This window comes from Schistocerca nitens, chromosome 8, assembly GCF_023898315.1.
Source record: "Schistocerca nitens isolate TAMUIC-IGC-003100 chromosome 8, iqSchNite1.1, whole genome shotgun sequence".
Taxonomy (NCBI): Eukaryota; Metazoa; Arthropoda; class Insecta; order Orthoptera; family Acrididae; genus Schistocerca; species Schistocerca nitens.
This window is the reverse complement of record NC_064621.1, coordinates 310446305-311589519: the sequence shown is the minus strand read 5'-3', so window position 1 is coordinate 311589519 and position 1143215 is coordinate 310446305. Positions and strand designations below refer to the sequence as shown.

General features: G+C 40.8%; 5 protein-coding genes, 3 non-coding genes and 2 pseudogenes across 17 annotated transcripts; 7 read left to right on the top strand and 3 right to left on the bottom strand.

Moving 5' to 3' along the window:
• Nucleotides 1-45918: 45918 nt before the first annotated feature.
• Trnap-cgg (transfer RNA proline (anticodon CGG)) lies at nt 45919-45993 on the bottom strand. The gene has a single exon. It is a non-coding gene; the product is annotated as a tRNA-Pro (tRNA).
• A 613-nt stretch (nt 45994-46606) lies between these two features.
• Nucleotides 46607-46681, top strand: Trnat-cgu (transfer RNA threonine (anticodon CGU)). Its single transcript has one exon. It is a non-coding gene; the product is annotated as a tRNA-Thr (tRNA).
• Nucleotides 46682-59415: 12734 nt separating this feature from the next.
• Nucleotides 59416-239629, top strand: LOC126199336 (D-threo-3-hydroxyaspartate dehydratase-like). The gene is made up of 7 exons (XM_049936189.1): nt 59416-59551; nt 116618-116789; nt 158927-159210; nt 193174-193488; nt 214540-214735; nt 220466-220571; nt 239421-239629. Exons 1-7 carry the CDS (start codon nt 59545-59547, stop codon nt 239508-239510), a joined length of 1170 nt encoding a protein of 389 aa, XP_049792146.1. The 5' UTR covers nt 59416-59544; the 3' UTR covers nt 239511-239629.
• A 102170-nt stretch (nt 239630-341799) lies between these two features.
• On the top strand, nt 341800-468606 carry LOC126199335 (D-threo-3-hydroxyaspartate dehydratase-like). 3 transcript variants are annotated; one of them, XM_049936186.1, is made up of 8 exons: nt 341895-341937; nt 361174-361236; nt 390013-390184; nt 420591-420874; nt 433999-434313; nt 447264-447459; nt 450938-451043; nt 467382-468599. In XM_049936186.1, the coding sequence occupies exons 3-8, from the start codon at nt 390120-390122 to the stop codon at nt 467469-467471; spliced, it is 1056 nt and encodes a 351-aa protein (XP_049792143.1). In that variant the 5' UTR covers nt 341895-341937; nt 361174-361236; nt 390013-390119; the 3' UTR covers nt 467472-468599. The 3 variants fall into 3 exon arrangements, with proteins under 3 accessions (XP_049792142.1, XP_049792144.1, XP_049792143.1); XM_049936185.1 differs by lacking the exon at nt 361174-361236 and having other exon boundaries at nt 341800-341937; nt 467382-468598; XM_049936187.1 differs by lacking the exons at nt 361174-361236; nt 433999-434313 and having other exon boundaries at nt 341800-341937; nt 467382-468606.
• A 2934-nt stretch (nt 468607-471540) lies between these two features.
• On the bottom strand, nt 471541-579286 carry LOC126198473 (ribosomal RNA-processing protein 8). Of its 3 annotated transcripts, none has more exons than XM_049934826.1 (5): nt 579019-579278; nt 567491-568224; nt 501930-502091; nt 488839-489078; nt 471541-472291 (listed from the first exon to the last, which is right to left on the bottom strand). In XM_049934826.1, exons 1-5 carry the CDS (start codon nt 579085-579087, stop codon nt 472081-472083), a joined length of 1416 nt encoding a protein of 471 aa, XP_049790783.1. In that variant the 5' UTR covers nt 579088-579278; the 3' UTR covers nt 471541-472080. The 3 variants fall into 3 exon arrangements, with proteins under 3 accessions (XP_049790783.1, XP_049790784.1, XP_049790785.1); XM_049934828.1 differs by lacking the exon at nt 471541-472291 and adding an exon at nt 472365-472918 and having other exon boundaries at nt 579019-579280; XM_049934827.1 differs by lacking the exon at nt 501930-502091 and having other exon boundaries at nt 579019-579286.
• Nucleotides 579287-579578: 292 nt separating this feature from the next.
• LOC126198472 (zinc finger protein 391-like) lies at nt 579579-738470 on the top strand. Of its 6 annotated transcripts, none has more exons than XM_049934822.1 (10): nt 579579-579714; nt 622419-622518; nt 636554-636670; nt 641389-641655; nt 652489-652686; nt 662944-663173; nt 681678-681841; nt 704905-705165; nt 720289-720601; nt 736386-738470. In XM_049934822.1, exons 1-10 carry the CDS (start codon nt 579673-579675, stop codon nt 736812-736814), a joined length of 2121 nt encoding a protein of 706 aa, XP_049790779.1. In that variant the 5' UTR covers nt 579579-579672; the 3' UTR covers nt 736815-738470. The 6 variants fall into 6 exon arrangements, with proteins under 6 accessions (XP_049790779.1, XP_049790777.1, XP_049790776.1 ...); XM_049934820.1 differs by having other exon boundaries at nt 652483-652686; XM_049934819.1 differs by having other exon boundaries at nt 652477-652686.
• Nucleotides 738471-743606: 5136 nt separating this feature from the next.
• On the bottom strand, nt 743607-1117058 carry LOC126199541 (telomere zinc finger-associated protein-like). The gene is made up of 8 exons (XM_049936462.1): nt 1117007-1117058; nt 1048669-1048771; nt 1027485-1027580; nt 866152-866322; nt 817341-818000; nt 777081-777896; nt 763442-763828; nt 743607-744053 (listed from the first exon to the last, which is right to left on the bottom strand). The coding sequence occupies exons 4-8, from the start codon at nt 866320-866322 to the stop codon at nt 743607-743609; spliced, it is 2481 nt and encodes an 826-aa protein (XP_049792419.1). The 5' UTR covers nt 1027485-1027580; nt 1048669-1048771; nt 1117007-1117058.
• Nucleotides 830259-830375, top strand: LOC126199923 (5S ribosomal RNA; annotated as a pseudogene).
• Trnat-ugu (transfer RNA threonine (anticodon UGU)) lies at nt 947725-947799 on the top strand. Its single transcript has one exon. It is a non-coding gene; the product is annotated as a tRNA-Thr (tRNA).
• On the top strand, nt 1030329-1030446 carry LOC126199748 (5S ribosomal RNA; annotated as a pseudogene).
• Nucleotides 1117059-1143215: the final 26157 nt, after the last annotated feature.

The following is a 1143215-nucleotide window of genomic DNA, read 5'->3' as shown; positions in this document are numbered from 1 at the left end:
TAACAAAGTTATGTTGTCAAAGTCTGGAATCAGCCAATAATTATTACAAAATCTGCTATGAAAATTGGGACTGCTTCTTAACTTCTATTAATTATTGTGGAAGATAATTAGTCTTTGGCTATTTAAAATACATTACTGACAAGTGGGAATGTGCAGCTTTCAAATGGTATAGGTCACTTTGTGGAATTATGCTGATTACCATATATTTTTACATGTAGTGAACTGTTGTGCTAACTTTAATTAACTGTAATTTTTAATTAAGTGCCTTGATGAAAACTAATTATACAAATGCAATCGGAACACTTCAATGACAATCTAAATAATAAATTTAACTGAAGTTACATTTAAATAGGATACTGAGATTTTCGTATAGGTATTACATGCTAGTAGGTAAATGTATTGAAAATAACATAAAATTTAGTACAAAAATTTGATTATTTATAAGAGTACGAAAAACGTAGCAGATGGGAAGAATCCACCTACTATGTCACAAAGTGTATGGTACTAGATGTGCAGATGAAGAGAATGAAAGAACATATGATGAGAGAAAATAACTTTTTCAGGTAAAAAACTGTAATGGGGAGACTGGAATTCGATGGTAGGAAATGAAAGAGTAGGGAACTTAATAGGACAACATGGACTGAGAGAAAGGAATGAAAAGGGAAGCAGACTTACAGAATCTTGCACAGAGAACAATTTTTTGATGATTGTTACACTTTAACACTTTTGCTGATGTAGGCTTGTATACATGTCCTGCTAGGCCTTTCCCCATGTGTTGTTGACATGAGTGTGCATGCTGCTTGGATTTTAGACAGTGCTATGGATGTATAAAAGCATCCTGAGCTGCCTACCTCTCACTGGTGCAGATGAGTTACATCCATATCTTGGTGAATAAAAGAGTTCCGGGTATTTATCATATACTGTGCCATGTGCATGCTGTCATTTACAAAAAAACCTCGATATTTTGAATTGTTTGAGATATGGCGATTGTTATGACACAAGATTCACAATGCGAAGGGATGTAAACGGGTGCATCATGCATGACCATCCATCGAATATAAAACCCAATAACTCGAGAATAAAATGAGATGTCCTTCTCTCAACTTTAAATAAAATTTCAATATCTTATCTACATTTCATTCACTACAATGTATGATCTAAAATCAAATATAAACAAAGTTCATGCAGTGCGTTTTTACCACTGCAAAATCTTTAAAATTTCATGCTGTGTTTTAATTAACTTTATGCAACACAGGTAATGTGGCATATAAAGAGAAGAAATTCGGTTCTTTATTGTTTGAAGGTATCAGAATGTAAGACGTCCAAAAGCCCAATTTTTTCACATAATAGTTTTTGAAAATCAGATAAGAATTTCATATCGGCCAGAACACTGTTTCAGCACAGGCACTAGCATTTGGCAAGCAGTACAGCTGTAACAAAAGTCACATTGGCATGGAATGCAAAGAGAATATCTGTAGTAGTGAAAGGGTTAAGAATCACAAAAGGTTTTATACATGGAAGAGACCTTGAGAAACAGGGAGGTTTCACATAAATTACATAATGCTGAGACACAGATTTAGAAACCAATTTTTAAACTACAAACCATTTCCAGAAGCAGATGTGGACTCTGATTATAATTTATAGGTTATGGACTGCAAGAAAGGTAAGACTAAAAGGAAATGGGACCTCTGTAAGTTGAATGAACCAGAGGCTGAAAGTTTTAGAGGAAGCATTAGGCAGTGCTTGACTGAAGTGGGGGAAAGGAATACAGAAGATGAATCGATTGCTTTGAGAGGTGATATACTGAAGGCAGCAGAGCATAAAATAAGTAGAAAGACAGGGCCTAATAGAAACCTTGGGTAATGCAGGAGATATTAAATTCAACTGATGAAAGAAGAAAAATTAAAATGAGGGGGGGGGGGGGGAGGGGAGGGAATACAGATGTCAAAAAAAAATGACACTGACAAGAAGTGCAAAATGAATATACACAAGAGTTGGATGGTCAAAGGTTCATATCACTCAGCAAATGCAAATGTAATGTAGAAATTTATAAATGAAAGATTGCAATTAAAGAAAATCTGCAGCACTTAAATATTTTCAACATTTCGCAGCCCTGTCAGCAACTGTATAAATATTAATTTTAATGTCCAGTATGGACAAACGGTAGTTACTTTTATTCTGAAGAAGGTTGGGTTATCCCGACTGAAACCTAGGTAAATCTAGGTAAACTTTGCAACTGAGGCTGTTGGTTTTTAAAATTAAAATTGCACGTACTATCTTAACTTTTAAATGACAAGTACGATAGAAGAAGTACTTTTGAGAATGTGGTATATTTCTGCAAAACACTTGTTGGTGTCGATCGTCCAGCAATTAAATAAGATGAAAGTTGAATAACAGGGAAACAATAGATTCCTACTGCACATAATTAGTTATGAACAACAACATAGCTCACGAGTTATTCACTTCTAAACGCACACTACGTCTTCACTGTAGAATCTACGGAAATCTCATTAGTTGGCACTCCAAAGTATTTCTATCTCTCACGACCATGCGCAAACTGCTCCACTCAGTCTTTCCCGCGAATGTGCGTCCGTCGCACTGTCACGTCCAGCACTCCCCGTGTCCTGTGCTGTCCTGCCCAGAACTCTTCTCCCGCTTCCATCCAGTCTCCCCATTCATAAGCGCTGTGATTGGCTAGAGTGCTCGGGCCATGTCTTCAAGTCAACGCACCCACACAAACATAATGAAACACATTCAAAATACTGGATTTACATTTAAATAACTTGAAATTAAATAAATATTCCTACGGCTGGACGAGAATCGTGCTCTAACACACATTATTAGATACATAAACAAATTAAACAAACATATATCAAAGGAATAGAACGAAAAGTAGGCCAGTAGCCTACTGTCTCTCTGCTTTCTAAAACACAGTAAATATTTACCCCATTTCTTCATGAATAATATATATCAGATATAAAAAAAGACATAGGCGAAGAAATATATTTACAAGCATGCAGCTACCGTTTTTTCGTGTCACTGTGGAGTACTTATGGCCTGATGCGATTAGTAGTAATCGGCTACTTTGGCCTCCAATAACTTGTCTACTATTCAAGTTACATGACTGTAATTCGTACCAATTTAGGTTTACACTAATAGCTTTCTAAAGACACATCGATCGACGAAATCGGATGAACCGTTTAGATTATGGAAATTCGTTCCTGGGTGTTACTTGTATAATTCAGTCAGATACGAAACTTTAAACTAAGAAAGATATTAAAAATCTGATTACACCATCAGAATCTTCGTGCAAATAATAGTAATGTACATGTTTCTTTTTGTGGTATCATTATTCATTTGACTACTATTGATTTCTATACGAACTGTGAAATGTCTGCCATGAAGGTTTCACAAAGTCTGCCATCTTTGGCACTCCTGGCGTACAAGTCTCTTTCATCGACACAGCGTCACAAAGGAATTCCCAGCCACAAGGTCCGGCTGTTGTGCAGCATCACGCAGTTGCTAAGCTAACATTTGGCACCACGTGGTTTCTACCAGGCCGCGACCCGCCAAGAGGCCTCAGCTCGGCCACGCCAAGTCTGAACTTAGAATATTTTCAGGGCGCCACGACTCGCCCATTACCTCACAAAAGAATATATAGATGAGCCATATAATTGAAATGGACTTGAAGGTAATATTAATATATCAAATCAATTCGCATTTGCGATTAAGGACTACCATCAGGTGGGAAATCCAAGTTCGAGTCCCAGTCCAGCTCAAATTTTCCTTGTCATTCCATTCTATATCTGATGGTAGTCCTCAACCGCAATTGCAAATTCATTTGATGTGTTTTGTAAAGGCTGTGTCGCTGCAGAATAACATAGGCATTGCAGTATCGCAATATTAATATTACAGAAAGTGAAGAATAAGTAGATGAAAATGAGATACGACGTAGGTTATTGCAGAAAGAATTTGACAGAGCGCTGAAAGATGCATCAAACCAAGGCATTCCTTCAGAGTAGTAGAGATCTTAGGGAGAACATACTATGACAAAATTATTCTACTTCATCATATGATATGAGATGTGGATACACTCACTTTTGAAGCAAACTGTAATAATCCCAAACTGAAGAAGGCAGGTGTTGACAGGTGTGAATACTGCAAAAGAAGTTAATGTAATAATAAAAATGAAAATTTATTGATGATATAAAGTAAATGAACAGATAAAAAAGATCTTCTTACAAAGGAGCGGCAGGGGAACACTCACACAAAAGGATTTATCTTTCACAAGCTTTTTGAGCCAGTGGCTCCTTCTTCTGGCAGAAGAGTTTAAGGGGAAGGAAGAGAAGGGGTGAAGGAGACGGAGCCACTGGCTCAGAAAGCTTGTGAAAGATAAATCTTTTCGTGTGAGTGTTCCCTTGCCACTGCTTGGTGAGTAGACTTATCTGTCCATGTACATTATAGTTAATGTAATAAATAAGTCATGCTTTCAATATATGAACACAAATTATTTACAGATGAATGGAAAAGTGGTAGAATTGGAAACGTTGACTGAAATACTCTTTTAAAATAATATAGTAAAGCTACCGTACAGCAGGGGCGACAAACCTCTTAGCTTACCTGGGCCTCTGTGGAAGAAAAGTATTTCTGGGCTGCACATAATATACGTAACACCAACAAAATAAGCTACTGAGCAAAGAGAAAGAGTGAGTGAGTTTTGAATTGAAAATATTCAATTTACAATAACTTTACATTTATGGAATTAATTAATTTTTAATTTTTTTTCCATTGTGTGATAAATGCTCACTTCTTGGGCCCCACTGACACTTGCTTTTGGCTGCATGTGGCGTGCAGATGGGACACCGCTGCTATACAGGGTGCAAAAGGTTATTACCATTTGGAGGCTGTAGTTGAGACAAGCCAATAGCTGTCGACATTTTATTCAATCTGTACACTGAGTAAAGAAAATAAAGGAGACATTTAGAAAGGAAATATAAAGTTGAGGGAGAAGGAACAAATATATTGAAGTTTTGCTGATGGCACTGTAATTGTCAGATATGGCAAAGGACTAGGAACATCAGTTGAATGGAATGGACAGTGCCTTGAAGAGATTATAAGACAAATATGAGCAAAAATAAAACAAGGACAGGGCATTGCTGAATTAAATCGGGTGGTGCTCGGGAATTAGATCAGAAAATGACACTAAAACCAGTCGAGGAGATTTGCTTTTTGGGCAGCAAAATAACTGCTGACTACCGAAGTAGATGGTATAAAATCCAGACTGGCAATAGCAAGAAAGGCATTGCTGAAAAAAAGAGGACTATGTTAAACTGAAAGAACCAGAGGTTGTACAGAGTTTCAGGGAGAGCATAAGGGAACAATTGACAGGAATTGGGGAAAGAACTACAGTAGAAGAAGAATGGGTAGCTTTGAGGGATGAAGTAGCGAAGGCAGCAGAGGATCAAGTAGGTAAAAAGACGAGGGCTAATAGAAATCCTTGGGTAACAGAAGAAATATTTAATTTAATTGATGAAAGGAGAAAATATAAAAATGCAGTAAATGAAGCAGGCAAAAAGGAATACAAATGTCTCAAAAATGAGATCGACAGGAAGTGCAAAATGGCTAAGCAGGGATGGCTAGAGGACAAATGTAAGGATGTAGAGGCCTATCTCACTAGGGGTAAGATAGATACTGCCTACAGGAAAATTAAAGAGACCTTTGGAGATAAGAGAACGACTTGTATGAATATCAAGAGCTCAGATGGAAACCCAGTTCTAAGCAAAGAAGGGAAAGCAGAAAGGTGGAAGGAGTATATAGAGGGTCTATACAAGGACGAAGTACTTGAGGACAATATTATGGAAATGGAAGAGGATGTAGATGAAATGGGAGATATGATACTGCGTGAAGAGTTTGACAGAGCACTGAAAGACCTGAGTCGAAACAAGGCCCCCGGAGTAGACAACATTCCATTGGAACTACTGACGGCCTTGGGAGAGCCAGTCCTGACAAAACTCTACCATCTGGTGAGCAAGATGTATGAAACAGGCGAAATACCCTCAGACTTCAAGAAGAATATAATAATTCCAATCCCAAAGAAAGCAGGTGTTGACAGATGTGAAAATTACCGAACTATCAGTTTAATAAGTCACAGCTGCAAAATACTAACACGAATTCTTTACAGACGAATGGAAAAACTAGTAGAAGCCAACCTCGGGGAAGATCAGTTTGGATTCCATAGAAACACTGGAACACGTGAGGCAATACTGACCTTACGACTTATCTTAGAAGGAAGATTAAGGAAAGGCAAACCTACGTTTCTAGCATTTGTAGACTTAGAGAAAGCTTTTGACAATGTTGACTGGAATACTCTCTTTCAAATTCTAAAGGTGGCAGGGGTAAAATACAGGGAGCGAAAGGCTATTTACAATTTGTACAGAAACCAGATGGCAGTTATAAGAGTCGAGGGACATGAAAGTGAAGCAGTGGTTGGGAAGGGAGTAAGACAGGGTTGTAGCCTCTCCCCGATGTTGTTCAATCTGTATATTGAGCAAGCAGTAAAGGAAACAAAAGAAAAAATCGGAGTAGGTATTAAAATTCATGGAGAAGAAATAAAAACTTTGAGGTTCGCCGATGACATTGTAATTCTGTCAGAGACAGCAAAGGACTTGGAAGAGCAGTTGAATGGAATGGACAGTGTCTTGAAAGGAGGATATAAGATGAACATCAACAAAAGCAAAACGAGGATAATGGAATGTAGTCAAATTAAGTCGGCTGATGCTGAGGGAATTAGATTAGGAAATGAGACACTTAAAGTAGTAAAGGAGTTTTGCTATTTGGGGAGCAAAATAACATGATAGTCGAAGTAGAGAGGATATCAAATCTAGACTGGCAATGGCAAGGAAAGTGTTTCTGAAGAAGAGAAATTTGTTAACATCGAGTATAGATTTAAGTGTCAGTAAGTTGTTTCTGAAAGTATTTGTATGGAGTGTAGCCATGTATGGAAGTGAAACATGGACGATAACTAGTTCGGACAAGAAGAGAATAGAAGCTTTCGAAATGTGGTGCTACAGAAGAATGCTGAAGATTAGATGGGTAGATCACATAACTAATGAGGAGGTATTGAATAGGATTGGGGAGAAGAGAAGTTTGTGGCACAACTTGACTAGAAGAAGGGCATCTTCTGAGGCATCAAGGGATCACCAATTTAGTATTGAAGGGCAGCGTGGAGGGTAAAAATCGTAGAGGGAGACCAACAGATGAATACACTAAACAGATTCAGAAGGATGTAGGTTGCAGTAGGTACTGGGAGATGAAGAAGTTTGCACAGGATAGAGTAGCATGGAGAGCTGCATCAAACCAGTCTCAGGACTGAAGACCACAACAACAACATGTATCATGAAACAAATGGACGTAGTGCATCTGCAAGCCAGAAAGATGATAAACATTATACCACGTTCGCAGTACTTGCTGTTCAATCAGTTTATTCTGTATCAACGGCTCTGCCTTGGAGATATGGTGTGAGCCATAGAGGAAGAACAGCTGTGACATCATGGTGACAGGAGAAAACTTGTTATACATTCTCTTTCGCTTTGACCTTCACCCCTGCACCCAAATTTAACCATGTTGGATTTGTCAAATGCCTACTGTCCTTCTCCCCATACCTGCAATGGAATCACTTATTTGCCACCAATACCTCCAGCCAAAACCACCCTAATGACAACATTAAACCCTACCTTTCCCTGTTCGTGCCACCATCCAATAGTGATCCTCCCCCCTCCCACCTAACCACCCCCTGGTCACCTTCCACGAACTCCTTACCTCCAGTTTGGCTCACCATCTTTCCTCAGGACCCTTCCTAAGAACAACAATCTTTCAGCAGAAGAAAGGTCAGCCATACACAGCCTCAAAAACACATGCTGACATAATCATCCTACCTCCAGACAATGGACTCATCACTGTTGGTGTAAATTGTAGTGACTGCCTGGTAGAGGCCTCTGAAAATTGTCTGACTGCTCCACCTATAAACTCTGCCAGAATTATCCCATCACAGAAGTCCAATCCGTGCTTAAAGCCTCTCAGAATTATCCCATCACAGAAGTCTAATCCCCGCTTAGAGCCTCTCACCCCAATCCATTTCTCTTCTCATCCCAGAGTCACTCAACACATTCACCTGTACATGCTCCCCAATATCCATGAACCCAGGAATTGTGGATGTCCATTTTAGGTGGTTATTGTGCCTCCACTGAAAGAATTTCAGTCGTTATTGACCAATCATATAACAAAACTTGCCTCCCACCTCAAAGATACCAACCACTTCCTTCACTGACTATCCACCATCCCTACCCCTTTACATTGTGGACCCCTACTCATTATTGTTGATGCCACTTCCATATACACCAACATCCCTCATGCCCATGATCTTATCACTATTGAACACTATCTCTTCCAATGTCCTCTAGACTCCAAACCTAAAACCTCATGCATCAAACACTTTGCTAACTTGATGCTAACACACAACTACTTCTCCTTTGAAGGGAAAGCATACAAACAAATCTGCAGTGCAGCCATGGGCACTAGCATGACACCCTCCTATGCCAGGCTATTTATAGGCCATCTAGGGGAAACCTTGCTAGCCTGACAAAACCCCAAACCTCTGGACTGGTTCACTTACGATATCTTCATGATCTGGACACAGGGTCAAGACACTCTATCTTCATTCCGTCACAATGTCAACAGCTACTCTGCCAAGTGCTTCACCTGGTCCTCTTACAACCTAGCATACCACCTTTCTGGATGTTGACTTTATCCTCTCTGATGGCTCCACCAACATATCTGTCCTTATGGAAACCACCAAAAGTGCCTGCATTTCGACAACTGCCATCCCTTCCACACCGAAAAATTCTTTCCAAACAATCTGGCCACCTGGGAATGTTGTATCCGCAGTGACAAGTATGCTGACAGTCTCACAAAGGCCTTCACAGACAGATACTAGCCCCCAAGACCTAGTCCACAAACAGATTTCCTGTGCTATATCCCCGCACACCACCAATCCTCCCACCATCCTGAGGAACCAGCTCATCACTCAGTACCAACCAGAACTGGAAAACTGAACCACACCCCTTGACAGGGCTTTGATTATCTACCATAATGCCGTGAAATGAGGGACATCCTATCCAAGACCCTTCCCTCACCTCCTAAAGTGCTGTTCTGTTGCCCACCCAACCTCCCCAACATCTTAGTCTATTCCTATGCCATTCCCAATCCCAACGCCTTGCCATAAGGATCATATCCCTATGGAAGACACAGGTGCAAGACCTAGCCAGTCCACCCACCCGGAACTTTCTAGTCCAATGATGTCACCGGCTTATCGTTCCCTCTGATGCGGCCAGGCCCCCTGTGAAAACAGCCATGTCAGATATCAGATCTGCTGCAACAATTGCACAACTTTTTATATTGGCATGACTACCAACCAGATGTCCACCAGGATGAATGGTCACTGGCAAACTGTGGCCAAGAGAAAAGTGGACCACCCTGTGGCACAACATGCAGCTGAATGTAACATTCTTGATTTCATGACTGCTGCATAACATGGGCCATCTGGAACCTCCCCTCTACCACCAGCTTATCTGTACAACACATTCTCAACTCCCAAAATTATCTTAGCCTCTACCTATGGTAACCCACTGTCCACACACCCTCCACTGAACAGTTTCCATCCCCTCTCCCCCATCACCTACTCGCAGTTCACATCTCCTAACCCTCATTGTGTGCAGCTCTCTTCCATAAAACCCAGCAGTCTTTTCCCCATCTTTACTCCTCGCCTTTCCCACCTCACCTCACACACCCCTCTCCCTAAGCCTCCCAATGCTGACCCTGGCAGCCTTCTCCTGCTACCATCCAATCCTTGCATGCTCTGCCAGGCAATGCTGACTACTACTCTCTCCCCACACATGCCCTGCTATCCCTCCCCCTTCAATTTACCTGCCCCACTCCAGATTACTGTCTTCACTCGACATGACAGGGTGGGATGGCTGGAGCTAGTGGTCATTTTGAATGAGATCTGCCTGCTTGTGTGTATGTGCATATTTTCTTATTTGAAGTAGGCTTTGGCTGAAATCTCATAACAGTCTTTCCACAGTGCCTGTCTTCAATCCACATGTCACTTTACAGTGAGTAGCAATCTATCTGCTCCTCAATATTAAGTTTGTGATTTTCATGGTGAATGGAGTGCATATTCCTTCGTACAGAATAAACATAATTGTGGTGTGAGTCAAACAATGAGAGCATGTCCAACACAGATGTCACTCGTTTATTTTCAAACCATGGACTGATTATTTTGAGCAATATCTGGCTACTTATAGATGGGCATTCTGCAAATTGCATATTGCTTTGAAATATGGCTAGGTTGGAATTTATTATCTTTGATGATGTACAAGAAATAAAAGAATTTTGAATTACAAAAAATGTTGCTGGTTACAAATTTAGAAAAATACCTAGACACCATTTTTCTTCTATGTCTTGATTCTCTACATTTACATAAGTAGACACCATATTGCAAATCAAAGTGAATTACATGAAGTTATTAATTAGTGAATTAATTCATTAATTGTGTATGTCTTTTGTACAGAAAAATTAAAGTAACAAAAGTATGTGGTGAGTTCAGAATTTAACAGTTGATTTGAGAAAATTTACAGTAAAATAGGCGATAGTCAGAAACTTTGATGTTAATTATTGTGTAAGATAGTTAATTTTAGGTAATTTAAATATGTTACAGCAGAGTTGGAACACTTAACTTTCAAATGGTGTAGATCACTTTCCTCAAATCTGCTGATTAGCTCACAATGTTATACATGTCTTTAGTTCAGTTAACTGTAACTTTTTAACAAATCATTTACGAATAAAGAGATTACTCACCAAAAGGCATAAGCGATGTGTCGTCAACACACACACAAAAGGTACAGAGCTTTGCTTTGCTAGCTTTCGGGATGAAATTCTCTCTCTCTCTCTCTCTCTCTCTCTCTCTCTCTCTCTGTCTCACACACACACACACACACACACAGTGAGTCACCTTAAGTTTAGGCCAGGGAGGTTATGAAAGCGAAGACTGTGTTTTAAGGATAGCTCCAAACTGTGCACCTCATAAAAGTTGATGGTGGTGAGGAGCATCCAGATGACACAGGTTGTGAAGCAGCCACTGAAATCTCACATGTGCTCTGCTGCATGTTGTGACAATGTGCAGTCCACCTTGTTTTTGGCAACAGTTTGACAGTAGCCATTCATTCTGGTTGACAACTGGTTTGTTGTCATACCAATGTAAAACACTCCACACTGGTTGCAGCAGAGCTGGTTTATAACATGGCTGCTTTCACAGGTGGCATGGCCTCTGATGGTGTAGGATAAGCCTGTGATGGGACTGGAGCACAAGGTGCGTGCTGGGTGGGTGGAGAGGGCAGGTCATGCGTCCGGTTTTTCCACAAGGGTAAGATCCCTGTGGCAGGGGATTCAGGCTGAGAGTGGCATTGGGATGGACTATGAAGCTGTGGAGGTTTGGTAGGTGGTGGAACACCACTTTGTGAAGGGATGGAAATATCTTGGGTAGGATGTCCCTCATTTCATGACATTATGATAGATAATCAAAGCCCAGATGAAGGATGTGGTTTAGCTGTTCCAGTCCCGGGTGGTATTGAGTGACAAGGGGGCCTTCTTTGTGGTTGGTTCTTGGGAGTGATGTGAGGATCAGGTGTGTGTGTATGTGGGGGGGGGGGGGGATATGGCACAGGATATCTGTTTGTGTATTAGGTCTGGGGGTATTGCCTGTCTGTGAAGGCCTTTGTGTGGCCTTTAGAATTCTGGTTGAGGGAGTTCTCATCACTGAAAATGCATCTGACACTGGTTACCAGGCTGCATCGGAGGTGGAAGGGGCGGCAGCTGTCACAGTGCAGGTACTGTTGGTTTGACGTGGACTTAGGTGTGAATGGAGCCATCTGAGAGGAGGAGATCAACACCTACAAAGGTGGTGCAATGAGAGGAGGAGGGCCATGTGAAGTGGATGGGAGAGAATGTGCTAAGATTGTGAAGAAATGAGGATAAGCTATATAGGACTTGGGTCCAGATTATAAAGATGTCATTAATAAACCTGAACCAGTTGAGGGGTTTGGGAGTTCGAGAAGCTAGGAGTGTTTCCTCTAGGTGGACCATGAATAGGTTGGCATAGGAGGGTGCCAAGTGGGTGCCCATGGCTGTGCCACAAATTTGTTTGTATACCTTCTCTTCAAAGGTGAATTATGGGTTAGGATGTAGTTGGTTGGATGTATGAGCAATGAAGTGATGAGTTTGGAATCTGCAGGACATTGGGAGAGGCCATTGGCATGAGGGCTGTTGGTGTATAAAGAGGTTGCATCTACAGTGATGAATAGGGACCCAAGAGGTAGGGGTGTGAGGATGATGGAGAGCTGGTGCAGGAAGTAGTTGATATCTCTAATGTGGGAGGCTAGGTTTTGGACAATTGGTTGCAGATGTTGTTCAACAAGGACCAAGATTCTTTCAGTGGAAGCACTGTAACCAGCCACAATGGGGCACCCAGGTTTGTGGATTTTGGGGAACATGTAGAAGATGTTGTGTGGGCTGTTGTTGGGGTGAGCAGGGAGATGGATTCAGGGGAGAGGCTCTGTGAAGCGCCTAAGGATTTCAGCAGGTATTGGAGGTTATGTTGGACTTCTGGAATGGGATCACTTTGGCAGAGCTTGCAGATGGAGGTTTCGGACAGCTAGCAGAGGCCCTCCACCAGGTAGTCACTTTGGTTCATCGCAACAATGATGCAACCTTTGTCTGCCTGGAGGATGATCAGGTTTGGATCCATTTTTAGGTTGTGTAGGGCAGTCCTTTCTTCTGCTGAAAGGTTGTTCTTAGGAAGGGACTTGGGAAAGGATGGGAGTTAGAAATTCCTGGAAGATGATGATGATGATGATTGGTTTGCGGGGCACTCAACTGCATGGTTACCAGCGCCCATACAAAGACCCAATTTTTACACAGTCCATTTTCTTTTCACAATCCAATCTAGTCACTCTCACAAATGATGATGATGATGATGAAATGATGAGGACAACACAAACACCCAACCAGCTGTCAACCAGAATGAATGGCCACCATGAAACTGTTGCCAAAAACAAGATGGACCACTCTATGAAACAACATGCAGCAGAGCACAACTTGTGAGATTTCAGTGGCTGCTTCATAACCCGTGTCATCTGGATCCTCCCCACCACCACCATGTGTGTGTGTGTGTGTGTGGAGGGGGGGGGGGGGGAGGGGATGTGCTTGCACTGTGTACACCATCCCTTTCCCATTACACCCACTCAATACATGTCACCTAGTTGTGCGCTGCCATCTCGTGCCCAAATCTGTGAAATCACATTCTCAGCCCTCTGCCACTAGCTCCCTCCACCTGCACCCCTAGCTAATCCACGGATGGCTCCCCACTCTCCCCTGAGTTGCTCCCCCCCCCCCCCAACCCCTTTCCTGCCTCTCTCCATCCCTCACACCACACCACCCTGCACTCCAACGTCACCCCAGTACACTCACCATGGGCAGCGTAAGAGCTTGCAGTCGAATGAGATTAAGGTAGGGAGACAGCCATGTGTATGTGAGTGTGAGTTTGTGTGCATGTTTCTCCTACAACTTAAGATAGGAATTTCATTCCAAAGCTATCAAAGCAAAGCTCTGTACCTTTTGTTTGTGTATCTGTCCACAATGCAGCACTTCTGCCCTTTGGTGAGTTGTGTCTTTATTCTTAAATAATTCGTTGTTCTGAACAAGAACTTTCCATGCATTATTATAATTGTAACTTTTAATTAACAGTGCCTTAAAGAAAATTAATTATAAAATAGAAATCAGAGTGCATGAAATAAACCCCTGTAAAATTTGGACTGAATAATAACCTGGTTTTCAAGTAGGTGCTACACATTGCTAGTTAAACGTATTGTAAATAAACTGAAATTTAGCAGGAAAAAACTTCAGCAATTTTTGGGAGTGCTGCTTTGTCACAAAGTTATCAAGCAGTTGTGGAACACACATGTTGTACGGAAAACATCAGAGGCCAAGTTTTTGAATCTTCTGTCTTTCAGATTAGGCAGGACTGTCACATATTTTCTGTTTTTGAGTTATATTGGACCATAGTTTTACATGTGAAATGATAAATCCACTGCTCCGCCTTCCCCCACCCCCACCCCCTCCCCCACCTCACAATTTCACTTACATCTCATGCTAAATTTCCATTTCTTCACTTTGAACAATCACTTGTAGGAATTAGACAGAACTCAGTTGTCTGTGGTTTATTGTTGATGTTCCTGGTAAATAAGTTCATTTTGCCTCAATGCTATAAGATAGTTTAAAATGAGAAGAAATTGCAGAGTAAAAATGATTTGAGAGTTAAAAGCCAAATAAATTGACGACTCACTTATCTAGAAATAGTCTAGATAATTCTATCGATGCATAAAATAACTGATTTCTCAGGTTTCGGGGTATGTTAAAACAATATGTAGACTGTTATTAGGGTAGACAATTTTTGGTAAATTGTTTCAACAGGTAGCTTCAAATTAATTACAACAATGAAAATATAGACAAAACTTACGAGTCACTTGATAGATAATATACACATTATCACATCTCAGTAAACTGAAGTGTGGTGATGGGGAATCAACTGTGTTCATTTGGGGGAGCCTAACAATGTGAATAACTTCACACAGTAGCAAAAGGAAGGAGAGAGTGTGGCAGTATTTGCATGGGACAATGTCAGGTGCACTGGTGGGACAAGCTGTTGCTTAAAGTTGAAAAGCAATGTATAGCGAAAATCACAGTTCATAAATGTTACTTGTATTGATGGGATGGATTTGTTACTGTAATATGTTTACCTTACAGCAGTGAAAAGTCTGTATGTTGGGGTTGTTCTTTTTGAAACAATTATATATACATGCAAAGTTTTATTAATATAGGCAGGTATCCCAAGAAAGTTAGTAAATCAGTCAAAGAGACAAATATTAATTCAATGAAGAACAAAAATTCACACATCCAGGGTTTGATCCCTAGTTGTTCCTTGGATTTTTTTCTGTTACTGATTGTTTCTTTCATTCCTGGCAATGACTTGTTCACATGAAAAAATATGGCTTTTTTCCTTGTGTTTTGAGTCCACATTAAAATGTAGATCAGCCTATAATGTGCTAGGTAAGGCAGTTTTGAAGGTTAGAGGGAGGTAATGGCAGACCATGTCAAACTGCACCATACGTAGGAAAACACGAGTTCAAATCAACTTTCAGTTTGAGGACTGCTTTACATTTAAGAAGAGGAGGTAGAAGACATGTATAAGGAATTCCAGAAAAATGAAAAGGCACCAGATATTACCACCACATACAGATTTTTATGCTGAAATAGGGCAAAAACTAATTAGAGGTTAATTGACAAACTCTGAGTATGATAACAGAACTGAGAGATGTCATACATTAATGGAAATTGAAAAGAACAAAAACTTGTGTGATCTTAACTTTATCTTCCAATGGCAAAAAGATAAAAAAGTGGACAAGGATCTACAGAACTAAAAACAAAATTTACTGTCTGTAGTCAAAGAATAAGACAACTGTACAGGTCAAGTCAGTTCCCAAACCATTTTAGAATTGCAAGTGATCACTGACTAGTTATGCACAGAGTAAATGTAGATATAAAGTTAAGACGAAATAAACTGTCTGGAAATGTAGGTTACAAGAAGTTATGTGAAATGGAGGTAAACCTGACTAAATTAAGTAACAGGTACAGCATCTTAGAAGTTGAGTGTTACATGGACATAAACAAAAGGGGACAATCATTTAATGAGCATAAGGTACTTCTGCAAACAGCAGAGGATGATGTAGGTACAAAGAAAATAGAAGAAATGGTACAAGGAAAAACAAAACTGTACAGGTATTTGAAGTCTGTACTCGATGTATAGCTCAATAGATGAATTAGAAATACAGACAGTTAATGACAGAAATGACATTCAAAAAGTAACAACAGTTGAGGTATTGTAGTTTTATTTATACAGGGTGTTACAAAAAGGTATGGCCAAACTTTCAGGAAATATTCTTTACACACAAATAAAGAAAAGATGTTATGTGGATATGTGTCCAGAAATGCTTAATTTCCATGTTAGAGCTCATTTTAGTTTCGTCGTCCACCTACGCTCAATGGAGCACGTTATCACGATTTCATACGGGATACTCTACCTGTGCTGCTAGAACATGTGCCTTTACAAGTACGACACAACATGTGGTTCATGCACGATGGAGCTCCTGCACATTTCAGTCGAAGTGTTCGTATGCTTCTCAACAACAGATTCGGTGACCGATGGATTGGTAGAGGCAGACCAATTCCATGGCCTCCACGCTCTCCTGACCTCAACCCTCTTGCCTTTCATTTATGGGGGCATTTGAAAGCTCTTGTCTACGCAACCCCGGTACCAAATGTAGAGACTCTTCATGCTCGTATTGTGGACGGCTGTGATACAATACGCCATTCTCCAGGGCTGCATCAGCGCATCAGGGATTCCATGCAACGGAGGGTGGATGCATGTATCCTCGCTAACGAAGGACATTTTGAACATTTCCTGTAACAAAGTGTTTGAAGCCACGCTGGTACGTTCTGTTGCTGTGTGTTTCCATTCCATGATTAATGTGATTTGAAGAGAAGTAATAAAATGAGCTCTAACATGGAAAGTAAGCGTTTCCGGACACATGTCCACATAACATATTTTCTTTCTTTGTGTGTTTATTTATTTATTTATTTAGTACTTGTCATTAGCCAACATTTGTTGAAATAGACAGTTTTGACATTACATTTGATAGTGAATCTAAAATTGGGAAACTATGTACATTCAGATTACATTACATTAGGATAAAGAGTTATTCTCTACATTATAATTCCATAACATCATAGTTACTCTCTACTACATTCCAATTCCTTGACATCATAGTTACTCTCACTCTCTACTACATTCTAATTCCTTTACATCATAGATACACTTATCAGCTAACAATTTGTGCAGCTGCTTCTTGAAGGCATCACCTTGTAGGTCTTTCAGTGATTGTGGTAACTTGTTATATAATTTTAATCCTGTTTGCTGAAAGCTACTTTGGACCTTAGATAGCCTAGTAAAGTCTACATTAAGATTGTTTTTATATCTGGTATCATGTGAATGAACATCTGTTCTGGATGGTAAGGTATGTATTTGTTTTTTTATGGAAAGAAGACACGTTTTTATATACAGAGAAGGTAATGTTAAGATGTTAAGTTCCTTAAAGTGCTTTCGACATGATTCTTGGCTTTTAATACCTGTAATTGCTCTAATTGCTTTCTTCTGCCACATGAACACTGTCTGAGCACCAGTTGAGTTGCCCCATAATTTTATTCCATACTGTAAGTGAGATTCAAAGAAGGCATAATAAGAAGATAAAAGTTGTTTTCTGCTAACTAATGTTTTTAGTTTCATTTAGACTCATTTAATTTTTCCTGTAGATTGTGCAAGAAGAAATACATAGTTTCCGTCTTGCTACTGTTGAGTATCAGCTTGTTACTGTGGAGCCATATGGCAGACTTTTCAAGCATTGCTTTTGTTTGTTTCTTCACTTCCTCCAATTTGTTATCTGAGGTAATCAGGGTTGTGTCATCAGCATATATTATTGACTTGTGAAGCATGAAAGTAGGCAAGTCATTCATGTATACCAGGAAGAGAAAAGGTCCAAGCACTGAGCCTTGTGGCACGCCTCTTACAACTGGTAGGGCATTTGATTGCTGGCTATTTACTATAACTACCTGAGTTCTGTTTGTCAGGTATGATCTGATTAATGCCAGTTCATTATTTTTTACACCATAGCACTCTAGTTTATTTATTAGTATTTCAAGGGATACAGTATCAAATGCTTTACTCAGATCTAGTAGTACAGCACAAGTGATGGAATTGTTCTCGAAGCCATCAAGTATGTCTGTCACAAGAGTTTCTACTGCATTTATTGTAGACAATCCTGGCCTAAAACCAAAGAGCGAGGAGGAAAAAAGATTTTGTTCAGCAAAGTAGTTGCAAAGTTGTGTTTTAATGCAGCATTCTATTATCTTGGATAATATAAGTATGAGGGATATTGGACGGTAACTTTCAGGTTTGTTTTTTTCTCCTTTTTTATAGATTGGGATAACAATAGTAGCCTCCAGGACCTCAGGAAATTTTCCAGCTGTAAAAGTACTATTGATCAGAAAGGTAAGAGGGGCAACAATAATGTCAATTATTTGTTTCAAGATGGTGTTGGAGATGCCAAAGAGATTTGCACTGTATGAGCCATGTAGGTTTGTGACGACTTTGTATACAGTTTGGCAGGTCACCTGTTTCCATTTAAAGGATAAGTTATTTAGGTCAGGAATGTTGTAGGTAAAACTTTCAGAAGTTGCATCATCTGGTGCAGAGGTAGCAGTAGCTTCCAACTTAGTACTGTTAACAAAAAGTTCATTTAATTTTTCTGGCACTATTGGAATTTCTTGTCTGTTTTTATGCTTCCCTGTTCTCTTTTGATGTTTCTGGGGGGGGGGGACTCCAACCAGCGTCTGGTATGTGCAGGATGTTGTTAGACCCATTCTCATACTGTTCTTGCAACAGGAAGGTGATGCATTTTTCCAACAGGATACTGTTCGCCTACGCACCGCCCATGAAACTCAATGTGCTCTGCAAGGCGTGCAGCAGCTTCCCTGGCCAGCACAGTCTCCAATTTTTTATTTATTTATTTATCCATCTGTAGACAATAAATATTATATGGATGTTGTCCAAAGGTATGTGTAAATTTATAGGAAACAATCTGTGCAAATGGCACATACAAAATTTTACATTAAGTTGTACAAAGGAAGCTACCCACAAAATTGCACCAAAAATGTACAAAGAATAATACTTGGTCATACAAGGCACAGTAATACAACTTTTTATACATGTATACTAACAGTATTGTAACTGCATAATCAGTTTGCCCTAAGGCTTTGCTTTTTGTCTTACCTAAACAGGAACCCCTTATATTCACAACAATAATTCAGTAAAGATTTTACCATTCTCAACAGCTGTCCATCAGATGTAAAAAATTAACAGAAACTTTAGAGGATGAAAGCCAGTATTTTCAGTTTTGCCTTAATATAAACATTTTCAGAATTACTTATTGGCCTTAATAGTCATTTAATGAGTAAAAACATTGTTCAAGTAGAAATTCTTTAAATTCTACTTTAAATCTGTTTTCATCTTCTAACTTTCTGATGTTGGCTGGCAGTATTTTGTAGAGCTTTGTACCCACATGGCTCACATGTCTTTGTGTGTGTGTTCTTTTTGTTCGCTAAGTATGGAGTGCTGTGCTATTTCGATTATTGTAGTTATGCAAGTCGGCATTTGTCTGAAAATCTGCAAGGTGGCCTCTAACATATAAAACACGTTTGTATATATCTAAGGAAGGTATTTTTAGAACAGTTAGCTTGCTGAATAAGGGTTTGTCTTATGTCTGTGGATGACTGAGTGTTATTATTCGGATAGCACTCTTCTGTAACAGAAAGCTTTGTTTTAGACGGCAAGTGGTGGAACCCCAAAATATTATCCGTATGTTGCAAGAGACTGAAAATAGCCAAAATATACCATCCTGGCACCCTCTGCAGTACAAACATTTGCAATAATTCTAAGAGCAAAACAAGCTGAGTTAAGTTTCTGCACAAGTTTCATTACATGATCATTAAAATTAAGATTTTTATCTACATGAATACCCAGCAATTTTGTTGATGGCACTCTGTCTATGGCCTTGCCCCCCAACAAAAGATCCAGATTCACATTTTTACATATTTTCCCAAACTGCATATAATTTGTTTTATTTGCATTTAGTGTCAACCAGTTTGCATTGAACCAAGTGTGGACATTCTTTATTACTTGATCCGAAGTTGTTTGCAGCATTTACTTTGGTGCACCTGTTATCACACTAGTGTCACCCGCGAATAGTACGGCCTTTGCTGCTCCAACTGAGGTGTGAAAGTCATTTATGTAGACAAGGAACAATAAGGGACCAAGAATACTGCCTTGTGGCACTCATATTTCCAATTTTTCTTTTTTGCACCTGATACTAAATTGATTTTGTGGTTAGAGTAATCTGATATCAGTCCTACAATCTGTGTTCTGTTTTGTAGGTATGATTCAAACCACTTTTTCTCTGTCCCATGAATACTTAATGCTTCCAGTTTTTTCTAAAAGAATGCCATGATTGACATTGTCAAATGCTTTGGAGCACTTGTAGGATATGATGGGACGAGAAGTGACTCATGTCACTTGTTAACCAACAACTCTTATAGAACTACGTGAAGAAGTCGAGCAGGCGTGGCATAACATACCCCAGGATAGTATTCACCATCTGTGTGTTCAACTGGATGCTAGAGTCAGTGTCGGAGTTGCTGCTAATTGTAGGAACTTCCTTGCTCAAATGTGTTGCTTGTTTGCAGTAGTGTAATTAATTAAATGAAGGCTGTGATACAACAATTACTGCCTACCGACAACTAACAGTCAGAGACCACACAGTGAAAATGAACATCTTTTTAGCAAATGAAAAGAAACATAACACAATGTGCTATTTCAAATTAGTGCCTGACCGTTTCTAAGCATTATTTGAATTTTGAAGGAGTAAGTTTTTGTTGAATGTGTTGTGTCATGTTTTGTTACACAAATAATCATTTGAGGTTAATGAAGACGTGCATACTTAGTGGTGTGGGAACTGGGAGGGTGACTTTTGCGTTCACTAGGAAGGCAATATTTCCAAGTTATAACTCTCAGCATCGATATCCATCTTAATGGGACAGTGTACATATGTTGCAGTTTCGTCATTTAATCGGCAGCTTCATTTAATGTTATTCTACAGGGGATAGGAAAAATAATGTGAACAGTGGTAGTAATGGGAAGGTTGTGTTTGACTGTCAACAATGCATGTAAGACACGTGTCGCGCTGGACTGTGTCTGTTCTCTAAGGACTTGGCATCAGTGCAGGTTGTTTACGAGTAGGGCACACTCCATATCTGCATTCACAGGCCGAGGTCGACGTGCAACGAAAGACATAACAGAGTTCCAAAAAGCGCAGATTGTGGGGGCCCGATTAGCTGGAGCATCAGTAACCAAGACAGACAACTTATTTAATGTTTCAAGAACAACTGTTTCAACAGTCATGACAGCCTACACAAAACATGGAAAGACATCATAGTGTAAACGTAATAGTGGGCGCAAATTAGAACTGAATGACAGAGATCGTCGTACACTAATATGGACTGTGTCAAAACAATACAAAACTACGGCGGCTAAAGTGACTGCAAAGCTAAATAGCCATCTTCGAGGCCCCGTATCTATCGAGATAGTCCGCCGAGAACCCCCTAAAGTGAATGCTCATGGACGAGCTGCTATACCGAAACCATTAGTGACGACAACCAACACAAAGAAGCATAAAACGTGGTGTCAGGAGCAGCTAATCAGTGGAAACATGTCATATGGTCTGATGAGTCAACGTTTTCGTTATTTACAAAATCGGGCCAGGTTTACGTCTGGAGAACTACAGGATTTAGAAGAGGTTCTGATCGAAGAGTGGCATAAGGAGATATACAATCATTATATGCCATTATTTCAAGAAGAAATGGTTCAAATGGCTCTGAGCACTATGGGACTCAACTGCTGAGGTCATTAGTCCCCTAGAACTTAGAACTAGTTAAACCTAACTAACCTAAGGACATCGCAAACATCCATGCCCGAGGCAGGATTCGAACCTGCGACCGTAGCGGTCTTGCGGTTCCAGACTGCAGCGCCTTTAACCGCACGGCCACTTCGGCCGGCATTTCAAGAAGAATCGCAGCTGAATTACGGGCAAATGAGGGTCCAACCCCCTATTAATAAACCACTCCCAAGTAAGTACAGGTTTTCTCATTATTTTGTATATCCCCTGTAGCTTATTAACAATGCTCAGACATGTAATCTTTCTTTCCTTATGGGCAACACACTGTTCTGAAGTACTAAAATGCCGAATATTCTGGCTCTAAAAATGTAAATTTAATTTTATGTTTTTCATCATATAGATATCGTGCTGCAAAGTTTTCAAGGTTGCTGTCATTTTAAGGAATTTAATTCATTTTTTACATGTTTGGGCTCAACATCATTTTACAACACAACAGTTTAAACTTTTAATGTTGGCAAGAATGAACAATGAATGTGCCTCTAGAAAAAACAGAACGATATTGCCTGAAACTGTATTCGTTTGTTTGTATTTTATGTTGAAAGTAAATCTATGGGTAACCTGCTGCCGGCCGGAGTGGACGAGCGTTTCTAGGCGCTACAGTCTGGAACCGCGCGACCGCTACGGTCGCAGGTTCGAATCCTGCCTCGGGCATGGATGTGTGTGATGACCTTAGGTTAGGTAGGTTTAAGTAGTTCTAAGTTCTAGGGGACTGATGACCTCAGAAGTTAAGTCCCATAGTGCTCAGAGCCATTTGGTAACCTGCTTATCGCCAACTCAAGGAAAATATCAAAGGGCTCGCTGCACTAGTTTCAGTAAACTCACGATTCGACCAGCCAGAAAAATGGAGACCCTCAATGAGACCACTTTCAAATTCAGTTGGGCGCTGCCAACGTTATCTCACATGAGAACCTGGCATTTTCGTTTCCTTCACAGTGATCACTTAATATCTGACGCTGTTGATCCCTCTTTCACATCTACCTAGCTTGGTAGAAACGCTAAACACAATCAACACTAAGGCACTCTGATAATCTGGTGGTCATTATACCTGTCACTGAGAACTGCAACTCTTTTAAGTATTATTTACATACCTGTCGATGGTGTGAATTTGTACAGTTTGTATCAGACAGGGCTGTGAAGTTATCGATGAATACAGACTTGAAGCACGTATTTAAACTAGCACATCTGTTACCCTTGTTTACGCCTTGTTTCTTGTAAACATGATTTCAAAAAATGGTTCAAATGGCTCAGAGCACTATGAGACTTAACATCTGAGGTCATCAGTCCCCTAGAACCTAGAACTACTTAAACCTAACTAACCTAAGGACATCACACACATCCATGCCCAAGTCAGGATTCGAACCTGCGATCGTAGCGGTCGCGCACTTCCAGAATGAAGCGCCTAGAACCGCTCGGCTGCATCGGCCGGCACATGATTTCACTTTCACTGAAAAGCATTTAGTAGCCCATTTGCAAAAGCGGCTATGTGAGCAAAAATCTAAAACTGAGTTAGAGGCACTTTCTTGTACAAGTTTTCACGGTCTGTGCGAAAATCGCATGCGGGTGCAAAGGCGGCTATGTTTTCATCGCGTTAGGTTGCAGAAGTGGCGAAATCCTATTCGGTTGCAAAAGAGACAGAATCTTAACGGGATAATGGCCGCCGATAAACGGAACGGTTGCAGAACCGGACATGTCGTCTTGTCACACGTAACGTTTATATTGCTGCATTGTAGGAAGGAAAGTGCAAGAAGACATTGTTAAATGATAAAAAGACCTACCAGCACACTCGTTCCACTGTATATTTTAAAACGTCTTTGTAGGCAGCACAGTTCGAAATTGACAAGGATAATGAAGAGGAAATTTCTACTATTGAAGTGTATTTCGACGAACCTGACGACAATAGAGCTGAGATTAGCGTTAATGATGAGAGGGAAGATGCCACGAGAAACTCTACTTCTAAAAAGAGAAGACGGACTATTACAGCAATGGAAACGAAACGTTGAGAGAAGGAAGAGGTAAGGAAGACCATTGCTTATAGTAATATTCAAATATTCATTACAGGTTTAATGTTGTTGGAATTAATGACCTAGCAACATTACCTAATCTTTTCTGGAACACATTTATTTTAAATTCAACGTACTTGGAAATAGAAATACTGAACTGATTGCATTGACATGAAACTACTATCAGTTGGTTTTCAATTTCATTTTTCATTGTAGGTACCAACCAAAAGGGTTACCACACGTGCCAAGCTGTAAACATCCTGCTGGAAAGCTGAAATGTAAAGAACTCACTGTGCAGGATGTAAATTTTACGAACAAAATAACCGAGAATGGCAGAGCAACTACATTCGACAGCATGTCACTGTGTCATCTCCTCAAACTTCTAAGCTTACAGGAGACAAAGTATCAAGAAAGCAACTAATTACGGAGTTTGTGCTCCCAAAACAACGTGAAGGAGTTTCCATAAACGTCAGTGTTTCCGCAGCGGCTTTCATGGGGATTTTGCAGATCAAAAAATTGAGACTCAACAAAATTAGTCAAAGTATAATGAACGATTCCTCACCTGCAACTGCTGAAAGAAGAAGAGGTGGCAGAAGAACGATGTTGGATGAAGATAGGAAAAATGCAGTTGTCAGACACATTGAACAGTTCAAGCCGATCGAAATTCACTATTGTACAGGAAAAGTGCTACGTCGCCAATATTTGCCCAGTGAATGAAATGCAAAAATAATGTGGGAAATGTTCTGTGACAAACATCCTAATCTGGACGTTAAAAGTATGACTACTGCCAGAAAGTATTCTGCAATAATTTTAATATTGGCTTTCGAGCACCTTATATTAACACATTATCTACATGTCCTTACAAAGCATGATTTCCTTGGAAAATCGGCCAATGGAAAAGAAAAATTTGGAACATCAGCTTACAGCTCACAAAGTTTGGAGTGCTTTTTCTTATGAAAGACTGAAGGTAGATATCGAAGGTCAACAAATTTTAAGTTATGACTCCCAGAAACATTTAGTCCTTCCAAAAGTCCCAGATCAGGCAGCTTATTATTCCAGATAGATGCACTTATATAATTTCACGGTTTGCCGAGGTTACTCTATGAGCAGTCAGACGAAACAAAATGTGACCTCGTATGTTTGGCTGGAAAACGAATTTGCAAAGGGGTCGAATCAGATTGCTTTGCCTCTTCATCATCAATTGCTTAACACCAATTTGCATGGTGTCACCAAACTACGCCACTTTTTGGATGGATGCGGTGTGCAAAACAAGAATACAACAATTATTTGAATGTTCATGTACTGGTTCCTGTAAGCTGCTCCAGTACATGTAGGGAGCGTTGAGTGTGGTTCCCGATCGTCGGTCATTCTTTTACACCCCCTGATAGTGTTTTTGGAAACATGGAGAGAAAATTTTCAAAATTGAGCATAATCGAAAACCCTGCCATAATTATTGGAACAAGGGTGATTCTGGGCCATGCTGCATTGTTGCCAGATGTATCCAAGATGGCGGCGATGATGTCATCTAAGATGGCGTCGTGTAGACTTCGCAACAGGGCATGACATCATCCAAGATTGCGGCGGCCATGACGTGATTCAAGATGACTTATTTTGGTGGGAAGTTTGAATTTTGGTGGGAAATTGCAACACCCCCCCCCTCCTCCAGAAAACTGCCGGGAAGTTCAAATTCCAACAGTATAATGCACCACACCCTGTTATCTCTACTAAGCAAAGAAAATCGTAGGAATATAGGTCACTTGAGCTACCTCCACTAACCTAACTCATCCAACCGCCACTTCCTCCTATGAACTGGCACCAAGATTGAATTTCAGCAGTAAACAAAGGTCACTTGTGGATTCGCTGCTAAGCTAAGAAAATGGCGTGAAAGAAAGCACACTTGTACTAACCTCAGTCGCTCGACCGCCACCTCCTCCTAAGGATTCATGGGAAAAAAGACTACTCAATTATTTAATCAAGTTCATGCAGATGTGCTCGCCATGGGGTCCAGAGCCCAACTGCCTTAGTACGCATCGCCACCAGTAGAGGGCGCTCTCATCTGTGATGTAATCCAAGACGTAGGCACCCAATGTGTTCACCACGAGGTCTAGAGCCCAACTGACTTAGGACATTTTGTCGCCACCAGAGGGCGCAACTGTGACGCCTGGTGATGACGCTAGTACCGTTATTCAAGTTGGTTGCATACATTTTGTTCACACAGCCACTGCACGATCCCATTACGTAATCCAAGATCGTCTGCTTTCTCACTCACGCGTTTATAGCAGGCACATGTACAGACAGCGAGCGCGCGACTGCTGACGTCACAGCCCCCATACTGGCGCCACAGACAGTCTTCTGGAAACACCTTAATGAATGTAACTGAACACATGTGACACCTACATCACTCATCTAATGTATGAATTACCTAAGTACTTAATTCCAATTCAATTTTAATCATATTCAATAACTGAATGTACCATTTCTATATTCAATCATCAAATCAGAACTTCCACATTTTCCCACTAGGAGTGTAGTGTTCTTTCATGACATAGCACCATGCACCACTAGAATGCTGCTCTCCTATTGGCTACTGCATTAGTCACGTGATTCGACGTCATAGAACCTAGGAACCCGCTACTAACGATCATTTTATATAAGTCTGATGCAATCATCGTATAATTTCTAAACAGTGTTCGGATGTGAACAGTGGACACTATACATCTCCGGAAAGCTATATTGTGCTTGTACCATGGAGAGCAAGTATTTTATGGTTCGATAACATAGTTTTTCATAGAGAAACCGGGGAGGATGATGTATATCATGCGCTTGAAATATATTTCGCACAAAGGAATATTAACAACGCTACATTCCATACATCTGATAGGTCGGAAATGCATGTGATCTAGCATTATAGGCTCGTTTTAAGTACCGAACGTTGTAGCCGTAGGTGTGTGTGTATTTACCTTCCACGTACCAATCCTAAACTCTAGAACAGTACTTTATAGTTGATAGCTTGGCTGACTTATGTAAAAATGCGTCGAACTCCATCCGTCTGGAGATCCTTCGCCTGTAAAAATCATTCCTTTCTTGTTCGTCTTAACTGTCTGCTATTACACTGCGGTACTTTGAAATCTGTTACTATACATCGATAAGGAGTGCTAAGCTCCTCCACGTGGACACATCTCGAGATGGGTGAGGACTCGTGAAGCCCCATTCATTCATGAGAGGTGGAGTGTAACGGTCTTCTTCTGGGCGGTTGCTGGTTAATTCGCTAAAGGTCTTGGGTTGCGGGTTGGTCAATGACAATGTGAGGAGTGTCTTTCAGTCTCTAATTTTACCCTAAGGCAGCGAGAATGCTCTGTGACTCTCATATGCAGAGAGATGGCTCGCAAATTAAACACTATGCTTGAGGTGATAGAAATATGTGGAGCTCTGTCTGGTATAATTTGATGATTTATGTGTTCCAGAATTAACACTGAATGGATGTACTGCACAGTCATCTATCCATGTTCGCACTGATACTCGCAAAGTGGAGAAGGGAAGGTTTAGCTATGATATTGAAATTGGGGAAAAATGCTGTCACATCACTGGCTGGTGTTCAAGTTAGTGTGAAATTGTTCGCACTGTGATGCTTATTATTAGAGTACATCAATGGTGTCTTTTCCATTCCATCCGTGCACTGGTTACCACGCAATGATTGACTGACATCGCTTGTTTGAGTTGGGGAAAAAGTTTTGGTGGATGGACAGCAACTTCTGGGGTGGATAGCACCGAAAACACTGATCACATACATGAGTGCAATATGAGGAATCAGTGGAAAGGGAACGCAGAGTCATCAGCTATTCCGTCAGTGTGAGAGACGAGTCTAAATGTAGAGCTCGTGAATCACCTTCAGACCTAAGCCAATGCCGTAAAACTCTTCCAGTTTGCTTATGTTGTAACTGTCTTTTATTTAAAATCAACCGATGTGTGGCATGTTATGCTATCCGCCATAAGAATATGTTTTGCACCATGCAACGTCTAGTTTCCTGCGAAAGCCCGTGGATCAGAACTCCTTAATGACAGTTTAGAACCTGACACTGGCCTCGAAGTCGTGGCAGAAAAATGAAATGTTTGGCATTGTACAAAAGCGTGTTAGAAAACAGTGTTTGAACCAGGACCAGAGGGAGCGGCTCTTGCGACTTCGTATAATCTGTGAGATACAGTCATTCGCCTAGAGTACAGGTGATCAAACTTTAAAGTGGCCTCTGTGGTCCTGTATATTTAATAGGCAGCAGTAGCAGCAGCAGATTGAGGTGTAAATTCGGTGAGGGATGAGGTATACCGTTCGGAATGATTGGATGGCTGCACACTATGCTATTCTGGGAAGCATTGCGGAATCTCCATCTCCGCACTGGAGGCCCACCGCAGCTTTGCATCCTTGCACCGGCATCGGTACCTAGGTGACGTCTAAATCGGATGAGCTTTTATAGTCGGTAATTTTTCTCTGTTGAATAACGATGACAGCATATTGGGCTGATTGATTTGAATGGATGCGGATCTGTAGTACTTGTACCTAGTTTGCGGACGTACCACATTTCCGCTGAATGGTAAAAACATACTCCTGTTGCACTAACTCAGGTCATTCTGTTTCCACACGGGTTGCAGAAGGTGGTGGATATGTCTTTCTCCTACTTCTGCTCAGTTCCGACTTAAATTAGAACGATCACAGGCGCGAAGCTGTAGAAATGTGAGCAGTTGCAAGATGCGTAGGGGGTGACAAAAACCACGTTGGAATTATGCTGTAGAAGTTAGGTTCGGGAAAGGTGACTCGTTTCGAAATATGGGAGTGCCAGAAATATGCACTTGTGGGTGTGATCCGATGCTGGTATGTGCTTGAATGGAGAGACCTGATACCAAATCATTGACATCATTTGTAACAGATAACATAAAACTAGAGATCTGAGAAGCTAGTGTACATTTTTCTTCTTACGACCTCATGCGGCACATCATCTACTACTACTGTTTGTGTTCCTTCTGAAACAGTCGTCGCCTATAACTCAGAGGATATATTGCAGAACCTCTGATATGGTCTAGAGACAGAATGCACTGGAAATACTATAGAATTATCTAGTTGAGTCGGTGTGAGGGAGTCGCAAATACCGTTCACATACTATGTTCCGAATCACTTTCAAAATGCGGTAATTTTATCCCAGGAGTGCATGGTGGGCTTACACACTCCTACAATAACCGTCACGGTATTTGTCCGGAAGAAAAACCACCTCATTCAGAGGTAATGTATCTCGATTCGTAAAGCGGGTATAGTTTTTAACCTGGATAGTTGTGTGCATCTGTAGAACCAAGATCTCTTGTGACAGAACATACGGTAGTTGCTGCGATCGGGTTTTTCTTTAACATCTGGCCAATTACATCTCTCCTTCTAAGCCACAGTGGTAGCACTTGCAAGAATAACATAAGAGACATGCCCACCCGTCGTTGATTTTCGGTCAGTATTATTTCGTATCGTAGGCAATAAGTTATTGATGAAGTATTATACTTAGTAGTAGTGGTGGGTGTGTGATATGTTCGCATTTGAGCATCAGGTTTATAATGTATGTGTTTGTGGAACGGAAATGACTATCTCCAATTGTAAGGAGGGTATGGATTTGACTTGGAGTGCTGTGACAGCAAAGGGAAGAGTATGTCAAGTCATAAGAAAGGTAGTGATATTTCTATTTCCAGAGGCACTGCTGACAGCAGTGTGTACTTCCGATACTTCGCTCATTGTCGAATGCTGTTCAATGAGACCGGGATCATAACATTTAATTGTAAATATAATGATAAAAGATATATGTGACTGGTTTCCTGGAATAATTGGGTGTATGCATGGCCTGTGGTGGGAATGATTCACATTTCCCATTAACTACAGCAGGTATCCGAATGCAGAGGCCTGTTGGATTGTTTGAATGTATCTGAGTTAACTTTGCCCTCGTCTAGACGACCGAATAGTGAACTAATACTTAATATATGTTAGGCGGCTTTCGTGATCAAGTGGAAATTTGAGAAGATTGTGTATGGTTGGTGCGTTTGCGCTGGACCGTTATTCGCTCCCATGTATATTGTTTGATGGCTGCTTCTGGACATTTTGTGCTTTTATTTAGTTGAGAGAAGATCGAGTGTGGTGTGTGTAAGACATGTTAGCCTGTTCTCTAGACATCAGAAAGACCTTAGTTGGCCTGTAAATTATAGGGGTGATTTGGAATCTGTTGCACCACCTACATCGGTATTAGAGAGTGGAAATATGAGTTTCCTCAATTTGTTTCTAGTTACTCAGTGGTTTACAGCACGCTGCAACTCAATGATGTTTGGAGTTTGTAGGGAAATAATTCCAGTCTATATGTTGGGAATTATGTTGCGCTAGCGATCGGTAGGATGACGCCCAGTGCTTGATATCGAGAAGTACAGCGAAAATGGTGTAATATTATGAAAAAGACGTGTGTTCTTCTAATCCCGGAGTCTGGAGATGTGCGTAGAAAAGCGAGCAGAAATAGCAACGCCCTTGTGCCGAGGGGAAATGAATGCACGTTAGTACACATTACAGAAAAGGCTGATGGTGATTCCCTAGGACTGCGGAGTATCGTGACATATAGCTTGTGAGAGTGTAGGCATGCGATAATTTTTTTGGGTGCTGTACAGATATAAGAGATAACTGCACTGTTTGTGTAAAATGTGTATATATTGCCTTGTAAAGTTACTGTGGCTTATGTTGTGTAAATGTGTATATATTGCATTGTTATGGCGTAACTAAGGAGGACGACTGTGTGTCCTATCGTGGGAGACATATAGAATCAGCACATCGTTAATGGCGAGGGCACGAGCGAGATTTTTTACGTGGAAAATTATGTGCGCTATAGATAGTGAGTTTCGTTCCAGAAGCACTGTCGTCAAGAGGAGAAATTACCTGTACATCGATCGGTGTCAGACTGTAGCAGCAACAGTAACATTTAACTGTAGTTACACTGGGAAATATGTTCCTGGCTTCCAATATTCTTGAGAGTCTCGTATGTATTTGATGATCTGTAGATAACTTTGCGGGTTTAAGTGTCAATGCAATTTAGGGATCTGTGCAAAATACTTTTACCACTAAAATTCCGGTCTGCAAAGAGAAAGAAACGGCAGATTGTGCTTTGATAATGGCCGCACGAGTAATTGAGTGGGTAAACTTGACAACAGCGAATCATAATGGTTGATTCATTCACATCCTTTGGGCTGTGATGTAAGAGCCTCTACATTTCAGTGAGAACATTTGCGTATGTTGAAAGCAGGGAGGCTATTACGTTAGGTTCGCGAGGAAGACTGCATTTGGTGTCATTTTCGTAAACAGGTTCTGTTAAAATGGTTTAAATGGCTCTGAGCACTATGGGACTTAACATCTGAGGTCATCAGTCCCCTAGAACTTAGAACTACTTAAACCTAACTAACCTAAGGACATCACACATATCCATGTCCGAGGCATGATTCGAACCTGCGACCATAGCAGTCTCGCGGTTCTGCACTGAAGCGCCTAGAACCGCTCGGCCACCACGCCCGGCCAGGTTCTGTTAGGGCAAGAATTTCCGTGCATACACCTGAGACACCAAGAAAGCGAGCTTTAACTATTTCTGGGACACTATACAATTACCGAGAGGGTGACTTGGCCGTTACTTTTTACTAAGCCATGTGACGTAAGAATAAGATTGAGAACGTTTTAGATGACGAGTCACCATGCAGACGTTTCACAGCAAGATGTCAATGATGCTGGGTGTGCTGGCACTGCTGAACACTTCGTGCATGGTCCATTACAAACCCTTGGGAGAAAACTGTTTGTGGTATTCTGGAATGGATTTCTGCAGTGTCACTCGGCAACTATCTCTTCACCGGACCACATGCAGGGGGAGGGTTCACGTCAGCAGCATCGACCATACACCTGAGCTGCCCTGCTTGGAGCATCTGTGCTCTGTAAATAAGTCTTCGTTCCCGTCCGATCGCGGTCATCAACAGTGTCTAGGTGATCACGTATTTAGAGAAATATTTCTCAGGTACAAAGTATGAAAGGGATATCACTGCCACACGCTTGAGGGCAGCTGTGCGTGGTTTAACAGCAAACGGGTGCGTCACTACGTGGGGTGACCGCGGGTGGCGGAGGGTGCTTGTGCGTGTCTGTTGCAAGCAGGTCTGTAGGCAGTGCTATGCGTTATTTGGGCAGTTTACGTGTACTGAGCATGCCTAGACATCACTGTGCTGCATTATTTAGGAGTAGTCTGCAAGTGTGTACTGAAATTATTTGGTTAATTCAGAAGCTGTTTGCGTGTCTGGAGAGCATTTTTTAGAAGTAGTTTGCAGGTTTGTGGGCTGTGTGAGATGGCCCCAAGCATGTGAGACCGTGTGTTTTATATCATTGTGATAAATGTGCTCAATCCCTAAATAAAATATTCTAAAATAAGTAGAGTACATTCCTTTCTTACTCTATGCACTAGCCCAGTGCCGTCTTGAGTCATTTTGGCGCCATTTCACCTACAGACCACCACCTCGTATTACGTAACAGGAGGGATACAGGGCCCTCTGGTGGCTGTAATGTGTACTAGGTCAGTTGGAGTCTAGATGTCTTGGTGGAAAAATTGCTTGCAAAATAAAAACCTATGTCCATAATAGAGAGAGTCGTTTTCCCGCCATTTCCCCCCTCCATCTTGGATCACATCATGCACTGTGCACATTAGTACACGTTAGTGCACGTTTGCCTGACAACATGGGCTTGTATGGGGATGTGACGGTCGGTTGAGGATCATGGTGGAGACTTGAACTATTTCATTCCATATCCAGATGGGTGTGGCATTCATGAAAAGTGATTCCAAGTCCTAGGTTCTATGATGTTGAATCACGTGACTAATGCAGTAGCCCATAGGAGAGCATCATTCAGGTGTGGATGGTGCTACATCATGAAAGAATGCTCCGCTCCTAGTGGGAAAATGTGGAAGTTCTCATTTGATGATTGAATATAGAAATGGTACATTCAGTTATTGAATATGATTAAAATTGAATTGAAATTAAGTACTTAGGTAATTCATTCATTAGATGAGCGATGTGGGTGTCACATGTATTCAGTTACATTCGTTGGGGTATTTCCAGAAGACTATCTGTGGCGCTAGTATGAACGTGCAGGTTGGAGGCTGTGACATCAGCAGTCGCTCGCTCGCTGGATGTACACGCGCCACATATCCCACTACAATCGCATGAGAGAGAAAGTAGACGATTTTGGATTATGTAATGGGATCTTGCTGTGGCTGTATCCTAGATCACATGGTGAACAAAATGTATGCACCCATCTTGAGTAAGGGTATTTACGTCATCACCCGATGTCACGGTAGCGCCCTCTGGTGGCGACGAAATGTACTAAGTCAGTTGGGCTCTGGACCTCGCGGAGAGCTCATTGGGTGCCGCCATGTTGGATTACATCACAGATCAGAGTACTCTCTGCTGGTTGCGATGTGTACTAAACAGTTGGGCTCTGGATTTAGTGGCGAGCACATCTGCATGTAATTGGTTATATAATAAAGACTTATCTCCTAGTCCTTTTTTCCCATGAAGCCTTAGGAGGAGATGGCAGTCGGGCGACTGAGGTTAGTACAAGTGTGCTTTCTTTCGTGCCATTTTCTTAGCTTAGCAGTGAAACCACAAGTGACCTTTTTTTTACTGCTGAAATTCAACCTTAGCGCCAGTTCATAGGAGGAAATGGCGGTCGGTTGACTTCAGTTAGTGGAGGGAGTGAGCTATCTTCCCGCGATTTCCTTTGCTTAGTAGAGATAACCGAGGTGTGGTGCATTATACTGTTGGAATTTGAACTTCCCGCCATTTTTCTACAGGAGGGGGCGTTGTACTTTCCCACCAAAATACAAACTTCCCGCCAAAATGAGCCATCTTGAATGACAGTCATGGCCGCCTTCCTGGATGACATCATGAACTGTTGCCAAGTCTACACGACGCCATCTTGGGTGATGTCATTGCCATCATCTTGGATACATCTGGCAACAATGCAGATTTGCCCAGAATCACCCTTGTCCCAGTACTGCGGTATACCTCGGCATAGTGGAAAAATTCGCCACAATAAAATTTGGGGCTGGACGACTGCAAAGTGAGAGACTGGAAGAAGATCCCCATTGATGTCGTCAAAGCTCCTTGAAACTGACACTTCCAGTTTCAAATGTCAGAGAGAATTACCATCACGAAGACAGCAAACAGAAAATTATGTCTTGTGCAAGGAGAAGCATTCTTCAATTTTGAAAGTGGAGAGTTGAAATCTATTCTTAAAAGAAGCTAACGTATCAAGAAAGAAACTCTTCCTGGGGAGATTCCAAAAGGCGTCCGACTGAAAGAAGCTAAAATTATGGACGTCAAACGGCTCTTAGAACTACACTGAGGAGAGACATGGCCCAAGGAGGGAAAGTTAAAATTCTACACTGATGTTTTTGAGCAGCAGAAGGTCATGGAAACAGACGAATGTCAGAATGATGAGGATGAAGGACTTGATTTTGAGCTCTTAGATGACTATGATTCCCTGAACATAGCTTAAACACTGTATACTTCATTTTACCTTGTGATCGTTTCTTTGGAATATTTCATTTTCTCAAGATTTGTTTCCAAAGATTTCTCACTTTCATGACAGGTGTTAACACTGAATTGAGGAATTAAATCTGAGTAATATTAACATGGCAACTTGTAGTAGTTCATGTTTAGTCTTTCTATGTAAAGGTTTCAATCTTTTTAAATATTTAAAATAAAACTGTATTTCAGCACTTTGTTCGTTTAATTTTCTTCCTTTGCATTATTTTAGTATCCTACTGTAGTCTACCATTCTTACTGACATAGCCAGATAAACACCGGAATTAATGTCTTCTACACGTGGCAAAACCAAGGTGAAACCATGTGCAGATGTCATGAGGTTGGACGGCCACCCCTCATTACAGAAGCGAAATTTTGCTGAACTAACATCAGACTTTGATGTTGGGCGAGTAAGGTGTGTCTGAACACACAGTGCACCTAACACACTAATGATGGGCCTCCAAAGCTGACGACCCATGCGTGTGCCAATGTTAACACCATGACATCAGCAGCTATGACTGAAATGGGCATGTGACCATAGGTACTGGACTTGCAGTGGCAGAGCGTTGCATGGTCTGATGAATCACAGTACCTTCTTCATCATGCCAATGGGAGAGCGTGAATCCGTTGTCTTGCAGGGGAACAGCTCCTTGACACCAATACTGTGGGATGGAAACGTGCTGTCAGTCGCTCCATTATGCTCTTGGGAACATTCACATGGGCACCCATGGGTCCAGTGGAGCTCATGAAAGGCACAATGAGAGCCAAGGAGTATCATACAGTAGTTGCAGATCAAGCACACAATTTCATGTCTACCATGTTTCCCGACAGCGATGGCATGTTTCAGCAAGATAATGCGCCATTTCACAAGGCCAGGGGTGTGATGGAGTGGTCTGAGGAACACAGGGACGAGTTCCAATTGATGTGCTGGTCCCACAACTCGCCAGATCTTAACCCAATCGAAAACATCTAGAATGTGATTTAATGTGGCGTCAGAGATCACATCCCCTCCTCCGAATTTACAGGAATTAGGTGACATCTGCGTGCAGATTGGTGCAAACTCCCCCCAGCGACCCACCGATGCCTAAGTGCTTCTACACTATGATGATCGCCACTCTTATCAACGTTAAAGATTAACATACCAGCTATTAAGTAAACGATCATAATGTTCTGACTGATTACTGTATTTTAATTGAAGTTACTTTTGTGGAAGCTGGTTGTTGTTATTGTCCGAGCTACACTGCTCATGCTTACATAGTGTGTCGAAGTACAGGTATACATGATACATGATGAGCACAAACGTACTTTCTATTTCCAAAAATTCTTTCAGACATTACATTACATCTAACTGCAATCTATCTGATCCAGTAAATACAGTATCTTTGGAAGTATTTTTTTACAAATTACAGGGATCAATATATGCTTCTCGAGTCATGCAGCACACCTCAAGTCAATAGTCATACTCTCTCCACATCTGTGGCAATGGATTCTAACACAAATATGATTCACTGTCGCAACTGTGCAAGGAATGCGGCAGGAGTGGGACAAACATTCTGTCTTTCACCTAACCCCATAAAAATATCAAAGGGGGTTGAGTCTGGTGACTGTGCTGGTTATCTGCACCACTCGCAATTACTGAATCTACACAGCCGAGCTGTTGTCCAGGCAGATGTGTGTTTAGGTGTTCCCATGCAGCCAAGTGGAAGTGAGGAGGTGCATTATCTTGTTGCAAGATGAAGTTGTTGAAGTCTTGTTGCAAATGAGGCAGAAGCCACTAAGAAAGCATATTGAGGTAGCAAACGACTCTGGCGGTTTTCCTCATGAATGAGAATGGGATGTAAATTTTCTCCCTACACAGTGCGGAGAACACATTGATTTTTGTCGAATTTCTTTTATGTTCGATGGAGAAATAGGGATTTTCTGTTTTCCAAAAATGAACATTGTCCTGGTTAACTTTATCATTAATGTGAAACGTTGCTCCATCACCTTGCATCATTGTCCATCCTTGCCAACATCTCAGTGCAAAAGTCAGGTTATACAGCACAGTCCTTTGCAGCAAGTGCCTGGCCCAAGTGCAATCTGTACAGTTTCCTTTGCAAATGTTTATGCACGATTTTAGAAACTGTTGTTTGTGAGGTCTGAAGCTCATGACTTGCTCGACGTTCTGTGGACTTTGATGGAATGTGCTGCTCAAGCTCGATCAGCATATTGCTCTGACACATGAGGCTGACCAGGATTTTTTATCTTTCCAAACGCAGCCCTGCTCTTTAAACTGTTTATATCAGGCGTAAAAGGAAACTCAGCTGGGTGGTTCCTGGCGAAATTATGTGCGAAATACTCGTTGAACAGCAATTACCTACTCCTTTTTACTAAGTGAAGAACAAACCAGCTCTCTTTTGTGGTGTATCTGCCACTTCCTGCTTACGGTACTCTTTGATGGCAGGAGCCTGCAAACTAAAAACTATATATATATATACGCCCATAGGTGAAAATCTTCCACAGATAATCTGTTAAAAGGTTAAGGCTTGAAGGGAACAAGACGTTTGAATGAGTTTTTGAAAGTGTAGACTTCTTTTGACCTAACTCTGTATTTCGATTCAGATTGTGGGAGCTACACTGATGTAAAAGAAATTGCAGCACAAAAAATAATTAATGCAGAGTAAAGAAATTTAGGAAATACATTTGTCTAGGTAACATATGTAAGTGATTAACATCACAAGATCAGAGATTAGCCATTGGAAATGTGAAATGCTGGTACATTAATACCCAGTGTAACTGCCAAAATGCTGAATACAAGCATGCAATCGCGCAAGAATTGTGTTGTTCAGGTATCGGATGTCAGTTTCTGGGATGGAGTTCCATGCCTGTTGCACTTGGTCAGTCTATACAGGGATGTTGATGCTGTTTGTGAATGACGCTGGAGTTGTCTTCCGATGATGTCCCATTGTGCTTAATCAGAGTCAGATGCAGTGACCAAGCGGGCTAAGGCAATGTGTCGACATGCTGTATAGCATGATTGTTTACAATAGATCTATCTGGGCGAGCGTTATCACGTTCGGAAACAACCTCTGGAATGCTGTTCCTGAATGGCAGCGCAACAGGTCGAATCACCAGAGTGACATACAATAACCATAACTCCAGGTGTAGAGCGAGTGCATCTCGCTGACAGGTTGGATGGCAGCCCTGAACTGACCTCCTCCTAACCGACACAAAGCCATCACTGGCACTGAGGCAGTACCGGTTTTCGTCAAAACACAACAGACCTCCACCGTGCCCTCCAATAAGCTCTCACTTGACTCCACTAAAGTACCAAATGGCGCTGGTTTGGGGTCAGCGGAATGCATGCTACAGGGTGTCTGGTTTGGAGCTGCCCTTGAAGTAACTGATTTGTAACAGTTCGTTGTGTCACTGCGTTGCCAACTGCTGCTCAACCTGCTGCTGGAGATACAGTACGCTGCACCACATTCATACCCTGAACATGATAGTCTTCCCTCTGGGTAGTGCCACGTGCCCGTCCGGAGCTCGATCTTCTTGCGACTGTATATGCTCGTGACTACTGCTGCCAGCAATCATCAACGCCGGCTGCATTCCTGCCAAGTCTCTCTGCAATATCACAGAAGGAACTTCAAGTTTCTCGTAGCCCTATTACACGACATCTTCCAAACTCGTGAGGTGTCGATATGGCGTCTTTGTCGCCTTAAAAGCATTCTTGACTAACAACTCACCACGTCGAATCTCAAAGGTAAGTAGAGCTCACGACCATTACAGTGCATATTTAAAGCAGACCTGATTTGCATCCTTATAGTAGCGCTACTAGCGCCACTCGTCCACGACTGGAACGAAATTTGAGTAGACATCATCTTCCACACGTAGAAACACGCCTATCAACTTTTGTACAAGTCGTGGAAATCCTTCTTGTTGTTGAAATTTTTTCCCATCAGTGTATTTTATTCGGTGGTGGATCTTAGAACCAGAGTCGTACTAAGGTGATGCTGTTCAGGGCTGTCAAAGCTTCTCTCCCTTCCCACAAAATGTACCTTTTCCCATGCAGGTTTAGCGATTTTTTTAATTTTGTAAATTTTAATAAAAATGAACTACTATTGAAAAATGTTGCTTAAATGAACTACATTGATGAAAAATATTGCATGCAACAAATTGAATATATCATTGTAGCAAATAAGTTTCAAACAGTGTAACTTACATAAAAAATCCGAAAATTATCTCCTATTGTTTACGCTAGCTACTGTATACTGACCTTAATATAATGTAGAATAAAGAACAGATTTTATTTGCTCCTCATAAGTTGTTGATACAACATAAATTATTAATTAAAAGTACAAGCAATAGTGCTATAATTAAGAATAGAGAAAATATTCCTTTCCAGAACTTGTGATTTTAGTATGCTTTTCATTTTCTTGCTTCGAGGAGCGCAAACTCATTGAAGTCACTTTTAGCATATGTGTCGTATTCTGTCGACAAAATAAGCTACACTTGACTGTCTGTAAACCCATACTTAACCTTAAGTAGATTTTTGCTATCTGAAGTTTGCTTTAACTGTGTTCACAAGATGCTGCAGTCACTGGCATATCATAAATATCCTGAAAGCCATTTAGGTTTGAGAATTAGCCACGGAAGTTATGTGAGTTTTCTGCCCCAGATGTTCCTGTCTTATGCATATGAAATGAATTCTTCCTCTCGGTCAGTGTCTGTAAATGCATGCTATGATCAGAGTGTCATTTCTACATTGTTTTCTCTTCCAAGTGGCATCATAAAGAAACCATTTCATGCCGAACAGACGTTTGCAGCTAACTTGGTTATTTGGCAACATTGCTCTTGGTTCACACAGCTGCTGTATACAAAACCGTAGATGTTGGTGTCTGAACCATTGCTCTCATAAAGAGGAGTTTATTTCCGCTGATAATCTTTGCTGTCCTCATGTATTCAACAACTTTGGAGACGCCATGACAATGAAGAACATAATTTTTATTGCTGTTCGTTTTACACACAATAATTTAAGCTCTGCTCTCAGGTTCCTGTCTAACCATACACTCGGAAGTCGCCACACGTTCGGATACAAGTAGCCAAACATTTATTTCGCCTTTCGTTTCCTAATCAAACTTAAAAAGTAAATAACATTCAATACTGCAGAACATACTTGTATTACATTCATAAGAAAATGCCGGAAAGTTTTGGAAACGGTAAGACAAGAAAAATTTGCATGTGGTGCGACACAAGCCTACTGTCCTCGAATCTGTAATAGACGTCCTTATCCACGATGCCGCACTGAAGAAAGACCTGTGTTTTGCGTCTTTTGAGTTGGCTATAATAGTATCTCATGAAGTTTTACAATTGTTGTTGCTGTGGTCTTCATTCCATAGACTGGTCTGATGCAGCTCTCCATGCACTCTATCCCGTGCAAGCTTCTTAATCTCTGAGTAACTACTGCAACCTACACCATTTTGAATCTGCTTAGTGTATTTATCTCTTGGTCTACCTCTACTATTTTTACCCAACACGATACCCTCCAATACTAAATTGGTGATCCCTCGATGCCCCAGACCGTGCCCTACCAACTGGTCCCTTCTTTTAGTGAGGATGTGCCACAAGTTCCTCTTCTCCCCAATTCTATTCAGTACTTCCCCATTAGTTACATGATATACCCATCTAAGCTTCTCTTCTTGTCTAAACTATTTGTTGTCCATGTTTCACTTCCATACTTGGCTACACTCCATACAAATACTTTCAGAAAATACTACGTGACACATACATCTATACTCAATGTTAACGAATTTCTCTTATTCAGAAATGATTTCCTTGCCATAGCCAGTAGATACCTTATATATTATCCACTTCAACCATCATCAGTTATTTTGCTCCCCAAATAGCAAAACTCATTTACTACTTTAAGTGCCTCATTTCCTAATCTAATCCCCTCAGCATCACCTAACTTTTATTCGACTATATTCCATTATCCTCGTTTAACTTTTCTTGATGTTCATCTTATATCCTCTTTTCAAGACACTGTCCATTCCGTTCAACTGCTCTTCCAGGACCTTTGCTGTCTCTGACAGAATTACAATCTCATCAGCAAACCTCAAAGTCTTTATTTCTTCTCCATGGATTTTAATTCCTGCTCCAAATTTTTCTTTTGTTTCCTTTATTGCTTGTTCAATATACAGATTGAATAACATCGGGGATAGGCTACAACCCTGTCTCACTCCCTTCCCAACCACTGCTTCCCTTTCCTACCCCTCGACTCTTATAACTGCCATCTGGTTTCTGTACAAATTGTAAATAGCCTTTCGTTCTCTGTATTTTACCCCTGCCACCTTCAGAATTTGAAAGGGAGTATTCCAATCAACATTGTCAAAAGCTGTCTCTAAGTCTACAAATGCTAGAAACGTAGGTTTGCCTTTCCTTAATCTTTCTTCTAAGATAAGTCGTAGGGTCAGTATTGCCTCACGTGTTCCAACATTTCTACGGAATCCAAACTGATCTTCCCCGAGGTCAGCTTCTACTAGTTTTTCCCTTCGTCTGTCTCCAACATCTTGCTCACCAGATGGTAGAGTTTTGTCATGTCGTGCTCTAACAAGGCTATCAGTAGCTATAATGGACTGTTGTCTATTCCTGGGGCCTTTTCTTGACTTAGGTCTTTTAGTGCTTTGTCAAGTTCTTCAGACAGTTGCATATCTCCCATTTCATCTTCATCTACATCCTCTTCCATTTCCCTAATATTTCTGTCAAGGACATAACTTTGTATAGACCCTATATATACTCCTTCCATCTTTCTTCTTTCCCGTCTTTGCTTAGGACTGGTTTTCCATCTGAGGTCTTGATATTCGTACAGGTGATTATCTTTTCTCCAAAGGTCACTTTAATTTTCCCGTAGCGAGTATCTATCTTATCCCTAGTGATATATGCCTGTACCTCCTTACATTTGTCCTCTAGCCATCCCTGCTTAGCCATTTTGCACTCCCTGTCAATCTCATTTTTATGACGTTTGTATTCCTTTTCGCCTGCTTCATTTATTGCATTTTTATATTTTCTCCTTTAATCTATTAAATTCAATATCTCTTCTGCTGCCCAAGGATTACTAATAGCCCTCGTCTTTTTACTTACTTGATCCTCTGCGGCCTTCACTATTTCATCTGTCAAAGCTACCCGTTCTTCTTCTACTGTATTTCTTTCCCCTGTATTTGTCAATCGTTCCTTAATGGTCTCTCTGAAATTCTCTACAGTCTCTGGTTCTTTCAGTTTATCCAGGTCTCATCTCTTTAAATTCCTACCTTTTGCAGTTACTTCAGTTTTAATCTACAGTTCATAACCAATAAATTGTGGTCAGAGTCCACATCTGCCTCTGGAAGTGTCTCACAATTTAAAACCTGGTTCCTAAATCTCTGTCTTACCATCATATAATCTATCTGAAACCTGTCAGTATCTCCAGGTTTCTTCCATGTATACAACCTTCTTTTATGATTCTTGAACCAAGGGTTAGCTATGATTAAGTTATGCTCTGTGCAAAATTCTACTAGGCAGCTTCCTCTTTCATTCCTTATCTCCAGTCCATATTCACCTACTATTCCAGTCGCCCATGACTATTAAATTTTCATTTCCCTTAACTATCTGAATAATTTCTTTAATCACATCATATATTTCTTCAATATCTTCATCATCTGTGGAGCTTGGTGACATATAAACTTGTACTACTGTGGTAGGCGTGGGCTTCATGTCTATCTTGGCTACAATAATGCATTCACTATGCTGTACATAGTAGCTTACCCATGCTCCTATTTTTTCAATCATTATTAGCCCTAATCCTGCATTCCCCCCTTTTGATTTTGTATTTATAACACTGTATTCACCTGACCAAAAGTCTTATTCCTCCTGCCACTGAACTTCACTAAGTCCCACTATATCTAGCTTTAACCTATCCATTTCCCTTTTTAAATTTTCTAACCTACCTGCCCGATTAGGGGATCTGACATTCCACCCTCTGATCCATAGAACGCCAGTTTTCTATCTCCTGATAACGATGTTCTCCTGAGTAGTCCCCACTTGGTGATCCGAATGGGGGACTATTTTACCACCGGAATATTTTTCCCAAGAGGATGCCATCATCATTTAACTGTAAAGCTGCATGCCCTCAGGAAAAATTACGGCTGTAGTTTCCCCTTCCTTTCAGCCATGTTGAAGTAACTGACATATAATTAATTATAAGGGTGACATGTTTTTGATAGATCTTCGATGTTCTGTTGCTTTTAAACAGCATACTAGTAGACATTAGGACGTTTGAAACAGCATAATGACGTAACATGCAAGTAAATACGGCGTCTCCAAAGTTGTCAAAGCTACGAGTACAGTAAAGATCATCAGCGGAAATTACACCTCTATGTGAGAGGATTGCTTCAGGGCACGACGTCTACTGCTTTGTAGGGGGCAGCTGTGTGAACCAAGTCCACTGTTGCCGCATAAACCACGTCAGCGGTGGACGTCTGTTCGGCAAAAGTCCTTTATGATGCTACTTGGACGAAAAAACACTGTAGAAATGAGATGGTGATAACAGCGTGTGTTTACAGAAAAGGACCGAGAGGACAGATTCCTTTTGTAGGCATAAGACAGGGTCATGAGGGGTAGAAAATTCATGTAAGTGTCCTGATTAATTCTTATGTCTCCTTCTTTTCTTGTTTCTTTTTCCTGTTAATGATTGCGCCCCCTCTGTGCCTGCACCCAAGGCTTGGGCAACCCCTTGGTACACCCCTGTATAAAAGTCTTTATTCTTGTACACAATTGGTATGCTGTCTGAGAGAACACAGTGACGATCTTATAACAAATTATTGTTTTTTTTATTTTTCACCCTCAGTTCCTACATCAGAGACCATATATGTTCAAATTGCTTATTTTTGATAAAATTGGAGTTAGATTTAAGAAACTTGTTGTCTAAATGATTAGTGCAGAAGATTTTTCTGTACTTCTGTGAACATTGGACATTGAAGAAGAGAGAAAGAGACAAAGTTGAAGCATTCAAGATGCGAATTTAGAGGAGAACGGATGAAATAAAATAAGTGGATAACGTGAGGGACGGTGAAGTGAAAAGATTAAAGGAATAAAGAGCTACCATAAACCTGGTTAAGAAAGCAAAAGAAGATTGTAACCGATATACACTGTGAGAAAAAGGAACTCTGACAAAAGCTAGCGAAGGCACAATGTTAGGACAGAAGAAAATAGCAAGGAGAAAAACAACAATTCTGGATGAAGTACAAAGAGGAAAGTATGAGCTACAAAGTAGGTGTCCTGCAACAAGAGCAAACGGAATCTGCCAATAGGCAGAACACCTGATAATGATATGATGATGTGAGCATTTATCCTGACCTGTTGAGGTGATAAGTTGCTGTGTAACGAATTCAGATCACCTGATGATGACTTGCGAAGAAGTTGGAACAGGTTGTGATGCTGTAGCCATTAGTAATAGGTAATTATTTATATTTCTTCTGTCATTTCTCTTCACTTCATTAAGTAAGTATTCATATCTTTGATGGTGTGGCGTAGCAATGTCTGGTAATAACGTTGAAAAGTAACTGCAGTATATATTTTTTTTTTCTCTCATGGATAAGCATGTTTCCTTATTATTACTTGATTATGGAAAGACTTTAAATTTTTCTGTTTACTTGATCTGCATTTGTAATATTAACTGTGATGTGAAGAACTGCTATGTAAATCGTAGGCATGAAGGCACAGAGAATGATATCGAGAGCGACAGTGGAACAACAGTATACAGTAAGGGAGTGTTGGTCGCTGTGACTGTGCATGCGACAATATAGTGGGCCGCGCGTTGTTGATTTGAGGTGCAAAAACCTGCCGACACAATGAATCGTGGAACTTAATAACTGATGGTGGGGATTACCGTCGCAATGCGTAATGAAAGTTGAAGGCTCATTATGAACAGAAAGATAGTATGGTTTGAGTATTACTAAATGAACTGTGTCACAACCTGCACTGACAGACAATGCTTGCACGATTAGGTCTTACAGTTATTGCTGCCGCGTTAGTGAGACTGGTTTTACATCGCAAGAGCCAAGGCAACATAAAACTGTTTATTGCATTTGTCTTCTTAATGAACAGTCGAGCGTCTGAAGTCGTAATTGTCAGCCTGAACATAATTACAGTTGTGGATCAGGTGCAAGAATGGTTTAACTGATTGTGAATTTGCGATTGCGATAGTCATATGCGAATGTGACAAACAGTTATATCGAGGTCGGAAGTTAACAGTAGTACTGAACTGAGAACTAGGCGTGTATAACAAGGAATAAATGTGTACATGCTAAACCTACGGATTATCACCAACAATTACGTCTATTCAGCCAGTGGCCTGTTAAACGCCACTGCGGATGACTTTGGGGCCTAACCAAGGAAAGATTTCATCAGCATACTTCGCTATGGAAATCAGCGAACGGAGTTGCTGTAATAATTTCATCAGGAACGGCACAAGTTGCCAGCAAACACGCCGCCAATCCTCTCCAACAACGAACGGATAAGCTGCATTGCTGTGTGCTCTCCCCAGTTAAAGACTAATATAATGTAGCAGTTCAGACGGTAGATCTTTTGTCATAAATCTAGTTTCTCTCCATCTCTTTCTGTAAATTTTGTTACGTGAATAAAATTGCTTGAAGCTTCCAAAGTAGCTTCAAGAGTAACTTTCAAAGTAGCTTAAACTGTTGTTGTTGTTGTCTTCAGTCCTGAGACTGGTTTGATGCAGCTCTCCATGCTACTCTATCCTGTGCAAGCTTCTTCATCTGCCAGTACTTACTGCAACCTACATCCTTCTGAATCTGCTTAGTGTATTCATCTCTCGGTCTCCCTCTACGATGTTTATCCTCCACGCTGCCCTCCAATGCTAAATTTGTGATCCAGTGATGCCTCAGAACGTGTCCCATCAACCGATCCCTTCTTCTTGCCAATTTGTGCCACAAACTCCTCTTCTCCCCAATTCTATTCAATATCTCCTCATTAGTTATGTGATCTACCCACCTAATCAAAAATGGCTCTGAGCACTATGGGACTTAACATCTATGGTCATCAGTCCCCTAGACTTAGAACTACTTAAACCTAAGGACATCACACACATCCATGCCCGAGGCAGGATTCGAACCTGCGACCGTAGTGGTCGCGCGGTTCCGGACTGACGCGACTAGAACCGCTCGACCACCGCGGCCGGCTACCCACCTAATCTTCAGCATTCTTCTGTAGCACCACATTTCGAAAGCTTCTATTCCCTTCTTGTCCAAACTATTTATCGTCCATGTTTCACTTCCATACATGCATACACTCCAAACAAATACTTTCAGAAACGACTTGCTGACATTATATATGACGGTAGTATCTGTTCCCGAAAGAACACATACCGTGGATGACCATGCAGCTTTGCTAGAAATGAAATGATAATTAAATAGACCGAATGAGATTTTCACTCTGCAGCGGAGTGTGCACTGATATGAAACTTCCTGGCAGATTAAAACTGTGTGCCCGACCGAGACTCGAACTCGGGACCTTTGCCTTCCGCGGGCAAGTGCTCTACCAACTGAGCTACCGAAGCACGACTCACGCCCGGTACCCACAGCTTTACTTCTGCCAGTACCTCGTCTCCTACCTTCCAAACTTTACAGAAGTTCTCCTGCGAAACTTGCAGAACTAGCACTCCTGAAAGAAAGGATATTGCGGAGACATGGCTTAGCCACAGCCTAGGGGATGTTTCCAGAATGAGATTTTCACTCTGCAGCGGAGTGTGCGCTGATATGAAACTTCCTGGCAGATTAAAACTGTGTGCCCGACTGAGACTCGAACTCGGGACCTTTGCCTTACGCGGGCAAGTGCTCTACCAACTGAGCTACCGAAGCACGACTCACGCCCGGTACCCACAGCTTTACTTCTGCCAGTACCTCATCTCCTACCTAAGGTCCCGAGTTCGAGTCTCGGTCGGGCACACAGTTTTAATCTGCCAGGAAGTTTCATATCAGCGCACACTCCGCTGCAGAGTGAAAATCTCATTCTGGAAACATCCCCTAGGCTGTGGCTAAGCCATGTCTCCGCAATATCCTTTCTTTCAGGAGTGCTAGTTCTGCAAGTTTCGCAGGAGAACTTCTGTAAAGTTTGGAAGGTAGGAGACGAGGTACTGGCAGAAGTAAAGCTGTGGGTACCGGGCGTGAGTCGTGCTTCGGTAGCTCAGTTGGTAGAGCACTTGCCCGCGTAAGGCAAAGGTCCCGAGTTCGAGTCTCGGTCGGGCACACAGTTTTAATCTGCCAGGAAGTTTAATTAAATAGACACACTAGCTGCAAACAGGCGTTGATATACTTCACTGGGGACATGTTGAAAATGTGTTTGAGTCCCGGTTGGGGCACACATTTTCAACATGTCCCCAGTGAAGTATATCGACGCCTGTTTGCAGCTAGGGTGTCTATTTAATTATCATTTGACTTCCTGACACTTAAATCTATACTCGATGTTAATAAATTTCTCTTCTTCAGAAACGCTTTCCTTGCCATTGCCAGTCTACATTTTATACCCTCTCTACTTCGACCATCATCAGTTATTTTGCTCTCCAAATAGCGAAACTCCTTTACTACTTTAAGTGTCTCATTTCCTAATCTGATTCCCTCAGCGTCACCCGACTTAATTTGACTACATTCCATTATCCTCGTTTTGCTTTTGTTGATGTTCATCTTATATCCTCCTTTCAAGAGACTGTCCATTCCGTTCAGCTGCTCTTCCAAGTCCTTTGCTATCTCTGACAGAATTACAATGTCATCGGCGAACCTCGTTTTTATTTATTCTCCATGGACTTTAATACCTACTCCGAATTTTTCTGTTGTTTCCTTCACTGTTTGCTCAATATACAGATTGAATAACATCGGGGACAGGCTACATCCCTGTCTCACTCCCTTCCCAACAGCTGCTTCCCTTTCATGCCCCTCGACTCGTATAACTGCCATCTGGTTTCTGTACAAATTGAAAATAGCCTTTCGCTCCCTGTATTTTACCCCTGCCACCATTAGAATTTGAAAGAGAGCATTCCAGTCAACATTGTCAAAAGCTTTCTCTAACTCTACAAATGCCATAAATATAGGTTTGCCTTTCCATAATCAATTTTCTAAGATAAGTCTTAGGGTCAGTATTGCCTCACGTGTTCCAACATTTCTGTGGAATCCCAACTGATCTTCGCCGAGGTCGGCTTCTACCAGTTTTTCCATTCGTCTGTAAAGAATTCGCGTTAGTATTTTGCAGCTGTGACTTATTAAACTGATACTTCGGTAATTTTCACATCTGTCAACGCCTACTTTCTTTGGGATTGGAATTATTGTATTCTTCTAGAACTCTGAGGGTATTTCGCCTGTCTCATACATCTTGCTCACCAGATGGTAGAGTTTTGTCAGGACTGGCTCTCCCAAGGCCGTCAGTAGTTGCAATGGAATGTTGTCTACTCCCGGGGCCTTGTTTCGACTCAGGTCTTTCAGTGCTCTGTCAAACTCTTCACGCAGTATCGTATCTCCCATTTCATCTTCATCTACATCCTCTTCCATTTCCATAATACTGTCCTCAAGTACATCGACCTTGTGTAGACCCTCTATATACTCCTTCCACTTTTCTGCTTTCTCTTCTTTGCTTAGAACTGGGTTTCAATCTGAGCTCTTGATATTCATACAAGTGGCTCTCTTTTCTCCAAGGGTCTCTTTAATTTTCCTGTAGGCAGTATCTATCTTACCCCTAGTGAGATAAGCCTCTATGTCCTTACGTTTGTCCTCTAGCCATCCCTGCTTAGCCATTTTGCACTTCCTGTCGATCTCATTTTTTAGACGTTTGTATTCCATTTTGCCTGCTTCATTTACTGCAATTTTATATTTTCTCCTTTCATCAATTAATTTCAATATTTCATCTGTTACCCTAGGATTTCTACTAGCCCTCGTCTTTTTACCTACTTGATCCTCTGCTGCCTTCACTACTTCATCCCTCAGAGCTACCCATTCTTCTTCTACTGTATTTCTTTCCCCCATTCCTGTCAATTGTTCCCTTATGCTCTCTCTGAAACTCTGTACAACCTCTGGTTTAGTCAGTTTATCCAGGTCCCATCTCCTTAAATTCCCACCTTTTTGCAGTTTCTTCAGTTTTAATCTACAGTTCATAACCAATAGATTGTGGTCAGAGTCCACATCTGCCCCAGGAAATGTCCTACAATTTAAAACCTAGTTCCTAAATCTCTGTCTTACCATTATATAATCTATCTGAAACCTGTCAGTATCTCCAGGCTTCTTCCATGTATACAACCTTCTTTTATGATTCTTGAACCAAGTGTTAGCTATGATTAAGTTATGCTCTGTGCCAAATTCTACCAGACGGCTCCCTCTTTCATTCCTCTCCCCCAATCCATATTCACCAACTCTGTTTCCTTCTTTCCATTTTCCTACTCTCGAATTCCAGTCACCCATGACTATTAAATTTTCGTCTCCCTTCACTACCTGAATAATTTCTTTTATCTCATCATACATTTCATCGATTTCTTCATCAGGTGCAGAGCTAGTTGGCATATAAACTTGTACTACTGTGGTAGGCATGGGCTTCATGTCTATCTTGGCCACAATAATGCGTTCACTATGCTGTTGGTAGTAGCTAACCCGCACTCCTATTTTTTTTATTCATTATTAAACCTACTCCTGCATTACCCCTATTTGATTTTGTATTTATAACCCTGTATTCACATGACCAGAAGTCTTGTTCCTCCTGCCACCGATCTTCACTAATTCTTACTATATCTAGCTTTAACCTATCCATTTCCCTTTTAAATTTTCGAACCTACCTGCCCGATTAGGGGATCTGAAATTCCACGCTCCGATCCGTAGAACGCCAGTTTTCTTTCTCCTGATAACGATGTCCTCCTGAGTAGTCCCCGCCCGGAGATCCGAATGGGGGACTATTTTACCTCCAGAATATTTTACCCAAGAGGACGCCATCATCATTTAACCATACAGTAAAGCTGCATGCCCTTGGGAAGAATTACGGCTGTAGTTTCCCCTTGCTTTCAGCCATTCGCAGTACCAGCACAGCAAGGCCGTTTTGGTAAGTGTTGCAAGGCCAGATCAGTCACTCATCCAGACTGTTGCCCTTGCAACTACTGAAAAGGCTGCTACCCCTCTTCAGGAACCACACGTTTGTCTGGCCTCTCAACAGATACCCCTCCGTTGTGGTTGCACCTACGGTACGGCCATCTGTATCGCTGAGGCACGCAAGCCTCCCCACCAACGGCAAGGTCCATGATTCATGGGGGTAATAGCTTAAACTACAGTAGCTTAAACTAAAGTATGTTAAACCATTAGCTATTGGCTTTTTTTCCTTTACTTAAACTATTTCTTTCTTTTAAATTAATGAGGTTGCAGTTGCATGTATTGTGTGTGACTTTGGGAGGGAAATGTTATAAATGCGTGAGCAGTATTATTTTCAAAGTGACTTTGCATACTTAATGTTTGATATGGTCGTGTGCGTAAATTGCGATGGAGTACACAATGAAAAATCAGCTATTAAGTTATTTTGAAGGAAATAACCGCTTTTATGATACACAGCATGGCTTTCGGAAGGGCAAGTACTTGACCTAGTTACAAATGTAAGTCAGGGTTTTGAAGAAAAAGTGTGTTCAGTAAAAGGAGCATACTCAGGTAAAATAAAGTTAAACACCATGTACCACAGTGATCCATAATTAGTAGTCATAGTAGTAGCTTTATTCATCCACAGATCTCTTTTTAGAAGGATATAGGACTTGTCAAAGTATTTACAAATTTAGATCAATTTAAAATAAGCTAATTCGTATACACATATATTTACAGATTTCTAGTTAGAGACAATCATTAGATTCACTCCTGGTATACAATACATTTTTTAACAAGTAACTTATTATACAATGTAATGCCACATTGTTCACTCATATCTCACTATCAGTCACTGCACACTATACAAACATTGTTTCGTAACACTACACACACACACACACACACACACACACATACCACACACACACACACACACACACACACACACACACACACACACACCGGTAATCTCTGGGTCATTTTTGTACCACAACTTTCCATTTACTATCCTGAAATACTGAGTCAGTATCCCTCCATAATGAGTGAGACGTTGAGCTCAGAAAGAGGAAGAGGTGTTAGTATTGTGCCATGCATAGTTTGGGGGTAAGTGTTTCTAGAAAGGAAAAAAAAAGGAAAATGCATTAAATGAAGGTGTTATGTGGAATGTTGGATATTTTATAATCATTATTATTATTTTTATTTGTTTAACTTTTTTATCAAACCCCTACTCTGTTTTAGCTAAGTAATCCTTCACTGTATAAAATGTATTGCATAACAGGTAGTTTTTAGCTGTCGTTTTAAATAAGTGTGTTTTTGCAATTTCTTTAATTTCTTTTGGTAATTTATTGTACAGTTTTATTTCTTGTTAGAAAATGATGTTTTGAGTTTTATGTTTATTTTTTTTTTTTTTTTTTTGGTATATGAAAGTTGAGTCTATCTCTTGTTGCATGGTCATGGACAGAGCTGTTTGTGCAGTAATTAGCAAAGTTATTTTTGATGTGTGCAACTGACTGGTAAATGTATTCACATGGAGCGGTTAAAAATCCCCAGTGTTATGAACAGAACTTTACAATAAACTCGACTAGTATTTTTGGTTATTAATCTTATGGCTCTTTTCTGGAGTTTGAAAACTGTGTTCATTTTTTGTGCATTTGTTCCCCAAAAGAGAATGCCATAGCTAATATTTGAGTGTACATATGAATAATATGTAACCAAAAGACACTGCATATTACACACTGATGATGGGATTCTAAGGGCATAACATGCCAATGACATTCTGTTTGCAGGTAACTTTGTGTGTTCACACCACTTCAACTGTGAATCAATATTCATTCCTAGAAATTTTTTTGTTACCCAATCTATAGAGGTGGCATCTACACTCCTGGAAATTGAAATAAGAACACCGTGAATTCATTGTCCCAGGAAGAGGAAACTTTATTGACACATTCCTGGGGTCAGATACATCACATGATCACACTGACAGAACCACAGGCATATGGACACAGGCAACAGAGCATGCACAATGTCGGCACTAGTACAGTGTATATCTACCTTTCGCAGCAATGCAGGCTGCTATTCTCCCATGGAGACGATCGTAGAGATGCCGGATGTAGTCCTGTGGAACGGCTTGCCATGCCATTTCCACCTGGCGCCTCAGTTGGACCAGCGTTCGTGCTGGACGTGCAGACCGCGTGAGACGACGCTTCATCCAGTCCCAAACATGCTCAATGGGGGACAGATCCGGAGATCTTGCTGGCCAGGGTAGTTGACTTACACCTTCTAGAGCACGTTGGGTGGCACGGGATACATGCGGACGTGCATTGTCCTGTTGGAACAGCAAGTTCCCTTGCCGGTCTAGGAATGGTAGAACGATGGGTTCGATGACGGTTTGGATGTACCGTGCACTATTCAGTGTCCCCTCGACGATCACCAGTGGTGTACGGCCAGTGTAGGAGATCGCTCCCCACACCATGATGCCGGGTGTTGGCCCTGTGTGCCTCGGTCGTATGCAGTCCTGATTGTGGCGCTCACCTGCACGGCGCCAAACACGCATACGACCATCATTGGCACCAAGGCAGAAGCGACTCTCATCGCTGAAGACGACACGTCTCCATTCGTCCCTCCATTCACGCCTGTCGCGACACCACTGGAGGCGGGCTGCACGATGTTGGGGCGTGAGCGGAAGACGGCCTAACGGTGTGCGGGACCGTAGCCCAGCTTCATGGAGACGGTTGCGAATGGTCCTCGCCGATACCCCAGGAGCAACAGTGTCCCTAATTTGCTGGGAAGTGGCGGTGCGGTCCCCTACGGCACTGCGTAGGATCCTACGGTCTTGGCGTGCATCCGTGCGTCGCTGCGGTCCGGTCCGAGGTCGACGGGCACGTGCACCTTCCGCCGACCACTGGCGACAACATTGATGTACTGTGGAGACCTCACGCCCCACGTGTTGAGCAATTCGGCGGTACGTCCACCCGGCCTCCCGCATGCCCACTATACGCCCTCCCTCAAAGTCCGTCAACTGCACATACGGTTCACGTCCACGCTGTCGCGGCATGCTACTAGTGTTAAAGACTGCGATGGAGCTCCGTATGCCACGGCAAACTGGCTGACACTGACGGCGGCGGTGCACAAATGCTGCGCATCTAGCGCCATTCGACGGCCAACACCGAGGTTCCTGGTGTGTCCGCTGTGCCGTGCGTGTGATCATTGCTTGTACAGCCCTCTCGCAGTGTCCGGAGCAAGTATGGTGGGTCTTACACACCGGTGTCAATGTGTTCTTTTTTCCATTTCCAGGAGTGTACATTTAATTTAACATGGTCATTTTTCCTCTTCAAACTGAAATTCATGGCATTAGTTTTCTTTATGTTCAGTGTCACTTGATTACTTATTGACCATTCATAAACTTCCTTGAGAGTTTCATTTGCTTTCTTGGCAAGGAGTTCTCTTGTTTTCTCAGTGACTATAACATTGCTGTCATCAGCGAAGAGGATTTCTTCACCATGAGTAACACTATTGGGAAAGTAATTGATGTATATCAGGAACAGTATTGGTCCTAATATGCTATATCGAAACCAGTCATTCGCTACCCTTCTTATTCCTAATGCTTCTAATTTATTTAATATAAACTTGTGGTCGACTGTATCAAGCGAATTAGAAATATCCAAAAATATGCCTGTAACGCACTTATCTTTATCAAGAGCACCAAGTACAGCTTTTGTGAATTCTACTATGGCTGACTCTGTATTTTTTTCACTTCGGAAACCAAGAGTGATTCGCTTAAATGATTTTACTTATTCGGGTACTTCATTAATCTGTCTTTCATAATTGCTTCTATTATTTTTGAGAATGCTGACAGCAGGGAAATGGGTCGGTAATTTTCTATGTCTTCTGCATTACCTTTCTTAAGCAAAGGTACAACTCCTGCCTGTTTTAACTGCTCTGGAAATGTCCCTGATGTGAAGGATTTATTTATTATATTTGTAAGCGGCCTTGTATAATCCCTATACATTGTTTCAGTACACATTGGTACTTCACCTAAGCCTACTGACTTTTTTTTATTTTTTGAATTGTTTTACTGACTTCATTCTCTGTGGTTGGAAGTAACATCATTGTATTTAATGCAACATTATTTACAGCTGTTATATTTGTTATGGGGAATTTTTGCTGTAACTTCTCTGAAATACTTGAAAAATGCTCATTTACATAGTTTACTAAGTGTTGTGGATCATTTATTACCTTATCTCCCTCCATCAGCAGTATGTTACTCTGCATTTGTTTGCTCCTTCCATTTCCTTTTTTATAACATCACAGACTGCTTTGCTTTTATTCTCTGCATTGCATATTTTTTTCTCATTAAATGACTTTTTTGCAGCAATCAACACTTTCCTATAGATCTTTTTGCATCCATGATAGAAATTTAAGAATTCTGGATCATTGCGACACTTTTTAATGGAACTGTTGTATTTAAGTGTTTGGGAGGACTTCTTAATACCTCCTGTTATCCATTAGTTTTTGTGTGGTGTTGATACAGACATGCATACTTTGTGAAATGTCTTTTCCAAATTCAATTTAAATACTGTGGAGTTTTTAGAGAATTTCTTATTCACTTTAGTATGCTTATGAACTTCATCTCAGCTTTGATTTGCTAGTTCTTTTGAAAAATCTTTTATTTTGTTTTCTGATAGATGTCTTTTGTATGCTTATAGTTTAAGGAATTCGATTCCTGTTTTTACTGTTGTTACTTGACAGAGTCGGTCTGATAGTTGGACATCTTTTACAGCTACATCATATTTTTCTGCTGCTGGATTCATTTATGATTTTAGTGTAGATGTTAATGTACCCACACAGAATTCTGCTGACCTTTGTACTTGAGACTTTATCTAGAACTTCTGTTAATTTATTGAAATAAGTGTCCACACTATCACTGGCAGATCTATACGAACACAAAATGATTAATTTCTTGGTGATATCAGGCCTTGTTAATTCAATAGGTGATATTTCAAAGTGTTTGTCTCCACTTACAGTACTGAGGTCCTGTCTTAATTTGAACTGTGTTGCTTTACTGATATAAATGCATGATCCTCCACCCCTTGAAGTAGTTCTGCAGTAAGATTTTGCCTTTTCATACAATATGTTGGATTTCTATGTCTCTACACCAGTGCTCAGTAATACAAACTACTGTGCAGTTCAAAGATAGGAGCTCAACTTCTAAGAGTTGTATTTTATTTATTATTGATTGCAAGTTTTGATGGAGGATTGTTAAGTCTGTGAAATGCCCCATGGTACTCTTTCCAATGGTTTGTTTTTCTTTGTGGCATCTGGTATATGATATATTGGAGGTGTTAAAATCTGTCTTGTGACATTTACTTTCATGAATCAGCTGTACCAATTTTCCCTTCCCAGTCATCTTTAGGTGTAGGCAATGTCTAGTGAAACCCCATCTGTTGATAGTCCTGATGGGCACCAGAGAAACATGAGTAAAGTTACCTGTCCTCAGAGCTATCCCTAACCCCATATTGATACGCCTCACAGCTCCATCAAGCTGTGCTCGATGATGACGCCGCAATAGCTCAACAAAGTGTATGTTGGTGCCATGAGTCAGGGAAGCTTCTTGTCCAGGTCACACCATATGTCATATGTCCCATCCCTGTCCAAACTGTTTCCCACCTCACCGACTGCCACTACATGGTCTTCTTTTGTAAAGTCCTTACATAAAGACCCTAGGTCTTCTATCACCTGACTTAGCCCTTCATTTGGCTTGAAGATACTTGTGGTCTGGTACCCTACCCCTAAACTTTTCTGTAGCTGAAGGCAGGTAGATTAGAAAATTTAATAAGGGAAATAGATAGATTAAAGTTAGATATAGTGGGAATTAGCGAAGTTCGGTGGCAGGAGGAGCAAGACTTTTGGTCAGGTGAATACAGGGTTATAAATACAAAATCAAATAGGGGTAGTGCAGCAGTAGATTTAATAATGAATAAAAAATTGGAGTGTGAGTAAGCTACTACAAAAAGCGTAATGCAGGTTTAATAATGAATAAAAAATAGGAGTTCGGGTAAGCCACTACTAACAACATAGTGAACGCATTATTGTGGCCAAGATAGACATGAAGCCCACGCCTACCACAGTAGTATAAGTCTATATGCCAACTAGCTCTGCAGATGACGAAGAAGTTGAAGAAATGTATGATGAGATAAAAGAAATTATTCAGGTAGTGAAGGGAGACGAAAATTTAATAGTCATGGGTGACAGGAATTCGATAGTAGGAAAAGGGAGAGAAGGAAACGTAGTAGGTGAATATGGATTGGGGGGAAGAAATGAAAGAGGAAGCCACCTGGTAGAATTTGGCACAAAGCATAACTTAATCATAGCTAACACTTGGTTCAAGAATCATAAAAGAAGGTTGTATACATGGAAGAAGCCTGGAGATACTGACAGGTTTCAGATAGATTATATAATGGTAAGACAGAGATTTAGGAACCAGGTTTTAAATTGTAGGACATTTCCTGGGGCAGATGTGGACTCTGACCACAATCTATTGGTTATGAACTGTAGATTAAAACTGAAGAAACTGCAAAAAGGTGGGAATTTAAGGAGATGGGACCTGGATAAACTGACTAAACCAGAGGTTGTACAGAGTTTCAGAGAGAGCATAAGGGAACAATTGACGGGAATGGAGGAAAGAAATACAGTAGAAGAAGAATGGGTAGCTTTGAGGGATGAAATGGTGAAGGCACCAGAGGATAAAGTATGTAAAAAGACGAGGGCTAGTAGAAATCCTTGGGTAACAGATGAAATATTGAATTTAATTGATGAAAGGAGAAAATATAAAAATGCAGTAATGAAGCAGGCGCAAAAAGGAATACAAACGTCTCAAAAATGAGATCAACAGGAAGTGCAAAATGGCTAAGCAGGGATGGCTAGAGGACAAACGTAAGGATGTAGAGGCTTATCTCACTAGGAGTAAGATTGATACTGCCTACAGGAAAATTAAAGGGATCTTTGGAGAAAAGAGAACCACTTGTATGAATACCAAGAGCTCAGATGGAAACCCAGTTCTAAGCAAAGAAGGGAAAGCAGAAAGGTGGAAGGAATATATAGAGGGTCGACACAAGGGCGATGTACTTGAGGACAATATTATGGAAATGGAAGAGGATGTAGATGAAGATGAAATGAGAGATATGATACTGCATGAAGAGTTTGACAGAGCACTGAAAGACCTGAGTCGAAACAAGGCCCCAGGAGTAGACAACATTCCATTGGAACTACTGACGACCTTGGGAGAGCCAGTCTCGACAAAACTCTACCATCTGGTGAACAAAATGTATGAGACAGGCGAAATTCCCTCAGACTTCAGGAAGAATATAATAATTCCAATCCCAAAGAAAGCAGGTGTTGACAGATGTGAAAATTACCGAACTATCAATTTAATAAGTCACAGCTGCAAAATAATAACGCGAATTCTTTACAGAAGAATGGAAAAACTTATAGAAGCCGACCTCGGGGAAGATCAGTTTGGATTCCGTAGAAATATGGGAACACGTGAGGCAATACTGACCCTACGACTTATCTTAGAAGCTCTCTTTCAAATTCTGAAGGTGGCAGGGGTAAAATACAGGGAGCGAATGGCTATTTACAATTTGTACAGAAACCAGATGGCAGTTATAAGAGTCGAGGGATATGAAAGGGAAGCAGTGGTTGGGAAGGGAGTGAGACAGGGTTGTAGCCTCTCCCCGATGTTATTCAATCTGTATATTGAGCAAGCAGTAAAGGAAACAAAAGAAAAATTTGGAGTAGGTATTAAAAGCCATGGAGAAGACAGCAAAGGACTTGGAAGAGCAGTTGAACGGAATATACAGTGTCTTGAAGGGAGGATATAAGATGAACATCAACAAAAGCAAAACGAGGATAATGGAATGTAGTCAAATTAAGTCAGGTGATGCTGAGGGAATTAGATTAGGAAATGAGACACGTAAAGTAGTAAAGGAGTTTTGCTATTTGGGGAGCAAAATAACTGATGATGGTCGAAGTAGAGAGGGTATAAAATGTAGACTGGCAATGGCACGGAAAGCGTTTCTGAAGAAGAGAAATTTGTTAACATCGAGTATAGATTTTAAGTGTCAGGAAGTCGTTTCTGAAAGTATTTGTATGGAGTGTAGCCATGTATGGAAGTGAAACATGGATGATAAACAGTTTGGACAAGAAGAGAATAGAAGCTTTCGAAATGTGGTGCAACAGAAGAATGCTGAAGATTAGGTGGGTAGATCACATAACTAATGAGGAGGTACTGAATAGGATTGGGAAGAAGAGGAGTACGTGGTAAAACTTGACTAGAAGAAGGGATCGGTTGGTGGGACACGTTCTGAGGCATCAAGGGATCACCAATTTAGTATTGGAGGGCAGTGTGGTGGGTAAAAATCGTAGAGGGAGATCAAGAGATTAATATACTAAGCTGATTCAGAAGGATGTGGGCTGCAGTATGTACTGGGAGATGAAGAAGCTTGCACAGGAAAGAGTAGCATGGAGAGCTGCATCAAACCAGTCTCAGGACTGAAGACCACAACAACAACAACATCATTATTTTAACTATTTCTACTACTAATAGCTAATTTTTTGCTTTAATGTTTTGTGTATGATGTACAACAATTTTATGTCAAAATCTATGGTTTTGAATGGCTGGTAGGACATTTCTACATTTAAAAGTTGGCGACCCTGCTCTGGTGTATAAAATCCACCAGCATAATGTCGTTATTTTATACAGGTGCTAAGTAAATGAATTGCTGTGCATCTATAGGATCTCAAATATCCTACCCTGTTGAATTTGGTAACCTGCTCGATTCTGTTACTGTAAACTAGGATATATAAACAAACTGGACATTGCATTCAGATGTATTTAAGGATATTGTGTACTTATATTTCTTTAGAATTTTCTGAATTTACGTAGCCAAAAATCCGAAGTGTGCAGAACCTCAGAATCGTCTTATTGTTCTATTTCTATCAAATTAAATAGGGGATGCTGAGAAAATAAGTTTAGGAAAGGAGACACCAAAAGTATTTGACGAGTTTCGCTATTTTGGCATCAAAATAACTGATGATGGCCGAATTACAGAAGATATAAAACGCGCTGGCGATAACATGGAAAGGATTTCTAAACTGAGGAATTCGTTATTGACGAACATAAATTTAAATGTTAGAAATACTTCTTTGAAGACACTGTATTTGTCTCGAGTGTAGCCCTGCACGGAAGTGAAACGTAGACGATAAGCAGTTCAGACAAGAAGAGTATAGGAGCTTTTGAAATGTGGTGCTACAGAAAGGAACGCTGAAGATTAGATGGACAGACCTAGTACAGTAACTAATGAGAAGGTACTTATTCGAATTCGGGACAAAAGAAATTTATGGTACAATTTGACTACTAGAAGGGATCAGTTGCTGACACGTTGTGAGGCATCAAGCAATCGTCAGTTTGGTAAAAGGGGAACGTGAGGGGGTAAAAATTGTTTAGGGAGACGAAAGGATGAATACAGTAAGCAGGTGCAAACGTGTAGGTTGCAGTAGTTATGCAGAAATGTAGAAATTAGCATAGGATAGACTAGCATGGAAAGCTGCATCAAATCCGATCTCAGCAACAACAACGTTCACGTATTGTATAGAAGTAATATAAAACATTTTAAAAACATTTAGTTACTGCCGGATAGAGGAATCGCAGTTCATCCATTGCTGCCACGCGCCTCGCCCGACCTTGAATCGCCGCTTGCTACAATCTGTAACTGCAAGGTCACCGTAATACATAACAGTACGTCTTTATCAAGAAAATATTAATGGATAACGTTCTTATCCCAAAAAGTTACGCAATTTGGTACTCTACAAGTCAAACATACCGTGTATCTGCAATCCTGATACTGACGAGCAACTGTTAAATTCGCGTCGGACTTGGCGTTAAGAGGAGTGTGTCTTCTGTGCAAGACGAAACCGTTATCAAGTAGTGTCTCGTCTGCGCAAGGCGAATCTCTTACCATGTCAGGTACGTACGGGTACCGTATTTGTTTCTGTAATAATAATAATAATAATAATAATAACAGCAGTATGCGGGGTGTAGTACATACATCGCAAATGACTTGCCCATGGGAATTATTTCGTAACACAGACAGAACTGTAGCATATTACTTTACTCCTGACTGTATTGTAGTGTGGGTAGGAAATCGCGTATCTGTTAGAAATCACATTGACTGATAAGTCACAGATATCACAATAACTTTACAGACTCTAACTGCGATTTCAGTGACAATTAGCAGTCGCAAGTAGCATTTCACATTCAACGTCGTGAGCCATCTGTTGGCCGAATTTCGTACTGCTTTCTGCGATTTCAGTGACAAGTGGCGGCTAGATGTCGCAAGTAGCAACTAAAAGCGCAGGTAACAGTGCCATCTTTTGACCAAAGTTCGTCCTACGTTCCTTCCCGGTTATTCGCTATTGAGTCCAACTGCGATTTTCGTGACAAGTCACAACTAAGAGTCGCAAGTAGCAACTAAAAAGCGCTGTTAACATCGCCATCTGTTGGCCAAAGTTCGTACTATGCTTTTTCTCTGCGATTCGCTGTTTAGTCCAACTGCGATTTCTGTGACAAATGGCAACTAGAAGTCGCAAGTAGCAATTAAAAAGCGCAGTTAACATTCTTTGCCGAGTGTCATCTGTTGACCGACTTTCGCACTTCGTTATAAGAACCTTGTGCCTCACAAGATCGATGTACTGTGTCTGCATATTATATGAAGGAATGCAGATTCAGCACCAGTTATGGTTGGTGAAACACAGCTGTGACTCTGAATGTATTATATCAATAAGAAACAACATTGCCTTTTTCTCCAGAAAATATTATTTAGAGACAAGTAACCTAAAATATGTGATTGATTCTGCTTCCAATATGACAGTTGTGGTTAATACTCCACATGCCTACAGGACTTTGCATTGTTGACACAGCAGAACTCAGACATCTGTATAAGTGTAATGAAATGAAGACATAGTATTGAGTCATATGAATACCTCACTTTTGTTCCAACACAGTTCAAGACTCTGGAGAAAAATTTTACACCTGCTGTTCTTCATGGCAACTATACACACAAGAACTTTTTGCCGACACTACAACAACCTACATAAGTAAGCTTTTCCTGAGTTACCTTCAAGTACTGCACTTAAACTGTTCCTGATTTAACTGGAAGATCTGTGCTTCCCACTTTCATATTAACAGCCTAAAAATGCATACTCTAGACCTCAGGCTATGTTATAGGTCAGTGTCACATCAAGATTTTGGGGAAAAAGTGGTGGGCGGGGGAGGGAGGGGGGGTGGCATGTCACTCTCCAACGAGTCTTTACCAATAATTAAATGGCCTAAAATGTACCGGTTTAGGACAGCTGAACATGTGGAAAATGAGATTTTCATTATTCACTCACTGTATTTAACATTTATCATTCCTTTAAAATCGCATAACAACTTCAGTTAAACGCAGTTCAATCACTCATTCTGCACACTTATTTCATAATTATGGTACCATGGGAAACGGTAATACGGATAACTGTATACAAATTGTTCCCATAAATGTTTATACATACATATATTTCAGCACGAAGAAAGATACACGTGTACACTGTACAAGGTACAAAGGCTGACTGGAACATTAACATGGCGGCTCGTCAGAGCAGTTAGAGTTCAAAGATCATGCTTTACATGGTTGATGTGACCTATTGACGGCACACAGCTCCCCCCCCCCCCCCCCCCCCAGTACAGATTGCAGGCTCTGAGGCCTGAACGGAGGTCGTCTGGGCGTCGGAGTTGGAGTGAGTAGTGCGAAGCGGCAGGTGCAGGTGCATGACTGGAAGCTCCATCTCAGTCAGGGCGTCATGCGAAAGCGCGGTGATGAGCTGCAGGTCCATATCATAATCAGACAGTCAGCGAGGGTGGATGATGTGTCGGCCGGCCCGGGAGTAGAGGTGTGGGGAGGAGTGCAGTGTGTGGGCGTGCCTGCCCATATTGCAGATCAAGTCGCCTGATGAGATGAATGCACAAACTCCTGATGGATCGCACTCTCGGGGTAGGGACAGGCTATGCACTATCTTGACATCTAGTTCCTCAGTGAGTGTCGAGTCTGCAGTGTCTGTACGGAGCACGAGCACACGGTCATCGAAAGCGACAATCACGCCGTCGACGCACTTAGGAGGAACATTGCAGTGCAAGTTGAAAGTCGGGGAGTAAGTCTTTCCAGTAGATGAAACGTCATCAAAACCTGCGCATGGGGTTGATGATGACATGCTCGGGAAACCAGCGAACTACGGTGACGAATCATCAAAAAGAGAAGACCCTACCATGGGATGGACTAACTCATCATCGGGCTCTTCAATAGAAAATTCATCCATTCGAATGGTCCCACTGGGACAGCGGAGGGGCGTCGGAGTCCATGAAAGCAGGCTTCAGCCTGTGTAGCGAAACGGCCTGCTGGCGTTCTTTAACCATAATGTTGAATGTCGTCTTGCCCCTCCGGACTACTTCAAATGGGCCGAAGTATGGGGGTTGCAGGGCTTGTCTAACAGAATCGCCCCTGAGCATAACGTGGAAGCATTTGTTGAGTGCAGTTGGCACATATGTGTCCGGCAGGGAATGACTAAAAGGCGAGTGTAACCATGCATGTCTAAAGTGGGCGCTCATTCTACTAATAGTCTGGGTAGGTGGGGAAATCCTTGGGTGCTTGAGGCAAGATAAGTTCCTCAGGTAGAACCGGGTTCTCACCAAAAACGAATTCAGAGATGGTGCCCTGTAAGTCAGGTTTAAAGGTCGAATGGAGACCGAGTAACACCCAAGGAAGCGCCTCAGAACAGAGACAGTCATGGCACCTGAGTGTTGTGGTGCCATCGTTACACTAAACCATTGCTTTGCGGGTGGTAGGCTGTTGTATGAACTTTTTAATACCGCAAAGGTTACATAGAATCGTGAAAAGTGCAGACTCGAACTGTTGACCCTGGTCAGTGGTGATGGTGGACGGGCAACCAAACCTAGTGATCCTTAATGAGACGAATCCCTTGACCACGGTTTCTGCTGTGATGTTGGGTAAAGAAACAGCTTCCACCCAACGAGACATGCAGTTGATTGTGGAGAAGATATATCTGTGGCCCTCTGATGGTGCCATAAGGCCGATAAGGTCGATATGTCATGAAGAAAATGTCCTTGTGGAATGTCAAACTTCCCAAGGGGGGGAGAGGTGTGGCATCTGATTTTGTTGCATTGGCAGGAAATGCAGCTGCGTGCCCAGGTTTGACAGCCCTGCTTAACATTTTTCCAAACAATACGCTCGGTGATGAGGCGTGTGGTGGCGTGGACGCCTGGGTGGCCGAGGTTATGCATGGTGTCGAAGGCTTGTTGGCGTAATGTGGGAGGGAGCAATGGCCGCTAATTGCCGGTAGAAGAGTCACACCACACTTCGTCCATAATGCCAGGGATCTTAGCTTTGGTAAACACAAGCAATGTCTGAGGGTCTGTGAGGAGAGCTTGAGATTCCTCATCAGAGGCCTGGAGAGCGACGAGGTAGGATAAATAGATGATGCATGAGACAGTATTGATCCACGAAAAGAAATCAGCAGGGAAGTTTCCCATGCCTTTGATGTAGCATACGTCCATAGTAAATTGAGAGACCAGGTCGAAGTGGTGGAAACGCCGATGGGGTGGGTCCTTGGGAGGGTTTGCAGAAGGCGTCCGCCAGTGGTTTGTGGTCAGTAAGGATGAAGAAGGAACGGCTCTCGATGTCAGGGCGAAAGTGTTTGATGGCTTCATAGACCACCAGAAGTTCTCTATCAAAAGCAGAAATTTCTTCTGTGCTGTAGACAGTTTTTAGAGAAGAAATGAAGGGATGAAACCATGTCACCTTAGCGTTGCTGTAATACTGCCCTGACCGCGATGTCGCTGGTTCCTTAGTCATGAAATACTCGGCAGACGGATTGGGGTGCGCGAGTACGATGGAATGAGCTAACGCTGTCTTTAGAGTCCTGAAGGCCTCTAGCATAGGTTCAGTCCAATGGAATAGCTTAAGGCCCAAAGTCTGTTTGCCAGACAGCGAGTTCATCAGCGGGGCCTGCACGGCAGTGGCAGAGGATAGATGTCAGCGGTAGTAATTTATAGTACCCAGGAAACGTCAGAGTTCTTTGTAGATAGCCATGGGTGGCAATGACACGATAGCCTGCATGTTGGATTTTGGAGGCTGTATTCCGTCTGCAGAGACAGTGTAACCCAAAAATGTCAGAGATGACTGGAACAATTGGAATTTATCTTTGTTGACCTTGACACCGATAAGAGTTCAAGATCTGGAGGACATGGGATAAATGATCTTCGTGGTCCTCAGTCGACTTGCTGGAAATGAGGATGTCATCCAGGTATACTAACCAGAGCTCGAACTGTTGTAAGATTGAGCCAATGAAACGTTGCCACACTTGTGCCACATTCTTTAAGCCGAATGGCATGAAGTTGTACTGGAACAAACCGAGTGGCGTGATGATAGCAGTCGTTGGAGTGTCTTCCGGCACTACGGGAATCTGGTTATAGGCACGTTTACAGTCAATTGCACTGAAGATTGTGGCACCCAATATCATATGGATGAAATAGTTTATGTTCAGCACTGAGTAATAATGGTACGAGCTTTTAAGCGTCTGTAATCACCACACATTCGAAAAGAACCATTGTGTCTGGTGACGAGGTGAACTGGTGATGACCAATTGTTGTCCGATGGCTGTAGAATGCCTGCCTCCAGGTGTTCGTTAATTTGGTGCCGGGCCATGCGCAATGTAATGGTGCTGAGGTGTCTAACCTTTTGCCAAATAGGAGAGCCAGCAGTGGTAGTTATCTTGTGTGTCATTCTGTCAGTGACGGAAGAGACTGAGAACTGCACATGAGGCTGAGTAATGTCCTGACGTTAAGTTTTGCGACGAGTGAGGCGTGATGAGGTGTAGCCATTAGCACGAGTGGGAAAAAGCAGCATGAGAGTCACATGCCTTTTATTTGAGCGCAGCGTGCACTTGTTTGGAGAGGTCAGCTGCGCGCGCAGCACACAGTGGATCCGGGCGCACAGTGACTGTCTGTTGTTAGCGTTGCCTTGAGTAACTAGCACGGGCGAGAGAGGCATTGGCGTCGCTCGGGAAACTGCGATGGCCGCTGAATCATGTGGTTCATGCGTGAGAGAGGGGGAATGTTTACCAACACGCGGGGTGGCTGCCTGTATGGTGGGCGTGTTTGCATCGTGCACGTGACTGGAAGCACTGTTTGAAACACATGGCACTGCACATAGTGGGCGTATAGCATGTGCAGAGATCACTGAACGCGAATCATCACACGCAATGAATGTTTTTGAACTAACCTGATGAGTGTCTGTGCTGGTGTCTGCTGATTAAGGTCGATCAGGTGAAGGAATTGTGGATTGCAGTTGCAGCAGCAAGGTATGAGCCACAGTGAGCTCGTCGAACGTGTGAGCAATGCGTTGTTTCAACACGTCGTTTTGCCAATGGAGTTGTGTCACTGCGTCATACTCTGACAGTAGATTAGTGATGCAGGTCACAATTTTGTCCACAAGAGTGGACCACTTACAGACCAAATCACATGTCGCGACCAAACCGGAACGATGAGCATAAGTGCCTGAGCACGGTATCTAAGTGTCAGAAGGGTGGTGTAGCACTGAACCTTGGACTATGTTCAGGGAGAGTTTGTAATGGGACAGGAAATCCATACCAAGAATAGGTTCATCAATGTCAGTGATGTAAAATGTCCATGGGAAATGTAGAGAAGAAGATAGATGTGCATAGAAGTGACTTCGTCGGTGAAAAAAAGGGAGGAGCCAATGATGTAGGTATGATGGATATGTCAGCACCTGTGTCGACTAGGAAAACAAGAAGCGACGAAATGTCGGTCACATATGAACGACCGCTCAGCCGAACTCGGCATCTTTTAGATCCTGCAATCGGCGTTTGGGTGCTGGCAAGGTAATCTGCACTTCTTGGCCTCATCCCCAAAAATCTTGTGGTACCAACAGTATGTATGAGCTGGATGTGGCGGTGGCGGTGATTGTGACAGCGGAAGAGGTTTGTCCTTGTTGATGTATTCCGGAATGTAAACTGGGAGGTATGGTGTGTATCTGCTTCTTGAGTGCTCGGAAAGAGGAGAGAGCAAACGAGTACTACCCGGTGGTGTAGATGGCACAGAGGCAGAATGAGCTCTGTCTCTGCCCACAGACAGCCAGTAAATAGGTGGGATAGTGCCAACCGGCGGTGAGAGGTGTCATGGTTGTTTTTGTCACAGTAGTGCATACAGCTGATCTGCAATGTGAAGGCGAGAGCCGATAGACTTGAAGGAGTACGGTGTATCTGCAGGTCGGTAGGTAACTTGGCTGACCATACCACGCACAGGGTAACGTCTGGCATCGTGTGTTAACTCACAAGAAGCTGAAGGCGGCGCCACAGTTGTGACGGTGTGCATTCATCCAGGTGTTCCTCATACAGGATCTTGATTATTAATTCCTGTGGTGAGCAGGAGGGTCGGTCCAATATTGTCTTCTTGGCGAACTCATATTTTGGCGGCGGCGGTGGCGAAGGGAGGAGGTCACAAATTAAATGGTCATGGAGGTGTGTGACAAGACATAGAAATTTAGAGTTGTCGTCAGTCACCTGATGTAACTCGAGAAGGTGCTCTACAAGCGTGAACCATGAAATGGGGTTGTCCTCGTATAAAGGAGGTAGCTTCTGCAGACGGCCAGGGGGGGGGGGGCGGGGGGGGGGCGGGGGGGGGGCTTCCGCGTATCTTGGAAGGTCTGCTGTCTCATAGTAGGACAGGCTGTCCTGTAACCCGGCACTAATGGCGTGGTGGTGTTACTAGTAAACACGCCCCAAACAACAGCTGGTTTCAATGTTCCTGATGAGTCACGTAAACACAATGGGGCAGGCACAGTTGGTACCGTGGGAATGAATGGATGAGTGGTGCGTGAGGTAGGCCTGTAAACTGGACCGGAAGTTAAAGGCACAGTACTTAAATTGTCCACCTCAGAAATGACGTAGAAGGCCGGTGCGGCAGGCGCAGATGATACTGTGGGAGGAACGAGCAGCTGTATGGTCGGAATTGAGACCCCTCGTGAGTGAGAGGGGAGGTAGTGGGGGATGGTTTGGTACTTGGTGTGGCAACAGCGAGAGTTTTCTGTGCACATCGGAAACGCACTCCATGTGGTAGGACCATAAATCACTGGTGACACCTGCTGGCGGTCACATTGTTATGGTACAATGTTCCTGGATGGCGAAGTGCCATCTGGTGTGCTCGAACCCACGTAGTCTAGAAATTGGGCGACAGATCTGGTGGATGAACCTGACGAACTTGATGTATAAAAACTCCGTTATTAAATTGTGAGGAAGGCAAAACTGGCATAACATGATAGCAGTTGACCACGTGTGCGTTTTGCACAAATGGCAGCATTGCACACGGCACCACTGTATACGACATTGCGACGCGTAGAGGATCAAAGCACATGTGCGAATTTGGGTCCCTTTCAACACTAAGCGATCGATCGTTACACGATTCTGGAAATAGTCCACTTCACCTTCCACATGTTGGCGTGCACAGTCCGGCAACACAAAACCTGAGTGCATTGTTTGAGGTAACAGCCTAACACTCGGCCATTGTAGAGCTGCAAAGTTTGAGGTTAACTTCGTTGGAGATCGTGAATCACTGTCCGTTAGTGGTGAAACAACCGTTTGCAGGGGATTGGAGTGGCCTGGTAGTAGTGGCTGAGCCTCCAGATCCTTGTATAAAATGTTGGGTGAGGCAACCATGGCGCCGAACGTAAAACCTGTTGATTCCACACAGCCAGAGCAGAACTCATGGAAGACATAGAAAATTCGGGGTCACCAAAATCGGAAATGGGAATATGGATAACTGTATATGCAACAAACTGTTCTCATAAATGTTTATACATACATATTTTTCAGCACAAAGGAAGGTACACGTGTACACTGTGCAAGGTTCAAATGCTGACTGGAACATTAACATGGCGGCTCGTCAGAGCAGTTAGAGTTCAAAGATCATGCTTCACGTGGTCGATGTGAGCTATCGACGCCACAGTCTTTTAAACTGCAAATCCCCTAAGAGCTGTCTTGAATCTTCACAATTCTGTCTCAGGAGCCTTGATGTGGAAAGACAAGTACAGCAACCAGTAATCAGAGACGGAACTGCATCTGCAAAATCATAGGGATTATTAAACATTTTTGCTGCCACTACTTACAAGCAATGTAACTGATAGAGTAGTTTTACTAATATTTGCTGTAATGAAAGCCACTCTATGGGAGATGTTTCACATTTGCAAGAACGATCTCATTTAAGTAATTAAGTTCATCGAAACACTTAGAAACTAACATCTTGTCTGATGAAAATAGTCTAAAGACGCAGTGGCAATTTCTCCAGATCTGTTGACAATGATATTTAGAATTATTGCTTTACTGAGTGACTGAAATGTAATTCGGGTACCTGTGAAGATAACAATGCGTTAAAATTCGTTATGGTACTGTATGGCTATTTACATATAATTACGCTATTAATATTTACACAATCGTTTCTTTAATACAAAAGTAAAGCCAACTGAAGAAAAAATGTAAAACGTATTTACTAATGATAGTTTTGTTGAGATTCGAATTTCTGTGTGAGCAAGTGTAATTTTTTCATACGGTGACAAGTCACAGAAATCGCAGAAGTAGCATAAATCACAGAAGTAGCAGAAATAGCAGTGGTAGAGTGCAGAAGGATACAGACCTGGATTCCTTAACTGCGATTCTTAACTTTGACAAATCTCAGTTAAGAATAACATAGACTGAAAAGTAGCATTCACAGAAATCACTGATATCTGAAAATCGCAGCTTAGCCCATTACTACTGTAATGTTATCATGTTATATTAACACTTTTAATATCCCTTTCTGTGTTTACTCGTACCGGAACTGAGATGCGTAGTGGGTCAAGTTCACAATTGAAACCATTAGTGTCCACAGCCTGTTTATTTTATGTATATTGAATGATGAATGAAGCTACCGTAACATTATTTATTATACACTGTGCGTCCCTTGGCAAGTGTTATACTGTACCTACTATACCAGCCTACACTATACTATAGTGATCTCGGATAAAAACCAACAGATGAGCATCAAGGATTTAAAAAAAAAAAAAAAAGAAAACTATAAACCAATTTTTTTTTGCCGACCATCTCTGTGGGTATGGGATTAGTTGACTTGGCCTACATACGATAAATAAAATTACTAATTGCATATAGTTGCTTACAACTGAAGCAGAAGTCTGGAGTTCGATTCCGGGTGAACAACTTACGGTTTTACTGAAGTTAAAAGCCCTGCGACAGAGTCCACTCAACCTCGTGAGGCCAGATGAGGCGCTACTTCTATAAGTAGGCAATTACCACGCACCCACCAAATTGACGCGAAGTTTTCACCATGCTGGGAGGCACGCTATACTTGTTTCTTAAGGCAAAATGGGGCAATGGTGGCAGCAAGACACTCAACACTGTGTTGTGTTCGAGGAAAGCAGATGGGGCATCTTACCAGATGATGTTACAGTAATGAATATTGTTCGTCGACGAAATATTGTTTAAGAAATGATAGATTTGCGAAATGCTAAGTTATAAATGTACTTATGCAGCCTTGTAAGATGGAAGAAGGAAAGTCATACTTCAACTATGGGTCAAGTAGTGAAGGTTAAGCCACAGACGGTGAATCAAGCGATATAAACCAATAAAAAGTTCCAGAAGGGGCCACAAATTGGGTAACTTCTGTCTGGAATTCCACAATACCTTCGGTTCTTTCAAGACAGTTGACAATTGTGCCAGGCAATGCAAGTGAAACACACAATTTTACTAACGGTACACTCAAAAAATTAAATGCCAGAAAACAATAACAGTTGGATCATTGCTAAATAAGAGAGAAATAAAACTGTGCGATGAATGAAATTTACACCCAGACCATAGACCTGGTAAGTGCTCAACAATTGATAAAACACTGCTAAACTCTACACGCATTGCATTTATTACAGCAAACACTGTTTTACATAAAGCAAAAAATTAAAATCTTGTACGTGGTGGATAGGACCATCCAAGAGCAATCTTTGTTATTAGTCTATATGTATAGGGTGTCCAGACTAAAAGATGTAGTATGATGTAAGTAGTGAGAAAAGGAAAAGGAAAGAAAATTAGGGTTTAACAACCGATTGATACCGAGGTCAATAGAGATAGATCACAACCTTGGATTGGACGAAGAGTGGGGGAGGCAATGGACCATGTCATTTTGAGAGGAATCAGACCAACATTTGACTTAATGATTTGAAATCACTTTGAGATAGAACTACTGTAAAATGAACTCGACAGTTTGTCAATTGTTGAAAAGTGACTCCATGTGTAAAGTTACAGGGAATTCATACATGTAATAGCTGCAGGAGGCATCAGCATATTGCCAACCATAAAGCTCAGTCAGGCCCGCTTTGCACTCAAGAGTCTTTTTAAAGTTAGTAGGCCTTAAAGGTAGTATGTCTAAATGAACATACGTTGAAAACTGAAAATATCAGTCTCTTCAATAAGTTTACAGACTACAAACTGGCGATGAGTGTAGAGCTAGTGGATATCGAGCCTCTTGCATACTAGTTAATTCCTCCATAGACTCTGAAATAAGAGTCAATTTATGCCGTTTAAATTTCAAAGTTGCAGTATAGCACTCAAAGAGTATCAAAAGTTAATCATCAGTATATGTCACACCCCTGGGTACCGAATAAACACTGTATTCCAAGATAAATGAAATATTATTATATGCATTAAAAACTGTTATATATGTTAACTTCAACATAGCTGTAAGAACTGACGACAAATTTGCTCCATATTTAAAATCCTAGCTAATTACAAATGGACTAAATCTAACTTTTGACCAGTGCACAAGAGTGACACAAACTGCTTCAGCATGTATTGATAATATTGTAAGTGGCTATAATTACACTGTAAAAGAAAAATTTATTCCAGATTTTGGGGTATCAAACCATGCAGCATTGTTGGTAGGTTATCACTATCAAAATTAAATACTGGCTACACAACAAAAATATGTAGGAACGTCAGTGAAGAGGAAGTATTTATTAAAAAGGAAAGCCTAACTATGTGGTGAGCCAGCAAACATACTTCAACAAATGACAGATATTATAACTTTTCAACAAAATTCATGGATGTTTTCAATGAATGCTTCCCTTTGCAACAGTATGAACAAAGTTTGATAAAAGTATAATATGGATGCCAAAATGAATTAAAGTAGCTAGTGTTAAGAGGAGGAAACTGTATATGGATGCAAAGGTTAATCAAAACCCGGAATTACTTAAATATGTAAACACGTAAAAAAAAATTGATAGAGTAGTTAAGGATACAGGGTATTTTTCTGGCTCAATATTATGTAAAAATCAACACCTATTTCTTTCAGTAACTGTTTGTATTGTATATGTTGTACAGATTTTTTGTTGATATCAGGTAATGCAGCACAGTTTCTAAACATATTAGAAGTATTTTCAATATGTTTTGACCTGCTTAGGGTTATTTAAAAAATTACAAAGAAATTGATGCAATGTTTTTTCCAAAATGCTTCCTGAAATTAGGGTACCATTTAATCCAATGTTATAATATGAAGGAGACCTAAGTTTTACCACATATACATGACATGATGGCTGAGGTACTAGAACTATTTAATTCCACCTATTATGTATATTACGAGGATAAAAAATATCACATCTCACGCTTTAATATTTATATATTTTTCCTAATAAAAATGTAATTTTTTCTGTAATTCAGTTGATTCAGCAATAAAGCTTAGGTCTACTATATAAGTCTGGACTATTGCAAGTTACAGAAAAAAATTAGAGCAATGTTTTATAAACTTTAGAAAATATTTGTACCTGAATTCTGAAAAATACAACAAGGAAGGAATGAGTCCAATTAAAATGTGCCTCAGAACATTCCCGAAGCATAGTCTTAATCCTGCACCATTTCGTCATCTTCAAGATTCCTCTTGGCATTCTTTTTAGGACTTCTTGCTTCTTTAGTAACTTGAAGAGCGAATCTTTCAGTTTCATGTATCTGTTGTCTGTCACATGCAAGAATTTGATCTTCCATATTAGATCTACATTTTATGCGTAAATTTCTCAGGACTTCCAACCTTCCGATTATTCTATCATTGAAACGTATCACTGCATCTAGTACACCAACTTTTAATGTATTTTGTCCTACAAAAACATTATTGGGTAATCTTTCCCATATGCAATGGTTGAAACTTTCATTTGTATTCTGAGTGCCCCCATAGAGACATTTACTAAGCAAAACAGGGTCACTCAGGTATCTAAAAATTGGTTCTATTTTATTCATAACAGGCTCAGGAACAGAATGCTTATGATGGTATATTTGACCACTTTCTTTTACTTTTTGGTAACCACACCAAGAATCTGCTCCTTTAGTGCAAAGTCCGTGAACAGGGTGGTCATCTGTGGACAACTTGTGAAAGTAGGTGAGCCATGCAGCTTTTCCCATTGCTGTAACATCATTCAGAGATGCAGTTCGTCTAATAGTCAGTCCATAATAACTCTGAAGAAGGTCTATTTCAGTTTCTGACAGTCTGCCTTGGCCAGACAGAGATTTTCCAACAGATAACAACTTCCCTTTCATTTCTCTTGATAACTTCCTCAATCTAGCACCCATACTCTTTTGCACATGTCCACAACACTCCAGTTTTGTTACCAAGGTATCACCATAATTATTACACTCATTAACTTTATTGAAAGCTTTAGAGTCCCTATTGCCTAGGTACTACATATATCTAACGTTATAAAAGGACACCGACCTCTGAAATATTTTTAGAGCTCAATCACTCCCCATACCTCCACTGTAACCATCATAATTCTTAGATCACTGATGTTCAATATGTCCTTCAGTGTTACCATGGCAGGTGTGGCAGTACTTAGATAAGCACTCAACATCAACAACTTTTCCATTCTCCAGAGAAGTAGCACTTACAACACCATTCAAGGAACGATGTCCTCAACATTGCCACGTCCCATCAAGTGCATCAGGAATGTCTCCGGTTCCACTAATATTTACAGTTTCTTCTACTGCACGTTTCATAGAGGCTTTAGACACAACTGTCAAGGCACCTAAAAGTACTTTTATGTACTTGCTGAACCTACTGGGAGGAGGAGGAAGGTCCATCAAACCACAAAACGTTTGAGCAGCCTTTTTCACTTTTCCTATTGCACGCATTGTTTACACTAACTTCAAATTCCTATAATATGAATTATGCACAATGTTCGAAGTCATTTTCGAGGTATATTTATTGCAGGATCTACACAGAACAACTAATTTTGACGCTAAACCCTTTCTGATGCTTTGTTGTTCAGTTATTTCCAGACAGCCTACACCATCCCATTGTTTGCATTTCGCCACTTCCTTTATCAAAGAAGATAAGATGCCCACATCAACAACAACAAATCCACTACAAACAGCAACAACGTTAACACAAAAATTTGAATCACCAGGAAGCGTGCCATGTGGGAGTTTCTTCCCTGAAGAACTGATTCATAGGTTACTTTCAAAAGTGTGGCTTGCTTTGTTTGTGAACTGGTTACCATAGAATTTGCTTTTATTGAATTTCTTGATATGTGGCATAGTTTGTATTTATTGCACACTAAAGGATATGTATTTCCACAAATATATGTTGCGCTTAAGCAAGACATTCAGTAACACATGAACAAATTGCTTCAACGAAACAAACATAAATGCTAGCAAAGACAATCATTCACAGATACTAGAAACCTGCACCGTTACCATCATATACAATGTATCATATGTATAAATGCTGGAAACAGAAAGTTCACAGCTCTTTTCGAAATAATACTGGTTTCTGTAACAAAAATAAAGGGGGGGGGTGTGGTGGCATACATGACCATAACTTTAAAATTTGATATATATAGGTCATTTTTCATTTTAAACCCTATAATGTATATATTAATTTAATCAGAAAAGGCTGTAGAATTTCATAAAGTCATAAAAAATTTAAGTTTTTCCACCATTTATAAGTACACTGTATCCTTAAACGAGCAAATTGTGCTGCAAACAACAGATTCATTTGAAATACTAAAATCGTATCAACATCTGTGTGGTCTGTTATAAAAAGAAGTTGGCAGTGAAATTGAGAGAAAATGTCCTTGTAGACTAATGTTAAATGGTAGAGCTATTCCAGATCCCAATGCCATTGTGGATACTTCAATGATTTCTTCATTAGTTGTAATTAAATTTGTGACTGCTCGACCACCAAATGTAGATCCTAGTATGACAGAGAGAAATTGCTCATGTCTTAAGTTTTAACAGGTTTCAAGCTCTGATGCTATGAAAATCATATTGAATTTAAAAAATGTAAACCCATTGGGTTGGTATGAGGTTCCCACTAGAATAATGAAAATAGTCTGTTATAGTACGAGACAACCACTATCCATCATTATCATCCAGTATTTTGATGTAGGATGTTTCGCAGATCGATTAAAATATGTTGAACTTCGGCCAACTCATAAAAAGGGCAAATAAGATGAAAAGGGACTATCTCATTGTTATCGGTTTCTTTCAGAAATATTTGAAAAGATGCTCGTGATCAAATAGCAAATTGTAATTCATCCCACAACATTATTTTACACAACATTATTTTACACAACATTATTTTACACAATATTATTTTACACAACATTATTTTACATAATCAGTATGGTTTCAGGAAGGGGTGCAATAAAACCCATACAATAAGTGAAGTGGTCTCAAAAGTTAGCAGATGTCTCTATAATACAATATGTGTATGAGGCACCTTTGTGACCTCACCAATGCCTTTGATAGTCTAAATCGTGACAATATTAAGGCCACTACAAGTTTTGTGTTATGTCAGTGATATGACATGCCAGGATCAGTCTGACACCATTCTTTATGCAAATCACTCAACAGTCATAGTATCCTGTAAAACGGATGAAGACTTAATCCACTGTATTCAGCAGACATCTGGGGAAGTAGGGGGCTGGGTCAAAAATAACAATTTGAAATTAAGCTTTGCAAAGGCAGAAATTGTTCATTCCACCACGAAACTATTAACACAATGTATAAGTGAATTAAGCTATATGGACAAGAAATTGGACACGACCAAATGTGTCAAATTCCTTGGTGTATTAACAAATAAAAATGTGTTTTGGAGTTATCATATGGACAACATAGTGAGTTGACTGAACAGTCTCATATATTATATTAGCGTCTTAAAACAATAATGGAAATTTCTGTATGAAGCAATATGTAAAATAAGGGAAAGGCAACAACTCTTCTATAGTGGATCAGTGTGTGGAGGACAGTAACACACAACAGAAAACAACATTCACACTCGCTTTCGAGCATTGGTTCTTATTCCAGTAGTAGTATACACAATCATACCACAGTCTAACATAACAGTCGCGACACTCACTGCTGTAAAAGTTGTTGCCGTTTGACAGATGGAGCGACACTAGCGCTCCAAGCGGCAGGTAAGGTGAACGTCAGACGCGTCGTAAGTATAGTGTTTGTTTGCATCTATTTCCTACGTAATTTCCGAATTATTCGAGTTATTTTCTTGCCTCCAAGAGTTTGTGTAGTATCAGAAGGCATATACGTTTCTAAAAATGATTCTAAAATATGCGCATGTGTGGACAAAAACCAGGAATAGAGTGGCAAGCTACAACACATTCGCGAAGAAACACTTGTGACATTGGACAGACTTTCAGCTTACCACGTTGATATCAAAAGAATATAAACACATAGATTCACATGTAAGAAGCACAGATATGTACCTCTACATGCAAAAGCGACCGACAGCTCGTTTATCGTTCTGTAGGCTTACTGTGTTTGTTATTGTCACCTGTTGCCACAAGTACGACCTTCATTTTTATATTATTCTAAGTGAGACAAGCAACTGCCAAATAGTGGGAGACATATGCTGAAAACATTACAATGAGCTGATACATTACATTTCACGAAAAACCAAATATTTGAATAATTTTCAAACAATCTGTCTGTAGGCACTTTCCTTGTCCTGTAATAGTTTCGCTTTTGCACATTCTGACACTTCACACGCTTTTGTAAGACACAAACAGCTACACTTAATTTAACCACTTCATCGTCAAAGCAGATCTGTGTTGATGATTCACACAAATCTGGCACTGATACATGGAGGAGAGTCGAACTGGCTGCTTCTGTGTCATAGGACTGTTTTACAGCTTTGTGGCCGTTTCTTCTTCGTCGTCAGTTGAGGGGGCTTATTTGGAATGTCAAACAGTGTGGGTACTGCATTCCAAACGAGTTTGTTATTGTCTGCGTTCATGAACTGGTTTTGTTCGAAATGTAGCGAACAAAACCTAGTATTATTATACAGGTAAAGTGGGTCTTTCTTCATAAGGTCTTCTCGTCTGCTATTAACTGGCCATTTTCTGCTCCTAAAACGAAACAATCATAATTTATACACATATAGTTTGCAAGTGAATCCTGACGATACAGTTTAGTAACATGATAGTATATACCTCCCAGGATCCTAAGGAAACCTAAAAAAAAAGACAGCTGTGGTGTCTTCTTCCTGTTGTTGCTGAAATTTATTGCGCTACAAACGCTCCCGATGGTAAAAACCATTGTATAAATCAAAATAAACAATCACTATTCGCTTTCACGATCGCGCCGAACTCACAGTTCAACCTACCGGCCGCTTGGGGCGCTGCTGGCGCTGAGGCGAAGTGTCGCGATTGTTGTGTTAGACTGTGATCATACACACTCCTGTGGCCATGCCAAGATGGCAACACTAATTGCTCAAAAGCTGGTGTGCACACTATTTTCTGCTATGTGTTACTGCATTTGACACACTAATGCAATACAGATGAGTTATTGCTGTTTCCTTACTTTATGTCGTGAATGTCATACATAGTATTACCGATTTATGTGGAAAATAAAACAATAAAATACCTAACTATGTTACGCATATTTCGTTTCAGTAGGTAGGTGTAGTTTAATTTTCTAGAAGGATATGAGCAAAAACTAATCCATTCAAAGCTTTTAGACTAAGAAAAAAAGAACATCTGAGCCATGGTGAGAACTAAAAAGAAACAACACGCAAACATTTGTTTGAAAAGCTAGATCTAATGTCCACTCCAAGCATATATATGAGATTCTGTTTTTCACAAAGAGAAAGCCACAACTTTTTGAGGGCAACTCCATCTGGCATCAGTATGAGTCTACACACAGAACGAGTTACATGTTATATACCCACAGCCTAAAACTATATTAAAAAACTCCACATTATATGAGCATGGAATTTACAAATAAAACCTGGAGGGGTCAGTGATTCAATTTCCTTATTAGTCATTCAGCATTTGTACATGCATTAGACCTTGTCAGTACATTTACTTATTAATATTACAAAATATATATTTACATTGTTGTATTTGACGTTTCTAAAAAATCTTCTAAAGAATAAAATTGGTTTGCTAACAAGAAGCTGTGGAGTTTTTCCTTAAATGATTTGATTGGCATGATTGTAACATTTTTACACAGTTTGTTGCATATTTTGATTGCCATGTAAGTATAACTATTGTTTGTTTTTGCTAGTCTGTTTTGCGTTAAGAGCAGAGTAGTATTCGTTCTTGTATTATGATCATGTCTTTGAAGTGTTATACTTAAATTTGGTAGCTCAGTCAGTTTGTAATAAACCCTTTCTAGAATATATAACTTAATTACAGCTAAAATCTTACACGTGGTGAACAAAGGCTTGCTATGAGTTCTGCTATCTGTATTCGTGATTACTCTAATTGCTTTCTTCTGAATTATTAGAATTTCATGTATTTTTTTGCTGTTTCCCCGGACTGCTAACCGATATTTTAAAATACATTAAAAAAGGCCAAATATGCTGTTGACACGTGACATCAGTCTATTCAATTCTTGATAATCTAATTATTACTTGTTTCTGCATGGGTGTTCCAGTTCGTTTGTTGTCAAATGTAATGCCAAAAAATTTTAAGTTTTATTTTTCTGTTTTTGCAGTCTTCGGTTGACTGAACCACATATTCTGCATCTCATTTACATTTAAAAGTAAACCATTTACATTGAACCAGGATGCTGCACTTTCTTTCACCAAATTCATTCTTTTGACAAGGTCTTCAAACACATGGCTTACAGACAGAAAAGTGGTAACATCTGCGTACATATATATATATTTATATTTGTCTTATACAGTAAGTCATTTGTACCAGAAATAGAAGAGGTACTAATTTTGATCCCTGGGGCACTCCATGTTGAACCTCAGTTGTGTCTGACAACTGACCTCCTGAACTCAGCACCTGATTGCTTTTATTGAGGTTTCATTTCATTAGTTTTAGACATTTACCACAAATTATATAGTATTCTAGTGTGGAGAACAAAACATGGTGGTCAACACAATCGAAGACCTTGCTCAGATCAGTTACCATTGTATGAGCATGGTTCTTGAATACTGATGAAATGTCTCTAAGAGTTCAACAGCTTGTGTATGTGATTTTTCTTTTCTGTGATCAAACTCTGATGTACTTAACATCCTGTTCAGTTCTATGTACTCACACTTTTGTTTATACACGATGCTTTTAAGGACTTTGGCTAGTACTAGGATTGGTGAAATTGACCTGTAGTTTGCTGGTTCAGATTTATTTCCCTTCTTAAAGACTGGAATCACTTTGGATAATTTGAGGGCATCAGGAGAAACACCTTCTGTAAGATGCAAGTTTATAGAATATTTTAATGGAGCTACAATGTAATTTGTCATTTCTCTCAGTAGATTGGTTGAAATATTAAAAATTTCTGCACTGAATGTGCCTAACTGTAACAAATACTGAAGACAATGTGGAAAAATATGTGAAAAGTTAATGTACAAGATACTGTAGAAGGTAAATAGTATCTAAAATAATAACACCACGTATATTATAACGACAACCACATAAAATGGTACCTGTCTGAAGATCTAACAACAAATGTCTTATAAACTTAGATTAAGTTTATCATATGAAGTGTTAGAATTGGAGTCACATATTCAGATCTTTGAGTTTATGAGGTTTGTTATGTGATAAAAATTTGATTTGATTTCCCTGTCTTCATCCACAGACAGGATTGAAAGCATATTTCCATGCAATTCTGTTTTGTGCTGCAACCAAGTGAGGCATTGCAGCCAAGGTAGGAATAGGCGTCTATAGAAGCGTGCAATAAGAATGTTGCATAAAGTTAATAACCAAACAATTTGCATAGGCCTTTTTGTCGACCTAGGGATTCTTGCACTTACACGCCAATACCGATACTCCCTACTGGTATGTGTGATTTATAATAAGAGTGAATTTAGGATGAACTCAGAAAGTCACAATAGAAATAATTTCTATACAGGCCACACATACCTCTCTACGGTTCAGAATGAATTATACGGTTGTTATGCATGTCTATATCTTTGGGACATCAGGTAGGAAATTGAAAATTCCCAAATATTTAAGTACAGACAAAAAGAATATACCATTCATCACTACTTGTACAATGTATGTCAATACTTGGACTCAAGTTTGTAAATTCTGCCTCATTCTAATATTTGTATGAGATAGATTCTGATTTTGCAAGTATGTAGACAGCTTATCTTGATCTGCGTAAAGTTAAAATGCTTTGTTTGCTTGTATTAACTGATGATCGTGGTGTGTTACCTAGAAATGGTACTCTAATAAATTATGTAAATGACTATTTCATGAACATTCCAGTTAATCTGAGTAAAAATTTTGCTAGTAATAGTAGTACCACAGTTCAAAGAGAGCAAAGTGGTAATTCAATATTGTAATGTCCCTCAAATAAATTAGAAGTTCTTAAGACAATAAACACAATGAAGAATAAAATGTCCTCTGGAATTGACAAGGTAGCAGGTTCAGTATCATAAACATATCATTAATGGAAGGGGCATTCCCACACGGATTGAAAATTTCAAAAATAAAACCTTTGTATAAAAAGGATAATATATATGAAGTGCAAAACTATAGACTTATAGCTTTGAAATCTGTATTTTCAAAAATAATAGAGACTGCCATGAAAAATATAACTACAAATTAATCTCTTGTCTGTAAACCAACATGGCTTTCGCAAAGGTATGATTACAGAAACAGCAATTACCCAAATCACAGAAAACATTGTAATGGGACTTGACAGAAATAACACTACAGTAGGAATAAACTTGGGCTTATCGAAGACATTCGATACTGTTGATCATGATATCTTGCTAGACAAACTAGAAGCTATAGGTATACGAGGAGTTGCTTTAAAATGGTGTCAGTCATATCTCCACAATAGAAAACCGTTAGTAGAAATTACCTCAGCAAACAATAGAAACCAAAGCATTGTGTACAGATCGGACATGCAGACTGTACCAATTTGAGTACCTCAGGACAGCATTCTAGGACCTCTCTTATTTTTTTAGATTTATTAATGATAAGATCCCAATCAGTGGTATGCACACAACTTTGTTTGCTGATGACACAAATATTGTTGTAACAGACGTAAATAGGGCATTGTCAATATCTGCAACCAGACTATTGTAATACATACAAAACTGGTTTGAACTGAACAGGCTAACCTTACATAATTCAAAAACTAATTATATACATTACAGGAAAACAAAGTATCATCATGATGTGAACCACAAAATTCAAAATAAACAAATTGAAAGGGTGTGCAAATTCTTAGGTGTGCAAATTGATGAAAATTTAGACTGGAAAGCACACATTCTCTACCTCACTAACAAGTTAAGCTCTGCTCGCTTTGCATTGTGCATAATTAGTACTGTGTGTAGGAGAGAGTGTAGCAGAACTGTCTACTTTGCTTTCATCCATTCTGAAATGAATATCTGCAGTTACCTTGTAGCAAGTAACTACATTCATTTACTATATGTTAATAGTACCATAAATCAAATGCTTGCCACAGCCTCAATGTTAATTTTTCTGAACAAAAAGCGTTAAATCAATTATTTACTTGTAATGTATCTGATGTAAAAGGCCCTGAACGAAAGTGTTAAATCAATTATTTTACTTGTAATGTATTTCATGTAAAATGTCCTTCTCATACTTTTATATTATTGCAGTAATCAAAGTTGTATTTGCCCAAAAATATTGTGATGGGTATAATGGACCAGTTTATTAAGTAGGAAACTGTACAGCCTTATCTTATTTTTGTTATACTATGTTGTTTGACGAAATGTACATTGTTGCTGGATGAATAAACTACTACTACTGCTACTACTACTACCACTATTAGTATTAGATAAGTTGCAAAGTAGTTGCAGTTGATGAACACAATGTGTGAATGAATGCTCTTGTTATTTCATTTTCTATGGCCATCAGTTAGGCTCTTATTTCAATGTTATTTTACTAGTAGCGCTCAGTTTTTAAATAAAACTTAGCTCAAAGTAATATATCGCATAATTTATTTAGGGACAAAAAACAGTATAACTCTATAATCCAAAATAAGTTTGTCGATTGGTGAGAGAAGTGAAATATTATTATTATCATTATTGTTATTATATCCACATGTCTATCATTACCCTATCATTACTGGGCAAGTGTAGGATCTTGTTGACTGACAAATAGTACAGAAAAAAGAAAAGACCAAATATAATAAAAATCTGGCCATGTATTTTACTACAATGCAACAGAGCAGAGAGGAAATTCAAATGTAGTCTTTATTGTAAACAAGAAAATTAATAACATTGTTACATGTGTTCAAGGAATTAATGTCAGATGTGACAAGAAATGTTGTTGAAAAGATAAACAATAGATTTCCCATGAAAATCATTCATGTCTGTGCACCATTCCTTTTTCTTTCCTTTGTCTGTTCACTCATCATGTGCTATTATCCATATGATATGAGTAAGCCTCCAGAGATCTGAAACAATTCAGGTTATACTTTAACAGGCATAAGCAGCCACTTAACAGTAATTGCATAGTATATGATTATAACTACTGACTGGGAACTGTTTCTAGCTTGTATTAGGGGGAAAAATCAGTTACTTTGACAGAAGTACTACTCCTAATCTTATTACTCTAATGTTGTTTGTTTCCACTACCTCATGCTCAGCATTTATGTGCCTGAACTGATTTTGGAGAACTTCTTGAGCTGTATATATCCTTAACTGATTGATTGATTTCTTGATTCTTTATTTGTCCCACACTTCATTTAAGTACATAACTGCAAGGTTGATAGGAGATAAGTCAGCCATGGTACAACAATGGTAAACATACATTGTTGTTTGCAGACTGAACAAACATTACATGATAACAAAATTCAGTAACTGAAAGTGAAAACATAACAGGTCATCTGGTATTCCAACATACATATCCTTAGTAGTTACATGTCAGTTTTACAGACATAATGTATTGACTTGAAGCATTAGAGCTTCGTTTCTAGAAATTCCTAAACAGGGTAAAAACAATGAGATAATAATACCTGTGATTCTTCAGTTTCTCCCGGCATAATTCATGATGAAATAGTTTACAGGTAAATGACCAGATATCTGTGTCCGATGTGCACAATATTTTGGCAGTGGAGCACATTGCCATAATCAGGGTCGGAGTCAGGCAGCAGTAGCCGACCGAGACAGACGCAGCAACAGATAAACATACCGCTTTTGTGTCATTTACGAGTTCCTAACCAGGAGCGAAGTTTATTGTATCATCTGGGTGCTTTAATAGTTCAGTTTCTTGAGGTTCTGCATGTAAATTTAATATCTAATAACCACAGTTGTCGCGTTTTCGTCTGTGTCGGAAAGTAAACCGATTTTGTGACATACTGCAAGTTCCTAATCAGGGGCTAATTATTTAGTTCCACCTGAGTGCTTCGGTAGTTAGGTTTTCGAATATCTGCGTATTACTAGACACAGTTAGTGCATTTCCATCAGGGTCTGGAGTAGAGTTGCGCTGCACATGCCAATAGTCCGTTTATCTGCATAGTTTAGTTTTCCGTGGTCTTTAGTTTGGTCAGGGACTGCGACTGTTGTGTGCGGATGTGAGCCGAATTGGTGACACTTCGCTATCAGCTTCAGATTGTGATGGCTTCGGTTACACAGCTTGAAACTGCAGTGGATGGGCACCACTGTTGTGGGCTGGCCAAGGGGATCCAACGGACGTCCAGCATGTCAGAGTACTCTGATCGGTACTCACCAGTGGCCAACCCAGTTACTGCTCGCGCTGAGGCTGACCCTTCATCTGTGTTCAAGTAGGAGGTCTCGCCGGGGCGAAGCAGGTGGCGAAAGACTTCCCAGGCTGCCACACGTAAGGCCTCCCCAGTTTGTCTGACAGACAGATTGCAGGTGCTGTCTGTGGCTGACACTGTCGCTGAGCCAGATGCTGTCGTTTGTCCTGTTTCAGAGGAAACCACTCAGCCTGCAAGATCAGGGCAATCGCAGAGGGTGGGATTATTGGTAGTTCTGAGCTCCAACGTTAGGTGCGTTATGGGGCCCCTTAGGGAGTTGGCTGACAAGGAGGGTAAGAAAACCAATGTGCACTCAGTGTGCATACCGGGTGGTGTCATACCAGATGTGGAAAGGGTCCTCCCGGATGCCATGAAGAGCACAGGGTGCAGCCAACTGCAAGTGGTTGCTCACGTCTGTACCAGCGATGTGTGTCACTTTGGATCAGAAGAGATTCTCTCTGGCTTCGAGCGGCTAACAGAAGTGGTAAAGGCTGCCAGTCTTGCTTGCAAGATGAAAGCAGAGCTGACCATTTGCAGCATAGTCGACAGGACATCTGGTACAGAGCCGAGTGGAGGGTCTGAATCAGAGGCTCAGACGCTTCTGCGACCTTGTAGGCTGCAGATGCCTCGACTTGCACCAAAGGATGGTTGGTTTTCGGGTTCCGCTGAATAGGTCAGGTGTCCACTATACGCAAGAGGTGGCTACACGAGTAGCAGGGGCTGTGTGGCGTGGACCGGGCAGTTTTTTAGGTTAGAGGGTCTCGGGGAAACACAAAAAGGGCTTCAATCACAAAGGGTGCAGGCTGAACACAGGGAGAATGTAGATACAGGAAACCCCTGGTGTAACAGTTGTAAATTGTCGTAGCAGTGTTGGTAAAGTACCAGATCTCCAAGCGCTGATACAAGGCACTGATGCTCAAATCGTTATAGGCAATGAAAGCTGGCTAAAGCCGGATATAAGCTCAGCCAAAATTTTTGCGAAGAACCTAACAGTGTTCCGAAAGGATAGGCTAAACACGGTTGATGGTGGCGTGTTTGTTGCTGTAAGAAGTAGTTTATCCTGTCGCGAAATTGAAGTAGATACTTCCCGTGAGTTAGTATGGGCAGAGGTCATTGTTGGCAACCGGAATAAAATAATGGTTGGATCCTTTTTCCGACCTCCCAATTCAGATGATACAGTTGCTGAAAGGTTCAAAGAAAACGAGTTTGATTTCAAACCCATACCCGACTCATACGATAATAGTTGGTGGTGACTTTAATCTACTCTCGATATGTTGGCGAAAATACACCCTCAATTCTGGAGGAACGCATAAAATATCATCCGAAATTGTGCTAAACGCATTCTCTGAAAATTATTTCGAGCAATTAGTTCATCAGCCCACGCGAATAGTTAACGGTTGTGAAAACACACTTGACCTCTTAGCAAAAAACGTTCCTGAGTTAATAACGAGCCTCAAAACCGATTCAGGGATTGGTGAACACAGGGTTATAGTAGCGAGATTGAATATTTTAATCCCCAAATCCTCGAAAAATAAGCAAAAAATATACCTATTCAAAAAAGCAGATAAAAATTCGCTTGACACCTTCCTAAGAGACAGTCTCCACTCATTTCAAATTAATAATATAAGTATACACCAGATGAGGCTTAAATTCAAAGAAATAGTATCGGCAGCAATTGAAAGATTTATGCCAAATAAATTAACATACGACGGATCTGATCCTCCTTGGTACACAAAACGGGTTAGAACATTGTTGCAGAAACAACGAAATAAACATGCCAAATTTAAACAGACGCAAAATCCACAAGATTGGCGATCTTTTAACAGAAGCTCAAAATTTAGCGCAGACTTAAATGCAAGATGCCTATAATAGTTTCCACAACGAAACTTTGTCTCGAAACCTTGCAGAAAATCCAAAATCGTATGTGAAGTATGTTAGCAGCAAGAAACAATCAAAGCCTTCTCTGCGCGATAGCAATGGAGCTACTATCGAAGACAGTGCTGCCAAAGCAGTTACTAAACACAACCCTCCGAAATGCCTTCACAAAAGATGACGAAGTAAATATTCTAGAATTCGAATCGAGAACAGCTGCCAAAATGGGTAACGTAGGAGTAAATATCTTCCAAGTAGTGAAGGAACTTAAATCATTTAATAAAAGCAAGTCTTCTGGTTGAGACTGTATACCAATTAGGTTCCTTTCGGAGTATGCTGAATTACTGATGCATTAGCTCCACACTTAACAATCATATACAACCGTTCGCTCGATGAAAGATCAGTACCCAAAGACTGGAAAGTTGCACAGGTCACACCAATATTTAAGAAAGATAGTAGGGGTAATCCACTAAATTTCAGGCTCATTTCGGTAACGTCGATACTCAACAGGATTTTAGAACATACATTGTTTTGGAACATTATGAATTATCTCGAAGAAAACAGTCTGTTGCCACACAGTCCACATGAGTTTAGAAAACATCGTTCCTCTGAAATTCAATTAGCTTTTTATTCACATGAAGTTTTGAGTGCTATTAACAAGGGATTTCAGATCGATTACGTATTTCTGCATTTCCGGAAGGCTTTTGACACTGTACCATGCAAAAGGCTCGCAGTGAAATTGCGAGCTTATGGAATATCGTCTCAGTTATGTGACTGAATTTGGGATTTCCTGTCAGACAGATCGCAGTTCGTAGTAATTGATGGAAAGTCATCGAGTAAAACAGAAGTGATTTCTGGCGTTCCCCAAGGTAGTGTTATAGGCCCTTTGCTGTTCCTTGTCTATATAAACGATTTTGGAGATATTCTGAGCAGCCGTCTTCGGTTGTTTGCACATGACGATGTCGTTTATCGACTAATAAAGTCATCAGAAGATCAAAACAAACTGCAAAATGATTTAGGAAAGATAACTGAATGGTGCGAAAAGTGGCACTTGGCCCTAAATAACGAAAAGTGTGAGGTCATCCACATGAGTGCTAAAAGGAACTCTTTCAACTTCGGTTACACGATGAATCAATCTAATTAAAAAGCCGTAAATTCAAGTAAATACCTAGGTATTACTATTACGAACAACTGAAATTGGAAGGCACCCACAGAAAATGTGGGGAAGGCTAACCAAAGAATGCGTTTTATTGGCAGGACACTTAGAAAATGTAACAGACCTACTAAGGAGACTGCCTACACTAGGCTTTTAGAATACTGCTGCACGGTCTGGGATCCTTACCAGATAGGACTGACGGAGTACATCAAAAAAGTTCAAAGAAAGGCAGCACGTTTTGTATTATCGCGAAATATGGGAGAGGGTTACAGAAATGATACAGGATTTGGGCTGGAAAACATTAAAAGAAAGGCGATTTCCACTGTGACGGAATCTTCCCACGAAATTCCAATCACCAACTTTCTCCTCCGAATGCGAAAATATTTTGTTGACACCGACCTACATAGGGAGGAATGATCACCACGATAAAATAAGGGAAATCACAGCTCGTACAGAAAGATATAGGTGTTCATTCTTCCCGTGCGCTATACAAGATTGGAATAATAGAGAATTGTGAAGGTGGTTCGATGAACCTTCTGCCAGGCACTTGAATGTGATTTGCAGAGTATCCATGTAGATGTAGAACACCGTGCGTGGCCATCCTGATTTAGGTTTTCCGTGATTTCCCTAAATCACTTTAGGCAAATGCCAGGATGGTTCCTTTGATAGGGCATGGGCGACTTCCTTCCCCATTCTTTGCTGATCCAATGAGACTGATGATTTTGATGTTTGGTCTCTTCCTCCAGATCAACTCAATTATCATCAGGTTCACAGGCAATCTGATTGCCCAGGAGCTGGCATACGACATATATTGCCTCCCTCTCTGCCAATTCTGCCGCCAAATTGCTCATCTGAGGTTCGCACCCAGGGACACTTGCTGGGTAGCATCCCCACTGTTGCTCTGCTGTCTCCAAATCCCACGCTCTACAAAGGATGTAGCCTGTATCATGAATAATCAGTGGTTCCCTTACTAAAATAACAATAGAGTCCTTAATGAGACAGTCCCAGAAGTTAGAGTTCTGTGTCAGAACCTTGTATGGTCCTAATTCATTCCGTGTGATTTCGATAGGCGATGTTCCATGACTGTCAACTTGTTGAGCTACAACAGTCTGGTGTGCTGTTGGTGTTCATGGCACTGGTCTTAGACAATAAGCACTGTTACACCTATTTAAGTCATGCCACATTAGCAAGGGAGCTGACAGACACCCTTCATTTGATGTTTACAAAGAATTCACCCTATCATTCAGATAATGCACCAGAAACTGAATAGATGCAATGGCCACATCCTCCTGAGATTCCTCTTCTGTTTCTGCTGGTTGTATAATTATTGTTGGGTGTAGGGCTCTCCTGATTTGCCACTCTGTGTAGACACTGTTCTAGAAAAACGTTGAAGTTTGCGGTCAAGCCTCTCTGTCGGAGAGGGTGCGAACCCTGTGTACCAATGTTTTGAGCACACCGTTCTGATGGCAGCTGTCTGCATGTTAGTATAGGTTGGTGTGCATTTTCCTATGGAATTTGCTGTGGCTCAATGTACCATCCTCTCTGATGTTTACCAGCACATCCAATTCCACCCACTTTGACTTCCAAGGTAAAACTGATTTTCTGTTGTATGGAATTGAGACATATGAGGAAATCATTCAATTTGTGTCTTCCACGTGGCCATATGATTAATGTGTTGTCAGTATACAGAAAGAAACAGGTATGTTTTCATTGGACTGATTCCAGGGCTTCCCCATTGGAATTCTCCACACACATATTGATTACAACTGGTGAATGTGAACTCTTGCTACTCTTTCCATTCGTAGTAACCATTGTTGAAAAGAGTGTATCAGTGTCAAGATATGCCAAAAGGCGTTGATCACCTGCGTGCCAAATTTCTAGCTAATAAGTTCCAAACATTCTTGTTAAGGCAACACGGTTGTGTTGGTTTAAGCTTGACTTTCATTTATATTATTGATCTGGAAAAGTTAAAACTTATTTAATATGAATATGAGCAATATGAACATTTGATTCCAAATATGTTGATAAATCATACAAGATGCAAGGAGGGGCTAATAAGATAAATTACTTCCTTAATTTTAATTTTGAATGTCTGGAGATTTTCTATTTCCTAGCTGTCTGTTCCCAACCTGTCAAAGACATTTGCTTCAAATTTTGTAACTTGATTCTGAACCAAAGATGCATAGCTTGTATGTAAATTATTTTTACTTCTAGTACTGTGGTTGTAAATTTATAGTTTATCCTAGAGTCGCTCCTCATATTAGCAACAAATACCAGTTGGAAATAAGTACAGGGTGTCGATAAAAGAATGTCCCAATTATAAATTTTGATACTATCAACTGTAAGCATTGTAGTGTGTTGGTTCAAGGTCACAATTAAAGAGGAACTCAAACAGTTTTAGATAAGCATATGCGTGAGTACCACTTTGTTGTTTTCCCACTTGCAGTGACACATAGGCAAAATGGCCACTGCTGAGCATGTAGTGTTTTTTGCTCTACAGTTTGCTGAGAGTGAATCTGTAATTTCAGTTCAACATGCATTTTGTTTCAATTTTAATTGTGATCTCCTAAGTGGCAAAAATATCCACCGATTATATAGTCAATTTGAAATGAATGGATATGTGGGTCAAGGGAAAAGCAAGGGATGACCAAAAGTGTCTGAAGGGAATGTTGACTGCGTCATAGCATGTCAGCTTTGTAGTCCTAAATAGTCTATTCAGAAAGCAAGTCTTGAACTTCAGCTGTCAAAGATGACAGTTTAGGAGGCTTTAAGAAGACATTTACACATATGCCCATACTGGTTACAGTTGGACATGGTTTAAAACCAAATGGCTATGGTGTATGTTATAACTTTGCAAATGAAGTGTTGCAGGGGGAAGGTGGCTTTCTTGATCATGTGGTGTTCAGTGGTGAGGCAACTTTTCATCTAAAGGTGAAGGTAAATACCAATAATGTTCATTTCTGGAGATCAGGACATGAACCTGAACAGTATCAAAGAGATTCCCCAAAATTAAATGCTTTCTGCGCTGTGTTTCGATGTCAAGTGTACGGACCATTTATTTTCACTGAAGCTACCGTAACAGGAGTGGCTTATCTGGATGTGTTGCAAGAACTGTTCTTTCCCAATTAAAAGCTGGACTTTAAAACTTTATATGGCAACAAGGTGAAGCCTCTTCCCTTTGGCATATCTTTGTAAAAGATGGTTGAAACCAAAGTCTCGGACCATTGGATTGTTCGTAATGGACAATACAACACATCTCTTTTCCGCCAGCCTCCACATTCACCTGACCCTACACCATGTGAATTTCTGCTTTGGGGTGTTACAAAACACTGCAGAGCTGAGACACAGAATTAAAGAGGCTATTGCTTCGACTACTCAGGACGTGTTAGCTACAGTGTGGTAATAATTACATTTTGGGTTGGATGTGTGCCATGTAAGTAAAGGTGCATATATTGAACATTTTTAAGAAAATAGGTTAGTTTATCTTCAACACAAGACAATGACAGAGGTTTCTAAGTGGAATGTAGGCAAACTGAGGTTTACTGTTAATGCATCCACATGTTGGCACCACCTCAGTTGTTACCCATCTGAACCACTAGGATTTTCACACATGGATTTCATTTAGATTGTGCCTATTGATCTCTGCTTCTGGTAACGATGAGACATTTTTATTTGGTATTGAAAAGAATGAGTTTTTGGGAGATTAAGAGTTAATTTGTTTGCTGAGAACCAATTGTAATTCTGTCCCACTGTTCTCCTAGCAGGCTCCTGCTAGATCACAGAAAATTCCAGCACAGCAATTTTTCTTGTTTGGTTCTTGAAAAACTGAGTTTGCAATATTGTATATTGCATTTACTGTAGATAATCCTTTACCAAAGCCAAATTTATGAGATATTAAAAGGTTATCGTACGATCAGTGATTCTATATTCTTTTTTGAGCTAACTCCTCAAAATAACACTGACAATATGGGAATGAGGCAATTGGGTCTATGATTGCAGGTAACTTACTTGTCTCCACTTTTTAAATGGGTATTACTGTTGCATGATTCAGAAAATACACTTTATCATTTCAGTGTATTACAAAGATAATACAAGGGAGGTGCTATCAAGTGAACGTAAGATTTTAGTACTTAGGTTAATGAAGAAAAGACAGAATACCTGCCCATAAGTAAGAAAACCAGAAAAGATGCACCTCTGACTGTAGATGGATTCAGTTTCTAGACTGTTGACCACTTCAAGTACCTAGAAAGTCTTTTCAGTAATAACAACAGAACAGATATAGAAATAGATGTCCGTTTATCAGCAGCAAACAAGACGCTTTTTAGTTTCATCAAAATTCTAAGAAAAAGATCACTTAGCAGTAACTTCAGAATCCGCTTATATCAGTTGACCATTATACCTGTGATGTTATATGGATGTGAAACATTAATATTTAGAAAGAAAGATGAAGAAAAACTGTTAATATTCGAAAGAAAAGTACTAAGGAAAATTTTTGGACCTGTATACGATGAAAATAACATGGAATGGAGAATAAGAAGAAATGAAGGATTAAGAGGGCTGTACAAACACCGTAATTACGACGCTACCCGGTCGGATACCCGAGAACTGTTCAAACCGTAACATCGTCGAAGTGCTCTAGAGGAGAAGGTTGAATTGGGCAGGCCATATAGAAAGAATGACAGAGAACAGACTACCTAGAATGGCATTCAGCAGAACAATAGATGGAACGAGAGGAAGAGGGAGACCCAGAATCAGATGGTGGGATAACATTTGGGAGGACACAATGAGGATGAACAGCAGTAGCAACTGGACAAACAGTGCATTGGACAGGCAGAAGTGGAAGAGGCTCATAGTGCAGGCATATGGTCGATAAGGCCCTTGCCACATATAAAGTAAAAAGTAAGGTTGAAATGTCACCATAGTCAATAAAGTTACGGCTTGAATTGGCAAAAAAGAACTGTGATTGCAAAGTACGTACTGCCTATATAATGGATCTACATTTGGTGGTGTATTTTTTCTAGCTATATGTTTTCTGTTACTATTAGGAAGAATTCATAGAATGTAGTGGCCAGTGATTTAAAACTAGCTTCATCTGCCTCACACCAGCTGCCAACAGTTAATTGAATGTTGTTAACCTCACCAAATTTATGTATTTCATTCCTCATAGTGCTTCAAATCCTTGTAGATTTGTTCTTGATGTTTTATGGTTATTGTGCATAGTGCATGAGTTTTGTCATTCTGTTCACACTGTGAAGAATTTTGCTGCTTTGCTTGTAATGCTCCTTCCAGTTTAGAGTGGAGCTACTACTCTGCATTAAATAAATTTCTGTTCCTGACACAAAATGTAAGCTTTCCTTTCACTCAGATTCCACTGTAATTGTCCTCAGCCTGTAATAAAATTCATAGTGCTGTCAGAATATTTTTAATAAAACGTGAAATTCATCAGGCACATTGCCAGCAAAATTGAACTTTTGATAAACCAAGAGAAAAGAGGTATATATGGAAATAAGTCAAGTAATAAACCTAAATCCACACTTTTAAATTGACCACCATTCTAGATTCAGAGAATTTCATCAGTTTAAATACTTTGGATTGTGCTTCAGCAGTAAAAATATCATAACACTGGATATAAAGGAGAGAATAGTCTCAGGATCAAGATGTCTGTACACTCTAAGCAGTCCATTCAAAAGTAAAGATTTGTCAGTCATGATGGAGATGAAGACATATAATATCATCATCTGCTCAGTAATACTGCATGTATTGTAAAGCTGCACACTTACCAACAAAGAATGAGAAAAACTGAATGTTTTCAAAAGAAAAGTGATGAGAAAAATTTCGGGACCTGGGTTGGAGAATGACATCTGAAGAGTGTGAAAGAATACTGAAATTTATCAGCTAATGAAGCAACCCACTATTATTCACAAATTAAAAAGTAGGAGTCTGCAATGGGCTGGGCATGTGGTGGGAATGGAAACCAACAGAATTCCTAAGAAGTCAATTGAGGACACACTCCAAGCAACAACACCATTGGGTCAACTTCACATACGGTGGAAAGATGACATAGAAAGGATGCCGCACATTAGGAATTCTCATAGGATGGAGAGAGACAGTGAGGGACAGAAGAAAAGGGAAGCAGATTGTTGATGCAGCACGTGATCTACAGGGCCTGGGATTGCTGAAAAGAAGAAGGAGAAATTCCTCAGCTATACTTGACTTTAACAGATTCCTTCCTGTAAATTACTCTGGAGAGCAGGCTTTCCCAAACTGCATTCCTTGGAGCACTGGTGTTTTGTGGGAAGCGAATGATGATTGTTTGATTGATTTTATTTTGTGTTCCATAGGTCCAGCTGTGTTGGGTTCACGAGGATATGGAATGAGTCAGTATTTTACAAATACAATATGATAATCTTGTAGCATATACAGACATTTGAGTACATAATTATATAAAAATTTATACAGTAAATTCTTTGAGCAGCAGTACAGAAAAAGACAATACATATTTTCTTAGAATTATTAAAGCACTACAGAGAACAAATACAAAGCACACACAGATACAGATCTCAAGTTAAGTAACATTCTTAGTGGCATTATGTCAACTCGTATTATATTGTCACATGGAGGAAGGTGAAAGCAGATGAATGATGCTCACTAACTTCCTTAATGAAGGTTTTTTCAGCACTTGCACATACAAGAGCACAGAGCAAACTGCCTCCGGCCAGAACACATACGGTATATATACAGCTACAGAACATTCCGGTACAATGATTCTTGCCATTTGTGGATTTGTTCCAATTCAGGTGAGTTTTGAACTCACAACCCTCCATGCAACAATCTAGTATCATAACCACTACACTATGGCGACTGCGCTACTCGGCTTCTTCTGCGACATTGTTCCCTCCTTAAGAGAACAGTGTCTTGGTGTTATGTCCTTCTAGTCCGGGAATGAGTCATTGGTCCTGCATACTCTGACTCTCGATGACTGATGTTCGCTCTGGCGGTGATCTTCTTAGGACTTCCCTTGCCACTACATTTGTCATTACCTATCCACTTGTTGCCTGTCACTGGAGCTTCGAATTTACCCTGGGTTGCAGGATCCTTATAGAGCTTCATTCGAATGAGGTGGACCATATCTCCGATCTTTCGTCGTCCTGTGTCAGGGTCGAAATCTTCAACTTCGTAAGTAATGTCAGACAACTGTCTTACAACCTTATAAGGTCCAAAGTAGTGCATGAGGAGCTTCTCAGAGAGATCATCTCCCAAACAGGAGTGAAGATACAGACGAGGTCACCAGGCTGGTAGACAACAGGGCGGTGGCTCGCGTCATACCTTCGGTGATAATTTTCTTGAGCCTGCAGCGTGCGGAGTCAAGCTAACTGCTGAACTTCCTCAGCTCTGGTTAACACCTGGCTGATGTAGTCGTTGTCAGCGTCATAAGGATGTGACTGAAACACAGTGTCCACCATCATCGTCACCTCACGCCCATGCACCAGGAAAAATGGTGTAAATCCTGTGGTGTCTTGTTTGGCGGTATTGTAGGCAAATGTCACAAACGGTAGCACCTCATCCCAGTTGCTCTGCTCAACATTGGTGAACATTGATAGCATGTCGGCCAAGTCTTATTAAGGCATTCAGTAAGCCCGTTAGTTTGCGGTTAGGCAGTTATCATGTGATGAGTAATGTTGCAACAACGGTTTATCTCTGTCACAAGATTCAATTGCAAAACTTTCCCTCAATCCGTAATTAATGACCTCGGTGCACCATGTTTAAATACGATGTCTTCTATGATGAATTTGGCTACCTCGAATGCTTCAGCCATTTTCACTGCTTTTGTAATGGCATAGCGCATCAGATAATCAGTGCAAACAATAATCCATCTACTGCCACTAGCAGACATTGGAAATCGTCCAAGGAGGTCAATCCCAACATGCTGGAAATGCGTTTCAGCTGGTGGAATTGTTATGAGTCGCCAGGTGGTTTCTGAGGAACTGCCGTTCTCCTCTGGCACTCTCGACAGTGCGACACATAGTGACAGACACTCCTAAATAAAGCTGGTCAGATAAATCTCTTGTGGATCCTATTGTATGTCTTAATAAATCCTAAATGTCTGTCCTCAGGTGTCTAATGGAATTTCTGTAGAGCATCTAAGCGCGTGTGTTTAGGAAGCACTGGTAGCCACGTCTTTCCAAACAGATCAAAGTTTTTCATGCAAAGTAATACATTAACTACCTTAAATTATCCTTTCACATCCTCTGTATGTGTTAAGGCAAGCAGAATATGAGATATCTTGGCGTCCTTCTTCTGCTCAGCAGAGAGATCTTGGAGTGCAGTGAGACGGTCACTGTTGTTGTTGTTCTGGTCTTCAGTCCTGCGACTGGTTTGATGCAGCTCTCCATGCTACTCTATCCTGTGCAAGCTTCTTCATCTCCCAGTACCTACTGCAAACTACATCCTTCTGAATCTGCTTAGTGTATTCATCTCTTGGTCTCCCTCCACTATTTTTACCCTCCACGCTGCCCTCCAATACTAAACTGGTGATCCCTTGATGCCTCAGAACATGTCCTGCCAACCGATCCCTTCTTCTAGTCAAGTTGTGCCACAAACTTCTTCTCCCCAATCCTATTCAGTACCTCCTCATTAGTTATATGAACTACCCATCTAATCTTCAGCATTCTTCTGTAGCACCACATTTCGAAAGCTTCTATTCTCTTCTTGTCCAAACTAGTTATCGTCCATGTTTCACTTCCATACAGTGCTACGCTCCATACAAATACTTTCAGTAACGACTTCCTGACACTTAAATCTATACTTGATGTTAACAAATTTCTCTTGCCCGCATCTCGTGGTCGTGCGGTAGCGTTCTCGCTTCCCACGCCCGGGTTCCCGGGTTCGATTCCCGGCGGGGTCAGGGATTTTCTCTGCCTCGTGATGGCTGGGTGTTGTGTGCTGTCCTTAGGTTAGTTAGGTTTAAGTAGTTCTAAGTTCTAGGGGACTTATGACCACAGCAGTTGAGTCCCATAGTGCTCAGAGCCAAATTTCTCTTCTTCAGAAACGCTTTCCTTGCCATTGCCAGTGTACATTTGATATCCTCTCTACTTCGACCATAATCAGTTATTTTGCTCCCCAAATAGCAAAACTCCTTTACTACTTTAAGTGTCTCATTTCCTAATCTAATTCCCTCAGCATCACCTGACTTAATTCGACTACATTCCATTATTCTCATTTTGCTTTCGTTGATGTTCATCTTACACCCTCGTTTCAAGACACTGTCCAGTCCGTTCAACTGCTCTTCCAAGTCCTTTGCTGTCTCTGACAGAATTACAATGTCATCGGCGAATCTCAAAGTTTTTATTTCTTCTCCATGGATTTTAATACCTACTCCGAATTTTTCTTTTGTTTCCTTCACTGCTTGCTCAATATACAGATTGAATAACATCGGGGACAGGCTACAACCCTGTCTCACTCCCTTCCCAATCACTGCTTCCCTTTCATGTCCCTCGACTCTTATAACTGCCATCTGGTTTCTGTACAAATTGTAAATAGCCTTTCACTCTCTGTATTTTACCCCGGCCGCCTTCAGAATTTGAAAGAGAGTATTCCAGTCAACATTGTCAAAAGCTTTCTCTAAGTCTACAAATGCTAGAAACATAGGTTTGCCTTTCCTTAATCTAGCTTCTAAGATAAGTCGTAGGGTCAGTATTGCCTCACGTGTTCCAACATTTCTACGGAATCCAAACTGATCTTCCCCGAGGTCAGCTTCTACCAGTTTTTCCATTCATTTGTAAAGAGTTCACATTAGTATTTTGCAGCTGTGACTTATTAAACTGATAGTTTGGTAATTTTCATATCTGTCAGCACCTGGTTTCTTTGGGATTGGAATTATTATATTCTTCTTGAAGTCTGTGGGTATTTCGCCTGTCTCATACATCTTGCTCACCAGATGGTAGAGTTTTGTCAGGACTGGCTCTCCCAAGGCCGTCAGTAGTTATAATGGAATGTTGTCTACTCCCGGGGCCTTGTTTCGACTCAGGTCTTTCAGTGCTCTGTCAAACTCTTCACGCAGTATTGTATCTCCCTTTTCATCTTCATGTACATCCTCTTCCATTTCCATAATATTGTCCTCAAGTACATCGCCCTTGTATAGACCCTCTATATACTACTTCCACCTTTCTGCTTTCCCTTCTTTGCGTAGAACTGGGTTTCCATCTGAGTTCTTGATATTCATACAAGTGGTTCTCTTTTCTCCGAAGGTCTCTTTAATTTTCGTGTAGGTAGTATCTATCTTACCCCTAGTGAGATAAGCCTCTACATCCTTACATTTGTCCTCTAGCTATCCCTGCTTAGCCATTTTGCACTTCCTGTCGATCTCATTTTTGAGACATTTGTATTCCTTTTTGCCTGCTTCGTTTACTGCATTTTATATTTTCTCCTTTCATCAATTAAATTCAATTTTTCTTATGTTACCCAAGGACTTCTACTAGCCCTCGTCTTTTTACCTACTAGATCCTCTGCTGCCTTCACTACTTCATCTTTCAAAGCTACCCATCTTCTTCTACTGTATTTCTTTCCCCCATCCCTATCAATTGTTCCCTTATGCTCTCCCTGAAACTTTGTACAACCTCTGGTTTAGTCAGTTTATCCAGGTCCCATCTCCTTAAATTCCCACCTTTTTACAGTTTCTTCAGTTTTAATCTACAGTTCATAACCAATAGATTGTGGTCAGAATCCACATCTGCCCCCGGAAATGTCTTACAATTTAAAACCTGGTTCCTAAATCTCTGTCTTACCATTATATAATCTATCTGAAACCTGTCAGTATCTCCAGACTTCTTCCATGTATACAACCTTCTTTTATGATTCTTGAACCAAGTGTTAGCTATGATTAAGTTGTGCTCTGTGCAAAATTCTATCAGGCGGCTTCCTCTTTCATTTCTTTTCCCCAATCCATATTCACCTACTACATTTCCTTCTCTCCCTTTTCCTACTACCGAATTCCAGTCACCCATGACTATTAAATTTTCGTCTCCCTTCACTATCTGAATAATTTCTTTTATTACATGATACATTTATTCAATTTCTTCATCATCTGCAGAGCTAGTTGGCATATAAACTTGTACTACTGGAGTAGGCATGGGCTTCGTGTCTATCTTGGCCACAATAATGCATTCACTATGCTGTTTGTGGTAGCTTATCTGCACTCCTATTTTTTTTTATTCGTTATTAAACCAACTACTGCATTACCCTTATTTGATTTTGTATTTATAACCCTGTATTCACCTGACCAAAAGTCTTGTTCCTCCTGCCACCGAACTTCACTAATTCCTACTATATCTAACTTTAACCTATCCATTTCCCTTTTTAAATTTTCTAACCTGCTTGCCCGATTAAGGGATCTGACATTCCACGCTCCGATCCGTAGAACGCCAGTTTTCTTCCTCCTGATAATGACGTCCTCCTGAGTAGTCCCTGCCCGGAGATCAGAATGGGGGACTATTTTACCTCCGGAATATTTTACCCAAGAGGACGCCATCATGATTTAATCATACAGTAAAGCTGCATGCCCTCGGGAAAAATTACGGCTGTAGTTTCCCCTTGCTTTCAGCCATTCGCAGTACCAGCGCAGCAAGGCCGTTTTGGTTAGTGTTACAAGGCTAGGTCAGTCAAATCATGCAGACTGTTGCCCCTGCAACTATTGAAAAGGGTACTGCCCCTTTTCAGGAACCACATGTTTGTCTGGCCTCTCAACAGATACCCCTCCATTCTAGTTGCACCTATGATATGGCTATCTGTATCACTGAGGCACACAAGCCTCCCCACCAACGGCAAGGTCCATGGTTCTTGGGGGGGAGACAGTCACTATCTTCATCAAAATCTTGATGACGGTAATAACAACACCAAGTTACCAACTGTCTCTCCAGAAACCCTGTGTAAAACATCAAGATGGTTTTTAGATGGTCACTATCTTCATCAAAATCTTGATTTTTTGCACATGGTTTCTTGAGAGACAGTTGGTAACTTGGTGTTTTCTTCCACTTTTGTACACTATGGTAATGTCATACTCTTAAAGACATAGTGCCCACCTGGCGAGTCATCCTGTTGGTTCCTTAAGTCCTGTCAACCAGCAAAGTGAATGATGGCCTGTAACAGCTGTGAATGGCCTTCCATAGAGATACTGTAAAAATTTGCACATGGCTCAGATCACAGCAAGACATTCTCTTTCTGTAGTTGAGTTGTTTCGCTCGGTATTTTTAAGTGTTCTAGAAGCATAGGCTATAACCTTCTCTTTTCCATCCAGAATTTGCACCAGAACAGCACCAATCCCATACCCACTGGCATCTGTATGTAGTTCTGTAGGTGCTTTTTCATCATACAGACCAAGTACAGGGTCAGTCGTCAGTGCTTTTCACAGAACATCAAAAGGAACTTGTTGAGCACCACCCCAGATATATTTAGCATCAGCTTTTGACAACTCTTGGAGTGGCCTGGCTTTGATACAAAAGTCTTTGATAAAATAACAGTAATAAGAACACAATATGAGGAAGCTTCTCAGGGCTGTGTATGGCCACTTATACCCACATGAATGACACATCTTCCTGTAGATTTTACATATTTCCTGTTAGCCACCTTCAGTAGAGATGTTTTGTTGTCGACGAATACAGTTTTCTACAACTGGCGATGATACTTCTCCGAAATGACTAAACATGATGCTCCAGAGTCCACAAGAGCTTGAGCCGGTCAACCATCCATGAAGATATTGACATAGTTTCTTATAATTTTTGTAGTGATGGATGGTGGAGGATTTTTCTCTTTGGTGGGCCTCACCTCCAAGGAAGGCCGCACTCTTTAGCTTTCCAGGTTGCAAGAGCTAGGTGGTCAGCTGGAGCTTGTAAACGGTGATGGAGACCTTGATCGGCGTGTTGGGGACCATCCTGTCCAGCGACTAGCTTGTGGTGATGGTGACCTATGTTGTCCTGCACCCCATCTTCATGTTCATCTTCGTCGTCCCGGAGCTGGCGTCGGCTAAGATTGGTCTCCTGTCCTTTTGGCACGAGTTTCATCAAATATCCATCACCTTTCTCGACAATAGTGCACCACATGTCCCGGTTGTCCACTGTGGAAACATACTGATTGGTTATCCTGGGTCCTCCAGACCCAGTCTTCCTTAGTGCCCAAACAGGTCCCTCATGCAGCATTGTAGGAATGTAACTTCACCTGGGTCTCGACTTTTTTTACCATTTTAAAGGGAAACGAAAGATTAGGTTCAATGTCTGTTCCACTTCCTCCCTTATGATCTCTTGAAGCATCTCGGTTATTTGCTCGCTATGCAGTCCAAGTGCCTTCTAAATTTCCTCTCTCGCTATCTGGCGAAGAACAGTTGTGAAATGAGTTTCTTCCTCCATCACAGACATCGATACAATGTCTGGATGCCGTTCAAACTTCTTGTGTGTAATTATTTTTTGATGCATTGTCTCGATATACTAGCACCATTTTATGAAGTCACCTGCTGTCGAAACCTCCTTCGGGAGGAGGGCTTGATACATGTCCTTAGCAACACCCTTCATGAGATATGCAACCTTATCTTCCTCCTTCATTCTAGGATCCACTATTTCACACAGCTCCGAGATGTCTTGAATATAGGATGCTGTAGTTTCTCCTGGACGCTGTGCCCTGCACTTTAATTTATCTTCAGCCTTGCACTTCTGTCATTGTGTGTCACCTAAATACTTGCGCAGTTCCACTTGGAACATGTCCCAGCTTGTGAACTTCTCCTCGTTGTTCCCATACCATTGCTTGGCAGTGCCCTCCAAGTAGAAAAATACGTTAGCCAAACACACAGTGTCATCCCATTTGTTTGGCTATATGCTCATATACCTTCAGCCACTTGTTTGGATCTTGGCCATCGTCACCAGAGAACCCGGAAGGCTGTCTCATGTGGTGGCACACAGTTGCTGTCATCGTGATGTCCTCTTCTTCTTCTGTCTCCGATAGATTGCGATCTGTTGAATATGGCTCAAACTGGGGTTTTTCCCCACGTAAATGGTGGCTCTGTCGTGACCTGACGGGAGCCACTGTGTTGTCGATAATGTGCGGTATCACAAGTTCCAATACCCAGCGCCTCCACCAGAATAATATCTTGTATAGGAAGGTGTAAGCAGATGAATGATGAACACTAACTTAACTTAACGAGTTGCAAATACAAGAGTGCAGAGCAAACTGCCTTCAGCCAGAACACATATGGTATATATACAGCTACATAACATTCCGGTACAATGATTCTTGCCATTTGTGGATACTTCTAGAATGTACTCAAAGCAAAGATAGAAATTAAAATGTTTCAGTTCAAGTGAGTTTTGAACTCACAACCCTCCATGCAACAATCTAGTATCATGAGCACTACACTGTGGTGACTGCGCTACTCAGCTTGTTCTGTGACGATATAATATTAAAATTTTACAATTTATTCATTTAAAAATTCATCTAGACTGTAAAAACCTTTTTCCAGCAGAAATATTTTTAGTGTTTTCCTAAATCTAGTCATGTTATGAATCTCTATCTTTATTCCAGGAGGAAGAGCATTGAAGAGTTTTGCTGTAGTGTAGTGGACACTCTTTTGTGCCAAGCTCAAATATCTATTCTCGCTGTGTATGACATTTCTCCTCCATGTGTTATGCTCATGATAATTACTGTTTGGTTGAAATGTCTCTATATTTTTACAAACAAAACACATGAGAGAAAAAATATATTGACATGTAGTTGTGTATATTATGTTTTCGAAAAATATTTCTACACAAGTCTCTTGGGTGCAATCCACATATAGCTCTTAAAGCTCACTTCTGAGCAATGAACACTTTCCTTGCTAATGGCTGGTTGCCCCAAAATATTGCCGTATTCATTGAGTGAGTGAAAATATCCACAGTATGCCGCTTTTGCAGTGTTAGGTTCAACACATGTAGTGACAACCCGTAAAGCATATGTAGCAGAGCTAAGCCTCTTACAGAGATCTATAATATGCGAGGACCAGTTCATTTTCTTGTCAATGAGCAATCCAAGAAATTTTGTTGTTTCCATTCTTTCTATTGGCTGATTACCACATGTCACAGTTATCTCTTTCTCTTTTTCTGTTTTTGTACAGAACTGAATAAAGCTGGTCTTACTGAAATTTAATGAGAGACCATTCACCTTGAACCAATTAACCACATCTGAGAGTATGTGATTAATGAACTCCTCAAGATTACTATCTTTTCTGCTGCTCATAAAAATTGTGGCATCATCAGCAAATAATGTAAATTTACACGGCAGGCTTGTACATGACGGTAGATCATTTATAAAAATCAGGAATAATAGTGGCCCTAGAATTGAGCCCTGAGGCACTCCACATGTAATGGAACTCCATTTAGAATACGAGGAAACATCACATGCCCCACCTGAGCTATTCAAGACAAGTTTTTGTTTTCTGTCTTGGAGATACGACTGTAGCCAATTGCCTGCAACACCACTTATTTCTACTAATTTGGCTTTTTGCAAGAGAATCTGGTGATCAACACAGTCAAACACTTTAGATAAATCACAGAAGACACCAAGTGGTAGCATTTTTCATTAAGGGTTTTTAGGACTTCATTTGCATATACTGCGTCTTCTGTTGAATGGCCCTTTTGAAAGCCAAATTGGCTCTTGCTGAGAACTCCATTCTTCATGAGATGATCAGTTAATTCTTACATGTATTGGCTTTTCTAGAATTTTAGAGAAAGCTGTCAGCAAAGAGAAAGTCGATAGTTAGTTAGTTCAGCTTTATTGCCCTTTTTGTACAGGGGCTTCACAAAGGCATACTTAAGTTTTCTGGGAACAACAACCTTTCTGAAGGGAAGAATTGAAAATATGACAGAAAATGTCCCTTATCCACACACAAGAATATTTCAATAAATTACGAGATATATTATCAATCACTGCAGAGTTCTTACTTTTTAGAGACCTTATGATTTTTTTGAATTTCTTTTACAGTGACAGGCTTAAGGTGCATTTCTGAAATTGTGTTTAAATATACTGCTTGACAAAGAGTTACAGCTTCATCGACATTGGGCTTGCAACCAATCTGTTGAGTTACTGATAGAAAGCGTTTATTAAAAATCTCAGCCACACTTTTGGGGTTATCTACTAGGGTACCTTCACATCTGATTTTATTTACATCTTCTTTGCGTGTTGTATCTCTTCCTGATTCTTTTTTTACAATGCTCCAAATTGTTTTTATATTATTATTAGAATTATCTATTTTCTTCTCATAATATAGGGCTTTTGATTTCTGTATTAGTTTCTTTAAAATTTTACAGTATAATCTATAGTGTTCCCATTTTTCTATATCTTTACATAATCTTATTGCAGCATAAGTTTCCCTTTTGGTTTTATATGACTGTTTTATACCTTTTGTAATACAAGGCTTACTTACAGAATGGGAAGCACTGTTTCTGACTCATTTCTTTGGAAATATTTCTTCAAAAAGAGCACAGAATTCATTTATAAAACAGTTAAATTTAGTATCAACATTATCAATACTACATACTAAAGATGAATCCATTTAATGCAACCTATGCTTGAAAGTTTCTTTTGCCTCTTCATTAATTACTATTATGAATTTCCATTGAGTAAATTGTTTTTTGAACAGATTAACATCATAAAGAGTGAGAATTTGCCCAATATGATCTGAAAGCCCATTTATAACCTGCCTGATAGTACAATTCTGATGTCTACTTACATCTAAAAAAATGTTGTCTATCATAGTTTGGGACTCAGATGTAATTTTTGTTGGGAAGTTTATTACTGACATCAGATTTTATAAGGTCATCACAATCTCAAAGTCAATTTTATTCTTGAAATTCGGCACCTTGCAAAGGTCCTCAATTCGAGTCTTGGTCTGGCACACAGTTTTAATCCACCAGGAAGTTTCATATCAGCGCACACTCTGCTGCAGAGTGAAAACCTCATTCTAGAAACATCCCCCAGGCTGTGGCTAAGCCATGTCACCATAATATCCTTTCTTCCAGGAGTGCTAGTTCTGCAAGATTCGGAGGAGAGCTTCTGTGCGGTCTGGAAGGTAGGAGACAAGGTGCTGGCGGAATTAATGCTGTGAGGACAGGGTGTGAGTTGTGCTTGGGTAGCTCAGTCGATAGAACACTTGCCCACAAAAGGCAAAGGTCCCGAGTTCGAGTCTCGGTTCAGCACACAGTTTTAATCTGCCAGGAAGTTTCATATCAGCGCACACTCCACTGTAGAGTGAAAATTTCATTCTAGAATTTATTCTTATTTTCTGTCAAAGTTTATATTGTAATCACCTAAAACTACAATATCTTTTGCTTTTGAAAGTAACCCTGACAGCTGGAGTTCCATTATATGTAGAAAAGTTAGTTATTATTTTTGTTGCAAATGCTTCAAATTGTTGTTCCACACAATATTTCTTAATATCCATAGCTTTGTATGCTACACTATCCTTAACATAAATTGCTTATTATAGATGGCAAGGCACATTTAACTGTAACATGGTGGTCAGTTAAGCACAAAATCTGAGCATTATTTATACAATCCATTTCATTAATGTTAATAAGAAGTTGATCTGTTTTGTTTATATTTTGATGAAAGGAAGAGATTCTTTCCTCTTACTTTTTTATTCTGTTAGTGCTGTTGTTAGCTGACTGAGAATCCACAAGACAGGAGGGAGGAGACACTTGACACTACCTACTGTTGTGCCTTCTTTTTCTTCAATGGCTCTGTGAAAAACTGTTGAAAACAAGGCATTTTTTCTTCTTTTTTAATTATGATCCTGTGTTATTAGCTATGATTTAAAGTTGAAGTAATCAATGAATAAAACAAGTTTTTTTCTAATTTCTTAGAATTTATTAATATTCAAAATAAGCAAATGTGTTTGTGACATTCCACTTGCCTGTTGTTTTGTTGCACTCAGTTTTGAAGAACCTTCATCTCATATCTTGCCAAAATGAAATAACTTACAGAGAACTGATGTCAGGTAGGACAGATTCAATTGATGTAAACTGGACTTGAAGTGAGTTTAGAAGGTGGTTCATCCCAATACATTTGCATTATATTACAGCTGGAGGCCAGTTCATATTTTACAATCCACAGTATACAAATAGAAGCACATCTTCTTCTTTTAACCCCATAAGGAAGAAGAATCACCTAATACTAAGCAATGTCACAAATCTGGTTAACTTCCACACTGGCAGAATAAATTATGACAAAATTATGATTATATCATTGCACACGAAAGGATTTACAGTATTGTTACCAGCATATGTAATACAGTCCAATAAACATAGTTTGCAGACTGTTAGCACTTCCGTGGTTAATATTAACTAGTTCACTACAGACTTCAAGACACAGAGATATCACACAGTTTCATATTATTTACGGACACTCTTGTTGTGTGTATTATATCAAGGTCCAGAATCTCGCCTTAACCAAATGGAAAAAGAGATATTAGTGGTGTTCTGGTCTGATGGGGACTGCAGACTTTGGGGTAGGGATAGCTACATAAAGACTGATATGAGAACATGATGTGACTGCTGAAATTACATAGTGCTTTGAAATTCAGTGAGATTAGATTTTACTATTTTGCATGGACTCTTTATCACTTCACTGTTGTTTTGGTTATTAAAATGTTTCAGGTTAGTAATTCACAACAGTTAATGGAACAATATTATTATGTGGCTTTTGGAATTCCCTATTTATGAGTATGACACCCATCTTGAAATAAATACTTTACAATTCTAAATTATTCAAGATCTTAATTACTGTCTGGATTAACTAATGAGATATGTTGTCTGATTTAGAAAAAAAATACAGCAGTAAAATTATATTGCCATATTTCAGAATCTTGCAGTCATTAGAACAAAATAGGCAACCAACATTTGGAGGGTTTGAACTTTTGATGTCAATTATCTCTTAAGTTAATTAATTTCAGATAATTCTAAATTTGTTCTCAGAAAGTCTAGCATTCATGCTTTCAAATTACTGCTAACAATACTTCCTCACCCATTTATTAGTGGACATGTTTTTCCAATTATATGACGTTTTTGTAACATTAATCATCTGTGTCTATTAATTACTAATGCTTCTTCTAAAATGAATTGTGTTATTGTAATCTGGAATATAACTGTAAACAACTGAGATATAAGTTTACAATAGATTTTGCATAAATAACAATTTTCCATATTCCTGTATACAATATATGGTGTATTACATGTGCACGTGCATTATATATAAATAAAAAAACCGAAAGCTTTTAGTTATTCTTGGGAGCAGAATACGTAAGAGATAGGTGAAATCCCAACTTGGTACATGTTATGTTCCATCAGAGTACCAGGATCCTTGAAGTGTTCTGTCAGAGAAAAAGTTTGGGTACCCCTGCTGTAGAATGGCTAGATCAGTATTTCTGATTTTGTGAAACTTCACTTTCCTTTTTTTTTTTAACTAAATCAGAATGACCGGGATGTGTTATTGCTTCCATTTGACTATCATGTCTCAGACAAACCATTTATTTGAGCAACATTTTTATCTCATAAAAGACAATTGGATTTAGAAATACATTATCAATCACTGTTATGCTTTGCCATTCTACTCTTGTCGGAACTATTACTGAGATAAACAGATCAAAGCTAGATATTAGTGACTTTAGGAATTGTTGGTTACCAACCCAAGTGAAGCCATTATTGATATCACAATATAGTACTGTGCCCTCCCAGTTATTTCTACTAAGTCTTAAATTGTATCTGAATTATGGCATTTAAAAAAAATGTTGGGAACCGTTACATTGTCATATTTATTTATTTCTTAGTTTATTACTAAACCACAACACACAGGGAGCTGTCTGCTTTACTACTTTATTCTGCTTTTTGAAAATACATATTCTGATTTGGACCCTTTGTGTTGTATGAATTGCTGGTTTCTGTTTTACACTAACTGCTTATACTGTGTTTGTAGTTATTCATGGGATGTATCTTTTTGAAACAATTAATCTAAGAAGGTTTGGTGAACATTTTTAAAATCATAGGAACTGGGCAGACAGTGCTCTAATGACACTGGAAGTTCCCAGAAATTAACTCTGTAAGTGACCTTTTGTGGTAAGGATATCTAAAATATTATTATGTCACAGAAAAACAGTAACTCTGCTGGTTGTGATGGTATTTAAACAGAAGTTAACTTTGTAATTTTTCAAAGAGTCAAGGACTGAAGTATGTGGTAGTAACACCCATTTATAAAATTGAATGTAAGCAAGATGCCCCTAATTATCAACCCAGCTGCTTCCTTCTCATGTTCTTGACACTTTTTGAAGAGATAGGTTACAAAAGACTATTAAATTACCTCTCTGAGGATGACATTTTAATAGCTGCTCAAACCAGTTTCCCTACCGAGAAAGCAATATGTGATTTCACAAACTCAATTGTGGTAGAACCAGATACTAAAAGGGTCGTTCCTTACATTTCCTGGTTTGTTTCTAATCCTTTCAGCTATTTAAACCACAAATTTCTAGTGGATGGAGTTGTATCTTAACACTAGAAGACAGAGGGTCACATTAATAAATGGTATGATGGGAATAAGACTAAACTTGGAGTGAGGAAGTATTATGATGTCTTGCAAAGTTCAGTGCTTGACCCACATCTGTTCTTGCTGCACAAAAATTATTTACCTGTGACCTTGGAGGTCTCTTAAAAAAATGTAATGTCTGCTGATGAACAACCATAATGATAAAATGTGGAAACAAATCTATACTAGACACAGGCAGGAGACGAATGAAACATGCTTACAACTGTTCATGCAGCAGTTAACCCTTAATCTTGAGGAGTGTCATATTATGTAGTTCCCAACCAATCAAAATTACTTAAAGTTATCAGAAGTGGAAATTAATGGGCACACACTGGATGAGATTCTGAACCTGAAGTTCCTAGGCATTCAGGTTGGTGATGAGCTGAGGTGGCACCAGTATGTGGACAAGTTAGCCCAAAAATTCAGTTCTGCTTGCTTTGCAGTTAGAAATCCCTCTACTAAATTGGCCTGCAGACAGAATTGCTAAACATACTTTGCTTGCTTGCACTTAGTACTGTCCTAATGACATAACCTTCTGCAGCAATGCAGTTAAGATAAATAAATAATTATTATCCAGAAGCATGCTATCTTCACATCAGACAGTGAGTGACTGAATGGAAGCCTTAGACCCTCCTAATGACTTTAAATAGGACCAAAATTTTCTCTGATTCTCAGCCAGACATTTCACTTAGGTATGACAGTGGTAGCATACAACAACTACCTTAGCAAAAGATGTGGCCAGAACCTGAGAAAATTCTGGATCTATGTAAAATAGCTAAGCGGTAGTAAGACTCAGTGACCAGTCTGGTGTGGCAGTCGAAGTCAGCAAAATGAAAGCTAAAGTTTCAAATTTTGCATTTAAGAAATCATTTACACAGGAGAATTGTACAAACATACCATCATTTGACAATCGAACAGACTCTGGTACGTATGACATAGCAATAGCCATCCCTTGTTTAGAGAAACAACTGAAATAGTTGAAAACAAGTAAGTCAACAGGTCTGGATGGAATCTCAGTTCTGTTTTACATAGAGTATTCTACGGCATTGGCCCCTTACTTAGCTGGCATTTATTGTAAATCTCTCACCCAGACCAAAGTTCCAGGTGACTGGAAAAAAGTGCAGGTGACTCCTGTATATAGAAAGGGTAAAAGAACAATCTCACAAAATTACTGACTGATATACTTAACATCAGTTTGCTGCAGAATTCTTGAACATATTCTCAGTTTGAATGCAATAAATTTCCTTAAGGCCAAGAAGCTTATGTCCACAAATCAGCATGGTTTTAGAAAGCATTTGACATGGTGCATAACTGCAGACTCTAATGAAGGTTTGAGCATATGGAATAGGTTCCCAGATATATGAGTGGCTCGGAGATGTCTTATGTAACAAACTCCAGTATGTTCTCCTAAACAGTAAGTGTTCATCTGAGATAAGAGTATCATTATAGGAGCCCCAGAGAAGAGTGATAGGTCCACTGTTACTTTCTATATACATAAATGATCTGGCAGACTCTTGGGCAGCAATCTGTGTTTGTTTGCTGATAACACTGTGATGTACAGAAAGGTACAGAAGTTGAGTGACTGCAGGAGGATGCAAGATGACTCAGACAAGATTTCTAGTTGGTGTGATGAATGGAAGCTAGTTTTAAATTCAGAAAAATGTAATTAAATGCAGATGAGTAGGAAAAACAAACCCATAATTTTTGGATACAGCATCAGTAGTGTCTTCTTGACAAAGTCATGTTGTTTAAATATCAGGGTGTAATGTTGCAAAGCAATATGAAATGAAACAAGCATGTGAGGATTGTGGTAGTGTTTTGGGATACTCAACAAGTCAGAGTAAAAGAAGACATCAAAGCATTTTGGAGGTGAGCTGCTAGGTTACTGGTAGGTTCAAACAACACTCAAGTATTACAGAGATGCTTCAGGAACTCAAATGGGAATCCCTGGAGGGCAAGCGACATGCTTTTCAAGAAACACTGTTGAGAAAATTTAGAGAACTGGCATTTGAAACTGGATACAGAGCATTTCTACTGCTGCCAACATACATTTTGCATGAAGATTGTGAAGAGAGGGTATGAGAAAATAGGGCTCATACAGGGGCTTATGGACAGTCATTTTCCCCTTGCTCTTTTCGCAAGTGGATCAGGAGAGCAAATGATTACTAGTCATACAGGATACGCTCTTCCATGCACTGTATGGTGGCTTCTGGATTATGTACATAGATGTATGCATAGATGAAGTAAGGATATTGTGTAAAACTGACAATTGAATAGCTTGTCATTTTACTTATTTGACCCTCTGCTGCCTTCACTATTTCATCTCTCAAGGATACCCATTTGTCTTATGTTTCTCATCCCTGGATATCAATTGTGTATAATACTCTGTTTGAAATTCTCAACACATGTGGTCCTTTCAACTTCCCTAGGTCTAATCTTCTTATTTCTTATCTTTCTGCAATTTCTTCAGTTTTAATTTGCATCCCATAACCAATAAATTATGGTTGGAATCCACATCAGCTGTGGAAATGTTTTATGATTTAAAATCTTGCAGCAACATGTTTTATTCAATTCCAGGCACATAAAATTGACTTAAAGATACCAGAAAGAAAGATCAATGGACACTGGGACAAGACAATCAATGCCTTTATGGAAAAAACGTAGTCACTTACAGAACCATGGTTGTAGCCAGGCATGCACATCTTTGCCTGAAGCAAATTGACAGCCACAAATGTCCCATCAGGGCTCAAAAAATACGGAAATTGCATGGGGAGGGATCTGGGTAACATGCGCTGCCCACGTACTGCCAAGTTTGTGTCGACTATAAACATGAAATGCATGTGACTCCCGATTTGTCACTGGAGGGCAGCACTGGATAATGAATTAAAACGTTTTTCAGTTGGCTATCAAGAGGTCAATAGGAAGATGGGACTATCAAGGGGAGGGCAGAATTGGAGTAGTTAATCAGAACTAGAAGGGAATGTTGGTAAAGAGTCAGAGTGTGATCTGACATGTTTTCATAATTTGATTTCATATTTTTGATTTCATCTTTGAAGGAAGTAAACTTGAACTAAAATTAACTTTTGAACATTCAACACAGTTAGAATGTGAAATAATGAAAAATTATGTAAACGAAAATTTATTGTTGATGACCATAAGCCAGTTTTCCCTTAATATTTGTGATTAATGCTGTTAGAGGAAAATACAGACCTGATTAAATAAATCATGGATGTTTTGCTATGTTGTTTTATTTTTCAAAAAACTATTTATTGCCAAACAAATTTGACAAATCATGTTAATATCACAGATTTTGTAACTGTCCTAATGTAGCTAACTACACTATTTTGATTAAATATTGAGGCAGTAACATAAATAATGTAGAATGCAGTGTTTTATAAATTTTATGGGTAATTTGTGATGGACAGACATTGATGGCCTTTGGAACCCAAGGATTTTACTCCCCACAGTAAAACGCCACTGCAACAACCAAAGAAAAGGTAGAGAGATAGAATCTGGAAGGACTTGCTGCAGATCAGTGTAGAAAGTGATTAGTGCCAGAAAGCAGGAAATTTATCAACAACTTGCACAGAATACCAGATTGCAGCTACAATAGTCAGAGGACATGAAAGGGAGGCAGTAATTTTGAAGGGAAAGAGGCAGGATTGTAGTGTATCTGCCATATAATTCAAACTGTACATTAAATGAGCAATGAAGAAACTGAAACTGAAATAAGGAAGGGGGATTAAAGTTCGGGAAGAAGAATTATAAACATTTCAAATTTTACCAATGATGTTCCAGTTCTGCCAGAGGTGGCAAAATATTTTGGTGATGAATGGAATGGATAGTGTCTTGGCAAGAAGTTACAAGATGAACATCAACACAAGAGTAATGGAGTGTTGTTGAATTAAAGAAGGTGATGCTGAGGGAATTAGATTGAGAAATGAGACACAAAGTAGCAGGTGAGTTTTGCTATTTTGACATCAAAATAACTGATAGTGGCTGAAGTAGACAGGATGTAAAATAAAGGCTGGCAATAGTGAGAAAAATATTTCTGAAAAAGACAAATAGTTCAATACAGAATATAAATTTAAATGTTTGGAATCTTTCCTGAGAGCGTTTCCTTCTCTGGAGTAATGTCTTGTACCGAAGTGAAAGTTGGACAGTAAACAGTGCACACCAGAAGAGAATAGCAGCTTTTGAAGTGTCATGCTACAGAAGATTACTGAAGGTTATATGCATAGGCCAAATAATTAAAGAAGAGGCACTGAAAGGAATTGGCAGGGAGAAGGAATGTATGGCAGAACTTCTGAAATTATGAGCAGGTTGATAGGACATATCCTGAAGCATCAGGGAATTGAGAGTTTGGTGATGGAGGGAAATTTGGTGGGTAAAAATTCTGAAGAGAGACTAGGGTTTGTCTAAAGTAAGCAGGAGGAAGTGGCTGCAGGTTACAGTAGTTATGCAGAGGTTAAGAGACTTGTGCAGAATAGACTAGCATGGAGAGCTGCACCAACCCAGTCTTAGAACAACAGCAACATTTACACAAGTAGCCTGCAGTGGCTACTTGTACCAACTGACGTATGTTGTGACTCATTAAGACATCCTTAAAAGTTATCCTCCATTATTAGTTTTATGTAATACCATGTGTGAATGAATGATGATTTAGATCTCTTATCAAGGGCAGTAACTGAAGCTCAATAATAAGTCTGTTTGTGCAGAGATTATTTAAGTATATAATGGTGTACAACTCAATTGCACAATGGCAGATGACAACACAGAGACAAATAAGTAAGTAAAAGCTCCAAAAGTGGGAGCTAACTTAAACAAAAATAAATAAATAAATAATTAAAAATAAAAAACAGTGTTGCCATCTTAAAACAACATTAACATTATATCACTAACTCCTTTCCTTAGTTTTAATCATTGGTGTTTCAAAAAGTAAAGGCTCAAAATTTTTCAAATTTTATTTTAACTAAATGGCTTCATCAGAACATCAGCTGGTTGTTCATTTGTGCTAATGTGCTTTAAAACAACTTCCTTTGCAGAAATTTTCTCACTATCAAATAAAATTTTGACAACTATATGCTTAAATTTATGACTAAATTGTTGGTTTCTGCAAAGGCTTATTACTGGCATATTACCTTCATACAGGACAACAGCTCTCTGACTGCCAGAAAGACTGATACAAATTACTGAGGCAACAGGCTTCACTAGTTGCCATGCTTCAGGCTACAAATTCTGATTCGGTTGATGACAGAGACACTTAGTGCTGCTTCCTAGATGCCCATGAAGCACAACACAGAACTTCCACTACATAATGACCAGTGGATGTTCTATCTGCTCTGTCACCACTCTTTTAATTTTCTACATCTTTTTGCAGTGTCTTCATTTTCAGATTTTTCTCCATGGAAGTTGTAACAGAATAACATTCAAACATATTAAAACCTTTTAATTCTTTTTTAATGTTCATTCTTTGGCAAATAGAAACAGTTCCCTCCCTTAAATTTTGAACAACATTCATTCCCAAATAGTTCCTAATCAAATCTAAATCCATATTTTAAAGTTATCATGTAATAACAACTCTAAACCATCAATTTCATTCTGAGAAGTTGACACTCTCAGCAGATCATCAACATAAACAATTAAGTATATTTTATTGTTATTTTCACACAAGAAATATTTAAAATCACTTATTACAGATCACAAGCCAGTTATTTCTGTGTTGAATTGAACATTCCAATTTTTGGGTGAGTCCTTCAAACCATATGGAACCTTTCTATGCTTATAAACTTTATCATTCATTTTATTACAACATCCAATAAGTAATTTAACATAAAATTATCCAACTATCTCTTCAAAGAGAAAAGCACTACAGCCATGCAACTGATAAATGGGAAAGTTATTCTCATTGTAAAAAAACAGAAAAAGTCTCACGGAAGTTGATTTTACTGCTGAACTGTATATTTCTGAATAAATCAATCTTTGTTAGAAACCTTTAGCTACAAGACAAGCTTTTAAGAACTACATTGCGATTCACATGTGTTTTTCTCCTAAAAGCCCATTTTGTGTCAATAGCATAACAATCATTTGGCTTATGTATGTATAATCCCTCTGGTCTAAACTTGAGAAGATTATGGCATTAATCCCCAAAGAAGACACAGATATTACTAGGCGACTTCAAAGCCCAGATTTATAGAGCAAAGGAGTACCAAAAGACCATAGGCAAATTCCCAGCCCATTTGTTCACCAACAAGAATGGCGTGAGACTCATTGAACTGTGCCACCAGAACAATCTGAAAATAATGTCCACCTCCCGAGGAAACATTCTTGAAAACAGAAGACTTGTAGATCTCTTATACAGTCTCTCGGAGAATATCAGATCGATGACATGGCCATCACACACCCTTCACAGAAGGAAATTCATGGCATGCAAGTCTGAAGAGGAACCTACATTGACTCTGACCACTATCTAGTGCAGATCAAAGTGAAATTTACTCTGAAAAGAATCCACCACAAGAAAATTCATCTTCAAAAATTCAACACCAAAAAGATCAAAGAAAGTAACATAAAACATGAAGGGGAAAAGGACAAAGCAGGCATCTGGCATCAATTCCGTAACAAGATAATCAAGAGAGCCAAAGGGATAATCCCATTGAAGAAGAATAAGAAATACCTGTGGTGGGACTCCACATGTGAAGAAGCACTGGAAGAACGAAAAGAGTGCTTTCCAGAAATATAATTCTAAGAAGTCACTGAAACTCAAAAACATTATCTTCTCACCAGAAACAAAGCCTCAAGGACCAGTTGTACTTGATAGAAAAAGACTTCCATGATCACAATCATCAAGACTTTTACAGGATGTTCGCAGGGAGGATTCGAAGACACACCCCTCAGAACTTATGTTTCCGAGAAACAGACGGGAAACTCGCATTGACCAACCGAGATAATTGTTGACAATTGGCTCGATATTTCCCAGAGCTACTCAATTGGCAGGAGCCCACATCAAGATGGCCCAAAGAGGCTCCCACACAAGTAAACCCAGAATCTCCACCACCTACCAAAGAAGAAATCCATAGACATTTTCAGACTCAAGAATAATAGGGCATGTGGAGATGATGGTATAGTTGCAGAACTATTGAAAAACATAGGCCCAAATACACTTGAGGAACTCAAACAAATCATCATAGACATCTGGAAAATGGAAAAGATACTGGAAGAATGGAAATGTGCACTCATCCATCTGTTACACAAGAAGGTGACAGAACAGATGTCAATAGCTACAAAGGTATTTCTCTCCTTGAAGTCACCTACAAAATTCTATCCACATGCCTGCTTCAAAGTACAGACTGAAATAAAAAATTGGTGACTATCAAGCCAGTTTCTGACTGGGGAATTCTTGTGTTGAACAAATTTTCAATTTGAAGATGCTATTGAAATATAGAGCAACCCGAAGCTCTCCAATCATCTGTATGCTCATTGACTTCAAGAAAGCATATGATTTGGTTGATTGACAGTCCCTCTTTAACATCTTAGAAGAACAAGGGCGTGATCGAAAGACATTAAAATCATCAAAGAAACACTCACAGGCACGAAGTCAAAAGTGAAATTCACGGGTGAATTGTCAGAGCCCTTTGAGATAAATACTAGTGTGTGACAAGGTGATGGATTGCCACCACTGATCTTCAGCCTTGTTCTGGATAAAGTCATCAGAGAATGGGAGAAAAAATTGAAAACCCAGGACCAATGGAAAACAATTAAACTCAGATGAAACAATGATGACATCAAGGTCAGTTGTTTAGCTTTTGCAGATGATCTGGCGATTCTAGCAGCCTGCGAATTGTTCCCTCCAGACAACTTGAAGCACTGATGCATAGACTGTTCAATTGCATCATGCCAATACTATGTTTGTAACATAAAACTTGCTGTTGCTTGCAATAGCACCAAAAAACTGTGCCATTACCTAAGAAACAGGCTTGTGCATGTGGGGCCCATAACCTGTAAGCAGGGGATAATGAAACTCAATAATAAATTTATTTGTACAGAGTTTATTTAAGTGTATAAGAACATGAAACTCAATGATGGGTGATGACACACAGAGTGACTTAAAAAATGGAAGTTAACATAAACAAAAAAATGCAGTGTTGCCAACATAAAATTAACATTGTACCATTAACAAGAGCTGTATCTCACTACTTCTCCTCACTTTTAAAAATGAAGCACAGTGATGGCTTAATCTGCCAGGAAGTTTCATATCAATGCACACTCCGCTGCAGAGTGAAAATCTCATTCTGGAAACACCCCCCGGGCTGTGGCTAAGCCATGTCTCCGCAATATCCTTTCTTTCAGGAGTGCTAGTTCTGCTTGGTTCGCAGGAGAGCTTCTGTAAAGTTTGGAAGGTAGGAGACGAGGTACTGGCAGAAGTAAAGCTGTGAGTACCGGGCGTGAGTCGTGCTTCGGTAGCTCAGTTGGTAGAGCACTTGCCCGCGAAAGGCAAAGGTCCCGAGTTCGAGTCTCGGTCGGGCACACAGTTTTAATCTGCCAGGAAGTTTCACAGTGATGTAAGTTTCATCCACTATTAAAATATTGATGACCACCTCTGGGTGGAAAGCTACCATACTACTGTGGTTATAAACTTTGATAGGCAGATCAATAGAAGCGATCACTATGAACAGTAATATAATTTTTTATAGAACAGCTTTGATAACGTTATGGAAAGGATAGATTGCTACTCACCATATAGTGGAGATGTTGAGTCACAGATAAGTCAACAAATAGACTGTGGAACAAGTAAACTTTCAGTCAAAAAGGGCTTGGCCTAAATCTTACTTGTTTGACAGTCTTTTTGTTGTGCCTATCTGCAACTCAACATCTCTGCTATATGGTGAGAAGCAATCTATCCTTTTCATAATATTGTCATTATTCCATCCTGGATTTTCCATTGTTTGATGGAACAGTCTTGATTGCATAAAAACACTTTTATTCAGAAGAGATGACAGGTTTCAACCTGATGTGCTTCATCTTTGGACCATGCTCTGTAATTTAGGGTATAACAGAAGAGAGAGAAACCTGTAGTATAGTAAACATTAAGTTAACAATAAATTATTCAATATTATACCCAGTGATGATATGTGGAGATGATGGCATGGAGTAGAATCTGTGAATACCATGCCCTAATATTGACTGCTGACTGTGTTGCAGTCATGGAGTTAAATAGCAGATGCCCTACCCTTTGCCTGTCGTCCCACATCATCTTTAGGCAGTAGGATATAATGTATGTGGTACGTGTCAGAGAGCATGAATGTAAGTCTTAACACTATGCAGGCTGCTAATGTAAGTTATATCATAATAACAATTTACATGCTATACAGTTAAAATTTTATGTAACATACATGAAAATGTATAACTGATCAGCTAATGGCATCAGTTAACACATTAATGGACTGCCATCTGCAGGACTTTGAGTACATCAAAGATGGCTGGAGGATGCCACTGTTTACCTAATGACACAGACGACTGTGTAACAAATGAATTGTTATTTAGATTTAACTTATGATGACACCCAGCATAGTATTTAACTTATGATGATACCCAGCATATTATTAAGGTTTATTTTCATACTATCTGACATGTATCACATCTATTGTATCCTGTTGGCTAAAGACACCGTGGAGAGGTGCAGGTCATATGCTATTTAACTCCATGACACCACAAAATGCTCAGTAATTTACTTTAGTGGATGGTTTCCACAGTTTCTGTTGCATGCCATCATCTCCACATGCCATCACTGGGTATGACATCATATAATTTATTTTTAACTTAATGTTTATTACATTTTCACTGTTTTCTATTCTACTCTAAATTACAGAGTATGGTCTGAAGGTGATCCACATCAGGCCAAAATGGGTCACCACTTACAAATATAAGTGTTTCTATGCTATTAAGACTGTTCTGCATAATATTTTATTAAGGTTGCTAGAAATTTGTTCCAATAATTCATTCATTTCATTTTACATGGATGATTACATGCCTTCCAAAAACATATTTTTGTACACAATGAATATTGTTGTATATGTTAAGCACTACTTCATTTGTATATTTCTTTTTACCTTTTATCTTAAACAGTTGGTGCATCGACTCATGCCAAAAGTTACATTGGGAAGCGGCTGTCAGATGTCCCCACACCAGCATTCATTGTGGATAAGCAAATAGTTGTAAACAACTGTCAGAACATTCTAAAAAAATGTGCAGAACTCGGTATTAAGCTCCGACCTCATGTGAAAACTCACAAGACTGAGTAAGTGCATTACTTTTGTATTCTTCAAAATCTTGTTTGCAAGGGTCTCTTCTTCTTCTGCGCTGTAATTGATTTTCTTTCTGCCAAGGAAGGTGAGAAAAATAATAATTTCAAGTAGGTATGTTTAAATGTACTGAGAAAATGAAAACAAATTTGCCTGCTGAGATCCAGATTTGTTGCAAATAATTGTATGTCAAATCATGATATCAGTCTCCTATTATATCCTGCTGTTCTCATCATCATGAAAGCTTGGCTATGATTGATGCCAGACTGAAAATTCTGAGATTCAAAGCTACTGCCAATAACTGTAATTTAAGTGGGGAACATAATTAGTTTTACATGAAATAAATGAAACAATATTTCAGTGTATCACACATTCTCACAGCAAAGTATCTTCATATTTGCCTTTAAAGAGTACCTTTGAGTTGCAACAATGAGAGAAAATGTTGGAAATTTCTGTATATATTTTTTTATTTTTTTGTAAAATAGATAGTATGAGACAGGAAAACACCTCATCTTATGCGAGTTACTCAGATGTGAAATTCTTGTGCATATGCTTATATGACATTCAGTACTTTCTCATGTGGTGGGTTGTTGTATGTTCTCATATCCAAGATTGTATTTCACCAATATTTTCCATTGTTGCATTAATTTTTGTCATGCTATTAGTTACTTTACTTAGCTGCCATAAAAGGGTCTTGTGAATATTAATAAAAGTTGCTGATAAGGTCAATAAAAATGAAACAATGTTTTTAAATAATTTATTGAAATGGCTTTAGGACTGATCACCATAGAGCCTGTACTAATTTTTTCATTATATAATAAATGTAAACATGATTTGTCCCTGCATGCTGCCACAGGCATCACCAGCACTAAATTATTGGGATGAAGGGACTCAGTAGATAGGGTATAGATCGCAAGAAGGTCTAAATTAAGAGGCCCTGTTGAAAAAAAAAAAAAATGAAAATATTAGAACCGAAAACCACTTTTCAGAGAATTCTGCAAATAATTCTCAAACTTATTTTTTCAAATAAACCAAAACATCTTTTGCGACTTTCAAACATTGTATGTTGTATCATAGATTAAAGAATTTGAGTCCTGTTTTCAAAGATTGGACATTGATTTCCAGGTACGGTGCTACCATGTCATGTCCTTTTTCCTCCAATGACACTTTTCCTGACAAAACCCATTTCCTCATGCCAGATTGATCAAGTAATCACTATCTAAGTTCTTGGACAACCATTTCTGTGATTTCAAAATTTTTCTGCCTGAAAAGTTCTTCAAGCAATAGAAATTCATGTGAATCCATGCCCTCAGGCAACCACACAGAAAATCATACTTTCCTTTGGGAATTGTCATGTGCCATTCAATTGTTATCTTTTTGCCTCCTTACTGCAATAGAGCTTTTAGTATGTGTAATTATTTAAGATTGGACATACTTGTTCAGGGTGTCATTTTTTGTCAACTAAGACTCAAAAATGTATAACCGATTTCCAAAAAATTTTGGGGGCATATGTCTCTCCAGAGCAGTGACACCTATGAACCATGCATGCCACTATAACTCTGCAATTTACCCCCACACCCAATGGGGGTTACATGGTGTGGTACCCTTCTGCCCTCTTAAGAAGATTTCAGTTTGGAATAGCTGGGTTTTGGTTTGAAGAAATGAGTTTCAAAAGATAGCATCACATCAATAGACTTTTTATGGAGTCAGTGAAGCAGCTGGAAAATAGTGTCAAAGTGGCTGAGACTGGCCAGAATGTTCCTTCTGGAACAATCAAGAATGTTGAAGAATGTTGTAGAATGTTCCACAGTGTTACAGAATCTACCAGACAGTTTGAGAATGTTATAGAATGATCCAGGATGTTGGAGAATGTTCTCAAATATTCCATTATCCTGTTATGAAGGGGATATGTTTCATCTCAGAAGATTACATACAGGTGAATGTGAGGTGGATTAGTATAGTTGTGGAAACTGATTAGAGTGGATCAAGGAAAGATGAAAGTGATATAAATTTAAATGAAAGTGAATCCATGTGGTAGTGAATAATGTATTAAGTGGTGCTGTAGTGAGTTAAGCAATATTAAAATTTAGCAGGATGCCAAAATGTGAAAGAGGAGGAGATCCTGCAAATGAAAAGAAGGAAACAGAAAGAACAGTGAAGGGATGAAATAGATGCGGTGCAAGAAACATGTATAACTGCACAGAGGAAGAGAATGAATAGCTTGAGAGGAAACTCAACAGATGAACAAGAAGAAGAAATTAAAGAAGTGGGTCAAGTAAGAAGAAGATGAAGTAAATATTTCCGAATTCCAGTCAAGAGCAACTGTGAAGATGAGAAACATAGAAGTAGATATCCTCAGTGTAGCAAAGCAGCTTAAATCACTTAATAAAGGCAAGGCTTCTGGTCCAGATGGTATACCAATGAGATTCCTTTCAGAGTATGCAGATGCAATAGCTCCATATTTAGGAATTATCAACAACCGCTCACTCACAGAAAGTACCATACCCAAAGACTGGAAAGTTGCTCAAGTTCACACCAATACTCATAAAGGAAAAAAGGAGTAAGCCACATAATTACAGGCCCATATCACTAATGTCGATTTGCAGTAGGGTTTTGGAACATATACTGTATTTGAACATTATGAAGTACCTCAAAGAAAATGATTTCCTGACACACAGTCAGCACGGATTCAGAAAATATCATTCTTGCAGAACACAACTAGCTCTTTATACTCATGAATAATGAGTGCTGTTGACAGGGGATATAAAATCGACTCCATATTTTTAGATTTTCAAAAGGCTTTCAACACCATTCCTCACAAGCGTCTTCTACATCTACATCTACATTTATACTCCGCAAGCCACCCAACGGTGTGTGGCGGAGGGCACTTTACGTGCCACTGTCATTACCTCCCTTTTCTGTTCCAGTCGCGTATGGTTCGCAGGAAGAACGACTGTCTGAAAGCCTCCGTGCGTGCTCTAATCTCTCTAATTTTACATTCGTGATCTCCTCGGGAGGTATAAGTAGGGGAAAGCAATATATTCAATACCTCATCCAGAAACGCACCCTCTCGAAACCTGGCGAGCAAGCTACACCGCGATGCAGAGCGCCTCTCTTGCAGAGTCTGCCACTTGAGTTTGCTAAACATCTCCGTAACCCTGTGACGAAATGTACCACTCTTCTTTGGATCTTCTCTGTCTCCTCCGTCAACCAGATCTGGTACGGATCCCACACTGTTGAGCAATACTCAAGTATACGTCGAACGAGTGTTTTGTAAGCCACCTCCTTTGTTGATGGATTACATTTTCTAAGGACTCTCCCAATGAATCTCAATGTGGCACCCGCCTTACCAACAATTAATTTTATATGATCATTCCATTTCAAATCGTTCCGCACGCATACTCCCAGATATTTTACAGAAGTAACTGCTACCAGTGTTTGTTCCGCTATCATATAATCATACAATAAAGGATCCTTCTTTCTATGTATTCGCAATACATTACATTTGTCTATGTTAAGGGTCAGTTGCCACTCCCTGCACCAAGTGCCTATCCGCTGCAGATCTTCCTGCATTTCACTACAATTTTCTAATGCTGCAACTTCTCTATATACTACAGCATCATCCGCGAAAAGCCGCACGAAACTTCCGACACTAACTACTAGGTCATTTATATATATTGTGAAAAGCAATGGTCCCATAACACTCCCCTGTGGCACGCCAGAGGTTACTTTAACGTCTGTAGATGTCTCTCCATTGATAACAACATGCTGTGTTCTGTTTGCTAAAAACTCTTCAATCCAGCCACACAGCTGGTCTGCTATTCCGTAGGCTCTTACTTTGTTTATCAGGCGACAGTGCGGAACTGTATCGAATGCCTTCCGGAAGTCAAGGAAAATAGCATCTACCTGGGAGCCTGTATCTAATATTTTCTGGGTCTCATGAACAAATAAAGCGAGTTGGGTCTCACACGATTCCTGTTTCTGGAATCCATGTTGATTCCTACAGAGTAGATTCTGGGTTTCCAAAAACGACATGATACTCGAGCAAAAAACATGTTCTAAAATTCTACAACCAAACTGTGTGCCTATGGAATATCGCCTCAGTTATGCGACTGGATTCATGATTTCCTGTCAGAAAGGCCACAGTTTTTAGTAATAGATGGAAAGTCATTGAGTCAAACAGAAGTAATATCCAGCGATCCCCATGGAAGTGTTATAGGTCCCCTATTGTTGCTGATTTATATTAATGATATAGGGGACAATCTGAGTAGCCCTCTTAGATTATTTGCAGATGATGCTGTCATTTACCATCTTGTAAAGTCATCACATTGCCAAAATGAATTGCAAAATGATTTAGGTAAGATATCTGTGTGCTGTGAAAAGTGTCAATTGACCCTGAATAAAGAAAAGTGTGAAGTTATTGACATGAGTACTAAAAGAAATCCGCTAAATTTCAATAACATGATAAGTCACACAAATCTGAAGGCTGTAAATTCAACTAAATACTTAGGGATTACAATTACAAATAACCTAAATTTGAATGCTCACATAGATAATATTGTGGGTAGAGCAAACCAAAGACTGCAATTCACTGGCAGAACACATAGAAGGTGCAACAGATCTACTAAAGAGACTGCTTACACTACACCTGTCCGCCCTGTTCTGGAGTATTGCTGTGTGGTGTGGGATCCATATCAGGTGGGACTGACAGATGACATCAAAAAAGTTCAAAGAAGGGTGGCTTGTTTTGTATTATCATGAAATAGGGGAGATAGTGCCACAGAATGATACATGAATTCGAGTGACAATCATTAAAACAAAGGCGTTTTTCGTTGTGACAGGATCTTTTCATGAAATTTCAATCACCAGTTTTCTCCTCCGATTGTGAAAACATACCTGTATAGGGAGAAATTATGATCATGATAATATAAGAGAAATCAGGGCTCGCATAGAAAAATTTAAGTGCTCGTTTTTCCTGCGCACCATTCGAGAGTGGAATGGTAGAGAGACAGGTTGAGGGTGCTTCATTGAACCCTCTGCCAGCCACTTAATTGTGAATAGCAGAGTAATCACATAGTTGTAGATGTAGAAGTGAGATACTCAGCAAGCAGACAGAGATAAACTTCTGAAGAAACAGTGTTAGGAAATGGAGCAGAGTTTCAATAAGTGTAGTTCACGAAGGACAATGATTGTAAGTACGTGAACAAAACATTAGTGTATGAGAAGTCCAAAACACAAGAAGTAGAGTTTGCGGTTTGGTAGATGAAGTATTCCATTATAATCCCACTAAAGAGTACAACAAATGATGCAGACATTTTGTCATTGGCAAAATGGATCAAGTATATCTGTTCTGCAGTGTCAAGAAATTCAATAGAGAAACACTAACAATGTGTTACATGAGTGAAAAAATTTCATTAGCACAGTTGGAAGTGCCTTCACCAGAATATTATTCAATTATATGACTGGAGAAACTCAGAAATGGAAACATTATCTTCAAAATATGAAACCGTACAATCCTTGCTTTCAGAAGACACCATTTGGTTATACTTCCATGAGCAGTGAAGAACATAAATTCAATCCATTATTTTTGAGGAATGTTCTTGGTTCTCATTGAAGATAATTTCAGATTTCCTGATGTCTTGGCAACTGTTGTTCATAGATGATTTTCATCTGTGGCATCCTCACCTACATAGATGATCACCTTCCTTAGTTTTTGTGAATTTGGCAGCTAGGCGAATGGTTGGTTCCTCTGTATGGCAATGGGAAACAGCTACAACCTATTGGAGAGTGCCGTTGTCCAGGGTATGGTAATGGGCTTCATCCTAGAAGTTGATCTTAATCATTTGAAGTTTGACTGGCAAGAACAGAACTGATACAATAGTTGATGTCTGATGGCATGGTAGTAATCAAAAACTTGCCTTCTTACTCTGCAATAGTGTCCAACATATCCTCAGAGTGTCCACAGTGAAAACATACCAATGTCTTGTCCTGTGTACTCCAAAAGTCTGTTCTTCTGGTGGGCATCATACTTGGCAGAGGAGTTGGTTGTACCTGCATTGTACAGGTGCTGGGGTGTAATCGACAGCTGCAGCATAACTCCAAATTGACTGAGTCCTTTCTTCTTGACCCCATTTGACTGCTGGCAGAGATTTGTACTAGAGATCCATACACCTGTTCTTCAATATTCTCTACTACCTCTTACCACATGGAGTTGACATTCATGGCTGCTGTCTCTTGCTTACTCAGTCTGGCATTTATGGCTGTCATAAAATGGTGTATCTCTGCGCTTACAGCCTGGATATGAGAGTGGTGAAGTCATGGTGGTCTTCCACAGCTACCACAGGGAACACATTTAGGAGTTATTCATACCTGTTTTGTTCAACTCCTTTTCCTTAATGCACTGGCATCTCTGATGCAGTCCCATGATCTTATGACATCTTTCACCAGAAGAACTTGACACATATCTTCTGTGATGAGTTTAATCAAATGTGAGCTTTTGTCAGCTTCGGTCACGTTCAGATTCACAATGTGACACAGCCTAAAACATTCTGTACATAAGACAGTGTCATTTTTCTGTGACACTGGGCCTTGTTCTTCAGTTGTTCTTCTGCTAAATGAATTTTCTGTTGATTGTTGCCAAATGTTTTCTTCAATTTGCCCTGAAATTTTATCCCAACTACTCAGATTATTTTCATTGTTCTTGAACTTCTGCAAGGCTGTGCCATCCAGTGAAAACTATACATATAACAAACGTGTCATGTCATCCCACATGTTGTATTTGGTGCCTTGGTGAAATCCCTTCAGCCATTTCATTGGGTCCTGACTAGTGTCTCCGGAAAATAGTGATGGATGGCTGATGTGCAGCTACCTTGCTGCTGTTTTGGGATCCATTGGTTTTCAGTTCCATATATGGAATGCAGAAATAATGTGCTTGCTGCATTCTGGTTCTTGTATGTGTAGGTGATAGCTGTTACGTTGCCTAATTAGGTCCATGGTGATATAGAGGTTTTGAAGTACCCAATGTCTTGACCCAACAATGAAATGTCATAATCAGAATCAAGTCCAAAGCCAAAAGCAGGGTCATCAATGAAGTACAACACTTAACACTAAAAACATGTTTTGGATAAACAATAACATACAGCCAGAACAGAACAGAACTGAACTCAACTCCTGGAAAGAGAGTGCAGCTATTTATGGAAACATAAAATATTCCAAAGCATAAAACATACAAACTTATGAAATTTTGAGAATCTTCAAGAACTGATAAATACTCGACAAATAATTACAAGTTGTCAGGTTTTTACTTGCAGCTCACTTCGTGCCAGCCAACTGTGGTAACCACTATACCACATTGCATGCAGCACAGCTTGAGGCAGTATTTTTAAGTGAAGTGCTCAACAGTACTTTTTAGCATGAAATATCAATATTTTTAAGAGTTTTCTGAATGTCCTTTTATATAAAGTTCCTAAGTGATCTGGAATGTTCTCAGAAAATAAATGAAAATAAAGACCAAGCAAATATGGTCCTTGCCAGCTAGTTAACTATAAAACTATTTTGATATCATTCAAAATGTAAGAGCACAGTAATTAATAATATGGTGTAGGAACCACCTAGAAACTGGTGAAGATTCATCCGAGAATGGAAAAGGTTGATTGCCACCAACAAAATGACAATACTGTGACACAAGAGCTTGATTTGAAAAGTTCTGGAATGGAAGAAAGAGTGGAAATAAATATAAAGAGTCTGAGTGATATACTGGTGGAACAACACAGTACAGTGCAGTTCAGGTTTTTGTTCTAAGTGCTAAACTTCCCATGGCCAAATCACAGTCTTGAGGAAAAGTGGCTGTATTATGGCCATGTATCTGTATTTATTTTAACAAGTTCTAGTCATCATAGCCATAGTTCTTAGGTTTAAAATCAGTGTGTGAGATCAAAATTAACTCACCTTGACTTAAAATGACCTTTTTTAATTCTTTTATTTGCTAAGTGATGAATTACTCTTTCATTAAGAGCAGTACCATTATGTAATTTTATCCATAAGAAGTTGATTTTTTTTTAAAAAAACCTGAAATGTTCTTGAGCATGTTGTATCTTGTATTTTGTAATTTATTAGGAATGTTTTTGGTATCTGTTGTGTGCTTTTCAGTGTCTGTATTCCATAATTAACTGCTTTGCTGTAGGATTATGGAAGGCTCATCTCTTTTCTTTTTTTTTTTGTCATCTGTAAATATGTGTGCATATTGTGGACAATTATATTTAATAAAATGCTCAAGTTGTTTACTGATTTTCCCATATATTTCTAACTCATTTGAACTGTATAACACAGGAACCTTCATGATGAAGGTTAGTTTGGCTAAATATTGCCACTTTTGTCATTCTTCACCATGTCTATATTGCAAATTGTGGTTTATTCATCTCATGACACACATTTACAATCCATATTGTATATTAACAGGGCACATGTCAAAAATTTACACTGCACTTACAATAAGTTTTTACACCAATAAATAATAATATCATACTAAAATGATATTTCTGTGAGTAGCTATAGATACTTAGTGGGATATGTAACAAGTAGTATCTGCCTCAATTCCTGGATGAATTCGTCCACAGAGTAGTATCATTTCAGTATCAGTGCCTCATGTAGCTAACTTTTCATCTGCATTAATTTGATCACTTTTAATTTATCATGAAATTATGTGCCCATGCATTGAGATCTGGGCAAAGAGCTTTAGGTGGTGGGTGGAAAACATAAACTTTTCTTTGAATCTTTGTTTGTTGTGTCATTTGCCTAGATAAAATGATTTCCCTCAAGTAGCTACTGTCTGATGTGTAAAAAGACAATAATTTCATAAATATATAGGGAATAGAGAGTCAGTACTTGAAGTTTTGTAAGTAATTGTATAATTATATAAGGATGAGACAGGTAATACTTGAAGTTTTCTAAATAATGGGTGACATGGTCCTCTATGATATGCATTGCACATTGTTCAAATACTTTTCTGTATCTATAGTATTTGCACTATGTTAGCTCAGTCCCTCCACCACCACCACCACCACCAAAAAATAAATACCATACCTTAGATTCAAAGTGACTCACATATGTTAACTTTTGTGTGCTCCTGTTAGTTGCAATAGGTGCTCACTTGGTTAAGTAGGTACTCAATGTGCACTTACCAGCTCAAATTTTTATCCAAATTTGATACTAAGAGTGTGACTGAGTTGATTTCTTTTACATATTGGTTGTTGTGAACAATTTCATACTGTTCACATGTTGAGTGTTGAATAACATCACGTGAGTCATAGATATTTCTACATTCAACCCATTTTGCTGAAATCAAGTTTCCAAGGCACTGAGGATACTGGTCATTGATTTGGGAATTTGTTCTGCATCCTGATTTTCAGTTAACACAGGAGTATCATATGCAGACAGAACTGATGGGAACTGATATTTAACGCTAAATCATTCACAGAGTTAAGAAATGTAATATGAATGGGCCTGGAGTGGAGCCTTGTGGGACGATGACACCCTGGGAGATTATTTTCACTAAGAATAATAATTTACCCCATTTAAAATAATGCTGACTCTTTGCTTTCTGCTCTATGAGTAGGATGTAAGCCATTACAGTACAAGTTTGCAAAAAAGAAAGTCACAATTTCTAGAACAAAAAAAAAATGTTTTGTGAAGTTGCGGAATGTTCTTGCTACCTTATTGCTCTCCTTTAGTTATGAGATTTTCATAACAAAACTGATTACTGCATCTATAGTGTTCTCTCTTGTGAAAACAAAATTGATTGTTTGGGATAATGAAATATTTTGCAATGAAGTTTTGGATTTGGGTAACAACAGCTTTTTCACATATTTTAGATATAATTGGGAGAATTGGGATTGGATGATAATTTACCATTACATCTCTTTATTCTTACCTGAAAAGTGGCTTAACTATGGCATATTTCAATGTGTCTGGAAAGTAGCTTTCTTCAAAACATATTACTTTAGAGGTCAGACAATTGCAGCCAAAATTCTACATAGTGAATAAAATCTTCCACACTGGCTGTTAAAATACTTTTATTAAAAAGTTACGACTGGTTTCACATCAGTAGAGATGCATCTTCAGGTGATTTGTACAAGAAATTAAAACAGTATAAAATTATGATGGTTTTTAAAAGAGATGTGTACTATCAGAAAGTGCCATGTATCAACAAGAACTGAGAACTCACATTTTTTTAAAAAAAATCGTGGCAGGGCAAAGTGGATGCTTACAGCTAAGTCCTATTGTTAATTGTCTAGATAAAGCCAATAGCGTGCTAAAAGCAGCTGTTTATGACTAGACTGACTGGGTCTGTGCATCACATGTAAGTGAAAGGAAGCCAGATAAACCTACAAGGTGTACAACTTTGCTTCTGCCATTTGCCAATAGGTGGCAACAACCGTAAGTAGTGGTCAAAAGAAGCAGATCATAGATATCAGGCAGCTAGCTTGGACCTCGGTCAACATAACCTCATTCAAACAGTAGTCAATTTGTGTCTGCATCCTACAGTTGTTTTTGATTGAAAATGTCAGTTTACTAGCCTAATTCTTGTCATTTGCAAGAGGTGTTATTGTTTTGTTTCAGTATGAAGAAAACAGCGGCTGAGTATCATCAAATGCTCTCAAGTATGTGTGGTAAGGATGCTATTAGTGAAAGAATGTGTTGTGAGTGGTTTCAACACTTCAAGCACAGTGATTTTAACATCGTAGACTGGCATAGTCGTGGAAGAGAGAATGTTTTTGAAGATGCAGAATTGGAGACATTGCTGAATGAAGACATGCATCAAACTCAAGAAGAATTGGCATGATTAGTGGGAATGACACAGCAAGCCATTTCAAAATGTCTCACAGCTATGGGCATGATTCAGAAAGAAGGCATTTGGGTCCCACGTGAGCTGCAACCAAGAGATGCTGAACGGCTTTTGTGTGTTTGTGAGCAGTTGCTTCAGAGGCAAAAACGGAAGGGATTTCTCCATTGCATTGTGACGGGGGACAAAAAATGGGTGCATTACGATAACCCTAAATGCAAAAAATCATAGGGTTATCCCAGCTATGATTCCAAACCAAATATTCACAGCTTCAAGATCATGCTCTGCATTTGGTGGGACCAGCTCAGCGTTGTGTACTATGAGGTGTTAAAAGCAAGTGAAACAATCACAGGTGATCGTTACCAAATGCAATTAATGCATTTGAGCAGAGCATTAAAAGACAAATGGCCGCAATACAGCAAGAAGCACAATAAAATGATTTTGCAGCATGACAACGCTCGACCCCACATTGCAAAAGAGGTCAAAACGTACTTGGAACCATTAAAATGGGAAATCCTACCCCACCCGCCATATTCTCCAGACATTGCACCCTCTGACTATCACCTGTTTAGACCAGTGGCGCATGGTCTGAATGACCAACACTTCTGATCTCATGAAGAAGTCACAGATTGGATCGATTCGTGGATCGCTTCGAGAGATGAACAATTTGTTCGACCCGCGATTCATACACTGCCTCAAAGATGGGAGAAAGTAGCGGCCAGTGATGTAAAATACTTTGAATGATATGTGCGTAACCAATTTGTTTCATTAAAGCCTCAAATGTTTGGGGAAAACAGAGGAAGCAAAGTTGTGCACCTTGTATTTAAATTTCTGACTCCCACATGATTATGGGAACTAGCTAAAAATTCCACATTAACATTTCTTAACTTCAAAATTTGTAATAGAGCCTTGAATGTCTTACCATGCTGTAGACAGCATAGAAGTGTGCACGATACCAGCGTAAACTACTCAGATAGGTCCGTATTACGAGCCATATGTGCAAGGTGGCGCTGTTGCGAGCCTCGGACCGAACTGGTGCTGTTGTTGGCTAGAAAGGTGGGGGCCAGCTTTACAGTGCATGAAAATTGCATACTATTATGCGTTATATGGCCACTGGAGTTGTGTTTTTTTAAACAGTGAAAACTGGTAAAAAACTTTACAGTACAAATTAATACAGTCCCTGGAAAAACTTAGCCAATGACATGAATATTTTTTGAATACTACATTGCATTATTTCTTAGAACCAGCAAGCATATAGCGTATCCATAGTATTGCAGGGCATATAATGAAATTTGTTTTTTTAAAAATGTTGATTATGACAATTGAGAAAAAAAATTAAAAACCAGGTGTACAAAAACAAGAACTTCAGCAAAGAATAATGGCATCCTTTAGGAGTGCATCAGTAAGGTGTATGGGTAGGCTAGCTGTTATCTACCCACGAAATCAAAATTGGATAGAAGACTTTTGTGGTGCAGCTCAGTCTGTGCGTTAATAGTAATTTTGTCAACTGTTTTAGTAGTGACTGATAAATTTCAACCTCCTCTAAAATGTTGAGTGTAATGTCCTTAATTTCATAGTGCAGCATCTGCAAATTTGAATGGAGGTTAGAAACTGAAGGTGTGTTTCATGTAAACCGGGGCTAATACCTGACCTTGAGCCCAAGTTGTTACTGTCTGTAAAACAGACCTCAAAGTGTCTTCTTGTCTGGCCAATATATCCGGAATCACTGTCGTCACACATGATGCAATACACAACTGCTGGCTTTAAGTTATCCCGCTTTGTCTCCTCCCTACGAATAAATTTTAGGCCATTATTCTTTGGGACTAAATAGGACAGAACTATATTCTTAGAGATGAGATGCTTAATTATTAGATGTGATAGCTGCACTCTGGCCCAAGCTACCAGAGTTGGAAATCATGTGTGTGTGAAGTGTGGTTGCTTATATTCGTGAATGGTGTCTGTTTCTCTTTTGCTGATGAAAGCTGTGGCTTTTAATTGTGCCCATCTGCAACATGTCATCTTTATGATGAATAGTAATCTATCTTTTCCTACGTTGTTGATAACCTTACAAGAAATATTCCCATAATAAGGTATCCTACAATATTTACGATCACCGTAACCCCTGTTAAGTGTTGGGATGAGCATAATTAATATGCTAGATGACACAGAATTGCCCACATTGTTATGCCCTACATTCATTTGCTGCATCATATTTCTCTATCATATCCATTAGAACTCACTATAAACTGGATTATCCCAAATTATCAGTCATGAGCTTCATGTGACAAAGGAACACTGTGTAATATGTGAAGCAATGCTCTGAAGACTGTCTTCTTATATTGCAGTGGATGGTTAGAGGAGCTATGTTTGAAGTAGATGCTTACTGTAAATATCATAGCTGGTTGTATTACCATTAATCCTGAGTTGGATATTATCTTGCATTTTATTCAACTCCTGAAAATCACTGCAATCTTGAAAGGAACTGATGTATAATAAAATGATATCATCCATGTACCTGGCCCAAAAAACTATGTTCCTGGAATAACTATTTAATTTAACCGCCATGTTCTGTTTAAAAATTGTCATAAACTGTTGGCTTGGCAATATGAAAGTGGCAAGCCCATTGCCAAGCCATGTCTTTATACATATATCCCCAAATTTAAAAGATGTTATTAATTAACCCAGTCAGAGATTAAGATTTTAAATAATTTAGAGTCATAAAATATTTTTTGCAAGGCGGATGCCATACTTGTAAAAAGGGAATTCAAAAAGCTACATAATGTACTCTTGTGAATTACTAACCTGAAGTATTTTCCATATCTAAACAACAGTAAAGTCTTAGAGACATTGCAAAATAATAAAACCTAACCTAACTGAATTTCATAGCATTATATAATTTCGTAATTCACATCATGTTCTTATGCCTGTCCTTAAATAGCCACCCCTACCCAAAGCCTGAAGTTGGTATCTTGCAAACAATTGTGCAGCATCTCAGTGTCAGTATGAAAGCAGTCTGCATCTAACCAGTACACTGTGGCATCTATGTGTTGGATCATGTTAGACCCATACACTGATCACATGCAGACGTCGGTTCGTATTAAAAGTTTGTGACCAGTGAGCACAGAGAGAACATCAATGTGTTGGTTCATGTGAAAGTCTGAATTTTGTTTGCCTGATATTTTCAATTTAGTGTTAGTTAAGTTGAAATTCTGCACCTCGATATAATATGAGAAGTAAGTTTGCTTGTGCAGAGTAAGAAACTGTGAAATACCTTTGTATCTTAAAATTCAAGTGAACTAGTAAATGCACAACTTAGAAGTACTAATGATCAGCAAACATTAGTTATGTGGCAGTGTTACAAATTCTGGTGACAATATTTTGAGCTGTTTCATGTGTCCTGTTACAAAAGTGTTCTTGTCATTATATATATATTCTGTCACTTTGAACTGTAACTAAACCTGCCACTTCTTAATAAGCAGGTGATTCTCCTTCCATATGTGCTAAAAAAAAGGAGGAGATCTACTTTTGTTTACCTGTATAAACTATGAATTGTGAAACTGGAACTGGTCACCGTGAGGGCATAGTGCAAATACAAGATGTGTTTTTTATGTAAATACCATTTTGAAATAAAAATAAAACAAGCAGATTTTTCTTAGCAATTTTATTTTTATGTGGAAGACTATACTTTAATCTACTTTTCTAAACACATACCACCAACATTAAAGCACTTTTGTATCGTGCAACCAGCTTTTGAATGCCATCCTCATAAACATATGCCATCTGATTAGACAACCAGTACAATATGGTCATTTGATGTCTTCATTGTCACCATGGTGCTGACTGCCCAGATGCTTCTTCAAATGCAGGAATAATGTGATAGTCACTGGGTGCTAGGTCAGGGCTATATGGAGGGTGATCAAGTTGTTACCAACCAAATGATCCGATCAGCTCTTGAGTTCAGTTGGCCGCATGTGGACTGGCATTCTCATGAAGTAAAATGATCCTCTTAATTGTCATGCCATGCCTTTCATTTTCAACTACATGGCATAGATTTTTTAAGGGTTCATAATAAGTCATAGAATTTATTATATCATCATGAGGCAAAAAATCCACAAGCAACACACCCTTCCTATCCCAGAAAACAGTACACATTATTTTCCAAGTTGAAATTGTCTGCATGTACTTCACTTTCTTCGGTGATGCTGAATGGCACCATTCCATGGATTGCTGCTTTAATTCCTAACAAATTGAGTGCTAGACCCCAAGCCTTGTTTAAATTGAAATCTGAGTCCCTAATTATTAGACTATCCAATATATTTATTTTAATAGACTTCTTACTTGTGCTGTCTTGGAAACTTGACAGTTGCGCCATAAGACAGGTCTCATCATATTTTATTTCATGATTATATTCAAGGGAGTGTTTGGTGACCACTGATTTGCTTGGTTGTTTTAGTTGTGTGTAGCATTGATGTTCCTTTCATCTCTCTTTTCTGGTAATCTGCCTGCATAAGACATGCCACATTTGTATGGAATGAGATGCATATCCAATTTTCAGAGACAAAGATCATTTTTAATATTACAAAGGACACTTTTTATCTTAGCTCAAGGCCGTGAAATACACTGGTTGCCCTGTTTCCATAGGAGTCTATTAATTGTAGATTACTAGTCTTTCCAGAAATTGAGCCAGTGTAAGGAGATAAGAGATTTTCTCTTCCACAGTGTGTCTCAACCTCTTCCTACACATTCTTGATTTTGATTGCATCACCTATACAGATTGACGTTCTGAGTACTCTTTCCTTTGGAACATTATTTGTATGTTTTGTAATTTTTTGATGAGGCTCTTCTTGTCTGATGAAAGTATTCAAGCTGTGTGGACCAGAGTCATTACCACTGAATTTCTTTTTGAAGTATGGTGACTGCTTGAGGCATGCAGCTAGAGGTACTTAGGTAGGTTTTCAGTACATATTGTAACATTGAGGAAGGGTAGTTAGCCCTCTTTGTCAATTTTCATCATAAATTTTATATTATGTTGAATAGAGTTTAAATGTTCTAGGAAGTCTTCAAGATTTTCCTCCCCATGGCCACACACAAACACGTCAGTCACGCACCTGTAGAAACACGCTGGTTTCAACTTTGGGGATTCTGGTGCCTTTGCTTCAAAGCATTCCATGTATAGGTTTGCTGTGACAGGCGATAATGTACTACCCAATGCCATGCTATTGGTTTGTTCATAATATTTCCTGTCAAAGAGGTAATATGTTGATGTCAGAATGTTCCTTAAAACTTCTGTGAAACAATCATTAGGCTTTTGTACTCTTAGTTCCAAGGAATTAGAAAGTGGAACTCTCATAGAGAGGGAGACTCCATTGAAACTGACCACAATAATGCATATCCTGGAGCCACAATGGACTGAGGCAGTGTATAAAGTCAGTGGAGTTGCAGATGTGATCTGCATCTACACCTACACCTATACTCTGCAAACGATTGTGAGGTACCTGCCACAGGGTACAACCTATTGTGCCAGTTATCAGTGTTTCTTCCTGTTCCATTCACGTAAGGAGTGCAGGAAGAAGGATTGTTTGAATGCCTCTGTGCATGTAGTAATTATTCTAATATTATGCTCAGGGTCAATGTGTGAGCAATACAGAGGAGGTTATAGTATGTTTCTAGAGTAATCGTTTAAGGCTGGTTCTTGAAACTTTGTGAATAGGCTTTTTCAGAATAGTTCACATCTATCCTCAAGAGTTTTCCAGTTCAGTTCCTTCAGTATCTCTGTGACATTTTTCCATGAATTAAACAAACCTGTGGCCATTCTTTCTGCCCTTCTCTGTATATGTTCAATATCCCCTGTTAGCCCTATCTGATATGGGTCCCACACACTTGAGCAATATTCTAGAACCAGTCATACGAGTGATTTGTAAGCAATCTCCTTTGTAGACTGATTACACTTCCCCGGTATTCTACCAACAAACAGAAGTCTGCTACCTGCTTTACTCGTGATTGAACCTCTGTGATCATTCCATTTCATATCCCTACAAAGTGTTAAACTGAGGTATTTGTATGAGTTGGCTGAATCCGATTATGACCCATAGATATTATACTAGCCATAGGATACTATGTTTTTTTGTTTTGTGAAGTACACAATTTTACATTTCTAAACAGTTAGAGGAAGTTGCCAGTCTCTGCGCCACACTGAAATCTTATCAAGATCTTACTGAATATTTATGCAGTTTCTTTGAGATAGTAATTCATTATAGAAGACTGCATCATCTACAAAAAGCCTGATTTTACTATTAGTATTTTCTGCAAGGTCATTAATATGCAACATAAATAGCAAGGGTCCAACACACTTCCCTGCCACACACCCAAAGTTACATTTGGCAATGACTCTCCATCCAACATAATATGCTGTGTTCCCCCTACCAAAAAGTCCTCAATCCAGTCACAAATTTTACTTTTTACACCATATGATTGTACTTTTGATAATAAGCATAGGTGTGGTAATGATAATCGTAGGTGTGGTACTGAGTCAAATGCTTTTTGGAAATCAAGAAATACTACATTTACCTGGATGCCTTGTTCCAAACCTTTCAGTATGTCATATGAGAAAAGTGCAAGTTGTGTTTCACATGATTGATGTTTTCGAAATCCATGCCGGTTGGCATTGAGGAAATAATTTTAATGATTGAGGACATGATGTTTGCAGTTCAAAAATTCACTGAGAATGCATTTCAGGTACTTTGCCAGCTGGTATGTAATTGTGCTAATATTACTGACTATAGATCTGAGATGAATTCCTTCCTTGCATAGCTTAGGAAAGCCATATAGTCATGGAGGCACCCACAGGCGCCGACTCCATGGGGCCTGAGCCCGCTCAAAATTTCGTTTGAGGGGGCAGAGCCCCCCCCCCCCCCAATATTTTAAGAAAATTATTAGTTATATTATGCTTTGTAAAATCACAAAAAATTATATTGGAATTTTTTATTTTCCTTGTTTGACAATAGTTACCTTTTAAAATACATTCAGTAATGAGTTAAAACAAATAATTATTACGGTAGTAAGCAGGTTAACTGAAAACGAGTGGTGTGAATCATGATAGTGTTATGGTGCTGTGGGCACACTTAGAATTTGTCCTGTTGCGCGAACCTTTGGGTGAAGGCTGGCGCCAGCGGGCCAGCACTGCGGCCGCAGCGACATCAAAAGAACTGGAGCAGAAGCACCTGGAACCCTCCGCCTCACGTCACCTTGACGCTTCTAGATATTACGACACCGTGGATATATAAAGCCCACCTGCAGTTGCAGTCATTCAGTGTGGATAGTTTCATTCAGGGCATGCTGCAGACGTGTTTAGTGTTCCAACTTTAGTGTCTAGTGGACTATTTTATATGACTATATTTTATTTGTTTACTTTAGTCTCTTAGTTTATTGTGAATTAAGTTTGTAATGGAGAAATTTGTTACCAAATTGCTTCGTCATCTTCAGGCGAGAACCGTTCACAGCCAAAACCTGGACAATCCAGTTAGGGAAGATCTTTTCAGAAGTCTTGGTTGATCAAATAGATATGGCTAGAATATGAAGCATCTACTGCAAAAGTTTTTTCCAATACCTGCAAAGAGCCAGACGCTATAAATCTATTACAATTTTCTTCATAAAAAGAAGAGGCATTTCCGTAGGGTTTTCTAACTGGAAAAAGGCCTTGGAAGAATTCCATCTTCATGAAAATACGTTTACGCATAAAGAAGGTGTTCTGAAACTAACCGAAGTGTGGCCTCCCAATTGAATGAACAGTTAGATAGTGATATGAAAAAAGGCCGTTTAGCTCTTGAGACAATTTTTACTACCGTGCAATTTCTATGCTGACAAGGGCTAGCAATTAGAGGGCACGAAGATTTTTTTCAATTGTTGGAACTCCAAAAGAATGACATACCTGAGTTTAAATATTGGTTATGGTGTTTGGGGTATAAGTGGACGTCCCACGATATTCAAAATGAGATCATTGATCTAATAGGAAAGTCTGTGTTGAGAAAGGTATTGACTTCAGTCAAGAAGACTGAACATTTTTCTATTATGGTTGATGAAGCAAGTGATCACAAACTCTGTTTAGTATTTTAAAAGACGTTTTTGCTTGTCTTGATTTGTCAATGGATAACTTAAGAGGACAGATTAGATTAGATTAGATTAGATTAATACTAGTTCCATGGATCATGAATACGATATTTCGTAATGATGTGGAACGAGTCGAATTTTCCAATACATGACATAATTAGGTTAATTTAACAACATACTTAAGTTAATATAACAACTTTATTTTATTGTGTTTTTTGTTTTTCTTTATTTTTATTTTTTTTTATTTTTTTTAATATTTTTTTGTTTTTTTTTTTCTTAATTTATATCTAAAAATTCCTCTATGGAGTAGAAGGAGTTGTCATTCAGAAATTCTTTTAATTTCTTCTTAAATACTTGTTGGTTATCTGTCAGACTTTTGATACTATTTGGTAAGTGACCAAAGACTTTAGTGCCAGTATAATTCACCCCTTTCTGTGCCAAAGTTAGATTTAATCTTGAATAGTGAAGATCATCCTTTCTCCTAGTATTGTAGTTATGCACACTGCTATTACTTTTGAATTGGGTTTGGTTGTTAATAACAAATTTCATAAGAGAGTATATATACTGAGAAGCTACTGTGAATATCCCTAGATCCTTAAATAAATGTATGCAGGATGATCTTGGGTGGACTCCAGCTATTATTCTGATTACACGCTTTTGTGCAATAAATACTTTATTCCTCAGTGATGAATTACCCCAAAATATGATGCCATATGAAAGCAATGAGTGAAAATAGGCGTAGTAAGCTAATTTACTAAGATGTTTATCACCAAAATTTGCTATGACCCTTATTGCATAAGTAGCTGAACTCAAACGTTTCAGCAGATCATCAATGTGTTTCTTCCAATTTAATCTCTCATCAATGGACACACCTAAAAATTTGGAATATTCTACCTTAGCTATATGCTTCTGATTAAGGTCTATATTTATTAATGGCGTCATACCATTCACTGTACGGAACTGTATGTACTGTGTCTTATCAAAATTCAGTGAGAGTCCGTTTACAAGGAACCACTTGGTAATTTTCTGAAAGACAGTATTGACAATTTCATCAGTTAATTCTTGTTTGTCAGGTGTGATTACTATACTTGTATCATCAGCAAAGAGAACTAACTTTGCCTCTTCATGAATATAGAATGGCAAGTCATTAATATATAATAAGAACAACAAAGGACCCAAGACTGACCCTTGTGGAACCCCATTCTTGATAGTTCCCCAGTTTGAGGAATGTGCTGATCTTTGCATGTTACGAGAACTACTTACTTCAACTTTCTGCACTCTTCCAGTTAGGTACGAATTAAACCATTTGTGCACTGTCCCACTCATGCCACGATACTTGAGCTTGTCTAGCAGAATTTCATGATTTACACAATCAAAAGCCTTTGAGAGATCACAAAAAATCCCAAAGGTTGGTGTTCGGTTATTCAGATCATTCAAAATTTGACTGGTGAAAGCATATATGGCATTTTCTGTTGAAAAACCTTTCTGGAAACCAAACTGACATTTTGTTAGTACTTCATTTTTACAGATATGTGAAGCTACTCTTGAATACATTACTTTCTCAAAAATTTTAGATAAAGCTGTTAGAAGGGAGATTGGACGGTAATTGTTGACATCAGATCTATCCCCCTTTTTATGCAAAGGTATAACAATAGCATATTTCAGTCTATCAGGGAAAATGCCCTGTTCCAGAGAGCTATTACACAGGTGGCTGAGAATCTTACTTATCTGTTGAGAACAAACTTTTAGTATTTTGCTGGAAATGCCATCAATTCCATGTGAGTTTTTGCTTTTAAGCAAGTTTATTATTTTCCTAATTTCAGAGGGAGAAGTGGGTGAGATTTCAATTGTATCAAATTGCATAGGTATGGCCTCTTCCATTAACAGCCTAGCATCTTCTAATGAACACCTGGATCCTACTATATCCACAACATTTAGAAAATGATTATTAAAAATATTTTCAACTTCTGACTTTTTGTTCGTAAAGTTTTCATTCAATTTGATGGTAATACTGTCTTCCTCTGCTCTTGGTTGACCTGTTTCTCTTTTAATAATATTCCAAATTGTTTTAATTTTATTATCAGAGTTGCTGATTTCAGACATGATACACATACTCCTGGATTTTTTAATAACTTTTCTTAATATAACACAGTAGTTTTTATAATTTTTGTTAGTTTCTGGGTCACTACTCTTTCTTGCTGTCAGATACATTTCCCTTTTCCGGTTACAAGATATTTTTATACCCTTAGTAAGCCATGGTTTGTTACAAGGTTTCTTACGAGTATATTTAACTATTTTCTTGGGGAAGCAGTTTTCAAATGCATTTACAAAAATGTCATGAAATAAATTATATTTTAAATTGGCATCAGGTTCACGGTACACCTCATCCCAGTCTAACTGCTGTAGGCTTTCCCTGATCAGAAAGACCATTCTCAAGAGGCTGAGCATTTATCTGGTTAAACTTATCTTGGTCTATAAAGAAGTTATCTATCAGTGAGCTGCTATCCTTTACCACCCGAGTAGGAAAATCAATAACGGGTGTCAAATTGAAAGAACCGAGTAATACTTCAAGGTCATTTTTCCTATTACCCTCTTTCAGAGAATCTACATTGAAGTCCCCACAAATAATAATTTGCTTCCCCCTGTCTGACAGATAGCACAACAAGGAGTCCAAATTTTTCAGAAATAGATTAAAATTTCCTGATGGGGACCTATATACAGTTACAATTATAAATGTGCCTTTATTTAATTTAAGCTCACAGGCACATGCTTCTATATGTTTCCCTACACAAAACTTTTTTGTTTCTATACTTTTTGCACAATGATAACTTTTGACATATATGGCAACTCCTCCTTTCTCCATATTTTCTCTCATTACATGTGCAGAGAGCTTATATCCACTTACATTTACCTTATCCATATCAGTAACAATGTGATGCTCAGACAGGCATAGTATATCTATTTCATTCTCAGCTTCTAAATCTTCTAAACAAACCAGAAGCTCAAGCTCATCTACTTTATTCTTTAAACTCCCAATATTTTGATGAAATATACTTACATTATTTTTAATTATACTTTTATGAGAACCTTTCCTTATTCTAACATTTGCAGTACTCTCCTGTCTGAGTTTCTCATTGTGCTTAGGCCTAGTTCCTATACCAGTGGTCACACGGTGTTCAGAGAGGCAGATTATGTCAACTGGGTTGGGTGACTTTAATTCATCAATGCAATTACCTAGGACTGAGATACAACTTGGTGGAGATAAAATTTCTGGTGATTGGTGAAAATTTATAATTGATAGCTGTGATTGGTGATCCAATGTGCTAGAATTGTGCTGTTTAATTTCTTTCCTAAACTGAATATTTGTTTCAGTCCTGACCTCTCGTAGAACTTGACATCTTTCTGTCTTACCTATCCTAAAAAAGGTGCTGCTCCAACACCTGTAACCACTGGTATTTTACCATTCATGGCAGTGCCTCCCCCCCTTAAATTTCCTGCTATTACCCCAGCCAGTTTCCCCTTCCCTTTCCTGTTGAGATGTAGGCCGTGCCTGGTATAGTCCCACCTACTGAGATAATCAACAGGAACCACACCAATATGAGCCCCCGCACCTGACCCAAGCAGCCGTTCCAACTCCAAATTAACTCTCCCAACAGAAGAGTTCAAATGAGGCCGGTCATGGCGTCTCAGGACAGATACAAATTCAACATTGGTGTGTCTCGATGCCGACGCAATCTTTACCAGGTCACACTCTATACTGTACCCAGGATCTCTGTCGATGCTGTTCCCTGGCCCTCCCACAATAACCACGGTGTCTTCCCTGGTAAATCCTTTACAGAGTGAACCTAAATCCTCTGTCACCTGATCCAGACTAGCATTTGGTTTGAAAAAATTTGTGACCTGGTATTCTGGTCCTAATTCCTCCTGCAGAAGTTGGCCTACACCTCTGGCATGAGAACTGCCTAACAACAAAACTTTCTTCCTTTTCGATGACTTTCCTACATTCTTTTTCAATTTCCTATTGAAAGTTTGTTGTGTCCTGTCTACACCTACCTCTGCTTGAGGCTCATCAGTTTCTAACTGAAGCAACAGGTCAAACTTATTTTTGACATTCACCACAAAACTGTCAGACTTAGTTCTAGGCCTGTTCCTTCTGCTACCTGTTGCCACTTCCCACCTCTCTTTGCCCTTCTCCCTCCTTAACCTGTCCAGATCTTCCCTAGCCTGATCTAGCTCAGCCTGAAGGGCAGCAATTTTCCCCTCCTGTTCCACTATCTTCCTATCTCTGCTGCAAATCCTACATAACCACTGATGAGCCTGATCCACTTTCCCAACACCCACGCCACTGCAATCCCCCCAGTGAAAAAAACTACTACATCCATCACACCAAACCCCGGAACTAACAATTCTACGGCAAGTCAGGCACTTCTCACTCATGGCAAAAATAATACTTTAGCTAGAATAAATCAATTAAATTACCGAAAATCAAAAAAGACGTTACAAGAATTAAGCCTATTCACAAATGTATATAAGCAAGTTTCTGATTTAAAATTCCGCTGTTTCTCTGAGATCTGTATTAAAACAATGAAGGTATACGCTATTTATTATATATTTCACTCGATTGAATGAAAAAAAGGACAATTAAACGAGGTACTTTAACTTTGATTCTCCAAAAAAAACGTTACGAGAATTAGGCCTATAAACAAATGTATATAGGCAAGTTTCTGATATAAAGTTACGCTGTTTTTCTGAAATCTGTATTAAAACAATGAAGTTATACGCTATTTACGGTAGTTTACTTATTTGTTACCGAGAAACTAGTTAAATTACCGTGAAACAATAAACAAACACGTTTACAAAATTTAAGCCTAAGCGCGACTTCGCGAAGTTACGATCTTTTCGTGTTTTCTGAAAAAATACGCAAAGAAAAGTCAAACCTTTAATGGCAAGACTAAACGATACACTAATGCACGTATTTAATTTGTTGCCGGCGTTAAACTAAATTATATTCCTGTCTAAATCACTTAACTTTCTGGAAATGGTTTCTGGCGTCACTTACTCGGCGGCCATCTTGGAACACAATTGCTATGATGGTGCCTCGAATATGAGAGGTAACTTCAAAGGACTAAAAAAGTTAGAAATGGATATGCAACCAAAAGCACATTATGTGCACTGCACTGTTCACAGTTTGGACTTCGCAGTTGTAGACAGTCTCCGCCATCTTGCCTCTATGAGAGATATTATGGCTTTAGCCAAGGACTTTTGTTGGCAAAAGGATGGAACTTTTCAGAAGCATAAGCTTTGGGACTGCCAACAACCAAGCCAGTCTACGACCCCTTTCCCCAACTCGATGGACTATGTGAGCTTCTAGTATCTTGAGAATATTGAAAAACTATGAAGAAATTCTACAGTTTTTTGAAACATTTTCTGCAGTGGACAAAACAGAGACAGGTTACAAATGTGCAGGCTACCTTGAGTCAATGTCACAATTCAAGACTTATTTCTTTTTACGTCTTTATTGTCATCCAGTGAACCCAGTAAAGGGTGTCAATGAAAAAATTCAGTGCCCTCATCTAAGTGTTGCTGATCTGGAAAAAATATATGAGGGCTTGATTTGTATATTGAATGGAAGGTGTGATAGTTTTGAACACTTTTGGGAATTGTGTTTAAAATAAAAACCTTCACAAGTTGATGATCCTTCACTTCCTCAGAATTGAGGTATACCACAGAAGTATGAAAACAACAAAGTCAGCTCACTGCACACTTTCAAAACCCCAAAGGAATACTTCAAATCTATTTACATTGAAGTCTGTGAAATGGTGCAGTCTTGCATTACTGAGTGGTTTGCTTCAACTGGACTCACACAAGTCATTGTAGTTGAACAAGAGTGCTTGCGTTTAGTAAACAGTGGTGAAACAAATTTGGAAAAATCAACTAAGTTTTTCAAAAATGACCTAGACATAGAGAGACTGCACTTACGCTTGAATATGTTAGCCGATATAGCTAACAAAAAACAACTGGTCTTAAAAAACATGTGTGATTTAAGAAAGTACATTGCACAAGAGCCTGCTGTTGGAGAAATGTTACGTGAAGTAGTGACGTACATTAAGCTTCTCCAAGTAGTTCCAATCGTGACAGCAACAGCAGAATGGTCATTTAGTGCCCTCAGATGTCTGAAGTCATATCTCCAATCGACAATGGGGTAGAAGCGATTGAACAACTTGGCTGTCCTTCATGCCCACCGAGATGTTTTGGATGAATTGGATACCTGACCAGTGATAAATGACTTCATATTCAGTAATACAATCAGACGGTCGACATTTGCACCTTTCTAAAGACACTCTAGCTCTAATAATGGCATTTAGAGTAATATTAAAAATCTTTCTGAAATAGAGAATTAAATACATACATAACATTAAATTTTCAGTTTCAAAATATTAATACTAGTTTAGTACTGTATTACTATATTACTATAGTATTGTATTAGTTATTTTCAAATACTTAAATACTTTTAGGGTGTAAGACCCAATTAAAACCCGCTGTTTACATACTTTTTGACTGAAAATATTAGGCATTCTGTATTAACTTTATTAACTTTATTAAAACATTAACTTTGAGATATTTTGTTATTTAATAAACCCTGAGCCTTATCTCGGTAAGCTTGAATTAGCTATTTCACATATTAATCAAAGTGCTGTTACTGTGTGACAGCAACATTTTATGTTTTATTCTTTTAATGATAGTTAGGATTTATTGAAATATAATTTCAGTATTTTCAGAGCTATATATTCACTGCTCTGTAATAGTCTATATGCATGATTATTACAGTAAATTAAATTAGCTTGTTACGAAAATAACATGCATGTTTATGTTTTGTTTCTTTTTTCAAAGTCAAAAAATGTGTCAGGCTTGTTGAGTATCCCGGAATGTCGAGTTATCGAGAGTCCAGTTTTTGGGGTTCTAATGTTGATCATATGACTTTAAAATGCTTAAAAAACCATTAAAACTCACTATTTTTCATCTAAAATTTAGAAAATTTCCCAGAACAAAGACCCCCTGTACGCCACCCCGCCATCCCCCCCCCCCCCCCCAATATTTTTTGTTAGTCAGCTCCCCTGGAGGCACCGCTGTTCACATTCTAAGACTTACCAATGTTTCTGGTAATCCTGCTTCATTGAGAAGAGCCACCATCTTCCTTGCAGTTTTATTCTTCTCAAATAAGTTGTAATTACATTATTACCCCCCCCCCCCTCCCCCAATGAACCATGGACCTTGCCATTGGTGGGGAGGCTTGCGTGCCTCAACAATACAGATAGCCGTAGCATAGATTAGGTAATGAGACACTTAAAGTAGTAAAGGGGTTTTGCTATTTGGGGAGCAAAATAACTGATGATGGTCGAAGTAGAGAGGATATAAAATGTACACTGGCAATGGCAAGGAAAGCATTTCTGAAGAAGAGAAACTTGTTAACATCGAGTATAGATCTAAGTGACAGGAAGTCGTTTCTGAAAGTATTTGTATGGAGTGTATCCATGTATGGAAGTGAAACATGGACGATAAATAGTTTAGACAAGAAGAGAACAGACGCTTTCGAAATGTGGTGCTACAGAAGAATGCTGAAGATTAGATGGGTAGAGCACATAACTAATGAGGAGGTATTGTATAGAATTGGGGAAAAGAGGAGTTTGTGGCACAACTTGACTAGAAGAAGAGATCGGTTGGTAGTACATGTTCTGAGACATCAAGGGATCACCAATTTAGTACTGCAGGGCAGCGTGAAGGGTAAAAATCGTAGAGGGAGACGAAGAGATGAATACACTAAGCAGATTCAGAAGGATGTAGGCTGCTGTAGGTACTGGGAGATGAAGAGGCTTGCACAGGATAGAGTAGCATGGAGAGCTGCATCAAACCAGTCTCAGGACTGAAGACCACAACAACAACATACATTATTACTCTCTAATGAGCCACCAGAGACCATATACATACATACAAACACACATACATTCATACATACATTAATCCTTGTTCCATAGATCATGAATATGACATTTCGTAATGATCTGGAACGTGCCACTTTAAGATAAGTTTTCTTTACATAAAGTAATTATCAATTTTTTTTACAGTTACTACTTCATATCTAAGAATTCATCTATTGAGTTTGACGCCCTCATAGCAAAATACTCAGAAGGTATCCCTGAACAAATTCTGAAAGTTTGTCGGTGAAGTTCTTGTCCACCCATATCCTTGAAAGTGCCTGTTTGGTGAGGAAGAGAGTCAACAACTTTCTTCAGGGATGCTACATTCAGTTGAAACCACTCATTCATGACTAGATTATCCAAAAAAGAAAAAAGTAAATCTGCTATCAACTCAAAAGTTCATTTAAAGCCCTCTGCTTTACTTGGTGTGGACCTTGTAATGAAATTCATAGTCTCTCTTATCGTAGAACATGATTCTCCCATTAAATTCATGATGGGATTCTCTGGTGTTAGAATCATACATCTGATAGTCTTGGCAAATAAGGACTCTGCTGTATAATGATATTTTACCCTTCCTTTTTACTTTCCTCATCTCAGATTTGAGTAAAATGTTTAAAATCCAGCATCCATTCTTTAATATCACAATTTCGTTACAGGTAGTTCACAATATTTTACACCATAACACATCAACATTCATCATACTACTCCTCAACTCACTGATACACTACCATTTGTTACACGCAAATCAACAACTGCAAAGAAAAAAATAGGTCATAGCTCAGAGATTATTATCTGGCATGTGCCATTTCTTTCACTTCTGGCAATGTCTGTTAATCTTAAAAATGCAGAGCTGCATCTTGCTTCGGATTACATGTTAAACGCAGGTCCCTCTACAATTGGCTAAGTAAGTCAATTCAAAGGTCATAGTAAGGCGAGTGCATAGTGCCTCCAATAGGTTATGTCAACCCCACCACCATTTCAAAAAAAATTAACGATTGTTCTGGTGCACTTTTTTTTTTAGATACAGTAACGCTAAATGTGTGCAACCATTTATGGGAGAAGAAAGTTCAAAATAACAATTAAATTACTAAAAAAAGTGCTCATCTGGCTCTCATTGATTTGGCTCAAAGTATTAATTGTTGACAAATATCAATGAGAGCCAGACAATAACATTTTAGTTTTTTAATTGTTATTTTGAACTTTCTTCTTCACTAAAATGGTTTCACACAATTAGTGTTATTGTACCTAAAAAAACTGCACCAGAGCAACTGCCCATTTTTTTAGGAACAGAGATGGGGTTGGCGGGGTTTGGCATAACCTATTGGAGGTGTTACGCCCTCGCCTTTCTCTGATCTTTGAATTGACTTACTTAGCCAATTGTGGTCGGACTCACCTTAACATGTGCTCCAAAGCATGGTGCAACTCTGCAGTTTTAAGATTAACAGACATTGCCAGAAGTGAAAGAAGTGGTAAGTACCAGATAATAATCCTAGGACTTATGAGGGATATGGATGCAACTTTATGTTATCAGTAAACTGATAACTGGTACCCAGTTGTATGACCAAAGATAAAAGTTATTCTTCCAATATACTAAGAGTTAAATCATTGTACAATTATGTGATGTTGCCTAATTGACAACTTAGCTTGCCACTGAGCCAGAACTGTACAATGCATTACAAGTTTGCCACCAGAACTACTTATTGGGACAAATATTAAAAGCTGTTAAAAAAGACAATTCCCTTAATTATAATATACTACATGTAAAGCCTTACATGCTCAGTCAAATGGATACCTTATGTTGAAAAAAAACGTTTTTCTCACTATAATGATGGATGTAAACCAGACAACAAACTCCAGAATAAGCAAATGGAGACCAAAGATTTGTCAATATCCCTGTCCCTCTCCCACACATACAAACAGAAGGCTACATGGTGTCTATCTCACTGTAAAAGAATAGAATTGTTTAGAATCCTTCATCACACCTGAATAATTAGAATGAGAGGAGCCAGGTAGAACAAGTACCACATAAAGGTGTTAATGAGTTACCAGACTGCACAGATGTTGATTGCATTTCATCTATTGTTCCAAATATTCCCAGACATTTTCTGTAGGATTCAGATTGGGTGATTTAGCAGGTGAGTCAAGGTGTGATAGTGTGCCTGAGTGTTTGTCAAACCAGGAATATGTATGTGCAGCCCTGTGAACATGGCTGTTGTCATTCTAGAAGATATGTGCGTCCACAGTATATTCATCATGGAGGATGTTGAAATAAACATCCTGCTTCATGTCCATAATAACCTGAATGAATCGGCCCAAGTCATGGTACGAAAAATACTCTCAAAACATCACAGAACAACCTTCGTACTGAAGTAAGCACATAGCTGATTAAAAGTCTCATTGGGCTGTGACTTTGTAGGCGTTCCCGGTTAATAAGTCTAGAAAATCTCTCTTTATTCAATATTTTAGCAATTCAGCTTCCTCCATCTTCAGGAGAATGCTGCTGCTGCTGTGTCCTGCTGAAAACTGATGCCAAGTCTGCAAACCATTGTCCTGTATAGGCCTCCATACCATACGTGGTGCATGCACTGCCCAACAAGTGGTGCCCTCCAAAACTGGGTGGATGGTACCACCCTCAGAAGAACACCAGCAGCAAAGGCATGTCACACTCAGAGACTATCTTCAAATACTCGGACTGGCTGCACCAAAGAACATACTGTTTTGATGTGGGACAGTACAGGGTTTCATGTCCTGCTAAGAGAAAACCCAGTGTCTCTATTAATCAGACTGCCAACCTAATTTCAATTGTCTCCTTATAAATACCATTCGAAAAATTGGAATTTTTAACAACTATCACAGTCTCCTTGAATTTCATCCCATGTCCCTCATTTAAGCAATATTCTGCTTGTGCCGGTTTTTATGGCTGTAGTAGCCTCATACAGCAGTGATGTTCCATGCACCTGTCCTGAACTGTGTGAATTGAACAGCTGATGTACGCCCTCCCACATTGAAATGGGTTTTTATGTGCCTGACTTCCTAAGCCCCAAATCATCTTTCATGGAGCTGAATAATGCCCTAATCTTGGAAGGTGGACGGAAAACACTGTTAATATGAAAACTCTTTAAAACTCTTCCACTCTTAAATGATATGCCCCAGAATGAGGAATAAAGGCCACAGACCTATGCTCCTCTTCATGGAGATCCAGGGATGACCCACACTCCATAGCCTGATGAATCTGCTTCTCAGAGTATCCATCCACTTTCTCTAAAGACAGTCACCAAATGTGCAGGGTCTTGGCTTAAACTGCTGGTGTTGGAAATGGTATATGCTCTGCTTACAAGAGTCGTAACAACACTACTGCATTGGTATGGTGTATGGCATTGTAGATACCAATCAGTGTGTGTTGGCTTTCACTGAAGCCTATGTCCCATAGTACCACCTGGTTTTTGTAAACCATGATGTCATGCTGGTATGAAGACAGTTGAAGTGGTTCAAAAAGTTGTTGAAAATATACATACATGTGGCCAGACAAATAGGTATAATCCATGTACCTCCAGAAGCATGTTAGTTACAAAGCCAAAGTAAGTGCCATGTTCCTTGAAGTCCTCAGTTTTCAGCAGGACTCAGTAGCAGCAGCAGCAGCATTTTGCTGAAGATGATGGACAGCTGGATTGCTGAAGTATTGAATGAAGTTTATTTTAGAATCCAGCAGCAAACATAGAGATTTTCAAGTTCCATTGGACTGTTGGTGCACTTGATGGTTCTTCTAATTTGAAAATAGGCAAAATACCAGAATACTTGCTTTTTGGTCACTGACTGTCCAATTTCTGTGACATTAAGCTCACTGAAGATATACAGTTTCATGAAAGGCTATTAGGAATGGCATTTTGTGAGGTACCTAACTCCAGAAGTTCACCACAGGCAGTTCCCTTCGCAAGTTATGATCAACAACTGGTTGAGATAGATCTGCATTCACTAAAGCAGCATTCCATGTCAGATTGAAACTGACTGTTATTGCCATGGCATGATGCTCATCTCTGATCCCTATGGTTTATGATCTTCCAATCATTGTTATGATGGTACTTTACATGGAAGCAAGTGTAAACCATTCCTTATGGATATGTTGGACAGTCTGCATTGATACACCAACAAATGAGGCAATTTGATTCACAGTTTGTTATACACATGTTCAAACATAATAGCTTCCTTATGTCATTCTGTCACATCTCCCAGGCAACACATCTTACTGTGCTGATTGTCTACAGCTGACTAGTGCACACACACCACTTCAGTGCCATGAATTTCTGAAGTATTAGCTCTAGACTGCGACTGTAATTGATGCAGTGAAATAAAAACTGTATTAAAAATATTACTACATATTGTATTAGTTAGTCTTTTGTTTCTGTTTATAATTGCAAACCTCCACAGTGTGTGGTGGTTGAGAGATCATACCAATAATGGAACTGCCCAGCTGGCTGACAAGAAACTACAGAAGAACAATAGATGGAGGGTTTTCAAGGAATTGTTTAAGTATAACAAGACACTTATTGAGGGAAATGAAATAGGATTTCAAAGTAGGAAATAACTCCATAATGGTTTCCAATGCTGGTAGCAAGGGTAATCTTCTTGTCCTGCTGTGCCCTAGTACAGTTTTTAATTCAGTTTTAGTAAACTTACAGAATGACTCGAGAGATTCAACCCTTACTGTGTATATGTGGAAATGCTAGTTTTTACAATTAATTAATAGTTGACCAGTAAAGAATTGTACACCAATTGGCAGGAGAGCCAATACCTGGAAGATTATTCACTAACTTGTGTTGCAATTTATTGAACAAATTGTTGTTTCTTCCCCTGCTCACCAGCAAAATTGTTGTTAGTGTTATCTGCAGAAATCGTAATGATCTTTCAGGAGTGCTAATTCTGCAAGGTTAGCAGGAGAGCTAGTGTAAAGTTTGGAAGGTAGGAGATGAGATACTGGCAGAAGTAAAGCTGTGAGAACAGGGCGTGAGTTGTGCTTGGGTAGCTCAGATGGTAGAGCACTTGCCCACGAAAGGCAAAGGTCCGAGTTCGAGTCTCGGTCCGGCACACAGTTTTAATCTGCCAGGAAGTTTCATATCAGTGTACACTCCACTGCAGAGTGAAAACCTCATTCTGGAAACATCCCCCAGGCTGTGGCTAAGCCATGTCTCCACAATATCCTTTCTTTCAGGAGTGCTAGTTCTGCAAGTTTCACAGGAGAGCTTCTGTAAAGTTTGGAAGGTAGGAGACGAGATACTAGCAGAAGTAAAGCTGTGAGGACGGGGCGTGAGTCGTGCTTGGGTAGCTCAGATGGTAGAGCACTTGCCTGCAAAAGGCAAAGGTCCCGAGTTCGAGTCTCGGTCCGGCACACAGTTTTAATCTGCCAGGAAGTTTCACCTTTCCCCCTCATGTTAATATTTTGTTAACATCTCCAGCACATAATTCTGGAGTAAACCTGAAGTTTCTCCAGATGATCAAGCACATTCATCATTCATTTTCAAGATGAAAATACCATGATGACTAAAATTTTGAAGTGCTGTGGTGTGCAGCTGACATTCAGATCATGTGATGTCCCTTGCTTGTCACCTATGAGATGCCATATTGGGTTCATTGTGTTCTGATATAACTTGCCTTTTATAACAGTATGCCATTTCAAAACACTGATGCAATGGAGATTTATCACAAACAAATCACTCTATGTATGATTTGCTATAATTAAATGTTGGTTAATATCACTTCAGCTGTAAACATCCAAAGAAGATTTTAAAGTGGACAGTAATAAAGCAAAAGATTGTCAGTGATCACTGTGGCTAGACATGTGCAATTGTAGAACAGAGGAACATAGGTTGATGTCCTATAATGTACATACTTTTTCCCATGTTTGTAACACATTCTGGGACTTTCTTATTCTTGTAACAGAAGTATCATGTGCAATATTCGATATTATTTTTATATATGAGTGTGCTTTCTCAGTAATGAGTTTCTTCCATTCCGTGACTTCAGTCTGATTAAAAAACAAAATATGAAACTACTGAGAGTGAAACAACTAGCAATATTCCCTCCTGTCATAAATATTTGACCATTTTTCCTGAATATGTCACAATTTCCAAGGGTGTGGTTAGCCAGAAATCTAAGAGTACAGCTTAAATTGCTGTGAGTGAAACAAGTAGCAATGACAATTACATTCTTGCATGTCACAAATATTTGCCTGTTTATTTTAACATATGTCATGATTTATGATTCAGGAACCTAAGAACACAGCTTAAATTGCTACAAATGAAATGAGCAGCCATCATATTTATAGTCTTGCTCATCACAAATATTTAGCTATGATTGAATCCTTAGAAAGGATTTCATAAATTTAGCGGCCAAGACAAAGATTACACATTATAGTGAGCAAGGGACATCACATGACGAGTACCTAATTTCAGCCCAATGGAGGTATGTCATGTGATCGCTTTCTGATTTCAGTCAAATTCCAGATGCATGCCATGTTATTTCTGAATTTTAGTCAGTCATAAAATACCTGCAAGGGGAGGAATCAATTTTAGATGAAGATGATTCAGTGTATTGACTATTATAGAAACAAACTGAGTTGTTGTTGTTGTGGTCTTCAGTCCTGAGACTGGTTTGATGCAGCTCTCCATGCTACTCTATCCTGTGCAAGCTTCTTCATCTCCCAGTACCTACTGCAACCTACATCCTTCTCAATCTGCTTAGTGTATTGATCTCTTGGTCTCCCTCTACGATTTTTACCCTCCACGCTGCCCTCCAATGCTAAATTTGTGATCCTTTGATGCCTCAAAACATGTCCTACCAACCGATCCCTTCTTCTAGTCAAGTTGTGCCACAAACTTCTCTTCTCCCCAATCCTATTCAATACCTCCTCATTAGTTATGTGATCTACCCACCTTATCTTCAGCATTCTTCTGTAGCACCACATTTCAAAAGCTTCTATTCTCTTCTTGTACAAACTGGTTATCGTCCATGTTTCACTGAGTACTATTCAGTTAATGAAAACTTGTGGAGCTGCATGTGGTGCAATAACATTTTTAAATGATTGCATCACATTTTGTATGTTAATATGTGAATTCAGGTTGAAAAGTTTTCTATCCACCACTATAGAGCAATTCATTGAATTCATTGACTTAAAACTGTGGTTATTCATTGCACTGTAGTATGACAACTTAGCTTCTTGTGCTGCCAACTGCCCACCCAGTTCAAGTACTTTTTTTAAGTTTATGTGGGAGTCAGTTCATCCTTCATTCCTAAGTACTTCTGTATGCCACTTCTGTGTGCACTGATTCTTCCTGACTAGTCTCTTAAACTTCAGCCTGCTCTTCATCATTACTAAATTGTGATCTGAGTCTATATCTGTCCCTGGGTATGCCTTACAATCCAATATCTGATTTTGGAATCTAACTGAAATCTTCCTGTATCTCCCAGCCTTTTCCAACTGTAACTACTCCTCTTGTGATTCTTGAAGAGTGTGTTCACTATTACCATCTGAAATTTAGTGCAGGACTCAATTAGTCTTTCTCCGCTCTCATTCCTACTACCAAGCCCATATTCTCCTGTGACATTTTCTTCTTCTGCTTCCCCTATAGCCACATTCCAATCCTTTATGACTATCAGGTTTTCATCTCCCTTTATGTACTGAGTTATCTGTTCAGTATCTTCATATACTTTCTCTATCTTTTCATCTTCCGCTTGTGACATTGACCTACAAGAATGTAGCCAAAGGGAGGGGCCCAGGGGATCCAAACCCCCTTATAACCTAAAGGCACTGGCACATGGACTATGCCTTTGAATGTGAACATTTAGTGTGCCAAGTTCAATATGCTGCCAAACACTCAGAAACAATGTAACTTGTGCATACAGTACTTGTGCCTCAAAATGGCATACATGATTGCAGCGCACTCTAGCACCAGTTGCTGGTTGTATCTGGCTCACAAGACACACAGTTTATGAAATGGACAGGCATAAAACTCCTTCATTGGCTCTATGAAAATGAACATTCCCTCCCTTGTCCATATGCTAATCATGTTGTTCTGTAGTATGCATAAATAAAAACTTCAAGCTCTGTGAATATTTTATGAGGAAAAAAGGAAAGTACCAAGTCCAGTCAGTAAGGACATCGGCTTATGAACACATTATTACAAACAGTGTAATACAAATTTGTAACAGTTCTACACATAAGATAAAATGATTTCATCATTCTCACTTTTTAGTAAAACCCTAAGCTCATTCCTATTTGAGTACAGTTCCTAGTCAATAGCAGAATCTTCACAACATGTGAAATAAAAATCTTGAAACTGGAAAGAGCAAAATATCTTATTGCAAGCAGCGCAAGCTGTCTTGTAGATGTTGCCAATAGAACAAACCCACTCCTCAGAAAGAGTGCACTTACATTTCCACATCAAATATAGAATATACTTCCATTGAGCAAATGAGAAAGTATTAGAATTTATTTGAAAATGTAAAGGTTAGTTAAAAATTGGATCAACCAGCAACACAGCACCTGTTATGTTTTAATTCTGCAACTCTACTCTTTACACTACACTGAACATGAACAAGCTATGACCATACTTTGCATCTTAACATCTCATGAAGGCTTGAATTGTTGATATGTTATTAACTGACATTTAACTACAACAAATTGCACCAAGAACAATGTAGTTCTGATGGATTCTCAACCTGCCATTGTTTTGAAATGGTCTGCTTCCATAATATGCAAGCTACAATAATTCTTTGGCCACAGGATATGATGTTTCCCATCATTTTACTACAACATATCATATAATTAACAGTGAGTTTTTTTTAGAGAGCCTCAGTTTTCTGATGCTTAACAATGGCATATGTTCATATTGACTTCAACTGAAAGCCAAATACAGCATCTCGTGACCCTGTACTGAGGAGAGAGTGCCTCACGTCACGTAGGTGGCATTCTTCCATCTAATGGTCTATGTTCATATGCACATTCAGAATATCTGACATGATAGATATTGCTCTGCATGCTTGGAAAGAGTCCCCAATGTGATTTTTCCATGTTATGGCATCAGAAATAGAGCATGCTGAGTGCTCAGTGTTTGAGTGCATTGTCCGTGTTGGTGACATCTTAAATGAAATTACACATGACCTAGCTGCCATGTAGTGAAACTGGAAGATATAAGAGGTGATCAAAAAGTTTCCATTTGAGGCTGTTGCTGCAGTGTAGATGAAACACAGCGTGACTCTGATTCAGGTAAGTAAGCTCCAACATGACGGTAAGGGATTAGTGTAGCATTTGTATCTTTCAGATATGCATGCTGCAAATATGGAAATGTGAACATGGCGACGTTGTTACCAAATACACCACAAGTCGCATACTTTACAAGTTGAGGTGAAATTAAAGCTTGAATCAGTATTAAGATCCCAAAACTGTAGCTCATGGTTTGGTGTAATTTGTTTTATTTTATAAAAAAATGTGGTGCTATAGTTTCAGGTTGACTGTTGAAATAACAATAATAATAATAATAATAATAATAATAATAATAAAAGAAAGTTATTGATGACCTAAGGAAACTGAAGAATTTTAATGACATGAAAGATACTTTAATAAGATTTGAGTCTAAACTGAGGAATTTGGGATGCTCTGTGCTGAAGGAGTTCTGACTTGGTTTCAGATAAATCGTAACTTTAAATACAAGATTGTAGTAGGAGAAAGATAGGTATTGTCAAAAGAGATTTGAACCCATTCAACTTTATAAGTTATTCAACCCAACATTAAGATTGTTTTGCTCTGCAATACAAAAACTTATATTAGAAGACTGAACTGTGTTTTGTTAGCAAAGAAGCGATACTTTGTATTCCAATTTTAATTCATTTGGCAACAGAGTGAAGTATCATGTTGCCAAATAAAGACTTATGAAATTGTGCATTTGGGTGAAGGGTACTGCTGCAGTGTAGATGCGACAGAGCATGACTCTGATGTGGCTATATAAGCACCAACCAACACACACACACACACACACACACACACACACACACACTGTTGAGAGTATTTGCTACACTTCTTTAAGAAAAAAAGAAAAACTGTTTTTGCTTAATTTCATAGATGAAGTTCTATTTTTACAAATGCCTCCCAAAAACAAATTTGTTTACATAAAATTAATAAATAAATAAATAAACATGTTTTCAGAATAAAATTGAAAAACACCAGCCTTTCTAAGGTCCTCTTCAACAACTGGACCTCACTCCCTCCCCCCCCCCACCCCCACCCCCCACCATGCCACAACCCTGCCTACCCCTTTAACATAATGCAGACTACATCTTGCAGCATGTATACCTGTACTATTGTTGTTGGTGTTGGTTTGATGTCTATTGCAATGAGAACAACCCTGTCACAGAAATGTTCACAGTAACTCACAGTCTGTCCTATCTTCTAATTCATAACAAATCCTACTGCCAACGTATCATTTTTGTGCTGCTGGTAATATTACTCTATAGTTGTCTGACTATAGATCCTTATCTTCTTTCCATTTAACTTTGCTGACCTCCTATACATCTAGACTGAGCCTTAGCATTTCCGTTTTCAGAGTTTCTAAATTCCCTACCGCATTCAAATTACTGACATTCCATGCCCTGAGTCATAGAATGTTATCCACTCATTGGTTACTAGTTATTTCCCCACAGTCCCCTCCCTGAGATCTGAATGGGGGACTAGTCTGGAAACTTTTACCAATAGTGAGATCATTGACACTTTTCGATTGCAGGCCACATGTCTTGTAGATATAAATTATGAGTCTTTAATGCATTGGTTTCCATTGCATTCTGCATTCTCATGCCATTGTTGATAGCTGAATCTTCCACATTTTAGGGCCTGAGTCCCACCCCTAGAGCAAGACGACAAGAATTTTAAAAAGTCACAGCACAGTGAGCTTCCAAGATATTGATTTTTACATTCAGATAAATGTATATATGATTGATTATTTATGTTAGAAATGCTTTTAAGTTATTATCTACAGTGAATTATGGAAATAATAATAATGAAAATAATAGTTATTAATGTCTTTACAAAATTGAAAAGGAAAATACTATAAATGGGACATATTTTATGAATTTAAATTCTTATAATAGAATACAAATAATGTTTTATGATTTGTTTACTTAAAACAGAATGACAACCAAATATTTTTGTAATTCCAGAAAAAATGTCTATGTTTTGAGTGATCTGGTACCTCCAGTATTTGAACATATCAAGTACTCCAATTGTTTGTATGTATCTTGTATATTGGTTCATGGTGAAAACAGGGCCACTGACCTGTTTGATTACAAGTTCTAGATAAAACTTGAACATCTGTCACCTAAGAAATAGACTGCTCATCTCTTGAAACAGGTGCACCTGATTTTCAGCAACTTGTGTCACTCCTGCTTTAGCAATTGATGAAAGAAGAAAAATGGTACAGCAAAAGACATTTTTGTTGATTGACCAGAAACAGGTCTTATACATTGTCTGACAAAAAAGTGAATGTCAATATAACTTCCTTCATGTACACACCATCAATGGGTATGTAAATGATTAGATTTGCAATTCTCTGTCACACACACAGAAATTAAAATCTGGCAACAGACCACAGTGAAAGTTCCTTTTCTCCTCCAGAAATGTCTGTTCTGTGACATTTTCCAACATTTAGCGATTAGTGAATGTCAGATGACATATCTTCAAAACAAGAATTTTTTTTATATGTGAATCTGTTGTTAAAACTTACTAGCTCTGAAGTTGAAATTAGTTTTTTTAATGATGTATTCTTGCTTTCAGCTGTTACAGTTTCATTTTATGGTTGACATTTTGGCATTAAGACAATTTAGAAGCATAAGATTTTGACATACAGGTTTATGTAAGATGAAGGTAACAATGGTGTTGTATATATAAGATTTCTTGTTATATTTATTACTAGCGTAGCAACTGCTGCTTTGCTCTCATAGACTGTATGGCCTGCTGAGATTTTTTTTTTTTTTTTTTGTTTTTATTTACTCGAATTTTTGTGTTGTTCACAAATTGCAACACCTTCTAAGCTTTTCATGCTAATTATGGTCATATAGGCATGGTCTTTTCTGAATATACTTCTGACTGTAAAGCGATTCTGGTAGCTGGAGTCCAAAGATTTTGACTAATCATGCCATTTATGTTCATGTGGAGATATTTCAATAGCAACTTTCATCCTCTAACAAATATTTCTTTATATGTAACCAAGAACAGAAATACCAGTTTCCACAAATTTAACTTCAAAATTTTTTTAATGTAACAAAATATTATCTTAAAAATTTTCATTCCCTATTGCATTCCCTTAGGTGTTGAGTTTCCAGAACACTGAAACATTTATGTTTTTTACTTTTATTTTTAACCAGTAAGTCAAATACCAATTGTCATAGATGTAGCCATAAAAATCCTTTAGTAGATCTTTAGTATTCTTTTTTTCAAAAAACTTTCATCCACTATTTTACCCATAGTAGTTGAATTTCCAAAAGTGCTAAAAAATGTATTTTTTATTTTCTGATTGAGAAACCACATACCAGTTTTCATAGTTCTAGCTTCAAAATTCCCTTAATAAAAACATACTTTCAAAAAAGCTTTTCATCTCCTGTTTCACCTCCTTAGGAGTGGAATTTTGGATAAACTCTTTTTGAAGGATGCCTAGAGTATAAGATCCACGCCCACTCCAAGCTTCAAGTTTCTGTTAGTTACTGAATCCGTCTGACCCTATTTCACCCACTTAGGGGTTGAATTTCCAAAAACAGTGAAACATCTCTGACCAAGTAGCCAAACACCAATTTTAAAAGATTTAGCTTCAAAACTACTTGCACAGTGAAATATTCGCATAAAAACTTTCGTATCTTGTTTCACCCACATAGGGCTTGAATTTCCAAAAAACTGTGAAGCACTTATTTTTTTTAATTTCTAGCTGAGAAGCCAAATTTAAATTTTCATTGGCTTTAAATATGCTTTCATAATAAAAATAATTATAAAAATCTCATTCTATATTTTTTTATTTGTAACCAAGAAGTCAAATCCCATTGTTCATAGATGTAGCTTTAAAAATACTTTTGTAGTTCTCTAATAATGATAAATTTTCAAAAAAAGCTTCCCCCTGCTATTTCACCATCAGCGCATTAAATTTCCAAAAATACTGAAACATATATTTCTTTTTTTGTGACCAAGAAATCAAATAACAATTTTCATAGGTCAAGCTTCAAAACAGCATTAATAGCAACATATTTAAAATTGATTTATTTGATATTTAATTGATGATGGTCGAAGTAGGGAGGATATAAGATGTAGACTGGCAATGGCAAGGAAAGCGTTTCTGAAGAAGAGAAATTTGTTAACATCGAGTATAGATTTAAATGTCAGGAAGTCGTTTCTGAAAGTATTTGTATGGAGTGTAGCCATGTATGGAAGTGAAACGTGGACAATAAATAGTTTAGACAAGAAGAGAATAGAAGCTTTCGAAATGTGGTGCTACAGAAGAATGCTGAAGATTAGATGGGTAGATCACATAACTAATGAGGAGGTACTGAATAGAATTAGGGAGAAGAGGAGCTTGTGGCACAACTTAACTAGGAGAAGGGATCGGTTGGTAGGACATGTTCTGAGACATCGAGGGATCACCAATTTAGTATTGGAGGGCAGCGTGGAGGGTAAAAATCGTAGAGGGAGACCAAGAGATGAATTCACTAAGCAGATTCAGAAGGATGTAGGCTGCAGTAGGTATTGGGAGATGAAGAAGCTTGCACAGGATAGAGTAGCATGGAGAGCTGCATCAAACCAGTCTCAGGACTGAAGACCACAACAACAACAACAACAACAACAACAACAACCATCGTCCCCTATTTCACCCCCTTAGGTTTTGAATTTTGAAAAATCTCGTTTAAAAAAAAACCAACAGTGTAAGATACGCACCTTCTCCAAATTTCAGGTTTTTATCCTAACTGGTTTGGGCTGGGCAATGATGAGTCACTCAGGACATTGCTTTTTATATACAGAGATTATTTTTATTATTGTTATTATTATTTTATTATTATTATATAAGATGTTGGTGTATAAGTTTACTCTAAGAGGGATAACAATGTCATTATATACGTTGTTATCTCTGTCCAACATAAACTTGTATGTCAAAATCTTATACTTGAAAATGGCTTTATATTGAAATTGCAAATGTAAAACAAAATTCTAACTGCTGAAGGCAAGATGTTATAATCTAAAATGTTCATAGAAGCTATGGATCCATATTAAAAGGGAGTAAAATTACAATGATTTGAACACTATAGTCTTTTATTACATTTACAGTTAGTTAGTTGGTTGCATGTTCCATTGATCAATCACACGGTACGGTAGCCGTTACAATGTGGAATGTGCCAAGAGCACAAGAAATGCACAAATGAAACAAGATTTTTTAATATGTATATGTTACAGTACAATGTTAAAGATTAATATTTCTATTATTTACCCCATTCCCTTAAATGGCACAACATGCATATACTATATTTATAGATTTATTTATTCCTATTGAAGAATTCATCTATGGTACAGAAGGAGTTGTCATGGAGATATGATTTCAATTTATTTTTTAAGCTATTACTATTGTCTGTCAGACATTTTATTTCATCTGGTAATTTGTCAAAACTTTTTATAGCAGCATATTTTACCCCTTTCTGTGCCAAAGATATGTTGAGTAAAGGATAGTGTAAGTCTTTCTTTTTTCTGGTATTATAATCATTGATGTCACTGTTGTTTTTAAACTGGTCCATGTTGTTGAGAACAAATTTCATTAGTGAGTAAATGTACTGTGAGGCTGTTGTAAGAATTCCCAGTCTTTCAAAAAAATGCCTACGAGATGTGTGACTATGAACCCCATACGTTATTCTAATCACTTTATTTTGAGCAGTGAATACTTTTTGTCTAAGTGTTGAGTTACCCCAAAATATTATTCCATATGACATCAGAGAGTGAAAGTATTCAAAGTATGTTAGCTTACTAATTTATATATCCTCAAAATTGGCAATTATTCTGATTGAAAAAGTTGCTGAACCTAGTCGCTTTAGAAGATCCAAAATATGAATTTTCCATTTACGATTCTCATCTATATGTACACCCAAAAACTGCTGCATTGTTTATTCAAACAATAATTGCACTGTTAATGATGTGTTTCCACAGAGAAGCAGCACTGCTCGAGACTGGTGGTCAGAAGAAATGTATCACCGTCTCAACATTCAGAGAGGCAGAATTCTTCACAGACTGTGGTTGGGATGATATTCTACTGGCAATCCCTCTTGCACCTTTCAACATTGGTCGTGCCAAGTCACTAGCAGATCGTATCTCAACCTTTCACTTGCTGGTCGACAATGTTGATTCTGCAACAGCATTGGCCAAATCACCAATACCTGCCGGCAAAGCTTCATGGTCAGTTTTCATCAAGGTTGATACAGGATGTGCAAGAGGTATGTGTGTGTCCTGTATTTATAACAGCACTGTATTTCAATGTTACAAAATTTTAAAATAATCTGTCACTAATAGAACTTGGTTAAGTCGTCACCAGATTAATTCATTTCCTTTGCTACAGATGTCAGACAGCAAAGAAACTATGGCTTTTAAGACTATTGGGGGAATGAAACATGCTATTAAGTCTGAAAATATTGCAGTGACTGATTACAAAGGCCGACATAATTGCAAGTGGTTTCTAGGTGTCATGAGGAGCAACCTGCTTGTTTAAAACAAATAAGTCAATATTTTGCCATATTTACAGTTTTATAGCCCCATATCCTACATTTACTAACTGGTAAAAGAAGAAAAATGACACAACAGAAGACATTTTTGTTGTTTTGACTGATTTAGGCCTAATACATTGTCTGACAAAAAAGTGAATCACACAGAAGATACGTTCAGATGCCAATGTAACTTCACTCACATACACACCATCAATGGGTATGTTAACCATTATATTGCACTTCTCTGTGGCAGATATAATGGCCATCAGAATGCATTAGCTCTGTTCATGTTTAGTGTTGTTACCAGGCCTGGGAAGGTATATATGTGCTGTTATCAGCACATCTGATGTGGAATCATCACTGTGAGGAGCAAAGATATGCCATATACTCATTTGAGACAGCATTATCAGCATTTGATCATAACCGAGGGCCTACATATTTCCTGCTGGTCAAATCATACAATATCAATGTTTGTGAGGCATTCATTTGTGACAGTGACATAATGTTGTACTGTACAGAAAAGTGAAGGCTGGCAAACTCATTGTCAAGGTTCTGGTAGACCACATCTGACAAACAGAAGGGAGAACTGCTGTATTGTGCAGCAAGCTTGTCTTAACACCTTCAAACCTGCGCCTACCTCCCAAAAACAAATAATGGACTCCCTTCAAAATTCTGTGTTATTCCACACCATTGTTTGGAGACTAGCAGCAGTGGATTGGGGAATTACCGCCCAAAACGTAGGCTGCAGCATGACACAAATGGCTGTGTTTGTAGTGGTGCTGTAGCTACTGATGAATGGCACTGCATTGTGTTCAGTGATGAGTCATGGTTCTGCACTACTCTAAATGACCATTGTTGGTGAGTATGGAGGCAGCCTGGGGTGAGGTCCCATTCGTCTAATGTTTTGGAGAGGCACAGGGATGTTACTCCCAGTGTCTTAGTGTGGGAAAACATCAAGTATGACTTCAGGTCACAGCTGGTAGTGACTGAGGGAACTTTCATGGCACAAAGGTACATCATGGATATTCTGCATCCTCAGGTGTTACCTCTCATGTGACAGTACTGTGCAGTCATTCTTCAGTAGGTCAATGCTTGTCCGTGTATGGCATGTGTCTCTATAAACTGTGTGCATGATGTTAAGATGCCTATGTGTCATCAAAATCTCCAGGTCTGTCCGCAGTTGAACATGTGAGAGACCAGCTCAAATGTCAGCTCTGTCCCATTGTCAGATCCAGGTATCAAGATCAGGTACAACAGTTGTGAGACAGCTTGTCTCAAGAGAAGATACAACTGCTTTATGATATCCTTCACAACTGAATCAGTGCCTGCATCCAGGCTAGAAGGAGTGCAGTGTTGTACTGAATGGTGTACTCATTCTACCAAGTTCTTTTTAATTTTGACTTGATATTGTAATAATTGAAACAACATTTCCCTCTCTACCTGTGAAATTTCTTTTCATTTTCTTATCCTTTTCTGGATGCTTCATTTGTTTTCCAGCACTGTCTGTTAGGCACTAAATACACAGTACATTTGAACTTCGATTTCACATTCTCCAGTTTTACATTGTTCACAATTCTATGCCATAAATTCATAGCCCTGTGAAAAATCCATAAGATTAATGCTGAAAATTCCCCAATTTTACATTTCTTCATAGTAAGGTTTACATCAGTTCTAAGTTTTTACTCTGTGTCTTGCTTGACTTCATCCTGTTTTCTTCCTATTGACATTTGATGTGACTGAACGAGTTACAAGGAGAACAAAAGACAAATTGCTCACACTACAGGTGGTAGTGATGTTAAGGGAATATTTTAGACCATTGTGGAGACAGGAGATGTGAGAGAGGAAATGCTGATGTAATCCATGATCGGTGTTGCCAACACAACTTATAACATTTAATGTCATTATGATACAACTACTGATAGGTTGCAGTGTTAATGGAAAAACAAGACAGTCAATCCCAGAATTAGATTTTCACTCTGTAGTGGAGTGCCAGACTGAGACTCGAACTCGGGACCTTTGCCTTTTGCGGGCAAGTGCTCTACCATCTGAGCTATCCAAGCACAACTCACGCCCCATCCTCACAGCTCTAGTTCTGCCAGTACCTCATGTCCTACCTTCCAAGCTTCACAGAAGCTCTTCTGCGAACCTTGCAGAACTAGCACTCCTGAAAGGTGGTAGAGCACTTGCCCGCAAAAGGCAAAGGTCCGAGTTCGAGTCTCGGTCCGGTACACAGTTTTAATCTGTCAGGAAGTTTTATATCAGCACACACTCTGCTGCAGAGTGAAAATCTCATTCTGGAAACATCCCCCAGGCTGTGGCTAAGCCATGTCTCTACAATATCCTTTCTTTCAGGAGTGTTAGTTCTGCAAGGTTCCCAGGAGAGCTTCTCTAAAGTTTGGAAGGTAGGAGATGAGGTACTGCCAGAACTAAAGCTGTGAGGATGGGGTGTGAGTCATGCTTGGGTAGCTGAGGTGGTAGAGCACTTGCCCGCGAAAGGCAATGGTCCCGAGTTCGAGTCTCAGTCCGGTACACAGTTTTAATCTGCCAGGAAGTTTCAAGACAGTCGATGCGAAGTGTTCCAGACCAAGCTAGTATGTAATGATGGGGCCCAGACACCACTTTTTCTTGTACCACTGATAACTCACTCTCATCTTTTTGGATGTATTTCTGATGTACTGTATTCAGCAAAAGTATCAATCACCAACCTTTTAAATTCAAACTCTTAGTCTCCAAGAATATGCTCAGTCATACTCAAGGAAACATTGCCCGTTTCAGGCTAGTGAACTCTTATTGGCTGGCAACTTGTTAATTAACTCAATAGCCAGCACAGCCACCACACCACACCACAATAACACATTTAAAATGAGCTCGCCTAATGGATGTGTGGAGACGGGGAGAGGCCCTTCAGAGTGACAGGAGTGCAGGTAGGGGTGAAAGCATTTTGTGAAGTGCTCAAAATTTACTTTTCATTCAGATGATGTACTATAACAGAGATGCCACATGGAAATAGAGCAAGGGTTCTGGGATAGCACATTTTAAAGACTTTCGTGTTCAAATCTGATATGGTACAGTTGCAACTACTACATACACAACCCATGTATATACTCTGCACAGCACACGCCACACTCTGTGTAGAGCATAAAGATTGGCAGCAGTGATAGAGGGCATGAAGTGAAACTGTATCACCTGAGCTTTCTTTCAAATTTATGTTTTACACAGCGTACAGAAATTCACTCAGCTGACTCCTAATATGCTTGTGATGTCAGTTGGGGAAGTAAACTCGTTTTTTCACATCTCTGTTTTTCTCATCAAGCCTAAAATAATACTTTGATGGTGGTGAGCATATGAGGTGTGACTCATAAGAGAAGCATTAAACAATTAACAGTAATGGTGACAAAGAATGTCATTAAGCAGATGTCTGAGTTTATTCTTATAGTGTAACCACTTAGCTGCTGTGATGTTTTTGGTTTAATTCAGCATGTTCATCAATGTTTGCTTTTTTCTGGGTGAGTACATAGGATGCCTTCTTGAAAACCTCTGTTTTGAATGTATAATTTGTGTCATACCATGTTGGAAAACAGCTTTATTACCCAGACACCAATTTCAGTTTTTTGATGAGTTTTTACTTGCTGTTACACATCTATGTTTTTTTAAGCACTGATGAAATTAATTACTACAGATTAATGTATAAACATTGTACTGTACATTTAACTTCCTTCAGTTAGGCAGATTTTATATAAAGTATTGGAGGGGACTGTGATTTTTAATCATATATGTCAATTGCATGTGTTTTTGCTCATATTTTGGGGGTTTTAACATTTCCCTCGATTATGCATTTTCCTCAATTTTGCATTTTTTAAGTCAGGACCACACGAAAACTTGAAATAGTGGTTTCACTGTGATCAGATTTCACATTTTTCCACTCTGACCAAGACCAAAACAAAGGAAGATAACTGCCTTGCCATCTTTTTGTATGTTACCTTAGCTTCACACTGACCTTATAATGAAATTTGTTGCCTGTTATAACTCATTGACTATCCTCAGTATGCCGAAATGGAAATAATCCTATTATTTTTTTTTACTCTGCTGTGTCCACTTTATTTGAATATTGTTGTGAGCTGTGGCATACACATTGTAGTGTAGTGGTTAGTGTTGTTGGCTGGTATGCTGTGGATTATGAGTTCAAACCTGACCACCAGTAGTTATTTGTTATTTAGTATTTATGTTCATTACATTTGTATATTCTGGTATATTCAATGTTTGTATAAACAGCTGCTCTCTCCATCCTGGAGGTCAATTCTGTTCTGACTGCTAGCTGGTGTCAGTAATAAATGTGCTTTCAGTTCTAAATTTTGTTCTTCATTGATGACCCTGCCTTCAGATGTAGACTTGATTGTGATTTTGTTATGACATTGTTTGATGGAGATGCTGGGTACTTCAATACATCTAAATCACTGTGGCTACACATAGGCAATGTGAAACCTGTCACTTACATGGACAGTAACTGGCATACAAGCAATACATTATTCCTAAGATCTGTATTTTCAATAGACAGATTGATTCCTAAACAACAGTAAGTCAGCTGCACATCAGGTACCCATCAGTGTTTACCAGAGACGCTGGAAAGGACCCTATGAACAGCTGAAAAGATTTTACTGAATCACCAAATACAACAGGTGGGATGACATGATGTGTTTGTCAAATATATGGTTTTAGTTGGAAGACAAAGCCCAGCAGACATTCAAGAACAATGAAGAGAAGCTCAATTGCTGGAACAAATTTGAGTCTGAACTGAAGAAAACATTTGGTGACAATCAAGAGCAAGTCCACTTAGCAGAAGAACAACTGAAGTGGCGGAATGACACACAGGATGTTTTGGTCCTTTGCAACATTCTGAATCTGAATATGATAGAAGCTGACAAAATAACACATTTGATGAAAGGAGTCATAGGAGAAGTGTACCAAGCTCTTCTGATACAGGAGGTCACATCAACACAAGGATCCATAAAGTGGTGCCACCACGTGATAGAACTGACCTGGATTTTGTAGTCCCTCATTGGTCACGTCAATCAGGATCAGCTCAAAGTTAGGAATCTACAAAGGTGTGGAACAATGTTAATCCAAAACTGTGCATGATGCCAATATTTAGATTTTATTAACTTACACCTTAATTCCTTTGAAGTTCACTTATTAAGTACAGTGACCAGTTTATACACTACGAAAAATCATTAGTACAGTTATCCCACAATGCTTAACAGTTACTGTCCAGTGGTGAGGTATACAATAGTGGCACAAAATAAATAATTCACATTCAGCACAGTCCTTTAGTAATTCATTTGATGTAAATACCATGCAATACTTCAGTGAAGGCGATCCATGATTAGATTCATCATATCCCACAATAATTACTTTCGATGACAATAATATTATACACTTTTGACAATCACAACACAGTACAGAAAGAATGTTTAGTTATTTTACATACTGAAGTCACTTAAAAGTAATTATATGTTAAAATGATGAGCTTCTTGGTTACCAGTGTGCATATTCTTGCATACAGAACACACGTAATTGTAGCATGAGTGAAACAATGAGAGCACACTCTGCAAAGATATTATGCATTTACTTTCAAACTATGGACTGTCTATTTCTTGACCAAGATTATCTTGTAAAGGTTGGTGTAGGAACAAACTGTTAGTTTGAAAAATAGATAAGGCTTTCCAAAATGGCTGGGTTGAATTTACCATTTTTGATGAACTACAGTAACTAATGTGATTACAGATTATAAAAAATGTTGCTGGTTACAATTAAAAAAAATGTACATGTACATTATTTTTCTTCTTCAATGTGAATCCCCTCATTTACATGAATGAGTGCCATATTGCAAATAATGGTTGATTAAATGAAATTATTAATCAGTGCATTAATAATCAATGCTATATGAAGATGATACAAACAAAATAAAGTGAACAAAAGTATGTAGTCAAAGTTTGGAATCAAAAAGCAGTTTTTTACAAAACTGCAGCTGCCACTACAGACAATGCACAGGAGGACGTTGCACTGGCCTCACTGAGGAACAACATAAATGAGTGTTAGCTGTTTTGTGGGTATTTTCAGACATTTTCATATCTAGGATGGAAAAAAGATAAGCAAAAGAGCCCATACTGAAACAGCATGCCAAAATTAGGGATCATCCACCAATTAGCCAGCACTCGTATTGAATGTTTGTGACTGAATGATGGATAATACAGGAGAAAGTGGAGATGATGCTGCAAGATGACATCACTGAACCTTCAGAGAGTCTTAGGTCCTCTCAGTGGTCCTTGTCAAGAAGGACAGCATGTGGCATTTTTGCACAAACTGCTGAGGAGTGAACAAAACCACAAAGAAAAGTATCTATCCATTGCCAAGCATTGATAACATCCTGTATTGCTTGAAAGAAGCATATTATTTCTCAACTATGGACATGTTGTCAGGCTGTTGGCAAATTGAGGTTGACAACACTTACTGTGGAAAGAATACCTTCATAACCCCTATTGGGCCCAATAAGTTCAAAGTTACACTATTTGGGCTATGTAACACTCCAATCATCTCTGACTGTATGATGGACAACTTGCTTCGACACCTTAAAAGGATGCAATGTCTTTGCTACCTGGATGACACTATCATTTTTTCAAAGACAAGTGAAGAACTAAGCCAACTGTCAACTGTGTTGAAGTGTGTCCAGACTACAGGCCTCAGCCTCCGTCTGAAAAAGTGCCTCTTTGTTGCCCAAGAAATAAGTCTTGAGGGCACATAGTGAATGGTGATCGAATCCAGCCTGATCCAGAGAAAATAAAAACAGTCACAGATTTTATAATTCCTTGTGAGGTGTGAAATTTTCTTGGAATGTGCTTGTACTATTTCCATACTAAGGCATGTACCTCACATGAAATACTGAGTCTTTGTTAGTATTTCATCACACTGGTATATAAAAATGGATGTAAATGTGATGACACTCACTGCCTTTCAAGGAATCATTTTATGGAACTCAGTAGCATGGACAAAATCCCAGACATTGCTGCTGAACAGAGAGAAGTTCCAGCATTGTTGAAAACCACAGAACCATTGAAGAATGAGGAACTGACCAAAATACGATTCCAATTAATAACCATAACTTTTTATAAGAGGAACTATGATCTGATGGGCTGGAAATGCTTGCTTGACAGACCACCTCATCTATGGCCAGTTATCCTGAAGTTTTTCCATGATGCTCTGACGTCTGGTCACCTAGGATTCATGAAGACTCTAGACTGAATCAGGTGCTGATGTCATTGGCCTATTCGCTCCAATCAATTAGACACTATGTGAGTCACTGTACGAAATGCCAGTGACAGAAACACAAGTCACAATTACCTCTGGAGCATACAGCACCAATCCTGCATGCAGGAATGTAATTACATCGAATTACAGTTGAAATCTTGGGGAAATTTGTGAAATAGACAAAGTGGAATTGATGCATAATAGTGTACGCTGCCTACCTCACCAGCTATGCTGTCACCAAAGCTATGCCAACTGCCAAAACTCCAGAAGTTACAAAGATTCTTGTAAAAGATTCAATTTCAAAGCACATAGGATCCCATGTGGTGATCTCTAATCATTGAAAATTTTTTTAGTTGAGACTAGTATCAAGATAATTTAGTGGTGTGACATCACCCGCACGATGACAACTGCCCACCATCCACAGAAGAATGCCCTCACAGAACACTTTAATAAGACATTGACAGATATACTTTTTATTATCTTTGATTTCAAACTGAGAGCCTGGGATATAATACTGCCCATTGTGACATTCAAATACAACACAGCAAAACAAGACATAAAGGCTTAACAGCATTCTTTCTGCTCCCTGTTCAAAAGGCCAAAATGACCATGCATACACTGTTTCTATTTCAACTGGACAGTATTCAATATGACTATGTGAAACACATAATCATCAGGATCAGAAGCAAGGCATCTGGCTTTCTTATGGTCCGCAGATGCCCAGGAGAAAGATTAAAAGCAGTAGAACACCAAACACTGCTCAGTGAAATACAGCTCAGAAAGTGCGACTAGGAAAAATTGCTAAAGAACTACTTTGGACCTCATTGCATCTTTCATCAGTTGTTGGATGTCACACGTTAAGTTGATGATTGTGACACTTCTTCAGGAAGACAAAAGCACAGAGACATCATCTATGTCCTGTATGAAGCCCTACTTGTGAGTTAATGAGCATTGCACTCTCATTTAAATATGTGGCAGAAAGAGTCAGCCTACAAGAATTATGAAATGAACCCAGTCATCCAGGACCACATGACACCAAGGGCGCAGATTCACCATGAGATGGGAAAACTCACAGTGTCTATTGTCTGTTGAGGCCTAAGCACTGTAATTTTAATCTGCCATCGTCCATAAATTTTCATGGTGATACCAATAAAACTTGAATATTGATCATATCGATAACAGTTTAGGATTTATTGTTACAGTGAAATTCACAAGTTTTGTAACAAAGACATGAATGCTAAAAACTGAACGCTGTAGTCAATCTTAATGATAAACATTTCATATAGAAGTGCATCATTAAAATGACAGATGTTGTTAATAAAAACTCTGTAAGTTCATTTGTTTAAAAGATATTGTAAATTTAAATTATCAGTATTTTCAGTTAAGCATCAGATCATCGTTTCCTCCACACAAAACACATTGAACAATGACGGTCTGACACCTTATTGAATCATTAGGTAATAGAATATATGTTGTAAAGTTTAGTGTGTAATAGTTACTTTTGTTCTTTATTTATTTATCAGAAAGCACATGGGTCCAAGGTTACTGGCTGTGACATTCAAAGTTAAGAAGGAAATTGTATTGGTTTTATGTATAAGAATTTAATGTTTATTAGGTAATGGATATTATTGTTACTTTATTTAGGGCATGAAAGTGGTCAAGCTTTGATTATTTAAATACGTTAAAATGTAAAATAAGCTGTAGCCAATCAGATGGATGACTTCAGGAAAGGGAACTGCACTAGTCATTTGAGCAAAGGTGTTCGGCATGCAGGATATGCGCTCGCAGACAGGCAGAGGGCAGTTCTGATCTAGACACCAAAGAGTACAGTTTGGGTGGAGACACCAAAAGAGACAGTTCGGATTGAGATGCAAAAGCGGACAGCCAGTCTTTAGGCAGTTAGGAAGTGAAACAACTTAGAAAATTTCACGTTGTGTGGTATCATGGGACTTAATCTCTGAGCAGTGAGCTGCCACATGCCTGGTGTGAACTCTAACTTTTCACATAGTTAACGATGTGGAGTATCAAACTTGTATTTCGTGATGAGATTGTGTATGATCGAACTGTGTCAAATGGATATGCACTCAAGTATAACAGTAACTCTAAATATGACCACTTTCGCTATTAGTCTGCTCTCTGAATAAACATTATTCTAACCAAATCGCAACTGTGTGGCCTACATTATTTATGGGTCATTAATTTAGTTCCCAGTATTATTATTACTGTTATTATATGTTATATTAACTTTACGAGGAAGGCTACTCACCATATAGCAGAGATGCTGAGCCACAATAGGCACAATAAAAATATTCACACACTCATAGCTTTTGGCCATTAAGGCCTTTGTCAGCCGTAGACACACATACACACACACGCACACACACATTCACGCAAGTGCAACTTGCACACACATCTGCAGTCTCAGAGAGCTGAAACTACACTGCGATCAGCAGCACCAGTGCATGATGGGAGTGGCGACTGGGTGGAAGTAAGGAGGAGGCTGGGGCAGGGAGAGAGAGGGATAGTATGGTGGGAGTGGCGGACAGTAAAGTGTTGCAGTCTAGACGGAGGGTAGGAGAGAAGGTGCGGAGGGGAGAGGGGGTAAGTAGCAGAAAGGAGAGAAATGAAAATAAAAGAAATTAAAAGACTGGGTGTGGAGGTGAAATGATGGCTGTGTAGTGATGAAATGGGAACAAGGATGGGGCTGGATGGGTGAGGACAGTGATGAATGAAGGTTGAGGCCAGGAGGGTTATGGGAACATAGGATGTATTGCAGGGAAAGTTCCCACCTGCGCAATTCAGAAAATCTGGTGTTGGTGGGAGGGATCCATATGGCACAGACTGTGAAGCAGTCATTGAGATGAGGGGTATCATGTTTGACATTGTGTTCAGCTTCAGGGTGGTCCACTTGTTTTTTTGGCCACAGTTTGTCGGTAGCCGTTCATGCAGACAGACAGCTTCTTGGTTGTCATGCCTACATAGAATGCAGCACATTGGTTGCAGCTTAGCTTGTAAATCACATGACTGGTTTCACAGGTAGCCCTGCCTTGGATGTGATAGGTAATGTTAGTGACTGGTCTGGAGTAGGTGGTGGTAGGAGGAGGCTTTGATTATGTTTACTTTGTATTTCGCAAACTTGCCATCAGCCAGACAATTTAACCAAAGGGTCACAAGTGTCTAATGTAGGGTGTGTAATGCGACACGCATGGTTCAAACCCTAGATGCGTTTGAGCCAAGACATTTCGACTAAGAGGAACCATATGTGAACCCGAACATCTTTGGGATGTTAGCTCACAACTGGGGGCTCATCTGGGGTGGGATTTTGGAAAGTGGTAGTTGAGGGATAAGAATCATACAAAGTGTTTGAACAGGATTGGATTTTGGAAAGTGTTAGTTGTGGAATATAAATTCTGCAAAGTTTGGAATTGGACTGGAATTCTGCAAAATGTTTTCAAAAGTATGATCTGAACTTTGATAGGCAGGACCTCTTGCAAAAGTTAAATGTGAGATTGGTTCAGTACTGAATAGTAGGTTTCTTTAATCATTATGAAATTACATTTGTAATTCTCACAGTTAATGACATTCTTTGATCTAGATCCCAAGTCTGTGGTAGTGTAGGCAGTTTGCGTGAGGGCTCTGAGCTACGAATTTTCCTACAGTTGTGTGCATCGAGTTTAGCAGTGGTTGGGAGTGATAAAAAAGTAAAGCGGAAGAAGAGGCAACACCGAAAGCACGTGGTTCCAGCCAGCAGTGGCATCTTCAGTGGCAAATCATTGTGCAGCAGTGGTTGCAGTACCACAGCGGAGGCTATAAGATCGTCAGCATCAGCTTCAACTGCAACATTCGCAGCAATACCATGGCAGAAGGATCCAGCCTGACAAAGCTACGTACCTGCGCTGATAGTGAGATTATGTATGATTCTGTAGTTCAATCGCCAATAATAGACATCCCTAATATTAAGCAGTCAGCCAGTTTGAGTGGGTCCAAAAATACTAGCAAGCCGCTTAGCCCAGAGTCGGAGCAGAAGAGCATGATTGGTGGTGAATTTAGTAGGGCAAGTAGTCTGAAATCAGGCAAGGGAGATGAATTTGGGGGAGACATGACGTCGCAATTAATGCAAATGACATGAGGATTGGGATCCAAAATTTATTCTGTTAAAACTGTTATGGTTGACATAAATTAAAAAATTGATTCGGTTCAATTTGGAATAGCTTATGTTGTGAAAGATGAAGTAGGTAAAATGGCTGGTGGAATCGAGGAATTGATAGATGGAAAATTAAAAACCATTCGGGAAGAAATGGGCAAAATATGTGATGAAGTTGGAATACTTGAACCTAAAGTAGACCAAGTGGGGAAAATTTTCAGTGGTAAGGTGGAGAAATTGCAGGCAGATCTGGGAGACAACATAAGAAATTATATGAGTAGGCAAGATGCTTTAGTGGCTGAGACAACAGAGGCTGTTACTCACTTATCTGTTCAAATAGGTAAATGGGAGAAAGTAGTAGGTAAAATAAAGGAACAAGTAGAATCTGGCATTAAAATTGAAAATAGTGGAGTTACAAAGCAAATCAATGAAATAAAAAGCGAATTGAATTCTTTAGCTGCACATCAAACCTCTACAGTGATCAGTGCCCCGTGGATGAACCCGGGGTTGGTCAAATGTTTTGCAGACAACAGGAAATATCACCCAGTAAATTTTCTAGCAGCATGCAGGGATACTTTTATAAGGGGAATGTCCAACAAGGCAAAGATAAAATTCGTGAAAAGACATTTGGAAGGTGAGCCACAATTGTGGGCAAATATACACAGTGATATGTTCATTACCTACAAAATATTTGAAAGCAATTTCATGAAACAAGTTCTGGAGTGAAGCAAAGCAAATGCGACTCCAAAATGAGTTTATGAATGGGCCAAAATTTAAATTCAGGAATGGGTCAAAGAAAGAATTTTGTAAATGTGAACTTGCGAGATTGATGCATGTGAAATGTCCACTGGGAGTGCTTACTGAAATTATGACGTTAAAAAGGGGGTTACCAAAAAATTTGGAGTGGGATCTAGTGCACAGTCCTAGCAACTGAATAGATGAATTTTTGGACTTTGTAGAAAAATTAGAACGGGCATTGAAATTTAAACCACAAAGTAAGCAGACAGACAGTTTCAGAGTGGAAATTGTAACTACAGTCTAAGTAACTACTATGAAAGACATCAGGAACTACTATGAAAGACATCAGGGAAGTTATCAATGGAACGCAAACAACAGCTTTGATAAGGGAAAAGGTAACAGGAACACATCCAATTATAAATTTCAAGTGGGTAATGGGAACAGATACTTTCATGACAGGGGCCGACACCAAGAAATTAGATTTGAGGAACCAGCACCTGGCGAAATGAACCAGTGTAATGGGAGATCGGGTAACTAGCTTTTGTCGCATCTCAGGTTCTGAGATGGCAAAATAAACTGATGATGAATAGGGCATGAGTAAACAGAAATGCAATAGGTATTAATAAATTGGCAGAAAGGCATTAGAATATTGAAATGAAATTAGTAAGAGATGAGAATCAAATAGGTAAATTTTCAAATCTGATCGTACGTAAAAAGTGTAATCCTAAGATAATGAAAGATAACAATAAAAGCAATGATGATGATTTAGGGCCAAATGATTTGTTTTATGAATGTGAGACAGAAGAGTGTGTGAATGTTAATACAATAAAAGATTCTATGTGCCAAAAGGAGGCTCATATGGAGCTGAATTTGGGGGAGTTAAATTCTTTAACAACTTTCGCCATCACAATATCACCTGAAACATCATCACTTTCATCACTATAAATTTTCTATTGGTATAGAAAATTCTAAAGGGGTACTAACCAGTGGTAATGATTACAGTGATGAAAGTGATGATGTTTCAGGTGATATTGTGATGGTGAAAGTTGTTAAGGAATTTAATAAGGGTGGCGTAGCATTAGTCTCATCAGCCGTTCATGAATTTGTGTGTGTATCAGAGGATATTGGTGAATTATTTTTGAAGGAAAGTAGTAACGATGTTTTATGTGCTAAAGCTACGAAATTTGAAGCTACTGATATTGATACTTCAGAAGAAGAAATCGTGCGTATCTTTCTACTAATGGAGGTGGACCCAAAATTCTGGATGGATCTTGAATGTTTTTTTTAAAATGAATGTGGATCTGAATTTGATGTGTGATTTGAAATTAATGTGGTGCAGGAGCATGTAGGAGAGGAAAAATCATTATGCTCAGGTGTAAATCAAAACACAGTGGAATTTAATGTTACTGTTGATTCTGAAATTGCATGATGCTGTAGCTACAATTTATATGAAGTAACAGCAGAGGATGGTTAAACTGTGAATGGTTTTTATATTGGAGATTTGTCAATGGAGATAAGTGAGGTTTTATGTAGCGAGCTGTATGTTGAAAGTGCTGTTTGTGAAGGTGTTTCTGATGATGTGGAAGTAAAAAGTAACACTTTATTTAATGATAATGATGTTGAAGCTACTAATGCCAGTGATTTTAAGGGAGAATACAGTGAGTTTGATTATAATATAGAAAGTGATATTTGGACAGAATGGTATCTTAAGGAGGAATGTGATTTTACTGTAATTGATTGGTGATGGTATGGTAGAACATTACGATTGTTATTGCCTTATTTGTGGACTCGAGAGAAGTTTAAGATAGCAAGAGGTCTAGAAGGGAGAAGAAATGAAATTGGGGTGAAAGAAGCATTTAATGAATTATTTTGGGAAGAGTACAAAATTGAGGGGTAATTTGCAATGTTTTATTTCAGGATTTATGGTATCTTGTTTGTTGTTTCAGGGTATAAGGATTTTTTTGGGCACAAGGTCTTTGTAATTATAAATAGATGGTTTAAATGCACATTTGGGTGCAAGGAGGTTGGAGAATTCAATTATTTGGTGAATGGTATCAAGTCAAGAATCAGTGCACAGTATGCATATAAATTAGGATTTTGGGGGTATATAAGTGATTTATTTATGTGTATCTATGTGTTAGGCTTAAATTTTTGAATGGTTTTATGTTTGTTGTAATTTCCAAATTATAAGTTGTGGTCACGCCAATTTGGTTGCATGGAGGTCAGAGAAATTTGGAAAAATGAAAATTAATAATGCTTACCTAGGACAACAAATGTATGTTTATATACTTATCTGACAATATTTGGAGGAATAATTTATTTTTGTATGGAGTAATGTTTTGTGTATGCCGTTTCACTACACGGAATTAAATGAGGGGTGGATTTTTTCTTATCTGTTATTAGTTTTGAGTCTAATGCGAGTTATTTAAATTAAAAGAAAATATTTTAAATTAAAATAAAATATTACTTGGCTGATGAAGTTGATTGGGAATCTGTCACAAGATGCATGTCTCTAGTGGGACTTGAATAATGCATCAGAATCATTGAAGAATTTATGAGCATCTTGCAAATGCTGTAAATCTATTTTTTACTGTGTAGCTCAGATCTGTTTGTATCGATTCCATTGGGGGAAGCATTCGTTGCAGATCCGGGGTGGTTTTGGAAGAGTGTTTGTTTTCTGGTATCTACACCTGATTCGAATTTCAACAGATTTGTTCCCAAAAAACAATAGCGATGGAATGCAGAGCCATACAGAATTTTGGCAGAGTACTCAGCTCTGAATCTGTGGAGCACCGCTGGAGACTTCCTTGTGATGAAAAGCTTCTGTGAAAGTGAGCGCAGTGATGCAGATATTTCTGCAGCATTTCAGTAGACAGTTTATTTTGATAAATTTATAGTTTTATTTGGCATTTAATTAGTATGTCGCAATTCATAATTTACATTAGATATAAGTTTATTTAAATTTAAAGCATGCTGCATCAACACCACTACAAATAATACATTATTGATCTTGTACTTAGGATATGTATGTTATTGTATTATGAATTTGTGCCTTGTAAATTTGGGTACTACTTCATAACATATAGGGCACACCAATCTGTTATGAAGTGGAGGTGTGTACGTTAATGAGCATTGTATTCTCATTTAAATATATGGCCGAAGGAGTCAGCCTACAGCAATTCCAGGAATTGTGAAACGAACCCTGTCATCCAGGACCTGCAGTGATTCGAGAATTTCTGTCTAAATTCTAGAACCACTCAGCCTTCTACTGTCTCAAACAAACAATATTCTAGATATGAGTGTGGGCTGGTAAAATCCTACCTACTGCACGTCACACGTTTGTGTGTGCAGGTTTAAACTCAGTCGCAGGAAGAAAGTAGATGCCGCAGTCGAACGGCACCGACAAATATTTGTCGGGCAATCCATAGATGTTTTAGAAGAAAAGCCATGGAGTTTTTAAGCAGCTCTGTGCCTGTTGTGTCATTGACTATTGTTATGTGATAGAAGAGCAGTTGAAAAAGTAATCTTGTAAACTCCTAATCCAGCCTTGGTGGAGGTAAGACCTATTTTATGATTCATGTGAAGTAGAGTGATGGTTATTAAGCCAGCTCTTTTATAAATGTAATTAAATTTGTTTCTGACACTGGACAGAGCGAGTGGCTTACTGGAAGTCATATATGTATGTGGAAAGTAAGAATTTTATTCTGTATGGAGTTCAAATATACTGTTGGTTAACAAAATATAAAGTTCACATATCTACTTATTTCACAAGTAGAGAGAGAGGCTTAAATATTCCCATACCTAGCATCATTCTACGGAGATGAAGTCAATAGAGTTTTACAGCAGCCATCCAGCCATCAAAGAAGATCAGCAGCGAATCTCAAGTAAGTCACCTCGTATAAAAGAAGTGGGAAGTTTGTACGTCTACTTCACGCTTTAAATCAGCATCAAAAACGTTAGAATGTGGCGACCTGTGTGAAAGAACCCGAGAAAATGGGAATTTTAAGTCAAAAACTAGAAAAGACGTTGTTATGTGTTGCCCTAGCAACCAAACATAACACAACAAGGGATTTACTCTGAGACATTGGAATATGTTCAAGTATCCAATGAAACAAATTTTGAATGAAAAATGGTGAAAGACATGGAAAATTCACAACTATAAAACAGCAAAGAAGATTTTGACGCATTTGTCTAAGAAGAAATACACGTAGACACTTCAACCAAGAAGATCCAGTGCGTGGAGTATACAGCTCTCACACACACCGCGTGGTTGCAGACATGGGAACCAACCTACATCTGACGCTGCCGGCAGCAACTGCTGTTCACCGGTGCTGACCTGCCTCTACATCCGCTCACCTGCGCAACTAGACTTGTACACTGGGTGTGCGTGAAATAAAACTTCATTACTTTAGTGCAAAGAGGTACATACTGTTGAGTGAACTTCTATTGTGTAACTGTAGTATTTGAAGTTAGTATTAAATGTTTACTAGGGCTAAAGCATATAAAAGCTTGGACAATATACAACAAATTGAGGACACTCAAGAACTAACTGTGGCTATGAAAGTGAATAAAAAAGTGCCAGACTGGGCTGAGTTGATAAATTTAATTAAAGCTCAGAGTCTGCAATCAAATGCTCAGAATGAGACTCTAAGGAAAGAATTAGACTTGGTAAATTCTCAGTTAAGTACCCAGAGTGAAACTTTAAATGCTCAGAGTCTTAAGTTAAATTCATAAGATTCACAATTAAATACCCAGAGTGAAGTTTTGAATGCCCAGAGTGGAACTCTAAATAGTCAAGCAACAAATCTAGGTTTGCTAAATGCCAAAGTGTACTCACAAAGCAAAGAATTTCTTGATCTATGCATTGGTCCTCAGTGATAAGAATGGTCGGACCTATGTACGCATCCCCACATTGGCAAGGTATCTGATAAATCCCTGATTTATGTAGACCAAGGTTGTCCTTGACACTAACTAGAAGGCTCTTGGTTTTGCTTGGAGGACAGAAGATGGTTTTGGTGTTTATGTAAAACGCATCCAATTTTTCAGGATAAGGCTCCACAAATCGGAATAATAGTCAAGGCCGCCTCCTCCTGATGTTCATCCTCAGTTTCCGCCGGTGCTTCAGGTGTGGGATGTAGAGCCTTCCGAATTTGCCCTTCCTTGTAACTGTTCCTCCAAAACACGGTCTTCAGAGTCCAATTCTTGTTGGAGACTGTCCCTGTCGGAGATGGTATGAGCTCTGTGTACAAGAGTTTTGAGCACACCATTCTTTTGTGCCTGGTGGTAGCAGCTATACACATGTAGGTACAAATCAGTGTGCATCTTCTTCCTATACAGGCTGTGGCCCAAAGTGTCGGCAGCTCATCTTCTAATCAAAATCCCTTTCCTAGATGTTTTGATTAGAAGACGAGCTGACTGTACTTTGGACCACAGTGTGTATAGGAAGAAGATGCATACTGATTTGTACCTACATGCGGATAGCTGCCACCACCTGGCACAAAAGAATGGTGTGCTCAAAACTCTTGTACAAAGAGCTCACGCCATTTCCGACAGGGACAGTCTCCAACAAGAACTGAATCATCTGAAGACCGTGTTTTGGAGGAATGGTTACAAGGAAGGGCAAATTCAGAAGGCTCTACATCACACACCTGCAGCACCAGTGGAAACTGAAGATGAACATCAGGAGGCGGCGGCCTTGGCTATTATTCCGTTTTGTGGGGCCTTATCTGGAAAAGTTGGACACATTTTACATAAACACCAAGTGAAAACCATCTTCCATCCTCCAAGCAAAACCAAGAGCCTTCTTGGTAGTGTCAAGGACAACCTTGGTCTACATAAATCAGGGGTTTATCAGATACCTTGCCAGTGCGGGAGTGTATACGTAGGTCAGACCATTCGTACCATTGAGGACCGATGCTGAGAACGTCAACGCACACTAGACTGCAACAGCCCAGTAAGTTGGCAATCGCTGAGCATTACCTGTAGGAACTCCACAGCATGGATTATGAGCAAACCAAAGTCCTGACACAGACTTCCAAATACTGGAACTGTGTCATCAAAGAAGCCATAGAGATTAGAGTAAGGGAGCCACAACTAAATCGTGACAGCGGTTACATCCTTAGCGAGGTGTGGGAACCCGTGATCACCCAGATTAAGAAGGAAAAGGATATTTCCAACAGTGTACCAACTTCGGGGGAGGAGGGAAGTAAACGAGAATGGTGCCGGAAGACCCTCCTGAATGAGAATACCTAGGACACAGCGCCCAGACGGCGGGAGAATGGATGCTGTACCTGGACAGCGCGTGGGTTGCGGATTGCACTGACTCATAGAAAGCACCTGAGGGAGGAGGGGGATTGTCCTTTATATACCTGGCACTGGCCCACCGCCGGTCAATACATCAGCGCATCTCATGATGGCAACATGGTCGATTGCCGAAATATTGTGTCCTATGCACACTCATACCAGGCTGTCCACCGAAGTTTTATTTCGTCATAAAATATGCCTGGAGAAATTGAAGAATCACATAACCAAGCATTACCAAAAAATTGGGAAGATTCTAAGAAAATCAAATTTGCTGTGGGGTACCTTCTATGGAAGCCTCTGAGTAGGGTTCAGTAAATATTGAGAATTTTTCCTCTTGAGAGGACTTTCAAAAGAAATTTAAAGAAAATTACTGGTCTGCCAGTGCATAAGAAATCTTAATATCAGATCCATGGGATCCAGGAGGAGTCATCTATCCCCCAGGGACGTTAAAATTCTGAGTTAATGGGCAAAGTGACGACCGTCGGATCCTGAGTTGTTTTCGGTGTTTCTTTCAAATAGTTTCCTGCACCAAATTCCTTTAAATCCTACACTATTCTGTCATCTATCATTTAAAACCTAGAACTGTCTTGGGGTCTTATTGCTTAGAAAACTGAATATGACCATAAAATAGAGAACAACTTAAGAAAATCACCGAAAAGAAGTGATATCTAAACAAAATAAACTGAATAGATTATTACATTTATGGAAAAGATGTGACTAGTTGAACAATTGTTACACTGTAGTGTATAGATTTTTTATTTTGTATAGAGTATTTTATACCTTTTACGAAATCAGATGTGATCCCCCCCCCCATGAACTATGGACATTGCCGTTGGTGGGGAGGCTTGCGTGCCTCAGTGATACAGATAGCCTTACCATAGGTGTAACCACAATGGAGGGGTATCTGTTGAGAGGCCAGACAAACGTGTGGTTCCTGAAAAGGGGCAGTAGCCTTTTCAGTAGTTGCAGGGGCAACAGTCTGCATGATTTGACTGACCTGGCCTTGTAACACTAACCAAAATGGCCTTGCTGTGCTGGTACTGCAAACAGCTGAAAGCATGCAGCTTTACTGTATGGTTAAATGATGATGGTGTCCTCTTGGGTAAAATATTCCGGAGGTAAAATAGTCCCCCATTCAGATCTCTGGGCGGGGACTACTCAAGAGGACATTGTTACCAGGAGAAAGAAAACTGGCATTCAATGGGTAGGAGCATGGAATGTCAGATCCCTTAATTGCGAAGGTAGGTTAGAAAATTTAAAAAGGGAAATGGATAGGTTAAAATTAGATATAGTGGGAATTAGTGAAGTTCGGTGGCAAGAGGAACAAGACTTCTGCTCAGGTGAATACAGGGTTATAAATAGAAAATTAAATAGGGGTAATGCAGGAGTAGGTTTAATAATGAATAGGAAAATATGAATGTGGGTAAGCTACTACAAACAGCATAGTGAACGCATTACTGTGGCCAAGATGGATACAAAGCCCATGCCTACCACAGTAGTACAAGTTTATATGCCAACTAGCTCCGCAGATGATGAAGAGATTGATGAAATATATGATGAGATAAAGGAAATTATTCAGATAGTGAAGGGAGACGAAAATTTAATAGTCATTGGTGACTGGAATTCGATAGTAGGAAAAGGGAGAGAAGGAAATGTAGTAGGTGAATATGGATTGGGGGGAAGAAATGAAAGAAGAAGCTGCCTGGTAGAATTTTGCACAGAGCAAAACTTGGTTCAAGAATCATGGAAGAAGGTTGTATGCATAGAGGAAGCCTGGAGATACTGACAGGTTTCAGATGGATTATATAAGGGTAAGACAGAGATTCAGGAACCAGGTTTTAAATTGTAAGACATTTCCAGGGGCAGATGCTGACTCTGACCACAATCTATTGGTTATGAACTGTAGATTAAAACTGAAGAAACTGCAAAAAGGTGGGAATTTAAGGAGATGGGACCTAGATAAACTGACTAAACCAGAGGTTGTACAGAGTTTCAGAGAGAGCATAAGGGAACAATTGACAGGAATGGGGGGAAGAAATACAGTAGAAGAAGAATGGGTAGCTTTGAGAGACAAAATAGTGAAGATAGCAGAGGATCAAGTAGGTAAAAAGATGAGGGCTAATAGAAATCCTAGGGTAAGAGAACAGATATTGCATTTAGTTGATGAAAGGAGAAAATACAAAAATGCGTGCAATAAATGAAACAGGCAAAGAGGAATACAAACGTCTCAAAAATGAGATCGACAGGAAGTGCAAAACGACTAAGCAGAGATGGCTAGAGGGCAAATGTAAGGATGTAGAGGCACATATCACTAGGGGTAAGATGGATACTGCCTACAGGAAAATTAAAGAAACCTTTGGAGAAAAGAGAACCACTTGCATGAATATCAAGAGATCAGATGGAAACCTAGTTCTAAGCAAAGAAGGGAAAGCAGAAAGTTGGAAGGAGTATATAGATGGTCTATACAAGGGCGGTGTTCTTGAGGAAAATATTATAGAAATGGAAGAGAAAGTAGATGAAGATGAAATAGGAGATATGATACTGCGTGAAGAGTTTGACAGAGCACTGAAAGACCTGAGTCGAAACAAGGCCCAGGGAGTAGATAACATTCCATTAGAACTACTGATAGCCTTGGGAGAGCCAGGCCTAACAAAACACTACCATCTGGTGAGCAAGATGTATGAGACAGACGAAATACCCTCATACTTCAAGAAGAATATAATAATTCCAGTCCCAAAGAAAGCAGGTGTTGACAGATGTGAAAATTACCAAACAGTCAGTTTAATAAGCCACGGCTACAAAATACTAACACAAATTCCTTACAGACAAATGGAAAAACCTCGGGGAAGATCTGTTTGGATTCCATAGAAATGTTGGAACACGTGAGGCAATACTGACCCTATGACTTATCTTAGAAAATAGATTAAGGAAAGGCAAACCTATGTTTCTAGCATTTGTAGACTTAGAGAAAGCTTTTGACAATGTTGACTGGAATACTCTCTTTCAAATTCTGAAGGTGGCAGGAGTAAAATACAGGGAGCGAAAGGCTATATACAATTTGTACAGAAACCAGATGGCAGTTATAAGAACCGAGGGGCATGAAAGGGAAAGAGTGGTTGGGAAGGGAGTAAGTCAGGGTTGTAGCCTATCCCCGATGTTATTCAATCTGCAAGCAGTAAAGGAAACAAAAGAAAATTGGGAGCAGGATTTAAAATCCATGGAGAAGAAATAAGAACTTTGAGGTTTGCCGATGACATTGTAATTCTGTCAGAGACAACAAAGGACCTGGAAGAGCAGCTGAACGAAATGGACAGTGTCTTGAAAGGAGGATATAAGATGAACTTCAACAAAAGCAAAGCGAGGATAATGGAATGTACTCGAATTAAATTGGGTGATGCTGAGGGAATTAGATTAAGAAATGAGATGCTTAAAGTAGTAAATGAGTTTTGCTATTTGGGGAGCAAAATAACTGATGATGGTCGAAGTAGAGAGGATATAAAATGTAGACTGGCAATGCCAAGGAAAGGGTTTCTGAAGAAGAGAAATTGGTTAACATCAAGTATAGATCCAAGTGTCAGGAAGTCGTTTCTGAAAGTATTTGTATGGAGGGTTGCCATGTATGGAAGTGAAACATGGACGATAAATAGTTTAGACAAGAAGAGAATAGAAGCTTTCAAAATGTGGTGCTACAGAAGAATGCTGAAGATTAGATGGGTAGATCACATAACTAATGAAGAGGTATTGAATAGAATTGGAGAGAAGAGAAAATTGTGGCTTAACATGACTAGAAGAAGGGATCGGATGGTAGGGCATATTCTGAGGCATCAAGGGATCATCAATTTAGTATTGGAGGGCAGCGTGGAGGGTAAAGATCGTAGAGGGAGACCAAGAGATGAATACACTAAACAGATTCAGAAGGATGTAGGTTGCAGTAGGTACTGGGAGATGAAGAAGCTTGTGCAGGATAGAATAGCATGGAGAGCTGCATCAAAGCAGTCTCTGGACTGAAGACCACACCACCATGAGATGTGATATAGCTGGGAGGGTTTGTATAAAATTTTGCAAGGGATGGGTATTGTAGATAAGAGTATAATTTACACAAACAGATAAATCATGACTAACACAAAACACACAGCACAACATTCAAACCACCCTCACAAACAAGTATGCCTGATTCTTTATTATTTGCCATTTTCACAGGGTTGGTAGGATTTCCTTCAGGGACTTTGATGGTGAAGGTGGGACAAGTTCATTCTGTAGGAGACAATTTTAACACCAAACCTCCTCTGGTGTCTCACTCAAGTACCTGAGAGGTACGGATCCTGGGTAAGGGGGGTGGGAAGGGTTTCCCATCTTTGGGGCTATCTTCTACATCTACATCTACATACATACTCTGCAATCCACCATACGGTGCATGGCAGAGGGTACGTCGTACCACAACTAGCATCTTCTCTCCCTGTTCCACTCCCAAACAGAACGAGGGAAAAATGACTGCCTATATGCCTCTGTACGAGCCCTAATCTCTCTTATCTTATCTTTGTGGTCTTTCCACAAAATATAAGTTGGCGGTAGTAAAATTGTACTGCAGTCAGCCTCAAATGCTGGTTCGTTAAATTTCCTCATTAGTGATTCATGAAAAGAAAGCCTCCTTTCCTCCAGAGACTCCCACCCGAGTTCCTGAACCATTTCCGTAACACTCGCATGATGATCAAACCTACCAGTAACAAATCTAGCAGCCCGCCTCTGAATTGCTTCTATGTCCTCCCTCAATCCAACCTGATAGGAATCCCAAACATTCGAGCAGTACTCAAGAATAGGTTGTATTAGTGTTTTATAAGCAGTCTCCTTTACAGACGAACCACATCTTCCCAAAATTCTACCAATGAACCAAAGACGACTCTCCATCTGCCCCACAACTGCCATTACATGCTTGTCCCACTTCATATCGCTCTGCAATGTTGTGCCCAAATATTTAATTGATGTGACTGTGTCAAGTGCTACACTACTAATGGAGTATTCAAACATTACGGGACTCTATTTCCTATTCATCTGCATTAATTTACATTTATCTATATTTAGAGTTAGCTGCCATTCTTTACACCAATTACAAATCCTTTCCAAGTCATCTTGTATCCTCCTACAGTCACTCAACAATGACACCTTCCCGTACGCCACAGCATCATCAGCAAACAGCCGCACATTGCTATCCACCCTACCCAAAAGATCATTTATGTAGATAGAAAACAACAGCAGACTTACAACACTTCCCTAGGGCACTCCAGATGATACCCTCACCTCTGATGAACACTCACCATCAAGGACAACGTACTGGGTTCTATTACTTAAGAAGTCTTTGAGCCACTCACATATTTGGGAACCAATCCCATATGCTCGTACCTTAGTTAGGAGTCTGCAGTGGGGCACCGAGTCAAACGCTTTCCGGAAGTCAAGGAGTATGGCATCTGTCTGATACCCTTCATCCATGGTTCGCAAGATATCATGTGAAAAAAGGGCGAGTTGTGTTTTGCAGGAGTGATGCTTTCTAAAGCTGTGCTGGTGCATGGACAGCAACATCTCTGTCTCAAGGAAATTCTTTCTCTTCTTTGATCCTAGCATCCACGTCTATTTCTTCCTTGCTTACTTCTCATTTGAGGACCTGTCTATTTCTTTCCTCTTTCCATATTCATAAACTTCTATTGCTGAAGTCCTTCCTTATTTCCATGGTTTCTAATAACCAAAATCTTATCTTTAGATAAGAAGGCTGAAGAATCAGACTACATGAACACACATCCACATATACACAAGTATACACTTAGACACAAACATACAATTACAGACTAGAGCCTGTCATGATGTGAGCTTATCTTTAGATAAGAAGGCTGAAGAATCAGACTACATGAACACACATCCACATATACACAAGTATACACTTAGACACAAACATACAATTACAGACTAGAGCCTGTCATGATGTGAGAACAGCCAAGTGTTGTAGGGGAAAATGTGGCTACATCTAGAAATATACACACATATATAGGAAGCTATGATGTTTCTACATCGAATATACATAAGAAAAGGTATATGTAAACTAAGAAACAGGCATGAGCAGAGAGAGAAAATGAAAGCAGGAGAGAATGTTAATCCTGATGATCAATAAGAAATCTCAGTATAATAAATACTCTAATGAATTGACATGAATAGTATATGTTGTCATAGTATCTATTGAAAGTATAGAAGCTGATAAGTAGAGGAGGACTCTAGGGAGTAAATGATGTATTAATGAATAAATGTGAAGCTTAAGATAGGTTTATACTTTACCAGAAAATACTTAATTATGTTATACACAGAAATGTATACTAGGGTAAAGAACCATGAGGCCTACTCAGAAAGAATAAGGGGGGCATACCCAGCATTCACTAGGCATAAAGGGCAGGCATACCTATGTGGAGACAGGATGACCTGTGGCCTAAAAAAACTAGGGGTGTACCTACCAAAATGGAAAGAGGAAGTGCGCTCATAAGGTCAACCCACAAGTAAGGAATAGGTGCTGATCCTAGGAGAAGGGGACAGTATCATGACAAAAGTCAATAATTTTATAAGAATTATTCTGGAAAGTATAAATTCTATGAACGACTAGCGTTATTATGTTTTGTAGAAACTTATGAGTGTAAGCTTTCAGCCAAAAGGCCTCTTCCGAATTAGACAAAACTCTCTCTCTCTCTCTCTCTCTCTCTCTCTCTCTCTCTCTCTCTCTCTCTCTCACGCAAAAGTAACACGCACACACATGGCCACTGTCTCTGGCTGGAAAGGCTGGACTGCAAACAGCTGTGCATGATGGGAGAAGCAGTGTGGATGGTGGAGGTAAGGAGGAGGCTGGGGTAGGATGGGGGAGGGGTAACAGGGTAGGGTTGGGGAACAGTAAAGTGCTGCTTGTGCGAACAAATAGGGAGGAGGTGGAGAAAGGGTAGGACAGCCAGATGCAGTTTGAAGGTTAGACAGGGGGGGGGGGGGGGGGTGAGGCAGAAAAGAAGAGAAATAAAAAGCCTATGGGTGCATTGGTGGAATAGAGGGCTGTGTGGAGTTGGAATGGGAACAGGGAAGAAGGGGCTTGGTGGGTGAAGGTCAATGACTAATGAAGATTGAGGCCAGGAGGGTTATGGGAATGTAGAATATATAGCAGGCAGAGTTCCCACCTGCACAGTCCAGAAAAGCCGGTGTTGGTAGGAAGGATCCAAATGGTATAGGCTATGAAGCAATCATTAAAATAGAGAACATTGTGTTGGATGGGGTACTCAGTTACTGGGTGGTCCAACTGTTTCTTGGCCACAGTTTGTCAGCTTGTTGGTTGTCATGCTCACGTACAACACAGCAGCTTAGCTTCTAGATCACATGACTGGTTTCACAAGGTAGTCCTGCCTGTGATGGGTTAGGTGATGCTTGTGACTGGACTGGAGTGGGTGTTGATGAGAGGATGTATGGGTCAGGTCTTGCAACCAGGTCTTTTACAGGGGTATGAGCCGTGAGGCAAGGGGTTAGGAGCAGGTGTTGTGTAGGGATGGAAGAGGATATTGTGTAGTTTCAGTGGGTGGCATAATACCACCGTGAGAGGAGTGGGAAGGACAGTGAGTAGGACATTTCAGGGCATGGGAAGAGGTGTCATAACCCATGCGGAGAATGTGATTCAGTCACTCCATTCCTGGATGGTGCTGCGTCATGAGTGGGGTGCTCCTCAGTGGTCGGTGGAACCTTGGGAGGTGGGAGTAGGAGATGACAGGAGAGATATGGTTCAAGAGATCTGTTTCTGTACAAGGTTGGGAGGGCAATTATGGTCTGTGAAGGCCTTAGTAAGACACTTGGTACATTTAGAGGACTGCTCATCTCTATAGATACAATGGCCATGGGTGGCTAGGCTGTATGGAAGGAATTTTTTTGTATGGAATGGATGTTAACTGTTGAAGTGGAGGTATTGTAGGTGGTTAGTAGGTTTGATGTCAACAGAGGTACTGATGTAGCCATCTTTGAAGTGAAGGTCAACATCAAGGAAGGTGGCTTGTTGGGTTGATGAGAACCAGGTGAATGGTGAATGGGGGAGATGTTCTTGAAGTTCTGGAGGGTGGCCTTTTGGCCTAAAGCTTACTTGTTTGACAATCTTTTTGTTGTGCCTATCTGTAACTCAGCATCTCCACTATATGGTGAATAGCAGTCTATCCTTTTTCTAATATTGTCATTTAGTTTAGCGATATTTTTACATGCTTCGGAGTAGAAATGAACAGTAGCTGCTTATTTAACTGTGTTTAGTAGTGTTATATGCATTTTGTTGAATGTGTTTGAGTGTGTTTTGATCGCTTCTGTTGAGTGACTTCTGTATCTTCAGTCAGGGTTACATTGCCTGTGGTACAGGCACAATGTGATTAAAGGTGGATAAAGACTGTGCCTGTCAGGTATGGAGACAGGCAGAATTGACCACTCACCATTGACCACAGTCAATGTGCTTTAGGCTGTTGCCCTGGACTGCAGTGGCATCGCAGCACCTCTGGAGTTTATAGTGTTGTCTTAAACTCCTAAGGATCAACTGAGAATGCATTTTATACATTCTCTCATCAAATAGAACATATCTTAATGATAGTATGTTGCCAGTTAGCATTTTTTGTGACCTCTGTAAGGCATTTGATTGTGTAGATCACAATACTATCTTAGAAAAACTCTGGTTTCACAGAACTGACGGCTTTGTACACAGCTGGTTTGAATCATACTTGACAAACATAGTGCAAAAGGTTGTGCTAAATAATTCAAACAATGTTGTAAGGATAAAAAGTTTCAGTGGTTAGGGTAAAAATCACAATGGGAGTCCCATAGGGCTCAAGTATTGGTCCATTCCTATTCCTTGTATATTTCAATTACCTTCCATTTAACATTCAAAAAACAAAATTGGTACTTTTTGCAGGTGATACTAGTGTTGTGATAGTATTATAATAAAACTCTTTAGAGAGACAGCAACAGAAGTCATATTAAATTATATTTTCCAAAGAAAGGACTCTCTAAAAACATGTTTTCCGTATTTTCACTCAATAATGTTATATGGAATAATTTTCTGGGGTAATTCATCACTTAGAAAGAAAGTATTGATTGCACAAAAGTGAGCAGTTAGAATAATATGTGGTGTTCATCCACAGACTTTACGTAGGCACCTCTTCATGGAGCTAGGAATTTTAACTGCGCCATCACAATATATCAGGTCGTCTGTGTTTTGAAAGCAATATATGAAGACTTTCCTACTGGCGTGCTAGGCCTAACACAAGAAAGGATTTTCTGTTGGGGTTGTCTCCCTCAGCCTTTGGAATTTCTCCTCCATCACAATGCAATGGTTCCCTTCTCATTTAATCCTGAGAAAGGAGGGTTGCCTCATCTGCCAGCTACTCCGTTCCGAAGTCTTCCTTCTCTGCCGTCGCTGCCATTAAGGTCTTCACCTGTAACCCTGGGCACGGGTTCTGTGTTATACCTCGTAGGATTGGGTCCCTGCCTGAACTCAGCCATCCTAGCACTCCGGCCCACTGAAGTGTAGGATGCCCACCCCTGCAACGTGGACACACCAGACAGGAATTACCCCAATGGAGGAATAGGGAAGGGGACCCTACCTCCCTGGGGCTGGGTTAATGATTGTGTATGGTGTCACAATATTTTCTATCAATCAACTGATGGAAAAAGTTGGGAGTATAAAAAAAGGGTGATAATGGTTTTTATAGACATAGAAAAGGCATATGACTCAGTTAGCAGTGAAAGACTCTGGGAAGAAATGAAGAGGATAGATATAGAAGATGGATACATTAATGTAATAAAGACAATGTACAAAGGACACAATTGTAGAATAAGAACTTGAATACTTCAAAATAAGACAAGGACTTAAGCAAGGAAGTATTCTATCTCCTACACTTTTTAATGTTGTCATGGAGGGAATGACTAGGGCAGTTAAAGATATAGTAAAAGAAAAAGACAAAAAGATGATTTTTGCAGATGACATGGTAATATGGGGTGATAAAAAGGTAGATGTACAGTTACAACTTGGTGCGTGGAAGGAAATAATGGAAAGGTATGGATTAAAAATAAATAATGATAAGAGTGAAGTAATTGTATTTGGAAGAGAGAAAGGGATCAACGGAAATATTACCGTGAATGGAGAACCCCTCAAAGTGGTAGAAAGTTTCACTTATTTAGAGAGTGAACTATCTGGGGATGGAAGAATAACCAACGGAATTAATAGGAGGTTACAGAAGGGAGGCAATTTCTACCAAACAATAAAATTTGGAATAAGGAAGTTTCATTAAAAGCAAAACTCCTTATGTATAAGAATTATTACTTCCCTATTGTCACCTATGGTGGAGGAACATGGACAATGACAGAAAGGGACTGGAGCAGACTGAAAGCAGGGTAAATGAAATTTCTGAAGGCAGTTAAGGGAAAAACAAGAATGGACAGAGTAAGAAATGTAGAGATTAGAAAGGACCTTAAGCAAGAAAGTATGAGAGAAGAAAAAAAAATTAAGATGGTATGGGCATGTTAAGATGATGCATGTGTAGAGACTCCCCAAAATTATGGGAGAACTACAGATCGATGGAAAAAGACCTAGAGGATGCCCGAGAACACGGTGGAAAATGGGAGTGAGAATATCTGTGGAAAGGGGAGATGTGACCTGGCAGCAAGTGGAGGGAAAAAATTGGGGGGGGGGGGGGGGGGGGAGAGGGTCTGAGCCAGATGAAGAGGATTCGTCAGCATTCAGATCCAGCAGTAGCTGGAGCAGGATCCAGATATAGATAGATCACAATACATATGTTTGCAAATTAAATTTGTCATAAACAATTCATTACAATTTGAGAAGAATAGTGATGTATATATACACAATAACATTGTTAAAGCTTTCAGTGGTTCAGAAAGGAGTTCAATACACAGCAGTAAAATTTCTTGATCATTTGCCCTATAACGTAAAATGTCTGACAGGTGCAAAGCAAGTTTTAAATCTAACTTTAAAACATTACTCGTGGACAATTCATTCTATTCCATTGATGAATTTCTACTTAAAAAGTGATAGCCAGTAAAAATAAAATAAAAACCACTTGTTTTTAAGTGTAGTTGCATCAGAAGGAATAAAATGATAATGTGTTCATTAATGTTAACACCAGTCATGTATACACGTTCTGCAAAACAAAACTTTCAAATGTTCTGTGTAACATGTAACTAACTGAAGCTGGTGCGCCTTCTGATTACCATATCCCGGCCGGTGGACACTTACCTGATGGTGACTGGCAAACAGTGGTGGGGTTGTGATTCTCTGGGTTGTGGGCAAAAGTGAATACTGGGCAAATGGCTGTCCCCTTATGTCTTAAAAATAGGTCTGAGGGATTGCCAACTGCTGGAAGTATATCTGAGCAAGCAAGGGATGCCTTGCCTTTTGGGACTGTGGTCAGTCTTCCTCATAGGTCTAGACAAGTGTGAAAGATGAGACTGCTATTCACAGGGAGCTCCAATGTTAGGTGGTTGATGGAGCCCCTCAGGGAAAAGTGGGGTAAGTTGGGAAAGAAGGCCAGCGTCCATCCTGTTTGCTTGTTGGGGGGGTGGGGGTGGGGGATGTGTCTTCTGAGATGTGGAGTAGGCTTTGCCAGCAGTGATTAAGTGCACTGGTTGCACCCAGCTGCAGATTGTGGCTCATGTAGCCATGAATGGCCTATCAAGTGGCTTCAGAACTGATCACGGTCCTCTGGTTTGGAGCCAAGTGGAAGGCTTAAATCGGAGCCTCAGATGATTCTGTGATCATCCTTGTTGTGGATTTCTCGATCTTGACTATTGGGTGGAGAATTGTAGGATCCCCTTTCATAGGTCACGAATATACTAAACACGGTAAGCAGCTACTAGGGTAGTGGAGCATGTGTGGCACACACATGTAGGTTTTTTAGTATGCCAAGCACTAAACTTCATGGCATACTGTATTTAACACTTCCCCACTCTGATTTTATCTTGTTCCTGTTGCTCTGTTTCATAACATGATCCTCTGTTTTTTATTGTTAAGGTATGACTCCGTGTACTCAATAGGATGATCTTTAATACCACAACTTTTTAGTTTTCCTAGCAGAATTTCATGATCTGCACAGTCAAAAGCCTCGACAAGTTCGTGGAAATTGCCAGCAGGATAATTTTTGTTGCTCAGCTCTAGTATAACTGCATTTGTGAGATTGTATATCACATCACCAGTAGGAAAGCCTCTACAGAGGCCAAACTGAGCTGTTGTTAAAAGTTATTTTCTGAAAGATGGTTCAGAATTCTGTTGTAAGCTACATTCTCAAAACTTTTTGAGAGAAATGGAAAGAGTGAGTTGGGTCTATAATTAGGGGGCAGTTACTTATGTCCACTTTTGTATACTGGTGGTACTATTGCACACATTAGTCTTTCAGGACATACTACTTAACTCATCCAGATTATAAATGTAACTCAAGCTTGGCACTGTCAAGTCAGAACAAGATTTCAGTATTTTGGCTGAGATACCAACATAGCCAGTAGAGTTACTACTTATTAGTGACCTAATGGTTTTCATGATCTAACATAACAGTTGACAAAACTTATGTCTGATGGTGGAGTATGCATTACCTATTTAGGTAAGTTTATTGGCTTTCCTTTAATGGACTATGTTTCCTTGTGTTTTCAGCTACAGCTATGAAGAATTTATTGAAGTAATTAGCCAATGATTATAATTTTGTATCATTTTGTCTTGCTACTACTGCCACCTGCGTGTTCAATATCACTTGCTTTGCCAAGTTTATTTGTTTTTCCCTAATAATGCTTCAAATTGTCCTTGTCTTGAGCAAACTGATGAAAACATTAACGACAGCACAGTAAGGCAGCAGTGGGGACTTTAGCAGTGGAACTTCATGAAGGCTCTAATGAAGAAGAAAATCATTATGCTGGTGATGCAGCTTTAGCTAACCTAACACTAGAAGCGTGCTGGGAGCTGGAATTTGGGGAGGAATGGCTATCAAAATTCTTGCTACACTCTGTCCCATGGCTGCAAGAATTCTGTTTAATTGAAAAAATCTTGATCCTCAAAGACCCATTATAATTCTACATCTACAACCGTATTCTAAAACCCGCAGTTAAGATTTTTGCAGAGGATGTCACCCACTGTGTGACATGTTAGAGCTTCTTCCAGTTACATTTCTATGTACACTGTGTGAATAATTACTATTTGAAAAACTCTGTATCTTGTCTTCACAGTCTCTATAGGAGAGACACACTGCCCAGTCACATTAATGTGACCACCTGTCGAAAGCCTGAGTAACCATCTCTTGCAGCATGTATCACTACAAGACATATAGGAACAGAGTCAATGGGGATCTGGAAGGTACCAAAATGGATATGGAACCATGCTGAGTGCAGTACTGTGGCCAACTGCACTAGATTTCTCAGTTGAGTGAGGTGGCCACACAATTCTTGATTGAGTTTAAATGCAGGGAATTTGGTGGCCATGGGAGTACAGTAAACTCATCCTGGTGCTCTTCAGATAACACAAGTACACTGCAAACTGTGTGACATATTGTGTTGTTGTGCTATTAATGCCGTCATGCCAAGGAAAAACAAACTGCATTTGTGGGTGGATATGGTCCCCAAGGATAGATGCATACTTGTGCCTTCCAGAATGACAAGATCATCCAAGGGGAATGCCATTAAAACATTTCCCATGTTATAATGCTTCCTCCTTCAGCTTGGACCCTTCTGACAATTGTTGCAGGGTGTTTGCTTTCAGTTTGATGGAGCATAAAACAAATTTTGTCTGATAAGGCCATCTGTTGCCATTCAGTAGATATACAGTTGAGATACTGGCTTGCAAATTTGAGCCTTTGTCACTGATTAACAGCAGTCAGCATGGGTGCATGAATCAGGTGCCTGCTGTGGAGGCCCATACACAGCAACAATAGATGAACAGTCATTGTTCCTTGGTTCATCTGAGTGGTCAGTTGTTCAACAGCTGCATGTTTACTTGCCCATACACATCTCCATAGCTGTTGATCACCCTAGTCATCTGTGACATGTGGTGCACCACAATTGCCTTGGTGTCAGTTTTGAATAGCACCATTTTGCCATGTATGATATACTTGAACCATGGCAGCAAGTGAACATTTTGTAACCTAGCCATTCTGGAAATGATTGCACCCTTGGCCCAAAAATCAATGATCACCCCCTTTTGAATGTCAGATAAATTGCTCCATTTTCACAATATGACAACAGCTGCACTGTTTTCCACACCCATAACACACTTTATATATCATCCACTACTAGTGCTGCCATCTGGTGTCTGTCAATGGTCGTTGCACACTGATGTTGAACATAGGCAGAGGTCACATTAATGTGACTGGACTGTGTAGATATTTATTTATTTAATCTGATCTGATAGCGCCATCAGCCCCTCTCTTACATGGGACCAGAGTTTCAGACATACCGTACCATTTTTGCATCAAGGTTTCCTAAGATATAACATTTTCATATTCAAAATAGTAATAAATGATTTGAGTGTCTGAAGTGGCTGTGTGTGTAAAGAATATTGGCTATGAACTAAAGAAGTCATTGCTGGCAGTACTTGTACTACTGCAGCTACTGCCTCCAATAATGATAATTGTGGCAGTAGTAGCAATAGTAGTAGAAGTAGTAATTATAATAACAATAAAGATAGTGGAAGATATAAAAAGAATTTATATGTGTACAAGATAAATGTTTTCCAATGTAGTAAGTTCCAGGAAAAAGAAATTTAATGAGACTGTACCAGTTAAGAATACTGGGAAAAGAGGAAGATCATGTTGGGAAGAAGACGGCATAAGGGTAATGACTACATACAGGGACAAATGGTAACTACTGCTCTTTGACAAGGCTGTTGGCTGAATGAGGGATGACTTCTGATGTCGGAAGTCTTTGCCCACCACTGCTGATGATTTTTATTCAGAATTTATCTGGTGGCATGGTTTGAACTTGAAAAAGTAACTGGAAAAAGTTGGGCTCGGTTCTTGGTGCTTTTGTTCCCAATAAAAATCCAGAGAAAAGAACTTATTGCTATCATTTTTGTGTAGTCATGGAAATGCTTATTTCTTAGTTGTTATTCGTAATTTATTTTATTGATTATATGCATTTGCTGTATCTTATACATGATGTGAACTCCTGTTTTTCTCCCAACATAGCTGGTGTTCAGTGGTCTGATACAGAAATGGCTGTAGCGATATGTAAAGCCCTTCAGCCATCAGTGAAGCTTCAGGGATTGTATGCTTACTGTGGAGATTCATATCGCACGAGCTCACCGACAGAGGTGTCAGCTGTGCGCAATCATGCAGCTGAGCGTGTAGTGAAACTTAGTGAGGAGCTTGCGCAGAGGGGTTTTGCATGCCCAATCATTTCTATTGGATCCACACCATCGATGAGTGCCAGTGTAAATGCTGAAGACCACAAAGTACTGCAGAAGCTTAACGAGGCACATGTAGGGAATTACGTATTCTATGGTGAGTATTCATACGGGTTAACAAGAACTCCAACAAACTTTCAGCTCATAGCTCTTAAGACATGCATTTTAGAACCATATTTAGTAAAAATTTCTCTTGATTTAGTCCATATTACTACCACTCAAAAATATGGAAAGCAAGGAGCTTTCAGTGGGAGAGATGTGTGTCATGGTAGCAAAGGTGAACAAGTGTGCATATCTCTTATGGTAGATGCTTTTTAGAGCACATGTTTACTGGACATTACTTTTTAGGGCACATACTATCACATCGGAAAGATTGTCAGTTTAATTTTTGTTTATGCTAGGCACTTTAGAGCCCATGTTTACTGGACATTTCTTATTAGGACACATACTACCACCTCTGAAAGTAACTTTTGCAGCTTGCAAAGTACTGTTCTCACCCCCCCTCCATTCCCATAGATATACTTATAATATTTCACTTTCAGAATAATGAGAAACCTCATACCATGTTCACCTGACCATTATGCTGTTAAGTTGTGATGAAATGATAAAAACTAAATGGCAGAAGGAAAATTTTGAAGTGCGTGTTACATGTACAGGCCAGCGATAATATTTAAAACACTCTAGTTTTCCAAAATCTAATTTATATATGTCCCAGGATAATATTTATATGGATTAGAAGTTTTTGTTTGTTTACTCTATCCCTTTATGTTCTAACATAGCCACACAATCAAAAAAATACAAAATTAATCATTTATATGGAAACAAGTTCAGCAGGTAATTTACTTGGAAATGTAACCAGATTATGTTACTACATATGAGTGATAAAGGCAACTAAGTTGGAAAAATAAAAAGTTCTTTTTACAATCATAATTATAGCCAACTTCAGTGTAATATTAAGAGCATCTCAATTCTCACTTCCAAAACACCAAACAATCTCCTTTTAAATTTTCTTTTATTTTCTTTAGGCATAAGACAAATGTTACAGATACCATTACATTCACAGATTCAGTCCCAGTTAGGAATGGAGCAGCTTCAACCACCTACCTATTTATTTAAAAAAAGGAACATCATCATATTATTATAGTTGTTCAGAATAAATCATTTTATTATTAACCAACGGAAAATCCAGGATGGAATAACAACAATATTATGAAAAGGACTGATTGATACTGACAATATACAGGAGACACTGAGTTGTAGACAGGCACAGCAAAAAGAATGCTGTACATTTGACCTTTGAGGCAAACTGCCATTTTCTACAGTAAAAAACACATACAAATTCACACAAGTACAAATCACACACATACAGGGTGACAATTATTTAACTACATGAAATAAATGTACCTTACTTACCAACAATGGCATGCACACCCTTTATTCAACATGTAAATGTCAATACAGATATTCAGATCTAGGTTATGACATGTCTGATATGCCTGCCATCACTGGTGATGATGTAGTGCAATCGAATATCCAAATTCTGCATGACCCGCTTAAGTGTCAGAATGTTGATGCTGACGATGACCTCCTGAATGGCTGTTTTCAGCTCAGAAATGGTTTCGGAGTTATTGCTGTACACTTTGTCTTTAATACAGCCCCAAAAAAAGGAGTCTCATGTGTTCAGCTGTGGGGGATATGGCAGCCAATTGAGGTCCATGCCAGTGGCCTATGGGTGCCCCAGAGCCAGAATGCAGTTCCCAAAATACTCCTCCAGCACATCATTGTCCTGCTTGACAGGGTCAATCTCCATCTTGCATTAACCACATCTTGTCAAAATCAGGGTCACTTTGGACAATCGGGATCAAATCATCTTCCAAAACCTTCACAGTGTTCAGCAGTCACAGTGCCATCAAGGAATATCGCACCAATTTCTCTGTGACTGGACATTGCACACCATAAAGTCACTCATTCGGGCAACATGAAATGGAGATTCCCAGCCCCTCAAATGCACCAATTTTCCTTATTGATGTACCCATTCAAATGAAACTGGGCTTTGTTGCTAAACCAAACCATATTCGCATCAAAGCCCTGTTCCTCAATTCTGTGGACAATAGTGTTGGCAAAACACAACCACTGTTCCATGGCCATGTGGCTTAATGAATTTTGTATGGGAAGAGATGCGGGCCTTCAGCAACAATTTGTCCCACTGTGTTCCAGTTGATTCCCACCTGTTGTGCAGCTCATCTGATCAGTTTTCTGGGGCTGGTTTGAAACACAGTGCATGCCTTCTTGATGTTTTCAGGTGTTTTCACCTTTTCTGGATGACTGGTATTGCCAACACTGTCATCATGAACACTACTCGTTCTCTCAAACTTGCGAATGTTAGTACATTTGGACTGGCTGTCTTCAGCTTGAATGTGACCACGAACTTCCTTTGAGCCACAGTTGGGCTGTTATTGCTCGTATAGTAGGCCTTCCACAAGTGCCCATCATATCCCATGGCCAACTGTGCAGTTTGAATGTCCTAACACAAACTGCTCAGAAGTTATGATGATTTTATTTCATGCAGTTCAATAATTATCACTCTGTATGAGCACCATCTCAGGTCATAAAGCCAGACTGCATATACCAGCTGCACCTGATGGGGAAGCAATTTGTTGGTGGTGAGGGTAAGAAGGAGGCTAGGGTGCGGAGACAGAGGGATAGCATGGTAGGGGTGGGGGAATATGTGGTATTGCTTGTGGTTGGGAGGTCTGATATAGACAGAGGTAGTGATGGAGCCACCCTTCAGGTAGAGGTCAACATCAAGGAAGGTGGCTTGTTAGGTGTGTTGGTGAGGTGAATGGGGAGAATGTGTTGAGGTTCTGGAGGATGGGGGAGACTGTGTTGAGGTTCTGGAGGAAAATGGATAGTATGTCCTCACCCTCAGTCAGGACCATGAAGATGATATCAACAAATCTGAGCCAGGTGAAGAGTTTGGGATTCTGGATAGTTATAAGGATTCTTCTACGTGGCCTATGAACAGGTTGGCATTGGATGATGCCATGTGGGTGCCTAGTGCCTTATGATTGATTTGTTTGTGAGTGATGCCTTCAAAGGAGAATTAATTGTGGGTGAAGATATAGTTGGTCATGATGACCAGGGAGGAGGTTGTAGGTCTGAAGCCAGTTGGACACTGGGAAAGGTAGTGTTCAGTAGAGGCAAACCTATGGAAATTGGGGATGTTAGTGTAGAGGGAGGTGACATCAATAGTGAAGAGCAGGGTGCTGGATGGTAAAGGAACAGAAACTGTGAAGATTCAGAGGAGGATATAGTAGGTGTCTTTTCTGTAGGAGGGTGAATAACGAGTAACAGTTGAAGATGTCGGTTTGGTCCAAGTGAGCAAACATTCTCTCAGTGGGGACACAATAACTGTCTGCTATGGTGTGTACTGGGTGGTTGGGTTTATGGGCTTTAGGAAGTATGTAGAAGGTAGGAGTGTGGAGAGTGGTAGGGATGAGGAGAGAGATAGGCTCAAGGGAGAGGCTCTGAGATGGGCCTAAGTATCTGAGGAGAGGCTGGAGACCATAATGGATATCTGGAATTGGGTCACTATGGCAAGATTTGTAGGTGGAAAAATGTGACAGCTGGTGGAGTCCCTCCACCAGGTAACCCATACAGTTCAAAACCACAGTGGTGGTGCCTTTGTTGGCAGGTAGGATTGTGAATTTGAGATCAATTGTAGGTGGTGGATTGTGGTTCTTTCTGCCGACATTTCAGCTGCCTTTTTCAACAAATGTGTTTTAATTATCTTTTTCATCTCCTTGTGCAATTTATTGTACATTTCTTTCCTGATATGAAATGCTATTTTGAGATTTTTTGATAGTTTTTCCTTGGTAATGTAAGTCCAAACTTGTTCTTGGTCCATTCTTATGTATAGCTGAAACACTTATTAATTTTCTTCTAACATACAGAACAGATTGGGGGTTTTCTATGCACTTTGTGTGGTAACTATACCCTGTTTTATAGGCATTTATCAATTGAAATACTCAACGTCTGAAACATAATTTAATGTGGATGGATTTAGTATGATATATGGTAAAATGTATGATAATACATCACCACTACATCAAATTAGTATTCTTACAGTACTTTCTTACAGTTTAAAAATTGTATTAATGTTTTATGCCTTTGATCCCCAGAAAGAACCACAAGCTAAAAGTGACTGCACATAGGTATAGTATGTCAGCACAAGACATGATCTGTTACAGACTTATGATAGAACCTTAAGAGCAAGTTCTTATCCATTGTCAGCAACAGAATTACTTTGTTTATCATTCCTTACTGTTAACCATATTAATTTTATTACTCCAACAACATGTGGCCATTAGTAAGCTATTAATTGAAATCCACAAACTTCAGAACATCAGATTAGATTAATTATTCATTCCTTAGATCCACAAAAGAGGGGATCCTCCTGGGTGTGGAACATGTCAGATAAACACATTAAAAAATGTAATTAGAAAAACTTGAGTTTCATTAATTTTAATGATCCTCAGTCAATAAACAGTAAAATTATGTACATGAATTAAAATTAAACTTCTAATATTGACAGGTTTAATACTTACATCTGCTTTCATTACATCCATCATTCACACAGTAGCTAGTTACTTGGCTATTACAACCAAGTGTTGTCAAAAATTAAAGTAAATTATTCATTTCAATGATCGTCAGTTAAGAATTGTCAAATTATGTACAAGATTTAACATTAAGCTTCCACTATTTACAGACTTAAGACTTACAACTGCTTTCCATTCATCCATCATTCAGACAGTAGGTAGTTACTTGGTTGTTACAACAAAGTATTGTCAAAAATTAAAGTATAATAAATTGCTTTTTAAATGGTCTACTGCACTTGTTGAGAAATTCATGGATGGAATAGAAGGATTTGGCCACCAAAAATTCTTTTAAATTATGTTTAAAGTGTGCCTTGTCTGAAACTAAACTCTTAATGGTTGCTGGTAACTTTGAAAATATGTGTTCCTGAATGCTGGATTCCTTTCTGGGCAAGAGTAAGTGATTTTAAATCTTTATGTATATTGTTCTTATTCCTATTATTGATACTGTGAACTAAGCAGTTAGTTGGAAAAAGATATGTATTATTTACAACAAACTTCATTAAGGAATAAATATACTGAGAAGCTGTGGTTAGTATGCCCAATTCTTTGAATAGGTTTCGACATGATGTTCTTGGATTTACACTACACATTACTCTTATTATACGCTTCTGTACTCAAAAACATTTTTCTCGGTTCATGGAGTTACCCCCAAATATGATACCATATGACATAATGGAGTGAAAATAAGCAAAATACGCCTGTTGTTTTGTATTTATAACTCCTATGTCTGACATCATTCACATTGCAACACAGACTTGTTTAGGCACTTAGCAGTTCATTAGTACATCGCTCCCAACTCAATTTATTATCAAGTTGTAATCCCAAGAATTTTACACTCTCAACTTCTCCTATTTCCTGTCATCATATTTTATACACAGACTAGAAGGGAATCTCTTGGAAATTCTGAACTGCATATAGTGGGTCTTTTCAAAGTTTAATGACAATGACCACTTATTAATGTCAGTAAAAATTTGATTAGCTGCCCTTTCTAAATTTATATTTGATTTACTATTTATTGCAATGTTTGTATCATCTGCAAATAAGACAAACTTGGCATCTGGTAATGTAACAGATGACAGGTCATTAATACACACAAGAAAAAGTAGTGGACCAAGTATGGAACGTTGGGGAACACCACATGTAATTTCTTCCCAGTCAGGTGATGTCTGATTGCCTACTGCTGAAGTGTTATGTAATGACACCCTTTGTTTTCTATTAGTAAGATATGACTGAAACCACTTTGCAGCACTACCAGTGATGCCATAATATTTTAATTTACTTAAAAGAATGCTGTGATTTACACAGTCAAAAGCCTTTGACAGGTCACAGAATATGCCAGTTGCCTCTAATTTTTTGTCTAGTGAATTAAGGACATTTTCACTGTAAGTGTAAATAGCCTTCTCAATATCAGAACCCTTAAGAAACCCAAACCGTGACTTTGACAGTATGTTATTTTCACTAAGGTGCTTAAGTAGACACTTGAACATAACCTTTTCAAAGATTTTTGAAAAAGCTGGCAAAAGTGAGATCTGTCGGTAATTTGACGGCGTTTCTTTGACCCCTTTCTTGTGAAGAAGTATAACTTCACCATATTTAAGTCAGTCTGAGAATGTTCCTGTGATAAGTGATTGATTACACAAATAACTTAAGATATTACTAAGCTCACATGAACACTCTTTTACTAACTTTGTTGATATGTTGTCATAACCACTAGAATGCTTTGATTTCAATGACTTTATGATAGATTCTATTTCTTTGAGTGAAGTAAGTGTCAATTCCATTTTACTGAGATTGCTTGTGTGCTCTGGTCTCAGATATTCCATCGCATTATTTACTGAACCTGACAACCCCATGCTATCAGTAACAGGGAAAAAATACTTGTTTAAATGGTTTGCAACACAACATGTGTTTGTTACCAGGGTTTCATTTATTTTTAGAGCTATTTGTTCCTCCTCGTTTCTGCTGCTACCTGTCTCTGACTTAAATATATCCTATATTGTTTTTATTTTATTTATGGATGTCTTTATCTTCTTCTCATAAAGGAGGTGTTTAGATTTCTGGATAACTTTCTTCAATATTTTGCAGTAATTTTTGTAATGAGCTATAATACTAGTATCAAAGGCATCCCTATGTATCAGATAGAGTTTCCTTTTTGTCTCACATGATATCTTTATCCCCTATGTGATCCAAGGCTTCTTATTAGACTTCTGCTTAATTTGAATTACCTTCAGGGGAAAACAATTTTCTAATGAGGTGCTAACTTTATTAATGAATGTTTTGTATTTTCCATTTGTGTCTTGGATGCTGTAAACAGCCATCCAATTAATTTCTTTGAGCAATCTCCTAAATTTCTCAGTTTTTGACTGTTTTATTGGCCTTCTGCACTCAGTTCTGATAGATGTTTTACCCTGACAATTTTCAAAATTTAATGTTTGGTGTTGTATGTCATGGTCAGATAGCCCATTTACTACTGTTTTGCAATGTGGCTTACTTGCCTAGAATTGTATATAAAGACGTTATCAATGGCAGTGTTAAAACATTTGTACACCCTAGTTGGGAAACTTATAGTAGAAATTAAATTGAATGACAATGTAACTGATTTCAGTAGCTGTTTGACTGGCAGTGTTTTTCAGGACATCTGTATTAAAATCACCAGCAACCACTAGTTCTTTGTTTTTTTTTTATTTTAGATGAGATAATAAATCTTCAAGACTATTTATAAACAGGTTGAAGGTGCTCTGTATATGCTACTATTATAAAGGAACTGTTATGAAATTCTATCTTTGTTGTACATGCGCTCTAAGCAAAATTTATTAATGTCAGTATTCTTAAATTTAAAACTTTTTTTTAACAAATGTGCCAACTCCTTCTTTCTCCATATTTTGTCTACAGAATTAAGAGGCTAACTTAAATTCTGTAAAGTTTAACAGTGGTCACATGATATTCAAAGAGGCAGATTATATCAACTGGGTTCGATGACTCTAATTCATCAAAGCACATAAGTAGTTCATTAATTTTACCTCTAAGCTCTCAAATATTTTGCTGCACTAAAGATAGTTGGCATTCACATTTATCAAGATGAAACTGGGTGGAAATAAAATTTCTGCTGATTGCTGTAAATTTTTAACAAACAACTGTGTTCGCTGATCCAATGTCCCAGGATTATGCTGTTTGATTTCTTTCTCAAACTGAAGGTTTGTTTCAATCTTTACTTCTCTCAGAACTTGATTTTGCTCTGTCCTACCTACCCTAAAAAAGGTGCTGCTCCAACACCTATGACCACTGGTATACATATTACCACTCATGGCAGTGCCTCCCCCTCTTACATTTCCTGCTATTAGCCTAGCCAGTTTACCCTTCCCTTTCCTGTTGAGGAGTAGGCCATGTCTAGTACAATCCCACCTACTGAGAGAATCAACAGGAACCAAACCAATATGTGACCCCGCACCTGACCCAAGTAGTCATTCCAACTCCAAATTAATTCTCCCGACAGAAGAGTTTAAATGAGGTTGATTGAGGCAACTCAGGACAGATACAAACTCAACACTGGTATGTCTCGTTGCTGATGCAATCTTTGTCAGGTCACACTGTATATTGTACCCAGGATCTCTGTCAATACTTTTGCCTGGCCCACCCACAATAATCACGGTGTCTTCCTTGGTAAAATTTTACAGAGTGAACCTAAATCCTCTGTCACCTGACCCAGACCAGCACTAGGTTTAAAAAAAATTTGTGAGCTGTTATTCTGATCCTAACTGGTCCTGCAAAAGTTGGGCTACACCTCTGGCAGGTGAACTAGATAACAACAAAACTTCCTTCCTCTTTGCTGGCATCCCTACATTCTTATTCAATTTTCTACTGAAAGTTTGTTGTGCCCTCTCTACACCTACCTCTGTCTGAGGCTCATCAGTTTCTAACTGAAACAACAGATCAAACTTATTCTTCACATTCACCACAAAGCTGTCTGATGAAGTTCTAGGTCTTTTCCTCCTGTTACCTGTTGCCACTTCCCACTTCTCTTTACCTTTCTCCCTCCTTAACCTGTTCAGATCTTCCCTAGCCTGCTCTAACTGTGCCTGAAGGGCAGCAATTTTCCCCTCCTGTTCCACTATTTTTCTATCTCTACTGCATATAATACAGAACCACTGATGAGTCTGATCCACTTCCTCATTTCTCGCACCACTACAGTCACCCCAATGGAAAAAACTACTGCAGCCATCACACCAAACCCCAGAGCTAACAATTCTACGGCACATCAGGCATCTTTCACTCATGGTAAAAATATTACTTTAGCAAGAGTAAATCAAATTAAATTACTGAAAAACAAGAAAACACATTTATGAAAGATTAGGTCTAGTCTCAGTTGTATGTAAACAAACTTATTTTAGTGACAATAAGTTATATTACAAAAAAAAGAAGAAAAACACATTTAGAAAAATTGGCCTAGTCTCAACTGTATGTAAACAAAGAAAGCTACTACTGTATGTAAACAAAGTTCCCAGACACCAGAACTTAAAATTTGTGCTGTGTTTCGCAAAATATGAGTTAAACAACAAAGGGATATGCTTTTCTTACATTGCTGGAATGGAAAAGAACAATTAAATGATATTCTATAAGTTTTACTCCGTTAAAATGTATGCAAGAATACGATCGTAACCCTACTTTATGTTCCTTTCGCGTTTTCTGGAATAATAAGCAAAGAGAAGTGAAACCTTTAACAGTAAGCTTGCAAAACACACTAATACACATATTAAACTAGTTTCCTGAACTAAACTGAGTTTTATTACAGCCTAAATCACTTATCTGTATGGCAGCACAAAACTCACGCGTCTCGCCTGGTCCAGGGCTACCTACAGATAGCACATCACAAGTCATCTTTGTGTTGGCAGACAAAATAAAACTGATAGCACAAAAATTGCCCTGTTGTTTACTGTAAATTGTAAGCCCTTACCCCCATCCTCACCATGTAATTTTAAGTTAATTGACTGTATTCATAAGGATTTGCTATCAGGCATTGGGTAGAGGTTTACAACAGCCATGACTGCACAGGAAGTTAAACTGTAGCCTAACTGATGTGTGTGTTATCATTTGCTAGAAAATTAATCACAAAATATGACTTCCAAAAATAGAAATCCACCTAACTAAGTCACTCTTTTACTTTGATGAAATCGATAAATTTCAAAAATAATTCTCTCTGGAAAAGCCACAGACGATTACATGTTCCCATTTCAATTAAACACTCCTCTTAGTGTACTATTAAACATTGTATCTTAATTATGAATATTTCTCCTTTTCAGCTCTTTCAGTAGATACGAGGTGCTATACAAAATTTTTGGGACTGGTGATGCCACCTGTTGAAAACCTTACCTTTGAACTAATGGTCACCATCGCCCTCGAAGTACTTCTCATCTGCACATATGCAACGGTCCCCGCACTTCTGCCACTGGTCAAACATTTTCTGGAAGTCCTATTATTTGAGGGTGTTTATCATCACCAGTGATGCTTCTTGAATCCTCTATAGAGTGTCGAACCAATGGCCTTTCAACTTGAGTTTCAGTTTGTGGAACAGTGCGAAGTCGCAAGGTGCCAAATCTGGTGAGTCAGTGGGTGGGGTACAACCGCCAAGTTGTTTTTTGCCTAAAAGGTCCTGGTGAGCAAGGACATGTGACAGGGTACGTTGTCGTGATGCAGCAGCCAGTTCCCTTGACACCAGAGTTCGAGCTGTTGTCACCAAACATTTTCACAGAGCCATCACAAAATGTCACAGTAGCTTGCAGAATCAACTGTTTGGTTAGGCAGGACAAATTCTTTGTGTACAATTCCCTTGGTATCAAAGAAAATTATGATCCGGCTCTTCACTTTGCTCTTCACCTGTCTCACTTTTTTGGGTCTTGGAGAGCCCGAGCTCTTCCACTGGGACGATTGTTGCTTTGTCTCTGGGTCATAACCATAAATCCAGTTGTCGTTGCTGGTGATAACTCGTGACAAGAAGGTTGGATCATCAGAAGTCTGCTGTTCTGTTCATGGATTCATCGTAAAATCGCCACACACCAGACACAGAGAATTACAAAAATCACTGTGGATACACAACACGTCCTCCCAGCTGAATGCCACTCCGCACACTGACTCATCAGATATGCAGCTCTCACCACCTAACGGTGCAAAGATCTACTACTCCTATTTTCCAGATGGCAGCACCAGTCCCAAAAATTTTGGGTTTTACCTCTTATTCACTCGACTGACTCAGCTCCACGCTCACATAGTTAGCGCAACATAACAATCCTCTGTCCACCGGAAAAGGCAGGTGACTACATAAAGTTCTAGAAGCTAAGGCACAAGCTAGTGCTGCTAAGTCACCCACTGGTAAGGATATTGATTACAGTATCCTTACAAAATACATAACACATCTACACAATAAATGTGAAATACTGCAATTCAGAACAGGAGAAAGTCACTGACACACATTGAGCACCTGGTAATTAAAGTCCTCCAATCCCCAAAAGCAGGACAACAACAAACCAATCCATATACCAGATTTACTAGGAGGAAATGGTGTTGTGGGGTGGAGTAATTTACATACAGGTAGCTCTTTCTATTACACATTTACTTTCAATAAAATAGCAATGCAGTAATTTAAATGGTGTCCCCCCCCCCCCCCCAATGAACCATAGACCTTGCCGTTGGTGGGGAGGCTTGCGTGCCTCAACGATACAGATAGCCGCACCGTAGGTGCAACCACAAGGGAGGGGCCAGACAAAGGTGTGGTTCCTGAAGAGGGGCAGCAGCCTCTTCAGTAGTTGTAGGAGCAACAGTCTGGATGATTGACTGATCTGGCCTTGTAACACTAACAAAAACGGCCTTCCTGTTGTGGTACTGCGAATGGCTGAAAGCAATGGGAAACTACAGCCGTAATTTTTCCCAAGGGCATTCAGCTTTACTGTATGATTAAATGATGATGGCGTCCTCTTGGGTAAAATATTCCGGAGGTAAAATAGTCCCCCATTCGGATCTCCAGGCGGGGACTACTCAGGAGGACGTCGTTATCAAGAGAAAGAAAACTGGCATTCTACGGATCGGAGCGTGGAATGTCAGATCCCTTAATCGGGTAGGTAGATAAGAAAATTTAAAAAGGGAAATGGATAGGTTAAAGTTAGATATAGTGGGAATTAGTGAAGTTTAGTGACAGGAGGAACAAGACTTTTGGTCAGGTGAATACAGGGTTATAAATACAAAATCAAATAGGGGTAATAATAGAGTAGGTTTAATAATGAATAGGAAAATAGGAATGCGGGTAAGCTACTACAAACAGCATAGTGAACGCATTATTGTGGCCAAGATAGACATGAAGCCCATGCCTACTACAGTAGTACAAGTTTATATGCCAACTAGCTCTGCAGATGATGGAGAAATTGATGAAATGTATGATGAGATAAAAGAAATTATTCAGGTAGTGAAGGGAGACGAAAATTTAATAGTTATGGTTGACTGGAAATCGACAGTAGGAAAAGGAAGAGAAGGAAATGTAGTAGGTGAATATGGATTGGGGCTAAGAAATGAAAGAGGAAGCTGCCTGGTAGAATTTTGCACAGAGCATAACTTAATCATAGCTAACACTTGGTTCAAGAATCATGAAAGAAGATTGTTTACATGGAAGAACCCTGGAGATACTAAAAGGTATCAGATAGATTACATAATGGTAAGACAGAGATTTAGGAACCAGATTTTAAATTGTAAGACATTTCCAGGGGCTGATGTGGACCCTGACCACAATCTATTGGTTATGAACTGTAGATTAAAACTGAAGAAACTGCAAAAAGGTGGGAATTTAAGGAGATGGGACCTGGATAAACTGACTAAACCAGAGGTTGTACAGAGTTTCAGGGAGAGTATAAGGGAACAATTGACAGGAATGGGGGAAGGAAATACAGTAGAAGAAGAATGGGTAGCTTTGAGGAATGAAATAGTGAAGGTAACAGAGGATCAAGTAGGTAAAAAGACGAGGGCTAGTAGAAATCCTTGGGTAAAATAAGAGGGTAAGAGAACAGATATTGCATTTAGTTGATGAAAGGAGAAAATATAAAAATGCAGTAAACGAAGCAGGCAAAAAGGAATACAAATGTCTCAAAAATGAGATCGACAGGAAGTGCAAAATGGCTAAGCAGGGATGGCTAGAGGACAAATGTAAGGATGTAGAGGCTTATCTCACAAGGGGTAAGATAGATACTGCCTACAGGAAAATTAAAGAGACCTTTGGAGAAAAGTGAATGACTTGCATGAATATCAAGAGCTCAGATGGAAACCCAGTTCTAAGCAAAGAAGGGAAAGTAGAAAGGTGGAAGGAGTATATAGAGGATCTATACATGGGCAATGTTCTTGAGGACAATATTATGGAAATGGAAGAGGAGGTAGATGAAGATGAAAAGGGAGATATGATACTGCATGAAGAGTTTGACAGAGCGCTGAAAGACCTAAGTCAAAACAAGGCCCCGGGAGTAGACAACATTCCATTAGAACTACTGACAGCCTTGGGAGAGCCAGGCCTAACAAAACTCTACCATCTGGTGAACAAGATGTATGAGACAGGCGAAATTCCCTCAGACTTCAAGAAGAATATAATAATTCCAATCCCAAAGAAAGCAGCTGTTGACAGATGTGAAAATTACCGAACTATCAGTTTAATAGGCCGGCCGCGGTAGTCTCGCAGTTGTAGGCGCTCAGTCAGGAACCGCTTGACTGCTACGGTTGCAGGTTCGAATCCCACCTCGGGCATGGATGTGTGTGACGTCCTTAGGTTAGTTAGGTTTAAGTAGTTCTAAGTTCTAGGGGACTGATGGCCATAGATGTTAAGTCCCATAGTGCTCAGAGCCATTTGAACCATTTTATTAGTTTAATAAGTCACAGCTGCAAAATACTAACGTGAATTCTTTACAGACGAAAGGAAAAACTGGTAGAAGCCAACCTTGGGGAAGATCAGTTTGGATTCCGTAGAAATGTTGGAACACGTGAGGCAATACTGACCCTACGACTTATCTTGGAAGAAAGATTAAGGAAAGGCAAACCTACGTTTCTAGCATTTGTAGACTTACAGAAAGCTTTTGACAATGTTGACTGGAATACTCTCTTTCAAATTCTGAAGTTGGCAGGAGTAAAATACAGGGAGCAAAAGGCAATTTACAATTTGTACAGAAACCAGATGGCAGTTTTAAGAGTCGAGGGACATGAAAGGGAAGCAGTGGTTGGGAAGGGAGTGAGACAGGGTTGTAGCCTCTCCCCGATGTTATTAAATCTGTATATTGAGCAAGCAGTAAAGGAAACAAAAGAAAAGTTCGGAGTAGGTATTAAAATCCATGGAGAAGAAATAAAAACTTTGAGGTTTGCTGATGACATTGTAATTCTGTCAGAGACAGCAAAGGACTTGGAAGAGCAGTTGAATGGAATGGACAGTGTCTTGAAAGGAGGGTATAAGATGAACATCAACAAAAGCAAAACGAGGATAATGGAATGTATTCGAATTAAACTGGGTGATGCTGAGGGAATTAGATTAGGAAATGAGACACTTAAAGTAGTAAAGGAGTTTTGCTATTTGGGGAGCAAAATAACTGATGAGGGTCGAAGTAGAGAGGATATAAAATGTAGACTGGCAATGGCAAGGAAAGTTTCTCTGAAGAAGAGAAATTTGTTAACATCGAGTATTGATTTAAGTGTCAGGAAGTCGTTTCTGAAAGTATTTGTATGGAGGGTTGCCATGTATGGAAGTGAAACATGGACGATAAATAGTTTAGACAAGAAGAGAATAGAAGCTTTCGAAATGTGGTGCTACAGAAGAATGCTAAAGATTAGATGGGTAGATCACATAACTAATGAGGAGGTATTGAATAGAATTGGGGAGAAGAGGCGTTTGTGGCACAACTTGACTAGAAGAAGGGATCGGTTGGTAGGACATGTTCTGAGGCATCAAGGGCTCACCAATTTGGTACTGGAGGGCAGCGTGGATGGTAAAAATCGTAGAGGGAGACCAAGAGATGAATACACTAAGCAGATTCAGAAGGATGTAGGCAGCAGTAGGTACTGGGAGATGAAGAAGCTTTCGCAGGATAGAGTAGCATGGAGAGCTGCATCAAACCAGTCTCAGGACTGGAGACCACAACAACAACAACAACGATCTTCACAATTAAAGCCCATTAACAGTCATGAAACAGTTATCAAAACATAAACTCATTTAAATATGATAAGAGTAACCTGTAGTGTACAGAGCTGATGTCACCTTTATTCATTAACATTTAAACCATGAAGAACTATCAGATAAATCCCACTTAACAATAATGACTTACAAACATAAATACACAGCAGTTCCACTTAAAACTATGCCAGGGAGGGCTTTCTTACTGTTAGGTATCTAGCACACTCAAACCCCGTGAAGGCTATTCAATGGCACAAGTGGCTTGCAACATGGGTAAGAGCAAATGCATTCAGCAAACTGGGGAGGACAAAATAACCATCAATTGGATCATGCTATGCAAAATAACAATTATGCAGTAAATCATTTCTATGTCTTACGATACATCAATTGTTTACATAATGAAGAATAAATTATAGATGGGATAACATGAACAAAGTTTCATAATTTGTATGATGGTCTATGTTTTGAACAAATTAAATGATGGAAACTTAAATTTATTTTCAAAATTATGTTGTAATTCACAGTTCTCTGTTTCAAGGTGAAACTGAAAGGATGACAGATTGTCTGGAGCTGTATCTTGTGAAATGTTTTTATTATTTACAAACAAATAAGAAAAATGTTATTTCTAAAGAAATACTTCAAAAAGTTTCCTAAAAAACTGCATCACGTATTTCAGAACTAAAATGGTATTAAAAAAAAAAGAGTGATATCGAACAGTTCATTTATCTAACTGACCTAAATCTTGGTTCTTTGCATATTATTTATAATAGAGTCACAATTCATATAAAAAATTAGAATTTACATAATGTAAACAGTGTAGTCACCCATGTTTGCATATTTTTATTGGTTGTCATTAGTTTTGCCAATTATACTATGTAGGTACAGAATGAGACAAAATCATCAAACAAGTAACAAAAAGTGTCTACTGTCACCTTAAAATTAAGTCACATGTTTTATGCCAAAACAACAAATGCACATTATACTAGTTCTGAGATATGAATGACAGAATGTTTCACAGTCTTAAAAATCAACTATAATAACTTAAGAAATCAGTTTGTGTCTGATTTATTGTTACACCATTTACAAATATTAGGATATGAGATGCATAATCATACTTGCTGTCCCTTGTGAGATGGAGGAGGAGGAGGAGGAGGAGGAGGAGCAGGAGGGGGAGGAGGAGGAAGGATGGAGGGAAGGGGAGCGGGGGTGGCTAATTCCATATCCACTGTACTGAAATTACAAAGACGAATTGAATTCTTTCATACATACTGAAAGTAAATCAGACATATCGGAAGCCAGTTCAAATTTTAACGCTTTAAAGTAAGTGAGAGAAACTACAAAAAAAGACTGCAGCAAGTAAACTATCTAATCTACAGATGTCTTCAAACTGCATGAGTCCTCTTCAGTGTCTGGTTGAGTCAGTACATCATGCATGGTTTCATCACCCCACAAACTGTGATAATATTCATTATACTCCCATGTAATGAACTGTTTCTCTCACATTATGAGCAGATCCTTAAAATTTTCTGCTTCAATTGAAATGTATGGCATGGGAACAGACATATTTACCAAAGATCATCCATTTCTCTTTCATGTTACTTCACTAAGTCCTCTTCAAATTCTGTTGTATAAGATACTGAAAGACATTTATCTCTTTCATAGTTGATAGGTAAGCATTGCTAATCATATTTTGAGGATATATTTTGCTCATTTTTGATGTTTAGAAAAACATTGTATTGCATAGTGTGACTGTTGAAAGTGCAAGGAATTCTCCTGCAACTTTAACTATAAGTGTTAATGGTTTTTGCACTGAGTAATTCACATAGATGCAAATTTAGAGTTCATCTACTGACCACCTACATCCATCTGGTGTCATCATCATTTTTGTAATTTCTGGAAGGGCCATTATGTAATCACAGACATGAATGGAGTGGCAATTTCAGTCAATTCTCTTTTAACATCGTTGTCATTACACAAGTAATAAGTGCCATCCATCTTGATTTCTCAGATTGTGTATGGTCAAACTGTACAGGTAGAATATGTGGCCACAAAGTCCTGTTGGAGTGTTCAGCACAGCTTGTTGATCAAAATTTATAGTCACAACACTTGTGGCGCTTTGTCTTCATTGCACTTCTTTCGAACTAGATCTCTTCTCTGCAAATGTTTGTCACGATTATCTGGTTCCAGCAGCTTCTCATTCTTGGCAGTGAATAAAATGCAGTACATTTGTGACACTGATCATTCTTCAGTCTGTTTATTAAATCTCACATTTGAATGATGAAACAGAATACTTTTGCTGAAATGTACTCATGCACTCTGTAACAATCCAGTTGTTTTCTTACACATAATAAAAGCTGTAAATGAAGTGAAATTTAATAGACATTTATTTTGACGGTGCTACATTTTTTGTATTTAATGCTCCTTTGTTGCAAGATGTTAGAATCGATTTGTTTTCTTTATACATTTTCTGGACCGTCCTTTCTTCTCATTCTTTCACTCATATTTTTCAGAGTTACAGCTCCTCATGAAAGAGCAGAAAGTAGTGCCCATTCTTAGTCCCTGGTGCAATTTGGAAATACACTTTTGTCAAGCAATAATACTGTTTGTAATGAACAACTGAAGGTTTGAAACTTCCTGGCAGATTAAAACTGTGTGCCGGACCGAGACTTGAACTTGGGACCTTTGCCTTTCGCGGGCAAGTGCTGCTCTACCAACTGAGCTACCCAACCACGACTCATGCCCCGTCCTCACAGCTTTACTTCTACCAGTATCTCATCTCCTACCTTCCAAACTTTACAGAAGCTCTCCTGCGAACCCTGCAAAACTAGCACTCCTGAAAGAAAGGATACTGCAGAGACATAGCTTAGCCACAACCTGGGGGATGTTTCCAGAATGAGATTTTCACTCTGCAGTGGAGTGTGCGCTGATATGAAACTTCCTGGCAGATTAAAGATCCTTGATATACATCAATGTCAGCTGCAGCTTATACCACCAGAAATTACACAATAATTCGCTGGACCAGTTTTACATGTACCTATATTTCCCACATAACATCAGCAAGTCATATTGATACATATTCACTGTGCACTGGCTGAACATAAAATCTAATTCCCGAAAAGTGAAGCTGAGAGTTGTGATGCAGTGAAGCTATTGAGGGAGGCTGATTCCTATTTAATAAACAAGGTGGCACAGTAATTAAGGCATGCTGCATGGAATGTGATTCGGTGTCTATGCTGTAGTCTAGATTTAGGATTCTCAAGTTTTCCTTGCTTGACTAAAGTGGATGCAGGGGTAGTTCCTCTACAAAAGGAAGTGGCCAATCCCTGTTTGGTCCAACCTTGTGGTCACTTTCAACCTTCTGTTCCATATATAATGACCATCTGTATAAAGTCTTAAAATCTATTTTCCTCACATTCATTTGAGGAATGCTTAAACCATATGTTTTTCTATAATGATTATGAATTTAAAATACCATTTTAAGTCTGATGGACTTAACATTACTTGCTCAGAAAATGTAAGTTGAGGGGGGGGGGGGGGATGATAAATTCTCTCACAGGAATTGTTGAAAAATTTTCTCATAGGGATTGTTGAACAGGAGAACTCCTTAACGTAACAAAATCTGATTTTATTTATTTATTTATTTTATCCATCTTTCAGCACTAACATGCAATCAATGTCGTCAGAAGAGTTACAGCTATTTGTACATTATGTTTTACATGCCAAAATATTACATAGTAAAAATATAGCAATGTTGTAAACTATTAGCTTACAACAGCCTCTACACCTAGATCCATACATAACAGTAAGTCATAATTTATCAGCATTAACATGCAATCAATGTTGTCAGAAGTATTATAGCTCTTTGTATATTATGTTTCATATAACAAAAATATTACATGGAAAAAAAGGACAGTGTTGTACCCTATTAGCTTATGGCTAGCTGCCTCTACATCCATAACTATACATAACAGTAAGCCTTAGTTTATCAATAAATTAGATCATCTTTACAACTATTCTGAATTTCTTCTACACTGTAGAAAGTATTTGTCTTCATCCATACTTTGGTTTTAGTTTTGAAAATATCAATTGAAACCAATTGAGCCTGTACGGGTAAAGTGTTGAATAATTTTATGCCTATGTATTCATAGCTAGATTGGGTTTTCTTAAGCCTGGTTGTGGGTATATCAATCATATTTGTTTGTCGAGTATTGTGTTGATGAACTGATTTCCTTATAGTGTAGTGGTTTAAGTTTTCTTTTATGTTTAATAGGCAACAATATATGTAAAGAGATGGGACTGTGAGAATTTTTTAAGTCTCTAAAATAAGGTCTACATGAGGTCTTGTTGTCAGTGATTCCGTAAAAATGTCTAATTGCTTTCTTCTGCCAAGTGAAAATTTTTTTGGCTCCTGGAGAGTTACCCCATAAAAGAATGCCATATTGTAAATGGCAATGAAAGAAGGCATAGTATGACTGAAGCAATATATCTTGTGTAACACATGTGTGTAGTTTGGCTAGTAGGTAGAGAACTCGTGATAGCTTTCGACATACATAATCTGTATGTGTGTCCCAAGTTAATTTTGAGTCAATGTGTATTCCTAGTAGTTTAACAGATGATAACTCCATGTTACTGTTTGATAAACTGAAGATTATCTTGACAGTCTTTTCATGGTTCATAGATAAGTCATTAGCTTTAAACCAGATATTAGATATTTTGAGACACTCTTCACTTTCCTCCTTCAATATGTTTATATCCTTTCCAGAATTAGCTAATGTTGTGTCATCAGCATAGAGGATAGATTTACAGGGTAAGTTATTCGGAAAGTCATTTACAAACAATTTTGCCATTGTGAGCTGAGTGCTTGCTTATGCTGTGACCTGTACAAAATATTGGCTCTCTTATCTGGCCTAGGGAGCTCAATGTGGTAGAGACTGCACAGTTATCAGTTTCCCTTCTGTAGTTCAAAGACTGTTCATTTTGACTGTTTGTTGTTTAATCATGTTTGTACATTAGCCCACTTAAAAACAGTGAACATGGCAGTATTAATTAAACTGCATGAGAGATATGGTGATCTACAAGATGATTTAATAAACTTGGAGGTTAAAACTCCTCAAAAACTCTCTTTATTTGTCCAAAATCACAGCAGAATTTGCCATTCATGTCACATGTATATTACCTCCATGCACCTTACACCAACTCCCCTCCAACCCTCAAAAGTAAGATGCATTGATTGCTTCCCATCACTGCCCTTATAAACACAAGCTTTCCCTGACTACCATTGAAGTGACAAACAGCTGCATGTTACAATGAGAATTCAAAATTGGCACTCTTCACATATTAGTGTTGTATGTCAATGGAAATTTCCTTTTATTCTGCTTCTAACAAAATTAAATTATACTTGATTACTACATTGATGCATGCACAATTAATTAAACAACATTTAGTTTCTCACGTTATCTACTTTGATATCAAAAAACCTTTGGGACATTAATAAAACCATGGGATTACATTAAATTGAGTCAAGAACCACTACCTTTTATGTGGTATATAGATTATCTGAGAGTATCTAACTATTTTTATGAATCAAATGTTTGACCATCCCTTTTTAAGGATGGTAAGGTGGTTGAATGGGATGAAGGGAAGGGGTTGGGCTAAGGGATTAAACACCAAGGCCATCAGTCTCTTGATTTGAAAAATGATGTGTCCAGAAGTAGAAACGTCCACCGAGAATGTGAGCAGACCACCGAGAATGTGAGCAGATCTAGTCGGGAAAAGGATAAAAATGTAATGGACATAAAAAACAAGATGACAAAAATAGGGAAGTCAGCAGGTGGGGGTCCCTGGGTCTTTTCCTGAATATTTTTACAGATACGTAGAGCTGGAATCAGTCAATATGTCTTGGTCGGCTTTAAAACATTGCTGTATAGGATTTAATTAATTTATTTACAGGGTGATCTTAACAATTTAATGACTGTAAGAAAGTCTTTAATTATACCATATTCCATAACCAAATACAGATATCAAAAATATAGGAACACTTGGTGAAACTAATAGTTACTCTTTATTCCAGTCTTTCATTTTACATCAGTCACATCAATACCATAAACACAATAATTATAGAACTCTTTAAGATAATTTTCTAGGGTATTTGAATTTGATTGAGAATGAATGAGTTCTTCTAGGTATACTAGTACATTTAGCTTCATTAACGTCTACAGATTTCAGTGATTTCCACTTTTTGTGTAAGATTACATGCAAATTTTCTCACACACTATCTGAGAAATCATACAAAAATGCACTCTGTTTTCAGATCTTCAGCAGGCATCTCTGTATTCATGTTCCTTGGATGATGTGGCTTGTAGGGTTATGACTCGTGTTATTGGTCATTACCCACATCGAAAACAGATGCTTATTGATTGTGGATTCACTGGGCTAACCAAACAAGGACTGAATGCTAATAAATTTGTTGCAGGATATGCCCTATTTGAGAATCATCCAAATCTAAAGTAAGTGGTAATTTGTGTGACTTACAGTAGATAACCAGGGCAAGAATTAGCTCTTCCAATGAAGTAGTGTGTGTGTGCAGTGTGCTGTGGCTTGAGCACGTGTCTGTGTGTGAATGTTTGGCGGGGGAGGGGGTTTGTGTGCATATTTAAGTATTGTTTGGCATGAATAATATTCCATAGCTAACCTTCCAAACAACGTCTTTACTCAGAGCTACCAACAAACTAAAACACACACACTTACACATGCTGGTCCTTTATCCCTGCACTTGGACCCTATTTATATAAACGGTTGTTACAATTTGCAGTGAGAATCTTCAGAAAAGAAGACAAATGTCATGTACAAAAATTAAATCATAAAATGAGACAACAGTTTCATGGTACGAAAGTGAGGTATTGAGAATTACAAGTAAATCACATTGAAGAATCTGAAGTGGAAAAAATTGAGTTGTAATACGAGGCGAAATAAATGATCTATTAGATTAAAAATCAAAAATAAAACCTGCAAAGGAATATCAGCTGACAACCAAATGGAATGTTGTAGATAGTAGTAGAAAACATATAGAAGTAATAAGGATGTAAATACTAGCTAAAGATAGACATCCATAGGAAAGTATAATGAGGTCATAATCCAGCAATGGATAGCTGGATGGAATGATGATGATGATGATGATGATGGTGATGATATCATTGATTTTGTGGAAACTCATAAGCATCTATCACTTGTGTATAGAGAATGTAACTTAAAAACAGCAACTAGCCACAAGTAAGGTTCAAAAATTTTACTCAAGTCACCATAACCATGTGATGGAGCTAATTGTATTCTACAGTAAACCCTCGGAGTCTTGATGATCAGCCTTGTAGAACAGCTGTAAATTGATTTCTAAGAATTGTGAAAAAAATGTGCACCACACAGATTTCCAAGTGACATAGCTTTTCTCCACATTTATTACCACCACAAATGCTATGATGACCAGATCTGATCTCACACCAATTTTTTTTAAGCAAGTAGACCGTCTCCTACACCACAGTAACACAGTGGCAAATACAATCACAGTGCACTTTTACCTGGAGTTGGTATTGAATTACACAGTTGAAGGACAAGTAAGCTGCACGAGAACAGCTAATAAACCACACAAATGTATTTAATTGACATGAAAGCATTAACACAGTATAAACAGATGATAACTTTGAAGTACTGCCCTATCAATGTTTAGGTACAAACTAAAGTTAAGCAAAAGAGATTTTAAAAAAAATATATGACATACAAGGTTATATGATAGGCAGCAAGCTGCCATTGATATGGTCGTCATGTGATTAATAGCTGCAGACTTTTTATGGGCTAGTTGCACAGAGATCTTACTATTGCTATATCTGAGCCCAGACTAGGAATTTTGGGCCATGTCTAGCTATTTAAGGGTTGTCATATGAACAAATTTCGATCTATGAAATTACATAATCATAAGAGAAATGGCTAGGTTAAATTTTGCATCTTAGGATGAACTATAAATATATTGACAGTAACTTTGTTTATGAAATATGTGGTGTAGGAAATTATATAAGTTTATAAAACCACTTTGTGCATCTATATCATGAATACCCCACTCACGAGTGCAAGTGCCATATTGAAAATTATCATGAGTTATACAAAAATCTTAATTAATGACTTAGTGAAGTGTGTCATCTTGTTTATAAAATTTAGGTCAACAAAAGTTTTGTGGTAAAGGTTGGAATCTAACAAGCACAGAGAGAAAATTTGGAATGGAAAATGTAGCTGGTCCTAAACTTTAATGTTAATTATCTTATAAGTTAATCAGTTTCATGGAAAGTGAAGTCTATTGCTGAATAGTCAGAATGCCTGTCTTTTTAATGACTGGTGTCACTATCTCCAGAAATACATATTAGCTCACATGAGAACTGCAAAGTTGTACTGTAGGAAAAGGTTAATTATTCATAAGTTTTTATGAACAAGGTTTTCAATAAAACTACATGCATCATTAGAATTGGCACATTGAAAATAATACCTTGAATAATGAATATAAGTGGAAAACAGCTTAGTTAAGGTTTTGAAACATTTGAGCATTTACTACATGTGAATACTTATAAAAATCTTTTAAAATTGAAAAATAAGTAAAGAAAAAAATTATTAACAGGGGTGTAATAACAGAAGTTGGAATCTTCCAGCTTGCTCTGTTTCAGTTGGTTTTAAGATTTAAAAATCCGTCTTCATATGATTACCATAGGCTTCTTTGCTGACGCCTTGTTTTATAGTCATAAAGTGATATCTACATCTACCCAAAGGTATGCCAAGTTTGAGTTGAGTAATGAAGTAGATATGCATTTTAAATTGAGGGATAATACTGGAAATATTATTTATGACTATTATGTAGCTGATGAAAGGCATACATTTCTGTGTGATGTATGTATGTTTTCAATGCAACTTTGACACAAGCACACTAAATATGTATGTGTGCAGTTTGTGTCATAATAAAGAAATAAGCATCATTTTCTGTTTTGTAAGATGTCACATAAATTTCTTTTAGACTATATAAAAGAGTGTTAAGAATAACAAATGGTTGCAAACTTAGAAACTGCTTTAAATTGCTCTTTAATATCTCAAATATAGCTTGCTTACTCTGTGTATATATTATTTCAAAGCTTCTGTTCGCCAAATCAAATGTAGTAGACAAATATTGCCAGGACCATACTATTGCAAATCTTTTGTTTGCCAAATCAAATGTAGTAGATAAAAATTGCCAGAACCATTGTTTGAATACAGATTTTTGGGAATACAATTTTCCTGAACCGCTAAAATTTATTTTATCTAAAACAGTTACATTAGTTTGAATATTGTTTTCAACATTTAAAATTTTTTGGTCCAAACTGATGATGTTTTGTTCCATTTTTCCTGCTGTCACCTTCTGCTCAACTCTGACATCATAAAATTTTTTAATTGTCGAGCTGATTCACCTTCTACCTCATTTTCCAAAACAATAAACTTGTTTTCTAAAACATCCACTTTTTCATTCACACTTTTTAACCCTTCTGACAGCCATTTTTTCGCTCTGAAACCCAATTACTAAGCTGGTCTATTTGTTATTGTACCCTATCCATTTTACAATTGTTTTTTAGTTTTCAGGTCATTTAATTGTTCTTGTAGTGAAGTAAATTTTTTGGTTAACTGATCAGTAACTGCACTAAATTTGCTATTGTTATTTGTCTTCTTTTCCTTTAGTGTTGCCAGAATTAACAGCAAAATATCAGTTTTTAATGTTTCTGTAGTGACTACTATTTCACTCAGTTCAAACATGTCCTGGCTGGGTCCCACAGCTTTCACTTCTACATCATACCTTCCCTCATCTTCATTCATTTTGTTAACAAGCACATGAGTAAACAAAAAAAATTAATTTATCTTTCCTTTTTGATGTCCCTGGTTGTAATTGTGAAGTCCTCTTTCATTCGATCCGGTCCGTAATTGTTGGCAATACATCATCACTGTTGATAGACTTTGTTGGGCAGCTCTCACCCTCCTTTCTTCCCTGACAGTAAATCCATTCATTCGTATACTGCAAATGATACATATCACTCTCCCTTCTTCTGCAACAGACTGAACTTCATTATTACTCAATTGATCCTGGACGATGCCACCACTTGTAATCCACCCCTCCCTCACATCATTTGTTGATTGTCTCTGTCTTTGTGGTTAACTCTTTAAATAAGCTTTTTACTTATCTTCTTTTCTTGTAGTTGGCTCCAGTTCTTCACATATAGGGGCTAATTCCTGAAGCTGAAATTTTTGATATTATAGGTTCTCAGGGTTCCAATTGGCATAATAATTTTTGAAGTAAGCCTCCGTAATTTCTGTTTTCATGTTAATTTTATTCTCTCATATTTTTCTGTATCACACTGTCTTTACAATTTCCGCTTCAACAAACCCAAAAATTACATCTTTCTTCCAAAAAATAAAAACACATCACAGGCATGCCCACTACTACTTCACTCTGTGGTACTAACAATATTCCAAAGAGTTTACAAATTCTCTTGACAAATGCATTTATATTAATTTATATTATTATTGTATAAATCAATCCAGAAGTAAATATAACAATTAGTGTCAGGTTATGTAATTAATAATAGAAATCTTAAGTATGCCAAATATTTAATAATTTTAAATGTTTCTAAAAGAAAATAATTTCAGCTGTACATACAGAGCTAGTACATATCAATTGTAACAACAAAAATAAAGTAACTTCTTTTTCTGGATTTTAGCCTGTAATATAATACATTGTGTATGAAACCATATGAAATTCTTTTGAAAAACAGCTGAGGTAATATTAACCTATTCAAAATTTGAAAAAAATATTTTTGGTATTGATTATTTCTGTTGAGGAAAGGTAATGTTAGAGGAGGGTGTCTCTTTACACTTTCATTTCCAAACCTATCTCTGTTTGCTCTCTCAGGAAAGAACTGACAGCTCCAAGAGCTTGGAGAAGTTTTTTCAGTTTTAAATGCATCCATCAGTGATACTGGAATTTCATGTTCTAAAGCTAAGTACTGACCAGTGATTCTGTCTTCTTGTAATTTTACAGTTTTCTCGAATGAATTCTCCTTTGGATCAATGTTCTTAATTTGTAACATAACTTAACCAACTGTAACTTTACAGTTCCCTTTTGATTCAGTATCATCATTTGCAACAACACTCAATCAGTTGTAAGTAATTACTTTTCACAGTACTCTCCAATAATCTATTGAAATTAATGATCATCTTAGCATATTGCTTCTTCCTACTTCCAGATCAGATGTACAAAGAATTCTCTCTTTGCACTCTCAATATTCCTTGTTAAAATAGCACTGTTTTTGAGTCCTAAATCACCTTAAACAGTCAGCACATACTGTGTTAAGCACAAAATATATGAATTATTTCATAATACTATTAAATATTTGATTATATAGTGGAAATAAAATAAAATTTTATAAGAAACTATGTCAACAGCTACACCAGTGAACTCTACTGTCTCCAGGTTGTTAACAATATTTCCTTTTTGAATATAAACTATACTATAATTGTATGAATCAACTTTTTTCTGATTTATGGGTCTTCAGTACAATTTATAGAATTATAACTGTTCCTACAAATATAGCACAGTTATCTCTGACTTAATGTGTCTCTACAGTAACAGACTTTCAAAGTCTTTTGCATAGATGTTTGTGGGAAGAGGCAGTTTGAGAACGAAGACGATGTCTCTAAACTGAATCAATTTGATTCTTCTGTTCATTTATTCTTGTTAAAGGGCAATCTATATGGTCTGAAAATTGAGTTTATTCATAAAAAGAACTATGTGTACAAAGTACAGCTCAGAAATCTGTATTCCAACCCAAGTCCAGCCCAAGCCATGTCACAGTTCCATCTAGTACAAATAGGGTCCGCCAGAATAACACAGTAGTCAAGCAATTACACTCAACGTGTCACTCCATTGCTCACATAACCCCCCCCCCCCCACACACACACACAGAGGTGTCAGACTGGTTCTAAATTGATTTATATGCAAATGATCTTGTCAGAGAGCATGCCTAGGGATCAGCACCATCTGAGTAGCCGGGCAATGGTGGTCAGTAATAATGATGCCCCAGAAATTCAGTTTCCATGGTAACATCAGTTGGTGCCACTGCAATTATGATATCTTTCTATTTTTCTTCTTTCTTTCTTACTGACCTTGATTGTTATTGTTCCAGGCTTATTGAAATGTCACAAGAATTGGGCCAAGTTGAAGGTGTTGATGGTAACCTAGATTTCGATCGATACCCAATTGGAACTGAACTGTTCCTGTACCCTTTCCATGTAAGTATATGAAATGAAATACAACAATTTTTGGAGAGAATGAAGGAATTTTTTTTTTATAAAATTCTTAAAATATTTCTTGTTGTTCATCATTCCAAAGACTGGTTTGATAAAGCTCTCCTTGCTGGTCCATCTTGTGCAAGCCTCATCGAGTCCAAATAAGTACTGCAACCTACATCCATTTGATCCTGCTTCCTGTGTGAGGTCTGTTCAAAAAAAATTCGGAATATTCATAATTTTCCACCAATGGTCTGTTGGAGTGGACAGCAGTTGGCATCCTTGCACACACCTGTGTTTAATGTGTAACCACTGGAAGTTTCATTGTTGCATGTCCGTTAGTTATTGTTCAGTGATGTATTGAATAGAATGTTGTGTCGCACAGTTTGGCGAATTTCGAGATGATAAAGTTAGACGAGCAACGCATGTGCATTAAATTTTATGTGAAACTCCCGAAAATATTTACAGAGGCACAACAAATGATGCAGGAAGCCTACAGAGATGAATGCTTAAGCCATACTCAGTGTTATGGATGGTTCACAGTGTTTAAAAAATGGCTGGATAGAAGTTAAAGTTGACCCTTGTTTAGGACGCCCTTCAATGTCTACCATGTGCTCATGTCAGGAATGTCAATGAAATTGTGCATGCCAATTGAAGACTGACTGTATAAGAGTTTGTGGAGGAATGTAGCATTTCAGTTGGATCATGTCATGAAATGTGAGAAGGAAATGGCCTGAAATGTGGTGAGACAATTCAATTCATGGCTCTTGCTCTCGCATTACGATAATGCAACCTGCACATTCATGCCTCTTGGTGAGTGACTAAAAAAGGAAGACGTAAGCATTGAAAACATTTGTGTACAAAGTTCTGGAATTGTTTAAACAGACCTCATATTCATCTCTTGGTTTCCCTCTTTCATTTTTGCCCCCACACTTTCCTTCAATATCAAATTGACAATTCTTTGATGCCTCAGAATGCGTCCTGTCAACCGATCCCTTCTTTCAATCAAGCTGTACCATAACTTCCTGTTTTCCCCAGTTTGGTTCAGTATCTCCTCATTAGTTGTTTGATCTACACATCTAATTGTTGGCATTTCTCTGTTGCACCACATCTTCTTATCTATGCCAGCCAATGATGTTCTTCATACTATAAGGACTACAATCAAGGTCTGATGGAATAAAAACCTCGCCCGCATCTCGTGGTCGTGCGGTAGCGTTCTCGCTTCCCACGCCCGGGTTCCCGGGTTCGATTCCCGGCGGGGTCAGGGATTTTCTCTGCCTCGTGATGGCTGGGTGTTGTGTGATGTCCTTAGGTTAGTTAGGTTTAAGTAGTTCTAAGTTCTAGGAGACTGATGACCATAGATGTTAAGTCCCATAGTGCTCAGAGCCAGCCAATAAAAACCTCCTGTAGTCTTACGAAATTAAAGAGAGATGCTATGCCACAGAGGTACCTAATGTCCCATCATGTCCTTGGTACCAAAATTGCAGATAATACAGAAACTTTATGGTGACAATGGCATAACTTTGATTCAATTAAAGGAGATCCTGGAAATATCCCTACCTCCTCTGAATGACCCCATATTCATGTGAATGCAGCTGGGAGGAAGATGTTTGACATTTTCTTTGGATGCCCCAGACAGTGTCAGGAAACTATGAAACTAATACAGGACATGATCATTTCTTGCAATGCTTTATGAGCAATAATTAAAACTCTTTTAGCAACAGAAGACATAAAAGTGTATATGCTCCTACATGATTTTATAAAAGAGGTTCAAATAAGAATATAGGAAAAGAGAAATTTTTTACATTATCATACACATAAATGTTAATTTGCTTAGATCATTGACTTGCGTTCATTTTAAATGGACATAACAGATAATTGTTGTTTTTTATGGTTCTGAGGCTGGCTGTATGGGTAAGCCAAAAAGTCATTAAAAAAAGGTGTAGCTCCAGACAAATATCTTTAGAATAGACTTCCTAACACCTAAATTTGTAGCAGATGTTAAAGAGTGCTCTTTTTCAGAAGTTCTTTCCTTGTATAGGCAATATTTATTTCATATCCTCTCTACTTCAGTTACTTTAACTCATCTTCTATGTTTAGCATCTCATTTCCTAATTTAATTCCATAAGAATTACCTAAATTAGTTTACCTACAAAATGCCTAAGTTAATTTATCTACATTCCATTACGTTTGTTTTATTTTCGTTGATGCTCATTTCATGACCTTGTTTCAAGGTACTATCCGTCCCGTTCTGCTGCTCTTTCAACTCCGTTTTTTCTGTCAGTGTCAAAAATACAATGTCATTTGCAAACCTCAAAGTTTTTATTTCTTTTCTCTATTTTTAATGTCTTCTCCAAATTTTTCTTTGTTATTGTGTACTGTTTGCTCAATTTATAAATTGATTAATGTTGGGGACAGGCTATGACCCCCTCTCATTCCCTTCTCAATGACAGCTTCTTTTTCATCTGCTTGTACTCTCTAACTACAGTCTGGTTTCTGTATAAGTTGTGTATAACCTTTCGCTTCTTGTATTTAGTCCTGGCTACTTTCTGAATTTCAAAGAGTGTATTCGAGTCAATATTTTCAAAAACTGTCTTCAAGTATACAAATGTTGTAAACATAGGTTTGCCTTTTTTCAATCTATCTTCTAAGATATATTTTAAGGTCAGTATTGCCTCATGTGTTCCTACATTTCTCTGGAACCCAAACTGATCTTGCCGGAGGTTGGCTTCTACCAATATTTTCCATTCCCCTGCAAATGGTTCATGTCAGTATTTTGCAGCCGTGTCTTATAAAACTGGTAGACTGGTAATATTCACACCTGCCAGCACATGATTTCTTTGGAATTGTAATTATTATATTCTTTCTGAAGTCTGAGAGTATTTTGGCTCTCTCGTATATCTTGGCTCTCTGAAGCCCAAGACTCGCAATAATTGTAAGGGAATGTCATCTGCTCCTTTCAGCACTCTGCTAAATTCCTCCTGCCGTATAAAATCTCCCATATCATCTTCATCTAGTTCATATTCTCTTCCAGTAATGTTGTCTTAAAGTTCAGTTCCCTCATAGGGCCCCTGTCTTCCACTCTACATGGGCAGATTATCTTGTTTTGGGGATAACAGTGAAAAACCGTGTTCTGATTAAAGTAACATATTTTCATGTCAGTACAGCCATAAAACAGTTTTATGAGGCCCCTTGTATTACTAACACAACTGTCAATCAGTAAAACCTATGATTAACATTAGTAAAGTTGATATTGTGACCATGATATTGTGCAAAAAAAACAGGGTATACAGGCTATGCATATAAAAAATTTGGCCCCAATATGCATTTATGTGGCTATGCCATGCCTATTGTAAGGTGCTGTGGTTGCAGTGGCAACTTCAGTAATGTTTAAAGTGGTCATCAGAAGAACTACAAGATTATTTTTGAACAAAATTCACTTTATAATAAAGAGTATGTGTGAAGTCTGCACTGTAGCGAGAGTGGAACGGTAGAGAGACAGCTTGGAAGGTGGTTCATTGAACCCTCTACCAGGCACTTCATTGTGATTAGCAGAGTAATCACGAAGATATAGATGTAGATGTAGCATGAATTTAGTACTTGATAAAACCACTCTTTATTGGCGAAAAGCTCAAAAATGGTTTGGTTAGTACAAATAAATATTATTTCAAGCAGTTGTTAGTCAATGCTGTAGTGCTTCGAGAATTTCGGAGTAAATTCTAGAACCACTCAGCCTTCCGCCATTTCGAACACCTGATATTTTAGAGGTGAGTGGGAGAAACAAATACGCTCTACTGCACAGTGCCTATTTGCATGGTTACGAGAAAAAGATGGACCCAGTGGCTGAACGGCGGCAGATAAGTACCTGCTGTATGGTCCACAGAGTCTCCGTGTACAGGTCGAGAAGAACAAGGAAACTTTATGTAGTATTATGTGCTTTCTAGTGCCTCTGTTGATTGTAAAAAGACTAATGAAAAATTTAATATAGATTTCTGTGTTCATTCATGTATTGGACTCGTTTGAGACTAGAGACTTTTGGATTGCTTCAAGTCTTGGCTACGAACGAAGCAAGGCACATTTATGCTATTTGAATATGTGTAAATGAGTCTAATGTTTAAGGAATAAGTTAGCTTGCAGAAGTTGTTGTTTGTGAAAGTTGAAAATATATAGTATATAGTGATTGAACTGAAAAGTATTTTACAAGTGCCAAAATTATTTCGAGGATAGAGAAGTATACCAATAAATTCCTTTAACCATCTATAGTCTTTGGAGAGGAAGCTTTTTGGAGATTGACACAGCTGATTACCCAGAGAAGAGAATCGGCTACACACATCGTGCAAGTTAACTGAATCAAGAGACGTGTGTGCCTTGCAACCCATCCAAAAAACGTTAGAATGCTTTTTTTTTTATCACCATTGTTCTCACTGAATACATTCGGGATTTTGGGTAATAGTTCCATAACAACATTCGAGTTATTATTAAATACTCCCACAGTAATACAAAATCTGTTGAATTCCTTTTAAAATTATCCAAACATTGAAGGCTGATTCATCTTGACTTTTGCATTTGATCAGCATTCAACAAATCTGACAGTCAGCTTGCACACTGTATAATTTACCGTATACTTTGTTCTTGTGGATTTATTTATTTAATACGGGGTGTACATAAAGTCTGTGAATATTTTCAATTATTTATTGCACAAGAACCAAACATTTTACAGATATCGTACATACATCATTTTGAAGAGAAACCCTGAAAGCTTTTTTTCATGTGAACCGCCACAGCATAGTTTGGTAATATGCCGATAGTCAGCACTAGTCACAAACATGGCGAGTTCAGGAGCTTGCCTGATCAACAGATGTCATTCTGTGTTACTTTTTTCTGTGTACGCACTGCCTCTACCATGTGATGTAGCAGAGCTGTGGGAGAGAATACAGGAAGTGACTGTCGCCGATGCCATGCTGGAACAGGTATGGCAAGAATTCGATCACCATTTTGACATCTGCCGGGTTACTCATGGTTCACATATGGAATTTTTGGGGGGAGGGGGGAGGGGGGGAAGGTTTTCATAGTTTCTTTTCAAAATGCGACATGTATGACATGTATACAATGTTTAGTTCTTATGCAATAAATAATAAAAAATGTTTATGGATTTTATGTACAGCCTGTATATGCTATTAATCCCTGATTGTCCAATGACACATAGTGGATCCTTCCTTGGTGTTTTAAAGTGTGGTAGAAATATTGGTTTTGGTCTCCACATGGATTAATCCTCCATTTTTCTCAACTGTTGCAAGTGGAGCAGCTTATAAGGTTTCATAAAATTTGGACAAATTTTCACTGTTAATAAAACATAGAAAAAGATAATTCTATGAAGCCATGGTACTCCCATTAATCCATTTGAATGGAATACACACAACTATTTTACAAAGCTGTATGGACAAAACTAGTCCACAAATCAACTCAACCTATTATTCTGCAGTTTGTAACACAATAACAAAAACAAAATTTGAATTATGTCAATACAATTTCTGTGAAAAAGGCTGAGAATTTTTCACCTTGCCCTGATTTGTGCTGAGTGGTCACTCTTTGGTCATATTTCTTGTGGTCTTACTCCTCTTCAGTAGTAAAATATTGATAACCCTTTAATGAGAATATTCATGCAGTTGTAACTGGGATAGAATCTACAGAGTATGACATTGTTTTAATAGTATTTTGTCACCTGAAAATATTACGGAAAGATACAAAATACATGCTGCACTGGAGTAAGAAATGTTGTCACCAAAATGTCATGTTTCATGTAGATTTATTTGATGCCAAATGATACAAATAAGCAATTTGATATTTTTACACTTTATTATTGTGTGTTGATGCACAGTGCCAGTGAGTTGTATTAATAGGTGTTGTAAGTTTCACAATTTACCCACCACATTGTGTATTTCTGTCAAATTCATAGTTGTTTTTCTCAATGTATTTTTTTGACGATACGGTGTTGTTTTTTTACTAAATTTATTTTTTTGCTGAATTTACTGTTTTTTGGACATATTTGGTGTTATTCTTTTACCAAATTCATTGGTATTTATTTGACAACTGTGGTGTTATTTTTGCAAATTTGATATTCTTTGCCAAATTCAATGTGATTTCTTGTAAGATTTTTTTTTGTCAACTTTGTTGTTATTTTCCTAAATTCAGTGTTGGCCTGTAGAAGGATGCTCTGAACAGCCGGTGTGGATGTGGGAGAGGAAAGATTGAGGACTTTTATTAAGGATAGGAGTTGACGGGTGTGTTCATTGGCTGAGTTGATGTGTAGGTGAAGGATTAGGTGGGTGAGGGCAATGGATTGTTCAGTTTGGAACTGGTATAGGGACTGATGGAAAGAATGGTTGCAGCCAGAGATGGGAACTTTAAGTGTGAGGCCTTTGGGGGTAATGCAAGGGCTTGAATTTTGTGTGTGTTTGTGTTTGTTTGTGTGTCTATCGACCTGCCAGCTGTTTCATTTGGTGGGTCACATCATCTTTGTTTTTGGTTGTATTTTTCCCACGTGGAATGTTTCCCTGTATTATATTCATATCATTAATTTGAACCCAACAATTACGTTTGTTATTGTCACTGTTGCATTTCGAAATCTTTTCTATCGTCTTATTTTCTCTTTCTGTTTTTGTCGGTAGTTTCACTTTGTATTCACCTTCCCCTTTTTACCATAATCTACTATACAATTTTATCCCGCCTATATATACTCAATAATACGTAACCCACTTCCAAACCACAACCAAAAAATTTTTTTTCTGCTTTCAACACTACCGCTGCTATAAAATCCACCGTTTCTAGTTCACAAACAGTTCCTTTCACCTATTAAACAACCATTTCGGCTAGTTCTAATAACTTTCGCTTTATTTCCATTTCCGTTTTTCCCACATCACTGATAATTTTTATCCGCTTCCCACAGGTTTTAACGTCATTATTTCTTAGTCAGACAATTGTTAGCCTCATTTTCATAATCTGCCACCACAAAACCACTCCTTTCATACATTTACACGCAGTTTTTTCGAAATTTTCCCGAATTTCTCCGTCCTTTAACGTGTTTTAGCGGCAACACAACCACCTAACCTTTGTGCATATCGTTGTCTACCAACCCAAGTCCTACATAGCCCAGCTGTAACCAACACCTTTTCGCCTTTTTTCACACCAGATCTCCAGTTACTTTCCAGTTCACCTTTATCTCTCCCCATATATTTTTATTTTCATTTTCATTTCAGCCTCATGTTACACTTTCCACCTTCTAATACCATGTCACCCTCACAACACCCCAAAACGACCCCATTAAGTTTTATTTACATTCCCTCCGCAAACATGCCTTCACCCTAGCCAGATTACGCTCCCATATTCTATTTTCTCAGGCTTGTCTGACATTTGGCATAACCCCCAAAGGCCTCACACTTAAAGTTCCCATCTCTGGCTGCAACCCTTCTTCAACTCCTATCCTTAATAAAAGTCCTCAATCTTTCCTCTCCCACATCCACACCGGCTGTTCAGAGCATCCTTCTACAGGCCAACCGCAAATAAGAACAGCATGCCACCCTCCACCTCAAAAAACTATCCAATCTCCTGGTTTCCCACCTCCGGAAAGGCAACTCACTCACCCTTCACAACCTTTCCAGCAAACCTCAACCTCCTCTCATTGCACACAAACCCAGTCTCTCCCATCTACTCAATCTCCCACTTCCAGCTCCACTCCCTCCAAAACCTCAAAATTCCAATCAACACAATCTGGAACCACAACACCCTAATTCAGTAGTTAACCTTTCCTCCAAACCTCTCTCCCATTCCGAAACCTCTGTCCTATCCAAAGGCCTCACCTTCAGCCCCACTCCCAGATTCAACCAAACAGCCCTCGTCAAAGATTTACTGTCCTACACTGTACTCTCTGCTGGAAATATCACTTTGCCATGAAGAAAAATGATCCTAATCCTACTCCTAATGATCCAACTCCCCAAGACAATATCCAAATTGAACCCTGCCTGGAACAGTTCCGTCCTCCGTCACAGTGGGACCCACCTCCTCTTCCTCAAAATCACCCTCTCCAAACCTTCCAGGAATTTCTGACTTCCAGCCTTACATCTCAATCCTTCTTAAAAAAACCTTAATCCTACTCCCAACATCACCACTGCTGAAGCCCAGGCTATCTGTGATCTGAAGGCTGACCGATCCATCGTCATTCTTCCGGCGGACAAGGGTTCCACGACCGTAGTACTTGATCGTCGGGAGTATGTGGCTGAGGGACTGCGTCAGCTTTCAGGCAACACCACATACAATGTTTGCCAAGGTAATCCCATTCCCGATGTCCAGGCAGAGCTTCAAGGAATCCTCAGAACCTTAGGCCCCCTGCAAAACCTTTCACTTGACTCCATCAACCTCCTGACCCCACCGACACCCCGCACCCCTACCTTCTACCTTCTTCCTAAAATTCACAAACCCAATCATCCTGGCCGCCCCATTGTAGCTGGTTACCCAGCCCCCACAGAACGTATCTCTGCCTACGTAGATCAACACCTTCAACCCATCACATGCAGTCTCCCATCCTTCATCAAAGACACCAACCACTTTCTCGAACGCCTGGAATCCTTACCCAATCTGTCACCCCCGGAAACCATCCTTGTAACCATTGATGCCACTTCCTTATACACAAATATTCCGCACGTCCAGGGCCTTGCTGCGATGGAGCACTTCCTTTCATGCCGATCACCTGCCACCCTACCTAAAACCTCTTTCCTCATTACCTTAGCCAGCTTCATCCTGACCCACAACTTCTTCACTTTTGAAGGCCAGACATAGCAACAATTAAAGGGATCAGCCTTGGGTACCAGGATGGCCCCCTCATATGCCAACCTATTCATGGGTCGCTTAGAGGAAGCCTTCTTGGTTACCCAGGCCTGCCAACCCAAAGTTTGGTACAGATTTATTGATGACATCTTCATGATCTGGACTCACAGTGAAGAAGAACTCCAGAATTTCCTCTCCAACCTCAACTCCTTTGGTTCCATCAGATTCACCTGGTCCTACTCCAAATCCCACGCCACTTTCCTTGACATTGACCTCCATCTGTCCAATGGCCAGCTTCACACATCCATCCACATCAAACCCACCAACAAGCAACAGTACCTCCATTATGTCAGCTGCCACCCATTCCACATCAAACGGTCCATTCCCTACAGCCTAGGTCTTCGTGGCAAACGAATCTGCTCCAGTCCGGTATCCCTGAACCATTACACCAACAACCTGACAACAGCTTTCACATCCCGCAACTACCCTCCCGACCTGGTACAGAAGCAAATAACCAGAGCCACTTCCTCATCCCCTCAAACCCAGAATCTCCCACAGAAGAACCACAAAACTCCCCCACTTGTGACAGGATACTTTCCAGGACTGGACCAGACTCTGAATGTGGCTCTCCAGCAGGGATATGACTTCCTCAAATCCTGCCCTGAAATGAGATCAATCCTTCATGAAATCATCCCCACTCCACCAAGAGTGTCTTTCCGCCGTCCACCTAACCTTCGTAACCTCTTAGTTCATCCCTATGAAATCCCCAAACCACCTTCCCTACCCTCTGGCTCCTACCCTTGTAACCGCCCCCGGTGTAAAACCTGTCCCATGCACCCTCCCATCACCACCTACTCCAGTCCTGTAACCCGGAAGGTGTACGCGATCAAAGGCAGAGCCACGTGTGAAAGCACCCACATGATTTACCAACTGACCTGCCTACACTGTGATGCATTCTATGTGGGAATGACCAGCAACAAACTGTCCATTCGCATGAATGGACACAGGCAGACAGTGTTTGTTGATAATGAGGATCACCCTGTGGCTAAACATGCCTTGGTGCACGGCCAGCACATCTTGGCACAGTGTTACACTGCCCGGGTTATCTGGATACTTCCCACTAACACCAACCTATCCGAACTCCGGAGATGGTAACTTGCTCTTCAATATATCCTCTCTTCCCATTACCCACCAGGCCTCAATCTCCGCTAATTTCAAGTTGCCGCCACTCATACCTCACCTGTCATTCAACAACTTCTTTGCCTCTGCACTTCCGCCTCGACTGACATCTCTGCCCAAACTCTTTATCTTTGAATATGTCTGCTTGTGTCTGTATATGTGTGGATGGATATGTGTGTGTGTGCGAGTGTATACCCATCCTTTTTTCCCCCTAGGGTGGGTCTTTCTGCTCCCGGGATTGGAGTGGCTCCTTGCCCTCTCCCTTGGAACCCGCATCCTTTCGTCTTTCCCTCTCCTTCCCTCTTTCCTGATGAGGCAACAGTTTGTTGCAAAAGCTTGAATTTTGTGTGTGATATATATATATATATATATATATATATATATATATATATATATATATAGAGGGAAACTTTCCACGTGGGAAAAATATATCTAAAAACAAAGATGATGTGACTTGCCGGGCGAAGGCGCTGGCATGTTGAAGGACACATGGATGGACACAAGCATGCACGCAGGGTACGGGCTTTCACGGCCAACGGTTGCTTCGTCGGGGGGGAGAGGAGTTTTGGGGGGGAGGGTGGGGTGTCGTTCCAGTCCCGGGTGCGGGGGGGGCTTGCCTTGGGGGGGGGGGGGGGGCGAAGGGACGGGTATCCATGGATGGATTTGTGTGTGTGCGCGCGCGAGTGTATACCTGTCCTTTTTTCCCCCTAAGGTAAGTCTTTCTGCTCCCGGGATTGGAATGACTCCCTACCCTCTCCCTTAAAACCCACATCCTTTCATCTTTCCCTCTCCTTCCCTCTTTCCTGACGGAGCAACCGTTGGTTGCAAAAGCTAAAATTTTGTGTGTATGTTTGTGTTTGTTTGTGTGTCTGTCGACCTGCCAGCACTTTCATTTGGTAAGTCACATCATCTTTGTTTTTAGATATATTTTTCCTACGTGGAATGTTTACCTCTCTCTCTCTCTCTCTATATATATATATATATATATATATATAAATATATCTAAAAACAAAGATTCTGTAACTTACCAAATGAAAGCGTTGGTACGTTGATAGAGACAATAACAAACACAAACACGCATACAAATCTCAAACTTTCGCAACCCACGGTTGCTTCATCAGGAAAGAGGGAAGGAGAGGGAAAGACGAAAGGATGTGGATCTTAAGGGAGAGGGTAAGGAGTCATTCCAATCCCTTTTTCACCCCAAGGTAAGTCTTTCCACTCCCGGGATTGGATATATATGCACCACTTCCCTTGATGACTTATGCCAGTGATGGGGGTCAAATGCGGCCCACCATGAATATGAATTCCTCTCCTGTGCCAACTTCTTCATCTCAGAGTAGCACTTTCAACCCACGTCCTCAATTATTTGGTGGATGTATTCCAATCTGTCATCCTCTACAGTTTTTGCCCTCTAGTGCCATGGAAGTCATTCCCTCATGTCTAAACAGATGTCCTGTCATCCTGTCCCTTCTCCTTATCAGTGTTTTCACCATATTCCTTTCCTTTCCGATTCTGCACAGAACCTCCTCATTCCTTACCTTATCAGTCTACATAATTTTCAACATTTGTCTGTTGCACCACATCTCAAATGCTTCGATTCTCTTCTGTTCCGGTTTTCCCACTGTCCATGTTTCACTACTGTACAATTCTGTACTCCAGATGTACATTCTCAGAAAGTTCTTCCTCAAATTAAGGCCTATGTTTGATACTAGTAGACTTATCTTGGCCAGGAATTCCCTTTTTGCTATTGCCAGTCTGCTTTTGATATCCTTGTTGCTCTGTCCGTCATTGGTTATTTTACTGCCTAGGTAGCAGAATTCCTTAACTTCATTGACTTCGTGACCATCAATCCTGATGTTAAGTTTCTCGCTGTTCTCATTTCTGTTGCATGTCATTACTTTTGTCTTTCTTTGATTTACTCTCAATCCATATTATGTAATCATTAGATTATTCATTTCGTTCAGCAGACTCTTCTTCACTTTCACTCAGGATAGTAATGTCATCAGTGAATCATAGCAGTAACATCCTTTCACCTTGAATTTGTCTGCTCTCAGTAGCTGAGTGGTCAGTGCGACAGAATGTAAATCCTAAGGGACCGGGTTTGATTCCAGATGGGTCGGAGATTTTCTCCGCTCAGGGACTGGGTGTTGTGTTGTCCTAATCATCATCATTTCATCCTCATTGACGTGCAAGTCACCAAAGTGGCGTCAAATCAAAAGACTTGCACCCGGCAAATGGTCTACCCAACAGGAGGCCTTGTTACAAGACATTTACATTTACCTTGAATTTTTATTCCACTCCTGAGCCTTTCTTTTATTTCTGTCATTGCTTCTTTGATGTACAGATTGAACAGTGGGGTCGAAAGACTACATCCCTGTCTTATAGCCTTTCTAATCCAAGAACATCATTCTTGGTCATCCACTCTTGTTCTCTCTTGGCTCCTTTACCATGCACACGTGGTCCCGGGTTCGATTCCCGGCAGGGTCAGGGATTTTCTCTGCCTCGAGATGACTGGGTGTTGTGTGTCTTTCATCATCATTTCACCCTCATTCACTCGCACGTTGCCATAGTGGCGTTAAAGAACTTGAGGAGCGGCGGCTGAACTGCCCCGTGAGGGGTCTCCTGCCCACCAATGCCATACGCTCATTATTATTATTATTACCCATATCTCCCTATAGCATACCCCTATTTTTCTCATAATTTCGAACATTTGCACCATTTTACATTGTCGAAGGCTTTTTCCAGGTCAGAAAATCCTATGAACGTGTCTTGATTTTTCTTTAGTCTTGCTTCCATTATCAACCACAACGTCAGAATTGCCCCTCTTGTTCCTTTACCTTTTCTAAACCCAAATCGATTATCATCTAGCATATCCTCAATTTTCTTTTCCATTCTTCTGTATATTATTCTTGTCAGCAACTTGGAGGCATGAGCTGTTAAACTGATTATGTGATAATTCTTGCACTTGTCAGCTCTTGCAGTCTTTGGAATTGTATGGATGATATTTTTTGGAAAGTCAGATGGTATGTCACCAGAGTCATACATTCTACACACCAACGTGAATAACATCTACAGCATTGCTATGCTGTTTTAAAGGAGTGACCAACGTTTTGTTGGCTGAGCGTATAATCACCCATAATAAATTGTATTTGATCATTTCACTATTAAAATTCCCATTGCCTTGCATGGATACTGTTAGATCAGGATTACAACACAGACATAACTTACCTTTTTGTCTCTGTGGCACCTGCTGCAGTTCTATGCAGGTAGTGTATTTTGAAAAAGAAAATGGATTAAAAAAATCTAACTAAGAGAATCTTAAAAAAGTCTTTTATGCTCTTAGCAGTTGTCCCAATAATGTACTTTTCCACTGTCAGATTCTGAGAAAAGCATAAAAAAAGAATTGCATATACTTTCAGTATATATTAAAAAGTAATTATAGTCATTTCTATCATTCAAGTTGGTACTTTGAAATTATTTTAACAGCTTAGAATTTTTTTCCTGCAATGAAGTATAACAACAGTTTTGTGGTAAATGTATCTATTACTGAAATTCATGCTGTTCCACACTGAATGAATATTTCATCACTTGATAATGGAAAGTACTTTTCTACAGTGAACTTCATTAGACAACACAAAGAAACGGGTTTAATTTTGATAACTGCTCTTTTTCATAGCAAATCTGGCACATTAAAGTTAAAATATCAGTTGTTATATCTTATTGCAATCTGTCCAGCGGTTTAAAAGATGGAAATAAGTTGAGCACACTGTTTAAATAATTACTCATAACAATTAAGAAAGAATGGACACAAATTTACTTTGTAAAAAACTCCCTTTACTAGCACACTAACTTTAAAAAAAAACATTCATACAGTATGAGCTGACAGCTATATTAACAGTAAGATATGGATTTTGTTTTTCTACCAGTATTTTTTTTTAATTTGTAAAACTTCTAATGTCTTTACTACAATGATACATTTAATTTGTTGCATGCAGTATTTATCCTCAATATTGCTGATTTAAATAATACTTTTCAGTAATGCTTCATTTTTTACTAAACCTGTTTACACAATTAAACCATTTGCCAAATCTGTATAGAAGAAGGGGGGGGGGGGGGGGGGAACTGCACAAAGATAGTTTTACAGAGGTGTGGGAAGCAGCTTGAAACTTCGGCCAGGGGCCACAGGCTCACCCAAGTATGGCTCTGACTGGGCCTTTGTTAAAACATTCCTAAAAAAATGTGAAGTAGACATAGTTTTCATTCTCTCTCTTGAGCCACAATCTCTCAGATAAGTAATCTGTTGTGAGCTAACAATTTCATTTCCACATGAGTATGCAGAAAGGTTTTGTCATTATTTCTATCAATTCAGGTAATTACAGAGGGAATTTACGAACAGGCAGGACACCAAATTTCTTGGACTTACTATCAGCAACACACTAAATTGGAAACCACATATTGAGGCATTGTCACAAAAGCTTAGTAAAACCTGCTATCTATTATGATCATTAAAAGACACAGCCAGTGTAGATACCTTGAAGCTGGTGTACCATGCTCTGTTTGAGTCTGTCTTGAGCTATGGCCTAATCTTCTGGGGAAAGAGCTCTGATTCTCTCACAGTTTTCAAGTTACAAAAACAAGTAGTAAGAATATTGAAATGTAAAAGAAGAACTGAACACTGTAAACCACTATTTCAACAGCTAAAAATCCTGTCACTGCCATGCCTCTATATATTGGAACTAGCTTGTTTTACAGTACAGCGCTTGGATGCCCTTGACATAAATGCGGACCACCACACACATGACACCAGAAACAAAACACAGTTACAAATTATAGCCCACAACACAAAATTATATGTGAATGGGGTTAAATCTATGAGCATTAAAATATACAACCGCCTCCCAACAGACATAAAAACAAGCAAAAACCCAAAAATAATGATAATTAAATTAAAGGAATTGCTACTAAATCACTGTTTCTATTCTGTACATGAATTTCTAGAAACAAAATTTTAGATACTTGCAATAAGCTGTTTATTCAGTTGTAGATGTTTCTACTTAGTAAGATAATTTAATTATTGTATCTTATCTATATTCTGTCTGTATCTCATATATGTATTCTGCTATGTGAACTATGTACCACAATATTTTAATTACTTGTAATAAGCTGTATATTCACTTGTAGATATTTCTACTTAGTAAGATAATTTAATTATTGTTTGCTACTCATACTCTGTCTGTATCTCTTATATGTATTCTGCTATGTGCAGTATACACCACCGTCACCTCTCATCACACACCACCTTTTTTATATTTTCTCTATATATCCTATATGTATTCTGCTATTTGCGTTATGTGCCACTACTGTCATCTTTCATTGTATACCATCTTAACATAATTTTTCAAATTGACTTGTCCTGTATCATAATGTGCTTTGCTGTACAAATTGTATGATCTACAGGACCAATAATAAATCAAATCAAATCACTGTGAGTCAGTGAACACTGCAAAGTATTGCAAAATGAGTCTTTAATTTCATTACTGAGGTCACTGTGCTAACCATTCTGTTCCCAATACTTTCTGCAATTCCTTCTTTAAGCAGAATGGCATTTTTTTCTTTAAATTTTCTTTTTCAGTCAATCACATTTTACATTTTCACCACTGCTATTTCACCGTAGACAGTAATTAATTATATCATTTCAGCTCCCCTTACCAATGTGTTACCTTAAACATTCTGACATTTAAGGGGAAAATTTTGGTTCCTACCAATTTTATCCAAGAGTAAACTGTAGCATACTTCAGTCCTTAACATTAATATTACAGTTTCAGAACTTTTCCTGCAATATATACCTAAAATTTTATTTATTTTATTTTATTTATATGATGACAAGCAGATAGGCGAGATTGTCAGTGTTAAATTTCTAGTATTACAGTTTGATAACACATTTAGTTGGGATGAGCATACCACAAAACTGTTTAAGTGCCTATTTGTTTGGAATATAGATGTTGTCAGGAATAATTGATATGAAAGTAAAAAAGGTAGCATACTTCCCTTAATTTCATTTCATAATGTCACATGGAATTATTTTTTGGGCTAACTCATCTAGACAAGCTACTGTTTCCAGACTCCAAAAAGCTTGTAATATGAATTATTTGTGGTGCAAACTCAAGATTGTTCTGCAGAGTTCTTTTAAAGGAACTATGAATACCAACTGCTGCTCCCCAGTATATTTATTCCTTAATGTAATTTGTCACAAATAATGCATACCCTTTTCAGACAACACTTCAGTTCATGGAATCAGTATTAGAATAAGAATGATCTTCACAAAGATTTACAGTTCATTACTTTGGCACAGAAAGGAGTCCATTTTTCAGGAGACACATTTTGAATAACTTGTCAGCAGCCATAAAAGTTTAACTACTAATAGACTTCATATTAAGGGGAGCCCAGGGGGTTTATTGGTGGTCAGTTATTTCTACTAAATTGACAAATTTGTTAGTAGAACCAACATGTATATAATATTATATGAACACTTTGCTGTCCACACATCTCATACAAATTTATTCACTTGGCGCCGGCAGCATTAATTCGGATTACTTGGCTTGTTGCCAGCTGCTTGTCACCTTTCCGTTGATGACAAGCTTCAAACACATTGACTTTTTCGTGCTTTAATTTTTCTGGAAATCCTCCATTTTGCTGTATAGCTCCACAAACTCGACTTCTCTGCAAGTTCTACACTGTTATAATAATTATCCATGTAGAGACGATGCCACTTTCCATAAGAAGGTGTCAATAGTTCCATCACTGTTTTTGATAAAGGTTGACCAGTACCAAAATATATCTCGAATGAGGAAATGTATGCCATACTCAAATCACACAGCATCCGAATGAGTTTGCCATATTTTGTAATTTTCGACGGATTGTAAACTTTAAAATTTAACTGTCCACGCCACGGTATCATTCCTTCATCAACTGAGATGTTTTGTCTTAGATTAAATGTTTCTTTATACTTTATGGAAAAATAATCAGTTATGAATTGCACTTTGAAAAGCTGGTCAGCTTTATCCAGTTTATTGTTGTTGTCGGAAAAATGTAAAAATTATAATATTTGCCTGAATCAGTTGCAGGACATTGTTTTGCGAAATATCGGTGTGTCTACCAACGAATTCGCTGACCAGCAATCATCAGTCCTTGCTTTTTTTGCAATTCCCATAAGGGTAGCAAGCCCAAACCATTTTCTAAGTTCAGGTCCTGTAATGTCGACAAATTTGGCATTTTTTAAATCCTGTTTCCTTCTATTGCAGTTTTGACTGTAATACTTGTTGGTTTCGTTGCTAATATATTCAAATAGATTGTTCCCAATATATAATTCTATGATTTCCACAATGCTCTGTGTATCTTTTGGAAATATCTGTGGACCCGGAGATCCTTCAAATTTATTATTGGTCGTCAGTAAATCATAATCCGTCTTCTTCATCTGATTCATCCGAATCAGTTGGCAACTGTAGCATTTGCTGAACTCTTCTTGGACATATTTCACTATCCTCCAACGATTCTGCTTCACTTTCATTTTTTTGGTATTCAATGTCTTCTTCCCAGTCGTCCGTAACATCAGACAAGATGTCCGTGCATTCATCGTAAATAATCGTATCATCTCTTTTGTATGCCATGATGAAACTTCACAAGTACTTATAAAAACAAGAAACTTGTTGACGTTTGTAACTTATTGTTACCTAAACAAAACACCAATAGAATGAAGAAGATACTAAAGTGCTGTCACGTGCCACTGTGCAATACTATGCACATAACACCACTGTGGCGTCGCCAGCTGTTGACCGCTATTTCACGCACGACACCACTGTGGTGTCGCCCATCGGCAAAGTGTTAATAATATCAAATAATTTGTGTGTATTATGTAAAATCTGATTCCTGTAATCTTCAGTGCAGTAATGTGATCAATGTTAATTAGTGTTGTGAATTGATTTCCTCTTTGATCACGTGTGACTACAGCAGCCTACGAATTATCATCTGCACCTCAGTGTATTGCACATTATATGTTTTGTGACAAGTTTGTTGTTATCTCTTAAATTAAAATACGTTTTAGAATTTTTTGATGTATTTAACATCCATGAGGACCATTTCACTTGTGATCTGTGGAAAGTACATTACTATATCTTTTTTTTTTTTTCTTTGGAAGTATATATTTTGTATTTATGTTTTCTGACACAATTGTCTCCATTGCCGAATTCATAGTGTCACTGCCTTTAGGCGTGGAAGGACCCAGGTTCAGTTCTCAGTGCCCCTTCAGATTTTTTTATTTTTATTTTTTTTTATTTTTTTTTGGGTAATGAGGTCTGGAACAGGGTCCATTCAGCCTTGTCAAGCCAAATAAGTAGCAGCTTGTACAAAGAAGCAGTGGCAGCATCATATTTCATCTACAGGCAACGACTGGAGGGACTGGCTAGATGCTGATAACGTCCCACGATCACAGATTGCTTTTTGTACTAGTTGTAACAGTCCTCTAAGGCATAATCTTTGAGGACGATGTGGTGATTTCTGACATACGTGATATCCTTGAGTATATCCTCACTATGGATGTATAGAATTAAAAGTACATGTAATCTAGTTTCTAATATAGCATAATTTAAGTTTGCTACTCACAGATTAGTATCAGCATTCTAAGAATATTTCATACTAGTCAGTCAGCCGTAAGAAACTTTGTTGTCCCTTTAGTTTGATTTGATGATGTCATTTATAAACAAAGATTAACACATATTTCAAAATAGGCATTATAATTTTTGCTTTTTTTTGTGGATGCATATGTGAGACTGAAGCAACTTTTCTCATTTTTAGGTGTGTGCTACAGCAGCTCAATATCCTGTTTATTACATTCACAAAGATGGTCTTGTCGAAGAGGAATGGAAACCTATTAGAGGATGGTAGCTCCGAATATGATTTTTAGTATTGTTAGTTAAAGAGCTTCTGTAAAGTATTTTGTGCCTGTAGTTAATTATACCCAATCAAGCAAAAATGCTCAGAATAAAATATTTGTTATCTGATTAGAGCATGACTCTGATATTTCACAGTCAAAAACAACTCAAGAAACAAAGTACACATGTCCAGCTGAGATAATATGGATATTGCTAGAATAAACAGCCAACTAAGAATATATTTTCATCTATTACACCAGTGTAGAAGTGTTTTGTTTATAGGGAAAATCAGGAAGTTAAAAGCCTACACCATTCAATGTGAACAAAACTGAAAAATACATGTTATAAAATAAAAAGTCTATACCATCCTTGTGAAAAGCCTTGTTTTTATAATTGTAATATTTTTCTCAAGGCTCTTTTGCTCCAGGAGATCAGGAGATCATGAAGCTAGAAAAGGAGAAAGAACTATGCAAGCACATTGAGGGGGAGGTGGGGGGGGGGAGGTTAGTGTGGGGCTGGAGTGGGAGCAGAGAAGGGGATAGAGGCTGGTGGAGGACAAGAACTAATGGAGGTTGAGGACAAGGAAATTATGGGAAGAAAGGAAATAGTGCAGGGAGATTTCACATCTGCACAATTGAGAAAAGCTGGTGTTTGTAGTGGGAAGAATCCAGATGGTACTCACTGTGAAGAATGTTCAGCAGCTGGGTAGTCCAGCTGTCCCTTGGCTAATTTTGGCAGTAGCCATGCATAAGAACAGCCACCTTGTTAGTGGGCACACTCTCAGAGAATTCCCACAGTGGCTGTAGCTAAGTTGGTACACCACATGGATGCTTTCATTGATGCCTCTGCCCTTAATGGGGTAGTGGATGCCTGTGACAGGACAGGAGTAGGTGGTAATGGGAGGATGTGTGGGAGTGGTCTTGTATCTAAGCCTATTACAACAATATGAGCCAAGGGAAAAGGGATAACAAGGATATCGTGTAGAGAGCATGTGTGGTGAAATACCACTGCTAGATGGCTGGGGAAGATCCAATTGGAATGGGCAACTGCTGTCAAAATGGAGATATTGTTGGTGACTGGTGCATATGATGTAGGTACTGATGGAGCCATCTGTGAGGTGGGCACTGACACTGAGGAAGGTAGTTTCCTGGGCTGAAGAGGAAGAAATGAGACAAATAAGAGATAAGGTGTTAACTTCCTGGATTAACCCTGTGGCACATAGCGTCCACTACAGTGGACAGCTGTTAATGGTCGCTTCTTTGACATTTCCAATCAGTCCTGAGGCTGCAAATGTGCACAGTTCACTGCAGTGGGCACTCCCTACTGGTGTTGAGTCCTGCATGCATTTGCAGCCTCATAACTGATTGAAAACGCCAGAGAATTGACCATTAACAGTTGTCCACTTCACTGAAATTCATTCACCACAGGGTCAATATGATAATGTGGTTTAGACTACCTCTTGATGTGCCCTAAAACGAGAAATATTCTCTCCACCCCTTCCACAGTGGTATTCTGCTGCCCACCCAACTTATGCAATATCCTTGTTTGTCCCTATACTGCATCTGCTTCCAATCCCTTGCCCCATGGCTCGTATACCTGTGTGAGACGTAGCTGCAAGACCTGCCCCACACACTCTCCCACTATCATCTATTCCAGTCATGTCATGGCTAGCCCATCATAGGCTAGCCTGTGAAAGCAGCCATGTGGCCTACCAACGTAGCTGCAGCTACTAGGCAGCATTCTGCCAGGGCCTGATCACTACGAAGCTGTCTGTCCTCATGAATGGCCACCACCAAACTGTGTATCAGAGACAGCTGGAATACCCAGTTGCTGAACTTGCCGTCCAACGTGCTGTGCTTGAATTCAACTGCTTCACGGCCTGTGCCATCTGGATTCTTCCCATCAATACCAGCTTTTATGAACTACACAGGTGGAAACTCTCCCTGCAACACATCCTTTATTCCTGCAACCTTCCTAACCACAGCATTCACTAGTCTTTGTGCTCCTCCTGCCTGCGTCCCCTTCTCTACTCCCACTCCAGCCCCCACACTATTCCCCCAGTGCACACAATTCTTTTCACTTCTCTGCTTTAGCACCCCCCCCCCCTCCCAAAAACACATCCTGCACTTATTAGCCCACCATCCAATCCCTGTTATGTTCCCTCTACATTCCCACAAGCAGCATATTTAACAGTCTCCTCCCAATGTGACTGACTGCCAATCAGTGCCTCCTCTGTGGGGTCAGCAGCAGCATTATTTATAATTTCATATTGTTGACCTAGTAAGTTCATTTTGTCCTTGACTGATGTATTCATATATTTGAAGATAATCGTATCAACTGATTCTGATGGATCTCTCTCTTGCTTCAAGAGTGTGATTTTCCAGAAAGCTTGTATTTTCGCCCATAATGAACAATTCACAGCAGTTTACAAAGTTCATTGGATTAGATTTAAGATTATCTTGTGTCTTCCACAGAGATTGCTTGATTAATGGTGTGTCTGCCCATCAAATTATTCATTCCTGCTGCTGAAAGGACCATAATTCGAGTCAGATCTGAAGGCACACTCAGCTTACTGTTTACGACAACTGCTCACGAGAAGCAGGAAATCTGGGTTCAAGTTATAATCTGGCACAAATTTTCATTAATCATGACATGTTCATTACACTGGAGACTGGCATTTTCTGTGTGCATTTCTCTAATATAATACAGAACAATGCCTTTTCATTTCATCTTCACTTGTTTCATCCATTTCATGTCAGTGAAATTAATTTGTTTGGTAAATATTCTGTGTGGCATGGTAATTCATGATCATCTTCTGTAACCATTCCTCTTGTTGTCCTATTCTGGAATAGTCAACCACTTGTGTTAGTTCAGAAGTAATAACAGGAAACATTAGTGACAGTGAAAGGTTGAGACAAGCCTGTCTCCCTATCCAACACCTCCTCTATCCATCTCACATTGCCCTCCCCCCATCCAGCCCCCTCTATCATGCCAATCTGCACACATGACCCCTGCAAAACAGGTCAATAGAGCAGACCAACAAACCAATACTATACCCACAACACTTGTGTTGTGCAGGGCAGACCACCTGTATTAAAGGCTTTTCATGCCCCAGCCCCCAATGTACAAGCTGCCCTGCAAAGCAGATCAATAAGGTAGAACAATACTATGCCAATACAAATTGCCTATATTACAGGGCAGCCTACATGTTGGAATCTGGAAAAAAAGTTTCATGCCCCTGAAATGTAGGCTGCCCTGCAAAGCAGGTTGTTAAGGCAGGATGTGATACTATTCCCACAGGAATGTCTATGCAGCAGGGGCTGGAAAAAACATTTTTTCCACTTCTGTTGGAGCTAGGTGGTTATCAATCCCACAGTGCTGAGACTTGTGAGACCTGCTGCTTCTGTGACAAATTTGGATGAAATCGGTCCAGGGATGAAGAAGGAGATCCCGGACATACATATGAGGCCTGTCTAAAAAGTATCCGACCTTTGACCAGAAAAAATATTTTGGATCCCCTTTAAAGTAGGCCGCTTGTGCTTCCACACACTTAGCTAACTGATCCTTCCACTGCTGGAAACACCTCTGGAAGTCTTCTTTTGGAATGGTGTTCAGCTTGTCATCATAATCCGCATTATCTCTTCTCTACTCTCAAAATGGGATCCTTCCAGTGGTGTCTTCAGTTTTGGAAACAACCAGAAGTCATAAGTAGTCATGTCTGGAGAGTAGGGAGGTTGGTGAATGGCTTTAATTCCATGTTTGGCCAAGAAATTTTGGATCAAGTGGGATGAATGTGCTGGGACGTTGTCATGATGGAGTTGCCAGTTTTTCGTCATCCACATGTCAGGTCTTTTGCGCCGAACTGTGTCACAGAGTCGCCGGAGTACATTTTGATAGTACTTCTTTGTCACTGTTCGACCTTCCAGTGTGTATTCGTGATGCAGAATTCCACGGACATCAAAAAAGACAGTCAGCATCACCCTCATTTTGCTTCACACCTGCCACACTTTCTTCGACCTTGGAGACCCGGGATCCTTCCATTGCGATGACCATCTTTTTGTTTCTGGGTTGTACCCGTACACCCATGTCTCATCTCCAGTTATCATTGTGTTGAGAAACCCAGGATCAATGTTGGTGGTGTCCAGAAGGTCCTGTGCAATGTCAAAATCAAGGTCTTTTCGTACTGGTGACAACAACTTGGACACAAATTTCGCAGCCACTCAGTGCATGTTCAAATCATCACACAAAATTGCATGTGCAGAATCTTTACTCACTCCAATCTTTTGGGCAATCTCCCACATGGCCAAACTATGATCTGCCATCACCAAATTTTGCACCCTCTCAACAGCAGCTGCACTCCGAGCAGTTTGGGGCCTGCCAAAATGCTGGTCACTCTCCGCTGATGTGCGGCCACTTTTGAATCAGTTGAATTACTACTTAATTTGTGTTACACCCATCTCATCTTCTCCAAACACTTGCTGAATCTTACAAACTGTTTTGCTTTGAGAATCACCAAGCTTTTGAAAAAATTTGATGCAGTATCTTTGTTCAACACTTTTAGTCATCTTGAGAGAAACGGTAATCCGACCAACAGGATGTGACTGACATGCTGGAAAGTGGGGACAAAATTCACGCATGTGCATAAAGGTCTCTTCCTTTACTGTGTACAGTGGCGCCACGCTATTGTCTCTATTTTGTGTGGGAAAATCAAAGGTCGGATACCTTTTAGATAGACCTCATACATAGATATACATAAAAATGCAAATGTTCATTTGTTCAAAATCTTGAAACTCCCAAATTTTCCACCAATTTCTTTGAAATTTTGACATGACATTGCATACAAATGCATGTGTTTTTAATTAGCTATTTTTTAATAAATATATTCTATAAATAAGTATGTAATACACAAAGAGAAAACATTGTCAAAAATCTCAAAAAGTGCTTGTCTGGTTCACTTCTAATTTTTACACAGTACTCTAATAAATATGTGGACGAATATACACAGTGAAACATTGTTAGCAAAAATCTCAAAAAGTTATTTATCTATTTACTTCACATTTTAAATGTTACTCTATTAAACATTCAAATGAACATAGACTGTATATATTATCAAACAACAATGCACAGGTTTTCTGTTAAAACTGACTGTGAAGAAGAAAATACTCTACTGCGAAAACAAGGCTGTTATTATTATTATTATTATTTTGTTGCAGCCAGTTTTAACTACAAATGTCTATCTCCTCCTCCCCCCCCCCATCTTATTATTTCCCTTCGCTTTCTGTCCATCTACTCCTCCCTTCTCTCTCCACCTTATCACACTTAACTCAATAGGAGGCTGGTGGTCCATACCACCACAGTATTTCTTTCCAGCTCATAGCTAATATGTGTACCAAATTTTATTGAAATCATTCCAGGGGTTTAGGTTGAGCTTTTTATCCACAACTTTGCCCACATATGCATATGTCAAACATATTTCACATATACTTAGCGTATTTCACTAGTACCTGTACACTTATTTCACACGTACCTTTGGCGAACCTTTCCCTACAATCTCATATTCGTGCAGCTCAATGTTTATGATGTTGTATCTCCTGAATTAAGGGCCATGCAATGATATATTTGTACATGTACATTCTGCAACATATGTGGATATTGTCTGAAAAATATGTTGCTAATAGAATTAGTAGTAAAGAAGTAATATATTATGAAAGATTAATTTTTCACCCATTTCAGTATTTTATATCATATCTCCTGAACTGTGTTGTACAATGATATATTTCTGTTGGCATATTCAGCGGCATATGTGGAAATCGGCTGCATAAAGTGATGTGGATAGAGTTAGCAGCAACAAAGTAATGAATTTAAATGTCTTACATGATGCAGCAGTTTTTCACACATCTAATTGTTGATGACATAATATCTCCTGTACTGTGAATCGTACAATGATATAATTTTGATGGTACATCCAGTGGTATATATAAATACTGTCTGCAAAATGTGTTGTGAATACAGGTTACTAAAGAAGTAATAAACTAAAAGTCATGCTTCAGTTTTACTGCATGAAAAGCAAAAAATTTGGAAGTGATAATCTTTCTTCTTTTCATCATTGTGTGGGGACTGTCAGTGAGAAAAAGTTTCATAACGATTTGAAATAATGTGTAAAGTTCGTCGCAAGTCACTAAGAGTTCTCATTGTTGAACACTGGATGAGTAAAATATGGGTATTTGCATGTCTTGGGCTGTACTCCTTTTACACCACCACTCCTTTGATAGATGAGTGGTTCTTACCCCCACACTGATTCTTTCCAGACAGTAATATACAGGCTGTTACAAAAAGGTACGGCCAAACTTTCAGGAAACATTCCTCACACACAAATAAAGAAAAGATGTTATGTGGACATGTGTCCGGAAACGCTTAATTTCCATGTAAGAGCGCATTTTAGTTTCGTCAGTATGTACTGCCCTTCCTCGATTCACCGCCATGATTTCATACGGGATACTCTACCTGCGCTGCTAGAACATGTGCCTTTACAAGTACGACACAACATGTGGTTCATGCACGATGGAGCTCCTGCACATTTCAGTCAAAGTGTTCTTACGCTTCTCAACAACAGATTCGGTGACCGATGGATTGGTAGAGGCAGACCAATTCCATGGCCTCCACGCTCTCCTGACCTCAACCCTCTTGACTTTCATTTATGGGGGCATTTGAAAGCTCTTGTCTATGCAATCCCGGTACCAAATGTAGAGACTCTTCGTGCTCGTATTGTGGACGGCTGTGATACAATATGCCATTCTCCAGGGCTGCATCAGCGCATCAGGGATTCCATGCGACAGAGGGTGGATGCATGTATCCTCGCTAACAGAGGACATTTTGAACATTTCCTGTAACAAAGTGTTTGAAGTAACGCTGGTATATTCTGTTGCTGTGTGTTTCCATTCCATGATTAATGTGATTTGAAGAGAAGTAATAAAATGACCTCTAACATGGAAATTAAGCGTTTCCGGACACATGTCCACGTAACATATTTGCTTTCTTTGTGTGTGAGGAATGTTTCCTGAAAGTTTGGGCGTACCTTTTTGTAATACACTGTAATGTGATTTATTTGTAAAGGAAACCACACTCAAGCTGCTAGTGACACTAATTCTAGAGAACCAGAGCAGAATTTGGAGTCCTTGTGAAGTAGGCATGGCAGCAGTTATCAAATAAATTGAAGCACACTTCTAGGAAATAATAGCATAGCCTGTAGATAATTTTGTTCACTTGGACTCTGCAGGGTAACATCACGAGAGAGATAGTCTGGCTACTGAGGTATACAGACAGTCACGTTTGTTTTGCTCTACATGTGAAACGAATAGTACAGGAAGTATCTGAAATTAAACAAAGTACCCTCCTCCATGCAGTTTACAATGGGTTGTGGAATATGTATCTGAATGAATAAGCATCTGTAAGAAAGAGGAGAGATGGACAACGGCAACAAGAGGTATGGATTATCACAGATGCTGCGGGAATACTGTTCCAAAAAGATCTCATACCTACCGAAAGCATAGCAGTGAGTTATGAAAGTCAAAATACAGGCTGGAACTTGGGTGGTGGCCAGGATAGAATAGTGGGGGAGGATGTCATCTGAAAGAACAAGTGTTGATGAAGGTCCACAATACTATGGACTGAAGTAAAGTGAGAGGGAAAGAGACCCCTTGTCTCAATCTCTGTGTGTCTCCAGTGATGGGATGGCGAGGCGCGGCGACTCGAGCGCACCGAGAATTCCTCGAGCCTCTAGTTATCAAGCAATTCTCGAGAAGCACGAGAAACGGCTCAGCGGCGTGTGCCGCTGTGCGCCAGTTGGCTGCGGCAACATACGCCTCGCCGCTGTTGTTTTATGAATTGAATGCCGCCTCTAGACAAATACGATCGCTGCTCACTATGCTCGTAACTAGTATGTCTCAGATTTCATTCGAGTAAAGTTGTTATTCAAATCAATACGAATACTCGAAAACGAACATCATGGTGCTGGGCAATACTTTACGGAGGATGGAGATATCGTTACTTACAACATAAAAATATCCGTAATGTATCAAAAAATGCAACGGGCATGATTAGACATCTTAAACTGCACAATTTATCGAGCAATAAAACATCGACGTCCGAGGATACAGAGGCTCATTCTTCCAATAGTGCGAGGCAGACAAAATATCCAGGTACGTATGGTACAAAAGGTGAATTCCGTGCAAAAGTTCGGATAGTGTCCGAAGCGGTCCGCCACGCTTAAAAAATATTGATTTTTTAATCGTACTCCGATAACATACAACATACCCCAAAATAAAACCTATACTATTCTAGCTTTTGCACGATACGATATGTAATTTTATTGGACTAGTTGTCGAGTATAACGTATCCCCTTGCAGGAGCACTGATCTAAATCTTACTTTTCTCTTCATAGAGGGAAGTAAATGGCAACAACAGCTAGATGAAGCACTAGTGGCCATTATAACAGACGATTTTTCAACCGCTTTCAATCGTCGAGGACACTGGTTTCGACGTTTTGTTTCACTGTTGGACCCACAATACTCGATACCAAATCGAAAGAAGTTTCGCCTCGTGATTGAGGACTATTAACATAAACAGAAAGAGGCTGTAAACTTGGCCGTGGAAGACTCTACTTATGTTTCTTTAACGACCGATATTTGGACCTCACTCAATAGTGAGGCATATATTGCTGTATTTCATTAACACTAATTGGTGCCTGAAAGCTTTAGCTCTCGAGACATTCCGTTTCCCGGAAAAGCATACAGCGCTAAATATTAGTGAGGCGTTAGATAACGTGATTTCAAAATGGAACATTGAAAATAAAGTTGTCAGCATCACAACTGGCAACGCCAGTAACATGACGGCAGCTGTACAACTTATTCACAGTGGCAACATAGATATGCAGCATGTGCGTTGTTTAGCACCCACCATCAATATAGCTGTGAAAAGTTCTTTGAACAGCAACAGTGAGCTCTGCATAATGCGGGAAAAGGCCAGAAAATTGTTAGCTATTTTAAAACAAGTTGCAATGCTACTGAAAAACTCCATGATATCCAGGATCTAATGAAAAAACATGTTCATAAATTGATTCAGGAAACCGAAACCCGATGGAACAGTACGTTTTACATGCTACAACGTCTAGTGGAGCAGAAGGAATGCATTGCAACCTGTTTATCATCTTTGTATTCACGTGTAGAGAACCTCACAGCTGACGAGTGGCGAATTTTGAGCGAATGTTTGTGTGTACTGGAGCCATTTGAAGTGGTAACAAGTGAAATCTCAACTGGAAACTATACCTCTCTTTCGAAAGCTTTTCCAATAATCAGACAGCTAATCCTAACCGTATGCAATGTGAAGTGGGCTACCACGATAGCGCAAGAGCTACAGCAACATCTGCACAACTCACTAATAGCCACAGGCGTCTAAAGCTAGCGAAATGAGGGATGCTCAACTACCGGACCTACCGATAGATGGCTCTAGCGCGTGCCGGCCAAAGATCATATCATTGTTTGTCCGCCATATATGAATTTGGCGAAAAAGGAAGTGTCAAAACACGGATGAAAATATTTTTCGTTCTGCGCCCTGATAAGTCTTTTATATTGGATGTCTAGATATCTACACATCAACATAATGAAGTGTTTCTAATCTAGTGAGAAAAAACAGTGACAGTTCTGCTATGAAATTCCTAAATTCGAGTGTGTTTGGGAAGTTTGACATCGTTTGCTTAGGCGTATCTTTACTGACAACAGAAATTACAACTGAATTATTAAAGTATTACTTAGTTATAAACGGAAAAACTGTTATTTTTCTTTATCTGAAGTGATGCATTACCGATCTGCATATATGCTGACACTGTAATTGCAACATTCACTTACGAATTTGGCTCTCTCTTTGATCAGAAATTGAAATGCCATGATTTTATTAACGCCTGTATATGATACGGTGTATTTTAACTGAGTGATAAGGTAGAAGCACCAGTTTTTGACAGTGCTTCAGTCTTTGATACGAGACAAGAAATACATTTAAATGAGACAAACACAAAGGCCAACGTTAAGGCTCCTCTTAAATGCATAACTTGTATCATTTGGAAGTTAAGTGTAGTAATAATATTATATTGGACTGATCCATGATGATGTAGGAAGTGAAGGAATTTGTTGAAAATAACATTGATCACAGCTGTTAATTTTAAGGTTGGGGTGTCTTAAAACTGTAATTTTCCAGTCTGACACCCAAATAATGACTGGTACCATGGTTTTATTTTAAAATTGAATTCAAAACATGTCAGTGAGCAAAATTAATTACACTACAACCATGGAATTTTATTTGTGTGAATCTTGGCTCCTGTCTTTGACATGGTGTCAATCACTGGAATGACTGGTTGTCATGATATGGCCCAAGCAAAAAACAAACCTGAAAGCGAAAGCTGTAGAAGCTGGCCACACAGGCACCCCAATGGCTGCTACAATCTGTGTTAGACAAGAGTGACATTATATTGCAAATTTAGTGTAAAAAGTTCCATATTGTCTGAATTTGTCCTATACTGACAGGACATTCTAGTCCAGTCGATTTTCTTATCTGCAAAAGTACACTAGCCAATACCAGTGGTACAAAGGTAGTGCCAAATTACAAACTATCCAGTAACAACAGAAGTATTGCTGGACAATGTACAGTAAATAATATGTAATAACCTGAGACATTCAGAATTGGTTTGAAAAAACAGAACAGAATTTGGAAAGAGAGTAACATTTTAAAAATAACAAATGACACAAGTAGAGTTTTCAGTTCTTATGAAAGCTCGCTTACTTTTTCTTTTTTTTTCTTCTTCCTCTCACTTCTCCATTCTCAAGGGAAAAATGTGATAAAATAAAAGTGCAAGAAAGTTGTGTACAACGTTGGAAATGATGAAAAAGAAAATCTCACTATGCTTTTAACAGCATATGCTACTGTAAAGCTTGCTCCCCCTAAGAACATGATTTTCTCCCATCTCTCTCTCTCTCCCTCCCTCCTCCATGTGAAGAGTATTCCTGTAATAATAGCTAATAGCATACCAAGAACATGAGGGTGTCACAGTGGGGATTTGTTTTCTGGTACAGACGTCTGATACAACTATTCCACAGCAAAACTTACTTTCAACAGGTGTGGTAGCAGTGCATTCCCATAGGATAACAGAATATTATGTCCTGCAGGAATCACATTGGGTACACCACTTACAGCATAAACTGTACAGCAACTACAATGTTTTGTGAGCAAGTAATGCCAGTCAGTATCTTTAATTTTAACATAAGTCTTGACTCCTTTAATTACCTGCTTATACATGTGCTTGTACTACAGGTTATTGGTAAAGCAAATACTTATTGAATAGGTCTTCACACTTTTAATACTTAGCAGAAATTCTGAAAAAAGTAAATTCTTTTATTACTGTATCACCTCTATGGTGAATTAAGAGGTACTGACTGGTTTCGTTGAACATTTAATAGAAGCCTTCTTTTTACCTGCTATTGATAAAGAGCCATTCCAAGTTCGGTACATTACAATCTCGCATTTTTCATGAGGTTTGTTATTCTGTACACTAATATTTCTTCTTCTAAATGGTAAATAATGCATTCAGACATTGTCGGTATTAAAGGTAATTCATGAAATAAATTATATTTAAACCAGAAAATTAAAGGTTCCACATGACACATGAAAAGTACGTTGTTACACACATGTATGTACAGATTCCAAAATGTCTGTGAATTTGAGTTACAAACTTTTTTAAATAGAAATATGAAGATCACAATACTTTGGGTCTGCAATAACTCAAATGTAAAATACTTTAGTTCCCTATGGGAAGCTTTGTTCTTTACGTAACTCATGCAACTGCTTTCACTCTTAATGGAAAACTAAATGGTTTATGTTAAAGTTAACTTGAAAAAAGTGTAACCATTGTTACATAATTTCTGTGAAGTAAGATTCCTTAATGTTAATTCCTTCCTTTGTCATTGTAACTTGATAATTTCAGTTCCATATGGGACATATGACCTAAAAAAAAATGAAATGCTTTTATTACTATGACCAAACAAAATCTTTTTAACATGTAGTACACAGTTCAAATTAGCAAAAAGTGTAACTGTATAATTAAGGTAAATGTTGATGAAAATTAGGCATGTAACACGAATACTGAAATTTCCTAATCCGCAACTTGTGGTCGTGTGGTAGCGTTCTCGCTTCCCGCACCCGGGTTCGGTTCCCAGCAGGGTCAGGGATTTTCTCTGCCTCGTGATGACTGGGTGGTGTGTGATGTCCTTAGGTTAGTTAGGCTTAAGTAGTTGTAAGTTCTAGGGGACTAATGACCATAGATGTTAAGTCCCATAGTGCTCAGAGCCATTTGAACCATTTTTTGAAATTTCCTAGATTTCCAAGTGTAACTGTAATCACTGCTCAAATGGCTCTGAGCACTATGGGACTTAACATCTGTGGTCATCAGTCCCCTAGAACTTAGAACTACTTAAACCTAACTAACCTAAGGACATCACACACATCCATGCCCGAGGCAGGATTCGAACCTGCGACCGTAGCGGTCTCGCGGTTCCAGACTGAAGCGCCTTTAACCGCACGGCCACACCGGCCGGCTGTAATCACTGCATTCAGTACTTTGTAGTGCTAGAAAGATAATTCTATATGATTATTTGCATTCTCTTCCCCTCCCCCCTCCCTCAACACAGGAAAATATAATAGAAAGACCTGCTAGCAAAATTAAGAAAATTAGGTTTTGCCTGAATCAGGCCCCGTTATTCTAGAATGGTTCTAAAGTAATAAGAATGCTTACGATCAATTGGAACATTGTGTTCATTCTAAAAAGTATTAAAACAAGAATTGAGAGAGTAACAATTTTATTGCTCTTATGTTGCAGAGTATCCACAAACATTACTGTTTGAAACATAGGGTCACTGCATACTCCATTAGATCACACCCATTCTGTGATTAAACTGTTTTCTTAAAGTGAAAAATTCCAGTTAACATAGTTATTGAGGGAAATATTTTCTCACACTGAAAGCTATCTGTCAAATAAGTCTCAGAACTTTTTTTCATTAATTTCACACAAATCACCTGTTTTTAATGCAAGTGCTTATTTTGTAACACCTAACATCTTAAAATAAGCTTATATAATAAATAATTATAATTTTGTTACAGTATCTACACAGGATGTAAAGAGTTAATTTTACTTCAATGTGATTCATCGTTTGAAGTACATCATTATACAACAACAAATCTATGGACAAAATAGTTTTAAAAAATCTGTCAAAAAGTCACACCCATCTGCATGAAATGTCCCAATACATAATCTTTTCCAATTTGAGCACTATACATGGTTAAACAATATGAGTTTATTTAACTTCTGCCTTATACTTGATTTGTTGTTTAAAATTTTCTCAGCGGGCTTTTTTTTCCATATGTTTTTAAGCATGTGCAGGAGTACAGGGATGCAATCTTACAAACAAGTTGAGTCTGATGTAAATCCTCAATCCCAATTTCATAATGGTAATCATGACCAAGAGCAGGAGCAGGAAATGGGTAATCTACAAATTTAATTTTAACACAATGCAAAATCTTGGCCTGTATATATTTCTGTCGCATATCCCCAGCAATCACAAACATCTGAAACAGTTTCTGAGTATTCTACATCAGAGTACACGCAGTCACTTGTTTTAAACAGTTTTCCCCAGTTAACAAAATTTACAAATGCATTTTTATTGGCCATATTGGGAAAAGCATAGAGATAAATACATTCTAATGCAAATTTAACATTTCTTGCATGGAGCAGCAATGGAACACCAATGATTTTTAAGCTTTTGATATAATTTTCAGTGTCTGAAAATACCAAGCCAATAAGATTTGTTGTCAAGTCTCAGGGGGCTCTTATACCCTTTACCTAATGGATTTCTGGAGTTCAGAATATCAAAAATCCTATCAATATAATACAAAAATTCTACTGTTGCTTCACTTCCTTTAAAATTCGGATCACCAACCCTCCTCAAAAACTCTATACTATCTGCCACGCTAGAACTCAAAAAAGTCTGTGCAGCTAATGAAACATTCATTTTTCTATTTACACTACTTATATGTTGTCCTGATAATTTGTTGGCAAATGTCATACCTTCTTCTTGTTGTACCTTGTTCAGTTGCTCAATGAAATGCCGTCTAATAATGCCAGTTGGAGACTCAATAGCAGATACTTCTGCTAGAGCATTTCTGGCAAACTTAATCATATGACATGTCCAAGATACACTAAACATTGTATTTTTCCACAGGATGAGGAAAGTAGCTTTTAAAATCACCCTTAGAAAAATTTAAAGTACAGTCAATTGAACGTAAAGTGCTTATATTTACCTTACAGCCATCACATGTAACACAACAAACCCTAATGCCAGAACTATGCAGCCTCTCTAAAGCAGATTTTATCACTGTGGCCTGATTATTTGCCTGTACACCGTTGATAAAGAAATATGCAATCAGGCATTTAAATTTGCCTTTAATAGAGACAAGCATGAAAACCAGAACCTCAGATGGCTCTATTACTTCTTTTACTGAGCCACTTCCCCACCAAAGTCTAAAAAACCTGTGTACTGCTTAGTTCCTTGGTCCCAAACTACTTGCTTCCTAATTGCCATACTGTCTACAATTAGACATGAATCGCTGAACTGGTCCCTTACAATGTACTTGAAAACATCTTTTAAGAAGCCAGGTTCACAGTCTACACTTGCCACCCATTTTGAAATCAATGATGTATGGGGCAGAGGCATTAATTTTTTCAGGTATTCATATGCTGCTGGTGAATACAAGTACACAGTCATCGCAAACATCTTCACATTTGTTGTGTATCTATTACCCTTTGATGAGACAGAGTTGTTCACTAAATTGCACACTAATTCCACGTGTGTTCCTTTCTGATGATTGAGGAAGTTATGTAACTTCTCAGGAAGATGCCCCTTCTCCTTCAACGAACTTATGATGTCATCCACGGAAAACACTTTCTTCTTCGAAGTTTTTCACGGACACACTTCAGTTTACGTTTTATTTTGTGCACAATGTCTGAGGAAAAAAAAAAAAAAATGCAAGTTTCGGCGCCTTGTCTTCCATTTATACTTTCGACTGTATACCACAATCAATTACTGAAGAACCAACTGCACTCTAAATAAGGAAATAATTTCGTTATATACGATTGAAATAACTCAAGGCTTGATGAAAAAATATTATAAGAAAACGTTGGGGGTGTGAAAACATCCTTATACTAACGTTTTCGACACAATTCGCAGCTTCAGCATTGGATAAGTGGGACATGCTTTCCAGGGAAGAATTCTCATTGACAACATTCTCCACGCAATCAGTAGCGTCTGCAATGGGCAAATCGAGCACGGATTCCATGACAGAACGCTAAAAACAAAAATATGGACCTGTATTACAACATTGCTTAGACCTATGTAGCGTACGAAATAAATTCACAAAAGTAAAAAGCGCACACACAGCAAGGAAAGTAATTTGCTACCCCAAATGTAGAATCATTGTTGTCACTCAAAATCCTAACAACATGTCGTCGTGGCTGTTTATTTGGTGCATCAAATGTGTCGGAAACTGATTGCACTGCTTGGGGTTTGAAACGTTTCTTCCACGTTCCAGGGCTCACTACGTAATCATCTTGTCGGAAACGGTTTCCGCAAAAAAAACTGCAATACGTAGGATTAAAATCTTTCCGCTTCACGGAAGTAATCCACGTCTTTAGTAGCTCTGGGTGCTTTAGAGGAAACCTGTTCAAAAACATCGAATTAGCAAACGCACTGAGGTCTGTATTTTTATCGTATTGTATCGGTGGTCGTATTACCTGTGAAATGGTAAGTCACTCTCCTTACTCCATCGCTTCGTACAACTGAAAGCGGAACAAGAAATCACCATTTCGATAATCCGTAATTCCTTATACACCGTACAGACCGAGAGAAACTTCTTGCCAAATTCGAATATGGCGGGCAATACAGACGACAGTAATCAGCTGGTAGAGCCATCTATCGGTAGGTCCGGTAGTTGAGCATCCCTCATTTCGCTAGCTTTAGACGCCTGTCTAATAGCCCGGCTGGGATTAATAGAAACAAAGTGCATGCCGTTGCCATAGAGTAAATATCTCTGGAGTGAGCATTGCGTTCTGCGCATGTTGTCAACATTAAACCAGGATTGTCACGTGATTTCGGGGCTTCGCTGTGCGTGTGTGCTTTCTGCAGTGTTTGAAGTTGATAATACCAAGAGTTTTTGTTGTGTTTCACCGTTTGTTGATAGTGTAATAGCGATGGTGAATTGCTGTTGTTGCTACGGATGCAAAGAAAAATATGTGAAAGGAGGGATATTAACTTTTCACGGGTACATTCCATATAGCTCTAATTATAGTTTTCATTTTAGTAAAAGACACTGTATATGTTTAAAAATTTCGAGACGCATTATAATTAAGACTTGATTCTGTAGACCTATTTTTCTACGATTTTATGACTATATAATAGATATTACGGCTCGTACAAAAGCTTACAAAGAATCGCTTCCTCTTGTAAATTTGCTAGTGGAACAGGAAAGGGAAAGGTTAGTTTTTTCAGTAAATACTATCCTCCATGCATTTATCAGTGACTTGTCAATTATGTATATAGATTACTGAGTCTACTATTTATTTAATAAACTGGGAGCAAGTACTTAAATTGCGTTAAATAAATACCTCAAAGTGCCGCCAGTAAGAAAATTTGTGCTTTAGGTCGCAAAAACGAGAAAATAAATACGCAGAAATACAAGAAAAAAGGACGAATTAGCAGGGATATTGTGGTGTCACTACCAGACACCACACTTGCTAGGTGGTAGCTTAAATCGGCCGCGGTCCATTAGTGCATGTCGGACCCGCGTGTCGCCTCTGTGTGATCGCAGACCGAGCGCCACCACACGGCAGGTCTCGAGAGACGTACGAGAACTCGCCCCAGTTGTACGACGACGTTGCTAGCGACTACTGACGAAGCCTTTGCTCTCATTTGCCGAGAGACAGTTAGAATAGCCTTCAGCTAAGTTAATGGCTACGACTTAGCAAGGCGCCAATTGTATCAGTGCATGTATCTTACGAGTCTCATTTGTATAGTCAAGAGAGATGTACCAAAGGAAGCATTAAAAGTTAAGTATATTCCAAAGCTACGTATTTTCTTTATAGCAGTCATAACTTATCCTGTTCCAGACTTGACGCCAGTCGGCATGTGTGTACGCGTGCCTTTCGGCTTCCTCCTCAGTGTGGCGTAACTAGCTTGTTACGCCACAACAGATATAATCGCTAATGTGTGGCAAATTCGGTGTTTTTCGGACACTTGCAAAAGTATTAACGTACTGTAAAGTCGTTTTGCTGGACTATCACTGCAAAAATGTACTTCAGGCTCCGTAATACTATAAAGTGCGGTATCATACCAAAAACTACAAAAAATCGAGTGCATCTGAACTATGACACCTATCGCAAAGAAGCTGAATGTAATATCACTTGCCCTTAAAAGTTACGTAGCTGTTTTATTCCCGGTATCAAATGGACACTGTTAAAATGTCTGCGCAACATACATAAATAATCCACGACACGTACGAAAAGAATCCGTCTGTACTAAGGATGTAGTGACGTTCTAAATATACAGGGCGCTATATGGACAAACACGCGACGTCCCGAGATCACGTGACCAGGCCGGCAATGTATGTTGACAACACAAAATCTGGAGGATGCTAAGTTCACCGGACTTGGATACGATGTGACGTCATTATGACGTATACACGCTACATTGAAAACGATGGAAACCGTATATCGACTATTCGACCTTTGTGACAGTGTAGCGCTGTACTCTGCGCCATTCGTTTAAATGTGTTTTGCGTTCCTTGCGTTTAAATCGTGTATTGTACTGTGTTTGTGTCCTGTGCGTTGTTTTTCGTTTGCTCGTCTCTAATTATGTGTTCAGCATTCGAGAGACTAATGAGAGGAAACCTTACCACCATGGAATGCTTTGACACTGCAGTCAATCATTCCATACGTCAATCAGTACTAGACACTAACCTTTGGTTAAGATTACATTGAGAAACCCACTTCTCCTCGTATTTCATCTCCGGTCGACGATTTTTCTTCAACAATGCCCCATATTTTTCTTTTTAAGTTCGAAATTCAATCATTCTACACATCAGTCATTACTGGACACTAAGGTACCTGTCTCTGCGGTCCGAGTGTAAAACTACTTGGAATTATGGTTGATAAAAGACTATCTTGGGATGGACATATAAATTACTTAGCTAACAAACTTGCACGAGTTCTCTTTCAGCTATATGAATTAAGAAAAAAAAGTCAGCAATAGTGTGCTGCTACAATCTAATATGTACTGACAAGACCAATTGTATGAAACCATACTAAAATGTTGATAGTAAATAATTATTATTTTCGGCGTAAGCATTCAATGCAACAATCACACAATCTAATCTGGTCGGGACATTTAGAAGACTTCACTTTTTTACGTGGTGTTTTCAAGGCCACGGTTAGGAATATTTCTATTAGTATACAGCTCTTTTATTTTGGCGAAATACATATACGCTGCCACACTGAGCTGTTTTCAGAATCGCACGTGTCAAAACAAACCAAATCTCGAACGTCCGTAAAAGTCGGTAGGTGTGTTAATCGACTAAAGCGTATAAACGTCATAATGACGTCACATCATATCCAGGTTGGGTGAACTCAGCATCGTCCACAAAATCTGTTCTGCGCATGTGAATGCTCACTCCAAAGATATTTACTCTATGGCCGTTGCCACAGTTCTTGACCCAAGATTCAAAACGTTACCCTTTACGAATCCCATTCATTCAAAACATGCCGTTACAAGCCTAATTGCAGAGTGCACAAACGTGGTAGAGACCGTACGATCTACTCCTTCGGCTCCTAACGACACTAGACACGAGTACCGTTTCTTCGTACAAAACGCCAGTCGTTCCTTATGGGCTTCTTTCGATGAAGAGGTTTCCAATAAAAATCTAATGAAAAGCGATTGTGATAGCATAGACCTGGAGGTACACCGATATTTGGAAGAATCGTACCTACAACGCACGGATAATCCTTTACATACTGGAAAAAAAATGAAAACAGTTACCCAGGCCTAGCTGTCGTGGCAGTGCAGCAATGGGATGTAAAAATGCCTTCTGCTGAACAACTTTTGTTTCCTTTCTTTCTACAGTAAGTAAACGCTTTTACGCAGCTTCTATATGTAAAAAGCTATAGCACATATCTTTTACGTTTAAGCATGCATGCATACATGCAGAATGTACAAGGTAATTTATTTTGTAAGAATAAAGCTTCTGTTTCATGCGAATTCTGTGCTTTGTTTTAAACAATAATTCTATGATTTTTGTTTTATGAGACATATACTAATACTTCAGTACACATTAATAACGGTAGTACAGTTGATTATATCATAGAATTTCAAAGTTTTCCGTGCACGTACGTCCGATGAGTACTACCGCTGCGGCTCTGTGCTTCGTGTATTGAAGGTTTGCGCAATTTCTCAGAGAGCGCAGCACTGTCAACTTCTCGAGCGTACCCGAGAAATTCTCAAGAAATTGCCTTCGCGTCGCACGTTTCTCGAGCACGATCATAGCCCATCCCTTCTCCTTGCATAATGGTCAGTTCTATTTGATTCAATATTCCTGTCCCATTTCCTTGTTGTCTGTCTTTCTCCTGGAACCCACTACTCCTGTCTTTGTTCTTCTTGAGAGCTGCTCAACTTAATACAGGGTCATTCCATATCAAATCACCCAATAAAAAATAAATTTTACACCCACCTCCTGAGATTTTCATGAAATTTGGCTCAAATGGTTCTAATACCATCCTGACAACACCTGCAATTTTTTTTGCTGTATCTCTTACAGTTTTTTTATATACATTTTTAAAGTTTTTATGTTTTATGTTTTCTGAACCTTCGGAAATGGTCCATTTAATTTGTATTCAAAACTTTAAATTTGCTTATCTTAAAAACTCTTTTAGATAACATCATGAATTTTTGCAGCAAGTTTATTTATTATACATATTTGAAGATAAAAATGATGCTATTAAAATATATTAATATTTTCTATGAAAAAAATTTATATGTATTTTTTCTTTTTTTTTAACGGATGTTTTGTTTTATAAGAATTGCAATATCTAGAGTCTCAGACCTGATAGAATGCTCAAATTTGTTTTAATTTGCTCTTAAACATATAGGCTACTTGATAAAACAAAAATAATTATGGCTTTTTAACATGTTTATTAATTATAGTAGATTACATTAGAATTATGTACAAAGATACTTACGACACTTATGTATAACCCAACTGATTGCTTGAAACATTGAATTTTTTGAGTAATTTTGTCTTTTAATTGTCTGATTCAAACTGTTTTTCCACTTCATCCAAGAGCTTTCAGTTCTTTTGATACAGTCTTTTTTGAAGTAATACATTCTCCCAGTGCCGCTTGATTGAGGTGCGTCTACTACACAGACTATGTGCTCCAAAGGCACTATGCAGGAATCTTCTCTTTCAGGCCAATAAAATGATGCAGCAGGTCCTGAAGGATGTAGAAATAGAATTTCTGCATCTTCTTCATCATTGAATATAGTTTTTACCAGTCCAAAGTACCAGTTACCATCATAATTTGCAGCCACATAGCTATTTATGGATGGTTCAACACGAACCCAATCAGAAGAACAATGGAAAGAAAAGACTAAGGAGAGTTTTACACTATCTGTAGTCCTTCTAATTTCAAGGTTGTTTGTTGGAAGTGGTTTGAAGTTATGAAAACTTCTTGTTCCAGGAATGGTTCGGGTTGCTGAAAAACGTTTTTCTAGTTTTAACCGTAGCAAATCAGCTTCTTTTTTTGTCAATAAAGTGAAAATGAATGTTTTCAATATTTTTTTCACAAAACTTATACACATCGATTGCTGTCATTATTTGTTCTTTGTCTGAAAGCTGTAGACTGGCTTTCCTTAAAATTCTTTTAATAGTTCCTCCTAGGCCATCACAAATTGACTTCCCATGACTTGTTGCAAAAAAAGAGTGTTGGGCCTTCAAATTAGTCTCTCAAGTGTTCAGTCAAATTTTTAAAACTGTTTCTATTTTTGTACTGCCCGGCACAACCATCTGTAAAGTAGTGAACTGAGTCAATGTCAGTATGATGTAATGACAGTGACTTTGTAATTTCTTTTTGTACAAAGTTAACAAAACCAGTGTCATGTTCTTCGTCATCACTAATAAAACAGTGGTTGGAAACAAAAACATTGTTTTCCTCATTTCTTAGAAAAACTCCAACTGGGTGTAGAGTACAACCACCTCTATTCCAGTGGTAGCTTTGGATCTCATTTCGTATAACAAAGGAATAATTTTCACTGAAATCCATCACAATAATTGCTGTTTTAGGTGGTGGGTCTTCTTTCAATCTTTTAAAGGCTGCTGATTGGGATTTTGCTATAAACGAGTTCGGGGTGAGCTTTTCCAATGACCTAACCAATAAAGAAATGTAGTCTTCAACACTGATAGACTGTTTGATCATTTCTGCCCTGTCTGTGTTAACCCACTGACTGATTACAATTTCTTCTTCTAACTCATAATATTCACTTAGTTTTTCAGTTAAGCACTCTGTTAGTGCAGTATTTGCAGGACAGCTGTTTCAATGATGTAGCATGCAGTTTTGGTTTTCTGTGTTGCACACAAGCATCTTAATTAGGTCTTTATAAGATTCTTAAATTTTCACAGCATCCAGTAATAGTTTAACATTCTGGTGGATACTGCATACACATACAGTGCGTGTGCCTGCAGCACCAGCAAGGATACACCATTTAGGTCTCAAGAAACAAAATTTTGAAAATCCTACTTCTACCTCGGGATTCTCCTATTTGAAATAATAATAGAGTTCTTTACACAAAATGAGTCTTGTACACATTTTCTTGAACACTTACTTTGTCTTTCGTTCCAGGTAGCACTCTGGAACTTTCATCCTTTTCATAAAAATCTGTTACAAATCTTACTGTATTTTCAGAAAGAGTTTTACCATTTTTTGGACCAGGAGTTTCCAAAATACCCTTTTCAGATTTTAGCTTTCTAGCTTGTCGCACCATGTACTCACTTACATTAAATTCTTTCATCACTTTATTTCGACTCCAAGAATCTGGAGCCAAGGTCAGAATCAGGATTTTTCTAGACCTCCCAACAGATGAATTCTTCTCTTTCATAAGAGAAATCATTACATCAAAATCCTTTGCTTTCTCAACCACACTTTTATCTTCTTCGTCATCATCAGAACTTGGTGCATCATATTTTAATGCTTTTGAAACCGCCTTTTTTGCAGTCTTTTCAATACTGCTAACCTTCCTTTTAAAATAAGACCCTTTACTTTGTTCTGACAAGCCATGAAGCTTTATCGGTGTTAATTAATTCTAGATTCCAATGATTCTAATTCAACCATGACTTCATCATCTGTTTCACTTTCATTGACTTCAACTTTTTCCTCACAAAAGTTACGGCATGTTGAGCAAAGCTTTTGTCCGGGTTTTATGCTAATATTTTTTGTCAGTAATTGTTTAGAAAGATCCAAGCCTACACTTCTCAACGATTTTTGATGGGCTTTTTGTGTTTTTTTAGTGGGTCTACACATGTTGTTTGATACTTTTCAAAAACATTTAAAAAGTAGTAGCTGAGGTGTGAACATATATTCTTAAATTCACACAGATTAATTCCAGATCGTAAGTGGATCAAATCTTTTTCTTCCTCACTCAATTCTGATACCGGTTGTAACTTTTTTGAAGGTGTGTAGGTTGTTTGGAAACAATCAGATTTTTTAAATAACCCTACACTACAGGTTTGAATATCTGACATACTGATTTCACTTTTGGTCTGATTACTGTTCTGGTTACTTTTATAGGATATTGGAAAAGAATCTCTGTAAACTAAGTAACAGTACTTACTGAGAGTTCGAATAAACTTAATAAAATACTATCCAAGCACTATTTAACACTGTAATAATTTTTTACATCAAAACACAGGAGTAACAAAACAAAATCCAAGTGTACATTGCTACTCCAAGAAGACAAAAACTTATTTTCGGTGTCTAAGTCACTTGGTATTTTTTGTTTTTAAAATATAATTAATATTATTTTAAAAATTATATAACTATTAAACAGGTTAAAAAGCCAACATAATTTTTCTTTTATCTAATAGCCTTTACAATTAAGAGTATTTTAAAACAAATTTGAGCTTTCTATCAGGTCTGAGACTCTAGATATTGCAGTTTTTGTAAAACTAAACATCCGTTAGTTAAAAAATAAATAAAAACTTGTAATTTTTTTTTTATTTGGAAGATTTTAATATATCTTTATGGTAATTTTTTTAACATTTAGATATAATACACAAACTTATTCCAAAATGTCATACTGATATCTTGAGTATTATTTAATATACAAATGTTTTTAGTTGTGAGGACACGTTAAGTTACAATTTCCGACTGCTGAAACAACGCCAAATCTAAAAACTTTAAAAATTTATAAAAAAACTATAAGAGATAGAGCAAAAAAATTTTACAAGTGCTTTCAGGATGATAAAAGAAGTAATTGTACCAAGTTTCATCAAAATCTGACATGGTTGGTGTCAAGGCCTGGGTGACTTGACATGGAATGACTCTACAATTCTTCATACTAGTGTGTGTGTATGTGTGTGTGTGTTCAAATATACCCTTCAATGCATCCACTGTATGGTGAGTAATTATTGTTTGATGTAAATTTATTTAGTTTGATAATAACAACTGTATGGTTCCTAAGTTCTTGTTATTAACAAAGGATTGTAATAACAGAACATGAAAATTATGGTTGGGCATGAAATATTTTACTATTAACATAACATTGTGCTGTTCTGGAGAATCACAGAGGAGCTAAGTCTACATCAGTGCTTTGAATCAGTCCATGAGATGTGCCAAAAGGAATCAAGAGAAAGGAAAAAAGAGGATGAATGTCCAGACTGAAATTGTTGCTCAACGCAGTTTTAATTCAAAAATAAATGTTCATCCTATTAATTGTCTAGTCACACATCTTATGCATTAATAGTATCTGTCCAATCTCCTTCAGACTGAAATTGTTGCTCAACGCAGTTTTAATTCAAACTAACCTAACCTAACCTAACCTAACCTAACCTAACCTAACCTAACCAATGTTCATCCTATTAATTGTCTAGTCACATCTGATTCATGCCATCATCTTATGCATTAATAGTATCTTTCCAATGTCCTTCAGTTATATAATTACAGTTTTAAGTGTTTGCCAGTTTAGTGATAATTGAAATGAGTCAGGTGACTGAGAAATGCCCTCTGTTTATGAGATGAAAAAAGGAAAAACACTGGCTCTTGTTTTTATTGGCACAAAGACAGAACAGGTTTACAGTTTGGCAAAATAAAAAGTTTCCTCAGCTTTCTAGCTTCTCAGGTAAAATTACCTCAGGTAGCACACTGGCCATGCAAGACAGGAATTGTCATTTTGAGTCCCACTCCAGCATTCAATTTAGCCTGTCACAAATTTTTTTTATCTATCTGTCAAATTTTGTATATAGTTTCCCAAGATTTTATGGCATGGTTGAATGGATTTTCTTGATAAACACATTGTTTTATCCCGCACACGGAAGACTTTAGAGAAAACCTCAGTTCACTAGTACAGATGTTTCCCAGTCATTGTGGTAACTGAAGAAGACATTAATCACTGTAGAATCAGCTGGAAAAATTACAATGGTGGATGTGTCGAGACATCTTGCCAAACATTCCCAAATTGCCTTTTCTGAAAACTACCTAGAACAGATAGTTTACGAGTCCAGTCATTATGGAAATATACTGGATCTCAAGCCAACAAACAGACCTAACATCTTTCAGGATGTCCATACTGAAACCGATATCACTTACCATCAGCTACATGTAGCAACAGAAGGTAAAAGAGCAACAAGTAAGATTTTCTACTATTAAAATTTTGTTAAGTTTGTAAAAATAATTTTTGTAATCGGTTAAATACATTTTTAGGGGCCAATCCTTCTGAAGAAGATATTTTTTAGAAATTCGACACCTAGGTCAATGGCTAATGTACCTTTGTTTTGCAGCTGGTTGGCTGATTTTTAACCTCTTCTGATTCCGTATTTCCAGATTTCGAGAAGGTTTTTGACACAGCAACACACAAGGAGCGTGTAGTGAAATTGCATGCTTATTGAATATCGTCTCAATTTTGTGACTGGATTCGTGATTTCCTGTGACAGAGGCCACAGTTCGTAGTAATTGACAGAACGTCATCGAGTGAAGCAGGAGTGATTTCTGGCGTTCCTCATGATAGTGTTATGGGCCCTTTGCTGTTCTTTACGATTCAGGAGACAATCTGAGCAGCCATCATAGATTGTTTGCAAATGAGACTGTCGTTTATCGTCTAATAAAGCCGCCAGACGATCAAAACAAATTTCACAACGATTTAGAAAAGTTATCTGTACGGTGCGAAAGTTGGCAATTGACCCTAAATAACGAAAAGTGCCAGGTCATCCACATGAGCGCTAAAAGGAATCCGTTAAACTTCGTTTCCACGATAAATCAATCAAATCTAAAGGCCGTAAATTCAGTTCCAATTACGAACAACGTAAAATGGAAAGAACACACAGAAAATGTTTTGAGGAAGGCAAATCAGAGACTGTGTTTCATTGACTGAACACTTAGAAAATGTAACAGATGTACTAAAGAGACTGCCTACACTACGCTTGTCCGTCTTCGTTTAGAGCATTGCTGCGCGGTCTGGGATCCTTACCAGATAGGATTAACGGAATACATCGAGAAACAGGATTTGGGGCGGACATCATTAAAACAAAGGCGTTTTTCACTGCACATAATCTTCTCACGATATTTCAATCACCAACGTTGTCCTCAAACTGCGAAAATATTTTGTTGACTCCTCCCTTTATAGGAATCAACGATCACCATTATAAAATAAGGGAAATCAGAGCTCGTACGGAAGGAAATAGATGTTGGCTTTTTCCATGTGCTGCTCGAGATTGGAATAATAGAGAATTATTGCGAAGGTGGTTCGATGAACCCTCCGCCACGCACTCAAGTGTGATTTGCAGAATATCCATGTAGATGTAAATGTAGATGGAAACTACGTAAACTGCTCGATAGTCGGCATGTAACGGGACATCCCTCAACGAGTCAAGCACAAGATGGCGGCCAAGTTGAAAGTGTATCACGTGTCTCCACGAAAAAACATAAATTTCGGTAGTAAAAAGGAAAACCTGTGCATGTTGTAAGGATGAAATACTTTAGCTGAAGGAACGGATATCCAGTCTACAGTTTAAAATCGACGCTCAAAAGGTGGAAATAAGTAAACTACAACTTGAAAAACGTGAGACGCTAATGCAGAAAGAAGAGTCAGTCTCGAGAAAATGGAAGATAATGACTGAAGGAAGTTGTATTCAGAAGGTAAAAGATCTGAACGACTATGAAAATTTAGTGCAAAAAAACTCTTTTTAAGTGCCTTCTGCCGAGGATTCAGTGAACACGTCGGAAAGGGTTGAAAAGTTAGAAAACAAAGTAGGCGAACTGTTGCTCGTTGTAAGTAGGTCAAACAGTGAAAATACTGCGTCAGGAGATATTCTAAAAACTCTGAAAATAAGTGCGCACACCTACATTACCACAGACGTCAATGCAACAAAGGAAACTACGTTAAAAACGTATCTCCAGCGAAACTGCAAACTGAAGAACATTTAGAATACGTGCGGCAAAAAAACAACACTAGTCAGTTGAGAATAAGAACCTTAAATCCTCCGGTTACAAAAAGTGTGAAACAAAACAATCTGTGTGCTAGGTGATAGTCACGGGTGAAATTTCTGCAATGACGATGAGAACATGTAGTTTCAAGGCATCTGGTTTCATAAAGCCAGGGTTGAGTGAAATAACGGACCTAACAACATCAACTGACATATCTAGTTTGAATAAAGACGATTTCGCCGTGTTAATAGGAGGATCAAACGACGTCTATAGAAACGACACATACAAGATTATTACAGAAACGAGGAAATGATTAAAATGTACTCATTGTGAACATTCACATCGTCATGATTTACCACGCTGGTCGTGTGTGAACCGCGAAATTAATGTTGCAAACGAGTGTATCACTGAAATATGCACTAACTTTAAGAATGTCGATATTGTAGATATAAACAGATTGGAGCGAAGTTTCCATACAGTCCACGGAATTCATTTAAATACCACAGGAAAGAAATTACTAGCTGAAAAAATATGTACTCGCATTTCGAAGAAGAGTGAAGAAAAAAGTATAAGTGACAAACAAATGGAGATTAAGAAGTGCTTTAGACGAGTTACAACCTGTGCCATCGACCAAACGCAAATTGCCAAGTGGTTTAAACCGATTAGGCGAGAAACAAACAATCAAGTCGTCAGCCAAACGACAATTACGAAATGGTTTAAACCGAAGAGGACAGATGTGGATGAAGCAAAACGTATACAAGCTCCAGAAGTTAACTCAGCTGCTGATTGCCACCAGCAAACAGAATATACACACAAGAAAGATACCGAAAAATTTTTAGGGTAAGTGCTGGATTAGAAATGCCATTAGATAAAGAATCAGAAACCGTTTCAACTAAAGTTACTAAATACCCAGATTTTGCTATACTACACCATAACGTTTAGTCACTCACACATAAAGTTTCCATGTTGGAAGCACTACTATAGTATGCACTAAATGTAGATATAATTTGGATTACCGAACACTGGCTACGAAATGACAAAGTAAAATAAACGTCAACCTCAGGATACCGATTAGCAAACCATTTCAGCCGAGAGTGAAAGAACAAATCAAGTTGTGTGATGTCAGTAAAAGTTGTATTGACTCAATTGAAAAAAACGTTGAACTTTCCATTACTAAACTGCCAGAGCTTAATTTCATAGTTGTTAACATATATAGAGCACCAAGTGGAAACCTGCCAGTCTTCATGACTAAAGGTTCTGCTGAACAGGATCAGTGCACAAAATATGAAGATAGTGCTTTGTGGGGATTTCAATATTGATTTTTCAAAAGACAGCAGCACCAGAGATGCTTTGATAAATATGACCAACACATTCAATATGATCCCCATGATACACTGCCCAACAAGATTAACAGAATGCACAAATTCCATTATTGACCAAATATTCATCTCAGAAACAAATTACAGATTCACAAGCAGAGTACTGAGCGTGGGTTATAGTGATCATGAGGCACAGCTGCTGTGTATAGAAATGCCAACAAGTGGTAGCAGTTCCGAAAAAGTATTGAAAAAAGAACCTTTTCTGAAGATAACATTAGAATTTTTAATCTCTTATTGGCGAAGGAAAACTGGGAAAGCATTGCCACTCAGAACAATGTTGATAGCATGTACATGAGTTTTCAGAGCATCTTTCTTCACTATTTTAATATAGCATTTCCAAAAGTAGTAAAAATAGAAAAAAACCTAACAATAATAAGCAGTGGTTAACGAAAGGCATAAAAATTTCCAGTGAGAGAAACAGATTTCAGCAGTGCTGTTGTAAAAGAAATACAGAGTAACCCAAGAATTCGCAGATTATTCAAAAGCCTACAAAAGAATCTATGGTAGAGTAGCCAAAGAGGCAAAACTTATGTGGAATGACAATTTGATACGAAATTCATCTAACGAAATGGAATCCACATGGAGAGTTATAAAGAAAGAAACTTGTAGTTCAGCGCCAAAGAAAAAGAATGTATCATTAACCCTAGAAGACTCGAAAGTCACAGACCCAAATTCAGTTGTGGAAAAATTCAATGAATACTTCACTTCACTAGCTGAAGACCTCATTCAAGTACACTGTCAAGGACCAATCCCAAGTTTATCCAGCAAGTCAGTGACCTTGACTGCTTCTATGTATGTTTATGAAACAAACACCAATGAAATTATAAGTAAAATTAAATAATTAAGCAATAAAATGGCAAGTGGTCTTGATGAAGTACCTGATTTCATAATAAAAAAATTTGCTTACCACATAGCGAACCCCATGTCAAAAATTTTTCAAACTCGCTTTAAAGACCAGTGTATTTCCAGATATTTTTAAAATAGCAAAAGTTTCACCACTGCTAAAAAAAGGTTCTTCTGAAAAAATATCAAACTACTGACCCATATCACAGTTAAGTTTCATCTCAAAAAATCTAGAAAAATTCTTCTATGACAGGCTTTTAAGTTTCATAAATAAATATGCACCTCTTACAGTACAACAACATTGTTTTAGAAAGTCTAAATCTATGTATACAGCAATTTTCGAATTCTTAGACTGCATTTTAAAATCCCTTGATCGACATAAATTAGCTGCAGGTATTTTTCTAGATCTATCAAAAGCCTTTGACGTTCTGGACCATAACATTCTGTTCGAAAAATTAGAAAGACAGGGAGTAAGAGGTGTAGCACATCACTAGTTGTGTTCATACCTAAAAGACTGCAGGCAGAAAGTATCACTTCGGCATGCATTCAACAAAATGAATAAAACAAGAAACAACTCCTTTCTTTGTAGCGAATTACCAGTCAATTATGGTGTACCACAGGGCCCAATCTTAGGTCCACTACTCTTCTTGATTTATGTGGATGACTTACTTGAATATATGAGTCCCACAAAATCTATCCTATATGCCGCTGACACCAGCATATTGCTCACTGGATCCAGTACAGAAACTTTGCAGTCCGTGGCAGAAAGTTCTATCAAAAGACTTTCTGAGTGGTTCACAAAAAACAAACTCATTATAAATACTGAAAAAACTATGTGTGTCGATTAATTCCTCCAACTAATCAAATGTCTATTCAAGCAAAATTAAAAAATGATCACCTAGAAAATGTGTCACAAAATTTTTGGGACTATGGGTTCAGCAACACTTAAAGTGGGACACACATATAAATAACTTGCCTAGAAAACTATCATTTGTGTGTTATGGCCTGAGAATTTTAAAGGCTACAACAAGCAAAACAATAGTACTGCAGGGATACTATGCACAGTTCCACTCACTAGTCCGATATGGGATCGTTTTCTGGGGATACTCAACTCACAGCGTAAAGGTTTTTAGAATGCAGAAAAGAGCTCTAAGAGTAAATTGTGGCCCTTAAAAAGATGGAGTCCTGTAAATCCCATTTTACTGAGCTTGGTGTTCTAGACGTTGCAAGTTTATTCATTTATAAAACTATCATGTTCACTAGGGACTACCTCCTGAAAACCGGCAAACTTCTACAGAACAAAAATGTACACAACTATAATACCAGATGGAAATCAAATATACATCAAAAATATCACAGAACAACCACCTATCAGAGGTGCATAATTAACATTGATGTAATACTACACAACAGGATACAAGAGGAAATAAAAAATGCTACTCATCCAATTTTTAAAGCTAAACTAAAAGCATTTATAATAAAGCACTGTTTCTATTGTGTCAGAGAATTCCTGAATATGTAACAAAATTAAATGTAATAGGTACCTATTTTTAATTTGCCTACTATTTTGCTAATACTATGTATTATTGTAACTTATCTTTGGCCTGTCCAATATCAATTGTACAATTTGTGCTGTACGATAAAACTGGACCAATAAAAAAATCAAATCAAATCGAGCATTAGTTTTCCACAACAGTAGTTGTCGATGCCAGTATTATTTTTCGAATTTTGGACAGGTAAGTATTATTTCAGTCACTTTTCTGAAAACTTTCATAAAATTTTATACACAGTACATTATATTTCAGGTTAAAATTTATGAGAAGCAATTACTTTACAAAATATTTTAGTTTCGATGTTGTAATCGATAAGTACTGGTTCTGAATGCACAGTTAAAATTATTTTTTTAGAAACATTTGAAATTACGAATTATTTGCACACTTAAAATTTCTATTATTAATTACGCAATCTTGTACTGTTTACTGTGTTTATTTCTGGATCCATTTATTAAACAATAATCGAAATTAAAATTTAATGAAAACTAGCTGGAATTCATTTGTTAAGAAAAATTGTAAGCCCCTTGGAATATTGTTATATTCCGCAATGTAAGAGCTGTAAGCTTTCCTCTGATGTGATCCAATGTATTTTTGTTTAACAGGTGCGAACAATGTAATTTCGGATTTAGTGAAATATCAAAATACTGTTTGATATACTAAAATGTGAGAACATCAGTGGAAAATATATTTACGTAAAAAATTCTGTGACAACAATCTTCTGATTTACTTAGTTTAAATCAACCATGATGACCCGATGTTAGATTTTCAGCTTCAAGAATCAGACCCCTAGACAAGAAGAACTAGAGCCATCTCCACATGACAAGCTACGAGGGAGTTTGAAAAGTTCTCGGAACAGAATAGAAAAAAAATACTTACATCACTGAAACTTTTTTTTTAGTTTTCATTGTAGTCTCCTTGTATATTAATGCACTTGGTTCAACGATGTTCAGTGTCTTGATACCATCTCGAAAATGAGTTTCCTCCAGGCCTGCAAAATAGTTGTCAACTGTGGCTATCAATTCTTCATTTGAAGTGACTCTTGGTCCACCAAGAAAAATTTTCAGTTTTAGGAAGAGATGGAAGTCTGACGGAGCCATATCAGGTGAATAAGAAAGCGGGGTGCCAACAATTGATACCTTAGTTTGTGCAATTTGGCCATGGCGACGGCACATGTGTGGGAGCGCGCATTGTCTTGATGGAAGATGACTTTCTTCCTTGCTAAACCTGGCTTTTTTCGCGTGTCTTTTGTTGCAATTTGTCTAGAAGGTTAGCATAGTATTTTCCAGTAATTGTTTGCCCAGTGGGGAGATAATCTACAAACAGAATCCCATTTGCGTCCCAGAACACTGGTGCCATGACCTTTCTCGCCGAAGGAATTGTCTTTGCTGTCTATGGTGGCAGAGAATAAGCATGTTTCCACTGCTTTGACTGTTTTTTTGTCTCTAGGGTATAGTAGTACACCGAAGTTTCATCTGTGTTCATAAACCGGTGCAAAAAATCTTGTTTGTTTCTCCTAAAACAGGCCAAATATTGTTCCAATGTGTCCATTCTCATTCGTTTTTGATACAGCGTCAAGAGTCGCGGCACTCATCTTGCAGATAATTTTTTCATTTCTAATTCTTCAGTTAAAATATGATTTACCCTTTCAGATGACATCTGGTAAGTGTGAGCAATTTCACACACTTTCAATCGGCGATCCTCTATGACAATTTTGTGCACTTTTGCAATGATTTCTGGAGCACTGACACGTCTTGGCCGACCACTGCGCCGATCATCATCTAAGCTCTCCGACCGAATTTAAATTCATTTGTCCACTTGGCAATAGTTGAATATGAGAGAGTAGAGTCCGAAAGTGCATTCTGGTAATTGGTATGAATGTCCTTTGGTTTAAAACCTTTCTTTACGAAGTACTTAATCATTGTTCGAGTCTCGATTTTTTCCATCTTCTCAAATCACTACGCGCCATGTTTAAGATTTTAAAATACGGAATCAATCTGAAATACCTTGCCAATAGAAGATATTTTTAGAAATATCGAAACCTAAGTCAAGACTAATAAACCTTTGTTTGGCAACTGATTGGCTGATTTTGTTCAACCTCTTCAGGTTTATACAGTTCCTGATCCGTAGTCGTGTTTAAGATTTTAAAATACGGAATCAATCTGATATCACTTGTCAGTAGCACTCAACACTTTGTGTGAGTAAAGAGCTAGTTGTGTTTCACACGAACGATGTTTTCTAAATCCGTGTTGACTGTGTGTCGGTAGACCGCTCTCTTCGAGGTAATAAGTAATGTTCGAACACAATATATGTTGCAGAATCCTGGTGCATATCGACATTAATGATTTGGGCCTGAGATATAGTGGATTACTCCCACCAACTTTCTTGAATATCGGTGTGACCTGTGCAACTTTCCAGTCTTTGGATACGGATCTTTTCGCCGAGTGAGCGGTTGCATACGATTGTTAAATGTAGAGCTACTGCATCAGCATACTCTGAAAGGAACCTAATTGGTATACAGTCTAGACCGGAAGACTTGCTTTTATTAAGTGATTTAAGTTGCTTCAGTACTCCGACGATACCTACTTCTAAGTTCCTCATGTTGGCAGCTGTTTTATATTCGAATTCTCAAATATTTACTTCGTCTTTTTGGTGAAGGAATTTCGGAAGGCTGTGTTTAGTAAATCTGCTTTGGCAGCTCTGTCAACGATAGTATTTCCATTGCTATCGTGCACAGAAAGCATTGATTGTGTCTTACCGCTAGCATACTTTACATACGATCAAAGTCTCTTTGGATTTTCTGTCAGGTTTCGAGACAAAGTTTCGTTGTTGAAACTATTATAAGCAACTTGCATTGAAGTGCGCACTAAATTTCGAGGTTCTGTGAAAGATCGCCAATCTTGGAGTTTCTGCGTCCGTTTAAATTTGGCATCGTTTTTTCGTTGTTTCGGCACCTGTGTTCCGACCCGTTTTGTGTACCAAGAGGGATTAGGTCCAGGATTGCCACATGTTCTGGAAATCAGGGAATTTCAAACAAGTCAGGGATATCACGGAAATTTGAAAAAAAAAAACACTGAAGAAATCTTGCTTTTGTCTCAGTGGATGAAATGGTTCCTTTTTTTTTTTTTTTTTTTTTTTTTTTTTTTTTTTTTTTTTTTTACTGAGATGTCATGTGTCGTCACCGGCTGGGAGCAGCTGAGTTTGCCGGCCGCTGTGGCCGCACGGTTCTAGGCGTTTCAGTCCGGAACCGCGCTGTTGCTACGGTCACAGGTTCGAATCCTGCCTCGGCCATGGGTGTATATGATGTCCTTAGGTTAGTTAGGTTTAAGTAGTTCTAAGTCTAGGGGACTGATGACCTCAGATGTTAAGTCCCATAGTGCTTAGAGCCATTTTGAACTACAGCTGAGTACGTGCACCACTTCTTTACTCCTTCATTCTTACTACTTCTCTCCTCCCTATCACTCTCCTCAGCTTGCAGTCAGTGGTGCCACCACATCTTACCATTAGCCTAATAGCTGTCGATGAGAAGCAGAGAGGTGGGAGGAGGAGTGGTTTGTTTGGATCTGATTCTCAGAGATTGTTGACGCAGCGGCCAGAGATGGTAGTCACGTATGCATGAGTTGTGTCTGGGGGAGTGCGTGAATGTGTGTATGCTCTTGTTTTCTAGCAAAGGCTATGTCCGAAAATTTAGTTGTGAGAGTGTGATTGTCTTTTGTAAGTGCCTGTCTGCGACTCAGCAATCATCTATACGGTGAGTTGCTACCTAACCTGATTAGTACTATTCTCAGAGCATTTGAGCAAGTTATCTGTTGCATGGATTGATAAATGCGTTCTCGTTTCATCAATATGGTGTCTGTGACATGTAAACTGCTGGCCACACGAGTGGACTTCCACGACATGCCAAACCTGCAGGCCATTTCTGTGGGTATCTCTAACGGATCAGACCTGCTGATCTAAAGCCCATCACTTCCAACTAATGTACAAGCCCTGCCCATCAGATCTAGTCTCACCAATCTGCCTGCAGTCCGGGTCTGCTTGTGTGTGGCATAATGTGGCTGATTTGCATGGTTTATCCAAGGACCCAGGACTGCAGTGCTCCACAGCAGACCAGAGGCCACGGGTGATGGATTTCACGAATTGCCACTGTCTCACTGCAAGTACATTGTACAGTGCAGCGTTTTATAGACATTTTATTTATTCCAATACATTTTCGAACTTCGAAAATAATTTATATATTAGAAAGTATGAACGATAAGAAGAACATTGTGGCAGTCGTTATCGGTTTGTATGCTATGATGCTATGTACTCATGTATTTCTCAAAAGAAAAATTACACAATACCTGTAAAGTAATAGACATAACATAGTGACTAATAACCGACAATAAGAACATAGTAGAACCAATATTTTATTGGTGGTCATCTATAGTTTTGGTTTACACAACTCTTCCCTGCCTTGTACACTTCTTTCAAGAGGCCTACTTTTTTCTGAGGTTATTTATGAAATCAGTGAAGGTATCTTAAATCTGTCTAGCGGTTTCAAGGAAATGCGTATTTTTGTCACAAATGTGTTTCGCTTTATTGAAATAAAATAACAACAATGGTCTTAATGAAACATATATACCATTTGCCTTGCTTTTTCCATCTAAAAACACTTCAGAAGAAATGATGTGTTAATACTCATCATTTTTGCTCACACGGGGGAGAAATCTACCAAGGGGCCCCATCTTTTGCAGCATCTTTCCCCCTCCGTGCTGCAAGTCTACCCTCTTGCTATTCTTTTTCCCCTCCCTTGGGGAGTATGTCTGGGTTGTTTTTGGGAATGTTCCCCACTGTTCGCAGCTGTCACAAGAACAGTCTCATCACTTCGTTCCTTTTTCCTTTCTTCGTTCCTCTTCTCCTATCCTCCCTCTGCTTCGGCGTTTGAGGCTCCTCTTTTTTCTTTTTCGTCGCTGTGCGCTCCTGAAGTCTGGCCCATGCGTCTGGCGCACAACAATGACTGTGTAACGTGTAATTCCGAGCTCTCGGTCTACAGGCAGAGTTCGCATGTACCCCCTGGTACAGGCCAGGTCCAGGGTGGTGTGATTGCCTGAGCTGCTACCTTCACAAATTACTAATTGGTCCCTCTGTCAAGTGTTTGGGAGATGTGACCTGATGTGTGAACAATCATCTAAGGCGGGTGTGGCTCCTTGTGAAGGGGGAAGCCCAGTTGGAAGGAGCGCGCCATCGGAGATGCAGACAATCAGGAAGGGAATTTTCGCACAATGAGCCCATCATTTTCACAATCAACATCCACAGAACGTAAACGGAATGACGCTAACGATTCAAAGACACTCCCAGCTGCACCACGGTTCCTCATGGTTTCACGTACTGAAAACAGTCAGTCCTTCACAATGGTAAATCCGTTTATTATTCAGAAAGGTATTGATGCATCTGCCGGCCCTGTGAAATCCTGCTCTCGTTTACGTAATGGCACTTTGCTTTTGGAGACTACTTATGATTCTCAAGCACAACTACTTCTTGCTGCTTTGCTTCTCCATGGCTATCCTGTTCGTGTGGAGGCCCATAGAACTCTGAATTCTTCCAGTGGTGTTATTTGCAATAGGCTGCTCGACTGTCTGACCCTGGGCCAAAATCCAAACATACCTATCTGATCAAGGTGTCATTGCCATCCAATGGGTGACAAAAAAGGTATATGCTCCTTAGTGCCCACACACACTCTTTTTCTCACCTTTGATAGAGTGGTGCTTTTGTCCAAAATGAAAGCAGGCTATGAGGTTCTCACAGTCTGACCATACATTCCAAACCCAACGTGCTGCTGCCAGTGTCATTGTTTCAGCCACACTAGAATGTCTTGTCGACACCTGGCTAAATGTGTAACCTGTGGTAGGGATGCATACGAGGTCGATTGTCTGCCTCCTCATCCCTGCTGTATCAACTGCAATGGCGACCATGCCGCCTCCTCTCGAGACTGTACTATGTATCTCGATGAGCGAGCTGTCCAGCAGATCCAATGAAGGAAAAGGTTCCTTACTTGGTCACTCGCAAGTTATTGGCTGGTCGCAAACCCTGCATTCTACCATCGGGCACTTATATGGTCATGCCGGCATGCGACCTTAAATCAGCTCTGAGTTTGTGAAATCGCCCAGTGTCATAGTAGCATTGCCGTCCCCTCGTCCAGCTGTGCAACAAGCTATCAAACTCTCGCCTTGTGGGGCGAAGTCACCAGCTACACAACCAGCAGGCCGGAAAGGACAGAAGGAATAATCCTGTTAAGATTTCCTACGTCACTCCAGCCAACCAACACTTGAGTCTTCCTCTACTAACCAGAAAGGCTCGAAGAAATCCAACGAAGTCAATCGGTCTTCTCCTTCGCCAACGCAAAGATCTTCTTCGACAGTGTCGCCATGTGATACCTTTGCCCGACCAGCCTCCGTGTCGCCGGTGTGCACCACCAACCGTTTTTCTGTGTTGGACTCTGCAGGCCGAAAGCAGAAGGAAGCCAATGCTTCCGTGGACCTCATGGAGCAGAATCCTCCTGCCTTTGTGCCCCGTAGCAGCGAGTCTTCACAGGCTGGCACTTGGCAGCCACTCAATAGACACCCCTTCATTTTTTCCTCATCATGACTCTCCTCCAGTGGAACGTTCATGGCCTTTGAGCCAACAAACAGGATTTATGGCTGCTTTTGGAATCTCAGCGTCCACTTCATCTCTGCCTTCAGGAAACAACATTTCGTCCTCATGACCACTTTGAGCTTTGACAGTTTTTCCTGTATCGTTTTGAAGATCCGGCATAGGTTGGCATTCCATCTCATGGGGGAATCATGTTGCTCGTATGGGATGACGTTCATAGTCAACCCATCTCACTGACTACCAATCTTCAAGCTGTTGCAGTTCGCGTTTTCCTTCCTCGCTTGACCTTTTACCTTTGTAACATTTGCTTCCCTATGTCACCAGGGCCGACTTCCTCCAGCTTATTGGGCAGATACCTCACCCATTTCTGCTGCTTGTTGACTTTAATGTGCACCATCCCATCTGGGGTTCTCCCAGAACCTTTCCGAGGTGCCCTCTTGGCTGACCTACTTAATCAACTTCACCTTTTCTGCCTTAACAGGAGCACTAATGAAACTTCCTGACTGATTGAAACTATGTGCCGGACTGAGACTCGAACTCGACACCTTTGCCTTTTTCAGGCAAGTGCTCTACCAACTGAGCTACACAAGCACGACTCACGATCCGTCCTCACAGCCTTAATTCCGCCAGATTTAATCTGCTAGGAAGTTTCATATCAGTGCATACTCCGCTGCAGAGTGAAAATCTCATTCAGGAGCACCCATGTTCCTTTCAGACTGCTCGCCATTTGGACCTATCCTTCTGCACTACCCATCTTGCCCATCGTCTCGAGTGGTCCGTTCTTTCTGACTCTAGCGACCATTTCCCATGTGCTATCCGTTTGCTGACTCCTACCCCACCTATGTGCACACCAAATTGGCAGCAGACTAAGCTTGACTGGAGACTTTACTCCTTCCTGACGACCTTCGACGAACACGATTTCCCCATTTGTGTAATATCTCACAAACGTTATTCTTACTGCCGTAGGACGTTCCATTCCTCACACTTCCTCTTTACCACACTGTGTACCGATACCTTGGTGGCCTGAGGCGTGTCGTGACGCAATTCGCTTGCAGAGACGTTCTCTCTGCGTTTTTAACCGTCATCTTACTATGGCAGACTGCACTCATTACAAACAGATGCGTGTAAAGTGTTGTCGCATTCTTCGGGATAACAAAAAAGCTAGCTGGACGTCATTCACTAGTTCTTTTAACAGATCCAACCCCTCTTCCATCGTCTGGACCAACCTCCGATGGCTCTCTGGGACCAAGATCCATTCCCAGATTTCCGGCTTGACTATAGCAGACGATGTTATCATGTACTCAACACCTTGGGCCGCCATTTTGCGGAAATTTCGAGCTTCTCCCACTATCACCCTGCCTTCCTCCATTGGAAACGAGTGGAGGCAGCTCGGGCGATACCCATCCCCTCTCAGAATCGTGAGTGGTCAATGCCGCCTTTACTATGAGGCAGCTAGATCATGCTCTCACTTCATCCTGATCCTCTGCCCCAGGGCCAGACGATGTTAACATTCAGATGTTGCAGCACTTTCTCTTGTGGGCAAGCACTTTCTCCTTCATAAGTTCAACCACATCTGGGCAGAGGGCACTTTTTCCAGACGCTGGCGTGAAGCCATTGTCATACCCATACCTAAGCCCGGTAAGGACAAACTTCTTCCTTTTAGCTACCGCCCCATCTCTCTCACCAGCTGTGTTCGCTAGGTGATGGAACATATGATTTACGCCTGGCTGACATCGTGGCGCGAGTCTTGAAATTTGCTAACGACTGCACAGTGTGGATTTCGAGCGCGCCGTTCTGCAATTCACCATATTGTTACTTTGTCCACCCATGTCGTGAATGGTTTTCTGCGGAAATCCCAGACTGCAGCCTTGTTTTTCGAGATCGAGAAAGTGTACAACACTTGCTGGACGACTAATATCTTCCATACTCTCTACACGTGGGACTTCCATGGTCGACTGCTCCGTTTCCTTGAGGAATTTTGAAAAGACCGAGTTTTCAACGTACGTGTGGGTTCTGCCTTGTCGGACACCTTTATCCAGGAATACGGTGTGCCTCAGGGTTCTCTCCTGAGCGGCGTCCTCTTTGCTATCGCCACTAACCCTATAATGGCTCATTTCCCACCTGCCATCTTCGGCGCCCTTTTTGTTGACGATTTTGCCATCTATTGCAGTTCTTCACGGACCTGTCTCATTGAGCGGCGTCTTCAGCGATGTCTTTACTCGTGGAGCATCGACAATGGCTTTCGTTTTTCCGCTGATGAAACAATTTTTACGAATTTCTGGAGGCAATTAGTTTCTGCCACCATGTTTACACCTTGGGCCTGTTGCTCTTCAGTTCATTGAAACTATGAAATTCTTGGGGTTCTTGCTCGATAGGAAATTCTCTTAATCCTCTCACATGTCTTACTTGGCAGCCCACTGTACGCAGTCCCTTAATGCCCTACGTGTCCTCAATGGTACTTCCTGGGATGCAGATACAACCACTCTCCTTCGATTGTACCGGTCCCTTGTTCATTCGAACCAGACTATGGATGCTTTGTTTTTGCATCTGTACATCCGTTCCTCTTACGCCATCTCAATATTATCCACCATTGTGGTATCTGTTTGGTCACTGGCGCCTTTTACACTAGCCCAGTTGAGAGTCTGTCAGCAGAAGCTGCTGAACTACTGCTGTCCTACCATCGTGACTTTCTCCTCAGCAGATATGTGTGCCATTTGTCTGCCATGTGTGGCCACCTATCCTATGCCTCCTTCATCGATGACTCCTTTGATCACCAGTATGGGTCATGTCCCTCTTCTCTGTTACCTCCTGGTGTTCGCTTTAGGCTCTTGCTCCGGCAGATTAACTTCACTTTCCCTGCAACTTTCCTGGTGAGTATGAACCCTGCATCACTTTGGCTTTGTGCAGTGGACTGTGTTCACCTTGGCCTTCATACGCTTCGACACTACGCCAGCCTTGCTCTTACGCCTTCACTTTCATGACCTTCACATGGAATTGCATGATATTACCTCTGTGTACACTGGTGGCTCACAGACTTACCATGGTGTCGGGTGTGCCTTTGTCTATGGCGCCGATGTATCTCGGTACCAGCTTCCAGCACACTGCTCAGTATTTACAGCAGAGTTCTTTGCCTGGACTACATCCAGCAACACAGTGTTTTTAATTGTGCCATCTGCTCAGACTCTCTCAGTGCCCTTCTAAGCTTCTGTGCACTGTACAACGTCCATCCCTTGGTGAAACAGGTCCAAGAAAGTTTTCAATTGCTTACTCTTGATGGAGCCATTGTGATGTTTATGTGGGTTCCTGGTCATGTCGATCTGACAGGAAATGAGGCTGCTGACATTGCTGCCAAGGCCGCTGTGCTCGTACCTTAGCCCACTGGTTCTTACATTGTCCTTGATGATCTTTGTGTTGTCAGGAGGTGGGATCACTTTGGCATCGCCGCTGGTCCTCCCTTCATGGGAATAAGCTCTGCGTTATTAAGCCTCTCCCAGTGGCTTGGATGACCTCCTCTCGGCCATCCCGCCACGAGAAGGTCATTTTAACTAGGCTGCGTAATGGGCACTGCCTTTTTAGCCATTGTCATTTGTTAAGTGGCGCTCCGCCACCACTTTGTGCACACTGTGCCCAACTTTTATCTCTCCACCATTTCCTGATGGAATGCCCTTTTTCGACTGTTTACGTTCCCGTTTGGGTTTTCCGTCTAAGTAATCAGCCGTTTTAGAGAATGGCGCAAGGGCTGTCGACCGCGTTTTACTTTTCATCCGTTGTAGCAATGCGGCGAAGACCATTTAATTTTTAGTTCTGGACCTCCACTTCTCTATTGCGTATTTTATAAACCTTTCTCCACGTCCCTGTTTTTACCTGTCTTCACTTCCGTCGTTGGGGATTGACATGTAGTCGTTTTTAACTCCTCTCTTTGGCTTCGTGTTTTCATAGTTTTGACATGGGCGCATATGACCCTAGTTGTTTTTGCGCCCTAAAACAAAACAAAACGGGGGAGAAATAGCAAAGTCCTTACATTTTTTTGTCAACTTATGTCTTTACTTACACTTGAGGTCTCAAAATTTGTCAGTGAAAAATGCTAAAACTTGTCTGGAAATCAGGGAAATGTCAGGGAATTTCACTTGGGGAAATTTGTGGCAACCCTGAGCTTCATCGTTCGTTAATTTGTTTAATATAAATCTCTCAGTTGCTGTCGACACTATTTCTTTGAAGTCAAGCCACGTCCGGTCTACACTTAAACCTAGTTTACACGACGACACTAGGTTGCAGGCAACTGTGCTGCCGTCCACTGCGCATGCGCGCCGCGCCTTTGCGCAACTCGTCGGGGAAACTAAACACTTTCAGCGTGTTCCAACTTTGACGACACTAGTTGCATGAGTTTTGAGGTTATGTGTGTTCGTAGAGCGTTGTTGTTGTTGTGGTCTTCAGTCCTGAGACTGGTTTGATGCAGCTCTCCATGCTACTCTATCCTGTGCAAGCTTCTTCATCTCCCAGTACCTACTGCAACCTACATCCTTCTGAATCTGCTTAGTGTATTGATCTCTTGGTCTCCCTCTACGATTTTTACCCTCCACGCTGCCCTCCAATGCTAAATTTGTGATCCCTTGATGCCTCAAAACATGTCCTACCAACCGATCCCTTCTTCTAGTCAAGTTGTGCCACAAACTTCTCTTCTCCCCAATCCTATTCAATACCTCCTCATTAGTTACGTGATCTACCCACCTTATCTTCAGCATTCTTCTGTAGCACCACATTTCGAAAGCTTCTATTCTCTTCTTGTCCAAACTGGTTATCGTCCATGTTTCACTTCCATACATGGCTACACTCCATACAAATACTTTCAGAAACGACTTCCTGATACTTAAATCTATACTCGATGTTAACAAATTTCTCTTCTTCAGAAACGATTTCCTTGCCATTGCCAGTCTACATTTTATATCCTCTCTACTTCGACCATCATCAGTTATTTTACTCCCTAAATAGCAAAACTCCTTTACTACTTTAAGTGTCTCATTTCCTAATCTAATCCCCTCAGCATCACCCGATTTAATTTGACTACATTCCATTATCCTCGTTTTGCTTTTGTTGATGTTCATCTTATATCCTCCTTTCAAGACACTGTCCATTCCGTTCAACTGCTCTTCCAAGTCCTTTGCTGTCTCTGACAGAATTACAATGTCATCGGCGAACCTCAAAGTTTTTACTTCTTCTCCATGAATTTTAATACCTACTCCGAATTTTTCTTTTGTTTCCTTTACTGCTTGCTCAATATACAGATTGAATAACATCGGGGAGAGGCTACAACCCTGTCTCACTCCTTTCCCAACCACTGCTTCCCTTTCATGCCCCTCGACTCTTATAACTGCCATCTGGTTTCTGTACAAATTGTAAATAGCCTTTCGCTCCCTGTATTTTACCCCTGCCACCTTCAGAATTTGAAAGAGAGTATTCCAGTTAACGTTGTCAAAAGCTTTCTCTAAGTCTACAAATGCTAGAAACGTAGGTTTGCCTTTTCTTAATCTTTCTTCTAAGATAAGTCGTAAGGTTAGTATTGCCTCACGTGTTCCAATATTTCTACGGAATCCAAACTGATCTTCCCCGAGGTCCGCTTCTACCAGTTTTTCCATTCGTCTGTAAAGAATTCGCGTTAGTATTTTGCAGCTGTGACTTATTAAACTGATAGTTCGGTAATTTTCACATCTGTCAACACCTGCTTTCTTTGGTATTGGAATTATTATATTCTTCTTGAAGTCTGTGGGTATTTCGCCTGTCTCATACATCTTGCTCACCAGATGGTAGAGTTTTGTCATGACTGGCTCTCCCAAGGCCATCAGTAGTTCTAATGGAATGTTGTCTACTCCGGGGGCCTTGTTTCGACTCAGGTCTTTCAGTGCTCTGTCAAACTCTTCACGCAGTATCTTATCTCCCATTTCATCTTCATCTACATCCTCTTCCATTTCCATAATATTGTCCTCAAGTACATCGCCCTTGTATAAACCCTCTATATACTCCTTCCACCTTTCTGCCTTCCCTTCTTTGCTTAGAACTGGGTTGCCATCTGAGCTCTTGATATTCATACAAGTGGTTCTCTTCTCTCCAAAGGTCTCTTTAATTTTCCTGTAGGCAGTATCTATCTTACCCCTAGTGAGACAAGCCTCTACATCCTTACATTTGTCCTCTAGCCATCTCTGCTTAGCCATTTTGCACTTTCTGTCGATCTCATTTTTGAGACGTTTGTATTCCCTTTTGCCTGCTTCATTTACTGCATTTTTATATTTTCTCCTTTCATCAATTAAATTCAATATTTCTTCTGTTACCCAAGGATTTCTATTAGCCCTCGTCTTTGTACCTACTTGATCCTCTGCTGCCTTCACTACTTCATCCCTGAGAGCTACCCATTCTTCTTCTACTGTATTTCTTTCCCCCATTCCTGTCAATTGTTCCCTTATGCTCTCCCTGAAACTCTCTACAACCTCTGGTTCTTTCAGTTTATCCAGGTCCCATCTCCTTAAATTCCCACCTTTTTGCAGTTTCTTCAGTTTCAATCTGCAGTTCATAACCAATAGATTGTGGTCAGAATCCACATCTGCCCCTGGAAATGTCTTACAATTTAAGACCTGGTTCCTAAATCTCTGTCTTACCATTATATAATCTATCTGATACCTTTTAGTATCTCCAGGATTCTTCCAGGTATACAACCTTCTTTTATGATTCTTGAACCAAGTGTTAGCTATGATTAAGTTATGCTCTGTGCAAAATTCTACAAGGCGGCTTCCTCTTGCATTTCTTCCCCCCAATCCATATTCACCTACTATGTTTCCTTCTCTCCCTTTTCCTACTGACGAATTCCAGTCACCCATGACTATTAAATTTTCGTCTCCCTTCACTACCTGAATAATTTCTTTTATCTCGTCATACATTTCTTCAATTTCTTCATCATCTGCAGAGCTAGTTGGCATATAAACTTGTACTACTGTAGTAGGCATGGGCTTTGTGTCTATCTTGGCCACAATAATGCGTTCACTATGCTGTTTGTAGTAGCTAACCCGCACTCCTATTTTTTTATTCATTATTAAACCTACTCTATTATTACCCCTATTTGATTTTGTACTTATAACCCTGTAATCACCTGACCAAAAGTCTTGTTCCTCCTGCCACCGAACTTCACTCATTCCCACTATATCTAACTTTAACCTATCCATTTCCCTTTTTACATTTTCTAACCTACCTGCCCGATTAAGGGATCTGACATTCCACGCTCCGATCCGTAGAATGCCAGTTTTCTTTCTCCTGAAAACGACGTCCTCTTGAGTAGTCCCCGCCCGGAGATCCGAATGGGGGACTATTTTACCTCCGGAATATTTTACCCAAGAGGACGCCATCATCATTTAATCATACAGTAAAGCTGCATGTCCTCGGGAAAAATTACGGCTGTAGTTTCCCCTTGCTTTCAGCCGTTCGCAGTACCAGCACAGCAAGGCCGTTTTGGTTAATGTTACAAGGCCAGATCAGTCAATCATCCAGACTGTTGCCCCTGCAACTACTGAAAAGGCTGCTGCCCCTCTTCAGGAACCACATGTTTGTCTGGCCTCTCAACAGATACCCCTCCGTTGTGGTTGCACCTACGGTACGGCCATCTGTATCGCTGAGGCACGCAAGCCTCCCCACCAACGGCAAGGTCCATGGTTCATGGGGGAAGTCGTAGAGCGTAGAGAAACTGAAATATGAAGTGGAGAACGGAGAATAATGTTAGCTTTTTGAACATCTGTGCTTTGCATAGGTGTTTGTCGGATTTCAGTGATGCTGATAACAAAAATAAGCAACATATTGCTGCCGCTGAGACCGTCATGTGTGATCATAACTTAGATTGTTTGACAATATCTGAGCTGCAGGGCAAAATTTATTGAGTTAGGAGTACATATACAACTGAATTAATTAAAATACAAGCAAGTGTAATTCTAGCTGTGGCAATGCTCTCATCTACAATACTAAAATCCCATCGTTCGAGTTGTCCAACTCTTTGTTAAGGAATGTTGTTGACAGGAGGGATGGCTATACAAATTCAAGAAACTGCATTCTTTATTCAATAATCATTTATTTAAAACGTCGCTGCAGTGCTCCCCATTCATATATGTTAGAATTTTGAAATATTGCCACTGTACAGTTCTATCTTCAAGAGAGTAGTTTGCAAACCATTCTCTTCTTAATGCAGCCTGCTTCGAATCATCATTGTTGCTAATGTTAGTAATTATTACTGTTAATGTTAATAATTATTGGTGTTAATGAAATGGCGTCATCACCAACTAAAACCATATCTTATAGCATGCCGAGTGTTCTCGATTGTAATGCACGCAATGTGATATGTAATTTCAGTTCTGGCGACAGTGCTTCATGCATTACAGTACATTTATTCCTTACTATATAATTAACTATATTTAGAAGAAACGTGAACAGTTCTGATGACATTATAAGATAACTGAAAAAACTTCTTGGATCTTCCTTTATAAATTGTTTCAGCAAGGATGCTGAGCAACAGAGCTGACGTCTTTTCTTCATCCTGTCATGAATCGAAACATGTTTCTTTTTTTTTTTTTTCCTATGCAGCGATTCCACGCAAGAAGCTTTAACTCCATCCCAAGTCGTACGATGTGCAGCTGCCAGAACTTTCATTTCAGACACGACTCAGGGACCCACAACACGACGAAACTCATATGTATACTAGTGTCGCTGTGTCTACGGTCATATATGAAACCACTTGCATGCATTACCGATCCCGATTCTGTATCAGAAGTGAACACTCGAAGGTACAGTGAAATTAAAGGCTTCAGGAACGGATCACAATGTAGTAGATACATCTGTATCCGTCACCTAATATCACCTAAGAAGGTGTGCCCGGACAAGTCTGACCGACTGCTACAAAGACGTTAAGAACTCTCACCGACAAACAGTATAAATCACCAGGCAACTATAATATTAAAAAGAAAAAGCAAAACCCATCTCTCAACACATAATGTCCGCTTTTGCATTATTCGGTACCATAGGCATAATAAAACAATTCCTTTAGACGGATATTTCAAAGAACTAGGTGGAATCCGCATTTCTCTATTGCCAGCCAACACTGTGCTCCAAAAGGAATAAAACACTTTAGCCACAGATACTATGGCGGTCTTTGGTCTCTAATATCTTCTTGAGTTAGTACCTGACGGATGCGTTCTTCTTGTGATGCAGATACGCGGTGGGTCAGTTCCATCTTCAACCGTTCATAGGCATTCCCTTCAGGTGGTGCGACGATGATATCTTCCACTTCTGCCACATATTGCTGCTCCAATTGGATCACCATCAGTTCAAATTTAGATGCGTCTGCAGTAACACCTGAACAAATAAAATTTGCCTCTACCTGGGCAAACCATAGATCAGGATTTTGTGGCATGGGGCCCTATTCTATATCGTTCATACCGATTGGTGAAGTAGGTTAGTCTCGGTAGTGACGTCATTTTCGGTTCTTTGTCTGAATTTCCTATTCAGTAAGCTTCTCAGACTTGTTACCGAACCGCCCTCCCCCCGATTTTTGACAACCGTAGCGAGAAGTTTTGGATTTCGGTATGTCTCTGTCGATCGGTTAGCTGTGGTTTATTTACACCTATAATTCGTTATTTTAAACATATTGAGCGGTTTTAGCTTAGGAATGGTTCAAATGGCTCTGAGTACTATGGGACTTAACATCTGAGGTCATCAGTCCCCTAGAACTTAGAACTACTTAAACCTAACTAACCTAAGGACATCACACACATCCATGCCCGAGGCAGGATTCGAATCTGCGACCTTAGCGGTCGTGTGGTTCCAGACTGAAGCGGCTAGAACCGCTCGGCCACAACAGCCGGCATTTGGCTTTGGATTTAGTGGTTTTGTTACTAAAGAATCACCACAGGAGTGTCCGGTTGGAAAGTGAGTTGATGATAGATTATTTTCCTTTGTTAGAAATATGGTTAGCTTAGGTTGTTACTGTGAATGATTACATAAAAAAAGACGTTTTCGGTCAATATTCTCTCAAAATACCTGTTATTTAATGCAATTAAGAGTTTAAATATCATTAAATATCAAGACATTGGCTCTGCTTACGTATATTACATAAGTGTTATTTGAAATTACTAGTGACTTCGCCTACTTTTTTCCACAAATGATTTACTTATTAATTATGGAAAAGTGTTTAAAACTGTTAAGTAAAAATGCAAAGGAATTTTGTGAAGCCTGATAGAGGAAACCTTACAAAATTTCATGCATTTACGGCTTACGCCCGCATCATTCGGCAACAAAGTCAGGCTGCGTCTCTGTTGACTGGAATTACATTAAAAAAGTAGCGAAGTTGGTTAGGCAAAGGACGTAAGTTCGTTTACTGCTGGATGCGAAAATATTTTTTTTTCCTCTTCGTGTTTGCAAAGCATTCTGAGACTTCGTTAATCGTCGAAGTTAAGCATTTTCCTGAAATATTCATTGTAATTTACACGTAAGAGCGCGCTTTCTCAGTAACGAGTATCTTCGATTTCGTGACTTCCATATATTCAACAAAAGAAAGATGAAATTATTGTGTGTGAAACAACTGAAAGTAGCATTTATTCTGCTTCTTGTCACAAATAATTCATCCTTTTTTTTCGGAATACGTAGCGATTTCCGGGGGTGTGGTCAGACAGGAATCTAAGAACACAAAGTAAATTACTCCGAATCAAACAAGCAGCAGTCGTCTTTATACTCTAGCTTGTCACAAGTATTTATCTGCGATCGAATCGTTAACAACAGCAGACAGAGATGAAAGGTTCCCACCACAATACTTTCAGACTATACCACCATATATCAAACATTTTAATTCATCAGATGTAAACTATGAACTTCTATAGATGCACTCGCCATGCGCTCTTGAAAAAGCGATTTTTTAAATTTTGTTTTTATGAACCAAATCGTTAATGTATGATATAGGGAAGTAGGCTACTTCATCATTTGGATCTCTAGGAGCGAGCTACAGCTACATTCTATGCATCTTCTTATTCTTTCACACTCTCTTAAACAATTTTTCGGGTTCGTGGAGACGTGTTCCGTCTATGCCCAATTAAAGGCAGTTTATTCACATATGCATTTCGCTTCTTTTATTTGTGAAGCATCATAACGAATAAAGGAAGCAAAACGTGTATGACAATAAACAAACTGCCTTCAATTAGTTGCATAGACAGAACGTGCCTCCATGAATTTTGAAGCAACTAAGGAACGATGGAAAAAAGAAAAAAATGACAAATTTTCTGGTGTTTCTATAGATGTATTTGTACAATGTGCTTCTACACTCCATGCCTAACTCATATTGTGAAACATAAAATCCAAAACAGGATGTCGGTGTGGATGAGAATAAAATGATATAATGACATTTACGACAGTTTTCAGTTCCAGAATACAGTCAATATTCTATTGTTATCATGCATCCATAGTAGCTCGTGGTCAGCAAAATTTGAACAGTATTAAGTACTCTAACCACACTTCTCAGTACTGTGTCGGCTGGTAGCCACTTCGAGTTTGTGAAGCTGTGGCGCTGCAGTGTGAATGCGCGGATCTGAGGGAGATTGCTTTCCATTGGTTGGCGCGAGGGGAACTGACAACAGCGTTTCGGTTCGCTAGGGCTGTACAGCATCGCTTTCGAAATGCTTACTGAATATTGTTGGAGCTCTGTTTCGAGAACAAGACCGTTCGGTGCGCTCGCGTACCGAACCGATCGGCAAAATGGCGGAAAGATACAGAATAGGACCCCAGAGCGGTAGTAGCCTTATGGCTAGTCTAGATACTGCCGGGTTAGCGCCGTTAGATTCTCATTCATTCTTTACTGGCGTTATGTACAGGAGCCTACTTTAGCTGCAGTGTAAATGAATTAGAACCTGCATTGGTAAAACAGCTACAATGCACACCAAAATGCCTGCCAGATTGCTGTTCCCCTGTTAGCCAACAGCACATCTAGCGGGCATTTTGGTGCGCAGTGTACTGTTTTACTAACGGCATGGCAGAGTCACAGGACCTAATTCATTTACACTGTGGCTAAAACTCCATACCACAATGCCTTACTACCGTATACCACAGCAGCAGCTCACAAACAGATGTTACTAGAGGTCGTGCAACAATGTAGAGGAGAGTTGCATACTAGCGCCACCCAAGGTTGCCTATGGGCATCAGGCAAATGAATTCAAACCACCGGAACGATGGACATCCGGCACAATTATGATTAATAAATAAGCGGCCAACACTGAGTATTCAGCTAGTAAGCTTGATAGAAGAGAATTAAAGTAATACATAGCCAGCCCTTCAGGCTCGTCTTACTTAGAAATATATGCTGAAGTGCCAAAGAAACTGGTATAAGCACGCATATTCAAATACAGAGATATGTAATCAGGCAGAATACGACGCTGCGATTGGCAACGCCTAAATAAGACAAGTGTCTGGCACAGTTCTTAGACCGATTATTGCTGCTACAATAGCAAGATATCAAGATTAAAGTGAGTTTGAATGTGATGTTACAGTCAGCACACAAGCAATGGGACACAGCATCTACGAGTTAGCGATGCTGTAGGGATTTTCGCATACAACCATTTCACGAGTGTACTGTGAATATCAGGAATCTGGTAAAACATCAAATCTGTGATATAACTACGGGCGGAAGAATATCCTGCAAAACCGGCATCAATGACTACTGACGAGAATCGTTCAACGTGACGCAAGTGCAACCCTTCTGCAAATTGCTGGAGTTTTAAAAGCTGGGCCATCAACAAGTGTCAGCATGCAAACCATTCAACGAAACACTATCAGTATGGGCTTCCATAGCTGAAGGCCCTCTCGTGTACCCTTCATAATTGCACGACACAAAGCTTTACACCTCGCCTGGGCCCATCAACACCAACATTGGACTGTTGATGACTGGAAACCTGTTTCCTGGTCAGATGAGTCTCATTTCAAATTGTATTGAGTGGATGGATGTTTACAGTTATGGAGACAACCACATGAATCCATGGACCCTGCAAATCAGAAGGGGACTGCTCAATCTGGTGAGGGCTCTGTAATGGTGTGGAGTGTGTGCAGTTGGAGTGATACGGGACTCCTGATAAGTCTGGGTACGATTCTGACAGGTGGCACATACGTAAGCATCTGTCTGATCACCTGCATCCATTCATGTCCCTTGTGCATTTTGACGGACTTGGGCAATTCCAGCAGGACAATGCGAGACCCCACACGTCCAGAATTGCTACAGAGTGTCTCCAGGGACACTATTCTGAGTTTAAACACTTCCGCTGTCCACCAAACTCCCCAGACATGAACATTATTGAGTATGTCAAGGGATGCCTTGCACCGTGCTGCTCAGAAGAGATCTCCACCCCCTCATACTCTTACGGATTTATGAACAACCATGCAGGATTCATAGTGTCAATTCCCCCTCAGCTCTATTTCAGACATTAGTTGAGTCAATGCCACATCCTGTTGCCTCACTTCTGTGTGCTTGTTGGGGTCAAACATGATATTAGGCAGGTGTACCAGGTGTAAACGTAGTCATGACTTAATTTGCACTGAAAAGGCAGTATTCTTAGTGAGAAAGAATTGTTTCTGAATCATCTCCCAAAAGATGATTTCCCTAGAATTTTAATGCATCTTTATCATCCATTTCTTAAACGATGTTCTGAAGGTATAATTTTCTCATTTAACTCCACCCTTGATGTCACATTTACATGTAAGAACTATGATGCACCAGAGCTACCCTTTACATTCAAATTGAATAATAATGGATTAATCTTGAATGCCACACATTGTGATTTATTACACGAACTATTTGATATGCCTAGTGTATTGCTCACTACATTTCATGCAACCAGACATTTGCCATTAACAAGAATGTTATCTGTTTCTTACAATGATTCATACATAATAACATATGGAAAACATGCCTTATCAAGTTTTTCTGAAGACAATAATTTAATTAAGGATATACATGAAAATTTAATTTCTTCCAATAATGAGTTAAACTTCATTGCCACAGCAAATATAATTAAGTCATTCGATTCATCCAATAATGTTAATGCGTACTTGATTGCCAGTATTGTGTTTTCGTTGCTTTTATTAATTTGTCTTTTGTCAACAGCATTTGGTATGTATGAAATTGTCATATTCTATGTACCGAACGTTACTGTGTCTGCAAATGAAATACATGTTGCAATGCCTTCTGATGCCACAAATGGCGAAATAGATTCATACGCCCAGGAGGTCGTTTTGAGCCACCTATGGTCTCTCTTTTTGTCTGGGGAGAGTGATGTAAGGGTCCACGGGTTGCATGCATCCGTACGGTACGTAACACGCACTCGCCAACCGACCTGTCTGGAATGCTGACAATTTGCTTGGTCAGTACACGTGTGTCCGGCAGCAGTGCGATGCAGGAGTAAGCCAGTGGCCGCCGACCGCAGCTCGCCGTATTAACTACCGTGGCCTCGGGCGTGAATATATCTCTTTTCTTAGCACACCGTGGAGCCTTTCGATACGACCGTAATTATGATGTCAGACACAGTGATGATGGGTGCATATAGCGTGCGTGTTTTATAATCAGCCTTTGTTAATAAAACTGTTTAAACTTATTTCTCGGCGTTCACGTATTGCCATACCTCAAGGACCCACCGCTGTCAAATCCTGAAAAATATTTCCCCTACTTATCTTCCGGTGCAACAACTCAAATAACCCCATTATATGTAAAATATATTTGACATGTGCGTATGTGGGAAATGTCACAGGTAAAAAGCTCATTGTGAACTCCTGGAACGATTTCAATCAAATTTGGTACATATATTAGGTACAATCGGGAAAGAAATATTATATGAGTAAGAACCACCAGCCTCCTATTGGGATGGGTGTAATAATAAGGAGAATGAACAACGGACGAGGAGGTGGATAGACAGTGAGGGGGAAGGAGGAGACTGTCAAAGAGGGGGGAGGGAGGAGGAGATGGACAGTGAGAGAAGAAGGGGCAGGAGCAGATTGACAGAGAGAGGGGGACAGAGAAGACGGACAGAGTGGGTTGGCGGGGGGATTGGAGTTGGAAAGAGTGAGAGGGAAGTAGGAGATGGACCAAAGAGGACTGCAATAAACAATATCCGGGCAAGTTACTGAGCTAGTTATTAATAAATAAACAAGTACAGGTTACTCATTGAAACTGTTGTATTTTTATTAAAGTGCAGGACCTACAGCTATAATCCTCTCTTAATTTTATCTGGCCAAGTGGCACCCGTGACAGATATCGCTGGTGAACTCTGTGAATAAAAACTAATAAAATCACAAAATTCTGGGAAATGTCAAGTTTGGTTGTAAATAATACAAATCAGAGACGTTAGTCGTTAATCATCAAATTGTAGTTGTGCCGATAAAGCGCTGTGCACTGACGAATAATTGCTGAATTGTACTATTACTCTTACTGACTTTACTGTGGACAGTGTGGCTCATGCTCTGCGGAATAGAAAAGACTATCACTACGTTTACATGCAACCCATTTTCCGAAAGACGATAACAGAATTGCGGAAACCGTTTTTTGCTGTCGTATTAACGACTGAAGCAGATTTGCTACCTCAGATAAATACGGCATCTGTAAATCAGCTGTTCTAGTTTCTGAGTGAGTCACCGCAGTTACTATATCTTAAATGTTAGAGGTAGACAGCCTCATTGCCAGTCTAATATTTCTGCTTCTCCTTCATTGCACAATAAATCACCGTGTCTATATTAGTCGAATATTTTGAAAACAAGACGTACTCTGATAGCTCAAGCTCGTTTCAAAAACTGTTATGCGTTTATATGGGAGCGAAAATCGATTGTGGAAGTGGAAAACGGGGAGCTAGAAACGGATTTGCACAATAGATTTTGGAGTGTTTACATGATCAACCAGAACCGATATTGACTATCGGTTAACGAAAATCGGTTTTCGGAGCGCATCTACACGTAGTGCATGAGGTAACAAGAAACGCTGAAGAATAACTAGCGTAATCTTTACATCAGTATTATGACTATGATGAACAAATTACAGAAGCGTGCAATTTTTCGCATAACGAGGCTGTTAAGTGGTTCTTTTGTTGTCTCCGGGAACAGTTTCAAAAACCACCGTCTGATCTAGATATACCTCTTCAGTTGGGCAATATATCACTCGCTGTTCCATGACCTATCTTGTACAGGTTGCGTTACTTAAACATCGATAAACTATCGATTAATCGATAGCGTGTGCATTTTCGTCACTATGGGTAGTCTGGTTAAACTATCGACAATCACATCGTTTATAATGTAACTCCTTAACGGGCTCCTCAAAAATTGTCGTATCCTATTACGTCCATGACGCGTGAAGTGCAGGTAGAAAGTAGATTAGATTGAGGTGTTTAATCAACATCAAATATGGTAGCGCCTTAGCCAGTCTATGCTCTTTATAAACATATGTTGTTAATAATTGGACGCTCTGGGGGAGGGGACATGAGACAGAGAATTTTCTTGTTTGTCTTCCAGTGATGACAACTCACGGTTGTATGCATCTCGTACCGACCAGATACTTAAGTTAAAAAATACACGTGTGAATAACATGGATTAATGAATGCGCGTTATACAGACTGCCATATTCAAATGTGTGAGCATACTTACTTATAGCATGGAATACAAATGTAAATAAAACTGTTGCAATACAACACAGTAGAGGAAAAATGACATTATAAAGATTCGTTAAGCGTTTGTGATTATCCTGCACAATGCGTTTTAAAATAGATACTATTATTATCTCTATTAAACACACCCGCTGTCACCCTCTTCTGTTTCTAAGTCCTCATTGTACTTACAAGTGTTTTCAATTATACATGTTAATGTACAAGGTGATTCGAAAACACAAAACACTGACGCAATCGTAAGGTCCCTGCGTCACTTCCGCTTTTGTAGAAGCACAAATATCATTCATATATTAGATGCCAAACTTGTGCTCATTTAGTGGTGCTTGTAGCTTAAGGACACACCAGTCCTCGCAAAACTGCATACAGTAAAAGCACAACCTGTCGAATGTCAAGTTTTTTATTTGTATGGTTGCTGCACATAATCAATAAAATATACAGACAACGGTATTTACATACTACCTGATTTCAAAGTATTGCAGTGTATATTCGTAAGTAATGCAGATGGAATGTAAATGTTTCAGTGGATATGAGCCAAACCAAATCTTTACCTGCCAAGGGTTAGCGGTGAATGTCTGGGAATCATTTGCAAAAACTCCTAATCCTGTATATATTTCTTAAGCTCTTGCCCTTTCATGCCGAAACCCCATTTTTGAAACTTGTGCAGTGGGTGAATTAGCTCACCGTTATTTTTATTTTTTGAGCATTTTGCGACCTGATTAAGAATTTTTCGAGTGTCACGAGGAGGAATGCTGCCCCTAAAACTTCTAGCTCTTCGGCGTAGCGTAGGAGATGGTCTCAATGTGCCAATAATGGCTTCTTTGTCACTCATTTCGATATTTAAACGCCACACAACAACAGGATTATTCCTCGTCAAGCAACTATAGTGCCACGCCTGTTGAATCGCTGTCATAGGCAGCAGTGAGACAAAGAGCACAGTCGTCACAAAGTGTTCTGAATGGTGGCGACGTGAAACGATGAATACTTTTTGCGCGCCATCCATAGTCTGTTGGCCGAGGACATCCCGCTCTCCCATGATTATTTTATTTACGTAAGAAGTTCATAAATAGAGTTTTTGTTATTGTTTTGAAAATGAATCGTAAAAATCAATCGTCTGTGTGTTTTTTCGAGAAAATGAGGCTAATAGTTTGTTAAGTGTACCATACTCATTAAAGAACATAAACATTCAGGGAATATGAATAATTTTAGAGACCACTTAGAAAGAAAGTATGGTGAAAAACTACTAGAGAACCATCGATTATTAATAGAATTGAAGGGCGAGGAATCAACATGCAAGCTAGATAAAGTGCAAGAGGTGTAACAAAAAAAAAAAAAAAAAAAAAAAAAACACCAGAGAAGCTTTATAAAAAATTATTTTGCGTTAAACAGGATTAATTTATTTTCTTATTCATTACTACAAATAAGCAACACATATGAACACGAATATCTCTATAATGTGCTTTCTCAAAATATTATTACCTCCGTGCACGGTAGACTGCCCAAAGTTTACAGTTGAGAGAATGCACGATAACAGAATAACAAATGAGAAACGAACATGAACTCCAACGCCATCTGAACCAAATCAGTACAGCGTAGCAAAATAAGCTGATCGTGACGTTACAATTACCGTGCTGCCGTCTTTCGAGTATATTTTTGCTTTGGTGTGCGATTTCCACGGAAGTGCTTAAAGTGTGTTTGCGAATGGGAACAGAATTAAAGCTTTCGGTGCTTATAACATGGAGTAATATTAATGCATATCTTTTGCCAAAAAAAGAGTAAGCGTAGTAAGTTGTAAATATAGGTCGTAATAGTCGAATCGGAACTTTCCAATCGTAATGGAAAACTGTTAGCTATTGTGTAATGGAAGCTGTTTTATCGCAACTACAGTGAAGCCGACAAAACGCTAGATCAGGATCTGTCATGTGCAAACTTTGAGCGGTCCAGGTATATTATAGGAATACATCGGTATGATTGGTGTAAGTTCCAGCATTGCTGTCTCTCTACACACCTTTCCGTACCTTTCATTACTATTATGCTCTTTATAATGCCCCGTGCGCTTCCCTCGTCGAATGTCGAAACTCCGTAGTAAACTTTATTCCTGTGTGCAATTCATTCCCTATCTGCTGCAGTTCATCAGCAAGCAAGCACACGTAAAGTGGCAGTACTGCATGGCAGACCAGTAAACATCTCACATCCCTATTCCTAGTAGTGACCCTCCTCCTCCTCCTTCTCCTCATCTTCTTCTTCTTCTTCTTCTTCTTGTTCCTGCTTTCCACGTGCTTCTAAGACGTTGAAGCTTAATTTAGCGTGCTCAAGTAATATATTGGCCCGATCGTTTTGATAATTATTTTTTATATATGAAAGTAATTTTTCAGATAACAAGACGTTGAAAAAAAGAATTTTTTGAGAATATTATGCAAAATTTCGTATATACTGATTGACAGTTGATTTCAACATTAATGTTTTTTCAGGTCATCAATGATACCTTCCTAGAATACAACATTCTTGACAAGACAGTAGTAATGGTTACAGGCAACGCTGCAGTTATGACAAAAAGTGACGAAACGTTAAGCATTCGACATTCGCCTTATTTTCGCCACTGCGTCAACTTAACGTTGCGAGGTTATTTCAAAGCAGAACGTTACCAAAATTGTATTGAAAACAAAGGCTATTGTGACTTTCTTTCATAACTCTACTCTAGCCAATGACAAACTGCACGATGTTAAAAAAAAAAGAAGGTTGTTCTGGATTCCTTGATTAAATCAGTCAATGGAAGACAGACACCATTTAACAAGCGGACTATGAATATACTTGTGACATTATTAGGTCCTAGGTTTAAAAAACTTGGATTCAGGACATTTCGAAAGGCAGACAACGCTGCAGAATTATTTCAGCAAGAGTATGCTGCTATCATCGTGTCAGCACCAAGAATGATACCTGAGTCAGAAACATCGTGAGCAATACTAATCGTCTGCTGATACCAGTCTGAATTCGTACGATCTACTTTTTCTGCCCATTCAGCAAAGGCGTAATGGTCGATGTTGTTACACCTCTCAGTGATTCCGTAATTGACCCTCTTCAATATTTTTAAAAACTTGTAGTAGACAAGCGTGCTTGTGTATTGGAATATTGGGCAAAATCTAATAGTATATGGCCTACAACGGCCACTAAATACTTGTGCTTTTCAGCGACTTCAGTTCCTGCAGAGAGGATTTTCTCCAAAGCAGGAGAAATAATTAATATAAGCGCAACAGACTAAATAAAAGAATTTAAATATCTTAGTTTTTATAAAATGAAATTTGTACATCTTGTAATGTTGTATTTTTAGCAACAGACAACACGACACAAATTTAAATACCTTAATTTTATAAAACAAATTTTGCATATATTATATTGTATATTTTATACAAAAAATTTTAGAAAATTTATTTTTGACCAGAATTTTCTAAGAATGCGATCGATTATTAATCGATATACCGATTATATTTGAAAATACTATCGATACTATTGTGTGTATCAACTATCGATATTTGAGTAAAACTACGTACAGTGCAAGTTCCAACAAATAACGACGCCGCCGACAATGCAGACCCCAGCTGTAATGGTAGCGACACTCCTTGCGTTGCTATTGTTTCAGGTACCTCCGCTTCCGCATCCTCGACGATGTGGCAAATTCTCAGTGATGATGCTGCAGGCTCTCCTAACTTCGAAGACTCACGGTAATTCATGACCTTGAAATACCTATTTATGAATTCCATTTTAGTTTGGGCGTCGTTGCCCAATACGAATTCAATTACCCAAAACGTAGAGAGATGTTTCTATCAAGTAGCCGACTTCTGTGTTTAGTACTCACTTCGAAGAGTAGGCGAAAACAAATATGTTTAGACAACTTTCAGGTAAAAAGGATATAGAGTATTAAACATTATATTACTATTTCATACACTTTTCAGTATTCTTCGCGGAATGGAATGTATTATTGTATTTTTACGAGAATTCCTACAGGAAAATATATTTCACCTAACGAGTGGTTCGTACTGCAGTTCTTTAATTGTGAGAATATATAGTATATTTTATTACAAATTATTGTACAAGTGCTTTAGAAGATATTTTAACTCCTCTACAACGTAATATCAAAATAACAATGATTCACTTCACTGCACTCACAATTAACAACACTAAAGAAATGAGAAATGGACCTCGCGACAAGCAACAACGACTTTTTGGGAATGCCGATCACACCATAGAGATACGAAAATAGAAAAAAAATTCAATGCACAGTGTGTCAATTACAATCTGAGGTGAGTTCAAGCGTCCTGACTCCGCTCGTCAGAAACTTGTGTACTTCATGCCTATCTTCTCTGGTGCCAATCCTGGCGATCAACTGTTTGGATCAAAGTACAGTTACTGGAATGCATTCAAGTAATCGTGGTGCGTAGCTTTGTGTGTTGTTGGTTGTTGCAGGCATTTTGTAACATATTTCAACGTGAGCAACTTTCATTTGCGCTTCCGCGAATTGCTCTAGTTCAGTGTGCTGTTTTTACCACAGCAGATGTTCGGCATGCAAACTGTTTCCAGTACAGCACAAGACGCTGCCCCGACACCGCCATTCCCACCATGAAGCTAATGTGATCTTTCCCGTCTCCGCACAAGCCTCATAGAGGTGAACTCGTGGATACAGTCTGCACAGGACTTGTGGTCCTCGTCACATAGTTCCGTTTCCGCATATGTCGGAAGAGTTCGATAGATAATATGTTACTTCTCACCGATTCAAGTCTTCAGGTATTTTAAGTGTTCAACAGGTTAAATTCATCTTCATTACTACGGATACAGGGTGTTTCAAAAATGACCGGTATATTTGAAACGGCAATACAAACTAAACGAGCAGCGATAGAAATACACCGTTTGTTGCAGTATGCTTGGGACAACAGTACATTTTCAGGCAGACAAACTTTCGAAATTACAGTAGTTACAATTGTCAACAACAGATGGCGCTGCGGTCTGGAAAACTCTGTAGTACGATATTTTCCACATATCCACCATGCGTAGCAATAATATGGCGTAGTCTCTGAATGAAATTACCCGAAACCTTTGACAACGTGTCTGGCGGAATGGCTTCACATGCAGATGAGATGTACTGCTTCAGCTGTTCAATTGTTTCTGGATTCTGGCGGTACACCTGGTCTTTCAAGTGTCCCCACAGAAAGAAGTCACAGGGGTTCATGTCTGGCGAATAGGGAGGCCAATCCACGCCGCCTCCTGTATGTTTCGGATAGCCCAAAGCAATCACACGATCATCGAAATATTCATTCAAGAAATTAAAGACGTCGGCCGTGCGATGTGGCCGGGCACCATCTTGCACAAACCACGAGGTGTTCGCAGTGTCGTCTAAGGCAGTTTGTACCGCCACAAATTCACGAAGAATGTCCAGATACCGTGATGCAGTAATCGTTTCGGATCTGAAAAATGGGCCAATGATCCCTTTGGAAGAAATGGCGGCCCAGACCAGTACTTTTTGAGGCTACAGGGACGATGGGACTGCAACATGGGGCTTTTCGGTTCCCCATATGCGCCAGTTCTGTTTATTGACGAAGCCGTCCAGGTAAAAATAAGCTTCGTCAGTAAACCAAATGCTGCCCACATGCATATCGCCGTCATCAATCCTGTGCACTATATCGTTAGCGAATGTCTCTCGTGCAGCAATGGTAGCGGCGCTGAGGGGTTGCCGCGTTTGAATTTTGTATGGATAGAGGTGTAAACTCTGGCGCATGAGACGATACGTGGACGTTGGCGTCATTTGGACCGCAGCTGCAACACGGCGAACGGAAACCCGAGGCCGCTGTTGGATCACCTGCTGCACTAGCTGCGCGTTGCCCTCTGTGGTTGCCGTACGCGGTCGCCCTACCTTTCCAGCACGTTCATCCGTCACGTTCCCAGTCCATTGAAATTTTTCAAACAGATCCTTTATTGTATCGCTTTTCGGTCCTTTGGTTACATTAAACCTCCGTTGAAAACTTCGTCTTGTTGCAACAACACTGTGTTCTAGGCGGTGGAATTCCAACACCAGAAAAATCCTCTGTTCTAAGGAATAAACCATGTTGTCCACAGCACACTTGCACGTTGTGAACAGCACACGCTTACAGCAGAAAGACGACGTACAGAATGGCGCACCCACAGACTGCGTTGTCTTCTATATCTTTCACATCACTTGCAGCGCCATCTGTTGTTGAAAATTGTAACTACTGTAATTTCGAAAGTTTGTCCGCCTGAAAATGTACTGTTGTCCCAAGCATATTGCAACAAACGGTGTATTTCTATCGCTGCTCGTTTAGTTTTTATTGCCGTTTCAAACATACCGGTCATTTTTGAAACACCCTGTAAGTACCACGTCTGAACGTGAGCGTCTTTACAAAGTGCTTTCATTAAACCTTGTCACTTCCGTGTGTCATTTCTACCGTATCACGTGATCGTCAAGAAACATTTTGTTATCAGCCAAGCTGCAAATTTTGGTTGCACCATTTAAAGTGAATAAATTGAACTTACCCTTGCGACAGCGATCCGAGGAATACAGGTTTAAAACCACAGCTCTAAAGCAACTATAGCATATTCTTCCAAACCTCCTTCCCTTTTTCCTCCCATTGCCATTGTGCCTAAAATTGTTAAGCCCAATGAACGTAGTATTGCCCAGAAAATCGATGGAAAAAATTTCGCAATAAATAACATTACTTGTTAAATAAAGAATAAACCCATACCTGATAGTTTCTAGAGTGCTGTTAAGAAAAATGGAGGTAAGTTCAAATTCCAACATGATCATGCATCACATCCCGGTTATCTCTGCTAAGCAAAAAATTATTTCATAGAGCTATGGAAGGTTGTACTGTCAATGATTTCTTTGCCTCACAACAACGCTTTTCGTGAAAGAGTTTTTTCTGCTGAGGATTTAATAAAAACCAAGATTAGAAACAGGCTCGAATTAGATGCTGTAAATGGGCTCATTACGTCATCATAGCTGGTGAAAGAATGTGGTTTGTTCCAAGATTTCCAAATTACTGAGAAGATGCTAAACTCAAAGAAAACAAATTTACAAGATGAAAGAGATAATGGTCTGTCTGATGAATAGAGCGAAAAATACGTCTGCTAATTCTGCTTATGGTCATCAATATCTTAAATATTTAAAACATGAACTTTTCACTATCGTGAGCTTTTATATTATTACAACTACTACTACTATTGTTGCTACTACTCTACTACTACTACTACTATTACTGCCACAACTGGCGCACCTTTGCTTTCAGGGAAAGGAAAAAAAATGTGAGTCAGGTGTTTTTCGTTCAAGAAGTTGAGTTGAAAGCAGGTATTACATACAAACGGTTGAACACTAAAATATTTGTATATAGCGTTTTTTTACACATTTATTTCACTTTCTTATACAGGGTGTTTCCATAAGAGCGTGCAAAAACTTAACAGATCATAGAGGATGCTCCACTTAATGGTTTGAGGTAGGGAACCTCGGGTCAGTGACGCCAGCTTAAGGAGATATCAGGAATAAAATCATAGTACTGTGTACTTTTTTTATCTACATTAGTTAGTTACAGTTAACTGTATCTTACAAAAAGTCCTGAAACTGACAGCCATCAACCTAAATGCAAACAAGATTCTGACGCACCCGGACAAATATTCCTGGAGTGTTTTGAACGTAATCAGAGGCAGGTATAATTCTGGCAACTAATTACTTCTCCGTATCCACTGGGGTCTCATATGCAAGTGACTATAACTATCCCCTTACGAAATAATGAAGGGGATTCATGTTAGATGACCTCGCAGGCCATGGAAAATGACCCCCTTTCTAATCCAGCGATCAGGAAATACAGCATTGAGATTGCAGCGGACATCTACACTGAAGTGAGGCATTTCACCGTCATGTTGTATCCACATCCACTCACGAATCAGTCATGGGTACATTCTCCCACAACTCAGGTAGAACTCTTCACATGAACCTCAAGTACAGGTGGGCATTCAGGCGAGCAGGTAGAAGATATGGCTCAATGAGAGTGTCCTCCATTTTTCCTCGCAAGAAATAAAGAATGTACACGTGAATAAACCGCAAAGTACGTGTAAACGTGTACACACGTTAGTTGTATCTAAGGTGGAAAACAGTAATGCTAGACAAAGCGACAGACAAGTTTACTTGCATATCTCCTTAAGCTGGCTTCACCGACCTCAGGTTCCCTACCTCAAATTGTTCAGTGGAGCATCCTCTATGTCGTGTTAAATTTTTGCACGCTCTTACGGAAACACCCTGTATGAGTTGCGTTCTTAAGTGTGGCGCTCAAGTGTTACGCTCTTGACGAGTCATCACCTCTCCTCAGTCCTATCGAAGCTCACGTCCAGTGTTAAACAATCAAATAGAGCTTTTTCGTTATAGGGTTATAGTTCTCAGCGTCTGATCTGGACTTGGTTTATGTATTCAGTCAGTTCAAATAACTTCTAAATTAGTGTAAATAATCGGTAAAAATGTAAATGTAAAAACATTATGGTGGTTCTATAGTGATCCTTAGTTTTCCTGTTTCGTTGGATTGGCTCAAAATATTTACAGTTTTTCAGGTGAGCAAACACATTTATAAATAACGCATATTGTTGTTTCTAATAAAAAAGACACTAAATTCTCAAACCGGTTTACAATGGCAGGTTAGAGATCTGTAGAGGGATTACTGTTAATTTATTCTGAAATTAAGTTTCCTTGTATTTACTTCAGAGATGGATATCAGGAATTTCTCTTGACAGAAAGGTGTTTCTGCTACACAGAGAAGGAAACTGCATGACTCATTAAAAGTTCCAGGTCAAATAGCTTCGAAAGTGCGTCCCACAACAAGTTCTAGTTTATTTTGAACATAAGCTTTTAACTTCACGTTATCTGTCGATAGAAATCTCCACTACTGCCAGTCATCAGAAGTGTCATTGCCACTATGTTCTTCCACCATCAGTACTGAGTCTTCTGATATCACTACTTTTGATGCTACTGAGTGGGATGACGTCAGCCACTCAACTTCAGTTTGTGTTGTCTGTTAAGCCGAGGGAGCTACACTCATTAGCAGTGAATCACAGCTTAGATTTACGCGACTGCATAAACCATTCAGTGCCAGACGAAGTCAAGTATCTGTTGCTAACAAACCCACGTTCTCTAAATTCGTCTCATGATCTCAAAAAGGACTTGATGATAAAATATCTGCTGTGCGAGGCGGGGTAGTGGTTAGCACACTGGACTCGCATTCGGGAGGACGACGCATCAACCCGCGTCCGGCCATCCTGATTTAGGTTTCCCATGATTTCCGTTAATCGCTTCAGGCAAATGCCATTATGGTTCCTTTGAAAAGGCACGGTTGTTTTCTTCCCTAATCCGATGACCTCGCTGCTTGGTCCGGTTGAACACTAAAATATTTGTATATAGCGTTTTTTTACACATTTATTTCACTTTCTTATACAGGGTGTTTCCATAAGAGCGTGCAAAAATTTAACAGATCATAGAGGATGCTCCACTTAATGGTTTGAGGTAGGGAACCTCGGGTCAGTGACCCGAGTTTGTGCATCGTCTGTAATGATCTCATTGTCGATGGGACGTTAAAACGTCAATCTCCTGCTCCGTATAAGAAAAACTATGAAAAGGTATTTTCAAAAACTTGGCGAGAAAAGTAGGCATGGCTAGTATAATCGCCCAAGGTGACGGCAGGGCTTTGTCAGTTTTGTACTCTTCTCAAACGAGTTTTAAATCTGGAATATCCGGTGCGTCACCAGAATCACAAACACTCACGATGACGCTCGAGGCCTTGAAAAGAGCAGTTGGCACCTCGAAGCTCCAAGTAAGGCCATACTTTTTTAAAGTCTGCAAAAATGGGAAAGACGTTATCAAACAGTGAAGACAGTAGGACAACAGAGTTTATAACTACCGGCGGGAAACAACTGAAATCAGTTTTTGCTACTTTAATATTTTGTGGCATTCATGACATACTCATTTGATGTAAGAACACGAGTGAAGGAAATTTTCAAGATTTATGTTCGTTTAGAGTAAGTGCGGGCGACGCAGTGTTGGAGGATCATTTACAAAACCACATTTGAAAAGCAAAATATACATCGCACACAGTTCAAAACAATTTAATAAATACATATGGTTCTGTGTTAAAACAAGAGATGGTTGATGAGGTAAACAGATCAGAGAAGTTTTTATTATTGGCTGATAAAACGGCTGATATTAGCAGGAAAGAACAGCTGTCGGTGGAAGTACGATTTGTAGACGAGAAACTGAATTTCACAGTGAAAGAAGAATTTTTAGGGTTTGCAGAGCTAACTACATTGAATGTAGAGGAAATTTCTTCATCTATTTAAAAATTTGGCGATAATTTGGGCCTTAATATGAATAAGTTAATTGGCTTGGGCATTGATGGCTGTTCGGCAGTGGCAGGCAATGAGACTGGACTCCAGGCTAGGATCCGAGAAAAGTATCCTTCAACTGTTTATTTCCACTGTGCTTCGTACAGACTTAACTTAGTTGTCAATGTCCTTAACAGTGTCCAGGAAACTTGTAACACTGTCGGGACAATAAAAGACGTTACTAGGTTCTTTAGAGAAAGTGTAAAAACTATACCTAACATTACATTGTTCTGTGAAACTAGGTGGTAACACAAATATACATCAGTCAGGCTATTATAAAAAAACTTCTTGGCAATAAAGGATAGTCTCAGTCACCTTGGATAGAACGAGGTGGCGCAGTGGTTAGCTCACTGGACTCGCATTCTGGAGAACGACGATTCAAATCCGCGTCCGGCCATCCTGATTTAGCTATTCCGTGATTTCCCTAAATCGCTTCAGGCAAATGCCGTGATGATTTCTTTGAAAGGCCACGGCGACTTCCTTCCCTAATCCGATGGGACCGATGACCTCGCTGCTTGGTCCCCTCCCTCAAATCAACTAATCAGTCGATCACCTTGCAAATAACAGTGAAAACAATCAAGACACTAGATAGCACATCGTCGTCAGCTACATTTATTATTTGTCCACACATTATCAAGGTATCCTTCGTATCTAGAACCAATAGTGAAGAAACTCTGGGATACTGATATATTGTATTGATCTCTACTCAGTCTACAGGTCCATCAACGCTGACCTGCTAGCCAGTTTTCAATAGCAGAGGGAAAGCAATGAGGAATTCACAAATATTTTCGAGAGAAGAAGAAAAGAAGATTGAGTTTAACGTCCCATCGACATCGAGGTCATTAGAGACATAGCATGAGCTCGTATTTTGTCGAGGATGGGGAGGGAAATCGGCCGTGCCCTTTCAAAGGAAACAGCCTGGCATTTGCCTGGAGCGATTTAGGGAAACCACGGAAAACCTAAAGCTGTATGGCCAGTCGCGGGTATGAATCTTCGCCCTCCCAAATGCGAGTCCAGTGCGCCTCCTCGCTCGGTAAACATTTTCGAGGCAGTAAAAGAAGATTGTACGGAACATGAAATAGATGTAAAAATCACAAGATTGGTTACAAGTCAGACCGACAGTCCGCAGATGTAATGTGAATGCCAATTTCTCAACAGCCAAAGACTATTTCAGATTGGCAATTTACAATCCGTATATGGATTTTATAATCAAACTTATCACGACATTTGAAAGGTGGAATTCTTCACCCACATTTAATGAAAAAGAGAAGGAAAATGATTTCATGGGAGACATAAAATATTTGAAACGTTTTATCAAATCGACAGCTCTGAAGCAGAAGCCAGATTATGGTATGGATCTTGGACCAATAAAGAGTGTTTGGAGAAACCAAAGCTCTTGCAGAAACTCTAATTTGCCCAGTAGTAAGTAGACTGCTTATATTCTACCAAACTATACCCCCCGCAAATTGCACCGTAGAGCGTTTCTTCAACATACTGCGTAGAATGAAGACGTGGCTAGAGCGAAGACGTGGCTCAGATCGTATGTCTACATCTACATCTACGTGATTACTCTGCTATTCGCAATTAAGTGCCTGGCAGGGGGTTCAATGAACCACCTTCAAGCTGTCCCTCTACCGTTCCACTCTCGAACGGCAGGCGGAAAAAAATGAGCACTTAAATTTTTCTGTGGAAGTGCTGATTTCCTTATTTTATTGTGATGATCATTTCTCCCTTTGTAGGTGGGTGCCAACAGAATGTTTTTGCAATCGGAGGAGTAAACTGGTGATTGAAATTTCATGAGAAGATCCCGCCGCAACGAAAAACGCCTTTGTTTTAATGATTACCCCTCCAATTCACGTATTATTCTGTGCCACTATCTCCCCTATTTCGCGATAACACAAAACGAGCCGCCCTTCTTTGAATTTTTTCGATGTCATCCGTCAGTCCCACCTGATGCGGACCCCACACCGCACAGCAATACCCCAGAAAAGGGCCAACAAGGATAGAGTAAGCAGTCTCTTTAGTAGATCTGTTGCACCTTCTAAGTGTTCTGCGAATGAATCGCAGTCTTTGGCTTGCTCTACCCACAACATTATCTATGTGAACGTTCCAATTTAGTTTATTTGTAATTGTAATCCCTAAGTATTTAGTTGAATTTACAGCCTTCAGATTTGTGTGACTTACCGCGTAATCGAAATTTAGCGGATTTCTTTTAGTACTCATGTGAATAACTTCGCACTTTTCTTTATTCAGGGTCAATTGCCACTTTTCGCTCCATATAGATATCTTGTCTAAATCATTTTGCAATTCGTTTTGGTCATCTGATGACTTTACAAGACGGTAAATGACAGCATCATCTGCAAATAATCTAAGAGGGCTACTCAGATTGTCTCCTATGTCATTAATATAAATCAGGAACAACAGTGGGCCTATAACACTTCCTTGGGGAAGCCGGATATTACTTCTGTTTTACTCGATGACTTTCCGTCTATTACTACGAACTGTAACTTTTCTGACAGGAAATCATGAATCCAGTCGCACAACTGAAGTGATACTCCATTGGCACGCAGTTTGGTTAGAAGACTCTAGTGAGGAACGGTGTCGAAAGCCTTCTGGACATCTAAAAATATGGAATTAAATTGACATCCCCTGTCGATAGCACTCATTACTTCAGGAGTACAAAGAGCTAGTTATGTTTCGCAAGAACAATATTTTCTGAATCCGTGCTAAGTGTCAATAAATCGTTTCCTTCGAGGAACTTCATAATGTTCCGAAACCCTACCGCAAATCGACGTTAGTCATATGGGCCTGTAATTCAGCGGATTACTCCTACTTCACTTTTTGGGTATTGGTGTGACTTGAGCAATTTTCCAGTCTTAGGTACGGATCTTTCTGTGAGCGAGCGGTTGTATGTAATTGCTAAATATGGAGCTATTGTATCAGCATGCTCTGAGAGGGACCTGACTGGTATACAATCTGGACCGGAGGCCTTGCCTTCATTAAGTGATTGCTGCTTTGCTATATCGAGGATATCTACTTCTACGTTACTCATCTTTGTAGTTGTTCTTGATTGGAGTTCAGGAATATTTACCTCGTCTTCTTTGGTTAAGGAGTTTCGGAAAACCATCTTTAATAACTCTGCTTTAGTGACACTGTCATCAGTGACTTCACCTTTGTTATCGTGCAGTGAAGGTATCGATTGTGTCTTGCCACTGGTGTGCTTTATATATGACCAGAATGTCTTTGGGTTTTCTGTCAGATTCCGAGTCAGAGTTTCATTGTGGAAATTATTAAAAGCATCTCGCATTGAAGCACACGCTATATTTCGAACTTCTGCAAAACTTTGCCAATCATCGGGATGTTGCATTATTTTAAATTTGGCATGCTTTTTTAGTTGCTTCTGCAACAGTGATCTGACCTGTTTTGTGTACCATGGGGGATCAGTACCATCACTTATTAATTTACGTGGTATATCTGCCATCGACACCATCTCTTTGAAATCATTCCACATCTTTTCTACGCTTACGTGATTATGTCGAAAGGAGTGGAGACTGTCTCTCAAAAAGGCGTTAAGAGCATTTTATCAGCTTTTTTAAATAGATGTACTTTGTATTTCTTTTTGATGGTTGTCGGTGTTACGGTATTCAGCCTAGCAGCAATTGCCTTGTGGTTGCTAATCACTGTATTCGACTTGATACTCCCTATTTGTCCAGAATTATTTGTTGCTAAGTAGTCAAGTATGCTTTCGCAGCCATTTTCGCTTCGAGTGGGCTCATGAACTAATTGTTCAAAATAATTTTCTGAGAAAGCAATCAGTACAATTTCGAATGACGTTTTATGCCTGTCGCCAGCTTTAAACTATAATTTTTCCAGCATATCGAGGGTAGATTGAATTCGCTACCGACTATAATTGTAAGAGTGGGGTACCTATTTGAAATGAGAGTCAATTTTTCTTTGAACTGTTCAGCAACTACCGGTATATCTTCTTGAGTCGGGAGGTCGGTAACAACTATCCAAGCATTTGTCTTCTTAGTGCCCACAGGAAAAAAACCGAAAAATCCTGGGTTCGACGACAAAGTGATTGACTTGTTCGGCAAAAAGAAAAGAAATTTACTGTTTGCTTTTTCCGATAAATATTAGTGTCAAATCTATAAAGTAACCTGCGCTTTTTATGTTAGTACTAATGTCAAATATTCTGAGGTGTGCATTTTTACTTTGTTTGCTGTATTAAAGTACACGGACTTTCCTCCTTCATTTGTGTTGCTAAATATTTACTGGTTAAAATAAAGCGTTTTTTTATAAAGTATGTTAAGTGTGGCCTAGTATTTTAGTAACAGGACAAAGTTTTCAACAGGGACGGTACTGTAACTTTTTTATGACTACTCAGAAGTCACCATTCGTCTTCCAAAATATTAAAGACTGCCAGCGTGATTGTCATGTGCCTTTGTTTCTTCCCTCGTATGGATGTCTTCAAAGCTGATACAACGAGTCAAAACTCTTAATCTTTTCTGGTTAAATACATGCACCAAAGATTTCTATTCCGGTCCCCTCTGTACTCCAGATGTCTTCGATATTCATTTTACCGCCTTGCAATGTTCCAGCTAAGTAAAGTAGGTCAAAATATGACTTCAGTTCATCAAAACTTGTAGACCTAGCCATATTTGGGTCACTTGTATATTTGTTTCGAACTGAATCAATGTAGATATTGGCTGATTCAAGAACTAATTCAATCAGTGGATTGCTAAAAAAATAACTTCCATGATTCTGAAGGTGAATGTACATCCATGGCAGCTAGAATGCATCCAGTCAAATTCATGGTAACTATGTTGTCACGTCTTGTTCGAACACTTTGTGGGAAAAAAGTTTTACTCCGTTTAGTTGCTCTATTCTTTCCTTTATAAAATCGCATAGTTGACATACCTAAGTCAGTTGTGGGAGATGTACCTGAATCAACAACAGTAGGTACATCGGTGCTGGCAGAAGGCTGAACATCTTCCGCAGCATGACCACTTGTTTCATTGAAGTCTGGGTTCCCGTCAGAATCGTCTCCTTCTCTCTCATTAACATATAAAATTGTATAAATTTAAGTGTGAAAGATTTTCTCCTGCCAGTTTAAACTATAAAATATTAACACTGATAATTCGGTTTTAGGACATCACAGACAGTTCCCAAAGTAACTCAGTGATAGACCTAAACCAAAATAAAAATGGGATCACACTGGCAGAAAGCAGTAACGTAAATGGCCGGGCTGGATCTGACAGACCCACGCGCTTTTTAGAAGACTGCCAAACAATGACTGAACAAAGCAAAACCTCATTCACGACATCAACGCTTTCTCGGATGTTACAGACAGCTAGCAGAATGATCGAGTCAAATCAGCAACTGTAAGAATATCAATTCAGTGAAAAAGAAAAAAGCAGCTAGTGCATCTTACAGACACAGCCCGACTGTTCTTGGGTCAGGATGCGAAGAAGATCTCGCGTGTTTCCTTCTTGAAGAAACTCTTGAATACACTGACCTGTATAATTTCAAAGTGTCCTGTAAGAATATATCCGAATAAGTTACAGGAAGTCCACATTGAGTGGATACGTGCAAATGCTCGGTTTCCTTTGAAGTACCGACTACAGCCGGAAAGTATTCGGTATAGCATTCTCATGGCCAGTTTCGACAGGCTGCATAGAGCTGTACTTACAAGGATTTCCACCAGATGGCGATGGTATCTTTTTCACGGCTCGTTGGACTTTAATTCATCACTTACACGAAATATTTACAAATTAATCTACAGTAACCTTCCTCTTTAGTATTGGTGCAAGGGCGTTTCTACCCCACAGGGTGCCCCAAAAGTTTCGTCATGATGATGTCATCCAAAATGATGGCGATGAAGCCACCCCCACATCAGGGGGATTCTAGCCCAAAGGCTGCCCCAAAGGTTCCGTCAGGATGACGTCATCCAAGATGGCGGCGATGATGTCACCTTCATCCCAGGGGCACACTACCCCACAGGGTGCCTCAAAAGTTCCAGCATGATGACATCATACAAGGTGGCGGCGATGATGACACCCTCACCCCAAGAGGGCACTATACCACAGGGTGCCTCAAATGTTCCATCACAATAATGTAATCTAAGATGGCGGCCATGACATCATCCGAGATGTTGGATTTTGGTGGGGAGTTTGAATTTTGGTGGGGAGATAGGTCAACTGGGCTACCTCCACTCACCTAACCCCCTCCCCCAGAAAACGGCGGCAAGTTCAAATTCCATCAAGACAATGCAACCTCTACTAACCTAAGAAAATAGCAGGGAAGAAAGGTCACTTGGGCTACCGCCACTGACCTAAGTCACCTGACCGTCACATCTTCCTAGGAATTGGTGTGAAGTTTGAATTTTGGCAGGAAGATCGGTCATTTGAGCTACCTCTATTAACTTAAGAAAATGGCAGGAAAGAAAGGGCGCTTGGGATACCTCCACTAACCTAAGTCACGTGGCCACCACCACTTCCTAGGGATTGGTGGGAAAAGGATTCAACCTGTGCTGGGCATAAGTCTTTATTATTACACATGCACCAGTCTTTGTTTAAACAATTAGAGGCAGTACCACCACCCAGTGTGTTCACCATGAGGTCCGGACTCCAACTGACCTAGTACACAGTACTGACACCAGAGGGCACTCTCATCCATGATGTAATCCAAGATGGTGGCCATGATGTCAGCTGATGACACAAGTACCATTATCCAAGATAGCGAATTTTGGCGGGAAATTATGTGATCACCACGAGTCTGGACCTAGTACACACTACTGCCACCAGAGATGGTGATGTTGTTTGTTCCGTGAGTACTGTCACCACAGGCCGCGAACGTCTGTTCTGTGGCATAACTCAAGATGACTGTCTGGAGGAGGAAATGACTCAGCCTGCGCTGGGCTGCCGGAGAGAGTAGGGAAGGAGTGTACTTCATTTATTTTGGAGCAATTTATTTAGGGATGGATTTTGAAAGATAGTACAGCTGGCCAGAGTGGCCGAGCGGTTCTAGGCGCTACAGTCTGGAACCGCGTGACCATTATGGTCGCAGGTTCAAATCCTGCCTCGGGCATGGATGTGTGTGATGTCCTTACGTTAGTTAGGTTTAAGTAGTTCTAAGTTCTAGGGGACTGATTTCCTCAGAGCTTAAAGTTCCATAGTGCTCAGAGCCATTTGACCATTTTTTGAAAGATAGTATATTTATCACACCGATACAAAACACATGCTCTGAATTGCTTTGGGTCATGCCACACAGCCCACAGACCTGTAAACTACCCCTAAATAATGCTCTGCAGTCACACAAACAACTCCTGAATTACCGAAATAATTTCAGTACAGACCTGCAAACTCCTCCTAAATAATGCAGTACACCGAAGTGCATACACGAAATCTACTTGTAAACTGTCCAAATAATGGATAGTACAGCCTACAGACCTGCTAGCAAAATAGTGCAGCAGTGGCATAACCAACGTGCACAAGCACTGTCCACCACTCCCACTATGCTAGACCACACAGGAGGCTACTGGCAGCCCCTGCGCAGTGATGTGGCTGTCAGCTGTCAAACCACACACAAATGCCCTCAAGCATGAGGCAGCTACATCCTTTTCATACTTTACACCTCAGAAACTCCTCTTGAAAATGCGTGATCACCTAGGCGCCATTGCTGACATGACCGGACGGGAGCAAAGACCTATTTGCAGAGCGCTTAGACGCCGGATGCAAGCAAGCATGAGCCATCGCTCTCACTCTGCTGCTACCTGCAGTGAGCAAGTGAAAGTTGCCTCTATTTTCGGGTATATAGTTAGACTTCTCCGAGTATTATACTGACATCACAGAACTCCAATGCATGCTCATGCTAGTCCCATATGTGAGACACCTCTGTGCAGCATATGTGTTTTACCATTGCTGACGCGTTACCTGATGATACTGACGTCACTGAATAGCACAGGGTGCATTGTTCCTAGCGTGACATGTGAGATGCATCTAACTGTGCTTAACTTCCCAGAGTGACTGATGCAATGCAATGAAGTGCGCGAGCATATCTACAAACCATCCCAAGTGCATCTAACAAGGTTCTCAATCTTATATTAATATCGCATGGCTATGTAAAATACGAACCGAGTCGATCGCTTTGAAAATTGTATAGTGTCCCACAAATAATTAACCCTCGTTTTCTTGATATCTCAGCTCGTATGCACGGAAATTTTTGCCCTAACAGAAGCTGTTTACGTAAACAGCATAGAATAACATCGAATGCAGTCTTCCTAGTGGTCCTAACATGGTACCCTGTCCATAATGTGTTACCCTAGCTGCTTTCAACACACACAAACGATCCCACCGCTATTTAGAGACTCCTATATCCCAGCACAAAAGAATGTCTTGTGAATGAATGGAGAATTATGATTGGCTCTTATCGAATTAATCACTGAATTACTGATGCCACCGGTATTGAAGCACCGTGTTCTTTTTCTTTCTTTTTGCAGATGAGACTTCCAGCAGAAAAAATCTATTTTACACAGATCGTCATATTGCACCGACAATTAAACCCTGAAAAGTGCCCCTACCAATCGTCAAATATGGAAACACTCTTACTCATTTACAGTGCTCTCCCACTGAGGACAGGAGCTTGAATATTAGAGTCCGAAACAGATCACCAACCCAGCAATATATCAGCATGTACTGTAACCTCCCCACAAAATTTAAATAAATATAATATGAATATGATTCTAATTTAGTGTAACCTCAAGACAAAATTCTTTCACAGTGTAACCTCCGCACAAAATTCTTTCCAATTTGTAACCTCCACACAAAATTCTTTCTCGTTTGTAACCTCCCTAAAAAATTCTTATTCATTTTTTTAACCTTCCTACAAAATTCTTTCTCATTTAACCTCCCCACAAAATTCATTCACATTTAACCTTCCCACAAAATTCTTTTCTCATTTAATGTAAGCTCAAAACAGAAATTCTTTTCACATTAACCTCCACACAAAATTCTTTCTAACTGAATATAAGCTCAAAATTCATTCACATTTAGCGTAACCTCAAAACAGAAAAATTCCTAAACCTCTCAACAGTAAAAATTATAATTATGTCATTCACATCCAGTATAATGTCGCAATAAAAAAAAATTCAGTAACCTGGTAACAATACAATGTAACTAACCTCTCAATTAAATTGTTGCACATTTATGACTTTTCAATAATTCACTGTGAATTTAACCTGGTAAATTTTTGATGACAGCAGTGCTGTGTCATGGCCCTGAAAGATCATTCTGAATAAAAAAGGAAAAATTCTTACCTCAATGAAGTCGCCGGATATATCTGCTCTTACAATATTTTTTTCCGGCACAGCTCTGTGCAATGCTGGCCGACCTATCTGTCATTTATGAAAGGAAGCAACTGATTTTTCTATTGCAATAATCGGGCTAATCATGGATGGGAGAAATTAGTAAATTCTTTAAATTGAAATGAATGGTTGTGAAAAGTTACTTTTTATGAGGAAGATTATTATTACGAGTTTTAAAACATTTACATGCGACTTGAGATAACATTACTACATATGTGCGAGGCTGCTTTTTACCTTATACAATAATACTCAGGCTCCGGCATTGCTGCACCGTGACCGGGCCAGCCAACACAATACACCAGACCAGACCAGAGCATACTGCAGACTAGCAACAACTTACTGCTACAGCTACACAGTTGCTACTGCAGTCAACACTGATCTCTGGTCAGAGACCTTAGATATCGCAAGCAGCGCATGAGCAATACATCGAAATTACATCTACTCGGACCTCTTACATAACCCTCCACTGGGGGGGGGGGGGGGGGGCAAAAATTTGGCAGCGATGGTGAGTCAATTGGACTTGCCATAAGCAACAAATTTTTCTAAAATCTACTTAATTAACCAAGTTTACAGACACAGAGTATATACATATATATATATATATATAAGAGCAGAACATGAAATGAAATAGAGTGCACCTGCACTGAGTACAGAACATATCAGGCAATGACAAAATGTATACGCAGTGAGTACAAAACACATTAACAAATGACATAAAGTGCACACGCACTGTATATATAAGAAATGACCAAATGTATACGCAATGAGTACAAAACATATTAATAAATGAAATAAAGTGCACACGCACTGTATATATTATTTACCATTTTACAAGAACTAGGATACACAATGAGTACAAAACATATTAATAAATGACATAAAGTGCACACGCACTGTATATGTCTCTACCATTTTACAAGAACTAGGAAAGGAAAGAGAAGGATGGCATCATGGTTGTAGCACAGTAGGTTGCACGTAGCTGCACTGAAAGTCCATATCTTTTTACAGAAGCACAACACCAAGTGAGACAATCTGAAGTTCTCTTCCCTGAAGTATGAATCAGTGTAGCCAAGACACTGAAATGTCATATTAATATTCAATGTTATCAGTTTGGTAGTACATTAGGTACACCAAACAGTGGAACCACAATGATATCTCCATCATTCAGGGTGGTGGACAGCATGATGTGTCAACACCACATTCTTGTAAGGTACACCAACGTAGAATTAGTGCAAAAACCAAATATAGTGCTCCATTATCATGAGGATGGACAGGACAAACGGATATTGCAGTAATTTCTGGTAATTAGGTCAGAAGGTGAAGGACATTAAGTCTTATGCTAGTCATCATAGAGAATTACACTAGTCTATCAACCGATTTGACTAATTGTTGGCACTCATTGCCTAGTTACTAAACATTTCTGTACTATGTATGGAGTATTACAGAACATCATTCATAAGTCATCTGATTACAGTAAATATTGGCACTCATTGGCCAGTTACAAACCATATTTATGCATTGTTCAGAAGTCATCATTCAAAACAAGAGTTAATTAATGGCATAGCATTAACATAATTCATCTAGTTATAGTAATCATTGGCACTCATTGGCCAGTTACAAACCATTTTTATGCATTGTTCAGAAGTCATCATTCAAAACAGGAGTTAATGAGTGTAGCATAAAGTACTGGTATTGATATGTGATATCATGTAAGTGATATAAGACAAATTTAAAATATAAAAAACAGTGGCATTCATTGGCCAGTTACAAAGTATTCATATACTTTTATAAAACATTAATCAGAAGCCATCCTTCAAAACGAGAGTTAATAGTTAATTATTGGCATAGCATTTATAAAGTATAACAAAAATATTATTTACAGAAATCACTGGCATAGCATTTATGCATTATTACAAAACATTATTCAGCACTACTCAGAACTCATCATTCAAGTGACATAGGACACATCCAAAATGCAACACACTGCAACTATTACTCAAGGTCCATGGTCCAATAATACATAGATATAATGGATTCAATACATCTGACAAATCTGCATTATATTTAGTACTATAAATATCTCTTAAACTAGGAGTATTATTTGGGACTGGTAATGCATTTTTTTGTGCTAGCAATGCATTGCGTTGGGATCAATAATTAATTGCTGTGGCATGAAAATATTTGCTTTTGACTTATTGCTGTAAATAACGATTAATAACGTCATTCGTCATGAGTCAGCTGTAGCAAGGTTATGAAACAAGTAGAGTATATGTGATCATATTCATCAATGACACACACAAATGGGTAAAAAAAATGCAAGTACTAGAACAGGTTTAATGACTAACTCCTTATAGCACATTAATTTCATGAATAGCATCTCCTGGAAAAAATACAAAATGGATTATTAAGCTGAAAGAGGAAACGCATATTATGCTGAAAAGTAGTGAACTTCGAATTAACAGGTAATGAAACGTGTACTCAATATGTATGTATTCTAGCTGTCCTTTCCAAAACATTAAGTCATTATACCATGCGATATAAGACATACTGTCAAAACAAACTGCAACAAATACTTAAATAACTAAACAGCATTTCTTAACTAACAGTAAATATATAAACTTCATCATTATCCTCATCTGCAAAGGAAAATTTCATTATTCATATTACCATAACTTCATTACTATCATCACCTGCAAAGAAAAACCTCATTATTCATATTAGAATATTCTTCATATTACTATTCATCATCATTCATTATCATCTGCAAAAAAGACACTTCATTATTCATTATTCATATTACCATTTACTTCATACAACTATTCATAGTATAGAGTTTCTTATTTCTAGCATATTTCATCACTAAAACTAAGATGTGTAGTTCTGTCTGACAGCCTGCATCAATCGCCTCCTATTCTGAAAGAAAAATAATTAGTTAAGACCGCTATCATACGATGTGTATAGTATATTCTTGTTAATGCTTGTTAATTCTAATCCATTTACTCTTCATCATAAGGTATTCCATTTTCTTTCGTTCATTACGAAGGTCAAATTCTCATTTCATAGTAATCCACTGTGGTTTGTTTAATTTATTTCTTTTACACGTTATTGCTTTCTGAAAATAATGAATAAGGATTAATATCTTGCATTTAAATCATATACCCATTAAATAAAAACTTGTTTCTAGTGATATAATTAAGCATACAGCATAGCATGACAGAAAACGTATTATGTCAAAAAAAATAGAGAGCGCTCAGGTGCAAAAATGTACACACAGTATCATAATGCAGAACCAAAAAAAATGTAGAATAGTCAAGATGTTGAGATATCATAAGGTAAAATGTCAATGTCAACTGGTGTTTGTTATATTTAAAAGATTACGTAGTGCATATAGATAAAACAGGAAAACTATCATACGTACACGCAAAATGAAAAATGTGCACAGTTTGATATATAACGACAAGAATAGCGACCTGCTAACCTTACCTTGCCGAGCACTTGCCAAGAAAAAAATATGATAATCATCAGTAGGTGTTCATATAAATATCTGCAAATGGTATTACAGTGCAACAAATCACAAAGTATGTTCATTCAATAAAGGGTTTAATATAGGAGACATGGTGATTGCCTTTACTTTTTCTGGTTCTCAGAGTTTCGACGTGTACTACATTGGGGTGAGGAATTCTGCGATTTCTGTATGGACCTGCATATAGAAGCTCAAATTTACTGCATCTACTCTTTCCTCTGTTGGATAAATAATGTGTGCATACTAATATCTTCTGTCCAATGTGAAAGTCACGGCATGTACAAACCTGTGTTTGCTGTCTTCTCCGGCGCTCTGCGGCACGTTTGATGTTGTTCAGCGCAATGTCAATTATTTCATGGTGTCGTAGTCGATGAGATGTAGGAAAGGATACTAATTCTTTAATTTTGTTAGGTGGTTCAACATTTTTCAGTATAACAGTCGGAGATAACATAGTAGATTCATTTGGTATGGAGTTAATTACAGTATGTGTGTATCCCAATCAATATGTTTTTTGTAGCAGTATATTCTACATAGTTTACCAATTTCTTTCTTTAGAAGAATCGTGATACCTGGATATATATAGATCGGAGAAATGTTTCTTGTTCGTAACATACGTGTCCATTTAGCAAATCGAAACTGTGCTCCATTGTCGGAAATTACTTTCAGTACATGCCCTACATGAAATAGAGAATGTTTTTCAAATGCTTTCGAAACAGATTTAGCAGTAGCTTTGCGTAACGGTGTGAAGGTTACAAATTTCGAAGTGAGTTCAACAGCGACAAAGATGTAACAAAAACCTCTATTAATTCAGGGAATCGGACCAAAAATGTCTACAGCGGCCATGTGTCTCAATTTAACAGGTACAATGGGATGTAACGGAGGAATATGTGAAGTCGTGTCTGACTTAGCTTTCTGGCAAATTTTACATGACGCTAAAGCTCATCGAATACGTTTCTCCATGTTGGCAAAGTAACAGTTCTGTCTGAGTAAATGAAAACATTTTCTGGCTCCGTAATGCGCGTAACTTAAATGAGTACACCAAATTAATTTGTTAACCAGTTCGTCAGGAATGCATAGTAACCAATTGTTGCTGTCAGGGTGAGAGCGGCGAAACAGAATGTTATTGCGTACAGTGTAATGGTTTCTGATGGTAACATTATTCCTATCTTGCCAAAGGTGTTTAATTTCTTTCCATACGTTATCTTTGCTCTGCTCTTGTGCTACGTCTCGTAATGATGACGAAATAAAATTTTCGAATGCAACATGTTGAATATACATGACGCTAAAAGTTGATTGGCAGAAGTTGGTTGCGATGTCTTGCTGATTGTTGCTGAGAAAACGGGACAGTGCGTCTGCTACAATATTTTGTGTACCGGGAATGTGAACAATAGTAAAATTAAATTCCTGTAAATAAAGTTTCCATCTGCTTAACCTGTCGTGTGTAAATTTTGCGGAAAGTAAAAACTGTATAGCTCTATGATCTGTGTAAACGGTAGTGTGTCTTCCATAAAGAAAATGCCTAAATCTCGTAAATGCCCATACAACACATAATGTTTCAAGTTCTGTAACAGAATAATTGCGTTCAGCAGGTGACAGAATGCGACTCGCAAAGGCGATGTTTTTAATTACTGTAGAACCATCTTCTTCAATTCCCTGAAAAATGTGTACGCCTAAAGCGGTGTTAGAACTGTCGGTGGCAATGGAAAAATTTCTAGTAAGATCTGGATGTGATAAAAGTGGTGCATTCAACAAAGCTCTGACAAATTCAGAATGTGCTTGGCTATCCCAAGACCAAATAGTGTTTTTATCCGTTAATTGACATAATCTAGGGGTGCCTAAAGCAGAGTAATGAATAAATTTACGAAAAAAGTTAATTAAACCCAAAAATCTGCGTAGTTGTTTCTTCGTCGTAGGAACAGTAATGTCACGTAAAGCTTGAAGTTTTTCCGGGTCAGGCGCAATGCCTTCTGCTGAAATTACATGTCCAAGAAATTTTATAGAAGTATTGCCAAAGTGTGATTTGCTAAGATTAACTGTGAGTCCTTGTGCACGAAAAGTTTGTAACAGTTTTTCCAGAATCAAATTGTGTTCAGACCAGTTAGCTTCTGCAAAAGGATGTCGTCTACATACGTTGTGATTCTGTCTTTTAATTCTGTCGGAAGTATAGTATTCAAACCGCGAATAAATGCTGCTGAAGAAATAGTTAAACCGAACGGTAATTTGCAAAACTGGTAACAGTCACCAAAACAGAGAAAAGCTGTGTACTTTCTGCAGTTCGGATGGAGCTGAATTTTTTTTCCTGCAAAAGAGTGTCTCGGATGTCGTCAAACGTAATAACATTTTCGTGAACAAGATTCTCTGTGTCAAAAGTATTGCTTGCGTTGCTGGAAGATGCAACCTGTACTGTATCTAGTCAAATTCTTTCTGACGTACTGTTATTTTCGGGAGGATGCTGTGGCATTTCAACTATTTGTACTGTTCTGTTATTTTTCCTGACGTATTACGTTCGGGATGATACCGACTGTCTGGTTCATTCACGATAATCTGTTGTTGTGGATGATTCTGTTGCTGGTAAGACCGACTGTTACGCTGAAAATTGTGCTAATTACTTTTACGTCTGTCATAATAATCATTGCTATACGGCGCATTGCGATATGAGTTGAAATGGTGCGTCTTCTGTACGTAGTGATTTCCTTGTTGCTGTGCATTACTATTTGGTGTGGCCGACGCTATACGTGCAGGCGGCGAAACACTAAAGCTTGGTTGACCTTGCAGACTACATTGTTGGTTAGGTATGCTAACTGGTTGGTTTTGTTGCTGTTGTGGGGAAAAACCTGTATTGTTACCAAAATGTGTCTGCGATTGCTGAAAATTTTGTACATACTGATGATTAAAACTTTGCCTGTCATTAAAATTACGCTGGTAGTTCTGGAGTGTCTAATGAAAATTGTCACTTTCGGTAAAACGTGTCACATCGGGTTTTCTGTACTCATTCCTAATTCTAGATAGATCGATAGTTGAAGAGCTGCTTTGATAGATATAAAGGATAGTAGAAGAGAAGGCAGTAGTGCAGAAAACTAAAGATGAAATAGCACTACTACGGCTCGGGGCCCTGTGCACGCTACGGCACAAATTCATCAAAGTGTAATGAATCCCCTGAGGTCTCTTACGCGCTGCAAATAAATTTTGGTTTCTGGGTTCTAGGCAATGCCGGTGAAAATTCAAAAACAAATTGTCGTATCCAGTCCAATTCTAGTTTCTGCATTATAGGCCAAGCTGGTGGAAATACCAAAGTAAATTGTCGTATCCAGTCGAAAGAGTGAATTTGTGTTCTGTCATTTTTAAGTACCTTAAATTTTCTTACGGATAGAAAGTGCTTGTAATCAAAATTATCGTCTCTGTATGTATGAACAGGTTCAGGATTATATGATAATCTGTTTGTCTGTGACTGTTTAGAGTCTAACTCACGTACTCTCTGTAAATTACCTAAATTATACTGGCTGTGTGAGTCTGACAAATGTTCGGAAAGTGGCGTATGCTGTGATGTGTTAAAGGCTGAAATATTTTTCATCTCCGTCACTTCGTGCAGTAAAGATGACAATTTTCTACGTAATGTATTATTGGACGAATCTATCTCACTGATCGTCTGCTGTAAATTTTGGAATTCGGGTGTTTGATTAAACGAAACTGGTGACGTATCGTTTGATTTGGTGTCATTATTACTTTCGATACGACTTTCAATACGACTGGCCAATTCATCATATTTTTCAGTCAGTGCTTTTACCTGATCATCGTTTTTAGTATCACAAGCATTAATTTGTTTTTGTATTTTACGTGTGGTTTTGTTCAATTTTTTAATGTTTGCTTTGATGGCATCGGTATCCTGTATTAGTTCCAACTTTTCAAGTCTGTTGGTCATTGTCTGAAAGTCTAATGTCTGTGTGTCTGTTTTTGTTTTAAGATCGGAGATTTCATCATGCAATTCGGTGTTCAACTGTTTGATTTCGTTTGATACTGTAGCAATATTGTTGTCTACATATGTTTTTGCTTTCGTAAACAATTTGCACTTATCTTCCTGTCTTTGTGCACAAATTGTTTCCATGACATGTTGCTTTACTTTATTCTGTTCTTGTATAAATTTACTGTAACGCGTTTCACTGTTTTGTAGGTGGTGATTAAAACGTTCGTCAATTTGGCTGTTCTGTTGGTCAAATTTCGCGTCTACTTTTGCATCCAGTGTGCAGTTCCTACTGCAGTCAACACTGCTCTCTGGTCAGAGACCTTGCATATCGCAGGCAGCGCATGAGCAATACATCGTAATTACATCTGCTCGGACCTCTTACAGTACCGTGTCAATCTAGTAAACTTACAATTCCTATCCTGCGCTATACAAAATCATCCCTTTTACATCATTCGTACACATATCACGAAGAAAGACAGCGTCGTGTATACCCCTCGCAGCACTAGATATTTCCCTGCGAGGTTGGCGGTCATCTACGCCCGACGGGTGACCAGAGCACCTTCAGTGGACCAAAGTCACTCTCAGAACTGTTCTACAAATTTGGGCTTGCTTCCCCTCGGCACAAATGCGGTTACTGTTTCAGGTGCGGACGTGCTTGCTTGCTTGCTTTTTTACACCCATCTCCAGACTCTGGGATTACAAGAACACATGTATTTTCGCATGGTTTGCCATAATATTATACCATTTTCGCGGTATCTCTCGATATCAAGCACACAGCAGTAGCCTACCGATCGATCACGCAACATAATTCCTAGATACAGACTGGAAATTGTTTCTCTACAAACCCAAAACTTTAGCGCTTATCCTGCCTTTCGAAGACCTTTAGGTGAGAACTCGGAACAAACAGAGGAAACATATTTCCACTCACGAATACCAATGTGCGTGATGTAACAGATTCCAAATCGTCCCTATAATTTAGAAAGTCAACTAATATGTTTCCTATGTCTAGAGGACCAGCAAACGTGTCTTTCACCTGCTAGATGCACACACTACAATCCATGTTCCCTCAACTAAATAAAGGCGAGAAATGTGAAGAAACATTGAACTGAACAATTTACAGGGGAGGGAATAACGGCCCAGCACAAACACACCTCCATTTTCAATCTTCTCCATTTTCCACGCGATCACGAGAGCTATCCAACACATACTAAGTATTAGTTCGCCATTCAGTCGTCTAGAGGACAACTTGGTTAAGTCATCTACATTCCCACACTCCAACAGCTCTCTCCATTTGGGCAGACCATACCGTTAGCTGGAAACGTGAATCATTCCCACCACAGGCCACGCATAGATGGAATCATCCTAAAAACCAGTCACATATATATTTGATCGCTATACTTACAATTGAATGGTACAACTGCGGTTTCAGTTGAATGACATTTGACAATGAGCGAAGTATCGGGAATACATCCTGATGACGGCCGTGGCTCTGGAAATAGAAATATCTCTACCATTCATATGACTTGACATACTCTTTCCTCTGCTATCACAGTATTCCACAGTCATCTCCTTTGCACATGTCGGAACACAAACACATACTTCAGAAGCCTGATGCTCGAGGTGAACTTATCATGCATCCCCTACTACTACTAAGTATAATACTTCGTCAATAACTGATTGCCTACGATACAAAATAATGCTGAGAGAAAATCAGCGAGGGGTGGGCATGTCTAATAAGTTTATCTTATGAGTGATACCACTGTGTCTTAGAAAGATAGGCGTAATCGTCTTATATGTCAAAAAACCCGATCGCAACAACTACTCTATGTTAGTCACAAATGCTCATGGTTCAACAGGTGCACACAAGTATCCATGTTAAAAGCAATACTTGCTTTATATATCGACATCTGTATGAGGTGGTTTTTTATCCATAAAAATACCGAGACGGTGATCGCTGGAATGTATATTATCATACCAGCAGTCAGGTTACCCGTAGCCCATGATGCAACCTCATGATAAAATCGTTGAATTTAAAAAGTGATTCGGCTAAGGAATGTGGTATGTAACTGCTAGCTGCAACTCCCTCACACCGCTAGATATTTCTATAGTTCTTGTAACGTATTCTGTCTTGATACCATGTCAGAGGTTCAGCAATGTATCCACTGAGTTGTAGGCGATGGCTAATTGAGGAAGATCACAAACAGTAGTAGATGGTGTGCTGACTGAGGTCGTAAGAAAATGTACAGTAGCTTTTTAGATCTCTAGTGTTACGCTATCTGCTAGAAATGATGCCTATGATTTGGAATCAGGTTTTTCCATTCAAGCACATACCTGCATTAGATTCTATTGACATGTCTTTTAATGGTTACAACCACTACTCAATCATATTTCTGGCACACTCATATTTTGAAACGAGTCACCTTTCTCGAACCTGTCTGCTACAGTAAAATTCCAACATGGTTTCAGTCAGCCCCTACGCATCTTGCAACTGATCCAATTTCTACAGCATTGCGCATGTGGTCTTTCCAGTTTAAGTCAGAACTGAGCAGAAGTCGGAGAAGGCCATATCCACCACCTTCTGCAACCCATGTAGAAACAAAACGACCTGAGTTAGCGCAAAAAGAGCGTGTTTTGACCATTTGGTGGAAATGCACGGATTGTGGTGCACAGTATACAGATACTGCAGTCCGAAGCAGATGCTCGTCCGTTCACATCTATCAGTCCAACATGCAGTCATCGTTATTCTGTACCGTCCAACAGAGAAAAATGACGAACAATAAAAGCTCCACTAACTTCTTCCAGTAGAGAATTCACCTAGGCACCAATGCTGTCGTGATGAGACATAGCTGTGGCAGGGGTCCAGCGCAAAGAGAGGGACGTCGCAATGCTTCCCAGATTAGCATTCCTCCTAGCAATCCGAACGGAACAGCCCATCCACCACTAAATTTACCTGTCAAACTGCTGCTGCTGTCAGTGTGGGACGTTCCTACTAAATAGACAGCTTTAGATCCACTGCAGAGGCCAGTTAATGTTTCATCACCTGTACTGTAGGAGGATGATCGTATCCCGTGGGCTAGACTGTAAGTCGCAAGAGACGCTCCCTGTGGCCCTGCCTCGTTGTTTGAAGCTTTATTTGGTTCTGCTGTAGCACACTTTGTACTTCACCATACATTTTGTTTTTCTGACACAACTTCGAGGTCTGTGTCAGGTTCTAAACTGACATTAAGACGTTCTGATCCATGGCTTCTCGCAGAAAACTAGACATCGCACCACGTAAATCATGTTATTACTGAGGCTGCCACAACACGCCAAACACGCACAAACACTGGATGATTTTAAATGAGACAGAGTTACAACAAAAGCAAATTGGGGGAGTTTTTGCAGCGTTGTGGATGGTTTCCAAACTACAGTCCGAAAGTGATTATCGAGCTCTACATTGAAACTCATCTGTCATATTCATGGAATAGCTGATGACTCTAACATAACAGTCGCGACACTCACTGCTGTAAAAGTTGTTACCGTTTGATACATGGAGCGACACTAGCGCTCCAAGCGGAGAGTAAGGTGAACGTCAGACGCGTCATAAGCATAATGTTTGTTTTGCATCCATTTCCTAAGTAATTTACGAAATAATTGCGTTATTTTCTTGCCTCCAAGGATTTGTGTAGTATCAGCAGGCATATATGTTTCTAAAAATGATTCTAAAATAAGCGCAAGTATGGACAAAAACCGTGAATCGAGTGGCAAGCTACAACATATTCGTGAAGAAACACTTGTGTTGTTAGATTGAACTGCAGCTTACCATGTTGATATCAAAAGAATATAATGACACAAATCCACACGTAAGAAGCACAGACATGTACCTCTACAAGCAAAAGCGATCGACAACTCATTCATCGTTCTGTAGGCCTACTGTGTTTGTCATTGTCATCGAATATTGCCACAAGTACGACCTTCATCTTTATATTATTCTAAGTGGAGCAAGCAACTGCCAAATAGTGGGAGAAATATGTTGAAAACATAATAATGATCTTATTACATTACATTTCACGCAAAACCATATATTTCAATAATTTTCAAACAATCTGTCAGTGAACAAGGTGCTAACAAAATAATGTCATCACACGAAGGAAGCAAGGAAAATTAAGTGCTTAACAACAGAAGTGAATGAAATGTATACCAACATTACGCTTTTGTAAGACACGAATAACTGCACTTAATCTAACCACTTCATCGTCAAAGCAGGTCTGTGTTGACGATTCACACGAATTTGGCATTGACACTTGGAGAGTTCAACTGGCTGCTTCTGTGCCATAGGACTGTTTTACAGCTTTAGATGGATTGTCGAATCTTCGTGGCAGTTTCCTCTTCATCGTCAGTTGAGGTGGCATATTTGGGATGTCAAACAGTGTGGGTACTGCGTTCCACACGAGTTTATTATTGTCTGCGTTCATGAACTGGTTTTGGTTCAAATGGTTCAAATGGCTCTGAGCGCTATGGGACTTAATATCTGAGGTCATCAGTTCCCTAGAACTTAGAACTACTTAAACCTAATTAACCTAAGTACATCACACACATCCAAACCCGAGGCAGGATTCGAACCTGCGGCCGTAGCGGTCGCGCGGTATCACACTGAAGCGCCTAGAACCACTCGGTCACTCCGGCCGGCTGAACTGGTTTTGTTCGAAATGTAGCAAACAAAACCTATTATTATTATACAGGTAAACTGGGTCTCTTTTAATAAGGCCTTCTCGTCTGCTATTAACTAGCCATTTTCTGCCCCTAAAACGAAACATTAATCATTAATACACATGTAGTTTGCAAGTGAATCCTGACGACAGAGTTTAGTAACATGACGGTACATACCTCTCAGGATACTTAGGAAACCTAAAAAAACAGCTGTGGTGTCTTCTTCCTGTTGTTGCTGCAATTTATTGCGCTACAAAAGCTCCCGCTTGTGAAAACCATTGTGGAAATCAAAATAAACAACCTCTATTCTCTTTCACGATCGCGTCGAACTCACAGATTAAGTTACTGGCCGCTTGGGGCGATGCTGGCACGGTAGGCAACTAAATCGAGGCGGTGTCATGACTGTTACGTTAGATTGTGGTTTCGATGCTATCCACCCCAGATGGTGCTGTCCATCCACCAAAACTCTTTGTCCAACTCAAACAAGCGATATCAGTCAGTCATTATGTGGTAACCAACAGCGTGCCAGTGCACAGATGGGATGGAAACGACACCATAGATGTGCTCTAATAATAAGCATCACAGTTGATAGTGTGAACAATTTTAGCAGATTTACAGTAATTTCTCATAGTGTATATGCGGACAAAGAAGTTGTGGCCGAAAAACAAAATGTATGGTGATGTACAAAGTGTGCTACAGCAGAACCAAATAAAGCTTCAAACAATGGGACAGGGCCACAGGGAGCGTCTCTTGCGACTTACAGTCTAGCCCATGGGATACGATCATCCTCCTACAGTACAGGTGATGAAATCTTAAACTGGCCTCTGCAGTGGATCTAAAGCTGTCTATTTAATAGGAATAGCACCAGCAGTTTGAAAGGTAAATTTAGTGATGGATGGGCTGTTCCATTCGGATTGCTAGGAGGAATGCTATTCTGGGAAGCATTGCGACATCTCTCTCTCTGTACTGGACCCCTGCCGCAGCTATGCGTCATCACGCCAGCATTGGTGCCTAGGTGAATTCTATATTGGAAGAAGTTAGTGGGGCTTTTATAGTTCGTAATTTTTCTCTGTTGGATGGTACAGAATAACGATGACTGCTTGTTGGGCTGATAGATGTGAATGTACGCCGATCTGCTTTAACTGTAGTATCTGTATCTGGTTTGGAGATGCACCACAATCCGTGAATTTCCACCAAATTGTCAAAACACTGTTGCACTAACTCAGGTCATTTTGCTTCTACATGGGTTGCAGAAGGTGATGGATATGGCTTTCTCGACTTCTGCTCAGCTCTGAATTAAAATGGAACGATCACATGCGGAAAGCTGTAGAAATTGGATCAATTGCAATATGCGTAGGGGCTGACTTAGACCTAGTTGGAATTTAACTGTAGCAACAGGTTCGAGAAAGATGACTCGTTTAGAGATATCAGAGTGGTAGAAATATGATTGAGTAGTGGTTGTAATCTATAAAGGACTGGTCAACAGAATCCAATGCAGGTACATGCTCGAATTGAAAGACCAAGACAGAATACATTACAAATACTACAGAAATATCTGGCGGTGTGAGGTTGCAGCTAGCAGTTACATACCACGTTCCTTAGCCAAATCACTTTCTAAATTCAACTACACTCCTGGAAATGGAAAAAAGAACACATTGACACCGGTGTGTCAGACCCACCATACTTGCTTCGGACACTGCGAGAGGGCTGTACAAGCAATGATCACACGCACGGCACAGCGGACACACCAGGAACCGCGGTGTTGGCCGTCGAATGGCGCTAGCTGCGCAGCATTTGTGCACCGCCGCCGTCAGTGTCAGCCAGTTTGCCGTGGCATACGGAGCTCCATCGCAGTCTTGAACACTGGTAGCATGCCGCGACCGCGTGGACGTGAACCGTATGTGCAGTTGACGGACTTTGAGCGAGGGCGTATAGTGGGCATGCGGGAGGCCGGGTGGACGTACCGCCGAATTGCTCAACACGTGGGGCGTGAGGTCTCCACAGTACATCGATGTTGTCGCCAGTGGTCGGCGGAAGGTGCACGTGCCCGTCGACCTGGGACCGGACCGCAGCGACGCACGGATGCACGCCAAGACCGTAGGATCCTACGCAGTGCCGTAGGGGACCGCACCGCCACTTCCCAGCAAATTAGGGACATTGTTGCTCCTGGGGTATCGGCGAGGACCGTTCGCAACCGTCTCCATGAAGCTGGGCTACGGTCCCGCACACCGTTAGGCCGTCTTCCGCTCACGCCCCAACATCGTGCAGCCCGCCTCCAGTGTGTCGCGACAGGCGTGAATGGAGGGACGAATGGAGATGTGTCGTCTTCAGCGATGAGAGTCGTTTCTGCCTTGGTGCCAATGATGGTCGTATGCATGTTTGGCGCCGTGCAGGTGAGCGCCACAATCAGGAATGCATACGACCGAGGCACACAGGGCCAACACCCGGCATCATGGTGTAGGGAGCGATCTCCTACACTGGCCGTACACCACTGGTGATCGTCGAGGGGACACTGAATAGTGCACGGTACATCCAAACCGTCATCGAACCCATCGTTCTACCATTCCTAGACCGGTAAGGGAACTTGCTGTTCCAACAGGACAATGCACGTCCGCATGTATCCCGTGCCACCCAACGTGCTCTAGAAGGTGTAAGTCAACTACCCTGGCCAGCAATATCTCCGGATCTGTCCCCCATTGAGCATGTTTGGGACTGGATGAAGCGTCGTCTCACGCGGTCTGCACGTCCAGCACGAACGCTGGTCCAACTGAGGCGCCAGGTGGAAATGGCATGGCAAGCCGTTCCACATGACTACATCCAGCATCTCTACGATCGTCTCCATGGGAGAATAGCAGCCTGCATTGCTGCGAAAGGTGGATATACACTGTACTAGTGCCGACATTGTGCATGCTCTGTTGCCTGTGTCTATGTGCCTGTGGTTCTGTCAGTGTGATCATGTGATGTATCTGACCCCAGGAATGTGTCAATAAAGTTTCCCCTTCCTGGGACAATGAATTCACGGTGTTCTTATTTCAATTTCCAGGAGTGTATTTTATCATGAGGTGGCATCGTGGGCTACGTGTAACTGGACTGCTGGTATGATAATATACACTCCAGCGATCACCGTCTTGATATTAGTCTGGACAAAAAACTACCTCATGCAGAGGTAACGTCGTACTTCAATTTATAAAGCAAGTATAGCTTTTAACACGGATACTTGTGTGCACCTGTAGAACCAAAAGCACTTGGGACAGTAATATAGAGTAGTTGCTGCAAATGGGTTTTTTAACATATAGACTATTACGCCTATCTTTCTAAGACACAGTGGTATCACCCACAAGATAAACTTATTAGACATGATCACCCCTCACTGATTTTCTCTCAGCATTATTTTGTATCGTAGGCAATCAGTTGTTGACGAAGTATTATACTTAGTAGTAGTAGGGGATGCGTGATAAGTTCACCTTGAGCAGCAGGCTTCTGAAGTATGTGTTTGTGTTCCAACATGTGCAAAGGAGATAACTGTGGAATTCTGCGATAGCAGAGGAAAGAGTATGTCAAGTCATAAGAATGGTAGAGATATTTCTATTTCCAGAGCCACGGCCGTCATCAGGATGTATTCCCGATACTTCGCTCATTGTCAAATGTCATTCAACTGAAACTGCAGTTGTACCATTGAATTGTAAGTATAGCGTTCAAATATATATGTGACTGGTTTTGTAGGATGATTCCGTCTATGTGTGGCCTGAGGTGGGAATGATTCACGTTTCCAGCTAACGGTATGGTCTGCCCAAATGGAGAGGCCTGTTGGAGTGTGGGAATGTAGATGACTTAACCAAGTTGTCCTCTAGACGACCGAATGGCGAACTAATACTTAGTGTGTGTCGAATAGCTTTCGTGATCGCGTGGAAAATGGAGAAGATTGAAAACGGAGGTGTGTTTGTGCTGGACCGTTATTCCCTCCCACGTAAATTGTTCAGTTCACTGCTTCTGCACATTTCTCACCTTTATTTATTTGAGGGAACATGAATTGTGGTGTGGGCATCTAGCAGGTGAAAGACACGTTTGATGGTTTTCTAGACATGAGAAACACATTAGTTGACTTTTTAAATTATAGGGATCATTTGGAATCTGTTACATCATGGACATTGGTATTCGTGAGCGGAAATATCAGTTTCCTCTGTTTGTTTCAAGTTCTCACGTAAAGGTCGTCGCGGGTTGGATAAGTGCTAAAGTTTTTGGTTTGTAGAGAAACAATTTACAGTCTATATCTAGGAATTATGATGCGTGATCGATCGGTAGGCTACTGCTGTGTGCTTGATATCGAGAGATACCGCGAAAATTGTATAATATTATGGCAAACCATGCGAAAATACATGTGTTCTTGTAATCCCGGAGTCTGGAGATGGGTGTTGTAAAGCAAGCAAGCAAGCACGTCCGCACCAGAAACAGTAACCGCATTTGTGCCTAGGGGAAGCGAGCCGCATGCTTGAGGGCACTTGTACATGGGTTGACAGCTGATGGCCGCATCACTGCGTGGGGTCTGCCGGTAGCCTCCTGTGCAGTCTAGTGTACAGGGGGTGGTGGAGGGTGCTTGTGCACATCGACTGCATGACTGATTCATTATTAGGCCAGTGGGTCTGTAGACTGTGCTATGCGTTATTTAGACAGTTTACAAGTTGATTTCGTGTCTGCACATCGGTGTACTGCATTATTTAGGAGCAGTTTGCAGGTCTGTACTGAAATTATTTCGGTAATGTAGGAGTTGTTTGCGTGTCTTCAGGCGTTATTTAGGAGTAGTTTACAGGTCTGTGGGCTGTGTGGCGTGACCCCAAGCATGTCAGAACATGTGTTTTGCATCGGTGTGATAAATATACTATCTTTCAAAATCCATCCATAAATAAATTGCTCCAAAATAAATAAAGTACACTCCTTCCTTACTCTCCCCAGCAGCCCAGCGCAGGCTGAGACATTTCGCCCTCCAGACAGTCTTCTTGAGTTATGTCACGGAACAGATGGCCACGCCCTCTGGTGACAGTACTCACGGAACGGAAGACATTGCTCTCTGGTGGCAGTAGTGTATACCGCGTCTAGACCTCGTGGTGGACACACTGTTTCCCGCCAAAATTCGCCATCTTGGATAATGGTACTTGCGTCATCAGCTGTAATCATAGCTGCCATCTTGGATTACGTCATGGGTGAGATTGCCCTCTGGCGTCAGTACTGTGTACTAGGTTAGTTGGTTTCCAGACATCATGGTGAACACACTGGATGGTGGTACTGCCTCTAATTGTTTAAATAAAGATTGGTGCATGTGAAATAATAAAGACTTAAGTCCAGCACAGGCCGAATCCTTTTCCCACCAATTACTAGCAAGAGGTGGCAGTCAGGTGACTTAGGTTAGTGGAGGTAGCCCAAGCGCCCTTTCTTTCCCGCCAGGTTCTTAGGTTAGTAGGGATAGCCCAATTGACCTATCTTCCTGCCAAAATTCAAACTTCGCGTCAATTCCTAGGAAGAGGTGGTGGTCGGGTGACTTAGGTTAGTGGAGGTTGCCCAAGTGACCTTTCTTTCCCGCAATTTTCATAGGTTAGTAGAGGTTGCATTGTCCTGATGGAATTTGAACTTGCCACCATTTTCTGGGGGAGGGTGTTAGATTTCTGGAGGTGCCCAATTGACCTATCTTCCCACCAAAATTCAAACTTCCCACCAAAATCCACCATCTTGGATGACATCATGGACGCCATCTTGGATTACGTCTTCGTGATGGAACTTTAGGGGAACCCTGTGGGGTGGTGTCCCCCTGGGAGGGGGCCTCGTCATCGCCGCTATCTTGGATGACGTCGTTGTGTCGTAACTTTTGGGTCACCCATAGGGTAGTGTCGCCCTGGGGTTGAGATGAAATCATCGCCGCCATCTTGGATGACGTCATCATGACCGAACTTTTGGGGCATACTGTGGGGTAGAATCCCCCTTTCCCCAATGCTCTCGTTTATGACTCTAACTATTAAAGACAACCCTATCAATATCCCCAGTTCCTGAGATTAACCTGTACATACATGCAGAACAGCGATATATATAGGGTGCTCATTTTAACTGAAGACATTGAATTATCTCGAAAACATGTATCGGCTCAAAAATTATAATTTCAATTTGTTTGTCACTGAGGGGGACTTCCAATGGTACCACACTCGACCTCTCAACCCACATAGTGCGTGGATGGCGGGGAGGGGTGGACAAATTCGAAATCTTACTTGCAGATAACGACAAAACCTACATACGTTTTGTATGAAGCATTTTCTTCGTTTTACCACAGATGGCATTGTAATCCAAGGAATACAAGTGGCTACACGATCGTAATTCATGACATTCTACTCAATGACCCTTGAATATTTAATGGCATCTGAGATCCCACCTCCATGCTGCGAGGGTAGAACAGGCCAGAATTTCATAATTTCTACTGGAAACCCCATTCGCAAGCTGTATTCCTCCGACATATCGAACAAAAGGGACTATTCGACACGCCAATGTGGCCGTGGCGAACGCTAATCTACTTTTCCAAATAGGGTAAGTGTTCAAACGCAGCACTGCTTACTTCACCACACTTAGTGATCCGCTTTTCAAAAGACGGCAGACAGGACAGAAGTATATCTGCTGGAATGTCAGCACAGGCGTTTCTGATGCTGTCGACCATGTTTTCACGGACTTGGCACTTGCTGGTACACCTTATCTTTTAAATATCCACACAGAAAGAAGTCCTGCTACATCAAATCTAGCGACTTAGCGGGCCAATTAACAGGACCACCTCTGCCGATTCACCGACCAGTGTAAACACGGTCTAATGTTTCATGTCCTTCAGTTGCGTAATGCGCTGGGAACTGTCATGCTGAAACCACATACGTTATTGAATGTCCAGAGCAACATCCTGCAGCAGTACCGGTAGTTCCTGTTCCAGAAACATTCGGTATTTGCGTCCATTTAACGCGAAGTCGATAACATACCATCCAGTGAGTTTGCTCCCCATGATGCCATACCATATGTTAACCGACCAACGATGTTAATGGTTAAGTTAAAGTAACAGTGGGATTGTGTACACTCCAGTAATGCATGTTGTGCCGGTTCACACTACCGTGGCTTGTGAATGCAGACTCATCGCAAAACAGTACCTCGGCAAAGAAAAATGGTTCAAATGGCTCTGAGCACTATGGGACTTAACTTCTGAGGTCATCAGTCCCCTAGAACTTAAAACTACTTAAACCTAACTAACCTAAGGACATCACACACATTCATGCCCGAGGCAGGATTCGAACCTACGACCGTAGCGGACGCGCTGTTCCAGACTGTAGCGCCTAGAACCGCTCGGCCACTGTGGCCGGCCTCGGCAAAGAACATGGATATCTTTGTTAATGTGCACATTCACAATTTCCGATATGGAAATCGGCGCCATGAAGTTGTTGATGCAGTGACACGTTGTATGCATGATACTTATGACGATGCAGTATTGTGACAATACGTATGGACATACTGGAATCGCACTGTAAATGCAGGGTGCTTATGTGTACGCTGTAGCGCACTGAAGCTAGTTCAGCTATTTCATTAGCTTCTCCTGTAACATGTTTTCTTCGTATCCTTTCGCTGTCTGTACGCTGTCATCAGACTTCAAGGGGTTCACAATCTTGTAAAATAACGAACGAGACCGAGCTTCTCTGTAAAATGCAAGGCAACAGCAGCCTCAACATTTCTGGTACATACTCCGTAAATCAGGATCATTTCAATCTTTTCTTTCGCAGTTGCAACATTCGTCGACCACTTGCACGTCTGTTCTTCACATGACAGATAGGTGTGCACGCAATATATACTGCGCAAGTATTGTAATGTTCTGAGTCGCTATCTGTTCTACGTCTGCATGATTCGTCAGCTCCGGTCGCAGTGTACTGCCTGTTATGATACGCCGTAGTTCGCTATACGGTCACGGTGGCACATCGAGTTCAGGCCCAGATCTATGGCAGGGAAGGAGGCAGAGGCAATAAGGGCTGTCTGTCAATTTCGGGGTGGCATTTTCAGGGGTGCCAAATTCATATTCTTGAAGAAAAAACCCTATTTCTCAAAGCGCCTAGGATCGAGCACATGTTGGTATATCGATTATTCATATGATTTTGAAATGCATCCCTGTTGGTCTTTGAACATTTCTGAACACATTCTAAGTTGATTTATGAACGAATCATAAGTTCATTTCCGAATGCGTGCATAGTATACATGATGCATGTGCGAGGAGAATCTCCGTCGCATTTAGAAATAAAAAACTTTGCCAAAGACAAAAGTGGATGGGGCTGTACGAGCTGAGCCGAGAAAACTTGAACAGGTGGATGCCAATCGCTGTTTGTTATGTGGTTGATTGGGTGTGTGAATGATCAGCGTTGTTATATTTATTAGGGAAATCCATAGATTCAGACTATCAGAGTGCAAACAAACGACTAACAGGAATAACAGGTAAGAAAGATTACATATTATCTCCTCGCTGTATCCAAGAAAAGGAAATTTTGACAGAAAATTTTTGGCAGATAGCTACCTCCCCTAAGGGCCAGTTGTGAAGTCCTCGGTTGGCAGTCGCTTAAGTTCTATTTCCGGAATAGCGTGGAAAACGCGTTGTAGAACACGTAGTAACCCCTAACCAGAGAATAAACGCGGGGACAACTGAACTGGTGATTCTGCCAGGCATAGTGAAGTTAACCGGAGAATAAGTTCGACAGTAGCTGGAATAGCTACGGAATTAGTGATGACAAGATTTGTAAATTATAGATTCCAGCGATCTGTCGTCCTTTTTAATTTTATTGTGCAGATCTAGATTTCGGCTAGAAGCTAGCCATTCTCAATGCACTATTGTTTCCGCTTCTTGCCTGTAATTCCCTGTTCATTGAACTGTGGATGAAGCCCGACCCCCTGGGAATTAACATACATTGAGAGGAAATAATAGAGCATTAAGAATGGCTAGCTTCTAGCCGAAATCTAGATCTGCACAATAAAATTAAAAAGGACGACAGATCGCTGCACTCTATAATTTACAAGTCAATATAACAGTCGGTGAGTGCAACAGCTTTCTGAATGGAAGGTAACCTGATGACGACAAGATTGCTTGTTAGAACGAAGAGGGAGAAGAAACGGCGGCATCTCGCAAATTGTATGGAAGTATATGATGATTCCAAATGCGTATAAAAATTTCAATCTCTTGCTTGAGAAACTGGAACATATGAATGAAATGTGAAACTATTTCCTAACATAAAACTTTTCGCTTGTCGTGGGCCAAATAGGCATTTGATGTGGTACTTCGTGAATTATATTCTGTCGTGTTACTTCTGTAAATGAGGTACATAAAAATGACGATTTGTGCCAAAACACTCTCGCTTATTCGGCGTGTATTACAATTGCTGCAATATTAGATAGGTCTATTTCGTTTTGTCTAGCATAACATGACAAAATAGACGTAATCAAATCGAGAAACCACGCCATTCTTGCGTACTATTCGTACTAACAGTTTTTTCAGTGTTAGACAACGACATTTTGATTTTTCATGTAGCAAAACGTTCAACGAACTTTGATGAGGTAACAGATTCTTCCCCAGTAAGGAAACTACACCGTGTAAAGATGTGGCAATATTAGAGAGAAAAAAATGCTAGGACCTAAGGACTGAAGAAGGGTCAACAGAAAGGTCCGATCTTACTCGTCGGCTTTGACCCGTGACGTAAGCGTGTTGTGGTGTGTGACGTCATTACGGCGCGGAAAACCTAATACATGGTTTGATGTACTCTTGTTTAAAGAACATGTATACGTAATATGAAGCAATTTGATGAACATATTGATCTGTAGCGTAGCCCACTTGAGGTTAGGTTGGGAGTTTTTTTTTTGGAAAGCGGCCGCGGCAGCGGCCGCCTATGATTCGAAAATATTGATTTGACACTAATGAAGCCTGTGGGGGGATGGGGGGGCACTGCAGACTCCCCCCACCGCATAACGACATATTTAGTTTCTCCCCACCCAAAAACCCCCAATTTCCCACGCTTGTCCCGTTACAGTCATTAGGCTTTTTGTGAAACTTGTGTATTTCAGTGTTTACAATACGTATTCGATGTTTTTATATCCGCCATATTGGAATTGTTGTTTATGGTCGTTTCCGCGGTATTTGTGACGTCATGGGTCAAAGCCGACGGGTAAGATCGGACGCTTCTGTATTTCCCTGAAGAAATGTGTTCTGTCTTCCTTGTCTCCTGTCGTTATTGGTTGTATGTTTCCTATATATAAAGTTGTTAGCTAATAGGCAATAAAGAGTGCAAATTTTCTGAATAGTTCTTATTCTCCCAGTCGCAAATAATCCAACCCAGTATTATTTGTGAGTTTCTTTTAAGGGGAGTAGGCGACTTTGAGCAGGAGAGGCACACAGAACATCGTAATTTCCACTGTCCTGAATACAGGTTTGATGGCCTCTATTACAAAATATACACATTGGAATTCCACACAGTGAAATATAGTGACATGCGATAGAAGAATGCTTTGTGAAGAGGTGTGGCACTGCACTTTGGCACACTTAAGACCAAAGTAGGCGACCAAAGTAGGCGACTTTGAGCAGGAGAGGCACACAGAACATCGTAATTTCCACTGTCCTGAATACAGGTTTGATGGCCTCTATTACAAAATATACACATTTGAATTCCACACAGTGAAATATAGTGACATGCGATAGAAGAATGCTTTGTGAAGAGGTGTGGCACTGCACTTTGGCACACTTAAGACCAAATACTGTGTCTTCAAACATACATGTTTTATGTATCAAACTCTCCAGAAAGATGTGTGCTACAAAATGAACATATTTTTTTAAAAAGTTTTAACGTCCTATCTATCTCAAACGCTCGAGGCAGGGATAATAGGGGGGGGGGGGGGGGGAGGTTTCGCCGCTAGCAAATTTTTGCCTCGGTTCGGAATTATCATAGATCCGGGCCTGATCGAGTTGTCCCTGTTTCATATGTTGGAGGAATAACACGTTGCGAAGAGGGTTTCCAATTAGAAGTTATGAAATACTGGCCTGTTGTACCCTCACAGCATGGAGGTGGGGTCCTATGTGCCATTTAATATTCAAGTGTCATTGAGTAGCAAGCCATAAATTTTGATTGTATACCCATTCCTATTCCTCCGATAACAGTTCCTACTGTGATGAAACAAAGAAAATGCTTCAGACAAATGTTTTTTTTTTTTTTTTTTTTTTTTTTTTTTTTTAGATTTTGCCGTAGAGTCGTAATCTGCAAGACACAATGGCGCTTCCCACTGAAGATTTCGAAGTTACCCCTCGCCACCCACGTACTGTGTAGGTTGGAATTATAACTTTTTTCGAGATATTTCAATGTCTTCAGGCTCCCTTGAAGCGATCTAAGGTATAAGATTTCCTTTTATTGTCATTAGTTTAACTATTTCTACTACTAATAGTTAAATATGTGCACTTGCTTTATCATTTTATGTATGAGTACAACAATTTTATGTCAAAATCTATAGTTTGGAATGGCTGGTATGATTTTCTGCATCTAAAAGTTCGTGACCCTGCTCTGGTGTATAAAAATCACCAGAGTAATGTTACTGTATTCAGCCATGCTAAGTAAATTAGTTGGTGTGCAACTATAGGATACCAAATATCCTACCCTGTTAAATTTGGTAACCTGCTCGATTATGTTCCTGTAAACTACAATATCTAAACGAACTGTACATTTGATTTAGATTTATTTAAGGGGGATTCCATTGTCACGGGTGGGACAGTTGCACTACGTTTTTCAACAGTCAGATGCTGATATAACATGAAGTAAAAATAGAAATAAAGTAAAAATTGACTGGTTGCCTTACAAATAATTGTTTTACCTTCCCTTTAAATCTGAATGTCAGAAGTTTACAAATTGAGCTGTTATTCATCTTTAAAACTTTGTCACGGGTGGGACAGCAAATAGACGTAGCATTGAATAACCACCAAAATTTTAGAAGAATTCTGTGATTTATGCACTTATTTTCTTTTGAAAATATTGAATTCACATTAATAAAATAATTCTCTACATGACATAATATCAATAAATATTAGATTAGTAATACTTACTTGCAATAATTGCAATCAAAGACTGTCACGGGTGGGACAAGGAATTGTCACGGGTGTGACTCATGTGAAGTACAATCTTTTTTTTTTATTTAAACTGATTTTATTATGTCAGTTAGCTATGAATCAGTAGGTAACATATACTTGGAGGACACTTTAAGTTTTAATAACTTTGTAGAACATTTTTGTTGCTTATAAATAATATAAATTTTGGTACAGTATTAGTTTACAGTTCTGAGTACTTAATTATTTCACTTGAAGAATGTACCACTTCGAAAAAATACACTTGGCCTCTCACCCACTTTCGAAAATGTCTAAATTGCCAGGAAACTCATAATATGAGGTGTCCCTAACATGTTTGACATTTGGATTCGGGAGAATAGCAAGAACTTGTTTAAACTCTATGTAGGATACATCCTCCTCGTCAGCTTTAAATACCTTTGCTGAGTCCCCAACAGATCGCATACACATAATCTGTATTTCCCCATTGTCTTCTACACTGCACTGCACTACACTGCAGCATATCTGTATGTAGTGGATTTCTTTCTTGCAGTTTGGAACTCAACTAAAATAAATGTTCCTGGCATGATTTGTTCCACAGCTGATTCTGAACCTGTAACTTCTTGGGAATTGGATGTCAACAGGACATCAGGATATGATTCCTCATCACTCATCTCAGAATCTGTGTAGATTAGTGAATATATGTTGGGTGAAAGTGGGAAAACCTCCACTTTCTCTAAATCTGATTTTAGGAAAGTTCTACCACATACTAGGTTACAGGTATTGTAACCGTTGAAGTAATGCTTGCTGCGAATATCTTTTATTTTTTAATAGCTTTCCAACGGCCATCCAGAAGGTCTCTGTTTTCATCAATATGATCTTTTGTCAGAAGAAGAAAGTTTATTCCAGAAACAGATGATTTGGCACAGTCTAGAAACTCCTGTGCATTGCTGATGATGACTTTTCTTAGCTTAACTTTATTCCAAACAGCCATTTTTGTTACAGCTCCAATGCCATCCACTGCACCTTTCCCATGTGATGTTGCAAAGAAAAACCATTCTCCAGACACTCCAAAGTCTTGCATCACGTAGCAGAGGTTAGAAATGGTGAATTTGTTCTTAAATTGACCTGCGCAACCATCAGAAAAAATTCGTATCGAGGTCAAATTGGGAAGCTCTTGTTTCATCTTACTTATTATACTCTTCAAACATGCATAAACTGAGTACTTGTGGTGGCACAGTTCATCGCTCACAATTGCAAATGACTGTAGCCCTTTTTTCATCCAAACGCAAATAGTGACCACTGTAATCTGTGTATGACTCCGGTGGGCACTTTGTACCTCATCTTGTGCTAGTGCTACATAGTTTTCTGCAAAATCTATTTGCAATATCACTTCGTCATCACTAACTGATGCTTTCACAGTCTTGAAATCTCCAGATTGCATCCCTTTTGACAAAGAAGTGCTCTTTGAATGTTTTTAGTTGAGACTGAAGTTCAGAGAGAGCTTCACAAAGTGTTCCACTGGTAGTAGTCTGTTTAGGGTGACACTCATGTTCGGTCCATTTTCTCCAAGATATTATGTCACACAAATCAAACTTTCCATCTATTAATGTGTGTAAATTCATGATGCATTTCTTGCATTGACTTGTCATGCATATTTCACTTTCTACATTACAGCAAACAAGATTCATAAGGTGAGTGTGAGTAGCAGGGAAACTAGCTATTTCTTTGTGATTGGCTTCAATGATGAAGTTGAAGTTAGCATGATATCTGCACACACATACATTGTGAGGCATTTGAGACGTTAGAACAACATTTTTAGGCCGCAACTCGTAGAATTTTGAAATCTTGATATCAATATCTGGATTGTCTTGCTTAAAAAGAAAAAAATGCTTCCTTAACTGTCATATTCATGTGACGTTTCTGCAAGCTAACTCTTTTCCCAGTTTCATAGTCTACAATAGACTTTACATCCTTTATGCCAGGTGTCTGCCTGCTGATTTCATCATTTGTGAAAAAATTTTGTATTTTGAGCAGATTATCACCTGTAAGTTTACGAGATGTCTTCTTCACTACTCGGAAAATCTGGTTTACTACCTTTTTAGGTAAGCTTTCACTTACAAGCTTTTTTATTATTGCTGATTTTTTTTGAGGGGCTTGAAGGAAGCACCTTCTTTACCCGAGAAACAGCTTTACCAAGGGACTGAGGACATTTATATGATCCTTACTGGGAAATACAGGTCTCAGACTGATCTTCAATTAATACGGATTTTAGTTTAAGTCTGTACTTCCTTTTTCTTTCAGCTTCCTTCTTTCGATATTCCAATAAAGATTTTTCACTGGAGGATACCTTCACCTTCATATTTTCCCTTCTTCTTTTATCCCGCTCTCTTTCTTTTTCTTTATGGACATTGTACTTGCTGGTATCTTTCTTCAGTTTTTCTCGAAGTTTTCTCATACGCTTTGCTGATGTTGTTTTCCCCATTTTCTGAATAAACAGTAAGTTTTTATTTAGTGTAAACCATCAAAGCACTTGTTATATCAACCAATTTAACTTAACAATAACAAGAAGTGTTAAATGGTTTAGATTTGAGTAACATCCAAAAATCTGTCACGGGTGGGACACAATTTCTTTTAACATTTATAGATGATCATTTACAACTTAGAAGGTCCCTTATGGTTCATTGGATGTTTTTATTTGTTTTTCTTACTTCTAACCTAAAATATATAGAATTACTATAATTGCTGAGTTAGAAGGTAAACTTTTTCATGTTTTTTGTCATGGGTGGGACGCTAAATACATAGTAACTTTTGTGAATTAGCTGCATACTTAATAACTTACCTTTCTTTAAAAACTGAAGTTTGTCAGAAAGATAAGATTCTGCTCTTGAAATTAAACAATTAAAACATCAACAATTGCTGCAACCCAAATTTAAACAGCTGCCAACACAAAAAGCAAACCTTTTGTTTTCCATCCTCATCTGTAGAATCGCCAACTTTGTTTAACTATATTTCCTCAGCTAATTATGTAATTTTTATAATTTCTTCAGGACAGTAAAATTCAACTTTTGTAGATTCGAAAAACTATAACATTGTTAAATTTGGCATTTTTTTTCAAAAAATAAGCCTCAGGCTCAGTTTGGCATGGAATGACCCTTAAGGATATTGCGTACTTGTATTTCTTTAGAACTTTCTGAATTTACATAGCCAAAAATCCGAAATGTGCAGAACTTCATAATCATCTTATTGTTCTGTTTCTATCAAATTAAATAGGGGATGCTGAGAAAATTAGATTAGAAAATGAGACACCTAAAGTATTTGACGAGTTCCGCTGTTTTGGCATCAAAATAACTGATGATGGCCGAAGTACAGAAGATATAAAACGCACTGGCGATAGCATGGAAAGGACTTACAACCTGAGTAATTCGTAATTGGCGAACATAAATTTAAGTGTTAGAAATACTTCTTTGAAGGCACTGTATTTGTCTGGAATGTAGCCCTGCACAGAAGTGAAATGTGAACGATAAACAGTTCAGACAAGAAGAGAATAGAAGCTTTCGAAACGTGGTGCTACTGAAAACAACGCTGAGGATTATATGGGCAGATCGAGTACCGTAACTAATGAGAAGGTACTTATTCGAATTCGGGACAAAAGAAATTTATGGACTACTAGAAGGGATTAGTTGATTTGACACGTTGTGAGGCATCAAGGAATCGTCAGTTTGGTAACAAAGGGAAGTTAGAGTGTAAAAATTGTTTAGGGAGACGAAAAGGATGAATACAGTAAGCATGTTCAAACGGATGTGGGTTGCAGTAGTTATGCAGAAATGTAGAAACTGGCATAGGATAGGCTAGTATGCAGAGCTGCATCAAATCCGATTTCAACAACAACGTTCCCGTATTGTACAGAAGTAATTCAAAACATTTAAATACATATAGTTACTGCCAGATAGAGGCCTCGCAGTTCATCCATTGCTGCTATGCGCCCCGCCCGACCTTGAATCGCCCCTTGCTACAATCTGTATCTGTAAGGACTCCGTAATACATAAAGGTGCGTCCTTATCAAGGGAAGATTCATTGATAACGTTCTTATCGCAAAAAGTTACGCAATTTGGTACTCTACAAGTCAAACATACCGTGTATCTGCAATTCTGGTGCTGGCCATTAAAAATATTAGATATTTCTCTGCAGGGATTCATCTTCCGTGTCACAGAAAACTACGAAAGCTTGTGAATTCTGGACACTAATTTATCTTTTGGCGCCAATATACTTCTCTCGCCGCTGGCTTACGACTGTCACGTGCTATCTACTGTCTGAATCGAGCAGCTGTTTATTTCGCGTCGGCCTTGGCGTTAAGAGGAGTGTGTCTTCTGTGCAAGACGAAACTGTTATGAAGTAGTGTCTCGTCTGCGCAAGGCGAACCTGTTACCATGTCAGGTACGGGTACCGTATTTGTTTCTGTAATGAGTAATAATAATAACAGCAGTATGCGGGATGTAGATCTTATCACGCAAATGACTTGCCGATGGGTATTATTTCGTAACACAGAAACGCAGTATGTTATTGCACTTTTGATAGTACTGTCATATTGTCACTGTTACTATCTCTTCCTATTTCACTCGTACCGGAACTGAGATGCGTAGTGGCTCAAATTCACAACTGAAAGCATTGGTGTCCACAGCCTGCTTCTTTATGTATATTGAACGACGAATGAAGCTACCGTAACGTTATTTATTATACACAGTGCATCCCTTGGCAAGTGTGCTACTGTACATACTATAACAGCCTACACTATACTATAGAACACGTTTCAACAGATGAAAAGAGTGAGCTCGGATAAAAACCAACAGATGAGCATCAAGGATTAAAAAAAAAAAAAAAAGATACGCTAATCGATTTTTCACGGCCGTTTCCGTGGGCATGGAAGAGTTGACGTGGCCTACATCATCATATGCTTCCCTGCATGCAATGTATGATCAATATGATAATAAAATTACTAATTGCATGTAGTTGGTTACAACTGAAGCAGTGGTCCGGAGTTCGATTCCGAGTTTTACTGAGGTGAAAAGCCCTGAAACAGAGTCTGCTCAACCTCGTGAGGCCAGATGAGGCGCTGCTTCAATAAATAGGCAATTAACATGCACCCACCAAATTGATGTGAAGTTTTCACCATGCTGGGAGGCACGCTATACTTGTTTCTTAAAGCGAAATGGGGCAATGGTGGTAGCAAGACACTTAGGTCACACTTCAACTATGGGTCAAGTAGTGAAGGATAAGGCACAGACGATGAGTCAAGCGTTATAAACCCATAAAAAGTCCCAAGGAGGGTCCTCAAATTCGGTAACTTCTGTCTGGACTTCCACAATACCTTCAGTTCTTTCGAGACATTTGACAAATGTGTACGGCCAATGCAAGCGGAAAACACAATTTTTACTAACGGTGCTCTCAAAAAATTAAACGCCAGAAACATAACAATAACAGTTGACTCATTGTTACATAAGACAGAAATAAAACAATGCGATGAATGAAATTTACACCCACACCATAGGCCTGGTAAGCGCCCAACAATTGATAAAACATTGCAGTAAGCTCTATATGCATTGCATTTATTACAGCAAACACTGTTTTAAATAAAGCAAGAAATTAAAATCTTTTACTGTGTGGGTAGGACCACACCAGAGCAATCTTTGTTATTAGTCAGTCTATATATATATATATATATATATATATATATATATATATATATATATATATATATATATATATATATATGAAAAGGAAAGAAGATTAGGGTTTAACATAGATCCTAAAGGTAATATGTCTAAATGAACATATGTCCGAAACTCAAAATATCTTCAATAAGTTTACAGACTACAAACTGGCTACCACCGTAGAGCTAGTAGATATAGAGCGTCTTGCATACCAGTTAATTCCTCAGTAGACTCTGAAAGCAGGGAGAATTTTTGTCATATAAATGAATAACTTATATTTGAAAGTTGTGGTCTTCAGTCCTGAGACTGGTTTGAATGAGCTCTCCATGCTACTCTATCCTGTGCAAGCTCCTTCATCTCCCAGTACTTACTGCAACCTACATCCTTCTGAATCTGCTTAGTGGTCTCCCTCTACAATTTTTACCCTCCACGCTGCCCTCCAATGCTAAATTTGTGATCCCTCGATGCTTCAGAACATGTCCTACCAACCGGTCCCTTCTTCTTGTCAAGTTGTGCCACAAACTCCTCTTCTCCCTAATTCTATTCAATACCTCCTCATTAGTTATGTGATCTACCCATCTAATCTTCAGCATTATTCTGTAGCACTACATTTGAAAGCTTCTATTCTCTTCTTGTCCAAACTATTTATCGTCCATGTCTCACTTCCATTCATGGCTACATTCCATACAAATACTTTCAGAAACGACTTCCTGACACTTAAATCTATACTCGATGTTAACAAATTTCTCTTCTTCAGAAACTCGTTCCTTGCCATTGCCAGTCTATATTTTATATCTTCTCTGCTTCGACCATCATCAGTTATTTTGCTCCCCAAATAGCAAAACTCCTTTACTACTTTAAGTGTCTCATTTCCTAAGCTAATTCCCTCAGTATCGGCCGACTTAATTTGACTACATTCCATTATCATCGTTTTGCTTTTGTTGATGTTCATCTTATATCCTCGTTTCAAGACGCTGTCCATTCCGTTCAACTGCTCTTCCAGGTCCTTTGTTGTTTCTGACGGAATTACAATGTCATCGGCGAACCTCAAAATTTTTATTTCTTCTCCCTGGATTTTAATACCTACTCCGAACTTTTCTTTTGTTACCTTTACTGCTTGCTCAATATACAGATTGAATAACATCTGCTTCCCTTTCACGCCTCTCGACTCTTATAACTGCCATCTGGTTTCTGAACAAATTGTAAATAGCCTTTCGCTCTCTGTATTTTATCCCTGCCAACTTTAGAATTTGAAAGAGAATATTCCAGCCAACATTGTCAAAAGCTTTCTCTAAGTCTACAAATGCTAGAAATGTAGGTTTCCCTTCCTTAATCTTTCTTCTAAGATAAGTCGTAAGGTCAGTAGTGCCTCACGTTCCAACATTTCTACGGAATCCAAACTGATCTTCCCCGAGATAGGCTTCTACAAGTTTTTCTATTCGTGTGTAAAGAATTTGCGTTAGTATTTTGCGCTGTGACTTATTAAACTGATAGTTCAATTTTCACATGTGTCAACACCTGCTTTCTTTGGGATTGGAATTATTATATTCTTCTTGACGTCTTAGAGTATTTCGCCTGTCTCATACATCTTGCTCACCAGATGGTAGAGTTTTGTCAGGACTGGCTCTCCCAAGGCTGTCAGTAGTTCTAATGGAATGTTGTCTACTCCCGGGGCCTTGTTTCGACTCAGGTCTTTTAGTGTTCTGTCAAACTCTTCATGCAGTATTGTATCTCCCATTTCATCTTCATCCTCTTCCATTTCCATAATATTGTCCTCAAGTACGTCGCCCTTGTATAGACCCTCTATATACTCCTTCCACCTTTCTGCTTTCCCTTCTTTGCTTAGAACTGGGTTTCCATCTGAGCTCTTGCTATTCATACGTTCCCTTTTCTCCAAAGGTCTCTTTAATTTTCCTGTAGGCAGTATCTATCGTACCCCTCTTGAGATAAGCCTCTACATCCTTATATTCATCCTCTAGCCATCCCTGCTTAGCCAATTTGCACTTCCTGTCGATCTCGTTTGTATTCCTTTTTGCCTGCTTCATTTACTGCATTTTTATATTTTCTCCTTTCATCAATTAAGTTCAATATTTCTTCTGTTACCCAAGTATTTCTACTAGCCCTCGTCTTTTTACCTACTTGATCCTCTGCTGCCTTCACTACTTCATCCCTCAGAGCTACCCATTCTTCTTCTACTGTATTTCTTTCCCCCATTCCTGTCAATTGTTCCCTTATGCTCTCCCTGAAACTCTCTACAACATCTGGTTCTTTCAGTTTATACAGGTCCCATGTCCTTAAATTCCCACCTTTTTGCAGTTTCTTCAGTTTTAATCTACAGTTCATAACCAATAGATTGTGGTCAGAGTCCACATCTACCCCTGGAAATGTCTTATAATTTAAAACCTGGTTCCTAAATCTCTGTCTTTACATTCAAAAGTTAATCATCAGCATATGTCACACTCTTGGGTACTGTATAGGCACTGTATTCCTAGATAAATGAAACATTATTACATACAATAAAAACTGTTATATATGTTAACTTCAACATAGCTGTAAGAACTGATGACAAATGTGCTCCACATTTAAAGAGTTAGACAGCCACAAATGGACTAAATCTAAATTTTGACCAGTGCACAAGAGTGACATAAACTGTTTCAACATGTATTGATAATAGTGTAAGTAGCTATAATTACACTGTAAAAGAAAATTTTATTCCAGATTTTGGTGTATCAAACCATGCAGCACTGTCTGTAGGTCATCACTATCAAAATTAAATACTGGCTACACAACAAAAATAGGTAGAAACTTCAGTCAAGAAAATGTGGAAGTGTTTATTACAAACCAAAGCCTAACCATGTAGTGAGCCAGCAAACATACTTCAACAAATGACAGATATAATAACTTTTCAACAAAATTCATGAGTATTTTCAGTGAATGCTTCCCTTTGTAACAGTATGGACTAAGTCTGATAAAAGTAGAGCATGAATGGTAAAATGAATTAAAATATCCATCATTAAGGGGAGGAAACTGCATATGGATGCAAAAGTTAATCAAAACCCTGAATTACTTAAATATGTAAACACATACAAAAAAAATTAACAAAGTAGTTAAGGATACAGGGTACTTCTCTGGCTCAATATTAAGTGATTATCAACACCTATTTCTTTCAGGCACTGTTTACAATGTATATTTGTACAGATATTTTGTTGATATCGGGTATTGCAGCACACTTTCTAAACAAATTAGAAGTATTTTGAATATTTTTGAACCTGCTTAGGGTTATTAAAAATTAGAAATTGAAACAATTTTTTCCCCAAAATCCTTCCTCAAATTGAGGTACCATTTAATCCAATGTTATACATTTGAAGGAGACCAAATTTTTACCAGATATACATGACATGATGGATGAGGTACTAGACTTACTTAATTCCACCTATTATGTATATTACAAGGTTAAAAAATATCACATCTTACACTTTATTTTTTATATTTTTTTCCTAATAAAAATGTTATTTTTTCTATGGTTTAGTTTATTCTGCAATAAAGCTTAGGTCTACTATACAAGTATGGACTATTGCAAGTTACAGAAAAGAATTAGAGCAGTGTTTTATAAACTTCAGGAAATAATGTACCTGAATTCTGAAAAATACAACTTGTGGGAAATTGTGAATGAAGGTATGAGTCCAATTAAACTGTGCCTCAGAACATTCCTGAAGCATAGTCTTCATTGTGCATCATTTCGTTATCTTCAAGCTTCCTCTTGGCATTCCTTTTTGCACTTCTTGCTTCTTTGGTAATTTGAAGAACGAATCTTCCACTTTCATGCACCCATTGTCTGTCACATGCAAGCAATTGATATTCCATGTTAGAGCCACATTTTATGCCTAAATTTCTCAGGACTTCCAACCTTCCTATCACTCTATCCTTGAAACATATCACTGCATCTAGTACACCAACTTTTAATGTATTTAGTCCTACAAAAACATTCTCGGGTAATCTTTTCCAAACGCAATGGTTGAAACTTCAGTTTGTATTCTGAGTGCCCCATGAAGACATGTAATAAGCAAAACAGAGTCACTCAGGTCTCTAAAAATTGGTTTTATTTCATTGATAACAGGCTCAGGAAGAGAATGCTTATGAGGGTATAATTGACCACTTTCTGTTGCTTTTTGGTAACCATACCAAGTATCTGGTCCTTTAGGGCAGAGTCTGTGAACAGGGTGGTCATCTGTGGATAACGTATGAAAGTAGGTGGCTCATACAACTTTTTTCATTGCTGTAACTCCATTGAGAGATGCAGTTTGTGTAATGGCCAGTCCATAATAACTCTGAAGAAGGTCTATTTCAGTTTCTATCAATCTGCCTTGGCCAGACAGAGATTTTCGAACAGGTAACAACTTTCCTTTGATTTATCTTCATAACTTCCTCAATCTAGCACCCATCCTCTTTTGCACATGTCCACAACACTCCAGTTTTGTTACCAAGGTATCACCATAAATGTTGAACCCATTAATTTTATTGAAAGCTTTAGAGTCGCCATTGCCTAGGTACTTCATATATCTAACGTTTTGGAGCTCAATCACACTCCACTGTAACCATATTAATTCTTAGAACACTGACTTTCAATATGTCCTTTAGTATCACTGTGGCAGGTGTCACAGTACTTAGATAAGCACTCAACATCAACAACTTTTCCATTCTCCAGAGAAGTAGCACATACAACACCATTCAAGGAATGATGTCCGAAATAATACTGGTTTCTGTAACAGAAATAAAGGGGGTATGGTAGCATACATGACCACAACATTATAATTTGATATGTTTAGGTCATTTTTCATTTGAAACCCTATAATGTACACTCCTGGAAATGGAAAAAAGAACACATTGACACCGGTGTGTCAGACCCACCATACTTGCTCCGGACACTGCGAGAGGGCTGTACAAGCAATGATCACACGCACGGCACAGCGGACACACCAGGAACCGCGGTGTTGGCCGTCGAATGGCGCTAGCTGCGCAGCATTTGTGCACCGCCGCTGTCAGTGTCAGCCAGTTTGCCGTGGCATACGGAGCTCCATCGCAGTCTTTAACACTGGTAGCATGCCGCGACAGCGTGGACGTGAACCGTATGTGCAGTTGACGGACTTTGAGCGAGGGCGTATAGTGGGCATGCGGGAGGCCGGGTGGACGTACCACCAAATTGCTCAACACGTGGGGCGTGAGGTCTCCACAGTACATCGATGTTGTCGCCAGTGGTCGGCGGAAGGTGCACGTGCCCGTCGACCTGGGACCGGACCGCAGCGACGCACGGATGCACGCCAAGACCGTAGGATCCTACGCAGTGCCGTAGGGGACCGCACCGCCACTTCCCAGCAAATTAGGGACACTGTTGCTCCTGGGGTATCGGCGAGGACCATTCGCAACCGTCTCCATGAAGCTGGGCTACGGTCCCGCACACCGTTAGGCCGTCTTCCGCTCACGCCCCAACATCGTGCAGCCCGCCTCCAGTGGTGTCGCGACAGGCGTGAATGGAGGGACGAATGGAGACGTGTCGTCTTCAGCGATGAGAGTCGCTTCTGCCTTGGTGCCAATGATGGTCGTATGCGTGTTTGGCGCCGTGCAGGTGAGCGCCACAATCAGGACTGCATACGACCGAGGCACACAGGGCCAACACCCAGCATCATGGTGTGGGGAGCGATCTCCTACACTGGCCGTACACCACTGGTGATCGTCGAGGGGACACTGAATAGTGCACGGTACATCCAAACCGTCATCGAACCCATCGTTCTACCATTCCTAAACCGGCAAGGGAACTTGCTGTTCCAACAGGACAATGCACGTCCGCATGTATCCCGTGCCACCCAACGTGCTCTAGAAGGTGTAAGTCAACTACCCTGGCCAGCAAGATCTCCGGATCTGTCCCCCATTGAGCATGTTTGGGACTGGATTAAGCGTCGTCTCACGCGGTCTGCACGTCCAGCACGAACGCTGGTCCAACTGAGGCGCCATGTGGAAATGGCATGGCAAGCCGTTCCACAGGACTACATCCAGCATCTCTACGATCGTCTCCATGAGAGAACAGCAGCCTGCATTGCTGCGAAAGGTGGATATACACTGTACTAGTGCCGACATTGTGCATGCTCTGTTGCCTGTGTCTATGTGCCTGTGGTTCTGTCAGTGTGATCATGTGATGTATCTGACCCCAGGAATGTGTCAATAAAGTTTCCCCTTCCTGGGACAATGAATTCACGGTGTTCTTATTTCAATTTCCAGGAGTGTATATATCAATGTAATCAGGAAAGACTATAGAATTTAATAAGGCATAATAAAGATTTCTGTTTTTCCACCATTTATAAGTACCCTGTATCCTTAAAGTAGCAAAGTGTGCTTCAGACAACAGATTCAATTCAAATGCTAAAAACGTATCAACATCTGTGTGGTCTGTTATAAAAAGTGAAGTTGGCAGTGAAATCGAGAGAAAATGCCCTTGTAGACTCATGTTAAATGGTAGACCTGTTCCAGATCCCAATGCCGTAAATGGATACTTCAATGATTCCTTCACTAGCTGTAATAAAATTGGTAAATCCTCACCACCAAATACAGATCCTAATATGACAGAGAGAAACTGCTCAGGTTTTAAGTTTTCCCAAGTTTCAAGCTCTGATGTTATGAAAATCATAATGCCTCAAAAAAATTTAAATCCATTGGGTTTGTATGATGTTCCCACTAGAATAATGAAAATAGTGTTTTGTAGTATGACAGAACCACTCTCCCTCATAATCAACCAGTATTTTGATGAAGCATGTTTTGCAGATTGATTAAAATATATTGAACTTCAGTCAACTCATAAAAAGGGCAAATGATGAAAAGGGACTATCTCATTGTTGTCAGTTTCTTTCAGAAATATTTGAAAGAGATACTCATGATCAAATAGCAAATTGTAATTAATGTCACAACATTATTTTACACAGCATTATTTTACATAATCAATATGGTTTTAGGAATGGTGCAGTAAAACCCACACAATAAATGAAGTGGTCTCAAAAGTTAGCAGATGTCTCTACAATAGAATGTGTGTATGAGGCATCTTTTGTGACCACACCAAAGCCTCCGAAAATGTAAATCATGACAATATTAAGGCCACTACAATTTTTGTATTATGTCAATGATAAACATGTGGTTCCTGAAGAGGGGCAGCAGCCTTTTCAGTAGTTGCAGGGGCAACAGTCTGGATGATTGACTGATCTGCCTTGTAACATTAACCAAAACGGCCTTGCTGTGCTGGTACTGCGAACGGCTGAAAGCAAGGGGAAACTACAGCCGTAATTTTTCCCGAGGACATGCAGCTTTACTGTATGATTAAATGATGATGATGTCCTCTTGGGTAAAATATTCCGGAGGTAAAATAGTCCCCCATTCGGATCTCCGGGCGGGGACTACTCAAGGGGACGTCATTATCAGGAGAAAGAAAACTGGCGTTCTACGGATCGGAGCGTGGAATGTCAGATCCCTTAATCGGGCAGGTAGGTTAGAAAATTTAAAAAGGGAAATGGATAGGTTAAAGCTAGATATAGTAAGAATTAGTGAAGTTCGGTGGCAGGAGGAACAAGACTTCTGGTCAGGTGAATACAGGGTTATAAATACAAAATCAAATAGGGGTAATGCAGGAGTAGGTTTAATAATGAATAAAAAAATAGGAGTGCGGGTTAGCTACTCCAAACAGCATAGTGAACGCATTATTGTGGCCAAGATAGACACAAAGCCCATGCCTACTACAGTAGTACAAGTTTATATGCCAACTAGCTCTGCAGATGATGAAGAAATTGAAGAAATGTATGACGAGAAGGTAGTGAAGGGAGACGAAAATTTAATAGTCATGGGTGACTGGAATTCGTCAGTAGTAAAAGGGAGAGAAGGAAACATAATAGGTGAATATGGATTGGGGGGAAGAAATGAAAGAGGAAGCCGTCTTGTAGAATTTTGCACAGAGCATAACTTAATCATAGCTAACACTTGGTTCAAGAATCATAAAAGAAGGTTGTATACCTGGAAGAATCCTGGAGATACTAAAAGGTATCAGATAGATTATATAATGGTAAGACAGAGATTTAGGAACCAGGTCTTAAATTGTAAGACATTTCCAGGGTCAGATGTGGATTCTGACCACAATCTATTGGTTATGAACTGCAGATTGAAACTGAAGAAACTGCAAAAAGGTGGGAATTTAAGGAGATGGGACCTGGATAAACTGAAAGAACCATAGGTTGTAGAGAGTTTCAGGGAGAGCATAAGGGAACAATTGACAGGAATGGGGGAAAGAAATACAGTAGAAGAAGAATGGGTAGCTTTGAGGGATGAAATAGTGAAGGCAGAAGAGGATAAAGTAGGTAAAAAGACGAGGGCTGCTAGAAATACTTGGATAACAGACGATATATTGAACTTAATTGATGAAAGGAGAAAATATAAAAATGCAGTAAATGAAGCAGGCAAAAAGGAATACAAACGTCTCAAAAATGACATCGACAGGAAGTGCAAAATGGCTAAGCAGGGATGGCTAGAGGACAAATGTAAGGATGTAGAGGCTTATCTCAAGAGGGGTACGATAGATACTGCCTACAGGAAAATTAAAGAGACCTTTGGAGAAAAGAGAACGTATGAATAGCAAGAGCTCAGATGGAAACCCAGTTCTAAGCAAAGAAGGGAAAGCAGAAAGGTGGAAGGAGTATATAGAGGGTCTATACAAGGGCGACGTACTTGAGGACAATATTATGGAAATGGAAGAGGATGAAGATGAAATGGGAGATACAATACTGCATTAAGAGTTTGACAGAACACTAAAAGACCTGAGTCGAAACAAGGCCCCGGGAGTAGACAGCATTGCATTAGAACTACTGACAGCCTTGGGAGAGCCAGTCCTGACAAAACTCTACCATCTGGTGAGCAAGATGTATGAGACAGGCGAAATACTCTGACAAATGTAAGGATATAGAGGCTTGTCTCACTAGGGGTAAGATAGATACTGCCTACAGGAAAATTAAAGAGACGTTTGGAGAGAAGAGAACCACTTGTATGAATATCAAGAGCTCAGATGGCAACCCAGTTCTAAGCAAAGAATGGAAGGCAGAAAGGTGGAAGGAGTATATAGAGGGTCTATACAGGGGCGACGTACTTGAGGACAATATTATGGAAATGGAAGAGGATGTAGACCAAGACGAAATGGGAGATAATATACTGCGTGAAGAGTTTGACAGAGCACTGAAAGACCTGAGTCGAAACAAGGCCCCGGGAGCAGACAACATTCCATTAGAACTACTGATGGCCTTGGGAGAGCCAGTCCTGACAAAACTCTACCATCTGGTGAGCAAGATGTATGAGACAGGCGAAATACCCTCAGACTTCAAGAAGAATATAATAATTCCAATCCCAAAGAAAGCAGGTGTTGACAGACGTGAAAATTACCAAACTATCAGTTTAATAAGTCACAGCTGCAAAATACTAACGCAAATTCTTTACAGACGGATGGAAAAACTGGTAGAAGCGGACCTCGGGGAAGATCAGTTTGGATTCCGTAGAAATTTTGGAACACGTGAGGCAATACTAACCTTACGACTTATCTTAGAAGAAAGATTAAGAAAAGGCAAACCTACGTTTCTAGCATTTGTAGACTTAGAGAAAGCTTCTGACAGTGTTAACTGGAATACTCTCTTTCAAATTCTGAAGGTGGCAGGGGTAAAATACAGGGAGCGAAAGGCTATTTACAATTTGTACAGAAACCAGAGGGTAGTTATAAGAGTCGAGGGGCATGAAAGGGAAGCAGTGGTTGGGAAAGGAGTGAGACAGGGTTGTAGCCTCTCCCCGATGTTATTCAATCTGTATATTGAGCAAGTAGTAAAGGAAACAAAAGAAAAATTCGGAGTAGGTATTAAAATTCGTGGAGAAGAAGTAAAAACTTTTAGGTTTGCCGATGACATTGTAATTCTGTCAGAGACAGCAAAGGACATGGAAGAGCAGTTGAACGGAATGGACAGTGTCTTGAAAGGAGGGTATAAGATGAACATCAACAAAAGCAAAACGAGGATAATGGAAAGTAGTCAAATTAAATCGGGTGATGCTGAGGGAATTAGATTAGGAAATGAGACACTTAAAGTAATAAAGGAGTTTTGCTATTTAGGGAGTAAAATAACTGATGATGGTCGAAGTAGAGAGGATATAAAATGTAGACTGGCAATGGCAAGGAAATCGTTTCTGAAGAAGAGAAATTTGTTAACATCGAGTATAGATTTAAGTGTCAGGGAGTCGTTTCTGAAAGTATTTGTATGGAGTGTAGCCATGTATGGAAGTGAAACATGGACGATAACTAGTTTGGACAAGAAGAGAATAGAAGCTTTCGAAATGTGGTGCTACAGAAGAATGCTGAAGATAAGGTGGGTAGATCACGTAACTAATGAGGAGGTATTGAATAGGATTGGGGAGAAGAGAAGTTTGTGGCACAACTTGACTAGAAGAAGGGATCAGTTGGTAGGACATGTTTTGAGGCATCAAGGGATCACAAATTTAGCATTGGAGGGCAGCGTGGAGGGTAAAAATCGTAGAGGGAGACCAAGAGATGAATACACTAAGCAGATTCAGAAGAATGTAGGCTGCAGTAGGTACTGGGAGATGAAGAAGTTTGCACAGGATAGAGTAGCATGGAGAGCTGCATCAAACCAGTCTCAGGACTGAAGACCACAACAACAACAACAACAACAACAACATCAACAACAACATGATGTGCCTGGATCAGTCTGATACTATTCTTTATTCAAATCACTCAACAGTGATAGTATCCTGTAAAACTGATGAAGACTTAATCCACCATATTGAGCAGACATTTGGGGAAGTAGGGGGATTGGTCAAGAGTAATAATTTGAAATTAAGCCTTGCAAAGGCAGAAATTATTCCACCATGAAACAATTAGCACAATGTATAGGTGAATTAAGCTATATGGACAAGAAACTGGACACGGCAAAATGTGTCAAATTCTTTAGAGTATTAACAAATAAAAATGTGTTTCGGAGTTATCATACAAACAAGATAGTGAGTTGACTGAACAGTTTCATATGTAATACGAATATCTTAAAACAATAATGGAAATTCCTGTACGGAGCTTTATGTAAAATAAGTGAAAGAAAACAACTCGTCTGTAGTGGATCAGTGTGTGGAGCACAGTAACACACAACAGAAAACAATGTTCACACTCGCTTCTGAGCATTAGCTCTTATTCCACCAGTAGCACACACAATCGCACACACTCCTGTAGCCATGGCAAGACTAATTGCTCAAAAGCTAATGTGCGTACTATTTTCTGCTATGTGTTACTGCACTTGACACACTGATGCACTACAGATGAGTTATTGTTGTTTCCTTACTTTACATTGTGAATGTCTTACATAGTATCACAGATTTATGTGAAAAAAAACCCTTAACTGTATGTTACTCATATTTTGTTTCAGTAGGTAGGTGTAGTATAATTTTCTGAGGCGGATCTGAGCAAACTAATCCACTGAAAGCTTTTAGACTGAATAGAAAGATCATCTGAGCCATGGTGAGAACTAAAAGAAACAACACAGCAAACACTTGTTTGAAAAGCTAGATCTAATGTCCATTCCAAGCATATATATGAGATTCTGATTTTCACAAAGAGAATCCCACAACTTTTTGAGGGCAACTGCTTCTTGCATCAGTATGAGACTACACACAGAGCAAGATAGATGTTATGTTCCTACAGACTAAAACTATATTAAAAAAACTCTGCATTATATGGACATGGCATTTATAAATAAAACCTGGAGGGGGCAGTGATTCAGATTCTTTATTAGTCATTCAGCATTTGTACATGCATTAGACCTCGTCAGTTCATTTACTTATTAATATTACAAAATATATATTTATATAACAGAGGGAAACATTCCACGTGGAAAAAATATATCTAAAAAGAAAGATGATGAGACTTACCAAACAAAAGCGCTGGCAGGTCGATAGACACACAAACAAACACAAATATACACACAAAATTCAAGCTTTCGCAACAAACTGTTGCCTCATCAGGAAAGAGGGAAGGAGAGGGAAAGACGAAAGGATGTGGGTTTTAAGGGAGAGGGTAAGGATTCATTCCAGTCCCAGGAGCGGAAAGACTTACCTTAGGGGAAAAAAGGACAGGTATACACTCGCACACACACACATATCCATCCACACATACAGACAAGACCTGGTCTTTAAATATGTCTGCTTGTGTCTGTATGTGTGGATGGATATGTGTGTGTGTGCGAGTGTATACCTGTCCTTTTTTCCCCCTAAGGTAAGTCTTTCCGCTCCCGGGATTGGAATGACTCCTTACCCTCTCCCTTAAAACCCACATCCTTTCGTCTTTCCCTCTCCTTCCCTCTTTCCTGATGAGGCAACAGTTTGTTGCGAAAGCTTGAATTTTGTGTGTATATTTGTGTTTGTTTGTGTGTCTATCGACCTGCCAGCGCTTTTGTTTGGTAAGTCTCATCATCTTTCTTTTTAGATATAAAATATATATTTACATTGTTGAATTTAATGTTTCTAAAAAATCTTCTAAAGAATAAAATTGGTTTGCTAACAAGAAGCTGTGGAGTTTTTCCTTAAATGATTTGATTGGCATGATTGTGACATTTTTACACAGTTTGTTGCATATTTTGATTGCCATGTAGCATTTTTATTTCTTGTTAGGAGCGGAATAAATGAAAGTAAGTTGATCTCAAGTCCTATTCAAACTCCAAATCAGGAGTTTGATGAAATGGACAGGATCGTTCCTATCATTAATGTTGATAGGAAGAGAAGTTTTGTAGAGTTGTTGGTCATTAAAAAGGAGAGGATTGATACCTCTATAAATGGGGTATGAACCCATTAGCTTGTTTAGCTTACCTTTTTACATTAAGGTGTTTTTGTTTTTGCTAGTCTGTTTTGCGTTAAGAGCAGAGTAGTATTCGTTCTTGTATTATGATCATGTCTTTGAAGTGTTACACTTAAATTTGGTAGCTCAGTCAGTTTGTAATAAACACTTTCTAGAATATATAACTTAATTACAGCTAAAATCTTACATGTGGTGAACAAAGGCTTGCTATGAGTTCTGCTATCTGTATTTGCCATTACTCTAATTGCTTTCTTCTGAATTATTAGAATTTCATGTATTTTTTTGCTGTTTCCCCAGACTGCCAACCCATATTTTAAAATACATTAAAAAAGGCCAAATATGCTGTTGACACATGACATCAGTCTATTCAATTCTTGATAACCTAACTATTACTTGTTTCTGTATGGGTGTTCTAGTTAGTTTGTTGTCAAATGTAATGCCAAAATATTTTTCATTTTATTTTTCTATTTTGGCAATCTTTGGTTGACTGAACCACATATTCTGCATCTTATTTACATTTCGTAGTAAACCATTTGCATTGAACCACGATGCTGCACTCTCTTTCACCAAATTCATTCTTTTGACAAGGTCTTCAAATATATGGCTTACAGACAGAAAAGTAGTAACATCTACGTACATATATGTCTTTACATTTGTATTATACGGTAAGTCCTTTATTTGTACCAGGAATAGAAGAGGTCCTAATTTTGATCCCTGGGGCACTCCATGTTGAACCTTAGTTGTGTCTGACAAATGACCTCCTGAACTCACCATCTGATTGCTTTTATTGAGGTATCATTTCATTAGTTTTAGACATTTACCACTTAACATCCTGTTCAGTTCTATGTACTCACACTTTTGTTTATACATGATGGTTTTAAAGACTTTGGCTAGTACTAGGATTGGTGAAACTGATCTATAGTTTGCAGGTTCAGATTTGCTTCCCTTCTTAAAGACTGGAATCACTTTGGATAATTTGAGGGCATCAGGAAAAACACCCTCTGTAAGACACAAGTTTATAGAGTATTTTAATGGGGGTACAATGTAATTTGTTATTTCTCTCAGTAGATTAGTTGAAATATTAAAAATTTCTGCACTGAATGTACCTAAATGTAACAAATACTGAAGGACACGTGGAAAAATATGTGAAAAGTTAATCTACAAGATAGTGTAGAAGGTAAATAGTATTTAAAATAATAACACCACATATATTATAACCACAAGGTTATCATATGAAGTGTTAGAATTGACAAGTCACATATTCAAATCTTTGAGTCTATGAGGTATGTTATGTGATATCAAAAATTTGATTTGCCTTCACTGTCTTCATCCATAGACAGGACTGATAGCATATATCCATAAAATTCTGTTTTGTGCTGCAACCTTGTGAGGCATTGCAGCCAGTATAGGAAAAAGTGTCTATGGAAATGTGCAATAAGAATGTTGCATAAAGTTAATAACCAAACAATTTGCAAAGGCCTTTTTTCGACCTATGGATTCTTGCACTTACACACCAATACAGATACTCCCTATTGGTATTTGTGATTTATAATAAGAGTGAATTTAAGATGAACTCAGAAAATCACAATAGAAATAATTTCCACACAGGCCACACATCCCTCTCTAGGGTTCAGAATGAATTATTGTGTTGTGGTGCATGTCTATATCCTAGAGGACATCAGGCAGGAAATTTTAAATTCCCAAATATTTAACAACAGACTAAAAAAATACACCATTCATCACTACTTGTACAATGTATGTCAATAATTGGACTCAAGTGTGTAAATTGTGCCTCAGTCTAATATTTGTATCAGATAGATTCTGATTTTGCAAGTATATAGACAGTTAATCTTGATTTGTGCAAAGTTAAAATGCTTTGTTTGAAGTATTAGATAATAACAGTAGCTGAGGACCAGTGGCTTTTTCAAAGTAGTAGCAGTTGATGAACACAATGTGTGAATGAACGCTCTTGTTATTTCATTTTCTGTGGCCATCAGTTAGGCCCTTATTTCAGTGTTATTTTAAAAATAGCACTCAGTTTTTAAATAAAACTCAACTCAAAGTAATATAATGTATAATTTATTTAGGGACAAAAAACAGTAGAACTCTAGAATCCAAAATAGGTTTGTGGATTGGTGAGAGAAGTGAAATATTATTATTATTATTATTATTATTATTATTATTATTATTATTATTATTATGTAACACGCCGTCTCGATCATTCGCCTATCTATACTGGATAAGTGTAGGATCTCGTTGGCATAAAAGTAGTACAGAAAAAATAGAAAAGACCACATATAATAAAAATCTGGCCATGTATTTTACTACAATGGAACAGAGCAGAGAGGAAATTCAAATGTATGCTTTATTGTAAACAAGAAAATTAATAACACTGTTACATGTGTTCGAGGAATTAATCTCAGATACAACAGGAAATGTTGTTTAAAAGATAAACAGTAGATTTCCCATGAAAATCATTCATGTCTGTACACCTTTCCTTTCTCTTTTTTTTCTGTTCACACACCATGTGCTATTATCCATATGGCATGAGCCAGCCTCCAGAGATTTGAAACAATTCAGGTTATGCTTTAATAGGCATAAACAGCCACTAAACAGTAATTGTGTAAAATATAATACCAACTAATTCTGACTGGGAAATGTTTCTAGGTTGTATTACAGGAAAAAAAATCAACAACTTTGACAGAAATTCTACTCCTACTCTTATTACACTAATGTTGTTTCTTTCCACTATCTCGTGCTATAGGCAAATGCCTGGATGGTTTCTTTGACAGGGTATGGCCGACTTCCTTCCCCATTCTTCTCTAGTCCAATGAGACTGATGACCTTTCTGTTTGGTCTATTCCCCCAGATAAACTCAACCATCATCAGGTGGATAGGCAATCTGATCGCCTAGTAGCCGGCACAGGGCATATTTCCCCTCCCCCTCTGCCACTCCTGCCACCAAATTGTTCATCCAAGGTTTGCACCCAGGGACGCTTGCTGGGTAAGATCCCCACTCTTGCTCTGCCTGCCTCCCAATCCCATGCCCTACAAAGGATGTAGCCACTATCATGAATAATCAGTGGTTCCCTTACTAAAATGTCAATAGATTCCTTAATGAGACAGTCCCAGAAGTTAGAGTTCTGTGTCAGAACCTTGTATGGTCCTAATTCATTCCGTGTAATTTTGATAGGCAATGTTCCACAACTGCTGACTTGTTGAGCTGCTACAGTCTAGTGTGCTGTTGGTGTTCATGGCACTGGTCTTAGACAGTAAACACTGTTAGACTTATTTAAGTCATGCCACATTAGCAAGGGAGCTGACAGAGACTGCATATCCATAGTCTGAGGCTGTCCTGAGCAGAAGACTGTCTTCCTTCGATCTTTACAAAGAATTCACCCTGTAATTCATATAATGCACCAAAAAACAGAATAAATGCAATGGCCATATCCTCCTGAGATTCCTCTTCTGTTTCAGCCAGATGTATAATCATTGTAGGGTGTAGGGCTCTCCTGGTTTGTCCCTCTGTGTGGACACTTTTCTAGAAAAATGTTGAAGTTCACAGTCAAGGATCTCTTTGGTGGAGAGGGAGCGAACCCTGTGTACCAATGTTTTGAGCACACCGTTCTCCTGGTGGCAGCTGTCTGCATGTTAGTATAGGTTAGTGTGCATTTTCTTATGGTATGTGCTATGGCTCAATGTGCCATCCTCTCTGATGCTTACCAGCACACCCAACTCCATCAAATTTGTCTTCCAAGATAAAATTGATTTTCTGGTGTATGGAATTGAGACATATGAGGAAATCATTCCACTTGTGTCTTCCAAGTGGCCATATGATTAATCTGTCATCAGTATACAGAAAGAAACAGGTATGTTTTCGTTGGACTGATTCCAGGGCTTCCCCAATGAAATTCTCCTCATACATGTTGGTAACAACTGGTGAATGTGGACGGACTCTTGCTACTCCTTCCATTTGCTCATAGTAACCATTGATGAAAAGAGTGTGTCAGTGTCAAGATATGCCAAAAGGCGCTGGTCACCTGTGTGTCAAATTTCTGGCTAATAAGTTCCAAATATTCTTGTAAAGGCAACACTGTTGTGTTGTTTTAAGCTTGACTTTCATTTATATTATTGATCTGGAAAAGTTAAAACTTATTTAATATGAAAATGAACAATATGAACATTTGATTACAAATATGCTGATAAATCATACAATGAGCGAGGAGGGGCTAATAAGGCAAGTTACTCCTATAATTTTAATTTTGAATGTCTGGAGATTTTCTCTTTCCCAACTGTCTGTTGGCAACCTGTCAAAGACTTTTGCATCAAATTTTGTAACTTGATTCTGAACCAAAGATGCATAGCTTGTATGTAAATTATTTTTACTTCTAGTACTGTGGTTGTAAATTTACAGTTTATCCTAGAGTCACTCCTCATATTAACAACAAATACTAGTTGGAAATAAATACAGGATGTCCATAAAAGAATGTCCCAATTATAAATTTTGATACTATCAACTATAAGCATCGTAGAGTGTTGGTTCAAGGTCACAATTAAAGAGGAACTCAAACAGTTTTAGATAAGCATATGCATGAGCACCACTTTGTTTTCCCACTTGCAGTGAAACATAGGCAAAATGGTCACTCCTGAGCCTGAAGTGTTTTCTGCTCTACAGTTTGCTAAGAGTGAATCTGTAATTTGAGTTCAACATACATTTTGTTTAAAGTTTAATTTTGATCTCCTACATGGCAAAAATAACCACCGATTATATTGTCAATTTGAAAAGACTGGATGTATTTGTTATGGGAAAAGCAAGGGATGACCAAAAGTATCTGAAGGGAATGTTGACTGCGTCATTGCATGTCACCTTTGTAGTCTTAAATAGTCTATTCAGGAAGCAAGTTTTGAACTTCAGCTGTCAAAGATGACAGTGTAGGAGATTTTATGAAGACATTTACACATATGCCCATACTGGTTACAGTTGGATATGCTTTAAAACCAAATGGCTATGGTGTATTTTATAACTTTGCAAATGAATTGTTGCAGGGGGAATGTGGCTTTTTGATCATGTGGCGTTGTAATGAGACGACATTTCATCTAAGTGCAGAGGTAAATACCAATAATGTTTATATCTGGAGATCAGAATATCCTCATGAACCTGTACAGTATCAAAGAAATTCCCCAAAATTAAATGTTTTCTGCACTGTGTTTCGACGTCAAGTGTACGGACCATTTATTTTCACTGAAGCTACCATAACAGGAGTGTCTTATCTGGATGTGTTGCAAGAAGTGCTCTTTACCAATTAAAAGCTGAACTTGAAAACTTTATATGGCAACAAGATGAAGCCACTTCCCTTTTCCATATCTTTGTACAAGACTGGTTGAAAATCGAAGTCCCGGACCATTGGATTGGTCGTAATGGACACTATGACGCATGTCTCTTCTGCCAGCCTCCACATTCACCTGACCCTACACCATGTGAATTTTTGCTTTGGGGTGTTACGAAACACTGCAGAATTGAGACACATAATTACAGAGGCTATTGCTTCCACTACTCAGGATGTGTTAGCTACAGTGTGGCAATAATTACATTTTGGGTTGGATGTGTGCCCTGTAAGTAAAGGTGCATATATTGAACATTTTTAAGAAAAAATAGGTTAGTTTACCTTCAACACAAGACAAGGAGAGAGGTTCCTATAGTAAGTGGAATGCAGGCAAACTGAGGTTTACAGTTAATACATCCACATGTTGGCACCAGCTCAGTTGTTATCTATCTGGATCACTAGGAATTTCACACATGGATTTCATTTAGATTGTGACTGTTGATCTCTGCTTCTGGTAACTATGAGTCATTTTTATTTGAAATTGAATAGAATGAGTTTTTGTGAGATTAAGAGTTAATTTGTTTGCTGTGAATCAGTTGTAATTCTGTCCCACTTTTCTAGCTGGCTCCTGCTAGATCACAGAAAATTCCAGCACAGCAATTTTTCTTGTTTGGTTCTTGAAGAACTCAGTTTGCAATATTGTATATTGCATTTACTGTAGATAATCCTTTACCAAAGCCAAATCTATGAGATATTAAAAGGTCATTGTTGGATCAGTGATTCTATATTCTTTTTTGAGCTAACTCCTCAAAATAACACTAACAATATGGGAACGAGGCAACTGGCTCTATGATTGTAGGTAACTTACTCGTCTCCACTTTTGTAAATGGGTACTACTGTTGCACGTTTCAGGAAATACACTTTAACTTTTTGATGTATTACAAAGATAACACAAGGGAGGTGCTATCAAGTGAACACAAGATTTTAGAAGTACTTAGGTTGAAGCGTCACCATAGTAAATAAGGTTACTGCTTGAATTGGGGAAAAAAAAAAAAAAAAAAGACACTGTGTGATTGTGAATTACATACTGGATGTATAATGGATCTGCTTTCGGTGGTGTATTTTTTCTGTCTATATGTTTTCTATTACTATTAGGAAGAATTCATAGAATGTAGTGGCCAATGATTTAAACCAAACTTCATCTGCCTCACACCTGCTGTCAACAGTTAATTGAATATTGTTAACCTCACCAAATTTATGTATTTCATTCCTCATAATGCTTCAAATCCTTGTAGATTTGTTCTTGACATTTTATAGTTATTGTGCATAGTGCATGATTTTTGTCATTCTGTTGACACAGAGAAGAATTTTGCTGCTTTGCTTGTAATGCTCCTTCAAGTTTAGAGTGGAGCTAGTGCTCTGCATTAAATAAATTTCTGTTCCTGACACAAAATATACGCTTTCCTTTTACTCAGATTTCACTGTAATTGTCCTCAGCCTGTAATAAAATTCATAGTGCTGTCAGAATATTTTTAAGAAAAGGTGAAATGCATCAGGCACATTGCCAGCAAAATGGGACTTTTGATAAACCAAGAGAAAACAGAATATATTGAAATAAGTCAAGTAATAAGCCTAAATCCACACTTTTAAACTGACCACAATTCTAGATTCAAAAAAGTTCATCAGTTTATACTTTGGATTCTGCTTCAGCAGCAAAAGTATCATAACACTGGATATAAATGAGAGAATAGTCCAGGATCAAGATGTCTGTACATTCTAAGCAGTCCATTCAAAAGTAAAACTTTGTCAGTCATGATGAAGATTAAGATGAAGACATATAATACCATCATCTGCCCAGTAATACTGTATGGATTGGAAAGTTGGATGCTTACCAAGAAAGGAAGAGAAAAACTGAAAATTTTCGAAAGAAAAGTGATGAGAAAAATATTGGTACCTGGGTTGGAGATTGACATCTGAAGAGTGTGAAATAATACTGAAATTTATCAGCTAATGAAGCAACCCACTATTATCCACAAATTAAAATGTAGGAGTCTGCAATGGACTGGGCATGTGTCTGGAATGGAAACCAACAAAATCACTAAGAAGGCATTTGGGGACACTCTCCAAGCAACAAGACCATTTTGCCAACCTCACACATGGTGGAAAGATGACATAGAAAGGATGCTGCAGCACTGGGAATTCCTGCAGGATGGAGAGAGACAGTGAGGCATAGAAGAAGAGGGAAGCAGATTGTTGATGCAGCAAGTGGTTTACAGGGCTTGGGATTGCTGAAAAGAAAAAGAAGAAATTCCTCACCTATACTTGACCTTAACAGCTTCCTTCCAGTAAATTACTCTGTAGAGCAGGTTTCCCAAACTGCATTCCTTGGAATACTGGTATTCTGTGGGAAGTGAATAATGGCTTCGTGAAAAACTGTTAATAATAAGGCATTTTTTCTTCTTTTTTTAAATTATGATTCCATGTTATTAGCTACGATTTAAAGTTGAAGTAGCCAAAATGAAATAACTTACAGAGAACTGATGTCAGGTAGGAGAGATTCAAATGATGTAAACTGGACTTGAAGTGAGTTTAGAAGGTGGTTCATCCCAATACATTTGGATTATATTGCAGTTGGAAGCCAGTTCACATTTTGCAATTCACCATATACAAATGGAAGCACATCTTCTTCTTTTAACCCCATAAGAAAGAAGAATCGCCTAATACTAAGCAATGTCACAAATCTGGTTAACTTCCACAGTGTCAGAATAAATTATGACAAAATTATGATTATATCAGTGCATGTGAAAGAATTTCCAGTATTGTCACCAGCATATGTAATTCAGTCCAATAAACATAGCTTGCAGACTGTTAGCAGTTCTGAGGTTAATATCAACTAGTTCACTAGAGATTTCAAGACACAGTGATATCACACAGTTTCATATTCTTTATAGACACTCTTGTTGTGCGTGTTATATCAAGGTGCCGAATCTCACCTTAACCAAATGGAAAAAAAGAGATATTAGCGGTGTACGGGTCAGACAAGGACTGCAGACTCTGGGGTAGAGATGGCTATATAAAGGCTGATATGGGAACCTGATGTGACTGTTGAAATTACATAGTGCTTTGAAATTCAGTGAGGTTACATTTTACTACTTTGCATGAACTCTTATCACTTCACTGTTGTTTGTGTTATTAAAATGTTTCAGGTTAGTAATTCACAACTGTTAATGGAACAATATTATTACGTTGCTTTTGGAATTCCCTATTTATGAGTATGGCATCCTTCTTGATATAAATACTTTACGATTCTAAATTATTCAAATTCTTATTTACTGTCTGGATTAACTAATGAGAAGTGTTGTCTGATTTAGAAAAAATACAGCAATAAAATTATATTGTCATATTTCAGAATCTTGCAGTCATTAGAACAAAATAGGCAACCAACATGTGGAGGGTTTGAACTTTTGATGTCAATTATCTCTTAAGTTAATTAATTTTAGATAATTCTAAATTTGTTCTCAGAAAGTCTCGCATGCATGCTTTCAAATGACTGTTAACAAAACGTACTCACATGTTTATTAGTGGACAAATTTTTCCAATTATATGACGTTGTTGTAACATTAATTATCTGTGTCTATAAATTACTAATGCTTCTTCTTAAATGAGTTGTGTTATTGTAATTGTAAGAGATGTTTGTGGCACAACTTGACTAGAAGAAGGGATCGGTTGGTTGGACATGTTTTGAGGCATCAAGGGATCACAAATTTAGCATTGGAGGGCAGCGTGGACGGTAAAAATCATAGAGGGAGACCAAGAGATCAAGACACTAAGCAGATTCAGAAGGATGTAGGTTGCAGTAGGTACTGGGAGATGAAGAAGCTTGCACAGGATAGAGTAGCATGGAGAGCTGCATCAAACCAGTCTCAGGACTGAAGACCACAACAACAACAACAACAACAATATTGTAATCTGGAATATAAGTGTAAACCACTGAGATATAAGTTTACAGAAGATATTGCATAAATAAAATTTTTCTAAATTCCTATATACAAAATATGGTGTATTACATGTGCACCTGCATCATATATAAATAAAAAAACAGAAAGCTTTTAATTATTCTTGGGAGCAGAAAACGTAAAATATGGGTGAAATCCCAACTTGGTACGTGTTATATTCCATCAGAGTACCAGGATTCTTGAAGTGTTCTGTCAGAGAAAAAGTTTGGGAACCCCTGCTGTAGAGTGACTAGATCAGTATTTATTTTTTAAATTAATGTTTGTACAGTTTCTGACAGGGCCACGAAATGTTGCAGATATTTAAGATCAGTATTTCTGATTTTGTGGAACGTCATTTTCCTTTTTTTTTTTTTTTAAACTAAGTCAGAATGACCAGGATGTGTTATTGCTTCCATTTGACTATCATGCTTCCATCTGTTAAATCTGAGCTCAAGAGGGTAATCAGTAAGCCAAAAATTGTTTATTTTAGGACACTCCTCAGAGACATTCACTGGACTGATGTTTACAGTGCTCATGGCATGAATGAAAAATATAACATTTTTGCTAATAAAGTGCTTACCTTATTCGAACACTGCTTTCCCCCAAAACTTACCAAGGTTAGAGCAAAGTCTACAAAGAAGCCATGGATTACTCGAGGAATAGGGGTATCTTGTAAAACAAAAAGAAAACTGTATCTGTCAATCCGAAACATTTCCAATGTTGATGCTATAGCACGTTATAAGAAATACTGCAAAATATTAAAGACTGTAATACGGATGTCAAAGCAAATACACTCCTGGAAATTGAAATAAGAACACCGTGAATTCATTGTCCCAGGAAGGGGAAACTTTATTGACACATTCCTGGGGTCAGATACATCACATGATCACACTGACAGAACCACAGGCACATAGACACAGGCAACAGAGCATGCACAATGTCGGCACTAGTACAGTGTATATCCACCTTTCGCAGCAATGCAGGCTGCTGTTCTCCCATGGAGACGATCGTAGAGATGCTGGATGTAGTCCTGTGGAACGGCTTGCCATGCCATTTCCACCTGGCGCCTCAGTTGGACCAGCGTTCGTGCTGGACGTGCAGACCGCGTGAGACGACGCTTAATCCAGTCCCAAACATGCTCAATGGGGGACAGATCCGGAGATCTTGCTGGCCAGGGTAGTTGACTTACACCTTCTAGAGCACGTTGGGTGGCACGGGATACATGCGGACGTGCATTGTCCTGTTGGAACAGCAAGTTCCCTTGCCGGTTTAGGAATGGTAGAACGATGGGTTCGATGACGGTTTGGATGTACCGTGCACTATTCAGTGTCCCCTCGACGATCACCAGTGGTGTACGGCCAGTGTAGGAGATCGCTCCCCACACCATGATGCCGGGTGTTGGCCCTGTGTGCCTCGGTCGTATGCAGTCCTGATTGTGGCGCTCACCTGCACGGCGCCAAACACGCATACGACCATCATTGGCACCAAGGCAGAAGCGACTCTCATCGCTGAAGACGACACGTCTCCATTCGTCCCTCCATTCACGCCTGTCGCGACACCACTGGAGGCGGGCTGCACGATGTTGGGGCGTGAGCGGAAGACGGCCTAACGGTGTGCGGGACCGTAGCCCAGCTTCATGGAGACGGTTGCGAATGGTCCTCACCGATACCCCAGGAGCAACAGTGTCCCTAATTTGCTGGGAAGTGGCGGTGCGGTCCCCTACGGCACTGCGTAGGATCCTACGGTCTTGGCGTGCATCCGTGCGTCGCTGCGGTCCGGTCCCAGGTCGACGGGCACGTGCACCTTCCGCCGACCACTGGCGACAACATCGATGTACTGTGGAGACCTCACGCCCCACGTGTTGAGCAATTCGGCGGTACGTCCACCCGGCCTCCCGCATGCCCACTATACGCCCTCGCTCAAAGTCCGTCAACTGCACATACGGTTCACGTCCACGCTGTCGCGGCATGCTACCAGTGTTAAAGACTGCGATGGAGCTCCGTATGCCATGGCAAACTGGCTGACACTGACGGCGGCGGTGCACAAATGCTGCGCAGCTAGCGCCATTCGACGGCCAACACCGCGGTTCCTGGTGTGTCCGCTGTGCCGTGAGTGTGATCATTGCTTGTACAGCCCTCTCGCAGTGTCCGGAGCAAGTATGGTGGGTCTGACACACCGGTGTCAATGTGTTCTTTTTTCCGTTTCCAGGAGTGTATATTACAAGGAAAAGATAGTCATATCAGATAACAAAATAAAGACAATATGGGATATAGTGAAGGAGGAGACCAGTAGAACCAGACATGAAGAGGAACAAATAGCATTAAGAGTAAATGATACATTGGTGACAGATGTGTCTAGTGTTGCAGAACTTTTTAGAAACATTTTATAACTGTTACTGAAAAGATGGGGTTGTCAGTTTCGGTAGATGCTGCTATGGATTACCTTAGACCAGACATTTCAAGTAACTTCCATAATATGAATTTGACCCTCACTACCCCAACAGAAATAATGTCCATCATGAAATCTTTAAAATCAAAAACATCTAGTGGGTATGATGAAATATCAACAAAGTTAATTAAAGAATGTGATTCTGAGCTAAGTAACATATTAAGCTATCTGTGTAACCAGTCGTTTATTAGTGGAATATTTCCTGAATGGGTGAAATATGCTGAAGTTAAGCCACTGTTTAAGAAGGGAGATAAAGAAATAGCATCAAATTTCCGTCCAATTTCACTGTTGCCAGCATTCTCAAAAATTTTCGAAAAAGTAATGTACATTCGTCTTTATAACCATCTTATCTCAAATAACATACTGTCAAAGTCACAGTTTGGATTTCTAAAAGGTTCCGATATTGAGAAGGCTATCTACACTTATAGTGAAAATGTGCTTAATTCATTAGACAAAAAATTGCAGGCAACTGGTATATTTTGTGATCTGTCAAAGGCATTTGACTGTGTAAATCTGGCAGGAAACAAAGGGTGTTATTAGGAAAGAGACATGTATCAAGCTATCAGGCATCATCAAACTGGGAACTAATTACATGTGGGGTCCCACAAGGTTCCATTTTGGGGCCCTTACTTTTTCTTGTGTATATCAATGACCTTTCATCAGTAACATTACCAGATGCCAAGTTTGTTTTGTTTGCCGATGATACAAACATTGCAATAAATAGCAAATCAAGTGTAGTCTTAGAAAGATCAGCCAATAAAATATTTGTGGACATTAATCACTGGTTCCGAGCCAATTCTTTGTCACTAAACTTTGAAAAAACACACTACATGCAGTTCAGAACTTGTAAGGGGTGTCCCAAGAGTATATGTCTAACATACGATGACAAGAAGATAGAAGAAGTGGACAGTGTTAAATTCTTGGGATTACAGCTTGATAATAAATTCAACTGGGAGGACCACACCACAGAACTGCTGTAGTGTCTTAACAAATCTCTGTTTGCAATGCGAATTTTGTCAGACACAGGGGATATAAAAATGAAAAAGCTGGCATACTATGTTTACTTTCATTCCATAATGTCATGTGGGATTATTTTTTGGGGTAATTCATCAAGCCAAGCTAAAGTTTTCCGGGCACAAAAACGTGCAGTGAGAGTTATATGTGCTGTGAACTCAAGAACATCCTGCAGAAGCCTGTTTAGGGAACTAGGGATACTAACTACTGCTTCCCAATATATTTATTCCTTAATGAAATTTGTCATTAAAAATATGTCACTTTTTCAAACCAACAGCTCAATTCATGGAATCAATACTAGAAGTAAGAATAATCTTCACAAGGATTTAAAGTCACTTAGTCTTGTACAAAAAGGTGTGCATTATTCAGGAACACACATTTTCAATAACTTGCCAGCAGCCATAAAAAGCTTAACAACCAATGAAATTCAGTTTAAGAGAAGCCTAAAGGATTTATTGGTGGCCAACTCCTTCTACTCCATTGATGAATTTCTTAGTAAAACCAACTGATTTGTATATAAGTACAACATAAATTCTGCACAATTTCAGTGCAGTAATGTGTTCATTGTAAATAAGTATTACAGTAGTTGTATTACCTTATAAATAAATAAAAAACTTTTTTATTTTAAATTCAGTGCATTAGTATTTGTAAAATGACTCTTAGTGTTCATTAAAAAATGACGATCATTCCACTTGGGACCTGTGGAATGGTACATTAGCTTATTTGTTTTAGTTGTAAATATTTGTCATGTATTGTTGTTTTTCTGACATGTTCCACATCCTGGAGGACCTCCTCACTACGGATCAATTGGAATGAAAGTAAATCTAATCTAATCTAAAACACAAACACATTTATTTGAGCAACATTTTTATCTCATAAAAGACAATTGGATTTAGAAATACATTATCAATCACTGTTATGCTTTGCCAATCTACTCTTGTTGGAACTATTGCTGAGATAAACAGGTCAAAGCTTGATATTAGTGACTTTAGGAATTGTTGGTTACCAACCCAAGTGAAACCGTTATTGGTATCACAATATAGTACTGTGACCTCCAAGTTGTTTCTACTAAGTCTTAAATTTTATCTGCATTGTGACATTAAAAAAATGGTGGAAACCTGTATATTGTCATATTTATATATTTCTTGGTTTATTACTAAAGCACAACATCCAAGGAGCTGTCTGCTTTACTACTTTATTCTACTCTTGGATTCTACATATTCTGATTTGAACCCTTTGTGTTGTCTGAAATGCTGGTTTCTGTTTTACACTAATTGGTTATACTGTTTCTGTAGTTATTCATGAGATGTATCTTTTTACTATTAAAAGGTTTGGAGAACACATTGAAAATCATAGGAACTGGGCAGACAGTGCTCTAATGACACTGGAAGTTCCCAGAAATTATCTCTGTAATAACCTGTTGCGGTAATGAGATCACAAATATTATTGTGTCACAGAAAAACAGTAACTCTTCTGGCCATGAAGTATGTGGTAGTAACACCCATTTATAAAATTGAATGTAAGCAATATTCCCCTAATTATTAACCCAGCTGCTTCCTTCTCATGTTATTGACACTTTTTGAGGAGATAGGTTACAAAAGAATATTAAACTACCACTCTGAGGATGACATTTTAACAGCAGTTCAAATCAGTTTCCCTACCTAGAAAGCAATATGTGATTTCACTGACGCAATTGTGGTAGAACCAGACACTAAAAGGGTCCTTCCTTACATTTCCTGGTTTGTTTCTAAGCCTTTCAGCTATGTAAATCACAAATTTCTAGTAGGGATGGAGTTGTATCTTAACACTAGAAGACAGAGGGTCACATTAATAAATGATACAATGGGAGTAAGACTAAACTTGGAGTGGGGAAGTATTATGCTGTCTTGCAAAGTTCAGTGTGTGACCCACATCTGTTCTTGCCGCGCAAAAATTATTTACCTGGAGCCTTGGAGGTCACTTAAAAAATGTGGTTTGCTGATGAACAACCATAATGATAAAATGTGGAAACAAATCTATACTGGACACAGATAGAAGACTAATGAAACATGCTTATAACTGTTCACGCAGCAGTTAACCCATTATCTTATGGAGTGTCATTACTTACAGTTATCAGAAGTAGAAATTAATGGGGACACATTGGATGAGATTCAAAATCTGAAGTGACTAGGCATCCAGGTTGGTGATGAGCTGAGGTGTCACCAGTATATGGACACATTAACTTAAAAAAATTCAGTTCTGCCTGCTTTGCAATTAGAAATCTCTCTACTGCATTGGACTGCAGACAGAATTGCTAAACTACTTTCCCCCCTGTGGATCCGGGGGTTAGAATAGGCCCGCAGTATTCCTGCCTGTTGTAAGAGGTGACTAAAAGGAGTCTCACAAGTTTCAGCCTTTATGTGATGGTACCCTGTAGGGTTTGACCTCCATACTTCCAAAATTTTCCGAAGAGTGAGCCAATTGGGGAAGGGCGCCTTACATGGTGCATCGTGTCCATCGCGCATTGAGATATTTAGCCCGCTTTCTCATCATCGCATTGCAGTCCCGTCCACTCTCTGTCTCTTGGGCGAAGATACATTCCTGAGTGCAGTTTCCGCCATCCAAATGCTGTGTTGCTTTCTGCGCCGTCGACGTCCATGGACTTCTTTGTACCTGATATCCAGCACGGTAGCCAGTCCATTGTGGTGGGGTCACCATATACCCCATTGATTGTAGCCCCCTGACCATGGGATCGCTCTGCTGATGCCTGTGCCATTAACTCCCCAGGTATGCCAAGGAGTAGATGCCCGTCACCCAGGGTCTTCGGGAGTCCTGCCAGGTAGCCCTTGCTCCAGATGGGTGGCACCCGTGGGGAGGGCCCTGGTCGGAGTGGGTGGCATCAGGGCAGATGACAGGCAATGAAGAGTGTCACATCTTCTCTTGCTGGTGGCCAGCCGCCAGCAGTCTCTAAGCATTTCAGGGCTCAAATTAATGCAAACACATGTGACCCCAAATCGTTTCCCTCTCTGGCCACATCATGGGAGGAACAAAAGGCTAAGAATGGCAGTGAAGCTTATTCACTGAAAGCTGATGGGGAATCCTTTGTGTCCACAAAGCCTCAGTTCTTTGTAGAGCACTTAGAGGGCAAGTTTGGGGAGGTGGAGGACTTGTCCAAAATGCCCTCTGGGTCAGTTTTGATAAAAACAGCATCCTCTGCCCAGTCACAGGCATTACTTGCTTGTGACAAGTTGGGGGATGTTTCAGTTATGATCACCCCTCATAAGAGTTTAAATATGGTCCGAGGTATTATATTCCACAGGGACCTTCTTTTGCAGTCTGATGATAAGGTGCACGCCAGTTTAGAGCGGCGAGGTGTTCATTACATCCGGCACGTTCATCAGGGTCTGAGGTACAATCAGGTTCTTCATCTTGGCCTTCAAGGGTGATACATTGCCTGAGAAGCTCAGTGTGATGGTCTACCACTGTGACGTCAAGCCCTATATCCCTCTCTCGATGCGGTGCCTAAAGTGCTGGAAGTTCGGCCATATGTCTTCCCGCTGTACTTCCAGCCTCACTTGTCGAGATTGTGGACGCCCATCACATCCCAATACTCCACGTGCCCCACCTCCCACCTGTGTCAACTGTGCAGAGCAGCATTCAGCTTGCTCGCTAGACTGCAGGATTTTACAGAAAGAGCGGAAAATCATGGAATATAAGACCCTGGACCGACTGACCTACACTGAGGCCAAGAGGAAATATGAACGACTCGATCCTGTGCGAATGACTTCCTCTTATGCTGTCACTATGACAACAGTGATAGTCCCATCAGTTGAGTGAATTCCAGTCAGCTCCCTGAGCCATAAGACTACACTTGCTCCCTTGACCGTGTGGTGCACTACCCTCCCTGTTGCTCCTGTGCCACCTTCTTCGGGAGCAACATCCCCCACCCATCGGGGACATCCATCCCCACTTCTAAGCTGGAGAAGCATCCAAATTCTTCAGCTCCTCTCGCTCGGAAGGGGTCCCTTGGGTCCCTCCCTTCCCAGGTTTCCACCAGTGGGAAGGATGACGCCCGTCAATGGCGTAAGTGCCCACAAGCAGCTGGTCATAGGGCTTCATGATCCTCCTCAGTCCTGGAGACTGAATCAGTGAAGCTCTCCCAGCCAGTAAAACCCAAGGAGCAGCGAGAAAAGTCCAATAAGAAGACCTTTAAGACCAAGGAACTTGCAGTGGCGCTCACCCCAACGCAACCTACAAGCTCTGTGTCTGAGGATGGGGTGGGATTCTGGTGTCCTCTGAGGGCCTAGATCTCACCAGACCCTCAGACACCATGGAAGTCGATTGCATGGGTACTCAATTGGTGGTAGCAGGTGATCCAGTGGCGTAATCTGCCTCCTCACTCTCTTCATGACTTTTTCAGCCGTGGACACTGTCATCCTCCATTGGAATTACAGCGGTTTTTTCCACCACCTTGCTGACCTCTGACAGCTTCTCAGCCTTCACCCTTTCTTCTGTATCGCTCTCCAGGAGACTTGGTTTCCAGCGATGCAAACCCCCGCCCTCCGTGGCTATCGGGGTTATAAGAATCGGGCAGCTTATGAGAGGGTATCTGGTGGAGTCTGTGTCTACATCCTTAACACTCTTTACACCATTAGAGGCTGTTGCTGTTCGGGTGTGTATGCCACAGGCTGTTACTGTCTGCAGTCTCTATCTTCCACCGGATGGTGATGTCCCGCAGCATGATAGCCCAATTGTCACCACCTTTTCTGTTATTGGGTGACTTTAACGCCCATAATCCTTTGTGGGGTGGATTGGTGGCAACAGGTCAAGGCACTGTTGTTGAGCAAGTATTGTCACAGCTCGACCTTTCTCTATTAATCAATGGTGCCTCCACACATTTCAGTGTGGCGCATGCCACATACTCAGCCATCGACCTTTCGGTCTGCAGCCCTGGCCTTCTACCTTTTGTCCAGTGGAGTGTTTATGATGACTTGTGTGGTAGTCACTCACCTGGGCGCCTCCCCAGATGAATAAGGCTGACTGGGACTCATTCTCCTCCATTGCCACTCTTGAGCCTCTTTCTCATGACGCCATTGATGTGGTGGTTTACACAATCACTACCGGCATCATTTCTGCCACAGAATCTGCAATTCGCTGTTCTTCTGGGTCCCCTTGGCAGAGGACTGTGCCTTGGTGGTCACCGGAGATTGCTGAGGTGATTAGAGATTGCAGGCAGGCCCTCCAGTGTCATAAGCAGCACCCATCATTGGAACACCTCATTACCTTTAAACAGCTCCGTGCCCGAGCCCGACACCTTATTGGCTGACAGAAGCAGGAGTGCTGGGAACGGTATGTCTCCACCATTGGAACCCGTACCTCTCCATCACAGGTTTGATGCAAGATTAGGCGACTATGGGTATCAGACACCTGTCAGCGTACCTGGGCTTTCCCTGAATGGAGCAGTCTATAATGAATCAGACACGACAGCAGAACTCTTAGCAGATCATTATGCTCAGTGTTCCACTTCTACGAATTACCCACTGGCCTTCTGCTCCCTGAAAGAGCGGTTGGAAAGTCAGAGCCTTTCATTCCATATGCGCCACCCTGAATTGTACAATGCTCCATTCAGTGAGTGGGAATTCCACAGTGCCCTAGCCGCTTGCCCTGATACGGCTCCCGGGCCAGATCACATCCACTATCAGATGCTCAAACACCTCTCAGTGGACTGCCAGAAACACCTCATAGACCTTTTCAACCGTATCTGGGTTGAGGGTGAGTTTCCCTCTCAATGGCGGGAAAGCATTATGATCCCAGTGTTGAAGCCTGGCAAGAACCCCCTGGAGGTGGACAGCTACCGCCTCATTAGCCTCGCCAAAGTTATGTGCAAGTTGCTTGAACACATGGTGAGCCATAGATTGAGTTGGCTACTTGAGTCTCGGGGCCTTCTGGCTCCGTCCCAGGGTGGGTTCTGTAAGGGCTGCTCTGCCACCAATAATGTGGTTTGCCTGGAGTCTGCCATCCACATGGCATTTGCCTGCTGTCAGCATCTGGTTGCCATCTTTTTTGACATGTGGAAGGTGTACGATACAACGTGGTGACATCACATCCTCACCATGCTTCATGGGTGGGGTCTTAGTGGCTTGCTCCTGTTTTTTATTCAAAATTTTCTGTCGCTTCATTCCTTCCGCATGCAAGTTGGTTCCTCCCATGGTTCCTCCTGAGTCCAGGAGAATGGGGTCCTGCAAGGCTCTGTCTTGAGGTCTGCCTCTTTTTAGTTACTATCAATGGACTAGCTGTAGCTGTGGGAACATCTGCATCAGCTTCTTTGTATGTTGATGACTTTTGCCTGTACTACAGCTCCACTGGCATTGTGGTTGCTGAATGGCGGCTACAGGGTGCTATCCGCAGGGTGCAGTCTTGGGCCATCACACATGGATTCCAGTTCTCAGCTGCCAAGAACTGTGTCATGGGTTTCTTCCGGCATTGCAGCACTGTTCACCTTGAGCCACAGCTTTATCTTGACGGTGAACATCTTGCCTTGGTGGAGACGCATCGGTTTTTGGGCTTGCTTTTTGATGCCCGATTGACTTGGCTCCCTCATATTCGGCAGCTTAAACAAACATTGTGGTGCCATCTTAACACTCTTCGTTGCTTGAGTCACACCAGGTGGGATGCTGATAGGTCTGCCCTTCTATGACTGAATCAGGCATTGATTCAGTCCCATCTCGATTATGGGAACCTGGCTTATGGTTCGGCATCGCCATCCGCGTTGCGGATGCTTGACCCCATACTTCACTGTGGGATCTGACTTGCAACTGGAGCTTCCTGCTCAAGCCCTGTAAACAGCCTACTTGTGGAAGCTGGTGTCCCTCCATTGCGGATCCGCTGCTAACAACTACTGGCTGCTTATGCTGCACATGATTGTAGCTTGCCTGGGCATCCAAATTACCGTCTCCTGTTCCCCAACTTGGTCGTCCATCTTCCAGAACGGCAGCCCTGGTCAGGGTGTATGATCACAGTTCGTGTCTGGGCTCTTCTCTCTGGTGAGTTTTTCCCTCTCCCACCTTTTTTCTGGGCCCATGTACGTATACCCCCGTGGTGTGTTCCCTGCCCATACCTTCGGCTGGATGTGGCACATGGCCCGAAGGACTCACTCCCTCCTGAGGCCCTCCACTGCTGCTTTCTTTCCATCCTTCCCATGTTTCATGGCTCTAACAGTGTCTATACTGATGGTTTGATGGTTGCTGGTCGAGTTGGTTATGCTCTTACTCTTGGGGATCATTCTGAACAATGCTCATTGCTGGCTGGCTGCAGTGATTTCATTACCGAGCTGGTCGTCATCTCTCACGTGCTAGAGTATATCCGTTCCTGCTCAGGTGAGTCCTTCATTATCTGTAGTGACTCCCTGAGCGGTTTATGAGCTATCAACCAGTGTTTTCCTCGCTCTCGTCTGGTGATGGCTATCCAGGAGTCCATCCATACTCTTGCCCGTTGCAGCTGCTCTGTGGTTTTTATGTGGACCCCAGGTCTTGTCGGCATCCCAGGTAATGAACATGTTGTCACGCAGGCCAAACAGGCTGTCGGTGCACTGGCTTTGGAGATTGGCCTTTTGGAGTCCGATCTCCATTCATTTTTGCAGCAGAAGGTCCTTGGTACCTGGTCATGAATGGCATACCCTGCCTTCACCCAACAAACTTCAGATTGTCAAGGAGACTACTGGTGTGTGGTGTTCCTCCTTGTGGGCCTCTCGCAAGGATTCTGTTGTACTCTGCTGGCTGTGCATTGGCCACACCTGGATGACACACAGTTATTTATTGCGCCACGAGGACCCACCTCTCTGTCGCTGTGGTTCAGCATTGACTGTGGTCCATATTTTGTTGGACTGTCCACTTTTAACTGTACTCAGGCAGATGTTTGTGCTGCCTGATATACTCCCTGCACTTTTAACAGATGACGTCACCATCGCAGGCTTAGTTTTGAGTTTTATTCGTGCGGGGGGCTTTCATTGCTCAATCTGAGGGTTTGTCTCTTTTTTTTGTGTTGAGTCTGGCCTTTGGCTTACGGTTTTAGATTGGGCTTTTTAGTGTGTCTCTTGATGGTTGGCTTTACCTTTTTTTGTTTCCATGATCGGCCAACTGCTGTAACACTTGTGTGTTTTTAATTCCTCTTTTCTGGTCTTTGTCTATGTCTTTCTTGTTCTGTGTCATCCCTTGTCATCTCCGTTGCTTGTTTTTGTCCCTTGTGGGGAATTTCATGATCGTGGAAAAAGGAACCGATGGTCTTTGTGGTCTGGTCCCTTCAGCCTCCACAAACCAAACCAAACCTAAACATACTTTGCTTGCTTCCACTTAGTACTGTCCTAATGACACAATAACCTTCTGCAGCAATGCAGTAAAGATGAGTAAATAATTATTATCCAGAAGCATGCTATCTTTATGTCAGACAGTGAGTGACCGAATGGAAGCCTTAGACCCTCTTAGCAACTTTACATAGGACCAAAACTTTCTCAGATTCTCAGCCTGACATTTTGCTAAGGTATGACAGTGATAGCATACAACAACTACCACTGCCATCCTTAGCAAAAGATGTGGCCAAGAACCTGAGAAAATTCTGGTTCTATGTAAAATAGCTAAGTGGTTCTAATACTCGTTGACCAATCTGGTGTGGCAGTTGAAGACAGCAAAACGAAAGTTAAAGTTTTAAATTTTGCATTTAAGAACTCATTTACATAGGAGAATTTTACAAACATACCATCATTTGACAGTTGAACAGACTCTTGTAAGGATGTCATAGCAATAGTCATCCCTGGTTTAGAGAAACAACTGAAAGAGTTGAAAACATTTAAATCACCAGGTCTGGATAGAATCCCAGTTCTCTTTTACATAAGAGTGTTCTATGGCACTGGCCCCTTGCTTAACTTGCATTTATTGTAAATCTCTCACCTAGCACAAAGACCCAGGTTACTGGAAAAAAGTGCAGGTGACTCCTGTATATAGGAAGGGTAAAAGAACAGTCCCACAAAATTACAGACCAATATCCTTAACATCAGTTTGCTGCAGAATTCTTGAACATATTCTCAGTTTGAATGCAATAAATTTCCTTCAGGCCAAGAAGCTTATGTCCACAAATCAGCATGGTTTTAGAAAGTATTTGACATGGTACCTCGCTGCAGACTGTAATGAAGGTGTGATAATAAGGAACAGATTCCCAGATAGGTGAGTGGCTTGAAGACATCTTAAGTAGCAAACTCCAGTATGTTCTCCTTGACAGTGAGTGTTCATCAGAGACAAGGGTATTGTCATAGGAGCTCCAGAGAAGAGTGATAGAACCACTGTTATTTTCTATATACATAACTGGTCAGGCAGACATGGTGGGCAGCAATCTGTGCTTGTTTGTTGGTGATGCTGTGGTGTGCAGGAAGGTGTAGACGTTGAGTGACTGCAGGAGGATACAAGATGACTCAGACAAGATTTCTAGTTGGTGTGATGAATGGAAACTAGCTTTAAATTTAGAAATATGTCACTTAATGCAGATGAGTAGGAAAAACAAACCCATAATTTTTGGATACAGCATCAGTAGTGCCCTCTTGACAAAGTCACATTGTTTAAATATCAGTGTGTAATGTTGCAAAGCAATATGAAATAAAACAAGCATGTGAGGATTGTGGTAGTGTTTTGGGATACTCACCAGGTCAGATTAAAGGAAGACATCAAAGCATTTTGGAGGCGAGCCACTAGATTTGTTACTGGTAGGTTCAAACAACACACAAATATTACGGAGATTCTTTGGGAACTCAAATGGGAATCCCTGGAGGCCAAGTGACATTCTTTTCGATAAACACTGTTGAGAAAATTTAGAGAATTGACTTTTGAAACTGGCTGCAGAGCAGTTGTACTGCTGCCAACATACATTTTGCATGAGGATCGTGAAGAGAGGGTATGAGAAAATAGGGCTCATACAGGGGCTTATGGACAGTCATTTTTCCCTTGCTCTTTTCGCAAGTGGGTCAGGAGAGGAAATGATTACTAGTCATACAGGATACCCTCTTCCATACACTGTGTGGTGGCTTGCGGAACATATACATAGATGTAGTAAGGATATTGTGTAAAGCTGACAATGGAACAGCTTGTCATTTTACTTATTTGACCCTCTGATGCCTTCACTATTTCATCTCTCAAGGATACCCATTTTTCTCATGTTTCTTATCCCTGTATACCAATTGTGTGTAATACTCTGAAATTATCAACACATCTGGTCCTTTCAACTTCCCTAGGTCTAATCTTCTTATTTCTTACCTTTCTGCAATTTCTTCACTTTTAATTTGCATCCCATAACCAATAAATCTTCCCCCATGAACCATGGACCTTGCCGTTGGTGGGGAGGCTTGCGTGCTTCAGCGATACAGATGGCCGTACCGTAGGTGCAACCACAACGGAGGGGTATCTGTTGAGAGGCCAGACAAACATGTGGTTCCTGAAGAGGGGCAGCAGCCTTTTCAGTAGTTGCAGGGGCAACAGTCTGGATGATTGACTGATCTGGCCTTGTAACATTAACCAAAACGGCCTTGCTGTGCTGGTACTGCGAACGGCTGAAAGCAAGGGGAAACTACAGCCGTAATTTTTCCCGAGGACATGCAGCTTTACTGTATGATTAAATGATGATGGCGTCCTCTTGGGTAAAATATTCCGGAGGTAAAATAGTCCCCCATTCGGATCTCCGGGCGGGGACTACTCAAGAGGACGTCGTTATCAGGAGAAAGAAAACTGGCATTCTACGGATCGGAGCGTGGAATGTCAGATCCCTTAATCGGGCAGGTAGGTTAGAAAATTTAAAAAGGGAAATGGATAGGTTAAAGTTAGATATAGTGGGAATTAGTGAAGTTCGGTGGCAGGAGGAACAAGACTTTTGGTCAGGTGATTACAGGGTTATAAATACAAAATCAAATAGGGGTAATGCAGGAGTAGGTTTAATAATGAATAAAAAAATAGGAGTGCGGGTTAGCTACTACAAACAGCATAGTGAACGCATTATTGTGGCCAAGATAGACACAAAGCCCATGCCTACTACAGTAGTACAAGTTTATATGCCAACTAGCTCCGCACATGATGAAGAAATTGATGAAATGTATGACGAGATAAAAGAAATTATTCAGGTAGTGAAGGGAGACGAAAATTTAATAGTCATGGGTGACTGGAATTCGTCAGTAGGAAAAGGTAGAGAAGGAAACATAGTAGGTGAATATGGATTGGGGGGAAGAAATGAAAGAGGTAGCCGCCTTGTAGAATTTTGCACAGAGCATAACTTAATCATAGCTAACACTTGGTTCAAGAATCATAAAAGAAGGTTGTATACCTGGAAGAATCCTGGAGATACTAATAGGTATCAGATAGATTATATAATGGTAAGGCAGAGATTTAGGAACCAGGTTTTAAATTGTAAGACATTTCCAGGGGCAGATGTGGATTCTGACCACAATCTATTGGTTATGAACTGCAGATTGAAACTGAAGAAACTGCAAAAAGGTGGGAATTTAAGGAGATGGGACCTGGATAAACTGAAAGAACCAGAGGTTGTAGAGAGTTTCAGGGAGAGCATAAGGGAACAATTGACAGGAATGGGGGAAAGAAATACAGTAGAAGAAGAATGGGTAGCTCTCAGGGATGAAGTAGTGAAGGCAGCAGAGGATCAAGTAGGTAAAAAGACGAGGGCTAATAGAAATCCTTGGGTAACAGAAGAAATATTGAATTTAATTGATGAAAGGAGAAAATATAAAAATGCAGTAAATGAAGCAGGCAAAAAGGAATACAAACGTCTCAAAAATGAGATCGACAGAAAGTGCAAAATGGCTAAGCAGGGATGGCTAGAGGACAAATGTAAGGATGTAGAGGCTTGTCTCACTAGGGGTAAGATAGATACTGCCTACAGGAAAATTAAAGAGACCTTTGGAGATAAGAGAACGACTTGTATGAATATCAAGAGCTCAGATGGCAACCCAGTTCTAAGCAAAGAAGGGAAGGCAGAAAGGTGGAAGGAGTATATAGAGGGTTTATACAAGGGCGATATACTTGAGGACAATATTATGGAAATGGAAGAGGATGTAGATGAAGATGAAATGGGAGATAAGATACTGCGTGAAGAGTTTGACAGAGCACTGAAAGACCTGAGTCGAAACAAGGCCCCGGGAATAGACAACATTCCATTAGAACTACTGATGGCCTTGGGAGAGCCAGTCATGACAAAACTCTACCATCTGGTGAGCAAGATGTATGAGACAGGGGAAATACCCACAGACTTCAAGAAGAATATAATAATTCCAATACCAAAGAAAGCAGGTGTTGACAGATGTGAAAATTACCGAACTATCAGTTTAATAAGTCACAGCTGCAAAATACTAACGCGAATTCTTTACAGACGAATTGAAAAACTGGTAGAAGCGGACCTCGGGGAAGATCAGTTTGGATTCCGTAGAAATGTTGGAACACGTGAGGCAATACTGACCTTACGACTTATCTTAGAAGAAAGATTAAGAAAAGGCAAACCTACGTTTCTAGCATTTGTAGACTTAGAGAAAGCTTTTGACAACGTTAACTGGAATACTCTCTTTCAAATTCTGAAGGTGGCAGGGGTAAAATACAGGGAGCGAAAGGCTATTTACAATTTGTACAGAAACCAGATGGCAGTTATAAGAGTCGAGGGGCATGAAAGGGAAGCTGTGGTTGGGAAAGGAGTGAGACAGGGTTGTAGCCTCTCCCCGATGTTATTCAATCTGTATATTGAGCAAGCAGTAAAGGAAACAAAAGAAAAATTCGGAGTAGGTATTAAAATTCATGGAGAAGAAGTAAAAACTTTGAGGTTCGCCGATGACATTGTAATTCTGTCAGAGACAGCAAAGGACTTGGAAGAGCAGTTGAACGGAATGGACAGTGTCTTGAAAGGAGGATATAAGATGAACATCAACAAAAGCAAAACGAGGATAATGGAATGTAGTCTAATTAAATCGGGTGACGCTGAGGGGATTAGATTAGGAAGTGAGACACTTAAAGTAGTAAAGGAGTTTTGCTATTTAGGGAGTAAAATAACTGATGATGGTCGAAGTAGAGAGGATATAAAATGTAGACTGGCAATGGCAAGGAAATCGTTTCTGAAGAAGAGAAATTTGTTAACATCGAGTATAGATTTAAGTGTCAGGAAGTCGTTTCTGAAAGTATTTGTATGGAGTGTAGCCATGTATGGAAGTGAAACATGGACGATAACCAGTTTGGACAAGAAGAGAATAGAAGCTTTCGAAATGTGGTGCTACAGAAGAATGCTGAAGATAAGGTGGGTGGATCACGTAACTAATGAGGAGGTATTGAATAGGATTGGGGAGAAGAGAAGTTTGTGGCACAACTTGACTAGAAGAAGGGATCGGTTGGTAGGACATGTTTTGAGGCATCAAGGGATCACAAATTTAGCATTGGAGGGCAGCGTGGAGGGTAAAAATCGTAGAGGGAGACCAAGAGATCAATACACTAAGCAGATTCAGAAGGATGTAGGTTGCAGTAGGTACTGGGAGATGAAGAAGCTTGCACAGGATAGAGTAGCATGGAGAGCTGCATCAAACCAGTCTCAGGACTGAAGACTACAACAACAACAACCAATAAATTATGGTTGGAATCCACATCAGCTGTGGAAATGTTTTATGATTTAAAATCTTGCAGCAACATGTTTTATGCAATTCCAAACAAATAAAATTGACTTAAAGGTACCAGAAAGAGTGATCAATGGCCACTGAGACAAGACAGTCAATGCCTTCCTGGAAAAATGTTTGTAGTCGCCTACAGAACCATGGCTGTAGCCAGGCATGCATATCTTTGCCTGAAGCAAATTGACATCCACAAATGGGCTCCAAAAATATGGAAATTGCATGGGGAGGGATTTGGGCAACATGTGTGCTGCCCATGTACTGCCAAGTTTGTTTTGACTATAAACACAAAATGCACATGACTTCCAATTTGTCACTGGAGGGCAGCACTGGATAATGAATTAAAATGTTTGTCAGGTGGCTATCGAGAGGTCAATAGGAAGATGAGACTATCAAGGGGAGGGAAGACTTGGAGTAGTTAATCAGAACTAGGAGGGAATGTTGGTAAAGAGTCAGAGTGTGATCTGACATGTTTTCATAAATTGATTTCATATGTGTCTATTTTTTATCTTTGAAGGAAGTAAACTTGAACTAAAATTAAATTCAACACAGTTAGAATGCAAATAATGAAAAATTATTTAAATGAAACTCTGTTGTTGATGACCATAAGCGAGTTTTCCCTTGATCTTTGTGATTAATGCTACTAGAGAAAAATACAGACCTGCTTAAATAAACCATGGAAGTTTTCCTGTGTTGTTTTATTTTTCAAAAACTATTTATTATGAAACAAATTTGACAAACAATGTTAATATCACAGATTTCGTAACCATCCAAATGTAGCTAACCATACACTATTTTGATTAAATATTGAGGCAGTAACATAAATACTGTAGAATGCAGTGTTTTATAAATTGTATGAGTAATTTGTGTTGGGCAGACATTGATGGCCTTTGAAACCCAAGGATTTTATTCCCCACAGTAAAACACCACTACAACGACCAAAGAAAAGGCAGAGAGATGGATTCTGGGAGGACATGCTGCAGATCAGTGTATAAAGTGATTAGTGCCAGAAAGCAGGAAATTTGTCAACAACTTGCACAAAAGATCAGATTGCAGCTACAATACAGAGAGGACTTGAAAGGGAGGCAGTAGTTTTGAAGGGAGAGAGCAGGATTGTATTGTATCTGCCATATGATTCATCCTATACATTAAATGAGCAATGAAGAAAACCAAAGTGAAATGAGGAAGGAGGCTTAACTTCAGGAAGAAGTATTATAAACTTTTCAAATTTTACCAATGATGATCTAGTTCTGCCAGAGATGGCAAGATATTTTGATGATGAATGGAATGGATAGTGTCCCGGCAAGAAGTTACAAGATGAACACCAACAAAATTAAAACAAGGGTAATGGAGTGTTGTTGAATTACATAAGGTGATGCTGAGGGAACTAGATTGGGAAATGAGACACCAAAAGTAGTTGTTGAGTTTTGCTACTTGGGCAGAAAAGTAACTGATAGTGGCTGAAGTAGAGAGGATGTAAAATAAAGGCTAGCAATAGTGAGAAAAAAAAATTCTGAAAAAGACAAATAACTCAGTATATAATATAAATTTAAATGTTTGGAAGTCTTGTCTGAGAGCATTTCCAACTCTGGAGTAATGTCTTGTACTGAAGTGAAACTTGGATGATAAACAGTGAAGACCAGAAGAGAATAGCAGCTTTTAAAGTGTCATGCTACAGAATAATACTGAAGATTATATGTGAAGGCCAAATAATTAAAGAAGAGGCACTGAAATGAATTGGGGGGAGGGGGGGGGGGGGAGGGGGGAGGAATGTATGGCAGAACTTCTGAAATAAGGAACAGGTTGATAGGACATATCCTAAAGCAGCAAGGAATTGACAGTTTGGTGATGGAAGGGAGTTTGGTGGGTAAAAATTGTAAAGAGAGACTGGGGTTTGCCTAAGTAAGCAAGAGGAAGATTACAGTAGTTATGCAGAGGTTAAGAGACTTGTGCAGAACAGACTAGCATGGAGCTGCATCAACCCAGTCTTAGAAGTAAAGACCACAACAACAACAACAACAACAACAACAACAACACACTTTACACAAGTAGCCTGCAGTGGCTACTTGTACCAACTGACATATGTTGTGACTCATTAAGACATCCTTAAAAGTTATCCTCCATTATTAGATTTATGTAATACCATGTGTGAATGAATGATGATTGAGAGCTGTTATCAAGGGCAATAGCTGAAGCTCAATAATAAGTCTGTTAGTGCAGATATTATTTAAGTATATAATAGTGTACAACTCAATGGCACAATGGCAGATGACAACACAGAGCCAAATAAATAAATGAAAGCTCCAAAAGTAGGAGCTAACTTAAACAAAAACAGAAAAAAACAGTGTTGCTATCTTAAAACAACATTAACATTATATCACTAACACCTTTCCTCAGTGTTAATTATTGGTGTTACAAAAAGTAAAGGCTCAAAATTTTTCAGATTTTATTTTACTTAAAAGCTTCATCAGAACATCAGCTGGTTGCTCATTTGTGCTAATGTGCTTTAAAACAACTTCCTTTGCAGAAATTTTCTCACTATCAAATAAACTTTTGGCATCTGTACGCTTAAGTTTATGACTAAACTGTGGGTTTCTGCAAAGGTATGTTACTGACATATTATCTTCATACAGTGCAACAGCTCTTTGAGTGCCAGAAAGACTCTAATACAAATTACTGAGGCAACAGCCTTTGCTAGTTGCCATGTTTCAGGCTACAAATTCTGATTCTGTTGATGACAGAGACACTGTGGGCTGTTTCCTAGATGCCCATGAAACACAACACAGAACTATAACTAGATAATGACCTGTGGATGCTTTATCTGCTCTGTCACCAGACCAGTCAGAGTCAACATAAAAATTATAGCATCAGTACAACTTTTTTCCTTAGCATATAACAAACTCAGTTTTAGGTTTTCTGTAATACAACGCAATACATGTTTTAAAGCATTTCACAAATCCCGACTTGCACAATTTGTACTTGCTTAGAATACTTATTGCTACACAGATACCTAGCCTGGAATATCACATGGCATATATCAATGACTTTTTTAATTTTCTAAATATTTTTGCAGTGTCTTCGTTTTCAGTGTTTTCTCTTTTTAACACACTGTGATCAAAATTTTCTCCATGGACATTGAAACAGAATTCCATTCAAACATATTAAAACCTTTTAATACTTTTTCAGTGTTCATACCTTGACAAATAGTAATAGTTCCCTCCCTTAAATTTTGAACAATATTCATTCCCAAAGAATTCCCAATCAGATCTAAATCCATATTTTAAAGTTATCATGTAACAACTACTTTAAATCATCAGTTTCACTCTGAGATGTTGAAGCTGTCAGCAGATCATCAGTGTAAGCAAGTAAGTATATTTTATTGCTATTTTCTGTCTTTATGCACAAAAATATTTAAAATCACTTATTACAGATCACAAGACAGTTATTTCAGTGTTGAATTGAACATTTCAATTTTTGGGTGAGTCCTTCAAACCATGCGGAGCCTTTCTAACCTTACAAACTTTATCATTCATTTTATTACAACATCCAATAAGTAATTTAACAGAAAATTATCCAACTATCTCTTCAAAGAGAAAAGCACTACAGACATGCAACTGATCTGACAGGTGGGAAAGTTATTCTCAATGCAAAAAACTAGAAAAAGTCTCACTGAAGTTGCTTTTAGTGCTGAACTGTATATTTCCGAAAAAGTTAATCTTTGTTGGAAACCTTTAGCTACAAGACAAGCTTTTAAGAACAACATTACCATTCACATGTGTTTTTCACCTAAAAGCCCATTTTGCGTCAATAACATTACAATCATTTGGCTTATGTATGTATAATCTCTCTGGTCTAAACTTGAGAAGATTATGGCAGTAGTCCCCAAAGAAGACACAATGATATACTAGGCAACTTTAAAGCCCCGATTGGCAGAGAAAAAGAATACCAAAAGACCAAAGGCAAATTCCCAGCCTATAAATTCACCAACAAGAATGGCATGAGACTCATTGAACTGTGCCAACAGAGCTATCTGAAAATAATGTCGACCTCCCTGAGGAAACATCCTCGAAAACAGGAGACTTGGAGTTCTCCTATATAGTCTCTCGGAGAATATCAGATTGACCATGTGGCCATTACACACCCCTCACAGAAGGAAAGTCATGATGTGCAAGTCCAAAGAGGAGCCAACATTGACTCTGACCACTATCTAGTGCGGATAAAAGTGAAATTTACTCTGAAAAGAATCCATCAGAATAAATCTCATCTTCAAAAATTCAACACCAAAAAGATCAAAGAAAGCAACATAAAAGAAGAATGGGAAAAGGAAAAATCAGGCACTTGGCATCAATTCCATAACAAGGTAATTAAGAGAGCCAGAGAGGCAGTACCTTTGTAGAAGCATAAGAAACACCTGTGGTGGGACTCCACATGTGAAGAAGCACTGGAAGAATGAAAGAGTGCTTTCCAGAAATATAACTAAGAAGTCACTGGAGACTCAACAACATTATCTCCAGGCCAGAAAGGAAGTCTCAAGGACCAGTTCAACTCAATAGAAAATAAATACTCGAGACTTTTACAGGAAGGTTGCAGGGAGGATTCAAGGATACACCCCTCAGAACTTATGTTTCTGAAAACCAGACGGCAAACTCGTGCTGACCAACCAAGATAATTGTAGAGAATTGGTTCGATATTTCCCAGATCTACTCAATTGCCAGGAGCCTACATAAAGATGGGCCAAAGAGGCTCCCGCACAAGTAAACCCAGAATACCCACCAACTACCAAACAAGAGATCCCTAGACAGATCTTCAGACTCGAGAATAACAGGGCATCTGGAGAAGATGGTATAGTTGCAGAACTGTTGAAGAACATAGGCCCAAATACACTTGAGGAGCTCACACAAATCATCATAGACTTCTGGAAAATGGAAAAGGTACCAGAAGAATGGAAATGTGCACTCATACATCTGTTACATCAGAAAGGTGACAGAACAGGTGTCAATAACTACAGAGGGATTTCTCACCGTGAAGTCACCTACAAAACTCTATCCATGTGCCTTCTTCAAAGAACACAAGAACAGCTCAAAAACAAAATTTGTGACTATCAAGCGAGTTTCCGACCATGGTGTTCTTGTGTTGAACAAATTTTCAATTTGAAGATGCTACTAAAATATAGAGCAACCCGAAGCTCTCTGATCATCTGTATGCTCATCAACTTCAAGAAGGCATATGATTCAGTCGATCAACAGTCCTTCTTTAACATCTTAGAAGAACAGGGGCTTGATCGAAAGACATTAAGACTCATCAAAGAAACAATCACGGGCATGAAGTCAAAAGTGAAATTCATGGGCGAATTGTCAGAGCCCTTTGAGATAAAGACCGGTCTGCAACAAGATGATGGATTGTCACCACTGCTCTTTAACCTTGTTCTGGATAAAGTCATCAGAGAATGGGAGAAAGAATTGAAAACCCAGGACCAATGGAAACCAATTAAACTCGGATGAAAGAATGATGACATCAAGGTCAGTTGTTTAGCTATCGCAGATGACCTGGTGATACTAGCAGCCTGTGAATTGTTCCCTCCAGACAACTTGAAGCACTGATGCATAGACTGTTCAATTGCATCATGCCAATACCATGTTTGGAACCTAAAACTTGCTGTTGCTTGCAATAGCACCAAACAACTCTGCCATTATCTAAGAAACAGGCTTGTGCATGTGGGCCTGTAACCTGTAAGCAGGGGTTAATGAAACTCAATAATAAATCTATTTATACAGAGTTTATTGAAGTATATAATAACATAAAACTCAGTGGTGGGTCACGACACACACAGAGACTTAAAAAATGGAAGTTAACATAAACCAAAAAATGCAGTGTTGCCAACATAAAATTAGCATTATACCATTAACAAGAGCTGTATCTCACTAATTCTCCTCACTTTTAAAATTGAAGACCAGTGATGAAAGTTTCATCCACTATTAAAATTTTGATGACCACCTCTGGGTGGAATGCTACCATACTACTGTGGTTAGAAACTTTGATAGGCAGATCACTAGAAGCGATCACAATGAACAGTAATATAATTTTTGATAGAGCAGCCTTGATAACATTATGGAAAGGATAGATTGCTACTCACCATATAGTAGAGATGTTGAGTCACAGATAGGTCAACAAAAAGACTGTCAAACAAGTAAACTTTCAGTCAAAAATGCCTTGGCCAAAATCTTTTTGTTGTTCCTATCTGCAACTCAACATCTGTGCTGTATGGTGAGAAGCAATCTATCCTTTTCATAATATTGTCATTATTCCATTCTGGATTTTCCATTGTTTGATGGAACAGTCTTGCTTGCATAAAAACACTTATATTTAGAAGAGATGACTGGTTTCGACCTGATGTGCATCATCTTTGGACCAGATTCTGTAATTTAGGGTACAACAGAAGAGAGGGAAATGTGTAGTATAGTAAACATTAAGTTAACAATAAATTATTCAATGTAATACCCAGTGATGATATGTAGAGATGATGGCATGGAGCAGAAACTGTGGATACCATGCCCTAATATTGATTGCTGACTGTGTTGCAGTCATAGAGTTAAATAGCAGATGCCCTACTATTTGCCTGTCATCCCAAATCATCCTTGGCCAATAGGATATAATGTATGTGGTACATGTCGGAGAGCATGAATGTAAGTCTTAATACTATGCTGACTGCTATCATAATTTATACCAGAATAACAATTTACATGTTATACAGTTAAATTTTATGTAATATACATGAAAAAGTATAACTGATCAGCTAATGCTGTAGGATGCCACTGGTTACATAACACAGATGACTACATAACATATGAAATGTTATTTAGATGTAACTTAATGATGATACCCAGCATAGTATTTAACTTATGATAATACCCAGCATATTATTAAGGTTTATTTTCATATTGTCTGACGTGTAGCAAATGTGTTGTGTCCTGTTGGCTGAAGACAATGTGGGAAGGCACAGGGCATTTGCTATTTAACTCCATGACACCATCAAATGCTCAGCAATTGACTTTAGTGGATGGTTTCCACAGTTTCTGTTGCATGTCATCATCTCCTCACATCATCACTGGGTATGACATCATATAATTTATTTTTAACTTATGCTTATTACATTTTCACTGTTTTCTATTCTACTCTAAATCACAGAGTGTTGTCCAAAGGTGATCCACATCAGGTCAAATTGGTCACCACTTAAGAATAAATTGTTTTTATGCTACTAATACTGTTCTATATAATATTTTATTAAGCTTGCTAGAAATTTGTTCCAGTAATTCATGCATTTACATTTTACATGGATGACTACATGCCTTCCAAATACATATTTTCTTACACAATGAATATTGTTGTATATATTAAGCACTACTTCAATTGTATATTTCTTTTTACCTTTTATCTTAAACAGTTGGTGTACGGACTCTTGCCAAAAGTTGTGTTGGGAAGCGGCTGTCAGATGTTCCCACACCGGCATTCCTTGTGGATAAGCAAATAGTTCTAAACAACTGTCAGAACATGCTAAAAAAATGTGCGGAACTCGGTATTAAGCTCCGACCTCATGTGAAAACTCATAAAACGGAGTAAGTGCATTACTTTTGTATTCTTCAAAAGCTTGCTTGCAAGGGTCTCTTCTTCTTACGCACTGTAATTGATTTTCTGTCTGCCAAGGAAGGTGAAAAAAATAATAATTTCAAGTAAGTATGTTTGAATGTACTGAGAAAATAAAAACCTGCTGAGATCCAGATTGTTGCAAATAATTGTATGTCAAATTATGATTTCAGTCTCCTATTATATCTTGCTGTTCTCATCAGATCAAGACTAGCTAATAAGTTTTTTTTTTTTTTTTTTTTTTTACGTCTTCATCAGATCACGTCTGCCTTAAGCCTCGACTATCAAGAGACAATCAAGAAACGGATAGAAAACAAAAAAAAGAGTTACAATTTTAGTATTTTCTCTGCCGTCGAGCGCTTATACCGCTGCGACGGGATATTTTTTTATCTGAGGGAACGAGTGTAGCGCGGCGAAATTCAAAGTCCCGCTACACACTATTAAACGTGCACTTAGGATATTTATGTTATTGTATTATGAATTTGGGTGTTACTTCATAACATACATGGCACGCCAACCTGTTATGAAGTGGAGGTGTGTTAAGACATGTTAATGTGGAATTTTCAGTTAGTTCCCATAATCATGTGTGAGTCAGAAATTTAAACAGGTTTATCTGGCTTCCTATCACTTATATGTGCTGCACAGACCCAGTCAGTTTAGTCATAGACAGCTGCTTTTAGCAAGTTAAGAAATGCCACTCCACAAACATATCAGTCACCCACCATTAGAAACATGTTGGTTTCAACTGTGGGGCTTCTAGTGCCTTTGCTTCAAAGTATTCCATGTATAGGTTTGCCATGATAGGCGATAATGTACTACCCAATATCATGCCATTGGTTTGTTCATAATGTTTCCTGTCAAAGAGGTGATAAGTTGATGACTAAATGTTCCTAGAAACTTCTGTGAAACAATAATTAGGCTTTTGTACACTTAGTTCCAAGGAATTAGAAAGTGGAACTCTCATAAAGAGGGAGACTCCATTGAAACTGACCACAATAATACATATCCTCAAGCCGTAATGGACTGAGGCAGTGTATAAAGTCAGTGGAGTTGCAGATGTGATCTACATATACACCTAAACCTATACTCTGTGAGGTACCTGCCTGAGGGTGTGTCCTATTGTGCCAGTTATCAGGGTTTCTTCCTGTTCCATTCATGTAAGGAGTGCAGAAAGAAGGCTTGTTTCAGTGCCCCTGTGCATGTAGTAATTATTCTAATCTTACCTCAGGATCCATATGTGGGCAATACAGAGGAGGTTATAGTATGTTTCTAGAGTCATTGTTTAAGGCTGGTTCTTGAAACGTTGTGAATAGACTTTCTCAGAATAGTTTACATCTATCTTCAAGAGTCTTCCAGTTCAGTTCCTTCTGTATCTCTGTGACACTCTTCCACGAATTAAACAAACCTGTGACCATTCTTGCTGCCCTTCTCTGTGTATGTTCAATATACCCTGTTAGTCCTATCTGGTATGGGTCTCACACACTTGAGCAATATTCTAGAACCAGTCATTTGAGTGATTTGTAAGCAATCTAGTTTGTAGAGTGATTACACTTCCCCAGTATTCTACCAATAAACAGAAGTCTGCCACCTGCTTCACCCACGACTGAACCTCTGTGATCACTCCATTTAATATCCCTACGAAGTGTTACACCGAGGTATTTGTATGAGTTGGCTGAATCTGCTCATGACTTATAGATATTAAAGTAGTCATACAATACTATGTTTTTTGTTTTGTGAAGTGCACAATTCTACATTTCTGAACATATAGAGGAAGCTGCCAGTCTCTGCACCACATTGAAATCTTATCAAGATCTTACTGAATATTTATGCAGTTTCTTTGATAGAAGAATTCATTATAGAAGACTGCATCATGTTCATAAAGCCTGATTTTACTATTAATATTGTCTGCAACATCATTAATACGCAATATAAACAGCAAGGATCCAACACACTTCCTTGGGGAACACCCGAAGTTACTTCTGCATCTAACAGTGACTCTCCATCCAAGATAATATGCTGTGTCCCCCCCTACCAAAAAGTCCTCAATCCAGTCACAAATTTTGCTTGATACCCCATATGATCATACTTTTCACAATAAGCATAGGTGTGGTACTCAGTCAAATCCTTTTTGGAAATCAAGAAATACTAATTTTACATCTACCTGGTTGCCTTGTTCTGAAGCTTTCAGTATATCATATGAAAAAAGCGTGAGTTGTGTTTCACATGACTGATGTTTTCAAAATCCATGCTGGTTGGCATTGAGAAAGTAATTTTAATGATTGAGGAGGTGATATTCGCAGTTCAAAAATTCACTGAGAATTCATTTCAGGTACTTTGACAACCGGTATGTAATTGTGCCAATATTACTGACTATAGATCTGAGATGAATTCCTTCCTCGTGTAGCTTAGGAAAGCCATATAGTCATGGAGGCACTGCTGTTCACATTCTAAGCCTTACCAATGTTTCTGGTAAGCCTGATTCATTGAGAAGAGCCATCATCTTTCTTGCAGTTTTATTCTTCTCAAATAAGTTGTAATTACATTATTACTCTCACATGAGCCACCAGAGACCGTAGGTCCCTCATGGCAAAATACTCAGAAAGTATCCTTGAACAAATTGTGAAAGTTTGTCAGTGAAGTTCTTGTTCACCCATATCCTTGAAAGTGCATTTGGTGAGGAAGACAGTCAACAACTTTCTTCAGGGATGCTACATTCAGTTGAAGCCACTCATTCATGATTAGCTAATCCAAAAAAGAAAAAAAGTAAATCTGTCATCAACTCAAAATTTGGTTTAAAGCCCTGTGCTTTACTGGGTGTGGACCTTGTAATGGAACTCATCGTCTCTCTTATCGTAGAACATGATACTCTCATTAAATTCATGATGTGATCCACTGGTGTCAGAATCATAAATCTATAAAAGTCTTGACAAATAAGGACTCTGCTGCATAATGATATTTTGCCCTTCCTTTTTAATTTCCTCATCTCAGATTTGAGTAAAATGATTCAAATCCAGCATCCATTCTTTAATATCACAATTTCATTACAGGCAGTTCACAATATTTTACGCCATAATATACCAACATCCATCACACTACTCCTCAATTCAATGATACATACAATTTGTTAGATACAAATCAACAACTGCAAAGAAAAAATAGCTCACAGCTCAGAGATGTACCACTTCTTTCACTTCTGGCAATGTCTGTTAATCTTAAAAATGTAGAGGTGCACCATGCTTTGGAGTACATGTTAAACTGCAGGTCCCTCTACAAATGGCTAAGTCAATTCAGAGGTCAGAGTAAGGCGATGGCATAATGCCTCCAATAGATTAAATGAAGTTATAGTGAAATCTAGACCTTTCGCTGCTTACAGGCATTGATAAATATCAATAGGGATAGTTAAAAAATGTGTGCCCCAACCGGCACTCAAAACTGGGACCTCCTGCTTTCAGTGCAGACACTCTATGCGACTGAGCCACCGAGGATGCAGATGATAGTGGGACTGCAGGGACTTATCTCTGGCATGCTCCCCATGAGACCCACACTTCCCAACTTTCTGTCCACACACTACATTTATATGTCAAACCCCACAAAGCCCACCTCCGTTTCTAAGAAAATGAACGAATGTACTGGTGAACTTTTTTTTAGGTACAATAATGCTAAGTGTGTGCAACCATTTATGGGAGAAGAAAGTTCAAAATAACAATTAAAATACTAAAAAAATTGTGCTCATCTGGTTCTCATTGGTTTGGCTCAAAGTATTAATTGTCGACAAAAATCAATGATAGCCAGATGAGTACATTTTTTTAGTTTTTTAATTGTTATTTTGAACTTTCTTCTCCGCTAAAATGGTAGTGTAATTGTACCTAAAAAGTGCACCAGAACAATTGTTCATTTTTTTAGGAACAGACATGGGATTTGTGGGGTTTGGCATAAACTATTGGAGGTGTTATGCCCTCACCTTCCTCTGATCTTTGAAATGACTTACTTAGTCAATTGTAGTGGGACCTCCAGCTTAAAATGTGCTCCAAAGCATGGTGCAATTCTGCAGTTTTAAGATTAACAGACATTGAAAGAAGTGGTAAGTACCAGATAATAATCCTAGAACTTATGAGGGATATGGATGCATCCTTATGTTTACAGTAAACTGATAATGGGTACACAGTTGTATGACCAAAGACAAAAGTAATTCTTCCAGTATACTGAGAGTTAAATCATTGTACAATTATGTGATGTTACCTAATTGACAACTTAGCTTGCTACTGGACCAGAACTGTACAATACATTACAAGTTGGCCACCAGAACTACTTATTGGCAGGAATATTAAAAGCTGTTAAAAAAGACAATCCCTTAATTATAAGATACTACACGTAAAGCCTTACATGCTCAGTCAAATGAATACCTTATGTTGAAAAAAAAAAAAAAAAAAAAAAAAAAAAAAAAAAAAAAAAAAAAAAAAGTTTTTCTCACAGTCATGACAGATGTAACCAAGATAACAAACTGAATTAACTACTCTATAATAAGCAAATAGAGACCAAAGGTTTCTCAGCATAGTATCCTGATTAACATCCAAGGCTTTGTCAATATCCCCATCTCTCTTCCACACATACGAGCAGAAAGCTACTTGGTGTCTATCCACTGTAAAGGAATAGAATTATTTATAATCCTTCATCACACCAGAAGAAATAGAATTAGAGGGTCCAGGTAGAACAAGTACCATATACAGGTGTTAATGAGTTACCAAACTGCCCACATGTTGATTGCATTTCATCTATTGTTCCATCTGCCCCAATAAATGAATGGTCAGCGTGACGAACTGCTGTCATAAGGGCCCAAGTTCGATTCCCGGCTGGGTCAGGGATTTTCTCCGCTCAGGGACTGGGTGTTGTCTTCATCATCATTTCATCCCCATCCGGTGCGCAGGTTGCCCAATGTGGCGTCGAATGTAATAAGACCTGCACCAAGGTGGCCGGACCTGCCCTGTAAGGGGCCTCCCGGCCAATGATGCCAAAAGCTCATTTCCATTTCCCATCTATTGTTCCAAATATTCCCAGAAATTTTCTGTCGGATTAAGATTGGGTGATTTAGCAGGCCAGTCAAGGTGTGATAGTGTGCATGAGTGCTCGTCAAACCAGGAATATATATGTGCAGCCCTGTGAAGATGGCTGTTGTCATTCTAGAAGATGGGTGTGTCCACAGTATATTCATCATGAAGGATGTTGAAATAAAAATCCTGCTTCATGTCCGTAGTAACCTGAATGACTGGGCCCAAGTCATGGTATGAAAAATACTCCCAAAACATCGCAGAACAACCTCTGTACTGAACTACTCACATAGCTGGTTAAAAGTCTCATTGGGCTGTGACTTCGTAGGCTTTCACAGTGTAATAAGTCTCGAAAAACTCTCTGGGTTTGCTGTCGGATCCCAAAATTAACTTTATTCAATATTTTGGGAAACCAACTGTCCTCCATCTTCAGGAGAATGCTGCTGCTGCTGAGTCCTGCTGAAAACTGATGCCAAGTCTGCAAACCATTGTCCTGTATAGGCCTCCATACCACACATGGTGCATGTGTGCCCTCCAAAACTGGGTGGATGGCACCACCCTCAGTAGAACACCGGGTGCAAAGGCATGTCACACTCAAAGACTATTTTCAAACACTCAGACTGGCTGCACCAAAGAACATACTATTTGATGTGGGACAGTACAGGGTTGCATGTCCTGCTGAGAGGAAACACAGTGTCTCTATTAATCAGTCTGCCAATGTAATTTCAATTGTCTCCTTATAAATACTATTCCAAAAATTGGAATTTTACAACTATCACAGTCTCCTTGAATTTCATCCCATGTCCCTCATTTAAGCAATATTCTGCTTGCGCTGGTTTTTCTGGCTGTTGTAGCCTCGTATGGCAGTGATGTTCCATGCACCTGTCCTGAACTGTGTGAATTGAACAGCTGATGAAAGCCTTCCCACATTGACATGGATTTTTATATGCCTGGCTTCCTAAGCCCCAAATCATCTTTCATGGAGCTGAGTAATGCCCTAATCTTGGAAGGTGGATGGAAAACACTGTTAATATTAAAACTCTTCCACTCTTAAATGATATGCCCCCAGCATGAGGAATTAAGGCCATAGACCTATCTCCTCTTCATGGAGATCCAGGGATGATCCACACTCCATAGTCTGATGAATCTGCTTCTCAAAGTATCCATCCACTTTCCCTAAAGACAGCCATCAAATGTGCAGGGTCTTGGGTTAACTGTTGGCATTGGAAATGGCATATGCTCTGCTTACAAGAGTTGTAAGGACACCACTGCATTGGTATGGTGTATGGCATGCAGATACCAATGTCCGAGAGTACCATCTGGGTTTTTGTAAACCATGATGTCCTGGAATGGAAGCATCCCATCACTTTCACTGTCCATAGTAAATCTTATGCTGGGATGAAGACAGTTGAAGTGGTCCAAAAAGTTGTTGAGAGCATACATACATATGGCCAGACAAAAAGGTATAATCTATGTACCTCCAGAAACATGTTAGTTGCAAGGCCAAAGTCCTCAGTGCCATGTCCTTGAAGTCATCAGTTTTCTGCAGGACTCAGTAGCAGCAGCAGCAGCAGCATTTTGCTGAAGATGATGGACAGTTGGATTGCTGAAGTATTGAATCAAGTTTATTTTAGAATCCAGCAGCAAACCCAGATATTTTCAAGTTCCATTGGGCTGTTTGTGCACTTGATGCTTTTTCTAATTTGAAAAAGAGCCAAAATTGTGAGTCCTCAGACCAGAATACTTGCTTTTGGTCACCGACTGTCCAATTTCTGTAACATTAAGCTCATTGAAGATATACAGTTTTATGAAAGGCTATTAGGAATGGCCTTTTGTGAGGTACCTACCTCTAGATGTTCACCACAGGATGTTCCCTTTGCAAGTTTTGATCAACAACTGGTTGAGATGGATCTGCATTCACTAAAGCAGCATTTCATGTCAGGTTGAAACTGACCGTTATTGACATGGCATGATGATGCTCATCTCTGATCCCTATGGTTTATGATCTTCTTACAATAATTGTTAGCCGGCTGCTGGTGGCCGAGCGGTTCTGGCGCTATAGTCTGGAACCGCGTGACCGCTACGGTCGCAGGTTCGAATCCTGCCTCGGGCATGGATGTGTGTGTTGTCCTTAGGTTAGTTAGGTTTAAGTAGTTCTAAGTTCTAGGGGACTTATGACCCCAGCAGTTGAGTCCCATAGTACTCAGAGCCATTTGAGAGCCAATAATTGTTATGATGTTACTTTACATGGCAACAAGTGGTACACCATTCCTTATGGATATGTTGGACAGTCTGCATTGATACACCAACAAATGATGCAATTTCATTCATAGTGTGGTTATACACTTGTTCAAACACAATAGCTTCCTTTTGTCATTCTGTCACAACTCTCAGGCAACACATCTTACTGTGCTGATTGCCTACAACTGACTAGTGCACACACACCACTTCAGTGACATGAATTTCTTAAGTAGCGGAACGACACATGACCATTTGGTATTAGCTCTGGACTGTGACTGTAATTGATGCAGTGAAATGAAAACTGTATTAAAAATATCACTACACATTGTATTAATTAGTCTTTTGTTTCTGTTTACAATTGCAAAACTTGACAGTGTGTGGTGGTTGTGAGATCATACCACAATAATGGAACTGCCCAGATTCTGCCCCCCCCCCCCAACCCCCCACCAAGACCCAGTGTAAAATTTTAATTGGCTCAAATGGCTCTGAGCACTATGGGACTCAACTGCTGAGGTCATTAGTCCCCTAGAACTTAGAACTAGTTAAACCTAACTAACCTAAGGACATCACAAACATCCATGCCCGAGGCAGGATTCGAACCTGCGACCGTAGCGGTCTTGCGGTTCCAGACTGCAGCGCCTTTAACCGCATGGCCACTTCGGCTGGCCGTAAAATTTTAATTACTCAGTGCAATTGCTATCTCAAAAATGACCCTAAAATGGAATCCTAAGGTGGGGAATTGCTGTGAAATCTACTTATTGACTATTTTTACTCAGTTGACCAATAATAATAATAGCAATAATAATAATAATAATAATAATTACATATATAGAATACAAAGACACAAATACAGACATTAGACCATTCTTGCATAGACCACCAAATAACCCACAAGTCGAATTGAATTGAATTGAACTGAATTTTATTTGATCCTGTAAGATTACATTGTGTACAGTAAATGTACGTGTAATATAGGACATGTCAAAGTATTAAAATTCTTTAGTCGAAACAACAATAAAAACTATCAACACAATCATACACAACAAAATAAATGAAAACACAACTATGGAAGAGTTACAACTACTGGTTTATATAGGAGCACTCACTACACTAAATATACACACTAGGCAGAGATCAGAACCAACCAACACACAGAAGAAACCCACAAAACCAGCATGGCAACACAGGCTACAGATCAAAATAGAAAAACTGAGAAAAGACATCGGACAGCTAACACAATTTATAAGAAATGAAATCTCGGAAAAAAAACGAAAAAGGTTAGGTAAAATCTCACAACAAGAAGCAACAGAGCAATTAGACGAAAAGAAGCAGAAATTACAAGCATTAGCCAAACGACTCAGAAGATACAAAAAAAGTGAAAATAGAAGGAAACAAAACCAAACATTCAACACAAACCAAAAGAAATTTTACCAGACAATAGATAACACACACATTAAAATAAACAATCCACCAAACATAACAGACATGGAACACTTCTGGAGCAACATATGGTCAAATCCGGTACAACATAACAGGCATGCATGGTGGATACAAGCAGAAACAGACACATACAAGATGATACCACAAATGCCTGAAGTGATAATTTTGCAACATGAAGTCACCCAAGCAATTAATTCTACTCACAATTGGAAAACCCCTGGAAATGATAAAATAGCAAATTTCTGGTTAAAGAAGTTCACCTCAACACATTCACATCTAACTAAATTATTTAACAGTTACATTGCAGACCCATACACATTCCCTGATACACTTACACATGGAATAACTTATCTGAAACCTAAAGATCAAGCAGACACAGTGAACCCAGCTAAATATCGCCCCATAACATGCCTACCAACAATATACAAAATATTAACTTCAATCATTAAACAGAAATTAATGACACATACAACACAGAACAAAATTATAAATGAAGAACAAAAAGGCTGTTGCAAAGGAGCACGAGGATGTAAAGAGCAACTGATAATAGATGCAGAGGTGACATATCAAGCTAAAACTAAACAAAGGTCGCTACACTACGCATACATTGATTACCAAAAAGCTTTTGATAGTGTACCCCACTCATGGTTACTACAAATATTGGAAATATACAAAGTAGATCCTAAATTGATACAGTTCCTAAACATAGTAATGAAAAATTGGAAAACCACACTTAATATCCAAACAAATTCAAATAATATCACATCACAGCCAATACAGATTAAGCGTGGAATATACCAAGGAGACTCATTAAGTCCTTTCTGGTTCTGCCTTGCTCTGAACCCACTATCCAACATGCTAAATAATACAAATTATGGATACAATATTACTGGAACATACCCACACAAAATCACACATTTGCTATACATGGATGATCTAAAACTACTGGCAGCAACAAATCAACAACTCAACCAATTACTAAAGATAACAGAAGTATTCAGCAATGATATAAATATGGCTTTTGGAACAGACAAATGTAAGAAAAATAGCATAGTCAAGGGAAAACACACTAAACAAGACTGCATAGAAGCGATGGAAAAAACGGATGCCTATAAATATCTAGGATACAGACAAAAAATAGGAATAGATAATACAAATATTAAAGAAGAACTAAAAGAAAAATATAGACAAAGACTAACAAAAATACTGAAAACAGAATTGAGAGCAAGAAACAAGACCACAGCTATAAATACTTATGCCATACCAATATTGACCTACTCATTTGGAGTAGTGAAATGGAGTAACTCAGACCTAGAAGCACTCAATACACTTACACGATCACAATGCAACCAATATAGAATACATCACATACATTCAGCAACAGAAAGATTCACATTAAGCAGAAAGGAAGGAGGAAGGGGATTTATCGACATAAAAAACCTACATTATGGACTGGTAGACAATTTAAGAAAATTCTTTCTAGAACGAGCAGAAACTAGCAAAATACACAAGGCAATCACTCATATAAATACATCGGCTACACCACTGCAATTTCATAACCACTTCTACAACCCTTTAGATCACATAACATCAACGGATACGAAGAAAGTAAATTGGAAAAAGAAAACACTTCATGGCAAGCACCCGTATCATCTAACACAGCCACACATCGATCAAGACGCATCCGACACATGGCTAAGAAAAGGCAATATATACAGTGAGACAGAAGGATTCATGATTGCAATACAGGATCAAACAATAAACACCAGGTATTACAGCAAGCATATTATTAAAGATCCCAATACCACAACAGATAAATGCAGACTTTGTAAACAACAAATAGAAACAGTAGATCACATCACAAGCGGATGTACAATACTAGCAAATACAGAATACCCCAGAAGACATGACAATGTCGCAAAAATAATACATCAACAGCTTGCCTTACAACATAAACTTTTAAAACAACAAGTTCCTACATACAAGTATGCACCACAAAATGTACTGGAGAATGATGAATACAAATTATACTGGAACAGAACCATTATAACAGATAAAACAACGCCACATAACAAACCTGACATCATACTCACCAATAAAAAGAAGAAATTAACACAACTAATCGAAATATCCATACCCAATACAACAAATATACAAAAGAAAACAGGAGAAAAAATTGAAAAATACATCCAACTGGCTGAGGAAGTCAAAGACATGTGGCATCAGGATAAAGTTGACATCATACCAATTATACTACAACTACAGGAGTCATACCACACAATATCCACCAGTACATCAATGCAATACAGCTACATCCAAACATATATATACAACTACAGAAATCCGTAATTATTGATACATGTTCAATTACCCGAAAGTTCCTAAATGCAATATAACACATACCGTACAGTTAATAGGAAGTGACACTTGATCAAGGTCCACGTCACTTTCCATTCTTAACCAGACTTAACGTCTGAGAAAGTAAAGAAATAATAATAATAACAATAACAATTAATTGAAAGAAACTAGAAGTTACTTCAGATGAAATTCGAATAAAATTGAACTGATTTTTTCTTATATTAAAAGCAATGACATAGCATAAGACCCAGTGACATAACTGTTAGAAAAAGCGATTGCAATAAAGGTGTGAAGCAACTGAGAGAGCACCACCACATCGTAGCTGCTTATTCAACGATCAATATGAGTGCAACCCACCAAATGTTTTAGTTACTCCAGTGGCTGACTGAGTAATAAATGAAAATGATAGCATCACCAAAAGTAGGATTACATCACCAGTCCTGATGCATACTCTCACCAATCTGCTGTGGCAGTTAGTTGGCTGTATGTGGTTGGATGTGAAGAACCAGAATGTCACTCATCAGTACTTGGACACTGTGAAGTCCCATCCATCATCTGAACTCAGAGTCCATGATGTCTAAAACCAATGACCTTTCACCTTCCACTTCAAACTGAGAGTGTCCTTCCTCACGTGTCACTGCTCCTGACTGCTGTTTTCACTCTCTGGCCACAACCAGCATTCAGGAAAAATGTTACTGTTTTCTGCCAGTATTGTTAAAACTGCTATGTTTAATAAATTTCCTCCACAGAATGTATCCAGACACAGGCCAATCAGAGAATATCTTTCTTGCCAGTTTGCTCTAGAAATTCTCATCTGATGTCCATGAGCGATGGTTGGACCAGAGCATTGTTTATACACTTCTGAATTTCAAGAAGTCTGACGAACGTGATGAGAAACCCACAAAGCTTCTCTCACCATGTAGGCCCAGACCTTCCAAGACTAGTGATTTCTCACCATAAATTATTAAGTGGCAGACAGTACCTGAGACTACTGCCACCAGCCTTCTACAGATCCGAACCATACCGAATACCGTGAACCTCATCTTAGCTTGATTGAGGAGAGTTCAGTGAGCCCTCTCAGGTGGCTCCTTGACATGTGTAAGCTGGAACAAAATATTTGAATGTCCTGTGGTCTACCCATTGCTTTCAGAGTTCTGTGTGAATGTCTTATACATTCTTAGAATAAAACCACAAACCTCGTGTGACAACCACTGCAGTTTTATACAATACATTCCCCAGCTTTAAATAATGTAATGAGGCTTTTAAAATGATGAAAGTGAAGTGTCCTGCCTATCACCAGTTGTGACAAGAGGCAGAAGAATTTAGTGTATGAATGGAAGAGGGCAAGTCAGATGGCTTGTAACCTTTCACAGTTTCAACTGCAATATGAGTGTAAAAAAATACAGTTGCATTTATTGTAGTTTGTTTTATGGTGTGAATTTTAACTAGATCACTGGTGAACCTGCAACATGATCATGAGTATGCAAAAACTACAAACATTATTCCAGTTTTACTGCGTCAGTTTACAGATGTGATTTCGAGGCGAACCCACCATGGGCATGGATATATTGTGGTGTGTGTCTGTGAAATAGGATGTCCATTTCATTTTTATTAAGAAAGGGCACATATTAAAAAGTTCAGAAAAAATCTTGAACAATTAAGGAAAAAAGGAGACACAAATTGTGTTGGCAAAATTTGATGAATGTAGAAGTTTACTTTTGCATCTTGCACTCTGGTATTCCCAAATGCCTTTTCGCTGTTATCCTGCTACTCCCTCGTTAAATTGTGTTTTGACAGTGACAAAGGCCTTCAGTGTTTCAACTTTCATTCTGTTATTTTCATCTGACCACAAAGAGTTCACTAAGGAAAAGACATGTTACACAGCAGCATTTGAATTTGGAATTGCCAGACAAAACTCCACCAAATGAATCAAGTTTTTCATGTTAATGTTTTTAATGTTGAAATAGGCAAATATTTTACACCTTTCCACTAACACATTCATAGTCTGTCTCCTCCATTACTTTTGATGTGAAGAGCATCATGCGTGTATAGTTTGCGTTCGGTTCATGTTTTCTGTGTTTCTGTACTTCCGTACAATTAATTTTCCATATTGTGTAGTAAAGTCATTAAGTGGTGTTTCTGTTTCTATTAGAGTGTTTATACATGATTCATTGATAGCACCTGTTCAAATTTGTCGTTAGAAAATATCGAGCCTCTTCAGTTCCTTACTCATTTTGTAATCTTTGCCACTATAACCTACGCCAGTAATTAACTTTGCATTGTTTTCATTCGCCTGCTGCTACATTTGCCTGACGTCCAGAAGTACTCTGCTTATCTCGCCAGAAGCTAAGTTACTTTCTACTAATTATTAATTGGTGTAGCAGATTTGTTTGTAGTGTAATTTATATTGTTTCATCTGCCATCATGTGTGACAAATGTGGATGTTGTTGTAGATTAGTGAGTAAGGGAGTGAAATGTCAGGATTATGGGTTGGTGTTTCACTGGGGTGATTGTAGCGGGGAAGCTGTTATAGTGCAAGATGAGGTTTGCCAATGGAGTTGTAGATTATGTAACCATGACAAGAAAATCCTGGAACAGGGAAAAAAGATTTGTGCCCTTCAGGCTGAACTAGAAATGGTGTACCTCGAATTAGACAGGTTGAAGGGGAAAAGAGACAATGGGAGCTGGGAACAGGTAACAAGTCATAGTCAGAAGGAGAAAACCCCAGAAATCACTTTTCAGATTCCAGTGAGCAATCAGTTTGATTTGTTAACTGAAGTAGAAGAGCCTCAAACAGTTTCTGAGCGAAGTAGGGTGCAGCTGACTCGTAGTAACAATTGTAAGTGTGCTCCCTGCTGCCGTTGGATAAGCAGCTGCCAGCAGCAAGTCATATACTCCTAGCTCACTTATTTGTTACATAGTTTAATTCTTAATTTCTTTGCATGTTTTTGGATACTTGTATTGTTTAATTCATAAATTTTGGGCGTATTATAGTATTTGAGAGTTGTAGCATTGCGCTTTAGTACCTGAATAGTGTAAAATCATGTAGTCTCCTTCCGCTGCTGAGCAGTGTGTCAGCAGTGCGCAAGTAGCAGCATTACTGCATTTACTAGGCAATCTTGTATTTTAATAACCATTTAAATTTTGTGTCGAATTGTTTGTGCTCTCTGTAGATTAGTTCAGACGTTCTTTGCACAACAGTTTTTAGAAGGGATAGGGACTGCAACTGCTGTGTTCGGTTGCAGGCTGAGTTGGCATCCCTTCGCTCCCAGCTTCAGGCAGTGTTGGCTTCGGTCACACAGCTTGAGGCTGTTGCCAATGGGCATCACTGTGGGGATCCGGATGGGGGTTTGTCGGGGATGGCCAGCTCGTCCCACGCATCCCCCGGTTGGACTACGGCTGTGGCTGCCCAGGATACTGCCCACATTGAGGCTGACCCTTCACCCGTGGTAGAGTGGGAGGTCGTCTGAAGGTGTGGCAGGGGGCAAAAGACATTCCGGAGGGCTGGACGGAAGTCCTATCCAGTTTGTCAGACAAACCGGTTTTAGGCTCTGTCTCCGGCTGATACTGATCTTCGGCCGGACATGGCTGCTTGTCCTGTTCCACAGGTTGCTTCTCAGTCTGCAAGATCCAGGCAGTCGCAAAGGGTGGGCTTACTGGTAGTTGGGAGCTCCAACGTCGGGCGCGTAATGGGGCCCCTTAGGGATATGGCAGCAAGAGAGGGGAAGAAAACCAATGTGCACTCCGTGTGCATACTGGGGGGGGGGAGTCATTCCAGATGTGGAAAGGGTCCTTCCGGATGCCATGAAGGGTACAGGGTGCACCCATCTGCAGGTGGTCGCTCATGTCGGCACCAATGATGTGTGTCGCTATGGATCGGAGGAAATCCTCTCTGGCTTCCGGTGGCTATCTGATTTGGTGAAGACTGCCAGTCTCGCTAGTAGGATGAAAGCAGAGCTCACCATCTGCAGCATCATTGACAGGACTGACTGCAGACCTTTGGTACAGAGCCGAGTGGAGCGTCTGAATCAGAGGTTGAGACAGTTCTGCGACCGTGTGGACTGCAGATTCCTCAACTTGCGCCATACGGTGGTGGGGTTTTGGGTTCCGCTGGATAGGTCAGGAGTCCACTACATGCAGCAGGCGGCTACATGGGTAACAGGGGTTGTGTGGCGTGGACTGGGCGGTTTTTTAGGTTAGATGGCCTCGGGCAAGTACAGAAAGGGCAACAGCCTCAAAGGGGGAGGGGCAAAGTCAGGACATGCGGGGACCAAGCAGCAATCGGTATTGTAATTCTAAACTGTCGAAGCTGCATTGGTAAAGTACCGGAACTTCAAGCACTGATAGAAAGCACCGAAGCTGAAATCGTTATAGGTACAGAAAGCTGGCTGAAGCCAGAGATAAATTCTGCCGAAATTTTTACAAAGGTACAGACGGTGTTTAGAAAGAATAGATTGCATGCGACTGGTGGTGGCATGTTTGTCGCTGTTAGTAGTAGTTTATCCTGTAATGAAGTAGAAGTGGATAGTTCCTGTGAATTATTATGGGTGGAGGTTACACTCAACAACCGAGCTAGGTTAATAATTGGCTCCTTTTACCGACCTCCCGACTCAGCAGCATTAGTGGCAGAACAACTGAGAGAAAATCTAGAATATATTTCACATAAATTTTCTCAGCACGTTAGTCTTAGGTGGAGATTTCAATTTACCAGATATAGACTGGGACACTCAGATGTTCAGGACAGGTGGTAGGGACAGAGCATCGAGTGACATTATACTGAGTGCACCATCCAAAAATTACCTCAAGCAATTAAACAGAGAACCGACTCGTGGAGATAACATCTTGGACCTACTGATAACAAACAGACCTGAACTTTTCGACTCTATAAGTGCAGAACAGGGAATCAGTGATCATAAGGTCATTGCAGCATCCCTGAATATGGAAGTAAATAGGAATATAAAAAAAGGGAGGAAGGTTTATCTGTTTAGCAAGAGTAATAGAAGGCAGATTTCAGACTACCTAACAGATCAAAGCGAAAATTTCTGTTCTGACACTGACCATGTTGAGTGTTTATGGAAAAAGTTCAAGGCAATCGTAAAATGCGTTTTAGACAGGTACGTGCCGAGTAAAACTGTGAGGGACGGGAAAAGCCCACCGTGGTTCAACAACAAAGTTAGGAAACTACTGTGAAACCAAAGAGAGCTTCACTGCAAGTTTAAATGCAGTCAAAACCTCTCAGACAAACAGGAGCTAAACGATGTCAAAGTTAGCATAAGGAGGGCTATGCGTGAAGCGTTCAGTGAATTTGAAAGTAAAATTCTATGTACCGACTTGACAGAAAATCCTAGGAAGTTCTGGTCTTACGTTAAATCAGTAAGTGGCTCGAAACAGCATATCCAGACACTCCGGGATGATGATGGCATTGAAACAGAGGATGACACACATAAAGCTGAAATACTTAACACCTTTTTCCAAAGCTGTTTCACAGAGGAAGACTGCACTGCAGTTCCTTCTCTAAATCCTCGCACAAACGAAAAAAATGGCTGACATCAAAATAAGTGTCCAAGGAATAGAAAAGCAACTGGAATCACTCAGCAGAGGAAAGTCCACTGGACCTGACGGGATACCAATTCGATTCTACACAGAGTACGCGAAAGAACTTGCCCCCCTTCTAACGGAAGGTTCCAAATGATTGGAAAAGAGCACAGGTAGTCCCAGTCTTCAAGAAGGGTCGTCGAGCAGATGCGCAAAACTATAGACCTATATCTCTGACGTCGATCGTTGCAGAATTTCAGAACATGTTTTTTGCTCGCGTATCATGTCGTTTCTGGAAACCCAGAATCTACTCTGTAGGAATCAACATGGATTCCGGAAACAGGGATCGTGTGAGATCCAACTCGCTTTATTTGTTCATGAGACCCAGAAAATATTAGATACAGGCTCCCAGGTAGATTCTATTTTCCTTGACTTCCGGAATGCATTCGATATAGTTCCGCACTGTCACCTGATAAACAAAGTAAGAGCCTACAGAATATCAGACCAGCTGTGTGGCTGGATTGAAGAGTTTTTAGCAAACAGAACACAGCATGTTGTTCTCAATGGAGAGACGTCTACAGATGTTAAAGTAACCTCTGGCGTGCCACATGGGAGTGTTATGGGACCATTGCTTTTCACAATATATATAAATGACCTAGTAGATAGTGTCAGAAGTTCCGTGCGGCTTTTCGTGGATGATGCTGTAGTATACAGAGAAGTTGCAGCATTAGAAAATTGTAGTGAAATGCAGGAAGATCTGCAGTGGATAGGCACTTGGTGCAGGGAGTGGCAACTGACCCTTAACATAGACAAATGTAATGTATTGCGAATACATAGAAAGAAGGATCCTTTATTGTATGATTATATGATAGCGGAACAAACACTGGTAGCAGTTACTTCTGTAAAATATCTGGGAGTATGCGTGCGGAACGATTTGGAGTGGAATGATCATATAAAATTAATTGTTGGTAAGGCGGGTACCAGGTTGAGATTTATTGGGAGAGTCCTTAGCAAATGTAGTCCATCAACAAAGGAGGTGGCTTACAAAACACTTGTTCGACCTATACTTGAGTATTGCTCATCAGTGTGGGATCCATACCAGATTGGGTTGACAGAGGAGATAGAGAATATCCAAAGAAGAGCGGCGCGTTTCGTCACAGGGTTATTTGGTAAGCGTGATAGCGTTAAGGAGATGTTTAGCAAACTCCAGTGGCAGACTCTGCAAGAGAGGCGCTCTGCAGCGCGGTGTAGCTTGCTGTCCAGGTTTCGAGAGGGTGCATTTCTGGATGAGGTATCGAATATATTGCTTCCCACTACTTATACCTCTTGAGGAGATCACGAATGTAAAATTAGAGAGATTCGAGCGCGCACGGAGGCTTTCCGGCAATCGTTCTTCCCGCGAACCATACGTGACTGGAACAGGAAAGGGAGGTAATGACAGTGGCACACACTGTTGGGTGGTTTGCGGAGTATAAATGTAGATGTAGATGTAGATGTAGATGTAGATGTAGATGTAATGCTAGGTCGGGAGTAAAGTCAAGCAGAAAGAAAAAATTCCTGCTGTTAGGTAGCAGTCACGGGAGAGGTGTAAGCCAGTTGCTACAGGACAGGCTAGGAGTCAAGTACCAGGTCACAAGCATTGTGAAACCTAGTGCTAAGCTTAGCCAGTGTACAGAAAACCTAGGGGTCTTGTCCAAAGATTTTGATAGTGAGGACCATGTTCTTATAGTAGGAGGAGCAGGAAACAGCCTGGCTAGCAATTTGGACTATAGTATTAAGTGTGACCTGGGTGTAATAGGAGCAGCAACAACTCACACTTGTGTGGGGTTTGTGGATGTTTTGGAGTGCCATGACCAGCCCTGGGTTAATACAGCTGTCAACCGTGTTAACAGAGAGCTGTGGGGGCGGGTTTACTGTTGGCAGAAACGAAATCTCATATCTGTGCTGTGCCTGTTGATGCAGTTGGGAGGTGTGGCTACACTAGTCATGGCCTGCACCTGAATAGGAGGGAGAAAGATAGATTAGTTGATGTTCTTGTAGAAAATGTAAGGGGGGCCACATGCACACAAGACAAAATACCTATGATTACTGGGGTCAGAGGGACACATTTTTTAGGTTAGAGTCAGGTTACAGACAGAGAGTATTGAAAGAGATTAAAACAGAACAGTGCCATAATGACTGTGGCAGTATCCAAAGAAATAAAATTTGTGTGTTTCATCAGAACATTAGAGGATTGAATAATAAGATAGATGAGCTTCTTGTATGCCTAGAAAATGGGGTAAATTCTGAAGGTATAGATGTTTTGTGTCTCTCTGAACATCATGTAACCACAGGGATGGAGAAGTTCAATTTAAGGAATTACAGATTAGCATCTTATTGATGTAGAGTCAACGTGGAAAAAGGAGGAGCTGCTACTTATGTAAAAACTGGAGACACAGTCAAAAATATTGAAACAAATTGTTTTTGTGTTGATCAGATCCTTGAAGCATGTGCTTGTGAGTTGCTACTGCAATATACTTCTATAGTAATTGTACAAATCTACAGAACCCCCCCCCCCCCCCCCCCCCCAGGTAGCTTTCAGCTGTTCATGAAAAATCTAGAGGCATTATTGAGCTACCTGTCAGACAAAAAGAAGCAGTTAGTGGTTTTTTGGTGATTTTAACGTAGATTTCTTAAAAGATATGGTTAGGAAAAATGAGCTAGAATCTTTGTTTGGTTGTTTCAATCTAGTATCTGTTCTAAATTTTCCAACTTGTGTGCAGCAGGATAGTAGGTCACTTATCGATAACATTTTCATAGACATTGCTCAGGCAGAAACAATTAATGTGTATCCAGTTGTTAATTGGCCATCTGATCATGATGCACAGTTAATGGAAATAACACATATAGAACCTTACAGGCTTCAGGCAGGTTCATACGAGGCAGGGAGGCTTATTGATGTGAACAGGGTACAGAGTTTTAAAGAGGAGCCTAGAAGAGGTAGAATGGGATGAATTATACACAGAAAATGATGCTGATGTCAAATTCAATTTATTCCACCATAAATTTGTCTCAGTATTTGAGAGTTGCTTTCCTGAAACGTTATCCAAAAAAGCCATTACAAATTCAAGTAAGCCATGGATTACTAAGGGAATTAAGGTATTGTGTAAGATGAAGATGGAAATATATGGATAGGCCAGAATAAGTCAGGATCCGACGTTTCTTGCTTACTACAAAAGATACTGTAATATTTTAAGGAAAGTCATTAAGAAGTCAAGAAGCTTATGTGTTCAGACAGAAATTAATAGTGTGGATAATAAGAGTAAAACTATATAGAATATTATCAAACTGGAGACGGGGCAGCCTGACAGTGCACAGCATACCGTAGCAATAAAGCTGAATAGTGATGTTGCGAGTATTTTTATGAATCACTTGCTAAATGTAGCAGCAAAATAGGGTTAAAGGGTACAGTTGAAGAAGCAAAAAAGTACGTTAAAAATTTCATGCCCCAGGACTTTAGGCCTTTAGAAATAGCACCAACATCCCCCACTGAAATTAAGGGAATTATAAATATACTGAAAAACAAGAGCTCATGTGGTGTTGATGGAGTCTCTAACAGAATTTTGAAGTGTTATTCTAATTTAATAAGTGGAGTCCTTAGTGATATATGTAATGCTTTGCTAGCACAGGAAATTTTTCCAGACAGATTGAAATACACATTGTCAAACCTCTTCATAAGAAAGGGGGCAAGAGGGACTTAAATAATTATAGACCAATCTCTTTGCTGACTTCATTTACTACAATATTTGAAAAAGTTATGTATTCAAGAGTAGTCTCACATTTAAGTGAAAATAATTTACTCAGCATGTCCAGGTCTGATTCTGGAAGACTCAACTGAGAATGCTATCTACACATTTACCCATCATATATTACAAGCCCTAAATAACAAATTATTGCAAGTTGGTATTCTTTGTGATCTTTCCAAGGCATTTGACTGTGTGGATCATGTCACACTCTTAGAAAAACTCAAGTCTTATGGAACCGAAGGCTATACACACAGCTGGTTTGAATCATACTTAATGAACAGAAAGCAAAACGTTGTGCTGACAAATAATGTTGGGAGGGTGGTAAATTCTAGTGAGTGGGGAGTTATCACAAAGGGAGTCCCACAGGGTTTAATTTTGGGTCCTCTGTTGTTCCTTATTCATTTGAATGACCTCTCACTTAACATTCAGCAAGCAGAACTAAAACTTTTTGCAGATGACATGAATGTTATAATAAATCTCATTCCAGAAAAAGCAGCTTGTCTTTCAAAGAATTATTAAGTGGTTTCAGAAAATGGACTCTCCATTAATTTTGAAAAAAACTCACTATTTCCAGTTCTGTACACCGAATAGAGTCATACCGACAATTGATGTAGCTTATGAACAGGGCTCAGTTAACAGGAGAGATTTCTCCAAATTTTTGGGTGTTCACATTGATGACAACTTGAACTGGAAGAAGCATGTTACTGAGCTTCTCACACAATTAAGTTTAGCTTCTTTCACTCTTCATATAACCACTAGTCTTGGTAATAAACTGATCAGCCTCCTAACATACTTTTGCATATTTCCACTCAATAATGTCTTACGGAATAGTTTTTTTGAGGTAACTATTCCATGGACAAGTTTCTGTTTCAGAACTGGTAAAAAAAACTTGTACCTCTAAATGTAGCTGTATGTGTAGAACTAAAAATTTCATTAATATTGATATTAGTACTATTCATTTGTGTGTGTATATATGTATCTTGTAATCTGACTTGTTCCACATCATATTGATAAAATAATCAAGAAAATGATCTATGGGACATGACATAACTAAACTAAACTAAACTAAACTAAACTAAACACATGACCAGTTCCTATCAGCCCAATAGAGGGATGTCATTTGATCGCTTTCTGATTTCAGTCAAATTACAAATGTATGCCATTTTATTTTCGAATTTTAGTCACTCGTAAAATACCTGCAAGGGGAGAAATAAACTTCAGATCAAGATGATTCAATGTATCAAACATTACAGAAAAAAACTGAGTACCATTCAGTTAATGAAAACTTGCTGAGCGGCATGTGGTTTTTTAAATGATTGCATCTCGTTTTGTGTGTTCACATGTGAATTTAGACTGAAAAGTTTTGTACACACCACTATAGAGCAATTCATTGAATTCATTGATGTAAAGCTGTGGTTATGCATTGCACTGTAGTATGCAGATGTAGCTTCTTGTGCTGCTAACTGCCCACCCAGTTCAGGTACTTTTTTTTAAGTTTATGCAGGAGTCACTTCATCCTTCATTCCTTAATACTTCTGTATGCCACTTCCGTGCGCACTGATTCTTCCTGACCAGTCTCTTAAGCTTCAGCCTGCTCTTCATCATTACTAAATTGTAATCAGTGTGTATAATATACCCCTGGGTACGCCTTACAATCCAATATCTGATTTTGGGATCTCTGCCTCAATGTAATCTAACTGAAATCTTCCTATATCTCCCAGCCTTTTCCAACTATAACTGCTCCTCTTGTGATTCTTGAACAGTGTGTTCACTATTACCATCTGAAATTTAGTGCAGGACTCAATTAGTCTTTCTCTGCTCTCATTCCTACTACCAAGCCCATATTCTCCTGTGACCTTTTCTTCTACTCTTTCCCCTACAGCCACATTCCAATCCCTCATGACTATCAGGTTTTCATCTTCCTTTATGTACCGAATTATCTGTTCAGTATCTTCATATACTTTCTCTATTTCTTCATCTTCTGCTTGCGATAGGCATGCAAGGATGTAACCAAAAGGAGCAGCCCAGGGGATTGAGACCCTCTTATAACCTAAAGCCATCAGCACACGGACTGTGCCTTTGAATGTGAACATTGAGTGTGCCAAGTTCAATGTACTGCCCAATGCTCGGAAACAATGTAACTTGTGCATACAGTACTTGTGCCTCAAGTTGGTATACATGATCACAGCGCACTCTAGCACCGGTTGTTGGCTGCATCTGCCTCACAAGACACACAGTTTACAAAATGGACAGGCATAAAACTCCTTCATTAGCTTTATGAAAATGCACATTTCCTCATTTGTCCATATGTTACTCATGTTGTTCTGTCTGTAGTATGCATAAATAAGAACTTCAAGATCCATAAATATGTTATGAGGCAAAAAGATAAGTACCAAGTCCAGCCAGTAAGGGCATCGGCTTACAAACACATTATTACAAATAGTGCAATACAAATTTGCAATAGTTCTACACATAAGATAAAAATGATTTCATCTTCTCACTTTTTAGTAAAACCCTAAGCTCATTCTTCTTTGAGTACTGTCCCTAGTCAATAGCAACATGTGAAATAAAAATCTTGAAACAAGAAAGAGCAAAATATCTTATTGAAAGCAGCGCAAGCTGTCTTGTAGATGTTGCCAATAGAACAAACTCACTCCTCAGAAAGAGTGCACTTACATTTCCACATCAAATATAGAATATACTTCCATTAAACAAATGAGAAAGTATCAGAATCTATTTGAAAATGTAAAGGTTAGTTAAAAATTGTATCAACTAAGACACGAACCAGCAACACAGCACCTGTTATGTTTTAATTCTACAACTCTACTCTTTACACTACACTGAACATGAACAAGCTATGACCATACTTTGCACCTTAACATCTCGTGAAAACTTGAATTGGTGATATGTTATTAACTGACATTTAACTATAACAAATTGTACCAAGAACAATGTAGTTCTGATGGATCCTCAACCTGCCATTGTTATGAAATGATCTACTTCCATAATATGCAAGTTACAATAATTCTTTGGCCACAGATACGATGTTTCCCATCATTTTACTACAACAAATCATATAATTAACAGTGAGTTTTTTTTAGAGAGCCTCAGTTTGCTGATGCTTAACAACGGCATATATACATATGGACTTCAACTGAGAGCCAAATACAGCATCACATGACCCTGTACTGAAGAGAGAACATTCTTTCATCTAATGGTGTATGTTCAAATGCACGTTCAGAATATGTGACAAGCTAGATATTGCTCTGCATGTTTGGAAAGATTCCCCAATGTGGTTTTTCCATGTTATGGCATCAGAAATGCAGCATGCTGAGTGCTCAATGTTTGAATCCTTTGTCTGTGTCGCTGACATCTTAAATGAAATTACACCTAGCTGCCATGTAGTGAAACTGAAAGATAGAAGAGATGATCAAAAAGTTTCCATTTGAGGCTGCTGCTGCAGTGTGGATGCAACATAGCACAACTCTGATTCAGGTAAGTAAGCTCCAACATAAGGGTAAGGGATTAGTGTGGCATTTGTATCTTTCAGATATGCATGATGCAAATGCAGAAACATGAACGTGGCGATGATGTTACAAAGTACACCACAAGTCGCATACTTTACAAGTCTAGCTGAAATTAATGCTTGAATCATTATTAAGATCCCAGAATTGTAGCTCATGGTATTGGTGGTTTTTTATGTGGTGCTATAGTTTCAAGTTGACTGTTTAAATAATAATAATAATAATAATAAACAGTTATTGATGACCTAAAGAAATTGAAGAATTTTAATGACATGAAAGATACTTTAATAAGATTTGAGACTAAATTGAGGAACTTGGGATACTTCGTGTTGAAGAAATTCTGACATGTTTTCAGATAATTCATAATTTTAAATACAAGATGTTAGTAGGAGAAAGACAGGTAGTGTCAAAAGAGATTTGAACCCTTTTAACTTTATAAATTATTCAACCCAACATTAAGATTGTTGTGCTCTGCAATACTACAAAACTGAACTGTGGTTTGTTAGCAAAGAAGCAATACTTCGTATTCCAATTTTAATCCATTTGGCCACAAAGTGAAGGTATGAAATATTAAATTGTGCAAATTTGGGTGGAGGGCACTGCTGCAGTGTAGAGACAGCATAGCAAGACACACACACACACACACACACACACACACACACGCACACACACACATACACACACTGTTGAGAGTATTTGCTACACTTTTTTTTAAGAGAAGCTTTTTTTTGCTTTTTTGCTTAATTTCATAGACGAAATACTATTTTTATAAATGCCTCCCAAAAACAAAATTGTTTACATAAAATTAATAAATAAATGAACAAGATTTCAGAATAAAATGAGAAACACCAGCCTTTCTAAAGCCCTCTTTAACAAATTGGACCTCACCCCCCACCCCTTTGACATAATGCAGACTACACCCTTGCAGCATGTATCTCCGAACTATTGTTGTTGGTGTTGGTTTGATGTTGATTGTGATGAGAAGAACCCTGTTACAGAAATGTTCAAAGTAACTCACACTCCGTCCTATTTCTTATTCATAACAAATCCTACTGCTGACGTATCATTTTGTGATTCTGGTAATATTACCCTATACGTATCTGATTATAGATCCTTATCTTCTTCCCATTTAACTTCACTGACCTCCTCTACATCTAGACTGAGCCTTAGCATTTCCATTTTCAGAGTTTCTAGATTCCGTACCACATTCAAATTTCTGACATTCCACGCCCCAAGTCGTAGAAAGTTATCCACTCATTGGTTACTAGTAATTTCCTCACAGTCCACTCCCTGAGATCCAAATGGGGGACTAGTCTGGAATCTTTTGCCAATGGAGAGATCATTGTGACACTTTTTCGATTACAGGCCACATGTCCTGTAGATATAAATTATGAGTCTTTAATGTAGTGGTTTCCATTGCATTCTGTGTTCTCATGCCATAGATCATTGCTTTATCTTCCACCTTTTAGAGCCTGCGTCCCACCCCAAGAGCAAGATGACAAGAATTTTAAAAAGTCACAGCACAGTGAGCTTCCAAGATATTGATTTGTACATTCAGATAAATGAATATACATTTGATTATTTATTTTACAAATGCTTTCAAGTTATTAGCTAGAATGAATTATAGAAATAACAGTAATGACAATAATAGTTATTAATGTCTTTACAAAATTGAAAAAGAAAATAGATACTGTAAATTTGACATATTTTATGAATTTAAATTTTTGTAATAGAATACAAATAATGTTTTATGATGTGTTTACTTAAAACAGAATGACAACCAAATATTTTTATAATTCCAGAAAAAAATGTTTATGCATTGAGTGATCTGGTACCTCAAGTATTTGAACATATCAAGAACTCCAATTGTCTGTATTAATCATGTATTTTGGTTCATGGCGAAAATAGGGCGACTGACCGGTTTGATTAAAAGTTCGAGGTTAAACTTGAACATCTGTCACCTAAGAAATAGACTGCTCATCTCTTGAAACAGGTGCACCTGATTTTCAGCAACTTGTGTCACTCCTGCTTTAGCAATTGATAAAAGAAGAAAAATGGTACAGAAAAAGACATTTTTGTTGATTGACTAGAAACAGGTCTTATACATTGTCTGACAAAAAAGCAAAGCACAGAGAAGAAATGTTCGAATGTCAATATAACTTCTGTAGGCGCCCCGGTGGTCCTGGTTGCCTACGGTGGACTGGATGGCCGAGCGGTGACCTCTCCAGTTGTCAGGATGCTAGGAAATGGCTATAGAAGCATCAGAAACGCCAAAGAAACATTGTTAATTCATAACAACTTTATTCCTGCTGAGTACAATGTGGCTTGGTGATATCAACGACCTTCGCCGAGTCCTCGCTGACTCGTAGCGATGACACCAGATCCGGGCTGCGCTGTCTTGCTAGCGCAGCGCCGCGTGCTGTGACATAGCGGAGGAATGACCTTACATCAGCCGCATGTGGCTGGCAGCACCCGGCTGGGCGGCGGCTCGGCTGCGGACAGCAAGAGGCTCCGGGTTGGAGTCCCCGGCGCTGTCAGCACCAGAAGCGTTCTTGTAGTGCGGAGTGTACTCTATCCCACCCTGTCTTCTTCCCTGCTCCTCCTGGTGGCTCGTCCGCGGTGGACGGGTGGAATGGGCTGCAATCCCCCAGTGTTGTCGGCTCACCCGGTTGTGACGGTGGATGCACAGGGCCTAGGCCCCACACGATCTCAACGATGGCTCACTGATGTGGTCAGCATTGGCAGCGAGCCAATCTGCCGTGATGTCTGCTAATCCTGGGTTGATGATTGACAGCGGCAGCAGAGAGGACCAGAGCTGGTACTGTCCCCTCACGTGTGCTGCTGGATGGGCCGCCCTTACTGCAATATCTCCTTAATAAAGATTAACATGTCGATCACCGAGCTGAGCGCTATGCAGTGACCCAGAATACATCTAACTGCAAGTCTAACTGCAAGTGCGAGTGCGAGTGTCTTGTTGCTATCAAAGCTGGCGTATTTAAAGGAAGCATGAGCGGTGTCCTGATGTCATGCTCGTTTGTAATGACCACATTCGTTCCACTTACACTGCTGATTCATCTGTCGTACTCACCCCTTAGGTGTTCTTGCGACAGAGTTACGTGTTGTTGCAGCAGACTTACTTACGCGAAGCTGTGAAATGCAGTACAGCTGACGCTATATCTCTGTCTTGCACTCTGCGAAAGTCTCCGTCTAACACAAACCCATGTGCTAAGCAGTTCTCTCTCGCCTGTTGTGTGTAACCAGGCCATTGCCCCTGCGTGACGACACATTCCATACATGTGCAATCCTCCTACCTCTTGGCTAACGTACTGCCTCTGGCTCTCGGCATAGGCAACGAAACTTTGACAATATTCTACCTTTTCAACTCTTTACTATTCCGCGACACTACACTTCCTACATGTACACACCATCAATGGGTACGTAAATGATTATATTTGCAGTTCTCTATCACACATACAGATTGCGTAGAAATTAAAATCTGGCAACAGACCACACAGTGACAGTTCCTTTTCTCCTACAAAAATGTCTGTTGCTGTGACATTTTCCCACATTTAGCATTTAGTGGATGTTAGATGACATATCTTCAAAACACGAATGATTTTTTTTTTTTAATATGTGAATCTGTTGTTAAAACTTACTAGGTCTGAAGTTGAAATTACAGGTTTTTTTTAATGAGGTGTTCTTGCTCTCAGCTGTTACAGTTTTATTTTATGATTGAAATTTTGACATTAAGCCATTTTCAAGCATGAGATTTTGACATTTAGGTTTACGTTACATGGAGATAACAATGATGTTGTATATATAGGTTTTATTGTTATATTTATTACTAGTGTAGCACCCGCTGCTTTGCTCTCATAGACTGTATGGCCTGCAGAGATTTTTTGCTTTGTTTTTTTTTTTTTTTTTTTTTTTTTTTTTTATTCAAATTTTTAAGTTGTTCACAAATTGCAACACCTTCTAAGCTTTTCACGCTAATTAAGGTCATATAAACATGGTCTTTCCTAAATGTACATCTGACTGAAAAGCGATTCTGGTAGCTGCAGTCCAAAGATTTTGATTAATCATGCCTTTTATGTTCATGTGGAGGTATTTCCCTAGCATTTTTCATCCTCTAACAAATATTTCTTTTGATGTAAACAAGAACTGAAATACGTTTCCACAAATTTAACTTTAATTTTTTTATGTAACAAAACATTTTCTTATTAATGATATGAATATAAAAGAGGGAAACATTCCACGTGGGAAAAATATATCTAAAAACAAAGATGATGTAACTTACCAAACGAAAGCATTGGCATGTTGATAGACACACAAACAAACACAAACATACACACAAAATTCAAGCTTTCGCAACCAACGGTTGCTTCATAAGGAAAGAGGGAAGGAGAGGGAAAGACGAAAGGATGTGGGTTTTAAGGGAGAGGGTAAGGAGTCATTCCAATCCCGGGAGCGCAAAGACTTACCTTAGGGGGAAAAAAGGACAGGTATACACTCGCAAACACACACACATATCCATCCGCACATATACAGACACAAGCATACATATGTAAAGGCCAATATCTCTGCTGGTGTCTGTATATGTGCGGATGGATATGTGTGTGTGTGCGCGAGTGTATACCTGTCCCTTTTTCCCCCTAAGGTAAGTCTTTCCGCTCCTGGGACTGGAATGAATCCTTACCCTCTCCCTTAAAACCCACATCCTTTCGTCTTTCCCTCTCCTTCCCTCTTTCCTTATGAAGCAACCGTTGGTTGCGAAAGCTTGAATTTTGTGTGTGTATTTGTGTTTGTTTGTGTGTCTATCAACATGCCAACGCTTTGGTTTGGTAAGTTACATCATCTTTGTTTTTAGATATAAAACATTTTCTTAAAAATTTTCATACCCTATTGCATTCCCTTGGGGGTTGAGTTTCCAGAACACTGAAACATATTTGTTTTTTACTTTTACTTTTAACTAGTAAGTCAAATACCAATTGTCATAGATGTAGCCTTAAAAATCCTTTAGTAGATCTTTAGTTTTTTTTTTCAAAAACACTTCCACCCACTTTTTAACCCCCTTAGTAGCTGATTTTCCAAAAATTCTAATACACGTATTTTTTATTTTCTGACTGAGAAACCACATACCAGTTTGCGTAGTTCTTGCTTCAGAATCCCCTTGATAGCAACATACTTTCAAAAAAGCCTTTCATCCCCTATTTCACCTCCTTAGGAGTGGAATTTTGGACAAACTCTTTTTGAAGGATGCCTACAGTATAAGATCCACCCTCTCCGAGCTTCAGGTTTCTATCATTTGCAGTTTGGGCTGGGTGATGATGAGTTACTCAATCAGGCTGACCCTATTTCACCAACTGAGGGGTTGGATTTCCAAAAACAGTGAAACATGTATTTTTTCATCTCTGACTGAGAAGCCAAACACCAATTTTCAAATATTTAGCTTCAAAAATGCTTCCACAGTGAAATATTTGCATAAAAACTGTCATATCTTGTTTCACCTCCATAGGGCTTGAATTTCCAAAAACTGTGAAACACTTATTTTTTTAATTTCTAGCTGAGAAGCCAAATTTAAATTTTCATTGTCTTTAAATGTGCTGTCATAGTAAAAAAAAAAAAATGAAAAATCTCATCCCCTATTTTACACTCTTAGCGGTTCAATTTCCAAGAACACTGAAACACGTATTCTTTTATTTGTAACCAAGAAGTCAAATACCAATGTTCATTGACGTAGCTTTAAAAATATTTTAATAGTTCTTTAATTATGATAAATTTTCAAACAAAGCTTCCACCTGCAATTTCAACATGAATTAAATTTCCAAAAATGCTGAAACCTATATTTCTTTTTTTCTGACCGAGAAACCAAATAACAATTTTCATAGGCCAAGCTTTAAAATTGCATTAATAGCAACATATTTAAAAAAATCCATCATCCTCCATTTCACCTCCTTAGGGTTTGAATTTTGAAAAATCCCGTCTTAAACAAAGCCTACAGTATAAGATCCACACCTTCTCTAAATTTTAGGTTTTTATCCTAAGTGGTTTGGGCTGGATGATGATGATTCAGTCAGGATGTTGCTTTTTATATACAGAGATTATTTTTATTTTTATTATTATTATTATATAAGATGTTGACATATAAGTTTACTTTAAGAGGGATAACAATGTTGTTATATATGTTGTTATCTCTGTCCAACATAAAACCTGTATGTCAAAATCTTATGCTTGAAAATGGCTTAATACTGAAATTGCAAACATAGAACTAAATTCTAACTGCTAAAGGCAAGATGCTATAATGTAAAATATTTATAGAAGCTATGGGTCCATATCACAAGAAAGTAAAATTACAATGATTTGAACATGATAGTCTTTTATTACATTTACAAAGTATGCTGCATTGTTTATTCAAACAGTAATTGTACTATTAACGCTGTGTTTCCACAGAGAAGCAGCACTGCTCCAGACTGGTGGTCAGAAAAAATGTATCACTGTCTCAACATTCAGAGAGGCAGAATTCTTCGCAGATTGTGGTTGGGATGATATTCTGTTAGCATTCCCTCTTGCACCTTTCCACATTGGTCGTGCCAAGTCACTTGCAGATCATATCTCAACCTTTCACTTGCTGGTCGACAATGTTGATTCAGCAACAGCATTGGCCAAATCACCAATACCTGCTGGCAAAGCTTCATGGTCAGTTTTTATCAAAGTTGATACAGGATATGCAAGAGGTATGTGTGTGTTGCGCATTTATAACAGCACTGTATTTCAATGTTACAAATTTTTAAAATAATCTGTCACTAAAATAGAACTTGGTTAATTCAATGATCAACCTTTTTAAGTTGCCAAATTAATTCATTTCCTTTGCTACAGATGACAGACAGCAAAGAAACTATGACTTTTAAGACTATTGGGGTATGAAATATACTGTTAAGTCAAGTGGTTTCTAGGTATTGTGAGAAGCAACATGCTTGTTTAAAACAAATAGTCAATATTGTGCCATATTTACAGTTTTATAGAAAAATGGCCACCATATCCTTGATTTACTAAGTGGTAAAAGAAGGAAAATGCCACAACAGAAGACATTTTTGTTGCTTTAACAGATTTAGGCCTAATACATTGTCTGACAAAAAAGTGAATCACACGGAAGATATGTTCGGATGTCAATGTAACTTCATTCACATACACACCATCGACAGGTATGTTAATCATTAGATTGGAATGTAACAATACCAGAGAAGGAAAGTTGCTACTCACAATATAGTGGAGATGCTGAGTCGCGATAGGCACAACAAAAAGATTCACACTGTTATAGCTTTCGGCCATTAAGGCCTTTGTCAGCAGTAGAAACACATACACACACACACACACACACACACACACACACACTCGTGCAAATGCAACTTGCACACATGTCTGCAGTCTCAGAGAACTGAAAGCACACTGCGAGCAGCAGCACCAGTGCATGATGGGAGTGGCGACTGGGTGGGGATAAGGAGGAGGGTGGGGCGAGGAGGGGGAGGGATAGTATGGTGGGAGTGGCAGACAGTGAAGTGTTGCAGTTTAGATGGAGGGCAGGAGAGAATGTTTGGAGGGGGAAGGGGGTAAGTAGTGGAAAGGAGAGAAATAAAAAGAAAAGAAATTAAAAGACTGGGTGTGGCAGTGAAACGACGGCTGTGTAGTGCTGGAATGGGAACAGGGAAGGGGCTAGGTGGGTGAGGACAGTGACTAACGAAGGTTGAGGCCAGGAGGGTTATGGGAACGTAGGATGTATTGCAGGGAAAGTTCCCACCTGCACAATTCGGAAAAGCTGGTGTAGGTGGGAAGGAGCCGTATGGCACAGGCTGTGAAGCAGTCATTGAGATGAGGGATATCATGTTTGGCAGCATGTTCAGCAACAGGATGGTCCACTTGTTTTTTGGTCACAGTTTGTTGTTGGCCGTTCATGCGGACAGACAGCTTGTTGGTTGTCATGCCTACATAGAATGCAGCACAGTGGTTGCAGCTTAGCTTGTAAATCACATGACTGGTTTCACAGGTAGCCCTGCCTTTTATGGTATAGGTGATGTTAGTGACCGGACTGGAGTAGGTGGTCGTAGGAGGATGTATGGGACAGGTCTTTCATCTAGGTCTATTACAGGGGGGCAATTCCATGTCAAATCAACAAGTGCTACAACCTGACCCTCTCAGATTTTTTTGAAATTAATTATGCATATATTACTCATAAATCATGACACAAATTAATTTTTTCACATTTTTCTGACGAAAAGTTACCGAGTAATGGATCTTTAAAAATAGAAAAGATGACAAATATTTGACTCGGGGAACAATGTTGTTTTCCTTACAACTCGTGTTGTAATTAAGCTAGAACAATAAAATTTACTTCATTGGGAAGCTCTTTTAAATTTCTTTTATATGATACCAAACATCATTACTTTAATGTATATACACAAATTGTTAAAAAAAAAACAACATTGTTGAATTTACCGAATTTTGAAAAACTGTATTCATTACAATTTGAGAAGAACAGTGATGTGTGTGTGTGGATTTGCCCTATAACTTAAAATGTCTGACAGTTGCAAAGCAAGTTTTAAATCTAATGTAAAATCATTACTCCTGGACAACTCCCCTCATGGCATTCTGTATTTAACACTTCCCCACTCTTATTTGATCTTGTGCCTGTTGCACTGTTTGGTAATATGACCCTCTGTTTTTTATCATTAAGATATGACTCCATGTACGCATGGGGAAGACCTTTAATACCATAACTTTTTAGTTTTCCTAGCAGAATTTTATGATGTGCACAATTGGAAGCCTTGACAAGTTCATGGAAAATGCCAGCATTGTAATTTTTATTGTTCAGCTCTACTATAATTGTATTTGTGAGATTGCATATTGTATCCTCAGTAGGGAAGCCTCTACAGAAGCCAAACTGAGCTGTTGTTAAAAGGTTATTTTCTGAAAGATGGTCCAGAATTCTGTTGTAATCTACATTCTCAAAACTTTATGAGAACAATGGAAGAAGCGTGTTGGATCTATAATTAGGGGGCAGTTACTTATGTCCACTTTTGTATATTGGTGGTACTATTGCACACTTAAGTCTTTCAGGACATACTGCTTAACTCATCCTGATTATAAATGTAACTAAAGGTTGGCTCTGTCAAGTCAGAATAAGATATCAGTACTTTGGCTGAGATACCAAAGTAGCCAGTAGAGTTACTACTTTTTAGTGACCTGATGGTTTTCATGGTCTGACATAAGAGTTGACAATACTTATGTCTGATGGTGGAGTATACATTACATGTTTAGTTAAGTTTATTGGCTTTGCATTTAATGGACTATTTTTTCATTGTGTTTCCAGCTAAAGCTATGAAGAATTTATTGAATTCATTAGCCAATGATTTTAATTTTGTATCATTTTGTCTTGCAACTACTGCCATTTTAGTGTTCAATATCACTTGCTTTGCCAAGTTTATTTGTTTTTTCCACAATAATGCTTCAAATTGTCCTTGTCTTGAGCAAGCTGATGAAAACATTCAGGACAGCACAGTAAGGCAGCAGTGGAGACTTTGTGGAGTGGAACTCCATGAAGGCTCTAATGAAGAAGAAAAGCATTACACTGGTGATGCAGCTTCAGCTAACCTAACACTAGAAGTGTGCTGGGAGCTGGAATTTGAGGAGGAATGACTATCAAAATTCTTGCTACACTCTATCCTAAGGCTGCAAGAATTTTGTTTAATTGAAAAACATCTTGATCCTCAAAGACCCATTGTGTTTCTACATCTACAACCATATTCTAAAACCCACAGTTAAGGGGAGCTGGAACGATCCATCCCCTCTATGTTAATTTTAGCAAATAGAAGGAACATTTTCTCTAAAACCATTAAACATATTGCTCTGAAATTTGGCCTAATATTCAGTGAATATTTCTCTACAAAGTTATAGTGCCATGTTAAGAAATATTTATTGGTTTTTGTTTTGCAATTTTTTAAACAGATGCTTATTTTTTTCTCTAAAATTTTCCACTTTTTCTTCTATAACTATTGAATTATACAATATTTTTTACAATTTGTTACAAAAATGAAGGAAAAGAAGTAAACAACATTGAGCATAAATTTAATTGATATACCGTTAGCAGTTTTTCAGAAAATGTTCCTCAAAGATGAAAATTGGAAAATGGCTTCCGAAGTTTTTTAATACATTCCTGCCCCATATGATGGATTAGCAGGATCCTCTTCTTTTTCCAGTGTTAGTTTTCTTTTCACTGGTCTTTTCTTCCCTTTTGCTGCATATTGTAGGCTTGTCTCTTCTTCCTGCACCTCTTAGTCTTTCTTCATCAATTAGGCGCATTGTGGAAATGGTGTTGTGTCATAGTTGGAAACCTAAACATTTCAGCACATCACATTTGATAATGTTTCCTTCATTGTATGTTGCCACTGCATCATACACTCCCTAATGCAATGTTTTATCTGTATAAACACTCTTTTGGGAATCCTAATCCAAATTAAATTATTTACACTTTCATTTGGATTTTGTGTTTTCCCATGTAAACACTTTTCCAATAAACTTGGCTGTGATAAATCTCTGAATATGGGCTTAATTACATCAATTACAGCATTTGGCAAACTGTTTTATGGGCATATTCCTTTCTTGATTGGTACTTACACCATGAGTCATCACCTGTGGCGCACAGTGCAAGTTGTGGGTGCTCATTTGTTGATGCAGTATGAAAAAATAATGCCCATACTGCTCTCCTCATATGCTCAATGCTTCTTGTATTTTGCCTAATTGCACACCCATTGTAGTGGACTGACAAGGCAGCCAGTCCACAGTGACAGGTAGCCGAGAGGGCACACGTACACACACGCCGACTGGCGCGAAGTCTGGAACAGGATTCGTAATGAATGTGATAAAGAAAAGAACATAGCTACTAGAACACTTAACTTTTATATCGTCCTTTGGTATACAGCATTCTTGATGATACAAGTGAGACTATCTTGAGATACATGCAATGGTACAAATGGCGCCTTGCTAGGTCGTAGCCATTAACTTAGCTGAAGGCTATTCTAACTGTCTCTCGGCAAATGAGAGAAAGGCTTCGTCAGTGTAGTCGCTAGCAACGTCGTCGTACAACTGGGGCGAGTGCTAGTACGTCTCTCGAGACCTGCCTTGTGGTGGCACTCGGTCTGCGATCCTGATAGTGGCGACACGCGGGTCCGACATGTACTAATGGACCGCGGCCGATTTAAGCTACCACCTAGCAAGTGTGGTGTCTGGCGGTGACACCACACCCATAATACCTTTGCAATCTATCGATAGCTTCATCTGTCAATCTTCCTCTTCCTCCAAGGGTCTCACCATCACTAAGCTTCTGGGATCCTAATGTTTGCTTTAGTTTGCGCAAGTGAGCCCCCATGCACTTCTGCATATGTCCAATGCACTCCTGTTTTTTAATATAAATTTCATTGCCATAAGGTTTGAGTTTCTTTACAGGTTTATATCCCTTAGAATCACCATCTCCTAGATAGTTATTGTATCGTCCATTATATCACTCCTGTGATATGGAAAAAATTGCTTTCACTCCCTCTACTTCCATAGCTCCACTTGTGCCGTAAAAATTTGCTTCACAACTTTCACTATGTTCATCCTTGGTATTGCCCTTACATCTACAATGTTTTGAGAGAATAGCAACATCAATTACTTTGCAGCTGTCTCCACTGGTAGCTGTCACAACTCCATTTACAGATTTATGACCTCTACATTGCCATGATCCATCTAAAGCAACAGTTACATCTCTAAAATTCCCATTATATGTCACAGCTTCTTCAACTGCTTCCTTCATTGTTGCTTGAGCAATATCTTCAGCAGAAGATTCCACCAATTCATTATAAAATCCAAACTTGGTTGGTGGTTTTGGAAAGTTCATAATTCCACATAACATTGTCCCTGCAGCACTGCCCTTGCCAATGCAACGCAAGCCATACACTTGCCTAATATTTATATCATACACCGCCTTTCCACTATTACCACTATGAGGAATACTGTTAAAATTAGAAAACGAAACTTCTGCAGCACATTTGTTACATTTCAATAACATTTTACGTGCTAAACCAATGTATGGAGTTATTTTCAGTTCTAGTCCTCTTTCTTTGCAAACTTGGCATAATACGTTATGTTTCAAAATATTAGAGAGCAAGGAAATGTTAATTATTTCATTCACATCATTACTGTCACATTCATAGTTCTCAAATTTTTCTTTGCTGTTACAAAGTTTCTTTCTGGAAGAAGTTCTATCACATTCATTTGGAGTAGTTGGTGAAGCAGTCTGAGCAGCATCTCCCTTCGAAACAACAAAAGATTTCTTCTTCCACTCATTGTGCCTTTTCTTAAATGCTCGATTGCTGAAACGGGATATATTGATATCCACAAACCAAATACACAAAACAGGTATGAACAAAATTTGTCAAATATGCAAAATTGAACAGCTACACAACACAAAGCAAATTCCACAAGTCAACACACGTGGTATAGCATTTATGTTTACTGATATGAACAGTCACCTGTCACAGAAATAAAGCCATACAATGTTGGAAAACAAATCACTGTCTAATTCCGCAAAGATACCCTGCTTGCAGCCAGCGAGCGGTGCTGTCAGAGGTGACACACCAAGTCGCTACAGCCGTTTACATGGTGCATCAAATTATAATTCACTTAGAAGGGTGAAACTTGATTTGTTTTATTCAGAAAACACCAAACAATTTTATAATGAAAAAAAACAAAACAGAAAACGTTAATTTTCATCGTTCTGGCTCCCCTTGAGTTTTTGGCAGACGGTGCCACCCACTGTCTGACATGTTAGGGCTTCTTCCTGTTCCATTTCTATGTACTATTTGAAAACCTCTGTATCTTGTCTTTACAATCTCTATAGGAGAGACACACTGTCCAGTCACATTAATGTGACCACCTGTCAAAAGCCAGAATAACCACCTCTTGCAGCATGGATCACTAAAAGACATACAGGAAGAGAGTCAATGGGGGTCTGGAAGGTACAAAAATGGATATGGAAGCATGCCGAGTGCAGTACTGTGGCCAGCTGCACTAGGTCCCTTGGTTGACAATCCATGGTGCGAACAACCCGAGTGAGGTGGTCCCACAGTTTTTGATTGAGTTTAAATCCAGGGAGTTTGGTGGCCAAGGGAGTATGGTAAACGCATCCTGGTGCTCCTCAGACCACACACATACACTGCACACTGTTTGACATACTGTGCTGTTGTGCTACTAATGCCATCATGCCAAGGAAAAACAAACTGCATGTATGAGTGGATGTTGTCCGCAAGGATAGATGCATACTTGTGCCTTCCAGAATGACAAGATCATCCAAGGGCATGAAAACATTTCCCATATTATAATGCTTCCTCTTTCAGCTTGGACCCTTCTGACAATTGTTGCAGGGTGTTTGCTTTCTGTCTGATGGGGCTTAAAAGGTGTTTCGTCTGCAGGGGCCATCTGTTGCCATTCAGTAGACATCCAGTTGAGATACTGGCTTGCAAATTCAAGCCTTTGTCACTGATTAACAGCAGTCAGCATGGGTGCATGAATCAGGTGCCTGCTATGGAGGCCCATACACAGCAACAATAGATGAACAGTCATTGTTGATAGCTCCTTGGTTCATCTGAGTGGTCAGTTGCTCAGTGGTTGCATGTCTGCTTGCCCATACACATCTCCACAGTTGTTCACTCTAGTCATCTGTGACCTGTGGTATACCACAATTGCCTTGGTGTCAGTTTTGAATAGCACCATTTTGCCATGTACGATATACTTGAACCATGGCAGCAAGTGAACATTTTATAACGTAGCCATTCTGGAAATGGTTGCACCCTTGCTCCAAAAGCCAATGATCACCCCCTTTGAATGTCAGATAAATCGCTCTGTTTTCATAATACGACAACAGCTGCACTTTTTTCCACATCTCCGACACACTTTATATATCATCCAATGCTAGTGCTGCCACCTGGTGTCTGTGAATGGTTGTTGCACATTGATGTTGAACATAGGTAGTGGTCACATTAATGTGATTGGACTGTGTAGATATTTATTTATTTAACCTGATCTGATAGCGTCATCAGGCCCTCTCTTACACTGGACCAGGGTTTCAGACATACAGTACCATTTTTGCGTCAAGGTTTCTAAGAAATAACAATTTTAATAAGCCAAATTGTAATAAATTATTTGAGTGTCTGAAGTGGCTATGTGAGTAAAGAATATTGACTATAAACTAATGAAGTCAATGCTGGTAGTACTTGTACTACTGCACAGCTACTGCCACTAATAATGATAATTGTAGCAGTAGTAGTAGAAGTCGTAATAACAATAATGATGGTGGAAGATATAAAAAGATATGAGATAAATGTTTTCTGATGTAGTAAGTTCCAAGAAACAGAAATTTAATGAGACTGGTCCAGCTAAGAGTACTGGGAAAAGAGGAAGATCAAGTTGGGAAGAAGAATGTGTAAGGGTAATGACTGCTTACAGGGACAAATGGTAATCCTTATGTTGCTTTAGTAGACATGTCATTAACTTTGTTCTCAAGCTGGAGATGTTATTCAGTTCCCTAACATAGTATAGGAGGTTATTCCAGATTCAGATTCCTGCTATCGAGAAGGATCTCGAGAAAGTGGCTAAATGATGGAGTGGGACAGAAAGAATTTTGCTCTGATGGGAACTGGTCCTTGCCACAATGTTCAGATAAGAGCATTAAGGTCAAGAAGAGATATGAGGGACATAGTTCATTGATAAGGCAGTATAGAAAACAGAGGGTATGGAGATCTGTGTACTTGGCTGCACGCAGCCAAGATAGCTGCGCATATGATGGTGAAATGTGATCAAAGCATCAGACATCACAGATATAAAGAACACAGGCATTCATAAGCAATCCCCTGAGCCATGAGCTTTCTTGAGAAAGATCTTGCAGGATAACATTGCTGTAATCAATAATTGGAAGTATAAGTGTCTGTACAAGTTCCTTTTTTTGATCAAGATGGAACAGCTTTTTATATTTTTTTAGGGAGAGATAGTGATGCCTTTTTGCACAATGCAGTTACATGCTCAGTCCAATTTAAATTTTCATCTATTATTAGTCCTAGACTATTTGCTATATGAAACAAGTTGATATTTGTGACATTTAAGGTTGATGAGCCTAAAATGACCAACCAATACCACTTAGGTTTTGGATGGGTTGAGTTTTAATCCTATATTGTGTGCCCATTTTGATAGTGCACACAGGTTGGTATTGAGATTCTCGATAGCTGTCTTCAGGTTTATTGGTCTTGCACTTAGGTGCAACTGGAGGTCATCAGCATACATGTGCTGTGTGTAATATGACAAAACTGATTATACATCATTTACATATAATGAAAACAGTATAGGTCCTAATACCGAACCCTGACGAACACCTGATGCACCCTGCCTCCATTGTTACTTTTATTCTGCTGGACAGGAGACTCAATGTTGGCAAGACATCGGGTATGAGCGAAACCATTGCACTGTTCTTGGCAAGAAATTTAGGCTGCTAAATTTGGCAAGTAAAATTTCAAAACTGACAGTGTCAAAGCATTTTCTGAAGTGCAAGAAGCACATGATAGCTTCCTCTTGTGCATCCATGGCAAGAGTCAGGTCACCTGTTACTTTTATTGTGGCGGATGTTGTGGTATGTTTTTTACAGAATCCTGTTTGGTATTCATCTAGTAGGTAATGTATGTTTCTTGTATTTTTCACTTACTACTAATTCTTGAAACTGTAAGTAGGCTTTTGTGGAATAAGTTCTTTGTATTTTCAAGCATATGCAAATTCAAGTTTTTCAACATTTCTGTGACACTTTCCCGTGAGTCAAATGATCATTCACATTTTTTGTGTCTTCAGTCTTCTGACTGCCATGAATTCCTCTCCTGTACCAACCTCTTCATCTCAGAGTAGCATTTGCAACCTATGCCCTTTATTATTTGCTGGATGTATTCCAATCTCTGTCCTCCTCTAAAATTTTTATCCTATACAGCTCCCTTCTAGTGCCATGAATGTTATTCCCTGATGTCTTAACTGATGTCCTGCTATTCTGTCCCCGCTTCTTGTTAGTGTTTTCCATATATTCCTTTCCTCAGAATTTCTGCAGAGAACCTCCTCTTTCCTTACCTCATCAGTCCACCTAATTTTCAACACACTTCCTTAGTACCACATCTCAAATGCTTTGAGTCTCTTCTTCTCTGGTTTTCCTACAGTCCATGTTTCACTACCATACAATGCTGTGCTCCAAATATATTCCTACAGTCCATGTTTCACTACCATACAATGCTGTGCTCCAAATATACATTCTCAGAAATTTATTCCTCAAATTAAGGTCTATATATGTTACTAGTAGACAGCTCATGGCTAGGAATGCTCTTTTTGCATGTTCTTGTCTACTTTTTATGTCCACCTTCCTCCATCTGTCATAGGTATTTTGCTGCCTAGGTAGCAGAATTCCTTTACTTCATCTACTTCATGATCACCAATCCTGATGTTTAGCTTCTACTGTTCTCATTCCTGCTACTTCTCATTACTTTTGTCTTTCTTCAATTTACTCTCAATCCATATTTTATACTCGTTAGATTGTTCATTCCATTCAGCAGATCCTGTAATTCTTCTTCACTTTCACTGAAGATAGCAATGTCATCAGTGAATATTATCAATTATATTCTTTCGCCTTGAATTTTAATTCCTATCCTGAAGCCTTTTTCCCCCCCTATCCATCATTGCTTCTTCGATGTATAGATTGAATATTAGGGGTGAAAGACTACGTCCCTGGCTTTCACCCTTTTTAATCCGAGCACTTCATACTTGATCTTCCACTCTTATTATTCCCTCTTGGTTCTTGTACATATTGTATATTACCCATATTTCCCTATAGCTTACCCCTATTTTTCTCAGAATTTTGAACATTTTGCACCATTTTACATTGTTGAACGCTTTCTCCAGGTCAACAAATCCTATGAATGTGTCTTGATTTTTCTTTAGTCTTGTTTCCATTAACAATAGCAATTTCAGGATTGCCTCTCTCGTGCCCTTAGCTTCCATAAAGCCAAACTGATTGGCATTAAAAACATCCTCAACTTTCTTTTCCATTCTTCTGTATACTATTCTTTCAGAAATTGGGATGCATGAGCTGTTAAACTGATTGTGTGACAGTTCTCACACTTGTCGAATCTTGAACTCTTCAGAATTGTGTGGATGATATTTTTCCAAAAGTCACATGGTATATTGCCAGCCTCTCCCATTTACACACCAATGTGAGTAGTCATTTTGTTGCCACTTTCCCCAATGATTTTGGAAATTCTGATGGAATGTTATCTGTCCTTTTCTACTAACTTGATTTTAAGTCTTCCAGAGCTCTTTTAAATTCTGATTCTAATATTGGATGCCCTCTGTCTTCTATACTGACTGCAGTTTCTTCTTTTATCACACAATCAGACAGGTCCTTCCCCTCATAGAGGCCTTCAGTGTATTCTTTTCACCTATCAGCTCTCGCTCCTCTGCATTTAACAGTGGAATTCCTGTTGCACTCTTAATGTTATCACCCTTGCTTTTAATTTCACCAAATGATGTTTCAACTTTCCTATATGCTGAGTCAGTCCTTCTGACAATCATTTCACTTTTGATTTCTTCACATTTTTCATGCAGCCATTTCACCTTTCTTCCCTACACTTCCCATTTATGTAATTCTTACTTGACTTGCATTTCTGTATTCTGGAGTTTCCTTGAACATTTTTGTACTTCTCTTTGTACCGATGGTTTCCTTTCCAGCTTCTGTGATTGCCCATTGCCCTTTTTAGAAATGCCCATTCCACTTCAACTAAACTGCCTACTGAACTATACCATATTGCGGTATCTATAGTCTCAGAGAACTTCAAGTGTACCTCTTCATTCATTAGTACTTCTGTATTCCACTTCTTTGTGCATTGATTCTTTGGTACAATAACATTTTAATTGTTTGCATTACATTTTGTGTGTTCGCGTGTGAATTTAGGATTGAAAAGTTTTGTACACAGTGCTGTCGAGCAGTTCATTGAATTCATTGACTTTAAGCTATGGTTATGCATTTCACTGTTGTATGCAAAAAATGTAGCTTCTTGTTCTACCAAATGCCTACCCAGAAGAGTTACTGTTTTTAAGTTTATGCAGGAGTCACTTCATTCTTTATTCCTTAGTCCTTTCGTATGCCACTTTGCGCACTGATTCTCCCTGACAAGTCTCTTAAACTTCAGCCTACTCTTCATCACTACTAAATTTTGATCGGAGTTTATATCTGCTCCCAGGTACGCCTTACAACCCAATATCTGGTTTCAGAATATCTCTATGATCATGATGTAATCTAACTGAAATCTTCCCTTATCTCCTGTCATTTTCCAAGCATACCTCCTCCTCTTGTGATTCTTGAACAGAGTATTCAGCATTACTAGCTGAAATTTATTACAGAACTCAATTCATCTTTCTCTCCTCTCATTCCTAGTACCAAGCCAATGAAATGAAATGATCGTATGGCATTGTTGGCCACCAAGTGCAAGTCTTATTTCATTCGGTGCCACATTGGGCGACTTGTGGCCAATGATGAGGATGAAATGATGATGAGAACAACACGTTACCCAGTCCATGAGCGGAGAAAATCTCTGACCCAGCTGGGAATTGAACTGGGGCCAAATGCATGGGAGGCAAGCATGTTACCAACCAGCTAAGCAGGCAGACACCAAGCCAGTATTCTCCCATAATCCTTGCTTCTGCTCCTTCCCCTACATCCACATTCCAGTCCCCAATGACTATTAGATTTTCATTTCCCTTTACACACTGAATTATCCATTCGGTATCCTCATATACTTTCTCTATCTCTTCATCTTTGGTTTACGATGGTGACATGTATACCTGAACTATCATTGTTGGCACTGGTTTGCTGTTGATTCTGGTGAGAACCATCCTATCACTTAACTGTTCATAGGAACTCATTCTTTATTCTACATTCCTTGTCATAATGAATCCTACTTCCACTGTACCATTTTCTGCTGCTGTTGATATTACTAACAAGAAATCATTGTCTTCTTTCCATTTCACTTCACTGACCCACGCTACATCTAGAGTTAGCCTTAGCATTTCCCTTTCAGATTTTCTAGCTTCCCTACCACATTCCGACTTACGCATTCCACTCTGTGACTTGTAGAACATTATTATTTCTTTGGTTATTCGATCTTTTTCTTATGGTCACCTCCTTGGCAGCACCTACTGGAGATCCGAATGGGGGACCCAGCCTGAATGTTTTGACAATGTAGAGATCATCATGACACGTTTTCAGTTACAGGCCACATGTCCTTTGGATACATATTATGTGTGTTTAATGCAGTGGTTTCTGTTACCTTCTGAATCCTCATGTCGTTGATCCCCGATGATTCTTCTGCCTTTAGGGGCAGTTTCCCACCCCAAGAACAAGAAAGTACCCTGAAACTCTGTCTGCTTCTCAGCCCTCGTTGACAAGGCTGTTGGTGGAATGAGGGATGACTTCTTATGCCAGAAGCCTTCGGCCAGCACTGCTGATGATTTTTATTCAGAATTTAACTGGTGGCATGGTTTGAAACCGAAAAAGTAACTGGAAAAGGTTGGGCTTGGTTCCTGGTGCTTTTGTTCCCAATAAAAATCCAGGGTAAAGAAATTATTGCTGTCATTTTTGTGTAGTCATGAAAATGTTTATTTCTTTAGTTGTTATTCATAATTTATTTTATTGATTTAATGCATTTGCTGTATCTTATACATGATGTGAACTCCTGTTTTTCTTCCAACATAGCTGGTGTTCGGTGGTCTGACACAGAAATGGCTGTAGCGATATGTAAAGCCCTTCAGCCATCAGTGAAGCTTCAGGGATTGTATGCTCACTGTGGAGATTCATATCACACAAGCTCACTAACAGAGGTGTCAGCTGTGCGTAATCGTACAGCTGAGCGTGTAGTGAAACTTAGTGAGGAGCTTGTGCAGAGGGGTTTTGCATGCCCAATCATTTCTATTGGATCCACACCATCAATGAGTGCCAGTGTAAATGCTGAAGACCACAAAGTTTTGCAGAAGCTTAACGAGGCACATGTAGGGAATTATGTATTCTATGGTGGGTATTTATACGGGGTGAACAAGAACTCCAACAAACTTTCAGCTCATAGCTCTTAAGACATGCATTTTAGAACCATATTTATTAAAAATTTCTCTTGTTTTCATCCATATTACTACCTCTCAAAAATATGGAAAGCAAGGAGCTCTCAGTGGAAGAGATGTGTGTCATGGTAGCAAAAATGAACAAGTGCTCACAGCTTTTATGGTATATGCTTTGTGGAGCACATGTTTATTGGACATTTCTTTTTAGGGCATATACTATCACATCTAAAAGTTTGTCAGTGTAATTTTTGTTTATGCTGGACATTTTAAAGCCCACATTTACTGGACATTTCTTTTTAGGATACATACTACCACCTCTGAAAGTTTGTCAGTGGAATTCTGGTTTACACTGTATATAGTTAAGGAGAAACTTTTGCAGCTTGAAAAAAGTACCATCCCCCCCCCCCCCCCCCCCACTTCCCCCATTTCCACAGATATACTTTTAGAATAATGGGAAACTTCATACCATGTTTCAGCTGACCATTATGCTGTTAAGTTGTAATGAAATGATAAAAACTAAATGGCGGAAGGAAAATTTTGAAGTGTGTGTTACATGTACAGGCCAGCAATAATATTTAAAATACCCTAGTTTTCCAAAATCTAATTTATACATGTCCCAGGATAATATTTATACAGATTAGAGGTTTTTGTTTATTTCTTGTATCACTTTATTTTAAAACATAGCTACACAATTAAAAAATTACAAAAATAATCATTTATACGGAAATTAGTTCAGCAGGTAATTTACTTGGAAAATAGCCAGATCATGTCACTACATGTGAATGATAATGGCAACTATGTTGGAGGAATAAAAACTACTTTTTACCATCATAATTATAGCCATCTTCAGTGCAGTATTAGCAGCACCTTGATTCTCTCTTCCAAAACACCAACACAATCTCCTTCCAAATTTTCTTTTGTTTTCTTTAGGCATAAGACAAACGTCACAGATACAATTACACACACAGATTCAGTCCCAGTTAGCAACTAAGCAGCTTCAACCACCTACCTATTTATAAAAAAAATCAAGCAATCATCTTATTATTATATATTGTTGTTTAGAATAAATCATTTTATTACTAACCAACGGAAAATCCAGGATGGAATAACAACAATATTATGAAAAGGACTGATTGATACTCACAATATAGAGGGGACACTGAGTTGTAGAGAGGCACAACAAAAAGAATGCTGTACATCTGACCTTTCAGGCAAAATGGCATTTTCTACAGTAAAAAAAAAAAAAAAAAAAACACACACACACACAAATTTACACAAGTACAAATCACACACATAAAGGGGGACAATTATTGAACTATATATATATATATATATATATATATATATATATATATATATATATATATATAAATACAACATGTAAATGTCACTACAGATATTCAGATCTAGGTTATGACATGTTTGACATGCCTGCCATCATTGGTGATGGTGTGGTGCAGATGAATAGCAAAATTCTGCATGACCCGCTGAAGTGTCGGAACATTGATGCTGTTGATGACCTCCTAAACGGCTGTTTTCAGCTCAGCAGTGGTTTTGGGGTTATTGCTGTACACTTTGTCTTTAATAAAGTCCCACAAAAAGGAGTCACATGTGTTCTGCTATGGAGGATATGGCAGCCAATTGAGGCCCATGCCAGTGGCCTCTGGGTGCCCCAGAGCAAGAATGCAGTTCCCAAATGCTCCTCCAGGACTTCGCTGTCCTGCTATGACAGGGTCAATCTCCATCTTGCCTTAACCACATCTTGTCAAAATCAGGGTCACTTTGAATAATGGAGATGAAATCATCTTCCAAAATCTTCACAGTGTTCAGCAGTCACAGTGCCATCAAGGAATATTGTACTGATTATTCCATGACTGAACATGGCACACCACACAGTCACCCATTCAGGCAACATGAAATGCTGATTCTCAGCCCCCCCCCCCCCCCCAAATGTGTCAATTTTGCTTACTGACTTACTCATCCAAATGAAAGTGCGCTTTGTTGCTAAACCAAACCATATTCACATCAAAGTCCTGTTTGTCAATTTTGTGGACATCAGTGTTGGTGAAACACAACTGTTGTTCCATGCCCCTGTGGCTTAATGGCTGATGGGTTTGAATTTTGTATAGGAAGAGATGCAGGTCTTCAGCAACAATTTGTTGCAGTGTCTTCCAGTTGATTCCCACCTGTTGTGCAGCTCGTCTGATCGATTTCCTGGGGCTGGTTTGAAACACAGTGCACATCTTCTCAATGTTTTTGGGCATTTTCACCCTTTTTGGATGACTGGTATTGCCAACACTGTCATCACGAACACTACCCATTCTCTCAAACTTGCGAATGTTAGTACACTTGGACTGGTTGTCTTCAGTTTAAACTTGATCTAGAACTTAATTTGAGCCACAGTTGGGCTGTTATTGCTCATATAGTAGGCCTTCACAAGTGCCCCTCATGCCCCAATGGCCAACTGTGCAGTTTGAATGTCTTAACACAAACTGTTCAGAAGTTATGATTATTTTATTTCATGTAGTTCAATAATTATCACTCTGTATGAGCACTATCTCAAGCCACGAAGCCATACTGCATATAGCAACTGCAACTGATGGGAAACAATTTGTAGGTGGTGAGGGTAAGGAGGAGGCTAAGGTGGGGAGATGGAGGGATAGCATGGTAGGGGTGAGGTAAGGTGTGGTGTTGCTGGTGATTGGGAGGTCTGATATAGAAAGAGGTAGTGATAGAGCCATCCTTGAGGTGGAGGTCAACATCAAGGAAGGTGACTTGTTGGGTTGAGGATGCATTTATGAAGTGAACGGGGGAGAATGCATCGAGCTTCTGGAGGTTGGGGGGGAGGGGGGGGGGGACTGTGTTGAGGTTCTGGAGGAAAATGGATAGTATGTCCTCACCCTCAGTTAGGACCATGAAGATACCAATGAATCTGAACCAGGTGAAGGGTTTGGGTTTCTGGATAATTAAAAGGATTCTTCTAGGTGGCCCATGAACAGGTTGGCATTGGATTGTGCCATGTGGGTGTCTAGTGCCTTATTATTGATTTGTTTGTGAGTGATGCCTTCAAAGGAGAATTAATTGTGGGTGAGGATATAGTTGGTCTTGGTGTCTAGGGAGGAGGTTGTAGGTGTGACGTCAGTTGGGCATTGGGAAAGGTAGTGTTCAGTAGCGGCATTGGGGATGTTAGTGTAGAGGGAGGTGGCATCAATAGTGAAGAGCAGGGTGCTGGATGGTAAAGGAACAGGAACAGTGGAGAGTCAATGGAGGACATAGATGGTGTATTCTATATAGGAGGGTGAGTTACGAATAACAGCTGAAGATGTTGGTCCAAGTGAGCAAAGATTCTCTCAGTGGGGGCACAGTAAATGTCCGGTATGGTGTGTCCTGGGTGGTTGGGTTTATGGGCTTTAGGAAGTACGTAGAAGGTGATGATGATGATGATGATGATGATGATGATGATGATGAAGTCCCATACTCCGTAACAGAGCGCCGGGGACGATGCGGGAGACCCGCACCGCAGTACTAGGCAAGGTCCTAGTGGAGGTGGTTTGCCATTGCCTTCCTCCGACCGCAAGGGGGATGAATGATAAGGATGCAGACGACACAACAACACCCAGTCATCTCGAGGCAGGTGAAAATACCTGACCCCACCGGAAATCGAACCCGGGACCCCAGGCTCGGGAAGTGAGAACACTACCGCGAGACCATGAGCTGCGGACTAGGTAGGAGTGTGGAGAGTGGTAGGGGTGAGGAGAGAGATACACTCAGGGGAGAGGCTCTGAGATGGGCATAAGTATCTGAGGAGAGACTGGAGACTACGTTGGATTTCTGGACTGGGGTCACTATGGCAAGATTTGTAGGTGGACAAATGTGACAGCTGGTGGAGTCCTTCCACCAGGTAATCCATACAGTTCAAAACCACAGTGGTGGTGCCTTTGTCGGCTGGTAGGATTGTGAGGTTGGGATCAGTTGTAGGTGGTGGATTGTGGTTCTTTCTGCAAATGTTTCAGCTGCCTTTTTCCACAAATGTATTTTAATTATCTCTTTCATCTCCTTGTGCAATTTATTGTACTTTTTTCCCTGATAGGAAGTGCTATTTTGAGTGTTTCGATAGTTTTTCTTTCGCAGTGTGAGTCCAAATTTCTTCTTGGTCCATGCTTGTGCGTAACTGAAATACTTATTAATATTGTTCTAAAATACACAACAAATTGGGGTTCTACTCACTTGGTGCAGAAAATATACCCTGATTTATAAACATATATCAATGGAAATACTCAACATCTGAAAATATAATTTAAGATGGATAAAACATGAATACAATTTTTAAACTGTAGGAAAGTACTGTAAGAACAATAACTTGATGTAGTGGTGATGTAAAGGACTCTTCACAAAACTTATTATATCATATTTTATTATCATACGTTTTATCATATATCATACTAAATCCATCCATATTAAATGGATGTATTATCATATATGATAAAATGTATGAGAATAAAATATGATATAATAAGTTTCGTAAAGAGTCCTTTACATCACATCTACATCAAGTTATTATTCTTACAGTACTTTCCTACAGTTTAAAAATTGTATTCATGTTTTATGCCTTTGATCCCCAGAAAGAACCACACAGCTAAAAAGTGATTGCAAATAGGAGTAGTATGTCAGCACAAGACATGAGCTGTTCCAGACTGATGACAGAACCCTAGGAGCAAGTTCTTATCCATTGTCAGCAACAGAATTACTCTGTTTATCATTCCTTACTATTAACCATATTAATTTTATTACTCCAACAACTGTGGCCATTAGTAAGCTATTAATTGCAATCCACAAACTTCAGAACATCAGACCTACAGTTAGCACGTGTTGGCAGATAAAATAAAACAGATAGCACCAAAACTGACCTGTTCTTTACTGGAAACTGTAAGCCATTACCCCCATCCCCACCATGTAATTTTAAGTTAATTGTCTGTATTTATAATGATTTGCTATCAGGCATTGGGTAAGGTTTACAACAGCCACGATTGCACAGTGAGATGAACTGTAGCCTAATTGATGTGTGTGTGTTATCATTTGCTGCAAAATGAATCATAAAATATGACTTCCAATGACAGAAATCCACCTAACCATGTCACTTTTTCAGTTTGATAAAATCGACAAATTAAAAAGTCATTCTCTCTGGAAAAGCCACAAATGATTTGATGTTCCCATTTCAATTAAACACTCCTCTCAGTGTACTATTAAACACTTACTATCTTAATTTTGAGTATTTCCCCTTTTCAGCTCTTTCAGTAGATATTCACTTGACTGAATCAGCCCCACACTCATGTAATTAGTGCAACGTAACAATCCCCTGCCCACCGGAAAAGGCAGGTGACTACAGAAAGTTCTAGAAGCTAAGACTCACCAGCTAGTGCTGCTAGGTCACTTGCTGGTAAGGATATTGATTACAGTTTCCTTACAAAATACATAACACATCAAAACAATATATATGAAATACTGCAATTCAGAACAGGAGAAAGTCACTGACACACATTGAGCACCTGGTAATTAAAATACTCCACTCCCCAAAAGCAGGACAACAAACAACCAATCAATATATCAGATTTACTAGGATGAAATGGTGTTGTGGGCTGGTGTAATTTGCATACAGGTTTTCATTGCACATTCATTTTGAATAACACTGCAATGCAGTAATTTAAATGGTAAACGACCTTCACAATTAAAGCCCATTGCCAGTTATGAAATAGTTATCAAAACATAAACTCATTTAAATACAATAAGTGTAACATGTAGTGTACATAACTGATGTCACCTCTATGCATTAACATTTAAGCCATTAAGAACTATCAGATAAACCTCACTTAACAGTAATGACTTACAAACACAATTACACAGCAGTTCCACTTAAAACTACACCAGGGAGGGCTTCCTTACTGTTAGGTAACTAGCACACTCAAACACCATGAAGGCTACTCAATGGCACTAGAGGCTCACAGCTTGGGTAAGAGCAAATGCATCCAGTAAATTGGAGAGGACAAAATAGCCGACCAATTGGAACATGCTATGCAAAATAACAATTAAGCAGTAAATCATTTCCGTGGCCTACGATACATCAATTGTTTTCACAATGAACAATAAATTATAGATGGGAAAGAATGAACGAAGTTTCATAATGTATTTAATTAAATGGTGGAAAGTTATTTTCAAAATTATGTTGTCATTTACATTTCTCTGTTTCAGGGTGAAACTCGTAGGATAACAGATTGTCTGGAGTTGTAGCTTGTGAAAATGTTCTTATTATTTACAAACAAATAAGAAAAATGTTATTTCTGAAGAAGTACTTCAAAAAAGTTTCCTCAAAAAATGTATCACGTATTTCAGAACTAAAATGGTATAAAAAAAAGAGTGGTGTCGAACAGTTCATTTATTTAACTGGTCTAAATCTTGGTTCTTAGCATTTTCTCTATGATAGAGCCACAATTTATATAAAACAATTATAATTTACACAATGTAAACAGTGTAGTCACCCATGTTTGCATATTTTTTACTGAATGTTATTAGTTTTGCCAGTTACACTATTTAGGTACAGAATGAGGCAAAATCATCAAACAAGTAACAAAAAGTGTCAACTGTCAGCTCAAAATTAAATCACACATTTTATGCCAAAACAACAAATGCACATCATACTAGTTCTGAGATATGAATGAGAGAATGTTTCACAGTCTTAAAAATCAACTATAATAACTTAAGAAATCAGTTTGTGTCTGATTTATTGTTACCCCATTTACAAATGTTAGGATATGAGATTTATAATTGTACTTGCTGTCCCTTGTGCAGAGAAGGAGGAGGAAGAGTGGAGGGGAGGGGGGCGGGGGTGGCTAATTCCATATCCATTGTTCTGGAATTACAAAGACATATTGAATTTTTGCATACATACTGAAAGTAACTCAGACATATCAGAAACCAGTTCAAATTTTATAACACCTCAAAGTAAGTGAGAGAAAATACAAAAAAAGACTGCAACAAGTAAACTGTCTAATCTACAGATGTCTTCAAACTGCATGAGTCCTCTTCAGTGTCTGGTTGAGTCAGTACATCATGCATAGTTTCATCACCCAACAAACTGTGGTAATATTCATTATACTCCCATGTAATGAACTGTTTCTCTCACCTTATGAGCAGATCCTTAAGTTTTTCTGCTTCAATTGAAATTTATGACATGGGAACAAGACATATTTACCGAAGGTCATCCTTTTCTTTTTCATGTTACTTCACTAAGGCCCCTTCAAATTCCATTGTATAAGATACTAAAAAGACATTTATCTCTTTCATAGTTGATGTGTTAGCATCGTTCATTATATTTTGGGGATGTATTTTGCCCACTTTTCATGTTTAGAAAAACATTGTATTGCATAGTGTAACTGATGAAAGTGCAATGAATCCTCCTGCAACTTTAACTGTGAAGGGTTCTTGCGGCGAGTGATTCACATAAATGCAAATTTAGACCCCCTACATCCACCTGGTATCATGCACATTTTTGTAATTTCTGGTAGGTCCATTATGTAATGACAGACATGAGTGGTAATTTCAATTTTCTTTTACCATTGGTGTCATTACACAAGTAATAAGTGCCATCCAACTTGATTTCTCAGATTGTGTATGGTCAAACTGTACAGGTAGACCATGTGGCCACAACATCCTGTTGGAGTGTTAAGCACAGCGTGTTGATCAAACTTTATAGTCACAACACTTGTATTGCTTTGTCCCAGAATTTTGTTTTCATTGCACTTCTTTCAAGCAAAATCTCTTCTCTGCGATTGTTTGTCATGATTATCTTGTTCCAGCAGCTTCTCATTCTCGGCAGTGAATTAAATGCAGTACATTTGTGACAAAGATCATTCTTCAGTCTGAAGAATCCTAAATTGTACTCGAGCAATTTTTGCAGATACTTTGGACTAGACACTAGCTTGCAGTTGTTCTCTTCACATTTGGTTTTATATTGTATATTAGTTTAATATTCAAGCTTGAATAAAGGTACTTCCTTGAAGACTTTTTCTATGATAGTGTGTCTCGACAGGTTAACTCAAAATGGGTCACTTTCTACAGTCATCATCACACTATGACAATTTGTTATGTGGTTTAAATCTGCATGCTTGTGTTGCTCAGCAATGCCGTCACAGATTTCTGAAACAGCACTGCTAACCATAGAATTTGACACATTGCCAACATTAACAACACAGTCATCAGAGCTTGAAGGTTGGAATTAGTGAGATGAACCTGACAGTCAGATACAGGGGCCAAGTCAGCTTTGAGTAGAACTAGAATCATCTAAAGAACAAAGATTTTTTTTATTTAAAACTGACAATGGTACTCAAAATATCCACGGGTGTGCTGCCAGTCTATAGTGTCCAACGGGCACAATATTTCGGCGATCATACATGTCGCCATCATCAGGTGACGACCACGGCGGACAGAGCCATCACACCGACGTCATCTCAGACGCCGTAGCAATCTGTTCCACCGCACGACCGTGGCGCGGGGCGCGGACGGCGAGGGAGCGCGCCGCGGGCGGAGGGTATTTAAATCGGCCGCCGCCGCGATCGAACCCAGGTCCCTCTGAGCAGCCATAACGTATGGATCTCCATGCCGGCACGTTCACAGGAGCTCAGTCCGTCAGTTCACCTGATGATGGCGACATGTATGATCGCCGAAATATTGTGCCCGTTGGACACTATAGACCGGCAGCACACCAGTGGATATTTTGATTATCAAATACACCGGGAGAAACTCAAGAGTGAGAATGGTACATTTGTTTATTACATCTCACATTTCACTTTTGCTGAAATGTACTCATGCACTCTGTAACTATCCAAGTGTTTTCTTACACATAATAAAAGTTGTAAATGAAGTGAAATTTAATGGACATTTATTATTTAATGCTCCTTTGTTGCAAGATGTTAAAATCAATTCATTTTCTTTGTACATTTTCTAAACCATCCTTTCTTCTTGTTCTTTCTCTCATATTTTTCAGAGTTACAGCTCCCCATGAAACAGCAGAAAGTAGTGCACATTCTAAGTCCCTGCTGCAAATTTTAAATACATTTTTGTCAAGCAATAATACTGTTTGTAATAAACAGCTGAAGGGCTATCAGTCACATTGTTATGTGTGAAGTAACATCAATAATGTAAAGAAATGTCATTGTAATTGCACATACGAAAACCTGTAATGAAATCTAATCAATGTATGTAGCACATTCATATTTTTACAATGCACTGAACGCTCTTAACAGAATGCTAAAACCACAAACACAGCACATTTGCAGTTGTGGTATTACAAAGTATGCTCATTTTTGACTTACATAAGAATGGATGTTGCGTTTTTTTCTCATGCTATGAAGGCAACTCATAGCAAACACCATAACAAATACTATGTAAAATGAAACTCACCAATGCATAAATGTCAAAATCACCACGTTTGTGCTTTTAGTGGTAGAGAGGTGAAGCGTCAGTGCGAAATACCTGAAATGATAAACTATAGAATTAAAAAAAATAATGCATCGAGCTGTATACTAAATGTTGTACTTGGATATTACATTTGAACTCTTCTAAGGTGGTTACATTTCATTGTGCAGGAAAAATTCCTTTTCCTATTGTTCTAGAGCATACTCAATATGGACTTTTGTAGAATGACTGGTGATAACAGAAAAAGGTGCATTTCTGTGAGGATAAAATGAAACCCACAGTGACCAATACATGTATTCAGAAGTCTTGAGATTCTTGATATGAGAATTCTTTTGTTTGTGGGTACAGGGAAACAGAAAGACGTTTTATGGCACAAAGAAAGTTGCAAAAGTGACAGGAAAATGCATAAATCACTCAAATATGTATTTTTGTATTTTTCTACAAGCCACTATTTACTTTATGATAGGGTTTCCTTCATACCATCTATTGCCAGTTGTTACTTTCTTTGTTCTATTAATGCTCGGGGTAAAGAAAAAATAACTGTATATACCTCCGTATGCAACATGGAATCTTTGGTAATCACCTGCAGTCCTTGTGCAAGGTATCTGATGGAGGCAGTAGAATAATTTGAAAGTCATCTGAAAGACTGGTACTTTTAATTTCCTAACTATAAAAGAAAGATTTATCTCTTTTATTTTGCAGATTCCCAGTTAAGAGCAGTGAGTATTTTTGTAACACTTTTGTGTGAATTAAACAAATTGGTAGTAATGCTCACAGCTTGTCTTCAGATTCTTTTGCTGTCTTCCTTCAAGCCAGTAATAATGAAACAAATGTAGCAGTACATAAGAAGACATTGCCAAAAAATTTATCAGCCAAAAATTATCTGCAGTCTTCTTTGCAGATGCACTAAATATTCTTAGAATTCTCCTAGCGTATTCCATTCATGCTCTGTAAACTGATTTCTTGATTCATAGTATTACTCTTATATATTTAATAGAATTATCAGTGCACAGCTGCATATGTCACTTATCTGTATGAAATTGAGGGTGTTTGTTCTGAGTAATGATTATTGTTTGCAATATGTGTACATACAGGGTATGAACCTAAGGGTTGTTTTTAAAAAAAAAAATACAGATTGTTCACCCTGTGATGATAAGTGGACTTGTTCATATTAGGCCAAGCCTTCTATGCATGCCTATCCTTTACATGATACACTGTACCAGAGCAATGTTATACACTGTGGCAGACTGTCCTGCCCTTAAAAATCCTTGATAACCATCAATGTGAGCTGCAGCTTATACCACCACAAATTACACAATAATGTGCTGGACCAGTTTTACATTTATCTATATTGCCCACATAACATCAGCAAGTCATGTTGATACATATTCACTGTGCACTGGCTGAACATAAAATCTCATTCCAGAAAATCGAAGCTCAGAGTTGTGATGCAGTGAAGCTGTTGAGGAAGGCTGATTTCTATTTAATAAACCAGGTGGCACAATAATTAGGTATGCTGCATGGAATGTGATTCAGCCTCTATCTTGAAGTCCAGATTTAGGATTCCCAAGTTTTCCTTGCTCAACTAAAGTGAATGCTGGGATAATTCTTCCCTAAAGGAAGTGGCCAATCCCTGTTTGGTTCGATCTTGTGGGCTCTTTCAACCTTTTGGTCCATATATAATGACCATCTCTATAAAGTCTTAAAATCTATTTTCCTCACATTCATTTGAGGAACGCTTAAAATATAGGTTTTACTATAATGATTATGAATTTAAAATACCATTTTAAGTCCATTTCTATGTCTTATTTTGACTTTATTTCTGGTGATGGATATAACATTACTTGCTCAGAAAAAGGAAGTGGTGGTGGTCAGAGAGGGGGGGGGGGGATAAATTTTCTTACAGGAATTGTTGAAAAATTTTCTCATAGGGATTGTTGAACAGGAGAACTCTACAACTTAACAAAATCTGATTGTGGCATTGTGAGCTGAGTGCTTGCTTATGCTCTGACCTGTACAAAATATTGACTCTGTTATCTGGTCTAGGGAGCTCAGTGTGGCAGAAGCTGCACAGTTGTCAGTTTCCCTTCTGTAGTTCATTGACTGTTCATTTTCACTGTTTGTTGTATAATCATGTTTGTACATTAGCCTGCTTAAAAACAGTGAACATGTAGTATTAATTAAACTACATGAGAGAAATGGTGATCTACAAGATGATTTAATCAACTCGGAGGTTAAAACTTCTCAAAAACACTCTTTATTTGTCCGGAATCATGCCATTCATGTCACATGTCACATGTATATTACCTCCATGCACCTAACACCAACTCCCTTCCAGCCCGCAAAAGTAAGATCCATTGATTGCTTCCCATCTCTGCCCGTATAAACACACAGCTTTCCCTGACTACCATTGAAATGACAAACAACTGCATGTTAACAATGATAATTCAAAATTGGCACTCTTCACATATTTGTGTTGTAAATCAATAGATGTGTCTCTTTATTCTGCTTCTAACAAAATTAAATTATACTTGATTATTACATAGGTGCATGCACAATTAATTAAACAATGTAATAGTTTCTCATGTTATCAACTTTGATACTGTGGTACCTTAATAAAACCATGGGATTACATTAAATTGAGGCAAGAACCACTACCTTTTATGCGGTATATGGATTATCTGAGAGGATTTAACTATTTTTTTGAGTCAAATGTTAGACCATCCCATTTTATTAATGGTAAGGTGGTTGAATGGGACAAAGGGAGGGGGTTGGACTAAGGGACTAAACACTAAGGTCATCAGTCTCTTGATTCCAAGAATGATGTGTCCAGAAGTAGAGATGTCCATGGAGGATGTGAGCAGATCTAGTCGGGAAAAGGATAAAAATGTAATGGAAATAAAAAGCAAGATGACAGACATAGGGAAGTCAGCAGGTGGGGGTCCCTGGGTCTTTTCCTGAATGCTTTTGCAGGTACGTAGAGCTGGAATCAGTCAATAGGACTTGGTAGGCTCTAAAACATGTTGCATAGGATTTAATTAATTTATTTAGAGGGTGACCTTAACAATTTAATGACTGTAAGGAAGTCTTTAATTATACCATATTCCATTGCCAAATACAGATATCAAAAGTATAAGAACACTTGGTGTAACTAATACTTACTCTTTTTCAAATCTTTCATTTGACAGTCACATCAATACCACAAACACAATAAAAGTTATCAATTTCATAATATTATTGATTATAGAACTCTTTTAGTATAACTTTCTAGTGTATTTGAATTTGGTTGAGAATGAATGAGTTCTTCTGGATGTACTGGTACATTTAGCTTAATTAATGTCTACAGATTTCAGTGATTTCCACTTTTTGTGTAAGATTACTTGCAAATTTTCTTTCACAATATCTGAGAAATCATACAAAAATGCACTCTGTTTTCAGATCTTCAGCAGGCATCTCTGTATTCATGTTCCTTGGATGATGTGGCTTGTAGGGTTATGACTCGTGTTATTGGTCATTACCAACATCGAAAACAGATGCTTATTGATTGTGGATTCACTGGGCTAACCAAACAAGGACTGAATGCTAATAAATTTGTTGCAGGATATGCCCTATTTGAGAATCATCCAAATCTAAAGTAAGTGGTTGTTTGTGTGACTTACATTAGATAACCAGGGCAAGAATTAGCTCTTCCGATGAAGTAATGTGTGTGTGCGCGCAGTGCACTGTGGCTTGTGCACATGCCTGTGTGTGAATGTTGGGGGTGGGGGGTGGGGGTGTAGGTGGCAAGTCTCTCTCTCTCTCTCTCTCTCTCTCTCTCTCTCTCTCTCTCTCTCTCTCTCTTACACACACACACACACACACACACACACACACATGCAAATGCAACTTGCACACACATCTGCAGTCTCAGAGAGCTGAAACTACACTGCGAGCAGCAGCACCAGTCCACGATGGTAGTGGCGACTGGGTGGGGGTAAGGAGGCTGCTGGGGTAGGGAGGGGGAGGGATAGTATGGTGGGAGTGGCGGACAGTGAAGTGTTGCAGTTTAGATGGAGGGCAGGAGAGAAGGTGCGAAGGGGGGAGGGGGTAAGTAGCAGAAAGGAGAGAAATAAAAAGAAATTAAAAGACTGGGTGTGGCCGTGAAATGATGGCTGTGTAATGCTGGAATGGGAACAGGGAGGGGGCTGGATGGCTGAGGACAGTGACTAACGAAGGTTGAGGCCAGGAGGGGTACGGGAACATAGGATGTATTACAGGGAAAGTTCCCATCTGTACGCAATTCAGAAAAGCTGGTGTTGTTGGGGAGGAATTGCACATACATTTCTGTGTGATGTAGTTACTGTATGTTTTCAATGCAACTTTACAAGGACACTAAAAATGTATGTGTGCAGTTTGTTTCATAATAAATAAGCATCATTTTTATTTTCTAAGATGCCACATTTGTTTCTTTTAGACTATATAAAACAGTGTTAAAAATAACAAATGGTTGCAAACGTAGAAGCTGCTTTAAACTGCTCTTTAATGTCTCAGGTATAGCTTGTTCACTGTGTGTATATATTATTGCAAATTTTCTGTTCACCAAATCAAATGTAGTAGACAAAAACTGCCAGAACCATATTATTGCAAATATTTTTTTTGCCAAATCAAATGTAGTAGACAAAAATTGCCAGAACCATTGTTTGAATACAGATTTTTTGAATGCAGTTTTCCTCGACTGCTAAAATTTTTTTTATCTAAAACAGTTACATTAGTTTGAATTTTGTTTTCAACATTTAAAATTTTTTGGTCTAAACTGGTAATGTTTTGTTCCATTTTTCCTGCTACGGCCTTCTGTCCAGCTCTGGTGTCATAACATTTTTGACTGTCTTGCTGATTCACATTCTAGCTCATTTTCCAAAACAAAAAATTTGTTTTTGAAAACATCAACTTCTTCATTCACACTTATTAACCCTTCTGACAACCATATTTTAGCTCTGAAGCCTGATTACTAAGTTGGTTTATTTGATATTGTACCATGTCCATTTTAAAATTGTTTTCAGGTCATTTAATTATTCTTGTAGTGAAGTAAATTTTTTGGTTAACTGATCATTAACTGCACTAAATTTGCTATTGTTATCTGTCTTCATTTCCTTTAGCTCTGCCAAAATTAACTGCGAAATATCAGAGAGGAATAAGATTTTCAATAAACGTTTTACTTATCTTCTTTTCTCTTGGTTGGCTCCAGTTCTTCATGTCTAGGGGATAATTCTTGAAGCTGAAATTTTTGACATTACAGGTACTCGGAGTTCCAATTGACATACTAATTTCTGAAGTAAGCCTTCTCTGTAATTTCTGTTTGCATGATAATTTTATTCTTTCACATTTTTGTGTATCACACTGTCTTTACAATTTCCACTTCAACAAAGCCAAAAATTACATTGTTCTTCCGAAAAATAAAAACACATCACAGGCATACCAACTACGACTTCACTCTGCGGTACTAACAATGTTTCAAAGAGTTCACAAATTCTCGTGACAAATGAATTTATATTATTATTCTATAAATGAATTCAGAAGTAAACATAACAATTAGTGTCAGATTGTGTAATTAATAATAGAAATTTTAATTGTGTTGAATATTTCGTAATTTTAAATGTTTCTAAAACAAAATAATTTCAACTGTACATACTTACAGAGCTATTACATATCAATTGTAACAATGAAAATAAAGTAATTTCTTTTTATGGATTTTAGTCTGAAATATAATACAGTGTTTAAAATACCATATGAAATTCTTTTAGAAAAACAGCTGAGATAATATTAACCTATTAAAAATTTGAAAAGAAATATTTTTGGTATCGGTTACTTCTGTTGAGGAAAGACGTCCCTTTACACCATTTCTAAACCTATCTCTCTTTGCTCTCTGAGGAAAGAACTAACAGCGCCAAGAACTTGGAGAAGTTTTTTCAATTTTAAATGCATCCCTCAGAAATACTGGAATTTCATGATCTAAAGGTAAGAACTGACCAGTGATTCTGTCTTCTTGTAATTTTAGAGTTTTCTCAAATGAATTCTCCATTTGGTGTATGTTCTTAATTTGTAAAATAACTTAACCAACTGTAAGTAACTGTAACTTTTTAGTTCCCTTTTGATTCAGTATCATCATTTGCAATGTAACTCAATCAGTTGTAAGTAATTACTTTTCACAGTATTCTCCAATAATCTATTGAAAATAATGATCATCTTAGCATATTGCTTCTTCCTCCTTCCAGATCAGATGTACAAAGAATTCTATCTTTGCACTCACAATATTCCTTGTTAAAATAGCAATGTTTTTGAGTCCCAAATCACCTTAAACAGTCAGCACATACTGTGTTAAGCATATAATTATGAATTATTTAATAATACTATTAAATATTTGATTATATAGCGGAAATTAAATGTTATAAGAAACTATGTCAACGGCTACACCAGTGAACTCTACTGTCTCCAGGTTGTTAACAATATTTCCTTTTTCAATATAAACTAGACTATAATTGTATGAATAAACTTTTTTCTGATCTATGGGTCTTAAGTAAAATTTATAGAATTGTAACTGTTCCAGCAACTATAGCACAGTTATCTCTGACTTAATGTGTCTCTACAGGAATAGTCTTTTAAAGTCTTTTGCATGAATTTTTCTGAGAAGAGCCAGTGTGAGAATGAATAGGATGTCTGTAAACTGAATGAATTTGATTCTCCTGTTTATTATTCTTGGAAAAGGGAATCTATATGCACTAAAAATTGAGTTAATTCATAAAAAGAATTATGTGTACAAGATACAGTTCAGAAATCTGTATTCCAAGCAAAGTCCAGCCCAAGTCATGTCACAGTTCCATCTAGCACAAATACAGTCGACTGGCTCTGAATTGACTTATATGCAATAAAATAAAATAAAATAAAAATCTAGCATGATCTTTTCAGAGAGCATGCCTGAAGATCAGCGCCATCTGAGTAGTCGGGCAACAGTGGTCAGTAGTAATGTTGCACCAGAAATTTGTTTTCCACGTAACATCAGTTGACGCCACTACAATTATGATATCTTTCTACTTTTCTTCTTCCTTTCTCACTGACCTTGATTATTATTGTTCCAGGTTAATTGAAATGTCACAAGAAGTGGGCAAAGTTGAAGGTGTTGATGGTAACCTAGATTTCGATCGATACCCAATTGGAACTGAACTGTTTCTGTACCCTTACCATGTAAGTATATGAAATGAAATACAACAATTTTTGGAGAGAATGAAGGAAATTTTTTTTTATAAAATTCTTAAAATATTTCTTGTTGTTCATCATTCCAAAGACTGGTTTGATGTAGTTCTCCTTGCTGGTCCTTCTTGTGCAAGCCTCATCAAGTCCAAATAAGTACTGCAGTCTACATCCACTTCACCCTGTTTCCTGTATGAGATCTGTTCAAAAAATTTCAGAACATACATAATTTTGTGCCAATCATGTGTTGCAGTGTAAATCAGTTGACATCCTTGCACACACTTGTGTTTAATGTGTAACTGCTGGAAGTTTCATTGTTGTATGTCTGTTAGTTATTGTTCAGTGTTGTATTGAGTAGAATGTTGTCTCTCACAGTTTGCAAATTTCTGGATGATGAAGTTAGAGGAGCAATGCATCCACATTAAATTTTGTGTGAAACTCCAGAAAATCTTTACAGAGGCACAACAAATAATGCAGGAAGCCTACTGTGATGAATGCTTAAGCCATACTCAGTGTTGTGAATGGTTCAGAGGGTTTAAAAATGGCTGGACGGAAGTTAAAGTTGACCCTTGTTTAGGATGCCCTTTGATGTTTACCAATGTTGCTTATGTCAGGAATGTCAATGAAATTGTGCATGCTAATCGAAAACTGACTGTATGAGAGACTGTGGAAGCATTTAAGTTGGATCATGTCATGAAATGTGAGAAGGAAATGGCCTGAAATGTGGCGAGACAATTCATGGCTCTTCCATTATGATAACACTCCCACACATTCATGATTCTCCAGACCAGCCACCTGTGGACATTATTTTTTAAACACAATTTTTTTTTAAAACCAATTGAAGGGACAGAGATTTGCAACGATAGACAACATAAAAGAAAATTCGCAGATGGCACTTCACGCGATCCAGCAAGAGGCATACCAAGACTGCTTCTGGAAGTGAAAACGGTATTGGGAGTGGTGTATCAGTTGTGGAGTAGAGTGTTTGGAAGGAGATCATGTAAAAAAAAAAAAAAAAAAAAATTACCGAGCGAGGTGGCGCAGTGGTTAGACACTGGACTCGCATTCGGGAGGATGACGGTTCAATCCCGCGTCCGGCCATTCTGATTTAGGTTTTCCGTGATTTCCCTAAATCGCTCCAGGCACATGCCGGGATGGTTCCTTTCAAAGGGCACGGCCGACTTCCTTCCCCATCCTTCCCTAATCCGATGAGACCGATGACCTCGCTGTCTGGTCTCCTTCCCCAAACCAACCAACCTAGAAAAAAATTGTGTACAAAGTTCTGGAATTGTTTGAACAGACCTCATATTCATCTCTTGGTTTCCCTCTGCAGTTGTTGCCCCCACGCTTCCCTTCAATATCAAATTGACAATTCTTTGATGCCTCAGAATGAGTCCTGTCAACCAGTCCCTTCTTTCAATCAAGCTGTACCATAATTTCCTTTTTTCCCCTTTTTGGTTCAGTATCTCCTCATTAGTTATTTGATCTATACATCTAATTTTTGGCATTCAACATCTACTTATCTATGCCAGTCAGTGACCTCCTTCATACCATAAGGACTACAATCAGGGTCTGATGTAATGAAAACCTCCAGTTGTCTTATGAAATTAAAGGAAGATGCTATGCCACAGAGGTACCCAATCTCCCATCATGTCCCTGGTACCAAAATTGGAGATAAGACAGAAACTTTATAGTGACAATGGCATAACTTCGATTCAATTACAGGAGATCCTGGCAATATCTCTACCACTTCTGAATGACCCCATCTTCTTCATGTAAATGCAGCTGTGGGGAAGATGTTTGACATTTTCTTTGGCTGCCTCAGAAGGCATCAGGAAACTATAAAACTGATACAGGACATGATCATTTCTGGCAATGCTTTATGAACAATAATTGAAACTTTTTTTGCAACAGAAGACATAAAACTGTATACGCTCTTATATGATTTCATAACAGAGGTTCAAATAAGAATATAGGAAAATAGAATTTTTTTACATTATAATACACATAAATGTTAATTTGCTTAGATCATTGACTTAAGTTCAGTTTAAATGGACATAACAGATAATTGTTGTTTTTTATGGTTCTGAGGGTGGCTGTATGGTTAATGCCAAAAAGCCATTAAAAAATGGTGTAGCTCCAGACAAATATCTTCAGAGTAGACTTCCTATCACCTAAATTTGTAGCAGATGTTAAAGAGTCCTCTTTCTCATAAGTTGTTTCCTTGTATAGGCAATATTTATTTTATATCCTCTCTACTTCAGTTACTTTAACTCATCTACTACGTTTAGCATCTCATTTCCTAATTTAATTCCTTAAGAATTACCTGAATTAGTTTACCTACAAATTGCCTGAGTTAATTTATCTACATTCCATTACCTTTGTTTTACTTTTGTTGATGCTCATTTCATGACCTTGTTTAAAGGTACTATCCATCCTGTTCTACTGTTCTTTCAACTCTGTTTTTTCTGTCAGTGACAAAAATACAATGTCATTTGCAAACCTCAAAGTTTTTATTTCTCCTCTCTGACTTTAATTTCTTCTCCAAATTTTTCTTTGTTCTTGTCTACTGTTTGCTCAATTTATAGACTGATTAATGTTGGAGACAGGCTATAACACTCTATCACTCCCTTCTCAATGACAGCTTTTCTTTCATCTGCTTCTACTCTCTAACTACAGTCTGGTTTCTGTACAAGTTGTGTATAACCTTTTGCTTTCTGAGTTTGTTCCAGCTACCTTCTGAATTTCAAAGGGTGTATTCCCGTAAGTATTTTCAAAAACTATCTTTAAGTCTAGAAATGTTATAAACATAGGTTTGCCTTTTTTCAACCTATCTTCTAAGATACATCGTAAGGTCAGCATTGCCTCATGTGTTCTTCCATTTCTCTGGAACCAAAACTGATCTTGCTGGAGGTTGGCTTCTACCAATATTTTCCATTCTCCTGCAAATAGTTCATGTCGGTATTTTGCAACCATGACTTACCAAACTGATGGACTGGTAATATTAACAACTGTCAGCATATGATTTGTTTGGAATTGTAATTATTAGATTCTTTTTGAAGTCTGAGAGTATTTTCACTGTCTCATATATCTTGGCTCTCCCAAGCCCAAGAATTTCAATAATTGTGAGGGAATGTCATCTGATCCTTTCAGCGCTCTGCCAAATTCTTCCCGCCGTATAAAATCTCCCATATCATCTTCATCTACATCATATTCTCTTCCAGTAATGTTGTCTTAAAGTTCAGTTCCTTCGTAGAGCCCCTCTCTTCCACTCTACAAGGGCAGAGTATGTTGCTTTGAAGATAACAGTGAAAAATCGTGTTCTGATTAAAGTAACATATTTTTCTGTCAGCACAGCCATAAAATTGTTTAACGAGGCCACTTGTATTACTAACACAACTGTCAATCAATAAAACCTGTGATTAACATTAGTAAAGTTGATATTGTGACCATAACATTGTACAAAAAACAGGGCTTACAAGCTATGCATATAAATAATTTGGCCCCAATATGCATTTATATGGCTTATATGCCATGCCTATTGTTAGGTGCTGTGGTTGCAGTGGCAATTTCGATAATGTTTAAAGTGGTCATCAGAAGAACTACAAAATTATTTTTGAACGAAATTCATTTTATAATAAAGAGCGTGGGTGAAGTCTGCACTGTAGTGAGAGTGGAATGGTAGAGAGGCGGCTTGAAGGTGGTTCATGGAAACCTCTGCCAGGCACTTGATTGTGAATAGCAGAGTAATCATGAAGATATAGATGTAGCATGAATTTAATACTTGATGAAACCACTCCTGATGGGTGAAATGCTCAAAAATGGTTTGGTTAGTACAAATAAATATTATTTCATGCAGTTGTTAGTCGATGCTGTTTTTTTATCACCATTGTTCTCACTGAATACATTTGGGATTTTGGGTAGTAGTTCCATAACAACATTCCAGTTATTATGAAATATTCCCACAATGACAAATTTTAATGCAAAATCTGTTGAATTCTTTTAAAATTATCCAAACATTGATGACTAATTGGTTTTGACTTTTGCTTTTGGTCAGCATTCAACAAATGTGACAGTCAGTTTGCACACTGGATAGTTTACCATATCCTTTCTTCTTGTGGATTTATTTATGTAATACAGGGTGTACATAAATTATTTATTGCACAAGAACCAAACTTTGTACAGATATCGCACATATGTTATTTTGAAGAGAAACCCTGAAAGTTTTTCTTTTTTCTTTCATGTATACCGCCACAGCATAGTTTGGTAATTTGCTGATAGTCAGTGATAGTCGCTAACATGGCGAGTTCAGGAGCGGAGCGAGCTTTCTGTGTGCTGGCGTTCATGAAATGGCCTCCCCGATCACCAGATCTCACTCCATGTGACTCTTTTCTGTGGGGACACATTAAAGATCTGGCGTACGTACCGCCTCTACCATGTGATGTAGCAGAGCTCCGGTAGAGAATACGGGAAGAAACTGCCACAGTTGACGATGTCATGCTGGAATGGGTATGGCAAGAATTCGATTACTGTATTGACGTCTGCCAGGTCAGAGTTTCTCTTCAAAATGCAATATTATGACATATGTACAATGTTTAGTTTTTGTGCAACAAATAATTGTAAATGTTTCCGGACTTTATGTACACCATGTATATGCTATTCATTCCTGATTGTCCAATGACACATAGTGGATCCATCCTTGGCACTTTAAGTGTGGTAGAAATATTGGCTTTGGTCTCCACATCAATTAATCAAATGGTTCAAATGGCTCTGAGCACTATGGGACTCAACTGCTGTGGTCATAAGTCCCCTAGAACTTAGAACTACTTAAACCTAACCAACCTAAGGACATCATACACATCCATGCCCGAGGCAGGATTTGAACCTGCGACCGTAGCGGTCGTGCGGTTCCAGACTGAAGCGCCTTTAACCCGCGGCCACTCCGGTCGGCATCAATTAATCCTCCATGTTTCTTAACTGTTGGAAGTGGAGTAGCTTATAAGGTTTCACAAAATTTTGACAAATTTCCATTGTTAATAAAACATAGAAAAAGATAATTGTATGAAGCCATGTACTCCCATTAATCCATTTGAATAGAATACACTCAACTATTTTACTAAGCTGTACAGACAAAACTAGTCTACAAACCAACTCAGCCTATTACTGTACAGTTTGTAACAAAATAAGAAAAACAAAATTTGAATTATATCAATCCATCTCTGAGAAAAAGGTTGAGAACTTTTCACCTTGCCCTGATGTGTGCTGAATGGTCACTCTTTGGTCATATTTCTTGTGCTGTTACTCCTATTCAGTAGTAAAATCTTGATAAAGCTTTAACTAACATATTCAGGCAATTGTAACTGAGATAGAATCTACATAGTATAACATTGTTTTAATTGTCAGCAGTATCTGAAACATCTGTAGTATTTTGTCACCAGAGAATAATGCGGAAAGATAGAAAATACATGCTGCACTGGAGTAAGAAATGTGGTCACCAAAAAAGTCATTCTTCGTGTAGATTTATTTGATGTCAAATGATATTAATAAGCATTTTGATATTTTTAAGCTTTATTATTGTGGGTTCATGCACAGTGCTGGTGAATTGTATTAATAGGTGGTGTAAGTTTCACAATTTACCCACCACATTGTGTATTTCTGTCAAATCCATTGTTGTTTTTTTTTTCAGTGTATTTTTTTTGACAATTCAGTGTTGTTTTTTTACTGAATTTGTTGTTTTGCCAAATTTACTGTTTTTGGCCATATTTGGTGTTATTCTTTTACCAGATTCATTGGTATTTATTTGCCAACTGTGGTGTTATTTTTTGCAAATTTGATATTCTTTGCCAAATTCAGTGTGATTTCTTGGAAGATTTGGTGTTTTTTTTTTGTCAACTTTGGTGTTATTTTTGATAAATTCAGTGTTATTTTTTTGTTGAATTTCGTTTATTTTTTTCAAATTCAGAGGTTTTGGCCATATTAGGTGTTTTTTGCCAATTTTCTGCTTAATTTCGTGTTTTTTACCAAACAGAGTGTGACATTTTGCTAAAACTGGTGATGTTTTCTTTTTGCCAAATTCAGTACTATCTTCATCATCACATCAAAGTTCATAACACATACAATAACCGTTATTTTGAGATTATACATGAACGTCAGCCTTGAGGAGAATAGAAGACAAAATGCAATTTTAACATTCAATAAGTATCAATTACAAATACTAGTAAACTGCTATCATGAGAATTATAACTTTTTAAATACAGCAAAATTGCTAATTCCATGCTGTTTCACTAAAACCTGATAATTTTGCATTGTTTCTCACATTATCATTTTCGTGAAATTTTCCTGTCCCTAGTCATAGGATTCTGGGCTGTTGAAAATGGAACTGTCTGTGTACGCAAAACTAGTGTACAGATCAACTTGACACCTGACCTATTACTGTGCAGTGTGAGATGGATCTGCATTCACCTAAAGCAGCAAAATCTGTTAGGTCTGAAACTGTTGTCACTGGAAAGATATGACAACTGCCTGCAATCCCTGTCAGTCAGAATATTCTTTTGACCACTGTATTTTCTCCTGACCACTGTATTTATATTACATTACATCACTATAAGTGACACACAATTCAGGAAACTTCATTCACAGTTGTGGTCATGGGCAGACCCAAGCACGATACCCCCTCTCTGCCATGTATTTCTGTTGAACCATCACACACACACACACACACACACACACACACACACACACACACCACTTCCCTCGATGACTTGTGCCAGTGGTGGGGGTCACATAATTGCTTGGTACCACTTCTGCAACATCCCCCCCTATTTTTTTTTCTTTCTTAACTCCTCTCCTGTGCCAACATCTTCATCTCAAAGTAGCATTTGCAACCCACGTCCTCAATTATTTGGAGGCTAATCTCTATCTTCCTCTACAGTTCCCTCTAGTACCATGGAAGTCATCCCCTCATGTCTTTTTTGATGGCCTATCATCCTGTCCCTTCTCCTTATCAGTGTTTTCCACATATTCCTTTCCTCTCCAATTCTGTACAGAACCTCCTCATACCTTACCATATCAGTCTATCTCATTTTCAACATTCATCTGTAGCATCACATTTCAAATGCTTCGATTCTCTTCTGTTCCCATTTCCCACAGTCCATGTCTCACTACCATACAGAATGCGTTCCATAAGTAATGTGACCAATTTTTTTCTGATGCAATGGTACACCACAGCGTGTTGTAACCAGCTGGGCTAAGTGGATGGGGTGTGTTAGCTTCAAAATGCTCTTTGTCTCATTCAGCTGCATGCTGCTGGAGAGTCAGGACATGCATTTCATTCAACCCCGTTTTGAGTTTATGTAACACGGCACAATGGATCATACTGTAGAGCAATGGTACGCTATCAAATTTTGCATTAAACTTGGGAAGTCCGCCACCAAAACGTTTCCATTACTTCAGCATGCCTTTGGGAATGATTGCTTGTCCAAATCACAAGTTTTCCGATGGCACAAGTCGTTCATGGGGGGCCAATAGGAGATCACCAACGAACCTCGCAGTGGACGGCCATCAACTGCACGAGTTGTCAAAAATATGACGAGTGTGCACAATTCTTTGAACTCTGACAGACAGCTGAGCCTTCAATTGATAGCACAAACTCTAAACATGTCAAAAACAACCGTTTTCTGTATTGTGACCGAAGATTTGAACATGAGAAAGGTGTGTGCCAAACTCGTCCCAAAAGGGTTGACTGACGAACACAAGCACATGTGAGTGCTTCAGTGCTGAGAAATGTTGGAAATGTGTGAAAATGATCCTCATTTTTTACACTCAGTGGATTTTTGAGTACGACCCTGAGACAAAAAGGCAGAGACAGAGTGGCACACACCATCGTCACCCCATCCCGAGAAGGCACGCATGAGCAAGTCCAGGATCAAAACCATGCTCATTGTATTCTTTGACGTCATAGGCATTGTCCACCAAGAATTTGAACCTACCGGGACTGCAGTAAACTCAGCTTTCTACTTGGAAGCGCTCAAAAGACTGAAAAGGAGCATCTCGCACGGCTGAAGCGGCATCAAGGACACGTGGGAAGTTCACCACGACGACGTGCCAAGTCACAGCACCTTCATTGTCAATGACGTCCTGGCTGGTACCAAGACTCCATTGGTTCCCCAGCCTCCCTACAGTCCTGACATGGCTGCCAATGACTTTTTTTGTTTCCTCGGTTAAAAGGAGTCATGAAAGGAAAACATTGGGACACGACTGAAAGTATCAAGGTGCTTGTTACATCAGCTCTAAAGGGCATTCCGGAAAAGGCATTCCAGGATGCCTTCCAGGCATGGAAACACCGTCTCAGAAGTGTATCGACGCAAGAGGATGCTATTTTGAAAATTTTTGATTATTTGTACGAATATATTCAATAAATGATTTTTTATGAATTTGGTCGTATTACTTATGGAACACACCTTGTACAATGCTGTACTCTAGATGTATGTTCGTGCATATTTCTTCCTCAAATTAAGGCCTATGTTTGATACTAGTAGACTTTTCTTGGCCAGGAATGCCCTTTTTGCCATTGCTAGTCTGCTTTTGATGTCCTCCTTGCTCCATGCGTCATTGGTTATTTTACTGCCCAGGTAGCAGAATTCCTTAACTTCACCTACTTTGTAACCATCAATTCTGATGTTAAGTTTCTTGCTGTTCTCAGTTCTGTTGCATCTCATTACTTTCGTCTTTCTTCGATTTAATCTCCGTTCACATTCTGTACTCATTAGATTGTTCATTCTGTTCAGCAGATTCTTCTTCGTTTTCACTCAGGATAGCAATGTTATCGGCGAATCATATCATTAATATCATTTCGCTTTTAATTTTAATTCCGCTCCAGAAGCTTTCTATCATTTCTGTCACTGCTTCTTTGATGTTCAGATTGAACAGTATGGGCGAAAGACTACATCCCTGTCTTACACCCTTTTTAATCTGAGCACTTCTTTCTTGGTCGTCCACTCTTATTCCCTCTTAATTCTTGTACATATTGTATATTACCCATCTCTCCCTATAGCTTTACCCCTATTTCTCTCAGAATTTCGAACATATTGCACAATTTTACATTGTCGAAGGCTTTTTCCAGGTTGACAAATCCTATGAATGTGTCTTGATATTTCTTTAGTCTTGCTTCCATTATCAACCACAACGTCAGAATTGCCTCACTCGTTCCTTTCCCTTTTCTAAACCCAAACTGATCATCATCTAGCACATCCTCAATTTTCTTTTCCATTCTTCTGTATATTATTCATGCATGAGCTGTTAAACCGATTGTGCAATAATTCTCGCACTTGTCAGCTCTTGCAGTCTTTGGAATTGTGTGGATGATATTTTTTGGAAAGTCAGATGGTATGTCGCCAGACATTCTATACACCAACATGAATAACATCTACAGCATTGCAAAGTGATCGCTGTGCTCTTATAAAGGAGTGACTAACGTTTTGTTGGCTGACTGTATAATCAGCCACAATAAATTGTATTTGATCATTTCATTATTACAATTGCCGTTGCCTTGCATGGATACTGTTAGGTCAGGATTAGAACAAAGACAGAACTTACCTTTTTTCTCTGTGGCACCTGCTGCAGTTCTATGTAGGTGGCATATTTTGAAGAAAAAAAGTTAAAAAATGTAACTATGAGGATCTTTAAAAAGTCTTTTATTCTCTTTGCAGTTGTCCCAATAATGTACTTTTCCCAAATCAGATTCTGAGTAAATCATAAAAAAAGAATTTCACATACTTTCAGTATATATTAAAAAGTAATTATAGTCATTTCTATCAGTCAAGTTGGTACTTTGAAATTATTTTAATTGCTTGCAATTTTTTTCCTACAATGAAGTATAACAACAGTTTTGTGGTAAATGTATCTGTTACTGAAATTCATGCTGTTCCATATTGAATGAATATTTCATCACTTGATAATGGAATGTATTTTTTTACAGTGAACTTCATTAGACAACACAAAGAAATGGGTTTAATTTTGATAACTGCTCTTTTTCATAGCAAATCTGGCACCTTAAAGTGAAAATATTAGTTGGTTATATCTATCACAATCTGTCCAACGGTTTAAGAGATGGAAATAAGTTGAGCACACTGTTTAAATAAATACTCATAACAATTAAGAAAGAATGGAAACAAATTTACTTCATAAAAAAACTCCCTTACCTAGCACACTAACTCCCAAATAAAACATTCATACAGTATGATTTGACAGCTATAGTAACAGTAAGTTATGGATTTTATCTTTCTTCCATTTTTTTTTTAAATTTGTAAAACTTGTAATGTCTTTACTACAATGATACATTTAATTTGTTGCATGCAGTATTTATCCTTAGTATTGCTGATTTAAATAATACTTTTCAGTAATGCTTCATTTTTACTAAACCTGCTTACACAATTAAACCATTTGCCAAATCTGTATAGAAGGGAGGGGGGGGGGGGGAGGGGAGAATTGCACAAAGATAGTTTTACAGAGGTGCGGGAAGCAGCTTGAAATTTCTGCCAGGGACAACAGGCTCACCACACTATGGCTCTGGCTGGGCCTTTGTTAAAACATTCCTCAATTTCATTCCATTCCTCAAAAATGTGAAGTAGGCATATTTTTTTCATTCTCCCTTGAGCCACAATCTCTCACACAAGCAACCTGTTGTGAGCTAACGATTTGATTTCTACATGAGTACATAGAAAGGTTTTGTCATTATTTCTATCAGTTCAGGTAATTGTAAGGGGAATTTTGTGTCACTGTGTGTCAAATTATTACAAAAAGTGTCTTTAATTTAATTACTGAGGTCACTGTGCTAACCATTCTGTTCTCAATATTTTCTGCAATCTCTTTATTCAATCCATCCCATTTTTCATTTTCACCAGTGCTATTTCATTGTAGACAGTAATTACATCATTTCAACTCCCCTTACCCATGTGTTAAATTAAGAGGAAAACTTTAGAGTAAACCATAGCATACTTCAGTCCTTAACATTACAGTTTCAGAACTTATAAAAGATTTTCCTGTATATACATAAAATGTGATGACAAACAGATAGAAGAGATTGTCAGTGTTAAATTTCTAGTATTACAGCTTGATAACACATTCAGTTGGATGAGCATACCACAAAAATGTTTCAGTGCCTTTTTAAGGGCCTATTTGTTTGGAATATAGATGTTGCGCCCCCCCCCCCCCCCCCATGAACCATGGACCTTGCTGTTGGTGGGGAGGCTTGCGTGCCTCAGCAATACAGATAGCTGTACTATAGGTGCAACAACAATGGAGGGGTATTTATTGAGAGGCCAGACAAATGTGTGGTTCCTGAAGAGGGGCAGCAGCATTTTCAGTAGTTGCAGGGGCAACAGTCTGGATGATTGACTGATGTGGCCTTGTAACACTAACCAAAATGGCCTTGCTGTGCTGGTACTGCGAACGGCTGAAAGCAAGGGGAAACTACAGCCGTAATTTTTCCCAGGGGCATGCAGCTTTACTGTATGGTCGAATGACCTCTTGGGTAAAAAATTCCGGAGGTAAAATAGTCCCCCATTCGGATCTCCGGGCGGGGACTACTCAAGAGGACATTGTTATCAGGAGAAAGAAAACTGGCATTCTACGGATCGGAGCGTGGAATGTCAGATCCCTTAATCGGGCAGGTAGGTTAGAAAATTTAAAAAGGGAAATGGATAGGTTAAAGTTAGATATAGTGGGAATTAGTGAAGTTCGGTGGCAGGAGGAACAAGACTTTTGGTCAGGCGAATACAGGGTTATAAATACAAAATCAAATAAGTGTAATGCAGGAGTAGGTTTAATAATGAATAAAAAATATAGTAGTGTGGGCAACCTACTACAAACAGCATAGTGAACGCATTATTGTGGCCAAGATAGACACAAAGCCCATGCCTACTACAGTAGTACAAATTTATATGCCAACTAGCTCTGCAGATGATGAAGAAGTTGAAGAAATGTATGATGAAATAAAAGAAATTATTTAGATAGTGAAGGGAGACGAAAATTTAATTGTCATGGGTGACTGGAATTCGGTAGTAGGAAAAGGGAGAGAAGGAAACATAGTAGGTGAATATGGATTGGGGGGAAGATATGAAAGAGGAAGCCATCTGGTAGAATTTTGCACAGAGCAAAACTTTGTTCAAGAATCATAAAAGAAGGTTGTATACATGGAAGAAGCCTGGAGATACTGACAGGTTTCAGATATATTATATAATGGTAAGACAGAGATTTAGGAACCAGGTTTTAAACTGTAAGACATTTCCAGAGACAGATGTGGACTCTGACCACAATCTATTGGTTATGAACTGTAGATTAAAACTGAAGAAACTGCAAAAAGGTGGGAATTTAAGGAGATGGGATGGATAAACTGACTAAACCAGAGGTTGTACAGAGTTTCAGAGAGAGCATAAGGGAACAATTGACAGGAATGGGGGAAAGAAATACAGAAGAAGAAGAATGGGTAGCTCTGAGGGATGAAATAGTGAAGGCAGCAGAGCATCAAGTAGGTAAAAAGACGAGGGCTAGTAGAAATCCTTGGGTAACAGAAGAAATATTGAATTTAATTGATGAAAGGAGAAAATATAAAAATGCAGTAATGAAGCAGGCAAAAAGGAATACAAACATCTCAAAAAAAGAGATCAACAGGAAGTGCAAAATGGCTAAGCAAGGATGGCTAGAGGACAAACGTAAGGATGTAGAGGCTTATCTCACTAGGGGTAAGGTAGATACTGCCTACAGAAAAATTAAAGAGACCTTTGGAGAAAAGAGAACTACTTGTATGAATATCAAGAGCTCAGATGGAAACCCAGTTCTAAGCAAAGAAGGGAAAGCACAAAGGTGGAAGGAGTATATAGAGGGTCTATACAAGGGCGATGTACTTGAGGACAATATTATGGAAATGGAAGAGGATGTAGATGAAGATGAAATGGGAGATATGATACTGCGTGAAGAGTTTGACAGAGCACTGAAAGACCTGAGTCGAAACAAGGCCCCAGGAGTAGACAACATTCCATTAGAACTACTGACAGCCCTGGGAGAGCCAGTCCTGACAAAACTGTACCATCTGGTGACCAAGATCTGTTTGGATTACATAGAAATGTTGGTATACGTGAGGCAATACTGATCCAGATTTAGAAGGATGTAGGTTGCAGTAGGTACTGGGAGATGAAGGAGCTTGCACAGGATAGAGTAGCATGTAGAGCTGCATCAAACCAGTCTCAGGACTGAAGATCACAACAACAACAAAAGATGTTGTCAGGCATACATGATATAAAAATGAAAGAGGTAGCATACTTCCCTTAATTTCATTTCATAATGTCACATGGGACTATTTTTTGGGCTAACTCATCTAGAGAAGCTACTGTTTTCAGACTCCAAAAGCTTATAATTGAATTACTTGTGGTGTGAACTCAAGATTGTCCTGCAGAGGTCTTTTAAAGGAACTATAAATACCAATTGCTGCTTCCAAGTATATTTATTCCTTAATGAAATTTGTCACAAATAGTGCATACCCTTTTCAGGCAACAGCTCAGTTTATGGAATCAGTATTAGAATAAGAGTGATCTTCACAAAGATTCACAGTTCGTTACTTTGATCTGTAAAGGTGTGTCCATTTTATTTAAGGAGAGATTTCTACTCTATTGACAAATTTCTTAATAGAACCAGTATGTATATAATATTATATTAATATAATAGAGGGAAACATTCCATGTGGGACCTTCCCTAACCTCTGGCTCCTACTATTATATTAATATATCTAAAAACAAAGATGATGTGACTTACCAAATGAAAGTGCTGGCAGGTCGATAGACACACAAACAAAGGAGAGGGAAAGACGAAAGGATGTGGGTTTTGGGAGAGGGAAAGGAGTCATTCCAATCCCAGGAGCAGAAAAACTTACCTAAAACCTCAACTCCTTTGGTTTCATCAGATTCACCTGGTCCTACTCCAAATCCCATGCCACTTTCCTTGATGCTGACCTCCACCTGTCCAATGGCCAGCTTCACACATCCGTCCACATCAAACCCACCAACAAGCAACAGTACCTCCATTATGACAGCTGCCACCCATTCCACATCAAACGGTCCCTTCCCTACAGCCTAGGTCTTCATGGAAAACGAATCTGCTGCAGTCCGGAATCCCTGAACCATTACACCAACAACCTGAAAACAGCTTTCACATCCCGCAACTACCCTCCCGACCTGGTACAGAAGCAAATAACCAGAGCCACTTCCTCATCTCCTCAAACCCAGAACCTCCCACAGAAGAACCCCAAAAGTACCCCACTCGTGGCAGGATACTTTCCGGGACTGGATCAGACTCTGAACGTGGCTCTCCAGCAGGGATACGACTTCCTCAAATCCTGCCCTGAAATGAGATCCATCCTTCATGAAATCCTTCCCACTCCACCAAGAGTGTCTTTCCGCCGTCCACCTAACCTTCGTAACCTCTTAGTTCATCCCTATGAAATCCCCAAACCATCTTCCCTACCCTCTGGCTCCTACCCTTGTAACCACCCCCGGTGTAAAACCTGTCCCATGCACCCTCCCACCACCACCTACTCCAGTCCTGTAACCCGGGAGGTGTACACAATCAAAGGCAGAGCCACGTGTGAAAGCAAACACGTGAGTTACCAGCTGACCTGCCTACACTGTGAAGCTTTCTATGTGGGAATGACCAGCAACAAACTGTCCATTCGCATGAATGGACACAGGCAGACAGTGTTTGTTGGTAATGAGGATCACCCTGTGGCTAAACATGCCTTGGTGCACGGCCAGCACATCTTGGCACAGTGTTACACCGTCCGGGTTATCTGGATACTTTCCACTAACACCAACCTGTCAGAACTCCGGAGATGGGAACTTGCCCTTCAGTATATCCTCTCTTCTCGTTTCCGCCAAGCCTCAATCTCCGCTAATTTCAATTTGCCACCGCTCATACCTCACCTGTCTTTCAACAACAACTTTGCCTCTATTTCTGCCTCGACTGACATCTCTGCCCAAACTCTTTGCCTTTACAAATGTCTGCTTGTGTCTGTGTATGTGCGGATGGATATGTGTGTGTGTGTGCGCGCGCGCGAGTGTATACCTGTCCTTTTTTCCCCCAAGGTAAGTCTTTCCGCTCCCAGGATTGGAATGACTCCTTACCCTCTCCCAAAACACACATCCTTTCGTTTTTCCCTCTCCTTCCCTCTTTCCTGATGAAGCAACAGTTTGTTGCGAAAGCTTGAATTTCGTGTGTATGTCTGTGTGTCTATCGACCTGCCAGCACTTTTGTTCGGTAAGTCACATCATCTTTGTTTTTAGATATATTTTTCCCACGTGGAATGTTTCCCTCTATTATATTCGTAATATTATATTAATAATATCAAATAATGTGTGTTTGTGTATTATGTAAAAACTGACTCCTGTAATCTTCAGTGCAGTGATGTGATCAGTGTAAATTAGTGTTGTGAACTGATTTCCTCTTTATCATGTGTGACTACAGCAGCCTAAGAATTATCATATGCACATCAGTGTTCTGCACATTATATGTTTTATGACAAGTTTGTTGTTATCTCCTATATGAAAATATGTTTTAGGATGTTTTAATGTATTTAACATCCACGAGGACCATTTCACAAAGTACATTACTATATCTTTTTTTTTCTTTGGAACTATATATTTTGTATTCTTGTTTTCTGACAATTGCCTCCATAGTCGAATTCTTAGTGTCGCTGCCTTTTGGTGTAGAAGGACCCAAGTTCAGTTCTCAGTGCCCCCTCAGATTTTTCTGGAGTAGTGAGGACTGGAATAGGGTCCATTCAGCCTTGTCAAGCCAAATAAGTAGCAGCTTGTATAAAGAAGCAGTGGCACCAACACATTTCATCTACAGGCAATGGCTGGAGGGACTGGCGAGATGCTGATAACGTCCTACAATCAAAGATCGCTTTTTGTACTACCTTGTAAGCGGCATTCAGCTAGTTGGAACAGTCCTCTAAGGCCTAGTCTTTGAGGAGTGTGTGGTGATTTCTGACATGTGGGACAGCTTTGAGGATCTCCTCACTATGGATTTATAGAATGAAAAGTACATCTAACCTAGTTTCTAATACAGCATAATTTAAGTTTGCTACTCACAGATTAGCATCAACATTCTATGAATGTTGCATACTAGTCAGTCAGGAGTAAGATACTTCATTTTTTTCTGTAGTTTGATTCGATGGTGTCATTTATAAACAAAGATGAACACACATTTCAAAATAAGCATTATAATTTTTGCTTTTTTGTGTGGATGCATATGTGAGACTGAAACAACCTTTCTCATTTTTAGGCATGTGCGACAGCATCTCAACATCCTGTTTATTACATTCACAAAGATGGTCTTGTTGAAGAGGAGTGGAAACCTATTAGAGGATGGTAGCCTCGAGTATGACTTTTAGTACTGTTAGTTAAAGAGCTTCTGTAAAGTGTTTTGCACCTGTTGTTAATTATACCCAATCAAGCAAAAATGCCCAGAATGAAATATTTGTTATCTAATTAGAGCGCAACTCTGATATTCGATCAGTGGCATACAGTCTGGCTGACCAGCACTTCTGATCATATGAACAAGTGCAAAATTGAATCGATTCAAGGATCCCCACAAAAGTCCCAGTTCTGCTACAGGATTCGTATGCTATCCGAAAGATGGGAGAATGTAGTGGCCAGCGATGGGGAATACTATGAATCATAATTTTAATTGTAAGTTTTTCACAATAAAGCCCCGAACTTTGAGAAAAAACAGCAGAAGCAAAGTTGTAGATCTAGTATTAAACAACAATGCACAGGTTTTATGTTAAAATAACTAATTTGCGTATCAAATTTTATTGAAATAATTCCAGGGGCTTAGGATGAGCTTTTTACGCACAACTTTGCTCACATATGCATGTGTAAAATATATTTCACATGTACGTAACATATTTCACTTGTATCTGTACACTTATTTCAAATGTACCTCTGACGAACCTTGCCCTACAATTTCATTTTCATGCAGCTCAATGTTTATGGTGATGTATCTCCTGAATTAAGGGTCATGCAATGATATATTTGTGTACATACGTTCTGCAACATATGTGGATAATGTCTAAAAAATATGTTGCTAATAGAATTAGTAGTAAAGAAGAAATAAATTAAAATGTCATGTATGAAAGATTAGTTTTTCACACATTTCGGCATTTGATATCATATCTCCTGAACTGTGTTGTACAATGATATATTTTTGATGGCATATTCAGTGGCATATGTGGATATTGGCTACATAAAGTGTTGTGAATAGAGTTAGCAGCAACAAAGTAATAAATTTAAATGTCTTGTATGATGCAGCAGTTTTTCATGCATCTCATTGTTGATGTCATAATATCTCCTGAACTGTGAGTCGTACAATGATATAATTTTGGTGGTAAATCCCATGGTATATATGAATACTGTCTGCAAAATGTGTTGTGAATACAGGTTGTAGTAAATAAGTAATAAAATAAAAGTCGTGCTTCATGCGGCAGTTTTTGGAAGTAATAATCTTTCTTCTTTTCTCTTTCAACGAGAAAACATTTCACAAAGGTTTGAAACTATGTGTAACTTTCGTTGCAAGTCACTAAGAGCTCTCATTGTTGAATACTGGATAACTGAAGTATGGGTATTTGCATGTCTTGGGCTGAACTGCTTTTTCACCCCCACAGTGATTCTTTCCAGACAGTAATACAGGGTGATTCAAAAAGAATACCACAACTTTAGAAATTTAAAACTCTGCAACGACAAAAGGCAGAGCTAAGCACTATCTGTCGGTGAATTAAGGGAGCTACAAAGTTTCATTTAGTTGTACATTTGTTCGGTTGAGGTGCTGTTGACTAGGCGTCAGCGTCAGTTGATGCTAAGATGGCAACCGCTCAACAGAAAGCTTTTTGTGTTATTGAGTACGGCAGAAGTGAATCGACGACAGTTGTTCAGCGTGCATTTCGAACAAAGTATGGTGTTAAACCTCCTGATAGGTGGTGTATTAAACGTTGGTATAAACAGTTTACAGAGGATGGGTGTTTGTACAAAGGGAAAAGTTCTGGACGGCCGAGAACGAGTGATGAAAATGTAGCACGCATCCAGCAAGCATTTGTTCGCAGCCCAGGAAAATCGACTCGCAGAGCTAGCAGAGAGCTGCAAATTCCACAATCAACTGTATGGAGAGTCCTACGAAAAAGGTTAGTTATGAAACCTTATCGTCTGAAATTGGTTCAAGCACTGTCTGCAGCTGATAAGATTAAAAGAATCGATTTCTGTGATTTTATCCTTGCTCAAATGGAAACAGATGAATCTTTCGTTTCAAAGATTGTGTTTAGTGATGAAGCAACTTTCCACACTAACGGGAAAGTCAACCGTCACAATGTCTGTATATGGGGCACTGAGAATCTGCGGGAAACAACTCAGTATGAACATGACTCGCCTAAGGTGAACGTTTTCTGTGCCATTTCAGCCAATAAAGTTTTTGGTCCCTTTTTCTTCGAAGGTGCTACTGTAACTGGACTACAGTATCTGGAGATGTTAGAGAATTGGCTGTTCCCTCAGCTCGAACAAGAAGCACAACAATTCATATTTCAGCAGGATGGAGCGCCACCACATTGGCACTTATCTGTCCGTAACTACCTGAACGTCAACTACACGAGGCAATGGATCGGCCGCCAGGCAGCCCGTGACAGAGCACTCATCACTGGCCTCCAAGAAGCCCTGATCTTACCCCCTGCGATTTTTTCTTATGGGGGTATGTTAAGGATATGGTGTTTCGGCCACCTCTCCCAGCCACCATTGATGATTTGAAATGAGAAATAACAGCAGCTATCCAAACTGTTATGCCTGATATGCTACAGAGAGTGTAGAACGAGTTGGAGTATCGGGTTGATATTGCTCGTGTGTCTGGAGGGGGCCATATTGAACATCTCTGAACTTGTTTTTGAGTGAAAAAAAAACACCTTTTTAAATACTCTTTGTAATGATGTATAACAGAAGGTTATATTATGTTTCTTTCATTAAATACACATTTTTAAAGTTGTGGTATTCTTTTTGAATCACCCTGTATAATGTGGTTTATTTGTAAAGGAAAACACACTCAAGCTGCTAGTGGCACCAATTCTAGAGATCTGCAGCAGAATTTGGAATCCTTGCGAAGTAGGCACGACAGCAGTTATCAAATAAATTCAAACACACTTCTAGGAAATAATAGCATATCCTGCAGAAAAGTGTAATAGAATACTAAGGGAACTTAAAGCTGAATTTTTGAAAGAAAGATAATTTTGTTCACTTGGCCTATGCTGGGTAAATTTAGAGAATGGATAACTTGGACATCACGAGAGAGATAGTCTGGCTACTGAGGTATGTCTTTCGCTCCAAATGTGAAACGAACAGTACAGGAAGTATCTGAAATTGTTCAAAGCACCCTCCTACATGCAGTTTACAGTGGGTTGAGAAATATGTATCTGAATGAATATGCATCTGTAAAAAGGGGAAAGAGATGGACAATGGCAACAAAAGGTAGGGACTATCACAGATGCTGCAGGAATACTGTTCCAAAAAGATCTCATACCTACCAAAAGTGGTAGCAGTGAGTTGTGAAAGTCAAGAAACAGGCTGGAACTTGGATATTCGTCAGGATAGAATAGTGGGGGAGGATGTGCCCTGAAAGAACAAGTGTTGTTGAAGGTCCACAATACTATGAATTGAAGTACAATGAGAGGGAAGGAGTCCACTTGTTTCAATCTCTGTGTGTCTCCTTGCATCATGGTCACTTCTATTTGATTCAATATTCCTGTCCCATTTCCTTGTTGTCCATCTTTCTTGTAGACCCCACTATTCCTGTCTTTGTTGTTCATGACACCTGCTCTACTTAATACAATTCTTCATACCAGTGTGTGTGTGTGTGTGTCACATTCTGAATAATGTGAGTTTATAAGTTGAGTTACTGTGTTACAGTGTTCTTTTTTATATTCAAATATACCCTTCAATGCACTCACTGTATGTTGAGTAATTATTGTTTGATGTAAATTTATTTATTTTGATAATAATAACTGTATGGGTCCTACGTTTTTGTTATTAACAAAGGATTATAATAACAGAACATGGAAAATTATGGTTGGGCATGAAATATTTTACTATTAACATAACATTGTGGTGTTCTGGAGAATCACAGAGGAGCTAAGTCTACATCAGTGCTTTGAATCAGTCCATGAGACATGCCAAAATGATTCACGAGGAAGAAATAGAGGATGAATGTCCAGACTGAAATTGTTCAATGCAGTTTTAATTCAAAAATAAATGTTCATCCTATTAATTGTCTAGCCACATCTGATTCATGCTGTCATCTTGTGCTTTAATAGTATCTGCCCAATGTTCTTCAGTCATATAATTACAGTTTTAAGTGTTTGCCACTTTAGTGATAATTTTATGAGTCAGGTGACTGAGAAATGCCCTCTGTATGAGATGACAAAAATGAAAAAACACTGGCTCCTGGTTTTATTGGCACAAAGACAGAACAGAGTTACAGTTTGGCAAAATAAAAACTTCTTCAGCTCTCTAGCTATCAGCTCATTCCTCTATAATGGGTTAGTCTTTTGTACTTAAGACATATGTATTAGATTAATTTTTTCAGAGTTTCTGAAATGGTCTGCTTTACTCAATATGTGCCATTCAACCTGCCTGAGTTCCTTTTTAATGATGGTGGCAACCTCTGCTCACTATAGCATTGACAACTGTCATTTTTCAGTTACTATAATATTACATAAAGATATGTATTTCAGAAAAACAGTTTCTTGCAAATGTGTTCTTCATGTGTTTAACATGATGCTCAATATGGAGATCGAAAATGTAAAGTTATGCACGTAATGAACATAATTCTATTTTAAACAATAAAGCAGTATAAATTTATTATATGAAAAAGCTCAACTACTTAAAGTCAATCTTATAAATGTCTTTCAAGCAGCATGACAACTAATCCAAACAGCACACACAATACTGAATCATCTCTTCTTGTATAAACATGGTTTTAGAAAGATGCTGGGCAGTTTATTGGACTTCTTCACTGAACTCCCTTTTTTGAAGTACAAGAAGTAAAATATTTTATGTGAGAAATCTTTCAATGTATTTGCAAATCCAAATTTCTTTATGTCTTTAATAAATGTATCAATATTTTCAAATCTACTTTCAACTTCTGCAATCATCATCATGCCCCTGGAAACAGGAAATAACACAAAATGAGACAGTGCAAAGGGGAACAAGCAGGTTAATGTCTTATTCAGTACAAGCAAGCACAATATTTAAAAACATCTAATGCTCACAGAACAGACATGACCACTAACTTTTTTGTTGCAAATATAAATACCATTAGAGCTCAAAATCTTAAAAAAATAAGAACATTTGTATCGGTAAGTAAATATGAGACAAGGACATGAATGATCAAGATTTAATATCTTTTGTTTAACACTGAAATAATTTTTGTGAAATAATATTTTCAGGTTTTTTTAATGTAGTCCCACTTTAGACTAGACTATACAATGAGCTGTCATATGCTAACAACCAAGATAACCTTCTGGCAAACATTTTATTCTGTGATGACTGAATAAATAAGCCAACAGTTGTCTGCTCTATGACACAGTAGCTGTATATAATTACTTGAGCATTCATTCACACAGTCTACAGTATTAGGGAAAGGATAGATTGCTGCTCACCACAGACAGGCACAACAAAAAGACTGCTAAACAAGTAAGCTTCAGCCAAAATGTGTGTAGGCATGTGTGTGCATGCTGTAAAATGCTCACAGAAGTCCAGTAACTGAATTGTAGCTACTGCTAACTGTGACTGCAACAAAAGTTTTTACAGTGTGTCAATGCAATAAAATCTTCACCAGTTTCTTGCCACATGCATTGTGAATGTGACATTTCACAAAGGTTACTCCCTCTTTCCATCTTCTGGCGAAGATTTTATTGTATTAACAATGTTGTTGAGCTTAATGCTGTCCCTCTTTCAACACACTCATAAAGCTATAATCCAACAAGATAATGGTCATCCTCATGTTGTACAGAATGTAAAGGACTACTACTATGCATTACAAATCATGTTTTCCTTCACCTTGTGGGGGGTCTAACTGACATGTCTAGATTAAGGGCTTATTGGTGACCTAGTTACCATTCCACAGTGACACATTCAAACTGTTTCACGTAATGTCATGGCAGATGATGGCAAACAATACAACATTTAACAGATACTGTACTTGGGTATACAATATTATTTTATTGCTTTTTGCATTCAGTAGTTTCCTTAATGCCACTATATGTCATATCTGAACTACATGTCATTTGAGTTGGATGTTTGATGCTGCTGTTTTCAGAAACAATAATGTAGTTTTTTGGCACACGATTCAGTTGACAGAATTTGCTCCTAATAGATGTCAACATTTCGTAACATTAGAACACACAGCTACTGTGAACATGTTAAAATTTGAAACTATGATTCCACTGACATGGTAAACTACTTGAAATTCAAACTTTATGGACACACCTGACTTACCAGTTTCACCCTCAGAGACAATATTCAAGTGATACATGTACACTGAAGAACATATGCATTAATAGCAGTTCTGTTATCTTTGTCATCCCTTTACCCAGCATCAGACCATTTGGGACATTTTTGATATTTCTCCACTTTTCCCTGTCGTCCCACTACTCTTCTTTTATAACCATTTTGTTCCAGTACAGATTCCTTCAACTTAAATTGTTCTTGATTGAGTTAATGCATTTTGCTCTGGTCACCCCTTTTGCCCTCAAATTGCCTCCATATGGCTATTTGGTATTCTTCCATCCTCCATTCTCTTTACATGTCCAAAACATTTTAACCTCCTCTTCTCAGTTCTATCATTACACTTTTCTACTCAAAGTTCCTTCGTAACATCTTCATTTATCAATCTGTTTTTCCTTGTTTTTCCTAACAAGGCCTCCCTGCTTGGACAATGCAATTACTATTTCCTTTCTCCATATTTCAGGCACACATTTCTTGAGTTCATATGCATCTTAAAAATTCCATGTGGTTGACAATTTTAATGACTGTTTGTATACACAATTGGATTTGATGCATATACTCTTAAGTGTTTTCATATCACTATGAATGTTTTCTAAGGCTGAAACTGGCCAACTGTGATGAGAAAACAACCTTTTATTTTTGACAAAACATTTACACTCCTGGAGGATCAACTGTTGTAGTTTGCAATACCAACAGACTGGATATTCAAATGTGGCTATTAATGATATTTCTCCCGGTCACCCTTGACATCCTAGTTAGTTAGATTTAAACAGTCATTCACTGATCGTTACTTCCAAACTTGGTCACTCTGTTTGCCCATGTAGTTAATTTGATCATTTTAAGTCTTCGTCTTCTATCTCAGCATTTGCCACACAATGTAGTGGCATCCATTTTTTTGGCACTCTGTGTACTCTTTAACATGAACTGTCTTGGTTATCACAGTGAAGGCCTTCTGTGCTTGGTCATGATGAAGGCCACCTATCATAGGTCTGTATGAAGGGTATGCAGCCAATATTGCCTAGGTCTCCCAATAGGTCACTTACCACTTATTACCAACTTTCTAAGAAAGCCTGTGTTTTGCTGCTATTTCTTGATCTGCTCGAAGTAAGTTTCCACACCACTATAGATGGCTTTTCCGCATCTTCTCAGTGATTGGTGCCACTATGAACTGCGTGCAAATTTCATCACTGTTGCAGTATCCTGAAGTGTCAGGTCACATGCCCAAGAAAGAATTTTGGTGTTTATCACAGCAAGTTGTTCTGCTGCCTACCATTCTGCACTGTAAAAGGCAACTGAGCAGATGGCAGAGCTTACTTTAAATGTACAGGGTGACACAGAATAACACGAATGTTTGAAATGAGTAGTGGCAGCCATAGGCAAGTGCAGCAATGTGGGTTCATGACAGTTAGCGAGTAAACAGTCTGCCATTTCAGTACTCATTGATCAGTGGAATGGAAAATAGCGTGCATTTGCTATAAAAATGTTTTATAAAAACAATGACAGTTTCGTAGCAGCACAAAGGGCATTTCGGCGTTTTTATAATTTAGGATGCCATGATGACTTTTTGTCGAAACACCGATAAAATGTTGGATTAATAACTTTGAAGAGACTGGATCTGCCATCAAGAAGAAAAAACAGGACGACGAACATTTGGTGCCGTACGCGAGTCTATCTTACAAAGCCCACGCGTTCAATTCATATGCAAGCAGCAGTGGTTGGAATGTCCCGGGAGAGTGTTCACAGACTTCATCTTGATTTAAAATTTCATCTGTAAAAACAACAGACGGTGCAACAACTGAAGGACAACAATTATCGGATACAATTAGGATTCTGTCAACAAATGATAACAAAAATAAACAACAATGATGAATTTCTAAACAAGTTGTGCATGTCAGATGAGGCACATTTTCATCTCACAGGTTATGTGAATAAACAGAACTACTGTTACTGGGGCAAAGACAAATCCTAAAGACGTTCATGAGCACCCTTTTCACACTTGTAAAGTGACAGTATGGTGTGGTGTTTCATCATGGGATTATTGGACCATATTTTTTCGCAAATGAACAGGGAAACACTATAACTGTCAAAGCCGATCATTATATGGAGATTTTACGAACTTTCGTTGCACCTGCACTGAACAACTTTCTGAACATTCAAGAAGCCTGGCTTCAACAGGATGGATCAACAGCACACACTGCACGGCAGTCAGTGGCATATGTGCGAGAATTGTTTGGCAACCGTGTGATCTCGCGATTCGCTAACATTCCCTGGCCCCCTAGATCGTCAAATTTATCAGTTTGTTATTTTTTTCTTGTGGAGCTATTCCAAGAGCAAAGTCTACATGACTCGACCAAGAACCCTGGATGAGTTAAAATAGAGAATTCAGGATGCAATTAATGGTATCCCGGATAAGATGTTGCATCAGTCAATGAGGAATCTCAACAGCAGATTTAACTAATGTATTCGTACAGGAGGATACCATGTAAAGGTCGTAATTTTTTAAATGCCATCAATGTTTCATAAATGGCGAAGTTGCAAGGTTTCAATTACTATGAATGCAATTTCTTCCCTTAATCACTTCTAGTTTTATTGGATTGTGGAAATGTTCCTGTTTTTCTATGTCACCATGTACAAAAATGTGAAATTTGGACTTCAAATGAAAAATTGTAGTATGCTATGATTACAAATCAAAAATGAAGCAATGCAATAATTCACCATTAAAAATTTCCACTTACATTTTGGTGCAGTGTTTCTAACGTTCTCATTCATATCACATAAAGAAAAATGATACAATTAAAACCAAGTGATATTACATAACCAGAAGAACATTTACTGGATAACAGTAGACAGAGATATATAAACCACCATATGTACACTTCCATAACTGTAAATTTTAGATTTCTAAAATTACCTCAGGTAGCACACTGGCCATGCAAGACAGGAATTGTCATTTTGGGTCCCACTCCAGCATGCAATTTAGCCCGTCACAAATTTTTATGTCTCTGTCAGATCTTGTATGTAATTTCGCAGGCTTTTATGGCATGGTTGAATAGATTTTCTTGATAAACACATTGTTTTATCCCACACCCAGAAGACTTCAGAGAAAACCTCAGTTCACTAGTACAGATGTTTCCCAGTCATACAGTGGTAACTGAGGAAGACATTAATCACTGTAGAATCAGGTGGAAAAATTACAATGGTGGATGTGTCCAGACATCTTGCCAAAAATTCTCTGGAAACTACCTAGAACAGATAGTTTAGGAGTCCAGTCATAATGGAAATATTGTTGTTGGTGCTGTGGTCTTCAATCCTGAGACTGGTTTGATGCAGCTCTCCATGCTACCCTATCCTGTGCAAGCTTCTTCATCTCCCAGTACTTACTGCAACCTACATCCTTCTGAATCTGCTTAGTGTATTCATCTCTTGGTCTCCCTCTACGATTTTTACCCTCCACGCTGCCCTCCAATGCTAAATTTGTGATCCCTTGATGCCCCAGAACATGTCCTACCAACTGGTCCCTTCTTCTTAAGTTGTGCCACAAACTCCTTCTCCCCAATTCTATTCAATACCTCCTCATTAGTTATGTGATCTACGCATCTAATCTTCAGCATTCTTCTGTAGCACCATATTTCGAAAACTTCTATTCTCTTCTTGTACAAACTATGTATCGTCCATGTTTCACTTCTATACATGGCTACACTCCATACAAATACTTTCAGAAATGACTTCCTGACACTTAAATCTATTCTTGATGTTAACAAATTTATCTTCTTCAGAAATGTTTTCCTTGCCATTGCCAGTATAGATTTTATATCCTCTCTACTTCAACCATCATCAGTTATTTTGCTCCCCAAATAGCAAAACTCCTTTACTACTTTAAGTGTCTCATTTCCTAATCTAATTCCCTCAGTATCAGCCGACTTAATTTGACTACATTCCATTATCCTCGTTTTGCTTTTGTTGTTGTTAATCTTATCTCCTCCTTTCAAGACACTGTCCATCCCGTTCAACTGCTCTTCCAAGTCCTTTGCTGTCTCTGACAGAATTACAATGTCATAGGCGAACCTCAAAGTTTGTATTTCTTCTCCATGGATTTTAATACCTACTCTGAATTTTTCTTTTGTTTCCTTTACTGCTTGCTCAATATACAGATTGAATAACATCGGTGAGAGGCTACAAACCTGTCTCACTCCCTTCCCAACCACTGCTTCCCTTTCATGGAAATATACTGGATCTTAAGCCAATAAACAGACCTAACCTCTTTCAGGATGTCCATATTGAAACCGACATCACTTACTATCAGGTACATGTAGCAAAAGAAGTTGAAAGATCAGCTAAAACAAATAAGATGATTTACATATTTAGTAAGTTAGTTAAAATGCAGTTCTGTTACATATCAAAACATTTAAATCTGGGCAGGAGCATACAGAAGGACTATGTGTCAAGCTTGAAAGAGTAGTTGACCATGCAGTGGATAGTTATGCACCTAGCAGAACAGTTCATGTTGGGAGGGACCCTCCATGGCATACAGTCACTCTAAAGAAACAACAACTTCTGCATAAATAGGTGTAAAACAAAGTATAGGCCAACAGATAGAGAGATGGTAAATGAAATGTGTTTGGTTGCCACGAGGGCAAAACCTTCAATGACTACCACAGTAGAATCTTATTGAAACAACTCGCAGAAAACCAAAGAAATCGTGGCCAAATGTAAAGGCTGTCAGTGGCACCAAAGTTAGTGTACACACACTCGTGAATGACACAGGAATTGTAAGTTAGGGTACAAAGCAAAAGCACAAATACTGAACTCTGTTTTCAATTGTTCTTTACTGAGGAAGATGCAGATGTGCTGTCCTAGTTTACTTCTCACACAATTGCCAAGAGGGGGTGGTGTGTGTGTGTGTGTGTGTGTGTGTGTGTGTGAGAGAGAGAGAGAGAGAGAGAGAGAGAGAGAGAGAGAGAGATGGAGGGAGGAGGAGAGAGAGAGAGATGGAGGGAGGAGGAGAGAGAGAGAGAGAGAGAGAGAGAGAGAGAGAGAGAGTGTGTGTGTGTGTGTGTGTGTGTGTGTGTGTGTGTGTCCGTGTGTGTGTGTGTGTGTGTGTGTCCGTGTGTGTGTGTGTCCATAATATACATAGGCCCCTTAAATAAAAAACTCTGCCCAATGATTGAGAAAAAACACAGGTCACTTCTCTCTATAACATAGGACACAGAAGTGGTCCACAAAACAATTGTCCAATCTCATTGATGTGCATATGTTGAAGAACCGTAGACCATATTCAGAGATCAAGCATAATGAGAGTTATCAGTCCGAAGGCCATGGATCGAGGAAATCAGATTAATTATTTCTTGACTTCTAAAAAGCATTTGACTTTCTATCACATCAATGTTTGCAAACCAAAGTACAATCCTACACGGTCTCAAATAAACTGTGAGACTGACTTGAGATCTTTTTGCAGGCAGGACACAGCATGTTATCTTGGATGCAGAGTATTTGGCAGAAGTAGAAGATTAGATTAGATTAGTACTAGTTCCATGGATCATGAATACGATATTTCGTAATGATGTGGAACGAGTCAAATTTTCCAATACATGACATAATTAAGTTAATTTAACAACATACTTAAGTTAATATAACAACTTTTTTATTTTTTTAATATTTTTTTTTATTAATTTATATCTAAAAATTCCTCTATGGTGTAGAAGGAGTTGTCATTCAGAAATTCTTTTAATTTCTTCTTAAATACTTGTTGGTTATTCTGGCATGCCCCAGGGGAGTGTATTGGGACCCTTGTTGCTTATAATGTGTATTAATGGTGTGGCAGACAATATTAATAACAACCTCAGAATTTTACCCGATGATGGAGTCATATACAGTTAAGTTATGTCTAAAAAGGCTGCAGAAATAGTCAGTCAGATCCCTAGAAGATTTCAAAGTGGTGCAAAGATTGCCAATTTGCTTAAAATCTACAGAGACCTAGACTTCACAAAATGAAAAAAAAAATTGTATCCTATGATACAATATCAATGATTTACAATTAGAACCATGCAACTCATAAAAATACCTGGGTATGACAATTTGTACAGACATGAAATGGAATGATCACATAGGCTCAGTCATAGCTAAGGCCAGGTGGCAGACTTCAGTTCATAGGCAGAGTACTGAGAAAATGCAATTGGTCTATGATGGAGACTGCGTACAAAACACTTATGTCTCACATCTTAGAATATTACTGCAGTGTGTCGGACACGTACCAATTGGGAGTAACAGGAGATACTGAACATACACGAGTAAGGATGGCATGAATGGCCACAGGTCTGTTTGACTTTACAGAAAAGTTTATAAAAAACTGGGATTGGCAGGCTCTTGATGACAGATGCAAATTGTCCCACAAAAGATTACTTATGAAATTTTAAGACCCAGTATAAAGTGAAGAATCTACAATCTTTGATTGCCCTACATATTGCTCCTGTAGAGACTGTGAAGACTGAATTAGACTAATTACAGCACATCAAGAGAAATTTAAGAAACCATTCTTCCCATGCTCCATACACAACTGGAATGGACAAGAATCCCCAACATGTAGTACCATGCTAAGTACCCTCTGCATGCACTTCACAGTGGTTGGCAGAGCAGAGTATGCATGTAGAAGCAGATGCAGACATTATTTGTGAGCCTGTGTGAGTAGTGATTTGAAACCTCAACTTCCTCACTAATATGTCCTCTGCATATGGAGACAAAACATTATATAAAAATAAAAAAAATATATCCATCCAAGCATAGCATAACAGGCTGACAAACCATGTAAAAACTCGTAAAGACATGTGAATAATAGTGGCAACTTAAAATTGTGCTGGACTGGGACTCAATCCCAGATTCCTGCATTTCATGCACTGTGTGCTGTCAACTATGCTAAGTGTGTACGCCTCACAGACCAACTCAAATGCAAAGGTAGTGCAATTGGTAAATGACTGCTAACAAGAGGTGGGGATCTCGATTCAAATCCTGGTTCAGGAGGACTAGTCACAAACATTTATCAAAGCATATACTCTGTTAAAGAGGTGGAAAAGTGCCATCTCTGACAAAATAATTGCAGTTTTACCTACTCTCTTTTTGGCTGAATCCACATCTTACATTGTTCTTTCTGCCCCACACTGACTGGCTTCAGTCTGCTTGTAAATGACAAATATGCTTATGTCATTATTATATTCTTGTTGAGTTTGCAGCAAGATATTCAAGTCAAATTAATACAATGGTTTGATGGCCCACCTGGCTCTCATATTCAGGTGCTGACTCTTGTTGAACTGATGCTACACTGGAGCCAGGATCCCTATACAGGTCAGGAGAGTACTCAGCACATGTGCCAATTGCCGTGAGAGCTGCCTGCATTCCAAAAGGTACTAGCAGTGCTGCCAGGGTGAAGGTGAACAAAAATGACATATTGCTGCCATAACTAATCATCAAACTGTTTTGCTAATTGAGAACATAGTGTTTTAATGCTGGGCAGCCCAGGGTTACACAACTTGCTCTCAGGATAGTCCTTGTACCTAGTAATAAGATTATCAGCCAGCCTAATTTCTATGTATTCCTTCAGGACACAATCCCAGTAACGAGAAGTGGCAGCAACCACTTACGTCTCATTACATTTGATTGCATGACCATCACCTAAGTGATGCTTCAGCACTGCATGTTTTTGCAATGTTGTCCCTTGTGTGTATAGAAGAATGCTGAAGGTTAGATTGGTAAATCGAATAATAAACGAGAAGGTACTGACTACAACTGGATAAAGATGAAATTTATGGCATAACTGGACAAAACAAAGGTACTGGTTGATAGAACACATTGTGAGCCATCAGGAATCACCAATTTGGTAGTGGAGGGAAGGGTGTCAGGTAAAAGTTGTAAAGGGAGACCAACACCTGAACACAGTAAGTAGATTCAAATGGGTGTAGATTGCGGTAGTTATGCAGAGATGAAGAGGCATACGAGATAGACTAACATTTGGAGCTTCATCAAACCACCCACCCTGTTTGGCAGTATGTCCCACACACCTGTGCTCAACAGTACAAATACTTTCACTGATATATGCTATACCAAAGTGGTGGTATCTTACAAACACCAGGATTTCTTAGTCCCACATCATCTTAAACTGAATTCAAAAGGGCATTAATCTTGTCTGGCAGGGAAAACAGTTTTCATGTTAAAATTTCTTAAAAATTCTCTCAATATTAGCTGATACGCTCCTAGCATACAGTAGAGTAGCAACTGGTGTAGATTCATCTTGCTGCACTTCCAGTATTAGTCTTCTTTTTCTGAAAGAATCCATTCTGTTTCAATACATGTGCTGTTAAAAAGACCATATCTGATGCACAAAGCTTACCATAAGAAGTTAAACATCTGAAGTCTATATGAGGGTGATTCAAATGAAAACCTCAAAAGTTCCTTAAAATTTAGAAATATGTGTGGAGGAGTTTGTAGGAGGCAGAAGTGTTTCTTGAGGCTCAGAAAATGACCAGTAGGTGGCAGAGTGATGCTAAAATGCGGGAGAAGTCAGCAGTGCCCCCAAAAAAACAGCCGTCCCGCTTCAACATGCACTGTGATTGAGCAGTGATCTGTGATGTGTTTTTTGTATAATGAAGTGGCAAACCAACTGAAATTCATTTTACAATGACAGTGCAATATGGTGATTCATGTTTTGTCATTGCAGAAAGTGTACAAATGGTGTAGGAAGTTTAAAAGGGGTGTAAATTCCATGGAGGGTGCAACAAGACAAGGGCAGGCTTAGCACACAGCAACAGGTGACAACATTGCGTTAGTGGAGGATAACAGGATAACAGACATGTAACTCTGAACAAAATAGCCACAAGTTTGAAGATAAGTATTAGTTCAGCACATTGTTCACAATTTGCTGCACTTCAATAAGGTGTCTGCAAAATGGGTGCCACATCAGTCTGGTACATACTCCTAATTCACCAGACCTTCTGCCTAATGACTTTCATCTGTTGCAACAGGAGGCAGGCATTTCAGTAGTGACAATCTGATGAAAACAGCACTGCATGACTGGCTACCCACACAAGTAAAAGAATTCTTTCATTGAGGTATCTATGCACTTCCAAGGTGGTGGAATATGTGCATTCATCCATCAGGGAGACTACGTTGAAAAATGACATTTAAGTTTCTTGTTCATTGTTCCAATTGAAAATATTATAGCATTTTTAAAATTCTCATTTGAATCACCATCATATATAAATGGAACTGATACTCTGTGAAGCAGATCCACCATGCCTTGGTGTTTAGACCATCATAGGAAATACAGCAATCTGAATCTACATCAGTTGCTTTACTATTAATACTTTTGGGACAGGTGTGTGGAACATTACTGCTGCATAAGATTACAACATTCCAAAAATCCATGGCTGCAAAGCCTTGGTTAGCTGTGTGGCACACAATGAAATATAATGAGAGCAGAAATACATGGTTTTTGTTTGCCTCTACCACTGGTGCTACTACTTGTACCTTTTGCAGTGGGACCAGCACTTGCCACATGCACTGAGTACAATTTACTGACTGTATAGGGGTGCCAACTCCAGTATAGGATCAGGTCATCAAGACTCAGCAATAGTTGCAACTTATCTGAAGGTGATGGCCAGATGGACACGAAATGTATTCGCAGTTGCGAATGCGGACAACCATCAGCTGTATAATGGAATGACACCAATAAAAATTTGTGCTGGACTGGGATTTCCTGCTTATCACAAGCTGTGGCCTTACCATTACGCTCTCTGACCACGACTCAGTGCCAGAACCAAACTTCCATATGTCGTCAACCATATGTCAACAACGAGTACTCTTACATCCATTATGTATATTCTCGTACAAGGGAGACATTAAAGTGAAAGTCCTTGACAGTGTCAGCAGATAAATATGAGGCTGCAATGCCTGTGTTATTCTGAAATACGATGCAATGTTCCTTTGGGCATGCTTGCATGTCAAAAGGGACAGGCACTGCGGTGACTACGGCTGTTATTAAATACATGAAATGTATTCGCAGTTGTGAATAGGGACAACCGTCAGTTGTATAATGAAAATCTGTGCCAGACGAGGACTCAAACCCAGATTTCCTGCTTATCAAGAGTGGTTGCCTTATCAATTCCGAATAACACAGGCACTGCAATATTGTCAAAATATTGGGTTGACTTGACTTGAAAGATTTGGCTGCAACTCAAGAAGAGTATCATAAGTTACTCTGTCAACAAAGCCTATGAAGTCTACTCAGATTGTCGATAACAACCACTGTCTGCAATACCATCAAGAGTGACACAGCCATACAAGAACATATTTTTAACCTATTTCTATATCATAACACATAAAATCTTAAGCCAAAATTGCAATAGCAAAATGAAACAGTTAAAAACAAACACAGGATCATTTAAAAAAAATTATAAACACACTGCAGACTCTTATTATAAGAAGTTACTAGTGGCACAATTATTTCAACCAGGACTTGATTATCTGTTACGTTTTAAACGCAATAATAAAACTGCTATGTTCAGTTTTGCCAATGTAGTACTTCTTGAAACAAAATTGTTCAAGCTGTTGTGGCCTTGTGTTGTCACACTGCCTGTTGGCTTCTGTCTTGCGTTCTTTGGCCAACTTTCGTTTAGTGATTGTTCTGACATGTTGCCCACACCCACAGATTGTATGTACCTATCATGCAAATGTCAGAGCTATTCCCTGGCCATTACCACTGTGGTTCTTCCTTTGCTGCCTGCAACGATTGTTTACTGCAGCAAGGAGTTCAGGATCCATTTAGCTTGAGGCTTTCCCCTTTCTTGTTGAAGCTACTCTCATGTTTGTCGATTTCTATGGCTTCCTCTAAACAATCAGGCATGGTAGTTCTTGTTCACAGTGAGAACTTTCGTGTCAGAGAATTTTATTATGAGGCTGGTTATTGCAGGTTGGTCCCTTTTGTCCTTACCCAATCTGATACTTTCTTTGATCTTCTTGGTCGGTTTGTAAATAGTCTTTATACTATGTTTGTCCAATATACAGCCGACTCCACCCATCATGCTGGGGCTGTATGGCAGATAGGTCTTACCCAATATTTCTTTTTCTTGTTGTGTCACTTCGCTGAGTGTTACATTTTGTGATATTTTTTTATGCAGCTGGTGGAGTATCTCTTCCGCCATAGGATGCTTTTCAGGTGTTTCATCCTGCATCTAAAGTGCTGAGGCTCACATATTTGTACTGTGTACATTACAAGCATATCAATGATTCCACTTTTCTGGCTTGGGTGAGGATTTGACAGTTTGTGCATGTAATGGCCTGTATGTGTCAGTTTTTGGTACACACTGTATTCCAGGTTATCTGCCTTGTAAACAGCACACCTGGAAAGGGTAGCTGTTTGTCCTTTTCTACCACAACAGCAAATCTTATGTTGGGAAGTGGACTGTTCAAATGTCCTACTAATGCACTGACTGATGAACATGAGACAGAAGCTCACAGGCAATATGTCAGCAAGTGGCAAGAAAAGCCTCAATAGTTTTGTTTCAGGAAGTACCACACAGGTAAATATAATAAGCAAAACTGAACAAAGCACTTTTACTATTGTTTTTAACACATAACAGATAGTCGAATACTGGGTGAAATACCTGTGACTCTACTAACTTCTTGGAAGATGAGATCATAGCCTCTATAATTTCTTAAAATGGTGTTATGTTTATGTTTAGTTATAATTATTTAATTATGCTATTGCAATTTCGGCTTCTGTGCTAGGAGAGAGTCTCAGACTCTAAAATGAGAGGGACCTACCTCTACTGAGGAATTTATTAGTTTTCTTGACTGATTATTACTTTGGTACAATATATTCACTTAACAATATCTGCTTGGCTGCTTTGTGTATGCACTTTACTTTGAGGTGCAAAAGGAGAAACCATGGTTACTAGAATACACGTATCCGCCACCTGACACTGACATCACAGGCAACCCTGTTGCCACTCAGTAGTGTGCTGCTGAAATAACCTTTTGTGTTCTCATTGCATTTTTGAGTGAATACAATGTTTTGTAATGGATGTGACTGCTGCCAGTGATAATTTTGCAATTATGTAACCACACAATAATAAGTATTTCTGCCTACTGAAGTGCAGTCATTACATTTGTTTATGTTGAGGGTCAACAACCAAACTCTGCACCAAGCATTGATCCTCTGTAGTTCTCCTTACAATTTCCTGCACTTTTCTAGCGTTGCGACTTCACTATGTACAGGGTGTCCCATTTATCTTGGTCACCCAAAATAACTTTTTCTGGTGTGTTAAATGAAAAGTTGTTTCAACCAATGCTTTTTAATATCATTGGGTAATTTTTGCTGTGGGTATACATTTTATGCATTCCCACAGATGTAGGAGATATGAGGAAAGGGTTAGATTTTTTAAACTGGAATCATGTACATTTTATTCAAGAATACACTTACCCTCTCCATGAGCTAGTCAAAAATTTATCACACTGTACCATTTTTGTCAACGGAACATAGATGTGCAAACAATAAACAATACAAAGTTTGTGAAGAAACCGAGCTGTTTGTTGCCTTGTTTGCACCCATTGTAATGCTGTAATAAAGGTGTGGCGTCTGTTTACAATTTCTGACTCAAGTAAACAGGTAAATCCCCAGCTCCCCTACGCACTTCATTTCTTGCTGCTTTTGCATACAGTAGACAGGCATCAGAGTAACTTAGCAACTGCATGGCAGTAGCACACATTGTGAATACAATTATTGTTGTGTAAAGGTGTATGAAGTACATGCATGATGATAAGGTAGAAATGCTGCTGTTCTGTGGTGAAAGAATATTGACAGGAAATAATTTAGTACCTTGCATTTTTAAGTTCAGTGCTGTTGGAAACATTATGATTATTGTGTTGCGGTGGTAAGTTATGGGACCAAACTGCTGAGGTCATCAGTCCCTAGGTTTACACACGACTTAATCTGACTTAAACTAACTTGCCCTAAGGACAACAGACACCCATGCCCAAGGGAGGACTCGAACCTCCGATGGGGGGCAGCTGCGGGAACCCTAGTAAGGCACATCAGACCGCGTGGCTACCCTGTTTGGCAATTATTATGTAATTATGTCGACCTTGTACTCTACTCTACATACCTGTACTGTAATTTGCTACAAGTAGGTGAAATTCTGTCTCTCTCAGTGTAATTCTGAGTTACTTAAAATAAAATGGTTTTATTAAATGGCCAAGGGTTCCTTTTCTAACTGTCAATAACAAGTGGTTATGATGGGACAGTACATCTAACAAAGTGTTATGTTTTAAAGTAAAGATGATAAATAAACTAATACATTAGTTAATGATACTAATACAGTAATATTTATGACAATAATAATAAGTCAGAGAGGAGACAAAATGTGCCTGAAGAATTGGGTTTGGTCTACTCAAGCTCTTGGTAAAATAATCATCTAACATGCTCTTTGAATTCAGACTCGTGCTCAATGTTACACCAAGAAATGCCTTAACTTCTTTCAATGAAACATCTTTCCGTAAGTGTGCACAGAATGTTTTGTTAGAGTCGACATTTTCTGTATTTCACAGACTTTCCTGTTACATGTGATACATCATAAGTTATTCTCTTTCTTCTTTACCACTAACTTTAGGTTCACTGCAACAGACCATTTTCAAGTGGTGTGTTGGACATATCACAAGGTGTTACCACATCGGATGTAGCAACAAAGTCAAATGAATACACCTTGTGATCAGGTAATGATTTTGCCAAATTGGCTTCTCCACAGCCAAAATCAGCAATCACAGTCTTAGTAGGCCTACAAAAATATCAAAAGTATTAGTATTTGAAGAGTTATTAATAAGGAAGGAGCAAGAAGATTCCTCTTTCTCATGCTCATCTATAAACTCTCTTTCATCCTCAGTATCCTCCAAAAGCCGTTCCCAAATATCATCATATATATGCCTTCTGCCTGCCATCTCTATAAAAGCAAAAATTATGCGGTAAGGACACAATCACTTACATATGACTAAGCATATAGAGTGGTCAACTTACACTCTCTGGTGAACAAAGTTGGTACTATGTGATGAAATGCACTGAAAGCATGTTATAGCAGAACAGATGAAAAAAACTAACAAGAACAGCGTGTCAGACAGTCTTCCATTGGAACAAAGTGGAAAATCTGTATCTTGGATACGTTCTAACAGTGGAGTGGAAAGGGTTAATTATAAATCAGTCACTACTCAAACACCTCAAATCACTATTTGTCTGGATCACAAGCACACTTTAAGGAAACAACTTATTAACGAAGGTGCATAATCTTTGTAGCTACTCCCTTACAGTGTTCCCACTGAAAAACGGTATCCCATACATAATACCTGAATTACAGACATATCACAAAGATGTAGCCATGCAAATATTTAACTTCATAAGACAGTTTTTCAATGTAAGCAGTTATGACAGAAACCACATGATCAATGAAAACTTTTAATTTGGTTACCAAATTTGATTTCTTTTTCTTTCCCTCATGTTTAATGAATTTAAATGAAGAGAGCTGTAGAACAGTTTAAAATTTGAACAGTCTGGGTAGATATTCCAATCACAGTCACATTAGCGCTGTTGCTTTCTTCTTCTTCATGGAGGGAACTGTGACAGGACTAAACTATGTAGACATGCTCCAAAACCAGTTGTTTCCTCAGCTTGAAGATGATTCAGATGACTTCATGGTGCCCCGCCTCATTTCTCTAAGCACAACATTTCAGGACGCTGGATTGGAAGAGCAGGAGCAAAACATGAACTTCATCACCTCACAGGTCTCCAGACCTCACACATTGTGACTTTCATATGTGGGGTTAGGTACAAGACCACATTTTTAGCCCCCCCCCCCCCCCCCTCCATGAAGAAGAAAGCAACAGTGCTAATGTGGCTGTGATTGGAATATCTACCCAGGCTGTTCAAATTTTAAACTGTTCTACTGCTCTCTCCATTTAAATTCATTAAACATGAGGGGAAGAAAAAGATATCAAATTTGGTAACCAAATTAAAAGTTTTCGTTGACCATGTGGTTTCTGTCATAACTTCTGCTATGCCTGACACTCTTGAAAGTCTAAGACATTGCATTATTGAAGCTGTGAATTCAAGAACAAGAAACTGACACACAAGAACAATACACACAAAAAAATGTACTAAATTTTGACTTTCTTACCCATTCTTGAGAACACGATTAGCCTCCAAGATGTAACTTGACAAGTTGCTTCCCATAAGTGACAGGCAAAAGACGACGATGTCAACACTCTCATTTTCAAGTGGTGTGTTGGACATATCACAAGGTGTTACCACATCGGATGTAGCAACAAAGTCAAATGAATACACCTTGTGATCAGGTAGTGATTTTGCCAAATTGGCTTCTCCACAGCCAAAATCAGCAATCACAGTCTTAGTAGGCCTACAAAAATATCAAAAGTATTAGTATTTGAAGATTTATTAATAAGGAAGGAGCAAGAAGATATGTAAGGAAACCATTTTCTCAAAAACAGCTATGAAAGTACAATTTCTGTTGCCACATCAACAAATCTTCAAAAACAATTACATCTGCCGTGACTTTTATCATCTGACATCACTTCTATGCACCTCAAATATTTTGATTGGAATTTTAATTCTTACATAACTAGTTAAAAATTAGAAAAAGAACCATCCAAAGAGGAGGTTCATAAAAATCTTTCAATTTTTTAAGTTGAATAAATACAGTATTGCTCCCTCTTTGAAACCTCACCATCTCCAGGCAACTTTACTTTTATTAAACTTAAAATTTGTTTACAAATCTCATGGCTTCTGAAGCATTATTATGTCCATATTTCTGATTAATTCTTTGCACTATACAAACATTTAAGGAAGACTTCAAAATCCTGTACAGTTTTCTCTTCACTGTTGATTGCTATGCAGTTTGTTATTTTAAATGATGAAATGTGATGTCAGCTCAATGAAAGTTTCTGTTACGCTAACATAAATTCCAGGGTGAAAAGAATAAAAAGTAATGAGAAAAGGCGATCAATTATCTGTAGTCGATTGATGTGCAGATTACAGATACATGTAATAGCACAAAGACATTAAGTTACTAGCTTTTAAGCTACCATTGTTTTTCTACACTCTCTGTTATGTATAATCAACTAACAAGATACTGCAACACACTGTTAAGATGGCTGGGGTGAATGTGTTTGGTATATTTATTATTTACAACATAAATTTCTGTTTTAGTTCATCATACTCTCAGCAGTTTATTTTCTCTGATTGAATTTTCATTGTACTCTCTCTCATTCTCCATTTCCATTTTTGAATGTTTCTCTTATCATTTACTCTAAACTCATGCTGTCACTTTGATAAGTGCTTTGCTCCACTTGGGATTTTCATTTCTCTTGCTTTCTTTGTACTGGAAACACATTTTATCATACTCAAAATTTGCCATTACTTTTGCATTAAAATCTCCCAATATCTTGTGGAGGCATTTTTGCTGTTGTTTATCATTTACTATAGCTCTTCATACTGTTAATACTGATTTAGCTGAACTTCATGTAGCAAACTGTGGGTGTAGGGATAGCTGAGTGTGTCCATGGCCTGAAGCCATTGCTGAAGTTCCCTCAGCCCACTGGTAATATTCATCTAGCCCAGAATACTGACATTCCAAGAACTTGCATGTGGTAGCACAGTCTCTCTCAACAATACCAATGGTACGGCCTCTGACAACCCAAAAATGCGCAAACAGTTACAGTGCTTATAGATAGTATCTATCTGTATGCACTGTAACTGTCACTTGCACACTTTTGATATGATTTCTGCATTTTCAGAAATACAATTTTTTATATGTTATGATGATTTGAAAATGAGTCCTGGCCCAAAACTAGACATTGAGTGAATAAAAAAAGTGAACTTTGGACTGGTTTTTTTGTTGTACTGAAATAAGGGTAATCACCCTCATATTTAGGTAATGTTACATCCATGGCCCCAATAATTTTTTTGCCCATGCAACAACAAACTTAGGCAATTCTGAAAAACATTTAGCATCAAAATTGTAAAAAGGTTATTTAAAATAGTTATATATTATTTGGTTGGTTGGTTTGTGGGATTAAAGGGACCAGACTGCAACGGTCATCGGTCCCTTGTTCCAAAACTTAAAAACTACCACACAGAGTAAAAAAATGGATAATAGAGATAACAGACAACACAGGACAAGAAAAACTCAGACAAAGAACAGACATAACAAATTAAAATCACACGGAGTGTGGCGGTGGTTGGCCGACCATAGAATAAAAAAGGAAAAGCCAACCACCGAGAACACATTAAAAACTCAGTTTAAAACTGTAGGCCAAAGGCCAGAATCAACACAAAACAATAAAATAAAACATAAACACTCAACTTAAATGATAAAAACCACCTGCCCGAATAAAACGTAAAACTAAGCCAGCCATAGCAGGGTCATCAGTTAAAAGGGCAGGGAGCGTATCAGGCAGCGCAAATGTATGTCTGACCACAGCTAAAAGGGGGCAGGCCAACAAAATGTGGGCCACTGTCAAAGCCGCCCCGCAGCGACACAGAGGAGGGTCCTCCCGACGCAGTAAGTAACTGTGTGTCAACCGGGAGTGGCCAATGCGGAGCCGACAAAGGACGACTGAGTCCCTGCGGTTGGCTTGCATGGATGACCGCCACACAGTCGTCGTCTCTTTAATGGCACGAAGTTTATTGGGCGTGATCCGATCGTGCCATTCCGTGTCCCAAAGCGCAAAAACTTTTCGGCGGAGGACTGCTCGCAAATCAGTCTTTGGGAGGCCAATGTCCATAGATGGTTCACTGATGGCCTCTTTCGCCAGGCGGTCAACATATTCATTGCCCGGGATACCGACATGACCGGGGGTCCACACAAAGACCACAGAGCGGCCGCAACGGGCAAGAGTATGCAGGGACTCCTGGATAGCCATCACCAGACGAGAACGAGGGAAACACTGGTCGAGAGCTCGTAAACCGCCCAGGGAATCGCTACAGATCACGAAGGACTCACCTGAGCAGGAGCGGATATACTCTAGGGCACGAAAGATGGCGACCAGCTCAGCAGTGTAAACGCTGCAGCCAGCCGGCAATGAACGTTGTTCGGAATGGTCCCCTAGAGTAAGCGCATAACCGACACGACCAGCAACCATACAGCCGTCAGTGTACGCAATGCCAGAGCCCTTATACATTGCAAGAAGGGAAAGAACTGGTGGCGGAAGGCCTCCGGAGGGACTGAGTCCTTCGGGCCCTGTGCCAATTCCAGCTGAAGGCGAGGGCAAGGCACACACCATGGGGGTGTATGCAGAGGTGCCCTGAAAGGAGGCAGAAGAAGTAAGACCCCAAGCCCGGAGAGAAGCTCTCAGACGCGGACCGCGATCGTACAGCCCTGGGTCGACGTTCTGAAAGATGGACGTGCAACTCTGGGAATAGTAGCCGATAGTTAGGATGCCCGGGCAAGCTAAAAACATGGGCAGCATAAGCAGCCAGCAAACGTTGGCGCCGTAACCGCAGTGGAGGGACATCTGCCTCCACTAGCATGCTGTCCACAGGGCTGGTACGGAAAGCACCAGTGGCAAGGCGTATCCCGCTGTGGAGGATTGGGTCCAGCACCTGTAATGCAGATGGGGATGCTGAGCCATAAGCCAGGCTCCCATAATCCAGACGGGACTGGATTAATGCCTGCCAGGCTCCCATAATCCAGACGGGACTGGATTAATGCCTGGTAGAGCCGTAACAGGGTAGATCGGTCGGCGCCCCAGCGGGTGTGACTCAAGCATCTCAGAGCATTTAGATGCCGCCAACACGCCTGTTTAAGCTGCCGAATATGAGGCAGCCAAGTCAGCCGGGCATCAGAAACTACACCCAAAATCCTGTGGGTCTCCACCACAGCAAGGAGTTAGTCGGCAAGATAAAGCCGCGGCTCAGGATGGACCGTTCGGCGCCGGCAGAAATGCATAACGCAGGTCTTGGCAGCCGAAAACTGAAAACCATGTGCTACAGCCCAAGACTGCGCCTTGTGGATAGCGCCCTGTAGCTGACGTTCAACAGCTGCAATGCCAGTAGAGCTGTAGTAAAGGCAGAAGTCGTCAGCATACAGGGAAGCAGAGACAGAATTTCCCACCGCTGCAGCGAGCCCGTTTATTGCGAGTAAAAACAGGTAGACACTGAGGACAGATCCCTGTGGTACCCTGTTCTCCTGGACTCAGGAGGAACTACGAGAGGCCGCGACTTGCACGCGGAAGGTACGATACGACAGAAAATTTCAGATAAAGATCGGCAGAGGGCCCCGAAGACCCCATCCATGAAGCGTAGAAAGTATGTGATGACGCCATGTCGTATCGTACACCTTCCGCATGTCGAAAAAGACAGCGACCAGGTGCTGACGGCAGGCAAAGGCAGTATGGATGGCCGACTCCAGACTCACCAGATTGTCGGTAGCGGAGCGACCTTTATGGAACCCACCCTGAGACGGAGCCAGAAGGCCCCGAGACTCCAGTACCCAATTCAAGCGCTGGCTCACCATCCATTTGAGAAGCTTGCGAAGAACGTTGGTGAGGCTAATGGGGAGGTAGCTGTCCACCTCCAAAGGGCTCTTGCCCGGTTTCAAAATGGGGATGACAATGCTTTCCCGCCATTGCAATGGAAACTCACCCTCGACCCAGAGACGGTTGTAAAGGTCGAGTAGGCGTCGCTTGCAGTCCACTAAAAGGTGTTTCAGCATCTGACAGTGAATGCGATCTGGCCCAGGAGCGGTATCAGGGCAAGCGGCAAGGGCGCTGTGAAATTCCCACTCACTGAATGGAGCATTGTAGGATTCAGAATGGTAGGTGCGAAAAGAAAGGCTCCGACATTCCATCCACTTTTTAATGGAGCGGAAGGCCAGTGGGTAATTGGAAGAAGCGGAACTAAGAGCAAAATGCTCTGCCAAGCTGTTGGCAATTTCGTCGGAGTCTGTACAAACTGCTCCATTCAGTGAGAGCGCAGGGACGCTGACAGGGGTCCGATAGCCACAGAGGCGTCGGATCTTGGCCCAGACCTGCAATGGAGAGACATGGAGGCCAATGGTGGACACATACCGCTCCCAGCACTCCTGCTTGCTTTGGCGGATAAGGCAGCGGGCCCGTGCACGCAGCCGTTTGAAGGTGATCAGGTGTTCAATGCAGGGATGTCGCTTGTGACGCTGTAGCGCCCGCCGGTGATCTTTAATCGCCTCAGCGATCTCAGGCGACCACCAAGGCACAGTCCGCCGCCGCGGGGACCCAGAAGAACTGGAAATGGCAGATTCTGCGGCAGTAACGATGCTGGTGGTGACTGAGTGAACCACCGCATCAATGTCGTCACTAGAGAGAGGCTCAATAGCGGCAATGGAGGAGAACAAGTCCCAATCAGCCTTATTCATAGCCCATCTGCTGGGGCGCCCAGAAGAGTGACACCGTGGCAGTGACAGAAAGATTGGAAAATGGTCACTACCACACAGGTCGTCATGCACACTCCATTGGACAGACGGTAAGAGGCTAGGGCTACAGATCGATAGGTCAATGGTGGAGTATGTGCCTTGCGCCACACTGAAGTGTGTGGAGGCACCATCATTTAAAATCGAGAGATCGAGCTGCGCCAATAAATGCTCAATGGTGGTGCCTCGACCTGTTGCCACTGACCCACCTCATAGAGGGTTATGGGCGTTAAAGTCACCCAGTAATGAGAAAGGTAGCGGCAATTGGGCTATCAGCGCAGCCAGGACATGCTGCGCGACATCACCATCCGGTGGAAGGTAAAGACTGCAGACAGTAACAGCCTGTGGCGTCCACACCTGAACAGCAACAGCCTCTAAAGCTGTATGTAGAGGGACAGACTCGCTGTGAAGAGAGTTAAGGACATATATGCAGACGCCACCAGACACCCTTTCATAAGCTGCCCGGTTCTTATAATAACCCCGATAGCCACGGAGGGCGGGGGTTCGCATTGCTGGAAACCAAGTTTCCTGAAGTGCAATGCAGAAGAAAGGGTGAAGGCTGATAAGTTGGCGGAGCTCAGCTAGATGGTGGAAGAAACTGCTGCAGTTCCACTGGAGGATGGTATTGTCCATGTCTGAGAAAGATGTGACGGGACCGGGATGGCAGATTACGCCGCTGGGTCACCTGCTGCCTCCGAATGAGCACCTGTGCTAGTGCTTTCCATGGCGTCTGAGGGACCGGCGAGATCGAGGTCCTCAGCGGACGCCAGAATCTCCACCTCGTCCTCAGATGCAGTGCTTGTAGGAAGCGGTGGGATGGGTGTCACCGCAATGTCGTTTGCCTTGGGGACTTTCTTCTTCTTCTGTTTCTCTCGCTGTGCCTTCGGTGGTGCAGGCTTGGAGGGCTTCTCTGGGTCAGTCTCAGGGACGGACGACGACCGTGAGGCCCTACGACCAGGGACTGGTGGTTGTTTCAGCCACTTGCGGGTGTCCGCTTTTCCACTGGTCGGAATTTGCGAAGGTAGGTCCCCAAGGGACCCCTTCCTGGCGAGAGTAGCCAAAGAAGTCTTACTCTTCTCTGGCTGGGAAGGGGGAACTGATGTCCCCGATGGTTGGGGGGGTGTTGCTCCTGAAGAAGATGGAGCAGGAGCAACAGGGAGTGAAGTGCCCCGCACAACCAAGGGGGCCGGTGGATTCTGACAGATTTTAGAGCCAACGATAAGTGACGATGGGAGAACCGTTGTTGCAGCAGCGGTGTAGGTCGACGTCATTGCCACAGGATGGAGTCGCTCATACTTCCGTTTAGCCTCGGTGTAGGTCAGGCGGTCCAGGGTCTTATATTCCATTACCTTTCGTTCCTTCTGGAATATCCTACAATCCGGCGAGCAGGGGGAATGGTGTTCTCCGCAGTTAACACAGATGGGAGGCAGAGCACATGGAGTATTGGGATGCGAAGGACGTCCACAATCTCGACATGTGATGCCGGAAATACAGCGAGATGACATGTGCCTGAACTTCCAGCATTTAAAACACCGCATCGGAGGAGGGATATATGGCTTCACATCACAGCGGTAAACCATCACCTTGACCTTTTTGGGTAAAACATCACCTTCGAAGGCCAAGATGAAGGCACTGGTGGCTACCTGATTATCCCTCGGACCCCGATGGACACGCCGGACGAAGTGAACACCTCGTCATTCTAGATTGGCGCGTAGTTCATCGTCGGACTGCAGAAGATCCCTGTGGAATATAATACCCTGGACCATGTTTAAACTCTTATGGGGAGTGATGGTGACGGAAACATCCCCCAACCTGTCGCAAGTGAGCAACCTCCGTGACTGGGCAGAGGATGCTGTTTTGATGAGAACTGACCCAGAGCGCATTTTGGACAAGCCCTCCACCTCCCCGAACTTGTCCTCTAAATGCTCCACAAAAAACTGGGGACTGGTCGACATAAATGATTCCCCATCTACTAGCGTACACACGAGGTACCGGGGTGAATAATCTCCACTGCCTTCTTTGGACAAACGTTCCTCCCATGGAGTGGCCAGGGAGGGAAATGATCTCTGATCAAATTTCTTTCCATTGAGGTTAGACCTCGATCGCTTAGAGACTGCTGGTGGAGGCCCACCAGCGAGAGATGATGTACCACGCTTCATTGCGGGTCATCCGCCCTGATGCCACCCACTCCGACCAGGGGCTCTCCCCACGGGCGCCACCCAGCTGCAGCAAAGACCACTTGGCAGGATGGCCTTTGCCGGGAGTCCCGATGCCCCAAAGGGATAGGCATCTACTCCTCGGCATACGTGGGGAGGTAGCAGCTCAGGCATCAGCAGTGCGATCCCTGTGTAGTCAGGGGGCTACCACCAAGAGGGTACATGATGACCCCACCACAACGGACTGGCTACCGTGCTGGATGTCGGGTGTCGAAATATCCATGTACATCACAAGGGCAAAGATGGAAGTGCACAATGGAGGGAAGGGATGCTATCTGGAACACACTGCAGCGGATGTGGCCGGAAGCTCGATGTAAGTCCAACTCCATGAAAATATCAGGTGTGCCAGATCTTAGGGCAAGATGGATTTAAGATGCACCACGTAAGGTGTCCTTCCCCAAATGGTACACACTAATGGAAAAATTTGGAAATAGAGTGGTCAAACCCCTCAGGGGACCATCACATTAAAGGCCGAAACAGTTGAGACTCCTTTTAGTCACCTCTTATGACAGGCAGGAATACCGCGGGCCTATTCTCACCCCCGAACCCGCAGGGGGGGTATATATTATTTAAGGAAGAAATCTTTGGAAAAGAAAATACTGAGTTCAAAGTAGAAAGATACATTGCAGCTTGTCCGAAATTTAGGATGGAAATGCCAAACATATACTACTATTAATTATGCACACATACACACAAAGGATAAGTCAGTAGAAAGGAAAAAAATCAATTAGTATACTGACAAAGAAAGCTGATAACAGAGCAAGAAAAAAGCCTCTGAACTACTGACAAACACATTTGTCATATTCTCAAAGTCCAGTTTCTCAGTCTGACCAGTATCTATTGCATTGAAGCCTTAAAAAATACTACCCATCACATTGTAGCAATGAATGCAATATCTTTAGAGCAAAGCTTTTGCAGTATTCCTGTTGCTTCTGATTTAATCACAGCTTTCTTTCCTTTCTCTTCAGAAATGCACTTACGAGCTTTACTAACTGCATTTCAATTTGAATTTTGCTTTTGCAGGCACCTTTTTGAGCTGACCGTGCCTAGCCAAACAAAAATATTGCACACACAATGTTGCCAGTTGCATGATGCACACACTTCCATCTGTCTACCTTCCATTTCCCTCTCACTAATAAGAATTCCCACAACTATTATTACCACGGTTTCTTCCCCCCCCCCCCCCCCCCCCCTTTTTTTTCGCTCAAAAACTTGCTGCCCCGAAGAATTTGCCATCCTGGGCCCGAGCCCAAGTGTCCTGTGCATAAATATGGGGCTGAGGTAATGCTGGAGCAGGTCTAATAATGAATAAGGAAATAGCAATGCAGGTAAGCTACTACGAACAGAATATTGAATGAATTATCATAGACAATATAGACAAGAAGCCAACACCCACCCACCACAGTAGTACATGTTTATATGTCAACTACTTCCATAGATAATGAAGGAATTGAAGGGTTGCATGATGAGGTTAAGGAAACTATTCAGATAGTGTGTGGTACAGAATTTGTGAATTTTCTCATAAACTTTAGAGATGCAAAATTTTCTGTATCATCATTGTCTATAAATGAGCAAGAATGGGCACAACTGTTTTATTATAATTTTAATAATGATTAAATAGTACAAGAGTAGCCCAAAAGATGTAGTGGACATCCTACATACAGAGCTATTCAAAATGAAGGAACAGATTTCAAACAGGTATATCTCCAAATTACAAAAGGTAGCACCATAAATCCAACATTCTTGGACAGACAACAGTTTAAAATTTGAACAGTCTGGGAACATATTCCAATCACAAGTCGGCGCTGTTGCTTTCTTCTTCATGGAGGGAACTGTGACAGGACTAACCTATGTAGACATGCTTCAAAACTAGTCATTTCCTCAGCTTGAAGATGATTCAGATGATGCCATTTTGGTGCAAGATGGTGCCCTGCCTCATTTCTCTAAGCACGTCTGATGTTACCTTAATGACACCATTTCAGGATGTTGGATTGTAAGAGCAGGAGCAAAACATGAACTTCACGACCAGTGACCTTACAGGTCTCCAGATCTCACACATTGTGACTTTTATCTGTGGGGTTAGGTACAAGACCACATTTTTATCCCCCCTTATGCCTGACACTCTTAAAAGTCTGTGACATTGCATTTTTGAAGCTGTGAATTCAATAATGAGAGACCAGCTGCTTCATGTGAGGCAGGAAATGAGCCACTGTTTTGATATTTGTTGCGTAACACATGGTGCTCACATTGAATACATAAAAATTTGAAATTTTCTCTATCCGGGAACTTTGGAATTGTGTTTAGATGTTTTGTAGTTTGGAAACGATAAATGTTTGAAATCTGTTCCATCTTTCTGAATAGCCCTGTACATTCAAGTATTTGTTCTGTATTTTTATTATTTGTATGAAGGACTCTTATGGCAGTCTGTGGCAGACAGAGTTTCACAGAAGAAATACCTGTCATGACAGGTGATGTATGAAGCTACCAACACCATGCCAGGTGCCAAAGAGGATCTCAGAAGTACTCCATTCCTACATTGAATGAGGCTGGATGAACTAATTAACAACACAAACTAAGAAAAAAAAATCATTTCATGTGAAACCTTTTAGTTAGTATGAGCTTAGCTACTGCTCAAACCAGACTTTTGTAGCCATATATGTAATACATTCGCCAGTGGTTTAGGGGTAGCATCTTTAATAATCAAAACATCCTTGGTTCCAGGTTCAAACCCAGCCCCTGCTTAAATTTTGAATAAAATCATCAACAATGGCAGCTGAAGACTTCCAGCATAAGAAGTCACCCTCTCTCTGTGAACCACCTTGTCAAAGAGGGGAGAGGAGCGGACAGAGGTCCATGGCACAGTCTTGCCCTTGGGCTGGGAAACTGCTCATAAAAGGTGGAAGAATCAGCAAGGACCAATAGCTTGAGGATACAGAAGGCAATGGAAACTACTAGATTAAAGACACACAATGTGTATCCACAAGACATCTGAGCCATAATTGAAAAGTTTCATGACAATCTCTCCATTGACAAAAGATTCTAGAGTAGTTCCCCATTTGAATCTCCAGGAGGGGCTGCCAAGGGGGAGTTCACTATGAGAAAAAGATAGATTAACCAATGACAGGACAAAACTCTACAAGTCAGAGCTTGGAATGTCAGAAGTTTGAAATAGTAGGAATGCTAGAAAATCTGAAAAGGGAAATGCGAAGACTCAATCTAGATATAGTGGGGATAACTGAAGTGAAATAAGATAATGATTTCTGGTAAGATGAATATCAAATATCAACAGCAGCAGAAAATGGTGTAATGGGAATAGAATTCATTATGAATAACAAAGTAGGACAGAGAGTGAGCTACTGTCAACAGTTCACTGTTAGGGTTGTTCTCATCAGATTCAACAGCAAACCAGTGCTGACAACGATAGTTCAGTTATATACTATGTGATCAAAAGTTTCCAGACACCCCCAAAACACACTTTTTCATATTAGGTGCATTGTGCTGCCACCTACTACAAGGCATTCCTTATCAGTGACCTCAGGAGTTGTTAGACATCGCGAGAGCAGAACGGGACGCTTTGCGGAACTCATGGACTTCGAACATGGTCAGGTGATTGGGTGTCAGTTGTGTAATACATCTGTACATGAGACTCCCACACTCCTAAACATGACTAGCTCCAGTGTTCCCAATGTTATAGTGAAATGGAAACATGAAGGGACATGTACAGCACAAAAGCATACAGGCCGACTGCATCTGTTGACTCAGAGACCGCCGACAGCTGAAGAGGGTCACAATGCGTAATAGGCACACATCTATCCAAACCATCACACAGGAATTCCAAATTGCATCAGAATCCACTGCAAGTACTATGAAAGTTAGGCGGGAGGTGAGAAAAAATAGATTTCATGGTCGAGTGGTTGCTCATAAGCCACACATCACGCCGGTAAATGCCAAACGATGCCTTGCTTGGTGTAAGGAGTGTAAACATTGGATGATTGAACAGCAGAAAATTGTTGTGTGGAGTGACGAATCATGGTACACAATGTTGTGATCCGATGGCAGTGTGTGAGTATAGTGAATGCCCAGTGAACGTCATCTGACAGCATGTGTAGTGCCAACAGTAAAATTCGGAGGCGGTGGTGTTATGGTGTGGTTGGTGTATCCTATCCCCAATGTTATTCAATCAGTACACTTGAGTGAGCAGTAAAGGAAACCAAAGAAAAAATTGGAGCAGTAATTAAAGTTTAGGGAGAAGAAATAAAACTTTTGAGATTTTCTGATGACATTGTAGATCTATCAGACACAGTAGAGGACTTGGAAGAGCAGATTAATGGAAGGAACAGTGTCTTGAAAGGAGTCTATAAGATGCACAAGAACAAGTAAGATAAGGATAATGGAATACAGAAGTGAAACGTGGGTAACAGTTAGCAGTCAGCTGAGACAAGAAGAGAAAGAAAGCTTTTGAAACATGGTGCCACAGAACAATGCTGAAGATTAATGGGTAGATCAAATAACAAATGAGGAGGTACTTAATCAAACTGAATCACAACTTGACTGAAAAAATGGACTGGTTGTTAGGACACATCCTGAGGCATCAAGGAATAGTCAATTTAGTAACGAAAAGAAGTATGGGTGGGTGGGGGAGCACTGGAGAGGGAGGCATGAATACAAGAGTTGCATCAAACTATTCTCAAACTGAAGACCCCAACAACATCATATGATATTGCTTTAAGCGTAGCTAATGTGTCTCAGAACAGAGTTGGCAGACTGGCAAAATAAAGTGCTGCCAAACAGGCAAAAAAATTACAGGATTGGTCAGACAACACCTACTGATGACTGGTACACTTTTCGTAGACATTTTATGAACTGAGTAAATTTGTGGAAAGTATTAGCCACTGCTGTTGTGGTCTTCAATACAAAGACTTATGTCTCCCCCTACAGTATTTACCCCCCCACACTGCCTTCCTTTACCAAACCAACGATTCCTTGAATACCACAGAATGTGTCGCATCAACTGCTCTCTTCTTTTAGTCAAGCTCTGCCATTAATTTCTTTTTTCCCGTCATTTCAGTCAGTAACTACTCATAGTTTCTGGCATGTACACAAAATTTAGATACAGACAAGAGTGTCTGAAACTGAAACACAGTGAGAGTGTCAAAAAATCAAAGGCAGGGCAATGTTAGAAATTAAATCAAAAGGAACATTCATTTGAGGAAACTATAAAATTATGAGACATAATGGCTTGCCAGTGTTACCTTTAAGAGCTAAAATATTGGTAGTGCTGATAGGAACATATTTTTATGTGTGACGCTATCCTAGTTTATGGAACTTTCATTGTATGAGTTAAAACAGAAGGGCAGATCACTCAGTCCCAAGATGAGAGGGACTTACTTGTTTTTGGACCTTCCCCAACCTATTTCTTTCTGATCCTGAGCAAGGAATTTGATCTGTGACCATAGATGATTAGTTTCCTGCAGTAGAATGAAAGTAAAGGGGTTCAGTCAAGAAAAGTTATAATTAGATAACATTTCACACATTCCTTAGCACACTAAAGGTTGTACACAAAGAACAAACAAGTGACACAGTTCTTACTTTTTCTTAAGAGCATTTATTATTACATTCAGTGGATTCAATGGCCACTTAGATACTTGCTGTCGATAGCCTTCATGGTAGGCCTCAAAAGTGGAAATGTTATTCTGGAAAAATGTTTTGCTCTCTTCACTCTTTGAATTGTATAATTGTTCATTTATGTACCTGAAAAAAAAAGACAAACAATCAACACACATCACTTCATACATACATCACATTTTAACAAAACAGTGCAATGATAAATAAAGTGTGCCTCTGATAACACGTGCCACTGTCCCAAAATTGTCTACATTCTATGTGTGCCATTTATATGATAAAAGAACTCTTTGCAAATAAGAAAATATGCATACACTATATCTGTTATATCCATTTTTAGTCAACAGTCTTCTGACTGGTTTAATGCGACCCACCACAATTCAGAGTGCTTAACATCCTCAATTTGTTGGATGTATTCCTATCTCTGTCTTCCCCTGCAATTTATTATCCTCTTCAGCTCCTTCTAGTACCATGGAAGTTATTTCCTGATGGCTTAATACATTTTTTATCATTCTGTCCTGTCATCATGTCAGTGTTTTCCATATGTTCTTTTCTTTGTCAATTCTGTGGAGAATTTCCTCATTCCTGATCCTATCAGTCACCTAATTTTCAATATTTTTCTACATCTTCAACATCTCAAACACTATGATTGTTTCTTTTCCAGTGTTCCCACAATCCATTGCTCACTACCATAAACTGCTGTGCTCTAACATTACTATGTCTAATATGGTGCATGAAACATGATGGCATTCAAAACTGCTTCCAGTCATCTCAGAATGGACAAATTCAGGTCCTGTATGGTTTTCTTGCTGCAAAATATTGGAAAGGTCAGGTAACAATGAAGGAGGTAATAGCGATGATTCACACTTCTCTGCAAAGCAGACCACAAAGGCTCAATAATATCATGATCTGATGACTGTGGTGGTGGCCAGAGGAGATGCAACAATTCATCCCTGTGATCATAAAACCAGCCATGGATGATGCGAGCTATGTGAACAGGGGCCTGTTGTCTTAGAACACAGCCTCAGCATCAGGGAACAAACACTGAACCATGGGATGGATCTGATCACTAAAAGTGGTCGTATAGCCCTTGGGAGTAACGTCATCTTGCAGAGTAACAATGGGGGCCATAGAATACCATGATATGGTATCATCAAACTGCAACCGCTTCACTCTTTGTGCATAAAATCGCCAGAATTTTGGAACAGTGAGTAACAAGACTCATCCAACCAATTGACTTTCTTCCATTGGTCCACAGTCCAGGTTTTATGGCTTCAGAACTATTTTCATGTTATGGGAATTTGCATCACAGATGAGTGTTTTGAAATTCCACCTCATCCTCAATTGTCTGCTAGTGCAGCTCCCCTCATGCTGACAGGCATGACATTCGGTTCAGCAATTACTTTTACAGCTATTGCCTCCTTATTTTTTCCACAGTCCTCTTCAGTGACCATCTTTCCCAATCAGTCAACACACTTTTTTGTTTGTGACTTAGCAGATAATGTTTTTCCGCTTTACCTGTACGCGGTATAAATCTTCAATACGGTGCCTCTAAAACACCAAATGCATCGGCTCCCTTGGTTATGGATGCACCCACTATACAAGCCCCTACAATTTGCTCCCTTTCAAATTCACTTAGCTCTGACATAATGCATTCACACTTACATGTATGACACTTGCAACATACTGAGAGTATTGCACAGGTGTCGCTCGTGATCAAATAAAACTGCGTAAACAGCAGGCTTCGCTAGCTTTTGCATTTATGTTCAAGCATACAATTTTTGCAGTGTTTCCACATTTTTGTCCAACTGCTGTATATTCTCAGAAATTTCTTCCACAAAATATAGCTTGTTTTAACTAGTAGACTTCTTTGGGCCAGGAATACCTTCTTTGTCTGTGCTAGTTTGCTTTTTATGTCCTCCTCACTTCAACTGCCATGTGTTCCTTTGTTTACAAGGTATCAGAATTCTTTCAGTTCATCTAGTTTGTGGTCATCAGTTTTGATATTAAATTTATCACAAATCTCTTTTCTGATACCCTTCATTACTTTCATCTTTCTCTGGTTTACTCTCAATACATAATTCTGTATTCATTCGACTGTTTATTCCACTCAAAAGGTCCTATAATTTTTCTCCACTTCCCTTGAGGATAACAATATCATTAACAAATCTTATCACTGGTATCCATTCACCCTGAATTTTAACCCCATTCTTGAGCCTTTCTTTTATTTTCATCACTGCTTTTCCTGTGTATAGATTAGACAGAAGGGCAGAAGACTGCTTCCTCTTTCACCCCTTATAATCTGAGCACTTTCTTCTCGGTCTTCCATTCTTATTGTTTCTTCTCAGTTAATGTACATATTGTATATTACTTATATTACTCACATTTTCCTACAGCTTATTTCTATTTTTCTAAGAATTTAGAAAATCCAGCACCATTTTACATTGTTGAACACTTTTTTTAGGTTGATAAATACTATGAATGTGTCTTGATTTCTCTTAAGTCATGTTTCCATTACCAAGAGCAACTGCCTCTCTGGTGCGTCTACATTTCTCAAAGCCAAATGGACCATCATCTAACTGATCCTCAATATTCTTTTCCATTCTTCTGTATATTATTCTTGCCAGCAATTTGGATGCATGAGGTGTTTAACTGACTATGTGATAGTTCTCGCAATTATCTGCCCTTGCTGTGTTCTGGATAGTGTGGGTGTTACTTTTCCGAAAGTCTGGTGTTATGTCTCTAGGCTCATGGAATGTCTTGCCTGTTGGGACTGTGGCCTATCTTACAGAGAGTTCTGGCAAAATTTCTGAGAGTGGGATTGCTTGTCACTGGGAGCTCTGATGTAACATGAGTGACAGAGCCCCTCAAGGAACTAGCAGGTGGGTTGGGAAAGAAGGCCACTGTTGACTCTGTTTGCTCGCTGTGGGTGGTGTGTGTGTGTGGGGGGGGGGGGGGGAGGGGGGGGGGGCTGGAACTGATCATAGTCCTCTGGTTTAGAGCTGATGTTGTTATTGTTGTGGTCTTCAGTCCAGGGACTGGTTTGATGCAGCTCTCCATGCTACTCTAACCTGTGCAAGCCTCATCATCTCTGAGTGACTACTGCAACTTAAATCGTTCTGAATCTGTTTACTGTATTCATGCCTTGATTTCCGTTTATGATTTTTGCCCTCCGTGCTTCTCTCCAACAATAAATTGATGATCCCTTGATGCCTCAAAATGTGTCCTACCAACTGATCCCTTCTTCCAGTCAAGTTGTGTCACAATATCCTCTTCTCCCCAATTCTATTCAATACCTCCTCTTTAGTTAAGTGATCTACCCATCTAAACTTCTGCATTCTTCTGTAGCACCACATTTTGAAAACTTCCTATTCTCTTCTTGTCTAAACATTTATCATTCATGTTTCACTTCCATACATGGCTACACTCCATACAAATACTTTCAGAAATTACTGGGTGATCCAAAAGTCAGTACAAATTTGAAAACTTAATAAACCACGGAATAATGTAGCTGGAGAGGTAAAAATTGACACACATGCTTGGAATGACATGGGGTTTTATTAGAAAGAAGAAGAATCGTGTATAAAAGGAGCTGTAATGAGAGAGAGAGAATCAGATGCACCAGCAGTCGCAGCATGTTGATGTTACCTGAAAAGGTGCTTTTAGTGAAGCTGTATTATCAGACTGGGGAATGTGCTAGTTCAGTGTTACAATCCTATCACCATAGGAAGGGGATTCGAATGGGTAAAGGTCCGTTGACAAATGCAGCTGTGGCGAGAATGATTTCGAAGTTCTTAGCCACGGGTTGTTCAGACGATAGACTCCGTAGTGGCCGACTGAGCCCAAGGTGTAATGCTGCTGAGACAGTTCAGGAAGAAATGGAGACTGTAGCGGGTTCGTCTATGCACGGGGAAGTCAGCGCTCGTGCAGTCGCATGTCGCAACAGCATTCCATACACTACTGTTTGGTTGGCACTTGGGCGTACCCTCCGATGTTATCCGTACAAAATCCATCGGCATAATGAACTGTTACCTGGCGATTTAGTGAAGCGGACGGTATTTGTCGTGTGGGCATTTCAAAAGGTGGCGGAAGATGGTGATTGGTTGAGTCACGTGTTGCGGACCGACGAAGTTCATTTCACGCTCCGAGGGTCTGTCAACGCCCACAACTGCAGAATTTGGGCTACCGAAAATCCTAGAACTGTCGTGGAAACTCCATTGCACAACGAGAAAGTCATAGTATGGGTTGAATTTACCACATCTACCATTATCGGGTCTTTTTTCTCCAACGAAATGCGTGATTCTGGTTTTGTAACTGCTACCGTGATGGGTGAGAGGTACGCCGATATGTTACAGAATCGCATCATCCCCAGCCTGGCTGATAAGCACCTCCTGAAACGTACGATGTTTATGCAGGATGGTGCTCCACCCCATATTGCTAGAGCTAGACGCGTGAAAGATCTCTTGCGCGCGTCGTTTGGTGACGATCGTGTGCTCAGCTGCCACTTTCTTCATGCTTAGCCTCCCAGGTACCCAGACCTCAGTCCGTGCGATTATTGGCTTTGGGGTTACCTGAAGTCGAAAGTGTATCGTGATCGACCGACATCTCTAGGGATGCTAAAAGACAACATCCAACACCAATGCCTCACCATAACTCCGGACATGCTTTACAGTGCTGTTCACAACATTATTCCTCAACTACAGCTATTGTTGAGGAATGATGGTGGACATATTGAGCATTTCCTGTAAAGAACATCATCTTTGCTTTGTCTTACTTTGTTATGCTAATTATTGCTATTCTGATCAGATGAAGCGACATCTAGTGGACATTTTTTGAACTTTTGTATTTTTTTGGTTCTAATAAAACCCCATGTCATTCCAAGCATGTGTGTCAATTTGTATCTCTCTATCTACATTATTCCGTGATTTATTCAGTTTTCAAATTTATACTGACTTTTTGATCACCTGGTACTTCCTGACACTTAAAGCTATACTCCATGTTAACAAATTTCTCTACTTAAGAAACGCTTTCCTTGCCATTGCCAGTCTACATTTTATATCATCTCTACCTCGACCATCATCAGTTATTTTGCTCCTCAAATAGCAAAACTCCTTTACTACTTTAAGTCTCTCATTTCATAATCTAATACCCTCAGCATCACCCGACTTAATTTGACTACATTCCATTATCCTCATTTTGCTTTTGTTGATGTTCATCTTATATCCTCCTTTCAAGACACTATCCATTTCGTTCAACTGCTCCCCCAAGTCCTTTGCTGTCTCTGACAGAATTACAATGTCATCGGCAAACCTCAAAGTTTTTACTTCTTCTCCATGGATTTTAATATTTATTCCGAATTTTTCTTTTGTTTCCTTTACTGCTTGCTCAATATACAGATTGAATAACATCGGGGAGAGGCTACAACCCTGTCTCACTCCCTTCCCAACCGCTGCTTGCTGCTTCCCTTTCATGCCCATCGACTCTTATAACTGCCATCTGGTTTCTGTACAAACTGTGAATAGCCTTTCGCTCCCTATATTTTACCCCTGCCACCTACAGAATTTCAAAGAGTATTCCAGTCAACGTAGTCAAAAGCTTTCTCTAATTCTACAAATGCTAGAAACATCGGTTTGCCTGTCCTTAATCTATCATCTAAGATAATTTGTAGGGTCAGTATTGCCTCACGTGTTCCAACATTTCTACAGAAACCAAACTGATCTTCCCTGAGGTCAGCTTTTACCGGGTTTTCTATTCATCTGTAAAGATTCATGTTAATATTTTTCAGCCTTTACTTATTAAACTGATAGTTCAGTAAATTTCACACCTGTCAACACTTGCTTTCTTTGAGATTCGAATTATTATATTCTTATTGAAGTCTGAGGGTATTTCGCCTATCTCATACATCTTGCTCACCAAATGGTAGAGTTTTGTCATGGCTGGCTCTCCCAAGGCTACAGTATCATGTATCACATTTTATCTTCATCCATGTCCTCTTCCATTTCCGTAATATTGCCCTCAAGTACATCGCCCTTGTATAGACCTTCTATATACTCCTTCCACCTTTCTGCCTTCCCTTCTTTGCTTAGAACCGGGTTTCCATCAAAGTGCTTGTTATTCGTAAAAGTGGTTCTTTTTCTCCAAAGGTCTCTTTAATTTTACTGTAGGCAGTATCTATTTTACCCCTAGTGATATATGCCTCTACATCCTTACATTTGTCCTCTAGCCATTTTGCACTTCCTATCTATCTCATTTTTGAGACGTTTGTATTCCTTTTTGCCTGCTTCATTTACTGCATTTTTATAATTTCTCCTTTCATCAATGAAATTCAATATCTCTTCTGTTACCCAAGGATTTCTACAAGCCCTCGTCTTTTTACCTACTTGATCCTCTGCTGCCTTCAATATTTCATCTCTCAAAACTACCCATTCTTCTTCTACTGTATTTCTTTCCCCCCTTCTTGTCAATCGTTCCCTAATTATCTCTCTGCAACTCTCTACAACCTCTGGTTCTTCAAGTTTATCCAGGTCCCATCTTCATAAATTCCCGCCTTTTTGCAGTTTGTTCAGTTTCATTCTACAGTTCATAACCAATAGATTGTGGTCAGAGTCCACATCTGCAGCTGGAAATGCCTTAAAATTTAAAACCTGGTTCCCAAATCTCTGTCTTACTATTATATAATCTATCCGAAACCTTCCAGTGTCTCCAGGCCTCTTCTATGTATAAAACCTTCTTTCATGATTCTTGAACAAAGTGTTAGCTATGAGTAAGTTATGTACTGTGCACAATTCTACCAGGCAGCTTCCTCTTTCATTCCTTACTCCCATTTCATATTCACCTACTACTTTTCCTTCTCTTCCCTTTTCCTATTATCAAATTCCAGTCCCCCACACAATTAATTTTTTTTCTCCCTTAACTATCTGAACAGGTTCTTTTATCTCATCATACATTTATTCAATCTCTTCATCATCTGCGGAACTAGTTGGCATATAAACTTGAACTATTGTGGTAGGTGTGAGCTTAATGTCTGTCTTTGCTTCGATAACGTGTTCACTATGCTGTTCACAGTAGTTAACCTGCATTCCTATGTTATTTTCATTATTAAACACACTCCTACGTTACTCCTGTGTGACTTCATATTTATAACCCTGTATTCAGCTGACCAGAAGTCTTGTTCCTCTTGCCACTGTAATTCCCTGATTCCCACTACATCTAACTTCAATCTATTCATTTCCCTTTTAAAATGTTCTAATCTACCTGCCCGATTAAGGAATGTAACATTCCATGCTCCAATCAGTAGAATGCCAGTTTTCTTTCTCCTGATAACGATGTCCTCCTGAGTAGTCTTCACCCGGAGATCTGAATGGGGGACTATTTTACCTCTGGAGTGTTTTATCCAAAAGGACGCCATCATCATTTAACCATATAATAAAGCTGTATGCCCTTGGGAAAAATTACAGTTGTAGTTTCCCCTTGCTTTCAGCCGTTCGTAGTACCAGAGCAGCAAGGCCATTTTGATCAATGTTATGTTACAAGGCCAGATCAGTCAATCATTCAGACTGTTCCCCTGCAACTACTTAAAAGGCTGCTGCCCCTCTTCAGGTATCACACATTTGTCTGACCTCTCAACGGATACCCCTGCATTGCAGTTGCACCTACGGTATGGCTAGCTGTAACACTGAGGCACGCAAGGCTCCCCACCAACGGCAAGGTCCATGGTTCATGGGGTCGATTGGAAGGCTTAAACCAGAGACTCATTGTCAGATGAGTCTAAGATGCTCAAGTATGTGGATTTCTCAACCTCCACTATCCGCTACAGGATCGAGAAATGTAGGACCTCCATTAATAGGCCAGGCATGCACTGCATTCAGGAAACAGCTACTAAGGTAGTGTTAGTGGAATCAACATGTGGTTTTTTAGGATAGAGGACATCCTCCACAGGTCCCATAAGATGCTTCTGTTTCCAGAAATGGTAGCATACAACATAGTAGGTCAAAAAAAGAAAATGTTAAAACAGTATTAATATTATGAAAAAAATAGCTACTACTCACCGTATAATGGAGATGTTGAATTGCAGTTAGGTACAACAAAAAGACTGTCATAAAATGAGCTTTTTGGCCAATAGGGCCTTCGTCAAAAATAGACCACACACACACACACACACATACACACACACACACACACACACAGGGCCGGTCTCTGGTAGCTTAAGCCTGACTGTTCTGAATACAGAACAGCATTAGCTAACTGAAGGAGCATCAATGGAAAGTTCCTGGAACTAGTTTCGCTTGTTGTTGTTGTTGTTGTGGTCTTCAGTCCTGAGACTGGTTTGATGCAGCTCTCCATGCCACTCTATCCTGTGCAAGCTTCTTCATCTCCCTGTACTTACTGCAACCTACATCCTTCTGGATCTGCTTAGTGTATTCATCTCTTGGTCTCCCTCTATGATTTTTACCCTCCATGCTGCCCTCCAATGCTAAATTGGTGATTCCTTGATGCCTCAAAACATGTCCTACCAACCGATCCCTATTCACCTCCTCATTAGTTACGTGATCTACCCACCTTATCTTCAGCATTCTTCTGTAGCACCACATTTCGAAAGCTTCTATTCTCTTCTTGTCCAAACTAGTTATCGTCCATGTTTCACTTCCATACTCCATACTCCATACAAATACTTTCAGAAACGACTTCCTGACACTTAAATCTATACTCGATGTTAACAAATTTCACTTCTTCAGAAACGCTTTCCTTGCCATTGCCAGTCTACATTTTAAATCCTCTCTACTTCGACCATCATCAGTTATTTTACTCCCTAAATAGCAAAACTCCTTTACTACTTTAAGTCTCTCATTTCCTAATCTAATTCCCTCAACATCACCCGATTTAATTTGACTACATTCCATTATCCTCATTTTGCTTTTGTTGATGTTCATCTTATACCCTCCTTTCAAGACACTGTCCATTCCATTCAACTGTTCTTCCAAGTCCTTTGCTGTCTCTGACAGAATTACAATGTCATTGGCGAACCTCAAAGTTTTTACTTCTTCTCCATGAATTTTAATACCTACTCCGAATTTTTCTTTTGTTTCCTTTACTGCTTGCTCAATATACAGATTGAATAACATTGGGGAGAGGCTACAACCCTGTCTCACTCCCTTCCCAACCACTGCTTCCCTTTCATGCCCCTCGACTCTTATAACTGCCATCTGCTTTCTGTACAAATTGTAAATAGCCTTTCACTCCCTGTATTTTATCCCTGCCACCTTCAGAATTTGAAAGAGAGTATTCCAGTTAACATTGTCAAAACTTTCTCTAAGTCTACAAATGCTAGAAACGTAGGTTTGCCTATCCTTATTCTTTCTTCTAAGATAAGTCTTAAGGTCAGTATTGCCTCACGTGTTCCAATATTTCTATGGAATCCAAACTGATCTTCCCCAAGGTTGGCTTCTACTAGTTTTTCCATTCGTCTGTAAAGAATTCGCGTTAGTATTTTGCAGCTGTGACTTATTAAACTGATAGTTCGGTAATTTTCATATCTGTCAACACCTGCTTTCTTTGGGATTGGAATTATTACAATCTTCTTGAAGTCTGAGGGTATTTCGCCTGTCTGATACATCTTGCTCACCAGATGCTAGAGTTTTGTCAGGACTGGCTCTCCCAAGGCCATCAGTAGTTCTAATGGAATGTTGTCTACTCCCGAGGCCTTGTTTCGACTCAGGTCTTTCAATGCTCTGTCAAACTCTTCACGCAGTATCTTATCTCCCATTTCGTCTTCATCTACATCCTCTTCCATTTCCATAATATTGTCCTCAAGTACATCGCCCTTGTATAGACCCTCTATATACTTCTTCCACCTTTCTGCTTTCCCCTCTTTGCTTAGAACTGGGTTGCCATCTGAGCTCTTGATATTCATACAAGTAGTTCTCTTCTCTCCAAAGGTCTCTTTAATTTTCCTGTAGGCAGTATCTATCTTACCCCTAGTGAGATAAGCCTCTACATCCTTACATTTGCCCTCTAGCCATCCCTGCTTAGCCACTTTGCACTTCCTGTCGATGTCATTTTTGAGACGTTTGTATTCCTTTTTGCCTGCTTCATTTACTGCATTTTTATATTTTCTCCTTTCATCAATGAAATTCAATATATCTTCTGTTACCCAAGGATTTCTATTAGCCCTCGTCTCTTTACCTACTTGATCGTCTGCTGTCTTCACTACTTCATCCCTTAGAGCTACCCATTCTTCTTCTACTGTATTTCTTTCCCCCATTCCTGTCAATTGTTCCCTTATGCTCTCCCTGAAACTCTGTACAACCTCTGGTTCTTTCAGTTTATCCAGGTCCCATCTCCTTAAATTCCCACCTTTTTGCAGTTTCTTCAGTTTCAATCTGCAGTTCATAACCAATAGATTGTGGTCAGAATCCACATCTGCCCCTGGAAATGTCTTACAGTTTAAAACCTGGTTCCTAAATCTTTGTCTTACCATTATATAATCTATCTGATACCTTTTAGTATCTCCAGGCTTCTTCCAGGTATACAGCCTTCTTTTATGATTCTTGAACCAAGTGTTAGCTATGATTAAGTTATGCTCTGTGCAAAATTCTACCAGACGGCTTCCTCTTTCATTTCTTCCCCCCAATCCATATTCACCTACTATGTTTCCTTCTCTCCCTTTTCCTACTGACGAATTCCAGTCACCCATGACTATTAAATTTTCGTCTCCCTTCACTACCTGAATAATTTCTTTTATCTCGTCATACATTTCATCTATTTCTTCATCATCTGCAGAGCTAGTTGGCATATAAACTTGTACTACTGTAGTAGGCATGGGCTTTGTGTCTATCTTGGCCACAATAATGCGTTCACTATGCTGTTTGTAGTAGCTAACCCGCACTCCAATTTTTTTATTCATTATTAAACCTACTCCTGCATTACCCCTATTTGATTTTGTATTTATAACCCTGTAATCACCAAACAAAAAGTCTTGTTCCTCCTGCCACCAAACTTCACTAAATCCCATTATATCTAACTTTAACCTATCCATTTCCCTTTTTAAATTTTCTAACCTACCTGCCCGATTAAGGGATCTGACATTCCACGCTCTGATCCGTAGAACGCCAGTTTTCTTTCTCCTGATAACGACGTCCTCTTGTTTAGTCCCCGCCCGGAGATCCGAATGGGGGACTATTTTACCTCCGGAATATTTTAACCAAGAGGACCCATCATCATTTAATCATACAGTAAAGCTGCATGTCCTCGGGAAAAAATACGGCTGTAGTTTCCCCTTGCTTTCAGCCGTTCGCAGTACCAGCACAGCAAGGCCGTTTTGGTTAATGTTACAAGGCCAGATCAGTCAATCATCCAGACTGTTGCCCCTGCAACTACTGAAAAGGCTGCTGCCCCTCTTCAGGAACCACATGTTTGTCTGGCCTCTCAACAGATACCCCTCCGTTGTGGTTGCACCTACGGTACGGCCATCTGTATCGTTGAGGCACGCAAGCCTCCCCACCAACGGCAAGGTCCATGGTTCATGGGGGGGGGTAGTTTCGCTTATGTATGATAATAGTGCTCACATAGAACTAGGAACAGAAAGATGGCTGAAACCAAGTCACAATAACAATGAAACGAAAAAATAACTAGAATGTATATCACAGCGATAAGTTGAACACTGATGGTGGAGGCATGTTTATATTTTATTTATTTATTTACATGTCAAGTTCCGTAGGACCAAATTGAGGAGCAAATCTCGAAGGTCAGTACATGAAATTAAAACATAAAAGTCATAAGAGAAAAATAAAATGTTTATGAATCCAAAAAAAGTTGTCAAGCCATAAGTTTAAGTAGACGCATTAACAATATAACATAATTATCAGCTTAATTTTTCAACGAACTCCTCAACAGAACAAAAGGAGTGACTCATGAGGAAACTATTCAGTTTTGATTTGAAAGTGACTGGATTACTGCTAAGATTTTTGAATTCTTGTGGTAGCTTACTGAAAATGGATGCAGCAGTGTATTGCACACCTTTCGACAAAAGAGTTAAGGAAATCCGATCCAAATGCAGGTTGGATTTCTGCCGAGTATTAACTGAGTGAAAGCTGCTTATTCTTGGGAATAAGCTGATACTGTTAAAAAGAAACAACAGTAAAGAATATATATATATATATATATATATATATATATATATATATATGAGGGAAACATACCACATCTTTGCCTCTGCACTTCTGCCTCGACTGACATCTCTGCCCAAACTCTTTGTCTTTAAATATGTCTGCTTGTGTCTGTATATGTGTGGATGGATATGTGTGTGTGTGCGAGTGTATACCCCCCTTTTTTCCCCCTAAGGTAAGTCTTTCCGCTCCCGGGATTGGAATGACTCCTTACCCTCTCCCCTAAAACCCACATCCTTTCGTCTTTCCCTCTCCTTCCCTCTTTCCTGATGAGGCAACAGTTTGTTGCGAAAGCTTGAATTTTGTGTGTGTGTTTGTGTCTGTCGACCTGCCAGCACTTTCATTTGGTAAGTCACATCATCTTTGTTTTTATATATATATATATATATATATATATATATATATATATATATATATATATATAGAGGGAAACATTCCACGTGGGAAAAATATATCTAAAAACAAAGATGATGTGACTTACCGAATGAAAATGCTGGCAGGTCGATAGACACACAAACAAACACAAACATACACACAAAATTCAAGCTTTCGCAACCAATGGTTGCTTCATCAGGAAAGAGGGAAGAAGAGGGAAAGACGAAAGGATGTGGGTTTTACGGGAGAGGGTAAGGAGTCATTCCAATCCTGGGAGCGGAATCTGCTTGTGTCTGTATATGTGTGGATGGATATGTGTGTGTGTGCGAGTGTATACCTGCCCTTTTTTCCCCCTAAGGTAAGTCTTTCCGCTCCCGGGATTGGAATGACTCCTTACCCTCTCCCCTAAAACCCACATCCTTTCGTCTTTCCCTCTCCTTCCCTCTTTCCTGATGAGGCAACAGTTTGTTGCGAAAGCTTGAATTTTGTGTGTGTGTTTGTGTCTGTCGACCTGCCAGCACTTTCATTTGGTAAGTCACATAAACATTCCACGTGGGAAAAATATATCTAAAAACAAAGATGATGTGACTTACCGAATGAAAGTGCTGGCAGGTCGATAGACACACAAACAAACACAAACATACACACAAAATTCAAGCTTTCGCAACCAATGGTTGCTTCATCAGGAAAGAGGGAAGGAGAGGGAAAGACGAAAGGATGTGGGTTTTACGGGAGAGGGTAAGGAGTCATTCCAATCCCGGGAGCGGAATCTGCTTGTGTCTGTATATGTGTGGATGGATATGTGTGTGTGTGCGAGTGTATACCTGCCCTTTTTTCCCCCTAAGGTAAGTCTTTCCGCTCCCGGGATTGGAATGACTCCTTACCCTCTCCCTTAAAACCCACATCCTTTCGCCTTTCCCTCTCCTTCCCCTCTTTCTTGATGAGGCAACAGTTTGTTGCGAAAGCTTGAATTTTGTGTGTGTGTTTGTGTTTGTTTGTGTGTCTATCGACCTGCCAGCGCTTTTGTTCGGTAAGTCACATCATCTTTGTTTTTAGACACACACACAAAGGGTGGTACAAAAAGGTACGGCCAAACTTTCAGGAAACATTCCTCACACACAATTAAAGAAAAGATGTTATGTGGACATGTGTCCGGAAACGCTTAATTTCCATGTTAGAGCTCATTTTAGTTTCGTCAGTATGTACTGTACTTCCTCAATTCACCACCAGTTGGCCAAATTGAAGGAAGGTAATGTTGACTTCGGTGCTTGTGTTGACATGCGACTCATTGCTCTACAGTACTAGCATCAAGCACATCAGTACGTAGCATCAACAGGTTAGTGTTCATCACGAACGTGATTTTGCAGTCAGTGCAATGTTTACAAATGCGGAGTTGGCAGATGCCCATTTGATGTATGGATTAGCATGGGGCAATAGCCTTGGCGCGGTACGTTTGTATCGAGACAGATTTCCAGAATGAAGGTGTCCCGACAGGAAGACGTTCGAAGCAATTGATCGGTGTCTTAGGGAGCACGGAACATTCCAGCCTATGACTCGCGACTGGGGAAGACCTAGAACGATGAGGACACCTGCAATGGATGAGGCAATTCTTCGTGCAGTTGACGATAACCCTAATGTCAGTGTCAGAGAAGTTGCTGTTGTACAAGGTAACGTTGACCACGTCACTGTATGGAGAGTGCTACGGGAGAACCAGTTGTTTCCGTACCATGTACAGTGTGTGCAGGCACTATCAGCAGCTGATTGGCCTCCACAGGTACACTTCTGCGAATGGTTCATCCAACAATGTGTCAATCCTCATTTCAGTGCAAATGTTCTCTTTACGGATGAGGCTTCATTCCAACGTGATCAAATTGTAAATTTTCACAATCAACATGTGTGGGCTGACGAAAATCCGCACGCAATTGTGCAATTACGTCATCAAACACAGATTTTCTGTGAACGTTTGGGCAGGCATTGTTCGTGATGTCTTGATTGGGCCCCATGTTCTTCCACCTACGCTCAATGGAGCACGTTATCATGATTTCATACGGGATACTCTACCTGTGCTGCTAGAACATGTGCCTTTACAAGTACGACACAACATGTGGTTCATGCACGATGGAGCTCCTGCACATTTCAGTCGAAGTGTTCTTACGCTTCTCAACAACAGATTCGGTGACCGATGGATTGGTAGAGGCGGACCAATTCCATGGCCTCCACGCTCTCCTGACCTCAACCCTCTTGACTTTCATTTATGGGGGCATTTGAAAGCTCTTGTCTACGCAACCCCGGTACCAAATGTAGAGACTCTTCGTGCTCGTATGGTGGACGGCTGTGATACAATACGCCATTCTCCAGGGCTGCATCAGCACGGCAGGGATTCCATGCGACGGAGGGTGGATGCATGTCCTCGCTAACGGAGGAGGACATTTTGAACATTTCCTGTAACAAAGTGTTTGAAGTCACGCTGGTACGTTCTGTTGCTGTGTGTTTCCATTCCATGATTAATGTGATTTGAAGAGAAGTAATAAAATGAGCTCTAACATGGAAAGTAAGCGTTTCCGGACACATGTCCACATAACATATTTTCTTTCTTTGTGTGTGAGGAATGTTTCCTGAAAGTTTGGCCGTACCTTTTTGTAATATATAACTTACCAAACGAAAGCATTGGTATGTTGATAGACACACAAACAAACACACAAAATTCAAGCTTTCGCAACCCGCGGTTACTTCAGCACGAAAGAGGGAAGGAGAGGGAAAGACGAAAGGATGTGGGTTTTAAGGGAGAGGGTAAGGAGTCATTCCAATCCCGTGAGCGGAAAAAAGGACAGGTATACACTCGCGCGCGCGCGCGTGCGCACACGCACACGCACACGCGCGCGCGCGCACACGCACACACACATACCTTTTTTATATTTTTTTTAGGTGAAGGATTAGGTGGGTGAGGGCTATGGATTGTTCAGTTTGGAACTGGTATAGGTACTGATGGAAAGAAGGGTTACAGCCAGAGATGGGAACTTTAAGTGTGAGGCCTTTGGGGGTAATGCCAAATGTCAGACAAGCCTGAGTAAATAAAATATGGGAGCGTAATCTGGCTAGGGCAAAGGTATGTTTGCGGAGGGAATGTAAATAAAACTTAATGGGGTCGCTGTGGGGATGTTGTGAGGGTGACATGGTATTAGAAGGTGGAAAGTGTAACATGAGGCTGAAATGAAAATAAAAATATGTGGGGAGAGATAAAGGTGAACTAGAAAGCAACCGGAGATCTGGTGTGAAAAAAAGTCGAAAAAGTGTTGGTTATAGCTGAGCTATGTTGATCCTGTGGTGAACTTGGGTTGGTAAACAATGATGTGCACAAAGGTTAGGTGGTTGTGTTGCTGCCAAAACACGTTAAAAGGTGGAGAAATTTGGGAAAATTTCGAAAAAACTGTGTGTAAATGTATTAAAAGAGTGGTTTTGTGGTAGCAGATTATGAAAATGAGGCTAACAATTGTCTGACGAAGAAATAATGACGTTAAAACCTGTGAGAAGCGGCTAAAAATGATCAGTGATGTGGGAAAAACGGAAATGGAAATAAAGCGAAAGTTGTTAGAACTAGCCGAAATGGTTGTTTAATAGGTGAAAGGAACTGTTTGTGAACTGGGAATGGTGGATTTTACAGCAGCGGTAGTGTTGAAAGCGGAAAAAAATTTTTTGGTTGGAAGTGGATTACATTCCCACGTGGAATGTTTTTATATATATATTTTGAGAGGCCAATGTCAAAATACTCAGGCTAGTAAACAGGGATTGACAAGAGGTTCGCAAAATTACACTACTTATTGCCCGAACCACCTGTTTCCGAGCCAAAAATATCCTTTTAGAATGGGAAGAGTTACCCCAAAATATAATATCACACAACGTAAGCAAATGAAAATAAGCAAAGTAGACTAATTTTGATCTCGAACAATCACTCATTTCAGATACCGTTCGAATAGTAAAAATGGTAGCATTAAGTCTTTGAACAAGATCCTGAATATGGACTTTCCCATGACAGTTTACTGTCTACCTGAACACCTAGATATTTGAACTGTTCAGTTTCACTAATCATATGCCCATTCTGTGAAAGTAAAACATCAGATTTTGTTGAATTTTGTGTTACAAACCTTAAAAACTGAGTCTTACTGTGATTTAGCGTTAGTTTATTTTCTACAAGCCATGAACTTTTTCATGAACTGCACTATTTGAATCAGAGCCAATGTTGCACACAACATCCTTTACTACCAAGCTAATGTCATCAGCAAACAGAAATATTTTAGAGTTACCCGTAATACAAGAGGCCACATCATTTATATAAATAAGGAACAGGAATGGCCCCAACACTGATCCATGGGGCACCCCTCATTTGACCGTACCCCACTCAGACCCCACATCACAGCCATTCTTAATACTGTGCATAATGACCTTTTGCTGTCTGTTGTTAAAGTAAGAGGTGAACCAATTGTGGGCTACTCCCCGTATTCCGCAATGGTCCAACTTCTGGAGCAATATATATCAACACAATCAAACATCTTACTTAAATCAAAAAATATGCTTAGCATTCAAAACCTATTGTTTAACCCAGCCAGTACCTCACAGAGAAAAGAGAATATAGCAATTTCAGTTGATAAATGACTTCTAAAGCTGAACTGCACATTTGATAGCAAATTGTGTGATATAAAATGATCAATTATCCTTACATGCACAGCCTTTTCAATAACTTTAGCAAACACTGATGACATAGAAATAGGTCTAAAATTGTCTACGTTACCCCTTTTCTCCCTCTTTATAAAGTGGCTTTACTACTGAGTACTTTAATCGTTCAGGAAACTGACCATTCATGAATGAAAAATTACAAATATGGCTAAGTACAGGGCTAACATGTGCACCAGGGCTAACATGTGCAGCACAGTACTTTAATATTCTGCTAAGCACTCCATCATATCCATGAGAGCCCTTACTCTTCAGTGATTTAATTATTGTCTCAATCTCCCCCTGCATGACAGAGGAGTATTTCGGACATCAATCTCGAAAAGGCAGTTGCCAAGAGAGTTACATTCTTCCCTGTAGAAACTAAATTTTTATTTAATTCACCAGCAATGCTCAGAAAATGACTGTTAAATACTGTACATATATCTGATTCATCAGTAACAGAAATAAGAAATACGGCAACATCTACTGACATTAGTACAGATTCAGAATGTGAAATAATTTGGGTGAATAAGTATTCAAGGTGGATCAACAGGATCTATATGCGGACTAGGGAGGGGGGGGGGGGGGGGGATTCTGGATTTTTCTGGATTTCCCAGTTAGAAACAAACTTTTTCTTGGGTAAAAATACATTTTTTTCAGCTCTGTCAGAGCTGTAAAACTTAACAATCCTTTGAATGGTAAAGGTTTTATACACTAGCATAGAACATCCCAGCACTTTAGGAAATGAAAATCAGCAGAAAACAACACATTTTGCAAAAATGTTTGATGTGTGGCAACATGTATACTACATATTTTTGTATTACAAAAGTATAAATATGAAATCCATAAAATACAGCACTGAAGCCTCCAAAGCACTGAAATCGAGACTGCACTTCGGGATGCACTTTTGTCAACCAATCATGGCTGAGTCTCTGTTGATCCATCATGAACATGGGACATGATGACTGCAATCAAGTCTTCGAATGATGCTCTTGGGATGCAGTTTTGAATTCATGACATCCAGGAATATATGGCACAGTATTAAAATATCGTTTATTTTTGAGAGATGCATATGGGGCCGGAAGATGGTGTAATGAAATGCCAAAACTGGTAGTCAACATAAAATAAAACAATCTCACATACGTGGCTGTTGGTAAATTTCACTGATAATTATGGCCCATGTCACATGATCTCGTCAGCCAATGACAGCAGATATACGGAGCATAGGACACGTGATGTAATCAGCCAATAGCAACATCACTGATAACTAATGCAAACACACAAATAGAAAAGTTAATGATTTAAATTAATATACATACAGTAAAGCTACAAGAAAAGCTAAGCTTTTATGCATAATATTGGCCTTTTTCAGCATGTGTTACCTTTAAGATATATCAAACACAAATGACCCAGTACATTTCTAAATAATAGCATAAATGGCTGGTGTCCTTGGCTTGAAACTTTTCAAAGGAGCTGGTCCTTAAAGTGTTAAATTTCGAATGAGAGTCAAATGCTCTACGATTCAAGAAATGCATCGCACATTCTGACGCACAACATAAATCATCTAGTGTAAAATGAAATTTACTTTGAAAATAACGCTTCTCAAACCACCACTCACAATATTTTCCTGTCATCTATTGGAAATATAAATAATAGAGACATAAAGCTCATCAAATACAGTTTGTTGTAACAAAGTATTGCATAGTCTTTGTCCTAAGCCTTAGAAACATTTTGCTTGTATGTGGACTGTGTTTTGTTGTTGTAAATGGCACATTTTCTTTGAAACTGAAGTTTTCTTTTGATGTTATACTCCTGTTTATGTTTTATTGCTGCAGTATTATTCTGCAGTAGCAGGCTAAAGTTAAATCCTTTGTTGGAGCATCAGTTCTTACCAGTCAAAATCACAAAAATCTAAGTGAAAGCCAAAACAAAATAAAATCCACAGAATTCTAAATAATACCTTGGTTTTTCCCATGTGAAAAAATTCCCATGCTTTTAACGTATTTCCTGTTTGTCCCAGTGTATACATACCCTGATCAAACATGGTCATCAGATGATTTTCACAGGCCCCTGTCTCAGCAGCAGCAGTGGTGGTGGAAAATTTGAGGGGAAATATGAAGAATATTTGCATAAATTTCCTGGTCATGTTATAATTTTAGGTGGAGATTTCATCTTACTAGTTATAGGTTGTGACACTCAAGTGATCTGAATGGGTAACAGGTACAGGGAATCATGCGAAATTGTTCTAAATGTCTTATCCCAAAATTACCCTGAGCAGTTAATCAGAGAACTGGCTCTTGAAGGTAATATCTTAGACCTGTTGGCAACAAACAGACTTGACCTTTTCGAATGGTAGAATGAGGAATCAGTGATCATAAGGCCATTACAGCATCACTGAATATACTGTAATGAGGAATACAAAGAAAGATAGGGAGATCCCTTTGTTTAACAAAAGTGGCAAGAAGTAGATTTCAGATTACCTGAGTGGGCAGCATATGAAAATTTCATCTCCAACAACTATTGAGCTTTCCTGCATCTCTTGAGTAGCAATGGACAAAGTTCATGAGCACTGAACAATACGCTTTAGACAGCAAAATGGTGAAAAAGCCTCACTGTGATTAGACATCCATGTTAGAGAGCTGCTACAAAAGTAAAAAGAGCTTCACTGCAGATTTAAATGTAGCCAAAGCCTCAAAGGCAAACAAAAACTAAATGAAGCCAAAATTACCATAAGGAGGGCCATGTATGAAGCAATCAACAAGTTCCGAAGTAAAATTATACCTACTGATATGACAGAAACCCCTAATAAATTTTTGTCTTATGTCAAATCAGTAAATGAACTGAAGCCATCTGTCAAGACACACTGTGACCATAATGGCACTGAAACAGAGGATAATGTGAAAAATGCTGAAATACTGAATGTCTTTTTCCAAAACTGTTTTACAGAGGAAGATTTCACTGCTGTTCTTCCTTCATCATCACAAAAATGACAAAATGACAGATATCAAAATAAGTGACCAAGAGACAGAAAAGCAACTGAAATCATTCAACAAAAGAAAGGCCACTGGACCTGATGGGACTCAGTTTCATGAAGAGTACGCAAAAGAACTTGCCCCTCTTCTAGCAGCAATGTGTTGCAGGTCTCTGAAGGAGAGAAGTATTCCTAATGACTGGAAAAAAGCACAGGTTATTCCTGTTTTCAAGGTGGGTCTTTGAAAAGATACATCAAACTACAGGCTTATATCTCTGATATCAGCCTGTTGTAGAATTTCGGAACATGTTTTATGCTCCCATATTATGGCATTTCTAGACAGTAAAAATTTCCTCTGTAGGAATAAATTAGTATTCCAAAAACAATGAGCAAGTGAAGCCCAGCTCACTCTGTTGATCCATGAGATCTAGAAAGCAGCATATAAAGATGCCCACGTAGATGCTGTGTTCCTTGACTTCTGGAAGGCGTTCGATACAATTATGCACTGCCACCCGACAACAAAATATGAGTGTGTGAAATCAGACAAAACAGTACAACTGGAGTGAAGGGTTCCTAGGAAACAGAACACATCTTGTCATTCTCAATAGAGAGAAGTCATCAGTCATAAAAATAATTTCAGGCGTGCCCTAAGGAAGTGTTATCCTACAAAACTTCTCATATTACAATACATATCAATGACCTAGTAGATAATTTCAGATGTTTCATGAGGCTTTTCGCACATGATGCTGTTGTATATAGTAAAGTCAGAGAACAGCAAAATTGTAGTGAAATGCTGGAAGACCTGCAGGGAGTGGCAATTGATCTTCAAAATAAAAATTGTAACATAATGTGAATACACAGACTGAAAGACCCTTTATGGTATGATTACATAATGGCATAACAATCACTGGAAGCAGCTACTGCCACAAATATAGGAGTATGCATATGGGGCAATCTGAAGTGGGACAACCGCATAAAATTAATCATGGGTAAGACAGATGCAAGACAGATTCATTTGAAGGATCCTCAAGAAATGTAGTCCATCAGCAAAGAAAGTAGCTTAGAAAACATTTGCTCAGCCATTATTTGAATATTGCTCATCAGTCTGGTATCCAAACCAAATACGACTGACAGAGGAAATACACAAAATCCAAATAAGAGCAGCATGTTTTGTTACAGATTCATTTAGTAAGCACGAAAGCATCACGGAGGTTCTCAGCCAATTCCAGTGGCAGACACTGTGAAAGAGGTGTTCCGCATCACAGTATGGTCTACTGTTAATTAGGGAGATTTAAATCCACAGAAGCTTGCCAGCAGTCGTTCTTCCTCTGAACCATTCACAACGAACAGGAAAGGGGGTAGTAACATTGTTATATAAAGTACCCTCCACAACACACCGTATTTTAGATGGACATGTGCACACTAATTCATTTAATTACAATTTCCTTCCATGATTTTAAGTATACCTTCCTTGTAGCTATGTTTGGTTGTCCAGCTTCTTTGATTACCTTTTTTTTGAGATGCCCATTCTTCTTCAACTGAACTTCCTACTGTGGTATTCCTTATCACGGTACCTACAGCCATAGAGAATGTCGAAAGTGTTGCATTCCTGAATACTTCATTGGTCCAGTTCTTTCCACATCTGTCCAGAAGAATCATTCTCTTAAACTTTAGTCTACTCTTTATCATTACTAAATTGTGATTTGAGTAAATATCTGCTCCTAGGTATACCTAATAATCCAATATCCGATTTCTGAATCTCTATATGACCGTTAGGTAAACCAGTGAACTCTTCTTGTGTCTCCGGGCCTTTTCCAAGCATACCTTCCCTTTTCCAAGCATACCTCCTCCTCTTGTGATTTTTTGAACAGTGTATTCACCATTGGTAAATGAAATTTACTACAGAATTCAATTTGTCTTTGTCCTCTCTCATATCTCCTACCAAGCCCATATTCTCCCATTCTCTGTCTTCTATTCCTTCCATTACAGTGTTCCAAACTCCGATGATTATTACATTGTCATCTCCCTTTATAGACTGAATTACCTACTCAATACCCTCATATACTTCCTCTACGTCTCCATTTTCTGCTTGCGATGTCAGCATATATACCTTTACTATTGTTTTTGATGTTGGTTTGCTGTCAGTTCTGATGAGAACAATGGTATCACTGAAATGTTTACAGTAACTCACTCCGTGTCCTACCTGCCTATTCATAATAAATACTACTACTATTATACCACTTTCTGCTGCTGTAGATATTTCCTTATATTTCTCTGATTAGAAACACTTATCTTCTTTCCCTTTCACTTCAATGACCCCCAGTATCTACAATGAACATTTCCACTTCCCATAGACACGCTGTGTGTGTCAACAGAACCTGTTGCCTGCAGATGAAAATATGTCATGATCATCTCTCCATTGGCAGAAAATTCCAAATTAGTCCCCCATTTGGATCTCAAGCAGAGGAAAGCCAAGTAGAATGTAACCATGAGAAAAAGACTGAATGAACAACAAAAAGATAAAATTCTACAAGTCAGAGCATCAAGTGTTAGAAGTTTGAATGTGGTAGGGAAGAACATTCTGGACAATTCATGCAAATGATTTGGCCACGCAGATTGCCCAACATGAAAATGGAAACAAAACAATACCATGAAAACTTGCTTGCATGTATAAGGAGTACTAATGATCAAAGTTTTAGGCCTAATATATCAAATGTGTCCGGTGAATTACCGATAACCTCAGTAAGCCAAAATTCTGTACATAAATATAAATGGAAGTCTGTAACATATACTAAAAGGAAAGGTAGTGGCTCAAGTGAACAAAGAAATGAAAATGAATTTCTATTGAGAGGCGATTCATTACTGAAAAATGTTGCTGTTCCAGGATGCAAAATTGATGTGTGACCTGGAATTAGAATACAACAGCTAAACAACCATCTAAAAATATATGGAGAACCCAAAACAATACACTGCAGAAAACGAACTTAAGCGTAACTATAGTGGTGTGTTAATACACGTTGGGACAACTTCGCCAAAAATTAGCAGTGAAGAAGAAATCACCCATGACACAAGAAACTTGATTTGTTTAGCTAGAAGTGTCTATCCAGGTTCCCGGCCCATAATCAGTGGAATAATAAGATGACCTGTAAGTGATAAATATGTCTGCAAAATAAACTGTGCCACAGAGGAACAACCACAACGGAGGGGTATCTGTTGAGAGGCCAGACAAACATGTGGTTCCTGAAGAGGGGCAGCAGCCTTTTCAGTAGTTGCAGGGGCAACAGTCTGAATGATTGAATTATCTGGCCTTGTAACACTAACCAAAACGGCCTTGCTGTGCTGGTACTGCGAATGGCTGAAAGCAAGGGGAAACTACGGACGTAATTTTTCCCGAGGGCATGCAGCTTTACTGTATGGTTAAATGATGATGACGTTTTCTTGGGTAAAATATTCCGGAGGTAAAATAGTCCCCCATTCGGATCTCCAGGCGAGGACTACTCAGGAGGACGTCGTTATCAGGAGAAAGAAAACTGGCAGTCTACGGATCGGAGCGTGGAACGTCAGATCCCTTAATCGGGCAGGTAGGTTAGAAAATTTAAAAAGGGAAATGGATAGGTTAAAGTTAGATATAGTGGGAATTAGTGAAGTTCGGTGGCAGGAGGAACAAGACTTTTGGTCAGGCAAATACAGACCTATAAATACAAAATCAAATAGGGGTAATGCAGGAGTAGGTTTAATAATGAATAAAAAAATAGGAGTGCGGGTAAGCTACTACAAACAGCATAGTGAACGCATTATTGTGTCCAAGATAGACACGAAGCTCACACCTACCACAGTAGTAAAAGTTTATATACTAACTAGCTCTGCAGATGACGAAGAAATTGAAGAAATGTATGATAAAATAAAAGAAATTATTCAGATAGTGAAAGGAGACGAAAATTTAATAGTCATGGGTGACTGGAATTAGGTAGTAGGAAAAGGGAGAGAAGGAAACATAGTAGGTGAATATGGATTGGGGGGGGAGAAATAAAAAGAGGAAGCTGCCTGGTAGAATTTTGCACAGAGCACAACTTAATCATAGCTAACACTTTGTTCAAGAAACATAAAAGAAGGTTGTATACATGGAAGAAGCCTGGAGATACTAAAAGGTATCAGATAGATTATATAATGGTAAGACAGAGATTTAGGAACCAGATTTTAAATTGTAAGACATTTCCAGGGGCAGATGTGGACTCTGACCACAATCTATTGGTTATGAACTGTAGATTAAAACTAAAGAAACTGCAAAAAGGTGGGAATTTAAGGAGATGGGACCTGGATAAACTGACTAAACCAGAGGTTGTACAGAGTTTCAGGGAGAGCATAAGGGACCAATTGACAGGAATGGGGGAAAGAAATACAGTAGAAGAAGAATGGGTAGCTTTGAGGGATGAAATAGTGAAGGCAGAAGAGGATAAAGTAGGTAAAAAGACAAGGGCTGCTAGAAATACTTGGATAACAGACGATATATTGAACTTAATTGATAAAAGGAGAAAATATAAAAATGCAGTAAATGAAGCAGGCAAAAAGGAATACAAACGTCTCAAAAATGACATCGACAGGAAGTGCAAAATGGCTAAGCAGGGATGGCTAGAGGACAAATGTAAGGATTTAGAGGCTTGTCTCACTAGGGGTAAGATAGATACTGCCTACAGGAAAATTAAAGAGACCTTTGGAGAAAAGAGAACCACTTGTATGAATATCAAGAGCTCAGATGGAAACCCAGTTCTAAGCAAAGAAGGGAAAGTAGAAAGGTGGAAGGAGTATATAGAGGGTCTATACAAGGGCGATGTACTTGAGGACAATATTATGGAAATGGAAGAGGATGTAGATGAAGATGAAATGGGAGATATGATACTGCGTGAAGAGTTTGACAGAGCACTGAAAGGAGTCGAAACAAGGCCCCGGGAGTAGACAACATTCCGTTAGAACTACTGACAGCCTTGGGAGAGCCAGTCCTGACAAAACTCTACCATCTGGTGAGCAAGATATATGAGACAGGCGAAATACCCTCAGACTTCAAGAAGAATATAATAATTCCGATCCCAAAGAAAGCAGGTGTTGACAGATGTGAAAATTACCGAACTATCTGTTTAATAAGTCACGGCTGCAAAATAATAACGCGAATTCTTTACAGACGAATGGAAAAACTAGTAGAAGCCGACCTCGGGGAAGATCAGTTTGGATTCCGTAGAAATATTGGAACACGTGAGGCAATACTGACCCTAGGACGTATCTTAGAAGCTAGATTAAGGAAAGGCAAACCTAAGTTTCTAGCATTTGTAGACTTAGAGAAATCGTTTGACAATGTTGACTGGAATACTCTCTTTCAAATTCTGAAGGTGGCAGGGGTAAAATACAGGGAGCAAAAGGCTATTTACAATTTGTACAGAAAGCAGATGGCAGTTATAAGAGTCGAGGGACACGAAAGGGAAGCAGTGGTTGGGAAGGGAGTGAGACAGGGTTGTAGCCTCTCCCCGATGTTATTGAATCTGTATATTGAGCAAGCAGTGAAGGAAACAAAAGAAAAATTCGGAGTAGGTATTAAAATCCATGCAGAAGAAATAAAAACTTTAAGGTTCACCGATGACATTGTAATTCTGTCGGAGACAGCAAAGGACCTGGAAGAGCAGCTGAATGGAATGGACAATATCTTGAAAGGAGGATATAAGATGAACATCAACAAAAGCAAAACGAGGATAATGGAAAGTAGTCGATTTAAGTCGGGTGATGCTGAGGGAATTTGATTAGGAAATGAGACACTTAAAGTAGTAAATGGCCATGTATGGAAGTGAAACATGGACGATAAATAGTTTGGACAAGAGGAGAATAGAAGCTTTCGAAATGTGGTGCTACAGAAGAATGCTGAAGATTAGATGGGTAGATCACATAACTAATGAGGAGGTATTGAATAGAATTGGGGAGAAGAGAAATTTGTAGCACAACTTGACTAAAAGAAGGGATCAGTTGGTAGGACATGTTCTGAGGCATCAAGGGATCACTAATTTAGTATTGGAGGGCAGTGTGGAGGGTAAAAATCATAGAGGGAGACCGAGAGATGAATACACTAAGCACATTCAGAAGGATGTAGGTTGCAGTAAGTACTGGGAGATGAAGAAGCTTGCACAGGATAGAGTAGCATGGAGAGCTGCATCAAACCAGTCTCAGGACTGAAGGCCACAACCACAACAACAACAACAACAACAACAACAACAACAAAAGAAATAATAATTCCATACATACCAGTATGTCATACCACAGATTATCAAAGTCAATCAATAGCAAGGAGCTAGTGGGCCACAAACTATTTAATGAGCTTCCCAGATGAAACAAGACCTTAAAGAGTGTGAATTTAGGAAAATAATAAATAAATGGCTTGTTGCCAACCCCTTCTATGAATTATAATAATTTTTGACTGCAACATGGAATTGAAAGCTAACAACTGACATGGCCAAACAGTTCTATTTGATAATGTAATGAATATGTTATGTTGTTGTTGTTGTTGTGGTTGTGGCCTTCAGTCCCGAGACTGGTTTGATGCAGCTCTCCATGCTACTCTATCCTGTGCAAGCTTCTTCATCTCCCAGTACTTACTGCAACCTACATCCTTCTGAATGTACTTAGTGTATTCATCTCTTGGTCTCCCTCTATGATTTTTACCCTCCACACTGCCCTCCAATACTAAATTGGTGATCCCTTGATGCCTCAGAACATGTCCTACCAACCGATCCCTTCTTTTAGTCAAGTTGTGCCACAAATTTCTCTTCTCCCCAATTCTATTTCTCACTCCCTTCCCAACTGCTGCTTCCCTTTCATGTCCCTCGACTCTTATAACTGCCATCTGCTTTCTGTACAAATTGTGAATAGCCTTTCGCTCCCTGTATTTTACCCATGCCACCTTTAGAATTTGAAAGAGAGTATTCCAGTCAACATTGACAAAAGCTTTCTCTAAGTCTACAAATGCTAGAAAGGTAGGTTTGCCTTTCCTTAATCTTTCTTCTAAGGTAAGTCGTAAAGTCAGTATTGCCTCACGTGTTCCAACATTTCTAGGGAATCCAAACTGATCTTCTCCGAGGTCGGCTTCTACCAGTTTTTACATTATTATCATTAGGCCTTTACAGCAATAGACAATTTTTTTATATGAATATGTTGTATGTATAAAAAAATTGTCTATTGCTGTAAAGGCCTAATGATGATAAAATTATCTTATCTTATCCCAATGAAAATTTATGGGAGATAATCAAGAGGTCAGTCACTGTTTATTTATCTCCATGACACATTTCAAAGATTTGAACCTCCATCATCAGATGGAGGTACATTTGTTAGTATGACGTGTGTGTGTGTGTGTGTGTGTGTGTGTGTGTGTGTGTGTGTGTGTGTGTGTTTTTATGATTATCTGGAGCAACTTATGGCACTGTCTCAGGTTCCTTTCACTGTCGTAACATATCACATTTGTACTGTATACATGAAAGTATACAAGTGATGTGTTACAACAGTGAAAGAAACCTGTGAGCACAGGAGACAATGCCATAAATTCCTCCAAAAAATCATAACTCAACACAAGCACACACGTCATACTAACAAATATAAATCCACCTGATGATGGAAGTTTAAACCTTTGAAACACGTTGCCGAGATAAGTAAACAGTGACTGGTAACAGTAAACTTGTTGTTTCATTTAATGATTTAATGTCAATAACAGTCTAATTTAAAATGTTTGCATTTAAAGAGGTCAGTCTGTGCACAAAATCCTGCACCAGCAACACTTTTGCAATTACAGATGGTTACAGAGGCAGCATGGCTCAACATTTCTGCAGGAGATGTCTAATGACTTGTTTAGTTCATGGCATGTCGAGTTGCTGCATGACGCCAGATAAATGGAGGTCCAACACGATATTAGGAGGTATCCCATGACTTTTTTCACTTCAGTGTCTTTGCTTTTGCATCCTCATACACTTTATCATTGCTGATTCTTCCACCTTTAAGGACATTTTGCACCCCACATGCAAGAGGTTGCCCTGAAACTTTGACCGCTCCTCTGGCCTCTTCGACGAGGCTGCTGGCTGATCGATGCTGACACCTTATACAAGAATTCTTTGGCCAACATTGCTGATGATTTCATTCAAACTTTAAGCAGCATCTGCGTTCAAACCCAAGGCCTAAGACATTTTGATTCCTAGTCACACTAACCCTAGATCAGGGGTAAAGGTCTCCATTGCATCGACTAAATATGAAAGACACACTGCAATACATGCAGCCACCTAATATCATGGATGTTAACTAGCATCAGAAAAATGAACACTGTAGCTGAATAACTACCAGTGGAAATGTGGAGAGTACTACATTACATAACTGAATTAAAGCTATCTGTACCCATCTATATTGCATACTTTGATTCTTATAAGGGAAACTCCCCATCGGACCCCCCCCCCCCTTCCCCCTCCCTCATCTCAGATTTAGTGGTAAGATAGCCCAGTGGATAGTCCATCAAAAACTGAACACAGATCAAGCATGAAAACAGGAAGAAGGTGTACTAAACTATGAAAAATAAAGCAAAATAGTAACATTGAATGGTCCAAGCTCTAGATGTGCAACATCAAGCAAATTTGAATAGTAACAGTGTCACGGTTGTGTGGTCACGGTGTTGGACTGCAAAGGGATAGATCCATGTTCAAAATTTGTGTCTGTGTTGTCGTGTAACATCCATTTGTAACAAGGAGGTGTAAGAAAGGGACCTCCAGATGTACATACATCCTATTTGTTCTAGCCAAATACCATATGTTATGACTCATGCATTCCATTTTGGAAGTTTTGGTCTTTAATGCCTTTGTTGTAATGTAGTTCAATCCATTTATTTGCTGTTTTCATTTCTGCGAGAGGTCTATGTGGCATCTCGCCTGTTCTCACTATTCACTGCATTTACTTGCAATAGTAATATATTCTTACCACATGAGTTGTATTCCATAACCAACGTGAAGTATGGAACTGCCAAACCTACAGAAGGAGAACAGATATGTCTACAACTGGAGTGGAAGTTCATAATTTTGAGAGGAAAAAAAAGGGGGGGGGGGCATGAGTGAGGTATGAACACTTGATTTCCCACTTTGCAGTCCAGCACCGTGACCACATGAACATGGCTCCATGATTCTTGCAGTTCACTTGATGTTGCTCATCTTGAGCTTGGACCATTCACTGTTTCTATTTTGCTTCTTTTTTCACAGTTCAGTACACCTTCCTTCTGTTTTCATGTTTCATCTGTGTTCAGATTTTGATGGGCTATCCACTGGCCCATTTTATGGCTAACTTTGAGGGAGGTATGATGGAGAGTTGTTAGAAAATTTAACATAGGTACTAATGCTTGAAGCCTAGCAAAACTCCAATGTCAGAGTCTTGTCTTAAAGTTAGATGGTAGATAAGTCGTTTTCTAGCTGACAGAATTTTGGACACATTAGAAAAATAGGACAAGAAAGAAAGAGAAAATGCTATGGATAACAGGGAAGAACAAATTAACTGGTTTGAATCAGATGAGGAAGAAGATGAAGATAAGGCTTACACCTTTGATAATGACGGCAGTCTGAAGGCTTAAGTTTCGGTGGAGGAAGTAAAGTCAGTTTTGCAAGGTTTTGAGGAGGAGGTGTTGTTGGATGAAGGGGGTTGCAATAATAATGAGGTCAGGGAACCTATTAGCTGTACTGACTTGCCACAACCTGTTAAAGCAGATGGTGATATTATACATAGAAATAATGTGCAGGGTTGCAGTGGTTCAGTGGTAGAGGGTAGTTTAGCTGACATGCAGCAAATGGAAGTATATGAAGTCTTCAAGTTGGTTGGTTGGTTGGTTTAAAAGAGGGGAGGGAGGGGCCAAACTGCTATGTCATCAGTCCCTCGTTCTGAAAAAATAATTCCACAAGGGTGGGAGTAAAATAATTGAAACATACAAAACACAGCTGGAAGAAAGGAGAAAACCACAAGAATGACAAAAGGGCAACAAACACTAAATGGACAAAATCAGACAAGAAAATGACAGACAGAGAGATGCAAGAAACATGTAGAGGAGATCAAAAGAAGAGAGCAGATTACCATGCCTGGTTGACCATGAGAATAAAAAGGAGAAGCCAGCCACTCAGCAACACATTAAAACCTCCACCCTAAAAGGACTAGGGTGGAGGATACAGAGGCACAAAGGACAAGGGCTAAAACTTAGATCAACTGATAAAACCCACCGTCACAAATAAAACGTAAGCTGCTGTTGAGCTATTGTCGCCCAATACCGAAGGTAGGGTGCTGTGAAAGTTAAAAGACCACCGCAGAGTGGGCAGTCCAGCAAGAGGTGGACAACCGTCATTTGTGAGCCACAGTGACACTGAGGTGGGTCCTCACAACGGAGGAGGTAACCATGCATTAGCCACGTATTGCCAATGCAGAGCCGGCAGAGGGCAACTGATTCCCTGCGAGAGGATTGCATGGAAGACTTACTTGATGACACACAGTTTGTTATGCATTCTATTCCCAAAGCTGAAAAACCCTGTGGCGTAAGACAGAATGCAGGTCAGTTTCGGAGATGCCCATCTGCAGAAACGGTTTCCGCGTAGCCTGTTGGCAAGTTCGTTGCCTGGGATTCCGACGGGACCGTTCCAGTGCATATATGGTCTCCTGAATGGACACTACCAAAGGATGGCGGGGGTAGCACTGATTGATAGCTGGTAGGCTGCTCAATGAGTCAGTGCATAGGAGAAATGATTCACAAGTGCATGAGCAGATGTGCTCAAGAGCACGAGATATGGCCATGAGCTCTGCAGTGAAAACACTGCAGCCATCTGGCAAAGAGTGCTGTTCAATATGTCCTCCATTAACATATGCAAAGCCTACGTGACCATCAGCCATTGAGCCGTCGGTGTAAACTACTTCATGGTCCCAGTACTTGTTGAGATTCGAGAAGAAGTGATAGTGGAGAGCCACAGGGTTAATGGAGTCCTTAGGGCCATGCGGAAGTTCCAAAAGAATCTGTGGTCTAGGTGTACACCATGGAGTATGTGAATGGACCTCGAGGAGAGGTGGTAACAGGAAGGACTCCAGTTCAGACAGAAGGGACCAGACGCGAACCGCAATTGTAAGCCCTGACCTGGGTCGCCGATGCGGGAGATGAACTGCCATAGTTGGGAAAAGGAGACCGTAATTTGGATGCACAGAAGAACTACGGATGTAACTGGTGAGCAGCTGTGCATGCCTGACGTTCAATGGAGGGACTCCGGCCTCCACCAGGACACTGGTCACCGGACTCATTCTAAAAGCTCCTGTCGCTAGGCAAATGCCACAGTGGTGCACTGGGTTGAGTAAACACAAAGCTGAGGGCGCCACTGAACCATAAACCAGACTCCCATAGTCAAGGCGGGATTGGACAAGGGCTCTGTAGAGCTCTCAGGCAGCGGAGGTCATTGAGGTATTGCCAGCACTTCAGTTTAAGCTGATGAAGGTCAGGTAGCAAAGTCAAACAGGCATCAAAAACCAGTGATAAGAATCGATATGTCTCCACTATGGTGAGTGGATCATCATTAAGGTAAAGTTCTGGTTCTGGATGAATGGTGCGACGCCGACAGAAATGCATGACACACGACTTTGTGGCTGAAAACTGGAAGCCGTGTGCTAGAGTCCATGACTGTGCCTTGTAAATGGCTTTCTGAAGGCACTGCTCAGCAGCACCAGTACTGGAGGAGCAGTACGAAATGCAGAAGTCATCCGCATGCAGAGAAGGTGAGACCAAAAGGCCTATAGCTGCTGCTAGACCGTTAATAGCCACTAAAAATATAGACACATTCAAAACGGAGCCCTGTAGAATGCCATTCTCCTGAATACGGGAGGAACTATGGAAGGCAATGACTTGGACATGGAAAGTATGGAACGACAGGAAGTTTTGGATAAAAATCAGGAGCAGGCTCCAGAGACTCCACTCATACAATGTGGCAAGGATATGATGTCGCCAGGTCGTGTCATATGCTTTACGTAAGTCAAAAAAGATGGCAACCAAATGTTGGTGTCTGAAAAAGGTTGTTCGAATGGCAGACTCAAGGGACACAAGATTATCAGTGGTAGAGTGACCCTGGCAGAAGCCACCCTGACATGGAGCCAGTAGGCCACGTGACTCCAGGACCCAACCCAACCACCAACAAATCATTCATTCCAGCAGCTTACAAAGAAAGTTGGTGAGGCTGCTGGGCTGGTAGCTATCCACATCCAGTGGATTTTGACCGGGTTTGAGAACCAGAATGATGGTGCTCTCCCATTGTGATGGAAAGATGCCATTGTACCAGATCTGGTTGAAGATGACGGTGAGATATCACTTGTAGTCAGACGAGAGTTTGACTGTGAATCCGATCCGGCCCAGGAGCTGTGTTGGGGCAATGTGCAAGGGTGCTGAGGAGCTCCCACTCCGTAAATGTGGTGTTATAGGGTTTACTATGGCATATAGTGAACGAGAGGACTTTCCTTTCCATGCGCCATTTGAGGGTGCAAAAGGCTGGGGAGTAGTTCTCCGACGCAGAGGCTTGAGCATAGTGCTCAGCAAAGTGCTCGGCAATGACATTTGCGTCTATAGATAACATGCCATTGATGTTAATGCCAGGGGGTCTGGTACCCATGAAGATGTCTGATCTTCGTCCAGACTTGGAAAGGTGACGTATGGCACCCAATGGTCGACACATACCTCTCCCAACACTCCTGTGTCTGTTGTCTTATAAGCTGGCGAACACAGGCACTGAGCTGCTTAAAGGCTATTAGGTGCTCTAGGGAATGGTGCCACTTATTTTGCTGTACAGCTCGCCAACACTCTTTAATTGCCTCAGCAACTTCTGGCAACCACCAAGGGTCTGTCTTTCACCAGGGCACCCTAAAGAACAAGGGATCATGTTTTCCGCTGCAGAAACAATTGTTTTAGTGACCTGCTCAATGACAACATCAATGGCACCATGTGGGGGAGATTCAGCGGTGACAGCAGAGGTGAAGGCTTCCCAGTCTGCCTTGTTTAAACTTTATCTGGGTAGGTGTCCACGGGCATAACGCTGGGGGAGTAACAGGAAGATGGGGAAGTGGTCACTACCACACAGATCGTCATCTGCTCTCCAGTGGATAGATGGGAGAAGGCCAGGACTGCTAACCGAGAGATCAATGGCCAAATATGTGCCATGTGCCACACTGAAATGTGTGGGCGCACCTGTATTTAAGAGGCAGAGGTTGAGTTGGAACAATAAATTTTTGACATCTCTGCCATGGCCAGTAAGCATGGTGCTACTCCACAAGGGGTTCTGGGAGTTAAAATCTCCCAAAAGTAGGAAAGGTTTAGGGAGTTAACCAATCAGTGCAGCCAATACTTCAGGGGTACTGCACCATCTGGTGGAAGATATACATTTGCAGACAGTTATTTCCTGCGTCGTTCGTATCCTGACAGCCACAGCTTCAAGAGGAGTTTGAAGGGGTACAGGTTCACTATACAGGGTGTTACAAAAAGGTACGGCCAAACTTTCAGGAAACATTCCTCACACACAAAGAAAGAAAATATGTTATGTGGACATGTGTCCGGAAACGCTTACTTTCCATGTTAGAGCTCATTTTATTACTTCTCTTCAAATCTCATTAATCATGGAATGGAAACACACAGCAACAGAACGTACCAGCGTGACTTCAAACACTTTGTTACAGGAAATGTTCAAAATGTCCTCCGTTAGTGAGGACATGCATCCACCCTCCGTCGCATGGAATCCCTGCTGCGCTGATGCAGCCCTGGAGAATGGCATATTGTATCACAGCCGTCCACCATACGAGCACGAAGAGTCTCTACATTTGGTACCGGGGTTGCGTAGACAAGAGCTTTCAAGTGCCCCCATAAATGAAAGTCAAGAGGGTTGAGGTCAGGAGAGCGTGGAGGCCATGGAATTGGTCCGCCTCTACCAATCCATCGGTCACCGAATCTGTTGTTGAGAAGCGTAAGAACACTTCGACTGAAATGTGCAGGAGCTCCATCGTGCATGAACCACATGTTGTGTTGTACTTGTAAAGGCACATGTTCTAGCAGCACAGGTAGAGTATCCCGTATGAAATCATGGCGGTGAATCGAGGAAGTACAGTACATACTGACGAAACTAAAATGCTCCATTGAGCGTAGGTGGAAGAAACTAAAATGAGCTCTTACATGGAAATTAATCGTTTCCGGACACATGTCCACATAACATCTTTTCTTTATTTGTGTGTGAGGAATGTTTCCTGAAAGTTTGGGCGTACCTTTTTGAAACACCCTGTATCCCGAGTTCAGGACATAGACGCAAACTCCACCTGACACTCTATTATAGCCGCTACGATTCCTGTAATATCCCTTATAGCCACGGAGGACAGGGGTCCGCATTGCTGATAACCAGTTTTCCTGGAGGGCAATGCAGAAAGCATGTGTAAAGCTTAACAGTTGCCATAGCTCAGTCAGGTGGTGGAAAAAAACTGCCGCAATTCCACTGAAGGATTAAGTGATTGTGAAACTGGGAAGGCAAGAAACACTCAATGAGGCAGTCTACGCCTCAAGTCACCTGCTGCCACCAGACAAGTACCTGTGCGATCGACATCCATCGTGTCTGAGGGCCCAACGAGATCTAGGTCCTCAGTGGATGCCAGAATCTGCACCTCATCCTCAGACACACAGCTTGTAGGTAATGGTGGTGTGGGTGCCATCGCAGTGCCTTGGTTCTTGGGCGTCTTTTTCTTTTTAGGTTTCTCTTGCTGCTCCTTAGGTTTGTCCACCTGGGAGGGCTCCACTGATTCAGTCTCAGGGATGGAGAAGGAGTGTGAAGCCTTACGACCAGCTACCTGTGGTTTCTTCAGCCACTGGCGCATGTCAGCTTTGCCACTGGTAGGAACCCTGGAAGGGAGTGACCCAAGGGATCCCTTCCTGGCGAGAGGAGCAGAAGAAGACTTATGCAGTAGGGACTGACATCACTGATGGTTTGGAGGGGGGTGTTACTTCTGAAGTAGGTTGTGCAGGAGCAACATGGAGGGAAGTGCCCCCCACCAGAAGGGGGCAGGTGGAGTCCGATGGCTCTGATAGCCAACTGTACGCGACAGACAGAGGATAGTAGAACCGTTGTCGTAGTGGCAGTGTAGGTTGACATCATATGCATAGGATGTAGCCTCTCATATTTTCTCTTAGCCTCAATGTAGGTAAGTCGGTCCAAGATCTTGTATTCCATTATTTTTCTTTCTTTCTGGAGAATCCTCCAGTCTGGCAAGCAAGGCGAATGGTGCTCTTCGCAGTTGAGACAGATGGTAGGCAGAGCATATGGGATGTGAAGGATGTCCATAATCCCGACAGGTGATGCTGGAAGTACAGCGGGAAGACATATGGCCAAACTTGCAGCACTTAAGGCACCACATCGAGGGAGGGATATATGGCTTTACATCACGGCGGTAGACCATCACCTTGACCTTCTCAGGTAATGTGTCATCCTTGAAGTTCAAGATGAAGGCACCAGTGGCAACCTGATTATCCCTTGAACCCCGGTGGACGCGCCAGACAAAATGGACACCTCGCCCGCTCTAAATTGACGCGCAGCTCATGGTCAGACTGCAAAAGAAGGTCCCTATGAAATATTATACCCTGAACCATATTTAAGCTCTTATGGGGCTTGATGGAAACAGAAACATACCCCAGCTTGTCACAGGCAAGTAGTGCCCGTGACTGGGCAGAGGATGCTGTTTTGATCAAGACTGACCCTGACCGCATTTTGGACAAACCCTCCACCTCCCCACACACGTCCTCTAAATGCTCCACAAAAAACTGAGGTTTCATAGACAAGAATGATTCCCCGTCAGCTCTCGTATATATGAGGTACCGGGGTGAATAAGCATCGCTGCCATCCTTAGACTGGCGTTACTCCCATGGAGTGGCCAGTGGAGGGGGGGGGGGGGGGGGAGAAGATTTGGGGTTGTATTTCTTAGCATTGAAGTTAGATCTTGATCGCTTAGAGACAGCTGGTGTTTGACCACCAGCAAGAGATGACATGCTTCATGGCTTCATGGCATGTCGTCCACCCTAATGCCACTCACTCCAACCAGGGGCCCTCCCCACAGGCAGGACCCAGCCCAGCGATCTCTGGTGATCACCAAGGCACAGTCCTCTGCCGAGGAGACCTGGAAGAATAGGGAATTGCAGATGTTGTGGCAGAAATGATGCCGGTGGTGATCGTGTGAACCACAACATCAATCGCGCCATGAGAAAGGGGCTCAAGAGTGGCAATGGAGGCGAACGAGTCCCAGTCAGCCTTATTCAAAGCCCATCTGGGGAGGTGCCCAGGTGAGTGACTCTGGAGCAGTGACAAAAAGATCGGGAAGTGGTCACTACCACACAAGTCGTCACGCACACTTCACTGGACAAACGGTAGAAAGCCAGGGCTGCAGACCGAAAGGTCAATGGCTGAGTACGTGCCATGCATCACACTGAAATGTGTGGAAGCACCATTGTTAAAAGAGAAAGCCCGAGCTGTGACAACACACAACACTTGCTTAACAACAGTGCCTCGGCCTGTTGCCACCAGTCCACCTCACAAAGGGTTACGAGCGTTAAAGTCGCCCAATAACAGAAAAGGTGGTGGCAACTGTGCTGTCAGCATAGCCAATACATGTTGCGGGACATCGCCATCTGGTGGAAGATAGAGACTGCAGACAGTAACAGCCTGAGGCATACACACCTGAGCAGCAACAGCCTCTATAGGTGTAAAGAGAGTTAAGGACATAGATACAGACACCATCAGATACCCTCTCATAAGCTGCCTGATTCTTATAATAACCCTGATAGCCACGGAGGGCGGGGGTTCGCATCACTGGAAACCAAGTCTCCTGGAGCGCAATGCAGAAGAAAGGGTGAAGGCTGAGAAGTTGTCAGAGCTCAGTAAGATGGTGGAAAAAACTGCTGCAATTCCACTGGAAGATGACACTGTCCATGGCCAAAAAAGTCATAAAGAGAGCGAGGAGGCAGATTTCGCCACTGGACCACCTGCTGCCACCGATTGAGTACCCGTGCGATCGACTTCCATAGTGTCAGAGGGTCTGGCGAGATCTAGGTCCTCAGCGGAAGCCAGAATCCCACCCCAATCTCAGACACAGAGCTTGTAGGTTGTGGTGGGGTCGGAGTTACCACAAGTTCCTTGGTCTTAGTGGTCTTCTTCTTGGCCTTTTCTCGCTGCTCCTTGGGTCGAAGAATTTGGACACTTCTCCAGCTTAGAAGTAGGGATGAATGTCCTCAATGGGTGGGGGGTGTTGCTCCCGAAGTAGGTGGTGCAGGAGCAACAGGGAGGGTAGTGCTCCCCACAGTCAAGGGGGCAGGTGTACTCTTATGGCTCAGGGAGCTGACTGGAATTCACTCCTCTGATGGGGCTATCACTGTTGTCATAATGGCAGCATAAGAGGAAGTCATTCGCACAGGATGGAGTCGTTCATATTCCCTCTTAGCCTCAGTGTTGGTCAGTCAGTCCTAGGTCTTATATTCCATGATTTTCTGCTCTTTCTGTAAAATCCTGCAGTCTGGCAAGCAAGGTGAATGATGCTCTGCGCAGCTGACACTGATGGGAGGTGGGGCACATGGAGTATTGGAATGTGATGGATGTCCACAATCTCAACATGTGAGGGTGGATGTACAGCGGGGAGACATATGGCCGAACTTCCAGCACTTAAAGCACCGCATCGGGGGAGGGATATAGGGCTTGACGTCACAGCAGTAGACCAACCCATTGACCTTCTCAGGCAAGGTATCACCCTCGAAGGCCAAGATGAAAGCACTGGTGGCAAACTGATTATCCCTCAGACTGTGATGAATCCGCTGGATGAAATGAACACCTTGCCGCTCTAAATTGGTGTGCAGCTTGTCATCAGACTGCAAAAGAAGGTCCCTGTGGAATATAATACCCTGGACCATATTTAAACTCTTTTGGGGCATGATGGTAACTGAAACATCCTCCAACTTGTTACAAGCGAGTAATGCCCGTACTGGGCAGAGGATGCTGTTCTTTATCAAAACTGACCCAGAGCACATTTTGGACAAGTCCTCTACCTCCCCAAACTTGTCCTCTAAGTGCTCCACAAAGAACTGAGGCTTCATGGACACAAAGGATTCCCAATCAGCTCTCGTACATACTAGGTAGCGGGGCGAATAAGCTTCACTGCCATTCTTAGTCTTTCGTTCCTTCCATGATGTGGCCAGAGAGGGAAATGATTTGGGGTCATATGTGTTTGCATTAAATTGAGCACTGAAATGCTTAGAGACTGTTGGCGGCTGGCCACCAGCAAGAGAAGATGTGGCACGGTTCATTGCGTGTCATCTGCTCTGATGCCACCCACTCCAACCAAGGGCCCTCCCGACAGGCGCCACCCACCTGCAGCAAGGGCTACCTGGTAGGATGCAAATTGCTGGGAATCACGATGCCCCAGGGTGATGGGCATATACTCCTTGGCATACCTGGGGAGTTAATGGCACAGGCATCAGCAGAGCGATCCCATGGTCAGGGGGCTACAATCAACAGGGTACATGGTGGCCCCACCACAACAGACTGACTACTGTGCTGGATATCAGGTGCAAAAGAGCTAAAAAGTCCATTATCGTAGACAGCACAGAAAGTGATACTGCACACAGGATCGATGCCCAACAGCTACAGAATGAGTGGAAGTGCAGATCCACGTTGACAAAGAATGCGAGAGGTCTCAGTGCATGATGGACACTATGCACCATGTAAGGTGCCCTTACCCAATTGGTTCGCTCTTCCGGAAAATTTTGAAAATGGAGGTCAAATTCTACAGGGGACCATTACATAAAGGCTGAAACGTGTGAGACTCCTTTTAGTCGCCTCTTACGACAGGCAGGAATACTTCGGGCCTCTTCTAACTCCAGGACCCGCAGTGGGGAGGGGGTGGGGGGTGGGGGGGAGAGTGCTTTGATTTAAAATTGGTGGACAGATTGATGATGATAACCCTGTGACTCTAAGTGTAAATGTACTTGCAACTGAACAAAATTTCTCGAGCTGGAGGCAAATTGAAAGAGATTTGACTTTCATGAGGAACCCATTCAAATTAAAATAGCTCACCCTGTAATAAAAATGAACATCTCAGGAATAACAGTGCAATGTCTTCTTGACAGTGGCAGCAAAGCAAGTTCTTTTCCCATGCATTCTTTGATTCTATTCCTCATAAGAATCAGTTAACTGTCATCGAAGTAAGTTGTTTAAGAATAGGTGCAACTGGAAAAGTTTCTAGACCAGTACAGCATGAAGCTTAGATACCAATTAGTGTATATAACATTATCCTTGTTTAATTGTGTTCAGGTTAAGTGGTGAAATATTGACTGGTACAGACCTTTTCGAATAACTATCAAGGACAGACTGACTTTGATCAGACCAACTTAGTGTTAACTTCACCAGATTCTGGAGTGCCCAAAGCCTTTCATTGTGAATTATGTGGGCAGTAATAATAAAGCATGGGAACTGTCTATTAGGGTAATAAGACATAAGGATGGTTGCAGAAAGATACTGAATTTGGGAATAATGTGCATGGACTAATGCATAAGAGAACTATATCCTGGAAGAAACAGAAACAGATAAAATTTATGATAAACAAAGGGCAGAATTAACCACTTATCACAATGTATTCTCAAATATGGCTGGTGAAGTTAAAGAGTATGAATGCCATTTGAATGTAAAGCCTGGTAAGGCATTTTTTTAAGAAACCTATCAGATACATGTTGCGAGAAAGGAAGCTGTTAAGAAAGAAATTCAATGTCTACTGGCATGGGTGTCATTGAGCTAGCAATTATAGTCTGGGAGACGAGTCTTTGGTATTGACAGCTCGGTAGCGTCTTTCCGTTGCCTAGCGACCGCAGGCAGGCAGCCAATGACGGCCTGACTTTGAGCGGGTAGCAAGGGCCACGTTGCCGCTCTGAAACCCGGTCGCGCGCGCTTATGAAACTTACCAGTGTCTCGCGTGCAGGCGGTGCGGTCGTTTGTCTGAAGTTGAATTCGCAGTTTATTTCGTTTTTGTTGTTTTTGGTGTTTCTTTGTTTATGTTTCGTTGTAAACAATGTCTAGTGCGGCGGGTAGTACCATCCCAACACAAGAAGTGAAACGGAGGAAGAAAAGTGTGCTACACACCCAGGCCTGTGAATTCGTGTGCTCTGTGAGGGATTACTTTGAGAAAGAAAAGGACAAAGGTGGGCCCTTAATTCCTGTTGTTCAGGTTGTGAAGAGAACTGCAGCAGCATTGAAAATAAGTAAGAACACTGTTGTAAAGATAGGGAAAGAACAGTATAGTGTAGATTGTGACGAGAGTGGCACAACAAAGCTGCACACACCAGGAAAGAAGCGACCGAGAAATAAGCAGGTGACAGCTTTGGACGATTTTCAGAAAGACGCTATTTGTCGTCATATATACAGCTATTATAAGATAAGGGAACATCCCACTCTATCTATATTACAGGTGTCACTTCAGAAAGACGATCTTTTTAAAGGGAGCAAATTTTCATTGCGTACAGTGTTGAAAGACATAGGCTTCAGCTATTCACTGTTTAACGGACGCAAAATATTAATGGAAAGGTCAGATGTAGTTGCATGGCGGTGCAGATTTCTGCGCAGGATCATGGGTGTGGAATTCGAAAGTATAGTGTGGTTAGATGAAACTTGGGTCAATGCCAGCCATTCTTTACGTAGAGGCTGGAATGATGGAACGCCCGAGGGGACAATGGCAGTGCCTGTTGGCAAAGGAGGGCGTATTATTGTCTTACATGCAGGAACATCGAAAGGTTTTGTGTCAAACTGCTTGAAAATGTTTCGGTCAAAAAAGACGGGAGATTACCATGAAGAAATGAACAGTGTAGTATTTCAAGAATGGTTCGAGACATCACTTATGACGAATCTGACAAGTCCATCAGTGGTTGTTATGGACAATGCGCCTTATCATTCATCATATTGTGAGTACTTTCTTCAGATTATAACTCTTAATACACTGACCAATTATTCTGTAGCTTGTAGTAGAACAAATTAATAATGCTAATACTTAACAATGGAAACCAAAACTGCTAATGTTCAACAACTTGCGAAAATAGTTTTCATTTCAGTTGTGAAGTTTAACAAATAACTTTATTATGTTTCAGCATCTTAGATACTTGTACTAAATAGCTCTTATCAGTTTTCGAGTTAATATATTTCAAGCATCAACTTTAAATAAATTCACGAATACCAATACGACTTGTATTTTGTCTCGCTTTTATTTCTGCTGCTAGAGAATGCATGTAGCAGACAGGGCGCAGCGTGCTGTGAGCCACGTTCGGCAACAGCGCCGTCTGCCCGCCGGAACTGTCAGTACCAATCACTCGTCTCACGGACTATAGTGACTATAATAATTCTCCTGCTGTTGTGTCCAAGTGTGACGGAAGCATCAGATTAGTACTAGATGCATGCTGGCTAAATGAAATTGTGACAATTGAAAATCCAGGATGGAATGTAACACTATTATGACGACGGCCTTAATGGCAGAAAGCTTTAATTGTGCATCTTTTTGTTGTACCTATCTGCAACTCAGTGTCTCCACTATATTGTTACATGTGATAATAGAGAGTGACTGGCCTCAAAATATGGATGGATGAACTGATACAAAAGTTCCAAGGAGTTACCTATCTTACATCAATGAACATAACATGTGGATACTGGAATTTGCTCCCGCCAAAGAATCAAGTATAAATAAACAGCCTTTTCGTATGAAGGCATGTACTGCAAATATAAAGTAGACCCATTTGGGTTAAATATTTCTGTGTGTGCCTCTGTAAGAGTGATGGCTCTTGTACTGGGGGCAGGAATTGTAAGATCAGGTGACTATTTATGTAGGTGATATACTGCTGGAAACTCCAAAGTGGGAAGAACATATTGGTCTACTAGACAGGATGCCACAAGGTATAGAAAAAGGAGGTACGAAATTAAAGTTAGACAAAATTGAGTGTGTTAGGGCCAAAATAAAATTCTTGGGCCATGAAATTTGCAGGGAAGGTATATTACCTGATCCTTCCAAATCAGTCATTGAAAAGTTCAAAGCACTCAGAAATAAAAAGCAGCTCCAGTCAATATTCAGTTTATTTGGATCCTACCACCATTTTGTGAAAAATCTCTTGTTTAATGCACCTTGTCTACCTCAATTGTTGAAGGAGAATATCCCATAGGTTTGGACTGAAGAGTGCCAGTCCTCTTTTGAAGAACGAAAAAATTGTTTGTTGGGTAGTCAGATATAACACCATCCAGATTTTTCACAACCCTTTTGCACATCAGCTGATTTGAGTGGTTATGGGATTGCTGTAGAGGAGTTTCAGAGGGAAACAGGAGGTGACCAAGGGCACGTAATTAAAACAGTCACATTTGAGAGTTGTTCTCTAAAACCTGCTGAATGAAATTATGGAATTTTGGACATAGAGGCCCTGGATACTGTGTTTGGTAGGCAAAAGTTTGAGGAGTATTTGTTAGGTCACAAGGCGATTATATATAGTGATCACAAGGAACTTATATTTTTTTAAAACTTGGAGACTGAGACATCAAAGACTAACAAGGTGGGATATGTACCTCCAGCAGTTCGATCTTCATATTAAATACATACAATGGAAGGACAATCTGGTAGCAGATGGGCTATCAAGAAGTGCTGAGTTATGCAGGGAATCAGAAATCGTATTGGCAGATAAGAATGAGGTGTGCACGTTGGACATACATGAGGTCAAAGAGGAAAGTACCTTGAAGAAATGATGATGAACAGATGAGTTTAGTTAAAAGCCATCTAGGAGTCACCACTTATACAAAAGTAGTGCAATACTACTGCCTCAATAAAGGAATTTCATTCTGAAAAAAAAAAGTTAGATTCGACAGAACGGAAGACATGTTTTCTATCCTAACATGTGGATCTGCTGCTAGATTACGTACATCTATGAAATGGCCGTTAAGGAGCCAAGAAATGCATTGCTAAATGTAACACCCCAATTATAGAACCCATAATGAACACCCTTTTGTTGCAAAAAGAAATAGAAAAATCAGTTATCCTGATAGTGATGACAGCTACTGACAACAAAATTTACACTCTTGACAGTTTGATGAACAAGAATGTTATGTAAATACTAATGCTTATCCTAAAGAAAGGACTGTATGACAGAATACCATATGATACAAAACAGAAACTTTAAAGAAAGAAATAAAAAAAATTATTATATATGAAGGTTAAAGTCCAGACCATAAATTGACCGAAGATAACATTTATCCTAGAAGAGAGTTGTAACCGCATTGAGCTGTAAGTTCGCTGTGACTACAACGTAACTCAGCAATGGAGATGTTAACTTCACTTCTCTCTTGTACTCTCAGAATAGCAGTGCACATGTTAAGCACTACTAGATTGTTTTAAAACCGATCTGAAGTTTAAAGGTTTTATGGTTGGAAGTATTAGTCAGAAGTCGGACTGAAGTAAAATCATCTTTACCGTTTAGACAGATAATGGGATAGTTGATATATGTGACAGAAAAATAACTCGTGTGATTGCTAATTTGTGATGGGACTTAGCCTCCGTGATACTTAAGAGTCACGAACATCAAAGGACACAGAAAGAGACTGATCGCCAACATAAACTCAATTATTAGGCTAGAGTAGGCAACAGATAAACACAATCACGCAGAACTTACAATTGCACTATGTTGTCAGAAGCTATCATCAAAGACAGAATTGCTGATGCTAACATACGCAATTCCCTGAATGAAAAATTGGTGTGTGCGCTCAGTGTAGGGACAAATAATTATGAAGAACAATAAACTTTAATTCTTTGTCTCGCATACATCATTTAATGGACATTTAAAGTGTATTTGTGGAATTAACTCATTCTTCAGATAACATAAAAGTGAAAAGCGATTTAGTGACACTTTAACTGTAAACAGCAATAAGTTTACACCGAAATATGATGCATTCTGAACATTGCTCAAGGGTATGTTACCTTTGGAATTATGTCATGTAGTTGTTGATTATGCGACGTAGCGTCACCTTGACAATGGAATAATAATTAAAAACTCAATATCCTCACAAAAATCATGATGTGACATGGGGTGGGTGATGGATTGATGATTCAAGACATTATACTTTCAACGTTTTAATACCCATTCTCAAACCGAGCATAAGAACTACAGTCAGCAAGTTCCAAAAACTGAAAAGTCTGTCGTGAACACCTAGAGGACTTTTGGTTATCATTTCCGATCAAGGGAGTCATTGTGTGATCGAGTGGTTGCAGTCGCTATATTTATAAGTGGAGAAGATCGACAGACACACACTCCGGTGTGGTGCTCCATCGAGACATTGATATCAGTTTTGAGAGACAGTATCTGAAAAATAACCAAAACACACGAGGAGTTTGTTTTTATAATAGTTGCAGATTGGTGTTGTCGTGATCGACGGACGCCGTTCCACGTCAACTCGACTGGGATAACCATCACCATCTTGCCGAGACAAAATGAGATGTTACATTATTTGGCGCCACAATGTGCGAGGCTCAACGCCACAATGACTGCAATGTGAGGGTCAACGCTTTGTGACTGCAAGACACATCTGCAGAAGGAGCAACGCAATGCGTCTGAGAACTGAACCAGAGCAGAATGTTGGTCAAGACAGCGACATTGGCTGCCGACAGTGACGTGACATGAACAATAGGTTCACTGAACAGCAAGTGACCTTAAATGTTAAGTTTTCTGGTATGGACAATAAGTTTGCTAACATAGATGCTAAGTTAACTGAATAGCAAGTATCTATAGATGCTAAATTCATTGATCAACAACAGGCTTTAGAAATTAAGTTTTCTGAACAACAGGCTAATTTATTGCAATTTGGGAGGCTAAACTGGCCGAACAACAGGCTTAAGTCTATTATAAGTTTCACAATCTAGTCAAGGTTAGCAAACCGAGAAAAGGAAGATATTAGAATAACTGATCATGTCGATAAAATCGATGAAAATGTCAGTACTTTTTCAGAACAATTTGGGGATATGTCTGAAAAAGTTAATGCCTTGCCTGATAATAACATTTTTATCACGGAAAGAGTAGAGGGATTGTCATGTCGTATAAATAATTTGGAGAAAAATTCATTGGGTGAAGTTGATACTTACATGCTAGATCGAACTAAGAAACTGGAGGAAGATCTATTCGAATGGACAGAAAACAAAACAATAGCAATTAATGGAATGGTACATTCGGCCACTAAGAGTGTGCAAAATCAAGTTAATGGACAGGCGACAAACAATAATCCATTGATAGAGACTTTTGTTAGTGAATTTCATCAAATTAAAGATAAAATAGTTCACGAATGTACTAAGGATTGTAAATTAGCAGTTAGTAACGCCCGCTCTTCCGAGCAACAGTCAGGAAGTGATTCCAAAGAGGAAAATGAACAAATACGCAACAACGTGAAATCTAACTGCGAGAAAAACGACCGTGAATGCAACATAGCACATGTGTAGGTGAACCGTGGGAAATGAATAGCCAGTCAGATAGAGAGAATGATCCCTACGTTCAGAGAGGATGTATTTTGTCATTAAAAGTCGAACATAGTATTTTCAAAAGTTGACAGTTTCCCATGTTTTCAAATGAAAAGAGTAATATCAACCCCAGAGTGTTTATCAAGTCATTTAAAAGAATATCTCCCTGTAGTTGGACAGAATATGATTGATTACAGTTTATAGTGTCGAAGATTGTAGGAGAAGCAGCATTATGGGTTGCTGAAGTTAGCGAGACTTGTAACACATGTCCTGAATTTGAGAGATTATTTCTAGCTAAATACTGGTCGTTAAGTAAACTAGAGAAACTGCGTAAGGAAGTGTATCAACCACAATTTTTTAATCCAAAACAGGAAACCCTTAGGTGGTATTTTGAACACTACTTGAACAAAACACGTAATTCAAAAGAACCAATTTTGGGTAGAGAAGTGATTCAAATATTGAAAGGTAGGCTACCTTTGAATATTAGAGAGAAATTAATTCACGTTCCCGATTCTGACATTGAACAGTGCCTATCCGTGATTGATTCAATCGATATGCTCATGGAGGATGCAAAACAGTGGCATAATAATAACAACACCCATTATTATGCTAAGAACAACGCTAGTAATAACGTGTGGAATAGTGGTAATCAAATTAATAGTCATTCTGGAGAATTTAACCAAAATAATAGTAATTCTGAGAACAGTAATGATCATTTGGATCGCTCGCAAAAGAAGAATCAGAATTGGAACACGAATTATCAATATTCAAAAGGGAATCTTGTGGGGAAACAACAACCAAGAGCCTGGATTGGGAAGTTTTCAACCACTAACAGGAAGAGAAAGTATGGGTGGCAGCAATCACTGAACCCCCAATACTGTGATGATGGCACTAGGAACAATTGTGTTCCTATAAATCCACAGAATAAATTGAATTGGGGAAATTGTCCAATGCACAATGTAGGTTGGGGAAATTCAAACACTACAAGAGCATCTTCCAGGTCCAATAGACCTATACCTTTGTTAGATGGAAGAGGTGTAGTTGTGGATAGTTGGTATCCACAAACGGGAAACGAAATTCATATAGATGAGGTGTATGAACAGTTGAGGGACCTAAAGGATGGACGGTCAAAATAATGCCAGTCATTTTAGGCCTTCCTCGAGTGGTTGGTATTGAGGAGGGAGGCAAGCGTCGCGAGTTAATAAATATACTGGACTATAATAAGGAAAGTGATATTCGCGAGGACCTCATGTTAGAACCGCAACAGGAAACAAATGAAAGTTGATATATTTTGCAAGCAATTGTCGCAGTAAAAATTAATGACATACCGCTTAACGTGCTCATAGACACAGGAGCAACAGTTAGTGTGATGATGATGAGTTGTCTAAATATGGTCAGTAAGCAATGAAAGCTACTCACCTTACTGGTAACGGGCTGTACGGTGTCAGGGGCATTTTGCGCAAAAGTGCAATGCATTATTAAACAGATACGGGTGATGGTAGAACTACAAGGGGTAGCCGTTGAATGCACTTTCTTAGTAGTATCTCAAATGTCAACTCCATGTATTTGGGGAATGGATTTTTTGTGTGACTACAGTGCAGTGATGGATTTTAAGGATGATGTATGTACTTTCATAGTTAAAGTTAAACCAATAAGGGTAGGCCTAACTTTATTAAAAAGAAAGATTATTTTGGGAAAATATTGCCAAAACTGTTAACTGTCTAGTTGTAAATGCTTTGTAATTGAAAAGTATTGATTGTGTAGGACGAAATGATGCTGAGATAGATGTATCAAGCATCATAGAAAAAGTACGAAGATTGGAATGTCTACCAATAGAACAACAAGATGAGTTGCGAAAAGTTTTACAATGATATTTGCCTGTATTTAATAAGAAACTAGGCAAGATTAAAGATTTTGAATATTGTATTCAAACTTATCCACAATCTACATCTTGTAAAACAACTTATTCAGTTCCCTGGTCAAACAGAGAAGCCGTGGCCCAAGAAATAAAAAAGAAGATAGATTGGGGAATAATTGAGACTTCAACTTCTGAATACTCAAGTTCATTGTTAGTTGTGACTAAACCGAACGGTGATATTCGACTAGTTCTTGATGCTTGCAACATTAATAAAATTATCAAACCAGTAAGAACTCGCCCTGAAAACTCAGAAGAGCTATTGCAGAAATTCCACAGGGTGAAATTTTTGATCTCCCTCGACCTCCGAAGTTCCTAATGGCAAACTAAAATATCAAAGGAATCGAGAAATTTTCCTGGGACGGAGTTAGCAATTTAAGGTAATGCTGTTTGATCTTAATATTAGTGGTGGTGTTTTCACAACTGCTTTAGATACAGTGCTCGGACCTGATTTATTAGAGCGTGTCACTGTATATGTAGATGATCTACTTATCGACAAAGAGACCTGGAGCAAATATGTCGAATTAATTGATCGTGTATTTAATAAATTTCTTGAGTATGGGGTCATGGTCACTTAAACGAAATCCAAATTTGGTAGAAATCAAATAAAATTCTTAGGGCATGTTGTGATTCCAGAAGGAATTGTACCGAACCCTAAAAAGTTGGATGCCATTCAAAATTGTCTGTATCCACAAAATAAAAAAAACAATTAAAGTCATTTTTAGGTCTGGTATCTTTCTTTAGAAAGTTTGTGTCGTAGAAGTTATTAAATAAAGAGTGTCTTTTACATTTGTTAAGGAAAAATATTCCATGGCAATGGATGGAAGCATGTAGTAAAGCTTTCGATGATATTTGAAACGCTTTGATAACTGATCCATTGTTACATCATCCCCAAATGAATAGAGACTTTTATGCAGTGACAGATGCGGCTGAAACAGGATTAGGTGGTACACTATTCCAAATGGAAGATGAGAATAATGTAGAAACAATAAAAATTATGGCCTTTGCTACCCAAACCTTATCAGGTTGCGAGAGATCGTACAGCACGACTGAACTGGAAGTGCTGGCAATTATCTGGGCACTTAAAAAGTTCCGATATTTTGTATATGGGAAACGAATTGTAATTTATTGTGACCTTAATGCGGTGATGTTTTTAATGAAAAGTAGGATGCTGCATGGCAGACTAACACGTTGCTACAAGAATATGACATAACCGTTAAGCATGTCAAGGGAAGGGATAATGTTGACGCTGACGCACTGTCAAGATAACCAACTGAAAAGGTAGATGAGATCAAAGAAGAAAGGGTAACAGACTTTAAAGTGACGATGTTTGGAACACTTCCGTATAGGAGAGAAGTTAAAGAAATGTGTTCGTGAATAGGACAAATGCAAAAACCAGATGATAAAATGGAGAAAAATTAGAAGTGAATTAAGAGAAGGAACTCATAGTTACATTAATGACCATTACCAATTGCAAACAGATGTATTACTTTATCATAGAACTGAGGAAGATGAGTGGAAGATATGCATTCACTCTCAATGTGTTGAGACATTATTGTGGTTAACATATGCAAGACGGGGACATTTTGGAGCTCACAAATGCATGATGAAATTATAACAATTGTGTTTTTATCCAGGTTTATTAAGGACAGCTCAGGAGATACTCAAGAGATGTAAAATTTGTCAAAGAGTGAAATCGGTTAATTATTGTATTAAAGATGTATTACATCCCATTATACCAATGGAACCACTGAGTATCGTCTCATGTGATACATGTGGGCTGTTTCCCATGGTGAATGTAGGAATGTAGGAAAACCTGGAATACTTATTTCAAATAACGCCCCATATTTTTGAAGTAAAGCGTGGAAAAAAACAATGAAGGCATGTGGAATTCCTCATGTATTCATTGCCCGATTTAATCCACCATGAAACCCAATAGAAAGAGTATTTGGAGAATTAAATCGATTTATAAGAACTTATGTACCTAATCAACACCATAGGTGGATCGAATTAATTGAAGATTTCGAAAAGATGCACAACAAATTACCCCATATGTCAATTGGGTATTCACCAAATAAGATTCTATTTAATAAGCAAGAGAGTGATAATTGGCTTGGTAATTTACAACGTATGCAAAGTGAACCAAAAGATCGTGGTGAAATTATAAAAAAGGTATACTTGAACTTACAACATAAAGCAAGTATTCAAAAATGTCAATTTGACAAAAAGATAGGCTTAAGAGTTAATTATACGGTTGGTGATACTGTTCTATTGAAGAATCATCCCAAATCTTCAAAGATAAGAAAATTAAATCCAACATGGAGCAGTTTGTATAAAGGACCATACAGGATTGTTAAGACACCACATGAAGGAAGCTACCTGTTAGAAGATGAAGAAACCAAGAGGATAAAAGGGGTGTACCCTCATACAGAATTAAAGAAATATTTTAGTTAATTGAAGGTTTAGATTGTAAGTATGCAAACTAGGAGCAATTACAAAGCAGGGTGTTACAACGTATGTGAATTTATTTTTTATATAGAATTAGTGGACAATGAATTAGTTTTAAATAATTCTTGCAAAAAACAAGTACTATTTACTTAAGTCATTAAGAAAGATTACGAGCTACGAGTTCTTAACTATAACTATTTTGTGTTCATTGAATATTTTATTAAGTAAAACAATTAAGTGGATATTATTATGTTAATAATTGATGTTATAATATTTTTATGCTAACATGCCTCTATATGCTTCACTGCATGCAGCTTTACTGTATGATTAAATGAGGATGGTGTCCTCTTGGGTAAAATATTCCGGAGGAAAATAGTCCCCCATTCGGATCTCCGGGCAGGGAATACTCAAGAGGACATCGTTATCAGGAGAAAGAAAACTGGCATTCTACGGATCGGAGCGTGGAATGTCAGATCCCTTAATCGGGCAGGTAGGTTAGAAAATTTAAAAAGGGAAATGGATAGGTTAAAGTTAGATATAGTGGGAATTAGTGACGTTCGGTGGTGGGAGGAACAAGACTTTTGGTCACGTGAATACAGGGTTATAAATACAAAATCAAATAGAGGTAATGCAGGAGTAGGTTTAATAATGAATAAAAAAATAGGAGTGCGAGTAAACTACTACAAACAGCATAGTGAACGCATTATTGTGGCCAAGATAGACACGAAGCCCACACTACTACAATAGTACAAGTTTATATGCCAACTAGCTCTGCAGATGATGAAGAAATTGATGAAATGTATGATGAGATAAAAGAAATTATTCAGGTAGTGAAGGGAGACGAAAATTTAATAGTCATGGGTGACTGGAACTCGACAGTAGGAACAGGAAGAGAAGGAAACGTTGTAGGTGAATATGGATTGGGGCTAAGAAATGAAAGAGGAAGCTGCCTGGTAGAATTTTGCACAGAGCACAACTCAATCATAGCTAACACTTGGTTCAAAAATCATGAAAGAAGATTGTATACATGGAAGAACCCTGGAGATACTAGAATTTTTCAGATAGATTATATAATGGTAAGACAGAGATTTAGGAACCAGATTTTAAATTGTAAGACATTTCCAGGGGCAGATGTGGACTCTGACCACAATCTATTGGTTATAAGCTGTAGATTAAAGCTGAAGAAACTGCAAAAAGGTGGGAATTTAAGGAGATGGGACCTGGATAAACTGATTAAACCAGAGGTTGTACAGAGTTTCAGGGAGAGCATAAAGGAACAATTGACAGGAATGGGGGAAAGAAATACAGTAGAAGAGGAATGGGTAGCTTTGAGGAATGAAATAGCGAAGGCAGCAGAGCATCAAGTAGGTAAAAAGATGAGGGCTAGTAGAAATCCTTGGGTAACAGAAGAGATACTGAATTTAATTGATGGAAGGAGAAAATACAAAAATGCAGTAAGTGAAGTAGGCAAAAAGAAATACAAACATCTCAAAAATGAGATCGACAGGAAGTGTAAAATGGCTAAGCAGGGATGGCTAGAGGACAAATGTAAGGATGTAGAGGCTTATCTCACGAGGGGTAAGATACAGACTGCCTACAGGAAAATTAAAGAGATCTCTGGAGAAAAGAGAACCACTTGCATGAATATCAAGAGCTCAGATGGAAAACCAGTTCTAAGCAAAGAAGGGAAAGCAGAAAGGTGGAAGGAGTATATTGAGGGTCTATACAAGGGCGATGCTCTTGAGGACAATATTATGGAAATGGAAGAGGAGGTAGATGAAGATGAAATGGGAGATATGATACTGCGTGAAGAGTTTGACAGAGCACTGAAAGACCCAAGTCGAAACAAGGCCCGGGAGTAGACAACATTCCATTAGAACTACTGCCAGCCTTGGGAGAGCCAGTCCTGACAATACTCTACCATCTGGTGAGCAAGATGTATGAGACAGGTGAAATTCCCTCAGACTTCAAAAAAGAATATAATAATTCCAATCCCAAAGAAAGCAGGTGTTGACAGATGTGAAAATTACCAAACTATCAGTTTAATAAGTCACAGCTTCAAAATACTAACACGAATTCTTTACAGACGAATGGAAAAACTGGTAGAAGCCGACCTCAGCGAAGATCAGTTTGGATTCCGTAGAAATGTTGGAACAGATGAGGCAATACCGACCCTACAACTTATCTTAGAAGAAAGATTAAGGAAAGGCAAACCTACCTTTCTAGCATTTGTAAACTTAGAGAAAGCTTTTGACAATGTTAACTGGAATACTCTCTTTCAAATTCTGAATGTGGCAGGGATAAAATACAGGGAGCGAAAGGCTATTTACAATTTGTACAGAAAGCAGATGGCAGTTATAAGAGTCGAGGGACACGAAAGGGAAGCAGTGATTGGGAAGGGAGTGAGACAGGGTTGTAGCCTCTCCCCGATGTTATTCAATCTGTATATTGAGCAAGCAGTAAAGGAAACAAAAGAAAAATTCAGAGTAGGTATTAAAATCCATGGAGAAGAAATAAAAACTTTGAGGTTCACCGATGACATTGTAATTCTGTCAGAGACAGCAAAGGACATGGAAGAGCAGTTGAATGGAATGGACAGTGTCTTGAAAGGAGGATATAAGATGAACATCAACAAAAGCAAAACGAGGATAATGGAATGTAGTCAAATTACGTCAAATTAGATTAGGAAATGAGACACTTAAAGTGGTAAAGGAGTTTTGCTATTTGGGAAGCAAAATAACTGATGATGGTCAAAGTAGAGTGGATATAAAATGTAGACTGGCAATGGCAAGGAAAGCGTTTCTGAAGAAGAGAAATTTGTTAACGTTGAGTATTGATTTAAGTGTCAGGAAGTAGTTTCTGAAAGTATTTGAATGGAGTGTAGCCATGTATGGAAGTGAAACATGGACGATAAATAGTTTAGACAAGAAGAGAATAACTAATGAGGAGGTATTGAATAGAATTGGGGAGAAGAGGAGTTTGTGGCACAACTTGACTAGAAGAAGGGATCGGTTGGTAGGACATGTTCTGAGGCATCAAGGGATCACCAATTTAGTACTGGAGGGCAGTGTGGAGGGTAAAAATCGTAGAGGGAGACCAAGAGATGAATACACTAAGCAGCTTCAGAAGGATGTAGGCTGCAGTAAGTACTGGAGATGACGAAGCTTGCACAGGATAGAGTAGCATGGAGAGCTGCATCAAACCAGTCTCAGGACTGAAGGCCACAACAACAACAACAACAACAACAACATGCCTCTACATATTGTTTGACAAATGAGGCATCAGTTTAAAATCGGGCACTATGAAATCTCTTACTGTGATCATTCGGGAATAGGAGAATTTATTTGAACAAAATCACTTATTTTGAGGAAGGAGAAGATGAGAGACGAATAAGGGTGAACAGGAAGTAAATGAATGAACCAGTAAGACTTGAAAAAAGGAAAAACCAACTAATAACAATAGAACGGTACAGATGTGAGGAATGTTGTATGTGTTTATAAACAGATAGTACAAGTGTGTAAGTGAATATAGAATAATTAGACTTACTACAAACATTATTAATTAAATGAAGAGACAATGTGCAATGATGAACATTCAGAACTGCGATAACTGTATGTAATTTCATGTTATGTAATGAAAAGAGAAGTGATCTAAATGTTTCAGCATACTCAACAGTGGTGATGCAGACTATCTCAGGACAGATTGTGCTGAGGTGTTAGTACAGTCTACCGGGAGTGCAGCCACTGGACAACGAGAGTAACCAGATGACCATGCATAATCGGATCCTACTTGCTGCCATATACGATCCGATGCTGTTGCAGCTTTGCCATGGTTGATGGAGGAGAAGACACTGGCCTTGAACCAGGCCATGTTTGCAAATTTGCATGGTCTAGTGCAGGTGCAGTGACATTGTGGCGAAGCGCCGAAAATACAGTGAAATGAAATAATGAAATATTTAAGAGACATGAACCCTAAGTTCTAATGAATGTACAAGAAACAATGTAATGAATTGAATTTTTTTTATGTGTATGTCAGTATACCAATAATAAACAAGGACCTTACCTGGTAACGGACACTGAAGCGGGAAGTCACGTACCCACTTCTTCGTCGGGGGAGGAGGGGGAGGGCGGCATGTGTAACACCCCAATTATAGAACCCATAATTTGTTGCAAAAAGAAATATAAATCAGTCATCCTGACAGTGATGATAGTTACTGACAACAAAACTTACACTCTTGACAGTTTCATTAACAAGAATGTTATGTAAATACAAATGCTTATCATAAAGAAAGGACTGAATGAAAGAATACCATATAATACAAAACAGAAACTTTAAAGAAAGAAATCAAAAAAATATTATTTATGAAGGTTAAAGCCCAGACCATAAATTGACCAAAGATAACATTTATCCTAGAAGAGAGTTGCAGCTGCATTGAGCTGTAAGTTCGCTATGACTACAATGTAACTTGGCAATGGAGATTTTACTTCACTTCTCTCATGTACTCTTGTAATAGTAGTATGCATGTTAAGCGCTACTAGATTGTTTTAAACATTTTACGGCTGGAAGTATTAGTCAGAAGTCAGACTGAAGTAAAATCACCTTTACCATTTAGACAGATAACGTGGTACTTGATATAAGTGACAGAAAAATAACTCGTGCGATTGCTGATTTGTGATGGGACTTAGCGTTCATGGTACTTAATAGACAAAAACATCAAAGGACACAAAGAGACTGATCGCCAACATAAACTCAATTATTAGACCTGAATAGGCAGCAGATAAACATAGGCAACAGGTAAATGCAATCGCAAAGAACTTACAATTGCACTGTGTTTTCAGAAGCTTTCGTCAAAGTCAGAATTGCTGATGCTAACATACGCAATTCCCCGAGTGAAACATTGGTGTGTGTGTGTGTGTGTGTGTGTGTGTGTGTGTGTGTGTGTGTGTGTGTGTGTGTGTGCGCGCTCAGTGTATGCAAAAATAATTATGAAAACAATAAACTGTAATTAAACTTTAATTCTTCGTGTCGCATCATTTAACGGACATTTAAAGTGTATTTGAGGAATTAACTCATTCTTCAGATAACATAAAAGTGAAAAGTGATTTAGTGACAATTTAAGTGTAAACAACAATAAGTTTACACTTGAATACAATGCATTCTGAACATTGCTCAAGGCTATGTTATCTCTGGAATTATGTCGTGTAGTTGTTGAATACGCGATGTAGTGACGCCTTGACGACAGAATAATAATTAACACCTCAATACCCCCACAAAAATCATGATTTGACATCAGGTTGGGTGATGGATTGATGATTCACGACATTATATTTGCAACACTTGAATACCCATTCTCAAACCAGGCATAAGAACTATAGTCAGCAAGTTCAAATAAACTGAAAAGTCTATCATGAACACCCAAAGGACTTTTGGTTATCATTTCAGGTAAAGGGAGTCATCGTGTGATTGAGTGGTTGCAGTCATTACATTTATAAGTGGAGAAGATCGATAGGCATCGAACACCATTGCTTTAATTACAAGCAAGGACGGCACACACACTCCGGCGGGCTGCTCCGTTGAGACGTTGATATCAGTTTTCAGAGACAATATCTGAAAAATAACCAAACCGCTCGAGGAGTTCATTTTTATAATAGTTGCAGATTGGTGTCATCATGATTGACGGACACCATTCCATGTCATGTCGACAGGGACAACCATCACCATCGAACTGAGACACAACGAGACGTCATATAAATTAAGTGAGGTGATTTTTGAGAATATGCATTAGAGAGTGGCAAGGAGGCTAGCATCGTGTGTTGTGTATCAGAAGGTATGTGCAGCAAATAGTACAGTGCAGGGGAATATGCACAATGTAGAACCAAGTGAACCCCTGAAATTTTGTGCAACTAATCTTTCTGCCCCCTTCCTGACATATAATGGAGGATGTACCAGTGTTTTGTGACAATTGACAGTGTTTTTGTGAAAATTGACAGTTTTAGAAAGTATGTAAAACTATATCCAATAAAGCGGTGGCAGAAAAAAAAGAAAAAAAGAAAAGAAAAAAAAAGAAAAGAAAAAAAGAATGGTAGGTTGTAATTAGACAAGCTTTCAGAGCCAAGGGTTACTTCTCCAGGCAGAAGTGTTGAAGGGGAAGGAAGGGGGGTGAAGGAAAAGGACTGGGGAGGTCTAGGAAAATGGATAGATTTAGGGATAGTCAACCAGAACTGTGGGTCAGGGGAGACTTGCCACATGGGATGAGAAGGAAAGACTGATTGATGGGTACTGCATCGTACGAGATTTGAAAACCTGAGAGCTTAAAAGTGGAAGAAAGGGGAGTATGCAGGTCAGATATTACTGCTTACACATCATGCATGAGTTAATAAGAGTGAAAAGCTATGTGCATTGTAGGTAACAGAGGTGGCAGGGGGCGGTGAAAAATAGATGGATAAGACAATGAAAGAGGTAAAAAACTACAATGGAGTGAAGAAACGAGTAGTTACTGTGAAGAAATGCTGAGCGGAAGAAATTATTGTGGATTAAGGCCAGGTGGGTGGCGAGAACCAAGGACATGTTGAAGCGCTAGTTCCTACCTGTGGAGTTATGAGAAACTGGTGTCTGGGGGAAGAATCCAGATTGTGTGTGTGGTGAAACAGGCACCGATGTCACGATTGTCATGTTTTAGAGCATTCTCTGCAACAGGATATTGTGTGTTGCCAGTATTCACCTTCTGCCTATGCCGATTCATCTTAATTGTAAATTTGGTGGCAGTCATGTTGATGTAAAAGGACGAACAGTGTTTACATAACAGTTGGTATATGACGTGTCGTTTCACAGGTGGCTCTCCTTTTGATAGTATATGCTTTGCCAGTTACAGGGCTGCTATAGGCGGTGGTAGGAGGGTGCGTAGGGCAAGTCTTGCAGCAGGGATGGTCACAGGGGTAGGAGCCATAGGGTAGGGAGACAGGTGTACAAGGAGCATAGGGTCTGACAAGACTATTGTGGAGATTGGGAGGGCAACAAAAAGCTATTCTAGGTGTGGTGGGCAAAATTTCACAGCAAATGGATGTCATTTCTATCCAGTTACATTATTCTGTCAAAAGCTTATCTAGAAAAGAACAGTATTCACCTTATAAGGATCTCTGTGTACTTTCTCAGTGCATATGAGCGAGATGGTTATGCGCGATTTACACAGACTATGTAGAGCTTATTGAGCAAGGAAGCATTCAACATGGGCCAAACATATCCAAAACTTTGAAGAAGTCCTCAAGAACCTTAAACACAATGCAACAGGCTTTGCCCCTTGTGAACTACTGTTTAACCAGGAACCCCAAAACATCCATTTAAACACAGTGGATTCTCCAGTCCTATCTGAGAGCTCTATAGATGAAAAGAAAGCACAGGCTACAGCAAACATACATAAAAGAAGTTTGAACAGAAAAAAATGGCATGACACAAAATCTGTCCCCACTAGTTTTAACACTGGTGAACTGATGTTAGTCAAAACAAAAGAAAAATCTAAGAAAATTTCAGCAGGAGCAAAGAAGATTATGTATGTTTATCAAGAATCATTTAATATAATAGGTAAGCCTCAGGCAAATGCACACAGATTGGAATATCCATAAAGCAGGTGAGAACTAGGTCTGCAAAACATTGTAGATCTGAAGACTTTCAAAACTGACAGTAGGTAGATTCTGGAGGGTGTCTGCCACTCTTTGGCATACCGTATACAGAGGTTGGTGTACCGTGCGGTCCCAGCTGGATGAAACTATTTCCCTTTCAAGTTTCATTCCCTTCTTCTCTTCTACCTATAGCAAGTAAGGTATGTATGTCTTCATATTGTACATATGCTATTAGTTTGTAATACCTTCCTAGTAAGTAAGAATGATTCCCAAAAATGACTATACCCGAATGATAACTTGTAGCAGAATATGAGGGGTAGTTTGCAATAGTAAATTCTAAATGTTAAAATAACACTGAGTAAATTGTGAGCACCAATGATAGAAAAATAATGGCTAAAAAAAAAAAAAAAAAAAAAAAAAAAAAAAAAAAAAAAAAAAAAAATTAATAATAAAAAATACGATCTACAAAAAGAATTAGTGACAACACAATAAAGATACTTTGCATTAAGATAAGTAACTGAAGCTGAAAATTCCTAAAATCTGAAAGAACAGGCTCTGCATAAAATAATGATTTTCATGTTGGAAGTAAAGTTGTCTGTATGTAAGAGAGATTAATAATAAAGTGCCAACAAAGGCAAGCCAAAGCATTTTGATATTATTAAAGATGTGTGAAAGTGGTGCGAGGATCACACCAAAAATATGTGCAAATAATAAGGTAAGTAGGCTGATGATTATAAAAGGGAGAAAGAAGCACTGAAATACAGTAATAGGAAAGTGAAACATGTGGAAATGAAAATAGGGAGAGAAAGAATTAATTGAGTCAGTGGGCCAACACATAAGATAAAATGGTGGAAAATTGGTGAGCAATTCCATCATGTGTCTAAAAAGGGTTGAGAAATGCATAGTCTTAGTTAAGGCACTGGCCAATTAACAGATAAATTACGACACATACAGGCAACAATGCAGATAAGGAATGTGTTAAGAAATGTATGTCATAGAGTATTGCTTTGTTAAAACAAAAACAGATTTTTAATTTTGCGTGTAATAAAGCAAAGTAACCGCTGCTCAACAAATGACTTCCTGACCCATATGAAGACAGAGCTTACAAAGGTTACTCGATTTTCTAAGTAACACAACATCTGTGGTTGTTGTTGTTGTTGTGGTCTTCAGTCCTGAGACTGGTTTGATGCAGCTCTCCATGCTACTCTATCCTGTGCAAGCTTCTTCATCTCCCAGTACTTACTGCAACCTACATCCTTCTGAATCTGCTTAGTGTATTCATCTCTTGGTCTGCCTCTATGATTTTTACACTCCACACTGCCTTCCAATGCTAAATTTGTGATCCCTTGATGCCTAATGTCCTACCAACCGGTCCCTTCTTCTTGTCAAGTTGTGCCACAAACTCCTCTTCTCCCCAATTCTATTCAATACCTCCTCATTAGTTATGTGATCTACCCATCTAATCTTCAGCATTCTTCTGTAGCACCACATTTCGAAAGCTTCTATTCTCTTCTTGTCCAAACTATTTATCGTCCATGTTTCACTTCCATACATGGCTACACTCCATACAAATACTTTCAGAAACTACTTCCTGACACTTAAATCTATATTCAATGTCAAATTTCTCTTCTTCAGAAACGCTTTGCTTGCCATTGCCAGTCTACATTTTATATCCTCTCTATTTCGACCATCATCAGTTATTTTGCTCCCTAAATAGCAAAACTCCTTTACTACTTTAAGTGTCTCATTTCCTAATCTAATTCCCTCAGCATCACCCGACTTAATTTGACTACATACCATTATCCTCGTTATGCTTTTGTTGATGTTCATCTTATATCCTCCTTTCAAGACACTGTCCATTCCGTTCAACTGCTCTTCCAAGTCCTTTGCTGTCTCTGACAGAATTACAATGTCATCGGCGAACCTCAAAGTTTTTATTTCTTCTCCATGGATTTTAATACCTACTCCAAACTTTTCTTTTGTTTCCTTCACTGCTTGCTCAATATACAGATTGAATAGCATCAGGGAGAGGCTACAACCCTGTCTTACTCCCTTCCCAACCACTGCTTCCCTTTCATGTCCCTCGACTCTTATAACTGCCATCTGCTTTCTGTACAAATTGTAAATAGACTTTCGCTCCCTGTATTTTATCCCTGCCACCTTTAGAATTTGAAAGAGAGAATTCCAGTCAACATTGTCAAAAGCTTTCTCTAAGTCTACAAATGCTAGAAACGTAGGCTTGCCTTTCCTTAATCTTTCTTCTAAGATAAGTCGTAAGGTCAGTATTGCCTCACGTGTTCCAATATTTCTACGGAATCCAAACTGATCCTCCCCAAGGTTGGCTTCTACTAGTTTTTCCATTCGTCTGTAAAGAATTCGCATTAGTATTTTGCTGCTGTGGCTTATTAAACTGATTTTTCGGTAATTTTCACATTTGTCAACACCCGCTTTCTTTGGGTTTGGAATTATTATATTCTTCTAGAAGTCTGAGGGAATTTCGCCTGTCTCATACATCTTGCTCACCAGGTGGTAGAGTTTTGTAAGGACTGGCTCTCCCAAGGCTGTCAGTAGTTCTAATGGAATGTTGTCTACTCCCGGGGCCTTGTTTCGACTCAGGTCTTTCAGTGCTCTGTCAAACTCTTCACACAGTATTTTATCTCCCATTTCGTCTTCATCTACATTCTCTTCCATTTCGAGAATATTGTCCTCAAGTACGTCGCACTTGTACAGACCCTCTATATACTCCTTTCACCTTTCTGCCTTCCCCTCTTTGCTAAGAACTGGGTTTCCATCTGAGCTCTTGATATTCATACAAGTGGTTCTCTTCTCTCCAAAGGTCTCTTTAATTTTTCTGTAGGCAGTCTCTATCTTACCCCTAGTGAGATAAGCCTCTAAATCCTTACATTTGCCCTCTAGCCATCCCTGCTTAGCCACTTTGCACTTCCTGTCGATGTCATTTTTGAGACATTTGTATTCCTTTTTGCCTGTTTCATTTACTGCGTTTTTATATTTTCTCCTTTCATCAATAAAATTCAATATTTCTTCTGTTACCCAAGGATTTCTACTAGCCCTTATCTTTTTACCTATTTGATCCTCTGCTGCCTTGACTATTTCATCGCTCAGAGCTACCCATTCTTCTTCTACTGTATTTCTTTTCCCCATTCCTGTCAATTGTTCCCTTATGCTCTCTCTGAAACCCTGTACAACCTCTGGTTTAGTCAGTTTGTCCAGATCCCATCTCCTTAAATTCCCACCTTTTTGCAGTTTCTTCAGTTTTAATCTACAGCTCATAACCAATAGATTGTGGTCACAGTCCACATCTGCCCATGGCAATGTCTTACAATTTAAAACCTGGTTCCTAAATCTCTGTCTTACCATTATATAATCCATCTGAGACCTTCTAGTATTTCCAGGATTCTTCCATGTGTACAACCTTCTTTTATGATTCTTGAACCAAGTGTTAGCTATGATTAAGTTATGCTCTGTGCAAAATTCTACCAGACGGCTTCCTCTTTCATTTCTTTCCCCCAATCCATATTCACCTACTGTGTTTCCTTCTCTCCCTTTTCCTACACTCGAACTGCAGTCACCCATGACTATTAAATTTTCGTCTCCCTTCACTACCTGAATAATTTCTTTTATCTCATCATACATTTCATCAATTTCTTCATCATCTGCAGAGCTAGTTGGCATGTAAACTTGTACTATTGTAGTAGGTGTGGGCTTCGTGTCTATCTTGGCCACAATAATGCGTTCACTATGCTGTTTGTAGTAGCTTACCCGCACTCCTATTTTTTTTATTCATTATTAAACCTACTCCTGCATTACCTCTATTTGATTTTGTACTTACAACCCTGTATTCACGTGACCAAAAGTCTTGTTCCTCCTGCCACCGAACGTCACTAATTCCCACTATATCTAACTTTAACCTATCCATTTCCGTTTTTAAGCTTTCTAACCTACCTGTCCGATTAAGGGATCTGACATTCCATGCTTCGATCCACAGAACGCCCGTTTTCTTTCTCCTGATAACGACGTCCTCTTGAGTAGGCCCCGCCCGGAGATCCGAATGGGGGACTATTTTACCTCCGGAATTTTTTACCCAAGAGGTCGCCATCATCATTCGACCATACAGTAAAGCTGCATGCCCTCGGGAAAAATTACGGCTGTAGTTTCCCCTTGCTTTCAGCCGTTCGCAGTACCAGCACAGCAAGGCCATTTTGGTTAGTGTTACAAGGCCATATCAGTCAATCATCCAGACTGTTGCCCCTGCAACTACTGAAAAGGCTGCTGCCGCTCTTCAGGAACCACACGTTTGTCTGGCCTCTCAACAGATACCCCTCTGTTGTGGTTGCACCTACGGTACGGCCATCTGTATCGTTGAGGCATGCAAGCCTCCCCACCAATGGCAAGGTCCATGGTTCATGGGGGGGGGGGGACATCTGTGGTAATGAAGTAAATTGCAGACTAGCCCAAAATGTGACTATTTTAAAAACCTATTTTGAAATGTGACTATTTTAAAAACCTATCTTGACCACAATACCTAATGTTTATTGTTTTAAAAAATTGCAAAGTTCATGGTTCACGCTTAATAATAAAGTAAATAGTAAAATTGAGCTAGAGAAACGTCGCAATTTTATGAAGCAGCTTACTGCCAATAATCATTCTGAAAAGGTCTCAATTTGATCAGAGCAACATTTTGGTTAACATCAGAATTTTTACAAAAAATTGTAGCCGCTAAATATTAGACTCAAAAAGCTGCAAATCTGTATGTACCCTCGGTTTCACATGCAAACATTACATATGTGACACCAATAAGCTACCTCTAGGAGTTTTCAAGCTATTTACTAATAACAAAATTTGGAACAAAAATGTCCTTTTTCATGGTAGACTAAGAATCATTTGAATTTGTAATAGCAAGTCCTAATTACAGCACTCAATTATATTCATGAAATAATACAACTGTACTAAGTTTCAAGAGTGTATTGTAAACAACAGTGGTACAAAGAATCTTAAAGAGGCAGTTCAGAGGTCATGTTCTACTGTTGGTTTTGTTCTAAAAATTCTAGCCAGCAAAGTTTAAATGGAGTCGAGCTAAAACTTTTTCAGTAACTAAAGCAAACTTAACACTATTTATATAAAAATTAAGAAGATTGTAAATTGTTAAATGACAGAGCTACTAATTAATAAGTGTCTGAGAATGGGGCCATTTACATACTGCTCCCTGTGTCTATGGCGGTTGATGAGATGATGTTCCGTTTGGCGCTCCACCAGGCCCCTATATAAATACAGCTAGAGAAGCAGTAGTACGAGACACTCCGCACTGAGATATCAAACTTTCCATGTCAAATACCCATGTGTATTGTGCCTCAAATGATGTCAGAGCTGGGCAGACTTGAATACATTTTTGGTAAAAGAAGGATGTGAACTCATGAGGACTGTACTGTTCTGTAGATTTCATAGAAATAGCTGTTTGTGTGCCACCCGTAACGCTGCTAAAACCGCACGGCAAATAGCGAGATTATTTTCCACTTTTAAGACGAGCAATTAACTTTTGGTGATTAAAAGTCAGGGCGATGCACCATTTTACTTTGAACTTCCCATAGAGGTCGCCTCTGAACTGTTAATAGTGCTGTTTCTGATAGGGATACTAGTTACAGTACTAAGACATATTTTGTATGTGTGAACTTTTACAGAATATATCAATCAGTTAAAACTCAAAACTTTTATTTATATTCATATTTCCTGGTCCCGCTGAATAAATGGGAAGCAGGAACATTTGTTTTTTCTGTCAGCACAAACAGTAATGTGGATTTGCAGACTGGAAGTTATGGCCAGTATGTTCTCCACTGCTTTCTGGCTGGCCACAAAAATAGTTTTCTGGCTCTTTTTGATGGCAAAGGTAGGTGGAAAGCATGCGAAGACAATTTAAGAGTCCTTTTGTAACAATGTAATGAAGTAACAAGCATTTGATTATCACCCATCCCACAGTGCATCTCTGCAGTAAGGTGAGCTGGGCTTTACTCATAAAACTGTTTTATCAAAACAACAGCAATAGAGCTGCTGCTCTTCGCAAGTGTTGTTGCATTAAATGAATATCGAGAGGGGTCCTTCTGCGCCAGGCTTGAAGAACTTGATTCAGAAGTGTGAATTAACTGGTGATTTGGGAACTGCTCCTGGAAGAAGAAGCCAATGGCCAACTGCAAAACATTCCATGGTTCACCATTTGGAAAGTGCTGTGAACGACTGTGAAATCATATCCAGGCTGTTGTGATGCAGATGGTCATCACACTGATCAACATCTGTAACCTGGAATGTAAATATGGTATGCAATTAACAAATGTTTCCCTCTCATATGGAAATTAAAATGTTTCTTTCTCTTCTACATGTCCTTACAAATGCTTCCACAAAGTTTCATTGTGCTACATCCGTGCATTTTTTGTGGAGGCCCTCTCATGTAGTGAAAGTTTAATTATAACCAGCCCATAATATAACTGTTAACCTTTGGAGTGACCAGCTGCCATTTTGTTTTTGTTTCTATGCTGATTGTTGCAACTGTGTCATAGTTATTTGGCAGCTGTGAAACAAAGATCTTCATCTCCCTTCATCCTCAGAAAGGGAGGATCATTATCATCCATGAGTCTCAGTGGCCTCCTCTTTATTTTTAACTTCCCTCCACCTATCCCTCTCTCCTTCCTGAGGAAGCCACTAGTAGTTATGAAAATTAAGTTCCCTATCTGGCTATTGGCAGTACTAAATATTTTGCCTTCTGAAGGTATGTTTTAGCGAACAATGCCATCTCTAGCAATTTTTGGTTTTTTCCAGTGAATTTTCTTTTTGATACAAATTTGATATCCATAAAGTTTTGAGCATGAAATATTACTGCACTACATGTCATAATCAATACAAATTTGATATCCATAAAATTGTGACCATGAAATATCATTACTGCCCTCCATATCATAATCAATAGGCTGAGACAAATAGTAAAGAAACACAGTGCAGATCTGATTGCTACGGACTCTTTTGAAAGTGAAGGAATGTATATCTATTTATTTATTATCCTTCTGCATATTATGACACTTGGAAAGAAAGGACACTTGGATCAGTGGACAAGAATAAGATCCTGGAAAAAGGAAGGTTAAGGCTTAAATTCTGTTGTGTTGGTGATGTAGTAGGATATTAGTTGCAACATTTTGAAGAGAACCAAACTGCATTTGCCTTAGTTAATTAGGTTAAAGTTTTTCCACACTGAGGTGGAATATGCTCGGCCTGCAGCTACAGTTTTCATTATATAAGGGAAAACAATTTCACCATGTATCTACAAGCTATTTTGCATACTGATTTCAAAACATTACAGCTCCATAATCAGCACAAGCTATTCATTGCATTCATTTGCTTGTAAGCAAGTAGAGTACTATTGTCATATCACAGCACTGACCCGCTACATTAAGGAAACCACAGACAACTTAGACAGGATGACTGGACATGGATTTGAATTCCAATACTCCCAAATGTGAATCTAGTTTGATATCTGCTGTACCACCTCACTTGGTGTAAGATTCTTGTAGAAAGTAGTGTGGTAACGAAGAACAACTCAGAAACTACTGCAAAAGAGAGGACGGCCAGATTGTCAGTTATACAACCTGACTGATTCTTAAATCTATCACACAGTAATCACCTTGTTTGTAAAGGAAAGTTCAATTCTATTTGTAAAGTGAGATCTTAATAAAAAGAATTACACATACCTAAAATGTGATGCTTTAAGTCTATTCATCATTTTTTCCCTCAGAGAATTGGCTGGGGTTTGTGTGGGCGTTACGTTGATAGGAGATGAAACATGTTTCTTCAGATATTGTTTTAATTGCTTAATCTTGTATGGTGACTGTGATTTTATGGTTACAGCTGCATGTTGTGAATTTTCTTCTTTTACATTTTCGGGTTTGGGTGCATTCTTTTCTGTGTAGCCCATGTCAAAATCAATTGAGACTCGGTGATTTTTTTCTGACTTCTCAAAGTCACTGCTAGGAAGAATATCTGTTTCATTACAAATTTGTTTGGAAACACTGTGAACATCTTTACATTTTTTATGGATTTTCTTCTGTAATGGATAACTTTTTGATTTTTCTGACATTCCAAGAGATGTATTTTTCTTTCTTTTTCTCTTCCTTGTTTTTTGACATGTGGATTGGTCTTTTTCATCTACACTGATTTTTTCATTGCTGGTAACTCTGGCTGAGTCATCAGACAGATTGTTCAGTACATCCAGTTTAATTTTCTTTGACAAACTCATATCTTTTGCTAATAACTTCCTTTTATTCCTATGACTATCTTTGGGCTTAATATATAAAGAACTAGTGTCACTATAATCAGTTGTTGGGTTTACCCTAACAAATCTCCCAACTGATGCTGCTGCTCCCAGAAATGAATCAGATTGCTTGTTTTTATGTTTGTTTCTTTTTTTCTTCTTGGCAGGGTCATTCTGTAAGGAAATACACCATTGATTTATTTTATGTCTAATGGAACTAACTAGAAAAACATCAGATTATACTAAGACTGTTGGAGTATGTCAATATGTTACTTTAGATGAAACAACAGAATGCATTCATAGGAAAATTAATAACTTGTACAATAATGAATCAGTACATTATTTAAAAAAAAAAACCTTTAATTGCAAACATGAGAGAAACGAGGCTGGAATAATGACAGTATTATGAAAAGGATAGATTGATTGCTGCTTGCGTATAGAGGAAATGCCGAATTGTGGGCAGGCATAATAAAAAAAAAAAAAAAACTGCTATGCATTTGAGAATTTAGCCAAAAGGCCTTCTAAAGTAGAAAACACACACATCCATACAAGCACAACTCACACACACATTCCATTGTCTCTGGCCACTGAGGCAATTGCATACAGCAATTTGCTTGATAAGAGAAGCAATCTGGGGGTGGGGTTATTGAGGAGACTGGAGCCAAGAGGGGGAGGGACAACGGGTTAGGGATGGGGGAAGGTAAAGTGCTTCTTGGGGGAGCATGTAGGGATGTGGTGGAGACAGGGTAGGGCTGCTAGGTGCAGTCCTGAGGTTTTCGGAGGGCAGACGGGGGAAAAAAAAATAAATAAAAAAAAAAAAACTAATGTGTGTGTGTGTGTGTTGGTTGAATAGAAGGCTGTATAGTGCTGCAGAGGGAGCAGGGAAGGGGGTATGTGAGTGAAGGACTGACACTAGTGGAAGCTGAGCCAGAGGGGCTATGGATATGTTGCACGGAGTGTTCACAGGCCCACCTGTACAGGTTCAGAAAAGGTGGTGTTGGTAGGAAGGATGCAGAAGGCACAGGCTGAGAAGCAATCATTCAAGTGAAGCACTTTGTGTTGGGCAGCATGTTCAGCAACTGCATGGTACAGCTGCCTCCTGGCCACAGTTTGTCAGTGGCCATTTTGTGGACAGATGTCTTGTTGGTTGTCACACCCACATAGAATGCAGCACAGTTGTTGCAGCTTAAATAGTAGATCACATGACACCTGCCACACACAGCCCTGTCTTTCATGGGATAGGTGATGCCTGTGACCGGACTGGAGTAGTTGGTGGTAGGAGGCCATACAGAACAGGTCTTGCATCTAGGTCTGTTGTAGGAATATGAGCCATGAGGGAAAGTGTTGGGAGCAGGAGTGAAGTAGGGATGAACATGGGTACTGCATAGGTTGAGTGGGCGGCAGAATACTACTGTGGGAGAGATGGGAAGGATAGTGGGTAAAATATGCCTCATCTTAGGGCACAACGAGAGGTAGTTGAGGCTCTGGTGCGGAATATGATTCAGTTCCTCCAGTCCTGGATGACACTGAGTGACGAGAGGATAGAGCTACTCCTAGATCTTTAAACTGATCATTTCTCCTGCCTCAGTCTTGCATATTTTTCAAACCTTCTTGTGCCATTTGAGCTTGTTGAACTCTGACCTACAAACCTCACCCCTTCTTCTTCTTCTTCTTCTTCTTCTTCTTCCTCTTCCCTTATTCCAACATGAACATACTAACCCCACTGTCCCCTCTCTTCACACATATCCACCTACTAGCCTGTATTCTACATAATCATATTTTTATTAATTTTTCTTTTTGATCTCATTGTATTTTCATATCAATTTTACTTTTTTTATCTTTTCACTATCAGCCCTACTCCCTCAGATTTGACCTTCTTTTCCTATACTTCATCTGTTCTGTCCTTTTTGTCATTTTTTCTGACGTATTTTTACATACCCTGTACATTTTTACAGAGGGTTCACCACTGTGGTTTTGAACCACATTGACTACCTGGCAGAGGGACTCTGACAGCTGTCATACTCGTCCACCTACAAACCATGCCACAGTGATCCCATACCAGAAATCCAATGCCACAGTGATCCCATACCAGAAATCCAAAAGGGCCTCCAGTCTACCCTCAAATCCTTAGTTCCACCCAGAACTTCTGCTTGTGTCACTCTCTCTCTCTCTCTCTCTCTCTCTCTCTCTCTCTCTCTCTCTCTCTCTCTCCCCACCCATACAACCCCGTGCACCCTTACTTTCTACATGCTTCCTGAAGTCACGAACCCAACCACTCATGACACCCCAATACAGCCATTTACTATGTCCCTATTGAGAGACTCTCAGCTCTTGGGGACTAATAGCTTCAACCTATTACCTGTAACCTATCATCCTATGTTAATGACAAAAACCATTTCCTCCATCGAATCTCCGCAGTTCCTGTTCCTTTACTATATGGCAACTCGTGCATCATTACTGATGGCACCTCCCTCTACACTAACACCCCTAATGCTCATGGCCTTGTCACTACTGAACAGTAATCTTTCCCAATGCCCAACTGACTCTAAATCTACAATCTCCTTCCTGTTTACCATGACCAACTATAACCTCACCCACAATTACTTCACCTGTGAAGGCGTCACCTACAAACAAATCCATGATAAAGCAATGGGCACCCACATGGCACCATCTTATGACAGTCTATTCATGGCTGTCTACACGAACTTTCCCTAACTATCCAGAATCCCAAAGCCCTCATCTCATTCATATTCACTGATGACATCTTTGTAGTCTGGACTGAGGGTGAGGTTATCCTACTCACACTCCTCCACTCTTCCCCATTTGCTTCAGCTAATTCTCCTCAACCCAACAAAGCCACCTTCCTTGATGTTGTCCTCTACTTCCAGGATGGCTACATCAGTTCCTCTGTCAACATTAAACCTACCAGCCACCAACTACATGTCCACTTCGGCAGCTGCTACCCATTCCGTACCAAGAAGTCCCTTCCACACGGCCTAGACCCCATGGTTGTCGCATCTGTAGTGACGAGCAGTTCCTCTCCAAATATGCAGTTCTCCAAGTTGCCATAGCTAATCCAATGTCACGCAAACATTGAATTTGTGAATAGCGTAATGCGAAAGACACAAAACAACAACTCTAGAGGAACACTGTTTAATAGAGTGACTCACGAGCTTCCATACATGGGTGATATTGATTTGTTATCCAGGAGGAAACAGGACCTGGAAGAAAAGCATCAAAAAGTAGAAAAATATGGTGTGGAGATGGGGCTGACAATTAATCCGTCAAAGATCAAGTATATGTTAACATCTAGGAAAATATATAGAGAAGGAGAAAGACGCATGACTTTGAAAGGAAAAGAATATGAATGCAATGAGAGCTTTAAATATCTTAGGTCACTGTTAACTGAGAATAATGATTTGAGAGAAGAAATACATGCAAGGATTGCAGCTAGTAACAGGAGCTACTTGGCACTGATTAAAGTGTTTAAAGCAAGGAGCCTTAGTAGGAACTGAAGCTGACTGTGTATCGTACAGTAGTTAGACATGTGGTGATGTATGGTTCGGAGACCTGGACTATGACACAAAATGAGGAGGAGTTGTTGCTGAGATGGGAAAGGAAGATACTTAGGAAAATCTACGGGACAGTCAATGATAGGGGTTTTTGGAGAATTAGAAATAATAAGGATATCAGAGAGTTGTAAAACAAATGAGATATCACGACAGAAATAAAGAGCAATATACTAAGTTGGTTGGTAATTGTATAAAGAATGGGGGAGAACAGCACAGTTAAGAAAGTTTTCAAAGGAAAACCCAGTGGACATCATACAAGGGACAGACCAAGGACCAGATGGCTAGACAACGTGGAGGAGGACTTGAGAAGATGGGAGTTAGAAGATGGAGAGCCAAGGCAGCCAGCACAGAAGAGTGGGCAGAGATTGTCTGGGAGGCCAAGTCCTTACAAGGCTGTAGCGCCAAGGAGTAAGTAAGTAAGTAAGTAACATTGAAATGTGCATCTACACCAACTCCTGGCTTGTCTTGCCCATTCAACGACACCATTTGCACTGCTACTGTAGCAGTGTGCTGTTTACAGTGGCAGTTCAAAAAGTTTAAAACAACTGATCAGGCTCCGACTGGGAAGTACGGTCAGTGATGCAGTTTTTAACAGCAAGGAACATTGCAGCAGCACACATTCATTGATAGATGAATGAGGTGTACCGCCCCAACTTGATGATTGACAGCAAAATGTGTAAGTGGGTGAGAGCTTTAAGGACAGGTGGGAAAATTTCCATTATGAAATGCAATCAAGCTTACTGTCAGTGATCTCAGAAGATTTAGTCAAAGAGGTGGTCAAACAGATTTGTGGAGACTGACGATTCACAATTTCAACCTTAGCATTGGAATTTCGGAATGTGGGTAGAGCAATGTGGCACAAAATTGTCCCTGAACAGTTGCAATTTCATAAATTCTGCACATGTTGGGTTTCCAGGTTGCTTACTGAGAAACACAAAATGGAAAGAATGGCTTGTGGCCTGGATCAATTTTTTGAGAACATTATCACAAGGGAGATGAGATGTGTGTTTCTCACATGACCTCATCATTTAAACGTCAGTCTATGGAATGGTCTCACATGACAACACCAGTGAAAGTCAAGGCCAAGTATAATCTCAGCACAAAAGGTTATGACAACCATGTTTTGGGATAGACACAGAGTCTTCTTGGTCACATTTATGCAGCAAGGGACAGCAATAAACGCAGTCACTTACTGTACTATCCTGACTAATCTTCAATGTGCAACACAGAAAAAGGGATGTGGCCTCCTGATGCCTGGAGTTTTGTTGCTGCATGATAATACCAAACCCCATTCTACTGTTCACGCCAAAAATACAATCAGATATTTTGGATGGGAACAGACTGTCCATCCAACATACAGTCCAGACTTGAAGCCAAGCAATTTTCACTTGTTCCACTGCCTAAAAATGCATCTCAGCAGCAAGTGCTTCACAACAAACGATGAGGTTAAAGAAGCAGTTAAAGACTGGTTATCCTCATAGGTGCCAGATTTGTATGACTTAGGGATACAAAAGCTTGTAGAATGTTATGACAACTGTCTAAACAATGCAGTAACTATGCAGAAAAATAGAGAAACATGTACGGAATTAAATACAAACAGTTTTTTGATGAAAACTGTGATGTTTTATGTCGTTATGAAATCTGATCTTATTTTCCAAATAACCCTCATACTTCCTACCTATAAATTATCAGTAGCCTACTACAAACTTGTGTGTTTCTTTATCCACTATGGTGGCACAGAATTTAAAGAGCTATTCATCACCATATTCATTAATCTTATGGTCCGAGACTTAATTCCTGATACTGATTTGTAGCCATTCCACGTTACAGAATTATGACATTAGTGTATATTCTTCAAGATGAATCTGTTCAACTTCAATGATTTCCATCTGATGATGTGATATGGACAAGAAATCTGCCGACTTTTTATTTATTCTGTATGGATGCTAAACATTCACCCTATTTTGCAACGAGTCTTACGATCTTTTGATGAAAGAGGGTAAAAACCATTTTCTTTAATAAACATAACATTATCCAAGTTTCAGTAGTATAATTTGCCAATAGTATCTTCAACTGTAACTATATTTATTCTGCAGCTCTGTCTTCTGGATAAATTTGCTCTCTCGAAGAGGCCTAGGGATTACAAAGTAAATCACTGGGAAAGTATGGTTAGGCTGCTGTTTTGGTCAGACTGAATGCTTCTGGTATTTAGTCATGCAAGTAGCCTTTTACCAAAAACAATGACATGCCAAACATACTGCGTATGATGTGAACATGTGTGAACACCCCTCTTCCCTGAGTAGTTTTCCACATTCTGCTTTAACACATTCCACTCAATCACTCAAAGAGGGACACGACCTTCGCATTAGTCTGAGGAGCATTCACAGCTTTATAACTGACACCATAAAAACAAAAAAATAATTTATTTATTTATTTATTATCATCCCAATGATCACATTTGTGATATAGGATTTGTCAGGGTACATTTTAACAACTATATAATATCTTTACAAAATTTGTATCTGTGCTGAATTCATATTAATCTATCTTATGTTTAATACAGTATACAACTAATAAGTGTTTTTATAACATAATTTATTATGCACTGATGTAATTTCATTTGTCACATTAACTTAAACATACATTTTATACAGTTGCGCAGAGATATTCACATATGCTGTAATAGCATTTGTCAAGCATGTGGTTCTTTAGAACAGTTTTAAATTTATCCTCATTTTCCAGCTCTTTGATATGTTTTGGTAGTGCATTAAAAAGTTTGATGCCTTGATTACATACATGTTTCTGGGCTTCGGGTCCTTGTTACAGCTTGTATGTGGAGATCTTTACATTGCCGTGTATCGCAATTATGGAAGTCTGTATTGGTTTTCATTTTGTCCTGATTTCTTTTGATCACCAACAGACATTTCAGAATGTATAATGATGGAATTGTTAAAATTTTCAATGCTTTAAAAAGGGGCCTACAATGTGTTTGAGGTGGGCTGTGGGTCATTATCTGAACAGCAAGTTTTTGCAATTTGAAAATCTCATTTAGACGACAATTTGTTATTCCCCAGAATACTATCCCATAGGATGCAATGGATTGAAAATAGCCAAAATATACTAATCTGGTACAGTCATTACTACAAACTCTTGAAATTATTCTAAGCACAAAACATGCTGAATTTAGTTTTAGTGCTAAGTTCACCACATGGTCCTTCCAATTAATCTTCTCATCAATGTGCATACCCAGGAATTTTGCACACTGTACTCTTTCAAGTTGTTTGCCCTCCATGGTGGGATTTAGGTCGTCCTGTTCACTTATTTTTCCATATTGCACATAACTAGTTTTTTTTTTTTTTTTTTTTTTTTTTTTTTTTTTTTTTTGCATTCAGTGTTAGCTTGTTAGCACTAAACCATTTTTGTACATCTTGTAGGACATCGTCCACAGTACTGTGCAATGACTGCTTCATATCACTAACTATTAAACTAGTATCATCAGCAAATAACATGATTCTAGCTTTTCTCTCTGACACCTGAATATCATTAATGTAAATGAGGAACAGCAAGGGGCCTAATACACTTCCTTGGGGTACTCCTACTGTGACCTCCCTTGGATCTGATCTTAGTTTAATTTTTTGATTAATATTTGGTGCTGTAATTTCAACCACCTGCATCCTCTTTTCCAGATAAGACTCAAACCACTTTTTTACCGGTCCTCTGATACCTATAGCTTCAAGCTTTTTCAAAAGTATGCTGTGGTCAACAGTGTCAAAGGCTTTTGACAAATCTACATTTATCCCAACTACACTATTTCCCTCTTCCAATTTAGTGATTATTTCTTTTGTGTATTCTAGTACAGCTGTTTCGGTACTTCTCCCAGTTTGAAATCCATGCTGATTACTGTTTATCAGATTGTGCATATTAAGATAATGTGTGACTCTATATTTCATTAGTATCTCTAAAACTTTAGAGAAAGTTGGGAGGAGTGAGACAGGTCTGTAGTTTTCTATTTTAAGTTTATCACCCTTTCTCAACAGGGGACTGACTTTAGAAATTTTCAGTTTTTGTGGAAACACGCCCTCAGCCATTGACAAGTTTGCTATGTGCGCCAATGGTTTCGCTATCTGATTAGCTGTTTTCTTTACTAATATTATTGGCACCTCATCTACTCCAGCTGACATCTTGGACTTCAGACTTTTAATCACTTTTAAAACTTCCTTTTCGTTTGTTGGAACTGCCATCATACTGCTGGCTGCCTTGGGTGCTTCCATCTGAATCTGCTCCCCAAGATTCCTGCTTAATGTCTGGGGTACATTTAAAAAGTAATTATTATTTTTAACCTCAAAACAACAATGAACTATTTATCTACAAGGAGCAAGAAATATTTCATAACATTCATTGATTTCAAAAAAGCTTATGACTCAATCGATAGGGACACACTCATAAAAACACTTCGAGAATATGAAATAGATGAAACAACAATCACCATCATCAAAGAAACATTAACAAATACAACATCAAAAGTAAAATTCCAAGGAGAAATTTCACGGCATTTCGAGGTCAAAACCGGCGTCAGACAAGATGCGCTGTCCCCGGTACTCTTCAACTGTGTTCTGGATAAAGTCATAACAGAATGGAGAAAACTCACGCAAAAACATGGAGTTGAGGAAGTCCAAATTGGAGGAAAGTGCTACAAAGCCATTGAAACCAACTGTTTTGCCTTCGCTGACGATCTCGCCTGTTTAGCTTACACACAAAAAGACACAATAAAACAAATAGAATTACTTAAAGAAACTGCTGAAAAAGCAGGCTTGCAAATTTCATTTGAAAAGACAGAAATCATTACAAATATCAAAAATCCACCAAAGAAAATAACTACGAAATACGGGAAAATACAGGTATCTTAACATTTTTAATATCTTGGTGAACTAATTCAGCTTGTGGCAAAAGGTCATCCAGTCTGCAGGGCTAGAATACAAAAACTAGAGACAGCAACTCACTACTGCAGACAAATGTATTCAAAAAAATGTATATCCAAAAACATTAAACTCAGACACTACCAGACTGTCATTAGACCGCAGATACTATATGCATCAGAAACACTGGCAAATTTTACATACGCAGAACAGATAGAAAATCGTGAAAGAAGAATTGTGAGGACAATTCTTGGACACAGGAAAATAACAGATGATCAAGGCAAGCCTGTATACAGACTAAAAAGCAACAAAGAAGTGTATACGAAGTACAGCAAAATTACAGACGAAATTAGAAAAAGAAGATGCTCCTCTTATGCTCACATCATGAGGATGAACCCGAATAGGCTTACAAAACAAATATTTTTGTACATCGCAAATCTAAAAAATAAAAATTTATGGTTTATCAACACAGAAAGAGATCTAAAAGAAATGGACATAGATCAGGAAACAATATTTAACAGAAACCTTTTTAGAAAAAAACTGAATTCATTCACGGGTTTCGGTGTGAAAATTAAGAAGACTTGTGGAACTAAATGGTCTGAAGAGAGAAAAGCCGCCTTCAGCGCAAGAATGAAAGAAGTGTGGACTGAGAGAAAGAAGACTTCCCAGAAGCGCAAGAAATAACTGCTTTCACGGTCTTTAACGGCCACATTTGTATAATAATAATAATAATAATAATAATAATAATAATAATAATAATAATTAGGCATGGCATATTTATCTACCATTTTATTCTCTTCATCTTTTAGAATAATTTCATTGTCTTTGGTAGGTACCCCGGTTTCTTTTCTCACAATTTCCCATGCTATTTTAGTTTTATTTCTGGACTGTTTTATTTCCATATTATTACTTAATAACTTTGCATTTGCAATTACTCTGCGGTATATTTTCCTATACCTCTTTACATATTCTATAAAATCAATATTTGTACACTCCCTCAACTCTGAATTCAGTTTTTTCATGTTTTCACATGATTTCTTAATTCCAAGAGTCATCCAAGAACTTGACTTTATGTATCCAGTAGACTTGATTCTGGTCAGTTTCTTTGGAAAACACATCTCAAAGTTCATCATATAAATCGATGCAAATACACTATATGCCTCATCTGTACTTGACTGTTTCATAACATCTAACCAGTTTTCATTTTCTAAGATACTTATGAACTGATGACAGCTGTCCACAGAGAAGTTTCTTTTGTAAATATTATGTACACCTTTATCTTCCTTTGACCTTAAAGGGATTTCAATGGTGAGAGCATTGTGGTCAGACAATCCTAAATCTATGTTTGTTACCTCTATGTCAGTTTCTGACATATTTGAGAAAATGTTATCTATGAGGCTATTCTGTTGTTGTTATTTATTATTATCAGAGCAAATAGGTCAAGTCTTGACATAAGAATGAATCAAACTTTTAAAAACTGAAATTTCTGATATTTTCCACATTTCATGTGTCCATAAAGCTATGATTTTCCTTTCTTTAAATCTGGTGAGCTGTAGTTTTTGTGCACAGAACCAGAACATTTACTTACATTTGGTGCACTACAATGGGTGACTATTATGCCTATCCCCTCCCTCTAGTAGTTTATTCTGTTACAGAGTTTGCCTCTGTGGTGAGATAGTGTATCACGAAGAAAATTTTTCTAATGTGATGTTTCACATGAATTAGATTTCAAGGCAGGCAGTCCAACAGGTTGCATTAAAAAGCATGACTCGAATATAGGCCTACTATTTTCTATTTTCCTTATAACAACTATCAGCAGCCAGCTCTTTCTACTTTCTATGATTCTTGTGTCAGATAACTAGGCTCTGTTTCTGGATCATAATAACAATCAATAACAACACTATCCATTAAGTCTATGATTATATTAATTTTGATATCCATTTCCCTCTGAACACAAGACCTGTTAATTGACAATTAGGTTAGCATCCCCCTAATTGAGCTCCCCACAAACTAGTTCCAGACAGCCTACTGTATGCATACCATGTCAGTTACGAGTGGCTCATCAAATACCTCGATAAGACAAGCAAAGTGTTTGAGCAACCTGATAAGTGGCTGTCGTCTCATTGATATTTTCCTCATTCTTTTTCTTTAATGCACTGCGATTTCATCAAATCGCGTTTCTTTTATTAATATGTAACACATATAGGGGAAACTTCACACATGAAATGCGCACCAGTATATTGCTGTCACCACTAGGGTTCTCATTACAACGCACTATAATTATTATTAGTAACCTAGACTTTATTCCTATTAAATGGATACTTTTACATAACAAATTGAAAGCAAGGTGCAAGTTTTCTGCTTTGGCAATACCATTTATTTCTCAAGGTTAAGATCTGAGGTATTTTGAAAGGTACCAAACGTAAACATGTCTGTATCATTACGTACAAAAGATTTAATGGTGTTTCTGTTTTACGTACCCGAGAAAATAAATTTTCGACCAGTTTTGAATCACAGTCTATATCCCATTCTGCATGTCCCCAACTCATTCTAGCAGTCACTTACGACCTGGTAGTGTCCAAAATCTTCACAGTACTACTAAAAAGAAGTGAGACACACTTCTTCACAAAATATCGGCACACGGCCACGTTATTTTGTTTACAAACATTCCAAGATATTATTGATCATGGAATTTTTTGGGGAAGTCGATGTTGCGCAAATGGTCGCAAATTTTTTCCTATGAAACAGATTTTTAAATAAAGATTAAACTGCAGATAAATCATGAAAATGATTAATGTTTAAAGACGAACAACTGCAATTAAGAAAGGTACGCATGGGCAGCATATCACTATCGTAGGCTCTGCTCTATTAATATAATTTATGTAGTGAGTACCAGAGCGTCATCATTTTGTCATTAGATAGTAACAACTTTAGTCCACACAATCTTGCTTTTATTAAACAAGTATATCTATAAAATTCAAAATGCGATCGAAACGAAGTCTATGTAGTAGAATATCTATGGTGAGTATGAGAGGTACCTTCTGCTGTTAGGTTATGAGAAATTTAGATACAAAACGCACTACGTTTGAATGTTGATATACAGTGGTGTGTAATAAAAATTTAATGGAATCGTCATGGCAATGGGAGAAAACGAGGATACTGACGTCCTTAAGCAGGTAAGTCGTTCCCGCACACTTTCTTAATTTTTTTCTGGGGTTTGTCATACACGAAATAAGAACACTTAGCCTAATTTCATTCTCTTTCATACGGGATCCTATCCGTGTAACTCATCAAGCCACGCCAAAATTTTCAAAGTAGTAGTAGTATCCTCCTTTCAAGGCACTGTCCAATCCATACAAAAGCTCTTACAGGTCCTTCACTGTCTCTGACAGAATTACAATGTCATCGACGTACTTTAAAGTTTGTATTTCTTCTCCATCGATTTTAATTCCTACTCCAAATTTTTCTTTTGTTTCCTTTACTGCTTGCTCAATATACAGATTAAATAACATTTGGGATAGGCTACAACCCTCTCTCACTCCCTTCCCAACCACTGCTTCCCTTTCATGTCCCTCGACTCTTTGTAACTGCCGTCTGGTTTCTGTACAAATTGTACATAGCCTGTCACTCCCTGTATTTTATCCCTGTCATGTTTAGAATTTGAAGTAGAGTATTCCAGTCAACATTGTCAAAAGCATTTCTCTAAGTCTACAAATGCTAGACTTTCCTTAATCCATCTTCTAAGATAAGTCATAGGTTCAGTATTGCCTCACGTGTTCCAACGTTTATGCAGAATCAAAACTGATGTTCCATGAGGTTGCCTTCTACCAGTTTTTCCATTCGTCTGTAAAGAATTCTTGTTAATATTTTGCAGCCGTGACTTATTAAACTGATAGTTCGGTAATTTTCACATCTGCCAACACCTACTTTCTTTGGGGTTGGAATTAGTAGGTAATTTTCACATCTGCCAACACCTGCTTTATTTAGGGTTGAAGAGTGAAGGTATTTCACCTGTCTCATACATCTTGCTCACCAGATGGTAGAGTTTTGTCAGGGCTGGCTCCCCCACAGCTGTCAGTAGTTCTAATGAAATGCTGTCTACTCCCGGGGCCTTTTTCGGCTTAGGTCTTTCAGTTTTCTGTCAAACTCTTCATGCAGTATCATATCTCCCATTTCATCTTCATCTACATCCTCTTCCATTTCCGTAATGTTGTCCTCAAGTACATCGCCCTTGTATAGACCCTGTGTATACTCCTTCCACCTTTCTGCTTTCCCTTCTTTGCGTAGAACTGGGTTTCCAACTGAGTGCTTGATATTCATACAAGTGGTTCTCTTTTCTACAACGGTCTCTTTAATTTTACTGTAGACAGTATTTGTCTTATCACTAGTGATATATGCCTTTACACCCTTACATTTGTCCTCTAGTCATACGTGCTTAGCCACTTTGCAGTTCCTGTTGATTCTCATCTAATCTTCGGCATTCTGCTGTAGCACCACCTTTCGAATGCTTCTATTCTCTTCTTGTCTAAACTATTTATTGTCCAGGTTTCATTTCCATACATGGCTACATGAATTTACTTCAAGAATGAAGAATGGCCTGCAGAAGTGTTTTTGAGCACCTGGGCAATCTAACTGCTGCTTCTCAATATGTTTAGTTATAAATGAAATTTTTTTATAATTAAAACCAGTAAGCAGAATAACAATAATCTACATAAAGATTTGAAGTCATTTGGTATGAATCAATAAAGTGTTCATTATTCCAGAACTTTCCAGCACCCATAGCAAAGCTTAGCTACTGACGAAATATAGCGTAAGAGGATATTATGTAAAAGGAGGCCAAATGATTTAATTGTGGCCAACACTCCTTGTCAGGCAGATAAAAGAAGCATCCACAGGGAAATAGCAAATGATTTTGTTAGAATTAACAACCACTATTGTGCAAACTCTTTATCTCTAAAAAATTTGTTTTAGTTTTATGCTTTCAAAAATACCCCATCTACTGTGAGTATTGTAGGACTAATAAAAGTGGTTGAAAGTAATAATGTCTTGAGTGCTTACTGGTGAAAAGTTACATTGGAAAAACCGTACAGTAGATATGCTAAAATGCTTGGGTTCCACAACTTTGTCATAAAAAAGATTGCCAACTTTGGTGATGTAGAAATCAGTAATTCGGGCTAAGTTATATATTTCGCTTCTTTTCGTTCACTGGTGCCCTGCATGTAATATTTTGGAATAACTGCTTCCGTGGATAAAAGGTATTCATTGCCCAAAATAAACTAATTAGAGTTATATATGGAGTTGATACATTTGTCTTGCAGGCATATATTTAAACAATTGGGAATATTAATTGCAGTATCACAATACATTTATTTACTAATGAAGTTTGTTGTCAACAATCCATAACATTTAGAAACTGATAGAGATATTCAGCAATACAATACTAGAAAGAAAAATGATTTGCACTTCCCACTTCTATCACAGGACAGAAATCAAATCATCATCATCATCATCATCTTGGATAGTTTCCAGCCTCTGGCCGGGTCTGTATGGAACATAGGCCTCTTCATCGTCTTCTGTCTTGCTACCATCTCTCTGTCTTCACCTTGGTCCAGTCTTCTCCTTTCTTCTGGACACATTCCTCTACTCTTTTCAGCCATCTGTCTCTCGGTCTCTTTACTTCCAGTTTCATCTCGTGTATCCTCCTGGGTATCTTCTCCTTCTCCATTCTCTTAACATGTCCATACCATCTCAGCCTTGAGTTCTCTATCTCCTCCTGTAATGGTTCCACCCTCATTAACTCTCTGATCCTCTCCTTTCTTAACCTGTCTGTATGTATCACTCCAATACTGTTTCTCAAGAATTTCACCTCACTAGCTTGTACTTTCTCTCTTCCTTTCATAACACAGGTTTAGTATGCATATGTCAGCATTGGGACATATTATGACCGGTATATAACCCTTTTACTGATTTGAGAGGCTTCTGACACTCTTCTGAAATAGTGCTGCTTTTCTCCCCCACTTGTTTATTTCTTGTAGTTTTTTCATCTTCCTGTATCAGGCTTCCTAGGTACTTGAAACTCTCCACTCTCCTCAGTCGTTCCTCACCAATTGTTATTCCAGTTGTTCCTCTCTCCTTCTTTTTTGTTGTGATAATCACCTCACTCTTACTTATACTAAATTTCATGCCATATTCTTGTACTGTTTGTTCCCATACATCCAACGGCTCTTGTACTTCCTCCTCCTTATTCCCCCAAATCATCAGATCATCTGCAAACACCATAGCTTTCATCTTCCTTTCACCAATTGCTTGTGCCACTGTACTCAGTATATCATCTATCACTACAATGTAGAGTAATTGTGAAAGTGCGCTTCCCTGCCTCAAGCCATTCTTCTGTTCAATACAAGCTGATCTCTGTCCTCCCACTTTCACACAGATCACACTTCCATGGTACATTTCCCTTATCCTCCAAATAATCTGTTTTTCTACTCCTCTGTTCTCTAGGGCTTTCCACACTTTGCTTCTACATACACTATCATACACTTTTTCAGTGTCCAGGAAGGTCATTAGTAGATCTACTCCATATTCATAGTGCTGTTCTTGCAGTTGTCTTACAGCAAAAATTAGATCCACCGTGGGCCTTCCTGTTCTGAAATCTAGTTGATAATCTGTCCGTTGAAGTAAAACTTCTGACAAACAGCAGAAATTTTGTAAAATGTAAATATAAGTTTTTGTCCGTAACGGCTCCTAGACCATACAGGAATTCTTGGTGACATTTGAAAGCTGGGATACCACCTGTTGGCTGTGACATGTGAGGTAACTGCGTTGTGAAGTGTAATGTCATTGAAGCATGGCATACTTTAAATGGATTGTGTTTACTGAGGGTGTGTTAGAGTAAGTGATGACACACTCTAGCATGGAATGTTTATATTTCTAAAATGTTTGTCAGTGATGTTAGCGCAGCACTGGACTTAGTGCTGTGTCTTACATGGTGTTTTGGAAATTTGTTTTTGTTGCCTTGTCAGTTAGTTATTTAATGTTGTTAGTTATTAGCTACTGATATGTTTTCAGTTTGGAAATTGTTTTTTTTTTTTTCGTAATATTGTTATTGGATTGAAAGCTATGTTTTCAGTGTTTCATTTGGTTGGAATGGATCATGCAATGAAATTTACTAGTCATTGATCGGTTTCTGCTATTAATGGTGATATGACATCTACTATAAAATTTCTCCAGTTTTGTTTTCTTGGCTTAATGTGCGAAGTGTAAGCAATACACAGAATGTATGAAATTGATGTGTACCAGCCTATATTTATTTGTCAGCTGACTTAGAGTATTATGTACATTTTTATGTATTTTGTATCTTTATTGTTACAAGAAATGTAGTGGGTTTTTTTTTTTTTTTTAGTTCATAAATTTCTAAGATGTGGGCATTTGAAATTTATGTTGGAGTAATTTTTTATGATTTTGTGGTTTGTGTTGGTATTTTAGGTTCATACTTAGTAGTTTGTATTTGTGGGTATTGTAGTGTGTGTTGTAGTTACTTTGGTCTTGTTAGGTTTTGATAATAGTTCTGTTAGTTGTGAGTTGTAGGTATGCTTTGTTTGAGCTATATAGGTCAAGCAAAATTTGCATGACCAAGTTTTCGATTTGTGTGTGGGATCCTGATGTCACTGTGTTCATTTCAGGTATGTAGGACAAGTGAAATTTGTTGTACCAGATTGTAGAGTTGGGTGTCAGTTTTTGGTATCACTGGCTTCGTTTGAGCTCTATAGGTCAAGTGAAATGGTGTGTGTGTGTGTGTGTGTGTGTGTGTGTGTGTGTGTGTGTGTGTGTGTGTGTTTTCATCATTTTTGGGTTAATATTTACTTTGGAATTGTGTTGTGGTTGCTAATGTCATATATTTAGTTTGTTCCTGCCCAGAACTGCCTACTTCTCATGGGTGTCCTGTTAGTTTGATTCTGTTGCTGGAATTAAATGTTTCGTGTGTTATTGATGTTTGTTCATGGGTGTAATGAGTGACCTTATGATTACCATATTGAATAATCTTGAAATCAGGGTGTCCACAATCTTGTTGATGTCATGGATCAAAGCCAATGGATGATATCCCAACTTTCAATAATACAGCTTCTTGAATGGAAATAATTAGTCAGTTATGGACCTGTAAATGACCAGCATGTCACTAATTGTCCCTGCAATGTTTTATCAAATAACACATTATATCATAATGCTTATCATGAATGTGATGTACAGAAAACATGGAACAAACTACTTCACTGATGAGTTTCTTAGTAGACTCAAGTGTGTATGTATTATTAATAATATCGTATGTCAGTGTTAAATAAAGTCAGACTTCTGCATATCTTCAGGGCAATTATATAAGTGTTGCAAACTGTTTCCTGTTGTGTAACTACAATATCTCAAGAATGATTTTATGGACATCAGTGTGTATATATTTGTGAAAAGTTTGGTTTTTACTTTTAATAAAAATTTGTTTAAGATTTTTGTTTTATTCCATGTCCTTAAGGACAATTTCACTTATGATGTGTGTGTGATGTCCTTAGGTTGGTTAGGTTTAAGTAGTTCTAAGTTCTAGGGGACTGATGACCTCAGAAGTTAAGTCCCATAGTGCTCAGAGCCACTTATGATGTGGCGAAGAAACAATACCATAATTACCTGTTTTTTCTTTTCTTTGTAAAGGCAATTTACGCACACCAACAATGGGGTTTATTGCCAACAATAAATGTACATACACTCACTACTGAAAAAAGTGCAAGCTATATTAATTCAGGTTCCTAAAGTCCTGTCTTAGACACCTGAATAATACTGTAGTCAGTACAATAACAATTCTGGTGTGCAGTCCACTTCTTGCATCAACACTGGCTGAGGTCAGTTGGTACCCTGTCGGAGTCTGATGTGATCCTGCCAGAGGATGCACTTTAAGTTCACAACCATCTTAGTAATAGCAACACAGCGGTTGATAGTAATATCGTGCCAGCTACTCAGTTCCCATGGTAATGTTGGATGATGCCACTGTCCCCCCCCTCTCCCCCCACTCACCCCATATCAGTGACACATGGTATGTAGTCTGGAGGAGCTGCCACCAGGAAAGGCAGTGTGTCAGTGTCCTTTCTGCACTATTGTGGGAGGCCTAGGCAGGGCAAGGCTCGGTAGAAGATGTATGACTCGCCATGGAAGTGGAGGGCCCCTGGGGGTGGAGTAGCAGGTGGCTGCTGACCAGATTGGTGAAAGTGAAGGTGGTTTCAATGCCACCACAGAAGTTCTCAGGTGGAGGCCACAGTATACAACACAGACCTCTGGTGGGTGGAGAACATCCTGTGAATTCAGATTGGGTGCTGCCTGAACTGATGGGCTCACGCTTGTTAGGGAAGGCTACGGTGATGATGTTTCCGGGTGGTTGCAGCGTATCAATATGGGTCATGCAGCAGCGCTGACCAGTGCGAGCTATTGTTACCGTAATGACACTGCTTGCAGTAATTAACTGGGGCCGCATTTCACTATCACATCTGCCTCAACACTTTGGCACAACTTCTGGAGGAGTAATCTGATGGGTCTGGCAGATTGAACACCGTATTACCAGGTCTGTTAGGATGGAGTCAATATTTGGCCAGAATACATATTGCCACACCAAGGTTTTTATCCAAGACATGTCTCGATGGGCAGTGTGCAGGAGGTGCATCTCTTGTGGCAAAGAAGAGGTAGAATCAGGATGCAGCAACAGTCCTCATCCAAGACCCAAAATAGATCCCCTGGATTTGGATATTATTGAAGCCATCATGACCAGTAGGGAGGAAATTTGGGCCCAGGGTGATTTGTCTGGTCAAACGTGTTCCACAAAGTTAACAAGCTGTTGTAATGTTGGATTCTTGTGGGTTACAGCAGGTACGTTTCACAATGTTAAGGAAAAGGTGGAAATATGCACATCCAGATTTGAACCAAGCTGGAGCTGCAAGCTACATGTAATAATGATCCACAACAAGATGAATTATTATTATTAATTTTTTATATATATATAAAGGAATAATTTAAAATTCTGAACTACACAAATAATGGCGAGGGCCTTCCACTCTGTTCAAAATATCATTGCTGAATAGCGGATAGGATCTTAGAAGCGTATGCAGTAGGGCTCTTCGTACCATCAGAATATTTACGGGAGGCAACTGCCCCACTACCATGGGAAGATGAGTTGTTACTACCAGAGGTAAACTAGGGGTGTACTTCATTAAACATGGTGACTGCTGGGGGCAGTCTTTTAAAGCTTGCTGATAGAAAGGTGACCGTTTGAAACATGTGCCTTGGTGTCGTAGCTGCTTCTGTGGGGTAAGAGAGTTCATCAGGTTTGCAATGAATTGGCCATAATAGTTGATCATACCCAGAAACATTTTTAAGTCTTTGATCTTTCTGTGGGCTGCATTTTATTGATCACAGCAACATAATCCTCCTATGCTTTCAGTCTATTTGTCTAGAGTGAAAACCATAAATATGTCAAGGAAAGTTGCATAAAAGCACACTTGTACACATTGGCTTTAAGTACTTGTATTGTCAGCCTCTGGTACAAAAGCTCAAGGCTGTGAAAGTCATCCTTTGGAATTGGATCTGTGACCAAAATGTCATGAACGTACGCAGCATAGTTGAAAATGCCCTGTAGATGTCTTCCTGTAAAACATGAAATATGGCAGGGGCTAAAGAGACAATGGAGAATAGGTGTTAACATGTCTTCATGAATGAGCCTATCCCGCTTTGTTTTGAAGGCATCCTTAAGAATCAAAAGCACCTGGCAGACATTGAAAGAACATGGGGCTGCTGACATTTTAAGAGTGACTTGAGTATCAAAATCAGTTTTCTTCCCCAGCGTGGGTGAGAAAATTGGCGTATTTATCACAGACAGTCTGTAAGGGGAGTAAGTCCTTTCAGATTGCACGACATACACAGTTTCATGAACCATAAATCGAAAAGTGTCTACTCCAAAAAATTGCCTTCTTTGGAGTCAACTGCCTTTTGAGAAGTCGGCACTTCAGTAGACTGTTCACTCACTTGGTTCACTTCCACAGGTTGAGGTACGTTTGTGGTGGAACTGCTGAAACATATCTTTTTCAAGTCACACCAGGTGGCAAGTTGCGTGGACATGCACACTGAGTGTAGTGAAGGCTGCCACTGATGTGACCCATTATCACTGGTATATTTGTTTACAGAACTACTGTAATGGAGGTGTTATGAGTTCCCTCATGACCGATGACAGAAAGCTGACTGCCACAACGTCTTCATCTGTCATAAATACACTTTGGCCATCGGCCAGTTTCATGGCTTTGAGCTAACTGGGTTTCCTCAGTATGTGGTTTCTCATTTTTGAGGTGGGTGTAAGCTGCACTGTAGTGTACCTGATTAGAGTCCACAAAGTTCTGCCCTCACAAATATTTGAAATTTCAATTTCTTATTAATACCTATCCGTATGTCAGAGGCCAAATGGCTGCAATAATATGTTCCTTCATTGAAAATGATCATGCAGTAGAGAAAATATTCTAGGCAACTCGTGTTACACTGGATTCGTTAATGGCTCTAGTTTTACTGTTAGGTGATACAGTTTTGGATTTCCTAACAAGAATGTGAGCTTTTGTCTTTCTGGACCAGAAATCCAAAAAAACGTAATTGCCATCGTTGATGGTAAGCAACATATCATTACTGTTGGTGGTGTTCATGGTAGTAAGGCTGTAAGCTTCAGTAGTGTGGGAGATGTTCCTGGTACAGCTAACAAGATCTTGGCCTTTCTGATTATTACTGCCAGTTAATAAAGTGAATGAGAGGCATGGGAAAACCTGCAAAACTGCAAGGCTGCAGATGTATTTTATAGGGCATTGGCAGTTCAGACCTGGGATGAAGTGTATACAGAAGACAGTGTAGATACTATGTTCTCTAAATTCCATGTGTTGTTTAAATTAATTTTCGAGGAGACATTACCAATAGTAGCCATTTGTACAGCAGCAGCCAAGGGAAGTAGATGGGAAACTACAGATTTTAGAAAGTCTTTCCAGCCACTTAAATTTCTTTGTTCTTTACAAAAGCACTACAGTAATCCACAGTTCCTAGATTACTATCACAGGTATAAAAAAAATTTACAGGAGGATACTGCTCACTGCAAAAAATAACATTCAATGACAAAATATTATATTTTGCAGAAAATAAAAGCAAAGTAGTGTGGGATGTTATAAAACAAGAAACTGGAAAAGACAGACACAAGTATAATATCCTAAAAATCAAAGATGGGGATAGAATAATTGAAAGTCTTCAGGAATTGGCAAATTTTGTAAATGATTATTTCTCTGGTATTGCGGAGAAGTTGCAGTGAAACCTGTCTGAAACATTTGTAGCACCCATAAATACTTACACAGCAAGCACAATGATGTTCTTTCCTACAATGGAGCTAGAAGTAAGTTGGCTGGCATGAATGAGGTTCCTGTCTGTTCGGAAGGTGTGCATAGATAGCATACGAGCCCCATTAAAAAACATAATAAATGGATCTTTTAATTAAAATATTTTTCCAGAGTGTCTGCAGTATGAAGGGGTTGTGCATTTACTAAATTGAGGTAATGCGGAAAGCATTGAAAACTGCAGGCCAATTTTGCTACTGTCTCCATTCTCAAAAACAATTGAGTCAGTTGCGAAAGAGAGCCTGTTGAGTTGCATAAATAAATACCTTTTTAACAAAGCACAGTTTCCAAAGTGGAGAAGTACGTTAGCAGCCATAACAGAGTTCACAGTGAAATTTTTGACAAGGATGACTGTGTTATGGCCATAGTCTTAGACTTGTCAAAGGTGAAAGAGTGGTACCAGTCTTAAATAGAAAACAGAGTGCAAAAGGTAGAAATATTTCACACATCTGCTGATGATAAATTTCTAATGAAACAGTTAACAGACAGGAAGAAATAAACACAGATGGTCCTCAGGGTAGTGTATTGGGTCCATTTCTGTTCTTAATATACTGGGTGTTTCGAAATGAATATCAGGTTTTTAAGACTTTGTAGCATTTATTACATTCAATCTAAATTTGTAAATAATACATTAAATGAAAGAGCAACTCAAACGGTTTTTCTTACAAATGTTCAATGTGAGCACCATTCATCATATGGCACACATCTAGACAATGCATGCCAGCTTTGCAAAGCAAAAAGTTACTGTGTGAATATGAAGATTTTCTGGATTGTATTGTATTTAGTGATGAATTGACATTTGACGTAAGTGGAGATGTGAGCACACATAATACACCCATTTTTGTGGGTCACCTCATCCTCAAGAGATGGTACAGTTGCAACGAGAATCCCCTAAATTGAATGTTTTTGGTGCCATATCCTGGCAGAGAGTTTGTAAAGCAACTGTAACTGGTATTTCTTGTCTTTATGCACTAGAACTATGGACATTCCATCAATTGGAAGAAGTTGAACAACAAAACTATTTGCCAGTAAGATAGTGCACTGCCTCACAGGCATTTGGTGTAATGACATTGTACCCGGCTGCTCAATTGGCTGTAAGTTGCTGTATGACAGAGCTTGTTTTGCATGGTCTCCATGTTTGTCTGATTTGACATTGTATGCTTTTTATTTTTGAGGCTTCATAAAGGATCATGTGTGTATACCTCCACTACCAACTGAACTACCTGACTTAAGAAACAGGATTGAAGTGGTTGTCGCAATAATTACTCCAGACACAATGATGAAGGATTTGGGAGAACTTGCCAATCAACTCAATGTGTGCCTTGTTACAAATGGTACTCACATTGAATACTTGTAAGGAAAACTATTTGAGTTGCTCTTTCATTTGCTGTATTATTTATAACTTTAAGCTGAATGTAATAAATCCTACAAATCTTTAAAACCCCAATATTAAATTTTAAACACGTAGTAGATCAATGACTTTTTCAAACAGTATAAGATATGGAGTAAAAGTCCTCATTGCTGACAACAGCAACATCATAGTCACTGACAAAACACCTGAACTCCTTTTACAGAAGGTAAATGAAATGCTCAGAATGTTTTCTATTGGGCTGTACGTAATAAATTAACATTGAACATACAGAAAACAAATGTATATGCTTCAGCTTGAGGCGAAAACAACTTTGTCATATTAAGTGTAGACGTAAATCTGCAGATTGTGTGACAAACTCAAAGTTCTTAGGGAAGAACACTGACTGTCAACTAACATCGAATGAACTTACGAAGATACCGGCAAAAAGAATGTCATCAGAATGTTATGCTCTTGGCATTTTAGCAACCGTTTGTAATAGCTACTGTCTTATCGTGGCATGGTATGCCTACATACACTCAGTTTGTCGCTATGGGATTCTCTTCTGGGGATTGGAGCACAAAATATGAACACAGTTTTTCAATTGCAAGAAAGAACCATAGGGATGCTAATTAGAAGTAGTAATTGGACTCATTGTAAAAATGTATTTTTAAAAAATTGGCATCCTTATCGCACTTAAGTGAGTACATCAGTCAATCTGTGGGGTACATCAGGGAAGAAAGTATTTCACTGGTAGTTCTATACGTATAATCACGAAACAAGATCAAACAGTGGAAAATCCAGTTTGGACTTACTCAGCTTGCCCTTTTCTTACATGATATACTGTGAATTGTGGATGAAAGGCAACAGGCAGATTCCACATTTCTAGATTTACAAAAATCATTTGATACGGTGCTCCACTGCAGGCTATTGATAAAGGTAGGAGCATGCAGAATTTGTTCCCAGATCTGTGAGTGGCTGAAAGACTTCTTAAGTAATAGATGTGTGCTGTCCACAACAGCGAGTGTTCACCATAGACAAGGGGAATCAATTAGGAGAGCTTCATGGAAGTGTCATAGGGCTGCTGTTATTTTCTATGTACATAAATAATCTGGCTGACAGGGTGGGCAGCAATCTGCAGTTGTCTGATGAAGATGCTGGAGCATGTGTGAAGATGTCAAAGTTGAGTGACTGCAAAAGGTTACAGAAGACAGACAAATTTTGTAGTTGTCATAAAGAAGACACATTAAGTTGCAGAAAGGCACAAATAAGTCACTTATGAAAAGCTTTCAGCCACAGCATTCATCAGTAAAAAAGGAACAGAGAGTCACACAACATTCATATATACAAGCAGGCACACCTCATTCAATAGCCAACTCCAGCAGCTCAGGACCAAATGCAACTATTGCGTGGGATGGCAGCAGCAATCTGGAGGGCACGGGGAATTGAAGTAATAGTAGTATACAAGTGAAGGGATATGGCATTTACCAGCTGTGCTGCAACCATTGCACAGCGTTTTATATTGGCGTGACTACCAACCAGCTGTCCACCAGGATAAATGATCACAACCAAACTATGGCCAAGAGCAAAGTAGACCACCCCTGTGGCACAACATGCAGCTGAGCATAACATTCTTGATTTCAATGGCTACTTTACTACCCAAACCATCTGTATCCTCCCTTCCACCTCCAGATTTTCTGAAATGCACAGACGGGAGTTATCCTTCCAACAAATTCTCTGCTCCCGTAATTATCCCAACCTCAGCCCTATGGTAACAAGCTGTCCCCACACTGTCCACCCAGCAGTTTCCATCCCCTCTGCCCTATCATCTCCTCCCCATTCTCGTTTCCCAGCCTCTTTGTTAGCCACCCTCTGCCAAGACACTCACTCATCGTTCCCCACTCCTCTCGTTTTTGCTCCTTTTTCTCTCATCTTCTCGTCCCACTACCTCCTGTCACTGCACATAGGCATTATAGTCCCTGTGCACTCAGCCAGACAGTGTTCCTCTGCCCCCCCCCCCCCCCCCGCCCCACTCCTCTGTCCCCCCACCCGTACACTGCCACTGCTATCCTTTCCCCATCCCCATCCCCTCCAGATTGCTGTCGCTATCTCGCGTGATAGTGGCATTTGGGCCTGAGGTGCCAGAGTCGGCAGTTGTGTGTGTATGAATCGTGTGTGTGTTTCTCTCTCACTGATGAAGACTGTGGCAAAAGCCTTGTGTAAGTGTCTTTTAATTGTGTCCATCTGTGACTTAAACTGTCTTCTTTACAGTAAGTAGCAATCTGTCTTTTCCTGCATTGTTGATATTCCTACATGGAGTTTCCATTATTTGAAAATTTCTAGTTGATGTGATGAGTGGCAGTTAGTACTAAATGTAGAAAAATGTAAGTTAATGTGGATGAGTAGGAAAAACAAAACTGTAATGTTCAGAGACAGCATTAGTAATGTCCTGTTTGACACAGTCACATCGTTTAAATATCTGGGCGTAATGTTGCAAAGCGATATGAAATAGAACAAGCATGTGAGGACTGTGGTAGGGAAAGCAATTGGTCGATTTTTGTTTATTGGGAGAATTCTAGGAAAGTGTGGTTTATTTGTATAGGAGACCACATTTAGAATGTTAGTGAGACCTATTCTTAACTACTGCTTGAGGTTTTGGGATCCGCATCAGGTCAGATTAAAGTAAGACTTTGATGCAATTCAAAGCCAGGTAGCTAGATTTGTTATTGGTAGGTCTGAAGAACCCACAAGTGTTACGGAAATGCTTCAGGAATTCAAATGGGAATCCCTGGAGGAAAGGTGACATTCTTTTTGTGGAACACTATTGAAAAAAATTTAGAGAACAGGCATTTGAAGCTGGTTGTAGAATGAGTCTACTGCTGCCAATATATATTTTGCATAAGGACCATAAAAATATGAGAAATTAGGGCACATATGGAGGAATATACAGTCATTGTCCCCTTGCTCTATTTGTGAGTGGAACAGGAACGGGAATGACTAGTAGTGTACAGGGTACCCTTTGCCACACAGCATATGTTGGCTTGCGGAGTATGATGTAGATGTAAATATGGGTTTACCAAGGAAAAATAAACAGAAAACTCAAAACAGCATTTTCTATCGGGGAATAAAATTGTATAATAAACTGCACAGGAAAATTAAAAAGATTACTGTTTAAAAAGGTAGCTAAAACATTTTTCATAAGTAATGCATACTGCACAACTAAAGATTACTTAGAGGACACAGTATAAAGGTTAATGATGAGTGGGTATAACTAAAACACCCTGTCACATTGCAATACATAATCACAGTCTAATGTTTTACAAGAAAATAAAGTGTCATGATCTATAGTTTCTGAATTCAACATCTCACTGATAATGGGTAGAGGGGTTGCTCACTCAGTTTTTCAGCTGGACTGAGGAGCATAGTCGAATTTGTACTTGCATGGAGTCAGCTTTCTGAACAGATTGAAGTTAGTACAAGGGGCACAGTGGCATCTTTACAGTCTGGGAGTCACTAAGCAGATGTCCTTAGTATGACCAGCAATGGAGAACAAAACCATGTTTTATATTATGAGTTACCTTAAACAAATTGTGTGTAAAGCAAAGGACATTGGACAGTGGGAACCAGCTGAGTGAGGCAGTGGAGCTGTTAAGACTCTGACCTCAGGATGAAGATCCTTTGTCTAGCTACACTGGTTTGGGTTTTTGTGGTTTCCCTCAGTCATTTATGTCAGGATGGTTCCTTAATTAGGGACAAATAAAAAGAGTTGTCAAATTGTGAGATTGGTGATTTGTACTAATGCAGCACACCAACAAAGCTACAGTTGTTTTCACAAATAGATATAAGTATTGTATTTACGTCATTGGAGCAGACTCTTTTCAAAGCTGGTTTGTCCTTTGACATACTTTTTTATTTTACAACAGAGGGTAATTCAGAGATAAATATGGATGCAAGTTCTCTGATTCCACATGACTTCCAATAGTTATGTATTTACCAAGTGAGGTGGTGCAGTGGTTATCACACCGACCTCACTTTTGGGGGGACAACGGTTCAAACCCACGTCTGGCCATGCTTGCTGCTTACGAAAATAAGAACTTACTGACAAACTTTGATAAATGATAGGTGCCAAAAGAGGGAAATCTGTTCAGGAAATGATGTGGCCTCTTCGAGTCGTGGATTCATGTAGGCTTTCAGCAGTCTTCTCCAAGTGGAATGGTCTTGGGCAGTTCTCTGCCAGGTGTTACCAGCGATCTTCTTGATGTCTTTGTCCCATCTGTCTGGTGGTCTTCCTCTAGGCCTCCGGTGCTCTCTCGGACTCCACTCCAGTACTAGCTTCGTCCATCTGTTGTCTTTTCTTCTTGCGACGTGGCTAGCCCACTGCCATTTCAAGGAACCTACTGTCTCTAAGATGTCATTAACCTTCGTCACAGACTGGATGTCATCTGCCCTTTTCCTGTCCTTTCTTGTATAGCCCAGCATTGATCTCTCCATGGCTCTCTGTGCTGTCCTAAGTTTCCCTTTTGTAAATGAGTTCAGTGTCCATGTCTCACAGCCATACGTCATTACAGGAAGAATGCATTGGTCAAATACTGCTTTCTTCAAATTTACTGGCATTTTTGATCTGAATACTTTTGAATTCTTCCCAAATGCTTGCCAGCCAAGCTTGATGCGTCGATAGATTTCTGGCCTTATGTCTCCCTTCATATTTATAATCTGGCCAAGGTAGACATATTCACTGACCTCTTCTAGTAGACTGTCCTTGACTTTCACATCTCCAGATGGGACCCATTTGTTGGACATTGCTTTTGTTTTGGAAAGGTTCATGTTCAAGCCAACCAGCTGACATTCCGATGCAAGATCTGTAACTAAGTTTTGGAGCTCTGCGAAGTCTTTGGCCAGTAAGGCAATATCATCAGCAAATCTCAAGTTGGTAAGCCTTCTTCCATTGAGTCTAATTCCCTTACCTTCCCAGCTCAGCTTCGACATAGCCATTTCCAATACAGCAGAGAACAGTTTTGGGGAGATGGGATCGCCTTGCTTGACACCCCTCATGATGCGGAATTCCTTAGTTGATTCGCCGATGTTAACATAAGCTGAAGAATTCTCGTAGATTTTCCTGAGCACTTCTGTGTATGCTGCTCCCACTCCTTGCTCACTCAAAGCTTGGAGGACAGCTACATGGCTAACGGAGTCAAATGCCTTTTCAAAGTCAACACTCACAGACAATTGAGGTACACAAATTACATCCCGATGGGTAAAGCTGTGGGCATCCAGTCATCCTCTAACATTAACTGTGCCACATCCAATAATAACCATGCCAGTCTGTTGCAGGTATGAGATAAAAGCAAACTAAAAAGAGTGTGTTCAATTGGTGTGGAAAATAGAAAGTACACTCTACCATGTGCTTATAGTGATTTGCAGAGTATGGATGTGGGTATATATTGAGTCTGCCGTAAACTACAAGAAACATTAGATTATTTTGCAGTCCTGCCATTGAAATGGTTGTCAATTCAGTTGAGCATGGTAAGGCTATTTCATGTTGTGAAAAACATAATTGATTCAGGCAGTTGGTTCAGCTGTGATGGCAAATAGAATAATGTACACCACGTCCTTGACATGTTTCCATAAGAGAAGGTTAAAGAAATTAAGTGATACAGTGGAACCTAACTTAACGAGCTCCTCCCATTACTCGCAATTCTCATAACGAACAAAACAAATTGTAAAAAAAAGACTTGCTTAATGAGTGATGTTTTGCATAAAGACTGACGACGATTTAGTGTGATGTCACCAGCCTTTTGCATGTGGCGGGAGATACATTCAGTAACGCAAATACTTTCATTGTCAGCAGTGATTTATGAACAAAATCTTTAGTATGTACTGCAAGACTGGATTTGCCATTCTTTCTGCTACCATCTTAGTGCAGCTTGTGATCACACATTTTTCAGAAATTGCATTCACACAGTGTGTAATAACTTCATAGAAATGTCACCAAAGATAAAGTTGCATGAAGATGACCATAAGAGAAAGAAAATGACAGTAGAAATAAACATAAAATCATTTGAAAAACGTGAATGTGGTGTGAGAATTGCTGATTTAGAAAGAAAAAAAAAATAGGTCTACATCAACTATTTGCACTATCCTCAAGAACAAGAACAATATTAAGAGATAGATGCTTCAAAGGGAGTGACAAGACCAGGCACGGCTCGTGGTTTCTATACTGGGGAAGGCTGCGGCATTTATCGATTGGAGCCAACATAGACCTCGGGTTATGCTACAGATTAGTCTGACAAACTAAGAATTCAGGGGGAGGGGGTGAGCAGATCACTCTCTACCCATAATTTTACGTACTGTATCTTCTATAATCAGGTATTAAATATCATCAGAATCTAACTTCGAGTTAAAATCTTTGGTTAGTGTTTTTATATGTCATCATTACATTTTCTGACACTTTGCAGCAAATCATATGAAAAGACGCGTTTCGGAGACATCTTTAATGCGGGTCTGTATGCACCAAGTTCTTTCACTTTCATCCTATGGCCGTGTTCCAAGTTTTTTACCTATTAAATTGCACACTGAATTCATATTGCGCTTGTTTCACACTTGCGGTATGTCGCATATATTCACCAGCAAGTAAAACTTACTAAAATCTTGCAAAATACACTCCGAAAAAGAAACTTGCTAATACCACACGGTATCAACAAAAGCAGTCAGCATCAGCAAGCAAGGAAAGTAAAGTAACGGGACAAATTTCGCGCGCTTTGTCCTCTAACCACTTATGAAACTCTCGCTAGATGGCAGTACTGGTATGTTACTGTAGTCTAGTGAACTCTGGCGGGATATTTGCGAACTTATTCTAAATGTGGATAAAATAGCCAATGGCAGAAACAAAACAACTATGTAAAACATTATCAAAACAATAATACTAAACGTCGATTAATGACACATTGAAGCGTAGTAGAGATGTGCAGAGACAGAGATCGGATAGCGAAGTTTCGGCCCCTCTACATTCCTTTATTACATAGATAGTGGAACCTGAAAAATGTGTGGTGGTTGGTATGACACCCTTAGGTTGCAAGCTCTGAGCCTTCGGGTCGCCCATAAAGAGCAGTACTATGTAGAAGCCACACACCCAAACCACTACTACATGCAGCTTACGGACGTTCCAAGGCGCAGCCTAAACACTACTAACCGTTCGGAAAACATCCATCGATACAAAAAGTTCCAAAAACGTTGACCGTCGTTATTTTAATCGGAATGGGAAATATGCGAAATTCATCCTGATAATTTAAATTATGTAACACGTTCTTGCGAAATTTACTTTAACATATATTTTGGATCGGCTCTGCCTCAGAGCCTTTAATTACAAGCCACACCTGGACAAGACTATCTAAGCAACAGTTTTGTATTCTGGACGAAGTTGAAAGGTTGCTCCTTATATGGTTAAATGAAAAGCAGTTGCAATATAACACTATTAATGAAAACGTCATTTGTGAGAAGGCAAGAATGATTTTCACTGACCTTTTTAAAATGATATCTGGATCATCAGTGGTCAAAGAAATGTTTAAGGGAAGCTGTGGGTGGTTTGAGAAGTTTAAGAGAAGATCTGGCATCGACAGCGTTGTGAGACACGGCAAAGTAGCCAGCTCAAACACAAAGGCAGCAGAGAACTTCATCAGCAACTTCAAGATGCTCTTAGATTCTGAGGGTTATCTGCTACAACAGGTTTTTAATTATGACGAGATGGGTCTGTTGTGGAAAAAGATGTCAAAGTGTACCTTTATAACAGCAGAGGAGAATGCATTGCCCGGTCACAAGCCAATGAAGGACTGTCTCATACTGCTATTCTGTGCCAATGCAAGCAGCAGTTTGAAAATTAAACTGCTGCTTGTTTACCATTCAGATACTCCACGAACCTTCAAGAAGAGTAAAGTCCAGAAGAGCAGGCTTGGATGACATGTGACCTTTTTTATGGTTGGATCAATGAAGTGTTTGGTCCTTCAGTGAAAAAAAAAAAATTGCTTGAGATGAATCTATGAATCTGCCACTCCATGTCTTGCTTGTTTTGGACAACACTCCTGCCCATTCTCCAGGCCTACAAGACAACCTCCTTGAAGAATTTCAATTCATTAAGATCCAATTTCTACCTCCCAACACCACTCCGTTACTCCAGCCTATTTACCAGCAGATTATTTCTAATTTTAAGAATCTCTACAGTAAAGCACTCTTCGAGTGTTGCTTTGAGTTGACTGAAGCTAACAATCTCACTCTCAGATAGTTTTGAAATATCACCTCAACATTGTTGCCTGCATCAAGTAGATCGAAAAGCCATGGGAAACTGTTACCAAGAGAACTGTCACTTCTGCTTGGAGGCAGCTTTGGCTGGAGTGCAATGTCAAACGTGACTCTTGAGGCATTTGAGTCAGTACCTGTGGAGCCTGTAGTCATCGAGATTGTGTCTTTGGCCAAGGGCATGGGACTAGAAATGGATAACAATGTATGTATAATTTTCGTTGAATAAATGGCATGAATAAGATGAACTGTTTAGTTCTTCTTCTGCATGGACTGCATTATCATATTTTGCTTTAATTTATGTGGGATAAATTGTTTTACTTAGCGAGTGTTTCGCAGCAAGAGTAAGATTCTGGAATGAATTATGCTTGCTACATGAGGTTCCACAGCACTCGGACAAATGTACGGGGCATGCACCTGATGTTCAGCCTATCCACTGTTGCTGTCAGTATTCAGCTGGCTCCTGAATCAGAAGTAAAATGTGCAGCAACTCAGTTATGCTGAAACTAGATGCTGTTCTGCATACAAATTGATACTGTATCCAGCACTTATGCTAATATGGTACACAAAAGGTGACATTAAGCTGTCGCAGATAAGAATGATGTCCAAAGGGCAGGTCCTAGGTGATGATTACATTTGATACAAACCCGACTGTTATCAGAAAATCTTTGTTTGTGAGGCCTAACAGCAATTCTACGTGTAAGGTATTATTATTTTCATGATGAAAGCATTAGACAATTTCAAAATCAGTTGGTCTTGTTACACATTTTACAGTGTAGGCTGTAATCACACAATTCTCTTCCAAGAAACATGTTTCTCTTGCAACATTGTGCAAACACAATATCAGAATTCCCACCCAACAACTTTTAATTCACTTCCACACTTCCAGATACTGAGTAACTTAGTAGTCAGTACAACACACAAAATCAGGGAGTACATTAGGATACAGTCTACAGTGAAGTATTCAATAGTCACTTAAACATCAGAGTGGCTGAGCTTGGGGCACTGGCTTGTATACGGCTCTTTTGTACATGGCAAAGTCCATGCTGTGCCATCTGTCCTGATGTGATGTGGCTTATGTAGGCTGGTCATGGAGGCGAGCATTGTCTGTACCGCACCCAGTGGCAACGCCACCCAGAACAAAGACAGTGCAGGAGCCGAAGGGTGCGTGGATCACACCGTGGGGTCCAGTGCAGATGGTTTAGGTGACCACAGGGACAGCAGGGTTTCCGGCACTTAGTCAGTCTTGTACGGGCAGGGCTGGTCATAGAGTCATGACATTAACCCATTGGTGATGTGCACAACACAGAGACGGTGGCCTCAGTAGTGATGGATGACCACCGATATCCACTTAGTGTGCTGGCCAAACGCATGGGCCTACATGGCGGAGCCTGGATGGAACCGCTGCAAGGTGGGTCCTGGCAAGTGGCTTAGTGTCAGCTGGAGCAGATGAAACAGTGTATGGAGCTGGTAGTTGTGAAGCAGCTCTGCCGGGCTGCAGTCGCCAACCAGAGTGACCCTGTATGAGCTCAAGAACGTATCGGAGCCTGTCTTGGGAGAAGATTGCATGATGTATTTTTTCTTCTGAGATTTGAAAGTAGGGAACATCTGCTCCCTCTCACCATTGAACCAAGGATGAAATGGAGGGCCCATGACTTGCTGCATGCCACTCTTTGTACAAACATCTTCAAAATCCTGAGACACCGATTGCTGGCCATTGTCCCTCCAAGGAAAAAAATATTTGTGATGGCCATGACCATAACCTCCACATGGATGTGGATGAGTCACATAGGAAATTTTGAGAAAGCATCAACTACTGCAAGCCAAAAGGAGGTAAGGATGGAACCTGCAAAATCAGCATGCATATGTTCCCAGTGGGCTGGGGGGTAGACCACAGTGAAAGAAAGGCCTGTGGTGCTGCTTGATGGGTGGTGCACTGTAGGCAGGCAGGCACATGCCTGATCTTATTGTCAATATCTGGCCGAAACACATGGCATTGGGACCAGCAATTTCATAGGAGAAACACACATTATGTCCAACCGCAATGCAGACTGGTTAAGAACCCTGGATGCTGACCCTTCAGTAGCCAACAGTACCACTTCATCAAGAACTGAGAGGCAGTGGCAGAGAGCATAATAGTTATGCAAGGAACTGATGCTTGGCCCAGTGGTTTATCCGGCCAGCTGTGGTGGACAAATTGAACAACATAAGACAGGAGTGGTCGCACCAGCCATCAGAATTCGAGAACTTGTAATGGGAAAACCATCCAAGGTGTCTTGGGCTTCAATGTATAATGGAAACACAACAGTTAATTCTGATCAAAGGCTGGTTTTTGGCTTATCACCTACTGAGAAAGAGCATCCCCATGAGCATGTTTTGCTGTGGGGTGGAAGTGAATCTTGTAGTGCGGCAAAAATGGAGCTCAACATCACAGGTGATGGGCCGCTTTGTTCAGAAGAGATATCAAGGGATGGAAAAGAGAAACCAGAAGTCAATGAAATGAAATTTAGACCTGTACAGGAAAACATGAATTTTTTTAGGATATACACAATAGTAAGGGCTTCTTTCTGTGTCTGTGAGTAGTGCTGTTGTGCCTGATTCAGGGTTTTGGATGCATGCGCAATTGGGCATTTGAATCTGCCTCCTTATTTGTGTGCAAGAACGACCCCAGGCCAAAAAAGGTATGTTGGTCTGGTTGGAAGGCAACAAAGCAAGGTGCCAACTGCAATTTTGACTTCAGCTGGGTAGAAGCACACTCACAGGTGGGCGACCAGTGAAAAGTCACAACTTCACATAAGAGAGCATAAAGTGGCTGAGCCACTGTGGCCACATCAGTAAGGCCCCCATGGGGCTCGCCACTCTTTGGCGGGTTTGTGCTTGGCTACCACGGTTCCTCAGCCTTTGCAGCATTTTTTCATTTCTGTGCTGTATGTCTATCCTCTTGCTATTCTTCTTTCCCTCTCTTGGGAAACATGTCTGGGTTGTTATTGGGGATGTTATGCATTGACTGTTGCTGATGGAAGAACAGTCTCATCATTGTTTTTTGCTCCCTTTTCCTTTCTTTGTTTCCCTTCTCCTCTTGTTCCTCTGCTTCATTGTCTGAGGTTCCTCTTTTTCTTCTTCCTACCTGTGCACTCCCAAAGGCCAGCCCACGTGTCTGACGCATAACAGGTGATTGGGGAATGCGTAATTCCCAGCCCCGGGTCAACAGGTAGGGTTGGTACAGGCCAGGCCCAGGGAGGGGTGGTTGCCTGACCTGCAACCTCCCCAAATTGCCAATTGGTCCCTCTGTCAGGTGTTAGGGAGACGTGACCCGAGGTGTGAACAATCACCTAAGGCGGGTGCGCCCCCTTGTGAAGGGGCCCCCCAGTTGGAAGGAGTGTGCCATTGGTTTGCTGGCAGTCATGAGCGATTTTCTCGCAATGAGTCAATCATCTTCACAATCAACGTCTACGAAATGTAAACGTAATAAGGCTAATGATTCAAAGACCCTTCCCGCTGCACCATGGTTCCTCGTGGTCTAACGTACTGAAGATGATCAGTCCTTCACCATGGTAAATCCATTTATTATTCAGAAAGGTGTTGATGTAACTGCTGGCCCTGTGAAATCAAATGGCTCAAATGGCTCTGAGCACTATGGGACTTAACATTTGAGGTAATCAGTCCCATAGAACTTAGAACTACTTAAACGTAACTAACATAAATACATCACACACATCCATGCCAGAGGCAGGATTCGAACCTGCGACCATAGCAGTCGCGCAGTTCCAGACTGAAGCACCTAGAACTGCTCAGCCACACCGGCCGGCCCCTGTGAAATCCTGCTCTAGTTTGCAGAATGGCACTTTGCATTTGCAGACTACTTCTAATTCTCTAGCACAACAACTGCTTGCTTCCTCGCTTCTCCATGGCTACCCTGTTCGTATCAAGGCCATAGAACTTTGAATTCTTCCTGTGGTGTTATTTACACTAGGCTGCTCGACAGTCTAACCAAGGCAGAAATGCAATCTTACCTTTCTCATCAGGATCTCATTGGGTAATGAATAAGGTAGTTTCCTCCTTAGTGTCCGCCTGCACACTTTTTCTCACCTTTGATAGAGTGGTGCTTCCATCCAAGATTAAAGCAGGTTATAAAATTATCGCAGTCCGGCCATACATTCCAATCCCATTGTGCTTCTACCAGTGTCACAATTTCAACCACACTAGAACGTCTTGTCGACACCCAGCGAAATGTGTCACCTGTGGTAGAGATGCACACGAGGGTGATTGTCAGCCTCTTCCTTCCCGCTGTATCAATTGCAATGGCAGCCATGCCGCCTCCTCTCGGGATTGTCCCATGTATCTTGATGAGCGGGGTGTCCAAGAGATCCGAGTAAAGGAAAAAGTGCCTTACCCGGTTGCTCGCAAATTATTGGCTAGTTGCAAGCCGTGCATTCTCCCGTCTCGCACCCACAGTTCTGTTCTTGTTAGCCCTCGCTCCATGAAGCACATGGCCACGCAGGCATGCAACCTCCAATTTAGCTCTGAGGTTGTGAAATCGCCCAGTGTCAAGGTAGCATAACCATCCCCCTGTCTTGCTGTGCAACAAGCCGTCAAACTCTCACCTCAAGGGGTGAAGCCACCAGCTACAGTACTGGTAGTCCGGAAAGTTCAGAAGGAGTACTCCAGTGAAGACTTCCTATGTACCTCCAGCCAACCAACACCCCGAGTCTTCCTCTAACCGGAAAGGCTCAAAGAAGTCCACCAAAGTCCAGTGGTCTTCTCCTTCGCAGACTCAAAGATCCTCTTTGATGGTGTCGCCACATGATACCTTAGCCCGGCCAGCCTCTGTGTCGCCAGTGCGCACCACCAACCATTTTTCAGCATTGGACTCTACAGACTGACTGCACAACCAAGCCGATGCTTATGTGGACCCCATGGAGCAGGATTACTCCTGTTTCTGTGCCCTGTAGTAGTGACTCTTACCAGGCTGTCACCCGGCAGCCACTGAAGTGTACCTCTACATCTCTTCCTCATCATGTCTCCCCTCCAGTTGGACATTCCCGTCCTTTGGTCCCACAAAGAGGATCTACAGCTGCTTTTAGAATCACAGTGTCCCCTTGTACTCTGTCTTCAGGAAACAAAATTGTGGCCTCACGACTGCTTTGAGCTTTCACATTTCTTCCATGTTCGTTTAGACCTTCCCCCTGAAGTCAGCATTCCACCCCATGGGGGCGTCATGCTGCTCATATGGGATGACATTCAACATCAACCCCTCTCTCTGACTAGCCATCTTCAAGCTGTTGCAGTTCCCCTTTTTGCTTCGCCAGATGACTCTTTCCCTCTGTATCATTTATATCCCTCCGTTGTTCGATGTCACCAGGGCAGACTTCAATCAGCTCAATGGGCATCTACCTCCCCCCATTTCTGCCACTCGGTGACTTTAATGTGCATCGTCCCATTTGGGGCTCTCCCACAACCTGTCAGAGAGGTGCCCTCCTGGTTGTTCTTCTTAATTAACTCAGCCTCTTCTGCCTGAACACTGACGCACCCTCTTTCCTTTCCGATCCTCACACACCTATTCCCATTTGGACCTATCCCTCTGCAATGCCAAGCTTGCCCATTGTCTTGAGTGGTCCGTTCGTTCTCATGCCTACCCAAGCGACCATTTCCCATGTGGTATCCGTTTGCTGACTACTACCCCACCTGCATGCACACCTAAATGGCAGCTTACTAAGGCAGACTGGCAGCTTTACTCCTCCCTGGCGACTTTCGAAGAACAAGATTTCCCCAGTTGTGATGACCAGGTGGACTATCTCACAGACGTTATCCTTACTGCTGTGGAACGCTCCATTCCTCACACTTCCTCATTACAATTGAAAGAAAACAGCCCTCGGTCACTATTTTTAACGAATTAACCAGGTTTCAGCACTGCCAGGAGTGTCTTCTTCGGAATTTAAATCAAAGAATGGTCTATAACATGGTCACAGAATTATGACTAAAACCGTATGAGACAGAGTATAAGCACAGAATCATCGTGAAAGACTGGCAGTACTTATATGTCATTTATAAAATAATAAATATGCCAAAAGGGCATTAGTCAAAAAATATTTAAAGACTGCTTGTGTCTGTATATGTGTGGATGGATATGTGTATGTGTGCGAGTGTATACCCGTCCTTTCTTCCCCCTAAGGTAAGTCTTTCCGCTACCGGGATTGGAATGACTCCTTACCCTCTCCCTTAAAACCCACATCCTTTCGTCTTTCCCTCTCCTTCCCTCTTTCCTGATGAGGCAACAGTTTGTTGCGAAAGCTTGAATTTTGTGTGTATGTTTGTGTTTGTTTGTGTGTGTCGACCTGCCAGCACTTTCATTTGGTAAGTCACATCATCTTTGTTTTTAGATATACAGAATGATATACAGAATGTATAGATAAAAAATCTACTTGCCAAGTGGCAGCAGGAGAACCCACATACATATAAAAAATTAAAGTTTCCAACCTTTTGGAGCCAGTGGCTCCTTCATCTGGCGGAAGGGAAGGAAGAGGATTGGAGAAAAAGGACTGTTGCGATTTAGGAAAGGGGTAGAGTTCGGTAAAGTTGCCCAGAACCTTGAGTCAGGGGAGACTTACTAGGTGAGATGAGAATTTCAGTGCTGTTGTAAAGATTATATTTTAAATACAGTGACCAGCAAAAAACAAAATACAAAAAGTTTATTCACATTAAACTATTACCAGTTTTGGATTTTTAAGAATCCATCATCATATGATTCTTACAAGCTTCCTTGTTAAATCATTGCTTTGTGCCCATTAATTGTTTGATGCCTTACAATAAGCAGATAGTGCCCCCTCCCCCGACCTCGTCTTCCCCCGTCCGCCCCCCTCCATTAAGAACACAACAGATAGATTCCTCTCCACTCCCTGAGGAAGGAACTATTACTGTCAAAAGCTAAGATAGTGTGTGTACTTTTAGTGTCTTAACAGCAGTACTGACATCTCTGGTGAAGATAAGTTCTGGACAGCAATTCTGTCTCACAATGTATAGTTTTCTCGGGAGAATTTTTCTTTTAATAAACTTTAGAAACTTGAGCGTGTATGAATGCATACCATAATTTATTTGCATGCACCACTCGTGAATGAAATAGGAGCAGGATAAAACTATATTATTAAACAGCATACCTCCCACTACACGCTACATGGTGGCATGTAGAGTACAGATGTTGCTCTTAACTCAGTCTGTCTGAGTGTGACAAACCCATTGATAACATTCACTTTTTGCTCAAAGGCATTATGGAATCTAGGGTACATCCGCAGTAACACTGTTGAGGGTGTACATATTTTCTCTGTGTTACCAACTTTGATGGTATGAGCAGAGGTGCTTTATTCATATAGCACATGTAGCATGTGCTATGTGTCCTATGCTGTCAGGGGCCCAGCACTGCACTGAGGGGAGGGGGGATTAACTATTAGGTGTTTTGAATTGAAAATAATACCACTGCTTAGGATTATGTGTACATGTTTGTGTAGTTTTTTAAAGTACTGAAAATAATAGCTCACTGACATAAGATTGTGTGTTGTTTTGGAGCAGATTCAGCATAATTGTATTTTGATAAACCAGATTTTACATATTACAAATCAACATGAGAATTTTATTTAAATGTTCTGTTACACTGTGGTCTACTGAGCTTTATCACTAAATTTTGCCGCAATGCATGCTGAGGAGAGATTAATTTCTTTACATTGGTAAAAAAGCTCATCTGAAAGTCATTTGTTGGAATACCTTCTCACTAAACGATACAGGTTAGTCAGTGAAATAGCGAACAACCAGAATACTCCCAAAGTCCCTCAGCTATTCATTTGAATTATGTTTAGTGATAATTTAGAACACTCTGTGCTGTTTTTGTGATTCAGTTTAAATTCCCTTTTACAAACTTTAGGTCCAGCCACAATGTGTCTTTACAATGCCTGTGTCTACCATGTGTCAAGAAATTTAGTTACTAATTTCATGCATACTTTAATCTTAAACCTATTAAGAGATATTGGCGTTTTCATTCTTTTCCATCAGAAGTACAGTGTTAGGTTTCCAGATTTGTCCACTAAGCATTACATAGCTTAGGCTTTCCCAACCAGTTGGTCATATTACTGTATGGCACAGAAGGATGGAGTGTGTGGCAAAATTTTGTGGTATCCAGAGGTCTGAAATTTATAAGTTTATAATATGATATGTTCCTTTTTAAAATTAGCTGTAATGATTTATAATCAATTTTGAGACAGTGCTTGCATCTGCAAGCAACTGTCATGTACTTTGAGTGGTGGTAAAATTATGGAATAGTAATTACATTACTCTTCTCATATTTTGAAAACGAGAGTAAGAGCACCCTTCTCACTTAACAGTTTCAATGTACACACAGCCTAAGTAGGCTGTGGTTAAAAAACTTTATTTCAATTTTGATTTTTCCTTGCTATGTAAATAAAGCTAATAAGAGTCAATTGTAAAGAGTAGTTTTAGAATCTTGAATAATGTTAATTGCGTCAGTCATATGATGGTACAAAAATCAAGGTACACAGTATCAGTTAGTGCTGTTGTTGGTTGTTGTTGTCTTCAGTCCTGAGACTGGTTTGATGCAGCTGTCCATGCTACTCTATCCTGTGCAAGCTTCTTCATCTCCCAGTACTTCTGCAACCTACATCCTTCTGAATCTGCTTAGTGTATTCATCTCTTGGTCTGCCTCTATGATTTTTACACTCCACACTGCCTTCCAATGCTAAATTTGTGATCCCTTGATGCCTCATGTCCTACCAACCGGTCCCTTCTTCTTGTCAAGTTGTGCCACTAACTCCTCTTCTCCCCAATTCTATTCAATACCTCCTCATTAGTTATGTGACCTACTCATCTAATCTTCAGCATTCTTCTGTAGCACCACATTTCGAAAGCTTCTATTCTCTTCTTGTCCAAACTATTTATCGTCAATGTTTCACTTCCGTACATGGCTACACTCCATACAAATACTTTCAGAAATGACTTCCTGACACTTAAATCTATATTCGATGTCAAATTTCTCTTCTTCAGAAACACTTTGCTTGCCATTGCCAGTCTACATTTTATATCCTCTCTACTTCGACCATCATCAGTTATTTTGCTTCCCAAATAGCAAAACTCCTTTACTACTTTGTCTCATTTCCTAATCTAATTCCCTCAGCATCGCCCGAATTAATTTGACAACATTCCATTATCCTCGTTTTGCTTTTGTTGATGATCATCTTATATCCTCCTTTCAAGACACTGTCCATTCCGTTCAACTGCTCTTCCAAGTCCTTTGCTGTCTGACAGAATTACAATGTCATCGGCGAACCTCAAAGTTTTTATTTCTTCTCCATGGACTTTAATACCCACTCCGAATTTTTCTTTTGTTTCCTTTACTGCTTGCTCAATATACAGATTGAATAACATCGGGGAGAGGCTACAACCCTGTCTTACTCCCTTCCCAACCACTGCTTCCCTTTCATGCCCCTCGACTCTTATAACTGCCATCTGGTTTCTGTACAAATTGTAAATAGCCTTTCACTCCCTATATTTTACCCCTGCCACCTTCAGAATTTGAAAGAGAGTGTTCCAGTCAACATTGTCAAAAGTTTTCTCTAAGTCTACAAATGCTAGAAATGTAGGTTTTCCTTTCCTTAATCTATTTTCTAAGATACGTCGTAGGGTCAGTATTGCCTCACGTGTTCCAACAATTGTGCAGAATCCAAACTGATCTTCGCTGAGGTCGGCTTCTACCAGTTTTTCCATTCGTCTGTAAAGAACTCGCATTAGTATTTTGCAGCCGTGGCTTATTAAACTGATAGTTCGGTAATTTTCACATCTGTCATCACCTGCTTTCTTTGGGATTGGAATTATTATATTCTTCTTGAAGTCTGAGGGAATTTCACCTGTCTCATATATCTTGCTCACCAGATGGTAGAGTTTTGTCAGGACTGGCTCTCCCAAGGCCGTCAGTAGTTCCAATGGAATGTTGTCTACTCCTGGGGCCTTGTTTTGACCCAGGTCTTTCAGTGCTCTGTCAAACTCTTCGTATCTCCCATTTCATCTTCTTCTACATCCTCTTCCATTTCCATAATATTGTCCTCAAGTACACTGCCCTTGTATAGACCCTCTATATATTATATACTCCTTCCACCTTTCTGCTTTCCCTTCTTTGCTTAGAACTGGGTTTCCATCTGAGCTCTTGATATTCATACAAGTGGTTCTCTTTTCTCCAAAGGTCTCTTTAATTTTCGTGTAGTCAGTATCTATCTTACCCCTAGTGAGATAAGCCTCTACATCCTTACATTTGTCCTCCAGCCATCCCTGCTTAGACATTTTTCATTTCCTGTCGATCTCATTTTTGAGACGTTTTGCCTGCTTCATTTACTGCGTTTTTATGTTTTCTCCTTTCATCAATTAAATTCAATATTTCTTCTGTTACCCAAGGATTTCTACTAGCCCTCGTCTTTTTACCTACTTGATCCTCTGCTGCCTTCACTACTTCATCCCTCAGAGCTACCCATTCTTCTTCTACTGTATTTCTTTCCCCATTCCTGTCAATTGGTCCCTTATGCTCTCCCTGAAACTCTGTACAACCTCTGGTTTAGTCAGTTTGTCCAGATCCCATCTCCTTAAATTCCCACCTTTTTGCAGTTTCTTCAGCTTTAATCTACAGCTTATAACCAATAGATTGTGGTCAGAGTCCACATCTGCCCCTGGAAATGTCTTACAATTTAAAATCTGGTTCCTAAATCTCTGTCTTGCCATTATATAATCTATCTGAAACCTTCTAGTATCTCCAGGGTTCTTCTATGTATACAACCTTCTTTCATGATTTTTGAACCAAGTGTTAGCTATGATTGAGTTGTGTTAACCCCAATCCATATTCACCTACAACGTTTCCTTCTCTTCCTGTTCCTATTGTCGAGTTCCAGTCACCCATGACTATTAAATTTTCGTCTCCCTTCACTACCTGAATAATTTCTTTTATCTCATCATACATTTCATCAATTTCTTCTTCATCTGCAGAGCTAGTTGGCATATAAACTTGTACTACTGAGTAGGCATGGGCTTCGTGTCTATCTTGGCCACAATAATGTGTTCAGTTAGTGCTAAAATTAGTGAAATAGGATTTTTGCATGTTACTCAGTAGGGGCCCAGAGTTCATCTCTGAGCACGACATTTATTTTCAACATGTTTCTGTAGCTACTTTCCGGCTCTAGTCTCAAGGACAAAGGACAGAAGTATGATACTGCACGTATCAAATCAATATTTGGTCAACATCTTGATGGATACAATCATTCTGAGGGTTGCATTTCTAGCAATTTTAAAATATTACATACTGTGCCAAAAGGACCACTGCTAAATACCTTAGAAGAAATTGAAATTTTTTCACTTCACAAAAGTAATCCATTATCTGTTTTAAACGAACAACTTCAGTTCAAAGACAAACATTTCTTTGAGCTTTTCGATGATCTGCTTTAGAATGTTTACTCTTCTGTCCTTTGTTTTAAAAGGTTTTTTATATAAAAAATTTAAATTATTAAGACTTTTAGCAAATATTTTATCTTTACATTGTAATTGTATTTTACCAAACATTATTTTATATCTGTTTTAGAATTTTTGCTTTGATGCTTTTAGACTGCATATTGCCTATTCACATAGTTTTATTTTTGACACTGGCTCATAATTTTATAATTTTAAATTCTTTCATTTTCATTTGCTTGTATGACTGGCATATAACTTGAGGAATAGCAATGCCTTAAAAAAGGGCACATGTAATCTACATATCAACTTCATACATAATATTTCATATATACGGACAACTACTTCGTATCGTATTTGTGCAGCATGTAGTATACATGTCAGCTACAGATTATTGTAGCTTACTCTTTTCGTTTCAATAAAGACAAGTTGCTGCTCAATAATACATTGTCTGACGCCACAGTCTTTGCCATTCCACTTCGCAACAACTTCGTTGGAAAGAAGCCTGCTGCCACATCTTTGCACTGGCGTTTGTCCTCACCATGGCAACCACTAGTTCGACTATCGACTTTACAACAACTTCAGTGAAAAAAGCCTGCTGCTTCATCTTTGCAACGGCGTCTTAACTTCACCATAGCAACCAGTGGTTCCAAATGGTTCACTGACAGGCCTTGAGAGGGCAACCCATGTACTGTCAAACCGAAGTTCATTTTCCTCCATATTTAAATATTTTTAACGCTTCTTAATTGACAATAGCTGTTTAATAAGCTAAGTTTAGTGTGTATTTATTTTTAATTCTTGACAATGTTCTTTTAACTAAGAAATTTTAAATTGTAATTCAACTTATAACTCATTGGTTAATAATGACATAAGGCAGTCAGAAGTGGGTGGAGCCTCCATTATATATAGTAAGACGTGCACTGGTTTCTCCAGTAGTGATTCTCCAACAGAAAGAGGTTCCTACTCAATGGTAATTCAACGTTTTATAGCTTTATAACTTTATGTATTTTCTTTAATGTATGTAGCCCTCTAATTAGAGCTTTGTATACAACTTGTAGGTCTGAAGATGACCACAGTAGTGGTCGAAACCGGTCACCTTGTTAAATAAATTGTGATCAAGACTGTTTTTAATAGTAATTATTGCTAAATGAGGTATTGTACCTGGTGATCAGTTGACAGTGTGACATCTCCAGACACATTCATATCATGATGAATTGCTTCCTGTTTTGAAAAACTTTGTTGCAGCAGTATTCAAGTACAAGGCTATTGTAGCCTGCTGCTGTTAGATGAGATTTTAGATTTGGTCAGATTACAAGGGGATGTCTATAGTTACCATCACTCTTGTGTGTGTTGATTTGTTGTTGTTAATTTTTCTCTAAGTAGTCAGCATCCATATTTTTACAATTTTCACGGTGTTTCTTGACCTTCTGAATGCCTTGAATATAGAAGCCTGCAGATTTTGCTTTAAACCACTCTTCCACTTCATTAATGACATCATCTGTATTGTCAGACCAGCGACCACGCAACAGACTTTTCATTTCTGGGTACCAGTAAAGTCACTTGGTGCAATATCGGAAGAATAAAGCAGATGCTGCAAGATCTCAAAGCCACATGCCCTTCCCCCTGCGGGTCTGGGGATTAGAATAGGCCCGAGGTGACTAAAAGGAGTCTCACACTTTTCAGCTCTATAAGTTCAAGTCCCATTTTGTGGTCTGACCTTTCATTTTCCAAATTCTACAGAAGTGTGGGCCATATGGGGACCGATGCCTTATGTGGTGCATGAGCTATCCATAGTGCCCTTAGATTCGATCTCCTGAACCTCTTGTCATGGCTTTGCACCTCCACCTGCAATTCAACTATTTGGGCGAGGACACTTTCCGGGGTATGTCATCTTCTTCCGTTGTCTCCTGTCCTCTTTTGGCGCCATGACTATTGGATTTCTCTGCACCCAATGTCCAGCACGGTAGTCAGTCAGTTGTGGTGGGGCCGTCGTGTACCCATTTGGTGGTAGCCCCCTGACAACACAGGGACCGCACTGCTGATGCCTGAGCTTTAAACTCCCCACATATGCCAAGGAGTAGATGCCTGTCGTCCTGGGGCATCAGGACTCCCGGCAACAGCCATAATGTCAGGTGGCCTTTGCTGTGGCTGGGTGGCGCCTGTGGGGAGAGCCCCTGATTGTAGTTGGTGGCATCAGGGCAGATGACCCGCAATAAAGCGGACTAAGTCGTCTCTTGCTGGTGACTGTACGGTGCCAGCACTCTCCAAGAAGGGCAAGATCAAGTACAATGCTGACAGATATGACCCTAAATCATTTCCCTCCCTTGCTACAACATGGGAGGAACACAGGGCTACAGTAAGAAGAGAGCCATATTCACCTCGATATTTAGTCTGTAGCAGAATGGACGAGGACTGCTTTCTACCTATGAAGCCTCAGTTTTTTTGTTGAACATCTTGAGAATAAGTTTGGGGAAGTGACAGCACTGTCTAAGATGAGAAGCGGTGCGGTCTTGATTCAGAAAGCATCCCCAGTCCAATCCCGGGCGTTACTTGCTAGCAACCAGCTGAGTGATATTCCTGTTTCCGTCACTCCCCATAAAAGCCTCAACATGGTCCAAGGATTATTTTCCATCGTGACCTCCTCTTGCAGTCTGACAACAGGCCCCACGCCAATCTAGAACGGCGTGGTGTTCATTTTATGCAGCGTGTTTACAGGGGGCCCAAAGACAACAGGGTTGTTACTGGTGCCTTCATCTTGGCCTTTGAGAGTGATTCATTGCATGAAAAGGTCAAGGTGATAGTTCACCGCTGTGATGTTTAATGATACGTCCCTCCTCCTATGCGGTGCCTTAAGTGCTGGAAATTCGGGCACATCTTCCCGCTGCACTTCCAACTCCACATGTTGAGACTGTGGATGTCCACTGCATCCAGATAATCCCTGTGTGCCTCCTCCCACTTGTATCAACTGCGGCGAGCAGCACTCCCCCTGCCTGCCAGACTGCACAGTACTCCAAAAGGAGTGGAAAATCATGGAGTACAAGACCCTGGACCAGTTGACTTACCAAGAGGCTAAACGTGAATTTGAACAATTACACCACGTTTGGTTGACGTCCACATATGCTGCAGCTACATTACCATCGCCATCACAAGTACCAGTCGTACCACACTCTGTGTCATGGACAGTGGGTCCTCCGGGCCTCCAGAATACATCTGCCCCATTGGTGGCTATAGGGGATATTACAAGAACTGTAGCGACTATAATAGAGTGTCAGGTGGAGTTTGTATCTATGTCCTGAACTCGGTATGCAGTGAACCTGCGCCTGTTCGAACACCTCTTGAAGCTGTGGCTGTCAGGGTAAGGACGAAACAGGAAATAACTGTCTGCAACATATATCTTCCTCCAGATGGTGCAGTACCTCTGAATGTATTGGCTGCACTGATTCATCTACTCCCTAAACCTTTCATACTTTTGGGAGATTTGAACGCCCGTAACCCCTTGTGGGGTGGCACTGTGCTTACTGGCTGAGGTAGAGATGTCGAAACTTTCCTGTCTCAACTCAACCTCTGCCTCTTAAATACTGGGGCCCCCACACATTTCAGTGTGGCTCATGGCACTTACTTGGCCATTGATTTATCCCTCTGCAACCCAGTGCTTCTCCCATCTGTCCACTGGAGAGCCCACAATCACTTGTGTGATAGTGACCACTTTCCTATCTTCCTGTCTCTCCCCCAGCGCTATTCCCCTGGATGTCTACCAAGATGGGCTTTAAACAATGCAGACTGGGACTCTTTCACCTCTGCTGTCACTGTAGAATCTCCCTCTCATGGTACCATCAATGTGGTAGTTGAGCAGGTCACCAGAATGATCATTTCTGCAGTGGAGAACATGATCCCTTGTCTTTAGGGTGACCCCTGGCGAAAGTCAGTACCTTGGTGGTCGCTGGAAATCGTTGAGGCCATTGAAGAGCATTGGTGAGCTCTACAGCGACATAAGTGGCACCCTTCCCTAGAGCACCTAATAGCTTTTAAATGGCTCCATGCCCATGTTCCCCAACTTATAAAAAGACCAAAACAGGAGCGTTGGGAGAGGTACATCTCGACCATTGGGTGCCATACATCACCTTCTCAAGTCTGGACGAAGATCAGATGTGTTTGTGGGTACCAGACCCCAACAGGTGTTACTGGCATTACCATCAGAGACGTGTTATCTATGAATGCAAACACAATTGACGAGCTCTTTGCTGAGCTCTATGCTTGAGCCTATGCATCAGAGAATTATCCTCCAGCATTTCGCACGCTCAAACAGCAGATGAAAAGAAAAGCCCCCTCGTTTGCTGAACGTCACAGTGAACCCTACAATGCTCCATTTACAGAGTGGGAGCTCCTCAGTGTCCTTGCAAATTGCCCCAACAAAGTTCCTGGGCCAGATCAGATCCACAGTCAGGTGATCAAACATCTCTCATTCGACTACAAGTGATATTTCCTTGTCATCTTAACTGGATCTGGTGTGATGGCGTCTTTCAGTCACAATGGTGGGAGAGCACCATCATTCCAGTGCTCAAACCCAGTCAAAATCCTCTTGATGTGGATAGCTATTGGCCCATCAGTCTCACCAACATTCTTTGTAAGCTGTTAAAACGTATGGTAAGTCAGCGGTTGTGTTGTGTTGGGTCCTGGAGTCACGTGGCCTGCTGGCTCCATGCCAGGACGGTTTCCGCCAGAGTCGCTCTACCATTGATAATCTAGTTTCCCTTGAATCTGCCATCCGAACAGCCTTTTCCAGATGCCAGCACCTGGTTGCCATATATTTTGATTTACGAAAAGCTTACAATGACGACGATTTGGTGATATCATACCCTTGCCATATTATATGAGTGGGGTCTCGGGCCTGCTCCCGATTTTTATCCAAAATTTACTATTGCTCCATAATTTCCGTGTCCAAGTTGGTGCCTCCCATAGTTCCTCCATACCCAGGAGAATGGGGTCCTGCAGGGCTCTGTATTGAGTGTATCTCTACTTTTAGTGGCCATTAACGGTCTAGCAGCAGCTGTCGGTCCGTCGTTCTCACCTTCTCTGTATGAGGACAACTTCTGCATTTTGTATTACTCCTCCAGTACTGGTATTGCCGAGCGGCACCTACAGGGAGCCATTCACAAGGCGCAGTCGTGGGCTCTACCCCATGGCTTCCAGTTTTCAACTGCGATGTCGTGTGTCATGAACTTCTGCGTGCCCTTAAGGAGACTAGGAATGTGTCGAAGACCTCCATGCAGGTCTCTTGCAGGGACTCTGTGGTTCTCTGCCGGCTCTGCATTGGCCGTACATGGCTAACACGTGGCTACCTCCTCCGTCGCAAGGACCCACCTCAGTGTCACTGTGGCTCACATATGACTGTCATCCATATCTTGCTGGACTGCCCACTTTTAGCCACTCTGTGGCGGACTTTGAATCTCCCCAGCACCCTACCTTCAGTGTTGGGAGACAGCAGATTTAGTTTTCTGTTTTATTGGTGAGGTTTTTTTTTTGTCATACCATCTAAGGGTGGGCGTTTAACCTTCTGTCTGAGGTCGCCACCCTCCCTCCATTTTAACTCTGTCACACTTTCTTTGCATTTATTTGTCTTGGTGGTCATCTTTTCCCTACAGGTGTTCATCTTGCCTTGTCTTTTTGGGTTGGACATTAAAATGTGTTGCAGAGTGGCTGGCTCATCCTCCTTTTATTATTGTGATCAGCCAGCCCAGACCATATGCTGTATGGTTTTAATACCTTCTTCCACTTTTCCTTGTGTGTGTGTTTTCCCCATTTTTTGTGCATTCCATTTGTTTTCTTTTTAGGTGTGGTGTTGGGTGTTTTTGTACCGTGAGCCTTGCTTGCGCCAGGAAAAAGGGACTGATGACTCTTAGTTTGGTCCCTTTAGATGAATGAGCTGGTGCAGTATCAGCTAGAAGATGAATGTCTCAGGAGAGCATACGGTGGCATTTCTTAATCAGAGTTTCATTTAGCTTTTCCAGTAGATCACTGTAGTATCTGCCTGTGATGGCTTGACCCTTGGCAAGGTAATGTGAGAATGACACTGCGGGCTTTCAAATAACTACGCACTCTCCAACACAGTGTTGAAATATTATGTTTTGGCTGGTTTCATTGTCTAGGGGCTGGGATACGTAGTTGCCGCATTACAGGCCAATTTTGCTGAGTCCACAGTATACGATAAGAATACACACATGAATCAAATGGTCAAAGGTTTCTATCACTCGGCAATTGCGAATTAGGAATGTAACATATAAATTTATAAATGAAAGATTTTAATACCTTCTTCCACTTTTCCTTGTGTGTGTGTTTTCCCCATTTTTTGTGCATTCCATTTGTTTTCTTTTTAGGTGTGGTGTTGGGTGTTTTTGTACCGTGAGCCTTGCTTGCGCCAGGAAAAAGGGACTGATGACTCTTAGTTTGGTCCCTTTAGATGAATGAGCTGGTGCAGTATCAGCTAGAAGATGAATGTCTCAGGAGAGCATACGGTGGCATTTCTTAATCAGAGTTTCATTTAGCTTTTCCAGTAGATCACTGTAGTATCTGCCTGTGATGGCTTGACCCTTGGCAAGGTAATGTGAGAATGACACTGCGGGCTTTCAAATAACTACGCACTCTCCAACACAGTGTTGAAATATTATGTTTTGGCTGGTTTCATTGTCTAGGGGCTGGGATACGTAGTTGCCGCATTACAGGCCAATTTTGCTGAGTCCACAGTATACGATAAGAATACACACATGAATCAAATGGTCAAAGGTTTCTATCACTCGGCAATTGCGAATTAGGAATGTAACATATAAATTTATAAATGAAAGATTGCAAGTAAATAAAATCTGCAGGTACTATCTTAACAACTTTAAATGATGAGTACAACAGTAGAAGTACTTTTGAGAATGCGGTATATTTCTGCAAAACACTTATTGTTGTTGATAGTCCAGCAATTAAATAAAATATAAGTTGAATAACAGGGAAACAATAGATTCCTACTTCACATAATTATTTATGAACAACAACATAGCTCGCGAGATATTCACTTCTAAACGCGCACCACGTCTTCACTGCAGAAGCCACAGAATTCTCACAAGTTCACAAGTCGGCACTCTGAAGTATTTTTATCTCCCGCAATCATGCACAAACCGTTCCACACTCTCCAAGTCTTTCCCGCGACTGTACATTGCGTCTTCATGCCCAGCACCTCCCATGTCCTGTCGACTGTCCAGCACTGCCCCACTCCCAGCACCCCTCACCCGAATTCCTTCCATCCAGTCTCCCCATTCACGAGCACTGTGATTGGCTAGAGTTCTTGCACCATGTCTCCATGCCAACACACCCACACAAACATAATGAACCACATACCAAATACTGGATTTATTTAAATAACTTGAAATTAAATAAATCTTCCTATGGCTGGACCATAAACATGCTCTGACACATATTATTAGATACATAAACAAATTAAACAAACGTATATCAAAGGAATAGAGCAAAAGGTAGGCCAGATGCCTAATGTCTCTGTGCTTTCTAAAACACAGTGAATATGTAACCAATTTCTTCATGAATAGCATATATCGGATATAAACAAAGACATAGACGAATAAATATATTTTAAGCATGCTGCTACCGTTTTTTCATGTAACTGTGGAGTACTTATGGCCTGACGCAATCGATAGTAATCGGCCACTTTGACCTCCAATAACTCGTGTACTATTAAAGTTAAATGCCTGTAATTTATACCAGTTTAGTTTCACACTAATAGCTTTCCTTAGACAAGTCGATAGATGAAATCGTATGAAGTGTTTACATTTTGGAAATTCGTTGCTGGGTGTTACTTGTCTAATTTACAGTCAGATATTAAACTTTAAAGATTTTGAAAATCTGATTACACCACCAGAATCATTGTGCAAATAATAGTAATGTACATGTTTCTTTTTGAGGTGTCACAATTCATCTGGCTACTATTAATTTCTATACGAACTGTGAAATGTCTGCCATGATGCTTTCACAAAGTCTGCCATCTTTGGCACTCTCAGCATACACATCTCCTTCATCGACACAAAACACCATCCTCGTCACAGCGGAATTCACAGCCACGCAGCTGGATGGACTTAGAATATTTCCAGGGCACCACAACTCACCCGTTACCTCACAACTCTATGACAGCCCCAAAAAACTGAAAGCATGACCTTCCTGGCTACACTTGTGCTCCTGACTTGTCTGTCAGGGACAACTGACCAGGTCGGAAATTACTTTTATATCTCACAATAGCGTCATAAGATGGGCAATCATTTCCATAAACGGCCCATATTTCATCATGGGTTCCCAAGCCACTGTTACCCTTCAAATGCAGGAACTTCATCACACTACAAACCTCAATTTTCTCTGTCACATCTGGCACTCCCTGGGAAAAAAGGAGACAGTTGACTGATACTTTCCACATGATGCAGTTGAGGGATACAAAATGTTGTACTGAAGACTTCTGGCATAAGAAGTCAGCCTCATTCTGCCAACAGCCTTGTCAAAGAGGGCGGAGGAGCGGATAGAGGTTCAGGGCACTCTCTTGTCCTAGGGGTGGGAAATTGCCCCTAAAGGCGGAAGAATCAGCAATGATCAACGACATGAGGATGCAGAAGGCAATGGAAACCACTGCATTAAAGACACGTAACGTGTATCCACAGGACATGTGGCCTGTAATTGAAGAAGTGTCATGATGATCTCTCCATTGCAAAAGATTCCGGAATAGTCCCCCATTCGGATCTCCGGGAGGGGACTGCCAAGGGGAAGGTTACCATGAGAAAAAGATTGAATAATCAACGAAAGGATAACGTTCTACGAGTCGGGGCGTGGAATGTCAGAAGCTTGAACGTGGTAGGGAAACTAGAAAATCTGAAAAGGGAAATGCAAAGGCTCAATCTAGATATAGTTGGGGTCAGTGAAGTGGAAGGAAGACAAGGATTTCTGGTCAGATGAGTATCGGGTAATATCAACAGCAGCAGAAAATGGTATAACAGGTGTAGGATTCGTTATGAGTAGGAAGGTAGGGCAGAGGGTGTGTTACTGTGAACAGTTCAGTGACCGGGTTGTTCTAATCAGAATCGACAGCAGACCAACACCGACAGCGATAGTTCAGGTATACATGCCGACGTCGCAAGCTGAAGATGAACAGATAGAGAAAGTGTATGAGGATATTGAAAGGGTAATGCAGTATGTAAAGGGGGACGAAAATCTAATAGTCATGGGCGACTGGAATGCAGTTGTAGGGGAAGGAGTAGAAGAAAAGGTTACAGGAGAATATGGGCTTGGGACAAGGAATGAAAGAGGAGAAAGACTAATTGAGTTCTGTAACAAGTTTCAGCTAGTAATAGCGAATACCCTGTTCAAGAATCACAAGAGGAGGAGGTATACTTCGAAAAGCCCGGGAGATACGGGAAGATTTCAATTAGATTACATCATGGTCAGACAGAGATTCCGAAATCAGATACTGGATTGTAAGGCGTACCCAGGAGCAGATATAGACTCAGATCACAATATAGTAGTGATGAAGAGTAGGCTGAAGTTCAAGACATTAGTCAGGAAGAATCAATACGCAAAGAAGTGGGATACGGAAGTACTAAGGAATGACGAGATACGTTTGAAGTTCTCTAACGCTATAGATACAGCAACAAGGAATAGTGCAGTAGGCAGTACAGTTGAAGAGGAATGGACATCTCTAAAAAGGGCCATCAGAGAAGTTGGGAAGGAAAACATAGGTACAAAGAAGGTAGCTGCGGAGAAACCATGGGTAACAGAAGAAATACTTCAGTTGATTGATGAAAGGAGGAAGTACAAACATGTTCCGGGAAAATCAGGAATACAGAAATACAAGTCGCTGAGGAATGAAATAAATAGGAAGTGCAGGGAAGCTAAGACGAAATGGCTGCAGGAAAAATGTGAAGACATCGAAAAAGATATGATTGTCGGAAGGACAGACTCAGCATACAGGAAAGTCAAAACAACCTTTGGTGACATTAAAAGCAACGGTGGTAACATTAAGAGTGCAACGGGAATTCCACTGTTAAATGCAGAGGAGAGAGCAGATAGGTGGAAAGAATACATTGAAAGCCTCTATGAGGCTGAAGATTTGTCTGATGTGATAGAAGAAGAAACAGGAGTCGATTTAGAAGAGATAGGGGATCCAGTATTAGAATCTGAATTTAAAAGAGCTTTGGAGGACTGACGGTCAAATAAGGCAGAAGGGATAGATAACATTCCATCAGAATTTCTAAAATTGTTGGGGGAAGTGGTAACAAAACGACTATTCACGTTGGTGTGTAGAATATATGAGTCTGGCGACATACCATCTGACTTTTGGAAAAGCATCATCCACACAATTCCGAAGATGGCAAGAGCTGACAAGTGCGAGAATTATCGCACAATCAGCTTAACAGCTCATGCATCGAAGCTGCTTACAAGAATAATATACAGAAGAATGGAAAAGAAAATTGAGAATGCGCTAGGTGATGATCAGTTTGGCTTTAGGAAAAGTAAAGGGACGAGAGAGGCAATTCTGACGTTATGGCTAATAATGGAAGCAAGGCTAAAGAAAAATCAAGACACTTTCATAGGATTTGTCGACCTGGAAAAAGCGTTCGACAATATAAAGTGGTGCAAGCTGTTCGAGATTCTGAAAAAAGTAGGGATAAGCTATAGGGAGAGACGGGTCATATACAATATGTACAACAACCAAGAGGGAATAATAAGAGTGGACGATCAAGAACGAAGTGCTCGTATTAAGAAGGGTGTAAGACAAGGCTGTAGCCTTTCGCCCCTACTCTTCAATTTGTACATCGAGGAAGCAATGCTGGGAATAAAAGAAAGGTTCAGGAGTGGAATTAAAATACAAGGTGAAATGATATCAATGATACGATTCGCTGATGACATTGCTATCCTGAGTGAAAGTGAAGAAGAATTAAATGATCTGCTGAACGGAATGAACAGTCTAATGAGTACACAGTATGGTTTGAGAGTAAATCGGAGAAAGACGAAGGTAATGAGAAGTAGTAGAAATGAGAACAGCGAGAAACTTAACATCAGGATCGATGGTCACGAAGTCAATGAAGTTAAGGAATTCTGCTACCTAGGCAGTAAAATAACCAATGACGGACGGAGCAAGGAGGACATCAAAAGCAGACTCGCTATGGCAAAAAAGGCATTTCTGGCCAAGAGAAGTCTACTAATATCAAATACCGGGCTTAATTTGAGGAAGAAATTTCTGAAGATGTACGTCTGGAGTACAGCATTGTATGGTAGTGAAACATGGACTGTGGGAAAACCGGAACAGAAGAGAATCAAAGCATTTGAGATGTGGTGCTATAGACGAATGTTGAAAATTAGGTGGACTGATGGAGAAGGTAAGGAATGAGGAGGTTCTACGCAGAATCGGAGAGGAAAGGAATATGTGGAAAACACTGATAAGGAGAAGGGACAGGATGATAGGACATCTGCTAAGACATGAGGGAATGACTTCCATGGTACTAGAGGGAGCTGTAGAGGGCAAAAACTGTAGAGGAAGACAAAGATTGGAATACATCGAGCAGATAATTGAGGAAATAGGTTGCAAGTGCTACTCTGAGATGAAGAGGTTAGCACAGGAAAGGAATTCGTGGTGGGCCGCATCAAACCAGTCAGTAGACTGATGACCAAAAAAAAAAGTTAGAACTTTATGATAAACCCTTGTATTCATGCCATAAAATTACAGTACCTTTGGGTAGACTTTATCTGTAATTTCTTGAATTTGTTCCAGACAGTACATTTCATATGATATGCTAAGGAACTTCCTGAGAGATTATAACTTCCATGAGACAGTTCATGAGTAATTTTCCTACTGAGAGGTATGCCTCACAGAACTTCTTTAAAGTACTCAGTCATTCAATCTTTTGCTACTTCTCTCCTGTCATGAACATCAGTTGTGTGATATGCCTATACAAGGTGTGGCATTTACAACAGAAAGTGTGGATCAGTAGATGAAAAATCACCCTCTCTCATGTACACAGAAAATTTCTCCGTAACTTCTGAGAGGGTTGCACCCATCAAGTCAGTAATAATTTCAGTAATTCTGGTACACTGTGAATGGCTAATTATGTTAATTCAGGAAATGTTTTTCATTTGAGGTCCATAGATGACAATGCACGGTCAGTATCTTTTATTTTCCAGATGCAGTCAAGTACATTTCTTCTGTAATGACTGCATTTGTATAATTCTGTTTTCCATTTCTTGATACATGTTGTGTTTACTCAAATGTACTTTTAAAAATTTCCAGGTTGAAGTTCTTTTCAAGAAATTGGAATCAGCACCAGAAAATGTAAAAGCAGCAGCCATTTCAAAGATCAGAGAAAGACTAATGCCTGGAACATATGAAAGTAGGTAAATTTCTTTCATCTGTGTTTTACTCTTCATCCATAAGATATGTTGATTATCAATTATTTTAAGGTGCCAATTGATTACAGCTTTTAAATATTATTAAAAAATCAAGTCAGGGCACACAACCAGTTTTGGTCAAACACCTACGCTTTGCAAAGCATTGGGAAGTGTATGGCTGAGGCTACTTTCCATTGTATCACATTATGGTTACTTCCTATTATGTTCATGTATGGAGCATGGCGTATTCCTAGATTCCTCTCTTGATACTGGTTCTTCAAACTTAATAAGTATGCAGGATAGTTGGAAGTTCAGTAAGGCTTTTTGCAGATGCCTGTATACAAAGAAGTTAGAACCCTAGGAAATTACAGCAAAATATTGGAATACCTGCTGAGTATTGAACTTGGTACAGAAGTTGGCAGTTGATCATAAAAATACAAAAATGTAACTTATTGCACATAAATCGGCAGAAAGATCCATTATTGTATAGTTGCATGATTACGGAACGATCACTGGAAGCAGTCACATCCATTAAATGTCAGGGAGTATGCATTCAGAATGATTTAGAGTGGAATGATCAGCCAAAAATAATCGTAGGTAAGCCAGATGCCAGACTGAGATTCGTTGGGAAATGTAGTCCAGTCACAAAAGGGGTAGCTTATAAAACCAATATTTGACTATTGCTCATCAGTCTGGGATCTGAACAAGATAATTTTGGTAGAGGAAGTAGAGAAGTTCCAAAGAACAGCAGTTTGTTTCATCACAGGTTCATTTAGTGTGAGTGAAAATGTCACATAGATACTTAACCCAATCCAGTGGCAGGGGCTGCAAGAAAGGGGTTGTGCAGACCATTTTTGACTGGAAGAGGAAAGGGGGGAGTTGATGGTGATATGCAAAGTACCTTAATAATGTTGCCCACCTATCGCACAAGCTGAATAGTGCCATATTAATTTGTTCTGTTTCATAGCTAACAAACACTGACAGACGTTACCACCAATTATAGTGATTGGGTTGGCTAAGAGCAGGATTTGTTTTTCTATTTTTTTATTAATTTAAAGTCATTGTTACGAACAATGCTCTCTGGCATTTATTTGCACTAAATATCGCAGCACATTAGAACATTTTTATAAAGTTCATTTAGTATATAAGTAATCATTGTTATTCCATTCTACACTGAACGCTATCACTTCTGTGAATAGGTTTGTACTGTACGGTACTGGCCTGTCCTGTAAGACACTGTAAATCTCCTGCACCAGCCACGTCCATTACAGTCAATACACACTCAGTTTTACTGTCAAAGATTTGTCAGAAAGGGAGTGCCACTCACCAAAGATGGAAATAACTGTCAAGAAAGAAAAGAAAAGAAAAAAAATGACATCACATCTCTCACAAAAAATCACACTTGACATTTAAGATCTCCTAAAGTTTCACTGTGAAATGGATTCAGAAGAAAAAGAGGAATCTCAGAAAAAGAAAAAAGAGGAATAAGAAACATAATGATTGAAACTCGCATAACACACCAGACTGTGTCATTCCACAGAAAACGTAAAAGAAACAAAATTGCAAAATGTATAATGATGCTTACAGTTAGGCTATCAAGCTATCGGTAATTTTGCATGAATAACTGATTTATTCTGCAAGGAATAAGTGTAACCTAATTTTTAATTTGATTTAACATTTTCTTTTGCTCACAAAATAGAGACATTTGAAAAAGAGCAGGTTGGGGGAGAGGGAGAAGAGGGATGGAGGGAATTAAGTTGCTGCTAATTACGAGTTAAAAACACGATATCATGTAACTGTATACAAAATACTTAAACAGATCATAGAATAATAATTTGAAAAACTATAATATTAATAAATGTACATATTAAGGAAATCCTTATTGGTAAATCTTGTTTGATAGCAAGAATATCACATTTGGTAACAGCAATATCATCTTCATTTCTAAGTCACCAAAAATGGTATTCTACATAAAAGTTATCAATACTATTAAAAAACAAAAAGGGTTAAAATACACAATGAGTATTAATGACTGTTTAGTTATTATTTTTAAAGAATTTTTTAGCAAATATCCGCAATTGTTCTGTGCCCACCTCCCTCAAAAAAGAAATTGTAGTGAATACTAAGAAATGCTTAAGAAGTGCTCCCAAGGAAGCAGATGTAAATAGTACATGCATGAAAAATTAGAATAAAGAAAATAATTCAAAATAAATGGAGCATAAGTGTATTATACAGTACGAAGATCACTCCAGAAGAAAGCACTACATTTTTTGCTAAATAATTTTTTTTATATGCTTTTGCTATCATTAAGGTCATAGAAGCATTCTTCCCACTTGTATACAAATTTAGTTCAACTTGTTTCTGCAAGTTGCTTTGTCATAGCACTCTGTCAAGATGGCTGCTGCACTTGATGTTCATCTGAAGCAGTGTGGAGTTGTATAAGTTCCTGTGCTGTGAGAATGAGACAATGACAAGCGTTCACAGTAGGTTGATGAAGGTGTATGGGGATGATGGTGGTGGTCACAGTACAGTTAGTTGTTGGGCAAGCAGTTTATCTGGTGAAAGGATAACACCATTACTCAGGACTTCCTACAAAGTGACATACTGAGCACTGCACAGACTCCTGACAAAATGTAGAGACTGACAATGTGATATTGGCTGACAAACACGTAACAGTGAATGAATCTTTAAAAAAAAACTTCATGCTCAAATGTACTGCATCTAACAACATCAACAAAAACACAATGTTTTGCTGCTGTATGATAATGCCATGCCACTTACCAGTTAGAAAACTGGCACTGAGATCACAATTAACTTGCAAAAAGCTGTGGTTACAATAGGGATAACAAGAAATGAACTCTGCCTCTTCAGTGGTTCCATCTAAATACAATTATGGCCTGGGTCGAGGCATGATTTTGTGGTGCAGCCAGTGACCTACTGCTGATGCCTGGTGAGGTACCTTGTAGTCCGTAGCTCACAGTGTGCCTTCTGATGGTCTGGGTTTATACTTGACATTCCTGTGTGGCTGCTAAAGAGCCGATGAGTATCACCTACATTGACCTGGACATTCTAACTGCCATGAGACCTGTAGCCAGTGCCCCTGGTTACTGTAACACAGTTCACTACATAATTAAAGTTTATGGTAGCCTACAGATATAACACAAAAGGTTTACTGGTATACAAGCAACATTCTTTAATTCTAATCTTTCAGTTTATTTGAATAATGTGATGCACCCTTAAGGCTGCTCTGTTATATAATTTTGTACTAATCTCAGGTGCAACAATTGTAATATTTTAAATGGTGTTCCTTTTTATAACAGATAAAAGGCTGCACTGATGAATCCTTTTTTATTAAGCTTAGATACATCAATTATAAGACTTCAGGGACTGATGACCCTTTTTACAATGGATATCAGCCTTTTATCTGTTATAAAAAGGAACACCATTTAAAATATTATAATTGTTGCACCTGAGATTAGTACAAAATTATACAACAGAGCAGCCTTAAGTGTGCATTCTTTCCCTGATGTATGAACATTCTCACCATTGTTTTTTTGCTCCCTTTTCCTTTCTTTGTTTCCCTCCTCCTCTTGTTCCTCCACTTGAGCATTTGAGGATACCCTTTTTTTTCTTCTTCCTCCCTGTCCTCTCCTGAAGGCCGGCCCATGCGTCTGACATGTAACAGGTGACTTGGTAATGCGTAATTCCCAGCCACGGGTTGGCAGGTAGGGTTTGCATGTATTTCATGGTACAGGCCAGGCCCAGGGAGGGGTGATTGCCTGAGCTGTAACCTTCCCAAATTGTCAATTTGTCCCTCTGTCAGGTGTTTGGGAGGTGTGAACAATCACCTTAGGCGGGTGCGCCTCCTTGTGAAGGGAGCCCCCCGTTGGAAGGAGCACGCCATCGGAGACGCTGGCAATCATGGGGGATTTCATTGCGATGAGTCAGTCATATTCCCACTCAACATCTACAAAATGTAACGTAATGAGGCTAATGATTCAAAAACCTGTCCTTCTGCACCACGGTTCGTTGTGGTCTCATGTACTGAAGACGGTCAGTCCTTCGCCACGGTAAATCCGTTTATTATTCAGAAAGGTGTTGATGCAATTGCTGGCCCTGTAAAATCCTGCTCTCATTTGCAGAATGGCACTTTGCTTTTGGGGACCACTTCTGATTCTCATGCACAATAACTGCTTGCTGCCTTGCTTCTCCACAGTTGCCCTGTTCGTGTCAAGGCCCATAGAACTTTGAATTCTTCCTGTGGTGTAATTTATGCCAGACTGCTTGATGGTCTCTCTGAGGCTGAAATCCAATCTTTCCATACTGATCAGGGTGTCACTTCTGTCCATCATGCAATGAAAAAGGTAGATTCCCCATTTTTGTCCACCTACACTCTTTTTCTCACCTTTGATAGAGTGGTGCTTCAATCCAAGCTCAAAGCAGGCTATGAAATTATCACAGTCCATCTGTACATTTAACCCAATATGCTGCTACCAGTGTCATCATTACAGCCACACTAGAATGTCTTATCGACACCCAGCCAAATATGGCACCTGTGATAGGGATGCGCACGAGCGCTATTGTCCACTTCCTTCTCCCTGCTGTATCAACTGCAATGGCGGCCATGCCACCTATGCCACCTCCTCCTCCCTGGATTGTCCTGTGTATATTGATGAGCAGGTTGTTCAAGAGATCCAGGTAAAGGAAAAAGTGCCTTACCCAGTCGCTCGCAAGTTACTGGCTAGTCGCAAACGCTGTGTTCTCCCATCTGGTACCCATAGCTCTGATCTTGTTACCCTGGCTCCATGAAGCACATGACCACGCAGACATGCGACCTCCAATTCAGCTCTGAGGTTGTGAAATCACCCAGTGTCAAGATATAATTGCCATCCCCTCCATCCAGATGTGCAACAAGCCGTCAAACTCTCACCTCAAGGGGTGAAGCCACCAGCTACAAACCGGTAGGCTGGAAGGGACAGAAGGAGTACTCCCTTGAAGACTTCCTCTGTCCCTCCAGCCAAACAACATCTGCCAACTCGAAGATCCTCTTCGATGATGTCACCACAGACAGATCACACAAGCAAGTTGAAGCTTCTGGGGACCCCTTGGAGCAGGATCCTCTTGCTTCTGTGCCCTGTAGTAGTGACTCTTTGTTGGCTGTCACTTGGCAGCCGCCGAGGTGACACCCCCACATCTCTTCCTCATCGTGACTCTCCTCGAATGGAACGTTCACGGCCTTCGGTCCTGCAAAGAGGATTTACACCTGCTTTTAGCATCACAGCATCCCCTTGTACTCTGCCTTCAGGAAACGAAATTATGCCCTCACGACCGCTTTGAGCTTTCACTTTGATTCGTTTTGACCTTCCCCCTGAGCTCGGCATTCCACCTCATGGGGGCGTCATGTTATTCATACGGGATGACATCCGTAGTCAACCTATCGCCCTGACTACCAATCTTCAAGCTGTTGCAGATCGCCTTTTCCTTCCCTACCTGACTTTTTCCCTCTGTACCATTTATGCCCCTCCATCATTCACTGAAACAGGGCAGAATTCCTTCAGCTTATTGGGCAGCTACCTCCCCTGTTTTTTGCTACTCAGTGACTTTACTGTGTATCATCCCCTTTGGGGTTCTCCCAGAACCTGTCAGAGAGGTACTGTCTTGGCTGGCCTCCTTAACAAACATAAACTCTTCTGCCTTAACACTGGAGCACCCACTTTCCTTTCCGACTCCTCACACACTTATTCCCATTTGAACCTATCCTTGGCACTGCCCAGCTTGCCCCTAGTCGTGAGTGGTCTGTTCTTTCTAACACCTACTCGAGTGACCATTTCCTGTGTGCTATCCGTTTTCTGACTCCTACCCCATCCATGTGCATGCCCAAATGGCAGCTTTCTAAGGCTGACTGGCAGCTTTACTCCTCGCTGGCGACTTTCGAAGAACAAGATTTCCCCAGTTGTGATGAGCAGTTGGAATATCTCACAAATGCTACCGTTAGTGCTGCATTCCATTCCCCGCACTTCCTCTTTACCATGTCGTGTCCCAGTCCCTTGGTGGACTGTGGCACGCCACGACACAATTTTCACACGGAGACATGCTCTTCGCATTTTTAACTACCTTCCTACAATGGCAAACTGCATTCATTATAAACAGATGTGTGCAAAGTGTTGTTGCATTCTTCGGGATAGCAAAAGAGCTAGCTGGATTTCATTCACTAGTTCCTTTAACAGTTCCACACCTTCCTCTGTTGTATGGGCCAACCTCCGACAGCTCTCTGGGACCAAGGTCCATTCCCCAATTTCCAGCCTGACAGTAGCTGATGATGTCATCGTGGACCGTATTGCTATCTCCAACACTGTGGGCCGCCATTTTGCGAAAGTCTCGAGCTCTTCCCACTATCATCCTGCCTTCCTCCATCGGAAATGAGCAGAGGAGGCTCGGGTGATAACCTTCCCTTCTCTGAATTGTGAATGCTACAATGCTGCCTTTACTATGAGGGAGCTAGATCATGCTCTCAGTTCATACTGATCCTCTGCCCCAGAGTCAGGCGCTGTCCACATTCAGATGTTGCAGCACCTTTCTGTTGTGGGCAAGCACTTTCTGCTTAACGCGTAGAACCACATCTGGGGAGAGGGCACATTTCCCGGACTCTGGCATGAAGCCACTGTCATTCCCATACCTAAGCCCAGCAAGGACAAAAACCTTCCTTCTAGCTACTGTCCCATCTCTCTCACAAGCTGCATGTGAAAGGTGATGGAGTGTATGTTTCATGCCCGGCTGGTGTAGTGAATCGAGTCTCGTAATTTACTGACAAATGCACAGTGTGGATTTTGATTTTCTGTGAAAATCCCAGACTGTGGCCGTGTTTTTTTATTTGGAGAAGGCCTAATACACCTGCTGGAGAACTGGTACCCTCTGTACTCTTTACACGTGGGGCTTCCGTGGGTGCCTGCCCTATTCCCTCCAGAAATTTTTAACACACAGAGTTTTCAATGTGCGTGTGGATTCAGCCTTGTTGGACATCTTTATCCAGGAAATTGGTGTCCCTCAGGGTTCCATCATGAGCATTGTCCTCTTTGTTATCGCCACTAACCCGATAAAGGCCTGTCTCCCCCCTGGCATCTCTGGCTCACTTTTTGTTGACGATTTTGCCATGTATTGCTGTTCTCCACCCACGTGTCTCACTGAATGGCATCTTAAGCACTGTCGTGATCGTCTTTACTCCTGGAGTCTCAACAATGGCTTTCGCTTTTCCACTGACAAAACCGTCTGTATGAATTTCTGGCAGCACAAATGGTTTCTCCCACCATCTCTACATCATGGGCCTGTTGCCCTTCCGTTCACTGAAACTACGAAATTCCTGGGGCTCATGCTGGATAGGAAACTCCCTTGGTCCTCCCATGTGTCTTACCTGTCAGTCCACTGTACTCGGTTCCTCAGTGTCCTATCTGTCATCAATAATTCTTCCTGGGGTGCTGATCGAACCACCCTCCTCTGTTTGTATGGTCCCTTGTCCATTTGAAACTCGACTATGAGTGCTTTGTTTATGCGTCTGCACATCCATCCTGCTTATGTCATCTCAATACTATGCATCATCGTGGCATCCGTTTGGCCACGGGCACCTTTTACACTAGGCCAGTTGAGTGTCTGTTTGCTGAAGCTGCTGAACTACCGCTGTTCTACCACCGTGAGTTTCTCCTCAGCAGGTATGCTTGCTGTTTGTCTGCCATGCGTAGCCACCCATCCTATGCCGCCTCCTTAAATGATTCCTTTGATTGCCAGTATGAGGCACGTCCCTCTTCTCTGTTACCTCCTGGAGTCCGTCTTCGGCACTTGCTACGGCGGCTTAACTTCACACTACCTGCAAATTTCCCTGTGGGTGTGAACCCTTCACCAACTTGGCTTCGTGAAGTGAAGCCTTGGCCTTCATTCGCTTCCTACGGACACTTCTCCAGCTTCAGCTTATCGCTTTCAGTTTAATGACCCTCACATGAAACTTAACGATAATACCTTCGTATACACTGATGGCTCTCGGACTGACCATGGGGTCGGGACTGCCTTTGTCATTGGCAGCCATGTCTTATGATATTGGCTTCTGGAAAACTGCTCAGTATTTACAGCCGAGCTCTTCGCCCTGTATCGCCATGGAGTACATACGAAGACACAGCCTTTTCAATTGTGTCCTCTGCTCAGACTCACTTAGCGCCCTTCAAAGTCTGTGTGCACTGTACACTGCCCATCGCTTATGGCAGTGGGTCCAGCAAAACTGTCACTTGCTCACTCTTGGTTTTGCCAGTGTGATGCTTCTGTGGGTTCCTGGTCATGTCGGTCTGCCAGCAAACATGGCTGCTGATGCTGCTGCCAAGGTTGCAGTCCTCGTACCTCAGCCCGTGAGTTCCTCTGGTCGTCTGTCAGGAGGTGGTGTCCCTTTGGCATCACCAGTGGTCCTCCCTTCAAGGGATTAAGGTCAGGATTATTAATCCTATCCCCGGAGCTTGGACAACATCCTCTTGGCCCTCCCGCTGGGAGGAGCTCATTTTAACTGGGCTGTGTATTGGGCAGTGCCTCTTTAGCAATCTTTATTTGATAAGTGGCACTACCCCACCATTTTGTAAACATTGTGGCCAAGTTTTAACTGTCCATCACTTCCAGATGGAATGCCCATTTTTTAACTGTTTTTGTTCCTGCTTGGTTTGCTGTCTGTGTTATCAGCTGTTTTAGCAAATGACGCAAGGGCTGTCAACTGCATTTTACTTTTTATGCGCCAAAGCAATGTGGCAATGTCCATTTAATTTTTAGTTTCTGACCTCCATTTCAGTATGGTGTCATTTTTAGCCCTTCCTCCATGTGCCTGCTTTTAGCTGTCTTCTGTTATGTCAACGTATAGTCGTTTTTTAACTCCTCTCTGTCTTCGTGTTCTATAGTTTTGACTTGGGTGCATATGACCCCAGTTGTTTCTTGCACCCTAAAGCAAATACAAAACAAACAAATGGTGCTGAGCTTTGCTAGCTTTCGCAAGGCACTTCATTTTTCAAGCTTGTAGGGATAACATGTGCACACATGCACATGCCTGTCTCCCTACATTGTGCTCAGTCAACTGCCAGCTCTTTTTTGGCCTATGGTGAGTGTGCTGGGATGAGGTGGGGGTATGGGAGGTTGTGGGATGGGCTGAGGGATGAAGAGAGGCCTGAGGCAGGGATGGGGTTGGAGGAAGCATTTATTGGCTCGTGGAAGAGTGGCCTAGCTCGAGGTGTGTGGACACACACACACACACACACACTACCCCTTGCCCCAGTGCCGGCCGGGGTAGCTGAGCGGTTCTAGGCGCTACACTCTGGAACCGCGCTACCGCTACGGTCGCAGGTTCGAATTCTGCCTCGGGCATGGATGTGTGTGATGCCCTTAGATTAGTTAGGTTTAAGTAGTTCTAAGTTCTAGGGGACTGATGACCTCAGATGTTAAGTCCCATAGTGCTCAGAGCCATTTTGAATCCTGCCCCAGTACCCCACCCAATTTGTGCCTCCACATCAGCTAGTCAAGTGCTGTTATCTCATACCCTAGTCTGCAGAATCTCATGCCCAGCCATCTGCCACCTGCACCCTCTACCTGCACCATTAGCTAGCCCACAGATGGCTTCCCACTCTCCCACAAGCCACTAGATGCCCCCCCCCCTCCCCCCACCCATCACCACCCATCTCTCTCCATCCCTTCAACAGTTGCACTCATAGACTCTAACTCTGAACAGCAGAGCAGCAATAAACTTGTAAAATGTCAGTATAAATCCATGAATTTTAACTCTGAACTGAAGCATCACTTTTAAAACTTCTGAAATTTCTGTATAGGTTCGAGGACTTTGGAAAATTAGCTACAACTGAATTTTCAAATTAAAACATTGAACAGAAATGTGGTGAGCTGTACTGTGCACATTCTAGGTAGAGTTTGTGAATCAGTCTGTTGTTGCACTCACAGGATTCAGTAAAAAATTTAATTAATGAACAGTACCCAGCTTGTAATGTAGTTAATTATTCATTTTGCTACGCCCAATTCTCCCTGCAATTTAACTAAAGTGTAGGAAGTTATAGATCAGTAACAGTGTGATGCAACAGGTGTATAGCTATTCCCTAGACACATAGGAAACCAAAAAACTTCACAGATCATTCATGCACTTAATTAATCCTCATTTACACAAAGAAACTTATAAAGAAAGAGTTACAATATTATGGAAAGGATAGTTGTTGCTCACCATATATTGCAGATGCTGAGTCGCAGATAGGAACAATAAAAAGACTGTCACAAAATAAGCATTTGGCCATCAAGGCCTCTGTCAAAAATAGATGAGACACACACACACACACACACACACACACACACACACAGGCAAATGCAATTCACATGCATATGACTACAGTCTCTGGCAGCTGAAGCCACACTCAGTATGGCTTCAACTGCCAGAGACTCATTGGAACAATCCTAAGGAACTGCAGTCTGAAAACAAAGGAAGTAGGTTACAGTACACTTGTTCGCTCACTGCTTGAACACTGCTCACCAGTGTGGGATCTGTACCAGATAGGGTTGATGGAAGAGGTAGAGAAGATCCAACGGAGAGCAGCACGCTTTGTTACAGGATCATTTAGTAATCGCAAAAGCATTACAGAGATGATAGATAAACTCCAGTGGAAGACTCTGCAAGACAGATGCTCAGTAGCTCGGTAAGGGCTTTTGTTGAAGTTTCTAGAACATACCTTGACCGAGGAGTCAAGCAGTATATTGCTCCCTCCTATGTGTATCTTGCGAAGAGACCATGAGGATAAAATCAGAGATTAGAGCCCACACAGAGGCATATCAACAATCTTTCTTTCCACCAACAATACGAGATAGCAGTGAGAACCGATAGAGGTACTCAAAGTACCCTCCGCCACACACCGTCAGGTGGCTTGCGGAGTATGGATGTAGATGTAGATGTAGACTGCAGTCACGTGTGTGTGAGTTACATTTGTGCACGTGCGCACGTGTGTGTGTGTGTGTGTGTGTGTGTGTGTGTGTGTGTGTGTGTGTGTGAGATCTATTTTTGACAAAGGCCTTGTTGGCCGAAAGTTTATTTTGTGACAGCCTTTTTGTTGTGACTATCTGCGACTCAGCATCTCTGCTATATAGTGAGTAGCAAGTATCTTTTTCATAATGTTGTTACATTCCATCCTGTTTTCCATAGTTTAAAGAAAGAGTTAGCATGTTGCAATCTTTATAATGGAACTGAGGGCTATAGCTAGTGACCTGTGTCTCATTGAGAAGACAATTCACTAGGGACTATTGATTTTTGGTATGCAGTTATTCTATTAATAGTCTGCAGGCTGTCTTCTGATGCTGCTCTCATGACCCAGTAATGCCCACTATCAGCAGCCTTCTTTATGATGTCAGTCATACTGCATACATAGTCATTTTTAGGAAACCCAGTAATGAACAAAATAATGCATACCCAGCAATGTGACTACATGACTGACAGTGGTACTGGTGATACAGAGCATAGTTGTGATCCATGACTACTGGATCTAAGTTACAGAGTTCTCAAACAAACTGCACGCAGTCAAGGATACCACATCGGTAACACGTTTCTCCTTTTGTTTTTTTAATGGAAAGATTCTACTGTGTTATCCCCACTTCATACTGGTCATACCCATCTGATTTATAGTTTTTTTTCCTGTGCATTGAGACACGTACCCAATGTGACACTGGTGTTTGCTGAGAGTGGCTGACATCCTCATGGAGTGCCTGCACCTTACAGTGTTTGGATGAATACAGTATCTTAAGGTCTCTTTATCTTCAATATTGACTGCAGATGAAAAATAGCCAGAAAAATTCCACTCCATTTCTGACAGAGTTGTTTCTATAGGCATCTTTAACAGTTCAACAATAAACAAGTCAGCTAATAGCCAGACGGAGAGCCGTACTTGCTGGCTGAGTCTTTCCTTTTTACTTGCTTTTTATTATTGTTTCATGTTTCTTTTCCTATATTGCTACATTCTGAGTGCTGCACCCTGTTTAGAAGGAAATAACGTTCTCATTTATTAGATCACTGTTGTATGCACTTATCATACTGGTGCGGGGGATTCCAAGGGGCACCCACCTGTCTCATACATTCATGCTGACTCGATTTGGTCCCTCTTCATACATTTCCTGACATGTCAATGTTCTCAGGGTCCCCTTGCTGCTCTTTTCGTAAGGCAAGGTAACACATATACAAGGTATTTATTCCTGGTCCTGGTTAGCAGTGCCATTCTCCATGTACTTATGAATGAAGGACTGATGGCCTCATTGACAGGCCTACTGTCTCTTTCTGATGCCTCCTCCTTCATCTTTGTTCTACAGTATCCTCACTACGGCTAGGTCCCCCTCATTCTGGGGTCTGAGTGACCAGTCATTCCTCTTTGTCTTTCTCCAGCATATCCCTCTCTTCTATCAAGGGAAGGAATTGTTAGTTCCAATAACTAGCTAGTGTGTCACTTTCACTTTTATGTGTGTGTATCAGCAGTACTACATATTTTGCCTCTTGAAGGTGAGTGCAGACCATTGGTTCTCTCTCATATTTTTTTAGTTTTCTTGATTGAATTTTTCTTTGGAACAAACGAAGTTTAATAGTTAAGAAACTTCAAATGGGAGGTGATGAAATTTTAAACTGTTGAACATGGATTTTAGACAACGTCTTTACAAGGACACCATTATAACCTTGTGGAAGCACATATGCATCTGACTGAGTTGTGAATACAAGTCTGACTTTTCATTGTAGTCAAAATTCCAAGTAAAGGAACATTCCATATACCAAGTGACATTTAGCAAAGAAACATATTTTTACAGCTAACTGTGTATATAAGCTAAAATAAAGTAAAAGCACTTGTGGAGCCACTATTTGTGTGTGATCACCAAGATGCAGCTCTGATTGTGAGGAAGTAATAATCTATGATTATTCCAGTCTGCCAATATTTCTGCCACAACAGTTATGTGGGAATTCAATTTCTCATCTTCTATTATTTAATTCACAACTGTTGTTATAATAATGTAAAGAGCACCAGTGATGTATTAGTGGTCTGTATAATAAATAATATCCTGTCATTCCTAAGTTTTTACAACAGTTCTGTTTATAGAAATAATAACTTTTTTTTAAATAAGCATCTCTTCTTTTAAAGGAAGCAACTTCTATAATTTTGTTACCATACATAGTTTGTGCTGAGAGATGAAGTACACCCATGCAGGTGATAAAATCTTATTCAGTGAATGGAACAGAACAAGTTGCACAGTAGTTAGCACATTGGACTCGTATTAGAGAGGACGATTGATCGAATCCACATCTGACGATCCAGATGTAGGTTATCTCTGATTTCCCTGCATTGCTTCATTAAAATGCTGGGATTGTTCATTTAAAAGGGTACAGCTTAGTTCCTTCCACATCCTTTAAACAGTCTGAGCTTGTAGCTCATATTTGATGACTTCATTGTCAGTGAGATGATAAAACCTAATCTTCTTGCAATGAGTAGACAGACACATGAATTCTCTATGATACCTAGGTGTATCTGTGCCACAATTGTTGCAATTAAATTAGCACACCAGTGCCTGGTGTGGACTCTTCCGTGATCAAGATAATTTTTATGAGCTATTTAATGGCGCATGTTACTCTGAATTTTTGCAAGAGATATGAAAGAGTCACCAGAATAATTCCATGTAAGTTCCTTAATACGCTTTCAATTAGATAGGTCATTTTTTTCAAGAAGCCAAAAGGTTGGATGTGCTATGCTCATAAAAAGTCCTAGTATAAGATGTGTGGGACATTCAATAGGTGACTGAAATGAAGAGAGACAGTGAAACATAGTCTTTTATCTTCTCTTGTTATTAACCATTAGAAGTCAGCTGTTGACGTATGTGTGTAATTATCATCATTAGATATTCTTATTTGTTTTGCACTGATAGCATATGTTCATAGGGTCTGTGATGTGGGCAATAGTGATGTTATATTTATTATTCCAATTGTAATAACTGATGTTCTTGGAACAGGAGTAGATGGTCCTGCCAAGAAAGAACCTGTCAACACAAGGCCAAAACGAGGTAACCATAGAAGAAAGCCAGTGGGGGACAACACCAGCACACTGCAGCAGAAGGCTTACAGTCATGGTGGGTTAAAGAAAAATCACTCATCTCAGTACATATATATTTTGGCATGTAAAATGAAGATAAGTCACAAACTGTATATGATGTGTTCCAGTGTTCAAACATGAGTTTCTTTTCTGACACTATTGACTACCCAGATTGTCCATTAGATTTTACCATAAAATGTCATTGCACAATAAACTAACAAATTCATAAGCTAGTCCAGACTGTCCATTAGATTTTACCATAAAATGTCATTGCACAATAAACTAACAAGTTCATAAGCTAGTTCATGTTCAGCGCACATTACTCTTTGTATGAAATTGTTTGGTGTCCTGCTGTATGAAGTAATTAAAAAAGTACATCTTATAAAGTAATTAAATGCTGCATGTATCCCAAGATGAATTTAGGGAATGAAGAACACCCAGAATAGCTACAACGATTTTGTTGATCATGATCTGAACTCTCTACACATTAATTTATGGTTACCTCAAATTGAATTTTTAATTTTTCCTTGTTAATGGAGAACCTGTATGAGCATGAAATATTTGAGAACTGTCATGACATCATAAAATCCCATACAACAATAAAGAAGAATGCACAGGTGTTATGCAGAGGGCAGTGAGGAATTTGATCATCTACACATTGGGAGTAAAGTATGGAGTGCCCTGAGATTCAGTAATTGAGCCAATGTTTCCAGAATGAGATTTTCACTCTGCAGTGGAGTGTGCGCTGATATGAAACTTTCTTGGCAGATTAAAACTGTGTGCCGGACCGAGACTCGAACTTGGGACCTTTGCTTTTCGCGGGCAAGTGCTCTACTGACTGAGCTACCCAAGCACGACTCATGCCCTGTCCTCACAGCTTTACTTCTGCCAGTACCTCGTCTCCTACCTTCCAAACTTTACAGAAGCTCTCATGCGAAACTTGCAGAACTAGCACTCCTGAAAGAAAGGATATTGCGGAGACATGGCTTAGCCACAGCCTTGGGGATGTTTTGAGAATGAGATTTTCACTCTGCAGCGGAGTGTGCGCTGATATGAAACTTTCCTGGCAGATTAAAACTGTGTGCCAGACCGAGACTCGAACTCGGGACCTTTGCCTTTGGCGGGCAAGTGCTCTACCGACTGAGCTACCCAAGCACGACTCGGTAGAGCACTTGCCCGCGAAAGGCAAAGGTCCCAAGTTCGAGTCTCGGTCAGGCACACAATTTTAATCTGCCAGGAAAGTTTCATATGAGGCAATGTTGTTCATACTGCATGAAAATGACTTTCTGAAAAATGTAAATCAGGAAGTCGCAGTGTATGCTGATGAGAGGCCCGTTATACAGACAACACAACAAAAGGTGGAGCTTGAACAAGTAAATTCTAAAATGTATGTAATGCAAATGATTATTTAATGCAAAATGACAATTTTACATACAGGGTGTACATGAAGTCTGGAAATACTTTCAGTTATTTACTGCACAAGAACCAAACATTGTACAGATATCATACATATGTCATTTTGAAGAGAAACCCTGAGAGTTTTTTTCATATATGCCACCACAGCATAGTTTGGTAATTTGCCAATAGTCAGCGCTAGTTGCAAACATGATGGTGATGCTACAGAAGGGGACAGCTGTTTCATGAAATTGCCTTCCCAATCACCAGATATCACTATGTGTCACTCTTTTCTGTGGCAACACATTTAAGATCTGGTGTATGTACCGCCTCTACTACATGATGTAGCAGAGCTCCGTGAGAGAACATGGGAAGTGACTGCCACAGTCGACGACGCCATGCGGGGACGGGTATGGCAAGAATTTTATTACCGTATTGACGTCTGCTGGGTCACTCGTAGTTCGCATATTGAGTGCTTGTAAAAAAAAAAAAGCTTTTAGAATTTCTCTTCAAAATGCAATATGTATGGCATCTGTACAATATTTAGTTCTTGTGCAATAAATAATGGAAAGTGTTCCTGGACTTTATGTACACCTTGTATTAATCTAAAACAATGTGTAGTAAAGATGGTCCAAACTTGATAGTGTGATCTGTATAATACTAAAATATTTACATTTAATAATACTATTGGAGAAATAATCGCTACAGAAACTTAAAGACTTCTGTAGATAAACACTCACATTGAAGGAATTGCAAGGTTAGCATATGCAGTAAAATAAGTTCACATTACTGGAAAAAGAAAAAAGAATACCCCTGTAATATGTGAGGAAAGGGTAGGTAAAGCTCCACATTCTGGCCATATGGTGGACAGTTGGGCTCTACCGACCACTGTGTCGTCCTCTGACAGTGGCATCATCGGATGTGGTATGTAGGGTCATGTGGTCAGCACACACTACTCTGGCTGTGTTTTTGTTTCTTGACCTTGGAACCGTTCCTAATCAGTCAAGTAGCTCCTCAGTTGTTCTCATAAGGCTGAGTGTACCTCCATACAATTCCCACCACCAAGGAAACATGCCTGGCAATACTGGAAACTGAACACAGGTCCTTTGCATGACAGTCAACCGTGCTGACCACTCGGTTATTTTGGTGGGCACATGTAATATGTAAATGAGGACAGCTCTTTCTTCACTAAATGAAAGAGCTGTTAGCAGCAAGTAGGCAGACACACAGAAAACAGATTATTTTTAATTTTTGAGACAGTCCTCCTTCAGAGCTATATCTGTTTTTGTTAGCTCTGAAGGATTTTGCCTGATGGGTAAGAAATATTCCTATACTCGGCACCTCCTCTTTTTGCAATGTATCCCCATTTACATGAAATGTACATACAGATTTTTCTGTTATGCAGGAGAGCTATTGTTGCTGAAAAAGTTTTAAGGCAATGTATTGGGAACAAACGTTCCTTCAATTTAACTTTTTTTTTGACTAGTTAATGGAACTGAAATGTGAAACAATTTGGTTGATGGCTTTTGGTTATTATAACTCTTCAGGGGACTTAAATTAGAAGCATACAGTCAAATCAATTAGTTTAATTTTTGATGACCTCAGACAGTGGGAGAATCTACACATTTCTGATCTACACAGTAATCAGTCATTGTCAGCCACGTATTTTATAATAATCATTTGGTGCAATATTATTTTTATGATTTCAAAATGAATCTGCGAGCAAAACACAGTTTTCAGTGTTTGAGTTTGGCGTTAGAGGGTTATTTTTCTTCTTGGTCCGCAATATTTTATTTAATCACGGAATTCAGACAAAAATTTTGTTATCCTATTTAATTATGGGTAAAAATTGACAAGTGTCTAACAAATATGCTATTGAACAAAACTTTTTTGTGTTCAGAGTGGTGGAAAGTGGTATCCATCTACATCTGGTGCACTCTCTAGATTGTTATGTGGGAGGTTTTATGTCAAGAAGATAGCAATTTCTAATCCACGTTAACAACTGATAAACAGGACTCATTGAAATTATTTCAGTGTATGCTTTGTGATAGGTGTAGTTCTGATTTATGTAAATGGATGGTAAATACCACAGCTAGTAATGGAACATATCTGCTGCAATGTAAACCAGATATGGAATTGCCTCTAAAACTTCCCTGATGATACTCACTTGTTCACCCAAGGGAAGAGATATAGGAGAGTTCCCTACTGCAAGTTAACGCACCACTTAGACAGTTTTCAAAATGCTAGTGAATCAACTACAGATTGATACAGCCAAGCATGGTGTCTGAAGGAGAATAGGTTTGGGAAGGTTTGGAAGGAGGAACAAGTCACTTAAGCTGAAAAGCATGCTCAGCAACTGGGCACATGGTGTCCCACAACTACTAGTTCTTCCGTGTCTCTTCATGTATTCATCCAGTTTATATTGATCACTCCTATGTATAGGAGCGTAGACACCACATACCCAGTTGCTGAAAATGCTTTCCAGCATGGCTCAAGAGACTGGAGCGCCAGCTGCACCACAGGAACCATTTGGTTCCTCATAGCAGCAATAACTTTTGCTGCTGTGGCTGAGACTGGCAGAAGAAATCTTTTCCTTGCATTGTTAAATATCCTCTGTTTCTTTATCCTCCTTAAGCATAAATATAAAATAATTAAAAATGTTGAAGCTGCCACAGCATATTTTATTTAATCACGGAATTCAGACAAAAATTTTGTTGACCTACTCAGTTGTGATGGAAAGTGGTATCCAACTACATCTGGTGCAATCTCTAGATTGTTATGTGGTTTTTATGTGTTGGTATTGATGTTATGTGTTGCAACCTTTGTCATTTCTGCATGATGGCCCTTACCTGTTGAGGTGAGTACACCATCACACAGGTGATGGTGTACTGAAATTCCTAAGCCTTGTAGTGATGATTGATTCTGGTGAAAAGTAATATTAAAATTTGCATTGTATCCAATATTATTATTTTGAAAATATGCTTTAAGTGATAGTGCCCGTGACTGAGCTATGAAAATTAAAGTAAGCATTTTATTTAGCGACATGTTTTGCCAAGTAATAAAATGCACATAGCATAAAGGAATGCCTTGCTTCATCACTGGTATTATAACTGTAAATTTAAACATCTTGAGCTTCATGAACAGAGAATAATCTATTTACTGCAGTACAATAACTATTTGATTTTTCTGTGTGGGTATAATGTGACTGACGGTTTCATTTTATACATTATCTTCAATATGATTTTCTTAATCATGGTAATGCACAGTCTTTCATGTCTTTGCAGAATTGTAGTTTAGGTGTGTAAATAATGAAATGTATCATCATTTAATCTAATTACTTGTAAACACATTTTTCATCAGAGTATAATGTGAAAGAAGTTACAACTAAGAGAGGGCGCCGTGCAAAGCAGTTTAACTACAACTCTGACAGTGGCACAGAGTCTAGCTTAGTTGAAGTCATTCCCAGCGAGTCCATTGCGAGTGCAGAAGACAGTGAAACAGAAAAGTCAGTTATTGCAGTTACTGAGGAGGCAGTATGTGACAGCTCAGACCTGCAGGCTCTCAGAGATGGTGTTGGTGAAAATGTGTTTGTTGTTGAAACTACAACTGCTGTTAAACCTGAAGAAGGTAAGCAAAAGATAGATAAACTGACGTGTTACACACAGGAACTGTAGTCTGTGATCTATAGTTGTGGAACCTTGGTCATTCACAGTGTAAATGGATACTTGACATAATGTCTGATTTAAATGACACTTCCATTTTGATTAAATGGTTTAAAAGTGTCTGTTAAATCAAAAACTGAGTAAAGAATGCCAGCAAACTGATTATAGCTATATGTAATGCTCGTTGATGAACTTTGCACCAGAATGCAATATGCATTTTCAACTCTGAGCAAGGAGAGAGTTTAACAAAGAAGTTACTTTTTGTCGTGTATTGTAGTTGGTTGAACAACATTTCATATAAAACTGACTTTTTTTTTAGAAACAAGTGTCACCAACGAGTAAATATAGTGGGAAGTGGATGTTGGTATTTAAGATAGTTGAAGAGCCCTGTGCGAAATACGAGGTGCTATCCAAAATTTTCGGAATTGCTGCTGCCATCTGTTGAAAGCCTTACCAATGGAATAATGGTCATACCTCGAAGTAGTTCCCATCTGCAGGTACACACAGGTCCCAGCACTTCTGCCACTGGCCAAACGTTTTCTGGAAGTCCTGTTCTATGAGGGTGTTTATCACTGCCAGCGATATTTCTTAAATCGTCTCTAGAGTATCGAACCGACGGCCTTTCAACTTGAATTTCAGTTTTGGGAAAAGCGCGAAGTCATAAGGTGCCATATCTGGCGAGTACGGTGGGTGGGGTACAGCTGCTTTGTTGTTTTTTGCCAAAAAGGTCCCGGTGAGCAAGGACATGTGACAGGGTGCGTTGTCGTGATGCAGCAGCCAGTTCCCTTGACGCCAAAGTTCGGGCCATTGTCACGGCACGTTTTCACAAAGCCATCACAAAACTTCACAATAGTAGTTGGGTGGGATGAATTCTTTGTGCACAATTCCTTGGTATCAAAGAAATCGATGATCGTGCTCTTCACTTTGCTCTTCACCTGTTTTGCTTTTTTGGGTCGTGGAGAGCCTGGGCTCTTCCACTGGGACGATTGTTGCTTTGTCTCTGGGTCATAACCGTAAATCCAGCTCTTGTTGCCAGTGATAACCCATGACAAGAAGGTTGGATCATCAGATGTGGTCTGATGAAGGTCCGTACACACTTCAGCATGCTGTACCTAAAATCACCACACACCAAACACAGAGTATTATGGAAATCACTGTGGACATGCAACACGTCCTCCCAACTGAGTGCCACTCCGCACACTGACTCATCAGATATGCAGCTCTCGCCACGTAGCAGTGCAAAGATCTACTACTCCAACTTTCCAGATGGCACCACCAATCATGAAAATTTTGGATTCCACCTCGTATTTAATTACTTACATTTCACAGTATACTTAATGTTCTCTGTTGATGAAAGAATAATTTTTTTTAAACTGCATTTTTGTAGAAGGTGTAACATAACAGGTGAAACTGTGTACCTAAAGTGGAGTTCTCCAAAAATACATAAAGTTATTAGCCTCTGTGTGGGTAATTTGTACTAATATTTAATTTTCTATTTTTATTTAATAATAAATTTATGTATTAATAATAAGAAGAATTTGAATAACATGATGCAAAACAGGCAAGAATAAAGTAATTGTTTTGGCAAGCGATTGCTGTTGTTTTCTTTGCACAAAGTATTAAAATAATAATAATAATTGTAACAAGAAAATATAACAGTATATGGTAGGAATAATTGTGCACAAAATTGTTTAATTTATTTGGCTGGAGTATATGAATATTTGAAAATTGTTTGAAAACAAGTGATGGTCAGGTATATGGATAGCAGTCTGACTAGAGCAGTGTGTCATATGAAGCGCCCAGATTTTAATGAAAAGTCATATTTTTTTCTGAACTATAGGGTCGAATTTTAGAACAATTTATACACAAATCTAGGCATTTTAGTGTTGAAAAATGTATTTTGATTGTGCATATAAAGTCATATTTCAACAAATTTTAGTAATAGGTCATATTGCAGCTAACTTTTAATATAATAGGTCATATTTCCATCAACTTTTGCCAAAAATGCATATACCATTTTTCTTGTATCTTATAGGACACACAAATTGGCTCACGAGGCAATATTTAACGTACTATTATGAAAGATAAACAGATAAATTAGTACACAGCTCTATTTCTCAGGACTGTAGCAGAAAATCGGTGTACCACAACTGTCATTTCGTGAACATAAAACATTGTTGCGCAGAGTCGACAATACGCTCTCAGAGCAAACAAAGGTGGCTTCTGCCGTAATAATCATCGCAGTCGCACAGGTGTTCCCAGTAAATAGTTTGAATACAGCCTTTGCCTTGTTCAACATGCCTAAAGCAAAGTGCTCCGACAGCGTAAAGTTGCGAGGATATGTTCGAGAATTTGGATTAGTACTGATGGGAAAATATTATTTTGTAAACTGTGTGAAGTTAAAGTTAGTGCAGAAAAGCGCTTTAATGTGCAACAACACTGTAATGCTGCTAAACACAGCAGTTGTGTGAAACGAAGTGCTGAAAATAACAGCAGGCAAATGCTGTTATTTGGACAGACAGGTCAATCGTCAACTGTGCAATTATTCTGCAAGGATTTGTGTGCGATTATGGTGTCCTGCAACATCCCATTGGAAAAGCTGAAGAATCCACACTTCAGACGGTTCTTGGAGAAGTACACAACACATCCAGTTCCAGATGAATCTACACTGAGAAATAACTATTTATCAACATGCTACAATGATGTGCTCAACAAAATACGAATTACTATTGCTGAGCAAAAGATCTGGCTGTTGATAGATGAAACTGTGGATATTAGTGGGCGATATATTGCAAATGTTGTTGTTGTTGGTGTTCTAAAAGTTGATGGCCCTGGAGATATGTTCCTACTAACGTGTGAAGCTCTCGATAAACAAACAAGAATGCTTTAAATAAAATTCTATTAAGTCATATTTTATTTTTTAATGTCATGTTTATGAAGTTTTAGGTCATAAATGCTTGCATATTTCACTGTTTTTAGGTAATTAAAATCCGGGCCCTAGTCATATGACAACTGAGGACAGAGTTCTAAGGTAGATGTCACGGTCTTTTTGTGATGGGAGTGATGTGGGTAAGGTGGAATAGAATAGCTTTGGGGCCATGCGTGTTCGAGTTCTGAGGTAGGAAGATGCTTATAGCATTATTAGGCAGTTAGTCTTCAGTTTATCGGTTTACACGCTGAGAATCTGAACTGTGAATGTAGTGCAACTTACAGCGATTGTGATGTAGTGAACTGTTTATTTGCCTGCAACTGCTCTGTTAGAACTATTTCACATTCCAATTGTACCATTGTGTATAGTATATGTAGGATCATCATTCTTAGTAAAGTAATTTTGTATAAATAAATCATCAGTATGACTCAAATGTGTGTGAAACGTACATTAATACCCAAGGGATCATAGCCTAAATTCCTGATTTCATTATCTAATTTACTCTTGTCTTTGATACCAGTATTTCACTAGCTGATCTCGTAGGCCACCTTGATAATTGTTATTTGCTTATGTAAGGGCATAAGGCAACAATGTGCTACAAAATCCCTGTGCAGATGAGCCACTCAACAGGTTGTACACATGACATCTGCTGGATTGCTAGCAGCAGTAGTTACCACTAACCACAGACAATGTTGCAAAGATAATTCTGCAAGACAACAAATTAGTATTTTTGTCTTGACTGTTTTTAATAATGGGAGGAGTGAAGATGATGACCCACCATATACTTAAGGCATTGAGTTGTTGACAGGCACATAAAAAAGGCTAAGAATGTTGACAACTTTCAGATGAATCCTTATTCAGAGTTAATGGAAAACAACTGTGTGGGTACACTGTCCCTGCTGACTATATTGTGCCAGCATGGTGACTTGACATGGCGGAGGGGCCATGTTAGGTGAAGTATGTGAGGAGAGAAAGGTGGCAGGGAATGGGAGGGCATGTTGGGGAGGAGTGTCTGTCGGTTTGAAGGGAGAGACAGCAGGCGCATGGGACAATAATGAGGCACCAGTGAGGTCATTCTGGCCAAGTGCAGGGCAATGTTGTTCACGATGCACAATGATGTGGATAAGAGGGGAAGATAGGGCAGAGAAGAGGGATTCTGCAGAGAAGAGGTTGTGACTGCGGGGTAGGGTTTGAGGTGAATTGTGGGGCAGGGGCTTGTGGAGATTGAAGCCAAGAGGACAAAGGGACAAAGAATCCAGTGAAATTTTTTTAAGTGCATTATCTGAAAACTACCTTGAGCAGTTAAACAGAGAACCGACTCGTGGTGATAACATATTAGACGTTCTGGTGACAAACAGACCCAAACTATTTGAAACAGTCAATGCAGAACAGGGAATGAGTGATCATAAAGTGGTTACTGCATTGATGATTTCAGCCATAAATAGGTATATTAAAAAAGGTAGGAAGATTTTTCTGTTTAGCAAAAGTGACAAAAAGCAGATTTCAGAGTACTTGACAGCTCAACACAAAAGTTTTGTCTCAAGTACAGATAGTGTTGAGGATCAGTGGACAAAATTCAAAACCATCGTACAATATGCATTAGATGAGTATGTGCCAAGCAAGATCATAAGAGATTGAAAAGAGCCACTGTGGTACAACAAACGAGTTAGAAAACTGCTGCAGAAGCAAAGGGAACTTCACAGCAAACATAAAATAGCCAAAGCCTTGCAGACAAACAAAAATTATGCGAAGCGAAATATAGTGTGAGGAGGGCTATGCGAGAGGCATTCAATGAATTCAGAAGTAAAGTTCTATGTACTGACTTGGCAGAAAATCATAAGAAATTTTGGTCTTATTTCAAAGCGGCAGGCGGATCAGAACAAAATGTCCAGACACTCTGTGAGCAAAATGGTACTGAAACAGAGGATGACAGACTAAAGGCCGAAATACTAAATGTCTTTTTCCAAAGCTGTTTCACAAAGGAAGACTGCACTGTAGTTCCTTCTCTAGATTGTTGCACAGATGACAACATGGTAGATATCAAAATAGACGACAGAGGGGTAGAGAAACAATTAAAATCGCTCAAAAGAGGAAAGGCTGCTGGACCTGATGGGATACCAGTTCGATTTTACACAGAGTACACGAACGAACTTGCCCCCCTTCTTGCAGCAGTGTACCATAGGTCTGTAGAAGAGCGTAGCGTTCCAAAGGATTGTAAAAGGGCACAGGTCATGCCTGTTTTCAAGAAGGGACGTCAAACAGATGTGCAGAACTATAGACCTATATCTCTAACGTCAATCAGTTGTAGAATTTTGGAACACATGTTATGTTAGAGTATAGTGACTTTTCTGGAGACTAGAAATCTACTATGTAGGAATGAACATGGGTTTCGAGAAAGACGATCATGTGAAACCCAGCTCGCGCTATTCGTCCATGAGACTCGGAGGGCCATAGACACGGGTTCCCAGGTGGATGCCCTGTTTCTTGACTTTTGCAAGGCATTCGATACAGTTCCCCACAGTTGTTTAATGAACAAAGTAAGAGCATATGGACTATCAGACCAATTGTGTGATTGAATTGAAGAGTTACTAAACAACAGAACGCAGCATGTCGTTCTCAATGGAGAGAAGTCTTCCGAAGTAAGAGTGGTTTCAGGTGTGCCACAGGGGAGTGTCGTAGGACCGTTGCTGTTCACAATATACATAAATGACCTTGTGGATAACATCGGAAGTTCACTGAGGCTTTCTGTGGATGATGCTGTGGTATATCGAGATGTTGTAACAATGGAAAATTGTACTGAAATGCGGGAGGATCTGCAACAAATTGATGCATGGTGCAGGGAATGGCAATTGAATCTCAATGTAGACAAGTGTAATGTGCTGCGAATACACAGAAAGAAAGATCCTTTATCATTTAGCTACAATATAGAAGGTCAGCAACTGGAAACAGTTAATTCCATAAATTATCTGGGAGTAGCCATTAGGAGTGATTTAAAATAGAATGATCATATAAAGTTGATCATCGGTAAAGCAGATGCCAGACTGAGATTCATTGGAAGAATTCTAAGGAAATGCACTCTGAAAACAAAGGAAGTAGGTTACAGTACACTTGTTCGCCCACTGCTTGAATACTGCTCACCGGTGTGGGATCCGTACCAGATAGGGTTGATAGAAGAGATAGAGAAGGTCCAACGGAGAGCAGCGCTCTTCGTTACAGGATCATTTAGTAATCGCGAAAGCATTACGGAGATGATAGATAAACTCCAGTGGAAGACTCTGCAGGAGAGACGCTCAGTAGCTCGGTACAGGCTTTTGTTGAAGTTTTGAGAACATACCTTGACCAAGGAGTCAAGCAGTATATTGCTCCCTCCTACGTACATCTCGCGAAGAGACCATGAGGATGAAATCAGAGAGATTAGAGCCCACACAGAGGCATACCGACAATCTTTCTTTCCATGAACAATACGAGACTGGAATAGAAGAGAGAACCAATAGAGGTATTCAAAGTACCCTCCGCCACACACCATCAGGTGACTTGCGGAGTATGGATGTAGATGTAGATGTAGATGTAGATTGTGGAACTGCAGGGTGTGTTGTGGGACAATTGTTTGCGAGTAGGTGTCATACCCACACATACTGCTAATCTCAGACCACCTTCATGAACTAATTGCAAAAGAATACTTCCCCTCATCACCCAATATAATACTGGACTGGAACAACTACACCACATCCTATGTGAGGGTTTTGACTACTTATTATAAAGCCCAAAAATGAGGAACCTCCTGCTCGCAGTCTTTCCCATCTCTCCCACCAGCTGCCCAACCTATGAAATATCCTAGCGCATCCTTACACCATACCTCTCCAAACCTTCAGCCATGTGGGTCATGCAACTATGATGCAAGACCTGTGTTAATGCACACACTTAGCACATCCTGCTCCAGTCCCATCACTAGCGCATCCTGTGCCATCAGAGACAGCACCACCTGAGCAAGCAGTCTATCATCTACCAGCTGACCCTCCATTGGTGTAACATACTGCTCAGCACAACATGCTTGATTTCAGTTGTTGCTTCTCAATCCTTGACATCTGTATCCTTCCTCCAATCACAATCATTTTCTAACTTTCTTAGATGGGAATTGTCCTTGCAGCAAATTCTTCAACCCTGTAATTCTCGTGGCCTCAATCTCCTCTAACCATTGCCCCACACCTACCTCAACCCTGGCTAGTGATTCTAACTTCACCCACATCCTCCTCCTTCTGTTCTATCTTCCTCTCCAGATCCATGACTCGAAATCATTGTGCATGGCACACAAATCTCTCTGCCTATGACCAGAACAAGCTCAGTTACCGTATTCGTATTCTGTGCACAAGCATATGGTGCCAGTGTTTCATCTAGTGTTTGATCATTGTCTATTTATGATAATGGATTTTACATGCACACGTTTCAGTACTACAACATGGGGCTCCGAGAACCCTTCAGATGATAATGAGATAATTTGTAGTGTATTTATCCATGCTACATCACTTTATAAACTACGTTTTCACATCACACTGAATTCTGTGTATGTATTTAATGTGTACAAGTAGGGTAACTTTGAACCTCTGTACCTCAGAAATGGATCTAGATATGAAGAAAATTTTCAAAGTTGTTCAAGAGTGGGATCTTAGGAATAAATCATAAAAATTTCAGCCATTTTCTATGCATAGCTGTGTTGGAATCTGTGACGCAGTTCTGGTACGAAAAAATATTAAAAAAAACCATGTGTAAACTTATAATGCTTTATTTGAAGTATTAGGTAGTAACAGCAGTTGGGTACTGTGGGAGGAAGAGTAGTAGATTTTTTTGAAGTAGGAGTTTTTCTTCTAACGCACATATATAAAGTTATCTAAAAGTAATTACCATACATAAACAATTTGAGTAGACTAGCAGTAGTCATAATTTGTTATTAATACAGGGTGTCTCAGAAGGAATTGTCAGTATTCAGGGACATGACAGAAATGATCATTTGAAGTAGAAAAAGTCTATTAAACAGGGGCTCTAAATCGTATACTTTAAGAGTTTTGAACACTTTTTTAATAGAAGAAATGTATTTTACAGTTGTGAAGGATGAACAAATGGTTATCGCTCATAAGGTATACACTTTAGAGCCATTGTTTACTGGAATTTTTTAGTTTTTTGATTTGGTCCATTCCACCGCCTCTCAAAATATGGAAAGCAAAGAGCTTGGAGTGAAAGAAATTTGTTTCACACTATCAAATATGGAAAAGTGCTAATAGCTCTTAAGGTATGCATTTTAGAGCACATGTTTAATAGATTTTTTAGCTTCAAATGATCGAATGATCATTTCTCTCTTATTCCTGAATATTGACCATTCACCTCTGGGACATTGTATACAGGGTGTTACAAATAGGTACGGCCAAACTTTCAGGGAACATTCCTCACACACAAAGAAAGAAAATACATTATGTGGACATGTGTCTGGAAACGCTTACTTTCCATGTTAGAGCTCATTTTATTACTTCTCTTCAAATCACATTAATCATGAAATGGAAACACACACCAACAGAACGTACCAGCGTGACTTCAAACACTTTGTTACAGGAAATGTTCAAAATGTCCTCCATTAGAAAGGATACATGCATCCACCCTCTGTCGCATGGAATCCCTGATGCAGCCCTGGAGAATGGCGTATTGTATCACAGCCATCCACAATACGAGCACGAAGAGTCTCTACATTTGGTACCGGGGTTGCGTAGACAAGAGCTTTCAAATGCCCCCATAAATGAAAGTCGAGAGGGTTGAGGTCAGGAGAGCATGGAGGCCAAGGAATTGGTCCGCCTCTACCAATCCATCGGTCACCTAATCTGTTGTTGAGAAGCGTACGAACACTTAGACTGAAATGTGCAGGAGCTCCATCGTGCATGAACCACATGTTGTGTCGTACTTGTAAAGGCAATGTTCTAGCAGCACAGGCAGAGTATCCTGTATGAAATCATGGCGGTGAATCGAGGAAGTACAGTACATACTGACGAAACTAAAATGAGCTCTAACATGGAAATTAAGCGTTTCCGGACACGTCCACATAACATCTTTTCTTTGTGTGTGAGGAATGTTTCCTGAAAGTTTGTCCGTACCTTTTTGTAACACCCTGTATACTCTGCAGAAGTAACCAGCAGTGATTACTTCCGCCCGTTAATGTGTAACTTGACTCTTTCACATCCCTGAAGGCTCTCCTTCATGATGGAATTGACAGAAAACTGTGTTAATAAATGAGAAAAACTGAGTGTAGGTAGGTGTAAATAAGTGTACATAAAAGAAAAGTAGCTGAAGGCAGTCCTGTAAATGGTTAGCATATTTCTGTATATTTTGCTGAGAAAGTATATTGTTGTTATAAAACTGCTTTGTCCCACATCATGGAAAATGCCAATAACTAACTGTCATAAGTATGTTGCATATTGACCAAGCCTTAAATGTTTATGTTGGGAACTTCATAAGAGAAAAGTTGTATAGGGTTTCCCATGTAAAACTGGTATGCCTTGCACCTGATATTCAAGGAACAATGAAATAACTAAAAAAGAATAGATAATAGTCACATAAAAAAATATGTAGTTACTGTTTATAAGAAATGCTGGAAGTGGTGGCCATAGGCATCCAGGCATCGCTGACTTGGTGTGATGACATTACCAACAACATACTGTAATTTTGCAGGCATGATGACATTAATTTCTGCTGTAATATTCTGTTTGATTGTCTATTGTGCAAGGATTGTCAGCATACTCTTTGCTTTTTTGTCTGCCCCATAAATAAAAACCTCACAATATTAAGTCTGGGGACCTTGGGGGGCAGAGGCCTCTGTTGACAAGTCTCTATTCAGGGAACAAGTTGGTGATGTAGAGTTGTCTTGGTTGGAAATGGGAGTGATTGCTCCATCTTGTTGGAATATTACAAACAGCTTTTCTGTATCTGTTAGTTGTGCATAGAAAGAGTCAAATATCTCTAGATACCTGCTGCCTCTCTTCGAGGTAGAATTGGAGAATATGGGCTCAAAATGCACATGCTGGACGATGCACCCATCTTGTCTGAATGGAGAAGTTCTTCATGCAGGATATGTGGGTTGTCCTGCGACCAGTACCTGCAATTCTGGGAGTTTACATAATCTGACAAATGAAACCTGGCCACATATGACATGAATTAAAGCAAGGGATCCAAATAACTGTTAGCAATTGATGTTAACAACCAGTTACAATAATGAATGCTCTTTTTCCTGATCCTAACCTTTAACTCTCGCACTACACATCGTGATAGGCTGTTAATTTCATATCTTTTAGTACGTGATGACACATTGTATGACGTACACCTACCTGCTGCGAATAATTTTACTGATTTGTGGGGACTTCTCGTATTATGCATGCAAATTCTGTCCATAGTTTCAGGGGTCCTCACTGTTGGTCACCTATTCCTCTGCACAGTTTTGATGGATCCTGCAGCCATCCATTTCTTGCACAGATCTTGAATAGTGCTGGTCATGTGGAGTTTCCTACCAGGACACTTTGCTTGAAACATTGTTTACATTCCTGCCTTTATGTAACATTCCAAGATATCAGTTTGCTGTACCAATGCAAACTGCACCATTTCTGTAACAACTCAATGATATGAGCTTCTCACAATAACTGATGCATGACTCGCAGCTGCACTCAGCTTTCCAATAAAATGCAGTGTAGCTAATTTTTGAGACAGTGTTGCCACTCCACAAGCAATTCGACTAGAGATGATTAACTAGTACATGAGATGTACCAGTTTTATGTGGGACACCTTGGACAATATGTTTCACAAGCAAATCAGTTGTAATGATTGCAGTTTTAGTTACAGTGTGCAGCCGAGTCGATGGGAAAGATAATGAGGCAGAAAATGTGTTGCTAAAAGGAGCTACTGTCCAGTGTTCTGTTTGTTATAAAGAATGTAATGACAGAATTGATTTGAGAAATCATTTGAAAGAGGAGCATATATCTCATGGAATGTATATATGCAAGCAGTGTGGACATTTTTTTCCAAAGGCCCAGACATTGAGTAAGTAATTTAGATAAACATAACTTTATTTTCAGATTTTCTTATTATCTGATACAATTCCCATTTGGCAACACTGATTTTTATTTATTTATTTATTTATTTATAAATGACTGCTAGAAAAGTAATTGGAACAAGATTGATGTACACAACTTTCAAACTTTTCTTAACTATTAGGCTTTCAAAACAGTTCCTTCACTAGGAGAATTGGGAACTTAAGAAAATAGACTATCAAATTCTAAAGGTGGCAGGGGTAAAATACAGGGAGCGAAAGGCTATTTACAATTTGTACAGAAACCAGATGGCAGTTGTAAGAGTCGAGGGGCATGAAAGGGAAGCAGTGGTTGGGAAGGGAGCGAGACAGGGTTGTAGCCTCTCCCCGATGTTATTCAATCTGTATATTGAGCAAGCAGTAAAGGAAACAAAAGAAAAATTCAGAGTAGGTATTAAAATCCATGGAGAAGAAATAAAAACTTTGAGGTTCGCTGATGACATTGTAATTCTGTCAGAGACAGCAAAGGACTTGGAAGATCAGTTGAACAGAATGGACAGTGTATTGAAGGGAGGATATAAGATGAACATCAACAAAAGCAAAACGAGGATACTGGAATGTAGTCGAATTAAATCGGGTGATGCTGAGGGTATTAGATTAGGAAATGAGATGCTTAAAGTGGTAAATGAGTTTTGCTATTTGGGGAGCAAAATAATTAATGATGCTCGAAGTAGAAAGGATATAAAATGTAGACTGGCAATGGCAAGGAAACTGTTTCTGAAGAAGAGAAATTTGTTATCATCGGGTATAGATTTAAGTATCAGGAAATAGTTTCTGAAAGTATTTGTATGGAGTGTAGCCATGTATGGAAGTGAAACATGGATGATAAATAGTTTGGACAAGAGGAGAATAGAAGCTTTCGAAATGTGGTGCTACAGAAGAATGCTGAAGATAAGATGGGTAGACCACATTACTAATGAGGAGTTATTGAATAGAATTGGGGAGAAGAGGAGTTTGTGGCACAACTTGACAAGAAGAAGGGACCGGTTGGTAGGACATGTTCTGAGGCATCAAGGGATCACAAATTTAGCATTGGAGGGCAGCGTGGAGGGTAAAAATCATAGAGGGAGACCAAGAGATGAATACACTAAGCATATTCAGAAGGATGTAGGTTGCAGTAAGTACTGGGAGATGAAGAAACTTGCACAGGATAGAGTATCGTGGAGAGCTGCATCAAACCAGTCTCAGGACTGAAGACCACAACAACAACAACAACAACGACAACAACAATGGTTAGATGACTTAAAATTGACATACAAACCCAAGAGTAGTAACAGTGCACTACTAGTAATCCAAACATGGAACATGACATATAAAATTGCTTCAAAAGTACTGGTTTTAGTTGTAACAGAAATACACAGAAAGACAAAAGTAAGAGGAAAAAAATGGGGATCGAGGCAAAGTGAAAAAAAACAGAATAACAACACAAAAGTGTTTCCTCTTGTATTGTTCCTATTTCCTTTTTTTCTTTTTCTCAGTTTCTATCTATAAGTCTTTTTATCCATTTCTGATCAGAAGCGAAGTGGTTATGATGATAGACGACAAATCCAATGATTTGAGGCTCAATTCCCAGTTGGTTCTAGGATATTTTTCTGTTACTTTACACTTTTTTCACCTTTGGAAACAACTTGTAAACATGAGAAAAACCAAGATGTGCTACCATTCAGAGTCAGCATTAAAACCTGGGGCTCCCTATACAGACTGGTTAAGTCATGTCAGTGGTTGGAGGAAGGCAACGGCTTACCACCTCCAATGGGGCCACTCTTAGTAAAGTATTGTAATGTTCAAACAAAACTTTGGATTGATGTCAACCTTATTTTACTTCCTTATATATATCCATTTATCCTTACTTTACTTTTTACATTTTTATGTCTTGGTGAGTTTGCAGCCATAGTCTCTAATCTTTGTCGTCTTTTGCAAAAATTTCAGCTCAGTATTGGGTGATGTGAATTGCTGGATTGTTACTCAGCCATAAATATTCTGGGGTGCACTTACAAGAACTGTTAGGACAATCTGATGTGTGTGTGCCATATCCTGCACCTCAACAAAATTGCAGAAAATGTCTGTATCATCTTGTAGCCCCCGCATTGATAAGTTTGCCTTTACTGGTGCAACACCTGTTTGTTGTCTGCTGTGGGTCTTCCAAGTTTGCTAGTCCATTTGGGAACCTGTTGATTCATGCAAATGCAAACACACACACACACACACACACACACACACACACACACACACACACACGATCATAGCTTCTGGCAGTTGAAGCCAGATTATGAGCAACAGCTGCGGTGCATGATGGGAGATGTAACTGGGTGGGGTTCAGGAGGAGGCTGGGGCAGGGAGAGAGAGGGCTAGCAGGGTAAAGGTGGGTGATGGTGAAGTGGTGCTGGGAGCATGCCGGGACGAAGTGGAGAGAGGTTAGGTTAGACAAAGGGTGGGGCAGAGGGGGATGGGGGTTGCGGAAAAGGAGAGACTGGATGCATGGTGGAAAAGAGCGCTTGTGTAGTGCTGGAATGGGAACAGGATAGTGGAATGGAGACGGGAGGGGCTAGATGGGTGAGCACAATGACTAACGAAGGTTGAGACCAGGAGGGTTACAAGAATGTAGGCTATATTGCAGGGAGAGTTCCCACCTGCACAGTTCAGAAAAGCTGGCGTTGGTGGGAAGGGTCTGTATGGTACAGGTTGTGAAGCAGTCATTGAAATGAAGGATGTTATGTTGGGCAGAATGCTCAGCAATAGGTTGGTCCACTTGTTTCCTGGCCACAGTTTGTTGGTGGCCGTTCATACAGACAGACAGCTTGTTGGTTGTCATGCCTACATAGAATGCAGCACAGTGGTTGCAGTTTAGCTTGTAGATCACATGACTGATTTCGTAGGTAGTGCTGCCTTTGATGGGATAGGTGATGTTTGTGACCAGACTGTAGTAGGTGGTGATGGGAGGATGTATGGGACAGGTCTTGGATCTAGGTCTATTACAGGGACATGAGCCATGATGTAAGGGATTGGGAGCAGGGGTTGTGAAGGGATGGAAGAGTGTATTGTGTAGGTTTGGTGGACAGCGGAATACCACTATGGGAGGTGTGGAAAGAACAGTGTGTGGGACATTTCTCGTTTCAGTGCACAATGAGAGGTAGTTGAAATCCTAGTGGAATGTAATTCAGTTGCTCCAGTTTGTAATACATTGACATGGTAGACAGGACCTGTATTGATTGCTCTTTGACAGGTTCATAATTTTTGCCCTGTGGAACAAGAACAAAATAATCTGTGTAAAGGAAATACTTCATGTTTCTGAGTTTTGTTTGCAAATATGTGTAAAAATTGAGTAAGTTGGTCCCAGTACTCTTCCCTGAGGCTGACTATTGAACTGACTTCTCCACCCACTTTTTTCTTTATCAAAATGTATATAAAATTTTTTGTTCTCAAGAACTGACTGGATGCCTTGAGCCAAATGATAGTCTTTGAAACTATTGTACACCTTGTCCAGTAAGGAGCCACCACAAATATTACTTTTGGAATCGGATATACCCCGGTCAGTGCTGACTTTTGCCAGTGGCAGATCTTTCCACCACTGGGTGAAAATAATAACAGCATGAACGTCCAAAAATGCAAGAAATGGTCCTTCCCAGAACCAACACTTGAATATTCCATTGCTCCTAATTTAGGTACACTAGAAATGTTCTGTACTCAGTTGTTCCTATTTTTCACATTTGGTAAGTAGGCTCTTTTTTTCTATCTCAGATATTGATAGTATTCTTTTTTCAACATAATTTTGGTCTTCAGTTCCTTCAGCTCCTGAAAATGAAAATCCACATTTGTGTTTTTGCATAAAATGGTTTGAGGAAGTTCTGGATTCAACAGCATTAAAGTTGATTGTAATTTGGAGGTTTCATGATGATATGTTTGTACGAGGGTAATCCCAAAAGTAAGGTCTCCTATCAGGGTGTATACGATCTGGGAGATCTGGGAAAAACCCGAGAATTTTTTCGTCCGAGAGAAAACCGGGAAAAACCCGGGAATTTTTTAGAATTCCGGGAATTTTTCATTGTTTAGTTACCAGTTAAATTTTTGTGATTTTGACTGGTAATAACCAATACGAAGGATATTACTGTATCCTGCTTCTGCAGAATAATACTACAGCAAAAAAACATGAACGAGAGGAAAAAAAACGAAAATAAAACTTAAGTTGCAAAGGAAATGCGCCATATACAGCAACAAAACACAGTGCTCATACAAGCGTCTGCCAACCAAAGTGTGTCAAAGGCTTTAGGAAGAATATACAGTGCTTCCTAACAACAAATTGCCTTCAATGAGCGTGACGTGACAGTGTTTTTACATTAGATTCATTTGGGCAGTTGCGGGCGAGCTCTTGCGCATGCGCAGTTGAGTCGCATCTGAGTAGTAATTTCTCCCGCTTCTGGCTACAGAAGTGTCGCTGGGTGCCACTATCTAGTATTGTCCCTGTTCGGAAATATCATAGATCCAGGGCTGATGCACAGAGCAGTCTGAGTTGTAGTGGGGAGGTGGGTAGTCTCCACGTGACCTGTGTTTACGTTTAGTGATTTTGATGTTTCCTCTTCGTTTATTGCTCTCACATTAAATGAAAACAAAACGAATTTCTGTGGCCAGGGGCTACCAAATGAATTAAAATACGTTCGCATAATTACGGAAGGCTAACATATGTTGTTAGTTTCAGGTTTTATTTCCACCTTTCTGACAGTCAAACATTAATCGCCTTGCAGAACAATGAAGTTATTTTTGTCGGTTTGCTTAAGAGATTTGGCTTTTGCACTGAGGCAGTCAATCTATTTGAAACGAAGTGTTTAATTTCACACTGTTAGCTAGTTTCAACTGTTCGCTGCATTTCAAGTGCACGTTTTCCATCTTCTAGCTCGTATGGCATTATGCCATAATAAAGAACCAATCATGAGATAATGCAGTACTGGTACTCAAGAAAATTTACATCCGAATCTGGACATACGATTGTCCACTTTAAGGCGAATTATGCATTTTAGTATGGTTCACGAAATTCCGATGCTCTTGAAGTATCCTTTGGTGTCTTGTTTCTCTTATGACATAATGCAAGATCTTTTAATGTTTTACACGTACGAACATGCAGGCGCAGTGACACCTGTTATCTGGCACTCTCTGGCAACTGCTGAAACGAACCAATTTCTAACAGGTCACGGGAAAATATTGCGAATGGTGGTTTGAAAAGTATTACTTTCAAAGAAAATTTCCTTTTACGCAAGACGAACTATGTGAGAGAATGTACGATGAATTTCTTAAATCACAGAGCGTTTGACTCATTTAAAAATCAACTCTTTGAGGACGACCATCTAGAAGAATTATGAGCCCAGAAGATCAGACATTTACGTCGTTATTAAAAATTTTACTGGCACATTTGTGTGATGTATCTTAAAGTGTAACGCGCGCAAAAAGATCAGCATTATATGTGGAAGCTTAGCTTCTCTTGCAGCTTATTAATCTTAGTGACCAATATTATTTGTGAAAGCTTTGTTTTTCTTGTAGCAACACTATGTATATTAATTTAAACCATTAACCTTTCTTCTTTGTGTGTTCGCGCTACTTAAGAGTGATCTTGCTATTGACTGACTACATCACATGTCCTATGCTGTCATCAGATGGCGAGATCACGTGACATGAGCTATGACTGGCTTACAAAAGCGCGTCGCAATCTCGATTTCATTGCTTCGGAAAGTAACATGAAGTGTTTGGTGGAATTCGAATTTATACCTCCGTAACACGAAAAAATGCAGCGTACCTGTTGCTGCACATTAAAGATCTTTCCAAACCTTGATCCCCCTCCCTGCGTTTCATTTTCTACAGTGCTGGCAAATTCTACATCTGTGTAGAAAACCATAAACATTCTGTCCGCAGCTCGTGGTCGTGCGGTAGCGTTCTCGCTTCCCACGCCCGGGTTCCCGGTTTCGATTCCCGGCGGGGTCAGGGATTTTCTCTGCCTCGTGATGACTGGGTGTTGTGTGACATCCTTAGGTTAGTTAGGTTTAAGTAGTTCTAAGTTCTAGGGGACTGATGACCATAGATGTTAAGTCCCATAGTGCTCAGAGCCATAAAAATTCTAAGGATTGATAAGTTTTACAGCGCCGAGGAGAAGTATTTGTCACTTGATACGGAAAAAGTGTATTTTCACCCGGGAGAAAGTGTATTTTCAACCGGGAAAAATCCGGGAATTTTTTTTTCTTGTCCATGTATACACCTTGCCTATTTTTTTATAAGTACATAGACCTGTTTATTTCTACAGTGGTTTACCACAGTTTACAGCTTGTAGATTTAGCTATTTTTCGACATAATCACCATTTCTGTCGATGCGTTTTTGTAGATGCTGTGGCAGTTTCTGTATGCCCATGTCATACCAGTTCGCCGCCATGCTGTTCAGAAAGTTATGAACCTCTTCTTTCACCTTGTCGTCAGAGCTGAATCGCTGGGACCACAATTAACGCTGACAGGTACTGTGAGTCTCTGAAAAAACGCAAATGGGCAATTCAGAACCGGAGAAGAGGAATGTTGTGCAAGGTCATACACATTCTCTATGACAACGCTCACCCACACATCGCTCGGCAAACTGTTGCTCTCCTGCAACAATTTCAGTGGAACATAATCATCCACCCACCCTATAGTCCTGACTTGGCGCCCAGTGACTATCACTTGTTCCCTAAATTAAAACAATATTTGGATGGAAAGTGATTAAACTCCGCCGACAAGGTGAAGAGGTTCATAACCTTCTGAACAGGATGGCGGCGAACTGGTATGACATCGGCATACAGAAACTGCCACAGCGTCTACAGAAATGCATCGACAGAAATGGTGATTATGTTGAAAAATAGCTGAATGTTCAAGCTGTAAACTGGTGTAAACCATTGTAGAAATAAACAGGCCTACGTACTTATAAAAAAGTGGGAGACCTTACTTTTGGGATTACCCTCGTAATATGATCAGATGTCATGACATTATTCGCATTTTGTATACTCCTGTACTCTATCATTTCGAATGCTTTAACATGATTAGAAGATGTGACCATAGGACATTATGTCTTTTGTATAACCACATAATAGAGCTGGAGTTACATGAGCTCAGTTCATACCTTTTTTTTCCACACACAAGTTGACCTCAGAGTGCTAGAGCATTGAGCATGTAGCACTGAAGTCATTTATTCCCAATAATGGTACCTCTACAAGCCTTTCTTGCTTTCTTTACAATAAATGTTTAAGAATAATTTGATTTGATCTTATGAGTAACTGTTGAATCAAGAACAGGAGAGTACTTAACTGTACAACGTGTCTTATATACGTTGCCTATATTTCTTTAAAATTAACTCAGATAAAAACAGAGTGTCTGTCGTCCACTGGTTAAAACAGCTGCTTTTCTTGTCCATAGATAACCTGCTCTTGCAGAACGCATATGTTGGTGGAATACTGTGCTACTCTACTGAGGCCTGGGAAAAACTTGAAACATGACTCTGGAGTTATGCACAAATCTGCCATGTCTTAACATTTTATTTCTTTGATAACATAAAAATAGTGGCCTCTATTACTTAATATTTTTGGAATTTTGTGATGAGGGTAGCTGTGAAAATGTTCGATAATCTAATGATGGTGATTGTTTTCATCTGGATAAAGCTTTAATTTAACTGCTCTAATTTCAAGTAAAAGAAAATATTTTTTGAATAAAACAGGGTAGAAATTAGCAGGTTTTTTCACTATTAATTAGGGTTATGGTATGGGATGTGAACAGCAAACCAGGTGCAGGTACTTTTACAGAGGACAGTATTGAATTGCTAGTGGTTGCATCTTCTCTGAAGTGCAGTAGAGAATGCTAGCAGCAAAATTGAAGCCATGTCTCCCACAACTGAGGCTGTCATCATAGACCAAAGTTCTTGTAAGTGGCTATTTGCAGCTCCTCCCCTTTCTTGTGTGTTTTCTAGCAATGAGTATGTTGCACTGTTTTCATTGCTGCACAGAAAACAGCAGTGTAGGTCAATATGTGGAGCTGGTCACCATTTATTCTATGCAGTCTGACTGATACTGTTATGCCAATGTTCATCCAGGTCCATTTTTGTTCATATCCTCACCAACAGCAGTTCTTGTGTTTACTATCTCCAGTTAGCCCCCTAGCGAGGTACAGAGTGAGGTGATGCAGTGGTTAGCACACTGGACTCGTACTTGAGAGGACGACTATTCAAACCCACGTCAGCCCATCTTGATTTTAAGTTTTCTGTGATTTCCCTAAATCACTTCAGGCAAATGCTGGGATGGTTTGTTTGAAAGGGCATGGTCGATTTCCTAATCTGCTGGGACCAATGACCTGCCAAATCAGTCAACCAATCAACCAATCGAGTAAGGTTGTGCAGTGGTTAGCATGCTGGACTTGCCTGTGAAAGGATAATGGTTCAAACACATATCCAGCCTTCCACATTTAGTTTTTCTGTGCTTTCCCTAAATTGCTCCAGGCAAATGCTGAGGTGGCTTGTTTCAAAGGACATGGCCAATTTCCTTCCCTATCTTTGACACAATCGGAGCTTGTGCTCCATCTCTAGTGACCTTGATGTTGACGCAACATTAAACCAAACCTACCTTCCTTCCTTCCTTTATTCCACACAGCATCCCACTGTCTCAACTTACGTGTTATAATTACTTGCTGTATCTACCTGACCACTATGCACCATTCATCATCACCTTGTACTACGGGAGACAGTCACCTGTGCTTGCATGGAACTGTGGCAATAATCGAAGGCACTATGACAGCTGTGAACTATGTGAAAATTATTAGGAACTACAGGTGTGCCTTTTATGAACTACAGGTGTTCCTTCATTTCTGATGGCTTCTCTGATTGTGATGATGTCTTCCAGCAGGAAACTATCCATGTCACAAGACCAGAATTATGCTACAGTGGTTTGAGGAACTTGAGAGTGAACTCGTGTTGATATCCTGGCCAACAAATTCACCTTATATGAACCCAATGAAACACACACTAGCTTGTAATTTACAGGAATTGCTTGACCTTTGCGTAGACATCTGATGCCACATACTCCTAGAACCCCATCTGGGATTTATTGAATCAAAGCTGTGCTGAATGCATTCCAAACGTGAACCAACATGTTATTAAGCACATGGTCATAATGTATTGGCTCATCAGTGTATATGTGTTGTTTGTTCAGTTGCTGTGTTTTCACATTTTTTGATGTGCTTGTGCTCACATTAGGATTTGCTTTGATAAGTATTCTGCTAGCAAGATACTGCTTAAATTTCAGTTGTGGGTTTTACTGTAAAAGTTATGTTGTTGCACCCGTATTATTACAGAATGATTTTATCCAGAAGAGACATTGCATAATGTTTTGAACCAGTAGGGGGCATAAAAAGAGACAACATTATTAAACAATTCTGAATACACCATGAAATGTTGGGAGAGATCATAAGGGTTTCTGTCTGTTGCATCAACTCTCAGCATACCCAGTGCAGTGTGTCAAGTTAGAGTGCATGTATAGTAACTGCCTGATAACTTATGATATATACTCTATTGTTCCTTAAAAAGCTACCCAAGTTCCTAACCTCATTGAGACTTCCTCCTGGTCCAAAATTCTACTGTGTATCCACTGTTTGATTTGGCACCATATTATTCAATAGCATATTTTTTATTTATTTGTTCTGCATAAGCACCATGTATTTCTCTCTTTAGAATATCCAACAATATTGAGAACTGTGTGAAACTGATGGTACAAGTATGTACCAAGGTTCTTCAGTCCTGCATAGCTACATGGAAAGGGAATAGTATCATCCTTTATCAAGCCCTTACTGATTTCATACCATAATTGTCCATTATTCATCATATCATAGAATCTCACAAAATAGGCTCCTGGTTATCTCTTCTGTTTAGTCTTAAAAATACATAAGCTTTAACAGGTTCATTGAGACTTTCAATGTTAACAGTTTGTATGGAAACAAATGGGACAATAGGATCAAATACTGTTTAGCAATAAATCCAAGTTCCAGAAGAGGTGCTGCATGCTAATATGTATGTATGTCTAATTCATTTACTCATGAGTGTACATATATGGCCTAAATTCTGTTCAGCATGCCATATTGACTATTCCAAACAGCTTGTGTAAAGTATCATAGTTATGAAAGAGGATACAGAGGTATTCCAATGAATATATGATATTTTGTTTCAGAGATCCACATGAAAAGGCATCGTGGTGAACGTGATTTTTCATGTGCTAACTGTGATTATCGTACATATACTAAAGCTGAACTGGAAAGACATAGCACTGTGCACACTGATCATACTGATGATCGTACCTTTGTCTGTCATCATTGTGGAAAGGTGTATGCAGTTTACAAGTCACTGCAGGAGCATATTCGTTCTGTGCATGAGCAGTCTAGCATGCATGTCTGTGAGGAGGTTAGTCACCCTTGTGTTGTCAACCACACACCTGGCAATTAATTAAAACTGCAACACTTTGAAGACAGCCTGCAACAAACACCAAATATGTGTGAAATGTACTACATCCTTGGATATACAAATGATTAATATTTCAGTGCATTCTCATGGAACAGGCAAAAGAAGCACTATCTGCATTTTGTATATAAGGAAAGATTACACAGCATGTTTCGTATCCAGAATTGAATTTTGCTTGTCTGTGAAAAATTTGCATTATGCCTCTTGTAAGGAGGAGAGACATCTACCTGTACTTTCCGGAACTTGGTAGCAGCAGGATCATGGCCTATTACCATTCTGTGATATTGCTACTGCTTTTGATAACCATCCCTCAGCTGTCATTTGAATATGGAACTGATAGTTTTGGGAGAATCATACAGATTGCCATGCGGAACCTCAGACGTTCCATGTGACAAGCAACTGAGAGGACAGACTTATTCACTTGGCCATGCAAAATCAAACAGTCTTGGTATGTACCTTGAGTCAGGAAACTGACTTTTTTGCAGCAAGACAAGTATCCACATGGACCGTTTGAGGATATCTGAGACACTGCAGACTGTCACCATGGTGACCATTGTTGCAGCTGTCCTTGGTATGGCAGCAGGGAGAGGCATTCTGACAGTGGTGTGCTCAGTGACAACACTGAATGCTGGAGTGGCACCACATTGTCTTTCCAGATGATGTCTGGTTCTGCATACAGCATTGTGATGGACATACCTGCTCTGAAATCTCTGAGGGGAATCTGTATTGCCTGATTTTATTTGTCATAGTGATATGGGACCAGCAGTTGACATTATGAAATGGATACCATTGGGTACATAACACAGTCACTTCTGGTTTATGCTGCATCGACGGTGTCTTTGTCAACTGTGCACAATGCGTCATTTACCACCATCTCCACTGAGGGTGCATCATTTAGAAATGCCACTAGCAGGTGTCACCGTGAACCGTATTGTCGTCTTGTTACTGTCATGTTCGTTTTCTTCCTGTGGGTCATGCTATGGACTCCATTGGAGGATGCTGTCTTTGCTTCCACTCACAGCAAGCAATTGTATCCATCTGTGCATTTTTTTATGATGTCACTCATAGAGTTCTGCCCCCAGATCGTGGAAGACTCATAGTGACACTACTATAAACATTGTATGGCATTATTAATTTTTCCAAGTCTGTGTAGTGATAAATAAATCAGGGACATGCTGGAACACAGAATCACAGTGACCCAAAGACTATGTTTACATGCAACACATCTTCAGAAAGGTGAAAACCAAATTTTGGAAACTGTTTTTCACTGTTGTGTTTACATGGTGAGGTCTGAAGTCGAATTTGTTAGCCCAGTTAAATATGGTATTTGGCTGTTCCGGTTTCTGATTTAGTAAGCACAGTCACTATTTCTCTTCATTTATACAGGCTGTTACAAAAATGTACGGCCAAACTTTCAGGAAACATTTCTCACACACAAATAAACAAAAGATGTTATGTGGACATATGTCCGGAAACGCTTAATTTCCATGTTAGCGCTCATTTTAGTTTCATCAGTATGTACTGTACTTCCTCGATTCACCGCCAGTTGGCCCAATTGAAGGAAGGTAATGTTGACTTCGGTGCTTGTGTTGACATGCGACTCATTTGACATTTGGGCAGGCATTGTTGGTGATGTCTTGATTGGGCCCCATGTTCTTCCACCTACGCTCAGTGGAGCATGTTATCATGATTTCATACGGGATACTCTACCTGTGCCGCTAGAACATGTGCCTTTACAAGTACAACACAACATGTGGTTCATGCACGATGGAGCTCCTGCACATTTCAGTCGAAGTGTTCTTACGCTTCTCAACAACAGATTCGGTGACCGATGGATTGGTAGAGGCGGACCAATTCCATGGCCTCCACGCTCTCCTGACCTCAACCCTCTTGACTTTCATTTATGGGGGCACTTGAAAGCTCTTGTCTACGCAACCCCGGTACCAAATGTAGAGACTCTTCGTGCTCGTATGGTGGACGGCTGTGATACAATACGCCATTCTCCAAGGCTGCATCAGCGCATCCATGCGACAGAGGGTGGATGCATGTATCCTCGCTAACGGAGGACATTTTGAACATTTCCTAAAGTGTTTGAAGTCACGCTGGTACGTTCTGTTGGTGTGTGTTTCCATTTCATGATTAATGTGATTTGAAGAGAAGTAATAAAATGAGCTCTAACATGGAAAGTAAGAGTCTCCGGACACATGTCCACATAACATATTTTCTTTCTTTGTGTGTGAGGAATGATTCCTGAAAGTTTGGCTGTACCTTTTTGTAACACCCTGTATATTAAAGGTAGACAGTTTCATGCTTAGTCTAATATAACTGCTTCTCCTTCACTGCACAATAAGTCAGCCCATCCATTTCGGCCCCATATTTTGAAAATAAGACATAACTGACAATCCAAGCACATTTCAAAAATGGTTGTGCTTGTCCATGCGAGCAAAAATTGATTGTGGACGTCGAAAACTGCCAGCTAGAAATTTATTTTCAGTATTGATTTTGGTATGTTTACATGACCAACCAGAAGCGGTATTGTGAAATTGGTTTACAAAATCTGGTTTTGGGAGCCTCCTGCAAACATTTATTAAATATTTGAAGTATTTATGCCAGCGGCTGTACCCTGTCTTTGATGTCTCCATGATGTTACCTTTCAACAAGATAATCCAAGACTGCATGTTTCCCATGCTGTCTGGACCTACTTAGATACTGAGATGGGTCAACTTTTACCATGGCATAAAATTCACTAGGCCCCCCCTCCCTCCCCCCCCCCCCCCCCAATTGGAAACATCGTGAGATGCCACAATAGTGGCACTCAACCAGTCTTCAGCCACTGAGATTACTGAAATCTGGTATAAGTAGAACTAGCATGTCAGTGTCTGTCATCCAAATTGTCTCGATTCTCAGCTGAGTTAAATGCGTTGCTGCTACCAGAGGTGAAACCTTCATGTATGAAATTTTGTTCCCTGTATATGCTCAAATTCCTTACAAAATTAACTGTGTATTCTTCCTATAATACTTTACATGCACAATAAGCAAAATTTTGTAAATTATTATCCTTCATGGTGTTGCAATTTTAATGGCTGTCGTTTTATTGTTTCTTGGTTCCTACTTGCAAAATGGTTATGATCTGTTACCAGTGCAACATTTTAGTGAAATTAATTTAGATGAGAATATTTGTGATGACTATTGATTTCAGTTTAAGCCCTAAGAATATATGGAAAAATCTTTTCCTCTTAGGTGTGAAAACCGATATTTGATAGTTATCAGGGCAGAGAAAGACACTTTATTTTTGTTTTACGGGATTTGAAACTTACTATCAAAGGATGAGGAACAAAATGCTGGTTGATAAACTTCAAAAAGACAACATTAAGGCAACTTTAAATACAGAGGAAACAAATAGTTGTTTTAACCAAGGAAGCACTGAATAATTTTTAGGTATTGCATAATGTTTGGTGCTGTTGTTGGCCTAATCGCTTTTCACTGTTGATATGTGGTTTATTATTATTATGTCTGTGCACTGTTGCATGGACATAATAATAATAATAATAATAATAATAATAATGATAAAATCAGTATGTTCCAGAAAGCCATGCATGTTATTGCAATCTTTCAGGGGGTTGTATTTCGGGTCCTAATTGATCACAGAGATAAGGGATAAAGTGTTTCAGATAGCCCTTGACCAAGCAACTATCTGTATATTCATCAAAAGAATGGGCATGCTGTACATATCTTGCAGTATAGAGTGAAAATTTAAACACTGTACACATCCTCCAGCCCATGAAAATTGAGCAAATTGGTTGACACTGTTGGATTAGCTGTAGTCTAGGGAGGGATTAGATCGCTTATGAAAGCACCATTTGTTCATGGATGGTTCCTGAGAAAAATCCTGAAAAAACCATGATTTTTAGGTACAAAAAGTACCTACTGTGGGGATGGCCATTTCTATAATTTCTGTTCATGGTAGATCATCAAAATTTTGACCACACATTCTTAAGGTGATATTTTTGGGGAACTTTGATGAAACTTTTGAGGCACAAATGTGGATTTAACTGCTGTCATGAACACATGGCTAGGTTTCTGGAGTCATTGCAAGGCTTCCGAGGTTATTAAAGTAAGTTCTTAGTCAACATTTTTTCGCCTATTATGATGTGATGTCCCAGTATAACTAGTGCTTCAAGCCCAAAGTGGTGCTGTAGTGACTAAAAATAGGCTAAAATGGATCCTGACATGCCTGAAAAAACTTAACATGACTGCCAAAAATTATGTAAAACTTGGAAGAATGCAAATACAGGAAAATATTTCTAATAACATTTTACTCCTTTAAGGTACAAATTGCGAGGAGGACATTTTTGATGAATTGCAGTTGATAATCTAGTTTCCAGAAAAAATGTAAAGCCAATGATTTTGTGTTAACCTTGTATTGTGCATACATATTTGTTGTTTATACGTGTCAAAGTATGTAAATGTGTCAAAGTATATAAATAAACCATAAAAACGTGACTGGAATAAGGAATTTTTTTACATACGCAACAGAGAAAAGAAGAGAACCAGTGGAAAAATGTTCCTGTTGGAGCATAAAAAGGGTAACATGCTCTTCCTCAAGAGACTTTGACAGAAAATTGAGGAACAAACAGTTTCAATGCTCATGCTGCCTTCCTCACCAAACATTTTGGCGCGCACTTTTTTGTATGGAAGGAGAGTAGCAAAGAGACAGTGACGATGAAAGAGATAGGAGACAATGCCAGTGGAAGAGAAAGGAAGAGGAGAAATTGATTGTGGGAGAGAAAATGTGGCAGTGAAAGAGAAAGAGAGATGGAAGAAGGCAATAGCGAGCCAAAGAGAGAGGAGGTATTGGTTGTCAGTGAGATATAGTGGCAATAAAAGGGAAAGAGAGATGGATGGAGATAGAAGCAGTGGGAGTATAACGGAGCAAAGTGGATCTCCCAGAATTTTTGAGCTTCTGAGGTATGGAGAAAGTATCAGTGGAAAAGAAATACAAAAGGATACAGTGTAAGTGAGCGAGAAAACCATGACAGTGATATGTACTGTAAATGTGTGGGAGAAAAAGAAGACGGTGGGAGAGAGATGTATATAGATAGTAGCATTGAGTGGGATTTGGTGAGTATGAAGGCTTAACTACGAAGATAGACTGGGTAAAGGCCTTAGAATGTTCTGTGTTTAAAGAGGCAAATATCTTTGCATGCCAAGATTTTTGGTGAGGAAGACAGAATGAGGATTGAGGCAACTGTTTCCCCACTTTTTTGTTGCAGCAGTCGTTTAAAGATGAACATATTCCCCTTTTTTGTGCTCCAACTGGAGCATTTTTCTGCTGGTTTATTATTATTGCTTCTGTTGTGTGTTGATTTCAATATTTTCTTTAAACATTCCAGCACCTGATTGAACGTATGCCTGTCAAAGTGGAAGCTGTCATCAAGGCTAAGGGTAGGGCAACACCAAATTGAGTTCAAACATTACTGATGGAGGGCACCTCGAACTTTTAAGTCATTTTCAGCCAGGTGTCTGTATACTTTTGATCACATAGTGTATCTGCTGAAACGCCAGAGAAAATATAGCTGATGACTCTCGGAGACACCCACTGTTTATATTATTCACTCCAAAATTGTTAAGGAGAAATGCAGAGTAACGTTTCTATTAAATGGGATCAGTGCTTTTTCCAATGAAAATATGTAATAGGAAAATTCTGTCTCAAAAGAATTTTTGGTTTTAGGTGAAATATCTTTCTGTGCATGGGCAGAAGTACCTTTCCAGCTCATGTTATCAAAGTATGAGTGAAACAAAAAGTTGATTGAGGAATGAAAAAGACCTGCTGCCAGTTAGCTGGATGATGCACAGTCATGTTTCACTGCCAGTTTGCATCTTCATTTCCTTTTTTCTTGTAATTTAACATCTTTTTTTATTAATATTCAAAATGCAAAGCACATATGTTCCACGGCTCTTGTGATTTACCTTTTTTCTGGTAAGTGACTAATGCTATGTGTGTGCTCCAATTTGCAAGTAATTGCCATTACTCTATGGACTAGGCAGCCCTATTACACTCATTCACATTTTGTTCTATGTGTGCACCAGCAATTTTGCCTCTTCTGCCCACAGGTTCTTGGCAGGGCAGGGAACAGCATGCTGTTGAGAATATATTTTTCTCTATCTGCACTCTGCACATTTGTGTGCTTGCTGTTAATGATCACCCAAAACCTCTCCCTCTGAAGCAAGCAGACTGAATGTGTATGGCATAAGACTCCTGCTTTCAAGGGCAATGCTGTTACCATGTGGACATCAAAGTACCTCATGATTCGACTCAAAGCTTCACTCTGAAACTAGCTTTTGTGAGATTGTTGGCATCTATCTCCAAGTGGCTATCAGTTCAGGCCTCTCAGTATTTCCGTGATGCATTCACATGATTCAAACAAAAGTGAACTAGTCACACTGCCCTTTTATCTACGTTAAATATCCTAGGCAAGTCCTATTTGATGTCGGTCCCACACTTTCTAGGATGGATCCCATGGGTGTTTTGTAAGCTGTCTCCTCTGTAAAGTGATTACATTTTCCCAGTATGCTACTAATGAACTGATGTGTCCACTTGCTTTATCTGCTATTGAGGTTATGTAATGATCTATCTTGGTGAAATTCATTGTGTACATACTGACACCATTTCAAAAAGATTTCGAGAGGTGGTACCTCAGACTTATAGAAATATGTCATAAATGAACACAGTGTCAAAAGCAGTGTGGTACAAAATCATGTGAATGCTTCATCAAGAGTTGTTCCAAGATTTTTGTTGTCAGCCTGTCCAGTTGACCAGGAGTGAGTACTCCATAGCAGGATTAGTATTCACCCATAACTACAAAAAATCTAATAATATTAGCAAAACAGTAATCTGCAGAGCTTACAGCTGAATCATGAGTTCTTTAAATTTATTTGTATACTCTGCAACCAGCTGCACAGTATATAATGAGGAGTACTATTATCATCTATTACATTCCTTACTGACTTTGTATTTGAACAAGGGGGAAGGGTGGGGGATGCATACCTATACGCCACTATATGTAAAAGTCTCTTAACTAAACCTGAGTTTTGAGTAGAGCCATATGATCAGCTTCTCAGAGAACTTTCTCAGACTTGGCAAACCCAGGGTGCCCCAAGCAAGAGCTTGTCAGCTCTGTCAGTCTCCTTTTACTGTAAGCTTTTGACATGATTAAGCAACCTTTCTTTAAAATGACAGTGAAATGTTCCATCACAGTTTAGGGGATCTTGGCTTAATCAGAGTACAAGTATTCTATAAATTTGTTATAATCCTTTCTTTAGGACAACAACATTTATTGAACACAAACTTCTATAACAACAGGTTAAAAGTTGCCTGTTAGTCCACAGAACCAAACAACAACAGCTATTGATAGAAATCAGTAATAGCCACAATTCCATATAGAAAATAATATGCAATAGTTCATGACTGGAATAGATATAAGTCCAAACACTACTAATTCACTAGACAGGCATATTGTGTGTATGCTACTAAGCAAAGTTCTATTGAGGCTGACAGTGGTGGGAACCACACATTGAGAAGTCAGAGCACTATGCAACACTAGTCTAAATCAGTTCAGGTAAGCAGCAGCACTAGCGGAGACAAAATCACATAATAGCAACTGAGAGTTAGTCCACAGCTGGTAACCCTTACATTTGCCCACTACAGAAGCTCACGTATCGGCCTGCATTATCAGCAGTCTTCTCGCCACAGATGCTCTCACCTAATGTAGGCAGTGTTACATGCATTGATCTGTGTGTATCATTGATTTGTAAACCTGGCAAGGCTACTAAAAAAAATCTTTCTTCCAAAACTTCAAGGTGTCTTATATGACAGCAAAGATGATGACTGTTGATGTGAAACAACAGTTAAACAGCAACTTCAGTTGTATTAAATTTGCTTAGGTATAATGGCCTCTACTGAAGGTGACCAATATTCTCATAGGATCACTTGGGATGAAGACATATCACTGAATGTAAATGGAGCACACAAATTAAAAAAAAACCGTTCAGAACAATTGGTCTTGAGCACCAACGCCCATAATATCAGAGTGTCAGGGTAGAGAGTGATCTTGTTGGAATGTCGTCAGAAATATTCGGTGTTAATGGAAACAATGTGTTTTCCAATAAATGTTCATTATGAAAAGAATATAAGCCATCATTTCAAACTCTTTTTTCATTTTACATTTAATTTGAGCTGAACATAGAAGTGGGGAAGGGTGTAGGGTTGCCTTATGTTGCACAAAGACAATCTGTTGTTGCTGTTGTTGTGGTCTTCAGTCCTGAGACTGGTTTGATGCAGCTCTCCTTGCTAATCTATCCTGTGCAAGTTCCTTCATCTCCCAGTACCTACTGCAACCTACATCCTTCTGAATCTGCTTAGTGTATTCATCTCTTGGTCTCCCTCTACGATTTTTACCCTCCACGCTGCCCTCCAATGCTAAATTTGTGATCCCTTGATGCCTCAGGACATGTCCTACCAACCGATCCCTTCTTCTAGTCAAGTTGTGCCACAAACTTCTCTTCTCCCCAATCCTATTCAATACCTCCTCATTAGTTACGTGATCTACCCACCTAATCTTCAACATTCTTCTGTAGCACCACATTTCAAAAGCTTCTATTCTCTTCTTGCCCAAACTATTTATTGTCCATGTTTCACTTCCATACATGGCTACACTCCATACAAATACTTTCAGAAACGACTTCCTGACACTTAAATCTATACTCCATGTTAACAAATTTCTCTTCTTCAGAAACTCTTTCCTTGCCATTGCCAGTCTACATTTTATATCCTCTCTACTTCGACCATCATCAGTTATTTTACTCCCTAAATAGCAAAACTCCTTTACTACTTTAAGTCTCTCATTTCCTAATCTAATTCCCTCAGCATCACCCGACTTAATTCGACTACATTCCATTATCCTCGTTTTGCTTTGTTGATGTTCATCTTATATCCTCCTTTCAAGACACTGTCCATTCCATTCAACTGCTCTTCCAAGTCCTTTGCTGTCTCTGACAGAATTACAATGTCATCGGCGAACCTCAAAGTTTTTATTTCTTCTCCATGGATTTTAATACTTACTCCGAATTTTTCTTTTGTTTCCTTTACTGCTTGCTCAATATACAAATTGAATAACATCAGGGAGAGGCTACAACCCTGTCTCACTCCCTTCCCAACCACTGCTTCCCTTTCATGCCCCTCGACTCTTACAACTGCCATCTGGTTTCTGTACAAATTGTAAATAGCCTTTCGCTCCTGTATTTTACCCCTGCCGCCTTTAGAATTTGAAAGAGAGTATTCCAGTCAACATTGTCAAAAGCTTTCTCTAAGTCTACAAATGCTAGAAACGTAGGTTTGCCTTTCCTTAATCTAGCTTCTGAGATAAGTCGTAAGGTCAGTATTGCCTCACGTGTTCCAACATTTCTACGGGATCCAAACTGATCTTCCCCAAGGTCGGCTTCTAGCAGTTTTCCATTCGTCTGTAAAGAATTCGCGTCAGTATTTTGCAGCTGTGACTTATTAAACTGATTGTTCGGTAATTTTCACATCTGTCAACACCTGCTTTCTTTGGGATTGGAATTATTATATTCTTCTTGAAGTCTGAGGGTATTTCGCCTGTCTCATACATCTTGCTCACCAGATGGTAGAGTTTTGTCAGGACTGGCTCTCCCAAGGCCGTCAGTAGTTCCAATGGAATGTTGTCTACTCCCAGGGCCTTGTTTTGACTCATGTCTTTCAGTGCTCTGTCAAACTCTTCACGCAGTATCGTATCTCCCATTTCATCTTCATCTACATCCTCTTCCATTTCCATAATATTGTCCTCAAGTACATCGCCCTTGTATAGACCCTCTATATACTTCTTCCACCTTTCTGCTTTCCCCTCTTTGCTTAGAACTGGGTTTCCATCTGAGCTCTTGATATTCATACTAGTGGCTCTCTTTTCTCCAAAGGTCTCTTTAATTTTCCTGTAGGCAGTATCTATCTTACCCCTAGCGATATGCTCCTCTACATTCTTACATTTGTCCTCTAGCCATGCCTGCTTAGCCATTTTGCACTTCCTGTCGATGTCATTTTTGAGACGTTTGTATTCCTTTTTGCCTGCTTCACTTACTGAATTTTTATATTTTCTCCTTCCATCAATTATATTCAATATTTCTTCTGTTACCCAAGGATTTCTACTAGCCCTCGTCTTTTTACCTACTTGATCCTCTGCCGCCTTCACTACTTCATCCCTCAGAGCTACCCATTCGTCTTCTACTGCATTTCTTTCCGCCATTCCTGTCAATTGTTCCCTTACACTCTCCTTGAAACTCTGTACAACCTCTGGTTCTTTCAGTTTATCCAGGTCCCATCTCCTTAAATTCCCACCTTTTTGCAGTTTCTTCAGTTTTAATCTACAGTTCATAACCAATAGATTGTGGTCAGAGTCCACATCTGCCCCTGAAAATGTCTTACAATTTAAAACCTGGTTCCTAAATCTCTGTCTTACCATTATATAATCTATCTGAAACCTGTCAGTATCTCCAGGCTTCTTCCATGTAGACAACCTTCTTTTATGATTCTTGAACCAAGTGTTAGATATGATTAAGTTATGCTCTGTGCAAAATTCTACCAGACGGCTTCCTCTTTCATTTCTTAGCTCCAATCCATATTCACCTACTATGTTTCCTTCTCTCCCTTTTCCTACTCTCGAATTGCAGGTACCCATGACTATTAAATTTTCGTCTCCCTTCACTACCTGAGTAATTTCTTTTATCTCATCATATGTTTCTTCAATTTCTTCGTCATCTGCAGAGCTAGTTGGCATATAAACTTGTACTACTATAGTAGGCATGGGCTTCGTGTCTATCTTGGCCACTATAATACGTTCACTATGCTGTTTGTAGTAGTTTACCCGTGCTCCTATTTTTTTATTCATTATTAAACCTACCGGTACTCCTGCATTACCCCTATTTGATTTTATATTTATAACCCTGTATTCACCTGACCAAAAGTCCTGTTCCTCTTGCCACTGAACTTCACTAATTCCCACTATATCTAACTTTAACCTATTCATTTCCCTTTTTAAATTTTCTAACCTACCTGCCCAATTAAGGGATCTGACATTCCACACTCCGATCCGCAGAATGCCAGTTTTCTTTCTCCTGATAACGACGTCGTCCTGAGTAGTCCCCGCCCGGAGATCCGAATGGGGGACTATTTTACCTCCGGAATATTTTACCCAGAGGACACCATCATCATTTAACCATACAGTAAAGCTGCATGCCCTCGGGAAAAATTACGGCTGTAGTTTCCCCACATTTGTCTGACCTCTCAACAGATACCCCTCCATTGTAGTTGCACCTACGGTACGGCTATCTGTATCGTTGAGGCACGCAAGCCTCCCCACCAACGGCAAGGTCCATGGTTCTTGGCTACAGTTCTCAAACTCAACTTCACCACATAATTTTGTGCAGAAATATCATTTGAAGTATCAACAATAAAGCTAGTTGTAATTAAAGTGCCCTTGATTGTAATAAATCTGTACAGATCCTCCAATAGTAAAGTTATTGATTTAAAACATTGAAAAAAAATTGCTTGTTGTGTAGGCAGTAAGAGAATTATTTTAGCTGGTGTTTTAAATAGAGACCGTTAAAGAGTTCCAAAGTTTCTAAACACTAAATTGCATTTTTACAGTAACAATGTTATGAAAAGAACAATTGCTACTCATCATACAGCAGAGGTGCTGGGTTGCAGATAGGTAAAATGAAAAGACTGTCAGAATGTGAGTTTTTGGCCAAATAGGTCTTTGTCGAAAGCAGACAACACACACATTCGTGCAAACACAACTCTCACACACATGACCACAATCTCCAGCTATTTAAGCCAGACTGCAGACACCAGCAGATGATGGGAGAAGCAACTGAGTGGTGGGGGTAAGGAGGAGCTTGAGTCAGGGAGGGGGAGGGATAGCAGGGTAGGGATGGGGGACAGTAAAGTGCTGCTTGTGGAAATGTCCAGGGACGAAGTGGAGAGAGGATAGAGCACCTAGGTGCGTCCAGAGGTTAGATGGAGAGTGAGGGGGGGTAGCAGAAAAGGAGAGAAGTAAGAAGACTGTGGGTGCACTGGACTGTGTAACACTGGACTGGGAATGGAGAAGGGTAAGAACAATGATGAACGAAGGTTGAGGCCAGGGGGTAATGGGAAAAGCTGGTGTTGGGAAGGATCCAGCTGGCACAGGCCATGAAGCAGTCATTGAAATGAATGTTGTGTTGGGCTGTGTACTCAGAAGTGAGATAGTCCAGCTGTTTCTTGTTTGTCAGTGGTGATTCACGCCAACAGAAAGCTTGTTGTTTGTCATGCCCACATAGAATGCAGCACAGTGGGTGCAAATTAGCTTGTAGATTGCATGACTGGTTTCACAGATAGCCCTGCCTTTGAGGGATAGGTGATGCTTATGACTGGACTGAAGTAGGTGGCTGTGGAAGGATGTATGGGACAGGTCTTGCATTTAGGTCTGTTATAGGGATATGAGCAGTGGGGCAAGGGGTTGGGAGCAGTGGTTCAGTAGGTATGGATGAGGATATTATGTAGGTTCAGTGGATGATGGAATACAACACTGAGGTGGGGGGAGGGGGGCAGTGAGTAGGATATTCCTTATTTCAGGGCTTAATGAGAAATAGTTGTGATACTGACGGAGAATGTGATTCAGTTGCTCCAGTCCTGGGTGGTACTGAGTCACGAGGGGAATACTTCTCTTTGGCTGGGTGGTGGGACTTTGAGAGGTGGTGGGTGACTGGAGAGATAGGGCAGAGAAGATCTCTTTTTGCACATGGTTGGGAGGATAATTACAGTCTGTGAAGACCTCAGTGAGATCCTCATATTTCAAGAAAGACCACTCGTCATGAGAGATGTGACAGCCACGTGTGACTAGGCTGTATGGAAGGGACTTCTTGGTATGGAATGGGTGGCAGCTGTCAAAATCAAGGTATTGCTGATGGCTGATACGTTGCGAAATGGATGGAGGTATTGATGTAGCTATCTTTGAGGTAGAGGTCAACATCAAGGAAGGTGGCTTGTTGGATTGAATAGGACTAGATAAAGTGAATGGGGGAGAAAGTGTTGAGGTTCTTTAGGAATGTGGATAGCGTGCCCTCATCCTTGATCCAAATCAGGAAGATGTCATCAGTAAATCTGAACTAGGTGAGGGGTTTGGGATTCTGCTTGTTTAGGAAGGATTCCTATAGATGGCCCATGAATAGGTTGGCTTAGGATGGTGCCATGCAGGTGCTTATAGCTGTACCCACAATTTTTTGGTAGGTAGTGCCTTCAAAGGAGAAGTAATTGTGGGTAAGGGTGTAGTTGGTCTTGTTGATTAGAAAGGCATTGTATCTATTGGGCACTGGCAAAAGTAGTGTTCTATAGTGGTAAGGCCAAGGGCTTTGGAGATGTTAGTGTAAAGGGAGGTAGCATCAATAGTGATGAGCAGGGTACCATGTGGTGTAAGAACAGGAACAGTGGAAAGTCGGTGGAGGTAATGGTTGGTATTTTTTATATAGGAGGGTAGGTTGTGGGTAATAGGCTGAAGGCGTTGGAGTACAAGAGCAGAAATTCTCTCAATGGGGACACAGAAATTGGCCACAGTGGAATGTCCTGGGTGGTTGTCTTTATGGACTTTAGAAAGGATGTATAAGGTAGGAGTGCGGGGACTGGAGGGGTGAGGAGAGAGATGGACTCTGGGAAGAGGTTGTGGGATTGGTGCAAGAATTTGTAGAGACACTGGAGATCCTGATGGATTTCTCAAATGTGGTCACTGTGGCAAGGTTTGTAGATTGATGGATCTGACAGCTGATGGAATCCTTCTGCCAGGTAATTCTTGTGGTTCAAAACAACAGTGGTGAGCCTTTCTCAGCAGGTAGGATTATAAGGTCAGGATCAGTTTTTAGATGGTGGATTGCAGTTCTTTCTGCAGATGTAAGGTTAGTTCACATGTTGAGGTATTTGGGGAATGATGGTGATGCAAGGTTCGATGTCAAGAAATTCTCGAAAATTAACAGGGGTGATTCTGAGGCAGTGTGGATCACAATTTGATGCAGGAGTGAACTGAGTTAGGCGGGGCTCAACATTGGTCTTTGATTGAGTCAGATTGGTAGGGTTGGTGGTGAAAAAGTGAAAAAAGTGTTTCCACTGTAGGAACCAGGAGAAGGAGAGAAGTTCGTTAACAAGTCCTGAGTGATTGAATTTGGGACAGTGCAAAAGGTGTGTCCTTTGGAAAGGACTAATACTTCTGCGGCACTAAGGCTTTTGGAGGAAAGGTTCATGGCCGTGTTTTTGGTCTGTGTAGGTTCTGGGTTCTGTATGGTGGTGGGAGGGAGTTTCTGGGGGTTGGGTAAATGTATTAGTTCTGCGAGACAGGGTTTGTCAGCTATGAGAGGATATGGGGGAAATTTGGAGGTTGTTATAGAGGTGGGGGATAGTGGTAGTCCAATGCAGGAGTAGTAAGTGGACAGGGTGGAGAGTTTTTTGAGGTGGTGTTGTGCATGTTGCTCTAGTTCTTGGAGAGCAGGAGTTTGTGTACGATATAAGATCCAGGAATTTGAGATTGCATAGATGGAGAATTTTGCAGATGGAGAGGAGGTATTGTAAGGAGATTTTGGGCTGTTTTATATGATTTCTCAGTATTATGTTGGTAAGGGTTAAGGATTGGCGGAATCTGAACAGATGGAGGTCATTGTGGAAGGAAGAATGGTAGCCAAGATAGGTAATTTGATGGTAAGGCCATTTGGGGAGGATTCCATAAGCCAAGCAACAATACAGGAACAGTATGTGTGGCTGGGTTCTGGCTAGGAGTAAGTAAGCATTTCTGTATTGATGCAGATGGCAAGAGTAAGGGTCCATGGTGATGGATAAAATGCATAAAAATACATAAATAACCTAAAAATATGTCCAAAAAATTCACAGAATTACACCTAAATAACTGGGAAAAATCACGAAAAGGTTGAAATGGATGGAGTAATTGGTATCAAGATGAAATCAGGAAGTAGGCCTATAGCAAAAGGTGAAAATCAGCCAACTGAAACTGGGATGAAGGCACAATGGGGCCAGAGAAAAAATAAACAAAAATATTGTAATATGGGTTGCAGGTCTGTGGGTCAATAAGTGTGAAGAAGGGGAATGGCACATGTGACTACTTTAGGTGAAGTTACCGTATTTACTCGAATCTAAGCCGCACTTTTTTTTCCAGTTTTTGTAATCCAAAAACCTGCCTGCGGCTTAGAATCGAGTGCAAAGCAAGCGGAAGTTCTGAAAAATGTTGATAGGTGCCGCCACAACTAACTTCTGCCGTCGAATATATTTAGTGCTACACAAGCATGCTTTGTGGGCACAAAGATAGATACTGGCGCCAAAACCTCTGCATCAGTAAATAAACTTAAAAAAAAAGGTAGAAGACGAGCTTTTTTTTTCACCACCCCGAGTTTCGACCACTGCATTTTCATACATTATCCAACGAAGTAAATACAAATTCCGTATTGTTCATCTTCGAATGTAGCAGAATTTCAATGTACTACGAAAATCTGACTGGCAAGACTGTTAGGGATGTTTGTCAATATGGCCAACTCTACGTTCCGAGTTTTTTCCTACCTGTGAGAAGAGATGGTTGCTAATAGGAACCTGATGAAATGTGAATCACATGCAGTATTCTCTTCACCATAAGAATAATACGAATATAAACATTTTGCCATGTATTCTTTCGTGTTTGCTGCTATCTCATTTAAATACTGTCTGCGTAATAAACTACGAAACTAGAGTGGGACAACAGCAAACGCGGAAGAATATACGTATCGTGTCATGTTTATATTCATATTATTCTTATGCCTAATAGTGATACAGTCAGAAATGAAGCACGGCAACTGACTAGATTTTAAATGTAAGATGACTAATTTCTGTGCAGAATTTGATGTACTAAAGAAGCAGCCGCAAAGATTTTCAAACGGAGGAAAATTTTCGCAAAACTCTCGTTCAGAACATGTTCTATCATACGCATGTTCTATCATACACATTTGGTTCTTTTTGATCATTATCAAAGAAAGCAGCAGTGTAAGTAACAACAAATAGCAGTCTCTTGCCATTGTTTCGCTAATGAGACGATTCCTCTTTTTTTTTTTTTTTTTTTTTTTTTTTTTTTTTTTTTTAAAGCAGCGGTAGCGCGCACGAAAGCGTCATGCCGCGGGCGGCGACAGGCCGTAAACACGCACTATCAAAATGCGACAAACAATGCATTACACAGTACAGTAATGCATTTTCAGCTTAGAGTGACGTAAACACCTATAACAAAGAAAACTGCACTTATCAGATCAAAGCAAAATAAGCAATCGATTCAAACCAGACGAAGCACGTGAAAAAGGAAGGGTACCCATAAATACGGATGTAGCGCCTGACGCATAGCAATGGCTGCCTGGTAAAGCTTAACTGCTAAGCTTACGACTTGAACCAAACTACTGTAGCTGTATCGTCTTTCATTCGACCTAAATTGTGTCTCATATTGCAATGGACCAACTTTGTTTCGATTTGGAGGTGCGGCCTAAAACTTTTCTCTCCCCTTGAATTTCGAGTCTCAAATTTCAGGTGCGGCTTAGATTCAGGAAAATTTTTTTTCCTTGATTTCGAGTCTCATTTTTCGAGTGCGGCTTAGATTCGAGTGCGGCTTAGATTCGAGTAAATACGGTAGTAGGTGCGGACTGGAGTAGAGAGGAGGAGGAGGAGGAGGAGGAGGAGTGGTTGTGGGGTGGGAGGGATGAGATAAAAGCTTGTGTGGCACAGAAAGGTATGGGAAATAACACATGAAAATACGTGAGAGTGACACAGGAAGTGTGATCAATTTGAAGATTTAGGATTATTGATATCGATGGGAGGAATGTGGGACATGAGATGGTGTACCAACGATCAGCGCAGTCTTGTGGCCTTTTATAGGGCATAGCCAAAATGGTTGGTAGAGTGTGGCCCATAAGCAGATCATGCTGTGGGGTTTGTAAGGCAACAAGAGAGACACAGGAAACAAGAGGAAGTAGGACAGACACTGAGTACAGTAATTAATTAAAAAAACAGTAACAAAGGAAAACAGCACTGGGTTGTGGGATGGAAGACAAGCCATCAGGCAACATCAGACAATGGAAACTGAAGAATGGACTTAACAATATTATGAAAAGGACAGCTGCTACTCACCATATAGCAGAGATGCTGTGACGTAGATAGGCACAACAAAAAGACTGTCAGAAAGTGAGCTTTCTGCCAACTAAGTCTTCATCGGAAATAGACAACACATGCACTCAAGCAAACACAACTCGCACACACATGACCACAGTCTCTGGCTGCAAGCACAAGTGAGTGATGGGAGAAGCAACTGGGTGGTGGAGGTAAGGAGGAGACTGGAACAGGGAGGGAGAGGGATAGCAGGGTAGGGGTGGGGGGCTGTAAGGCGCTGCTTGTGGAAACGTACAGGGATGAGATGGAGAGAGGGTAGAGCAGCTAGGTGCGTCCAGAGGTTAGATGGAGACGAAGGGGGGGGGGGGGGGGTAGCAGAAAAGAGAGAAGTAAGAAGACTGTGGGTGCACTGGTGGGATATAGGGCTGTGTAACACTGGACTGGGAATGGAGAATGGTAAGAACAATGATGAATGAAGGTTGAGGCCAGGAGGGTAATGGGAACTTAGGTTGTATTGCAGAGAGAGTTCCCACCTGTGTTGTTCAGAAAAGCTGGTGTTGGTGGGAAGGATCCAGATGGCACAGGCTATAAAGCAGTCTTGAAATGGAGGATGTTGTGTTGGGCTGTGTACTCAGCAATGAGGTAGTCCAGCTGTTTCTTGTCCACAGTTTCAGTGGTGATTCACGCCAACAGAAAGCTTGTTGTTTGTCATGCCTACATAGACTGAATCACAGTGGTTGAAGCTTAGCTTGTAGATCACATGACTGGTTTCACAGTCATGTTTCACTTGTTTTATAATTACAGTCTGTCAGACAGTGATGATGGGTGAACTAGACTGACTAGAGACACTGCTAGCTGTATAATACCACCATTCATCCCACCCCCCGCCCCCCCTTCCTCCTCCTATATAGAGAATGATTATTTTGCCTCATTCCATTTTTTGTTTTCCTCCCAGAATTTGTTGTGTCATGTTAATGTACGCAGATAGAAACGGTGCTGAAGGGAACACAGAAGTTTTATTTATTATAATGTCACATGTGCCTTTGCAATCAGCTTCAAAGGTAAAAATAAAATGATTGACATAACATATTGATAAAAATTAATCTTAAAAAAGAAGTTTTTGTAATAACAGTAACAATATAAAAATCCATTAATGATTTCATATTTTGTTAAGCAATTGACTTCTCCAGACAAGAGCAAAATTTACAACCTTTTTAATTCAACAGTGTGGCTTCACAACATGTCGAGCTGCCTACCTGCAAGTTCATATTCGCACAGTTCATCTTGGCAACTACAATAGTCATGTGTGCCCCGTCTGTGATGCTCATGTTAAACAACGAAATGCATTTCTGGAACACATGCGTTCTCACACTGGTGATCGTCCTTTCAGGTGAGTAACACACAGTTAGAGGTCTGCGCGGATATGAAAAGTGCAATCCGCATCCGCACCGCATCTGCAAGGTCCTAATCCACAACCACATCCGCAGCAATTAATCCGCATCCACAAGTTCCTTATCCGCATCCGCATATATATAAGTTTTGAATGAGAAATTAATAGTAATAGACAGTAGTACTTAGAATTATGGTATGTAATGACATAGTTATTGTTAGGATGCCATTTCTGCGACAACTTAACTACTTTTGATTTTTTAAATCACAGGAAATGCTCTATACCTACTCTAAAGCAGGCCATTCCAAACAGGAAAGCATTGGAGCTCCGGAGCACACACAGTAGCGGCTCGGATCTCGTGAGATTGGAAACGCTATTTAAAAAAATAAAATTCAATGTAATAGTATTAAATGATGAAAATAGGTGTATAGAAACAATTATATTTCGCTGCTCTTGTGCCAGTGCAGCTGAAAATGACAATGGTTTTAAACTGTTACTAGCACATTGCATCATTTACCGACAGTTTTTTTGTACTCACTGCTCGGATGTGTCAAATTTTGAAGCCATTCATGTCAGCTGATGATTATATTATAGTTTACGCGTTCAGCCCTCGCCATTTCCAGGTGAAAATATTTACAGTATTAGGCCTACACTGTAAAACGCTGGCACACCTGAGAAAAAGTTAAACTGCCAGCAATAATTGACGTTGTCTGGAAGAAATAACTCGTCTTCCGAAGACTGACAACAAAATCAGTAGTTATAGAAATTAGGAGTCCATTTAGCTTTAGCTAAAAATACGATCGAAATCTCGAACCTCACCTTTTGGCTGATTTATCGAATTAAGACCTAGCGCTAAATGAAATGTCCGTTTCATTCTCAACTAAACAAAGTTTTTCAGACTTTAAAACATCCTCAACATTGGTCTAAATTACTAGGACAAAATTTGCAGTAGATTTCGCAGTTAATACTTTCAATGTTAAAAAATAATTTTTTTTTCAGAGTTTAATGGTACTACAAACGATTTCAATATGTCTGTATAAAAACCACTGTTCCATAACTTCAAATGTTAGGCACTTTTCCCTGTTAAGCAATACCGAGTTACAGTTAAAATGTTCAATTTTGTTACAAATTTCAGCCCTTATCTTTACTAATTGTCTGGTAAATTAAAAGACACATTATTATTTTGGATGATTTGAATATTTTGTAAGTTTTCAATGTGATCAGAATAATCTTTCACGGGCTATCGCAGTCACAGCTTGTTGGTGGTCGTGTGCCGTAGTTTGAAGTCCCACTTGTAATTAATTACAAGGCCCGCCGTGCCACCGCTCCGGCTGGGCTGTTTCACTGTTCACAAAGAGCGACAATGCTCGGCGGCTGCACATGTTACTATAGTGCACGCTAAAATTTAGGTAGGCACTTATGAGATCATCATTACCTACTTTAATAATATTGAAGTGTTAGCTGTTGAATGTTCTTGTTGTGAAGAGTAAAAATTTAAAATTGAGCTCTTTAATATGAAAATTACAACAAAACAAATTGATTGTTAAATATTTCCTTCTTTTACCTAATGCTACTTAAATGTTCTTGTTGGGAATAGTAAAAATACTAACAATATGTTGAGGAAATTCTTTACTATAAATATTACAATAAAAACTCTGATTAAATATTTTCATCTTCTGCTTGCTTCTGATCCAAATTCTGTAAAAGAAAGAATCAGATGAAAAAAAAATTGTAATTAATTCAGATAAGCCCAAAAAATAAAGTGAAGTAAGAGAAGCTGTACAAGTACCTTTTTACTTTGGAAGATTACTGTGCAAGAACATGATGTCATCAATTGTCTGTAGCTTCAAAGATGTGCGTCGGTCCTGCATTATTTGTCCCGCAGTAGAGAAGCTTCTCTCAGATGGCGCGCTGGACGCTGGAATGCAGTGCACAAAGTATGCGAGTTTGGAAAGACGCGGATAGATGTTTTCACGTCCATGCCACCAAGCTATCAGGTCAATGTCTTCCCAAAATTGGACTTTATCATTCGTATATCTGAGAATTTCATCTGGCGCAAAGTCAAGATCTCTCGTCGATTCATCTTCTGAGAAATCTTAAAATTCATTAAAAAGTACGTCAGACTTATGTTTTTTTTTGCAGGAATTACAGATGCTGCTTCCTCCTTATCTTTTAATTGTGGACAATTTCTCGCAACATGATTTTTCGCTTCCTTTACACTTCATCTTTTTTGGCACTGCTAAGAAATTTTAAGTTTTTATATTTTGGATTCAAAAACGTTGCAAGTTTATGGGTTACTGTTATGTCCCATTTGCTGATTAAAATAGATTTGGCTGTACTCTTTAAATCTATCAGAAATGGGCTGTTGCAATCAGTTTTTTCAAGGAAGGAGAGAAGTTTTAACTTCCACAACACACATAAATCAAGTATAGGGGTTTTGGAGGCTTCAAGATCACAAGAAGCTATTTTAAATGGTGTCAGAAAGGTTATTATATCTTCCAACATCCTCTTGTCTATAGAATCAATCAAATTATCTTGATTTTTCTCTGACAAAATTGACAGAACTTCAAAACATTGTGAATAAATAGACTCAAACATATCCAATTTACTGTTCCATCGTGTGTGTATAACTCCTTTCAATGACTTCTGAAAGCGATTCTGAAGACCAGATCTTTTAAAGACAGTTGTGATAGCTCAACAGGAATTTATTAGTCGGTGCACGTCACTCTTCTCATCATTCGCATCTCCTCGAGTCGTGTGCTCCAGCACAGTATTAAGAATGTGTGCTGAGCACGAGAGCCTCTTGTATTGGCGAAGTGCTGCCACAATATTTGGACCTCTATCCGTAACGAACACGATGTTATTCACAGCACTGAATAAATCGAACAACCGTAGTATCTTAATTAATTCAAGTTTAATGTTTTCTCCTGTTTTTTTAAATCTCACTCTCAAAATTTCTGGTGCACAACACTCGATCCTCAAGTTTCACTTCTTCATAATTAACATAATGTGCAGTCACTCCCATATAGTTTATTTTATGGTACAAATCAGTCCATAAATCGACAGTTAGTGCTCCACCTATATCTCTGAATATATTCTTCACTTCTGCGGAGACAGTTTCACGCAGACGATTGGCCGTTTCCTTCAAATTTCTGGATATGGTGGTTGGATGAGGTAGCAGTTCCTTAGCACTCACTGCACCGTACTTGGCCCCCACATCAATAAGAAACTGTGCCGTCTTGAGAAACCCAGATCCACACCCAACTTCGAATGATAAAATGTCTTTGCTGACAAGATTGATAAGTTTTTCTGTCGCGGCTGTCTTCAGATTTGGCGGAACTTCAGGTACTTTCACGTTTCTCTTGGTATTTAAATAAGTAATTATGCTACTTTGTCCAGCCTCAGACGAATGTTTTAGCAAATTTGAAGTTCCACTTTTGTGTCCAGTGTAGGAATATACTTTTTAACATGCAAAACAAGCCACTGTATCTTTTATCTTTTCGTTGCCATCAAATACGTATCCGAATTTTTTGCAAATTTGCGATTTCAATTTGATTTCCTTCAGTAATGTAAAATCACCTTTTTTTCACCTTACACGAAATTGTATCCATCGATATGGTGTTCATTTGAAGAAAGAACTCTCACTGATACTTGCTACGATGCACGTTGTCACTCGGTCACTACAAAGCGCTAACTGAAGGCAGCGGAAAATTGTAACGTGCAACGTGCACCTGTCTGGTAGACAGTGGGCAGGTTTGCCACCCAGAGAGCACTTCACAGGCCACACAAAAGACACGGTTGTGGAAACGGATTAGGCGCAGGTCTCTTAGGTACAGCTACGTCGGTCGTAGCCAGGGGCTGAGGACAACAGACATCCGCTCTACCCGGGCCCTGCAAGATTCCAAGAATGTCAACAGACCTGAAGTTTTCAACTAACATTGCAACATACGTACTGGGCAGATGCCTTGCTCATTATCCGCAGATGACCCGCGGATATCCGCGCCGGTCGCGATTTTATCCGCCAAGTAACAAATACCGCGGATATCCGCATCCGTGCAGACCTCTACACACAGTTAATTAGACAGTATAATTTTGAAAATAGTTACAGGATGGTGTATTTTTATTTCACTGTTAGTTTACTATCTATGTAGAGGGAATCAAAAAGAACTGTATACATTTGAAGAAGCAGAAATTATCATATTACTACGGTATATTGATAATTTTCACTTATGGACCGTCTGACAGCAACTGAATAAAACACAATTTTAGTGCCATACGCGTTTCGCCTTTATTTTCTGCAAGGCATCATCAGTGGCCTGGAATATGTACATATGTTAGCTATTTTATTTACATTTTTGTCACTGTGCCTATAGGTTATAAACAGTTCTGGTGGTTGGTATTTCCTATTAAGTAGTAATGTTTTGAACTGTACTTACAGGTTGCGTAGACAATTTCTTACATATTACGCTCCTGTTGCATTTTTGGTGTTGTTCTTCTTCCTATGAGCGCCAATTTGCTGTTTTTTCCGCATTCCACAGCACTATGCACTGAGCGCTTGTTTTAATGCAATGTTTTGGTTTCTGTTGCCGACTGTCAAATGTTTTTGCCAAAGATTGAATATTACTGCCAAACTTATGAGTGTAACTATTGAAGTATCTGTGGTCTGTTCGTGTATGCATTTGTGTGTGTGTGTGTGTGTGTGTGTGTGTGTGTGTGTGTGTGTGTGTGTGTTTTCTGGTGTCGTATTAATTTAATTTAATTTTATTGTATTTATTTTTGTTTTTGTCCTGTGTATGTGTGTGTGTGTGTGTGTGTGTGTTTTGGTGTAATATATATTTTTTTGTGCTGTGTGTGTGTGTGTGTGTGTGTGTGTGTGTGTGTGTGTGTGTGTGTGTGTGTGTGTGTGTGTGTGTGTGTCTGTATTTTGGTGTTACGTAATTTTGTGTGTGTGTGTGTGTCTGTATTTTGGTGATATATATCATTTCCTTTATTAAGCGTAGTAGGGAGCCTGTGTTGATGTGTGTTTGTTCATTTATCACATGTTTGTTTTCTGCTATGGCTTTCTGGATGTGTCAGTTTTCTTGCATTTGGCAGTAATATTCGATCTTTGGCAAAAACATTTGACAGTCGGCAACAGAAACCAAAACATTGCATTAAAACAAGCGCTCAGTGCATAGTGCTGTGGAATGCGGGAAAAACAGCAAATTGGCGCTCATAGGTAGAAGAACAACACCAAAAATGCAACAGGAGCGTAATATGTAAGAAACTGTCTACGCAACCTGTAAGTACAGTTCAAAACATTACTACTTAATAGGAAATACCAACCACCAGAACTGTTTATAACCTATAGGCACAGTGACAAAAATGTAAATAAAATAGCTAACATATGTACATATTCCAGGCCACTGATGATGCCTTGCAGAAAATAAAGGCGAAACGCGTATGGCACTAAAATTGTGTTTTATTCAGTTGCTGTCAGACGGTCCATAAGTGAAAATTATCAATACACCGTAGTATTACGCGCAACTGAGGAGGACAGGACCACAAAAGTTGAAGATATCATATTACCTTTGGTCTTTTTTTTTCATAAAGATTTTATGTTTATTATATGAAGTGCATAAAAAATTTAAAATATGATGAAGTTGGCTTTAAGTTGTGACATAGCCAGGAGAATTTTTCCCATGTTACATTTTTCCTTCTCCCATAAATAACCAAAGTTATTTTTTCCACCAGTACATGAATCTATTGGTTTATAACACTTTCATGAAAATCTCAAGACTTTATTTAGACTTAGTTTCCCTTGAAAATATTTTTCAGGTTATCATTTTGATTGTTCTGTTTACATTGATGTTATTAGTTTACATGAGGGCAGGTATAATTTGAAAATATAATTATCTGATGTCAGTACAACAGTTCACAACATGCAAAACTCTATGAGCTGTCAGTACTACATTTGAGAAAGATGACTCACACAAACAGAAAGTCAAGCAATCCCATTTTCCTGTAAAGTACTTTGAATCGTTTGAGGTTGATTAACATACCTCCAGACTATTACCATTTTTCATCGCGGATTTTGCCATAACTATTGCTAGATTCAAAAGTTTGAGTACCTACTTCTATTACTTTAATGTCTGTGTACAAAATGACATATAGCACTCATTAATTAACTCACAAATTAATAATTTCATGTAAATTACCTTAATTTACAATATGATGCCCATAGATGTAAATAAGGGGATGTACATTATGGATGAAGAGTTTTTCTAAATTTCTATCTAGCAACATTTTCTATAATCGAATAGTCCATTAGTTGTGATAGTTTAACCAAAACAGTAAACTCCAGCGTCGGTGATTTTCAAAGCATAATGTAGTTTGATTTTCAAAGTGTAATGTAGTTTGCAAAATAACGGTTTATACATACTCACATTGTCCATCACCCAAAATTGGCAGTTTGCAGTTTGAAAGCGCAAAAGTAAGACCTGTGTTGAGTGTGCTCACATTGTTGACTGACACCGTTACTATGCACGTTCTGTACACAGAATGCACCAATATCTGCAAAACTCAATAACACTACATAATGTTTAATAACTTTAAAGTGGATTCTGTATACCACACAAATGAACATTTTAACTAAACTCTGTTGTAATTAACAAGAACATGTGTGATATCATTTTCATTGGAGTGAGCTATTGTTGGACATGGTGATTCTCATTATGGACTGTCTTAACTGAAATACCACAGCATATATTTCTTTGACAAATTACTACAGGCTAGTGGTATATGGCTTTTTTCACTTAAATATTAACTGCGCTTTGTGCCCAAAATATGATAATGAACTTTGCCATTTCATAATAGAGAAGCTGGTCATCATCACTAACAATTGAATTTCGCAAGAATAAATGAGTGTGTTAGTGCCATTCAAATTGTAGTGCTATGTACTTTCATGAGCAAACACCAACCTCAATCGTTTAGACTTTAAACATCTAGGCGACTAGTAGTGTGTGCTACAGAACAGAGACTACAGAAATCAGCTCGTTAATGCTACCAAGTAAAGACTGATTTGAATGTTTTGTTGATATGTTTGATTAGTGATATGTTATTTTTAATTGATATTTGATGGAGTTAGAAAATGATGTGTCACAACTACAACAAAATTCACTGATACAGTGTTAAAAAAAAATGTTGAGTGACTAGGGTCTCCCGTCGGGTAGACCGCTCGCCAGGTGCAAGTCTTTCAATTTGACACCACTTCGGCGACTTTTACATTGAACTGATACAGTTTTGTATTAGTACAAACAATGATGAAGAATTGGAACTGGAAGAATTATGTAATGTCTGAATCACTGATTGTAATACTGTGATACTAATAATAATAGTCTCACTTCTTGACTTGTGTGGCAACTCTAAAATCATTTTAATACCTTTGGTTGGATTGGATGAAAAGTGTTGGATGGTTGACTACCACTTATTTGAACCAGAAGAGTTATTCACTATCTGCATTACACAATCTTTTAATCTATGAGTAAACGTGGCAGTCTCAGTTTCTAATTGGGTGGTTTCACTGTTAAATATCTGTTTACATATTTAGATAAACTGAATTGAAGTGGATGAATTGTCACTTGGATAACAGATAGTGGTATTCAAGCAACAGAATGTCTGAATAACGTCTACCAAACAATTATGTGTTCTAGGAGTGCATTGCTGTCACGGTGGAAGTAAAAAACAGTTATTACGAAGCCTAATAGTGGAAGCTCCAGGTAGGATTATCCTAATATTGCTGTTATTACAAAATCTGTTGAGGTTCCCTATATGTAACTTTTATTATAAAATTACGTGACGAATAATAAAATCAGTATTTGTTGTTGCCATTGTAAATTACGCACAAGACCCCTGTAATATGATCAACATTTCCCTATAACTGTTGAGAATGGGACCTGTGATGACATTACTGGTTTTTATTTAGAATTATGTAACCTGAGTGTTGTAGAGTCTTCCTAAAGCTCACAGCTTCTCAGTGAAGGAGAAGTATTTATCACAGCTCTCAAGCTTGCTGCATTTGACAACAGTGCTTTGAAGAGCAGGATTGGAATACAGTATGTGAATCACCTTCCCTCTTCTTTTCTCTTCTCCTTGAGTTTTGTTTATTGTTATAGTCAACACAGCTTGTATTGAGAATTGAAGTCATTTAAAGTAAATAGGTAATTGGTTGTGATCAGTGGTATACAGTCTATGACAGACATCTCCTGCTGCTGGATCTGTGAGTATAGTAGCTTCAAGGGCTGTATTTCACATAGTTTTATACATTCTGCAAACAGGTGGGATTGCAATGTTTTGGGTGATGTAGAATTTTTGTTCAAAATTATACGGGGGAAGATCTGAGAATAATGCACAATAATTTTATGACTAAAAAGTTTAATAGGTAACAAAAAAATTCATAAATAAACATACATCCTTTATCTACTTCTCTACATAATCACCACATTCTCAACACATTTCTTCCATCATGGTACCAGTATGGCCTATTCATAGAAGTTTCTCTGTTTGGAGTATTGCCATCTGCGGACTGCTGATTTCACTTCCACATCTGTCGCAGAGAGTTGACTGATCAGGAATTTCTTCATGGGACAAAACAGATAAAAGTCCGGGGGTGCAAGATGCAGACTTTAGGGTGGATGCTGGAGCAGTTCCCACCGAAACTGGAGATTTTCTCATGAACAAGAGCCCTTGTGGTTGTCTGCAAGTTTTTTAGGCATGTAGCGAGCACTAACTTTATGAAATTCCAATGTGTGATAAAAATTTTTACATTGCACCATAGGAAATGTTGAATTGCTGTGATAAGATGTCCATGCCAGCTGTTCAAAATTGCTGCCTCAGTGGCTCCAACATTCTGCAGAGTTGTAGCTGTTCCCACTGGAGCATGGCGAGTCACTAAGGTTCACAGGGCGCTCTTGGAAGAATGTACACCATCTAGAGACATTACTACAGCCACCCTATACTTGCCAAGCATGTCCCTGTGAATTTAACTTGGCTATGCCATTTGGGCCACAAATATCAAATGACACTTTGCTGCTCTTAATAAGTTGATGACAATAATATGCACATCATGTTTGTTGTGTAGTTCAGGCTAATTTCACTAGAGCTGCTCATGAAAACAAAATCATCAGATGCAAAGTTTTGCAAGAAAACAAAGTATTTAAATGGAATCACAGTACAATAAGCACATTTTTAAAGCTTATTTCTTGCTTCTGCACTAGAAGGATAATTAATGTGGCATTTTTTGTGGGTAATTTTTGTTCCTATTTAAACACATTTTTCTCCAACATTCTGATTCTTTTTTTCTATTTCAGATTTTTAATTTTTAGTGTCAACCCTCTGTTAGTGCTACAAAAACAAAAATACTCGTTTTGAGTAACTCATTGGATATCATGGATTTTTATCATAAGAAGGATGTAACTTCAGATTTTTTTGGATGAAAAAGTGTCATTCACATTCATATTGATAGTATAAAGATCAATACTAACATCAATAATATCAACATTAATATTAATATGTAATACTGACATTAATAATATCAACATTAATATTAATGTTAATGATTACAATATAGTTAAAGATAGGCACAATGACAATTTGTGTAAAATATTTTAGCTTTAACATGAAGTCCTTTTTCAAAAGAAGGAAACACACACGTTCACACAAGTACAGCTTACACACAGGCATTGAGCTCTAACTGTAGTCAGGTCCCAGTGCCTGGAGACAGGGGCCATGTGTGTGCAAGTCATGTGTTCGGCTTGTGTGAATGTGTGTGTGTTTTCTACTTTGGAAAAGGGACTTTGTCCAAAAGCTCAAATATTTTAGCAGTGTTTTTCATTGTGCCTGTCAACAGCTCAACATCTCTTCAACATGGTAACAATCCATCTTTTCCATACTGTTATTGTTTTATGTGCATTATATAAATGATGTACTCTGCATATATTAATGAAGGATACTAACCTTTAGGTATTAAAGTTATCTACCTTGGTAGAGAAATGAAAAATGAATACATCAATCAAGAATAGTGAGTAGAGCGAGGGAGGGAGGCATCTTGCTGTAACGCATGCACTGCACCTGGGTACTTGTTGTTGTCAAGGCAAACAGTTCATATGCATTCATTCATACGCTCAGGCAGTTTAAGTAGGTTTATTCATATGTACAATGCTGTACGGTGAACATATGTTAGCTGATAAAAAAAACATACTTGGTATCACATGTTGCTCTGCCTTTAGAAACTGCACAGGAGATGCAGACAGATGACACAGGTATATCTGTAAGTGCAATGTGGTATACGTCCAGTGAGGGCACTTGCAGCAAGAACGAGATCAATATTGCAGACTAGCATCCATTGCAGGCCAAATGTAAGGGCAGCCATTTATCATCTCTGCCTCAGTTGCTGTATCCAGCTCCCCTCTACAAGTGGACTCTGCAGCACTGACTGTTAAGGTGTTTTGTGCTATGGATCTTGAACTCGTGGTTTCCACCACCTTTTGCCTATATGGAACTTTACTACAAAATGTGTGTAATCTGGCTAAGTGGTGTTTGGACTTTATTCTTCTACCGTCAAACAATCTCTGAATAATTTCTGTTTTGGCCCAGATACATATTTCACTAAGAACTGTTTTTGCTTGGTTCACGGACTAAGTGACAATTTAAGTTGTTGGTACAGAAGTTAAAAGTTCAATAAATATTGTGATCTGATGTGAGAGTTACAACATTGTCTTTGTTGTAGGATTTACTAGTGGTTGGGCTGAGATAAGCAGTAACAAGTTGGTGCAGGGGACAGGTTTTACTATCTTAATTTAACAAGGATGTTGTGTGTTACTATTCTTCCATAGTCCTTGTTATACAGAAAATGATATGAATAATAAATTGTTTAAGGACTTTGATGTTAAGCTTATGTCTGTTGCTACTTACCAGCATACTATCAACTTCAAAGAAAATTTTCAGTTATGGCCTCATAACCATGAGCTAATCAAACTGTACAATGACAGACCACACCAAACAGTAACACTTGGTAGATTAACATATTTGTCCATGTGAATATGAACACTTTCAGGAGCCCAGCACACACAGTTGTGGCAATTTACAGTACCGTTCAGTATGAGTTTCGCCTCGTCAGGTCAAATAATCATCGCTGCAAATTGGTCATCCTTGTGAAGCATGCCTTCAAACCACTCATAGTAAGCCAGCCTTCAATCCAGGTCATCATTGTTCATAGCATGCAGCAATCTTGGCTTTCATGGGCACCCTCCTTCACAGATTTTTGACATGACACAGTAAAATGTTGGAATGCAGCAGTGCTGGGAGCTGGACTTGTTGATATTTTTTGTTGGCCAGATCTTTCATTATGCATGTCCTGAATAGTACTGTCGGCTTTAAATTTATCATGTATATGATAAAATGTTGTACGTGTTGGTGGCTGAGTTCCGTATACATTACACCATTGGCATTGTACCTCCATCATGTTTTTGTACTTCCAGTACCACTTAAATATGGCCTTCCGTTGCTCAAATGACAATATTACTTCATTCATTGCTGCACTGTCATCTGCTGGAAAATGTATGCCAAGATCTATTGAGAAAACAATGGACTATGCTACCATGCAAAATTGCAATGATATGTCATTTTGTTCCAAAGATATTAACTGTCAGAGAGTGTCTACCTTTCTCTGGACCCCTCTGTATTGTTAATCAGTTTTACAACTACTATTTGATTTACAGGTTATTACTTATTTTCAGTTACAACTGACTATTGTGACATTTTAAAGTTATAACTGTTGGCAAGAAGTATATGTAACTTGCAGAAGTTTTGTATATATGTCAATATTTGTGGCTGAGGTCCAGTAATGACAATTGTGAAAATCTAAAGCAAACAACAAGTGGAGCTGTATTCACTTCCAGTTATGTACAATGATATGCTGTCTAGTGGTAGGATTTTTTACTTATGTTCCAAAGGTCCAGGGTCCTGGGTTTCATCCTAGCTAGTGCTTAGATTTTGAGCAAAAGCCATCAGCTTGTCATGGTTGAAGACTTACTAAAAAGAGGGTGGAATAGTAGATAGGTTCTGTGCACCCTCTTGTACTTGGAGGAGGGGGGGGGGACTGCCACCAGAATCAGCAAAGATCAGTCACAGGAAGATGCAGGATGTATTGGAAACCACTGCATTAAAGACACATAATGTATATCCATAGGAAATGTGACCTGCAATTGAAAAAAGTGTCATGAGGATCTCTCCATTGGCAAAAAATCCCAGACAAGTCCCCCCTCTCCTCTTTTCAGATCCCTGGGAGAGAACTGTAAAGGGTAAGGTGACAATGATAAAAAAATTGGAAATCGATGAAAGGGTAACATTCAGTGAATTGTAGTGTAGAGTGGCAAATGTCTGAATGTAGTAGGGAAGCTATAATATCTGAAAGGACAATGAAAAGGCTGAAATGTAAACATTGTAGTGGTCAGTGACATAAAATAGAAAGGAGATAGGAATGTCTCGTCAGATGAATGTAGGTTTAAATCAGCAGTGTCTGTAAGGGTCATAATGGGAATAGGATTTGTTATTCATAAGAAGATAGGACAAAGAATGGGTGGCTACAAACAGTTCAGCCATAGGCTTATTTTCATCAGAATTTTAACCAAATCGTTGCCAACTACAGTTAAAATTGGCATGCGATTACACAACCAGAAGGTGACGAGATAGGGAGAGAGATTGGAAATTCTGTACCTAAATATGATTTAATTGTAAGGACAGGTATAGAAGATGGAATTGCATGATAATATATCAAAGAAAATAATCAATTTTTGAAAATATAAACTAATTGGGTGGATAAAAAAAATTGACTTACAAGTGGCTGCAGCAAAACACACACAGAAAGATATTAAAGTTTGCAAGCTTTCAGAGCCAGTGGCTTCTTCTGGCAGAAGGATTGAGGGGAAGGAAGATGGGTGAAGGAAAAGGGCTGATGAGATCTGTGAAAATGGGTAGAGTTTGGAAAAGCTTTCCAGAACCCCAGGTCCGGGGAGACTTATCAGGAAGGTTGAGGAGGAAAGACTGATTGTTGGAGACTGCACCGGACAAGATTTGAAAATGTGAGAGCTTAAAGGTGGAAGATAGGGTACTATGCAAAGACACTATGCCAAAACATTGTGCATGAGTTCATAAGAGCAGAAAGCTAAGTGCATTGCATGCCAATAGAGGTTGGAGGGAGGTCGTAAAAATAGACAGGTCAGAAAATAGAAAATATAGAAAACTAAAAGAGAGTGAAGTAAGGAGTAATTCCTGTGAAGAAATGTTGAGACCAAAGAAATTAACATAAATTAAGGCTAGACAGGTGTTGAGAACCAAGAACCTGTTGTAGTGCCAGTTTCCACCTGTATAGGTCTGAGAAACGTGTCTGGGGGAAGAATCCTAATGGCACATGTGGTGAAACAGGCACCGAGGTCACAGTTGTCATATTGTAGAACATGCTATGTATGCATATTGTATGTTGCCTAAGCCAGTACATCTTAACTGATAACTTGGTGGTAGTCATGCCAATGTAAAAGGCCAAACAGTATTTTCATAGCAACTGGTACATGACATATGTCATTTCACAGATGGTTCTCCCTTTGATAGTACATGTTTCGTTGGTTACAGGGTTGGTATAAATGGTGGTAGGAGGGTGCATAGAGTGAGCCTTAGAGCAGGGACAGTCACATGGGTAGGAGCTCCAGGGTAGGGAAATGTGTGCAGAAGAAACATTGATTCAGACAAGGGTATTGTACAGATTGTGAGGGTGATAAAAAGCTATTCTACGTGTGACAGGCAATATTTCAGGCAGAATGGATTCATCAGAGCATGATTTTAGAAAGTAATAGCCTTGTCGAAGAAGCTGATTAGTACATTGAAGACCAGGCTAATACTGAGTGATGAGTGGTATACTCCTAAGTTGCTTTTTGGATTGACCAGCTGTACCAGGATTGGACGTGATGGCCCGGGAAACCTGCTTTTGAACTAGGCTGCTGGGGTAATTACATACGGTGGAAACTGAGGTGAGAATGGTGGTGTAGTGCTGTAAAGAGTCTGCATCTGAAAAAATACATTTGCCTTGAATGCCAAGGCTGTATGGAAGGGAATGTTGGACATGGAAAGGATGGTAGCTGTCAGAATGTAAGTTATGTTGTTCGTTAGTAGGTTTAATATGAGCGGAAGTGTGTAGGTGACCTTCAGTGAGGATGACATAAACATCAAGGAAAGTGACATGGGATTTGGAACAGGACCGTGTGAAATTTAATTGGGAAATTTATTTAGAGATTCCAAGAATTTTGAAAGGGCAGGCTCACCATGAGTCCATATGGAAAAGATATCAGTAATGTATCTAAACCAAACCAGAGGCTGAAGGCTTATGGATCCCAGTAAAACTCCTTACAAACAACCTATGAAAAGGTTGGCATGGGAAGGAGCCATCCTGATTCATCTTCTTGTGCCCCTGATAAGTTTGTATGTATGCCCCTCAAAGATAAAGTAGTTGTTGGTAAGTATAAAGTTGATTAAGGAGAGCGGAAAGGGTATCATAGGTATGGAATCAGGTGGGTGCTGACTGAGGAAATGTCCAGCAGCAGACTGACCATGTACATGGGCAATGTTTGGTATAGAGGGAGGTGGCATCAATGGTGACGAGCAAGGTGTTCGGTGAAAGTGGGACACACACAGATTTCAGATGATCTAGGAAATAGTTGGTGTCTTTAACATAGGAAGGAAGACTTTGTACTAGATCAGGGGCACAGCCCAGGGAACCAGGATGGCTCCTCCCTGTGCCAGATTTTTTTGGATCACTTGTAGAGGGGTTTCTTGGGATGCACAAGCCTTCAGCCCCTGGTTTGGTTTTGGTGCAATGGTGCTCTTTGCCATATGAAGTCATGGTGAGGCTGACCTTTCAAAATTCTAGGAATCTCGAAACACATGTTCCCATATAAATTTCACATGACCTTGTTCCAAATCCCATACCACTTTACTTGACGTTAATTTCATTCCCACTGAAGGTTAGCAACACACTTCTGCTAAAGTAAACATACTAACAAACAACAGTATTTTACGTTTTGATAGTTGCCACCTTTTGATATCAAACATTACCTCGCATATAGCCATGGCAATCAAGACAAATATATTTCTTCAGATGCAGTCTCTTTACAGCAACATACCACCATTCTAACCTCAGTTTCCACTGGATGTAATTACCCTACCAGTCTAGTTTAAAAGCTGGTTTCTTGGGGCATCACTTCCAATCCTGGTACTGATGATTGATCCAAAAAGTAACTTATGAGTACATCACTCAGTATTAGCCCGGTCTTGAATCTATTAATGAGCTACTTCAACAAGGCTATTACTTCCTAAAATCATGCCCTGAAATGAAGTCCATTCTGTCTGGCATATTGCCCACCACACCTAGAATAGCTTTTCATCACCCTTCCAGTCCCCACAATATCATTGTCAGCCCGTATGCTCCTTCTGCACCCATCTCCCTGCCTTGTAACTGCTACCTGTGTTACCATTCATGCTGTATGATGTGGCCTATGCATCTTCCTATCACTACCTATACAAACCTTGTAACTGGCAAAACACATACTATCAAAGGGAGAGCCATCTGTGAAACGACACACGTCGTATACCAGCTGCTATGTAAACACTGTTTCGCCTTTTACATGAGCATGACTACCCACAAGTTATCAGGTAGGATGAATGGAAATTGCATGATAATATTGTCTTGACTGTAGAAAAGAGAAAGGAGAAATCTCCTGAAGGTCTCTAATACATTATGCTTGTAGCTAGTACTGCAATGTTCAAAAGTGACAAGAGGGGTGGCTTACTTAGAAAAGGCCAAGAGATGCAGAAAGATACCAGCTGTATTACTTCATGGTGGGAAAGAAATTAAAAATTTGCATAATGAAATTTAAGGTGTGCCCTGCTGCAGGTAGAGACTGTGGTCTATTTTGTAATTTTGAAGACTATGCTGAAATTTAGAGAATCTTCAGGAAGAATCAGTGTACAAGGAAGTGCTGTATTGAAGTAATAAGGAGTAATTATGTGGGTTTTAATTTGCCTCAGGCCATAAATATGGTGATAATGAATACAATAGTAGCTAGTTCAGTTGAAGGGTAATGGACTTACCTAAAAAGGGCAAGTTAAACAGACAAATATAGGCATAAGGAGGGTAGCTCCAAAGAAATTGTAGATAACAGAAGAGGGAATTTAATTGATAGGTGGAGAAGGAACTAGAAAATTGTTCAGGCAAAGACAGGAATACAGCAATATAAGTAATGTAAAAGTGAAATCACTAGAAAGTGAATGGAAATTAAAGGAAAATAGCTACAAGAAAATATTAAGAAATCTAAAAGGAAATGATCATTTGAAGGACAGATTAACTACGCTCCTGGAAATGGAAAAAAGAACACATTGACACCGGTGTGTCAGACCCACCATACTTGCTCCGGACACTGCGAGAGGGCTGTACAAGCAATGATCACACGCACGGCACAGCGGACACACCAGGAACCGCGGTGTTGGCCGTCGAATGGCGCTAGCTGCGCAGCATTTGTGCACCGCCGCCGTCAGTGTCAGCCAGTTTGCCGTGGCATACGGAGCTCCATCGCAGTCTTTAACACTGGTAGCATGCCGCGACAGTGTGGACGTGAACCGTATGTGCAGTTGACGGACTTTGAGCGAGGGCGTATAGTGGGCATGCGGGAGGCCGGGTGGACGTACCGCCGAATTGCTCAACACGTGGGGCGTGAGGTCTCCACAGTACATCGATGTTGTCGCCAGTGGTCGGCGGAAGGTGCACGTGCCCGTCGACCTGGGACCGGACCGCAGCGACGCACGGATGCACGCCAAGACCGTAGGATCCTACGCAGTGCCGTAGGGGACCGCACCGCCACTTCCCAGCAAATTAGGGACACTGTTGCTCCTGAGGTATCGGCGAGGACCATTCGCAACCGTCTCCATGAAGCTGGGCTACGGTCCCGCACACCGTTAGGCCGTCTTCCGCTCACGCCCCAACATCGTGCAGCCCGCCTCCAGTGGTGTCGCGACAGGCATGAATGGAGGGACGAATGGAGACGTGTCGTCTTCAGCGATGAGAGTCGCTTCTGCCTTGGTGCCAATGATGGTCGTATGCGTGTTTGGCGCCGTGCAGGTGAGCGCCACAATCAGGACTGCATACGACCGAGGCACACAGGGCCAACACCCGGCATCATGGTGTGGGGAGCGATCTCCTACACTGGCCGTACACCACTGGTGATCATCGAGGGGACACTGAATAGTGCACGGTACATCCAAACCGTCATCGAACCCATCGTTCTACCATTCCTAGACCGGCAAGGGAACTTGCTGTTCCAACAGGACAATGCACGACCGCATGTATCCCGTGCCACCCAACGTGCTCTAGAAAGTGTAAGTCAACTACCCTGGCCAGCAAGATCTCCGGATCTGTCCCCCATTGAGCATGTTTGGGACTGGATGAAGCGTCGTCTCACGCGGTCTGCACGTCCAGCACGAACGCTGGTCCAACTGAGGCGCCAGGTGGAAATGGCATGGCAAGCCGTTCCACAGGACTACATCCAGCATTTCTACGATCGTCTCCATGGGAGAATAGCAGCCTGCATTGCAGCGAAAGGTGGATATACACTGTACTAGTGCCGACATTGTGCATGCTCTGTTGCCTGTGTCTATGTGCCTGTGGTTCTGTCAGTGTGATCATGTGATGTATCTGACCCCAGGAATGTGTCAATAAAGTTTCCCCTTCCTGGGACAATGAATTCACGGTGTTCTTATTTCAATTTCCAGGAGTGTATATAGAAAATTCAGAATAAATTTTCAATAATTAAATAGCAAAGGCATCAATGTTAAGAGCGCAAAGGTAATTCCATTCTTAAACACAGAGGAGAGAGCACACCGGTGGAGAGAGTTCATCAAGAGCATCTGCAAAGGAGAACAACTATCTGATGATGTGAGGGGAAACAAAATGGGTGTTAATTTGGGGGATGTAGGGACCCAGTAATAGACTCAGAGCTTGACAGGTCATTGGAATATTTGCAATCAAACAATATTCCTTCAGAATTTATAGAAGCATCGTGGGAAGTGGGGCAAGCAAATAGTTGTATAGGGTAGTGTGTGGAATCTGTAAGGCCAGAGACATTCCCTCAGACTTTGGGAAGAATATTACTCACAGATAGCAATAGCAGCTAAATGCGAGAAATATCACACATAATCTTGATACCTCGTGCATCCAAGTTGCTGACCAAAACTTTGCATTTGCCAACATAGAAAATGCCTTTGGCAGTGCAAAATGTTCAAAATCTTAGAACAGGCAAAGCAAGTAATATTCAATACATTGAAGTACCAAGAACAATTTTTAAAAATGGAGAACCAAGAGAGAAAGGTTTAGATTAAAAGGTCATAAGCTGGTATAATAAACTTTCTCCACAACTGTTCAAGTTGTGTACAGAAGAAGCAAGACAAGAAATGTTGCTGTTGATGTTTCTACTCTCTTTGAATCCAGAGAAGAAATAAAGAACCTATTGGATGGAATGAGCATCTACAGAACACAGAATATGGATGGAGTGTAAAACAAAGAGAGATGAAACTATTAAAAAGCAGCAGAGATGACCTTAGTAACAAATCTAAAATCAAAAGTGGTCAGTTCATGGTATATAAATGAAGAAATTCTGGTACCTTGGATGTAAAATAACACATCATAGACAAAGCAAAGAGGATGGAAGAAGAAGACTAGCAGAGGCCAAAAGAAGTTTATGTATCAAAGTTAGGCTATAATTTAAGAAAGAAATGTGTGAAAATGTACAACTGGAGCATAGTGTTCTATGTAAATGAATTTTTGGCTGTGAGGAAATGGGAAAAGAAGGGAACCTAAGCATTCTAGATATGGTGTTACAGGAGGACACTAAAATGTTTGTGAACTGATAAGACAAGAAATGAGGAACTCTGCACAGAATCAACAAGGAAAGGAATATTTACTAACTAGAAGAAGGGGCATGATGCGGAGACGTGATAAGACATCAGGAGTTAACTTCCATTATAGTAGAGGGATATAAAGACAGCAAAAATTTTAGGGCAAGACAGAAATTGGAATATATGGGACAAATATTGAGGCCATTGAGTTTAAATGGTACTCTGATAGCAAGAGATTGTTACAAGAGAGGAAATTGTGGTGGGCCTCATAAAACCAGTAAGACGAAGTTTAGAAATAAAATATGTAGTCAGTTTTTTTGCACGTCAAAGTAAAATGTTGTTGTTGTGGTCTTCAGTCCAGAGACTGCTTCGATGCAGCTCTCCATGCTACTCTATCCTGTGCAAGCTTCTTCATCTCCCAGTACCTACTGCAACCTACATCCTTCTGAATCTGTTTAGTGTATTCATCTCTTGGTCTCCCTCTATGATTTTTACCCTCCACGCTGCCCTCCAATACTAAATTTATGATCCCTTGATACCTCAGAATATGCCCTACCAACCGATCCCTTCTTCTAGTCAAGTTGTGCCACAAACTTCTCTTCTCCCCAATTCTATTCAATACCTCCTCATTAGTTACGTGATCTACCCATCTAATCTTCAGCATTCTTCTGTAGCACCACATTTCAAAAGCTTCTATTCTCTTCTTGTCTAAACTATTTATCGCCCACATTTCACTTCCATACATGGCTATACTCCATACAAATACTTTCAGAAACGACTTCCTGACACTTAAATCTATTCTCGATGTTAACAAATCTCTCTCCTTCAGCAACACTTTCCTTGCCATTGCCAGTCTACATTTTATATCCTCTCTACTTCGACCATCATCAGTTATTTTGCTCCCCAAATAGAAAAACTCATTTACTACTTTAAGTGTGTCATTTCCTAATCAAATTCCCGCAGCATCACCTGGTTTAATTCGACTACATTCCATTATCCTCGTTTTGTTTTTGTTGATGTTCATCTTATATCCTCCTTTCAAGATATTGTCCATTCCATTCAGCTGCTCTTCCAGGTCCTTTGCTGTCTCCGACAGAATTACAATGTCATCGGCGAACCTTAAAGTTTTTATTTCTTCTCCATGGATTTTAATTTCTACTCCGAATTTTTCTTTTGTTTCCTTTACTGCTTGCTCAATATACAGATTGAATAACATCGGGGAGAGGCTACAACCCTGTCTCACTCCCTTCCCAACCACTGCTTCCCTTTCATGTCCCTCAACTCTTACAACTGCCATCTGGTTTCTGTACAAATTGTAAATAGCCTTTCGCTCCCTGTATTTTACCCCTGCCACCTTCGGAATTTGAAAGAGAGTATTCCAATCAACATTGTCAAAAGCTTTCTCTACGTCTACAAATGCTATAAATGTAGGTTTGCCTTTCCTTAATCTATTTTCTGAAGTCGTAGGGTCAGTATTGCCTCACGTGTTCCAACATTTCTACAGAATCCAAACTGATCTTCCCCAAGGTCAGTTTCTACCAGTTTTTCCATTCATCTGTAAAGAATTTGTGTTATTTGCAGCCATGGCATATTAAACTGATAGTTCGGTAAATTTCACATCTGTCAATACCTGCTTTCTTTGGGATTGAAATTATTATATTCTTCTTGAAGTCTGAGGGTATTTCACCTGTCTCATACATCTTGCTCACCAGATGGTAGAGTTTTGTCAGGTCTGGCTCTCCCAAGGCTATCAGTAGTTCTAATGGACTGTTGTCTACTCCCAGGGACTTGTTTCGGCTTAGGTCTTTCAGTGCTCTGTCAAACTCTTCACACAGTATCATATCTCCCATTTCATCTTCATCTGCATTCTCTTCCATTTCCATAATATTGTTCTCAAGTACATCACCCTTGCACAGACCCTCTATATACTCCTTCCACCTTTCTGCCTTCCCTCCTTTGCTTAGAACCGGGTTTCCATCAAAGTGCTTGTTATTCATACAAGTGGTTCTTTTTCTCCAAAGGTCTCTTTAATTTTCCTGTAGGCAGTATCTATCTTACCCCTAGCGATATGCTCCTCTACATCCTTACATTTGTCCTCTAGCCATCCCTGCTTAGCCATTTTGTACTTCCTGTCGAGCTCATTTTTGAGACATTTGTATTCTTTTTTGCCTGCTTCATTTACTGCATTTTTATGTGTTCTCCTTTCTTCAATTAAATTCAATATCTCTTCTGTTACCCAAGGATTTCTATTAGCCCTCGTCTTTTGACCTACTTGATCCTCTGCTACCTTCACTATTTCATCTCTCAAAGCCACCCATCCTCCTCCTACTGTATTTCTTTCCCCAATTCTTGTCAGTCGTTCCCTAATGCCCTCCCTGAACCTCTCTACAACTTCTGGTTCTTTCAGTTTATCCACATCCCATCTCCTCAGATTCCCACCTTTTTGCAGTTTCTTCAGTTTTAATCTACAGTTCATAACCGATAGATTGTGGTCAGAGTCCACATCTGCCCCTGGAAATGTCTTACAATTTAAAATCTGGTTCCTGAATCTCTGTCTTACCATTATATAATCTATCTGAGACCTTCCAGTATCTCCAGACTTCTTCCATGTATACAGCCTTCTTTTATGATTCTTGAATCAAGTGTTAGCTATGATTAAGTTATGCCCTGTGCAAAATTCTACCAGGCGGCTTCCTCTTTTATTCCTTACTCCCATTCCATATTCACCTACTACATTTCCTTCTCTTCCTTTTCCTACTATCTAGTTCCAGTCGCCCATGACTATTAAATTTTCATCTCCCTTCACTATCTGAATAATTTCTTTTATCTCATCGTACATCTCATCAATCTCTTCGTGATGTGCTGAGCTAGTTGGCATATAAACTGTGGTAGGCGTGAGCTTCGTATCTATCTTGGCCACAATAATGCGTTCACTATGCTGTTTGCAGTAGCTTACCTGCATTCCTATTTTCCTATTCATTATTAAACCTACTCCTTCATTACCCCTATTTGATTTTGTATTTATAACCCTGTATTCACCTGACCAGAAGTCTTGTTCCTCCTGCCACCGAACTTCACTAATTCCCACTATATCTAACTTTAACCTATCCGTTTTCCTTTTTAAGTTTTCTAAGCTATCTGCCCGATTAAATGATCTGACATTCCACACTTCGATCCGTAGAATGCCAGTTTCATTTCTCCTGACAACAACGTCCTCCAGAGTAGTCCCCGCCCAGAGTTCCAAATGGAGGACTATTTAACCTCCGGAATATTTTACCCAAGAGGACGCCATCGTCATTTAACCATACAGTAAAGCTGCATGCCATCAGGAAAAATTACAGCTGTAGTTTTCCCTAGCTTTCAGCTGTTTGCAGTACCAGCACAGCAAGGCTGTTTTGGTTAGTGTTACAAGACCAGATCAGTGAATCATCCAGACTGTTGCCCCTGCAACTACTGAAAAGGCTGCTGCCCCTCTTCAGGAATCACACGTTTGTCTGGCCTCTCAACAGATACCCCTCCATTGTGGCTGCACCTACAGTACGGCTATCTGTATCACTGAGGCTGCAAGGTTCCCCACCAATGGCAAGGTCCATGGTTTGTGGGAGGGGGGGGGGGGGAAGTAAAATAGTGATCCTTTATTTAATTTTGAGTTCCAAAACGTTTAAAAAATTGTCAAGAAACGTCTCAAACTATTCTAATACATTTTTTTTGTGAAGAGGTTTAACATCTTGCATTCATTAATTTACTTTTAATACTTGGTGAAATCCTTTCCTTAAGCACAGACCTGAGCTAAGTCATTTTTTTCATTATTAATAATTCTCTAAAGAACATCTCACTAAAAATGTAATGTGCTGGTGTTATGGATGTCATTTGTATCTCCTTTAAGGTATATTGTGCTGCAATGTTTATTGAAAACAGTTTTTGTAAATTTGTTTTGACCATTGAGTCTTATTAAGCATAGAAATGTGCTGTAAGTTTGAACTTCATACAATATTGATACTGAGAGGATATAGGTGGCAGAAAATTTTAAATATAGTCTTTTGTACCCTCACAGTATCAGAGTAAAAGGTTTATAGTTTGAACTGTTTCAGGTGTGACAAATGTAGTGCATCATTTGCCTGTTCAGCACGACTTACAGTCCATCAGAAGTCTGTACATGGCCCTCGAACATATCAGTGCAGCACATGCAGTAAAGCTTTTCAGACCAAACACCACTTAGAACGCCATCAAGTCATCCATACAAAGAAGCGCCCATTCAAGTGTCCATATTGTTCTTATTCTTGTAATGCACAAGGTAATATGATCAAACATGTCAGGACTGTTCATGGCCGATTGGATTTCTCCTATCGCAGGTAAGTAATATTTGACATTGTACTGAACATTTCAGTTGAATTGAAAAAAAAAGTGCTACTTATTTACTAGCTGAATATTGTATGAAAAATTTATATCATACCATTTCCCAGAACATACATTAGGACTTTTGTACTTAAAAGTAACTTTTCCCATGATGTAATAGATGTTATACTTTAATGACCTGCTTGGATAGCTGTGCATATTAAAGTGCCACTTCAGGAACGGGGAGGTGTGCTTCCTCCGTATCATATCTATGTGGCAGATTAACAACAAAGGTTGGTGTGCTGGCCAATCTAAATGTGGTTCTTCGGCAGTTTCCCTTATACCACTAGGTATATAACAGGCTGGTACTCAACTCTCACTTCAGTTACATAATTTGCAAACATTTAGAAAGCTCTCACTTTCACATGAATAACAGTACACGCAGACAATTGGGGTACACATCTTCTGTCCTGGGAAGTAATAGGGTGGCAACACGGAGGGCATCCAGCCACCCATCAAAATTCACCATGCCAAATCCGTTCATAACCAAGCCAACCGTGCATCGATGCGGGACAAATGCTCAAAATAGGAAGAAGAGGAGGTGCTACATTTTCATACATGCACTGTTACAATGTATGTGGTGCATCTGCTACTGTCAGTTTCTTATTGAGATGTCTGCTTCATATACTTCCCAGTACTCCAAACACAAGTTTATTTGCTCACGTTGAGAGCTGTCAAAGACTATTAAAAAAAAAAAAAAATCATTTTCTGTTGTTAGAAAACAGCCCTATAGTATGTTCCTAGATTAAAATGTTATGGATCTTGATTGTGCAACTTACTTTGTGTCATTCTCTGTGTAATGTCTTGTTTAAACCATAACTCACTCATATTGTCTGTTCATAAAATATTATTGTCATCCACAGTGTGTTACATGCTGTGTGTGGAGAGAAGCCATCTCATTTTTTGCAGAAACACTCAAATTTCTGACTTTGAGATACTGAACTTTTTGTTATTGTCATCAAACAAACAGGTCTTGTGCAATCAAAGCATTGGCATAATTTATTTGTAAAAGTTGAGGAGGAGCTCACAAAAGAACTTGTGTTCTGTAGTTGTTTCTTCATTGCCTGACAACAGCTGGTGATCAGGAACACTAGTTATATAGCTAGAATTTGACACCAGTTTAGGTCTGTCTTGCTTCTACTATCCTTTGTAGCAGAATTTTTTGAGGAAATACTAAAAAAATCATTAATAATAACATGTTAAGTTGCATATTTTGCAATTACCTTTTGGGTTAAAGATATCATTTAAATTGATTCAACCATGAGTTCTTGAAAAAACATTGCATTAACTAAATGAAACACTTTTTTGCCATGTTTGGCAGAACATTATTGCATATGTAACAATATCAACACTGTAAGGAAAATGATAGATTGCTACTTCACATAAAGATGGCAGTTTGAGTTGTACATAGGCACAGCAAAAAGACTGTTACACATTTAGCTTTTGGTCAAAGCCTTCTTATGAAAAGGAAACACACACATTCATTCACACAAGCAAGAACACCTCATACACGCACAACAGCCATCTCTGACAGCTCAAACCATAATGCAGCTGTTAAGTTGAATGAAAGCAGTGATCTGGAGCGGGCAGGGAAGAGTAAGGGACAGCTGGATACTGGTGGAGAGAGAGAAGTGTGCTACATGGCAGGGCTTGTAAGGACTAGATAGAGGCATGACAAGACTACCAGGCACAATGCCTTGAGCCTGAGAGGCAGGGAAGTAAGGGGGGGGGGGGGAATATGTTGTAAGGAAAACCTCCATTTGCGCAGTTCAGAAACGCTGGTGATGGCGGGAGGATCCAGATGGCCTGGGCTGTGAACCAGCCATTGAAATCACACATGTTATGTTCAGCTGCACATTGTGCCACAGGCTCGTCTAGTTAGCTCTTGGCCACAGTTTGGTGGTGGATGTTCATCCTGGAGGATAGCTGGTTGGTGGTCATACCAATATAAAAAGTTTTGAAGTGACTGCAGCAGAAGTGATACCTGACGTGACTGCTTTCAAAGGTGGCCCAGCCTCTAATGGGGTAGGGTAAGCCAGTGGCAGGACTGTAATAGGAAGTTCTGGGTGGGTGGATTGGGCAGGTCTTGCATCTGGGTCTTTCACAGGGATATGATCCTTGTGGCAAGCAGTTGGGATTGGGAATGGTGTAGGGATGAACTAGGTTGTTGTGCAGGTTGGGTAGGCAATTGAGCAGCACTTTAAGAGGAATGCAATAGACCTTGGGTAGTACACACACCATTTCAGGGCATTATGACAGGTAATCAATGACCTGAAAAAGGATATAGTTCAGTTGTTCCAGCCTGTGGTGATACAGGGTGATGAAGGAGCACTCCTCTGTAATTGGTTCTTCTGGTTCTTGGGGGGGGGGGGGGGGGGAATGGCATGAGAGATCTGTTTGCATACTAAGTCTGGGGAAGGCCTTGGTGAGACCATCAGCATGCTGGTCTTTTGATGTGGAAGGTATGACAGCTGCCAAAATGCAGATACTGCTGTTTGTTGGTGGGTGTAGCTGGAGCCATCAGTGAGGAGGAGGTCAACACATGGGAAGGTGGAACACTGGTTTGATGAGTACCAGGTGAAGCAAATTAGAGGCAAGATGTTGAGGTTGTGAAGGTGAAGGAATGAGGGTTGGGTGTCTTAGCTGTGAGTATAGATAATGAAAGTATCATCAATTTGGCATTTTGGGAGGCTAGGAAGGTTTCCTCTAGATGCCCTATAAACAGATTGGCACAGGAGGATGCCATGGCAGTGCCATGACAGTGTCAGTGACAGTGATTGTGGGATGACTTTAATTATTGCATAAAAGATAATTTTTAATTATCTGGTGTAATTTACATATATTAAGAGATGTAGTTTTTGACAGAAGATAAAACGGATTAAAAATCGAGTCTGAAATTTTGTGTGTGAGAACTTAATTACCTCCAAACACAAAATGGCTATGTTTATTTGGCTGTCTTTCCATGATCGCAATGCGCAGTGGTTAGCACACTGGACTCGCATTCGGGAGGACGACGGTTCAATCCCGTCTCCAACCATCCTGATTTAGGTTTTCCGTGATTTCCCTAAATCGTTTCAGGCAAATGCCGGGATGGTTCCTTTGAAAGGGCATGGCCGCTTTCCTTCCCAATCCTTCCCTAACCCGAGCTTGCGCTCCGTCTCTAATGACCTCGTTGTCGACGGGACGTTAAACATTAATCACCACCACCATGATCGCAATGTGCTTGATATAAATGAAAAGTAGTCATTAATGTTATTGTTTTTGTATTGTTAGCGTTTAGTGTATTGTAGCCAGATGGAAGTATTATAATTCATATAATACTCCATTAATGCAAAATACATTTTTTTGTGGGCAAGCTTTCATGAGTTCCACACCAGTTATGCATTACGTCTCTCTATTTTGCTCATTGACATGTGATCTTCAAGTGTAGAATCACCACTATGGACAACAGACATGGAACAAGTATGTGGTCGAACAGAAGCATGTGTGGCCACTTAATGGCCTGATCCCCCCCTTCATCAGGCAAGTCCTTACTTGTCAAACTGTGTTGCAACACTGTAGTATTTAACCTAAAAAAGTGTTAAACCTCACGTGTGTAATCACAGGAATTCTACCACTGTTGATGGTGCCTCCACTCCCCCCTCCCACGACACACACACACACACACACACACACACACACACACACACACACACACACACACACACACACACACACACACACACACACACACACACTAGCGTGCATGTGTGCGCTCATTACACCACCACCGCTTATGTTTTCAGCTATCAGTTCAGATAATCTAGCTAATGATATTTTCCATGTTTTCCCTAAATTAGTTAAGGTAAATGCTAGGACAATTCTTTTGAACGAATGTAGCTGATTTCCTTCCCCATCATTGTTCTTCATGGGCTTTTGCTGTGCCTTTAATCACTTCATCTTCAAAGGGACATTTATGGCTTAACAACATGTTTTTTCTGTCTTTTTGTGTGAGATTCTCACAACTGGCCTAGACATGTTAGTGGGATATTAAGTGGAAGTGGGAGAAGTGGGATTTAATTAATATCTGAGAGGTATAAATTGGGTCCCCTCAGGGGCTAAAACTCTTAAATGCGTATGTGTATGGCAAGTGTGGGGCTCCACTCCATTGCATTACTTCTTCTGTAGGACAGATTCCTTGTTGATGACATGGCTTATTTGTAGGGCATGGCTATGGTTTCTTCCATTTTTTTTTCTGAACATTATTTTCCCAAACATGTTTTAATTAGCTTATAGTTGTTATTGGCATCCGGAATTGACCTCCAATTTTTCAAAATTATACAGAAGTACAGGTTGCACAGGTAAGGTTACCCGGTATCTAACATGTGAGAGGTCATCAGGTACCCTAAGCTTGTAGCCATTGACCAACACAGGGAATGTGCCATTGATGACTGAGTTGTTACCTCTCTGTGCATACCAAGGAGTAGGTGTCTGTCTTTTTGGGGACACCAGGACTTTGGACAATGACCATCAAGCCAGATGGTCATTGCTCTGCCTGGATGGCACTTGGGCCGAGAGCCCTCATCCAGATGAGATAGCACCATGGCAGATATCATACTCACTGAAGAGACCTAAGTTATCATCTGGTGGCTGTGATACCGCAGCAGTCTCTTCAGAAGGATCTGACTGTTTCAGTACAAATTGTTGTGGCCCCAAGAAAACAAAAGTCAAAATCAAGTGAACTGCAGAATGTGTTTCTCCCAGTTCCTGGCTTGCACTTGTAATGATGGAGGGTACTTTGTAGCTACTAAGCCTGTGTTCCTTGTAGTTAATAACAAAAATATGTTTCGAGGAATATTTCTCCTTTCTAAACTAGGAAGTGGTTCTGTCTTAATTAAAACAGTTGCTGATATCCAGCCCTGAGTGTTACTCTCTTACAAGAAACTTGGTGACACTTGTGTAACTGTATCCTCATAAGAGTCTGAACATAGAATAGGGTGATTTAATTTTTCACTGCATACAAATGAGGAATTAGATGAAAACTTGGGAGAAGCGAAGGGTCCACTTCATATGTTGTGTATGTCGAGCCCATCAGACAACATCGTTGACACTGGAGCATTCATCCGTGCTCTTGTGGAGGATTCCTTTCCTGAGAAAGATGAAATAAGGTCTACCATCATTATGTCAAACTGCATTTCCCAACCCAAAAGTATTGCTTTAAGTGCAAATCCTTAGTGTATATGACTTCCTATTGTACAAACAACCCAATTTTTGGAGACTGTGATTGGCCACTTCATGAAAACTGCCCATGTGGATGACCACTATTCTGTGTAAGTTTCAAAGTCATTCTCCCCCCCCCCCCCCTTTCCAATCCCCAAAGTGTGCTACATTAATTAAGCAATTTAAAATGCAGTTAAGGAATTGCTTATAATATTTTGAAGCCAGGAAAAAGCACTATCACTTACATCCTGTCTCAGTAGTATCAGATTTTACCATTACTGTGGTTAGGTTACGGACAGTATATCTAATGCTTAATCCCTCAATTCCCTTAATGTTTACTTCAAGTAGTTGTGTGAGTAAATTAACTCAAGTGGGAGTTAGACCCCTTCCCACTCTTGTAATTCCAGCAGCACTTTCTTCAGGAATCTCAACTCCACACGCCTAGCTGCATTCTCCTCTGGCGTCTATTGGTGACAGGGCTCCATTTAGGGAAACTCTCCCCACAAAACTACAGGAAACACTCTGGACACCCTGAAGTTGTCAGAACCCCTCCCGTGCCATTGCACTCACAATTTAATGTCATAATTCAGTGGAACTGCAATGGATATTACTGTCACCTGCCAGAAGTGCAACTACTAATGTCCTCCTCCAGTTCCATGAGCTGTTTTGCTCTCTAAGAAACACATTTTACTGAAGGTGACTGTGTGTTCTGTTGGCCTCAAGACGACACATGTACATTGGTTCACATAGATGTTGTCAGTGTTTGGATGCCCTTCCATACTACATTTGAAGCAATAGCGGTGCGAGGGTGAATGACTGCTACAGTGTCTGGTAGTGGCATTCTAGTTGACCAACTTCTTTCCAACCTTGATCTGTGACCTTTCAACGATAGTACCTCTACCCATTGTGTGAACCCGCCTCCCAATGGCACCTTCCCAGGTACTGACCTTATGATCTCTTGCCCTAGTGTTGTTGTTTCACTACTGTGGTTACTGTCAGCAATCACTTTCCGATGATCCTATCAGTTGCTAGTCACTGCTAGATGGACTGATTTCCGTGTCAGGCCCTCCGCAGGGCCAACTTGCAATTGTGTACCTCTGCTGTCAGTTTCACACACAGTCCACCATATTGTATCAACGAGGTTGTGGAAGTCACCTGTCTTACTAGAATTACATCCCTCAGGGTTCCATGTTGATTGTTAAATTCTTCCTTATCACAATCGGTGGGCTGTGTTGGACCAATGGATACCTTTGCTTTGTATATTGATGATTTTTGCATTTGTATGGCTCCCAATTGGGAGACTCAGTTGAACATTAACTACAAAGAGCCCTTTGACCCGTTCCTGTGGTTTTGAGTTGTAGCCTGCTAATACACTAATAATGCATTTCTGTTGTCATGGCATGGATCAGTTCAATGCTGAACTCTGCTTGGCTATCCAGCACTTGGACATTGTAATTCAGTTCTGATTTTTTGGTACTGTTTTTTGATAAAAACCTGACATGACCCCATATTCATTAACTTAAGACTAGATGCATGCAAAAGCTTAAAACTCTTTGCTTCATTGACCACACCTTTGGGGGTGAAGGTCATGCTACTCTACTCCATGTTTACTGGGCCGTGTTCTCATCTTGACTGGACTGTGGTTTCCAGGTCTGTGGTTCATTGGCACATTCAAATCTGAAATTATTGGTTCGGGTATGTCATAGTGGAGCAAGACTGGCCACCAGTATTTTTCAGATGATCTCATAGACACTCTCCTTACAGAAGTGAGGACCTTAACTTTTCAGTTCCAAGAGTACCACCCCTAGCTCATTTGCATAGTCACTCTCAGGTGGATCTTCCTCCACCTTCCCTCCTTAAATTTTGCCTCCTCACCCCCTCATCCCATCCACTTCTCTTTGGGTGGTACTCAGACCATGAATTAGACTGATTTAGGTCAAGTACCTAAAGTTTAAGTGCCGACATAGCCTTTTGGTGTTTGTTATTCTCAGTTCTGCAGGACATCAGGATGCTTGTCATTTGTTCTGATGTCTCTGAAACCATGAATAGGACAGGATATGCTTTCACCTCTCTCATTAGTCAGGAACCACAGTCATTGCTGACAATATCTATTTTGTGGTGGAGCTGATAGCCTTTAACAGAGTCCTATGCTTCATTAAACAGACTTCACTCGACACTGTTTTAATTTGTAGTGACTTCGTGAGTGGTCTGCAGGCTGTTGAGCAATGTTGCTCTTGTCAGACAGTGATATCTGCTATTGATGACCTCCTGTCTGACCACCTTAGTTGTACAACCTGCTTGGTTCCTTTTTCTGGGTCCCAAGTCATGTGAGTGTTCAGGAGAATGAACTGGCTGATCCTTTGACTGGAGAAGTAATTGCTCATCTAATATTTACTCTAAAGAACCCAGGTGTGGATTTGCATTCACTTACAGATGGCACATCATCTGGTGAGCTACTACCTTCTCTAGTTAGCTCACTACTATCAGGGAGACGACAACTGCATGATGTTCTTCCACAATTTCGTTCCAGAAGAAATCCACCATTCTACGATGCCAGTGCATTTGTCATACAAAATTAACCCATAGTTTTATCTTGGGTAATGAGCATTACAGACAACAGCTCACATCCTGATGGAACTGCTCTCCTCCTGGCTCTCCACGCCAAGGGTGGCCATCAGTTTTTTTTTTTTTTTTTTTTTTTTTGCTATAATGGTGGCAGATGATGTACTGGCAGTAGAAGTGGTCCTCATTTCCCCTAAGAAAGCTGTTTTTATTTTGGACCCTACCTCCTCAACCAGCTGTCGTGGCCATTCCTCTTTTACTCTGATTTTTAATTTTCTGCCTCACTCTGTTTTACATGTTTAGGAGTGCCCCCTCATATAGCACTCGAATAAATGCAAGGCATTAATAACTGCATATCCTAGATACTAGCTGATGATGAAAGAACAGTTGAACAGGCTTTCATTCTTGCCCTCGATAACACTGTTCAGTTCTCGTCTTTAACATTTTGCCTATGTTGAATCGAGGTGTTACGGTTATGTGAGAGGCGCCTCATGCTGCATTCTGGCCCTGGGAAACTCTCGATTGTACTCACCCACCTTCCAAACCAGTTATTTCTCTCACCTTGTTTTACAATTGTAGAGCTCACTGGTGTTCATTAAGCTTTGAACCTCTCCACTTTTACTGTTATAGATCTCCTCTCAACCTGACTGGAATTGTTAATGCCATTACTGTCTTAACCATGAGTTGGGTCAGCAAGGGTTCAGACATATGTCGGTTACTCTGCTCTGCTCTCTTACTTGCAGACTGGCTCAGCTCATATACTTTTATTTCATATCATCCAGTCATTTCTTAACTCTGGCATCAATATTGGTCTCATAGCCTTAATTTCACCATTCCTACAAACTGTCACAATTCAATTGGGGCTGGTTGGTCAAAAGAAGAATAAATTACATACTTCATTTGGATCTTTCAGTAAATGGCCCTCATGTCTAATACTAACTGGTTCACTCTGTCCCTTGCTGGTGGCTGTATGATGCTTATTGATTAGTCTCCAGGATGCCGTACCTATGTTGGCTCAATGGGTTATTGCATCATTGTTTATCTGTTTCCTCAAGTGTAAAAGGTCTGTCTTAAAAGTATTTTGGCTTGGTTGTACTTTTCCTTAAATATATGTAGCTTTGTTTCCATATATAAACAGTCAAGATCATATATATTCTGCCTCAACTTAATCAGCCTTGGTGTAAGTTTCAGCCTAGTATTACTTGCATGACGAGAGTTGGTTTGTACTCTGGTAATTTTTTTTTTTTTTTGAGTGGGCAGCAGCAGTCAAAATGCTCCAGCACTGTCCTATAAAATTTTTCCTGTTTGTTTTCTGACCCTTTAATTGGTAAATAGTGTCCCATTTCTTCTCTGCTAACTTAGGTTTGAAGGCGCTGATGTTGGTGCTATTCTAGATCCGCTTCTTCTCAATTATTTTAGTTGCTGTTGGTACAGCAAACCTTAAATATTCAAACACCTGACAATATTGATGTGAGTAATGAAAATCAACACTTTGAAAGTTAACACTGTCTTTTACATTTTTGTTGACTATTACATAATCTATCTTACTGGAGCTTGACACTGTTACTCTAGTGTCAGTGTTCACTATATTTGTGAGATTATATGAGTTTATTATATCTGTTATTTTCAAATAGGTTATACTACAGGAGTTTGCATCAATATTTGTCTACAACTTTGCTAAGGCCAGTGGGGCCTGTTTGTCTAATTGCCCTGTTAAGTCTATCAAGGTAGCACAACACATATGTATTTGGTGGGCAGTACATACCAATAACTTTGTTTAGTTAACCTGCTTGGATGAGTGTTTATGTGGACCACAACACTAGCCATTTAAATTGTTCCTTCTTTGCAGTATTGTTCAACAAATGAGATTTTCTTAAATGGAAGATGTTCATTTACAAATATTGCCACTCCACTCCCTTTGTGTTGTTGCCTGCAGTAACCATCTGCTAACACATAACCATCTAATTTGTGACACTCAATTTCATAATCTTTTAGTCCATGTCTGTAATTACTAACAGGTGTGGTGAATTCTCATCCACAAATACTTGCAGCAAATTGAGTTTATTCCTAAGATCCTGCACATTTAGATACATTATCCTAAAGGGCATTGGTATTTTACAACACTTTGTGACATGGTATTCTGAATCAGTCAAATTATTACACAAGTCTTTAACACTGCATTGTACTGACAATTTACTCGCTTCGACGTCGGTTTCTTCAGCATGTGAACAGGGTTCTTTCCAGTCCAGGGGCTTGGTTCAGTAAAATAGTGTTGCTTGAAACTTAGCCTAAAAAAACTAATTGATTATAATCTAAGATGATCGGTTCCATGGTTTTATGCTGCTCCTTACAAAGTTCTGGTATCTGGTTCACTAACTTGAGCTTTCCAGTTCTATTTAAGTGAAGTCCGTGCCTGGTATGTTCTTCACGTTTCAGTTTGCTTCAGTCTATCAAGTGCACATGATTTAGTTTTTTATGTAGTTTCTGAAGTTTTAAATTACAGTGCTCATTTTCTGTATTAACACACAACCACTGGGGGAGATCATGTCACACTGGTAGGTTTATTATGGTAACATTTGTGTTGTATAGTTTTGGCAATAACTTCCCGTAAACTGCGAGTGATGACTTACTTTCATTTTTGTAAACATCGTTGGCACTGCCAACGATTACAAAATGGTTGTCTTTTTTTTTTTTTTTTTTTTCAGATTGTTTGTTTCTGATAAATTCTCGACTACAGCACTTAATGTAGCTCTGGGTTTAACTTTTGCGAATACCGAATATTCATTGTGTAAAGCTTCATGAAGGGGAGCTGAAAGGTTTTTTCCATGGCTGTCCGCATACAGTAATAACTTTTTTGTGCTTCCAAGTGTTAGATTTTTTTTTTTTTTTTTTTTTTTTTTGTTGTTTTGGCTTTTATCAAAGGATTTGTTATATTTACTTTCACTTACACTATTCACTGTTTCACTGGCTGAGTCTAGTGCTGAAAACTTATTCAATGTAACTGGCACACCGTTTCTAGTGCTTTGTTTTTGTTTTCCACTTTCTTGGCAGTTTTATGTTCTGTTTTTGGACTTTACTGTAGTCCACATAAATTTATTTGTAGTTTCAACATATTCTGTGTTTGATATTACATTTGTTTCGTCATAATTAACACTTTCTTTGGTTTGAAAATCACGTTTAACAATATCAATACTGTGACTATCTTCCGCCACTGTTTCACTGTTGTCACTAGACCACAAACTTTTTTCACTTAAGAGGTTTTTGTTTTCTTGTTTAAGGAATGCTATTTCTTTCATGTAGGTTTCAATATCACTATTTAATAACTTGATAATTTCGTTTTTTTGTGTGTACCATGTTGAGAAGATCTTCGCGTTCGTCATGCACACAATCACCACAGGTCCAACAAATATCTTCATTTATGAACTTCTGGTTTATGTTCACACACCTCTCATGTAACCAGAAGCTGCACTTGACACACAGGATGCCCTTCATCACACTTTTTTACATGTTTTACATGACAAGGTATTATAAAATTGCTTTTCTACTGAGTTTGATGCAGCACTGCACTGACCTATCGGTGCCATCATGTCTGAGAGTCCCGTGTAATTCTTGTTGGTGTTGAATTCACATGTGTGTAATTATAGAACTGTAAAATATCAATACAGCTAAGATGATTTATACTATTAGTAAATGAGTCTATGTTCACATCCCCTACTATTATAGTCTGTTTTTTATGAGGCAAGAGTTTGTCAACAAGTTCCTCTAAATGACAGAAAAATTCTTCCATGTTACTGTTAGGGGATCTGTACAGTCTAGCTATTATTAAACTGCTATTTCTAAGCTTCATTCTTATTGCAGCTATTTCAAAAACCATCTCACATAAAAGTTTACCTACTCAATCAATTTTTTCACACTGGACATTATTTTTGACATAAATACCAACACCCCCACCATTTTGTTGTTTCCTACAATAGACACTGACCATTTTATAATTACTTAAATTAATGCTCCCTAGATTCCTCACTTAGTACTGTTTCTTGAAACTGTGTAAAATAACTGTCATGGGATAGCTGATGTCTGTTTTCAAACATCTGGAAGCTCATATTCTTCACCATTTGTGTGAGTCTTCTGTGACCTAAACAAGCATGTCAGTACTTTCGTTGACCTTGATACATGCCAGTATGACTAGTTGATCTTATTTGATAAGGGTTCCACATGCTTGAGAAATATTCTAGGCCAGATTGCACATGTTTTTGCAAGCAACTTCTTTTAGAGACTGATTGTATTTCTTCCTATTCTACCCAAGAATCAAATATGCCACCTGCTTTACGAATAACAGAGCTCAAGCCATAATTCACTTTCATATTCACACTAATTGTTACGCTCACATATATTTATGAATTAACTGATATCAATTTGACTCACTAATATTGTTGTCATTGAGTACTACATTATGTGAATTTCAGAATTATACATTGCTGTACATTTAAATCAAGTTACCAATCTTTGTACCATATTGAAATCTTATAAAGAGCTGACTAGATATTTGTGCAGCTCCTTTTGGATGGCACTGGGTATATAATTGTAGTTAACTGTGTAGTGTCGGCAGACTTTCCAACACTACGCACTCTAATTGAAAGAGGCGGCCAAGATGCACGCGCTAACTCACGAAGGATGGAGTGAGGTCTGAAACAGGAGACTTAATTAATGTGATAAAGAAAATACGTATCTTTGGAATATACTTAACTTTTAATACATCCTTGTATACATCGTTCTTGATGAGACATCTGGAGATTGTGGCGATACAAGTGACTCTTTATATACAAGCTATTTAAGGCTAATGGCGCCTTGCTAAGTCGTAGCCATTAACTTAGCTGAAGGCTATTCTAACTGTCTCTCGGCAAATGAGAGAAATGGCTTCGTCAGTATAGTCGCTAGCAACGTCGTCGTACAACTGGGGCGAGTTCTCGTACGTCTCTCGAGACCTGCCGTGTGGTGGCGCTCGGTCTACGATCACACAGTGGCGACACGCGGGTCCGACATGTACTAATGGACCGCGGCCGATTTAAGCTACCACCTAGCAAGTGTGGTGTCTGGCAGTGACACCACAAACTGCATATTCTGTTAAAATCTTAGTTTACTATTAGTATACTTTGTCAGGTCATTAATTTTCACTGTGAACTGCAGGAGTCCCATTAGATGTCCCCGTGTACTTCTAACGGTTCTTCATCTTTTGACTTTCCATGCAAAATAAAAAGCTGTGTCCTCCCTGTCAAGAAATCCTCAATCCAGTCACAAAATTTGTTTGATACCATGTATGATCATACTTATAATAGTAAGTGGTGACGTCACACTGAGTCAAATGATTTTAAAGGCTCAGGAAATACTGCAGCTATCTAACTGCCTTATTAATGGCTTTCAGGATCTGTTGCGAGAAAAGTGCAAGTTGGATTTTGGATAATTGAGTTTTTGAATCTGTGCTGGTTGGCATTGACTAGGTCATTTTGTTTGGAAATTTCAAACTGTGGATTTACTTTCATATAAATGTCTAGTAGGTGCCTTAATGACACTTGACTTCTGGCACACATTGATGCAGCCATCAGTCAAGAAATGTTTATGGGCTGTTCTGTTCAAATCAGTATATCCACTAAAAATTGTATGTAAGCATTGATTGAAATATACTTTATAGTAAAAAGGAATATTTTCACTGATCCTCTCAGGAGATAACACGGCAAATATGTATAGAGTAAATAAAGTGTTTATTCAGCAAAAGCAAGCAGTACAAATATTGCGTAAAGTAGTTAATTACACATATTGCAGAGACCTTATTAAGGATTGTGAAATTCTTCATCACTTCATAATGCATTTAATCCTTAATTACTTATGTTACTGACAATAAAAATCAGTCTGCTGAACTGCAATGTACACAATGATAATAGAAGTTGAAAAACTAATTTTCATGTAGACTTTGCTTCCTTGTCTACAGTTCAGAGTAGAGTTTATGTATTCTGATGCCAAGATTTCAACAAGCTCCTATTTAATACAGTGTAAGAAACTGGGAACCCCATTGACTTATGAAGAAAATTGCAAACGTACTTTATTAAGATACATCTTGTACACATTTCTATAAATGATCTGAATATTTAGTGTGGAGGATTGAAAATATGTGTAAGCTACATGGCAAGTAGCAAAGTTCATTGTAAATCTGCACGACATGTAATAATGTACTGTAAATAGATTTAGCATTGATTGGTGTAGCTAACTACTTTCTTTAGAAAAATTCCATTATAATCTTAGTAAATATTAGGCTGTAAATAATAAGACATTTTACTAGTTACGTTTCAATGTAACAGGCTTTTGAAAAAAAATTGATTGTGTTGAAGGAAACTAAAATAAAATATTAACTTACCTATATGAAATAAACCAATATGAAATAAACAGAGGATATTTAATAGAACTACGGAGGCAGCAGCTTTTTTAAAAGCAGCCACTTTCTTTGTAATACACTTGATGAAATTTTAGCTGACATAAGTGTGACTAACAATGAGCAGTACAGTGAGAGTTTGTTGTTAATACTGTACACAGATTTAGTCTCTATTATTTGCTTGTGTTATGTTAATTTATGCCATAACTTTTTCCACATCCCTGAAGTTTCTGTTCCTAGATTGGATCAGCGGAACGTGAATGAATGAATGAATGAATGAATGAATGATATTTTCAGTATTATGAAAAGGATAGATTGTTACTCGTCATAAAGATGACACATTGAGTTGCAGAGAGACACAATAAAAATAGTGTAACATACTTAGTTTTTGGCCAAAGCCCTCGTCCCATATTTGGCATGATTAGGTTATACCATGATGTCTGTTTCATGGAAAGTAGATTCAAATTTTGCATTAGACTGTGTCCTGAGTCATACTTTTAACTCAACATTTGATGATAATTTAAGCAATGGGTTACCAAGAACATTCTCAACTTAAGCCATGTTTGCTTAGATCAGGTACAACCTAACTGCTCAGCCATTTGCAATTGCTCAGCCACTGACATTGATGTAAATACTGGAACTATAATGAATGATGAATGTGTGTCCAGAACAATACAAGATAAGCACAGGAGTTGCCTCTGTCCAGCATCATGTTTTCATTTCTCAATATTCACCTTCCTCAGCACAAAACAGAATCTCCCTCTGAGCACTACCACTTTGTGTTCATTTTTTGTATTTTGTTCTCCATTCGCTATTTAGGAAACAAATTAATTTACTAAACTGTGTACTTTTTAATTCTTTAATTTACATCTCTTCACCTGTGCTTTATTTATAGGTACAAACGACAGCAGCTGCAGCAGAAAGGTGTACTGCCAGCTGTTCCTGATCCTGAATGGGTTGGGAGGGGTGAGGAAGTGAGCCAGCAGTATCTTGAGAAGTTGTCTGAAAAGCTAGGAAGAAAAATAACAGTGAAGGAGTTGCGCGAGAAAGAGTCGCATCGTGAGAGAACTCAAAGCACAACGAGTAAATATCGGAAGCTTAATACTGCATCAAAGACAAACAAGAATGTTCGTGCTGAATGCTTTGTGCTGCCTGAGACAGCAGATCACTCATATGTCAGTACAGTCAAGGATACCATCATTGAAAAGGTAGAACAACATGAACATAATCTATATCCTATTAATGTATTAGCTTTGCCATACAAGATATTCATTGAAATACATTTTGGTACAATGTTTCTTGAGCTTTCACAAGTCTACTTTAAACCACCTGCTTCAGTTGGAAGCTCAACAATATGTTTTTTATTTCGTCTTTCTCGTCATCATTCAATTGTTTGTTAGCTCTCAATCGGGATCTATTATGATCTAACTTCTTCATGTTTTGCTTGATTAGAGACTCCTGCATTATACCAGGCCTGTTGTAAAAATTCCAATCACTGTCTTCCTTGGCCAAACTCTCTGTGTATTGTTCCTTCTAGAACATTTACAATGAAAGGCTTTTGTCATGTCATGTGACCAATCCACTTGTATCTTCTTCACACTCTTGTTCTCATAAATGACATTCCTTTGCCAGTCCTCTGAAGGACTGCCTGGTTGGTGGTTTTCTCTCTCCACTTCACCTTTAACAGGTATCTCCAGCACCATAATTAAAATGCTTCAAGAGATTTTGTTTCATTTTTGCATGTTGTCCATGTTTCACAGCCATAAAGTACTACACTCCAAATGCAGCTCTGATCACCTTTTTCCTCACGTCAATGTTGTTTGATCAAAACATTTTTCTTTTATTCATGAATATTGTTTCTACTTCTGTAATTCTTTGTTTTATATCTTCTTTATTTCTTCCATCTTTGTTTCTCTTACTTCCTAAACATTTTTATGACCCTGACTTGTTTTACTTCCTGTAATTTCAATAATTACTTCTTCCGATGCCTTGGTGCACACAAAAAAGTATTTCTGAGTTTTTTGAGTTAATTTCCATTTTGTATCATCTCTTAGTACTGTATCCAAAACTTCCAAGATCCTTTGAAGATTTCTTTCATCTTGAGCTGCTACAGCTATGTCATCCACAAATCTTAGCATCTGTGTTCATTTTCTATTTATTCTGTTATCTGTACAGTATTCTTTGCAGTCATTCCTTACTGCTATATTTAGGTGTTAAATAGGAATGGTGACAAGATTGCAACCTTGTCTAACACCATTAAGAAATCAAATGTTTTTTCTATTTATTATCTTTACTGTCACTGTTTGTCTGTATATTTTTTTAATTGTTCTCCTGTCTATATAGTCTAGTTTAATGATCTTTAAAAAATTCTAGTTGACAGTGTAAGTAAATAGGTGAAGCTAAGTGTTAAAAAAAAAAAAAGGCAGCCTAAAGCTTTCTCCAGTTATACTGCAAAGGCTTAGGGTAGCTTCTGCCATGCTCTTACCTGCTAGAAAGCCAAACTGATCTTCAACTATATTGGCTTCAGTCTTGTTCTAAATGGGTGTTTGTATTATTCTTGTTAATATTTTTGAAGTGCAGGACCCTTTTCCAGGCCAATCAGAATCTGTCTGACAATTGATTTGTAATAATGTTTAAACATGCGTATGAACTCTGATCCAGTTGTTGTAACATACTGATGGAGTTGGCAGGTGGAGAAAGGACTGTAACATTTTATGTGTTGGTACATCCATGTGGGCAGAGCAATTGTCGATAAAAGGAATGAGTTTTTTCTTCATTTGTTCTTAATTTTCTTAGTATCTTCCATCAGCCATCCCCTATATGTTTATCTTGTCATCGAAGCCTTCACGTTATTATTATAGTTAGTGGGTAGACTGTTTACACCTGTGAACAATTAAATTAAGTTACTATACTATACATTTAGCTTTGATTTTCCCTAACTCTTCCTAAAGAAGCTGAAAATTAATCCATTGAGAAAATTAGAAAATCTTAGACAGAGGTAAAGGTGTCCCATTTAATACGAGAGTGGCATAAATCGCTCTAGACCAGCATGACCCTGTTGGGGCTGTGCTACCACAGTTGTCTCAAATACTTTTTCCGCATGAGTATATGACCCACACCATTTGGTACAGCAATAATTCCATTGGTAATTTTTTTTGGTCTGCTAAATGTAGTGTCTTGCATGTATTATAGTTTCATGTTTTATTTTGCCTCTTTCAAGGATGAGCATAGCAAAATTATTGTGAAGATATTATCATGCTGCATGATTGAATTGATAAACTTCTCTCAAATAAGGGCACTATAAATGTTGATATCTGGTAATTTAAAAACAAATAATCAAATTCACATAAAATTTCCACGCAGTCAAGGATTCCATTGCCAAGAGATTCGGAGACAGTCATTAACTGCTGTGTCATGACTTAACAGTGATCCATGAGGTTCCAAACTATTTTTTCCACTTTCAGATATGCTTCTCCTCCAATTAGCTACTGATAACTAAATGTCGTACATCTGGCAGTGTGATATATCATAATCATTGTAACTCAGATCACATTAAATATTTTTCCACATAAATCAGTAGTCAAAATTTCAGCAAAACCAGAGATTATTTGATAACAGTATTTAGCCATCGTATTTGCCGCACAGGATTAGCCAAGTGGTGTTAGGCGCTGCAGGCATGGACTGTGCGGCTGATCCCAGCGGAGGTTCAAGTCCTTCCTCGGGCATGGGTGTGTGGGTTTGTCCTTAGGATAATTTGGGTTAAGTAGTGTGTAAGCTTAGGGACTGATGACCTTAGCAGTTAAGTCCCATAAGATTTCACCCACATTTAGCCATCGTATTTAGGCTTCAATTTTAATTATGATCTATTTATTTGAAAATCATATTTCTTCCATTAAATAATTATCATCCATTTCTAATAAAAGGGTCTTCAATAATAATTCAACACAAGACCACTTAATAATATTTAACACCTCATAACATTTTATTTTATGTTAGCAATATACATGCTGTTGTCACATAGTAAGATGGTACATTAATTTACACATACAACACTTTTGCAAAAAAATATGTGTTTTCATTTTTATAATAATTAACAACCATCTTAACATGACTAGAAGCATCTTGTTGTGCTGCATGACTGTTGGCTTGGCTGCAAGTTGGTCCAGCATCTCAATGTCAGCAAACATTACCAGAAGACCCTTAATCTGAAGACAAGGCTCCTTGTGGTACATGAAATAGACAAAAAAACACACACATTTTATAGCATTTGTTAAATATACTTAATGTAATGAAACTGTTAATCACTTATTGAAACAAAAATATGTAACCTACTGTACAGTGTATTGTGATGGTGACACAATTCTTAGTGAAAGTGTTTCAAAGTTTCAAAATTACAAATACAGTTACATACATTAAGCTTAGTATTGGAGGAGAAATACACCAATGAAACTGATTATGTTACAGCAAAATAAGTGAAAAGAGATTGAATGTTTTAACAGAAGACTAAGTATATAGTAGCATAGTACATGAATCCTTTTGCCACTGAGCTTATCAGTCAGGAGTGTTTCAGTGAACAGTGTACTGTTAATTGGATTCAGTACAACATGTACATTATGACTGCACAGATTGTGTGAATGAGCAATAAAGTGCTCTTGAACATTTTTCAAGAGTTGTGGATCATGCCAGGTTGCACCTGTGCTTTTTGGATGATAAGGTATGTTGTGCTAGCATCAGTAATACTATACTGTAGCTTGAAAACGTAGATAATGGTTTGCCATCAGGCACATGTAGTCAGAGCTGGAAAATTGTTGCTGTTTTCCCAGTCTCATATTAAATGAGATACCAATATACTACATTAAACTGATGTGAAAAGAGGTGTAGCTAACTTACCTATGGAAGACTAGGTCAAAATGTAAATGGTAGGAGTTAAGGAGACCACTCATCAAATAGTAGAAGTGTTTAGTCATCAACAGGCACTGTTGTGGACAGGAGGAAGGGGCAGCAATTGGACGGACGACTGGTGGACAGGCAGCAGGTGCACAGGCTAGGGATGCAACACACCAGGGCCGATGAATTGGTGCAGTGCACTTTCGTGATTCAGTTTCATTGACGATATCCTAATGATCTGGATTCAGGGCCAAGACACCCTATCTTCATTCCTCCTCAACCTCAACACCTTCTCTCCCATCCACTTCACCTGCTGCTCCTGGTCGCAACATGCCACTTACCTGGATGTCGACTTCCACCACTTGGATGGCTTCATTGACACCTCAGTCAATATTAAGCCCACTAACCACCACTAACACTACATGCGTTTTGACAGCTGTAATCCCTTCCACACCAAAAAAAATCATTGATATATAGTGTATTTGCAGTGATGATTTTCAAATAAATAGATCATAATTAAAATTGAAGCCTAAATACGATGGCTAAATGTGTGTGAAATCATATGGGACTTAACTGCTAAGGTCATCAGTCCCTAAGCTTACACACTACTTAACCTAAATTATCGTAAGGACCAACACACACACCCATGCCCGAGGAAGGACTCGAACCTCCGCTGGGACCAGCCGCACAGTCCATGCCTGCAGCACCTAAGACCACTCGGCTAATCCTGTAGGTGGAGAACAGTTATCACAGTATAGAAAAACTATTTATTTTCTTTATTTTGAAACTGATTCCAAACAGTTGTATTTGATGACATTTTGAATTAATTTAAAAGAGAACAAATAGTTGTTCTACGTAGCAATAGTATGGCTGAAAAAACTGTATTCCCACTTCTCTGGGGAAATTGTGAACTTTTCCTGTCAATGATGGGAATATGTGCATCAAGGGTTTGTTTAATCCATTCCCTGATTGGGTGCTGAGACATGAAATTCAATAGTTTTGTTTCTCTTAATTTATTTATTTTATTTATTTATTTATTGTTCCGGTCATGGAACGAGTCAATACATGAAATTATAACACGATTGTAGAAACAGATAAAATGAAATATAAGAAACATATTCAGTTGTAGATTGTAGAAACAGATAAAATGAAATATAAGAGACATATTCAGGCGACACGTCGTTAGTTTAAATAAAGAAAATCAAGAATGTAACACTGGAATTTGCTTATCAGGAAATGTGTGTCACAACTACTAGAGGAGATTAACAGTTTCATTACATTAAGTATATTTAACAAATGCTATAAAATGTGTGTGTTTTTTTGTCTATTTCATGTACCACAAGGAGCCTTAAAAGCGTTTGGGCTACTGCTAAGATTTTTGAGTTCTTGTGGTAGCTTATTGAAAATGGATGCAGCAGAATACTGCACTCCTTTCTGCACAAGAGTCAAGGAAGTGCATTCCACATGCAGATTTGATTTCTGCCTAGTATTAACTGAGTGAAAGCTGCTAACTCTTGGGAGTAAGCTAATATTGCTAACAACAAACGACATTAAAGAAAATATATTCTGTGAGGGCAATGTCAAAATTCCCAGACTATTGAATAGGGGTCGACAAGAGGTTTTCGAACTTACACCACACATAGCTCGAACAGCCCGTTTTTGAGCCAAAAATACCCTTTTTGAATCAGAAGAATTACCCCAAAAAATAATACCATATGACATAAGCGTATGAAAATATGTGAAGTAGACTACTTTTCGTGTTGAAGTGTCACTTATTTCAGATACTGTTCTAATGGTAAATAAAGCGGCATTTAGTTTCTGAACAAGATCCTGAACATGGGCTTTCCACAACAGCTTACTATCTATCCATACGCCTAGGAACTTGAACTGTTCCGTCTCGCTCATAACATGCCCATTCTGTATGATTAAAATATCAGTTCTTGTTGAATTGTGAGTTAGAAACTGTAAAAACTGAGTCTTACTGTGATTTAACATCAAATTATTTTCCTCAAGCCACGAACTTATTTCATGAACTACATTATTTGATAATGTTTCAATATTACACACAAGATCCTTCACTACCAAGCTGGTGTCATCAGCAAACAGAAATATTTTTGAATCACCTGTAATACTAGAAGGCATATCATTTATATAAATAAGAAACAGCAGTGGCCCCAGCACCGATCCTTGGGGAACGCCCCATTTAACAGTGCCCCATTGGGACTGAACATCATTACCACTCTCAATATTGCGGAGAATTACCTTCTGCTTTCTGTTCTTAAAGTAAGAGGCGAACCAATTGTAAGCTACTCCCCTTACTCCATAATGTTCCAGCTTCTGCAGTAATATTTTGTGGTCAACACAGTCAAAAGCCTTCGTTAAATCAAAGAAAACACCTAACGTTCGCAACCTTTTATTTAATCCGTCCAAAACCTCACAGAGAAAAGAGACTATAGCATTTTCAGTTGTTAAGCCATTTCTAAAACCAAACTGTACATTTGACAGCAAATTATGTGAATTTAAATGCTGCAATAACCTTGTATATACAACCCTCTCGATAACTTTAGCAAACACCGATGGCATAGAAATAGGTCTATAATTATCAACATTATCCCTGTCTCCCTTTTTATAAAGTGGCTTCACTACCGAGTACTTTAATCGGTCAGGAAACTGACCACTCCTAAAGGAAAAGTTACAGATATGGCTAACATACATGGAACAATACTTCAGTATTCTGCTAGATACCCCGTCATATCAATGAGAGTTCTTGGTCTTTAGTGATTTAATTATTAACTCAATCTCCCTCTTGTCAGTATCATGGAGGAGCTTTCAGGTAACAGTCTCGGAACACTTTTTTCTACGAGCGCTATATGATTCCCTGTTGGGACTAGGTTTCTATTTAGTTCACCTGCTATATTCAGAAAGTGATTATTAAATACTGTACATATATGCGACTTATCAGTAACACGGACATTCCCACTACGCCCTGATTCTATATCCTCGACCTGTCTCTGCAGACCAGCCACTTCCTTTACGACTGACCATATGGTTTTAATTGTATCCTGAGACTTAGCTATTCTATCTGCATGCTACATACTTTTTGCCTTCCTAATAACTTTTTAAGCACCTTACAATACTGTTTGTAATGGGCTGCTGCGTTTAGATTTTGCCTGTTTCTAACGTTTTGATATAATTGCCACTTTGTTCTACAAGATATTCTTATACCTTTAGTCAGCCACCCAGGCTGCCTGTTTGTGCTAGTACCCTGTTTTGAACATTCTAACGGAAAGCAACTTTCAAAGAGCACGAGAAAAGTCTTGAGGAAAGCATTATATTTATCGTCTACTGTATCAGCACTATAAACATCTTGCCACTCTTGTTCCTTGATAAGGTTTACAAAAGTCTCTACAGCAACTGGATCAGCTTTTCTAAAAAGTTGGTAACTATATTTAACATGTGTTGCAGCACAAAAATCTTTTAGACTTAAAATTTGTGCATCATGATCCGAAAGGCCATTCACCATTTTGCTAACAGAATGCCCTTCTAGTAATGACGAATGAACAAAAATATTGTCTGTGGTAGTTCTACTGTTCCCTTGCACTCTCGTTGGAAAGAATACGGTTTGCATAAGATTATATGAATTAAGGAGGTCTACCAGCATCCTTTTCCTTGCACAATCACTTATACAATTTATATTGAAGTCACCACATATAACTAACTTTTTGTATTTCCTATAAAGTGAACCAAGAACCTCCTCTAGCTTTAGCAAAAATGTTGTGAAATCGGAGTCTGGGGATCTATAAATAACAACAGTTAGAAGTTTAGCTCCGTTAAATTTAACCACACCTGCACAACATTCAAACACCTTTTCAGTGCAGTACTTTGAAACATCAATTGACTCAAATGGGATACCGTTTTTCATATACATGGCTACTCCCCCACACCGCAAAGAGCTCCTAGAAAAGCTGCCAGCCAACCTGTATCCTGGTAAAGGAAGCCTCTGAATTATCTCCTTATTTAAGAAGTGTTCAGATATACCAATAATTTCAGAGTCAACATCTATAAGCAGTTCACTAACTTTATCTCTAATGCCTTGTATGTTTTGATGAAATATAGTAATTCCCTCATTAATCGGATACCTAAGCTTTGTCGAAAGTGGTTTCTTTGTTAGAGAGACTTCCCTTAAGCAGGAATACCTGTCAGCTGACTTCAATCTAAAAAAGGTACAGCTATAACACCCACAACTACCGGAATTAATACGTTTATGTCCCTCAGAGCACCAAGATATTATCTTAGTTTTGTCTTTTATGGTCTTATAAAATGTGGACTGAGGTGTGCCAAACACACATAGAATCTCACTTTATGACTTCTCATCCTTGAATACATTCAAAATTTTTAAGTTTATCACTTAGCAGAAGTACTGTCATTTTTCTCTTTGACATAATGAGAATGCAACACGTTTTCCTCAAAGATAGACACTGTTTGTTCCATTTGTCTTTGTCCCCTAAAATTTCTTCCCATGCAGAGGAACGGTAACCTCACATGTCTGTCCCCTGACATATCAAAACCACATAACACATAGCCTTACCCATGACATACAAAACCAAACATTTGGTTTACCCCTTCAAAAATTGAAACTACTTCAACAATAGAAACAATCTTGCTGTGTATATATTTAAAATTCCAGATAAAATAACTGTTTAGATATATTTTTCCTCGCATTCACCCCAAATCAGGTGACTTCCACTTATAGAGGTTTCTGTCTTATTGCTTACAAAGTTTTCTCTCTTATTCAGATTTGATTATTGTCCTGAAATCCAAGACTGTGTATCTGTGTTATCATTTGTATCCTAGAAGTACTATTTACAAATTTCCATCAGAAATTTACTTAACCTGTAACTGACTTAGGCGCACACGTTATCAACCTACACTAATGCTAAAGCAATGGGAACAGTACAAAATAATTGGTAAATGTAATTTTTGTGTACATCATATTTTGGACTAGATTGGATTGGAGGTGCAGTGAGGAACAGCGGCAGCAGCAGCAGGAGGAGGAGGAGGAGGAGGAGGAGGAGGAGGAGGAGAAGAAGAAGAAGCTGCAGTAACTTTCAGCTACATGAGATACGATATATAAAGAACTGCATCTGGGCACCTCTGCAGGTGGCAGATACGGGAATGCCTACCAGATATGGATGGTGTGCACCAACTATTCCTGCTGTAAAAACTTATTGTTTGACCCTTGTTAACGCCTCTGTATCTTTTATATCTGTTTAGAAAAATAGTGCCTGACCACTGCACATGATGGAAACTCATCACAATGAAGCAAACCTCCCAGAAACATGCTGCTGCTTATATTTATTATTTAAGGATCAGCTAACCATGGGGAAGTTTTGGACTTAAGGATCTCAAGATGTAAGATAGGCAGAGAATACAACTTTTATTTAATCTAATCAAGTGAACAATTGACAATGAGTAATACAGAGCAATGTTCTGAAAATTGTAGCAAACTAAAGTGACTCTAAACTCAGTTGGCCTCATGTTTAATTGGGATACTGCAGGAAACAAAATCAAAACGACTTCCACATCTGGGGAGGTCGCAAAATCAAGATGTGTGAGACAAATATTTCATACAGATAACTGAGCATTCAAGGACATAAACAAATGATTTGAATGAGAGCTGTTCAGAAAATGGATCACACTAGTGCCTGACAGAAACTTGCTTTCTTCAAGTACAGTAAGAAGGTTCCAAATAGCAGCAGACAAGAACTAGGAAGTGAATATCCTCATAAAATCAAAGTTCTCTTGAGAATTTCCGAGCTCCATTTGGAGGGGAGAGTGAATGCTGCTGCCAATCTGACGAATGCATATGTTCCCCTGTCTGTGTAAAAACATGGGAAAGCATGAGAAACTTCCCACCCAAACCTTGCAAAAAGCCTCATTAAAATTTGTGACATTGGTACTGGTTGCAAACACTCTATCCATTAGTTAACACCAACCACGCCATGTATGGTGGTGGGGTTGTTACTTTGGAATGGACAGTGGATAGTCCTTAATTTTGGAGGGAGAACTTTATTACACCAGGGAAGCACTGGTATGTGGCCTCCTCTTTTATGTACATACAAAGGCAAGTTTCACCTCAAGCATCCGCGGCAGAAAGGTGTGGTATCCGGCAGCATCTATGCCTGTGGTACATGGATTAGTGCAAGCACAGTAGGCATTTTGAGAAACGAGACCAGCTACAAAAACTGCCCCCCCCCCCCCCCCACAGGAGGTGCTTGTTCATTGCTATTGAGACACTGTGAAGAGCCTTTTGCTGACATATATGGGACTGCCAAGCTCTATGGTCCCACTCTCTTCTGTTGAGAAATCAATTTCTTGTCACAGCAAAAATGTACCAAGCTCAATAAATTAATTGTTGTGTAATTATGACAGAGCTGAAATGAAGTCACAAGCAATATGTGACATGCATGTTGCAATACTGACTAGCATTAAAAGAGAGAGAGAGAGAGAGAGAGAGAGAGAGAGAGAGAGAGAGAGAGAGAGAGAGCAACAGTAACTGCAGCAGAGGACACATTTGCTCTCTCACAAAATGAGCCCAGGACATCAAGGGTAGATGATCACATAATACCATTAACAGACCAAAGAAGAAAGTGTAGTGAGAAAAAATGAATCAAAATATAGTACATGAAGAGACTTAGTTAATAGGGAAGCAAAAGATATCTAAATAAGAACCGCTGAAAGAGTGAGCCTTTACATATTATCAGAATTTCTTTGAATTTTGTAAGAAGTCTTTCAATAAGTTTCTGTTAGGATAGTCACTGAAGGTTTCACACATCGCCCTTCTGATAGCCAAACACATTTCATTTGGCATCCTTCTACCTATAGTCTTATGCGTTGTTATACACCTGTTCCACAGAAATTGCTGTTTAATAAAGTTATGTACAGAGACTGAAACAATGTAGGGTCCCTCCCATCATCCACTCTTTTACTTGACTTATATCCATCCATTGCTGAGTTAATTATCTTTCTATATATCAGCCACAGTTCCTGTTCATGCAGACGCCCAGAGCTAAAGACTTTTACTTCTTTCTTGAGATACGTCACTATTGCCTCTTCATGTACATTACTGGACAGGTAAATCTTTCTAATAGGTTTAGTTGTCCTTTATACTGTGCTAATAATTGTTGCTGCAGTTACCTGGTATCAGTTTCAGTGTGGACTCCCTCAAAGAGGTCATTTGTCTGTTTCCAACATGAGTTGACTCCTGAGCTATCTGTTGTAGATTGATTTCAGAAAAGACATTTAGCTTTGTCTTACAATATGTCTTGTCATGTCCATCACTTACAGACCTGTAACTATCCCAATCAGTTGCAGTATGATTAAAGTCTGCTAACTTGTGATCATATGGGCTAGCGAGCAGAGATTTTCTCAAAAGTTGTCAGTTATGTCTGAGGGTGTGTCTCATGGTCAGTAGGCAGAACCACTTATAAGTTCATGCCCAACTTTGATATCGAGTCTTGCGAAACAATTTCGCATGCAGCTTTAATTTATATCTTGATGTATTCAAGCTTAATGTCTACTCTGCAATGCATACACCACATCTGTTTCCCATTAGCTTATTCTTTTGATGTACACTTAGATTAACTCCAAAAATATCACTACTTCAAGTTTCGATTTTAGACAGCTTTCTGTACTTAGTATTGTGTCAGTTCCACTGTCTTTTACAAGTGCTTTAAGCTCTGGGATGTTGTTACAGATGTTTCCTCAGTTGATCACTAGTTTTTAAAAGCATCATTTGTGAAGGGGAATTTCTTTTGGTCTTACACTAATACTGCTATCATTAACTGGACTTGAAGTTGCCTATTCTAAAAATAATAAATAAGAGAATAAAAAATAAATAAATCTAGTAGCACCTGACCCACTATCAGCTACCTGGACAGCAGCCTCTGTTGTATAGTACATCCCCGACCCTTTTAGAAAAACTCTACAGTTCTCAACCATGTGGCTCAACTCAGTCAGAGCCTAGCTGTTCACAGAACCTTTGAAGTTCACTCGAGTCAGAACCTGGGGAACAATTCTGTAGTTTGTGAGTTTCAGAACTACATAGAATTTCCATGAACAAAGCTGATCATTTCATTCTTGACTGCCACTTGCTGGAAAGGTCCAAGTATGACTTGGGAGCACAGGCACAAGGCATCATTTGTTCCAACATTCACCACAATCTGCAACTGGTAGCTCATTGCTCTCCGTGTGGGTGCAGGAACAACCCCTTCAATGTGTTGAATGAATTCTCCAGGCAGACACATGAAGTGCACAATGTGATCCTTCTTATCTCTTCCGACCATATCCATAAGAGTCAACAACTTGCCTGATACATCCAGTATTTCCTGGATTTGGTATGTGACTTTAAGTAATTTGCTGAGAACACACTCTCGCAACACCTTCCAATTACTTATTAGCAGTAAGGGTGATTTCCAGCTGCTTATGAAAAGCAACCAACTCATCCTGTGACTGAGAACTAACTATCACTCCCGTAGAAGAAATTGATCAGCGAGTGAAAAATGTGGATATATTACACTAACCACAGGGGGGGGGGGGGGGGGCTAAATTGTGTTTGGTGCCATGTATTTCTCAACAGTAACCAACTAAGGTTTAACTCAGAGTTAACCGTGCTGATTCTTTTGTAATTTATGGATCTGTCACACTACAAGGATCACTAATTTGCTTTAAGAACTAAAGCTGCAAGACCAAAGGAGGTGGTTTGTTATGTACTGAGAGAAAAACCTGGGATAAAAGTAACTGATTCCTTAAAGATATTTGGAAGTTTGCATTGGGAACTTTTATGTTGTCAAGGTTATGCTCACTAACAGACATGCATAAAAAATCATAAAGAGCAGAATTTCGTGAAAATATACACTACTCTTGAAGAGGAAACTAGATGAAATGCAGTATAAAAGTTACTGGAATGCAATACAAAAGTTATAATATGTGCAAACACAATATTTTGCCCAAGCAGTTGACTTCATATGAGTTACGTTTACTTTGCGAGTGTGAACTAACTATCACTCCCGTAGAAGAAATTGATCAGCAAGTGAAAAATGTGGATATATTACACTAACCACACATGAACCCATTGCGGTTAATGGAAAAGTGATTTTCTGAACAACACATTATTGTCAAAGTGTATAGATTACAAATTGGTAGCTCACAGCCATCAATTTAATGTTAAGTAGGCTATGTTATGCAAAAAAATGCAGACTTACAAAAATTCTCAATAATTCACATAGTTATATACAGAAATTATATGAGAATGATTGTCTAAACAAGAATAAATCTGCAAAAAATTGGAGAAGGTGCAAATGTAGTTTGTAACAGACATTATTGTACAAATTTTATGCAGCACTCACAATAATTTGAAACTAAGCAATTTATATACTTGTTTATATACTTGTTTTGATACAGTCAGTTGAGGATAATGAATAACTGACATGAAAATATCTAGAATTTAGAATTGAATGTATTAGACACTTGGACACTCTCTTATGCAAAGAAAAATCCAGAAATTGGCTGATATATGTAGATAAACATGCAAAATTGATGAATTTTGTACCAGGTTGATTTATTAACAATGTCTACACTATCTTGCCATAGCATCAGTTGGTTGCACTAATTGTGTGTTGTTGCACAACTCCCACTGTGTTGCTGGGTGTCTGTCAATTGCTTCAAATTTAAATCTGCCACACTGTTGCCAATCATGATGTACTTATCATAATGTGGTTCTTCAGTTTCTCCTTATGCACTAGTTGACAGAATAGCCAAAGAGTGTTCTGCCAGTTTTTAGCATCCAAAGGACACAGTATTTTGGCAGTCATGCATGTCATCATTGTCATGTGCACTAGCAAACTGACCTCTTGGGAGGTGCATGTTTGACTGACTTACAGCCCCTCACCCAGAAATGTGTTGTTGACCAAAGATAGGTTTGCATTGAAGACTGTTGCCAGCAATCCCTGGTAAAACATCCAGGCTGCATCAGTGTGGACGTAGGCACTCCATCCACCCCAGATGCCAGCTTCTTGTTTTCTCTGAATGCCTTCCCCGTAATTAGACTTAGTGTTGGTTCTCAAGCCTTGCTGAGACTATAGTCACAGTCTCTATGTATTTTGATGGCCTTTCTAATGATGTTGTCCCAGTATTTCGGTGAATATTATGCCCACTGATGCTAATGCTCATGGCTTTTATGAGGGTTTCTGCCTTATCTGTGTTGCAGGTTAATCATTGCCTGCTGTTCATCTATCAGCCTCAGATTGGATGTTGTGTAACCTCTCGGTGCCTCTCATCATCTTGTTTTCACTTACTGGTTTCCTTCCTGTTGCTACGTGGTGTGACTGGTTATGCAGCAGGTCCAGCCATTGTGTGGTTCGTTGCCAGTGAACTAGGTTCCCCAGTCCGTGGACAAGACAGTTGTACGATTCTTACGTGGCCTTGTAGAATCATCTTACATACTGCCGGCATCTGTCTCAGAAATCCAAGTTTACAGCTGTTGATTAATTCTCTTCATTAGAAATGTTCTTGGAAGGTGCAGAGCAAATCTAAGGACTGTGTTCTGCACTGTGTGCAGCCTTGACTGTCATTACAGCGGTGCTTCACCACACCACAGTGCTGTACTCGAGCAATCATCTCATAAGTGCTTGGTACAGTTTGATGTCGCATTGTGTGGGTAGCGTTGTAATGTGGCTCGGTGAGGGATAAATTAAGTGCAGTCTACCTAGCACTTTATCCATTACCTCGCTGATATGTAACTGCCATGCTAAGTGTTGGTGCAGGATGACGCTGAGGTATTTGCCAGTGTGAAATCAAGGGATGGAGCCTCCCATGATTTGTACTGGTCATGCCCACTGTACACTAATATCTGGCATTACCTGTGATCGTTCAAGCCAGAGTGGCTGCTTTTGTGAGCATGTGTCTGTTTTCATTTCTTTTCTGAAGAAGGCTTTATCTGAAAGTTCATTGTGTAACAATCTTTTTGTTGTGCCAGGCAGCAGCTCATTGTCTCATCTTTATGATGAATAGCAATCTATCTGAACTCCACCTCACAAGCAAGTCCTACATGTAAATTTTGTTTGCAACATGCATTATTCTCCAAAACATCTGATAGTAAAGACATATTAATTACCTCATGGTCTGTAGTCCCAGCATACAGTTTATTGTTTCGTTCTTCAATTCCAGCTAGTTTTCTTTTTTAAGCACTTTCAGTTGTAGTGGCAGCAGCATCACTCAATTTATCACTCCCAATGTAGAGATTAGACACTACTGGGATGTCAAACACTGATGTAGATGACGAATCAGGCAAATTTGAGCACCCCACAAATTGCAAAGTGGAGGTTATTTGCCTCCTCTGTACCAAAAAACAAGGGAGAATTTAGAGAGTGAAAAGCTGTGTTGGAAATTGTCATCCACTGAGGCAGCAGGAAATCGCATTCATAAGAGACAAGGCCTTTCTACACAGCAGCTAGCTCTATCGTCTCCACTGGTGATTGTGACAGTCAGTCAAAATCACTGAGTGACAAACAATGTTGCGAGGTGTTCCACCTATAGTCTGTCAGGGTAAAAACTCATGTTTGCGGCCTAAGGGGTGGCCTAATGGCAGGTGCCAGCATCTATAACTTTGACGCTCTTAACATCAGTGGATGACATTTCTGGACATGGGTAACTATACTCAGTTTTTTCCCCAAGACAACCTCTACAACACTCTAAGTTTGTCACAACATTTCTGCGGCATCCTGCATACCGTGCCTTGCTTCATATTCGTGAATTTCCTGTTTCATGATGGTGTTTACACAACAACATGAATAAATGATTTACTAATGTTGCATTTCTTTAAGTCTAATGCATGAGTGTCATGATTTCTGTTGATTTCTGCTGATTTTAATACACATGGAAAAAAACTAATATGTCACTGAAAGCTGAAGAAACTATTTCAACACTCATTTCCGTAATTATTTTCATAACTGATCTAAAGACATTTTTTAATCTCTAAAACTACTGTTTATTGGTTTAGAACTGTATTATTGAAAAATGTCAAGATTTTTTTGTGCTTTGTTACAGACAACAGATGCTGGAAATAAAGATAGTGAGCTTGCAGTTAAACGGTTAAGTGATGGAGAAGAGTCATCTGTGCATGAGAAGGAAGTGCAATATGAAACAAACCCTGTGAGTGAGAGGGTGTTTCTTGTACAATGCAACAGAAATAAGGGAGAACAAATAAAACTTCTTGTGGGCACAGAAGTATCAGAAGATATTGGCCATATCGAAACTGAACCACCAACTCTGCAGCTGGTCTATCACAACAGCCCAAGACCAGGTACATTATCAGATGTTGAAGGCAGAGGTACTCGTGTTGAAGTGCAAGGTGGTGGTTACCTTACAAGTAACTTTGTAGCACTTTCGGGAATAGAGACTGAAAAAAACAATGCTGCACCTACAGTAATTGTTGTTGTTGATACAGATCAGAACTCAAGCTTAGGTACTGAATGACTTCTTTCCATATTTCCAGCAAATTGAGGCATACAATGCTCTCTGACATAAATTGGGCAGAAAAAAATTATTTACCAATGAGCAGCTGTTGCAAACATGCAGAAAAGGCATTAAGTTGCCAGCTTTCAGAACTAGGTGCCCTCCTGGAACATAGGAGGAAGGGATAGGAGGAAAACAAACTGTTTATTCAAAAGGATACCTGAAAAGACATTCAGGACCCTAGTTGAAGAAAGACTTACCACATGAGAAATGGGTTGTTATCAGATGAGATTTGAAAACCTGAGGACTTCGAAATGGTCCAATGGTGAGGAAGCAAATCAGAGATGAGTGGAAATACATCAGAAATAAGCCAGTAAGATCTGGAAACTGAGTGCAGGAAGAATGGTAGCCAGTGAGAAAAAAATTAAATGATAAGAGAGAGAAAGATAAGGAAAAGAAAGATAAATTAAGGAAAAAACTGGAAGAATCACTGTACATTGTGGCCAGATGGCTGGCAGGAACATAGGTTGTGTTGTAGACAATTAGTGAACTTGCTTAAAGCAAGAACAAACTTTGAAGATATCTGCCTTATGTGCCAACTACAGTGGGAAAGGGCCGTGTGACCTTGCTGGACCCTGTGATTTTGGACTGTCTGAGGGAACAAATGATGATTCACTGTATGCAAACTTCATGCTTACATACATAAAACCACCAGAGATAGAATAGTGGAAAGTGGACAGCTATGAACCACACATGCACTGGATCAACAAGTACTATAGTTATGTGGAAATTGTCGGTGTAAGCATCAGCAGGAGCAGTCACCTTTACATCTAACTTAGCAACAGTGTGAGCCCCCGCCTGGAGCAGAGGAAAGTGGCCTGTGACTCATATTCCACTTCTTAAAGCAACTACATCAGTATCTAATATCTAACTGAAAAATCTAGTAGGAGGAAGAGAACGCACTCTGGAAAGCTAACAATTTTTGTTACAGTTAGACCGCAGTTCAACCGTGAGGGAATTATTACAAGTTTAAAGTAACTGGTTAAGATATTTTTTGATACTGCTTTATTTAAAATATACTAAAATTTGTACAAAGCAAACAACATACTTCATTTAAAACAGGAAGTAAACAACAAAAACAAGTTACAACTCATGAAACTTTGCGACCACATATTGTCATTAAACTAATAAAAGGTATTAACTTCATTACAAGCAGAATAAACAATTCAGCTTCTGAGTGCAGAATTTTCTTCCATCCATATTTCACTTATATGTTATGTCTTTGTAGAAGCTTAACAGCAAAGGTAGTAATGTTTCTATGTCAGCCACTAAATTGAATATTCAGAAATTTGAATGTTCAAGAAAATGTACACTGCATGAAAATAGAACTGAAGAAAAACTGCTTGAAATACATAATACTGTATATTGATTGCTACATTTTTGGCATTTGTACTGCAACCAATTAGCAATATTCTGTAATTATTTTAGTCGATAGCAAAATGACATTATTACAGGAATTATTGGTCTGAAAGGTTGTGACCATTTATCTACAATGAATCAGATGCCTTGTGTAAGACTCAGTTCTATGCACTTACATGCTAATCTATTCTTTATTATTTTGTTGTTATTACATTTCCACAATATCTGTGTAAAAAGTTTTCTTCATAATAAATATCATGAGACCTACCCAAATATTTAAAATTGATATTTACTATCACAGTTCAATCTATTCTATATTTTTTTTAGCAATCACAGTCAATAAATTCTATAAGGATGCCCTTTATACCAACTTGTTATACTGCAAACATTATAGACAGCAAGTTGCAAGGATCAGATTTCAGGAAATTAAATACACCTTGCCAAGTCCATAAGGGGTACAATATGTACTATTAATTATAAGAAACATCTTTAATGGTTCTCTGTAATATTCATTTAAGTCCATTATCTTTATTGGGACTTGAGGTATAAGTGTAAAATATAACTTTCAATGGAAGAAAATTGAATAATACATCTCTTTTATGACTTTTTTCCCCCTTGAAACAGTGGATTCAGTATTTTCCACTTGTTAATAAAAGAAATATAAAAATAATACTGTATTAGCCTATACAGTAATGTGAAGTATTACTTTAATGTAAATAGTAAATACCAGAACCTGTAATAGGAATGTATACAGGTTTACAACAGTGGCAGTGAATACATATTTTTGTTTATTATATGGCAAATTAATACCAGCATTCTATTCCTGAAAAGTGACACATAGAAAGTGATATACAATCATATTTCTCACTGTGTCTCCAAGTGAACTATAATGTTGATATTCAAAGTTCATAACTTAAATGAATGCATTTTGCATGTTGAAACATATTCACGAGTTATGTTAACCACGAAACATAGTGGTGATTTCAAATCCAGTTAGCAGGTAGGAATAATTTTCTTAATTCAAAATATTCTAAGGAAAGCGGAAGTAGCTCTTTTCATATTAATTCTTTTGTTGCACTTGGTGTACAAGATCCTTTTAAAGTTTCTCCAGTAAAACTTTTAAAAGTAGTCAAGAGGTATTTATCAAAGGGTAATTTACATAGGAAAAAATAAAAATTATTTGTCTGTCAATTTTCATACAAGGTAAATTTTTTGTATGCATTAAACATCCTCGACGTCAGTTTGGGGAAAAGTCTTTGGTGTATGTATTGTTGACAGTATGTTGATGGCTTCAGAGCTGAATTGCTGGTGAGAGCACATAATTCTCTTACAAGAAATATTGTATTCAAAGACATGCAAATACATCTGAAGTAGCTAATAGAATAACTCATTACTTAAGAATATAACAGTAGTTTCTTTTTACAATAGCTGCCTTCTCATTCTTCCAAGAATCTATTGTATGCTCATTGTTAGAACTTCCATGATACTGTGTTGCCTGTCTGAATATTTTGATATGTGTTCTGACAGTTTACATGTTGCAATAGCCACGATGAAGAGATCAAAATTTATTTGGCAAAGGCTGGTCATGTGTTGATGTATTCTGCAAACAGGTAAATCAGAACTGCTGAGAATTGCACACATTGCATTTATGGATTATATGAAACCATTTGATGGGATTGTAAGTAAACAATGTAGGAAATGTTTTTGGCAATAGCTTTACAGTCCATATAAAAGGAGCTATAAAATTTTTGTTCTGACATACTGCTGGATTAATGAAGTTCAATAAACTGACAGTAATAAAATGAGATGTCAGCCAAGGATGCACTCTTTCATCAATGTTGTTCATGTAACCCATTAACAATATTAGCTAAGTAAGGAAAGCAGAACAACCTTGTGATTCCAACGAAGTTGGCTGAAGACATTAAATATCTTCTTTGTTGCTGACAACTTTCAGACAAAAACATGGAAACATCTTTTCATTTAATGCTCAATGTTTTTTCATTTAATACTCAATATACCTAAGTGATATAAATGAAGTTCATTGCATTTCTCATAGAAAAATTATTTAATTGCAGATCAGTGTCAACAGTGGGATATTACCACAGGTTACACTCTTGAAATACCTTGGCTGTGACATTGCCCACGACAATGAGTAAGATGTTGAAAATTAGGTATAAATTTTCTCTGAAAGCTAAGACAATTCAGATGCTGGGAAGACACTGTAGCAAAGAAACAGGAACTATATTTTACATATGATAGCTGTGTTGTAAGTAAGTGAGACCTGAATACTGTAATGAACATGCTGTTAGGCTGCGCCATGATTAGCATACAGGAAGCGTATTTGGGAGGAGGTCAGTTCAATTCTGCACCTAGCCATCCGGATTAAATTTTCTGTGGTTAGTTGAAACCACTTAAGGCAAAAAAAGAATGTCATTGATTTTCTTCTCCCAAGGTTCACCAAGCTGAGCTTGTGCTCGGCTTCTAATGATCATGTTGGTGATGGAATGTTATACTGGAATCTTCCTCTGTACTAAATACATGCAGATGAATCACAGATCCAACAGAAGACATTAGGTTTATACATGTAGTAAAGAATTGTTACAAAAAGATATAATACTACATAAGAAATTATGACAAGTGGAAAAACGTGTATTCACAGTTATAGACTGAGAGAAAAAAGTGATGGATACTGCAGCAAATGGTTGAAACGTACATCAGTAATACATGAAACTGCATACTGAAACTAGTTATACAATATGCTCACTGGCTAACATGGTGTTGAATCTTCTAGAAAGGGCTGGACTGTTGAACCAGAATAGGTAACAGAACCTAGTCATTGAAGATATGGGAGCAGCAAACCCACCATTGAGCTTTTTATATATGGCACCAGAGGCAGTGCATCATGTGGGCTGCTCCAATTTCTCGTAAGGTGTTGTACCAGTTTAGCCAGCATTTCATAGGTTAAAGAATACCCTTTGAAACTGTGATGTCACCAACCCATTTGCACATTGTAAGTGCAACTGTTAGCTTTAGCAGGACAAGGTAGAAACATTTGCATTTATTCTACAGCTTATTTAAATATTTCTCCAGGCTCACCCAGTCAACTTGTTGAGTTGTTGTAACAAACCATAGCTGCAAATCTGTCAAGGTTTCACGATATTAGATATTTCCACTACAATGTTTTTCACTTCATTGTTGTTTCAACCAACAAGGCTCTGCTGTGTTTCTAAAATGTGTCCTGTACTTTTACATCTGATCATTACTCTTGAAAATAGTTATCAAATCATCTTGTTCCAAGAGTATACACCACACCATCTCTCTCTTTGGAGATCTAAAAGTGTTCAGTGAAGTGATAATTGTAACTAAAACTGCATTAAATGTAGAGGTATCTGAAGTGGGAAGAAGATAGCACGTTACTTTTTGGATATGAATAAACAGCTGTCCTAAACAGAGTATTCTAGGCAATATCCTCAATTTGTCTGTGATCACAGGCTATGCATTCAGAAATATAACTTTGTATGAGTGAAAAAAAAAAGCTAAATAGTGCAAAACAGTGTAGGTGATCTGTCATCAAATGCATCAGGGCCACACAGCATGCAGATTCGTATATGTAAATATTTAAGTGTAATCAAATAGAGGTGGCAGCAGAGCTAGTGCGACACATGTAACAAAATACCCGAAGCATTAGTTCAGTAGAGAGTAAAGCTCTTTCTTGAGTGATACATCTTTGAGTTTCACCACACAAGTTTTGAAACTGTTTTGCAGTACATTCCAATGCTCTCCCTGCAAGCACAATCACAGGTTGACCAGAATCTCGGCTAGTAATGAACTGTGGAGAAGGTATTGTAGATATACACAATATTTGAAATCGGTGGGTAGGCCTAGGATCTTGCTGGCCACATCCACAACTCATAACATGCCATAAGCTGTATAAGTCTGATAAACCATTACCTCTCGTACCATTGGTGCTGTGGAGTGGGAAGATAATAATTGTGGATATGGTAACAAATGCTGCCTATCTGTGTAGCTGCAGAAAGAAACGTGGTGTTTGCATAAATACAGTATTCAGAACCTGCATTGTAGGTTACATTGTATTGCTGTGAGAGCAAACTCACCTTCCGCGGAAGTGGTGTAGGGTGCCTTCAGTCTTCTGCATTAGTTGTTTTCGTTGTTTGAATTTTGGTATTGTTGAGCAGTGTACTGTCGTTATTTCGCTAACACGGCCATGGAGAGAGAGAGAGAGAGAGAGAGAGAGAGAGAGAGAGTGAGTGAGTGAGTGAGTGAGTGTGTTTTGTGTGTTGTCATATTAACAAGAGTGCTACAGTGAACTGTGGCCACCACTGCATGCAGTAAACAGATTCCACCAGTTGGTGGCTGGCATGCCAGCTAACACTCTGGAATCCATTACCTTCTTCATTGTGTGTTTGCTACAGTTGGCTCTCCTATTAATAATCCCTTAAGTTTTTTGTGTGTTTGCAATGGACAAAAGTCTTGGCCATTACAATTGTGAACATCAGGTACATGTGTAATGCAGTTTATTTCCTATTTATCTAGGATGTGGTTGCATTAATGTAAAATATATTGCTGGTCTTTTCTTACATGGGTTGCTATTAAATGTGTGCGTTAAGTTAAAACCACAATGTTGAGAAATAGGTCATATTTAAGTGGTACTCTAAAGAGAAAAATAAAAGCATGCCAAGATGAAGACGTTAAAAAGACAGCGAAGATTGATACAGTTTCCCAGCAATCAACTACATGTCCATAATAAAAATGTACTAAAATTAATAACAGAAGTGAAACTGGAGAAAAATGATGATTTAAAAGTTGAAAATGGAATTCGGTACAGCTGCAAAAATGAAATGGGGGGATGATTCTAACAGCTTGCAACTTCATAGAGGACATGGTACCACTTGTAAAAATAAATCACATGTAAATTCCGAGGATGCACAATTTGAAAACGGACCACCAGCAACAGACGCCGATTCAGTGCCAACAGACGATTCTTCCACAGTAAACTGAATGAAGAGAATGAACTAAAAGTTATAAATAGCTGGCCGTGCATGGCTCAGGATTTTTTCCCTAGAGACACTAAGACAGAAAAAGTCATTTAGGCATGATTATTATTATAATTATACTGACACAGGATAGATGGCATCATATCAAGATTTCCGAACTGTAACTTATGTAAATAGTGTAACGTAATCTCAAATTGTTGTGCAGGTGCTCTCTGTTGCATTATTTCTATGTAGATACCATGTTGCTGGTGGTATAGTTCAATAAATTTAAAGAAAGGGAACATATGGATACACAGGAAAACCAGCTTAACATTTGACATATGGGTGCTGCCACTGAGAAATCACTGATAATGGCCCACTGTTGCCCATATCAGCCATTTTAGTGAAGCAGTGCACCATTGTCCCCCACGACATCATTGGCAAGGGTGAGTTCAATGTGCTGCTGGCCTGTGGACATGGGTGCTGATGTCGATGTGTGCTCCACGAGCTCTCCATACACACGCATGATGACACTAGTGCCAGCAGCTCTAGGCATGCTTGAGGGTTGCTGCCCTGTCCTGTTGTCGCAAATATCTCTGGCAGGTGGTGGCACGGGGGCAGAACACTTCTTGCGGTGGGTGCGCATGTTGCTGGACTGGCTGAAGGTGGCACCACAGCGGTCACAGCTATAGGGCCGCAGGCCGGTGTGGTGGTTCATGTGTGCCTTCAGGTGATGCTTCTTGGTGAACGCCTTGCCACATTCGCTGCACGAGTACGGCCTGATGCCCAAGTGAATGCGCAGGTGTAGCTTCATGTTACTACGGTCTGCGAACTGCTTGCTGCATATCTGTTTGCAAGATATTTATCTGCCAGATAGTGATTGTATCCTGGCCAAGGGACTGGAAAATTTCTAAACATAGGAAGGAGGAAAGTATGGGTTTATGTCCTGCTGAAGGTGCCCAGTGACTGAAACGGAGGTCTGATACTAAAAAGAAAGCAACATAAGTTTCCAGATTGAATCTTATACTCTGTAGCAGAATAAATGATTTTTTGAAACTTCCTAGCAGAGTGAAACTGTGTGAAAGATCTGAACTTGAACTGGGAACTTTGCCTTTCGTGAGCAATTACTCTACTGGCTGAGATATCCAAGTACAACTCAAGGTGTGTGCACACAGTTTTACTCCTACTTGTACCCCACTCCAATCTTCCAAGCTTCACAAAAATTGTCCTGCTTATCTTGCGGGACTAGCACTCCTGGAAGAAAGGATGTAATGGAAACATTTTCCTATAATATCCTTAGACAAAGCCTTTTCCACTGCTTGTGCCACAAGATATGAAGTCATATTCTGTGGGGCCTGGAGGTTAGAAGAGAAGAACTGGTAAAAATAAAGCTGTGATGGTAGGTTGTGTGTCATGTCTGGATAGTTCATGTGGAGCATCATTGCCCATGGAAGGAATGGTTCTGGGTTTGAGTCCTAGTCTGGTACACAGTTTTAATCTGCTAGAAAGTGTCGTAACATCGTAACAGAAGTTGATTTATGTGCTACTTCAAAAATAGTTTTGTGCAAATACTGAGAGGAGCTTCAAATGCTCTGTTGTGAATATGGAATCGGAATTGAGAAGAGTTCACCTTCATTATGTATAAATGCAAGCAAGTTTCATAAACAGAATACAAAACCTATATTGGATTACTCAGTTTGGCACATAGTTAGGAACACATTCCTACAAATAAATATCTAAAGGCTATGTAGCAAATCGTAATGAAATTCAACAAATGTGTTAATTGCATAACATGTAGCCAAGAGTAGTGCATCTGCAAACAGTTTCATACGCAATAATCACATCTGACCTATACTGCTAGAGTATTTGAAAAAGGGTGGAAGGTTATGATTAATGTCCCATCAACGACAAGGTCATAAGAGGTGAAGTTAGAGCTGGAAATAGGACTAGGAGGAGAAAGGAAACAGGCTGCAACATTTTTAATGTTTTTCTGACAGCCTTTTTGAGACAGTGCAGCGAGATGCGAAAAATTGAGTAAGTTTTTTCATGTTTGTTAATTAAAGTTGTATACCTCTAATGTATGTCGTCGTCGTCGTCGTCGGCGTCGTCATCGTCTTTAGTCTGAAGACTGGTTTTAAGCAGCTGTCCATGTTCCTCTATTCTGTGCAGCTCTCTTCATCCCTACGTAACTATTGCTACCATGACCACCTGCAGAAATTTGTCCAGGGGGAATGGGGGTGTTGGATGGGCCACAAGACACTAAAACTGTCAATTTGACATAACTGAGTTGATCAGTGTTGAGACGGCTCATACTACAAGAAATTAAATTTTAATAGATGAACTGATGGTTATCCAATCACTTCTAGAAGTGTATGAGAATTCTGTAATGTAGAAAAGCTCTCTGCTTCAGATTCCAGTGGTAGCGGCAAGTAGCCCATCTGGACACCATCCTCCCTCCTCAACCACCCCTCCCCCTCCCTCCCACACACACACACACACACACACACACACACACACACACACACACACACACACACACACACACACAACCTTTCACGCCTGTGATTGTAACCTAAATCCATTTGAGCCTGCTTACTATATTCACCCCCTTGATCTCTCTATAAAATTTTTAGTTTAAACACTTCCATTATGAAATTAACGATGTCTTGATGCCTCAGGATGTATCCTATCAACTGATCCCTTTTTATTCAAGTTGTGCCAAAAATTTCTTTTTTCCCAATTCACTACTGTACCTCTTCACAAGCTATTCAGTTTATGCTACACTATGAGATCGTTACAGGTAAGAATCTGGTTTAGAAGTCTGTCTTACCATTGTGTAACTGGTCTGACTCATTCTGGAGTTCACAGGTTTTTTCCTGTCTATAACCTTCATAAATGATTCTTAAACCAAGCATTAGAAATGTCTAAATTATGCTCTGCTCCTCTCTGGCAGTCCATGTTCTCCTGCTAATTTTCCTTCTTGTCTTTTTCCTGCTTTCGAATTCCAGTCCCCAGTCACAATTGAATTTTCATCTCCTTTAATATTTGTATTAATTTCTGATCATATATTCTTTCAGTCTCTCGATAATCTGTGCAGCTCTTCGGTATAAAAACATTTGCTACTGTAGCGTGTGTTGGCTTAGTATCTATTTTGGCTACGACACTGCATTCAGTGTGCTGTTCATTATAATTATCCACATTCCAATTTTATTATTCATTATTAGACTTATTATTGCATTACACCAATTTGATTTTTTGTTGATAACCTTGTAAGGAACTGATCAGAAGTCCTGTTCTTCATGTCACTGCATTTCATTAACTCCCACTATATCTAACTTCAATCGAGCCACCTCTTCTTCTTCTTCTCTTCCCCCTCCCCCCCCCCCCTCCTCCACATGTAACCTACCTACCTTGTTAGTGCTCTAACATTACATGCTACGACCTGTAAAAGGCTGGTTTTGTTTCTCCTGATGACAGCCTCCAGATGCAAATGGGGGACTATTTTACCTCTAGAATACCCAAGAGGATGCCAATATCATTAAGCCATACAGTAGCGCCACATCTCTCAGAAAATATGATTACTGTAATTTTCTTTTGCTTTCAGGTAATTGCAGTACCAGTGTGGCAAGACCATGACGTCTAATATTACAAGGCCAGATCAGTCAGTCATCCAGACATTTGCCCTTGGAACTACAAAAAGGCTCCTGGATTTCTTCAGGAACCAAATGTTTTTTTGCCGTCTCTAGAGATACCTGTCTGATGTGGTTGCACCTACATGATGGCTATCTATATTGTAGAGGTAGGCAAACCACTACACCCTACCCCACATTGGCAAGGGCCATGGTTCATAGGAAACAATGTAGATGTGTCAAATTTAGTAGAAAGCGGAAGAATGTAATAGTACCAAAATCCAAAATTATGCATCCTAGTAGAGGGTTCTGGTTGCAGACGTGTTTTATATATCATGGTCGTGATCCCTGATGTCCAAATATTCCCATTAAAGTTTCAGCCATGTCATTTTAGTAATAAATGACGTTATAATGGAATTCCTGACTTAGGTGAAAACACTACACTTGTCCGCTAACTACCCCATTGTAGAACAGAAAACTTTTCAGCAGCACCACATACTGCACTTAAGTCAATGCCATTTGTCAGAAGAAACATGTAAGTTTTGCTTCAAGCAGTCTGAACCATCTCACGTCGTGTTGTGACGTTATTCATTCAATGAGGCACACCACAACTGCCAACACAGGTTGTTGCAATGAACCAGAGGAAGTAGCAGCAGGTCCGATTCTCAGTACTGCCAGTGAATTTACCTTGATGGGAGAAATGTTTTGATATGTAAACCCATTGTTTTGAAGCTAACTTACAAGGTACTTTAAAGAGGAATGGTTATTCTTATTTGTGAGACTGACATAAAAAATCCAGCAGAGTGATCACATGACCATCCAAACTGCAGTCCAGTGATGCCAGTGTCAAAGTGTAGTGTCTGATTTTACTACATGGGAGCCAAAATGATTGGTACCTCTGGAATTCTGAAGGTAATGGGTGGTGAGAAGTGAAAGCAAGGTGTAAACTAGCTTCTGTTGTGAGAGTATCACAAGGAACTTGCAGATAATGTTTCACTCACCTTAGTTTACTGGCTTAATGTGGCCCAGCATTGGTGTCTTTAGAGTTTTATAGAACAGGAGAACATGCACACTTACAGTCTGTAGATGATCATTATTTACTATTCTGAGGGAGCCATTTCTTTTAGGGAGGGGAAATAGGAACGATTTGATTGTTCAAGGAGGGGGAAAAAAGTAGAGAGAGAACACGAAAGTGGTAGTGATTTAGTATGAATGTGGGTAGTGAAGAAAGGAGATGGCATAAAGAGTGAATGGGTGCAGGCATGGGTGGGGAACAGCTATCCGACCGATAAAAGGCAAACTGCTGAACCATTCTATCTGTATTACTTGACTAGTGTAGGTGGGTGGAAGATATTGAGACATTCTGATGAAGGGATAGAAATAGTAGTAAAGAATCGGGCCATGGTTTTCAGTTCTGGTGCATCATTCGTAAATATGACGAAAACTTCATTATATGTTTGCTTATTGGGCATGGAAACTCGACGGCTTAAAAAGAATAAAAGTATGTTGTAGTTCTGTTGTTATACATGCGTTTCCTTCCCAATAGTTAGTCTGCCCTTTTGTTTACAAAATGGTTTTTATTATGTCATATTGTGTGCGATCTTTTAGAATTTGTGGCTGATGAGTATTTCACCGACCCAAAGAAAGAACTGCTGTTCTTCGAAACTGAATTAGTCAGACGACCTAAGAAAGTCTAGAAGATCGATAGGTCTTATCTCACGAGATTTTGAATGAAAAGTGAAGCTGGCGACCATTACTGTAGGTGGAGAACAGTTATCACAGTATAGAAAAACTATTTATTTTCTTTATTTTGAAACTGATTCCAAACAGTTGTATTTGATGACATTTTGAATTAATTTAAAATAAAGAGAACAAATAGTTGTTCTACGTAGCAATAGTATGTAGATGAAGTCCCCCATTTCTTCAGCAAAATGTCTGCGGTCACCCAGCTGTAGGGTGTATTGTAGGACTATAGCGGCGCATAGTTTAGTTTACTGGCAGGTTTGTTTTCTGTTGACGACTGCGCCAGAGTGATTGACGCTAATACCCAAATGCTACGATTCTCCTCTAATAGTTGTGACACACATTTCCTGATAAAAAGAAAAGGGAAGCTCCCTGAAGAAACGGTCTAATTTTAATAACTTCGCACACTTACTCTATCAGACTGTGTGTAGGGGAAGGTGGTGGAATTACACGCATGTGGGTAATCCCACGCAGGCTGATTTACGTAGTTTGAATGGCGCAAGCTGTTCACAGTTGGTGCTACAGCCTGCCGGCAGGAGTAACAACTACTATGCAACTTACGCCAGCCATTTTCCAGTGGCATTGTTGGAGCAGTGAAGTATTGTTTATTTTCGGCGTGTCTCGTGTAATTTTGGTCAGCTGTATTTTGCAAGGTAAGTGCTACTGTAAGTTGCTTTAATGTAATTCTTGCATATCAACTACTAACCCTAAATGAAACCTTTAATTGTAGATTTGTCCCGCTATTTGAATTAGGCGCCGAGTAATACTTAGGTTAGTCATCGAACTTACAGTGGGGTAATGCCACGCAGCTGTTGAAGTGCGTGGTATTCCCCCTTGCAGGTTATATTTTCGATACTAACGAGGTTTTTTTTTAAATTTCAGATGGATAGATATTATAAAAGAAAAACCCAGAAAGCAAAATGGACACAAGAGGAACTTTGTAAGGCTCTTGATGCCATCAAATCTGGAAGAAAAATAAGAGAACTATCAAGAGCCTTCGGGATTCATGAAGCTACTCTGCGAACGAGAATGAACGTTAAAAATACCTAGGGTCCAAAACTAGGAAGAAACCCAACATTTTCGACAGAACAGGAAAATGAGATTAGGGATCATGTTGTTACAATGTCCAAGCTGTTCTATGGCATTACATGCATCCAGCTCCGAAAGATTGCATTTGAGTATGCAGAGGCTAACAACATTGCAAACAATTTTGATAAGTCATGTAGGTTAGCTGGAAAGGATTGGCTAGCTCTATTTTTAAAAAGAAACCCGCATGAGAAAACCTGTAGCAACTAGCATTAACAGAATACAGGCATTTAATGAAGAAGAGGTTAATGCATATTTTAAAAACTTAGAACATGTCTTTGAAAAATATAAATTTAATGAGGGGCAGTGTTCAACGTCGGTGAAAGGGGCATAAATACTGTACAAAAGTCCGAGAGAATTTTGGCTCCTAAAGGTGTTAAACAAATAGGTGGGGCGACGTCTTGGGAAAGGGGAAAAAACGTGACTGTGATATGTTGTTTCAGTGTTTTGGTACCTACATCCCCCCTACGTTTATCTTCCCCAGGAAGACGATGTCAAATCTCTTAAGTAAAGGTGGACCAGTTGGAGCAATATATGGCTGTTCCGTCAATGGTTGGTCCAATGAGTCATTATTTTTCAAATGGATCCAACATTTTCAGAACAATGTAAAATCAACTATTGATTGCCCTGTGCTGCTGATTTTAGACAATCACAGCAGCCACATTTCACTTGAAATTTTTGAATTTCGTAAAAGAAATTCTATTTTTATGGTAAACATACCTCCACACACTTCTCACAAGCTTCAACCAATAGATGTTACATTCTTTTCTTCTTTGAAAGCAGCCTTCAATCATGAATGTGACATGTATATGAAGTCACAGGTGTATCAAAAAATTACACCATATGAGTTAGCAGAACTTTTTAATAAGGCATATATTAAGGTCGCTACCATGGACAAAGGGCATCAGGGTTTAAGGCAGGTGGGATTTGCTCTTTGAATCCAAACAAATTTCAGCATGACGACTTACAACAATGTGAGATCTTCAGATTTGTTTTCCTTGAAGATGAAGAGGTTCCGAATGCAACAAATGGAAATGAAGTGGTTGCATCTACAAACGAGCCACATATCCCCAAAAGGAGTTAAGAACAGATTCCTGGATCTCCAGCAGAAGATGTTCCATTTCTAGTAGGCCTAGAAGAGATCACATCAACTAAGAGTTCATGTGTTAAGCACGTTAGTGTATTTCACATATATCCTGTTCCTAAACAAAAACAACTTCTTCCTAAGACGAAACAAGCCAAGGGAAAGCCTAAGGGAAAGTCAGTGATCCTTACAGCAACTCCAGAGAAGAATAAACTGCTAACAGAGTTATCAATAAAGAAACAAAAAGAAGCCATGAAAACAAGAAAAGAAATATTAAGGATAAAGCAGACAAGAGCAAAAATCTGCAACTTACAAAAGTCTCGAAGAAGAAACAGACATTATATAAGAAGAAACACCACCAAGAAAGTGAAAGTAGCAACGAGGATGACCTACATCTGGACTTGCAAAACATTTGTGATGACGATGAAATGGACGATATTGATCCATTGGTGAGTTCAGAAAATGTCTGTTTAGTTTGTGGAGAGTTTGGGAACGATGGAGAACTATGGTATCGATGTATTACTTGTAGCACATGGAGTCATGAAGAATGTATTGGCTGGAACACTCCAAAAGGTTACAAGTGCGATCTTTGCTGTATGAGAAAATGAACTCTTTTCACATCAATAAAAATGTAAAAAACGAAAATTATAAGAGATGTTTGTAGAATTACATTATTTCGTTCTTAAATATACTGTTTACTATTTGTAGTAACTAATAAGCAAATAAAAATAGCAAGTATTGTACATTTTTATGGTTTGTTTGTTTTGCGTGTTATTACCCAGTACTTTGCGTGCCGTTACCCTCAGGCGTGGGGAATACCACGCATTTGCACTTTTTTTTATTTTAATGTTCAAAATTCAGGTACTGGTTATAACTATTTACAGACGATTGGAATATGTGGAGAAATGACCATTGTATGGTATGTACTTATTTTCGTAGGTTTTAATGACGTATCGAATGGTTCACATCGATTTTTCCTTAGGTGCGTGTATTTCCCCCACTCTCCCCAATGACAACCTGTGTTAGCCGCTGTTATAGAAGAACAGCACTGCTGCGGTTTCATCAAATGCTCCACCTCAGGGCTGGGGAACATTCCCAACGTTCCACATCATAGCGTAATACTCGCTGCAGTCAGTGATAATCATGACGTCGTCCGACGAGGACCATGCTTTTCCATCACAGTGATCAGCACCATTTTTGCCCCGAAGAATGTAAATGGTGTTAAAGAGTTGAGTTATCGGCGTTGAACTGGAAAATGAAATCGGCTTTTGCCTGTCGAACTCAATATCTTTGTGGCACATTGGCCCCCATCTATCGAAATCCTTAAAAACGTTATATACGGTAGGTTACTCTGTTGTGGCTTAATTTATCCGCAGATTGTATTGTTCAAGGTCTGTCGTGACTCAAAGGAAATACCTGCGTAAATAGCACAATTTGTTTAATTGTTTTTATGTGTGTTGTTAATTCTGAAACCGTGAGAACGAAACTTTAAGCCTCTTGTAAAGGAAGTGTTGCATTTCGTTCGGGCCTAAAGCTTTCGAGCAGGACAGAAAATGGCACCGATATCTCCCCCCCCCCCCTCCCTCCTTTTCGTCGCCTCATCCAAATATGTTGCTTTAAAGATGGCTTAACACTTTGCACCCGTCTGAAAAAGAGTTACATTACATGCCCCTCGCGTCGCCATGATAAGGAGAGAACCAACTAATCACACGACTGTTATTCCTGACAAAACCAGCTGGAATCAATCACCTTAAAAAAAATAACCGCAACATCATAATTATCATCAGCTACATGTCAAAGGACACAATTCATAGCAGTCCTTCCTGAGCGAGTATGAAGACGCTGACGCACACGAAAAAGGCAGACAAGATATTATGCATGACAGCCTAACATTTAAAAACCCATGTGAATCAAATTAGCCACACGTTTTGCTTGAAAGGGATCTGACCGATCTTGTTCAAGACTTAGATTTGTCGACGAAACAGGCTGAACTTCCTAGCTTCGAGATTATAATGTTACAATGTTATTTTTCCCTACAGTCCAGTATCTCCATGCTACTTCTCAAAGAAATGTGCCATGGTTTTCTGTAATGATATAGAATCTGTTGTGGGCACGGGTCACGGTATCACTGTAAACGAGGGACGACATTTCATATATTTAGCAAAGTTACACTGACGAGTAGTTTTGCACAATGAGAACAAATCACCTTTTCTCTTTGGTCATGCAGCTAACCAGGAGGAGACGCAAGAATTTTGAACCACTGCTCACACTTACTTAACGTGAGAAACACAAATACTGTATTGTGTATGTGAAGACTTCATGATAATTTCAGTTCTACTTGGTATGCAGCGCGGGTACACAGATCTCTGCTGCTTTTATGAGAATGAAATAGTGAAGAATGTGAAATAAAAATCGCTACTGTAGGAACAATTTCCTGCTCGAAGTGAACGACAACTTGGACAGAAGTGTGTGTTGGTCCCCAAAACCCGATGCATATTCAGTTGGGTCTCCTCGAAAACTCTGAAAGCCATGGAAAAAATACCACATGGATACAAGTATCGAACGATCGCAAATAACGGTAGGAATAATTTTGTTACTAAATTTGGGAAGAAATGAGCGAAAACACGTTCTTCGTTTGTCATATGATATTTAACAAATGGTATAGCTGTCTTTGCAGGTGGTTGCAAGAACTTTTGAGGCGGCTATACGGCAGAAAAGTATTCAGACTTTGCACGTGAACTATTGAAATAATATCGGCGAATGTGACACTATGTGACTTTTAGATTAGATTAGATTAGATTAATACTAGTTCCATGGATCACGAATACGATATTTCGTAATGATGTGGAACGAGTCAAATTTTCCAATACATGACATAATTAAGTTAATTTAACTACATACTTAAGTTAATATAACAACTTTTTTATTTTTTTAATATTTTTTGTTTTTTTCTTTTTTTCTTAATTTATATCTAAAAATTCCTCTATGGAGTAGAAGGAGTTGTCATTCAGAAATTCTTTTAATTTCTTCTTAAATACTTGTTGGTTATCTGTCAGACTTTTGATACTATTTGGTAAGTGACCATAGACTTTAGTGCCAGTATAATTCACCCCTTTCTGTGCCAAAGTTAGATTTAATCTTGAATAGTGAAGATCATCCTTTCTCCTAGTATTGTAGTTATGCACACTGCTATTACTTTTGAATTGGGTTTGGTTGTTAATAACAAATTTCATAAGAGAGTATATATACTGAGAAGCTACTGTGAATATCCCTAGATCCTTAAATAAATGTCTGCAGGATGATCTTGGGTGGACTCCAGCTATTATTCTGATCACACGCTTTTGTGCAATAAATACTTTATTCCTCAGTGATGAATTACCCCAAAATATGATGCCATATGAAAGCAATGAGTGAAAATAGGTGTAGTAAGCTAATTTACTAAGATGTTTATCACCAAAATTTGCAGTGACCTTTATTGCATAAATAGCTGAACTCAAACGTTTCAGCAGATCATCAATGTGTTTCTTCCAATTTAATCTCTCATCAGTGGACACACCTAAAAATTTGGAATATTCTACCTTAGCTATATGCTTCTGATTAAGGTCTATATGTATTAATGGCGTCATACCATTCACTGTACGGAACTGTATGTACTGTGTCTTATCAAAATTCAGTGAAAGTCCGTTTACAAGGAACCACTTAGTAATTTTCTGAAAGATCTACATGTAACGGATTTCTGTTTAACAGTAAGAGAAAGATACGAAAAAAATGATCGGTAGACGAGAAGAGACTAGGTAGCACTGCTGCATGGCTTTAGAAGACACCACAGCCTGTATCAACACACGAGATTTGCCAAGTCGGGCAAGGAAGACCTGGCCAACCATCGGTTGCTGTCTGCATCAGAGAATGATAGAGAACAATCCACACTGTTACATTATTAATGCAATCAGCTACAGTATCATATCAAGACGCTTTCGCAAAATGACCTAATCTTTCAGTTTTGATATCCCTAACACGATATCATCTCCTCGGTTTCACTATGCCTTGCGACAAAAATAAGCTCTTGCGTACTCTTGCACTAGTCGGAGTGGTAAACACTTACTCGACACATCTGTCACGCCCGACTTTTTCCATCTTGCATGCCAGCTTTCACCACGCAGTAAAAGTGTGCTACCGACACATGACATTGCAGTTTAAAGTATATTTCGTTTGTAAAGAGAACCAAAATGTCTTTTTCCGTTGATACCGAGCGTCGTAAGCAACTCATGATAAGCAATATTTGATTTCACTCACTATATTTAGAGGTAGGGGTGTAAATGTGGAAACCCAGTTTGTTTTTGCTGTATAAAAGAAATGTTTAATTCTCTTTCAGCTTCAAAAATTAGCCAAAGCTAATTCATAATGTTTTAACAATGAATGTAATAATATGAAACACAAAAACTAAATAAAAATTAAAAAAAAAACATTTTCTGCTTGCACAACAACTCATTAATTTTTCAAGAAGTGTGGGTAATGTGGAAACGTCTTAAAATTATGGGAAACTAACGAAAACTACTCATATTAAAAATGTTAGAAACTATTTTATTTTATATTAAATGTAAATCACACAAAAATATTTTTAAACGCAACTGTAATAGAAAATGCTTCATAAGTGAAGTTCACTTGCAAAAATCGCATATGTAAATATCTCCTTCATTTATGGCACACAAAGAGTGACTGCACTCCTCACACACTACACACTTAATCCACAATTATCTCCTAACGTCTTTGGAAAGTGCGCCTCCACAAAAAATACAAATAGCATCGTCTCCAGTAGGTTTTTCTTCTCCAACCGGGAGATCCAAATCTGACTCGCCTGAAGAGACAGTTGGTGCATTGGGTTCATCTGAATCCTCAGATAACTTAAGCCGTTTTTTGCATGGTTTTCTAGGAGGAGCTTCACGTTTTTTCTTGCTTTTGGCAGGTGCCTTAGGAAGCTTCTGTTTATCCTTCAGTAAGGAGACTTCAAGGCGTGTTTTATATGGCTAAGATGCTGATGAACCTGGCTTACGACCTCTGTTGGAAACCCTCCTCTTTAGAGGAGGGATTGGCATGATATCTTGTGGAGACACACACGTGTTTGATGAGATATTTGACAACAGTGTTGACCTTCTGCTTTCTCTTTGGCCATCTTCACTTGGGCTGTCAGTTGTCACAGATCTGAATGCGTTATGAGTGTCTTCTTGTCTGAGGTCATTACTTCCACCTGGGATGCTGGATTCTCATAAGTTCCTCTCAGACTTCTGGTCTCATCTGAAGCCAACGTGGCAGCTATAAAGTCGATTTATCCAAAAACAGTCCTGTCACATGGGAAAATTCCACTCTCCAAAAATCCTTTTGCAGCAATAGAGCCAGTCTGGCACTTCAGGTAGGTTTTTCCAAACAACTCAACTCAGATATGTCATATGGTCCTAAGGGCCGGCTGCTGTGCCGCAACTATTGGCCAACATACTCAGCGTAATAGGTTTTTAGAGTGCCCATAAAAGTCTTATCAAGTGACTGAGTTTTATGAGAGGTGTGAGGCGCTATTCTCACGATTGTAACATGGTTCTCCCTTGCACGTTCCATAACTTGAAGGTTTCTGGCATGACTGTTATACCCATCAAGAATTAACAACACAGAAGATTCTTTTGAGGGATGTGCCTTAGAAATGAAGTGGTCAAACCACTCGGAGAAGAGCTCAGTTTGAATCCACCCTGAAGGATGGCATTTACTAATTGTTCCAGGTGGTACTCCTTTCAGTAGAGTATCAGTCCAGTTCTTCCTGGGGAAGGTCGTCATTGGTGGTATGAAAATACTGCCAGCACTCCCAGCATATGACAGTCATCAGGGATCCTCGCTCTGCTGATGTGAGGGCACCTACTTGACGTTTACCTTTCAGTCCAATTACATGTGGTATTCTGCTCTGGACAAAAGAGAGCCCAGTTTCGTCCACATTGTACACACGATCAGCACTATAGGAGTGTTTACTGTACTCAGCTTCCAAAATGTCAAAAAACTTATCTACAGCTTCTTTGTTGAATCAGTTTGCTCTCGAGAATGAAGTCCCCATAGGTTTGTGGATTGAGAGTTTATTTTTGTGTCGTCTAAGAAAAAGGTCAAACTAAGCTCTACCTGCAGCATTTGAAGTAAAAGGATGATTAATATTATTTCTTTCCGCCAGCTGATATGCCATTCTCTTGACATCTAATCTGGTAAGGCCATAGAAGCGATTATCCATTTCAGAGAGATACTGTACCAACTGTTTCTCAATAGCATCAGGTAGTACAGGCTTATGTCCAAGTCTCAAAGAAACACATTCTTCAGGTGGCATATCACTGTGCACAAACCTTTGAAGTGTCGTCCGAGGTTCACTGAAAGCTTTTACTGCTCTTCTTAACCCAATCTGCTTTTCCCTTAAGGCTCTTATAGCCTTAATCTTGTTTTCAGCATCCCACCTAGAAAAAGGTGTAGAAAATGCATGAACGTAAAATGCATCACTGTCACGGCGTTTGTTGCTCAACTGACTTCTAACCCTCTACCGTGACAAATAGGAACTATTGCAACAATTTCTGGCTGCCCTGCTAGAGTGAAGCACTCTGCAGGCCAGATAAAAAAAAATAAAAAAAATAGACGTTTCCACATTACCCACACGCTTCCACATTTACACCCCTACCCCTACACAATAAAAAACGAAATGGCAAGTTTCCGTCGAAACAGAAGAGGAAATTCGCCCGACGATTCTTAGATGAAACATGCGGTATTTACAACGTAAATCACCCAAAAATTTCACCGCTTACATTAACTCTTGTATCAATCGAAATAAATTGTCTGGAGATTTTTCTAACGGAGGACTATGTACTTTTTTAATGGCATTCGAAAGCTCTAGAAGACACGATTACAGTTATATAATGATCGTTAATATTGGCTTTTAAAGTGTTCGCAAAAATATCGAAGAAATATGCTAAAAGTGGGAGTTGAGGTGGCCAGAATCGACTATTGCGATGGAAGCACCGCGAAGTTGGACTTACAAACCAGGCCCTTGTCATGGTATCAAGCCTTTCGACTGATTAACTGTTTCCACAAAAGCTATTCACTTAATCATGACTATGTGTACATATTTAAAATTGTTTTTTTAAGCCCCTTCTGATACGCTAGAAGTTAGCGTAGAGTGTTGTTTATAACAATTGAAGCTGACCATGTATCAGCCTCATATAAAATATGGCCAAGAGGAAAAACTTATCTCGGTAGCATAAACCTATTTTCTGGCTGCATATAACGACTTAACCTTGCATGACAGCCCCACTAGGCAGAATTTCTACCACAGTAGGCTATTTTGGCCGTCCTTGCTTTTCAACTTAGTTTTGCGAAAAAGTTTCAACGCCAGCATTAACGAGAATTATATCACTGTATTTAACTTTCCAAGAACATTCGACTCCCATTGACATTATTTATCTTCATTAAAATGTGCTTTAGCATCTCGACTGGTATTAGAGTTGAGAGAATTACCCATGTAGCAAAATAACTTGCCTTCTGCGTACTGTCATTTCCCGAAAACTTCGATTCGGTATCTTGAAGCGTTGAGGAAATAAAAGGGGTACGGTACAAGTTTATTGATTCTAATTCTGCAAGGGAGAAAATGTGAAAATGAAGCAAGCGAAAATCTAAGCAGAAATATAAAAATGAGACTGAACAACGAGAAATGGCAAGACGAAGATTGCAAGGATGTAGAAGCATACGCAACTAGGGGAAAGATAGATGCCACCTATATGAAAATTAGAGAGACCGTCGGAGACCTTTGTGAATATTAAGAGCTCAGACGGCAAGGTGTTACGGAGCAAAGAAGGGGAAGCTGAAAGGTGGAACAAACCTTCAGAAGTGGCAAAATGGACCAAAACAAGAAAGAAGTCTAGTAAACATGGGTGCGTTAAAATGCATACCTTAAGAACTATGAGAACTTGTTCAGTAGAAGAGATGTATAGCACAGTAGCAAAGACTAAGAAGCGCTCATAGCTCTTAAGATACACATTTCAGAATCAATATTCATCCACACTTTTTTTTTTCTTTTTTCGGTCCTTACTACAACCTCTGAACGTTTGTCAATGTAGCAGTGGTTGACCCTGTGTAGAAGGGCTGTGCGAGGGAAATGAACTTGAAGACAATATTTTTGAAAGGGAGGAGGAAGTAAACGAAGATGAAATGGGAGTTAAGATATCTTGAGAAGAATTAGACGTAATGCCGAAAGACGTAAATCTTAATACGACCCATGCAGTTGAAGATATTTCCTCAGACTTGTTGAGATCCTCGGGAAAGCCAGCCTGTGTGTAAATATGTACCCCCACACTTCCCGAAGAAATTAGTAAGTCTATTTCCAAAGAAGGCAGATGCTGACAAGAGTGAATATGACTGCAATGTCATTGTAATAAGAAATGCCTGCTAAATACTGACACAAATTATAAATAGTGGAGTGGAAAAAACTGGTAAAAGTCGACCTCGGGCCATATCAAATTGGGTTTGGGAGACGTATGAGAACACACGAGGCAATACTGAACCCATGGGTTATCTTAGAAGATAATTAAAGAAAGGAAAATTTACTTTCATAGCACATACAGATTTCGAGAAAGATGGAATACGGTCTTTGACATTTTGAAGGTAGCAAGTATAAAATGCGGACAGCGAAACATGATACACAAATTGTGCAAAAACCAGACTGCAGTTATAGAGAGTCGAAACACACGAAAAGGAAGCAGTGGTTAAGAAGGGAGTGAGACAAGGCTGTATCATATCCTCAATGTTATTCAGTCTGTACGTTGAGCAATAAGTAAAGGAAACCTGAAGAAATTTGGAAAGGAGTTCGAAATTGATGGAGAAGAACTGAAAAATTTGAGGTTTGCGATGCCATTGTAAGTATGTCAGACAGAGCAAAGGACATAGAAGAGCAGTTGAACGGAATGATAGTGCCTTGAAAGGAGGTTATAAGAGGGCCATCAACAAAAGTAAAACAAGAGTAATGGCCTGGAGTCAATTTAAATCAGGTTACGCTGAGGGAAATAGATTAGGGAACGGGAACTGAGAGTAGTAGACGAGAAGCTTTTGAGGTATATAGCTACAGAAAAATACTGAGGTTAGATTAATAAATGAGATTGTATCGAAATGGAGAAAAAAGAAATGTAACACATAACTCGAGTAAAAGAGGCGAGACCTGAAGGAATTGTTAATTCAGTTGTGGAGGGAAGAGAGAGAGAGAGAGAGTGTGTGTGTGTGTGTGTGTGTGTGTGTGTGTGTGTGTGTGTGTGTATGGGGAGATTGTAGGAGGAGACCAAGGGATGACTAGAGTATGCAGGTTCCAATGAATGTAGGTTGCGACGTTTATTCATAGTTATGAGCTTGCACAGGATAGAATAGCATGCAGAGTTGTATCAAACCAGCCTGGCCCCTTTTGGGGAACAGACTATATTAAACACTCTGGGTAAATGATTACAAATATTAGTTCACGCGTCACATTCGCGTCTAAAAACAGGAAGAGTTGGGCTAGGAAATGCCTTCCACCCCCTCCCTCTCCTATACTGCCAACTCTAACATGGAGGCGTGGGCGCCGCAACTGAGGCATTCATTTCGTCTGGAAGTGTAGTGAAAGAAGCAAATGATTCTACGAGGAGCGTTCAATAAGTAATGAAACACATTTTTTTTTCTCGGCCAGTTTCGTTTGGAAAAAAAGAGGAACTTGCTGCTTCAGCCACTATTGTTTCATGAATTTTCGATAGGTAGCGACTCTATACATAACCTTCAGAGTGGTGTTTATAACGGTGGTGCGCTTCAAGTAGAGAGCTGTCATTGATTTTCTTTTGGCGGAAAAACCAGAGCATTAGAAATATTCGTAGGCGCTTGCAGAATGTCTGCGGAGACCGGGCAGTGAATAAAAGCACCGGTGAGTCGTTAGGCGAAGCGTCTAGTCATAGCAACGAGATCGCGCAAACCTGTCCGATTTCCCGTGTGCCGGAAGGCCCCAACACAGCTGTGACTTCAGCAATTTTGGAGCGTGCGGACACACTCATTCGAGATGATCGACGGATCATGATCAAACATCTCGCTGTTCAACTGGACGTCTGTGTTGGCAGTACTGACACACTCGTCCACCGCTGGGGTACTCAGACGTGGGTACCCGCTGCCTAACGGCAGACCATCAAGAACAATGAAGGACCATCTGTGCGGAATTGCTTCTGCGTTACTAGGCTGATCAATGGCAATTTTTTATCGAACATCATCTCAGGTGATGAAACACGGGTTTCCCAATTTGAACCAGAAAGAGATAAGAGAACCACTTGTATGAACATCATGAGCTCAGATGGAAACCCAGTTCTAAGCAAAGAAGGGAAAGCAGAAAGGTGGAAGGAGTATATAGAGGGTCTATACAAGGGCGATGTACTTGAGGACAATATTATGGAAATGGAAGAGGATGTAGATGAAGATGAAATGGGAGATACGATACTGCGTGAAGAGTTTGACAGAGCACTGAAAGACCTGAGTCGAAACAAGGCCCCTGGAGTAGACAACATTCCATTGGAACTACTGACGGCCTTGGGAGAGCCAGTCCTGACAAAACTCTACCATCTGGTGGGCAAGATGTATGAAACAGGCGAAATACCCTCAGACTTCAAGAAGAATATAATAATTCCAATCCCAAAGAGAGCAGGTGTTGACAGATGTGAGAATCACAGAACAATCAGTTTAACAAGCCACAGCTGCAAAATACTAACACGAATTCTTTACAGACGAATGGAAAAACTAGTAGAAGCCGACCTCGGGGAAGATCAGTTTGGATTCCGTAGAAATGTTGGAACACGTGAGGCAATACTGACCTTACGACTTATCTTAGAAGAAAGATTAAGGAAAGGCAAACCTACGTTTCTAGCATTTGTAGACTTAGAGAAAGCTTTTGACAATGTTGACTGGAATACTCTCTTTCAAATTCTAAAGGTGGCAGGGGTAAAATACAGGGAGCGAAAGGCTATTTACAATTTGTACAGAAACCAGATGGCAGTTATAAGAGTCGAGGGACGTGAAAGGGAAGCAGTTGTTGGGAAGGGAGTAAGACAGGGTTGTAGCCTCTCCCCGATGTTGTTCAATCTGTATATTGAGCAAGCAGTAAAGGAAACAAAAGAAAAATTCGGAGTAGGTATTAAAATCCATGGAGAAGAAATAAAAACATTGAGGTTCGCCGATGACATTGTAATTCTGTCAGAGACAGCAAAGGACTTGGAAGAGCAGTTGAACGGAATGGATGGTGTCTTGAAGGGAGGATGTAAGATGAACATCAACAAAAGCAAAACGAGGATAATGGAATGTAGTCGAATTAAGACGGGTGATGTTGAGGGTATTAGATTAGGAAATGAGACACTTAAAGTAGTAAAGGAGTTTTGCTATTTGGGGAGCAAAATAACTGATGATGGTCGAAGTAGAGAGGATATAAAATGTAGACTGGCAATGGCAAGGAAAGCGTTTCTGAAGAAGAGAAATTTGTTGACATCGAGTATAGATTTAAGTGTCAGGAAGTCTTTTCTGAAAGTATTTGTATGGAGTGTAGCCATGTATGGAAGTGAAACATGGACGATAAATAGTTTGGACAAGAATAGAATAGAAGCTTTCGAAATGTGGTGCTACAGAAGAATGCTGAAGATTAGATGGGTAGATCACATAACTAATGAGGAGGTACTGAATAGGATTGGGGAGAAGAGGAGTTTGTGGCACAACTTGACTAGAAGAAGGGATCGGTTGGTAGGACATGTTCTGAGGCATCAAGGGATCACCAATTTAGTATTGGAGGGCAGCGTGGAGGGTAAAAATCGTAGGGGGAGACCAAGAGATGAATACACTAAGCAGATTCAGAAGGATGTAGGTTGCAGTAGGTTCTGGGAGAGGAATAAGCTTGCACAGGATAGAGTAGCATGGAGAGCTGCATCAAACCAGTCTCAGGACTGAAGACCACAACAACAACAACAACAACAACAACAACAACCAGAAACGAAACTACAATTCAAGGGGTTGCGCCGCACCACCTCCATCTGAAGAAAAAGTTCAAAGCCGCACCTTCCGGCAGTAAAGTCATGGCGACCGTCTTCTGCGACTCTGAAGGAGTTGCTGTGTTTGGTGTCCTTTCTCATGCTGCAACGATCAACTCTGAGGTGTATTGTGCTGCCGTCAGCAAACTGAGCGTGTTCGTTGCCACCAAGAGGCAAACGAACTCTCCTTCTTCATGACAACACAAGGCCTAGCACAAGTCTGCGCATCCGAGAGGAGCTCACAAAGCTTCATTGGTCTGTTCTTTCTCAAACACCCTACCGTCCTGATTTCGGACCTTCCGAGTTCCATCTGTTTGGCCCAATGAAGGATGCACTTCACGGGAAGTTGCACGTGGATGATAGGTATTTACTGATGCAGGAAGACGCTGGATCCGATGTCGACCAGTGGGGTGGTACCATGAGGGCACACAGGCTTTCCCAGTGAGTGGCCAAGGCGGAGATCGTGTTGAAAAATAAAGCTTTATAGCCAAAAGAATGGGGAATAATATCGTGTATTGGAAACCTGAATAAAACCAACCTGCTTTCAGAAAAAAAAAATGTGTTGCAGTACCTAATGAACGTCCCTGTTACTCTAGGTTTGGCAGAGTGAGATTACCTCGCAGGTGAACGGCTTCTCGCCGGTGTGCGTGCGCATGTGCTGCTTGAGCAGCATCTTGCGGGAGAAGGCCTTGTCGCAGAGCGCGCAGGCGTGCGGCCGCTCACCCGTGTGCGTGCGCACGTGCATATTGTAGGCGACGCGCTGGTTGAAGCGCCGGCCGCAGTCTGCACACGCGTACTCCTTGCGGTTGCGGTGGATCTTCATGTGCGAGCTGAGGTAGCCTCGGTCGTTGAACACCTTGCCGCACTCGGGGCATGCGGCCGCGAACTCGCGCGTGCCCGCGTGCACCGACATGTGATACTTGTAGTTGCGCAGTTGGCTGAACGCCTTCCCGCACTGCGGGCAGCGGTGCGGCTTCTCCCCCGTATGCGTGCGTCCGTGCGCCTGTCAACGGGAACACAGAGATGCCAGTAAGCCGAGATGTGTCTTCCTGCTATAAACATTAGAGTTGAGCAACACGATTCTTTTCCCCGATTCGATTCCTACGATTCAATCTCACATTGCGAATCGATTCCTGCGATTCGTTCTCGATTCTTTCACGATTCATTCTAGTCTGCGATGGCACGATTCTTACGGAATGCAAAAAGTTCTACATCTTACTAATAGATGGCAGGATATGTCTGAAATTGTCAATGGGGTTAGAATCGAACTGTGTCATGATAAGATATGCCAGAAATAGTTTATTTATGAGTAAACATGCATATGACGTTACAAGTGTGATTCTCTATTTATACTTGTAATGCCTTAATTGATGAAAGGTCACGTTTGATTTGATTGCATCTATTGTTTTATTTCAGTATGCCAGGAAAGAGGAGTCGATTTGTGCGAAAGGTGATGCAAAATTACGTGGTATGCCAGTTTGGTTGGGTGGCTTGAACGTATCTAACTACAGACGTCTGTTTTATAAAAAAAATGGTTCAAATGGCTCTGAGCACTATGGGACTTAACATCTGTGGTCATCAGTCCCCTAGAACTTAGAACTACTTAAACCTAACTAACCTAAGGACATCACACACATCCATGCCCGAGCCAGGATTCGAACCTGCGACCGTAGGAGTCGCGCGGCTCCGGACTGAGCGCCTAGAACCGCTAGACCACCGCGGCCGGTTCGTCTGTTTTATAGTAACAAAATCTAGCAGTGAGGCAGACGTGGTTTGGCTCATATCATCCTATGTTTTTCTGTGCTAAGATGTCTTTCCAAGTCCACATCACCCTTGTAATTGATAGCGCAGCTGACAGCCCTCCCACACAGCAAATCTGGGAAGCTCAGTTCCTTGTGAGCGTGTTTTTTCAAGGGCTGGAAATACTCTCACAGACTTACGACGACGTCTAACATCGAGGAAATTAAGAATGATAATGTTTTTGAACTATAATTTATAAACTGTGTGTGTGTGTGTGTGTGTGTGTGTGTGTGTGTGTGTAGAACTTTTTCGCGAACTGAGCCTGAACTGTGTATGTTTGTGACAATACTTGCTTTGAACTGTGTTCAGACAAGAAACTTTGATACAGTTATGCAAGTAATCAGTAATCTCATGCTGTAATGTGCATTTTACTCTTGTTATTACCATAATGTGTGGAAGACCAAGCTTAGCTCTGTTTCTTTTTGTAAAATCGAATTTTTTGGGAGAAGCTACTTATTCAAATAAAGTTGAAAGCAAACAATTAACTAAATATAAATTTTCATTTCCGAGATACCAGCGATCAGAGGAAACCATGTCTAACCTAAAACATATCTAGGATGATTGTTACTATCGGATGTACGGTAAGTCCAACGTGTTCGTATTCGGATAATGTTATACCGCCATCTCACAAAATTTTGATACACCTCTACTGTAACATCCAATAGTAACAAAGATTTACGAAATTGCGATATAAAATACTTATTGTATAAAATCGAGTTTTTTCAGGAAACACACGAATATAGATAAACTTAAAAATCAAAATCCTTATCTAAATATAAAATTTTATCCAAACTGCTAAAGCCATTCCCAAGAAACACGAAATTCGCGTTTTTATTTAAAAAATTCTTTTGTGTAAAATCACGTGCTGTAAGGAAAGACACCTATATACAGATAAACATAAAAACCAAAACCTTAACTACATTCAATACGTACTAACAAAGTTTTACGAGATGGCGTTATAAAAACGTGTGAAATAGCGTATTTATAATATAAAATTGCGTTTTTACGAATGGAACTATGTAGGATATAGATATTATAAAACTGACTTTTTACGAAAGAATGGAACTATGTTGGTGAACTCAGAAAGCAAAAACCAGTCTAAATACAAAATTTCATCCAAATCGTTAGGGCAACGAATAAGAGGTACGTATTTATTCATCATACTTGGATTTCTTGATTTTAATCGTGTGTATTGGGAGCTGTGTACTCGCTGTATATCGTTTCTGTCATGACTAATTCGCATATTACTCGCGCAAACTAAGCTGACGTCGGCGCGGTGGCTGATGGTAGCGGTGGTAAATGGGAAATGCCTTTACGCTCGTTCCCGTCAGCCACCGCCAAGTGTCAGCTTGGTTTTCACGAGCAATATTACGGCCCACGAACTTCGTTTGTTCGTTCCGAGCTTCCTTTGTTCACACGCATCCTCCACTTGACTGCCATCTGGCGGTCGTAATTATTCGGCACGACTCAGCATGATTCGGAAGTTGCCTTCGAAGCATAGCGTACTAAGAATCGATGATTCGTTGGAATTTGGAATCGTCACGACTCGGAAACACGCAATCGTTCTTACGATTCTATTGAACGATGATTCGACCGTATCAGATTCGATTCTTACGATTCTTTATTTAGAGTCGTTCAAATGAACGATTCATTCACGAATCGTCACAACTCTAGTAAACAGTGCTGGGAGAACATTGTGGACTAGGAATCAAGCGGATACCTAGTTACTGTTCCATAGATCATGCTCACGATAAACATTACACGTTGTGTAGTGTCTCGACAGAAAGTAGAAGACACACACACTATACAGGGTGAGTCACCTAACGTTACCGCTGAATATATTTCGTAAACCACATCAAATACTGACGAACCGATTCCACAGACCGAACGTGAGGAGAGGGGCTAGTGTAATTGGTTAATACAAACCATACAAAAATGCACGAAAGTATGTTTTTTAACACAAACCTACGTTTTTTTAAATGGAGCCACGTTAGTTTTGTTAGCACATCTGAACATATAAACAAATACGTAATCAGTGCCGTTCGTTGCATTGTAAAATGTTAATTACATCCGGAGATATTGTAACCTAAAGTTGACGCTTGAAACCTCCGACGTTCAGTTGCGTGTTGTAACAAACACGGGCCACGGCGGGCGAGCAGCATCTGCAGGGACATGTTTACGATGACGACCGTGTTTACGAGTGTGGCTGTAGTGCACTGTTGTGGTTTCGTCTAGCTGTCGCAGTGTCCGCATGTAGCGCTTGCTGCTATTGTTATTCTGCATTCGTTTCCACACGCAGACCAACTGTAGTACACCGTATTACCAGACGTCTGTGATAGTGTAGTGTTGTAGGAACTGTGACCATGGTGTATTAGAACTCTGAAAAGGCGGAGATGATACTCATCTATGGCGAGTGTCGACGAAATGCAGCTGAAGCCTGCAGGGTGTATGCAGAACAGTACCCGGACAGAGAGCATCCAACGTGCCGCACATTGCAAAACATCTACCGCCAACTGTATGCAACAGGTATGGTCGTAGCACGCAAACGGGTCCGTAACAGGCCCGTCACAGGAGAAGCGGGTGTAGTTGGTGTGTTAGCTGCTGTTGCCATGAACCCACACATGAGAACACGGGACATTGCGAGAGCCGGTGGACTGAGTCAAAGTAGTGTCGTGCGCATACTGTATCGTCACCGCTTTCACCTGTTTCATGTGTCGCTACATCAGCAATTACATGGTGATGACTTTAATCATCGAGTGCAATTCTGTCAATGGGCATTAACAGAGAATGCGTTGCAGTTCTACCTGTTTACCGATGAAGCGGGTTTCACAAACCACGGGGCAGTGAATCTACGGAACATGCATTACTGGTCCGTGGACAATCATCGCTGGCTCAGACAGGTAGAGCGACAGCGACCGTGGACTGTAAATGTATGGTGCGGAATCATTGGTCCTCACTTCATTGCAGGGGCCCAAACAGCTGCAACATACATCGCGTTTCTACAGGATGATCTGCCAACGTTGCTCGAAAATGTCCCACTGGAAACGCGTCGACGTATGTGGTATCAGCATAATGGTGCACCTGCACATTCCGCAATTAACACTAGGCTGACCCTTGACAGGATGTTCGACGGGCGTTTCATAGGACGTGGAGGACGCATAAATTGGCCAGCCCGTTCTCCTGATCTTACACCTCTGGACTTCTTTCTGTGGGGTACGTTAAAGGAGAATGTGTACTGTGATGTGCCTACAACCCCAGAGGATATGAAACAACGTATTGTGGCAGCCTGCGGCGACATTACACCAGATGTACTGCGGCGTGTACGACATTCATTACGCCAGAGATTGCAATTGTGTGCAGCAAATGATGGCCACCACATTGAACATCTATTGGCCTGGCATGCCGGGACACACTCTATTCCACTCCGTAATTGAAAACGGAAACCATGTGTGTACGTGTACCTCACTCCTCATGGTAATGTACATGTGCGTCAGTGAAAAAGACCAATAAAAAGGTGTTAGCATGTGGACGTAATGTGCTGTTCCAGTCTCTTCTGTACCTAAGGTCCATCACCGTTCCTTTTGGACCCCTACGTAATTCGGTGCTCTCCGATACACACGATCGAACAGCGGAGGAGTGGTACTCAAGCGTGAACTTTAGGTTACAATATCTCCGGATGTAATTAACATTTTACAATGCAACCCATTTTATTTCGTGAACGGATCCAGATACCGAAACGAGGTTTTCACCAAATGATAGTTCACTAAGGAGCATGCAGTTTGATATGTGATAAAGTGTCTTAACTCTCGTAGCAATCGAGATGTTGAAGCCAGTATGATTTTTTATACTGAATGATGTACTTTTTTAACGGCATCTGGAAGCACTTGAAAAGACGAGTTCAGTGATACACTCCTTGTTAACGGTAAGACTGAAACTCTTCAGAAAAGGATCCGAGAAACGTAAAAAATTGGGAAGCATTGAGGCCAGAGCCAGGTACTGCGGTTTAAACACCGCAAAGCAGAACTCTCATGCGAGTTACACTGTGTGATCAAAAGTACCCGGACACCTGGCTGAAAATGATTTACAAATTCGTGGCGCCGTCCATCGGTAATGCTGGAATTCAATATGGTGTTGGCCCTTCCTTAGCATTGATGACAGCTTCCACTCTCACAGACATACGTTCAGTCAGGTGCTGGAAGGTTTCTTGGGGAATGGCCGCCCATTCATCACGGAGTGCTGAACTGAGGAGAGTTATCGATATCGGTCGGTGATGCCTGGAATGACATCGGCGTTCCAAAACATCCCAAAGGTGTTCTATAGGATTCAGGTCAGGACTCTGTGCAGGCCAGTTCATTACAGGGATGTTATTGTCGTCCAACCACTCCGCCACAGGTCGTGCATTATGAACAGGTGCTCGATCTTGTTGAAAGATGCAATCGCCATCCCCGAATTGCTCTTCAACAGTGGGCAGCAAGAAGGTGCTTAAAACATCAATGAAGGCCTGTGCTGTGAGAGTGCCACGTAAAACAACAATGGGTGCAAGCCCCCTCCATGAAAAACACCACCGCACCATAACACCACTGCCTCTGTTTGCACTACACACGCTGGCAGATGACGTTCACCGGGCGTTCGCCGTACCCACACCTGCCATTGGATAGCCACATTGTGTACCGTAGTTCGTCACTACACACAACGTTTTTCCACTGTTCAATCGTCCAATGTTTACACTCCTTACACCAAGCGAGTCGTCGTTTGTCATTTACTGGCGTGATGTGTGGCTTATGAGCAGCCGCTCGACCATGAAATCCAAGTTTTCCCATCTCCCGCCTGACTGTCATTGTGCTTGCAGTGGTTCCTGATGCAGTTTGGAATTCCTGTGTGATGATCTGGGTGGGTGTCAGCCTATTACACATTACGACCCTCTTCAACTGTAGGCGGTCTCTGTCAGTCAACAGACGAGGTCGACCTGTATGCTTTTGTGCTGTACTTGTCCCTTGACGTTTCCACTTTACTATCACATCGGAAACAGTGGACCTGGGAATGTTTAGGAGTGTGGAAATATCGCGTACGACACAAGTGACACCCAATCACCTGACCACGTTCGAAGTCCGTGACTTCTGCGGAGCGTCCCATTCTACTCTCATGATGTCTAATGACTACTGAGTTCGCTGATATGGAGAATCTGGCAGTAGGTGGCAGCACAATGCACCTAATATGAAAAACGTAAATCTTTGGGGATGTCCGGATACTGTTGATCACATAGTGTATATGCAACAAGATACGCGTACGCTTCCAAGATTAAACCTCATTTCGTATACGACATAGATACAGGGTCAGCTACGATTTTTGGTTAGGTATGGACTACGGCACATGCTAGCATGTGGCGCATCGGATGGGCCTTAGGAAAACTATTTCAAATGAGTGTACGTTTCTAGGCTTTTGTTGAAACAGCTACAGTTTGGTCAGGCAGTTTGCCATTTAAACCCTCCCGGTTGCTTCTTATTTGTCAAAGCCGAAACAAACACCTGTTATTCATGCTTCATAATGATAAACAGCGATATTCAAAGAAAGAAAGAAACTACACTCCTGGAAATTGAAATAAGAACACCGTGAATTCATTGTCCCAGGAAGGGGAAACTTTATTGACACATTCCTGGGGTCAGATACATCACATGATCACACTGACAGAACCACAGGCACATAGACACAGGCAACAGAGCATGCACAATGTCGGCACTAGTACAGTGTATATCCACCTTTCGCAGCAATGCAGGCTGCTATTCTCCCATGGAGACGATCGTAGAGATGCTGGATGTAGTCCTGTGGAACGGCTTGCCATGCCATTTCCACCTGGCGCCTCAGTTGGACCAGCGTTCGTGCTGGACGTGCAGACCGCGTGAGACGACGCTTCATCCAGTCCCAAACATGCTCAATGGGGGACAGATCCGGAGATCTTGCTGGCCAGGGTAGTTGACTTACACCTTCTAGAGCACGTTGGGTGGCACGGGATACATGCGGACGTGCATTGTCCTGTTGGAACAGCAAGTTCCCTTGCCGGTCTAGGAATGGTAGAACGATGGGTTCGATGACGGTTTGGATGTACCGTGCACTATTCAGTGTCCCCTCGACGATCACCAGTGGTGTACGGCCAGTGTAGGAGATCGCTCCCCACACCATGATGCCGGGTGTTGGCCCTGTGTGCCTCGGTCGTATGCAGTCCTGATTGTGGCGCTCACCTGCACGGCGCCAAACACGCATACGACCATCATTGGCACCAAGGCAGAAGCGACTCTCATCGCTGAAGACGACACGTCTCCATTCGTCCCTCCATTCACGCCTGTCACGACACCACTGGAGGCGGGCTGCACGATGTTGGGGCGTGAGCGGAAGACGGCCTAACGGTGTGCGGGACCGTAGCCCGGCTTCATGGAGACGGTTGCGAATGGTCCTCGCCGATACCCCAGGAGCAACAGTGTCCCTAATTTGCTGGGAAGTGGCGGTGCGGTCCCCTACGGCACTGCGTAGGATCCTACGGTCTTGGCGTGCATCCGTGCGTCGCTGCGGTCCGGTCCCAGGTCGACGGGCACGTGCACCTTCCGCCGACCACTGGCGACAACATCGATGTACAGTGGAGACCTCACGCCCCACGTGTTGAGCAATTCGGCGGTACGTCCACCCGGCCTCCCGCATGCCCACTATACGCCCTCGCTCAAAGTCCGTCAACTGCACTTATGGTTCACGTCCACGCTGTCGCGGCATGCTACCAGTGTTAAAGACTGCGATGGAGCTCCGTATGCCACGGCAAACTGGCTGACACTGACGGCGGCGGTGCACAAATGCTGCGCAGCTAGCGCCATTCGACGGCCAACACCGCGGTTCCTGGTGTGTCCGCTGTGCCGTGCGTGTGATCATTGCTTGTACAGCCCTCTCGCAGTGTCCGGAGCAAGTATGGTGGGTCTGACACACCGGTGTCAATGTGTTCTTTTTTCCATTTCCAGGAGTGTACTTTATTAACTTCCTAAGATTTGAAGAAAAAAAAGGTACCTGACCGGTCTTTGCCAGGAGACGCCTGAATGCTTCTTAAAATAAACCACCTGCTGTCGGACGAATGTGTTCAAACACTGCTCGAAATTTTAGTTAGACGGAACACTCATTAAATAAACTAAGCAATTTACACTACTGGCCATTAAAATTGCTACACCACGAAGATGACGTGCTACAGACGCGAAATTTAACCGACAGGAAGAAGATGCTGTGATACGCAAACGATTAGCTTTTCAGAGCATACAAGCTAGGGCGACACCTACAACGTGCTGACATGATGAAAGTTTCCAACCGATTTCTCATACACAAACAGCAGTTGACCGGCGTTGTCTGGTGAAACGTTGTTGTGATGCCTCGTGTAAGAAGGAGAAATGCTTACAATCACGTTTCCGCCTTTGATAAAGGTCGGATTGTAGCCTTTCGCGATTGCGGTTTATCGCATCGCGACATAGCTGCTCGCGTTGGTCGAGATCCTATAACTGTTAGCAGAATATGGAATCGGTGGGTTCAGGAGGGTAAAACGGAATGCCGTGCTGGATCCCAACGGCCTCGTATCACTAGCAGTCGAGATGACAGGCATCTTATCCGCATGGCTGTAACGGATCGTGCAGCCACGTCTCGATCCCTGAGTCAACAGATGAGGACGTTTGCAAGACAACAACCATCTGCACGAACAGTTCGACGACGTTTGCAGCAGCAGGGAATATCAGCTCGGAGACCATGGCGGCGGTTACCCTTGACGGTGCATCACAGACAGGAGCGCCTGCTATGGTGTACTCAACGACGAACCTGGGTGCACGAATGGCAAAACGTAATTTTTTCGGATGAATTCAGGTTCTGTTTACAGCATCGTGATGGTCGCATCCGTGTTTGGCGACATCGGGGTGAACGTACATTGGAAGCATGTATTCTTCATCGCCATACTGGCGTATCACCCGGCGTGATGGTATGGGGTGCCATTGGTTACACGTCTCGGTCACCTCTTTTTCGCATTGATGGCACTTTGAACAGTGGACGTTACATTTCAGATGTGTTACGACCCGTGGCTCTACCCTTAATTCGATCCCTGCGAAACCCTACATTTCAGCAGGATAATGCACGACCGCATGTTGCAGGTCCTGTACGGGCGTTTCTGGATACAGAAAATGTTCGACTGCTGCCCTGGCCAGCACATTCTCCAGTTCTCTCACCAATTGAAAACGTCTGGTCAATGGTAGCTGAGCATCTGGCTCGTGACAATACGCCAGTCACTACCTTGATGAACTGTGGTATCGTGTTGAAGCTGCATGGGCAGCCGCACCTGTACACGCCATCCAAGCTCTGTTTGACTCAATGCCGAGGCGTATCAAGGCCGTTATTACGGCCAGAGGTGGTTGTTCTGGGTACTGATTTCTCAGGATCTATGCACCCAAATTGCGTAAAAATGTAATCACATGTCAGTTCTAGTATAATATATTTGTCCAATGAATACCTGTTTATCATCTGCATTGCTTGGTGTATCAATTTTAATGGCCAGTAGTGTATTAAAAATGATTGACGACATTCACCCACAAAATGAATGCTTTGCACTTTACTTACGAGTAAGTATGTGTGTAAATCGTTTATCATCGATTGCAATGCCGTTCGCGAGATAAATGAATACATGAAAGCACAGTGAGTAATATGCTGTAAATTTATGACGATTCGACGGCGCATACCCTCTGGAGTAGTTCCTGCTTCATGATATTTCGATGCAACACATAGAAAGAAATCAAGAGGAGTCAGATCAGGGCCGGTCATTGTGTTGCAGAATTCCATTGTATCCAATGGTCAGGAAACTTTTCATGTAGTATTTGCGTTGCATCTTTCGGCAGCCATTGCGTTGGAACCATATACACTGTCGCTTATTCAGTGGTACCTCTTCTAGAAGTACAGATAAAATGTTCGTAAAAAATGCGCATACGTTTTTCCAAGTAACGTCCCTGGGATGAAGTAAGATCCCTCAATGGAATTTCCTATGATGCCGCATCATAGGTTTACGCTTCACGCTCATTGTTCTTATACCTGACGAAGCCAGTAGATTTTCAGCTGCCCAGTAGTGCTTGTTACGTGAATTTACATTACCGTGATTTGTAAACGTAGCTTCGTCGGTAAAGAGTACACGTTGGAAAAACGTGGAGTCGTTTCCCAAGCGATACAGAGTAATCCAACAAAATTTTATATGACTTTCGAAGTGACGTCCTCCGAGCGCCTGGTGTGGTGACAGATGCAAGATGCGAATGAGACACCGGCTGATCCCACTTTCGTTGGCAATACATCTCGCGCCGCTATCTGCCGTAAAAAAATAGCATGTCTAACTTCTACTCCCTGGTGTACATGTCTGCTTGCAAGGAATGTTGAAGCAGAAATGAGCTACCGACAGATGACACAGTTCCTGTAAACACTGCAGTGCACGCCAGTGAACAGTCGAAAGACTTGATAAAACGAAGTAGCTTGGCATGAGCGTGTTCACAGCGCAACAGCTGATACCAGCCGACTTGACTGTCAGTTTTAGAATGTTTCTCGGATTCTTTTGCAAAGAGTTCCAGTCTCAATGTTAACACTGCACTTTTTCAATGCTTTCGGATGCCGTTAAAAAAGTATATGATTCTATTTTTTTAAAAAAATCATACTTGCTTCAATACCTCGATCGATACAAAATTTAAGACTCTTAATCACATGACAAAATACATACCACTTAGCATACTATTATTTGCCGAAAACCTCATTTCGACAGGGACGTTACGTCTTGCCTCACCCTGTATTTATCGGTGGGCAAAACTTAAGGCGAAAGTAGCTTTCACATGATGGTCATGGTCAAGTACCATTGCTCGATGGAATAGAGTACAGAAGATAACTGAAAGAAATACACAATTAAACGAACAGAATTGGCAGTTTTGTTCAAAGACAGTAATTACACCGAAGTCGTTGCGATTTATGATGGTTCCCTGGACCTTAAAAAGGGCGGGATATGATTTGTAATAGGCCGTATGACCACCACGGACACTACTGCATACTCCCAACGTACCCCAAAAGTGCTAGAACGGTGGTTTCCAGCCTGGGTTAACTACACCCTGAGCGATAAAATGAAATTTTTTGAGGGGTAAAAACGAGACTATTCGATTCTGTTCAGTAACGGAACTAAATTATTTTCAAAAGATCATTACTATTATAACAATTTTGTAAGACTATAATACTGATTATATAAGTTTTGAATAGTTGCTTTTTCTCAATTAGTAGCATTATCCGGTGGAGGTTTCTCACATAGTCTACCCACTACGCACGTATGTTGTGCTTTGTCCCATGCATTGTTGATGATAAAAGCAGACATATACGTAACAAATGCTAAAAATCTCAAGAAAATGTCTTCTCCAAGTTGTAGGTAGTACCTGCAATCGTCCAGAAATTGCTTCATTACTCGCTTCGAAAGAGATAAATGAATTAATTGACAGCACGACACAGCAGTACCTACATAAGGCTGTACGCAGTATTATTATTATTATTAGACTAGCTAGACACAAAGAATTAACAGCCTGAAGTCATCCAATTTCTGCCAGATGAGAAAGAGTCCAACAATCAAGTGATTCACAAACAGTAAGGATAGTGCACACATCGTAACTTGTTTGATTTGAAATGGGATTGCAGTATGCAAGTCAAGCAAATGCTGCAATAGAGAGGAGTAGTGCAGGGGAGGTATGTTTTGCTGCACGTGGATGGTGATGATGATGGTGATGATGATGATGATGTTTGGTTTGTGGGGCGCTCAACTGCGCGGTCATCAGCGCCCTTACAAAGTCTCAATTTTTTCACAGTCCAATTTTTTTACACAGTCCAATCTAGCGAATGATGGTGATGATGAAATTATGAGGACAACACAAATACACATTCCCCGGGCAGAGAAAATCCCCAACCCGGCCGTTTCGCTGTGGAGAGTTAGCTTTCTTATCTGAGGAGTTGTGGGTAGCACTTGCCATGCACCACAAATTGCTTCATCATTCATTCTAAAACACACACAAACAAAGACACACACACACACACACTAAATGTCATTCATCTTTCGTCATTTTAAAAATAAGAATGTTCCAAGAAATATTTTTCATTCTACAGTTTAGTTGGGTACTTAATTTGATGATAATGCGGGGAAGGGGGGCGGCGGCGGTACTAATGTCTGATTGGCCTAAGGGTGTATGGTCTAAGAAAGATTGGGAGCCACTGCGTTAGATTGTATTTAAGTCTGGGGAACGGACAGGAACGTTGACCGGTGAGTATACCGTGTTCAAGGATTTGGAGGCCAGTACACACATGAAACATTATACCACCCCACACCACAACGCCTGGACCACCAAACGATCATGTTCCTAGGTGCATTACGCGTTCTCAACTCTGGCAATACAAGGGTCCGTCCAGCATTGTCGGACATGATCGTTTTGGTGGTCCAGGTGCTATGGTGTGGGCAGACATAACACAGCATTGGCGTACTGACCTCCAAATCTCTGAACACACTGTGTTCACCGTTGTGTTCGTGTGATGCTGTACTCCTTCTTCATGTGCGTCTTTTCAGGGGTGCATTCGGACCTGACTTCATTTTTATGGATGACAGTGCACGACCGTAACTAACTGCACAGATGGAGGAGCTTTGAGGAAAGGGCGTGAGTCATGTTTGGGTAGCTCAGTTGGCAGAGCACTTGACCGTGAAAGACAAAGGTCCTGATTTAGATTCTCAGTTCGGCACACAGTTTTAATCCTCCAAGAAGTTTCACACATACTAACTTTTAGTGTTTATTGGTTTATCATTTTCTGTTAACTGCCAGTGTTTCAATTTCTCGAGTTAGTTCTCTGTAGCGTTGATTATATCTAAATGTAAGGTTGACTGAGAGTGGAATAACAGGTACGGAACCTCATTATAACTGCAATATTTCTCATCCTAAAAAATTAAATTTGGCGCCAAAGCATTTATCACGGAATAACCTAATACAGTATAATTCAAGACCCAAGCCATGACTTTAATCCCAGAGTGTCTCTCTCCTACTTCCCGAATTCTGAGGACTTTGTTCCAATGCAAACTTTTTAGTATAACATATCCAGGAGAAACGGTATGATGAAGAACGGCTTAGCCACAGTCTGTTAGTTGCTTCCAGAATGAAAGTTTCACTTTTTAGCATAATGAACACTGTACTGAAACTTCACGACAGATGAAGGCTGTGTACTGGATTGGAATTCAGACCTCGATTCTCGAATTGTGCAGCTCACACTCACGGTCCCAATCACAACCAGAACATTTCCCCCGTTCACTTTTATCGGATCCGTCAAAGAATGCACAATCTTCCGCTGGTATTGGTGCTGGTGGTCGACCGGCAGACTAGAGAACGTGAAATTCTATTTACGAATCTTACCTTAAGCGACGTCTTTGTGGCAAAGAACTTGCCACACTCTTCACACATGTGATTTGTCTTCGCTTCGGCGTATGTTGCTGCAGTAGGACACTCCTCACGTTTTTGCGATGGCTGCGGCGGCTTCCGTGACTGGTGGTGCGGCGTGGGTTCCGGTTGTGTTGATAATTGTTGAGGATCTGAGCGAGCTGGCTGTAGAGGTAGGCCAGGCTGACGTGGTGGTGGTGGAGATTGTGGTGATGGTTGTGTTAGAGGTGGTGGTGGACCTGGTTGAGATAGTGGTAGTGATGGTGATACAGGAGGAGGAGGGAGAGGTAGAGGAAGAGGACCTCGCTGATGTAGCGGCGGTGAGGTTGCGGGACCTTGTTTAGCTGCTGCTGCTGCTGCTGCTGCTGCTCCTGGTGTTGGCGGATCTGGCTGGGCTCGTGATGGCACTGGTGGAACTGAATGGGTTGTTAGTGGTGGTGGCTCTGCCTGATGTGGCGGCGGCAGCTGCTCGTACAAAGCTACAGCGTTTGCTGGTGGATGCGACAGTGCAGACATCTGCTGGGGTGACTGATTCAGAGGCTGGCGCTCAGCAGGCGGACACGAAGCCTGGTGATGGTGAGACGTCGGGAATTGTAGCCGTTTGTGGGGGTCCCAATTGACATCACTGCCACCAGGAGTTGCGACGTCGTTGGAATCTAACAGCCTCTTCTCAAGGACCGGAAGAAGTGCCGAGGCGCCGCTGCCAGCAGCCAGTAACATCTTCAGCCGCGGACTGTCAGCAACATTTGGCAGCGCAGTTGGTCGGACGTTCTGCTCGGCGGGTTGGTCGTGCTGAAGCATCAGTTTGTCCACGGTTAGCCCAACAACCTGACTACGTCTTTTTGCTGTGAATTAAACATAATTAGTCTTTTATCTTCATCTTATTAGTAGTTAAAATGTTCTGCAGTTCTTAATATCCTAGGACAGTAAGGTGCAGTTAATAATACAATGCTAGTATGCGTTTATGTTCTAGAAATAATCGTTATATTATCGGATTTTTCAGATAGTCTCCTCTCTCTCTCTGTCTGTCTGTCTGTCTGTCTGTGTGTGTGTGTGTGTGTGTGTGTGTGTGTGTGTGTGTGTGTGTGTGTGCGCGCTTGCTTGCTTGCTTGCTTAGATTCCAACATGGTTATAATTACACAAGATGTATGGGAGGCAGAATGCGAAATGTTAGTAGCTGGGATACATGTGTGCGTGTTCCCCATATACTCAAAATTCCTCCGAAATAACAAATCAACCTTTACGATATTGTTACCTCGGAGATTCTAGGATCGACTTAGGCGTTTAATTGGAAACTTTTTCTTTTTTTACATACATTGGTTCTTTTGCCTTAGTGAAGTGCAAGTGTAAAGTGGCAAGTGTGATTGTTTAGTGCTTGTTATGAGTGAATGCAAATATTAGTGGTATGTTTGTCTAATCGTCGACGACCAGAGGGAAGGGAGGGATTGAAACTGGTGCCAGCATTCCTCTCAAATAGCACAGATGGCTCAAGAACTTGATGTGCCTCACTGACGGATGGATCATAACAATAGTTTCGAAGCCACCTTCTTCAAGGTGTAACAATTACGTCATTTCTCTACAGCTTGTGATCAGAAATTGTATTCATTTGCACTTTCCGGCCAAGTACTCTCGTTCGGAGTCGAACCTGCTATCTCTGGTTCAAATAGCAACATCGGCTACGAAGGACATTGCAGATACCACAACAGCGATCTCATCGACACGTCACTCGCAGGTTTTTCAATTGGGTAGTTAGCTGAGGTAAAATGTGTTATCTGTCGTATAGACAGTTCGGCTCAAATGCCTCTGTTCTCGGTCTTTAAGCAAATGGGAGCTCAGTCATTGCATTATACTTGATAAGGATTCAAAAATTCCTTTGAATACAAAACGATCAGGAACTGAGGCATCTGAGCCTGACTGTCTATACAGTAGCCAAGACACCTTATCTCAGGCAGCATCCCATTTGGTGAGAAAACTTTGAGGCATGTGTCGATGAGATCGCTGTTGTACGTGCGACATTGTAGCTTAATACCAAAGGATTTCTTTTATTAATAAAATAACAGTAGCCGCGCTTTCATAGGTACTCACATGAAAAGAATATATAAAAAATCTTCATCTACAGTGCCACATTTGTAGTGATACCAGTCGATTTCATAGTTCATTTTCATAGAACTGAGACCTCATAAACTCGTGAGCTGCAGTTTCCAATAAGTTCTTAGAAATCCGTGACATGCCTGTAGCCAATGGACAAATCATCGAGTAGAAGATGAATTTTATTTTGTCGGAAAATCTTTCGCGCGACTCGTGAACTGGCCATTTTAAATAGGACAACGGCATTCTTTTGTGCCACGATAGTTCATAATTGGTTTTAAAGCAATTCTGAAGAATCTTATTAAATTATTTGGCCGTGTAAGCCGCCACACTTACACTCCTTCGATAGATAGGTATTTCAATTTCATCGAACGATCCATGTAGCCCACAATATTCTTGTATTTCAATATTCATGAGGACGTAGAAGCCTAGGTGCAAAATGTTCGTTCGCGGTCTTCAAAAAACTACTATAACCCATACCACGGCAGCGCATGTGGTCCAAAGGAGGAAAGAAGTTTCTAGGAAGGTATCCAATATCTGTTGATAATTAACTATAGGTAACGGACATTTCGTAATGTTCTCCTCTGACATGACTATCGATCGAGGTTCTACAATGCTGCCGGCCGCGGTGGTCTCGCGGTTCTAGGCGCGCAGTCCGGAACCGTGCGACTGCTACGGTCGCAGGTTCGAATCCTGCCTCGGGCATGGATGTAGTCCCATAGTGCTCAGAGCCATTTGAACCATTTTTCTACAATGCTAAAGAAATCGGACTCGTACTCGGGTGGTCATCCTAAATTTGGTTTTCCCTAAATGATTTCAGACGAATGCTGGGATAGTTTCTTCTAGAGTCCCTGGCAAACGCCTTCTAATTGGTGCTTCGCCTCTAATGACCTGGATGTCTAACAAGATGTTAACCTCTCTCTCGGAGCCAAGGAGATATATGAGCCCTTCCCACAACATTATCTGTGTGATCGATCCAATTTAGGTTATTTGTAATTGTTATCCCTAAGTATTTAGTTGAATTTACAGCATTGAGGTTTATTTGGCTTATCGCGCAATGGAAATTTAACGGATTTCTTTTGGTACTCATGTGAATAACTTCACACTTTTCTTTATTCAGGCTCAATTGTCACTTTTAGCACCATACAGATATCTTATCTAAATCATTTTGCAATTCGTTTTGGTCATCTGATGACTTTACAAGACGGTAATGACAGCAAATAATCTAAGAGGGCTATTTAGATTGATTCCTGTGTCGTAAACATACATCAGGGATAGTAGAGGGCCTATAACACTTCCTTGGGGAACTGTTTTACTCGAAGACTTTCCGTCTATTACTACGAACTGTGTCCTTTCAGAAACGAAATCACGAATCCAGTCCCACAGCTGAGGCTATATTCCATAGGCACGCAGTTTGGTTAGAAGACGCTTGTGAGGAACGGTGTCGACAGCCTCCTAGAAATCTAAAAATATGGAATCAATTTGACGTCCCCTGTCGATAGCACTCATTACTTCATGAATATAAAGAGCTAGTTATGTTTCGCAAGAACGATATTTTCTGAATCCGTGCTGACTATGTGTCAATAAATCGTTTTCTTCGAGGTAAACAGGGTTATAAACCCAAAGTCAAATAGGGGTAATGCAGGAGTAGGTTTAATAATGAATAGGAAAATAGGAACGCGGGTAAGCTAGTACAAACAGCTTAGTGAACGCATTATTGTGGCCAAGATAGATACGAAGCCCACACCTACTACGGTAGTACAAGTTTATATGCCAACTAGCTCTGCAGATGACGAAGAAATTGAAGAAATGTATGATGAAATAAAAGAAATTATTCAGATAGTGAAGGGAGACGCAAATTTAATAGTCATGGGTGACTGGAATTCGAGTGTAGGAAAAGGGAGAGAAGGAAACGTAGTAGGTGAATATGGATTGGGGCTAAGAAATGAAAGAGGAAGCCGCCTGGTAGAATTTTGCACAGAGCACAACTTAATCATAGCTAACACTTGGTTTAAGAATCATGATAGAAGGTTGTATACATGGAAGAACCCTGGAGATACTAAAAGGTATCAGATAGATTATGTAATGGTAAGACAGAGATTTAGGAACCAGGTTTTAAATTGTAAGACATTTCCAGGGGCAGATGTGGACTCTGACCACAATCTATTGGTTATGACCTGTAGATTAAAACTGAAGAAACTGCAAAAAGGTGGGAATTTAAGGAGATGGGACCTGGATAAACTGAAAGAACAAAAGGTTGTACAGACTTTCAAGGAGAGCATAAGGGAACAATTGACAGGAATGGGGGAAAGAAATACAGTAGAAGAAGAATGGGTAGCTTTGAGGGATGAAGTAGTGAAGGTAGCAGAGGATCAAGTAGGTAAAAAGACGAGGGCTAGTAGAAATCCTTGGGTAACAGAAGAAATATTGAATTTAATTGATGAAAGGAGAAAATATAAAAATGCAGTAAATGAAGCAGGCAAAAAGGAATACAAACGTCTCAAAAACGAGATCGACAGGAAGTGCAAAATGGCTAAGCAGGGATGGCTAGAGGACAAATGTAAGGATGTAGAGGCTTGTCTCACTAGGGGTAAGATAGATACTGCCTACAGGAAAATGAAAGAGACCTTTGGAGAGAAGAGAACCACTTGTATGAATATCAAGAGCTCAGATGGCAACCCAGTTCTAAGCAAAGAAGGGAAGGCAGAAAGGTGGAAGGAGTATATAGAGGGTCTATACAAGGGCGATGTACTTGAGGACAATATTATGGAAATGGAAGAGGATGTAGATGAAGATGAAATGGGAGATACGATACTGCGTGAAGAGTTTGACAGAGCACTGAAAGACCTGAGTCGAAACAAGGCCCCCGGAGTAGACAACATTCCATTGGAACTACTGACGGCCTTGGGAGAGACAGTCCTGACAAAACTCTACCATCTTGTGAGCAAGATGTATGAAACAGGCGAAATACCCTCAGACTTCGAGAAGAATATAATAATTCCAATCCCAAAGAAAGCAGCTGTTAACAGATGTGAGAATTACCGAACAATCAGTTTAATAAGCCACACCTGCAAAATACTAACACAAATTCTTTACAGACGAATGGAAAAACTAGTAGAAGCCGACCTCGGGGAAGATCAGTTTGGATTCCGTAGAAATACTGGAACACGTGAGGCAATACTGACCTTACGACTTATCTTAGAAGAAAGATTAAGGAAAGGCAAACCTACGTTTCTAGCATTTGTAGACTTAGAGAAAGCTTTTGACAATGTTGACTGGAATACTCTCTTTCAAATTCTAAAGGTGGCAGGGGTAAAATACAGGGAGCGAAAGGCTATTTACAATTTGTACAGAAACCAGATGGCAGTTATAAGAGTCGAGGAACATGAAAGGGAAGGAGTGGTTGGTAAGGGAGTAAGACAGGGTTGTAGCCTCTCCCCGATATTATTCAATCTGTATATTGAGCAAGCAGTAAAGGAAACAAAAGAAAAATTCGGAGTAGGTATTAAAATCCATGGAGAAGAAATAAAAACTTTGAGGTTCGCCGAAGACATTGTAATTCTGTCAGAGACAGCAAATGACTTGGAAGAGCAGTTGAACGGAATGGATGGTGTCTTGAAGGGAGGATATAAGATGAACATCAACAAAAGCAAAACGAGGGTAATGGAATGTAGTCGAATTAAGTCGTGTGATGTTGAGGGTATTAGATTAGGAAATGAGACTCTTAAAGTAGTAAGGAGTTTTGCTATTTGGGGAGCAAAATAACTGATGATGGTCGAAGTAGAGAGGATATAAAATGTAGACTGGCAATGGCAAGGAAAGCGTTTCTGAAGAAGAGAAATTTGTTAACATCGAGTATAGATTTAAGTGTCAGGAAGTCATTTCTGAAAGTATTTGTATGGAGTGTAGCCATGTATGGAAGTGAAACATGGACGGTAAATAGTTTGGACATGAAGAGAATAGAAGCTTTCGAAATGTGGTGCTACAGAAGAATGCTGAAGATTAGATGGGTAGATCACATAACTAATGAGGAGGTACTGAATAGGATTGGGGAGAAGAGGAGTCTGTGGCACAACTTGACCAGAAGAAGGGATCGGTTGGTAGGACATGTTCTGAGGCATCAAGGGATCACCAATTTAGTATTGGAGGGCAGCGTGGAGGGTAAAAATCGTAGGGGGAGACCAAGAGATGAATACACTAAGCAGATTCAGAAGGATGTAGGTTGCAGTAGGTACTGGGAGATGAAGAAGCTTGCACATGATAGAGTAGCATGGAGAGCTGCATCAAACCAGTCTCAAGGACTGAAGACCACAACAACAACAAATACATTATGTTCGAATACAGTATATGTTCCAAAACCCTACTGCAAATCGACGTTAGTCATATGGGTCTGTAATTTAGCGTATTACTCCTACTTCCCTTTTTTTGGGTATTGGTGTGACTCGAGCAATTTTCCAGTCTTTAGGTACAGATCTTTCTGTGAGCGAGCGGTTGTATATAATTGCTAAATATGGAGCTATTGTATCAGCATACTCTGAAAGGAAACTGAGTGGTATACAATCTGAACCGGAGGCCTTGACTTTATTAAGTGATTTAAGCTGCTTTACTACACCGAGGATATGTACGTATATGTTTCTCATCTTGGCAGTTGTTCTTGATTGGAATTCAGGAATATTTACCTCGTCTTCTTTGGTTAAGGAGTTTCGGAAAACCGTGTTTAATAACTCTGCTTTAGTGGCACTGTCATCAGTGACTTCACCGTTGTTATCGCGCAGTGAAGGTATTGATTGCGTCTTGCCACTGGTGTTCTTTATGTATGACCAGAATCTCTTTGGGTTTTCTGCCAGATTTCGGGACAGAATTTTGTTGTGGAAATTATTAAAAGCATCTCGCATTGAATCACGCGCTATATTTCGAACTTCTACAAAACTTTGCCAATCTTGGGGATTTTGCCTTCTTTTGAATTTGGCGTGCTCTTTTCGTTGCTTGTGCAACAACGATCTGACCCGTTTTGTGTACCATGGGGGATCAGTACCACCACTTATTAATTTATGTGGTATATATATCTCAATTGCCGTCCATACTATCTCCTTGAAATCATTCCACATCTTTTCTACGCTTACATGATCAGATCGGAAGGAGTGAAAACTGTCTCTTGAAAAGGCGTTAAGAGCATTTTATCAGCTTTTTTAAATAGATGTAGTTTGCGTTTCTTTTTGATGATTGTAGGTATTACGATATTCATCCTAGCAGCAACTACATTGTGGTCGCTAATCCCTGTATTCGTCACGATACTCCCTATTTGTCCAGGATTATTTGTTGCTAAGAGGGCAAGTATACTTTCGCAACCATTTACGCTTCGAGTGGGCTCATGAACTAATTGTTCAATATAATTTTCTGAGAAAGCATTCAGTACAATTTCGGATGACGTTTTATGTCTGCCGCCGGCTTTAAACGTATAATTTTTCCATCACATGGAGGTTAGTTTGAAGTCACCACCGACTATAATTGTATGAGTGGGGTACCTATTTGAAATGAGACTCAAGTTTTCTTTGAACTATTCAGCAACTATATCTTGTGAGTCGGGGGGTCAGTAAAACGATCCAATTAATAATTTAGTCCAAGTATAACCTGTACCCATATTAGTTCGCAGTCATTTGCCGTTAGTTCGTAGTTGGGGTCCAGCGAGGGACTAGCAAGGTATTAGATACCTTCTTTGATTAAAAAACCTTTTGATTGTGTGCATCATGATGCACTTTTGCCTAAGATGAAACATTGTGGAATTAGGGAAAAAGCTCACCAGCAGTTCATTTTACATTTAGAAAATAGGTAGCAGAAGGATTTTCTTAAGTCATCATCAAATGGCTCTGAGCACTATGGGACTCAACTGCTGAGGTCATTAGTCCCTTAGAACTTAGAACTAGTTAAACCTAACTAACCTAAGGACATCACAAACATCCATGCCCGAGGCAGGATTCGAACCTGCGACCGTAGCGGTCTTGCGGTTCCAGACTGCAGCGCCTTTAACCGCACGGCCACTTCGGCTGGCAAGTCATCATCAATTGCACTTGATGAGAATGCTGTACAATGGTGGGTTGGTGAGTGGAAGATATACGGCTTTATTATAGCTCCATTGCTTTTTTATTATACTACTGGCCATTAAAATTGCAATACCAGGTACCAGGTAGGATAGCAAATAAAATAATTTTATTTATTGTGTGTATACAATAAAGTAAGAAGAGTACTTGATAGCGTACTACAAGGTGCGGAATTATGTACTCACAGCTTCCACCTCTAGCAGCAGTAACAACAAGTCTTATCTGGGTAGGCTCTGAGTTGAATGGAGCTTGTATGACGGATATGGATAAGTTATTCCACGCTGCTTCAGCTCTACACCAGTACAAGATCAACCGTAGCTGACGTGGGGTGGTGTGTCCGTCTTCTGGCAATCCATGACTAGACGTTTTCAAAGGGTGAGAGATCTGGAGAACGTTCTGACCAGGGCAATAATCGAACACCTTCTGTATCAAGGTAGGTTAGGACGGTACAGGCAAAATGGTACCTTGTGTTATCTTCTTGGAAGAGGAGGATATTAGTGTTTAACGTCCCATTGATAATGAGATCATTACAGATGCAGCACAAGCTCGGATTAGCGAAGGATGGGGAAGGAAATCGGCCATGTCCTTTCAAAGGAACCATCCCGGCATTTACCTGGAGCGTTGTCCTCCCGAATGCGAGTCCAGTGTGCTAACAACTTAGCCATCTCGCTCGATTTATCTTCTTGATCGATACTGTTATGGAGTTCTCGAAGATAGGACAGTCACCAGCCTTAAAGCGTCAACGCCTCCTGTGTATATTACGGGGCTTGCGAACCTGAGGTGATCGTGTTTCGTCCGAGGAGCATCCACACCGTCACCCCTAGTAGCGGGCTCGTGTAAGGATACTGAATGCAGTCTGGCAGTCCGTCATGATGGTGTACGTAAAACAGGGACTCGTCTAAAAGATGACGTGATACCATTCTTGCGTCCCGTGTTGTTGGGCGCACCACGATCTACACAGCCAGCACTCTCCACTGCTGCGTCAAGAGAAACCACAACAATAGTCGCCATGAATGAGATTTTCACTCTGCAGCGGAGTGTACGCTGATATGAAACTTCCTGGCAGATTAAAACTGTGTGCCAGACAGAGACTCGAACTCGGGACCTTTGTCTTTCGCGGGCAAGTGCTCGACCATCTGAGCTATCCAAGCACGACTCACGCCCCGTCCCCACAGCTTTACTTCTTGGGTAGCTCAGATGGTAGAGCACTTGCCCGCGAAAGGCAAAGGTCCCGAGTTCGAGTCTCTGTCCGGCACACAGTTTTAATCTGCCATGAAGTTTCATATCAGCGCACGCTCCGCTGCAGAGTGAAAATCTCATTCTGGAAACATCCCCCAAGGCTGTGGCTAAGCCATGTCTCCGCAATATCCTTTCTTTCAAGAGTGCTAGATCTGCAAGGTTCGCAGGAGAGATTCTGTAAAGTCTGGAAGGTAGGAGACGAGGTACTGGCATAAGTAAAGCTGTGAGGACGGGGCGTGAGTCGTACTTGGGTAGCTCAGATGGTAGAGCACTTGCCCGCGAAAGGCAAAGGTCCCATGTTAGAGTCTCGGTCGCCGGCCGTGGTGGCCAAGCGGTTAAAGGCGCTACAGTCTGGAACCGCGCGGCCGCTACGGTCGCAGGTTCGAATCCTGCCTTGGGCATGAATGTGTGTGATGTCCTTAGGTTAGTTAGGTTTAAGTAGTTCTAAGTTCTAGGGGACTGATGACCTTAGAAGTTAAGTCCCATAGTGCTCAGAGCCATTTGAACCATTTTAGAGTCTCGGTCCGGCACACAGTTTTAATCTTCCAGGAAGTTTAATAGTCGCCTTGCTGGCATTTCGTGGTGCTACAGACGTCATTGTACTGCCCTTGTGGATAGATCCCGTTGAATTCTTGAATATATTCTGAGGTCGAGTACAATGAAGTTCTTCGAGGCGGAAAACTTGTGACCACAAATCAGGACGGTATTAGAAAGAATCGACTGTGTGAAAAATCAACTTGTTCTTTTTTCACACGATATCCTGCGAACTATGGATGAAGGGCAATAGATAGATTCCATATTCCTAGATTTCCGAAAAGCGTTTCACTAAGCGCCCTACTGCACTTTGTTAACGGAGGTACTAGCTCATGGTTCGAAGACTTCTTAAGTAATAGCACCCAGTACGTTGTCCTTGATAGGTGGTGTTCATCAGAGACAAGTGTTTGTCAGAAGTGTTCCAGGCAGATGTGATAGGACCAATATTATCCTCTAGATATATAAATCGTCTGACGGGTAGGGTGAGCTGCAATTCACTGCTGTTTTCTGATGGGGCTGTGATGTACGGGATGGTTTCATCGTTGATTGGATGTACGAGGATAAAATATTAGTTAGCAACAATTTCTATTTGGTTTGATGAATGGCAGCTAGCTCTAAATCTAGCAAATGTAAGATAACACAGATCAGTAAGAAAAACAATCCTGAATGTTCAAATACAACTTTTAGTAGCGTGCTGCTTAACACAGTTAAATATTTAGGCTTAAGCGTTGCAAAGCAATAGGAAATTAAACGAGCATGTACGGTCTGTAGTGGGGAAAGCGAGTGGGTGACATCGGTTTATTGGGAGATTTTTAGGAAGTGTGGTTCATCTGTAAAGGCGACCCATTCTTGAGTACTGCTCGACTGTCTACGGTCCTCACCAGGTCGGATCAAAGGAAGACATCGAAGCAATTCAGAGTTTGGCTACTAGACTTTTTACCCACAGGTTCGATCAAAATGCATGCATTCTGGACGTGCTTCATGAACTCAAGTGGAAATCTCAGGAGGGAAGGCGACATTCTTTTTGAGGAACGCTACTGAGGAAATTTAGAGAAACGGCATTTAGAGCTGAATGCAGAACGGTCATACCGCCGCAATGTAGACTAGCCTCCCCGTGGTGCACCCTGGGCAACGTGATTTTTTATTACGGCTAAATAGTCTACAAATCTGGCTGCTGGACCTGTGAGGATTTCCCAGCTTTACAGAATCAGCACAGACATGAACGCGAATACCCGAAACAACGGTTCTTCTCAGAACCCGTTGACCAAGGACATTAGAGATGTCCTTAAAATCCTACAACTCAACGTAGAAGGAATGAGTAGAGCTAAATCTGACTACCTAATTAAAGTCCTGGACAACCATTCAGTGGATGCTGTCTTGCTCCAGGAAACACATTGCGCCGACGAAAAGCAGTTGAAAAATAGATGCAAACTTCCAGGCTATTCCCTTGCTGCAGCTACTTACCACGCTAACTATGGCACTGCCACCTACTTTAAAAACAACACTGACCAGGTCCACGATATAAAAACACACACTGACCCAAGCGCCTACGTCATAAGAACAAAAATTGCTGATATTGAAGTCATCAACCTCTACAAACCCCCAACTCAGTCATGGAATGACTCTGCTATTTCCAACATACAACATCCTACAGTGATAATGGGCGATTTCAACAGCCACAGTACCCAGTGGGGATATAACAACACCAATGAGGATGGGGAGGGAGTAATGAAATGGGCGGACATAGAAGACGTCTTCTTGATCCATGATCTAAAGGATAAAGGGACTTTCCACTCGGCTAGATGGAAAAGAGACTACAACCCCGATCTGTGCTTTGTTTCCAGAGACGCCAAAAAGCTACCATTACGCTGCAATAAACAGATCTTGCCTGATTTTCCTCGTAGCCAGCACAGGCCCGTCCTGCTACATGTCGGTATACAGATTCCAGTAGTGAGATCTACACCTAAACCTCGATGGAATTTTGGCAAAGCTAACTGGGAAGCCTTTACCGCCGAAATGGACCACAACATCCAATGGATCCCACCCGCATCGAAGAACTACAACCGCTTTGTGGGATTACTCCTAGCCATTGCCAAAAAACACATTCCCAGAGGCTACAGGAAATCTTATATTCCCGGCTGGAGCCAAGAATGCATAGACCTATATAATGCATATTCGCAAAACAACGATCCAGAAATTGCGGACGAGCTTCTCCAATGCCTGGACTCAGCAAGACGAGGAAAGTGGCACACTCTCATGAAAAATATGGACTTCAAGCACTCCAGCAAGAAAGTCTGGTGCCTTCTTGAAAACCTAGGTGAAAGCTCCATTAAAACCTGTATGGGTGGCAACATACACCCCAAAGAGGTAGCAAACAGAATAGTTAACCTTACGAGAAAAATACCACGCAGCAACAGGGATAAGACTATGAAAGTAAAGAAAGAACTGAGAACCAAGCTCCGACAATCCACACCCGACAACAATTTCTCAAAAACCTTTACCATCCTAGAGATCACAGAAGCACTGAAAGAAATGAAAATGGGTAAAGCGGCTGGTTTAGATGAGGTCTACCCCGAGTTCTTACGGCACCTAGGACCTCGAGCTCTACTGTGGCTAACTCAGTTTTACAATGACATCCAACGATCGGAAACACTACCACCACTATTTAAACAAACCAAGATCGTCGCCATTCTTAAGCCTGGCAAAGATGGAAAGCTCCCAGAGGACTATAGACCTATAGCTCTTCTAAGTGTATGCTACAAACTATTGGAGGGACTTATTCTCAACAGAACAAAACCCATTGCTGAGAATTTCATTCCTATTGAACAAGCCGGATTTAGACCCGGTCGGAGCTGCTGTGATCAAGTATTATCTCTTACCACACATATTGAGAGTGGATTTCAAAGGAAGAAAAAGACAGTCGCCGTGTTCATAGATCTACCGTCAGCATATGACACAGTTTGGAGGGAGGCAATGATTCTTAAACTCCAACGCATTATTCCTTGCAAGAAAACGGCTACCCTAATCAACAATATGCTTTCAAATAGATTTTTTGAAGTACACCTAGATGGAGAGATAAGCAATAAATATAGGTTAAATGATGGCCTGCCCCAAGGATCCGTGCTAGCTCCATTACTTTTTAATATATATACATCAGACCTACCAGAGACATCTTCTAAGAAGTTTATCCATGCAGACGATATTGCTCTCACATATCAACATCAAGACTTCCACAATTCCGAAAGAATCGTTGAGGAAGACCTTATCAAAATGGATGAGTATTTCGAAACATGGAGGCTCAGACCTAATACTTCTAAAACCCAAGTCTCCTGTTTCCACCTCAACAACAGACAGGCAAACTATGCACCCCACGTAGAGTTCAGAGGCCAGCTGCTTAACTACAATCCCCTCCCAAAGTATCTGGGAATTACATTGGACCGATCTCTGACGTACAAGGAGCACTTATACAAATGCGCAGCAAAAATCAAAACCAGAAATAATGTCCTACACAAACTCACTGGAAGTAGCTGGGGAGCAAGCGCCACAGTTCTCAGAACATCTGCTCTTGCAGTAGTATATTCCTTGGCTGAATACTGCACTCCGGTCTGGCTAAACAGCACCCATACAGCAACGGTGGACACCCAGCTAAACGACACCATGAGGCTCATCTCAGGCACTATTAAACCGACGCCCCACCAATGGCTCCCGGTACTGGCTAACATAGCCCCACATCATCTAAGGCGAAGATCTGCACTGAAAAGGGAATGGCAAAATTGCGCTAACAACCGTGACCTACCCTTACACGAAGACTGCAAGAATCCCAGCCACAGGCTCAAGTCCCGTAAGCCATCATGGAGATTAGGGCAACAGCTGATCGAGGACAATTATGATATCGACGAAGCCTGGCGTCGGGAATGGGATATGTCTAACCCTGATCACCTTAACTTAGTCTCGGACCCAACGGTACGGCCCGAGGGCTTCGGTCTTCCCAGAAAATCTTGGACAACCTTAAATCGTATTCGAACAGGCTATGGTAGATGTAATTACTGGAAGCACAAATGGGGACAGACTGACTCACCCAACTGCGACTGTGGGAATCCACAAACTCTACATCATATCGCAATGGACTGCCCTACGAGGAGATTCCCTGGCACAATGCAGGAGCTGCACCTCCTGGAGGGAGATGCTTCTGGCTGGCTGAGGGACTTGGACATACAACCATGAGTCTGGTCTACTCTTCTCCTTCTGAAAAACCTATTACTAGATACTATTACTATAATTTCTATGTATTTTTGTGTATTTTGTGTTTTACTTCCTTTTTTAGATCTAATAATTATTTGTTGCCTGTAACATTGACCATTCATTGTTTTTATACGTTGCTTGTGTTACTACTTACTTACTGCTGTATTCTATTAGCCATACGAAATATATACCGCCGCAATTGTAAAACTTCTCTCAAGGATCACAAAGATAAGAGAAAGTAGTGCTCGTGTGGAGGCATGTAGACAGTCGTTTATCATTGTTTGTGATAGGAAAATGAGGGGAAATTATTATTAGTGGTAGAACGCCTTTCCACCCGCACCTTATGGTGGCTTTCGGAGTCCGTATGTAGATGTAGATGCTTCGCTGCAAACAAGCCTGTTTCCTGTCTCAAGATTGGCACTACGATCCTGTACCGCTAAGCAAACAACACGTTTCACCTCTCGGGCGCTAATTGCGTGGGGCCGTTGAGATCCTGCGTGGCACTGAGTACAGTCCTCCTGAACCCTTCACGTGCATATTCGCGCAACAGTTGTGCTACCCTGACCAACACTAGCAGCACTTTAGTGAAATGATAAACTGCAGTCTCGAAAGGCCACGATATTACAGCTGTCGAATTCCACATACGATGAACGGTGCTTATCTTTCTTACATGAGGCATACAACGATCTTTTCATGAACAACAAACATCAAAATGCAATTCCTGAATGCTGCATAACCTTTATTTATATAAAGAATATACGAGAGGCGCTCTTCCTACCTAATTCGTACCATTGACATGTTAATAATTTGCATACCCAGCACATAAGTCAATTTGACGTTTGTCTCATGCTGCATTGTTGTGTTGCAGCTTCAATGACCAGCAGTGAATGGTAATAATTTATGGTCGAACATGACTGATGACTGCAAAATTTCTTTTTGGCAGATGACAGGAACCATCACTGTGAAGGCTATGGACAGAAGGGTACAGTGTGAGAAAAATTAGTAATGGCCTCTGAGATCATGATGCCTAGATACTTATATTGAAAGTCAAACCCCAAAGTATGAGCAGAAGGTTTATAGACATGAGTCCATTTGCAATGCAGATATTTATAGCCCAGAATTCCAGAGGAAACTTGACAACAAGCTTGAACGATAAATATAATACATTTCATCAAACCTGTGTCACGTTCTTTGATAGCTCTTTCCTGTTAAAAATTATAGGCAGTCGTGCAGTACTAATAAGCAACCACAACCGAAATGGACAGCTAATGGCATTATAATGTCACTGGAGATGTAAGATGAAGAAAGTCAGAGCCGAGTAATAGAATTTCACTACAAACAATATTGCAAGGTATTGAGGAATGTCATGAGGAAGGTTAAAACAATGCATTACACCAAGCGAATAAACAACTCTCAGAGCAAAATTAAAACTATATGGTTAATGTGAAAGACGTACCAGGGCAGAGTGTGAGTGCTCAACATATTAAATATATTACACTTCTCTTGCCTGTTCACTAGCAGAGTTGTCCAAACTATTTAATAATCACTGCTTGTCAACAGTCGGCAAGTGAAATCAGACTTATATCGGTACAGGTAAATATGAAGAGTGCTTGAAAACTGGTTTCCGAGACAACTGTATGGAGCAGTCATATAAAACGAGATATACGGAAAAATAGTGAGTAAACAGGTTATTTTTTTTTCAAAGGTAACCATCATAACTATCAACACATTTGTCCCACTGTATGACAAATGAAAAAAAAAGTCTGCCATTGCCTACGGAACCCAGGCGTGCTTCGTCGGAAGCAAATCTATGGCCAACAATGTCTTTATTCAGAACTCCAAAAATCTGAAAAGCGCATGGGGAGAGATCTGAACGGTATGGAGGACGTGTAAGGGCTTTCCAGCGAAGCTCCTGCAACGTAGTCGAAACAAGCTTAGCAACATGTGGGCGGGCTTTATCCTGTAACAAAATGATACCGTCCGTCAACATTCCTGGATGTTCGGACTTGAAGGTGCGCTTCAATTTTTGCAAAAATTTAAGCGCGCGACAAGTGCAAAAACCCACATCTTTGCACAAGTCGCCGAGGTTATTCCGACTACGCTGCAGAACTTTCACTGGGAACCCTTAAACATTCTCCATATAGTCCCGACCTCTCCCTATACGATTTACAGATTGTTGGAAACCTGAAGATGGTCATTCGTGGCTGTCGAATTGCATTGGACGACGAGGTACACGCTAGGGCACAATGTTTCCGTAGGCAACGGAAAACATTTTTCCTTGAAGTCATTGACCATCTTGTCTCACAGTAGGATAAATGTATTAAGTCTTTTTTGAAATAATAAACAGTTCACTTTTGTTCCAATTGTCTAGTTTTCATATGACTGCCCTTGTTCATCATATCCATCTACAGGAAAGGAGCAAAGATTAAATTAAACCAATTATTACACCATTAAAGGACAAAGATTCACATGGTTATGACGAAACTGCAAGCAGGATTATGAATACCAGTGCACCATACGTTAGCTCGGCACTCAGTCGCCTGTGCAGAGTATTTTTCAAGTGTTGTCACTTTGTCGGGAGGACTCGGTTCCCAGCGTGGTCGTTGTCGTACTGTCGAAACACAGCGATTTAACTGACGTCCAAACGAGAATGATCGTTAACTTTCGGGCCAAGGGTGTAAGTATTTCCAAAATGGCTAAGTTTGTAAACTATCTGTGTGCCGTTGTTGAGCCGTGCTGCAGCTCGCATTGGTGCTGTTTGTAGGTTTCCGTCCTCTGTTGGAGGCCAGACCGTATCGTTTAATTGACATGGTTGCAGTTGTTTGTCTTCTTCTCGTGTTGACTGGCGCCACTTGGTTTCGCAAGCGCGGTTATTGATATGTAGTAACTGTGGCCCTATCTTTGGGGCGATGTCCTGTGCATTTCGATAGGGGTACTCACAAGGGAACCTCCCCATCGCACCCCCCTCAGATTTAGCTATAAGTTGGCACAGTGGATAGGCCTTGAAAAACTGAACACAGATCAATCGAGAAAACAGGAAGAAGTTGTGTGGAACTATGAAAAAAATAAGCAAAATATACAAACTGAGTAGTCCATGAGAAGACAGGCTACATCAAGGATAATCTAAGCTCAGGAGCGCCGTGGTCCCGTGGTTAGCGTGAGCAGCTGCGCAACGCGAGATCCTTGGTTCAAGTCTTCCTTCGTGCGTAAAATTTTATTTTTTATTTTCAGACAATTATCAAAGTTCAGGCACTCACACATAATCAACTTAGCTCTCCAAAATTCCAGGACATGTTCAGATTTGCTTGGACATATGCAGGATTTGACGGTCTACACACGGAAAAATTTGAAAACGTTAAAAACGTATGTTTTGACAGAGCACAGGGAAAAGTGTGCGACTGTGAAACTGTTGGATTCATTTGTTGCAGTTTATGTGACAAACTCTTATGTTTTCATCACTTTTTTGGGAGTAATTCTCACATCCACAAAAAAACCTAAATCGGGCAATGTAGAAGAATCTTCTTACGCATTCGCCAAGTGTACAAGTTAGGTGGGTCGACAACATATTCCTGTCATATGACGCACATGCCCTCACCAGTGCCGAATAGAACATATCAGACGTGTTTTCCTGTGGAGGAATCGGTTGACGTATGACCTTACGATCAAATGTTTTCGGTTCCCATTGGAGAGGCACGTCCTTTCGTCTACTAATCGCACGGTTTTGTGGTGCGGTCGCAAAACACAGACACTAAACTTATTACAGTGAACAGAGACGTCAATGGACGAATGGACAGATCATAACTTTGCGAAAATAAAGAAAAACTTTTCACTTGAGGGGAGACTTGAACCAATGACCTCTCGTTCCGCAACTGCTCATGCTAACCACGGGACCACGGCGCTCCTGAGTTCAGATTATCCTTGATGTTGCCTATCTTCTCATGCACTACTCAGTTTGTATATTTTGCTTATTTTTTCATAGTTCCACACAACTTCTTCCTGTTTTCTCAATTGATCTGTGTTCAGTTTTTCAAGGCCTATCCACTGTGCCAACTTATAACTAAATCTGAGGGGGGGTGCGATGGGGAGGTTCTCTTGTCAGGAGGAGCCAGGTCTGAGCAGTGCAAGAACATGCCGGGACCTCTGGCGGCGCGCATGGACTGCTGGATTGATGGCCTGTGATCACGAGGGTGCACGACCTCGTCGTAAACCGGCTCCGGCAAGCTTCAAGTTGAGTGCATTTGGATTCAAGTAGAGAAACCTCCACCATGGTGAGATCTTGCAATTCTCCAGTGACTTGGGTTCGTGTTGCTACTCATAGTGTTGCTGAGGCGAAGAGCAGCGAGTGGAGTGCTTGGGGAAGGCGGATCTGATTAGCTTTCCTGGACTTCTAATTACTATTTATTGCGTTCAGTTTGTTACTATTTGTGAAGTTCAACCAGCGGCATTTTTCCTGCTTCGTGGCCACTAATGCCCCAGTTACCTGCCCTGGGGGTTAGTGTATGTAATGGCAGTGTACGTTTCCTCGACTTACCGTTGCTGTCCGGTGAGGCGTGTAGTTTTGACAGCTTTCTTGATTGTAGGTTGGTTGGCGATTCTTCTACCCTGGTGGTAGTGATTCCTTTCTCGTTCCGGGCGCTCTAAGCACAGTATTCTGTGGGTGGAGTCCAGACTGCCGGTTCGGCGTATTTTTACATCTTTGCATCTGGTTTATTGGACGTTAGGTAGCCTCAGCAAGATTATCATTAGTCTTTCGTTAGACTGCCACTAATCTGAATTACCATCCTGTGCAACTCCTGTGTTTTTTGCCGGACCTACTCAGGGGTCGATTCCTGGTGCACCGTCTGTGACTGGCCCTTGTGTTTTATTATTGTATTTGCTGTGTTATTGTATGTTTCTAATTTTTTTATGTAATTGCCATTCTTGGCATTACAGCAGGTTTAAATGGTTGTGCTACCAAGATTACCATCATTTTGTCTCACCCGTTTGGTGATCAATTGCCCGTCTTTTTACATTAACCTTTGCTATTGCATTGCTGTTTTACAGTATGTTTCTTAAATTTTTTTAATAATTGCCGTTCTTGCCGTTAAAGGCCTTTAGCCGTGACTGTGGTTGCTTGCCTTAAAATTCTAATTGGCACCACATTGGCTTGTTTTTAAAACATTATTTGCGGTGTCCGTATTCTATACTCATTTGATAAACTGTAACGCACTGAAAGCACTATTAATTACACAGTTGTTTATTACTTCATTAATAATGTGTGATATCTTTATTTTTTGCTGAGTCTGGAGTTACCGTTTTAAAATAAATGTATGTAATTGGAAAAGGGAAGCAATAGTAACTAATTACGGTCCTGTCCACAATCGTAACTGAATCCTGCCTTCCTTGACTACCAGGCTTCAGTTGTGGTTAGAATGTAGCGTGGCAAACTGACGCTATCTGAAACCGACACCGAGAGAGCTGCGGTGCACCACAGGCTGTAGATGACAGTAGTGAACGACGGCAGCGGAGACGTGTACGGGTGTACAGACGTGTAACTGTTGAGCAGCTGACCCCTCAGACGGACCAACGGGCTACCAACGGTGTCTCGTCAATGACCATTCAGTGAACGTTGGTGCGTATGGTCCTCTGCAGCAGGTGCCTGGTTCGTGCACCCACAGTCACTGCTGTTCATTGGCGACGAAAGCTGGAATTTGCACATCAGTACCGCAACTGTACGTCTAATGAGTGCCGGCAGATGTCGTTTTCGGATGAATCACGTTTTATGTTCCATAGGCGTGAAACGTCTGAAAGCGAACACCCAACAACTATCGTCGGAAGGATCCAGGCCGGGGAGGAAGCATTATGCTGTGCGGAATTTTTTCACGAATTTCCATGAGTGATCATCTCATTTTGGAAGGCACAATGGATCAACACGAGTACGCATCTACGCTTGGGGACGATGTACACCCCGTCATACAGTTGTTGCTTCTCGGCACGATGGCATCTGCCAGGATGACAGTGCAAAGTGTCACACACCTCGCAGTGTTCGCGCGTAGTTCGAAGAGCAGAAGAGCACCAGGATGAGTTGACCACACTTCCCAGGCCGGATTTAAGCCCAATCGAGAATCTGTATGACTGCCTAGATCGGGCTGTTCACGCCGTAGATTCTCAACTGAGAAACCTAGAGCAGCTAGCCGAGACACTGGAGTCAGTATGGCTCCACAACTTTGTCGGTACCTTTCAGGAACGTACTGACTCCCCCCCTGCATGCCTTGCAGCGGTCTGTTCCCCAAAAGTTGGTTATTCAGGCTCTTGGCAGGTGGTCACATTACTGGAAATTGTATGAAGTGGTTTCAGTAACGAGTATTTCAGTCCATGACTTTGTATTTGTAACCCGTTACTCACCTGACCAGAAGTTCTCCCTGCCACCGAAATTCACAGAGTCCCACTACATCTAACTTCAACCTAATCATTTCTCTTTTTAAATGTTCTAATCTACCTCTTCCCGATAAATGAATCTAACATTCCACGCTCCGATCCGTAGAATGTCAGTTTCGTTTGTCCTCATGACGGCGTCCTCCTGAGTAGACGCCGCCCAGAGATCCGAATGGGAGATTATTTTACCTCCGGAATATTTTACACAAGAGGACGCTATCATCATTTAACTATACAGTAGAGCTACATGCCCTCGGGAATAATTAAGGCTGTAGTTTCCCTTTGGTTTTAGCCATTTGGCGTATCAGCACTGTAAGGCTGTTTTGTACACTGTTACTTATAATCCGTCTTGATTGCAAAATGTTTATTCATATGACCGGTTTCGGTTCCTCTAGAACCATCTTCAGATTTGCAATTTCGGTTACAGGAGTAACCCGTCCACACTCAGCAACCTTCACATGCTGCGTCGCATGAATGTGGCAGGCAAGCCACCCCATTGACACCAAGGTGCATGGACCATGGCGGGGGTAAAGTGTGCGCAATATATCGTGGAACACACACACACACACACACACACACACACACACACACACACACACACACACACACAAGGCCGATTTTGAAAATATTGCTGTGCAGTATATAAAAATGTCGTTTGTACTCACAAAGTATCACTCAGTCGAAGATGTTAATATTAGAACTCTAAAAGAAGACTTATTTTATTTGCAAGAGTGTTAAGCTCTCACACACAAAGTCATTGATGATGTGAAGCTTCCACAGAAGTCAGTGAGCGAATAATACATTCAACTGAGGGAGAGTGCTTCACCGATTCCGAACACTATGTTGTTTTTGAAGCGTACGATAGAAACGAGTCTATTTACGAGACAGAACTATTTCTGTTACAGTATAAGAAGCTGGTCGATTGCTAAATTAAAGGGACATTTTACTTAAGGTACATAGTTTGTTCACAAAACTACTCAGTGCTATTTCGATTTTATTAATGGGGGAGGAGGAGGAGGAGGATAGTGATTAGTCCTGCCGACAACGAGAGACGGAACACGAGCTCGGATTATGGAAAGATGGCGAAGGAAATCTGTCGTGCCCTTTCAAGGAAACCATCCAGTCCTTTGCCTGAAGCGATTTAGGGAAATCACGGAAAACCTAAATCAGGGTGACCGGACGTGGGTTTGAACCGTCGTCTTCCCGAATGCGAGTCCGTTGTGCTAACCACTGCGCCACGTCGCTCAATGATTTTATTAATGCAGATACAGTAGTGAAATCTTGGTTGTCAAATGGAGTTGTTTCAAATGGCTGCTCAAATCGCAAGAAATTACCATTTGCAATGGACAATGCTGTAAAAAATGTGGAGGATGATGTAGAATGTGCATTAAATTCGCATATTTCCACTGTATGTGACAGTATAAAATGTAATAGTTCCCTACGGAAATTTTTATGTAATAATATACTATATATTGTCTGTTTCTCCTTTTATTCCTAAGTAATGTGTCAAAGTAATAAAGTAATTTCGATATACTTGTGTGAGTGACAAGAAATGATTACTGGACAGCAAAGTTACGTGCAGTAGTTTTGGTGTAAGAAATACAGAGCTACGTCTGTACGTAAATGATGCATAACTTTTTGACCTTGGAATCATTCTTTTAATATTATGCGAGAGGTATACTTACGTACACAATTATCTTTGAATTTCGCGGAAATAATTTAACATGACACCATCATAAATTTTCGTAGTGATCTGTAATTATACTTGCAGTGATCAAAGGTGATCAGCGATTGGTGGTGGCCAGTGATCAATGGTGGTCACTGATCAATGAGACTAAGAGATCAATGATTCTCAATGATCAATGATTCTCAGTGATCAATAGGCGTTAAGCCATCAGCATTTAGGGTTAACCTTTTAGCATTTATCGATTAACGTCAAGCGTTTATCATTTAGTGTTTAGCGTTTACTATTAGTCATTTATTGATAAACGTCTACCATATACCATTTACCATTTAGCATCTTCAGTTTAATGTTAATATTTACTAGAAGAGGCATGGGATATTAAACACGTAATTGATTTATTTCCATCTACTTGGATTTCCTAATACTGTGCTGGAAAGAGGAGAGGTGTGGGGGTTATGTTGCACACATTTGGTCTGTACATAAATAATGTAACGTGACACGATTTTCATGCTTAAATAATGAATATCTTTGATTTTCATGGGCATAATTAGACTTTCAAGTTGAATATCTTTGACTTTCAAGGAAATAATGCATGTTTTTAACTTTTAATGAAATAGGATGACTTTCTACTTGAGGTTCGTGTAATATTAATTACATATCTATTTCCATTTTCTAATAATTTGTTCTGATTGGTTGGAAAAAGAGGATAGGTAACACAAAATCTGTCTGCTTCCGTCACCTTTGTTTTTGATATGATGCTGTGTTAAATGATTCGTTGGGGTAAAAAAGGAGGAGGTTTATAAATCACAAAGTTGGTTTCTGCCTAAATAATGTCAAATAATATAATTTGACACCATTTTAATACTATGCTCATTAGAGTTGGAGGACTATTCAACTGTGGGTTCTTGGCAAAACATTGTGTGTTGTAGTAACTAATCGAAACAGTTTTTTAGCCCTTTTTTACAAGCACTATTACTGCGCAACACATGTTTTGGGTTATAAGTTCATTTTCTAGAATATAACTGATCCTAAAGATGAGAAGCTAGCAAAGATAAACGTGTCTTAATTTACCGTTTCTTGAATTTCTCCGCTGACAATTTTGACGTAGTTACATATAGATATACAAAATTCATTTGGAAAGTATTTACAGTAACTGTGATTAAACATACATTGGAGTAGAACTATGAATAGGTATAGGGATTTTTGTTGTTATCTATTCATGAATGGAGATACCAAGGTTCTTCTCTTGTGTAGAGTTCCTAACATTGTCTTTGCTCATTCAATGATAAATGGTGGGACCGAACGAGCGATCTCAGTTCTGTTATTGACCCCTTCCGGACATTTTTATAAGCTCTACGTAAGAAAAGAACCTTTGTGGCTTCATTCGTGAGTAGATAATGACAAAAATTCCCATTCCTGCGCATAGCTCTACTCCAATGTGTGTTTAGTCATAGTTATTGTAAATGGTGTCCAAATGAGTTTAGTAGAACCGTATGTAACTGCGCCACAATTGTCAACAGAGAAAAATTTTACAGTTTAAGTCAAGAATCGATAAATTAAGAATTGAAATGTTTATCTTTGCTCGGTTCCCATTTTTGGGATCAGTTGTGTTCTAGAAAATGGGCTTACAACCCAAAATCTAGGCCGTACATCAATAATAAAGTTTGTGAAACAAGGCTAAAAAGTGTTTGGTTTGGTTAATATGCATAGCTAAAATTAGCATCGGGCTGGCCGGACCAAAATTCGAGTGCCGCTGATACCACCTCATTAGGCAGCTCACGTATGGATCAAATGCAAATATCGAGTGATCATCCAGGTGAAGCGTCCGTACCTCTATTCGGCCGCTCGCATTCCATACATCAGTAGCTGTTTTAATACTCATCGCGAAGATAGTTATTTCGGCCAATGAAACGGATCTCATTAACAGCGCGTGATAATATGCCATAATAATCGTCTTAAAATTCAATCCAATTACAGGTGAGCATTATTTTGGAGCAACGTTTTCGTCACTGTCGTTGCTATGCATTTGGATAATTGTTTCTATCGCGTTGTCAGACGCGTAATTGGTAGGTGTTTAATCGCTGAGCTCCAATAATACTGTCTGACAAAACGACCCTGACGAACGCTGGCCAGGAAGTTCTAGATTAGGACTGGGCAGCGCTTTCACTGCAGATGAAAAACGCCGGCCATGACGGATGGAAATTAGTCTCGTAAAATAGTGGCCAATTAAATTTGGAATAGTCCGAAGCGGCGACTAAGCTTGTAAGACAAAAATTTATTGAGCCTGTTTAAATATACAGCTGACGGTCACTTCAATAACTACTTTTTTCCTTGACATAAATTTGTGTACAAACTGAAGTCGGCTAATTACTCACAAGTTTCGCTGCATTGTATGCAAATGCGTTTCTTTGTCAAAGGCATATTTTGAAATTTGCCTATAATTTGTAATAAATAATAGTAAACAGCCAAAGCAGTTCAGGACAAAATCATTGATTAGATTGTTGTACTGACAAATGACAATGCCTAGCGAATTATGTATGCTTAGTAGATCTTTATTATTCTGTAATTGTGTTTTATTTTATATAGTTCAGCAGACTGGATCGTTGTATCTGCTAGTGTAGTGTTAATTCCAAGTTAATGTTCTGTATCGACTGTTAAAGTTCGAATTCACTATGATCGAGAACACTGGGCAATCCGTTGTCGCAACAAGTGCATGAACTAACTTATCTGATCAAAAGTATCCGGACACATGTTAGTTGACACTGATATGGGACGTGGCCATCCATCACATTTTTGACGGGTTTAAGTCTGCTGAGGACACTTTCAATGAGGTGCCTAAACGGCTCTGGTGGAACGGCAGCCCGTTAGTGATGTCGGACGCTAGGGTCTGGAGCAAGGTCGACGTTCTAACTCGCCCCAAAGCTGTTCCATTGGATTCAGATCGGGACTGTGTGTAGACCAGTCCATTTCAGGGATGTTATTATCCTCAAATCATTGCCTCACAGATGCCGCTTTCTGACAGCGTGCATTGTCATGCTGACACAAGGAATCATTGACTCCGGCCAGTTCCTCAATTTTACGCAGTGCACAATGCCGTAAAATGTGTTCATACCCTTCCGCATTTAGTGCTTTCGTATCCGCAAGAGATCTACGCCCAACTCACGAAAAATCCTCATAGCGTAACACCACCTCCACCGTTGACGGTATACATGGTAGCACGTAGCGTTCTAAAGGCATTCGCCAAACCCAAACCATTCAATCGTATCGCCGCAGCATATAGTGTGATTCACCACTGCACATCACTCTTTCCAGTCATGCAGTGTCTAGTGGCGTCGCACTTTATATCTTCAGCGTCGCTTAGCAGTGACTACAGAAATGTGTACTTATGAGCTGCTCGGGCATTGTATCCCATTCTTTCGGGCTCCATGTCATTGGGCTGTTGGCAGCACTTTAGAAGTCACGACTGATTCCCTTCGCTGATTTCATGCGACTTTTTACAACCACAGCTCGTACAGCTGTAGTAGGTTTTCAGTGCCCATGGCGTATCTGTTTCTCTAGTGACATCCAATGACTAGTCCACGTTCGAAGCCACTGAGCTCTCCTGAGCAATATATTCTGCTCTCACTGATTCTCTACTGACAACACAATACTCCTCGCTCCTTTTATACTGGCAGCTCTCCTCTCGTGATATTTAGTGGTCAATTCTACGTTACATAGGGCTGTCCGAATACTTTTGATCAGACAGTGCACACGTAACAAGAACGTTCTCGCCATATGCAAGGTGCTCCTCTTTCTGTCGATTTTCCCTTTGAACAGAACGAGCTAAAATGATTTCCCTCAATCCTTGGTTTATAACCAGTATTCCCATCATCTGAAGCAATGCTGCAAAACCACAACACGTCAGCCGGGTCACGGACTTCGAACGTGGTCAGGTGATTCGGTGTCACTTGTGTCGTACGTCTGTACGCGAGATTTCCACACTCCTAAACACCTCTAGGTCCACTGTTTCCGATGTGATAGAGAAGTGGAAATCTGAAGGGACAGGTACAGCACAAAAGTGTACAGGCTGACCTCGTCTGTTGACTGACAGAGACCGTCTATAGTTGAAGAGGGTCGTAATGTGTAATAGACAGACATCTATCCAGACCATCACACAGGAATTCCAGACTGCATCAGGATCCACTGCAATTACTATGCCAGTTAGGCAGGAGGTGAGAAAACTTGGATTTCATAGTCGAGCGGCTGCTCATAAGCCACACACCACGCCGATAAATGCCGAACGACGCCTCGCTTGGTGTAAGGAGCGTAAACTGTGGAAAAACGAAACGATCCGGTGGCAGGGTGTGGGTATGGCGAATGCCCGGTGAATGTCATCTGCCAGCGCAAAATTCAGAGGTGATGATGTTATGGTGTAATCGTGTTTTTCATGGTAGGGGCTTGCACCCCTTGTTGTTTTGCGTGGCATTATCACAGCACAGGCCTACATTGATGTTTTAAGCACCTTCTTGCTTCCCAGAGTTTGAAGAGCAATTCGGAGACAGTGATTGCATTTTTCTACACGATCGAGCACCTGTCCATAATGCACGGTCTGTGGCGGAGCGGTTACACGACAATAACATCCCTGTAATGGACTGGCCTGCACAGACTACTGACCTGAATCCTATAGAACACCTTTGGGATGTTTTGGAACGCCGACTTCGTGCCAGGCATCACCGACCGACATGGATACCTCTGCTCAGTGCAGCACTCCGAGAAGAATGGGCTGCCATTCCCCAAGAAACCTTGCAGCACCTGATTGAAGGTATGCCTGCGAGAGTGGTAGCTGTCATCACGGCTAAGGGTGGGCCCAACACCATACTGAATTCCAGCATTACTGATGGAGAGCGCCATCAACTTGTAAGTCATTTTCAGCCAGGTTTGCGGATACTTTTGATCACATAGTGTACTTCTATGTAAATCTCTTGCGTCCATCAAATTTTACGTTTTTCTCGATGTTCATTCAAAATTAGCACCAAGCATATAGTGATTGGGCACGCAGTAAAGTCGGCCATGATTGAAAAGAAATTATTGTGGACGTTAGAACTATTATCTATTTCATAAAAATTGATCACTAGCTTTGAAGTTCTTTTCATGGTAGATCGCATAATGATCATCAGTGTTTTGTACTTCGCCAGAAATGTGGAGGTTTCCTACTTTTATTTCGCATGTGTATATTACATTCTTATTGCAAATAGGACGACATGTGTGTAAATATTCTACATCTACATTTATACTCCGCAAGCTACCCAACGGTGTGTGGCGGAGGGCACTTTACGTGCCACTGTCATTACCTCCCTTTCCTGTTCCAGTTGCGTATAGTTCGCAGGAAGAACGACTGCCGGAAAGCCTCCGTGCGCGCTCAAATCTTTCTAATTTTACATTCGTGATCTGCTCGGGAGGTGTAAGTAGGGGAAAGCAATATATTCGATATCTCATCCAGAAACGCACGCTCTCGAAACCTGGACAGCAAGCTACACCGCGATGAAGAGCGCCTCTCTTGCAGAGTCTGCCACTTGAGTTTGCTAAACATCTCCGTAACGCTATCACGCTTGCCGAATAACTCAGTGACGAAACGCGCCGCTCTTCTTTGGATCTGCTCTATCTCCTCTGTCAACCCGACCTGGTACGTATCCCACACTGATGAGCAATACTTAAGTATAGGTCGAACGAGTGTTTTGTAATCCACCTCCTTTGTTGATGGACTACATTTTCTAAGGACTCTCCCAATGAATGTCAACCTGGCACCCGCATTACCAACAAGTAATTTTATATGATCATTCCACTTCAAATCGTTCCGTACACATACTCCCAGATATTTTACAGAAGTAACTGCTAGCAGTGTTTGTTCCGCTATCATATAATCATACAATAAAAGGTCCTTCTTTCTATGTATTCGAAATACATTACATTTGTCTATGTTAAGGGTCAGTTGTCACCCCTGCACCAAGTGCCTATCCACTGCAGATCTTCCTGCATTTCGTTGCAATTTTCTAATACTGCAACTTCTCTGTATACTACAGCATCATCCGCGAAAAGCCGCATGGTACTTCCGACACTATTAAGACGAAGCGTTTTTTTTTTTTTTTACGAACACTTTTTGAGACGTATGAAATTTGGAGAATGACAAAAGCCAGACAATACGGCGAACATCAGTAACGTATATCCCCCATAATTAGACAAAACGACACTCCGGAAAACAACGCAAATCCGCCATTAAATTTTGCACAGTAGATTGTTCACGAAAATATAATGTGACGTCCGTTGTTCTTTAAAGTTGATAGTTCACACAAAAATGGCAGAAAAAGTACGCTTTCAAACAAATATTTGCAATATGCGCCCCGTTTCCAACCACAATATAAAATTCAGTTAAAATATGAAACAACACGTATCCAGGATTCCAGAGATGTGCAACGCACCGATGCTCGTCCTGTGAACGACAAGAGGAGTTCCAAGGCGAGGATCAAACGTCAAACATTATGAAAGGAATAAGAGCGTACACACAATCTCGGGCACTGTCTGTATACGATGTCTCGAGATGGTCTACAGACACATCGCGCAACACGTCTACTATTGCGTACGAGGCTTTAGCCAACAGTCCGCCATACCCTCCGTTTCGCTCACCATCTACTAACTTCGATGAGTAACAATAAGTACTATAAACCTAAGCCTTTCCCTTCCTTTACGCAGAAAAACATTTTGGGATTTGTAAGACAGCCTTAATATGAACACTTTGTTCTCCTCAAACTAGTTTCGGCGATAGCTCGTCACCGTCAGATGACTGTGGTGGCCAGGGACGTGCGACAATTCATCCTCGTGCTCACAAAAACAGTTCTAAAAAAATGGTTCAAATGGCTCTGAGCACTATGGGACTTACCTTCTGAGGTCATCAATCCCCTAGGACTTAGAACTACTTGAACCTAACCAACCTAAGGACATCACACACATCCATGCCCAAGGCAGGATTCGAACCTGCGACCGTAGCGGAAAAACATTTCTGAAAGATGCGAGCCGTGTGAACAGGGGCCCTGTCGTCTTGGAAAACAGCAACACCATTGGGGAACAAACATTGTACCACGGAGTGGCCCTGATCAGCTAACACGTTCACATAATCCTTGGCAGTAACGCCATCATGCAGAGTAACCATGGCGCCCATGGAATTCCACGATATGGCTGCCAAAACCATCACCGAACTCCCGCCATGTTTCAAGCTTGGGTCATAAATTCGGCCAAAGGTTGGAAACAGTGTGCAACAAGACTCATCCACCCAAATGGCTTTTTTTCTATTGCTCCGCAAACCAGGTTTTATGGCTTCGCCACCACATGTTCCTGTTATGGACATTTGTGTTACTGATTAGTTTTGGAATTCCAACTCGCTCTGTAGTCCCCTGCTTACGGTGCTCACTTCTTGTTTTTCATTGCTGACAGTATTTTCGAGTGCGACATACGTTTCTGGAGGGACTTTTGCAGCTGTCTTCCTCTTGCCTTTCTTGACAATCCTCTTCAATGAACGTCTGCCCCGATCACGCAACACACACTTTCGTCCGCCTTGTGACTTAGTAGATGACGTTCATCCGTTTTCTCTGTGTGCGGTGTAAATCTTCGGCAGAGTACCTCTTGAAGCACCAAACGCTTTAGCTACCTTGGTTACGGAAGTACCACAAACTTCCGTCTTTCCAATTCTGCTCTTACCACGACTGACACTTGCAACATATTGAGGTCAAATGCGGAGGTGCCGTTCGTGGTCAAGTACAACACCTCAACGTGCAGGCTTGGCTAGCAGGTGCATATATGTTCAAGCATGTATTTACATATTTTCGTCCAATATCTGTATTTTAGTGGACTCTTGTGATACAACACACCAGTAAATTAGTAGTATGCAACAAGAGTAAAATTTGTTTTATTTTGCGTTTGCAGAAACTATTTTAAAAACACTTAAAAATTAACAGGCTCTATTACTTAATAATAATTCAATATTTTATGCATTATTCAGTATGTTACCAAAAGATTCACCCTATTTCTCAAGACTGTATATTGCACAACAATGAAGTTTGCTAGTATAAATTTTAATTTACGCATCGACACAGAGTGTCTGTGCTATATGTAGTACGGGCTTTCAATAAGCAATGCAAGATATTATTTTTTCTCTACCAATTTCGGTTGAAAAAATGCGAAATTTGTTGTGGAATATCGTGTAATTATATGAATCCGTGGTATCTGTTCTTTCGGACATGTCCGGAAGAACATACAGCCGGCCGGAGTGGCCGAGCGCTTAAAGGCGCTACAGTCTGGAACCGCACGATCGCTACGGTCGCAGGTTCGAATCCTGCCTCGGGCATGGATGTGTGTGCTGTCCTTAGGTTAGTTAGGTTTAAGTAGTTCTAAGTTCTAGGGGACTTATGACCATAGTGCTCAGAGCCATTTTTGAAGAACATACACCATTCATTCATGTTATGATCGCCTAGATGGGCAATGGATTTAACTTCTTCAGTGCGGATGCACAAGTACGTCCGACATCCTGCGGGAACCTCATAGTAGCGAGCTTGGAGGAAATGGACAGGGACGGCTGGTAGGTGGCGCTCGGTGGGAATTTGGGTCGACAGTGAGGCATGCCGAGATAGTACGCCCAATTGCGATAAGCACTGTGTCGCGGGTGCCGCAGTGGTTAATGCAATTGCCTAGTAAGCAGGAGATACCGGGCTCGAATGCCTGTCCGGCACACGTGTTCAGTCGTCGCCGCTGATTCCGCGTAATGTCCCGATGCAGATGACATCACTAATCCCTTCCCTTTCCTTTATTATCTCCCTCCTACTCCTTCAATTTAAACATCGTGGAATATTTCCGCTTCAGCCCCTAAAGTTTCATGAAGTTCCGATAGGTGGCGGCGCTATACGTAGCCTTCAAAATGGCGTCTGTAACGGAGGTGCGTTCCAAAAAGAGAGCTGTCATTGATTTTCTTTTGGCGGAAAACCAGAGCATTACAGGTATTCATAGACACTTGTAGAATATCTACGGAGATCTGGCAAATTAAGAAAAACACGGGGAGTCGTTGGGTGCAAACCTGTCCGATCTCACGCGTGCCGCATTAATGGAACGTGCGGACATTCTCATTCGAGGTGATCGACGGATCACAATCAAAATCTCGCTGCACAGCTGGACGACTCTATTGGTAGTGCTGACACACTCGTCCGCCAGTTGGCGTACTCAAAGGTGTGTGCCCGCTGGGTTGTTCACCGTCTAACAGAAGACCATGAAGAGCAACGAAGGAATTACTTGCCCATTACGTGTTTCATCGTGACACTTTCCTGCAAAACCTTGTCGCAGGCGATGAAACACGGGTTCGTCACATCGAACAATAAACGACAATCCATGCAGTGGCGTCACACTACCTCTCCTCTGAAGAAAAATTTCGAAGTCGTACTCTCAGGCTATAAAGTCATGGCGTCGGTCTTGTGGGACTCTGAAGGGGTCATTCTGCTCAATTTCCTCCTTCATGGTGTAACGATCAACTCTGTCGTGTATTGTGTTATCCTCAGTAAACTGAAGAAACGGCTTGAGCGTGTTCGTCACCACAAAAATGCAAATGAACTTCTCCAACTCCAAGGCAACGCAAGGCCTCACAACGCAAACGAACCCGAGAGGAGCTCACAAAATTTCATTGGACTGTCCTTCCTCTCTCACCCTACAGCCCGTATCTCGTACCTTTCGACTCCCATTTGTGTGGCCCAATTGAGGATGCACTACACGGGAAGCAGTACCATGATGATGGGGCGGTTACTGCTGCAGCAAGACGTTGGCTCAGACGCCGACCATTTCAGTGGTACCACACAGGCATACAGGCCCTCCCAGTAAGGTGGCCTAAGGCACTCGCATTGAACGGAGATTACGTTGAAAAACAGCGATTTCTAGTCAGAAGAGTGGGGAATAACATGTTGTATTGGAAATCGGAATAAAACCAACTTGCTTTCAGAAAAAAAGTGTTGTTTATGGAACGCCCTTCGTAAGTTGACTGTTCATGTTGTTACCGCTGAGATCTCCGTAGTGCAGCTAGTTCAATCGCTCGGTTACAGTAATCATTTTGTTGGATATGTTGGAGACCTGTCTTTTTCCTTAATTGCGAGAACATGCCAAAAATTTCATTTTTCAACAGGGCGGAGCACCATCGCACTGGCACCTGCGGAAGAGTATTTCTCAACGGCGAGCGGCCTTAGTGATGCGTTCGGCAGTGGGGGGCGAACGGATTTCGCGTTCCACGACTGACCGCCAACATTGCCCGATCCCACTGTATGTGACTTTTCTTTAGTTTGTGAATGACTTCGGCTATGAGAGCCCCCTTCCAGAAACTTTCGAGGAACTACGATGTCGTATGCAGTAACTCCGGGCATATGTAAACTGGAGGAGGAGGACGGGGGGGGGGGGGGGGGAGGGAGAAAGGAAGAGAACTATTGACGTCAGCTGCATTGGGACTTTAGGCAGAATCAGCGGCAGCGAGTGGAAATGTGCGCCAAACCGGGATGCGAACCCGGGATCTCTTCCTCACTAGGCAGCTGCATTAACCAATGGGCCACCCGCACACAGTGTTTATCGCAATTGCGTGGACTGTCTTGGTAAGCTTCTCGGCCGACCCAAATTCCTACTGAGTGCCACCTAGCCTCAGTCCCCGTCGATGCCCTCAATGTTCGCTACTTTGAGATTTCCACAAGAGGTCGAACGTAAATTGTGCATCCGCGCAGGAGGTGGTTGATGCTTTGCCCATCTAGGCGAATCAACTATGTGAATGCGTGGTGTCAGCTCTGTCGGACATGTCCGAAAGAACAGACACCTTCCATTCATATAACTCCGGACGTGGTAACAAAAGTATGGGGCAAGTTTGAGAATCGTCTGGCTGTATGTCGTCCGTCCTCTGTCACTGGGTGTGTGGGAGGTCGGTGGAAGAAGGGTGGGCGGAAGGGCGGTATACTCAACAGCTGTGAAAGGGAAGTGGAAAGTTGGATTCTTAACATAATTTTAAAAAGTACAGTAAAGTTGTATGTGGATCCATGCAAGAGATGTAACCTTCATCGGGTCGGGTTCCATTGGAACCGTTGTGCGCAACGACCGAGAGGTAATTCAAACAGGTAGGAAGTCAGCAATCAGTCTCGATTCAATCTTTACTATATTGCAGATCTAGATTTCAGCTACAGCATAGACATCAGCAGTGTGTATAAATTGAGTCATATAGACTCAAAAGGCTTGTAAATGCACGGGTTATTGCAGGCCTTACCATGTACGAAGCTTAATTGAAGCTCTAAAGTTCAAATTAAGCTGTGTACATGGCTATGTACATGCTAAGGTGGGCCGGCCGGAGTGGCCGTGCGGTTCTAGGTGCTACAGTCTGGAACCGAGCGACCGCTACGGTGGCAGGTTCGAATCCTGCCTCGGGCATGGATGTGTGTGATGTCCTTAGGTTAGTTAGGTTTAATTAGTTCTAAGTTCTATGCGACTGATGACCTCAGAAGTTAAGTCGCATAGTGCTCAGAGCCATTTGAACCATTTTTGAACTATGCTAAGGTGGTGTAATAACATGCGCATTTACAAGCCTGTTAAGTCTAGCCTATACATAATAGCTATACTGTAGCTAAAATCTACATATCTTTAATAATAATAAAACTGGAAAATCGTTGTATCTGTCTGTCTGTCTGTTTGAACACTTGAATCACCAAAACCACTAGACGAATTATCATGGGATTTTCACATGTAACTTCAGTGTGGCTTGGAGCAACGTATGGGCTTTATTTCATCAAACTCGGATCGCAAAAGAAAAGATATCGTGATTTAAAGTTTTATCTAAAAAAACCGTAGCGTATCTCTGCTTGTCTGTTTCAAAATCCTAATTCCTGAACTCATAGACAAATTTTCATGCGATTTTGACAAGAAACTTGCACGTAGCTTGGGGCAATATGTGGGTTTCATCTCATCAAAATTGGATCACGAGAGAACATACCGTAATTTAAAGTTTTATCTGAAGTTTATTACGTGACACCAGGGAAACATATTTACTCTTTAGAAAAGCTGTTTATTCTTCGACTTTCGATATATATCCTACCTGTGGAAATGCTTTTACTGCTTGGTACGTTCTACGTAACACGAGTCGAACATCACAGATAAGCTTACCGGACAAGAAATTAATCACCTCAGTGCGCATGCACAGATGAATTGTTAAACCTTTACAAATGATCGAGCCACGTGATTAATCGCTCGTGCACTGCTTCTACGTGATCAATAAGATATTTATGGCCGGCCTTAGTGGCCGAGGGGTTCTAGGCGCTACAGTCTGGAACCGCGCGACCGCTACGGTCGCAGGTTGGAATCCTGCCTCGGGCATGGATGTGTGTGATGTCTTTAGGTTAGTTAGGCTTAAGTAGTTCTAAGTTCTAGAGGACTGATGACCTCAGAAGTTAAGTCCCATAGTGCTCAGAGCCATTTGGACCACTTTAAGATATTTATGTTTCTAGCGGAAATTGTACCTAAACATGGTACATGTAAGAACGTGACAGAGTGGCGAAAAGGGGCAATCGTGTTTGCACGTATCCATGGCCATACGGCGTGCGAAGTTGACGAATTCGTTGGTGTTTCGCGGCGGACTGTCCAATGCGTCTACAAGGAACGGTGTAACACACGTGGCCACGAAACACGACGTCAAAATTGTGGTCGGAAATAGATCTTGACTGGGAGGACTCTGGTGCTTTCACCACTTGTGAATCAAAATCGCATCCTCCCCCGACAGGAATTGCTGCAGGCAGTGAATGCAAGTCCATTCCAACCTGCTGGGGAACAGTGCGACGGGAACTGCATGCAGTGGACATTTACAGTCGGTCACCTCGCAAGAGGCTATTGCTCACACAGACACATAAAATCGGCAACAACGAAGTTCGTAGTACTGAAAGGGTATGGGATTGGTTTTCAGAATACTCCCACATCTTGTTACACCCCGATTAGCCTGCAAAATCATCTAACTTCATCCCTACAGAAAGTCTGTGGGACAGGTTGCAACAGCGGGTAAAACGCTGACATGAGCTCTCCCGTGATTCGGTGGAACTGCGCGATCAGATCCTCAGGGAATGGCTTAACGTAAATGAGACGTACCTGCACAACCTTGTGGACTCAATTCCTAACGAAATGCAGGCGTTTATCAAGTCAAAGGGCGGAATTACACGGTATTAATTGGTGCCTGTAATGATTCCCTAGACGTGACTAAGTGTTCGTCTGTTGAGACTATATCGAACACAGGCACTCATAACAAGTTCCTGGCGCCATGAGCTTTCCTCAGAAAGACCTTGCAGGATAACATCGCTGTAATTAATAATGGAAAGTACAAGCTTCTTTATCAGGTCGAGAGGAAAGATCTTTTTAAAATTTTGTAGGGCATGGAGAGATGCTGATGCCGTCTTGCGCTTTGTAGTTACGTGCTCAGTCCACTTTAGATTTTCATCTACAGGGTATTTCAGAATTCATGTCACACACTTCTGGAGGCCGCAGAGGGGACTTTGCAGATCAAGTTTTATGTAGGAACCCATGTCCGGAAATGTCATCCAACGTCGGCCGGGGTGGCCGAGCGGTTCTAGGCGCTACAGTCTGGAACCGCGCGACCGGTACGGTCGCAGGCTCGAATCCTGCTTCGGGCATGGATGTGTGTGATGTCCTTAGGTTAGTTAGGTTTAAGTAGGGCAAAGTTCTAGGGGACTGATGACCTCAGAAGTTAATTCCGATAGTGCTTAGAGCCATTTGAACCATTTTGTCATCGAACGACTCTACAAAACGTTAATGTTATAGGTGCCAAAGCTTGTATATATATTTGCATACAGGGTGATTCCGTGATGATCTCACAATTTTTTAGGATGATGGAGAAGGATAAATGTATCAATTTGAGCTGAGGTTCCCTGTACCGGAAATTTCGGCCTTATGGCCATTTTCAAGTAAACTGCAAAAGTTACATTCTGTCAGAATATAAAACTATTTGACATGAGTACATGTCGTCGTCAAAATGCAGCCTTTTGAATGTGAGAGTTCCACAAGATCCGATGAGTACGACACTTATTACATCGTTATGTTGTTGTTGTTGTGGTCTTCAGTCCTGAGACTGGTTTGATGCAGCTCACCATGCTACTCTATCCTGTGCAAGCTTCTTCATCTCCCCGTCACTACTGCAACCTACATCCTTCTGAATATGCTTAGTGTATTCATCTCTTGGTCTCCCTCTACGATTTTTACCCTCCACGCTGCCCTCCAATACTAAATTGGTGATCCCTTGATGCCTCAGGACATGTCCTACCAACCGATCCCTTCTTCTAGTCAAGTTGTGCCACAAACTTCTCTTCTCCCCAATCCTATTCAATACCTCATCATTAGTTATGTGATCTACCCATCTAATCTTCAGCATTCTTCTGTAGCACCACATTTCAAAAGCTTCTATTCCCTTCTTGTCCAAACTATTTATCGTCCATGATTCACTTCCATACATGGCTACAATCCATACAAATACTTTCAGAAACGACTTCCTGACACTTAAATCTATACTCGATGTTAACAAATTTCTCTTCTTCAGAAGCGCTTTCCTTGCCATTGCCAGTCTACATTTTATATCCTCTCTACTTCGACCATAATCAGTTATATTGCTCCCCAAATAGCAAAACTCCTTTGCTACTTTAAGTGTCTCATTTCCTAATCTAATTCCCTCAGCATCACCCGACTTAATTCGACTACATTCCATTATCCTCGTTTTGCTTTTGTTGATGTTCATCTTATACCCTCCTTTCAAGACACTATCCATTCCGTTCAACTGCTCTTCCAAGTCCTTTGCTACAATGTCATCGGCAAACCTCAAAGTTTTTATTTCTTCTCCATGGATTTTAATACCTACTCCGAATTTTTCTTTTGTTTCCTTCACTGCTTGCTCAATATAAAGATTGAATAATATCGGGGAGAGGCTACAACCCTGTCTCACTCCCTTCCCAATCACTGCTTCCCTTTCGTGTCCCTCGACTATTATAACTACCATCCGGTTTCTGTACAAATTGTAAATAGCCTTTCGCTCCCTTTATTTTACCCCTGCCACCTTCAGAATTTGCCGGCCGCGGTGGTCTCGCGGTTCTAGGCGCGCAGTCCGGAACCGCGCGACTGCTACGGTCGCAGGTTCGAATCCTGCCTCGGGCATGGATGTGTGTGATGTCCTTAGGTTAGTTAGGTTTAACTAGTTCTAAGTTCTAGGGGACTGATGACCTAAGATGTTGAGTCCCATAGTGCTCAGAGCCATTTGAACCATTTGAATCTTCAGAATTTGAAAGAGAGTATTCCAGTCAACATTGTCAAAAGCTTTCTCTAAGTCTACAAATGCTAGAAACGTAGGTTTGCCTTTCCTTAATCTAGCTTCTAAGATAAGTCGTATGGTCAGTATTGCCCCACGTGTTCCAAAATTTCTACGGAATCCAAACTGATCTTCCCCGAGGTCGGCTTCTATTAGTTTTTCCATTCGTCTGTAAAGAATTCGCGTTAGTATTTTGCAGCCGTGACTTATAAAACTGATAGTTCGGTAATTTTCATATCTGTCAACACCTGCTTTCTTTGGGATTGGAATTATTATATTCTTCTTGAAGTCTGAGGGTATTTCGCCTGTGTCATATATCATGCTCACCAGATGGTAGAGTTTTGTCAGGACTGGCTCTCCCAAGACTGTTAGTAGTTCTAATGGCATGTTGTCTACTCCCGGGACCTTGTTTCGACTCAGGTCTTTCAGTGCTCTGTCAAACTCTTCACGCAGTATCGTATCTCCCATTTCATCTTCATCTACATCCTCTTCCATTTCCATAATACTGTCCTCAAGTACATCGCCCTTGTATAGACCCTCTATATACTCCTTCCATCTTTCTGCTTTGTCTTCTTTGCTTAGAACTGGGTTCTGAGCACTATGGGACTTAACATCTTAGGTCATCAGTCCCCTAGAACTTAGAACTACTTAAACCTAACTAACCTAAGGACATCACACACATCCATGCCCGAGGCAGGATTCGAACCTGCAACCGTAGCAGTCCCACGGTTCCGGACTGCAGCGCCTAGAACCGCAAGACCACCGCGTTTCCTTTCATCAATTAAGTTCAATATTTCTTCTGTGACCCAAGGACTTCTAGCAGCCCTCGTCTTTTTACCTACTTTATCCTCTGCAACCTTCACTACTCCATCCCTCAAAGATACCCATTCTTCTTCTACTGTATTTTTTCCCCCAATCCTGTCAATTGTTCCCTTATGCTCTCCTGGAAACTCTGTACAACCTATGGTTCTTTCAGTTTATCCAGGTCCCATTTCCTTAAATTCCCACCTTTTTGCAGTTTCTTCAGTTTAAATCTACAGTTCATGACCGGTAGATTGTGGTCAGAGTCCACATCTGCCCCTGGAAATGTCTTACAATTTAAAACCTGGTTCCTAAATCTCAGTCTTACCATTATATAATCTATCTGAAACCTGTCAGTATCTCCAGGCTTCTTCCATGTATACAACCTTCTTTTATGATTCTTGAACCAAGTGTTAGCTATGATGAAGTTGTGCTCTGTGCAAAATTCTACCAGGCGGCTTCCTCTTTCATTTCTTCCCCCCAATCCGTATTCACCTAATATTTTTCCTTCTATTCCTTTTCCTACTACCGAATTCCAGTCACCCATGACTATTAAATTTGCGTCTCCCGTCACTATCTGATTAATTTCTTTTATTTCATCATACATTTCATCAATTTCTTCGTCATCTGCAGAGCTAGTTGGCATATAAACTTGTATTACTGTGGTAGGCGTGGGCTTCGTATCTATTTTGGCCACAATAATGCGTTCACTATGCTGTTTGTAGTAGCTTACCCGCACTCCAATTTTTTTTATTCATTATTAAACCTACTCCTGCATTACCCCTATTTGATTTTGTATTTATAACCCTGTATTCACCTGACCAAAAGTCTTGTTCCTCCTGCCACCGAACTTCACTATTTCCTACTATATCTAACTTCAACCTATCCATTTCCCTTTTTAATTTTTCTAATCTACCTGCCCGATTAAGGGATCTGAAATTCCACGCTCCGATCCGTAGAACGCCAGTTTTCTTTCTCCTGCTAAGAGGTCCTCCTGAGTAGTCCCCGCCCGGAGATCCGAATGGGGGACTATTTTACCTCCGGAATATTTTACCCAAGAGGACGCCATCATCATTTAACCATACAGTAAAGCTGCATGCCCTCGGGAAAAATTACGACCGTAGTTTCCCCTTGCTTTCAACCGTTCGCAGTACCAGCACAGCAAGGCCATTTTGGTTAGTGTTACAAGGCCAGATCAGTCAATCATCCAGACTGTTGCTCCTGCAACTACTGAAAATGCTGCCGCCCCTCTTCAGGAACCACACGTTTGTCTGGCGTCTCAACAGATACCCCTCCGTTGTGGTTGCACCTACGGTACGGCCATCTGTATCGCTGAGGCACGCAAGCCTCCCCACGAACGGTAAGGTCCATGGTTCATGGAGGGAGGTACATCGTTATATGTTGTTAAATATATACTGAACTGTCGATGTTACCATCGTTCTAATAATCTATCACAAATACAAGTTCAGGTGCACTGAAAACATTTATGCTTCTCCATCATTCTAGAAAGTCTACAACATCGTCACGTAACCATCAGGTATATGCGTACATTTACAGGCTCTATACCTTTGGCGCTGTGTAGCGTCGTTGGATGACGTTTTCAGACGTGGGTTCATATGTAAAACTTGATATTCTGGGTACCCTCTACAACCCCTAGAAATTGTAACATGAACTGTGAAACAGCCTGTATTATTAGTCCTAGATTCTTCAGTAAACATTTTATACGTTAGTGTTAGCGAGACGCACTGAAGTAATACCTGCTCGGCGGTAAGTGTTGTGGCAACTTGCGACCGGTTTCCGTTGTCGTCGAGCGGCTGCTGCACGACGGCGGTGGGCGGGAACAGTGGCCAGGACTGGCGTTCGTGTCGCTTAGTCACGGCGTGCAGCGTCGGCGCTTCCGCCGCCGTCACCGAGTGGGGCGGCGCCGGCGGCTGAGGCAGCGCGTTCGATTGCGGGCAGAGAGCGGCGTCCGACCCGGGCGGGGACGTGGCTCTCAGCGGAGACCTAGGCCGCTGCGTGGGGGAGGAAGGCAGCTGGGTCGGTGCGGGTGCCTCGGGCTGCGGAGGCAAACCTTCCGGCGACGCCTCTCGGGAAGGGAGCGAAGGCAACGGCGGCTGGCTTGACCTCGACTGCTGCTGCGGCGACGGCGGCTCTGCCGCCTGGGGGCAGGACGGGGGTGGCGAGCTGGTGGCGGGGTCGGCGGCGGGCGCCCCGCAGACTCGCAGCTCGGCCGACTGCATCACGCTGACCTGGAGCGCCTGAGCGGCGCGCAGGAAACGCGGCAGCTCGCCGGCCGGCACCTCGGCCACGCCGCTGTACATGAGCTCCAGCAGGCGCCGCATGTCTTCGTGCAGCACGTCGTGCAGGATCACCGTCACCGACTCGCCCAGCCCCAACGGGTGGTCCAGCAGCACTCTCTGCAACACGCCCACACAATCGACCCTGAACGAAAAAGATACCGGACAGGGCTCGCACACGAAGGTTTCAGCAAAAACTCGCTTATGTATAGACACTGATGAGTGCTTCAAATGGCTCTGAGCACTATGGGATTTAACTTCTGAGGTCATCAGTCCCCTAGGACTTAGAACTGCTTAAACCTAACTATCCTAAGGACATCACACACATCCATGCCCGAGGCAGGATTCAAACCTGCGACGTAGCGGTCGCGCAGTTCCAGACTGTAGGTTCGTTTGAGCAGTTATCAGAAAGCGCCAGACAACAGGCTGTACTGCGCATGCGCATCTACGATGACGTAGTCAGCCCGTGCTTGGTGCTTGCTCTGCTCATACGCTTTTCGTCGCATTTCTGGTGGGGCATCACGTGACCATGTGCAGCCCTGCGGCATGTTGTTGAGAGGACGTACAGAGCTGTACTTTGAGCGATTGTTTTATCATATTCCACACAGATAAATGATGCAAATAAGGAAGCAGTTTTTGGCAAAATATCATTTCATAATTAGACTCCACAGCTCGAAGTAGCATAAAATTTTGCTAACGGGTGACTTTGACAGATTCTTTTAATTCGTACTCCGCAATATTGTTATGTAGCATTTCCAACAGGTTTACATCGACACAGCACTGCAAATAGCTAGTAGCATGGAATACAAATTTCTTGCAAAAAAAAAAAAAAAAGAGAGAGAGAGAGACAGTTTCTTGTGTAGCTTACACCGGAATAAAGGACAATAAATTTCATGACTATTTCAAAATGTGTAAAAAATTAACATGATCGTCTGTGAGGCAAATAAACTGTACAACTGACAGTTTATATACTACTCTAGGAATAAATATGTGGGGAGTTAAAACAATAAAACACGGTATACTGCCAGTCTGCAATTTAGGATAGATTGGCATTCTGTAAATTTAAGACGCTACTTACCAAATTTGCCTACTTAGTCAGCTTCAAGTAAATGTTTACGTATGTTCGTACGTATATAGCATTAAGAGATCTTACAGTGTCATAAAAGGAACAGGACATCAGAGACTACTCCAGCGGCATCGGTATTTCATAAACCATACTAAAATGCTTCATTCCGCTCTAATTGCACATTTCTATGTCCAGATGCACTCTGAAGTTCCTGATATTCAGCTTCTCATGTGGTTTTCGTGATACCAATTTTTTTGGCGGTCCATTACTGTATTCTTATGTTTGGTTCTTTATTATGGTATAACGCCATTCGTCCCAGAAAAAGAAAATTTGCACTTGAAATTGAACGAGGTTGAAAGTAGGCAATAGTGCGGAATGAAACACTTCGTTTCAAATAAACTAACTGCCTCACTGGAAAAAAATTAATAGAAGCAAATTTCTCTATAAAACAGACAGAAATAGCTTCATTAAGACATTAATGGTTGATTGCTAATAACTTGGAAATAATATAAAATCAGAAAATTGAAAATACTAACTTATTTTGGTCTTTCATGGTTATGAGAATGTATTTTAATTTACTTGATGGCTCCAGGCCACAGAAATCTGTTTTGATTTCATTTGACGTGGGAGTTGTAAACGAAGAGACCAGCAATATTACGAAGACACATACACGGGTCACGTGGGGACGGACACCCCCCCCCCCCCCCCCCCCCCGCCCTCACTATAAATCGGCTTGCTCTGCGCATTCGCGAATCTGGCAGCTTGGACGCGCCAGAAAAATTTTTCCGGGTGGCTTCTGGCTACTTGCTGCTACTGCTCATACAGCAAACAGCCACGCTTCAAGTAGCCAGAAGCGGGAGGAAGGCACTGCTCATATGCGAATTCAGCTCTGCGCATGCACACGAGCCCGCTGGAAACTGCTCATACGAACCTTGTAGCGCCTAGAACCGCTCGGCCACCCCGGCCTGCGACACTGATGAGCCAGAACATTATCACCACTGCCCACCGCGTGGTTGAATGTCCATGGTGGTGTTGGAGGCACGTGACGTTTTAAGGAAAAATGTAAGTAGAAGAGAGACGAATGGGCAGTCATTACAGCGAAGATATGGGCCATAATTGCGGAAATCCACTGATATAAGCGATTTGACCGAGGGCATATTGTTATTGTGCTGCGGCTGGAAACGACAATCTCTGAAACGGCGCAGCTGGTCGCCTTTTGGCGTACTACTGTCGTGAGCACCTATGGAAGGTGGTTGAAGGATGATGAAATAACGAGTTGGCCGCATGGTATTGGAAAACCATGTCTCATCACAAAACGTAGCGGTCGGAGGATCCTCCGATGTATCGGGTGATCAAAAAGTCAGTATAAATTTGAAAACTTAATAAACCACGGAATAATGTAGATAGAGAGGTAAAAATTGACACACATGCTTGGAATGACATGGGGTTTTATTAGAACCACCCCATATTGCTAGACGCGCGAAAGATCTGTTGCGCGCGTCGTTTGGTGATGATCGTGTGCTCAGTCGCCACTTTCGTCATGCTTCGCCTCCCAGGTCCCCAGACCTCAGTCCGTGCGATTATTGGCTTTGGGGTTACCTGAAGTCGCAAGTGTATCGTGATCGACCGACATCTCTAGGGATGCTGAAAGACAACATCCGACGCCAATGCCTCACCATAACTCCGGACATGCTTTTACAGTGCTGTTCACAACATTATTCCTCGACTACAGCTATTGTTGAGGAATGATGGTGGACATATTGAGCATTTCCTGTAAAGAACATCGTCTTTGCTTTGTCTTACTTTGTTATGCTAATTATTGCTGTTCTGATCAGATGAAGCGCCATCTGTCGGACATTTTTTGGTTCTAATAAAACCCCATGTCATTCCAAGCATGTGTGTCAATTTGTACCTCTCTATCTACATTATTCCGTGATTTATTCAGTTTTCAAATTTATACTGACTTTTTGATCACCCTGTATAATGCACGGTAGGCAACGATCTGTGGCACATGTGACGACAGAGTACAATGCTGGTGCAGGCACAAGTGTTTCAGAACACACCGTTCAAAAGCACCGTTCAAAAGCCATTGGTCAAAGTGGGGTTCCACATCACACGGTTCCTGTGTTGCCCCAACGACATCGTCAGTTATTATTGCGATGGGCACAGCTTCACTAAGTTTTCGCCGTGGATCAGTAGAAAGTGGTGTCGCCTGTCGAATGAATCGTATTTCTTGTTAAGCCAGGTCGATGGTTGGGTCCCTACACGCCGCCATCCAAGCGAACAGCTCCACAAAACATGCACCGCGCCACAGATGCAGGCCGGTGAAGGCAGAATTATGCTGTGGGGTACAATGAGTTGGGCTTCCATGAGATCTGTGATGGTAATCGAAGGCATCACGATAGCAGTGAAATACGTGAACATTACGGACCAACTGCATTGCTTTATGCTCGACGTCTCCCGCCTACGGCGATCAGATCTTCCAGCAGTATCACTGTCCGTGTTGCAAGGTGAGAATCGTGCTACAGTGGTTTGACAGGCATTATAGTGAAATGTTGTCTTGGCCAGCAAATACGCCTGATCTGTATCCACTGGAACACGTATCGGGCTACGTGCCCGTAAAGCCCCATTCCGTAATTTGCGGGAATTGTAGACCTGTGCATGGACATCTGGTGCCACATGTTTCTGGAATCCTGTCAAGGACCTTTAGAATCCATACCAAGCAGAATCGTTGCTGTACTGTGTTTGCATAGGGACCAACACGTTTATTAAACAGGTGGTCCTGATGTTTTGGCTCATCGCAGTAGGTAGTGTATCCAGTCTGAGAATTGAAGATATTGATGATTTTTGTCTATTATCGACATTGTTGCTGGCAAGATATCAGTCCTAGTGATTCTAAGATTTTCATGAACATTTTAATCTCGGTGATCTTTCCTTCATGTGGAACGGAAGTCCTACAGAATTTTTTTGAAAGAAATTTCCACCATTTCAATGTTAATTGTTCATTTATCTTACACAATCATGATTTCTGCTTTGTAGCCGTTATCAAGCGCATGTTGAAATGTTATGTCTGACCTGTCTGTGATATTTCATCATTGGAAAAACATATTGCTGGTCTTATAGACCAGTCGTCATATTTCAGGACATGAGTACATATCGAAGATACATTATATGGCTGAAATTCTGCACAGCGAGATGAATGGTAATGGTTTTTCATTGTGCACAATGTCAGCCACATTACATATCTTCGATACATACTCATATCCTCTGATACAACAACTGGCCTATAAGACCAGAAGTATGTTTTCTCGGCGATGATATGTCAGAGACAGGTCAGACAGTTTTAGCTTCTCAACATGCATTCGAGAATGGTTACAAAGCCGAAATTGTGGTTGTGTAAAATAAATGAACAATTAACAGTCAAGTGGTGGAAATTTCCTTAAAAAAGTTTTAATTTCAAGTCTGAAGTCGGATAACAAACGAGAAAAGAAATATTTTTTTAGTGATGTAATTACAAATTGACAATTTCAGATTTTTCCTTTTACTTATAATATGATACCTTGCTTGCAAATTTAATGATTGTAGGTCAACAGGAAGCACCCTATTGGTTTTGACGAGTGAGTTTTCGAATATCAAAATATGTGACATAAATTGCCATTTATTTTGACTGTGTCGACTTAGAAGCTTAAACTTTTTACACTGCAAAGGGTCCATAAACCTGAATATGGGACATAAATATGAACTTGATACGTCTACCCATTTTGAGAAAAAGGGTCCTTCACAGTCGGACAGACAAACAGACAGACAACAAAGCGATCCTATAACTGTTCCGTTTTTACAGATTGAGACACAGAACCCTAAACAATACCGGACAAGTGTGAATAGGATTTTCACTCTGACGGATCTGTACTAACTTATGAGGTCATGCTGAAAAAATTCCTAATACGCAATTTAAAATTTTCCTGGCGAATTAAATATTTGAAGAGATTTCGAGATTGCAGTCAGTCTTCATAAGCTTCTTTCCACAATATTTTGACTGGACAATTGCCAGTCATCTTCAGGTGAGCCTTTGGGGACTGACGAAGATTTTCTTCCCTTTATTGTGATTTTATGCCTCTACCATATATGAGCAGGGGAGGGCTGGCAGCGGCACAATCCGCCGCTCTTCAGCTGAGTGACATTAGAGTTAATAAAAAGATGAAACGATACATATAAAAGGCTGTGAAAGGGGGAAATAGAATATAATAGGCGAGACAATGCGGATTAAAATATACACGTACACAGAGACATTCATCATCGACACAGTTAAAAAAGTCCACATACAGATAAAAAATAGTTGGTGATGTGCGTAGCATGTAAAAATACACCCAAGTCTCACACACAAGATAAAAGTCGGCCACAGTATTCAAAAAACACACCAGAACGATGACACTTTAAAACCACTGCACGAGACGGAGCACACACGACAAAGACTAAAAACTGCCAGGAGGCTAGTCCACTTTCTTTTTTCTTTATTGTGATTTCATTCCCCTGCACCATATAGGCAGGGAAGGGCTGGCAGCGGCACAATCCGGCGCTCTTCAGCCGAGTGACATTTAAGTTAAAAAGAGGAAACTATACATAAAAAAGGCGAAAACAGGGAGACATAAAAACATAAGTGGAGACAATGGGGGTTAAAATATACACTGACATGTAGACGTTCATTATGGGACAGTTAAAAGGGTCGACATAAAGTTAAAAATCACCGATGGCGATTCGTGAAGCACATAAAATACACTCAAGTCACACACAGAATTTAAAAGTTGGCCAGCACAAAGACAATTAAAAAACCACTGTAAGAGACAGGGCACAAACGACAAAGAATAAAAACTGCCGGGGGGGGGGGGGGGGGGTTCTGCCGAGGGAGAGGAAGCCTGAGAGGAGGGAAAAGGAGGGGAGAGGAAGCTGCAGCGAGGGAAGGGGGCTGGATGGGGTGGGATGAGAAGGAAATGGGGGTTGGGGGTCGCACCAAGGGGCAGGAGACAGCCAGGATGGGAGATGGAGAGCGAAGGAAAGTTGGAGGGAACACAGAGATAGAAGGGATGGTTGGGAAAGGGAGGGGGTGGAGGAGGGAAGGAAAACCGCTCAGGGAAAGGGAAATGAGTGGAGAGAAGGACCTGAGAAGTAGGAGGGTGGAAGGTAGGGTTAGAGTTAGTAGGAGGGGTAGTGATCGGGGTCAAACATCATCTGGGAAGGGTAGGTGCTGGAAGCTGAGACACAATGGTAAAGGTGTGGCAACAGGATGGAGGTAGAGAGGATAGCAGACACCAGGGGGTGGGAGCGGATGGGGGGGATCGAGTCTGTGGACGATGTACAGAGTGTAGATGTGTTGGAGGGAAAGGAGAAGATGTGGGAAGGGGATGAGGTCATAGAGGATCTGCTTGGGAGACAGGAGGCAGATATGGAAGGCAAGGCGGATTGTGTGGCGTTAAAGGATTTGGAGGGCTTTATAGAATCAGGGAGGGGCAGAAATCCAGGCAACGACACCCTACAAAGGATGGGGCGGATCAAGGATTTATAGGTGTGAAGGATGGTGGAAGGATGCAGTCCCCAGGTCCGGCTGGACAGGAGTTTCAGGAGGCAGAGTCTATTGTGGGTTTGGTGTTGGATCACAAGGAGATGGGGAGTCCAGGTGACGTGATGGACAAGGGTGAGGCCAAGGCATTTCAGGGTAGCAGTGAGTTGGATAGAACGACCATAAATGGAGTCAGAAGGAGTGGTTGGTACAACCTATGATGATTGCATGGGTCTTGGAATGGTTGATGCGAAGGAGCCACTGGTTGCACCAGGTGGTGAACTGGTCGAGGTGGGTTTGAAGGGTATGTTGGGACTGTTGAATGGTAAGATAGAGAGCCAGGAAGGCAGTGTCATCAGCAAATTGGAGGAGGTGAAGAGGTGGGGGAGGTTTGGGCATATCAGCAGTATACAGGAGATAGAGGGGAAAGAATGGAGCCTTGGGGCACGCCAGCGGTGGGATAGAAAGTACCGGAGTCGGTATTGTGGATAGTGACACAGGAGGGTCGACGGGTGAGGAACGAAGCAACGAGACTGACGAAATTGATAGGAAGCCCGTAGGTCTGGAGTTTAAAGAGGAGCCTGGGACACCAGACACAGTCCTAGGCGTTCTGGAGGTCGAGGGAAACAAAGATGGTGGAGCGACCGGAGTTAAGTGACGAAGATGTTCTCCAGTCCACCCTATATAGCGCGCGGACAGTATTGCCACACATGCGCCACAGTTACGGTGACAGATGGACCACATCACCCGCTGACACCGCCCTCGCTGGTGGAACTGCAGGGATCAGCTGTCTTCGGCGTTGCCGCTCGCTGCAGTCGTCGGAGTATTCTGGCGTCTTCGTCCGGAGCAAATTTCTGAGATGAGGGGATTCTACGCAGTATCCAGCTGGTAAGCGCTGTCACGGTTCATTAGATTTTCCGCGATGCATGTATCAACGGATTCTTTTATAATGGAGTTCCAAAAGATGTTGCTGTCGCCACAATTAATGTTCTCACTCCACTGAATGTCCGATGGTGATAATGTTCCGTAATTACAGACTTGCTGGGCTGCAAAAGGGGAGTGCACCGTTCATGTTTTGCGCAGCGTTCTTCCACTGTTCGTGGTGGTTGTTCTACAGAGGCCGTATCACACTGGCATGACCTTTTATAAATTCACGCCTTCCGCAATTACAAATTATCCTTCACTGTTCCCAGCAGGTCGGAAATCTTAGTTGGTGGACGGAAAATGACTTTCACCTGAAAATTACTAAGGATTCTTGCTATTTTGAAGGAAATATTTCCAACGAAGGAAGAAAACTGCGGACGTTGCTGGTGCGTTCTCCTCTTTATCCACTCCCTGGCTCTTCGTTTTAGATGAGAATGCCCTGTTAACTTGCCGGGTAGAGTATCCATTGTCTCTGAACACTATCTTTACACGTGAGAGCTGTTTAGGCAAATTATCTGCCTACGATGCTGTATAGGCTCTGTGTACAAGGGTTTTAAGCACACTCATGGTTTGGGATGAGTGATGGCAACTTGAAGAGCGTAATTACAAATCTGTGTGAGCGGAGCGGAAGGGGACTGACGACCTCAGATGTTAAGTCCCATAGTGCTTAAAGCCATTTGAGCGGAGTGGAGGACACCATCAGTCTTAGATAGCTGACCTGAAGATGACTGGCAGGTGTCCAGTCGAAATATCGTGGAGTGAAGTTTACGAACAACCGGCTGCAATCCCCTAACCTCTTCGAACAATAATGCCTAAGATTTTTTAACTCTGATCTCAATGTCGGTCAAATTATTAATTAAAATATGCCCATGAGGGCAATGAAAAAAACTTCTTCTGTAAACGCTACACTAAAGCTAGTTACGATGACAGCTGGATCCATACTGTACCCTTACAAGCACAATAGTCGCGTACCGTATATTACTTGGTCGACTTACCCAAGTTACAAACATCTGTCGCTAGAGAGCTCCGAATTGTAGCGTATAGTATGGCTATGTCCTTGCGCGAGAAACAGTGTACTGACATCGAGTTTCTAACTGCAGCGAAGTTCGTCCACACACTGAACACCCTCTCTTGCAGTATGACAGTGCCAGACCACAAACGAGCGCTGCGACATCTGCAACAATCCGACTGTCTTCGATCTTCGATCATTCCTCCATACACTCCCGACTTGGCCACATCCGATTTTCATCTGTTTCCAAAACCAGAAGAACACCTTCCAGGACTTCCCCTTGATAGTGCAAGCAGAGATGGGATTGTAGCTCCGTCAGCGAAATCAAATGTTCTACAGTAACTGTATCAACAAATGCGTCTCTCGTTGGCAGAAATGTGTTCGTCGCCGGGGTGTCTATGTTGAAAAATAAATATCTAGACCTGAAGACTAAAAACGCAGTTAGTTAATAAAGTTTGTTTTATTTAAAAAGCCTTAAGAGTTCTCACATTACAAATTCGGAGACGTTACATTCCAGCATGCCATCGTAAATATGTACCGATATATGAAGTAACAATTTCATGTGCCTCAGTACGCTGGAGCAAGTCTTTCTATGCGTCACTTGCATGCCGCTAAGGTATCCCAGTCAACCAACTGGGGAAAGTGGGCCTACAGTTTAACGTGGAATCTGAACCACGTGTTGTTTCTGGCAACCCCTCCCATCGTTGCAGGTGAAGGCTAGGTTAACACGAAGGTTGAAAAATCTGTGGTCCGACCGACAATCGATTCCGCGACCTATCGGTTTCTAGGTACGCGCATTACAATAAATAAATGTACACTCGTATAATGATGAATGAGTTTGCGAGTGTCAGCCACTGCTCAGAATGATGTCAAATTTGGACAGCTTATTACTGACGCAGGGGAAACTTAACGGACCAAAAAAAAAAATTATGAAAAATTTACCAATAAGCGTCTTAACATTAGTGGAATCGGCTGCAAATGACAGGTGAATCGCAATACGACGGCTATGGTTAGAGTTGCACATTAGGTCTATACCATTCGTAGTGTTCAATGTGCATGATTGCAGATGTTCGGCAATCAACAGCTGTGGCGCTATTAGTTAGGTAAGCCCATCCACCACGCAGACGGTTGGGAAAAAGACGGATTTTAATTGTTCTGAGGCCAAAAACTGCATGAGAATCAAAATGACATCGGTTTTTAACTGTTTTGGGGCCAAAACCCACATAAAAAGCAAAATGACATCGGTTTCTAACTGTCGTGAGACTGGCGCAAGACTTATTCATTATGCTGTCCACCGTTTTCCGCCATATGTTCAAATCGAGAAACAGCATGTTGCACAATAGGTCCGAGTGTCTTGGGGAATCACGTTCAGAATGTGTTGCGGAATGCATGCTTTAATTCAGCTACATTCGTAACTGGAGCACTCAACACATCTTTCAGATAACCCCACAGCCAGAAGCCACACGGATTAAAATCAGGCGACCTGGACGGACAGGCTGTAGGGAAATAACAGCTGATAATTTTAACGTTTCCGAAATGCCTCTGCAGCAGCTGATTCACAGGCTGTATAATGTGCGGGGGAGCGCCACCAACACATCCAGGCTGCTGAAGGGTTGGAATGACGTCGTTGCGCAGAAGTGTTTACCAGTGACGGTGCAGGTAAATGAACAAGCAGAATTCATCTCCTCTAAAAAATACTGTATCTGGCAATCCAGACTTAGGTTTTCCGTGATTTCCCTACATCGCTCCAGGCAAATGCCGAGATGGTTCCTTTGAAAGAGCGCGGTAGATTTCCTTCCCCATCCTTGATACGTCCGAGCTTGTGCTCCGTCTATAATGACCCCGATGTCGACGGGACGTTAAACCCAATCTTCCTTTCTTCCATCCTTCGGAAAAACACAGCCCTACGATAAACGATGCTGTAAACCCCCACCACAAAGTCATCTTTGCAGAGTGATGGGGTACCGGTTGATGTGCGTGCCGATTTGCCGGTTTCCATATTCTGGAGTTCTGCTTATTCACATGCCCAAGGAGAGGGAAATGGACTTCGTCTGTCCACGTAATGTTCCACAGATATTGATTGTCCACTTCCATGAGAGCAAGAAATTCAAGAGCGAACGTTCTCTTGGACACACACACTCACTCACACACTCTCTCTCTCTCTCTCTCTCTCTCTCTCACACACACACACACACACACACACACACACACACAAACGCGCGCGCGCGTACATTGTCCAGTCACATTAATGTGATCACCTGACAAAATCCTGAATAATCACGTTCTGGAGCGTGGACCGCTGAGACTCGTACAGGAAGAATGTTAGTAAGGTGGTTCTGGAAGTTACCGACAGGGATGTGCAGCCATGCCGAATCCAGTGCTGCGGCCAGCTGCGCTAGGTTTCTCGGTCGAGGATCCAGGGCACGGACGGCCCGATGGAGGTGGTACACAGATTCTCGATTAGGTTGAAATCCGGAGAGTTTGGTGACCAGGGGACTGTGGTAAACTCATTCTGGTGCTCTTCGTATCACGCACGTACACTGCGAGCTGTTTGACAGGTTGTACAGTCCTGCTGATGAATGCCATCGTGCCGAGGAAAAATAAACTGCTTGTAGGAGTGGACATTGGTCGCCAGGGGCAGACGCATACTTGTTTTGATCCACTGCGCCTTCCAAAGTGACGAGATCCCGCCGGGAATGCCATGAAAACATTGCTCTGACCCTAATGCTCACTCCCCCGACCTAGATATTTCTGAGCACTGCGGCAGGGCCATACTCATCAACTGCCATGTATCTGATGGAGCATCAAACGTTATTTATCTGAGAAGGCCACCTGTCGCTATTCAGTGGACGCCTGGTTGCGATAGTTCCAGCCTTTGTCGCCGATGAACAGCAGTCAGTATGGATGAATGAGCGAGGCACCTGCTGCGGAGGCGCAAGCGGAGGCGGTAGCTGAACTGTCGTTGAGTATACAGTGTTGGTAGCCCCGTGGTTCATCTGCACGGTCAGTTGGTCAACAGTTGCATGTCTATTCGTCCGTACACATATCCGCAGCCGACGTTCACCCCTGTTATCTACAGCTCGTGGTGCATCACAGTTGGCTCGGCGCCAGTTGTGGATAGCGCCATTTTGCTATGCACGGTACACTTTAATCACGGCGGCACGCGAATAGTTCACAGACTTAGTCCGAAAGCCAATGATCATGTCCTTTTGGACGACAGATAATTCACTCCGTTACCAGCCCGCCCATGTGGCCTAGTGGTTCTAGGCGCTTCAGTTCGGAACCGCGCTGCTGCTACGGTCGCAGGTTCGAATCCTGCCTCGGGCATGGATGTGTGTGATGTCTTAGGTTAGTTAGGTTTAAGTAGTTCTAAGTCTAGGGCACTGATGACCTCAGATGTTAAGTCCCGTAGTGCTCAGAGCCATTTGAACCATTTTCACTCCGTTACCGCATTACGACAACGACTGCATCGTTTCCTTGTTCTCCAGATACGCTTTATATACCCTCGACAGGTTTTTCTGTATCAGTGAGCAGCATTCAACCTGAACTGCAAGTTAATGTGGGAAATAAGGAATGGTTGTGTGAAAGGGAAATTTTACCGTCGACTTGTGAATCTGTTGGACAAATAAATGAAAAAATTTATGTCACCAGCAGAAGGAGATATTGTAGAATATTTATCTGTCGATAATATTGTGGAGACTGAACAAATCACCTCGTTTCCTAAAGAGTTCCTTGAATCTTTGGAATTGTCAGGAGTGCCTTCTCATAAACTGAAGTTAAAGGTTGGTGTTCCGGTCCTCTTAAGGCGTAATCTTGCTGCGACTGGGCAACGGCCTTGCCACAGTGGATACACCGGTTCCCGTGAGATCACCGAAGTTAAGCGCTGTTGGGCGGGGCCGGCACTTGGATGGGTGACCATCCAGTCGCCATGCGCTGTTGCTATTTTTCGGGGTGCACTCAGCCTCGTGATGCCAATTGAGGAGCTACTCGACCGAATAGTAGCGGCTTCGGTCCAGAATACCATCATAACGACCGGGAGAGCGGTTGGGTTGGGGTTGGGTTGTTTTGGGAGAAGAGACCAAACAGCGAGCTCATCGGGCTCATCGGATTAGGGAAGAATGGGGAAGGAAGTCGGCCGTGCCCTTTGAAAGGAACCATCCCAGCATTTGCCTGGAGCGATTTAGGAAAATCACGGAAAACCTAAATCAGGGTGGCCGGACGCGGGGTTGAGCCGTCGTCCTCCCGAATGCGAGTCCAGTGTGCTACCACTACGCCACCTCGCTCGGTCGGGAGAGCCGTGAGCTGACCCCACGCCCCTCCTATCCGCATCCTCCTCTGAGAATGACACGGCGATCGGATGGTCCCGGTAGACCACTCGTGGCCTGAAGACGGAGTGCTTGATGCGACTGTGTTACGGTACTCGATTACAATTACACACCTGGACCAAAATATTGTTAGGGATACTATAATCAGTGGCACAACTAAAGAAGAAAGTGTTTTGATTCCATGAATCCCAATTTTATACTTATGAATTTGGCTTTCCCGTTTAAAAGATTACAACTCCCACTAAAAATTACTTTTGGAGTGACCATAAATAAAGCCCATGAGCGAACACTCAGAGTTGCCGGTGTGCATTCAGAAACACTCTTTTCTTCTCATGGACAGCTCAACTTGGCGTGCTCACGTGTATCCACCCCACAAGATCTTCACGTCCTTGCAAAAGAAGGTAAGATCAAAAAGTTTTTATAGAACTGTATTGAATTAATATCGAGAGGTAAATAATTGAGAAGGAAGAAAAAATTGTGTTGTGTTTAATATTTTTAAAAATAAGATTCGACATCGTACTCTATCAAACAGTGCTAACTGGGTACTTGAAAAAAAAATCTTTAGAACTGGTATCACGTTATAATGTATGTAAGATTTGTACAAAACATGTTCTGTGTCTGCTGGTACTGTTGGTGCAAAAACTAACGCCTGAGAGAGCCAGGTATTTGAGTCGAGCTATTCGAATCAAGCATCAGTGGCAGTCCTGCCAGAATGAAGGTGCATTAATTTCTGAACTCTTACTTTCCCGTCTTTAGGGCTAGTGTCTCTCCAAACCGTAAATTTATATCTTAGGTGAGGAAATGAATCCCTGCTTTGCACCCACTGGTAATATATGCTTCATACACGGGTAAAATTATTGAGTTTTATTATAAATACAGACGCCGTTTCCACTGAGAAAAAATCATTAAGAATGGCATTTACGAATTCAGTAATGTTATGACAGAAAGGTCAGTTTTCGGCAGCTGTCTACCCAGCTTCGACGTCAATTCTCTCACTGGATAACTGTGCAGGCAAACAAGTTCCTCGGCTATCATCGACAGATTTATGCGATGGCTGCTTTCGAAATAAAGTTTACTGCCAGGCGATAAAGATTATACTCACCAGCAATTCCAGAGTGGAAGAAACATTTGTAACTCAAAATTTTTACGATATACTGCTCTTATGAATAATAATTCTTTCACGTAAGGGGGTAAGTTCAGAAAGGGCGTATGCAGATATATACGTCCATTTAATTACGAATGACACATTATTCCTCCGGTGAGTAGGTGCTAGACAGGAGTAATAACTTTTCTCGCAACGAAATCTTCAAAGGCTGCGCTGCAATTACGAGGGTGAGGAGAACATGTCTCACGCAATTTAGTCTCGTCTACGTTATTTGGCTGTCATGGGCTAGTCGTCTAAGTTCAGACTCAGATGGTAGGCAGGGGATAAGGTGACTCTTATGTAATGTTGGAAGGTGCTTTAATAATAAATCTATCAGATCGACTCCTGCATAACAATAATTGCCTGCTTAGGTATGCTTGGGATAAAAGGAGGTGTGGAAATCATACTCAGTTACTCTGTGTATTTATCTTGCAAACCTACCATCCGTCTTAGCGAAGACTATACTGCAGCTGATTTTAAAACGAGTTTTTCGTCTAGGAAACGCTGAATAATCTGTACACAGTTCTGGCAATACAAACTGAGCTTTTGAAATGGAAATATGGATTAAGAAAACGAAATCAGTTCACCAGGAAATGTGAATCTACCTACCTTAATTGCGATTGAATTAAAAACAAGCAATTCCTCTAAAGTAAATATAACGTTTGTTTGAGTGTGTTCTGGACTTTTGAAAGTTACGGAATTTCAGTATACAAATACTGAAGCATTGAAAACACCGCATAAAGTAGGTAATGATAGGAAGCTATTTTGAATGCTTTATGCGTCTCTAGACCTAAAATTAATGCGTTGATTTCGTCTGTTTGCGATCTAACAGAGACTAAAAGATCACTTCCTCCATATTCCTCTACACCTCTAACACCTTAATCCAAGTCATCCTCTGTTGTTGTTGTGGTCTTCAGTCCCGAAACGGGTTCCTTCTGAATTTGTTTAGTGTATTCATATTTTGGTCTCCCTATACGATTTTTACCCTCCACGCTGCCCTCCAATACTAAATTGGTGATCCCTTGATGCCTCAGAACATGTATTACCAACAGATCCCTTCTTCTAGTCAAGTTGTGCCACAAACTTCTCTTCTCTCAAATCCTATTCAATAACTCCTTATTAGCTATATGATCTACCCATCTAATATTCAGCATTCTTCTGTAGCACCACATTTCGAAAGCTTCTATTCTCTTCTTGTCCAAACTAGTTATCGTCCATGTTTCACTTCACATACAATACTTTCAGAAACGACTTCCTGACACTTAAATCTATACTCGATGTTAACAAATTTCTCTTCTTCAGAAACGCTTTCCTTGCCATTGTCAGTCTACATTTTGTATCCTCTCTACTTCGACCATCATCAGTTATTTTGCTCCCCAAATAGAAAAACTCCTTACTACTTTAAGAGTCTCATTTCCTAATCTAATTCCCTCAGCATCACCCGGCTTATTTCGACTACATTCCATTACTCTCGTTTTGCTTTTGTTGATGTTCATCTTATATCCTCCTTTCAAGACACTATCCAATCCGTTCAACTGCTCTTATAGTCCTTTGCTGTCTCTGACAGAATTACAATGTCATCGGCGAACCTCAAAGTTTTTATTTCTTCTCCATGGATTTTAATACCTACTCCAAATTTTTCTTTTGTTTCCTTCACTGCTTGCTCAATATACGGATTGACTAACATCGGGGAGAGGCTACAACCCTGTCTCACTCCCTTCCCAACCGCTGCTTCCCTTTCATGTCCCTCGACTCTTATTACTGCCATCTGGTTTCTGTACAAATTGTAAATAGCCTTTCGCTCCCTGTATTTTACCCCTGCCACCTTCAGAATTTGAAAGAGAGTATTCCAATCAACATTGTCAAAAGCTTTCTCTAAGTCTACAAATGCTAGAAAAGTAGGTTTGCCTTTCCTTAATCTAGCTTCTAAGACAAGTCGTAGGGTCAGTATTGCCTCACGTGTTCCAGTATTTCTACGGAATCCAAACTGATCTTCCCCGAGGTTGGCTACTACTAGTTTTTCCATTCGTCTGTAAAGAATTCGCGTTAGTATTTTGCAGCTGTGACTTATTAAACTGATTGTTCGGTAATTTTCACATCTATCAGCACCTGCTTTCTTTGGAATAGGAATTATCATATTCTTCTTGAAGTCTGAGGGTATTTCGCCTGTCTCATACATCTTGCTCACCAGATGGTAGAGTTTTGTCAGGACTGGCTCTCCCAAGGCCGTCAGTAGTTCTAATGGAATGTTGTCTACTCCCGGGGCCTTGTTTCGACTCAGGTCTTACAGTGCTCTGTCAATCTCTTCACGCAGTATCATGTCTCCCATTTCATCTTCATCTACATCCTCTTCCATTTCCATAATATTGTCCTCAAGTACATCGCCCTTGTATAGACCCTCTATATACTCCTTCCACCTTTCCGCTTTCCCTTCATTGCTTGGAACTGGGTTTCCATCTGAGCTCTTGATATTCATACAAGTGGTTCTCTTCTCTCCAAAAGTCTCTTTAATTTTCCTGTAGGCAGTATCTATCTTACCCCTAGTGAGATAAGCCTCTACATCCTTACAGATGTCCTCTAGCCATCCCTGCTTAGCCATTTTGCATTTCCATTCGATCTCATTTTTGAGACGTTTGTATTCCTTTTTGCCTGCTTCATTTACTGCATTTTTATATTGTTTCCTTTCATCAATTAAGTTCAATATTTCTTCTGTGACCCAAGGACTTCTAGCAGCCCTCGTCTTTTTACCTACTTTATCCTCTGCTCCCTTCACTACTCCATTCCTCAAAGCTACCCATTCTTCTTCTACTGTATTTTTTTCCCCCATTCCTGGAAAGTCTGTACAACCTCTGGTTCTTTCAGTTTATCCAGGTCCCATCTCCTTAAATTCCCACCTTTTTGCAGTTTATTTAGTTTTAATCTACAGTTCAAAACCAATAGATTGTGGTCAGAGTCCACATCTGCCCCTGGAAATGTCTTACAATTTAAAACCTGGTTCCTAAATCTCCGTCTTACCATTATATAATCTATCTGAAACCTGTCAGTATCTCCAGGCTTCTTCCATGTATACAACCTTCTTTTATGATTACTGAACCAAGTGTTAGTTATGATTAAGTTGTGCTCTGAGCAAAATTCTACCAGGCGGCTTCCTCTTTCATTTCTTCCCCCCAATCCATATTCACCTACTATGTTTCCTTCTCTCCCTTTTCCTACTACCGAATTCCAGTCACCTATGACTATTAAATTTTCGTCTACCTTCACTATCTGAATAATTTCTTTTATTTCATCATACATTTGTTCAATGTCTTCGTCGTCTGCAGAGCTAGTTGGCATATAAACTTGTACTACTGTAGTAGGCGTGGGCTTCGTGTCTATCTTGGCCACAATAATGCGTTCACTATGCTGTTTGTAGTAGCTTACCCGCATTCCTATTTTTTTATTCATTTTTAAACCGACTCCTGCATTACCCCTATTTGATTTTGTATTTATAACACTGTATCGCCTGACGAAAAGTCTTGTTCCTCCTGCCACCGAACGTCACTAATACCTACTATATCTAACTTTAACCAATCCATTTCCCTTTTTAAATTTTCTAACCTACCTGCTCGATTAAGGTATCTGACATTCCACGCTCCGATCGGTAGAACGCCAGATTTCTTTCTCCTGATAACGACGTCCTCCTGAGTAGACCCCGGCCGGAGATCCGAATGGGGTGCTATTTTACCTGCGGATTATTTTACCCAAGAGGACGCCATCATCATTTAACCATACAGTAAAGTCATCCTCAGCTACACTAAAAAAGGTATGAATTTAGAAGCGTCTTTTAAATTATTATGCCTTCACTAAGAGACTTAACCAAAGCCTGAATGCGGAATGCTAACTTGAGATAGAATCACGGGACATTATGTATCGAACGTTGTTCACAAATTCGACATTTTTGGTGCACATTGTAAAGAGTGCACAGAGTGCCCCATGTTGAAGACATAACCGTAATCCCGGACAAAGTAAGGCTGATCACATATTTTTAACTACAGAGAATACTGATTCCTGAGCTGACAAACAAACGACCATTAAACGACTGGAACTGTTAGTTTACAAGATGTACAGAGTACAACAAAAAAATGGCCAAACTTTTGGGGAACATATGTCACTTATAGCAGTAAGAGATATGTTACACGTTCACGGGTCCGGAAATATTATATTTCCTAGTTAGAACGTACTTTCTACAGCTCTTCAAGGTACATTAATTCGTGCCTGCACATCCCATGTATTTCTTTATTACATATGGAACACTTCGCGTTAGCCTGATAACTGTGAGTACGATTAATCTGGTAGAATTCTGTAAAACACATCTGATAAAAAAATTGCCGAAATCCTACTGATGGAATACGAAAGATATGAACCTGATTTTTCCTGTCGCTTCCATCCCTACTCTCATATTAGCAGTTTCTTACCTCAAAATAAATTTTCTTGCCACTATGACATGAAATGAAATGTGAGGCAGTCTTTTCCTTATGAGAGCTAGTAATTCACTGTGGCGAAGTATCTGTGGAAACAGCCATGTTGCTTAAAAAAGGTAATGACAGTATGCTATTTCGATCGTGTTATGCAACGCTAGACCTAAAACTAATCCAATAATTTTTTCTTTTTGCTATCTAACACAGTTCTTCCACATTCCTCCACTCCTCTAAAATACAAATCCAACTCATCCTCAATTACACTAAGACAACGTATGTATTTGGAAATGTTTTCTAACCTGATTATGCCTTCACTTTGTAAGTTTGAACGCGGAATTCTAACTTGAGGCAGAAGCACGGGGCATTGTGTATCGAACATTGTTCACAGTGTGAAGAGTGTACAGAGAGTACCACCATCTTCAAAGCACAACTTGCAATCCCGGACAAAATGGGGGCTGACCACACATGTTGAACGATAGAGAGTACGGAGCCTGAGTTGACGAATAAATGACATTGTATCAGCACAATTTTTGACACTTGCTAAGGATCAGTTAGATTGTGAATCCTCCTTTTGTTAAGTTGGATACTGGGACATCAAAATACAGTATCAACATTTAGAGAAAATACCGACTGTATTTATGCTGAAAAACAGTAAATTCTCATCGTAGGGGAGTATAGGAAAACTGGAAACGCCATTCAGTACAGTTTCGTAGTCTCCCCCGAGCTATCAACAGATCAGTAAGAAGTTCTGCCAACGAAGACAACAGCGGTGTACGATGTGCGTTTACTTGGAACACTAAAATCAAGTTGTTAAAACCTCGGCTGTAAACAATGGTAAGTGACAAGTTGGTTGTTTCGAGAAATTACGCTGTAATGACTAACATATTCCAGTTACTTGCAACCTGAATTTTTTTATTCAGGAAAGTGACATGTTTTCAAATGTATCTGCAGTAACTGCATGTTTTTGAAATGGTATATTTTACCCAAAATTTTGTTCTTGAAAGTTTGTCAGTGGTTATTTAACATTGGTTACTTACAAAGTGAGTGCACTTAAAATGTGTTAGCACTGACTTATCACTACTTATTTGTTGGGCGAATTAATGAAACTTTATTACGAAACCTCTCAAAAATACAGTTTAGAAAGTCCGAATTGGTACTAAGATTTGCATACATAATGTTTGCAATAGTCAGATATAATAACCTCAAAAATTAATCTATGATAACGCACACACAGAATTAATTGTAGCAAGCACCTTATTAGAGCATGTAACTAATGTTACGGATGGCCCTTAATATTTCTACCATAACTTTGTTACGTAAGTGCACGTAAGCTATGGTAAGGGATACACCTTAAAATTGCTTACTTGCTTAAACAAATATTCACACATACCTGATTAGATACAACTTTTGAAGCGTATATGCGTTCATGAATATATTCAGAATCTTTATATCAGTTGCAGTTTTCACACTATCCTCATTTTCGTACAAATCGTCCTGAAAAGATTTTTCCTGACACAAACACTACACACATTACTACTACTGACAGCCATGGTTTTGGCACTTACCACTGTGTATGTGCACACATCCTGACAAAGCTGCTATTGGTGAGAATCTGAAATTAAAGATAGAGCTAAAATTTCTGTTTATTGTCGAACTACCAACTAATATGAATAACACACTTAATTTACTATGTTTGAAATGCAACTAGCTGCGTCCTGCAGTGTTACACGCTGTTAAACAGTTACACTGTATGATCAAAAGTATCCGGAGACCCCAAAAAAAAACGTTTTTCATATTGGGTGCATTGTGCTACCACCTCAGCGACCTCAGTAGTCATTGGACATCGTGAGGGAGCAGAATGGGGTGCTCCGTGCAACTCACGGACTTCGAACGTGGTCAGGTGATTGGGTGTCACTTGTGTTATACGTCTGTAAGCGAGATTTCCACACTCCTATACATCCCTAGGTCCACTGTTCCCGAAGTGACAGAAGAGTGGAAACGTGAAGGGACACGTAAAGCACAAAAGCGTACAGGCCGACCTCGTCTGTTGACTGACAGAGACCGCCGACCGTTGAAGAGGGTCGTAATGTCTAATAGGCAGACATCTATGTAGACCATCACGCAGGAATTCCAAACTGCATCAGGATCCACTGCAAGTACTGTAACAGTTAGGCGGGAGGTGAGAAAACTTGGATTTCAAGATCGAGCGGCTGCTCATAAGCCACACATCACGCCGATTAATGCCATACGACGTCTCGCTTGCTTTAATGAGCGTAAACAACAGACGATTGAACAGTGGTAAAACGTTGTGTGGAATGACGAATCACGGTACACAATGTGGCGGGCCGATGGCATGGTGTGGGAATGGAGAATGCCCGGTGAACGTCATCTGCCTGCGTGTGTAGTCCCAACAGTAAAATTCGGAGACAGTGGTGTTATGGTGTGGTCGTGTTTTTCATTGAGGGGGCTTGCATCCCTTGTTTCGCGTGTCAGTATCACAGTTGAGGCCTGTATTGATATTTTAAGCACCTTCTTGCTTCCCACTGTTGAACAGCAATTCGGGAATGGCGATTACATCTTTCAACACGATCGAGCACGTGTTCATAATGCACGGCCTGTGGCGGAGCGGTTACACGACACCATCATTGTAATGGACTGGCCTGCACAGCGTCGTGACCTGAATCCTATAGAACATCTTTGGGATGTTTTGGAACGCCGACTTCGTGCCAGGCATCACCGAGCGACATCGATACCTCTCCTCAGTGCAGCACTCCATGAAGAATGGGCTGCCATTCCCCAAGAAACCTTCCAGCACTTGATTGAACGTATGCCTGCGGGAGTGGAAGCTGTCATCAAGCCTACATTACCGATGGAGGACGCCACAAACTTGTAAGTCATTTTCAACCAGGTGTCCGGATACCATTGATCACATAGTGTATCTTCCGGCAGTCCAGCTCCTTTTTCCCCCTCTCTCTGCCCATCACCCACCCCCTTGACCAACTCCTCCAATGCTAGCTTCTGTCCACCTCCTCCATTCCCCTCTCTTTGTCCATCTTCTCCTTCCCCTCTCTCTGTCCATCTCCTCCTCCCTCTTTCTCTCTCTCTCTGACCACCCTCACCTTCTTCTTTCCCAGTTCAACACCTTATCGACACTCTCTCTGTCCTTATCCTCGCCCCCATCTCCTCCTTCCCCCTTTCTCTGTCCAATGCCCTCCTTCTCCTCTCTGTTCATCTCCTCCTTCCTCCTCTCTCTGTCAGTCTCTTCCTCTTTTCTTTCTCTGTACATCTCCTCTCTCCTTTTCCTGTCAATTGGCTCGTCTTCCCTTTATATGTACATATCCGCCTCTCCTCTCTCTATTTATCTCCTCCTCCCCCCTCTCTCTCTCTGACTCCTCCTTTCCCTCCCCATGTTCTCCTTCCCCTCTCTCTGTCCATCTCCTCTTGCCCTATCTATCTCCTCCTCCTCCTCCTCCTCCATCACCTCCTCCCTGTCTCACGGTTCATCTCTTCATCCCACAAATGTCTGTCCATCTCCTCCTCCACCCTCTCTCCTACTCATCTCCCTTCTCTCTTCACATCATCACCCCCACCACAACTGAAGGCTGGTACTTCTTACCCTTACAATATTTCTTTCCAGATTGTAAGTAATATGTGTACCAAATTTTGTTGCAACTTTCTTGGCGTTCAGGACGACTTTTTACTCGTGGCCTTGCCCATATAAGCTCATGTCAAATATATTTCACTTGCATTTAACCTATTTCATTCTATTAGAACACATTTTTCACCTGTATTTCTAGTGAATTTCACCCTGCCGTTTCATCGTCAAGCGCCTCAATGTTTATGACATCGTATCTCCTGAGCAATATTCCGTACGATGATGTAATTTTGCAGGTCCATCCAGTGTCATATGTGGCTACTGTCTGAGAAATATGTTCTGAATAGGGTTCGTGGTAAAGAAGTAATAAATAAAAACGTCATATATGTTACGGCAGTTACTAACACATATCAGTATTTGACGCCGTATGTCCTAAATTAAGTGTCTTATAATAATATATTTTGTAAGTTTATTCAGCGACGTTTGGTAAACTACCTGCGAAATGTGTTGCGAATAGAGTTAGTAGCAAAGAAGTAATAAATGTAAACTACATACATGATGCGGCAGTTTTTCACGCATCTCAGTGATTATGGTGTCAAATCTCTTTAACTGCGTGGAGTACTATGCTATAATTCTGCTGGTACGTTCAGCGGTATATGAGAATACTGTCTACAAAATATGACGCGAATACAGTTAGCAGTCAGGAAGTGAATTAAAACGTCATGCTTTAAGCGTTAGTTGTACTACATGAACAGCAAAAATGTAGTAAGCGATAAACTTTCTTGCTTTCATCACTTTGTGGGGGTTATAAGCGAGAAGAAGTTTCGTAAAGATTTCAAATTATGTGTAAAGTTGGTTGCAAGCGCAGTTATACTGCTATTTGATGCTATACTCACGGAAGAAGACCGTCTAGATCAATGCGCGTTTGTACACGTCGATTACAAGAAACGAATACGCCGAAAACATGAGCTGATGGATTCCACTCGTCAAAAGTGGGGCGGCCAGGCAGGTGGTGGAGATATTTGTATAGGGGTTATCTATGTCTGACGAAATGGGAGTCCCTGATACTTCTTCTTCTTTTTCTTCTTCTTGCGCTTCAGGCGTTTCAACTTTCATCTGATTTTCAAAAAATCCTGACTACTATGTTATTTGAGATATATGCGTGAACAATGTACTGTTGGTAAGAGCAAACTCTCGACTTTTACATGGTGCCCGCTACATATCAGCAGTGTGCGCCCACTTCAGTTCTAGTAAAAACAGAAAGCGTTTTGTGTTCTACGGTTTGCGCAGTGCGGGTCAGTAATAACTGTTCATCGTGACTTCCGTACTGGGTATGGTGTGGATCCTCCTGCAGCACAGAGTATTACACGATGACATGAACAGTTCCGAGGAACAGGTTGTTTGTGTAAAGACAGATACCCGGGCCGTCCCCGAGTGGCTGACACAGACGTCGAACGTATCCGCTATAGTTTCACAAGGAGTCCTCAGAAATCCATTCGCCGTCCAGCTCGATAGTTCAACACGCCCCCGATGTACATCTGTCGTAAGTTGCGTCGACGTTTACATATGCAACCATACAAAATTCAGCTATTGCAAGCTCTTCATGAAGGTGACAAACAACAACGAGTGGAGTTCTGTAATTTCGTTCTAGGCAGGATGGAGGATGACAGTTTTCTTCCACGCTTAGTGTTTAGTGACGAGGCAACATTCGATTTGAACGGAAAGGTGATCCGTCATAATGTGGGAATATGGAGGAAGGAACAACCACATAATATTGTACAACATGAGAGGGACTCTCCAAAATTTAATGTGTTTCGTGCAGTTTGACGGGAAAAGATGTATGGTCAGTTTTTCTTTGCAGAGATCACTGTTACGTATCTCGATATGCTTGAGGACCTCCTTCTCCCACAGTTGGAGACAGATTCGAATGATTTCATTTACCAACACGATGGGGCACCGCCACACTGGCGTCTGGAAGTGTGGGAATTTTTAAGTCAAAGGATTACTGAATTATGGATCGGTCGCACTGGACCAAGCTCACCGGACATGACTGCATGTGATTATTTCCTGTGGGGGTTTATAAAAGACTCTGCTAGTGTGCCTCCGTCACCAACAACAATGAATGAACTGAATCGTATAACAGTAGCTGTCGAAGCTGTAACTCAAGACGTGCTCGCCGAATGTGGGAACAGTTTGAATACTGCACTGAAATATGGCGTGCGTTTCAAGGGGTACATACTGAACACCTATGAAAAGATACAAAAATAACTTTTGAGCTTCCAGTTCATCAAACAAAAATTCATTGTATATGTTTACTACTTTTAGAAATATAGACGTACCAAATCGTGTCATTCTTTATGAATATATAAAAACTGAAGAGCCAAAGAAACTGATACACCTGCCTAATATCGCGCAGGGTCCCCCACGCGACCACGCAGAAGCGCCATAACACGACGTGCCATGGATATGATCAATAATGTTCATATCGGAAGAGTTTGGTGGCCAGCAGAAGTGTTTAAACTCAAAAGAGTGTACCTGGAGCCACTCTGTAGCAATTCTGGACGTGTGGGGTGTCGCATTGTCTTGCTGGAATTGCCCAAGTCCGTTGGATTGCACAACGGACATGAATGGATGCAGGTGATCAGACAGGATGCTTACATACGTGTCACCTGTCTGAGTCGTATCCAGACGTATCAGGGCTCCCACATCACTCCAACTGCAGACGCCCCACACAATCAGCCTCCCTGCTGACGTGCAGGGTCCATGGATTCTTGAGGTTGTCTCCATACCCATACATGTCCATCCACTCGATACGATTTTAAACGAGACTCGTCCGACCGGGCAACTTGTTTCAAGTCATCAACAGTCCAATGTCAATGTTGATAGACCGAGGCGAGGCGTAAAGCCTTATGTCGTGCAGTCATCAAAGGTATACGAGTGGGCTCTCGGCTCCGAAAGCCCATATCGATGATGTTTCGTTGAATGGTTCGCACGCTGACACTTGTTGATAGCCCAGCATTGAAATCTGCAGCAATTTGCTGAAGGATTGCACTTCTGTCACGTTGAACGATTATTTTCAGTCGTTGGTCCTGTCCTTGCAGGATCTTTTTCCGGCCGCAGCGATGTCGGAGATTTGATGTTTACCGGATTCGTGATATTCATGTCACACTCGCGAAATGGTCGTACGGGAAAATCCTCACTTCATCGCTGCCTGGGAGAAGCTGTGTCCATCGGTCGTGCGCCGTCTATAACACCACATTCAAACTCACTTAAATCTTGATAACTTGCCATTGTAGCAGCAGTAACCGATACAACTGCGCCAGACACATATACCTTCAGTCTTTTCATTAATATTATAAATATCTACTTGACTCCTAATATCATCGTTCCTTATATGGTCTTCCTTGGTAACACCACTAACTTTCCTGAGAACTCTTATTTCTGCTGCTTGTAGTTTACTTTTATCACTTTTTTATGGATCCATGACTGACTTTCATATAGAAACATTATTGTAGCCGTGGTTTTGTAAAATTTTAGTTTTGTTTCCTTCGGAATTTTATTTTGTGATGTTTTATTTATCATTCTGCATACTGATGGTTAGTTGTTAATCTTATTTTCTATATCCTTGTCCATATCACAGGTTATATCACGTCCTCTAAAAAAATAAAGCTGAAGACCTGTTCAAGTGCGGAATCACTTATTATTATTTTTGAATAGATGTGGTATTTCCCACGCTGAGCCATGATTTTACTCCTAGTTTTCTTTATCGATACACGATTCTTATATTTTCTGTTCCCGTCTATTACGAGCGAACGAAGCAAGAACCTTCTGCTTTTTACTAACCAGTAACACACTACAGCCGAACTGTAACTTCAACAAGACAATGCACCACATCACAGCTCCAAACAGAATCTGAATGGTTTGAGGAACACTTCACTATGATGAGGGGCTCAGGAGCAACATCTCATTGAGCATACCTGGGACGCCACGAAGTGAGAAGTGCCCGCGTTTGGGCAAACTCGGATATCAATCTCCATGTGTATGTGTGTGGGCAACAGTCGAGATGATGTGGGTGAGAAAGACTGTGCACCGCTTTCGGTGATTCGTGAATCCACGTCACGACGCGTCGCCGCCGCCACCAAGACAAAACAGCAGTACGTCCTTAACTAATTCCGTGCTGATAAGTTGTCTTCCTTTAGAGTGATTGCAATGTGCAGTGGTTGGTTGGTTTGTGAGGTTGAAGGGCCCAGAAATGTGCAGTGAAGTTCTTTTTTTCTGTACAGCCATTTCTTGTAAATAGTAAGTTACCAACCTCTCTGCGTATTGTAATGACATAGTAAATTCTACTGGTAATGCTTGGACTCTTTGCAGTTGATAGGGATAGTAGCGGTTGACATGCAGGATGCAAACAACCGCGATTTGGCTTATCATGTTGACGTGCTACTTGGCTGGAGCTTGTATTGGGGTTCGTCTCAATATCCTGTAGAACCCGGCCCTCCAAATCTAGTGTACGTACAGTCCGCCGCCACCCTGCACGTTCGGCCTTCTGAAAGTAACCATGATCACACTAATGACCAAAAAGAGCTTGAAATGTTGAGTGATGTGGTTGGCGTTTGTGAGGGTACTTATTTTGGTATAGCCGTGCTGCCCCTCGACCGTTTCCATCTGCTTGGCCGTACACAAACGCCGTCGTGGCTTGTTCTCGACATGAATACCACCGGACCATGCTGCTGGTTACAGCATGCTGCGTCAAACACACAGCCTCCAACACACAAGGAACACACGGCACGTGGTCAGAGGAACTTTCATTCCTCTGTTTCATCTACTGTGGCAACGATGCATTTCCGGACATATGTTCATAGGACCTTTTTTCCTCCACTTCCAGCCAGGAATCCGTCCCTGCCATTTGTCTGTTTTATTAATGTTCACCATGTATAAATTACCTTAAAACGTCTTAGAATGTGAGCCAGTGTGTTATAAAGCTAACAACCAGTGCCGCCAATTAAACAGGTGTGGAAATATTTCAGTTTTTGTACTGTATGAGAAAAAAATGTATTTTTATGCTTATTTTTCATTGAAACATTTCAGTTGCTTTTTAGAGCTTTAAATAATATGCAAATAGTAAATTGCGTAGCATGAAGGACAATATTTATTCGCAACCATTTTGTTAACATGAAAATCATACTTACGTGAAAGTAGCTGCCACCACTCTTTCCAGACGATGAGTGTCGTCAGAACTTTGGTGCACAGAGCACGTAATACTGCTGACGAGAACAGTTTGTAGCTTGAGCTTCGAAGCTGACGGATATTCTCCACAATAGATATGTAAGGAGCCACGAATAAAAGCTAAGACCGACATAAGGAACTAGGAGGAAGACATAGAAAGATTTTAATCCGTGGCTTTGCTGCCGGGTTTGGGAAACCTCTCGTCAAAAATCGGTCTCATCCTCTCCAAGCACAAAGTGAAATTGGTGTTTCGCCCTCTACCGAAGGAAAACAGCACTTTTTGGTTCTGTCAAAGATGAGTTGGTGCTGCAAAAGGCTTCTGTTTGCACGATCCGCTGCGAGTGTGACCTTTTGTACATCAGGCAGACGACTCGTACTGTCAATGAAAGATGCATGGAACACCGTAGGTACACCCATTTGTTGCAGCCCAATAAATCGGCTGTGGTAGAGCACTGCATAGACATTAAACATTCTGAGAAGTATGAAAATGTGGAAATTCTAGTGTCGACTTCATATTTTTTGGACTCGGTGGTGAAAGAAGCAGTGAAATTTATTTTCCAAAGAATTTAATTAACAGGGATAGCGGTTCCAATCTGGACAAATCAAGGAATCCAGTGCTGTTTTTAATAAAACTCGCAGAGACAGTGTTGCAGTGTAGCTAATAATAATACATCGATGTCCGAACATGAATCGACCGCTTAGCCACAGGTTCAATTTAAGCACAATCTTCAACACCGATCAAAGTCTCTGACGCTAATCTATCGATTTAAAGCGACGGATGCCGGTTCACTCTGAAGATGGCCGAACGGCATAGGGCTGAAATATTGTCGATCGAGGTGGCGCAGTGGTTAACACACTGGACTCGCATTCGGCGGAACGACGGTTCAAATCGCCGTCTAGCCACTTAGATTTAAGTTTTTCGTGATTTCCCTAAATAGCTTCAGGCAAATGCCCTTTGGAAGGGGCAGGACCGATTTCATTCCCCACCCTTTCGTAATTTGAGCTTGTGCTTCGTCTCTAATGACCGCGCTGTCGACAGGACGTTAAATTCTTATTATCATTCTTCATTTCAAAATATTACAAAAGAAGAAATGGCGTTTATGCTGCTGCGTTCCCGAGATTTAATGGATCAACATTATTTGTTGTTGAGCATGGGTACGTGTGGTCAGTTGGTAGCCGAGAGCTTCTGTAAACGGCGATTGGTGTGCAGTGATGGTGCCCGCAGCAAGAGATGGTGTAAATAATAAAGTCCCAATATACTGAGAGTAAGGAGGGAGTATTAGCCACTTGGAAACACTGTGTAGAAAATGCCAGTTCGACGTCAAAATTGCGATCATATATTTAGACAACATTGTCTGTGGAGTACAGCGACCTGGTGCTATATTTAGATTCAAACCAACAGTCACTATAGCAATAGGATTTATTTACCGCAGTGTACGATCGTGGTGTCACGAGAAAACCGAAAAATTCTGAAGATCGCTTTAACATAAGCCGAAATCGGTAAATAAACAAATCTTATTGCGATCTCCACTGTTGGTTTCGACCTAACTCAAAATTACGATACCTATTTCGACACTGCGGAAGTCAAGCAACACAGACAAGTGTAACGAACTTCATAAACTACAAATTTTCAAACTGTTGTTTGTGCAAACTGTCGTGGGTGATAGTAGCGTAATTCAAAGTTTAAATGGGTATTTTACCGATCTTGATAAAGTAAGGTCTGTGGTGCAATAATAGAACAGTGACTGGAAGAATGAACTGTTACGCTGAAGTGAAATGATAATTTTGAATAGCACCATTTAAGTTGGAATGCTAATTAGTGCTAAAATTCATTTTTTAGAAGGACCATATTTTCGCTTCATGAAATATAAAGAGCCAGCAGGAAGTTTCCATTTGAAGGCATTGCTGTAGCATATTTGTAACACAGCGCCACTCCGATGCGGGTGTGTAAGCACCGGCATGTAGGCAAGAGATTATTGTTGAAGTCGTGTCTTTGTGACGTACGGTAAATACGGAGACGTGAACAATGGCTACATTATTACCAAATGCGTCCAAACAGTTCCAATGTGTCGTTATTCTTTTCTTAGCTGCTGAAGGACAAACACCGGTATACATGGAGCAGCATGTATGTCGAAAACCACCATTGTGGAATGGTGGGCCAAGCTCCGTGCTGGTTGAGATTCGACACGAGACACAGGTCGATCTTGGAGGCCGATCTCATCCGTTATGGACAAGTGGGAGACACCCGAGCACCCGACCCACAGTCCTGGTCTCTCCCCTTGTGATTATTACGTCTTTCGTCCCTTAAAAATGCACTGAAGGGCCGACAGTTCCTCTCGGGTGACGATGTGCGGCAGGCAGTTACGGACTTCTTCACGCAGTAGGACACGGTGCTTTACCAAACGGGTATCGTCGACCTGATACATTGGTGGTATATTGCTTCAAAGTTCGTGACAGTTTGGCCCGATTGGTATACCGATTCTGGAATGTAAGGCCTTCTCATGGGAACTTTTTGATCGCCCCTTATAGTTTGGTAGTATTACGTAATTAAGTGACAGGAGTCATTCTCGACTTAACGTTGTTCTCAAAATTTGCAGTGTTACTTTTGGGCATGCTTAACAATAACATAGTGTTCTGACGTTACTGTCATAGTGTGACGATATGACACACATCACTACGTGATATTATTTCATTTTTATGAAGTTATTTTGCTGTTATATAGTAAGTACACTGGAGCATTGTGTCTGAGAAGGCAGCCCTGAGCTCGCCACGGTGTGTGGCGTGCCACCTGAAGCGTCTCTATAGCCTCTTTTGTCGGCAGAAAGAGTCTCTGACGCTCATTACGTCGTGGGGTCTGCTTTGGGGGAACGGGCAGTACTATGAACTCGGCCAACAACAAGGTACGCGACTACTGAAAGCGGGGCTGGCACCTGCACCTCTGGTGTCAATGTACGCCACAGTCGCACCACAGCTCCCAGAGAAAAAACGATAGCGACATTCCAGAATGAGATTTTCACTCTGCAGCGGAGTGTGCGCTGATATGAAACTTCCTGGCAGATTAAAACTGTGTGCCGGACCGAGACTCGAACTCGGGACCTTTGCCTTTCGCGGGCAACTGCTCTACCATCTGAGCTATCCAAGCACGACTCACGCCCCATCCTCACAGTTTTACTTCCGCCAGTACCTGGTCTCCTACTTTCCAAAATTCACAGGAGCTCTCCTGCGAACCTTGCAGAACTAGCACACCAATAGAGAAGACACTGCTTGGTCGAATGCCAACTTTGTGTTAAAAAAAAAGTACTTCTTGGAAGAAAAACGAGGGAAGTTGCTTGCGCTTTCCCCTGTTTTAAATGAACTTAGCAACAGTTCTTAGTTTTCACATTCGCAACACCATTCCCTCGAAGTGGAGTGTTTTTTTAGAGAGTAGATACTTGTGGACCATGAACTTGGATTGTGGATATTCTATTCCCACTGTCATGCGGAGAGTATTCTGTTCCGGGCCGTCGTGGCCAGAGAGTTTTGCTTCGGTCCAATAGAGCGGACATTTCCAGCCGTCGTTTCGTGCTGGTGGTAGCTGTTTAACGGAATGTATGGTTTAAATGGCTCTAAGCACTATGGTACTTAATATCTGAGGTTATCACTTCCCTAGACTTAGAACTACTTAAACTTAATTAACCTAAGGGCATCACACACATCCATGCCCGAGGCAGGATTCGAACCTGGTACCGTAGCAGCAGCGTGGTTCCGGTCTAAAGCGCCTAGAACCGCTCGGCCACAGCGACAGGCTTAAAGGACTGTAAGTAGCGCAACTGCGGTAACGCAATCCATATTCTCTGTATCTCGTTACTTGCTTACCTTGCCACTCAACGTTTGTTGCTTATTTTGCTTGTATTTGTGGCTTCTTGTTGTAACATTGACTTTCATTACGCGAGCCGCCCAGATAAGTCTTTTCTTCTTCTTCTTCTTCTTCTTCTTCTTCTTCTAGTTACTGGCCGTCATCCACGTGGAGCAGGTGTTGGTCTCACCGTGGACTGCTAGACTGAGCCACACACAACTGATTTCATCAAAGTGCAGGGGCCTGAAGATGGCGTTGACGCAACGTCGAAACTAGTAGCGAAGTAAATATAAAATCTTAAGTACAGCTGGAGAAATTTCATTTTTAATAAAAAAAAAGCCCAAATAAGTAGATCTTGTTGCACTGGCTCCATACAGTCTTACAAATTCCACAGTTTCGGGTACCTCCCACTGCGTCATTTTTTAATTTTGTTCATTTCATTGTGATTCATGTAGTCATTACAGCAAATAAATAACTGTTACAATTACTTTTGACTTAGATTCCTAGGCCTTTTAACTGGTCCTGGTTAGGCTACCCATCAGAAACAAGTATAAGACGTTCTATTCCCAAAACGTTCTCTTCACAGTGTCGGCCTTGTCCTTGTGCGCATTGGCCTACTGCAAGCATAACTTGCTTATTATTTTGTCAAAGCAACGAGCATTGGACCTGCTTGTCCTGCATCAGCACACCGTGCTCTTAAGTGCTGTTGTGTTAAAGCAACGAGCATTGCATGTGTTCGATTTTCACTACCGGATGCCCTGGCATTACGTTTCAGTGTGCATGGTAGGGCGGGGAGTGGGGAAAGGAGGGATGGAGGGGAGGGAGAGAGAGAGAGAGAGAAAGAAAGCACTCACTGTTCTGTGGTCATGTTAAGTTACTTGTTTACATAAATGCGCTGCTGATAGTTCTTATTATAATCATTGGCCACACATCCGTCAACCTTGCCTATCTCATATGATTCCACTGAGTTATTTAATTCCAAAAATACACACATGGAAGTACGGCACTTGTACGACGTGCGTTTGTAATTTTTTGTTATAACACGACGTCTTGTGTCCGATTAGCCTACCGTCAATATTCCTTCCTAGGAAAACTGTTTGCATAGCAAACCCTGACTGCTGCGTTACCGTCACCGCTACCTTTCTTACATATACTCAACTGGTTATTTGTTAGCAAATATAGTTAGATTCGTCAGTAACCCAGGAGCATCATCCTATCCTGAATGTCTACAATCGTCTCCTGCTTAAATTGGTCAAGATAATGGACTGCGAAAACGGAAACAAGATAAACAAATTCGAACACTCCATAGAGCGTCGTCCGAATGTAAAGAATACTGGATTTCATGATACCAAAGCAAGAGCGATAAGCTAAGTGATATTACCCTGTGAAAGGCCAGTACTTTGCGAAGGGAATATTAAGAGTATACGGGAGGAAATAAATTGGCGCTCGTGCTACGGCAGTGAGGCTTTTCTGATTTAATGAGGTATTACGGGAACCACATATTCCCATTCCGGGTGGAGAGCTGTTCTGCCATTAGTTGATGACACTGTGTGAGATGTATGCAGGAATGAGAGCTGAAGTACTTTCAAATTTCAAGTTTCAACGTTTTCGACGCAGGCATTAAATGAAACAAGCAATAGACTCGGTCAGCCCGAGATAAATGAAGCACTTAATGTGTGCGATCTCTCCCACTCCGCAGTCATTTCCAGCCTACTTCATTAGCGTGCTTTCATCTGCGATGTATGTCTGAGTGTACAGATTAGTCAGATCTAATGAGAGGTGTCCGTAACTCTTGTAAATAAATTCAGATACCGTAAAGGACTTGTAGCAATCAAGAAGAGACGTAGAGCAGCTAATGTGTAACTTGGCAGAACTGAACCGTCCACTCTACCACAGACGCCCAGATCTCGTGAGACAAGTTCGATCAGTGGCCAACTTCATTTCAGCTGGAAGGAGAGCCGTCTCCTTTAAAGCCTAAAATTCGCACAAACACTTTTCAAGCAATAAAGTATCTTTAACTGTCAAGTGAAGCTCTCTCTAAATTACTGCCAATCTGAATGTGTGTCACATATTACTGTACAAGTCTTGAATGCACTGATCGCTTCAGATAGTTAAAAATTTGATGGTGGATAGGGGGCAGTAGAAATTTTCAATGTCGAGGATGCGTCTTCCAACAGAAAGAATAAAGAGACTTGCTTAACTTTTGCGTATCAGCATATGAAGTGGCATTTTCGATCTCTTCCTCTCTCTGCGATCCTATCGTTGCTTAAGTTCTAGTACTGTCAATCAAGTCTTACTCATTATACATCAAGTCTAAATTTTGAACGAACACCTTCGTCCTTTCCGTCTGCTTTACTATACACACAAACATAATTTAGAGACGAACCAGTAATTTTTTTTTAGACTTAACATTAACAAATGTGGACATGCGTTGACACACCCACAACGGTAGACTGTACTAGACAAGTTACTGGTGAGAAATGATAAGGAACTGATGAAGAATGTTGCAAAAAAGTACATGTACGAATATTCGACCTTTTCAGGATAATGTCCAATTTATTTTGATAGCACTAAACACTGTGAACCACTTTAAAATTCCTTAAAGTTGTAGACACATCGTAAAGATGTAGAGATTAAAAATAATGTACGGGGAGGGGAAGAAGGGGGGGGGGACGGTTCAATAATAATTATTGCAACATGTTTTTCTTTGCCAGTTTCGACTGAAAAAAAAATGTGGGCTTTGTTGTGGGACATCGTAGAAAATTCCCACTTCAGCCCCTAAGGTTTCATGTAATTCCGATAGATAGGTGGCGGCGCAACACGTATCCTTCAAAATATCCTTTGTAACCGAGGTGCGTTCCAAGCAGAGTTTCTCTCGGTGGAAAACAAGCCCATCGCAGATATTCATAGGCGCTTGCAGAACGCCTGCGGAGACCTGCTAGTAACAAGGACTTAAGGCCCGGGAATATGGTGGATGGTGCAGTACTTCCCAGTCCCATCGACTGAACAGAGCTGTATGCGCTCGCGCATTGTCTTGCAAAATGATTGGTGGGTTGGGCAGAAAGTGTCGACGCTTATTTGGGAAAGCTGGCCGCGGGTGGTGCTCCAAAAACGAACAATAATACAACTTAAGACCTTGTGACTGTGATTTGATTCCGAAGATGAAGGAACCACTTTGTGGCATTCGCTTCAGAACTGTTCAGAGATTCGACGGGCAGTACACCGCTCCATTCGCACCATCAACAGAACAGGCTCTGCTAACGGTATACTACGCCTTCCACATCGCTGGCAACGGGTTCTACAAAACGCTGGTGACTAGTTTGGAGGACAGTGACAGGTGCAAATATGTTACTCTTTTGTATCGGTTTGGAATAAATAGTTGCCACTATTTAAGTTCCAACCCTCGTATATTTCTCCTCCTAGGAGACAAGACGGTCAACGCCTTCATGGAAAAATGTATGCAATTGCCTACCCAGGAGTGCACCTTTTCGTCCGAAGCAAATCGATTACCACAAATGTCTTTCTTCGGGGCCCCAGAAATATGAAATTTGATGGGAAGAGATCGAGACTGTATGGAGGATGTTTAAGGACTTCCCAGCGAAACTTCTGCTGCGTTGTTGAAACAACCTTGGCAACATGTGGATCCGCGTTTTAGGTCTGTCTGGTTTATTGTCCTCACTTCTGGTGACTCTCAGTTCCCCTTATGTATATACTTTGTACTTAGTGTATATACTTGAAGTTCGTGCTGGAGATGGACAAAGCCATTGATATGGTGAAACTAATGAATCTAACACCATTATCGTTTCTTGTAGGCTTTGTCTTGCCTTGGAAAAAGGTCAAATTTGGGACATAATGTGTAGCGTTCAAATTTTTGTACGGTGGTAGGCGAGAGTGTTGCGAACAAATGGTTCAAATGGCTCTGAGCACTATGGGACTCAACTGCTGAGGTCATAAGTCCCCTAGAACTTAGAACTACTTAAACCTAACTAACCTAAGGACAACACACACATCCATGCCCGAGGCAGGATTCGAACCTGCGACCGTAGCGGTCGCGCGGATCCAGACTGTAGCGCCAGAACCGCTCGGCCACCAGCGGCCGGCACAAAATTAAATTACACTGAATTTTCTACAAAAAGGTCCTGTTCATGCTTTCTCTAGAATTAATAGTTTGCACAAAGAGAGCGAGAGAATACTGAAAATTTTGCATGACGCGCAGGCACTGTAGCTTATACATGGTTTTTGTAGGCGATTTGTGAGTAGTTTCTCGATTTGATAGACCACAAGTGTCTTACATCAAATTGCTCCTCTCGTCTTCCTCTACACCACTCTGGTACGTCGTAAACAATTATCATTCACACTCTGTATAACCACAAGTCACCGTGCAGTGTGTGTAGCACCGACGGCCGCGGTGGTCTAGCGGTTCTAGGTGCGCAGTCTGGAACCGCGCGACTGCTACGGTCGCAGGTTCGAATCCTACCTCGGGCATGGATGTGTGTGATGTCCTTAGGTTAGTTAGGTTTAAGTAGTTCTAACTTCTAGGGGACTGATGACCACAGATGTTAAGTCCCATAGTGCTCAGAACCATTTTTTTGTGTAGCACCATTGTCGTTTCCCCATTCTATATTCCATTCGTACATGGTGCGTGGGAAGAAAGATTATCGGTAAACTTCCGCATGAGCTGTAATTTCTCTAATTCTTTTCGTGGTTGTTTCGCGAGACATATGTTGGAGGGAAAAATACTTTGTTCAACTCTTCTTCGAACGTACGCTTCTCCATGGTACAAAATACTTCCTTGTAGCGACTTCCAGACCTAATAAATATATTTACATTCATAAGGCACGTGTTATATTTCAAAGAGGAAGTGTACATAAAAATAGGAAGATGATCTGGTTTTAAAATGTAAAAAATAGGAACTATAATGATTCGTTAAAATTTTTGTGTATCCTGATTTTTACACTACTGGCCATTAAAATTGCTACACCACGAAGCTGACGTGTTACAGACGCGAAATTTAACCGACAGGAAGAAGATGCTGTGATATGCAAATGATTAGCTTTTCACAGCATACACTCAAGGTTTGCACCGGTGGCGACACCTACAACGTGCTGACATGAGGAAAGTTTCCAACAGATTTCTCATACACAAACAGCAGTCGACCGGCGTTGCCTGGTGAAACGTTGTTGTGATGCCACGTGTAAGGAGGAAAAATGCGTACCATCACGTTTCCGACTTTGATAAAGGTCGAATTGTAGCTTACCGCGATTGCGATTTATCGTATTGCAACATTGCTGCTCGCCTTGGTCGAGATCCAATGATTGTTAGCAGAATATGGAATCGGTGGGTTCAGGAGGGTAATACGGAACGCCGTGCTGGATCTAAACGGCCTCGTATCACTAGCAGTCGAGATGAAAGGCATCTTATCCGCATGGCTGTAACGGATCGTGCAGCCACGTCTCGATCCCTGAGTCAAAAGATGGGACGCTTGCAGAACAACAACCATCTGCACGAACAGTTCGACGATGTTTGCAGCAGCATGGACGATCAGCTCGGAGACCACGGCTGCGGTTACCCTTGACGCTGCTTCACAGACAGGAGCGCCTGCGATGGTGTACTCAACGACGAACCTTTGTGCACGAATGGCAAAACGTCATTTTTCGGATGAATCCAAGTTCTGTTTACAGTATCATGATGGTCGCATCCGTGTTTGACGACATCGCTGTGAACGCACACTGGAAGCGTGTATTCGTCATCGCCACACTGGCGTATCACCCGGCGTGATGGTATGGGGTGCCATTGGTTACACGTCTCGGTCACCTCTTGTTCGCACTGACGACACTTTGAATAGTGGACGTTACATTTCATATGTGTTACGATTCGTGGCTCTACCCGTCATTCTATCCCTGCGAAACCCTACATTTCGGCAGGATAATGCACGACCGCATGTTGAAGGTCCTGTACGGGCCTTTCTGGATACAGAAAATGTTCGACTGCTGCCCTGGACAGCACATTCTCCAGATTTCTCACCAATTGAAAACGTCTGGTCAATGGTGGGCGAGTAACTGGCTCGTCACAATACGCCCGTCACTACTCTTGATGAACTGTGGTAGCGTGTTGAAGGTGCATGGGCAGCTCCAGAGGTGGTTGTTCTGGGTACTGATTTCTCAGAGTCTATGCACCCAAATTGCGTGAAAATGTAATCACATGGCCGGCCGAAGTGGCCGCGCGGTTCTGGCGCTGCAGTCTGGAACCGCGAGACCGCTACGGTCGCAGGTTCGAATCCTGCCTCGGGCATGGATGTGTGTGATGTCCTTAGGTTAGTTAGGTTTAACTAGTTCTAAGTTCTAGGGGACTAATAACCTCAGCAGTTGAGTCCCATAGTGCTCAGAGCCATTTGAACCATTTTTTTGTAATCACATGTCGTTCTAGCGTAATACATTTGTCCAATGAATACCCGTTTATCATCTGCATTTCTTCTTGGTGTAGCAATTTTAATGGCCAGGAGTGTATATGGAAATGAAATATGGGTTCCGCAAAACCGAAATTGTGTTTAAAAGAATGAAACTTTTAGGAGTAACACCATGGCCAGCAGCAAGAGAAAGGAAAATAATTTCAGAAATAAGCATAGACTTAGAAGTAAATCATTTAATGTAAAAGAACATAACGGATTGTATAACGTAATGGATAAATGATGTAGACAGAAAGGACAACACAAACATTACCTGAAGAAAATAACGGGGATGATGGATAAAGCAACATCGTCTGTATGAAGCAGAAGTCAGACAAGGCGGAAGAGACCAGTGTGCTTGTAATCAGTGCTGTTATCATGTCTGGTAGCTACCCCTTAACACAAACAAATGGTTTGTTAAGCGCATTTGGCTGCGCGACTGATGATGAGTCACGGCAATTATCCACAACCGATAAGTTTATAAGAGTCTCAGTCCACAACATTTTAATGTGGAATGGCCGTGTAGGAGTACCAGTGCTGGAGGTAGACATCACAGTGAAATTAGTTGGAAGATTCCTAAGCATGTGTATTTCACCTATGAAGCAGCCCGCTTACAAAACCGCTGTTATTGCGGTTACTGAGTACTGTTGTAGACAACAGCCTTCAGTCTGGCAGTGTGAATCTCTCTGACAATATATTCCTTTCCTGCATTTTATAATTTAGCCAAAGTAAATGGAAATTGATACTTTTGACATAAATGATCATAATTAAACCTATGTGATACGCCCTGTTAATCACGCAGGACAGGACAGATAGAATAAATTGTGGAAAGGGGCCAAAATAGGGGGCTGTCAGTTACACTCGTACATACAACTTTATTATTTGATCAAACGTTAAAAGAGCCCAAAAAAAATTTTTAAACACACAGCGCCGGCCGGTGTGACCGAGCGGTTCAAGGCGCTACAGTCTGGAACCGCGCGACCGCTACGGTCGCAGGTTCGAATCCTGCCTCGGGCATGGATGTGTGTAATGTCCTTAGGTTAGTTCTAAGTTCTAGGGGACTGATGACCTCAGAAGTTAAGTCCCATAGTGCTCAGAGCCATTTGAACCATTTAAACACCCAGCTTTAATCCTTGGGACTTAATTACTGGCTGAAAGACACTTTAATTTGAAAACGGCTGAAGGCCAATAACTTAAAACGCAAGCATAATCAGAAATTTAAAAGGCAAGCCTTATCTTAAAACGGTTCTTTAGTTAGGCTGAAGAAAACAAGTTAAATTCATATCGGCTGAAGGGCGAACACTTAAAACTCCAAAGCATTATTTTTTTAAAAAAATACGAAAGGTCTTACGTGAAACAGTTCTTTAATTTAGGCTGAGGCCTTAAGAACAAACAACTAATACTGAAACCGGCTGAAGGTCGAAGACATAAAAATCAGTAAGTTGAAGTAAACAAGTCAAATTCAAATCGGCTAAGGCGGAAGACTTAAAAATTCAAAAAATTTTTAAATGCCGAAGGGCTTACGTGAAACAGTACTTTAAACTAGGCTGAAGGCCTTAAGAGTAAAACAACTCTAATTTAAAACACAAAAGCGGCTAGAAGCCATACAGGTACCAACAACAAGACCAAACAAGAAAAGGCAGTACACGCAAAGGTGCCCAGATGCTCGAGGGTCGGCCTGTAATTCAGACACTAACGCTCGCTTAGGTGAGACAGGCGGTAGGGCCCACCATTCACAATCCGACGACAACCCAACCGATTGACAGTCAGCGGACCCACCGACAAAGGGACCGATGACCGTAGCAGTCTGGTCCCTTTAATCCCACAAACCAACCAACCAACCCACCGACAAGATAACTTCCATTTCACCCGACCAAGGCACAACAGGGAGTTTAACGGAACAACGTAGAAGATATTGACGCCGACAACCAATCACACACGGAGCTGTCAAACTACACACCGTGCTGGACAGCAACAACACGATGAGGAAACTACACTGCCTGAAATTTACGTCAACGCCCAGGGCAGGTAACTTGAAGGTTAACGGCCAGAAGGCAGAAGATTCCGCTGGTGCACTTCAATTCAAATAACCAAATCAGTGAAACTCCACCGGAGGGTGGCTAGAATTTTCCAACTTTGAAACCACGTTGTTGCTCGCGGGAATATCCCAACAGCCGACAACGAACTCCAAACGACACAATGTGAACAGTCTTGACTTGCTGGTAGGTTAAATCAGTACTCAACTTTCGTGTCCAGGGACCTCGTAGCAATGGGAACAGCGCCATACTCTCCGACACCGCGTAGGGACCGCCAGCGGGCCCCGGCCAAACTACGCCCCGGCGGAATTCCTCACTGCTCCACGCCAACCGACCGACTCCTCAGAGCCAGTACGCCGACAACATTTAAAATAACTTGTCAGTCAAAATCACACAAACTACATACAGTTTCACGAATACTTGCACGAAGGAGCAGACAATGCTAACGGCAGTGACTGTACAATAACAGGACGAATCACGAGTCGGCACACACAGCCAACCCATAAGTGATCGCCGGCCAAACACACGTCGTCCGGCAAGACGACCGACCGACGACCAACCAAAGTCGTCGCCACTCCAATCATGTGTGTCGGCAACGACCGGGGAGTCATGGTGGTCCGGATCTCACTGCTGCCGCGCCTCGACTGAACTTGTGCCGCGTGCCAACTCAAACACTGCCAGGTCCGAACTAACTACTGGCACGTTCCAACTGACTGGTCGACACACGGGGACCGGGAAGTAATAGCAGTGCAGCGAAGATAATATGGCAGGGCTTATATCGATAAGCGCTGCTGATGCCGCTCACGGGCAGGCAAAGCAGCACCTCAGTAACACAAGTAATTGAAACTAACATAACGTGGTGGCAGTACGGCAAAAACAGGATGTTAAGGAAGGCATGGCACGAACATGAGCCACGCACGGCTCACTGTGTTACTGTCTTTTTAATTACTGTAGAAAGCCCATTGTTTGACCGAAACTAGTAGCATTTCAATCAAGAAGTGACAAAGAGCTATAGCGCCCAATCTTCTTTTTTTAAAAATTCTTAAAAACTATAAATCAGTGACTCCTCAAAATTATGAGAATTGGATTGCACAGAACAAGTTTATGAAATTTACACGATAAAGTTTTATGAGGAGAACACACTGATTCACCGCAACATTTAAACAGAAGTTGGGGAGTAAAACTAAGACAGGTTACATTTTGAAAGAAATATTTTGCCAACAGATATAGAAAAATCATAAGAGGTTTTAATATTACTGGATGTCAGTTGAAAAACCAAAATCATCTATGCCTTCACTCAGTAATGTAACGTTGCATGGCATGAGTGTCTGGGAGACCCCGAAGGGTATGTTCGGTCGTCTGAACTGGAAAGGTGTTTTCTATCCTTGAAATTCGTAGACAACTTACTTTCGTGAAGTGTTAACACTGTGTGTTCTTTAAGTGTAATTCAGATTATCTAGACGTAGAAAGAAAATACTTCTGTAAGTTTCAGAACCAGCTGTTCATTACTGAAAACACTAGGTTACAGAATTCCGCTGAATATGCAACAGAGCTGCAATTTATTTTCGGCTGACCTGCTAACATTTTCTTTACTTTTAGAGAAGGGTCATCAGTAGCGTATTTTGTGTAACATCTATATTTCTCTTGTTGCCTTGTTAAAATTGTCTTCTTTTGTCAAAATTTAGTGACGTTTACGCAATGTTATCTCACTAACATACATGTCCAGATGCAGTTGCGACAGAGTCCTGAAAAAGTGGGTGTAAGAGGTCCGAGCAGATGTAATTTTATGTAAGAGGTCCGAGCAGATGTAATTTCGATGTATTGCTCATGCGCTGCGTGCGATATGCAAGGTATAAGAGAATCGCTGACCAGAGAGCAGTGTTGACTGAGTAGGAATTGTGTAGCTGTAGCAGTAAGTTGTTGCTTGTCTGCGCTAGTCTGCAGTCTGCTCTGGTCTGGAATAGTGTATCGTGTTGACTGGGCCGGTCGCGGTGCAGCGATGCTGGAGCCTGAGTATTATTGTATAAAAAGCAGCCTCGCGCATATCTAGTAATGTATCTGAACTCCCATATAAATGTTTTAAAAAATGTCCTAATACTAATCTTTCTGACATAAAGTAAATTTTTTTACAATCATTCATTTCAATTTAAAGAATTTACTAATTTCTCCTATCCATGATCATTCCGATTGTTGCAAAAGAAAAATCAGTTGCTTCCGTTCATAAATGACAAATCTATCGGCCAGCATTGCACAGAGCTGTGCCGGAAAAATTTATTGTAAGAGCAGATATTTGGCGACTTTATTGAGGTAAGAATTTTTCCTTTTTTTTTCAGAATGATCTTACAGGGCCGTGACGCAGCACTGCTGTCGTCCAAAATTTACCAGGTTACTGATTTATTTTTTATTACGAGGTTTAGGAATTTTTCTGTTTCGAGCTTACATTAAATGAGAAAAGAATTTTGTGGGTACATTAAATGGGAAACAAATTTTGTGTGGAGGTTAAATATGAATGAATTCCTGTAGGGAGGTTATAAATGGGAACCAATTTTGTGGGGAGGTTACACTAAAAAAATTAGAATCATATTCATTATTATTATTATTTATTCTATTTTGTGGGGAGGTTACATGGGTTTATTATGTGAAACACTGGCGACAAATCAGGTCAATAGCTTATGAAAGAGCACGTCGTCGACATATAAATACACGTCTAATTTCTTCCCTTGTGTTGTTGCAAAACCCACAGTGAATCTCGTTTCACCTGGTATCAATACCCCTTAAAAATTATGTTGTTTCATTGAAAGAAAGAAATAGTAATGCTCTTCTCTTTGTGTACTATCTTATTCCTGCCGCGCGCGATTAGCCGAGCGGTATAAGGTGCTGCAGTCATGGACTGTGCGGCTGGTCCCGGCGGAGGTTCGAGTCCTCCCTCGGGCATGGGTGTGTGTGTTTGTCCTTAGGATAATTTGGGTTAAGTAGTGTGTAAGCTTAGGGACTGATGACCTTAGCAGTTAAGTCCCATAAGATTTCACACACATTTGAACATTTTTTAATCATTTGCCTAAATCTCTTTTTGATATTTCAAACCGTTTATAAGATATCAGGGATGTTATGAGCACTTCGTTCTGGCTTTATCGCTGGGACACACGTTCGCAAATGAGCGCAGTTAATAAGACCAGTTTTCTCAAGATGCATGACAGAGACCTTATTCAAGTCTAAAGAAAAATTCAACAAGTTAGCTAAACTTCATACACTATAATATATGACGTAATATGCAACAAAAGCAAAATCATAGCGACCCCTATCTTTCATTGCAACGTTCTGGAATTGCGAGTAGTGTTTCTTTCAGTGTTAAATATCACAATAATTATGACTAATGACGAAATGTTTGGCACTTCATTACGAACCTGATATATGAAACTATGAGTAAAGTAAAAATAAAAATTATTTACCTAGTACTTTCTGTAAAATCGTTTGAGAAAAATTGCAGACCGTGTGTCTCGATTCTGTCAGCACAACACGTCGCCAACTGGCGTGCCGAAAGCAGGCAAAGATAATGTCTGTACATTGCGGCTCGCCAGCAGGCCTGAGATCGCACCAGTCAGTACCTCCGTCCAGCTACTATTGTGTGCTGCCTCATTAGATAAGACGGGGATATTTTCCCCGCTGGTTCAAGCCGCCCCGAGCCAAGGTCCGCTACGCAGGTACTCACCTTTCTTTCTCTGCGCAGCCTGAGTTTGGGATGCCATATTGATGAATATCAGCCTGATTTAAAGATGGAAAACTGAGTAACAGATGGATTTGAAATTATGATGGGTCTAAGGAAGGAAACGGTTCAGCTTTACTCGTGAGAAGTTCATATGTGAGACTTTTAAAGGGAAATTCGTAGGGATCCAAGCTAAAGGGAAGAACAAGGCATATCTAGCCTCCGCAGGTGATATCCGCTTACTAAGAATCTAGGAAGATGAATTACAACAAACGGCCAAGGCATTTGACATTGCTGTCAGCAAATTTGGGTTACTGACGAACAAAGCCAAGACATATTACTTCGTTATGACTCATCAACAGTGTCAAGGTAATGGACAACTACACCCACTGCGGGTCGGAGACCGGTCGTACAAGAGAGTCTGCGAATTTAAATATCTGGGAGCACTTATCATAGAGAACTTGGCCTACGAAATAGAGATCAACACCAGGACCCAGGCAGAAATCCGAGGTTTCTGCAGCTTAAAACAACTGTTTCACTCCAAATGTCTCTCGAGACGCCTCATGATTCAGCTATATAAATCGTTGATCCAACCCGTGGTACTATATGCTGCGAGGCATGGAAAACATTTGGAAGTTGGTGGTAAGTTCCTGTGGGACCAAACCGCTGAGGTCATCGGTCCCTAGGATTACACACTACTTAATCTAACTGAAACTAACTTATGCTAAGGACAACACACGCATCCATGCCCGAGGGAAGACTCGAACCTCTGGGGAAGGGGGGGGGATGGAGGGGGGGGAACCGTGAACCGTGGCAAGGCGCCCGAGACCGGGAGGTATGGATTGTCCAAAAGCAGGACTTTCATAAACTTCTTGTATTTGAGAGCAAAGTACTGCAGAAGATCTTTGGTCTGGTGTTAGACCCAAACATCGGTAAATAGAGGACAGACACAGCCATGAGCAAGATGAACTGTTCAAAGATATCGATATAGCAGGAATCATCAGAAGCATATGACTACTGTGGACTGGATATCTGACTCTGATGAAGAGGACACGTGGCCGTGGAAGCTCCTGGATTTCATCCCCATGGGGACGAGACTCAGGAAAGGTCAAGGAAGAGGTGGAGAGATGGCCACCTCAAAGACCTGCGATGGGCAGCGATAGATGTGGATGGATGACAGACAGCAGCAATGGATAGAAGCCTATGGAGAAGAAAACTTGTATCAGCGAGCAGTCAATCGGGCCTGATCATGTAAAAGTAAAGTAAAACATTTGACCTCTTTTGGTGTTATTGACTGGGCTACTGTTATGCCTCTGGCCTAATCGGGCACTTACAAACTGCAAAACTAACATTTGGGTAAATCTTACCTCATAGGCAAAGTATACCACGCGTGGCAACACGGGTCTATACAAAACTGGCAACAAGGCACCTATGGTGCACCGTGGATCATAGACGACAGGGGGAACGACTGCTGTGGAGATGTGGTGGGACGAATGAATGTGCAGTTGTTGAGCAACTGGACGCCCGGATGAACCAAGGTCTACCAATAGCATCTCCTCAACGACCATCCAGCGAATGTTGCTGTTTATGTGTCTCTGCAACAGGCGCCTGGTTTGTGCACCTATGCTGACTGCTGTTCATTGGCCGTGAAGGCTCGAATTTGCACGTCAATACAGCAACTGGACGCAGTTGAGTGGAGAAAGGTGGCAAGTTCAGATGAATCACGTTTTATGCTCAATAGGCGTAAAACCTTTGAAAGCAAACACCCTGCAATAGTCGACGGAAGGGTCCAGGCGGAGGAGGGAGCGTTATGGTCTGGAGAATGATTTCGTGGCATTCCCTGGATGATCTCGTCATTCTGGAAGGCACAATGGATGAGTACGAGTATGCATCTTTCCTTGGGGACCATGTCCACCCCTACACGTAGTTTGCTTTATCCCTGCATGATGAGATCTACGAGCAGGACAATGCAACGTGTCGCACAACTCGTAGTGCACGTGCAGAACCAGGATCAGTTTCTGTATTCCCGTGGCCGCCTAACTCCCTGGATTTAAAACCAATCGAGAATCTGTTAGCAGAGAAACTTAGCGTTGCTGGCCACGGTACTGGAGTCGCCATGACCCCACATCCCTTTTCGTGTTATTTCCAGAATCTTAACACTTTTCCCGCTCATCTCGTGCACCAAAATTTGGTTATTTAAGGTTTTGACAGGCTATCATATTAGCGTGACAGGAGCCGGCCGGGGTGGCCGAGCGGTTCTAGGCGCTACAGTCTGGAACCGCGTGACCGCTGCGGTCGCAGGTTCGAATCCTGCCTCGGGCGTGGATGTGTGTGATGTCCTTAGGTTAGTTAGGTTTAAGTAGTTCTAAGTTCTATGGGACTGACGACCTCAGATGTTGAGTCCCATAGTGCTCAGAGCCATTTGAACCATTTAATGTGACAGGACAGTGTGTATACACATGGTGTTTCAACATTACAACGACAAACTTCGAGGGAATGCAGAGGGGTGTCTTGAGGACCGAAATGAGGATAGGAACCTGTGCCCGGAAACGTCATCCAACGACGCAACAGAGCATCAAAGTTATAGGCGGTGGCGCTTGTAAATGTTTGCATATACAAGATGATTCCGTGATGATGTAACAAGCTTTCTAGTATGATGGAGAAGAATAAATGTATCAATTTGAGGTAAGGGTCCATGTACTAGAAACGAAGAAGTCGAGACTTATAAGCGAAAACCATTCTGATATCCTTGACAGTACATGTACTGGTACTGTTGTTGCTAAGATTGTTGGGTGGACAACTGTCAAAGATTGTAGAATTGACCAAAAAAGAAAAAAAAGTCTAGTATATATGGACTCTAAAATTCATGCGTTAAGAGCTATGAGCACTTGTTCAACAGAGTCCGCAGCTCGTGGTGTAGTGGCTAGCGTTACTACCTTTGGATCACAGGGTTCCGGGTTCGATTTCCGGCCGGGTGGGGATTTCCACTGCCCGAGGACTGGGTGTCTGTGTTGTCCTTATCATTTCATCATCATCATTCGTGATAGTGGTTAGATTGGAATGTGAAAAAATTAGACTGTGTGTTAATTGGGACTTTGTAAGGGCGCTGATGACCGTACAGTTGAGTGCCCCACAAACCAAACATCACTGGTTCAATAGAGTAGATGTGTTTCACAGTAACGAAAATGAACAAGTACTCATATCTTCTCACGTATACATTTTAGAGCCCTCGTATGGTGGACATCCTTTTCTTGTTTCGGTCCATGCTGCCAACTGTGGCAGTTGCCTACCCTCCAATCTTAGCAAAAAGCAGTACCAGTACATGTATTCCACTGTCGAATGCTTTTACCATGGTTCCTTACCTCAAACTGATGCAATTATCCTTGTCTATCATCCCTGAAAGTTTGTAATGTCATCACGGAATCACATTGTTTATAGCTATTTATACAGGGGCCGGCGCCTGTAACTTCGATGCTCTGTAGTATTGTTGGATGATGTTTCTGATAAACTTCACTTCGAATTGTAAACGTAATTAGTTTATACGAAACTTCTCTTGACTAAGCTGCAGTCATCAATTTTGCTAATTATTTTCGCCTGGGAGAGTCAGTGACACATACATGCAATCATAGTGGGTGGTTATAATTAAAGCACAGCTACTCACGAAAATCCAGTGTATGGCAGCAAAACGTGGTAGATAAGCTAATGCATTAATGTGGAACCGATTAACGCTGAAAAAGAATTGATTCCAATTTTCGCCACCAGGTGCAAATCTGGCGTTGTACAACATGTCGTCGACGTCTCTGCTCATATTAAACAAATTGTGTAAGTGCCGATTAATAATAAAATCAACATTACGCCTTTCTCATTTGTTTCCCTCTTCCTGTTAGAATTTCATTAAATATAAGAATATTGCTATAGAACTTCTTTGCATTCACAGCGCCAGATTCACACCTGGTGGCCAAAATTGGAACTACTTTTTTTTTCAGCAAAAATCTGTTCGGCATCGACGCATTAGAAGTATCGCTGCCATATGATATTTACAGCCCACACCGGACCTCTGTGATTAGCTGCAGTTTAATTACAACCGCCCGTGATTAACACAAGTTGGGAAGTAGTGATTGTGAGCAATTCTGCCTCCGCAGTTCGGAAGGTATTCAGCAGTACAACATCTCGTCGACGACTCTGCTCATATTAAACAAATTGTGTAAGTGCCGATTAATAATAAAATCAACATTACGCCTTTCTCATTTGTTTCCCTCTTCCTGTTAGTATTTCATTAAATATAAGAATATTGCTATAGAACTTCTTTGCATTCACAGCGCCAGATTCACACCTGGTGGCCAAAATTGGAACTACTTTTTTTTCATCAAAAATCTGTTCGGCATCGACGCATTAGAAGTATCGCTGCCATATGATATTTACAGCCCACACCGGACCTCTGTGATTAGCTGCAGTTTAATTATAACCGCCTGTGATTAACACAAGTTGGGAAGTAGTGATTGTGAGCAATTCTGCCTCCGCAGTTCGGAAGGTATTCAGCAGTACAACATCTCGTCGACGACTCTGCTCATATTAAACAAATTGTGTAAGTGGCGATTAATAATAAAATCAACATTACACCTTTCTCATTTGTTTCCCTCTTCCTGTTAGTATTTCATTAAATATAAGAATATTGCTATAGAACTTCTTTGCATTCACAGCGCCAGATTCACACCTGGTGGCCAAAATTGGAACTAATTTTTTTTTCAGCAAAAATCGGTTCGGCATCGACGCATTAGAAGTATCGCTGCCATATGATATTTACAGCCCACACCGGACCTCTGTGAGTAGCTGCAGTTTAATTATAACCGCCCGTGATTAACACAATTTGGGAAGTAGTGATAGTGAGCAATTCTGCCCCCGCAGTTCGGAAGGTATTCAGCTGAAGGCATTTGGCGAGCGCGGCGACCTACCTGCAGGTAGGGGCTGCAGGCGGAGAGGAGGAGGCGGTGCGCGCGCAGCCGGCGCCCCTGGCAGCACAGCGTGACGTCGACGAACGCCTCGGCGGCCAGCAACTGCCGCAGGTTTCGCAGCACGCCGCACTCGTGCCGCTCCCAGCGCACCAGCAGCCGGTCACCCGACATCTGCAGCCCAACCACACACAAGCCTCAATGATTGCTATGGGTATCTGTAGATTTTATACAGGCTGTCCCATCTATCTTCACCAATCCCGATAGCATATTTTCCAGAGGTAAAGTACACTGCTGTGTAAGACTTGCGGACGACATACGATGTGGGTGAGAAGTTCCCGCTGTTACCCCATTTCGTATCAAATGTTATTATGCAGATTGGTATCTATGTTACTTCTTATCAGTTGATCGAATCAAATATTAGAATTCACATTTACATGTTTCCGAAGTTGCAGTAGCACTCTAGTTTTAATTTGTAGCCCTGGCTGATGTGAGCGGTTATTGCTACAGTATTGAGGAAGCGCAGTGACAAGTGTGTGCGTGTACGAACGACAACATATAGGGAAGAGAATGAAACTGGTTATGGGAGAAGTCCAGGAAAGATTTAATAAGGCTCCACTGCGAAGGGAAACACTTCTGGATTGGGAAATCGGTGTGTGTGCTTCCTTTTGGCTATGCTAGTGTGAGAACAGAAAGAAAGCCGGTAGTCTGCGTGCCGACTCGCCGCGCTGTTATACTCGCTTACGCATGCACGCAGAGAACGCTGATTAGCCCGCTAGTCAAGATGCAGCAGTGCCAGTACACGTAGAGCGTTAGGCACCTATCATTAGCTCTGTAGTCTCACACGATTTTACATAAACCAATCGCAAAAACAATTAATTTTCACAGCATCTAAGTACGATCCTGCGCGGAATTCGAAAAAGTTTGCAACGAAAAATATGCGTCGCTATGCTTTTGCGTTTGGTGCATATTACACCTTATGTTGTTGTGAACCAAACTTAGATAAGATATTGAATTTTTCTTTACACTTGAGAGGAGGTCTCTACTTGTCTCCAATCTTGGGAAAATGGAATTTGTTTGATCACTTCCGACCGCTCGTGCACGGGACTGAAATATTCATACAATAACACACATCTCCTAAACCGTTCGAGATATCGATACGAGATTTTGGCAAGTGGTAGCATGCAAAGACGAGAGTATTTTGCTATATGGTTAACATAGGGAACTTTCTTATCAACGGCGATACAGCGGAAGCTCTGGCTTTTTTTTATTTTTTCAATCCAATACTACAATTTTTTGATAGTCTTAGACAACTATGGTAGTATGAAATTAAACGTGAAATTCTTACCTTACTTTACAACAAAACGAAACAATGTTTTCCGTAAGCTATTGATCACCATAGTCGCCTGTTGCATTTTAATAACACACACTGTTTCACGATTCTGTCGCAATAGGTATTGCAAGGTAAGTTTGCGCCACTTATAATGTATTTTAATAAAAAAAGCAAAATTAAACCTCTCAACAAGAGAAAGTAGCCGTTCCTCATAAGTGATGATGTTTCTTCAAATGATATTCAGACAAAAATAAATCGTAATTTTGGCGGAATCTGTAACCTGTCGAATTGGGTAATAGTGTACTACTGGAATGGAACTTGCAGTAAATTGCCAGTTATTTAGAGACAGCACGTCATAAAGTTTATTCGTGAAAAAATGGCGTCTAAATCATAGTTCGGTGACATCAGAACCCTTGCGATGGCACCAGAACCCTTGCCATGTGTTCACTAAGTCACTTATAACTATATTTACCATTGGATATTACGTGCACATATTCCTTGCATAAGTACGATAACCTCTGGATCGCGGTAAAACATAACTACATAGAAAAAAGTTTAAGTTCCTCGAGAAATCGTCTTAAGAGTATATGGTAAAAATTTCGACAGTTTATCGTGAACAGAAATTATAGAAGTGGATATCCCCAGAACTGGTACTTTTCGTACCCAAAAATCATGGTTTTTCTGAGTTTTCTCAGCAACCGATTTTTTAAGCCCCCTATGGCCCACCACACTTAAAGCAAAAGAGCCAAACGATATGATCAGTTTCCCATGGCAACTTCGACCCTACACTGTAGTAAAGCTACAGTATGCTCATTCTTCTGATAGGTGTACAAATCGTCGTTAGGGCAAGGGCGTTCCAAAGCTCTATTACCCAGAGAACCCGAGATTTGACCCCTTAAAAACTGCATTTTCGCGGTCGGTTTTGTTTTTCAAGATATTGATACCGTGCACTGCCGTACATGGACCGATTAACTACTCGGTAAAAATGAATGAAAGTGCGGGAGCATGTTGCCACAGGTCTTCCAATCGAGCACAGAAAGTTGGACGCCACATGGCATGAGCTCAGCAACAGTATAGCGCCAAATGGGGCTGTACCCGAAACACGAGGCAGCTGAAGAAACGCGAAAAGACAGCAAGTGCCAATCAGACAGTAATTGAGGCGCACAGTGGTGGTTGGTGATATTCTTCATTACAAGAATGCCAAGAAGCAAGATCTCGATGACCTTACATGGTGAAGGTTTATCAGTAAACTGGTCTTGCTCACGGCATTGTTTTACTTGCATGGTGAGCACTCAGAACCACAGGGGCTGCTACCTGAAGGGGAGGAGGTGGTCGATCACCAGTAGATGACCGTTACTTAACGTTGTGCAACAGGCAAGAAGTAACCCATGTGAAACAGCGGTTGAAGCAATCAAATTATACAGGACTGCAAGGCACGCAATCTCACGCTCCAGAGTGACAACATATGGGTGGTGTCTTTGTCCGACTACAAGTCCGTTATGTTGAGAACCACACATTGGCAGCACCGTTTGCGACGGCCAATGGCGCAAGGATTGGATCAACGAGGAATGGGATCGCGTATTCCTCTCGGATGAGAGCAGATTCAGTCTGAGTAGTGAGTCTGGACGTCTGAGTAGTGGTTCTGGACTTAACCTCACATGGCGAGAAGTGGGAGGATGTAATGCACCCATGAATGTTGTCGAACTGGTCGATTTGATGGTCCAGGTGTTAACGGTTTGGAGAGGTGTAATGCTGCATGGGCATACTAACATCCAAATCTCTGAACACGGTACGGTCACCTGTCGACGTTGTTCTGACACTGTACTCCTTCCCCATGAGCGTCTTTTGAGTGGTGCATCCGGCCCTAACTTCATTTTTATGGATGACAATGCGTGACCGCATCGAAAAGCACAGGAGCTCTGGGAGGAAGAGGATATTGGGCTAATGGAGTGGTCTGCCCGTTCGCCCAACGTAAATTCCGCCGACCATATATGTGATGCGCTGGGAAGACATATTGCAGCACGTTCGCGTGCACCAACGGCCATCCGGCAGTTATCAGTAACACTGGTGGAGGCATGGATCGTTTCAAGAACTCCTTACCAACCTTCTTGCCAGTATGGGAGCATGTAGCGGAGTATGCATTGCAGTCAGTGGTGATCATACACCCTGTTACGAACCATATGCCGCAATTTGTAATGTCCAGGGGAACTTCATAAATTACAGTAAAAGCAGAGTAATTATTGTCTTTGAATAATAGTGTCAATAAAAATATTATTCCCGTTCGTCTCACTGCGTATTTCTTTGTTACCTTCGCTACTATACCGTAGCTGTAGCACTACTGTAGCAATGCTACGTATGGTCTAAGTTTCGTCGAGCTATGTTACTTGGTAGAGACACTCTCGTCCTTACGTTTTGCGCACCAGTATAGCAAGAGCATCAAGCAAATGTTGTTTAGATATCCACTAGACACAAATCAGCGCTATTGCTGTTCTTATACAAGTACGTTCGTTGCGAAGATGTGAACAGCTGTATGTCTTTTTTTTTAAGAAAAACTCCTTATTTTTTGCTCCATTTTCACCTCGCCCAGAATAGTAAGTGCAGTATCGTACTACACGTAAATGTATCGTAAATAAGGAAACGCTGCAGTTACTGTGTAAGCTTTTTATAAAAATTTATTGATATATGACAGTACTGAATATTCTTTTTTCAAAAACTTTCTCCTCGTGTCACGTGTGCCTCAGATCTCGTATTCAACTGCTGAGCAATATTGACTTTCGACTGGCCCTGTGTAGCGCATGTAAACAGTGTCGCTAAACAAAACTTTAAACTTAGTGAAGTACTGAATTTGAAATAATGAAAACTAATATAATTAAATGCCAAAAGTAACTAAGTGTGTATTCAGTGAAACCTGTTTAACTAAAACTCAATACTGAAGTACATTATGAAATTGAGTGACGTTAAGTGCAATTTCTGACTTGAAATCTTCACAAAATAAAATACTAATTTACTCAGAAGAAAAATAACTGTTTGAGATTACCTACACTGTCCACTGTAAATGAATCTGATTGCTTAGCACAACACTTGATAATTCCGACTACGAACTGTTTCCTCAGAAGAATGCAAGGCGAGATCTGCCCTGAAATAAAAGTAATTTACACCATGCTCGGCCTTTTGTTTTGTGTCTGGCATACTGGCGTTCTCGAATGCAAATAGATACCATCAGATGCAGCAACTATAGAAAAAATAAACAACTCACTACAAATTTGTTTTTTGCTTGCCAGAAACGATCTGTGGCTTCGTGTGGCGTAAGGTGCAATCAACACACAACAGAATATTCAAAACTTAACTAAGAATGGTGCAGGAGCGTTTACTAAAAGAAAGCCGTTCTTCAAGAATTAAACTCTGTTTATTGTCAAAAAGGACTGTACCACATAAGGAGACCTTAATTGCGAAATTCTCTAAATGTAAAAATTACAGACATTCCAACCACTTGCGTTATTTGTCGCATAATAAAAACAAAGAGATCAAATTAACACTAATCGTGAATGTTCTCAGTTATCTGAGGGATAATGTTTTCCTTGTAACACGAAAAAAAAAAAAATGGTTCACATGGCCCTGAGCACTATGGGACTTAACTTCTGAGGTCATCGGTCCCCTAGAACTTAGAACTACTTAAACCTAACTAACCTAAGGACATCACACACATCCATGCCCGAGGCAGGATTCGAGCCTGCGACCGTATCGGTCGCGCGGTTCCATACTGTAGCGCCTAGAACCGCTCGGCCACTCCGGCCGGCCGTTGTAACACGACAGACTACTGTAAAGGGAAGAGTCGCTTTATTTAATCACTAACATGCGGCCGCGGAAGCACAGGCGCCGGCCAGGGTCGTATCATATTCGTGTTGACAACTGAAATCAGCTTGACAGGAGCACGTGGAGGGCCAGTTTCACCCATGCTCTACAGATGAGGTTGTTTCTGGACTTCACCGGCCGCTACGGTGACCATGTGACCGGGAAATCGCTTTCATTGGGGAGCACAACGGTTGCTCGTTTCTCATGGCCGCTTTTCGTGTCCAGTGCAAAATTAAAGCTTACCCCAAAATTAATAAATACTGAACGAAATGTGTCTCTGAAGAACCAGTAGGCTCATTCGAAACAGAAAAGATGGACGATTAAGGGTGTGAAGACGCGCCCTCGATATCCGCATTAGTTTATTAGTTATTGTAAGTTAAATGTTATAAATAATTACTGGACTGTAAAGGTGAATATCTTGGCAACGCATTATGCGATTGCAACAAACAAGGTGTCTACGGATACATCTCGTAGAACTGCATCGGACTGTAATAGCCGGTTCACTAAAATTATTCACATATTTAAATGAGAGCGCGGAAAGCGGATTTCACGCAGTTACAAACACCTTTTTTTACCAAATAGACAGAGAAACATTAAAAGTAGCGGCATTACTGTAAACGGAAATTATGTAATGTATAATTTAAACTGTTTCTTAATATTTACACTCATAAATCCGAAAACGGAGGAAAACCATAGAAATTATTGTTCATAAATAAACTATGGTAGATAAAGGAAAACTGATAACAGCATAATATTTCTCGGAAAATTTCCGTGTTATTTGATGTATCACATACGTGTAAAAAATTAAAATTAAAAATTTCGGAAATTTTCACGGTCAGTAGTTTAACTAACTTTAGTGGTGCTTGATCGAGGTTTCCTGGATGAGCAGCGGCAGTTGGGAGAGGAGTCGAGATTCGGACGCCGTTGGAGGCGGTCAGGATGTGTTAGTCGGTATTACGAGAAATAGCCGCTAGTTCGCTTGTGTGAATTATTCAGAGTTGCTGCTTTCGGACATAGATATTTTTCAGCATCTGAAGAACTTGTTACTTTTCGGGTTGCGAGTGATGCAAGCCACACGTAGAAGGTTTCAATGTGTAGCCATTGTAGAATTTATAGTTTGATATACTGTGGAACTTTACTGGGTTTCTAAAGATAACTCACGCAATTAATCGTGGTTTATTGAATTGCCTCCAAGATCTTACGAAACTCAGTCAGGCTGTGAAATTAATTTATGGTGGACTTAACGATTTTTATATCTTCTTATTGAAAATAAACTCGAGTACGTGGTCTCGCGGTCACGTTCTCGCTTCTCGAGCACGGGGTCCAGGGTTCGATTCTCGGCGGGGTCAGGGATTTTTACCTGCCTCGAGACGATTGGCTTTGCGTTTCCCTCATCATTTCATCAACCTTCATGTAAGTGGAGAGAATGGACTGAGCAAAGGTTGGGAGTTTGTGCGGACGCTGATAACCGCGCAGCTGAGCGCTCCACGATCGAATCATTCATCATCGAACTTGTGAATCCTCTTCTGATGCAACAGGAGTTGCGTAAACAAGGTTGCACATCTCTCCCCACACAAAAAAGTCCAGGGGGGACATATCTGAGGATCGAGTAGGCCATGGTACAGGACCATCTCTGCCAATCCACGTTTCTGGGAACCGTCGGTCAAGGAATCGACACACACGATGACTGAAATATGTCGGCGCCCCGTCATGTCGGAACCACATGCGTTGTCTTGTAGGGAGCGGGACGTCTTCCAGCAAGTCTGGCAAACATGGCGATAAAATTGTAATAGTGCCTGCCATTTAATGGCCCAATTAAACAGTTCCCAACAACACCGACCCACACATTAACGAAGAACCGCACTTGATGAGCGCTAGTAACTGTGGCATGTGGGTTATCCTCACTCCAAACATGCAAATTGTGCATGTTGAAGACTCCGTCACGCCCGAACGTTGCTTCATCGGCAAACAACACAGAGGATGGAAATGTAGGATGCATTTCGCACTGTTCCAGGTACCACTGCGAATACTGTGCTCTGGGTGGATAATCAACTGGTTGTAGGTTGTGGACACGCTGTAAGTGAAATGAACGTAACAATTGCTCTAGAGGGACTGTTCTTACATTCGTCTGATTCGTGCCCATGTTACGTGCAATTGCACGAGTGCTGATTGAAGAATCCCGCTCCACATGCTGCAAAACAGCTTCCTCAGATTGCAGCGTTCTTACCGTGCGACGGCGTTCCTGTCCAGGTAATCAGCTAAATGACCCGGTATCGCGTAGACGTTGGTACACAGCAGCAAAGGTCGTATGATGCGGGATACGGCGATTAGGATATTGCTATTGATAAACCCGCTATGCAGCTCGTCCGTTGTGGTGCGCTGCGTAGTACGCACCAACCATATCAGTGTACTCACTCCAGGTGTATCACTCCATTAGTAAACAGAGACAAAGCACTGCTACACTGGTGGACAGCAGTTGCCTACAACTGAAGATCGTAATACGCCCTCTAACAACTGAAGAGCATAATACGGCCTCCACCGGTTTAAATAATCCTCATAGGAAAAAATGACATTAGGGAAAAATATTTGTTTTGATGTCCCCTACAGCGTCCCAGAGTTTGTCGGTTTAAATACTTTTTACCCTGTATTAAACATTTCTGTGAAACACTTACTACATTGCAACGATTATGAGTTGGTGCCCCATAGACGAACGTCGCCAGACTTGGTAAGTCCAACCACGTTTACGGGGGCCCATAGAAGTGCTTGTACTGTCTAATGAGTGGGTAAATCTTTTCGTGCAGTAGCACGTGGGGGCTCCTAGCTGATAAAGGACTTGTGAACTGTTTAGAACTTCCATTTTCTGCGAGTTGATGAGAGAGATTGTATTTCATTTAGTCATCCACACCACATGCACATTCCCAAACAACCCGTACGGTCGCATCCTTCAATTAACATTTCTGACAAACAAACATTTCATTCTCGTACACGCATTGAATACCTTTCAAAATTCCTCCAAATTATTTTTCCATCAGTAGAATCAAAACAGTTATTTACAAGCAAGTTTTCATCTTCACAACAAAGCATTCCAGATAATTTCTCTTAGATTCACAAATATCAAATCTCTTTCTCTACTACGCTTCAAATAAGTGCCCGAGCGCTGCACGATTGACTGGAGACCAAGCGAACCACACATAAACACAGGGTCAAGGATCTTATTCACTGCTCGTATGCGCGCTCATTCATCTTTGTCCCAGTACAGTAGAGGTGCATTATTTACAAAGGCAAAAAACATACGAAAACTTTACAACTGTTCTGCATAGATGAGTAACATTATTACCTTTTCATCGTTGGTGTAACGTTAGTTTACATGACGACATTAGATTGCGCAATCAAGTTTTGAAACTGCGCCACCGGCTTCAGCGGACGCGTCGCGGGCGGTTGCGCAAATCGCTAGAGAAACTGAACACTTTTGGCTTGTGCCAACTTCGGTGGCACGAAAGTAGTAGTTACACGATGTTTGAGGGTAAGTGTCGTGTCGGTAACATGGCAACAGTGTTAAATATGAAGTGAGGGAACGGAGGGAACTAGTTTGCTTCTCTGACTTCTACACTATGCGTAGGTGTTTGCCGGATTTCAATGACGTTAACTAATAAAACAAGCAACGACATTTTGCTTTTAACTGATGCAGTCCTACGCTATCTGAACATGGGTAATGTCGCTATCTTGGCTGAAGACCAAAATTCATTCCATTAGAAAGGAAAACACAAACGAGTTACGAAAACTACAAGGGAATAAGCAACTGGCTGTAGAAAAGATAACATTTACTGCAGAGAAATACGAATCTCCACTTACTAGAACACGCAGTTTCATTTGTAGCTTGTGATGGCGACAATGTTTCACACATTGTAGTATCTTTCTTCCTTGTCGCATCTTTAACTCTATTGAGCATAATTGTGGTTTGTTTTTGTCACATTATCAAATGTTTGAAATGAATTGTCGGATCTTCCGCAATAATTTCTTTCGTTTAGGTCTCTGAGCAACCGAGCTGAGCCGGCCGCTGGTGGCCGAGCGGTTCTGGCGCTACAGTCTGGAACCGCGCGACCGCTACGGTCGCAGGTTCGAATCCTGCCTCGGGCATGGATGTGTGTGTTGTCCTTAGGTTAGTTAGGTTTCAGTAGTTCTAAGTTCTAGGGGACTTATGACCTCAGCAGTTGAGTCCCATAGTGCTCAGAGCCAGCCAACCGAGCTGAGTTCCTTTCTTTTATCCTATCACGAATCTAAACGCGTCTCTTTATTTCTTTTCTTCCGCAGCGATTTGAGGCAGGGAAGCATTACGTCCGCCATTACTCGTGCAACTGTCGGAACTTCTTCCATTTCAGAGATGACCCAAGCATTCATAAAACGTCGAAAATGACTGTACACTGCTGTGTTGCTGTCTCCAGTCATATACGAAACCAGTTTCGTGTAACTGGTTTCATGGGATAGTTTCATAACCTAATGTCGTCGTGGGAACCAGTCTGTACACTGTACTTACACAAATCTTCAACTGAAAACTAAACTCTCAATGACAGATGTGTATTCTTTTCATGTTTCGTTTATTCACTGTCAACTCTAGCAAATGGACGAGCTAGTGCAGGAGGGACTATTTGCATTACGGTTTCAATAGCGCCGTGTTTACGTGTCTGGTACACTATTAAACGGTTCTGAACTGTTTTAAGGACAGCAAATGGATTACTGAATAAAATATGTAGGATGCTATTAAAAAGAATACATCTCGCTCTAAGTATCTCCGTAACGAAAGAAGAGAAAAGAAATGCTGTTATGCTAGTTAACGTGCCGTTGGTAGCTAAACAGCCGGCCCGGGTGGCCGAGCGGTTCTAGGCGCTACAGTGTGGAACCGCGCGATCACTACGGTCGCAGGTTCGAATCCTGCCTCGGGCTTGGGTGTGCGTGATGTCCTTAGGTTAGTTAGGTTTAAATAGTTCTAAGTTCTAGGGGACTGATGACATTAGAAGTTAAGTCCCCTAGTGCTCAGAGCCATTTGAACCATTTGTAGCTAAACAACATTTGCTTGTTTTTTTTTCTTTTTTTCTTTTGGATAAGAAATTGTCTCGAGTGGTCAAGATAAATAGGCTAGCCAGCATACTTCATAAACATTTTCTTTTGAAGCATTCAGCTTTGACCTACGTATATAATTTCGTTTGGATAATATTCGTAAGTACAGTCAGTTCTTGACTATGGTATTCTTTCCTGGGAAATAAATTCGCAAAATATGAATGCTTTTACCACAAAATGTGAATGCAGTTTTCGAACTACAAAAAAAGCGTCATGTGTCTTATAACCAAAGAGAGTATTGGGGCTCATTGCAGACATCTGTTCCAAAAGTTGGGGATTTGGACAGGGACGTAACTGCAGTCATGGGAGCACCACAGAGGAGGAGGAGGAGGAGATTAGTGTTTAACGTCCCGTCGACAACGAGGTCATTAGAGACGGAGCGCAAGCTCGGGTGAGGGAAGGATGGGGAAGGAAATCGGCCGTGCCCTTTCAAAGGAACCATCCCGGCATTTGCCTGAAGCGATTTAGGGAAATCACGGAAAACCTAAATCAGGATGGCCGGAGACGGGATTGAACCGTCGTCCTCCCGAATGCGAGTCCAGTGTGCTGACCACTGCGCCACCTCGCTCGGTGGAGCACCACAGAAGTACTCTCCCCATCGTGTCACGCTTCACGGTTTCCTGAACATCTATGCTATGTCTCCCATAGGCAGTTCCCTACTTCCCCTAAATAATACCATCACCATCCTGGTTTCCCACCTCCTACTTGGTCAAAATGCAAAACGAATGAGAAAAACCTTTTCAAAAAACATCCCACCTAATTTTTGATACACAGCGAAACAGAATATAATTTTAAAATTTTTTTCTCTGACAAATCGGTACTTGAAACAGCTAATTCGTCCCTGATTCAGTGCACATAACTTTTATTGCGCGCTACAAGGTATTTCTTGAATGTAATAAAAAAACAGTTTTTAAGAAAATCTATATGTTACTAATACAACAACCTTCTTATGTTCAAAATGAAAACTGTAAAAATTAATCTCAAACTAGAATAACACAACAAAAAGAGAATTGTTGTCCTCTGGCCTGCTCACAGAGATTTTTTCTCTTCTGTGACGCAAGAGAGAAACGAAAAGTTAATTTGAAAGGAGCGCATGAGTGTGAGTATCCATATTTTGTGTACCTGCTAAGTAGTCTATTATTTAAGAAAAACTTAATGTTTATTCTTTTTCTGCTTTCATATCTATATCTATACTACTATATAAAGCAAGTCTTTACATCTACATCTACATCGATACTCTGCAAATCATATTTAAGTGCCTGGCAGAGTTTTCATTGAACCACCTTCACAATTCTCTTTTTTTCCAATCTAGTATAGTGCACGGAAAGAATGAACACCTATATCTTTCCGTACGAGCTCTGATTTCCCTTATTTTGTCGTGGTGATCGTTCCTCCCTATGTAGGTCGGTGTCAACAAAATACGAGGGCGGTTCAGAAAGTAACCTCCGATTGGTCACAGTGCGGGTTGTGGGGGGAGTAGCGACGCCATCTGTGCATTCACGCACTCAACAGGTCAGTCGGCATCAAGCCGTGGTCGAGTGAACGTCGTACCTGCGCTAGTTTAGTTTTTGTGGGAGTTTGAAATGTGTGCTGCAATAGAAAACCCCGCCAAATGTGAAGTGCGTGCTGTCATAAGGTTTTTTACAGCCAAAGGATATTCTGCAGCAGCTATTCATCGTGAGCTTTGTGCCGTGTACGGACCAAGAGTTATGAGTGAAGGAGTTGTCCGTGAATGGGTACGTTTATTTAAAAGTGGACGAGAAAACGTTCATGATGAAGAGAGGAGTGGTAGACCATCATTGGTGACTGACGAACTCGTTCAGACAGTTGATGCAAAAGTTCGTGAAAATCGACGTTTCTCAATGTCGGAGTTGTCTACTGGCTTTCCACAGATTTCTAAGACTCTCTTGTACGAGATAGTGACAGCAAGATTGGGTTACCGTAAGTTCTGTGCACGATGGGTGCCCAAAATTCTTACCGCCCACCACAAAACTCAAAGAATGGCCTCTGCATTAGACTTTCTGTCACGTTATGAGGACGAAGGAGAACCATTGTTAAACAGAATCGTGACTGGTGACGAAACCTGGATTAAGTACGTGAACCCTGAGACAAAAGAACAATCAAAGATGTGGGCACATTCAAATTCGCCTACCAAACCAAGAAAAGCCTCGCAAGATTTTTCTGCCAGAAAACTGATGGCAACGGTGTTTTGGGATGCCAAAGGGGTGTTGTTGGTTGAATTCATGGAATGTGGTACGACCATTAATCAAGACGTGTACTGTGAAACAATAAAAAAGTTACGACGGGCTATACAGAACAAACGCCGTGGTATGCTGACTTCCGGTATCGTTTTTTTGCACGATAACGCCCGTCCTCACTCTGCTCGCAGAACAACGGACCTTCTTGAGTCCTTCAAGTGGGACGTTATCAACCATCCACCCTACAGCCCAGACCTGGCGCCAAGTGATTATCACCACTTCATGCATTTGAAGAAATGGCTCGGGTCACAGCGGTTTGATGACGACGAAGAGCTCAAAGATGCGGTCACAGGCTGGCTCCAGGCACAAGCGGGCGATTTTTATGCAGAAGGAATTTCAAAGCTTGTGAAGAGATACGATAAGTGCCTCAATCGCTATGGAGACTATGTAGAAAAATAGTGCAAAGGTGTACTTGTAAGATGTATGTATTAAAATATTTTTATTTAACTTGGTGTATTTTTTTAAATCAACCGGAGGTTACTTTCTGAACGGCCCTCATATTTTCGCATTCAGAGGAGAAAGGTGGTAATTGGAATTTCGTGAGAAGATTCCGTCGCAACGAAAAACGCCTTTCTTTTAATGATGTCCAGCCCAAATCTTATATAATTTCAGTGACACTCTCTCCCATATTGCACGATAATACAAAACGCGCTGCCTTTCTTTGAACTTTTTCGATGTACTCCGTCAGTCCTATTTGGTAAGGATCCCGCACCGCGCAGCACTATTCTAAGAGAGGATGGACAAGAGTAGTGTAGGCAGTCTCCTTAGTAGGTCTGTTACATTTTCTAAGAGTCCTGCCAATAAAACGCAGTCTTTGGTTAGCCTTCCCCACAACATTTTCTATGTGTTCCTTCTAGTTCTAATTGTAATACCTAGGTATTTAGTTGAATTTACGGCTTTTACATTAGACTGATTTATCGTGTAACCGAAGTTTAACGAGCTCCTTTTAGCACTCATGTGGATGACCTCACACTTTTCGTTACTTAGGGTCAACTGCCACTTTTCGCACCATTCAGATATCTTTTCTAAATCGATTTGCAGTTTGTTTTGATCTTCTGATGACTTTATTAGTCGATAAACGACAGCATCATCTGCAAACAACCGAAGAGGGCTGCTCAGATTGTCTCCCAAATCGTTTATATAGATGAAGATAGAAGGAACAGCAAAGGGCCTATAACACTACCTTGGGGAACGCCAGAAATCACTTCTGTTTTACTCGATGACTTTCCGTCGATTACTACCTCTCTGACAGGAAATCACAAATCGTCACATAACTGAGACGATATTCCATAAGCACGCAATTTCACTACTAGCCGCTTGTGTGATACAGTGTGAAAAGCCTTCCGGAAATCTCGGAAAATACTAGACCGATTTCCTGCAAAATTTTTCAAACGTTCGAACGGACAAGGTTACGAGTTTTTTTAAATATATGTGGTATTAATATACAGGAGAAAGATAGTTGACAAAAATCTTGAGAAGTCCGTAACCGATTTACTTCAGATTTGTACACTAAACGCTAGTAAACTTTTGGACAGACATAGGCTAATATTTTTAATACATGTGCTATATAAATATATATTTGAAATCTATACTGCTGTACAAACGCAGGTCGAAGTTTAACATTGTTACCAAAAATCTCTAGAAGTTCTTGACCGATTGACTTCATATTTTTCGTGATAATCTAATAGACGTCCTGACGGACATAGGCTACAATTTTTTGAATGTACTATGTAAGGGGGAAAGGTGGTTAGCAAAAATCTCGAAAAGTTGAAAGATTTACAGGGTTATTACAAATGATTGAAGCGATTTCACAGCTCTACAATAACTTTATTATTTGAGATATTTTCACAATGCTTTGCACACACATACAAAAACTCAAAAAGTTTTTTTTAGGCATTCACAAATGTTCGATATGTGCCCCTTTAGTGATTCGGCAGACATCAAGCCGATAATCAAGTTCCTCCACACTCAGCGCAGCATGTCCCCATCAATGAGTTCGAAAGCATTGTTGATGCGAGCTTGCAGTTCTGGCACGTTTCTTGGTAGAGGGGGTTTAAACACTGAATCTTTCCCATCACTATGCGTGAAACTTGCCCGCACGCATTCAACCGTTTCTTCGCTCACTGCAGGCCGACCCGTTGATTTCCCCTTACAGAGGCATCCAGAAGCTTTAAACTGCGCATACCATCGCCGAATGGAGTTAGCAGTTGGTGGATCTTTGTTGAACTTCGCCCTGAAGTGTCGTTGCACTGTTACGACTGACTGATGTGAGTGCATTTCAAGCACGACATACGCTTTCTCGGCTCCTGTCGCCATTTTGTCTCACTGCGCTCTCGAGCGCTCTGGCGGCAGAAACCTGAAGTGCGGCTTCAGCCGAACAAAACTTTATGAGTTTTTCTACGTATCTGTAGTGTGTCGTGACCATATGTCAACGAATGGAGCTACAGTGAATTTATGAAATCGCTTCAATCATTTGTAATAGCCCTGTACTTCAAATTTTTACATTATACGCTCTGATGGACTTTCTGACGGCCCATAGGCTATATATTTTTAACAAATATATACGTAATAGGCAAATGCGAAACATTGTTACCAAAAATCTCGCAAAATTCTTGACCAGTCTCATTGAGATTTTTACGCAATACTCTAACGAACATTAAGACAGACGTAGGCTATATGTATTTTTAGTATATATAATATATAAATTTAAAGGGAGAGGATAAGGAGGGGAAAAATTATTACCAAAAATCTCGAAAAGTGTTTGTTTATTACAATATAATGTAGATGTTTGAAGTGAATCAGTCATATAATCCGGTCTCTGTTTATTACAATATAATGTAGATGTTTGAAGTGAATCAGTCAGAGACCGGATTATATGCATCATAACAACCTTAAAATATTCATGAAAAATCCTTAAAATGCGTGAAAAGACTCGAAACACGCAAGATAAAATAATAAAAAAACATGGTAGTTACTGGGTGCATTATATCTAAAAGTCGAACCTATGCATATCAATTATTAGGAAGAGCGCCGGCCACGCGAAAAATCGGTACATTTAGAACGCTGATATAATTTTCTTAATTCTTTCTGGTAGAGGTTAGGAAGGGGCCCTTTCTGGGATTATTTTCTAAGAATTTGCAAAATGGGGACGCATACCGTGTTTCGACTTGTTTCTTCTTTGCTAATATTGTCGGTAAGAATCCGATACGATGCGAGTGGGTCGCAGTGAAACAATCGATATGTACAGGACCAACTTTGATAACACGTAGAGGGGTACGCTCAAAAACTCCGTAACATTTTCTTTAAAAAACAACATACAATCATGAATTTTTTGAAGAGCGTTAACTTTTAATTAATACTATTGGACCAAAGCATCATTTAGAATTTATTTTACATTTTTCTGCTATTGTAAATATAAACGACTAAGTACTGTTCCAATGTTCGGTAGTAAGATTGTGTCTTCGATCACTCAAAACATTTTTATAAGCAGAAAAGGACCGTTCTACATCAACTGAGGAAACAGGGCAGTATTTGAATTTGGATGCTATGTTGGCACTCATTATTTCTGGTAAAAGTTCACCTCTCCCATTAATAAAAGAGTTCAAAGCCTGGGTTATTGTTTAAGATGTTTTTAAACTTTTCTTTACGTTTCTTGGGAATACCTCCGGCAATGAGGAGTTCACTAGAATAATTTTATTCATTTACTGAATAGATTTATTCAACGCCAAACCTTGAGTGTCAAGCTTTTTAATACTTGTATGTTCATGGGAAAAAGTGTGGTAATCACAGCAATGTCTTTTTTTATACCCGAGTCATTAAAAGACTCCTTGGTCTGGCAAATTGGCAAAGCCTCTGCACTATCAAAGTCGTTTACTAGCCCTCTGATGGCCTCGAAATCTTCACTGTCTTGTTCAGGAACTAAAGGTACAGTTGGTAGTTTTCCTTTGTAGGTCTCGTTGCGAGCAGGAGCCTTTAGAAACACTTTGACATGCTGGTCTACTTGAAACTTTTTTTTGCTCGAAACGTTTATCTCACAAACTCGAAAATATAAAAATATTCCGTCATATGTAAATGTTCCAGGATGGTCAGCTATCCACGAAACGACGTTCCTTTTTTCGGGTGGCATGGCGCACAACACGTTACACACTACACGTCGTAAACACGTTCAGTTGTGTACAAGTAAATAAAAAGCTAAACTGAAACAATGGAGATGCAAGTAAAAGCTTGCGTAGTTTAATTTAATTTAATTGGTGTACGACAGCGAAGGAGATTAAGCGCGAGAGCGGACGCAGAAGCATTGTCTCTGTCTGCCTGTTCCTGTTCCTCTTCTGTAATCATTTCGCTAGGGACCCCTCGGTTAGCGATTGCACGCAGTTCTAGGTCGCGGTCAATTTGTGAGACATTAAAACTAGATCGAACTAGAAACCGCCCGTCTATATTTTTAAAATATTGTAAACGTAGAGCGAAAATATGCATCGTCGCTAATTTTTAGTTCAAATATTCAATAACTGGTGAAAAGGAGCCGAATATACAAATGCATATGCAACATGCAAATGCATATAATCCGGTCTCTAGTAATAAAAACTCATACGGACTTTCAGTGCATGTTTTTTTTTTTAAATAACTGTTGCATGCCAGCCTTGTATAGGGCAAAAAATGGGTAAAATTTTCGAAGTCGCTGGGAGAAGTTCTCTCGCTACATTACGGCAATGTCGACACGAGGCGGCCACGCCGAAAACATATCGCCACCAAGACTGGGTGAGGGAAAAACACAACATCGGCGTTTCTGGCAAGGCAAGCAGCAGCCTTAAGCGGAATGTACTGGGTCAGGGCACCCAAACCGGCTCACGTCACCCTCGTTATGTGACGAAAGAAAGGCTAAGGCGAATGCAACGAACGGTACCAAGAGCTTTTATGAACCAGTTCTATATTGTTACAAACTCGTTAAGCAAGCATTGCAGAGGGGAAACCACTGATACCTTCGTAATAGTAAGCACTATGCGGTCATGATGAATGACGTCGGTTAAACATTAGCCACTCCTTCGTTCTATAAATACCCCAGCAGTTTAGCTGATAAGGCAGTCGGTCAGAGGGCTCGATGGCGTACCTGACGTTCATACTCGATTTCCTGATTGCAGCGAAGTGACGTCTGGCGCAGGCCTGTTGGAGATGTCCTGCACACTACGGCCATTACTGGAAAAAATGGCTACCTCACTATAAACACCAGCACAGGGTTCAACACCATAGTCTGCCTACGTTAGAGGCGGGAGAGTCTGGAGGTCTTTCCTTCTCATTAGGATTAGGACCCCCGCGTTCCTGACATTCCAGCGAACTGAATAGAGCCTACCTGGATGGTAGACCAATATCGTAGGACTTCACGTGTACACGGCAACTGTCATCACGGTACGACGGACGTGGAAGAAGGGTGGTGAACGGAAGGGTACAGAGCTCCTCCCAGGTCGGCGTGTGTAAGTTCAATACATGTGGCGCTGTCACTGCCGCGGGTCATGGTACAGCCGGTGTCGGGGCCCTGCAAATGGCGAACTGCCAGTAAACCAGCTGGCGCTGCCTTGAGCGGGCTGTAGGCCGGTTAGGACGCGATTCCTCAACGTGCATCGACAGGCGGTGTCACCCACGAGCCAAGACGCTGCACACATTTTTATGGAAATAAGTAACTAATTCTGAATCTTCTTTCATTACAATTACCGGCGACCACAGATCACTGCCACCGTTTTGATGATTCAAATGGCTCTAAGCACTATGAGACTTAACATCTGAGGTCATCAGGCCCCTAGACTTAGAACCACTTAAACCGAACTAACCTAAGGACATCACACACATCCATGCCCGAGGCAGGATTCGAACCTGCGACCGGAATAGCAGCGCGGTTCCGGACTGAAGCGCTTAGAACCACTCGGCCACAGCGGCCGGCAACCCTTTTGAGGAAAACTGGCAAGTAGAAAACTGGGAGAGCGCCTCCTGACACAGAGCTTCTTTCACTGCATCTACCGGCGACCACAGATAACTACCACCCTTTTGAAGAAACCTGGCAAGGAGAGAATTGAGATAGTGCCTCCTGACAAAGAATCAACTGTACTTACGCCCTCCCAATAGTCGCCTCATGCATAACAATGTACAAGTTTTCTGTTAAGAACGATTGCGGGGAAGAAACTGCTGTGTTGTGCTCTGTATCAATATGTGTGGATTTGTTCTCGCAGTCAGTTTTAACTACGACTGTGGGGCAGTTAAAGCATTAGAGAAAATGTTTCTCCTATACGTACGGTTTTTACAGAAAAGTTGTATTTGTGGCATATCGGCTCATTATTAGAATACTACAAAATTGTTAAGGCTTTCGTGGCCACTTGTTGACAAACTGCCTATTGGCTTCTGTCTCGGGTTCTTCGGCCGACGTTCATCTAATGATTTTTCTGACGATTCGCCAGCACGAGTGGCTGGCATTGTCAAAGCTTCACCCTCCATTGCCGGTGGTGAACTGGAGCCGAGCTCGCGGGCGCAGACTATATGTACCTGGCGCGCCAACGTCCGAGGGCTTCTCCGCGGTCATTTCCGGTGCGGTTCTCCTCTTGCTACCTGCGACGGTCGTTCGCTGCAGTACGGGAAGCCAGGATCAGTTGACCTTAAGGCTTTCCTATTTCTTGTTCAAACTGTTCGCGTGTTTTTGTATTTCTACAGCTTCTCTGAACAAGCGCGTGTGATAATGCTTCTCTACAGCCAGAACTTCCGTGTCGGCGAATTTTATTACGTGGTCGGTCTCATTCAGTGCGTGCTCTGCCACGGCCGATTTCTCCACCTGCCCCAACCTGCAATGTCGCTTATGCTCTTTGATCCTGGTGTTGATGGATCGTCCAGTCATTCCGACATAAACTTTTCCGCATGTGCATGGTATACGGTATATTCCCGACATTGCAAGTGGGTCTCTTTTCTCCTTCGCCGATCTAAGACACTCTTTGATCTTCCTTGTCGGTTTGAAAATCGTCTTTACGCCATGTTTGCGCAATATACGACCGATTCTGTCCGTCACTCTGGGAATGTATGGCAGAAAGGCCGTACCCGACATTTCTTTTTCTGGAAACTTACTTCGCAGAGTGTTTGGTTCTGTTACACTTCTAATATAATTTGTGGCGTACCCATTGCTCCTCAGGACAGTTTCCAGGTGTTGCATTTCTCGTTTGAGGTGTTGCGGCTCACATATTCGTCCTGCTCTCGTTACGAGCGTACTAATCATGCCTCTTTCCTGGCTCGGGTGGTGGTTTGACAGTTTGTGCAGGTATCGGTCCGTGTGTGTCGGTTTTCGATACACGCTGTGTCCCAGGGTTTCGTCGTCCCTTGTGACCAGCACATGTAGAAAAGGCAGTTTCTTGTCCTTTTCTACTTCTATGGTAAATGTTATGTTGGCATGGAGGCTGTTCAAGTGTCTTAGGAAGTCACCGAGCTGTTCTTCACCATGGCTCCACACCACGAAAGTATCATCGATGTACCTGTACCACACCTTAGGTTTGCAAGTCGCCGAGTCCAGTGCGTGTGCTTCGAATTGTTCCATGAAGAAGTTGGCCACCACTGGACTGAGAGGACTACCCATGGCGACGCCATCCAGCTGTTCGTAGAAATCGCCATTCCACGTGAAATAGCTCGTGGTGAGACATGCATGGAAGAGCTTTCTGATGCCCTGCCGACATATAAACTGGCAAAACACTTGGCCTCTCTGCTCCAGCCACACGTGGGGAAGACCGACACATACATTAAGGACTCAGGACATTTCATTGAGAAGCTGAAGAAACTGAAACTTGCACCAAACGACATCTTGGTCAGCTTTGATGTTGTTTCGTTATTTACGAAAGTGCCACTCAGTGACGCTCTGGAGCACATCGGTTCCATTTTCCCGCAGGACATCAGAAAGCTCTTCTATGCATGTCTCACCACGAGCTATTTCACGTGGAATGGCGATTTCTACGAACAGCTGGAAGGCGTCGCCATGGGTAGTCCTCTCAGTCCAGTGGTGGCCAACTTCTTCATGGAACAATTCGAAGTACTACTACGAGGAACTTCAAAAAGTTCGGTACACATTATCAAGGCATACCAAGTAACTTTTATTGAATGGTCCTCCACACTTCAACCTGACACAGATAAATGAGGCTATTTTTCAACATAACCACCAAGACTCTGTAAACTACAGTCGAAATGTTCTACCAGTCATTCAGTTCCACGACGACTTAAATCCGCTCGATGGTCACATAGCCATCCAAGAGCGGCTGTGTGAAATGCTCAGTTTTGGAAAATGTCTTTCAGCAGGACGTTCTTTCAACTTGCCGAAAAGATGGAAATCGTATTGTGCAAGATCTGGACCATACGGCGGATCAGCGTCACCCACGTCTGTGCGGTACTAGTGAAACTGTTGGTGTCATCCCACTACGACTGCATTTGGTCAGTAGAGGGTCAAAATTGCGCGGTGAAGTTGTGCGCAATTTACAAGTTTTGAAATGAACATAAACAGGCACAACCCACAACCTCAATAAACTTGTCTTTTATTTATTTTTTTAATTTTTTTTAGTTTACCGGTTTCGGTCTATTTTAGACCATCTTCAGACGTCACACCATAATGGTAGGCCGTTGCAGTGAACGGAACAGGCACTATGACTCCACGAACGCTAGCAGTTAGCTAGAAGCAGACAAAAGAAAAGGAAAAAGGTCAAAGGGAATTATTGAGAATTATTTTGCGGAAACATTCTTCACTTTAGGAATAAATCTTCGACGAATTAATAAGATTGTATTTTTTACTGGGCAAGGCTGAAATATATGCTAGGCATTGTAATTACATCACCATTACGCGCGCATTACTCATATTCTGAGTAGAGTTTAAACAGGTTCATGATGTCGGTTTTCTAAAAAAATGTGGCTGCAGTAGTTTATTCCACGATATAAGCTGGCAGCTGTTTCTTGGAGAGAGCTGTTACCATAAATTCGTCATAAATAAGCTGTGATCAAAGTGCACAGGCTAGGTGGAAAAACCTTTCTTACAATGGTGATGGAAGGGGAAGTGGGTGATGGAAGGGGAAGTGGTGGGGAAGGGAGTCACTGCAAATCACTGTAGCGACAAGAATACTGCTAGATACTGAGTGACATTTTTGGATCCTTTCTGAAATACAATGGGAGTTGAAGGCGAGAAATATCCGATTAATTAGTTTGAGAGGTGGCATGAGCCCCCTCTCATATTTCTATCTTACGATTCTCCTCTCTAATTGCATGCGGTGAAAAGTTACTATTCCTTCATATGCGGACTTCCCGCGCAGCGTCTCTCGTCACCCAGGTGGTCCGGTGACAGGCGGGCTCTGCGGATCTCGAGAGGGTTAAGCCGACGAGTGTGAGGGAGTCGAGTGAATGCTTTCCAGACGCCGACATTGTCAAAAGACACGCCCGGAGGGGCCTGAAGTAGCGGCTGGGCTAGAGGTTCCGTTACTTCGCAGAAACTTAGCGAAAACACTTTCTGGCGGGCTACCAGCGAGGCGTGGGAATGACTTGTGTACCCAGGCAGTTGTGGCGGGAAAATTCCCGCGTTTTCTGCAAAATAGTAACTGCAATTGGCTTGCTCAGGGCATAGCTCCGTGACGTAGCAAAATCAGCGCAGAAATTGGCGCCAAGAATCTCCATTGGTGGAATGGTAGTGCTCTGGCAATAGAGTGGAACTCTCCACCGGTTTTCGAGTTGCTGATTGGAACGTTTAGCCAAGGCCACTGTCGTGGGGGCGGGAATGTTCTGTGTTCGGCCTGTACGGGTGCTCAGGGGTAGTCGGCTCTCGCCTTTCGGTCGAGGACGTCGAAGGTACCAGCCATCGCCTCCGGTACGCCAGATCGCGTTCTTGCAGTTAAGAAGACAGTTTGGTAATGTATGTCCGCAGCACCGGCAGATAGGGATTTACCGAGGTGATAATCAGAGCTCAGCAGAGTGCGCCTGTTCGTCTTTTTCTAACTTTGTTCTGTCTTGAGGAGCAGCAATTAATGTTGGGTTAGCTGTGTGTCTCTCTTAAGATTTGAGTGGCAAGGAAATGGCTCCACATACCACTTCGTCATAAACCTCACAATCTAGTTTAGGGACAACTTCACCTTCACAGCATTTGTTTGAGTATCCAATTTGAGCCAATTTGATGTATTATAAATGTTTCATGTGTTTTGTTTATTATTTTGTGTTTAGTCTTAATAAATCATATTGTTATTTTGGACAGAACTTTCATTCTGTTAATCCGTAGAGCAACCCATCATTTCTCACTACGTTAATGAAACCTTCCTTCATTTAACTTATTTATCAAATTAAATTATTGCAGGTGCCAAACTCTTTTCTGCTCCACGTGCAGGGTTGATTACATCAGTTCGCGTATATTTTTTAATCCATGTGCAACAGCAAAAGTCGGAGTTAGAATAGGGGGGGGGCCCTAGAGCATCATTTACATATGTAGATTCTAGAAGAATTTAGTATTAAATACACTGCTTGCCCCGGCACCTCGCATAAAATGGCGACCCTGCTAGAATCTTTTCTGTGAATCGCTGATAAGCAAGTATTATTAGTAGTAGGGACACTCAGAATTTTTTTTGCTTAATTTTTTATTGATTAATACCCAAGTTTTTTTTCTGGTAGTTCCGTATTTAGTTTTTAGTAGCGGCGCATGATTACAGTTTTTGTTTTCAGTGTATATATTATTTTGTTCATTGTTTTTGTGTTCCTTTGATGGTGTGTCCGTATCACATCACACTTTGTCGGGTTTGTGTGCGGTTTCTGTACCACAACCAATCGTGCGTATAATTACAGCGTTGGAGAGGCGTTGTTGAAATTTTATGTCTATGTGTAAAAATATATGGAGAAGATTAATTTTATTGTGCATTTTAGATAAATTTGTTTTTCATGAATGATAACGAGAAGTAAGGCACGAGTATTATCGAGCAAAGCTAAAACAAAAGAGGATAGTATAATGGATAAGGGGCAGTTTACTGACGGGAATAGGTTCGGAGATGAGATGGGCACATTTTTAGCAGGACAGGACGCCAGGTTCATTGATGAGGAAGGTGATTTGGACGCGATCTGAGAGCAGCGTTGCGGCCGTGATTATTGTAGTGAAGTAGAGGATGAAACAGAGACAGGCACACAGGTCGAGACGGTAGCAGAAGTTTATAATCAAACGAACGAGAGGAGACAGGGGCTAGCTCGGCTACGTCAGAGCTCTAGCGCCCAGGTGTCCAGAGTTACATCTCCCACGTTTGAAGAGGATCAAAAAGATGACGTAAACCCAATACTGAGCTTCCTACGATCAATGAAAGAAGAAGATGAGAAACAGCGTAAGGACACTCAGACTATAATTTCGCATGTAGGAGAAATTCGTGGGGAATTACTAACAATAAAGAAAGAATGTGGAGAAGCAAAACAAATGTCAATGGTAGCACAAAAAGTAGCAGGCCTAGCCAAAACGGCAGCAACAGGGGCAATGAAAATCGCAAAAGTAACTTCTCAACTCGCAGGTCGCTTGCGACGTGCGACACAAGCCCACTCAAAATCCCTAGCGTTCTTAAAAACCCAAGGTAATATTGCGGTTACGAACATCACGAAACGAATGAAAGAAGTAGAGAGTCGGATAGCAAAACTAGAGCGAAACGGGCACACGAGCACTGCGCGTTCGGATACCAATGATGGAGTACACAGAATTGTGTCTCCGAGGAAAAGCCCGCCGTGCTCTAGCCCAGTGACAGAGTGCGGAACTAACAATGCACACGCAGAAACACCTAGTAATAGCTCCAATAATTGTAGCCCACTTAGGAGAGCGAATTCTGAGTGCCACTGCCACTGTGATACAGAGGTATCACATCACAGTTATCAGCAAGATAGATCAGGACACTCAGCAGACGTGCAAGTATCGGAAACGAGTGACAAACACCAGTGCGAGGATCGGACAGGATTTTGATCACAATCACTTCCTGTCGATACTAAAATTCCAAAAGTTCAGAGATAATGGATGTTCGATGCATCCCAAGAGCTGGGTGATGCAGTTTACAAATTCGTTACCGTCATCATGGCCAACCCTGGCAAAATTAGAATTCATGTGTGGACACATCGAAGGCCAAGCCGCGGAAAAGATGCGGGGTGTGGCAGCGACGTGTCAGAGTTATCAGGAATTTGTTGATGCGTTCCTGGGGATCTACTGGTCAAAGGAAACGCAAGACAGGATTAAAGACGAAATAATATTTTGTCCTGAACTGGAAATGTCCGGGCAAAGGACAAATTTTTTGATGATTTACTCAAGAAGAATCAGTTTTTAGATAGTCCATATAGCAAGGGAGAAATCATCAAATTTTGTTTTTCCAAATTGCCTGTTAGGTATCAACAGACACTTGTCGGCAAGTGTGGATCTGACATCGAAGCATTCAAGAGTCTATTGCGCGAACTCGAAGTAGTCTTCGATAAACAAGACGCAAAGGACAGGAAGAAGGCGCAAAATAACAAATACCACGGGCCAGCAAGGGCAGACGACAACAGATCGCATAATCGCGCTCGTCAGTTAGGAAACCAGGGTTACGGAAATCAAGGTTACGCAATTCAAGATTATGGAAACCAGAGACACGGAAACCAGAACGTCAGGGAACAGGGTCAATCTAGACGAGGAATCTGGGACAGGAGGAATAACGAACGGCAAAGCGACCGTAACTGGAGAGAGCGAAATCAAGGACCACAGGAGATTGAAATTAGACCTGCAAATCCTAATGCACGTCAGAGGAGGGGGAGTCTGACAAGGGATCGGCGCTAGTCCATAGGACTCCATCACATCTCTCACACAAAAAAGTTCGTGGAATAATAGTAGTTTAAGTGGTGTACATAGTTGAATAGGCAAATATATGAACCTTTCTTCGGGGAACAATAATCGTTGCATTAATAGATTAAGATTGCTAAAGTACTAACACGCTGCGTTGTCTTGCATAAGAAGTTACTGCTGCTATCCTCTTTTTGTTTATGTTCGCGACTTCCAATGTCGATGGAGTAGGAGACCTTTTCATGAGCAATGTTTTTGTCCTTTCCTGTCTGGTGTCCATGTTGAGGGATAATGATGAGTGAGGAGAAGTCGCACAGACGGGCGCATACAAGAACGTGCTTTTAGAAGCGTTCTGAGAAGTCGTGATACGCTCTATAGCGGCCACAACCAGTTCGTGAGACGTTCATACCAATGCTTGCAGGCACGCAACAGTGCTCTGCAAGATTGTGGTATATTGCGTGATTTCGAGGATGAATATGGGCAGTATAGTTTTTACAGCGATGTGCCAGCATCGTTGTCTTGCAAGTCGGGGTGAACCTGTGAGTGTTTGACTCCAATGGCGCCCTAGACGGTAGAAATGCGGGCATAAAGCCTACCATGCCAACGTGCTGGTTGGGGATTTAGCATGCTGCTTGCGACTGTCACAGATGAATAACCAGGGACTTATACTCGGATATTCGTGACATACTGTGTAGCTGGCGTGTGGTGGGCGACTGAATTCTCAACAGGAACCAGTCTTGGCTTGGTCATATTTCATTGCCTCTGAAAAGGTGCGCTTTCATTGCTAAAACTGCATCACATACAAAATTAAGTTCAACTATAAATTTATTGTCTTGTATAGCCGTGGCTAACCCAGTTTCCGGAGTTTCAGTGAGGCGTAATGAAAACTCGGAGGTCATGTCGTACGGCGCGCACATCACTGTCGTCAATAGCGGCGAGCAGCGAGACATCTCAACGTAACAGGAATTATGTAAGAGTATTGTATAAGGTAAACACAAAAATAAATAAATAAAAATAGAAAAAAAGGTACGATATACTAGGATAAGTTAAACTGTAGGATTTAACAATAACTAGATTAATATTGTGGGGGTTTTCTACCACAAGTGTTTGGCGCGCGCCTGTTGGGATGTTATTTTTCAGGTCATCAAATCACAGACCCAAGATGGAGGGACGACCGGCGAGCGAACGTAGAATAGTTGCATGTTCTTTGTAGCTCAGTAAAACTTCGACCTGCATAATAACATAATTTATTCAAAAGACATAGAATGTAGATCGTTGGCAAATGGTAGTTAATTCTTGAGCATGTCTACTATTGATCTATATAATTAATAGTAATATTATTGCGGGCCCGCACATTTAGCTGTTCATCCAGTGTAGCGTCACACACCATGTACAGTAGTGAGACCGGTCTCTACACAAATATCAAGATAAATTATTTCCATGTCTAGATTACATACACCACGATTTTGTTATAATGATAGCCATAGATTAATAACTATAAAAGTAAAATAAGAGTGTCTGAAATGACAGACCATCAATGTGTCATTATGTAAATTTATTATAACATAGAAGGTCATGGGGAAAAGTTAGGCATAAGATTTTTGTAACAATTGTGCAGATGACGGGGATCGTGGCAATGCAGAGGCCAGCCGGAGCAAAAACAAGAGGTCATTGGCTACCTGCAAGAAGAGCGTCAGCGCGCCACCTGACGTGAAGGGCGCGAGAGCATCCGGTCCTACAAGCTGACAGTCACTGGGCCATATACCCGAGGGATTAGGCGGCAGACAGCCCTCGCCGGGCCACAAGAGAAAGTGAGGCTGGCCGTTGACACTGACACGCGACCCACACGCGACAGCCTGCTAGCTCTCCGGATGCGGCAGCCGTTTGGAGGGATTCCTTGCGGCAGACCACGTTGTCGTGACTACACGAAGAAGATCACATATCGTGTCAGAACCTGCGCCTCATGTGCCTCAGGCAGAAAGGGACGCTATATACTCACCTGTTTGGGTTTTTACAACTCACTAGCATTGGCCGATCTGCATACACAAAGCAGTATCGTGCCACACACTCTAACAAATGAATGGTCTCATTTCTAACTTCTTCTCTCTATTAGAGAGCAGTTGTAGGAATCGTCACTCCTAGTTCGATCCTGTATCGATGACCTCACACACTTGTGAAGTCACTCCACGTGCCATCATCCCTCGTAGAACTGCAATATTGGGAAACGTAAAGTACTGTCCAGCGAGAGAAGAGACCTAGACTAGTGATGTATCCCAACAAGTAGACCTCAGAGACAATTAATCGACGTGAGGAGAGCCTATCACTGTGTCTTCCTACCGTACTGCCGTGATCATATGCATGGGTCTTGGTGCAATCTCAACAGAGTACTGCAGATGCTCCAGCACACCCTATTGCCGTTGCAACAACATAGCAACAACACCCGACGTTTAGCCCTATGTGATGTCAGTACTGTGGAATTTGTGAAGTGCTTCGAATATTTCTGACAATGTGATTTAGTGCCTCTTTCTCAGCACAGTCGTGAACATTGTGCAATGTGCACGCAAAACTTGATGCCCCATGAACCTTGTTTTTTTTTCTTTCTTTTCTTTCTTAAATTTCTTTCTCTGATGTTGTTTTTGTAATGTATGTTATACCTTGTATGTGTTTGTGTTTTACACTGTAATTCTTATTACAAATTACTGTATTGTTCTCCACACCATGATGTTTTTTTGTATTTTGTGTTTATTGTTGTGTGTATGCAAACAGTGTGCCTGAAGTCCCCATAAACTGAAGCAGATACCACCACTGTCATTGTGAATGGACCATCAGTTCAGGGAACATTTTGTAAAGGTTATTATTGCTGCAGGGAGACAGAATGAATCGGAGGTTGTAATTAGATTCTGAAAGCTCACAAAGAGATTGTTAACTTAAATAGTATCATGTGTGAGTGCGTTCAGGTTAGTTTAATGATACAAATTGTTGTAACATCTTGGGCATTTAATTGCGGAGCACTCCAACTCTGATTGTAAAGAATAAACTGCTCCATATTTGGCTCACATGCCCGGGCCATATTTAGAGCATGAATGTCTGTGTGAATCGGTGTTTGGAAGTGGCTCCCTGGGTATGGATGTGTGATGTGAGTGTTAGAGTTCCATATTAAGAAGGTGAAGTTGGCTACATCATAAATAATCCTCCCTCTATGAGCTGCATTTTTCAGTTGCAGTGATTTTCTTTATAGAGTGCGGCATGTGGAGTCAGTTTGCAAGATTGTTCTTGGGCGATTGACTCACTACCTTGCTCCTAAGTGAGCCAACCGCTCACCAATTACAATCTAAAATGGCGTAGGGGCAATGAGAGGTGGCATGAGCCCCCTCTCATATTTCTATCTTACGATTCTCCTCTCTAATTGCATGCGGTGAAAAGTTGCTATTCCTTCACACGCGGACTTCCCACGCAGCATCTCTCGTCACCCAGGTGGTCCGGTGACAGGCGGGCTCTGCGGGTCTCGATAGGGTTAAGCCGACGAGTGTGAGGGAGTCGAGTGAATGCTTTCCAGACGCCGACATTGTCAAAAGACACGTCCGGAGGGGCCTGAAGTAGCGGCTGGGCTAGAGGTTCCGTTACTTCGCAGAAACTTAGCGAAAACACTTTCTGGCGGGCTACCAGCGAGGCGTGGGAATGACTTGTGTACCCAGGCAGTTGTGGCGGGAAAATTCCCGCGTTTTCTGCAAAATAGTAACTGTGATTGGCTTGCTCAGGGCATAGCTCCGTGACGTAGCAAAATCAGCGCAGAAATTGGCGCCAAGAATCTCCATTGGTGGAATGGTAGTGCTCTGGCAATGGAGTGGAACTTTCCACCGGTTTTCGAGTTGCTGATTGGAACGTTTAACCACGGCCACTGTCGTGGGGGCGGGAATGTTCTGTGTTCGGCCTGTACGGGTGCTCAGGGGTAGTCGGCTCTCGCCTTTCGGTCGAGGACGTCGAAGCAACCAGCCATCGCCTCCGGTACGCCAGATCGTGTTCTTGCAGTTAAGAAGACAGTTTGGTAATGTATGTCCACAGCACCGGCAGATAGGGATTTACTTAGGTGATAATCAGAGCTCAGCAGAGCGCGCCTGTTCGTCTTTTTCTAACTTTGTTCTGTCTTGAGTAGCAGCAATTAATGTTGGGTTAGCTGTGTGTCTCTCTTAAGATTTGAGTGGCAAGGAATTGGCTCCACATACCACTTCGTCATAAACCTCACAATCTAGTTTAGGGACAACTTCACCTTACAGCGTTTGTTTGAGAATCCAATTTGAGCCAATTTGATGTATTATAAATGTTTCATGTGTTTTGTTTATTATTTTGTTTTTAGTCTTAATAAATCATATTGTTATTTTGGACAGAACTTTCATTCTGTTAATCCATAGAGCAACCCATCATTTCTCACTATGTTAATGAAACCTTCCTTTATTTAACTTATTTAACAAATTAAATTATTGCAGGTGCCAAACTCTTTTCTACTCCACGTGCAGGGTTGATTACAGTCAGTTCGCGTATATTTTTTAATCCATGTGCAACAGCAAAAGTCGGAGTTAGAATAGGGGGGGGGGGAGCTTAGAGCATCATTTACATATGTAGATTCTAGAAGAATTTAGTGTTAAATACACTGCTTGCCCCGGCACCTCGCAAGTTTCGTTTGTTGTTAGTGTTTGAAACGGAAAGTCCCTGCCACACTGGCCCCGACGATGCCGATGTGTATTTCTTTGGATTACTGAAAGTCCAAATTTTTGTTAAATACACTCCGCGTTCCCAAGAAGTCAATTATCGACATCTTGGGTTGTCGGGTGTTCTGCCGGATATCAGCGTTGTACTTGCGCGATATTTCGGTCACGTAGCTCGTAACCTTCATCAGGTGCGACCTGAGACTGCTCCTAGAGTCGACCTGGTCCAGTATTGATGCCTATTGCCTTCCCCCTCCACCAACGGCTGCAGGCGCTTCCTCTGTGGTCCGCGCCCATTCCCTGCGACCTGCTGGGGCGTTGCTGCTCCGTTTTCCGTCCGCTGCGGTTCTAGGTGTTCCCTCTGCGGTCCGCGCCCACCAAATCCGCTCCTGGGGGTTTCATCTACGGTCTAGAGTACCAAGCGTTCCCCCTGCGGTCCGCGCCCGCTCACCACGACCTGTTGGAGCGTTGCCGCTCCGTTTTTCGTCCGCTGTGGCTCTGGATGTTCCCTCTGCGGTCCGCGCCCACCAGTCCCACTTCTGGGTGTTCCATCTTCGGTCTGGTGCGCCAGGCAGTCCGTCAGGGGCTCGTTTTCCATCTCCATGTCTCTGGTTCTTCTGTTTGTGTAGTGTTGCAGCTGGCCCCGTTGCTCCTTTAACAATTCCAGAGCCGGATCCCAGGCTCTGCTTAGCTGGTACCCTGTGTCACAGTTCATAAGATCGTCAGCCATTTTAATTTCTATCGATTCTCTTAGAACACTGTCCCAAAATCTGGGTGTTTTTATGCTATTATCTTGGTATCCTCATACTTCATGGCATGATCTAGTTCTAGACAGTGTTCAGCAATGGCTGACTTAGTCACATGTCTTAATCTAGTGTGCCTATGATGTTCTTTGCACCTGATCTCCACAGTTCCTGTCGTCTGGCCAATGTAGGACATGCCACATTGACAAGGTATACTGTAAATCCCTGGTTTTCGTAATCCCAGGTCGTCTTTGACACTCCCCAGCAGTCCCCTGATCTTGTTGGATGGACAGAAAACACATTTGATATTGTGTTTACGGAGGATGCTACTGATTCTGGCAGAAATAGAGCCAGCATAGGGCAGATATGCCACCTTCTTTGTTTCATCTTGGTCTTCTTCAGGAACCTGTGGTATAGTGGCTGGTTGGAGTGCCCTCTCAATTTGTCTGTCCGTGTATCCATTCTTGGAGAATGTTTTGAGACGTTCTATCTCTATAGGTAGATTCTCTTGGTCTGACAGGGCACGTGCTCTGTGGACCAAAGTCTTCAGAACCCCATTCTTCTGTGCAGGGCGGTGACAGCTGCTGGCCTGCAGATATAAATCAGTGTGTGTTGGTTTTCAGTACACACTGTGGCCAATTGATCCATCTGCTTTCCTCTGGACTAGTACATCCAGAAATGGCAGCTGGCCATTCTTCTCCAGTTCCATGGTGAACTTGATATTAGGGTGGCATGAGTTAAGATGTTCAAGAAACTCATTGAGCCTGTCCATCCCATGTGGCCAGATCACGAAGGTGTCATCCACATACCTAAAGAAGCATGTGGGTTTAAATGTTGCTGTCTCCAATGCCCTCTCCTCAAAACTCTCCTTAAACATGTTGGCAACCACAGGGGACAGTGGGCTGTCCATAGCTACACCTTTGGTTTGCTCGTAATATTGGTTTCTGTACAGGAAATACGTGGATGTCAGTGTATGACTGAACAGGTCCAACAGAGCACCGTCAAATTTCTCTGCAATCAGTTCTAGTGAGTCCTTCAGTGGGACCCTGGTGAACAGCGATACCACATCAAAACTAACCATGATGTCCGAATCTGTGATGTGCAGTTGCTTGATGTGTTGCAGGAAATCTTCTGAGTTACGAATGTGGTGAATACATTTGCCCACATATGGAGACAGGAGACCTTTCAAGTACTTGGCTATTGTGTACGTAGGTGCCCCAATATTACTGACAATTGGACGTAGGGGCACGCCCTCCTTGTGTATTTTAGGCAGACCATACAGTCTAGGTGGCACTGGCGCTTTTTCCCGTAGTTGTCTGATGATCTTATCGGGCATCCCTGTTCCCTTCAAGAGAGCACTAGTCTTCTTGGCCACACTCCAGAATTCTGTATGCAGGGTCCTATAGAAGTTGGTGTACTTTCTCATCATAATCCAACCGCTGCAAGATGACAGTGGAGTTCCCTTTGTCTGCTGGCAGTACCACAACGCTGTTGTCTTCCCGGAGTTTCTTGAGTGCAAGCCTCTCCTCGGTTGTGATGTTCGATTTCGGCGGCCTGGCCTTGGTGAGGGCCTTGCAGGTCTCTCGGCGGACTTCCTCTGCCACATTAGGTGGAAGTGTGGCTGCAACTTGCTCTACTGCACTGACGAAACCTGAAATGGGTACGTTTCTAGGGGTCGTAGCAAAGTTGAGATCCTTGCTGAGTACCTTTAAGGTTGTATCATCAAACTGTATGCCACTCAGATTCGTCACAGTGTGTGTCTCTTCCATCTGCTGTGCTTTCTTCCTCATGCGGTCAAACTTTGCAGATTGGCAAGATGACGCATTCCTTCTAGCACACTCAGCTAAAGACCAGGAGGCACGGTCTACCCAATCCCAATCTTATCTTGTTAAGGAGGCTGCCATGTACAGATGAATGTGTAACAGCTCCCTGGCCACAACATCTAACCTGTGGCGCATATCTCGAATCCTCTCTCTCACCAGTGCCATGTTGGCTCTGCGTTTTATCTTGTTCGCCGCTCTGGAGTTGATGTGATGTTTAATTCTGGCAAATACTGGTACCACTTCTCCATCTCGACACCTCAGCAAAACACTGAGAGAACTCAGCATCTTCCCTTTCTTCTGCCGAAGCTTGTCCAGCTTCTTGATATTCTGATACATCTCCTCCCCGTAGAGACTTTTGATGTAACTCTTCAGGCTTTCCCGGCGATCTAATGACATCTTGGGTTGTCGGGTGTTCTGCCGGATATCAGCATCGTACTTGCACGATATTTCGGTCACGTAGCTCGTAACCTTCATCAGGTGCGACCTGAGACTGCTCCTCGAGTACCTGCACAATTGAAGGAGGAAGATATCCTCGACTGGGGACGAAGTACTAGCGCACGAGGTGCTTCACCTTCTGGCATGACGGTTTGGCGAAAAATTTCATGGCGTTGTTGTGCTGCATGGCTTTTTGTGCATATTTTTTTTTTTTTTGAAAGATGAAAGGATAGTCAGAGTGATAGTGAGAGAAGTGGGAAGACGAATGGCCCAATTGACTGGCCAAATTTTTTTTTTACATAAGAGAAAGATAAAAGGATAGTGAAGGGGACAGTGAGAGAAATGGAAAACGAACGGCTCAATTGACTGGCCGGGAATTACGATGAGTTACAGAAGAAAGGACAGGAGGAGGAATAGTGAGAGTTAGTGAAAGCGAAAGGCCATAATCCTGGCCTCTTCTTCTTCATAGTGGCGTCTTGATGGTGGCGGCAGTCAGTCGTGAAATGGCGGATTGGGGCGGGGGGAAGAGAAAGAAGTCAGAGGGTGATAGATGAAGAAGTGGAAAAAGGAAGGGCCTATCATGATTAGGTCAACATTGGGGGTAGTGTGGGTGGAAGGGGGGTGGCGTGTTGGGGGGGGGGCGAATGACATGACATGTTGGGGAGAATAATCTATGGTGTGAGGGAGGTAATCGGCATGAGATGAGGTGGATGGTGCATGCGAGGTCATGGGGGGCGAAATAAAAGGTCGGGCCATCGAGTGGTGGCTAGTCGGTGAACACGGGTGCCCAGGGAAAGGATTAAGGGATTAGGAGAGTGACGGGTTTGTTGGTAAAAGGAGTTGGCTGCGGGGAGGATGCGGGTACAAAGGAGCGGCACTTCAGCCAGGAGGTGGAGCTCGTGGGTTGGGAAGTCGAAGGGGAGGCGGAGGGCACGCCGGAGAGCCCGGTTCTGGACGGTTTGGAGTCGGCGGAGGTGGGTGGGGGCAGCATTGCCCCACACCACCACCGCGTATTCAAGGATGGGGCGAACAAGGGAGGTGTACAGTCGAACAGCAAGGTGCGTGGGGAGGGAAGAGGTTGGATTGATGAGAGGGTAGAGCAGGCATAGCCGCCCCATTGCCTTACGACGCACGTCATCGATGTGGGGGCGCCAGGTGAGGCGCTGGTCCAGGGTAACACCCAAGTACTTCGCAGTACGAATCCAGGGGACTGGTGTACCAAGGACCATCACCTGAGGGAGCTGAATGGGAATATGGCGTCGGCAGATGATAAGGGCTTGGATTTTGGAGGGATTAAATGCCAGACGCCAGGTCCTAGCCCAATCGATTAGGGAATCTGTAGCCCCCTGGAGCCGCTGTTGAAGACCTGCCGCACTCCGAGAACGAGAGAAGAGTGCAGTGTCATCTGCGTAGAGAGCTAAATGTACCCTCGGCGCAGAGGGCAGATCGGCTGTAAAGAGGGAGTAGAGTAGCGGTCCAAGTACGCTGCCTTGTGGGACTCCTGCTCTGATTCGTCGTTGTGTAGATTTCCCGTCAGGGATCCTAAAATGGAAGGTGCGACTTTCCAGGTATGTGGCTATGAGCCATACATGGGACACTGGGAAGCCAAGGGAAAATAATTTGTAGAGCAGCCCTTCGTGCCAGACCGAGTCAAACGCTCTGGACACGTCGAGGAGTATGGCCCCGAAGTACTCCCTATGTTCTATGGCGTCCAGTGCCTCTTCTACAAGGCGCAGGAGTTGGTGAGTGGTTGCATGCCCCTGCCTGAAGCCAAACTGTTCATCAGGGAGGACTCGTTCTCGGGCAATGTGGATGAGCAGTCGTTTAAGGTACAGCCTCTCAAACACCTTGGAGATGGCGGGCAAGAGGCTGATGGGGCGGTAGCTGGCAGGGGAACGAAGATCCTTCCCAGCCTTGGGGATGGCGGCCACTTCAGCGTGTTTCCAGGCAGTGGGATATTGCCTGGTTGTGAGGATGTTGTTGAATGTGGCCGTCAGGATGGGAATAGAAGTTGGGGGTAGTTGCTTGAGGAGGGCATTCGTCAGCTTATCGGGGCCACCAGCTTTCTTGGATTTGAGGTACCGCAATTGCAGTGCAACCTCCTCTTCGTTGATGGGGGTGATTTCATCCTCAGGGTCCTGGACGGCAAGGAATTGAGGGAGGCGTGCTGTTACCAGGCGAATATGGTCGGGGTCAACGGGGTCATTGACCGGGGTGAAGTTGTGCGCGAAGACATCAGCCAAGGCGTTAGCTTTGGCGTCTGGTTCGGACACAAAGTCATTGCCGACCTGTAGTGGGGGGATCTGTCGCCCTCGTCTCAGAAGGCTTTTTGTGAGTCGCCAAGCAGACGGGTCACTCAGGTCAATGGCAGAGATTTTGTTCTCCCACGCCTGATTGCGGTGGTCTTGCACCGCAGCCTTGATTTGGCGCTGTAATCTATTGATGAGGCGCTTGGTTGCCGGATTCCGAGTGAGCTGCCATTCGCGGGTGGTCCGGTTTTTCTCTGTGATGAGAGCAAGGATGTGGGGGGGGAGTGGACGCAGATGGTCGGGGGGCCGGTGCGGACGGTGAGGGGTCGCTGCTGTTGCAGCATCTAGGACAATGGTGGTGAGGTGTATGAGGGTACGATCTGCGTCCGTTTGATCGGCAGCAGGGATTGTGGTCAGGGCTGCTTCGACCCGCCTTTGGTAGGACTGCCAGTCAATACCACAGATGTTCAGGCCTTCACTCGGCGCGGTCGATGTTCCAACGAGATCGATGGAACAGATGACCGGTCGGTGGTCAGAGGCGAGAGCGATGCGGGTGGCTGCAGTGATGGGGTGGGGTAGACCTTTCACCACTGCGATGTCTAAGACATCAGGGGGACGTCCTCCAGAAGGGTAAATGGTGGGGTCGTGCGGGCTGATAGTGCGGGCATGATGCCGCTCAGCGACCCGGAGGAGTCGACGACCTGAAGTGTTTGTTAATCTACTGTTCCAGGCAGCATGTTTGGCATTGAAGTCACCGCCAACGAAGACGTCGTTGCCGAGCAACAGCAATGCTTCAAAGTCCGGTGCTTCAAGAAGGCCTCGTGGTGGTCTATAGAGAGCCACAAACGTGATGGGACCCCTCACCGTGTGGACAACAACGCCAGTGGCTTCCACAGTGGGAAGTGGGGGGAGGGGAATAGGGTAGTGGCGGAGGGAGTTACGGACGTACACCGCCGTGCCACCATGGGTGGTGGGCCTGTCTGTCCTGTAGCACGAGTAGTTTGCTACACGGGCAAAAACACCGGGTTTGAGGTGTGTCTCAGCAACAAGGCAAATATCAACCCTCTCATCAAGGAGGAACTGTCGGAACTCGTCCTGTTGGTTGGGGAGACCATTGGCGTTCCAGATCATGGCTGTCAATCTGTGATGTCTAACAGCCATGACTGGGTGGAATGGGAGTGGTGGTGGGGATGGGGGACATGGATTGGGAGAGGGCGGTGGCAAGTTGGTGTGGGATGGTTTGGAGGAGGGAGTTGAAGGTGGTGGAGATTGCTGAGGTCAGTGCCTCAACAACATTGGTGATGAGGTCACGGAGGTGGGTGGGAACAGAGGAGAGGGTGGGGAGAGGGAGCTGCGGAGACTGTACCGGGTCGGGAGAGGGGGTAGCAGTGCTTAACCCCTGCTGGTGGGAAGGGGAAGGAACAGCGGAGCGTGACACCCGCTGGGAGGAGGGGGAAGCAGTGCTTGACACCTGCGGGGTAGGGAGGGGAGGGAAGGCTGATGGGGGGGTGGGATAGGGATGGAGAGGAGGGGGGTGGGTAGGAGCCCAGCGGGGCGGGATGGGAGGGAGACGCATGAAGGGGGTGGGCCCGCGGCGCCAATCCTACCAGGGCACCAGAGTAACTGGCGCCTGGGTGGGCCGTCGCCGATGGCCATGCAAATCGTCTCTGGCGTGCCTTGAAGGACTTAATTTTTGGGCAGCCCATGTAACTGCCCGTGTGATTCCCGCCACAGCGGGCACAGGTGGGGGGGGCGTCTCGGGGTTTAGTGCACTCCGAGGAGGCATGACCACCAGCACACTTCACGCAACGCACCTCGCGGGTCCAGTCACCCGCAAAGTGCGCCAAACCCTGGCAGCGAAAGCATACCAGCGTCATCCTCCTGGAGCGCGGTTTCTCCATCGTCACGCTAACGTGATCGAGGAGCGAGAGGGTTAGGAGGTGGCTGTTCTCCGGCGTGTCAGGAGCGGAGACGAAAAAGAGAGGGGTGGGGCGTCGGGTTCGAGGGGAGATGATCCTGGATATAACTGTAGCGGTGATGTTCGATGACGTAAGTGCCTTCCTCAGGTCATCATCAGAATACTCCATGGGGAGCCCTCTGATAACAACCCGGAAGCGGCGGGTCCTTTTAGGAGGGGTGGAGAAGCCGATGTTGAACTTGCTGAGGATAATAAGGGACTTAGCAAGGTCTGTGGGGGACTATACATACAGGCGATAGTTATCATTACCTGACCATTTTATACAGAAGGGGAATTCAGTGTGAGCAGTTAGGATATCTAAAAGCTCTTTGTAGGGTCCCGTGTGTTGGACGTAGATGGGTGGGGGGGCAGGAGGGGCGGCTGATGGCGGGGGGGGGCGGGGGAGTGTGTGGGGTGTCTGCGGCACCATCAATAGCCGCGAATGCGTTGCTGACGGGCACGTCCGTCAAGGACGTGGTGAACTGGCGACGAGGTGCCGTTTTGCGCGGCACCTGGAAGCCCTCCGCGTCAACAACGGCCTTTTTCTTCTTGGAGAGCCCGCGGTCAGCGGGCGGAGGGGCCTCAGAGTCTGATGAGGCTAACTGCCGCTTCCGGCGCTCAGCGACCGGGCGCCGATGGTCGTCATCGAACTCCATCCCGCTCCCGGCATCGCTGTCGGCGGCCGCAGCAGTCATGTTCGGGTAGAGGGCGGTCTGAAGCCGAACAGGGTCGACCTGCTGGCCCTCCTCCTCTGCAGCGTCACGGAGAGCGGTGAGGTGTTCCTCCAGGCCCTCCGCGATGTCGCTGTCATCCATGAAGCCGCCAAGGGAGTCGTAGTCCGACTCCTCAGGGACATTGACCGCGTCGGAAATGTCCGGCATGTCTAGGGCGGACGAGGGACGAAGGAAAGTGGAATCCTGCCATTGCCTCGGCGCGCGCGGGCTGGTCCCACGTGAAGGGGGCCCTGACGCGCCATGTGCCCTATCTAACCGCCTAAGGGCGGCGGTATCGATTCCTGAATCGATACCACATCGCCCAGAAGAATCAGCAGAAGAGGACGGCGTCGGCGGCAAGCCGGCGGCGGAAGAGACAGCACTCCCAGGCGAAGGTGGAGAGTCCAAAGAACGAGCCATCTCAGAGTCCGGTTGAATAGGCCGGGTTGTCGTTGGTGGGGGGCCGGATGGGGCCGCTGACGAAGCTAGCTCCGCCAGGCGGCGATCCGCCACACCCTCAGCTCCAGAACACACAACAGTCGCAAGTGACATCGCAGCTCGGAATGGGGCTCCTCGAGTGGACCTGGTCCAGTATTTATGTCTACGGCCTTCCCCCTCCACCAACGGCTGCAGGCGCTTCCTCTGTGGTCCGGCCGCAAACGTGGCCGACCACAGGGCGATCAAGGTTGCAGTGGCCGACCACATCGTCGACGCGCCGCCGGCGCGTTAGAAGGCACCTTCCGTAGGAAGGATGAAGACGACCAAGGCACTCCTCAGGGGGTTACCTTGGTGCTGTGATGAGGCAGCGGTCCGGGAACGGCTGCTGCGAGCCGGGTTTGGTAATGCAGCCGCAAGGTTGCACAACCGGACCAACAGGAAGAGGGCGCCACTCTATGCCGTGACCGTGCAAACGGTCGACGGCGGGAGCGACATCTTCGACTTGCGGAAGTTGCTGGGCTTCCCGGCTACGACGGCGGCTCTCCCGACCGCCATGGACCCTCAGCCCCAGTGCTTCAGGTGCCAGGTCGAGGGCCATGTTGCGAAGTATTGCCGCAACGCGGCGCGGTGCGTCAAGTGCTCAGGTGAGCACGACAGCCGCGCCTGCGACCGCGGCAGCAATGCTCTGCCGACTTGTGTCCGGTGTGGCGGCCCGCACGTCGCCAGTTGGCGCGGTTGTGCAGCTTTCTCAAGCCGCAACCGTGCCGGGGGCGGCGAAGCGGCCGCGGCCGCACCGACGCAGCAGCAGAAGAGAAGACGACGTCGGAAACGGCGTAGGGCTCAGAACAGCCCGGCGCAGCTGAGGGACGGCGCAGCAGCAGATCCACCTGCCAGGGGCGGGGACGGCCGCTCGGAAACGGGCAGCCAGGACGCAGCTCGCTCTCCCGTGAAGAGATGTGACCTCGAACTCGGCACCGCCGTGAAGGAGGCCACAGCAGCCCTCAAAGCCGTCATGGCGGCGGAGAGGGCTGCCTTCGAAGCCGCCGTGGCTGCAGAGAAGGAAGAGGCCTTGAGGCAACTGCGTGCAGTCTTCGCCCAAGGCCTCAGCGCAGTCGTACCTGCGAACACTCCTGCGACCTCGCAGAAGGACGTTCGCGCGCCTATCCCAGCGGTTGTCCCAGCAGCACCGCAGGTGAGAGGCGCAAAGAAGACAACCGCCGCCCCAGCGGAACCGGTGGCGACGACGATGACTGCGGGAGCGACCCTCATCGCGACAGCGAGAGCGAACGGCCTGCATTTCTCCGACGCTGAAGCGGCGCAGCTCACTGAACAAGCGGAGCTGCTCGAAGCTGCAGTGCAGAAGTCCTGCGCCGTACAGTAGAGGAGGACGCTGAACGGTAGCCGATCGCTGCCGTTCTGCACCAGCCTGATGAAGCTGCACCAAGTCACTGACGACAAGGCGCAGCAGAGGGCCTAACAGCAACGCATGCGTTGCCGCGCCGGACACTTATGTTACAGGGAAGAAGCCACTGCGGCCGGCCCAGGAGACTACAAGCGAGCCCAGCCGCAGCACCCGGACAGACCCAGCTAACGACCACGCAGCACATAGGTAACGATGCACGATACCTCACGCTAACCTTCCCTCACCTTGCATGCTCTGTCGCAGCTAGCAAGCCGCTACTGCCCTTACTATCCGTCCTACTGTCGCAGAGGTTTTTTTCCCTTGGCGCTGGCCTTGGCACTTTTTTTCCTTTGCCCTTACAACCGCTACCCTTCAATCGTTTTCGACCACGTCTATCTCCTGATGGACCATGTTAATGAGTAATCTTACCCAGACGCATGGATAACATCACAGCCTGCATCCTGTGACGCCTGATTCAAAGACTAACATGTTCACGGAGGTGACAGTAGAACTTTTGGTTTGGTCACCACGTTGGTGCGGGCGTGGAGGGGCCCCATCCTTAGTAAACTCGAGGAGCAGTCTCAGGTCGCACCTGATGAAGGTTACGAGCTACGTGACCGAAATATCGTGCAAGTACGACGCTGATATCCGGCAGAACACCCGACAACCCAAGATGTCATTAGATCGCCGGGAAAGCCTGAAGAGTTACAAGTCAATTATTGCTGTTTTTTCAAAATATCAGTTTTAGGGATATCGGCATTTGGCAGTATTTTGTAACTTTCGTTGCCTGTTAACAACTGAAAACACGAGCGCGGAAAAAATATTGTCTCCAACGCATACAAGAGAAAACTAAGGTTCCGATGTTGCATACAATAGCAACATTTCTGTTTAAGACACTTTGGGCTCCTAGAAATAGTGGACGTCGGAGTTTAATATGAGACGTGTGGTACTGTGTGTCAGTTAAGCGAGGAAACATCAGTGCAAAGTCATGTAGAATAAAATGATAGGACACTATCATATCTTGTTCTGTTTTGAGGCATCTGTACATATTCATTTGATGCCGTTTACAGAATTTCAGCTGTACTTACCAGATAGAAAAGGTCATGTTTTCGGACTGTGCGCCAGGTCATATACAGTTGATCCATGAGGATGATCTAGATATAACGAGACTGGAATGTGGACTGGAATGTGCTGCAGACTATCGGCCCGAGTGGTGGAAGTGGAATGGTAGACTGTTTCCCGGGTCAGTGTGCTTTATGTTCTAGCCTCTGAAGTTGCAGGTCAAGGAAATCTCAGCGCGTCACGCAACATTATCTCGGACAGACGAAGTGCGGTCATCCGAGATGAGTCAGTATATGTACAGTTGTTGTCTATCTGTCAATGTGTTGGCAACCCTTCAGGACTTTGTCGTATTCTGCAGGCATGTTCTGTATTGTTAAAGTACTACATTATAGCAGTATACAGTACAGTTATTTCTATTCTGCCAAAAACTAGAAGAAAACTGCAGTTGAAACCCACCACATGCTGACAGAGGCCATTGACGAGAGTGCACTGAGTCAAGCAAGATCATTTGAGTGTTTCAAGCTCTTCAACGGAGGCCGATAATCTATGGAAGATGACAAACAATCCGGTCGACCGTTAACATACACAACACCGGAAATGATCATAAAAGTGCGTCACGTGATTCACGAAGACGAAAGGCAGACAATTCACAATGTTTGTAACGGACTTGGGCTGTTGTAAGGTACATGTCAATGAACTGAACATGTGAAGAATTGCAGCAAAGTTTCTTCCCTCGCCTTATCAGCATCGGCTGACGAAACCTCAAGATCCAGATGTGCATTAGCTGCAATAAAGAGTTCGTGTCCAAAATTCCTATCCAGAGTCATAACAGCTGATCAATCCTCGGTCTACGGTAATGACACTCAAACAAACAGCAATATTCACAATGGCAACACTGTCTTCTCCAAGGCCGAAAAAAGTCTACAAGTTCGCAGCAAAATGAATGCTGATCAGTTTTTTTTTCGACATTCTGGGAATAGTGCATTAGGTGTTTGTTTCACTTGCTCACAGTGTCAACGGGCAGTATTACTGCAAGGTTTTGAGGCGACTGAGGAAAAATGTTCGGCGCGAACAGCCAGAGTTGTGAAAAAGGAAAGACTAGTTGGGGCACTTTAATAATGCACCCGCGCACACGTCGCATATTGTGAAGGAATTCCTGCCCAAAACAACATGGTAACGGTCCCCTACCCTCCCTACTCGCCAGACCTAGCCTTGTTCGACTTTTCCCTGTTCCTGAAGATGAAAATCGCTTTTAAAGGATGACGTTTTGATGACTGAAGATATCCAGGTCGGATCGAAACGGGTCTTGAACACTGTTCACCCTGCGGACTAACAGAGTGCTTCCAAAAATGCAAAGAACGCTGAGACCGTTGCATATATTCTTGAGATGACAACTTTGAAGACGGCAGAGGACGTTAAGTCGTCAGCACAGTTTTCTGATTTTATGTTGAAATTCTCGGAGAGGTTGGGTAGCATCTCGTATATCTATAAACGACTGCAATGTCTGTTTTTATTCCAGTCCGTTGGTGGCAGCTTCCTGCGTATGTAGAACTGTCACACTTTCGAATGCTCTGATGAAAGAGAATTTGATGCAAATCCGTGGCACCTTCACGTTGTTCATTTTACAGTTTGCGTAAGCGCTGAAACACGTCCTGATACGCTCCACTACAACTCACAACTGCATGCGCCAAAATGACTAAGTTCGTGCCGCAGTAGCTTGAGAATTCCGACTGATACACAAATTACTACTAAATGAAATCAGATTCGGGAAACAAACATAAAAAAGATACTGCCGCCATTGCCACGAGAGCTTTCCCCATCTACTCCTTTGCTATTCCTCCCACGATTCTTCAGTTAGCTCCGCAGCAAGGTTAACTACAGATCACAGGTAATGTGGTACACTGTAAGCTTAAACAAGAGATGTTGTATGTTAACCGGGGACCTAGAAACGACGGACAGACTCCGTCCCCGCCGCAGCCGCAGTGGTCCACAATCGCACGACTGCTGCTGTTCATTTCACCCCTCCGCCGCTCCACACCGAACCCAGGGTTATTGTGCGGTACGGCCTCCGGTGGACCCCCACAGGGAACGTCGCACACCAGACGAGTGTAACCCCTATGTTTGCGTGGTAGAGTAATGGTGGTGTACGAGTACGTGGAGAACTTGTTTGGGCAACAATCGCCGACATAGTGTAGCTGAGGCGGAATAAGGGGAACCAGCCCGCATTCGCCGAGGCAGATGGAAAACCGCCTAAAAACCATCCACAGACTGGCCGGCTCAACGGACCTCGACACAAGTCCGCCGGGCGGATTCGTGCCGGGGACCAGTCACTCCTTCCCGCTCCGGAAAGCCATGAGTTAAACCACTCGGCTAACCGGGCGGGCTGTAAACACAAGACAGTTTCTGAGTCCAGATGAGCAATCAAAACATCAGATCGCCACGTGTAGAAGGCCGAGCTATAAAAGTGTTCAGTGGATATACTTCACTAGTAACTATGTCAATAACGAGTTAAAGTGCTGTTGAGAAACACGACGTATTCTAACTAAATCACTGAAAAAATTAGACTAAACAAATAATTATAATAAACATTTTCTTAGCAGACCTTTCAAGATACGAAAAACAATTAGATGTAACTTGTGATGAAATTTAAAGTGATTAAACTGAAGACCACGCGATCTTCGTATGATGCGTAAAACTTTTTGATATGTCTGTACCGCTGTAATTATTGCAGGGCGACCACTTTCAATTGCTTTATGTGGTCTTCATATCTCCGTACAACAGCTTAACATGTCTAAGTAGCTACAGCTGTTGTAACTGTTGTATGGAGTGCAGATGACCATATAAAGCAACTGAAACTGGTCGCCTTGCATAATTGTAGAGATATTGACATTTTAAAAAGTTTTATGCATTAGATGAAATACGTATATGTACTTCAGTTCCAAAAGAAAAGTAGTAATTATTCGAAGTTACCATCATTAACGAATGTGGTTTTTTAAATGTGCAAGACGTACTGGTTTAGCTGGTTTGAAGTATAATAAGAACAGAAAAACTTTCCCAAGCCGAACTACTATATTCTGTGCGAATTCATAATGAATGCTCTTGTATTCTCCATAATTTGTGGTTTACGATTTGTGACTAAACCAGAAAATGTTCATAAGGTTTCGGTCGTATCGTCTAGTGAGGATTGTTGCAACTTGTAACGCAGGGACGTTACCATAGCTTACGTAGGAAAGATCAGGAACATGTTGAATTTTTCCTTTATTTACACTGGCTTTTATTTTAGAAACTTTATCTTGTATTTTAGACTGAAAATACCACGGGGATACAAGACAAAGGATACTCGGGACTGTGGAATGTAGATGATGACTACAGTAACAAAATATATTAAAGAAAATAAAGTGTAATTTGCTATAGCAGGGAAACGATGGTACGCACCATGAAAAACTCTACGTTCTAGGATAAGCACGAAATATCCAACGATGGACCAACTGGATAAGTCACAGAACTCGACAATGACAAGGTAGAACACTTCCTTTGGATTCGAAAGCTTCTTCTTTATCAGTCGCCTAAGGTAATTTACGTTTAAATTCGCTATAAAAACTAGTCTCAAAAATATGTGTAATAGTTTGCTGAAAATCCTCCTAGATATCGACAAAAACGCCACAGTAATATCCCTAGAAGTGGTGAAACGGGGAATAAATTTTTTAAAAGGCTGATTCAACTTTGATGCCATCTGTAACACTATGTTTGCCTTTAAAATTTCACTCATGTTCACATTAATACGCTTTGCGTAAGTCTCGTGTTTTTTTTTTTTTTTTCAGTGTAGACTGGAATAGAAACTTAGGTACGGTGCGGTACAGAGTCGGTAAACGACTAGATGAATGTGAGAAACCTCCCAAAACCGTCCACAAATTTACCAGTAGAATCAACTTTTAGCACCCAAGGACTGTACCAACATAATATTCGTCTTTCCAGTTCGTCAATTATCGTCAGTGTGATAACTAGAATGTAGATTCTTAGCTCTGTGACTGCATGGCTTCGACAACGCCAAGTCCTGGCGAGTACATCTTTTCGACCTTGACATTTCACTTTTTTTTCTTCTCTCCTAGCGTAGAGAACTGTACTTTTCTTTTTCCGAATGATGTATTTGTGTTAAGCATAGGCCGGCCGAAGTGGCCGTGCGGTTAAAGGCGCTGCAGTCTGGAACCGCAAGACCGCTACGGTCGCAGGTTCGAATCCTGCCTTGGGCATGGATGTTTGTGATGCCCTTAGGTTAGTTAGGTTTAACTAGTTCTAAGTTCTAGGGGACTAATGACCTCAGAAGTTGAGTCCCATAGTGCTCAGAGCCATTTGAACCATTTGTTAAGCATAGATGTAAACACCTACATAATAGATTGGCTGTTGTTTTTCGTAGTGTACTAAAATAACTCTGTCGTGCAAACCCGAATGCAGAATCAGCAAGCCATCATGGGTTTCTCTATTTTGCAGACAAACAGTAAACCACTGTTGCGATTCCGTTGTGCTTCGGGGGCAAGGCAAGTCCTTGTGGGAATTGTGGACGGATGACTGGCATATTGCTGCCATGAAATCTGCGACTGAATCCGTGCGCAGGGGTGTTAGACTCGATCCCATGTGCAGCACGGTAAGGTATGAACAAGGAAGCGACAAAAGAAGATAGAAGACACTGTTTTGGCATGGTTCTGTAAATGTTCCTATCCATCTTGACTGCAGATCAGCACACAATGGAATCGGCATACTTTTCCGTGTACAGAGCGACATCTAAGATAACTCAAGATAGCCGGCCGAAGTGGCCGTGCGGTTAAAGGCGCTGCAGTCTGGAACCGCAAGACCGCTACGGTCGCAGGTTCGAATCCTGCCTCGGGCATGGATGTTTGTGATGTCCTTAGGTTAGTTAGGTTTAACTAGTTCTAAGTTCTAGGGGACTAATGACCTCAGCAGTTGAGTCCCATAGTGCTCAGAGCCATTTGAACCATAACTCAAGATATAGAATGTGAACATTAATAAAACCGATAAACTGCAGGGACGGATTGCTGACTGGAAATGGCGGACAAGGGCCCTGTGAACATGTCTCCGGAAATATTTCGTTGCCACGGTAGATGACGCTGACGAATGACAATTTCTCTGACCACGTGCCATGTGTTGCTTGTGTGCTGCGGGCTGTGTGATTGAAGCAGCGTACCGCAGGCAGCAGAATGGTCCGGTATTCATGACGGGAATACGCCGAGAAAAAGGGCTTTAAATGTTATGTGATGTGGTTGGTGTTTCTGAGGGTACTTGTTTTGGCATAGCCGTACTGCCTCTCACATGATTCCATCTGCCTGGTCGTACATAAACGCTACCTCGGATTGTTCTCGACATGAATACCGGACCATTCTGCTCTTACAGTACACTGCGTCAGTCACATAGCCTGCAACACACATGGAACACATGACACATGGACAGAGAAACTCTCATTCGTCAGCGCCGTCTACCGTGGTAGTGACGCATTTCCGGACACATGTTCGTATGACCTTTTTTTTCTCTATTTCCGGTCAGGAATCAGTCCCTGCAGTTTGTCCGTTTTATTAAGGTTCACCCTGTGTATTGATTGCTAAGGCTGCAATATTTACTGCCGCCATCGGCCATGTTGGGTTTGCACTTCAGTGGAATGTTAGAAATTCGAGATAATTTTGTAGTGGCAGTTTTAAACATGGCTGTTACTTAGCAACCGTATACTAGCTTCAACATAGGCCAACCGGTTGCAAATAACTGTTAGGCGCAGTGATCTAGGTTTCGACATCCGCTAAGCGTGTCTTCATCAGAATGAAATTTTGAAAATCATAAAATTACGTTGCTAAAAAGCAATGGTCAAAATTTAGAGCAGATATGCTCAAATCAAAAGTGAAATCAAACGTTTCAGCCTTTGGCTGCTGTGTAATCCTATGCTGGATTTCGTAATGAATTAAACGTACTGAGATTCCAGGAGGGTGCCTATGATCCCACATCAGGTGTGTAGAAATATGTCCTGCCCTTGGTCGAAAAGTGACGAAAGCTCAGAACAAACACGTTAACATACACTCCTGGAAATTGAAATAAGAACACCGTGAATTCATTGTCCCAGGAAGGGGAAACTTTATTGACACATTCCTGGGGTCAGATACATCACATGATCACACTGACAGAACCACAGGCACATAGACACAGGCAACAGAGCATGCACAATGTCGGCACTAGTACAGTGTATATCCACCTTTCGCAGCAATGCAGGCTGCTATTCTCCCATGGAGACGATCGTACAGATGCTGGATGTAGTCCTGTGGAACGGCTTGCCATGCCATTTCCACCTGGCGCCTCAGTTGGACCAGCGTTCGTGCTGGACGTGCAGACCGCGTGAGACGACGCTTCATCCAGTCCCAAACATGCTCAATGGGGGACAGATCCGGAGATCTTGCTGGCCAGGGTAGTTGACCTACACCTTCTAGAGCACGTTGGGTGGCACGGGATACATGCGGACGTGCATTGTCCTGTTGGAACAGCAAGTTCCCTTGCCGGTCTAGGAATGGTAGAACGATGGGTTCGATGACGGTTTGGATGTACCGTGCACTATTCAGTGTCCCCTCGACGATCACCAGTGGTGTACGGCCAGTGTAGGAGATCGCTCCCCACACCATGATGCCGGGTGTTGGCCCTGTGTGCCTCGGTCGTATGCAGTCCTGATTGTGGCGCTCACCTGCACGGCGCCAAACACGCATACGACCATCATTGGCACCAAGGCAGAAGCGACTCTCGTCGCTGAAGACGACACGTCTCCATTCGTCCCTCCATTCACGCCTGTCGCGACACCACTGGAGGCGGGCTGCACGATGTTGGGGCGTGAGCGGAAGACGGCCTAACGGTGTGCGGGACCGTAGCCCAGCTTCATGGAGACGGTTGCGAATGGTCCTCGCCGATACCCCAGGAGCAACAGTGTCCCTAATTTGCTGGGAAGTGGCGGTGCGGTCCCCTACGGCACTGCGTAGGATCCTACGGTCTTGGCGTGCATCCGTGCGTCGCTGCGGTCCGGTCCCAGGTCGACGGGCACGTGCACCTTCCGCCGACCACTGGCGACAACATCGATGTACTGTGGAGACCTCACGCCCCACGTGTTGAGCAATTCGGCGGTACGTCCACCCGGCCTCCCAAATGCCCACTATACGCCCTCGCTCAAAGTCCGTCAACTGCACATACGGTTCACGTCCACGCTGTCGCGGCATGCTACCAGTGTTAAAGACTGCGATGGAGCTCCGTACGCCACGGCAAACTGGCTGACACTGACGGCGGCGGTGCACAAATGCTGCGCAGCTAGCGCCATTCGACGGCCAACACCGCGGTTCCTGGTGTGTCCGCTGTGCCGTGCGTGTGATCATTGCTTGTACAGCCCTCTCGCAGTGTCCGGAGCAAGTATGGTGGGTCTGACACACCGGTGTCAATGTGTTCTTTTTTCCATTTCCAGGAGTGTATTTCGATACGCAAACCGCCAAAGTTACAAGATTCACCTGTTACTGAGATGATGACTAGTTTCTGGTTACCTGAACCAATGTTTCAATCAACCACACAGATAAAACAGTATTTTCCGAAATAGCGTATACACCATGCGCAGATTTTATGTATAACAAAATCAATTTTAACCATGAACAGTGACAGAACAAACATGTAACTGAACTGGTTAGCACAAGTTACTATCTGCAGTTAATCCAGAATGCTGAAAATTCATACATAGTTTGCAGATATGTAATTTTATTTTACGCGGGTTATTCCATAATTTTCACGAGTAATTTTAGCCTCAGAGATTTTCCCTCGAGAATAGTTTTTTTTTTTTCTGGTGCTACATTCACCAGTTAAACGAACACATCGTCGGTAAATTTCTGTATCTGTCATATCGTGTCGGACCTCTGTTTCTTCAGCGTAGTGCAGCAACTCGATGTGGTACGTACTTGACAAGTCGTTAGAAGTCACCTGCAGAAATATGCTGCCTCTATAGCCACCCATAATTGCTCAAGTGTTGCCGGTGCAGGATGTTGTGCACGAACTCACCTCTCGACTATGTTCCATAAATGTTCGATGGGATTAATCTCCGGTTATCTGGGCGGCCAACTCATGCACTCGAACTGTCCAGAATGTTCTTCAAACCAGTCGCCTGACAATTGTGGTCCGGTGACATGACGTCGTTGTTTGGGAACCTGAAGTCCATGAGTGGCTGCAAATGGTGTCCAAGTAGCCGAACATAAAAATTTAGAGTTAATAATCGGTTTAGTTGAATTCCATGTAAATATAGCCCACACCATTGCCCAGACACCACCAGGTTGCACAGTGCCTTGTTGACAACTTGGGTACATGGCTTCGTGGGGACTGTGCCACACTCGAACTCTGTCATCTGGCCAGGCTACGGTTTTCCGGTCGTCTAAGGTTCAACCGACATGATTACGAGCCCAGGAGAGGGTCTGCATGCGACGTCGTGCTGTTAGCAAGGGCACTCGTTTCGGTCGTCGGCTGCCACAGCTCATTAACGCCAAATTTCGCCGAACGCCAATTTTCGCCATACTGTCCTAAAGCATACGTTCGTCGTACGTCCCAAATTGATTTCTGCAGTTATTTTACGCTTGTTGTATTGCTTGTCTGTTAGCTCTGACAGCTCTACCCAAACGCCGTTAAGTGAAGGCGGTCGGCCACTGCGTTTCCGTGCTGACAGGTAACGCCTGGAATTTGGTATTCTCGCCACACTCTTGACACTGTGGATTTGGGAACGTTGAATTCCCTAACGATTTCCGAAATGGAAAGTCCCATGCGTCTCACTCCAACAGCCATTCCGCGTTCAAAGTCTGTTAATTGCAGTCGCGCGACCATAATCATGTCGGAAACCTTTTCACTTGAATCACCCGAGTACAAATGACAGCTCCACCAATGCACTGCCCGTTTATACCTTGTGTACGCGATACCACAGCCAACTGTATATCTACATATCGCTTTCCCATGACTTTTCACCTCAGTGTCTTTAAAAATTAAAAAAAAACAATTCATTGACATCATGTTCCAGGTGGTGATGATGATTAGTGTTTTAGGATGCTAATCGGAGAGGTCATCAGCGCCCACCACGGTATGGGCTATCAAGTAATAACTTCCTACCTTTTGTTTAAAAATGATTTTCTCTTTCAAACAGTTTTCAAGCAAATACTCTAACCTAAACTTAACAAAATGGCTCTGAGCACTATGGGACTCAACTGCTGTAGTCATAAGTCCCCTAGAACTACTTAAACCTAACTAACCTAAGGACAGCACACAACACCCAGCCATCACGAGGCAGAGAAAATCCCTGACCCCGCCGGGAATCGAACCCGGGAACCCGGGCATGGGAAGCGAGAACGCTACCGCACGACCACGAGATGCGGGCAGCCTAAACTTAACAGATAATTAACATAGGTGACATGTTGCGCACGACGTGTTATATATTATAACGTATCGTGTGAAATGTCCAATGTCTTAAGCTGCGAGCATAAATTGACATTGAACCAGAATTTCTTCTCATAGCGTGCAGCTTGGATATTTCCGGAATGACACTGGAACTTCAGTAGCATAAGGCTGCATTCTTAAGCAGCTTACTGTTAGTAAATGGAATTCTTCCGTCAGAAGGTGAATTGAAATGGAAAGGCGAGGTCATTAACTCTGTTTGGGCATTTATTGCTTGTCTCATATCACTCTTGGAAAACGTCGTGGCTGTTTCATAAAGAGAGTAGTAGGCAGGTTTCTGTCCAATCTTCGTCGAACTGGTGTCAAATAAACAACCTGTCGACGTGAAAAAGAAAACAAAGAACCGCTATTTTACACAATTTAGTGTGTATCAACTATGTGTACCAAGGACCTGGGTGTGATATCCGGAACGCGTTAATGGCCGGAAGTCATTCGATACGCTTTGCACTCATTTACTCGGTTTGAGAAAATTGATGGGGACGGGTTATTGGAGCCGACATGAAAGTGCACCTTTAGGTCATGTACGGTTGGGAAAACCGGCTTCAACGGAAGTACCGCACGCGACACATTAACTGTCTAATTCGCAGGATGTATGCGTGCTCTGATGTCTTTACTACTGTGCCGGAAAACAGCACACGTGCCGGTTCTGGAGATTAACATGAGTAAGCCATATTCTTGCTGCTTTCTTTTTCAAAGCCCGTGTCTTTTTTCTGACTAGTCTGTCTTCGTTCTTTGTAATGATACTAGTAGGTGTGTTTATACTGGAGCGTCGCTGAGCAAGTACAGCAGCGTTAGTGAATTCAATGCACTTGATTATAGAGGCGCTGCAAGTAGAGCGACTCGCAGTTAAGGATGGGAAAAACCGACCGGTTAAAACCAATACCGGTATTTTAGTTCTGAATAACTGGTATTTGTTTGATCTCAGTTATAGCAGGTGTTTTTTATTTTCTACTAATAACCGGGTAAAAAATCGAAACATCAATTATCCATAGCAGCAGCGCTAAGCTTTTTGGTTTTCAAATGAACCTTGTTTTTTTTTTTTTTGAAAAAAGAGTAATTTTTATTCGTAATATTTCCATTGCGTTATTATAGTAAACGGGAAAAGGGATCAATGTTATTTTAATAACAATGCCGACAGAAACGAGCAAATAACACATGGCAAAAGAGTTAGTAAAATATTGCTGAGATACTAATGTACCCGTTACTATGTGGCGTGGCATATTGGATTGTATGCGTGTACTTGCAACGTGGAAGACTTGCCGTTTCTGGTCTAATGGCAGTTTCTCGCTGTCATCGTCAGAAATCGTATTACAGAATGGTACCATCCCTAGCCTGGATGTATTTTGCGAAGGGTGGTATCGATGAACTACAACCCTCCATTTGCTTTAAAAGATTACAAATGGTGGAAACCACAACAAACGTGCGGTATCATAAAAGGAGAAATATTGAAATTTAACAATTCATTCATACTTCACAATAAAAATAGCAAGTAGCTGTTCTACATAATATGCCATTATCTGCTTGCACCCCTGAAAACGGCCAAATTAACCCGAAAAATAGAGTTCTTCAACCTCAGTTTCACCCTTTAGTCTGACTATTCGAAGTACCCAAACAGTGGTGTGATCCTCGATTACAACATGATTTTTGAACAGTCCCAAAAAACTGCAATCAGTAGTAGAATACAAATGATTTTTTTCTAATATTCAGCCGCTTAACACTTCTCGAAAGAAGTAGCAAATGGTACTTGAATTAGGTTTCCTTTTATTTGCCCGTTTAATTTGTATATTCAAACTTCATCATTAGACTTATACGTTTATTAAAGCAAATAATAGGAGTAAAAATCCAAAAATCGGTTACTTAAGGAATCGGTTATTTTGAGCGATTTTAAAAAGCCGGTTAAACTGGCGTTGAAGAAAAACAATATAATCAAAAACCGGTTGTTTCAGCGATAACCGCCATTCATACTCGGAGGTGAGCAGCACAGAGCAGCGCCGAAAGAATCAAACACGTGAGTTTCTCAGAGCGGTGACCGGAGTGATTGAATGACACCGGATGCGTTCTGGCAACGCCGGCAGTATTCGGTTGCTGGCCCAGGCGAGGCAAGGCTGCAAGGGCGTTTCTTAACGCAACAGTTTTACAGAAATGACCGTAACGTTTTCTTGCCACAGACCGTTTTCTTACCACAGACACCTAGTTATAGCGTGTTTTAAATAACACAACATTTTATGCGGTAAATGACGCAGGTTTCGGAGCACCGTCCAGTGTGCACCGACAGACGTGAAGCACGCATGTTAAGAATTGAGAAGATCTGTCGAATGTGCGTTTGGAATATTAATCAATAAGTGACGAATATTTCACCGTGTTCTTGAAGTTTATGCTGAGTTACGAATTCAATTATCAGAACATGTTGCTTGCTACACAGCTTCGTCAGAAAACGGGATGGATTCAATTACAAACTCGTGGAACTACGGACAGTCAAAGGGCAATCTATGTACGAGAATATTTGCGACATATTTCACTTCAAGTCATGGATCGCTTCCATGGCAAAATGATAGCATATAGATACACTGGAATCAAGGGCCTCATACCCGGGGGCAAAGAAGGGGGAGGGGGCGCTCACCTATCTCTTAGGGAAAGGATAAAATATAGTGCAGTCAGGTGTTTTTTGTTTCAAGAATATGATTTAAAAGTCAATATTACGTGTATAACTGGTAGAAGCGGACCTCGGGGAAGATCAGTTTGGATTCCGCAGAAATGTTGGAACACGTGAGGCAATACTAACCTTACGACTTATCTTAGAAGAAAGATTAAGAAAAGGCAAACCTACGTTTCTAGCATTTGTAGACTTAGAGAAAGCTTTTGACAACGTTAACTGGAATACTCTCGTTCAAATTCTGAAGGTGGCAGGGGTAAAATACAAGGAGCGAAAGGCTATTTACAATTTGTACAGAAACCAGATGGCAGTTATAAGAGTCGAGGGGCATGAAAGGGAAGCAGTGGTTGGGAAAGGAGTGAGACAGGGTTGTAGCCTCTCCCCGATGTTACTTAATCTGTATATTGAGCAAGCAGTAAAGGAAACAAAAGAAAAATTCGGAGTAGGTATTAAAATTCATGGAGAAGAAGTAAAAACTTTGAGGTTCGCCGATGACATTGTAATTCTGTCAGAGACAGCAAAGGACTTGGAAGAGCAGTTGAACGGAATGGACAGTGTCTTGAAAGGAGGATATAAGATGAACATCAACAAAAGCAAAACGAGGATAATGGAATGTAGTCAAATTAAATCGGGTGATGCTGAGGGGATTAGATTAGGAAATGAGACACTTAAAGTAGTAAAGGAGTTTTGCTATTTAGGGAGTAAAATAACTGATGATGGTCGAAGTAGAGAGGATATAAAATGTAGACTGGCAATGGCAAGGAAAGCGTTTCTGAAGAAGAGAAATTTGTTAACATCGAGTATAGATTTAAGTGTCAGGAAGTCGTTTCTGAAAGTATTGTATGTGAAGTGAAACATGGACGATAACTAGTTTGGACAAGAAGAGAATAGAAGCTTTCGAAATGTGGTGCTACAGAAGAATGCTGAAGATAAGGTGGGTAGATCACGTAACTAATGAGGAGGTATTGAATAGGATTGGGGAGAAGAGAAGTTTGTGGCACAACTTGACTAGAAGAAGGGATCGGTTGGTAGGACATGTTTTGAGACATCAAGGGATCACAAATTTAGCATTGGAGGGCAGCGTGGAGGGTAAAAATCGTAGAGGGAGACCAAGAGATCAATACACTAAGCAGATTCAGAATGATGTAGGTTGCAGTAGGTACTGGGAGATGAAGAAGCTTGCACAGGATAGAGTAACATGGAGAGCTGCATCAAACCAGTCTCAGGACTGAAGACCACAACAACAACAACAACAACATTATGTGTATTTTTAACGAGGTCGCAATTGTACTTTTTTATGACTAAAGTCATCATTCGTCTTTCAATATAGTTAAAAATACTCCTTACCGCCAGATCTTGGCGACTCCTTACAAACTGTAGTATGGTCTCCCTGACTAGAAGTGAATTACTTTCTACACAAAATAAGGCATAACTAACAATCATAAAATTCCTTATACTGTTATCATTATGCACTTAATAGTTGTCAAATGTACTACATAAGTCAGTATTTCGTGAAACTGAGTAGCTTTAATGTGCTTTTGGACTTCTTATTGCTATGCTCTTCCAAGAACTATAAATATTTATTTCATGTCTTTATTCTGCTTCCATATTTCCACACCGATATCCGACGTTTCGCATACAGTCGTCCATGCACCCTTTTTTAATGACGACGTTTACCATCAGTTTCGCGAATAACATATAAACATTTGTGCTTTACAACCTCCATTATCCGCACTTCGCTATCAACAGACTCCATTGTGAGTGTCTGGTTAGCCAAGCGTACTAAGGTGAGAGTAGAGTAACCCTCAACAGTCGTGGCCACCAGTATCCTCGGCCACAACACGCACGCGTAGCAGCTACCGCTTGTGTCTTTTGACGCAAGAAAATGGGCTCAGATCCATCCGTCTGCGGCACGACCTTGACAATGCGCCTGTCCTTCGACAACATGTTTCAATTTCCTTTCATCCCGTGTAGCCACATCATATTTCTTGGTTATTTATCGCACAGATGTTCAGTTAAAAAAACTCCCGTGTAGCCGTAACCCAATAGCGCCAGTGTTGTTGCTGGCACTCGTGTTTCTTTTATTGCACTCTTAAGTGCACATTGTATGTCCAATGCCACCAATGTTAAATTATCGAATTTTGTGACCCATTATCTTGGAAACTTTTTAAAACACCAACTTACAATTTTCCGTAATTATTGAATGCACCTTTCTAGATACACTGAACTAGAATTATTACTAAAATTGTATTGTCGGGCATGTTAACTTTTTTTTTTTCAAACACTCAATTTTTTGACAGAGTTTGTAAATAAATGAACATAAAAACAAAACAACTCAGGATATTTTAATTACTCTATTCCCTTGTGTGTTGACTCTCACGCTTGGCATGCTGTGAAAATTTCATGTGCTTACCATCGGTACTGTTTTAGAAAACTGGTCATTTATTGCAAAAAATTTAGTTCAGAGATATTGAGGTTTAAACCTTTTTTTATTACAAATTCTTATACATACTTTCTGCGTCTTTTACGTACTAGAATTGCCATGGCCCATAGTCTGTCTCTTCTTCAGTCACAACAGCCCAGTGCTTGCCTCCTTTTCTTTCTTGCTTCTTTTGTCATTTGCTGAGTAGCTAACTTTGCCTCACGTACACGAAGCTCATCCAGTTCCCACAGTACTTTAGCTGTATTCTGTCCAAATCTTACGCATGACTTCTACAGAACTTTCGTAGTTCCCATCATTAAAAGTTATTACAGGGTCAGACACTGCTAACTTCAGAGTCACAATGCCAACAAATACATTTTTAGGCACAAGGCACCACACAACATTATTGAAGGACTCAGTCACATTCTGGGTCTTCCCATGTAAACACTTCTTTAGTCACTCAGAATTTGTCAAATCTCTGTAAAAAGGTTTGATTGCCATAATATCATTACTCTTATCACTGTCACCCGTTTCTAAAACTACTTTCCTTGTCGATGCACTAGGGGGGCGTGGTCACTTCAGAAACATTATCGTGGTTCCCTTCACTGCTAGCACACTTGTTTTCAAGTACTTCAGAAGAAAATGCAGGTCTCACATATCTGTTACCCGCAAATTTGCATTTCTTGAAGTTGCTTTTACGCTTAGTCATTTTATTTACATATGAAAAGCAATAGAAGTTAGCTTACTACAAAAATAGCCGATAATCACACTACTTTCAACGAAAACTAGTACCAGAAACAAAGGACTGCTTCATTTATTAGTAACGCCAACTTCTGAGACGTGGCAGTAGATACAAAAGAAAGCAATTCACAGCCTTCTAGACTCTGTAGTTCCCAAGATATGACTACCCAACTGTGGCAGTATATGCATAGCCGCGAAATTTGAGTCACATATCAACGTTCAAAATATTATTTGAAGGTCTTACAATTGTCTGATTTTAACGTATTATATATCAAAATGTTCAGGAAAGCCCAAAGCACATTATGGAGTAGGAAACAGAAAATGTCAAATTTCAACAAATTTCATGTACAATGTCCCCTTAAGAAAACGACATCAGTGGACGCCTTGTAGCAGCTGTTTTTACTGGGCGTTCTTCACGGAACTAGCGAGAAAACAATCATCACAAGTGATTCATTTTGGGCAAGTTATGGGATTAGTTGGAAGCAGAACTGCGGACTACAAGAAGATACAGAGTGAGCACAAACGAACTTTACATTTTCAAAAGTTCACACAAAATAACCGGTACAAGTTATTCGCTTCAAACTTCAGTCCATTAATAGCTTAGCTCTGGAAGTTTTCTTACAGATTACGGGAAGATAATAAGCGGTCCTGGAGACACACAGCAAATGTCAAGACAATATTTATACTCTTCCAAAACCTTGTGAAATATACTCTTAGACAAATACAAGGACAGACCTCGAAGGAATTATAGGAATGGGACGGAGATCGGTAGATTTGATGTACATGTGGAGACAAACAAATCATTCTAATCTGAGAAAAAACGAACGACTTATTCATGTAAAACAGCTCCACAAACTGAGTAAGTCAGTTACGTGTTGGTCCACCTCTGTTCCTTACGCAAGCAGTTATTTCAGATGGTTCAAATGGCTCTAAGTACTATGGGACTTAACATCTGAGATCATCAGTCCCTTAGACTTAGAACTACTTAAACCTAATTAACCTAAGGACATCGCACACATCCACGCCCGAAGCAGGAATCGAATCTGCGACTGTAGCAGCAGCGCGGTTCCGGACTGAAGCGCCTAGAACCGCTCGGCCACAGAGGCCGGCAGCACTTATTTGGATTGGAATTGATTGACAGAGTTGTTGGATGTACTCCTGAAGTATATTGGACAAATTCTGTCCAAATGGTGCGTTAGATCGTAAAAAACTCGAGTTAGATTGAAGGCCCTGCCCATAATCCTCCAAACTTTCTTAATTGGGGAGAGATTCGACATTTTCTATGGCCAAGGTAGGTTTTGGCAAGCACGAGGACACGCAATAGAAACTCTTGGTATGTGTGGGCGAGTATTATATTGCTGAAATGTCGTGTGACTAGGGCCTCCCGTCGGGTAGACTGTTCGCCGAGTGCAACTCTTTCGATTTGACACCACTGCGGCGACCTGCCCTGCGATGGGGATGAAATGATGCTGATTAGGACAACACAACATCCAGTTCCTGAGCGGAGAAAATCTCCGACCCAGCCGGGAATCGAACCCAGGCTCTTAGGATTGACATTCTGTCGCGCTGACCACTCAGCTACCGGGGGCGGACATTGCTTGCTATGAAGGGCAACAAAACAGAACATAGAATATCGTCGAAGTACCGCTGTGCTGTAAGAGTTCTGTTGATTAAAAGCGAAGCGGTCGTGCTATGAAATGAAATAGCCTCCGACCACCACTCCTGTTTATCAGGCCATATGGCGGGCGACGTCTGGTTGCTGTCACATCGGTGTACGTGGCCTCTCCAGATACGTCTTCGCTGGTCGCCAAGGCTCTGTTCGTAGCGGGACTACAGTCGTTGAGATTCCAGACTGAAGACTTGTACGGGGATCCAACAACTCCATCAGTTCCAAGACAAATAACTGTTTACAGAAGGACTAGATGTGGACCAACGCGCTATTGACTTGCTTAGTTTGTGATGCTCTTTCTTTTGAATAAATCATCCAATTTTTTTTTCATGTAACTGTAATCAGTTTTTTTATTCTGTACATGTACATCACATCTACCGATATTCTTCCCATTCGGATAATTCCTTCGTGGTGCATCCTTCTCTCTCATCTAGACTGTATAGCGTGGATAGCAATGTGCGGCTGTTTGCTGATGACGCTGTGGTGTACGGGAAGGTGTCGTCGTTGAGTGACTGTGGGAGGATACAAGATGACTTGGACAGGATTTGTGATTGGTGTAAAGAAAGGCAACTAACTCTAAATATAGATATACGTAAATTAATGCAGATGAATAGGAAAAAGAATCCCGTAATTTTTGAATACTCCATTAGTAGTGTAGCGCTTGACACAGTCACTTCGATTAAATATTTGGACGTAACATTGCAGAGCGGCATGAAGTGAGACAAGCATGTAATGGTAGTTGTGAAGAAGGCGGATAGTCGTCTTCGGTTCATTGATAGAATTTTGGGAAGATGTGGTTCATCTGTAAAGGAGACCGCTTATACAACACTAATACGTCCTATTCTTGACTACTGCTCGAGCGTTTGGGATCCCTATCAGGTCGGATTGAGGGAGGACATAGAAGCAATTCAGAGGCGGACTGCTAGATTTGTTACTGGTAGGTTTGATCATCACGCGAGTGTTACGGAAATGCTTCAGGAACTCGGGTGGGAGTCTCTAGAGGAAAAGAGGCGTTCTTTTCGTGAATCGCTACTGAGGAAATTTAGAGAACCAGCATTTGAGGCTGAATGCAGTACAATTTTACTACCGCCAACTTTATTTCGCGGAAAGACCACAAAGATAAGATAAGAGAGATTAGGGCTCGTACAGAGGCATATGTTGTTGTTGTTGTGGTCTTCAGTCCTGAGACTGGTTTGATGCAGCTCTCCATGCTACTCTATCCTGTGCAAGCTTCTTCATCTCCCAGTGCCTACTGCAGCCTACATCCTTCTGAATCTGCTTAGTGTATTCATCTCTTGGTCTCCCTCTACGATTTTTACCCTCCACTCTGCCCTCCAATACTAAATTGGTGATCCCTCGATGTCTCAGAACATGTCCTACCAACCGATCCCTTCTTCTAGTCAAGTTGTGCTACAAGCTCTTCTTCTCCCCAATTCTATTCAATACCTCCGCATTAGTTATGTGATCTACCCATCTAATCTTCAGCATTCTTCTGTAGCACCACATTTCGAAAGCTTCTATTCTCTTCTTGTCTTAACTATTTATCGTCCACGTTTCACTTCCATACACGGCTACACTCCATACAAATACACTCCTGGAAATGGAAAAAAGAACACATTGACACCGGTGGTCAGACCCACCATACTTGCTCCGGACACTGCGAGAGGGCTGTACAAGCAATGATCACACGCACGGCACAGCGGACACACCAGGAACCGCGGTGTTGGCCGTCGAATGGCGCTAGCTGCGCAGCATTTGTGCACCGCCGCCGTCAGTGTCAGCCAGTTTGCCGTGGCATACGGAGCTCCATCGCAGTCTTTAACACTGGTAGCATGCCGCGACAGCGTGGACGTGAACCGTATGTGCAGTTGACGGACTCTGAGCGAGGGCGTATAGTGGGCATGCGGGAGGCCGGGTGGACGTACCGCCGAATTGCTCAACACGTGGGGCGTGAGGTCTCCACAGTACATCGATGTTGTCGGCAGTGGTCGGCGGAAGGTGCACGTGCCCGTCGACCTGGGACCGGACCGCAGCGACGCACGGATGCACGCCAAGACCGTAGGATCCTACGCAGTGCCGTAGGGGACCGCACCGCCACTTCCCAGCAAATTAGGGACACTGTTGCTCCTGGGGTATCGGCGAGGACCATTCGCAACCGTCTCCATGAAGCTGGGCTACGGTCCCGCACACCGTTAGGCCGTCTTCCGCTCACGCCCCAACATCGTGCAGCCCGCCTCCAGTGGTGTCGCGACAGGCGTGAATGGAGGGACGAATGGAGACGTGTCGTCTTCAGCGATGAGAGTCGCTTCTGCCTTGGTGCCAATGATGGTCGTATGCGTGTTTGGCGCCGTGCAGGTGAGCGCCACAATCAGGACTGCATACGACCGAGGCACACAGGGCCAACACCCGGCATCATGGTGTGGGGAGCGATCTCTTACACTGGCCGTACACCACTGGTGATCGTCGAGGGGACACTGAATAGTGCACGGTACATCCAAACCGTCATCGAACCCATCGTTCTACCATTCCTAGACCGGCAAGGGAAATTGCTGTTCCAACAGGACAATGCACGTCCGCATGTATCCCGTGCCACCCAACGTGCTCTAGAAGGTGTAAGTCAACTACCCTGGCCAGCAAGATCTCCGGATCTGTCCCCCATTGAGCATGTTTGGGACTGGATGAAGCGTCGTCTCACGCGGTCTGCACGTCCAGCACGAACGCTGGTCCAACTGAGGCGCCAGGTGGAAATGGCATGGCAAGCCGTTCCACAGGACTACATCCAGCATCTCTACGATCGTCTCCATGGGAGAATAGCAGCCTGCATTGCTGCGAAAGGTGGATATACACTGTACTAGTGCCGACATTGTGCATGCTCTGTTGCCTGTGTCTATGTGCCTGTGGTTCTGTCAGTGTGATCATGTGATGTATCTGACCCCAGGAATGTGTCAATAAAGTTTCCCCTTCCTGGGACAATGAATTCACGGTGTTCTTATTTCAGTTTCCAGGAGTGTACTTTCAGAAACGACTTCCTGACATTTAAATCAATACTCGATGTTAACAAATTCCTCTTCTTCAGAAACGCTTTCCTTGCCATTGCCAGTCTACATTTTATATCCTCTCTACTTCGACCATCATCAATTATTTTGCTCCCCAAATACCAAAACTCCTTTACTACTTTAAGTTTCTCATTTTTCCCTCGTTCTGTTTGGGAGTGAACAGGGAGAGAAGATGCTAGTTGTGGTACGAGGTACCCTCCGCCACGCACCGTATGGTGAAGTGCGGAGTATGTATGTAGATGTAGATGTATGTTGATGGCGTCGGCCTCTACTGCAGCTGTGATTTGCTGCGGTAGTCTTGGAAAGGGTGAGGCAAACACTTTATCATTCACTGTACACCTTAAAAGAACCCACAATGGTTAAGTCTTGTGGTCACGGTGGCCATCCGCATCACACGTCTTCATCAGCATCTGCACGGCCGAGCCATCGTCCAGGCAGATGTGCGTTTAGGTGTTCATAAAGAGCAAGTGAAAGTGAGGGAGTGCTCCATATTGTTGCAAGATTAAGTCAGTGGAGTCTTCTTGCAATTGAGAGGGAAGCCACAAAGAAAACATGTTTAGGCAGCAAATACCTGGGACGATTTCCTCCATGAAAAGGAAAGGGCTGACACTGCGCAAGACACATTGAGCTATATCAACTCTAGTTCATTCTTGGTGAACAAATTGGGCTTTTCTGTTCCTCATAAGTGAACATTGTGCCAATCAACGTTACTGCCAGTGTAAAACGTTGCATTGTTATAAAAGATTAACTTCTTTGATTTGTACTTGTCACTGTCCAACCTTGTGAACATCTCTGTGCAAAAGTCAGATAGTGCAGCCTGGAGTGAGTGCCTGGAACAACTGCAGTTTTAAGCAAGATTTCTGAAAAGGTTGTTTGTGCGATCTAAAACTCACGACTTGCTCAACTGATGGGTTCTATGGGCTTCGCTGGAATGCTGCTCTAACGCGATCAACATTTTGCTCTGACACCAGAGCCCGATGAAGACTTTTGCCATCCTCTTCATAATGTTTGTACCATGTATAAATGGAGACTGCTGGATGGTTCCTGGTGTGCGTGCGAAATGTTACTGACTTCCTTTTGCTAACTAACGGTCGCATCTGCTTTTCTGTTGCGTGACTAATTGCCATACAGCCTACAACAAAAGAATTTCGCTCATCCGTAAAAAAACTTCCACTGAAACTCTATTAATAGGTTGAAGTTTGAAATGAACAAGTTGTACCGTTTCGTCGGTATGATGTTTTGAAAATGTAACGTTTTCTTGTGCTCGAACTGTACAGAATACATTTCCTTGATCTCTTATTTCTTTCACTGTATTAAAACGAGAGGCAATAATAGCACAGCTGACAAACATAAGAAAATCATATTTTATTACGTGAGACAAAGTTCTCAAAAGCGTTTTTAATCGGATTGTTTCAGTCGAAACATTGTTAAAGTTTCGTCCAGTTTGATGAGTGCCTGGTAAAGAATGCTCTATTTCTCATCGACACTCAGGGAGGCTTCTAGGTTAACATCATCAGCAGATTGTGAGCTTTGTGCTGGCATACGACGCTCATTATTCCAAACCACATGCCAATTATTCATCGTGATCTGGAAAGGAGTTTGTTGATAAATTATGTCTCTGGATTTAAAACCCGTTGACTATAAGGTTTGATAAAATTAATGTATGTCTGTGGATAAAATACCACAACAATGGATACTCCAATGACTGCAAAAGACAGTACAACTGAAGTCTTTGATAGCAGAGAGTCTAGCGATTTCATACTCTGATTCTTGCATCAAGCGAAATGCATTAGAAAAACGATTTTCGTTTCCTGTATCCTCCAAAATCGATAATAACGAATTTTCCATGAGCACCTGCAACTGCTTGTAGCACGCTTGAAAAAAATGTTTATAATTGTTAAACATTGTACCGGAATTTTCTGGAAATAGTAGACAAATGCGTTTTCCGTCAGCAACACCAGTTGCATTTCGGAAGTTCTATATATTATAGAAATCATTTACAGTCTTCAGAAATTCATCTCCAGAAGGCACTCTAACGTGGTTGGGTTCAGTTAATCTCACAACAGTTTGATACTTGACTCCACAATTCTTGCAACGGTTGCAAATCCTATTCTGAACTTAGAGCCATATCTCAAAAATGTTGCTGAAAGAAGCATATTTGTGCCATCAGCTGTACAGCTGCATGTTTACTGTCTACCGTCTTCGGTTACAACAACCACCTTCACAGGAGAAAAATAATGTACGTCAATGGATCAAAAATACATTTTCGTCAATTATGACCGCACCAAATATAGAACATACATAACTGTCATAACAGTCTGTCTGCAAACAGTCCGTACAAGTGTGCTGTGCCTTAGCAGACATACAGTAATGTTCGCTTGGTGATAACTCCACACTTTTCTGGATGTATCGTTGGCGGACATATTATCACTGGTATATTTCTTTGTTGAAAAAAATCAACAACCAGTTGCAGAAAAGAAACTTTATTTCTTGATCGATTTCAGACACCTAGTGCCCTTCTTAATAAAATTGGAATTACTGTATTATTAGCGATGATTCCAATCTTCTGAAAGAGTGTAATAGGTGCCTGGTACCTGTCAAGAAATAAAAATTCTTCTGTGCAACTGGTTGCTAATTTTTTCAACAACTATTCTAACAGTCGCTGAGAATGGATAAAGTATTAAAGTTATATTTTGTGTTTTGCAGAGGTCAATCTGCGTACAGCTCTAAATCAAACTTCGGAACAGCATTACAGAATATTAATAAGTAATTATGATTAAAAAAGGATCGAACATGACTTATTATTGTTAAGCACTTCCGTCACGCTGAGTTATACGAAAATGCGATTTGGTAATGAGGAAACCGTAGACAGAGCGTCCGTGTTCCAAAGGAAAAGCAATAAAGAGATTTTTGAGAGAAATTTTGAGTTCCATTACAATATCATCTTTCGATAATCCCTCTTCCCTCTCTCTCTGCCTCTCACGCGTCCTATACTTCATGAAACTGGTTCCAAGTACGCTTACCCTTTCTTAAGCGGTACAAAATACGGGAACTTTTGTTCTTTTTTGGTGGGAATACAGTTTTACCCTTGGAATCTCCGAAAATATGTGTTACTTCACTTACTACTGGTTGAGAACTCGTACTTGCCAACCTTGTTCTCGAATATATCCAAATAAGTAATAGTTCATATAGGGCGGATAATATCTCCAGTAAATTAAAAGGTTGTCGTAACGTTCTTACAAGGGGACCACGCTTGCTCGTTAACACTGATTTCATCCAAATTTATCGCATATCCAGGACTTGGCCAGAAATGAAAGTGGCAGGAGCAGGAGCTTCAGGTGGTCAAGCGTTTACAAAAAAAGAAACACTTTTGCAATGGGTGGGGGGAGGCATTAGCCAGTTATGTTAGCGTGGCTACCAGGTGGCGGATGGGGCCGAAAGATAATAGGCGGGTCGAGGGGTCGAGTCCATAAGATGAAACGCTTCCATTTTTTAAAAACTTTTGCGTTACTTACACTGCAAATATGCCGAAATAATGCTTAATATATTGCATTTATTACGGGTTTCATAAGAGGCATGAAAAGGAGAGGTAAAGGGTGATCTGAGATTTAAAATAAATTTCCAGGAAATGATTGTTCTAACTGCGTCAACGACGACACTGCGAATATTTCAAGAAGGGGTTGAATGAAAGCGTACAAGACTTCGTATTCCATCAGTTTGATTTTGACCTTGGAAAAACTGCATCAAAACACATTCCATTGCTCATCACCACCTATCCTTACTAACATACAAAATAATAAAGGTATCTAAATTTTTTTACCAGTTATCGTGTACACTTTACAATCCTTTCCTGGAAATTTATTTGAAATCGCTACTTTTTCTTTGTGTTCCGTTTTCATCCTTGTTATGAATATGTTAATTATTTTTTTTATTTGCAAGGAAATTAAGGTAAAAATTTGAAATAAAAGAGAAAAACGTTTCCACATAAGGACTCAACCTCACGATCCTCGGAATACCGTGCCGTAATCTCCCCACTGCGTCGACCGTATTATTTATTATGGCAAAACGAGAAGATTTAGTTTCGGGCGGGTCAGTTGTATTGAGGTCTTTAATTTTTGCCTCCGTCCAGTTATCTACTCTTCAAGTTTGCAATAAAATTTGTCAGTCATCGTTAAGAATATTTTCATGCATCGATATACGTACCAAAACGTGTAATTTTAGACAACGAGTTATAACGGAAAGTACTTTCCAGCATGCAATTTTTTAGTGAGGTTTGCAGCAAATTTCACAATATAGCCTGTAGCGAAAAAGATGCGCAGAGAAAAGATTTCCCAAGACGAAATAAATTAAAATGATATTTTTTCATAAAATCTTAGAATTCTTATCAAAACCAATAATAATGCGAGAGAACAATTTAAATTCCACAATACGAAATAAGTTAAAGTGACATTTTGTTAAATCTTACAACTCTCATCAAAAACAAGCTTTGGGACAACACGAGAGAGTAAAGTAATATGAAAATCATGCGCTGCAGAAGACACAGTTCTTTCTTATTATTTTGTCCAGCCATACCTCTTTCAGCACCTTATTCTTGGCCCGAACACTTTTATCCTAGCTGTGATACAACCTGACATATGAATGCAGCAAGGTTAACCAGCGTGTCTCTGTCACAGCTACTGTCTAGACACATTATCTTGATGGTAAAGATCAATGTATTAAGCTTGAGCCTAAAAAATTTCATTTATTTGATTTCACCGTCAAGTCTCTCATGTATGGGAGAGGAATCCCGCTTTTAATGAAACTAAATGTGGTTCATTTTATCAGAAGTTACATTCATTTCTTTAGTTGTCAGTTAAATGAGGAGCACTAAACCGCTGTATATGCCGTCTGTCAGTTCCTGATTTCAGTCCTTGAATTTCTTACACGAAAATAAAATAAATTCTAAATTTTCTTTTACGTAAGGTGGTTATTCCTGTATTGGTATATCTGTACTAGGAAATTCACTGAAGGCAAGGAACCTGGAAGTAACTACCCATTAATTGTTTAGTGACTTCGAATTTTTTTAGATCTCTTTCACCGTCTAGATTTCTTGAACCCAATTTACAGTATTATGATTTTCGTAGCTAGCTGAAACATGATGGCCAAGTTATTGATTCCGAATCCTTTCAGTAGTACTTGGGCAGTCTCTGCACAGTTGTAGTAATGAAGTACCGGATTTGAATTGTTAATATCGGATGATTGGCCTACTCTATGACGTCTCACAGAGTATAGCTATTCAATGATACAACACTTGATTCATATTCTAAAGGAAGTAGATACGAATGTCCTTAAGCAGTCGTGATTGTGTATATCAGTATGGTGTGAAAAGTGGCAATTCACTCTAATGAAAAGTGAGAGGTCATCCACCTGAGAGCTAAAAGAATTCCGTTAAATTTCAGTTACACGATAAATCATACAATTCTAAAGAAATTACAATAGCTAATAACGTATACTGGACTGATCACATGGATAATGTTGTGGGGAAAGCTAACCAAGGACTGCGTTTTACTGGCAGATGGAAGTTGAAATAGATTTACTAAAGAGGCTGGAGTATTTCTGCTTGGTATGGGATCCGTATCAGGTAGGATTGACGGAGGATATCGAAAAAGTTCAAAGAAGGGCAGACTGTTTTGTATTATTGCGAAACAGGAGAGTGTGTTACGGATAGGATACGCGAGCTGGGGTGGCAATCGTTAAAACATAGGCGTTTTTTCGTTGCGGCGAGATCTTTTCACGAAATTTCGATCACCTAGTTTCTCCTCCGATTGCGAAAGTGTTTTGTTGGCGTCCACAGGGAGTAATGAACATCATAATAAAATGCGAGGCTTGTCCAGAAAGTAAGCACCGATCAGTCGCGAAATGGAAATCACTGTGAAAATCCGATGATGCTTTGCGCGAATGTGTTGGACAGTGTCTCTGGTACGCCTGTCGGTCGCATCACGCTGTGCTTTGCAGTTCTGAACGCACAGCGAGCTTGTAAGGATGCGTAGAAAATAATGTGTCCCGCCAAGTATAGGTGCCTGCCGAGAGCGTTCGCCCGCTTTCGTGCAGCCGCACATAATCGTAACTGTCAGACCAGCGTAGACAATTGGCGGAAAGCAAAGGCTGCTGCCTTCTATGACAAGGGTACTGGATAGTTGGAATGATGTCTGTCGGAGCGGCGACTGTGTAGAGAAGTACTTAGAAGGTGTAGATAACTGTTGCTAATAAAACATATATGACCTTCACTGAGGTTCCCATTTTGCGGAGCGGAGCTTAAGAGAATCAGAGATCGGATGGAAACATTTAAGTGTTCATTTTTCCCACTCGCTGTTCGAGAGTGGAGCGGAAAAGAAACATTCTGATGGTGTTCGGTGAACACTTTGTCAGGCACTTACTAGCGAATTGCAGAGTAGTCATATAACTATGTGATCAAAAGTATCCGGACACCCCCAAAAACATACGTTTTTCATATCAGGTGCATTGTGCTGCCACCTTCTGCATATTCCATATTAGCGACCTCGGTAATCATTAGACATCGTGAGAGAACAGAAAGGGGCGCTCCGTGGAACTCACCGACTTCGAACGTGGTCAGGTGATTGGGTGTCACTTGTGTTATACGTCTGTACGCGTGATTTCCACACTACGAAACATCCCTATGTCCACTGTTTCCAATGTGATAGTCAAGTGGAAACGCAAGGGACGCGCACAGCACAAAAGCGTACAGGCCGACCTCCTCCTTTGACTGACAGAGGCCGCCGATAGCTGAAGAGGGTCGAAACGTGTAATAGGCAGACATCTATCCAAACTACCACACAGGAATTCGAAACTGCATCAGGATCCTCTGCAAGTACTATGACAGTTAGGTGGGAGGTGAAAAAATTTGGATTTCTTGGTCGAGCGGCTGCTCATAAGCCACACATCACGCCGGTAAATGCCAAACGACGCCTCGCTTGGTGTAAGGAGTACAAACATTGGACGACTGAACAGTGGAAAAACGTTGTATGGAGTGGCGAATCACGGTGTTAAGGTGTGGCCGTGTTTTTCAAGGAGGGGGCTTGCACCCCTTGTTGTTTTGCGTGGCACTATCACAGCACAGGCCTACATCGATTTTTTAGCATCTTCTTGCTTCCAGCTGTTGAAGAGCAATTCGGGGATGGCGATTGCATCTTTCAACAAGATCGAGCACCTGTTCATAATGCACGGCATGTGACGGAGTGGTTATACGACAATAACATCCCCGTAATGGGCTAGCCTGCACAGAGTCTTGACCTGAGTTCTATAGAACACCACTGGGATGTCTTGGGTCGCCGACTTCGTGTCAGGCCTCACCGACCGACATCAATACCTCTCTTCACTGCAGCACTCCGTGGAGAATGGCCTGCCATTCCCCAAGAAACATTCCAGCACCTTATTGAAAGTATGCTTGCCAGAGTGGAAGCCGTCATCAATGCTAAGGGTGGGCCAATACCATATTGAATTCCAGTATTACCGATGGAGGGCGCTACGAACTTTTAAGTCATTTGCAGCCAGGTGTCCGGATACTTATGGTCACATAGTGTAGAAGTGAACGTGAAAGAGTTTAGTTTTCACGGAAAATGTAGAAGTTATTATGGAACCATTTTAAAAAATGGCTCTAAACACTATGGGACTTAACATCTGAGGTCATCAGTCCCCTAGCCTTAGAACTACTTAAACCTAACTAACCTAAGGACATCACACACGTCCATACCCGAGGCAGGATTCGAACCTGCGACTGCAGCGGCAGCGCGGTTCCGGAGAAGCGCCTTGAACCGCTCGGCGGAACCATTCTCCATTGAACTATCACCTCGCAATTGACGAAACAATAAGACTCTAACAATTCTTCTGCTGCTTCCCAAAACTGTAAATATACTGGAATAACATGTAGTTTTCTACTTCCTCTTCATTTTTTTGAGCAATTGGCTACCTCGACATATTTGTCTACATTGACATATTTCATTCTTCTTGTGTTTGTAACGATGGCGCCTAATCCAGTGTAATTTTTATGACTGATTGTTTCATAAATGTTGAAATAGGTACATATAATGAAAATGGAAAATTTTAAAGTATCATCCAAGAGCATAAGCGACATATCGATTACGAAGATTTATGTGCGAAAGAACGCGGCCAGGCAGCTGTCGCTGAGTCAGAGTATGTGTAACAAAGAGCTTATGTTAGGTCGCGCAGTTGTAGGAAGTTGTTGCTCGGGAGTAGCAAGAGTAGCGCGTCAGAGGCTGGCAGTGTCTGTTGCGATGTTCCGGAGTGAGCAGTCGTTTAGTGTTAAATATTCAATGTTGTGTATTAATGATTTTTGAAAGACATAAAGTTTGAAGTAAAATTAATTAAGAGAATGCAACAAATACTTTTATGAAAGTTTGATGAAGAATCTTTCTACGTATTGTTACATCTATCAACAATAAGGTAATCAATATTCATCTATTTATGCACTTTGCTCTTGAACGAATTACAATGAGACCAGCTTTGTATGTAACCCCAAGAATTTTTTTGTATTTTATGTAAAGATCATTTGTTTGCGTAAATGTAATTTTTATGATATGGCTCAACAATTGCAACAATTTTAAAAAAGATATTATAGTCATTCTCCTCAGTCAAGGTCCGCCTCCCAATTCCAAGGCGATTTTGTTTACAGAAATTCTAAATGTGTCCCATTCAAATGTCTTGCATTTTGGGTTTTGCAACTGTAGTCAGTTTAGTGGTGCTGAGAGCAGAACAATGCATTATCCAAGGCGACACCAATACGAGGAAAGAAATGTATTTCACATAGTTTATGTATTTTCGCACAGGGACCAATTTTGTACTTATTCGGATTTACAGGGCTGTAGTGAGATCGAGTATATCTGAATGTACTTACCTCTAGTTTGTCATTATCGCGCACAGGTTTTAATTAGTTTGGGTTCATTGGTATTGCTTTCTTGCTATTAGACAAATTGTTTAAAACAGAGTTAGGTAAGTCAGATACGCAGTCAGCACACCACTTGATATAACTGTTCTTTGTTGGACATAAATATCACACCTTACTTACAACATAGACTTTACTATGTCTTATGCTAAATATACTTAATTTATGATGTAGCTAACCTCTAAATCAGAAATATTAATTTCGCTGTGGGAATCTAGCACAATGAAGCACAATAAAATACGCAACGCGATTGGAGTCCAAGAACATTTCACAAATCGTCTGTTTGACAGGCGACCGCCAAACAAGGCGGCAACAGTACACGTTAAAACTCGAAGAGGTTTTTCGTGCACTTCAAAGAAAAGAAATTGTTCCCATGTAGGTAAAGATTAATAATATGCACTTGTGCTTATCCGCAACGGAGTAAACAAATCGTTCAACCTTAAAAATTCGTAACTTATTAAAGAAGTCATTAGTTTATAGGTACTACACAATGCCACTCTCTCAATACATGCCATGTACCTGTAGCTCCTACTTCGAAAAAAAAAGATAAAAAGAAAAACGATACAACAATAAATAACGAATAATATGCAAATCTGTATTTGTGTTAGTACACTATTACACACGTTAACTAAGTACGTGGGAGCCAACACATAAATTGTTCCGTACACATTCGAAATAATTATCAATTTAAAACTTTCCTCAGGCTCCTTCATACCATTTCACTTTCATTAATTCAGTTTAATTAAGGAAAGCAAAAACATAATAAATATGTTAAGTGTCAGTTTTGAACCCATTTATGTAATGATCTTTATATAACACATTATTGTCGCGATAGGCACTGATTGTGCTGAAGTTTTGGAATATTATTACTTTTTCATTGCACATAGATCGAGGCACAGCATTGTTGTTATACAGTTATTTCATAATTTGCTTCCAGTTTCACATGGCACATTTTTGTATTTTGTCCTCGACAATTGCATGGTTAAATGTAACCAAAAGCAGTGGGAACCTTGTCTTAATCAGATACTACATTGACATACATGGACTGTTATGAAGATATAGGACGGCTTTGGGTTTATGATTCCATTATGAGGTCAGTTTATAATACATTTAAACGATAACTACAAATTCGACACAAGACAAATTATATTTAGATTTGAAAAGAGCAAGAAATGTCTTTCATTTAATTCTTTACTGGGAGTTATTATCAATAGACATTGTATGAAATGACAACATTTTTCCAGTCGACTGTCTGAGGTATGACAATTTATTCCACTGTCGGTTTCGGCCTAAGTCATTTTCAAGTGGAAAATCTTATAGTTAGGGATCCACAGCTGTGAGTGGTCATCTGGGATATTAATAAAAGCTTCAGCTGTGTTTAGTCCTTTATTATTGGACCACTGTCGGTTTCGTGGCACTAAAAGCCACATCTTCAGGTGAACATATAACTAAAACATTAGAGCGGAAAAGCTCGGAATCTTTTTATCCAACATTCATTGTCCGTCAGAACAAAACACTTCTAAAGGGTGGTTTGTCATAAAACAGAACAGCCGGATGCGTTTAGTGGAGCACGTGGCCGCATCCACTGTACGCGGTTCCGTATAGATCGGAGAAGCGGACCCATACACTAAATTGGAATCCGGCTGTTTTATTCTATGCCATACCGCCCTTTAGCGGTGTTTTGTTCTGACAGACAGCGAATGCTGGGTGAAAAGGTTCCGAGCTTTTCGCTCTAATGTTTGAGTCATATGTTCACCTGAAGATGTGGCTTTTAGTGCCAAGAAACCGGTAGTGATCCAATAATAACGGACCAAATACAGCTGAAGCGGTTATTAATACCCAAAACGACACATTTTCAAGTAGTTAAGCAGTACCATGATAAATCAGTACACGAATGAAAAAAGACATACAATTCACACACCAAGAACCATAATAACATTACTTGAAGAGCCTTAGCGCATATCACAATTGAAGTGTGCCAAATTTTTGATATAGTCAATAATCACATCTTTTCTTCCTTTTTTCCCCCTGTATATATTTTTCCTTCGCTTCACCTAAACATAGATCGGGGTTTTCGAGTTCTGACCCACTGTTGAGGCAAAATCACTTCAGTCGGGCACCAGGTGGTCTGTGAGGGGAACAGAGGGGGTCAAATTGGGAAGAATATTTTATAGGGAATTTACAATCGAGGGAAATCTCCCGAAAACTTTGGTCGGAAGGAGAGGGTGAAATCTATCCTAATTTCATTCTGAGACTTATGCCTCAGACAAAACATTACAGCGTAGTGTAAGTATAAGTGTATTTGCTTATGTATTTACAAAGATCGATGACCTGGTCGACACGGATATCGTAGCTATATCGCTGCCGATCGAAGTGTCAGAACTATGTACAGGAACTATGTAAGATGGAAAGGTATAAGGTTCGGAGGATAATAATGTGACTGATTTTTTAATTATTAGATTTACCGTTACTATAACCGAGTGCTGGATGAAAATTATGGACAGAAACACAAAAAAGTATCCACACAACAGTTACTGCATTCTGAACTATCTTTAATCGGTAACTGTTTCTTACTGTGAATGAATTTTGTTGCTGTTTAGGAAAATTGCTTTTGCTGAAGGTGCGAAACATGTAAATTTATAGCGTGCTTTCACTTTTGTTATTTTATACGCGAGGTTTCTGAATACCACATACTCGTATTGAATTATGTAGTCTGCTTCGAATAGTAAACGTTATACAAACGTAATTTAGTATCTTAACGCACTGAGGTCAACCCCACATTAGTACTTCTCATAGACAATGATCCAAGAGCTAGAAATGAGGTAAGTTAAACTAAAGCTGCATACGCTCTCTTACGAGAATTATTGTGTAGTACACACCTGTGTTTAAATTTAATTACTTTATGTAATCGGTGATACAAGAAATGAGTTGTTGTACAATTCAGCTCGTTAACCAACATCTAGAAAACCAACATATATTACTTATCAAAGTATGATAGATTAGCAATCTAAAATATTACCAAGGTTAATTCCTAAGTTGTGATGCCAATATTAGTTTAGCTCATAAATCTATGGATTTTAATTGTTAACGAGTTTTCAGACGCTGTGTATTTCAATTACCAGTATTCATAGTTTTCATCCCTATATTGTTTCTACAGTAGCGTAAATTTTCATTAATGCATGCTGCCCTAAGAAATATTTCGTGATAAGTTATATTGTCGTCCTAGAATATGACAAAAAGATTGAAATAAACAAGATCTTAAATTTCATAAAGTTCTAATGAATAGTTGTTAAAAAACTGTGTACCGTGATTAGCATTATTAAAGTAAGATAGACTATAGCGATCCTGATTATAGTGCTGGATACGGTTAAAGAAAGCATCTTATAGAAATGAAACAGGGAGATAACGTTGCAACTTTGTATTCAAACTGCAATGATGCTGTAAATATCTTCCTAAACGCACACTGACATTACTATTCCGAGAGGAATGCAAAACGGACACAAATATATACAAAACAGTAAGCGGAACGCCGCAAAAACTCATGGAGCACAGTTTAATGCCAGATTACGTGCCTCTGAGTGAAAGACATTGCATGAAAACAATTCCAGCATTTACTTAACAAACTAAAAATTCAGTTTTCTCTGTACCGATCTCGTACTGTAAACGTACTGGACTAATAGTACGTTAACAGTGTTACGGGATCGCTACGGAAGAAACTGAATTCTTAGTTTGTTACCTCAAGTTTGGAAATTTTTTCATGCAGTAGTTTTCACGTGGTATTCTGCACCTTTCCAGGAGTGTATACCAATTAACATTTTTCTGCACGCAGTCTGCCGTAAGCGAAACAATCTTCTGGTTAATCACACTGCTCGTGACTGACGGGTTGAGTATTTCACTCACTCGGATAAAGATGCTGTTAATCATGATCAAATGAAGAAGACAAAACTAAAGCATAACACAAATTCCGTGCCGAAAACGCAGTGGTAAACAACTGTGTAGTGAGGGTACACCGATGCATTCTCACGGTAGAGATGACTTTATTTGTCAAGCAGCGTAATACACACTTCTTTCTCTCATTGACTAATGCTCTAAAGGTGCACCTCCTGTCGTTATGGGGATGGGTGTTTCTTTGTTACAGGTCAAGAGGGACTGCTAAACTTACAGTAGAATTAGAAAACCGCATATGAGAAACGAACACGCAATGAAACGCGGAGCACAGCATTGCAGAATAACAGGAAGCAGATATAGTAACACTAGCCGGCTCCAGTAATCGGTCTTCGAAGTAATCGGTCTTCGAACAATGTTCTAGGAACCATCTTCGCCTTACGTCGACGCCCCAAACGATGAAAGTGGCCTCAACAGAATAGAAACAGTTATTTTTGTAGTCCGTAGACAGCTTCGCTCACGCTTATTTTACACTACATAAATAATCTGGAAATAATACTTACATAGCTGTCAACATAGTGACACAAGAAAACTAAGAATTGCAACACAAATTCAGGCAGGATCGACTGTGACATTTAGATGAAGGAATTATTTTACATGAGTTTTAGTAGTGACGCGGAAACGATAGTAGTTGTGACTAGCTGTATGCGTTTGGTCACAGGAAGATGGTTAATGTGTAGTTACAAGTTTTTGTGCAGAGCGGAAATACCTACCAGCTTCACAAACGCTTAGAAATTTCCAGTGTATTTGGAGACAAAACTGGCGAGCTTACAAGTAAGCGCGTAAAACGACTGAGTGAATGAAGAGCTAGCACTTTTAGTACTTATTAATTAACTTTAATAAAACCTGTACAGAGGACAAAGAAGAACGGGGCAGGCTGTCTGGGGCATGCAAATGCAGACAAGTTAATTTTTTGTGTAAGTAGATAAAACCTAGCGTTCCGATTGGTTCGTTGTCCCTCGCGCCGGCCGGGGTGGCCGAGCGGTTCTAGGAGCTACTGTCTGGAGCCGCGCGACCGCTGCGGTCGCAGGTTCGAATCCTGCCTCGGACATGGATGTGTGTGATGTCCTTAGGTTAGCTAGGTTTAAGTAGTTCTAAGTTCTAGGGGACTGATGACCTCAGATGTTAAGTCCCATAGTACTCAGAGCCATTTGATCCATTTATTTGTCCCTCGCACCCAGACTGATACAGACTTCTCGCATGTATGACACATGCCATAGTTGTTGATACAATAAGACTCTGTCACTATGGCTCTCAATGTGGTATTGTTTCACACCAGCATGTTTTTGTCGAGTGATTCTCTAAGGTTTCTACAAATTTTTAGTTATAGTTTTTTATCTGCTTTTGTATTAAGACTTTCTAACACGGTATCCGTTTTCGATGTGAATGTTTAAGTCTCTGAAGTATTAATAAATGCGCATTAAGACATTCGTATAAACGTGTAAGAGTGGTTTCGAGATCTCAGCTTATCTTGCTGCTGTATTGTCATTTGCGCTTACAGAGGCTAGGAAGTGCAAAAGGGTTCTAGACCGATTTGCCATAGTGCAGTAGAAAGCTGTCATTTCACAGACTTCCTCCAGAACATGACAGGCTATCGACTCTTGATGAAATCGAAGTCGCTTTGGACGATCGGCAGAAATTATATGTACAACTCGGGGGCGTGCGTGTCTGTCAACACATCCCCACTACCGCAATAAATTAATGTATCTCGTAATTTTAACTATATATGACCATGCAGCTTTGCTAGAATTGAAATGATAATTAAATGAACACCCTAGCTGCAAGCAGGCGTTGATACACTTCGTTGGGGACATGTTGAAAATGTGTGCCCCGACCGGGACTCGAACCCGGGATCTCCTGCTTACATGGCAGACGCTCTATCCATCTTTTTTTTTTTTTTTCCTTTATCCTTTTTTAGGAACGACGGTAGCCACTTTTTTTTTTTTTTTTTTTTGTCGCACAGTCCGTGACTGCATTGCCTTTTTTTTTTTTTCTCCTACCAACTTTTTTTTTTTTTTTTACAAACGCGGTCAAGTGCTCTACCAACTTTTTTTTTTTTTATCTCCTGCTTACATGGCAGACGCTCTATCCATCTTTTTTTTTTTTTTTTTTTTTTTTTTTTTTTTATCGAATGTCAGGCTTACCACCTTTGCTGACATACATTTTGTGGTACTATCGCATAAATACTGTCTACAAAGTCCCTATGTTGACAAATAGTGGCTAATGAGAAAATTAATTAATTAAGGAAATGAATAAAACTGAAAATGCCCAAAAGAAAGACATGAAGACATTGCGGATAGTACAAATACAAAAGAAACATGCTCCTGTAGCAATGAAATGAAATACGTGTCGGGGGCGACACCTGCTCACGACCCGACGTTCGATAGAGCAAAAGAGCCATCTATCGACTCGTTCTCCAGACGTTGGGGTAAGACTGGGTCGTCTTCTCGAAATTAACTAAGGGTCCGTAAGTGTGATCGATGTCTATCTCGGCTTCTTCGTCTATCTCATCTCTCACCCGTCACACCCCATCTGGCCGGCGGGTCGGTAAATGTAAGCCGCAAGTAATTAGCGAAGTCTTGCCTATATTTCTTATGCTGTTGCAGCTTCGCGTGTCCATCCAGGAGAAAATGCCAAAAATCAATTTTGTCCTTTTCCGATTCGTTATATACGTAGCCCACCACCATTCCCCGCACCCATGTCACCGCATTGGTTTTTTGGACCGGGAAATAAGATTCTTGGGGGAAAAAAAGTGTGTCTGATGAAATTGTGTGAGGGGCGGAGCGTAACAGGAACGCCAATATCTGTTGTGCCAAGTGCCACACTGGAGCCGTCCCACTACATACTAAACGATGTTCATCAGTGTCCACTGTTGCGCAGCCTAAACATAGTGGAGTGTCCGCCAAATGAATCGCGTGCCGCCGTTGATTCGTTGCGTACTTCCTATTTATCACCACATACCATGTTGAGCGTACCGACGTTGGAAGGTAAACGTTCCGTATAACGCGCCATATCTGTCGCCAGTTCTTGTCTGGGTACTTCTTTTCCAGGGTATTCCTGGGGCACCGGCGCAGTAAGAGTTGGTATACGTCTCGCGTCGTCGGTAGTCGTGTTGTTGGGAAGGAATCTCTGACATAGCTAAGCTCCAAAAAAAAGGACTTGAAATGTGACAGCTTCGGTGAAATATGGCCCACATTGACTGGGGGCAGCATTGAAGTGGGCGCTAGTACATCGGCTAACGCACCCGAGATATTGCGAAATTGACCGCGCCACTGTCGGAAAATCGTACTTACGAATAACGCCCGTGCCTTTTCATACACGTTCACTAGACCAAGTCCACCCTCTCCAGGTGGTAGCGTAAGCGTTGTGTATCGGATCTTAAACAGGTGTCCCACACTCACGTAGGTTCCGAAAGTTGCTTGTATGCGTGATGCCATTGTGCGCGTTAAAGGCAGGACATGCGCTACGTGAGTGAGTCTCGGTGCTAGGTATACGTTAACATAGGTCACCCTCTGAATCATATCCAACGCTCTTAATTTCTGTAACAGCACCATTGTCCGCATCAGCTTCAATATGCGTCGGTAGTTATCCGCTGCTGTCCGCTGCACATCCGAGTGGAACGTAATACCTAGGCATTTTATGGTCTTAACTAAGATGAGCGGGCCTTCCTCACCCGGTTTTAATCCTCGACCGACGTTCATGCAGCGTGATTTTTGTAGATTAAGCACGCTTCCTGCCGCCATCCCATATCGCTGTATCCATGCCAACGTCGTACGTACTTCTTCGCCTGTCCGTGCCACCAGCATCACATCGTCAGCATAAGCGCGGCAATGAAAGGTCAGTTGTGGCAACGGCACTCCCTCCAACCGTCTTCGGAGACCATATAGACAGGGTTCCAAAGCCATTGCATACAAAAATATCGAAAGGGGGCAACCTTGACGAACTGACCTTGAAATAACAATGTAGTCAGTGCCCCGCCCATTCACCAAGACCTTTGATCGTACGCCGTGTAACAGTCGCATGATCACTAGGATGAAGGCCTGTGGGATTCCCAATCTGCCCATCACCGCATGCAAAAAGGTATGATCCACTCTGTCGAACGCATGGTCGAAGTCAATAGAGACGAGCGCCCCACGCACTCGGCATGCCGCTGCTAATGCGATGATATCTCGGTAGTCACTGAGCGCCGTATGTACGTTGCTCTTACCGCCGAGGCAAGTTTGATTTATGAGGAGTCTATCAGAAAGTGAAGACCGCAGGCGAGCCCCAAGGATACGCGCGAAAATCTTATAGTCGCAGTTCAAGAGAGTGAGTGGTCTATAATCTCCTGGATTTCTGCCACCGCGTGGTTTGGGTATTGGGATGATGATACCCTCCGTGAATTCGACAGGTATCTCAGTCTGCGGTAACAGGAGTTCGTTGTACATCTGAATCCAGGTCCGTCCCATGAGGTATGCAAAGGCGCGGTAAAATTCAATTGGGAAGCCGTCCTGTCCTGGGGACTTGTTCGGTGCCCCCCTGGCAATTGCGGTTGTCAGCTCGTCCTCTGTTATCGCTGTGATGAAAGTCTCTGCATCCAGTGGTGGTCCTCTATCTGGCATTTCCGAGATGACATCATGTAGTGTCTCGTGGTTCACATGTACAGGTCCATATAACTGGCGGAAATAGTCGGTAAACACATGCGCAATATCACGCTGGTGCACAACTTGCTGGCCAGTTTCAGAGATTAGTTCCCTGATCAATGTCCTGCGTCGTCGTTGACGTTCACGTACCACGTGGTGCATGGAGGGGGTTTCGGCAGCAACTGCGTCCGCCAATCTCGCCCGGACCATTATACCTTCCATTCTTAGTCTCGTCAGCTGTAATAACTTGGCTTTTATCCTGCGCATGGCCGTGTGTCTTTCCGGCGATGGTTGTTGGGTCATCAGCTCCCTCAGGGCTGTAAAATAAAAATCAGCCGTTGTGCGGTTCCACTGCGTTTTGTCCTGCCCGTATCGTATCAACGTTCTCCGTATCGTTGGTTTTGCGCATTTTATCCACCACTGGAGAACCGAGGAGTAGGCTCGTTGACGGCGAACGCAGGTCTCCCAGGCCGCCTCTATCGACCGGTGACATTCAGTGTCACGTAGAAGTGCACAATTCATTTTCCAGTGACCTTTACTCCGCCATATCTTCTGACGCGTTAGTGAAATCGTACAGACGTACGCCATATGATCCGTGAAAGCCGCTGGCCAGATTTCGGCATCCAGTATCGCCGTCCGTAGTGCTCGTGTCACATACACCCTATCAAGTCTACTCGCCGAGTGTCCCGTGACAAACGTATAACCCGGTCTGTCACCATGCTGCAGTTCCCAGGTATCCAGAAGCGCCATTTCGGTAAGCAACGCACGCAGTTCCATGCATGGCACATAATGAGGTACTTGGTCCTTTTTGTCGACGACACAATTAAAGTCGCCGCCCACTATATAGTTATCAAAGCGTCCAGCGAACAAAGGTGCTATCTCTTCGGTGTAAAAAGTCGCCCTTTCTCTTCGTTTTGTGGAGCCAGATGGTGCGTATAAATTGATGAAACGAACGCCATCGACAGTGATCGCTATGCCACGTGCCGAAGGGAGAGACCTGACGTCTTCCACTCCTATTCCTTCCCTGGTGAGAATCGCTACACCGCATCCACTTTCATCGTGCACTGAATAATGTGCCTCGTAACCGTAGAACTCTGGCGGCGATGTGAAACGCACTTCTTGTAGGAGTACAATGTCCACGTCCGCAGCGCGTAACATATCTTGCAGCATCTGAATTTTAAGCGGTGTCCGTATGCCATTAATGTTTATCGTGGCAATGCGGTACGCCTGGCTTGTGTTCATCAGTTGTAGGGCGGTGTCATTAAGCGGCCATCTGCACCCCCGGCGCTCCGCATCACACTAAGTTGGTCAACATTTCCCGACCCCTCCCGGCCTCTGGCCAGGACTATCCTCAATCGTCGCGTTCGTATTTTCATCCTGTTCCTGTTGGTCCATTTCTTGCGCCCAGTCCCCCAGCATATTTCCGGAAGTGGTCGAAGGATGGGAGGTAACGTTGTCATCGCTCTGATGTTGGACAGTTGTCATCTCCACTTCCGCCTTCCGGTCACCAGAAGGAGAGATCAAGTTATCATCGCTGTGTAGTTCCTGCATCGTCATCTCGGTATCTGTGGAATCCACTGGTCTCAGATCGATACTGTCGTTGTCGTCCACTGTCCCCTCGGGACTATGGCTATGGTCAGCAGAAGTCAGTCGACGCTTCTTTCTTCTCTTCGGCGAACGCTGTTTCCGTTGCCTTGCTTCCGCATCGGCTGTGTGGGTTGCGTATCCTCCGTCTTGGTCCTGGCCTATCACGCTCTCGGTGGAAGCACTAGCAGCCACCACGGATGAGCCTGGAGCGGCCGTCAGCTGCATCTCTTGTGTGGTGTCCTGTGTCTGTTGTGGAGGAACCGACGGTCGGAGTTCCAGTCCGTTGGTGTCCATGTTCTCTGTAGGGGGCAGCTGCTGGTGCCTATCGGAAATCTCCCTCACGTCGCCTCTCAGGGCTTCCACAAAGGTCAACGGTAAGACAGTCGTCTGTTGTGGCACCTGAACGTCATCCCGTGGAGTTTGCACTAAACGTCGCTGGAGACATTCCGAGCGGACGTGGCCTTCTTGCCCGCACCCCGAGCAAGTGCGAGGTTGCCCATCATAGATGATAATCGCTCGACAACCTCCTATGTACAAATAAGAGGGGACGTGCTTGCGCAGTTCTATCCGTATTTGTCTCACCCCATTTAAAACGGGATACGTGGTAAAACTAGTCCATTTTTCGGCCACATGGGATAGAACTGTACCGTATGGTCGAAAGGCGTCGGTAACAAGTTCAGACGGGACCTCAAACGGAAGTTCGAAGACGCGTATAGTGCGGATCCCCATTCCCGCGTGATCGACTGTAACCGCACCTACATTCCCATCGGCATGACAGAAACGATACCCGTTCGGTGATCGTTGTAGAAGTCTGTCGCAAGCAGCCTCGTCAACAAGTTTGACATAGACGACGCTGGAAACGAGCGATAAATTGATTCCCACGATTTCCTGTGGATCGATTTTTACCTCTTCTCTGAAGAAACGTTCAATCTCGTGTGCCTTTGGTCGTGTATAGTCGGTCGCAAAACTGAACTTCAAAGTCGTTTTTCTGTACGAGTGTGCCATCTCGTCCTAGACTCACAACACCGCACACGCGAAGCTGCTCCGGCGTAAACAAACAGGCGCGCGCACCACAGCGCGGCCGGCTAGCAACACGGTCCGCACTGTGTCACTGCCGAAGGCAGACTGATCCATCTGAGCCACCGCGGGCACAGAGGATAGTGCGTCTGCAGGGACTTATCCCGTGCACGCTCCCCGTGAGATCCACATTCCCAACATGTCCACAACACTACATTCGTAGTGCGCCTATTAGATGTTTGCCCATCATACTCATTACTCGTGGCAGATTAATCTACCAAGTCCCGTACGAGTTCGGGCATAGCGTGTGCGTTCGCACACAAGAAGGTGCGAATGCACACGCTATGCCCGAACTCGTACGGGACTTGGTAGATTAATCTGCCACGAGTAATGAGTATGATGGGCAAACATCTAATAGGCGCACTACGAATGTAGTGTTGTGGACATGTTGGGAATGTGGATCTCACGGGGAGCGTGCAAGGGATAAGTCCCTGCAGACGCACTATCCTCTGTGCCCGCGGTGGCTCAGATGGATAGAGCGTCTGCCATGTAAGCAGGAGATCCCGGGTTCGAGTCCCGGTCGGGGCACACATTTTCAACATGTCCCCAACGAAGTGTATCAACGCCTGCTTGCAGCTAGGGTGTTCATTTAATTATCATTTCGTATCTCGTAATGTCAGCGAGCTAATCATTTTGAAGTTCTACCTAACTGATATCGGTGTACTGAGTGTATGTGTAATTGATTTTCGATTATCATCTGTTTTAAAACAAAATAAGGAGAACAGCTCCTTGTTACTCTCTTGTCTCACGGTTTGCAGAATTAGGCATGCCATTTTCTTGCTCTCTGTAATTGTGTCATTAATTATAGAAGCAATTAACCTGAGAGATATTTTTATTCGTTAGGAAATGCACCAATATCCATTATTAACGATACATAAAGCCTCGTTTCATTTTTCAGTTTAAAATTACGTTGGGAAACGATTGGTCCGATGATGTGTCGATTGCGGGCCATTACATGCACATTTGAAATTTTCGTAAATCGAATCCTGCCACTTAAATTTCTTAACACGAAGTTCAGTTACTGTTTTTCTGCGTGCAATGTACATTATTCTGTTGCATTATAAATAAACACTGCCTGAACAGGCCTTGAAGGCCCAACGATACCGATCGGCCGCCATGTCATCCTCAGCCCTTAGGCGTCACCAGACACGGATACGCAGGGGCATGTAGTCAGAATACCGCTGTCCCGGCCGTTGTTAGTTTTCGTGACAGTTGTAGCTCCTCAATTGGCCTAACAAGGACTGAGTGCACTCTGGCAACAACAGTCGGCAGACCCGCACGGTGACCCATCTAAGTGCTAGTCCAACCTGACAGTGCTTATCTTCGATGGTCTGACGGGAACCCGTGTTACCAGTGCAGCAAGGCCGTTAGCCCTGTTACGTTACACATCATATTATAACGATAGAACCTCACCAAGCTTCTCTGCTCCTCAGTAACGATTCTGCAAGTGACTACAAAGGAAAAGGAAGATACCAGCATTTAACAGAGATCTTTTGGCCAAACAGGATGTTTGATTTCAATGGAAATTGAAATTCTAATGATATACTTTTCTTTATTATACTCCTGCTGTGGTCACTGTGATGTGTTCCACTTCCGAATAATCAGCCTTTGGAAGAATTAAGCACAAGAAATTAATTTCATCCATTCCTTTTTTAATGGGATACATTACATCACCCTGCACCTGCTTCTTTCCCACATCACAGAATCTGGCATGGAACATATATTTATGAAACCCAAAACTTCCCCAGCCGTTGACAGTTTTCGTGGCCTGTTTCATTTACTCCCACCAAAATGAACAGACGCCATCTAATGTTTGTCACTTCCCTTTCTCCTAATCAAGAAACCCCCACAACTCGTCCGCCCACAAATTGAGTGCAGTCCCTTCCTGTTCAGTGTAGTGTTTCATTTGGCATCTGCTGCAGAACGTTTATTGGGAAGCTTTCGTATGTGCAAGAATTTCTTGATTTTCCCGCTATCGTTATTCTGCTAGCTGTACGTGCGAGGAAGTAACAAATTGCTTGAACCCTCTCTAAACGTTGGCACTCGGCATTTCGATAGTAAACCGGTTCGAGATGAGCAATTCCTTTCTTGTAGCGCTTGCTAATGCAATCTCATAAGCATTTCCGCAGCGCTCTCGCGTTTACTAAATGAAATCATGACGAAACATTCCGCCCTGCCTCATCTACTAATCCTACACGGCGAGAATCTATTTGACGAGCAGCACTCGATGGCGAGTGATGACAAGTGCCTTGTAAGCTACTTTCTTCGTGGGTGGATTACACGTCCTTAGTTTTCAAAATGGTTCAAGTAGCTCTAAGCACTCTGGGACTTAACATCTGAGGTCATCAGTCCCCTAGACTTAGAACTATTTAGAACCTAACTAACCTAAGGACATCACACATATCCATGCCTGAGGCAGGATTCGAATCGGCGACCGTAGCAGCAGCACGGTTCCGGACTGAAGCGCCTAGAAAAGCTCGGCCACAACGGCCGGCTTCCTTAGGTTTCCCCACTGACACAAGGTGTAGCATCTGTTTTTCTTAGACGTAGTTTTAAGCGGGTTCGTCATCGTAGCTGAATGTTCAGCGTGGATAGCTACCATGAAGAGGATCCGGCTTCGCTTCCCGGTCTGCCAAAGATTTGTCTTTGGTGGAAGGACTGGTACGGGATGCATTCAGCCTCGTGACGTCAATTGAGGAGCTACTTGAGTGAGAAGTAGCGGTTCCAAGAACATTTCAGCTTTAGAGGTCGCAGCGATTGGTCACATACTGCACTGTGTCCAGTGTTTACAAGCTACTCGTAAGCGCTACCCGTACCGCCTCGCTCAGCGTCTATTACACTGACCCGTCAATAAAAACTGACAGTTGTACCCTTTCCTAGGTGGGTGACACCGTATAAACAACAATGCAAACCTATCCCCGGAAGAATACTGGAAACCGGAGTTCGCCAAGGACAACGAGCGTCCAACAGCTCCCGAAATTCAGAGATGGGTAACTACACACATGAAACTAACATGAGATCAAGTAGACAGTGTGAAACTTAGTACTAATAAGTCGATTTCTATATTAAACTTCGCTCTAACTTACTGAAGAAGCGAATAATCCGTGAGTGTAGTGCTACATTAGCAACAGGCTCTGTTTCTAAATTAGCCGTTCGTCTACTCAAAGGCAACTTGGCATTGTGTGATTTAGCATCCCCATGGAAGTTCCAAACGAAATAAAAAATTCAAATTGCAGGCTTATGAAAACCGATACTGTCCGTAATCTGTATCCCAGTACTCATTAGGTACGGACGCAATCGGTTTTTTCAACTTCCATGTGGATATTTCTTATTCGATTTGGTATGGACTATCAAGCATACATTGCATACACGGGGAACTACCAGCATATTTCATATGTAATGGAACAGACCACGTTAAAATGCACTGTTCCAGACGAAATTTCCGTCTTGAGCTGAACCAAAGTAAACGGAAACCTCTATTTTGTGACCTCGTAGCAAAAATAAGTGGAGAAACGGTCAGAACCGATGCCACATCAGCTGAAAGTAATTCAGTTGCTGTTACTGTTACCGAGACTGTCTACAACAAGACTGAACACAGTAGTGGTGTTCCAAATGTTTTAAGCCAACGGGAATTTCCGTCTTCCTCCCTACGTTGAAAGTATCAGAACAATGTAGCAACGGGAAATAGTGATCCATTTCCTAAACGTCAAGCCGAGGATAGTAGTAATGTTGAGGATTATAGCACAGGTGATACTGGTAATCTCGAGGCAACAAACGTTAAAGAACCACACCGTCTACGTCTACATCTGCATCTACATCCACATGATTACTCTTCAATTCACAATTAAGTACCTGGCAGAGGGTTCATCGAACCACCGTTAATCTACTTCTCTACCGTTTCACTCTCGAACAGCGCGTAGGAAAAACGAACACTTAAATATTTCCGCGCGAGTTCTGATTTCTCTTATTTCATTATGATGGTAATTTATCCATATGTAGATGGGCCCCAACAAAATATTTTCACCCTCTGAGGAGAGCGTTGGTGATTGAAATTTCATGAGAACATTCTCCTGCGGCGAAAAACTCCTTTGATTTAATAACTGCCCCATTTCGTGTGTCATATCCGTGGCACCTCTCTCCTCTTTAACGATAATACAGAACGAGCTGCCATTCTTTGAACATTTCGATGTCCTTCATGAATCCTATCTGATGCCGATCCCACCCCGCAATGCAGTACTCCAGAAGTGAACGAACAAGTGCAGCGTAAGCCATCTCTTTAGTAGACCAGTTGCATGTACTAAGTGTTCTGCCAAGAACGGAAGGAGTCTGTCATCTGCCCTAAACTAAAGAAAGGAGACCAATGAGATGTAGCAACTGTAGAGAAACTACACTATTACGCACAGCTTATAAGATCTTGAGCATGTTGTTGCTGAAGCGACTAACACCACATGTCGAGAAAGTACTGGGATTCCAACAAGCAGGTATCAGAAAGGGGAAGTCAACTGTAGACCATTTACATACAACACGGCAAGTGTTAGCAAAGAGCTGGGAATTCTGCAACAATTTTCACTGGCTTTTTGTGGACTTTCAAAAAGCATATGATAGTGTGAATGGACAAGCAATATGGCAAGAACTGAAAAGGGTTCAGGTTCCTAGAAAACTCATAAAACTGAGACAGATATGCACCCAGGAGACAAAATGAATGGTGAAAGTAAATGGAAACATATCAGAGAAGTTAAAAGGTGAGGACTGGAGTGCGACAAGGTGACTGCCTCTCCCCTGTTCTGTTTAACTTGGTACTGGAGAGAGCCCTGAGAGAGGTAGCAAGCCTAGAGACTAGAATACAGCTGAGAAGGAGGATCAATACCCTGACCTATGTGGATGATGTAGTTTTAATAGCAGAGAAAGAGTAAGACCTGGTTCAGATGACAAGAACATTACTGCAAGAGGCAATGAGAGCAAGCCTGAAGTTGAATAAGGCAAAATACCTCATAGTTAGCACAGAAAATGATGACAGACCCCTGAAGGTGGAGGACAAAGTCTTTGAAAAGGTAAAAGACTTTAAATATCTTGGGACTCAATGAAAGGAACGAGATAGACCAGGAAATTGCAGCACGAATACAAGCAAGAAACAGGTAAAGGTTTGCTCTGGGGAATGTGTTAAAGTCCCGGCTTCTATCAAGATCCTCAAAGAGCAGGATCTACAAGACAATAATACAACACTGTAGTCTTATATGGAACAGAGACCTGGATCATCGCCCAAAAGATGGAAAGAAAACTCCTGATATCTGAGAAGGCCATCCTCAGATTTTTGGGCCAGTGATGGATGGAGATGAATGGAGGTAAAGAAAGAACTGTGAATTGCAGGAGCTATACAAGTCGATGGACATCGTGGCAGTGATCTAAGAACGAAGACTAAAGTGGTATGGACACGTAATGCGTCGAGAAGGCCAGATCATCAGGTAGGTAGTGGAGGAAGATATTAGAGGCAAAAGACCACGGTGAAGACCACGACTCCGATGCATTGATCAGATCAGAGAGGATATGAGTACGCTGGAGCTGTCTGAAGAAGAATACATGGACCTAGGACACTGGAGGAGGCTCCGCAACATTATATAATCATCCCAATTTATGTTATTCGAAATTTAAATTGTAACTACAATTTAGCGGATTCTTTTTAGTGATCATGTGGAAGAAATCACACTTCATGATTTAGAGTCAATGGTCACTTTTTGGGCCGTGCAGATACCTTGTCTAATTCATTCTTCACTTGGTTTTGATCATCTGATGACTTTATAGTACAGCAAACGATAGCATCGACTGCAAACAATCGAATAGGGCTGCCCAGATTGTCTCCTAAACTATGCCGGCCGCGGTGGTCTAGTGGTTCAGGCGCTCAGTCCGGAACCGCGCGACTGCTACGGTCGCAGGTTCGAATCCTGCCTCGGGCATGGATGTGTGTGATGTCCTTAGGTTAGTTAGGTTTAAGTAGTTCTAAGTTCTAGGGGACTGATGACCACAGATGTTAAGTCCCATAGTGCTCAGAGCCATTTGAACCATTTTTTCTCCTAAACTATGTAGATGAGGAATAGCAGAGAACCTATAACACTTCCTTCGGGAATGCTAGATATTACTTCTGGTTTACTCGAAGACTTTCCGTCAATTTTTATGAACTCTGACCTTTCTAGCAGGAAAGCAAGAATCCAGTCACACAACTGAAACGATATTCCATAGGCACGCAATTTAATTAGAAATCTCTTGTGAAGAACGGTGTCAAAAGCCTTCAGGAAATCTAAAAATATGGAATCAACTTGACGTCCCCTGTCAATAACACTCATTACTTCCTGAGAATAAAGAGCTAATTGTTTTTTACAAGGACGATATTTGCTGAATCCGTGCTGGCTATTTGTCAATCAATCGTTTCCTTCGAGATGATTGTCAAAGAGACATTGCAGTCGATGGCAGACAGTTTATGACAAACAAATCGTAAATGTTCGCGTTGGAGATCGTTCAGGGTGACGCGATGGACGGTGCTCCATAGCCAAACCTTGAAACGAGATCATCTGTACATCAAGCAGTGTCTGTGGATTCACCATCTTAAGCAACAGAAGAATCAAGAATGAAGAAAACTGAGCCTGCTGGTGCAGAAATGCTAAGTCAAATTTCAACTGGAAAGTCGGACAGGAAAATTTCTGCGAGTACTAACGAAGAGGGACAAATGATAGATAAAGCTTTCAACTACTTCCAGTAGTGAGTTAGGGGAAAGTTAGATTGAAGGTATGCAAGTATTTGACTCGAAAGAGATCCCCCCCGCCGAACACCGTCTGCGGACAGTCGTAAGGGAGGAAAGATAACACAGTAGCTGCGGATTGTAGGATCATGTAGAACTAAACGGAATTCCAGGCATATTACAAGATCAGGAACAACAAGTATAGACACCGGAGATGAGACTAAGTAATTCACAACCACAAAAGGCATTAATGACCTATCAGAATTATGAAATTCGTGCGTTAAAGATCAGTGGATTTTCCACTGAGCCATCTACATCTACACGTATGTACATACCCTGGAAGTCACCATACGGTGCGTAGCGGAGGGTATCTTGTACCTCTACTAGTCCTTTCCTGTTCCACTCGCAAATAGAGCGATGGAAAAACGACTCTCCGTATGCCTCCGTATGAGTCCTAATTTCTCGTATGCTATCTTCTTGGTCCTTAAGCGAAATGTGTGTTGGAGGCAGTAGACTCGTTTTGCAGTCAGTTTCAGATGCCGGTTCCCTATATTTTCTCAATAGTGTTCCTTGAAAAGAACTTTACCTTCCCTCCAGGGATTCCCATTTAAGTTCCCAAATGTAGCAGTCCATCTCTGAATTGCTTCGATGTCTTCCTTTAATCCGACCTGGCGGGGTCCCAAACGCTTGAGCAGTACCGAAGAACACGTATCAATAGCGTCCTATGTTCGGTCTCTTTCACAGATGAACCACACTTTCCCAAAATTCTACCAGTAAACCGAAGTCGACAGCACACTACTAATGGTGTATTTGAACATTGCGGGTTTGTTTTCCCTACTCACATGCGTTAACTTACGTTTTCCTACATTCAGAGCCAGCTGCCATTCATCAAACTAACTAGAAACTTTGCATTAGTCATCGTATACCTTCCTATTGTCACTCGACACCTTCCCGTACACCACATCATCATCAGCAAACAACCGCAGACCAACCCACTCTGTCCGCTAGATCATTTATGTATTTAGAAAATAACAGCGGTCCTAACACACTTCCCTGGGGCACTCCTGACGATACCCTCGTCTCGCCGTCGAGTACAATGTATTGGGTTCTGTTACTTAGGAAGTCTCCAAGCCACTAACATAAAATCCCTTTCGGAAATCTAGGCCTATTGCCCTTCACCCATAGTTCGCAGACTATCTTCAAGGTTTATTATACGCTTCAAAAATCGGTAGAAGATAAGTGTCTTAATGAAGCAATTTTTTTATTTTATGTTAAAGATTTACTTTTTTCTGTAACAAGAAACAAGAACTTCAGTTTCTATAGATGTCGAAATGATTGTATTAAGGCAATGTATCAGCATCCATACACTGTAAAGAAGCATACATTTCAGTTTCAGTACAAAGAGAGAGAGACATAGAGGATTTCAGAAGAAGGAGAAATTCAAAAGGGATGTTACTATAACCTTACCTTTTTTTAATTTCTAAGGAACGAACTTCTTTTCTTCTCATTTAATTTACGGTTAAGAAGAAATTTAATTTAAATAAAAAAGAAGCTGCCTCATCAAACGAAACAGTAACGTCAGTTAATTTCTTTCATCGTCCAAGAGAAGTATTATGTTTTAACAAACAAGATAAAAGGCACAGAAGACAGGACGAAACGGCAACTAAGCTGGGCTGGAAGGGCTATAATGTGAAATAAGGACGCGCAAAATGTAAAATAAAAGTCTGATAAGCAGGGAAAACAGATGGAAGAGCAAGGGCTGTGCTGATCACGTGTCACTCCATACCGCATCCGCATAACGCCGAATGGCAGAGGACGGTACGGCGACCGGTCAACATCCCTTGAGGCTTCAGGACCCGAACGAAGAGCTCGTTAAGTTTTAAACGGCCATTCCAGTTTACGTCCTTCCGGACAGCTAGTTCAAATATTATACGTTTATTCCTGTTATTCAGTGATTTGCCGTCAGTAGTGTAAACGAACAGTCACTGATCTTACACCTGAAGGAAAGTAGTTTATGGCATTATGTTCCACCTATTTTAGGACAGAACGATACTTTTGTGTTGAGGGTCAGCTACTAGTCCACCTAGCATTTATCCATCAACTGCAGATCTTCCTGTATTTCGTCTCATTAAGAACGTAAAAGTTTTATCTGCTGGGAAGCCATGAACCAAGTAACAAATCTGACCCGATATTCCATATGCATAATGTTCACTAGGCAAAGGTACCTAATTATAACAGTGTTCTGGAAGCCAAGGAACACGTTATTCACCTGTGCACTATTTTCTACAGTCCTCTGTATCTCCTGGACAAACAGAGTTGATTGCAGAATCCACGTTGATGATACGAGAGCCGAAACGCGTTCCATAATTCTATGACAAACTAGCGTAAATGGTACAGGATCTATCGACGGAACTCAATGTTATAAGCTACTTTCCTTCAGGTGTAAAATCAGTGACACTGTTGAAACCGAGTACTGCATCTGTTAAACAATATACGTCACATGGCAGTTTGAGCATCGTTCCTGAACATGATTAGCGTCAGAACATTCACGGACCTCAAGTGGCGAAACGATGCACTTGACTCATTTTTCTCACCCAAACAAGTGATTCTTTTTATCTCCTCTAAACACTTAAAAATTTTGCATACGAAATTCGTTTACACCTTATGTCCAAGGGGGTGCTGAAAAGTAATGTCACCAATTTTTTATATTACTCTTAACTCTTGAACCTTTTTAAATAAAACATGCGTTGTCAACATTCTACGTCTTTATTCTTCATGTCTACATATATATTTCTTAACATAGTCACCCTGGAGACGAACCGATTTCTCCCAACGAGAGATCAGTTTGTTGATACTGTCAGAGTGGAACGTTTGATTTTCTTTACCTATGATTGTAGACTACCGCTTCATCACTATCATAGTGAAGTCCTCGAATGTTGTATTTAAGTTTAGGTAACAAATAAAAATCGGATGGGACCAAGTCGGGACTGTATGGAGGGTGATCGATGACCGTAAACCCAAGGCGTGGGATTGTTGGGGATGTCGCAGCGCTCGTGTGTGGTCTGGCATTGTCGTGCTGAAGGAGAGTGTGCTCGCGTGTAGACGGACTCTTTGAATTCGAAACTCGATTGCAGCACGCTGTTTCTCACAGACTAACATAGTTACGTTCATGGACGTATAATAAGGGGAGTTGTCATGACGTCACAAACTTGAAGCCGATGTCCGCCATATTAGTATGGGCTTCTGGTGGAAGTGTTTTGCTAAACAGTGCCAACTTGTATCATTTACAGGCGTACTAGTCGTTCTTATTATAGTCTAAAGTGTAAAGGAATGATGTTTCATTCGTAAATGTACTCCTTCAATGTACACTACTGGCCATTAAAATTACTACGCCAAGAAGAAATGCAAATGATAAACGGGTATTCATTGGACACATATATTATACTAGAACTGACATGTGATTACATTTTCGCAATTTGGGTGCATAGATCCTGAGAAATCAGTACCCAGAACAACCACCTCTGGCCGTAATAACGGTCTTGATACGCCTGGGCATTGTTCAAACAGAGCTTGGATGGCGTGTATAGGTATAGCTGCCCATGCAGCTTCAACACGATACCACAGTTCATCAAGAGTAGTGACTGGCGTACTGTGACGAGCCAGTTGCTCGGCCACCATTGACCAGACGTTTTCAATTGGTGAGCGACCTGGAGAATGTGCTGGCCAGGGCAGCCGTCGAACATTTTCTGTATCCAGAAAGGCCAGTACAGGACCTGCAACGTGCATTATCCTGCTAAAATGTAGGGTTTCGCAGGGATCGAATGAAGGGTAGAGCCACGGGTCATAACACATCTGAAATGTAACGTCCACTGTTCAAAGTGCCGTCAATGCGAACAAGAGGTGACTGAGACTTGTAACCAATGGCACCCCATACCATCACGCCGGGTGATACGCCAGCATGGCGATGACGAATACACACTTTCAATGTGCGTTCACCGCGATGTCGCCAAACACGGATGCGACCATCATGACGCTGTAAACGGAAACTGGATTCATCCGAAAAAATGACGTTTTGCCATTCGTGCACCCAGGTTCGTCGTTGATTACACCATGGCAGGCGCTCCTGTCTGTGACGTAGCGTCAAGGGTAACCGTAGCCATGGTCTCCGAGCTGATAGTCCATGTTGCTGCAAACATCGTCGGACTGTTCGTGCAGATGGTTGTTGTCTTGCAAACGTCCCCATCTGTTGACTCAGGGATCGAGACGTGGCTGCACGATCCGTTGCAGCCATGCGGGTAAGATGCCTGTCATCTCGACTGCTAGTGATAAGAGGCTGTTGGGATCCAGCATGGCGTTCGGTATTACCCTCCTGAACCCACAGATTCCATATCTTGCTAACAGTCATTGGATGTCGACCAACGTGAGCAGCAATGTCGCGATACGATAAACCGCAATCGCGATAGGCTACAATCCGACCTTTATCAAAGCCGGAAACGTGATGGTACGCATTTCTCCTCCTTACACGAGGCATCACAACAACGTTTCACCAGGCAACGCCGGTCAACTGCTGTTTGTGTATGAGAAATCGGTTGCAAACGTTCCTCATGTCAGCACGTTGTAGGTGTCGCCACCGGCGCCAACCTTGTGTGAATGCTCTGAAAAGCTAATCATTTGCATATCACAGCATCTTCTTCCTGACGGTTAAATTTCGCGTCTGAAGCACGTCATCTTCGTGGTGTAGCAATTTTAATGGCCAGTAGTGTACATTTTCTTTTATATACATGAATTTCAGCTGCAATGGTTACTTTTACTCAAGTGTTTTATTTCTGTCATCTAACTTCAGATTTCCTATCACTCCAACTCGAAAATCTCTCTTGTGAACGCTGTGTGAAGGAAAGATTGGAAACCAACCAAACGTAGCAGAACCTGTTCTCAGCATTTTCAGAAAGAGGACATCGACCGACCATCAGTTTTGTCAGTCCATATGACGGAAAATGTCGGATTATGAAGGGAGTCTTTTCATGTCACATACCTCTATTCTCGATTATTCGAAGCGAATAAGAAAATTACATTAACGAGGCGAAACGCATTGTATTAGGCGATCAGATAGGCACTTAAGACCAGAATATCGTCTGAAATTGCCTTCCTACTGCTGTATTATACACGGAAGCACTGTATCATGTACATCTACATCTACATCTACATTTATTCTCCGCAAGCCACCCAACGGTGTGTGGCGAAGGGCACTTTACGTGCCACTGTCATTACCTCCCTTTCCTGTTCCAGTCGCGTATGGTTCGCGGGAAGAACGACTGTCTGAAAGCCTCCGTGCGCGCTCTAATCTCTCTAATTTTACATTCGTCGTGATCTCCTCGGGAGGTATAAGTAGGGGGAAGCAATATATTCGATACCTCATCCAGAAACGCACCCTCTCGAAACCTGGCGAGCAAGCTACACCGCGATGCAGAGCGCCTCTCTTGCAGAGTCTGCCACTTGAGTTTATTAAACATCTCCGTAACGCTATCACGGTTACCAAATAACCCTGTGACGAAACGCGCCGCTCTTCTTTGGATCCTCTCTACCTCCTCCGTCAACCCGATCTGGTACGGATCGCACACTGATGAGCAATACTCAAGTATAGGTCGAACGAGTGTTTTGTAAGCCACCTCCTTTGTTGATGGACTACATTTTCTAAGCACTCTCCCAATGAATCTCAACCTGGTACCCGCCTTACCAACAATTAATTTTATATGATCATTCCACTTCAAATCGTTCCGCACGCATACTCCCAGATATTTTACAGAAGTAACTGCTACCAGTGTTTGTTCCGCTATCATATAATCATACAATAAAGGATCCTTCTTTCTATGTATTCGCAATACATTACATTTGTCTATGTTAAGGGACAGTTGCCACTCCCTACACCAAGTGCCTATGCGCTGCAGATCTTCCTGCATTTCGCTACAATTTTCTAATGCTGCAACTTCTCTGTATACTACAGCATCATCCGCGAAAAGCCGCATGGAACTTCCGACACTATCTACTAGGTCATTTATATATATTGTGAAAAGCAATGGTCCCATAACACTCCCCTGTGGCACGCCAAAACAGCTGTTGTATGCACACGACAGAAGTTAAGAACAAGAATCAATCGTCCGCGCCGGCTTCAAAGCAACTTGCAGCGTAAAGCTGTAGAGCCGTCTTCCTTCTTATACTCCCATGGTTACGTGACACATCGGCGTGTTGCACGCTACAATTCGAAACCTTCTAGAGGTATAGGGCTGCAGATACATATAGACATGAATTTTCAGCATGTCCTCGTATCTGACACTGACAAATAAAATGTTCAATTTCATGAAGAGCGTACAATGAAACAAGATCTCTCTTGTAAGGGTAAGAATATCGTCTTAATCTTGGGATTATCCGTAGTTTTTTGTGCTGCCGCGTAGGTGCCGCATTGTGTAGATCTACAGCCTCACACAAAATTCCGCTAACTGCCTCATCATTTTACGAGACAGGTTAAATGGCCGCCTTTGTTTTTCGTTTTGCTGCTTTGGTAGGCTGCTCGCCAACGTCAGAGCCCAAAGAGGTGCAACCGTCAGTCAGCCTACTTAACATGCGACGTATTAAATTTGACGCCGTTGCCCGATAATTCTACATTCCTGCACGTTACAGAACGTATCTCCGCTCTCACAGATAAACTAAGTGTTTCTCACTCTCAAAGCTGCTCCATTAAACATCTGCCTCCCTCTCGATATAGTAAACGCAGTATGGCAATCCTTAGCGACAGCGACAGCTCATTTACTCTTTTGACGCATTTTTTGCCCCTTAATACAGTATCTTTTACTGATAGTAAGGTTTTCTATTTTATGAGAAACAGCTGTTAAGGATGCACGAGATCACGACAAAAATAATTTTCCATATTAATTATCTGGACTTGTGTTTACATGTATCTTCTGAGACGCAAAACTTCAAGTCACAGAAGAAAATTTAGGTCTTATGTAGCATATATATTATGAAACTTATTAAATCTGAAATTATTCTCAGATAATTAACTCCTGAAATCACCAAATGAGGATTGCCATTAAACTAAAAATTCTATGGAAGTCACGTGCCAGATGGAGTGAATATGGAGTGATAAATCCGAGAAGTTTATCGGTAAATGGTATCTGCCTCGCAACATTACACACTGTATAATACTCAATGAGATATGGCAACAAATATAATGCTTAAATTATAAATTTTTAATTCACCGATAAAATCACAATTATTTTACTGAATTACTGTGTCCAGTTTTCACAGCAGCTACCGTTAAAATGGCAATTTATTAATAAGTATTAATAAGTGATAGCTTGCGGACTATATGCGATGTCAAACTGATCTCAATGTCGGCTGAGGAATGTAGCGAGTGACTGATTGAGCTATATAAAGAAATCCAATGGTGCTTCGAAATACAATGAACTGAGACATTGCTCTGAAAAACAAAAGCCCTTTCTGTGTCCTTAGGATCTTGCGTTCAGCTGAGCTCACGATCTGTATTTATCGAGTGTTGACACTAATGTCGATACACATTTACTATTGTCTCCAGTGGGGCAAAAACATTAAAAAACACATATGCAGTCCTTTCCTACTGGAGGCACAGATCTCGTTTCACCATGGCCTTCTTAGTAAACAGTGATTATCCCTTTTACACTAGCCCACAATCAATCAATCATTATACAGAGTTGAGGAAAAAAACTGGTAATAAGCTCAAAGTAGCGCAGGGCAACAAAATGCCAAATGACAACAGGTCGTAAATGCAGCCTTGTGGAGGTATGGTCAACAAACGACAGCCTGTCACCGAAGAGTGCGCTGAAATGTGTTCGCTTAGCCTTACATGCTGCACTTAATACCTGTTTCATTAAAGAGCACCATAACGCGTGAAATATGCTCAAGTCTTACATTAATTTGTTAAAATAATAAACTGCAATAAAAAAAGCGCTGCAATAGGGTTATCACGATGTAATGTCGTAAGGTGGAAGGTTTTCAATAATTTTTTAGTTTACTCATTTTGAGCCATAAGGGGCGAAGAGTAAACAAGATAATCTTCTTTGCCAAGACCGCCACTTATAAACTTTATTCTAGATAATCGTTTTCAGTAAACAGTGTTACCATCTTCAGATCCGGAAAGCATACAGTATAACTATACACAAAGCAATTGTCATATACAGTATCAGGTATAATATAAAAGAAATATCAGAAATACACTATACCACGTCGGATGGTTATTGCATATTTCTTAAATACGACAAGAGTACTCTTTCTCAGGAATTGGCATGTACTTTACATAACAGACTAGAAGCCTGATGCATCGGTATGTCAAAATTAAAACAAGATGTATCTGTCTTGTGCCACTCACAACAGAACACACCACTGCAGCTAGGGCACCGCTAGACTGGCAGGCGGTGGCAAGTAAAGGATAGGACATCGACAACTGGACCGCTTAACGAGAATAAAGGTTGTTATTAGCGATCTTGGCAAACAAGTTTATCTTCTTTTTTTATTTTTTTTAACAGCGTAATTGTTGATAATGTATGGAGAGAGCACAAGAATGAACTCTTACTCTAACAAGCTGATCATTATCTGTAAACTATGCCAAATATTAAAGAAGAAAACAAATATCAAATTTTAAAACACTCTTGAATTTTCAGATACGATTTTATACAGGATATGCTCGTATTTGTGCCATCAGTGATCAATGTCGATACAGTGTTGAAATCTTTGAAGAAATCAGTGGCTCATCCTGTCGACAAATTCCTGGTGCGCTGCAAACGATTGTTACTGCCTGCCCTTCACAGTTGTCGGCGATTGCGAATAGTCGCTCGTTAGCTACCGTTTTACGACCGTAGGTGCTCAACGTTGCGTTTTCAACCTGTGGGTGTCTGGAATGTTCAATTCGAAGTTCTCCACACTGATATGACCTTGTTATCGCCCTCCTTTTTTCTACATCCTCTACGCTATGGATCATCAGAAACTACGTGTCGACGAAAACATGTAACTTACACATCACTTTACTGGCGTTATACAGCTGTAGCAGTCCCCATATCTCAGTTCTATTATCTAATTCACTGAAAACAACCTAGAACAAAATGTTCGGAAGGCCAGTCATCATGGAAATATATAAGATCTAATGGCAACAAATAGATCCGACACCTTTGACGGTGGCTACATCGAAATTGCTATCAGTGGCTATGAGGCAGTTCTAGCAATAATGGTTACCAAAGTGCAAAGGGGAACTAGAACAAGAAGAGTGATTTATACGTTCAGCAAACTAGATAAAGGTGCAGTAGTGTCATATCTCGACGAGGAACTCGAAACTCACAGTCCAGGACAAGAGCATGCAGAGAAACTATGGCTCAAATTTAAAAGAATAGTAGACCGTGAACTGGATAGATACGTACCCAGTAGAACAGTTCATGACGGCACGGACCCTCCTTGGTATACAGTCACTGTAAAGAAACTTCTAAAGTAACAAAGCATGTGTCTATAGACGGAGAGATGCTGAAAGAAAAGCGTTTGGCTGTCAGAAGACCAATACTTGGAGCCTTCAATAACTGGTGTAGCATAACACTGTCGACAGATCTTTCGTTCGTATGTAAAGGCTTTTACTGGCACCATAGTTAGTGTACGGACATTAACGGACTAGACAGGAACGGAAGCTGAGTGTAGCAAACAAAAAGCACAAATATTGTTATTTTCTTTCTCTATTCGCCACAGGTTTTTGCGGTGATTAGTTTCTGACCATCACATCCGTTTTCAAACCAAGCCTTAGATGTGAGTGCAATCATACCAATGTACATGTGAGTAACCGAATGTTCATTACTCGTTACTAAAACTCATTACATGAATACAAATTGTTAAACTTCATAAAAGTACACAATGAGATTTCTTGCCAATCGAACGCAGCAAACTGCCATCGGTGTTGCGACTTCATAAAAGCATAAATGCTAAACTATGTATTCAAATTTTCCTTTACAAATATTTTCCCAGTTAAATTCTCGAACAGCCTAAAATAAGAGGGAGACAAACAGATATTACTATCATTGGCATTGAGACACTGCTGAAATCACTGCATAGCTCCATAGTCCGATGGAATCCCTGTCAGATCTGTACTGAATTTGCGGCTGAGTTAGCCCGTCTTTTAACTATAATCTACTGTAGAAGAAAAAACTGTGCCCAATAGCTGAAAGAAAGCACAGGCCACATCCGTCTGCAAGAATGGTAGCAGAAATGATCCAAAACATTACTGTCCAGTAACCTTGACATCAATTTGTTGTAAAAGCTTAGAATACGTTTTGAGCTCAAGCATAAAGAGGTATGTTGCACAGAAGGACCTCCTCTATAGCTACCAACATGGATTTCAGAAACATCGATCATATGTAACTCACTCCCACTTTTCTCACATACTGAAAGCCATAGATCAGGGGATTCAGGTAGATGCAGCATTTTTAGATTTCCGAAAAGCATTTGACTCAATACCACATCTACACTTATTACAAGAGGTACGATCGTATGGCATATCAAACGAGATGTGTGACTCTACTGATGATTTTTTGGCAGTGAGGAGGCAGACATTGTTGTACAAAAATGGGTGTTACTTCTGATGACAGCATAAACATATCTTACAATTATTTTCGAAGATTAAACTGAAACGAATGCTTCCTACCCGACGGAGATACCGTCTTCCTCTCCTGCGTGAACAGTAAATAGAAAATGCAGATATAGCAAAAAAAAAAGAAGACACTACTAAAGAAAAATTGCTGTGCTCTTGGAAAAATACGTGCATAAATACGTGTGAACATAGTTTTTTATACTTCGTTTGTCTGTTCCACTTTACATAGCACCTAATGACAGAGACTATTTACTGTTGTGTGTGAATTCCTAAGGGACCAAACTGCTGAGGTCCCTAGAGTTACACACTACTTAAACTAAGTTAAACTAACTTGTGCTAAGAACAGCACACACACGCATGCCCGAGGGAGGTGTCGAATCTTCGGCGGGAGAGGCCGCGCAATCCTTGACGTAGCGCCTCAAACCACGCACCACTCGTTATTCCATCTCCATCCATCAAGTTACATTGTGCAACAGTAACGTGTGCAAATTCATAATGAAACTCCCATTTGATGGGAACATGTAACTGAATATGATAAACCACCGTACAAATGGTTATTGACCATTGATTAACGTAAATTTACTCTTCATTTAATCTCCGAAAATTATTAACTTGTGATTGTATCACGCGAAAATGTTGGAATTCTGGAGCCGATATCTTACCATTATCGGTATCAATAACAAGCAAAAATCGTCGAGATTCTTAAATGTTAATCAAGGAGATTCTTGATCGTTGTGATACATTTCGGTAAAATGGTTTCACATTCACGTTTTATTGGGGAACGTCATTTTTGTTTCGAAAATTGTAATTCACATGAGATTTCGTTTACCATACAGAATATAGCAGTTACTAAGGAAATACATTTGCTTTAATTATTCATTCAGATCTGTGTAACACAAGCGTAGTCAAGCTTTTCTGTCGACCGCCTACTTTTGTGTCTCTGTCAATAGTAAAATTTTCTAACCGCCCACTAGTTACACATTAATGGTAATTTATAAAGTAGGGAAGTAACTTGTAAAATTTTGTAAAGCAGAGTTACAGCAAGTTAAGGTATATAATAATACTTACTTATCAAATATTTTATATCAAAATTTTTGAAAACGTAATGAAATAGTTTTAAAACACCTACCTCCCACCGCCCACCTTGAAAGCTGGAACGCCCACTAATGGTCAGTGGGGACCAAGTTGACTGCCACTGGACTCTAACACAAAGCAGGTCTGGGTGAGTCTTACTGTTTGGGTGAGTCTTACTGTTTGGGTGAGTCTTACTGTGGGATAGTGTGTAATGAGGTGAAAGGCAGTTACATCTTTATTAACAGATTTACTATCATAATTTGCTAAACTCTTATGCAGCGTCAATGAATTTCTAACGGATGGAAATCGTCAAAATTTAGCGCTACACGTGTTTTCCTCGTTGTGGGTGTTAAATGTGTAACTACCCATCATAAGCCGTGTGTTTTAATTTGAATTAGGGTGACCATTCGTCCTGATTAATCGAGATTGCCTCAGTTTTGAGCCTCCAAAAGTATGTTCTGAGATTTTTGTAAAAAAATCTAGCAATTTATTCCGATTTTCTAAGTATTATTTTCAAACATTTCCAAACCGGTTAAAATTATTCTGACTGTCGATTTTGTAAACTAACAAGTTTGTTACATTGGTACCCCTTAATAGCTGAATGGATGAATCACTGTAAGGATGGCGTACTCGACTTTCTTTGATAGTGCTAGAACATGGTGGTGGTAAGTTATAACAAGTTGTCATAATTATAATCCCAAAACAGCTTCAGCCATGTTGTTATTCGCCACGAAAGGTACTGTTCTAATGACTGCAGTGTTCAACAGCATCAAACATCTAGATTCGTAGAAAATATTTCATGCGGAAAAAATATGTGTGAGGCAACTATCAACAAAGTTATAGCTCCACATTCCTAGAATCATGTTAACAGCTGTTGTAATCAGTGTAAGATACTTTTCGATGCCTACTGATGCTAACAACCATGGGCACCAGAAAATTTTACTGTGATAGTTCTGTAATTTTCCGCAGGTGGGGGCGGACTGCAGATTAAATTGCTTGACCTTGATGAATCGCAGAACGAGAGATCTTAAACAATTTTTAATTATCTTTCTCATGTAGTACTGTCATTGAACATAACCTCAAAGTATGTTGCATTTGTTACAAATAATACTAATTGTAATTTGAGGCGGCGTTTAATGAAGAAAACAAGTAATAATGTTTTCATACCTATGAAAAAACAGTTATTACAGGATTCTAGTATTGTTGGCATAGGTCGTCCAGTACATTTTGCTCGTGACACACTTCAAAATGTGTGTGATTGGTGCTGACTGCACTGTTCAACCATTTTCGTATATTTTTTTTCTACTCGTGTTGAAGAATTCACTGAATTCAGCGAATTTGTTGGTGTCACTTACAGAAATTTACTTTCCTTTTGCCACAGAAGATGGTTTTCATTGTTTCCATCCTTAGAAAGGATCTTAAAAATGTGTCAACCTTCGAAGTCTTAATTCAAAGTGCCCTGCAGCTTTAAAGAGTTTTTTCGGTCATCCTGTAAATAAATGTTATTTACTTCTTGTACATTCACAAGTTAGTGTATTACAACATTATATTCCGAGCGCTGAGGAGCAGAATAATTCCATATGTGAAAAGTAAAAATTCTAGGAGCAATGAACATTTTGTACCATTTAGTATAAGAAAACTGCTGAATGATTTTGATGACCAGTACGTAAATTTGAGAGAGCAGTACTAACATTTTATTATGCTTCAGAAGACTATTTACCCTTTTGGCTACATGAATATCTGAGTTTCCTATATGCTCATGGATGCTGCTCGTAGAACCTTCAGAATGGTAAATAGTTGGAAACGTGGCTACAAGAAAAGGACGTTATGGTAAATGACAGTCCCTTAGTTGATGAAACAGTTCATATTGAGTGTTTAGTAAAACAACATGTGGAAAAGGGCAGTGAATACTGCCATCAGTGACACCACATGAAAAATGATGTAGATTTTTCAACTCTTGCCAGAGAATCGCTTAATACAGCGCAGTACTTCTTTCCACTGCTTGCCCACACTGCAAGTATTCAGCTTGCAATGGTCGCAGTGGGCAGAGGAGCAGACTTACTCTGAGGAGTGTTGGGCGTATTTTCTATCTTGTTTCAACATCGGTAAATATAACCGTACTGATTTCTGTTCATACCTGTCAGACGAATCTGACCTGCTGAATGAAATTTCACCTTTAAAGAAATATGATAGCAGAATGGAATCCACCAGGAAATAAATTTCTTGTGTCAATTTAAAACTTTTTTCAGTCGTGATTGTTCCTGCATGTCTTTCTCACATTCTCTATTATGAATGTTACATTTCTTAATAAGTCAATTTCTGAAAGCTTGACATTTTCTCCTTTACAGTTTTTCCATTGTTTGTTTTGTTATATACACAGCTATTCTGGCTGTGCGTTGACAGGTGCAGAGATTTGCATTTCCTCTATCTTCTCTACTGTCTTGTCAATGTACACTGTTCCTCACATCTCTCCTCGACCTTAACGTCTCTTGTCTGAATAACACAGCAGAAACACCCGTTCCTGTCAGAGCCCAACCCTTTCTGTCCCGTTTCATCGTTCAGCCACTTTCTCTATGGTCTTCTCAGCAGCCGGAAACTGGATCTGGATCAACCACTCGTACTATATTAGAGAACTGAGTAACATCTCCAGCATCAGAAGACTGTCAACGACATATCTTCTAAAGCAATAATGACGACAACCATTGTCCCTGTACGCACTCGTCGCCCTTGCACATGCTTCTTTCCAACAATATGTTCCTCATTTCCCGTTAGTCTTAGCTGGTACAGTCTCCTTAAGTTTCTTTTCCCCATAACTTGTTATATCAGAAAACGTCTATTTTGTGCACCTATAAATTCTTTTTGTATCTTGTACTATCGTTATTATTATTACTATTATTATCTGTGATGTATTTATTATTAATAATGCTATTATTTTTAATATTAGCACTATCATCACTATTAATGGCAGAAGCAGCAGCAGTAGAAGTACTGCCAGTATTACCTTTGTTAGTTCATAGTCAGAATTATTTACTCACTTTGTCACTACAGACACCCAAATTATTTTAATACTATTTGTCTTGGATATCTATGATGAAAAAGATGCTGTATGTGTTAAACGCTGGTCCGATGTAAGAGTGGGCTTGATAGCCCTAGTCATATCAGCTTATATACTTACATATAATTATAAATGTGTACTTGATTACCATTACTCATATTGGTAAAGCCTACATTTCCAATGGAAGTTGAAAGGTTATAATTAAAAGCCGTATTTCACGAGACATGAAAAGTTGTCCCACTTTTTGGGCAAGAAAGGGTGTGAAAACCGCACTTTTGTCCAAAAAAATTATGGTTACCCTAATTTGGTTGCCTGATTACATCCCACAGATTATTGCAAAACACACACACGCACGCACTCACATTCATTAAGGCGAAGAAAAAATGACTCGTACTGAAATGCTTTAGTATATTGTGAAGAAATCGTAAAGCAAATGACTGTCAGAGGTGAATTAAAAGCAAGGGCAGTAACAATTAGAGCGTAATGGGAATTCCACTGTTGAATGCGGAGGAGAGACAGACAGTTGCAAAGAATACATTGAGTGCGTTTATGAGGGAGAGGACTCATGTGATGTCTTGATAGAAGAAGAAACAGGAGTCAATAGGAAGGGATGGGAGATCCAGTATTACAAGAACTTCGGAAGGCATAAAACCAAATAAATCAGAAGGGATACATAATATTCCATCGGAATTTCTAAAATCATTGGTGTGTAGAATGTATGAGACTGGCAATATACCATAAGACTTTCGGAAAAACATCATTCACACAATTCCCAAGATTGCAAGATCCGACAAGTGTGAAAAGTATCGCACAATCAGCTTAACAGCTCATGCATCCAAGTAGCTCACAAGAATAATACACAGAACAATGGAAAAGAAAACTGAGGATGAGTTAGATGACGATCAGTTTGGCTTTAGGAAAGGTAAAGGCGCCAGAGAGGCATTTTTCACTTGCGTTTGAGAATGGAAACAGGACTGAAGTTCATAGGATTTGTCGGCTTGGAAAAAGAGTTCGTCAAAGTAAAGTAGTGCGAGTTGCTCGAAATGTTGAAAAAAACAGGGGTGGGCTATATCGAAAGATGGGTAATAACAATATGGACAAGAACCAAGTAGGATCAATAAGAGTGGAAGAGTAAGAACGGATCACACGGATTAAAAAGGCCCCTACTGTTCAATCTATAAGGCGAAGATGCAATGACGAAATGAAAGTAAATTTCAAGAGTGGCATTAAAATGCAAGGTGAAGGGAGATCAATGTTAAGATTCGCTGATGACACTGCTATCGTCAGTAAATTGAAAAAGGATTACTGGATCTGTTGAATGGAATTAACTGTCTAATAAATACCGAATATGGATTAAGAGTGATGATGATGAGGTCCCATACTCCGAGGAGCGTAGGGAACGATGGGAGAAACCCGCAACGCTGTACGAGGCAAGGTCCTAGCGGAGGTGGTTTGCCATTGCTTTCCTCCGACCGTAATGGGGACAAATGATGATGATGATGAAAACGACACAACAACACCCAGTCATCTCGAGGTAGGGAAAATCCCTGACCCTGCCGGGAATCGAACCAGGGACCCCGTGCGCGGGAAGCGAGAACGCAAGACCATTAGCTGCGGATAGCAATTAAGAGTAAATCCAAGAAAGACGAAAGTAATGAGAAGTAGCAGGAATGAGAACAGCGAGAAACTTATCACCATAATTGGTGATAACAAGGAAGATGAAGTTAAGGAATTCTGCTACCTAGGCAGCTGAATAACTCGTGACAGGCAGAGCAAGCAGGATATAAAAAACAGACAACCACTAGCAACAACGGCATCCCTGGCCAAAAGAAGTGTACTACTATGAAACTTAGGTTTTAATTTGAGGAAGAAATTTCTGATAATGTACGTTTGGAGGTCAGCATTGTATGGCTCGGCTTTGCTCGATGCTTCCGGAAGTAACTGGAAAGCCGCAATGTTTCAGTTAGCGTTGACGTGCGGCAGTTTTCGGTCGTCACAACTCTCTTAGTTCGGCAGAATCATGGTGTCAGCGCTGTTTAACCTTTGCTATTTGTTCATGGTACGAAGGACGTTCGCAGGTCCGATGGATGCTTGTAGAAACGCGACAGTCTAGCGTTCTATCGTCACAATCGTTTAAAATGAATGGGAATGACAGAAGAGAGGGATGAGAATGCTCAATTCGTGGAAGCAACGGGTTCTGCATATTTGCTATGAAACGACACTAGAGTACCATGCAGGAAGGAAGAAATTAGAGATTTAGTTGACAATAGAAGAGCAAAAAATTACAATGATCAACAGACGGGATTCATTGTCTTTTACATCAAGAAGCACTTTGTGCTAAATTTGCAATCTTGGAGCACGTCAAGAAATTGGTGGTACGATTAGTAAAATGTCTGAAGTTACGCCCTTTGTACTACTGTCAATTGCAACAGTTTTCAATGGAACTGAACGATGAGTATGGGAACTTAATGCATTGCTGCAAACTACGTTGATTAAATCAAGGCGCATGCTCCTAGAACGATTTGACGATTTAAAACTCGTAGTTGTTGAATTTACGAAGCAAGAAAGATAGCAGGAACGGAATTTAGAACATTCTGAATGGATTGCAGACTTTCGTATTTTAATTTGGACTTGACTGCACACTGCCCGCAGTAAGACATTGTAAGGTAACTTCTTTCTGATTAGATGAGGATGCATTTAAAAAGAAAATTACGTTGCAGAAGGGACACGTTCTGACAGTCCAGTTCCCTAAGCTCACATGGCATTAAAGAAAACGTGAGGTCTGAAGAATTCATCCTGTCCAAACGTACTTACAGTGATAGTTTTATAGAGGTTTTGTCGACACTGTGAATCTTGCATGTGTTTTCGAGACCATTTACAGTTCAGTGGAAAGCGCCCTCGGCATGTGCAGAAGTAACTGATTGACCTGTAGGGTAATCTCAGTTTCAATGACAAATCTTTTTACGTTAAAATTGTTTAGAACACCTACATTGCTTCCCTAAGGTAGAGTGTTCAGCCCAACGAGGCTGCAAACATGTGAATACGTGGCAGCTTGAGTGCGAAACTTCATGAAATTATCTGCGTCTGTGCATATGTCGACAGTCCGTACGAGACAAAAATTATGTCTTCAGAGTGCCAAAAATAATTAAATAATGCGGAGAATTTGTTTTGTTTGTGATCTGTATTGCTGAAAAATGTGAATATAAAACGAAGTTCTATGCAGTGCCAATGCACTGCCATTTATAAGCGGCGCGTTCGCAGTTTTCCAGTGTAGACTGGCGATGGGGGAAATGTATGTGCTGCGGGGCAGAACGGTTTGGCCGTCGTGTCTGGGCACGAGCCGGAATCGTGGTCGCCTCTGCTGTAGAGGAAGAGGGAAACATCGAGCAAGTAACTGAGAATGTAGGTCGCATGTGCTATTCTGAGACGAAGAGGTTGGCACAGGAGAGGAATTCGTAGTGGGCAGTATCAAACCAGGCAGACAAATGAGGACTTAAAAAAAATTGTGGTAATGGATTCTTCCTTCGCTTCCTGGTAGAATAATTCATATTTAGGGGCCAACAGCAAATAAATGATCTTTGTATCGACTAATATTTGTTTATTAATAAAATATTGGCTCTAACTAGCGTCCACGAAAACAGTAGTATGCAAAAACATAAATTTTTAAGCTGATGACATTAATAACTGCACTGAATCCATGATTATGACGGCAGACAGTAAATGTCATACAAAGACTTCATATCATGTGTTATGTGTCAAATATGATACAATAGATTAGTGTACTGTTGTGTGGCTAAACTATGTATGGAAAAAGATGTTGAAAGTAGATTTAAATCACATGTCATTAATGACTGCTGTAAACAAGATACACTTCAGTACAAATGTCATAGGGGACCTAATTTCTGAAACAATTTTTTCTGCATGAGGGAAACAGATAGCTTATGTATTGTGCAGGATAGTCTCCTTCTAATCTTCTAATGACAGTGTAAGGATACAAGAGTATTAAACTACAGTTTACAGAATGAATAGTACCAAAACAGTACACAACGATATATTTTGTTCAGGTGAAGTTCCGCAGCTTTCGGTAGTTGTAAAAAGGAGAGCTGAGCGCCGAAGAGCTGCAATACGACTAATTTCAGAAGCGTTATCATCTGCTAATAGACCTACTAACACAGCATCTTGGTTCAAAACGTTTATAAAAACTACGTAGTAGAAAAATATAATTCCAAATGTACGTGCGTGTACCTATACATATTGTAAATTGAAGTTCCACGCCGCAGTTTCTGTCTGTATGGTCGGGGTAACCTGAGGAACTACTGTTGGGATTTTGATATCGCTTTCACTAATCGATAGATTCTCGAGGAAGATTTGAGTATTTAGTTTATTATTACTAAGTAATGGTGAGTATGCAATATATGTATTTGTATCTGTTACACTGTAATTGCTGCTTGGGGTGACATCTGGCGGCAACGGCTACGAGCTGGTGAAATAGAGAGGGACGGTATTTGTATGGAAAGCAGTAAACTAACAAGCGCCATAAAATCCAGAGAGCAACAAATCTTGACCAGAGTTACACATGTCAAACGCCACCCACCGCGTTTCTCTGTATGTGTTTTTCTTTATGTACATTGAGGCGACAAAAGCCAGAGGGTACGGCGTGGCATGGACTCAACAAGTTGTTGGAAGTCTCCGGCAGAAATATTGAGCCCTGCTGCCTCTATCCCTGTCCATAGTTGCGAAAGAGTTGGCGGTGAAGTATTTTGTGCACGAACTGATCTCTCTATTATGTGCCTTAGATGTTCGGTGGGATTCATGTCGGGCGATCTTGATGGCCAAATCATTCGCTAGAATTGTCCAGAATGTTCTTCAAACCAATTGCGAACAATTGTGTCCCGGTGACACGGCACATTGTCATCCATAAAAATTCTATCGTTGTTTGAGTGCATGAAGTCCATGATTGCTGCAAATGGTCTCTGAGTAGCCGAGCGTAACTATTTCCAGTCAATGATTGATTCATTTGGACCAGACGACCCAGTCTATTCCATGTAAACGCAGCCCAAAGCACTATGGGCTCACCACCAACTTGCGCAGTGCCTTGTTGACAACTTGTGACCATGGCTTCGTGGGGTCTGCACCACACTCGAAGCCCAGGAGAACCGCTGTAGGCGATGTCGTGCTGTTAGCAAAGTTTCTCGCGCCGGTCGTCCGCTGTCATAGAGTATTAACGCCAAATTTCGCAGCATTGTCCTAAGGGATACGTTCGTCCGTTCCACGTTGATTTCTGCAGGAACTACACGCACAATCGCTTGTCTGTTGCAATGACAACTGCACGCAAACGCCGCTGCTCTCGGTCGTTAAGTGAAGGCCGTCGGCCAATGCGTTGTGCGTGGTGAGCGGTAGTGCCTGAAATTCGGTACTCTCAGCACGCTCTTGAGACTGTTGGTCCCGGAATATTGAATTCCCTAACGATTGCATCTAGTTCCGACTACCATTCCGCGTTCAAAATCTGTTAATTCCCGTCGTGCGGCCATAATCACGTCGGAATCCTTTCCCCGTGAATCACCTGAGGCAAGTGACACCTCCGTTAATTGACTGTAGTTCTGCACCTTCTGTACGCGATACTACCGCTATCTGTCACTATACCATGACTTTTGTCGCCTCATTGCATGCAGCTCAGGAAGTACTGTAGATTTTTGATAAATTTATCAGGATTATAGGGTGACAGATTCTCTAGAAAGGTTTGTGTGTATCACTTCTTATTACAAACAATTCGTCTGGCCATAGATACTTATCGCGACCCGTGTGCAGCTAAATCGGGTCGTTAGAAATTGTGTATGACAGTGGTTCAATTAGCAAGTCAGACTGATTACGATATTTTTTCAGCAAATTTTGTGTTGTGGGCATCCACAGTAGTAAACCATAATGAATAACCCCGTTTCAGCTGTACGATATATCTTTATTTCTGATCCACCTAATTTCGCGGCGTTAGAACCACGTCTTCAGGGATACAGATTTATAATTTATTCCAGACGATAGGCAGTAGATGACCCAACATTCTTTGTAAAATTAAGGTAAAACCGTTTAACCGTAAAGCGATCGGTACTTGTAGTTTGGAATAAATTATAAATCTGTATCCCTGAAGATGTGGCTTTAACGCCGCGAAACTAGTTAGATCAGACAGAAATAAAGATATATCGTACAGCTGAACCGGTCTTACTCATCATGGTTAAGTTACTTTTACCATAAAATTACTGTATATGTCTTTATATATTTTCAGTTATGAAATTTTGAACAGCTTTTGAATCAAGATGTGTTAATAAAGGCAATAATAATAATTATTATTATAAAATAGCTATATTATTATTATTATTAATAATAATAATAATTATTATTATTATAATTCCGTGTGGCACAACAGCGTGATCCAAGTCTTTCAATGACAATGCTTTGATTATATGTTAACTGCAACTACCCAACGGTCATCTGCAACTACCCAAAGGTCATGCCTTTCTTTTTGAAATGCAAAATTAGCAGACATTAGTACATTATGGTCTACAGGTAGTATGAATATAGTGCACAGAGTGCTTACATTGTAATAGCAACGTACCTCGTGAACACACACGAAACTTGGTTACTGTATTTGGACCCGAACAAACTACTGGTTGTTCACGGGAAATGCTAGACCTCCCTTGTTACCTTTCTCTTATCTTCGTATGGAAGATACAGGGTGAGTCAGGAGGAAAGGTACACGCTTTGAAGGGTGACAGTGATTCTGAGCAAAAATTTTCACATGGACGTATGCCCTATTCCGAATGGTTTCCGAGACATCACATTTAATATCACTTTTGTACGTTTTTCTTGAATAACTCGAAAACCGCACCCTCCAGCGAAAACGTGTCGTAGTGCAAAATTAAACTATATTAAATTTCCTTTAAAAAAGGTCCTATTCATTTTTTTCTCTAGAACTAATGGTTTGTACGAAGAGAGCCCGAAAATGATGAAAAATTCGATCTACGCGCTTGCGCTGTAGCTTACTTAGTTTTTGTAGGCCAATTCGAGATAGTATATTGCGGTAGCAACTTGAGACGAACAGTCTCATGCGGGACATTTGTGGTCTATCAAATTGAGAAACTACCTCAAATTGGCCTACAAAAACTACGTAAGCTACAGTGCATGCGCGTCGAGCGAGTTTTTCAACATTCTCGCGCTCTCTTCGCAAAAACCGTTAGTACTAGAGAAAAAATGCATAGGACCTTTTTTGTAGGAAATTTAATATAGCTTAAATTTGTACTGCGTCACGTTTTCTTCCTGCCTCACCCTGTATAGTGCAAGAATCTCTGGTAGTCACAGAGTTTGTCTGCAGGCTGTGTTCTAACCCGAAGTGAACTGAGGAGTAAGTACTGCAGAGCCCGTCCGGCTAACCGCGCGGTCTAACGCGCTCCTTCCCGAGCGGGAAGGCGTGCCGGTCCCCGGCAAGAATCCGCCCGGCGGATTAGTGTCGAGCTCTGGTGTGCCGGCCAACCTGTGGATAGTTTTTAAGGCGGTTTTCCATCTGCCTCGGCGAATGCGGGCTGTTTCCCCTATTCCGCCTCAGTTACACTATATGGGCGATTGCTGCGCAGACACTGTCTCCATGTACGCATACACTACAATTACTTTACCACACAAACATTTGGGGTTCTGCTCGTCTGGTATGAGACTTTCCCAGGGGTGGGGGGTCCACTGGGGGCCGAACTGTGCTGTAACCTTGAGTTCGATGTGGGGCGGCGGTGGAGTGAGTGGACTGTTGCGGCCTGTTGTGGGGTTGTGAACCACTGAGGGCTACGGCGGGACGAAGCTTCTCCGTCGTTTCTAGGTCTCCCTCTCAATACACAAAACACAAGTACTGCAGAACACACCACAATAAATACTGACAAAATTGTACTCCGTACATACAGAAGGAAATGAGTTAAGAAAAAAATTAAGAATTATATGTGTGGAGGATATTTCATCGCATCTACAGCAACAGATTATTAGAGTCTGACGGTGAAAATTCTTCGAAAATTTTTATGTTAAGTCATTATTCAGAAGCAGGACATCATGTCAACGGTCGAATGATAGATTCAGTTGTAATTCATTTTTGGAGAATAATTCTAGATCTTGTAAAAAAAAAAAACTTATGAAATGAATAGAAAAATGTACCAAATTATTCAATTCTTTTCATAGATTACGAATGTTCAGTCATATAAAAAGGGAGCCTATAGTCGTTTTGTTGAGAGCAGCAGCTGTGCACTCCTGCGCACCTCTGAGCTCTCCCATTGAAACATAAATTTTTATTTAATGCCGGATTATGGAAAGGCACAGAATAGAGGCCTTTTCAGAGCTGAAAAAAAGCGTGCTACTAAAGAGGAATCATCGACTAGTTAGAAATAGACAAAGGAGACACAAAAATTCAATGATCATATTGAGGAACTGTTTTCGAATACAATCTTACGTGAAAAATACGTGTAAGCTAATGCGAGACACAAACATTCGAAAGCTTGTACCGAAAGTAATAAATAAACAAACACCGTATGGATCATTTCTTTTATTACTAACTACCGATTTCAGTCTGGGCGGCATAAACTGCACGTTGCGGCGCCAGACCTGAAGATGATGGGCAGCACAGATCTGAAACTGGTAGTCGCTAACAAAAGGATTGATCCAGATGGTGGCTGTTTATTTATTATAACAACAAAGATCACTGTTTCCTAAGGCACGCCGTCAATTACGAAATTGTATGGAAAACAGCACTTATGCTAAAATACGCTTAACCAGGAGTTAAACGCAGGGTACCTGGGTGCCACTGCGTGAGGCCGAGAAAAACATCATCCACTGGCGAGGCGCGTCGCCGAAAAGAAAGTGAAAGAAGAAAAAAAGGCTTAAAATGGATGCGGGGGAAACAAGGGGCATTAAGATAGCGCGGTAGGCGAGGGGAGGTTATTCCTGGAAAGGCTGTTATAAATCAACGGTCCTCGTCGCCATCAGGACTCATTAATCAGGAGGGACCGCCCCGTACCTGCGCTTCCAGCCCGAGTTGGAGCATTTTCCAGCACGTCGCACGTCGCTGGTTTCCTGTCATTGTTAAAGAGTCTTACCGTAGCCTTACCGTTACTCATATATCATGCGAAATCAGGTAAAGCGTTTGGGGAGCCAGTTAAAGTTTTTTTTTTTTTTGTGGTAAGGACTATGGGACCAAACTGTTGAGGTCATCGGTCCCTAGGCTTACGCACTACTTAATCAAACATAAACTAACTAACGCTAAGGACTATGACGGTACGTCACATAAATGGACATTTGGAGAAAGGGAAAGGAAGTTTTTGTTGTGCGACTTGTGAATTATAAATTATTTCAAGACTGTGCATGTGTGCGCAATGTGTAAGAAAGATTAAAAAAGTTAAATAATACCACCAAAAATCATAAACATCGATGTAATTAAAAAAGAACCGTTTTTGTATAATCTCTGTGTAACATAGGCCATGAAGATCAGAGACAATGCTTTATTGAAAGCTCTCCTCTTTTGTTTTGTCTAGCAGTAGGCCGCCATTGTAGTGCTGTCTGATAATTAACGTAAGTTTTATCTGTTTTGAAAAATATAATAGAAATTGTTATTATAAAGTGTGTATTATTGACTTAGTTGTCACCTCTCATGATCGCAACCATCAATTATAATTAACAAAATTTTTACAGAACTTCGTAGTGCAGGGAGTTCATCTCCCCTAGCAGGATTTAGTCGGCCAGTACGCTGATTGTATTATTTAATTAAAATTACAAGTCATAATATTAAATGTAAATGCGAGAGACTTCTCAATTTTGATCTTTCATTAATTTCAAAGTTAAAGACAGTAGTGATAAATTTCGTTTACTAAAATTCACAGCACTGAATGAGTTCAGTATGTTTCATTTTGGCCGCCTAACGGCAGATGAGATTCTCTCCAGTTTTGCCTTGCAACTAATGAACAAGAAATATTGAAAATCATTACATTCCGCAATAGCTCAGTTAATCTTTATGTAGTCTGGTACATAAATAACCAGTAGCCCCTGAGACCCATATTAATAATTACAGTTTGCGTAAGAATACGCATATTTTCTTTTCTAAATAGCAGCGCTCACGCAAACTATTTATTAGAAGGCGGTGAGGGTGTCTGTACGAGTGTTATCGCGAAATAAGTTAATTAAAAGTCTCATGTTAGCCCACAATATTTAAAGCCACTCCAACCAAAATCATAAAAAAATATAATTATAAAAAAAATATAATTATCCGTGACAAGTGGCATCACATACAAACACATATACACTTATACCGTGACAGGACAACACACACACCCTTGCCCGAGGGAGGACTCGAACCTCCGACGGGGGGAGCCGCGCGAACCGTGACAAGACACCCCAGACCGCACAGCTACCCCGCACAGCTTAAAGTTTTTCCACGAAAAGTTCCTAAGGCTGGTATTACGCTATCAAATTTTCTTTGATGATGTTTCTTTGTGAAATAAAATTTGATAATGTAATAAGGAATCATGTCAAAGCTAGGCCTTGATCAAATTTTATTTGATGAAATGTAACCCCTCGCCTTAGATTTAATCAGAAAAAGCGTTCTTCTGTTTACTGAATGGAGAACTGTAACCGATCGGGGCGTTAGCATTGCTACAGCTTTCTAACATTTTCTGCTTGTTTTTGCGCCTTTGGAACGAAATAAATAATAGTTTCTATGTCTCAGAGATCCGACTGTTTGTTGGTAAGTTGGGGTATGTGGCATTAGATGACTACGCACAGGTCATGTAATTAGCCTAAATAACGGGCCGCTGACTGTACGCGGTGATGGCACCCGATAGCGACCCAGATGGGTTCCGTAGGCTTTACAGCAGGCAAATTTGATCGCGGAGATATCAAAGTGAGTTCACTATATTGCTCCTCAAACCACTGTAGCATGTTTCTGGCTGCGAGACACAGACAATTATACTACCGTTAGAGAAGACATCAGGCATTAAAGGATGCAGTTGGTTCGCAGCTGTCAGCTTGCCTTCGATTACTACCACAGGTAGTGTAATACTTGCCGAACTACCCACTTCAGTAGCTAATATGGCTCTGAGCACTATGGGACTTAACATCTATGGTCATCAGTCCCCTAGAACTTAGAACTACTTAAACCTAACTAACCTAAGGACATCACACACATCCATGCCCGAGGCAGGATTCGAACCTGCGACCGTAGTGGTCACGCGGTTCCAGACTGAAGCGCCTAGAACCGCACGGCCACACAGGCCGGCTTCAGTAGCCAAGAGTCGCAGTAATTCTTTACTCCCGCCAAACACTACAAATACATTTGGCTGGCTGAGCTCTTCGTCTACTATGCTGTGCGGATTGCACATAGCGACACTGATTACTTTCATCAGTCGTATCCAGAAAAGTGCTTGTGGATCGGATACAGAAATACCTATCATAATTTCATTCGCGTTAATGTCTCACTGCCGGCCGATGTGGCCGTGCGGTTAAAGGCGCTGCAGTCTGGAACCGCAAGACCGCTACGGTCGCAGGTTCGAATCCTGCCTCGGGCATGGATGTTTGTGATGTCCTTAGGTTAGTTAGGTTTAACTAGTTCTAAGTTCTAGGGGACTAATGACCTCAGCAGTTGAGTCCCATAGTGCTCAGAGCCATTTGAACCATTTTTTAATGTCTCACTACTAAAAGCCCCTTCCATATCGAATCCTTTCTATAAACCAGACCCCCCTCCTCTCTCTCTTCTACATTCTACACAGAGAGATGTACATATATTCTATCCAGGCTACCTGCCCCTATCTCCGCCGCAACCATTAAAGCAGCTCAACCTATTGTGACGGAAGCGCAAACACAGTGGTTAATGCGGGCCAACTTGGGTTTCCGCAGGCCTTGCAAGTTTCGCCTGCTGCATCTGATAATAGATTACGCCATCCGTCCAACACTAAGCAGAGCCCAGGTCCAGCTTGGGAGAAATTTTTTTGTGTTCATGAGGCTGCTTCAAATGAATCAGTAGACGTTTCGCAATGCAAATTGCGTAAAAAGTTACTAAGCACTCATTCGAGAACCTCGAGTATGTTACTACGTGTTTGGAAATTTGTCCAGCATTTCCTCACTCCATAAATGTTTTGAAAGAGGACGTGGACTTAGTGGTTGACAAGTGGTGAAAATGTCTGCTAAGCACTCAAGGCCGTTTAGCAGTATAGAGGGAAAAGGCTTTCTAAATTTAGGGCAAGTCCAAACCTTAGCTGATAACGTGCGCAGCAAATTGATCCGCGACATAGTGCATGCAGTTAACTCCGGTGTCTGCGGAAATTCATTTGATTTATGGACAGGTAATTACAAAGGGGTGCATTACATATCTGTCACAATTACGGTTGTCAGATTCACGGGTGCCGCTCGGAGTGCCTGGATGTGGAATGAATTCTCCTTATACGGGCCACTGACATTGTGCTACGGACTTGAATTTGACCTTAGTCTTCATTAATTTTGAGTAATTTCGTTCTGTTAATGTATATCGTCCCATTTCTGGTCACCAATGTTAATGCATACGGGCAGGGATGGGGGGGGGGGGGGAGGGGGAGAAGATTGTTACATATGCCTCGTGTCGACAGTATGCAGGAGGTCGAGTGGTCACGATTTGAGAGTGGGCATCCAGGGCTGATGACAGGAAATTAGGTACAATAAAGAGGATATATTTCAGTGTACGGCGTACAAAGGGCGCGCCTAGGGTCGGAAGTTGCCAGGTTTAGGCCAGTCTAGGAGGTCGAAAAATTAATTGAAATGGGCAACGGACGAGGAAGCTGTTCATGTTAACTTATGTTGTTGGCCTGTCGTGAAAAGCAGAGCCAGAGGCTTTACCTTCCGAAAAAAACGTCTGTTCTGCTCGAGGTTTGGATTACAAGAGAGAGAGGCAACTGTGTTACGCACCGTAGAACACTCCAGCGGCCATACCCGTGACCTGTATCCCACGCACACCATTGGCTAAAACCAATGGCGTGAATTCGCTAGCAGTTTCAGCAGAGGGCTCAGGGCGTCTCTTGTCAGCAGCTGTAACTGGACAGAACTGCCTCGGTTTTGCAGGACAGGCGACTTGTGTCACATAGATACAGAGTAAGATACTCTGGGAGAAAACTTGTTAAGATTTCACTGGGCCTTTGACATACGTTTTTTAAACCAATTCCCTAAAATATTCCTTGACTGGCTGCCACCATGTACGGTTCGAATCTAATTTTCTTACTGTAGCCGGCCGATGTGGCCGAGCGGTTCTAGGCGCTTCACTCCGGAACCGCGCTGCTGCTACGATCGCAGGTTCGAATCCTGCCTCGGGCATGGATGTGTGTGATGTCCTTAGGTTAGTTACGTTTAATTAGTTCTAAGTCTAGGGGACTGATGACCTCAGATGTTAAGTCCCAAAGTGCTTAGAGCCATTTGAACCATTTTCTTACTGTAACAAAACACTAAATTTCTCTTCTTGTTCAGACAATTTTTCATTGTTGTGTCTGTAATATTCGGCTAGCACATTATTGAAGAAACACTGATAAACTGCTGCATCGTGTCAACTGGTAAAGTCTATTTTTTGTGTTCAGTCATTCATTGTCAGTTAACAATATACCATTATTGGAACACTCGGATCGTGCGTGAATAGATTGGCTTTCATAATTCAGAATAGTGAATCATAGCAGTGAAATGAAGAGATGAAATCTAAATTCCTTCTGTGAAGAATGGTTGCAGGACGCCCATTATAAAGATTAAATGCAAGAAGTTGTTAGTGATGATTGTGTTTATAGGTACAGAATGTGCAGTATCTCATATACTGTCAAATATGACAGCCTGAAGGTCGTTAATAACATTTTACAATCAGAAAGACACAAAGCAAATATCACACACAAAAAATCAATCTCATCTTAATTTTTTACCGACAATTTTTTGCAAAAGACGACAAAATCACTGCAAAGAAATTAGCTTCGTCTTATCTTGGTGTGAAGCACCACAAATTCTCCTTCCAGCCTGTCTGCTCTTATCTTCGCTGCAGCCATTAAAGCAGCTCACCCTGTCGCGACGGAAACCCAAGTGTACATGTGTACTGAGCCACAGTGGTTAAAGCAGCCCAATTGGGTTCCCGCAAGCCTGACAACTTTTAAGGCACCCATTCAGGCTGCTGCACCTGATAAGTCTGTGTTTTTTAAAAAGATACCTTACCTGCATTTTTTGCAGCAATTAGACTTTTGGAAAAAGAGAATCCACTTTCCAAAGATATTCACGAGGAAATTTCCGAAGTGAAGAAACGAGGTTCGTAAAAAGGATAAGTTTTATGAATTTGAAGCTAAATGTTTTTAGAATGCATTACAGAAGAAGAAAAGAATATTCTAGTAAAAGAGAGGACTATTGTTAACGATAGATTATTAAACTGTCTTAAAAATGGCACAAATTTAGTTGGAATGATACTCCGTATAAAACTGTGCCCATGCTAGATTTATGTCACCCAAAAATATTTTCATTTAATGACTTGGCCGAAGTGGGAAAGAGACTGAAAATTAGTTTCGATTTGTCAAGATACAGAGATTCCTCCGTAGCACCAAAGGAAGATGCGGCTGAACTGAAAGGAAGATGTTAGTAAAAATGTGCTCCTGCCTTATGCTAAAGAGAAGATACGAAGCGAATTAAAACAAAATGTTCCGTTTTCATTAGGTTCAGACGCTTCAAATAAGCGCAATACAAAACATTACCCGATAGTTACAATGCACTTCTCCAAAGACAATGGGAAAATGGAACGAAGTTTTTAATTTTTATGAAGATGTAATCGAATCTGCAGAAGCCATTTCAAATAATCTATTTTATTGGAAAACGATTTAACACTAAACAGTGTAGTTTCTTATTCAGTCGACAAACCTTCAGTTAGTTTTGGTAAACATAATTCTATCTTTACGAGATTAAAAGGGGAAACTGCAAACATAATCAAAACCAATATATTGTAACATATTACATAACTGTGCTAAATTTGGATTCATGCTTGTAAAATACGTTGTAGAAAGTCTAGTTCTTAAAATATATTCAGTCTTTTTATCATCATCAGGAAGATCCTAGGAACTAAGAACATTTTGCGAGCTTGCTCAGCATAACTATAATGAAATACTGCGATAGTCTGCTGTGCAATTGGTGTCATTGCTGACAGCTGCGGAGCGGTTTGTTAAGATGTCTCGGATTAAAGACGTGTTATGTAGCACTGGGCGAAGAAAAAACAAAACTCCTAATTTCGAAATTTATCAGTTCACAACTAGATGAAATAAACAATTATTCACTGTCACTACCAGAATGTTTTCTGTACTTTTTAAAAGCAACTGTACCTGCATTTTCTTTTGGAAAAGGAGGACCTTCTTTCTAAAGACGCTCACGCAGTTATATCACAAGTGAAGAAACAAACAGAGGGTCATAAGGAGGAAAAGTTTTATGGGTTTGAAGTTAGTATGCCTTTAGAATACGTTACAGAAGGAGAAAACAATATTCTACAATAAGAGTGCACACTTGTTTACAACAGATTATTAAACTCTCTTATACTTTAGTTGGACCGGTACTCTGTATATAACTGCGTTCGTACAAGATTTATGTCAACCAAAATTATTTACAATTTATGACTTTGCCGAAGGGTGAAAAAATTTAACATTAGTTTCAATGGAAACGAATTGTGTCATGAGTTTTCTGTTTTGAAATCGGTAGTATCTGATAGGAAGGATAATAAGTGTAAAATGCAGAGCGCGTTTTTCCAAAAAGCACAAGCACTAAATCTGTTCAGAATAATGCAGCGTGTCCTCACAATTCTTGTCACTAACGCACATGTATTTATTGTATGAGTGCGTTATAGTCGGATGCTAGAAACAGAATGCTCATTGAACTTGTGAAAGCCGAGATTTTTATTGAGATGAATTTGAAAATGATAAGTGCAGATTTATACAGTGTGTTTCTTAAAAACAGGATCCTTACGAATGCAGCGAGATCCTCAATAAAATATGTCTAAAGAGGTGCGCGTTTGTAACAGTAATTTTTTACTAATATTACGAGTATTTTTATTTGCTTTGGTATAGGCTCGGTTAGTGGTAGTGAGAGCACTAGTAGTAGTAGTAGTAGTGGTAGTAGTTAATTTTATCAGGATAGTAAACACTGTGACCGTTATAATACAGAAAAATCTGTTTTAACACATTCTGTCCCCAATTACGCCAATGTCCGTGGCCAGTTGGCCGGTCTCCGGGTCTGCCTTGAGTTCAATCTGACAACCCTAGTCACAGTGCGCTACATCAATTCAGATTGGAGTTTGAATAAATATGTTTTAACGAGCTCGGCGTTTCCCGACTGGCTGTAAACTGGCACAAACATTCGAAGTGAGTTGGAAGATCGTTTAGAAAGTGTGGGTGTTACTCGTGAACACATTACCAAAATTATGTGTTTCACAGACCAGGGCAGTAGTATTGTAAAGGCTCTCGTCATACAGAAACGACTTCCATTAATGGCTCTTAGCGTAAACATGGTCTTGAACTATGATCTGAGCGAACAGCGTTTAAAAGAAAATGTTAGAGAAGAATTAGGCGTTCTTAATTCAGGTAAGGGCTACCGTTTGCTACTTCAAGAGGCGAGGGCTCTGTGTGAGACTAAATTCATCTTTAAAGCGGTGGGTTTCAATTTGCGGAAATGGTTCTTTTTAGATGCGTCAATCAGTACTTTCTCAGACTGAGTAAGAGAAGGGTTTTGGATAACGAAGGTGCCTCTGATAAAATGCTAGTTTATGACCACCATATAGTTGGCCACCTTATAGAATTTCTTAGGCCATTTGAGCAAGCCATAGTTAATCTAGAGGATGACGAGAAGCCAATCTTACATTTAGTTCTACTGTGGTTTTATACCATATAAGCAGATAGTGCTATTCAGGACAACGATGAAGCGGCATGTAATTTTATTTCATCTGGATCTTATAGTATCTCTGGTGAAGTCAGATTTGTGATATAAATGTACGAGGGCGACCTGAAAGGTGATGCCTCCGAAATTTTTATGTTAAAACTCCAAAAGCTTTTTAAATAAAGTAAAAGTTATTAACAGGTTTTTAAATGAAGTAAAAATTATCAACATTATACATCTATATTATTCAGGTCCAAATATTTATTGCCCTACATGGTCATCTTGGTGACGAACACATTTCACCCAAAGAGAGATCATTTGTTGATATCATCAATGTACTATATTTGACCTTGTTGACGGAGCTACAACCTCACCTCTGTTTGTAACGTTTCATTACTATGAAATTGGTTTCCTCGAAGGTGTTCCTTAAGTTTTGGAAACACGAAAATCGGGTGGGGCGGATTCGGGTCTGTATTGAGGACGATGGATGACAGGGAACCCAAGGCGTCGGACTGTTGCAAATGTCCAGGCTCGTGCGTGGTACGTGTGTCTGCCATTGTCAAGCTGAAAGAGAGGATGCTCCATGTGTGGACGAACTCTTTGAATTACAGCACGCTGTTTCTCACGAACCGACATAGTTACGTTGCACACCACCATGTTACCCGCTATACTTGGAGCCCTCTCGTGGCAAAGGGCTGCAAATATGTAGACATGAAGAATAAAGATGTAAAAAGTTAAAAAGATTCGTTTTATTAAAAAATCTTCAAGAGTTTTCATATAAAGAAATCGGAGGCATTACTTTTCAGCACATTCTCTTAGTTTCCGTACCTGAAACCTTTGAAACAAGACGCTGGTGCCTTTCCAGAGCAGAAATTGTGCGTCAGTATGTGCTACAAAAGTTCATTGTTTGAGGAAACTAACCAACGATAAAAGAATGTGTGTTTACCAAGCGGCTCTACAGATGTGTGGTGAAGGTAAATTTCTAAAGTTATGTAGATATTATTTTAGTCGTGTGGAGGTTAACAAATGATAGGATCCCGACGTTATTCTGAAAATAGTAATTTGAGTATATGTACTTTCAGCGTAAGTACCCAGTCACTGCAGCCAAGAAGCAAATTCAGGACATTACAAGAAGACGAAACTTGTGGGCTGTGCAGAAGATTCTCCACTTCTACATGATGTATTCAGTAGATACTTACAAGAAATTTATATGAGAGACGAGAATTTTCTATAGCCTGGAAAAATTACTGCCAATGGATTTCTCTGATTGCTTGGTGGCAAGAAAAATATTAAATATACTTTCCACGAATGTCTCCAGCGTATTTAGAGTCTAATTGCACGGAAACATAGTTAGTGATGTATGATCACGTCTTCATACAGAAAGACTTAACGATCTAGTTGTAATTAACTCTGGTCAGTACACTCGTTAATGTTACAGTCAGCTATAATGCATCACAATTAAAAATGAGAAACAATAAAGCTGTAATGCATCAGAATTAAAAATGAGAAACTGTAAGTAACATGAGAGCAGAGTTTCTATTTACGTGTGCAGTTTGTCGGAAAGGATTTCTGAGGATTATAATGTATTGTATACACGCAAATCATTTTTGTTTCAGATTAAACTTTTTGATTTTAATCCTCTCAAATGACATTTATTTATGTTTATATACAATTTTGAAATACATATGTTTGCTAAATTAGATAAATGTTTTTAGGTTTGACTTAAATAATTCGTTTCGTGGAACTGAATAGCCTTGCTGCAGTGGTAACACCGGTTCCCATCAGATTACAGAAGACAACACATGTCGGGCTTGGCTAACAGTTAGATGTTTGACTGTCCGCGTCTGCCCAGCGCTGATGGCAACCGGGGTGCACTCAGGCTTTGTGATGCCAATTGAGGAGTTACTTGACAGAAATTTCGGCTCCAGCCACCAAAACTGAAAACAGCCAGGAGAGTGGTGCGATGACCACAAGCCCCTCCACATCCACATCCAGTGACACCTGTTGGCTGAGTATAACAAGGTTGTCGCTCGGTACCGTTGGGTCTTCCGAGACCTGTTGGGACGGATTTAGTGGAACTGAAGATATTTTGTAAATATTTAACTCTGTGCTGCAAAATAAAATATTCGTTTGTTCTCAAGTAAGGCAGGCATGGGCAACCTTTGGTGACTCGTGGGCCTGATACTAATACTTATTTAAGCTTTCGGGCCGTCTCATCACGTGCCGCGACAGCAGCGCTCCTAGCACGTAAAGTCAAAACTACAGCGTTTGTGAAATCTACATCTACATACATACTCCGCAATCCACCATACGGTGCGTGGCGGAGGGTACCTCGTACCACAACTAGCATCTTCTCTCCCTGTTCCACTCCCAAACAGAACGAGGGAAAAATGACTGCCTATTTGCCTCTGTACGAGCCCTAATCTCTCTTATCTTATCTTTGTGGTCTTTCCGCGAAATGTAAGTTGGCGGCAGTAAAATTGTACTGCAGTCAACCTCAAATGCTGGTTCTCTAAATTTCCTCAGTAGCGATTCACGAAAAGAACGCCTCCTTTCCTCTAGAGACTCCCACCCGAGTTCCTGAAGCATTTCCGTAACACTCGCGTGATGATCAAACCTACCAGTAACAAGTGTAGCAGCCCGCCTCTGAATTGCTTCTATGTCCTCCTTCAATTTGACCTGATAGGGATACCAAACGCTCGAGCAGTACGCAAGAATACGTCGTATTAGTGTTTTATAAGCGGTCTCCTTTACAGATGAACCACATCTTCCCAAAATTCTACCAATGAACCGAAGACGACTATCCTCCTTCCCCACAACTGCCGTTACATGCTTGCCCCACTTCATATCGCTCTGCAGTGTTACGCCCAAATATTTAATCGACGTGACTGTGTCAAGCGCTACACTACTAATGGAGTATTCAAACATTACGGGATTGTAACTTCCTGGCAGATTAAAACTGTGTGCCCGACCGAGACTCGAACTCGGGACCACACTCCGCTGCAGAGTGAAAATCTCATTCTGATTATGGGATTCTTTTCCCTATTCATCTGCATTAATTTACATTTATCTATATTTAGAATTAGCTGCCATTCTTTACACCAATCACAAATCCTGTCCAAGTCATCTTGTATCCTCCTACAGTCACTCAACGACGACACCTTCCCGTACACCACAGCAACATCAGCAAACAGCCGTACATTGCTATCCACCCTATCCAAAAGATCATTTATGTATGTAGAAAACAACAGCGGACCTACCATACTTCCCTGGGGCACTCCAGGTGATACCTTCACCTCCAATGAACACTCACCATCGAGGACAACGTACTGGGTTCTATTATTTAAGAAGTCTTCGAGCCACTCACATATTTGGGAATCAATCCCATATGCTCGTACCTTAGTTAGGAGTCTGCAGTGGGGCACCGAGTCAAACGCTTTCCGGAAGTCAAGGAATATGGCATCCGTCTGATACTCTTCATCCATGGTTCGCAAGATATCATGTGAAAAAAGGGTGGGTTGCGTTTCGCAGGAACGATGCTTTCTAAAGCCGTGCTGATGCATGGACAGCAACTTCTCTGTCTCAAGGAAATTCATTATATTCGAACTGAGAATATGTTCGAGAATCCTGCAACAAACCGACGTTAAGGATTTTGGTCTGTAATTTTGAGGATCAGTCCTTCTACCCTTGTTATATACAGGCGTCACCTGCGCTTTTTGCCAATCGCTCGGGACTTTACGTTGGGCAAGAGATTCGCGATAAATGCAAGCTAATTGGCTCTGAGCACTATGGGACTCAACTGCTGTTGTCATTAGTCCCCTAGAACTTAGAACTACTTAAACCCCCTAACTAACCTAAGGACATCACACACATCCATGCCCGAGGCAGGATTCGAACCTGCGACCATAGCAGTCGCACGGTTCCGGACTGCGCGCCTAGAACCGCGAGACCACCGCGGCCGGCGCAAGCTAATTAAGTAGCCAATGCAGTAGAGTACTCTCTGTAAAACCGAATTGGAATCCCATCAGGACCTGGCGATTTATTTATTTTGAACCGCTTCAGCTGCTTCACAACCCCAGGGATGTCTATCACTATGTCCTCCATACGGGAATCTGTACGAGACTGAAACGGCGGTATGTTTGTGCGATCCTCCTGCGGGAAAGATTTCTCAAATGCTAAATTTAAAATTTCTGCTTTCGTTTTGCTGTCTTCCGTTGCCAGGCTAGACTGATCAGTGAGTGACTGGATGGAAGCCTTCGATCCGCTTACCGATTTTACGTAAGACCAGAATTTCCTTGGGTTTTCAGCAAGATCTTTTGCTAAGGTATGACGGTGGTAGTGGTTGAATGCTTCGCGCATCGCTCTTTTTACAGCAGCACGAATCTCTACTATCTTTTGCCTGTCCTCATTCTCCCGATCTTTCTTGTACCGCGAGTGCAACTGCCTTTGCTTCCTGAGCATCCTAGTCTCCGAATTGCGCTGTTACACCACGGTGGGTCTTTTCTATCCGCAACCCACTTTTTCGGCACATACTTGTCCAATGCGTGATTTACAATGTATTTAAAATTTGCCCATAATTCTTCCACATCCATCGTACCGGAAGTAAATGAAGTCGAATGTTTCGGGGGTTATGCACCCCTTTCCCGACATGCCGTGCTAACAAAACACGCGATTTTGAGAGTACATTCCTTTTATGTTCACCCATCTTCATAAGTTGGCATACATTTATACGACGTGAACATTGAACATTTACAATAGTTATCTTAAAAACTTTCATTGCAAAATTCTGCAGTGCGGTAAGTAACGTAATAACTTTTACGACATATAAGTAAGCGTAAACATCTGAAGATGTGATGCGAGGCAACTTGAAATCCATCGTGGAAGAATAATCGCTTATAAAGGCAACTGGTTGCAGCTAGTTCATTATAAATTTGCTTCAGTTTCGATAGTTTCAGGGTTCTAATACGTCCAAAGCGGACAAGAATTATTTACCAGTGTTAATATAGTATAAGAAAGAACTGAAAAACAAAATATGGTAATGAGATGAGTAATTCCAGTTGACAAGCAGTTACGATTGATTTGCAATTTTTGGCCACCGGCAGGTCATTTGAGTGTTTGAAATGTAGTGTGTTAATATTCACAGACACTATTAGCGAGCACTTTCTTAAGTATTTGCCCAAAAATACTTTTGATGACTGCTCATACTGGTATTGATTCTTTCTATATAAATCATTCTCGGACTTCTTGCAGCGTCAGTTCAGGGGAAAACTCGAGGTTTCGACGATTACCTCCATCGTCTTCGTCAGGTGCAACTGACAGTCTAAGTAGCTACTGTGGCGGCTTCGTACAGCCATAGACGGCTTCTGATCGGTCGGTAATTACGTAGTTCTATTACAGACGGTGTAAACATCTACGCTGGTGGCGCCAGGGCTCCCATAGTAGCGTAAACATTTCTCTGTCTCTTTCTCTGGATAGAGAGCTCGCTTCCATGGCTAAGGTTATATTCGCTGTCACCGTTGAACTTCTTCTCGCACATTCTACAGCCTACTTAATAACAGAACCCAGTATGTAGGAGCCTGGGACAAAACATTTATTTTGTCGAACAGTATTTTGTGTTTGTAAGGATATGCTCAAGAACTGGAGATTCGTCCAGCTTTCGATTTTTAACATGACTTCATTGTTCCGTACAGCGGATAGAAACGGTACGGTGGGCTAACCAATGTAGTTGCTTCCCGTACTCACAAGGGTTCTTATAAACCGCAGATATATTGAGGCCGAGACTGTCCTCAACAGGGCGCAGCATGTCCTTTATGTTCTTAGGAGGTCGGTAAAAAGCTGTCATAGCTCGTCTTCGAGGACTGCCTGTTTTGTTGAATGCAGAGCCACAGAAAGGAAGTGATACAGTCGGTGGCTCATCTCGTGAATGCTCCATGTTTTTTTTTTTTCTCTTGAGCATTTCTTTGAACACATGAACAGCACGCACCCAGACGTCTAATTTTCTGTCGAAACAGAGAGAGAAGGAGGGCTGCCAATTTTAGATGTTTTGGTACAACTAGAGTCGGGCGGACGCCTCGTCTCCTCTGTGTACCGCAAGCCGGCGAACACTGATTTATACCTGAGTGCACAGAGTTTTCATCATCTAGTTTAGAAGAGAGCAGTTTTAATACATTGATACACAGAAAATGCTGTTTCTGACGAGTAGGACTTGGTTTCCGAAATTAATCATCTGGAGTACGTCTTCCGAAAAAACGGCAATGGTTCACGTGATATGAAGTCAACTTTCTCCAAGAAAAGGAAACATGAAAATGTTGTGGAGTTCGACGTTGGCAAACCGTAACGTTGGCTGAAATGCAACAAGAGACCTTCTCACGGGATTCTGACGACTGGAGGTTGCTCCATCTCTCCGAACCTCTAATGTTGGCTGACGGCAACAGGGTGATCATCTCACGGGATTCTGAGGACTGGAGGTTGGTCTACCTAGCTTTCCTTGTATTTCTTCTATTTTTTTAGACCGTGTCCTCTGGTTTAAATGGTTCAAATGGCTCTGAGCACTATGAGACTTAACTTCTGTGGTCATCAGTCCCCTAAAACTTAGAACTACTTAAACCTAACTAACCTAAGGACATCACACACATCCATGACCGATGCAGGATTCGAACCTACGAGCGTAGCGGTCGCGCGGTTCCATACTGTAGCTCCTAGAACCGCTCGGCCACCTCAGCCGGCATTTTGTATTATTTAGATATAAAAACCTTTGGAGAAACGAATGTTCTCTAGTTTTAGAATGATACTCATATATAATCGTGAACTTAGATGCTTCTCTCTATCGCTAGGAAATTAAGTTGGAACACATAGTGCGGACATCCATCCACTGTCTTCCGCCAGATGACGACCTTATCCGTTTCCTCGTCGTCTCGTGACTGCAAGTAACCGGAAGAAGCGCATTATACGGGAACTCACTCCGATTTACTCGTCAGTTAACCGGATCCGCTAGCTAGTTTTTCTGCGTCCTCCATTGTCTACAAACCCTTTGCGGTTGCTCGTCAGCTCTTCATGGTAGTACCAAAGACAACCTCAGGGAGCGCACTACTAGGAACACTGACTTGTTGTGGGGTTAACCATTAATCGGTGCCGACGAACCGCTCTAGGCGTCCAGGCCGTGACAAGGATTTCGTGATCTGTTTGCCGCTTTAGGCAACCCGGATACTGTCCCTCTTTAGAATGACCCTTCACTTGTTGACAGGGAGGTCGGTTCAAAGCGTGGAAGACAGCGGCGAAAGGCTTTCCGAGGAACTGGTCGTACGATCTGCCCGGTTATTCTGGCAAACAGGTTTCAAATGCTGTCGTGGCTAAAAAATAATTCCGAGCCAGCTGCGGTCGTCTGCTCTCTTTCAGAGGGTGCCTCTTGGCCTGCAAGTTTCCGGCAGTGCCGAAGGGAGGTATTATTTTTAATTTGGAACTTCAGTATAGAGCATGGTGTATCTCCTGAGGCATATGGTCAGGTGCGAGGATGACTCGCTCTCTTAGGGTTCAGTGCAAATTTAATTATGCGTGTAGACAGTTCATCCATCCCGAGAATCGAGAATCTTGACGATTTTTCCCTGTTATCGATGCTGATAGTGGCAAAATTTTGGTCCCGGGAATTATAAGACTTTCGAGAATGGTTTAATTTTAAGTCTGAAGTCGGATGACAAATGACGAAAAAACTATTTTTAAGTTTGATATCGTTATAAATTAATAATTTTCTGATTTCTTTTTCTTATACTTGTACTATGAAACCTGGCTACCTGCCAAATTTCAGAAAATCCCCATGCGTTTAAGAGAAACGCCACTGGACGCAGAGAATATCGGAGTTTGGGTGTCCATAACACGAGCGCAAATTACAGGGCCGATGGTTTTCGTGTTAATTTATCTATTTATTGCCCTAATGAATGAAAATGAGATCAGTCATTCATTTTGCAACAAGACAACGCTACTGCTCATACGGACGTCACTCCCTATGCTTTTAGATGAAAACTCGAGATAGAGTAATTACGAAAGGTTTCTGGCCCCTCGCTCACCTGATATGTTTCCAACCGACTATTTACTTTGGGGTGCGGCTAAAACATTTGGGTATCAAAATAACCAAAAGTCAATAGAAGAAATGAAGACAGCGGTAACTGATTACCTGGATTCGATTACAAGTGAAACATTGCAAAAGGTGTTCGCGAATAATTGTAAACGTGTTGATCTATGCCTTCAAGAAAGAAGAAAACATTTCAGCACCTATTGTGATACTGGTGAGTTCAGTATATTTATTGCAATTAATGTAATTAATTTCATTCTTTTAACTGTAACAATGTTGAACCCTATCCCAAAACATAACTGCAGCCTCTAGCAATGAATCCCGACCCCTAGCGTATACAGCGACATGAACGTGCTGACAGTCTTACGCGGCTCGCAAGGCGAGACATGTGGAGTTCGACGCTGCGGAGAGACTATGCAGACGTACGACATAAATGCTAGTATCTTTTGATTGCATTGACTTAGAAGCTTCAGTTATTTCCACGGTCAAGGGAACGTAGACCTTAATATGTGACATAAATTTTAACTTCACACGTCACCCGTTCCCGAAGAAAAGAGTTTTTAATAGTCGAAGAGACAGACAGACGGACAGCAGAATGCTCCTATAAGGGTTCTGTTTTTATCGATTGACGTACGGAAATCTAAAAAATAAGAAACTTTCATTTGATGCCTTTCTAAGAGGCGGTTACTGTTCATTTCATATTAACTCTGTGAGCATCGACCACATCCGTCTCAAATTCTTATGATGATGACCGTGATCTTATGGTAAGAGACGCAAAAAATACCTCATGGTTCAGAAAACAGATCAGGACACTGACGAAAAAAATCGTACGAGAATTAAAAGAACACAAAATTTCCAAATTTTGCAATGATTTAGAGAATCCAAAATTTAGTATGAACTTCAGCATTAGATACTTTTAAGAATTTCTACAATGGAATCCCGTCTCTAAATCTCGCAGAAACCTCAAATACGTACTGATCGTACGTGAAGTAGATAAGTGGCAATAGCAAATCTGCGCATTCACCGATAGTAGTAACCGTAATGTCGCGGCCGACAGTAACACTAAAGCAAAGTTATTTTACACAGTTTTCCGAACTTCTTTTGGTGAAGAAGCTTCAGTAAATATTCAGATATTTAATTCAAGAACTACAGCTAATAAGAGTGATTTAAAATCAGATCCTCCTGTTACAGCTAAGCAACTTAAACCAATGAAAGAAAACCTCATGGTGTAGTTTGTATTATAGATTCTTTTCAGAATTTTCTGAAAAATGTTCTCATTTTAAACAATCATATAAGAGGCAACACCGAAACGTAATGCCATCTAATGTATGTGAAAACTCTAAAAGCTTTTTAAATAAAACAAATGTTACTTACATTCTACATCTTTATTCTCCATGTCTGCATATTTGCAGCCCTCTCCAGATAGAGGATTCCGAATTGTAGCGTGTAACATGGCGGTGTGTTACGTAACTACATCGGTGAGTGAGACAGAGCATGCTGTAGTCGAGTTTCTGATTCGAAGAATTCGTCGACACATGCCTCTCCTTCAACAGCCTCTCCTTCAGCATAACAACGGCAGACCACACACGAGCTCTGCAACATCAGCAACAATCCGACGCCTGGGGGCTCACTGTCAACGATCGTCATCCATATCGTCAGCCATACAGTACCGATTTGGCTCCATCCTAGTATCATATGTTTCCAAAACTTAAAGAACGCCTTCGAGGACTTTACTTTGACAGTGATTTAGCGCTGCAAACAGAGGTGATGTTACGGCTCTGTCAATAAAGTCATCAACAAATTGCTCTCTCGTTGGCGGAAATGTGTTCGTCACCAGGGTGACTAAGTTCAGAAATAAATGTGTAAACGTTTAACGATGTATAATGTTAATAACGTTCGTTTCTTAAAAAGTCTTAAGAGTTTTCACAAAAAAATTCGAAGGAATTACTTATCAGCTCACCCTCGTACAGTAGCTCGCTCAACGAAAGCTCAGTGACTAAAGACTGGAAAGTTACACAAATCACACCAGTACTCAAGAAAAGGAAATAGAAACAGTCCCAAGATTTAACTCTTTAATATCGATTTCTAGTAACATTTTGGAATATATACTGTGTTCAGACCTTATGAGATGCCCCGAACGAAACGATGAATTGATTGATAACAGACATGGATTCATAAAAATATCGTTTTTGCTAAACGAATGTGGTTCACTATTCCTACCACGTAATTAACGTTATCGGTAGATCTAAATCTGATTCCGAATTTCTAGATTTCAAGGATGGTTTGACATCATTCCTCACATTACTTTCAAATCGCTTTGGATTTAATTTCAGCTGTGCGACTGGCGTCGTGATTTCCAGTGAGAAATTACGTATTACCTCACAGGAAATCGTCTAGTGAAATCGAAGTTACACTGAAGAGGCAAAGAAACTGGTACACCTGCCTAATATCGTGTAAGGCCCCCGGGAGCACACAGAAGTGCCGCAACACCACGTGGCATCGACTCGACTAATGCCCGAAGTTGTGCAGGAGGGAATTAACACCACGAATCCTGCAGGGCTGTCCATAAATACGTAAGAGTACGAGGAGGTGTTCTTCTGAACAGCACGTTGCAAGACGTCCCAGAAATGCTGAATAATGTTCATGTCAGGGGAGTTTGGTGGCCAGCGAAAGTGTTTAAGCTCAGAAGAGAGTTCCTGGAGACACTCTGTAGCGATTCTGGACGTGTGGGGTGTCGCATTATCTTGCTGGAATTGTCCAAGTCCGTAGAAATGTACAGTGGACATGAATCGATGCAGGTGATCAGACAGGATACTTACGTACGTATCACTTGTCAGAGACGTACCTAGACGTATCAGAGGTCCCATATCACTCCAACTGCACGCGCCCCGCACCATTACAGAGCCTCCACCAACTTGAACAGTCCCCTGCTGACATGCAGAGTCCATGGATTCATGAGGTTGTCTCCATACCCGTAACGTCCATCCGCTCAGTACAATTTGAAACTAGACTCGTACGACCAGGCAACATTTTTCCAGTCATCAACAGTCCAATGTTGGTGTTGACGGGCCCAGGCAAGGAGTAAAGCTTTGTGTCGTGCAGTCATCAAGGGTACACGGTGGGTCTTCGTCTCTGAAAGTGCATATCGATGATGTTTCGTTGAATGGCTCGCACGCTGACACTTGTTGAGGACCCAGCATTTAAATCTCTAGCAATTTGCGAAAGGGTTGCACTTCTATCACGTTGAACGATTCTCTTCTGTCGCCGTTGGTCCCGTTCTTGCAGGATCCTTTTCCGGCCCCAGCGATGCCGGAGATTTGATGTTTTACCGGATTCCTGATATTCACGGTACACTCGTGAAATGGTTCTACGGGAAAATCCCCAGTTCATCGCTACCTGGGAGATGCTGTATCCCATCGCTCGTGCGCCGACTATAACACCATGTTCAAACTCACTTAAATCTTGATAACTTGGCATTGCAGCAACAGTAACCAGTCTAACAACTGCGCCAGACACTTGTTGTCTTATGCAGGCCTTGCTGCCGACCGCAGCGCCTTATTATGCCTGTTTACATATTTTCGTGTTTGAATAAGCGCCCCTACACCAGTTTCTTTGGCGCTTCACTGTATATCTTGCTTTTCCCAAGAAAGGGTGATCAGGAGTTTGCTCTTCTTGATCCAATACATGATTTATAAATTTAGCAATTGTTTAACACGGTATATGTGCACTGACGTAAAAGAAGATATTTCATTCACTACTTCAGTTTCTTACGAATCGATTTTATGTTTTTACTTTTCAAAGTAGTCTACTTTCTTCCTCAGCGTTCAAGCTATATGCATACCAAATTTTATCCAAGTCAGGTGAGCAGTTTAGCCGTGAAAACTCCTTGTGAAAACGTTACTGAGTTACACTTGCATTTGAGGGGCTGAGATTATATGCGATACAAGTGACATTACACACGAAAAAGATCTAAATGCGTACTTGGAAAGACAAAGTGTGGATCTCTTCAGAGTAAAAGTATAGACTATCTGCTACATAGTGCCGCACTCTGTGATGATGAATTTTAATTTCAAAGCCTTTGCCTCGACTGCATTTAGAATACAACTAGTATAAGTTCTGCTATCTTTAATGGAGGTTGACGTATGTGTTTTTTTGGAAGTACAGCAATAGCCTAATGTGTATGCCTATAAGGGTACCTATAGTAATATTTAATGCTTGTTTAAGTAGGTCATATTTTAAAATAGACCCTAGATCATAAAAGGTCCTTGAACCTGGACATATAGGTAATGTGATAAAAATTTTGGTCTCTGTGAAAACGCAAAGAAACACTTCAAACACATGTTTGTTCTCCAGACGAGATGGAGGCAGTGAAGTAGGCCAGTAGAAAGTTTTGCATAGTGGAATTGGAAACAGAACACTTTCTTTCAGTTAAAGCCATGGATGCCGTAGGAAAGGATAAAGTTAGTGAAGACACAAACAGAAACAAACTATTTCGGAATAACACCAGGTGGGTCTGAAACAGCAAAGAAAATCCTCTAACAGCATAGTTCAAGTATTCACTAAACAGTGATCTTGAGTTTATAGAAGTGGATTTTAGGAGGTCCAATATTGGTCCCACTATCAATATCTCTTCTGCGGCCTCTGCATCAAGATGAATTTGAAATAAAATTCGAGAAATCGAAAAATTTTCGGGAGATTAATAACTACTTTCCTCCACTTCATCATGAATTCTATAAGAATATGAAACTTCTTTGTTGAAATGAGTGTGTCTGTACTTAAATTGCTGAATGACTGAGAAGATGAAACTTCTACGTTATTTGATTCTGAAACAGCTGAGTAAAACTGAACGTACTGAGCCTACTTTCTCTTTACTTTTTGATATCATGTCAACACTGACCCACAATATTCTAGCTAAACGGAATCTGACTGCTCAAAAAATTACATCCTGACTTCAAGTTATTAATTAAAAAGAATGGCCCTGACTAAAAAGAAATCTTAACAATAACCTTGCATGGGGGCTTAATAAAAGTTGAATGCAAATAATTTTAATTTTTGCTTTAGTAGCTGTCTGTTCGGTTACGAAGTCTCGTAACGGTTGGCCCTGACTAGTATTATTACGCTATCTGACTGCATAGAACAATAACAAAGAATGAAATGGAAATTTTCATTAACACAACTAATTAATTAAGTCCCCAGCAACTATAAAACCTACGAAACCAAAGCACAAGTGTAACTGTTCTGTGTGTGGAAGTATGACTCAACGTACGCATCTGGCACGGTTCTTCTTCAACAACACAAGAAATTTTAAATATCATTTATACTGAATTAATTAAAGAAAATAGAAATACCATAATTACTCAAGAAAACCAGAATTGCACTCTAATCCAAGAACACAAGCCAGATGCTTTGTTGACTGAACCTGTAATGACGCATTATTTAAAACATGGAAATAATGAAAAATAAATCAAGTTTCGTACCTTCATATATTGACCAAAATCACTCTCATAATTACAATGTATCTCCACACCGACTCGCTATTACCACATCTCAACAAGAACTTTTCAGTATCACATCTCAGCAAGCACTCCCTACTAGCACATCTCAACACGAACTGACTGCTACCAGTCCTCGACAAGCACTCACCACTACGACATCTCAATAATCACTGCCAGTGGAGGCGGGCGGAACAATGCTCTCTAGCGATCTCTGGCGCTGTGGCTCAGTGTAGCCACCTTTCATATGCCCTTCCTCCACGGCTAGAATTTGATGGTATTTTTGCCAGCATTGGTGGTGAAAATACCACCAAATTCGTCAAAAAAAAAAATACAGACAAAAATGAAAGATAATATTAATACGTAAATATCATATAACTAGATAAAATTTTGGCTTTGCACTGACCTTTCAATAACCTATTATATAGAATACAGTAAGCAATACAAATTCTTTCATACATGTGACTTTACATAACAGTTTATACAAGTATTATGTGGTTAAACAGTTCAATCAATAGCGTCAGCAATGACGAATATGTGCAGGTAAGAGTCTCATAACTTTTCACAAACAGTAATACACAAAAAATCAGTTTATACAAATATTCACATAAACGCTTTCCATAGCCCAAGAATAAGCAGTTGATAGTTCCAGCAGTAGCACCCAGCAATGGTCAACAGGTGCAAAAACCAATAAGTAACATTTTTTCAATAGAAGCAGTCCATCAGTGGCACCCGCAATGTTGATCAGGTGCACACAGCAACAGGTGACTTCATTTCAGTAGAAGCAGTCCATCAGTGGCACCAGCAATGTTGATCAGGTGCACACAGCAACAGGTGACTCCATTTCAGTAGAAGCAATCCATCAGTGGCACCCAGCAATGTTGAGTAGGTACACACAGCAACAAGTCACATTTCTCAGCAGAAGCAGTTCCATAAAATACACTGTCACTGATCACACTGTTCATCAGAGTTTATAAGCAGAAATTAAACATGTCCTAGTGGCACCAATATTGTAGAAAAGGTACAAGTAACAGTCCATAATTTTTTTACAATCACTGATCACACAGTTCATCAGCAGAAATTAAACATATCCTTGTAGCACCAATCATGTAGAAAAGGTGCAAGTAACAGTCCATACTATTCACCATAACTACTGAGACAGTTCAGTCATGAACAATAGTTTGAATGCACATACAATTTCTTTAACAAAATATAATCAATGCTCTTACACTAAACATACAAATCATAATAAACACACAAATGATATCAGATAATTGTCCTATTAACTATTACAATACACAAATACCAGTAAACCTATAATATTTATGGGTGTCAGTGCAAGCCACTACCAACAAATAAAATAATATTTAGGAGATAGGTGGGTAGGATTAGGAAAGGAAAACACACAAAACACATCCACTCATCTTTCATCCTCATTAAGTGCTACTGTGTAATTGAATAGTGTTAACTGTGTAAATGTAACTCTGTCCAAGATTTGATGTTCATCATGTGTACCAAGTAGTAGTGGCAGCAATGTATAACAGTCAATAATAGTTAGTCAACGTCATAGTCATCATGTCAAGACCAATGTTTGCCAAGCCAGATCAAATTGTACTGTTGCTGAACAACTGTCAGTGAGCCAAGATATGCAAATACTTCCTCTCTTCAAAAAAAAGTATATACTGCTTAGTGATTTAACAAAGTGTGTGTGTAGACAATCTTCCTGCTACTTTAGTGCTCTAGTCTGCCATCTTTATCCTCCTTGTTCCATATAGACCAACGAAAAAAAAAAAAATATGCTCCTCACTTACTTCACCTCTTATCCACCAAAACTCCAATAATCATCAGCATCACATAATCTCAATACTTCAATAACACCTCTTCAATACGTCGATCATCAATATCATTTACCTTACCTCTTGTCCACGAAAACTCCAATAATCATCAACTTCACATAATCTCAATACCTCAATCATACCTCTTCAATACGTCGATATATATAACCTCATTGCCAATATCATTTCACTTCCATAACAACTCTTTCCTCTAGTCAGTCTCCTCGAACAAGTGCAGACAAAATCCTAATGCAAACCTCAATTCATCATCTCATACAATCCGAAGACACAATGTCAACACACAACCTCTCGTGTAATCCATCTGATCCAAATATGCTACTCATTATAAATTATAAGATACATTTTGGTTCCTTGTCCATCATTAAATAAAAGAAATGCATACATGACCTCTAACAGACTTAGTTCGAATAACTCTCAGTAATTAAGTACGATTACGGAGTGTGAATAATCATAATATTTCACAGTGTGTACACCACTTCAAGAATCATGGCAGAAGCAATCATGTGGAGTATTCCTTGTGTCAAGTGTCACTTCCTATTTCAATTGCTCACGAAAAATGCAGTGTAATACTGTCAATGGTCCAAACCTAGTTTTGGTCTGTCATGTCGTTAGCTTCCTTCCTATTAGCATAAATTTATACAGCTTCCATAAAACCTCAGCTCATGTGACTTCTATGACTTTCTTTTACTAATGTCGTTCGTCGAATTATAGCAGTTCATTTTCTTATCTTAAAAATATAAGGCACTGAGCGTAAGCAAAACATGCAATAGCGAGTAAATATACCAGTAGAGAACAGAATGTCAACAAGTGGATGCCGCACAATCCCTACAACGAGGCTCTGCCAAGTGAACAATCTATAATTAATACCACAGTGTAACCTAAACTCTATATTTGTACACAGTATATCAGCATTTCTATATACTAGATTGAAGAGTAGTTATGACAACAAAACAGAAATGTATAAATATGCAATCCATACGCACAGCAGCAAACATGCCTTACACAATAAACAGGTCATTAGCATCACATCGACATAAGCAAATAAATGTTCATATGTAATCTTAATAAGTAAACATGAAGGCGCAAGCAGATAAATCACAAAGTATAACTTACATATCTAACCACATCAGCACAATTAATCAGGTGACAATTATAATTTAAATAACTAAGCACAGCAGGCACATAATAAAAAAAATATAACGTCAGTGAAAAAGCATAGCAGCCAAGCGATGCATAATATACACAAGTAATAACACTGTTCATTAATCAATAATTGTCAAAATCAGTAAATGTACACAAGCACGTCGCTTCACAAGTAAATTCATAGAACATAAAATTTAGCACAAAGTATGAGTCACGTAATCGCGAGCAGCAAATTACGTCTAAAGTACGTACCTAAGTGGAATTATGTTACCTGAAAAATAAACTCAATTAACCGTTACCTTTTTTTTGTCTATTACTTTCTTCTTCGAAATGACATTCTTCCTGAAAATTTTCTCCAAAGCAAGTCGTCTTAATGTCGGACACGCACAGAATTTACCTGAAGGTCTTAAATACTTTATACAACCGTATCCTGAAAAATACTGAACGTTAATAACATAATTTATGAGGTCACCATAGCTTTATACTGAATTTAATCCGAGAAATTAGACTGTGTATTTGTTTACGTCTGTCAGTGCATTCGCACTGAGCGCTCGATCAGCTGTAGGCGCGTGACGTAGGAATTCATTGTTTGCGGTCAACGACTGCCTCGTGCGGCGCGCAGACTGACTGTTGCTTTGAGTAGGCGCCGCCGCCGGAACACGGCGCGGTATCCTTGTATTCTCCGCATGTTTACATGTAGCTGTTAGTTTCTCTAAAGTATGTCATTCCACAAAAATTTTTACGTTCGATATATGATGTATTCCTTTAGAGCGTCGTGATTTAAGAGTTTCTACTTCAACAGTGTTATCATGAATAATTTTGCGAACTCTATATGGACCGTTATAAAGCAGAAAAAATTTGCGACACAAGCCTTTTCCTTTATGAGACAAACGGTGGGACTTAATTAACACCTTCTGGCCAACTGACAAAGTTTTTAAACGACCAGGACGCTTAGCTGATTTCTCTCTTCTAGCAGCTGCAGATGCAATATTTTGCAGAGCCAGGTTCACAACTTCAGAATGCCGCAGTTTCCGTGAAGGCGGAAAAGGAACGATTTCAGAAATGCGATTTGTTGGTACTTTATTTTTTAATATCAATAGAGGCGGTAAAGAAGTTGAGTCATTAGGAAGTTCATTCAGAATGTTTTGAAAAATATGAAGATACTGATCCCAAGTTCTGTGATTCTGATGACAATAAAGACGGCACAATTTATTGATTTCCTTCATCCATCTCTCTGAAGCATTAGACTGAGGGTGAAAAAGTGAAATGAAGATTGGTTTAATTTTCCGACGCCGTAGAGTACGAAGCCAAATTTTAGAGCGAAACTGTGATCCATTATCTGATATAACCTTATCAACATGACCAACTTCTTTAAGAAAATGTTTGATGAAAGCATTAGATACTGAACGAGCTGTTGCCTTGCGTAAAGGTGTAAAACACACATATTTTGATGTCAATTCCACTGCTACGAAAATGTACGCAAAACCATTAGTAGAACGAACCACTGGACCGAACAAATCGACTGCAGCCATGTCCTTTAATTTCGCTGGAATGATAGGAAACAACGGTGCTCTGTGAGAAACTGTTGGCGGCTTAGCCTGCTGACATAATTTGCATTTGGCAAGAACAGATCGAATACGTTTTTCCATATTATTGAAGTAGCAATTTTCCCGTAATTTATGAAAGCATTTTCTGGGACCAAAGTGCGCATAACTGAAATGTGTGTACCAAATCAATTTATTGACCCACTCATCAGGAATACAAACTAACCAAACAGAGTTTTCGACCGATTTTCGTTTAAAAAGAATATCATTGCGAACTAAATAATGCTGTCTAATCGCTACGCTTTCCTTTCTCCTCCACTTCTCCTTAATGTCCTTCCAGATTGGATCCTTGTTTTGCTCCTTAGCGATGTCCTGGAGCGAAGACGAAATAAAGTTCTCAAACGCAACACCTTGAATATACATCAAACAATAATGGTTTTCTTTGCAGTCCTCTTCAGCTCTTTGTTTCAAACCCATAGGTGCACGTGATAAAGCATCAGCAACAATATTTGAAGATCCCTGTATGTAAACAATGCTAAAATCAAATTCCTGTAGATACAACGCCCATCGTGACAATCTGCCGTGAGTTAATTTTGTTGACATAAGAAATTCCAGAGCTCGATGATCGGTGTAAACCTTAGTATGTCTGCCAAACAAAAATGTGCGAAATTTTGTGAAAGCCCATACAACAGCCAAAGCTTCAAGTTCCGTAATCGAATAATTCTTTTCGGATTTAGAGAGAACACGACTTCCAAATGCAATAGTCTTCTGTACTACAACGCCGTTTTCTTCTATCTCTTGAAATAAATGTGCACCTAGGCCTTTGTATGATGAGTCCGTCGCCAAACAAAAATCTTTAGATAAATCCGGATGTGAAAGAAGTGGAGCAGCAACTAAAGCATCACGAAGTTGTTCAAATTCTGACTGAGCTTCCTCATCCCAACACCAATTAGAATTTTTTCCAGATAGTTCACATAAACGAGGTGTGGCCAAATTGTCCAATCTAACAAAGCGTCTAAGAAAATTACAGACACCCAGGAAACTACGAACATCACGTTTTGTGGTAGGAACAGCATAATTACGAATAGCATCTAGTTTCTCTGGATCGGGAAGAATACCTTCTGTAGAAATAATGTGACCGAGAAATTTCACCTGAGAACGACCAAATTCAGATTTTTCCAAGTTCACTGTCATGCCAACTCGTGCAAAAATACGTAATAATGAATCCAAAATTTTGTTGTGCTCACTCCAAGAACGTTTAGCAATAAGAATGTCGTCAACATAAGAAGTAATATTGTCACGAAGACAAACAGGTAAAATTTCATTTAAGCTACGAATGAATGCTGCTGAAGATACAGTAAGTCCAAACGGTAATTTCCGAAACTGGTAACAGTTACCAAAGGCTAAAAAAGCAGTATATTTTCTACAATCAGGGTGGAGTTCTATTTGCCAAAAACTTGCGCGCATATCAATCGTGGATAAAACTTTAATTCCATGGAAATGTTGAAGAAGTTCATCTAAATTTTGTGGACGGTCAGTTTCAGGAATGATGATATTATTTATCTGTCTGGAATCCAGAACCAAACGAATTGACCCATCCTTTTTAAGAACAACGTGTAATGGGCTGGTATAAGGGCTGACTGCTGGCTCAATAATGCCCTGATCTAACATGTATTGAAGTTCATTCTTAACCTTGTCTCTGTAAGCCAAAGGAATAGCGTACGTTTTCCCGCGAAATGGTGTGTGTTCTTTTACTTTAAATAAATATTGTAAGCCTTGTATAGTTCCTGTGTGATGACTAAAGACTGTAGCATGTGAAGTCAAAATATGGTGCAGCTCTTCTTTTGCAACGTCATCTGGCACTTCAGCTTTCTTAACCTTTTCATTAATTAATTCTTCGCTACTAATTATATCCTCCATCGCGTCTCTGTATCTATTGTCATTGTCATGAATGAACACATTGTCGTCATAATGCTCAGCGAAAACATCAGAAGTAAGAAACCTTAAACATTTTGTATCTGATTCAGATCTTGCTAAACACTCGAAAAATTTCAAACATTTCGGCATTCCGGCAACAGTCAAATTCACACTTCCTTCTTTAAAGTTCAAAATTGCCTTATGTGCGTTAATAAACTCCATACCTAATATAATTTGTGTACTGAGTAATGGAACAATAATAAAATTAGCAGACAATTCGTATCCTTGACAAATGAAATTTAGGTTGGTCTGTTGTTTAACTTCCACACCTTTTCCAGAAATCGCTCCTCGAATTGTAGTTTTAGAAATAGGTAACACAGGACAGGCAATAGTTCTTTCACATATACGAAAAACTGATTCACTAATGACGTTCAATGGGCTCCCAGAATCTAAAACTGCAGTGAACTTATTCTTACCCACACATACTTCAATAACAGGATGTAAAAATGTATCTATATTATTTTCCTTTTCATCTAGCAAAATGTCTCTCATGTCTTCCAGGCGTACGTAGTGTAAAGTCGTAGTGTCATTACTTTCTGAACCGTCTATATTGCTGCCAGAAGCCGAAGCTGCCAGTCATTGTCGATTGTTTGCGTCACGTCTTTGATTATTCCCGACATTTCGCGGATCAATTTCTACTATTTCCACTTGTCTCTCTGAATTTCTGTCACGCGGAGGATGCCAATTAGGTCCTTCCTGTCTGTTAGATGCAAATTCTTGGTTGTGTCTGTTATTAAAATTTCTGTTTTCCTGTCTGTCTGCATAACTACTTCTTGTATAATTTCGACTGTCACTTCTGAAATTATTGTTAGACCTACTACCCTGGTTATTTCTGTAGTAACAGTTTCTATTATTGTATGAAAAATTTCTGTCTTGATGATACCGATTACTGTTTCCGTATGATTGATCATTCCGGTACGAATTACCGTTATTATAATTGTCTGTGTAATTTCTGTTAGAACGTCTGTTATTGTCATAAGGCTGGTATCTATTGTCCTGTCTGTTACGTCTGTCATTCTCAAAGTTACCCATATAACGCCCGTTCCGATCACTATCCCTTTTCTCTGAAAATCTATCGTAATTACTGTTACTGAAAAAGTTACAAGAAGTCCCGTCGTCGTTGTCATACTCAAGTTCTTGTAACAAAGTCTTAAAAGTCTCGATGTCGTCTTTACATCTTCCAGCTAAAGCAATTTGTCTTATGGATTGTGGCAGCTTAGTTAAACAAATGCGAATTAATTCAGTCGGGCTATAAGGGTTGGACAGGAACTGATTCTTTCGAATCATGTCTTCAAAATATTCCGCTGGCGTGCGGAACTCAGACTGTTTGAAATTACGCTGCATAATAAGACTGTGTTTGACTCTGTCTTGCGTGTTTTCGGACCAATATGCCGATAGAAATGCATGATAAAAATCATTCAGATTATTACAATCTCTAATGAGTGCGCGCATCCGCGTCGCCGGTTCATTTTCTAAATATCCACACATAAATTCCAGTTTGTGACTTAGTGGCCAATTTGGTGGGAGTGCGTACATAAATTGATCTAACCATGCACATGGATGTATGTCATTCTTAGAATTGCGGAAGATCTTAAATTTCCGAACAGTCAAGAAGTGTTCACAGTCAAAGCTTCCGCCTCGCGGCGACAAAGACCTACCGCGTCTTTCCCAGTCCCAATGTCGATTATTGTCAAGTTCGCGCGCCTGGCGCTCTCTTGTTGCATCCCGTAAATGAAACAAATTATTTTCTTCAAACCCCTCTGCTATCTGTGATTCCAAATTTCTTTCGCTGTCCTTTCCTACAATTTCCCCTTCAATTTGTTTGACTTGCTTTCGTAATGCCTCAACTTCCCTTTTAACACGTTCATTAAATTTTCCCTGATTTTCAACATGCTTATTTATGTTCTGGTACTCTTCGGTTTCTGCAAATGGTAATGGAGCTGTATCATCCGAATCTCTTCCCCCATGTAAACTAAGACTTGTCAATTTATCTGAAATCTCTTCAACTCTTTCCGATAAGTCACCTATTTTTTCTTGCTGTTTATTTACGTCTTCCGTAAGTGTCGCGACTCGGGTTTCAGTGTTGACACATTTGGTAGTTAACTGTTCATATTGTTGTGTTAGATTATTTATTCTGTCATTTGGTACGGATTCCTCGATTCTCTCAAATATCTCATCCTTATCGTGTGCACATTGTAAATTTAACTCTGAAAATTTCTGTACTATCACGCGATCTCTCTCCTCCTGTTCTCTATCCTGTTCCCTTTGTCTAATCTCTACTGCAATTAATCTATTATTGTGAGAATTCAAAATCGGTTGTACTTCTTCTCTGATTTCTTTCTTTAATTCATCTTTCATGTTTTTGAAACAAGTCCCTATTCGTGAATCTAACCGTGTTTCCATTGTTTCCATCTCTGTTTTAATTTCAGATCGTAACTGTGATCCCACTGTTTTTAATTCAGATCCCAAAGTTCCCATCTCTGTTTTAATTGTTCCAATCTCTGTTTTAATTGTTCCTATTTGTGAGTCAAACCGTGTTTCCATTCGTGCTCCCAAATTTAATATAGCACTCATCAACTGCTCCATATCTTCTGTCGCTAATCTCGTATTCTGTAAATTTTCTGATTGAGAAGAATTTTGAAATGGTTCCGGACTATTTTCCCGACTTATTACATTGTTTTCCACTTCATTATCCATCATACTGTTTTCCTCTGTTGGCGAGTTCGCCATGTTAACAATTTCGTCATTCTCACTGTCCATCATTTTTGCCTTTTTCATCGACCGCGTAATCATTTACAAAACATACAAACTCGTCACTATATGAAAATTACACACAATGACACTTTATCTCCAACAATACCATTCACACGAAATGTTTCCCTCAAACACGATTAATCGAACAATTGAAATAATTGCACTAATTGTCAAACCCGTAGACAAGACAACAGAAATGAAATTTTGCAAAATAAATACCATTAGAAGAATGACAATTACCAAATCTACACATGCAATATAGACTACAATTACTAAACTACCAATTACTACAACAATACTACTGTCTACACAATCAGAAGAATTCCAAGGGACGATCCGAAGCAACGGTCGCCACGTGCATGGGGGCTTAATAAAAGTTGAATGCAAATAATTTTAATTTTTGCTTTAGTAGCTGTCTGTTCGGTTACGAAGTCTCGTAACGGTTGGCCCTGACTAGTATTATTACGCTATCTGACTGCATAGAACAATAACAAAGAATGAAATGGAAATTTTCATTAACACAACTAATTAATTAAGTCCCCAGCAACTATAAAACCTACGAAACCAAAGCACAAGTGTAACTGTTCTGTGTGTGGAAGTATGACTCAACGTACGCATCTGGCACGGTTCTTCTTCAACAACACAAGAAATTTTAAATATCATTTATACTGAATTAATTAAAGAAAATAGAAATACCATAATTACTCAAGAAAACCAGAATTGCACTCTAATCCAAGAACACAAGCCAGATGCTTTGTTGACTGAACCTGTAATGACGCATTATTTAAAACATGGAAATAATGAAAAATAAATCAAGTTTCGTACCTTCATATATTGACCAAAATCACTCTCATAATTACAATGTATCTCCACACCGACTCGCTATTACCACATCTCAACAAGAACTTTTCAGTATCACATCTCAGCAAGCACTCCCTACTAGCACATCTCAACACGAACTGACTGCTACCAGTCCTCGACAAGCACTCACCACTACGACATCTCAATAATCACTGCCAGTGGAGGCGGGCGGAACAATGCTCTCTAGCGATCTCTGGCGCTGTGGCTCAGTGTAGCCACCTTTCAACCTATACATTTCATTAAGCACTTACCTCACAAAAATCTTCATTACGCGAACTACTGCAATACAACGAGCGTCAATACTGCCAACTAAATAAAAGATTCTAACTACTAAAGCCACTAACTACTAATAGGCATGTGGTTAGCAAAGGAAAGATTTTGTTGCAAACCAAATAATGTATTTTTTTACCTTCATAATGTGACATCTTGTCAAACATGAATATACCGGGTGATCAAAAAGTCAGTATAAATTTTAAAACTGAATAAATCAAGGAATAATGTAGATAGGGAGGTACAAATTGGCACACATACTTGGAATGACATGCGGTTTTATTAGAACCAAAAAAATACAAAAGTTCAAAAATGTCCGACAGAAGGCGCTTCATCTGATCAGAATAGCAATAATTAGCATAACAAAGTAAGACAAAGCAAAGATGATGTTCTTTACAGGAAATGCTCAATATGTCCACCATCATTCCTCAACAATAGCTGTAGTCGAGGAATAATGTTGTGAACAGCACTGTAAAGCATGTTCGGAGGTATGGTGAGGCATTGGCGTCGGATGTTGTCTTTCAGCATCCCTAGAGATGTCGGTCGATCACGATACACTTACGACTTCAGGTAACCCCAAAGCCAATAATCGCAAGGGCTGAGGTCTGGGGACCTAGGAGGCCAAGCACGACGAAAGTGGCGGCTGAGCACACGATCATCACCAAACGACGCGCATCTGTCGGACATTTTGTGAACTTTGTTTTTGGTTCTAATAAGACCCCGTGTCATTTCAAGCACGTGTGTCAATTTTTAGCTCTCTATCTACATTATTCCGTGGTTTATTAAGTTTTCAAATTTATACTGACTTTTTGATCAGCCGGTAAATCGTCATTGACATCCAGTAACAAAGATATGTAATCACGAATAATTTTCAATCTCCAAGTCGGATACTTCCAGATCGTTAGCCTAAGCTAACACTCCAGACGTCTACCATTCATCAATGCTAACTTCTCACATTTAACATCCATGACTGCTGGCTGCTCACCTCCAACTGCCCAACAGTACTTGCATCACTGCTGGCGACTAACTTCCAACTGCCCAACACCACTGGCGATTAAGTTCCAACAACGAGTCCAATCAGGCACAGAGTCTCTTACAAAGAAATTGCAGTCAGAGATCCAGTGCAAAACGCTACACAGCGCTGCCAACACAGGAGCAGCCCACTTACAAATATATCCCATTCCAGACAGCGGTTGCCATTGGTGTAAGAAGAGGGAGTGGGGAAAGAAGACTGGTCATCGGGGCTGAGTTTCAAGCGGCAATCATCACTGAAGACAATTCTACTCCAGCCAATGAGATTCCAGGCCGAGGACGTGTCTGGAGACACCCCAGATAGCTGTGGGATGCCACCATTACTATCACCCTTCGCAAGGCCTGACGACTACGAGCAATAGTCTGGGGTGCCTGTTCATTTCACACCAGTAGGCCTTTGGTGTCATCCGCGATAAAGGTACGTTAACGATATTCTACGCCTCGGTTTGTTGCCCTCAATGGAAAGCAGTCCTGGGCTCACATTTCAGCAAGTTAATGCCTGATCGCACACGAGTAGAGTTGCTACTTCTTGTCTTCGTGCTTGCCAAACCCTATCTTGGCCAGCACTGTAGCCGAATCTCTCCCTAACTGGGAACGTTTGGAGCATTATGGAAGGGTCCTCCAACCATCTCGGGTTTTTGACGATCTAACGCACCATCTGGACAAAATTCTTAAGATGTCCCTTAGGAGGACATCCGCAAACTTTATCAATCATTGTCAAGCCGAGAAACTGCTTGGGTAAGGGCCAGAGGTGGAACAAACCGTTATTGACTTGCTCAATTTGTGAAGCCCTTTCTCTTGAATAAATCATTCTATTTTCTAAAATTGTAATCATTTGTATGTCTGTACATGTACATCACATCTACTGATTTACGTCCCATTCGGGTAATTCTTTCGTGGCGGGTCTTTCTTGTCTTAGAGTGTAATTTAGGGACTGGTAAACTGCACGTGCTGCTGGAACAACGGAATGTGTAGGCTGCTTACCTCCTGATGACGATGAAGGTGACGGTGAGGGTACGGGATGGTATAAATTAAATTTGCTGTTGATGGCTCTAGAGCAAACTTTAATAATTTTCCATAAAAAAATAACATCATATATTAATTTTTCTGCACTGCATCGTTGATCATCATTCATTTCTCGTAGCTGTAAGCCAACAGCCCTTCCACATATCTCAACTACTTTTTTTTCGGTTGGTAGTAATGACTGTGTCGTCTCGGATAATTTTTCGTGTTTTCTTATTAAATCTGTAGCACGTATACGCAACTGTTTTTAGTTTCTCTGCCGGCCGGGGTGGTTCAAATGGCTCTGAGCACTATGGGACTTAACTTCTGAGGTCATCAGTCCCCTAGAACCTAGAACTACACTCCTGGAAATGGAAAAAAGAACACATTGACACCGGTGTGTCAGACCCACCATACTTTCTCCGGACACTGCGAGAGGGCTGTACAAGCAATGATCACACGCACGGCACAGCGGACACACCAGGAACCGCGGTGTTGGCCGTCGAATGGCGCTAACTGCGCAGCATTTGTGCACCGCCGCCGTCAGTGTCAGCCAGTTTGCCGTGGCATACGGAGCTCCATCGCAGTCTTTAACACTGGTAGCATGCCGCGACAGCGTGGACGTGAACCGTATGTGCCGTTGACGGACTTTGAGCGAGGGCGTATAGTGGGCATGCGGGAGGCCGGGTGGACGTACCGCCGAATTCCTCAACACGTGGGGCGTGAGGTCTCCACAGTACATCGATGTTGTCGCCAGTGGTCGGCGGAAGGTGCACGTGCCCGTCGACCTGGGACCGGACCGCAGCGACGCACGGATGCACGCCAAGACCGTAGGATCCTACGCAGTGCCGTAGGGGACCGCACCGCCACTTCCCAGCAAATTAGGGACACTGTTGCTCCTGGGGTATCGGCGAGGACCATTCGCAACCGTCTCCATGAAGCTGGGCTACGGTCCCGCACACCGTTAGGCCGTCTTCCGCTCACGCCCCAACATCGTGCAGCCCGCCTCCAGTGGTGTCGCGACAGGCGTGAATGGAGGGACGAATGGAGACGTGTCGTCTTCAGCGATGAGAGTCGCTTCTGCCTTGGTGCCAATGATGGTCGTATGCGTGTTTGGCGCCGTGCAGGTGAGCGCCACAATCAGGACTGCATACGACCGAGGCACACAGGGCCAACACTCTGCATCATGGTGTGGGGAGCGATCTCCTACACTGGCCGTACACCACTGGTGATCGTCGAGGGGAAACTGAATAGTGCACGGTACATCCAAACCGTCATCGAACCCATCGTTCTACCATTCCTAGACCGGCAAGGGAACTTGCTGTTCCAACAGGACAATGCACGTCCGCATGTATCCCGTGCCACCCAACGTGCTCTAGAAGGTGTAAGTCAACTACCCTGGCCAGCAAGATCTCCGGATCTGTCCCCCATTGAGCATATTTGGGACTGGATGAAGCGTCGTCTCACGCGGTCTGCACGTCCAGCACGAACGCTGGTCCAACTGAGGCGCCAGGTGGAAATGGCATGGCAAGCCGTTCCACAGGACTACATCCAGCATCTCTACGATCGTCTCCATGGGAGAATAGCAGCCTGCATTGCTGCGAAAGGTGGATATACACTGTACTAGTGCCGACATTGTGCATGCTCTGTTGCCTGTGTCTATGTGCCTGTGGTTCTGTCAGTGTGATCATGTGATGTATCTGACCCCAGGAATGTGTCAATAAAGTTTCCCCTTCCTGGGACAATGAATTCACGGTGTTCTTATTTCAATTTCCAGGAGTGTACTTAAACCTGACTAACCTAAGAACATCAAACACATCCATGTCCGAGGCAGGATTCGAACCTGCGACCGTAGCGGTCGCGCGGTTCCAGACTGTAGCGCCTAGAACTGCTTGGCCACTCCGCGGTTCTAGGCGCTACAGTCTGGAACCGCGCGACCGCTACGGTCATGGATGTGTGTGATGTCCTTAGGTTAATTAGGTTTAAGTAGTTCTAAGTTCTAGTGGACTAATGACCTCAGAAGTTAAGTCCCATAGTGCTCAGAGCCATTTGAACCCATTAGTTTCCCTGGAAGGATTTGTAACGCCTGATTTCTGGCATCTTTGTTGCAGTACTGCTTGTCAGAAGTATCCCATAAACTTTTCAAGTCGAAGAACTTCATAATAACTTGTCGCTCAATAGCGAGAGTGTCCTAATGGTCACTTACGCACATACGCACGACTGACAAGTGTTATTACAAACGATTTTAGAGCTACAGGCGCTCTGATCCAAGCAGGTAGACGGGTGGTCGGGTGGCGCAGCCACCAGATATGGATACGACAAGGAATCTGTCACCCTACACAGCTGCACTTTGCCTGACAACCTATCTGACCTGACTAAATCCGCCCGAACGCCTGACCAAATCAGATCGTCTATAGGCTGCTTAAGATTCGTTTGCACATCGCCAATAAGTACTCGCTAGAGTTCACAGATGGCCATAATCCTAATTCAATAGATTCGGCATTCCATGGAATTAAGCAGTGCAAATTGGTGAAAAAGTCTAATCGCCAATAAAGCATTGCAGGTAAGAAACCGAGTTTCGGACGACTGTGGCTGCAAACGGAACAAAAGTCCCACTTCCTAATGGTATGTTTTGAGGAGTATAATATTACTTTACACTTGTCTATTGTGTGATACACAGCAGTGAAAGAACAAAAAAAATGGTTCAAATGGCTCTGAGCACTATGGGGTCATCAGTCTCCTAGAAATTAGAACTACTTAAATCTAACTAACCTACGGACATCACACACATCCATGCCCGAAGCAGGATTCGAACCTGCGATCGTAGCAGTCGAGCGGTTCCGGATTGAGGCGCCTAGAATCGCTCGGCCACCGCGGCCGGTGAAAAAACAAAAAGAATCACTTGAGTATAATTATATTTGAATACGACGAGTGCCTTGAATACACGGTTCTCGGGGCAGCGTCCGGCTCGCATTAGTGTGTCTGCCACTATTTTTCGTCTAGACAGCAGCCAGCAACTTCTCGTGACTGAGGCGTCCTCCTCGAGACCTCAGATAGTTGTCTCAATGAAATAAAGTGGAACTGTCACAACATAAACCGGCGGCAGCTCCGAGAACCGTATATTTATGTAGACAACTGTCCCTAATTAGCTGAGGGAAGCCTGTTCGTACCGCCTGAGCACCTGTAAGGAAAGTGGATGTATAAACGACCTTAGAACGGAAGAACTGGTTTCGATCCGACAGATGAAAATTCAGGTCCATTGATGAGAATCTAGAAGCAGGACGTAATAGCATAGGTGTCTGATCAGTACCTCGCCGCCAGGAAGTATTGTTGTCGAGTTCTCTGTCACTAGCGCGGAGCTGTTCAGCACGGAATTAGTAGCCTACTGCGTAAGAGTTGGATTTGTGGTGGCAACATCTTGATGAGGTAATTCGAGCACCACAAATTACGCAAACAAATTTTGTCCTTAGTGGGTCATACATTACAAGAACTCCCCAACCATAAGTGGTTTTCGGTTTTCCGAAAACAGTTAGCTACGTACATATCAGATTCTAATTCGTCCTGTCGATCGATTGATAACACTCCACGTATCCCGAGCTCCATCTGGAGGACAAATGGGATAGCCCAGGGAGAAACCCGGTGACTAACCAGTTCTACTCTTACGTCAGCAGTCGGGATCGTGGAGATGACTATTTGTTTGGATAATCCGTGAGAGGGCCCCCGCCCCCCTTCCTGTCTATGCCGGCTTTTCTTGTTAAAATGATTCAGCTGTTCCAATATATAATTTGTGCTATTATTTCTGCATTTCTTCTTGGTTTAGCAATTTTAGTGGCCAGTAGTGTACTTCACATTACTAGTATCCGTGATGAAATTCACGTGTGTTGTACAGTAGGACTTCATCTGCCAGCGGTCGATTAGCTGGCCACTCAAGGTTCCAATTCAACATGGGTATGAACTCTACCGACTGGCTTTCACAGGTTATTTAGGAATGTTTGCAGAGATAGTTGACGGAGGCTGAAACACACACACACACACACACACACAGAGAGAGAGAGAGAGAGAGAAAGAGAGAGAGAGAGAGAGAGAGAGAGAGACATCAACTTTTGAAATGCATCGCTTCAGCTATATATCGCTGATTGCACTGCAAAATTGGGATAGCAAGCTGCATATTATCTCACCATTTAGTGTCCATGGTGCAATGGAAGTGGAAAATCCTTAAGTATGTGTTTTCGCCGTGGAAGGTTTATATCAAAATATAGTCTGGACATTGTGCAGTGGAAATTATTACGTTATTTTCAATTGGACTTCATGACTTCGCACCCTCGTATCACAGTATAAAAGATTTTCCATTGTTACACAAAATAAATCGAAAGAATAAGCGACTTGTGCGCCGTAGAACACTGGGCCTGCATGCGTTCTAGTTCTACGAAAGCCACGGTCAGTAGTTACAAAGAATGCAATTGTGAGCTTATCTTGTCTCGAAAGATCGTTTGCCGAATCCTCCATCCCACTTGCACAAGTGGAAGATTAAAATGCAGTTTTTACAGCATGTTAAACAGCTACCATGATTCGTCACATGGCCACCATAGCTCACTTTTGGGAAACACTGAGCGAATCATGAAGATATTAACCTCGGACTGTACACTTTGTTGCTGGACTGTTTTATTGTTCTTGCAGTATATAACTTTTCGTAGCTTTGCGACTCCTGTTTTCAACAATGTTGTGTGGTATTGCATACTACAAGACGTAAGAAAATCAGTGGCAGCTGTGTAGGAATTACTTGGTGCCAGTCTCCTCTCGTTTACTTACCTCGGCTACAGTGTCGCAAGGTTTTTCCGCTTGTGATTTATTTTCCTCGTGGAGATACTTTAAAAGTAGACTGTACAAGTGTCCGTCAAGAACAGTGAATGAGTTAAAAGAACGAATCAAAGAGGTAAACCGTTCTGTAAAGAATGGGTTCGAAATTAGAGGATCTTATCTATAAGACGTAATTTTCAAATATTAAAAATGTGAATAATTTATGGAATGAATTTTCACATACAGCGTCGTATGCGGTGTTTCGAAACTTCCTGACCAACTACAAATGTGTGGTGGACTAAGGAGGGAACTCAGAAGCCGGGGTGGCCGACCGGTTCTAGGCGCTACAGTATGGAACCGCGCGACCGCTACGGTCGCAGGTTCGAATCCTGCCTCGGGCCTGGATGTGTGTGATGTCCTTAGGTTAGTTAGGATTAAGTAGTTCTAAGTTCTAGGGTACTGACGACCTCAGAAGTTATGTCCCATAGTGCTCAGAGCCATTTGAACCATTTTGAACCATACCGACAAATGTTGAAAGAAAGACCGACGCCAGTCGGATGCGAGCATCGAAATAATTCGATGGCAAAAGCTGAAAAATTTCGCCGAACCGTGACTCGATGAGGAGGAGGCTAGTGTTTAATGTCCCGTCGACAACGAGGTCATTGAAGACGGAGCACAAGATGCGGGAGAATTGAGTTCGAGTCTTGGTCCGACAAAAATTTTCACCATCAAATTATTTCGATGCCCGCATTTGGATTGCTTCGGTCTTTCCTTCGAATATGATATTTACGGATGCTGTATCAGCATTCCAGGCGCGACAGAGTATCCAAGCACACAGACTAACTTTTGCCAATATCTCTCTCACTCCTGCGCTGGTGAGGTTCCAGTCCACCATTGCTGTGAGGGTAACCTTCACGTCACTCGCGACCGTGTATACCAAGTTCACTTTGTTGTCAACGTATGGGCCAGAATATTGGGCGACAGGTGTTTGGGCCCCTACATTTTGCCTGACCAGTTGACTACACGAAGGTATCGTGCATTCCTCTCAAACTATCTACCTGATGCGCTGAGAACCTGATGCGCTGGAAGATGTTCCACTACATGTTAGGCAGAGGATACGGTTCCAACATGATGCTGCACCTCCACACTCTGGAATTAATGTGCGACAGTATTTGGACAAAACATTTCCAGCGAAATGGCTTGGACGTGGAAGTCCAGTTGTACGCCCACCGTGTTCAGCTGACCTAAATCCCACGGATTTCTTCCTGTGGGAACACCTGAGGGAGCACGTGTACTCCACTCCATGGACGAGTGTGGAAGAATTGGTAGCGCATGTTCATGTCACTATGGAGGCAGCTTTGGTGCGAAAGGTTCAGAGATGAATGATCCGCCGGGTTGCGCAATATTTGGACGTGCAGGGAAGTAGTTTTGAGCATCTGTTGTTCTGAGCACAACGTATTCCGTTGTGAAGGTCATGTGGTCATTAGTATCGACTTTATTATTTTCAGTGGTTGCTAATGTGCGACATCTGAGCGCTCACATGACAAGTAGGTGTTGTGTTCTTGTACTGTGCTATCATCTTTAGCATTTCGAAATTGATATTGTTTTTGTAGTTATTCTATCCTATGACAGGTCATTTCTTTCAACTGTCTATTTCTTATTTGCCCAACCACGTATATGTTATATTCAGCATTACAAAATGTTGTAAATTTAGGATACATGTGACCTAAGAAACAGTATGAAATGCCAGAATGAAACTACCAAATAAAAAAAAATATAAAAAAAGTGGCCCAACTCAGTATCGAACACTCGACCTTCTGCATGCTAACCCAAAATTCCAGCCACTGCAACAACTGTGCAACACGACCAGCCCCCAATGACAGAGGTAGTTACCATACGCGTGGTTACAGTGTTGCCAGATTGCCGCTCTTTAATGTACTTTTTCTGCCAGATGTATTCACTGGACGAAATTTTGTGAGAGACAGTTTTTTATCGCTGGCATGTGAGGAGTCGCGCTGCGAGGCCCATGTGCGCGAATTTCGATTCACCCTAATACACACACACACACACACACACACACACACACACACACACACACACATATATATATATATATATATATATATATATATATATATATATATATATATATTACAAAAAGGTACGGCCAAACTTTCAGGAAACATTCCTCACACACAAAGAAAGAAAATATGTTATGTGGACATGTGTCCGGAAACGCTTACTTTCCATGTTAGAGCTCATTTTATTACTTCCCTTCAAATCACATTAACCATGGAATGGAAACACACAGCAACAGAACGTACCAGCGTGACTTCACTTTGTTATAGGAAATGTTCAAAATGTCCTCCGTTAGCGAGGATACATGCATCCACCCTCCGTTGCATGGAATCCCTGATGCGCTGATGCAGCCCTGGAGAATGGCGTATTGAACGAGGTGCATTCAAGTTCTAAGGCCTCCGATTTTTTTTCTCCGGACTGGAAAGAGATAGAAACATGCGCATTGTTTTAAAATGAGGCCGCGTTCGTTGTCAATACGTCCCAGAGATGGCAGCACCGTACGGCAGATGGAATTTTACCGCCAGCGGCGAGAATGAGAACTGTTTTAAATACTTAGAATGGCGACGTTTTCCTTACTTGAACAGCGTGCAATCATTCGTTTTCTGAATTTGCGTGGTGTGAAACCAATAGAAATTCATCGACAGTTGAAGGAGACATGTGGTGATGGAGTTATGGATGTGTGGAAAGTGTGTTTGTGGGTGTGACAGTTTAATGAAGGCAGAACATCGTGTGACAACAAACCGAAACAACCTTGGGCTCGCACAAGCCGGTCTGACGACATGATTGAGAAAGTGGAGAGAATTGTTTTGGGGGATCGCCGAATGACTGTTGAACAGATCGCCTCCAGAGTTGGCATTTCTGTGGGTTCTGTGCACACAATCCTGCATGACGACCTGCAATTGCGAAAAGTGTCATCCAGGTGGGTGCCACGAACGCTGACGGATGACCACATGGCGGCCCGTGTGGCATGCTGCCAAGCAATCATTGTCAAGCCACAATGGATGAGACATGGATGCCATTTTTCAATCCAGAAACAAAGCGCCAGTCAGCTCAATGGAAGCACACACATTCACCGCCACCAAAAAAATTTCGGGTAACCGCCAGTGCCGAAAAAATGATGGTGTCCATGTTCTGAGACAGCGAGGGCGTAATCCTTACCCATTGCGTTCCAAAGGGCACTACGGTAACAGGTGCATTCTACGAAAATGTTTTGAAGAACAAATTCCTTCCTGCACTGCAACAAAAACGTTCGGGAAGGGCTGCGCATGTGCTGTTTCACCAAGACAACGCACCCGCACATTGAGCTAACGTTACGCAACAGTTTCTTCGTGATAACAACTTTGAAGAGATTCCTCATGCTCCCTACTCACCTGACCTGGCTCCTAGTGACTTTTGGCTTTTTCCAACAATGAAAGACACTCTCCGTGGCCGCACATTCACCAGCCGTGCTGCTATTGCCTCAACGATTTTCCAGTGGTCAAAACAGACTCCTAAAGAAGCCTTCGCCGCTGCCATGGAATCATGGCTTCAGCGTTGTGAAAAATGTGTACGTCTGCAGGGCGATTACGTCGAGAAGTAACGCTAGTTTCATCGATTTCGGGTGAGTAGTTAATTAGAAAAAATAAATCGGAGGCCTTAGAACTTGAATGCACCTCGTATCACAGTCGTCCACAATACGAGCACGAAGAGTCTCTACATTTGGTACCGGGATTGCGTAGACAAGAGCTTTCAAATACCCCCATAAATGAAAGTCAAGAGGGTTGAGGTCAGGAGAGCGTGGAGGCCATGGAATTGGTCCGCCTCTACCAATCCACCGGTCACCGAATCTGTTGTTGAGAAGTGTACGAACACTTCGACTGAATGTGCAGGAGCTCCATCGTGCATGAACCACATGTTGTGTCGTACTTGTAAAGGCACATGTTCTAGCAGCACAGGTAGAGTATCCCGTATGAAATCATGATAACGTGCTCCATTGAGCGTAGGTGGAAGAAAATGGGGCCCAATCAAGACATCACCAACAATGCCTGCCCAAACGTTCACAGAAAATCTGTGTTGATGAGGTGACTGCACAATTGCGTGCGGATTCTCGTCAGCCCACACATGTTGGTAGTGAAAATTTACAATCTGATCACGTTGGAATGAAGCCTCATCCGTAAAGAGAACATTTGCACTGAAATGAGGATTGACACATTGTTGGATGAACCATTCGCAGAAGTGTGCCCGTGGACGTCAATCAGCTGCTGATGTGCCTGCACACGCTGTACATGGTACTGAAACAACTGGTTCTCCCGTAGCACTCTCCATACAGTGACGTGATCAACGTTACCTTGTACAGCAGCAACTTCTCTGACGCTGACATTAGGGTTGCCTCGTCCATTGCAGGTGTCCTCGTCGTTCTAGATCTTCCCCAGTCATAGGCTGGAATGTTCCATGCTCCCTAAGACGCCGATCAATTGCTTCGAACGTCTTCCTGCCGGGACACCTTCGTTCTGGAAATCTGTCTCGATACAAACGTACCGCGCCACGGCTATTCCCCGTGCTAATCCATACATCAAATGGGCATCTGCCAACTCTGCATTTGTAAACATTGCACTGACTGCAAAACCACGTTCGTGATGAACACTAACCTGATTTAATATCGATTCAACCAGGTTTAACCAGTGGCAGCATTTGAAAACCCACATCTTAGTGACATCAAAGCAATGTTACCCATGGACAAATAGTGTCAACTATGTGATTTGTCAATAGAGATTTCAGCCTTGTTCCATGGAAACATTCACTCTCCATCAGTGATACTGGATGATCATACAATCTCTGTAGGAGACATCCCTCGAAAAGTTAAAATATTTAACAATTGTAGCATGCTAGGCATACTGGGGGATGAGTGAATGGTATTGACAACCATGGATTCCAGGGAAAACATTGGTAACAGTTACAATGAACTTCTGTTGATTTCGACGCATGGTGTGGCAAGGCAGGCATGCCTCTACTCATTGACTGGGATGGGGCTGATGGATGGATGGATGGCACTTCTATCTGGAGCTGCTGAGATGCCACCTCACACTGCTGAAGCCGGTAGCCTCTGTAGGTCATGACTGTTGACGACTGCAGCTTGTTGTATTGTATTGTGATGGCATCCTACTCGGGAGACGGTTCCTTTGTTCTATACGTAGCTGCAGTGGTAGGCTAGATGTGTGCAAGGTACAGCCCACTGTCCACCGACAAGAGTCTTCCAGTGGCTGCCACTGCGGCTCCAAGTCCCGCTAGGAATCAGCATCGGCGGCAGTAGGCAGAGACAGCGGGTTGGAAGGGCGGGGACACCAAGTCACATAAAAGACTTTGTGTAGGCAGCAGGTGCTGGTCTTGAATCCATGACTGGAGCTGGCAGAGCTGAGTCAACTTGTTGTCTGGCAGTGACCTGACATTGTGGTGGTACTGCTGGCGTATGGCAATAAGTGATCCCTGCCTTAAAATTCTGACTTATTTATAACCCTGCAGTGCCTATTCGTTTCAATAAAATCCAATGCTTACACATGATGCTACAACAAGGGACCTGCCCTCGTGTTGTGACCCTTCTCCACTTGATACACAGTTGTTGCTGAGCAGCGCTTTTTAACGCTGAGCTTAGCTATCTTCACTGTGCAACCCACTGGTGTGTCTATTACTGTTACCCATATGTTGCCACACTGATGGCCACTGGTCTGTGACTATTAATGCAACATTATATAACACTTCCATGATATTTATCCTTACTTCTTTTAAATTCTAATATTTTTCTGACGAAAGACTGGTACCACACACAGAGAGAGAGTGTGTGTATGTACATCTACAGGAGGAGACTTTTAAGACTTTAATGTATGCTAGCTATGCAATATAGCATGAGCTACAATGCCGACTAAGGTGGCACTTGTATGTACACCCTATAAGACATTGTCGAGTAATCTGATGTAAATAGCCTACCAATCTTTCCGCCCACTGGATAAAACCATAGCTCAACTCTACGATTCATGCTGTGCAGTGATGGAGTTGGAAATGCGTAATAGGATCACAGAACTACAATCTTATTTAAGTTTGTTTGTATACTCAGTTATATGTAAGAGTTTATAAAACCCCCTCTATCCAAGTCCAGTTGAATAGTTGCGACCATGACTGATGCATAAAACAGTCTCACTCCAAGCGTCATTTAGAAAGTGACTGAACCTGGAGTGATGATGCTGGAAACCAGAAGAACAAAACAAAGGAATGAAACATTACTTCCTGATAACATGTGTGCTTTAATTGTCGAACCATCAGGTTCTGGGAAGACTACTCTTGTAACTCTGTTAACATATTCTGAGGGAGTCCACTTCGAGCATGTATATATTTTTCAAAAAACACTGATCCAACCAGAAATCAGCTTTCCCAGGAGATTTTGCGTGGCGTCAAGGGAGTATTGTTCCAGGCGTTCAGCAAAGGCAATGAAATGCCACCACCTGAAGAACCAAAGCCAAACGATGTATTCATATTTGATGATGTTGCAGTGGAAATTAGGCTGAGAGTTGGAGTATTTCTGCTCTGGTCGTCATATGCAAGTCAGTATATTTGATCTGAGCCAGACTTACTCAAGGATCCTGAAGCAGTTGGTCAGATGATGCAAACGTTATTATTGCTATCAAACAGAAGTGTCTGAATTTAAAGCATATTTTCCATGCACATATAGGAACAAACATATAATTCAATGAATTCGTTACCATGTATGAGAATTGCAGGAATAGCTCACGTTATGGGTTTTTGGTTATAGGTTACAGTAGGAAATAATTGAATGGGGGTGGATATAGACAAAACTTCCATGAGATTCTGCATAAAAGGCAGTGTACGAAAATGTAATTCTATCAATATACTGAAACTATGGATGAATTTGCACATATGTTGCACACTCGTTTGGAAGGTGCAAAGCACGCACATCTGTACGTTGACAGAGAAATAAAGGCAATAAAAGCTAAATTAATGGACCTGGAAAGCCTTATCGATGTGGTGGTCAGAAACAGTGAAGTGCTGAATTGTAGAATACAGCACTGTGAACAATGCATCAATGAGAAAATTGAAGTTGCCAGCACGAAACTAATGGATATGCAAGGATACATCAAGGCCGAGGCTAAGGCACTTGACACCCATTATCACCAGTAGTACATAAGTTGTATGCTATCTTAAAATGGTGTACTGTATAGCAGCATGTCATTGACAAAGCACAAAGCTATTGAAGAACAGAACGCTATGTGATGGAAATTAAAACTGTTAAATTCAGGACAGTTGCAATCAAATCAATCTCTCTCAGAAAATATTTAATCCATAACAAGTCTGAAGAGGTGGTTCACAATATGGATGGAGGCAGAAAGGAAGAAGAACAAGGTGAAGGGGGGGACGTATGTGCTATTACTGACTTCATTAACATTTAAATTAACCAATCAATCAAACCAGCGTTAGCAGTTACGCAAGAGCAGGCAAAGCGGTTGCAGTTGAGCTTAGAAGACTGAACAATCTTCTTCTTCTATTATGGTGACCTAAATGGAATCATACTCCGATTACATCTACTTACAGAATCAGGTGTCACAGGGAATACAGGTCAAGTGAACAAAATCAAATCACTTGTATCAGTGCTTCCAGAAAAATGCATCATTGGGTAATTATATAGCTGGTTGTTCAGGAACTCTTCAATCCAACACACAAAACTTTCACACACTGACATTTATTTATATGAACTCTGGATGATATGTGGTAGACTGAGCTCGTAGATTTAAGTAAAACGATATACACAAACAATAATAATGATGATGATGATAATGATAAGAGGTGAACTTAGAAAATACTTACTGATAGTCTTCTTCTTCCCAGCTGACCATTGCTACTGCTCCTGGTGGCACTTCATGCTATATGATACCACACATGCAGTCGAATTATTATAAAAAGCGTTGCTCATAGGGTGGAGAGCTGAACTTACATACATTTGGGCTGGCGAGGAGGCATACCTGGGGCAGGGGTCAGGGGCTCTTCCCCTCCCTTCTCCATGGCCATCACATGTGTCGACTGAATAGCGAAATATAGCAGTCATAATTCCCTCAGTACCGCCGATGTTGAGCCTCCCCTCCACAACCTTGACATGTGTCTTGTTTATGACATGTGTAATTATGTCAGCTGTAACATGACAGTTCAGATCTTAAAACACTGATGCTAACATCAGGACATTTTCTGCCAATTTCTGCACTGACCCACTGTTGGTGTGGTCCTGCTAGATGTGATAGGCCCGTGTCTTCCTCTGACCTTCGAACAGACTTAACTGGCCAGTTGTTGTGGGGGGGGGGGGGAGGTGCATAGTTTAACACGGACTCTGATCTACGGTGCTACTCGGTGTGTGAGATAGGACTGATAGAGGAGATAGAGAAGATCCAACTAAGATCGGCTTGTTTAGTCTCGGGATCGTTTAGCTGGCGAGAGAGCGTTCAGAGATGCTAAACAAACGCCACTGGCAGACGTTACAAGAGAGACGTGGTGCATCACGGAGAAATTTACTATTGAAACTTCGGGACAGCACTTTTCAGGTGGAGTCAGACAGCATATTACTTCCCATCACATACATCTCGCGTACTGACCACGAGAAATTAGAGCCAATACAGAGGCTTACCGATAGTCATTCTTCACACCCACTATTCGCGAGCGGAACAGGTTTGGTGGGATCAGTTAGTGGTACCGAAAGTACCTTCCGCCACACACCATTAGGTGGATTTCAGTGTATCATGTAGATGTAGATAAAAACTCTAGGATCTATAAAGGCACATTTGCATGCCGTGCGTGAGTTTCCTCGTAAACGCGAAATCTTAATTAAATAATTAATCTCTGACAAATAAATAAAGCCTATGGCACAGAACTGCAGCGCTATGTCGCCGATAAAAAAAAAATACAATTTGGACACTCTTATGTTTCATTAAGAAGGTGGAGGTCTTGCAGAACAACTGGTGCGGGAAGCACGTATATTTTATGAACTGGCACACCGCCATATTTGAAGTTATATAAGAACACTGCGAGTTGCAATCTTACTAGGCACTCGATTCTGTAAAGAATTTATATTTATGAAAGTAAGTAGAATTATTTAACTGTAGGCTTATTCGTTGAATATATCTGATTTAACTAACTGTGTAAACTTTTTTATGTTTGGTAGACAGTCACCTCTGTACGACGTATTGACATGGCTGGCAAATTATTCTAATATTGAGATTTAGATTTTGAGTCCGCACCTACCGCACCAGTCTTTGGAAACGATTTAAATACGAAGTCCGATTATTTGAATCACATTTCACGGTCAACTACGAATAACATTGCATTTACGAAAAAGCTATTGTCAAGCGTCTGATACCAAATAATTAAACGTCCACGTTCCAGATAAGCAAATATTAATTACAACAAATCACTATAATACATAATTAATAATTAATATTATATTATATTTTATTTATTTATTTATTTTATAGATCCATAACCTGGCTTTTAATAACTTTTTTGTTTTATATTGGTATTTTTTAATTTTTTGTTGGTTGTTTTGTTTATATTCTTAATGTTGAAAATTTTTAAATGTAAGATGTTTCTTCTTTCTCGTGTGGGCTAAGGTGGTTACTTCTTCTTAGGTTAAAATGTTGCTTCTCGCAAATGTTTTTTAATAATTGCATGTTTTTAAAATCGGATTCCTTCTTATTTAGTTAAAAGTAAGACTTCTTTATTGGAATTTGCACGAAGTAAAAAAAAAAAAAATCGAGAACGTTAGCTCACTTACTCTTCACTGGCTTGTTTGATAGATGATTTTCTTCACAATATGAAAGATAAATTAAAATTTTTTATCTACACACCTCTCATCTTGGATTAGCATACTCCACCCTTAATATTAAGATTAATTCTTACTTCCTTAAGTTAAAAATATTTTAAATGCAAGACCTCCCTTGTTTGTAACGTAATGATTATTCTTGTTCCTAAATTGAGCGTTTACGTCTTTCTAAATTCAAATATTGCTTTCTGATAATGATGAAAGGTTACATATAGGTAGAAGTCAAAATCCTGCTCCTTTAGAAGAAATTTTTGTTTTTACCTGTCTGGGGTTGAAAGGGAGAAAAAGATATTTGATTATGAACCGCCTCCAACACAGCTTAAAGTTAAAATTTTGGAAGTAATGGAGATTGCCCACAGAAGTACAGCACTGAACATGGAAAAAAAAAGGTGAGGAAAATGTTACATGTCATTGTTCATCATTGTCACCACCACCACTATCACCACCACAACCACCAGCAACACCAACACCACAACTACCAATATCATCCACTGAAAGCAGTCAGGGACATCAGTCAGGGACATCGACCAACAATCATTGACATACTAGACAATGTGGCTTCGCTATATTTGCACTTGCTCTTTGACGAAATTCGAAAACAGGCGAAGAGTCCCTGAGAGTTTCTTTTCACATGTCAAGGAGGCTAGACAGGGACACAGTGTATGCTTATTGAAAAAGTACAGACATCTTTATATAGTATGTGACTGTCAATGCCGCCGTCCACTTTCAGTATCATCCACTACTGGGAGTTGCTGAGGAGCCTTTGTTATTCGTTATCACATTCACAGACAACTACAGAGATACATACAAGGCTTCGCTCATATTTTCATTTAAATGTACTGCTTGTTAGTAATAAATACGTTGATTACCGATTATTGATAACTACATTGATTATACGTATAGTGGGTTTCCCAAGATTAAGCACTATTGATTACACATTCATAACTACAACATACGGATGAAAGTTGGAGTTGATACATTAACGTTACAACATTGTAATGCGTCATACAGAATACACTGCAGTACAGTAATCTGGTGATCCATAAACATCAGAGCATCAAGGCTACTGTGCTTAAATACCTGTAGCGACGTCTTGGATCTTGCTAGGTCGTTGGTTGAGTCAGTGTCTGGCGCTGTTCCACATCTCGATTGTCATCGCCGAGGCTTCCAAGCTACCTGTGAATAAGAAAATGTGCATAGTGGTTTTGATTCTCATTGTCATAGGAGTTGTGACTGGCACTGTTCAATGACAAGTGACTTAAAGTTGGTTGCAGGGATCCTAATTTGTAGTTGGGAAAAATAATTTGTATCCTGGGATAATTGGATTTTTTGGACGCCTAAAGATTGTAAATTCGGCGCTGGTGCTTTTATTTCTTTTTTTCCCCCTATCTGTTAGAAAGCAATCATGAGGTGTTCTAAACCACTTAAGTAATCCAACGATAACGAAGACTCAGATGATGGTGTAGCATACATTAGACACGATTTTTCGCTTTCATAGCTGCGTGGTCATTCTTTCTGACCGCCGTACGAACACCTTTGGTCCAATTTCTGCTACTGATGGTAATTTTCTCGTGGTGGGAAGATTTAAGCGGGGTGCGCTCAGTCTCATGAGGCCAGCTGAGGGGCAACTAAATTAATAAGTGAGAGCAGAGTACTGACAGCACACGGCTCTGTCGCAGTGACGCCATATGACAGAGGATGACACAATGGCTGGTCAGCATCGTGTAGTCCTCTGGGCCTAGTCAGGAGTTCCATTAACCAATAATAATCTTAGCTTATGTATTGTCAGTTGGGATACAGTCATATGTACTGGGGCTTTGTAGCAATTTACTATTGACCAGGCAGTTTCCACAGACGAATAGTGTTGTTGACAGGAGATGTAACTGAACAATCAGATTTTACCGCTTGTGTAAATCCATTACACAAGAAATGGTGTATTACATACTTATGGAAGACTGGTCTCATAATACTGGAGCCCTCTGAAAGATGACAAAGGGTTAGAGGAGGCTGAAAAGCAGAGGCATTGAGTTGTTGATAGACACATACACACAAAAGAAACATAATTTACTAGCTTTCAGAGTTACACACACACCAAACACACACATGGCAACACTGTTTTGCAGCAGGTAGATTGCTTGTGGTGGGGGGCAGAGGCAGTGTCAGATGGGTAAAGGGAGGCAGGGAGAAGAACTAGGGGTGGGTAGCTAGCAGTGTGAAGGGAGGCAGTCATTTGGCCCACCAGGAATGTGGGACGAGGGGTGACAGGTATATGGGCTGCCATGACTGCAGCAATCTGTGGGAAGTGGTACATGCTGAAGCTGACATGGGGATGTGAATTGGGAGGGGTTGCCATGATGAAGGGGAAACTGTTGGATGGAGGTCAAGGGACAGTGGGTTATCTGACACTGCGTTCAGGACGATTACAGGAGTGGAGGGTAGATAGAAAGGGTAACTACCATATGATTAGTTAAGAGAAGTTGGTGTTGGAGGGAAGGATCCAGGTGGCTTGGATTGTGAATCAGCCATTGAAATTGAGCAAGTTGTGCTCAGATGCATGTTGGGCCACAGGAACAACTTCATTTTTGACAACTGTTTGGTGGTGGCCATTAGTTCTGGTAGACAGCTGGTTTGTAATCATACCAACATAAAAGGCTGTGCAGTGTTTTCAGAGGAGTTGGCATATGACATATCTGCTTTCATTGGTGGCCCAGCCTCTGTTGGGGTAGGATACGCCTGTGACAGGACTGGAGTAGGAAATGCTGGCTGGGTGGACTGGGCAGATCTTGTATCTTGGTATGCTACAGGGATCATATCCCTATGGCAAGGGGTTGGGAGTGGGAATGGTATACGGTTGGACTAGGACATTGTGTAGTTTGGATGGGCGATGGAACACCACTTTGTGAGGATGTTGGGAAGGATGTTCTGTAATAAGAAAACTTAATGGTAAGGAATCTGCCACATTCAGCTCCCCTCCCAAAGTTTTTGCGATGCTACTCCTGTCAGATCGTTTGCACAGGATATGCTCATAAAGTCTTATGTGACCGTTTTTCCCAACCTGTCCCCTAACTGATATAAAACCTGAAATAAAAAGAGAAGTCAAATCGAACAATTAAACCCCATTGATAAATGAAGTTTGTATCAGTATCAGTGTTTACCCCTCCACATTTTCTTAATAAACAGCATGTTTACCTAAATAACAAGCCTGTATAAAAGCATCTTGCAATGTGCTGAGAGCAAGTCGACGTGCAGTGGGCCATAATAGCCAGCAGGAGGGGGACTCAAACACCTGGAAAAGCTGACTGGTTCTGGCAAAAACCTGAAGAATGCTTTTGTAGACAGAAATGGCGAGAGCAGGACTTCTTCAAAATACACAATCGGTATAGTTAACATCCGAGAGCGGAATGGGGAACAGCGCGGTCTATGATGTCTTTGAAATCGTATGACAACACCACCGAACTCACGCCATGAAAAAAAAATTAATAATAATAATAATGCAACGTGAAAACTGCTACAGCTGGGTAACATAAATATTTCTGAGATGGGAGAGAGAAACATGTCTGTAGATCCTCACTGGTCGTAGACAGAGACAAAAAGAGAGTAACACAGTATTTTTAGAGCATAGTGTTATGTAGTATACTGCTGGTTAACTACCTGAAAGGCGCTGCAGTCTGGAACCGCAAGACCGCTACGGTCGCAGGTTCGAATCCTGCCTCGGGCATGGATGTTTGTGATGTCCTTAGGTTAGTTAGGTTTAACTAGTTCTAAGTTCTAGGGGACTAATGACCTCAGCAGTTGAGTCCCATAGTGCTCAGAGCCATTTGAACTACCTGAAATGAAAATAAGGGCAGGAAGCCAGCATCTTTTAAAACAACTTTCACTGGTCGGTACTCAAAATATTTATCATTCAGTTCAGCAAAGTTAGGGGGCAACGGCCTTACCGCAGTGGATACACCTGTTCCCGTCAGATCACCGAAGTTAAGCGCTGTCGGGCCTGGCCGGCACTTGGATGGGTGACCATCCGGGCCGCCATGCGCTGTTGCCATTTTTCGGGGTGCACTCAGGCTCGTGATGCCAATTGAGGAGCTACTCGACCGAATAGTAGCGGCTCCGGTCGCAGAAAACCATCCTAACGACCGGGAGAGTGGTGAGTTGACCACACGCCCCTCATATCCGCATCCTCAGACGAGGATGACGCTGCGGTCGGATGGTCCCGATGGACCTGAAGACGGAGTGCTAATCAAAGTTACGTGATAACAGAAAACCGCGGGGACACGAGTTTTCCGTGTAGAGAGCAGATGGCTCAAAATCACTCATCACTCATCAGCCACATGAATGTCTCTGCAGCCAGGAGCCATCATGGGACTAGTGTATCCCCAGATAGGTGCCTATTCGAGCAGACTTGATGAGCAGGGATTTAGGCATTTTTTCCGAATGATCTGAACTTCGACGCAGATGCGAGTTGTTGACACGAAACAAATGACTGATTTTGCAGCCACTTCAGCCTCTACTGTAGATTAACATGGTGAGATCTAGCCGCAACAGCGAGGGGAATTATAGGGAATGTTGAGCCACCTTCATCGAAATTCAGAAAATTTCAAGATTCGTTTGAAGAAGTTTAGTAAGCGTTCAGCCACAGCCATACATGCAAATACATACCCTTCTGTAACGCATTCTGTCTTCAAACACTAATCTTACAGGAATTTAATGAATATAGTTTATCTTGACACTTGTTCACTTGAATCGCATTCCAGATCCCTTGTACAGGCTTGCGAAACCACTTACCATGCGTTTTGGTGTAATTACATGAGTTAATTGTGATTCTTAGATAACAAATTCCTCGATCATTATTCTGGAGGGAAATGAATTAATTGCATCATATAAATAGGGCCACTTTCCACATATTTAATTGACATAGCAGGCATTCTCCCACTATGATCACTACCACAAGAAACAGCATTAATATCTGTCTTGCATCAGAACACATGTCAGCTGTCGTGGCTCATCGTGATATAATTTCGGCTTTAACTCTACCACTAAACCAAGATGGTTTTGCATTATATGCTGATAAATGCTTCAGTTTCGAGAGCAGTTTCACAGGGAGTTCTGGTGCATGTTTCTATTGCTCTCACACAGGGGACTACACAGCCAGTTTAGATCTCAAAGTTTTGTGACAATGCAAGGAGGTGCATGACTGAGTGGTGCTAGCTCAGCGAGTTCGGTCAGGGACCGACCACCCTCTGTAATAATAATAATAATAATAACAAAACGAACAACTGTTAGTAGGACCCGGATCCGAGGGTTTTGTACAAACTTAATTATGGATATAGATAATAATAATAATTCGTCTGGTACAGTGGTCTGGAGCATGTCTTTCTATTGGACCTATGTGTCCCTAATCTACCCCAGTTATCCGACAGAGGAAAGAGGGCCTATGGTTTACAGTGAAATCCAAACCACTTGTTGCTTCTGGCGACTCCTTACATCGTTGAGAGGTGAAGGCTAGGTTAAAACCAAGACTGAAAAGTCCTTGGGCTGCCCGATATTCATCGCTAGGCCACCTGTCCAGACATGTTTATACATAGTTCATTTACAAGTTTTGATGAGTGACTTTACCGGTGTCAAAATGTGGGACAAATATGGCTGTATGTTCTGATTGCGTTTACTCAGAAGCTAAAATTATTTACACCGGCAAGGGACCGTAAATCTTTGTATTTGACATAAATATCAATTTGACACCTTCACCTGTCCCTGGACGAAAAGGGGTCTTAACAGACGGAGAGACTGGCGGACAACAAATAATGCCAAACTTTTTTTGTGATGAAATTGCATAGTAATTATTTTCAGATTTTTCCTTTACTTGTTCTGTGATACCTTGCTTCTTGTCAGCTTTCATGATTCTATGCCAACGGGAAGTACCCAACAGGTTTTGATGTGTGAATTTTCGAGTATGAAAATATATGACGTAAACGGCCGTATCTTTTGACTGCATTGACTTATAACCTTAAATGTTTCATACTGCCAAGGGCTCGGAAATCTTAGTACTTGATATAAATTTAAACTTCATATCGCGAAAAAAGAGGTCTTAACAATCGGACAAACAGACAGACAGACAGAAAACATATTGATCCGATAAGGGTTCAATTTCTACCGATTGAGATACGGATCCTTAAAAACTGAAGTTCTTATGGATGGAATATGAAAGATGTAATGCGACGTCTACATAGAACCACTGACTATAAAACGTCGAAGAAACAGACGGGAGAAAAGCCTGATCACAGGTTCAAAGGTCTCAGGTTTGATCCCCTGTCAGATCTAGGATTTTTGTGTGTCACTTTTCATTTCTTTCAACAGTGGCAATGTTTGCAAATCCGAAAACTGCCGAGGTGCCACCTGATTCGGAACCCAATTTAAACTATAGGTGCCGGCTATAATTCGTTGGGTAATGCCTCTAAAATATCGGAGGGAGGCAACGCTTCATCACCTCAGTCTCTTCATTCATAAGTTACATTACAATTTAAAAATATCATAATGTAAAACAATAGAAGACTACACGTTCATCTCTCTATACGTCTTTGGGCGATAACTTTATTTCCCAGTAAGTTTACATTCATAACGATTACTCTTTAGTTGTATTTTCCTGGCGTCTTTGTAATCAACTTCAGACAGTAAATTTTAAAAGTCTTTCAGTATTTATTGATTAGGCAGTTTCTTTGAAGATGTTCATAATACTGGCAGAGCACAGAGCAATAAGTCATTAAATTAGTTTGGGTAATGTCATACTGTCGTGACCTGGCTTGTGTGGAAGTAGTGGGCAGACACTGATTCCGGATTAAATTAATTGCTCTTCTGCACACGCCAACAGACCCCTTACCCATTATAGTACGGAGGGTGTGCTGGGCACACTGATTGACAAATATTGATACTGATGCAACCTAAAAAAAGAAGACTTGTCACTCACCATTCTATGTTCTAGATTTCTTTACTAAAGGGAGCTGGAGATATATATTCATGTCTGTTTTTGGTAAGCATTCACCTCCATTTATAATGGCAAATATTCATAATGTGCAGAAATGGGTTATGAGTAGGTTACTGGTTGTGCAGTATTCGCAACCATAAAGTCAATATACAGTCGCAAGGTGCCACTGACCTGGCTTATAATAGTGAGAGGAGTATCTCAACTGCTAGAAGATATGGACCCGATTACCCCGTTAAAGAATAACAATAAGTTGTTGTTCAGTTCCGCTTTCTCGTCGCCTCTAATGGTGTACGGGACTGTTTCACTCCCTAAGCCTGCGACATGAGCTGAGCTTAGACAGCTGTTACCCAACTTGATCAAGACCAAAATAACTCTCATACCTGGAGACTCCAGCTGCCTCTTAAGTGTTTTATGCAAAACACAACGTCTTCAAATACCACGCGCAAGATATTTAAGTCCTCTCACTTGCTACATGCAGACCATTACTCCCACAGAAAAAATGAATATAACCTTTTTGCATGAAATTCAATTTAGTTAAGTTTTTTATTGGAATACGTTTGCGCTAGAGGCCATAGTTTTGGAACTGTTATTGAAAAACATACAAAAGTGACCTTCAAACACGTTTCTCTTGTATAGCTCGAAAGCCATGGCCGCCAGTGAAAACGTATCCGGATACAAAATTTAACTAAATTAAATTTCCTACAAAAGGTTTCTGTTCATTTTATTCTGTGCCACTAATAGTATGCATTTAATGCGAATATCTCATGTGTGGGTTTCGAAGGCACTGCAAGTAGCATAAAACTCATTGTTAGGGGCAGATTAATCTCCCTGTGTATACAAACTGTAAAAAGTTAAAATTTTAAGGTTTTCGAATAGTGGACTACGGCTATCTGTTCTTCTTGCATTAACAGTTTTCTGATAGTTATTTTTAGTAGTTTGAAATTTTTTTTTGCATCACTTGGATGACCCAACTTTTCTATTCCATAGGTCATGATGGCATTAAAATATGCGAAATACAGCATTCACACAGCATCATCTGCTACTAGTGGTTTAATGTTTCTGAGAACACCTATAGCTGAATTTATGTAGTTTGCTTGGTACAGTAGCAATGTGAACTTTCCACAGTAAATACTTACCTCAAGTGAGCCCTAAGAATTTGTGTTTTGAACTACATTCATATTCAGCTCTTGTACTTGTGGCGATTCTTCCTCTGTTTTTATTCCTGTATAATCAACTTTTGAAAAAAATTGAAAATTTGCAAACTACCCCACCACCATTAATGAATTTTGCAAAATGGAAACTTTTCTTAGAACGTAAAAAAGCTTTCAAGACACTTGCACCCATGTGTAATAAAGTTGCTACACAGTATGCTGTCGGAGTATGTGCAACATATGTAATTGAAGTATCTAAATGTTGATTATTATTCAAACTATTTGTATTACTTATTATGGTTGTTACGTTGTAAATTAATTTTGTTTCGTTCGTTAGTTTACCATTTCACATACGTGGATTTTGTTAATTGAAGATAAAACTACCCATTATTATAATACAAAATCGTTACAATAATCATGATCGTTAAAGAAATGCTTACAACATAACGTTTTTTACAGCACGCACACAAAATGACGAATTTTCTTCCGCATTTTCTCCCGAATTTACCGAACTTCGTTTGACTTGTTCAGACTTTAGCTTACCACATTTCAATGCTGTCACAAGAGCATTTGAGACTTCATAAAGAGATTCTCGAATTCTCGGTCCAGACTCTCCATTAGTTTCTTTTAAAACTACGGAATAGGAGGGCAAGCAATTTGCCAGCTACAGAGACTGATGGCTGAATCGTGTAAGTGACGTTCACCCTGGGGGCAATATGCTGTAAGATACCCTGTTACCAGCTCCTGGGTCCGGCCCCGACGGGCACCACTTCCGTTTAGCCGCTGCCCAGACATGCTGCAGCCTGAGGCGTGCATTCCATCGAGCTAATAGAGTACAAAACTGTGCCGCCAGTTGGTGACACCATAGACCATGTCGCGAGTATGCAGAGAGCTGCGTGCTTCTCATTGGTGCCTCCTGTCTCGTCTGCCGCTTGCTGTTACTACTGAACTGTACATCCCTGCACGACTTCTGGACCTCGCTACACTCTTCAGGACCTGTTTTCCTCGAAACATTCTTTGGATTAGTACGTCTCAAGCGCGTTTCTCGACTTGGCTATCACCACGGACGATTCTTCGGATTCTTATTCGGACGTGTCAGTATTCACTGATCCTGTGGTGTGGAACAAACTTGATGCCGAACTGAGGTGAGACTTTGCACAGTGTATACAGCACATCTGTTTACAAATAGGGAATATCCCAACCGTTAAGCCAGTTAATACACTACTGGCCATTAAAATTGCTACACCACGAAGATGACATGTTACAGACGCGAAATTTAACCGACAGGAAGAAGATGCTGTGATATGCAAATGATTAGCTTTTCAGAGCATTCACACAAGACTGGCACCGATGGCGACGTCTACAACGTGCTGACATGAGGAAAGTTTCCAACCGATTTCTCATACACAAACAGCAGTTGGCTGGCGTTGCCTGGTGAAACGTTGTTGTGATGCCTCGTGTAAGGAAGAGAAATGCGTACCATCACGTTTCATTGATAAAGGTCGGATTGTAGCCTGTCGCCATTGCAGTTTATCGTATCGCTAAATTGCTGCTCGCGTTGGTCGACATCAAATGACTGTTAGCAGAATATGGAATCGGTGGGTTCAGGAGAGTAATACGGAACGCTGTGCTGGATCCCAACGGCAACGGCCTCGTATCACTAGCAGTCGAGATGACAGGCATCTTATCCGCATGGTTGTAACGGATCGTGCAGCCACGTCTCGATCCCTGAGTCAACAGATAGGGCGTTTGCAAGACAACAACCATCTGCACGAACAGTTCGACGACGTTTGCAGCAGCACGGACTATCAGCTCGGAGACCATGGCTGCGGTTACCCTTGACGCTTCATCACAGACAGGAGCGCCTGCGATGGTGTACTCAACGACGAACCTGGGTGCAGGAATGGCAAAACGTCATTTTTTCGGATGAATCCAGGTTCTGTTTACAGCATCATGATGGTCGCATCCGTGTTTGACGACATCACGGTGAACGCACATTGGAAGCGTGTATTCGTCATCGCCACACTGGCATATCACCCGGCGTGATGGTATTGGGTGCCATTGGTTAAACGTCCCGGTCACCTCTTGTTCGCATTGAAGGCACTTTGAACAGTGTACGTTACATTTCGGATGTGTTACGACCCGTGGCTCTATCCTGCATTCTATCACTGCGAAACCCCACATTTCAGCAGGATAATGCACGACCGCATGTTGCAGGTCCTGTACGGGCCTTTCTGGATGCAGAAAATGTTCGACTGCTGCCCTGGCCAGCACATTCTCCAGATCTCTCACCAACTGAAAACTTCTGGTCAATGGTGGCCGAGCAACTGGCTCGTCACAATTGGCCAGTCACTACTCTTGATGAACTGTGGTATCGTGTTGAAGCTGCATGGGCATCTGTACCTGTACACGCTATCGAAGCTCTGTTTGACTCAATGCCCTGGCGTGTCAAGGGCGTTATTACGGCCAGAGGGGGTTATTCTAGGTACTGATTTCTCAGGATCTATGCACCTAAATTGCGTGAAAATGTAATCACATGTTAGCTCTAGTATAATATATTTGTCCAATGAATACCCGTTTACCATGTGCATTTCTTCTTGGTGTAGCAATTTTAATGGCCGGTAGTGTATTTGCCAAATGCAAAATGATCATTTCAGCAGTACAGAATTGTCTGAGGGTCTTATCAATTAGCAGAAAGTGGAACTAAAACACACCATTGGAGCACTGAATAGTGGCTGCGTGTATGGACATTCAACTATAATGCAACAAGGTAATGGACTACGGTTTGATGGATCGTAGCTCTATGGTACAGCAATGATTGATGATGATTGCGAAGCACATGATGAGTGCTTCATTCCACGCAATGTCCTTTCTTCGAAAAATGAATTAAATTTCGAATGTAAGAAGTCTGTAGTTGAATTTTAGAAAAAAACGGAAAGAAGGGGAAAAGCGTGGTTTCATCCGTGCAGCATAATAATCGCAAAGTTACGTCAGTCAAACAGCTGTATCGCTGGGAAAAGCATGTTGTTCATGATAGCCTGAAACGTGATAAGATGAAGCTAATACGTTGCTGGACTTTACAAAAAGAGCTAGAGGTCACAGATTATCGACTGATTATCCGTACTACTGACCTTCGAAAGTGGGCCTTACGTACGAGCAGGGAAAGAAAAGTCACATAATTTGAAGGGAACCCCCAAATGGCCACTGACTTTTAAAAAGGCGCACGGAATTGTATCTCAGAAATTTACAGCTATAAACGATAAAAATGAACTCGACGACATCATTTTAGGATTTGTAGTGCAATTTAAGGAACGCCTCAGCCTTTTTGAGGCTCAAAATGTCTACAACTCCGGCCAGAGTGGATTCAAGTTGGAGTTGCACTCTGGATGTACTTTGTTTCAAAAGGGTGCAAAGAAAGCTGAATCCATGGCGCAGTCATTGTCATCAGTTACTCACAGTTACACGATTCAGCCAACAGTCTCTGCTGCTGGCAAACTGCTTACCCCCTTTTCATAGTTTTAAAAGAAAGTAATATAGAGTTTGGACCGAGAATTAGAGAGGCTCAGCGGGGCAGGTACAACCATTAGACGTATACAGCTTTCCACGTTGGAGGAACTTTGTGAGAAGATTTACAGTTCCAATTCTGCTGAATGATTACGATGTCAGGCTCCACTTGAGAATAAATGTAATCAATCTGCAGTCAGTAGTACACAATCAATTCTCTTCGCCGAGGTTTTCCAGTGTACTGAAATATCCCTAGTACAAGTCAAGATATTTAGAGATTCGTCCGCCACAGTTCGTGACACCTGCTGAATTTTGTTTCTACTGTCTTGTCCATCGTGTATATCATGTGAGGAAATATTCGTTTTGTGTGCATGATGCATAAAAACATTAGATTTTAAGCAATTCTGATTATCATTGTCGTAACGATTTTGTATCATAATAATGAGTTACTTATTATTTTCAATTACCAGAGTACACAAGTATAAAACAGTAAACTAAAAAGAACATGAAGTGAAAACGTAAAATAAAATTTACGTAATACAACAAAAATCTGTTAAAGAAATAATTTGAATGAAAATGAGTGTTTAGACATTTTAATTAGGTATGTAACACATACTCCGACAGCACATTGTGTACTACTTATTTTCCAAATGGCTCTGAGCCCTATGGGACTTCACATCTGAGGTCATCAGTCCTCTAGAACTTAGAACTACGTAAACCTAACCAACCTAAGGACATCACACACATCCATGCCCGGGGCAGGATTCGAACCTGCGACCGTAGCGGTCGCGCGGTTCCAGACTGAAGCGCCTAGAACCGCTCGGCCACACCGGCCGGCACTTATTTTCCAGAAATGGTATTACACAAACCAGCTTCATTACACGTCGATGTATGTCACGTGAAATCTTCATTAGTTTATGTTATAACAAAAGTTTCCAATTCGTGGTGGTGGGGATAATTCGCAAATTTTCAGTTTTTTCAAAAGTTGGTTATAAATTTCAACTTTTATATGAAACACATTTTTTATATTTCATTGTTTCGAAGCAATTCCCTCTAAACCTAGTATGTCAAATTGCCTTTCGGGGCGTTTTTTACCCATTAAAAGTGAAATAGGGCACAAACGAAACAACCTGTATTATTTTGCTCGCTCTTGACACTGGCCAACTTACATCAACATTATTCATTGACTCCTGGGAATGTTCGCTTGTGAGTGATAGGCTCAAGTATCAGTCCGCTTTTTGTTGTAGTATCACGTAAATTTGTGCCAGGTGTTATGCCAGTGGTATCATCTTCAAAAAGAATCATTTCGCTTTCAGCGTTGAGAAGTCAGTCATCAACAGGCGTCTTAATATGCTGCCTTTGATAAACCATAGATTATTTGTTGAAATTATGATAAAATATTAGTTTCATTCGAATTGCATTTCTACAGCTCGTTTTTATTTTGCAGGTGTGATTTGCTGATACTAAGAGCTTGGCTCTGAGCACTATGGGACTCAACTGCTGAGGTTATTAGTCCCCTAGAACTTAGAACTAGTTAAACCTAAGGACATCACTAACATCCATGCCCGAGGCAGGATTCGAACCTGCGACCGTAGCGGTCTTGCGGTTCCAGACTGCAGCGCCTTTAACCGCACGGCCACTTCGGCCGGCCTACTAAGAGCTGCTCCACTAGTTTCTTTGTGATCAAGTTTCGTTATTAAAATATTATGGTCGTCTAGGTCGAAAGCTTTCGATAAGTCACAAAATATGCCAAGAGCATTTTGTACTTGATCTAATTCTTCTGAGATTATATTTATACATTCAAGTACGGCTGAAACTGTTGATTTTCCTTTCTGGAATCCAAACTGTCTACCATTTATGATCCAGTGTCTTTCGAAATATTACATAAATGTAATGTATGAGTATATCAGTTTTTCAATAACTTTCGACAAAATGGGAAGTAGGCTAACTGGTCAGTAGTTGCCAGAGCACAGTGCAACTCCATTTTTGTGAAGTGGTAAAACTCTGGCTATTTTTATGGTATATGGAAAGCTATCTACCGTCAGACGTGACTTAACTAGGTGGTAGAGCAGTTGGACGTTTCATTTGCCATTAAGATTAAAATTTTGTTTGAAAGTCTGATTATAACAGTGGAGGTTTCATTATCAAATTTCCTTACCACTTTCATTATCCTTGCTCTCTTGCACAATAGAGACAACATGAGTAAATGGTGCAGTCGTGCTTATTTTTTAGCAGCTGTAGGGATTGCAGAGGATCACTTTCGTTATTTTGTGTAAGTCTTTGTCGTATCTTGGTAAAATGTTTGTTCAAAGTGTTGCTAACAGCTTTTTCTATTGTTTTGTTGGTAATTTTGACCTTTAGGCGTCTGCTGTTATTGTGTGGCAGTTTTCCTGTTCTTTGGTTAATTATCTTCCATGTGCTCGTGACTCCGCTGGATGACTGAGCAGCCACGCTTCCCACATAAGTACGGTAAACCGGACTGAACACAGAGCAGTTACCACATGTGTAAGTGGTGTCACACTTGGAAAGCAGTGGGCGTGGCGTCTCGTTCCGCCATCGAACACATATCCACCAACCGAAAGCGCGAGAAAGTGGAACGGCACTTGTAGTGCCCTGCGTGACGTGTCACACAGCTGAGAGTGGGAATGGTGGGAGATGGGGGAGGGGGGGAGATGTATGTGCTTCGGCTTGAGGCAGTTCGCGTATCTACACTCACCTAACGACAATCTGATCACTGCAATTCCATCTTGATCATCACTTGCTGACCAAAGCTACCGATACTAGTTACTGAATGCTAGCCCCTGTTTTAACTGGGCCATAGTTGTGATTCTTCCTACAGGCAGATCAGGGGACCTTAAGATGGTGTAATGTAGAGCTGAAACTGGTTGCTCAAATAAAATAACAACTGGATATTTAGACAACTGAAGGGGCTTTGATCTGACATTTTACAATCTGATTTATGTTCTGCTGAGTGGTCAGCGTGACAGATTGCCGTCCTGCGGGGTCGGGTTCGAATCCGGGATGGATCGGGACTGGGTGTTCTGCTGTCTTCATCATCATTTCATCCCCATCCGGCGCGCAGGTCGCCCAGTGTGGCGTCGATTGTAATAAGACCCGCACCAAGGCGGCCGGGCCTGCCCCGCGAGGGGCCTCCCGGCCAATGTCGCCAATCGCTCATTTCCATTTTATGTCCTGCAAGCTGCACACTGGTTGGTGATGTCGGCATTATTACTAGGGAAGAATCATCAGACGAGGAAACATCCATTGTAGTATCTTTTTTGTATCTCCGAACCACAGCGAGCATCCTCTATTTTTCTCATTAGAAGTGAGAGAAAGCACCCGGATGTACTAAAGAAGGAAGACGAATTTAATGTCCCGTCAACATGGAAGTAATTTGAGTTGCTCTAAATTAGTTGCAGGACAATGGAGGGGGGAGGGGCGAGGGGGCAAGTAGGTCGCGGTCTTTTAGCCTTAAGTGATTTTAAGGACATAGTGCAAAATCCTAATTACGATGGCCTGATGTGGGTTCGATCGAGCTCTCTCCATAATGAAGCGAGCTTTTTAATTACTGCCTCAAGTAGCCCAGATCGAAGAGAAGCTGACTGCGAACTCGAAAATTCTACGGAATTAAGGTCGGGCACAAAAAAAAAAAAAAAAAAATATATATATATATATATATATATATATATATATATATATATATGTGTGTGTGTGTGTGTGTGTGTGTGTGTGTGTGTGTGTGTTTACAACTTCAAAATGTCTTTGAGACAGTCCTATGTAATCGTGTCGAGTAGACAGAAAGTATTAAGTGCATCCAGGTTACACTGTGCCTGCGACGGTAATAGTAATCTTATACACAGGTTGGGCAAAGCTGTCGTAACAGCACACTGTTAAGAGACAATAGCTCACCACAGACGCCGGCCGCGGTGGTCTAGCGGTTCAGGCGCTCAGTCCGGAACCGCGCGACTGCTACGGTCGCAGGTTTGAATCCTGCCTCGGGCATGGATGTGTGTGATGTCCATAGGTTAGTTAGGTTTAAGCAGTTCTAAATTCTAGGGGACTGATGACCACAGATGTTAAGTCCCATAGTGCTCAGAACCATTTGAACCATTTTCACCACAGACGCTTATACTTTGGCGAATCAGGCAATGTGAGTTATGTGCTTATCACTAACCATGAAATAAACTGTTTCCCTTGTAGCTGGTACAACAGAAAACGGTAACCGCGAATTTACTAAAGAACCAGTAAACCTCCGATTCTTCAACGAATCGAATACCCTTGTATAAAACAACTTCAATTGTGTGATTGCAAGTGACTTAATGTGTTAAATATTTGCTTAAAGGATGTAAGCGAGAGAAAGTGTAGGAAAGGTGTGAAATTATGCTTAAAATTTGCTAGAAGTCGCTAAGTGCTATCATTATAAAACCCTGATTGAATTTAAACTAGGTAATTTGCGCTGCATTTTAAGCAAAAGCTTTTTTATCACGTATCTCAATGTTTATGGACTGTGTGTCGTATAACGACATAATTTTGCAGCTACGGTCAGTGCTGTTCGTAGGTGTTGTATGCAAAGTGTGCTGCGAATAGAGTTAGTAGAGAAGAAGTAATAAATAGAAACGTCATGCCTTATGCTGTCGATTTAGTGCACGAACTTTTTTCTGTTCATGATTTTTGGGGGCTGACAGCAAGAAAAAATTTCGGAAAGTAATCAATAAGTGCTCTCATTCTCAGATATTGCGTGAATAAAGTCCGGGCATTTACTTGCCGTCATTTATGTTGTATCGAGACATACATAGAATTTCTAATTGTAATACTAGTCTTACTGTGTTAAACTTGAAACTTAAGATTAGACCTCTTAATGAGCAGATTCTGACAGCATTTTAAATTTTCAAAATCGTTCAATAATTACGGGAAAGATGGAAAATCAAATTTATGTTTTCCATGGAAGTCGTTAGGTAGACAGACTTCAAAAGGGCAAGGGTACCGTGCACCGGGTTTGGGGACACTCTTTTAGCAATATAGATATATATGTGAAACAATAGGTTCACAAGAAAAAAAATCTTTAAGGGGGAAAAACACATACACGGTAAAACTGAGTTTCCTATTTGGATTTCAGTGCAGTCAGCGAAAGCTTGAGTAGAGTAGACCAAGCCACTATCGATCATGTAAGTAAGCAGACAGACTGTTCAGGCGATTACTGAGAATGGATATCATGACTTTTTATTTTGATAAATAAGATCACAGAAACTGGTGCACTGTGTAACGTCTCCTGGGAAAACACAAATTATATGTGGTAAAAAAAATGAACTGGATGATTATAATTTTATTTCTGCATGGACAATGATTGTGTGAACTTAATGTAATAAAGAGAAATCATTATGTGTCATGTTTTATACTTGCATAGAATTATGTATAGATTTTTTTAAGATAATATCTGTGTCGGCGAGTACTGGAACCGCCATAGACCATACTTGTTAAATATCAAACAAAGATGTAAATGTATTAAACCGAGAATAAACTGTAGTGACCGAGCATTAATTTCTCTGATGTCTTTTTGGAGTTACGTGAGTAGGAAGAGCCTGTGACGGTATATTGTATGCTTGTGTAGCATTCTTTTGTCAAGATTGAGAGAAGGACGCCGTAAGGCATTGATTTGTAAAGGTGTGAAAGAATTTAATCTGTCTAAATGTTTTGAATAGAGTTACTTAGTGAAAACTTGCATTATGATTTGTAATAAGCTTGCCTGGTATTTTAGCCCATTCTTTTAAGACATTTTCAGCTATTTAAATATTATTCGTGGTGCAGAGCTGCGCTGCGAACGAACGAGCCGCTGCCGCGGCGCATTCGAACTGCATTAAATGAAACCAATCATACCGCAAAGAAGCGGACAGGTAATAGTGAACTAAAATTATTTCTTTCAGCTTTCGGGATTGCAGGGCAGAGCAGCAGATTTTGTGATGTTTTACGGGTGGACGCGGGCTGCGGATGATGTTATATTATTAACAGTGGAAAAGGATAATTTACCTTCATGACATAAAAGAAATCTCGCTGTGCGTAGTTCTGGTCTGGCAAAAATTATAGTAAAAACATTTTCTATCGGATAATAGTCTCATGTTCTCGTGTTAGTCGTGGTACTTATTGGTGTTTTAATTTTAATAAAAATCCACTGCAAAATTTTGATGTTGAACAAACATTGCGTACTGTAACATCAGTATTGAAAACGAAATAATTTTCAACAATCTTTTCTATAACTGTAGAGAAAGAAAGATATGTTGAACTTATAGCGAGTTACAGTAACGAAACAATGTTCCTTTTATAGAAAGCCAGATCCAGAATACAAAGAACATGACATATTTTGTTTTGTTGAAAATTAATGATCCAAAGAAAGTCACAGCACAGAGTCCGTAAAAAGTATTTCAGGGCTCTTTTGTTAGCAATATATTTTATTTATCAATTTATATATAACAATTTATCAATGTATTAATCGTTACGCAAGCAAAACTAAAGCTAAGACTACAGTGTAGTTGTCCTGTCCGTAGAAGCATAACTCCAGTTAAGTGATCTCATATCGCTAGTGGTGTACGTAGTTTGAAGTAAGTATTTATGACGGGGAAAAATTGTGTGTAGATAGTAATTTTTAGTGTGCAGTGTATTGTAGATAAATTACCATATTTTGTGTGCAAGTGGCAAAACTGATAGATTCTGTGTTCGAGTAGGTAATTTATGAATATGGTTAAATTGCGAAGTCAACGTCCGATCAATATGGATACTGAGGGATAGCCATTAGTTAGTGCAGGAAATGTAGAAAGGCGTTAAGCAGTACAAGCACTCTCTTTGAGGATATACCATGTGAAAATGTGGGGGTGGGGACACAGGAAGTAGTACCGCCGCCTACCAGTGCTCAAGGAGATGTAGATAAAGAAATTGTACTACCCCCAGAAAAGCAGGAACCAGAGAGTGGTAATCTGCCTGGAGGGTATTCACTTCAGGTAACATTAGAGCGCGTGCTGGATTACCAGTCAAAATTTGCGCAACAAGCTGAAAAGGACGAAAGAATTGAGAGCTTTTTCGCTTAGCATGCTGAGCGAGACCACCAGATAGCGGAATATTTCCTTGCCCAGCAAGCCGAGCGAGATCGCCAGCTAGCGGAAAATTTCCTTGCACAACAAGCTGAGCGAGATCGCCAGCAAGAGGAAAAGTTTCTTGCCCAGCAGGTTGAGCGGGATCGCCAGCAAGCTGAGCGTGACCAGCAACTTGAGTAATCGTTAGAAATTATGGTTCAAATGGCTCTGAGCAGTATGGGACTCAACATCTGAGGTCATCAGTCCCCTAGAACTTAGAACTACTTAAACCTAACTAACCTAAGGACATCACACACATCCATGCCCGAGGCAGGATTCGAACCTGCGACCGTAGCAGGAGCGTGGTTCTGCATTGAAGCACCTAGAACTGCTCGGCCACAGCGGCCGGCGCAATTAATTACGAGAGCGTCCAGTGTGGTAGAGAGCATAGACACTTGCATAAGCGAAGCAACTTACCTATCACGACGCGCAGTTTACTGGCTAGCTGTTTTTTTCTCACACTGACTTCAAGGACATTGGAAATCTCTGTATATCAGGCACTTTACGAGATTTGTTTCACTTTCGTTGCGACATAGCTGCAACTAAAGAAGAAGATGATTTCATTCCTTCCATCGCAGAGGTCATCTGCAGTACTATTACTGCTCTGAAAGTTTGTGTTTATCGAAGTAAGCTGAGATGAACGGGACACTGAATACTTTTGATCATAAGCCACCACTGAGGAGTGCTGTTGTTGAAACTGTCGCTGATATGTACAAACATCGGACTGATGACAATTTCATGGAGAGATGCTCGTAACCTATACACGGAACAACAATGAAGCACAAAATTCATTAATTTGGAGTTATGCTCCAAAACACTTGTTTTCGAATGTTAAAGTCCTCCAAATCGCTAACAATCGGACGTGCGTCATTTAAGGGCGCCCTGTATAAATTGAATATCGTGGGCGTCGTTATCGGCACGATGGATTGCTCATTTGGTATGAAAAGGGACGAGAAACGCCTCCAGCTCTTGGACTGGTGTTCATTCCAGAGCAGCATCAAGGCTGGAATTACGGTCAGAGAGACCTGCACTTTGAGAAATGAGGCATTCAAAGAAGAGGAAGTTTTACTGTATGGCCACGAATTAATGGTAAGTTGAAAAGTCGTAAAGTTACATACACAAAATCTAACTCAAAACTTTAAATGCGTATTTCTCGAGACAACATTTCTTAAACTGGTCGGATGATTCAACAAAAACTACTTCGTAAAACTGGATACCGTTTTTGATTTAACAAAATAGACAATTTTAACACATGTAATTTTGGTGTGAGCCTAAAAAAGTATACGTTTTACTTAATTTTGTTATTTATTTATATTTAAATACAATAAAATAGGTAGATTTTCAGTACTTAACATTTTCAACTGATCGCCATTTTGAAATGCACTACAGGAAATCTATTTCCGAGGTTCACGTGATAGAAATTTTAATTCTGATGATGTACGTATGTTTACTTTTGATTACTGACCTATGTGCGAACCGTTTACTTTCGCAAGTCGAGGAGTGGTATTTTGGCCACCATTTTACTTGCATAGGCTCATCAATTTACAGGCCAAAAATTATTTATATAGTATTTAATATATGAATATCTGTTCGTTCATAAAGACTGGTACGAAAGTATAATATTTTGGCAGAAAAAAATGTTGAGCATGAGCAGAAAATAAGACTCCGAGACTGGAAAACCCCCCTTAACGATTGTGACCTCTTACACCCGACCAGCCTGTGTGTGTTTAGGCAGTATCCCACGATTGCTTAGACAAATGCTGGATTGGCCCCCAAATTCCCACTTTCGCAAGTCGAGGAGTGGTATTTTGGCCGCCATTTTACTTGCATAGACTCATCAATTTACAGGCCAAGAATTATTTATATAGTATTTAATATATGAATATCTGTTCGTTCATAAAGACTGGTACGAAAATATAATATTTTGGCAGAAAAAAATGTTGAGCATGAGCAGAAAATAAGACTCCGAGACTGGAAAACCCCCCTTAACGATTGTGACCTCTTACACCCGACCAGCCTGTGTGTGTTTAGGCAGTATCCCACGATTGCTTAGACAAATGCTGGGTTGGCCCCCAAATTCCGCCATGAACACGATACACAAGCAGTTAAATTGCCATAGCATACAGAAGAAGTTTGTGATTCATAGACAGCGCACTCGCTTTACTTTCATGACCGTGGCGTTAGGATCGGCCACCAACAAAACTTGATACTCCAGTCAAATTATGTTTTCACCGCGAAAGCTGTAGGGCTGTTCTGATTTCTTCCATTGTACATGTTTGGTGGGCTGTTGATTCCGAAGCTGACGTTTGCCAACGAAATTTCGTGACGCAACGCTGACAAAATGAAAAAATGGTACATCTCATTCTTTGACAGTTCTTTGTTTTAGAGTCGGAAACTAACAGCTTTTCGTAAATAACCTCCCTATTTGGGATGAAAGTACATAAAATTTCATACAAATTTCGCTATTAAGTTTTTTTCCCCTCGAACCGTTGGGGCTCAACAGATAGTTGAAAATTGGCGTATTTTCGCTGTCTCCGCAAAAATCCACTTTTTCCTCTAATGTATTATTAAGGACTGTGAGTGAATGCCTCCCATTTCTCTGTACATACCCTACTTAAATCTTATATGTAAAAGTACAGGTAATTGCGGACTGTCCAGGTTATTTAATTAAGTCCTAAATTGCATAAATACTATTACAAAAAAGTTAAAATTCCAATGAAATATCTTGAAACGTTGTTACACTAGCTGCTCCTGCAACAAGTGGCGGCGGCTCAATCCACTTAAACGAAAAAGAAAAAAAAGAGAAAGCATACGTTTCTAATACGTATGGGAATTAGATATACTTCTTACTCATCTTCTCTCCCCTCTGTTTGTCCACCTCCTCCTCCCTTTGTTCATCTCCTCACCCCCCCCCCCTTCCCACCGTCAATCTTCTTCTCTTCCACTCGATCTCCTCCTACCCGTCTCTCTGTCCACCACATCCTGCGTCCTTTCTCTGGCCATCTTCTCCTCCCCCCTCTCTCTCCATCTTCTCCTGCTTCCTCTCTCTGTACATCTTCTCCTCTGTGCTTTCTGTTTCCACTTCCTCCTTCCTCTCTCACTAAACTTGAGGCTTGTTAGATGGTATTGCATATTCGGATTCCCTAATGGTATTCTAATCATAAAACTGTAATCCATAAATACAACTTTTTTGTTTGCTAACAACGTTTCATAATATATCCTACTGCCGTCCAATTGTTCATTGGTGTATTGTGACAAATTTAAAGTAAATCGGTCAAAATCTTTTCGAAATTTTTGGTAACAACGTTTCCCCTTCACATAACACACATTTATTTATATATTATAATATTAAAAAGAAGGTATACAAAAACATGCGCATATTCGAATGCAACATTATGCCAAAATTTCAAAGCAAGCGGTGAAGAACTTTCGGAGATATATGATACTGAACATTTTTATTTATATAGATTACATATTATTATATATTACATTATTATATGAGCAAAAATTACATGTTCCATTGTTGTTTAGGCTGTCCTGGCTGAAGTTCTTTAAATGCGGTGGGTCGTGGTACAGGTTTGAGTTGTTCTATCATCAGCTTCTGGACTCCTTCATCTGGAAAACGAAAGGGGTGGTAAGAAAACAATAACTTGTGATCATATCTAAAGGAGAGGTGAATAGTTACTAAATCTGTTGGGAGATAAGACACACCTTCCTTATCGAGTGTCTTTCTTCAGTCTGTTATCTGTCTCTTTCTTTGGTCTATTCTTCGTCTTTGACAGTGCTGCCTTCCGAGGGTTCGACGTTTTCATACAGCCCTTCGCATTATGTGCATATTGCGGAATAACGAAAACCGACCTTGCTGTATCCACAGTTGTGTTAGTAGCCTCTTTTTTTTTTTTGCATTTACAAGTAATGACCGGAGAATCGAGTACGGTGTAGGGTTCAAAGTCGTTGGCACTTGCAAGAGACCACTCCTTGTTGTTTCCCACCTCCACTCGTTAGGATCTTTTTGTTGATCATATTGTGGTTTGACCAGGTATCCATTGCTGCACCTGAAAGTAAGCTCTCCGTGAATATCTCTGGTAATCCACCGAAGACAGTGTCACGGCGCCCAACATGAAGTACTTGATGAATGACAATTGGAACCAACAGTTGTATTGTAATCCAATGTCGTTTATTCAAAACATGCTAGCAGTTTCGACGCTACAAAGCGTCATCTTCAGACCCTAAGCGTAATCTGCCATCAACATACGAACCACAGTGACAAAGACCGACGGAATCTTCAAATGGAAACAGTACTAATTATCAATCATGTTACACCAGCATGTCCAACCAACAACGTCGAGTACAGTAGGGCCAAAGTCAACTGGATTCCGTTATGTAGCCGTCACAAACACACCAACGGCCAGACGCTGCACTCGACATTTTGGGCTGCATATGTTGGCGTAATATGCTTAATAAGTTGTACTGTTTCCATTTGAAGACTCCGTCGGTCTTAGTGATTTGTACATTGACGGAAGATTACGCTTGAATCCTGAAATTGATGCTTTTCTGGCGTCGAAAATAGTAGCAAGTTTTGAATAAACGACTCTGGATTACAATACACCTGTTGGTTTCAATTATCAGTATTGAAGTACTCAGTGAATGTTGCCATGCAGCAGTTGCGGTGGGAGCAGTGTGGCTTTTCTGGTATTACTTTTGTACGATGAAAATATATACTGACTGTTTCTCAAATCGTTCAGGCTTGTCGCATACAGAGCCATTAGAAAAACGTTTACTGCTTCGAAAATCTCATCCTAATCTGGCACTTAGGACCTCAACGTGAGAAATTGCATTTGTTTTTGAACAGGGTGCGTTTCACAATAGGTAGTGAAAACTTACACGGATGAAAATGTACGACGGAAGAAGATGATAATTCACTAGTGTGAAAAAATGTTCTGGAACCGGCCTTGGTGAAGGGAGAGACTAAATAAAATGAAAAAAAAAAACGTACAAGGCAGAATTATGTTTGCATAGTATTTGAAAACAGTGTGAATTTTGGAACGGTTATTTTTTACGTAATGGAGCTAGTATAATGGCATAACAGATGAAACCAGCATGTGTTCTGTTTAAAACTAGGAGCAATTCACCAAGTTATTTTTGAAGTGGAAAAAGTGGCGCGTCACCCAGTTGGAAAAGACTGTCCGCATCGACATAGCACCGCGTGGCAACCTGCTGGCCCGTGTGACACAGGCATACGAATTCTACGCCCAGGGTTCCTGGAAACAACATGCTCATCACGTCACGGTCCCAACTATCGGTAGAGCACTTCCCTGCGAAAGACAAAGGTCGCGAGTTCGAGTCTCAGTCCGGTACACTTTTAATTTTCCAGGCGATTTCATATCAGTGCACCCTCCGCTGCAGAATGAAAATTTCATACTGGAAGGGCAACACTAATGGTCACAGCTTTTGTTTGTCGCAAGTATCGGGAAGATGCTGGCGTTCAAAAGACCATTCTCCTTGCGATCCATACGTGAATGGAGAGGGAAGAAGCCCAAATACACTCCTGGAAATGGAAAAAAGAACACATTGACACCGGTGTGTCAGACCCACCATACTTGCTCCGGACACTGCGAGAGGGCTGTACAAGCAATGATCACACGCACGGCACAGCGGACACACCAGGAACCGCGGTGTTGGCCGTCGAATGGCGCTAGCTGCGCAGCATTTGTGCACCGCCGCCGTCAGTGTCAGCCAGTTTGCCGTGGCATACGGAGCTCCATCGCAGTCTTTAACACTGGTAGCATGCCGCGACAGCGTGGACGTGAACCGTATGTGCAGTTGACGGACTTTGAGCGACAGCGTATAGTGGGCATGCGGGAGGCCGGGTGGACGTACCGCCGAATTGCTCAACACGTGGGTCGTGAGGTCTCCACAGTACATCGATGTTGTCGCCAGTGGTCGGCGGAAGGTACACGTGCCCGTCGACCTGGGACCGGACCGCAGCGACGCACGGATGCACGCCAAGACCGTAGGATCCTACGCAGTGCCGTAGGAGACCGCACCGCCACTTCCCAGCAAATTAGGGACACTGTTGCTCCTGGGGTATCGGCGAGGACCATTCGCAACCGTCTCCATGAAGCTGGGCTACGGTCCCGCACACCGTTAGGCCGTCTTCCGCTCACGCCCCAACATCGTGCAGCCCGCCTCCAGTGGTGTCGCGACAGGCGTGAATGGAGGGACGAATGGAGACGTGTCGTCTTCAGCGATGAGAGTCGCTTCTGCCTTGGTGCCAATGATGGTCGTATGCGTGTTTGGCGCCGTGCAGGTGAGCGCCACAATCAGGACTGCATACGACCGAGGCACACAGGGCCAACACCCGGCATCATGGTGTGGGGAGCGATCTCCTACACTGGCCGTACACCACTGGTGATCGTCGAGGGGACACTGAATAGTGCACGGTACATCCAAACCGTCATCGAACCCATCGTTCTACCATTCCTAGACCGGCAAGGGAACTTGCTGTTCCAACAGGACAATGCACGTCCGCATGTATCCCGTGCCACCCAACGTGCTCTAGAAGGTGTAAGTCAACTACCCTGGCCAGCAAGATCTCCGGATCTGTCCCCCATTGAGCATGTTTGGGACTGGATGAAGCGTCGTCTCACGTGGTCTGCACGTCCAGCACGAACGCTGGTCCAACTGAGGCGCCAGTTGGAAATGGCATGGCAAGCCGTTCCACAGGACTACATCCAGCATCTCTACGATCGTCTCCATGGGAGAATAGCAGCCTGCATTGCTGCGAAAGGTGGATATACACTGTACTAGTGCCGACATTGTGCATGCTCTGTTGCCTGTGTCTATGTGCCTGTGGTTCTGTCAGTGTGATCATGTGATGTATCTGACCCCAGGAATGTGTCAATAAAGTTTCCCCTTCCTGGGACAATGAATTCACGGTGTTCTTATTTCAATTTCCAGGAGTGTAAATTGTACAATGTGAAGTAACCTCTCTTAAGCACTTCACAGTGGTTTGCAAAGAACAGAAGCAGATGTAGATTCACAATTTTAACTATAAAATTGTTTTCATGTCTTTAAGCCACATATTATGCCGAACCGCGTATGTGCATCATACTATAAATTTATTTTAAAGTATTTCTTGTCGAGTAGAAGAGATACGATATTTAAAATACATGTTTGTACTTTTCATGGCCAAATTTTAGTTTTGTTTAAGTTCTGTCACCCTTTCGTGAAGTTAAGATGCCAAGGTGAAGGTCTTTGTGACACTGGCTGGGTGAGTCAGTTGCAAGGTCGGTGAAAATCAAGCTCGTGCCACCTCCAATAGCGTCTTGCCTGTTAACAGTCTGTCTTCAGTCTTCCAGGAGGTAACAGATTTAGGTCCTCTATGGATCTGTCCTTCGTAAAGATTTACGAATTCATTAACAAATTCCTTGGCCCAGGTATGGGGATCGGCCACTATTGCGTTGCGTAACCTTAAATGCTGTGATGTGCAGGTACGGTTCGCATCTAACTGACGAGCTACCCCAGCCTGTTCTAACAGTAAGACAAGGGGTGCACGCTGATGGATGTGTACGAGTATGGAGACAACCTCATGAGTCTATGAACCATGCATGTCAGCAGGGTTGAGACTCTGTAATGGTGTTGTGCGTGTGCAGTTGGAGTGATGTGGGATCCCTGATACTTCTAGATACGACTCTGACGAGTGACGCGTACTTACGCATCCTGTCTGATCACCTGCATCCATTCATGTCCATTGTGCATCCCGACAGACTTGGACAATTCCTGCAGGACAACGCGATACCCCACACGTCCAAAGTTGCTAAAGAGTGGCTCCAGGAACACTCTTCTGAGTTTAAACACTTCCGCTGGCCACCAAACTCCCCAGACATGAACATTATTGAACATTTCTGGGATGCCTTGCAACGTGCTGTCCATAAGATATCTCCACCCCGCCGTACTCTTACGGATTTGTGGACAGCCCTACAGGATTCATGGCGTTAATTCCTCCAGCACTACTACTAGTCCTGTCCATGCCACGTCGTGTTGCGGCACTTCCGCGTGCTCGCGGGGCCCTACAGGATATTAGCCAGGTGCACCAGTTTCTTTGGCTCTCCGGTATACTAGGGCAACAATTCTCTACGCCAGGCACGGGGGCAAACTTTAGTGACCCTCGGGCCAGATACACAGCCTTCCACGCGAAGCTCACTGGCTGCCTTGTAGCGTGATTCTACAGCAGCGTTCCTAGCGCATGAGGTACTGCAGAACGCACGCAGTTGTAAGTATTGTTTCTGTTCCCATGCTGACGGAAGGACCCGCTGAACCATATTAAAGCGTCGCCAGTGGTCAGTGACGTGAGGTGCTCGCTAGAAAAAATTGGAAATTTGTGGTAATGTCTCATGGGACCAAACTGCTGAGGTCATCGGTCCCTAAGCTTACCCACTACTTAATCTACCTTACGCTAAAGACAACACACACACCCATGTCCGAGGGAGGACTTGAAAACCTCCGACGGGGGGTGGGGGGGGGTGGAGGGGGGAATGGGGGGAGAGGAGGGGGAAACGCGGGCCGTGACATGGCGCCCAGACCGCGCGGCCGCTCGCTAGAAATGAGAACTCCCGTTACGTCAGCAGCAGCGAAGTACGTAAAGAAATCATAGATCAGTACCCGTGGTCTAGGGGTAGCGTCTTTGATTCATAATCAAAACGTCTTTGGTCCCGGGTTCGATCCCCGCCACTGCCTAAATTTTGATAAATAATCAGCATTGGCGGCCGAAGACTTCCGGCATAAGAAGTCAGCCTCATTCTGCCAACGGCCTTGTCAAAGAAGGCGGAGGAGCGGACAGAGGTTCAGCGCACTCTCTTGTACTAGGGGTGGGAAATTGCCCCTAAAGGCGGAAGAATCAGCAATGATCAACGACATGAGGATGCAGAAGGCAATGGAAACCACTGCATTAAAGACACGTAACGTGTATCCACAGGACATGTGGCCTGTAATTGAAGAAGTGTCATGATGATCTCTCCATTGGCAAATGATTCCGGAATAGTCCTCCATTCGCATCTCCGGGAGGGGACTGCCAAAGGGGAGATTACCATGAGAAAAAGATTGAATAATCAACGAAAGGATAAGGTTCTGCGATTCGGGGCGTGGAATGTCAGAAGCTTGAACGTGGTAGGGAAACTAGAGAATCTGAAAAGGGAAATGCAAAGGCTCAATCTAGATATAGTAGGGGTCAGTGAAGTGAAGTGGAAGGAAGACAAGGATTTCTGGTCAGATGAGTATCGGGTAATATCAACAGCAGCAGAAAATGGTATAACAGGTGTAGGATTCGTTATGAATAGGAAGGTAGGGCAGAGGGTGTGTTACTGTGAACAGTTCAGTGACCGGGTTGTTCTAGTCAGAATCGACAGCAGACCAACACCGACAACGATAGTTCAGGTATACATGCTGACGTCACAAGCTGGAGATGAACAGATAGAGAAAGTGTATGAGGACATTGAAAGGGCAATGCAGTATGTTGTTGTTCTAATCAGAATCGACAGCAGACCAACACCGACAACGATAGTTCAGGTATACATGCTGACGTCACAAGCTGAAGATGAACAGATAGAGAAAGTGTATGAGGACATTGAAAGGGCAATGCAGTATGTAAAGGGGGACGAAAATCTAATAGTCATGGGCGACTGGAATACAGTTGTAGGGGAAGGAGTAGAAGAAAAGGTTACAGGAGAATATGGGCTTGGGACGAGGAATGAAAGAGGATGGTTCAAAATGGCTCTGAGCACTATGGTACTTAACATCTGTGGTCATCAGTCTCCTAGAACTTAGAACTACTTAAACCTAACTAACCTAAGGACATCACACACATCCATGCCCGAGGCAGGATTCGAACCTGCGACCGTAGCAGTCGCGCGGTTCCGGAATGAGTGGCTAGAACCGCTAGACCACCGCGGCCGGCAATGAAAGAGGAGAAAGTCTAATTGAGTCCTGCAACAAGTTTCAGCTAGTAATAGCGAATACCCTGTTCAAGAATCACAAGAGGAGGAGGTATACTTGGAAAAGGCCGGGAGATACGGGAAGATTTCAGTTAGATTATATCATGGTCAGACAGAGATTCCGAAATCAGATACTGGATTGTAAGGCGTACCCAGGAGCAGATATAGACTCAGATCGCAATATAGTAGTGATGAAGAGTAGGCTAAAGTTCAAGACATTAGTCAGGAAGAATCAATACGCAAAGAAGTGGGATACGGAAGTACTAAGGAATGACGAGATACGTTTGAAGTTCTCTAACGCTATAGATACAGCAATAAGGAATAGCGCAGTAGGCAGTACAGTTGAAGGGGAATGGACATCTCTAAAAAGGGCCATCACAGAAGTTGGGAAGGAAAACATAGGTACAAAGAAGGTAGCTGCTAAGAAACCATGGGTAACAGAAGAAATACTTCAGTTGATTGATGAAAGGAGGAAGTACAAACATGTTCCGGGAAAATCAGGTATACAGAAATACAAGTCGCTGAGGAATGAAATAAATAGGAAGTGCAGGGAAGCTAAGACGAAATGGCTACAGGAAAAACGTGAAGACATCGAAAAAGATATGATTGTCGGAAGGACAAACTCAGCATACAGGAAAGTCAAAACAACCTTTGGTGACATTAAAAGCAACGGTGGTAACATTAAGAGTGCAACGGGAATTCCACTGTTAAATGCAGAGGAGAGAGCAGATAGGTGGAAAGAATACATTGAAAGCCTCTATGAGGGTGAAGATTTGTCTGTTGTGATAGAACAAGAAACAGGAGTCGATTTAGAAGAGATATGGGATCCAGTATTAGAATCGGAATTTAAAAGAGCTTTGGAGGACTTACGGTCAAATAAGGCAAAAGGGATAGATAACATTCCATCAGAATTTCTAAAATCATTGGGGGAAGTGGCAACAAAACGACTATTCACGTTGGTGTGTAGAATATATGAGTCTGGCGACATACCATCTGACTTTCGGAAAAGCATCACCGACACAATTGCGAAGACGGCAAGAGCTGACAAGTGCGAGAATTATCGCACAATCAGCTTAACAGCTCATGCATCGAAGCTGCTTACAAGAATAATATACAGAAGAATGGAAAAGAAACTTGAGAATGCGCTAGGTGACGATCAGTTTGGCTTTAGGAAAAGTAAAGGGACGAGAGAGGCAATTCTGACATTACGGCTAATAATGGAAGCGAGGCTAAAGAAAAATCAAGACACTTTCATAGGATTTGTCGACCTGCAAAAAGCGTTCGACAATATAAAATGGTGCAAGCTGTTCGAGATTCTGAAAAAAGTAGGGGTAAGCTATAGGGAGAGACGGGTCATATACAATATGTACAACAACCAAGAGGGAATAATAAGAGTGGACGATCAAGAACGAAGTGCTCGTATTAAGAAGGGTGTAAGACAAGGCTGTAGCCTTTCGCCCCTACTCTTCAATCTGTATATCGAGGAAGCAATGATGGAAATAAAAGAAAGGTTCAGGAGTGGAATTAAAATACAAGGTGAAAGGATATCAATGATACGATTCGCTGATGACATTGCTATCCTGAGTGAAAGTGAAGAAGAATTAAATGATCTGCTGAACGGAATGAACTGTCTTATGAGTACACAGTATGGTTTGCGAGTAAATCGGAGAAAGACGAAGGTAATGAGAAGTAGTAGAAATGAGAACAGCGAGAAACTTAACATCAGGATTGATGGTCACGAAGTCAATGAAGTTAAGGAATTCTGCTACCTAGGCAGTAAAATAACCAATGACGGACGGAGCAAGGAGGACATCAAAAGCAGACTCGCCATGGCAAAAAAGGCATTTCTGGCCAAGAGAAGTCTACTAATATCAAATACCGGGCTTAATTTGAGGAAGAAATTTCTGAGGATGTACGTCTGGAGTACAGCATTGTATGGTAGTGAAACATGGACTGTGGGAAAACCGGAACAAAAGAGAATCGAAGCATTTGAGATGTGGTGCTATAGACGAATGTTGAAAATTAGGTGGACTGATAAGGTAAGGAATGAGGAGGTCCTACGCAGAATCGGAGAGGAAAGGAATATGTGGAAAACACTGATAAGGAGAAGGGACAGGATGATAGGACATCTGCTAAGACATGAAGGAATGACTTCCATGGTACTAGAGGGAGCCGTAGAGGGCAAAAACTGTAGAGGAAGACAGAGATTGGAATACGTCAAGCAAATAATTGAGGACGTAGGTTGCAAGTGCTACTCTGAGATGAAGAGGTTAGCACAGGAAAGGAATTCGTGGCGGGCCGCATCAAACCAGTTAGTAGACTGATGACAAAAAAAAAAAAAAAAAAAAAAAAAAAAAAAAAAAAAAAAAACGTTATTCCGGTGCGAAGCAAGTAATCTTGTTTAATACATATCTGCTAATTAAAGTCCCTTTTTCCAATACACATGTTAGGAGAAGTCTACAGTTTCCAAGTACTTTCTTACAATACTAATCATTGTTAATTGAGTCGATAGTGTCAGTTTATGGTGTTTAGTAAGTAAATACATCATAATGTTATTCCTTTGGAACGTTTTTCCGACTACTGCAGCTTCATCACTTAGCATCACAGGAAGCTGAATTGCACTTTAAAGAGAATCTGACGCCGCTGATGCTACGTCTGCGAGCGACATAAAATGTAAGAGCTTCTTGGGAAAACAGGTAGAAAAATACTACACTCAAATGGTTCAAATGGCTCTGAACACTATGGGACTTAACTTCTGAGGTCATCAGTCCCCTAGAACTTAGAACTACTTAAACCTAACTAACCTAAGGACATCACACAAACCCATGCCCGAGGCAGGATTCGAACCTGCGACCGTAGTGGTCGCGCGGTTCCAGACTGTAGCGCCTAGAACCGCTCGGCCACACACCGGCCGGCAGTTGGGTGTCCATGGATGTGGATATGGATGGGCATGTGATCAGCACACCGCTCTCTCGGCTGTTGTTAGTTTTTGTGACCAGAGTCGCTACTCCCTAAATCAAGTACCTCCTCAATTGACCTAACAGGGAGGGATTGAGTGAACCCCCATTGCGAACAGCGCTCGGCAGACCCGGATGGTGACCTAGCCAAGTGTTTAACAAAGCCCAACAGTGTTTAACTTCGTGATCTGATGGGAACCGTTGTTACCACTGTGGCAAGGCCATTGGCTAGCAGTTAACAGAGTCATGCTGAATTAATGTCGCTTTTTCACACAACATAACTAGTTGCTGTAGTGCGGTTGCAACTCGTCTCTGAATGAGAGTTCATATTATTATCTTCACTTAAACGGCGAGCTTGTGACGAGCCTTCGGATCCATTCTGTGTTTTAGTTTTTTGTTGAACGTGAGAAAGGAAGAAAAGTGAAAAACGTTAAAGGCCTCTGAAAGGAAAAGAATAAAAAATAATTCAACCAGTTGAACAGGCATTGGTAGCGCCTCTACGGTCAGCAAGTGCAAACCACCAATGACTGCCTCGCTCATTCGTTCACCTAGTCAGCCAATCTGTTACGGACTATCAGTTTGTGAAATACCTTGTAACCTTGTATTTCCTATAAACCTGCGTAAAAATTGAGAAATAACTGAATTACAGGCATTTCGCTTTTGATGTGCAGCATAAGTCTAGACATGGGTTCAGTGGGGCACAACAAGCGTCAGCAGAGTCATACTGATCCTCCAGCACCGATCAGCCGCCAAACTTACAGAGAAATCTGCCAGAACAGGGCAAAATTCACACAGTGGTCTCTGAAAGGTTCCTGGATGGGGTTAGCAGGAAAACGAAGTCAGGTTGCCTCCTTGGCCATCTGAGATTCAGCCAGTCCATATTCATTACAGCATTTGGAGTCAATTCACAGCGATGAGATGGCGCACTGTCTTGGTCGACGTAAAGTTCTCCACGGTATGATTCGCGCCGACAGACGAAAGATGGGTCCACAGCATTCATCTCCGAGGAAAGGTGATATATCACGTCAATATTCTCCTTGAACTGAAACTTACGGACAAAAGCGATCCAATGGCACTTCTGCTTTTCGTTGCTGTTATATCAACGAGTATTGTGATGCATCAGTACTCGTGACAATTTGCCCATATTCTGGGTGTCTAGCGTCGTTGGTCATCCATTCATGTCAATCTATGTGTCTTATGATGTATGATTAAGGGAGGTACTCCGATCGGACAAGTACTGTGTGCTTTACAGGGTGTATCGTAGTTAAAACTGTTATAATACAAGCAAAGACTTTTTCGTGCACATGGACCCGCAAATGAGCTGTTTGTGAGACAATTTCTAATTTGTGACTGTAAGCCACATCTTACTTCAGAGCGAAATACCGTCCCAGTTAGTGCAAACCAATAAATCCCTAATTCTCCAAGGAATCCAACTGAAACTTCTGCTTTATTTAAAAATGAGTTAATTTGACGTTAAGCACGTAAGCGAGAAAAAGTTTAAAAAATGTTCGAAGTTACTGTAACACTACCTTTCCAAATTCAAGAAAATATGATTGATTTTGTAATACTCATATACAAAGTGCTAAAAGAAGGTTAATCACCAGAGATAACTTATTGATTACTAAGATGCTGTGTAAAACATTCTCGAACATCTTGCCATGTCAATTCATGGTAAAATCTCGAGCTTTCGATGATTACCTCCATCGTCTTCGTCAGGAGCAACTGACTGCCAAAACTGTTTCTTTTTCCGTTATTGTTACACTACTGGCCATTAAAATTGCTCCACCACGAAGATGACGTGCTACAGACGCGAAATTTAACCAACAGGAAGAAGATGCTGTGATATGCAAATGATTAGCTTTTCAGAGCATTCACACAAGGTTGGCGCCGGTGGCGACACCTATAACGTGCTGACATGAAGAAAGTTTCCAACCGATTTCTCATACACAAACAGCAGTTGAAGGGCGTTGCCTGGTGAAACGTTGTTGTGATGCCTCGTGTAAGGAGGAGAAATGCGTAACATCACGTTTCCGACTTTGATAAAGGTCGGATTTTGACCTATCGCGGTTGCGGTTTCTCGTATCGCGACATTGCTGCTCGCGTTGGTCGAGAGCCTATGACTGATAGCAGAATATGAAATCGGTGGGTTCAGGAGGGTAATTCGGAACGCCGTGCTGGATCACAATGGCCTCGTATCACAAGCAGTCGAGATGACAGGCATCTTATGCGCATGGCTGTAACGGATCGTGCAGCCACGTCTCGATCCCTGAGTCAACAGATGGGGACGTTTGCAAGACAACAACCATCTGCACGAACAGTTCGACGACGTTTGCAGCAGCATGGACTATCAGCTCGAAGACCATGGCTGCGGTTACCCTTGACGCTGCATCACAGACAGTAGCGCCTGCGATGGTGTACTCAACAAAGAACCTGGGTGCACGAATGGCAAAACGTCATTTATTCGGATCAATCCAGGTTCTGTTTACAGCATCATAATGGTCGCATCCGTGTTGGCGACATCGCGGTGAGCCGGCCGGGGTGGCCGAGCGGTTCTAGGCGCTACAGTCTGGAACCGCGCGACCGCTACGGTTGCAGGGTCGAATCCTGCCTCGGGTATGGATGTGTGTGATGTCCTTAGGTTAGTTAGGTTTAAGTAGTTCTGAGTTCTAGGGGACTGATGACCTCAGAAGTTAGGTCCCATAGTGCTCAGAGCCATTAGAACCATTTGACATCGCGGTGAACGCACATTGGAAGCGCGTATTCGTCATCACCATACGCCATCACCTGGCGTGACGGTATGGGGTACCATTGGTTACACGTCTCGGTCACCTCTTGTTCGCATTGACGGCACTTTGAACAGTGGACGTTACATTTCATGTGTGTTACGACCCGTGGCTCTACCCTTCATTCGATCCCTGTGAAACCCTACATTTCAGCAGGATAATGCACGACCGCATATTGAAGGTCGTGTACGGGCCTTACTGGATACAGAAAATGTTCGACTGCAGCCCTGGCCAGCACGTTCTCCAGATCTCTCACCAACTGAAAACGTCTGGTCAATGGTGGCCGAGCAACTGGCTCGTCATAATAAGCCAGTCACTACTCTTGATGAACTGTGGTATCGTGTTGAAGCTGCATGGACAGCTGTACCTGTACACGCCATCCAAGATCTGTTTGACTCAATGCCCAGGCGTATCAAGGCTGTTACTATGGCCGGAGGTGGTTGTTCTGGGTACTGATTTCTCAGGATCTATACACTCAAAATTCGTGTAAATGTAATCACGTGTCAGTAAAATATATTTGTCCAATGAATACCCGTTTATCATCTGCATTTCTCCTTAGTGTAGGAATTTTAATGGCCAGTAGTGTATTTTGTACCTTGCCCCTTGCGGGCACATGGGATGACGACACTGAACACATACACAGTGAGCACTTATGCATCACAAAGAGTAGCTGGATTAAAATCGGAAGGACTCACCAAGGGAGCGGAGGTCAGAGATAAGGGAGAGAGGAAAGGAGGGTTAGCAGAGGAGAGAGGGGGATAAGAAGGGGCGGCAGGGGGTGCCTGTAACACACCAAGGGGCAGGAGATGGGGAGGGTGGGAGGGAGGAGCCTGGGAAGGAATGCAAGGGCTGGGAAAGGATAAGGTAGAAGGAGAGGGGGGTATGGGGGAGGAAATAGGAGAGGGTGAAGGAAAGGACATGTAGCCCTAGGGAGGGGGGTGGGGAGAGGAAGAGGAGGGTCAGGGTTGGAAAGAAGAATAGATATCCGGATGAAGCAAAACATCCGGGATGGGGAGATGCAAAAGTTTCTTTGGGAGAGGAGGTGTAGTGTGTGGAGATGGAGAGAGTGTGGGACACATTGGTAGAGGAGCAGCACCAGGCGAAGAGTGGTAAGGAAAGGGGACACCAGGGGGATCGATATGGTGGTTGGTGTAGAGGATACAGATGTGTTCAAGGTAAGATGTAAGAAAGGGATGAGGTCATAGAGGATCGTCATGGGGACGGGAGACGGATATATAAAGCAAGATGGATCCCATGGTGTTCAAGGATTTGCAGGGCTTTATAGAATTTAGGAGGGGTGGAGATCCAGGCTATGCATGTGTGACAAAGCATGGGGTAGATCAAGTATTTGTAGGTATGAAGGGCTATATAAGGCCGCCACAGCATCAGTTTTGACAGCCAATTGCTCCTGACGAAGACGATGGAGGTAATCGTCGAAAGCTAGAGGTATTACCCTGAAGTGACGCAGCAAGAAGCCCGAGAGTGTTTTATATAACAGTGCTGTCGCGAAAGACTTCGTTCTCATTCTAAGAAGCTGCTTACACGACTTTTTACTTACTTTTTAAAATAAGAAAATGTTACATTAATTGTCTTTTGGAGTATCTCTCTCTCTGTCTCATCTGTATTTACGTTGGATGGTAGCACAATAAGCTATGTGATTTAAATGGTTTGCTGAAAATTACCGACTTAGTTTATGCACCTGTGTTTTACTTAGAAGAAATATTTGAACTACTCATTTTCGATGTCGTTAATCAGTCAGAATTGTAAACTGATATTTTCGCAGGAGAACAACTTCAGTAAGATTGCAACCGCATTGTTCAATGACGAAACGATTTGAGCTTCATATTGGCTCTTTCGGTAAGGGGGTTGTATGAGAAAGTGCGTGGGTACATATGATCTAAAGTAACTTTTACTGTGTGAGAGATAATTGAACCAAATTTTGTACATGTTGTCCTCGTGTTATCGGGTATAATCTGCACTTTTTCAATTTGTTTATCAAATAATTTGACTCAGATGTCAGTGGATACTTCAAGGACGGCTACTATCACATGAGGAACATTTCACTTTCAGAATGTGGTAGGTTGTTCTTAGCAGTTAGAGAAACAAATCTGTGTATCAGTCTTAGAACTCACACAACCATTTTTTTAACTTATGTGAGTGATACACGGCGATTTATATTTTACAACAATTTAAATATATTTGACAGTGATGCATTTTGAAAAATTTTGTACCTCAGGAAGTTGTGGTATAGAAAATACAATGTCTGTATTTTTATCTGTAATGGTTTAGCAGAAAATGTTCCTTCTACACTGTAAAATGAAAGCTGTGGGAAATAGAGAAAAAAGATTTTATTATCATTTTATGTCAGAAACAAGTACCTTAGTGTCAGCAATACCGTAAATTTGATCTTTGTGTAGCTCTTTTTTTCTAGTCTGATCCTTCTGGCTGGTCCTTTTGGCAATATTTTTCACTGACATTTCTGAACTAGAAATATGCACATTATCAGTCTTCTCCAATAGGTTTTCAACGAAGTAACCTGCATAAAACACTAGTCTCATATGGGCCATGATTCTTACCATCACTGAACACCACACAAGCATCATATGAGGAAATTTTGACAACAGCAGATGAGAAACATGACGTCTTTGGGCGTCTCTTCCAAATGAGATTATTAAAACTTTCTTTCGGGATTTACCTTCCAATATGTGTGCACTCCTATAATAAATCGTAGTTAATTTTACCGCAAATGGGCTCCAACCGTCTGTACTATATATACATGTCATCTCTGGTGGCAGGGAATAAGAAAATATGGCAAGCAAGGACATAGTCGTGTAGAAAAGCTGCCGTGACACTGCTCATTGTTTGACAGAAGACAGCTTTTACATGATTTGTGTTATGAATTAAACTCTGAAAACTGGATGCGATATTTTTAATACGCAACAAAAGAATCTGGTGGAAGAAATCAACATTTTGACCAATTTTAAACACATCCCTCTTGAGCATTCTCGTATTCGAGAAAGAACCTATCTTCGTAAGAGACGAAATCCAGTCATATTAACTTTTTTCTACTTTAACGGGATAGGAATTTTATCAAAGTTTTCTACTCAAAAGTTAGTGAACAATGACGGGAGCCGTCCACAACGCATTGGCTTGAATATCCAGGTAAGGGAGAATAGTAAAGAAATTTTTCTTTAAATATTCGAATAATTAAATTTTCTTGCTGAAACTATTCTGAGAAACCGTAAGAATAAAATAATTCTATCGCTGTTGGAATGTGCATTCTTGATCCAGTGAAGAAAACTACGCGATTACTCGCATCAATGTAATTTAACTCGAGAATTTTTCCTAAGTAATTTTCTCTAACAAAAAGGCACATTTTATTTTTTTTTTTGAAGTTTGTTGGAAGTTCCAAGTGGTTTCTCGTATCTCCTGAGCCATGTGTCATACAGCAATATAATTTTGGAGGTACAAGAGGACACTGTCGGCAAAATTTGTTGTAAATGCATGTAGCAGGAAAGAAGTAAGAAATCAAACGTTTAGCTTGTTGACGTCCATGGAGTAAATGTAGAAAGCGAAACATAGTAAGCGATAAACTTTTGTGGTTGGTGTCAACGAAAAAAAAGTTTCGTTAAAGTTTGAAATAATGTGTGAAGTTGGTTACAAGTCAGCAAGAGATCTCACTCCTTTATACTGGATGAATATAGTCTGGGTATTTGCGCACTGTGAGTTACGATATACATTGTGTATTGTGTATGAAACCGGGGACCTAGAAACGACGGGGAGACTTCCCGGGAACATCTCATACCAGACGAGTGTAATCCCAAATGATTGCGTGGTAGAGTAATTATGGTATACGCGTATGTGGAGGCAGTGTTTGCGCAGCAATCGCCGACGTAGTGTAACTGAGGCGGAATGGAGGCAACCAGCCCGCATTGCCAAGGTAGATGGAAAATGGCCATAAAAACCATCCACAGGCTGGCCGGCATACAGGACCTCGGCACTAATCCGCCGGGCGGATTCGTGCCCGGGACTTGCACACCTTCCCGGTCGGGAATAACGCGTTAGACCGCTCGGCTAGCCAGGCTGGTTAGACATATACATAGTTTATCATTGCGATACTTGTCTCACTATGTTAAAGCCTTTTGCATATGATTGTAGCTCTTAATGTATAGATTATGTCAGCATTTTAAATTTTTCAATTCAATTACTATTTATAAGAAATATGAAAATCAAACAAGTAATCGGCAACTGTGTCTAGGTTCCGTGCTCCTGGATAATCACTTTTAGTGATATAGCTGAATTATAACTGTAAACGTTTCAGTTTTTATCGATTTTCCAAGCTGTAAATAATTTTGTCAGTATATGCTATTTGGGAGACTTCCCGACTGGAATGTTCCGTTTCGGTTTCAGCGTGCCCGCTGAGCGCCTGGGTAGATGATTACTAAATTTACGGAAAGACGCTTTTGAATTACAAATTTCTCTTCCACTTGGCAGGCTCAATTACTGGGCTATTAAATCACAAAAAGTCATACTTTCTCAACTGTTTGAATTAAAGAATTCTTTTATCTACTTTTATTTTAAGTGTAGAGTTTTCCTCAATTAAGAACTGTAATCCGTTACAATGTTATTTTTTGACTGGTATCCTAACTTTTTGTTCTTCTTTGCGTTCACCTTAGCTCCGAAATTTCACTTGTTCAACGTGGCGTCCACATAACGTAAACAGATCGAGTGTCTCTCTTGTTCCGGAATCCTATGAGAGCGTTGACTTCATCTTAGCCGTGTTGTCAATATCGAAGTCATTGCAGTAAAACTTGTACGGGGCAAGTTAATGAAATGCAGCTGTCCCTGAACCACTTAGGCGGTGTGATCCACAGATAAACATGAGCCATTTAATTAGAGGAGGCTCTAGAAGACACGGCCTGCAACTCCACACCGAGCCAAGCTATGAGTGCAGTAACGCTCGTGTACAAACGAGTTGTACTCGCCACTACTGGCTCGAACTGCCTGAAAATGCCGGCGCACATTCCGAATTACTCTGACAACACTGAAGTTTTATATTTGACTAGCTGTATCCGGCCATGCTTTCCTGTAGTTCAGAAAAGTAAGAAGCACACGTTTCTACTGTGTGCTGGAACTGGTTATACTTTGTAATATCCTTCTCCCCCCCTTTCTATTCATCTCTTCCTGCACCCTCTCTCTCTCTCCAGCTCCTCCTGCCCCCTCCTTCAGTCTCCTCTTTTGCGATATCTATGTCCATTTCCTCCAACCCCACTGTGGATCTTCTTTCCTCTCTTACTGACCTTGATCCTTATTTATTATTATTCCACATTCAGATTCTATGCCGCGCCGCGCGGCTTACCCCTTCGGAGGTTCGAGTCCTCCCTCGGGCATGGGTGTGTGTGTCGTCCTTAGCGTAGGTTAGTTTAAGTTAGATTAAGTAGTATGTAAGCTTAGGGACCGATGACATCAGCAGTTTGGTCCAATAGGACCTTACCACAAATTTCCAAAATTTTCAGATTCTGTAGTAGTATTCCAGTAATAAGCTGCTAAGCCAGAAATAATAATTTGTTGCTTTCTGTGAAAACTGTCTGTGAGGAAGAAACCAAAACAGCACTCCTTATATATATAGTTAGTTTAAAAATATACGAGAAAGAATATATATTGTGGAAACCAATTTATCTAATAATTTTAACGCTCTGCTTCCGTAGTTCAGAATCCCTGCGATAAAGGAAGCAAAATCGCACATTTTCACAATAGAGGCAGCAGAGCATTTTCTTTCTTGCAGTCAGTTTTAACACAGAACCTGTACATTGTTGTTTAAAAATATATATATTCTACGTCTGTCTGATTATTTAGTGGAGTATCATGTAAAATTTGAATTAAATCGGTCAAGAACTATTCGAAATTTTTGCTAAAAACGTTTCGCTCTCATACATATATATTACGTAGTTTTAAAAATATGTATCCTATATTCGTCCAGACATTCATTAGGGCAACGTGTTAAAATCTGAAGTAAACAACAATGTTTCTCTTTTATATTTTACATATATATTTATATATTACATGTATTAAAAATCTGTATCCTGTGTCCGTCCGAATGTTCAGGAGAGTATCGTGTAAAAAGGTGAAGTAAATCGGTCAAGCACTTTTTGACATTTCTGGTAACATTTCATGCAACGTTGTATCATAATTTCAAGTCAATCGGCCAACAACTTTTCGTGTTTTGCGAGCACAACATATGCTGGCTGATTTTTTAAATATTTGTATAAAAGTATCTGCAGTGAGATGAAGTTAAATATATACACTCCTGGAAATGGAAAAAAGAACACATTGACACCGGTGTGTCAGACCCACCATACTTGCTCCGGACACTGCGAGAGGGCTGTACAAGCAATGATCACACGCACGGCACAGCGGACACACCAGGAACCGCGGTGTTGGCCGTCGAATGGCGCTAGCTGCGCAGCATTTGTGCACCGCCGCCGTCAGTGTCAGCCAGTTTGCCGTGGCATACGGAGCTCCATCGCAGTCTTTAACACTGGTAGCATGCCGCGACAGCGTGGACGTGAACCGTATGTGCAGTTGACGGACTTTGAGCGACAGCGTATAGTGGGCATGCGGGAGGCCGGGTGGACGTACCGCCGAATTGCTCAACACGTGGGGCGTGAGGTCTCCACAGTACATCGATGTTGTCGCCAGTGGTCGGCGGAAGGTGCACGTGCCCGTCGACCTGGGACCGGACCGCAGCGACGCACGGATGCACGCCAAGACCGTAGGATCCTATGCAGTGCCGTAGGGGACCGCACCGCCACTTCCAAGCAAATTAGGGACACTGTTGCTCCTGGGGTATCGGCGAGGACCATTCGCAACCGTCTCCATGAAGCTGGGCTACGGTCCCGCACACCGTTAGGCCGTCTTCCGCTCACGCCCCAACATCGTGCAGCCCGCCTCCAGTGGTGTCGCGACAGGCGTGAATGGAGGGACGAATGGAGACGTGTCGTCTTCAGCGATGAGAGTCGCTTCTGCCTTGGTGCCAATGATGGTCGTATGCGTGTTTGGCGCCGTGCAGGTGAGCGCCACAATCAGGACTGCATACGACCGAGGCACACAGGGCCAACACCCGGCATCATGGTGTGGGGAGCGATCTCCTACACTGGCCGTACACCACTGGTGATGGTCGAGGGGACACTGAATAGTGCACGGTACATCCAAACCGTCATCGAACCCATCGTTCTACCATTCCTAGACCGGCAAGGGAACTTGCTGTTCCAACAGGACAATGCACGTCCGCATGTATCCCGTGCCACCCAACGTGCTCTAGAAGGTGTAAGTCAACTACCCTGGCCAGCAAGATCTCCGGATCTGTCCCCCATTGAGCATGTTTGGGACTGGATGAAGCGTCGTCTCACGCGGTCTGCACGTCCAGCACGAACGCTGGTCCAACTGAGGCGCCAGGTGGAAATGGCATGGCAAGCCGTTCCACAGGACTACATCCAGCATCTCTACGATCGTCTCCATGGGAGAATAGCAGCCTGCATTGCTGCGAAAGGTGGATATACACTGTACTAGTGCCGACATTGTGCATGCTCTGTTGCCTGTGTCTATGTGCCTGTGGTTCTGTCAGTGTGATCATGTGATGTATCTGACCCCAGGAATGTGTCAATAAAGTTTCCCCTTCCTGGGACAATGAATTCACGGTGTTCTTATTTCAATTTCCAGGAGTGTACTTCGTCTTGCATAACAAACGTACATAACCATTGTTGTTACAGAAGCGCATCGCCAGTACTGTTAGGGGAAGGCGTGGTAAAGTGGCCACTAAAATTGAGATTGAATTTACACTAACCTATAGTTATTAATAGAAGCTTGTCGCTAATACTTTTTGAATCTACACATTACAATGTGAATAACATATAGGAACTACATGTATTTTACTGAAGTCTTACGTAGTGGCCACTTTTCCCTATCGAAGGGGCTAATTTGGCCAGTGCCATCGCAGTGGGATTCCGTGTTTGTTGTTCTGATTTCCAGACTTTTTTCTGGGACTTTTGATGCCCCAGTGTCTTAAACACTACCAAGTGGATGCGGAAGACCTTCTTCAATCAGATTTATGTGTTGGGTCAAATGTAACAGAAAAGAGGTTGTAAATAATGTGGGTTCCCGAGTTCCACTTAATAGGTCAGGGGTCCACTACACACAGGAAGCGCCTAAAGCCGGAAATAAGTTCTGCCGAAATTTTTACGAGGGACCTAACAGTGTTTTGAAAGAATACATTACATACAGTTGGTGGTGGAGCGTTTTTTGCAGTCAGTAGCAGTTTACCTTGCAGTGAAATTGAAGTAGATATTTCTGTGATTTAGTGTGGGTAGGGGTTATATCCTACAATATTGTAAATTAATAATTGGTTCCTTTTACCGCCCCCCGACTCAGATGATACAGTTGCTCTACAGTTCAAAATCAACTTGAGTTTTGTTTCAAACAGGTACCCCACTCGTGCAGTATGATATGTTGGCAAAAATACATGTTTAAAGTCGGTGGCAGGCATAAAACGTCGTCATAAATCGTACTGAAAATTATGTTGGGTAGTTAGTTCAGGAGCCCACAAAAATGTAAATGGATGTGGAAACATACTTGATCTCTTAGTAACAAATAATCGTGAGTAAATACGGAGCATCATGATGGATACATGGATTAGCGGGCACAAAATAGGGGAACGCAATATCGTAACATCCAAACGTACCAAAAATAAACGAAAGAGGTACTATTTAAAAAAGTAGACTAAATTTCGCTTGACGACTTACTAGGAAACAGTCTCCACTACTTATGCAACTATGTAAGCATAGAGCAATGTGGTTCAAATTAAAGAAAATAGTACCGACGGCAGTTTAGAGATGTATATCAAACAAATTAATAAGAGATGGTACTAATCCCCAGTAGTATAAAGAACAGTTCAGAACACTGTTACAGGAGCAACGAAACAAGCATGTCAAATTTAAAAGAACGCGAAACCCCCAAGATTGGCGAAGTTTAACAGAAGCTCGAAATATAGCGTGAACTTTAATGCGAGAGTCTTTCAGTACTTTCCACAACGAAACTCTGTCTCGAAATCTGATAGACACAATCAATACCGACACCGAGCGATAACAATGGTAATGTTACTGATGCCATTAAAGCACAGTTACTAAACAAGTTTTTCCGAAATTATTTCACAAACGAAGACTAAGTAAATATTCCAGAATTCGCATCAAGAACAACTGCAAACATGGGTAACTGAAAAGTAGATATTCCCTGTGTAGCGAAGCAGTTTAAATTACTTAATAAAGGCAAGACCTCTGGTCCTTTCAGAGTACGTAGGTACAATAGCTCCATACTTAGCAATCATATATAACCCTCATTCGTCGAAAGATCCATAACCAAAGACTGGTAAGTTTCACAAGTCACACCAATATCCAAGAGAGGAAATAGGAGTAATCCAAGTACACACTCATATCGCTAACGTCGGTTTGCCGTTGGATTTTGGAAGAAGTACTGTGCTCGAACATTATGAATTACCTCGAAGAAAACGATTTATTGTCAAACAGCCAATAAAGACTGATAAAACATACTTCTTGGGGAAACACAGCTAGCTCTCTATTCTCACGATGCCATGAGTGCTATCGACAGGGGATGTCAAACTGAGTCCATAGTTTTAGATATCGAGAATGTTTTTGATATGTTCCTCGCCGAAGCGATTTCTAATCAAATTGCGTACCTATGGAGTATCGTCCCAGGTGTCGAACGGAGTTGTTATTTCCTGTCAGAATGATCAGAGATCGTACTAAAGGAGGAAATATCATCAAGTAAAACAGAAGTAATATCTGGCGGGCCGAAATGGTTTAAGGCCCTCTGCTGTTCCTTATCCACATAAACGACATAGAAGGCAATCTGAGCAGTCCACTTAGATTGTTTTCAAATGATGCTGTCATTTACTGCCTTGTAAAGCCAGTCACATGATTGAAACCAATTGAAGAATGAACTGGATAACATATCTGTATGGTGCAAAAATTGGCAGCTGACTCTAAACAATGAAAAGTCTGAAGATATCCACATGACTACTATATGGAATCTGCTAAATTTCGGCTACACGATAAATCACACAAATGTAAAGGCTGCCAGTCTAATTAAATATTTAGGGATTGCAATCACGAATAGCAGAAATTAGAATTATCACATAGATAAAGCTGTGGAGAAAGCAAACGAAAGACAGTGATTTATTGACAGAACACTTAGAAGAATGTAACAGATCTACTAAAGAGACTGCTTGCACTAAGCTTATCCGCCCTCTTCTGTAGTATTTATGTGCGGTGTTGCATCCAAATCAGATAGGACTGAAGAAGGACATCGAAAAAGTTCAGAGAAGGGCAGCTCGGTTTGTATTACCGAGAAATAGCGGAGAGCGAGTGCCATGGATGTGATACGCGAATTCGGGTGGCAATCATCAAAACAAAAGTTGCAGTAGGGACTTCTCATGAAATTTAAATCAATAACTTTCTCCTCAGAGTGTGAAAATATTTTGTTGGCGCTCACATACATATGGAGAAATGATCGTCGTAATAAAACAGGAGAAATCAGAGCTCCCACCGAAAGCGTTTCGCCGCGCACTGTTCGAGAGTGGAACGGTGGAAACATACTATAGCTTGAAGGTGGTTCGATGAAACCTCTGCAGGCACTTATTTTTGAATTGAAGAGTATTTCAATCGATGTAGATGTAGAATGTGTCATTAATTCAAAATCGTCACAAAGGGAGAGAATGACGGTTAAAGTTTTATGTGTTAAAGGGTTTAGAAATCAGTCTGATCTGTACTATTATATTTGATTTATGCAAGTAATTAATTGTTATTAGGGTAAACTCCTTTTCCACTTTTCCCGATCGCCCTACATGCCTTTGTTAATGCTCCACAGATCAAACTATCAAACCGAAAGAAATAACAAGGGACTACATTTATATGCCGAAAGACGTTGTTTAAACATTTGTATTGTAAAAAAAAGTATTATTCTCTGTTTAAGCGAAGCGTCAAGAAAAATGTAAATGACTCTCCTTATATCAAACGAGAGAAACATTTGTGCTTTAAAATACGGTAACGCAACAAGCTTCATCTATCAAACTCACACGCATAAGGTGTGCTTGCTGGTGTATGAGTGGTGTGTGTTTCACTTTTGCTGATGAAGGCTGTGGCCGAAAGCTTTAATTATGCCTGCAATTTAACGCGTCTTCTTTACGGCAAGTAGCATTCTATCTTTTCCTACATTCTTGAGTTAGTTTGTTCACTCCTCGGCAGACAGCAGCACTGTTTAGGGCAAAAAATATGCAGCGGCAACTTTTTCTGCACTCGTGACTGTACCCACCTCGCCGTATAAAGTAATGTCAAATAAATTACAGTAATTATTTATCTTCATTAGTACTTCTAATTAAGTTATCAGTAAGATGACGACGATTTTGAATGTTGGCACTACGACAAATTGAAAAAAAAACGTATATCTCTCTTTTTAGAACAAAAAGTAGTCTAATCATATTTCTAACGCATTGGAAGTAGTCAGTTGTTGTACTGACCGCGTGAACCCGTCTGTATCGAACAATTTATCCATCAACTTGTCGTTCAACACAAGAAACAAATATTAAATATAATATTAGCTTTACGAATTTTTGAACTCAAAAATGAGGACGTAGCAGAAAAAATATAAATTTTATCCCTTCGTTATGCTTAGCAGATTCATAGATTCTGAGACAGTTAATGGTTAGCAAAGGGTCTCAGAGATGTACTGCTACCAAAAACTAATCTATCACTAAAAGCCTGAGATACACTTGCTGAATACAGTCTCCACTAATACATTATCTTCCGACGAACACTTAAACATATTGCATAACACTGAAGGACAATTTTTTCGTTTCTTCAGATAACCGGGAACTACTGACTAAGAAATACATCTCGACACTAAGAAGCGGTTGTTCAAGGTGTTGGCGAGAGGGATATAAAAAATTAAGACTTGGTGGGAAAACTCAACCCCAGTAATTCATATTGCACTTCAATTTCCACAACATGCAGAGGCTTTTCATGTACCGTAACTAATGAGGATTTTCAGACCTGCAAAATCGATTTTGTTGCGTACTCCGATAAATGCAGCCATGCTTTGTCAGAAAAAAGACAGTATCAACCCTTCCGTCAACTACAGAATGCAGCAATCAGTTGCAGTATTGACGTCGAGCTTTACTTTGTAAAGTTTCGGATCGAGGTCATGCAGTCCGATTTAAAGTAGTTGGCATCCCTGCTGTATGAAACACGTCTACCACTCAAAGTCCAACTAGCAGTCTCAGAAATAGAACAGCCCACTTTGACCAGAGCTGGTAACGGTTTATTGACAAACAATTTAGAGCGAAGGGTATTTCATTTAGGAATGAAGTGTATGCGCGCAGTACACGCTCGGAATGTAGACCAGTTAGGTCCCTCGACAGCTGCCATTTGCAACTCGGTGTGTCTTCCCTGAGCTGAGCAAGATTTAAGACTGAATGCGACTAAATGCAGTTCACCTTTATTTGCAGGAGGTGCTTAAAATAACGACCTTCTGCTACAAGAGCACCTGGAACCTTCTGCATACGGTGTCAAACACACATCGAATCGTGGCAGCCAAAATTCTTTGAAAGTACAAGCCGTTTTCAGCCGTCTAACTCTTCGAGTGTATGGGAATTGTTACGTATACCTTATCTCTCAACATCCCTTAAGATAAAACATTACATGGATTTACACTGTCCAGTCACATTAATGTGACCATCTGTCAAAAGTGTGGATAACCACCTTTTGCAGTTCGGACAGCCGCGAGACGTTTCTCGCCTGAGGATCCATGGCTCTAACAGCCCGATGGAGATGGTCTCGCAGATTCTCGATTGGGTTTTAATCCGGGTAGTCTGTGGCCAGGGCAGTACGGTAAACTCATTCTGGTGCTCTTCGAACAACGCACTTACGCTGCGAACTGTTTGACACGTTGCACTGTCCTACTGGTAGACTGTACCGTGCTGAGGAAACACAAACTGCATGTACAGATTGGAATGGACCCTTCTGATGATTGTTGCGGGGTGTTTGCATTCAGACGTTTCACGCCGTACACACCAACAGCCATCAGTCCGATGGAGCGTAAAACATGATTAATCTCAAAAGGCTAACTGTCGCCGTTCAGTAGATGACGAGTTGCGATACTGACGAACAAATTCCAGCCTTCGTCGCTGATGAAGAGCAGTCAGCACGGATGCATGAACCATGCCCCCACTGCGGAGGCCCATACGCAGCAACGTTCGCCGAACGGTCGTTGAGGTGACAATGTTGGTAGCCCTTGGTTCATCTGGTCAGTCAGTTGCTCAACAGTTGCACGTTTATTCGCGCCTGCACATCTCCGCAGCCGTCCTTCATCGCTATCTTTTATGGCCCATGGTGCACCACAGTTGCGTCGGCGCCAGTTGTGGATAGCGCCACTTTGCCATGAACGGTGTACTTTAACTTTGACAGAATGCGAACTCTACAGACTAAGCCGTTCTGGAAATACTTCCACCTTTGGCCTGAAAGACAACGACCGTGCCATTTTGGGTGGCGCTCCGATTCTGCATTACGACAACGACTGCACTATCTTTCGTGTCCCCCCACACGCTAAATATACCCTCCATTGCTAGTGTTGCCACCAGCCGTCAGCGAGCGCTGCACGTTAACGTCGAACATGATGCGACCACCATGTGATATTATCATAAACGGACTGGCGGTTTTGCGTTGCCCTCGTGAGTAGTTGGCATTTCGTTGCTATTGCATTGGAATACTTCCGCCACCAGTGCATCAATAGGAGCCTGGAACTTTCGATTAGTACTGTGTTGCCACATCTGCTCTAGAAAAACGACATTGTTACTGCAAGCTTTGAAGTAAGAAACTGCCCCGAGCGCGAAAATTTCACGTAGTGCTTGGACGTCGTAACTTCAGTCCTAACTAAATTTAAGTTACACAGTAGAGGCCCACACCACATATGAGTTTCAGAATTTTTAAGTGAATGTTTGCGAGGAAAAGAAGCTAATAAACAGCAACCTCAGCGTGATTGTGTTAATCTGGGAAGACGCGTTGGCGGGAGAGAAGTGTTTTGATAATGGAGAGAAAGAAAAGTATGTCAGTAAGTTAAATACTTTTCAAGATATGACGTGCCAAGTTAAAAGCTGTTTCCTGGAGAGGGAAATTTTACCGTTTATCAAAACAGTATCAACTCTGGCACTAATTTTTTTACATTTTAGAAAGACTGTAGAGATGCACAAGAGTTGTTATGTTGGCTGGTTGGCGTTCATGCCGACGGCAGACAGTTTTTGCCTACTAGATATAATGATCTGGAGCCCTAGCACTGTCTGGACCGACGGCATGCTATGCGTTACCAAGTACAGAAATTTAATACGCCCGAAGATGGGATTTTAACATCCGGAAACCGTGGTCACTTGAATACATGATTAGTAGAACCGAAGCGGATCTCTTTAAATTAATTATACAGATTATAGAATTTTTACGTGGTTTATGTAGGAGAGAGACTTTAAAGCAATTTTCTTTCGCCACGGAGATCTGTGGCGACTGTTTGAATTCAGTACTCGTCGTAATAACGTTGCAACTTTGGATGGGTATACCAGCCTAGCGTTCACCTAGTTGGATGTGGGAAACAGCCTAAAAGCCATATCCAGGCTGTCCGGCTCACCAGACCTTGTCCTCAATCCGTGAGGCGGATTAGAAGTGGGACAGGCTCGCCTCCCAGTATCCCGAAAGCTGTGCATTAACGCGCTCCGTTTTCGGACGGTTTCTAAAGTGCTATGTAACACATCGATGTTCTCGGACTTCTTTCCTTGACCACTTCTATCCGTCTAATTTAATCACTTTTATAGACCTTTGTTTGGCTAAAGCCTCCTGAAATATCATCACTAATTCATATATCGTCGAATCATTTGGAACGTGTAAATCGGGAAATCCTAGCGAGTTCAAAAATTGTTCTGAATGACGGGAGATACATTTCAGTATTTTAGCTGTAAAATACCATATTTTGGCAATAATGATGAAGCTAATAAATTAAATATATTCCAGAATGCTTATGGATCTATATAACGAATACTGAACAATAAAACAAGGAATGGTAGAAGATAGCAGCTGCTGCTTTTCATACTTCAATGTATGGAAACAGAAACGGTTGTTGAGACGTATGGAAGAAAGTGGAACAATAGCAACAGATATGAGATTCCCGTTGTATATGAAAGGTAACAGACGGTTTTGTATACTCCACAATGAAGATAGTTGTGAAAATAACAATATAACAGTAACTGAAAGCGGTCGTGAATTGAAAAAAAAGCAAGGGAATACGCGTCAGAACTTGAAATTACCCTTTTTAATTTTTTATTTCAAAGAGAAAAAAGCCGACGGGAACGAAAACCGGACAAACAAATGATTGCAGTTTCAGGAAGATTGGTTGATTTATTCATGACAAAGATCTTCACAAACTGAGCAAGTCAGTAACTGGTTTGTCCACCTCTGGCCCTAATGCGAGCGATTATTCGGCTTGGCATTGACTGGTAGTTATTGGATGTTCTCCTGAGGAATATCGTGCCAAATTCTGTCCAATTGGTGCATTAAATCGTCAAAATCCCGAGCTGGTTGGGGTGTTCTGACCTTAACGCTCCAGTGGACCTTGACTGCAGATGTGTTCAGTTGTTGTCATCTACCACAAAAATATCTGCAACAACATGCGGAAGAGGAATAACGAATAAACCAGAAACTGATGGTTCTAATTATGCATGTATCGATCTCTCTGATTCTGTATACATGGAGTGCAGAGGGGTCTGAAGATGGCTTTAATAAGGTGCAGAAATTGGTTGTCTAAATCAAATAACTTCTGAAAATATACGGCTCTTTGGCGACTTTTCTGTGGTGAATTTTATTGTATGTTCAACATATGGATTTTGATTTCGCTTTATTATCTTTCAGTCCGCCGTTGTGACTGAGCGGTTCTAGGCGCTTCAGTCTTGAATCGCGCGACCGCTACGGTCGCAGGTTCAAATCCTGCCTCGGGCATGGATGTGTGTGATGTTCTTAGGTTAGTTAGGTTTAAGTAGTTCTAGGTTCTACGCGACCAATGACTTCAGATGTTAAGTCCCATAGTGCTCAGAGCCATTTGAACCCTTTTTTTATTATCTTTTACATGTTCACTCCATATTCCCTATTGGATGGTTACGCCTCCTTGGTATTTTCTTTGTTCCGCTGCATTTGTCCTTGTGAAGTGAGTAATTTGTTCTTGGCCTCATTTTTTATTTTTTTCATGTTGCAGGAACAGTTTACAATTAACGTTGCTACTCTATTTGTTAGATGTTTTCGTCCCTAATGAAATGAAACGAAATGTCGTGTGACGAGGGCCTCCCGTCGGGTAGACCGCTCGCCTGGTGCAAGTCTTTCGATTTGACGCCACTTCGGCGACTTGCGCGTCGATGGGGATGAAATGATGATCATTAGGACAACACAACACCCAGTCCCAGAGCGGAGAAAATCTTCGTCCCAGCCGGCAATCGAACCCCGGCCCTTAGGTCATAGAGGATCGTCATGGGAACGGGAGACGGATATATAAAGCAAGATGGATCCCATGGTGTTCAAGGATTTGCAGGGCTTTATAGAATTTAGGAGGGGTGGAGATCCAGGCTATGCATGTGTGACAAAGCATGGGGTAGATCAAGTATTTGTAGGTATGAAGGGCTATATAAGGCCGCCACAGCATCAGTTTTGACAGCCAATTGCTCCTGACGAAGACGATGGAGGTAATCGTCGAAAGCTAGAGGTATTACCCTGAAGTGACGCAGCAAGAAGCCCGAGAGTGTTTTATATAACAGTGCTGTCGCGAAAGACTTCGTTCTCATTCTAAGAAGCTGCTTACACGACTTTTTACTTACTTTTTAAAATAAGAAAATGTTACATTAATTGTCTTTTGGAGTATCTCTCTCTCTGTCTCATCTGTATTTACGTTGGATGGTAGCACAATAAGCTATGTGATTTAAATGGTTTGCTGAAAATTACCGACTTAGTTTATGCACCTGTGTTTTACTTAGAAGAAATATTTGAACTACTCATTTTCGATGTCGTTAATCAGTCAGAATTGTAAACTTAGGACTGACAGTCTGTCGCGCTGACCACTCAGCTACCGGGGGCGGACACTTCGTCCCTAATAGATCCTGCTACGGAACTGAATTCCCGCACGATGTTTTCGCGTTGCTTACTTTACCGTCTTTCACAGAAACGGAAAGAGTTTTCGTATACAGTATGGTCATATTCTGTTTACCGTATGGGTACCCAACTTTGAAGGAATGGTGTAACTGAGCGCTGCAGGATTTACGTTGTTAGTAGTGTTAGTGTCATGACTTGCCGCTAAGCGCCGCAACTGGAACGACGACCAAGTGTTGAAACACAAGCGTCAGAGTGCATAATAGTTGCGGACAGTCAACATGGTTCAAGACAAGGTGAGCAGGGCTTTACTCTTAAAACTATTCTATCAAAGCAACAGCAATATCGCTGCTGGTCTCCGCGAATATCGCCTCATTAAGGAATACGGTGAGGTCCTCTTTCTGCACCGGGGTTGAAGAACATGATTCGGAAGTTCGAACTAACTGGTGATTTGGGAATTGTTGGCGATTTGGCAATTGCTCTTGGGAGAGGCCGACGGGAATTTCTCCGCAAATCGTTGAAGAAGCTACTGTTTCCATGGCTGAGAATGCTGGAAGCTATGTGCGATCATCAAGTAATGCACGAACTGTGCCACGACCTGTTGAACATACCACGGTCCATCGTTTGAAAAGCGCTGCAGACAATTGTGAAAGTGTATTCACACAAACTTTACATTACTCACCAGCTTTTGCCTCATGACGCAGACATTGAAGTAGGCTTTGCGCAGTTTGAAGTTGACGATGTGTGGCCTCAGAACACTTTGTGGAGTGCTGAAGCACACTTCACGCTCACTGGGAGAGTGAACAATAACAGTTGTCGCATCTGGCGATCGTCACCGCCAACGAATGTTCATGAAGTTCCCCTGCTTGGTGAATGCGTCACTGAGTGGTGTGGCTTCACAGCACGGTTCATAAATGGTCAATTTTTCTTTGAGGTACTCGGACCCCATGGACCAAAGACATGCATCTTGAACGGCAAACGTTGCTGTGGTCTGCTTCGCCAACATGTGATCTCTGCTCTCCGGGAGAGAGGCGCTCTTGACTGAACTGTTTTGATGCACGGTCGAGCTCCATCTCGACTTGCACTGAGAACCGAATAAGAAGCTTCGTCCGGAAAAGTATCATTACCATGGCACAGGAACAATAATTTAAAATAATGCATCCCAGTGTGCGATGTCCGTTGGATGATAGACCGTTTATATTTTATTGTGACTCTACTAGTTATTTTGGAATCAATTAACTAATGAGTTAACGCTTCCTAATGCTACAAGAGAGCACAGTGGCGTAATAAGATGCGGATCACCAATGGAAAAAGGGATACCGAGTGTACAGTGCAACACATGAATATTCTACGTTTGATTTGTCCCAATGTATTGATAATGTTCTTACTAAAAGTTCTAGCATTGATAAAGACATTGTAATACGTCTACCTGTGTTATGTTTTCCGTCTTTCCGTAAACCCTACGACACGAATATAGCTTTTAACGAAACACCAGATTGAATCTGTTTTTAGTGCTTTTTTTGTCGTAGACAGTTTACGACCTATCACAATTTCATTGCTTGCTATATTTCTGATATATTTAAAGACATATTCAGTAGAGTTCGAGAAACAGATAACTTTTCTTCTCGACTGTAGTGTTCTGAACAGTAATCGTTCTTAAGTTCCTTGATGCGCGGTCCCGTAAACACACTTTCTTCTACCTTGCCGCAGAAAGACGGTGAAGTTGTCAACTAGGTATGCAAATTGACCACCTGTTTGTTTAACCGCTTTTACGACTACTTCCATTAGGCCAAGTCTGATGTTAAATGGAGGAAGTACTATATCTTCACGAGCTCTCACATTTTCATGCTGCACATTTTTTCGCCCACTTTCCACTTCCAGGTTGGCCATTTCACGTTGACGTATCCTGCTCGCAGGGGAAAAGCGTGCATGCCTTTTGTAAAGTTGTTACGCTTTCTGTAACACTGCAGTGATTTGAAGACGCCACAAAATTACAATTTGGTTTCATCGTATTGCAATGAATTTAAAATACTTCCTATTGAATCATGATTGTCTTTAATCAAGATCGCGTACGATACTGGGGTAATGTAAATTTTATTTCCATTTTGGAGTCAATCTTGCTGTCAATGCATCTTTAAAAAAAGATCTTCACTTTCGTGTACTTGAGATAGACCCAGCAGTGAAATTCTGTTTCCAAATTAGAATTTCCCACTTTTATACTAGTAATAAGACCCTTTTAAAACAGTTTAAGAAGCACTAAATTAGTTCGTTACGGAAGTAATAATTAGAGTTACAATATTAGCTAACTATCGACCATTCGCCTAGCAGAGGCGGAAGAGTGGAATATAATACGTGACACTCACGTTGCTGTAGACTTTCGGTCCTCAGTTTCTGTAGAAAATTATATGTATTTTTTCTACTCGGTCCACAAGACCTCAATAAGGGTAGCGGGATTTCACTAATAGGTTTTATACTGGTAGCTTCCTGCACTACCTTCTCCCACGATACACGTGCCTATGATTTTGCTGAATGCATTCATAACCCTGTCTTTTCACTGTCGCAACAGAATTTCCTTCGTGCATTCGTGGTAACGCGGTAGGCTGTATTTTCTTACGCGTTTACATTTGCGCGGAGCGAGAAACGCAGGCTGAAGCTTTGAGCAGGTATGTGCGCAATTATAGTACACTCTTCGCGACATTCATGGACCCCGATTCGAGTCCAAGACTGGCAGTCAATTTTAACTTGGAAAAATGTCAAGTATTTTATCGTCATTGAATCTGAATGTTAAACTCCGTCTTTATATGTTTCTACGTTTTCCATTTACGTTGCGGATTGCTAAAACAAAATCTTTCAGCGATACATACCGTGGCATGCCGGGCTAGCTCCAGCTACACAATGCAAAAACGAAATCGCAGATGTCTTCTGAAACACCAGAGAAAATTCACCTGGCGGCTCTTAGGAGAGAAACCGTGTACGAAGTCAAGGACCTGTCACTAGGCATAATATGTAAATACGGACTCTAAAATGGATGCCTTTAAAGCTATGCCCACATTTTCATCTTCGAGGCTGTGAAACATATCTACTGCAAGCTCTTTGCTTTCCATGTCTTGGCTGGACGTAGTACGCACCATAACAAGGAAAACAATGTCTATTAAAGATAGGCTGTATGAGCATTTGATCAATGGAAGAGATGTTTTTCACAGGAGGCAAGATGAACAAGGCTCATGGCTCCTATAAACCGTGTTTAATGAACATTCTTGTAGTGTTTTGGTCCATACCACCTACTCCGAGAATATGGAAAGCAAAGAGCTTGCAGTAGAAGAGATGTGTTTCGTATTATCGAAGATGAGCAAGTGCTCATAACTCTTAAGGTATGCATTTTAGAGCCCAGGTTTACTTGACTTTTGTTAATATAGTGCCAAGGAATCTGTCTTCAGTCTGTAACGGGAATTTAATTGCATCATGGAGAATGGAGCATAGCACCGAATACTAGAAACTTTTCATTGATTTCCCAAAGTTAAGCCTAATAGCTCTTTTGCTTGACAATAAAGACGCACGTCCGTCTGTTCCAGTAGTTCAGGCTGTACATATGAAGGATAACTGCTAAAATGTAAAATTGCTTATGAAAAATTAAATTATGAAGTCCACCATGGCAGATATGTGGGGACCTGAAGGTTATTGCTATCATATCCGGAATGCAGTTAGGATATACCAAGTACTGCTGCTTTCTTCGGGAATAGGACAGTCGTGACAGGAAATCGCCCTGCACACGAGAAACCTGGCCTGAAAGGAAAATGGTGGAGATTGGAATAAAGAATATGTAGTGCATTCCCTTAGTTTCCCGTGACAGCATCTTATTACTAATTTTACACATGAAAACGGAGTCTTCAGAAAGCGATGAATCAAGAAGAAGCCAGTCTGACGGTGGTCCTCAACCTACTGGACTGCCCTAATTTGGCGACCTTACGGCGAACGGCGAACCTTAAGTCTGCTGACACCCTACATCTGGTGCTGGCGGACATCTCCAAAACGGCTGATCTGGTTTTACGTTTTACCCGTGAAAGTGGGTTCCATTCCTCCCTGTGACGTAGGTTGTCGGCCGCTTGAGGGCTTGGTGGTATGCCCCGTTACCCGCCCCAGCCCAGGGAGCCCATGGCTCCCGTTACTCCGTGGACTGGCCTGCCCCCTGCCCTTCCCAGTTTTTAAATTATCCTTATTCATATACATTAGTCGTCGGTTTCCTGACTCATCATCGTCGTTCTCTTTCCTGAGATTTTATCTTGTCCATGTTGGTAATTTTCTTGTGATAATTGAGGATGTGGTGGTACCGATCGGATGCAGAGGGTGCGTCTCCCGTCGTATAACCTGTACCGCGGACCTCCAGCTGCTTTCTGGGCGGGGAAACTCTCTCATCTTCACTCTTTCACGCCTCTCACTTCTACCGCCCTTGGAAACAATCGGATTCATGGGTATTTGATTTTTGTGCCCTCTGTTCCCGAGAGATTGAGGGACCCATAACATTGTAGTTTGCTCCCTTTAACCCCCATCAATCTATCCATCCATTCAAGTATTTGAAGAAAAAAAAATGGTTCAAATGGCTCTGAGCACTATGGGACTCAACTGCTGCGATCATCAGTCCCCTAGAACTTAGAACTAATTAAACCTAACTAACCTAAGGACATCACACACATCCATGCCCGAGGCAGGATTCGAACCTGCGACCGTAGCAGTCGCGCGGTTCCGGACTGCGCACCTAGAACCGCTAGACCACCGCGGCCGGCGGTGCTACACACACTGCACGGTAGCAGTCTCGCGGTCGGCATTTGAAGAAAAAATTCCCAGAACTCAGTGATGTTAAGATCAAAGACGTAATCTTCGTTGGTCCACAAATTATAGAACCGTTTAATAATGGTACAACATTCAATAGAATAATTGAAGGGAAACAGAGAGCGGCTTTGGTAGCCTTCAGAAATGTTGTTTACAATTTCTTGGGGAATAAATGAGCTGAAAATTACAACCAAGCTATTAATCAACATCTGAGGACATACAAAGAACTAGATTGTAACATGTCGCTCAAGAACTTACGTTCGGATTCACATCTCGACTTCTTTCCAAGCAGCTGTATTACTGTGACTGACGAGCAGGGAGAGAGGTTCCATTATTTTCAGCAATGGGAAGAAGATATTGTGGCATTGGGATCTCATCTACGCTAGCGGAAGTGAATTGTAAAGGAAAACCGAAAACACAGAAACGTCCAAGCGAATAATTAAATGGATAACAGACGAAAAAGTTCAGTATATACAGGGTGTTACAAAAAGGTACGGCCAAACTTTCAGGAAACATTCCTCACACACAAAGAAAGAAAATATGTTATGTGGACATGTGTCCGGAAACGCTTACTTTCCATGTTAGAGCTCATTTTATTACTTCTCATCAAATCACATTAATCATGGAATGGAAACACACAGCAACAGAACGTACCAGCGTGACTTCAAACACTTTTTTACAGGAAATGTTCAAAATGTCCTTCGTTAGCGAGGATGCATGCATCCACCCTCCGTCGCATGGAATCCCTGCTGCGCTGATGCAGCCCTGGAGAATGGCGTATTGTATCACAGCCGTCCACAATACGAGCACGCAGAGTCTCTACATTTGGTACCGGGGTTGCGTAGACAAGAGCTTTGAAATGCCCCCATAAATGAAAGTCAAGAGGGTTGAGGTCAGGAGAGCGTGGAGGCCATGGAATTGGTCCGCCTCTACCAATCCATCGGTCACCGAATATGTTGTTGAGAAGCGTACGAACAGTTCGACTGAAATGTGCAGGAGCTCCATTGTGCATGAACCACATGTTGTGTCGTACTTGTAAAGGCACATGTTCTAGCAGCACAGGTGGAGTATCCCGTATGAAATCATTATAACGTGCTCCAGTGAGCGTAGGTGGAAGAACGTGGGGCCCAATCAAGACATCACCAACAATGCCTGCCCAAACGTTCACAGAAACTCTGTGTTGATGACGTGATTGCACAATTGCGTGCGGATTCTCGTCAGCCCACACATGTTGATTGTGAAAATTTACAATTTGATCATGTTGGAATGAAGCCTCATCCGTAAAGAGAACATTAGCACTGAAATGAGGATTGACACATTGTTGGATGAACCATTCGCAGAAGTGTACCCGTGGAGGCCAATCAGCTGCTGATAGTGCCTGCACACGCTGTACATGGTACGGAAACAATTGGTTCTCCCGTAGCACTCTCCATACAGTGACGTGGTCAACGGTACCTTGTGCAGCAGCAACTTCTCTGACGCTGACATTAGGGTTATCGTCAACTGCAAATTTACAATGAACACTAACCTGTTGATGCTACGTACTGATGTGCTTGATGCTAGTACTGTAGAGCAATGAGTCGCATGTCAACACAAGCAGGTGTCCTCGTCGTTCTAGGCCTTCCCCAGTCGCGAGTCATAGGCTGGAATGTTCCGTGTTCCCTAAGACGCCGATCAATTGCTTCGAACGTCTTCCTGTCGGGACACCTTCGTTCTGGAAATCTGTCTCGATACAAACATACCGCGCCACGGCTATTGCCCCGTGCTAATCCATACATCAAATGGACATCTGCCAACTTCGCATTTGTAAACATTGCACTGACTGCAAAACCACGTTCGTGATGAACACTAACCTGTTGATGCTACGTACTGATGTGCTTGATGCTAGTACTGTAGAGCAATGAGTCGCATGTCAACACAAGCACCGAAGTCAACATTACCTTCCTTCAATTGGGCCAACTGGCGGTGAATTGAGGAAGTACAGTACATACTGACGAAACTAAAATGAGCTCTAACATGAAAACTAAGCGTTTCCGGACACATGTCCACATAACATCCTTTCTTTATTTGTGTGTGAGGAATGTTTCCTGAAAGTTTGGCCGTACCTTTTTGTAACACCCTGTATACGAGGGTTGGAACTTAATTAGTGCCAACTACTTATTTACAACCGATACAAAAGAGTTACATGCTTGCACCTGTTACTGTCCTTCAAAGTAGTCACCAGCATTGTGTAGAACCCGTTGCCGTTGCCCATGGAAGGCGTAGAATACCGTTGGCAGAGTATATACGAGTACACTGCTGGCCATTAAAATTGCTCCACCACGAAGATGACGTGCTACAGACGCGAAATTTAACGAACACGAAGAAGATCCTGTGATAGGCAAATCATTAGCTTTTCAGAGGATTCACACAAGGTTGGCGCCGGTGGCGACACCTACAACGTGCTGACATGAGGAAAGTTTCCAACCGATTCCTCATACACAAACAGCAGTTGACCGGCGTTGCCTGGTGAAACGTTGTTGTGATTCCTCGTGCAAGGAGGAGAAATGCGTACCATTACGTTTCCGACTTTGATAAAGGTAGGATTGTAGCCTATCGAGATTGCGGTTTATCGTATCGTGACATTGCTCCTCACGTTGGTCGAGATCCAGTGACAGTTAGCAGAATATGGAATCGGTGGGTTCAGGAGGGTAATACGGAACACCGTGCTGGATCCCAACGGCCTCGTATCACTACAGTCGAGATGACAGGCATCTTATCCGCATGGCTGTAACGGATCGTGCAGCCATGTCTCGATCCCTGAGTCAACAGATGGGGCTGTTTGCAAGACAACAACCATCTGCACGAACAGTTCGACGACGTTTGCAGCAGCATGGACTATCAGCTCGGAGACCATGGCTGCGGTTACCCTTGACGCTGCATCACAGACAGGAGTGCCTTCGACGGTGTACTCAACGATGAACCTGGGTGCACGAATGGCAAAATGTCAGTTTTACGGATCAATCCAGGTTATGTTTACAGCATCATGATGGTCGCATACGTGTCAGGCGACATCGCGGTGAACGCACACTGGAACCGTGTATTCGTCATCACCATACTGGCGTATCACCCGGCGTGATGGTATGGGATGCCATTGGTTACACGTCTCGGTCACCTCTTGTTCGCATTGACGGCACTTTGAACAGTGGACGTTACATTTCACATGTGTTACGACCCGTGGCTCTACACTTCAGTCGATCCCTGCGAAACCCTACATTTCAGCAGGATAATGCACGACCGCATGTTGCAGGTCCTGTACGGGTCTTTCTGGGTACAGAAAATGTTCGACTGCTGCCCTGACCAGCACATTCTCCAGATCTCTCACCAATTGAAAACGTCTGGTCAATGGTGGCCGAGCAACTGGCTCGTCACAATACGCCAGTCACTACTCTTGATGAAGTGTGGTATCGCGTTGAAGCTGCATGGGCAGCTGTACCTGTACACGCCATCCAAGCTCTGTTGGTCTCGACGCCCAGGCGTATCAAGGCCGTTATTACGGCCAGAGGTGGTTGTTCTGGGTACTGATTTCTCAGGATCTATGCACCCAAATTGCTTGAAGAAGTAATCACATGTCAGTTGTAGTATAATATACTTGTCCAATGAATACCCGTTTATATTCTGCATTTCTTCTTGGTGTAGCAATTTTAATGGCCAGTTGTGTATATATATACTGACCGAAAAAACCGCAACATCAAGAAGAAGTTGTGCAACATAAACGAAAGTTGGTAGGCATATTTCTACATGTGAAAGATGATGTGTATTAAAATTTCACGCGAATGGAATAAGAATGGATGCAAATCAGATTTGCATTAAGTACACACTGTAACGGTCGTGAGCGTTAGTTACCTTTGAGATTGGGCATGGTGAGTTGTTACTTAATCAAGAATACCTTAGAGGGACAAAGACGCCTTTGTCAACATCTCTCTGAGTTTTAATGAGGTCGATAATGCAGGAAGACATGGCAGGAATGTAACCACTGTAAATGATTGTTGGTAACGCTGGGCACGAGAATGTACGGTCGCAAAGAGACCGGGCTCCAGACGGCCAAGTGGCACTACCGAGAGGGGCGACAATCATATTCGGCTTGGGGCTCTGGCGCATCTCACTGCATTTGCAACAGCAATTTGAGCAGCAGTTGTCAACACAGTGACACAGTGAACTGTTACAAATCTGTTACTTCAAGGACAGCTGCCCTGTAGCGCGCATTTCACTGATCCCGAAACATTTGCAGCTTCAGTGCGCCAAGCGAGAGATCACTAGACGGCAGGTGGAGGAGGTGTTTTCTGATGAAATTTGGTTCTGCCTCGGTGTCAATGATGGCCATGTGCTGGTTAGAAGGAGTCCAGTTGACGGCCTGCAGCCAATCTGTCTGTCTGCTAGACGTACTGGACCTATAGATGGAGTTAGGTCTGGGGTGCGATTTCGCATAACACTAAAAGCACTCTCGTGGTTATCCCACGCACCCTGACAGCAAATTTATACGTCCGTCTGCATTCTAGAGACGTTTTCCAACAGGATAACGCTCGCTCCCATATCGCTGTTGTAACCCAACATGCTCTATAGAGTGTAGACATGCTACCTTGGCCTGCTTGATCACCAGTTCTGCCTCCAATCAAGCAGATATGGGACGTAATAGGACGATAACTCCAGCATCAGCCACAATGAGCACTAACCGTACCCATATTGACCGACCAAGAGGTACAACATTCTGGCGTTTACAAGCGTTATTAATGTATCAGAATTTCACTTCTGCAATGGCTTATCTCACGCTTGCATTAACCCATGATCTTGCAGTGTTAATCACTTACAAATGTATTCGTGAGATTTCATTACTTTAAATTAATTATTTGTTGGTGTTACGATTTTTTCCATCAGTGTATATACATATACTGAGTCATGTAAGATGTAACATCTCTTTTACTTTGTGAATGGTTTTAGATATCGAAACAAGATTTCCGGCAAATGATAGTACCTAAGGGGCACGTACTTAGTATCTAATAAATAATCTTAATTCTTGCACAGAAGATGAATAAAGAGGGGGCGCAGAGGAAGTGGATAGAGAGAGGGGGAAGGAGAAGATCGATTAATAGATACAGCCGGGTAACGCCGGATATTCGGCTAGTAGTGATAATAAACTAAAAACACCCAGAAAACCTAAAATAATTCATTAATCGATACCCATCCCACTACGCGGATGTATAAATCTTTTCTACACCTACCGTCCTGCGCAACGATATGAACAGTACTAGGTGCCCACCGTGTCAACAAATGAATGAGTGGGACTTCACAGTTAAGTCACAGATTACGTTCCTGTTAACTTTAGCAGCCATCTGTTTTCGATATTTTGCGATTTTGTGCGGCATTTATTTATATTGTATCAATCTCCGCACATCCATGTACATCCTTCACGCAACTTTCTAGTTAACACAAGGTATATACACAGACCCAACCTTCTTACCACTCCACGGTTCCATTAACTGTCAGAACAACTATTCCAACCTGCGTTGATATTTCTCATAAGGGCAGTCTGTATAAACATTTCGTAGCCTGGTCTACCTGATATTATGTAATGCCTTAATTCATTTCAGAATTAACGTAGCAGTGTGCCACCACCGTATAGTATGTTCGTGACTTACTCCTTCAACTAATGTATGTATAAATTTCGCCTTCAGTCACAAAATAATTCTATTTTTAATTGTGATCTTAAGGTCCTTCCTTCCTCGCACATACATCTCGTCAAGAGGCCACGACAAGAAAATTCGAGCAGCTAATTCAGAGGCTTAAGGCACTCATTGTTCCCACGTGCTATTCGCGAGTGGAACAGGGAATTGGGGTTCACCAAGCGGTGCCAGAAGTACCTTCCACCACACATCGTTAGGTGGCTTGCGAAGCATGATATAAATGCAAATGTTTGGTGCTGTTAATCGTGTTATTTTTGCCTTTAGTATTAACAAAAACGATGTTATATCGAGTACATTCAGCAACTATTACGATAGAAATAGGGGGCCCTTTATTACTGTACCATTACCGGTTTCGTGGCGTTAAAGCCACATCTTCAGGTGACACATGTTCAGAACATCAGAGCGGAAAAGATCGGAATCTTTTTCCCAACATTCTTTTTCTGTCAAATACAAAACACCTCTAAAAGACAGTATGTCATGTATTAAAAACTGTTATATGACAGAGCACGCGGCCGCGTCCCCTATGCGTCGTTTCATATAGACTAGAAAAGCGATCACCATGATACGGTTGTTTTAGCAGTTTTTAATGCATGACATACTGAAACGCGTACGTTTCATATGTATTCATTACCAGCGATGGCGAGGCATGACAGAATCTCTGACCACAGAGTTATCGTTGCTAGTCTGCGCTTGATCGCGCGAGTGTTCAGTTCCGAGTTGTACTCTGTCTGTAGTAGAAGTCGGATACAGTTGTGTGTGGAGAGTCGGCATGCGTCCGCGGTGTGCTCTGCCCGCGAGTCTGGTGGACGATATGTATATTATTGTAGAAGGTAATGAAGCAGCATTCCGCACAGCTAATAACGTATGTTAATTGTGATTAATTTGTTCAAAAAATGCCCCAATAATAATTTTTTATAAAGTAAATCTTTTAAAGAAAAGTAATCATTTCAATTTAAAGAATTTTTCCACTCTGTTGAAGAAAAAGCATTCATTTCAATTTAAAGAATATTTCCTATGCATTTCCTCCAAGAATCAAAATTAAATATACGCCAGCATTGCACACAGCTGTGCCGAAAAATAAGAGCAGATATAGACGCAGTTTTACTGAGGTAAGAATTTATCAGGTTTAATTTTTTCACAGGGCCGAAGGTCAGCATTTCTGCCCTTATATGATTTATCAGGTTTAATTATTTCTGTTAGGAAGTTACATTTCCTACAGGGTTCATTAGTTAATTGACATTATTGTGGTTTTTGGTCAATTTTCATTTATTAATTTTGTGGGGAGTTAACATTTGGCTCATTATCATTGTTTTACATTTCTGTGGGGAGGTTACACTTGGCGACATCCGGACCAGGATCGTATTTCTTTGAGAATCTTCTGATAAGTAGTCAGATATCTGCTCTTATTTACTTAGTATAATTAGCATTTGGCACAACGCTTTTACTAACTTTGTCACTTTCTTTCACAGATCATCGGCAATTCGTTGCTCTTTGTTGTATTTGTGTTTGTTGCATTTTGTATTGTCTTTGTTTCATTATTGAATAATTGTGATTTGAGTAAAATGCCGCGAAAGACTCTTAACAGTACATCGCGAAGTATAATGAGTGAAATAGCCGACTTAAACAACTTGACCGATAGTAATTGTGACACGCAATGTAATGATGACAATCCTCCATTTAGTGACAATCAGTGTGTACCGACCACCAATGTTGATTTTGATCTTATTGATGAACAGATAAATTCAATTGCGTCGTCTGTTAATTTAACGACAATTGATGACGCGGGGCTTTCTGTTGCAATGAGCGCTGCCCAGCTTAACACAACCGGTTTGCAAAATTTAAGTAATGAACAGACAAATTTGTCTAATGAAAACGAACAGTGTAATCAGAATGCGTCGGATTTAATTAATTCCGAGATAGTGACTAACAGTGCACATCCGATTAGCAAACATTTTCAAGAATCACAGAATGACCAAATGGTCACACAAAACGTGACAATTGCAGGTACGCCATCACACAGCACAGAGAATAGAGTAGGTAATGTTACTGAGGATCAAATTATAGCACTGTTGCTAGAACTTAATGAATTTTACAAACAACGTAATGAAGATAACAAACAATTTAAGGAAAGTTTGAAACAACTTAATGAAAATTCTAAACAATTGATGAAAGAACAAGAAGAGTTTCTCAAAAAACTTGATGGACAGAACAAACAACTTAAAGAACAGAATAACCAATTTAGAGAACAGAACAAACAATTTTCTGAAAGTCTTAAACAGCCGAACGAAAAACACGGCAACCTTAACGAACAGAACAAACAAGTTAGTGAACAGATTACAGCTGTTACCGTGCAACGTCACGACACGAAAGAACAATCATGTGAAGAAAGTAAGGCTCATGCTAGGAACAGTAATGAAGAAATTACATTTGTTGTACAAGAATTAAGTAATGCAGATGCAGCGACAGCAGAACCAATTAGAGATGAAATTAGTGCAGTCGCTGAACAATGTCCTAAAAACGCAACACGGATACGCGACGAGTTTAATTTAAAGTCACCAGAAGTTTCACACACTATGAATACGGAAGTCGATAATAAAAGTGAACGACAGAACAACCAAATTAACGAACGTATTAAAGTGACAGAAATGAAAAATGTTTCAGTCACTAATACGTCACAGAATACGCCACGTTGCGAGCATTTGTCACACTCACACAGCCAGTGTAACTTAAGTAATTTACAGAGACTACGCGACTTAAAATCTGAAAAGCTACGCAACTTGAAATCCGAAATGACACAGACAAAGAGATTCTCACACAAACCTGAACGTGTTCACAAATTCAGAGACGATAACGTTGGTTACGAGCAATTTTTATCCGTAAGAAAATCTAAGGAATTTAATAATGACAGAGCACAGATACACGATTTGAACTGTATACGACAATTTATTTTAGTACTTTCAATAGCATTACCTTTAATGAAGAAACAACAATTAGCATGGATACAGCAGTTTATTTCTGAATTTTTACCGCCATTGCCTGTAACACAAAAGCTGAAATTTATTTGCAGCCGTAATAGACCTCAGGGGATTCATTACGCTTTAATGAGTATGTGCCGTAGCGTGCACAGGGCCCCGAGCTGTAGTAGTGCTGTTTCATCTTTAGTTTTCTGCACTGCTGCCTTCTCTTCCACTATCCTTTATATCTATCAAAACAGCTCTCTAACTATTGCTCTACCTAGTATTAAGAAAAGTGTAAAGAAAACCCGATATGACAAATTTTACCGAAAGTGACAATTTTTTAATAGATGCTCAAGAAATGACAAACACGAGAACTTTAATAACAGAAAAAAATTGAATCATCAGTATGTACAAAATTATCAGCAACAGCAAACACATTTTGGTAACAATAGAGGTTTTTCTCCGCAATAGCATCAAAGCCAGCCGGTTAGCATACCTAACCAACAATGCCGTCTACTAGGTCAACCAAGCTTTAATGTTTCGCCGCGTGCACGAATAGTCTCAGCCCCAACAAATAATAACGCACGGCAGCAAGGAAATAACTACGTACAGAGAACACAGTATTTCAATTCCTATCTCAATGCACCGTATAGGAATGACTATCACGACAGACGTAAAAATAATGAGCACAATTATCAACATACGTTTAATAACAGTCGGTCTTACCAGCAGCAAAATGATCAGCAACAACATATTCTCATGAATGAACCCGACAGTAAGTATCATCCAGAACGTAATACGTCTGGAATAAATAACAGAACAGTTAAAATAGTGGAAATGCCACAGCGTCCTCCCGAAAATAATAATACGTCAGATAGAATTTGACTAGATACAGTACAGGTCGCATCTTCCAGTAACACAAGCACTACTTTTGACACGCAGAATGTTGTTTACGAAAATGTTATTACTTTTGACGACATCACAGACACTCTTTTGCAGGAAAGACCAATTGTTCAGAAAACCATTTCACATCCTGTCATCGAAATTAAAATTGGATCATCGAAATTTTCAGCAGTAATCGATTCTGGATCACCTATGTCAGTTATAAATGAAGAAACTTTCAACGAGTGTAACAAAGAGAATACCTATCCTACATTACCATTAGGTAAAACGAAAGTGAAAGGAGCAGTATCGAGTAAAGGAGTAGACGTTAAATTACAGACACATTTATTATTTTGCACTGCAGGTCACACATTTCACTCAAATTTTCGGATTGTTCCTTTATTGACAACAGAATTTATTTTAGGTACTAATTTTCTGGTACAACACGACGCAGTTATTGATTTTCAAAATTCCTATTTAATGTTGAAGGATGAAAATGTGCAATTGGCTTTAGAATTTCAGCACTCATTATCTGCGGAAGAACAAACAATTAATCGTACAGAGGTCATTTCCGTATCACGTGGCATAGACTGTAATTCAACATTGTTCACAGATACATACGTACACAACTATAATACTCCAGATGAAGCCGACTATGACGTAATACAGACGATTTCTGATAAAGTTAAACAAAGCAGTGCAAATACAGACGACGAACGTACGCAACTACGCAATATTCTTTTACAGCAAGCTCCAGTTTTTGACAACGTTCCTGGTACTATGTCCGGTTTTATGTATGAATTTCAAGTCAAACAGCACGACACATTTAAAGCAAAGCATTATCCCATTCCATATATCCATAGAGAACAAGGTAAGAAAGAATTGCAAGATATACTCGAGCAAGGAATTATTGAACCGGCAGTTAGTCCGTACATAAACCCGCTCCATATTGTTAAGAAAAAAGATGGTTCACTACACCTCGTACTTGATTCGCGTCACATCAATGACATAATTATTAATGAAACAGATCGACCACAGACACTAGAAGAATTACTACAGAAATTTCACGGTACTGCTATTTATTCTACATTAGATCTGAAATCGGGATTTTGGCAAATTCAGCTCCATCCTAACTACAGAAAGTACACAGCATTTCTCTGTTTTGGTGACTGTTATCAATTTTGTAAATTACCATTCGGTTTAACTATTTCTTCTGCAGCTTTTATTCGCGGTTTGAACACAATAATTCCGACAGAACTTAAAGACAGAATCACAACGTACGTAGACGACATTCTTATTGAAGAAGCTAACTGGTCTGAACACAATCTGATTCTTGAACGACTGTTGCAAACTATTCGTGCACAAGTACTTACAGTTAATCTCAGTAAATCGCACTTTGGCAAAACTTCTATAAAATTTCTTGGACATGTAATTTCAGCAGAAGGCATTACGCCTGACCCGGAAAAACTTCAAGCTCTACGTGACATTGCTGTTCCTACGACGAAGAAACAACTACGCAGTTTTTTGGGCTTAATTAACTTTTTTCGTAAATTTATTCATTACTCTGCTTTAGACACCCCTAGATTATGTCAATTGACAGGTAAAAACACTATTTGGTCCTGGGATAAGCAAGCACATTCTGAATTTATGAACCTGAAACATGCTTTGTTGAATGCACCACTTTTATCGCACCCAGATCTTACTAGAAACTTTTCCATTGCCACCGACAGTTCTAACACTGCTTTAGGCGTACATATTTATCAGGAAATTGAAGAAGATGGTTGTACAGTAATTAAAAACATCGCTTTTGCAAGTCGCATTCTGTCACCTGCTGAACGTAATTATTCTGTTACAGAACTTGAAACATTATGTGTTGTTTGGGCTTTTACGAGATTTAGGCATTTTCTTTATGGAAGACACACTACCGTTTACACAGACCATAGAGCAATACAATTTTTACTTTCGGCTAAATTTACTCACGACAGGTTAAGCAGATGGAAACTTTATTTACAGGAATTTAATTTTACAATAGTTCACATTCCCGGCACACAAAATATTGTATCAGACGCACTATCTCGTTCTCTTAGCAACAATCAGCAAGACATCGCAACCAACTTCTGCAAAGCAAATTTCAGCGTCATGTACATTCAACAAGTTGCATTTGATAATTTCATTTCGTCGTCATTACAGGACATAGCACAAGATCAAAGTAAAGACAACGTGTGGAAAGAGATTAAACACCTCTGGCAAGATAGGAATAATGTTACGATTAGAAACCATTACACTGTACGCAATAATATTCTGTTTCGCCGCTCTCATCCTGACAGCAACGATTGGTTATTATGCATTCCTGACGAGCTTGTTAACAAATTAATTTGGTAAACTCATTTAAGTTACGCACATTACGGAGCTAGAAAATGTTTTGTTATACTGAGACAGAACTGTTATTTTGCCAACATGGAGAAACGTATACGACGTGTCTTAGCGTCATGTAAAATCTGCCAGAAAGCTAAATCAGATACGACTTCACATATTCCTCCATTACATCCCATTGTACCTGATAAATTGAGACACATTGCCGCTGTAGACATTTTTGGTCCGATTCCCAGAACTAATAGAGGTTTTTGCTACATCTTTGTCGCTGTTGAACTCACTTCAAAATTTGTTACCTTCACTCCGTTACGCAAAGCTACTGCTAAAACTGTTTCGAAGGCATTTGTAAAACATTTTCTATTTCATGTAGGGCATGTGTTGAAAGTAATTTCCGACAATGGATCACAGTTTCGATCTGCTATATGGACACGTATGTTACGAGCTAGAAACATTTCTCCGATCTATATATCCAGGTACCATGCTTCTTCGAACCCTTGAGAACGAATAATGAAAGAAATTGGTAAACTGTGTAGAATATACTGCCATAAAAGACATATTGATTGGGACACACACATACACTCATTCCAGGATGTAATTAATTCCATACCGAATGAATTTACTATGCTATCTCCGTCTGTTATACTGAAAAACGTTGAACCACCTAACAAAATTAAAGCATTAGTAACATTTTCTACATCTCGTCGACTACGACACCATGAAATAATTGACATTGCGCTGAACAACATCAAACGTACCGCAGAGCGCCGGAGAAGACAACAAAAACAGGTTTGTATACGCCGTGACCTTCACGTTGGACAGAAGATATTAGTACGTACACACTATTTATCCAACAAAATAAAAGGTAGGTGCAGTAAATTTGAACTTCTATATGCAGGTCCATATCGGATTCGCAGCATTCCTCACCCCAATGTTGTACACGTCGAAACTTTGAGAACCAGAAAATCGAAAGGAAACCACCACATATCAAATATTAAACCTTTTATTGAATGAAGATACTTTATGATTTAACATGCTTAATGCCATTTCCTAATTTTTTTTTATGACCACTTGTTGTTGTTGTGGTCTTCAGTCCTGAGACTGGTTTGATGCAGCTCTCCATGCTACTCTATCCTGTGCAAGCTTCTTCATCTCCCAGTACCTACTGCAACCTACATCCTTCTGAATCTGTTTAGTGTATTCATCTCTTGGTCTCCCCCTACGATTTTTACCCTCCACGCTGCCCTCCAATACAAAATTGGTGATCCCTTGATGCCTCAGAACATGTCCTACCAACCGATCCCTTCTTCTGGTCAAGTTGTGCCACAAACTCCTCTTCTCCCCAATCCTATTCAGTACCTCCTCATTAGTTATGTGATCTACCCATCTAATCTTCAGCATTCTTCTGTAGCACCACATTTCGAAAGCTTCTATTCTCTTCTTGTCCAAACTATTTACCATCCATGTTTCACTTCCATACATGGCTACACTCCATACAAATACTTTCAGAAACGACTTCCTGACACTTAAATCTATACTCGATGTTAACAAATTTCTCTTCTTCAGAAACGCTTTCCTTGCCATTGCCAGTCTACATTTTATATCCTCTCTACTTCTACCATCATCAGTTATTTTGCTCCCCAAATAGCAAAACTCCTTTACTACTTTGTGTCTCATTTCCTAATCTAATACCCTCAACATCACGCGACTTAATTCGACTACATTCCATTATCCTCGTTTTGCTTTTGTTGATGTTCATCTTATATCCTCCCTTCAAGACACCAACCATTCCGTTCAACTGCTCTTCCAAGTCCTTTGCTGTCTCTGACAGAATTACAATGTCATCGGCGAACCTCGAGGTTTTTATTTCTTCTCCATGGATTTTAATACCTATTCCGAATTTTTCTTTTGTTTCCTTTACTGCTTGTTCAATATACAGATTGAATAACATCGGGGAGAGGCTACAACCCTGTCTTACTCCCTTCCCAGTCACTGCTTCCCTTTCATGTCACTCGACTCTTATAACTGCCATCTGGTTTCTGTACAAATTGTAAATAGCCTTTCGCTCCCTCTGTTTCACCCCAGCCACTTTTAGAATTTGAAAGAGAGTATTCCAGTCAACATTGTCAAAAGCTTTCTCTAAATCTACAAATGCTAGAAACGTAGGTTTTCCTTTCCTTAATCTTTCTTCTAAGGTAAGTCGTAAGGTCAGTATTGCCTCACGTGTTCCAGTATTTCTACGGAATCCAAACCGATCTTCCCCGAGGTCGGCTTCTACTAGTTTTTCCATTCGTCTGTAAAGAATTCGTGTTAATATTTTGCAGCTGTGGCTTATTAAACTGATTGTTCTTTAATTCTCACATCTGTCAACACCTGCTTTCTTTGGGATTGGAATTATTATATTCTTCTTGAAGTCTGAGGCTATTTCGCCTGTTTCATACATCTTGCTCACCAGATGGTAGAGTTTTGTCAGGACTGGCTCTCCCAAGGCCGTCAGTAGTTCCAATGGAATGTTGTCAACTCCGGGGGCCTTGTTTCGACTCAGGTCTTTCAGTGCTCTGTCAAACTCTTCACGCAGTATCATATCTCCCATTTCATCTTCATCTACATCCTCTTCCATTTCCATAATATAGTCCTCAAGTACATCGCCCTTGTATAGACCCCCTGTATACTCCTTCCACCTTATTGCTTTCCCTTCTTTGCTTATAACTGGGTTTCCATCTGAGCTCTTGATGTTCATACAAGTGGTTCTCTTATCTCCAAAGGTCTCTTTAATTTTCCTGTAGGCAGTATCTATCTTACCCCTAGTGAGATAAGCCTCTACATCCTTACATTTGTCCTCTAGCCAGCCCTGCTTAGCCATTTTGCACTTTCTGTCGATCTCATTTTTGAGACGTTTGTATTCCTTTTTGCCTGCTTCATTTACTGCCATTTTTATATTTTCTCCTTTCATCAATTAAATTCAATATTTCTTCTGTTACCCAAGGATTTCTACTAGCCCTCGTCTTTTTACCTACTTGATCCTCTGCTGCCTTCACTACTTCATCCCTCAAAGCTACCCATTCTTCGTCTACTGTATTTCTTTCCCCCATTACTGTCAATTGTTCCCTTATGCTCTCCCTGAAACTCTGTACAACCTCTGGTTCTTTCAGTTTATCCAGGTCCCATCTCCTTAAATTCCCACCTTTTTGCAGTTTCTTCAGTTTTAATCTACAGGTCATAACCAATAGATTGTGGTCAGAGTTCACATCTGCCCCTGGAAATGTCTTACAATTTAAAACCTGGTTCCTAAATCTCTGTCTTACCATTATATAATCTATCTGATACCTTTTAGTATCTCCAGGGTTCTTCCATGCATACAACCTTCTATCATGATTCTTAAACCAAGTGTTAGCTATGATTAAGTTGTGCTCTGTGCAAAATTCTACCAGGCGGCTTCCTCTTTCATTTCTTAGCCCCAATCCATATTCACCTACTACGTTTCCTTCTCTCCCTTTTCCTACACTCGAATTCCAGTCAGCCATGACTATTAAATTTTCGTCTCCCTTCACTATCTGAATAATTTCTTTTATTTCATCATACATTTCTTCAATTTCTTCGTCATCTGCAGAGCTAGTTGGCATATAAACTTGTACTACTGTAGTAGGTGTGGGCTTCGTATCTATCTTGGCCACAATAATGCGTTCACTAAGCTGTTTGTAGTAGCTTACCCGCCTTCCTATTATCCTATTCACTATTAAACCTAATCCTGCATTACCCCTATTTGACTTTGTGTTTATAACCCCGTAGTCACCTGACCAGAAGTCTTGTTCCTCCTGCCACCGAACTTCACTAATTCCCACTATATCTAACTTTAACCTATCCATTTCCCTTTTCAAATTTTCTAACCTACCTGCCCGATTAAGGGACCTGACATTCCACGCTCCGATCCGTAGAACGCCAGTTTTCTTTCTCCTGATAACGACATCCTCTTGAGTAGTCCCCGCCCGGAGATCCGAATGGGGGACTATTTTACCTCCGGAATATTTTACCCAAGAGGACGCCATCATCATTTAATCATACAGTAAAGCTGCATGCCCTCGGGAAAAATTACGGCCGTAGTTTCCCCTTGCTTTCAGCCGTTCGCAGTACCAGCACAGCAAGGCCGTTTTGGTTAGTGTTACAAGGCCAGATCAGTCAATCATCCAGACTGTTGCCCTTGCAACTACTGAAAAGGCTGCTGCCCCTCTTCAGGAACCACACGTTTGTCTGGCCTCTCAACAGATAACCCTCCGTTGTGGTTGCACCTACGGTACGGCTATCTGTATCGCTGAGGCACGCAAGCCTCCCCACCAACGGCAAGGTCCATGGTTCATGACCACTTATGCAATTATATTCACATGAACACTTACTTATGATTATCGTATTTTTTCTTAGCAAGTGCCCGGCAAGGTAAGGTTAGCAGGTCGCTCTTCTTGTCATTACACATCAGACCGTGCATATTTTCAATTTTTTCATGTATGTATGATTGTTTTCCTGTTTGTTTGTATGCATTATGAAATAGTTAAGATATAGCAAACACCAGTTGACTTTGACATTTTTGCCCTTCGATATCTCAACATCGTGACTATTTTTACATTTTTTGCTGCTGCATTATGATATTCTGTGTACATTTTTGCATCTGAACACCGTCTATATTTTTTGACATAATACGTTTTCTGTCATGCTATGCTGTATGCTTAATTATATCAATATAAACCAGTTTTTATCTAATGGGTATATGAATTAAATGCAAGACATTAATCTTTGTTCATTATTTTCAGAAAGAAATAACGTGTATAGGAGATAAATTAAACAGAAATGGGAATTTCACCTACGGAATAAACGAAAGAAGATGCAAAAACCTTATGAGGTAGAGTAAATGGGTCAGAATTAACAAGCATTAACAAGAATATACTATACACATCGTAGAATAGCAGTCTTAACTATTTTTTTCTTTCAGAATACGAAGCGATTGATGCAGGCTGTCAGACAGAACTTCACATCATAGTTTTAGTGAGGAAATTGCTAGAAATAAGGAATAGTTGTGTAATGAATAATGAAGTGATTTTTTTTTGCAGATGATAATGAACGGTGATGAATAATGATGAAGAATATGCAGCTATGAATAATGAAGTTTTTCTTTACAGGTGATGATAATAATGGAGTTATGATAATGAAGTGATGGATAATGAAGTGATGGATAATGAAGTGATGGATAATGAAGTTTTTTCTTTACAGATGAGGACGATGTTGAAGTTTATGTATTTATGCTCTGTAGTTATTTAAGTATTTGTTGCAGTTCGTTTTGACAGTATGTGTTGTATTGCATAGTATGATGACTAAAGGTTTTGGAAAGGACAGCTAGGGAACACATTTTATACACATTTCACTACCTGTTAATTCGAAGTTCACTACTTTTCAGCATAAAATGCGTTTCTTCTTTCAGTCTAATAATCCATTTTTGTATATTTTGCAGGTGAAATTATTTATAAAATTAATGTACTATAAACAGTTGTTCTTTAAACCCATGTCATTTATGAATGTGATTACATATACTCTACTTGTTTCATAATCTTGATACAGCTGACTCATGACGAATGACGTTACACATCTTCATTTGCAGCAATAACTCAAAAGCAAATATTGTTATTAATTATCGAACCCGACGCAATGCACTGCTAGCACAAAAAAATGCTTTGTAACTGGCAAATGAATGCCACTGATTAATGTAATAATATGAACTATGAGGACAATGTTTACTATAATTAGATTAATTATGCCATTTATGAACTCATTTTCAATGATGACTTCTGATGGTTTGTAATTAGTCAATGAATGCCAATGTTCTCTGTAAATGACTTCTGATGGTTTGTAATTAGGCAATGAATGCCAATGTTCTCTGTAAATGACTTCTGATGGTAATTAGGCAATGAGTGCCAATGTTCTCTGTAAATGACTTCTGATGGTTTGTAATTAGGCAATGAGTGCCAATGTTCTCTGTAAATGACTTCTGATGGTTTGTAATTAGGCAAAGAGTGCCAATGTTCTCTGTAAATGACTTCTGATGGTTTGTAATTAGGCAATGAGTGCCAATGTTCTCTGTAAATGACTTCTGATGGTTTGTAATTAGGCAATGAGTGCCAATGTTCTCTGTAAATGACTTCTGATGGTTTGTAATTAGGCAATGAGTGCCAATGTTCTCTGTAAATGATTTCTGATGGTTTGTAATTAGGCAATGAATGCCAATGTTCTCTGTAAATGACTTTTGATGATTTGTAATTAGGCAATGAGTGCCAATGTTCTCTGCAAATGACTTCTGATGGTTTGTAATTAGGCAATGAGTGCCAATGTTCTCTGTAAAGTTACTCATGAACATTATTCTCAAATACTACGCACATGGTACAGAAATGTTCAGTGACTGGGCAATGAGTGCCACCCATTACTACTGTAATTCTCAATGAAAACTAGTATGTGACTTAATGTCCTTCCCCTTATAACCTAATTACCTGGAATTACTGTAATATCCGTTTGTCCTATATATCCTCATGATCATGGAGCACTATATTTGGTTTTTGCACTAATTCTACGTTGTTGTAACAGACAAGAACGTGGTGTTGACACGACATGCTGTCCACCACCATGAGCGATGAAGATGCTATTATGGTCGCACTGTTTGGTGTACCTAATGTACTACCAAAAGGATAACATGGAATATTACTACGGCATTTCAGTGTCTTGACTACGCTGATTAATACTTCTGGGAAAAGAACTTTAGATTGCCTCACTTGGTGTTGTGCTTCTGTAGAAAGATATGGACTTTCAGTGCAGCTGCGTGCAACCTAAAGTGCTACAACCATGACGCAATCCTTCCCTTTCCTATCCTAATTCTTGTGACGTAGTAAAAAAAAATCATTTTTGTTATCATGATTTGCATTTATGGCCTATACATTATTGTGATTTGCAAATATGTTATGAACTACTGTGCGTGTGCACTTTTGCCAATTGTGAATATGTTTTGTACTCATTGTATATATATATTTTGTCATTACCTGATATGTTCTCAACTACAGTGCATATGCACTTTTGCGAATTGTGAATATGTTTTGTACTCATTGTATATGTATTTTGTCATTACCTGATATGTTCTCAACTACAGTGCATATGCACTTTTGCCAATTGTGAATATGTTTTGTACTCATTGTATATGTATTTTGTCATTACCTGATATGTTCTGTACTACTGTGCGTGTGCACTTTTGTCAATTGTGAATATGTTTTGTACTCATTGTATATATATTTTGTCATTACCTGATATGTTCTGTACTACTGTGCGTGTGCACTTTTGCCATTTGTGAATATGTTTTGTACTCATTGTACATATTTTGTCTTTGTCTGATATGTTCTGTACTCAGTGCATGTGCACTATATTTACTTCATGTTCTACACCTATATATATCTGTATATATTCTGTAATTGTAAAGTTAATTAGTTAAGAAAAAAATTTGTTGCTCATGGCAAGTCCAAATGACTCACCATCGCTGCCAAATTTTTGCCCCCCCCCCCCCCCCCCCCCCAGTGGAGGGTTATGAAACGCGTACGTGTCATATGTATTCATTACCAGCGATGGCGAGGCATGACAGAATCTCTGACCAGAGAGTTATTTATCGTTGCTAGTCTGCACTTGATCGCACGAGTGTTCAGTTGCGAGTTGTACTCTGTCTGTAGTAGAAGTCGGATACAGTTGTGTGTGGCGAGTCGGCATGCGTCCGCAGTGTGCTCTGCCCGCGAGTCTGGTCAGGAATGTGGTGGACGATATGTATATTATTGTAGAAGGTAATGAAGCAGCATTGCGCTCAGCTAATAACGTATGTTAATTGTAATTAATTTGTTCAAAAAAATGCCCCAATAATAATTTTTTATAAAGTAAATCTTTTAAAGAAAAGTAATCATTTCAATTTAAAGAATTTTTCCACTCTGTTGAAGAAAAAGCATTCATTTCAATTTAAAGAATATTTCCTATGCATTTCCTCCAAGAATCAAAATTAAATATACGCCAGCATTGCACACAGCTGTGCCGAAAAATAAGAGCAGATATAGACGCAGTTTTACTGAGGTAAGAATTTTTCAGGTTTAATTATTTCACAGGGCCGAAGGTCAGCGTTGCTGCCCTTATATGATTTAGCAGGTTTAATTATTTCTGTTAGGAAGTTACATTTCCTACAGGGTTCATTAGTTAATTGACATTATTGTGGTTTTTGGTCAATTTTCATTTATTAATTTTGTGGGGAGTTAACATTTGGCTCATTATCATTGTTTTACATTTCTGTGGGGAGGTTACAATACACTCTTTTAGCGGTGTTTTGTATTTGACAGACAACGAACGTTGGGAAAAAAGGTTCCGAGCTGTTCCGCTCTAATGTTTTAATCATATGTCATCTGAAGATGTGGCTTTCACGCCACGAAACCGGTAGTGGTTCAGTAATAAAGGGCCAAAATATAGCTGAAGCGATTATTAATACCCAAGATGAATACTCATAGCTGTGGTTGTCCCACCTACAAGGTTGTTTTGTTGCGTATAGATGCATTTATAAGAAGTGTAGATGTGCTCCATGTAACATCCGTTTTGTTAACACCAGAAGCCGGAAACCAAATGAAAGACACGCTTGGGAACGATGAGAGCCATAGCGTCTAAAAACTAATACACATGGTTCAAATGTCTTAAGGCGAAAAATAAAATAAAGTTGCTTTGTGACTGACGATAGAATTTATTTACAAATTCATTTGAATGACCAGCAGGTTTCTTCCAGCAAAATTATTAAGATTTAAATATCTTCTTTAGTTTTACAACTCCTGTTATTAATCCACTGTCGTAGTGTGGTATAATCGAAGTGTACTGGTTCAGAAGTTATTATTCAGTTATCAGTCAATGTTTTTATAACTAACAGATTTTAGTTTGTTTTGTAACTAAATAGTGTTCATAGTCATCCTCTTAGTTTCGCGTATTTTGTGGAATTATGCTTTTTTGATACCCGAATCCTTTCACTTCAGTAATGTATCCACTCCAGTTTGACATCACTGGTCTACAAAAAAATTCGAGTTGAGGTAGAAAAACAAGAATATTACACCAGAAATTTGGCGCTAGTTCTTGGTTCAACGCCATGGTGTGTCACGTAAGACATAACAAACCTTTTATGTCCTGAAATGTTCCAGGTGTCGGACATAGGTTTTCTGAAATTGATAGTATGGTGAGGGGCACGTCATGGTTTGTTTGCATAATGCTCTGATCTCTGGTATCAGCGGAGATATTGAAACAAGTATAGTTTTTTTAATGGAACCGTATACTTTTCATAACTGCGTTCAGTAACTGCTTGGAACACAATTACACTGCTATAGCGTTTGTTAGTATTGGCGTTGTAACCTTTCGCAACAGAGTCCGAGAAATGCACTACAATTGGAAAGCAATGCGGCCAGGGTCGGCTGTTGGGGAGTAGACAACGCCAAGCAGAGCTCTCATGCCAGGCTCCGTCGTAATGGACTGCTGCAGCAAACCAGGCCTACGCTACTAAGAATCACCTCTCCCATGTAGCCTACGCACAGGGCCAGCTATCGATCTTTGTCTATGAACCTATGGCATACGCTCGCTCCTGGCGAAGGAGATGGGTCCTAGGAAAATTATTTCAAGTGTGCGTACGTTTCCAGATTTTTGTTGAAACAACTACAGTTTCGTCAGACAGTTTTCAGCTATCATTTAGACAGCATTTGTTTGACAGTGATATAATTTTATAGGCACATTCAGCGGCATATGTTAGTTATAAAGTTATATATCCCTTACTATCAAAATGTTCGTAGATGTAGAGAAAATAATTATACTACATTGAACTAACTATTCTAGTGTTGTCAACATCCATATAATCTCATAAGACCAGAAACATTATATTAGCAGATAAACGTTACTTATATTGCTATGGCAGTCTCATTGTCTAGAGTGTCAGTTCCTGTTTATGCTTTCCAGTTAATAGATCCAAGGATTTTTGTTTCGGTAAAAGTCCTGGAATATTGTTTCTTTTTGACATCATCTGCAGTCTTGACACTTTCTACAACACCACTTTTTAAGTAAATGCATTGTGCTGCATTTCAGCATGACACAAAGAACTTGATACTTGCTGGAACAATCTCGACAGCAGAAATAATTATGCCGCGTTTGATGCCTAAAGTTTCTATAAGTATTACGTACATAGCTTCCAGATTATTCTAGAGCAGGATGCAGTTCAGAAGAATTTTATTATGACTGCCTCAATTGAAATTAATTTTCAGTTACAATTTACATAATGTTTTCTGCAAATAATTATTTATATAAAGGTTTATGCGCCTAATATTTAATAATGACGGCTGCAGATTTTGACAATATAAAATCTTTCAGCTTCCTGTCTTTCTCGATTGAATTATCGGTAATAAAATTAGAAAAATTAAAAATGAAAACAAATTTTTTGCATGAAAACAAAAGCATAATACTACTTGTATCACTGTGAAGTGGTTTTTGAATCATTCAAGTTAAAATAAAAATGTGATTATTAATTTTCATCTATGTTGCTAAATGAATCGATATGAAGAATGAAATTATATTACCAGAAAAATAGTGTTTTGGTGATCAAATACATGCAGAATTGTCTTTAGATGTGGAATAATATGACTGAAGTATAAAAATTATCTCAAGTTAGGCAAAAATGTATACAAAGATTTCAATTGAAGTTCGAAAGTTCTGAGGAGGCAGGATTCATTACAGGATAAATGTGCTGCGAACAATGTTAGTATCAAGAAGTAATAAATTCAAACGTCATGCAAGATGCGGCAGTTTTTCACGCATCTCATTGTTTATAGCGTAGGCCACAACTCCTAAACTATGTGCCGAACTATGATATAATTTTGCACGTATATTCAGTGCTATTTCTGAACACTGTCTGCAAAATATGTAGTGAACCTAGTTAGCGCTAAAGAAGTAATAATTTACAACTCTATGCCCGATGCGACAGTTAATTGCATGAACAGGGAAAATACAGTAGGCGACAACCTGTTTTCAACATGCTGCTATGCGCATTATTTAGTATTTGAGAACGATACTACTTAGTGACTTGCAACAAACTTTACACATAATTTCAAACAATTTTTCTCGCTTACAACCCAGAAAGGGTTGAAGGGAAAAAGTTTTATAACGTGTACATTATGCAAATATATTGTGGAAATGCAACACATTGAAGATTGCATTAGCATTGTATTACCTACTTTCAATCATATCACGTAGCACATATCAACCAAGAAAAGCATTTTCGCAAATATGATGTTCAAAAGTCAAAGCGCAAATATTTTACCTACTTCGCGGACTATTCAAATCAATAAGTATCTTGTATTGCACACTTTATAAAGTCGTCTGTGATGTACCTCAGGGATGAAGCTATCTTCTTACCAAATTTCCTCGAAATCGGTTCAGCTGGTTACTAGTAATAAGGTAAAACGTCATGAAAGATATGGCATTATTTTTACGAATCTCAGTGTTTATGACGTCATAAATTCTTAACTGTGTGTAGTACCATTATATAGTTTTGAGGATTCTTTCAGTGGTATATGTGAACACGTCTGTAAAAAGTGTCGCGAATAGAGTTAGTAATATGGAAGTAATAAATTAAAACATCATACCCTATGGGAAAATGAACAGCGAAAATGCATTACGCGATAAACTTCTTTTTCTTTCATAATTTTGTAGGGGATGTCAGCGAGAGAATGTTTCATAAACGTTTAAAATTATGTGTAACGTTTGTTGCAAGTCAATAAGTGTTCTTGCTCTCAAATACTGACTGAATAGATCTGGGTATTCGCGAATCGTGGCCTGCACATTTTTTTCACCCCCAAGGTGATTCTCACCAGCACAGCGATTCTTTCCAGACAGGACGTGACATCTGTACGAAGTTTGGTTGAAATCGGTCCACTGTTTTCGAAGGAGACATGGAACATCCATTTTTATTATATGTATGGATATCTTTATTTCCGTGATCCGATGTTGATGATATAAAGTTTATTCAGTGCCCCAAGGTATGTTCAAAATGTGTGTGAAATCTTACGGGACTTAACTGCTAAGGTCATCAGTCCCTAAGATTACGCACTACTTAACCTAAATAATCCTAAGAACAAAGACACACACCCATGCCCGAGGGAGGACTCGGACCTCCGCCGGGACAAGCCGCACAGTCCATGACTGCAGCGCCCTAGACCGCTCGGCTAACCCCGTGCGGCCCCAAGGTATGCTGAAGTTACCTGCGAAAACCACTTGAAAATTCGTCTAGTTATTTTGGAGATTTGCGTGATCAAACACAAACAGATAAGCAAGACGGTTTTACAGTTTTAATAACGGTGTTACTGAAACCACGTTGGTCTAGTCACTAGTGGGATGTCGGTGCGATGGCTCAGCGTGTTCGGTTAGACGTCTTTCTGCTCCCTGTATTAAAAAAGAAGTGAGTGAACTGTACAACGTTGAACTTGAAGAGTTGTAATGTGACGTCAGCACACATGAACTACCGGGAACACACACTAAAAACGGCGGGCAGAGCACTAGAGCCCGGCCTAGGAGACCACGGGTTCAATCCTTGGGAGAGGCGAATATTTTTTCTTCTTCCAGTCCCTCCAGGGCGGCCTCAGATTCAGTGCCCCTGCTCTCAAATAAGAAACTGGTATTAGCTCAATACATTCCATCTCCTAGTAACGTGGCGAAGAAAAGCTGGAATCCACCTAGAGTCGGACCTATTGCCTGGTTACGATGTTGTGGCACAGATTGAGCTTTGTAGCTATTGTTAATGAATGACGCTGACAAAAATCTCAAACTTTTTCAATTTACATTAGTTGTCACACTATGGAAACAGATGGGTGTAGTTAGCCACCCGTTGTGGGCAACAATGGCACTATATCTGGTATCTTGATAACGTGGATAACTGTTATAAAAACGTACGAAGATACCTGATCCTCATTACCCACGTTCACATCCATCGTCTTATATTTGTTAGTTACTGCATTAGTTACTGATTTTTCAAATACCATGATAATTTACTTGAAAAGAAGTTATCGGTCGGAGTTAGAGGAAAGCACCGACAACGCAATTTCTACGAATAATTCTTTCCCTCCTCCCACATTACAATTACGGTAGTAGTGGATGAATACCTCTAAAAATTAACAACCTTAAAAAGCTATTACCAGAATTTACTTTCAAGGAGTGAAGCCTTATTCTCTGCAAAAGAATACGTTACATAAGGATGTTAGGCAGCCAAGATCGCGTATTGTAATATATTTATTTCCTCAATAACCAGTTTCAACAGCTATCACATTCGAATCAACAGTGTATCAGGGCAAAAACATTACTACGACAACCCGCACATTTAACACCAGTATACAAGTGGAAAAACGTAATAATCAGGTATCACAATATTTTTACGCGCCTTACTAGTTATTATGTTGTTCTCCACTTGTATGATGACTGTATAGGAGCGGATTGTCATAGTAATGTTTTTCTCTCGGTAGATTCATTTGAAGATGACAGCTAAATTCTGTCATAACCGGTCACTGAGGAAATAAAAACATTACAACACGTGTGCTTGGCAGCCAATTACCAAATATCGGATCGCTCCCAACACCATGTGCAAATTACATAAAAGAATTTGTATCGACTTCAGTGGAGATTAGGATTGGACAGAGGAGTTGAAAGGCGTGATACGGGAGGCAGCGTTACGGAGATGCTCAACCAACCATCTGGCAGACGATTCACTAGAGCCGAAGTCACGGTATAGTTTACTGTTAAATTCCGGGAGCGTACTTTCCTATAAGAGTCGACCAGTATTTGATTTCTCCTACGTATATCTCACTAAAAGAACATGAAAGTAAAATCAGACAGATTTGAACTCACACGGAGGCTTACCAGCAATCGACTTTCCCCCGGGCGAATCGCGACTGGAATACGAAAGGTGGGAGTGACAATCGTTCATAAAGTTCCCTCCGCCATACCCCAAACATGGTTTGCAGCATATACAGGGGAAAAGCAAAATAATGTGAACACCTGTACGTACTTTGTAATGGTTTATTAATAAGGGGTTGGACCCCCAATTGCCCGCAATACAGCTGCAATTCTTCTTGGAATACTGGCATATAATGATTGTATAGCCTCCAGTGGAATTTTATGCCACTCTTAGATCAGAAGCTCTTCTAAGTCCTGTAGTGACGAGGGAGGCGGAAATTTGCTCCGGAGTCTCCAATACCGCCCACAAAGGTTCGATAATGTTCACATACGGGGACTGTACTGGCCAGGAAAGACGCTGCAGTTTAGTTGCATGCTCTTCATACCACAATTGTACTGCCCTGGCTGTGTGAATCGATGCATTGCCGTCCTGAAATATGGCATCATTGTTGTGGAACAGCATTTGAATCATGGGGTGCACATGATCACCTTAAACGTTCATACTCGTTGGCTGTAACACAACCTTTCAGAGTAATGATGGGACCAGCGGAATAAGATGATACGGCTGCCCACAGCATCACACTTCCACCTTCATGCTTAACCGATTGGAATCAAGCAATCAGGACTGTAGGCTTCTTTTGGCGTTCTCCAGACTTAAACCCGGCCCGATGTTGGAAATAACGGGAACGTTGACTCGTCGGTCCATATGACGTGTTTCCACTGATCAGCTGTCAGGGTTTATACTCCCGATGCCATGTTTTACGCTTCATTTTGCTGGTTGTCGTCAGTAATGGTTTCTGTATAGCAGCTAGTCCATGAATATTCGCGTTTTGGAGTTCGCGCCGGACAGTGTCGATAGACACGGGGTCTCGAAAATGGCAACTGAGCTCTGCAGTCACTTAAGCCACCGTAGTCCTGTGTTGTTTTGAGACAATTCGTGTTAGCGTACGACGATCTCTGTTATTTAGTTTTGATTTGCACCCACTATTACCTTTACACGATAATATCTTTCCATGTTTTGTATAGGCTGTGATGACTTTTGAAACAGTTGCTCTTGAAACATTCAATAAGTTGGCTGTCTTGGCTACTGATGCTCCAGCTAATCGGGCCCCCACAATCTGCCCGCTTTGGAACTCTGTTAGGTTTTTCATTACACGTGGACCTCGGCGTCTGAATGTAAATACGAAGTGTGCACTACTCGTAAACAACCTGCACCGATGCCTAGTTCGTACTGAATGTGCACAGTCCAGCACAACACGTGCCTTACCTGCCTTGTTTATCGTCAAACACAACCGACTCATTACTACCACTGTTCACATTATTTCGCCTATCCCCTGTAGATGTAGATGTAACTAAAAGCGAAGGAGAGATTGAGAAAGAGAACTTAGAAACGTCATACCCATGAAATAATGCCTCATGTGTTAATAATTGGGCCTCTTTTTCCGATGTTTGATAATTATCCTCTGTCGCTACAAGTTTCAGTACTAAATGGACCAGCAGAAAAATTCTCTTATCAGAGTTCAAAAAAGTGCTAATATGCCCCGTTTTAGGAGCCTGTGATTTCTATCTCACTCAGAACCATTGAAAATTCTCCCAAAAATTTTAGCGTGCGAACATATTCGCGCAATTTTTAACGTGCAGCTCTTCCACTCACTTCCAGAAGATCCCGTAACTGTTACTCGCTCACATCCAATGGACCATCGCTGCAAGTCGAGCATACCCGTCGACCCCACCTGACTACTCTCGCTGACTCATTCAGCCCAACTCATTGTCATATTTCTTTGCGTCTCTCTGTCACTGTCTCTTGTCTCACGGTCACCGTCTCCTTCGTTCTGTCCTACCACTACTGTCGCCTCTCAGTGTCTTGCCCTCTCTTACCGCTACTGTTTCATTATTCCTTCCCACTGTTGCTGTTTCTTCTCACTGTTACTATCTCTCTCTTTCTTGTTGTCACTGTAATAGACTCTGTCTCTCATTATCACTAACTTGCCACTTGCCCGAGCACTGCAAGTCTTTACGCCTGACACATTGGCACTGTCTCCTTCACTCTTTTCCTAGCACTGTCAACTACGTTCCACTGCCACTGTGACCCTCTGTTTCACACTGTCTCCTTTGCTTTTTCTGTACCACAACGTCTGTCTACTGTCGTCCAATATTTATTACTTTCTCTCTCTTCCCACTGTCTTTTTCTCTCTCAGCATAAAAAACCCGAATACGTTAGCATGCCAAAATTTATGGGAAAAATTTTAGAGGCGCTGAGGAAGGCTGAAATGAGCAGCTGGTATCCCTCTTTTTAGAAAGAGTCTTTCAAAATAGTAGCATATTAGCCCTTTTTGTGCTCAGTTAGGAGCGTTTTTCTGATTTAAATAAATATCGTGTAACTAGGGGCTCCCGTCGGATAGACCGTTCGCCGGCTGCAAGTGTTTCGAATTGACGCCACCTCGGTGACTTGCACGTTGATGGAGATGAAATGACGATGGTTAGGACAACACAACACTCAGTCGCTGAGCGGAGAAAGTTTCCGACCCAGCCGGGAATCGAACCCGCTCCCTTAGGATTGACATTTTGTCACGCTGACCACTCAGCTACCGAGCGCAGATATTTTTCTGATGGTTTCCTTCTTTTCCCTGATACGGCGGGGCATGTCACACTCATGAAAAAGAACTTCATGGGCTGGTAAAATTTTGGTAATGTACTTGTTTGAAATTAAAATGGTGCAAAACTAAATTATTATACACTTCATTTTATGTGGATAAAATTTTTCATGTCCTTCAGTACTACAGCTTACGGTTCCCGAAATTCTTCTGGTGATAACCGACATACTTTAGCATATTTCTCCATGCGTTTTCACCTCACACCGGATATTGCGTGCATACTTTACGTGTACAAGAAGTATAACTTTAAACCTCTGTACCTCGGAAACAGAGATGTAAAGAAAATTTTCAAGTTTATTCCAGACAGGTATCTTAGAAATACATGGAAAAAATTAGAGCCATTTGCTGTGCATAGGCTTCCTGGAATCTGTGGCTCGGATTTGGTACCCAAAATCCATGTTTTCGGGTTGTCCCAGAAACCGCTCATGAACTAAATTGTGTTTCCATAAGCCCCTTAATGTGACCCGTAGACCACGTCCAAAGCAAAAAGAATCGACCGATTTGCTCCAGTTGCCTAAGCTACAGGAAGTGTGTAATATTCAAACTTTGATCCTGTACTATAGGATAGTTACAGTACGACGATCCTTATGTTGGGTATACAAATGGTCCGTAGTCCAAGCACTATCCAAAACATTTGACCCTACCTTTCTATCACCAACGAGCCCGCGAAAAATCTCTTTTTTATGAGCGGCGTTTTGGAACATATTAGGAAGAGCATGCTGTCGCATGCGTACCGATATAATTGTACAAATTTTTCAGTGCTAATTCTCTTAAGGGAACAAGTGCAAAACATAATCCATGATATGTTCTCACGCTAGAAACGTAAAATAAACAACCTATGTGATCGAAGCGCAACCTTAAACACAAAACCGAAAGAAAACTTTTCTGAACGAGTGGTAAATTTATCAGAAACAGTCCTTTCTACAAAGGAAATCGAAGTGTTAGCAAAAGGATTCAAATACGCTCCTCATCATAAACCTTCCACTAAGCAGTTAGATGTATTTTCAGTTCTAATGTTAATGACAGTGCTTTGGATGGGACGTTCCAGCTAGCATAGGAAAAAAGTAGGGAACTGCAGCAAAACTAGTTAGTACCTGAGTATAGTTTATAAGGTCGTGAAATCATACAGTGTGGGTACAAATGACTTTTAACATCTGGTACACTGAAACAACTACTTACAGTGTAGTGAGGTGACTAGATACGGCTGTTGGAAATTTGAAGAACTACATGCTTGCCAAGGTTTTCAGTTTATCCAGTGAAAAGTTGCATTGCATATCCACGTAATGTACAGCTTCGTTTCTTTCCTGTGAAGATGGTCGCAAGGGCCGGAATCGGTAGAAAATAAATAATTAATTTGTACATCTGATGAAAAACATGCAATTTTCCGAATGCAACATCTTCATCGTTACTGTGCGAATCACTGTGAAGTGCGTGATACAGGGAACTTGTTATTACACAGTATATTGGCGTTTCTTCCCGTTCCATTCACGAAGGGCGAATACCGGAATTTATGTGCAAGATTGGAAATTTATACCTACGCTAGCGACCTGTCCCAGCTTCAGACTGGTAGCAGGATCGCCCGCATCTCGTGGTCGTGAGGTAGCGTTCTCGCTTCCCACGCCCGGGTTCCCGGATTCGATTCCCGGCGGGGTCAGGGATTTTCTCTGCCTCGTGATGGCTGGGTGTTGTGTGCTGTCCTTAGGTTAGTTAGGTTTAAGTAGTTCTAAGTTCTAGGGGACTGATGACCATAGATGTTAAGTCCCATAGTGCTCAGAGCCATTTGAACCATTTTGGTAGCAGGATCGACGGCCGGAAGACACGGCGACGTTGCGCTTTAAATTATACACACCTGTTCCGAGACTGGTTATACTGCTGGCGTATGAGCGACGTCAACGCAGTAACTGCGGCCGCAGTTTGCACCAACAACTGTAAACAACAGTTCTGATCAGGCGGTGTTAGGTAGTTGAACTACGGCATTAGCGTGTCAACGTTGTTGCGTCACAAATCGCAATAGAGGATCGAACTGTACATCTCTAAATCAAGTATTCACTACGATCTCCAGTATGTTTTGAGGAAGTGAAAAGTGTGTGCGAAGTTTGTCCCGCACGCCTTGACTCTCGAACAAAAACGACATGTGGTGCCAGCACAGACTTGGCTAGAATGAAAAACGACGACAATTCTTTTCTGGAAAAAAATCATCGAGGCGACGAAGACTAGTGTTATCAATACGACCCTAGAGAGCGTAGAATGTGTCTCTGGAGGTTCGGCAAGATCAAAGAAGGTGCGAATGTGACATGCGAGCTGAACCAACAATAACCCAAAGAAGAACTTTTCTGATTTTCATGTGGTTGTATGTATGTACGTTCTGGGCGTTGTACTGAAGTATAAAGGGGTGGGGGAGACTATGCGAAACAACCGAAGCATTGAAACCACCATATTTCCAGGATTTTTTTTTATGAACCCTGCCAAGAGACTTTTTTGGTCTGACAAGGTACACAAACGTTCTTCTTGATTTAGTCTGTCTATTAATAAAAAAATGGCTCTGAGAACTATGGGACTCAACTGCTGAGGTCATTAGTCCCCTAGAACTTAGAACTAGTTAAACCTAACTAACCTAAGGACATCACAAACATCCATGCCCGAGGCAGGATTCGAACCTGCGACCGTAGCGGTCTTGCGGTTCCAGACTGCAGCGCCTTTAACCGCACGGCTGTCTATTAATAAAAACAGTACCAAAAGCCCAACAGTAGACCCTGAAATCGACCTTCATATATAGAGGCAGAAAAACAGTGGTGTACTTCAATTTACAAATGTGAAGATGTACTCCTATACTCTGCAAGTCACTATACGGCGCATGGCGGAGGGTGTTTTGTCGTTTTCCTTTCCCATTACATTCGCGTATTGAGGGACGGAAAACTGGCTTTCTGCATAACTCTGTACGTGCGCTAATCTCTCTCATTTACTCTCATGGTGTCTACGCGAGTTATACTAAGGTTTCAGGATAATGGTTGCAGAGTCGTCTTAGAATATTGGTTCCCTAAATTTACTCAGCATGGTTTCACGAGAAACGCGTCGTTTTTATTCCAAAGGTAGTTATATAGTAGTGTTTTTAGTTTCTGCTCTAAATGACGACTCCTGAAATTTTCTGAGCAGATTTTCGGGAGATGTACGGCACCTTTCTTCGAGTGTCTGCCAGCAACGTTTCTTCAACAGTTACTTTACGCTCTACCACCAGTCATGTAAAACTGCGACTTTTCGCACGGCGCTTCTGTGTGTAAGCTCGATGTTCCCTGTTAGTCCGTCCTAATGTTGAGCGGTATTCCAGGGAGGATCGCACATGTGTTCTGCATGAAATCACTTTCCAGTTTTCCAATTACGCCATTTATAATACTTGAAACCCAACCTATATGGTCGATCTATTTCGTATCTACTCATTCTTCCTGCGATCTGTAACAGCTATTTCTACAGATTACAGGAGGCAGGCTGAGTGTCAGAAAATTTTCGATACATTCCCAAATCTGTTTAGATATTCCATAAGCACTTATTCTAGAAGGCTTCGATGAGGTACTGAATGAAAGAATTTCGGAAGTCTAGAAACACCTACTCTGCGTGGTCTCCTACAGAGTCACTGACGGTATCGTGTACATGAGGAACACCATTTGTGTTTCACCTGATCAGTCTTTTTAGAACCCATGCCGATTTCCATTGAAAATATGGTGTGTTGCAGGTAAGTCATTATGTTTGAACTCAGACTACGTTCCAATTTTCTGCTACAGAATGGTGGTTCTGAGGAACAGTTCTACTTCTTGTATTAAGCATAGGATGGTTCAAATGGCTCTGAGCACTATGGGACTTAACTGCTATGGTCATCAGTCCCCTAGAACTTAGAACTACTTAAACCTAACATAAGGACATCACACACACCCATGCCCGAGGCAGGATTCGAACCTGCGACCGTAGCGGTCGCGCGGTTTCCGACTGTAGCGCCTAGAACCACTCGGCCACTCCGGCCGGCTTTCTGCATAGGAGTTCGTATCTCTTCTCAAGGGAGTGGATGTAATATACTACGATTCAGTAGTCCCGCGAAGCGTTCTTTTATTTTTCTTGCCATTGCCTGAATATTGACGGGGTCGGTAGGTTGTTCTGGAATTGGCAATGTTAGTGGTGGTGTACATCCGGTTACCCTTCTTGACTCAGAATAGAATACGCAAAATAGATTGTGGAATATGTTGGGTGTAGTATGCGCGAAGAGATGAAACGATTAGTAAAAGATGGGATGCGGTAAAGGCTTGTGTCACTAACGAAGAGACTAGTGACCCAAGAGAGAGAGAGAGAGAGAGAGAGAGAGAGAGAGAGAGGGGGGGGGGGGGAGGGGCAGTGACAATATGTCACCAAGCGAGTGGAGGGAAGGCAGTGAATAATTTCATCACTATCCTCAAAAAATCCGAGTCTTGTCGTCATCATCGTTTTCTCCACTATTAGTAAACTCCTCCACTTTCACGCTCGTTATTACCGTTCGATAATCTCGAAGTTTCTTTTCTCTTGCTTGCCGGTATTAAAGTTCTTAGTTAATTATTGTCAGTTTATATGAACCACGCGTGAGTTACATAATTTGACCAGCTCCCAAAAACAGTGCCAATTTCGTCTGCTCCAGTTGTTGAGATGGGATTTCCTCGAAACACTTTTATTACTGGCGTCTACGAAAAATTTGAATTGAAAGTAAAGGATAAGAAATGACAATTAAATCTCCACGTAAAGACTTTTTATCAGTAACACAGATAATGCGGGTTCAGCAGTCCACGTAATTTGAGATTTTTAAGTGGCCGGCATTTTTTTCTTGAAACGTCATTTGTTCATTTAGACAGATGGTCCATGACAAATCCTAATAATAAGAAAATTCTGTCATTGGACGAAATTTTGAGACAGATTTGAGACTTAACACCTCAGTCGTCAAAAGAAACACTCGGGATTCATAAAAAAATCGTCCTTTTAGACATTTCATGAACAGTTTTGCAGAAACGAAATGTGTGCTTATATGTACTAGCCTGGGAAGAAATGTGAGAATGTTCAAGTTATGTTTCACACTGAATGGAGTTGATTAGGCCGGGAAGGTTCTGATCAAGTTTCTGGAGTACTTACAGTTACATGGACAATTTTTTCCAGCTAAAATACTCTACAAAAAGTTTGAGCTAAAGACGCTGTTAGTACTGCTTTTCGAAGTCTTAAATACTTGGAAAAGCTATTGTGAAGTCAAATTATGCTACACAGTCTGAAAAATTCAAGAAGACGACAACATTACCACAAAAGTCTGACTTGTCACCGGCAGCCAATTAGCCTGTTCAAAAATGGCTCTGAGCACTATGGGACTTAACATCTTAGGTAATCAGTCCCCTAGAACTTAGAACTTAGAACTAGTAGCAGGTGTGGGCTGGGCAACTGGTAGCGGCGGCGCTAGGATACCTACCTGTTGCCCGGTGCCCTGGCGGCGTGGCGGCGGCCCGTTGCGGACTGCCGCCTCCCGCCGGATCGTCGCCCACCGCAGGTCCCGCCCCTCTGCCGCTGCAGCCGCCGGTCACCGGCGCCGCCCACCTCCCACCCTGACCCGCCACAGCGCCGCCCACCACCGCGCACGTAACACCCGGCAATATTCGTCACCGCCGCGATGCATTTTGCCGTCTCTTCTCATCCCCGACTAGACGTGTACAAATTCTCCTTCAAGCCTGCCTGCCCCTATCTTCACCGCAATAATTTAGCAGCTCAACTTGTCGTGACCTAAACACAAGAATACAAGCACGGATACTACACTCATGCTCATAAATTAAGGATTATGCTGGTATATGGTGAAACAACGCTCTGGTGGGTGGTTTGCGGGTTTAAATCACCTCGGGTATGACCATGCGGTGCATTTGACCTGCGTTCGTTGCACGGTGGCGCTGGCAGCAGTCCACATACGCAGTGTGTTGGAGCATGTCACAGTACGGTGCAGCGAGTAAGTGTGCAGACGTTTTCAGACGTGCTAATGGTGACTGTATGTCGAAAATGGCTCAAAGAACACATACTGATGACGTTATGAGGGGTAGAATACTAGGGCGACTGGAGGCTGGTCAAACACAGCAGGTCGTAGCACGGGCCACGAAGTGTGATATCACGATTATGGCAACGATTCCAGCAGACAGGAAACGTGTCCGAGCGCTACAGTACGGGACGTCCACAATGTACAACACCACAAGAAGACCGATATATCACCATCAGTGCCCGCAGACGGCCCCGGAGTACTGCAGGTAGCCTTGCTCGACACCTTACCGCAGCTACCGGAACAGTTGATTCCAGACACATAGCCTACAGACGGCTCAACAGACGTGGTTTATTCGCCCGGAGACATCCAACGTGCATTCCACTGACCCCTGGTCACAGAAGAGCCCGTAAGGCCTGGTGTCAAGAATACAGTACATGGTCATTGGAACAGTCGTCCGAGGTTATGTTCACGGACGAGTCCAGGTATAGTCTGAACAGTGGTTTTCATCTGGCGTGAACAAGGAACCAGATACCAACCCCTTAATGTCCTTGAAAGGGACCTGTATGGAGGTCGTGGTTTAATGGTGCGTGGTGGGATTATGATTGGTGCACGTACACCCCTGCATTTCTTTGACAGAGGAACTGTAACAGGTCAGCTGTATCGGGACCCCATTTTGCACCAGTATGTCCGCCTTTTCAGGAGTGTACTGGGTCCACCTTCCTCCTGATGGATGATAGCGCACGGCCCCGCCGAGCTGCCATCGCGGAGGAGCACCTTGAAACAGAAGATATCAGGCGAATGGAGTGGCCTGCCTGTTCTCCAGACCTAAACCCCATTGAGCACGTTTGGGATGTTCTCCGTCGACGTATCACTGCACGTCTTCAAACCCCTACGACACTTCAGGAGCTCCCACAGGCACTGGTGAAAGAATGGGAGGCTATATCCCAGCAGCTGCTCGACCATCTGATCCAGAGTATGCCAAGCCGTTTTGCGGCCTTTGTACGTGTGCATGGTGGTCATACCCCATATTGATGTCGGGGTAGATGCGCAGGAAACAGTGGCGTTTTGTAGCACATGTGTTTCGGGACGGTTTTCTCAACTTATCACCAATACCGTGGTCTTACAGATCTGTGTCGTGTGTGTTCTCTATGTGCCTATGCTATTAGCGCCAGTTTTGTGTAGTGCCACAGTTATCCTTAATTTATGAGCATGAGTGTAGAATACACGACAGGGATCATGAGGCGTATGCCCAGAAGCAAACCGTGCCGCAGACGTCAGAGTGAACACAACCAGTGCTCAGCAGTCCTCAACTGCCATAACGTATTGCGTGGTAATTGCGTTTACGAGTGAATTTTATTAGTAACTGCCGACTGAGTACAGTGTTCACAGTAATCATATTATGTTTTATTTTACGCGTGTAGTTACGTGGAACCAAACTGAGGAGCAAGTCTCCATGGTACATGAAATTATAACAGAAAAGTAATAATTCATAAAATAAAATGTTTATGAATCCTAAAAAAACGACAAGCTATCGGTTTATGTAAGCGCAGTCAACAATGTAACACAGGAATTAGTTTAATTTTTCAAGGAACTCCTCGTCAGAATAGAAGGATTGATCTTTGAGGGAACCCTTCAGATCTTCAGAGCTGATTCGAAAGCGCGTTGATTACTGCTAAGAGTTTTGAATTTTTTGTGGTAGCCTACTGAAAGTAGATGCGGCAGAATACTGCACACCTTTCAGCACAAGAGTCAAGGAGGTGCGATCCAAATGCAGATTGAATTTCTGCCTAGTAGTATTAACTGAGTGAATGCTGCTAATTCTTGGCAATAAGCTGATATATATATATTGAGAGGCCAATGTCAGAATAACCAGACTAATGAACACGGGTTGACAAGAGGTTCGCGAACTTGCACCACTTATTGCCCCCAATCGCCTGTTTCTGAAGAAAAAAAGAAACAGCTTAGGTCATAAGCGAATGAAAATGGACAAAGTAGACTACCTTTCGCATCGAACAATCACTCACTTCACTTTACTAATAGTAAAAATGACAAGATCCTGAACAAGAGGTTTCCAAGGCATAAAATATCTGAGCAACTAGATATTTTAACAGTTCAGTCTCACTAATCACATGTCCATTCTGCGCAATTAGAACGACAGGTTTTGGTGAATTGAGTATTAGAAACTGCAAAAACTGAGTCTTACTGAGATTTAGCATTGGCTTATTTTCTGCAGGCCATGAACCTATGTCTTGAACTGCGTTATTTGTAACAGTGCCAACGTTGTACACTTCCTTTACTGCCAAGCTAGTGTTATCAGCAAACAAAAATATTTTAGAGTCGCCATTAGTACTAGAACGCATATATATAAGGAACAGGAGTGGCTCCAGCACTGATTCCTGGGGGCCCGTCGCTTAACCGTGGCCCACTCGGACCACATCACAGCCATTTCAGTACTGTAGAGGATGACCTTATGCTGTCTGTTCTCAAAGTAGGACGTGAACCAATAGTCATAAGTACAGGATGAGTAAAAAAGGGCTTTACAGCTTTTGGATGATAAAGAAATTTATTGAAATAGCTTACAGAATCGGTAGATATTTCATTTTGTAACAAACAACCGCCAGTGTACTGCACAATTAAAATAGCTACTTTCACTGGTGTTTGGCGTGTTCGCTGGATGTTTTAATTTATGAAACGAATTCTACAAAAACTCTCCGGCGTAAATTTCGCACCGAATACGTCAAAAAACTCCAAGCATACCTACCACACACTCTTGGCACAAGAACTTTGTTAAACGGGTTGTTCACTGAGATATGATAAATCACCGTACCGCCCGCGTGTTGATGATTATGTCGAACAAGTCAGGGAGAGCTTTTTACGCAGTCCAGAAAAATCAACGGGACGTGCTTATCGTGAGACTGTCATTCCACAAAAGACTATTTACACTTGAAACCATACAGATTCACCATGGCATAGCACATTAGTGATGCTCGCAGGGAATTCTGTGCGGAAATGTTGCATCGGATAGAGGACGACAAGACATTCCTGAACACAATAATCCTCAGCAATGAGTCAACATTTCATATCAGTGGCATGGTGAACACCCACCAGAGAAGAACACGAGGTAACGAAAACCCACATGCAATCCTGCAACACGTTTGTGACAGCTCTTAGCAAACAGAGTGTACCGCCCCATCTTCTTCATGGAGAAAACTGTCTCTGCTTTTATGTATCTGGATATGCTTGAAAACTTTTTAATTCCACATATTGATGTGGACAACCGAGATGGGATGATTCTCTACAAGCAAGATGGTGCATGACCTCATTTGCTCACGGATGTTAATCGCTTCCGAGATCGGTGGATTGGCCATGAAGGGTCAATCGCATGGCCACCTCGCTTCCCAGACTTGACACCACTGGATTTCTTTCTCTGGGGTTTCATTAGAGATCCCTCCTCTGCCAAACAATTTAGTCGACCTGAAAAATCGAATCCACGCTAGCGTTGCTCAATTTACGCCAGATTTGCTGCAACGGGTGTAGGAGGGAACTGATTACCTGTGACATGTTTGATGCATCGAAAACTGTAGTCATATCGAACCAAAACACTTCATACTTTTATGTGAAAGTCGAGGTTGTTTGTAAAAAACTGACACATCTAGCGATTCTGTAAGTTACCTTAGTAAATTTCTATATTGTTCCGAAACTGTAAAGTCCTTTTTGACTCACTCAGTATACTGAGGAAATCTTTAGAATAAGTTTTTATGTGAAAAATAATTGCTTGCTGCGCGATCGCCAGGGTTACTAACAACAACAGAACACAAGTAATTTAGGAATTATGTTTCATACACTTTCTAAAAACAAGTAGACGAAACGAAAATGGATGAGTGTTTGTAAACATGCAGATTTTCTTTCAGCTGAAACTGTTCGTGTCTGCTCAATACATTTTACTGATTCGTTTTATGAAAGGGATGTAAAAAGTGAACTGTTGAATATTCCTTCGAAACGCAATTTGATTACTGATACTGTTCCAACTCTAAATGTACCTCCTTTTGCGCTGATTTAGGGCTTAGTAATGAGCCTGAAATGAGAGAAATATTCGGGTATAAGAAGGAAGCTACCGTAAAGAAGCAGGGTCAGGACGAGTGGGAAGGGAGCTCTCAGGGACCTCGCGCGGCTTGTGTGTTTTCGGTAGACATGATCACGCACACAGGAAAAGGATTGCATGTAATCTCAAAACATGGCAGGCCAGCCAACAAACAAAGCTGCAACGACACAACATGTACTTATACTTCAATACTCCGTTAACCACCTCACGTTGCGTGGCGGAGAGTATTTGTGATGTCACTGAAACCCCCTTCCCTGTTTCCCTTGCTCCGTCTTAGCTCTAATTTTTCGGATTGTTTCATTGTAGTCATTTCGCGAGATGTATGTGGGAGGAAGTAATATATTGTCCGACTGTTCCCGGAAGGTACTCTCTCGAAATTTCGATAGTACACCTTTCTGTGATGCTCAACGCCTCTCATCTAGCGTCTGCCAGTGATTTTTGTTGAACATCTCTGTAACGCTCTCGATCCGACTAAACAATACCGTGACGAAATGCACCGCTTTTTGTTGGACATCTGTTTCTTCTATCAGTCCAACCTGTTAATGGTCGCATACTGACGAACAATACTCAAGAAGCGGTCGAACAAGCGCAATTCATTTTTTTGTTGGATGAATTACATTTCCCTAAAATTCTTACTACGAATCTCAGTCCTTCAACTGTTTTTTTTGCTATTTGTTTTACGTGGTCATTGCACTTAAGGTCAGCTAGTTACTCCTAGATACTTTGCGGTAGATACTGTTTCCCGCAGTTTGTTATCCGTAGTGTAGTTGTACAGTAGTACATTTCTTTTCCTACGTATGCGCAATAGGTTATCTTTATTATCGTTCAGGGTCCAATGCCAGAGCCTATACCGTTCATCAACCCTGTGCAGGTCATTATGCAAAACGATACTGTCTCCGGTCGTTGTTATTTTGTTACAGGCGACACAATCATCTGCGAACAGTCTTATAGAGCTTTCGACGCTTTCTTCTAGATCTTTTATATACATTGTAAACAGCAACAGTTCCAGCACACTTCCCTAGGGTATCACCGAAATTATCTTTACATCCGTCGATTTTGTTCCGTTAAGAGCGACGTCTTGAGTTCTATCAGCAAGGAAGCCTCGAATCCACTCTAAAATCTGGTCCGGTACTCGGTAAGCTAGTAGGCTAGACGGCGGTGCGAGATGGTGTCAAAAGGCTTTCCTGAAGTCGAGGAACATGGCGTCAACCTGAGCGCCTTTGTCACTGCAGTTCTCGCTTTTCTGTCACCCATTGTCAGACGGAACGCCAGAACTGACGTAACAGAGAAAGGGACTGAGCGCAGAACTGAATGTAGCCTACAAACTTTTAGTTCAGTTCTTGACTGGGACAGATAGTTGCACAATTATAGTAAATATGTTATTGGCCACTTAACAAGAGAGAACGGTTGCATTTCATCGCTGATGAACCACACACGTGGAAAACTGTGAAGCGGACTAAGAGAGTGATGACGCTCTTCTCCCCGCGGCTATGTTGCCGTTTCTGTTACTAGCCAGTGCACTCGAATATGTACACTACTGGCCATCAAAATTGCTACACCACGAAGATGACGTGCTACAGACGCGAAATTTAACCGACAGGAAGAAGATGCAGTGATATGCAAATGATTAGCTTTTCAGAGCATTCACACAAGGTTGGCGCCGGTGGCGACACCTACAACGTGCTGACATGAGGAAAGCTTCCACCCGATTTCTCAAACACAAATAGCAGTTGACCGGCGTTGCCTGGTGAAACTTCGTCGTGATGCCTCGTGTAAACAGGAGAAACGCGTACCATCACGTTTCCGACTTTGATTAAGTTCGGATTGTAGCCTATCGCGATTGTGCTTTATCGTATCGCGACATTGCTGCTCGCGTTGGTCGAGATCCAATGACTGTTAGCAGAATATGGCATCGGTGGGTTCAGGAGCGTAATACGGAACGCCGTGCTGGATCACAACGGCCTCATATCGCTAGCAGTCGAGGTGACAGACATCCGCATGGCTGTAACGGATCGTGCAGCCGCGTCTCGATCCCTGAGTCAACAACCATCTGCACGAACAGTTCGACGACGTTTGCAGCAGCATGGACTATCAGCACGGAGACCATGGCTGCGGTTACCCTTGACGCTGCATCACAGACAGGAGCGCCTGCGATGGTGTACTCAACGATGAACCTGGGCGCACGAATGGCAAAACGTCATTTTTTCGGTTCTGTTTACAACATCATGGTGGTCGCATCCGTGTTTGGCGACATCGCGGTGAACGCACATTGGAAGCGTGTATTCGTCATCGCCATACTGGCGTATCACCCAGCGTGGTGGTATGGGGTGTCATTGGTTACACGTCTCGGTCACCTCTTGTTCGCATTGACGGCACTTTGAACAGTGGACGTTACATTTCAGATGTGTTACGACCCGTGACTCTACCCTTCATTCGATCCCTGCGAAACCCTACATTTCAGCAGGATAATGCACGACCGCATGTTGCAGGCATTTCTGGATACAGAAAATGTTCGACTGCTTCCCTGGCCAGTACATTCTCCAGATCTATCACCAATTGAAAACGTCTGGTCAATGGTGGCCGAGCAACTGGCTCGTCACAATACGCCAGTCACTACTCTTGATGAACTGCATGGGCAGCTGTACCTGTACGCGCCATCCAAGCTCTATTTGACTCAATGCTCTGGCGTATTAAGGGCGTTATTACGGCCAGAGGTGGTTGTTATGGGTACTGATTACTGGGGATCTATGCACCCAAATTGGGTGAAAAAGTAATTCATGTCAATTCTAATATAATATATTTGTCCAATGAATGCCTGTTTATGATCTGCATTTCTTGTTGGTGTAGCAGTTTTAATGGCCAGTAGTGTTACCAGCGTAAAAATTCTACTGTCGGAGCAGAAAAAGGACAAATATGCTTCAGTCTATTAAAACACTGATTGAAATGTGGTCTACGAGCTGTGTCATTCTACCTTCCTCAGCACCTCAAAAACTTTCTCAAAAATTTTAGCAAGCGAACATATTTGCGCCCTGTATAACGTTCAACTCAGCTCTCACTCTTACAAGCTCTCCTAAACTGTAACTCGATTACACCCACTATAGTCCGAGCCACGAACGATGGCGGTTCGCACGTATCGAGGCACAGACGGGGATTGCATTGTTGACGATTTCAAGCGGCAGTTGCTGCACGCTCTGCAGCGATGACAACTCGCAACAAATGGACTCGAAATTCACTAAACAATTCTGTACGATCACATTTAATGCTCACAGAAACTACAGAATTCACAACAGAGCTCCCGGAACACTACTGAGCCCTCACTGGCCGTCGGAGAATACGTGACGTAGGTGCGCAGAACAAACCTATACTCGACCGCCATCGTTCGTGGTTCCAACCATACTCCATCGCTGTAAGTCAGGCACACGCGCCAACTTCCACTTGCTAATTCTTAATCACTCAGACAGCTCAATTCATTGCCATTATCTCTTTGTATCTCTCTGTGACTGTCTGCTGCCTCACAACCATAGCCTCCTTTTTTCTGTCATACTACTGCTGTCGTCACTCACTGTTACAATCTCCCCTTTGCTCTCTCATACTGCTACTGTCTATTCATTCCGTCCCACTGCTGCTGTTTCTTCCCACTATCACTATTTCTCTCTTCGTCGTTGTCATTATCATAGACTCTATCTCTCATTATCACTGGCTCTCAGTCCCTTCCACCTCACAGTCTCTTTACTCCTCTCCCGCTGGCACTGTCTCCTTCGCTCTTTTCCTAGCACTGCTCTTTCACTGTCAGCTAAGTTTCACTGCCACTGTGTTCTTCTCTTTCTCTCATAATGCTCTTTCTGTACTACAACCACTGTTCACTGTCTCCTTTTATATATTACTTTTCCTTGTTTTTCCTCCTGCCACTGTCTTCTCCTCACTCAGAATAAAAATTGCGATATGTTCGCTTGCCAAAATCTTTGGGTGAATTTGGAATGATGCTGAGGAAGGTAGAATGAGGCACCTGGTACCCTAGTTTTCAGTCTTTTAAAGCAGAAACATGTTAGTCGTTTTAGTGTTCCGATAGAAGCATTTTTCGGCTCGTTCCCTTCTTTTCCCTGCTACAGCAGGGCATGTCATTCAAATGAAAAGAACTAATTGGTCAGAAAATTTTGATACTTTACTTACGCGAAATTGAATTAACGGAAAATTATACGATTTTGTACCTCAGACCGGATTTCGTGTGCACATAAATTTTCCTTGTACTTCGGTACTACAACATGGGGTTCCTAGAACCCTTATTATAATATCTACGTATTTGACGTGTACAAGTAGGGTAACTTTAAACCTCTCTACCTCAGAAATGGATGAAGATATCAATAAAATTTTCTAGGTTGTGCTAGATAGGGATCTTAGGAATTCATGGAAGAAATTACAGCCGTTTGTTGTGCTTAGCCGTCTTGGAATCAGCGGCTCGGGTTTGGTAACCAAAAACCATGTTTTCGGGGTTTTCTCAAGAACGGCTAAAAAACTAAATGAGGCTTACATGAGCCCCTTAAGGCGCGCCGGAGACCACATCGAATGCAAAAGGACCAATTGATTTTCTCCATTTACCTAAGATGGAAGAAGTGTGTAATATTCAAACTTTGAACCTGTTCAAATGTGTGTGAATTGCTAAGGGACTAAACTGCTGATGTCATCGGTCCCCAGACTTACACACTACTTAAAATAACTTATGCTAAGAACAACACTCACACCCATGCCCGAGGGAGGACTCGAAGCGTCGGCGGGAGGGGCCGAAGGATAGTTACAGTAGGACGATCGTTACATTGGGTATACAAATGGTTCGTAGTCCAAGGGCTATCCAAAACTGTGGTCCCTGCCTTTCAATCACCAACAGAACCTTACCTAAGAGCCCGGGAAAAATGTTATTTTTATGCACGGCCTTTTGGAACATCTTATGTAGCGCAAGCTGTCGCAAGCAAACTGTTTTCGGCTCAGAACCTCTGCTATTAACAGTCGCATACATTACCACTTCCGCGGACGCTATTTCCATAATAATTGGGACATATCCCTTCGACCAGGTAATTACGGCTCAGACGATCTCAGAGAGTTTTACCTGTTTCAGCACCAGAGCTGCGCAACTTCCCGAAAATTTCCCTGACCGACAGCACCCGAACTCCGCAACTAGCTGCAGACTGGCATATTTTCTCTTGGCCACTTTCCGCAACATATCGGTAAGCCAAATTGTAGATATTATGCAAAAGAGTACTAATACATTTTAATTAAAAAATTACAAGAAAGTAATTATTGTCTTAAATATCCTAGTTGGCAGAAAAATAACGAAAAAATGCTTAAAAGAAAGAACTTTTATTCAAACGATATTGTTTAAACTAACGATGACATTTAGACTTTGTACGAAACGCACTTCATCGATTTGCCTCTACACAAGTTTGTTCTGAATTAATACTTGTCTTTCTTTGGTTTTCTTGGCAGTTTTCGGTGCGGAATCAGAGCCGACATTTTTCAACTGAATGTTAGAGATTTTTGGCATTCTTCTCAATTTACAAGAAAAAATTGCAGGGTAATCTAATTCAGACGAAGAGCTATAACGAGAAAGAACACTCTCGCACGCATTTTTCGTTCTTCAAAGCGTGGAGAATTCGCCTGACAAAATAAAATGGAAGATGCATGTTGCACATCAATACAGCTTTCTATAAGGTAGATAGCGAGCTGCGAAAGTAACAGATTCTTGGACTTCCGTGATGCTGTTCATTAAATCACAAAACGCATCTCCTAGTTCACGTTTCAAGAAAGTTCCTTGTTCCTTGTCCGCACTAGATTTCTTTTCTTTTTTATTGAAATTGTTATCGATTTCCTGCCAATCTCTTCTAGTGATGATGGATCGTGAGCGTGGTTTTCCATTACAGAATATGACCACTTCCAGTGGCGTAAATGTTGACATATCTGTTCTTGTTCGAGTATCTCCATCCTGCAACGAGTGAATGTGACTTTTATAGAGTAGGACTGTCCGTAGCCACTACGTTCGATGTATGTTATTTCTACTCTGTTCTCTATCATCAGTATCCTACACGTCTAACAGCACCTTACGTTTTCGACACTTAGATTCAACACTACTGTGCTCGTATCTGTTGGCAGCTACGAACTAGCTGGAAACTAAGGTGACTTTGCCAGAGAAACCGGTTTGGCAGAAAACGCACTCTTCTACTTGAAGGGTAAATTGCGAAATGCGAGTAGGGGGGAATAGTGGATCCCTCTTCGATCTTTTCTGAGTGGCGCAGTTCAGGTCCGCTCGGTAATTAGGAATAATGGAGCACCTTACTGGATACGAAGAGGACGTTCAGAAAAAGAGAAGAAGATAACAGAACAAAAAACGAACTCCAAAGGAGAGATCACTTCGTACATAATGTGAGAATGACGCAAGCACTGGGGTACTGGTAGAACAAGAAATCGTTACTATGAATTGTTCTCCAGTGTGAGGGAAAGATTTCCAATGAAGCATATTCTACCCTCGAGGGAACTGATCCATTTTGTTTTAGAACACGGGCCTTACCCGAGTGTATTTCAACACGATAGGAAGATGATTTAACGGTAACAGTAAGCAGAAACTGGAATTTCGGACCTAGTTTTTCAGCATTGCATGAACTTCAGATCAGTCACCGAATACGAAATAGTTGAAACAGAGGATGGAACAATGTACACCATCACAGGGGACGGATCATTAACCAAGAAAGTATCCAGGAGAGAGGTGGAGTCACCGTAAGAAATTATATGAACAAATCTGATAGAAGATCCTGGTGAAGAGAAATATTAAACTGCTTGCGGTGCGCTCTTAGACGTTGGAGAGCACCATGAGTTAGAACTTGCGTGTGAAACGTTTCCACAACCTCTGCGGAATGCTATGATCGACCATGATTATGTGTACCTAATGAAACGGACAGACCCCGAAGAAAATAGACCGAAACGATGTGGAAAAGTGTACAATGAATCGTTAAATTGTCAGGTGAACACACTGAGTTAATAAGGAGTGCGTGTAAATATGTGTAATTTCAAAGGTAAATCGGTACGCATACGACAACGTGCGCTACCAGTATTTTCCAAAATGCCCAAGATCATCAAGATGTGGAGGAAGGCCAGGATAGTGGCACTCTTGAAACCCGGGAAGGCATCTGATTCACCAAAGAACTATCGCCCAATATCTCTCCTGTGTCGTGTTTACAAACTTAGTGGCTGAAATGGTTCAAATGGCTCTGAGCACTATGAGACTTAACATCTGAGGTCATCAGTCCCCTAGAACTTAGAACTACTTAAACCTAACTAACCTAAGGACATCACACACATCCAGGCCCGAGACAGGATTCGAAGCTGTAACCGTAGTACTCGCGCAGTTCCGGACTGAAGGGCCTAGAACCGCTGGGCTACCGCGGCCGGTTACAGCGGTTTCAGCACAAACTGGAAGACATGGAGGACACTGAACCGAATAAGGACGGAGGTGGCCCCAGTGAAGACTAAATACGATTAGGTGGTGTCTTTGAACCACGGATGATGTGACTGTGGCGCTGCGCAGGATATGGGGCATCTGCTCGCCTGCCCAAGCTGCCCTTATAGGTGCAACCCCGACGGTTTATGGCTGGACAAGAAAGAAGCGTTGGACGTGGCCCTATACGGGGCTGAAAGATTGTGACCTGGTTTCCGGACACGAAAAAGTAAAGTAAGTCCACGGGAATCTTTCTACGGGCCGGCCGAAGTGGCCGCGCGGTTCTGGCGCTGCAGTCTGGAACCGCGAGACCGCTACGGTCGCGGGTTCGAATCCTGCCTCGGGCATGGATGTGTGTGATGTCCTTAGGTTAGTTAGGTTTAACTAGTTCTAAGTTCTAGGGGACTAATGACCTCAGCAGTTGAGTCCCATAGTGCTCAGAGCAATTTGAACCATTTTTTGAATCTTTCTACGGCTCACACCTCGGGTTCTATCTGCAATAGAAAGATGGCATCATGTGTTGTAAGTAGCACTTGGGCTAGAGACCATTTGTATTCCTTTCAGTACAGGGTCATAACTGGAATGCTACACATTTCATCCAGCTTAGGCAAATGGTGCAAATCGGATGCTTATTTTTGCATTAGATGTGGGCTACGGTGCGCCTTAAGGGGATAATGAAGGCATCATTTAGTTCACGGGGAGTTCCTGCAAAATCCCGAGAAAAGTCTTTTCACTATTTTTCACCGTCAGCAGCAGATATCTAAGTAACTAACAGCATCAAATTGCTCAAACTTTAACAGTACGTCCTCTAGGATCAGCATGCCTTATCGAGAAGCCGGCTGCGGTGGCCAAGCAGTTCTAGACGCTTCAGTCCGGAACAGCGCGACTGCTACTGTCGCAGGTTCGAATCCTGCCTCGGGCATGGATGTGTGTGATGTCCTTAGGTTAGTTAGGTTTAAGTAGTTCTAAGTTCTAGGGGACTGATGACCTCAGATGTTGAGTCCCATAGTGCTCAGAGCCATTTGAAACACCCCAAAAACATGGTTCTTGGATACCAAACACGAGACGCGGATTACAAGACAGCCTTGCACAGCAATTTCTACTATATGTAGCTAAGCTCCCAATATCGACCCGCCTTCAAAGTATTCTTGATATCTTCATCGGTTTCCGTGACTCAGAGGCTCAAATGTTACTCTGGTTATAGACATAAAAAGCGCAAGTAATACCCGGTGTGAGAGGCAAACGTAGTTTATACAGTGACGTAGCACGGAGAAATATGCTGTTAACTGTCTCTGTTATCGTCATAAGGGTTCTGAGAACCCCTAATTGTTCTAGTGCTGAGGACATGCAGAATTTTTGTGCACATAAAATGCAATCTGAGGTATAAAATTATGTAGTTTGGCATTATTTCAAATTCACTTAAGTAAACTACGAAAACTTCACTGGCCCATTAAGTTCTTTTCATATGAGAGACATGCTCTGCTATAGCAGGGAGAAGAAGGGAACCAGAGGTAAAATGCTCCTGTCGGAGCACAAAAAAGGCGAATATTAAAAATTCCCAAAAATTTTGGCATGCGCTTTGTTATTCTGAGAGAGAAGGAGACAGTGGTAGCGGAAAAGATACGGAAAACTAATAAATACAGGAATATAACAGACAGAGGTTATGAGATAGAAAGAGTGAAATAAGCAATGACAATGTGAGAGAAAGAGAGCGACATGTGGTAATGAAATATAGTTGACAGTGACAGAACAGTGCTGGGAGAAGAGTGAAGGAGGCAGTGCCAGTGGGAGAAGAAAAAAGATACGGTAAGATGGGAGTGGGACATAGCTACTGATAATGAGACAGAGACAGTCTTTGATAATGACAGTGACAGAGAGAGAGAGAGAGAGAGAGAGAGAGAGAGTAACAGTGGGAAGAGACAGCATCAATCGGAAGAAACAAATGGTTCAAATGGCTCTGAGCACTATGGGACTTAACATCTATGGTCATCAGTCCCCTAGAACTTAGAACTATTTAAACCTAACTAACCTAAGGACATCACACAACACCCAGTCATCACGAGGCAGAGAAAATCCCTGACCCCGCCGGGAATCGAACCAGGGAACCCGGGCGCGGGAAGCGAGAACGCTACCGCACGACCACGAGCTGCGGACTCGGAAGAAACGAATGAGGTAGTAGCAGTACGAGAGAGAGCAAGAGGAAAACAATGAGAGTGTGAGGAGACAGTTGTTGTTGGTGGTCTTCAGTCCTGAGACTGGTTTGATGCAGCTCTCCATGCTACTCTATCCTGTGCAAGCTTCTTCATCTCCCAGTACCTACTGCAACCTACATCCTTCTGAATCTGCTTAGTGTATTGATCTCTTGGTATCCCTCTACGATTTTTACCCTCCACGCTGCCCTCCAATGCTAAATTTGTGATCCCTTGATGCCTCAAAACATGTCCTACCAACCGATCCCTTCTTCTAGTCAAGTTGTGCCACAAACTTCTCTTCTCCCCAATCCTATTCAATACCTCCTCATTAGTTACGTGATCTACCCACCTTATCTTCAGCATTCTTCTGTAGCACCACATTTCGAAAGCTTCTATTCTCTTCTTGTCCAAACAGGTTATCGTCCATGTTTCACTTCCATACATGGCTACAGTCCATACAAATACTTTCAGAAACGACTTCCTGACACTTAAATCTATACTCGATGTTAACAAATTTCTCTTCTTCAGAAACGATTTCCTTGCCATTGCCAGTCTACATTTTATATCCTCTCTACTTCGACCATCATCAGTTATTTTACTCCCTAAATAGCAAAACCCCTTTACTACTTTAAGTGTCTCATTTCCTAATCTAATCCCCTCAGCATCACCCGATTTAATTTGACTACATTCCATTATCCTCGTTTTGTTTTTGTTGATGTTCATCTTATATCCTCCTTTTAAGACACTGTCCATTCCGTTCAACTGCTCTTCCAAGTCCTTTGCTGTCTCTGACAGAATTACAATGTCATCGGCGAACCTCAAAGTTTTTATTTATTCTCCATGAATTTTAATACCTACTCCGAATTTTTCTTTTGTTTCCTTTACTGCTTGCTCAATATACAGATTGAATAACATCGGGGAGAGGCTACAACCCTGTCTCACTCCTTTCCCAACCACTGCTTCCCTTTCATGCCCATCGACTCTTATAACTGCCATCTGGTTTCTGTACAAATTGTAAATAGCCTTTCGCTCCCTGTATTTTACCCCTGCCACCTTCACAATTTGAAAGAGAGTATTCCAGTTAACGTTGTCAAAAGCTTTCTCTAAGTCTACAAATGCTAGAAACGTAGGTTTGCCTTTTCTTAATCTTTCTTCTAAGATAAGTCGTAAGGTTAGTATTACCTCACGTGTTCCAACATTTCTACGGAATCCAAACTGATCTTCCCCGAGGTCCGCTTCTACCAGTTTCTCCATTCGTCTGTAAAGAATTCGCGTTAGTATTTTGCAGCTGTGACTTATTAAACTGATAGTTCGGTAATTTTCACAAATGTCAACACCTGCTTTCTTTGGTATTGGAATTATTATATTCTTCTTGAAGTCTGTGGGTATTTCGCCTGTCTCATACATCTTGCTCACCAGATGGTAGAGTTTTGTCATGACTGGCTCTCCCAAGGCCATCAGTAGTTCTAATGGAATGTTGTCTACTCCCGGGGCCTTGTTTCGACTCAGGTCTTTCAGTGCTCTGTCAAACTCTTCACGCAGTATCTTATCTCCCATTTCATCTTCATCTACATCCTCTTCCATTTCCATAATACTGTCCTCAAGTACATCGCCCTTGTATAAACCCTCTATATACTCCTTCCACCTTTCTGCCTTCCCTTCTTTGCTTAGAACTGGGTTGCCATCTGAGCTCTTGATATTCATACAAGTGGTTCTCTTCTCTCCAAAGGTCTCTTTCATTTTCCTGTAGGCAGTATCTATCTTACCCCTAGTGAGACAAGCCTCTACATCCTTACATTTGTCCTGTAGCCATCCCTGCTTAGCCATTTTGCACTTTCTGTCGATCTCATTTTTGAGACGTTTGTATTCCCTTTTGCCTGCTTCATTTACTGCATTTTTATATTTTCTCCTTTCATCAATTAAATTCAATATTTCTTCTGTTACCCAAGGATACAATATATTACAGTATTAGGACAGAATGAAGGAGACAGTGGCTGTGAGACAGGAGACAGCGACAGAGAGACACAAAGAGGTAATGGCATTGTCGGGCTGCCTGAGTGAGTCAGAATGGGCAACGGTAAAGTAGTGCGTGTGAGCGAGCTGCAGTTGGGGGAGCTTCTGGGAGTGAGAGCGAATATGTTCGCATGTCAAAATTTTTAGGTAAATTTTTAAAGGTGGTGAGGCTGCTGGTACACAACTTTTCAGAGCCTTTTAAAAAGGGGCATATTCGTCTTTCTGTGTTCCGATAACAGCATTTTTCCGCTGGTTTTGAATGGTTAGTCGAATATTTCAATAATGACAAAACTACATTTTATTGATATTTTAATTATGTTATGAAATAACTTGGTCGACAGTCCTGAAATGAACAATTTATTCCTGAAACCAACTGGATATTATAATACTTAAGCTTGCATGACGATCAGTAACGTGTGTATGGGCGACGTGGGTCATTAGTTACATGGAAACTAATTTGCATATCCAAGTGATCAGAAAAGTCCTTGCTTAAATCCAAGTACATATTACAAAGTTCAGAATTTTTTCAGAAATTATAGGCAATATCAAAGCTGAACGAAATACTGTATTACCCGAAACGGCAATAATATTGTAGCGTAAACTCATAGTTTACTTTACTTTTACTAATTCTGATTAACAAATCATTCCCAATATTTATATTTCTTTCTCAAATATATTACAATTTAATGTGAATTTACTTCAAAACAACGGAAAAATACCCTAGCAATGCTGATGTACGACAACGAATACATCAGTACAAAAATTTACATAAAAACGCATAAATAAATTAGAACAGTCGAGAAAAAAGGTGTAATTCATTACGATTTGGAAGGTTCAGCAATTTTAACAGTTACCATTCAAATCATTTTCAAAAGTTATTCATGGCTGTTTAAGTTTAAAAATTACGTAATGACTTTGATTAATTAATAAAACTGAAATAATTCATGAGCAAATTTTAGCTTAATTTCTGGCAACCTAGTGATGTTTTGCGTTAAGAGTTTTTCATTCATAATGTGATATTCGAGACTTCGGATAATAAGACATGGACCTGATGTGCAGCTGGCAATGACTAAAAGTTCACACATATGTTACGTTGTTGGAATAACTCGAAACACTGGCAAGCCTTTCACAAAACTAACAGTATAAATTGGTTCGATGTTACATTCTGAGACGCTACAGGCGAGAAATATTAGCTCGCCGGCAACTACTGCAGTAATCATCTGTCCTGTTGCAATTTCTCCTTATGCCATGCATTCTTCCTCTTGAAGCCTCGTTGTAAATCACCAATGTACTGTGGCCCTTGGAACGTGCATTGGCTCTTGCAACCACACGAACACGGCTGTACACATAGTCTCTGCGCCCGAGCCAAACACTAATGCGTTCTTTCTCACTTCCAGCTAATTCTCGTCTCTGTCTGGTAACTTATCACTGCTCCCCACGCGTATCTCAAAGAGATTATTTTATCTTGGGTGCTAGTAAACCGCTTCAGCTATATTTACTCCTTTATTATTGGATCACTACCGGTTTCGTGTCACTAAAAGCCACAACCTCAGGTGAACATCTAACTACAACATTAGAGGTGAAAAGCTCGGAACTTGAACTTTCACACTCAATCCAAACTACAATGTCTGATCAAAATATTATGACACCCATATCTAAGGCAGAATTGATCATTAGATGTAACGACAGGCGGATAGATCCTCCAGCATAAAAGGAGGCGGTGAGTGTGGTCACTAGAGAAACAGAACAGCAAAGTGGGTCTTTCAGGAGAGATGACTTCTAACGTGGAGTACTCATTGGAAGTCACCTGAGTCAGCAGTCTATCATGGCCATTTAAACCTTTCTGAAACTGCTCAGACTGACTGTTGGTGATGTGACTGCGTATATGAAATGCAAAGGAATAATCAGACCAGACAGATCTCATATTCTGACGGTCAGTGACCGTCGAACATTGTGGAGGGTTATTGTATAAATCACATGAAATCAGCGGAAGCAATCGTTCCTGAGTTCCAAAGATCTACGAGCTGTCCACTTAGCACAGTGACTATGCGCAGGTGTCGATTAGCAGCTCACAAGCGACTCATGTCCTGACTCCGTGCCAACCGTCTCTTCAGGTGGTGTAAAGAGCGCTGCCATTGGACAGTTGATGACTGGAAACGTGTGGTTTGGAATGATGAATCACGCTATACCCTGTGTCTATTTTTCTAATTTCATAGCTGACCGTGATTTTTATACATGAAGAAACTGACGTTGCGTCGCGGTTGGTGGTTCTCCTGTATCTGGCTGGATAAATTAGTTCAAAGGTTGGAAGAAGACTAGGGTGTATCACTTCCAATAGAACCATGCCTCGTAAAGGAAGCACTGCCCTGTTTAAACGAGCCTCCTGGTGGAAATGGACTTGGCTTTTCTGTCTTATTTTTTACAGACTTCGAGTGATTAGCAATTTTTTCCTGTTGCGATGGCGACATGTATTACGTAACGGGATAAGGTATCAAAACATGGCGTTCCTCGGTTATCTTCTTCTCCCAGCCACCCTCTGCAGTACTATGCATAGGAACATCTTTGATAAGGGTTAGAAAGTAGACTTCACACCAGACTCCAGCGTCCAACACCACCACTTTATATGGCTTCAGTTCTTCAAGAAACATTGGTTGCCATTCCTCCAAGACATTTAGACACCTCTGTCCCCAACAGAGTCCAAGGCGTCATACAAGCGAAGGTTGGACACACCACATGTCAACGTCCATTAATCGACACTAGTAGGTCTCCGGGTACTCCTGATCAGGTAGTGTATTTTCTAATTTTTTCGAGTCTTGTGTGTGTGTGTGTGTGTGTGTGTTTGTGTGTGTGGGTGCGTGTGTGTGCGCGCGTGTGTGCATGTGCGCATGTGTAGAGAGGGGCGCAAAGTCGAGTACTACACTTCGTAGTAATGAAAACAGATTGATCAGTGTTTTAGGAGTGCAAGACGTGGGCCATTATCTTGATATATCCCTTAATGCATAGCTAGATGTTTAGAGTACTACGATGATACATTAGCATACCTGTCTTCGCAAGGAGATAAACATTGTGTGTAGTTTTGCACCAGAGGGTAGGCTATTATGCGCCATCTTTATAGTGGTAAAAAAAATCTTTTCTTCAATTTTCTTTCACAGAACCTTGTGAACAGCGGAAGATATCATCCGCTTAGTGGTACGACATATATGGATCTTTTAGCACAAGTTTCTGCAAAGTAAAAAATGGTGTAAGATAGGGATGTAGTCTCTCGCCCTTACTGTTCAATCTATACGTTGAAGAAGCTACGACGAAAATAAAATTGAAAGTGTAAGGGTGTCACTGTTAAGGGTCCCTGATAGCACTGCTATCCTTAGTGATACTGAAGAAGAATTACAGGATGGGTTGAATGAACGGTCTAATAAGTATAGATTATGGATTGATAGTCAGAAGAAAGGAATGAGAAGTAGTATAAATTATAAGAGCGAGAAACTTAACATCAGAATCAGGGATCGCGATGAAGACAAAATTAAAGAATTCCGATACCTAGGCAGCAAAATGACCCATGATGGACGGAGCAGGGACGACATAAATAGGGCGTTCCTGGCCTAAAGAAGTCAACTAGTATCAAACATAGAGCTTAATTTGAGGAAGAAATTGTTGAGGAGTTGCATTTGGAGCACAGTATTGTGTGACAGTGAAACATGGACTAAGAGAAAACCGAAAAAGGACGAGAATCGAAGCATTTGAGATTTGGTGCTCCAGACGATTGTTGAAAATTAGGCGGACAGAGAAGGTAAGGAGTGAGCAGGTCCGCCGCAGAATCGGCGAGGAAAGGAATATACGGAAAACACTGACAAAAAGAGGGCACAGTATGCTAGGACTTGTTTAGGCATTCGTGAATAACTTCCATGGTATTAGAATGAACTGTAAAGGGTAAAAACTGTATAGGAAGACAGAAATGGTTGAAATGGCTCTGAGCACTATGGGACTTAACATCTATGGTCATCAGTCCCCTAGAACTTAGAACTACTTAAACCTAACTAACCTAAGGGCATCACACAACACCCAGTCATCACGAGGCAGAGAAAATCCCTGACTCCGCCGGGAATCGAACCCGTGAACCCGGGCGTGGGAATCGAGAACGCTACCATGAGCTGCGGACATAGGAAGACAGAGATTGGGATACATCTAGCAAATAATTGATGACTTATGTTGCAAGTGCTACTCGGAGGGGAAAGGTTGCCACAGGTCGTATTAAAAATAAAATAATAATAATAAAAAAATAAACTGGAGGCTCTCAAGTATCTGGAGTTGACTGCTCTGAAAATCTGTGAACCACCAGAGGATGGACGAGTGATATTGACAATGTTCTGTAAGCACTAGGTCTTGTCTAGTCGACAGTACCTCTCGAGAAAATGTACTCATCAATGCACGCTGTTCTCCTCTCTTCAGTGGCAACATTTCTTGATGATAACTGATCAGATAGTACGGGAACTTACATAGGAAGCACTCCATCTCTCGATTGTAGCCCTCTCACGGAAAGAAATGAGCATTCACTGAAATATAGGGTGATTTGGCTACGCCATTTCCTGTGAAAGCAAGCTATTGCATTACGACTCAGACGAGGAAGTGACTAGGAATGGAAGGAAACAACTGTAGCAATAAGTCCAAGCTTCCATAAAGTACTCAATAGTTGTTTCTTTTTTGATAAAAATATGGAAAGTCTACATCGTCATGAGGATTCAGATTTTTCTTCGGATTTTAGTGATTAAATCTCTGGTTATAAATCGGATAACGACTTTTCGACAAATATCCTATTCGTCAGTTTTAGGCAAAATGTCTAGTTCTTATAGAAGAGACTATTTATAAATTATTTCGAATGAATATCGAACGGACCAGTAACGTGCGTCTGAAAGAGCTTATCCCGACCTATGACGAGGGATATGGTAGTGGCGGTACCGAGACCGGGTTTGCAGTCCTGTTGGTGCCTGCTTATTTCTTCCGCTGTCTGTGCCACTCTCAGGCGAGAGCTTTCTTGTCGAATTTTGGATGCAGTATCTCATGTATAAATTTCTTGGGAACCGGTACTCCGGTTAATAAGTTTATCATTTGTTCTTATTTCCAACCCATCCTTCCTCACAGCTTTTTAAAACGCACATTTGTTTAAATTGCAACATATTCCTTTGTTGATACTGTCTTGTGCTGGTGAAGCCTTCTCTGTCTGCTAGAAGCGAACGACTGTTAAATGTGAGACATAGTTTCGCTTCTAGCCGATACAGTCGTGTCTACACTTCAACTCAGTACTGGGAATACTAGGTCTCTATGAAATAGGACAATAACAATTACTGTTATAAATTAATAAATTATACATATACCAGAATTCTAAAACAACATATAGGGAACATTAAAGAAAGTGATTAGCTGCAAATAAATGTTTAGAAATATATGTAATAAAATCCAGATTGCTGTTATAGTATTTAATGATGTATTTATAGCGAGGGATCCATTTCGGTTGGATTGCCATCTTCAGAACATCTGCGGAAGACACACAATTTTTTTATTTTATTATTTTCGGATACTCAAATTTGGTACTTACGTCCATATATAATCACGAAAAATACACAATTAAACTAATATCGCAGCAGTCTGATTTCGTTACTTAATATCTCTAAGAGATATCTTCTATGATGCGGTCCCATCGCAAAGCAAAGTTTAAAACTTTCGTATTAATTAGTGCGTGGAAAATTTTAAATATTCTTTCAGTCCAGAAGCTGGCCTCAGAGGCCCTAGATGATTTTTGACGGAGCACAGTATGAGCTGAATTTTGCGTGTTAGATGTTATAGTCAAAAAAATTGTTCAAATGGCTCTAAGCACTATAGGACTCAACATCTGAGGTCACCAGTCCCCTGGGCTTAGAACTACTTAAACCTAACTAACCTAAGGACATCACACACATCCATGCCCGAGGCAGGATTCGAACCTACGACCGCAGCAGCAGCGCGGTTCCAACCTGAGGACATCACACACATCCATGCCCGAGGCAGGATTCGAACCTACGACCGTAGCAGCTGCGTGGTTGCGGACTGAAGCACCTTGCCAATTTCTTTCGTACTTTCCGAAGTGTCCGGTGTTATTATTTTGTGGCAGTTCCGTATTTCTATGTCCCTCTTCCCGTATTGGAGCGCGAGTGTCCTCTGAAATACGTAATCCTTGTATTACCTGTGTCAACTGATCTTGTACTTCCCGGATTTCTCTTTGGTGTTGCGTATTAATTTGATTCTGATTTTGTTTGAATTTCCTAATTTGTTCGTACTCTTCTGTGTCATTAAAGACTACCGGTCTTGTGTCATTCAGATTATCATCTACCTTCGTAGATAAATTATTTAGCTGATCCGAAAGTCCGACTACTTTCTCTGATAATGAACTAATTTCCTCCATGTGTCTTTCTGAACCAATTTTCAGAGTATCTACTGTGTCCTTTAAGTTTTCCTGAGTTTTTACAAGTAGCGTAACCGAATCGGTAGATGCAACTGAGTCAATTTTAGCCCGCAAGGTCTCATGATTTTCATGAACAATAGTTTGCAGTTCTTTTATGGCTGCTTCGTGATTGTGTAATGCATTTTCATGCCGCGAAAACATAGGTTGAAAATGCTCACAAATTTGTGCTTTTACGTCGTTACAGACTTTTTAACATTTCGATTCAATGTTCTGTAACTCAGTAGTTAAATCTTCACGTGTTTGTTCAAGCGTGGTGTCTAACTTTTGAAGATTTTGTTCCATTGTGTCTAATTTCCGAAGATTTTGTTCCATTGTGTCTAACTTTTGAAGCTTTTGCTGTGTTTGTCTCTGATTTTGTTCCATTGTGTCTAATTTTTGAAGATTTTGTCCCATTTGTTTCTGATTTTGTTCAAGCGTTGTGTCCAACTTTTGTAGCCTTTGACCCATTTGTCGCATTAACTGTAATAACAATGCACTGGTGTCTGAAACATGTTCCTCAGTGCTATTCGGCAGTGCATTTTAACCGGCAATATTCGCATTTTGAAAACTAGAAACAGTGTCTTGACTTATTTGAGAAAACGATGAGGACGCAAAACCTGAATCTACAGTATATGCAAGATTGTGTTCCGTCATTTCGGATACCTGAGGCGAGCTGTTTCCGATCGATCGATCGATAATGCTTCCATGTTCACTAATTGTTCTCTGTCTATACCATTATTTGCAGCCCGCTCCATTTCCCTATGGGCAATTACCAAATTACTACTTTGAACATTAATTAATTCATTAATTTCTTAGTTTACTTTGGAGCCTAGTATTACGTTTTTTACACGGCAGTATTCTCACAATATTTCACACGATAACACAGAAAAGCACAGTTTGAAAAGCAAAATAAGAAAACACATTAACATAGCATTGAAAATAACATCTCGTTAACTGCAAGCGCAGCTGCGAAATATTTGTTGCAAATCTACATGCATGCCACAACTGTTTTACTGTACATCATTGAAAAACTACAACTACAAATGAAATTCTCTCTATAATTACGCACTAGCAATAAACAATAGCTACACTAACTACACAAACTACAAGAAAAAATCAGAAGATTCCAGTGAGGTATCCTCGGCTAAGGGTCGACATATGAAACGTCCCCTTAGAAAAATTAATGAATTACTGTGCTGGTAAACCCCTTACGTTATTTGATTTTCAAAGAGCTGAGCAAAACTGAACGTACTCATAGACATTTCTCTCTTTACTTATTCTGATCATCACTAAATTGACACACAATATTTTTAGCGCAACACAATCTGACTTTCAATAATCCCTACAAGAGAATGGCTCTGACTAACATTAACCTCTACGTTTCACAAATCATTTACCTCACAAAAATCTTCGTTACTCGAACTACTGCAATACAGCGAGTGTCAATACTGCCAGCTAAATAAAAGATTCTAGCTACTGAAGGCACTAACTACTGATAGGCATAGTTAGCAAATGAAAGATTTTCATAGAGAATAAACAATGTATATTACCTTAATAGTGTTCAAAAGTCATTATATATATATATATATATATATATATATATATATATATATATATATATATATATATATATACTCCTGGAAATGGAAAAAAGAACACATTGACACCGGTGTGTCAGACCCACCATACTTGCTCCGGACACTGCGAGAGGGCTGTACAAGCAATGATCACACGCACGGCACAGCGGACACACCAGGAACCGCGGTGCTGGCCGTCGAATGGCGCTAGCTGCGCAGCATTTGTGCACCGCCGCCGTCAGTGTCAGCCAGTTTGCCGTGGCATACGGAGCTCCATCGCAGTCTTTAACACTGGTAGCATGCCGCGACAGCGTGGACGTGAACCGTATGTGCAGTTGACGGACTTTGAGCGAGGGCGTATAGTGAGCATGCGGGAGGCCGGGTGGACGTACCGCCGAATTGCTCAACACGTGGGGCGTGAGGTCTCCACAGTACATCGATGTTGCCGCCAGTGGTCGGCGGAAGGTGCACGTGCCCGTCGACCTGGGACCGGACCGCAGCGACGCACGGATGCACGCCAAGACCGTAGGATCCTACGCAGTGCCGTAGGGGACCGCACCGCCACTTCCCGGCAAATTAGGGACACTGTTGCTCCTGGGGTATCGGCGAGGACCATTCGCAACCGTCTCCATGAAGCTGGGCTACGGTCCCGCACACCGTTAGGCCGTCTTCCGCTCACGCCCCAACATCGTGCAGCCCGCCTCCAGTGGTGTCGCGACAGGCGTGAATGGAGGGACGAATGGAGACGTGTCGTCTTCAGCGATGAGAGTCGCTTCTGCCTTGGTGCCAATGATGGTCGTAAGCGTGTTTGGCGCCGTGCAGGTGAGCGCCACAATCAGGACTGCATACGACCGAGGCACACAGGGCCAACACCCGGCATCATGGTGTGGGGAGCGATCTCCTACACTGGCCGTACACCACTGGTGATCGTCGAGGGGACACTGAATAGTGCACGGTACATCCAAACCGTCATCGAACCCATCGTTCTACCATTCCTAGACCGGCAAGGGAACTTGCTGTTCCAACAGGACAATGCACGTCCGCATGTATCCCGTACCACCCAACGTGCTCTAGAAGGTGTAAGTCAACTACCCTGGCCAGCAAGATCCCCGGATCTGTCCCCCATTGAGCATGTTTGGGACTGGATGAAGCGTCGTCTCACGCTGTCTGCACGTCCAGCACGAACGCTGGTCCAACTGAGGTGCCACGTGGAAATGGCATGGCAAGCCGTTCCACAGGACTACATCCAGCATCTCTACGATCGTCTCCATGGGAGAATAGCAGCCTGCATTGCTGCGAAAGGTGGATATACACTGTACTAGTGCCGACATTGTGCATGCTCTGTTGCCTGTGTCTATGTGCCTGTGGTTCTGTCAGTGTGATCATGTGATGTATCTGACCCCAGGAATGTGTCAATAAAGTTTCCCCTTCCTGGGACAATGAATTCACGGTGTTCTTATTTCAATTTCCAGGAGTATATATATATATATATATATATATATATATATATATATATATATATATATATATATATATATCAGTCCATGATATCCAATATTACAAATTTACTCTTTCTGATGGACACACGTCCAGATCGTCCGTTATCAAAATTCCGCCATCTCTCTCCCCACATCCACCAATGCTGGCGGCTCACCTGCAACTGCGCAACGCCACGCGCTGTTAACAGCCAACTGCCCAACACTACAATAGCGAATATTACAACAATGATAACCAGCCTCAGACTGCACACAGCACAGCCAGTGATTTTAATACAGAGCGCTACGTGGCGTTACCAATATAAAAACCTAAACAGCCTACTCA

Coding starts and splice junctions, on each gene's coding strand:
- LOC126198472 (XM_049934819.1), top strand. CDS start 579,673: ATGGCAATGGGAGAAAACGAGGATACTGACGTCCTTAAGCAG. Junction 622,519..636,553: donor AATGCCTGGAACATATGAAA/GTAGGTAAATTT, acceptor TTCTTGGAACAG/GAGTAGATGGTCCTGCCAAG. Junction 641,656..652,476: donor TGCTGTTAAACCTGAAGAAG/GTAAGCAAAAGA, acceptor TAATGATTGCAG/TTTTAGTTACAGTGTGCAGC.
- LOC126199336 (XM_049936189.1), top strand. Junction 116,790..158,926: donor GTGAAAACTCACAAGACTGA/GTAAGTGCATTA, acceptor GTGTTTCCACAG/AGAAGCAGCACTGCTCGAGA. Junction 193,489..214,539: donor AGGGAATTACGTATTCTATG/GTGAGTATTCAT, acceptor CTCTGTTTTCAG/ATCTTCAGCAGGCATCTCTG.
- LOC126199335 (XM_049936185.1), top strand. Junction 434,314..447,263: donor AGGGAATTATGTATTCTATG/GTGGGTATTTAT, acceptor CTCTGTTTTCAG/ATCTTCAGCAGGCATCTCTG. Junction 451,044..467,381: donor TGTTTCTGTACCCTTACCAT/GTAAGTATATGA, acceptor TCTCATTTTTAG/GCATGTGCGACAGCATCTCA.
- LOC126198473 (XM_049934826.1), bottom strand. CDS start 579,087: ATGAGTTGGGGACATGCAGAATGGGATATAGACTGTGATTCAAAACTG. Junction 568,225..579,018: donor TCGAAAATTTATTTTCTCGG/GTACGTAAAACA, acceptor ATTTCCTTACAG/AATGACCCTGCCAAGAAGAA. Junction 472,292..488,838: donor AATCGTGTTCTCAAGAATGG/GTAAGAAAGTCA, acceptor TCCTGTTTCCAG/GGGCATGATGATGATTGCAG.
- LOC126199541 (XM_049936462.1), bottom strand. CDS start 866,322: ATGTCGGGTGACCGGCTGCTGGTGCGCTGGGAGCGGCACGAGTGCGGC. Junction 818,001..866,151: donor CCTGCAGCCCCTACCTGCAG/GTAGGTCGCCGC, acceptor GGCGTGTTGCAG/AGAGTGCTGCTGGACCACCC. Junction 763,829..777,080: donor CCACAAAGACGTCGCTTAAG/GTAAGATTCGTA, acceptor TCCCGTTGACAG/GCGCACGGACGCACGCATAC.